The 1,132,683-nt window shown below is 55.7% G+C and overlaps 15 protein-coding genes across 24 annotated transcripts; 7 read left to right on the top strand and 8 right to left on the bottom strand.

Moving 5' to 3' along the window:
• Nucleotides 1-9,581: 9,581 nt before the first annotated feature.
• On the bottom strand, nt 9,582-21,833 carry SLCO4A1 (solute carrier organic anion transporter family member 4A1; the record flags this gene model as incomplete). The annotated part of the gene is made up of 11 exons (XM_082856372.1): nt 9,582-9,746; nt 11,692-11,840; nt 12,227-12,291; nt 12,538-12,710; nt 12,816-12,981; nt 13,910-14,105; nt 15,420-15,574; nt 18,448-18,559; nt 18,961-19,082; nt 20,088-20,178; nt 21,104-21,833. 11 exons carry the CDS (start codon nt 21,831-21,833, stop codon nt 9,582-9,584), a joined length of 2,124 nt encoding a protein of 707 aa, XP_082712498.1.
• A 134,607-nt stretch (nt 21,834-156,440) lies between these two features.
• Nucleotides 156,441-166,482, top strand: GATA5 (GATA binding protein 5; the record flags this gene model as incomplete). The annotated part of the gene is made up of 6 exons (XM_082858309.1): nt 156,441-156,987; nt 158,250-158,425; nt 164,923-165,048; nt 165,466-165,553; nt 165,877-166,004; nt 166,327-166,482. 6 exons carry the CDS (start codon nt 156,441-156,443, stop codon nt 166,480-166,482), a joined length of 1,221 nt encoding a protein of 406 aa, XP_082714435.1.
• A 41,152-nt stretch (nt 166,483-207,634) lies between these two features.
• Nucleotides 207,635-217,170, top strand: RBBP8NL (RBBP8 N-terminal like; the record flags this gene model as incomplete). The annotated part of the gene is made up of 16 exons (XM_082857857.1): nt 207,635-207,711; nt 208,779-208,821; nt 209,341-209,436; nt 209,750-209,862; nt 210,312-210,384; nt 210,732-210,862; nt 211,005-211,087; nt 211,341-211,507; nt 212,083-212,818; nt 213,070-213,196; nt 213,694-213,764; nt 213,863-213,989; nt 214,555-214,702; nt 215,647-215,882; nt 215,976-216,248; nt 216,989-217,170. The coding sequence occupies exons 1-16, from the start codon at nt 207,651-207,653 to the stop codon at nt 217,168-217,170; spliced, it is 2,667 nt and encodes an 888-aa protein (XP_082713983.1). The 5' UTR covers nt 207,635-207,650.
• An 854-nt stretch (nt 217,171-218,024) lies between these two features.
• On the top strand, nt 218,025-229,933 carry CABLES2 (Cdk5 and Abl enzyme substrate 2; the record flags this gene model as incomplete). The annotated part of the gene is made up of 10 exons (XM_082858145.1): nt 218,025-218,410; nt 225,372-225,443; nt 225,539-225,631; nt 226,732-226,809; nt 227,387-227,495; nt 227,743-227,908; nt 228,290-228,393; nt 228,578-228,684; nt 229,297-229,501; nt 229,643-229,933. The coding sequence occupies 10 exons, from the start codon at nt 218,025-218,027 to the stop codon at nt 229,781-229,783; spliced, it is 1,461 nt and encodes a 486-aa protein (XP_082714271.1). The 3' UTR covers nt 229,784-229,933.
• A 2,113-nt stretch (nt 229,934-232,046) lies between these two features.
• On the bottom strand, nt 232,047-233,352 carry RPS21 (ribosomal protein S21; the record flags this gene model as incomplete). Of its 2 annotated transcripts, XM_082856270.1 has the most annotated exons (6): nt 233,280-233,352; nt 232,998-233,060; nt 232,819-232,882; nt 232,602-232,673; nt 232,192-232,247; nt 232,047-232,112 (listed from the first exon to the last, which is right to left on the bottom strand). In XM_082856270.1, the coding sequence occupies exons 2-6, from the start codon at nt 233,045-233,047 to the stop codon at nt 232,103-232,105; spliced, it is 252 nt and encodes an 83-aa protein (XP_082712396.1). In that variant the 5' UTR covers nt 233,048-233,060; nt 233,280-233,352. The 2 variants fall into 2 exon arrangements, with proteins under 2 accessions (XP_082712396.1, XP_082712397.1); XM_082856271.1 differs by lacking the exon at nt 232,047-232,112 and having other exon boundaries at nt 232,188-232,247.
• Nucleotides 233,353-247,956: 14,604 nt separating this feature from the next.
• Nucleotides 247,957-303,163, top strand: LAMA5 (laminin subunit alpha 5). The gene is made up of 81 exons (XM_082858018.1): nt 247,957-248,057; nt 251,580-252,610; nt 256,989-257,141; nt 266,486-266,603; nt 267,412-267,530; nt 267,615-267,785; nt 267,928-268,025; nt 271,665-271,780; nt 272,195-272,313; nt 272,400-272,490; nt 272,712-272,846; nt 273,036-273,098; nt 277,700-277,840; nt 277,922-278,059; nt 278,150-278,284; nt 278,368-278,502; nt 278,585-278,722; nt 279,573-279,625; nt 279,852-279,957; nt 280,103-280,155; nt 280,246-280,351; nt 280,776-280,875; nt 281,033-281,189; nt 281,341-281,479; nt 281,625-281,767; nt 281,847-281,953; nt 282,045-282,198; nt 282,731-282,891; nt 282,992-283,100; nt 284,909-285,006; nt 285,094-285,295; nt 285,410-285,536; nt 286,105-286,244; nt 286,786-286,901; nt 286,979-287,190; nt 287,504-287,708; nt 287,910-288,054; nt 288,242-288,382; nt 288,492-288,653; nt 288,839-288,940; nt 289,045-289,128; nt 289,718-289,948; nt 290,475-290,588; nt 290,812-290,939; nt 291,167-291,247; nt 291,350-291,564; nt 292,000-292,100; nt 292,334-292,514; nt 292,603-292,752; nt 293,133-293,284; nt 293,353-293,463; nt 293,656-293,767; nt 294,202-294,372; nt 294,548-294,744; nt 294,938-295,054; nt 295,161-295,315; nt 295,579-295,720; nt 295,821-295,923; nt 296,534-296,644; nt 297,446-297,625; nt 297,724-297,872; nt 297,952-298,122; nt 298,222-298,358; nt 298,443-298,596; nt 298,760-298,893; nt 298,968-299,130; nt 299,202-299,324; nt 299,419-299,567; nt 299,658-299,790; nt 299,864-300,010; nt 300,115-300,245; nt 300,337-300,501; nt 300,588-300,717; nt 300,797-300,942; nt 301,023-301,215; nt 301,306-301,470; nt 301,576-301,738; nt 301,862-301,995; nt 302,069-302,162; nt 302,333-302,452; nt 302,612-303,163. The coding sequence occupies exons 2-81, from the start codon at nt 252,329-252,331 to the stop codon at nt 302,740-302,742; spliced, it is 11,058 nt and encodes a 3,685-aa protein (XP_082714144.1). The 5' UTR covers nt 247,957-248,057; nt 251,580-252,328; the 3' UTR covers nt 302,743-303,163.
• A 213-nt stretch (nt 303,164-303,376) lies between these two features.
• ADRM1 (ADRM1 26S proteasome ubiquitin receptor) lies at nt 303,377-309,336 on the bottom strand. 2 transcript variants are annotated; one of them, XM_082858016.1, is made up of 10 exons: nt 309,274-309,336; nt 308,298-308,511; nt 307,479-307,595; nt 306,071-306,194; nt 305,445-305,531; nt 304,763-304,844; nt 304,307-304,539; nt 304,055-304,212; nt 303,805-303,907; nt 303,377-303,595 (listed from the first exon to the last, which is right to left on the bottom strand). In XM_082858016.1, exons 2-10 carry the CDS (start codon nt 308,508-308,510, stop codon nt 303,489-303,491), a joined length of 1,224 nt encoding a protein of 407 aa, XP_082714142.1. In that variant the 5' UTR covers nt 308,511; nt 309,274-309,336; the 3' UTR covers nt 303,377-303,488. The 2 variants fall into 2 exon arrangements, with proteins under 2 accessions (XP_082714142.1, XP_082714143.1); XM_082858017.1 differs by lacking the exon at nt 309,274-309,336 and adding an exon at nt 308,706-308,940.
• An 8,328-nt stretch (nt 309,337-317,664) lies between these two features.
• On the bottom strand, nt 317,665-358,285 carry OSBPL2 (oxysterol binding protein like 2). 4 transcript variants are annotated; one of them, XM_082858109.1, is made up of 14 exons: nt 358,236-358,285; nt 341,351-341,521; nt 336,883-337,027; nt 334,641-334,716; nt 330,118-330,252; nt 329,417-329,514; nt 326,665-326,847; nt 324,931-325,038; nt 324,116-324,205; nt 322,263-322,386; nt 320,336-320,464; nt 318,753-318,876; nt 318,109-318,199; nt 317,665-317,872 (listed from the first exon to the last, which is right to left on the bottom strand). In XM_082858109.1, the coding sequence occupies exons 2-14, from the start codon at nt 341,385-341,387 to the stop codon at nt 317,770-317,772; spliced, it is 1,443 nt and encodes a 480-aa protein (XP_082714235.1). In that variant the 5' UTR covers nt 341,388-341,521; nt 358,236-358,285; the 3' UTR covers nt 317,665-317,769. The 4 variants fall into 4 exon arrangements, with proteins under 4 accessions (XP_082714235.1, XP_082714237.1, XP_082714236.1 ...); XM_082858111.1 differs by having other exon boundaries at nt 336,883-336,991; XM_082858110.1 differs by lacking the exon at nt 358,236-358,285 and adding an exon at nt 354,071-354,180.
• Nucleotides 358,286-374,090: 15,805 nt separating this feature from the next.
• On the top strand, nt 374,091-377,523 carry HRH3 (histamine receptor H3; the record flags this gene model as incomplete). 2 transcript variants are annotated; one of them, XM_082856495.1, is made up of 3 exons in its annotated part: nt 374,091-374,352; nt 375,376-375,542; nt 376,588-377,523. In XM_082856495.1, 3 exons carry the CDS (start codon nt 374,091-374,093, stop codon nt 377,521-377,523), a joined length of 1,365 nt encoding a protein of 454 aa, XP_082712621.1. The 2 variants fall into 2 exon arrangements, with proteins under 2 accessions (XP_082712621.1, XP_082712622.1); XM_082856496.1 differs by lacking the exon at nt 375,376-375,542 and having other exon boundaries at nt 374,091-374,348.
• Nucleotides 377,524-387,066: 9,543 nt separating this feature from the next.
• On the bottom strand, nt 387,067-400,600 carry MTG2 (mitochondrial ribosome associated GTPase 2). Of its 3 annotated transcripts, none has more exons than XM_082856443.1 (7): nt 400,385-400,600; nt 393,535-393,759; nt 391,369-391,516; nt 390,025-390,140; nt 389,307-389,525; nt 388,991-389,129; nt 387,067-388,277 (listed from the first exon to the last, which is right to left on the bottom strand). In XM_082856443.1, the coding sequence occupies exons 2-7, from the start codon at nt 393,736-393,738 to the stop codon at nt 387,883-387,885; spliced, it is 1,221 nt and encodes a 406-aa protein (XP_082712569.1). In that variant the 5' UTR covers nt 393,739-393,759; nt 400,385-400,600; the 3' UTR covers nt 387,067-387,882. The 3 variants fall into 3 exon arrangements, with proteins under 3 accessions (XP_082712569.1, XP_082712571.1, XP_082712570.1); XM_082856445.1 differs by having other exon boundaries at nt 400,451-400,600; XM_082856444.1 differs by lacking the exon at nt 400,385-400,600 and adding an exon at nt 398,229-398,590.
• Nucleotides 400,601-403,750: 3,150 nt separating this feature from the next.
• On the bottom strand, nt 403,751-430,358 carry SS18L1 (SS18L1 subunit of BAF chromatin remodeling complex; the record flags this gene model as incomplete). Its single annotated transcript, XM_082857856.1, has 11 exons — nt 430,281-430,358; nt 417,612-417,688; nt 417,142-417,226; nt 416,413-416,557; nt 415,708-415,905; nt 414,779-414,940; nt 414,504-414,608; nt 413,608-413,700; nt 407,155-407,274; nt 405,557-405,684; nt 403,751-403,777 (listed from the first exon to the last, which is right to left on the bottom strand). Exons 1-11 carry the CDS (start codon nt 430,347-430,349, stop codon nt 403,751-403,753), a joined length of 1,209 nt encoding a protein of 402 aa, XP_082713982.1. The 5' UTR covers nt 430,350-430,358.
• A 399-nt stretch (nt 430,359-430,757) lies between these two features.
• PSMA7 (proteasome 20S subunit alpha 7) lies at nt 430,758-436,552 on the top strand. Its single transcript, XM_082856371.1, has 7 exons — nt 430,758-430,945; nt 432,986-433,112; nt 433,771-433,895; nt 434,553-434,675; nt 435,152-435,271; nt 435,921-435,983; nt 436,325-436,552. Exons 1-7 carry the CDS (start codon nt 430,850-430,852, stop codon nt 436,415-436,417), a joined length of 747 nt encoding a protein of 248 aa, XP_082712497.1. The 5' UTR covers nt 430,758-430,849; the 3' UTR covers nt 436,418-436,552.
• A 2,286-nt stretch (nt 436,553-438,838) lies between these two features.
• On the bottom strand, nt 438,839-450,409 carry LSM14B (LSM family member 14B). 2 transcript variants are annotated; one of them, XM_082857584.1, is made up of 10 exons: nt 450,129-450,409; nt 448,134-448,297; nt 446,890-447,025; nt 446,004-446,120; nt 443,672-443,839; nt 443,363-443,440; nt 442,987-443,148; nt 442,487-442,637; nt 440,570-440,755; nt 438,839-440,019 (listed from the first exon to the last, which is right to left on the bottom strand). In XM_082857584.1, exons 1-9 carry the CDS (start codon nt 450,253-450,255, stop codon nt 440,584-440,586), a joined length of 1,275 nt encoding a protein of 424 aa, XP_082713710.1. In that variant the 5' UTR covers nt 450,256-450,409; the 3' UTR covers nt 438,839-440,019; nt 440,570-440,583. The 2 variants fall into 2 exon arrangements, with proteins under 2 accessions (XP_082713710.1, XP_082713711.1); XM_082857585.1 differs by lacking the exon at nt 446,004-446,120.
• A 25,018-nt stretch (nt 450,410-475,427) lies between these two features.
• TAF4 (TATA-box binding protein associated factor 4) lies at nt 475,428-547,056 on the top strand (the record flags this gene model as incomplete). The annotated part of the gene is made up of 15 exons (XM_082858106.1): nt 475,428-476,706; nt 516,427-516,593; nt 517,920-518,039; nt 520,109-520,228; nt 521,391-521,513; nt 523,434-523,523; nt 524,032-524,277; nt 525,864-526,011; nt 526,464-526,578; nt 528,594-528,763; nt 529,052-529,182; nt 529,997-530,122; nt 530,569-530,625; nt 531,058-531,177; nt 545,690-547,056. 15 exons carry the CDS (start codon nt 475,428-475,430, stop codon nt 545,855-545,857), a joined length of 3,180 nt encoding a protein of 1,059 aa, XP_082714232.1. The 3' UTR covers nt 545,858-547,056.
• An 18,335-nt stretch (nt 547,057-565,391) lies between these two features.
• On the bottom strand, nt 565,392-1,116,354 carry CDH4 (cadherin 4; the record flags this gene model as incomplete). The annotated part of the gene is made up of 16 exons (XM_082857436.1): nt 565,392-565,598; nt 567,422-567,586; nt 568,175-568,314; nt 568,540-568,773; nt 570,327-570,560; nt 572,584-572,726; nt 573,260-573,513; nt 579,525-579,710; nt 592,018-592,155; nt 616,661-616,833; nt 631,368-631,512; nt 636,445-636,600; nt 696,722-696,895; nt 720,355-720,581; nt 1,113,962-1,114,073; nt 1,116,298-1,116,354. The coding sequence occupies 16 exons, from the start codon at nt 1,116,352-1,116,354 to the stop codon at nt 565,392-565,394; spliced, it is 2,745 nt and encodes a 914-aa protein (XP_082713562.1).
• Nucleotides 1,116,355-1,132,683: the final 16,329 nt, after the last annotated feature.

Below are 1,132,683 nucleotides of genomic sequence, written 5' to 3'. Positions count from 1 at the left end.
TGGGTGGCTGAGGAGTCCCTCTTTGGGCCCCGTCAGGGTCCAGGGCCGCCGTAACCGAGAACCACAGGCTGGGGGACTGCAATCTCTCCGTGGGTGAACGCAGGGTGTGCATGAACCCCCCTTCTCCAGGGGCAGGAGAGATACACCGTCACTCTGCCCGTGGGCATCCCTGTGGGCACTCGGAGCACGACCCAGCCAGCGAGGGCAAGGGCGGACCTTCTCTGGGGCCCAGTCCTGGGAGAGCCCTTTCCTGGGGCAGGGCTGAAGGCTCTGCAGACACACAGTCTGTCCCCCGTGTGTGTAATTCTGGGGGAGCGCGATGCCCGCGCACGAAGGGCTGCCGGTTCTCCCCTCGGAAATCTCTTTCAGCGGGGCAGTACCGCTCTGCAAGCTGGTTTTTAAAAATATCATGGGGGGAGAAAAGAGCATTAGCATGTTGGAGGGAAATGTGTTCTAGTGTAAATGAGCAATTAAAATATAATCAGGTTATGCATGCAGAACCACGCAGCCTGCTGAAATCACACCCTCTGTCGGGCCCATAAATACACGCGTGCTCGCCTGTGCACATACACTGCCTTGTGGCCGTCATCGGAGCTGGGATCTGCTGCCGGCATTGTTCTTGACATGCACCGTCTCCTTGAATCTGCTCCCTCCCTCCCCTCCCCCTCCACACACACACACACACACACACACAGAGCCGTAGATCGCATATTAAACACACACCCATATATCATGTTTTGATGGCTAAGAGAGATGACATGGCATTCTATCTTTCTTTTAAAAAGGGCCGAGGCTGCTGGAAGCCGCCAAGTGAATAATCTCCCAGTCGACAACCATCACAGCCCTTGAATCTGAGTCTGGTTTCTATAATCTTTTCTTCAAATGCCGTTTTGGTTGAACAGGCTCGTCCTCTGGACGGGAAACCTGTTGCCCCTTCGTTAGTCTCCTCAACAGGCCAAACGGCGCTGCTTTGCTGGTGACAGCTGGCGCTGACTCAGGAGGGGACATCTGTTGGTTTTGCTTGTCCAGACCCAGAGCGCCCCCGCCCCAGGCCGGCCCCCCTGCTGGGTCCCAGGGGTCTCTGTTCCTCAGAGTCCACCCTGCATGGCCTTATGTGAGGGCCGGTCCTCTCCTCCCCACACCTGGTAATCAGAGTCCCCACTCCCATTGCTCCAGGGACACTAGGTGGATGCCCAGAGTCCTTCCTGCCTGTTGGGAAGGGGAGGCCCCTGTCACTGGTTGCTAGGCTGGTTCCAGCAGAGCTGGGGACGGAAAGGGGCCCAGAGCCCTGATGACGTTGCTCTAACCCTTGATCCTGCCATACCTGAAGCTCGCCCTGCCCACCCCGCTTTTTCTCAAGCTGGTTTGACTTGCGTTTCCATCTCCTGCACTCAAGCATCATGACTGTGGGTACTTGAGCAGAAATGGACACGCCGAGCCCTCCACGGGCCCTTCAGACATCGCTCGCTGTTCCAGGTCCTCGTGACTGCCAAATCCTTCAGGTGTGAGGATGGAGAAATGGCAGCAAGGCGTGGAGAGAAAGCCCAAGCCCTCATTTTTCTGTAATCAGTTGGAGAATGATGACGGTGCCACGCATGAATAGATTCCCGTCCTCTCTGGAAATTTCAAGGCTGGGTAATGAAGACGTTAGTTCCTGGGATGCTTCGGTCTGATGGGAGCGGAGTGAAGATGATTTGCTCCTTCCCGTGACAGCTAATGAGTGGCTTTGTGACAGCATGTCGCTGTCTCAGACTGATTTGCCTACACAGCCAGCTCCTTAAGAAAAACAAGGTTTTGAGAAAACATAGTTCTAGGGCCCTCGCGATACTTCTTTCAAAATACTTCAGAAGCTCCACCTGGCACCTTCCTAGTCTGAACATTCCCGAGCAGCTGGAGGCCGCCTCCTTCCCGCCTTGTCGGCCGTGGGCTCCCGGCTTTGTCATCCAGGTTTAGGGGGACCGGGAGGGGGCCGTCGGCTTCTCTGCAGATCTCCTTCGCCTTTTTAAAAACAATTTATTTTATTTATTTATTTATATTTGGCTGCGTTGGGTCTTCGTTGCTGCACACGGGCTTTCTCTAGTTGCGGCAGGCGAGGCTACTCTTGCCCAGTGACCATGGCTCACGGGCCCAGCCGCTCTGCAGCACGTGGGATTCTCCCGGACCAGGGCACAAACCCGCGCCCCCTGCATCGGCAGGTGGACTCCCAACCACTGCGCCACCAGGGAAGCCCGGAGGCTACTCTTCATTGCGGTGGCTTCTCTCATTGTGGAGCACGGGCTCTAGGAGTGCGGGCTTCAGTAGTTGTGGTGTGTAGGCTCAGTAGTTGTGGTGCACGGGCTTAGTTGCTCTGTGGCATGTGGGATCTTCCCGGACCAGGGCTTTAACCCGTGTCCCCTGCATTGCCAGGAGGATTCTCAACCACTGCGCCATCAGGGAAGTCCCTCCTTTGCCTTTAAAATAAGAGCCGTGGGAGGGCTTCCCTGGTGGCGCAGTGGTTGAGAGTCCGCCTGCCGATGCAGGGGACATGGTTTCATGCCCCGGTCCGGGAAGATCCCACATGCCGCGGAGCGGCTGGGCCCGTGAGCCATGGCCGCTGAGCCTGTGCGTCCGGAGCCTGTGCTCCACAACGGGAGAAGCCACAGCAGTGAGAGGCCCACGTACCGCAAAAAAAAAAAAAAAAGGTGGCCGGAAAGAGAAGGCCCAGCTGCTGCATTGACTGGTCCCACCACTGCAGCTTGGAGGAGGGAGGGGGAAGAGGGGGAGGGGCACGGGGGGCAGGGCTTTCCTGGAGGAAGAAGCCTGGAGCAGCCCTCCTTGCAAGGAGTCCTCCTCCCCCTGCTAAGCTGCCAGGACTGCTCAGGAAGCTTGAGCTCTGTTACTTCCGTAGAACACAGCAGCTTATCCACAAGTTCGTTGTAAAGCCTTCAGTTTAAGCCATCGCACCTGGGGTTTCCCGGGACGAGAACCCGAGCTTCCTCCACGGTCATTGTCTGCATCTTGCGCCTCTGTCTCTGGGCATATTGGAAACCAGTGCATTTCCTTCCCAAGGAGAAGGCAAGCAGGCAGTTCACCCTCCAGAGAAAAGCCGGGCGTCGGCGTGTGGATGGGACTTTCCCGGTGGCCTTGGTGACGCTCCAGCTGGAGGCGAGCGATGCGTAAGGCCCACGAGGGGTCTGGCAGCTTCCCAAGTTCACTCCTCCTTAAGACAAAGCGAGACTTCCTGCCCGGCCACGCAGACAGAGAGTAGAAAGGGCTGAGTGCAAAGTGGCCCCCGTGGACCATCCCTGGGGAGCCAGGCTGGGGAGGCCCCCACCCCATCCCCCCACCCCCCACCCACCTGCACGGCACCCCCGTTCCCACCCCTCCCCCAGCCCCCATGCCCCCTTCCCCTCCCTCCTCCCTTTCCTCCTCACCCCTCAGCAGCTCATCCCTCCTCCAGCCATCCCATCCTTGCTAAGACAGGAGGGTGGTCACCCGAAACCTGACCTCGTGTTCCGTGCTCTGACCACCTGCTAGCCCTGTCCTGGCCGGTGATGCAGGGCTGCAGGCAGCTTACGCATGCTGCCCTCAGAGCTTTCCTGGTGAAGGTGGGAGATAAATACTCGAGGAAATTGCCGTTCTTGTGGTGCTTGTCGTGAAGACACGGTCATTAGGTGCGAACCAGACCCATGATGGGGCCTTTGGGGCGAGAAACGGAGGCCGTGGGACGAATTAGGCTCCTATTCAGGGGCTCCAGGTGTGGTGATGGCCTGGGTAGCCGTGGTTAATCGTGGAGGGCTCGGCACTGCTCTCGGGGACGTGAGTGACTCCCGGGGGTGCTGACAGTACGGCCTCCGGGATTGCCTGCGTGCTCGGGGACTGTGTGGGTGGGGCCGGGGGGTGGCCTGAACTTGAAGACGAGCCCCCTGCTGCCTGCGGTGCTCCTTAAACGCTGGGGGCAAAGACCCTCCCCAGCGATTCTGAACCAGCGCGTGTGCGGGCAGTGGGTTCTGCCTTTAAAAGCAAGTTCCCACAAGGTTCTGGTGGAGGTGGTGGGGCCCCAAAGCCCGAGAAAGGCCGGCACAGTGGACGGATGTCCTGGGGATACCTGAGTTCTCAGGACAGGCAGCGAGTCCTGGCGCGTGTGTGTGTGATGATCTATGTTTTGTGTCATCCCGACTGGGCACGGGGCACCCACGTGGCGTGACTGGGACTCACAGCTTCAGCTCCCCTGGTCCTCAGGCCTTCGGACTCAGACTGAACTTGACCACCGGCTCTGGGCCTCCAGCCTGCAGACGGCAGACGTGGGACTTCTCGGCCGCTGTGGCTGGGAGCCAGCCCCTCGGAATGCCTTCGTATCTGTGTTTATACGCACCCTCCAGGCTCTGTTTCTCGGGAGAACGCGGGCGGATCGCTCTCCCTGCCTCAGTGTCCCTGCCTGAGCAGCAAGGGTGATGATTATTGTAATTATTTTAAAAACACTTTTACTGCATTTACCATAATCTGGGAACTCGAGTCCTCGTGGGCCCCAGTGAAATTGATACCGTGGTCTCATCCCCGTTTCGGAAGTGGGGAAACCGAGGCACAGAAAGGTCAAGTCAAACTCCCAGGACCAACAGAACTGAACCCACAGATCCGCCCAGGCCTGTTAAATTCCTGCTGAGCTGCCAGCCGCGCCTCACAGGCGTGGAGGTGGGGTGAGGTGTGGATGCGTCACATGCAGCTACTCAGTTAAGGAGGAAATTGTTGAGTTCATCGTCACCACTCTCTGCCGGCCCCATCGTGGCCCAGAGTCAAGCCTCCCCCTGGGAGCCTCCACGAGAGCCTGGGGGACATTGGAGGCCTCGCTTCTTCCCTGCATGGCCAGGGTGGAGGCCGGGCTCCTCCCGCGGCACCTTCCTCGAGTCTGTGGCCCAACCCAACATGACTCGGAATAAATGATCACGTTCTGAATTAAACACCACAGAATGTAATTACCGTGGCAGCCAGCTGAGAATAAAATGGATTATACATATGACAGTCATCAAACAGCTATTGCGTGTGCCTGACTAACGTGCTGCCGATGAAATAAATCTAAGTGCAAACTGTCATTCAGAGCAACTGCTCTCCAGCTCGTCTCTGTGCCCCGGGAGCTGGCATGGGGAGGAAGGGCCTTAAAGTGCCCCCAGCACCACTGGTCCTTCAGGGACCACTGACCCCCAGCCTCAGTCCACAAGGGACACAGAGGGTCCCGCACCGACTGGGATGATGGCAGTCGAGCGCGCTGTGTCCAGGAGCGTCCTCGGGGCTCTGCACAGGATTGATCCATCCTCACCTCGCCTTATGAAGGGGGTCCCCGTACGGGTCCCACCTGCAGCTGAGAACACTGAGGCAGGGGCTCGCCATAACTCTCCCAAGGTCAAACCGCTTGTACGTGCCAGAGCCCGGGTTCAAACCCCACTCCAGGGCCAGGTTTGGAACTCACTTCATGGGACAGCACTTGAGAAGTGAGCGAGTGTCTGTGTGTACGTGGTCACGCTTGCACACGCCCACATGTGTGCCCACACACTGTCATTCGATGGGGTGAGACCCCAGATTTCAGCAGATGCCCCAGAGTCCTGCAAACTCATGTGGCATCCCACCAGCCCCCTGAGGGGGGGTCCTCCCCAAATTGGAGGTGGGGAACTGTGGGAAGGATGGGCTGGGACCTGGATCTCAGAAGACCCCACCGCACCCCCAGGGGAGGTGTCCTGTGAAAGGTCCCCTTGCCTGGGGGCTCCGGCAACACGGCCACAACCTGTGAGGACGTGGCCCCCCAGGCGCCCCCAGGCCTAACCCGGCTGCTCAGGTGGAGGAATCTCAGGATGAAACCACACCCCAACCTGCAGTTTGCTCACTTGTATCTGGGCTAATTTCTGGGTCAATTCACACCTGTGCCTTGTAGGCTCAACTGTTGTAGCGATGACTCCCCCACGGCTCCCTGGGGAAGGGCGTTGGGCCATCTCCGCCTTTTCAATGGGTCTTGCTCCGTCCTCTGGTGGCATTTCAGGAACTGCCATCTGATGTTTGTACCATATCCCTCCTGGGGAGCTGCCACGTCTACCTCCTGCCTGGGCGGGACGCAGGCCAGCTGGCCGGCCGGTGGGGTGTGCGGTGCCGCCGCCCCATTGGGAGAGCCACCGATGCCGGCCTGTCCCCCTGCAGCTGCTTCTCCAGAGTCCTGGCCATCGGGCAGCGATAACCACCGCCTCCTGGGCCCCACTCATTGTCCCACAAACACTACTGAGCACCGGCTGTGCGCAGGCACTGCTGCAGGGGAGCAAACGAGATCCCCGCCTTTAGGGCACTCGCATCCCGGCAACAGACGGCACAGCTACTGATGACACCATGGTTGGAAGGTGTCGGGCACCTTGGAAACAGTTATGGTCGGGGAGCAGGGGTGCCAGAGTGGGGTGTGTGCTGTCATTTCCCCGAGGCCATCAGGTTGGGCCTCATGGCGAAGGAGACGTTTGATCCAAGACTGAGGGGGAGCCGTGGGGATGTCTGGGAAGGTGGAGCTGCCCGTGCAAAGGTGCTGGGGCAGCAATGGGCCTGGTGCGTGTGTGGAGCTGCAAGAAGCCTGTCAGACAAGGACGAGGAGTCGGGTGTGGCCGGAGGGCGGGGCCCGGACCTCTCGGAGGGAGTGTGTGACCTGTCTTTGTCATAAAAGCATCCTCTGGCTACTGGTTTTCACTCCAGACGGAGGCGCTGGAGGTGTGGATCCTCTTCCACCCTGAAAATCCGCCGGTTCCTCCTGCCGGCCCTGGCTCACAGGGGGAGGTGGGCTTGGAGAGCCTCCCAGCTGGGCTTCTGTCTCGGGCAGTGTCTCCCCTTCAGAGAGGTCTCCGCGGAGGGCCGAACCTTTGTTCCCAGAGGCTCTGCCGCTCCGAGGGCCTGGCTTCCGGTCTGCCTGTGCCCCTCCCCCCAACTCCCAGGCTGCATCTCCCCCCCCCCGCCCATCCCCCAGGCTGCATCTCCCCCTTCATCTCTGCTCCCAGCCCACCAGCCTGACACGTGAAGCTTAATTACCACGGGGACTCGAGTGACAGCCCAGAGCTCCCCGGGAGTGTTTGATGCTCTGATGTTGTAATATCTGATTCCGATTCTTGGGGGTTTCCCTGCCTTTCATTTCAAATTCTACTTGTTTGTGTCTCTTAAACATTGATGTGCGCTGTCAGCAAGGAGGGGCTGTTTTGTATATGCTCTTTGAAACGTCCCAACCTGCCCATCATGCTGTTCACCTCAAGTGGGTGAATTACACGCATGTCACTTATATTTCACTAAAGCTGTTTTTTCTTAAATGTCATTTTTAATAAGTTCCCATCCAGCTCAGCGGGTGCACACACCACAGACACACCCCTTCCAGGGCAAAGACAGGAGTAAAGGATGCAGGAGCATGGGCTCTGCCAGGGGCCCGGGGTCCCGCCCCCGAGGGGGTGAGCTCCAGGCCCGGCTGGTGGGGCTCTCGCGGGCCTGGTGCGGGGCAGGTACGTGGGGCAGATGCTCAGCTAATGCTCGCGTGTCGTCTGTAAGGCCGCGAGCCTGTTTGTTCCCTGCTTAAACCCAGGCCCTGCCCAGTTCCCAGCAAATAGAGGGCCAGGATTTGAGGAAGGATTGGTGTCCAGCTCACATCTCAGAAATGTCTCCCAGGGGAGTGGAAGGGAGAGACCCCCATTTTGTTTTGTCCTGCATCTGCGGGGCAGGGGACGCTGGCTGGGGAAGGGACTGGGGTCCGTGTGGGCAGGTGGGCCCGTGGGCCTGGATTCCTGTGCCTAGGACGCGTCTGTGCCGCCCCTGGTGCCTGCGGCCACAACTGCGGATCCTCTGGGCTCCCTGGGAGGTGCGGGGCTGGGGGCCGGCTCGGAGCTCACAGCCAGAGCTGGTGCTGGGGGACCCCCACCCAGATCCAATTAAGCAGCCCATTCCGTCCATACCCCTGGACTCCGGGGACTTCACAGACCCTCCCAGAGTGGGAGGCAGAGGTGCCTGACGCGCCCTGTGCAATGAGGCCCCAGACGGGGGAGCCACCTTCTGACAGCAGCCGCGAGCCAGATCCCTTCTCTTCTGCTTCTTCCAAGAAGCGTCGCTGAGAACCGCCATCGCTATCCTCTGGCCCTCAGGAGAGGAAGCAGACAGGGTCGCGGCCCAGGCTGGTCATGGCTCTGCCTCATTTGGACATTTAAGGAAAGTGCCGGCTCTCACCTGCGTGCGTACACGTGTTCACGCACACGTGTGCTGACCGCAGCGCTGGCCGCCCTGACCGAATCCCAGCACGCCATGACAGTGGTGGGAAGTGGGACACTGGCTGAGGACCCAGCCCCCCCCCACGAACCTGGGTGCTGGGCCCTGAAGGGAGGAGACTCTTGGGTCACAGCTGTGGAGGGGTCATTTCGAGGGGTGGGGGGACACCCACCGGGGCAACCCAGTCAAGCGAGTGCTCACCCCGGGCAGCCCACGGCGAAACAAACTCACGAAAGCCCACCTGGAGGATTTGCAAAACTGCCGGACTTTGCAGATTTGTAGAAATAAAACACACGGGGCAGGAATATATGCTTTAAATATTAAAATATATTTACATACCCACAGTTTTAACTGAGATCACCCACAATAGACATTCCACGCAAGTCCCGACGCTCTCCGGGTAGAATTCACAAGTGCTTAGCACACAGTCAGGTAAAAAACAAATTCTATAAATAGGTGTTTATGCAAAATACGCGTCCATAAATACATCCTTATGCAAGTCGCTCCCGTCCTGCTGCAGCGCTGTGGCCCCAAGGACAGGAGGTGACGGCAGGTTCAGAACACACGCAGGAGAGGGGTCCACGTGGATGTGCCCCGGGGACGGCAGCCCGCCGGCCTCCTCTGCATCAGGAGAAACACAGGAAGTCAGGGCCAGGCCGCGCACAGGATGGTGTGGACCTGCGCAGAAGCACCGCCAGCTCCGGCTCACCCACGGGGGTGGGTGCTTTGTCCCTCCCACGGAGCAGCTCCAACAGCGCCAGCATCACCGGCCTTAACGTCTCCAGAGAGCAGAGAGCTTGTGAACCGCCAGGCAGCCGCCAGCTCCACATCCGCCACTCAAAGGAGAGATCAAGGGATGCCAGAAGTGTCTCCCCGAAGTCCACAGGTGGTTTCGCACTTTTCGTAACTACTGACGGAGTTACGTAGGTATCGCACACGTTGCTTTGGAAGCACAGCTGTCCGTGTTTCCGAGGGACCCTGAGGCCCCAGGGGATGCTATCTGGCTAAGTCCGTGGGAGAGGGCCAGAGTGTGAGCGGACCAGAGGGAGGCAGCCCTGCATCCGGCCGGGAAGTGGGCCGCTCCGTCCGAGCCAGGAGCCGGTCACCCCACTCTCTCTGGCGAGGTCTGGGGGGCTGGGGCAGGGGCGTCCGTTCGGACGTCTTGCGTTCTTTCTCCTCGGTGCCTTTGAGGCTCAGTCCCCCCAGACCCAGTGGCAGAGTTTTGCAGGGTCCTCAGTGCCGGGGATCAATCAGGGAGGGGTCGCCCCTTCCGGGGAGAAATTAGATAGTGTTCCTAGGAAGTGTCGCGGCAGGCCCGTGCCCCCGGGCAGGCAGGTGGGCTGTCAGATGTCGCTCTGGATCTGGAGGGCTGAGGGGGCTTCCTGAAGGTCCGTGGGGTTGTCGGAGGCTGAGGACTGGCTGGGCAGAGAAGCCTCCAGGCCGTCCGAAGACCCCGACAGGGGCTTGTACAGGAAGCAGGCAGTGGTGAAGAAGACGAAGCCCAGGACCTGGGGAGAAGGGAGCCGCTGGGCCTCTCCTGGGCCACCCGCCCAGCCCCGGCTTTCTCACGAGGTCCCGGGGAACCAACCCTACTCTGGCCAGAGGGTCCACCCGTTCTGCAGAGCCAGTCCCTAGCCTGGACCCCAATATTGTTAGGGGGGAATGAAAAGTATGATTTGACTTAAATACAGAGGCACTGGATGAAGTGGAGGTGCTTGTCGTGGGCTGAACGGGGTCCCCGCAAAAGATGTGTCCAAGTCCTGACCCCCGGCACCTGTGAGTGGGACCTTGATTTGGAAATAGGGTCTTTGTAGATGTAATTAAGTTAGGGATCTTGAGATCACTCTGGGTTAGGGTGGACTCCAGATCCAGTGACGGGTGTCCAAACAGAGAAAGGGGAGGAAGGTTTAACACAGTGACACACCGGGAGCAGCCCCGTGATGACAGAGGCAGAGACAGGGTGAGGAGTGTACAAGCCCAGGAGCCCCAAGGATGGAGGAGCCGCCAGGAGCCGGGAGGGGCACGGGACAGAGTCCCCTCAGAGCCCCCGGGGGGACGGGCACTGCAGACACCTTGATTTTGGACGTCTGGCTTCAAGAACGAGAAAAAATGAATTTGTTTGAGCCACCCGGTGTGGGGTCTTTCGTCATGGCCACCCCAGAACCTAAGTCAGGTGGCCAGCTTCGGCGGTCACTCCACCACAGCCACCACCTTGAGCTCCCTGGGAATCACGCGCAGCCTGGAAGATGACAGTGTGGGCGCGCGTGCTAGCCTCTGTACACGGGTGTGTGCGTTCAGCGTGTGAACCCTGGGTTTCCTGGAGCACCGCCCAGGCAGATGGGCCTGAAGCCACAGGAACGAGAGGCTGTTTCCACTCTGTGGCCCCGTGAGTGAGCGGGATAGCACTTCGGGGGTGCACCCGGCTGCCCCCACCCCCGCTAAAATTAGCACTGACTCTGGGAGCCAATCCTACCCCTGTGCCGAGGCCGCGGGGGGACTATCTGGGCAGACAGCCGTCCCGGGGTCCAGCCTGCTGCTCTGGCCGAGGGACCCTACAACACAGGGAAAAAGAAGAGCAAGGGCTGGCTCCCTGCGCGGGGCGCGTCTATTAGAACTGACCCGTTTGTCCAGAGCCGCGCAAATCCCTTCTCACACCTGGCTATTTTTAAGCTAATCTTCGGGGAGATAAACCCAGGGGTGGCTGAGAATCCTCTGTCTCTGAGGCCCCTCCCGGAAAGGCTCTGCCAGTGGGACGTTCCCGAGTCCACCCTCCACCCAAAGAAGAGATCCAAGGCATTCTTATATACCAGCCCTAGGATTTCATTTTCTTTGGGAAGTTGTGTGCCTTTTCCTCCAACGGGGGAAACTCAAAACATAAATGCTATGCTTCACCCCACGTAGCACACGCCAAGAGACACAGCAGGACGTTCCCATTAACAGCTTGACAGCAGAGGGTCAGGCTAAGAAGCAGGACGTAACCCAAGACCCACTAAGGATGGAGAAGGAGAAGTGCTGCCTGTGGACCCAGCCAGGCGCTGGGTCGCCCCGGCCCAGAGCGAGCGGGCCTGCCCGGGCTCTTGCAGGGGGAGCAGTTTTGATTTCTCCAAAGCCTTAGCTGACCAGAGCCCAGGGGCAAACCACCAAGCCGGGATGGTGAGGGCCCTGGAGGGCAGGGGGCCTGGAGAGTGAGCCCCTGTGACCTGGGCCTGCTGTCCCACTTTTCCCGCCACTGGCATCACGGCATCACGATCCCCAACAACAACAGCTCAAAAGGGGGAAGGATCCCACTTCTGGAAGCCAGGCTGCAGGATGATGTCCGGGGTTCCAGTGGGAAGACCCCAGTGGCATGCCCAGGTGCCCGAGCTAGTTGGAAAAGGCTCTCGGCCCTTTGGAGCAGACTCTGGGACTCCCTCCCGCCGCCAGCGCACCTGGGGGCGAGGCCAGCCCACTCACCTTGTACGCCAGCCCTGCGATAAGCAGGTACTGGCTCATGGCCGAGTTCTGGTACACGAAGCAGGAGCCCTGCTGGCCGCACTGCGTCTGCCAGAGCAGGCATGCCTTGTCGATCACCCAGCCGAAGGCGATGGGGCCTGGGATGCCCCCTGCGGAGAGAGGCACATTCAGTACCCGGACAGCCCGCGGGGGCGTCCAGAGACCCAGACCAGGCGGGCTCTAAGGAACATGGCTTCGGCCACTGGTGTTCACAGTGGGTGCAAAGGGGGCTTAATGGTCCTTTCTCTGGGGGCTTGCCTCCATGCCGGGAGATTCCCCACGGTCTTCGACTCTGGTGGAGCCCGTGTGTTAGTGAGGAAATGGGTCCCTCTGGGCGAAAACATGGCCATGGGTCCCTCTAGCGGACGGTTAGGGAATGGAGCCCTTCCCCTGGGCGGGCACAGCCTCGTGCGGGGACGCACACCAGCCCGGCGCGTGCCCTTGTGCGGTGAATGCACTCCACAGCTATGCCCAGCTCCCTCCCACAGCACAATACCTAGAGTTCTAACCACGATCCACTGGATTCCTAGCGCAAAGGATCGCTGCTGGTCACAGACACACCTGCAACGGAAAACCGGCGCGTCAACGCCCGGGAGGCGTGGCCAAGTCACACCCCACTCCAGTGGCCGCGTCCTGGCCGAGCCCCGGGCCGCATCCCCAGGTGGCAAGCACCTCACAGAGGCAGTTAGCTCTCTCCTGCCGCAGCTTTCCGGGGGGCCCAGCACGTACCCCGCAGGGGTCTGCAGAGCTCCGCCTTAGCTGCAAAGGGAAGGCTCTGGGCCAGAGGGAACCCAGGCCCGGGCTTACCGTAACGTTGCCGTTAGTGCAGGGATGCTGCTGAGGAAGGTAAAGATAATTACAACGAATATGAAAAGCAGAAGGAGGGGTTTCCTTTGACAAGTTGAAGTGCATTTCCCTGCGGTAGCATGGCCAAAACCAGAGGAAAAATTCTGAGGGACACAGCTACAGTCTCGGTACACCTGGGGAGCGCAACGACAGCGCTGATTACAGGAGGAAGGGGCGGAGGCCGCCCGCCCCGCGTCCGGGCGCCACCGACCGCCTGGGCAGCAGCCACGCACACTCACCTTCTGGCCACCGGGGCCAGGCGAGGCCGCCTCCGGGCACCCCGCGTGGCAGGGCGAGTAGTACATGAGGCCGTCGGGGCCACACACGGGGCTGTAGTGCTCTGGCTGGCAGCCGCAGGCGGCGTTGCAGGCATCTGTCAGCCCCAGGCGGCCTTCGGGCAGGAGGCTGCGGGTGGGAGAGAGCGACGGTGGGGCGCAGGCCAGCGTGGGGTCTGGTCCCTGAGGGCCCACGTCTGCAGGTTTCCAAACTCGCTGGGTTTGTTCCACCCGAGGACCGGGGCTTCCTGCATCGCCTTGGCTCCTAGAATCGCTGGATGGGCTCAGAGCGGAGCAAACCAACCCCGCGCGGCGCACTCCCTACCTGGCTTGGTTCTGGGTAGGCAGTGCGTTCACAGGGCTCGAAGTGCAACAACTGCTTGAGTGCCAGGTGCAAAGCGTCCCCGTGGCCCTGGTCCCTGCTCTACAGCGCAGGCGCGCGGACGTTCCACAGATCGCTCACCTGCACTCTCACAGACACGCACTCTCCCGCTGCGCTCAGGTGGAGCACACTGTGCACGTCATCTCGTCCTGCTCCTTCCTTCCCGCTCAGCACTATCTGGGAGGCGCCCAAGGACTACACTCCTCCCTCTGCCGTGGTCCCAAGCCCTCCACCCTGCACCAACTCTTGGCTAGTTTGGCTGTAACGGTACGATGGCATCCTTGTCCTCGGCACTCACACTGCCGTCTCTGCGGGGAATTCCCGGCCAGCAATCGCTCACCTGCGTCTACGTCAGGTATTCCCAAATCACCCCCAGCGGGCTGTTCCCCTCACGTTCCCAACGCAGTGACGCACGGGAGCCCCACTTTCCAAGACAACTTGTAGAGAGGAGGTGGGGCTGGGACTGTCCCATTTTACAGACAGAGGACTGGGGCTCAGGTGCCGCGTGTGAGTGACTGGCCATCGGTCCCCGCTGAGGACACCATCCTTACCGTTACGACCATCTCCAATGACCTCACCTCAAGTGCCCGACACCCCCCGTCCTCCCCAGGGACCACCGGTGCCCCCAACAGGTGTGCAGAGGTCTCCCCTCGCCCAGGGGCCACCTGGCCCTTACCTCCCGTTGTAGCCGGCGGTCACGCCCGCCATGGGCACGTTGGGGCAGTGCATGAAGAAGACGAGGAAGGCCAGCATGCTGGTCAGGCTGCAGAGCAGGCAGAGCCGGATGATGCCCGAGCCTCGGAGCTTGCACCTGCCCACAAAGAAGCCGCCCAGGAGCGTGCCTCCGCCGCCCGCCGGCACCACCAGGTACCCTGTGGGGGGGGGAGGGGCTCGGTGAGTCCCGGAGCCACAGGGGTGGGGCCCGCAACCCCCTGGGCCTGGTCTCCGCTTTAGCGATGGGAGACAGAGGCCCACAGCCGTGGCCCCAGTCTGCGTGGCGGCACCGGGCTCTGCTCTCAATGTGAGGACCCTGACCGGTGCTCACAGGGGGCCTCGGAGCCTGGGGAGGCCACCCGGCCAGCTGCTCAGAGGCCCAGGGGTGCAGGGGCAGAGCAGGAGAGGGAGGAGGAGAGGTCCCTGGGCCCTGCCCCTCCCACTGGCGAGACCCACGGACAATCGCGCTCCCCTGGCCCATACGGCCTCTGCGGAGTCTGACCACAAGGGGGTGTTTGGAGAAGCTGGTGGCCGCCGTTTGGTAGCAAGTTGGGCTTCATCGGCATGTGGCTTCCAGGCCTGCCCTGGGATGGGGTGCAGATGGGAGGGGGGGCTCTCCAAGGGTGGAGGAGATCTCAAAGACCCTGGGTGCGGTGAGCCCGTCTCCCCAGATGGAGACCAGCTCTGGGGGCAGAGGGGGGGACCCAGAGGACACAGCTGTCCCAGGAGGGCTGTCGGCCGCTGTGGGGCAGGGAAGCAGCTGGCGGGGGTGGGGCTCTTGCAGGTGGGGTCACAGCCAAGAGGCCAGCAAGGAGGGGAGTCTGGGGCACTAGTCACCGGGAAGCCCCAGTCTGACACCGTCCTCCCTGGGGGGAGGCGCTCAGCCAGCATCGACCCACATACACCTCCTGCCTGGCAGGTTCTCGATGAGGCTGTGGCTGCCCCCCCTGCCCAGCGCTACCCGTGGACAGGGCCAGAAGGGGGGGGGTCTGAGGGGGACTCTCACTCTGGCCACTGAACGCCTCCGGTCAGGCAGGCCCAGGGCTCCAGCCTCAGGGAGACCCCAGGACACCCACTGCCTGGCTCACGGGGACCGCCAGGCCCGAGGGAGCGTGGTGGAACCTGCCACCCAAACCCTCTCCGCCACAAGCCAGGGATGACGCATAAGGCGCAGGCTCTGGGTGGCAAGGGGGGCGGCAGAGAGGACGGGTCAGCAGGCTGTGTTCAGCACTTCCCAAACTGCCCTCGGGAAGGGCTGTCCTGCCCATTGCAGTGGCAGCCTTTGTAAGTGTGATTAGAGCTGTTGTGTAAGAGCCCTGACACCTGCTCCGGGGCCCCTGCCTGGAGGGACCACACGCCCAGGATGTGCGCCCCGTCTTTCTAGAAGAGACCTTCAAAGGCCCCTCAGTCTCTGAGAACCAGTGAAAAAACGGAGGACCCCCACCACCACAAGACTGAGGGAGCATTCTCACCAAACAAGGTGGCAGCTTCCGAGGCACTGAGGCTGAACTGGGACTCGAGGAACTTGGGGCCAAACGTGGACATGCCAGCGATGAGCGTGGCCTCCGTGGCCCCGGCCAGGCAGAGCAGGATGAACGTGGGGTTCTTCAGGAGGAGCCAGATGGAGCTGGATGTGGGAGGGGAATGGAGACCAGAGAGAAGAGACAGAGGGTCAGAGTGGGCCAGAGCCCTGGCCCTTCCCAACTGAGCACAAAGAGCCTGGTTCTGAGAGGGGAGTGGAGTGGGGTGTGGGAGAGCCAGGGGGCACCCCACATTTACTCCAGAGAAACCGAGCGTGGGTGTGGGGCTGGGCTGGGGCAGGGGGACAGCTGGCACCAGGATCCAGAGCCTGTGGCTTGTTGTGAAAGCCGCTGTCACAGAGGTCGGCTGCAGTGGGGAAAGAGACCCTGAGTGACTGTGACACTGTTGAATCTGCCCCAGGGGCAGCCGGGAGAACCAGCAGAGGGGCCTGAGCCAGGAGCCGGAGGCTGCGGGGGAGGTGGCTGTCACCAAGTCCAGGACTGGGTGGCCCCCAGGAGAGGGGAATGGGGCCTGAGGGGTGGGACCACTTCTCAGTCGCCAGCTGGTGAAAAGGAGGGACCGAAATCCCTGAGGGCTTGGACCGAGAGGCCCCTCCAGGGAGACCCTGTGTGGGCTTGGCCGTCTCTCCGACTTCTCTTGGTGTGCACCTGGGAGGCAGTGGCCGGTGTAGTGATGCCAGGGGCCTGAGAAATGGGCCTTGGACCTGGCCTGAGAGTTCCCCCTTGAACCCAGTGCACACGGCTCTACACCCCGCCTGCCTTTCCCGGGCCCGGCCCCTCTCAGCCACCGGATGGCAGGCCCAGGACTCATGAGTGATGTGGGCTGGGGACAATTTCCCCTGGAGCCCTGGGTCCATCTCGGGCACCCATGAACAGGCAAAGCCTGGTGACAAACGACTGTGGTCCGACCCCTATCACAGCGGCTCCGACAAGGCTGCCTTCGCTCACATTCTCCGTGTCTGCAGCTACGGCCTCCACCCAGAGAACCAGCCCCCACCGACCCTACGGGTCGTCTTCCACCAGGAGGGAGACCCCCACCGGCCAGCCGTCAATGCCGACGCCTCCCTGTGCGCGTCAGAGCAGCACAGACACCCTGACACTCCGGTGTTCTTCGTTTTGAGGACACAGGCCAGCAGTAAACCGGATTCTGCCACGGAGCATGCAGGGTGGCCAGTTAGCCTTCGTGCCCTGGGAGGGAACTGACGCTAAGGAAGTCACCCCCCACCCCCGGCCCCTGCGGCTTCTCAGGGTAACTGCAGAGTGGCCTCCTTCCCCGTCCTGCTTCAAACAGGGACCCAATTCCTTCAAAACTGACTTTCAAACTCAAGGACTTGAAAAGGTTTCTTTCTGGTCAACAGCCCAAGTCCCACATCCATGAAGGAAACAAGATGCGGAGGAAACGCCATCCTGGTGGGGCTCTCTGGGAGCAGAGTGCGTGCGTGCGTGCGCGTGTGCACGTGTGTGCGCGTGCGTGTGTACACGTGCGTGTGTGCGTGTGTGTTGAGGGGAAGCCCAAGTGCAGCCAGTCCCTTCCTGGTCCTGCCCAGACTTGCCCAGGCTTCGGGGAGGCTCGCCTGGGCTCAGGGGAGGGTGACTCTCCCCAGAAGTATGTGAACTTCCTTATTTCTTAATCTCAGCCTGCAGGTTGCTTGGCTGCAACTCCCATGTTGAATTTGCTCAGAGAACTAGTCCTGACCTTGACAGAGGGCCCATGTTCCGGTAGTTATTTCACTATCAGCAACCGGTTTGGGGAACCAAGCCTGGGCATAAACCTCCTTATCTCGGGCCTCCCCCCGGGTCCACTGGGGACCAAGCTGTTGACGCCCTCGGTGCCAGTGCTCCCAGGTGGCCCTGCCCCGGCCGCACGGGGTGAGCCTGCCTTGCCTGGCGACCCCGCCGCCCTGGCCACTGTGGCCCTGGGCAGCTCTGCCAGCCTTGGTGGCAGCCTCCTGAGTGCGCGGCTCTTCTGGGGGGTCTAACCAGGCAACGGGTAGCCAGGGGGGTTCCCTGACCCCACGTCACCCTCCCCGTGTTGAAGACAGACGGCGGGGGCTCATTCCCGCCACTAACAGCCTCCACCTGCCACGTGGACACTCACGGGCTCAGGAAGTTGCGGGGCAGGTGGGCGCTCAGTGAGGCCGAGGGCTCGGGCAGGGGACCCTCCGAGGGCCGCCTCCCCCTGGCCGGGAGAGCCCCCCAAGGAATGCCCTGATGAGGGGCACCGGCCGGCCAGGAGCCCCCAGCCGCACGCTGTCCCTCTGAGGCCCCAGCAGCCCAGGCTCTGTTTGTCCCAACAGTGTGTGAAGACAGCACAGTAAGACCAGGTCACGTACTAGATAAACGAGAGGTCACTGCCCGAGAGGAGGGGCGGCCGCAGGGCGGCAAGACGGGCAGCCGGACGGTCCCCTCCTTGGAGCCCCGTGGGCACGTGCAGGTGACTCCCGGTGAAACGGTCAGAGAACGGGGTGCAGGGATGACTCCTGGGGAATGATCTTGGGGGGGGTGGTCAGTTGCTTTCCTGGGGACTGTGGACAAGCTGGCTGTGGGCAACTCGCCGAGCGTCAGGGATTCACTCCGTGACCATGAGGCGTCAGGAACAGAGTCTGCCGTGCGGCAGCGCAGACGGGTCCCTGCGTGCGTGTCCCTGGGTCCCCCGCAGGCCCGGGAAGTGAGGGGTGGGCACCGTGAGGCTGAGGCCCCGGGCCTTCCGTCGCACCAGGCCCTTGGTTCCCCAAGCCAGGAGGCTCTGTCCGCTCCCCCTTAATCCCTTAGCCCAAGTTTTGGGGCCAAGCCCTGAAGATGGTTGGGTCAGAAGGAGGTTTAGGGGCTGTGGGCTCCCCATGTGGCCCTGGAGGGGTCACAGGACTCTCCTAGCTTAGGGTCAAGACCCAGCATGTGTAGGACCCTAAAGGGTCTTCAGGACACACAGACACAGACAAGAGGCCCCCCAAGTCCTTACAGAGGCAGGTCTCTGATGGTCTTCCCGAAGTCGGGGTTGCTGGTCACCCTGTGGCTGCTGTCCTTTAACTGGTGTGTGTCAGATGCTCTCATGACCACGTAGCGCTGGGAGCCTGGAAGGATGTGAACATCTGTGAGGGGCAGAGACCAAAGGCCCCGATGCCCCTCCTCCTGGGTGTGGGACCAGCCGGTGGACGAGGGCACCCAGACAGACGGCCCGTACAGACGCACCACGGTGACGGGTGGCAGGGATGGCGAGGTGGGAGAGAGCCCACGGGCCCAACCTGGGACCAGAGGGAGATGGGAGGTATTGAAAGGGGCGCCCATCCCCCGGTGAAACAAGCCTCTTCCGTGGTCCCCGAGCGGGCAGAGGCCGCAGGGCTGGAGGGAGCACACCGGCCGGGCCGCCCTGCCGGATGGCAGCCCCCACCCAGAGGACGACGATCCCGGCCCCACCGCTCCTGGCAGGCAGCAGGAGCAGGGCATGGGCTGTCCTTCTGCGGGACGCACCTACCTGGCAGCTGCCGCGGGTAGCCAAGGATGGGCACGGCGATGAGGAAGGCAGCCACTCCAGTGCCCAGGAAGCCCACCCACCAGGCGCCGACCCACAGCGGGCTCTCGGTGGTCAGCTCCGTCCTGCGGGAAGAGGCACGTGGGGACAGCGTTGTGCTCACAGCATCTAGGGCACGCACGCCGGGCATCCTGCTTGCCGGTCGGTGAGAGGCGGAGACCAAAGGCTCTGCTTGAGGCCCCCGCCCTGATGCCCCACCACCCCTGGTCTGGGACCAGCAGTGGACGGAGGGCATCGGGACGGACACGGGGTGGACATGCACCAGGGGACCCTGCCCAGGCCCACTCCTTCTTCTGGGACCTGCGAGGCTGCCTCCCGACGAGGCCATAGGGGCTGGGGGCCCAGGAGGGGCAGGGCAGAGGGTGGGTGGCTGGCGCCCTGGCCTCGTGAAACTCAGGGGGCTTGCCTGCGACCCCCGCCTGCACACAAGTGCACCTTTAAATTCAAAGGTACGTGGGAAAGAACCCTGGGCTGGACCGCCAGGTGGACAGGAGACAAGGGGCTGGCAGAGGCCAGCCGGCTGTCCCTGAGTTGTGTTCTGGGGAAGAAACTGGCGACTGAGCCAGTGCTGTGCTTTCCTGAGTTCTGTGAGCCATTCTAGCAAATTCCTAGAAGGCGGGGTCCTAGGACCCTCCGCTTTGCAGCCAGGTTGGACGGAAGCGTGGGTAACTGGGAGCCACCACTGCAGTTGGCGTCTGAAGTGTGGGTGCTCTCGCTTACCTGTGGGGTCTGAGCTGACTCCAGAAGTCAGTGTCAGATTGAGGTGAACTGGGGACACCCAGCTGGTGTCCAGAGAATTGTTTGGTGTAGACCACCCCCCCCAAAAAAGAACCTCCCGGTGGCAGCAGGAAATCCCCTCTTGGTTCTGCAAAGGGCATTGGAGCAATGGTGGCCTGGTCCCTTCCAGTTCGGGAGGCCGTCCATCCACGCAGTCCCCTCCCTCAGGCCATGCTCTCCAAGCTGCCCAGACTCCCAGGTCCACCAGAGCAAGGTCGGCCTGGACCCGCCCCACCCGGGCCGCCCTCCTGCCCCAAGAGTGGGCGTCTTCTCCGTGGGCCCAGGTCACTCACCGCTGGCCTATTTCAGTGTAAATATTCAGCAGGGCACCTCCGACCAGGTAGCCGGCTGCGGGGCCGAGGATGGCCGCGGTGTAGAAGATGGCTGGAAGGGAAGCAGAGCTGTCGGGGACCTGCTGCGCCCTCTGCGCCACCCCTCCGGCCCCGCTTGCATTTCTGCACCTCCACCCCATCCCCAGGCATGAACTCCTTTAAACTGGGGTTTTCGTTGCACAGTCTCCACTGTGTCTGATATCGGCTGGCATCAGTCTTTCAAGGTGTTTTAAGATTATTTCCCTCAAAGCCCTATAGACACCATTTGGACTCTTTCCCCCTCAGAAGAGCAAAGATGCTAAGACTCATTTTGCAGGATGAGGGCGGCACCCATGCAGCGCTGCAGGCTCACCCGGGTCCCAAATGCCCCCGGAACGGCAGCCGCTACGTGACACGGATGAGCAGAGTCCAAGGTGGACGTAACGGAGCAGAACAGCGGGCAAATCTGGCCGGGCCGGGGCGTCGGCCGCGGGCTCTCCACTGACCCCGACCCCTTCCCTGGGACAGCTGACCTCGCAGGAGGGATTTGGAGAAGCGGCTGGCCTGAGGCTGAGAACACGGAAATCTCACCCCAGATAAACGAGAGGGTCTCGGGGGCAGCTCGGGGCTCGAGCCCAACCCCCGAGGGCGGCGTGGCAGCACCCAGCTCTGCAGCCCAGCCACCAGCCGAGCCCGGCTCGCGGGATCTTAGTTCCCTGACCAGGGATCGAACCTGGGCCCCCTGCAGTGGCAGCGCAGAGCCCTAACCACCGGACCACAAGTGTCCGCGCTGCAGACCCTGTGGGATGTGCCAGGGGTCGGTCTGAGGCCGGCGAGCACCACCTCCATCACCTGAGGTGTCACCTCGCCTAGGAGCACCTGGGGCCATTTGGGGCCGCGTGTGGCCAACAGGGACACGCATGTAGGGGGCTTGGACGGGGCAAGGCTCTGAGTAGACGGCCGGCTGGCGTCACCACCATCACACCCATCCCACTCACCGATGTAGACAGGCGAGTAGCTGGACTTGACATTCTCGTCCAGGTAGGTGACGCCCAGCGTGTAGAGCGGGGTGGCGCCCACGCCGTGTAGGAACTGGCCCAGCATGAAGACCAGCTGGTAGCTGGACAGGCCAGAGGCGTGGCCCCCGCAGGTTGCGCTGCGGTTGGCCCGGCACGTTCCGACGGCCTCGTCCACCTGCACCTCGTAGGGGCCGGTGGTGAAGTGGGGCAGCGAGAAGACCAGCGAGCCAGCCCCCATGACCAGCACGCCCCAGCCCAGCCAGCGAGGCTTGTGGCCGTGGCCCCCGAAGTAGCCCACGAAGGTGAGGCAGAGGCAGGCGGCCACGTCGTAGGCGCTGGCGATGAGGCCGCTGTGGTAGCTGTGCAGGTCGTAGCGCCGCTCGATGGAGGTGATGACGGTGTTGATGAAGCCGTTCACGGTCATGCCCTGCAGGAAGGAGGCCGCGCACAGGAATAGCAGGAAACCCCGGGGTGTGTTGAAGGCCTGCAGGCACGTGGGCGCGAAGGCCCGCCAGCCGCAGGCCTCGTCCGGCCGCCCTGTCGCCACGTAGCGCACCTCCCGGGCCGCCTGGGGCCCGTGCTTCTCGGGCTGCGGCTGGCACAGCGGCTGGCTCAGGGGTGAGCCGAGGGACGCCCGCCGGCTGGGGGGCGTGCAGTCACACTCGCTGTCGGTGGCCAACGGGGGGCCGGGGAAGACCAGCTGCGGCATCTCCGAGGGCGTGACAGCGACGGCAGCGGGAGTGGATGCGGAATTCCAGCGGCGGTCCGATCTGCGGGAAGAATCCATCTCCAGGAGAACCCTCCCCCGGCCTGTCCCCGGGGGCACCGACGGCTCGGCCTGTCCGCTACCCAGCCTAGTGAGGGCAGCCCCCGGCCTGAATGAGGCCACAGAGCTGAGCGGAGCTGAGACACGGAAGGACTGAATCAGACGCTGTGTGAGCCCCTGGCCCACCCCGACCCGCACCTTCCCCACGGCCTTGGCTCGCCGGCCTGAGCTGTGTGTTCCGCCGGGGCAGCTGACCGCGCCCGCCCTCAGCTCCACGCCCGGCCTCCATCGTCCCTGAACTCACACGCGGCCGGCCTTGTGCTCTTTAGCATGAAAGGGAAATCCAACTTAGTCCAGCGTGTGGAGAGTGTGGGAAGTGAGGAAGGGGGTACAGGCAGGCCCACCCGGGCCCCCGGGACGGCACCTGGCGGGAGGGTTGGCTGGCGCCGGGCCTCGCCCGTGGCTGGTCTCTCGAGATGCTGAAACCGCTGCAGGTCGCAGCCCCGCAGACAGGTTCAAGGGACACTGTGCCAGCGCTCCATCTTTCTGCAAACGCCCAGCCCGGCCTGTTCCCGTTGCCCTATCTGGGCCCTCACTTTGACTCCCAGCCCACGGACCAAAAGGAGCTCAGTCGGGCCTGAGAAATGGCTGCATCTCGAGGTTCCCGGGGCTCCCAAACACCCCCAACACCCCCAAGCTTTGAGAAAAGGCGGGACCTATTGCCAGGTAAACAGGTCTTTCTGGACCCCCCAGGTGGCAACAACCACTCCGCATCTTAAGAGGAAAAACGCTGACTTTCCCGACAGAAGTAAGCCGGTTGGCACAGGTACAGCTGCTGTGACAGGAAACACCTGACCCTGGTTGTACCCACAGCCCTAGGGGCCCCGTGCGAGGGTCTTCTGCCGAGCTCAATACACTTCCGTCGGGTTACCTCTCGCTATGGGCTGAACCGTGTCCCCTGGAATGGGAGTGATTTGGAGGGGACACCTCTAAGGAGGTGACAGGTAAAATGAGGTCACGGCGGGGGGGGGCCTGGTCCACTGCGGCTACTGTCCTTTAAAGGAAGGACTCTGGACCCAGACAGGCACACAGGGAGAACCCGCTGTCGGCCACTCAGGGCCCGAGGCGGCCTCAGACCCCCCACCGCGCACGGGTGTCAGTGATGTCGGGAGAGGCCGCTGCCCAGAGGGCTGCCGCTGCCCCCAGACTTGTCTCAGATTAGGCTTGGTGGACCGAGTCCTTCAGGCAGCTAGTCACAGAGCACCACTCTGCTGGGCCCCGAGCCGGGGACGTGGAGGGGCAGAACGGTGGTCCCCACCCCCGGCCCGAAAAGATACATCCTCCTGACCTTGAGCATGACCTTATTTGGAAAAAGTGTCTTTGCACATGTGATCGGTGATTTGAGATGAGGTCCTCCTGGCTTGGGGAGGGCCCCAAATCCAGCGACAGAGTCCTTATTAGAGAAGCCACGTGATGGCGGAAGCAGAAACTACAGTGATGAGGCCACAAGCCAAGGACGCCTGGGGGAAGATGGAAGAGGTGGGAAGGACCCTCCCCCGGAGCCTCCAGAGGGAGGGCAGCCCTGCCCCCACCCTGACTTCAGACTCTTGGCCTCCAGAACTGGGCAGGGAAGAGAGTTCTGTTCTTTTAATCCCCCAGTTTGTGGTCCTTCGTTACAGGACGCTCACGCAGCCCCCCAGGAGGCCCGGCTTCCAGGAGACCACAGGCCTGGAGGGAGGTGGAGTCTAACAGACACTCAGAACAGGACGTGAGCCCAGTGGTGAGTGCAGAGGACGGTACCACTGAGAGTCCTGGGCGGCGGGGCGGGAGGGGACATGGGGTGCCTCTGGGGGAGCTGCGCCTGGCAGGGGCCCAGCTGGCAGAGGGCAGAGAGGACTTTTCAGCCATGCTGGCCACAGGCAGATCCTTCAGCCCTTGCGACGACAGGTTTCTGGCTTCTGTGGGCTGGTCTCTGTTTGTTCGCTTGCTTTGTTTTCTTTTTGTTTTTTGGCCAAGCCACGTGGCATGAGGGATCTTAGTTCCCGACCAAGGATCGAACCTGTGCCCCCTGCAAGGGAAGCTCAGAGTCCTAACCACTGGGCCTCCAGGTTAGGACTGTTTTTAAACAAAAGATTGGCTTTATCTTGTGTTAACCTTGCAAACTGGGAAGCGGTCCAGGGTGAGGGGAGTGGGCCGTGGTGGGACCACACTCGGGTCTGGGAGGCAGTTTTGCGTGTGGGGGGGTCTGGGAGCTCCGCCTCTCCTGATCCCCTCGCACCCTGTGCGTTGAGGCTGGGACGCCAGGTCTTTCTGCCAGACCTCTGCCTCTCCTCCGCTGCGCCGTCTTAGCTAATTTTAGCCTCACCCCGGCCTCCTCTCCTGCCTTCCCTGGGGCCAGGCTGTGGGCACAAATGCCATAAGACAACGCAGCATCCCACTTCCTGGCGGAGCCTGAGCTCCACGCACAGCCCATCGTACAGGAAAGGGAAGTGGGCCCAGAGGAGTCAGGAGTTTCCCCAAGGCCACACAGCCATCCAGGGCCAGTTAGGACGAGACCACGTGGTCCGGCTTCAGAGCCCACGAGCGTGTTGGCTGTCCTCGCCAACGTTTCACTCAAAGAACCACGACCAACTGTGTGGCATTGACACACGGGGCCAAGTCTTTGCTCTGGAAACTGGCACTGCCAGGCGATCGGCAGCCAGATGTCGAGGCCTCCCGCCTGAGTCATTCCCCAGGGCCCGCGACCACGCCCAGGGCTGTATGTATAGAGCCACCACCTCCTCCGTGCACCCTGGTGCGCCAGGCTCGGTCACGCGGACGAGGAGGGTGCCCACGGAAGGAGCAAAGTTCACGCCGCGTGAAGGACCGTCAAGCCTCCAGGAGGGACAGGAAGCCACGCACCTGCTCCCAAAGCAGGCACTGTAGGCACCTGGGCCGCTGTGGAACAGAGCAGACGGTGACAGGCGTGAGCCCCGAGACAGCACAGCGCTGCTTCCCACCAGCCCCGCGGCTCAGACGGGCTCCCGAAACAGAAACGCGGAAAAAGCTCGAGCTCGCCCAGAGGCGGCCGCGTGTTCGTGCTGTGGGGATGCATTCCTCCGCCATGTGCACGCACACACACCCATCTGTGCACACACCTTCCACATGGAAACACGTGAACGCATGCACATAACCAGCAGGGCCCTGGACCCCTTCCCAGCTGGGGTGGCCCCAAAGGGAAGGCATCCAAGCGGGCCGAGGGGCAGTGGCTGCTCTGAGAGGTCGCTCCAGCGGCCTGTGGGGATGGATGGTCAGTGCTGGGCCGGGGAATTGTTATTGGTGGGTGGGCCTTCCTAGGAGGGATCTGCAGAAGCGCCTCCCCCCAGCTCTGGGCTTGTTTAACCATCCCGCCCATCCCCCGCAAGGAGAAATGCAGGGGCCGGGACGGGAAGGATCGGACCCCAGCAGGGCTAAGGGGGCGGCCAGATCGCTGAGCTAGCGCAACTAGGGATGGTCATGAAGAAATAGAGTCCTTCCTATTTGAAAATAAAACCCTCAACAAGACTCCAGTCCCACTGGTGTGTGGCCCAAACAGCTCCACGTCAGCGTAAAGTTTACCTGAGCTAAGAGCTCTGATCTCTGACGTAAACACATAAAGTCAACCTGCAGTCCCGCACATCACTTGCTTGTTGATTCAGACTGAAAATCCCATCTTAGACACCAGCCAGGCGACCGGCGTGGTCACCACCCACACGGGATGAGAAGCAGATGGCGCCGCTCGGGTGGGCAGCCCCGGGCTCTCCTCCCTGGGTCCATCAAGAGCGGCTGTGATGGCCAGGACACAGCAGCCTGAGTGCAGACTGCACGCCCCCGCCCACCTTCGAGGCAGCGCGAGGACAGCGTCGACCCAATCTCTCACTAAGCCCAGATTCTGCTCCACCTGCTGTGTTCCAGCCGGAAGGCGTTCACCCTTACAGCAGCGTCTTGATCAGAAAGGAGGCTGGGCCCTCCCATGACGCAGGCGCTGAGGTGTGAGGTGCGAGGTGCGGTGGGGGTGGGGGGGAAGGCGGACAGAAACACCTGCGACGTGGGGCCAGTGTGTCTGGAATGTCCCCTCCGTCGGCAGGCAGCGCCGGATCCTGGGTCCGGGCTGTGTGACACCTGGAATCTCACAGCCACGAGGACGGTCACACGTTCTCGGGTCTTCAGGGGGAGATTCCCGAGTTTGTACCCAGATCTCATGCGGCTGTGCCCGGGCGACACTTGCTGGGCGTGTACAGTGTCAGGAGACAGCTCCAGAAATGGACACGGACAGTCATGTTGACGCCTGCCCCGGACTTAAAGGACACTTTGCTGTGTGTGCAGCTCGAGGACTGAATCTCATGGCAAAGGTCTGCTGCATAAACGGGCCTGCAGGAGCTGCCAGCTCCGGCACGAGGGCATCTCAGCCGCCGCGGCCAAGTCCAGGACGCAGACTCAGACGTGGAGTGGGTGGGCACGGCCAGCTGCTCTGTCTTGGTCTCCCAGTCATCAGCACCCTCACGACAACGCTGCTGGGGCCTGGGGGTGCAACCCAGGCCACTCGGGGTGATTTCTTTCCTGGACATGCTTCTGAGAGGGCCAGAGTTGACTCCCCGCGGGGCTCAGCCAGGAGAAGGTGACTTCATGGCTGGTGACTCCCTGCAGGTGGCCAACACCCATTAAGGCCAGGCTGGTGGTCCCGAGGCCATTGCCTTTTGTTCCTCTGTCTCAGGTCCCTGTGGTCAAGCTGGTGGGAGGGTGACAGGGGCTGCAGAGTCCAGTGGCAGCACCACTTAGATGCCAGCTGGCTCCCCCAAGGAGTGGACACCACAGCTGGGCTTGGGGTGGAAGTCAGGCCTCCCCACCAACTCCCCCTCTGGGCACTGAGAGTGTGCACGTGGCCTACGATCCCCTCTGGGCACTGTGAGTGTGTGCACGTGGCCTACGGTTTCTCTCCGCTTGGAAATCGTTTTAGCAAAAAAGCGTATCTGCTTCCCACCTGCTGCTGAGGCCTGATGCAAGGTGTGGTGCCTCTTCCGGGACCTGAATTCTCAGGCTTGGCTGGTGGTTGAGCGGGGCCCTGGTGACTGCAGCCAAGCTGGGTGGAGACTGCACCCCAGGAAGGACGGGCCAGCTGCCGCCAGCATCCCAGGTCCAGTGCACAGGTATCCTCACCTGAGAGACCCCGATGCCATCTAAATCCCGGCCTCTCCTCCCTCCCCTCTGCGGAGCCCACGCCTCAGAGTCTGGTGCCCGGTCCATGATCTCAGAGCCAAGAGCAGAATGATTATAGCTTCTACCTGTCGGTCTGGTGGGTCCCAGGGCGCCCAGACGTTGCGCAAACATTCCAGGTGCGGCTGTGAGGGCGGTTCTGGAAGGTTCTGGAATCAATTAGCATTTGAATCGGTATATTTAGAGCCCGTGGGCCTCATCCAATCAGCTGAAGGGCTGAATAGGACGGAAAGGCTGAGCCCTGAGCTGCCCTGCAGGGCTGCCTTTGAACTGGGACCGGCTTTGTCCTGCCTTCACTCACATGGAAACATCATTGCTCTCTCTGGGTCTTGAGGCTGCCGGCTTTCAGACGGCAGCCACGACATCACCTCTGCCGGGCCTGCAGCCTGCCGACCACGTATCTTACAAAGTCACGTGGGCTGAGCTCCTAGAATTAGTCTCTTTCTATAGCGACCTATCTGCTACTGGCTGGGCTTCTCCGGAGACCCCTGACTCATGCAGCAGGTAGTCCTGTGCCAACACCTGCTTGTGCGAGCCCTGTGCCGGGTGGCGGGTTTGGGGACCGCGGGACACCGTCCTGCCAACAGGAGCTCACAGCTGCCACACCCAAGGCTGTCCCGAGCCAGCGGCAAACTGTCCCGGCTGCAAATCCAAACAGCACGGGCTGTGGAGAGCCGGTGGCAGCAAGACACACACAGCCTGGAGCCGACAAAGGCCGGGGAGCCGGGCTGCAGGGCAGGGCGCCTGACAGCACGCCGCCACCATCACATCGACACCCGTCCCACGGCCCAGCTCAGCTGAGCCCCCTCCTGCGCACGGCACACCTGTGAAATCCCCCACCACGGGCGCACCCACGTTAGGGATGTGACTTCCACCCCCCGAGCCGGGCACCCTCCCCCGGGCCCCGTGCTGGACCGCCGCCCTAGGACAAAGTCTCCGGGGTGCTCCAGCCATGTGACCCCCAAACTGGGGCAGCAGGGCGCTGGCGGCCCTGGAGCACCCGCTCAGCCCTCAGGCAGGCCTCCCTGCTGTTCTGCTGCCGGCATTCTCATGGAAAGACGTCTGAGGCCGGGAGCAGCTCTGATGAAGCCTTTGACAGCTCTCCTGGCCTTGGAGAGCCCCTCCTTGTACAGAGAAGGGACTGTCCTCCTCGCAGGAGGCACGCAGCTCTCCCCAGGGAGCCCCCTCTCAAGGGGGAATCTTGTCCCACCCTCCCGGGCTGTCCCCGGCCAGGCGGCAGCAGGTCGGCAGCAGGTGGAGGGACCGTGGGAGTATGCCCCACTGCCGGAGGCCTCCCTCCCCTGCCCCTGGGGAGAGTCAGAGCCTGCGGGATTAGGCAGGCTGATTGGCAGGGGGGTAACGTGTATCCTGGGGCCTCAGGCCAGCAGCTCTGCACCCGGGGCTTCAGCTGGGTGAGTGAGGGTGTGTACGCGTGTGCACACGTGTGAGCGTACTTGTGTGTGTGTACGGCTATCTTAGAAGGAAACCACAGGTTTCTTCGGACTCCCAAGCTGGCCTGGCCCATCAGCTGAGCCCAGAGGCGTCTGTGCCGAGGAACTCCTGGCCCCTCCCCCACTTTGCCTCCCCCCGCTCCGCACAGCCTCACAAGCCACCCCCCCAACAGCTGTACGGTAGGAGGTCAGGGGCCCCCACTTGGGTGGCTCGCCGTAGCTCCACCTGTGAGAGCTGAGATGCTGGCGTCAGTCACTACCTGCTGGCTCTCCAAGTCGAGTTGCTCGGAATTGGGCACTCAGACGGGACCGGATACCAGCCCAAGACCTCGTTCACATGGCCCTCACCCTGCCTCGTTCACACGGCCCTCATCCTGACCTCCAGGCTCCCAGCCACCTCACCACAGCGGCGGGGAAGGGCGTGGCTGGGATCTGCCCAGCACCTGCTGCAGGGACTACACCCGAGGAACCATGGATTAGGTCATAGCCACCCGGGACGGAAGTAGCCCCGTGAAGAATTTCCAGACGATATCTGCCAGCCCTGCCCGGCAGGACGGGTCCTGCTGATTCAGGGCAGTCAGGGGTGTGCGGGTCCGACCAAGAGGGCTCTCCCTTCCCTCCCTCCAGCAGCACGTGGGAAAGCTGGGCTGTGGAGGCCCAGAGGCATCCTGCCTGCATCCCACAGGCCTGGACTGTCCTGGCCAAATGCTCTTGTCCCCTTAGGTGCCGCCCATCTTTCGGTGGCAGCAAAAGACACCCTGCTCTGTGTCAGGCCTGGCCCTCCTGGGCCTCCTTCTCCCCCAGGAACAGAGCTGTAAAATGTCTGGAATCACACAAATGTGGTTCAGACCTCTCCACCACGTTCTGCCTGTGTGACTTTGGACAAGTGCCTCGGTTTCCTCATCTGTGGAATGGGAGCGATAGTAGCTCCCTCGTGGGTGGTGGTAAGGATCCCATGAAACGACGCTCAAAGCACGCAACACAGGGCCTGCGCGTTCTAAGCGACCAATAAAGCGCCTGTGGTCATTATGATTACTGCCGGTGTTAGAGTCACCCCCCAACCCAGCTAAAACCAAGTGCTTTCTCTCCTCTGACGTCCATCTGCCCCAGGCTGCACAGAGGAAACCTCACGGCACCGCCATGCTCACGGCTCACCGCCCCGCCAGCCCCCTGGAGCCGGTTTCTGATTAGACAGAGGAAACCCAAGTTCCCCAAAGCACCGCGAAAAGCGGCCACTAGGAAGCTGGTTCCTTCACTGTGGAAAACTACTGCAGCTCCTGGCGGCTCCAGACAGAAACAGGCCCATCACCGAGTCTGACCTTGGCAGCAGGAGCCTCCAGGCACCCACATGGGGGATGGGGCCCGGACCCCACTGCCTGATGGGCTCCTCCCCACAGGTTTCCACACCGCCCAGGCTTGCTCCTCCGGGCTAGAAATCTCAGCATCTGCCTAGGTTTTCCCGTCCAGAGCCAAGCGTGCCCACTGGGTGCAGAGGGTGGGCCCCTCGTTTCCATCCTCCCTCAGCCTCCGCCTGCGCCCAGGGGCGCCCGGTCTTCCAGTGCCGGCTCTCTATCGGACGCGGGGACCTCGCGTAGTGGGGCGGGGACAGGGGCGTGGCCCGTATCGCCCAGGCTGGGACCAGTCCCTCGCGCCCACCCAGTAGCTCGGCCCGCGGGGCCGGCTCCGCCCGCGCTCCCCTCCCCGAGGTGCCTGGAGCGCGGCTGGCGCGAACAAAGCCCTGCCGCCCGCGAGAAACTTCAGTTCGAGACGATTTCCTCCTTGACTCAGCGGCAGCGGCATCCGCCGCAGGTGTGGGCCCCGCCGCAAGCCTGCAGCTCCGGGAGGCTCATCTGTCCCTGGTGCGACTCTCGTGGCCTGCGCCCGCGTGCGCGCCCGGCCACCTGCCCCGGCCGCTAGCCCTGGCCGCTCCCCCCATCCCCGCCTGACCCCAACCACCATCCATCCCCTCCCCCTCGGCCCGCCTCCTCGGAAGCTCCCCGCCTGGGGAGCGGGCAGCTAGTAGGGGCGCATTGTGCAGCCGATTCCCTGGAGGCAGGCGGGATGTGGGGTGCTGGTCCGCGCTCGGTCCCGCCTTCCCGGCCGCGGAGGGGCTTGGGGCGCATTGCCGGCGCCCCGAGTCCCGCCCCGCGCGGCCTCCCCGATCCCCTGGTCCCCGCCCAACGTATGAGGGCACCTGCCGCGCTCCTGACATCAGCAGGTCTGGGCCCGGCGCACCTGGGCGGCGCGCCCACGAAGGTGGCCTGACCCTCCGCGGCCCACGCTGCCCCGAGCACTCACCGTCCAGAGGACCCAGCCGCCGCGCTGCGAACCAAGCTCTGGCTGCCGCTCAGCGCCCACTCCAGCTTCATTCATCCCCTCCCGGGCCCGCCCCGCCGCGGGGAGGAGGCTGCCCGGCCTCACCTACTCCGGCCAATGGCTGTGCCGAGCGGTCTGGGGCCGCGCCCCCCCCGGGCCCGCCCACTGAGAGGTGACAGAGGCCCGAGTGCGCGGCTGGGGAGGGAGCTGGCGAGGGGCGGGGCCCGGGGCTGGAGCAGGGAGGAGGGGGCGCGAGACCCGACGGGGCGAATGGAGGAGGGGCGGGGGCTGGGACGCCCCTCCATCCCCCAGGTCGCCGCCGCACGGGCGCCGGCGCGCGCCTTCGCTGACTAATCCCTCCCAACCCCAAGAGACCCCGATCTCCGAGCTACAGGCTGGGAAACCGAGAGCCGAGCGGTGAAGTGTGTTCCCCAGGCCGCGCGACTACTCGGTTTCGAACTGACTCGGAATTGAAGCAGGGCGTGTAGGGCCGAGACCTTTGGGAGAGGACGTGGGAGGGAGGGAGTTTCCCGCACTACCCCTTCGGCAAGGCCACCTGTGGCCAGGTGGGGGCCGGGGCAGAGGCGCAGGAGTGGTCTAGACCCAGGTCCGGGCTGGGACGCCCACCTGGGAGCAGCCCCTGTGGTGGGCCCCCGGCGCCCGTGGGAGTTGGGAATGCGGCTTTGGGGACGTGCCCTGGGCGCATGGTGAGGCCAGCACCTTCCCCTGGGGAATCAATCCACTGTTTTCCCTCTGTTGCCTTTTCAGTAAAACGATCCTCCTTTGACGTCAGCGCTGATGTCAGGAGAAGGGGAGGCACCAGACACACTGCCCTCAACAGGGGGGCCTGTTTGAATCCTCCCACTATTCCTGCTGTGTGACCTTGAACACAGTGCTTAATTCCTCTGAGCCTCAGTTTCTTCATCGGTGAAAGAGGAGTGATGATGGGGCTTCCTTAAAGGGCTGTTGAAAACACTGAGTGGAATAAAACAGGGCCAGAGGTTGGCCCATGTAAGGGCTCCTAAGAGTTGCCAGGAAGTGACATATTAATAGCCGATCACAGTCACACTCCACAATGTTTCCTTTTTATTTTCCTTAAAATCAATTTATTTTAAAAAGAAGCCTACAAAGGTCAACCATGTGTGTGTGTGTGTGTGTGTGTGTGTGTGTGTGTGTGTGTGTGTGTGTGTGTATTTGAATCCTGAGATAAGTTGGGTAAGGGAGCAATGACCAGTGCGACCTTAGCCTGGTAAAGCCCATGGAACCGCAAAGGAGATGCAAGAGGCTGGCCTCTTCCTGTGCGGGGGTGGGGAGTCAGAACTAGAGAAGGAGGTGCTGGGGCTTATGGGAGAATGTCCCGTTCACAGTTAATTGTGAAATGCTCTTCCTTCAGTGCTGGGCGTTTGCCCACTCACATCTGGTGCTGGGAGTCCCTAGTGATGTCTGCAGGGCTCCCGGCCGCCTCCATGCCTCCGCTCCTGGAAGCTGGGGCGATGTCCAGTTACTCCTAGAAGACTGGTCTCCGCTCCTGGCACTGCCCTTTAAGAGCAAAAAACCAGCAACTGTTGTTCCTGGATGGAGAAGTTCCCTCCAAGAGGATGAGGGACTGCTGGGGAGTCGGCCGTTCTGCCTGGCAGAGGAGGCTGCTGGGAGTGGACGGGTGCCCGCTCCACGAAGCTTTCCCCATGAGGACAGGGAACTGAGCTGCCCTGCAGACCTGGGCTCAGTGTGGAAACTGCTGGGAGCAGCGTTTCCCAGGAGAGCCGAATGGAGATGCTTTTTGTAGGTAGTGAGCTCCCCGTCACGGGAGGTGTGTGAGCAGAACTAGCCCACCTTCTGACGGTGATGCCGTGAAAGCATTTCCAATGGCAGAAGCAGGATCAGACTTGGGGTTTCCAAACTTCATTTTGGATTTTATTCCTTGAAACCATTATTTACACTTTTTCTTCCTCTGAACAATTTATGTATTTTATTAAAAGAGTGAGTTTAGTTTTAAAAAGGTAAATCTGTGTCATTACCATAGAGAGGTTACCATAAAAAATGGGTACAAGAGAAAGTGGTATTTGACGTTAGCCAAGTACTGCTGCCTGAGAAGGGCCCCTGAGCCTTAGACCTGCGCGTTCCTTGTTTGTAAAGGGACACTGGCGAGTGTCAGACAGGTGCTGGAGATGGACTGTCACTAACAAGACGTTTTCTTGGATGTGACCGGCACAGAGGAACGAGAGGGTGGAAGGAGCCAGCTCCCTCGGGCCATTGCGTCCATTACCCACAGGCCACACAGGCCCTCACCCGCCCTGGGGGGAAACACTGGCCCCGAGGCCCCCGAGGAGCCCTGTCTTGCTGGACCGTGTCTGCACCAGGGATTCTCCCACAGGACTCGGCTACGGGCACAATTTGAAAGGTAAATCGGGGACACACATTTCAGGTGTGTTAATGCAAAATGCAGATCTCTGGTGCTCAAGGCGAACCCTGAGCTCAGGCACCTTGAGGGGCCCCGGGAACACCTGTGCGCCCTGGGACCACGTGCTGTGCAGCCCCGGATGTCAAGGGGTCCAAGATCTAGCTCAGACCCCCCCGGCCACCAGCACTGTGGGCTCAGGAGACTCTACCCTCGCCTTGCAGGAGCTAGGAGGCGTGGGAGGAGGCCCTAGAGGTCACCCGCAGAGCACAGCAGCCTTTGAGAACAAGGGTAGCCTGATAAAGTGTCCTGGAACATTCCGAACTCGCTGAGTTCTATCCCGGTGGGGCTCTGTCTGCAGAGGAAGTCATTAAAAGGGAAAGAAAGCACGAACCCAGGTCCCTCTGGCTCCCCTCTGCTGCCTGTCCCGGCAGCTCTAGGGGCTCAGAATAGGCGCTTCACACTTTTATGGTCAATCACGGTCCTCCGGCACAGTGTTTGGAGCCCCTCCGCCCAAGAACTGAAATGCAGGAGCTGGTGCGGACACACCCCCTCTCTCCATGGACTTCAGCTGGCTCTATGGACATCTCACTTTGGGGAAAGTGTGTCTCCTCCTGAGATCAGGAGAGAAGTGAAGAGAGAGAGAGACAGAAACTTTCTCCATGTCGTTGGAGACAGGAAGCTCCCCCGCTGCCACACGAGACTTGACACCCCAGTCTGGTGTCTGGCCTGGAAAAGGGACCATCAGACATGGTATCTGAAAACACCATAGCTTAGCGAGCGTGCTGTATTTGAAGAACACTTAAAATCCTATGTTCACTGCTATTTTGGTGAATTTTGCATATGTGTCAGTTGAATCATTTGAAACTGCCGATGTTCTTCCTTTTTTGACTTCCCAAGATGTCCATTTCCACCTAATGACAACTGACACCACACCTCAGAAATGATGCAAACTTGTCGCAACAAAGTAGGCTGATTTCACTGCTTCGCATGAGAAAGAGGATTTTGCTGAAGGTTAAGGAGGTCAGGCTTGGTTACAGACAGCGGCTGTGTGAGCTGTTGGGATCTGTCAGACGCTACGGCCAGGTGAGGATGAGTATTCAGTGCGGTCCAGGTGTGGGCTGACAGCTGGCTTACCGAAGAAGAGAATCATGAGGTCAGAGTGGTCCCAGGAAGAGACTCAGCCCAGAGACGTCCAAACTTCCTGGAAGGCAGAGCTTCATGGGGGATTAAGCTTGTCAGGTGAGAGGAGGGCATGGGCCGCTGGGAGGGTCTTTGGTAGCAAGAGTCTATGTATGGTCAAACCGTTTTCTGTCCTCAAAGTTGTAATTCCACCCTAGGCGGGGAGAGCCCCTTTGGAGCAGAGCAGACGGCTCTGGACTCTGCACGGCTGCCTGCTGACCTTTCCCTGGGTCACTTTATCAGTTTCCCGCACCTCTCACAGCGCTCAGTGCCGTGTTGGGGGTGCGCAGGCCCTCCACTCAAGCTGCCACCGTCGTGGCAGGATCTCTGTGCTCCAACAGCACTGCTTTGCTAACCTCTGATGTGAACTGAGATGTCGGCCTCGGGGGCCGGGACACCGTCCAGCTCGGTGCAAGCACCTGCTGGCTGGTCCAGGCAAATTGTGAAGGGCCGACTCGGGGCCACAAACCTCCCCCCTGCTCCTCACTCTTTGTGTCTCCCCAGCAAGGTGACTCGGAGTTTCAATTCCATCTTTGTCTTTTTTAGAGTATCTGCGGCCTTTGAAGGCAGCTGCTGGGGAATCGGATTCCCCTGCACAGGTCCCGGGCATTCTCCCAAAACGCTGGTGGACGCGGGAGGCTCTCCCTGGGGTTACAGATTCACAGATAAGCCACACGGAGTAACACGCGTTTACCGTCCAAAGGCTGCCCTTCTGGCGGCGGTGATGGGAGCGCTGGGCCAGGAGAACAGAGACCCTCGTTCACAAGCACTTACTTGGGTCGGATTATTCCACCGGTGATAACTCAGGCGTCTGGACAGGCAGATGCCGGCGGTGTCAGGTTCTCTCTAGAAGCCACTGGAAATTGCTCAGAGAGCTTGGAGTTAGAGACTAGGTTTTGAGTAGAAAAAGATGGAATCTGGACTTCCCCGCCCTCCCTTAGAGCCCTGAGCCCTAAGGACGCCATCTGAGGACACCCCGGGGCACCCTAAGTTCCAGGAAAGGCAGACAGCAGAGTGAGGAGAAGCCCCCCTCCGTGCCGGGGGCTCCACGGCACAGGCGTTGCCGAAACTGTGGGAAGGGACATGCCAGGCCCCCCGGTGCCCGCAGAGCCCAACACTGTCCAGACCCAGGGCCTCGGCTGCCCAGCATTTCCCTATAAAAATCATTTGAATTTCATTGTGGACTCACTTGTGCGGTCCTTCTGCATCCGCTTCCATAAGGAAGCAAGTGTCTTTGCCAGGCGGAGGGCATGGGAACTGCCCAGGCCTGCCCAGTGCCCGCCCTGCCAGTATGAGGGTGGAGGTGGGCTCAGAAGGTCCACCTGGTGGAGACTTCACATTCCGGAAGGACCCCACTTTAGGTGAGTCACTACAGTAGCTTCAAACACAGCTATGTATGCATCGCGGGGCCCATCGTGGCAGAGAGATGCCCGCCAAGCCTCCCACCTGTAATGCACAACGTTATTCATCAATCCTATAATTGCCTTGTGACTAGGACGATTGTATTGCATCGAGGGTGTTTTTGTGTTAAAGACAATAAACGCAGACCTTCAAATTACCAACAACTATTTGCCGCGCTGCTCGGGCCTTTCTTCGTGTTTTATTTGGGCGGGAATCTCAGCAAACCGTGCTACTGAGACCCTGCCCTTGGTCTCTTCACCCACAAGCTGCTACCTCCCCAGGAGCAAATGCCCTGCTACTCAGGACAACCAGCAGAAAAGAGCGTCAGACTGTGGAAGGGAGGGATAGACCCAGGCCGCCGAGAGGCAGGGGCTTCTGCTTCTCCAGTGGAGCCGGGGTGGACCGTCCTGCTCTCAGCCTCTGGACTCCCCTGTGCCCCTCCTGCCCCGTCCTTCCCTCGTTCAGTGGCCTTGTCCCGTGTCCCCCACTGGCCTGGTGCTGGAGCTCACACCCCCCTGCCTGGCTCCTGGCTCCCTGCCTGGCCTGTCCCACCACCCACCTAACCCTCACCCTAACCCTCGGCCTCCCAGTGATCCGCCTGCCATGTCCACTCCAGCCAGGACCTTCCTCTCGCCAAGGTACCCTGCAGGTCGTCCCCCACCCCCGTGCCTTGGCACTTACAGTGTTCTTGAAAGCTTCCTTCTTTGTTGACTATGCAAATCTCTACCCCGCCTCCTCCAGAAAGTCCTCCAGAACCACTTGTCCTCTCTTCCCTCTTCTTCACCCCTGGAAGCCAATGTATTGCTGGGCTCTGTAGTTCTGTAAAGAGGGCCCCATCCTCTGCTCAGGATGGCTTTATCAGAGTCCCAGAACTGTGACCTGGGCTGGCTCCTTCCTGCCGACCACACTCATTGAGTCACCAGGACTGGCCGAGCCAGGGCGGAGTGGCCTGACCCCTTGACCCACCTTCCTCCCCAACCCAGGACCTTTTTGACCTCCAGAGGGGCAGCCACGGCCAGATATCCTGGTCGGCCCTGCTCCAACCTGCTGACAGGCGCCCAGGCCTGAGAGCCCCTCCCCTGGAAAATAAGAGACAAATTCCCATCTGAGAAGCCGAGCTCCAGGGGCTGCAACGACAAGGCTGCAGCTGCTGCTGCCCTGGGGCAGTTCCCAGGGTGGGGTGGGGGTCTGGGAGTTTGCTGGGAGGGAGATGCCACCTCTGGGGGCGCTGCCATCCAGGTCCTGACAAGTGCATGTGTTGTGGCCTTGATACTGGTGTTGACATGGCTCTGGGGCAGCTGGAAAGGAGGGCCAAGTGTGGCTCCAGGCCGGCGGGGGCGGCAAGGCTGCAGGTGGGGCCGGGAGAGCCAGGCGGGCGCTGTGGCCGCAGGCAGGGGCGCTGCCAGCCCCGGTCGGGCGTGGTCTGACTCCTGGAGGGCCCGAGGTTTGCGAGGAGACAGAGCCGCTGCGTCTGGACGAGAGATGGGGCTGGTCAGGCCTGCGGCCGGGAGAAGCTCCTCGGGCCAGGCTGACCCTCCTGGGGACCAGCTGAGACTCTGGGGCTTTGCCTGAGGTGTGTGGGTCCCCGACTGGCCCTCTCCAAGCCCCCGGGGCCTGGCCAAGGCCACTGGAAGGGCTACAGGGGATGTCAGGAGAGAGCACCCAGGGGCATAAAAGAGGGGTGCCTCCTGGCCCCCGAGATTCCTTCCGGGGAGGTGTCTGCTGTCTTTGGGGCCCGGGAAGCCTGGCGGCCACCGGGACCCCATCCAGCTTGTACCAGCTTGCTCTGACCTGAACAGGCCAGCCAGTGGGCGAGGCGGGTTCAAGCGAGTTCTCAGGGAGGGTGAACGACATCTAAACCCACTTAGTGGTGAGGAAATCTTTCCAAAACTCTCCACGATTGTGTGGCCCGTGGCCAGCGCCCTGCAGAGGAGCTGGGCCCTTTCCCACTTGGGAGAACTCTCACTTTCTCATTCCAGGGGAGAAACGCAATTTTCTGGCTCACCGAGAGGCCTGAATGTTCTATTAAACCCCAGGAACACGCAGACCCAGAGGGGATTTGAAGAGCCGGCTCAATTTCCGGGTCCCAGATGCCTTGATCACCACAGGAAGTGGGGTGGCTGGTGGCTCTGCGGGGCCCGAGGGTGCCCGTGTGTGCAGGCCCCGCGAGGCGCCTCTGGGGCTCTGCGCGGCGTGCACAGGCACCCCCACGACTCGCCCGTCTTCCCGCCCCGTGGCTCCTCCCTCCCCTGGCCTGGGGCCAGGCCTGTCGGATGTCCTCTGCAGCCACACCTCTCATTTCTGTGGGAAATGCTTCCCACAGACCTTTCCAGACGCCCCTGGCTGGGCCAGCAGCCCCCCTGAGGTCACCTCTGAACCTGGGCACCTTGGTGACCGTGGCCGGGTCCCCACGTCCTCCTCCTGTGCAGACCCCACCCCCATGCTGCGCCTGCTGCCCTGGGCTCCATCCAGCCCCGAAGCCCCCGACAGGCCCCGCCCGTCATCTGCCACCCCCAAACCACTCCCGTGCTTTCCCCTGGAAGCCCCCTTCCAGCGGCACCGCCTGGGAACTCATCCCCCCGCCCTCCAAGGCCTCACCAGCCTGGCGTCCTTTGTCACTGCCTCTCTGTGCCCTTGGCCTCAGAGCGGGCGCTGCCATGGCTCAGGCCAGCTTCTTTCCTCTGTCCATGTGCCCCAAACCCGTGTTCCCACCAGGCGTCCTCCCACTTCTCCCTGTGGAGGCCTGTGGTCCTGCGAGGTGTCCACATGGGTCTCTCCAGTGGTCCCCAGATGCGGTCATGGCCCAGGACCCCCTCCTCGGACCCCAAACGGCTCAGTGAATCTGCGCAAGAGAGAGCCCGAGTCCCCGCTGCCCACCCCCAGGATTCGCTCGCTCCTCCTGTTCCCCGTTCTGCGCCTGGCCCATCACCTCTGCTTGCCGCTGTCCGCATGGGTCCCCTGGCCAGACCTGTGTGCCTTTGTGCAGTGCTTGCATCCAGGATTCCAGCTCAGGGACTGTGCTGGCCACCAGTGCAGACAGGCCCCTGCATTTCACCAAGAATATCGACCAGCCTCTCTTCTGCCCGCTGTCTGCACCCCACGCATTGTCCCAGCCCTGCCCTCCCCAGTGTCCAACTGCCAGGGCTCCCCAGAGACCCCAGAGCCCTGGGCCAGGACGTCCCACAGACTTCATCAGGCCACTTCCATTTGCTCCCTCCCCGGCCCTGCTGATCCGCCCCCGCCAGGCTTTATTCTCCCCTTGGCTCTCTGCGTGTCTCTCTGTCTCTATCCCTCTGTTTGTCTCGTTCTCTGCCTCCTGTTTGTCCCAGGCATCTTATTTATTGCAAGATCGACATTATAACAACGTTAATGGATATTTTTAAAGGAGAACCGTTCGCTCCTGGTTCCACACGTGCACAGCGGCTGCGTTCCTGTGTCCACGTTCTCTCCAGTCCTGGCTGGTGACGGCCACTTTCGCATCACACAGCTTGAGAGATACCCTCTCCTAACACTGTGTCCACATTTACCCACTGCTCCATCCCTGTCACCAGTGTGGACCCGTCCTCATGCTGATGGCCATGCCCTGGCGTGGACACGGGGCTGGGGCCCTTTTCCCTGCTTGGCCGCCGTGGGGGCCACTTGTGCTCTGTGTTTTTCTTTGTTCCTCGTCTCGGGAACGTCTCTGAGGTCCCTGAGGAGCTGGCACAGGTGACTCCAGAGAGGACTGGTGGCTGTGGTTACCTGCCTCCACTTTGGGGGGAATGACCTGGCAGAGCTGCTAAAACACAGACTGCACGTAACCCCACCAAGCTCGTGCAGACAGCCCAGTGCCCGTCGGCAGGGGAGCAGAGGGTGCGTGATGGGAGAGCAAGGTCCTTGCTACTGGAGGACATCCGTGCTGCGCTGATGCCTCAGAGCGAGGTACCCGGGAGCTGCACCCCTGAGGCCTGGCACCTGTCTTAGCAAAAGGTGGGGAGGGCACTCACTGTCCACCCTGGGGGGTGTGGGCGGGGGTGCTGACTTCCTAGACACCCCTAACCTGGTCCACTGGGGGTGCAGGGCTGGTTCCTCAGTGGGCTCCAGGCACCCCCAGCCCAGCACACAGGAAGCAGCGAGGGAAGGGACCTTGGTGGCGAGCCAGGCCCAGGACAGCACATTCTTGAGGCCAGAGCTATTTCCCCACTGCAGCACCGGCTTCCTGGGTGGCCTCCTCACCCAGCAGTTACCACTCAGCACCTCCCACTCACTCCTGTCCCGAGCCGGTCCAGCGGTGGGCACTGGGCATCTCCCAGCATGGTCCCCAGTCCACACACCACCCACCGAGGGAGGGGGCTGGGCTCCCACCTTCGAGCCCTTGGTCCTCAAACCTGCAGCTCCTCTCCCCCTCCTCCCTCCTCCCTCCTCCCTCCCTCGCCCAGCGGTGTCACCGTCCAGCACATCACTAGGCTCTGCCCCAGGTGTGACCTTGCCCCTTTGCTTCCCCCTTTCCCACCCCTACCTTGTTCCTGTTCCGGCCTCTGCATCTCCTACAGCCAGTACGCGTTCTGCCGTCTCTCCGGCTGCGATCCAGGCTCCACTTGTGCCCCTTTAAATCCCCTTCCAGAATCCCAGGCCTGGAACCTGCAGAGAAGGTGCCCCCAGCCCACTCTGCCCCCTGTGGGGGACCCTTACTGTTTTTGGGTGGGTGGCGGTGCAACTCCCAGGAGAGGGGGCTGCCCTGGCAGCCTGGCAGCCCAGACCAAGTAACCCAGAGAATGGTTTTGGGGAGGAGATCAAGCTGATGGGCTGGGAGCTGCAGCTTTCAGAGTCAGAGACCAGAAAGGCTGGCTGCCTGCCCCCAGGTGTGCTGGGCCCGGGCTGGACACCCTCCTGGGCTCAGCCATTCATGGGGAAGGTCCCTTCTCCAGGCTGCTCCCCATGCACTGGGCTGGGGGTGCCTGGCCCCACTGAGGACCCAGCCCTGAGGAGGACCCACCCCTCCCTGGCCAAGCCATTCTCTTTCCCTGGAAGCCCCCTCTGCCGCCCGCACCAGCCTTGCACCTCCTCAGAGTTGTAGCTGCTCTGATTCAGTCTTTGTTTCCTGCTCTCATCCTTTCCGTGTTTGCAAGTGACACGGGAGCCCGGCTCCTGCGTGGGCTGGGGCCACTGGGGGAGGCCAGGGGTAGCTAGGACCTCAATTTCCAGGGAATTTATGTCAGCATTTCTCAAGAGCACACCCACCCCATCCTCTACCCGCTGGGGGCTTTTCAAAAAGTCCGCCTGCATGCATTGCTGATGGGAATGTAAAATGCTGCAGCCGCTGTGGAAAACAGTCTGGCAATTCTGAAAAAAAACCCACCCTAAAAACAGAATTACGGTGTGATCCTGCAATTCTACCTGTGGGTATATTATCCCTGAGAGAACTGAAAGCAGGGACTTGAAAAGATGTTTGCACACCCATGTTCAAAGCAGCATTATTAACAACTGCCAAGAGCTGGAAGCGAACTAAGTGCCTGTCGATGGGTGAAGGATAAACAAAACGTGCCTGTCCGCACAATGGAATAGAATTCAGGCTTCAGGAGCCCGTGGGGGGCAGTTGTGCTGGGTGGGGCTCCAGATGGCAGGCTCCACGCTTGGCTGAGCGAGGTGGGGGCTGCCCAGCCTGCTTAACTCAACCGCGAGTGACAAGTGACTCATAGCCGGTTGGCTCAGGTCAGGGAAGTGGAAAAACCCTGAGCATTTAATAAATATTTTCCTCATCACCTTCATTAATTATGTCTCTACATGGCCTGGGGGTGTTAATTTCCTTCTTTCCGGGCCTCGAAAACAGTGACAGAAGCACTGTCTGGGGGTGTCCTTGCCTCCTGGGTTCCACTTGTAGGGAGATTCTCCCTTGCTTTGTAGGCAAACTATGGTGATGACAATGGTGGTGATGATGGTGATGGTGATGGTGATGGTGATGATGGTGGTGATGATGGTGGTGATGATGGTGATGGTGATGATGGTGATGGTGGTGATGGTGATGATGATGGTGGTTATGATGGTGATGATGGTGGTGATGATGGTGATGATGATGGTGATGATGGTGATGGTGATGATGATGATGGTGATGGTGGTGGTGATGGTGGTGATGATGGTGATGGTGATGATGGTGATGATGATGGTGATGATGGTGATGGTGGTGGTGATGATGGTGATGGTGGTGGTGATGATGGTGATGATGATGGTGATGATGGTGATGGTGATGATGATGATGGTGGTGGTGATGATGGTGGTGGTGATGATGGTGATGGTGGTGATGATGGTGATGGTGGTGATGGTGGTGATGATGGTGATGGTGATGATGGTGACGGTGATGGTGATGATGGTGATGGTGATGGTGGTGATGGTGATGATGGTGATGGTGATGATGATGGTGATGGTGATGGTAGTGGTGGTGATGATGGTGGTGGTGACGGTGGTGGTGATGATGGTGATGGTGATGGTGATGGTGGTGATGATGGTGATGATGGTGATGGTGATGGTGGTGGTGGTGATGATGGTGATGGTGGTGATGGTTATGATGGTGATGATGGTGATGGTGGTGATGGTGGTGATGGTTCTGATGGTGATGGTGATGATGATGGTGATGGTGATGGTAGTGGTGATGATGGTGATGGTGGTGATGATGGTGATGGTGGTGGTGATGGTGATGACAGTGATGTATGGAGGTCCTCCTATGTCAGCGCTCCTCCTAGCACATGATAAAGAGCTTGGACTTTATCTGGAGAATGATGGTGAGCCATTGCGATGTTTTCACTGCTTTGGGACATGATTCTAAGTGTGTTCTTGGGGGATGTCACGGTATGGAGTCAGACTCCATAGTGGGTGCAGGGGACCAGAAGGAGCACAAGGAGTCAGGCAAGAGGTGAGGGGGACAGGAGGGGTGACGAGAAGGCAGCAGATTCAAGAGATGTATTGGAGGTAGAGCCCAGGACTAGCTCTTAGAGCAGATGTGACGGGTAAGGGAGAGAATCAACCATGAGATGTGGAGGTGGGGAGAGCAGATCTGGACCAAAGTCTCTGAATTCAGCTGCTCAGAGATGCCTGCTGGACACCCGGGACCAGCAGCTGGACACACCGCCCTGGGTTTCAGGGACAGTCAGGCCTGGATGCAAGAAATGGGACTTCATCTGCGGAAATTAGGCGGTACTTATGTAGGGCTTGGGGCCCCCGGGGTGGAGGTTGGCAGGGAGGAGCCTGGGAAGGAGGCGCCAACAGAGGAGAGGGGCATGGAGAGGAGGAGGGGCATCAGCTCCTCCCCCGTGACCCTGACAGCTGACAGCAGCACCCAAGAAGCCCATGTGAAGGCTGCTGACCTCTCCCCAGGTGTCCTTCTACCCGGAGATCCCTGCTCCCTGGTCTGAGGTCTCGGTGGGCCCCGAGTTATCTGGAGCAAGGAGGGGAGAGCACACAGCAAAGGCCAGGCTGCAGGGAGGAGGGCAGCCTGTTGCTCGCTGAGTCACCTGTCACCCCATCCTCCCCTGGGCTCCTTGCCCTGGGCCCCTTGCCCTGGACTCAGGCCTGAGCAGCCCCCCAACCCCGGCACATCCCAGACTGGGCTCAGCTGCTTCACTGTGCACAGCCCTGGGGGCATGGGGCAAGGGGACCAGGCCTGGGGGCAGCAAGGGTCCTGCCCGCAAAGCTCCGCCCACCTCCTGCAGGTGAGGTCGCGCTGGGGCCTGTGGTCGCTCCCATTTCACAGAGACCCACCTGTCTGCCTTCTGATTTCTGGGGTCTCCTTCCTGGATCGCCCACGGCTGCGCCCTTCCTGCCCTTGGCACTGCTTTCCCGGGCCGACCACACCCTTGGCAGGATGGGCCCAACAAGGAAATCGATCCTGGCAGCTGTCGTCCTGGCGCCGCGGGGGCAGGAAGGCGGCCACAGGGAGGGCTTTTCCGTGAGCTGCTTTGTTCTGTCTTAGCCGGAGCAACATTAGGTTACAAACCAAAGGGTGGAAAATGGTGGGAATTTCACTGTGCTTGGCAGCGGAGCGGACTTCTCATGAGTGTGACGGTCAAGGAAAGTGCTCTCGGGGCCCAGTTGCTGCCGCAGACGAGGCTCTCAGTCGCCACCCTGGTGATGCCCCGCTCTGCCTGCTGCGTGGGGCTGCGGGTTCCAGCCCTCACAGAGCTTTCTCGGCTTCTGTTCTACTTCACAGGGAGTTGCCTGGAAATGGGGAGACGTTTTATAATGAAAACCAAACTCATAAAATGGGGATTTGCATTTAAGTTTCCTTTGCCCTCATTTCTGGGGAGGAAAGCAAAGGTGGGGTGTCTCCACACAGGTGATTCTGGAAGCACGTGCCAGGGCTCCAGTGACCTGCGTGGACTCCATGGGATTCTATTCAGACCAATCTGTAACTGTCAGTGGCCAACAGGGACTCGGGGACATGGGGACGTGGGGACACAGTCTGTGTCATCCCCACTTGTCCCTGGCAGGCACTCGAGGGTGGAGACAGTGTGGCCCCTCTGGGAGCAAGAGGATGTGATGCCCGCTTCCTCTATCTGGATGAAGGCCTCGCTCTGTCCCTTCATGCAAGTTCCGGTTTTATCTGGTCTTTCTGGTGAAACTGGCAGAAGTGTGGTTTGGATGGGCATTTCCCTTTTTTTTTCCCCCCTTTTTTTTTGATAGTGCCATATTTAGATAATAATAAAGAACTCCCCTTAAAGATATCCAAATAGAGAACTGCAGAAGTTGCTTAGTAGAGGGGGCTCTGTTAGCGGCACTTCTGGGGCTGAGCCCGGTTCAGAGGTGCAGCAGTCAGCAGACCCTGTTCTGCCGCCGTAACAGGCAGGCCCAAGGTCCAGGGGCTCCGTCCCAGGGGGCCCCAGAAGGGCCAGTGCAGGGGCCCAGGTTGTCAGGGGAGGAGGGGCAGGTGAGCCTCACACCTGCTGAGTCCTGAGGGCTCCCACCTGAACCTCAGTTTCCACGGGGGCCTCCACCCCTGGTGCGGGGAGGTGACCTCCTGCCACGTGCCCTGAGGCCAGAGAAGGACTTCCGGACAGAGTCGCGGCCTGACACTCCTTTTCATTTGGGTCTGATCCAGGGGTCATCTCGGGGGAGCTGGCAGAGCTCAGGCACCCGGCCCTGCCATCTGCACTGTGACGGAGAGGAACCTGAGTCTGCGGACCCTCCCTCCTCCCCCAGATGCTCCCACCAAACAGGAACAGGGGCCAGGTACTTCCGTGGCCTCTCTCCCACCTTCGGCCCCGTCCTGAGCCTCCGCCCCCGGACCGATCTATACCCGTCAAGGCTGCTCACGTGAGGCCAGAGACGCACGTGATTTGAAAAGTGGGGGGCGGCCAGACCATCCCACCCCGACCCGACATGGCGGTCCCCAGGCTGCCTCCGCCACCCACCCTGCCCTGCCCCTTGTCCTGCTGAGTCACGTTCCGTTCCCGCTCAGGGAGGCTGTGGCTTCTGGTGGGTCAGAAATGTTTCTGGTTGAGCTGTCAGTGGCTGAACGTCCTTCCTGCCCCTTGAGAGGAAAGTTTCGGCTCTGGAAAATTACCAGGCCAGGAAGCTAGGGAGGTTTCTGCCCTGGGGCAGTTTGAGAGAGAAATTTCCCGGCTGGTCTCAGACTGCGAGGACAGACACGGGCTCCTGGCAACCTTTATTAGAACCACTTTCCTGACCCTCTGGCAGCAGGAAAGCCGTGTCCCAGACTGTCCTCGTGGACACGAGCTAGTTTGTGTCAGAGAAGCGGCTCCGCCGTTTGGAACAGGTGCAAACCCTAAGTTGTGAGTTCAGACACATGGACTCCTTCTGGAAAGCATGGCAAACCCCAGAGACGGCCTGAAATGATTCCTATGTGCGCAGGAGTCCGGGCCCTCCCCCACCCTCCCTGGGCAAACTCCTTTTCAAAGCACCTAGAAGTCAGGTAAATATGGAAAGTGGGTTAAGTACCAGCTAAATCATTAGAGCAGAAAACATAATTGCCAACCAGCCTACTTAAGGCTGGAAGTCCTGGGGTGGGGGGCAGGTCTAGAGCCCACTGAGCTCCCCAACCTGCACAGGGGATGCCGTTCAGGTCTGTAGATGCACTGATCTGAATATTTGTGTCACCCCTCTCCCTCCTCTCTGATCGAGAGGGAACGTGACCCCCTCTGATCTCCCTCTGTCCCTGGTTGGGGCACCTGTCCCCCCTGTGTGGGTGTCACACCAGCACACACAGGTAAACCCCGTCAGTCCCAGGGAAGGTTCCTAAACGCTCCAGGGGAGAAGCCACTGGAAAGTTACACACAGCTCCGCTCGGGTCCGTCCGGGGCCACATAAAACTTGATGGATGGAAACAAGGGCAAACCGGAGCAGCCGACCCTAACCCTAGGCACATTAAATGTCCGCATGACGACATCAACCCTTCCGGGTTCCTCCGTGATCCTGTGTCCAAGAGGCCGGCACACAGGCTGCATCGTGGGCCTCAGTCTGTCCGTCTGTGCAGTGGGGGAGCCAGCAGGGCTGTAGGAGCTCCGGAGACAAGGCCACAAGCTGCCCTGAGCGGTGTGAGCATCGCTCGGGCTGGCCCTGGGGTGGCCGTCCCATCACGAGCCCATATTTCAGAAGCACGGATTAGACTGTCCCTTTCCTGCCTAAAGCATCCACGGCCCCCGGCACCCAGCTCCTCCCCAGGAGGTGGTGAGTCTCGGCTGCCGTGACAGATCACCGAGCCAGACTGGGGGCAGCACGCAGACAGCACCTTGCAGCTCTGGGGCCAGAGTCTTGGGTCCCCCGGGTGTGGTGTCTGTGGGATGGAGCTCCTGGAGGCTTTCTCTTCCGTTCCAGCCCTCAGAGGCGCCACGCCCTGTGGCTCATGGCCCTTTCCTCGCATCACCCCAACCTCTGCTTCTATCGCTGCGTCTCCTCTGGCTCTGACCCTCCGGCCTCCCTCCTCTTGGGACGCTGGAGACCAGTGGGCCACCCAGACCACCAGGCTCATCTTCCATCTCACGGTTCATACCCCTTTGCCAGGTAAGGTAACATATTCGCAGATTCGGGGGTTAGGACGCGGTGCTGTTGGGCCTAAGAGGCACCCTCCCTCCACTGGTCACCTTGCTGTCCTTCCTCCCTCTTTGTGCCTGCTCCCAGGGGCTTTCAAGCCCTCAGCCTGGCCATCCTTCTCACTCTGGGGTCTCGGCTGGTGTCCCTTCTTTCTGCCAAGGTGGGGCTGGCCCCCCAGGGTCACCCTGCTAGTGCCTGGTCCCTGTGGTTTTTCTGCTGTCGGTGCTGTGCTGGCAGGGGACGCGTCTGCTACCGTCCCACCTTGTTTGTCCCTCGGAACACCGATAATGTCATCTCACAGCTGCTCAGCCAGGTGGGCTGCCTGAAGGTGGGGGCTGGAGACACTGTCTCTGAAACTCAGTCCCACGCAGCAGCCATGGAGAATTTTATTCTGATTTTAAGTTAAATTTAAAAATTTAAACTGATACCCATGCAGTTTCTGAAAACCTTTATGTTTGAAACAACTTAAGTAAATGAGTGTCCTTTTCTGACCATAAATTTTATGAAATTGTATAAGCAACGATTTCTGATAAGGACTTAGGTTCTGAATTTAGATGTGCTGTAAACATAAAACATACATGGGATTTTGAAAACTCACCAGGAAAAAGGGAAAGTAAAATATCTCATTAATAATTCCTTATGTTGATTATATGTTGAAGGGATAATTTGGGGGCTATTTAGGGTTAAATTAAAAGATATTAAAATTACTTTTACCTGTTTCATGGAAAATTACATATATGGCTCTATTATATTTTTATTGAACTGTGATGGTCTAGATGCACAAAAGTTTAAAAAACGAAACCTGAAAGTTTAATGCACCACCTAGTGGCAACTTTGAAAGGGCAGCTGGGGGCTGTGAGCATCTCTGCAGGGTGGTGGGAATGTGTGTGTGTATGTGTGTGTGTGTCTGTGTGTGTCTGTGTCTCTGTGTGTGTGTCTGTGCATGTGCATGTGTGTGTCTGTTGGTCTGTGTGTGTCTCCGTGTGTGTGTCTGTATGTGTCAGTGTTTCTATATGTCTATGTCTGTGTCTCTGTGTGTGTGTGTCTCTGTGTGTGTGTGTGTGTATGCGTGTGTGTCTGTGTTTCTGTATCTGTGTCTCTGTGTGCCTGTGTCTGTGTCTCTGTGTGTCTCTGTGTCTGTGTGTGTGTGTGTGTGTGTGCGCGCGTGTGTGTCCGTGTCTCTGTGCTTCTGTGTCTGTGTGTCTGTGTCTCTGTGCTTCTGTGTCTGTGTGTCTGTGTCTCTGTGTGTGTGTGTCTCTGTGTGTGTGTGTGTGTATGCGTGTGTGTCTGTGTTTCTGTATCTGTGTCTCTGTGTGCCTGTGTCTGTGTCTCTGTGTGTCTGTGTCTCTGTGTGTCTCTGTGTCTGTGCGCGCGTGTGTGTCCGTGTCTGTGTGTCTGTGTCTCTGTGTGTGTGTGTGTGTGTGTGTGCTCGCGTGTGTGTCCGTGTCTCTGTGCTTCTGTGTCTGTGTGTCTGTGTCTCTGTGTGTCTGTGTCTCTGTGTGTCTCTGTCTCTGTGTGTCTCTGTGTCTGTGCGCGCGTGTGTGTCCGTGTCTGTGTGTCTGTGTCTCTGTGTGTCTGTGTCTCTGTGTGTGTGTGTGTGTATGCGTGTGTGTCTGTGTTTCTGTATCTGTGTCTCTGTGTGCCTGTGTCTGTGTCTCTGTGTGTCTCTGTGTCTGTGTGTGTGTGTGTGTGTGTGCGCGCGTGTGTGTCCGTGTCTCTGTGCTTCTGTGTCTGTGTGTCTGTGTCTCTGTGCTTCTATGTCTGTGTGTCTGTGTCTCTGTGTGTGTGTGTCTGTGTGTGTGTGTGTGTATGCGTGTGTGTCTGTGTTTCTGTATCTGTGTCTCTGTGTGCCTGTGTCTGTGTCTCTGTGTGTCTGTGTCTCTGTGTGTCTCTGTGTCTGTGCGCGCGTGTGCGTCTGTGTCTGTGTGTCTGTGTCTCTGTGTGTCTGTGTCTCTGTGTGTCTCTGTGTCTGTGCGCGCGTGTGCGTCCGTGTCTGTGTGTCTGTGTCTCTGTGTGTCTGTGTGGCGCAGGGCTCCGTGCTGGCCACACAAGGATGTGAAGCCCGTGGTCTCTGCCTCCAGAGGGCCAGTCTGGGCCACAGTCCCCAGCACAGTGGGCAGGGTGGGCGCCCCCTGACCCCTCCTTTGCGGGGGTAGCCCAGCTCGCTGGCTGGAGCCCAGGGGAGAGGTCGCTCTCCGTCCAGGAACGGGACCCCTGGGAGGGCGGTCCAGGCTGGAGGCTTGCTCTTCTGAGAGCCGCACAGCGGGACCACAGGGAGGTTCCGGGGGCCTGAGGGGCGTGTCAGGGGAGGCAGGTCCCTGGGCAGAGGGTGGCTGTCAGGAAGGCAAACCTGGGTGACAGGCGGCTGCCCTGCAAGGCGGCAGGCCCCGCATGGGCGTCTCCAGGGAGGGGCTGGGCTGCACTGCCTGCTAGCTGCTCTGGAGCTGCGGTCTCGTCACCCTCCCATCAAGGCCACTTCCTGGGGCTCTGCGGTCCCAGGATTGCTCAGCTCCTGCTCCCCCGCCCCCGCCCCCCGCCCCCGTGCTCAGGAAGTGGAGGTCGCATGGCGGGCACTTGCCACGGTAGCCACGTGGAGGCGTTGACAAGTTGGAACTCTGTCTTTGGGAAACTCTCCCGTCTCCCCAGGACCACGAGTTCCCTGGGCGGGCCTGGGGGAGGCGTTGGTGGGGAGCTGACCTGAGCCCGGACTGGGAAGGGGGCCACCAACCCCTCGGGCTCCCAGGTGGCTCCGGGCTGGACACCAGGCCGGGGGAGGGGTCTGGCAGCCCTGGCCGTGAGGGGCGTGAGGGTGGGATGGGGAGGGGGCGCAGTGGCCTGACCCATCGGGCTCCAGCTGGGAGTCTGTGTAGCCCAGGCCCTGTTTTCTCAGTGTCCCCGCCAGGGCTGGTGGCAAAGCCAGCCTGAGGCAAGAAGCGGGGGAGCGTGGTGGCGAGTGGGCGGGGGCCACGGGCCCCCCTAGAGCCGGGCCACGGTGAGGGCTGGCCCACACCCACTGCGGGACGTCCGTCCTCCTGGCCTGGGTCTGCCGGGGTGGCCGTGGCTCTTTCCCCGGGATGCTCAGCCCGCTGTCCTGTGTCCCCCTCCAGGTCACCTGCCTCGCAAAAGCCGGGAGGTGCCCGTCAGCCTTTCCCACGGCCACTGAGGGTGAGTGGCAGTGCCAGGAGGTGGATAAGAAGGAAGGCGGTCTGACACCCGCTTCTCCTGGTGCCTCCCTGGGGTGGCAGGTGCGATGAAAGCCCAGTGGGCCTGGACGGTAGCTGCTTACAAGGCCGCAGAGAGCTGGGCGCACCCAGCTGGCCCCCAGCACCTGTGTTTCCTACCTGTGTCCTTCCTTTGTGTTTCCATCTTGCCCCTCAGGCAGCACCTCCCTGGGACGCGGGTCTGAGGAGGTCGATGGTGCAGGAAGGTGATAAGTCAGCTGGCTGCCATCGGGGGACCCTGGAGCCACCGAGAACACAGGCAGGCCCGCCGGGCATGTCCTGTCACCACCCGCTCCTGCCCTCCTCCCTGGCCCTGAGAGGGGTGCAGCCACGCAGGAAGCCTGCCCGTGGGGGACGGGGCTCTGTGAGTAAGGACCAGGTGTACGTGAGGGATGGCGGCCGGCTTCTCCGCACTCACGGCTCAGAACACACCGGCCGGCCCGGGCCCGGAGCCGGGTGAGAACGGCCGCCCAGGCCCGGGCCCCGCCCTGGCCGCCCTGGCTGCGGCAGCCACAGGACAGGCGGTGTCTTTGCTGGTGTCTGTGGGCTGGAGGGGAGGGGCGGCTGCTGGTCCTGCTGCGGGAGAACCTGGGACTGCCTTCCCAGGAGGGGAGTGAAACGGCATCACCTAGGAAGGTGACCTTGCTTGGTGACCTTGTGAGCACTGGCTTCTGAGCCGGATTCCCGCCCGAGGCTCTGTGTCCAGACAGGCATGGCTCTTCCATGCCCAACAGTCCCTGTCTTTGCTGCAGCAGGAGAGGAAGCTACAAATCCCCCAGGAGGCTCCGTTCTCCGGTTCCCGTGTCCGCCCGGCACCCGCAGGGCCTCCGGTGTCCGCTCGGACCCTCTCAGGAGGGGGCATCCTCGACCGAGTCATCTGGACTCAGATGCTGAGTGAACTGATCTGAGCCCTGTCTTGAATCATCAAGGCCACGGCTCCTCCAGGGCAGGCTGGGCTCCACATTCCCCCAAACAGGAGAAAGAGGGTGACAGGAAGGTGGGTGTGGGAGACCTAGGGGACACCACCTCTTCCAGAGCCGTCACCTCGTGCTTACAGCTGGCTGCCATCGGACGCCACGGGCAGGGGGCTGTCTGGAGGCGGGGTCTGTGGAGGAAGCCCCTGTGCGTGGGTGAGGGGAGGGCGCACCGTGCACAGGTGCGGATCCACCTGCAGGAAGTGCTGTGTCAGGTCCTCAGCTGGGCAGCGGGGGGAAGGGTATCTGCCGGCCCTTTGGCCTCTGCCTCTTTGCTCTGCCTGCCCAGGTGATGAGAGCCCAGGTCCTCAGCTGGGCAGCGGGGGGAAGGGTATCTGCCGGCCCTTTGGCCTCTGCCTCTTTGCTCTGCCTGCCCAGGTGATGAGAGCCCAGGTCCTCAGCTGGGCAGCGGGGAGAAGGGTATCTGCCGGCCCTTTGGCCTCTGCCTCTTTGCTCTGCCTGCCCAGGTGATGAGAACCCAGGTCCTCAGCTGGGCAGCGGGGGGAAGGGTATCTGCCGGCCCTTTGGCCTCTGCCTCTTTGCTCTGCCTGCCCAGGTGATGGTATCTGCCGGCCCTTTGGCCTCTGCCTCTTTGCTCTGCCTGCCCAGGTGATGAGAACCCAGGTCCTCAGCTGGGCAGCGGGGGGAAGGGTATCTGCCGGCCCTTTGGCCTCTGCCTCTTCGCTCTGCCTGCCCAGGTGATGAGAGCCCAGGTCCTCAGCTGGGCAGCGGGGGGAAGGGTATCTGCCGGCCCTTTGGCCTCTGCCTCTTCGCTCTGCCTGCCCAGGTGATGAGAACCCAGGTCCTCAGCTGGGCAGCGGGGGGAAGGGTATCTGCCGGCCCTTTGGCCTCTGCCTCTTCGCTCTGCCTGCCCAGGTGATGAGAACCCAGGTCCTCAGCTGGGCAGCGGGGGGAAGGGTATCTGCCGGCCCTTTGGCCTCTGCCTCTTTGCTCTGCCTGCCCAGGTGATGAGAACCCAGGTCCTCAGCTGGGCAGCGGGGGGAAGGGTTTCTGCCGGCCCTTTGGCCTCTGCCTCTTTGCTCTGCCTGCCCAGGTGATGAGAACCCAGCGGGCTCTGCTTGAATGGAGTCCACTTTCAACTGTTCTTTTGTGAGCAGCTTCTCCTTGGCATCTTCCCTGAGATTTGAATCCACAGAGAGTAGATTCAGGAAAACAAACCCTCCACACTTTCACCAGCTGGCCAGGAGGGAGGCCACCCCACTCAGAGTCCTGCCTGTCTAGGGGTTGGGCGGGACCATGGAAGATAACAGTAACAGCCATGCGTGGGAGCCACGGGCCAGGCACCGAGCATGGCCTTCCACAACAAGCCTATGGAGCACAGGCTGTCTCATCCCCACTTTATAGATGGGATAACTGAGTCTCCCAGGTAAGAAATTTGGTCCAGAGCCCACCACCAGCTAGTGGCAGAGAGAGCTGGCTTTGAACCAGGTCCTGTAGGCTCCAGGGCTCAGGTCCTGAGCCCCTCCCAGCCTGGGGAAAGCCATCCTCAGGATGCGCTCTGCCCTTGGGTCCACGACCAGGGGCTGGACCATCCTCACCTCCAACTCCGTCTGTCCTACAGGTCCCTCTAACTCTTGGGCCCAGCTCTGGGGTTCTGCTTCTCGTCCTTGACCTGCAGCTGTGGTGTCCTTCACATCCCCAGATTGGTCTCTCCTTTGTCTGTAATCCGCGAAATCCCATTTTCTGATTCTTCCAGGTGAGACAGCCCAGAAGGGGCAGCCCTGGTAGGAGCCTCCCTTTTCCCTCCAGCGGGCTTCCCTGCTATCTGGGTCTGCATCACAAAGCATCCCACTGAGGGAGCTGCCCAGCCGGCACTGGAGCTGCATGCCTTGGGGTCAGCCCTGGGCCTGGCATCCCTGGGGGATCTGCCGTCCCCTCCTTCAGCTCCGCCCTCCCTCCCTCAGCTCCGCCCCCCTCCCTCAGCTCCGCCCTCCCTCCTTCAGCTCCGCCCTCCCTCCCTCAGCTCCGCCCCCCCCTCAGCTCCGCCCTCCTTCCCTCCTCTCCGCCTCCTCTCCACCTCTCCACCTCTTCATGGCTGCTTCCCAGAGTTTTCTTCACCTTTGGTTTTTGGCAGTTTGAAGATGATGTGTCTGGGCGTGGTGTTGTTTGAACTGTTTCTGGTCGGGGTCCACTGAACTTCTTGAATCTGCGAAGTTATGTCTTTCACCAAATTGGGGGAGTTTTCAGCCACTATTTCTTTAAATGTTTTTTCCCTCTCAACACTCTCCTCTCCTCCAGGGCCTCCAAGGATGCGACTGCCAGGACTGTTCCTCCCTCCCCCCACTTCTCTGCCTCCCTCCCTGAAGGGTTCCTGAATGTTCTCTCCTCTGCGCTTGTCTCCCCGCCGCACAGCAGAGATAGAGGTGGAGCTTGGCTTTCTGCACTTGGGGGCTGCTCTTTGGGGAGGGCAGGGGCCAGTCTCCCAAGTCCCTGTGCTGGATCAGATGTCAGGGTGCTGGGTGCAAAGCAGAGATTCCTTTCCTTCCTTCCGGCCTGGAGAAAAGGAGAAATGCCCTGGTGCTGTGGAGACAGCCAGCCCAGCCTCTGCATTGCTGGGACAGAGACTGACTACATGCTAAACACTGACCCCTCCATCCCCCCTGCCCCAGCCCTTGGCACCCACCATTGTACTTTCTGTCTATGGATTCAACTCCTCTGGGGACCTCCTATAAGTGTCTTATTTCACTTAGCATCATGCCCTCAGGGTTCATCCATGTTGAAGCTGGTGTCAGAATTCCCTTCCTTTTCAAGGCTGAATAATATTCCATTGCATGGACCACCTTTTTTTGTCCATTCATCCATCAATGGACATCCGGGTTGTTTCTGTCTTTTGGTGATTGTGAATAATGCTGTTATGAAGATGCATGTGCAAATATCTTTTCAAGACCCTGCTTTCATTCCTCAGGTAAATACCCAGAAGCAGAGTTGCTGGATAAGATGGTAATTCTTTTTTGTTTATTTATTTGTTTGTTTGGTTGGTTGGTTGGTTGCACCAGCTCCTTAGTTGCAGCTCGCTGGCTCCCCAGTTGTGGCATGTGAACTCTTAGTTGCGGCATGCATGTGGGATCTAGTTCCCTGACCAGGGATCGAACCCGGGCCCCCTGCACTGGGAGCTCGGAGTCCCAACCACTGTGCCACCAGGGAAGTCCCATCAGACAGTAATTCTATGCTTCTACTTTTTTGAGGAACTGCCGTCCTGTTTTCCAGTTCTCCCGTCTTTTACCTTAGGTGGAATTGTTCAGTACGTGTGTGTGTATGGCTTCTTTCATGTGACATTATATTCATGAGATTCATCCTGGTTCTCACATACAGTGGCAGACTGTTTCTTTGCACTGCTTTATTGTGCGCCATTGTACAAACACACAACAATTTATCCATTAAATGGCTCACGGACACTAGGCTGTCTCCAGTTTGGGGCTGTTACGAATGGTGCCACCTGCACATCATAGCCCGTGCCTGGGGAGACCTGTGCAGAGCTGATGGGTCCAGGGTATGCACGTGCCTTAACTGGATTTTTTAAAATAAATTTATTTATTTATTTTTGGCTGCATTGGGTCTTTGTTGCTGCGCGTGGGCTTTCTCTAGTTGCGGCAAGAGGGGGCTACTCTTTGTCGCGGTGCGCGGGCTTCTCATTGCGGTGGCTTCTCTTGTTGGGGAGCATGGGCTCTAGGCATGCGGGCTTCAGTAGTTGCAGTACTTGGGCCCTAAAGAGCGCGGGCTTCAGTAGTTGCAGTGCGTGGGCTCAATAGTTGCGACGCACGGGCTTCAGTAGTTGTGGCACGGGGGCTCAGTAGTTGTGGCTCGCGGGCTCTAGAGCGCGGGCTCAGCAGCTGTGGCGCACGGGCTCAGCTGCTCCGCGGCATGTGGGATCTTCCCGGGCTGGGGCTCGAACCCGTGTCCCCTGCATTGGCAGGAGGATTCTCAACCCCTGAGCCACCAGGGAAGCCCTTAACTGGCTTTTCACAAGCCTTATCCATGCAAAATTCCCTGGAAAGGAGTTGTGTTGTGCTTAAATACAGTAACATACCAAGGTTGACAGTCGCCACACATATTTCTCAAATACTTCCAAAGTGGATTCTAACCCTGTGACAACCCCTCTGTGGGCCAGACACGATCGTTCCCCAGCGTCTCAGGTCAGGATAAACCCTGAGGTGAGGTAGCTTGCCCAGATCCCCCTGCGGGTGAGCGGGGAGCTGGAATGCAGATCCGGCGGCACCGGTCTACACGGCTCACACGGCCTTTATTCACCTCTGAAAGGCAGGCGCTTGTTTTCCTCTCCACCACTCACGTTACCTTTTAGAAATTCAGTTTTAATTGCAAGGAAAATATTATGACAGTAGGCCTGCCCCGGCCGCCTGCTGCTTCCCCCTCTGTTATTACAGTAATTGACTTGCTGGATCCGGCTGACCGGAGGGTGCCTGTCTTCCTCGTCTGTGTTTGCCGGTCTCAGGCAAGTGCGTGTCTCTTGGCGTTATGATTCCAAATAACTCAATTGGAAGTGATTTGTAGAACAAAATTATCGGGAACAGAATGATGATTAGTCAGCAGGGTAGCTAGGAAACTGATCCACCTGCCTTGTAATTTCTTCTGATTTGTAACAAGAAAGTTCATGAAGGTCCTGTGGTCACGTGAGAGCGATGACCAGTGTGCACACGCCCTTGACCATCTATTTATCTACTCGCTCCTTTCTTATAAAATAGCACACACGTGATGCCCGCCGTTTTTTGTAACCCTCTTTACCACTTAGCAGTGTATAATGGATAACATTCTGTGCCCATAAATAGTCGTCTACAGCTTTCTCGGGGGCTACATCCTGTTCTACCATAATTTATCTAACTTACGTAGATTGTTCCCAGCTTTGGGGATTATGTGTAATGACTATTCTTGCCTGCGAATCTTCAGGCAGGACGCAGTTCCACGGATCTTATCGGGATTTTAGTCCATCTGTGCACCCTCCAAAAACGACTTGCCAATTTATACTTCTGCTGGCAGGGCATGAGGGTGTCTTTCCTCTCGTCTTTGGCCAGCATCAGCTTTAAAATTTCAACCATTATTCGCCAGTTTGACAGAAGACAAATAGACCATCGTCAGTGCTTTCATCGCACCTCTTTGATTCAGGCGGAATCAGGTGTTTGTCACGAGCCGATCAGAGCGTTTGTGAGATGCCTGTTCAAGTCTTTTGCCCATTTTCTGTGCAGGTGCTTGTCCTTCAGAAACGTACCGCTTTTTCAGAACATTATTAACCATTTGTCTGTAACATGGATTGAAACACTTACTCCTGGTTTGCCATGTGCTTTTAATTTGGGTTTATGGTATCTTTAACCATACAGACGTTTTAAATGTTCATGTAGCCAAATATATCACGCTTTTCCTGTGCGGTGCTTGGAAGGGCCTCGCCATCCCAGAATAATGAAGTGATTCATCTGTATGCCCACTATTTTATCTGTCTGGTGGACCGGGATATGTGGTGACGCAAAGCTTCTAATCTACGCTTCAGATGCTTTACTTAAAAGTTAGCTGAGGATCTTGCATTGGTGACCAGAGATTGCACATGGAATATGATTACATGGTTTCTAAATGGGTAGAAGCTGATATTTCCTACAGATCCTATAGATCTTCACCAACCCCTCTGAATACAAAGTTTTCCCAGGTCAGTGGACTTGGAGAGAATTGTTTTCCCTTAATCGGTCATCTTCCATCTACCGGGCAGTGACCCCCCTGAAGTAACAGTCAGTTTCAGAGCCACTGCTGACCCCAGCGAGCACAAGGTCTCAGAGAGGAGAGCCCATGAGCGTCACAAAAGCACAGAAACACGGTCCCCCAGATACGGCCGGCGTGGGTGTGGCCGGGTTCCCGCGGGAGACGTGAACGCTTGGGCTGCTGCCGCTGTGTTTGGAGTCAGCGTGCGAGGCGCTGGGCCCTGTGGGAGCCCGGGAGGGTCGTGGATGTGCCGGTCTGAGGCCCCCCGCCCCGCGCCCGATGGGGCTGCCTGGGAGGACGTCCCTGCTTCCAACGCCGGGCGATGCAGAAAAGAAACAACTTGTGGAACTTCATAAATCAGGACTATTTTTGTTCCAAGGATTGAAAATTGATTCCGGGTCGTGCGGATCCGGGAGGCCCGACTGCCTCAAGCTCTCTCTGTGCCAGAGTCCTGCGCGTCAGCAGATTTCCCAGAAAGCAATCCTTTTATGTTGAGCATCCTCGCGACCGATGACTGTACTGCGGCTGCTTGGCCAGACAGGGGATGCAGAAGGCGGGCGCGCTGTTCCCGAAGCTCCTGGTCCTTTATGACCCCTCGGGGGGAGAGCTGAGGCCTCTGGGCTGGACTCCGCTCAGCCTTCCTGCTCCTCCACGTGGACAGCCTGGGACCCCCCCGCCCCGCATTTCTTTGTTCATTTGACCCAGGTTTGCATCGGACATACCCCGGGGGAGAGGCCTTTTAAAACAGTTTACACGCCTAGTGAACACTGCCCCGTACGATGACTTGATGCCAGAACCTCCCCCTTTGTGAAGCTTTTCCTTTGACCTACGATAAAGGCTGCTGGTCGCTGCCCCTTGAGTCCTCTGAGATGACCGGGGACGGGAGCGCTGTCTGGGCCAGAGGCCCTTGTTCCCAGGGGCGGTCCCGGGACTCCACACCCCGTAGGGACCCTGTGCTCGACCAGCAAAGGCTTGCTCTGCGCGTCGGCGGGTGGGCCGTGCTCTGCTTCTGTCTCCGTGGGAAGGACTGGCCCTGGCAGCCTGCTGCCTCCAGAAGAACAAGAAGCACAGTGGGTAGAGCTTGTGGTTCCACAGCCCACCCCCAACCAACCCACAGACCCAGGAGTGAGGGGGACACGCCTGGGGCGCCTGCCACGGGATGCTGGTCACGCGGTGACCGCTGACCTCCACAGCCCACCCCCAACCAACCCACAGACCCAGGAGTGAGGGGGACACGCCTGGGGCGCCTGCCACGGGATGCTGGTCATGCGGTGACCGCTGACCGACGCAGGAAGGGCCTCGGCTGGGCGTGGCTGGGACTCATCCCTCTGACTTCGCCCTGAGTGTCCTTGGTGTCTGTGGGCGTCTCTCCTCCCCCCGCCCCGTACAAACCGTCACCTACTGTCACCTGACACCTAACACATCCCCCCACCACCCCATCATCCCTCACCCTGCCCCCTCCAATCCAGTCACAAGAGCAGTGATCTTTGAAAGACACAAGCTGCTGAATCATATCACGTCCCCCTCCCCGTCGCCCCAGTTTAAAAGCCCATTAGTGGTTCTCTATTGCGTTAGAAACAGACCAAACTCCTCCCAGTGGCCTGGCCCAGCTTCCCTTCAGCCTCTGACCACACCGACTCCCTGGAATGGGCTGTCCTGCTCCCTCCCAGTTAAGCACCACCCATCCTTCCATTCGCAACTAAAATGCTCCCAGGGGCTTGCCTGGTGGCACAGTGGTTGAGAGTCCGCCTGCCGATGCAGGGGATGCGGGTTCGTGCCCCGGTCCGGGAGGATCCCACGTGCTGCGGAGCGGCTGGGCCCGTGAGCCATGGCCGCTGAGCCTGCGCGTCCGGAGCCTGTGCTCCGCGACGGGAGAGGCCACAACAGTGAGAGGCCCACGTACCGCAAAAAAAAAAAAAAAAAAAAAAATGCTCCCAGGCCCGCCGGCTCGGGCCCCTCGCCCACGTGGGCCTGTCCTCGGGGGCTCGGGGACACGCCCAATGGGGGTGTGCACGCCGGTCCAGCTCCCACACGCCTGCAGGGGCCTCCCAGTGTCCCCTGGCCCAGGCGGTGGGGGTCAGGGCCCTCCACCCAGTGTTCCAGGGGCCCCCTGGACGTTTCCAGCGACCTCTTCCCTCTCCTCCCCACTCCACTCGCTCCCCTGGGTCCCCTGACAGGGCGGCCACCAGCCAGGACATGGCTTTGAGGGGTGGGGGTCACCTGCCACTGCGGGGAGCCCCTTGGCCCCCGGTGTCTTCTCCCACCCTCCCTGTCCCTGCCGCCCCAGCCTGGCCAACGGTGGGGGGACCCCGGCTTCACCCTTTTCCTCCCAGGCTGTTCTCTGCACAGCACCTGATTCATTTAAACATTTCACCTTTATCATGGCCAACAAGGCCTTAAATCAGTGATTCTCGGGCCCCACTGCACATTTATGAACACGAGATCCACCCTACCCCACTGCTCTGCCCTTGCAGGCCCATCTTGCCAGCAGAGAAGCAGCCCCCTGAAAAGACAGAGGCTGCTCCTTTCATCCCTGCGCGTAGAACTGAGTCTCCTTGACGCCGCCAAGGCCACGGGCCAGCCCTGGACCAGGGCCAGCCAGCCAGACCTGGGACACGTGGGCTGGCATGGGCAGGGATGGATCCCCCAGAAGAAACCGGGTCCCCCCACCTCCAGAACGGGATCCTCCCACAAATGTCCTCTGCAGCGGGGAAGGAAGTCCCAACTGACCCCATCTCCCTGTGGCCTCGGAGCTGCAGAACTCCGCTGTAAGTGGCCACAGAGCAGGGGGTCAGGGGAGCGTCATTTTTAGGTTTACGAGACATTTTATTGGCCCATCTCAGATCATCGTAGAGTGTGAGATGCAGTGTTTGCCCCCCTGCAATAGTTTCCAGGCAGGAGGCAATAAAGCAGAATGGATTTCTAAGTGTGGGCGTTGCCACCTTGGTTTGAAGGTAGGCCCTATATATATATATATAAAATGTATATATATAAAATTATATATATTATATATATAAATTTTTTTAAATTGAAGTCTAGTTGATTTACAACGTTGTATTAATTACTGCTATACAGCAAAATGATTCCGTTATACATATATAGCTTCTCATTTTTAAAAAATATTCTTTTCCATTATGGTTAATCACAGGATATTGAATATAGTTCCCTGTGCTCTCCAGTAGGACCTTATTGTGTATCCATTCTACACATAAAAGCTTACATCTGCTGACCCCAACCTTCCCCTCCATCCCTCCCCTACCCCCCTCCCCCTGGCAACCACCAGTCTGTTCTCCATGTCCGTGATTCTGTTTCTGTTTCATAGATATGTTCATTTGTGTCGTATTTTAGATTGCACATGTAAGCGATATCATATGGTATTTGTCTTTCTCTTTCTGACTTACTTCACTTAGTATGATCACCTCTGGTCACATCCATGTTGCTGCCAATGGCGTTATTTCGTTCCTTTTTAGGCCCAAGTAGTGTTGAGCGCAGGAAGACTTTAGCTGCAGTCTGGGCGAGCGTCGTTTGGGAGCATGCTGCGTACAAGGCCCTTTACTCTGTCGGGAGCTTGGTTGGGGGGTGAGTTTGCTAGTCCCCTTGAATGCTATTTAAGGAGGAAACCAAATTCCCTAAAATGCGCGCGCCCACAGCGGACACATAGCGGACCCTCGTACTCCTCAATGTGAATATTGAGCTGAAATGAGCTGCGGTTCTGGCTGGGCCACAGCTCGGAGAATCTGCTCGTGACAGGCATGCAGTCGAGGGGTTCCCCAGGCCAGGGCCTCAGTCACCCACAGAAAGTGAGAGCTGGCAGCCAGCTTCCTTGGGCAGGGCCTGGGGACGGGTGGTGAGCGCTGGGGGTACGGGTCTTCTGGGACACGCCCCCAGAGAGTAGGGAGGAGAGGATGCTGTGGTGGGGGGTGCACCCTGCCTGGCCCTGGGGGACGTTCGCCCAGAGTCCTGCGTCCCTCCAGCCGTGGAGGCAGCTGGGGCCATGCTGGGGCCCTGCCAGCCAGCTGAGTAAAACAGCTAATGAATAACACCAGTTAAAACTGGGCTGCTCTCAGCGCTGAGTGCTTCACTGGCCCCCAGCCCAGCACTTCCCAGCTCAGGGTCAACCCGCAGGTCCTCGGAGAGCTGGGGGCAGGAAGAGCCGGCATCGCTCGCCAGGAGTGTGGTCCATTTAGCTGGGTTGCTATTTTTACCCTTTGTTCTCCAGCAAGGGATTGTTCTTGACGGCAGGGACTTCATCAGCCCCTGGCCCTCCCTGCTTTCCCCCCTCTCTGACCAGCAGTGTCTTTCTCTCCTTTTGGAATTTCAGATGATGCCACCCACTTGCATGAAAGCCAAGTAGGTTAGTTGTTGCATTTAAAGGAAGGTGTCATCCATAAGTGCTCTATTCGTTATTAATGAGATGGTGGCCAAAAGGTGGGAGTGGCAATTTGGATTTTATAAAGTTGCCCGGACAGGTGTGAGGGAGAACATTCCGGAGATGTGTGCTTCCCTGCAATTCCCGAATGCGAAAAAGTTTAAACATTCTGGGGCCGCCCAGCTCAACTATTCATCAGGTCATAGAGTGACATCAGAGAAGAGTTAATGACAGGACTTCCCTGGTGGCACAGTGGTTAAGAACCTGCCTACCAATGCAGTGGACACGGGTTCGAGCCCTGGTCTGGGAAGATCCCACATGCTGTGGAGCAACTAAGCCCATGCGCCACAACTACTGAAGCCCGCGTGCCCAGAGCCCGTGCTCTGTAACAAGAGAAGCCACTGCAATGAGAAGCCCATGCGCCGCAATGAAGAGCAGCCCCCGCTCGCCGCAACCAGAGAAAACTCGCGTGCAGCAACAAAGACCCAACGCAGCCAAAAAATAAAATCTATAAAAAAAAGAGTTAATGACAAATAACAGTTCACATGATTCCCAACGGCCAGCCGGTCTCCACCAGTGGCTCACTCACCTGGAAGAGTGGCCACCAGTGAGGGGCCACCTGCAGGCCTGCTGGGTCCTGAAGCTGCTGTGAGCTGTCCCTCGGCCCCATGAGGATGGGCCTGCAGGGCACCCCTCCTCCCACTGTCCCTGTGCGTGGGCCGGCCCTGGCAGAGAATGGCTGGCCATTGCTGAGGGCCGCAGGAGTGCTGCAGGGTCAGGGAAAGGTGGCATCAGGCCCCAAAGGGGCCCCAAGTGGGGCTCGACAGGAGCTGCCAGAGATCTGGGGCTTAGGGCTGGTCCAGGTGGCCCCGTCTCCCCACTTGGAGCCCCTTCCGCCCTGCCTCTCCCCCTCGCACCCGGCCGCTCCCCTGCTGCCCCGCACAGCTGGAGGGGAGTGGGCAGAGTCTCCTTGGAGGGGGTGTAGGGGCCACGTCCTCAGACCCCAGCCAGGCTGAGACCCCCACCTCTCATCACCCCCCAACCCCCGTCACCGATGCAACAGAAAAGCAGACATCCCAAGGGAGGCCAGTGGATCACCGGGCCGGGCTGGGACGAGACGTCTGTGACCAGTGGAGCCCAGCTGGGTGGTGCAGAGCAGGGGAGGGGCCCCACGTTCACAGAGGGTTGAGCACAGCAGGCTGGTGGGCGCCAGGCCACCAGTGTGGTTCCAGTGGCTCCAGACAGGCAAGGAGGCTGGGGGCCGGGCCTCTCACCTGGGAGCAAGGCTGGGAGGGCAGCCGAGCACAATAGCATGACCGCAGTTGGGGTCTGGGAGCTCGTCTGGGCTCAGCCGGGAGTGGCTGTGCTTTCTACCCCAGGCTCTGAGCAGGGAGGCCCTGACCTGAGTCCTGTCCCGGGCGAGCTCTGGGAGTGTTTAGGTGTGTGTGGGGTGCACCCCTTCCCCCAGGGGTCACAGTAATCAGAGAAGCAACTCCCGCTGTACCCAGGGCTCCAAGGAAGGAGGGCTGCCTGGCGGAGCAGGACAGTCCGCGGGGTCTGGTGGCAGGGCCTGTGGGTGGCTGCACGTAGCTCTGGGCCTTGCTGGCAGCCACTCAAGGGTCGGATGCACTTTTCCAAAGACAGGTCTCTCCCAGCCCCAGGCTCTTCTCCAGTGTTACTCTGACACCCTTCCATGGAGGGGTGGGGGTCTCTGTCCCCTCTTCTGGAATCCGGCGGCCTTGTAACCATGGTGGAAATGACGCCATTCCACTCCAGAGTCTTGGCCATAAAAGGTGGCCCAGGCTGCACTGGTCTCTGCTGGGCACCAGGTGCCGAAGTTGGAGCCAGGTTCAGGGCCCCGGGAGGGGTCCCAGCCAAGGTCCCACTGACAGAGGCCACGACTGCAGGAGACGTCCTCAGGTGACTGGATCCCCAGGCTCAAGTCTTCCCAGACCTTGAGGAACAAAACCCGGCCATCCCATGGGGCCTGTCCAAATCCTGCCACACAGGCTCTGAAAGCAATGGACTGGGTCATCTTACAGCCCAAGTCTGGGTGCCCGTGATGCAGCAGTAACAGGAACCCATGTAGTCAGGCCCTCACTACCCCGGCCTCCCAGCCTCTGCTGGCAGGTCCCGGGAGGGCCCCCAGGGGAGGCAGGCGTCACGCTGAACAGGCAGGGTGGGCCCGGGTCCAGCCCTGATGCGTCCCCATCTAGGTGTGGCCGGGTGGTGCGGGTCCCCAAGAGGCAGCCTCTTCCCCACCCAACCACCGCCCCTCCGAGGTCAGCAGGTGCTGCAGCAGGCGGGGCCACCCCACCCTCCCAGCCCGGCCAGTGGTGTGGCCTCAGCTCAGAGCCTCCCCAGGCCAGCGCATTCAGGGGCTGCTCTAACCAAAGGCCATTACGCTGTCACGGCCCACATGTCTCATGTCCCCCTTCCTGCCCGTTACTGCTGGCCGGTGTGCGTGAGATGCGTCTCTTCCCGTCTCCTCCTTACTGAGTCACCGCAATCCAGCCAGACCACCCCCCACCCCACCAGCTCTGAGCTCATCAGCTCTGCCATCAATTACTCACCCCCAGAGCTGGGGTGTGGGGCGAGAAACTGGGATCTGACGAGGGCTTTGGGTCCAGGCAGCTTGAGTGGCTCGGAGAATGGTGGGCAGGGGCCAGAGTGGGCTCCAGCCCCTCTGCTCCTAACTCCATGTGTGGCCGAGTGGCTCCCAGCTCCCAGCTCAGACTTGGAGTCCGGCCCTGCCCCACTTCCCCCACGGTCGAGGCGGGAGGATGGGCAGCTGCTGCCCAAGTCCAAGGGTGTTGGTCGACTTTGACGCAGAAAAAGAAGAGGTTGCATCAATGTGCTGACACCTCAGCCCACCCGACCGGCTGCTGGCACTCAGCCTCCCCTCCAGCTGCAGGACAGCTGTGGTGGCTGCCCATGGAGTCCTCACGGCCTCCCTGAGCTAACGGCACTGCCCAGGTATCGTAACTGGAATATCGAGCATCGCGCCAGCCATGCGTTCAGAGATGGCTCCGCTCAGTCACGACAGACTCATTACTTTTGCTGGCTTCAATCTCCTAGTATCTGTTGAGGATTTTTGCACATCATGGACTGAACCTCTGGGTGCCCCTAAAATTACCCTGAAGCCCATGTGTTGAAGCCTTACCTCCAATGTGATGGTATTTGGAGAGGGGGCTCTGGGAGGTAATTAGGGTTAGATTGGGTCATGAGGATGTGGCCCTCGTGGTAGGATTAGTGGCCCCATGAGAAGAGCCACTCTATCTGCAGGCACACCGAGGAGAGGCCCCGTGAGGACATAGCAAGAAGGCTGCTGACTGCCGGCACAAAGGGGAGCGCTTGCCAAAACCGGATTGTGCCAGCACACTGCCCTCGGACTCGCAGCCGCCAGACCTGTGAGAAAATGAGTTTCTAGTGTTCAGACTACCCAGGCTGTGGTATTCTGTTGAGGCAGCCTAGCTGGCTAAGGCAGTATTGATGTTCATGTGGCCCGGCCTCCCCTCAGGCTGTCCAGGTGAGGTCCAGCATACGCTCCAGCACCCAGGCCTGACCTTCACCAAGGCCTGACCAGCACCCGGGCCTGACCAGCACCCAAGCCTGACCTGCACCCAGGTCTGACCATCACCCAGGCCTGACCATCACCCAGGCCTGACCAGCGCCCAGGCCTGACCAGCACCTGGGCCTGACCAGCGCCCAGGTCTGACCTGCAACCAGGCCTGACCATCAACCAGGCCTGACCATCACCCAGGCCTGACCAGCACCTGGGCCTGACCAGCGCCCGGGCCTGACCTGCACCCAGGCCTGACCTGCACCCGGGCCTGACCTGCAACCGGGCCTGACCTGCACCCAGGTCTGACCATCACCGAGGCCTGACCAGCACACAGGCCTGACCAGCACCTGGGCCTGACCAGCGCCCAGGCCTGACCTGCACCCAGGCCTGACCTGCACCCAGGTCTGACCAGCATCCGGGCCTGACCTGCACGGGGCCGACATGGCCAGAGGCCCCAGGGGCTACCGAGCTGACCTGGGCTGAGCACCCGTACAGCCAGCCCTTCCCCCCCAGGCCACACGGGGACTCATGGGGAGCGGTGCTCCCGGGAAGACGCAGCCGGCGTCTGTCCCAGGCTGACCACCTGGCCTGGAGCCGTCTCCCCTCCCGGCTGCCGGAGGGTCACTGTCATTGCCCTATGGAGGTGACGCCAGGGGGCTCATCTCCGCCGATTCGGGTGTTAGGAGCCCAGGGGCGGGGCTTTTGTCCTACTATGCGCTGGGCCTCCACCTGGCTGCTGCCCTCCTGCCTGTGGGAGCCTTAGTCACCTCACCTGGATGACGGGCTTGAACACCTGCCCTGCAGTCACAGTGAGCGTGGCCCAGGGCAGAGGTCCACGGGAGGCCCTTCCCCCGGCCTCGACGGGAGAGCACACGGGAGGTGCGCGAAGGCCCGCGTGGGTCCCGGAGCAGCCCTCACACTGCGCAGGTTGTGTAACCCCGAGCCTCCGTTTCCCTGTGGGAACCACGTGGGCGCCCTGCCACGGTGACGGCACCACCCCCGACACCAGGGACCCGTTCACTGTCCATCCGGACTCAGACAGCTAAGTCCCACTGTCTCTCGACCAGGGAACTTTGTGTCAGTAACTTACTGACTTTGCATTTATTGAGCACTTACTGTGTGCCCGCCCTGACCACACACACTGTCCTCCAACTTCCCCTCCCACTCTCCCATCCAGGCCCCTCCTCTTCTCTCTGCTTCCCAGGGCCGCGGGACCCAGGCCTCGTCTCCCCGCTGTCCACACCCCTCATGACCTCAGCCAGTCCCAGGGCTTCAATGTCACCCGGACATTGACGATCCGAAATTCACGTCCACGTCCGTACATTTCCCCTGAGCTCGTCTTAGCCCTCGAAGGCCTGCTTGTCCACGTGAAGGCCAGCGGGAGCCTCAGGCCCAGAGTGGCCAGGCAGCACCGTCCTGCTGCCCCGTCAGGCCCAGGCCATCCCACGGCCCCGCCACCAGTTCAGCCGCCTCGTCCCATCCGTTCTGTGCTTTGTGGTTCCTCCTTCGCAATAAGCCTCGGGTTTCCCTCTGCCCGTAGGCTCCACCCCTCCATCTCCCTCCCACCGCAGCCAAAGGGACCCTGTGAAAACACGGATTAGATCCTGCCGTCTCTGCCCCCACCTCATTCAGAACAAAACCTGCTCCTTACTGGGGTCCACAACGCCCCCCAAGACCTACCACAGGCCCTCTCTGCCTGGGCTCCAGCCGCACGGGTCTCCCCTCTGGCCGTGGACTGCCCCCCAGCCTGTTTGCCTCAGGGTCTTTGCACCTGCTGCTCCTGCGGCCTGCAATGCTCTCCCACAAGGCTGCGTGGCGGCTCAGGCATGAATCAGACATTTCTTCCGGGGCGAGTCCTTCTTGGCCTTCCATGCCCCCATCTGCCTATCTCCTATAAAAACCTGACGTTGTCTCAGCTGCTCTTATATAGGCACTGCCCCCCAATACCTCCCACTAGAACGTGAGCCCCTGGGGGCAGCGACCTCCTCTATCCGGTTCAGAGGTTTCCTGGATCAGTGCTGCCCATCGTGTGGGAGAGCAGCGGAGTGGGGCTTGAACACACCTCGGGGGGCTTGAACACACCTCGGGGGGCCACGGCCTCGTCCTGTCTTGGGACGTGCTCACGTGGGTGCTCTCCCATGCTCCATCCGCACCACAGGCAGGTCCTGGAGGGAGGCTGCTGCCGTGGGGTCCGTGCCCAGCCCAGAAAGATTCCAGGCAGCTGCCAGGGGTCCGACAGCGCTCCTGCCAGGCTGGGCAGGGCCTCCCTGGGAAAGGGGGCTGGAGCAGGGGCGGCGATGTGCCCACCTGGGACACCTGAGGAGCCCCAGGGCAGACCCCAGGAGGCAGCCCTCCCAGCCCCGCCGATCCCTCTGCGGGGCCACAGCAGACATCGCTGCTTGCGTGGTCCCGGTGAGTGGCTGGGTGGGCTCCAGATCTCGGGGGCTCAGGATGCCCTCGCTAAACTAGGGGCCGGTCAGAGCATCTGGGGCCAGGGCAGGAGGAAGCAGCCATTGTGTCCTGGCCGGGAAGCCCTGCTGCTTCCCCCGGGAGGTACGCTCTGCTCCTGGAGGCCCTGGGGCCCTGATGTCACCTCTGCAGCGGAGGCTTCGCTCAGCTTGGCGGGAGCGGGCCTGCTGTGCCGGGGAGCAGCCCAGGGGCTGGGCAGGGAGCCCTCCTGGCCTCAGCTTCCCCAGCTCCGAAATAGTCACTGATTGCTCTCTCCAGGGACGTGGGGATGACACGGAACCCACGCAGCACATACGCCCCCCAACCCTCGTCCTGCCCGCCCTGCGCTGGCTGCCCGGAGCTGCCCTGCCCGCCTGTCCCAGCCGGCCTGCTGCATTATTCACTCGGCACGGGGCTGGCCCCGGCCGGACGAGGCCGGTGAGGGGGGCCGGGGGCGCCCTCCTGGACCACGTCCCTTCCCTCTGGCGCTCTCTTAAGTCATCTCTGGCTGCAGCTTGGAGCCCGCTGTTAATGGACCCTCAGCGGAGACTGCCGCAGCCGGGCCGGCCCCACGCTGGCCCAAGCCCTGCCTCCGCTGCCCGCGGGGCCACATTCACTGCGCCAGGCCCAGTGCTGCAAACAGGCTCCACCCAGTCACCGAGCTGACCTCCACCCCCCGCCACCAGCCAGGCAAGGACTTGGGATGGAAACGGGCTCCAAGGCTCCCCAGCTGGGGTTGCACGTGGTTCGCCTTGTTTTCTCAAAAAGTGCTTCCCAGGGCCATGAGAAGGGCAGGCTTTGGGCCGTGGCTGTGTGTGCACATGTGCGTGTGCGTGTGCATGTGTATGAAGAGGTTCCTGCGTGAGTCACGTGTGCAACACTGTGCACTCAGCATGGCTTCCATTGTCCTCTGACTCCCCTGTGTACATGTGCGGGACTTGCACACGCGCACAGACGTGCAAAGGTCCTGGCTGGGCGAGGTCTGGAGCTCGGGCCCTGCGTGCCGCAGCCTGCTCAGCACTAGCTCCCCCACATTTGGTTTTGGGGCTTGTCACTGCCGTTTGCTGCTGGTTTATCCAGAGCGCCCCCCGAATACGTGGGCCCCTGGAAACCTTTGGCACCAGCTCTGCTGAGGGAAGGGCCCCATGAATTTCCAGGCCTGTGCCAGCCCTGTCCTGCCCCCAATAAGCAAGGAGATATATAGATGGATGGATGGATGGATGGATGGGTGGGTGGGTGGATGGGTGGATGGATGGATGGATGGATGGATGGATAGATGGGTGGATGGGTGGGTGGATGGATGGATGGGTGGGTGGGTGGGTGGATGAGTGGGTGGGTGGATGGATGGATGGGTGGGTGGGTGGATGGGTGGATGGATGGATGGATAGATGGATGGATGGGTGGATGGGTGGGTGGATGGATGGATGGGTGGGTGGGTGGGTGGATGGGTGGGTGGGTGGATGGGTGAATGGATGGGTGGGTGGGTGGGTGGGTGGGTGGATGGATGGGTGGGTGGATGGGTGGGTGGGTGGATGGGTAGATGAATAGATAAAGAAATCCCAAGACATGGAAACAATCTAAGGGTCCATCGGTGGATGAACAGATAAAGGAGATGTGGTACATGCACCATGGAATACTGCTCAGCCATAAAAAGGATGCAGTCCTGCGATTTGTACAACATGGATGGACCTTGAAGGTATGATGCTAAGTGAAGTAAGACAGAGAAAGACAGATATCATATGATTCCACTCACATATGGTACCTAAAAATACAAAACCAACAACAAACAAAATGAAACAAAAACAAGCTCATAGATACGGAGAACAGGTTAGCAGTTTCCAGAGGGGACGGGTTGGGGGTGGGCTACAGCTGGACCTGTGGTGGGGACCACTCTGTAGTGTATACAGATGTCGCACTGTAGTGCTATACAACTGAAACTCATATAATATTAATAACAAAAGCCCTGGCAGATTAGTAGGAAATCGGTTATTCATGCCCCAAATGAAAGAGTAAATCTCGCCCCCACGTAAATAGCTGCTGGAGAAGATGTTACCCTCAGCAGGTGCAGCGCTTTCTGCCTCGGCCGGCGGGGACATAAAATCCTGCCTTTGACGTGAGCCGAGCCTGGCGTCAGCTTCCCGGAGAACACGGATCCCGGGGTGGGACCAGCACAGGCCCGGAGGCCACTCTCCTCGGTGCTGAAAGCGAGCCTCACAATGGGAGGTGGGGGGCCATGGACATTCTCGAGGCCACCTTGGACAGTTCCGGCCTCTCCCACCCACCCAAGAACATCTCTGGCCTGAGTGGACGGCGTGCGGGGCAGGTGGAGAGCCTCCAGGAGAGAGAGACCCCAACCAAAAGGGGCGGGAGTTGGTGGTAGACACTCAGCGTCCCCCACCTGGGGGTCCCCCACCCGGGACCGCAGCAGAGAGTCCTCGGCGGTCACTTCTCATCAGCTCCGCCTCTCCGCCTTTCCTCCCCTCCTGGCCTCTCCTCCCAGCTCCTCACGGCATTTGCTGGCATCATCTCCACACAAACTATGAGCCCCAAACCTTTGTCCAGGGCCTGCGTCAGGGACCCAGACGAAGACACCAGCGCTCCCCACTGGTGGCAACCCTGGGGAATGTGTCACACCAAGGTTTTCTTGACAGAGGGTCCCCACGTCTGCCCTCCACCTTCAACAGTGCCAGCGGGGGCCCAGCCTCACGGTCCCGGGGTGAAGTCGGCTGGAAGCAGCTCTTCCCACAGTGGGCACCCAGGACCCTGGGTCCCATGGCCGCTCCACGAGCCTCAGCACACGGCTTCCCAGAGGTGGCCCGCAGGCCAGCAGGAGGGGCTCTGAGACCTTGGTGCCAGGTGCTCCCCCAATGAACTCGTCCAGGAAACCCTTCTTTCTGCTGACAGCTGTCAACCCGTGTCCCAGAACCCGTGCTTCCTGGTGGCTCGCAGCTCATGGAGGGACTGATTGGACATGCTCCCAGAGTGGCTTTCCTTGCGCGTTTAAATAGCGTGAAGCCACCAGATTAGCTTTCCACACTCGGCCTCAGGAACATGTAGTTCACACGTCTGTGAAATCCCGGAGCGGCAGCGATGCGTCATCCCGGTTTGTGCTTCCAGAGCCCCACGGCAGAGCCCCGGGCAACCCAGTAAGTGTTGGTGGCAAGGATGAGCCACGTGCAATGCCAGGTTCTGCTTGGGTGGCAGCCTCAGGGTGGGGGGAACCTGAGGCACCTCCAGCCTCGGGCATCTCTCCGCCCGGCTCTGGGCCTGAGAGGCGCCCCCAACAATGTGCTGGTTTTCTGTCGTCGTACTTTACAGATGAGGAAACCGAGGCCCAGACAGAGGCAGCCTCTTGCCCAGGTCACACAGGCCCCAGCCTCCCGACCCACTCTGCCTCGGAGAGTCCAGCTGAGCTGTGCTGAAGAGTGTGGCCCGCGGGAGACACAGCTCTGTGCAGAGCCGCCTGCTGCCACCTTGGGCTGGCAATTCCAGATCCCCGCTGGCTGTGGTCACATGTGCACTGCACTAGACGCCAGCCACCACCTTGTCTGTGTGGCGACCCGTCACCTACAGGGGACATGTGTGAGTGGCATGTGTGTTTCAGGGTGTGTGGTGTGTGTTTGTGCGGCCATGTCACACCTGACCCGTGGCGCAGGTGGGCCTCACACCGCAAGTTGGGTCTGAGGGGGATTCCGCCCACACATCGTGTGTTCAGCTCTGCTGTGAGTGTCCACGTGAGGCCGGGGAAGGCGGGGCGAGTCCACTGTCATTGCAGAACAAGCCCTCTAGTTGGTGTGGCCAAGACCTGCAGGGGCCTGTTGCTGGTTCTCAGAACAAGTTGTACATACCTGTCCCCAGGCTCAGGGGGCACCTCAGATCTGAGCTAGCCAGCAGGTGTGGGGACAACTGGGGAGAATTCACCTGCTCAGAACTCCTACCCGTCATCTGGATCTCATTTTACACATCCCTTCCTCCAGGAAGTCCTCCCTGACCACTCACCCAAAGCAGGTAATGAGTACCTGCCATGAGCCCCACACCCCACGAGCCCTGCCCCTCACTGGACTCTGCGATGCCTGGGACAGAGCCTCCTCAGGTATGTCCTGGGTACATTAAGGTGTGGATGAACGCAGAACTCGGTGGTACCCAGGCCTGCAGATTTCCTTGGACCAGAGAGCCACAAATCCGTCTGTGCCTCATGCCGCTGGATCACTGGCCTCCTTGGGAAAATGGGCGGAAGATCTGACCTAATTCCCAGGAACACTAGACTTCTGCTCTTCTTGGCAGTGAAGTTCAGAAGACACGCCCCCCCCCCCCCATCACCCTGGGGAAGGCAAAGGTGATTTTATGCGTTGATTGGCTGGGCCTCGGGACCCAGTTCTTTGGTCAAACACCAGTTCAGATGTTGCGTGAAGGCATTTTCAGATGTGATCAACACTTAAACCAGCCGACTTCAAGGAAAGTGGGTGACCCTCTGCGATGTGGGTGGGCCATCCAAGCAGCTGAGGCCGCAAGAGCAAAGACTGATGTCTCCCCGGCAAGGCCCCCTCCTTCTGTGGGCACACGGTGGGTAGGCGGCCCTTCAGCCGGAGATGCGAGTGGGTGCGTCCAGCCCAGCTGTGGCCCCACTGGGGAGGGGTGGGGAGTGGCTACCATTTACCGGCATCGGTTTCAGCGGTTTTACTGTTTGCCCATCTTTCCTCTCAGCCCAGAGAGGCAGCGACTGGCACGCCCCTCTGGAGCAGGGGGGCGGGGGCTTGTCTGCCTCCCCGACCTGCGCGCGCGCCCAGGTTCCTGGACAGATATTATGGGCAGCCTGGGTCTGTAGGTCTGAATCACAGAGCACTCATATATCACACCTGTGCTGGGCTGCAAACCATGGGGGAAGTACTAATGCTTTCTCTCTAAACAGCCCTGACACGCGGAGCTAATAGAAGTTAAGTGAGAGACCAGCAGCGCCCTTGTGAAGGCCTCTGGGGTGAGGGTGGAGGCTCTGGGACTCCTCCGTCCCGCCAGGGCTTCACAAAGGAAGGATGCTGGGGGCTGGGGGGCGCTCAACCCTGGTTCCTCGGGACCTGGGTCTGCATCTCCCTCCTCGCCTGAACTTCGTGTTCCAGAAGTTTTCAAGGCTCATTTCTAAATGCAAGCAGCCGTTGCAGCTGGTTGAACATCCAGACGGTGAGAAAAGTGCCAATCACCCCGCCCGCCGGCCCTTGCCCCTCCCCCAAGTCATCTGCCCAGCAGTCTCTCCAAAGCCTTAGCAGCAGCTCCTTGGTCAAACTCGCTTTAGAGTGAGTCCCCTGATGGGACCGCACAGCCTCTTATCACACAGGTTCCCGGCTGTGGGGCTCGGTGCCCGCAGAGCCCCCGCAATCTTCGCAGCTGCTGCTGAGGTCTTGGTGCGGCTGCACCATCGCCTGCAGGCCTGCAGGGCCTCCCGCTACAGGAGTTCCCCCCTCGAGGGCAGTTCAGGCAGGAACAGCATCTTCGCGCAGAGAAGGAGGCCAGGCCTGGGAAGGGGGCTGCACCCCAGTGGCACCCACAGCCCTCTGGGTCCAGGGGCCACCAAGGGGCCGGGCTCTCCTGCCCACCTACCCAGCTCTCCCCATCAGATGCTGAGCAAGGTCTTCCCTCTGACCCTCGGGCAGCCATGAGGATGCTCGCCTGGCCCGGGACACTGACGTCAGGACATATGGTCACTTGGCCACAGTCACCCAGCAGGTCCCATGTGTCACACCGCCTCTGCACCTTGGCTTCTCCTGGGAGGCCTCCTGCCCTCAAACCCATGGCCCACCCAGGACCCCAATGGCCCCCCTCCCTGTCCCACCGCAAACCCCACCTGCACAGTCCTAGTTCCCTGCATGGTTGCTGAGCTCCGTGGGGAGATGCCACCCGAGAGGGGCTGCGTCAGCCCAGCCTTCGTCCCCGAGGCATCCCCAAGGCTTGAGGCTCAAGGACGCCACGCCGGCGCACAGTCGGCACTGGGGGGACCGACAGTGCCCAGCAGCCCTTCCCTGGACCACTCTGGACAGGAGCCCTGCCCCAGTGTGGGCCTGGCAGAGCAAACCCCCATCTCGTGGCTGGGATGAGAGCCAGCCTCCAGGGAGAACTCATCGTGCGCACATGAGCCCATCCTCCCGGCGTCCTTGATGACCCTGCCCCTCCCCCAGGAAGCACCAGGGGACAAAGCCTCGCTGGGCCCCTCCGGGATCTCGCCGAGATGCCGGGGGGGATGCTTCGCTCAGGAGTGAGAGGCCTATTCTGGGGTAAGTTGCCAAAAGGGCATAAAAGCACGTTCCGCAGCTTTTGTTCTTTGTGACAGCTCCGCTCCGAGTCATGCCGCCCCCGAGGACCAGCCCCCAAAGGCCAAGGACACGAGCCTGTGCGGGCAGGTGTGAGGCTGCCAAGGGTCCCCACGTGGCTTGGAAGGCCCCGTCGGGGACAGGCTCATACGCTCGGGGCCCCCCCAGGTAATTATCCTGGAGCCATCATTGCGGGGGCAGAGAAGAGAGAGAGAGAGAGAGAGAGAAAGAGGGGAGGGGCTGCAGGACCATGCAGGGCAAGGGGCCGTCTGACGGGAGGAGGGACACCTAGTGGTTATGGCCTCTGGTTCTGGAGACTTCTGCCTGTATTTGAAGCCCAGTCTGGCCTGTCTGTGGCTGTGACCTCGGACAAGGCACTGACTTGCCAGTCTCCCTTCCAGCCCTGTAAAATGGGGCTAACGACAGTGGTCTGGGTGGAAGTGTCGCCATGAAGAGGGACTGAGAACACAGTGTCGGGAGGGCTCGGCACCAGCCTCCACAGCATTCTCCAAACACCAGCCCCCAGACCTTGTTTTTAAAACAAGCCTATGCCCCACCCCTCGCCCCCTTTCTGGGCCAGGAGGGGCATGACGCTATGGAGCGCAGCAGTTTCTAGAATTTACTGCCATGCTTCCCAAGGAAGGAAATTAGGCAAAGCCCTCAGGGGGATGATAAAGCGAGTCCAGGCGCCTGCTTTCGACAGGTGCCGCACCCCTGCCCAGTGGGAACCCTCCGCAAAGGTGATCCAACCGCTGTATCCATGCTGCAGATGGCAAAGCGGAGTCGCGTGGGCCCGGAGCTCGCGCACCCCACCCCCACAGGCCTGACGCAGCAGCACGGAGCTCGCAGCCGACTGTCGGGGACACCTGTGCAAACGGTCAGCTCAGGGACACGCCTGGCTGCGTCCTTGGGCTCCCCCCTGGGAACACCTGGAGGCGGAGCTGCACCACCATGCCATTCGGCGCCGCTCCCCCAGCACCTCCCTGCGGCGGGGTGGGGGCACTGCTCTCTGCTGCCCTTCAGCCAGGCTCCAGCGCCTTGGAGCTGTACGCCCTCCCCCCCAGGGCGGACACCACGGGGACGGCCACGGCAGCGGTTATCAGCATGTCATTATTAATTATTAATACATCAATACAGTTAATACAGTCCTGCCTGAATAATTCACGCATCGGCGCTGCATCTGTGGAGGGCGTAGTAGAAGCTTGTCAGGACTGTTCTCAGGCCAGGGCGTCCCCAAATACGGTGAGTCTCTGTGTTAACACCCTCATTCCAAGTTGTGCCCAAAACCAAGCAAGCGTTTTAATTAACTTGCTGAGAGTCTGATGAACGGCGCTCGTCTTCCAGCTCAGGGGTTCATGTGATAGAGCTGGGGCTGTCCTCCTCGGGACAGACAATCAGTGCCTGAGACTCCGAGACACACGGAGGGGAGGGGACTGGGTGCCGGGTTCCTGCAAACCCACGTGTGCCCACGGGCGTCCTCAACTCCCCGGCCCGCCCAGCGCAGGGTTCGCCCGGGGACCGGCGGTGAGCACTGCAGCAGGAGCTGTCCGCAGGCAGGTCCTGAAAAGGCTCTGACAACGTGGTATTTTTCTACTGTTGAATGAAGCGCTGTGCCCACAGCCTCTGGCCTGACCCGGCTGGCCTTCTCGGGCAGGTGTCGCTCAGGTGCAGAAGGCAAATGACTACCCAGGGTCCCTCCACGAACCACTGGCCCGTCCTGGAAGTTCCTGTCCCCGAGCTTTCCTCTGTGCCCCATCCAGTTCCCTGAGCCATCTCTTCCCAAGCAGGGAACTCCTGGTGGGCGCAGGAGGGCTTTCCGTTTGGGGGTGATGAGGCACGTGGTGTACAGATGCTATTTTTATTATTGTGTTAATATTATGACAGAACTGATTGGAAACTGTGTTCACCGAGAGTGGCCGAGGTCACTGCTGTGGATGGGGAGACACCCACCAGGATGGCTGAAGGTTTGGAGCGGGGCCTCTTGGAGGGGGGCCTCTGCTGACCTGGAAGGAGGGACAGGAGTAAGGCTGGTGTGGAGACCACGGCGCCTTCCCCCTAGTGAGAGACTTGGGGTCCAGGGGAATTTGGATGTTCAAGGGAGCACATCCTGCATCCCGGGGGGCTCCCCACTTCTCTGTGCCCCCAGATTCCCTGCTTGTCAGACTGCACGAGACAGAGCAGGGCTGGGGGTGGAGGGGTGCCCCTCGTGGGCTGTGAACCCCGGGCCCTGCGTCTTTGGTCCCTCACCCTCACCGTAGGAAGAATGCAGGGCAGCCCCGGCTTACAGATGAGGACAGGCTTGGGGACCTTCCCCAAGGTCCCAGACCAGGAATTTGCTGAGGCTTCCGCACGCAAGCCCAGGAGGCTCCAGGGCGGCACATGGCCTCCCTCGGGGCTTTGGCCCGTGGGTTCCCGGCGCCGTCCTCAGTGCAGGGCCGACTCTGCATCTAGGTTCACCTAAGAGGCCTCTCCTGATCTCCCAGTGGGCTGGGCCCCGCCCCTGCTCGGCTGGCTCCCATCTCCCTCCCTGGCTCTCATCTCCCTCGGGATAGCGGCCACATGGACAGGGGTCCAGCCTGCAGCTACCAGGGTGGGCGAGGCGGGTGGTGGGTGGCAGCCCTGCCCCACACGAGCTCATCCCAGCTCTCAGGCTCCAATGTGTCTGATTCGCGACAAAGTAACAAGGACAGGAGAAGCCCGCTCCTTGGGGCAATTTCCCTCGTTCTTGGTTCCAGGAATTCACTCTCGGAGGGGATGCTGGCCTCTGCGGCCTGAACAGAGAAGCTTCTCGGACAAACCTGGGCCAGGGACCCAGTGCCCTTCAGTTCTGTGGCAAAGGTCAGATGTCCGTGGCCCTGGTTTTCCAGGGACCCAGTGCCCTTCAGTTCTGTGACAAAGGTCAGATGTCCATGGCCCTGGTTTTCCAGGGACCCAGTGCCCTTCAGTTCTCTGACAACGGTCAGATGTTCGTGGCCCTGGTTTTCCTCAGCGGACGCCAGCCGGCCTGCCTGCAGCCCCGCCACAACTGCCAATGACTTCAGCCCACCTTTGTGTCTCTGGTGTGCCCAGCAAGGAGAGGGCTGGACCTGGAGTCCCCACTGGGCCCCCTTCCACTCTGTGCTGGCCAGAGACCCCTCCCCTCCCTGATAGACTGAAGCGTCCAGCCCCACCCTCGACAGGTCTTCAACCAGAGCGTCGGCCCCCCTGCTCCTGACCAACCAGCTGGCTGGGGGAACGTGGGCTTCTGCCCGCCCCCCACGCCCCTCTGCGGCCTTAAGAGGAAGGGGGACTGGAAGGGGGCACACCAGGTTGGAACAATTACCCTGGCAATGGTGCTACTCTAAAACCTCCGGAAAACCTTGTCCAAAGGCAGAGGCAACCCCAGATACCCTCAGAAAAAGTTCAGAGCCCCCCAGACCTGCTCTCCAGGCATTTTCCAAGTTCTGGGGGACACAGAACACCCTCCTCTTCAGCCCAGCGCCTGGGGCCCTCTGGAGAGATGCCTGAGCCAGCCCCCAACACCAGCAGGGGGGCAGGTCAGGAGGAACAGGCCCAGCCAGCGAGAAGCAGATCGGGGAAGCTGCCGTTCGGCTCATTCGGGAAGAGCTAGTGTGTGGCTATCGATCGGATGTCTTTATGCAGACGGGCCACTTAGCCAAAGCGAGGGCGAGCAGATTCACACACGTCGTCCTCGGTGTCTCTGCAGCCATGTCGGGCTTTCATTTAAGAGATCCAAGCGATCCCGTCAGCCACTGTGGCCCCTGGTTGGTGCTGGAAGACGCAGAAAGCCTCCATCTAGAAGTTCCCGTACGGTCTGGCCCTGCTCCCCCGAGAAAGCCCATTTCTGGCGGGTGAGCTGAGAAATACGGTCCAGCTGTGTATGGGTGGGAAACGCCTTGTGACCTGTTGTTTGTCATGTGTTTTTCACTCCGATCTTGACTGGGAGCAGACGACCCCACCGTCTGCCAGTGAACTTACTGACGGACCTCGCCCACAAGCCGGAGACAAGCCACCCACCCCGGGTGCCTGTCAGGGCTCCGCACTGCCACTCACCGCCGGGAAAGCGCCCCATGTCTTCAGACGCTTGACCCCCTCGTGGGAGGTGCGCCCCCCAGGGGCCAGTCTGTGTCCTTCTGCGGGCCTCTCTCACTGTGGACACAACGCAGGCCTCGAAAGCGTTACTAAAATCCACAAACACAAGCCCCTCGACGGCCCTCATATTGTCCATCCTGGTCTCAGTTATGTTAAGTTTACAAAATGTGTGCTTCTTCTCGTTGACGTCCGCATTCTAATATTTCTACCTTCACTTATTTTTAGAAATAAAGTAAGGCCAAAGCACAGTAAAGCAGCTGGACAGCCACCCGCCGCTGCAGCGGGACGGCTGAGCTGTGGAAGTGTCCGCCCCGCATCCTTCTTCCCCTGTTGCTGACAGCTCCCTGGTTTTCCTCTGGAGAGCCTGGGCCATTCTGGTGGGTGGCCTCCTACCCTGCCCCCCCGGTGAGCCGTCGAGCGACCCACGCCTGGCCAACTAGTAGCCACCGGGGCCTCTGCAGGTTCCCCTCCCTCCCTCCCCCTCTGCCCCCCACCATTTCTCCCTCCCGTGCTGCCCTGGTTGGATAGATGAGCCTGGAGCTGTCAGGGGCCGCCTGTGCCCCCATCTGGAGAGAGAGGAATGGAGCCCCGGAGGAAAGGGAGCAGAGACGTGGAGAAAACAGATTCCTGATGACACAGTTTGAGGTTCTGGATCCAGCCCTGTGTTTGGACCCCTGGGCCGTGGGAGCCGGTAAATTTTCCTTGGGTTTATATCCGCAGCCAACACGGTTTGGACCACGGGAGGGCGAAGGCAGACGCATCCCTGTGCCTGCAGTCGGGCTTTGGCCCGCTTCTCCCTGGGAGTCCACGGCTCCCAGGCCTCCTGGAAAGGCAGTGTCCACCCCAGGAAACGAAGTGCTGCTCGGCCACGGGAAGAGAGAGGCGCGCAACGAAGGGTCACAAGGACAGCACGTCGCGAGGCAGGTGCCAAGCGCACCAGCACGTACCGCGCGGTTTCGTCGTTCAAACTTCTGCAAAAGGCAGACCCGGTCTCCGGTGCCAGAAAGTGGACCAGTGGGGAGGGGAGACAGGACCCCATGCTTCACGGGCTGCAGGGGAGGCCCCTGCCCCCGAGGCAGCAGAGCAGAAGGGTAGTGAGTGGCCCTGGGCCCGGGGAAGGGGAAGTGGGAGCCGGGAGCTTTCCTGGAAGAGGGCCTGGGTCTTCAGGGAAGCAGGGGGCTCGCCAAGGAAAGCCCACACAGGCCCCGGCCTGGCCGCCGCACTCTGAGTCTCCCTCCCAAGAGCTCGCCGTCCCCACCCTCCCCGGGTCCACCACGGGTGCTCTCTGCCCTCGCCCCTCCCCTAAGCCCACCTGCCTGCACCTGCCCACCCTGGGCGCCCCCCAAGCTGGGAGTCCGTGTGCGGGGGTGGCAATGCGCGTCCACATGAGTGTGTGCGTCGTGTGTGCCCACACGTCTGCCTGAGTGTGCTGCGGTAAATGTGCGCTCCTGCGTCTGTGTGGCCCCAGCTGTAAACACTGGGGCTCGGAGCAGAACCAGACCACCGACGTGACAGGAAGCAGCGCGCTTCCCCTGGCACTCGGCATGACTGCCGTGCTTGTTTGAGAGCCTGGCAGTGGGAGGACTTCCCCGGAACAGGGAGAGAGAGGATGACAAGGCAGGTTGAGCCCCCGCCTCCGGTGGGGCAAACCTGGAAGCCGGTGTGGGAGGCTCCGTCTGCAGAGGCTGCTGAAGTGACGGGGAGGACGCTTCCCAGCCTGTGGCCCCGCAGCGCCTCTCTGACCCCACGCGTCCTCGTAGGAAGGACCCGCCACCTTTCCCACCATCACCAGCTGCCCTTCTTACACTGAACCGTGGGGCTGGTTACTGGGCGAGCATCATGTTGTCAGAGAGAGAGAAAGATGAATCTCTTTCAAACAAGGATTTCTTTTTCTTCACTAAAATGTAATGGACATTTCAGGGCCACCTTGTAAGAAAGAAATATCCAGGGCAGGAATAAGGACCAGGCTTCCCACGCAAAAGCCACAGGCCCCTCCCCGGCACAGACATCCATCCACCGGAACGACTGGACACCAAGTGGAAAAAACAGGGAGTCAGGAGTGGGGTGGGTGTCCTCTCTCCCTACGAGCTCAAAATCCAGGATGAAAGAGAAGCTCGGCCTTTGTAAGGGGTCGGGGTAGTGGCTATGGCAGCCGGCATCCCAGGCTCTGATGTGCGTCACTTTCCTTCTTCGTCAAGAGCTTCCAAAGCTCCTGAGGTTACAGGTTCTCCCCAGAAACGTGGAAGGCCAGGTGCTGGGTCCTCCCGTCCCCACCTCCTGGGCAGGTCCCCGGAGGTACCCCTGCCCTCACCTGGAGGACAGCCCTGGCCAGGCACACAGAGCTCAGGGACCCCAAGGCCAAGTGGTGGGGATGAGAGACACCTGAGGATGCTGGCAGGCACCCCGGTCAGCAAGGCCTGGGGAGGGGCAGGGCCCCGGGGCTGGAGATGGACACGGCGCGGGGGAACAGAGCGGAGGGGAGTAAGTCCGCAAGCGCTCGGGCACAGGGGGCCGGAGGGAGACCGGGGCCGGGCCGAGGGGCCGAGCGGGCAAGCTGGAATATATTGGAGGCAGTGGAATCCCAGGAGGTCCAGCCAGGGTGGGGAATCGTTGCTGGAGGGAGCCCGCATGGGCATGCACAGGGCGGCAGAGGCCGCGGCGGGGCCGTGCACACATCCCGTCAGGTATATTGCTGTGGACACAGCACAACCCCCGAACCGCCAGCAGGAAGATGAGCAGAGGGGCTAAGACGTCGGGGACGGGGAGGGCTGGGCCCCGCAAGCCCTCTGAGCATGGGGGTGGGGTCACCTCCCACCGTCACCCAGGCCTCGGCGTCAGGCTGCGCCAGGCGTCACCCTCCAGCACGGGCCATTCAGACCCTCTCCCCGGGGATGAGAAAAGATGGAGTCAGAGCTGGCGAAACACAGAGCCTCCACCCAGCACGGGAGCCCCCGTCCCCGCCTGCCCATTCTTCCCCGGAGCCTCACCCCCGCGCAGCCGAACACCCCCCCAACGCAATGAACGCTCAGCACAGGCGACCACGTGTGGGACCCCAGGGGCGGCCTGGCCGAGGGCCCCCAAGACGAGAGCCAGGCCTGCATGTCGAGCTGGGCGGGGGCTGCCGTGTGACCGTGGGCGAGCCCCTCCCCCCTCTGATGCCCAGGTGCTCAGCTGGTGGTTGCACCCCACCCGGATGGACTCGGAGCCTGGGGTTATGACAAGAAGACGGGGCGCGAGGCAGGAGGCTGTGTGGGTCCTCAGGACGAGCCTGCGTCCCTACGCCGTGCCCCACTAGCTGGGTCCCGGTTCCCTGGAGACCCCTGCTCCAGAGATGGGCACTCGCCTGCCATGGGGGTGGGACTTCCTGGGGCCTCCTCTCGTTTGCTCACCGAATGTCCACTAGGCACAGCAACAGAACACGGGCCGTTTCCGTGACACGGCGCGGAGCACGCGTGTCTGCTGCTCACTTACCATCCAGTCCTCCCAGGGTGGCGCCCACGGCCCAAGGCGGAATCCCAGCCGGCTGCTTTCCCACTGCCTAGAAGCTGACAGGGGCTCTTACGTTTTTAAAGCTCAAGGAGGGATAAAAATCAAAGGGAGAATAATATCTCACGACCGGTGAAAATGACCTGAGATTTCCGGTGTCCACCCGCCCAGTCCTGTTCGCCCGCACGCTGCCCGCGGCTGCTGGGAGGCCGTCGGCCCTTGGCTGGCCCTGCTCGGCATGGCGGAGGCCTGGTGGTGTTCTTGGTCATTTAATTCACAGCACCCGTGTGGTCACCCGCAGTCAGTGAAGCAGAAGTTGACCTGGGCCAGGACGGCAGCTCTCGGAGTCCCGAGCCCGCGCAGCCTGGGTGGGCGGGCCGAGAGCCAGCAGCACCCCATCTCCAGGGATTCGAGCTGAGGGCCGTGCTATGGGTGGAGGTCGGGGCATCGTTGCATTTACAGGGGAGCTGCAGGCAGGAGCGGGCGGGGTCTGGGGCTGGGGCGCCCGGCCAGCTGGGGCAGCGGCTGGGCTGGACCCTGGGGTGACCCTGGTCTGTTCTGAGGCCCTGCCTGCTGGGGTGGGGATCCTCTGTGGCAGTGATTTTCGGCTGCGGTGCCGTCACCACTGGCAGAGTCAACATGGGTCAGAATCAGAACCACAGGCGCCGCAGGGAAGACGGGCAGCACGGGCGCGGACAGGAAGGAAGGGACAGGCTGGGCCTAGGGGGGACCAGGTGTCGCCATCCACGGCCAGGGTCATGTCCCGAGTCAAACGATGGCTCATATTCAAAGGGCCTCTGCCAGTTTGGGGGCTTCCTGAACAGGTGCCCGGCCAGCAAATTGGCCCCTGGTCTGGGCACAGTATCTGCACAAAAGCCTCCCACCGGGATGGGTCCTCCATTCCTGGGCTGCTGACAGCTCCAGCCACCACGGGAGATGGATGTGAACTGTATCTAAATCAATTGAAAGCTAACTGACCAGCTTCTGGGGCGATAGCCAGCTTTGTGGGGGGGCGGCAAACTGCAGGACCGGGGTTTTCCTTTCCTGAGGACGACGGGTGGCCCCTGAGTCCCCAGCGGGTGCGGGATTCCACACCCAACTGACAGTTGCTTCAGCAGGAAGGACACGGGGAGGCCAAGAGCCCCAGATCCTCAGTTTGGGGGGGTTTCCAAAGCAGGCTCACCAGCGCGGGCCCAGGCCCTGCTTCTCCCGTCCGCCCTGGAGCCCCATCAGGAGCCCAGTGACCCAGCAGCCGGCCCAGGACACGGGGTGGCTGAAGTGACACCAGGACACGCGGGCGCAGGGACTCAGCGGGCCGCCCCCCCAGCCACCACCCTCTGCACCCCTAAGGTCATGAATGCCCAGCACCTCCTCCTAGGCCGAGGTCGCTTTAAAGGAGGAAGCAGAGCAAGCCCGGGACGGCAGGACGCAGGCGCCAGACCCCGGACCCCGGACCCCGGACCCCGGACCCCGGACCCCGGGCCCCGGACCCCGGACCCCGGGCCCCATGCAGTGCAGGCTCCTGGACATACGCTCTCAGGTGACGCTCTGTTGTGGAAACGGACATTTATTTTCACGGTCAACTGGCGAGGACAGCAGGGGCGGGGCAGCCACAGCTCTGCTGCCACATCGCCCTCGAGGGGAGGGAGTCTCTGAGGAACCCACCTCGAGGAGGGGCGTCCTGGTTCCCCGGCCGAGCTGGGCCCGTGTGGTCGCGTGTCCTCCCGCCAGGCCGACGGCGCCATCAATGCGCAGCTACAGCTGGTTGAAGGGGACCAAATCCATTGAACAGTTGATTTGGTTCCATTTTACCAGCGTCAGCAAAGCATTTGGGTCCCGGGTCCACGGGAAACAGCGACGTCGACGACGAAGGCGGCTTCCGTGCGACGTCCGGACGAGATGGGGGCCACGGGGTGTCCAGGCTCCACGCCCCCACCCTTCCCTGAGACCGCCTGCGCCAAGGGGCCCCCAAGCTCTGCCAGTCACAGCTGGAGTGGGAGGGGGGCGCGAGGGCGGGCGTGTGAGGGTCACGCACACACCCAGACACACACACACACCCCGGACACACAGACACCAGAAACAGAAACACCCAGACACCCAGACACACACACACACAGAGACACGCACACACACCGGACACATGGACACCCCCCACCGACACACAGGCAACACACATAAGCCCAGAGAGACACACACTCCAGAAACAGACACACACCCACACTCACGGACACACACCCCCCCCAGACACACAGAGAACACACACACTCCCAGACAGACACACACACACCAGAAACGGACACACCCAGACACCCAGACACACACACAGATACATAAACACACCCCCCAAACACACAGAGACACACACCCCAGAAACACACACGGGGACAGAGAGACACAGACACATGCCCCAAAACACATACAGCCAGACACAGACATGCCCAGACGTAGACACACACACACTCACAAACTCATCTTTACAGACCATTTGCACCCACTCGTTCTCAGAAACACACGTAAGCGCACACGCTCACAGACACACACGCTCCCGGCCCCCACTGCTGGCCCACCAGGTCCCCGGTCGGGACCACTGGAGGAAGCTGGGGTGGGGGGCAGGCAGAGGCCCCTGTTCCTGGCGCTGACGCCCCTGCCCCACAGCACCTCCCTCCCTCCCCTCCCTCCACTGTTCACTCACGGATTCTTTAGCAATCCTGCCTTTCGTCCGGCGCCCACAGCACCACTGCTAGTTTTGGTCCTGGGGCCCAGCTACCACCATCTGGACCTGCCCTCATGGGCGAACATCCTGGGGGCCCGGGATCCCGCAGTCTTGGGCCCTTGTCCCCTGCCCCCATCACATCCCCAGCTGCAGCTGAGGCAGGACCGGCCCCTGAGCCCGCCTTGGGCGCCGGCTGAGCAGAAGCCCGGCTTGCAGGGGCCTCAGTCCAGCCCGGCCCGGAATGGGTGGCTGGGCTCCGCCCCACGGAGGGGGCTGTGGTTGGACAGGGGCCCGAGCCTTTCAGGGAAGCCAGCCCCGTGTGGCGACGTGAAGGAAGATGGGGACCACACAGAGGACCCTGCCCAGGGCCCAGGCTCCTGGCCTGGGGACCTACAGCCTGTCAGAGTGTGAGGGTGGTCCCCTCAGCTCCCAGCACAGCCCCTGGGTCAGCGTGAGGCCAGCACGGGGCCAGCCCAGGCCACGTTTGCCTGATGACCCTCAGTGACTTGGAGGGGACAAATTCCTCTAGAAAATTAGGTGTCCTGCCAGCACCCAGTTCATCAGGAGTCAGGCAGGGGCCGGGGGTGCCGGTGCCAGGAACGCGACGCCCTGTGTGTGGACCTCCCTCTGAGCACAGACCAGCCCGGCTGGGCCGGTGACCGCGCTCACGCCTGCAGCCCCCTCTCCGCCCGCTGCCTCTTCTCTGGGGCCCTTTCTGGCCCTGCCTCCTGACACTGTAGCCACAGATGCTTGGGCGGTGGCGACAGGTGGCACGGCACGGTGCCCACCCTCCAGGGCCACTCCAGGATGCCCAAGACCTCAGCCCCCGCCACGCAGGCCGCCACCTTCCCCTCCCGTCCCTGCCGCACTGCCCGCTCCCCAGAGCTGAGCTGGGCTGTGCCGCAGGGTCCCCCTCTGTGCATGGCCCTGGCCTCTCCCCTCAAGACCACCTCCCCAGAGCTCGCAGGGAGCCCAGGGGTGGGTGCCAGGCGCTCTCAGCCTCACGTCCCGTGACAGACGGCAGAGCTCAGCCCTGGAGACAGAGGGGCTGGCTGGACCCAGGCTCTGCAAACACCTCTCTTGGTTTGACTCCAGGAGCACAGAGACGGGGGGCAGCCCTGAGGCTCCCCAAAGCGGCCGGCCCCCAGCCCCGGCGAAGACACGGCGCAGACGGAGCCACCCAGCCGCGTGTATCGCCTCTGTCGATGTTCCTAATGAAGCGGAAGGTGTGACAAGCAGTGGGATTGACCCGTCGGCCCTGCGCCCCGGCCGCCACGTGGGGAAGAGGAAGAGCGCCGCGCAGCCGCACCCCGTTGCCCACGCGCTGGCTAAGTCCTTCCCAGGCCCACCCAGGCCCCGGCATCAACTTGGGTGCGTGACACCGCGCGCCCCCTGAGCCGGCGCGCCCCTACAGCCCGCCATTGCTCTTTGACTCCTCTCCATGTGTCACTGCGTCTGGAAGAATTTCCCCAATGCCAGGCCTTTGCTCCCCATCAAACTCTCCACCCCCTGGCACTCCCCTTGCCCATTTCTCTCCATTCCGGCCTGGCCGGGTCCCTGCTCGAGGCCACTTGGAGACCTAAGCAGGAGAAGGCAGAGCACCAGGCCAGAGCCTTGGTCCGGAGCCCCGATTCTCCTCTGCGTCTGCCGAGGAGCACGGCAGACACTCCACCCGTGGGCACCGCAGTGAGGGTGCAAAGCCTCGAGTGACCTCGGGGGACAGCCGACGGCCCTGGGGCCAGGGCTGTCTCAGTGAGCTCGCCCCCGCCCCCCACGTGCCTGCAGGGCGTGAGCGCCGAAGACGCCGCCTGCAGCCCTGTGCAGTTCCAGCTAGGAGGGCAGGGGGCTCGGGGGGGTGGCGTCGCCTGTTCCCCAGACTCAGCCCACCCGTCTCCCCGCCCCCGGGCCACTCTCCTGGGGGCGGTGGTTGGATGTCCAGCCTCTCCCTCCCCTCGCCCCCCATGCCCTTGTCCAGGGAATGTTCCAGCAATACTTTGCTGCATACTTGATTGTGCCTTTGAAGGGCACTCGGGGCTGCATCCCAGCACAGCGGGGTCCACTGTGAGGCGCACCTGCAGCCCGGGCGCCTGACTGTCCTGCTTCTCTGACAGGCGCCCTGGTCGGTTGTTTCAAGTCACTTTGGCAGACGTTCCTGCATCCCTTCCCCTCTGCATCCTGGGGTCTCTCACCTACCATCGGGGATCCCAACTTCCTTGCAGTATTTTTTCTTTTCTATCTGGAAAATTCCAAACGCTAACGTCCCACAAGCCCCAAGCTCCCGAGCAGCCCGTGGCTCAGAGACCAGGTGCCCCACGAGCCCAGCCCCCCAGGACCCCACTCCCCTTTCTCAGGCCCTGAACTCACCTCCCCTCACCACGTGGCTGCCCCTGCCGCTCCAGGGCCTCTGACCCTATAGCGCCGGCCACCGCCAAGCCCTCTCGGTGACTTGCAATCGCGTCACAGACTCTGCATTCACGTGAGCGATGCCTCTTGCCCAGGGCAGGGCCTGCCCCTGGGCTGTGGCTGCGGGGCCTGGCACGGAGATGGCCGTGTTCTGGGGAATCTACCACTCGCCGGAGGAGCGGGGCTGAGGCTGGAGCTAGCGGGGGTTTCGTCGGCACAGCCCCTCCCACCCCTGCCCTCCTGCCTCTCTTTTTACCAGGGTGTGAAAGGACGAGGCTGCGGCTAATACAGTTTGTGCATTTTATGAACCAAACAATTAAACAGGTTTTAAAACATCTGCTGATGGAATCATTCCACACAGGGAAGTACACTCAGCATTTTTAAGCAGCGACTGACACAAGATGCGGGGAACCACTGCCGAAAACACCAGCAGCCCCGTTAAAATCAATAGAAAATTAGATGCTATGAAAAATGTGATATGTGTCTAATTAGTTCTAATCGGAGCAAACAGCCCCGACAAAGGGCAGCGCTCCGAGATTTCGCCAAGATTTGCCGCCTGCGGGAGGCTCTGGCCCAGGCCGGCCAGCCTTGCCCAGCGGGCCGGTGACGCGCCGACACCCCCAGGCCCTGAGCCGTGGCGGCCACCTCCTCCAGGAAGTCCTCCTGCATTTGATAAGGCCCCAGACCCAGAAGGCAGGCTCAACGAACAGGCACTAAACTCAGCACAACCTCGCCAAATGAGGGCCACCCCTGCACCCCTGCACCCCTGCACCCCTGCACCCCAGCGGTGCCCAGGTCTGCCCTTGGTGGAGCAGGGGTGACCTCCGCCCCTGCACCCCTGCACCCCCAGACCCCAGCGGTGCCCAGGTCTGCCCTTGGTGGAGCAGGGGTGACCTCCACCCCTGCACCCCTGCACCCCCAGCGGTGCCCAGGTCTGCCCTTGGTGGAGCAGGGGTGACCTCCACCCCTGCACCCCTGCACCCCCAGCGGTGCCCAGGTCTGCCCTTGGTGGAGCAGGGGTGACCTCCACCCCTGCACCCCTGCACCCCCAGACCCCAGCGGTGCCCAGGTCTGCCCTTGGTGGAGCAGGGGTGACCTCCACCCCTGCACCCCTGCACCCCCAGCGGTGCCCAGGTCTGCCCTTGGTGGAGCAGGGGTGACCTCCACCCCTGCACCCCTGCACCCCCAGACCCCAGCGGTGCCCAGGTCTGCCCTTGGTGGAGCAGGGGTGACCTCCACCCCTGCACCCCTGCACCCCCAGACCCCAGCGGTGCCCAGGTCTGCCCTTGGTGGAGCAGGGGTGACCTCCACCCCTGCACCCCTGCACCCCCAGACCCCAGCGGTGCCCAGGTCTGCCCTTGGTGGAGCAGGGGTGACCTCCACCCCTGCACCCCTGCACCCCCAGACCCCAGCGGTGCCCAGGTCTGCCCTTGGTGGAGCAGGGGTGACCTTGCGTTCTGGAGCACTGCACGCCAAGCCGGGAGCCCGTGGGGGCTCCCTTGGCCAGAACCACACAGCCCCTAGTCGTTGTCACTCCGTGCCCTGCCACCACTGCCACAGCTCAGTGGGGTCCCCTGGCCACTTGCCCCTCAAGGGTGGACGGGCAGCCTCTCACCCATGCTGCCCCACGAGCCCTGGCCCAGGACCTCAGAGAACAGCGCCCACTTAGGGCAGAGGATACCCCCCAGAGGAGGGCTCACAGTGGGCACTACGGCCAATATCCTTAGTGAAGACGTGGCACAGAATTCTGCTCAAGGGTGACCAACAACCCAAACACACCTGAGGCCCCAGACGCTGCCCTCAGAGGCCACAGGGCAGGGATGAAGCTCGTCCCCTCCTGACCTGGGCGGGTGTCACTGACTCATATCTGGATCTGTTTTGTGGTTTTTACTACGGAGTTTTAAAAATGTAAACATCGACAACCTAATATTTTCTCGGTGGCAACATTACCTATTAACACTCAGATTCACCACTAAATTAATTTTTAATTCCAGATTTTGGTTAATTACCGAAATAAATAGCAAAGAACGACGGTTAGTCCTGGGAGTGAGGGCAGCCCCAGCCGAAGGAGCCTTTCCGGGGGTTCTGTTCGGGCTGCTGGGACCGTACAGGGGAGTCTCGAGGGAGACCCACAACGAAGGGGCAGAAGGAACCCGCGCCCCCCAAAACCGCTGTTTCTTATTATCGCCAGCACTGACCGCCGCCGGATGCTGACCAGGACCCACGCAGCCCAGCTCAGTAACTTTTCTGTCTCCTCCAAAAAAAGGTCTTATTTCTCAACGCTGATGAAAGTTGAATACAGAGCTGCCCGGGTTTTTAATAAACTTGTCAACAAAAGAGCAGAACAAACTGATGGGCCCCCTAGAGACAAATTTCACCTCAAACCGACCCAAAGAGCAGGAGGGGCGGGGCAACGGGAGGCGGGGGCGGGAGGGGGCGCACGATTGTTCTGCTGTCCTTTGCAAAGACGGCAAGGTAGATTTTTGTGTCTTATTATCTCAAAGACAGGGCCGGGGTAAAGGCTGGTGTGATCTGAGGAAAGAGAGCGGCTTGGCTGGGAAGATGTGAGAGCCCTGAGGTCGGGGAAGGGGGTGGCAGCTCCGGAGCAAATTGACAGCCGATGTGTCCAGAGGTAAGAGAAAGGCACTCGGCACCACAGGGCCTCGCAGGAGCCCCACTGCGTCCCACCCGCCTGCAGAGATGAACCCGGCACCGCAGGGCTCAGGGTGCAGGGGCGGCCGTGTCACCACACAGATAAACTAGCTGGACGTCCAGTGCGGCGGCCCACGGGCCCGGGACGCAGTGGAAGGCCCGAGCCGCACACGCGCGTCGCCTGTGCTATCTGTCCCTAAACTCTGCCCAAGTTCTCTGTCCTCCCCCCAGTTTGGTGAGATCTTCTGGATGGGGAGACGCGCAAGTGTAGTCTGGACCACGGGACTGGCACCTGTGTTTCAAGGGGGACTCAGCAGGCCCTATATTCCCTCACTCAGGGTCCTCTGCTCCACTGGCCTTGGGGGGCAGTTTGAAATTCCACTGTTAGAGATTCACTTTTTGGATTAAAGACGGAGAGAAAGCAACTTCCCCCGGTAAGGGAGAGACAAGCTACTGGCTGTGAGTCCTCTGGGGCACGTTGCCACGTCCAGCACAGGAGGGAATGGCCAGGGACAGTTGAGAAGGGACCACAGGGAGTCGGGGTTCGGGGTACCCTAGCGCCGGCCTCTACCTTCTGCAGGACTAAGCCCCCTCCACCCCACACAAAAGCCTCCTCAGCCCTTCAGTGGGCAAAGGCTCTACCACGCCCTTGGAGGCAGACAGCAGGAGTCTCCAGGTACCACTGGATTTGATGCCCACAAAGGGGGCAGGTGGGGAGGGGAGAACAAAACACGGGCCGGGGGCAGAGCTCAGAGCCTCACCACCTGTCCTGTCGTCGCCACCGCAGCTGCGATCCTGGGCACTACGGTGGCGGGCGGGGTGTGAGGGGGCCGCCCCGGGCCTCCCCCGCCCGGAGTCATCCGAGTTCAGCCTCTGCAACGGGACAGCTGAGAATGTGGACTATTTATACCAGCCACGGCGGACAGGCGGCTGGAGGGACACGCAGCCCGGTCGCCATATGTGGGCATGACCAACGGTGCGCAGGCCTGCCAGGGGGATGGGACCCAGAACTGCATGTCTGTTCTGGGTGTCCTTCAACCTCCAAAAGTCCCCACGGGTACGGGTGACAGGATCTGGGGACAGCTGTCCTCTCCCCACCCTACTGTTAAAAATACCCTGGTCACTGTCCCTCTGTCCCACAGAGCCCTCCCGCACTGGCTCACGCACACACCTGCCTCTGGGCCCAGCCGTCCTAACTGGCTCCCATCCCACGCTAGAGGCTTGACCCCATGGTGGGGGGACCCCAGACTCTCCACAACCAGGTCCTTTGGAGTCGCCCTGGTTGGGGAGAAGCCAGTGACACTCCCAGCAGCACCTGTGTAGTGAGCCTTCTCTCCTTTGTCTTCTGCCTGGGCTGGACACGGCGGCCTGGGAGGTGCCTCTGTGCCCAGCGTCGCTGGCCCTCACTAGCACACGCACCCAGTCAGCCCACCCCCTTAGCCCGGGAAGCAGAGCTGTCCTGAGAGTCAGTGGGGCCTCTGAGGACCTGGGTGGGTGGGCCCAGGGAGCTGGCGCCTTTGCCGGAGCCGCTGCCTGAGTCTCTCCCGCTAAGGAGCAGCGCGGGGCTGTCAGAGGCGGCCCTCTCATCCCTGCCCTTGAGATGCGCAGCCCTGCATCCCGCAGCTGCACCTCCACACTGCAGCCGCCAGAGCAGCACCTCTGCAGCAGCCTGCACTGCTCCGCCCCCCAAGCCTCCACTGCCGGCGGGCCGGGCCTGCCCGGGGTCAGAGAGGCCTGGAACTCGGAGCACTAAAGGCAGAGTCCCCACTGCGCAGCCAGAAACACGGCCCAGCGCAGCCCAAGCGCCGCCCGGCCAGGTCCTGGCCTTGCAGGGCCGGTTGAGAGAGGCCCGGAGCGCCATTCGGGCCAGAGCGAACAGCACGAGCTTCCGGGAGCTGCCGATGCTGTGCTGGGGGCCCCTTCCCAAAAGTCACGCCCACCTCTTCTCATCCGGGAGGCCGGCCGCTGATACGACAGGGGGCAAGGCCAGGGTCCCTCAGAAAGCCCCGGGAGCCCCAGGCACGGCCACCCCGAGAAGCAGTGGACATCAAGGCGGGAGCAGAGCTGCAGCGGGTAGGAGGCCCTCTGCAATGGGACGTGCAGCCAGCCGCGCGAGGCTGAGTCAGCACAGCGCTCACACAGGACCATGGTTAACCTTTATGCTAAGGTGGAAGCAATTAATGCAACGTGCTGGCCCCGCCCTCTGGCCCCGCCCACTCCCCCGCCTCCCCAGTCTGCAAACAGCTCCAGGCCCATCTTCCCCGCCCAGTCCTGGCCCCCAAATTACTGAGGTTCCCTCATTTTTCATTTAGGACATTTTGGGGGGGAAATTTGCCATTCAAGCAGTGTCCACCCTGATGGGCTGGGGCTACGGCAGCTCAAGCGTCCGTCCTGCAGATCAATCTAATCATCTCACTCGCAGTTTGCTTTTCAAAATATTTTTCACGTGGGGCCGACGGCTGTAGAAGAGGTCGCTGATACCCCTTCACAGACGCTTTCACCAAGCCCCCCCCAAGCCTCCTGCCGTCTAGCGCTTTCCTGCATTTGACGAACCATCAAACCAGAGCCGTGAGGTGTTCTTTGGAAGCCGGCCTCGAGGGACGAGGGACGTGGCCACCTGGCTCCAGACAAAAAAAGACCCTGTTCTCCGTGCACAACACAGACGAGCACGCCCACGCGCACGCGTGCAGCGTGACGGCGCTGCCCTTCCCTCCTGACCCTCACCCCGGACTCAGACGCGCTTTCCCTCCAGTGTGGAAGCTGCACGTGGAGCGTGGCGGGAGTCTGTGAGCCGTAACACAGACACATTTGACTAATCTGGCCCTGAACTGATGAGCTCCACAATTCTCGGACCTACTGTTTCCACCAGTGGAGCCTGGGGCCGCCATAGAACTGCCGTGGGCCGGTCCTGGAGTGTGTCCGGGAAAGCCGGGAGGCTCCCTGAGGACCTACCCCTCTGCAAGCTCAGAGAGAGGGACACTGGCCGCCTCGCCCAACCTGGTGTCTCCCCACAGCCGCACAAAGCCACCTGGGTCCCCCGGTTGGCGGGCGAGCCTCCTGGGTGTGGGGCTGTCCTGCTCTCACCCCACCCGGCTCACCCCAGGCTCCTCTCCCTCCGCTGGAGTCCCAGAGCCCCCACGGCAGTCTGTCTGGGGGGTGCCGTGTCCAGCAAAAGCCCCTCTGGGTGGAGCACAGACACCGTTCCCGCCGGCCTCTCCCCTCCCTCACACAGAAAGGCCCGAAGACCCCACTCAGCGGAATGCCATCTGGCCTGGGGGACCGTCCCTAGCTCCTCCCCTGGAAAGCCAAGAGCCGGAGCTTCGAATACAGAAAATACAGCCCCGTCGGTGTTGCCGCGAGGCAGCAGGGCCACTGGGCGAGGGCGCACACCGGGGAGGGGGTCAGGCAGGAGGCATCCCGGTGGCGCCCCTGTCTAATTCGGCAGATGAGAGACCTGACGTGATTTACAGCTGAGGAGGCCGCGGCTCTCTCCCTGCAAACTCTAGTTTTACTGCTCAGTCAAACCTAATTCCAAAACACTAATGCTTTTATTTAAACACCACATCCTGCAATAAAGCCTTAATGTGCAGCGGGATGTATGGAGGGGAAGCAAGTGCGTGTCTGCGGCCGGCCTCAGTGGCCGTGGCCGGCTACTTCCCTCCCTGTGGCCGGAGCTGGAAGCAAGCAGGGCAGAGATGACCTTCCCGGGGATACTGGGCGCTGACCCCTCTGGGCCTGCTGGCCGGGAGGAAGGCAGTGCCCAAGGACAGTCCCACCTCCCTGCTGCGGGGTCAGAGGCGGGGAGACTTGAAAACGGGGTCAGACCCTCAACTACAGTCAACTCCCCAGGAGGTGGCGGCCACACAAGAGCTTGGAACTGCCCACGCCTCCTTGTCCCCAGCTCCGAGGAAGGGCCTGAGTGGCTCAGGGAACTGGCTGCTCCCAGACCTTTCCAGCAGCTGGAGGAGGAGGCCTGCTCCCTTCTTCCTCCCTGTTCCACCCCCCACCCCCAGGAGCCAAAGTCCTGCCAAAGGTCAGGGTGCAGGAGGGGCTGGGGCACCTGCCGTGGGCCCGGGCGGCAGTGCCAGGGATGGCAGGGAAGGCAGGATGACTCACACTTTGGAAAAATGGCCCTGAGGCCCATGGAGAGCGTGCCCTGGGTGGCAATGCTGGCCTCATCCCGGCTGCAGACGCCGCCGCTCCAGGAGCCAGAAACTGACAGGGCCACCCCGTCCCCCAGGGCCCCCTGCCCTTTGCCTTGCCAGGAAAGGACTCAGACTGCGGAGACAGTCTTCGAGGGCTGGCCACAGCAACTGTCCCCGGTGCCTGGGTGGCCACAGTCCAGCCATGGGACCCACAGGACATCACCCCGGCCCCTGTCCTGACTGGGACCTGGCTGGCGGCAGGGTAGATGAGATGGGTCCTGGTCTGCACGATGCCAGCCAGCGTGACCCCGCCATCCTTCACAGACCAAAGTGCTTTCAGCTGGAGTTGCTAAAGTCAGAGAGCAGCGTGAGGCCTGGCGGGGTGCGGGGGCAGGAGGCAGGCCCAGGTGGGCGCCGCACAGGTGCCCGAGGTGTCCTCGAAATGCTGGGCCGGGGTATTTCAGAAGAGGGAGAGAGGCCTGGGGTCAAGGGGGCTGAGCCACAGGGTGCTCTGCCTTGCAGGCGGCCGGGGAGCAAAGACCGAGTGTCTTTCCCTCAAAGACCCTCTCGCACGTGGCCGCACAAGCCCCTTCCCTCCCGGCAGCTGGCCCGTCCTTTGGGGAACAGGCTACTTTGCTTGGCCTCTGAGCAGTTTTCTGCCCCCATCACACAAACAGCCCTTTCTCCTGGCAAATGACCCTTCCAGGTGGCAACAAGTGATGCCCAGGGCCCCGCTGCCCTGCCCCCTTGCCTCTGCACGCCCCCCGGGGACCCCACGCCTGCCACGGGCCACGTCCCCTCTGCTGCAGTCAGCACGCTGAATATTTAATGTCTGGCGAACGCTTCCACCTGCTGACACAGGCAAAGTGACAGAACAATACCAGCAGGGGACAGGCTGGCCACCGACGCCCAGGCAGCTTGCCACCGAGGCCCAGCCCAGCCACAGCTGCCGGCCTGTCTGTCCCCCGGGCGACCCCACAGGCATGCGCTGCCCCCTTCCTCCAGTGAGAGAGTTCCTGACCTGAAATACATACTTCTTTACATTCCATAGCTTAGCAGGTCCATATGGGCACATAAAGAAGTATGTTTCCCAAGCAGGCAGTTCAACGGCACAGCTGTGGCGCTTGGGGAAGGGTCCCCCTGAGAAGGCTGCACAGAGGCCGTGGCTCTTCCACCCAATCCAGTCCCTGGAGCCAGCACGCCCCACCCCGCGCCCCCAGCCCATCTGACCTCGGCCCTCTCCTCGCTCTCTCTCCCTCACGCGCATGCACACACACACGCGCGCGCTCGCGCACAGTCAGGAAGGGCAGAAGCAGACAATGAGCTCCAGAAGTCGCAAGAATCCCTCTGGTCGCCGCCGCAGTTGTTTAGTTTTGCGTCAACAGCACAAGAAAGGACCCAGGCGGCCACCTGCCACCCTCACCCCAGCAAGGATGTGTCATTCCCTCCCAGAGACCGTGCCCGAGCCCCCGCCGGCACCCTCCCCCTCCACCTGGGCGCCCCCGTCTGACCAAGTGCACAGGGCGGGCTGTGTGAAAAGACAGCCGCTCAGGAGGACCCCTCCACGAGGGGCCAGGGCGCAGCGTGGCCAGAGCCAGCAGGGAGCTCAGCGCTGCTGGCCATGAGCGCAGACGACCAAGAAGCAGACAGGCCTTACCTGGGCAGCTGGCATCTTCCTGGGCAGGTCCCTGATGATTCGGCCACCCAAGGGCCAGCGCCCCTGACAGCCGGGCTCATGCCCCTGTCTTTGAAGTTGTGCACGAGAAGGGCGGCTGCAGGTGGACCTTGCGTCCTCGGAGGGCGGCTGGGAGCTGCTGGGACGTGGCCCGGGCCACGGCCAGCTCCCTCAGTGCCTCGGCCTGGCCACAGTGCAGACGCCCAGCCCAGTGAGGGACTGGTGCCGGCTTGGCCTCCGCATCTGGCCGCCTGCCCCTCCGACCCCCTCGCTCCGTCCCTCTCTCTCTCCTCCACCCTTCCTCTGCCCTCCACTCCTGGCGCATCCCCACCTAAAGCGATGCTTGCGCCAGTGGACGGCTCACATGGGCGCCCAGGGCGGCTGGTCCTCACCTGGCTCTTTGTGGCCTGTGCCCAGCCTCCGCCAGGCCTGATCAATACCAATTTACAGTCAGACGCAGGGGCTGCCTTCCTGTTAATGAATTTCCCCGGTGCTCACCGCTTCTGATGAACCCGATAAACAGGGTTTAAGTAAACTTAGCAAGCGACCAGCTAAGCGCTTTGGAATACGTAATTGTGTCGATCCTGTTTTCCACAGCATTTCAGAATTTCCCTGTGACGGAGCCGCAGACGCCCCTCCTTCCCCACCACCTTCTACGTCCACCGCAAAGCCAGGAGCTTGAACACCACAAGAGTCTGGAGCAGAGTAGCGGGTCACTGGGGTCCGGTCCCCATGCAGGAAGGGAAGCCACCCCAGCCCAAGCCTGTGCTGGGAGGACAGAGGAGCCCACAAGGTGTCAGGAGCAGCGTGGGACAGAGGCCTTGCCGTGGCCCAGGTGAGACCCACAGGTGAGGAGGCAGGACAGGGAAGGAGGACGTCACTGACTGCCGGACACTCGCTGGGGGCGGGCAGCTGACCGGGTGCAGACACAGAGGGTCTGCCTGCTGGGCCCGGGTCCTGTGTGGCTGGGAGCTGACCCTGGCCTGAGGAGGAAGCTCTGGACCCACGTGGACTTCTAATTCTCCCTCCGTCAGTAAGACGAAGTGTGGAGTGACCCTGCCCGCCCCTCCCCACCGGGCAGCCCAGCCATCCCTGGGTGGATGGGCCCAGAGAGGGTGTCCCGCGCTGCTGCCACCCGGGGCAGGGCAGTGTCTGCAGAGCCTGCATCATGCAGAAGCAACTGGGCGATTTCTCAAGTCCCTGGGCTTGGCAGCAGCCCTGGGCGCAGCTGGGTTGGCGTTTATATGGGGGGGCGGGTGGGGGAGGCGTGATCAGGGCTCCAAGGGGCACCCCCACTAAAAGGGAAGAGCCATCCGGCAGGAGGACACGGGGGAGTGATGTCCCACTTCCACGGGGCTGCTGCCTGTGTCATCTTCACGGAGCCAAGGATAAATAAAGGGCAACTGAGACAGCTGCTCAGGCCCCCTGACTTCTCCTCAAGCCCCCCAAGGGTGGAGAGTACCTCGAGAGGACCTTGCATGATAGCTGGAGTCTGAAGTCTAAGTTTCCCGGCTGCCCTCTGACCAACGAGGCCTCAGAGGATGGGAGGCATGGCCAAGGCTCAGGCCCAGGATCGCCCCCCCACCCCCATCGCCACCCCCAGGCGTTCGTGTGGATTGTGTCTGGAGGTCAGGGGAAAGCTGGGAGCCCCAAAGGGCAGGAGAGTCACCCCAGGTCCAGCCAGAGCCCCAGCGAGCTTCTATCCACTCAGAAATGAACTGCAGCCACTTTTCAAAAAGTTTCCCACCTTGACAGAAAAGGAGAACCCAGCCACCTCCAAGGGGACCCCACAGGGGCAGTGAGCTGGCACCGGGCCCCCGTGCCAAGCCCAGGCCCTTCAGCGGTGAACGCTCCCAGCCCCCAGCGGGGTGGAGGTCAGGATCTCTCGCAAGAGACCACTGGGCTGCTCCCCCTCCAGCCCCAAGTCTCCGCCCACGTGTGCCCCTGCTGGCCCGCCCAGCACAGGGACCCTCCCCACTCTGACCCGGGCTGTGAGAGCCGCAAAAGTCCGGAGTCCCCACCTGGGGCAGCCTCACCGCAGCCCCTGCTCCGAGCGGGACCCCTGCCCCCAGCGTTTCCACGGTTATTGCTGCAAGTTCCAAGGTAAGTTTCGCCTCGTTCCCACCCGAGCTGCGCTTGGCTGCGGGTTAATCACACCTTCCGCCCAGCCCCCGCGGCCCCCACCCCAGCGCCTCGACCCCCGCGCACCCCATCTGGAGGCGCCGCTTCCTTGCAAAATGCCCTTATGTCAAAGTTCTTGCCTCCCGGCTGGACGCGCCCTCCCTGCCCTGCTGGCTGCTGGCTCTGCAGTTTTCCAAATGCGGACGATGCCACGAGCCAAGAGAAAACTCCAGAGCACCCCCGGCTGGAGCCACGCGGCGCCGGTACCACAGCTCCCACCTCGCCGGCGGGCACACCCCCACCGCAGCGGCCGGCAAGTTTGCGGGGGCCGTCCGGGCGGGCTGAGCGGGACTCACCGCGGAGCCCCTCCAGCCGGGCTGTCGACCGCGGCCGTGGGCTCAGGGTCGTGGCTCCCGGGTACGATGCGCCCCGTGCGGCTCCCAGAGAGATGCTGCTGCAGCCGCGGCAGCGCCATCCACCTTCTCCCGGAGCCAATCGCGAATGCAGGGGTGGGGGAGGCCGGAGCTCCCGACGCGTCCGCACTTGGGGGGCGGGGTGGGGGGGCAGGAAGAAAGAAGACACCAGGCACCCCCCTCTCCGCACCCTTGCCCTTCCCCCAGCCCTCCTCAGCAGCGAAGACTTAGCAGGGAGGGAGATCTTGAGAGAGAGGGAGAGAGAGAGAGAGAGAGAGAGAGAGAGAGAGGGAGGGAGGGAGGGAGGGAGGGAGGCTATGCGGAGTTACCGAGAGCGACCTCGCAGCCGCACACCTTGAGCCCTCCCTGCCTGGGCTGTGTCTGCAGGACGCCCCTGCACCCCTGCACCCCGGCCGGGGTCAGCACAAGGTAGAGGTCAGGTGAACAAAAGGGGAAGGTCCCAAGGGTGTGCAGGCTCACACAGGCGAACGGCCGGCCCGCACGCGAGACCCACACAGGCGGGGGAGGGGAGGGGAGGGGAGGGCTGACCCGAGGGGCCAGAGCAGGCGTGGCCTCCTCCTCGGATCAGGAGCCGGCCTCACCTTTGCAGTCCTTATATACCCGGACAAGCATCCCAAACACGCGCCCTGGCCAAGTGGCCCCTCGGGCTGTGCTCTCTGACCATATTTAGTCAAGCAGGGGAAAAAATAGCCTGTCAGCTGGGCCGCGGCTGGCCGGCCACCGGGAACAGGGTGGGAGCGCCAACGCCATTGACGGCCGGTCCTGGGCCCAGGCTGCCGGGCTCTTCCCCTCCCGGCCCCTCCCCACGGGCCTCCCACCGGCTGTCCCTGCCCTGCCATCCCCCTGCTATTTTTAGCCCAGCCCAGTACAGAGGCGCCTCGCGGCAGCCGGGCAGACACCTCTCGGCCACACAGCCCGCTCCTAGGGGTGCCCTGGGGCGACTTGGCGGCTCCCGAGACCCGCTGCCCCTTCCCCATCCTTGGCCTCCAGCGGGCTGGGCACCACCGCTGCCCCCTCCGCTTGGCCCTTTAGCCCGGAATTGGGGCCCAAATCAGGTGGTGAGGGAACGGCCAGTTTTCCAGAGGCTCCCAAGCCAGGCCCGTGATGACGACAGGTCACCTTGGACAGAGAGCCAGGTGATGAGCTGGCCACACTCCACCCTGCCTGCAGCCGGGGCCACGTGTGAGCGGGACACCCCGCGTGGGTCCGAGTGCTGGTTACGCCTGGACACCCCCTGGGCTCACGCCTGCATGATGTCATGGCTGTGTGCCAGCACAGCCCACGGGGACCGTCCTCAGGGGGCCAGGACACAGAGGCCGACCATCCCCCACCATGTGTGGACCAGGCAGGTCTCCTCGCCTCCCTGGAGTCCCCCAGGACCAGGGCAGGGGACGGCAATAACGGGGTGGACCCACTTCCCCAAAGGCTAGGTGCAGGGTTCACGTGGGGAGGGGGAGGGGGCAGTTAGCATCTCTGGCCCGAAGTGGCCGCCCAGAGTGTGGGCAGTGAGAGGCCCGCTGCTGTGGACAGTCATTTCACAGCCCTCCGCCCCTGTGCCGCCTTGCAGGGGTGTCTGTGCCTCTCACCCTGAGCGCAGGGTCCCAGCCCTGGGACCCGGTGTGGTGGGGACGTTCTTTGTGGATCACCCCCTGGGATCCAGCCTCTCCCCCCGAGCGGCCCAGGGTGGGGAAGGGAACCTGGCACAGCCCAGCAGTGCCATGCGGACCGGACCGGGAGAGCAGGGGCGGGGGGTGGGGTGCCACGGGGGGGGGGGCCCTGGAGCAGGAGCCGGACTGGGAGGAGTGGGGGGCTGGGGGCGGGCCCAGCGCTCCCGGGAAGCTCTAAGCAGCCCTCGGGTCACTCTGGGTGTGGGGCGTGGACCCTGGGAGGTTGCAAGCTGCTCCCATCCAAGTGCATTTCTGGGAACCCAAAAGCCACTTGTCCTCCAGCTGACAGTGGGAGAGCAGCCAGTGTGCGGGGCAGCAGCGGAGCTGGCGCTACACATGCCCCCTGTGCCCGCTGTTCCCCTCCCCACCCCCCTCCTCTCTCCGGGCAGGCAGTGGGCGGGGGAGGGGGGCTCACAGAGGTTGAGCAGGGAGGGTCAGGGAGTCCGGGGACCCTTGGCTGGGCCTGAGGTGAGGCCACCCCTGTGAGTGACGCTCTAGGCCGTGAGGGCAGGGAGAGGGTGTGGAGCAGATGCTGCCGTGAATCACCTCCGTAATCACCTCGTGTGGCAGCCCAGCCCTTCCAGACCAGGACGGGGCACAGGACTCCCTTCCCCGGAGAAGGGGTGGTGTGTGTGGACCGTCCCAGGGGTCCCCAAGGTCCCCAAGACCAAGCCAGACGACAGAGCGCTCTGTCCATTGATCCACACAGCCAGCTGCTACAGCTATTCCAGAGGCTTCTCTGTGGATTACCTCTATCTTCAAAGCACCCCTAAGAGGTAGGTGTCCTGCTGTCCCCACTTTACTGGGGAGGAGCGGGGCTCAGAGGGGGCGCTGACTTGCCCGAGGTCACACAGTGGGGGCAGAGCTGGGCAGTGTCCTGCGGTCCGGCCACTGCTCCGGCCCCCTCACTGGGGCAGTAAAGACAGACCCAGCGTCGCCTGCCTTGGGTACCGAGCTTTGGATGTCCTCAGGAAGGCGGTGAGTGACGTGACGGCGCTTCCCGCGTGAGGATGGATAGGCAACCCTCCCTCATTCATTCACCAGCAAGGATGTGCAGCTCGCCCGCCGAGACCACGTGGGGCTGGCCGTGCGTGTCCGGTGGAACATTCCACCGTGGCCGGATGTGCTCTGCTTCCCCCACGGGCCACCGCGCTGCACGTGGCTGCCGAGCTCTCACAGGCGGCTGGCGTGGCTGCAGACCTGATCTGCGATTTGATGTCATTCAATTAATTTTAGTTTCAGTAGCCACGTGTGAGCAGCGGCTACTGTGCTGGGCGGTAGGAGAGAGAGGATGGGGAACGAAGCAGGAGGTCCTGGGCCCACAGAGAGAGCAGTTTGGGGAAGGGATGGGCTTGTAGGTCAGAGGTCAGGGGAGGCCTCCGTCGGGGATGGAGAGGGGCCCAAAGGACGTCTGAGGTGCAGTGGCTGAATGTCTGGGGAGCACCCAGGCAGAGGGCGCTGGCAGGACAGAGGGCAGGCGGGAGGGCGGACGGACCTACGGTGGGGCTGGGCACAGGTGTGGTGCTCAGGTGGGAATGCTGCCGGGGGCAGGGATGAGCCGCAGAGCCCCAGGCCACCAGGGGTGACACTTCTTAGTGATGCTGCGGTCCAGCGGGGAGGGGCACTCAGGTCCTGGCCAGACCTTGAGAGTTTGTCCGCAAGATTTGCTGACCCAGGGGAGATGGTTACAGAGAAGGGGGGGGTGGCCAGGTGAGCGGTCCCCGGGGAATAGGGTGCCTCTCCTGAGAAGGTGAGAGGGAAGGAAAGGGCAGGCGGGGACTTCGCTTCGTGGGAGGGACCTCTGCCCAGAGCCGGCCCACCAGCCACGGGGCAGGAGGTACCCTAGCGGCTGTGAGGGGTGGAGGTGCTCCCGGCTCAGAGCCCCTTGCGGGGCTCGGAGGGGTCCCCACGACCGGCCTGGGGGACCGTCTACCGGTGAGGAGCCCCTGGAGCTCGGGTAACTGGAGGCAGGTGCGGTTTCTGGGTTCCTCGCCCAGTGGACCCCTCGCCCCTCACCCCTTGAGCCGAGGTCGGGGAGCCGGGAGCAGCTGCTGGAGAGCAGTGATTTCCTGGAAGCGCTGAGGACAGTAATGGAGCCTGAGCTGCCCCTGGGGGAAGTGGCTTCTGCCTGAGAGCATTTCCTGAAGCTCCATCCCTCGGGGCACAGGGCGGGGGGTTAGGGTTGGGCAGGCAGCCCTCCCGTGCATCCCACCCCATCTGCCAGCCTGGGAAGAGAGGGGGTGCAGAGCCCAGGAGGCCCCACAGAGCCTGGCTCCAGCCTCACTGAGAGACCCTCGGGGGCCTGGGTGGGACGGGGCAGCGAGAGGCCACTCTGACCTCAGAGCCTCAGCTTCCTTGTCTGCGAAGTGGGGCCACAGCCCCTCCCGGGTGGTGAAGAGGCTGCGGTGTGGACAGAGCCCCTGGCCGAGGCCCCAGCCAGGGAAGCCCCCAGACAGGATCACTGTCTCACCCACCAGAGGAGCTACTGGGTGGATGGGTGGATGGATGGATGACCTCCTCAGTGGGTCAGTCAATCCCTCGGCCACTGGGCAGCCGGGGCGGTGGGCAGCACGTGGGGGGCAGGGTGAATATGGCTGGACCCATGTCAATGTACGTTCAGCTCTGGGGGTGGAGGTGAGGCTGGGGTCGTATTTGGAGCGGGGAAGGGCAAGGCTGGGCCAGTGCCCTGGGAGCCACAGTCAGAGGGTGGAAGCCCCTTCACCCTAGCCTGGGCACCCACCACCCCAGGAGGCACCCAGAGCCGTTGGAAGCATCAGTCCCGGGTCAGCGCCGTCCCCTCTGACGAGACCCTGTTCCCGCTCACTTTGCTCTATCCTGAGTCTTTAAACAAAACAAAATAAATCCTGGGTTTTATTTTAATGTTTCACTTGTGCTCTCCAGCAACAGCCAACAGTCTCTGCAACGGCCTCTCCGGCAACAGCCAACAGTCTCTGCAACGGCCTCTCCGGCAACAGCCAACAGTCTCTGCAACGGCCTCTCCGGCAACAGCCAACAGTCTCTGCAACGGCCTCTCCGGCAACAGCCAACAGTCTCTGCAGTGGCCTCTCCGGCAACAGCCAACAGTCTCTGCAGTGGCCTCTCCGGCAACAGCCAACAGTCTCTGCAGTGGCCTCTCCGGCAACAGCCAACAGTCTCTGCAATGGCCTCTCTCTGCTGAGATGAGCCCAGCTTTCCCATCAGAGCACCTGAGCAGTCAGACGTCTCTCCAGCGAGTCCACGGAAGACGCTCGTTGTCACCGGTCACCAGAACAATGACCGCAGAGGGACACCGCCTCACACCACCGGGACGGCTGGAAAAAACAAGAGCCCCAAACCAGAACATAACAAGGGATATTGTTATCAGCGAGGATGTGGTGAAATTTGAACGTCAGGTGTTGCTGGTGAGAATGTAACACGGCGCAGCCACTGCGGAGAATCGCCTGGCAGCTCCTCAAAACCAGCAATTCTGCTCCTCGGTACGTGCCCCCAAATGAAACAAGGACCCAAACAGGTACTCATACGCGAGGGCTCGCGGCAGCCAAATGGGGAAACCCAACGCCGGCCGCCAGTGGGCGGACAGACCGCAGTGAAGGGATTCAGCCACACTGGCCACAACGTGGACACATCTAAGAGACACGGTGCTGAGCGAACAGGCCCAGACGCAGAAGGCGTGTGTAGTGCGATCCCATTACACGAGCCGCCGGGGCAGGAGGAGCCACCGAGACCGAGCAGACGGAGGGAGGGGGAGACCAACCACCTGATGGGAACCGGGCCCCCTTCGCGGGGAGGAGAACGTCCTGGAACCAGAGAGGGGTGGTGCTTGCACGGCGCTGTGACTGTGCGAAATGCCACGGAACTGTTTGCTTGTAAAGAGCTAATTTTATGTTGTGTGCATTTCACCCCGATTAAAAAACAACAGAAAAAGATAAGTGAGCTCAGGGTCCAGCCCCAGCCCCTCTCCCCACTGACCCCCACCGCCTGGACGCAGGACCACCCAGACCCGGGCACGGCCCCTGGGCTGTGAAGACTGAGCTCCTGCTCTCTTAGGGACCTGAATGATGGACTCCAACCTTATCTGTCCCAACACCCCGACACCCGGCTCCACTCAGGCCGGGGAGGGGGCGGCAGGAGCAGGGAGGAGGGGGGTAGAGGCGGCTGCTGCCCCTCTGGGCTAAGGATGGCTACGGGCACAGACTTTGGGAGGGTGTCACGTTGCCCAGTCCCGTCGCTGGGGAATATTCCCTGTGGGATGGACAGAATAATGCCCCTCCCCAAAGAGGTCCACATCCCGACCCCCGGAACCTGTGAACGCGTCACCTTCTGTGAACGCAGCTTCTCTCCTGCCTGGATGGCGAGACCACAAACCTGGAGGCACAGAGGGGCTCCTATAGCACCTCGGGGGTGTCTGCACTCAGCCGGTCGAGAAGACGTCCGCCCGCAGGACTTCTTGGGGCCTTTCTGAGGCCAGTGCCAGTGTGCATGTCGAGTGCCCAGCAGCCCGGCCTCAGCTGACCACCCCCTGCTCTGCTCACCCATACCCTCACCCGCCAGCACACACAGGCACACGGCAAACCCCAGTGCCCAGACCCTCAGGTACACACACATACAGAGGCGCACGCGCACACACACACGCACGCACGCACAGGCATACGGCAAACCCCAGTGCCCAGACCCTCAGATACACAAACGTGCGTACGTAACCGTGATGGCAGTGGGAAAACCTCCCTGACAGCTCGGAAAGAAAGTTAGATTTCATTGCCATGATGTCAGCAGAGAGCCATTTGCTTCCAGAGACGTCCCATCCAGAACGGTGGCAGCTTCGCCATCGTGGAGACGCAGTGTACGTCGGGCACCTGGCCATGTGCACCCCCGGAGCCCCTGTGAGGGTTCGTGCAGCTTCGGGTCAGCAGGGTGGCCTTGGACCTGCCCTGCAATGAGCCCCCACCAGCCCAGAGCTCCGGGGGGAGGGAAAGGAAGGCCCCGAGAGCAAGGGGCACTGCAGGGGAGGAGTGCTGGGGGTCCAGGCTGAGCTCCGAGCCCTCAGGCGTCGCCCTCCTGCTCCGAGGGCAAAGGCCATCCCGCCTCTCCCTCCGCCTCCCTCTCCACGCCGCCGTGTGTGCAGGGGGTGACAAGGGCTTCTCCACCTGCGAAGCCCCCGCCATACGGAGGACTCGCACGGACTCACCTTAGAAGGAAATGAACTGAAGCCAGGGAGTTTGCTCCGAGCCCCAGCGCCGGTGCTCCGCCCCCTCCTCACACAGACATGCCCACGGAGGGACCCTCACCACCCGGCTGACCTCGACATCGCCCCTGAGGACAGGGCTGGTTCTCCCACTTCCGCCCGTGGCTGGTCCTCCAGGGAATGAGAGGCAGGAAGGCGAGGAAGCGGGGTGGCCGGGTCCCCTCACCCCACTGGGTCCAGCGGCCCCCTTGGGGAAGTATTTTTCTGGGTCAGTCAACAGACTCGTATTTCCAGGGAGAAGGAAGCCCCTGATCATAAAGCCCGGGCCGGGGTGTGGGGAGGTTCGGGGGCCGTTTCTGGTGGCGTTTTAAGGAATCCTGCCTTAAATGTGGAAACTCATCACAGCAGAAAGATTTCCCGGCCCCTGCAGAGCTGCAGCTGTCAGAACAGTCTGTAAAACAGAGGGGCTCACAGCTCTGCAGGCGGGTTCTGGTGCCCAGCGCAGCTGGGGGACCGGGCAGCTGGTGGCCTCACTTCCCCGGGCTGCCTGCCCTTTCTGGGGGCTCCTGCCCCGTCACGGTCATCACGTGGTTGTCCCAGTCACCGCAGCCAGTGCTGAGTGCTGTGCGAAGCCTGGCAGAGGCCTGCTCTGCTCTCCCAGGAGTCTGGGGAGCAGCTCAGAGTGGGAAAAACATGGCCTTGGTGGCCAAGAGAGCCAGGGAGTTGGGAGACAGGCCGTGCGCAGGAGGGCTCTGGGGGGAGAAGGGGAAGGGTCCCAGATGCCCACGACCATTGTTCATCCTGCGTTTGCAAGCAGAGCCAACTGTTTCCAACCCTGCCTCCAACTCTGCAGCGCACCTCCGAGGGGCCTGAGCCGGTGTGGACACACAGAGCAGACCGGGCTGGAGAGCCCCGTCTGGCTCTCTGGCGGGAAAGCCCTTCTGACTACAAGTCGCACGTCCCTCTTCCTTCTGAGCCAAGCAGAGCTCCCATCCTCCGTGTGACACGGGAGCTGGCTTCTGACCTACAGGGTGAGGGGAATTGACAGAAACACAGGCATTTAGACCATTGACCTGCAAACCCATTTAGCCCCCAAAACGTTTCCCCTCCATAGTGTTGGGCGTGGGGCAGAATGTCCACCAGGTGGGCAAGCGTCACCTTACCTGGGCACAGGCTCCGGCGCATTTGGCTAACTGGACTCTTTGTGTCCAATGCCTGGACACGCCCTGTGCGCCATCCCTTCCCACCCGCTCCGGGCAAATGCAGGGGCGATGGCTGAGGGGCACCTGTTCCCTGCCCCCTCCCCTCCCTGGGGAGCCCCTCAAACTCCTTCTCTCCCCAGGTAGACCTCAGGGCTCTGGGGCTGCCCTGTTGGACGCCCCAGGCCCAGTGGGGCCCAGAGCCCTGGTCATCACCCAGCGGTGCGGGCAGGGCCCCAGAGCCCCTAATGCCCCGTTCACGCCAGGTTGCTATCTGCTTGCTAAGGCTAGCGGTGGGGGGCATGGGGGTGGGTGCGGGGGGTCCCGCCACTGGGACCCCAGCCCGGAGCCCTGAGACAAGGGGAGCCTGGGAGTGTTACTCCAACAAGACCTCAGCCACAGTTAGCTGGGGCCCTCATCGCTGCCTTATAAATATTCATTCTGCCATTGTTATAAAGGTGCTTTAAAAAAAAACGCCAAACTCACGTGGAGTCAGGGACGGAACCGCTGCCACCACGCAGGCCGCCACGCCAAACCCCCTGTTGGTGAGCCGCAGTCGCCACCGGGATGGCTGCTCGGGGCCCACGTGGGCGCTCTCTGGGGTTTTGCTTAATTTGGGGCAGTTTTTTTTGTTCCCTGCATGTAACATTTATAAATGTCACAGTGTGCCCAGGCCGCTCTGTGCCTGTGGGCGTGGCCTCCCAAGGGGGCGGGCCCTGCAGCCGTGTGGAAGGGGTGCTGTCGCCCTCCCCTGGGGGACCCTCCTGCCTCCACTGGGGGGTGGCCTCCTTCACTTCGGCTTCCACACCCCGAGGCCGGAACCCCCGCCCGCTCTGCCAAGTTGTTACAGCCCATCTCGACCCCCCGAATGAGCACAGGGATGCCTGCGCCGGGTTGGATCTAGGATAGAGCCGGAGGTCGCCTAGTCTGGCCCTCCTGTCACCAGTAGCTGGATGCTTTGCTTAAATGCTTCCTGTGATGGGGTGCTCACTACTTCAGAGGTGCCCTCCCCACCTCAAGGGAGCCGGTGATGGCAGGTCACACAACAACGATGCTGACCATTGGTCAGGCTACTGAAGCCCGGCGGGTGGCAGGCGCAGGGGGAGGCCCCTGAACCTGCACGCCTGTAAATGCCACCATCCCCAAAGCCGGCCACAGACACAGCGTCAGCAGAAGGAATGGCCGCCCTTCACAGCCACAGACCCCCAGTATGTGTTGGGGGAAAGTGACCCCGGCCTGGCTGCAGGGACAGCCCAGCAGCCTCCCTCCCTCTCCACCTGCCCTTCCTGGCACAGAGGCTGCTCCGCTCTTGGGCCCCTCTCTGGGGCCACGTCAGACACGTCCACAGAAGGCTGATCACAGACGGACACTCGCCATGTCCGGCTCTGCCCCAGCGAGAAATCCTGGGCCTGGCGGGGCAAAGGCTGCCCCATCTCCGGCTCCACCACGGTGACGGTCAAGGGGATGCCAGCGGAGGCTGGTGCGTGTCCAGCAGGAAGTTGGGGTCTCATCACAGGTTCCTGACAGAGGCCCCAGCATCGTGGGCAGGCACGTCTCTACACAAATCCCCCAGCCACGCCAGAGCCTCCCAGGTCAGCCTCCCAGCTCCTCATCAACACAGCCCCTCCTGGCCCTGCAGGCGGGTCTCCATCAGCCCCGGACGTTAGGGTAGGCGGACGTTCCTCAGGGCGGGCACAGCCCAGCGCCTGGCCTAGAGAGGGGGCCGGGTCAACCCGCCCACACCATCCGGGTCAGGGCCAGTCCCCCCAGAAGAGGATGTACCGCGTGTACCGCTCGGGCAGCTGCGCCCGGCAGCAAGGTCTGCGAGTGGACCCCTCACTCCCTCCGCGCCCTGCGCGTCAGATGCCAAACCCGCATCTGGCCGTGGCCACCCCCCCTTCCCCTTGAGCACCCCACTGGCCTCTGCCCTGGCCAAGTTTCTAAGCATCTGGACCAACAGAAGTTCCCAGGCCAGGGTGGGCGCGGCCACACTCCGGGGCCCCTGAGGAAGCTTTTGCTTCTTGACAGTGCGGGTTCCCTGATAGCAGGTGTTCGGACAGTGAGAACCGGGGCCCTGCGGAGAGCCGTCCCACTTAACAAACGGAGCCCTGCTCAGTCCTGACGGATGGCTTAGCCGGATCGTAAAACTCCGGCGGAAGTCGAATTCAGGTTCTCAAAACCTTGGAGATACTCCTTGAATGTATTATGTGACCTGATAAATCATTGAATCCGAGTCCTCGTGGATCTGGAACAGGCCCGGCAGGCGGGCTGGAACACTTCGAGTCCCGAGGGTCGCGGCGCTCGCCTGCTGTGAGCTAAGGTTCCCCGAGAAATGTTCTTCTGGGAACTTGCGCTGGAAATCCAGAATCCCCGGGAGGCTTTCCCGAGGTCAGAGGGCAGCAAAGCCTGAGAGGCCCCCAGCGTGGTCTTTGGGACCCTCTGTCCCCCTCGGCCCAGGGTCTCGGCTGTTTCTCTGGCCACCCCTCCCTGGGGAGCTCCCCCAATTTCCTTTGAAAACAAACCTGTGGGAGGCGGGATCCCTGCACCATGCCCCCCAACCCCACCTTGCGCAAGGAGGGCAGGACCAGGAACGTGGTGGGGAATCACTCCCAGGCTTAGGGCGTTAATCTACCAACTGCAAGTTCATCAGAAGGAATGTTCTGCCGGGCGAGCCAGCCCTAATCAGGCGAGCCCTTCAGAGGGAAGAGCACCAGAAACACGTCGTCCTGCTGGTCTCAGGGAGGGAACCAACAGGCAGGTTGTGACCGGCCCATGGGGCCACGTGGCAGCCCCCAGCCCCCAGCCACAGACAACGCGGAGTTGCAGGAATGAATCCCACCAATAATCTCACCGAGCCTGGAAGAAACCTCAGCCCCGGCCACACCTGATGTCAGCCCAGGGAGACCCTGAGCACAGGAGCCACGCCGGGCTTCTGAGCCACGGGGACTGTCAGAGAATAACTGGGTGGTCAGCTGTCCCGCAGAGCAGAAAACTAACAAAACACCGAATCTCAAACTCAGGACACAGTTCAAGTCACGTCCACTGGCTCCCCTAGGGAACCTGGGCAGGTGGTCTCCGCGTCCTTGGCCCCTTCCATCTCCCTGGGGCAGCTGGGCCATGTTGAGGAGAATGCTGACGTACGCCTAGGCTCCGTGGGAAGGGCACCACGGGGCAGCGATGCCCCGTGGGCGGTAGCACGTGGGCCATATATGCAGGTTCAGCTCCACTGAAGGCTCACAGTTTGAGGGGCCGTATGAGAGCCTGCTGGGGAGATGTCCCGACAGGTGCTTGCTGCCCACGCCCCAGCCCCCACCCCCAGGACGAGGAGAGGATAACAGATCCTGTGTGTCACGGGCCCGGCTATTTTCACTGAGATGATGGATAGACAGTCCTGCTTTCTGGTCCTGGCAGCAGTGAGTGAGCGTCTTGCTCCAGGACAGCAAAACTGGGAACCACAGCTGCTGGGGGTCCCATCCACGGCGACATGAGGAGCCCCCGTTACCCTCCCCTCCCCCCGTTCATGACTCTGTGCAGGTCCCCCTGGTCCATTGCCTCTCCTCCCCCGAGATCCTTCCTGACCCCCAACTCCTCCCCCAGCCGGCCCTCCACTGAGCTAATCTCACCTAGATTTTTGAGATTGTCAATCAGCTAAATCGTGCTGGTGTTGGGGTCATTGCCTGATGGGGCAGAATGCCTGCAGCCACAGGGGGTGAGGCAGGGTCGCCCAAAGGGGCACCCACCTGGGCACCCTCTGGGGTTTTGCGGTGGGGGGATCTCTGCAGTGCACTAGGCCCTCTGGGGCCCGCCTGTGTAGGGGGGCTCAGCCCCCAGAGGCCTCCACCCCTGAGGCAGCCTCTCCGAGCCCCAGGAGTGACCTTCGCCAAGGCTGCGAAGCCTGCAGCCAGTTCTGCTGAAGCACCGCGCGTTCACGGTTATGAGCTATTTTATTGCCCAGTCAGTAAAAAACCTTCTGATTAGGTCATTGCAGAGGCAGGCGGATGCCAGAAAATATAAATTTCCTTTTGTCCACCACTGACCCCTCCACCTCCACGCCGGCCTCCGCTCTGGTTCCTTCCCCATGTTTTCATTAATTACTGAGACACGGCAGCCGTGCCAGGCTGCTCCCAGGCCCCAGGGCTCCTTTCCAGAGGCCAGGGGTGGGGGTGGGCAGGTGGTGCTGGAGGACATGGGGGTGTTCTCGGCTGGCTCTGGGATGGGGAAGCCCCCTGCAGGCCATGCCTCTGAGTCTGGCCCTTCCAACCAAGGGTGCAGGCACAGGGGAGGGCCCCGGCTGAAGGCTGTGCCCACGGGGGCCAGGGCCCCTCTCCAGGAGCCGGGATCTCCCAGAAGCAGCGCCAGCCCCCTTGGAGCGGGTCCTCTGCACACCTTTCCCCAGACTGCACCGAGGTGGGGGCCTGTCCACTCACGCGGTCATTCAGGAGACGTTGGCTGGGCCCACACCACGTGCCCTGTCTGCTGAGCACTGGGGCTCTGACCCTCCTCTGTGAATCGGGGGGGCTCGGCACCCTGCCCCTGGAGAGGGGGCCTGGCATAGGGGATGGTGCAGATTCAGACCCAAGTGCCAGCTCAGACCCAGCCCAGGCGTCCCCAGCCGAGAGCCCAGCTTAGAATCAGTAGTGACGCGGTAAGAGGATGGGGACAGGCAGGGAGGACTTCCTGGAAGGGGTGGCATCCACCTCCAGGTCAGGGCTCAGGCCCTCTCTCTAGCTCCTGGGTGAGGCCTGCAGACCTCCCTGCAGAGCCAGCCCAGGGGCGCTCGTCCAGTCGGGGGCAGAGGCGCCCAAGCGGGGCACTCTGGGAGGCGGACACCACCGTGGACCCCAGCTCCACCTCGGCACCTGTTGGGCAGACTCAGAATAGCCTTTCCCAAGAGGTCAGGCTGGGCTGGGCGATCAGAGGGCTGGGCGGGTTGGGGGGCCCTGGGGGCGTGGCTGGAGGGCAGCTGCTGCAGTCGCTCTCCCTTTCAGGCCGAGGGCGCCGTCCCGCCCGCCTGGTCACGCTCCCACAGCTGAGCAGTGAGGGCCCAGCAGACAAGCAGGACAGCACTTCGAAAGCCACATGGCGTGGGGCACCCTCAACCACTTCCATCACAGCGGTCCGCTGGGGGACTGCCCCCGAGCCCAGAGCACCCTGGCTCCTTCCTGGCGTGTTCCAGACCTGCCCGAGGATGGGACTGGCACGTGGTAGATGCTCAGTAAACCTTTGCAGGCCCCCGGGACGGGAGTTGGGGCAGCACAGTCAGCGACGCCTCAGACACCAGCTCAGCCCGGCTCCCCTGCAGGGGTTTCCCCTCCCCCCCACCGTCTTCCCCAGACGCCCTCCCCGGTCTGGCCCCACCAGCTTCCTCAGGGCCCCTCCCTGGGCTGGAGACAGATGAGCAAAGAGCCTTCCCGGGGCTGGAGGCCGCTTGGCGGCTGTGAGGGGCCGGGGATTCACCCAGCACCCCCGCCCGGAGCCCCCGCCCGGATCCCTGCCAGCCCAGGCAGCACCACTTCTCTAGTAAGTTCTAACGGCGAGCTCGGCTTTCCAGAAGCGTAATTAAGTGTGACGACCTCACTGCTGCCCCTGCCCCACGAGATCAGGTCGGGCTTTTTAATTAGCCCCACCAATAAATATGTCAGAGTCCCCTTAAAAATATATCTGTCTCCCAAGGCCAAGCTGAGTGACAGCGTAAACAGGGGCTTAGAAACCGGGCACAGGTGCCTCAAGCTCCTTATGCCAGTGGCACTGCCTGCGAACGGAGGAGCCCACTGCCCGCCCAGGGTCTAAATGCTCAGCCCCGCCAGGCCCCTGACCATGGCGGGGCGGCCCCTGGGGCCCCAGCTTCGCCCGGGACGGTGGCCGGCAGGCTGGAAGCACCCGTTTCTGCAGTCTCTCAGGCGCAGACCCCGTCTGGGCCCAGAAGCTTGGGGGCAAGACAGCAGACCCGCACCCCGGCAGGGCGGCAGGCAGGCATTTGCTTCGTTTGGGCCCCTCGTCCTCCACCCACGTCTTAGGGGACTTCCTGGTGTCCTGGGGGTTTTCTCTCCAAAGAGAATTGTCCCGGGGGCTGTCGGGGGGGGGGTTGCCCACCCTCGACAAAGCCTTGTAACGGGCTTTGCACGTCTCTCCAGCCACCCCCCACCCCCCCGCTGTCAGTGGGCACCGCAGGGGTCACAGAGACACTCGACGCAGAAGTTCCAGAAGTTCCCACTCAGAAAGTGACCTGTCAGTCCTGGTTTTCCAGCCCCTGCTGCCTGGGGGCACGGGGGTGGGATCGGCAGGGAGCCTCTTTAACTGGGAGTCTCCCCCTGCGTGGGAGGGATAATTTCAAGAAGCCCCTCTACCTCCTAGGAGGGTTCCAGAAACTCCCCTGTTCTTGCCACTGCCTCATCTGGGTCCGAGCCCGAGTCCAGCGAGTGCCCCCCTGCCCTCTCCGGGGGGCACTGTCCAAAAGGGGTGGCTGCTCGAAGCCCAGGTCCCCCGAGGGCAGGCTTGCCAGGGGCTCAGCCCGGCGTGAGCATGGCCCTGGGAAGGGAAGGAGGGGGCGGAGGTCATGACTCGCCTGGAGGGGGGCCCGGTTCAGGCGGGACCTTCTCCACCTGCCCCCGGCTCCCTGCACGCAGCCCCCAGACAAGGAAGAGAAAGAGGCCAAGGAGGCTAAGCGCCTTGAGCGGGGCTGAGGGACTGGGCGGGTATCAGGAAAGCCCCCTCCCCACCCCCTGCACAGCCCTGGGTAGGGCCCGGGCCCCAGAGCCACCAGGGCACCCACAGCGCACTCCCCTCTGAGCCCCAGCCGAGACCAAGGAACACGGCGACGTGGAGGAAGGCCTCCGAGGCCCTCACCATTGGTGCTGCTAACGTTCATTGAGTGCTTGCCGCATACCTGCCTCTTGTGTTCATCACACATCATCTTCATGACAAACCGTGCGGTCAGGAGGGCGGCACGCTGACTTCCAGTGAGAACTGAGGGCCCCCCCGCAGGGCCCCCAGGGCTCGCCGACCCTGCCAACCCCCAACACCCCTGGAGCCCCCAGCTGGACCCTCCGGCTGGCTTCCTGAGCCCTAGAGAGCCCTGCATTGACTGCGCGCAGACGGGGCATTGATTGGCTGAAAGGTGAAACCTGAAATAGTCCTGTTGCCGGTAAACGGGAGTTTTAATTGTTGAGGCAGCTAATCTCGGGTTGCCTCCCAGGAAGCTGGGGGGCAGGGGGTGGGCACGGGAGCTTTGATGTCCACAACCGCAGGGCAGGCCTGGTGGGGGCCTGCACCACCCACCCTGTGCAGGGGCCAGCAGGAGGTCTGTCCTCCCGGGAGCCCAGGCCCGGGGCCCTGGTCAGGGTGGCAGGCCTGGGACACGCTGCAGGAAATGGTACCAACTCTGAATCCCAGGGTTGGTCCTGGCTCAACCGTGTTCTCCGACTCCTGGGCGAGTCACGTCGGTGCCCGCACTTCCTCATCTGTAAAATAAAATACCAGCCATGGAGGACGCTTGCCTGGCCGAGGTGACGTGTGCACCGCCTGGAGGAGCGTCTGGCCCGGGGTGTTTGTTCAGTTAAAGGCGGCCATTACTTTGAGCCTAACGCCTTAACAAAACTCATTAAAGTCATTAAGGATGTTCTTAATGTGTGGCTAGATGTGTTGAGAGGCCTTGGCAGGTGCTGTTACAGAAACAAGTGCACTTCAGGGGCTTCCCTGGTGGCGCAGTGGTTAAAAACCCACCTGCCAATGCAGGGGACACGGGTTCGAGCCCTGGTCCGGGAGGATCCCACGTGCCACAGAGCAACGAAGCCCGTGCACCACAACGACTGAGCCTGCGCTCTAGAGCCCACAAGCCACAACTACCGAGCCCATGCGCCACAACTACTGAAGCCCGCGTGCCTAGAGCCCGTGCCCCGCAACAAGAGAAGCCACCGCAATGAGAAGCCCACGCACCGCAACAAAGAGTAGCCCCCGCTCGCCGCAACTAGAGAAAGCCTGCGCACAGCAACGGAGACCCAATGCAGCCAAAAATAAATAAATACATACATTTATTAAAAACAAAAAAAGGAAAAAAGAAACACATGCACTTCGGAAGCATGGGGTCATGGTGACGGTGCTCCCCGACGCTCCTAATAGGTCAGAGTGTACATCTTCTGCAATTCTACATAATTCCAAATGTGCTGAGCACTCCCGGGGTGAGGTGGGCCGGGCTCAGGAACAGCCCCCATCCCGGACATGCAGCCCTGGGGGCTACAAAGATGTATACGAACAACAAAACAATGCAAGGACGCCAGAGACTGAGAGCAAAGGTGGGAGGGGGTCACGTGGGGCTGTAGGTCAGGATGAGAAGCTGATTTTATTCTAAGGGTACAGGAAACCCCTGAGAGTACCAGGAAGGGAGAGCGATGGGTCCAGGAGGGGAGCCAATGGGAGGCCAGAGCAGGGGCCACGCTGGAGCTTGGAGGGAGGGAGGTGGGCACCGGCTAGGAAGCCTTCACAGCACCTCACTTCTGGACCTGGGGCCCTTGGCACTCTGACCCCGGAGCAGTGACCTCCTCCTCCCCTACTTGTCCCCCTCACCAAGGCCACCAAGGCCTGGAGCAGGGGTTTCAAACCCCCATGTGCCCACATAGGTGCCAGGCCTGAACACGGGCGCCTTGCCCTGCCCTGCCCTGCCCCCAGCACCCCCCGGTGCCCCCCTGGTGCCACCCCCCACCCCGTGTGCCAGGGAGCAGCTCTGCCTGCACATCTCCAACCCATTAGGGCCCAGCTGACATTTCTCCCAGAAATAATTAACTTTGACATCACAAAGGGCATTTCCAGCAGCCAAGGTCATCCCAGGGCTGGCCACGGCCTCCCTGTCCGCGGTCCCTCCCCAGCCCACAGCTTGGACGAATGGGGTTTCAGAGACCTGGCTGCCGGCTCGAAGGAGTGAAGAGAAGCTAACGCTGCTTTTCTTGCAGGAATAACTGCTGCTGCCTCGTCAGCTGCAAACTGCCTGGCGGGGGAGGCTGGCAGAGCTGCCTCCAAATCCCGAAGGGACCACGGGGCTGCAGGCATGGGGGCTACTCAGGGTGCCCTCGCTCACTGTCAAGGGCTAGTGTCAATCTCCTGCTCTTTGAGCACAAACTTCTCTGGCTCCCCCATAACCTGAGTGTGGGCTGCAGGAAGCCAGCGGGGAGTGGGGTGACCGGGGCCACCTGCCCACACCTGCAAACGAGTGATAGAGCCTCGCCTTCACAGGCGTCCGAGGTCAGTGAGGTAGTGTGCAGGCTGCCCGGCACACACGTGTGCTCACTGGGCATGGAACTGTCCTGGGGCCACCGCAACAAAGCCCCGCAGACCAGCTCTGTTCCCGAGGCTGGTTCCTTCCAAGGGAGGATCTGCCCCAGGCCTCTCTCCAGCTCCTGCTGACATCTTGGCATCCCTTAGCTTGTCGAAGCACCGCCCTCACCTCTACCTTCATCCGCACATGGCGTCTCCCTGTGAGCGTGTCTGTCCCAACGCGCCCTTTCTATAAGGACACCAGTCATTTGTTAGGAGCCACGCTTCCCCAGGGTGACCTCATCCTAGCTAATTACATCTGCAACAACCCTATTTCCAAATAAGGTCACGTTCTGAGGTCCTGAGGGTGAGGACTTCGACATACAGGCTTTTAGGAGACGCAATTCACCCCACAGCACTAGGCCTGAGAGGCTGCAGGGAAGGAAGATCCCCTCCTACACAAAAGCCTGCACACGGGTATTTATAGCAGCTGTATTCACAGTGGCCAAAACCTGGAAGCAACCAGGATGTCCTTCAGCAGGTGACGGATAAATAAACTGTGGTGCGTCCAGACAGCGGAACATTATTCAGCCCTGAAAAGAAATGAGCTGTCAAGCCATGAAAAGACATGGAAGAAACTTAAATGCCTTTAACTAAGTGAAAGAAGCCAACATGGGGGCTTCCCTGGTGGCTCAGTGGTTAAGAATCCGCCTGCCAATGCAGGGGACACGGTTCGAGCCCTGGTCCGGGAAGATCCCACATGCCGCGGAGCAACTAAGCCCGTGCGCCACAACTACTGAGCCTGCATGCTACAACTACTGAAGCCCACGCACCTAGAGCCCGTGCTCCACAACAAGAGAAGCCACTGCAATGAGAAGCCCGCGCACCACAATGAAGAGTAGCCCCCGCTCCCCACAACTAGAGAAAAGCCCGCGCGCAACAGCGAAGACCCAACACCGCCAAAAATAAATTAATAAATTTATTTTTTTAAAAAAAGAAGCCAATCTGAAAAAGCTACAGACTGTATGATTCCACCTGTATGACATTCTGGAAAAGACAAAACTATGGAGACAGTTAAAAAAAACAAAACAAAACAAAAAAACACAACAGAGGTTGGTGTGTGCAGGGGATGAATAGGCAGAGCACAGAGGATTTTCAGGGCGGTGAAACTACTCTGTATACTGTAATCGTGGACACATGTTATACATTTGTCCAGACCCACGGAGTGTACAACACAAGAGCGAGCCCTGACGTAACCTCTGGACCCTGGGTGGTGATGAGGTGTCAATGCAGGTTCATCAGTTATAACAAACGCACCACCCGGTAGGGATGTTAGTGGTGCGGGCTGTGCATGTGGGGCTGGGGATATATGGGGAATCTCCGTACTTTCTGCATGGTTCTCCTGTAGAGCTAAAACTGCTATTTAAAAAAATAACCTATTACTTTTTTTAAAAGGTCACCAGAGGGACCCTGGAAATAGGACCACATTTCCATGAGGGTCATAGCTAACTGTGCCCTCCCTCCCTCTAATCTGTAACCAGGATGACGGTATCTGTCCCCACCCCCCGGGAGCCATGCTCCTCTGACCTGGTGGGGCTGGCAGTGAACTGAGCTGGAGCTCGGAGCCACCAAGAGGCAGGGTGGGATGCGGACACAGACGTGGCCAAGGGTGGCCCCAAGGAAAGGAACTCAGGCCCCCGCCACGGCTGGAAGCCTCTGGAGGGGTGGGGAGGAGGGTGAAGGCCGGCTGGGCCTCTGAGGGTGGATGTTCATGAGAATCGGGCCTGCGGCGGCTGTCCCTGCAGCCCCTTTACCTGCAACTTCTCTCCAGCCTACTGGGCAGGCGGGCTGAGGCTGCAGACTTGGCCACAGGTCCCAGGGCAGCCCAATCTCCCCGCGACCCCTGGCAGCTCCCTTCCTGTCTGGCTTCCTAATCCGGCCCAGCAGTGACCTTTGGCCCAAGCAAAGTGATCTGATTAGAAGGCATTCAGAGGGGACACAGCTGTTCCACCATCCTCTGGGAGGGTTCACACAGAGACCTGTCGAGGTTTGACAGAAGCCAGGCGGAGGCTCAGAGAATCACCTCGTGGTGTGGTGAGGGTGGCGCTCTGGCGGGGCTGGTCCACCTGCACGTCACAGGTCCCTGCGTCCCGAGTGGGAGGCAGAATCACAGCCCCCAAAGACACCCACGTCCTGCCCCCCAGAACCTGTGAGCATGTCACCTCCCAGGACAGCAGGGACTCTGCAGGCGTGATGCAGTTAAGGACCATGATGGGGAGGTTATCCTGGGTTCCCCAGGTGGTCTGAATACAGGATCACAGAGGTCTTAAACCAGCCAGAGAAGGACATGCGATGTGGAAAAGAGAGGGACTGGAAGGTGCCAGCTGCTGGCTGTGCAGATGCAGGGAGGGCCCTCCAGACACGGAACTGACTCTCCCCGGAGCCTCCAGTAGGACCAGCCCCACGGACCCCTCGATTTTAGCCCAGGACCCCGTGTTGGACGTCTGACCCCGAGGACCGTGAGATGACGCATCTGTGCTGTTTTAAGCCGCTGGCTTTATGGGGATTTGCTCCAGGCAGCAGCAGCACTCTGGTGCACCCTGTAAATTAACCACGGCTTCTGGCGCCAGCACATGCTGTCCTGCCTGACCCGTCACCACAAGGACCACAGTCCACTCCCTGGGGGACGGAGGGACGCCGGGAACACCCCAGGGGCTGCCCCACGGGAGTAATGTTTCTGCTTCCGCAGAAGCCTTCTTCCCATCACGGATCAGCGTCCGGGGAGGCGTCCCGGGCCCTCTTTCATCGCGTCAGTGGCAGCACAGGTGCTGAGATGGGGGCCCCGGCTGGGTGAGCAGCTCGTCACCCAGGTGATGGGGTGCAGGGGCCCACTGACACACCCTGTCTCTCTCCCTCCCCATTCACCTCTGCCTGGGCATGCCGGTCCTTGCTACCCCACGTGGCATCCCTGGCTCCATCCATTCAGATGGAGACCACAGACTTGGGGGGAGCGTAATCACAGCTGATGCTTGTTTCTCACAGCCCTGGAGGCTGGAGGCCTGAGATCAGGCTGCCAGCAAGGTCGGGTCCTCGCCAGGCCTCTTCCCAGGTGTAAACGATGGTCTTCTCCCTGGGTCCTCCCGTGGTGAACAGGGTGAGGGGGCTCTCTGGGGCCCCTTTTACAAGGGCACTAATCCCATTCATTGGGGCTTCACCCTCACGACCTCATCACCTCCCAAAGGCCCCACCTCCTGACACCATCACCTTGGGGATTAGGGTTTCAACATAGGAATTCGGGGGAGACACATACCTTGGGCCCATAACAGTCCCCTTGAGCTGGGTGAGACTGGACAGGTAAGAGACCCCTCTGGCAAGCACAATGGCCCATCTGCCCATTGCTGGCAGCCCCTGAGGCTACTCCAGGCAAGCATAGCCCCGTCTGGCTGCCAGCCCCTTCCCAAGCCAGCCTGGGTTGCATTTTCTCTGCTTTCATCAGTCTGTGCCTTAATCGGCCCCTTCTTTACAGGTGTGCCCACCAGCCCCAACCACAGCAGGGCTGTGAACTCGCCACCACGACTCAAGCAAAGAGCACCACCTTGCTGAAGGAGGCCTCCCTCTAGTGTCCCAGCACAATTTGGGTTGGAAGTTGCCAAACAGAAACTTCATTTTTACTCCACATTTCTTGCCCAGTTCAGTGTGTAACTGGCTTCCCCCTGGCGATTTAGCAGAGCGCACGGCAGCTTATAAAAAAAAAAAAAACTATATAAAACCAGGAGAAAAAGGCTGCAAACCATTCAGCCCTTTTGCCTTTTAAAGGAAAACCATCTTCAACTAAGGGAACGTGGTTTTGATGATGACTCTTTAGATATGACACCAACCGAAAGCATGGCCCATGAAAGAAAAGATTGGTGAACTGGACCTCACTGAAATTTTACATTCTGCTCTGCAAAAGACAGAGGTAAGAGAATGAAAAGGCGAGCCAAAGTCAGTAGAAAATATTTTCAAAACACACAACTGATGAAGGATAAACACATCTGTTATCTACAAAGAACTCTTTACACTCAGTAAGAAAACAAACAACAAGATTTACAAGTGGGTTGATGACCTTACGAGACCCCTCGCCCAAGAAGACACACAGGTGCAAAGAAGCACATGAAAAGACGCTCGCATCATATGTCCTCAGGGACATCAGAACAATGAGACGCCACTACCTGACCCTTAGGACCACCCAGATCCAGGACACACACACACCAGATGCCGGTGAGGAGGCAGAACAGCAGGAACTGTCACTCACGGCTGGTGGGGCCGCGAAATGCTGCAGCCACTTCGGAAGACAGTTCGATGATTTCTTACAAAACTAAACATACTCTTACCATGTGAACCAGCAATTGTGCTCCTTGATATTTACCCAAAGGAGGTGAAAACTTAGGTCTACACAAAAACCGGCACATGGATGTTTATAGCCACTCTATTCGTAGTTGCCCAAACTCAGAAGAAACCATGATGTCCTTCAGCAGGTGACGGATAAATAAACTGTGGTGCGCCCGGAAAGTGGAATATTACTCAGCCCTGAAAAGAAATGAGCTGTCAAGCCATGGAAAGACATGGAGGAACCCATTTGACTGTTGGTAAAAAAGTATATTTTACTCTTTTCCACAAAGTTTGGATCCTGTTTTATCTCTGATTATAATTAACACTTGTTTCTGCAAGATTAGCAAAATGATGACAATTGATGAAGTTCTGTGATGGGCACATGGATAGGTATTGCATTATTCTACTTTGTGTTTGAAAATTATCATAATAAAAAGTTAAAAATTAAAAAAAAAGAGGGCTTCCCTGGTGGCGCAGTGGTTGAGAGTCCACCTGCCGATTCAGGGGACGTGGGTTCGTGCCCCGGTCCGGGAGGATCCCACGTGCCGTGGAGCGGCTGGGCCCGTGAGCCATGGCCGCTGAGCCTGCGCGTCCGGAGCCTGTTGCTCTGCAACGGGAGAGGCCACAACAGTGAGAGGCCCACGTACCGCGCAAAAAAAAATTAAAAAACAGAAAAGACATGAAGGAACGTTAAATGCATTTAAGTAAGTGAAAGAAGCCAATCTGAAAAGGCTACAGACTGTATGATTCCAACTCTGTGACATTCTGGAAAAGACAAAACTATGGAGACAGTAAAAAGATCAGGGGTTGCCCGGGGCTGCGGGGAGGGAGGGATGAACAGGCAGAGCAGGACGTTTAGGGCAGTTAAGCTACTCTGTATGATACTGTAAAGGTGTATACACGTCATCATACATTTGTCCAAACCCATCGAATGTACAGCACCAGGAGTGAACTGCGGATATAAACTGCGGACCTCAGTTAATGATAATCTATGCGTACTGGTTCATCATTATAACAAATATATCACACCAGTGCAAGATTTTAATAATAGGGGAGGGATATATGGGAATTTTCTGTACTTTGCACTCAACTTTTCTGTAAACCTAAAACTTCTCCCCAAAAATTGTCTATTAATTTTATTTAAAAGTAAAAAAAAAAATTACCTACCATAGCGATTCACGTTATCTTCTGTATTGAAAATATCGTACATATTTGAGGTCATCATGCGTACACAGTTTGGAATCCAGAAAGCCACGGTTTCAATAAAAACCTTAAATGTGATGGAGAAGAAACTAACAGCCTTGAAGCCCAGCGCTGTTCCCAATCCTCCGAGAAAGCCCTGCTTCCGGCCTCAGGCTTGGCTGGCAGCTCCCGACTCTTGCTGGGCACTTAGGTGATCTGGAAGGAGACCCACCGACAGGGCTGCTTCAGGGAGGGGGGACCACTGTGTGCTGGTTCCCCCGACATTCCTGAACTGGGCGCGCCTGGCCTGTGCAGGCGCCTCTAGGGGAGGGGAGCCTGGGGGGCCGGGGGAGACAGCGTAATTCCAGGGGGGCTCCAAAGAGACCCCACCCAGTGTGGGGGGCAGCGGCTCCAGAGAGGCCAGTCGTGGAGTAAATATGCCCCCCCACCCCCGCCCGGCTGCCTCCCCGCTGTGGGCCATCAGCACCCCGTCCTTCCCTTGAGAGTTCCCAGGGCCTCGTCACGCTACGTTATCCGTGTGGTCATGTGTCCTGCATGGCCTCCTTCCCGGGCCCTGTGCCCCAGGAGGACAGCAAAGGACCAGCGTTTTCCCACCGCTATGCCCCTCGCACCCGGGGGGCCGGCCTGTCGTAGGTTCCCAGCGAACAAATGGATGGAGGCCTGCAGTCGGGGAAGCCCTGAGGGCAGGGGCTGCTCTGGGCCAGAGGCCGCAAGGCCAGCTGCCCTCCTGCTGGGTGACCAGGTGATTCTCGGGTGTTGCAGGTGCAGAGAGGCCACGCCCCAGGGAAGAGGAGAGAGCCTCCCAGCGCCGCCAGGGCACCCCGCTGGGATCGGCCAGCACAGCTGTCCTAGGACCCTTGATCCCCAAAGCGTTTGAGCTGCCACAACAGGTGGGCCCACTTGCGGCCCCGCGCTTCCCACGCAGCCTCGGGACGTGGCCAGAGTGGCCCCCGTGTCCCACAGGGGAGCCTGTCCTGGAGCAGTCATTCGACACGCCCAGGAGGCTCTGGGCGTGCCTCAGCGGCCTCACGTGGGCCCCCAGAACCTCATTCCCAGTGAGGGTGAGCGTCCACTCCCGGGGTGGGGGAGACCTGGTGCACAGGGTGCCCCCTCATCCCGAGAACCCCTGGGCACAGCTCCAGCTCTAACTAGAGTCTCGGGCTCCACGGAGGGCCTCAGAGTCTTCAGACAGAACCGCGTGTCCCTGGCCGGACCTGGCGACCACGTGGCCCAGCCTGTCTCCCCAGGTCCTCTGACCACACCCCCCAGGGCCTCACTGGTGACACCTGCAGGCTTTCATTTGCTCTATGCAAGTTTTGGGGATGCTTGATCTCTGCCAGGAGCACCACGTGCCCCCCCGCAACATACACACACAGGGGCCACGCTCTCCTGTGAGGAATGCTCCCATGGGCCACTGTGGGCCCAGCCCTGGGCATGGCAGCCCGTTCCTGCTCGTCTGTGCCCCAGTCTGGGGTGGGGAGGCATGCAGTTACACCCCGGGGCAGGAAAACTCGGGCTAAATGCAAGCAGGTATCCGAGGCCCCCTCTCCCTCTCCATCTGTGATTCTCTCAGTCACTCAACAAACGTGTTTAAGCAGGTGCTCTGTGCCCGGCCCTGTGCAGGGTGAGCCGTTCCTGTCCACGAGCAAATGCAGTCTGGCAGGTTCCCATACCAGAGGCCCGTGGCCAAAGCTGGTCTGTAGACGTGCCTGCTCTGGCCGGCCCAGGCCTGAGCTCTCAGGACCCCCCAACGGGCACCACTGTGCAGGAACGAGGGGGCATGTCCCCCAGGTGGGCAGACGCCCCCATTTCTCCACAAGCCCCACTGTTCCCTTACGCCTCACACCAGCCGGCTCACTTGTTCATGCCCCGCCAGCCTCTGTGGACTTTGGCGTCTGCAGTGTCTGCTCCAGGGCCCAGCCCAGGGCCTGGGGTGTGGTGGAGGTCAGGGGGACCTGGTTTAGGGCATGACAGGCCCCAAGGTCTGGCCTGGGAGTTGGAGCGGGCTCCCATGCGTTAGTGCTGGGGACTCAGACCTGTGAATGGACACCCCAACTCCCTGAATGGTCAGCGGCCATGCTTGACCCTGCCTGATGGGGTGTCACTTACATGGGGTTCACAGGCCCAGGCTGGGAAGGTGGCAGTGTCCCCGCCTGACAGTCTGCAGAGGGCTGACTCCAGGGTAGGGCAAATTTGGGGTTATTGGTTAAATCATGAAGTAAATATTTAGATTTACTCTTAACTTCAGGGACTGGAGGAGTTCTCAATTACATCATTGGCTCAATTAATGCCCACTAAAACTTTTATGCCACGTGTGACATTAACATAGCACCTCTGAAATAAATGGCCAGGCCCGCAGCATAAGGGATTCCGGCATTTACGGGCTTTACTGTTTAATAGATCGCCCTAAACTGCCTTTTATTCTCATCTGGCTCTGCCTGGGGAAGCAGTACCGCAGGCTCCGAGTCCCCAGGCCCTAGGACCTGAGTGGGGCCCCTCAGGCCCGCTGGGCCGGCGCAGCCCCCAGCAGCAGCCCGCGCCCACACCGCCCCAGGCCCACTCCGGGCTGCCCTTCGGGCTTGTACAAGGGGTGTGTTTTCCGAGGCCCGGCAGAGTTTTGCTCTTTCCCACCGACTCACACCGGTTTTGTTTCCTCCCTCTTCCTCTCTCTCCTGAACGGAGCTGAAATGAACAGTCTGACTGGCAGCAGAGGTGGCCTCGTGGACACGATGCTTCTGGAAGGCCAGGTCCCACCAGCCCACCTGCGGGATGTGGCCTTGGGGCCAGGAGGGGGGCCCCTCGGAACAAACATCTCCCTCAGGGACACAGTCCCAGGACAGTAGCTCATGGTACTGTTTGAGAATCAGCAGGTCTGGTTGGGCCCCAGCTCTGCCACCTCCGTTGGGGTGACCGTGGACACGTGGCTGACCCTTTCAGAGCCTTTAAGATTTGGGGACGGTGACACCAGGTCACGGCTGCAGCGAGGCGGCCTGCCACATGCCGGGGCAGCCCAAGGCCCCCCAGTGAAGGGAGAGCTGCAGTGGGGGGGCTCTGGATGGGAGGAGCCTGGTAACGGGGGGGCACCAGGAGACAGGCCTGGGGAGAGGCTGGCCTCCAGTAGGGATGGGCCGCGCCCCTCTGCCGGCGCCCGGAGCTGTCACTATTATTATTAAGGCCATCACTGCTCTTATTAGGATTTTATTTTAATTTTCTTCAAAGACAATATATACACATGTTTTGTTTTGTTTTAAACCTGACAGGCCAAAGGCTACACTGCAAAGATGAGGCTCCCTTTCACCCACAGAGGCCCTCGGCCCCCACCGAGACCAGCCTCCCACAGCGCCTGTAGGTGTGCACCCACGACAGACGGGTCCCTTCCTCTGTGCTTTCCGTGCCACGAGCCACACCCATTGCTGCTCAGGAAGCCTGGCCTTGGGGTGGCTTGGGGTCTGTTCAAAACGTGACGTCACAAAATGACAGGTCTTCCCGGAACCAGATCAGAACACATCTGCCTTCCCAGCAAAATTAGTTGCATCAGACCCTTTGGGGTTCTGAAGAAAGCTCTAATCCGATCCCTAAAGCCACCCGGAGGTTCAGAAGGCTGGAGGGGATCGGGGCCGCCCAACAAGCCCAGCTCCAGCCGGCACCCCTCCCGCAGCCTCGTGGGGCCAGTGACAGGGCGGCCCCTCGCCTGGGAGGGGCCAGTCCTGGGTTCCACGCTCCAGGAAGCAGGTCCTCTTGGGCCACCACCACTGCCCCAGGCTCTGGGGGACCCAGGCCCTGAGCCCTCCATCCCAGCCGTGCCCCAGCAGCAGGCACGATTTCAGAGTTATATTAAGGAGTGACAGCGGCGTGGGGATGGGTGTCTGTAACCAGATAAGACCAGCAGGACACAGGTGTCAGAGGAGCCGGATTTATCCTGCCCCGGTCAGCTGATGGGTTCCAGTTACAGCCCCGGCGGCGGGCCGGTGCGCGAGCTTGTGGTCCACGCCAGGCAGCTGCGGGATTGATCCTGGAGAAAAGCACTTACCACACGCAGGTTGCAAATAGCCACGGGCAGAGCACCGAGGGGCCGGGGCCAGAGAGCAGCCCGTAAGGTCCCGCCCCGGCAGGACAGGCCCTGGCCCGCCACTCCCAGACCTGGGGTGGGAGGGACGCACGCACTCCTGCTGACCGGGGCTCTGTGGCCGCATCACCACCGGCCGGTGCACAAAAGCGGCTCAGATGGCGGCAGCCTTTGGGAGGAGGCAGCGCCAGACCGGGGAGGGGAAGGGCTGGCCGCCCAGGGCCCCCTCCCAGGCTCGCACGCCGGCCGCCACCCTGCTTCGGGAGCCGTCACCCCGCACCCACCGCTCTGCTCTCCGCCTCGAGTTCACAGCAAGCGGGAACCTGGGCATCCTGGCTCTCCGGCCGACCAGCCCCGCATGTCCTCTGGCTACTTCCCGGCTCTGCTCCAGGGCTGGCCAGCCTGCCCATGGCAGTGGGAAGGGGCAGCTTTTTTGGGAAGTCTGTGCTGTGGGTGCTGGCCCTGGTGGGGAGGGAGGAGCATGGCGCCTGGTCACAGCTATTTAAAGGCCAGGAATGGACAGGTGCGGAGGCCGGGGCAGGAGGGGGGATGTCTGTGTCGGGTGTGAGGGAGGGGCTGGCATGCAAGGCTCCCCCCCAGGGCAGGAGGCACCCCAGGGGCTCCTGGGCACCCCCTGCACACTCCCCATTGGGGCCAGGGTGGGCCCGCTGCGTGCTGTGGCAGGAAGGGAGAGACCTCAGTGACCACCGGTGAGGAGGCCCCGGGCTGGGTTGGGACGGGGTGGGGGGCAGCAGCCAGGACGGCCTGTCCCCTCCCAGGTCAGCACCCACACAGGAAGCTGAGTCAGGCCTGCAGCGCGAGCTGGCCCAGGCTGGCCTGGAGGCCCAGAGGCAGTTTTCAGGCCCCGAAAAGGCCAGAAACACTTGCTCCCAGGGTCGGGGATGCACAGAGCAGGAAGCCAGCCTTTTGTGTCACTCCTAGTTGGGCTTCAGCCCTCCCACGAAATCATCATCGTCCTCGTGATGGTCAGAGGTCCGCTCAGCCCCTCCTGGGTCAGGCCACGTTCCCGCCACACTCGCTGTAAGGCCCTGGGCAAGTTCATTTATCTGAGCCTCAGTTTCCTCATCTTTAAAATGGGAGGATGGTGGCACCCCTGCCCAACAGGCACACTGTAAACAGTGGCCACTGCAGAGCCCCTGGGAAGACAGAGCGGCCCGGCCTAAGTCTCACTGATATGTCAATGCCTGCCACAATCCCCACTCTCCGGGAAGGGCCCCGGGGAGGCAGGCGAGGGAGGGAGGACAGAAAGGCTCAAGGCAGGGACTCTGCCCCGGGCACTGTGGGACGCACCCCTGCCCCACCACAACTCCATCGGGCTCCCCAGACCCGCTCTCGCCTGACTTGGGCCTGGTTGGGCTGGGGCAGCGGAAGAGGCTGAGGGTCCCACCCCAGGACCCCCACCCAGGTGCTCAGAGCCTAGGCTCTGCGGTGGTGACGGAGCACAGCTGGGCTCCACCAGGGTCCGCTAATGGGGGTTTCATCCTGCAGCAGAGGGAAGGCGGCTCCGAAAGCACCCTCGGCCGGTGGGGCTCCTCTGGGGGTGCTGAGCAGAGCCAGCCAGCCAGCAGGGCAGCGGCTCCACCCGGCTCCACACCGGACAGCTCGGGACTCGCTTGTGTCTGCAACTGGCTCCTTCTGCAGAGAGGAAGTTGTCTTGTGCCTCTTACCCATCGACTCCATTTCTGAGCAGATTGAATGCAGAGCCCAGGCTGGCGTCCGGAAGCCACCGGGCCATCGGGCCCCCGGGTGTGTAACGGGCAGCGGGCGGAGTTTAGCCTCCACATGGTTCATCTCACCCAAAGGCTGGCCCCACTGAGATGCGGCCCCGCCTCCCCCTCCTGTCCCCAGAAACCACAGCCACTAGGTCACATCCACACCCCTCACTAGGCAGGGCCAACCCCGGGAGCCCCCATGGCCCTGGCCAAGAGGGCAGGGCAGGGGTCCTGGCAGCACCTCCACTCTGTCCTCAGTGCCATGTTCCCAGCCGTTTGTGGGGGGGCCTGGAGAGCCCTGAAGACCTGCTGTCCCCATCGTCCCAAGGGGCCCTCCAGGAGCCCCGAGTGCTTCCGCAGCCCCTGCACCTCCCGTCCTGCTGCCATCGGTCTAAGGCTGCCCGGACAGGGATGTGCTGGGGCTGGACCTGCAGGCCAGCTGGCCAAGGAGGCCAGGATGGGGGTAGGAGCGGAGGGCCTCTGACCCCTGTGAGCCCCAGGAAGCCGTCCCCAGCACCTCCGAGCTCTGAGGGGCACGGCCCAGCCGGTCCCCAAAGGAGGTGGCTGGTTCACCTGGGAGCAGGGACCCCTGACAGAGGCGAGGGCTCACCTCATCCACGGAGGGGGGTCAGGTCTGGGTGAAGAGAGGAGAAGGGGGGACACAGAGAGACCCAGAGAGCGGGGGAGGGGGGGCACGGAAGGGGAGCTAGAGCAAGAAAGCGAGCTCAGAAAAGAAGAAAGGATGACAGGGGACTAGAGGTCAGCACCCCAGAGGCAGGAGCGAGTGAGGAGGACGGGGGCGGGGGGGACCACGAGGGACGACGGGGGCGGGCACCCCGGGGGGCAGGCGTGGCGGGACTTGTCTGCTCCTCCTTGGTGCAGTTAAATCGCCCAGCTCCTGGGACAGACACTCAGTTTGGCCAGCATCACCAGGCCACGTGGCCATGTGCCCCCCCGCAGCCCCGGGAAGAGCCCAGAGCAGCTGGGGCAGGCGGGGAAGCCCCACATTTCACAGGAGGCAGAGCCCAGCCAGGGCGGGGTGTGGAAAGTGCGCCCAAGGTCACCGGGCAGAGGGGCCCCAGATCCTGGGAGGCCACTGGCCTCATGGCTGGGCCGGTGGGGGGGAAACAGGGGAGGGGCTGACCAGACACCAGCCAGCTCTGCCTCGTCGCACAGAGCCGCTCAGCCAGCTGCCGTGGTACAGCCAGCAGCGCACAACCCCGGGGAGAGCCCAGGCCCGGGCCCTCTCCCCACCTGCTGGGGGAGGGCCCGTGGTCACTCCCTCCAGGAGAGCAGGCGAGCCTACACCTGTGCACACCTGTCCCCCAGCATCTCCTCAAAGACGGGGCACACACGCACCCGCGGGGACCTTGCAGCAGCCTGTCAGCCGTGCAAGATGCGCGCTGTTCCGTAGAGGACGGGCCAGCAGGAGTACGGGGGGAGCTCGAGCAGGAGATGGGGGCGGGCAGCCCGGAGGGGCCGAGCACCACTGGTGGCTGGAGAGGGCCGAGGGGACACGCTGGGGGTCTGGGCTGTGGTGGAGCTCGAGATGGCCAGGGCAACCACGATGCAAAGAGGGGGCAGACACGTGTCCAGTGTCCCCATCACCTGTCACTGCCTGGCCGGCCTGAGAAGCCATCCTCTGCCTACACCCCCAAAGCCTTGGTAGAAATGGGCTGCCACCCACGGTGCTCTGGGAAACTGAGGAAGGGTCCACGTCCACCTCTGGGGGCTTCAGTAGGGGAAGGGGAGGGGGCTCGGGCTGTGAGCTAAGGTGGGAAGTCTGATCACAGAGACATGGGGCTGGCGGGCCCCCCACTGCACCTGCTCTGCCCCAGCCCGTACCACCTGCCTGAGGCCCTCAGATCAGCACACAGCCTGGCAAGTCAGAGACAAGCCCCCGGGGCCCTTCCAGAAAGAGCAGACGAGAACGCCAGCAGGAACGGAACTCCTGCTGGACACGTCGGAAGGAGGAAATGCGGAACCTCCCAAAAGGAGAGGCAAAGTCATGGCTGGAACTTAGGGGGGAAGGTGAGGGAGCCAGAGTCTTGACGCGGCCAGCAGGGGCGGGAGGCTGGCGGGAGGGCGGTGCCGCTTTACGGGCCGCAGGTCCCGGGGGCCACCCACTCGCCCAGCTCTGAGCGACGCACGTCCGGCCTCCGGGCCCAGCCAGGTGGGCCCCGCCTCCAGCCCTACCTGACCCGAACCCGCAGGGCCAGCTCTGGTCTTGGTTCGGCCTCTCTCTTCTTACCAGGCCCCCACAAGTCCTCCCGCTAGGCCAGGAGCAGGGAGGCCCAGCGACGGGAGGCCCCAGGCCGAGGACACACCTGTGTCCCCAGACTTAGTTTAGGGGACCCATGGGTGGAGACGCAGCACTGAGGGGCCAGTGGAGGGAGTCAGGGTCCCCCCAGGAGCTTTTCGCCGATGGAGGGCTCACCTGCACGCCCACTCTGCCCTCTCCTAGTGGCTTGCTGGACGACTGTGTCCAGAACGATTCTGAGGCTGCGTCTGGGCTCAGCAGTAGAGAGTGGAGATTGATTGGTGATGTCTGACGAGGGCATAGGAAGAGCGCAGGGGCGTGAGTGCTGGCATCCACCATCTCCGCACCAACAGGTGTCTCATCATTCCCAAACTGAGCTGAGCAAGTGTGAGGAGGGCACGGGAGCAGAGGCCTCTTCCTCTGACAGGCAGCGTCCTCGGCCTGCAGTAGCTCTGCCTTCATTCCGTTGGGGTCACTCACGCCCTCTTCTTCCATTTAGACAACGGCTTCTCCATTGATTGGCTGAGAACCAGGCCATCAGCAGAACGCTTTCCCATCGAAGCTGTCCCCTCCCACCATCAGATTCCACCCAGCGCTTCTAATAGAACATCAGAATGGGCCGTCCAAGAGCACACCCTTGACCCCCACCTTCCATGGCTCTGGAGCCTTTTCTGGGCATTTTTATAAAAATAACATGCGTGCAAATACAAATAAAATGGAGTGTGGCTGTTGAAGCTGGCGTGGAGGAGGAGAGGACCAGGACCCTCACCTGCTTGGTCTAACCCCCACCTTCCCCACGGATCAGAGCTCCCAAGTGAGGGCCATGCAGAGTGACCCGCACTTACCTCCCACTGGACAGATGGGGAAACTGAGGCCTGGACAGGGTGCAGGCATGGGGATGGGGGCGGAGAGGGGGGGATGGAGGGAGGAAGGGCAAGGACGCCCATGTCCCCTCCCGCCGCCCCTCCCCCGCACTGCCCGGTGGACCACAGAGAGTCACGGCCCTTCTTGTTCTACGAGCCCTGTTCCGCAGTCAGGCTGGCTCGTCAGACGACTTTCAAAAATCACCACTCATAGGACTTCCCTGGAGGGCCAGGGGTTAAGACTCCCCACTTGCAATGCAGGGGGCGCGGGTTTGATCCCTCGTCAGGGAATTAAGATCCCACGTGCTGCACAGTGCAGCCAGAAAAAAAAATCACCACAAATTTCCAAGGAAACTACATTTCTTTAAAAACTGTAGTATTAATGTAGGGGGAAAGAAAAGACATACATGTAATTTCTCCCGATTTATTCTTTCCTGTCATGCTAGCGGTACAATCTCACCTCCAAGTCTAAACCCAATCCCGGCCTCTCTCAGCCATTTCTGGGACCAGAGCCTCCCAGGGCAGCACCCCTCCCAGCCAGTGGCCGCACGGGGTCCGCGCTGGGGCAGGGAGCCAGGGCCAGCAGGCCTCAAGCCACAGAAACGGACTCGAACCCGGCTCCGCTGCCCAGGGCTGAGCTCCTGTCCCGATCACAGAGGCGGCAGCAGATTCGTTCCCTGGTGGGCGGTCGGAGGATGTGGGCAGTTGGGGGCGCAGGCAGTTGTGGGACTCAGGCCGGAAGACCAGACCCTACACTGAGACCCATACAGCGCCTGGGGCCAAGGGAGAGGTGGTCAGTCTGCATGAGTTCAGGCGCTTCCCCGGGCCACTCTGGGACCCTGGACCCACCCCCGCAGGGTGCTATTTGGAGAAACTTTGAGACCCTTGGAATTGGCCCCTGTTGGGCAGTGTTCTCTAAAGACAGAGTGTCTCACCTGAGACCAAACCCACATGAAATGGGCAAACTGGAAGGAACTGTCAGAGCGGCTTGGGGACCAGGGGTGTCTCCCTGCCAGGTGGCTCCACGGGCCAGGTCAGGTGGAGGGACAGGCCAGCAGCTAGGCCGCTCGTCCTGTGTCTGCCCCGGCATGAGTCCAGGTCTCTTGTCCAGGCCGGTCCAGGGCACGTGAGGGCACAGAGACCCCTCCGCAACTGGTCCACATAAAGCCCATTTCCTCAGGGCCTGGGCATACAGTCCCTGCTCTCAGGCAAATCTGCTATCCAGGGATTAGAGGCAAGGACGCGCGCTGCGGAGGTGACCCTCCCCGGCGGCGCCTCCGCCCTCCAGGACTTTGCTGGTGACAGGAGTTGCGGCCGGGCTGTGTGGAGCCTCGGACGCAGACGCAGGCTTGGTCCGGGAATCGTTGTGTCAAGAAGTTCTTGTCCAGCCTGGCAGGGCTGTGTCCAGAGCTGCTGCCAGTGCGCCCCGCAGCCAGGCGTCCCCTCGAGGTGCAGCGGGGACGTGGGCTGGCCCAGTGCCCTGAGGGGCCTCGCCTGCTCCTTGGGGAGGTTTGGGGGCGCTCAGGCCAAGACCCTGCCTCCAACCCTGCCGAGGGCAGCCTCTGGGTCTTCACTGGATGCCCGGGCAGGGCTCGCTGTCTCCCCTGGACTTCTCTTCCAGACCCAGCACTGCCTCGGGCCCTCTGAGTAGAGGCCCTGGTGACAGCGGGTGCCGTCAGCAGCCTGCAGCTCAGCGGGAGTGAGTCTGATGGGGGAGACAAGCCCCCTGCTCTGGGTTCCAGGTGTGGACTCAGGAGACATAGACTAACGGGGGGCGCGTGGTCCCGACACTGCCTGTAACGCCATCCCCAGGCCTGCTCTGCCTCCAGGTGGATGGGGCTAGCAGAGGGCGTGTTCAGGGTGTGCCCAGCGCCCGTTAGAAAGGCCTGGAGGGACCAGGGCAGATCCCTTCTCTCCAGCCTGTCTGCCCTCTGTTGTGTGAGCCGGACTGGACCACTCGGGAGTCCTCTGAGGACCAGTGCTCTGAGGCTGACCTGGAGGAAGAGCCCACCATCACCCCACGCCCAGTGGACACCCCAAGGCAGGTGGGTGGGCTGGTGGGCAGCTGGGCAGCTCCCGGACTTCCAAAGGTCAGGAGGAGACAGAGGCCGGTGGAGAGAAGTGCAGGCATCCTCTCTCCCTTCACATGACTTGGGCAGCAAGTCTCACAGGGCCAGAGAAGGGCCCCTTTAGCCCACAAACCTGACTGGGATGCCCATGGCTCCTACACCCACGCCCACCTTAACGCCGCCAGCCCCCGCTTGGCATCCAGCATATGCCCCAGGCCCCTGTAGGTGGGTGCATGCCCAGGCCACCCAGGACGGAGGGAGGTGACCACAGGCCCCTTTCCCACGCGGCTCCCACCTCCCCAGAGAGGACACTCGGCCCATGAAGCTGCCAGCAGCTCCTATGTCTCTGTCTCCTGTCTGACACCTTTGTTATCAGAGGAGCCAGGGGCCGAGGGCCGAGGAGCCTGCTGATGGAGGACGCTGCCCCGTAGCGCCCTGAGGTCACAGCCCTGTCCAGAGCTGGGGAGGCCTCTGAGGGGGTGACACCAAGGGGAGGACCAGGACACTGAGGATCAAGCCTTCCAGACGGCGGGAATTGCAGGACCGAGGCAGGAACAAGCTTGGGAGCGGTCCCATGGAGCCTGCCCCGGGGGGCCCAGGATGCGGTCCTCCCCTGTCCGGTGAGGGGTTACCCACCCAGGCTAGGTGGCCCTCGGGGTTGTCCGGAGGTGGAGGAGGTGGCCGGGGCACCGCATCCTACAGGGTGGGGGCAGCACCAGGAGGTAAATGTGCACTTCACCCTCTGCAGCTTGGAGAGCCTGGTTTCAATGTTTTTAGCTTAAAAATATTCCTATCAGGGCTTCCCTAGTGGCGCAGGGGTTAAGAATCCGCCTGCCAGTGCAGGGGACACGGGTTCGAGCCCTGGTCCGGGAAGATCCTACATGCCGCGGAGCAACTAAGCCTGTGCACCACAACTACTGAGCCTGCGCTTTAGAGCCCGTGAGCCACAACTACTGAGCCCGTGAGCCACAACTACTGAGCCCATGAGCCACAACTACTGAAGCCCACATGCCACAACTACTGAGCCCGCGTGCCACAACTACTGAAGCCTGCGTGCCACAACTACTGAGCCCGCATGCCACAACTACTGAATCCCGCGTGTCACAACTACTGAAGCCCGTGCACCTAGATCCCATGCTCCACAACAAGAGGAGCCACGACAGTGAGAAGCCTGCACACCACAATGAAGAGTAGCCCCTGCTCACCACAACTAGAGAAAGTCCGCGTGCAGCAACGAAGACCCAAGGCAGCCAAAAATAAATAAATAAATAGATAGATAAATAAATAAATAAATTTTTAAAAAATATTCCCATCAGAAGGTCCTTTAAGACATGCATCAGGGCTTCCCTGGTGGCACAGTGGTTGAGAGTCTGCCTGCCAATGCAGGGGACACGGGTTCGTGCCCCGGTCCGGGAGGATCCCACATGCCGCGGAGCGGCTGGGCCCGTGAGCCATGGCTGCTGAGCCTGCGCATCCGGAGCCTGTGCTCCGCAACGGGAGAGGCCGCAACAGTGAGAGGCCCGCGTACCGCAAAAAAATAAATAAATAAAAGACATACATCAGTGACAGGGCTTTGTCATCTCACCCGCCCAGGGTCTGTCCTGGGATCCACCCGGGGCTCCACGACAACCAGGTTCAGCGTGCTGGGTGAGGGGCAGCCTCGGAGGCTGAGCGGGGTAAGGGAGGAGTTCTGTGGGATCAGAGGTCCCTGGGCCCCGCTCGCTGGCCTCCCGCCCTTCCCTGGAGCTATCGTTACCCCCACTGCACACACCGGGATGTGGAGGTGATGCCCTGGCCCCTGAACGCTAGGTCACAAGGCTACAGAGCCTGGAGCGGCCAACCGGGTGACCTGGCACAAGTCACAGCCCCACCCCCAGAGGGCCTCGTCCCGGTCCCCAGCCATGCAGGAAGCATTTATTGAGCGCTCATTGGAAGCTCAGCTCTGAGCACACGACCTTCTTCTACACACAGCACTGAGGCTCATGGGGGCCAGGCAGGTGGCTACTCTGTGGGCCTCCAGCGGAGCGGGGACACGTCCCCGCGAGGGGCAGGTGCTCTCAGAGCAGCCCTTCTCTGCTGCCCCTCTGTGGGCCTCCAGCGGAGCGGGGACACGTCCCCGCCGAGGGGCAGGTGCTCTCAGAGCAGCCCTTCTCTGCTGGCTGCACCACATTAAACAGTTTCCCCTCCTCCACCTGTGCTCAGACCCCAGATGTGCAGTCCCAAGCGCATTCCAGGAGGTCAAGGGGCTGTGGGCAGAGACCCCCGGGGTCCTGACAACCAGTCAGGGTGGGCACGCCAGGGCAAGACCGTGAAACGGCGGTAGGAGTGGTCTCAGAGGGGACCCAGCACGTGCGGACTTACAGTCCCTTCCCATCGGCGAGGCTCTTCCAAACGGGAAGGCAGAGGGGCGCTGAGCCACAGCCTGGCTGGAGCCCCAGCTGAGCCCCATTGGCCAGGGCCCCCTCCTCCCTAGGAGTGCGGGGCTCCCACCCCGGCAGACCCTGCATTCTGCCTCACCAGCCAGCTGCTGAGGGTCCCGGCACCCCAGACCAGGAGGGCACACCCTGGGGACTCCTCCTGGTCAGGCCACCCCATGCTCAGCAAGTACCCTCAGGCTCTGCCTCAGGGGTGCTTGGCCAGGGCTGGGGGCACTGACTGTGCCCCTCTGAGGCCCCACCCAGCTGGCTGCTCGCAAACCCCTAGGAAGCATCCGAAGGGTGCTGGGGTCACACAGAGTCAGGGAGAAGATTCTGGTTCTGGGCCAGCAGCCGGCAGGTGGGCAGCCATGGCCACTGCTCAAGGCTGGTTTCCACCCAGGTCAGGGGTGGGGGTCCCCGCTTTACAGCCGAGGAAACCGAGATGCAATGTGACACCCCAGCTACTCGGAGAACCGGGGCTTCTGGGTTTGCATGGGACTCGTGACTCCCATCCCACAGCCGTGCACGCGAATTTTTGCTCAAACACACACTCACACGCACGGACACACCCCCATGCACAGATGCACGCTCACTTCTACACTGGTACTGTAGGACACACACAGAGACACACACAACTCACACTCACACACAGGGTAAGACGTTCCTGCACACGCATGAACACAGGATCAACACTCAGACGCACACTCACACAGGCACACACATACAGACACGTGTGCACACTCACGCTCACACGCACTCTCGCACCCCTATCAGAAACAAGACCTCGGGGCGCCCCCTTGTGGTGACACCCGCAACACGCACCACCCCAAGGAGAAAAGTCCCACCTTCCCAGGGCGTTTTCTCAACCAGAGGGCCTGGCACAGGCCACCTCCCTGATCCAAGATCAGATGCGGGGGCACCGCTGTGACCCAACCCTGAGCTTGCCCTGCTTCCAGAGCTCCTGACACCCCCAGATGACATTTGCATGAATAAAACGATGTTTTCTCCCATAAAACATTCTTAAATCGTGTAAATATGTGAATAATGGAAGTACTTAAATTTATTTTCCCAAGAATGTCCTTGTAAGGAGGAGACACTGCCCCACCCAGCGGCTCTCAACGTCTGGGCCTCGGGGGTGGGGGGCATATGTGTGGAGGCAGGACCGTCTCCATCGACTGTCAGCCAGGGCCCCATGTCCATTCCTGCCTCCACCTCTGTGACCTGGACCCCCTCCCTTGTCTCCCCTGCCCACTCATGTCCCCTGGGCCAGCTCGAGCCAACAGTAATTGATAATTCATGACCGGAGTCTCCTTGCCTTAAACAAACATCAAGTGTATTTCAAAGTAAACTTGGGCCTCCAGACAAATGGCTGGAAGGCAAGCTGCTTCCTGGAGAACATCTCTGTCACTCCCCCCACGCCGCTGCTTCCCCCTCCCTGAGTGGCGGCTCTTATTAAACGTCACAGAGATGGCATCTTCTCCAGGCTGGGGAAGGGGCACGCACCTCCCTGCCACCCGCCCCCCGCCCCCGTTCTCACCCCATATCTTCCCCTGACTCTCATCACAGATAAATTTACTTATTGCATACAGATGTTGTGCTGGAAGAAATGATTCCTCCCCCAGTGTCCCCTGAGTGTGTCTTGGAAGGAAGGGCGAGAGGAACACGAGGAAAGCTCGGGCCGGTCAGGGAAGGGTTGACCCTCCTGGCGAGGAGGCCAGTGGGCGGCACTCGGGGTAGGAGGGGCCGCGGGCCAGGGAGGGAAGGCCTCTGGGGTCCCTTCCCTCGCTCCTGGACCCCACCCTCCGCAGAGCCCTGTGTGGGCTGCTCTGAGCTCCCCGCACGCTGCTCTGCCTCTCCCCACTCACTCCTGCTCAGCCGTCCTCCGTCCGCCCAGAGACCCGTCTCCTGCCTTCAGAGCTCATCACGGAGTGAGACGGACGGACGTGTGTGTCTCGTGAATGTCGCCCTGCCCCTGGGGGGCAGCCACAGTGGCCCTGAGCCTTCACCTTTATCAGATGAAGCTGCCCCACGGCCCTGGAGACCTGAGCAACGCCCGGTGACTTTTCTCGACGGGTTGGGGTGCGGCTCTTGCCAGGTCCCCAGAGCCCGGCTCTCCAGCACCTGGCTCAGTCTTGGGAATCGTGCTTTGAGGCCCGGTGGGGGGAGGGGGGGTGACGCCTCAGGGACTACCTTGCCTCCCCGGTCCAGGAGGGGCTGAGCTGACAAAGCTGTGGGGAGGAGAAGGCTCAGCAGCGGCCAGACCGGATGGCGGGGAGGGAGGCGGGCGTGATGACCCCAGTGGCTCCAGGGAGACCTTTGTGGCCGTGGCCAGTTCTGGATCCTGAGCGCTGAGCCTGGAGACCCTAAAGCCCTGGGGCCTTCCTGTGTCTCGACCGGCCCCCCCGCAACGCCCCTGCCCCAAGTGGCCACTAGGGGGCGCCCGCCGCCCGATCGCCAGACCCTTGGCTGCAGGCAGACACCCCCAGCCAGGACAGACCTGGGGCCATGGGAAGGGGGCCTCCCACCCAAGACCCTGCGGGGTCCCCTGGGGGGTCGGCAGGAACAAGGGTGGGGCCTCCTTGAACCTGAGCCTGAAGGGTCGGCCCGCTCGGCCAGGCCCTCCCCATGGTACCTCCGTCATGGTGACCACCCAGACCGCAGGTATAGCAAGCGACTCGCCCCGTCCAGAGGAAGGCCCGCTCCCGGAGGGGGTGCCAACCTCGGGCCAAGAACCACCCTTCAGATGCTTCCGGCGCTCAGCCTCTGTGCACAGAAATCACCCCTGCCGACCTGAGTCACCCTCACTACCCCCGGGACAAGCCCTTCTGCAGGGGAAAGAGGGGGAGGGGAGGCGGGGCAGGGCCAGGATCCAGGGTGACCACCTGCCCAGGACCTTGGACGGCCTGGGAGAGAGAACACCGGGCTCGACCTTCCCGGGGCCCAGGCAACAATCAGCCCCAAGGGGCCCGGTGACCCCCCGGGACAGGAAGCGTCGCTGGCCGGCTGGCCGTTGTCCCTGCCTGGGCGCCCCTCAGGCTGCCGGCTGCCTGTCATCTATCACGCTGTCAGCACACATCCTGGGCCTTTGCAGGGCAGGCAGCAAGGGAGACTGAGTGGAGCCTGCACTTGCTGCCCTACACTGCCCGGGAAGTGGGAAAGACCCTTCGCCAGACAGAATAGCTGGGGCTGGGGAGGGGTCTGTGGGGGCCAGCCCCAGCAAGGAGGGCTTCTCAGAGGAGGCGACACCTGCAGCTCGTCCTGCCAGCACAGGAGGCTTCCCTGGGGCCCTGACGTGCGTCCTTGCCCTCCACGCAGGGGTCACAGAAGAGTCCGGAGGACGAGGGTGCCATTGTCTACCCTCAGCTTCAGCCACGGTCTGGCCACCCCAGGGGGCTGGTGTCTGTACTCCGCAGACCCCCCGGGCCTCTCCTGGGCAGGGGGTGTCACTGAGCCCTTGGAAGTGGGCAGTGACCCTCCTGCCCCTGCCCCCGTGGGACACGCAGGGTGGGCTTGGCTTTCTCGGCAGACACCGTGCGTTGTGGAGTGTTCACTGTTGGACACTTGGAATACTGTGTTCCGGGAAGTTCCACGGCTATATTTAGCCCGGTAGCTTTTATGCCCAAGGCTGCTCAAAGGAGAAGAGCCGGGCCCCACCCTGACCCCAAAGGCCCCATCCGCACCCAAAAGCCAGGGCCGGGGCCCCAGGGCAGAGCTCCCTCACTGGAGACCTGCTGTGTCCTTGGTCTGTAAACTGGACACCAACGCGCCCATCCCAACTGCAGCCCGTCTGCCCCCCAACAGGTCCTCAGTACCAGATCGAGGGGCGCCGCATGTCTGCGGCGGCCCCAGGAGCATCTTAATTCTGCCGTCTGGACGGCACCCCGTGGGCGAAGGCACAGGAAACCCAGGGCCGAGGGAGGCGGGAACTCAGGGGCGCGGCTGTAGGAAGTAGGCTGTGGGGTGGCAGGCTCGGGGTCGGGGGGGTGGGGATCTGCGGAGCCTGGCGAGGGAGCGTCCCTCTCCCCCCTCCCCAGGCCAAGGGGGCTGTGGGCTTCCGGAGTCTCTTAAGGAGCCAGACTCTCCGCTGGGCCCCTGGCCCCAGGCCAGGCGCACCACAACTGTCCTGCCGAAACGGCAGGGGCTCAGCACTGCCCCCCGCCATTGCCCCCGCGCTCCAGAGGCCTCTCTCAAGGCTCTGGACCTCCAGCTCTCAGCCCTCCCTCAGGAAGCTGTAACGTGTGCCTGGCTGGGCCTGCTGGGGGAGCAGAGGCACCCACACTCAGCTTGCCCGTCCCCCAGCCCCCCACACCCCCATAATCAGTGGCTCCTGGAGGACCCCCCACCTCCAGGGCCTGGGCTGCACAGGCAGATGGAGCTGGGCTGGCACTGCGGGGGCCTGGATCCACCTGGCCCAGTGCAGCTCCAGGACTGGCGGAGCTCCCAGGCCGTGCAGCCGGGGGCCCCCACCTCCTTCCTGGAGTCTGCAGGGTCATGTGGTACCCTCCAGTCTGTCTCTTCCTCTTCTTCAGCTCTGTCCCACCCCAGGGCCTTTGCTGTTCCCTCCGCCTGGAAGATGCCCCGGGTCTCCCCATCGCTGCCCGCCCGGTCCGGGTTCTCAGCACCGAGGTCCCCTCCTCCGGGAGGGCTCCGTGACAGCCCGTCTCACGTAACCCTGTCCTCTGGTCCATTTCCTCTGTGACCTCCTCGCCCTCTGCCACGATCGGGTTCTGTCTCTGCTTCCTTGTTACCGTTTCCCCCTCCTATGAGCCCATGAAGGCAGGAGCTTGTCTGCCGTCCTCTTTCTGTCCTGTCCCCACACCTGCCACAGAACAAGGCCCACACCTGCAAGGGTCTGGAGGGAAGGCGCATCCTCCCAGCCCACCCCTCCCCCCCCCGGGTCTGGCGGAGCTTCAGGAATGGCCCGTCCCAGGGGCAGGGCTAATGCTCTGGCCCCCACCCTCAGCAAGAGGGGCCTAGGGGATGGGGTGGTCCTGTCCACCCGATAAAAATAAACAGATTCCAGGGCTCCAGAACCCCTGGGTCCTTAGGGAAAGAAATTGAGCCCTTTGGGGAAGGACAACAGAGGTTCAAGCGATGGGTCATTAGTAGGTGGGGACCGAGGTCCTGCACGGCTGGTGGCCTCTCCACCTCCACCTTCAGGCTCCTGCTGCTGCTCCGCTTTCTCCAGGAAACTCCTACTCAGCCTCCAAAGCCCAGCCCAGGAGCCCATCACCTTGGGAAGCACCTCCAGCTGCCACACTCACTTGGGTCAAGTAAGGGAACTGCCTCAGAGCCCCAGCCTCAAGGTCAAAATCACGCTGAGAGAGAATTCCCACCCAAACCTCAGCAATACCCTTGGCAGTGGCCAGAGCAGAGGCGCCCAGCAGGGACAGAGTTCTGAGCAGCGAGAGGCATTCTGGTTGGGACCCAGGAGGGCTTCCTGGAGTAGGGGACACCCAGAGGGCCAAAAAAGAGAAAAGGGGGAGACAGGGTCTTGAGAAGACCTGGCAAAGGTTAGGGTGACACTCATGGGAGTGAGAAAACGAGGGAGAGAGGGAGTGAGGGAGCGAGGGCAGGGTGGACACGCCCCAAGCTGCCCCTCACAATGATGGAGCAGAGAGTGGGGTGGGAGGCTGGAGAAGCCAGCAGGGAGCGCCGCCTGCCCGGGTGGCTGCAGGCCAGGACGGTAGGTGGGCAGGTTGGCACATGCGTCCTGCCCCCAGGGGCCAGACCAACCCTGTGGACCGCAAGGCCCGATTCCTGGTTGGCCAGACCCCAGGGAGAGCATCAAGGGGTCCTGCAAAGGCTCCACTGGGCAGGTAGTTCACATGGCCACCGCCTGATCCGGATACCCCACCATCCAGCCCAGGACTGAGCCACCCAGGGTATCTCCTTCTTCAGAGGGACAGACAAGCACCCCATAAAGAATGACCCTGTCACAGCACATCACCCACCCATCCTCCACCAGCCCGGTGAGGAAGGGGCAACCCCAAACCCCACTTTGCAGATGGCGAAACTGAGGCACTGAGCGGCTCAGGAGGTGGTCACTGCAGCTCCTGAGTCCACGTTCTTAGCTCTGTCCTCAGCCCTGCAGGAGCCTGCTCCCTCCAGAATCGCCCAGGGGGCTGCATGTCTGTCCCTGAACTCAGCACCCCACACTGGGCTCCCCCTTCCCCCTACTCTGTAACAGAGGAGTGGGGGAGATGACCAAGGAACCCTGCGCCCATGTCCACTCTGTGTGCCACAGCCCTCCCCACCCCGGGCCCGTTTCCCCAGCCGGAGCCAAGAGCAGGAACGGGTGGGTCTGTGTGTGTTGGAGCTGCCCTGTGAGGATGGAGCTCAGCTCAGCTCAGCTCAGCTGCCGGGAGAAGCAGGTATGGTTAGCACCAGGGCTCCAGGGAGCCCGTCACCCCGACTTTGTGGCCAGGTGAGCCATGAGTCACTGCCAGTTACCGGCCATGCCATGTGCCGCCTCCCATCTGGGGCACCCCAACTGCAGCTAGCCCTCCGCCCCCCAGTCTGCAGTCAGGGTGCTGCCAAAGGTCAGGACAGTCTGTGCTGGGAAGCACCCTCTCCCAGGCACCACGGGCCCAGGCGCAAAGTCCAGAGCTGCCTGCTCGCTGGGCCAGGGCGTCTGTCCAAGACGTGCCCAGCAGGGCAGGAGGGGCCGGGAGCGACGCTGGGCAGAGCCCGGAGCCCGCGATCCAGAAAGGCCCAAGTGAACCCCAAATGGTCAGGCTGCTTCAGGACAGCAGAGGCTTCCAGCTCCCTCCATCACAGTCAGGGAGGTTAAGGGTAAAACAGCCCCAAGGTGCGCGCAGGACTTCACCCACCCGAGGGACCCAAAGTTTCCACTGAAAACCTTGGGTTGGGGAGGGGAGGAAACAGGCCTCAGGAGCAAGGCGGCCGCGTCCTTCGACACTTCTGGAAAAGAATCTGGCAGCATTTACTAAAATAACACGTCCTCAGAACTGTCCCCAGCAAGCCCCCTTCTGGGAATTTCTAAAGGTTCCCAGACATGCCAGCAGGCCACTCGACACAGCAGTGTCCGTGCGCCAAGAAATCACCCTGGATGCACCAGAATGTCCGTCCCCAGGGGCTGGCCAAACACACCATCACGCGTCTCACCACGCAATTCCGTGAGGCCGCTCAAAAACGTGTGCCCACGTGGAAGGACATTCGGGAAAACATAAAGCTAACGGCAGGAGCAATGAGCACAAATGAGCACGTTTCAGGACCTCCCTGGCGGTCCAGTGGGTAAGATTTCACCTTCCAATGCAGGGGCTTCCATCCCTGGTCCGGGAGCTAAGATTCCACATGCCTCGGGGCCAAAAAACCAAAACAGAAGCAATATTGTGACAAATTCAGTAAAGACTTTAAAAATGGTCCACATCAAAAACATCTTTATAAAAAAAAAAATGAACACCTTTCCATAGACTGACATCTGTGTGTTTGTACAAAGGGGTGGACAAGTCAGGAGCGAGAGCAGATCCTGGGGTCTCCAGGACGGGTGGGGGGAGAGAAGACGAAATATCATTGGTTTCCTTTCAAAAATGGTTACTGTGGACATAAATTACTTTTGTAATGAATAAAAAAGGCCAAAAGGAAATCCTATGGAAGGCTGTGCTTTGACCCAAAAAATTTAAAAAAAAAGATTCCTCTGCCTGATACACATGCTCCCCAGGTGTCTTCCCACCATCAGCCAACCCAGTTCCAACCACTTGCTCACAGCAGTCACTCTCTGTGTGCCTCAAAACCCTCTCCCCTGAAAGCCCTTTCCTCTCATGTCATTCAGCAAACTCCTACTCGTACCTCAAAGCCCTATCCAAATGCCCTCTCCTCTGCAAGGCCAACAGACACACTTCTGTGGTGGATAAGCCGCTGGCTGGGGGTCAGACTGACCTGAGGGCCTCTCAGCCCTTCCTTTCTGAGCCCCGCATTGCCCTCCAACTGTAAAACGGGGCAGTGGGGCCTCCTGGCAGGGGTGTTTCCAGGATTGACAGAGGGAGCTGTACCCATCGGGCTCTCAACATTTGATGATACGATGATGATGACAATGATGAGTGTGAGAACCATGAGCTAGGCCAGGTTGAGCTCCCTGGGAGGTTGGGCTCATCAGCCCACTTCTCAGATGAGGAGACTGAGGCTCACTGGATGCCCTGACCTGCCCTAGACCAACAAAATAAAGGATGTGCTGGACCTTGCTCCAGGTGGCCTCTTTTTGAGACTGGAAACAACACACAGATATTCAAAAACTGGCAGCTTGGGGTCCCAAACTCACCTCCCAATGATCCCCAGGGCCTGCTGGTTAACTGGTCAGTGGCCACAGGGCTGGGCAGCTCAGGGTCACACCTGGGAAATGGATGGTAGAAGGATGCCTTCCCCGCCCCACCCAGGACCAAGAGGAAGGCGCCTGGCGGAGAAGTGCTAACTGGCCAAAGGCTGTGTTTCACATTTTCCAGGGCTGTTGCCTCAGCCTACAGTGTTCAGTCCTCAGAAAGGGAGGCCAGGCCAGCGCCAGCCCTGGGTTGCCCCCAGCAAGGCCTCAGTGGGACGGGGGACAGAGCACAGGCCTGGGGGTCAGGAGGCTGGGGAGGGCTGTACCTCCTTATGCAGATTTGGGCCCGTTCACTTCTCTGGACTCAGTTTCCCTATCTGTAACACCAAGAGAAGTACCAGCTCGTCTTTCTGTGGATCCAGGCAGGCTGACCCTTCCCAGAAGCAAAATCGCTCCAGGTCCAAGTCTGGAGCTTGGGGACACTGGAAACACCGCTCTGCAGCTACAGGGGGTCTATGCAGTGAGATTGTAGTGAGTGGAGATCTGGGAGCTGGGCACCCATGTGAAAAAGACCCTTGCCCCCAAAGCAAGATGTCCCTCCCCAGAGGAGCCTCCTCACCCCGCTGTGGCCCCAAGTTGAGTTGAGAAAGGTGACAGGAGGGAGAGGGAAATGTATTTTCCCTCCCTCTCCTCCACCTCCATCTGAAACTGCCCACAGGGGCCAGGATGGGGGCAGGGAGGGAGGTGCTGGTGTTCTCCAGCCAAGGCCAGAGGATTACTCAGCCGATAAGCCCCCAAGAAGGCTCTGGCCAGAGCGGCTCATTTATCAGAACTGGGCAAAACCAACAGAGGAAAATGCTACAACAGGGCTGGGCAAACACCCTGCCCCCGCCCCCCCCCCCCCCCCCCCCGCACTCCGTGCGGCCGTAATCAACGGAGCAAACACCGCCAGCTGCCGCTGCATGACTTATCAGCCCTGTAAGTGGGCAAAGTGTGAACAGCCTTTGAGGAGAAACCAGAAAGGAGCTCAAAGGAGGTTGCTGCGTGGACAAACTCGGGAGGCCCAGCACGTCCTTCCACCTGCGCCCAGAAAAGGTACCAGTGGCGGGGGACCCCACTCCTCCCACACTCCTGCTGAGGCCTGACTTCCTTGGCCAGGAAAGGCCTCTGTGGGTCTGCTCCTTACTCCATAAGCTTTAAGTGAGCACTGTTTACCTGGCAGACCCACAGAGAAAACAGACAAAAGCAAGATGTGGACCCTCCTCATAGGGGGAGCAGGGCAGAGGGTGTGACAGACGTGCAAGTGATAAATGCATGACAGACATGTTGTGCGTGTCATATTGCTTAGTGCAGCATTGCTAAAGAGCATTTGGGGAACACCAGTCCTGTGAAATGCTCCTCAGAAGAGGGCTCGCTGGCCAGTGCCTCTGGACAATGCCGGATGCCGCTCTTCCAGCCCCAGCCCAGTGCTCATCAGCATAGGAAAGGTTAGAAAGTCCTCCCAAATACCTTTGCAAGCCAATTTCACTTTGTTTCACCCTCGCTCTTAATCCCAGACAAGGACTGCCTACCAAGCCACAGGATCTTGCTTTCAGAAACCTGAAAGCTCCACATCTTCTGCTCATTCAGTTTAAGGCCCAGAGAGGGGGATCCTAGGTCTGTCCCCACGTGGAAGGAGCTACAGATAGCCCCGAGGGCTCTCCAAGTCGTCCCTAAACCTTCCAACTTCGGGATTACCTCTTGGTGGCAAAGCTATAGAGACCCTTCCCCACCAAGAGAGAGTCTATGCGTTTAGCATACCCTGGTTGAGAAAATACCTAAGACCCAAAGTTACAACGAATCAAGCCTCTCTGGAAGGGGTGTGTGGCTTCAGCGGCACAGACGCAGTGGGAGTTGTGCGCACACAGGGACTTGCGGGCGCCGGGTGCTGTCTCTAGAACCACCCCCGGGCTGTGAGCCTCTGTGACTCTGCTGTCTTCTTAGCACACAGGTATTAGCCCCTTCTTTAAAGATGCTGAGGCTGGGGGAGGGACAGGGTCCTGTTCAAACGTATCAGCTAGTCAGTGACGGGTGTCCAGTCTCCTGAGACCAGGTCAAATGAGTCTCCTGAAAACCCTGTGGGAAGTCTGGTCTTTCAGTGTAATAATGTCTGAATCAGGGGTCGGCCGCAAGGAGACCATGCAAGGAACGGGTGAGACAGTAGGGAGAGGTGTGGTCTGTGGCAGCTGGGAGTGCCCCTCGCCTTTTCTAAAGGTGAAACTCTTGCCTGGTGGAAATGCTATGATTCTTTTCAAGAGGAAAGAAATCTGGACTTTTATTTAAACTTTTCCCATTTGTAAAACATGGTGGGCAGCTGTGCATGGCTGCCTGTTTGCAACCTCTGATCTCAATGTTCTCAGACAAGATGGAGTCATGGGCAGCTGGAGGTCCCAGGGACGGGGAGGCTGCTCTTCAGCCCCTGTCTGAACTCCCTGGACCCCTCCACACAGCCCCATCCTGGCGTGAGCTCCTGCATGACCCGTGTGTTTCCTGTGTCTGCCCCACACTGCAAGGCTCGCCACGGTGTCCCCAGGCCTGGCCCATCACAAACTTGACCAAGGCGTCAGAACTTGTTCCTCCTTGGCCCAGCCGAGCTCCAGCAGGCTCTAACCGGGAGACAGCGGCCCCCCGGAACAAGGGTTGTCCCCCAAGAATGAGTGCGGCCAGGTGCCAGGCACCCCTCCCAGCTCTTTGCCCCAGGCCAGTAGCGTGGACCACCAGGCACCCAGGCCCAGGCCAGATGTGGGCCTTGGGCCCCCAGGGCTCCTTTCTGCAGACCCAGGGGAAAGAGGGGTGGGGGGGCTGCTGGGGGTCTCGGCCGCCTCTGGCACATCCCCACCATCAGCAAGCTACAGGGTCTCCAGCCCACGAGATGCCAACAGCCCCTTATCTTTTCTCCAAAGGAAGCCAGACGAGGGCAGGGAGATTCTGGGACCTGGGACGCCAGCCCACATCTGCACTGGGAGAGACACGCTGGTTTCCCTCGGAACGATCCAGCTGCAGAGATGTCCCAGCTGCCGCGGCGGCTACACGGGATATCCTTTGCACGTGAGGCACGGGGCTGGCGATCTCTGGATGGGGGTTCAGAGGCAGGCGCAGCCTGGGACGGGACAGAGTCGGGCTGGAGCCAGGCGGCCACCCTCGGGTCAGCCTGGAGGGGCATCCACCAAACTGCCGGCCCCCCTCTCCCGACTGAGGCGCCTCAGGACTGAGCTCCGTGCCTTGTCAGGCCCAGAACTGGGTCTCCCCCAGGGGTCGATGGGGCACCTAGACCGGGGAGACCTCCCTCCGGGCTCTGCTGGCCAGGACAGAAGCAGCGACGCCTCTTCCCACCTTGCCGTCCAGGGCTGGGGACTTTCCAACAGTGGTGTCACTTCCTGGCTCCCCTCCTGCCGGCCGGGGCGCCTGGCAGCACTTTCCCTCTCCTGACGACACCCCGCCTCCGCACAGATCAGGAAAGTGGGGCTCAGAAACATGACCTGACAAGGGGTCGTGACCCCACATCCCAGGAGGGACCGGCCAGCCCCCAGTTCCCAGAGCTACCGCTGACCCAGCCCACCCACTGACCAGCATTCAGGGGAGGCAGACCCGGGACCCTCACCCTGAGACACAGCCACCCCCCTTCCCAAGAGCAGGACCCAAGGCGGGGAGCCCAAGGGACAGGGCTGGGCCTGCCCGCCTCCAAGGTGTCATCCAACTCCCAGCTCGAGACTGTGCCCAGCAGTGGCCCCCAAGTACAGCCTCACACAGGCAAGTCTCCTGGGGTGCCCACAGGCAGCAGCTCCTGGCCGGGGCCCCAGCTGCCCTCCCCAGAGGACCTGGGCCCCAGAGGGGAGGTGGCGGCTCCCTCCTGCCTATGAAACACCCAGGGAACCTGCTTGATCCCCCTACCCCTGCCCACCAAGCCCCTGGACAAGCAGGACATGGTCGGGGGCACTGGACGAGGCCCCTCAACACTGAGGGGCCCGTGGGCTGGCCCCTGCGCCTGGCTACTGGGGAACGCAGGGCCTCCACTGCCAGGAAGGAGGTTTCTGCTAAAGCAGGGCCTGCCTACCATACATTACGTCCTTCCTCGGCCCCGGAGCCTCCTTTCCCGCCATCGGCTCCCTTTCTGCTCAGGCAGAGCAAACGTGTCCGTCTTTCTGCAAATCCTGAGGGGTCGGCACTATGCCCGAAGGCACCCTTGCGCGCTCGCTCCCCAAGCATGTTTTCCTGCAGCCGCTGGCGCTTCTTCAGCCAAACTCTATACAATGTGATGTATTCCCATTGCACTTCTGTTTATCTATTTGTTCACTGTGGAAAATATGGGAAATGCAAAAAACGTAGACGATGAAGATGAAAGGCGCACGTGGTCCCAGCCAGCAATCGTCCTCTGCGACCCAGACTTTTTGACGCTTTCGGAGCCCTTTTATAAGGTCCCTGGATTCTCATCGCGGTCCTCTCCCGCCAGCAGGCGTGGGGCTGACGGCTTTGACACTCCCTGAAGTCTGTACATTGAGCAGACGCGGTTGGGACGCGATAAACTTCTGCTCTTGGCTGGGAGACCCCACCGTCCTGCCAGCAGAGGCAGGCGGGAGGCTGGCTCCTGGGCCGTCCTCCCCCGCGGGCCCCGGGGGGAAGAACCGAGAGGCAGGCCTGGGGCTCCCTGCCCCTCCTCGCAGCGCCTGGGGGACCCCCCAGCCCAGGACGGCCGCCTCACGGGGGATGCCCTCAGGAAGACAGTGGAGAAGGGCAGAGGGTGAGGGCCAGGGCAAGCGGCAGGGCAAGAGCAGAGAGAAGCAGTGAGGGAGAGGCTGCGAGGGAGGAGGGACAGAGAAGGAAGAAGGGAAGAAAAGAAAGGGAATTTTTTAAAGATGAGAGCAAAGAGCGCAAATTAGGGAGACCGAATGGAGAGAAGTGGGCGCCAGCACCACCCCAAGCATCACACAAGGCCCCTGCCGCCCGCCCGGGCTGCACCCACCTATGAGCACCTCCACCTACTGGCCGCAGGTGCCTCCGAAAGCGAGCCTGCCCCCTGATCCTGAGACGGCCCACCTGCCGCAGCCAGGCTGAGTTACACAGACGGTGCCCTGGGCCAGGCCAGCCCCGCAGACCCCCTCCAGCCCCCAGCCCCTGGAGATGAAAGTGAGAAGTGAGTCCCACTCCCACAGTAAATCCCCAGCAGCTGGTCACGGGCCGGGATCGTCACGCGGCCCCGTGTGCATCCCCAGGTGAGTGTACCATCTGGGAAACTGGAGGGGCCGAGGCAGCTCACTGAGAGAGGCCCCGGCAGCCCCAAACCCGCGCCTACTGGGCCGAGAAGGGAGATTCTGGAAGCCACTTTCGGAGGGACAGCTGCAAACTGCAAACTAGAAGAGTGTGCCCCACGGTGGGTTTCTCACGGACCTGTTCCCCCCACCGCCCCCCATGACCTGACTTCAGGCCTGGGCCTGGCCTCCGAGGGGTATCCGGGACTGGAGAGCCCGCTCACGGGGCGCAGACCGATCGGGCGGCGCTGGTCCTTCCCTGGGAGCCCGGGCTGCTTCGGCCTCCAAAGGGAGTCATGTACAGGGGGCGCAGGCTGGACAGGCCACAGACCGCCCGCCGGCCCACCTCCCGGGCCCAGTGACAGTGGATGGCAGGGCCCTGTCAACCCCCGGCCCCGTCTCTCGCCCACCCAGAGCAGCGAGGAAGGAGGTAACTTACATCCTGCAGGCCGAGGGGGAGGTGGAAGGGGGTGATATGGAGAGAGATCAGTGCCCAAGTGGCACCAGGAACGCTCGGCAGCGCAGGCGGGGAGAGCGGGGCCTCTGGCTCACTCTGTACACCTCACCCCCAGACGTGCCTTCCCCCTCCAGGCTGGCGGCAGGAGGAGGTGTCCGAGCCCCTAGTCACTGTCACTCACCAGGTTTGGTGCCCAGGTCTCCTCCACCAATGGCTAAGCAGCAGCTACGGGCTATCGGGGTGATAACTCAGTGGGAAATGAGGACGATCGGCTTTCACACCCACAGGAGTGAGTCCCAGGCTTCCCTGGTGGCGCAGTGGTTGAGAGTCCGTCTGCCGATGCAGGGGACGCAGGTTCGTGCCCCGGTCCGGGAGGATCCCACATGCTGCAGAGTGGCTGGGCCCGTGAGCCATGGCCACTGAGCCTGCGCGTCCGGAGCCTGTGCTCCGCAGCGGGAGGGGCCCCAACGGTGGGGGACCCGTGCACCGCAAAAAAAAAAAAAGAGTGAGTCCCACATGTGGGTTTTTCCAGGCCCCCCCGGCTGACGTCACTTCAGAAATGCGAAGGGAGTGGGGGAGGTAAGGGGAGGACAGGCGAGGTGCTTTCTGAGCCGCCCTACATCTTCTGGGTGTTTTATCTCCTGGGGTTTCCCTAAAAGGCCGCCTTCTCTCTGTGAAGATGGAAATATGCACGCATGGGGTGCTTGTGTGGGCACATGCGTGTGCCTGCGTGTGCAAGCGTCTGTGAGTGTATGTGCACATGTATGGACCCACGTGTGTAACATACGCATGTTACTCGTGTGCACTGATGTGCACGTGTGTGTTCCAGTGGGCATGCCAGCATATACGAGTGCGTGTGTGCCTGTGTGTGCAGGCACTGCACACGCGTTTTCTCATACGTGCCCAGAGCATCTCCAGGAAGACATAACGGGAACAGGCCACACGGGTGTCTCTGGGGAGGGCACTGGGGACAGAGGACCCCGGAGCGACAAAGCGGGTGGCCGTGGGACCTGGGGACGTGAGGGCTGGCCCGGCTGCGTCCTGGGTCTGGGCGCCATTCACTCAGCCACTTGGCCGTCGTCAGTCGGTGTGCTCCACACCAACAGAAGTGGCGATCAAAGGTGAAGTCAGCAAGCAACACTGGAAGGAAAGACAGGGAGCGACCAGGGGCTTCCCTGGCGGTCCAGTGGGTAAGACTCTGCGCTCCCAATGCAGGGGCCCGGGTTCGATCCGTGGCCAGGGAACTAGACACCACATGCTGCAACTAAGAGTTCGCATGTCGCAACTAAGGAGCCCACGTACCACAACTAAGGAGCCCACCTGCCGCAGCTAAGACCCAGCACAACCAAATAACTAGATAAAAGAAAGGGAGCATAGGGCTTCCCTGGCGGCGCAGTGGCTCAGAGCCCGCCTGCCGATGCAGGGGACACGGGTTCGTGCCCCGGTCCAGGAAGATCCCACATGCCACAGAGCGGCTGGGACCGTGAGCCATGGCCGCTGGGCCTGCACGTCCGGAGCCTGTGCTCCGCAACGGGAGAGGCCACAGCAGTGGAAGAAAGAAAGGGAAGCGACAACCTCAAACGACCTTTGCTCCCAATCAGGTACAGCTGCAAGGAGGACCTGGAACCGCTGGGCCGGGGCAGCTGGACAAGCAGACGGAGAGTAGGTGAGCGGGTGAGGGGAAGGACATGTCCCAGGGGCCTTCTGAGGTGCTGTGATGCCAAGAGCACGTACCCCTCTCGCCCCACTGTCCCCACCTGCCCTGGAACCTTAGCGCCACGTCTGGCCAGCCGACCTGACCAGAGGGCGCGCCCGTGCAGGTCCAGAGCCTGCCCAGAGAAGGGGACAGCGGCTGGTGGGTACTGGGCACTGCTTGGCAGCCAGGCTCTTCCTCAGGGGGGCAGCAGCCCCGCCCCGGGAACACGGCCCAGATGCTCAGGCCCAGCCCTGAGAGCCCGGCCCTCCCCAGCAGTGGCCTCAGCGGGGCTCTGTACACAGGACAGACACATCACCGGAGCTGAAGGGACACCGTGAGGCCCCGACCATGCACCTCCCACCTGTGTGACCTTGGGGAGGCCAGTTAGTCCCACACTCTGAACCTCCGGAGAAGGGGATTAGAGCTGCCTTCCCCGCAGGAGGCGCAGCTGGGCTCCTGGCGGCCCGCCGAGCTCGCCAGCAAAGGCGCCGTGATTGTGGACGCGGCGCTGCGGCTCCTGTCGTCTGTCGGAACCTCGTGTGAACATGGGAACACGGGGTGCGGCGCCCTGGTACCCAGGAAAGCCCTCAACAGCCATGGGCTGCTGCACGGGGCGTTCCTCCTGGCCACCCTGACCAGCCAGGACCTCCACGTCACCAGTGTGTGTCCCACACGCCCTGCTCATCACCCCACTGTGAGCTGCGAGGGGCAGGCGCAGGGTCGGGCCTGTGCCCTCACCCAGGACGGCCGGCCCTGGGCCCCTGGGGACAGAGTCGCAGACTAATTTTCTGAAACTCCAACCACCTGGGCTACTCCTTCCTTCTACCATGTGGTTTCAGCACGCCGTGCATTCCCAATGCCCGTAGCGCCGTCCAGCAGGACGTGGGGCAGGGTGGGGGGGTGTTTGCCCACCAGAGGGTATGAGCCCTATGGGGTGGGGGGAGATAAACAACGATCCTGAATCCTGAGCCGCTGAGGGCGAAACTGAGATCCCAGGAAGGACGAGTGAGAAGCCCCCTGCTGTGGGAATGTCACCAGCCAGGGAGCCACAGGGTGGGGGCCGTGGGTGGGCACCACGTGGCAGCCAAGCGCTGCAATTCCACAGCAACATCTGGTTGTCATTCTTATCTTCTCTGGCAAAGTCAGGGACCCACAGTCACGGAGGGCCCAGGACCCTCACGACCTCGTTCGCCGGCGGCGGATCTGACGGGGCAGCCGTCCCTCACCGAGGCCGGCATTGGCATCAGACTGTTTTATTACCCCAGGCCCAGCCTGGTTACCAGGCACCCAGAGTGATGTCACTCGAGGTGAAGTAATTTACAGCTAATAGACGGGAGGGGCTGCCTCAACCAGCCGTCCGTCCATCTGTCCAACCTCACTCGAGCTCAGGCCCAAGCAGACGGAGAGTAGGTGAGCGGGTGAGGGGAAGGCATCACTCCGCCTCCCCGGTGGTCAGCCGGCCATCTCCCTGTCCCTTTGTCTGCACTGTGGCTCCACGCCCTTCCTCTGCGGGGAGCTCCTAGGCCTGTGACAGGACACTTGCCAACACCGCAGTCACACGCACGTTCCCGCCAACCAACGGAGGGATGAACACGCTTGAGCGTGACTACGTCTCCCCGAAAACAAACTCGCCTGAGTCCCTCCCCGGAGGACCCCTCTCTACGAGGGGTGTCTGGTGACCTGCCCGCGAGTGCCTGCTGGGAGGGCCTTTGAAACCAGACTCGGTTACATAAAGGATACGGCACCCGTGAACTCTGTTTTCGTTTCCTGCTCCCCTTTCCTCGGCAGCCAGCTCGAGGCCCGGCTGGGTCATCCACAGGGCGGGCTGTTTGTAAGGTCCAGCATCTCCCTTTCACCAAGCCTGGGGGCAGGGTGGGCGATGAGTCCCCACGCAATCGCACAGACCCTCTAAGGGCTGCAGGACCGAGACCAGGAAGTCACAGACCGCGGTGGGGGCAGCGGCCCAAGGAGCGGGCAGGCAGCAGGGCCGAGAAGAGGCCCCGGAGCACAGCAGAGCACGGCCCGAGTGCCCGGAAGTGGGGCTCCAGACTCAGCCTCTGCCAGGCCCTGGCCCTGGTTCTCGCATCTATAAAATGGGCGGGACAGCTCCCAGGAGTCGCCCCAGCTCACCAGACGGTGGTGAGCTTTAAGGAGTTAAAACAGAAGCTCCCGGGCTCAGCCAGGCATGTGAGGGACCCTCGGGAAATACCAAGGGATGATGGTGACAATGACAGTGACAAAAGCAGCCACAGCTCAGGGGCCCCTCCCCCTGGCTGTCGCTGCCGCTCGCCCCAGCTCCAGGCTGTCACCGGCGGAGGGGCAGGTGGGCCGAGGCCGGCCTTGGGCTCTGGAGCTCCGTGGTCCCTGCAGGAGAGGTACACACACCTACGTGTGCACAGTGACTCGTACACCTGCAGGGCGCCACATCCGGGCCCATCCCCCTCAGCCCCTCCCACTTGTATCCCCGGAGGGCACCTACCCCAACCTCCCCCGCCTGGCTGAGTTCTGCAGTTCCGGTTGGTATCAGAGAGGCTCTGGAACCCTCCACCTGGACCCCACCTCATTTCCCCCAGGGGCAGCAGGTCCCGAGGCCACTCCGGGTCACACAGCCCTTCGAGGGTGGAGCCTAGGGGAAGGGGGCCCCCCACCAGGGACAGCAGGCAGGGGGGTGCTTTGAACTGGCTTTTCCGGGCCCAGCACAGAGGGCACACGGGCTTACCCGTACACCTGGGGAGGACGCAGACCTCCCTCTGACCTCGCAGCCTGTCCCCACCCCAGGCCTCACCCGACACAACCAGCCAAGGCCCCTTCTCCAAGCCCCCACTACAGGAAGGGCGGGCCCCAGGGCTGCGGTGACCCAGACAGCCCTGCCCTAAGGGGTTAGTTCCCGGGCACTGCACCCCTCCCTGGGGCTGGACAGACGCTCTACCTCCCAGAGCTCACAGCCCCCAGTGGCCACAGGTCAGCATGTGCACAGCAGGGAGCCTGATGGAGCCTTTCCTGCGAGGGTGCAGACGCCTCTGGGGCTGCCCTGAGGCATTCAAGGAGAGGGCTGGGTCCCTCTTGGGAGCTGGTCCAGAGGCCCCGACCCTTCCTTATCCCCCGGATGAGGTCTGTTTTTTTCCATCCATACCTGCATCTGAGTTAGGGGTTCCCAAGCTCGGGGGCTGGGAGGAGGCAGCCGCTGGGTAAATGACACCCCGAGCCCAGCTGTGAGAGCCTGCCCCCAGCCACCAGGGCCCTGGCCGCCACTCTCCCCAAGGCCCCCGCAGGCAGCCCCTCACAGGCCTCGAATCATGGATCTCAGCTCTGCCTGGTCACCAGGGAGTTAACAAGCCAACCCTCTTATCTCCCCGGGGCTGGGGTAGGGTCCCCACCTCACAGACGCATCCCCCAGGGCAGCCCTGGCCAGGTGTCAAGAGAGGGAAGCCTGGGGGAGACGAGCGGGGGTCACCCACGGCTGACCTCTAGGGCAGAGATTCCCTCTTCCCGCGCCTCTCTCACCCATCCCAGTAGCCCTGCTCTCAGGGCCCCCATCTGGCTGCAGTTGAGCTCCTGGGGCCCCAGCCCTCTGCTCCCCTCACTTGGCCTCCCCTCAGCATCTGCCCAGTGCCCGCTGAGTGCCCATCCCACTAACTGCTCCCCAAGCCAGTGTGAGGGACAGGCACTAGTGTCACCCCCACTTTACAGATGAACGGAGATACAGAGAGAAAAGTAGCTCACCCCAGCTCACACAGCTTGAGATGGCAAAGCAGAGCCTGGAGGAGGTTGGACTGCTTCGAGTTCATGCTCTGAGCTGCTTCCCCAGAGCTTCCCACGAGGCTCAGGGTCTGGTGGGGAGACAGGGCAGGAACACACAACCACAAAACATGATGAGGTAGGAGGGAAGGGAGAGAGCAACTTATCAGGAAGGCCACAGACAGGAGGGGCCTTGCAAGCTGGGCATTGAGGGATGTGTAGGAGTTCAGCAAGTAGAGAAGAGGGCAAAGAAAGGGTCCTCCAAGTTGGGGAGCAGTACGGGCCAAGGCCTAGGGGAGAGGCAGGCTTGCAGCTGGATGGGCTGGCAGGGACTGTGAGGTCCTGGTGGACTGGGACAGCAGGCTCCCTCCCGGGGGGCCCAGCGGGCCTGGCAGGGGCAGTTGCACAGAAGGAGAAAAACAGGTCCTTTAGCATTAGAAGGTGACTTGGGGGGTGAGGGAGGCTGGGCAAGGTGCAGGTGGGTGGGGAGGGAACTTGGCTTTGTAGTTTCAGCTCAGATGCCTCTCTTTTTGGTTCAGGTAGCAGGGATCGTGAAGGGGTCCAGATGCTGTCACAGACAACCAGTGCCCCTCCCACACTGTCACTGTACCCCAAGGCTGGCAAGCATCAGCAGGGTGTCCAGCCTGCTGGGATGGGGAAATACCACCAGCAGCCTCTGTCTTGACTGCTCCAGGGCCGTGAGCTCACATCCCACCTGGGGAGACTCACCAAGCAACAGCACAGCCCTGCACACCCAGCAGACGGCCCTTCATCTGGTCCAGCCTGGGAGGAGCCTTCAAAGAGCAAATCTCCTTCCGGAGACACCAGGGATTTGGGGGCAGCTTCTGCCACCCAAGCCCCACCTCAGGTCTCAGCCTTTTAATTATTTTTAAAAAAAATACACGTCCATTTTAGCGATTTGTTAATATGGAAAAAGTGACCAGAGGTTGCCTCCTTATGTATATTTTGCATTCTTAGCTTGGTTTAATTACCTCGTTTACTAGCTGTGTGACCTTGGGCAGGTTAGCTAACTTCTCTGTGCCTTGTTTCCCCATTTGTAACAGGAATAATAACAACACCCTGTACCTCATACGACTGGTGTGAGAAGCAGACGGAAACATCACAGGGCAAGGCACAGCACCCACCTGACGCTGGGTCTCCTATTCAGGACTTTGCCGGATTAATGCCAAGCGAAAAACTCAAGTCCCTCCCCCTCCCCTCCCCCACAGCCCCAACAGGGCCCCAGGTTTGCTGTGGATCTTCCATGTTTCCTTGGATCTTTTTTTTTTTGAGTGGAGGGGCCCCCATCGAGCTGAGACTCCCCTTTACACTTCTCCTCACCCCTGGTGCTGGCGGGGCATCTTCCGGTGTCGTTCAAACCCTCCGTACCCCGGGCTCTGAGGACCGCGGAGGCAGTGCGGGTTCTATCGACTTCGCGATGCCGCGGCCTCGGCGCCGGTTCTGCGGACGGACCTCGCTGGTGAGACCGCAGTCTTGAGCGCGCGGGAACCCGAGGCACAGCCAGGTTCCGGGACCCTGAGCTCTCGGGGACCTCTCTCTGCTCTCCTGGGGCCCCGCCCACTACGAAAGAGAGAAAGCCGAGATCCACGGGCGGGGTCTGCAGGGGGTAGGGCGGGGAGGGGCCGCTTCGACCCCCGAGGGGAGAACATGGGGAGCAGCTAACCATGGGAGACCATCGCGGCAGCGTGGACCCGGGGCTCTGATGGCGGGGGAGGGCCTGGGAGCAGTGGGTAAAGGGGATATTTAAGACTCCTACGCCCTCTCCCAATGGCACACTGCCAAGGCTTGTGAAGAGGCCAGAGCCCTCCTGGAAACTTCCGCGGGGTCCCCAGCCCAGGGTGAGAGTGGGGGCCTTGCCTGCCACACTCCAGGGGCCCTGGGTGGCCCGATGTGCACCCCGAGTTACAGTCTGGTGCCGGAGCACATGGAGAGGAGCGAGTGCCAGGCCTCCCCACCCCTCCGCAAGGCGAAAGTGCCCTGGCACTCGTGGAGTCGCCCTGGCCCCAGTCAGCGTCCCTGGACCTACGAGAAGGGACTCCAGGGACGGCCTATTTCTGCCAACGAAAAACAAGCATTGCCCCAAGCACAGCAGACAAGGTTCCTCTGGTGAGCCCTGCTCCCACCCAGCCTGGGCGCCCAGCGCCTGCTCTTCTGTGGGGAGGCTTGGGCCATCAGTCAGCAAAGCTGCTCAGGCGGCCCGGCTCGCCAGGTGCTGGCACCAGCGGGCCCACCCAGGGAGCGCCAGGGGCCACCTCCAGACCCACCCATCCCACATTTCTGGTGCCTGGAGGAGACTCTGGGAATCCCCCAAGGCGAAAGGCCCACCTAGGGGTGGAGGCGAGAAGCTGGGCCGGGACCTTGTGGAAAGGAAGTGCGTCCAGATGGAGGCTGCCCCCCAACCTGGCCCCCCAGCTGGGAACGAGTGCGGCAGCTGCCCTGCTCGGTAAGAAACTGAGGAAACCGTGGGACTCCCCCTGGACTTCGCGGGGGCAGTGGCCATGGTACAGCGGTTTGAGTTCAGGGAAACAAGCCAAGCAGTCCCTTTGGAAGCAGGACCCCTGCTCTGGGCCCCAGACCAGGGGCGCACTGGGGGGTCTTTACCGCTGTGTCCGTGATGGCGAGGCCACGTTCACGGACTCATCCACAGACGGCACCGCACACTACGCCAGCCTTAGCGGAAGCCTGGAACTGGCGGAGGGAGGGCCGTGGATTTGCGAAAACCCCAAACAAATTTAGAGACATCTTCGCGCTGGACTGCTCTGGGGCACCAAGCACCTGGCTGGTTCGTGCCGCCCGCGTTGGCCGGGACTCGGCGTTGGGTGCTCCGCGCCGTGCTTCCAGTCGCCTTTCCCGCAGAGCCCCGCGCGCCCAGCCGGATCCGGTCACGTGGCGACGCGGCCGCAGCCCCGGAGCTGACCCCGAGGGGAGGGCCCCGGGAGGGAAGGGGTGGTGCGGCGGGGGCGGGCCGGGGCGGGGCGGCCCGGAGGGGCGGCCGGAGCACCGGGATTCCCTGCGGAACCGCGCGGACCCCGGCTCCCAGTCTCCAGCCCGCCTGTCGCCGCCTGCCGCGCCCGCGCCCTCTGCGCCCTCCGGTCCTCACGACCAGCCAGTGAGTACCCAGCTGGGCCTGGCCGCGCGCCCCTCCCCAGCCCGGCGCCTTCTCCCAGCGCCCAGACCCTGCGTCCTGCGGACCTGCCGGGTTTCTCCTTCTCAGCGCCCACCGTGCCCACCCGGGAACCTCCGAAGCCCCGGCTGTGGAGGAGGTGAGCTCGACGTTCCCGCTGCACCCGGGATGCCCCATGAGCCGCTCCGAGCCGCCCCCGCCCCCTGCCGTCTGTCCCTGCAGGTTCCAGGACCCGCCCCAAGAACCGCCGGGCTGGGGAGCGAGGAGCGCGGCCTGAGCGACAGCACCTGCGGGGCACAGTGGCCGTGACCTCGACACCCGTCCCTCTTCCCTGCAGGTCAAGGCCGCGCCAGGGAAGATGTACCAGAGCCTGGCGCTGGCCCCGAGCCCCAGCCAAGCCGCCTACGCGGATTCGGGGGCCTTTCTGCACAGCCCGGGCGCCGGCTCCCCGGTGTTCGTGCCGCCGGCGCGCGTCCCCTCCATGCTGCCCTACCTGCCGGCGTGTGAGCCGGGCCCGCGGGCTCCCGCTATCGCCGGACATCCCGGCTGGGCGCAGGCAGCCGCGGCGGACTCGTCGGCGTTCGGCTCCCGCAGCCCGCACCCGCCGGCCGCTCCGCCGCCCGGGGCCACCGCCTTCCCCTTTGCGCACAGCACCCCGGGACCTGGCGGCGGCGGCGGCGGGGCAGGGGCCCGGGACGGCGGCGCCTTTCAGGGCGCGATGCTGGCTCGCGAGCAGTACCCGGCCCCGCTCGGGCGGCCCGTGGGCTCCTCGTACCCTACCGCGTACCCGGCCTACGTGAGCACCGAGGTGGCCCCGTCTTGGACCTCTGGACCCTTGGACGGCAGCGTCCTGCACAGCCTACAGGGCCGCCCGGCTGGCCTCCCGGGCCACAGAGCCACCTTCGGTGAGTGCGGGACTGGGAGGCGGCTCCACTGACTGGGGTCCTGGGTGCTGGCCGTACTGGGGTGCAAACCCGCACCCTACGAAATGCACCCCCCAGAGTCAGGGCTTTCCCAGCCGGGTCCGACACCAGCATGGGGCAGGCCCAGAACCCCCGGGACCTGTAAACCTGGACGGAACGCAGCGGCTGCCCCCCCCCCCCGAGATGAAAACCCCGTCCTGAGTTTCTTTTTACACACCTCGATATTTCTACTTTTCATCCATCCGAACCCAATATTCTGGGATCGAGCCATTTAGAGCCTACATTAAACGTTTTTATGAAAAGTTTTGGAAATGATTATTTTTTAAAGCTCAGAATACCAGTTTATCTAAGTAAACCACCACATTCATCTCTGTTCTAGAATGTTTATGTATTCTAATTTGAGACCCAGTTGCAATCGCTCTCCAGGGTATAAATTTGAGTAATCGGACTCCAGGCCCTTAAAGCTGAGAGTTGCTCCCCTTCCCTCCCTCCCTCCTGAGTCGAGGGCGCCACCGGCTCTTTCTCACCCCACCCTCAAAACTGAGGGCCACGCCTTCTTTTGCTGCCCAGTCTTTTAGCCTACACCCCGCCCCCAGCCCCTCAGCGCAGGAAGCGGGATCCACTTGGCCCGGCCGCCAGGGCGCCCCACGCCTGGCGCCCACCCCTGGCCAGGCGATGATTGATCCCCGCCCCGCCCCCACCCGGCGCCCAAGTGTCTCCAGCGCCTGGCCAGGTCTGGAGGGGGCCAGGAGTCCTCGCCCCAGCAGCTCAAGTGGGAGGACAGTGCTGAGACCGCGCAGGCTGACAGTGAAGGCACCGCGGTCCTCGTGGGATCCCGCGATCCGATTCGGCCTCACTGCCACTGCCCGCCCTCCAGATCGACCCACTTTGCGGAGGACAAGGCCCTCGTCCTCTGCCAGTGCAGATGCTCCTGCCTCCCCAGCGAATTAAAATTTCCAGTGCTGGCGCTGGATCCTGTTCAGCCTGGGGCAATTCCCTGTCACCTGCCCCGAGGTTGGATTTGTTCACCCTCCCCCCACCTTTTAAATTAGCCCTGAGGAGTGATCGAGACCTGGCACGAACTTCACAGTATGTAAACTTAAACTTAAAAAAGAAAGTTAAAGTAGATTTTAAAGCAAAATAAAATAAAGGCACAAAAAGGAAGGGAAGGAGAAGGTGCTGTGGACATGGCGGCTCCCAGGAAGGGGCAGAGCCTCACCCAGCAGCCACCCGCCTTCCCGCAGCGGCCGACCTCCTGGAGGAGTTCCCCGGCGAGGGGCGCGAGTGTGTCAACTGTGGGGCCCTGTCCACTCCGCTGTGGCGCCGGGACGGCACCGGCCACTACCTGTGCAACGCCTGCGGTCTCTACCACAAGATGAATGGCGTCAACCGGCCCCTCACACGGCCGCAGAAGCGCCTGGTGAGTGCGGGCAGCCACGGGGCAGGAGGGGGCCGTGCTCCTGCGGCCACGGCCGGGGCGCTAGTGGGGCCCCAGGAGGCCCGGGAGGGGTGGCAGCGCCCGGTCCACTGTCATGGGCCCCCTGGTCTGGGGGTCACGCGCCCACACTGTCTGCAGGGCCTCCCAGAAGAACTCAGCTGTCCCAAGCTCGGCCCTGAACCTCCTGAGCAGGGGCTCAGCCCTGCTGCTCCAAGGGGCTTTGGGCTGGCCAGTTCGGGAGGGCGCAGAGAGGCAAGGTGACCGGACCCCAGGGAGGGGACTGGAGGGGAAGGTGGCTGCTGAATGCTGGCTTTGTCAGAGGACATTGAATGTTACGGGGCAGGGAGGGACCCTGGGCCCGCTGCCTCTGATACCGTGAGAATGGGACGAGACCAGGTCTGTGGTTGTTCCCTGGGCGAAACTTGTTTTCACTTTTGGTTTCTTCTGCTGTATGGCTGGGTAGCGAGTAAGGGACTGGGAGCCCGACTTCTGTCCCCAGCAGGGCAGAGTCCCAGAAGCAGCATAAAGGTTTCAGCTTCCTTTGTTCTCTACCATTTCACAGGCAAATTTTGATGCTCAAGTAATTTTGCAAATAAGTGGCGGGGCCTGCCGATGTCGGCCAGCTGTCCAGTCAGCGAGGCCGCGGTGGCTCCCGGTTCCGGGTCCGGGCAGGGTTGTGTTTCTGGGCTGATGCTGGTGTGAGCCCTGTAGGACCAGGCGGCTGGTTCTGGTGTGTCGGGCCCCGAGGAGTGTGGAAGGGCTTTCCGTGGCTAACGCTGTGGGATGGCCGTGCCGTGGCTGCTGGCCTGGGCCACGGGGCGGTCGGGTGCTGGCCTGGGCCGCGGGGCGGTCGCGTGCTGGCCTTTACTGGAAATTCGAAGGCCCAGCTATGGCAGCGCCGGGGCCAGACGCCTTGGGGCCCCAAACCGGGCAGGAAGCAGGACTGACTCGGTCGGGCAGCTTGAGGGCAGCCGCTGTTTCTCTTCCTCTGACCTGGCCTGGCATTTGGGGCTCTGCGGCTCCCCCAGCCTCCCTCCACCCATGCTGTGCCTCTCAGAGTCCACGTCACCCCAAGTCTCGTCTCTGCCCCTGTAATCATGCCCCCAGCCCCAGGCGTGCTGCACCGACCTGTTGTCTGGTGTGGTCTCAGGGAAGGGGAAACTGAGGCCAAGGGACAGGGTCCTGGGGGCTGCGTGCGACCCAGACCTGACCCCGAGCAGCAGGCCGGTCCCCTCCTCTGGCTCCCTGCACTGTCCCCGGGGCCAAGCCCTAAACTGGGTGCCAAGGATACACTGCTGAACGGGAGATGCAGGGCTCCCTGTCTCTACCCACACCCCTCGCGGGGCTCAACTCCCAGCAGAAAATTCCTGACCTTGGGGGTGGGCGGGCCAGGGCCACCATCTCCACCCTGAGGCGTTTACCGTCACATCAGCCGGATGACCACCCGGGGCTCCGAGACACTGAGTGACTTCCCTGGGCATGCAGCCCGCTGGCGGCCAGCCCTGGGCTCGGACCAGGACTGTGGCCTCAGGCTCCCACGAGGGCCCCACTCAGGCTGAGACCCTGCTCCTGCCCTGGGTCTTCTTGCCCAGGCCCCTGTGAGATGAATTCAGGGACTGCCCCCTTGCCTGCTGGGAAGGTCAATTAGACGGCGTGTGCAGAGCACTTGGACGGCCGTGGCCGGTGTGGGAGGGCCGGGGTCGGCCACTTGGCCTGGCGAGGCCCGTTTCGTAGTCTGAGGACGTGGGATATTTAGCTTTGGGGGCCCCCAGGGTGAGGGATCCCTGCGCACCTGCTTGTCTCCCCGAGGCCTCAGGATCGGCCCGGCCCTGGACACCCCCGAGTCCGGGCCCACCTGGATCTGATCGTAGAACATGCCAAGGAAGCGTTTGCCTGGTGGAGCTGGGCCCGGGGGATTTCTCAGGGCCCCTCTGCTCCCTGTCTCTCCTGAGCAGCATCCTGGGGGGGTCCTCTGACTGGCTGCGGGGTGCCCACCTGTCACTCGGGGCAGGCGGCCCCGCGGCTTGCCCGGTGGCTGGTCCTGGCAGGGCCAGGCTCGCTGTGAAAACCCTGAGATTCTTGGAGTCCTGAGACCAGAGCCCGGGCCGCGTGCTCCTGGCCATGGGGGCTGGGCCGGCCGCCCCAGACCTGCCCCCGCTCCAGTGCCTCGCCCTCCCTTGTGTGCGGGCAGAAGTGACGCCCCAGGAGGGGCCCCTCCGGGAAGAACTGATCCTCCCCTCTTGCAAATAATTCCAAACGTCCTAGAAGCGTGTCACCAAGGATACAGGAACGTGACGATAGCAAGCGTGCGCCCCCCTCCCGGTAGGAACCTGTCTTTTTTACCCTTTGCCTCCCGTGTGCGTCCTCGGTCACAGGCTGGGGGGTTACACCTTTGACCCGAGGCTTCCATCAGTGTAGATGAGCAGGGAGGGTGGTCCTGTCCCTGTGGCCAGGGGCTCTACGAGCGCCCCTCGGCCCTGCCTGACCCCAAAACGTTGGAGCCCAGCAGCCAGGGTCCGCGGACGGCAGGCCTGTTAGCCCGAGGCCGGTTCTGACGCCAGCTCCGGGACGTGGCCGGTGCCATGGAGGGCCCAGCATCCTTCGAAGGCTCACCGACCCGGGTGCTCCTTCCTGCACAGCCCGCCTCACAGACTTGTGTCCTCAGCATGCTGTGCCCCAAGCAACGCCAGGCTCCCACCGTCCATCAGGTTAAGTGTCCCCACGTCTCCCCTGCCAAGAGCACCCAGAGGACCCGTTTGAAACGGGAGCATCTCTGCGGCTCCACCACCTGCAACCTTTACTTTCCCAGCCGCGTCGCCGCCCTCTGCTCTCCCACGCCCCCGCCTCTCCACCAGCCCCCCCACCCAGCTCTGCGCTGCCCACCGCCCTGATTCCCCTGGTGTCCAGATGCTCGCGGAGCCTGGAGCTCAGGCTGGCTCTGCTGCTGGCTTTGAAGTTGCACTTCTTTGGAAAAGAACAGACCAAAAAAGAAAAACAAAAGGAAACCTGGAGAGGCCTGGCGGTTAAGGGCGCTGAGAGTGGCCGGGCCTGGCGGTCTGTCCCGACCGCGAGCGAGGAAGGACAGAGGGAGGCTCCGGGCATCCAGGGGGTGCGGGCAGCCCCGGGGACGTGGCCGCTGAGTGTGTTCAGCCGAGAAAGGAGGTTCTGTCCCCTCCGGGGCCACCCCCGCACCTCTGGCCCCTCACTGTCTGAGCCTCAGTTCCCCCCATAAAACGCAGGCAGCTGAGGGGATGGAAACAGACACAGGAGCGAGCACTGCGAGAATTTTTTCAAGGTCTTTTTTCCCATTTTCTTGATTTTAATCTAATTTCTGGTTTCTCGATTTTAATTTATGCTTGCTGGAGAGAGGTTCAAATGTGGCTTCCAGATTCCCCCGCACCCCCAGGGTCTGCGTGCTGGGTTCACACCACCTGGGCTTGTGTCCTGCCTACACGCGGTCCAGATGCTGTCGCTTCTCCCCAGGACCCCAGCGGTGTACGTACCTCCACTGCTTCCGCAACGCACGGGCGACCGTGGGGGACGCTTGGGGTGCACGTGTGGCTGCGCTCGTGCCCACGTGTGTGCAGCCTTGCGGGCGTGCTGTTGGAAACAGCGCTGACGTGAAGCCTTCGCGTGGGTCTCTTTACACCCTCGCGGGAGTGTTTCGGTAGGAAGGATTTTAGTAGGAAGTGGCCTGACGGCCGGCCAAGGAGACAGCATTCCTGTGATTCCTACAGGAATGATGCTAAGGTTTTGGGGGAATGTGAGATGGCAATGTGAACTCGAAGGGAGCAGCTGTTGGTCTGAAGGCCCTGAGGGTCCCAGCTGGATTGGGAGGAGGGGCCTCAGGCCATGGCCCCCTCCTTGGTCTGAAGGCCCTGAGGGTCGCAGCTGGATTGGGAGGAGGGGCCTCAGGCCATGGTCCCCTCCTTGGTCTGAAGGCACAGCTGAAGTTGGGGACTGCGATGGGGCCCAAGAAGGTAGCTTAGGGTCACCAGATAAAATACAGAATGCACAGTTAGATGTGAATTTCAGATAAACAACGAATAGCGTTTTAGAATAATTATGTCTCAAATGTTGCATGGGGCGTACTTACACAAGATATTTGCGGCTCGTCTGAAATTCACATCTAGCGGGGCATCCTGTTTGTTTGTTTGTTTGCTAAATCTGGGAACCCTGGGGAGGTCCCAAGGCCTCCTCCCACCTTAGGAAGATGGATGGACTGGGGGTCAGGGGATCCTGGGCCGGGGCAGGCAGCAGGGCTGGGAGTGGGCTCCGGGAGAGCAGGGGGCCTCCACGTGGACACGGCTCCCGGCGGCCAAGAGGCAGGTGGAAAGGAGAGAAGGGAGCAGAGCGGGGGAGACTCGAACTGTGTCCAGTAAAAGCAGCTGCTTTCTAGACAAGATCAGGATGTGGCCGCCGTCTTCCCAGGGAGGCCCTCCGGCTGGGGGCCTGCTTGACCCCAGGGCCAGGGCTCCTGCCTCAGAGTGTGTCCCACCATCCGTCCCTTCCGCTTCTGCTGGGCCTGGGCCAGCCGCCAGCTCTCTCCATTCCAGCAGGTGCACAGGTCCCACCCCTCGGAGCCCTGGGGAGACCACTGGAGGTGCGGGCCAGGCTGGGCAGCAGCCGCCACACAGCCGTGGCCTAGAGGCCGCCGGCCAGAGCATGGGGTCTCCCCAGCCAGGCCGGGAGCTCCTGCCCTGCCCTCCCTCTGGAGCCTCCAAGGCCTCATCCCTTCCTTGTCTTGTGGCCCTTTTGTTCCGGATCCTGGGGCAGAGTCCTGCCTGGAGAGCGAAGGCCGAGGCTTAGATTAAACAGGGCGCAATTCCCTGGAGCCTCTGGCGGCAGCCTGGCCCTGGGGGAGGGGAGGGCGAGGAGGCGTTTCCAGCTCTGCGTTTTCTTGGGACTGGCTGGTGCCGGCGGGGGTGGGGTGGGGGGGGTGTTTCCAGACGGGCCCCACTCTCCCTCCCGGGCCAGTCACAGGGAGAGCCTGTGCCCTCGAACGGCTGACAGCCTGGGGGAAGGGGGTGGGCATGAGACAGTCGGCAAGGCTGGCAGCTCCGTCAGTGCAGAAGGAAGGACCTCAGAGACAGCAGATAGACGGGGCAACTGAGGCTGCCCCGGAGAGCTCAGCCCTACCCCGGGGCAGATTCCTTTGGGGGCTTCTGTCGTCAGTCTTGCTTTTGGTGGTCCTCTGGCTTGGTCCTGGGCTGGAGAGTACTGAGGACAGAACACACGTCCTTGGGACGGTTTTGAGTGTGGAGTCTCACGGGCTTCTGTCCTTGTGCCCCGGGGTGCCACTGAAACACCGTAGCGGGTGTGACTTGGTCTGACCCCGGCTGCCACGGGGACCCTGCATCACTGCGGTCCGGGCGAGGGGGCAGGGGACTGGACCAGGCAGGGGCTGTGCAAATGAAAGAAAAGGTCAGACGGATTCAGGGCATCTGAGGGTAGGGGCTGGGGAGGGGTGTGCCACCTGCAGGCTGTGCTGGGGGGCGAGGGAGGGGCTTTGGGCCTGAGGTGCCTTGGAGGGCCCTGGGCAGCAGAGAGCATCTGGAGCTCCCAGACTGCAGGGGACAGGACCCCATGCACACACCGAAATGGGAGTCGGGCAGAATCCTTGCCTGGGAGCGAGGGACTGGGCTGTGGGAGCTCGAGGACCTTGAGCTGGTGGGAGGACCGGGGTCAGGCCTCCGACGGCTGCTTTCCAGCCAGCCAGCCAGCTCGGCACAGCCCCTGGACCCCAGGCTCATTAGGCCCCGACTCCTGGGTGGGCACTGTCTGGGTCCCCACTGGGCCCCCACGTGCAGGGAGGTTTGGGGACCCTGCTTGGATACGGACCTGGAAGGTCGGCCTCTGGAAGGTTCTGGAAGGGCCGTCTTGCCCCAGTATGAAACGTGTGAGCAGCAAGGCAGGGGTGGGCATCGGGGACCCGTGGCCCACAGTCCGGTGCAGGTGCTGAGCTGAGCACGGGCTCGAGCCCCAAGTCTCGGGAGGCAAGGCCCAGAGGGACCAGCAGGCCCCCTGGATGTTCAGCCCGGGACCGGACCCGAGGGCGGCCCTATGACTCCTAGGGGTGCTGCTGCACCACAGAAATACGGGGATAAGGCCCAGCGTTGGTTAAAAAGAGGCCGTAACAGACGCCCAGCTGCCTGTCTGTGCTGGGCTCTTCACGAGGTCCTGACCCCACAAGAGGCCTGTGGCAGGTCTACTGTCACCCCCATTTTACTGATAGGGAAGCTGAGGCCCAGAAGGGTGAAGTGACCTGTCCCAGGGCTAGCAGGGCACCGGGTCGCGGCTCCAAGGAATCCCGGTCAGGCCTCAGGACCTTAGCGCCCAAAGGCCTTCTCACCCAGCCCCACACGGCCCCACGCCCCAAGCCCAGCGTCCATCCCTCCCGCCCCGGTGCACCTGCCCCGCTGAGCCGAGCGGCAGGGCCCCAGCCCCGAGCCCTGCTCACCCCAGCCTCCCGCCCACAGTCGTCCTCACGCCGGGCCGGTCTCTGCTGCACCAACTGCGGCACCACCAGCACGACGCTCTGGCGGCGCAGCGCGGACGGCGAGCCGGTGTGCAACGCCTGCGGGCTCTACGCGAAGCTGCACGGGGTGAGCGGGACCCTCCCTGGCCCGAGGGGGGGGGGCCTGGGCTGAGCGTGTACGCGCCTGTGCACACGTGGCCCCACTGCCTGCACGGGCCCACGTGTTACGGTTAGGCCCGTGGTACAGATGGGCTCACAGAGGCTGTAGCATCACTGTGGCTTCCCCGCAGCCATTCAGCCGGGGGCAGAGGCTGGACACCCCCAGAGCCCTCCTGGCCCCCCGGCTCCCGGAGGTTGGGGTGGGACGGGCTTCTCCCCACCAGGCCTGGACGAAAGTGCCAAGCCCGGGGGTAGCAGCTCCCCAAACAGGGCCGCAGGAGTGACCAGCTCTGCAGGGCTGAGATCGGGGCAGGTGGCCATGCAAGAGGCCCCAGGGGTGAGCTCGGACGGGGAGCAGCCGTCCACGTCCTGCCAACCCCACCAGGTACCGCGGCCCCTGGCGATGAAGAAGGAAAGCATCCAGACCCGGAAACGGAAGCCGAAGAGCATCTCCAAGACCAAAGGCTCCTCAGGTTCACGGGCCAGGGCTGTGGGAGGCCGGGAGGAGCCCAGGCCCTCCAGTGAGGCACACCTTCTCCCTGTGGAATCACTTTGAGTATCTCACATTCCACCATTAGAGATTCACATGTTTGGTGCAAGCATCATCGTCCTGAAGTGCACATACCCCGCATTGTCCTGGGATGGTCTGGTCTGGGGAGGGGCTAGGGTGGCGGGAGTTCACCCAGCAGTGGGGCAGGAGGTCCAGTGCAGGAAGCCACACGAGCACCTCCAACCCCCTGCACGACCAAGGCAACCAGATCTGCAGCTTCTGTAAATGCCCTGCCTTCCCTCCCAGGATCCACAGGGAGCACCACAGCCTCCCCGCCAGCCTCTGTCCCTGACCTGGAGATGTCAGCAGCCACTCTGAAACCGGAGCCCAGTCTGGCATCCCCTTCGTGCCCCGGGCCCAGCGTCACCTCCCAGGTAAGGAGGTCAGGGTGGGGTGGGGTGCGCAGAGCTGGCTCCCAGGCACCTCCTGGGGGACCCCTGGCACCCCAGCCAGGTCAGGGCCCCCACAGGCCCCTGCTGGAAGCTTGGGGCCGGACATGCAGCTGGCCGCTGGTGCCAGGAGCTGACCTGTGGCCGACGCCGGCTGAGAGCCCCTGTTGATCCTCACAAGGGGTCCCCACCCCATTCCAGGGGCTGAGGAGGCCCCTTAGGGCAAATCGCCCTGTCGCAGGGCTCCCAACCTCAAGTGAGCCGGCCACTGTTCCCCAGTCTCACGCGTGCCGTGTCCTCCCTGCAGGCCTCCACCCAGGTGGACGACACCCTGGCCCCCAGCCACTTGGAGTTCAAATTCGAGCCCGAGGACTTTGCCTTGCCTTCTGCAGCCCTGGGCCCCCAGGCCGGCCTCGGCGGGACCCTGCGCCAGGAGGCCTGGTGTGCGCTGGCCTTGGCCTAGGTCCCCGGGCCCCCGCCAGGACCCACCTCGCTACTTCTTCACTCCAGCCCAGCAGAGAGACCGCCAGGCCGGACGCTGGAAGAGACTGGAGCCAGCCGGACCTGGAGGCCTTCTGTGCAGACGGCAGTCGGGCCCCAGAACAGGAGGAAGGCTGGTGGGAGAAGGGCTCGAGCCCCTCCCCGGACGGCAAGGGACCCCCAAATGTAGGGCAAGGCGCTGAACCCTACCAGCCACTCCAGCCACGGCTGACTGGGGCTCCCACCCCCACTTGACTTCTGTCCTCAAGGCTCGCCATCATGTTTACAGGTTGCAGCTGTTGGAAAAACCCCACCTTCCTGTTGTAAAACCAGGATCACAGGTGAAATCACTGAGGCCAGGCGGCTAACAGGGATGAGGAGGGCAGCCCGCTGGGGGCCTCCTGGCCTCGGGCCGTCCATTTCCCACATTCGACCATAGAGCCACGGCACGGAGACCTTGCCCTCCTCGGAGCACGGGATGGCCAGGGACAGATGTGCAGGTCGCGCACTGTACCAGGATGCCACCCGGGGTGGGGGGGGCGTTCACATTGTAGTCATCGTGGACTTTTATTTATTTGGACAGTTTTCCCAGACAGCAGTAAAGGGCCTTGTTCTGACTGAATCTGTGGATTGTAACCATTTCTGATGGGCAGAGTACCCGGGGCCCAGTTCTGACCCACACGGGCACTCTCGGGGCTGGTGGTTGGGTGACCACAGGTCCTGGCTTACCTGGAACTGCCCCAGCAGAATTAGCAATAACCCCCCTTTCGCGTACAAAGCCGTCCCCTCCCAGGGCTGGGTGATAAATTAGTTAGTCGGGGCACTGGCTAGGGGCAGCTCTGCCCATGGGGGCTGATGAATGGCTACTGACAGCCTGAGGGCAGAGGCAGTGGAGGGGGGGGCATGCCCTGCAGAAGGGCCACAGCGTCCTTCCGTCCCATTGCTGCCCTTCACCGACAAGAACTTCTGATTTTTCCACGGAAGCCAGAAACCTGGCTTTTTTTTTTTTAATGTAAAGTCTTCCAAATGAAAGCTTCCCCCCACCCCCCGACTCCCAATTTGATTCAAAAATCTTTTAAATTTTGTGAGCCGTCGAAGCCAGCCGCCATTGCGCCATCCTGTTTACAGCATCGCTTTCCTATTTAAAGCGCTCCTCCTTGGTGAGGGCCTCCCGAATGTGCTCCTTCATCCTGGACTGGTACCCCAGAGACTCAACCAGCTTCGTTTCCACGTGTCTTTTTTTTTTTTAAGACAAATGCCGCCATAAGAAAAAAAAATGTAAAATAAAGATTTCAATCTTGCTTGCCTCTCCCCATCACCTGTGGGATTCCCGGCCTCGCCTAGAAACGCATCTCCAGGGGCCGGGCAGCTGGACCTCACTGGCCGCTCTGAGTCACGTCAGGAGCTCTCAAGGGCATCAGTAGGACTTGACGAGACCCGTAAACACTGGGTGGCTTCGAGGTCACCACCAGCATGAGAGCAGGACACTGGGTGGGGTGGGCGAGGCCCAGCCTGGGGACCACGCTGGGGGAAGTCATCACTTCGGGGTCAGGCAGACTCGGGTCAGGTCCCTGTCCTGCCCCCTGCTGCCCTCCTGGCCCGGGGTAGGGGACACAGAGCAAGCCAAGATTTGGGCAGTGGTGGCCCCAGTGGCCCCCTGTGGGTCTCGTGCCTCTGACGGGCACAGCAGGCAGCGTTGGGTGAACCCTGGGAACGCGGGGGCACGAGGCACGAATCAGGCCCCCTGTGTTGAGGGCACCGGCCCCTCTCACCACCTGGGTGTCCCCACGAAGTCATGAGCCTCTGTGATCTGGGACCCCTACCCTCCCAGCAGGGAGGGCTGCGGCACGGACCACCCAGATCCGGACGACCTGAGGGGCGGGGGGTCAGATCGGTGAAGGGTGGGACCTGGGGACCTGCACGTTCACAAGCACTCAGGGCCCCTGGCAGCCACACTGAGAGCCACGTGGCCAGGGCCGGGCGTCAGAGGAAATGCCTCGGGGACGGGGTCTGGAGCAGAGCACAACTAGCTCTCTCCAGAGCGGGCTGGACGGGGAGATGGGAACTGAAGGGCCTGCAAGGGCTGTGCCCGTGGGCGTCCATGCTGGGTGGGCCAGAGGTGAGGCCGCTGCAATCTTGTCTCCACGCCACAGGCCTGAGGCCGCCTTCCCGGGAGCCCACCCACAGATGAGGAAAAAAGCACAGAAAAGGTCGCCCCGCTCGGGGCGGCAGAGCCCCTTCCCAGCCCTTATCCCACCTTCTCCCACCCCTCTCAGGGCTCGTGATGGGGCGTTGGGCCCCGAGCTGAGCGGGAGACCAATTATCAAGCAAGTGGCAGTGGCCTCCGCGGGCCGCCCCACCAGGCATCCCCGGAACCTCTCAAAGGCAAGACCAGACCAGCCCTTCTGAGGCACCCAGGGGACAGGGTGGGAGGGGGCGCAGAGGGGAAGCAAAGACCCTGGAGGAAGGAGCCACAAGGACAGGGACAGACGAGGTGGCCGGGAGCACCTGGCGAGGACCACGTGGCCACGTGACCACTACCACAGTCACTGCGGGAGCGGCCCTCCGCCGGGCAGGTGCCACTCCCTGTGTCGCCCGGCGCATCCCTGCCTTTTCCCTCCAAGGGGGGCACCAGCCTCCCTCTTCCCTGACGAGAGAAACCCAGGCACCTGAGAAGTAACACCCGGCTCAGAGAGGGGACGCCAGGCACGGGGCCCCAGCAGCGCCCTGACCAACCCAAGGAGTCTTCCTAGAGGTGCCCACAGGGCGATGGGCAGGACAGGCAGGGTGGACAAGAGGGGCTGGATGCCCCGCCCACGAGGACAGGTCCCGAGGGAGAGTGTTTGGCAAAGAGGGAAGGAAGCCGCGAACCCATCCTCCGTTTTCGTCCTTTCTCAGGACGCGTCCAGGAGGAGGGGGGCTGGGCCCCCGGGCCTGAGGAGCTTCAGGCAGAGCTGCTCAATTTAAGCCTTTCTCCCCAGTGCCTCTTCGGGTCCCGGAAGCTGCAGGACTGGAGCCTTAATATAGCCGCCGGCACCCCCTTCCTGCAGCTCTTCCTCCCCCCAGCCCGCCTCAAGGCTCCGCCCGGCGGCCATAAACAACCGGATGGGCTGGAGAGGCTGGTGGGAGTGGGCAGCCGCAGGCGCTTATCAGACGGCAGGACGGAGAGGAAGACCACTTCGTCTGCGCTGCCCGGCCGCCCGCACCTCACTTCCCACATCTTTCAAGCTAAAGCCGACGTCCGGGGCCGTGGGGGAGGGGCGCCACAGCTCCTCCAGCCTGCAAGGGTCCCCCCGTCCGCGGGAAGTGTCTACTGAGCCCCCGCGGGGCTCCGTCCTGGACGACTGGAGAAGGGAGAAGACAGCCAGCGTCCCCTCGACTGGGGTTTTTTGATCCAGAACTCTTTCCAAAGCATCCCTTCTCCTTCCCACGTAAAGCCCTTAACCCATGGCCTCGCTCCAGACGCGGAGCAGGGAGACCCAGAGCAGCCCGGGGCAGCCCTGCAGCGCTCACGCCTGGAAGCAAAGCAGCCGCCCCGCCCGCGCCTCCTCGCAGAGGGCGTCAGTGTGGCAGCCCCAGCGGCTCCCCATCGCCCTGGCTTTCCGAGTCCAGCTGCCGTCGGTCAGCAGGGTAGCCGCTGCCCTCGGCAGGCGCGCGTTCATCGCACAGACCCTTTCCGTGGAGCGTCGCCACACCTCCCCCAGCCGCCTGCCGCAGCTCAGTCCCTCAGGGCACGCGGCCACGCGGCCAGCCGTGCCCAGACCCACGAGCTCCCGGCGGGGCTGCAGCTAAGGGTCGTTTCCCTTTGCTACCGAAAAAGACGGCACTTTAGAAACGGGTGCCAGTCCTCCAAGGTGCTTGTCTGAACATGTAACGTGCTTATTAAGAAGGAAAATCGTTCTTTGGGGAAAGCAATGCAGGTTACCGACTCCTTATTTGACCAAGTAAGGACCTTTCTTAGAGAAGACCAGTTGCTGCTGTCACCAGCATGAAAGACAGGCCATTCTGCCGCTAAACACGAGGGGCCGGCAGGTTCAGGGATGGGGCCACGCATGTGCAGTCCTCCCTGCCCGTCCTCTGCCACACGTCCGTGGGCAGTTCCCGGGGCTCGGGGCGGCTGTTCTCCAGGGTGTGTGGACAGGCATTCAGCAAGATGATGACCAGGCTCCCCATTCCCAGCCCCCACGTGGACCCCCACTCCGCAGAGAAGAAAGGAGGCCAGAGAGACCTGGCACCCCCTGAGGCTGTGAGGCTGCAAGCCCTGGGGTGCCCCGTCCTCCCCTCACGCACCTCGGTAGGGGCTGAACCCACCCCAGAGAAGAGGGGGCCGGTGAGCCCCACAGTCCCGCTGGAGCCAGGGCGGGGGTGGCCGGCCCTCGATGGCTACGTGGAAGCCACAGTGGGCAGCCCCCCCTGCAGTGCCCTGCGAGGCCCGCCAAGATGTTGACACGGACGGCTCCAGCCGCCTTATTTATTATCTGATAAAGGGTTCTCGGCACCGCGGGTGGACGGCGTCTGGCCGCGCTGGGGCCTGGGGGAGGGAGGAGGCTGGGTGGGGGGACGGGAGGCCAGAGCAGGCCTCCACACTGGACTCTGGGGCCGGACACACTGAGGAATCTGGATTTTCCCTCTCCTTCTCTGGCCAACAGCCTGCCTTCTCCACTGCCAACGAGCCAGCAGGCCAAGGAGAAGCTCTGCTCTCGTGTGGAGCGGCCCGGGGGACCTCCTGTTTGGACGTCACACCCCCTGAGACCTGCGCCCCCCGTGCTGCTAGACCCTGCTCCCCCTGGTTCCAGGAAAACCCCGAGCTTCGGCCCTCCTCTCCGTCCACCCCCGCCCACCCAATTACTGCTGCAGCCCATTGCGCACCCCTCTGCTTGGCCCGGAGCTCAGACTTTCCATGATGCAAATCTGGGCCTGTTTCTCCTTTGCTTCCAAACACTCGGCCCAGGTACTGCCCCAGCAACTGCACAGATGGCCCAGCCATGACAGCCTGGTGGCCCCAGGGCCCCCCTCTCCTGGCACCTGCATCCACTCTTGGGTACGGGGACCCTTGACAGCATCTAGACACATCACACCTCCGGGTCTTTGCACGTGCCGTTCCCTCTGGCTGTGACGCCTTCCTCCTGTGCGCCTAACCGGAGACGTGGTGGCCGGAGGTCGAGACGCCTGATGCCCCCTCCTCCACAGAGCCTTCCTCAGGCTGTTCTGGGAGGGTCTGAATCCACAGGTATCCACCAGGCAGAGTTGTCACAGAACGACCCAGGTGACCCACAAGAGGGGGTCTGTTAAACGGCCGAGGGAACGTACGTGGTGAGCCCTTAAAGAGTGTTGGACAATTACAGCTTATTCTAATAGTTTTTCCCCGAACCTTCTGTGAGTCGCTTTTATAACCACGAAGAAGACAGCAGAGGCGCCCTGCACGGGGTCTCCGTGGCCAGCCCTGCCCACCAGCATCACTGCCTCTTCGTGCACTGTGGGCCTTAGGGGAAACCCGCAGGAGGCTGCATGGGAGGGGGAGTTGCGGGGGGCACTCCAGGACAGGTGGGGACCATCTGAGGCCCCCTGGGGGCCTGGTCATCCTGGAGCCCAGCTTAGAACCCACGTACATCTCTCCCCACGGGAACTGGGCAAGGCAGGAGGTGGCCACTGCCCCAGGCGGCCTGTGCCTCCCCCTTGGCAGTGATGCCTCTTGCCCTGGCCAGTCACTTCTCGTCTGTCCATCCTCACCTTAAAGGTCAGAGAGGCCCTGCTCGTCCACACCGCTCCAAGACGGGACCCCGCCCCCTGGTGCTTCCCCGCTGCCCATCCTGCGGCCTTCCCGGCGCTTGCCCATCCCATAACCACACATTTGAATATTCCCGTGCTCTCTTGGTCTCGCCCACTAGAAGCAGCTTCCCTGAGTACAAGGGCCTCATCCAGCCCGTTCCCCCGTGTCCGGCGATGAGCCCAGTGCCCGGCCGACACTCAGTGATGGAGGACTGAACGCACGGGTGGACCATGTGCCTGGCCCCTGCTGACTCGTAGGGGTGGGCTGACAAGTCAGGCCCCCCACAAAGCCCACGCATCCACCCTGTGGGTGGTGGGCTTCTGACTGTCTCTGTCACCCTTCGGGGCTCTCAGTCTCGCTGAGGATGCCAGGGACAGGGACAGAGGGGGTGAGGTGGGGTCCCCGGGGGGCCTGGGGGAGGGGGGTACCCAGAAGCACGTCCCCAGAGGAGGATTTGTTGGGGCGGATCCAGGAAGGCCGCGCTCCCAGACGCCTGCGGGGAGCGGGGAGGGGAGGAGTCAGCCAGGGCCATTCCCGGCAGCGTCCCAGCCCCTGCCCCATCCCCCAGGACCTCCGGCGCTCAGGACTCTGGGAGGCTATCCTGGCCGAGGTGTGGCGGCCGGCTTTCACCCCACACCAGCGGGGCACTGTGCACACGGGCAAGGGGCTCCAGGAAGCACAGCCCTCGGGGTGGGAGGAGGGTGTGGGGCTGCAGGCTCGCTCCTCCCGGACCACCCAGACCACCTGCCTCTGCCCTGTGGGCTGGATTCACGCCCTCCGAGGCCCCCACTGCCAGGGCCAGTTCACATGGCTGAGACACCGTGCCTGTCCTGGGTCAGGGTCTGGGCAGGCTGGAGGGGCCCTGCCGTGTCCCCTGGGTGTTCCCAGGCCCGGACAGCCGTGTGCAGGGCCCGGGAAAGGAAGGGGCCATTCAGGGTGCCACACGGCCGGCAGGCCTCACCCCAGAAGGCCTGTGGACACTGGCCAGGCTGCATCAGGCTGGATTCTGGTTCCCAGAAACTTGGAATTGACTCCAGGCGGGGGAGGTGCAGGAGGCGCCAAGCGCTTCACGTCTGACCTCTGAACTAATTACCTCTGAGTGGTGTCTCCTGTGTGTAAAATGGGCCAAGCGGCTCAAGGTTACACAATTTTCAAGTTCAGTTCTGGCATTTCTTTGCTGTTTAATACGCAGAGGACCTCAGAACACGGCCGTGGGCAGGGACTCTTGATCTTGACCTCTGGGAGACCCTGGTGGCAGGAACACTCGCCGCAGGCCGCGTGCACAGAGGGGGGCGAGGCTGCCCACCTTTCCGGGGAGAGAGGAATGAGGCCGTGAGGGGCAGAATGGAGACAGACACAGAGAGACAGAGGACAAAGCGCGACGTTGACCCCTGACCCCAAGCGCCCTTGGGTCCGGCAGCCACAGCCCCCCTCTCCTGGTGGCCTGTCCTGGGGCACGTGTCCCTGGGGCGACACTGGGGGCAGGGAGGCCCAAGGAACACCTGGGCCCTTTTGGCCTGCGGAGGGAGTGGCGGGGAGTGACAGAGCCCCTGCTGCAGGGAAAGAAGGTGAGTTTCCCCAAAGCTTTTGAAGGAGGTACCCCAAAACCCTTCATGCGGGTCAGCCAGGACTGCTGACCCTGGGCCAGGGCCCAGCTGTGTCCCTCGCACAGGAGTCCTTCCAGCAAGTCCAAAATGGGCCGGAGGTGGGGCGCTGGTAGCCAAAAGAGTGTGGGAGGGGCCCACAGCGCTGGGCCCGCCAGCCAGGAACCCTCCCACCTCCCCACTGGGGAGCTTCTCTGATGGGGCACCACCTGACCGCCCCCCACCCCAGGCAGAACTTGAGGCCAGCAAAGCGTGTCCCACGGGCCCCTGGGGCTGAGCAGTGGGCTGGCGTCCCCGTGGAGGGCGGGCAACGGCCCTCAGCTTGATCGTGGTCCCACTGGCCCATCTCTCACCCTTGGGGGCAAGGGCTCGGGCAACAGGGACGGAAGACAGCCTGGGGGTTGGGCGGGCAGGCTGACCCTGGCTCTGGTCACCGTGGGTGGCATGATTTCCTGAGCCAAGTCCAGACGTCCGTCCCTGACACGTGGGAACAAGCTTAGCTGAGATGAATGGCTTCGGGGGCCTCCCCTCGGTGACCCCCTGCCGGGCCCCAGAGGATGGGGGGGACAGTCGCGCCCCGAGAGCCCCTCTGAGTCCCTCAGTACAGAGTCCAGAGCCCTGAAGTCATGCCCGGTGGTTAGGGAGAGGGTAACGTGTCTCTCTGAAGCTTTTAAACTAAGCAGAAAACCCTTAACACGGCAGCCTCCTTAAATCAACAGCCCTGAGCCAGCGCGTGCCGCCTGCTGACGGCCGGGAGGTTCTCCTCGAAGCCGTGCCAGGATTCTCTGGAGAGAGATTTAAGGCCGCCAGCCCAGCTCCGTGAACCTTCCGAACTAAAATACTGGCCCATCCGCTTCCGGCCCGCAGCCACTCCCCAGGTCACGTTCCGAGCGCTTTCCTGCGCCGTGGCCCCGGCACCCTGCAGAGAGCCTGCGAGAGTCCCAGCCACGTGACATAAATCTCCCTTGTTTACTTATTAACGAGAGGGCCATTAACTACTCAAACGAAGTACATCTCCGCACTCCAAGGCCAAGAGACACTTAGGGCGCCAGCCCCTCGCGGGGGCCCTTAGCGCATGCAGAGCCGGGTCCGCAGGGGTCTCCCACGGGGTCTCCGGGCGGCAACAGACCCACCCCCCAGGGCCACGGCGTGGTCTGCAGCTCCCAGGACTGGACAGGCAACCAGACCAGCGCTAACCAGGCTGGCGGAGGGCAGGCCCTGGCTAGGGCATCAGTGGCTGACATGGGCCCCAGCTGTCTGTGAGCAGGGGTGGGGCCGGGCTACGGGGCGGGTGGGAAAAAGCACTGCTCGGGGCCCAGCTCCCACCCCTGACCCCCACCCCTGTCTACAGGGTGACAGCGCGGGGGCCATCCCCCCCTCTCCACATCGTCCAGGGGGTTACAAGGACCACGCAGCGTTTCTGCCACCAGACAAAACACAGGCCAAGCCCCACAGCCTTCTCTCCATCTCCCTCACCCACCGCAGGGCTGTGGGTGGCCGGGCTCTGGGGCGGAGAAGGAGCCCCTTCCTGGGTCCTCCCTGCGGACCCCCAAAGGGTGATGCAGCCCCTGGGGACCCAGAAAGAGAGGAGGCTGTTCTCAGACCCTTGGGACACACCTGGCCTGCTCCATCACCCCCTCGCATCCCTCTACACCACTCCCAGCCCCTCCCTGACTGTGGGACCCCCCTGCACACCAGCCTCAGTCCTGCTCAACCCCTCCCTGAGACTCAGTTACCCCACCAGCCCGCCTTCCCCAGGGGACAGCAAGAGGTGTGCCCCAGAGCCCTCACACAAGTGGTTGCTCCCCGACAATGCGGTGGGCTCCCAGCCTCTCGCCCCCCCCCCGCCTCCCCCAGATCCCAGCTCTGGGCTGGGCATGCAACAAGTATGCCATAAAGACCAGTCCTGGGGGCTTCCCTGGGGGCTCCGTGGTTAAGAATCCACCTGCCAATGCAGGGGACTCGGGTTCGAGCCCTTGTCCGGGAAGATCCCACATGCCGCGGAGCAACTAAGCCCGTGTGCCACAGCTACTGAGCCCGCGCGCCTAGAGACCCTGCTCCTCAACAAGAGAAGCCACCGCAATGAGAAGCCCACACACCGCGACGAAGAGTAGCCCCCGCTCGCCGCAACCAGAGAAAGCCCGCGCTCAGCAACGAAGACCCAACGCAGCCAAAAAAAGACCAGTCCTGGGCAGTGGGCAGGCTAGGGATCGAAGGGGCCCAGGCCCACGCCAGTGCTGTGGAGAGGGGGCTGGGCACCCCTGCCTCTCTCGAGACCCTGACGAATCTCACGCTCCCCCCTCAACCAAGACGCATCTAGAAGAACCCTGTCAGGGCTGACAATAGGCTCTAAAAATACCCCAGTGGCAGACAGGATTTCCCAGGAACATCGTAGGTTCTGTCCAGCGGAAGTTATAAATACTAAATAATGTTAATTCGGAGTCGTTCGTCATCCAGGGACAGCCTTGTCCTTTGTGGCGACAAGGGATGTTTTTCCAGATTCGTAATTTATTGCTCTTTACAGTTAAATCCAGCTACAGGCAAAAAAAGGAAAAAGGAAAAGAGCAGGGTCCCCTGGAGCCCCTGAGAGCCGGGGCCAGGCGGTGCCTGGACCACCTCTGTCCGGGCCCCCAGCCTGTGGGCAGCCACTGCCTTTGCCCTCACCTGCCCCAACCCATCAGCAGCCCTGACTCGGGCTCCCCCAGGTCTCAGACTTGTGCTTGACCTCCCCAAAAGGCCAGTCCTGGTCTGCCTCCTAAGTGAGGCTCTACTTCCTGCACGTGGTTCTGCCCCCCTGGCCGCAGACCTGAAGCCTCCCCCTGCCTTCCTGCCCCCCTGACGTCTGCCACCCCCCACTCAGTCCTCCACGTAAAAGCCCTACGGCTACCCAGGGCCCAGCAGGATTCACAGCCTCCCGCCTCTAGCCTCTGCCCGCCTGCTCCTTGCAGATCTCTGCCCGGCACCCTGTCCCCCTTCTCCCCGCCCTTACGCTCCCGGCCGGGGCTCTGGGCTGTCCCCTCCTCAGACTGTCGCCCCTGGGGTCCTATAGCCTCCTGGCGTGGCCACCCCTACACCCGGGGCGCAGCACAGAATTGGACACCCTCGGTCCCCCAGGGACACAACGGCTAGTGCAGCAGCGTCTCCAGGGGAATTCAGAGGCTGCCTGCCACCCCCTGGGGAGACACGGGGGCTGCAGGATCCAGCCCACACAGGCCCAGCCCCCTCCAACACTGGGACAGGCGTGGGTCAGCTAAGAGCAGCCAGGTGGTCAAGAAAGGGTGGCCCTCGTGCCAGCGCCCTGGGCGGGGCAGTGGGGGCTAATGGCCCTGGGGACGTGTGCCACATGCGGGGTACATGGGGATACCAGCGCAAAGGTCCCAGAAAGAGAAGGGCCATAAAGCAAAGGGCAGCGGGGGTTCAGGAGGCAGCTGGTGCCCAGTGTGGCAGGAGACTGTAGGCGCTGGGACCTCCCAAGGCCACTGGGCTCGGGCAGGCGAGCGCCAGGTGGGACGCTGGGCCAGAGGAGGGCAGCAATAAAAGCAGGGGGTAACCCAGCCCTTGCGGGGATGCTCACCCCTGTGGTGGCCAGGCAGGACTTTGGGTCAGGGTGATGGCCGTGGGGGGCAAGCCCGGGGGCAGGCAGGGCTGCACATGCGTCACTCATGCCAGGGGCGCCCAGGAGAAGCCCACTCAGGGCCAAGGGGAGCAGCAGAGAACCCCTTCTCACGGGAGGAGGACCCCTGCCCCTGGGCCCAGGGAACAAATTCTGAGTTTCTGCTTCCTCTCCGGGCCCCTTCACAGGGTAGCCCAGGCACAAGCAATGGGCGTGGGGTAAAGGGATGACCCTCCATTTCCCACGAGGGGCCAGAGCCCGTGTGCCGGGCGCAGGTGCAAAAGGTGGACGGGCAGCCACGGCAGGGGGCCGCCCATCTCCCCACCCCTCGGAGCGGTGGCCCCGTCAGCTCACAGCCGCCCCTCCTCCAGAAAACGGCCCTGGGCAGGGGGAGCCAGGACCTGCCTCACAACGTGTGCCTGGAGACAGACGATGCCCACCACGCAGGGGCAGCCACGGCCGGGGACAGCTGGACGGGGGCAGGGGGACCACCCCTTATCGGTGGTGGGGCTGCCTCTGGGCTTTTCCTGCTCCGGAGGGCCCCCGACCCCCATGGGATCAGGCTGAGGCTGGTCTCCGAGACCGGCCAAGACCACCTCCTTGCTTGGCGTCCCCTGCCCCATCCTGCGTCCCGCTGGCCCTTCTCCTGAGAGCCCTCCCGGGGGATCACCACACAGGGGTCTCATCTCAGGCTCTGCTTCCAGGAAACCCGACCTAACGGGTCCCAGGAGTTGGAATAAAGCCTGTGGGAACCAGGGCTGCATTCAGGACCAGGTGTCCCAGCACAGACTCCTCCTGACCTTGGGGCTCCAGCCCCCCCGTTCTCAGCCAACTTCATGCACAAGTCATATTCGAGGCCCCCTGCACACAGGGTCCAGAGCTGAGGGCTGCTGAGTCCTCCCACCGGCCCAGGTCATGAGTCGAACTGTCGCCACGAAATTTACTTTGAAATCCTAAGCCCCGCATTTCAGCATGTGACCTTATTTGGAAATAGGGTTTGGCCAGGTGGCCAGACGGCATCCTCCCCATCCCACAGTGAGGAGGCTGAGACCCAGAGCCCGGAAGGCAGGGGTCCCTCCCCAGGCCCGAGTGGGTCGGCCACAGTTCCCAGGCGCCGCCCACCCTGGTCAAGGGGGCCCAGGCTCTGCTCTGCGTCTGAGATAAACAGCAGCAGCTCCCTGACCCCGGCTCCCGGGACTCACCCTGTTCGTTCCCGTCAGGCCGCTGCTGCGAGCTGAGACGTCCCCGTCTCAAGTCCACTTGCCGCGTGTCTGCCTGCCGTCCAGGCTGGCGCTGTCCAGTACGACTGCCGCTAGAGCCACATGTGTGGTTTCAGCGTGCTAGTGGCCACGTAAGAAAGGAAACAGAAGGGGCACGATTCACCTCCATACCATGCTGTAGCCCCGTGATCCAGCGCTCGGCACACAGCCACACGGAAAGCGCAAACACCACCTTCCACACCCTTGGGCTCCAGCTCCACACCCTTGGGCTCCACGGGCCTTTGTGACCCGTGTGTATTTCACACCGACCACGCAGCAGCCACGTGCGACTCTGGGCCACCGTGCTGGGCCGCGAGGTAGAGACAGCTCCGGGGGCTGGGCCCCTCACTCCTGTTTCCTGTTTCCACCCCCAAACCCAGGACAGAGTGAGCGCACACCATGGACACTTGGGCGAATTAGCTGAACAAATGAGTGGCCCGTGGCTGAATGTGCAACCGCCCAAGCTGGCCTCGAGGCCAGGGTCTGTGTCTGCGTGGGAGGGGGGGCAGCCTGGCAGGGTGTGGCTTGGGGAGGGGCTCACCTGGCTCCTAGGTGCAGACGGGACCCGACCTGGGCACAGGAGCCAGGTGCGGGGGGGGAGCTGGCCCTGACCCCCTTTGCTGGAGGTGTGGGACAGGAGGAGCGGAGGGGGAGCTGGGGCCCCTGGGTCCCCTCCATGACACTGGGGCGGGGAGGCAGGACCTGGTGGCGTGGCTCCATCCCAAACCCCGGCCAGCCAGGCTGCGCGGTTAGTTTCCTCCCCAAAGAGGAAGGCTGAGACAGGGTTTGCAGACAAGACCTCTGAGGACAGAAACCCCCGGTGCAGCCCCGCCAAAGTGCCCTTGTCAGTGACAGATGGGGTGGGTTTTCCACTGACGGACCCCCCAGAGTGGTCCAGCCACCTGGGTGGGGTGGGGGTCGTGCCAGCCCTGCTGCCAGGCCGAGGTGTCTGCTGATGCCCCCAGGGAAGGAAGGGCCTGGCGGGGAGCCAGAGGCCAGGCGAGGGGAGACTCACATTTTCCGATGAGAGCTCTACAAGCAGGGCTGCCGGAGGCCCGGCTGATAAGAGGAAGGGGCCCCTTAATCCCCGCCTGCTCTGCCTCTTTGCACGGTGGTCAGTCACAGCCACAGGATGGGGACGCAGGACCGGCCCAGGGAGGTCCGGGCCAGGAGCCAGTGTCACATGTGCCCCCCCAGGGCCCTGGTCAGCTCCAGGCTCCAGAAACAGGCCATGGGTTCCTCACCCATTTCTCACCACCCATATGGGGCTGAGCAAGCCGGGTTGCAGAGAGGATGGGATGAGGGCTGTTTGAAGGGAGGAATGAACGGATGGAGGCGCTCGGGGCCCCAGGGAAGCACCTGCTCTGTCCAATGGAGCCAACAGGTCCTGCCGTCCAGGCCCAGCGTGTGCCTCACCAACAGGGCCAGCAGCTGGACAGTGGTGAGCCCAGGCCACCAGCCCTGGTCCCACACATCCTCCAAACAGCCAGCAGCAAGCCTGGATGCATGATGCCCACCCCTACACGTAACACGTCATCAGGGAGGCGCAGGTGCAGGCTGGTCAGGAGCGAGACCCAGGCCACAGCACACGGGTCCTTCCCAGCTCTGCACACCCTGGCTGTGCGGCCTTGGGCGAGTCACTTAACCCCTCTGTGCCTCCGAGCAGCCCTGCTTGTTGCTGCAGCCTTTCAGTGGGGGCTGGACAGAGCACAGGCAGGGGCAGGCCACGTGGGGACACCTCCTGGACAGTCCGCTTCGTGCACAACACCAAGCTTCCAAATGAGGTGCTCGTCCAACCGCCACTTCTCGGGTCCGTGTTCCCGGGGCTGACGCATGGGCGACGTGCTGGAGGGGTGAGGTGGGAGAGGGCTGGTGGCGAGGGCCGATGAGTCCACGTGGCGGCCACGTCACCCACGCCGCCCGTTCACCTTCCCAGCAGCCCCATTCCATGCACGAGGGCACGGAGGCCCAAGGCTCGGGCTGACGTGCCCGAGGCCGCCAGCACCGGGTGTGCCCCCGCCTCTCTGTCCCCTGGGCTCCAGGTAATGTGTGTGCACACGGCAGGCACATCTGGGAGGCCTGTGGGCGGTCTCACCCACGGCAGACTCTGGAGCACCGTGAAAAGGAGGGGAGCCTTGGGGAGGCCGGGCCCCTCCTAGCAGCCCAGCGCCGCCCCTCTGGCCCCTTCCAGCCAGGCTCTCGGACACATGGGGCCACCAACCAGCCAGCAGAACGGGACACAGGGGCCAGTGATGAGCAGCAGGGGTCCCCCCCACAGCCACAGGAACAGCGGCTGCCGGAAGGCTGAGGAAAGGTCTGCTAACTGGAACGTTCTCTCTGAAACTCCTGGGCCAGGCCGGGGTTTGTCACTGTCCTGAGGAATCGCGAACCCCAGGTGTGAGGGTCCTGGACCTGGAAATGGGCTGTGCTGGCTCCTCCCCTCCACCCTCACCCCACCGGCCCCTTGGTTCATGTGCTCAAGGTCAAGGGGAGCAGCAGAGACCCCGGGGGAGGAGGTCTCAGGTGCTAGGCCGTGTGTCTCGGGAAGGCCTGGCTGCCCCGGGCTAGGGTGGCCCGAGGATTCTGGGGCCCGAGGGAGGCAGTGAGGGCGAGACTGGCCAGGCCGATGGGGCACACGGTCTGTGCCCGAGGGAGCAAGACTCGGGAAGCCCCGGGCCGAGAAGTCAGCTTGGACCCTTGCTGGCAGAGGCTGACGTTTCCTCAGTTACTAGTTCAGCCAGAAATATTTACAAGTGCCCGTCATGTGCTGTGTTAGTGTCCGGAGCAGCTGGAGCAAAGGACCACCAACTGGGCAGCTGACAGTAACAAAAATTCACTCTCTCACAGCCTGCAGAGCAGAAGGATGAAATCAGGGCCTCGGCAGGGCTACGCCCCCTCCAGGGACTGCGGGGGAGGGTCGTTCCCCACTCTCAGCTCCTGGTGCCGCGGGCAGTCCCTGCGTCCCTGGGCTTGTGGCCGCATCACTCCACTCTCCACCTCGGTTGCCCATGGCTTCTCCCTGTGTCTCTCGTGGACGTCTTCTTTTAAGGACACCAGTCATTGGATCAGGGCCACCCTTGTGACCTCATCTTGACGCCATCACATCTGCAAAGACCCTATTTCCAAAGGAGGTCACATGCACAGGTTCTGGGGGTCAGGACCCCAACATACCTCCTGGGGACACAGTTCACCCTCAACAGCTGCCAGTCCTGCTGGGTTCTGAGGGGGAGGCTGTGAGGGAGGCGGAACCCCTCCCCCCTGGAGCCAGTACTTGGGTGGGGGCAAGACCGACACGGTGGGGAGCAGCCGCTTGGCAGGTGCAAAGGCCCTGAGGCAGGCGTCCGGCTGGTGGGAGGAGAGAGAGGGGAGGGGGCAGGAGAGGAAAACAGAGGGTGGGGGGCCAGTGCCAGCCTCCCGGCTTCTCCTCCGAGTGAAGTGGGGGCTGAGGGGGCGGAGGCGAGGGTCTCAACCTTCCATTACGGGGCCTCTGCTGTGGGGCTGGGCAAAGGCTGCAGCGAGGTGATCTGTGCACAGAGCAGGAGGCGGGGCGGCCCATGAACCCCGCCCCCTGACCACGGGAACGGACAGAGAAGGGATTTAAGCGCCGCCCGTGGGAGGACTCAGCACAGTTCGCCACACACACAGCCACGGGCTAGCGAAGCACCTCAAGGGCCACTGCAGGTGCGACTGGGGCGCCCCACAGGCCCACAGGTCACTGGGCCTTGGAGAGAGGGGCCCCGAAGCTGAGGAGTGGTCCGGGCAGTGCCCTCCCGCATTTGTGCGTTCACCGCAGCCCTGGGCTACTTGGGCCTGGAGGGTGAGGGGGGTCCGTCCACGTCTCCCCAGGGCTCACGGGAAAGCAGGTGATACACCTGCCTCTGTTGTGTTGCCCAGCAAGGATGGCGGACCCCCGCGCACCTGTTCCCCCACAGCCCACACGGCCCCGCAGACTCCTGGGCTCTGAGCAGCTAGGTGCGGCCGCCTCTGCGGGGCCTCGCTCCGGCCCAGGTCGTCTGGGCCGCACTGACAGCCCCCCTCCAGCTCCCACCCCAGTGTGCTGCCAGTGGCAAATGACACCCAGGTGCCACGCAGGAAGACCCAGAGCAGGGTCCGGACGTCCGGAGCCCCACACAGACACAGCACGTCTTCCGAAGGACGTGGTGTACATGCTGGGGCAGCGGGCTGGCCTCCGCCAGTCAGCTCCCTGGCGCCAGCCACGGACCCCGAGGCCGGGCAGCTGGCGAGGCGCCCAGCAGCTCACTGGCACTCACTGACCAGCACAGACTCCACCCCGACGGCCTCCCTAGAAGGCACGGGTGGCAGCAGTGGGTCCTGAGATGCATCTCCAGGCCAAGAACCCGAGGGGGCCCACGCAGCGGGAAGGGGCCCCGGACCCGCGACCGCCCGGATCCCGCGCTCACTCGGGAGGCTCCGCCTTCAGAAGGACCAGGATGGGTTCCTCCGAGTCCTCTTGTCCTCTGAAGAGGAGGTCTTCTCTCCCGCCTTTGATCTTCCATAAAGCCCTGCGGCTTCTGCTTCGTGTCGGCCGTGACATTGACAATTGTTTATTAGTTCTAAAATAGCTGAAATTCATGTCAAACATTCCGCATGTTAGAAAAATGTTTATGAAGTGTTATCATGGTTTATGTAACTGTGCGTGTTTGGGAAAGCAACATAGGATGTAAGGACCACACAGACCTCGGGCCTCAGTCCCAGGCCATGCCTGCCTGGGCAAGGAAGTGTCCCACTCCCCTCCGGAGGCTCTCACTGCCTCTCAGGGTCAGGGAACCATCCCCCGGTCCCCCAGCCACCCAGCAGTGTCAGGGTCAAGGGAGGGCGGTGTCCACCACCTCCACCTCTAGGGTATTACTTAAGCCTCCAGGGGTCTCTCCCAACTGACTGGCCCCCAGCCCCAGTCTAGGGGTGAGGACCCTGTCCTGTTTGTCTCCCCAGATTTTGAAGTGTCCACTTCTTAGCCACTGGGTGGACCTTTCTTTGGTGGCCGCTCCTGTCTGTGCTGGGACACAGGTGCCAACACAGGCCACCTGGTTTGGGACTAGAAGTCTGGGCTTAGTCACGGGCAAGCTCTGAGTCTGCCGACCACTCAGCCCACAGCCCTGGACAGCTCACTTCACATCTCTGGGCTTCAGTTGTCTTACCTTCAAATTGGAATCAATACCCGCAAGAATGGCTAAAATCAAAAGGACTGACAGGGACTTCCCTGGCGGCCCAGTGGCTGAGACTCCATGCTCCCAACCCAGGGTGCACGGGCTCGATCCCTGGTCAGGGAACGAAGATCCCGCAGGCCACACCGAGCGGCCAAAGAAAAGGACTGACTGACAACACTGTGTGGGAGAGATTGGAGCAGCTGGACTCTCATACCTGCTGGCGGGAACGCAAACCGGGACGACCGCTGCTGACACAGCGTGGCTGTCCCTTACAGTTAACCGCGTGCCGTATGACCCGATGTGTCACCCATCCACTCCGGGGTGTTGGCCCATAGAAAGGAGAACTACGCTCACGCAAAGCCTGCACAAACAGAAGCTCCATCGCCAAACGTGCATCCACGGGGGGCAGACAAACAAGTGTGGCCCATCCACTCGAGGGGAGTCTGCTCAGCAAGAGGAGTGACCGCTGCGAAGGGGACGCGTCGGGTACGTCTCAAACGCGAGACTCCAACCGGAAGAGACTACCCGCGGTGTGGCTGCATTCACCTCCGGTGGCAGAATGCGGCCTGGCAACTTCGTCGGGAGGCAGGAGGGGGTGAGCTTCCCCAGAAAGAGGCCAGAGGCAGCCTGGCAGGCTGGGGAAAGCCCTGAGCTGCGGTCTGGGGGTCACATGGTTGGACGTGTTCATCAAAGCTCATTAAACTGAATGTTTCGGGCTGCGTGATGCCTTCAAAAAACGCCTGCCAGGAGTTAATGCCCAAGAAGAGTAATTACTGTTCAACAAGACGTCCTTCGACTGGGAAGAAAATGTGTCTCCATCCCGAGCAAAATACCCGAAAGACGGATGACAGGAAGCCAGATGCACACGCACGAGCGGTCACAGCAGCTCCCTTCACGGTAGCTGCAGGTGGGAGCAGCCCGTGTCCATCAAGGGCTGATGGATAAATTAGATGTGGTCCCTCCACACAACGGATCATCAGCCAGTCGTAAAAAGGGATGAAGCACCAACACCCGCTACCTCGTGGACGAACCTCAAACACGTGATGCTGAGTGAGCGCAACCAGACATGAGCCACGACGCACGGCAGGACCCCATTTACGTGAAACACCCAGAGCAGGCACAGCCATCAGGACAGAAAGCGGGGCTTCCCTGGTGGCGCAGTGGTTGAGAGTCCGCCTGCCGATGCAGGGGACGTGGGTTCGTGCCCCGGTCCGGGAAGATCCCACATGCTGCGGAGTGGCTGGGCCCGTGAGCCATGGCCGCTGAGCCTGCGCGTCCGGAGCCTGTGCTCCGCCACGGGAGAGGCCACAACAGTGAGAGGCCCGCGTACCGCAAAAAAAACAAAAACAAACAAACAAAAAAAGACAGAAAGCAGATTGGGGCTGACGAAGGAGAACAGGGGGTGACTGCTTAATAGACACAGCGTCTCCTTTTGAAGAGATAAAAATGTTTGGGAGCCAGATAGAGGTGAAGGTTGCACAATGTCGTGAAGGTACTAGACGCCCCTGGATTGTTCGCTTTCAAATGGTTGATTTGAGATCATGGGAATTTCACCTTAATTTTAAGAATAAAATAAAACCTGATCGGGACTTCCGTAGCAGCACAGTGGTTAAGAATCCGCTTGCCAATGCAGGGGACACAGGTTCAAGCCCTGGTCTGGGAAGATTCCACATGCCACGGAGCAACTAAGCCCGTGCACCACAACTACTGAGCCTGCGCTCTAGAACCGCAAGCCACAACCACTGAGCCCACGTGCCACAACCACTGAAGCCCGCGCGCCTAGAGCCCGTGCTCCACAACAAGAGAAGCCACCGCAATGAGAAGCCCACGCACCACAATGAAGAGTAGCCCCCGCTTGCCGCAACTAGAGAAAGCCTGTGCGCAGCAATGAAGACCCAACACAGCCAAAAATAAATAAATTTATTAAAAAATAAACATAAAACGTGATCAAAGTTTAGAAGAGTCTAACCGCGGGTGTGCAGTGTTCCGGGTACACGCGGCCCCCGGAGCTCACACACCCAATCGACCAGCAAACCCCGGGGGGTGGAGGGGAGCAAAGGCACAGCCGGACAAGAGAAACAATTCACCCGACAGCCCATCACTTGACCTCGTGCACTCTCAGTGCCCACCTTGGGCAGCTCCCAGTGAACGAGAGCCCGTGCGAGGGCTGGGGGACGGCCACCCTGACTCCCCACCACCACGGTACCTTCAGGGGCCCCCTAATCTGCTCTTGTGTACAAGGTCATTCAAGCTGTTCAATCAATAAAATAAAGACTTCAATTCTGCACCCCAGAGAGTTTACCATCTGACAAGGAGCACGAGGTAGCCGCAAAAATCCCCTTCCGGAAAGAGCTGGGGTGCAAGCAAGTCCTCAGAGCACCCTGGCCACACCAGAGCCAGGGGACCCGGGCCTGTCGGAGGCCCAGTTGCTGCTGCGGGCCCCAGCCCTGAACATGCAGTGGCCCCCCCGCCGGGCCTGTGAATGTTTGGGAAACCCCGACACCCCTCGTCCTGTCACTGTGCCCTCCAGACCTCCAGAGGATGAGGCTCCTATAGCCGCCCCAGGGGGGCTGCCGGAGGCTAGCGGCGTGCATCGAAGGCACCTCGCCCCCAGGGCCCTGAGACCAGCAGGGACAGAGACCTTGATCTCCGTTCCCATGTCCTCATCATTTAACATTTTTTTAAGGCCCTAACATTCTGACTTTTAATATTTTCAACTCTCGTTTCTCGTAAAACAACAACATTAGTATTTCTGTAAAGACACATGGCCCATTAATGTATCTTTATGATGTGTGCGGGATCCGTGGTGTGTGGGCCATGGCTTTCCAACCTCACACTCCAGCCCACGAGGCCTCATTACAGCATCTTTGTCGACACAGGCTCCCTCGCGCGCTGCAGGAAGATGCAGTTTTATTACCCGCGAGGTGCCGGTGGACAGCCCAGCTCAGGGCAGCGATCACTCCTGTCACAGACACCTCCTCGCCCCTGCTCTTCTCCTGAAACCTCGGATCAAGTCATCCCGCCCTACAGCGACTTACAGTTCCCATTACGCGCTCCTATAAATTCCCGCAGCTCAAGGAAGCCAGGGCCGCTGTGCGCAGACACACAGCGCCCGGGAGCACTGCCATCATGGTCCGGGCTGTTTATATCTGGGGACAAGTAAGCAGAAAAACGAGTTTTCAGCTTCCTGGAGGCCCAGAACTGCTGGCCTGATTCCTCACGGGCGTCACAGCCCCGGTGACCAGGACGCCATGTCCAGGGGCAGAACCACCTTTGCTGCCAACCTTGCTCCCTAAGCCCGTGGCCACAAGGCTGAGGGGTCAGCGCCCTCCTCAGCTGCTGACCCTCAAAATGGCAACAAGCAATCTCATGAGTGCACGTCTGGGAGGCCTCAGCGGGCCAGGCAGCGCCCAGGCTCCCCAACACGGGCGGTTCTCCTATCGAACGCCCACACCCGCCAGGAGGCAGACGCTCCAGAAGCCACCATTGTCCCCAAAAGGAAGCTGAGGTGGGTAACAGTCCAGGGCACCAGGTTTTGCCCCAGGCCCCTCTGCCCCCCTCCCCAGAGCCTCCACCCTGCGGCCAGCGAAGGCGGTTTCAGGAGGATGTGGGAGAGTCAGTGAAACCCCAACCAAAACCCCAGAAAGTTATTTTGTGCATATTGACAAACTGATTTTAAAGTTCACACGGAGAAGAGGCAAGAGACCCAGAACGGTCAACACAATATTGCAGGAGAAGAACGAGGTCGGAGGACTGACTACCCGACTTCAAGACTTCCTGAAAAGCTACAGTAATGAAGACAGTGTGCTACTGGGGAAAGAAGAGACACATAGATCAATGGAACAGAACAGACAGCCCAGAAATAGACCCACACAAATATCATCAACTGATCTTGGACAAAGGGCCAAAAGCAATACAATGGAGCAAGGACAGTCTCTTCAACAAATGGTGCTGGAACCACTGGACACCCATCCACAAGCAAAAGATGAATCTAGACACAGACCTTACACCCTTCACGGGAATTAACTCAAAATGCATCAGGGACCTAAATGGAAAGTGCAAACTATAAAACTCCAAGAAGATAACAGAGGAGAAAACCTAGACGACTTGGGCCTGGTGATGCCTTTTCAGAGACAACACTAAAGGCACGATCCAGGGCTTCCCTGGTGGCGCAGTGGTTGAGAGTCCGCCTGCCAATGCAGGGGACACGGGTTCGGGCCCTGATCTGGGAAGATCCCACATGCCGCGGAGCGACTGGGCCCGTGAGCCACAATTACTGAGCCTGCGCGTCTGGAGCCTGTGCTGCGCAGAGAACAAGAGAGGCAGCGATGGTGAGAGGCCCGTGCACCGCGATGAGGAGTGGCCCCCGCTTGCCACAGCTGGAGAAAGCCCTCACACAGAAACGAAGGCCCAACACAGCCATAAATAAATTTTAAAATAAATTTTAAAAAAAAAAGGCACGATCCATAAAAGAGAAAATTGATAGGCTGAACTTCACTAAAACCAAAAACATCTGTACTACAAAAGACAACTTCAAGAGAATGAGAAGACAAGCCACAGACTGGGAGAAAATGTTTGCAAAAGACACATCTGATAAAGGGCTGTTGCCCAAAGTATACAGAGAACCCCTACAACTCAGCAAGAAAACAAACAACCCAACTGGAACTGGGCCGAAGACCTAAACAGGTGTCTCAGCAAAGAAGACATACAGATGGCAAATAAGCACATGAAAAGATGCTTCCCGTCATATGTCACCAGGGAAGTGCAAATTAAAACAATGAGATACCACTACGTCACTCTCAGAATGGCCAAAATCCAGAACACCGACAACACCAAACGCTGGTGAGGATGTGGAGCAACGGGAACGCTCATTCACGGCTGGTGGGGATGTGAAACGCTGCAGCCACTTTGGAAGACAGTTTGACAGTTTCTTACAAAACTAAACATACTCTTACCATATGATGCAGCAACTCTGCTCCTTGGTATTTATCCAAAGGAGCTGAAAACTCATGTCCACACAGAAACTTGCGCACAGATGTTTAAAGCAGCTTTATTCACAACTGTCAAAACTTGGAAGCAACCAAGGTGTCCTTCAGCAGGTGATGGATAAATAAACTGCAGTATGCCCAGACAGTGGAATGTTACTCAGTGATAAAAGGAAATGAACTATCAAGCCATGAAAAGACATGGTGTAACCATAAGTGTATATTACTAAGTGAAAGAGGACAGTCAGAAAAAACTACAATACCGTATGATTCCAACTCTACAACACTCTGGAAAAAAAATTATGTAGGTAGTGAAAAGATCAGTGGCCGCCAGGGCTTGAGGAAGAGGGATGAAGAGATAAAGCACAGAGGATTTGGGGGGCAGTAAAAATACTCTGTATGAAAAAAAAAAAAATACTCTGTATGAGACTGTAGTGGTGGATGCAAATGTCCAAACCCATAGAATGTACGTCACCAAGAGTGAGCCCTAATGTGAACTGTGGACCCTGGGTGGTGATGAGGTGTCGATGTAGGTTCATCGGTCGTAAAAACTGCACCATCTGGTGGGGGGTGTGGATGATGGGGGAGGCTGTGAACGTGGGGGGCAGGGGGTATATTATGGGAAATCTCTGTACCTCGCTCTCAATTTTTTTGTAAATTTAAATTTAAAAAAATAAAATAAAATCTTTATGTTAAAACAAACAAACAAAACACTATTCAGAGGTGAGCTATATAAGATACTGAGATTTTTTTTTCCCTTTTTGCACAATTTTTGAGCACTCTGGGGTGAATGGTTGTCTTTTTTTGTTTTTTTCTTTTCATTCTATATTCTTATCAGTACATAATTCCCAAACGGATCGGCCATTGTCTACATCTCTTCTCGATCCAGCCGAAGCCTCTGGGAGACCTCCCGCCGGGCCACCGGGCTGCACCCCCGTCCCTGGTGACCCCGTGGGGACCCCTCTCTAGAGCCCAGCCCCGCACTCCCTTGGCTGACGCCCTGTTTGCTGCAACACAGACCCTGCAGCCTGCCTAGGGAGCCCGCCTCACCCATAAGAACTCGAGTCCACCTCAATGCCTGGCAACAAGCAGCTAGGTAGAGGCTTCCAGGCTTGAAGTCATGGTCTTGGGAACACAGACTTTGTTCCACCGCCCTCCAGCCTCCAGAGTCACTGAGGAGAATTCTGAAGGCCTGCTGCATCCTGATCCCTGCCTAGGACCTCTCCTTCCTTTCTGGAAGCTTCCAGGATTGCCTCTTCACGCCAGGTGCGTGGGCCCCAAGATGCCCAGATGCGGGGCTTACCCATCGCACAGCTCTGGCCCCTCAAGGTCCTTTCCTTGTGGACACGTGCATCCTTCCGTCTGGGGAAATTTTCTTATATTATTCCTTCAACTGTGGACAAAATCTGCCAGGGTTGGAATCACTTTGGGATCGCCCTGTTCATACATCCATTTAAGAAATGTGTGTGTATGATCCAGCAATCCCACTCCTGGGCATATATCTGGAGAACATTCTAATTTGAAAAGATACACACACCCCAGTGTTCACTGCAGCGCTATTTACAATAGCCAAGACATGGAAGCAACCTAATGTCCATCAACAGATGAGTGGATAAAGAAGATGGGGTACATATATACAATGGAATATTACTCAGACATAAAAAAGAACGAAATAATGCCATTTGCAGCAACATGGATGGACCTAGAGATGATCATGCTAAGTGAAGTAAGTCAAAGACAAACATCATATGATATCACTTATATATGGAATCTAAAAAAATGATACAAATGAACTTATTTACAAAACAGAAGCAGACTCACAGACATAGAAAACAAATTTATGGTTACCAAAGAGAAAAGAGGGGGAGAGATAAATTAGGAGTTTGGGATTAGCAGATACACACTACTATATATAAAATAGATAAACAACAAGTTCCTACTGTATAGCACAGGGAACTACATTCAATATCTCATAATAAACTATAATGGAAAATAATCTTAAAAAAAAAAAGGAAATGTGTGTGGAGCACACACCACATGCCCAGTGGTGGGACAAGGAGACGGCATTCTGAAGTTATCCGGACCATCAATAGACCACTGAGACCTGCACCGTGTGAGCCTGTGAGAGAAGGGCCTGACCCAATCTGCAGTCCAGGAGGGCTGCCCTGAGGAGGTGGTACTTGGGCCAAGACCTCAAGGATGCCCAGGAGTTGGCTAGACGGAGGGGGAGAGCTGGCCACAGAGGATTCCCATCAGGTGGGCATCAGTGGGCCCGTCCAGGAGCGATCAGACCTCAAGGCTCTGAGGGGGCTGCTGGCTGGCTGGGCTGAAGAAGCAGGAGTTTGACCCAGGGAGCCATTAGCAGCAGGTAGAGAAGAGGAAGGGTCCCACAGAGGGGACAGCCCATACCGGCCGGCCCTGGGCTGTGTGCCTAAGCTACCCCATCCTTAGAACAATCTGGCGAGGCGCGGGGGGCCAGCCCCTCTGCAGATTAGCAAAGGGCTCCCTGCCCCGAGGGGCCTGCAGCAGATCCCACCCTGAGTCCGTACAACCCTGAGAGCAGGCACCCCCCTCCCCTCGCCCTTGTCCTGTCTTTATTTCAAATGTTTTTTGTTTTTGTTTTAATTTTATTTATTTATTTATTTATGGCTGTGTTGGGTCTTCGTTTCTGTGCGAGGGCTTTCTCCAGTTGTGGCAAGTGGGGGCCACTCTTCATCATGGTGCGCAGGCCTCTCACTATCGTGGCCTCTCTTGTTGTGGAGCACAGGCTCCAGACGTGCAGGCTCAGTAACTGTGGCTCACGGGCCCAGTCGCTCCGCAGCATGTGGGATCTTCCCAGACCAGGGCTTGAACCCGTGTCCCCTGCACTGGCAGGCAGACTCTCAACCACTGCGCCACCAGGGAAGCCCCTCAAATGTTGATAATTTGTCCATCGTGGGATTTCTTTCCTATGAATTTTGATCTTTTAAAATAGTGTATCAAAATATTATTGGCCATTTCTTTAAAAACTAAACATGCAACTGCTATACGAACCAGCCATTGCATCTTGGGCTTATATCCCAGAGCAATGAAAACTTGTGTTCAGGACTTCCCTGGTGGCACAGTGGTTAAGAATCCGCCTGCCAATGCAGGGGACACGGGTTCGATCCCTGGTCCCAGAAGATCCCACATGCCGTGGAGCAACTAAGCCCGTGCGCCACAACTACTGAGCCTGCGCTCTAGAGCCCAGGAGCCACAACTACTGAGCCCGCGTGCCACAACTACTGAAACCTGCACACCTAGAGCCCGTGCTCTGCAACAAGAGAAGCCACCGCAGTGAGAAGCCCGCACACCTCAACAACGAGTAGTCCCCGCTCGCTGCAACTAGAGAAAGCCCACGTGCAACAATGAAGACCCAACGCAGCCAAAAACCAACAAATAAATAAAAGAAAACTCGTGTTCCCAGATACTTATGTGTGGTCACCCACACAGGGCCCAGACGTCCTTCAAGGGGGAGTAAATGGACACGTGCGGCCCGTCCACACTGCAGAGCTCCACCACGCAGTGGAAAGAGGGAGAAGCCGCTGCACAAGTGCCAGTGACTCGGGAGGACCTCAGGGCGTTATGCTGGGTGCAGAAGCTAGTCCCAGAAGGGCACACACAGTATGATCGCATTTGTAGAATATTTTTGGAATAACAGAGTCTAGAACTGGAGAACAGATTAGTGGCTGCCAGGGTTTAGGGACAGGGGCCGGAGGGAGGGGGGGTGTTTATAAAAGGACAAGCGTAAGGTCACAAAGGGTGCTGGGAATGTTCTCTGTCTCAGCTTTGGTGGTGGGTCCAGGAAACTACAGAGGAGATAAGACCATGTAGAATTTAAGACACGCAGCAGTGCAGGTAACGTATCACCAATGAAGGCAGCCATGTCTTCCGTGTAAAGGGCACACGGGACCTCTCTGCATTATTTCTTACAGCTGCTTGTGACTCCACAACCACCTTGATAAAAATTTCTTTAAAGCAAAACCCAGAAATGTATGTTACATCTCTTGTTTGCTGAGCTTTTGGTGTGCCTTAAGTTTTGCACCCTCTCCTCACCCAGATCCAGCCCTGGTGGGACCCTGTGACCACACAGACACCCCTCCTCTCCTCCTGACCCAGACCTATGCAGGCCCAGCTGGATCCTTTGCCAGGTCTCCTGCGCAGCCCGGCTCAGAGCCGGGGTGCAGCCCTTGAGCCTGGAGCACGTGGGCGTGGAGTCCACTCCACAAGCCCACTTCTTATCTTCCTGCAAGAATCAGTTGCACCCAGACTCGGGGAAGATGGCCCTCCAGCACTTTGCCGCAGTTGAAAACTAAAACCAATCCCAGAAATGGAAGCAACGTGAAAGTCTCTGAGCAGAAACGGCTAAATTCAGTGAGGTCACTCACAGGGAGGGACGCCCTGGAGCTGTTAGGATGGAATGAGGGGCATCGGGCTTCTAAGACTACTAGCCTGATCCTACAAACTGCCTGAGAGCTTTTGCTAAAACTAGATTCCCCGGTTTCACCTCGGACCTGCTGGCTCCGAGTTTCCATACCAGCCTGGACATCGATCCATCCATCCATCCGTCCGTCCATCCATCTAACTGTCCATCTACCTCTCTATCCGCCTATCCATCCATCCGTCTATCCATCCATCTCTGTCTCCATCTACCTCTCAATCCATCTATCCACAGATGCATCTATGTCTCCGTCATTCTGTCTACCTGTCTCCATCTGTCTGTCTACCATCTATCATCTCTTGACCTTCCTTCCATGCACTACAATAGACACAGAAAAATTTGTTTTCAGTAAGGACCCCAGATGACTCCGACATCAGGGTGTGCAAAACACGCTGTGCTAAAGACCGTGTGTGCTTCTCATTAGCTGCTCAATTAAATAACCTTCAGGTTTGTTCAAATCCTGAATCCTTTGGCAGCTCCCCAAAAAGTTAAACAGGGAGTCACCATTGACCCGTCACTTCCACTCCTAGATATCTACCCAGGAGAACCGAAAACAGGTGTTCATCCAAAGCACGTCCATGAATGTTCATAGCAGCACTGTTCACTGCAGCCAAAAAGTGGGAAAAAACAAACGTCCGCCGACAGGTAAATGGATAAATAAAATATCTGTTCATACAGTGGAATATCATTCAGACCCAAAAAGGAGTATTGACTCATGCTACGATATAGATGAACCTTGGAAATATTATGCTCAGTGAAAGAAGCCAGACACCATAGACCAGATAGTGTGATGCAACTTATAGGAAACGTCCGGAACAGGCAGATCCGCAGAGACAGAGAGCAGGTTAGGTGTTGCCAGGGGAGTCATAGCTCATAGGCACGAGGTTCGCTTTTGGGGTGATGAAAATGTTCTGAAATTAGTGGTGATGTTGCACAGATTTGGGAATGTACCCCGACATCAGGGTGTGCAAGACACGCTGTGCTGAAGACTGCGTGTGCTTCTCATTAGCTGTGCTAAAATGCACAGGTGAGTGGTTACACAGAGAAAGACCTGGCAAGAAGCAGTCAGCCCGAGCAGAGGTTACCCTGGGAAGGGGACGAGAGGTGACAATAAAAAGAGACTTTGGCCTTGTTTGGAGTGTTTTACTGCTTTGCAAGGTGGGTCATCCTCACAGTTCTTGTGTTATCAAAAGGAATTTTAAAAATAGGGAGGCCAAGCGGAGGGAGGGCTGGGGGTGCCTCACCCTCTCCCTCCCCCAAGAAATCCCAGGCCCCCTTCACCCTCCCAACTGCCCAGGCCAGGCCTACCGCCGGCCGCCCCTCCCCCAGCCAGGTCAGCCAGAGCCTGTCTGCAGTGAGGGTGGGGACCGCAGCCGCAGACATCACAGAAGCCCCACCACCACAGGGCCATACTAATAGGTGACCCATTTATCTGGGGGCCAGTGCCCCCCACCCGGCTCCCCACACCACCCTCCCACCCCATCCATCAATGCAGTAACCCAAACAGCAGGCAGAACAGGCCTGGCTTTTGAAGGTACATTTGCAAAAGCCTTTGAGGCCTTATCTCCGACCCCTCCCAGCACAGGGATAAAAGCGCCGGAGAACGCCTCACCTCTGGGCCAGCATTTTGCCTCCAGCTGTCTGCTGGGGAAGCTGGGCCAGGGGCCCGGGAGCCCTGGTTCGCAGCTCCAGCCCCCAGGTGTGAGAGGAGAGCTGTCTGGTGCAGAGTACCCCTGGGCTAGGCTCTGGGAGCTGCTCCTGACTTCCTGCTCCCCTGGCAGGGATGGCCCTCCCTGCTCCAGCCTTGATCTGAAGCTGAAGACTGGGGGGCCGTGGAGCAGCCCCCGAGCTCCGACACCTGAGCTCCGACAGGGCGGCAGTCTCCTGGACAACATGCCCTCCGAGGGGCGGGTGACGCTGGTTAGACCATCCCATTCCCCAGCTCTTAGCTCCCTAGGGCTTCAACTTTGAATGAATGCATGCACGATGTCGGGATACAATCCCACCTAGTCCTCACATCCACCCTGCAAAGTGGGCATCTTTGTCTCTGGGTTACAGATGAGTAAACTGAGGCTCAGAGAGCGCTTCCGGGCGCCCGATTCTGACAGCCAAAAGTCTCCTAAGCAGGAGGGAAGTGTTAGCATCAGGGTCATGACCATGTGTGCCCAGAGCCCAGGACAGAGCTCTGCAGGTGGTGAGATGAAGAAAGGAGTGAATGAGTGAACAAACGACTGGGCAGTAGCTGGGTACCTGCCCCCACCCCCAAACCCTCTCCCCAAACCCTCCCCCCAGTCCCCCACTCCAGACCCTCCCCCAGACCCGCCCCCAGACCCTCCCCCAGACCTCACCCCCAGACCCTCCCCCAGACCCTCCCCCAGACCCTCCCCCAGACCCTCCCCCAGACCTCACCCCCAGACCCTCCCCCAGACCTCACCCCCAGACCCTCCCCCAGACCCTCCCCCAGACCCTCCCCCCAGATCTGCCCCCAGACCCTCCCCCCAGACCACCCCTCCCCAGTCCCCCACTCCAGACCCTCCCCCAGACCCTCCCCCAGACCTCACCCCCAGACCCTCCCCCAGACCGTCCCCCAGACCTCACCCCAGACCCTCCCCGCAGACGCCCCTCCTCAGGCTGGGCGGTGCCCCCAGCTGCCCTTGCTCTTCCTTCCCCCTTCTTCCGCCCACGGCCCCAGAGGCAGAGAGGCTTTGCCTGCTGCTCCTGGAAGCTGCTGGCCTACCCAGTGGTGCCCGTGCCTGAGCCCTGGCCAGCTGCAGCTCCCCCGATGGCCCCTCAGACGCGGCACAGCGGGAGGGGTGCCCCAGACCTCACAGGGCGTTTTCCTGGACTTTCATGTCCGAAGAGCTGATCCAGCCTTCCCAGGCAGGGCCTTGGCGGCGGCCGGTCAAGTGAACGGGGAAACTGAGGCCTGAACCAGGGTCCCCCAAGCTGCCGGCCTTGGGAAGGGACCACATGACCCCTCCCTGACCTCGTGGACCCCGCCACCCCACGGGCACTCTCCAGCCACTCAGCTTCGCCCGCCTGTTCCCACCCTACGTCCCCCTTCAGCCCTCTCCTCCCTCAGGTCTCAGCGGAAGCCTCCTGCGCTGCACCCGATCTCGGGGCGCCCTCACCCTGTCACAAACAGGCCCTTGCTTCCTTTTCCCCGCGGCACCGGCACCAGCTCCGCTCGTGTGACCAGGGCGATCGTCACCCTCGTGTGACCAGGGCCCACACTCAGCGGGGCTCTGGCTCAGCCCACTGACACCCTCGTGTCACCAGGGCCCACACTCAGCGGGGCTCTGGAGAGAGGTACCTCCCTCCTGTCACAGCCTGCAGACAGCGGTGCCCTGTGAACAGCCAGATGGGACCTTCACAGCCTGCAGACAGCGGTGCTCTGTGAACAGCCAGATGGACCTAAGGCTGCTGTGTCTTCCCAGCTCACCTGCACCAGGCCGGCCCCACCGCTCCCAGCCCGTGTGGCCTGATCAACACAGGAACGAACGTCACGTGTTCAGTGCCCGCACACGTCTGGGGCGGAGGGGGCGAGCCTGAATGAAGCTGTGCCCCCCCGTCTCCCCTGCCCCCGGGGATCACTGGTCCCTGCACAGCGGCGGCAGCAAGGGCAGGAGGTGTCACCTGGGAGTGTCAGGCTGATGTGGCCGCTGGCCTGGCTGGACGGTGAAGCCTTATTTCTTCGGGGCTGGGTGTGGGGCAGGTGTAGGGCTGGGAGAATAGCCAGCCCACCTGCCCCGGCAGGGCTTCTCAGGGGGCACGCACTGGAGCCCTGTGTGTTCTCCCCCACGCCCGCAGACTCTGGGCCCTGACAGGTCCTCAGGTCAAGGCCGCTTCCCCAGAACCGCAAGGCCCGTGGCTGCAATGCATGAGCTCCTGGTCTCCCAGCGCCGGCGGGGACCGTCCCAGACTCCTGGATCAGCCCCATGCCCGCTGCCCCCTTCCTGGGCTCACAGGCTGCCAGGGCCTCTGCGGCTCCCTGAGGGCTACCCCCCGTCCATGGTGGACACTGTCATCATCTCCATCTTCAAGGCTGGGGTGGGCCACACGGGAAGGGGTGGGAGCGAATCCTGACTGCGCAGCCCAACCCTCCCCTGAGATGAGGCTCCCCGAGCCCCCCACTATGTGGCCAGAAGAAGACAGACACGCTTCTTCCCCTCAGGGCTGCAGCATCCTGGGGGAGCAGGGCCTGTCACCTCAGACCTGCAGACAGGGTGCCTGGTGGTGGGTGCCAGTGTCGCCTTGGAGGCAGAGGGGGGCTCGTCCTGGCAAGGCACTCGGGAGGGGCTCACCTGGGCATCTGAGCCAGGCTGTAGCACCGGGAACCTTATCAACAAAAGAGCAACGTTTATGGTGCACCAATGCATACCTGACCCGTGTGAGGCTGGCTCTGCCCAGGCCTCCATCTGGGGGTTCAGTCTAGGAGGGACTGAGCCCTGAAGGGGGGTATGGATACCCAGAGGAGACAGGTGGTCTGATGGGACCAGCAGAGCTTCCCAATGTCACAGCCAGACGCCTCCCAGACTCTCTTAGAAACAAGCACACCACTGTCTCACCCACTTCAGAGGGTCTCAGACCCTCCACCCCTACCTTGCAGCCCATCATGGGCCCCAGGCCAGGAGCCCCCAGGCCAGACATGAACACACAGAGGCGGGGGGAGAGTTTGAGAAAGAAGCTTGTGGGGGGCTGTACAAGGCAGGGGTTGCAGCCTGGGACCCCACCCAGGGGAGGCCCGCCCCCAGGGCCTGACTCCCCACGTGCACAGAGGGGCTGCATCGTGGTGGGAAGGCTGAGGTGCCGCTCTCAGACAAACCTGGGTTCAAGTCCTTCAGCAGGTGATGTCCTGGGCTGGGCACCTCACCTCCCTGGCCTCAGTTTCCCCCCCGAGAAGAGAGAGCAAAGGTGCTGCTACAGGAAAGCCCTTGGCCTCTAGCCCACATTCAAGGACAGCTGTTGTGATTCCAGCTGGACGGGGGGAATAGGGGGCCCCGGCTGCAAAGCAGGAAGACACCTATTTGTCCTCCAGTGCAAACAGGTCGGCCAGAGGGAGGGGACAGGACCCCCTCAGGGATGTCAGGTCCAGCTGCTCGCTTCCCCAGGACAGGGTGGGAGCAGTGGCCTCTCCGCAGCCCAGCGGCCGCGCCAGAACCCAGACAAGGCCCAAAAGAAATCAGGGCACACAGCAAATGAGGCTAGAGCCCAAGGCCAGTGTCCTGCTCCAAGGCCAGGCTGGGGCTGGGGCTGACCGGCAGGCAGCGCAGGAGCCGAGGGCTGGAGCTGCTGGGCAGAGCGTGGGCAATGGATGGTCACACCCGGCCCCCGGCCCTAGAGAGCATTTCAGCTTTTTAAAAACCAACTTTATTCTTACAAAACTAAACATGCTCTTACCATACCATCTAGCAATCCTGCTCCTTCACGCTTACCCAAAGGATTTGAAAATTATGTCCACACCGAAACTTGCACATGGATGCTTATAACTGCTTTACTCATAACTGCCACAACCTGGTTGCAATCAGGATGTCCTTCAGCAGGTGAACGGATGAATAAACTGTGATACACCCAGACAGCAGAGTATTGAATAATATGCAACTGAATAGCACTGGGAAGAAATGAGCTATCAAGCCATGGAAAGACGTGGAGGAAACGTAAATGCATTTTACTAAGTGAAAGGAGCCAATCTGAAAAGGCGACAGACTGCGTGATCCCACTCTATGCCACTCGGGAAAAGGCAGAACTATGGAGGCAGTAAAAAGAGCAGGGGTTGCCAGGGGTGAATGGGGAGGGAGGGATGGCCGGGTGAAGCACAGAGGACGTTTAGGGCCGTGAAACTACTCCGTACGATACTGTAAAGCTGGATACACGCCATTATACATTTGTCCAGACCCGTAGAATGTACGTCACCAAGAGTGAGCCCTGATGTAAACTGTGGACCCTGAGCGGTGATGAGGCGTCAGTGTAGGTTCCCCGGTTGTAACAAATGCACCATCGGGTGGGGGCTGCGGATAATGGGGGGCTGTGTATGTGTAGGGGGCAGGGCCGTGGATAATGGGGGAGGCTGTGTATGTGTGTGTTTAGGGGGCATATGGGAAATCACTGTGTCGCCTTCTCATTTTGCTGTGAACCTAAAACTGCTCTAAAAAATAAAGTGTATTCATTCTAAAAAACCTTTATTGGGGTATCATTTGCATAAAACACACTTTTTAAGTGTAAGTTGATGAGTTTTGCCCAACAGGCACTCCCTTGTAACAAGCACCACCACAATAAGGTATAGAACTAGCCGTTAGAACTGGGAAGTTTCTGCTGCCCTCTGTGCACTCCGACCCTGGACCCTGGCAGCCTCCCACCGCCCCTGGCTGTTCCCTGCTGGGCTCTTGTCAGCGGAGTCAGGCGTCCCCCTGCTGAGCAGCGCCCTGCCCTGGCGGCGGGATGCCTGACATTCACCGCATCGCTGGTGTGTCAGACGTGTTCTCCTCCCAAGCCAGTGTGGACGGCCCGAGGATCGCTCATCCACGCGCCCGTTGAGGCCAGCTGCATAGTTATGGACACGGCGCTGTGAGCACCTCAGGTCCCTGGGTTGTGGGGTAGCTGTGAGCTTGTCTTTAGGAGACCAGAGCTTTTGCTCAACTCCTAACATGGTCCAGGCGGAGCCCCTGCCCCATCCACTGACCAACATGGTGAGCACCTCCTGGGGCGGTCCCTGGCCCAGCCGCCGTCGTGAAGCCGATGGCTTCATTTTCATGAGGCCACGGCTCAGGGAGTTTGGGTAACTGGCCCAAGGTGGCCCAGCTCTCAAGGGGCAGAGTCAGGATTCAAACCTGGCTGAGGTGGGGGCAGGGGAACAGGACTCAGTTAGGCTGACCTTGGCTGGTCTGAGGGTTGGCCCTGCCCCTGCCTCTGCCCTCCCCACGGGGACACCCAGACACACACACACGCAAAGCGACACAGCCCACACTCACGTCCACAGCCCCTACCTTGCCCGTGGTATACCAGCCACACGACAGGAACACACCAAACACATGAACACACAAGCCAAGGGGTAAGCACACACACGCACACGGGCCCCACGGGCGCAAACACCCCTCAGCATGCAGGCACCTCTCCCGAGAGCCCAGCCAGGAGGCATCGGCAAAGCTCCAGGGCCCAGCTGGAGCCTGCGGCGTGCCCGTCTGACCGTTGCTCCCCTGAGAGCCCGGGGCCGGCCAGCAGTGACCAGCAGAGGCCTCACCAGGGAGCAGGAAGTACCTCTGGGACCTCACCAGGGCACTGGCCTGGAGCCTGGGTCCTCCCCCACTGAGCCCTGAGCACTCCCTGGGGTTCCCTCGGGCGCCCTTGGGGGAGGGCTCCTGCGCAGAGCTGGAGTTGGGGGGGAGGGGAGCACGGGGGGGGGCTGGTGGAGGGAGCAGGGGAGTGGGGGAGGGCTGTGGGCAAGCGGGAGAGGGGCGGTCAGCAGCTGCGGCCCCCGGAGCACAGTGTCGCGGAGCGGAGGACCGGCTCCTCCTGCGCTCACCACCCCACAGGGCACCCCAGGCTGCCCTGAGACCCAGAGGTGCCCACCCACCTGGGCCACCTGCCTGCTCTCCTCTGGGGTGGGAGTGCGGAGGGGGCAGTGCCTGGCAGGGGCCTCCAACCCGGCAGGGCCACTGCCAACCCCACTCCTGGATGTCCGTCTACAGAGCTCTGATAGGGACAGGCCTGCCGTCATTATCCCCAGTTTACAGACAAGGAAACTGAGACCAGAAAGGTCAGCCTGCGGGAGCCAGGGGGAGAGGCGGGAGGCACCGCTGCCGCCTGCCTCTGCCCCAAGGTGACAACTGCTCCCTCCTGCCCCCCTGCCCGCCCCCGCTGCCCTGCCCCTCGGTGTCCAGGCCCTGGATTCTCCTTGCTGCCCGGCCCACTCCGGCCAGAGGCACGGGCCAGGCGATAATTATGGGGGAACAATCCCATCTCTATGAGGGTTCAGACCCAACCCGTTTTGCCACTTTCTGTGCGATGGCAGAACCCGTTGGGCGGCTTTGGGCAGTCTCTGCCTCTTTTCTGCTCCTGGCCGGGGGAATCAAAAACCTGTCAAGCGGGTTTGGCCAAAATTATGTCTTGTTCTCAAGCAAGTTCACAGCGCTGGCTTCTATCTCTCGGGCAGGACATTCCAGATCGGAGCGGAGGTCCACGGAGGTCGATGCGGACGGGGGGCCCTGTGAGTACCTTCAGCAGTCGGGGGCAAGGGAGGGGGTCGCATGAGCTGGGGTCACTGTCGGGGTGCCTGCCACGAAGGCGGAGACCCAGCCCCTGCTTGCCGGGCAGGAGGTGGGCCCGGCAGCAGAGCTGGCCTAGGGGACACAGCCACCTGCTCTGGGGCACCTGGTCCAGGGGACCGAGTGGGGGCAGGGACCTCAGTGCGCTTCCTGGGCAGAGGGGCTGGGTGAGCCAAGGCAGGGCCTGGCACTGCCCGTGGCCGGGTGAGGGTCTGGGGGCACCAGCAAGGGGCCGGTGGCCTGCCACTTCATCCGGGACCTGCCCCACTGCCTAGACCCTCCCGGGTCAGAAAGGGTGCAGCTGAGGAGTGAGGGGTGGTGCGTGGTGCAGCCAGCCCCAGCTCAGAGCCAGGCACGGTGGGACACTGGCTGCCCTCAGCCTGCTGTCCCCTGGGGGCCTCGGGTCCGGCTCAGCTGCCCCAGCCAGGCCTCTGGGAGGCAGCCCACGGAGGCACCGCAGCCTTTTTTAAAAAAACTATTTGTTTATTTACTTACTTGGTCGCACCAGGACTTAGTTGTGGCAGGCGAACTCTTAGCTGCAGCACGTGGGGTCTAGCTCCCTAACCAGGGATCAAACTTGGGCGTCCTGCGTTGGGAGCGCAGAGTCTTACCCACTGGACTGCCAGGGAAGTCCCCCGGCCCATCCTCGAGGAGTCAGGTTGCAGGGCCCGCTGTTACCTGAGCCACCCAGCCTGCCTTGCGCCTCTGTGCATGTGTGCACACGCACGTGCAAGCCACGAGTATGTGCGCACACGTGCAGGCAGCTCTCCCCGTGCCCGTGCAGTGTTGTGTGTGCAGCGGGGGAGGTGGCTGAGGGCGGCACCCACGTGCTTGGCGTTTCTCGGGTGTGCGCATGCGTGTTGGGATACTGTGTATGTGTGGGTGTGGGCGTCACACATGTGTGCACGTGTGTCATGGGTCTATGTGTCTGGCAGTGTCAGAAACCATCCCGGCAGTGGCACCTCTGTGGACTCAACCTGCCATCTGACCTTGCCCAGGAGGTCGCCAGGGGGATGCACTGGCCATGTCCCTTGCAAGCTGGTGACTGTGGACAGGTGACGTCACTCTGAGCTGCAGGTTCCTCATGTGGAAAGTGGGGACTGCCGGGGCCACCCCCGGGCAACATGAGCCCACTGACACTGCACGTGGCACTCCTGCCGGGCGCCGGGACGTGGGGGCTGGCAGGCGGGCCCCTGACCACCTGTGGTCGATGGGCACTGGATGCCCACCACATCAATGAGACCCGACAGCCCGAGGTGGTGGCGCAGACTCCCTCCAGCCTCCAGGAGCTGGGCCAGGACACCCCACCATCTGTTTTGTGGCCCAAGACACTGAGGCGCAGCCAGGACAGTGACTTGGCTAAAGTTGCCAGGGAAGGGGCTTCACCCGTCACCACTGAGGCCACACAGAGACACCAGAGCCTCTTCCCTGCGTCGAACCTCAGTGCCTGAATCTGTAGAATGGGACAGTCAGAGCCTTCTCAGAAGGCCGGGCGAGCTCCAATCACACGTGTGGGCCGAGCCAGGGCACACAGCAGGTGCTCCGTAAATGCTCGTGCCAAGAACATTCGAAGGGCTTGGACGGTGCGCCTGGCCCTGCATGGTCCCCTGGTGACAGGCAGGCTGAGTGTCCCTGGGATCACTCCACTTCTTCCGAGGAGCTCTGGGACGTTGCAGGGCCCCTGCAGTAGACGCCACACAGCGTGTAGGGCCCCGGCCCAGTGCTTGGCTGACTGGACGCTCCGGAAACCTAGGCCCCTGCTATCGTTACTGCTGTGTCGTTGTTCTTGTGTTATGGGAAGGTGGGTGGACAGATGAGTGGCAGAGAAGGAGTATAACCGGGGGCTGGGTGCTTCTGCACCCGAGGGACCTGCTGGAGAAGAGGCCCCAACAGGGGTGGCGGCGGCCAGGCAGTGAGGAGTCTGGGGTCCCGGCGGACCCAGGAGCAAAGCAAGAGCCTCACCGCCGTGGGCCGGGGCCCCAGCGGGCGCCTCGGTGGCCTCCTCTGTGCAGGGGGTCCAGGGGGCACCTCCCCCAGACACGGCCGCCAAGATCCCGTGGACCCTGTGAGTGTCTGCTCAGTGAGCGAGAGTGCACCATCACTGCTGGACGCTGAGACCTCTGCCCTGAACTCGGTCGGGGGGCGTTCTTGTCCTCCTGCAAAGGGCGTTTGTGGCAATGGCCCTTGAACTTGTCCAAGGGAGAAGGGGCTCCTGTAAGCTGCACCTCTGGACTCCTGGGGCCGCCCGTGGGGGAGGTCCTGGTGGGGGCACGGCACGCGGGGGACGCAGGGTCTCCACCCGCAGATAACTGAGCACCTGCCACTGCTGAGTACATGTCACCCTGACATGTGTCACCTGGACACACATTACTTGGTGGAGCCTAACAGCAACCTGATATGGGGGTGGAATTACCCCCCAGATGAGGAAACTGAGGCTCAGAGAGGTAAAGCACTTGTCCCGGTCACGCAGAGGGTGAAGGCAGGACAGGGGCCTCTGGGCTTGGAGGTCCTCTGCCCTGTGTGAGTGGCAGGTGGGCAGGGTCACTGGCGCAGCTGACCCCCGGCCCTTCCTTCCCACCTGCTCCTTCCGGGGCTCCTCCCAGCCTGAGCATCCCGAGTAGGAGGGGCTGGGATCCCCGCAGGACCCTGGGGAGCAGCTCTCAGGCCTCTGCACCCAGGCCCACCCCCACCCCAGCCAGCAACTCAGGCCACCCTCCCCTGTACGCAGGCCCCCCGGCCCAGAGGCAGCAGCCCGGAGCCCTACCCCACAGGCCTGCCCCCTCATCCTAGCACCACTGCAGCCCCACCCCAGGCCTGGGGGAGAGCCCTCCTGCCTGGAGTTCCCTGAACCCCCAGCGCCCCACCCGGCGGCTCTGCACACCTGGCAAACACAGCGCGGCCACCGGGGAGGGTTGGGCCCCCAAGCCCTGGCAGGAGACCCTGTGCACTTCTACATGGGGATTCTTCCTACTCACAGCCACCACATCCACCTCGGGTGGGGGCCCGCCTCCCTCCTCCTCCTGCCGCTTCCTTGGACCCTCCCTGCACTGAGGGTGGGGCTGGGACAGGGGCTGCCCCAGGAGACTGTCTACTTCACAGGCCAAACGCCCTTCTGTCACCTGCCTGCCCAGGGAAGTCACACCACCCCCATGGCACTGTCACCAGGGCCTGGATAGCCCTGGTCCTCCCTGGGAAATGCGGGGCTCCCAGCAAGATGCATCCCTTCCAGCTGTGCCCCCAGCCGCTTGCGCATCCTGCCCAGGACCCTGCCCACCATGCAGGAGGGTGTCTCCCCTGCCCATCAGAGACCCCGAGAGGGGCAGCCGGGCGGGGCCCTGGGCGGCTTGTGACGGTTTGGATACAGAGAGGAGCCAGGGTGTGGGGGACAGAGGGTGCCCTGGGCCGTTACCAACAGGGCCTCCACACCACACGGAACAGTGCTGGTCTCTCACTCAGACTTGGTGTCCACAGAGCCTCTCCCAGCCCCAGGGGCACTGCAGGCTCCCTGGGGCGGCTCCTTTACGAGCATTGGCCCAGCCCACATGCAGCGGCAGGCAGCAGGCTCCGGCTCTGATGCGGAAGAACCGCCTGACAGACGGGTCTGGGTGGAATTTTAGGCGCAGTGGCTCGGCCCCTCCCTGGCCAACCTCCCCCAGCCCGCAGGGAGCCCGAGCCCATGGCGGGAGGGGGGCGGGGGGGGGCCCTCCCAGTCTTATCTCCCAGAAGCCCCACCGCAAAATAAAGAAGGGCAGAGCCGGCAGAGCAGGGCAGAGCAGGGCACCTGGTCCAAGGCAGCGAGGGCGCATCCTCAGCGCCAGAGTGAATTCAAGCCCCAAGCCCCGCTTCCCACTGGGTGGCCAGGGAGCGTGACTTGATCCCTCTGGGCCTCAGTATCCCCGTCTGGAAAGTGGGCTCCTCACAACGTCATCAGGGTTAGATGGGTTCAGGAAGTGGGGCCGGGGTTATCAGGTACACCCCGCTCGAGCCCTGGTCTCCCCCAGCCTCTGCAATTCAGCATCTTTTCCCCTAACCTGCCAGGACATCCCTCTGGCTCCCGGCCTCGAGGAGGGGGACCCTCCCAAGCCCCCCTTGTTCCCAGAGCCCTCACCCACCCAACACAGAGCTGTCATGCGACGCCCCCACTCCCCTGGCGCCAGGCAGGTCTACAGTGAGTTGGGGGAGCCCCATCTTCCCGCCGCTCACCCCCCCCAGCACACCCCATTTGGCCCTTCCCGCCAGCTCCCGCGGCCAGCACAGGACGCAGGACTGCGCTCTGTCCTCTTGCTGGTCCCAGCCTCGAGGCTTCCCCGGTACTCTGACCTTGACCTGGGGTTCGAGGACCCAGTTGAAAGCCAGGCTCCACTGTCCAGTCTCAGTTACTGATCCCACCACCCCAGGGTGCCCGCCACCCCAACTTCTGAGAGCCCAGAGCTGTTATGCCTCTTCTGCACTCCCGGTGAGTGATTCCCACAGCGGGCACCCCCACTCTGCGGTGTGGGAACCGTAATGCTCCTGCCACCGCAGGACACTCGCCAGCAGGCATTTGAGGGTCGGGGCAAACTTTGAAATGCAAGCGAGACCACGCCCCTCCTTCAGTGTGCCCTGGGGGGAATCAGGCATGGCCTCCCGCAGGGAGCTTTGAGCAGAGGTCCCCAGGGCTTGCCAGAGAGTGCCTCCTGGGGAGAGGCATGGAAGCTGGGGTGGCCAATGCAGAGCCGGCAGTGCACCAGCAGTGGGGTGGTGGCTTGGGCCAGGCGGGCGCCATGAAAGAAAGAAAGGTGAGGTTCTGGGGCAGGTTCCGGGAGTCCACAGAAGGCAAACCGAGAACCGCTGCTGACAGGTCAGGGTAGGGAGCCGGCAGGTGAGTCGGGAGTGCCAGGACCCCGGACGCTCATTTTCAGGGTCAGCTGACCGCCAGGGCTCCTCAGGCTAAGTTCAAGGAGGGAACAGAGGGGCTGCTGATGGCGGGGGTCTTTGCTGGTGGCATCTGCGCTGATCGGGCTCTGCGAGCTGTGCGTCTGACTCCCAGCTCTGTGACAGATGGTGACACAGAGCTGGACAGTGGCGGCCAATGGTGGCCTCGGTACCCACCACCAGAGGTCTGCCACAGGGACTGAGGGGCTCTCGCCTGGTGGAGGGTGGCGCCTGGCACCATGGTGAGGAAGCTGTCGCTGGGCTGAGCCCCGGCCTCACACCCAGCTCCGAGGAGCTGGACCCCATGGGACCCCGCAGGATACTCACCAGTGCCCACTAGACAGGCACCGTGGCCACTGCCCGAAGGAAGAGAGCACGGCTCAGAGGGGCCGGGGCTCACGGTGGCCACACTGTCCAGCTCCCGCTTAGGCTAGGCTCGCAACCCCACACTCTTAATTTTTAGCAAACACTTCATGGAGGTGAAACACAGGCAGGAAAAAGGGCCCAGGCCACAAGGGGCGGCTGGGTAGAGTCCCACCTATGCACAGTCACCAGCTCCTGCAGGGGAAACAACCAGCCGGCCCCCAAAGCCCCCGCCATGGCCCCACGGGGCCATCCATGCCACTGCGGGCACCTGGACCCCACCGAGTGGGCTCTCCCAGCGGATGAACGCGCCCTGGCTGGCCAATCCGCTGGCCGCGGGCAGACACGGGCATCTCCGGTCTGGGGCCTCGTCAACGCGTCGCAGGCACCGTCGCGGCCCCAGCACCAAGTGGGAACTGGCGTCTTCAGGCATCTGCTTTGCTGTGAGGACTGGATTAGGGAGTTGAGATTAAGTGAGAATGTCCCATCCCTCTATGTGCCCCTCAGGTATGGACATGGCCCAGTGGGTGGTCACAAGACAGGACTCCCACACCCCCTGGGACCGGCACCCACCTCCTCTCCAGGCTACTGCTGGACCCTACGTCCCACAGGCCCTTCCTGAGCTAATGTGACCGTCTCCGCACTTTCTGCTCCATAGGCTGGAAATGGAGGGGCAGTAGAGCCCAAGGGGCCACCCCTACACCTGGAGTACAGAGGGGCCTGGGCCAGGGCCAGGGCCAGGGCCACGGGAAGCCATGGAGAGCTTCATGGAGTCGCTAAACCGGCTAAAGGACGTCCATGAGAATGAGATCACGGGTGAGCGTCTCGGGATGGACAAACTCTCACCCGGACAGCAGTCTAAGGGCCAAAGCCAGGCCGGGGGGCTCCCACACATCGCCTCCAAATCTCGCCAAACCTAGGGACCTTGCCTTCCAGGCCCAGAAGGGGAGTCCTGACCCACAGCCCAGAGCTGCAAGCGGTCAGGAGCCCAGCCTCAGACCAGCCCCTCCGATCGCAGCCCTGGAGGAGTGGTCCCTGAATGGTCAGCTAGCATCAGAGCAAAAATTAAAAGCCAGCCTGGTCACAGACCCCGAGAAGCTCTGGCCAAGACCGGCCCCTTTCCCAAGGTGGGGACCTCAGTGTTCCCCAAAAGCGAGGTCACCTACTTCCCTACTAGCAATGGGATCTCAAGGCTCCAGAGGCCTGTCTAGAGCTCTCCAGGGCGCTGAGCTGAAATCCCTCTGCTCCCCTCCAGGACACCCAGGCTGAGGTCTGCCCAGTCCGATTTTCCTGCCGGCAACAGGGCTGCAGCCACACCACTCCCTTCACTCCAGTGCCCGGGCCACAGCCTCCCGAGACCTTTGTGAGAGCGCTCACACCCTGAAGCCCGAAAGGGCCTGGGTCACCTCCCCCAGAGACCCAGAGGGGCAGGGGCTGCTTGGGCTAGCCTAGGGCCCAAGCCAGACCACGATGAGGTGGGGAAGAGGGGGTCTGCTGGGGTCTCCCCCAAGGGCCCATTTTATTTCAACGCTGGCAGCACCCAAAAAACACTCCTCTTGGGACTTGGCCAGGTAGCTGGTCACTCCCAGCATCAGGGTCCCTCCCCATCTCCAGACAGACACCAGAGCCAGAGACCCCAGGAAGGGGAGAGGCTGGGCCCGCACCGGGTCCCAGGCAGCCAGGAGAGGGGGCGGAAGCTGTCAGCAGGTGCAGACTGGGAACCCGCCCAGGGGGCGACCTCAGGGAGTCAGTGAGGGAACCCAGGTGGCAGGCGTCTGGAGAGGGCCCTGCCAGACAGCCGGGGACAGGAAACGCCCCAGCTCTGCTGCAGGGGTGGCAGCACAGCTGGGCCTGACCCTCTGCTCCTTTCCTCGCTCCTCCAGGCCTGCAGAACAAGCTTCTGGAACTGAACTCAGAGAGGTGCCGGTGAGTGAGGACAGGCCCTGGGCCAGCAGATGGGAAGGGCAGCGGCTCCCCAGCCGCTCACGCGCACGCCCGCAGCTCCAGGGCCCTGGAACTGCCACCAGCTGTGATGCAGAAGCAGACACTGAGGCTCGGCTTGGGGGGTGGGGGAGTCTCTGGTCCAAGCCCCTCCCCCAGTGAACAGGGACCCTCCAGGGGGCTGGGCAAGCCGCGTCCATTCAGGGCGCCTGCCTCCGGGACCAATCATTATCAACAGGAGGACTCGTCGTGAGTCTGGGAGACCCGGGGGCCGGCTCCCCAGGTCCCCATTGCACAGATGAGGCTGCAGGTGGCACGTGGATGAGACAGGGTCCCCAGGGAGGCCGCGAACACTGTCGCTTGGGCATGCTGGCATTGCCCTTGCAAGGTCCCACTTCTCAAGGCAGCCCCAGGCCAGGGAGAGGCTGGTGGGGCAGCGCCGGCCCCGGCAGAGCAACATGGCAACATGCGCACCGCGGCCCTTCCCCCCCCCTCCCCCCGCAGGGACGCCCAGAGGGCGGAGGAGCTCTGTGCCAAGAACCGTCAGCTCAGGGAGCAGCAGAGGGCGCTGAAGGAGAACCTGCGGGCGCTGGAGAACAGGTGGGGGCACCTAACACCACACTCACGATGGGGGCAGGGCGCACAGGGAAGCCGAGGAGGGTTCTGCGGAGAACCTGGGAAGCTCCGGCATAAACTAAACCACCGCAGGACGTCTCAGAGCCTTAAGTAAATTGCATTTTCAAGGTTCCTTCCCAAACTCAACGGCACATGGAGCGCTTAGCCCCCGGGGTGGGGGTGAGGCGGGGCTTCCACGGAACACACTTTGGGAAAGGCAGGGCTTGTCCAGGGAGGGGGGCAGTGCGGGTCCCAAGCTCCCTGCTCAGAGCAGCCTCTCGCCTCCTCGCCCCCGCAGGCTGCGGGCCGGCCTGTGCGACCGCTGCATGGTCACCCAGGAGCTGGCCAGGAGGAAGCAGCAGGAGTTCGAGAGCTCCCTGCTCCAGAGCCTGCAGCACGTCTTCCTACTCAGTGAGCCCGGCCCCGGCGTCCCTCCCGTGGGGGCCGGCGATCCCCCAGGGCCCGCCCAGACCAACGAGGGGTCTCGGGGAAAGGGGAAGAGGCGATCTGGGCCACGCCATCAGTGGGGCGGGATACCCACCCCCCAACTCACAGACAAATGGTGCAAAGCCCCCTGCTGGCGCCCACTTGCCCCCCACTGGTCAGTTACCCAGGCAGGGGACGTCCCTGCCCTCTCGGGGCCTCAGCTCCCACCTTCCATGATGAGGAGGGTCCTGCGGAGCCATGAGGTCTCATAGGGTCTGCCGATGAGGACATGCCCCTTTCTCTCGGCGCGAGGGTGGGGTGGGGGGTGTCTCTGGGGGCTGGGGCCAGGACAGGAGGGGCTCCTGGGGGCTGTGAGGGCCCCACCCCGCCCTGCTTCCCCTCCCCCAGTCCCTCCTAATCAGCGCCTTCTGCAGCGACCGAACTGACCCGGCTGCAGGAGGAAAACGATGCCTTGAAGGAGGAGGTGAAGCAGCTGCGGGGCCCAGGGTGAGTGCGGGGAGGCACCAGGGCCCAGCAACCCTCACCCCACACACCTCAGCCACAGCAGGGGCCCAGCACGTCCACGGGCCCCAGGCACGCGGTGCCGAGGGGAGGGGCTCCCCAGAGCAGATGCGACCTCCCCTGTTCTGCAAGCACAGGTCCTAGAGCGGAGCTGGGCCCCAGCGCCCACGGCAGCTCTGATGCCTGGGCTCCACGGGGACATCGATGCGAGGCGACGATGGTGGTCTTTCCTGGTCACCTGGGTCCCCAGGAGGGCGTCCTGGCCTTTCTGATCGCCTCTGGGACACTGCCCTCCCTTACCCACCCTGTCCTTGCCTCCCCTCTCGAGACAGGGCCAAGCCCCAGTTCAGGGAGGGTGCCCCAGGACCCCTGTCACCCCTGCTGTTCCCCTCCCTGGGCACCCGGAAGGCCGTCACTGAGAAGCCACTGGAAGGCCATGAGGAGGTGGAGGACGGCCACGCAGGTGCGGGTCCACGGGGAGGAGGGGCTGCTGGGGGGCAGGGGAGGCCAGGAGACTGGAGCCCCAGGACCGGGGAGCCTTCTGCACTGAGCTGGCCCCTCTGAGCACCTCCCAACCATCCCACCCTCTGCTTCTCCTCCCACAGAAAGGCCGGTGGGGTACGGGACGTCTCCAGTAGCCAAAATCTCCCCGGGTGCCAACCTGCCTGAGCCCCGGGCCCCGGACATGGTGAGGGAGAGGGACTCAGAGCCCACTCCTTCCTCTCCCCAGGCAGCCCGAGGCAGGAGGCTGGCAGCCACCAGCCGCCAGCCCTGCTATGTGCCACACACATGGCCCGTGCCAAGCAGGGACCCCTGAGCTCCTTGTGACATGGGTGGAGGCGAGGCTCAGAGCGGGTGGGTGACCTGCCCAAGGTCGCACAGAGAAAAGGGCAGAGGGCAGCAGCCAACCGCCCCCAGGCTGACCCATCTACCCCGTGCAGAGCTCCCAGCACATCTCCAACCAGCTACACGGGACCATCGCCGTGGTGCGGCCAGGGTCCCGGGCCTGCTCCGTCAACCGGGGCTCCGTCAACGGGACGTCCCCACTGCCGCCCCCCAGGAGCAGCCCCCCAAGCCCGTCTGGAGAGCACAGCCTCCCTCTGGACAGGTGAGGCCCAGCCCACCGCCGCCACCGGAGCAGCCTCAGTCGGGTACCCAGTCTCCTACTCTGGTCCCACCTTTGGGGAAGGGGCCAGAAGCCCAGGGGAGTCCCTCCCATTATCCCTCCAGGAGCCCCACCCTTCCCTGGCTTGGCCTTCCCAGCTACCCTGCCCGTAGCACAGTTCCCACGTGGCCATCTCCTGAATGTTCAGGGCGGGACAGGGGGACATGGGGGCTGGAGATGGCGACCGAGAGCCCCCGCAGAAGAGCCCACGCAAAGGCTCTCACCATGGTCTGAGACCACTCTCAGCGTCTGAGAGGAGACTGGGGGCGGGGCTGCAGCGGGCCCACGGGTGGGCTGGGTGCTCCAGGGGACCGGGCAGGCAGCCGACGCCCAGAAGAGGGAGAGGCCTTGGTGGCCAGGTCCCTCCTCAGAGCCCCCAGGCCCCAGGTCAACTCTGCCCAGGGGCCCCGGGCGTTCCCCTCCCAGCTACCCACCGTGTGACCTGGGCACTCGCCTCGCCTCCCCGGGCCCCCGGTCCTCCCTGTGAAACGGGGGTGACCATGGGCCATGGTCAGCAGGCTCCTCCTCGCCCACAGCTTCCTGCAGGCCTCTCCGCCCTCTGCCAAGCCCTGCAAGTCCCCGAAGAGCTCCCTCCAGACTGACCGCCTCTGCCACCTGAACCGCCACCTGGCCCTGCCCCGTGGGAGCCCTCACAGCGGCCCCCAGGCCCCCGCCACAGCCCCAAGCGGCCCCCAGCCCCCGGGCCTCAAGGCCGGGGAGGCGGAGGCCTGGGAGGAGCCCGTGGGTCTGCTGGGCCTGCCAGGCGCCCTGGCGGGCATGCGGGACCCGCGGCTGGAGGGAGCGCTGCACCTGCTCCTGGCCCAGCAGCTGTGGGCGCGGGGGCGGGTGGGCGGTGCCGGGCTGAGGGGCCCACCGGAGCCGGGCAAGGTGCCACCCTCCCCACCAGCCGGCCCCCACTCCGAGGGTCCCGGGGGCGGGGCGGCCTGGGCAGCCCTGCCCAGAGGGCAGCACTCACGGCCCGCAGGCCCAGGCAGTCCCGGGGCAAAGGAGGCCTCGGCCACACAGGACTATGTCCCAGACAAGCCCCTGGACCTCTCGGAGTGGGGCCGGGGCCGGGGCGGCGCCCCCAAGCCTGCCAGCCCACCAGGATCACTCAGCCCCCCAGGTGCCCACACGCCCAGCCCCAAGCCACCCCAGGGAGTGGAGCCCTCTGCACAGTCTGGGGTCCAGGGGCTCGGCGACTGCACCAAGGGGGCCGAAGAGGCAGAGGCGGAAGGGCCTCCACCTTCCACGGTAAAGGGACCAAGCCCTGTTCCTGGCCTCCACGCGCCCCGCCCAGAGCACCCAGCAGCCCCGGGCTGCTCTCCTCCCTCTGTTCCACCAGCCAGTTCCCAGGGGGAGAGCCTGGCCGCCTGAGTCACACCACACGGGAGACGGCTGACCCTCCAGCCCCAGCCAGGGTCCCGCAGGCTGCGCCCAGAGCCGGGCGAGGGCAGGAAAGTTGCCTCATGTGAACTCAAGTCACTTACTTGCTTCCCCCCCAGGAACCCTCACATTCTCTCCCAGGCCCCAGCCTGCCCTCTCCAAGTGGGCCAGGACATGAGGACAGAGGGAGGCCAAAACTGCCCCCCTGCCCGCCAAGGCCTGATGGAGACGGCCACCCGGGTGAGGGTGAGTACTGGCGTCACGAGAACGCAGGAAGTGGTACCACAGGGGGCGGGAGGTGCGGTGGTCAGCATCAGCTGGCGGCCCCTATCCCAGGACCTGGCTCAGCGCCCTGGGCCTGACCAACCAAACCCTGGGTCTCGGGCTTGCTTCCCCCCACCTACAGACCCAGAAAGCAGTTGGGGGCTCAGGGAGGGCATGTTTCTGACCACAGGCAATGAAGGGAGAACATCTTAACAATTAGGGCTTCCGGGCAGGTAGGGAGTTCACCGTCACCCAGCAACCAAGCCAGGGGACACTCCAGCTGGTGGGGTCATTGTACGGGTGCTGGAGACACTGGGCCTGGATTCAACCCCAAGGCAGGTTCCTCGGTCCCTCTGTGCCTCAGTTTCCTCATCTGAAGAGTTGTTGCCACTGGTCCTAGTACGGCAGGTTAGAGGCCTGTGCTTCCGCTAGACTCCCAGGCCACCAGCCTGGCCTGACCCACACCCTGCATCCTGCAGAGCTCAGCAAAGCCCAAGGACAGCAGCTGGAGTCGGATGAGCTAGACAAGCCAGACACCTCGGACAGCGAGGTGGGTGCCCGGCCACACAGCGGGGTGGGGTGGGGGCACCAGGGCTGCCCCAGGCTTCGGGGAGGGTCCTCAGCATGACCACACCCCCACCCCATCAGGTGGGCCTGAGCACCGAGGCGGGGGCCACGCAGAGCTTGCCAGCCGAGGGACCCAGGGGTCTCTGCGCCACGGAGCATGGGCGGGGCCCACAGAAGAGGAAGCGGGCCTCAGACCAGTGGAGCAAAGGTGGGCGGCTGGGGCTGGGTGGGGCGGCCACAGCACTGATGCCCCCACCCCACCTTTCTGGCTACTTGGAGCCCAGCAGCCAGCCCTGGAGCCTCTCCCGGAGCAGCCCTGTGATAGAGACCTGGGTCAGGCCTGCATGAACCCTGACTGCACTTCTCCTCGCGGGCTGGCCCTTTCACCCCCAGCCTGCTTCCCTCTGGAAAGGGGGCGATACCAGGGCTAGCGTGAGATTCCAGGGACACAGCTGAGGATGGTCGTATCGTCTTCGTTGTCACAGGGGAGAAGGGGCGTCCTGGGCCATGAGCAGCCCCCAGGCCTGGTGGTCCTGAACCCCTCCCCCTCTCCCAGTCCCACCAGGATGGGGTGGGCACTCCTAGACCCTCTTGTGCACCTTCCAAACGGAGCAGCAGCAGAGGGTGCTGCTCCAGGGTGTGGGTGTGTTTGTTCCCTCTCGGGGTTCGGGGTCGCTCACGTGCTCGCCAAGGGTGGTACCTGTGGGCTTCCCCCACCCCCCGCTCCAGCCTCGGGTATCAGGACATCCTCCCACTTCCTGCTCCGGCCACAGTGGCAGCTCAGGCCAGGCCTCCGGGCGCCCACGAGAGCCTTAGAACGCCTGAGCTAGCTGATACTGCATGCTGCCTGGTGTTTGTCCAAGCAGGCCTGCGTCGCAGGCTGGGCTGTGGCCGCCACAATGCGCCATTGTTGCCGGGAAGGTGACCGCAGCCTGTGTTTGCCGGGTGAGCGGTGGAGGAGGCCAGCACGCCTGTGTGATCTCGTGGCACATCCCACTGGGCATTTTTGGAAGCTGTCCTGGTGGGCGCGGTCCAAAGGGGTGCACCGTGTCCGCCCCCACCCTCCACACTGAGTCAAGCCCACTCCCACCCTCACCCGCCCACCGGGGCCAGGGCAGGGCCTCCCCAGCAGGCACTCACAGGGCTGATCGGTGAGAACAGGACCCTTGCCCAGCTTGTGCCACATGGCTCAGCGCCAGGGGCAGTGCCCTTGTATCTTGTGTGCATGGAGCAGCTCAAGACAGCGCCAGTCGTTACTGCCTTTGGGCCTCATGACCCAGCCCAGTGATGAATCATCACTGTTTCACAGATGGGGAACTGAGGCTCAGAGATGGGGTAACTTGCCCAGGGTTACGGAGCTGGTACATGGGGTCAGGATTCCAACCTGATCTGTCTGACCTAGAACCTAGAGTTGGTTCTGCATCAGAGACGGGCCTGAAGCCCAGTATCTCGGCGGGTCCCACCTGTAAGGGTCTCAAGGACCAGATGCCTGTTCCCTGTGGCCGCAGAGGCAGGCGCATGGAAGCACCTAGCCCATGTCTTGGGGATTCTGAGAGAATTGCCCCGTGAGCTCGGCTTATCCAGAACGTCCCAGACCCTCTGCAAGGCGGCAAGGGAGGCATTGGGGCCAGGCTGACTCTAGGATCACACCTGGGGAGCGGGTCTGTGCTTCCAGCAAATTCCCAAGGCTCACCCTCCAATCGGGCCCCTGCCCTGGTGTCCGTTGCTGTTGCAAACAAGTGTGGGCTCTTGAGTTCCCAGAAACTGCCCACGAGGCCCTGGGTGAGAGCCCAGTGTTGCTGCAAAAGAGGACACACAAGGCCACTACTGCGCCTCCTGGTCTAACCTCGGTCCACTTCCCACAGCCTCGAAGAAGCCGTCCTGAGGAATAAGGAACCTAGGGGAGCCAGGAGCCCGAGGGACCCCAAGGACGGCAGCCCCTCACCCAGCACCAGCAGCTGGGAAGAGAGCCAGGGGCACCCCAGCCTGCCCAGCCGTGCTCCCCACCTGACTGCCCGCGGCCAGGACAGCCCACGCCGCCAGCCAGCAGACGGCCCCAGCAGCAGCGTAGTGGACTGGGTCCTGGCCCACATCCAAAGGGGTTGGGAAGGCCAAGAAGGCTGGTCTTCTGAACCCCTCCATCTCAGAAATGGTCTTGCACGCCACCCTCAGCCCAGCATCTGCTCCCTTGCAGGGAGTAGCGGCCTGGGAGGCCAGGGCGGCTCAAGCTCCAGCCCCGCCCCGCCCCCACCCCTGCTGTGCACAGGCAGCCCTTCCTGGACAGTGCCCCCTCCTCCCAGCAACTCCACTAGCATCCTGGACCCAAGGGGCTGCGAGCCTGGCCGCCCATTCCTGACGGGGCATGGAGCTCTGAGCAGTGGTCTCGGGCGCCCCCTCGTGGAGTCCCACAAACGGGTGCTGGGCATTGAGGGCGCAGGAAGGCTGACGGCAGCACCTGGAAGCGGGAGTGGGGGGTGGGGGGTCGCCGGTCCCAGGGCACCCGGAGAATAAAGTGTAATGAAGGATGGCGTGTGCAGCTGGCAGGGTCGGGGGTCATCTGGGCTTCCACCTGCCTGGGCAGGTGACGCAAGAGGCTCTTGAATGTGCCCAGGGATGGGAAGTCACTCCCTTTCTGAAGGGCAGGATCAAAACCAGCCCCATCTGCAGAGCATTACAGGGACCAGGGCAGCCTCTGGGGAGAGCTGTGGGAACACAACAGGGGATGTCTGCCAGGCCCCACACAGAGCCCCTCCACACTCTGGGTCCCTGGTCCACTGGCCTGTGAGCCATCTGCACTGCCACAGGGCACACAGGGCAGCTCACCCAGGCTTCCACCCAACACAGAACCTGGAAGAAGACCACGCCCACTCCCCCGCCCCCACCGTGTCCCTGCGGCACCACCGAAGTTTAACATAATGCCAATTGGCACAGGAGAAAAGTCTACAGGGCCCAGCTCCATTATCGGGCAGCAGACAGCATGGTTTTGGAGCTGAGGGCCAATAACCAGATAACAGCCCTCCATCGCTTCATCTTCCCACCGCCCCTTTTAATTTTCTTCATCTGACATCCGCTTAACTATTAGCTACCAGTTTGGCAGCCCGCCCCCGCCCCAACCTGCCAGGGTCCTCCTACTGGTAACAGCTGGCCAGCAGGGCCAGGCCCTGGGGCCCTGATCCACGATGATGACACTGGCCTCCCGCTCGCTAGGAGGCGCTCTGCAGGCCAGGGCTGTGTCTGCCCCGCCCCCCAACACCTGCACGGAGGACAGAAATGCGTGTGCCGTGTATGGCTCCACGGAGGAGCAGTCACAGCTGCGTGGGCAAACCACACGGCAAGTGCCGGTCTCCAACCGCCGGGAAGCCCCAGCGCTGGTGACAGCCCCGGGCTGAGCCCGCTCAACCCTGACCATACCCTGAGGTGGAAATCAGCGACCCCCACCTGAAGGATAAGTAAGCCCGCAGGCACACTGCTGGACAGAGCAGGCCAATGGCACAGCGGTGGCGGCAGGACCCTGCCCCCCAAGACACAGGTGGGCTCCTGGGGGCTCCAGAAGGCAGCACCTGAGCATGAAGCCACCGGCTCTGAAGTTGGGGGTCCCGGTACAGAAGAGGAAACAGACCTGGCACCCCCCAGACTCAAGGTCGCTTTGCTGCTGACGGCCGTGCAGGACTCTGTCTGGGGCCGAAGGTCCAGCACCGCCCGCCTGCCTGCCACCCCAGGCAGGTGCCTTCTCCCCTCGGACTCGCGGTGTCGTCTTCAGTCACTGGGGGAGGCCAGGGGGCACCGCTGGCCATTCCTGGGGCTCCCGGCGGGTGGTACAGCTCCAGCGCCCGCACGTCAGACCCCCGCCCCCGCAAAGACACACACCCCAAGAGGGGAAGTGCGCTGGAGCCTAAAGACGAGGCTTTAAGAACGCTGACCACGAACGCCACAGCCCAGCAAGTGGAACAGAGCACTGGCGCCCCGGGGCCGCGACTTCCGAGTCAGGGACTCGAACCCACGGCACCTCCACCGCTCGCCCAGAGCCAGGCCTCTGGGCTTCTCCCGGCTCCCCCTTGGCCGCCTCGGAACCCGCTCTAGGACCCAAGGGAGTCGCTCCCCCCACCCCGCCCCGCGCTGGCCAATGGGCGGGCGTGACAGCGATATATTTGCATACGGGTGCGCCCCGGCCAATGGGCGGCGGGCGCGGGCGCATGCGCGAGCTGGAGGGCGGTGGCGGGCGGGCGGCGGGCTCAGTCGGAGGATGGCCGCGGCTGCGGCGGGTGGGTCTTCGGACCAGTCCCCCGGCCCCGCCGCCCGGGCCGCGCCGCAGGCGCTGCGGCGGCGAGGGGATTCGCGGCGCCGCCAGGCCGCGCTCTTCTTTCTCAACAACATCTCCCTGGACGGGCGGCCCCCGAGCCTGGGCCCGGGCGGCGAGAAGCCCCCGCCGCCGCCGCCGCCGCCGCCCACCGAGGCCCGCGAGCCGCCCGCGCCGCCGCCGCCGCCGCCGCCGCCCGCGCCCCCCGCCGGCCTGCCCCTGCCCGGACCCGCGGGCCGGGCCTCGGCGCCCCAGGGCCTGCTCAGCCCCGCGCCCGCGCCCGCCGGCTTGGGCCTCGGCCTGAGCCTGGGTTTGGACGGGCAGCGCCAGAGGTGAGTGTGGCCCGGGTCACCTGGGGCCTGGGGGGCGGCGGGGTGGCCTGGGGCTGGGTCACCGCGGGGGTCGGGGTCACCTGGCGGAGTCACCCAGGGCTCAGGGTTGGAGGCAGTGGAGTCGCCCAGGCAAGGAGTTGAGGGGGCCTGGGGGCCTGACAGCCCGGGACACAGGGTCGGGGTGACCTGGGGGCCACCAGCGCAGTGAGCAGGGTGGCAGGTGGCCCTGGGCTGGCTCAGCTCATAATGTGGGGTTGAGGTGACCTACAGAAGATCAGGGTCAGCTCGTGCCACAGGGTTTGAGTGACCTGTCAGCGTAGGACTTGGAGACCGGGAGGTGACCCTGATCCCCTGTGAGCCCCAGACACCAGTTGGGGTGTCCTGGGCCCTGTCAGTGAGGGACAGAGGGTTGGGGTGTCCTGCGCCTTGCCAGCCCCAGAAGGGAGTCTTGACTGGGCCCCACCATCCTAAGATGTCAGAGTCGGGAGTCATCTGCAAGCTGTCAACTCCCTGGACACGGATGTTAGGGTCTCCTCGGGCCCCGTGAGTCCCCAGACTTAAGGGTCATGGTCCCCTTAATTCTGCCACCCCCGAATACGGGGTCAGGGTCCTCTCAATCTTGTCAGTCCCCTGAACATGAGTCTGGGGTTCCCTCAGCCCTTATCAGCCCCCAGACACAGAGCCCTGTCAGCTCCAGACACACCCCCCTCCCCAGCCCACTGTTACCAGTCCTGCTGACACAGGGACTCACAAACACCCCCTCTGGGTTCCCCTTCGTTCTCTAAACTGGATGACCCCCTCCATGTGGGCCAGGGATCTTCCCTGTACTGTGACATCTAGCCCCAGAGTCTCCCACACCAGGCCAGACCTCCCAGCCCCCCATCCCACAGCTACTGGTCACTGGAGGCCCCCCATTACCCCTGCCTCCTTTGTCCACTCTGAGCTCAGGGCCCCTGGGCCTGTCACATCCCAGATCGCAGGCACTCCCCCTGCCCTGATTTCATTTCTAGGAACGCCTCAGCCCATCTCAGGGCCACCCCCACCCCTGAGCTCTGCCCCTGTAGTCTGTGCCCCCTGCCCCAAAGCCTGCTTTCCTCAGCCGGCAGACCCTCCAACGGAGTGGTCCTGTCTCTTGGCAGCCATCAGCCCGAGGACAGTCCTCCCTTCACGCCAGGTCCCGTTCGAGTCACTCCGCACGCCAGGGAGTGGCAGGGACGTCCACTGTGTGAGGCCTCGAGGGTCCCGCTCACCTACAGCCGGGCCTGCGCTGTGCCCTCCTCTCCCGGTCCCGCAGCCCTGTGTGTGGTGCTGGGCAGGCCGTGTGTCATTCAGCAAACAGTTGAGGCGCCCTGGTTGGGGGCCAGGACCTCGCTGTGAACCGACAGGCCAGCAGCCTGGCCCGCGAAGCCGTTCGAATGCGGGGACGCGATGAAGCGCCTGTAGCCGGGAGCCCTGCCTGGCGATGAAGCGCCTGTAGCCAGGAGCCCTGCCTGGCCATGGGGCTTGATGGTGCTTGTGCTGCTTCTGAAGAGCGTGTGAGGGGCCCAGGCTCTGGAGGACACAGAACAGGCTGAGATGTGGCACAAGTCAGGTGCCCTTCGGTGTTCCCGCTGCACCCTCCACGGTCCCTGTGTCCCTCCTCCCCTGGCCTGGCCTGTGCAAGGAGCCCTCTCCTGCCCCTCCCTCCCACTTGGCCTTCAAATCCCCGTTCAGATGTCGCAGGGCCGCACCTGCCCCCCCAGACTCTGCCCCTCCTCGGTTTCTGCTGCCGAGCACAGGGCCCAGCCCTTGGGTCTGAGAGTCACTGACCCTCCCCTGACAGATGGCAGGCTCCTGGGATGGGCACTGTCCGTTCCTCTCTGTGCTCCCTGGGCCCAGAGGCAGGGCCGCAGGTAGTCGCTGCTGAGTAGCAAGGGGGCTGCCAGTTATAGGCTGTGGACTTCGAGGGTAAGTTGTTCTGGGGAATGGAGAGAATCCTGAGGGTCTTTTCGCAAAGTCTGTGTCATGAGTGTGGTGGTCTGACCCAGGCTTTGGGGATAGACCTGGTTGGAATTCCAGCTCCACCTCTCAGGAGCTCTGGGACTCAGAGCAGGTGGCACAGCCTCTCTGAGCCTCAGTTTGCTTCTCTGTGAGATGGGTTTGTGTTAGGTACTACCTGCCGGAGGGGCTGTTGTGAGGTCTGCTGGGTGGCCAGGGCTCAGCGAGGGTGACGGTGGCCCGGCCCGGGGAGTGAGGACTTGTGTTACATCCCGGTTGCCCAGGGTGTGCTCACAGCTCAGCCCACGGTGGGGAGTTTGTGTTTCATGCTCAGGGCATAGTCTGGTGCGGCTCTTGCTACTAAGCCAGTGAGTGACTCATCAGAATCCTTACCTTCCTCCCTAGAACTTTGCTTTCATTTCGACACCACGGTCACCTAGCGCTTACCCGGTTTCTGGGCTTCCCCGGATGGGTCAGACACAGGCTTGCAGGTCCTCTTCCTGCCCCACCAGACCGCTGCGCCCTCCTCTGTCATGTTGGCCCTCCTCTCTCCGGGGGTGGGGGGCGCTTGGAGGCTTCAGGCAGCAGCAGGGTTTCCTCTCACAGTCCTGGAAGTTACAGCCTGAGTCAGGGCGTGGGCAGGGTCTTGCTCCTGGGAGGGCTCGGGGGTAAGGGTCCCCTAGATGTCCTGGGCTTGTGGCCACAACCCTGCAGTCTCTGACTCCGTCCTCACACAGCTTCTCCTTGGTGTCTCTGTCTTCACCTGGCGTTTCTCTCTGCTTGTAAGGACACCCTGACCCAGCTGGTCATCGGGTCAGGGCCCAGCCTAAGGGCTTCACCTTAACTTGGTCACACCTGTGAAGACCCTATTGCAGCTGTGCTCGTAGTCACAGGTGACGGGGGTGAGGACTTCGCATATTTTGGGGACACTGTTCAACCCCCAGCAGTCGTCATTAGTCGTTAGTCCAGGGCACTAACACGGGGGAAGGTGAGCCGGGGGCGTGGCCGGGTTAGCTGGGAGCAGAAACCCTTGCGATTCGGAAGGGCTTGCGCAGGGTTGGCCCCGAGGAAGGGCCTAGGATTTTAGCTGCCGTCTTAGCCAGGAGCCGCCTAGCGCCCTGGAGGCTGCCGAGCGCCTGTCCAAATTAAAGCGATTTCGGTGGAGTGTCTGGCAGTCTGCTCACGTCGCTGATTTGGGGGTTTCTTCTTGCTCTCCAGCTGGAAAACGGCTGGAAGTGGTCACCGAGGTTGGAGCCTAGAGGGGGTCCAGAGGCCTTGCTGAGATGGAGGCCGGCCCAGGACCACATGTGGGTCCTGTCACCCGGGGAAGCTGGCAGGGACTTGGTGAGACAGGGTACCTAGGGCGACCCACTCACTCAACAAGGATGCACGACGGCCTCTGATGTGCCAGGCCCCGTGCTCAGGCCCGGGTGAAGTGGTGGGCCGGCCGGACAGGACCCCTGCCCACACTCTCCTGGCAGGGGAGGGTTCAGTGTCGTCGTGCTGGCCCGTCAGCGGCCTGCCCGTTCTCAGACCGGCTGAGCCCACGCACAGCAGCCCCTGCACGTGGCCCCTGGCTCGGACTGAGTGGTCTCCCAACTAGGCAGGAGCCCTTCTCTTCTCAGCTGGGCCGTTTTTTCAGTTACAAAGTGAAGGAGTTTATCAAGTGGAAACAACGTCTAAAAAGTGGCGATTTCTCTTCCTGCCTGTCTCTGGGGGAAGGCGAGTATGGGCCACCGGTTTGTAAAGGGGCAGCTGTGAACGTGAGCCAGTGGGGTGGTCCCCTGTGCCCCCGACCCCATCTTCCCTACAGAGTCCAGCGCAGGCGGCCTCGGTTCAGTCGCCGCCATGTGGGGGGACACCATCCCCATCCCGTGTGCCTTGGACGGCTTAGCCGGGAGAGCCTCCTGGCTCCCTGGGACTTGCATTTGCCCACACATCGGGGAGTGGGAGGGTGTTAGCTGAGGCGGCAGGAGCCCAGACTTTGTTCTTTGTAGTTTGTTTGTAGCACTTTTTAAACAGAGTAACGGGCGTACAGGGAGAGGCGCGCACATCCTGACCACCGACCAGCAGGACCCGGGGCGCGGCACCGCCTGTCCCCGCTCAGGTCCTCAGCCGGGCCGCTTCCAGGGGCCTGCTCCCAATGGGGTCCACGGCGGGATTGCTCCCAGTGGGGGTCGTTTCGGGTAGAGCTGCTGGAACGTTCCTGTCGTGCCTACAGGCCCGGGCCGGCGTGTGGTCAGCGTTGGGATTCTGAGCCGTTTCCAGAGCGGCGAGTGCTCAGGGGTGCCGTCCTCCCAGGGCCACGTGGGAGACCGTGGAGGTCCCGCCTCGGGACTCCTGAGAGGCTGCCTCCTTGGTCGACCGGCCAGCAGCGGGTTTGGAAAGGGCGCCGCCTACGGAAGGGGCCGGGCGCCAGTCCCCACCCTGGGACGAGCGAGCCCGCGGCTGCCTGGCGGCCCCCGGAGGGTCCCCATCCCAGCGGGGCTCTCAGCCTCCCTCGGGCCGCGGGGCAGCTCCTCTGGGGTGGGAGGTGGGAAGTGGGGGGCTCAAAAGCAACAGCCCCCGCTTGGCCAGCCTGGTCTGTGCTCAGGAGTCAGGGTACCCTCGTCGGCGTCATCCCTGTCTCTGGACCCAGACCCAAATAGCATCACGCGGACACAGGCCGGGTTCAGGAAAGGAGCCCTGAGAGCACGCAGCAGCCTTGATTCCAGCTCCCCCAACGCGGTCGGGAGGGCGGCACGGGGGCGGTGGCAGAATCCAGGGGCAGAGGCAGCGCCGGGGGGCAGGGCGCAGCTCCCAGCCCCTAACTCCCGCCAGCTCTGTGCCTCATTTTCACCACCTGTACGCTGAGGGCTGTGAGGATTGAGTTTACTTAAAAAATGCTTACAGAGAAGAAAATGTAGAAGAAAACCACAAAGATAGAGATGCACGAAACCAGCTGGGATCAGGTGTTGATGCGCGGTGGGACGAGAGAGGTCTCCTGGAGCGCTGGGCCAGAGCTCAGGCAGCCCGGGAGCGGGGGTGCTGGTTGTGCCCCCGGGCTGGCTGCCTCCGTGGAGACTGCCGCTGGCCTCTGGGCCCTGTAAGCGAGGTCCCAGGCGTGCAGGAGCCATCGGGCCTTACCTGGGAAATTACCTGAGGAAGCAAGCCTGAGAAAGCCACGCGGGACTGCTGCCCGGGACCTCTGAGCCCAAACCCGCGGGGCAGGACACGCACACCTGTGTGGGGCGTTCCCGTCTCCACCAGGCCGGCTTCGCTTCCTGGCACGGGTCCTGCACGTCCACCTGCAGTGGGGCGCCCTCTCAGGGCAGGGCCTGCCTCATCGCCCACCGTGGGGCTGGTGCTCACCAGCCCCTACCCCAGGCCTCCTTGGGTGCTGGGTGTCTGCCTGACGTGCCCCTCCTGCTGCCCCCTTCCCACCTGGCCTGACCCGGGAGAGGTGGCCTGACCGTGCCAGGCGTCGTCTGGACGCCAGGGGTCCTGCCAGGGGGAGGGTCCCGTGAGATGCTGCAAGGAAGGCGGCAGCAGTGCAGGCTGCAGCTTCCGGGAGCGGCTCCGCAGCGAGGCTCAGCCTCTTAGGGAACGGCTGCCGTTGACACCTGGGCCCTGGGCACCTGCCCGGCCCAGGCTGAGTGTGAGACCGTGTTCCTCCATCTTGTAAACCACGGTGACCTGAGCCCAGGAGGAGTGGGGCAGCAGAGCCTGGCTTCTTGGCTTTGTCCTGAGCGGTCCCTGCTGGTGGCCTTGGTGGCAAGAACCTGGGTGTGTGACCTTGACCTGAGGGTGCAGCCTGTGCAGGGTTTCTGGGCCCAGTGCCAGGTGGGAGGCTGCCCTCCCGAGCTCCCTGTGTGCTGGGTGCTGGTAAGGCCCCCTCCTGGGATGGTTTTAAACCAGACCAAACACCCGGTTTGTCTCTGGGACAACCCCAGCACTGTCAGCACCTCAGAGGGCTGGGGGCAGCCCCCGACTGTCATCGGGCAGCCGGTCTTTGGTTCCCTTTTGTGGTCACCGGGACACACTCCTCCCCGACCACCCAGGACGTCAGGGGGTCTCTGGCCTTCAGCCTCAGGCCTGACCTAAGGCCATTTGTGTCCCCTCCCGAGGAGTCACTGAGGCCATCTCCCCAGCCCAGGGGGCCTCCTGACCGCGCAGCCACACGTCTGCGTTCAGACTCCCCTCTGTGTGGGTCTAATAGAAGCGCTTTCCTCCCTGTCCCTGGGCAGGGCTTTGGTCTGGGAAGAGTTCTGGCCGCCAGGCCTGGACGATGCTGAGGTGGGGCTGCGGGTTGATGGGTTTCTGGCTCCTTTATGCTCCCAGGGGTGAGCTGAGAGGCAGGAGGCAAGGGTGGGGGAGCACCGCAAGCTCAGCACGCCCACTGTGCTTCTGGCGACGGGCCCAAGCAGACACCTCCCTGACATGCATACCAGGACTGCTGCTGCCCTGGGGAGGGGGAGGGCCACGTGTGAACTGAGCCTCAAGTCAAGGCGGACGTAGCCACGGGAAGATCTGGAGAAAGAAGGTTCCAGACCGAGGGAACAGCCCCTGCCAGGGCCCTGAGGCCGGGGGCGGGGGCTGGTGCAGGGAGGGCGGCCCAGCCGAGGGGGAGAGGCTTCTAGGTGTCCTGGGCCGGGGCAGCACTACACGCTGAGGTGGGCGGGAGAGGGTCGGCAGGACGTGGCAGAGCCACCGCGGGACCCTGTCCAGCTCCACCATGCCCCCTTCCCAGCACCCCTGGCTGAGCTCCGAGAGGCGGTGGGCAGACCAGGGCCCGGCCAGCCATCCCTCCCGGTGCCATGTCCCCCTCAGGTTCTTGTGGCCTTGGGTGACCCTGCCCAACACTCAGGCCTCACCGCAGACCTGCTTCTGGCCCATGGCCTGGGGGCCCCATCGGGGCCTGAGACGCAGGCTGGGCCTCTGGGAGGAGGGCGCAGGAGGCAGCCTCTGGACGGTACCCTGAGGCCCTGCCGTGTCCTCTTTACAGAAGGCGCGTAGGCTCCCAGCGCTGCTCGCTCGAGTTTCTGGAAGACACGGTGGGATGTGCCTCGCTTCAAAGGTAAGGAGCCCCGCCTGCCGCTTGCACCCCCGTCCTTTCTCCTGGGGCCAGAGAGGCTCCCAGGAGGGGAAGAGTGACCTCCTTTTCACCTGCAGAACCAAACATACATCTGGATCCCCAAGACACAAAGGCCTGAAGAAGACGCACTTCATCAAGAACATGAGGCAGTACGACACCAAGAACAGCAGGTACCAGCGTGTGCCAGCCCAGCCCCGCCCTGTGGCTGCCCAGCGGGTCCTCCCTCGTGCCTGGTGGGGTCTGGGGTCCTGCCCTTGTCAGCAGCCATTTCTTCCTTCAGCGCGCTAAGGAATTGCTCGCCCACACAGCCCAGCCCATGTCCCTTCGGAAGTGGACCCTCTCCCCATCCCACCCTCTTCCCTCCGTATTCACCAAACGCTGGGGTCCTCAGCACATCCGGGCGAGGAGCCACCCGGCTACCGCAGCCTTGAGTAGAAGTCTAAAACACAGGGATGCTGGAAACACAGTGGGAACAGGCAGAGTGGTGGGCTGTGTCTGGGGGAGAAGGGAACACAGAGGGCATCTGGCTTCCCTGAACAGGGCTGCAGAGTGATAGCCAGTGCCCAGCACAGCCCTCCGAGGCCCTGCATCTGTAGAAGCCCCGTCCCTCGTGCCCCATGTCCCTCACGCTCTGCCCTCCTGGCCTTGAGGCCATCGTCCTGACCCAAAGCGTCTCCAGACCGTTCCCCTTCCTGCTGGAGGCCGTGCCCAGGCACCTACCAGGCAGCCCTGGTCGGGCAGTGCTGCGTCTTCCCTGCGGTGGCTGTAGCTCGGACAGTCCTGGAACCCCAGCGTGGTCCCCAGCATGACAGGCTTGGCCCAGGAGCAGGCCCCCGGCAGACTGAGCGCCGGGCTGGCTTCAGTGGACCCTTGGTGCCCAGGGTCCCAGCCAGGGAAGGGGGTCTTCCACCGTCGTCCTCCCTGCTGAACTGGGGCTGGGCTGGGCAGAGCCATGCCCAGAGGAAGGAAAGGCCATCCTCCCTGCTGTGCGCCCCACGCAGCGGCCCCTCTCGGGCCACTTTGTCTCGGAACATGGAACTGGGCACTTTCTGATGCCGTGAGGCCCCTGCCCTGCTGGGATGCCCGAGGATGGGCTTCCCTGACCAGCCGTCCTTGGGCACGCGCCTCTGCCTCTGGTGTCTGCACAGCCTGGCCTCTCTCGTATGAACCGCCATCCCGGGCGTCCCCTGATGCCTGGGGCAGTTCCCATCTGAGTCTTGGCAGGAAGGGAAACGCCTGCCGCCCTGCCCTGACCCCATCCTTCCCGCAGGATCGTGCTCATCTGCGCCAAACGGTCCCTGTGTGCGGCCTTCTCGGTCCTGCCCTATGGAGAAGGCCTGCGTGTCAGGTGAGCGGCTGGTCCCCACCGGCCGGGAGCTCCACACCATCGCAGCCTCACACGGGGCCAGCAGACCAGCTTCTGCCGAAGCTGCTTGAGAGCTGTTTGGGTCCTGGTCCTCGGGGAGGGGCGCGTCCGCACCGTTATCCCGTTTGAGCTGCTAAACGTCGGTGCCTGGGATGTTCCTCCTGGCGGGACACTGCTGTGCATCCCGTGACCAGGCCAGGCAGCTGTGCCCAGCGCATAGCCCCGGGAAGAGGGAGATGGCTGTCAGGGTGGGGACGGCGCATCGGGACCTGTGTGCCCGAGGGTGTGGCTGCAGGTGGAGGGTGCACCCCTGAGAAGTGACTTGAGGTGAAGCCGAGGCCGGCCCACCAGCAGGGAGATTGAACAGGAAGGGCCTGGGACCAGGAAGGAGCTGAGACAGAGACGGCTCTCATAGCGGGAGTCCTCGTGACCCCTGCTGAGGCTGCTACAGGGCCTCGAGGGTGTGGAGGTGGGGCGCTGTGGGCCCCTGGGGCTCAGCTCCCGCCTGCGCAAGGTCGGGGGCAGGGCCGGCAGTTCTGTCCCGTCCCGTGCGTTGCAGTGACCTGAGGGTGGACAGCCAGAAGCAGAGGCATCCGTCCGGCGGCGTTTCCGTGTCTTCCGAGATGGTTTTCCAGTTGGAAGGCGTCGAGCTGGGGGCGGATGGAAAGGTAGGAGCAGACGCCCAAACAGGCCGGTCGCCTCGTGGGGGCCTGGTGACGATGGGAGGTCGGGGCCCCCGAGGCAGGGAAGAGCTCCGGCTGCAGATCCCAGATGAGGGGCGGGGCGTTCTGGAACCTGCAAGCGGGGAGCAGCGTCAGCCCTGGGCGGCGGGAGCTGCAGCGGTCAGGAGGGACCTGGCTGGACCTCTGGTCCTGGACGGGGTGGCGGGGCTAAGCCCGATGCACTGCCTGCCAGGTTGTGTCTTACGCCAAGTTCCTGTACCCCACCAACGCCCTGGTCACGCTCAAGCCGGACAGCCATGGCCCGCCACCTCAGCCCCGGCCCAGTGCCCCCCGCGCTCTGCTGGGGCCCAGATGCAAACCCATCCCACCCAGGGCAGCGCCAGCTGGCTCGGAACTAGGTAGCCCAAGGGCCCTGACCGGGAGCAGGGCAGGTGGCCCAGTGCATCCCATCCAAGCCCACAGTCCTCAGCCCAAGCCTGGGGAGCGGGTCCGCCGCAGCCTCTCAGGAGGGGGGCCCCAGAGTGCACGCCCTGTGCTGCCCCTGAGCCCAGCCGCAGAGAACCTGCACCCACCGATGGCTCTGGGCGGGGGCCCCTCCTCATCAGGACGTCCTCCCCGACCCCGGCCCCCGAGGAGGGGGACCACACCTGGAGCCCCTGACCCCACTCTCCTTGTCCCACGATGACGCCCTCAGCACAGCTGCTGCCTGGCACTAGGCTGGGGTTGGCCAAGCCACTCACCGGGGCTTGTGGTGGGTCAGGGCTGCCCTCTGCTCGCAGGGGCCGACGCGGGGGATGCCCTGGAGTACAACCCCGACCTCCTGGATGACCCTCAGTGGCCCTGCGGCAAGCACAAGCGCGTCCTCATCTTCGCATCCTACATGGTAGGGGCGCCGCCCAGGGCTGGGCTGTGGGCCGGCACCGGGGGCGGGGGCAGCTATGCGCCCTGGGCCCAGCCTCCCCCACGTCTTGGCATTGTTCTCGCGGGCCCGGGGCCTCACGGTTGCGGGCCCAGGTGGCGTGCAGACGCCCCTGGGGCTGCATGGGGACGGTCCTTATCCGTCGCAGACCACAGTGATAGAGTACGTGAAGCCCTCCGACCTCAAGAAGGACATGAACGAGACCTTCCGGGAGAAGTTCCCGCACATCAAGCTGACGCTGAGCAAAATCAGGAGGTGAGGAGGGCCGAGGCGGGCGTCCCCAAGCCCGCTGCCGCCAGGCCGGGTCCACGCAGATCCCTGAGCTTGAGAAAGGGACGCGCCCCTCCTCAGCCCCTCCCGCCATCCAGCCAGGCCAGTGCCAGCAGCTCCCCTGCCGCCTCCTTGGTCAGGTGCCCTCGGTGCTTCTCATACCCGCCCACACCTGCAGGGCTCCTCCTCACTGGTGCCCAGAGCCCCTGAGCCAGGCCCTGTGACCGTCCCCACTTGATAGATGACGAGGTTGAGGCCTCACAGCCAGAGGTCCAGACTCTGCCTCAGCACGGCCGCACCTCAGGGCCTTTGCACTGACCTTCCCTCCCCACACGGCCCCCTCACTGCCACAGGAGCACGGGGACTCTGTCCTCCGGGGAGTCCCCTTGAGGACAGTTGGGTGCCACGGGCCCAGCCGAGGGCCAAGTGGAGACCAAGACCAGCCTGCTGCCCGCCCACCAAGACGTGGGCCCTAGCGCCGGGCCACAGCCTCTGGGAGGAAATGGCGCTTTTCTGGTGGCCCAAAGGCACACCCCTCAAGCAGGGACGTGGGCGCTTCCTGGCCCCAAAGCCTTTGGCTCCCGTGTAAACCCGCAGTTTGAAACGCGAGATGTGGAACCTGTCTGAGGAGAGCGGTCTGGAGCCCGTGACGGTGTCCATGGCCTATGTGTACTTCGAGAAGCTGATCCTGCAGGGCAAGGTCAACAAGCAGAACCGCAAGCTGTGTGCGGGCGCCTGCGTGCTGCTGGCCGCCAAGATCAGCAGCGACCTCCGCAAGAACGACGTGAAGCAGCTCATCGATGTGAGTATGCACGTCCCTATCCCCCCGCTCCCGGCTGCGGGAGGCAGGACCACCCCCCACGCCCAGACCCAGCCACCTGGCCGCCTGGCCGGGAACCGGAGGAGGGGCCGCAGCTCAACCCCTCTCTCTTCTTCAACACAGAAGTTAGAAGAAAAGTTTCGGTTCAACAGACGGGATCTGATTGGGTTTGAGTTCACGGTGCTCGTGGCCCTGGAACTTGCTCTCTACCTTCCCGAGAACCAGGTGTTACCTCATTACCGACGCCTCACGCAGCAGTTCTAGCATGGCCCGGCCCCTGTGGGCGCTCCTGGCACGTCGTGGGCCGGCGGGCGCATTTGCAGGCACTGGGTGTGGAAGCGCGGCCCTCGCCGGCTGGTGCCACCGCTCCCCCACGCCCTGGCTTCCCTGGAGGGACATGGCTTCCATTCCAAAGCACACCACACCACCGCGGTATTTCGGAGAGCCCTGCTGCGTTCCTCCGTGAACAAAATGTGGGGCTTTGTTGTTTTCTTTTTTTCCTGTGCCTGGTCTGGCACCAGGACTTAATGCTGCGCGGTGGTGGATCCTGACTTCACAGCTTTTCTCCTCTTTGCATCACCCAGCCTTCTGCTACCATCGTAGCCACTGCACTAGTGTCTCGTGGAGATCTGGGTCTCCAGACCTCACTGCACGCGCTGGATTGCCAGCGTTAACCTGTTGGGGCATTAATCTCGGCTGTTTGGGGTTTTCGGACGTGGAGACCGCACTGTGGAATCCCCACTCCCCCCTCGGCCCGGCTCCTTCCCAGCCCAGCACAGCCCCCTCGGGGGGTGTGCACCCACCTACCCACATCCACGTACACAGCTCTGGCGTCAGCCGAAGCCAAGGATAGCAGACCCCTGGTTGGTTTTAGTCTCATTTTTTTACTCTCAGACTTCTGTTCTTCCAAGGATCACATCACTGTGAAGTCCCGATGCCCTGTTGGGGGTCACACACCCCAGCAGGCCTCTGGGCACAGAACTAGCCCACCCCACGCAAGGATCCGTCTCACCGGGAAGACCGCCCCTTGCCCACGACACTGGGGACCTTCAGGATGACTGGATTGCTGGCTCTTGATCTTCCTACGCAATATTGTGGAGAAACCGTGTTTACTGTCGTGTAGGATTTGGTTCTTTGGGTCTTTATTCCTGAGGGAACAGAAGCCGGTTAAACGGCATCTGCTGAAGTTGTGACTTGAACCACACCTGAGCCTCCAGCGGGGAGGAGACTGACCCCTTCACAGCCCTGCTTCCCCGCAAGGGTCGGGCCAGCGTTCTTCCTCCCGGCAGGAAGTGGGAGCCGCCTGGGCCAGAGGAGCCGCCACACCAAGCCGACCCCAAAGGCCGGTTGTTGTCCTTCTGGGCAGGTGTGTGCCCGGCACGCCAGCTTCTCTACGCTACACATGGCCCAGTTCATCCACTTGCTGCCCCACCAGAAACACTGAAGACCGTGGGCTGGAGCTTCTTCACGGGTCAGCTGCTCTCAGAAAGGACCGTGTTGGCTGGGCCATTAAGCTGCTTCCCTACTGCTGTCCCATAAGCTTGTCACTGGAGGGGCTCCGGGACAGCCCCACCCTGCATCCTACACGTGTGCACTGGTGCTTTTGCAGAAGAGGCCAGCCCTCATCAGAGCGCTCAACCACCAGCAACTTGAGACCCCAGCAGGGGTGCAGGACGGCGGCTCCCGCCCTGCTGGCTGCTCTTCCTGCTTCCTCAGTCAGCCGCTGGGGCTAAGGGAGGAGAGGGGGACAACTGCAGGACGGAGCGTGAAGCCCCAGTCTGTATCCTGACCTTATTTATTGAGGAGTGCCTCTTCCCCGTCTTCCCCAAGATGGCTCCCACACCTGCCGTGCACCAAGGAGGGCTGGAAGGATGAAGCTGCTAGGCCCCAGGCAACCCTTCTGCAAGTGACCTGTCCAGCCAACACAGCGTCTCAAGGACACTCCTGTTACAGGCACTGCAGGGGACCGACTTACAAAATGTACGTCCTGGTTTACAATTCAGCCTTGAGGAACACATCTTCCTGGAAATGTCTATACAAATGTTAGAACGGCTGATACAGAAACTTTACCTGTTCATGTAGTGAGAATTAGTCATTCACCAAACCCGTCTGTAACCTTCCCTTTAGTGCATTGCGTCCTTTTTAATGTCAACAGCTGCCACTGTGTGGTACTCAAATGAAGCCAGTATTTAAGGCATTAAACTCCAGCCTAAAATGTCACCGCCTAGAACCAGCCCAGACATCTGTATCCAAGGGCCTGGGGCCACGCCCTCAGTGCCTAGGAGGCGCTGTGGACTTAAATGAGCGCGTAAGTGGCCATCTGACCTCACTGTCTAGTCAAGTGTCATGGATCTGTTTGCAAAAAGTAATGTATTTGTGCTTTAAGTAAAATTTGGTTTTGCAACGTGTCATAGGCTGCCCTTCAGCCGGCCAGCCCCTTCCAATCACAGCAAAACGCCAGCCCCAACCCTCCAGAGCACAGAGGAACCCTCCCTCCCCCCACCCGAAGCACAGAAGTGAAACAACAGATAGGTTTTCACTCTTTATTTATAACACACGTTCCACATCCAGGATCCTCTCCAGTCAGAAGTTCCTGGAACAAAAGGAAGAACTTTAAAACCTAGTCTCCAAAGACATCCTGGGCCTCTGTGCCCAAACCCCAGTCCTCTTACTTTGAGACAATGCCGTCAGCCTTGGCCAGTCGGAGAATGGAGTCATCTGACTCGCCCTAGGGGAGAACGCACGTTGGGACCAGGCGCCCTGCTGGCCAGAGGTCCAGCCACACTGCCGTCCAAACCGACCAAGGGTAGACACGCTAGCATCAGGCAGACCCCTGACGGTACAGGGGTCAGACCCCTGGGGCTGGAAGGAGCTGTGGTAACTAGGAGGCTCCAAGGTCATCGCCTGCCTGTTTTCTCAGGGTGGGCCCTTTCTTGGGCCCCCAGGAAGGGGCTGGCAGCCAGCACAGTCCAGTGCAGCAGGCTGCAGTCTCTTCTGCCAACGAACCTGCTCAGGGTGGGAACAGGGAGGGAGATGCCACTCCGGTTCAAAGGCCCGCTGAGCGAGGCCGGGGAACACTCACCATCCTGCGAATGGCCCCGCAGATGGCATAGGTTTTAAACTGGCCGTTGAACCTGCCTGTCACCTTGTCAACCTATGAATCGAGAATCAAGAATGGGGGTCACAAAGAGGTGCACCCAAACGCCTTCGGGTCTAAACCTGGGGTTTGGGAATCGACGTGAGGCCCGCCCAGACCTCGCCCCTCCCCAGGGGACAAGCCGTCCCGCCGCCCGGCTCACCTCGGCCACGTTCATCTGGATGGACGCGTGGTCCTTGGCGCCTATGATGCGGTTGCTGGCAGAGCTGCGGGGGGAGCGCAGTGAGCGGGGACGGGGCTCGGCGAGCGAGGGGCAGGGAGAGGGCTCGGCGGCCGGTGGCGGCGGCGGGGCATGCAGAGACCGGGGCGGAGGATGCTCACCATTTCCGCGGCACGTACAGGTCCACGAACTCGCCGGCGTCGTTCTGCATGTTGAGGGAGCGTCTGTGGAGCCCCCCGCAGCGCCGTGAGGACGGGCCGTGTCCGCGCGCTCGGGTCCGTCCCCGCCCCGCACCGACCCGGGATCCGGGCCGCCACCCCGCCCAGGCCCCGACCCACGCACGCCCGAGTCCGTCCCCGCCCCGCCCCGCCCCGCCCCAGGCCCCCGCGCCGCCACCCAGCCCGGGCCCCGGCCCCGACCCCGACCGCGGCCGCGAGACCTACCTGGTGGCACCACAACGAGCGCGAGCGCAGAGAGGAAGGGCCTTGTCCCCCGGCAGTGCTATTAGCGGGCGGGGCGGGGCCTTGGCGAGTACTTCCGGGTCCCGCACGCCCCCGCGACTCTACGCAGAGAGCAAGGCCGGCCGCTCTGACGCACTTCTGCTTCCGGCGGGTGAGAGCCTCCTGACGTCTGGCGACCGCAAGGTGGCCGCGGCCGCGCCTCGAGGGCGAGTCGCCGTGCTGGGCGGGTGGCCGGCGCGGACTCGCGAGGGCGCCCGCGGGCGGGTCCCCGCAGCGGTGGGCTGCGCCCAGGGCGGGCGCTTCCCGTCGCCGGGACCGCCCGGTGCCCGCGGCCGCTCAGTCAGGACCTGCGGACCCGGGGGGCGAGGGCCGGGGCCGGGGGCCCTGGAACGGGCCGCGCTTGTCAGCACGTGAGAGCTGCGGACCGGAGCGCTTACCCCGGAGACAAGCCGGGCGTCACGAACGTGGACGCAGGAGGGGCGCCGTTGGTTCTAAGAGCGAAGAGGGGGGAGAGCCCCTGCGGTCTTGAGGGAGGAGCGGCAGGGCTGGGGTGGGGGGCGCCCTCCCAGGCCGTGGGAGACAACCCCTCGGGAAACCAGAGCCTGAGCGGGGAAGGAGCTCGGCCAAGCCTCGTGGCAGAAGCAGGTCGAGCCCCCTCAGCCCTTCCCTGCACCAGCCGGCCCCTGCCCAGGGCCCCTCCCCCCATCACGCCCACTCCATGCTCCACGGAGCAGTCTCTCCTGGTGCTAAGGGTCCGTTACGGAAGAAAATAGGAAAACCCCAGGCTGCAGAGCCGACTTCCCAGGGTCCCCCGCCCTGCGTTCCTGGGGGCGCGCCCTGCAGCCTCGACTAAAACATCCTCCTGGGCTTCATCTCGCGGAGCAGAGGGAAGGCCCCTCGTGGGCGGCCTCCAGACCCTGCGCACTTGGCCTCCGCCTGCTGCCCGGGCTGAGCCTGGCCGTGGAGTCTCCGAAGTCCAAATGCCCCTCTGCTTGACGCGCCCTCCCCATCCTCCCAGTCTGGGCTCCCAGCTCACTTCCCAGGGCTGTGTCTGCTCACCCTGTGGTGACGTGCAAACGCTCCCCATCAGCTTGGCCACACGGTGCCCCATCTGAGTCACTGCCAACTTCTGTGCGGCTCTGGGAGGGTTTAACATCTGGGCCCGGCGGGGGCTGAGGCCGCCAGTTCCCTCGTACCCGGAAACCAGTGTTTGTGCGGGCAGTGTGTCTGCTGTTGCTTCCGCTGGGCGCCAGCAGCTGGGCATCAGGAGTGAGTCACCGAGGCCAGCGCCCTGTAGGAAGGTCACACTCCATGTTCATGCCAGCCGTGAGAGATGTGTGCTTTTTCCAGGAGCCCCAGCACGTGCACAGACATTACGTGTTTATGTTTGTGGTTGTGATACCGACCAGGGTTCTTGGCCTTCCCTAATCAGTAGAAATTGATAAGAAGCCAGACAAGAAATTCAGGCAAGGCTTCATCGGGGCTCCTGCTGCAGCAGGGGGGAGCGGAAACAAGTAACAGGTTCCCTTGCTAGCTCCCCCGGGGAGTCGAGCTGGTTCCTTATATGGGGTGAGGATAGGGGCAGGTCCAGGGCTCGGGCCGGAGGGGTGGCTTAGGTGGGCTGCCCGCCCCTGCGGTGGGGGGTGTGCAGGGCGCATGCGCAGGGCCCTGCTTCTGCTCCATGTGCCCTGTTCTTGCTCCCAGCTCTTTAAAAGTGGCAGCTGGGTTTTTGGTCTTTTTGTATCTTTCTGTCCATAGTTTGCCTCCAGTGTGCATTATGCTGCTATTTTTCATCCCATACAGTTTTTTTGTACAATGTTGTGTAGCTCAAGGAGACGTTTGTCCAGGTGCAAGCCCTGCAGCAAAGGGTCCCAGGTGCCAGTCTGTCTCATTTGGGGGTCTGCACAGCTGGCCTGCCTGTCAGTGTCAGTGTGTGGGTCAGCCCAGCTAGGCCTGGTCATCAAGAGATTGTCTCTGGGGCTTCCCTGGGGGCGCAGTGGTTGGGGGTCCGCCTGCCGGTGCAGGGGATGCGGGTTCGTGCCCCGTTCCGGGAGGATCCCACATGTCATGGAGCGGCTGGGCCCGTGAGCCATGGCCGCTGGGCCTGCACATCCGGAGCCTGTGCACCGCGGCACGGGGTCCACAACAGTGAGAGGCCTGCGTACCGCAAAAAAAAAAAAAAAAAAAAAAAAAGAACCAGATTGTAGCTGAGAGGCAGGAGACGGAGACAGCTAGAGCCCCGGAGCACCAAAAAGCTGATGAGGACCGTTTAAGAAGGAAATGACTGTCTTTTCAACAAGTGTGCTGGGAAAACTGGGTCTCCACATGCAAAAGAATGAAGCTGGACCCTTACCTCACACCAATTGCAAAAATTAACTCAGAATGGATCAAGTACATAAACACAATACGTAAAACTATAAAACTCTTAGAAGAAAACATAGGACACAACCTTCATGATATTGGGTTTGGCAATGATTTCTTGCATATGAGACCAAAGGCACAGGCAGCAGCAACAACAACCAAAAAAAATTGGACTTCATGAAAAATTAAATTTGTGCATCAAAAAGACACCATTGGGGGACTTCCCTGGTGGCGCAGTGGTTAAGAATCTGCCTGCCAATGCAGGGGACACGGGTTCGAGCCTTGGTCCAGGAAGATCCCACATGCCATGGAGCAGCTAAGCCCATGAGCAGCAACTACTGAGCCCGCGTGCCACAACTACTGAAGCCCGTGTGCCTAGAGCCCACGCTTCTCAACAAGAGAAGCCACCACAGTGAGAATCCCACACACCATAACAAAGAGTAGACCCTGCTCGCCACAACTAGAGAAAAGCCCGTGCACAGCAACAAAGACCCAATGCAGCCAAAAATAAATAAATTCATTAAAAAAAAAAGAGAGAGACACCATCAGGACTTCCCTGGCGGTCCAGTGGTTAAGACTCTGCACTTCCAATGCAGGGGGTGCAGGTTTGGGGAACTAAGATCCCACGTGCCTCGTGGCATGGCCACCCAAAATTTTTTTAAATAAAATTTTCTTAAAAAGACACCATCAACAGAGTAAAAAGGCAACCCAAAGACGGGAGAAAATATTTGCAAATCATACATCTGATAAGGGATTAGTATTAAGAATATAGAGAACGTAGTAAGGTAGATAGCTAGTTGGAAGCAGCCACATGGCACAGGGATATTGGCTTGGTGCTTTGTGACAGCCTGGAGGGGTGGGATAGGGAAGGTGGGAGGGAGGGAGACGCAAGAGGGAAGAGATATGGGAACATATGTATATGTATAACTGATTCACTTTGTTATAAAGCAGAAACTAACACACCATTGTAAAGCAATTATACCCCAATAAAGATGTTAAAAAAAAAAAAAGAATATAGAGAGAACTCCTAAAACTAATCAACAACAAGAACCGAATTCAAAAATGGGCAAAGGGGCTTCCCCGGTGGCGCAGTGGTTGAGAGTCCGCCTGCCGATGCTGCCGATGCAGGGGACGCGGGTTTGTGCCCCGGTCCGGGAAGATCCCACATGCCGCAGAGTGGCTGGGCCCGTGAGCCATGGCCGCTGAGCCTGGGCGTCCGGAGCCTGTGCTCCGCAACGGGAGAGGCCGCGGCAGTGAGAGGCCGGCATACCGCAAAAAAAAAAAAAAAAAAAAAAAAAATTGGGCAAAGGACTCCGAAAGACATTTCAGCAGAGAAGATATACAAATGGCCAATAGGAACATTTAAACATGTGCAGCATCCACTAATCATCAGGGAAATGCCAGTCAAACCTACAACGAGGTACCACTCACACCCACTATAAAAAATAATATATTATAAAAATAAGTGTTGACAAGGATATAGAGAAATTGGAACCTTTGTGCATTGTTGGTAGGAATGTAAAATAGTACAGCTGCTGTGGGAAACAGTATGGTGGTTCCTCAAAAACTGAAGAACTACCATGTGATCCAGCAATTCCACTTCTGGGTCATTTACCCAAAAGAATGGAAAGCAGTGTCTTGAAGAGGTATTTGCACACCCATATTCACAGCAGCATTTTTCAGAAGAGCCAAGAGGTGGAAGTAACCCAAGTGTCTATGGGTGGATGAACAGATAAGCAAAATGTGGGCTGTGCATACAGTGGAACAGTATTCATCCTTAAAAAGGAAAGAGATTGTGACATGGGTACAGACGAACCTTGAAGATGTTCTGCGAATTAAAATAAGCCAGTCATAAAAAGACAAATACTGTGTAATTCCACTCATACGAGGTACCTAGAGGAGTCAAATTTAGATGGAGAGTAGAATGGTGGGAGCCCGGGGCTGGAAGATGGGAATGGGGTATTAGTGTCTAATGGGTATAGAGTTCCGTTTTACAAGATGAGAAAGTTCTGGAGATGGATGGTGGTGACAGCTGCACAACATTATGTATGTGTTTAATACTGCTGAACTGCACACTTAAAAATGATCAAGGTGGGGCTTCCCTGGTGGCACAGTGGTTGAGAGTCCGCCTGCCGATGCAGGGGACGTGCGTTCGTGCCCCGGTCCGGGAGGATCCCACGTGCCGCGGAGCGGCTGAGCCCGTGATCCATGGCTGCTGAGCCTGCGCGTCCAGAGCCTGTGCTCCGCAACGGGAGAGGCCACAACAGTGAGAGGCCCGCGTACCGCAAAAAAAAAACCCAAACATTTAAGACTATAGGTCATGCACGCATGCACACACGTGGGCGCACACACAAGACATCACAGTCTCATCTTCCCCGAGGTGGGATCCCAAGGCCAAGATCTTAAAAAGGAAGCCCTGTGACCCCACCCTCGGGCCTGTGAAATCTGGATGAGCCCACCCCACCTTTAAGAAATCCTGCTAAAAAAAAAAAAAAAAGAAACCCTGCTGTCTGAAGTCTCAGGTCCCACAGACAGAGGAGCCAGTGGTCCCTGAAGGGAGCCTACGTGGGCCTTCCATCAGCAGGGCCTCCTGGCATCTGAAGTGGCCGAGGGCAGCTACTCAGGCTGGAGGCCGCCAGAGGTCAGGAACCTGGGGAGAGGTGTCACCACATCCCACTTGTACTCTCCCCAGCAGCCACTACGGGGCGCCCAAGAGCTGCACCTGACCCTGCAGGCAGCCCTGCGAGGGGCCCAAGGGCAGAGGCTCACCTGTCCACTCTCTGCCCACTTTCCTGCCGGCTGAAGGGGGCTGGCACCTCCCTCAGGCCCCTGGCCCCTCGCCCCTTGCCCGAGGGGTGACTTGTTTACTGAGCTTCCTGTGGGGTCTCCAGGTTGGAAAAGGGCCAGAGGCTGGGTGGGATGAAGGGATTGGGGATGGGAGGACCTGGCACTTGAAGACACTGTCCTGAGCCCTTTCTGCAGCTCCCGGGGCAGCTCCCAGGGGCTCAGAGAAGCGGCTCTTCAGCAGGATGGTCCCCATCAGGATCCCCGAGCACTTCCGGGTCTACAGAGCATACACCTGTTACTGCCCGCTGCACCCCCAAGTGCTCTAGATCGCCCTGGCTTCCAGTTCCCATCAGTATGGCAGGCTGACTTGGCACCCTCCCTCTGCCTCGTAGCTGTATGACAGGTAGCTTAGCTGTCTCCTCCTCCTCCTGGCTTTAAAGTAGGGACAGCGGTAAGAGCACCGCTCTGGAGGGTTAACACGTAGGCGGTGCTCAGCGTGGATGTGGCATTCAGGAGGCCCTCAGCATCCCCATCGTCACGGTCAACATCACTGCCACCTTCTTCATCACCGCTATCACCATCATCATTATGCTGTGACCCCAGCTCCCACCGCTATAGATTTGAACCCTGGGCCGACGACTCCAGAAGCTGCACTGTCACCACCCCAGTGTCACACGGGTCCTCACTCAGGCCGCCCAGCTGGGTGACAGCGGCTAGTGGTGTTGGATGGTGTCCGTGTGCAGCTTTCGCTGCCCATTCCCCAGCACCATCCTGGGGGCCCACCTCACAGACAGGTAAGCGAGGCTCGCAGCCTTCCTGGGGCGCCTCCCTCCTCCTCCCAGAGTGGCTGCTTCTGGGCCGGGTGGGGCCAGGTCAGCCTGAAATGTATTGTGTGTAGAAGGGAACCAGCCCCAAAACCAGGAAACCCTCCTTCCGGGCCTGGGCGCGGGCCAGAGTGAGCTGCAGCTCAGGGCCAAGGGACTGGCTTCTCCCTGTGCAGACCCGGCCAGGAGCTGTGACCACTGGCCCTTCCTGCCTGCCCTCTTCTCTCAGGAGAAGGCCCAGCTCACGACAGAGTTCCTGCCTCAGAGGGGCTCCCAGGGGCCGAGGAGCACGCAGGCTCCCACCCAGCAGGTCCCGGTGCCACCGCCCCCAGCCGTGATTCCAGACCATCCTCTGGCCTCAGGGAGACAGGCAGATGCCGGCCCTCCCCAGTCTCCGTGAGGCTCAAGGGAGGTCCCAGCTGGCGTGCAGCCCCAGCACGTGGGCCCAGCCTCGGCGACCTGGGCTGTGGGGCCGTGGGCGGCATCGTTACTCGCAGGCTGTCAGAGCCTGGGGGAGCCTGAGAGTGTCTGGCCAGTGTCACATCCTCTTCTGTTTTACTTTCTTTTGTCATTCTATTTATTTTACCATATGAGATTTTTTCATTGAGGTATAACCTACACATGGTAGGGAACACAAACCCTGAGCTTCCACCCCCTGGGTTTTTTGCTTTTGTTTTTGTTTTTGTTTTTTGCGGTTCGCGGGCCTCTCACTGTTGTGGCCTCTCCCGTTGCGGAGCACAGGCTCCGGACGCGCAGGCTCAGCGGCCATGGCTCACGGGCCCAGCCGCTGCGCGGCACATGGGATCCTCCCGGACCGGGGCACGAACCCGTGTCCCCTGCATCGGCAGGCGGACTCTCAACCGCTGCGCCCCCAGGGAAGCCCCTGTTTTTGTTTTTGTTTTCCCCCTGGGTTTTTACATCCATGTTCCCCCAGGCAGGCAGGCCGTGCTGCTGACTGCGCTGGCATTGGGGCAGGTCTGGGTGGCTCCTGGGAGGCCCTCGCGGGCCCCTTCCCCAGTTACAGGCGCAGGCACTCTGGAGGCGGAGTGGGGGGCCGGGCCGGGCTCCCGGACCCCGGCTGACACCCAGCGGAGAGGACTCTGAGGTCAGAGACACCCAAGAACGTCCATCTTCTGGCCCCGTCCCTCCGGTGGGGCCGGGCTACAAGGACTGAGCCAAGGACAGGAAAGGAGGCACTTCCGCCCCAGGCACGCACACGGCGACCAGCTGGCTCATCCTAGTGGACATGCTGCGGGCTCAGCATGCTGGCCACAGGCCACGATGTTCCAGCCAAGCCGGTGGAGTTTCAGGTTCAAAGCAAGCAGGCTGCAGAGAGCAGGCAGCGAGGCCCACCTTTACCCCCCAGGCCAGGCCTGCCGGGGGCGGACGCCGGGGTCTGGCTCCAGGCCGACCTCTGTCCTGGGCCCCGCCATCCTGAAGGGGCAGCACGGTGATTAAGGCTAAGACCTGGGACCTGGGCAGGCCTGTTTTCTAGTGCCGACCCCCGGCCCCGGCCCCTCTCCTTTTTTTTTTTTTTTAAAGATTTTTTGATGTGGACCATTTTTAAAGTATTTATTGAATTTGTTACAATATTGCTTCTGTTTTATGTTTTGGTTTTTGGCCATTAGACATGTGGGATCTTAGCTCCCTGACCAGGGATCGAACCTGCACCCCTTGCATTGGAAGGTGAAATCTTAACCACTGGACTGCCAGGGAAGTCCCCCCTCTCCTTTCTCAGCCTCAGTTGCCCCATCAGAAGGTCGAAGCTGTTCTCCCTTCCCCCATGGGTGGAGGGGAGCGTTCAACAGCACCGGGCAGCTGGGGGCCTTGTACACCTGCGGGCGGGCACAGACCTCAGGAGGGAAAGACCACTCTTCCACCCACCCCTTTACTGCTGTGCTCTTCAGTGGAAACGGGTACTGCGGTCTATCTGTCTGTCTGTCTGGGAGGTGACCTTGGACCGGCTCTTCCTGCCCTGGGAGGAACCGGCAGCATGTACAGCGCAGGAAACTGAGGCCAAGGGAGAGGAAGTGGCTCCCCCCATTCACGGAGTTAGGATGCAGGGCAGGGCTTGAACCCAGCCTCGGGCTCTGGGGGTGGAGGGGTGGGACGCAGCGCAGCCAGGATGGGCCCTTGTGCCGGCGGAGAGGACCCCCCCTGCCCCACCCCCCCGCCCCAGCTGAGCCCTAAGGAGGGTTAATGGTGGGCTTGCAGGCACGGAGCACTCAGAGGTGGCGGTTTGGAGGTCCTTCACCTCCCTGCTCTGCCCCGGGGACACCCAGCAGGGGGCCTGGGTGGACAGGGCTGCCTGTGGGGCCCAGCCCAGCCTCTGAGCACCAGGCAGCCGAGCATGTCAGCTGCTGCAGAAACATGCCCAGGGACAGAGGTTTGCTGGGCCTGGAAAGCCCAGGTGGAGAGTGACGGAATCCAGATTCCTGCCCCGCGTGAGCGGGCGCGGCCCGGGCTTGTCCGGCACAGCCCGGCCCCACAGCTCCTCTGGGCTCTGGGCAGCTTCTCCGCTCCCTGCCCAGCTCCACAGGCGCTCTGGGACTCTGAGGCCCCGGGATGTCCTGCAGGGCCCAGCCAGGAGGCGCCGTCCCCCCCACCTGCTGTGACCTCGAGCAGGTGGCCGTGCGGGCCGGGACGCTGTCCTGGGCCCCCGGGCAGGCACGGGCCCTGCAGCGTTCAGGACGGGTGACCCGTGTCACCCTGGCCTCCTGGCCTGGGGAAGAGGACAATTAACGTCTCATTTCAGGAAGGTCTGGGGCAGTGGGTCTCATCCCAGGACGGTCCCCCCAGGACATACTGACTGTCTGGCTGACTGCCCTGCCTGGGGCAGGGGAGGGTGCTACTGGCCGCTAGTGGGTAGAGACCGGGGATGCTGCTGAACACCCCACGGTGCCCAGGAGGGCCCTGCAGGGAGGCGTCCGGCCCAGGATGCCAATGGGGCATGGTCTAGGGCTCTGAAGGGCAACGGTCCAAATGAGGGGGCCGTAGGTCAGGTGGTCAGGGAAGGCCTCTCTGAGGAAGGGACGCTGTCACGCAGGGACCAGCCCTGGGAGGTGCCACCCCTTCACACTGGTCACCCCAGAGCCCCTGCAGCCTGCGGAGAGGAGGCCCAGAGGCTCGCTCTGCAGTGGGGGCGGGGAGAGGCAGGCCGAGGATTCCAGAAGGTGGAGGGAGGCCTCTTACCACACCACCCGCCCCCAGGCTCCCTGCTCCTGTAGCCTCAGCCACATTCCTCCCCCTGGGTGGGCAGGGGTGGGCGCTCGGTGCATTCCGGTGGAGATACCGGAGGCCCGGAGGGCGGCCTGTGCCAGCCTCCTGCAGAGCCCGGACGGCCTCCTGGCAGGCTCTGCCCCGCTCGGCTTCCCGGGGCTGGGGCCTCGCTGACGATGCCTGGGCTCAGCTGTTGCTACAGAGCGTGTGGGCACATGTCCAGCCAGGAGCAAGCCCTCGGGACGGGGACTGAGCAACCCGGCAGCCTCCTGACCCCTGACCAGCCGGCTGGGTCGCACAGCGCCTCGGGGTCACAGCGCTGGTGACAGGCAGCGTCCACATAGCCCCTCTGATCCCCAGTCTCCCATCTGTAAAATGGGCTTTTGTGAGCATCAGATCAGGCGCCCGCCCAGCGCCAGCGCAGGGCACCAGAAACGGCAGCTCCCTAAAGCCCCACTGGGTGTGTGGCACAGAGACATGGTGGCGCTGAGGGACTGGGGCCAAAGCCAGGCAGGAGAACACGATCAGCCCCATCGGCTCAGGGGCCCAGAGAGGTTGCGCCTCTGACCTGAGATCACGCAGCAAGCCCTGGATGGAGCACGGAGGCAACAGGAGACCGGGCTCCCAGGGAGGGGGTGACTCTCAACTCCCAGGCTTCACCTCCCTCACTACCACCCGCGGGGGGGAAACCCAGCCACAGAGCCCCTCCGAGAAGGAGACTGTGCTCTCAGGAGACCCTACCGCTGCGGAGCCCAGCACGAGCCTTCCCAATCTCCCGTGTTTACATTCCTCTAGGAAATATCTCCCCAGGAGAGCTGAGGACCAATGTTTTGTAAATGTTGAAACTTGAGGCAAACAGAGGCCTGGAGCTGAGCCCACCCACCGTCCCTACCTCTCCACACCGGCAGGGGGAGCCCCCAGCGGGGGTCCTGGAGGGGACCGCCAGAACGGAGCCCTGGGCGGCGGGACGGGGCCCAACCGGTGGTCCCTCCACGGCCCCACCTTTCCATACTCTCAAGCCCTCCTTTTATGAAATTGGGGTGACAGGAGACGGAGGTGGTTGGGTGTCACTTGCATCTGAAGCACTGGTGGCCCTGGGGGAGCCCCAGTACTTGGCGGGTTTTGCGGTCAGGCCCCGAGGCACGAGCCTGCAGGCTGAGCTGCGTGTGACCCAGGGCCCCGTGGACGCTCTGGGGAGACAGGGTGAGTCAGTCTCCCGTTTAGGGTTGAGTGTCTTGGGCTCCCCGCAGCCCTAAACACGGGCCTGCGCCTCCCCGGCGCTCACGGGAAGCATGGGACGAGCTGGCTGTGTGATGGGAGCGGTCCGGCACCCAGAGGCAGCCCTGCCTCGGCCATCTCCACCCGCCGTCACCCGCTCCCGCCTCCGCTGCGCTCTGCCCGCTCAGCGAGCCTTGTGGCCCAGGCGCACCCCGAACTGCCGGCTCCCGGTTCCAGCGGCTTCTTCAAAGAGTCCGCCTGCCAGGCTCAGAGTTGCGGCGGGTGTGGAGCAGCTCACTCCCGCTCGCCCACTGATGGGCATCTGGGCTGCTTCCGCCTTTTGGCTGCTATGGGAAGCGCCGCCACAGACGTTGTGCACGGGATCGCTGTGGATGCACCCCCAGAAGTGGGGGTGTGGACCCCCGGGGGGACGCCGCGTTTCCTCTCAGGAAGCACCACACTAGGTCCACAGGCGCACCGTCTGCGTCCCCGCCGGCAGCGTAGGGGACCCGACTTCCTTCATCCTGGCCCGCACTTGTTACTGTCTGATGTTTTCACTCTGCGCTGTGGCCCTCAGGCCGCACGAGAGAAGCAGGGCCCTGGGCGCTGAGCCCTCTCCCTGTCGGCCGGCCCTCCCCCCTCCGGGGCCTCCAGGCCAGTGTGAAGGCCATGGGGCACAGGTGTCCCAGCATCCAGCCACAACTGCCCAGCACCTGCTCGGCACGGGGCTCAGGACATAAGATAAATAATAAGATAATGAAATGAAATAAATAAAAATATTAAATAGTCATTGAATGAAGGAAGGAAGAATGTACGCCCGGAGCTGGGCTCTGTAGGGTGGCCCAGAGCTGGGTGGGAGAAGATTCCTGGTGGAAGGTATGGGTCGTGCAAAGGTCCTGTGATGCGAGGGGGCACTTAGACTTTGTAAGGAGGCCAGTGAGGCTGGAACGCTGGGGGCAACAAGGGGGCGAGAGGCAGCTTGACGGCCTTGGAAGCTGCAGGGGCGGGGGGCGGGGGCACTGGAGAGTCTCCAGCAGAGGCACACAGGGCATTTTGCCTCTGAAAGGCCACCTGAGGTGACGGAGAGAGGAGCGACCCCTTGTCACAGCTGGGGGCCCCAGAGTGGGTGGCTCTCAACCCCCGGGCAGCGTCCAGGCCAGGGCTCCCCAGGGCCCCAGCTCACCCCCTCCCGCTCAGCGCTGGGGAAGATGTCGCAGGCTCCTGCCAGCCCAGGGGATGTGCCAGTCTGGACTACAGAGGACGGACAGGGCAGGTGCTGCCCCAGGCCTCCTGCTCCAACCCGGCCCTGGCGGCCTGGCAGCCCTTGCCCTTCTACTGCATCCCGTTGGAGCACATCCTGGACAGACAGACAGCTGCCAACCCCTCACCCTGTTGCCTCACCCTTCCTGGGCCACGGCACCACCCGAGCCTCAGTTTCCCCGAGAGCCTGCCGGTAAGATGCGCACACGTGGCAAGGGCCAGGGGCCCCCACGCTGCCCTCGGGCCTTTGGCTGGGGGAGGCACAGAGGGTCGTCTGGGCCCACCCCGCCTCCTCTGCTCACCTGGACAGCCGGGTGACAAGAGTCCCTGCCCTCCCACGCTGGCCTGAGGAGTGGCTGCACCCAGCGCCATGTGGGCCCTTGTCCCCCTCTGCCCGTGGCCTGGGGCCTCCCCGGGCCGCAGCCCCGACGTGCAGGCAATGGACTGTGGTGCCCCCCTGGATGAGGTAGACTCCACCTCCACTTGCCGTGTCCCAGGGCCGTGTGGCAGCTCAGAAGCCCAGGAGAGCTGTGTCATCCCCAGCCGGCCTACTCCCCAGCCCAGCCTGCAAGGGCCACTGGGACCCTGCGGCCAGAGCTTCCCAGGTGGGCAGACGGGCCTGGCAGGCAGGCAGTGGCTCTGCCACCACTGCTGCTGCAAATCCTTCTCCAAAGGCGCCAGGAGACACGGAGGAGGGGTGCCCTAGGGCTGCCCAGAGTAGCGGAGCTCAGCAGATCTAGGGCAGCAGATGGCAGGAAGACAGACAGAGACACCGAGAGACCCAGACAGACAGACAGAGGTAGGGAGACAGAGGGACAGAGCCAGAGAGAGGGTAACCAGAGAATGAGAAGCCCAGAGGAGAGAGTCAGAAGAGAGAAAGGTAGGGGTGCTGGAGGGAGAGGAAGAGGGCTGGGGAGCGGAGTCAAGGCGGGGGGCTGAGTCCCAGCGGGGCCCGGGTGTGGCACGGGGACCCCGGTGCTGCTCTGGGTGGTGGGGGGCCGCCCGGGAGGAAGAGGCCACTTGCTGAGGGCCAGTGGCCTGGCTGGTCAAGGGCAGAGCAGGGGCTGCTGGCCTTAAGCCCCACAGGCAGGGAGAGGGCCGTACCTGGTGCGGTTTGGGTGGTGCTGGGCGGGGCAGGCTGCCCTCGAACCTCACGGCTCTTGTCGGGGCGGCAAGCCCCCGTGGTTCATCACAGGGCCCCCAACCAGATGCCTCAGAGCTGGCGAGGGGTTCGGACTGATGTGGTTCCCTTTAGGGGACTGCGGGCCCAGGAGGCTGCGGCCATTCCAGCCACTCCCCGTGCGGGCCTGCTCTGGCCCGGGGCACCGCCCCACACCCCTGCCCTTCCCGTGGGATCAGATTCCGCCTGGGCAGTGAGTCCTCCTGGCCATATAAGGCTGTCTGTGGGTACCTCTTGGAGAAGCTGCAGAGCCCTCACCCCGCGGGAACCATTTGGCCAGGCCCCAGGGACCGAGGCAGGGGAAGGGGCCTGCTGGAGATGGGTCCTGTGAAGGAGGAGGGCAGGGGCGACCCAGGCCCGCAGGTGCCACCCCTCCCTCTGTGCTGGGCACCCCCCCCGCCCCTCACCTGTTTCCCCCTCAGCGCTGCCCAGTCCGGAGTACAGAGCAGGGAGGTGGTGAGCATGGGGGTGGGGGAGTACTAGGGGCCAAAGGTCAAGTAGGATAAAAAAATGACACTGCAGAAATGTTGGCCCCATGGGTGTCCGATGTGCGCGCTGCAGTCCCGCGTGGAGGATGCCATGATTGATGCAATGTCGTTACCGTCTTCCAGGGTCACCCCACGTGCTCCCCACCACACATCCGCGATCAGGAAGCCCAGACCCCCAATTTCACACCCCAGCAAGGTGCTGGGAGGCGCCCTGATGGTGCCCTTCCTCAAGGGAGGTGCCTGGGTCTGGGGTCCTAAGAGCAACCTCACTACTGAACCATCCCCTCCCTTCGCTCTCTGGAGATGGTTGGATCTCCAGGGAGGTCCCAGGCCCTCTCCCCGGGGATTCCTAGGGCCCCCTACCCGGTCCACCCCCTCCGCTGAGGCTGGGGCCTGAGATGTGCTGCTGAGATTTGCCCCTCAAGCCCAGGGCCGGGTTGGGGGTGCCCGGTGAGCCAGGGAGGGGAGTGATGTCTTGTAGGGATGCAGACACCTGGGCGCATCACAGTTGGCAGCCCCTCCCTACAGCCCCTTCCCCAGCAGGCGCTGCCTCTCCTTCCAGCTCACAGACCCTGGGCTGGGAAGGGGCCCTGGGGCACAGCCGGGGAGGCTTCTCCTGGGAACCCGAGGTTTCCTCCAAACGCCTCCCAAAGTCACAGGGCCCTTCACAGCCTGGATGGACCTGCGGGGGGTGAACCCCAGAGGCCATTCCCTCGAGCAGTGGGCACTCTCTGGGCACCTCCTCTTCGCCAGGCCTGGGGCTAGGGAAAGGCAGGACACAGGTGGGATTGGATTTAATAAAATGAACGCACCTGAGAAAGCAGGCCAGGCGCTTACCTGATGGCTCTCTGGGGCGGTGCCTAGAGGCCCAGGTGGTCAAACAAAGGGGCAGGGGCTCTGTTGTGTCCTGCGCAGAGGGAATAAGGCCAAAGTCCCCATGAGATAGAGGGGGAGGGAAGGCTGGAGGCTCTGCCAACCGGCCAGACAGGCGGGGTGTAGTTGAGAGGCCCCACAGGGCCCAGGGAGCTGCAGTGAGGGGCCTGGCTGTTACCCTAAAACAAGCAGAAGCCAGTTTGGCCTGGGAGGAGATGGGGCGAGGCACGTGTGCCAGCCAGCGCCCAGCCCCAGCAGCCACCCAGCACCCGTAGCTCTTACTGCAAGGGTTCCAGCCCACAAGGTGACCGGCCGGATTCCTTCCAGCTTGTGGTGTAGTTCGCAAAACCTGGCGTCCCCATGTCAGCGGGGCGGGGCTTCCCCTACACTCAGCGGGAGCCGGACTCTGGGCTCCTGGCCGGTCAGGGCTCTCTGCTCACGGACGGCATGCTGACCACCCCATGGGGAGTCCCACATTTCTGAGCATCCTGGGTTCTTGTGCTTTCTATAGGGCCAGGCCTGCCTGTCTAGGACACCAGTTGGGAAGGAGGTGAGCTGAGTGGGAGACAGGAGCTTTGGGGAACCTCCGTGGAGAGCCCAGGACCCGGGGGGCTGGCCAGCCTGCGTCTCGTGGCACTGGGCACACCTAAGCCTGTCTGTGCCCCTCCAGTATAAAGCCCCCCCATCAGGACACCCGAGGCTCAGGCCTGCAGTGGGCACCCTGGGGGCTGGCCTATGAGCTGGGCACACAGCAGGCAGAGGTGGACCCTCCGGAGCTCCAGGCTCAGAAGGTTCCCAGAGGGGGGCCCTTGGCCGGGCAGCATGGGGTCAAAGCCGTCCGCTCCTCGTTGGGGTCAACGCAAAATCTGGTGGCCTCCGAGCTTCCCCAGAGCTCATGCCCTAGAGGCCTGGAAGGGCCCAGAGGTGGCCCAGCTGGGGCCACAGGCAGCGGGGAGACGCTGCTCCTTCAGGAGCATCAAGGGGCCTGGCCCCAGACCCCCCTCCGCCGGGAATGCTGGGGCTCCAGCCTGGCCCCAGCCTTCTGGTGCGCGTTCAGCTCATCGAGGCCTGTCCTCTGCCCTCTGGCCTCCAGCCCTTCCAGGGGACCATGCAAGCCCAAGGCCAGGGGAGAGTTCTGGGCTGAGTAATGGCCCAGAGGCCCCGGACTCTCCCGGCCCCAGACCTGCTGGGTTTACAACCTTCTAATGAGCCCTCCTCTCAGCTGTGAGTCCTCAGGGCGCCCAGCTGGGCTGCGTCCTCCCCTCCGCAGGACTGGGCTGGACCCGGGCTGCCAGGGCCCCCAGCATCAGCCTTGCTGCCTGCCCTGTGGATGGACGGATGGGGGACATGTTCTCACCAGCTGGGCTCCCTGGAAGGTATCAGAGCAGCCCTGGGGCAGGGAAACGCGGCCTCAGATATTCCAAACCACAGCCTAGCCTCTCCTGAAACCTCTTCCTGCCGAGACAGACCGTCCCAGTCACGAGCAGAGAGCTCGGGGCTTCTTCCTCCCACGCGGCTGCGCGGACCCACTTCCACAGTGCAGCTTCTCCCAAGAGAGTGGGCTCCGGAACAGGCGGTCAGGCACAGCCATCGGTTATGATTGTGACGCGATGACGAGGCTTGAGTGCAGTGAGGGGCGCCCCACGCAGCTGCTCCCTGAGAGGTTACAGTTACGGCTCGGGCTGAGGCAGGTGTGCCCATGGCCTGGCCTGCTGGTCCCCACAGCTGCCCCGCAGATGGGGCTGAGCAGGGGCTCCTGGGGATGCCGTAGGAGTCGGGGCAGTGGCTCAGGTGAGGGCCGCTGTCCTGAGGGCAGGCTCCCCTGGCCCAGGCCACACGGCAGAGGCCATACCCCTGGGCTCAGGGGGAATTGGCCAGACCCCCTACCTAGGTCCAGGAGCACCTCTTCCCCACTCAGGCTGCCACCTGTGCCCGACCTCCCACGGGTCCCAGGGCTTCTGTTACCCTGGGGCTGGGTGGGGAGGGGCTCTGGGTCTGGGGTCTGCCCTCGGGGCATGTCCAGAGCCTAGTAGGACAGAGGCGGTCAGGCTGCCTCCATGGCCCTCCCCCATGAGCTGACCCCCACCCACTACCCACCTCCCACCTCCCAGGACTGAGCATCCCTCCCCTGGATTTAGGACAGAGGCTGGGGCAGGGCAGCCTGCTTGGGGGGTGGGGGGCACTACCTCAGGGCCCCATACCCAAAAGGTGCCCAACACATGCGAGAGGAGAAAATGAATGCCAGTCCAACTCCCTCTCCCTTGCTAACCACACGCTCTTGACTGACCCCCCCGCCGTTGGAAACTGACCCCCAGTTTCTGAATTCATAAGTAGGAAAGGCAGCTGGGTGGCCCAGGAGTCAGAGCAAGATGGGAGATGCACTCGCCAGGCCTTTTGGAAATGACTGGCTGGAAATGTGAGGCGGGAAATGGGTCTCCCGCCCCCAGCCCCGCTGACGACCTTCCCCTAGAACCACCACCGGCCAAGAGGTCAGTGTGTAGCCCGACTGGAATAACACCTCCATCCTCCATGCCGCCCACTCCTGCCCCAGCTGGGACGCATAAGCTGGCACCAGGTGTGGGCAGAGTGGGCACCTCGCCCAGCCCCTTTCACCACATTCTCCTCTGCCCACTTCACCCACCCCCTCCCCCCAGGCCCGGGCCACCAGTTGCTCTGGGGCAGCTGTCTGCCTGGAAGCAGCTCGGCCAGGATTAACCCTCCCCGTGCTGCGCGCATTCTCGGGCAGCAGCCCCTCCCTCCCGCCTGCTCTCGGATGGCGGATGACTGGCCCCTAGGAGGCTCAGAGGGCTCCCACCCCTCACCTCTAACCGCTGGTCCCTCCACGGGGGTTGGGAAGCCGACCTGGGGGGGTGGAGGGTGGGAGGTTGCCAGCCCCAGTCCCCAGGCTGACAGGTCCCCAGCTGTCAAGGGGGTGCCGGGGGCCAAAGTGCTCTGCTGTGATGTGCGTGACAGGGGACCTCCGGGCAGTAGGGAGGGTGGGGCGGGGTCAGGTCAAATCCCCCATCTGGAAACCCTGCTACTGTCCAGAGGCGGCTCTCCGGCTGCTCCTCCCACGGGATCATAAATTAGCTGGTGAGCTGGCCCGTGGGGGACTCAGGATTCCAGCATGGCCTGTCGCCCCTCCCCCACCATCTAGGCCAGCCCCTCCCCCACCCAGAGCCTCTCCGGCGGGGAACCATCTCTCCTCCCCCTCCCCCAGGTGGAGTTACGGAATTTCCTGGGAGTAGGGGGAGAGGAGAGGGGAGAGGGGAGGGGAGAGGGGAGAGAAGAGGGAGGGTCATCCCGCTGCCTATTTCTCAACTCCTAGAGAAGCGGCAGTCCAGTCCCTTGGGAGTTGGGAGTTGGATTCGCAGGAGGCCAGGGGACAGCCAGGAAGATGTGGCTAGTGGCGCAACCTTCCGGGAACAGCTGCTGGGGCAGAGCTCCCACCAGGACCAGCTGGCTGCCACCCCACACATTTACTCAGCTCCCCAGGACTGTCCAGGGTGTCTCAAGTGGGACAGAGACCCAACTGGCCTGGCTCATAGACCCGGGGGGAGCTGCCCCATCAGGGCTTCCCTTGAGGCCGATCTGGGCCAGGAGCTGGAGGGGAGGAGACCCAGTGGCCGAAGCCACCCAAACGCAGAATCAGCTGGGACACAATCCTGAGTCAGGCCTCTACGTCCAACCCCATTTCCCCAGCGTCCTTGAGTGCCTGCCCTGAGCAGGAGGGTTCCACTGGCAGACAGAGATAGTGGGGTCCACAGTGCCCCAAAGCAGGGAATCCCCAGGCACAAGGGTTAGCGCCCACCTGGCCCTGCAGCCCCAGCCCCCGCAGGTGCTCAATAGATGTCCTCCTTCACAGGCAGCCTTCCTGCCACCGGCAGAGCCCTGGGCATCTTCCCTTCACTGCAGGGGCCCCATGGGGCCAGTCCCTCCTGATACACCTCCCTATTTTAGAGTATTTTTGAGCCAAACCCTGGGTAGCCGGGGGTCGGGTGGGATGGAATCTGACATGGCCCCCGCAGAAAGGCATGGAGTCCCTAATCAGGGTCTCCCTGTCCCTCGGCAGATCAGATTCCCTCGCTACTACTGCCACTCACAGCTGACGGAGAGCACCTTCCCACACACCTGCTGGATGGGGCAGATATGGGGGCCAGTATGAGGGGTGAAAAACCAAAAACCGGCCGGGGAGAGGCAGCGCTGCGCTCCGGAGTTCACCCCCTCAATCCCGGGGGGACCCCGGCGATCGGACTCCCAGGCCGCGGTCGCTCGGGTCGCTCTGCCGGTTCTGGGGTTGCGGGTGGGGCCGGGCCGGGCCGTGGATGGGGCAGATGCCGGGGCTGGACCCGGAGCGAGCGTGCCTGACTCCCGGCCGCGGCACCAGACCCGGGGCCGCCGGGGGCGCTCGGCCGCCGAGAGGTGCCCGAAGTTAGGGAAACAAAGAGTGGAGCCGCTGTACGGGGAAGAGCGGGCCGGCGCGCCCGGGGCCTGGGTGCCCGAGGGCGCGAGGGGGCCGCTTGGGACCGGGAGCCACGCCCCGGGGGCCGCCGCGGCGTCGCGTTCCCACGGCCCGGCCCGAGGCCAGCAGGTGTCCCTTCCAAGAGGCCGGCCGGACCGGGGTCCCAAGGGTTAAGGCGGCCGGCAGCCCCTCCCGCCGGCCTCCCCCGCCCCCTCCCCGGGGCGCGGGGCTCGGGCGCCCAGGCGGGCCGGGGCGGGGCCTGACGTCCGCGGGCGGAGCGAGCCGAGTCGAGCCGGGCCGGGCGCCGCGCTGCAGACCCGCCAGTCTCCAGCCTCGCTCGCCGTCCCCGGAGCTGGAAGATGGCGAAGCCGGGCGCGCGGCCCCGCGGTTCCCGGGGCCCCGCGCCGCTGCTGCTGGCCGGGCTGGCGCTGCTGGGCGCGGTGCGGGCGCGGGAGGCAGCGGGCAGCGGCTTCAGCCTGCATCCGCCCTACTTCAACCTGGCGGAGGGCGTCCGCATCGCCGCCTCCGCCACCTGCGGCGAGGAGGCCCCGACGCGCGGCGCCCCGCGCCCCACCGAGGACCTCTACTGCAAGTTGGTGGGGGGCCCCGTGGCCGGCGGGGACCCCAACCAGACCATCCAGGTGAGCGCGGGCCGCGGGTCGGGCGGGCCAGGCCGGGGTGGCGGGGACGCCGGCGCGGGGCACGCACCGGGCTCGGACTCCGGAACTCCAGCCCGACTCGGCGAGGAGCCCCAGGGGCCGCGGAGAAGCCAGGTACGGACCGCGGCCCCCGCCGCCCGTCCCTACGCCCCGTTTCCGCCTTTCGGCGGACGGAAGGGACCCCAACTCGGCCCTTCGGGCTCAGCCAGAGAAGTGCGCGTGTCCCAGGGAAGGCGGCACGCAGCGGACCCGGGCGCGGCCGGCACCGCTCGAGTTCGGCGGCGGCGGCTGGCCGGAGGGGAGGGGCTGGTGCCTGGTCCCCGGCGGCCCCAAGTCCTGGGATCCCGGCGAGGGCGGGACTTGGCCTCCCCGGACGGCTGCCTGTGGGATGGGGGCGGACCACTCCGCCTTCCCCCGGGACAGGCTGGAACCTGCTGGCGACGGGATGGGACGGGGATGGGGCGGGAGGGGCCAGACAGAGCTCTCGCTCCCGCGGGTCTAGGGAGTCGGTGGGACCCTCAAGGTGGGAGGGGGGCAAACGGAGGGATTTTTAACTGAGGAAGGGAACACAGACCGGCTGCCGCTCTGCCTGGGGCGATAGGGTCTGCCCCAGAGGCTCCCTGCCACCCCGTGCTAGGCCCATCCTCCCACCCCTGCCAAACCTGAGGGAGAGTCTGGGGGCCCCAAGGCTGCTGTAACCTGAGCCTCAGCCTCCGGGGACTTGCTGCCACCTTTCCGGTAGGAGAGGCTGGGGGAGGGAGGAGGTAGTTGGAGAGTAGAGTGATGGGGTGGGTGATGAATGAGGGAGCCTCAGCTGGGGCCCCTTCCCTGCCGCCGGCCCCACCCACCCCCCGGGAGGGAGGAGTACGAGGGGGCCCTGGTGCAGCAGAGCCATCCGGGACAGAAATGTCCCCTCCCGCCGGTTCCTGGACCCATGATCTCCGCAACGCCCTGTTCAGCTGAGCAGGAGGTCTCAAGCCCACGTTTCAGGTGGGGAAACTGAGGCCTGTAGAGCCCCAAAGCCAGACCAGGATCTGGCTGGGGTGAGCGGGGCGACCTGAGACCCCAGCACGGGCCCTTAGCGCTTCTGGGTGACATCAAAGGGGACAGGTGGAGGAGAGGAGCTTTGGGGGGGGGGTCTCCAAAGCTGTTCAGAGGGCCTGGCTCAGCCCTGGCCACCCCTCCTAGATGCTCAGCTGGGATTCCGCAGTTAATCAGCCCAGGCTCCAAGCCATCTCCCTGTTGGAGAGAGGCTCCCTGTTGCCCACCTGTGCTGCCTGGCCCAGGCCCTTGAGGAGGGGCAGCTGCGTGGATCCCTGAGGGAGGGGTCATTTATTACCACCTCCTAGTGCTTAAAGGAGCCGCACAGGAGCTGGTGGCCTGGGGTCAAAGGCCTTCTCCTTAGCTGTGTGGCTCCCCCCCAGCCTCAGGCTCCTCATCTGTAAAATGGGAACAACACGAGGGCCGGCCTCACCCGAAGTTGTGGGCTTGGCCTGAAGGGCCGGGGAAGCTGTCCGTCACACAGTGACCGCTTGGCAAGTGGCAGTGGCTGTGCATGGCGAGCGAGGGGGCCCTGAGTGAGAACTTCAGCCCTGCCCTCCCAGCTCCCAGTCCGGCAAGTTGGAGCTGAAGCCTGTCTTTGAAACTCCGTAGCGCTCAGCCATCGCACCCCTGTGCTGAGGCTGCCAGGGCAGAAAGGCCAGCCGGAAAGACTGAAGGCCAGCCTTAGTCAAGTTGCTGGACCCACTGGAGCCTCTGCCCTGTCCTCTTGCGGGATGGGATCTGCTCACCGCCCTGCCTTCCTGTTGGGTTGGTGTTTGGGCCTTGCCCACAGACGCTGGAGCTGAGTGGCCAGGCGCACCTCTCTGTCCCAAGAGCCCAGTCTTGCGGGTGGATCAGGGAGGACGTGGGCCCAAGGCTGCAGACCAGCAGCTCCCAGGGCCCCCTGGGGGAGATAGGACGGAAGCTGGCCGGGGTCATGCCACCTGGGGTGTGGGGTGAGCCCTCATGGGCATCGGGGCAGCTAGGGCAGGCAGAGGGTTCCTTGGGAGTCTGGCCCTGCGACTTCAGGTGGGCATCGGAGGAATTCCGTGCTGGCCCCAGCCCCGCAGGGGAAGCCGGGGGCTCGGCTGCCAGCGTGGTGACTCACTGGGAGGGGAAGTCCTTATCACTGCTCCCTGCTTCCTTGCTCTGTTCCTGGCAGGACCCTCTGCAGCAGAAGGGCGGGGAGAGGCTGCCCTCCCCAGCCCCATCCGTCAGGCAGAGAGGTCGGCAGCGACCACGTCACCGAGCAGTCCCGCTGCGGCCACATGGGCGGTAGAGTCATCTTCCCCTGATTCTCTGGGTGGACATGAGCAGACACGTCCCTTGGCTCCCTTGACCAAGGGAGCCTTCTTTGGAAGGCCCACCCCAGCCAGATGGCCCTACCCACCACCTCTGAGAAGCCCCCCAGCTCCGCCAGGCCCCACACAGCCCCCACGCACGTGCTTAGCGCTCTCGGTGAGCCTCTCTGAGCCCCTCCTCTGCTCACCCTCTGGCCGCTCCCACAGGTCTGGGAGCCGGAGCCCGGGTTCCAGTCTGGGGTTCAGCGTTTGAGCTGGTAGTATGGCCTGCACAGATGGTACCCCTTTTCTGGGTGTCCTCCATTGCTCCATCCCCTCGGCGTGGCACCTCTGGGTGGTGGCCTCAGGGACACAGTTAAGAACGAGGCAGGTGCGCCTCCCCCCGCCCCCCAGGAGGCAGTAAATGGAGAATTGCTAGTAGCCAGACAACTGCACATCTCCCGTGGTAGAATAAATAAAGCACAGTGGTGGGCCGGAGTTGTGGTCTGGAGCTCTGGGGCTCTGCTGAGGAGGTGACAGCTGAGCTGGAGGACAAGAGATCAGGGTGCCGAGGCCCCAGGGAGGAGCAGGGTAGAGATGGGGTCAGCCAGAGCGCCCAGCACGAGGGGTCCCGGGAGCCCCTGGGTGGGAGGCTCGGTGCCTGAGTCTGCTGCCTCGTGGTCTCTCCATCCCGGGTGCACCGTGGAAGCCAGGAGCACACGTGTCCGCGCCACGCGTGTGTGGAGGCTTGGGGGCTCTCTGTGGCTGCCGGGCCTGGGAGTGGGGCAGGGCATCTCCCATGCTCCCACCTCTGACTCCTAGGACAAGGTCTGGCCCCCTGGGAGGCTGGGAGGGGTGGAGTGGCCGCGTTTCCCAGACGTGGCCTCTCTGGGCCTCAGACAATGCCAAGTCTCCGAGGGCCGCCTTTGTGTGCAGAGGGACAGCAGGTCTGGTTTCCTCTGGGGTGGGAGGTTGGGCCTCCCCTGGGCCAGCAGCCAGGGCCCAGCTCTGCCTCTGCCCCCGCCCCCGAAGCTTCCAGCGCCTACTCCTCCGCCATGGGGACAGCAGGCCAGGATGATGCTGGGAGCCCCCTCTCTCCCCTCAGAGGGCAGGGCCCCGGCAGGGGGCTGGGCCATGACAGAAGCAGCTGCCAGGCCCCGTGTGGATCCGTCAGTCCTACAGTGGCCGAGGCAGGTGCCAGCATCGCCCCCACTCTTCACCCCGGGGCGCTGAGGCTGCCGTGACCTGGCCCGGTCCCAGGGCTCGGAAGTGGCAGAGCCAGGAGGCCCAGGCCTCGTCTGCTGGCTGCCCGCGTGCCTCCACTCTGGGGCCTGTCCCCACAGGCTCCCGAGATGGCTTAATTCCACCTGTCTGGAGACCCTAATCCAGATGGGCCTGGGTGAGAGCCTGGTGGAGAGGTTTGGGGGATGATGAGCTGGTGGAGGTCAGGAGGGGCTCACATCGGGCCTGGGCCTTCTGGCTGTAGCCCCACCTTCCTTTCTCTTTAGGTCTCCCCCAGGCCCCATCCTGCAAGAGCCCTTCTGAAGCCCCCTGCAGTGGCTGGTGGTTGAGGGGCGGGGGTGGGCGAGAAACGTGTGACTTGCCCCTTGACCGGGCTCTTACCCCCTCAGCTCCAGCTACATTGGCTTTCTTGCTGTTTACTCCTTGTTTGCTCTTCCTGCCCCAGGGCCTTTGCACAGCCAGCCCCTCCGCCTGGAGCACACCCGCCCCCTTATGGTGTAGGCCTCAGATGCCACCTTCTCAGGGAGGCCCGCCATGTTTTCCCACCTGCAGCGGGTGCCCTGCTCCCTCCTCGCTCTCCTGTTTCCTCTGTAATGGGTGTGATCATCTCTCACATGAACCGTATCCCAAGTTGAGAATCGTATTTGCTCTCAGTGTGTACTTGCCAGGTGAATGAGTGACTGGCGCACAAGGGTCCACAGATTGGGGGTGCGGCCAGTGTGATGGGGTGGGAGGGTGACCAGAGGGGTAAGGAGTCCCAGCCCTTCTTGTCCATCTGACCGCCCCTTCCCCTGCAGGGCCAGTACTGCGACATCTGCACAGCTGCAAGCAGCAACAGGGCACACCCTGTGAGCAACGCCGTTGACGGCACGGAGCGCTGGTGGCAGAGCCCACCGCTGTCGCGTGGGCTGGAGTACAACGAGGTCAACGTCACCCTGGACCTGGGCCAGGTAGGGTCCCTTTTTCGCCTTCTGCAGCCTGTCCCCTATGTCCCTGGCCAAAGGGCTCACCGTGGGGCGAGGACCAGAAGGTGAGGTGTCCACCCAGAATGAGCTTGGGAGGCTGGGCAGAGGCTGGGCACAGACGGGCTGCTGGTGGCCGGCCCGCACAGACGGAGGCGTGGCACTGGGCACCTTCCGTTTGTTTTCTCAGCATCCTCGTGGTGCACAGGGAGAGAGGGGCGCCGGATGGGGGGCTTACCAGAGGTCACGTGGAGAGCTAGGGTGAGGGGCGCTAAGGGGACAACACGGAGGTGGGGCTGAAATGCTGTGAGCCCTGGTGTTTACTCTGAGGAATTCCTCTGCAGGGAGCCAGGCTCCACTGGCGGGAGTGGGAGGGGCTCCAGGAATGCAGAGGAGGCCAGAGAAAGTGGACATTCCTAGGATACCTGTGCTGCAGAGGCCAAGGAGGGGTTAGGTGTGCCCGCCCAGGCCCCTGCACAGGCAGGGGTGGGGGATGGGAGCCAGGTGTTTCCCAGTGACAAATGAGCCCCCCTTGGTGGACCTGGGCTGCGTCCCACTCCCCATGTGACGTTGTTAGGTGCCGGGCCTTGGTATCCTGGCCTGTGAAATGGGCCAACAGTCCCGATGCCTCCTTGGATGGGGTGGGGGAGGGGGAGGTAGGTGAGGCCAAGCCCAGAAGCGGCCACAGCTCTGGGCCTGCCTGGGAGCTGGGTTACAAGGTCGATCCTGCTAGACCTCGCCTCCACCCCCTTCCCTGTTCATGGGGCCGGGGAAGGAGCTCTAGACCGTGAGTCCAGGCGCCTGAGTCCAGGCCGGCTTTGCCACGGTCCCGGTGTGTGACCTGCTGGGTCTCTGCTCCTTGCTGAGCCTCCATGCCGCTGTCATCCTGGGGGCATTGGAGGAGAGGTGGTGGAGCATCTCCTGTGAGCCTGGCTGGAGGGGCTGCCCATCGTGGGCCCTGCCTGCGGCTCCGGGGCTGGTGGTGCTGCCTGACCCAGGTCTGGGTGGGGCTGGGCCGATTTCGCTTCAGCTCCCTGGGCTTTCACTGCATCTGTGCTCTCTTACCCCCTGGAGGCAGGGAGGGACCTCAGCAACCCTGTGCGCTCCCCGGGTGCCCCTCTCTCTGGCACTGCCACGGGTGGGGGAGGGGGAAGTGCATTCTGCCCCTGCCCCAGGGTCAATCGGGGAAACTTGTGCTGAGCTACTGGGCCCTTCTCGCCCCTCCTCCCCCGTGGACAAGCCTGGCCAGACTAGGGCAGGGCAAGGGCCCTTGCTGGGCGCACAGTGGCCTGGTCTCCATGACAACCCCAGGGTGGCCCGGAGCAGGAGGTGCAGCGGATGGGGCCGAGGGGCAGCTCGGATGGCGCTCAGCTCCCCCTGGCTCTGTGGCCCCTGAGGCTCGGTGTCCATATGTAGGAAATGGGCCAGCGGGGTGGAGGCAGGCGGCCCATCTGCTTTGTAGACTGGGCCTGGGCCGGGGAGAGGGTTTCACTGTGTACGTCCTGCTCCTCTAAGCCGCAGTTTCCCCGACTGTAAGATGACGCAAATGTAAAATGACTCAAGTGACTGTAGGCTGGGCCTGGGCCATTTCCAGCCCTGTCTGGGGGGGGAGATTGACCCACCCATCCACCTAGCCATTCTTTCTCTCTCCCTGCCCCCCATCTTCCCTTCCTTTTTGCCACCCACCCATCCACTCATCCATCCACCAGCCCATCCACCTAGCGTTCATTCATCCACCAACGCTTCTTTCCATCTACTCAACCCTCCCTCCTCTCTTCCTTTCTCCCTCTACTGACTTCCCAAAGCCCCATCTAGGTTGGGCCAGGGGGCTGCCAGCCTTGGTTGGGGTGGGAGCTGGTGAGCTGGGGGTGCCCACCAGTGTGCTTTAGAGCTGGGTGGAGCGGAAGGGCCCAGTTTCCAGCTCCGCGGGCGAGAGAGCTCTTTCCGGGGCACGTTTCTGAGCCACTGTGGAATTTCAGGGGAGACGTGCGCGTTCACCGCCTTCCCTTTCGGAAAAGGAGCTTGTCGCCCCTTCCTCCCTTGGCCACTGCGCGACGACTGGGTCCCTTCAGGGTGCCCTGCTCACGGGGGTCGGGGACAGAGACCAGGTCCTGCGTCGGCCGAGGAGCCCCACTTGGGGTAGGCGGTAGGGGAGGACGGAGGTGGCATAGGCTGGGGCACTGGGCGGGAGGCGTCTTGGAGGAGTGGGCCCGACTTGCCCGGCTGGCCCTCATAGGGGCCCCGGGGTCTGTATCCTCAAGTGCCCCCAGGTCTGGTGAGGCAGCAGCAGCTGGGGCCCGCAGTCAGACTGAGGATGTCCCCAGGCAGGGCAGGACCCTCTGAGCACACTCCCTGGGGCAGATGGGGAGAGGCCGAGTGGGAGGGGCCTGGCTAAGCTGGTTCAACCCTGGGGGCTCCCTTGCTTTGGGGCTGGGCCGCTGCTCGAGGCGCAGGTCCTGGGGTGGGGCTGGGGCTTCTGTGAGGAAGCGGGCTGAGTGGGCAGTGGGGCTGGGCACTCCCAGTGCAGCGGCTGCCAGGGGCCTTTGTTCTGGGAGCTGGAGCGGATGCCCCGGGAAAGCGGGGCGGGGCAGGGCGGGGCGGGGTGATGGGGCAGCTGGCCCTGGGCATCAGGAGGACTTCCTGCCCTGGGGAGGACAGAGGGCTGGTGGGGCCTGGTCCCTGCGGCGTCTGCCTGTGGGGGGCCTCGGAAGCCTGCTCGCTCTGTCTTCCGGTCACACCTCATCCTGTTCTGACCTTCCCCGTTCCAGGGTGGGTGAGGGCCGTTGGACCCTCTTCCCCCATTTTGCAGATGGAGAACCAGGCCCCAGGAGCAGAGACCTGGCGGGAAGGGCGTGGCGAGGTCTAGGCCTTTGCCGTTGCCCTGCTCACCATGTGGGTCTCAGCCAGGAACCCTCAGACCTGAGAGAACTGAGCTGTAGGTCTGAGGTTTGCGGGCTGCTCGCCTCGGAAAGGGGGTTCTCCAGAGCGGGCAGTCTGCGCGGCTGGTGACTGAGGGGACACTGGCCTGTCCTCCCGGGGGGCACAGTGGGTTCTTGCTTCTCTCCTGCATCCTGCCCACCTCAGGCTCCCCGTCGCGGAGCCTCACCCGTCCACATAGCCCGGTGGTCTTAAGGAGCTGGGCAGGGTTAGGGCTGGCCCTGGGGGGCGTCCCCCACCCTCTCCAGACGCCCGCTTCCTGGCCTGGCCGTGGGGAGGGACTCTCGCCAGCAGCCCCCGCCCCTCACCTGCGGGCTGCAGCCCTCATTCCCCAGATGCAGGTGAGGAATGCAGATCCCCTGCTGACCGTGAGCTGTGTTTTCTCCTTGTGCCCTGGGCGGGGTGGCCCCTTATCCCAGCCCTGAGAGGCTGGGGCTGGAGGGGCGTGGCCTGGAGACCAGGTTGGGGGGTACAGCGGGGGCAGAGGGGGTGAGGTGCAGAGCGGGGCTGGGCTGGTGGTGGAGCGTAGGCTGGGGGAGTTGGGTGTGAGGCCAGAAGGTGTTGGTTGGGGAACTCTAGAAATGCCAGGGTCGGGGGTCTGCCCTCCCTGGGGGATGGCGGGGGGGCGCCAGCTGCCCCCCACCGCGTGGGGGTGTGCGCAGCACCTGGGGAGACAGAGCCAGTGTGGAGGAGAGGCCGGGCTTGGCCGGGCCAGGCTCCCTTCTCTAGGTGCGGGCGCAGAGAGCACCTGCTGGGGCCTTGGCGCCGCGCTGAGGGTCCCGGACGTGCCGGCCGTTTTGCGGCCGGGATGCCCCGTGCAGGTCTGCCCTGCCCGCCGCGGTTCTGGGCCACACACCCTCCAAGCTGGCCCACTCAGGGCTCCCCGGGCAGGCCTCCTGGTCCTGGCGTGCCCGCCAGTCCTCTGGGTTATGAGGTCATGGTCACTGGCCTGGCTGTCCAGACCTAGCTGGGCGCTCCGCCACATGGCCAGTGCCCCAGGAGGGTCAGCGGGTGGCTCGAGGGAAGTGGCAGGAAGTGTGGCTGGGCTGGCTAGGCTCTAGCTGCAGGGCCCGGCAGCCAGGACAGGTGCAGCGGCTGGGCCGGAGGTGGCCCCTTGAGCTGGGATCCCGCGGAGGAGAGGGCGGGGCGTCCGGGATGGCCTCCCCACCGAGGGTCCTCGGGCCGGCACAGGCCCCACCTCTCCTCGTGGGAACCGCGAGACCCTGCCTCTCTCTGCTTGTCGCTTTGCTCGGAGGATGCGGGGCCGGAGGGGCCCCCCGTGCCCGGGGCTGGGGGCCGTTCGTCCTCGGTCCCCTGGCCATCCTGGCACACTCGTCTGCTCACGCTGGGCACACACAGACACCCCCGCCACCCCACACTGACTCCCCCAGGCTCTGGTGGCCCCCAAGGCTTCTGTTCTCTGTCTGCTTTTTATCTTTTAAATTTAATTTATTTATTTTTGGCTGCGTTAGGTATTTGTTGCGCGGGCTTTCTCTAGTTGCGGCGAGCGGAGGCTACTCTTTGCTGCGGTGTGTGGGCCCCTTGTTGCAGTGGCCTCTCTTGTGGAGCACGGGCTCTAGGCGCACGGGCCTCAGCAGTTGTGGCTCGCAGGCTCAGTAGTTGTGGCTCGTGGGCTCCAGAACACAGGCTCAGTAGTTGTGGCGCACGGGCTTAGTTGCTCCGCGGCATGTGGGATCCTCCCGGACCAGGGCTCAAACCCGTGTCCCCTGCATTGGCAGGCGGATTCCTAACCACTGTGCCACCAGGGAAGCCCCCTCTGTCTGCTTTTAAACAAATGCTACGGCGTTGGTTTCTGGCCATACAGCTCACACCTGAGACTAAACTGTTTATGTGTCGGGGTCCCCGTGGGATAAAGTCCACTTCCTGTGGCCTGGGACTGCCCATCTGGCCTGACCTGGGCCAGGCTGTAGGGAGGATGGGGTGGGGGCAGGGCCTAAAAACCCCCCTTCAAGGCAGGGGGCCTAAGACAGCCCCTGGGTGGTCGGTGGGGGTGTGTGTCTCTGAATCCCCCCAGGCCCAGCTCCGTTGAGGTGCTGGGCCACATGGGCATTTGCCCTTCACTCTAGCTGGTGAGCTCCTACAGAGCCGTCGGAGCCCTTCCATCCCCACCCAGCCCTTGAAAGTCCCCCTGCTCTGCTCCACACACCAGTGTGTTGGGCTCCCGGCCCCGCAGTCAGGGTCCCTGGGGCCTGTGCCTGCCCTCTCTACATTTCAACGTTTTATTTTTCTTTCCAGCAGTGGCTCTTCCACTCCGGGAATTGCATCCACATGTGGCCTGTTTTCAGGCTCCCGTTGTGTGGGCGGCCATTCTTATTTACCCAGTTGGGGGCCCGAGTAGACACGCCTGCCCGGCTGGCCCCCCTGCCGCGGCGTTCCTCTTTATCGAGGCTTCCAGGTGGGGTCTCTGCAGAGAGGGCAAACCTGGGTGCGCCGGGTCAACTGGATTCAGCACACAGGGCCCCGAGGGCCGGCCCAGCAGTCTGGGGTGGGGGGTCCAGGAGGGTGGGGAGCCGGCCCGGACGCCTCGTCTAGGAGGGGCTTCCTGCCGCCGCCCAGCCACGGCCTGGGACCCTGGCCCGTCCCCGGGAATCGGCACGGGGCCCGGCTTCCTGCAGGGCCGGGGCTGAGTCACAGGCTGCCTGGTGATTCATGTCGCCTGGCCCAGCGGTCGGGGGCTGGGCCCCTTCTGCCCCAGACAGGGGCACAGGGCCTGGCCTAGGGCTCCCCAGCCCCAAGATGGGCCAAGGCAGAGGGGGCGTGCGCTGGCCCTGATGACCTTGTGCTCCCAGGGGCTCCAGCCCCAGCCCAATCCCTGGGACGTGGGTGTCTGCGCCCGGGAGGCTGCCGACCAGCTGTCACCTCCTGCACCGCCATCCCTGGGGCTACAGGGACCCGCGCGGGGTCTGCAGCACCCATTTCCTCTCTAGCCCTCCCTGCATTTCCTGACTCCAGCCCCGCCCGTGTTCGCTCCCCTCCTTCCACCTCTGCCTCTGGGCACCAGCGTGTGCGGAGTGGCTCTGGGTGGCGCCTCTGTGGCATCCCTGCCAGGTGGCTGCCAGCTTCTGCGGGCCTCTTCCCTTTCAAGACTTTCAGAGGCTTCACGGCATCTTGAAAGGGCCTGAACCCTGAGCCCTGGTCTCTGACTTCCTCTGTGCTTGTCCCACTGCCCCACGCCCACCCAGGGCCATCTAGCCGCTGAGGCCTGGGACCCACCCAGGGCCCCCAGCTCTCGCCGCAGGGCTCTGCAGCCTCCTGCCACCACCCCCCCCCCCCCGCCCCCGCCGGGCAGCGGTCATGGGGCGGATCCCCTCCTGGCGAGCCCTGGCCCTCCGAGGTCAGGCTGCGTGTGGGGGCCATCAGGGGAGCCGTGGCCGAGAGGCGGGTCCGGCTGCTGTCCTGGAGACGTGCCTGCCCCAGAAGAGCCTGATATTTAAAAATAACTCCGGAGGCTTTTGTTTGGCTTTTGCTTTAAAAGACTTTTTTTCCTTTTGCACAGAATTCTGTAGCAGCGGGAGGGGTCAGCCGGCGTTGGCACCGAGTGGAGCCGAGCGGGCAGGGGCGGCGTGGGGAGGGCCGTGTCCAGGGAGGCCGGGGGTCCGCTCTCGCTCCCGGGTCACGCCCAGGGCGGCTGTGCGGCCCTGGGAACCAGGACCAGGTTGGGGACAGATGGGGAGAGCTGAGCGCATGCCTTCCCGTCGCTCCAGCCTGGGCCGGGGCCCCTGTGTGCCAGCCTGATGACCAGGTGGACAGATGGACAGAAGGCAAGGGTCTTCCTTGGAGCGCACCCAGCGTGCGGGCCTGGGGGCAGAAGTTTCCATACTGCCTGTGTCCTGCCCGATTAGCATCTCCGAGTCAATATTTGTGCAAGTGCTCTCAGCTGGGAAAAATGCGACCGGCCCGTAGACCTGGGGGAGGGACAGAGCTGGCCAGCGGAGGGTGCAGCCTGGTGGCCTCGCTCAGGGAAAGGCGGGGGTGGGCCCCAGGGGGCTCGGCGGGAGGCTTTAATCGCCTTGGGGGCCTTCAATGCGGGCCATGCTGCCGCCCCCAGAGCAGCCTGTGTCCACGTCCACTGCACACCCAGGCCCCCCACGCCGCCATGCCCCCCTTTCTCACGAAGACCCCTCCTGGCACAGGGGCCATCTGAGATCCCCAGGGCTCCCTGGAATGCCTGAGAGTTGGCCAAGTTGCCTGCCGGGTGTAGGGTCCATCCCCCCAGAGGCTTGAGCCCCTCCCCTGACTGGGCAGGGCAAAGTGGAAGATGATCTCAAGGCCTGGCAGTGGGTGAATAGGCCCTCATTCCCCCCCAGCACCCAGGGAAAGGCCATTCTTGGCCTGACTTGGGCCCCTCCCTGTAAACTCCAGGCCTTCCGGGAAGGGCAGGACTCAGAATGGGCGTGTCTCAGGGTCCCAGGACCTCAGGACCCCTGCCCCCCCCCCCCCCCCCCCCGCCCACCCTGCCACGCCTGGATTCTTAGCAGGCTGGCCTCCTGAGGGATGGGGCCATGAGGTGTCCATGCTCCCTCCACTGTCCCTCGAGGGGGTCGTCACAGCGGCTTCAGGCTGACCAGGGGTAGGGGGTGACTGTGCACCTTGGGCGGCCCTGGAGGGCTTCCCCGCTCTGCCCCCATGTGGCCGTAGGCTCAGGGCCTGGCTGGCTGACCGAAGACCAGCTGGTCTGGGGCAGAAGTCCAGAGCGGTGGACACCAGAAGGGAACCTGCTCCTCTGGGCTGGGCAGGGCCCCATTGAGGGGACGGCGGGCAGCCGGAGGCGTGACGTTGCCCTCAAGGCTGGTGGGCAGTTCAGAGCCCACCTCGGGGTGCCCCTGTGAGCAGGTCTGGCATGGGGGTGTGGGCCGGGGGTCTCCAGCGGGGGCACAGGCGCCGTCCACGTATGGCGTGCTCACTAGCTGTGTCTCTGCCCCTCATCTGGGGCCCCCACTCTCCGTGTGCAGGGTGGGTGCCCAGGTCTCCCACTGGCCCTGCCCGGCTTTCCTTGGAGCCCAAACTTCACGCACAGAGAGCAGCCTGGACGATGGTCTCGTCTTTGGCTTTGGGATGGGGGAGGGGCTCCCTGGCCCTCAGAGCTGTTGAGGTCTGGAAACCACAATCCCTACCCCGTGGTCGCCACGCAGGGCAAGCTGAGGCTGGGTGGGCACCAGGGCGCTACCCCCAGAGGTGTGTGGGGTGCACAGCCGATGTGCGCTCTGCTCACGTGCCCACCCTCTCGGGGGTCTCGGTGGCTCATCATCGAGGCCACAGGCAGGGCAGGTGCTTCTGCCTGAGCCCATGGGCTGTTCTCAGTGGCCCCAGAGCCCTTTCCTCGGGCCTGTGCCAGGTGGGGCTGGAGTCCCCAAGGCTAAGACCTGCCAGGCTGCAGGGCCAGGGGGCAGTTAGCCAAGGAGGGGCCCCGCCAAGCCCCCAGGGGCACAGGGCACAGGGACATCCAGGGATGCTGACCTCTGGCCAGGAGGAGAAGAGAGACGAGGGATGGGCCCCTCCCTGGGAGTGAGGTCAGGCCGAGACCCAGGGAGAGAGCAGCAGGTGGGCCCTGGGGGGTTCTGGACGCCTCTGGAAGAGCAGCCTCCCTGCTCCCTGGCCAGGTGCTCCCCCGATGGGCCGGGGCTGGGTTGGCAGGGTTTCCCCACGCCAGCTTTGGGAGGGCCCGTTTTCATCTGTCTCCCCACTGGGGGCTCCTGACAGCGGCAGGCAGAGGCTGGGCCCTGGTTGCTCCGTGCTGGCTGCCCCTGCAGGCCGGTCAGCGGGTGAAATGGGCGGGTCCTCAGTTGGCTCTGAAGATGATGGAGGCGATGACCAGGGTGAGGCCGTGACGGGGGCCCCCATCCCAGGACAGGGGTTCACCGGCCTGCTGTGCGAGGAGGACAGGCTCCTGGGAGCTTGGGACACTGTCTGGCCATCATCCCAGGCCGGCCACCAGAGCTCTGGGGACAGTGGGATGAGCTCCTGCCTCGGCCTTGCCCAGCCCCACTGCCCAGGCCCAGGAGACAGGCTGCCCGCGTGTGCCCCGTCTGACTCCAGCCCCTGTCAGACCTGTGTGCAGCCTCACAGCAGGGCTCTCCAAGCTCCTTGGGTGGGGCTGGGCCCTAAGGCACCCCCAGGCCCAAGAGGGGAGCTCTCCGGAAATGCTGGGTTCCACCGGTCACCTCTGTGTCCTGGTGCAGGCCTCAGTGGCCAGGGGCCGGCCAGTGAGCGAGGGGCTGTTCCCTGAGCCAGCCAGCCCTCTCACCTGGGTGTGCCTGGCCCTTGAGGGCAAACACACAGATGTCCACTGTGAGCCCCACCTCACGGCGTGGGGCTGGCCCTCCAGGTGGCATGGAAGGGATCTCAGGGGCGTCCATACACTTACCGCCCCGCAGGTTTTCCACGTGGCCTACGTGCTCATCAAGTTTGCCAACTCACCTCGGCCAGACCTCTGGGTGCTGGAACGGTCCACGGACTTCGGCCACACCTACCAGCCATGGCAGTATTTCGCCTGTGAGTCTCCCGGGGCCAGGGGTGTCCCCTGGGGTGGGCCACACGCTCTCTCAGGGTCTCCGGACAGCAGGCCTGCCCTCACGCCGGCTTCTGCATGAGTCAGGGCTGTCGGGTGCATGTCCCGAAGGCTGGTGGGGGTTCGGTGGCTCGTGTCCCTGAAACGGGCATGGCTGGGTCCAGGGGCCCTCGGTACCAGGAGTCTCTCATGCCATCTCCGGGTTCGCTCTGGACTGGCCTTACACTCCGGCAGCTCCTGAGGTGACAGAGGCGGGCCAGCTTAGCTGCCCGGTCAGGAGAGCACGGGAGCCCTGCACCCATGCTCACTGGCCGGCCGTTCCATGTGCCACCCTGACCAGTCATGTCGAAGGGTCTGCTTCGATTGGGCGGGCCTGAGACACGTGTCCCCCCAAACTCCAAGGCCCGAGAGTGAGTGCGGGGCAGTCAGTCCTATAAAGGACAGTCAGGAATGGTCCCCCAAGGATGGGGATGGCAAGGGCCACCCAGGGGACACACTTGTTCTCTGCAGAGAGAGGGACGGGCAAGGCAATCCGGGCTCGGGGCGGGGGCAGCCTGAGCCCTGGCCTTGCCCTCCTAAGGAGCTCCCCTGGCCTCCCAAGTGCCACAGTCTGAAGACCTCGAGGTCTCGAGGGTGGGCGGCGTTCCCGCCTCGTGGTGGATGCTGCCTCCCGGTTGAGGCCGTGAGGCTCCCGGGAAGTCCGGGCACGCAGGGCAGCAGGGCGCTGCCGTAGGGCCTCCTCCGAGGGCTTCCCTGGAGCCCTGCGCCCTCACCCTCCGGCGGTTCCCGCAGCCTCCAAGAGGGACTGCCTGGAGCGGTTCGGGCCACGGACACTGGAGCGCATCTCCGGGGACGACGACGTCATCTGCAGCACCGAGTATTCGAGGATCGTGCCCCTGGAGAATGGCGAGGTGGGCGGGGCGGCGCGGGAAGGGGGTGTGGCCGGGCGGTCCCTGCCGGAGCCACGCCCACGCCTGACCCGCGCCCCTTTGCAGATCGTGGTGTCCCTGGTGAACGGGCGCCCAGGGGCCATGAACTTCTCCTACTCACCGCTGCTGCGTGATTTCACCAAAGCCACCAACATCCGCCTGCGCTTCCTGCGCACCAACACGCTGCTGGGCCACCTCATGGGCAAGGCACTGCGGGACCCCACAGTCACCCGCAGGGTGAGCAGGCAGGCGGGGCTTTGGGGGCTGGTGTGGGCGGGGCCGCGTGGGCTTGGGGCTGGTGTGGGCGGGGCCGCGTGGGCTCGGGGTTGGGATCTGGGGGCAGGTGTGGGCGGCCGCTGACTTCCCCGGGCGGGCGCAGTACTATTACAGCATCAAGGACATCAGCATCGGCGGCCGCTGTGTCTGCCACGGGCACGCGGATGTCTGCGACGCTAAAGATCCCACAGACCCCTTCAGGTGAGACCTGTAGCTCCCTGCCCAGCCTGAAGGAGAGGAGGCCTGGTTCCATTGCCCACCATGTCCCCCGCCCTTGTGACCTGCGCTGGCCCCTCACTGCTCGGCCTCAGTTTCCCCGTGTGCACTGTGAGGTGGAAGGGCGGTGCCTGGAGCCTGGCTTGGGCCTGTTTGCCCTGCTGCCGGCAGACGCGGAGTCTTGCCTGGACCTGCAAGCCAGCTGCCCCTCCACCCCAGCTGCCCCCAGCAGAAGCCCCCTGCCCTGGGGAGGGGAGTCAGTGAGAGGTAATCCCATCCGTCAGCAGCTGTGTGTGGCGCTCACACATGCTGCCCCAGGAGCACCTGTTCTGGGCAGGCCTGTGCCCGGCGCAGAGGTCCCAGTGGGGCTGAGTGCGCTGGGGGTCTTAAAGCAGGTCCAGGGCTGGACAGGAGGTGCTGGGAGAGGAAGCAGAGCCTGCGATGGGGAGCCCGTGACCAGGCTCCCCAGCCCCCGCCCCCGAGGGGCACCTCCAGCAGGGAGCGGGTGAGCTTCTCCTGCTGCTTCCCTCGCCTCAAGATCACGCAGCTCCCCCTTCTGCTGGGGTTTTATTGCTGTGTCCACACCCCAACTGATAGGGGAGGCGAATGAAGCCCAGACAGGGCAGGAGCTCACCCCCGCTCTCACCGTCAGAGCTGCACCAAGAGGTGAGCCCCAGACCTCTCCAGGCATGGCTGATGGGTCTGAAGGTGGAAGAGGTGTGATCACACTCCCCAGAGGACTCAGGCAGGCCCTCAGGACCCGCCTGGCCTGTCCAGTCTCCGCACGGGCCCCAGGCATGGGTTCCTGCCCGCAGCTTCAAGCACTGAGCTCGGGTGCAGCTAATTGTTCTGGGAAATTAAGTGCCAAGTGGGAACTCGTGATGGTTGGGAAGGGCGCCTGCTGGGTGGCCAAACTGGCCTCAGAGGAGAGGTGGGCCTGCCCTTGCCTGTTGGGAAGACGTCGGCATCTGCCCTGACTCGCCTGCACCTGGGCATAGACGGAGCTCAGCTCACCCTGCAGGTGGGGCTTGGGTGGGGCGTCTCCCCCAGAACCACAAACGCTGACACCCCTCACACACAGTGTCCTGCAGTATCAGCCTGCCCTGCCACCTCTGCCCCACCCACTGGCCTGTCACCATCCCTCTGCTTCCACCCCCCCACCCTGGAAGCTCTCTCCCACCTCCGTCGCCTCGGCCATCGTTCTGAGGGCTGACTACCTGCCCAGTCTGTACTGAGCCCCCCATTCATTCTCCCCCATCCCTTGGTTTGGAAGTGACATGTTTTGTCTCTATTGGTGTTTTAGTTGAGTCAGGCTAACAAGATGCCAGAGGCTGCGCGACTTGCAGACAACAGAGATTTACTTCTTGTGGTTCTGGAGGCCGCTGAGGGCCCCCTTTCCTAGTTCATAGCTGGCTGTGTCCTCACAGTGGGGAAGGGGTGAGGGAGCTCTCAGGGGTCTTCTTGTAAGGATGCTAGTCCCATTGACGAGGGCTCTACCCTCATGACCTAATCACCTCCCGAAGGCCCCGCTTCCAAACACCATCACTTTCAGGGTTGGATTTCACATGTGAATTTTGGGTGGACACGAACATTCAATCTGTGGCGATTGGTGATCACCCTTACGTTTCTTTTCTAGTTCTGTCGATTGCAGTGGTAGCCCTCCCTCTTCAGCAGGCGTACTTGACCTCGCCAAATGCAGATTTAACTAGTTGTCTCCCTGGTGACCCAGGGTCCCAGAACACTAACCCCAGGCACAGTATCTGCACCCAGCAATGGGTCCATCACCTTGACTGCCAGCTCCTGTTCTCTGTCCTTCCTTGGCTGCCAGTGCATCCCTGGGGACTCAGTTTCCTTTTCCTTTAGTACTTCCCATGAGAGTCTGTTAGTCCTTGAATGGCTGTTCTGCCCTCGCTCTCGGGTGATAGTTTAGCTGGCTGTAGGATTCCTGGTTGATGGCTGGCCGTGTCCCTCAGCACTTGGGAAATGTCATTTCAGTCTCTTGGCATCTTTCGGTGGTTGGGAGAGTCTGCTGTCATCTGCGCCGTTGTCCCTCTGTGGGTTTTATGCCTCTTCTAGGTGTTTCTGTGATCTTGCCTCAGTGCTCTGCAGGTTTACTCTGCGTTGTTGAGTAGTGGACATATTTCCTGTTGCTCAAGGGTTGTGCTTTTTGAATTTAAAAATATGTGTCTTTGTTATTTCAGGACCGTTTTTGGCCATTGGCCCTCTAGGACTCTGAGCTCTCCCCTCGCTCCCTCTTTTCTCTTTCTGGAATTCCTGTTATACAGGTGGGAACGTGGGTGGTTTCCTTGGGTCTCGGGACTTCTTGTATTCCCGCCTCTGCCTCCTGAGCTGCTCTCTGAATGGCTTCTTCAGTTCATTGAATCTCTCTTCAGCTGTGTCTGATCCGCTGTGTAGCCCATCCTTTGAGTCTTTAATTTCAGTCATTTTATTTTTCATTTATAGAAGTTCTGATTGGTTCTTTGGTCACATCTGCCTCTTTTTCATAGCATTGTGGGTTTTATTATGTCTTAGATTCTTTTGGTTATAATCTTTAAACACTCTCTTTTTATGGTCTCTACTCAATTGCTCCATTAATTGAAGCTCCGGGGGTGCAGCCCTGCTGCTGGTTGCGTCGAGTGACCCTCTTGGGTTGTTTCTCTGCAGGTTCTTCAGCGGGGCTTCATCCGCGTGATGGTGGTGTGCCCTGGATTGGGAAGAATGCCTCCAGCGTGGTGTTTCAGGGCTTTTGACAGACACCCCACTTTTTGTGTTAATTGCTTGGTTTAGGGGTGCCCTGACTATGTAGATTCTTGAAAAACCAAACCCCGGCCACAGGTGCTTCGTCACAGATCCTTGGCCCTTCCTGTGATGACCTCTCTGTGGCAGGTTATTCCTGCTTCCTTCCCGAACACCAAGGAGCGGTGGGGCCGAGTCCCAGGGCCCTGCGGCCCCTCGTGGGGGAGGGGCTAGAGCATGATTTGGAGCTCTGGGTCTCTTCTTCTTGGACTGGCTCCTCGGGGCTGCTCAGGACCTGCACAGCACCGCAGCTGTGGTGCCGACCCAGGACCGAGGGGCAAACGGCCCAGGGATGGGGCTGTGATTCCTGCTCTCCACCTTGGCTGAGCTGAGGAGGTGTGTGCCGGAGATGGGGTTCTGTGCAGTGGGTGGCTGCAACCTCGGTCCTCAGCTGCGGCCAGCTGTCCACCTGCCCACTGAGCCAACAGGAGCTGCTCTCCAGGACGGCAGGCAGGATTCCAGCTCTCTGACTGGTGTCCACCCCCGGCTAGAAGAGGAAGCCGTTCTTGGCCACTTGCTCCTGGGGAGGTGCCCTGGATACATGGGGGCGTCTGGCTGAGTCCAGGGCTGCCTGCTGAGCGAGACCTGGGTCTCAGAGCTGGCCCAGGAGAGCCATAGACTTGGCCTCGGGTCCTGGCTGTGGTGGAACTAAATCCTGAAGGGCCCAGGGCTCCAGGCTGACCTGTGGACAGGGGCCACCCGCGCTGACCACTCAGCACCCTGCCCCAGCTCCCACCCTCCGAAGGCCCTGCACAGCCCCGCATTTCTCGTGTCCCTGGGGGCCTGTGGCGGATCTGAACGCTTTCTGTGCCCGCATGCCACCCACAGGCTGCAGTGCGCTTGCCAGCACAACACGTGTGGGAGCTCCTGTGACCGCTGCTGCCCCGGCTTCAACCAGCAGCCATGGAAGCCGGCAACCACGGACAGCGCCAACGAGTGCCAGTGTGAGTGCCCCCGCACGTGCTCACGTGCCAGCGCAGTGCTCACACGCTCACGCGCACATGGTGTGCACACACGTTCACACAGGCTCTTGCACGTGCTGACGCCCACACGGTACACTCACACGCACACACACACGTTCACACATGTACACTCCAGATACTCAGGTATACACGCATGTGCTTGCGCACACTTGTGTGTATGTGCACATGTGCTAACAATGCGTACACGGCTCACACGTGTTCACACACGCTTAGACACGCCCACACGCGTGCTGTTGGCACATGGGCAGCGTGGCACGTTCTGTCCCCTGAGCCAGGCCACGTTTGGGGTCACCCGTGGCTTGCGGGATGTGCCCCAGGGGTCCCAGTCGGGCGGGGTCACGGAGGCGTGCTGACAGCTGAGCCCCCACTCTCCAGCCTGCAACTGCCATGGCCACGCCCACGACTGCTACTACGACCCTGAGGTGGACCGGAGCAACGCCAGTCAGAACCAGGACCGCGTCTACCGGGGCGGCGGCGTGTGCATCGATTGCCAGGTGGGCGGGGTCCGTGTGACGTCGGGCGGGGCTCGTGGGGGCGGGGCGGGGCTGCCCCTGGGCTCAGCGGCCCCGCCCCTCCACAGCATCACACCGCCGGCATCAACTGTGAGCAGTGCCTGCCCGGCTTCTACCGCTCTCCAGACCACCCGCTCGACTCACCCCATGCCTGCCGCCGTGAGTGGGGGCGGCCCGGCTGGGGTGGCCTGGGCGGGGGCATTCCAAGGGGTGTCCAGGAGCAGGGTCTGCCCAGGCCGGGGTGTCCTGGGGGCCTTCGCGGCTCTCTGGGAGGCCACGGCTCTCGTCCCACCTCCCAGGCTGGGGAGGCAGACGCTGCCCCTTCGCGGGGCCTGCAAGCCCTGGACTTGGGTTCCCCTGACTTCCCGCCCCCCGCCCAGGCTGTGACTGCGAGTCGGACTTCACGGACGGGACGTGCGAGGACCTGACGGGCCGCTGCTACTGCCGGCCGAACTTCACGGGGGCGCGATGCGATGCGTGTGCCGAAGGCTTCAGCGGCTTCCCGCGCTGCCACCGTGAGGGCGCGGCCTGGGGGCGGGGGCAGGCCCTGAGCCCCTGAGCATCCCCGCCTGCTGGGCTTGGAGCCGGGGCGGGGGACCCCAGGGGGGACTCTTTCGTCCTGCCTGTACCTCCAGTGATGCTGAGAGACACGGGTGGCCGGGCACTGAGCCAGCCTGGCTGACACTTGCTGTCTCCTTCCTCAGCGGTGCCGTCCTTCTCTCACAATGACACGGGGGAGCAGGTGCTGCCGGCCGGACAGATTGTGCGTAAGTGTCCCCCGAGGTCTCCATCCTGCCCTGGGCCCCACCGGAGCCATGGGGCAGGAGGGGCCACACCCAGGCCCCCGGAGAGCGGGTATTTCCGTTCTGTTCACCATGTCTTGGCGGCTTTTAATTTCATGCAAATGTTACGTATTTATGCTAGAAAACCTTGAAAAATATAGGCGAGCGGAATGCTAGAGAAGAGAGGTATACAGAATCGCATCTCCTGCAAACAAGTCCTCCTCCCTCTGCGTGCGCGCTGTGTTTATAAACACCCGTGTGCGCCGTGCGCGCTGTTGTATAATCGCGTCTCCCGCCCACGCCATCCTGTAAACATGTCCTTTCGTGACCCACGTTGTGCAGACAGATGTGGCTCTTGCTTAACCTGCTCTCAGTTCTTGGAAATTTAGGTTCTTTCCAGATTTTATAAAAATAACACTACAGTAAACCTCCTTGCGACTAAAGCTTTCCCTGAATTCTTAACTACTTCTGTAGCACGCTTTCCTGGAAGAAGGCTCTGGGTCACTAGACGTGCATGTTCAGGGACCTTCTTGGCCGCAGGTTGCCAAACCGCTCTCCTGACATAAAATCGTCTACCAGGTGGAATGGCAGCAGCCGCGTCACGTGTGTTGGGCGTTGCTGTCCCTACCCGGCAACATTCATTATCGCAGAAATCTTCTCATTGGTTCACTTCCCCACTTTTCGGTTTGCCTGGAATTGGGATGCGCCTTTCAGTTGACGCTCATTGATGTCTGATTGGCCGGCGTCTTCCTTTCACAGCGGTACAAAATCGTGGTGTGTCCTGTAATTGGTTGTGTCTTAGCTCAGATGGCATTTGGTATTTCCTTGGTTTTGGCTGCGTTTCTTTGCCTCGTTTGCAAGGTCGAATCTTCCTTTTTTTTTTTTAACATGTAAGTATTTACTTACGAATATATTTTGTTTGTTTATTTATATTTATATTTTTTTCAGCCGCACCACGCGGCATGTAGAGAACTTCCCCGACCAGGGACCAAACCCGCGCCCCCTGCAGTGGAAGCACAGTCTTAACCACTGGACCGCCAGGGAGGTGCAAGGTTGAATCTTCTCTTGCGTTTCGCGACTCCTGTTGCTTTCACTTGTGAATTTCCCATCCGAGGTTGTAGCTCAGTTTTCTTTTCACTCGTTTGCTGCTAGGAGCTCTTTCTGTATTAACTATATTATCTGTTCCTCACGCGTCACGTGCTTTTCTCCCAGCGGGTAATTTGCCCTTCCTGTTATTTTTTTCACTGAATCTGTTGACCTGGTTCTTCCTGGTGTCTGACTCGGTCATATCTCAATGGAGCTCCCTAAACCCAACTATTTGCATATCTCTTGGTTCTTTGGCGGTTTTCTTTTTGACGTTTAAATGTTTAGTTTTTCATCATGGGGTAAAGCAGGGGTCAGCAGGTTTTTTCTGAAAAGGGCCGGACAGTAAATGTTTTAGACTTACAGGGCCGTGTGTTCCCTGTTGGAAAGCTTCAGCTCTGCTGTTGTATGTTGCAGCTTGGAAGTGGCCATGGACCATGTGCAAGTGAATGGGCATGGCTGTGTTCCAATAAAACTTTATAAACCAGGCACAGGCACCTTGGACTGAAGTCTGCCAATCCCTGGTATAAACTTGAAAATTCCTCCTTTCTCCACTGGCCCTTGGTGAGCACTCGGTAATTGTGCTGGTGCAGCATTTCACTTTTAATCTGTGAACCGTAGGATGAATTCTGCTAATATCTTTCCTACAGTGGACCCAGCATTGAACATAAACATTTTGTATCTATATTCGTGAGTGAGGCTGGGTGAAAGCCTTGTTGTTTTTTTGGTACCATCTTGTTTTGGTTTTGTAATTCATCTTGTAGAATACTTGAAAAACAATCCATACTTTGTTATGCTCCAGAGCAGATTAAAAATCACAGGAATTATCAGGCTTCCCTGGTGGCGCAGTGGTTAAGAATCAGCCTGCCAATGCAGGGACACAGGTTCGAGCCCTGGTCCGGGAAGATCCCACGTGCCGCGGAGCAACTGAGCCTGTGCACCACAACTACTGCGTCTGCGCTCTAGAGCCCGTGAGCCACAACTACTGAGCCCGTGCGCCTAGAGCCCGTGCTCTGCAACAAGGGAAGCCACCACAATGAGAAGCCCATGGACCACAACAAAGAGTAGCCTCCACTCACCACAACTAGAGAAAGCCCATGTGCAGCAACGAAGACGCAGTGCAACCAAAAATAAACAAATAAATAAATTTATTTTTTAAAAAAATCACAGGAATTATCAATTTCTTAAAAGCTTGTTAGAAGTTACTTAAAAAACCATCTGGTCCTGACACCTGTTTTCCCATGGAGAGCTTAGATGATGGTTTTCTTTTCTTTTATCATGTGTGTTTATTTTCTACCTCATTGTAAGTCAGTTTTAAAATTTTTATTTATTTATTTTGGGCTGTGTTGGGTCTTCGTTTCTGTGCCAGGGCTTTCTCTAGTTGTGGCAAGCGGGGGCCACTCTTCATCGCGGTGCGCCGGCCTCTCACTGTCGCGGCCTCTCGTTGCGGGGCACAGGCTCCAGACGCGCAGGCTCAGTAGTTGTGGCTCACGGGCCTAGTTGCTCCGCGGCATGTGGGATCTTCCCAGACCAAGGCTCGAACTCGTGTCCCCTGCATTGGCAGGCAGATTCTCAACCACTGTGCCACCAGGGAAGCCCAGTCAGTTTTGATTATTTATATTTTGTTAGCAAATTGTTTGTCATTTGGATGTTTAAAGGTATTGGCATAAAGTTATGCACGACATTCTGTACATGATTTTTAAATTTCCCTTCATTCCTCTTGTCTATGTTTATTTTCTCTTTTTCTTTTTTTCCTACCTTTATTACACCCAACAGAAGTTTGTGGAGTTTATTGGTGTTCTCAAAGTGCAGCTTACTCATCTGCTGGAGTTTTTCTCTGTTTAGTTTGGGAGAGAGATTTTACTTCCTAATACGGAAAAAAAAAAAATTTTTTTTTAAGATTTTTAAAAAAATTATCTTTTGCCTGCATTAGGTCTTTGTTGCTGTGTGCGGGCTTTCTCTAGATGCGGCGAGCGGGGGCTCCTCTGCATTGCGGTGCGCGGGCTTCTCATTGTGGTGGCTTCTCTTGTTGCAGAGCACTGGCTCTAGGTAAGCGGGCTCAGTAGATGTGGCTCGCGGGCTCGGGGACACAGCCTCAGTAGTTGTGGCGCACGGGCTTAGTCGCTCCGCAGCATGTGGGTTCTTCCAGGACCAGGGATTGAACCCGTGTCCCCTGCACTGGCAGGTGGTTTCTTAACCACTGCACCACCAGGCAAGTCCAGATCCACTCTGCTGTTAATTTTTGTCACATTCTGGGAACAGTATATTCAGTCTTTCTCTCTATGACAATGGTTTTGCCAAATTCTCCTCCCGATTACAATAGCTTTAGTTTTCAGCACCCCTGGACCACATGTATCCTGCTTTTCGAGCTTTGCGTATGCTACTTCTCTTGAGGCAAGTCCTTTTTCTCAACACACAACATCCCCCTTTGTCTCCACGAATGCCTGTGCCTTGGGCTCACCACGCTCCATGCTCCCCTTCTCTGTGTCTGTGCCACCCACTCTCCCTTCTGGAAGCTCTTTGTTTCCTGTCCAGATCCTTGGTTCAAGGTGCATTCTTTCAGAAGGACATGACTGGATTCTCCTTCAAGAGTCCAGCTGATGCCTTTGGGTTTATCTCGTGAGAGGAGATGTGGCCCAGCAGAGGGACTGTGGCTGCTGTCAATTTGGGTCACACCTGCCCCAGTTGTATTTCTCTCATCCTGCTTAAATTTTTCCTTTCCCGACTTTTGCTGGATTGACCAACAAAATGTGTTTTGGTTGGTTTGTGTTTTCTTCTCCAAGGGTTTGCGAGTTCTGTTTCTGTCTTCTGGTCTGGCCCGAGGTTACCCTTATGCTTTGACAAATACTGAACCATTATTCCATGTCAGTAACAAAAATTAAATAGTATTACCCCCTTTCTGTGCCTCAGTTAAGACATTTAGCACACTTTTTCTTTTTTATTCCTAATCCCCAGAATTATTTATGAAGAGTAGAATTTTCTTTTCACTTTCTTATGATTTTGTTTTTGTATTTTCTCTGGTTGTGTCAATGCCTGCAGTTGACTTGGTTTCTACATTATACACAACTAATTATGTGTCGTGGTCCTGATTTCACCTCGGGCCACTGTTTTCCCAAAACATCAGCTTTCCCTTGTTGGGATTTTTTTTTTTTTTTTTTTTGCAGTACGCGGTCCCTCACTGTTGTGGCCTCTCCCGTTGCGGAGCACAGGCTCCGGACGCGCAGGCTCAGTGGCCATGGCTTACGGGCCCAGCCGCTCCACAGCATGTGGGATCCTCCCGGACCAGGGCACGAACCCGTGTCCCCTGCATCGGCAGGCAGACTCTCAACCACTGCGCCACCAGGGAAGCCCCCTTGTTGGGATTTTTAGTCTTTTTCGTTTTGCATGAGTGCAGTTTCAAGTGTAAGGAAAGGAGTTTTGTGGAGAAGGGAGGGGTTTTTTTTGGGGGGAGGCGACTGGGGTCCACGGGGCCCCTGAGACTCCTCCCCCCCACCCCCCCACAGACTGTGACTGCAGCGCCGCTGGGACCCAGGGCAACGCCTGCCGGAAGGACCCACGGGTGGGGCGCTGTGTGTGCAAACCCAACTTCCAGGGCACGCACTGTGAGCTCTGCGCCCCGGGCTTCTACGGCCCGGGCTGCCAGCGTGAGTCCAGCTCCGTCCCCGTCTCCGTCCCCTCGTGGATCCCAGGAGCCCAGCCCCTCTGTGACCACCTCCTCCCTGCAGCCTGCCAGTGCTCCAGCCCCGGCGTGGTGGACGGAACCTGTGACCGCGACTCGGGCCAGTGCACGTGCCGGGCAGGATTCGAGGGGGCGGCGTGCGACCGCTGTGCCCCTGGCTACTTCCACTTCCCCCTCTGCCAGCGTGAGTGCAGCGCCCCCAGTGGAGGGTGGGAGGGGGGCTGGGGTCTCGGCCTGCCTGGCTCAGGGCCCCATGCGCCTCTTGGCCCCGCAGTGTGCGGCTGCAGCCCCACGGGGACCCTGCCCGAGGGCTGCGATGACGCTGGCCGCTGCCCGTGCCGACCCGAGTTTGACGGCCCCCACTGTGACCGCTGCCGCCCAGGCCACCACAGCTACCCCGAGTGCCACGGTGAGCAGAGGGCCTCGGGGGCCCTGGGCGGGGTGGGAGGGCCATCCGCAGGTCCCCAGGGCCTGACCCCGAGTCCTCTGCAGCCTGCGCCTGCGACCCCCGGGGTGCCCTGGACCAGCTGTGTGGGGCAGGCGGGGTGTGCCGCTGCCACCCCAGCTACGCGGGTGCCACCTGCCAGGAGTGCAGCCCAGGCTTCCACGGCTTCCCCAACTGTGCCCGTGAGTGCCCTGGTGGGAGAGGGGCGGGGGAGGGCGTGTGCCCACTGCGTACTCACACCCTGCTCTCCTCCCCCTCCCCCAGCCTGCCGCTGCTCCCCTGAAGGCTCCCTGCACACAGCCTGCGACCCCCACAGCGGGCAGTGCAGCTGCCGACCCCGAGTGACGGGGCTGCGCTGTGACATGTGTGTGCCCGGTGCCTACAACTTCCCCTATTGCGAAGGTGAGGCTGGTGCCGTGTGTGTGTGTGTGTGTGTGTGTGTGTGTGTGTTGGGTGCTGTGCATGTCATGCGCTGCATGTTCCCATGACCGTGCCTGTGCTCTGTGTGTGCTCGCGTGCTGCGTTCACGAGTGTCCCGCGTGTCGTGCATGTGCGCTCGCGTGCTGTGGGTGTCCCGCGTGTCTCCGCGTGGCGCTTGCGTGTGGTCGCGTGCTGTGGGTGTCCCGCGTGTCTCCGCGTGGCGCTTGCGTGTGGTCGCGTGCTGTGGGTGTCCCGCGTGTCTCCGCGTGGCGCTTGCGTGTGGTCGCGTGCTGTGGGTGTCCCGCGTGTCTCCGCGTGGCGCTTGCGTGTGGTCGCGTGCTGTGGGTGTCCCGCGTGTCTCCGCGTGGCGCTTGCGTGTGGTCGCGTGCTGTGGGTGTCCCGCGTGTCTCCGCGTGGCGCTTGCGTGTGCTCGCGTGCTGTGGGTGTCCCGCGTGTCTCCGCGTGGCGCTTGCGTGTGGTCGCGTGCTGTGGGTGTCCCGCGTGTCTCCGCGTGGCGCTTGCGTGTGCTCGCGTGCTGTGTGTGTTCATGCTTGTTCACGTGCTTTGTGCTCACATGACTTCACGTGTTTGCCTGTTGTGTGTGCTCTTTGCGTGCTCATAATCACGTGCTGTGTGGTGGGGGAGGGCACATGCCCTCACGGCTATGGGGGCCAGGGCATGTAGGCACACGTGGCTTCTTGCCTGTGCACATGTGTGGGAGGCGTGTGTGTTGGCTCCCATGGAGCCTCGGGTCCTGGCCAGGCCTGGGGAAGCCCTTGGCTGTCGGGGTTAGTGACTGAGTAATGACGGTGGCCTGGGCATCTCTCCACAGCTGGCTCCTGCCACCCTGCTGGCCTGGCCCCAGCCGATCATGATCTTCCTGAGGTGAGCCCAGGCCAGCCCTCTGGGGCCGAGGCCATCACTTCCAGAGGGACCATCACTTCCTCAGCTGCTCGATTGCCATGACAACCTCAGAGCCCATTTGTTCGCCTGGCCGCTCCTCTGTCCTCACTGCAGGGTCGTGCCAGAGATGGGACAGGGCTCCAGGGCCGAGGGTTTGCGGGTAGGAGGGCAGGGGCCCACTCTGACCCTCAGTCTCATCCTCTCCCAGGTGCACATCCCTTGTAGGTGCCGGGCTCATGTGGAGGGGCCGAGCTGCGATCGCTGTAAACCTGGGTTCTGGGGGCTGAGTCCTAGCAACCCTGAGGGCTGCACCCGTGAGTCTGCCCGGAGTGGGTGTCGGGGTGCTGGGGGAGACCCCTGGGGTGGGGGAGGGCTGGCTCCACAGAGCTGGGGCGGGGATGGAGTTCAGGGCCTCCTGCCCCCTGCTCTGCTCTCAGGCCCACTCTGCCCCTTCCCCAGGCTGCAGCTGCGACCCCAGGGGCACACTGGGTGGAGTGGCTGAGTGCCAGCCGGTGAGTCTGAGGACCCAGGTATTGGGGGCCGTGGGAGCCGCGCGTAGGGACCCTCCCCTGCCTGGTCCCACCTTCTCCCTCGGCCCCCAGGGCAACGGCCAGTGCTTCTGCAAGCCCCATGTATGCGGCCACACCTGCGCGGCCTGCAAGGACGGCTTCTTCGGGCTGGACCAGGCTGACTACTTCGGCTGCCGTGGTAAGCGGCCGCTTACGCGGCCCTTGGACCCCATCCTGGGGGATGCTGAGGCCCAGGAGGGGCAGAGGGGGCAGGGGCCCAGCCAGGGCCCGGGCACGGCGTGGTACCTGCCGAGCTGCTTCTAGATGCCGGCCAGACCCGTGCCGGGCGTGGGAGCGAGGAGGCAGGTTTCGCCCCTCGGTTCTCCCCCGTCCAACCCTTCCCCTGGCGGCAGGCGTCACTGACCGATCCCAGGGCCCTTGCCCCTGGACTCAGAGCCTCTGTTGTCCAGGGACCCAGGCAGCCCCTGGGGGAGGTGAGGCGGTCTCTCAGCCCAGCCGCTCTTGGCGGAGGGTGGGTGGAGCACCGAGGCTGGGCGGGGGCTGGCGGGGCAGGCGGGGCCGACGGGGGCCGGGCCACATTGACTTGCTCCCTCCCGCCGCAGGCTGCCAGTGCGACGTTGGCGGAGCCCTAGGACAGGGCTGTGAGCCGAGGACAGGCGCCTGCCTGTGCCGCCCCAGCACCCAGGGCCCCACCTGCAGCAAGTGGGTGCCCCCGCCCCGGCTGGGCGGGCGGGCAGGGGGCTGGGGCGGCAGCTTGTCCCCCGGGCTTCTCCCTGGGGGCCCTGGTGAGCGGGCAGGGCCAGTGCCCGCCCTGCCCAGACCGGATGCCAGCTGCCCTGACCGGCCCTGCCGTGGCCAGGCCGGCGCAGGACCACTACCTTCCCGACCTGCACCAGCTGCGCCTGGAGCTGGAGGAGGCGGCCACGCCCGAGGGCCACGCCGTGCGCTTCGGCTTCAACCCGCTCGAGTTCGAGAGCTTCAGCTGGAGGGGCTACGCGCAGATGGCACCCATCCAGGTGGGTGCGGTGCTGCCCCAGCCTGGGGCCTGGCTGAGTGCCCGCTGTGGCGGGCCAGGTGGCGGGCAGGCCCCTGAGGTCGCAGGGCTGGGCCGGGAATGGCCAGGGAGGAGCAGCCCCGACGTTCCACGCCCACCCCTCCCCACCGCAGCCCAGGATCGTGGCAAGGCTGAACGTGGCCTCCCCTGACCTCTTCCGACTGGTCTTCCGCTACGTCAACCGCGGGCCCTCGAGCGTGAGCGGGCGGGTCTCTGTGCACGACCAGGGCAAGTTTGCCACCTGCGCCAACTGTGAGTGTGGGGGGGCTACCCCCTGGGCCCCGCCCCACGCACGCCTCGCCTCAGCCCGCCCCGCCTCGTCCCCGCACGTGGGTGGGAGACCAGGCCCTTCCCGCTGGCCATGCCATGCCCAGGAGTCTTGCCGTCCCCACCCCAGGCGCAGAGCAGAGCCAGCCCGTGGCCTTCCCGCCCAGCACGGAGCCTGCCTTCGTCACCGTGCCCCAGAGGGGCTTTGGGGAGCCCTTCGTGCTGAACCCCGGTGCCTGGGCCCTGCTCGTGGAGGCCGAGGGGGTGCTCCTGGTGAGGTGGGGCTAAGCGGGCTGGGGCAGGGTGTGGGGCGGGGGCCACGGCACCTAACCTCCCCCCCCCCGCTCCCCAGGACTATGTGGCTCTGCTGCCCAGCGCCTACTACGAGGCGGCCCTCCTGCAGCTGCGGGTGACCGAGCCCTGCACGTTCCAGCCCGACGCGCAGCGCTCCGGGGACCAGTGAGGGCCGGCCGGTGGGGGAGGGGGCGGGCCTGACCCTTGCTGTGCTCAGGCCGCCTGCCCCGTGCTCACCAGACTGTGCGCCCCCCAGCTGCCTCCTCTACACCCACCTGCCCCTGGACGGCTTCCCCTCTGCCGCTGGGCCTGAGGCCCTGTGTCGCCACGGCAACAGCTTACCCCGGCCCTGCCCCACGGAGCAGCTCAGCCCCGCCCACCCGCTGCTGGTCGCCTGCCAGGGTGCAGATGTGCGTGTCCCCGGGACCCCAGGGGGGTGGGCGGGGTCAAGACTTGGGGAGACGTGCCCATGGCCTGGTGGGGAGGGGGTGTCCACATTGCAGTGACAGGACCCAGGCGCAGGGCAAGCGTGATGGCGGGCAGAGCATGGGTGGCACAGCGGGGGGCCCAGCACCTGCTGCCTTCTGGGGCTCTGACCTTGGGAGTCGATGCCTCGGGGCCTCCTCCGTACATGGGGTGCAGATGGCCCAGCCCTCCAGCTTATTGTGAGGAGGTGGCAAGTCGCTGCTTCACTTCAGGCACCGGACACTCTACAGTGATGAAGCCGGCGGGCCACGGGTGGGCGGGGGGGCTCGGGGCAAGTGGAAGTTGGAAGCCGAGTGGCCGGGGGAGTGCCCCAGGCAGCAGGGATGGCGGGCACACAGGCCCTGAGATGGGGGACGAGGCTGTGCGGGGAGGGGATGGGAAGGGCCGTGTTCAGAAGTGTCCTGTTCTCTAGGTGGGGGGCTGGGGCGGGGGCCTCACATTGCCCTGTCCCCCCAGGTGGACGTCCAGCTTCAGGTGGCGGTGACGCAGCCGGGCCCCTATGCCCTGGTGGTGGAGTACGCCAATGAGGACGCCCGCCAGGAGGTGGACGTAGCTGTGCACACCCCCCAGCGGGCCCCCCAGCAGGGGGTGCTCACCCTCCACCCCTGCCCATACAGGTGTCTAGGGAGTGGGGAGAGGATTCAAGCCCGGGGGCCGGTGGAGGGCTCTGGGCTCCAGGGCTGCCCTACCCACTGACCACCCCTGCCTGTCCCCCAGCACCCTGTGCCGGGGCACCGCCCTGGATGCCCAGCGCCATCTGGCGGTCTTCCACCTGGACACGGAGGCCAGCGTCCGGCTCACAGCCGAGCAGGCACGATTCTTCCTGGTAAGGCCCCAACCCCCTCACCTGCATGGGCCGCAGGACCCCACTGTGGGGTTAGGTCTTTCCAAAGACTTTCAACACACGCAAAAGTAGAAGAATGTGACGAGCCTGGGTACCCATCACCAGTGCCATCTTCAGCTCACATCAGGTGGAGGTTCTTCCAGAATCCTCCTCCTGCAGGGTTTTTTCCCTGTGGGTATGAGATGTAAATTTATTTATAAATAATGTTCACGGTCACATAAGGGGACCGTGATGCGCTGGAGTCAGAGTAGGAAGAGCAATCTGTACGAAAGGCCGCTTTTTGGTATAATTTACAAAAACACAACACCTCGTGGCCCCGAATTAGGAAGGGGTCCACACAGTGTGGGTTCGGAAGCTTGGGATTTGCTATCGTTGTGGTAACTTGCTTCTTTTTTTCTTTTTAATTTGTTTATTTATTTTTGGCTGTATTGGGTCTTCGTTGCTGTGCGTGGGCTTTCTCTAGTTGCAGCGAGCGGGGGCTACTCTTCGTTGCGGTGCGCGGGCTTCTCATTGCGGTGGCTTCTCTTGTTGTGGAGCACGGGCTCGAGGCACGCGGGCTTCAGTAGTTGTGGCATGTGGGCTCAGTAGTTGTGGCGCACGGGCTTAGTTGCTCTGCGGCATGCGGGATCTTCCCAGACCAGGGATCAAACCCATGACCCCTGCGTTGGCAGGCAGATTCTTAACCACTGCGCCACCAGGGAAGCCCGTAACTTGCTTCTGTGTCAGCTTCACAGAGTTGAAGATTAAATCCTAAGGCTAAACGTTCTGGGCAATATTAATCGTTAGTTCAATGCCCAGAACCAAGCACACGCGTTTATTCAGTAAGTGACAAAATGGGTGATGTCGTTCTCATCAGAGTATTACCTAGCCTCACTCTTACGTTTCCCTAGGCCTTTAAAAGTTTTATCAGAGTATCATATGTACGTATTTTTATGAAAGTGTCAAACATTGAAAACAGACTTGCAACAACAAAGCGTAATCGCACGCCCCACCTGCGCCCTTCTCGTTCTACTTTCCGGAGTCAGTCCGTTTCTTCCACGTTGCTAAGTAACGCATGCTACATTGCTTCCTCCTAATTTTTCGACATCGGAACCCCTGCGGTTCTGTCCTCATGCACACGCGGCGCTGTAGTCGTGGGCTGGGACACTTTAGGCTCTCCATGGAGCTGTACCCACAGCCCAGTACCCAGGCCAGGAAGCAACATGGCCCCACCCCTGACGCCACCCAGCCAACCCCCCCCCCCCCCGCCCGCCCCAGCCAGGGTAACTGCCTCCAGACACAGCACCGCCTAGTTTGCCTATTCTGGAACTTTCTATAATTGGAGTCACACAGGTGTTCCTTTGCGCTGCCTCTTTGGCCGACGCCCTGGTAGGGATGGATGGAGCTGTCGCCATGGTCACGTGGTATTCTGTCTTCGCTGTCGGGTTTTTCTAGACCCCCTGAGGTGTCACGTTTTACCGTATCTGTCACACACGTTTCTTCGCCGTGGTAGACGGTACAGGACGGAGATGCCTGCTCACGAACCCCGCTCGCTGAGCGCCCGCCTGTGCCGGGTCCCCGGCCCTATGACCACAGAGGGCGGTGGAGTGCAGTGGGAGGAAGAACGGCCTCCGGGGAGCTGGGAGGTGCTGCAGGCCCAGAATCCACAGCTGAGGGCTGGGGTCTGTGCAGCTGGAGGAGAGGGAGGTGGAGTGGGGGCCGGGGCTCGGTGCAGAGAGCAGGACCGGCCCGGGTGCGGGTGTGGACGGGCCACTCCTGCTGCCACACCCACACCTGTCCCCTTTCTGCAGCACAGTGCCACCCTGGTGCCCGCGGAGACCTTCAGCTCAGAGTTCGTGGAGCCCCGTGTCCGCTGCATCAGCAGTCACGGCGCCTTCAGCCCCAGCAGGTAGTGGGGCCGGGGGCGGGAGCCCAGGGCGGCAGCAGGGCGGTGGCCGGGACTCGGGGACTCACCCCTGTGTTCCCCACCCCCCAGTGCCGCCTGCCTGCCCTCCCGCTTCCCGAAGCCGCCGCAGCCTGTGGTGCTCAGGGACTGCCAGGTGCTGCCGCTGCCGCCCAGCCTCCCGCTGACCCACTCTCGGGAGCTCACGCCGGGCGCGTCCCCGCCCAGGCCCCAGCCCCGGCCCCCAACCGCTGCGGACCCCGACGTGGAGCCTACCCTGCTGCGCCACCCCCAGGTGTGGGCCGGGGCCGGGGCTGGGAGGGGCTGGGGGGGTGGCTGGGGTGGGACTTGCAGCCCCTGATACTCCTGCATCTCTGCCCACTCACCGGAGCTGCTCCCCCCGGCACAGGGCACCGTGGTCTTCACCACCCACGTGCCCGCCCTGGGCCGCTACGCCTTCCTGCTGCACGGCTACCAGCCGGCCCACCCCACCTTCGCTGTGGAGGTCCTCATCAACGGGGGTCGTGTGTGGCAGGGTAAGCAGAGGGGCGGACCCGGGGCGAGGAGGCTCTCGGGGGTCTCATCCACACGGCCCATCGCGTGATACCACACACGACGTGGATGGGGCGCGTGCCGGGTCCACAGCTCGCAGGGGCCGTGGCTCGGTGCCCACTGCCTGGCTGTGACAGGGCCACGTGCCCCATCCTGCCATCAGCTCTCACATGCGGTGCCCCAGGGCCCACTGTGTGTGGCAGGCCCTGCCCCTCACATCTGTGCTGTGGTTCAGAGTTCACCCCGTCCTGTGCTCGCTGTGGGACCCGGGTCCGTGCACGTCTGTTGCATTCTGCTCTGACGAGCCCGGGGACCTTCCTGCACCTCGTGGGGCCTCGTGTGTGACCACAGCCGACTCACGTAGCACAAGTGGGCCCAGCCACGTGGGTCTCGGGCGGGTCACACGCGTGTCTCGTTCAGGGACGCGTGGTCCTCCGTGGTGGGTGCTGTCATTGGGATCCTCTCCTCCCTGGTGACTCCAGGAGTGTCCCGAGCCTGGGTGAGGCGCTGTGTGTGTGCTGGGAACACTGACCTGCCTTTCCGCACCTCCAGGCCATGCCAACGCCAGCTTCTGCCCGCATGCCTACGGCTGCCGCACCCTGGTGATGTGTGAGGGCCGGGCCGTCCTGGATGTGACCGACAGCGAGCTCACCGTGACCGTGCGTGTGCCCGAGGGCCGCTGGCTCTGGCTGGTGAGTTCTCGGGCTGGTGGCCGTCCTCCACCCGTCGTACCGCTGTCGGTCGCTCTGCCACAGCGTGTCCCCTGCTTGCCGCGGCCCAACCCTGGGCCAGGTGCCAGGGGCAGCAGCCTCTGGGGACCTCCAGGCCCATCACGAGAGGCTCCTGAGGGGATCCAGGAGCCAAGATATTGCCCAGCAGCTCTGGGGCCCTGCTGGTCAGAGTGGCATTCCTGGAGAGGGAGGCGTCCGGCAAAAAGGGGTGGACAGGGTGCCAGGAGCCTGGGCCCTTCCTCACACTCCCCAAGCTTCCGTTTGGCCACAGAGGCTGGCCTCCCCTCTGAGTGGCCCCCAGGAGGGACCCAGCACCTGGCAGCCTGGCTGGGGCCCCGGGCCAGGGTGTGATATCACCACCGCTGTCTTAGCTGCCCGGCCAGACCCTGGCCTGTGGCAGAGAAGCCCTGGCGTCGGCCCCTGCCGGTGGGCTCCGGCACCCACCCCCGACCTGGACCCTTCGCTGGGCCTGCGGGAAGGTGACCAGGCCTTGATGCTCTAGGAGTATGTGCTGGTGGTCCCCGAAGATGCCTACAGCCCCAGCTACTTCCAGGAGGAGCCCCTGGACAAATCCTACGACTTCATCAGCCAGTGCACCACCCACGGTTACCACGTCAGGTGGGCCGGGCTCGGGGCCGGGGGCAGCAGGTAGGGGCCGGGCTGGGAGCTGGCCTCACCACCCGCCCTCACCCCAGCCCCTCCAGCTCGTCGTCCTTCTGCCGCAACGCCGCCACCTCCCTCTCCCTCTTCTATAACAACGGGGCTCGGCCATGCAGCTGCCACGAGGTGGGCGCCGTGGGACCCACGTGTGAGCCCTTCGGGGGCCAGTGTCCCTGCCGCGCCCACGTCATAGGCCGTGACTGCTCCCGCTGTGCCACTGGCTACTGGGGCTTCCCCAGCTGCAGGCGTGAGTACCCCAGTCCGCGGGAACGTCCAGGGGTGCCTCCAGGAAACAGTGGTCAGGAGCATGTTCCTGGTGGACCGGCCCTGCCACGTCCTGTCTGCGAGGGCCCAGGCCTTCCAGGGCTGTCCAGGAGGTTCCGGGGACTAGGCAGCAGCTCTGCCCAGCTGACGCCACATCAGAGGAGCTGCCTGGGGCTTGGGGCCCGGAGCTGGGTGGAACCAGGCTGGGGGTAGGGTGGCCTCGCCGCCCCCGCCGTTCAGTGTCCCCAGGTCTACCGTCGGGTCCCCTGACCGGGGCCTGTGCACGCGCCCCACAGCCTGTGACTGCAGCGGCCGCCTCTGTGATGAGCTCACAGGCCAGTGCATCTGCCCGCCGCGCACCGTCCCACCCGACTGTGTCATCTGCCAGCCCCAGACCTTTGGCTGCCACCCCCTGGTCGGCTGTGAGGAGTGTAACTGCTCGGGGCCCGGCGTCCAGGAACTCATGGACCCCACCTGTGATGTGGACAGTGGCCAGTGCAAGTGAGCACCAGGGTGCGGGTCCCCGTGGCCTCGGGGCAGTCCCGGGTCGCCTGCCACTGAGCCCTGAACCCATCCAGCCCCTGGTAGTGTCCCCGGCGCTCAGGGGGGCACCACCTTGGTGGGGGGCACCTCTGGTCTCTCGTGTCAGTGCGAGGGGCCAGGTGGAGGAGAGGCCCAGCGGCTGCTGAACCCTCACGGCAGGTGCAGACCCAACGTGGCCGGACGCCGCTGTGACACTTGTGCTCCCGGGTTCCACGGCTTCCCCAGCTGCCGCCCCTGCGACTGCCACGAAGCAGGCTCTGCACCTGGAACATGCGACCCCCTCACAGGCCAGTGCTCTTGCAAGGTGAGGGCGGTCTGGGGCCAGACCTGCCGACACGACCCCACCCCGTCCTTCGTCTTGTCTTCTCAGCGGACTTTCGTCTCTCTGGGAGGTTGTAGGCGCCTTTGGGACAGTCAGCCCAGTTGTGGGGTGACAGCCAACACGGGCACACGGCTGACCGCCCTGCCCTGTCGTGCCCTCCTGCCCCCAGGAGAACGTGCAGGGCCCGCGGTGTGACCAGTGCCGCCTTGGGACGTTCTCCCTGGACGTGGCCAACCCGAAAGGCTGCACCCGCTGCTTCTGCTTCGGGGCCACGGATCGCTGCCGGAGCTCCGCCTACGCCCGCCGGGAGGTGTGCGGGCAGGACGGGAGGGGACTCAGGGAGGGGGTCTGAGACGTAGGACGGGGCCCTGTGATACGCGAGGGCATGCGCCTGTGTTACCCACCCACGTGCCCTGCAGTTCGTGGACATGGAGGGCTGGACGCTGCTGAGTGGTGACCGGCAGGTGGTGCCCCACGAGCGGCAGGCGGAGGGAACACTGCTTCGCGCGGACCTGCGGCGCGTGCCTGAGGCCTTCCCCGAGCTGTACTGGCAGGCCCCACCCTCCTACCTGGGGGACCGGGTGAGCAGGCCAATTGGCCCCTGGGAGGGCACCCAGAGGGTGTCCAGGACCTCCTGGAGGCCTGGGGGTGCCGGCAGTGAGGATGCTGGTGTCCAGGGAGGGATAGGGTGCCTAGAACCACTGCCGTCGACTCTGGGCCTGTGGACGGGGTCTGGCCAGGTCGCATCCCTCTGTCTGGCTTCCAGGTGTCGTCCTACGGTGGGACCCTCCACTACGAACTGCACTCGGAGACCCAGCGGGGAGACGTGTTCATCCCCACGGAGAGCAGACCAGACGTGGTGCTGCAGGTGGCCCACCGGGTGGTCTTGGCAAGGGCGGGCAGCGGGCACAGCCGAGCCGGGACCGTGGGCAGCCCGATTCCTGGCCCTCATCCGCCCACACGCCCCCCCAGGGCAACCAGATGAGCATCGCGTTCCTGGAGCCAGCGTACCCGGCGCCCGGCCACGTTCACCGCGGGGAGCTGCAGCTGGTGGAGGTGAGCAGCTGTCTCTGGCCCCCAAGGCTGCAGGGGCTGCTCTCCGTGTCAGAAAACAGGGTCCAGGAGTGGGCGGGACCCTCGTCAGCGCGCCTCTTTTCTGGTTCCCCGTGGGGGTAACGCTCCTGGGCCGAGTGCTGGCTTGCAAACCCCTGATCCCTGACGGGTGAGCAGCTCCTCTGACACCTGGCCCTGGGGTTCCCTCTGCAGGCCACCAGCTTGTGTCTTTCGTCCATTTCCTTTCCGAGGGGTTTCGTGTTATTCCTGAGGTTCACCCTGTGTCCTGGCTTCAGAGCTGCGATCGTCTTGTTTTAGTCTGTACTCTTGTAGTCTGTGTGTCTTTCTGTAAGATCTTTTCTGATGAACAGACGTTCTTGCATTTGATGTACTCAAGTCGTTCGTTGTTCATTTGCAGTTAGTGCTTTCGTGCGTTAAAGTCTTTGCCTCTCAGATCAGACGTCACTCACCTGTACCGCGTGTCCCCCCCACGTGTCCTGCGTGCCCCCACCCCCCCGCGGGAGGGTCTGTCCTGGGCTCCTGTTGCGCCCTGCTGCGGCGGCCGCACTGAGGCCCTGTCATGGCCGCGCAGGGCAATTTCCGGCACATGGAGACGCGCAGCGCTGTGTCCCGCGAGGAGCTCATGATGGTGCTGGCCGGCCTGGAGCAGCTGCACATCCGCGCCCTCTTCTCGCAGACCTCCTCAGCCATCTCCCTGCGCAGGGTGGCGCTGGAGGTGGCCAGCGAGGTGGGCGGGGGACCTCCGGCCAGTAACGTGGAGCTGTGCATGTGCCCTGCCAACTACCGTGGGGACTCGTGCCAGGTGAGGTGGCGGGGGCAGGCACCGGGCTGCCGGGCTGCCGCCGACGGGTCACCCTGCCCCGCGTGCGCACGTCCACCCTCCCCCGAGCGTCCACGCCTGGCCTCCGTCTCCATCTCACTCCACCCCTCCTCCTACCAGCTGGGTATCACGCTCCCGGCAGCTGACCTTCCCACCACAGGCTGAGCCGGCCACTTGCTCATCCGTCTGTTAATCCGCTGTCACCTGCCCCCTGCCCGGCCCCCCGTGCACGCAGCTGGTCTTCATCTGTTCAGTGCCCAGTCCGTCCCACGTCCACGGTTTACCCAGACAGCATCACCGAACCCCCCTCCCCTCCCTCCGCCCGCCTGGAAGAGGTGTTTGGAGGAGAACAGGAGGTGGTCCCCTGAGCCCGCGGCATCTGCGTGGCTTTATGGGCGGTGACTGTGCCTTCAGCGGTCGGTCAGGCTCAGGAGCGGGGTCCCCGGCTGCCCCCACACCAGGCTGGCCCCGCCTCCTTTCCTGACTGTTGATGCCCACCCGCCCCCAGGAATGCGCCCCTGGCTACTACCGGGACGTCAAAGGTCTCTTTTTGGGTCGCTGCATCCCCTGTCAGTGCCATGGCCACTCAGACCGCTGCCTCCCTGGCTCGGGTGTCTGCGTGGTGAGTGGGGCCCCGCAGGGGAGGGCGGCCACCAGAGGCGCAGGGTAGGGAAGACCAGGGGGCCTTTGGTCAGTAGTTACAGGTACGCTGAGGTCTGGGGGAGGGGAGGGGCTCTGGGCAGGGCACCTGCTGGCAGTGGGCGGAGTCCTGCAGGGTGGGGGTGGGGGAGCTGGCGGGAAGCGAGGCCTCCGCCGTCGGTGCTGATGTGTCCCGTCTGCCCCAGGGCTGCCAGCACGACACCGAGGGTGACCACTGCGAGCGCTGCCAGGCCGGCTTTGTGCGCAGCGGACCTGAGGACCCTGCGGCCCCCTGCATCAGCTGCCCTTGCCCTCTGGCTGTGCCTTCCAACAAGTGAGCTGGGCCACAGCCCCTCCAGGGCCCCGGCCATTGACTGGTGGACCAAAGTCCTTAAAGACCCGGAATGGAATACCACCACCCCCTACCTGGTTGGGTCAGCACTGCCCTCTGTGGAGGCCGGGGCATCCGGGGTGGGCCCATGAAGTGGGGGACCCCCCCCCCGCTTACCTGGTGCTCACCTGGAGCGTGCTGGGGTGTAACGACCACCTCCGTCTCTGCAGCTTCGCCACGGGCTGCATCCTGCGAGGTGGCCGAGCCCAGTGTCTCTGCAAACCCGGCTATGCTGGGGCCTCCTGCGAGCGGTGAGCTGGGCAGGCGGGTGCCTGACTGGGGCGGGGTCTGCGTGCGTGGCCCCGGGGACGCTGCGTTGCCTGCCAGCACCAGCCATGATCCCGCCCCACCAGGTGCGCACCCGGCTTCTTTGGGAACCCCCTGGTGCTGGGCAGCTCGTGCCAGCCCTGCGACTGCAGCGGCAACGGCGACCCCAACATGCTCTTCAGCGACTGCGACCCCCTGACGGGCGCCTGCCGCGGCTGCCTGCGCCACACCACCGGGCCCCGCTGCGAGAGCTGCGCCCCCGGCTTCTACGGCAACGCCCTGCTGCCCGGCAACTGCACCCGTAGGCAGGGAGGGCGGGGCTGAAGGGCCCCTGGGTGTCCCACCCGGAGCAGGCTGTGTCCCGGGCCGGGCCCAGCGTGGACAGGGTGGACCCGACCGGGCCCCCAGGACTCACGGTCAGGCGACCCCACGGCCAGGCCGAGGGTCACTTGGGGACTCTGGCCTCTCCTGAGGGAGGGCACCCCACGAGGGCTCTGACGGGTCCTCTGGCTGAGCCCAGGCTGCAGGGGAGGCGGGCACAATGGGCCGGTGAGCAGGCAGCCGCGTGGTTTGGACCTCGGTGGAGCAGGGAGGGGATGAAAAGTGAGGGCCTGGGGGCTTCACTTGGGGCAGGATGGAGATGCGTGTGGAGTAGGTGCCCAGTAAGGGCTTCCCGGGGTGGGAGGGAAGAGGCTGGGTGGGGGTCAGGGCTACTGTCACAGCCACCCTTCTGCAGGGTGTGACTGCTCCCCGTGTGGGACGGAGGCCTGTGATCCCCGTAGTGGGCGTTGCCTGTGCAAAGCGGGTGTGACCGGTCAGCGCTGCGACCAATGTCAGGTAGCGCTGCCAGGGTGGGGCGGGGCCTTGATTTTGTGGGTGGGGCCTTGGTGTGGGGGTGGGGTTTTGTGGCTGTGGGGCGGGGCCTTGGCGTAGGGGCGGGGCTCGGGGCCAGAGGGATGGGGTATGGGTGTAGGGGCAGGACGTCATGGCTGGAGGTGCAGGCTCTCAGGGCTGAAGGAAGCTGGGTCTTAAGAGCTGGGCAGAGCCCTGACTGCAGTTTGTGCCCCCAGGAAGGACACTTCGGCTTTGAGGGCTGCGGGGGCTGCCGCCCGTGCGCCTGTGGCCCAGCTGCCGAGGGCTCCGAGTGCCACCCCCAGAGTGGACAGTGCCACTGCCGGCCCGGGACTGGGGGTCTCCAGTGCCGCGAGTGTGCCCCCGGCCACTGGGGGCTCCCTGAGCAGGGCTGCAGGCGTGAGTGCGGGCCGGCGGGACACCTCGGGGCAGCAAGGAGTACCCCAGGGCCCTCAGCCGGCCACTCACCCCACCCCTCCCACCCCAGGCTGCCAGTGCCAGGGCGGCCACTGTGACGTCCACACGGGCCGCTGCACGTGCCCCCAGGGGCTCAGTGGGGAGCGCTGTGACACCTGCAGCCACCAGCACCAGGTGCCCATGCCAGGAGGGCCCGGGGGCCACGGCGTGCACTGCGAAGGTGTGTGCCTGCCCTCCCCACTGCCCCAGCCGCCTGGCCACACCCGGCTCCCCCGCCCCTCCCAACTCCATCTGGGATGGTGCCGGTCCCAGCGCCATGCTGACTCGGTGACCCCGACGTTCACCTCCACCTCCAGATCAGTTCTCTGGTCCCAGCGCTCCTTGTCAATTTTCTGAGAGACCCCACGGCTGTCCTCCTGTTGACCCTGAGACCCCCACGCTGACCTCTGCAACCCCTAACCTCGTAACCCTCAGCCCAGCTCAGTACCCCGTTCCATCTCCGTGACCCCTAGTGACCCGCTTCTAGCTCGCCGACCCCATGACTCTCTGGTGGTCTCAGGCCCACCCCTCACCCCACGCCCACCTGCCCCCTGCCCTCAGTGTGTGACCACTGTGTGGTGTTGCTCCTGGACGACCTGGAGCAGGCCGGCGCTCTCCTCCCCGCCATCCGGGAGCAGCTGCGTGGCGTCAATGCCAGCTCCGTGGTCTGGGCCCGGCTGCACAGGCTGAACGCCTCCATCGCCGACCTGCAGGTACTGCCCGGCCCGGCCCCCAGCCTCCCCTGCCCAGGTCGCAGGCTCTCACCTTCCCCTCCCCGCAGAGCCAGCTCCGGAAACCTCCTGGCCCCCGTCATGAGACTACACAGCAGCTGGAGACACTGGAACGACAGACCTCAAGCCTCGGGCAGGACGTGCAGCAGCTGGACGGCCAGGCAGGCGCCTGGGGAGCCCTGCCCCAGAACCCACCCCCTGGAATGCTCCTCCTCCAGGAAAGCCCTTCCCCGGGACCGCTTTCTCTCAGCAGACTCCTCCCCAAGAGGCCTCTCTCCCCGGGCCCCAAACCATCCAGCGTCACCCCTGACCCGCAGCTCAGCCTCGAGGCCTGATGGGTACTTCATCCACAGGCCACAGGGGCCCGAGCCCAGGCCGGCCAGCTTCTGGACAGCACCGAGGCCACGCTGGGCCGGGCACAGACGCTGCTGGCAGCCGTCCGGGCTGTGGACCGCGCCCTGAGCGGTAGGGGCTGGCCCACCTGGGCAGGGCGGGGAGAGTCAGGGCAGGGGGCGTGCCTCCAGGGGGCTCGGCCTTGAAGAACCGGCACGTTTGGATGTTTAGACAGGGAGATGGGCCTCGGCCGCGGAAACAGTGGGTCCGGGCTGGGGGGTGGGGGCACGCGGGCCCCACAAGACGGGCCAGTGCCCCCGCCCACGGGCTGAGCAGACGGCAGTGGTGGGGATCCTGGGGGGGCGCCCTGGGAGGTGAGGGGGTGTGGCGAGAGGGCCAGCGGCCTGGAGCCAGGAGCTGGGGGCCGTCCGGGGCACGCCGGCTTACACGGGGGTTCGCTGAAGATGCTTGACTGGGCGTTTCTGGCTCGGAAGCTAGTGGCAGAGGTGTGCCCGGGCAGCAGGCCAGCCCTGGGCCCTGACAGCCCGTTCCCCAAACCCACACAGAGCTCGAGCCCCAGACGGACCGCCTGTCACCAGCCAACGCCTCAGCCCTATCGGGTGAGCAGCTGCGCCGGACACTGGCCGAGGTGGAACGGCTGCTCCGGGAGATGCGGGCCCGTGACCTGGGGGTTCCGCGAGCCGCCGCTGAGGCTGAGCTGGGGGAGGCCCAGAGACGTGAGTGGTGTCAGCCCCAGCAGGGCAGAGACGGGAGGGGTGAGGACCCGGCTGGGGGCTCTGGGGCTGAGGTCAGCCTGGAGTGGCATCCCGTCAGCTTGGGAGGGTGGACGGGGACTGGCAGGCACCAGGAGTCACTGCCCAAGTGACCGTTCCTGCCCTGGGCCTTGGCCAGTGCTGGCCCATGTGCAGGAGCAGCTGAGCCGGCGCTGGGAGAGGAACCAGGCGCTGGTAGCACGCACCCGAGACCAGCTGGCCCAGCACGAGGCCGGACTCATGGACCTGCGGGAAGCCCTGAACAGGGCGGTGGGCACTACACGGGAGGCAGAGGAGCTCAACAGCCACAACCAGGAGCGGCTGGAGGAAGCCCTGGTAAGGAGCCTGCCCCGCGATCCCCGGCCCCGCCCCCTCCTCCCCCCAGTCCCGCCCCCTCCTCCCCCAGTCCCACCGCCCCCCCTCCCTGCTCACTCTCATACTCATCATCCGCTACCCTGTCACCCCACCCCTTTATTTTCCTGCCTCATCCTTGTTCTATCATGTCTTTCTCACTCCCCATCGTCTCCAGCAACGGAAACAGGAGCTGTTCCGGGACAACGCCACTCTGGGGGCCACTCTACAGGCCGCCAGAGACACCCTGGTCCGGCTCACTGAGCTTCTGCGCGGCATGGACCAGGCCAAGGAGGTGAGCACCCCCCCTCCCAAAGGGCTGCACGCTGGGCGGGGGCAGATCAGGTGGGGGTGAGTAGGGGATGGGGACGAGGGTCCCACCTAAGCCCACCCACCCCCAGGAGTACGAGCACCTTGCTGCCAGCCTGGACGGGGCCCGGACGCCCCTGCTCGAGAAGATGCGGGCCTTCTCCCCGGCGAGCAGCAAGGTGGACCTGGTGGAGGCCGCCGAGGCCCACGCGTGGCAGCTGGACCAGCTGGCGCTCAACCTTTCCAGGTACTGGGCCCAAAGAGGGTGCCCGGGGGCGTGCAGCCAGGGCCTGGAGGTGGCGTAGCTGGTCTGGGAGGGCTCTTAGAAGGAGAGGCCAGTGTCCCTGCAGGGGCCGGGCAGAAGTCTGGGCCCAGGGTGGCAGGAAGAAGCAGGACAGGCACACAGGGCGGTGCAAGGCCGGGAGTCTAGAGCCGCCAGGCAGGCGGAGGCCCGTGAGGTGGGCGGAGCCCCCACCCGCACCCTAGGATCCTCCCCGCTTCCCCTCACAGCATCATCCAGGGAGTCAACCAGGACCGCTTCATCCAGCGGGCCGTCGAGGCCGCCAACGCCTACAGCAGCATTCTGCAAGCCGTGCGGGCCGCCGAGGGTGCCGCCAGCCAGGCGCAGCAGCAGGCGAGCCGTATATGGGCGGTGAGGCCCCGACGCCCCCCACAGCCCCGGCGGGAGCCCCTGTTCCCTTGCAGCTCCACCGGGCAGGCGTGAACTGCATCCTGTTTCTCTGTGTCTACAGGTAGTCGTGCAGCGGGGCCTGGCGTCCCGAGCCCGGGAGCTGCTGGCGGACAGCAGTGCCCTGGAGGAGGCCGTCCTTGGGGAGCAGTGGAGGCTGGGCCTCGGTGAGTGCCGGGTCCAGCTGGGCGTCCGGGCTCCGTGGGGACCCTCGCCTTGCGGCCATGTGGGTTGTGACCGTGTGAACCAGGGTCGCAGCTGCCCTCGGTGGGAATTTTCCCCACTGCTCGGCAAGTGCGTCCCTGGGAGCTCTGCAAAGGCCCACCACCCCCCCGGCCTCGTGACAGGCCCCCAGGACGTGGAAGCCTGGGGAAGGGGACGTGGGGCCCAGCTCATGGTTTCCCTGATGTCCCGGCTGAGGGCCGTGTGCATGCCAGGCCGTCGAGGAGGAGCGGGTGGGGAGCGGGCAGTGGGGTGCGCCCTCTGCTGCTAGCACCTCAGGGCACTGGTGGCCACGAGCAACGGCTCAGCTTTTCTGAGCCTCCATTGCTTCACCTGTAAAATGGGAATAACTGCCTTGGCTGTGGGCCCAGGAGGCTGCCCCAAGACTTGGGCACCAGGGCCACCCCCTGAGCTGAGGGCCCTCGTGTCCACGTCTCCATCTGACTGTGTGCGTGTGAGCCTTAATCCTCCCTGGTCAGGAGGGAGGACTGAAATGGGCTGCACCTGTACCCTGGGGGCGGGGGCTCCTCGGGACTGAGGCTGCCTGCCCCGCAGCGTGGGCCACCCTCCAGGGCACCGGGACCCGGCTCCGCGATGCCCGGGCCAGGAAGGAACAGCTGGCGGCCCGACTCCGGGAGGTGCAGGCCATGCTGGCTATGGACACAGGTAGGGTGGGTCTCCTTCCTGCCCCCGCCCTCACTGCTTGTCCCCAGAGCTGAAGAGACACCTGTCCGGATAGACATCAGCCAGTCTGTCCAGTAGGCTCTGATGGGGGACGTGTTCACACTTGTGCCGTCCGGAGTGGTGGCCGGGGCGGCTGAGGGAGACCCCTGTGTGGGCAGCTCCAGCCCTGGGGACCCTTCCCAGCCCTGGGGATCTGCTTCTGGTCGGAGACAGATGCCAAACGAACGTAGCCCCGGGCAGCAAGTGAAAAGGGAGCGCGCGGAGAGAGGTGGCGCGGGGCAGGCGGGAGTGTGCGGCAGGGACTTGGGGCATCTGGGGGAGGTGGGGAGGGGGGAGGTGGAGGCAGCAGCAGAGGCCAGCGTGGCTGGAGCTGAGGGCTTGGGGGCCGGGGGGCCGGAGGGCTCAGGGCAGAGGAGGGATCCCTGCCGACTCGAGAGTCGACCTTCCCCACAAGCCTGGGTTGGGGCCACGGGGACTCTGGGGGGGGGGGGTGCGCTCAGGAGAGATGGTGTTGGCGGGGGTAGGGGGGGCCATGGGGAGGCGGGGCTGAGCCAACACTGGGTGACCCAGCTGTGGCGAGAGAGGCTGGCACAGGAGGAGCCGTCTGGGAGAGGACGGAGGGTGCGTTTCCACCACGCTGAGGCTCTCACGAGATCGGGGGCGGGGGTGACATCCCTGTTGCTGGTCTTGGCATGGGGGTCTATAGTGGTCTCCCCAGATGGGGATGAGACCCCCGATGGTCCTCACCTGCCCCCCGCTGAGCCTGCACACTGCCTGCCACAGACGAGACAAGCAAGAAGATAGCCCATGCCAAGGCCGTGGTCACCGAAGCCCAGGACACGGCCGCCCGCGTGCAGTCCCGGCTTCAAGACATGCAGAAAAACGTGGAGCGGTGGCAGGGCCAGTACAAGGGCCTGCAGAGCCAGGACCTGGGCCGGGTGGTGCTCGACGCAGGCCGCTCAGGTGGGCCCTGACGCACAGTGCCCTGACAAGAGGGCGGGCTGGGGTGGGGAGGCCAGGGGCTCAGGGCTGCCTCCCCACATCCGCTCCCCCCCCTGCAGTGTCCACCCTGGAGAAGACACTGCCGCAGCTGCTGGCCAAGCTGAGCCTCCTGCAGAACCGTGGGACGCACAACGCCAGCCTGGCCCTGTCGGCCAGCATCGGCCGCGTGCGGGAGCTCATTGCCCAGGCCCGGGGTGCTGCCGATAAGGTGGGTGCGAGTGCCAGGGCCGGGTGGGCGTCTGGGAGACCAGGAGGCAGACGCTGATGGGCTCTGTGCCCCCACTCAGGTCAAGGTGCCCATGAAGTTCAACGGTAGCTCAGGGGTGCAGCTGCGCACCCCTCGGGACCCCGCCAGCCTCGCCTCTTACACCGCCCTCAAGTTCTACCTGCAAAGCCCAGAGCCGCCGCCCGGCCAGGTCGCCGGGGACCAGTTTGTGCTGTACATGGGCAGCCGCCAGGTAGCGGGTGGGCTCGGTGGGCCGGGTGGAGCCGGGCGCCAGGCCGGAGCGGGTGGCCCACGCCGGGTCCCTGTCCCGCTGAGTCTCCTGCCACCACAGGCCACCGGCGACTACATGGGTGTGGCTCTGCGTGGCCAGAAGGTGCACTGGGTGTACCGCCTCGGGGCGGCAGGCCCCACGGCCCTCAGCATCGACGAGGACATCGGGGAAGAGTTCGCAGCAGTCAGCATTGACAGGTGGGAGGCCCGGCCCTCACGGTGCTCCCCCCACCGCCAGCGTGACCGCGCGGCCACGCCTCCCTCTCTTACTTCTGCCCTCAGGACGCTCCAGTATGGCCATATGTCTGTCACAGTGGAGAATCAGATGGTCCAAGAGACCAAGGGTGATACGGTGGCCCCTGGGGACGAAGGGCTGCTCAGTGTGCAGCCGGATGACTTTGTCTTCTACGTGGGAGGCTACCCTGGCAACTTCACGGTGAGCCCGGTGCGGCCTGGGTGCGCGGCCACCCCGCCCTGCACCCCTGTCCCAGGAAGTCCTGCTCAGGGTCTGGCTTCGGTCCGTCGTGCTGCAGCCCGAGTTCCTCCCCTTGGGTCGGTCCTGGGCGGGGAGGCTCCCTGACCATGTGCTGTGCCCACAGCCCCCCGAACCCCTGCGCTTTCCCGGCTACCGGGGCTGCATCGAGCTGGACACGCTGAACGAAGAGGTGGTCAGTCTCTACAACTTCGAGAAGACCTTCCAGCTGGACACAGCCGTGGATAAGCCTTGTGCGCGGTACGTGCGGCCTGACCCCCACCTCACCGCGGCTCGGCCCGCCCTCGGCTGACCCTGCCCCCTCTGACCCGCAGCTCCAAGTCGACCGGGGACCCGTGGCTCACGGATGGTTCCTACCTGGACGGCTCCGGCTTCGCCCGCATTAGCGTGGAGAGCCAGCTGAGCAACACCAAACGCTTCGAGCAGGAGCTGCGGCTCGTGTCCTACAGCGGGATCCTCTTCTTCCTGCGGCACCAGGCACGTCCGCCGTCCGCACGGCCCGGCCCGCCAGCCCACCCGGCCCACGCTGACCCTCCCCTCCCCCCCAGGACCAGTTCCTGTGCCTGGCTGTGCGGGAAGGCAGCCTCGTGTTCCTCTACGACTTCGGCGCAGGCCTGAAGGAGGCCGACCCGCTGCAGCGCCCGCCGCCTCTGACCACGACCAGCAAGGCGGTAGGGCTGGGCTCGGGGAGGGCCCGGCGTGGGGAGGGGCAGGGGGGTCGCAGCTCTCGCCCTGAAGGTGCCACCCCGTGCTGGCGCTTCCCAGATCCAGGTGTTCTTGCTGGGGGGCAGCCGGAAGCGCGTGCTGGTGCGCGTGGAGAGGACCACGGTATTCAGCGTGGAGCAGGACAACACGCTGGAGCTGGCCGACGCCTACTACCTGGGGGGCGTGCCACCCAGCCAGCTGCCCCCGAGGTGAGCACTGGCCCTGGGGTGGGGCGGGCGTGGTGGGCAGGGCCTGGGAGAGGCCACCCCTGACGCTCGTCCCGCGGACCCTCCCCGCAGCCTGCGGCGGCTCTTCCCCTCCGGAGGCTCGGTGCGCGGCTGCATCAAGGGCATCAAAGCTCTGGGCAAGTACGTGGATCTCAAGAGGCTGAACACGACGGGCATCAGCTCCGGCTGCACCGCTGACCTGCTGGTGAGCCCCCTCCCTCCCCCAGTTGCGCGCCCTCTCCGGCCGCCGCGGGCCCTTACGGTCACCCTGCCCGCAGGTGGGACGGGCCATGACTTTCCACGGCCACGGCTATCTGCGCCTGGCGCTCCCCAGCAACGCCGTGCCCCTCACGGGCAACGTCTACTCCGGCTTCGGCTTCCGCAGCAGCCAGGACAGCGCTCTGCTCTTCCACCGAGAGTCCCCGGTGCGTCCGCCCCGCCACCTCTGGGGCAGCAGGGCGGGGCTGGTGGCCCAAGGGAGGGAGTCTGGGCCCCCGGCCTGGCCCGCTGACCCAGCCACTGTCCCCAGACCGGGCCATGCGAGGTGTCCCTGCAGCAGGGCCACGTGACCCTCCGGCTTGCAAGGACCGAGGTGAAAACGCGACGAGGCTTTGCCGACGGGGCCCCCCATTATGTCACTTTCTACAGCAACGCCACGGGGTGAGTCCGGCTTACCTGGCCTCTCCGGGGAGGGGGCACAGTAGAGCCGGGGTCGGGGGCAGGGCGGGGGAAACACTGCTCTCCTCGCCAGGGTCCGGCTCTATGTGGACGACCAGCTTCAGGAGATGAGGCCCCACCGGGGGCCGCCGCCCCAGCCCCAGCCTGAGGGGTCGAGTCAGCTCTTCCTGGGGGGCTTGCCCAAGTCTGACGCCCTCCATAACTTCACTGGCTGCATAAGCAACGTTTTCGTGCTGCGGTGAGCTGAGCGGGCCCCGGGAGGGCTGGTGACGACCCACCGGCCCGACCCAGCACCGACCCGCACGTACCCCCTGCCCTCCGCAGGCTCCTGGGGCCGCAGCGCGTGTTTGACCTGCAGCAGAACCTGGAGGGTATCAACGTGAGCTCAGGCTGCGTCCCGGCCCCTCGCACCCAGGCGCCAGATCAGAGCCCGCGAGGACTGCGGGCCACGAAGGTGGGGACATGGGGCTGGGGTAGGCAGAAGGTGGCCTCCATGCATTCCTGCATTCCCTCATCCCCATCCGACCCCCCAGGCCTCCCGCCGCAGCCGGCAGCCCGCCCAGGACGCTTCCTGCTCGCCACCCTGGCCCCGCAGGGCCATACGAGATGCCTACCAGTTTGGGGGTCCCCTGTCCAGTCACCTGGAGTTTGCACACGTCCCGCCCCCCACCAGTGACTGGTAAGGCCAGGGCCGGCGGTGGGGAGAGGGGGCTGCCGGGGTAGGGGCAGCCTCGGCTGACGCCCCCGCCTGGCTTCCAGGTCGCAGCTCTCCATGCTCGTCCGCCCGCACGCCCCCCGAGGGCTCTTGCTCTTCGCTGCCCCCCTGACGGCCAGCAGCCCTTCCCTAGCCCTCTTCCTGAGCCACGGACGCTTTGTTGCTCAGACGGAAGGCCCTGGGCCCCAGCTCCGAGTCCAGAGCCGCCAGCGTTCACAGACTGGCCGGTGGCATACAGTGAGGGGCTGGGGAGAGAGGACGCAGGGGCGGGGCGGGGTGGGGTGGGGCCCTGCGGGCTCCCATCCTGACGTGCCTTCCCACTCCCAGGTGTCCGTGCGTTGGGAGAAGACTCGGATCCAGCTGGTGACGGACGGGGTCTGGGCCCAGAGCCGGGAGGGGCCGGGCCGGCGGCACCAGGGGGAGGAAGGCCCCCGGCCACACACTCTCTTTGTGGGGGGCCTCCCTGCTGGCGGCCACAGCCCACAGCTCCCGGTGAGAGCCGCCTCGCCCCAGCCTCCCACCCCTGCCCCGCTGGACGCTCTCCGCCCTCCTCGGCACCCCAGGCACCTGACCCAGCTCACCCCTGTGCCCATGCAGGTGGCCATCAGCCGCTACGGGTTCAGTGGTTGTGTGAAGAGACTGAGGTTGGACGGGCAACTCCTGGGAGCTCCCACCCGGGTGGTGGGGGCCACACCCTGCTTCTCCGGTCCCCTGGAGAAGGGCCTGTTCTTTGCAGGCAGCGGGGGAGCCATCACTCTAGGTCTGTCCCCTGCTGGCGTCCCCCAGTCCCCTACGTGCCTGGGCTGGGGTGGGAGTGACGCCCAGAACAGGGCGGGGGGGCCTGGGGCTGAGGCCTTCCTCTTCTCACGGCCCCTCCCTGCAGACACCCTGGGGGCCACACTGCCTGACCTGGGCCTGGAGCTGGAGGTGCGGCCCCAGACAGCCACCGGCCTCGTCTTCCACTTGGGTCGGGGCCCAGCACCCCCCTACCTGGAGCTGCGGGTGCTGGGGAGGCAGGTAAGCGGGTTGGGCCGCAGCCTCAGGGCGAGATCTGGGTTGGTAGGGCCCTCCTGACCCGCTGCCGCCCCAGGTCCTGCTGCGGGCAGACGACGGTTCAGGCGAGTTCTCCACACTGGTGACGCTCCCCGAGGCACTGTGTGATGGGCAGTGGCACCACCTAGCAGGTGAGCTGGGCCCTCCTGACCCCACCCCCGCTGGGGGCAGCTGTAGACCCCTGGGGCGGGGGTCGGGCAAGGACTCAAAAGCCGGAGCAAAGGGGCAAAGGGCCCCGATCCTGTGGCTGGCTGGTGAGGGGCGCCCCAGCCCGGCCACAAGGAACACCTGTGCCCGGCAGTGACCAAAGGCGGGAACAGGCTCCGGCTGGAGGTGGACCTGCAGAGCAACCACACCCTGGGCCCCGCGCCGGCCGCCCCGGCTGACGCCCCAGTGCCGCTGTACCTCGGGGGCCTGCCTGGTGAGTGTGGCCTCGGCCCGGGGGCAGGGGGAGGGAGGAAGGCTGTCCCTGGGGACCAGGCACTGGGGTCACCCTGCTTTCCACCCCGGCGGGGAGACCGAAGCCTGGTGAGATGCCGGCCTCTGCTCCAACCCGTCTCCCTCCCTCCCCCACCCCCAGAACCCTGGACGCGGCCTCCAACCTACCGCGGCTGCATGCGGAATCTGGTGGTGAACCAGGCCCTGGTCTCCTGGCCTCGTGCTGCGGGCGTGCAGGGGGCAGTGGGGGCCAGCGGCTGCCCAGCCACGTAGCACAGCTGCCCCTCTGGGACCCCAGCCACCAGCTCCAGCAGCCAGGAGAGGGTTTTCAGAGCCCCCAGGCCCAGAGCCCCGAGGCAGGCCGCCCCATCGGGCAGGGTCCTTCCCCACCCTGGAACCCCCAGCTCCTCCACACAACCTGCTGACAACACACCCTCGGCCGATTTTTTAGATGGTTTGTGTATGTCTGTTCATGTAGACTGCAGATTCTCCGGGTGATGAGTCTTACTTCTGGGAATGGTTTAAGTTATATCCGACTTTCTAAGGGAGAGGGTAAGACACTGCAAAATGGGGGTTTATACTTTTTATCTTTCAGTTTAATTAGGAAATTTCCCTTCCACCAATTTTTAATGGGAGCTCTGTAAGTCATTCATCCCTGCTTCTTGAAACAAAAATTAAAGTCACTTCTGTGTAACCGAGTGTCAACTTTAAATGGAGAAAAAGAAAAGCAGTCCAGCGGGTCTGGAGGTCCGAGGCGAGCAGAGCGCTCACGTGCGGAGCCCCTCCCCCAGCACGCCGGTCCCTCAGAGTCAGTCAGAAGCGGGACCTGGAGGGGCTTCTCCCGATGACAGGGGGACGGACGGGGCCGTCACGACCCCCCCCGGGCACGCAAACCAGAGTTGGCAGATAAAAGAGAAGACTTTTATTGATGAGCAAGTTGGGACAGAGGTGGGAGGGGCGCGCTCACGCCCCCGCGGAGGCCGCACGGCCGGGCGGCCAGCCCTCTGACAGCAGGTGACTCAGTCCAAGCTCATGTCCTCCTCCTCGTCCTTCCTGTCCTGCCCGCCGCCCTCCTGCTGCTCGGGGCTGGCACTGCTCTGCATGGCTTTGGCAAATGCTTCCACATCTAAAACCAATTTAAAAGCATGAGGTGACCTTTCTAGGCCCTGGCGTGGCCCTGCTGACCACGGGGCTGGGAGGTGAAAATCAGATGGCGGCCAGGGCCATGGGGACAAGCCAGCCCCGAGCTCCACAAACCAACCGGGGAGGCCTTTGCTTTCAAATGCAAGGAGAAAACCACCTCTGCCTCGACTGAGGCGAGGGACAAGTACTTACCGCCCTTGTTGGCGGCCTCCACGGCCTCTGCAGGCAGCCCGAACTGGCACATGAGGGGCCCCAGCTGCCCCGAGGCCAAGGCCGCGCTGAACATGCCCAGGGCCTGCAGGGAAGAGCCAGGCGCCTGAGTCCATGCAGAGAACTGGGGGAGCCACAGGGGCAGGGGTGCTCAGCACTGCGGGGGCTGTGCTGCCGTGGGCAGTGCCCCCCACTGCGAGCACACAGCGGGGCACCCGGGCCACGCGCCTACCTGCTGGAACTGGGGCGAGGTCAGCGTGTTCTGGATCTCCTCCGCGGTCTGCGGCAGCGACTCCCCAGACGGCAGGTAGGGCAGCAGGCGCTCCTGGACATCCGCGTTGGCAAGGATGGGGGCCATGATCTCGGGCGTCAGCACGCTGGCCAGGTCCACTGGGGCACAAGCAGGTGGCCATCAGTGGGCGGGCGGGCAGGGGGCAGCGGGCACCTTCACCCCCCCAGCCTGGGGCCGACGAGCACGTGTTACCTTGCTGGCCGCCTCCTGGCCCGGCCGGCACGTTCATAGTGGCTAGAATGCTCTGAAGGTCGCTCAGCTGGATGGGCTGGGTCGGGCTGGCGGCCGTGCTGGCTCCATTGCCTGGACTGGGCGCGGGGCTCGGGCTGCTCACCGAGGCAGCTGCTGGAGCGGAGGGGGCTGGGGTGGTGCGCGTGGAAGGGGCGGTGGAGGACGGGGTGACCGCTGCCGACGGGCTCCGGGAGCTGGGAAGAGCGAGGCCAGCGCTGCAGCGGCTACGCGCCCACCAACGCGCCACAACACGTCGGTCCTGCCCCAGTCCTCGTGCTGCCAGGGCCCCAGGAGAGCCTGAACCACGAAAAGGGACAGACCCTCCCCAGATACCTATTTTGTCCTTCGGCACCTCCTACATCTGGCCCCCGTGGAGGAGGGGACACGGCCACGCCAGATGTGCGGCGTGAGGCTCACCTGGGGGAAGAGCTGCTCGCTGGAGGCCCTCCACTCCCCAGTAGGCTGGCCAGGCCCGGCCCCGTCAGCGCCCCCAGGCCACCTACCAGGAGCAAGGAGACGCAGCTCACACATCACGTCCTGCTGGAGGGCCCGCCCCGCCCCCCCCCCCCCAACCAGGAGCAGAAAGGCCCCGCACTAAAGCCAGTGGCCGAGCAGGGGAAGGTGGGGACCACAGCAGGCCCGCGGGGGCCCAGGAGCAGCGACTCCTCAGGCGTGTCCTGGCAGCTGAATCTGCTAATCAGACTTCTCCGTCCCGTGACCCTACTAATGCACCTGGGTTCAAGGTAACATGGAGTTCAAATCCCGTACAAGTAACCAGTGTTTCCAAAGTGTCCCAGAAACACGAGCCTGACAGGAGCTGGCAGCAGGCAGGCCAACCCAGGAGACCAGGGGCCCCGAGCACGCGTTCCCAGGCCCGGCACCTCAGCCAGCCATGCTCCCCCGAAGTATGGAACTGGGTCCTCCCTGGGGGCCCTGGAAGGCCTTGCCCACCCAGCTCCCAGGTCAAACCCTAAGGCAAACCAGCCCCCTCCCCAGGGAGGCCAGGGCCCAGAACATGCACAGGTGCCGCTCAGAACCAATGAGAAGCGGCAAGGCGTCCAACTCCAAAGCAAGCTCGCGCGGGCCCGCAGCCCCTCACCCAGTCCTCCGAGGCCGGCGGGGCCGATGAGCTGCATGAGCTGGCTGTGGCTCATGTTCCCCAGCAGGCTCTGCAGGCCGCCCTCACCTGCAAGACAGGAGGCGCTCAGGCCCGGGCCTCCAGCTGTGCGCACGCCCGCTGCCACGGCCCAGGGCCGGCCCCCACCTCGGCTGCCCCGAACTGTGTGGCGAGTGTCTCCCGACACGAGCCAGCGCAGTAGGGCTCGTACACCGCTTCACCACGTGGAGGTGGGAGCACCGAGGGGGAACTGCCGAGAGGAGCTTCTAACCTGGACACCTCTACTTCCATTAAAAACCACCGGCCCGGGGTTTCCCTGGTGGCGCAGTGGTTAGTAGTCCGCCTGCCGATGCAGGGGACGCGGGTTCGTGCCCCGGTCCGGGAGGATCCCACATGCCGCGGAGCGGCTGGGCCCGTGAGCCATGGCCGCTGAGCCTGCGCGTCCGGAGCCTGTGCTCCGCAACGGGAGAGGCCACAGCAGTGAGAGGCCCGCGTACCATTTAAAAAAAAAAAACAAAAACAAAAAGCCACCAGCCCGCACCCCCAGGGATCCACGTTGGCGGAAAGCTACTCTGACCTCACCGCACATCCGGGAAGGGGACCATTACCGCCCAGCGCAGACAGCTCGTGGCCTGCGCTTCCACTCGCCCCCAGAGCGCCAGGCATCGGCGGGTTGTTCAGATACTCGTTGACCTTCCGGCAGTGCTCCTCGTCCTGGTCCGTCTTGGGCTCCTGCGGCGAGGACACGGCAGCAGCCACCCATCAACAACCATCCTGACAAGGGACCTGAGGCCTGGAGAGGTGCCACCTGTCCGCGGCCACAGCAAGGAGAGGCCCCGGCGGGGCGCACGGGGACAGCAGCCCGATGTGCCCGCTGGGGCTGTGCGAACACCCATTTCACAGGCGGGGAGGCTAAAGCACTAGGCGCGCTCAGCACAGGGCAACGCCCTGACCCTCCAGACGCGCTCGTTTCCGCGACGGTCTAAAACCGCAAATCCTTCAACACGTGTACTGCTGGGAAATAACCCTGCTACCGCACCACTGTCCACTGACCAGCCCGTGGCCCTCCAGGGTTAGCTGGGCACTGACTCTGAGCGCTTGGGTGTGGGCAGGGGGGCATCAGGCAGCGCCACCCTGTGGGCACCCCCAGAACTGTGAGACAAAGCTCCCAAGAGTCACCGAGCGTGTGTGCAGTGGGCCTGCAGGGTCATGGGGTGGGGGCCGGGGGAGGCACACAAGACACAGCCCTAGCCTCAGAGCAGAGGGGAGCAGAAAATGCAGTGGCTGGTGTGAGTCTGACAACTTTTCTTGGCGAAACTGTGGAGAAACAAGCTCTACACCAGCGACCGGCAAACCACGACCCCGTCTGTGTTTGCAAATAAAGTTTTACTGGAACATGGCTGCGCCCATCCATTTACTTCCTGTCCACGGCCACCGTCACACTACCTCAGCAGGTGCAACACAGACCATCCAGCCCACAGAGGAAAACCTTTCCTGCCCTGTTCTAGAAGGTGCTGGGGGGAGGGCAGCAGTACAACCTCTGTCAAAACTACAAACGCAGGTGCACACCCACTGCACGAGCAAGTCCACTGCCAGTGGGTACGAGGACGGCCCGGTGCCCTGCCACCCAGAGACCCACAGAGCACACCACGGGAGAAGAGGCGGGACAAGGGACACCGCACAGGCTCACCCCTGCTTTTGGTCCAGGCTGCTCATGACCCTGGGTGGGGGGGCCCCTGGGAGACGAGCAAACCACAGGCAGAGACAGGACCCAGCCTGGAAATCACTCCTGTCGGTCAGCCAGGGAATTCCACCCTCGAAAGGGCACCCAAAGCCCAGCTACAGGTGTCTGGACTCTGGCGGAGCCTGTCCCCAGTGCCCCCCCCCCCCCCAACAAGGCGATACACTGGAATCCTCAGGTTCCACGGCAGCGTGGTCAGCACCGGCTGGTCTGTGAAGGCGAGTTCGACCATCCGGTGAAGAAGCTTCTAGCCTAACTGTACGACACCTACACACCTGCATCCAGAAGAAGAGGCGTTTGGACCCCGCCTTGAACTTGAGCACGTAGACCCTCCCGCTGGGGCACTGCGGCACGCGCTTGAACTCGCAGTCGTCGGGGAAGATGATCAAGTCCTAGAGAGCAGCACACGAGCAGGGTCAGCTCCACGGAAACAGCACTGCCGAGCCCCAGAACCTCCAGGAAAACAGGCTGGACCCTGTGCCTAAGTGAGTGCGGGTGCGGGGAGAGGACACGGGACACAGACGCCGACAAGTCGCCAAGCCCGTCACCAGCAGGGTCTCTGCAGGGCAGACAAACGAGGGTCTGAGGCACCGCACGAAGGTCATGAGGGCTGAACAGGGAAGGAGGGCTTCCGGCTCCTGAAGGATTTCTAACAGAGACGTTTTGGGAGCAACATTCCAAGATGAATTAAAAAGTCAACTCTGACCTGCTCTCGAACCCACGAAAAACGATTTAGTCTGAAGAACGAAGAACACTAAGTAAGATGACTGCTAGAGAAAGCTTTCTGGAGGGCTGTGATAAAGATCAGGATTTTTACATGGTTTCTCCAATTCTAGGCACCTAATCTTCAGTTTTAAACATACATACACAGATGGGAGAAATCTATATAATCATTGAGGCTAGGAAGCCCCACAGGCAGAAGAAAACAGCTCACGAGGGCACTAAACTAAGGGATCCACACATCCCACCAACACACGCCAAACTGGGAAACAGCTGCTCTGTGCCCCAAGCATGGTGCCCTCCTGTAAAAACCACGCTGTCCTGACGGCTGGACGGGAGTCCTTAGGATGAGGTTCAGGCTCCCAGACACTTACGTCTTCCACGTTCCCCGATGTCCTGTCTTTCCAGCAAAAGTGAATGAGGGAGTCATCCGTCTGCTGAATGTACACAAGCCCTTTCCGTTTATCTGGGGTGACAGTAGTTCCTTTCAATGACATTTTTCCGGCCCGAAACTCCACCAAATACTTGTTGGAGGACCCACGGGAGCCTGGCACCAGGCTTGGAAACAGAGCGCCTGAAGTCGTCATCCTGAAAGAGGGACCAGCATGCAGAGCCGGTCACTACCGTAGCACCTCCGGATGCTACGCGGGAACGGGAACGGGCAGAGGGAAAGGGCCTCTCTCTGAAGCCCAGGCTGTCCCCTGCTGGGGGCAAGGGGACAGGCCTCAGCCGCCCCACAGCTGCTGCCGAACTCCTCCTGGGGTGGACCGACCCCACGGTACCTGAGCCCGTGGAGCCAGGTCCCCAGCTTCTCGTGGTTCTCAAACAACGAAATTTACCTCTGCATCTAGACCCCATCACAGCGGGAGACCCTCGCCAACACCACCTTCCGTACTTTTTAAATAAACTGTGCTTTAACCTGCGGCTCCAAAAGATTTAAAACCTCGATCTGGGCAGGAACATCGCTAACCACACTGAATGGGAGACCACACTTGGGCCTAAACCTAGTTTCCACCGGACACACCGCCAGTAAACTGCAGCGCGGCCGGCTCGCTCCCTTCGGAGACAAAACACGAGCACCTGGGGAAACGCAGGCCCGTGGCCGGCCGACCCGCTCCCACCCGCAGGCCCCACCGGCCGACGCCCTCGGCTACGGCCGCGGCAGGTCCGGGGCGGCGGCCGAGCTGCCCGAGAGGCAGGCCCCGAGAACCCCGGCCCGCGCTCGGCCCCCGACCCGGCCCCCAGCCTCTCCAGCCCCCGCCGACCCGGCGCCCGCTCGGGGGCCGCCGGAGGCGCAGGCCCCGCCCCTGGCCGCCTCCGTAACCGTCCCCGCCCCCGACGACCCCGCACCTGGGCCGCGCCGAGACTCGGCAGAGAGGCGCCGTCAGGGCTCGCTCTTCCTCCTCGGCGCCTGCCGGGCCCCGCCGGAAGCCCTCGCTTGCCCCGCCCCGCCTACCGCTCTCGCCGCCGATTGGGCCCCGTCAGGTGAGGGACGGGCGCTGGCCCGCGGGCGATTGGTGGGGGCGGCCGCCCACTGCGCCGCCAGACCCGCCCCCGTGCCGGCGGCTCTCTTCCGGCGGAAGCGCGGGCCGGCAGCGTGAGGGCCAGAGCGGCCTCTATTGTTGCTGTGTCATAGGGGCGCGGCGGCGGCCCCTGGTGGCGGCGCCGGGAACGGCGAGTAGGGCGCGGGCCGAGCGGTGGGCATTGGACCCGGGACCCCCGGACCGCGGGGCTGGCCGAGCGGGGGGCACCTGCGGGGAGCGGGGTGGGGTCTCTCAGGTTCGCGTCCCGGGGGGAAGGTGACCGACTGCAGCCCCGGACGCTGGCGCGTGGGCCCAGCGCCCTCCGGACGAGCGGTGGTCTCGTGGGGGCGCGTGCGGCGCACAACGCGGGGTTTAGGCAGTGGTCCGGCCCCGCGCCCCCAGACCCCGCTCAGTAACTGCCCCCCATCCTCCCCGGGCCCTGGGGATCCCCCAGATCCCCTATAACGGTGACGGCATGGCTGCCCCCTGTCGTCCCCTGGGCCCTGGGGGGGGTCCCCCAGCCCTCCCCCACAGTAGTGATGACATGACTGCCCTCCATCCTCCCCAGACCCACCTATAACAGCAGCGTCGCGGCTGCCCGCTCATTCCCTGTCCGATGTGTGCAGTCAGAACAGAGTGAAGGCAGCTGCCCTCCACAAACCTGGACTAGATAAATGTAAGGCACTGCCTTCCCACTGCTTTTGTTTTCCCCATCATTTACACCTCTGTACATTTCTGCAGAGCAGAACACACACACCGCGAGCAATGTGCCCTCCCAGCCCCACACTGACAGTAACATGTGACTCCCTGCTCCAGGCGCGCTTGATTTCCTATCAATGTGTGTGTACGTAAAATTTGCTTTTAAGCTTTTTAGGAAAGGTATAAAAGTGAAAAGTATTCTTTTATGCAACATTGTTTTTTATTCATGTTGACACTTGTAGCTCTAACCCATCCATTTTAACTCCTGTATAATATTCTGATGGATGGAATACCACAAGTTCTGTATCCATTCTTTTGTGATCTAAAGATTCACTAATTTTTGTTACAGAAAATCGAGCTGTTTTTCATTTAAAAATATTATTTGTGTTAGTAAGAAAATGCGTTTGTTATTTTTAAATTAGTTAATATTTATTTTAAAATGTATAATGTGGTAAATATCCATAGATAAAACTCACATAACACAAAAGCTCTGTGGGGTTCTTGATCATTTTTGAGAAACTAGAGAATTCCAGAGACCAAAGCGGTGGGAACGGCGAACGTGAAGCAATTCTGTGACCTGTGACCACGGTCACCACCCCCGCAGCAATACCGTCCTGGGCCTTGTGAAACCAGGCAAGAAAACAGTAAGAAAACCAATCTGGCTTCCCTGAGAAGGGGCCAGCAGGCAGGTGTTACTTGTCCAAAGTCTTGAAAAGTTAAAAAGCTTCCCCCAGAGGCCACAGGGAAGCCAACCTTCCAGAACCTGGAGATGGTGCTTCCCATCTGGGCAGTGACCTCAGAGGGGCCCCAAATGCACATTTCCTCTCCCCGAGCCAAGGAAGCCTGTGCCCTGGGAGGGCTCAAAAACACTTTCACTCGTTTCCATGAAAAATCTACCGTAAGGAAACAAGCTACAGGTAGACGGGCATCGTGGAGGCCAGTCCGAGCGCCCACCCCAGCGTGGGCTCTGTGAACCCAGCCCGTCTCCCTGAGCCTCAGTGCCTCCCTCAGGTGAAAGGCAGGGGGTGCAGCGACTGTGGGCACAGGGGTGGCAACAAGGAAGCTGGCAAGGACGCGCCCAAACGTCTCATAAGGAGGGTGTACAGGTGACCTGACATGCAGGAAAGGGTGGTGGACGGCATTATTCATAAGGAAAACGCAAATTAAAACACACCTATTAGAATGGCTAAAAAAAAAAGAAAATTGACAATACTAAGTGCTGTGGAGTCTTTGGTGTTGGAAATACAAAATGGCACACGGCCACGTGAGAAAACAGTTTGGCAGGTGCTTTTGTTGTTGTTTTCTTTTTCTTTGTTTAACAATAGATTTTCTTTTTTAGAGCAATTTTAGGTTCACACCAAAACTGAGCAGGAAGTGTAGCGTTCCCACACAACGCCACAGGCTTCCTCACCATCCACATCCCGCCATCCGCATCCCCACCAGAGCGGTGTGTTTGCTACAATCCATGCTCCTACGTGGACACATCATGTCCCCAAGGGTCCAGAGTTTACATCAGGGTTCATGCTTTGTCTTGAATCCACGGGTCAGACAAATGCTTAGTGACATGTGTCCATTACAGCATCATACAGAGCATCTTCCCTACCCCGAAAATCCTCTGTGCTTTGCCTTGTCCTTCCCTCCCTCTTCCGTAACCCCTGGCGACCACTGATTTTTTTTCCAATTTGTTTTTATTGTGGTAAAATAACACGTGACAGACAACTGACCATCCCAACCACCTTAAAATGCACAGCTCAGTGGCAGTAAACACATTCACAATGCTGTGACGCCTTCACCACCATCCATCTCCAGACTTTTCGTTTTGTAAAACTGAAACTGTCTGCATTAACACTGACTCCCCACCCGCTCTGTCCCCGACCCCAGCACCATTCTACCTTCTGTCCCTATGGATCTGACTACCCTCAGGACCTCCTATATATGAAATTGGGCAGTACTTGTCTTTCTGTGACTAGCTTTTTTCACTTGGCATAATACCCTCGAGTTTTATCTGTGCTGTAGCACATGTCAGAATTTCCTTCCTTTTTAAGGCTGAATAATCTTCCGCTGTATGTACGTCTACCCCCCATTTTGCTTATCCATTCATCAGTGCGTGGATGCCTGGGTTGTTTCCACGATTCAGCTATTGTGAATAATGCTGCTATGAACATGACTGAACCAATATTGCTTCAAGGCCCTACTTTCAATTTTTGGGGGCAAATACTCAGAAATGGAATTGCTGGATCATATGGTTAATTCTATTATTAATTTTTTGAGGAACCGCCATACTGTTTGCCACAGTGGCTGTATCATTTTATTCCTACCAACAGTGCACAAGGGTTCCTGTTTCTCTACATCCTTGCCCAAACTTCTTGTTTTCTGGATTTTGGGGGGTTTTTTGTTTTTGTTTTTTTTTTAATACTAGCCATCCTAATGGGTATGAGGTGGTATTTCGTTGTAGCTTTTTTTTTTTTTTTTTTTTTTGCGGTATGCGGGCCTCTCACTGTTGTGGCCTCTCCCGTTGCGGAGCACAGGCTCCGGACGCACAGGCTCAGCGGCCACGGCTCACGGGCCCAGTCGCTCCGCGGCATGTGGGATCTTCCCGGACCGGGGCACGAACCCGTGTTGCCTGCATCGGCAGGCGGACTCTCAACCACTGCGCCGCCAGGGAAGCCCTCGTTGTAGCTTTTTCATTTCTCTGATGATTAATGATGCTGAGCGTGTTTTCACATGCTTATTGGCCATTGGTGCATCTCCTTCGGAAAAATGTTTATTCAAGTCCTTTGCCTATTTCTGAATCAGGTTTTTTTTGTTGTTATTGAGTTTTAGGAGTTCTCTATATATTCTAGATATTAATCTGCTATCAGATGTTTGATTTGCAAATATTTTCTCCCATTGCCTTTTTACTCTGATGCTAGTGTCTGATGCACAAAATGTGTTTAAATTTTCACAAAGTCCAACTTGTCTGGTTTTTTTTTTCTTGTTGCCTGTGCCTTTGGTGTTATATCCGAGAAATAACCCCCAGCCCAGATCTGTGGACTCTGTGCTCTATGTTTTCTTCTGAGAGTTTTGTTGTTTAGCTCTCTGATCCCTTCTGAGTTGATTTTTGTATATGGTGTGAGGTCAGGATCAGTTCTGTTCTTTGGCATGTACATATCCAGTTTTCCCAACACCATTCGTTGAAAAGACAGTCCTTTCCCACTTGAACCTTGCCATTAAACTATATATGTTGATTGCGTTGATGGTTACAAGATGGTATGAATCTGTCAACTGCACACAAGGGTGAGTTTCACTGTATGTCAAGGTTTGAATTCCATGTCCTCTACTTACCTGCTCTGAAACCTCAGGCAAGCCCACCTTCCTGCGCCTCCCCTTCCTCCTCGATGGGTCAGACTGGATGGTAATTGTGGAGATTAAGCACCCAGGACACCAGGCCCAGGCTCTGGCAGGGCTGATGCTCTGTGGTCCCCACAGTCAGACACCATGGCCGTGGTGGAGCCCCACATCTATGCACCTGGGCATTCCCAGGATATTAAAGTCGTGTGGACAGTCTGTCCCTCTGCCAGGAGCCGCCGTGGCTACTGGAATCACCACCTCCTCTCAGCTCACCCTCCTGGGAAGCGCACAGCTGCTGGGCACCTAGGGCAGCAGGTCGGGCACAGGGACCTCTGAGTCAAGCGAACACTGTGTTCTGGGCATTCCGTTGCTTCCAGCAACAGGCTCCAACCCCCAGGAGGGAAGAGAGTCCATCAGAGCTCCTCACTGCCCAGAGAACCCAGACCCCTTCATCCACCTCATGTGCCCCTGAGCCCCCTCTTCGCTGTAACAAGCAGTTTTCTGAAACAATCCGTTAACTGAGCCACCCTAAAGAACACACAGGCCAAACGTCTGACGCCTGGTCTCAAGGACACATCCACAGCTGCTTTGCAGTCCTCGCCAGAGAGGCCAGAGCAGCAGACAGTGAAAAATTGTTCAGTACAAAACAAATGTCAACTACCACACATTTGCAAAGAATCTCTATTCAGGGCTAGGGTTTAACATTTATCTCCACAGATCCGTCCAGGCCTTCCCAAAAATCTGAGAATGGTTGATTCTGTTTATATAGAAGAATATTGACAGTTATTACGTATTATAAAATTATAACAATAAATCCGTTTCACTACGTGTTTTCTCGCCTGACGTGCACGGATAGGACGAACAGTGTTCGTGGGACAACGGAGGAAGGCCCCTGTCTGTGTGTTGTCACCCTCTGCAGAGACCAAGTAGCCCTTCACCAGACGTTTGGCCCAGGGTGGCTGGTTCACAAAGACGGAATGGAGCAGTGCATCCAGTTGAGGGCTGACGGTCCAGGAAACTCGTACCGAGAAATACCAAAATGGCATTTTCACTTTGCGAAGAAACCGACGCTGAGAACGTACAAGATAGGCCCAAAGATGACGTGCACTGAGGGAAACACCACTTGACGTCCTGCAGGTCTGGCGACAGGCCCTTTTGTCAGGGGACCCCAATCTTCGCACCCACTTTGGACATAGGAAGATCCTTTGGAAGATGAAGCCAGGACCAGTAGGAACTGTCTTATCGACTGAACTCTCCTGCAGGGCCGATAGCTCCACACAGGACACGAGGCTTCACGGAGCAGTGCCCTCCCCTTCTAGCGCGCAAGGGTAGACAGGAGGAGGGCTATTCTCGCTTCCGATTTTTGGAAGCTTATTAGCATTTTAAACGATGTCTTCATTTCATCGTTCTTGGTGGATACGTGAGACTTGCCAGACCTGCAGATCCCCGGCTCCGCGGGCAGCGCCTTTTCCCAGGAGCAGGTGTCCTGAGAGGAAGCTTCTTGCTGGGGTGACCCGGAGGGCTGGCTGGCTCGCGGGAGATGCCCGGCCCTTGGCTCGTCCTGTTCTGATTTCCTGGCCTCAGGTCCTGACGAGGACCCAGCAAGCAGATGGCAACGCCTCCAGCTGGACAGCTCCACGCTCATTGGCACAAGTGGCCGGCAGCATCGGCCCGGGCGCCCGGAGGCCATCGGCGCTGTACTGGGTTCTTCTCCCCGTGTTTCGGGAAGATCCTTCCACGAGCCCAAGCATCGTCCTTGGAGACAAGACTATGAAATGTTGACTGTGGCCAAGAAAACCATCGGGGCTGCTCCTCAGGGGCCCTGCCTGGGGCCACTGCCGGCTTCCGTTTCCCTGTGGAGGCTGAGAGGTCCGCCTGGCACCCTCGTTTCACCCCTTCCAGAGCCACCATGCTATACCCTGGAGGGTCCTGGCTTTCGCGGCAGCCCAGAGTGGCCGAACGCGGTGATGCCCGTGAGGGCCGGGGCCCGCTTCTCCGATGCCTTCTCACGACCGGGGCCCGCAGCCGGCCAGCCAGTGCTGGGGATGCCCTGACCCTTGACCCCGCCAGGGAGAGCAGTACCACTCCTGGGACGGACCTGTGTGGCACAGAGACCCAGGCACGACCATTGGTCGCCAACAGCAGGTGGCCTGTTAAATCTAGCCAGCACCGGCGTGCACGTAACGTTTCTCTCTTCCATGAAACATGCTCTGAGACGTCTGTGCGGCTAACTCTCCAGTGGCTCTCAGTAAACGTGCACTGAATCGATGGACATGTGACTGGATCCTACCTTCAAGGGGGAGCAAAATCAAAATGTGAAGTTCTTCGGGTAAAGTGTGCTCTACTTTTCATCCCACAAGGACGTCCTGAGTTACAAGACTGCTCTAAAAAGCACCCGGGCCCTATCTCAAAGCCACAGTCGCAAACTGGGGGCCAACGACAAGGCCACCACTTTCCACACGGGCCACACACATCGGTCGTGGGAGGTCATCCTTTAAAAAGCAAATTCCACTGAAAAACTCTTTATTAGAGAGAAACACCCAGCATCCCAGTGTGTCACGGCAGCCAAGGTGAGGGGGCAGCTTTGGTCGGTGTTAGCATCTGTGGACACAGTGGTTAAAGGATCACGACGGCCATGCTTTGAGGTCATCGGCCGTCCTGCCCTTTGTCCTTTGACTCTTGAATCGGGTGCGAAGGAAGCAGCTACTGGGGCCACGTGGAATCTGACCTCAGGGAGGACCTAGAGATGCAAACCTTATGGTAAATTATTGGAGGTGGTGACAAGTGGAATAGTCCACGGAGGTTGTCAAACTGCCCTAAACACTGTTGTTCTAAATGCGTCCTGGGTCCCCCCCACGCTCCCTGGGCAAGGAGGCCACCGCCGCCGCCTCCCGACCAGAGGCACAGGACTCCCCACATCCTAACGACCGGGTGTGTCACAATCTCCTCTCTGCATGACGTCAAGATCACATCCGCGGGGGCTTCCGTGTGTCGCCGGCGGCCCGGCTCGCGTCCCACCGAGCAAGTGCGCTGGGATTCGACCCCGATACCGCGCCTCGGGTTTCCGAAGCTACAGAACCAAGCCTTCAGAGCAACGAGTTGCTTTTAAAGGTGTTTTAATTACAAACGCGATTTTGAAGCTGGGACACAAAATGCCGACACCCTCTCACTGAGAACCCACCACTGCATACAGGTGCGTGTGTGTGCGCGTGCGCATGCAGGTGTGCGTCTGTGCACACGGCAGATTGTCTTCAATTCGAAGAGCTCTGCGACGACCGGTGGCGTTGGCTTCTCTACAGAAAGTAAACAGTCACTGGTGCAGATGTGTGCAGAGATGGACACACACAGTAATGACACCACTGGAAGCAGACTGCTAGGACCCCCCCGCCTCGGTGCCCCCAGAGGCGGGTCCCTCGTATTTCACACATGCAGGACAGGAGCACAGGTGCTGCAGGGACAGGCCAACTGTCGTGAGAGACTCACCCTGTGACGTGGGTGTGGCCTGCAGTGACAGGGGAGCCCTGGGGGCCAGAGGCGGGCTCCCAAACCTGTCGGGGTTGGGAGCTGTCTGGGGACTTTTTGTCAAGGTTTCTGGCCACCCTCGGTTGTCATGGTAATGCTTCATTTTGGACAGTGTACACGTGACGTTAATGCCTATCGTGCTCTTCAGCAAAATATTATTCAAGTAGTTTGAACTTAAATATCAAAAGTAATCTTTACATTATTGAAGACTGGTCAAAAATACAGACTCTGACAACTTTTCATTTCATTCAATCAGATGCTTTGAAAATCTTCACTTTTGCGTTACTGTATCTAGAAAGCAATTCCTGGCCGTTATAAAGCTCTTGGTGGGACTTTTTCCAAGATCCATCTTTTCCTGCTACTGGTTCAAATTTAAAATACTTTCAGAGACACTCTGCCACCGCGTTATAAGGAGGAATGTGGACCCCGTCCTGGTACTTCCTTTATTTATAACTTTTGTAATTAAGAGGGTGCTGTAAGCTACACCAGCCCCAGCTCTGGTTCAGTCACATAAAAGGGAACTGTAAAGGATTTTCCTTTTCAAACCTTAATGGAAACATGATGATCCCAAGTGAAGCTTTATGAAGAGACTGCAACAGTAGGAAAACGTTTGGCAATCCAAAGTTGGTTAGAATTAAATCCTCAACCAGGACGGAGCCACCTCCACGCACAGCCGTTAGAAAGCCGGCTTCTGCTGTGACCGGAGCTCAGAGCAGCCACTTGGTGGAGTCTAGCCTCTCGGGTCTCCGGGGCCGGGGGCCGGTCCGGTCTCTCAGTAGATGTCTGGGCAGCCTGAGAAATCCCTCTCAAAGTAGCCCCCCACGTACAGCCAGTCGGGGGTCCCAGTGTACGGGTTACTGCCTCGGTGAAACCACCTGCGACACAGAGCAGGCGGTCAGGAGGCCAGGAGACAAGACACGGCCATTGGTCTTTTCTTCCCCCTGGGATCACGGCCCCTCTCATCAGGCACCATCACATCACACATCAGTTTACACGCAGCCCAGAGCTGCCGGCCACCATCTTATGGGACACAGGGGAGCTTCTGCTGAGCCCCGGTGGGTGTGCGGCCCCCTCCCCGCTTCCTCGCCCTCGAGGCCACCAGGCGTCTCACCTCGTCTGCCACTCGGCCTCCTCCCTGGCCCGCTCCCTCCGGGCCTCCCTCTGCTTCTCCTCCAGCCGTTCCTTCTCCTGGCTCGCCAGATCTGGGTGCAAGCACAGGGGACTGGGTCAGGGCTCAGGGTGACAGGCAGAGCTGAGGGCTGAGAGAGCAGATGCCGGAGCACCCCTCACACCCGACCCCAGATGAAAAGTCACACGTGGGTTAGCAAACCACAGACAGTAAAGGCCGTCAGCGGGAAACCAAACCCAGGCACGAGTGCACAGGCGCACGGCCAGGTCCGGACGCCAGCGCAGACCCCAGTGCGGCCCAGCCTGGCAGGCAGAGGGGCCTCGGGCCTGGGCGGGCATGTGGGGGGGGGCCCTCCAGCCAAGCGACTTTTAAGTAACAATGTGTGCAGCTTCTGAAGTGTAATCTTACTGTCTGTGGAACCTAGTAAGAAGACAGGGTGCTTGCACTTTGCATGGATTCTTTTCATTTAGTTTCCTAGTAATCCAGTCTTAGTTTATTTAGGGAAGAACTGGGCCGCAGCAAACTGGACATTTTTTAACTCTTTCCCCACAGGCGGTTTGAGAAGCACGATCTACAAGACGTGAAGTTCCCTTCCAGCGCCCGCCCACTCAGCCAGGGCCACGCACCCATGTTGCCGTTCTCCATGCCTCGGATGTCAGGGCGCAGCCGGCAGTCGGTGGGCGCCAGGATCTTCTCCATGCCCGTCTCCAGTTCATTGAGGCTAACCGTGAAGCTCGTGAAATTATACATCTGGAGGAGCAGGCACAGAATCATTACTATAAATGGCACTCTTCTCTGTGCACTCTTCACAGTCGGAGGCCACCGACACTCTAAACCCCTTCAGAGCGGCCAAGTGTCACCGGCTCCCTGGAGACACTGCTGTCAAGGTCACCGGGGCCGGGGCTCCTTCCCTGCCCTGACACGCACTCGCCTGGGGCCCCTCCCCTCCGCCCCCATGCGGGGCACCCAGGCCCTCACCCTGACGTCCCACCCGCACATCTGCTTTCTCACATCCTGGGGGCTGGACAGGAGTCTCCGGCTCAGCTCCTCCGGGGGCGGGGGGGGCTGCTGCGCCCACGGCCCCCCAGCCTCTGCCTCCCGACAGCCCAGACCTGGGGACCCGCCTCCCACCTGGCCTCCCTCCCGCTCTGGCCCCTGAAGTCTATCTCCACAAGTGGCCAGAGGGGCCCACCTGGTCCCCTCGCTGCCCAAACAACCCCACATCACTCACAGGAGCAGTGGGGCTCGGGCCCAGCCGCTCCTCTGCCAGAAAGCAGCTGGATGGCCACGCCCCCCCACCCCCGCCTCCCCCAGGTCCTGCTCCAGGTCGCCAGGGCCCAGGAGGCCCGCCCCCAGCCCATCAGGCCGGTGGCTCTGCTGTGTGGGCGGGGTCCTCTCCTGCCCTGTCCTTGGGCTCTGCTCCCGGTGACCTGGGCCCACCCGCACCGACTCAGTAGATGCTCACTGAACCAAAGGGATGAGTGTTATTTTTAAACATGAGCTTTTTCTGCTATTACTTTATACTAGCTTGTACTCCACTAAAATTATACCAGTGGCTGTGCTGAGGTAACGTACTGACTAGCTTGTACTCCACTAAAATGATAACAGTGGCTGTGCTGAGGTAACGTACTGACTGACGAATGTTCTGTTGTTTCCTTTACTTTGCACCTGCTGTGCTTTGCTTATAGGATGTGACAACACAATAAAAAATCTTAGAGCATGTTGTGTATGTACTTTATATATAACTAACATATAACTGATAATATATTAAAATAAAATATAATTTATTACATGTGTTATAGTTACCATGTAATTATTTTTACATAGTATACATTACTGTAAATATAATAAATTTATTATATTTATTATAATTAAATTATGTTTAATTATAATTGTACTTATAATTTCGCATTACATTTAATAAATTTATTATATGTAATGCAAATCATAAGCGCAATTTTCAAAAACAAACATCAAAATGCATTTAAGCACCTAAACTGACGAGTCAGAAAAATAATCTCTCGAAACGGGTTTGGAAACCCTTCTGGTAAGACGCAGCCGGTATAGGCTCTGAGGGCTCGCAGTGTAACCCGGGTACTGTGATGTGTGCACAGAGTGCTGATGTGTCGGGGTCAGGGCTTGGAGGGCAGGGAGTCCCTCGGGTGACGGTGGACAGCTGGGGGGCCTGGCTGGGGCGGGGGGCGCGGACCTGGGCAGAGTTGGGGGGCCGGGTGTTGACCCTCCAGAGTAGCTTGCTGCCCGGAATGACCTGCACCGTCTCCTGAGCCTCCGGCACGGCGTCCACCACATCACCGTCGGCCTTCTCGGGGCAGTCGTCCTGAAAGACACAGCATCTCGGTGCTCCCAGAGCCCCTCCAGCCCCGCCCAGAGCCCCCGAGACAGCAGCCAGGCACCGCCCTCCTTGTGGGGGGTGCCCGCACAGCCTTCTGGGTGTGACTGGACGGGGCAGCACCTCCTAAGGAAGCTGAGGATGCCTCTCCCAGAGGGTTATTCCCCCACGAGCTGCGCTTCTGCTCAGTTGAGACGGGGTTTGCACTTGGTGATTTCAGAGTGTTTTAGCGTTTCTAGACTGGGGATCACGTCTCAATAAAAAGGTGCAACTGCTACTTCTTTCTCAAAATCAACGGGACGAACGGGAAGAACAGGGTGGTTATTCAGGCAGCTGTGAAGCGAGACACTTAAACCGCGAGAAGCACAGCCTTGGAGGCCTCGCCACCCGCAGGCTATGTGCTTTGGTGCCCGAAGCTAAATAAAGACACAGCTCAGTGACAAGTACCCACAAAACGCTCCCTCCTTGCGAGGCTCCCTAAGGGGCGACAAAGCCAAGCTGACGCGTTAAAACACACCACTAAGTGGAGTGAACATTCCACTGTATGGTCTTTAAATGGAACTTTACTTTTTTTTTTTTAGTTTAAAAGAGCATTATTAGAAACGATGTCTAATAGCACCCATGAAATATCACAATATAAAAAACACTAACAGGAGACTTCCCTGGCAGTCTAGCGGTTAAGACTCTGCGCTTCCACTGCAGGGGCACAGGTTCAATCCCTGGTCAGGGAACTAAGATCCCACATGCCACATGCCACGTGGCATGGCCAAGCAAACAAACAAAAAGCACTATCGATCGCAGTGGCAGCTGAACATTTTGTTATGAACACCTCGGGTTTGGTACAGTCTAATTTATCATCTAGAAAAATGTGACACCTCTTTTGAACTATCACTTCTAGTTTTAAGCTCAAGAAGAACTAGTCTTAAGAAAATCTGTATTCCAGGGCTTCCCTGGTGGCACAGTGGTTGAGAATCTGCCTGCCAATGCAGGGGACACGGGTTCGAGCCCTGGTCCGGGAAGATCCCACATGCCGCGGAGCAACTAGGCCTGTGCGCCACAACTACTGAGCCTGCGCGTCTGGAGCCTGTGCTCCACAACAAGAGAGGCCGCGATAGTGAGAGGCCCGCACACCGCAATGAAGAGTGGCCCCCGCTTGCCGCAACTAGAGAAAGCCCTCGCACAGAAACGAAGACCCAACACAGCAAAAATAAATAAATTATAAAAAAAGAAAATCAGTATTCCAAAGTTCCAAGGGGAAAGTATCCTTGTGAAAACTTTCCAAACGTTGGGTATGTTACCTGGTACTCAGAACTAGAAACGCAGAAGTGACATCCACTTGCTCGTTTAATGGGTCTAAGCTCACAAGGTGCAGGGAAACAGGAGGTTTACGAAGAAGTATCCAGAAGAGGGACTTCCCTGGCGGTCCAGTGGTCTAAGACCCTGTGCTCCCACTGCAGGGGCCCGGGTTCGATCCCTGGTCGGGGAACTAGATCCCACGTGCCTCGCAGTGTGGCCACAAAAAGAGAGAAGTATCCAGAGGAAAATGGAGGTGTCCTCTGCTTCCGCCAGGCTCGGGCGGGTAGAGGCACAACTGGGACACAGGTGGACTCCGCCCCCGTCCAGAATCAGAAGACAAGCAGCTTTGCTTGAGAGACAGGTTCTGTGATTCACCCTCTGCAGCCGGGGCCACAAAGGCGCTGTGTCCCCCGCAAGCGGCAGGCCCGGCCAGGCTCCACCCCTCCCACCCCCCCCACCCCCGCGGGGGACGCCGCACGGAGCCGCTCACCAGCTTTGTCTTCCGCAGGGGATCGGTTCTCCTCTCCTGCTTCTTGAAGGACTCGTACGCAGCGGGGTCCAGGCCCCACAAACACTCCGTCCATTTGCCATAGATCATAAAGAGCTTCTTTTTGCTGTAGTCAAACGGAATTTTTTAAAACCAAGTTACCAGTTAACAATTATAAACCGTTCATCTAAACGTGCAGCACCTTAACTGTGACCATGGAATAAATTCTCGTTCTGGCATGTCTTCTTATAAATTTTAGGGATGTTGCTGGGTGTAAATGCAAAGATGAAAAGTTTCATTTTAGCATCTCTTACTCGTGGCTTTTGAGACTAACTATTCACATTCCTTCACAAAAGCAGAAAAGAGAAAATGAAGGTACAAAAGCCTGAAGGGCGAAAGACAGGCCGCAGGAGATGAGATGATGTGAGAACAAGCGTTCGACGTTATTACATTTAACACCCTACGCGCCCGATTGTTATTTTTGAAATACATTACATTTTTATGTACCGTGTGTCCTGCAGCCCTTTTTCTATAAACCACATAAACAACCCTCCCCACGTTCAGCTGATGTGGTCTCTGCTTTATCTTTGTAACCTCAAGTCAGATACCCCATCACTGTCTGCCCACATCTTTCATTTCGTAATAACCTCGACAGATCTTTCCAGATCAGCCACCAGAGCTCTCTGCCTGATTCCAAAGGAACAGCGCCAACCGTGTTGGGCCCTTGTTTTTCTTTCTCACGTCTCCCTCGGGGGAGAGCATACAGTTGGCCACGCGCTCCCTGGAAAGGCTGCCCCGCCCGCCACGGGATGTGCTGGGAGGGCCAGCAGGCAGGGACACGTGGCCAGACCTCACTCGGCAGAGAGCCTGGCAGACACTCTCTGTCTCCAAGAGACGTAGCATTAGGAAAGAGCATCGAATGTAGGGCAGAAAACCAGAAACTCAGAACAGGACTGGCATGGCTCACTGAGTGCCGGTGGGCGTCTGCTCCCGCAGCCTGCTTCTGTGGATACGCTGACCACAGGGCGGGTCAGTGCTATTCCCACTAACAGGAATGCTGCCCCGTGAAGTCCACACACCAGGTCCTAGCTTACTTCAAGGGGCGAAGTGGTCAGAGTCTTACGTCTAAAGGTATTTTAAGGAATTAGAACAGGTGATTTCTGGTACCCAGTAGAGTGGGATGGAACAAAAGCACCCACTGCTTTACACTGGAAACTTCTTTCTACTCGAAAATGTGTGTATTTCAGGAGCTGGAAGGAATCTTATGGCTGTTATACAGCCCAAGTTACTTATTGAAAAAAAAAGAGAGAGAGAGAAATTGAGACCCAACACATAACGTGGGGGACCCCCCCCCCAATTTGTTAAAATTACTAGTGGCCATTTCTCTGCTCACAAAAACTTTAAAAGTCCCAAATTTCCAAATTGGAATGAACGAGTCACATGAGAACGATGCTCACGAGCTCGGGTTTGGGTTTTGCCTGACAACCATTACGGACGCCAGGAGAGGGAAGGAAACACATGGTCAAATTCTAAAATCTCAGTCCTGTTTGCACAACTGCAGTTTTATCTCTCAGTGAAAATGCTGAACTTTCTCACATCCATTTTATCAAAAGAAAACAGAGCCAGATCTTTTACCCTCAAAGAAGGGGAAGCTGGGCTCCATCAGTCACCACCCTGAACGGTGCACTTAAAATTCATCATTATCTCCTTCTGTGCTCAGTAATGAAATGCTTTTTCTCAACGAGAAAGAGTCATAACTCGTCCTCCCCGGCAGATGTCACCGGCACAACTATGTCTTTTGCAGAGACACACACGCCGTCCAGGCACCCTGTGGCCCAACCCACACGCGGACCTACTTTTTGTCTTGAATGTACCCTTCCACTTTGTGAAGTTCTTTTCCAAACAATCCACACGGTTTAAAGTGAAGCACACACTTATCTCCAGTTCTGCAGGGAAAACAAACACAGGCTTCTGTTGTAGACATGAAACATCCAGGAAAGAGAGAGAGAGAAAAGAGGGAGGGAGGGTGGGAGAGAGTGGGCAGACGGAGGCTGCCCAGGGCAGGGCAGCATCAGGACCAGTGGACAGCACAGGGGTCTTTCCGGGGGATGGAAAGCTTCGAGCACTTCCTTGTGCCGATGGTTGCACAACTCAGTAGATTTACTAAAAACCATGTAAGCGTCCACTTTTCCTGGTGGATTTTATGACATGTAAATTACATCTTAATAGACATAACGAAGCCAACCAGCCATGAACCTCCAGGAACAAGTCTGACAGACTGGACAGTGGACAAGATATAAGGTCTGACAGACTGGACAGTGGACAAGACTTGAGAACGGTCGCTCTACTTTCATCAGGGAATCACACCATTCTTCAGTGCAGTTTAAAATTTCAAAATAAATTCACTATTGTGACTAAAAACAAAGAAATATCAACACAGAGCAGTAATGATGACTTCGTTCAGTGCCAACCAGAATCAGATCCAACCACCACCACGTGGGGGCCTCCCAGCCAGTGAGGCCCATCTGGAGGCCGAGGGGCATGGGGGACCAGGGAGGGGCCCGGAGAAGCTGACAGCAGCGTGCAACCACGGGCTGAGTGCCAGCTGGTGCTCTGGGTGCTGCACCGCCACCCTGGCTTTGACCGCTGCACGACTGTCGGGGGCCATTACCTGTGGTTTACAATCTCCACCGTCCCGTACTGCTCTATCCAGAGTTTCCCGATAATCACGTTGTGGACACAGCAGGTAGGGTTGGTCCACGTGTAGGCTTCATTATGTCTGAAAGACGCCAGAGAACAGCAAGTCAGAGGCCAGCGAAGCAAAGACGCTGTGCGACCTCAAAAGCAAAATACCAGACAGAATCAAACCGTAATTGACTTAAAACCTGCAGAAGAACAGAATACCGCTTTGAACTCCCTGAACAGGGGCAACTTCTTTAGCATTCGTTTGAAATGTCCTTCTTCTCTCCTTTGTAGCAGCAAAAAAGCTTTCTACTTAAATGTCAGGACAAGTTAATAAGCAAGAAAAGGCTGAGACAAAGGCAAGAGGTTTCCTGTGAAGCCCTCAACAGCACAGCCCCTCCACCCCAGCCTGCAGGAACCGCGAGGTCCCCAGCGCATGGCCCTGGCCATTTGGGGACCTGCGTGTGGACCCCACAAACGGGTGCTGAGCAGATGTGGCCAGACATGTGTCTCAAGGGAGGCTGCCTCAAAGAGCCACAATTCAGGGCAAAAGCCAGCTCAAAGCACAAGCATTTCGTGATGAATATTTGGAATTCCTTGAATTTCCCAGGAACCCAAAGGTGTTAATTGACAAGGTTTGTGACCTTTCACTTCCCCGTGCCTCACCCGAGAAAGCCAAGAGCTCAGGACAGACAGCACAGGCACCCTCCCCAGGAAGGGGCCGCCCTCACCGTGCCTGGGTGACCTCATCTGCCCCGAGGTGCAGGGGTTGGGGGGTGGGTACTGGGAAGACCACGCTCCTCCAGCCCGGCGGGGCCACAGGAAGTGCAATGACATCAGAAGCTTCCCATGGGGGCTACGGTTAGCGAGGCTCACACCCCAGGGAGCCGGCTGCGCCCCTCTTCCTGGACCGCCCACGATGGGTCTGCAGCGCCAGGCGGTTGCTAGAGACTCAGTTTCTGCTTTGAGGGTCTTTGATCACCATCGGATTGGGCGCGTTTAGATTTAGATTTAACAGTGCTCGGGCGTCCTGGAAGACGGCCCCTTCCTTCTCACCTCCTGGTGGTCAAGCCCAGCCTCCCACCCTGCACACTCAACCACGGCTGGTCTGCGTGGCCAGCAGCACGTGCACATAGGGCTGTGTTCACTTCTGAGGTCAGGTCACAGAAGACACTGCAGGTTCTGTCCCGGTGGTGGTCTGCCCACCACCCCGGGCCCCAGCTCTGGGGGATGCCAGTGCCTCGTCTGCACAGCCGTACAGAGCAGAGGGTGGCAAGGAAGCGAGGGCCCCTGCCAGCTGCCGGCACACTGAACGCGGGAGCAGAGGCTCCTCCCACCTGTCTCCAGGAGGCCTCCCGCTGCGCCCGCACAGAACCCCGGCAGAGCCACCCACGATGCCCCTGCCCTCCAGCCCCCGGACACCGGGGGAGGACAGTGCCGTTTCACACTGCTGAGCTGGGGCTGTCACGCAGCAGGAGGTGATGACCACGAACAGGGACCAAACCGCAGAGATCAGGGGAGAGAAGACGGGACCCAACACGGTCAAATGTGAGGAGGACCCCCAGGAACAGCCAGCCCGACGAGGTCTCCAGCCTCCCTAGAGCAAGTCCCTGCCGCTGGAAAGGCTCCCTGCCCGCAGAACACGCAGGATCCCTCCACCAGAAGGACGTCTTCGTCCTAAATGGAAACGGATTTCCCTTTGGATGCACGGCCGCCTACTCACTTGAGAAGCTCCAGCGTGATGGTGCCACGCGGCTCCGCCTCCACGCTCTTCCCCCAGAACTTGAGCTTCGGGTAGATGGAGCCGTGAAACAGGAAGTCCTGATGGAGGCCCTCCGAGTAAAATGCACTGATGGGGGGGTGGTGGCTGACCTGCTCGGATATGAATCTGAACCCTAAGTCTTCCCTGGGAACGAAACAAGGAAAAGAAAGGAGGGGGCAGGAGGGACAGTCAAAGGGCCTCATCAGTGACAACAAAGCCCAGAAAGGTCAGCCCAACCCGCTCTCAGCGGGCCTGCAGCTCAGCGCTTGTGGCGCTGCAGGACCGCATGGCCACCCGGCCTCCACGTCTGGAAGGGGCGCTGGGATAAGGGGACCACGCGTGCTGTCACACGTGGCAGAAATATCCGACACGGCTCCCTGACATCACACTTGGCCTAACACTGACCACACGCAGAGCACACGCAGAGCACATGCACACACACAGCACACGCACACGCGCTGTGCCTCCAGGGCCAAAGTCAGTACCACGCAGAACAAGCGACAGTGCAGAGAGGCCTCCCGCCCTGCACGCAGGTGCACAAGGAGCTCTCAGAACCAGTGAACTCAGAGAACTGACAGCAAACTGTCACCTTAGTCCTCGAGGGATGCCCACTGCCCAGTAAACCCAGAGTAGGACTTTCCAGCCTCCTTTCAAGGCTCCTGGCATTTCTGTGATGAAATGTCCTATGCCCCAAGATATTCCTGGCCAGGAAATAGGATTTTTAGTACACTCTCTTTTTCAATAAAAATGTCAGTTTTTAATTGTTCCAGAACCCTGAATACACCTACAGCTGTAGTCATTAACAATTATAAAAGCGCAACCACATAATTACTAACTTAACTGGAATCAGAATTTCCAATCATTACAAAGGAAGGAAAGTTGAAAAATTAGATTTTAAAAAGGTTGCCTACCAAGGTATGTAATTTACAAAATGAATACTTGTCTAAGAAAAGAAAGTGTTATTTTTAGTTATCCAGGAGCAATCTCTAAGGATGAGAAGACACTGGTGAATGGCCAGGCTTAGTTATGTTGTCCCCCAAACAGGAAGACGGCTCCGTCTCACACGTGTGGCATGCGGCAGACACCGTAAACATGACCTAGAAGTTAAGGCCCAACACACAGTTAAGAGAGAATGTCAGTGTTTCCCATCAGCCTGTGAAACTATAGTTCAACCCCTGAACTACGTTCATGAAAAAGATGAACAGGGCTTCCCTGGTGGCGCAGCGGTTGAGAGTCCGCCTGCCGATGCAGGGGACACGGGTTCGTGCCCCGGTCCGGGAAGATCCCACATGCCGCGGAGCGGCTGGGCCCGTGAGCCATGGCCGCTGGGCCTGCGCGTCCGGAGCCTGTGCTCCACAACGGGAGAGGCCGCAGCAGTGGGAGGCCCGCGTATCGCAAAAAAAAAAAAAAAAAAGATGAACAATGAGGGGTGTCACTCTGTATCCAGCATCTTGGGGGGTTCGTACGCTTTTAATCCATCTGCTTACTTTCCTTTGTCTGCAACTTTTATCATATCACGCTTTGATTTTTCTTTTCAGATAGTTCGATGATGCTTTTAATAAACAAAAATGCTAATACTGATCTGACCGCTACATAAGGTCAGAATCCCGAACCCTGGACTAAGCAAACTAACCGGAGGGAGGAAGCCTTTGCTCGAGAGAAACATCTAAGAAAGGAGGAAACTCTACATGAATTCAAGACAAAAGTGTCCCCTTAAGAGTGACCCTCGGGGCAAGCCTTTCCCTTGCCTGGGTCTCAGCTTCCTCGCTTCTAAAAGGAAAGGGCTGTGCCTTATGGCCCCGCTTGCTGTGAGATGCCACAGCCCAAGGTCACGTGCGGAACCCCTGTCATTTACAAAGCGCCCCAGCAGCACACACCACGCTTTCTCCCAACTCGTCCAGCTTTCTCAAGGGCACTGAGATGTGGAGAACGGCTTCTCCACCGCTCAGTGCCAGCCGACCTCTAAGCCACACTGAAAACCCAGTGGGAATTCCCACTCTAGCAGCATGTGGAGAAGGGGTCGCTGCTGAGCCATCCAGGACAAGCCAGAAACAGTGGAATTTGAAACTGACATGAATGTTGCTTTCCCAACCTGGGAAGTGACGTGTGGGCAGGTGTGTGCAAGCCGCCCGCATCACTAAGATGACAATTCCTCCCCAGATGGTCGGAAACCAGTGCAGATACACACACCCCCACCCACTCGCTTACACTCTACAAACCTGAAGAGTGCCCATTCTAAGCTGTCCAACATCCCCAAATCCCACCACCATTTACTCTCCATTGGAAAAACTCAACCATTAATAACACATATGCAATAAAGGACCCAAGACCCAGAAGTGTGTGGTTCTTTGAATCCAAGATGCATCGGTCACATAACACGCCACTGGTTTTATACAGATGCTGCAATTTAAACCACACCTCGCAGGAACGCTCAAACACGAGCACCTAGCAATCCGACACCCTGCACTGCACGCTCCCGGCACCCCCTCTCCGTTCCTGAACCTAACGCGCTCTTCCGTTTTCAACCCGGTTTTTGCACCAGGCTTCTGTTATGTCATTAACACAACAGCTCTCGTACGTGCACCACCTTCCCACCTGCAGTAAACCCCTCAATTCAATCGGCCTGGAGAAATCCATGCTGGACAAGGAACCCCCCTGTCCGTCGCCAGAAGCACCTCACGCACGAGACGGTCACGAGGGCCTGTCCCCTTACCTGGTTAACTCGTACGTTTCCCCCAGGAGCGGATTGAACGGCTTGCCGGTCCTCTCCCACTGGGAAGCCACAGCCGAAACCGCAAAGGCCGCTACAGACTGGAAACAACCACAGGCTGGTGAGGGGCGGCTGTCCATCAGGTGTGGGAGCCAGGGCGGTGAGGGCGCCCCGCTGGCTCGCTCCCGGGTGCCTTTTCAGTCTCCCACTTGTAACACGTTTGAAACCGCAGAACTTCCGGGGAAATGCTGCTTATCACCCACCACTTCCTCACAGCCACGGAAAGCAGGAACTCTGCCGCCTTCCACCCCCAGCCCGGGCCTACCTCGCAGGCCCTGTCCATCACACACACTCGTGCACACACACGCGCACACACACACACACACTCACGTGGGGTGATGGTGCTGAAAGGGCCCAAGAGGAGCCGAGTGCCGGTGCCACTACCCGCTGCAGCCCTGCAGCCCCGACCACCAGGCAGCCGAGACCACGCCCGCGTGGAACGTGCCCACGACAAACGCCTTGGCCTTGGGGCAGGACAGCACCCCAACATCCGTGCAAGCTGCACTGGCCCTTCTCCCAGGTGTCCCACTGCTGAGGTGCCTGGGTCCCTGCCACCACATGGCCAAGCTGATGGCGTCACGTTCATTAAAAGCTACGGTCCGCACCCAGCCTGGCCCTCCCCCCGAGAGGAGCCCGCCGCCCACCTGCATCCTTTCCAGGGGCTGGGGCTGGCAGGAGGCTTTGTGGATGAGGTACACGTGCTCCATATACTCCGTGATCCGTTGCAGGAAACTCAGAGGCTCGTTGAAGGCGATGGGCATCGTGATCTTGGACAGCTCCTAGGGGGAGCCGGTGAGGACCCGTTACCGCTACCGCTACCGCTACCGGCGGCTTTGCCCAGACACCACTGCCCCCGCACCCGCCCCTGCTCCGAGCATCAGCCTGCAGCCGCGGCTGCCTGCGCGGGATGAGACTGGAGAGGCCCTGCGGGGAGCCTGGCCTGGGAGACAGCCACCTGCACACATGCCCGTGGGCACTGTGCCCGCCCCCGCTCACGGCACACGAGCCTGCAGGCACCCCCAGGCCGCCAGCTCCAGTGACGACCCTGCTCCTGTGTGCTCCTCATGCCACCGCCAGCTCCATGGTCCCAAAGCATCGTTCCAACCCGTCACCCCAGGGTGACTTGGAAACTCCTCGGCCTGGCAAGTGAGACCCCCTAACGCAGCCGGCTCTCAGGTACCGTGCAGGCAGAGCAAGTGTGCAGCCCCCGGTGCAGGGGGAGGCCAGGAAGACGCTCGGGGACCCATGCTGCAGCGGGCGCCGAGGGAGCCGGCATCTAGGGAGGAGGCTCCAATGCACTTCACGAAGGCAGAGGCCCCTCCCAGGAGCACGGCTGAGCAGCGCAGGACTGGCTTTGTCAAGGAAGGACCAGGGCTGGACAGGAGGGGGAGGGAAGAGGAGATGGGGGGAGGGGAGGGAAAGAAACGCTGCCAGCCCAAAGCCAGGAAAGATGCTGGCCTCGCTCACGTCAGGAGACAGGAAATGAAAGCACATGGAGATTCCACTGCACACCCAACTCAAGTGGCAAAGCCCCAACCCTCTGACCCCCGCCTGTTGGCAAGGCTGGGGGGACCCAGGCCACCCACACCTGCCGGTGGGAATGCAAAATGCGGCAGCCTCCGGAGAGGAGGGGACGCAGCCATGCCCCCCCACCAAGCCTTTGGTCCGGCGGCCCCATGTGCAGGAGCCTAACCCACAGTTCCTCCAGCAAATACACAACAAAAGGCCAGAAACAACGCAAACATCCAACCACAGGGCCACAGTGAGTCAACTATGGGGCAGCACAGCGCGGTGACCAAAAGAACAAGCAGCAGCTCTGCCCTCGTGGCTACACTGTGGGGCGGAAACAGGTGGAGAGGAGCCGACCGTTTATCTAAAGAACGGGAGGAGGTCACGCAGTCGTCGTTCTCACACGCGGGAAGGGGGACCAGAACGTGTTTTGATGGTCACCTCCAGACTGCAGGGAGGGCACGGGGACGGAAGCTGAACGCTTGGAATATACCTTGTCTGAGAGATTTGACTCTGGACTTACAATTTTAAACCAAAATTAAATTTAGAAAAGCCATCTCTAAACACCGCAAATAAAACAAAACAAATGAACCCACACCACCTCCCTGGCGGCACAATCACCCAGAGGCGCTAAAGCACAGGGACTGAAGATTCACCCCCGGGGCAAGAGCAACAAATGCCACAGACGTGCTCTCCTGAGCCGCCGCGGGTGTGGGCGCAGCAGCGGGTCACAAGCTACATGCTGCGCTAAATCCATCATCTCCTGTGCCGTGAAAAACTGGGCGGAATAGAGACACAGACAGAAGACAGAAGAGGTTAGATAAATCCTGTCGCGTGGAATTTGAAGCATCGTTGAAACAAATCAAAACACAGCTCCTAACTCTCTCCCCTGAAAAGACCTAGAAACAAGACCAATCCAGTAGCCTCCCGCGGGCCCAGCTATGGTCCTGAGCTCTCTCTCTCCCCGGACAATAAAGGTACAGAAGGAGCAGAGGCATCTTTTGTAAAGGAGCGCGGGCCAGCCTGAAGAGGCTCTTACAGCCAGAGACGGACAAGTGTGACTGGACACAGCACAGGGCCAACCCCGGGAGCTGGTTGGTTAGACCAGTTATGCTGCCAGGGAACCAAAGACATCATTTGAACACCTTGATAGAGAATCACTCATTGATCCTGACTGTCTTCTGCAAACCACATTCACAGTAGAGGAGGGGACTTTCTCATCACAGAAACATTCCAGGTAATGAAAGAAGGGCAATCGTTATCAGCCTGGCTCCAATTTGCAACTCCTGATGAGATAATGGGTCTGGGCACCAAGCACCAGCAGTTCTTAAATTCAGAAGAAGAGCAACAGAAAGGTCTTGTGGTGGAAGGACCCAGATGAGTCCCACACAGACTGCAAAACACACACAGGAGAGTCACGCTCAGACAACTGGAAATTTGAACACAGAGTGGGTATTTGATGATGTTAAATAATTATGTTACTTTCAAAAGTAGGATAATAGGGGGCTTCCCTGGTGGCGCAGTGGTTGAGAGTCCGCCTGCCGATGCAGGAGACGCGGGTTCGTGCCCCGGTCCGGGAAGATCCCACGTGCCGCGGAGCGGCTGGGCCCGTGAGCCATGGCCGCTGAGCCTGCGCGTCCGGAGCCTGTGCTCCGCAGTGGGAGAGGCCACAACAGTGAGAGGCCCGCGTATCGCAAAAAAAAAAAAAAAAAAAGTAGGATAATAGTATTGTGGTTGTGTTTAAAAAGAATCCTTATCCTTTAGTGATATATAAGACATGTCCACAAATGGAAAGGTGTTTGGAATTTGCTCCAAAATACCAGGGGAGGAGGGGGGAGGTGGCGGGGCGGAGGACGCATGATCAGCCCTGACTGGCAGCGGTGGGGGCTGGTGACGGGCAGGGGTCTTCGTGAGATTCTGGCTACCTCTGTCGGGAACTGTCGTGTTCACTAGTCCGTGGCTGTTTCACCGAGCTGATGGGCAGTGAAGAGAGGTGTGTCCCCTCCCTGGAGGTACATCCGGAGAGATGAGCAGCTCACGGGGGACAGCGGGTGGATGCTATGAAGTGGGGCAGTGCGACCCAACAAGATGCAGACGTCCAACCCCGAGTGTTACATCCAGCCTTACTCTGAATCCAGCCTACGGTCAGCTCCTTGGGGATGCAATGCAATGATGTCACTCTGCTGAAAAGAGGCTTTGGGTTTAGACCTCTGAAGAGTCAAGACCGAGTGGCTTGCTGAGCTCATCACACTCCCAGATAGACCCTTCTGTGAAGACCTGAACTGTGCACACAGTCGAAAACGTAGGCGAGGATGGTGCTAAAAGAAAACAATCCTGAACACGTCACTTTAAAAGATCACAGGTGTGTACAGACACACGTGTGTGAGCAAGCAGGGCTCAGTGTGCACTCCTAGGTTTTCCAGCTCTGTCTGCTGAGAGGCCTGGAGCAGTGACACCCCAGGAGCCACGAGCACATCCAGCACCCAGGTCGCGGTTTCTACACACCATCCTCTAATAAAAGGTCATCGGTGGGGACTTCCCTGGTGGCTCAGTGGCTAAGAATCCGCCTGCCAATGCAGGGGACACGGGTTCGAGCCCTGGTCCAGGAAGACCCCACATGCCACGGAGCAACTAAGCCCTGCGCTCTAGAGCCATCATGCCACAGCTACTGAGCCCCTGCGCCACAACTACTGAAGCCCTTGCACCTAGAGCCTGTGCTCTGCAACAAGAGGAGCCACCGCTCGCCGCAACTAGAGAAAGCCTGTGTGCAGCAACGAAGACCCAACACAGCCAAAAATAAAATAAGTAAAAATAAATAAATTAAAAAAAAAAAAAAACGGTCATCGGTGGAAAAGCTGGAGAAAGCCCAGTCAGGTACGTGCTGCAGTTAACAGTAACGCCCAGAGCGAGTGCTGTGGCTCTCATGTGAGATGCGGCCGTTACGGAAGGCTGGGTGAAGGGTAAAAGACTCGCTGTTCTGCAGCCTCAAGTTATTTCAAGATAAAAAGATGACCAAAAATAAATGCATTAGAAGACTGGGCTGAAGACCACCCGAGAAGCAGTGAAGTCATTTTTTGTAGCTCACGCAGCCCGAGGATGAGTGACCAGACGTGGCCGCGGCCGAGCACGCTGCAGCCTGCTCAAGGCAGCGCTCTCCCCTCCTGAGAAGGACCAGCCCCGAGTCTCACAGCCAGGAAAGACCATAAAAGGAAAGGCCCACGGCTTCTGGACACTAAGTATCCAACTATCTTTCCTGTTACTCTGCCTGCAGCCCAGGGTGGGTGGGCTGGGGGACACGGAGCCTCGGTCCCTTGGTGAGTGGCCAGGAACCCCACCAAAGCCCCCCAGTTCATGAGGATTATCCAAAGCCAGCTGGCTACGAGCACATCATGAAACACCAAGGTAAGTGTAAACCCATCTGAAGCTCCTTATGTCCAGAGATTAACCTACAGAACGGGCGTCCTACTGTGTATTAATACTTGAGCTTTTGTCCACCTTTTCCCCTCCTGTACTTGTTCCTTTCCTGCTTTACTATCTTTACATCATGCTGTTTATAACTATGCAGAGCGCATCTTCTTAAACTACCAGTAGTGCGATAAATTCACAGGAATTAAAAACGTGTGAGATTCACACTTCAAACGAGTCCATCTGAACTTACCAAGCCAATGCACTTCTTCAATATACTCCACACGCTGAAATCACTTCTGGTAAACATCGGAGCAGGCAACGACGTCCTGTGAAGGGGTAACCAGAGTGACATGTATTTATTCAACCAACGTGAGAGTCACTTATGACTGATGGTTCTGCACAATGACCATGTCTTCCTTTCATCTTTCTAAGCATTAGCATTTCTCTATGCTGGCATGCCTGCAGACAAAAAAGGACCAGACTGCCGCTGAAGTCCCAAAGAAAGCTTTCTGCATCGATCTTTGGAGGGCCTCTTAGGAAGCAATCATGGCCACACAGGCGACTTTCCTCCACGGAGCTGGGGAGACGGGTCGCTGAGTCCCCCGGCAGCCGTGTGCCAGCGGCCTGGAGCAGCAGCAGGGCTGCAGACGGAGGTGGAGCCCAGAGGACCCCAAGAGGGAACTGCATGAAGAAAACCTCCTCGGGGGCTTCCCTGGTGGTCCAGTGGTTAGGACTCCGCGCTCCCAGTGCAGGGGGTACGGGTTCGATCCCTGGTCAGGGAACTAAGATCCCGCGAGCCACGCAGCATGGCCAAAAGAAAAAGAAAGAGAAAACCTTTTCAGAAACCAGCTCTTAAACCCCTTTGAAGCCTGTGCTTGTCTTTCCTGAGGCACCTTCCTCCCCAGGTGTCTTCCCGCCGATGCTGGCGAAGCCCGGGCACAGGACACCCTGCTCACAGTGAACTGGGTCGGGGGACCACGGGCCCGGGGGGGCAGGTGGGAGAGGAGGGCAAGGCAGCGGGAGATGAAATGGGAAAGAAAACTGACATTCACGAGGCACCACGTGCCAGGCTGCCGACAACTAGCACGTGGCTCCACTCTGCCAGCTCTCGTCTGGGGTCCCGAGCGGCCAGGGCAGGACGGGCCCCCGCTGTGAGGGAGCCATGAGGAAGGAGCGTGGCTCTGTGGACGGTGGGAAAGGGGTCCAAGGATGACCCTGGGGAGGCAGGAGCTGAAGAGATGGAGGTGGAGCAGAGGGCCGGAGCCAAGGCATGGAGCCCCGACATGGCACAGGCCCCGACGTGGCACAGGCCCCGACGTGGCACAGGCCCCGACGTGGGACAGGCCAGGTGCACCGAGGACCCCAGGAGGCTGGGACCACAGACACGGGAGGGGTCGCCCCAGGAGAGAGGCCAGGGTGCAGGTCCTCAGCCTAAGCGAGAACCTTACAGTTCACGACCCAAACCGCCTCTTCAAAGAGGAAAAGGGGCCACCGTCCCCGTCACCCAGGGCCACGTGCGCCTTGCCCGGGAAGGCGCACAATCAGACCTGTCCTCTGAGCCGGCTGGAAGGAAGCAGGAGGGGCGGAGCAGTGGAGAGGCGCCTCCTTGGGGGATTCAGGAGCAGTGGTGGGAGGGGGCCGTGACAGGAGCGGGCGGGTGAAGGCACCCAAGGGCGTCTGGAGGCCAGCGTGTCAGGCCTGGGGCTGGAGACGGGAAGGAGGAGCGGGCCGTCGGGCGGCTTGAGCCAGATTCCCGCCTACAGGGTGCGGGGCGCTGACAGCAGAGGTCCAGGCCGCACGAGCAGGCAGGAGGTGCTCTGACAGCTCCGGGGCCCCAGGTGGGCACTGGGTGCCAGCGCAGGACAGAGACCTGGGGTGAAGCTGGGCTCCCTGGAGCCGAAGCGCAAACAGCACCGGGTGGACAGAGACCGCCATCTCCACCCGCCTGACTCACGGCTGTCCCGCCTACGTCCCCCCTTCTGCTGGTGAAGGCTTAGGTCACTGTCATCAGAATCTGCTTGCATGACAATGCAGTGCTGGTGGGGAGAGAATGGACTGTGGTCTCGCTGCACTAATAAACAACCCTCCGAAACTCACGCACGGGGTGAGAGGTCGACGCGTCAAACGCAGGCGGCGCTGCGTGAAGCTAGCAGTTGGGTCTGATACCAGCGACCTCTGGCTCTGTGCCCGGCCCCCTGCCAACGCTAGGGCGCCCACGGAGCTCAGTCCCCCATCAGCCCCAGGGCAGGGACGGCCACCCGTCCGCTTCCGGACGGGGGTCACGCTGAGGAGGCACCATCACTGATCTCCAGGGAGCACGCAGAGGGCCAGTGGGTCTCGGGGTCTTTGGGTGAACAGGGCCCTGGGTCTGACCAGGGGGCAGGGCCCAGGTGACATGGGACGGATGTTCCTCCAGCTCAGGGCCCGCTGCAGATGTGGGGCGAGGACAGGCGCGCTGGGAGACTCCAAAACGTCCGTGTGGGATGACATACCTGTGCTTTTGAATTCCATTCTCTTGAGGAGGCCTCTCCCCAACTTTTCCAATCCCATTACTTTTGCTGGTGTCCACATGAATCACGCCAGTGACTCTCTGATTTGCCTCTGAAAATTCCCCAGAAGAGTTATCAGAATCAAAGCCTGTGCGAGACAAGCAGAGTGGTAACTTCTGCAGGGCTTGGAAGATGGAAAAGCCTACCTCTAAGAATTCTCACTCTGCAAGCAGGCACCTGAAGCTCGAGAGTGCTTCTGACCGACACGTCCAGAGTAATGAACGCTTCTTCCCAAGAACCGAAGGTCGAGGCGGAGCACGAGGACCGCTCCCGGGGGCTCCCCGCATGACGCCACCACCCTGCCACCAGCGCCACGCTCTCCAGGTCCTTACGTGGGGGGCGGCTCCTGGGCACTAGGACAGGTTTTCCCTGTTGTCGTCAGTGACCATACCCCCTGGGGCGCCCACCTCTGTGGTGTTCTCACCTAACTCAGGCTGCAACCCCTCCCTCCTCTGCACAAGCTGCAGTCAAGCTCCACGTCATGTCCTGAAACACAACCTGCTGCAGTGTTTCTAAGACCGAGCTCCGCGCAAACACACCGCCAGAACCTACCAAACCAACCAACAGAAACCGAAACAGCAGACGGTGGCTGCGAACGCAGAGGGCACGCCACGTACGTGGAAACCTCGGGGAAAGTGAACTACTAGGACTTGTGTGAAATACAGTCGTGTGGTCTCCTGGCCCATCCCATCCCCCGAGTAAGAGTACCACCACCCTGGGCTGTGCCCCGTGCCCCTTCTGCATCGGGAACGCTTTCTCCCAGAGCGACCAGTGCCTACAGGGAAAGGAAAATGTGTGTCCTCTCGACTCAGCCAGTGCGATCCACTGAAAATACTCAAGTTCTGCTCCACAGCAGGCCCGGACGGGAGCTGTGGCTGCCAGGGCAAGTCCCTCCAGCTGGGGTGGGGAGCTCCTGACCACTGACTATCGATGACCTTGACTACTTCAGCGAGGGCACAGCCCACGAGGAGCTCAGGGCTCCCATAACAGCCCCTCATTTCCGAGAGGAAGGCGAGGCCCAGGGTGACAGGCCAGGTGGTGACTATGGTCAGACACAAAACATAAACAAACCTGCTGCTAGTAAGCCTCCTTGAGAAGACGCAAAAATAACCTTCCTTCGTATTCTTCCATATTGACAGATGCACAAAATATAGTAGCATTGAGATTTATTACACAATGAATTTGAAAGGATATATTAAAAATGAACCTCTTGGACTTCCCTGGTGGCACAGTGGTTAAGAATCCGCCTGCCAATGCAGGGGACACGGGCCCAAGCCCTGGTCCGGGAAGATCCCACATGCTGCAGAGCAGCTAAGCCCGTGCGCCACAATTACTGAGCCTGCGCTCTGGAGCCCGCAAGCCACAACTTCCGAAGCCCACGTACCTAGAGCCCGTGCTCTGCAACAAGAGACGCCACCACAATGAGAAGCCCGCGCACCACATCAAAGAGTGGGCTGCAACTAGAGAAAGCCCAACTAGAGAAAGCCGCAACTAGAGAAAGCCCACATGTAGCAACGAAGACCCAACACAGCCAAAAATAATAATAAATTAATTAATTTTTAAAAAAATGAACCTCTTACATAATCAATGCTTTCTGAAATAGCCTGTCACCTCTAGTTTTTGCTAACTATCCCCAAAGCAACATCTACTAATCCCCAGTCTAAACTTAGCCTGAAGCAGTCCCTGCTTAAGGATGCTCAGTCCTATGGACCTGGTGTTACCCTGCAGGGGTGTCCCTATCTCTGAGGACCTCCCTCAGGGCTGAGATTCTGGGCCAGCATCAAGTAGAAAGTTCGTTTAAATCACAGCCCTGGTGTGTGCCCAAGAAAACAAAGCAGCTCCTCGCTGACAAGCGCATTGGAGTCTTGCCTCTGATGAAGCCAACACTACGTAACAGTTTAAACGCTTTAATATACAACACATGTTTATTATAGAAAAAGAAAATACAGACAAGCAAAGGAGAGTGTCGAAATCATCTGTAATCTGATCACTCAGAGATACCCACCTTTGACGGGTTAGTCTGACTTTTTACAACCCTTAATCTGTACATATTTTTCATGTACTTTAAAACCTTTCAATTTAAAGGTACTGATTCTTGGACTTCCCTGGTGGCACAGTGGTTAAGAATCCGCCTACCAATGCAGGAGACACGGGTTCGAGCCCTGGTCCGGGAACATCCCACATGCCGCGGAGAAGCTAAGACCGTGCACCACAACTACTGAGCCTGCGCTCTAGAGCCCTCACGTGGCAACTACTGAGCCCAAAAGCCACAACTACTGAAAATAAATAAAGGTACTGATTCTTGTAGGAAGTAATTGCCTATCTTTTTAAAATTTATTTGTTTATTTATTTACTTTGGCTGCGTTGGGTCTTCATTGCTGCGCACAGGCTTTCTCTAGCTGTGGCGAGCGGGGGCTCCTCTTCGTTGTGGTGCGTGGGCTTCTCACTGCGGTGGCTTCTCTTATTGTGGAGCATGGGCTCTAGGGGCATGGGCTTCAGTGGTTGTGGCTTGTGGACTCAGTAGTTGTGGCTCACGGGCTTAGCTGCTCTGCGCGGCATGTGGGATCTTCCCGGACCAGGGCTCAAACCCATGTCCACTGCATTGGCGGGCAGATTCTTAACCACTGTGCCACCAGGGAAGCCCCAGTAATTGCCTAGTGAAGTCATTCATTTAATAACTGCTGGGTTTAAACACTTTTTAAATTAGAGTCACAAAGTAAGACCGATTCTATATGAAGTAGTCACTGACTGGGTATTTCATTGCATTGGGAGACTTCATATTTTTCGTCTTTCTGTTATTTGCTTGGGAACCAAAGGGCTGAGGCAAGGAATTATTTTCACCTAGACATCTGCCTCTTCCGCCTGCATCTCAGGGACACGCGGAGAGGTCCCGCCGTGCGGAGAGGCAGGGATGGGGTCACCTACACACCGCACTCCAGGCAGTTCAAGCCCTCTCTGGGGAAAGACCTTCCGGAGTATCTACACTGGTCCCAGGTGAAAGGGAGCTTCCAGGAGGCTCCCGGGTGAGAAGGCCACGCCGAGGCCGGGCCCGCTTGGTCTCAGACGTGGTCAGCCTGCGAGGGCCAGGCGGCCTGAGGGCATGACTCCCTGACAAACACCCCGCTTGGTGGGAATTCAACTGCGAAAGACTACTGATGGGCGTGCAGGTTAAGCAGACAAGCACGCTTCCCAGGAAAACACGTCTACAAGGGACACAATAGCTATGAAGTCACGGAAGATAAGATGGCTCAGCAGCTCAGCCTTTGAAAACAGCGATGAGCTCAGGGCCTGCTCCTCCTGGGGCTTCGGACAAGAATAAGTCAATAATCTCGGGCTGCCCATCCCCCAACCTGCTCCAACCCTTCACTCAGGAGAAGCATGGCCACTGAAACCCGGGAGCACAGGCAGGGCTCCACGAGACAGGAGTGCCAGCAGGGACGGCAAAGGTGTCCCGGGGAACAGTGACAGTGCTCAGGAAAGAGCCTTTTGTCGTGCTGGGCACCACGCTCTTTTGGCACTGATTACGGAAGTGCCCCTCTGACTGCCCTTGGGAGGGTTAGCGCTGAAAAACCCGGCGGCAGTAATATTTCAGAGCTGCTGTTTCTATGTTCCCACACCTGAGAGGGAGGCGTGGGCTGGAAGAGTCTCCTAAAGTCCGTCTCCACCAAGGGGACCCCTCGCTAGAAAAAGCAAAGCGATGCTCCCCCTGCTGACGAGGAGGGTGGAGGGCAGACAACGGAGAGGGGGGCGGGGGGCGGCATCTTGAACGTGAGTTCTGGGGCCCCCTGTGGTCATCTGTCCCTCAGGTGGGAAAAGGACGAGGAGGGGTTGTTCTAAGCAAATGTGAGCCAACCCAGCCCGCCTCTCCTCCGCCTGCCACCCGGCCACGCACTCTGCCCACCAGGCTGTGTACCAGCACTCACTGTGGTGTATGAGAAGCGAAACAGAGCTAACTCTGACACGGTGAGAGCTGCTGCAAAAGCAGGTAAATGTACTTTAAATTGTTGTAAATTAAAGCAGGTACATTTTTTGGTAGACTTTAAGCAGCGCAAAACACGATACAGTTATGAGACAGGACAATACACTTTTGATCATTAAGTATAAATAATATAAGAATGCTGACCATCTCACTTAGGATCCAAATAAAACATTTACACCCCAGGGCAACTCTTAAAGACTAAAACACAGTTGCCCTTTCTTGTTATCTTTAGTGGTCCAAAGTTGATGTTTTCCCCCAAACCTAGGATAGGACACATGCTTTTACTGAAGGCTGGTGCCTTGGAACATGTCAGCTCTCTCTCCACACAGTTTTCCTGGGCCGTCCTCACGTCCCCAGGCTACGTCCAAGGCCTGGGTCCGAGGGCTTCGTGCTCACGACACGACCTCTGAACTTGCCTCTCCCTCCGCTCACCTGTGACGGCATCGAAGAACTCCTCCTCTCCGTTCATCCTTCAGTGCCAGGCTCCTCGCCGCCTGATCTGGAGGGTCTTCTACTGAATCATTGCACTGGATCTACATCGACAGTGTGAGAAATTTCACGCTCTGAACTTTTTAAGGTAAAAATCCAATAGGCACTGGAGATCTAAAGGGAAAAAAAAAACCAAACATTTTGGTATCCTTAGCTTTCCGAAGTTGTATGGTTTAGAAACATTTAAAAATACCCATTCACCATTCTTGAGGTCAATCTCAATTACATCTGAGCAAAGAAGTAAAAGGACTGATCTCACACAAGAGGAAACAGTCGTGATACCCGCATCCGCCAACGGGCAGCACGTCAACAAGGAACCACCATCTGAAGTTACTTTAAAAGCCACTACACTACACAAGGAAGCAGTGAAACGACTAATCTGGGGGGCGCGTGGACACTTCGAGAGGCAGGTTAGCTAAGGTGAGGCATCCACACGCTGGGGCCCCAACACACCTCCGCTGACGGCCACTGCAAATCTTTACCAGAAGCTGGAACAAACGGTTATAAATAAATGCAAAGTTATGTGAAAACATTTATTTCACATCAACCTGAAACCAATTTTCAATTCTAGAGAATTAAGACCGCTGTGTAAGTTAGCTGTTATCAGTATAAACTGTAATCAACTTAAATTTTCTCAAAATTATTTTAGCTCAGTATTTTAGTAGAACTCATGCATATTAACTTCTCCCATCATGAAGTGCAGTATTTCATAAATGGCAAGAGACTGAAGCAAGAGGTCAACCTGATCCCAAAAGGTTTGACTTTTTATGAAAATAAGCAGAGACCCATATTTAACTGTGTGAGCCACGTAGCGACGGGACCAAGAGCTCTCCTCCAGTTCTGAGAGCAGTGAAGGAACAGGTGGTCCCGAGGGGGGATGCATCCTCCGTCCTTGGAGTGGCCACACGGAGCTTGGTGACACCTCCAAAGCGCTCATCTCTGGGCTCCATCCTGAGCACATGTAAGCGTCTACATTATGCAACAAACTGGCATTAGGTCATTCCGCTCTTCCTTCCCCAAAAGGCTCTTCCAGAGTTTCCTTTTCCTTTCCCAACTTCCCAACCAGCCAGCAGAACCGGACACCTATGCAGCTTCTGGAAACACCCATTCAAAGCCTCACTCAGTAGTTGATGGCTGAGTTTTCTTTGGCAAATTAGAGAAGCTGTTATTACTTGCTTCTGATTCCTCTCTGATACGACAGGTCCCATCTACAACATCCTGCAATATATTCGATCTGTAGAAGCCACTAAAAGGAACCAGTGTTTCCTGGAGGAGAAATGGCTCAGTCCAGGACTCGGGTCCCTCTACAGGAGCAGGAAGCTGGCAGGACGACTGGGGTCAGGTCAAAAGGCTCAGTCGAACCTACAGAGGTTCCCACTGTGACAACAGGACAATGTGAGCCCCGTGAACAGCCAGACGGATGGAACACATTCCATACATTTAAGTCCCTGAGTTCACAGAGATGCTGAAAAAGAAATTAACTGGTCACCACTGGCTGGATGATGCCAACACAGTCTTTTGAAAACAAGGACACGACAGGAAAGCGTCGAGGCTTTCAGCGGCCTTCCTGTGCAGACTCCCTGTCCCACTTTGTTTATTTATTTATTTGGCTGCATTGGGTCTTAGTTGCGCATGTGGGATCTTTCATTGTGGTGAGTGGGCTCTCTAGTTGTGGCGCGGGCTCTAGAGCGCTCCGGCTCAGTAGTTGTGGCACGCTGGCTTAGTTGCCCCTTGGCATGTGGGATCTTAGTTCCCCGATCAGGGATTGAACCTGCGTCCCCTGCATTGGAAGGAGGATTCTTTTTTTAAATATTTTTTTATTTTTATTTTTTTTGCGGTACGCGGGCCTCTCACTGTTGTGGCCTCTCCCGTTGCGGAGCACAGGCTCTGGACACGCAGGCTCAGCGGCCACGGCTCACGGGCCCAGCCGCTCCGCGGCACGTGGGATCCTCCCGGACAGGGGCACGAACCCGCGTCCCCTGCATCGGCAGGCGGACTCCCAACCACTGCGCCACCAGGGAAGCCCCCGGAAGGAGGATTCTTAATCACTGGACCAGGGAAGTCCCTCTCTGTCCCACTTTTTAGAGGCGTTCCTGCCGATCCATGAAGGACTCAGGGTGTGTGGCATCGCCGTGTACAACCCTGATGAATTCCCATGTCTGGTCACTGACCACCCACAGCTGTGCTATCATAGACCCAGATGTGCTATGTGACTCCTCTGAAGGGGTCCTGTCAAGAAAAGCAAGCCAGAACCCGGCCCTCCTCCAGCTGCAACTACCAACTTACGGAGCACAGAGAACAGAGGAACGTGCTAAACCCCACCGTGGGGGCACGGTGGGCAAAATCCAGACTCTGGGAAGTCCACAGGGCAAAGCCCAGCTTCTTCAACCAATAAATCACAAAGGAAAAAGAGAATGACAGGGGAAGGGATACTTTGCTATCTCGACTGAGGTGGCAGTTTCATGGGTGTAGACATAGGTCAAAACTCACTGTACACTATAATATGTGCAACTTAACTGTATGTCAAATTATACCACAAAAATGATACTTTAAAAAAAGGCACAGGTGTCATAATTGCATTTTTTTAAAAGAGCCTTGGGACTTCCCTGGTGGTCCAGTGGTTAAGACTCCGTGCTTCCAATGCAGAGGATGCAGGTTTGATCCCTGGTGGGGGAACTAAGATCCCATATGCTGTGCAGCACGGCCAAAAAAAAATTTTTTTTTTAATATATTTTTAAAAGAGGCCTTATCTTTTAGAGCTACACACTGAAATATGTACAGATGAAATGATAGCATGTCTGGGATTTTCTTCAAAATGACTTGGGAGGAGTGGGCAGGGTGATTAATGGGACAAGATGGGCCAGGAACTGGTAAACTGCTGAGGCTAGAAATGGGCTCACAGGGGACCGCTGTGCTATTCTGTCTGCTTCTCTGCACATTTAAAATCTCCCGTGACTTCCCTGGTGGCACAGTGGATAGGGAGCCGCCTGCCAATGCAGGCAACACAGGTTTGATCTCTGGTCCAGGAAGATCCCACATGCCGCAGAGCAACTAAGCCTGTGCGCCACAACTACTGAGCCTCTAGAGCCCGCGAGACACAACTACTGAAGCCCTCGTGCCTAGAGCCCGTGCTCCGCAACAAGAGAAGCCACCGCGATGAGAAGCCTGTGCACCGCAATGAAGAGTGGCCCCCATTCACCACAACCAGAGAAAGCCCGCGTGCAGCAACGAAGACCCAACATGGTCAAAAATAAATAAAATTAAATCTTTAAAAAACATTTTTTAAAAATAATAAAAAACTACATCCTTTGTTATTAAAAAATAAAATCTCCCATAATAAAAGGCATGTTTAAAGCCATGGTATTTTCCTTTTTTATATGCTTCCTCACCTGTAACAAAAGTCCTAATGTTAAAAGTAAATCAATCCAAACTTATGGAAAGTCTTTAAAATGAGGGTGTAAGATGTCAGGCTGGACAAACACTGAAGTCACGGGCTGGGCCGACAGCTGGGACTGTGACACGGCTGCAGTCCCTGCGATCCTGCTACGAGGACCACGCGGTCCGACCCTCACCAAGTACCGGAGCCCCGTCTGGGGAGGCTCCACAAGGTCAAGGCCAAAAGCCTCACAGCAGCCATCAGACTTGCTCGCGTGTGCAAGGTGGAGAGTTAATCCCACCCAGAGTGCAGGCGATTCACACATTGTATCGTCTTTGTTTTGCCCAGTGGAAACTAGGCACTGCTACGGAGTATCCACACGAGGGGGCGGTGAGGAGGCCAGGCCTGGATGGGGGGGCCTCTCCCGGGTGGGGGGCCCTCTGGGGGCAGAGAGGGCAGGGCATCCTCGCTGCCCCTCAGTTTCCCCCCCCACCTGACCCCCCTCAGAAGCCTTGCTGCTGCAGGACCCGCCGGTTCGCCCCGGCTGAGTGGCCTCTGACCCCGAGGTGGGCCCCGCCCCCATCCGGCCACACCCCCGTGGAGGGGACGGCGCGGGGCGGGAGCGGAAGCCTCTTTTCCAACGCGTCTGTTGTGCCCTCAGAGAACGATCCATGAAGACAGTGCTTCAGGAAAGGGCTTTCTTTTTTAAAATCAGCTCTTTCTGGTCAGCTGCTTCCTTTTCTAACTCTAGAGAAAAACACGGAAAAATAAGCTTGTGCCGGACATCTTCGCTGGCCTCCGGGGCCCCTCCTCCAGCCCCGCCCCAAGCGCTCCCTCCCGGCCTCTTCAGGGGACACCAGCCGGGGCGCCCCACTGCTGCCAGGTCCGCACAAGGTGCCTGGCCCCCCACAGGGCCCCCCAGCTCTCTTCAAGGTGCCCACTCCGACCGCGCTGCCCCGAGCTCCCAGGACCCGGCTCCAAACGCAGTGTCCACCGCCACGTACATGAAGACCTGCATTCAAGTCTTACAAGCCCATCTCTACATTTTCTTAGAAAAGCAGACCCAGTCACCGAGGAATAAGTGGCCGGCTAAGGGCCCTGGGGGTTAATCTCCACGGTCAACGCACTCGAGACTCGAACTGCGCATTTACTTCTTTCGCAATAAAAAACGGGCAAGCAACCCGTAGGTGTGATCTTCGCAAAGAAAGAGAAGCCCACCAATAACTGAAGGTTCTAAAGCTACTTCTGTGGCTAAACATCAATTCTGAATTTAAATTGTTCAAAATAATATAAATTTTATTTAGTAATTTAAAAATACATTAGCAAGCATCAACCAGATAGAAGATAAAGAAAGAAACAGAGGACTTGAACAACACAATCAACCAACTAGATCTAACAAACGTATCCAAAACTCCACCCAACAACAGAACACACCTTCTTCTCAAGTACACATGGGACGTTCTCCAGGATAGACCATATGTTAGGCCACAGATTACTTCTCAAGAGATTTTAAATGATAGATATACAAACATCTTCTCTGACCCTAAGAGAATGAGTTAGAAATCAGTAACAGGTACTACGTATAAAACAGACAACTGATGGGAACATACTGTATAGCACTGGGAACACTACCTAATGCACTGTGGTGACCTAAATAGGAGCGAAGTCCAGAAGGGAGGGGGTATCTGTATGTGTATGGCTGAATCATGTTGTTATGCAGTGGAGGCTAAGACAACATTGTAAAGCAACCATACTGCAATAAAAATTAATTTTAAAAAAATCAGTAACAGAAGGAAAAATGGAAAATTCACAAAATTCTGGAAACTAAGTAACATTCTCTTGGGAATTCCCTGGTGGTCCAGTGGTTAGGACTCGGGCTTTCACTCCCGGGGGCCCGGGTTCAATTCCCAGTCAGGGAACTAAGATCCGGCAAGCCTCATGGCACGGCCAAAACAAAACAAAACAAAAAATTCTCTTAAAAAACCAACAGATCAAAGAAAAAAGTTACAAGTGAAATTAGGAAATCTTTAGAAACAAATGAAAACGCTACACACCAAAATTTACGGGATGCAGTGACAGCAGTGCTAAGGGGAAAATTTACAGCTACCATCACTTACATTAAAAAAATAAGGACTTCCCTGGTGGCACAGTGGTTAAGAATCCACCTGCCAATGCAGGGGACATGGGTTTGAGCCCTGGTCCGGGAAGATCCCACATTCTGCGGAACAACTAAGCCCGTGAGCTACAACTACTGAGCCTGCGCTCTAGAGCCTGCGAGCCACAACTACTGAAGCCTGCACACCTAGAGCCCGTGCTCCACAAGAGAAGCCACCACAGAGAAGCCCACGCACCACAACGAAGAGTGGCCCCCGCTCGCCACAACTACAGAAAGTGCGTGCACAGCAATGAAGACCCAACACAGTCAAATAAATTAATTTTAAAAAAATACCACATTTTCTAAAAAATAAAAACAATTCCGTTTACAATACCATCTAAAACAATAAAGTACTTAGGAATTAACCAAGGAGGTTAAAGACTGTACAATGAAAGCTATAAAACATTGCCAAAAGAAATTAAAGACATAAGCAAATGGAAACACATCCCATGTCCATGGACTGGAAGACTGAATATTAAGATGTCAACACTTACTCAGCCATAATAAAGGAACAAAATTGGGTCATTTGTAGAGATATGGATGGACCTAGAGTCTGTCATACAGAGTGAAGTAAGTCAGAAAGAAAAAAACAAATATCAGATATTAACGCATATACATGGACTCTAGAAAAGTAGTACAGATGAACCTATTTGCAGGGCAGGAATAGAGACACAGACGTAGAAAACGGATGTGTGGACATGGGAGCGGGGGTGGGACTAACTGGGAGATTAGGATTGACATATACACACTACCCTGTGTAAAACTGATAGCTAGTGGGAACTTGCTGTATAGCACAGGAAGCTCAGCTCCGTGCTCTGTGACAACCTGGATGGGTGGGTTGGGGGGTGGTAGGGAGGTCCAAGAGGGAGGGGATATAGGTATACATATAGCTGATTCATTCACTTCGTGGCACAGCAGAAACTAACACAGCATTGTAAAGCAACTGTACTCCAATTTAAAAAAAAGAAAAAAAAGATGTCAATACCACACAAAGCAATCTACAGATTCAATACAATCCCTATCAAACCCCAATGATGTTTTTTGCAGAGAAAGAAACATCCATTCTAAAATTCGTATGTAATCTCGACCCTGAATAGCCAAAACAATCTTGAAGAAAGGAGAACAAAGCCAGAAGACTCACACTTCCTGATTTCAAAACTTACTACAAAACTACAGTAATCAAAACAATGTGGTACTAGCACAAAGACCAATGGAAAAGAAGAGGGGGCCCAGAAATAAACTCTCACATATACCATCAAGTGATTTGTGACAGGTGTGTCAAGACCATTCAAGAAGGAAAGGGCTGTGTCTTCAACAAATGGTGCTGGGAATCTGGATATCCACATGCAAAAGAATGAAGTAGGACCCTATCTTACACCATATACAAAAATTAACTCTAAATGGATCAAGGACCTAAATGTAAGATCTAAAACTAAAAAACTCTTAGAGGAAAACATATGGCAAAACCTTTACAACTTTGGATTTGGCAATGATTTCTTGGATAAAACACCAAAGGCAGAGGCAATTAACAAAAAATTAGACAAACTGGACTTTATGAAAAATTTAAAAATCTGTGCGTCAGACACTATCAACAGAGTACAGAGGCAACCCCAGAATGGGAGAAAATATTCGCAAATCATACATCTGACAACAGATTAATATCCTGAATATATAGAGAACTCCTAACACTCAATAACAAAAAACAAACGAGCTGATTCAAAAATGGGCAAAAGTCCTAAATAGACATTTCACCAAAGAACATATATACAAATGGCCAATAAGCACATGAAAAGATGCTCAACTCACTAAACATAATGGAAATGCAAATCAAAGCCATAATGAGATACAATCTCACACCCATTAGGATGGCTACTATCAAAAAAAAAACAAACAAAAACCACAGAAAATAACAAGTCTTGGTGAGGATATGTAGAAACAGGAACCCTTGTGCACTGTTGGTAAGAATGTAAAATGGTACAGCTGCTGTGGGAAACGGTAGGGCAGTTCCTCAAAAAATTAAAAATAGAATTACCATGTGATCCAGCAATTCCACTTCTGGGTATATACCCAGAAGAATTGAAAGCAAGGTCTCGAAGGGATATTTGTGCACCCAAGTTAACAGCAGCATTATTCACAATAGCTAAAACATGGAAGCAACCCAAGTGTCCATCCACAAACAAAAGGATAAGCAAAACGTGGTCTAGACATACAGTAGAATATTATTCAGCCTTAAAAAGGAAGAAAGTCCTGTACTATGCTACAGCACAGATGAACCTTGAGGGCATTTTGACTGCTGAGATAAGCCAGACACAGAAAGACAAATATTGTGTGATTCCACTTATCTGAGGTCCCTGGAGGAGTCAAATTCATAGAGGCAGAAAGCAGAAGGTGGTTGTCAGGGGCTGGGGGAGGGGGTGGGGACTTGGTGTTTAATGGGTAAAGAGTTTCCATTTTACAAGATGAAAAGAGCGATGGGGATGGACGGTGGTGATGGCTGTATATACAACCACTGAACTGCGCGCTTAAACGTGGTCAAGATGGTAATTTTTCTGCTATGTGTATTTTACCACAATTAAAAAAATTTTTTTCTCATTTTATTTTTATTTATTTTTGGCTGTGTTGGGTCTTTGTTGCTGCGCGAAGGCTTCCTCTAGTTGTGGCGAGCGGGGGCTACTCTTCGTTGCAGTGCACAGGCTTCTCCTTGCGGTGGCTTCTCTTGTTGTGAAGCACAGGCTCTAGGCACGTGGGCTTCAGGAGTTGTGGCGCGTGGGCTTCAGTAGTTGTGGCTCACGGGCTTCAGTAGTTGTGGCTTGCGGGCTCTAGAGCGCAGGCTCAGTAGTTGTGGTGCACGGGCTTAGATGCCCTGCGGCATGTGGGATCTTCCCGGACCAGGGCTCGAACCCATGTCCCCTGCATTGGCAGGCGGATTCTTAACCACTGCGCCACCAGGAAAGTCCCGAATTTTTTAATTGGAAAAAAATACATTAGCAAGTAGGACAAACAAGAAATGAACAATTATGCACAGAGCTCCACGCTCTGGGTGCCAAGCTTACGCAGCAGCACTCTGGAAAGGAAAAGTTCCACTGGGAACTTTGATAGATTCTCAAATGACAGACTCTCGCTCAGAAGGGCCCAAACCCCATCCAACACTCAAACCTCAGGGTATGTTTCTCCTTCTAACGTTCAGTGCAATGCAGCATAAACTTTGCAGCCCATTTCCACCAGGAAAGGCAACTGGCCAAGTGAGATCAGGGAGCTGAAGAGCTATGAGGGCCGTGGCTCAGGGCGGGAGGCGGGTTTGGAAACTGAGGAACAGGGCGTGGAAGAACTGGCCAGGAGACCCGCAGAGAAGATTCCACGAAGTCTGGTCCCACCCCCTTCCCCCACAGAGGTCACACTCAGAGGGCGGTCACAGAGCAGGTGCCCCACAGAACTGCAGGTGAGACGTGGCCAGGGCCTCAGCGAAGAGGCAAGCTTCACTAACCGGACACTTGCTCAACCCGCCGGGTGCAGAAAACTGGGTTTCCGTCAAGAACGAGTCAGAGACAGAAGCAAGCAAGCAGCAGCCCTCGAGAGCGCGGTCCACCCGTAAGACCCTCGCTGCCCCACAGCTCTCAAGGTCAAGGCCAAACCCGTCCCAGAAGCAGACAGGCCCGTGCGTACTGCAGACGGCAGCAGCGTGCCACGGGCCAGTGACAGAGCAAACCAAAGGCACTGGCGCCTCCCCAAGGGCCTCTCCTTCCCAGGGAGCGGCCTGGCAGGGACCACCCTGGCCACGCCGCCTGAGGCTGGCCTGTCACACCCCAGAAAGATGCTATGGTGACGCCTAAATGTTACCAGAGCACACAGGCTGGGGTGCCCACCAAAAATGTGGAACCAGTGTCACTTCTGAGTGTGAAAACCACAGAGTTTAACACGCAATGGACACAATTATTATCAGGAGGAATTAAGAACTGAAGGATGGGGATGGGAAAATTAAATTGGGAAAAGTGAAACCGAGGCTGCTAGGTGATGGGAACACACCCTGAGGACAGCGCCGGCCTGGGGAGGCTCTCCCAACCCGGCCGCTCCCGGGAAAGGCACAAGGCCCGGGGCCACCACCAGCCCCTCTCCACGGGGCAATGCCACTGAGGGAGGACAGTGCTTCCTGGCCACACCACCTCCATGGTCACTGACTGTTTCAGTGTTTCAGTTTTGAGATGTCCACTTTGCAAAGTAAGCCCACCTGGATGCCTAACGACCCCTATCCTAGTCACGCCCACCATGCCATGGTGCCCACTTTCTTTCTTTTGTAAAAGAACAAAACTGGGGCTTCCCTGGTAGCGCAGTGGTTGGGGGTCCACCTGCCGATACAGGGGACGCGGGTTTGTGCCCTGGTTCAGGAGGATCCCACGTGCCGCAGAGCGGCTGGGCCCGTGGGCCATGGCCGCTGGGCCTGCGCGTCCGGAGCCTGTGCTCCGCAGCGGGAGAGGCCGCAGCAGTGAGAGGCCCGCGTACCACAAAAAAAAAAAAAAACAACAAAAAGAACAAAACTTAACTGGAAACAAACACTCAACCTGTACAGATTCCAGAGCCGCATTGCAGAACCTCCGGCCATGCTGGAAATGCTCGGACGTGCTCTGCCCAGGGCAGTGGCCACTGGCCGCGGGTGACCTTCAGCATTTGAATCAAGTGGAGAGGAAGCCAATGCTTCTTTCTCTGTGATGCGACCCAGTTGAATTTCTTCCACTTCAACTGCCCACAGGTGGCAGGTGGCGTCCATCCTGGACAGAGCGCTCTAGGGCCTCACTGGGCTGGGACACCACGGGGGCCCTAGGAAGCTCCAGTGGCCCCACCAAGCAGAGGGAGGAACGTGGGAAGGAGGCGGCAGGCGGAGCCGGCAGTGCTTGGCCTCCGCGCACAAGTCCAGGCGGCGGCAGCAGGGCTGGCCCGGTCTCCGCAGCCTTCCACGGCCAGCCACGGATGGAGCGCAGAGAAGGGCATCAGGCCAAGCCTGCCCTTTATTCTTATGCCCAAAGCCACCCTGGCTTTCTCACCGTGTACTCCCTGAATGTGCATTTTGCTGGCTGCTGAAGAAAGATCAGGCCTTCATATTCCTGTGTCTGTAAAAGCTTAGCGGTGGAATCAGATAAATGCCCCGACTCTACTCCCAGCAAAGCCTCTCGAAAGGGTGGCCATCATCTGCAGAGCGCCCGCGCACGCGTGTCTCGGTGCCCCCGGGGAGGCATCGAGTGGCCTTTTGGACACTGGTTCCTTACACTCGAGCGGAATCCGGTTCAGCCCAGTTGTGCAGGAGGCGCCATTTTGAGGGCAAAACAAGTAAACGTGTGCTTTCTGTCTGTGCAGCTTTAAGAGCACCGGCCTTCTGCAGGGCTGCGTGATCTTCATCACGACATCAGCTGCCTGATGCTTCGGGGAACGTAACGCTTCTTCCCTGAGGGTGGGTGTCAGCGTCGGGGGCCGGGGCAGCCTAGCCCCGGAAGGCCTCCCGTCTCATCCCCGCCAGCGAGCAGGTTACAGTCAGCACACGGACTGGCCAACGTGCTTAGGGGTTCGGGCAAGAAACTGAAAGTTTGCAGACCTGAGGAAGGTAAAGGAACCTCCTGCTGTGTAAACAACTGCATTAATCGCCCACTGTTTGCCATACTCCACCCCAGTGGGGAGGCCTTGAAGGGCAGGCACAGGGCAACCAGCCCGGCCCCCGGGAGCGGCCACGGGAGCCACACTTCCTGCCGGGAGTCGGCAGGAGCCTAGAGCCCCACCCACATCCTCGCCCATGACAGATTCCCTCCAGCCCCGTGCCACGCCCCCACCCCGAACCAACTGTTTCCTATGCAACAGTGAGCACCGAAGACGCACCACGCATGTCGAGGAACACGCTTTTACAACCCAGCACAGAGCACTGCGAACAAGTACCGCATGAGATGAATGGATGTTCTTTGGTGCAGACGCATTTGTCCGAATCAACCTCATCATTCTGGAACCCAGAGTAAAGCAGAGTGGTTTGAATGCAGCCTGGGGAGTGGGTGAGAGAGCTCTGAACAGGGAGCCTGTCCATAGCCTCTGGGCCCGTGTTCAGAGAAAACCACAAGAGCGGCAGCCACACCGGAGGCAGCGCGCTGACAGCCGCGGAGAAGGCAGACCACTGAAGTGCCCCTCCCCACGGCTTGTCCATCTCTGATGAGGACCAAGGGCCCGGACGCAGTGGGGCAGGATGCTTCCGATGCCACCTCCATCACAGGGCAGGGTCCGGTTTCACATCCTCGCCCTTTCGCCCACTTCCCTCTCCTATTCCAGGTCCTTCCCGCCAGCTCTCGCCCAAGTAGGACCTGCTCAGCCCCTGACCGGTTTCACCCTGCTGAGGGCCCCTGACCGGTTTCACCCTGCTGAGAAATGTATCATCTGGTGTCCCGACTGCCCCAGTCACCCCTAACCATGCTTCCTGAGCACTAACGGGGTGGGTGTTTAAAGCAAGGTCAGGGAAGTCCACGAATTTCTAACCACCCCCCGCAAAAAAAAGAGAAACAAATAAAGAGAAAAATTGCAAAATTCTGTTTGTGTTCATTTTCTCCCAGGAACACGACTCAGACTCTTCATTCAGTTCTCAAAGGAGGGGGTCCCTGATGCAAAACAGGTTAGCACCCCATGGTGGGTCCCAAGTTCTGGCGAGCACACGAGCCACACTGGAATCATGGGAGTGTGCCCCCCCACCCCCCACCCCCCCCACGGCCCTGGGCCTCCCGCCTGGAAGCCTGGATCCAGGAGATCCGGGGCTGGCCGTGAGCCTACACTTTTACAGAGTTCCGCAGGTTTTTCTGGTGAGAAGCCTCAGCACCGAACCCACAGTGCCCTACCTCTGAGACAGAGCCCAGGGCAGCGCTCTGGAGCCGCCCCCGCCCCGGGACCCCCCTACCCTCTCCCTTGTGTGTTAGAACACGCCCCACAGTTAATCTTTAGAACACAGGCACTGGTGCCTCACTGGTACCAAGTCAGGGACAGGATGGCTCTGGTTCTCCCCTGTCGCATGTCGAACAGGGCGCCCCGCGAGGAATTCTGTCACCGCTAGAATTCTTCGTGGTGCTCCTTTCCACCCTCAAAGTTTCACAGTTTGGCCATCAAATCACATGCTTACCTGGTTTAAAGCGACAGCGGAAGTCACTTTCCAGCCAAGCACGGTGGTACAGGCGCCAGGTCACAGCTGATCTTTTCTCACAATCAGCCTTTCGTTTGTTCAGTAAAACACACAGCCTCCCCTGCCCCCATGGCGACCATCGTCTTTTCTAGAACCTCGATTCAGGACAACTTCCCTACAAGACCATTCCTCACGCCAGGCTCTCCCCCAAGAACCTGCGTCCTGCCTGGAACAGGTGCTTCCCTGGGCACTTGTTAAGGCCAGTGGTCCCACCCCTTTGGTAAAGGTATGAGCTCAGAGGTTAGACAGGTCTGCCCAACCCAAAGCCACACAGACCATTCCCTCTGCTTATGTGACCCCGGCGCCCAGGGGTGCAGAGGCGTCCTGAACAGACAGGGAGGCTGTGTGTGTGTGTGCCCAGGAGAGAGTGCCAGGCCCTGTAAGCCCTCAACAGTGTGCACCTTCCCACCAGGCTCCCAGGCTACAGGGCCAGGGCCGAGCCAGCCAGCACTGACGTGGGAGTTTGTGTCTCAAAAGAAATCCTGCAAGAATTCCACTGATGAAATGAAAAAGCGAAGAAAGAGACACACAAACACCCGGCAGAAGTCTCCAGACCTCCATGTTTCTCACACACAGTCCCTTCTGAAGGCGGACCTCCACTGTTTAGCTCATTGCAGAGATTACAGTATTTGCACCACCGGGAGATCCAGCTGAAAGACGGCGATGCTTTGAAATTCTGCCCAATGACCCTGAGTTCTTTTCTGAATTTGGAAGGAAAAGGAAATAAGCCCACAAAGTTCATGGACACGTCGAAGTGACCATTTCATTACGTGTTTGTTAAGGGGAGCTGCAGGGCTGGGCCGATACTCCACACACGCTTCCAGCCAGAGCGTGATACGGCTGCAACGCCAACGCCTGGGATTTATCAGCAAAAACATTTTGACTGCAGCAGAGACACAAATTAATCACTGTACATGGAAACTGCATGTAAAGTGCCAAACTAGAACCTAAAATATTAAAAATTCTTAGGATTTAAGTATTTGTAAATAATCAATAGTGTTCAAATACTAACTTCCTTCCAGTCTCAATAAGCTATCATTCAACCTTAAAGTGCACCAAGTTTCAGAAATTAAACCTCACCCCGCTGTCTGCGTTCCATCCTGAGTCCTCAGGAGAGGTACTGCATGGGTCCAGGGGTCTTTTTATAAGACAACCCCACTTGAATAGTCATAACACAGAAATGTTACTGTAGCTCATTTCAGTAGAACTGCAAACCTACCTACCAAAGATTTCCTTAGCTTCACCTCTGCACTGCATTTGTTTGTGTCAGCGTCGGGTGGGGTCAATTTCAGTGCTCTCAGGTCTGGGACAGAAGGTCTACTCAGCACCTACTACAATACCAGAGCCTCTCAGGTTACATTTTCACCTATATTCCTGGCAATAACCCACTTTACAGGCCAACGCCCTTGAGGCAAGAGCAGATAAGTAACTTTCCTCCCATCAAAGTTAGAGAGCAATGGGGCCAAAACCTGAGAGCCCCAGGCCACCTCCGGAAAGATTCTTAAACTCTCAAGTGGAACATGTTAGCCACCTGAGGACGGTCATCACAGCTTTTGCTCAAAGATGCAAGCCCTGCACACCTTATACCCACCAGAGCCAAACTCCTAGGAAAAGATACGGCCTTGGCTTTTCACAGGAATACTAAGGAAATCATTTGAAGACAGTATAAGAACACATAAAACGTTTCCAAAATTTCGCCACCAGAAAAAGAATTGCCACTTTCGTAATTAGCTGAATATAACAAGATTTTAAAAGTCGACCTAGTTTTAAGTACATATCCAAGACTCATTTGCTAGCATTTCCTGGAAGGCATGGATAAGAGGCACGAGGACGAAGGTCAAGTGGCACTTTTTAAACACTGAAATAACACTGCTCATCAAAATGTTAAACCAGAGCTGACCCCTCTGAATGCACATGGGAGGAGAAAGGAAAGCCCTAAGTACATGGTTTACGGCTTTAAGTTCACCACATTAAGTTCACTCAGAAATGAATTCCAAATCACAACCTCATGCTTTATAGTGTGTCTATCCATCATCACCCCTCCTCCGCCAACTCGCCCTTTTCACACCGTGAACATCAACGACTTCCCTACTAACCAGGGAACGGGGCAGCAGGTGGGGTATTTCAGCAAAATCTTGGATAGCCAGATAGAGAATTACTACTTTATTTTAGAAGAAATAAAATGGTTTTCTAAACATTCATGCTCACCCAAAATGAAAATCTATCAGTTATGTGTGCTGCAAGAAACAAAGTTCTGACACACGGTAATGCAGCACAACTAAATGTTCCACAGAAAAATGCTGAGGGGACCTTGTAAATGAAAACGTTGGTTTTTAAAAGGCAGTAGAGAGCGGTATTTAAGGGTGTAGACTCTGGAGCCAGACTGCCTGGGTTCAAATCTCTGATCCATAACTAACTACTGTGTGACTTAGAGTAAGTTACTTAACCTCTCTGTTCCTCAGCTTCCTCATGAATAGACAAAGGATAATGGAACTAAGAACAAGTCTTGTAGTTTGTTGTGAAAACCACATGAATAAAGTGAATATAATGTGCTTATAGCAGTCCTGGAACAACACTTGTCACGTATTACTGTCATCTTAGATAAGAGCTGTTATTAACAGAAGGACAGGTGAGGCAAGCGGGAAAGGTACATTCTAAGGAGATTCAGTCATCTGCATACTAAATCACAGCACCCTGCCAGGCGCTGCCCTGGACAAGGGGGAAGTGCAGCCGATAAGGTTCCCGTCTTCATCAAGGGGGACGGGAATGAACAATTTGGAGCACCTACCACAGGCCAGGGACTGCTGGAGACAAGCATTTCATCTGCTGCTCTTATCGGCCCTGCCAGGTAAACGGCACACGTCGCAGAGGAAGGAACTGAGGCCAGGAGAGACGGGAAAACACTGCCAAGCGCACAAAGTCATCAAGAGCCTTCGCTCTGCCACTGGGGCAAGGAGCCACAAGGACGGGGGTCCCACGACACCTCTTCTCTCCAGCTCCAGTGGATGGAGAGGTCCCGCAGCTTGCAGCCAAGCATGTAGCGGGCATCCCAGAAATGTCTGTTGAACTGAACCGAGTGAGACCACGTCTCCAGATGTGCACGGGCAGCCCCAGAAAAGGGACTAGTGCAAAAGCGGCTGGCTGCCGGTCCAGAGCTTGTCCCAGACTGACCCGTCAGTATAAAAACCCCAGGGACAGGAACACAGCTTCCGGGGAGGTGACCCTCACACTCAAGAGGGCCAGGGACATCGTAACACCACCTGGTTGCTTCTCCCAGAAAAACCCGGGAACACTGATTGGTGATTACCCAACAGTCTTGTTCTGGGCTTATAAAGTCTCAAGATTTATTCTGCTGATTTCTGGAATGTAACTGGAAACAGAAGGAAGCTTTTAAAATCAGATTACAAATCTAATTGATCTAACATATGTGTGAGGTAAAGAGCTCTGCACAGCAGGTACAGTCTGCTGAGGTTGACAAAAACAAAACGAAGAGCAGTGGAAGGGGTGGACACGAGCACAACACCTTGCAGGGTCGAGACAAACCCACAGGTGGTCGCCCGGGCAGGGGAGCGGAGGGAGGGCTGCCCCGCGAGCGGGGACACTGACTCTTCACCCTGGACCCTTCCTGACTGGTTGACCGCGGGCGCCGGCTACCTTAGACACAAGGGAAAGTCGGGGGTCCCAGCGCCCCTGCCCAGCGCGGCCCCCGACTCATCCCTGCCGCTGAGAGGGGCGCCCGGGCCAGCTCTCCAGCCGACTTCCGGGTGCGGTGTCCGGCAGTGCGGCCCGGGGCCGCAGTTGCCCGGCGACGCGGGGTCTGGGCGGCCGCCCGGTATCCAGGCCCACCGCCCCCGCCGCCGGCAGCCAACTTTCCTCCCAAGTTTCCTCCGGGCCGGGACGCGGCCGGCGGGCGGGCGGGCGGGCGGCGGGGGGCCGGCCGGGCCGGGGCCGGGGTCGGGGCCTGGCCGGCGCGCGGGGGTCACGGGGCTCCGGCTCCACTCGTCCCGGCCCTGCCTCCCCGCCGCCCGCAGCCCAGGCCCGCCCGCCCGATGCCGGGCGCCGTTCCCAGGCAACTCGGGGTCGGGGTCCCGGCCGGGTCACTCACCTGGACCGCGATCCTTCCAGCGCCGACCGAGCTCCGCTGCCCGCCCCGCCCCCGCCCCGCAGGCCCGCGACCCACTGACACCAAGGCGGAAGTGCGGCCGGCTGCCCAGTCGACTGACAGCCGGCGCCCGCCACTCACTGCGCCCGGCGCCGTCGCGTCGGCCGCCGCCCGCCCAATCAGCGCCCGGCCCGAGGGCCGAGCCGGGAGGCGGGAGTATGCTAATAGCACCGCCTGATCGGCCCCGCCCCCCGCCCCATGGGAGTCCGGCCCACGCGGAGGAGTGACGACACGGATAACCAATCAAGGCAGGGGGAGGCGGGGATATGCAGATATTGACCGAAAGGGGCGGGCGGGTGGGAGGAAGGGGCGTGGCTGGATGAGCTGAGTTTACAAACAGCGAGTCGGGTGGCCGGGGCGAGGGTGCATGGCGCGCTGAGTCCTCTGCGCCTGCCGCTCCCAACCCCCGGGGACAGGCGGAGGCGGGAGTCACCCTCCTAAAGCTGCTTCCTCAGCTCAAGCATCTTTCAGGGCTTCCCACCGTCCACCCTCCGTGCCAAGCCTTTCACCACTCACCAAAACCCGGCGCCAGTGTACCCTCCGGCCGCATCCCTGACCGTTCACTCCCTTGTTTAAAACCTTTGGGGGCTCTTACTGACCCGTAGTGACGCCATGGTTAAGCCCAGAAGCTCTGGAGTCAGACCCGAGCTTGCATCCTTACCAGCTGTATGGCCGTGGGCAAGTAAACTAACCTCTTTGAGCCTATGAGTACCAAGGTTTTCCTTTGCAAACCAGGTTTCTCCCACCCAATCCCATCTAAATCTTGGGTCTGGTTTGGGGTGGGTGGAGTAACATGGATCAGGCTGGCTGCTGAGAGTCACAGCGATTGGATCGGGGTGAGCAGGTGACCCTGTCCTGGCCAGTGAAGGTCAGTCCTGGGACTTTTGCTGGGGGTCAGAGAGCTCAGGCCAGAGGGAAAACTCAGGTCACAGACCTCCACAGAGCTGGGCTAGGTGACAGAAAGATGCATCGATAAGTCTGGGGCTACTGATGGGCACCATGTCTCCACTAGGGGAGGGGGCACCTGGGAATGACACCAACCCAGAGGAAAGCAAGAGCAAATACCCCTGGGTCTCCTGGAACCAGCTGCACCCTCAGCAAGCTCTATCCTAGACTTTTCAGTAATGGGAGTGACCACGTTTTCCTTTCTGCTTAAGCCAGTTGGAGGTGGTACCAAAGAATCGCTGGGACCCTGGAGCCACAAGAGTGCCGATAGACCACCCCTGATCACGTAGCGCTTTCTGAGGTTCCTGCCCTTCACCGCGTCTTCCACAAAGCTAGCCCCAGTTGGCCTCTGCACTCCCTCCTCAGAACATTTCCTCATTGCCAGCGGGGGCGCGGGGGGCTGGACTGCGGCTGCCTCTGCAGCCCCCGTGCTGATGAAGCTGCCTCCTGTAAACAGCAGGGCAGAAGCACGTGCGGCAGGGCTGCGGCCCAGGCTGCATTTCTGGGCCCAGAAAGCCAGTCATCCCCATGCCAGGGTCTGGCCCCAGCTCACTGGTGGGCCCACTGTCAGCGGGAGCCCGGAGACGTGCAGGGACTGAGAAGGAGCTCTCCCAGCCACTGTTGGAGAGAAAAGCTGGGAGGGAGGCGGGGCCAGGCCTCGGAAACAAAGGCATTGCCATGGTTACCTGTGAAAAAACTGACACGGCTGGAGAGGGAAGGGTGCAGCGTGCAGTCTCCCAAGCCAGGACAAGGACAAGGCCGGTTGCCACGGAGATGCTCCACGGCTTCCCTCGTGCGCCTGGCCTGAGTCCAGCGCAGGTCCCTCACTCTGACAAGCCTCTTAGGACTCTGAGCCCCATGCACCAGCCCAGCTCTCGGCCGTGAACTCCAGGGGTGAGTGCAGCATCAGAGAGCTCAGGCCAGAGGAGAGGTGGGATGAATGGGCCTCCCACCTGCCCACGGATCACTGAGGGCTGAGCACGGCCATCTCTGCCCTGGCCTGAGGGGTAGGAGTGGGCTCTGATCCCAGATGGGTCCCGTGGCTGGGATGTCGGCTTATCCCCTTTAACCAGATGCAATAAGCTGGGCTCCAAGGGTCAGCTGTTGCTTCCTCTTTCCTGGTCCCTGTGAATTGGGCAGGAATCGTCCTTCAGTTAGAGGCTGGAAGGAGGGTGCCTTGGGACCAATTGGGAGCATTTTTCATGACCTTCACTAGGTCAGGCGGCCAAGTCCAGCAAAATTCTCCAGGAATGGGATGAAAGAAGGGAGCAGAAAAGCAGACAAAGAGGGTTTGGGACCAGGCAATAATGATGACAATGGTGACGACAGCTGACATTAGCCAGTGCCCCACGATTTACACGCCTCATCCAGTTTCATGTTTACAACCGCCAATCAGATAAACACTCTGTATCATCATTCCCACTGTACAGATGAGCAAACTGAGCCTCAGCAGGGGAAGTAACTCACCCAGGACCTGCAATGAGGAAGTGGCCCAGACCCAGTGCGTTCCTGCCACCCAGCAGCCTGGCACAGCCCAGGAGCTTGTCAGAAAGGCAGAGCCCTGCCCATATCTCCTGGACCAGGATCTGCATCTGAAATAGGTGCCCAGGTGTTCCTGGGACCAGTGGAGGGGGATGCGCGGCTCATGGCCACGATATCAGCTGATCCCTGCCCCGTGGTCGGGAGGGGGTGGGTCATCGTAGTGTCCCCCTCCATCCTGAGAACTCGGGCCTGGCTTGGCCCCAGAGTCTGTTCAGGACCCCAGGGGTCCATCCGTGTGTGCACTCTCAGAGTTTGAGAAGTGCTGGGCTAGTAGATAACTTTTGGGGTGACTGGTCTCACCAGAACTGCTCCTAGATCAGGCCAACCTGGCAGTCACGTCTGCCTGTGACCTTCCCTCCACCCCAGGCAAGGATGACTGGAGCCTCCCTGTCCCAACTCCTTCTGAATCAGAATCAGGTGACAGCATGGCCCACAAGCCCCCTGGGCAGCGGCTGAGCCTGTGGCGCGAGGCCGGGAGTCCTGGGCTCTGGAGGCCCCAGCCGCGCAGGAGCACGTACCCTCACTTTGCCCTCAGGAGGCACATTCACGTGCACCTCCCTCCTTCCTTCCATCACATCAGAAGGCACAGCAGAAACTATTGCTCCCCCTTCAGTGGTGAAACTGAGGCTCAGAGAACAGAGGGGCTGGCCCAGGGTCACCCTGCGGAGCGGGCCAGCGGTGTGGTACCAGCCCTGCCCTCGGCCTACTGGTCTTTCCCCGGCTTCACGCCTCCTTCCCCAGCAGGTTTCTGAGCCTGGATGGGTCTCTGTATCTCAGTGTGCGGCCAGAGTTGCAGCAGAGCTGGGCATCCAAGGATGCCGGGTACCCGGTGTTGCTGACCTGGCCTTTGCCCCTGGGGAGGCCCGGCCCGAGGCTCACTCCTCTCCCTGCCACCTCCCGGGTCCATGGAGAGGACATTTCCCTGCTCCCTTCTGTGGAATGCTGGGGAATCTTCTATCTGGATGCAACCTGGGTGGGCAGAGGGTGGCTGGCCACTGAGGTGGGGCCCCGGCCCTCACGTGGCCCAAGCTGAGCCTTCCCCACACAGCTTTCAAGTCTCCTCTGCAACGTGACAGCGCTCGGCTTCCCTGCCGTCGGAGAAGAGTATTTTTAGTTTTGAACCCACCACGTGAGAGAGACAAGTTATCAATAGCAGCGGCAAAGGGCTGTTTCTTTTTTTTTTCCCCATGGCTTTGGGACCTGAGCAATCTGCACCCGTTAAATTCTGCCAAAAGAGAAAAAATGTATTCCTCTTACAAACTTTTTACCCCGCGCCTTCCTCACTGCTGCAGCTTTGCAAACCAGCTCTTCCCGGGTGGAGCCCACCCAACTCAGCAGCGCGCTGCCCCCAGCCCCCTATAGCCTCTGCAGGAGACCGCTCTGCCCCGCGAAGGGACCGCAGGAGCTGACCCACGGAAGCGGAGAGAAAGAGCCGGGTGGGGGCTGCAGTCCTGGAACAGGCAGGAATGAGGGGCTGTGGGGGGGTGGCTTCCATGCTCAGAGTTGACTGACATGGGCCCCGCTTCTAGCTTCAGTAGCAGCCCTAGCATTTATTGAGCACTTACTGTGTGCCCAGCCCAGGGCTGAGTACCTTTAGGTGTATTGTCTCAGCTAAATGCCCTAATCACCCTCTGAAGAGTTTCCCAAATGAGGTACCGTGGAATCCCCAGGCCTTTCTGGCTGCTATCAGGTGTTTCTAGAGGAAAGGGTTCCACAGTCAAACAGGTTTGGGAATGCTGTTTAAACAAAGCCAACAAGCGTCCCCCTTCTCAGGGCCCTTCCCACTCTGGTATATGTGGGATCCTCCAAGACATAGAAGGGCCTGCTGCAGACCCAGGATTTATTGGAACTGGACAACTTTTTCTTTTCCCTATGGAATGTCTTGTATGACTCTGAATTGGCCTCCTACCTTGCCTGGGGGACATTAGGGCCCACTTAGCTTCCTGCTTTTTAGGATTCGTTAGAGCTGCATACATGAAAAAACCCAGAATAACAAAGGCGTCAGCAAAACAGAAATGTCCTTCTTTCTCCCATGGCACAAGCCCTGGCTGTCCAGGGTTGCCAGGGTACCCAGCTCCTACCTTATTGTATCACTCTTCTAATACTAGCGTCCATCCTCAGTGTCACCTCACAACCCAAGATGGCTGCTGGTGCTCCAGCCATCACATGCATATTTGACCAGGAAGAAGGAGTAAGGGAAAGAACAAGAGCAGAGGTGCTGAGAGGTGCTGCCCCACCAGGTGAATCATCTCCCTTTGAGAATCTGTCCCTGAAGATATACCAGACACTTCTGCTCACATCTCACTAGCCAAAACTTTATCCCATGCCACTCTCAGTGGAACAGTAGCATTTTAGCTGAGTGCATTTCCAGCCTGAATAAAACAGAGGGCCCAGGGAAGAAGATTATGTGTGGCTAGGCCTGACTGTGGCCCCCAGGCCTCCCCCAGCATCCTCTGGCAGGCCCAGAGATGCAGACACCCGGTGAGGTGTGGGCAGTGCCAGACGCAGAGCAGCACTCTCAGCTCCCAGTCTGTGTGCCTACTGTGTGCCCAGTGTGGTACCAGGCCGGGAGCCTCAGCGCTGTCCCTGGACAGAAGGCTTGGTTTCTCTCCTCCTGGCTCTGCCCTGAGTGCCGAGCACCTGCTGCACTGCTGGCCCTGCGCTGGGTTCCAGGTGCTGTCATAAGCAGGCATATGGGTCCAGGAGGCCACAGGGGACCCCCAAGCAGGCAGGTCCTTCTCTCCCCACCGTTCCCAGGGGCTCATGTGCAGCGGAGGGGTGTGGGCGCATCTGTGCGCAGGGGACCAGTGGGGCAGGTGGGAACGGGAGGAAGACAGCTCGGGCCGCGCTAAATTTAACTTGTCGGAGCTGCCGGCCTGGCCAGGGGAGCTGCCAGGCGTGGGGGTGGGAAGGGGCAAAGCTGAAACATGCCCAGGGAGCAGGGATGGGGGTGGCCCAAAGCAGTGTGATTCATTTCTCTTCCTGGGAGCGGTCTGGGCCAGCGGGGAGGGGCTGGCGGCAGCGGCCTCACCTCCATTCTGGGCAGAAGCGAGCTGGCTCCCGCGGAGGGGGGTGGGGGGCCTTGCATAAGAGAGAGCCTGGCATTTGGGGTCTTTTGGAGGATAGGCGTGCTCCCCCCATCCCATCCCCGGAGAGGAAGGCAGGGAAGGGGAGAGGAGGGGGCAGCTAGCAATCTGTGCCAGGCGGTCACAGCGGGGTTGGGGGGTCTGCCCTGGAGGGTCCCACTTGGGGAGTGAGAGGTGACCACAGTGGCAGGGACAGGAGTGCAGCCTGCAGTCGCGTGGGGCTCCATGCTCGGTTTACTGCTCAGCTGTTGCCATCTTGAAATTCTTAATTTCTGAGGAGGGGCCCACATTTTTGTCTTGCACTGGGACCCACAATTCTGTAGCCATCTGAGGAAGGGTCAGCACAGGAATCGGGGCCCACGGGGTGCTGCCTCTCCGCTTCCGGGGCCGCGGACTATGCATACAGCCGGCCGGATGGCTCCGTCCCCTCCAGGTAGGGGGAAGACTGGGCCAATGGGCCAGGTTTTTTCTGGGCAAGAGGCAAAGGGGCTGATAAGAGGCCTTGTGCTGGGCACTTGGCCAGCCCTGCCCCCACCGAGGGAAGGCAGTCTGCCCAGGAGTCCCACAGCCCGGGGCTCGGGCCCTCAGGGCTGGTCCTCTCCGAGGCACCGCTGGAGACAGAGCTGGCCCGGCACTTCCACCCACTCACCGGCTTCGGGAACGACATGCCTTCTGGGCTCCTAGCCGATCAGCACGTAGTAGGTGCTCAGTGAACGCTCCTGGAGGCCAGCAGGAGGTGGGTGGGGGTGGGCTGGGGGGGGGAGGAACCTGCAGCCCCACTCAAGTCCAGGCTCTGCCACTTGCTAACAGAGCATCTCTCTGAGCCTCAGGTTCCCCAGTGGTGGGGCCCTTGGAGGGCACGGGCGTGGCCCCCCGTGACAAGCACTTGCTCTGCACAGCATCCACCCCTGTCTTGTAGGGACAGCCCCAAATCCTCCTGTGGGGACCCCCACTCACAGGCTGACCCCACCTCTGGCACGCACGTGACTGGAACCTGGGACATCACGGCCTCAACTTTGAGATAAGCAGTCAGGCCACGGGCTTGGGCAAGGGCCCCTGCATCTGCTGTCAGGGCTGTGAGCTGTGAGCTGTCAGCCTGGAGGGGCCACACCAAGGGGAGTGGCTGCCTGAGAGGAGAGCAGGGCTGGGAGACACAGGCTCTGACAGGAGCAGTCAGGCTCCTGGATCCAGCCATGCCTGAAGGAGGTACACCACCAGTGAACCGTCAGACGCATACCCTGTTGAGCCAAGATCTCCATGCCCCCTTCTCCACGTGTGGGGAGGACGGCTACCTATCAGGACAGGCCTCTGGGCCCTTCTTCTGTCCATCAGGGCTTCCTGCTGAAGAACCTTCCAGTGAACTTCGGTACTTGTTACGTGACCTTTCCAGCTCTGCATGAATCAGCTGAGCAAATTGAGAAAATGTGAGAGGATTACGCAATGCCAGGAAAAGGTGAACCCAAACTGAGGTCTGGCAGGGACATGGGGAAGTGGGCAGGGGTCTCACTGGGGTGACCAACACCCAGGGCCATGGGAGAACCCAGGCGGCCCCGCTGTGCCCCTGCAGAAGGCAGGGCTCTGGTCAGGGACCGGGGACAGGGACTTCATGTTCCTAGTCACAGCCCAGCACTGCCACTTTCTGCTTGTGGCCCTAGGCCAGTCTTCCAGCACAACCACCTGGCCAGCGTGTCCTAAGAAAAGCAAACGGCTTCCCAAGCAAAGCTCCCCCAGTCCCCGGGGCAAGACCCAGGAGGTGCTCCTCCGGGACCCCAGCCCGCTGCCCCGCAGCCGCGCCCCCGCCCCCGGGCCTGGGGGCTGCGCACTTGCTTCCGTGCTGTGATTTCCAGTTGTGTGTGCCTGTGCGGCCGAGCGACTGAGATCTGTGCCCGGCCCGGGGGCAGGGGGGCTACTCTAGAGCAATCCCGTGACCCCAGCCCTGGCCCAGGACCTGGTCCTGCAGTCAGGGCCACCCGCGGAGGGAGGGGACATCTCTGTGACCTGACCTGTCCCTACATGGTGGGAAGGAGGACGAGTGCCAGCTTCCTAGCTTCCTTCAGGAGCCCTACCCCTGGCTCAGGTCAGAAGCACACCCACAGACACACGTGTATGCACACGCGCACTCGGTCACACCCACACCCACACGAAGACTCACAGCCAGGCCCACATACACAGACACACTAAGAAACACAAGAGACACACATGTACAGAGACATGCACATACGTGTACACACACACACAGGCACACACATATGGACTTAACGGCACACGCAGACACACTGCACACAGACACACCTTGGGAGTTGCCCCAGGCCCCCTCCTTCCTCCTCGAGAACTCGGGGGACGTCTTCATCAACTGGACCCTGTGCCCCAGCACGGAGACGGTCAGCTCTTTCGTTATTTTCCTGACAGACACAGGCCCCCCAAGGAGCCGCCTGAGTCCCGGGGGACTCGGGGAGTAAACAGAGGTGCAACCCTGGGGCCTGGCCTCTCCCGCAGGAGGCAGCTCCCAGAGTGTGCCCCTCCTTCCGACCCCCCGAAGCAGGGGGTCAGGGCCCCATGCAGGGTGAGGGCCCTGCGTGTTTGCCCGGGGCTGGTACCGTGCGTGCATGGCACACACACCTGCACATGCATGCACACACATGCACACGCGCTCTCTGGACCCCAGCACAGGACAGCACAGGCCAGGTCGGGAGACCTGGAGTACCCCTGAGGGCTGGCAGGGGAGGGCGGCGTGGGGCAGGGGTGTGTTTGCTGGGAAGAGAGGGAGGTGGGCTGTGGTTCCAGGGCCGGCACGGGGCCTTGGGGACCCTGACGGGGTCTGGGGAGGGGGCTGTCGGCCTCTCAGCCTCACCCCCCGAGCAGAGCAGGGCAGCAGCCAGACAGGAAGCTCGTGCACAGGAGTCAGAGCCCCAGGGTGGCCGCCAGCATGTCCAGCCCAGCAGCGCCCCCGTCCCCTGTCCCAGACGGACGACCCTACCCGCACTGTGACCTCAGCTGCTCCAACCACGGGGAGGGCATCTCTGGCCGTGCAGGGAGCATGCTGCCCCCATCCCCGCCCGCCCAGCCTCAACCCCAGGCCTGGGGTCTGAACAATGGACTGGGGTCACCAGGCCCCGTCTGCCTCGTCAGCACTGTCACCAGGGCCACCTGACCTGTCCACCGCGAGAGGGGCCCAGCAGGGGACAGGAGGCCTGAGGGAGGGCGAGACAGGGCCGACGTACAAGGGCTCTGACCTGCTGTGACACTGGCGCTGCTGGGCACAGGGCGCAGAGCACGGACAGGCTCTGGGGGGCAGGGCCTCCAAGGGCTGGCGGATGGCAGCCAGCCACGGCCAGCAGGAGTGCAGACAAAGGCGTGGCTCAGTCCCCACCTGTCACCCTGCAGCAAAGGCTGAGGGGCCGAGTCCACGGCAGGAAGCTCCGGGGGCGGGGGCAGCTGCAGCACAGATGAGGACCCTGGGCCCGGGCTGGACAGAGCAGGGCACCATCCCTTCCTCCGCTTACACACGCGGGTCCACGCTCCCCCCCTCACCCACTTCCACGAGCCCCAAGGCTGGGCCCTCATCAGAGCAGCCTGTCTCCACCCATGGCCAGGCTCGACCACCCCGAGGGGTTTGATGCTTACTACCCAGGGTCTAGTCCACAGGCCCTGGAGAGTCCTGGCCGGGACTCACGGTCTGAGCTTGGCTCAGGTCCCCAGCCCTGCTGACACATGGCACAGCTGGGTCACAGCCACGGGAAGCCCCACCATCTTGGGGATGCAAGGGAGGTTCCCAGGCTGGGGCCAGCCCCCCACAGCTGGATTTGGGGGCCCTTCTGAGGCCCCATGCCAGCTGACACCTAGCCCCACCCAGGGCTCTTGACAAGGCACCCTGGACGAAGGTCCACCTTCACCCTTCTTTCCTGCTTCTCCATGGCTTATGCTTTTTTTCTGGGTGGGGAGCCACACCACGCAGCATGAGGGATCTTAGTTCCCTGACCAGGGGTCGAATCCGCGCCCCCTGTAGTGGAAGCGTGGAGTCCTAACCACTGGACCGCCAGGGAAGCCTGGCTTATGCATTCTTAGTGCATGGAGAGAACCTGCAGAGACGCAAGCAGTTTCATTCATTCATTCGGCAAATATCGATACTTAACTGCCAACCTGGGAAGGGGGCACATCCAGAACCACACCTGAGTCATGCAGAGGGAGCTTCTGGGGGCGAGGGTGCCTCTTTCCTTAGAGAAGAGCATTTATTACCTCTGGCCCCCACCCCAGTTGCCCCTGCGCCTCCCCGGCAGCTGTTCGCAGGCCCTTAGATCAGACCTCCTGCAGAGAGCCCCTCCCGACAGCCCCTTTTCTCGTGGTTAATATCTCCACTGGCGCCATCCTTAGGAGGAAAGGGCAATAGGTGAGGAAATTCAGACCCAGGGTCAAGTCCCCCTCCCATCAGCTCTCCAAACTGTGCTCTCTCCAGCCTCTGAGTCCCTGCACCTGAGTCCCTCCGCTCCCCCCGCGTGGACACAAAGGCCCCAGAGCTCTTTTTTCTGGGGGCCACTGACGCAGGCCGTGGGATGGGGGTGACCTTGCCTCTAAGCTGGCAGCACTGGCTCCAGGAGAGGGGGGGCGCAGGCCAGGAGGGAGGGCTGCCAGCTTCCTTCTTGCGGGTCGCCGCTGGGGAGGACTCCAGAACCTTCCGGCCCAGGCTCTGTGGTCAGATGTGTCTGGTGTGCGGAGAGCTGCCCCTCGTCCCTCACCCTCTCGCCCTCATTCTCACGCTGGGCCCTGTGCTCACAGCAGCCAGGAAGCAGAAGACACAGATGCCCAGGAAGAAGGCCGTCTCCGCAGTCCCCAGTCCCACTGCCCCGCCTGCCCCCAACCCGTGAGCTTCATCTCGGGGACCTCCAACCGAGCTCTCAGTGCCCAGGCCCGCTGTCCCCCCAGGACCAGGCAGGGGCTCTCTGGACACTGCCAACAAAGAAAGGCACTGCCAGGGGAAGCGGCACAGGCACACGGGACCCACAGGGGACGACTGTCCAGGTTGGGGTTCAAGTGACATTGACCATATTGCTGTAAGCTCAAGCAAAGCTGCCCCAGCTGGCCACCATGACTGTCCAAGCCAGGCCAAGGGGGCTAAGTTTGGGTGCTGTTGGTAGCCCTGTCTTCCTCCTGGGGAGTGGACAAGAGCATAGGAGAGCAGCCTGGAGCTTCAAGAAAGCGATCTTAGGGGGACACTCCCTTCTGGGAATGAGGTGGACGCAGGGAAAAGACAGGTGGAAAGAGAAGCTGTTCTTTGAGCTCCCGGATGCAGCTGTGTCTGAAGCCCACCTCCTGGACTTTTCAGCCGTGGGCAACAATAAACATTCCTTTCCTTAGGCTTTTTTGAGTTGGTTTTCGTCATTTGAGGCCAGACCACAGCAACTGCATCCCTGGTTCTCCTGTCCTCTCTCTCCTTCCTGCCACCTGGGCCATGGGCCCAATTCAGCCTTGTCTCTAAAGGCAGGGAAGTCAGACTCAGCTTTTATTCCAAAGCGGTGACCTTGGGAGACATGCTGATCACACCCGGGCCCTGAGCTCATCAGGGTGCACCCGGAGCTGGCTCAGAATGTCACCAGGAAAAGAAAAAAAAGAGGACAAGGAACAAAAAAAGAAAAACCTGCATATTCCCATATTCCAGTGAGCTCTTGCAGAAAGGGAGAAGGCAAACAGAGGTTCCTCTAAAGAGGTGTCACGGCACCAGAGCCAGAACGCTGGCAAGCGCTCCAAGCAAGTGTGCCTTGGCCATAAGAGCAGGAGAGTCGCTGGGCAGAGGGCCGCAGCGGCTCCACTCCACTCCCCTCGTTATTTCTCATTAGGGGGCCGCGTCCCGTGCAGCAGGGTAGGGCTCCGTGGGCGCCGGCGCAGGGCAGGCGCTCCGATGAAGGAGAGGTTTCCCAGCTCAGTGGGGCAGCTGGAGGCGGAGCCCGCTGCCCCATGACCGTGACCATGACCACGGGCGACCAGGACAGCGTCCTGCTGCTCAGACGCCGGCATGCACAGCTGCGTCTCCCCAGCCCAGGGCCCCTCTGGCCCCAGACCCAGAAGAGGTGAGCGGGCTGCTCCTGGGCCAGGCCTCGGACTCCAGGGCCCCAGGACCCCAGGAGGTCCAATGGGCCATATCATCTATCTCAACACGCTCAAATCTGAGCACCCCCTTGTCCCCCAGCCTGCTCCTCCCACAGACCCCCAGCTCATTCGTGTCAACGCCGCCCTCGAGGCATTTGAGCCATAAACCCTGGAGTCAGCCCTGACCCCGTCGTCTTTCTCTCACACAGCTCCTGTCGGCTTCGACCCAGAGTCTGCCCGGGTCTCCCCTCCCCCACTGCCACCGTCGTCCTCGCCTGGAGCCTAGCATCAGCCTCCCCACTGGCCTCTTGGCTCTGCCCTCGCCCTGCTGGAGATTGTTCTGCCCTGAAGCAGGGAGGCCTGTCTCACTGTGTCTCAAAACCCTCCCGGGCCTCCCTCAGCGTCTGCACAGGGCGTGAGGCATCACATCTGCCCTCCCCGCGCCCCGCCCCCACGGCCGCCACAGACGCAGGCGCGCTCCCACCCACCTTGTCCTTTGCTCCCGCGGTCCCCTCTGCCTGGAACGCTGCTCCCTCCAGATCTCCACCTGGCTGCCTCCTGGAGGTCTTGGCTCGACTCCCTGGCCATCCTTCCAGAACCGGAACGCAGCCTGTGTCAACTTGGGTCCCCCAGGGAGCAGACGCGGAGACAGGGTCCAAGGTTGAGAGGTTGGTGGGGACATCTGTGAAAGACAAAGGGAGCAGGTGACGAGCGTTCAGCCCGCAGTGTGGGCCTGACATGTGCGCAGGGAGAAGGTAGGTAGGAAGGGGGAGCCCCCCGGGAAAGTCTCAGCCCCCCACGGGGGCCCCAGAGCAGACGCTGCACACAGAGGAGTCCCACACAACAGCGGCCGACCAGATGCCCGGGAAGAGGCTGCTCTCAGCTGGGGCGGTCACCGGCCCTCCTGCCAGCAAGTTCCCTGTGGAGGGGCCTCCGAGCAGCACACGTCTGTGCTGCAGGTTCTCTGCTCCATGAGGCAGGAGGGAGGTGGGTGAGGTCCCGCCGCTGCAGCGGGTCTCGGGGCCCCTCCACTCTCCAGCCTACAGCCCTCCTCAGCTGTCACCCCTGCAGATCTTAGGGGCTGAATGAACGAATCAACTGACCAATCAGTGGGTGAGCTATTTCCTGCGTGAGGGGTGTTTTCACTAATCTAGGGCTTACGTGATCTGGGACTGGACATTTTGAACCCCAAATGCTGGCTGTTTTGACAAATGGAGAAACTCGGCCCCCAAGCCACGCTCTTTGGGGGTGTCCAGGTGAGCTGAGAATAGGGGCCCATGTACCCCAACGCTCAGCCAGCCTTTCCTAGGGTCTTGGGGCGTTCCCTGCCATCCTGGGGCCTGAATACCCACTCCTTGAGACAGAGACCTCAGGGCAAGATGCCCTGTGGACAGTCACGTGGGGACCTGCCTCATTCACCCCAAACTGCCTTCGTCAAGTTGGGCCCAGCCCAGAGGACTCTAGGCTCCTGTCCCGACAAGGTCAAAGCCCCAAGAGTTAGTACATTTGCAAGGTCAGGGGCCTTGATCTCAGGGCTGCGCCAGGAGTGTAACCAACAAGAGAGGGGCCTCTGGCCTTGTGTGACCTTGGGCAGGTAGCTTTCTGGGCTCTGTGCAGGCTGCTGGTCCTACCCACATTGTATGCTGAATTCGGGGTGGGGGTGGGGGCTGATGAGGTCATGTGTGTTAAGTGCCAACAGGGGGCGCTCGCCACCCGTGGCCATGGCCATCCTCAAACCTCTGGGCCAGCTGTGGTTCTCCTCCTGATGGCCTCCATTTCAAGAGGAAGGTCTCCACACTCAGAGAAATTTGGTAACTCTCCCAAGTCACCCAAGTGCCAGGGTCTGAACTGAGTCCATCCCCTGCATCCCCGGCTCTAGCTGCTGTGGGGTGAGAGACTGCCAAGGAAAGCCCGCGAACACTAAAGGCCACAAGGACAACCGGGCCCCAGCTTGACTGAGACTTTAAAGGGGCTGCCCTCTGCTCAGACTTCCCTCCACCCTGGACCGGAACTGAGGATGGGAGGGGGCTCCCAGCCAGTGAGGAGAGAGCCAGGCGCCCCCCCACTCCCCATCCAACTCCATCTCTGGAGGCCTGGGATAGGGTGGGGGTGCGCCCTTGAAGCACTGACTGGCCAGAGCCGGCCTTGGGGTGCCTGTGGAGGAGCAGGCTCTGGCGAGGTCCAGGCGGCAGGGAGCTGCTGGCGAGCGCGATGGGGCCCAGTGGCACCATGCTGGACTCCAGCAGCTCTCCACCTTGGCTCGTCTAACCACCAACTGGTGCCTGGTCCTGGCACAGCCCTGCCCACCATGCAAGTTGGGAAGCTGGGGGAGCCTGCACGAGCAGCAGGGCTTGCTGGTGGAAGGGGTACAGCCAGCTACTCAGAGAGGGCTTCTGGGAAGGGGAGCTGGAGCCCCACACCTCTCCCCCAGCGCAAGCCGCGAGAAGCTATAGAACCGTGGATCCCCTGGGGCTGGGGTGAGGGGCTGGGGTCTCCTCCCTGCAATCAGCCCTGAGGAGGGGGTAGGGGAACCCAGCACCCCTCCCTCACTCCCCGAAGTTTCTAAAGCACCTCGGGGCTAGGGGGAGAGGTGGGTCCCAGCATGATCAGGAAGCTGCTGGAAGTGCGGGTGCCGGTGTGCCAGCGCCTGGGGTCCCCCTGCAGCCCCCACCCCCGCACGCAGACGCGCACTTTTCTCTCCTCTTTGAGGCTTCGGCAGATGTGCGCTGCTGGCGACAGAGCAGCGCCGCTGCTTCCCTCTCCCTCAGGCGCTGTTCCCTCGCTGTCTGGGTCTGATGTGTGCGCGTCAAACTGCCGTTCGTGGGTCCCCAGCCTGACGCTGGGCGGCTGTTTCCCTGGTCTGTGGGAGTCTGTGTGTCTGCATGTGGGCGTGTCTGTCTGTCTCGCTGTGTGTGTCTCGTCCTTGACCCAGTCTATCTGAGCGCTTGTGCCTGGGCGGAGGGGGCGCTCCCTCCCGCCGCCTCTCCTCCCCCCAAACCCTCCCGCAGGCGCTAACGCAGCGCGCCGCCCCGGCTGCGCCCCGAGCGCAGTGGGCTCGTCGGTCCCTGAAGCACTGACCGCCCCACTGCGCTGTCCACCGGGGGGGACCCGTGGCTGGGTTCCGAGCAGATGGTCGCTCTCCCTTCAAACTAGGGCCGCCTGAGCCCAGGGTGGGCACGCTCCCCTCCCAGCTGGGTCCGCTGGTTCCCCATTTTCCCTTATGTAACTCCACATCTGTCTGCGCCTTGCAGGTCACCCTGGACGCTGCGTTGGGTCCTGCCCACGGGGAGACTCAGATTCAGAGTCGAGTCCCACGCATACGAGGGTGCGGAGCGAACCCCTGGCTCGGGCACGGCTATCGGAGACCTCTCCTATCCTTTCTCCTCGGGAGGTTCCTTTCTCCGAGAACTGCTTGCCCGAAGCGTGAAACGAGGAAGGGTCCCGTGGGGCAAGTTCCCCCGAGCGCGGGCGCAGGTGTTTCCCCTCAACCGCACTCCAGATCCCCACAGGCGCCCCGGCTCCCGACGAGGGCCGGCCAGGGGTCACCGGGGACGAGGGCACGGGGCCGGCCGCGCGGTCCAGAGGCTGGCTCCTGTGTGCGAGCGCAGGTTGAACGCAGGCGAGCCCCCAGCTCCGGCGCCCGCCGTGCGGGGCTCCCCGCCAGCCACCGTGCACACTCGGGCCGGGGCTCCAGCTGCCCGGCGGGCACGCGGCGCTGTCCGTGGTGCTGCCGGCGCCGGGCGGGGCGGGGGCGGGGCGAGGGCGGCAGCCAATGGCGGGGGCGCTGAGCGGGGCGCGTGGGGCAGCGGGCTGGGCCCGGGGCTCACTCTGCTGCTCGCGGCACTCGGGGCGCACGGACGCTCCGCCAGCGGCTCGGGCTCCAGCTCCGCTCCGGGTCCGCTAGTGCTGCAGCGGTCGTGCCGCTGGCCCGATTCGGCTCAGATTCCGGGCCGGGCCCCCTCGGCGCCGCCCGCCCCGGCCGCGGTCTCGGCGCCCGCGGACCATGCGCCGGGTACCCCCCGGGGAGCCCGGCCGGGCCGAAAGCCCGCAAAGACCAGGCTCCCGGGCCGGGATCCCTCCCGGCTGCCCGGCCGACGATCCGCGCCCTGCCCTGCGCCCCGGCGCCGCGTGAGCCGGCGGGGCCATGGAGCGCTCCCCGCCCGACGGACCGCTGAACGCGTCGGGGGCGCTGGCAGGCGAGACGGCGGCGGCGGCGGCGGCGGCGGGCGGAGCGCGCGGCTTCTCCGCCGCCTGGACCGCGGTGCTGGCGGCGCTCATGGCGCTGCTCATCGTGGCCACGGTGCTGGGCAACGCGCTGGTCATGCTCGCCTTCGTGGCCGATTCGAGCCTCCGCACGCAGAACAACTTCTTTCTGCTCAACCTCGCCATCTCCGACTTCCTCGTGGGTAAAGCCCCCAGCCCCCGCCCGAGCCCAGGGGCGCCCTGCCGGGTCGGGCCAGCGGGGATTGGAACGCGGACCTAGGGTGCCTTTGCCTCGGGGACACGCCCCGCTAAGGGGTCCGGTCTGGGGAGGGGGCATCCGGGACTCCTGGGGAGGTGGGCGCAGGCGAAGTTCCTTGCTTCCCCGGCCGCGGGACTCGGGCTGGGGAAGGATGTCCCCGGGGAAGGGGTCCTAGCCAGCGGGCGCTCGGCCAGGCGCAAGGCGCTGCGGCCGCGGTGCAGCGGGGGCTCTTGCGCCGTGGCTAAACAAAGGCTGCAGAGGACTCAGGACACGGGGAGGGCGCTGGGGGGGAGGTTTGGGGAAGGGGACATGGAGGGGAGATTTTTAGAGCCACGTTGGGGGAGGAGGCCATGGGGAAGGCGGGCGGGGTTGGGGGGAGAAGCTCTGAGGAGTGCGCTCTCACGTGTCTGTGCGCTGCTGCAGGCTGTGGGGCGGGGCGCAAGGAGGGGGCCGGAGCACCAGACACCTGTTGGGGCTGAGACAGGCGTCTGCCAGACGCTCAGAGCGGGGTTGGCGGTGGGCGCCCGCGTGGCAGCAGTCAAGTGCCCTTTGAGTCCGGAGAAAGGCTTTCTCGGTTTCTGAGCTGATGAGGAAGAGCCAGAATGGGAGCTTGGGATCCGGCGGGGCCAGAGAGGGAGGAAATGTTCTTTCTTCCTCTGGGCACTGGGAGGGCTGGGCAGAAGTCCAGGGATGACCAGACCAAGGCTCTAGGGCTCGTCGCTCCCAGCAGTCCCCACACCTGGATCTTCCTCCTGCCCCCAAGTCCAGGGGACCCAGTGGGACTAGGGGCCCGGCAAGGGTTGAAGGCCAGGTGCAGTGCGAAGAGTGTGCCTATGAATGAGGCGGAGGGAGGATTGCTGGTCCCAGAAGGGCCACCGAGTGACCCTAGGTCCTGCCTGTCTCTCGGCTGGGGGTGGGGTCTGACCCCCGCGCAGCCACGGCCCACCACAGCCCTCCTCTCCCACAGGGGCATTCTGCATCCCACTGTACGTGCCCTACGTGCTGACTGGCCGCTGGCCCTTTGGCCGGGGCCTCTGCAAGCTGTGGCTGGTGGTGGACTACCTGCTCTGCACCTCTTCTGTCTTCAATATCGTGCTCATCAGCTATGACCGCTTCCTGTCGGTCACCCGAGCCGTGAGTCTGGGACGTGGGTGCCCATGTTCACCCCTAGGGGGAGGGGTGGTCAGGAGCGGCCAGGAGACGCACCCGGCAGGGGGTACGGCCACTTCTGAGTGGGCAGTGCTGGCTGGGCTTGATCCCCACTGGCCTCACACCTGACACATCGGGCACTCTATGGCCAGCCGCCCACTCGGTAGCCATGTGCTGCCAGTAGGACTGGTCCTGGTTCAGGCAGAAGGCACAGTGTGGACCCGAAGGAAGGGGGTCCCTTCAGCCTCCGCCCTGGAGCAGGTCCAAAGTCCCTGGAACTAAGGGAGGATCTGGGCCAGGGGCCCTTGGTGGTACCTCCCCACAGGTGTGCATGCCTCAGGAAGACAGGCTCCACGAGCTTCCCTGGGCGTGGTGGCCACCATGAGTTAGGGGCCCTGGGCTGCCTGGACTTCCCACGTCGGTGTCGTGTGGGCACCGGGCTGGCGGCACAGAAGCAGAGGTCACTCCAGTGCAATCTCATTTTCTCCCTGAGGCTCCATCAGGCACCCCGGGGCCCTCCGCTGGGGACCACATGTGTCCTAGTCCAGGGAGGCAGTGGGACAGAGTGCAGAGAGCATGGGTTTTGAGCCAGCTCTGCCCCTTGAGCCGACCCACCTGTGTTCTTTCCTGCCCTGCCTGAGCCATCATGAAAGTGGGGATCATGCTGGAGCAGTTGTGAAGATTAAATAAGATGGTATCGAAAGGTGCCAAGCAGAGAGCCTGGCACACGGCAGGTACTCAGTAGATCGGACAGTGACGTGGCCCCCCGGGGGAGCGCACAGCTGATGGGGCGACGGCAGACAGGCAGCCCGGCACAAAGTTAGGATTCTGGGGGAGGTTCTGAGGCCATAGGAGAGTGTGAAAGGGCCTCAGCCTGCCCGGGATTCATGGGGCGAGGGGAGGAAAAGGGAAAAGCATCACTGCCGGGGAAGGCGTGCACAGAGGCCCAGAGGCCGCTGGGAGCTGCGAGCGGCAGCGGCCGACCTGGGCTCAGTCCCCTTGCCTCCTGACCCAGCGTGTCCCACCGCAGGTCTCCTACCGGGCCCAGCAGGGCGACACGCGGCGGGCAGTGAGGAAGATGGTGCTGGTGTGGGTGCTGGCCTTCCTGCTCTACGGACCCGCCATCCTCAGCTGGGAGTACCTGTCGGGGGGCAGCTCCATCCCCGAGGGCCACTGCTACGCCGAGTTCTTCTACAACTGGTACTTCCTCATCACGGCCTCCACCCTCGAGTTCTTCACGCCCTTCCTCAGCGTCACCTTCTTCAACCTCAGCATCTACCTGAACATTCAGAGACGCACCCGCGTCCGGCTGGACGGGGCATGCGAGGCGGCGGCCTCGGAGCTTCCCCCCGAGGCCCAGCCCACCCCGCCGCCGGCCGCGCCCAGCTGCTGGGATTGCTGGCAAAAGGGGTGTGGGGAGGCCGTGCCGCTGCACAGGTGCGGGGTGGGGGGCGGCGAGGCAGCCCCAGGCACCGGGGCCGAGGCTGGGGATGCGGCCCTCGGGGGCGGCAGCGGGGGAGGTGCCGCGGCCTCGCCCACCTCCAGCTCTGGCAGCTCCTCGAGGGGCGCCGAGCGGCCGCGCTCACTCAAGCGGGGCTCCAAGCCATCCGTGTCCTCGGCGTCCTTGGAGAAGCGCACGAAGATGGTGTCCCAGAGCATCGCCCAGCGCTTCCGGCTCTCGCGGGACAAGAAGGTGGCCAAGTCGCTGGCCGTCATCGTGAGCACCTTTGGGCTCTGCTGGGCCCCGTATACACTCCTCATGATCACCCGGGCCGCCTGCCACGGCCCCTGCGTCCCCGACTACTGGTACGAGATGTCCTTCTGGCTGCTGTGGGCCAACTCGGCCGTCAACCCTGTCCTCTACCCGCTGTGCCACTACAGCTTCCGCCGGGCCTTTACCAAGCTGCTCTGCCCACAGAAGCTCAAGGTGCAGCCCCCCAGCTCCCTGGAGCACTGCTGGAAGTGAGCCGGCCTCCACAGGCACCTGGGACGCAGGGGCAGAGCCCTCAACTGCCACCACCCTCGAGGCCCTGGGTTCGCGGACAGCCGGGCCTCGCCACCCTCCACCCGGCTGCCCCGCAGGCACGAGCCCTGGCTTGTCTTCGGCCCACCCTAAATGCCATGGCAGCCTCCCAGCGCGTCCGCTGGTAGTTGATGCAGCCTGGTGGGCGGCTGGACAGGCCCCTGCTGCCCAAACCGGAATGTGGCCACCCAAATCCCGCTCTAGCCCGGGAGGGACAACCCAGGGGTCCCAGCCAGTCTGCCACCCCCAAGGACAGTGGGATGGCCGGTCGTGTCCACGCTTCACACAATTACTGCTTGGTGTCTTCCCAAAGCAAGTGCCTGGCGTGCGCTCCAGGCCTCCAGAGCCGGTGCGCTGCCCCTGCACGTGCACGCGTCTGCACACCCCTGCACACCTGCCCCGTCCCAGACAAGCCCCGGCCACTGGCTTTGCTGCTGTCTGTCCCCTGCTCTAGCCTGGGACCTGGCTCCTTCATCCCTCTTCCCTCCAACTTTCTCTGCTCCCCAAGTGCCGGGTACTCCCCAGAAACCTCGCGGCAGGTCTCCGCTTCTCCATTCTGGGTGTTTCAGGAAGGCGGAGAAGAAGAAAACACATCCGTGAACTCGCTGTTCCTTGGATGTTTAATGAAGAGAGACAAAACTGCCGAGGAGCTCAGGGCTGGTGTGTGGGCTCCCACGCCCTCCTTCCTCGTGCTGCTGCTTCCGGCTGAGCTGCGCCAGCGGCTTCTGCCCACCCCGCCCCCCAGCTCGCGGTGTTGGGCCCCGACTGGCGGCTCTGCGAGCGGCCAGAGCCCCGGACGCCTGCTCGTCCAGCGGGCTGCCCTTCCTTCTCCATCTACTCAACCAGAGTTTTCTGGGATTGACGGGGACCCAGCAGCGCCCTGAGAGTCCTGGGGCTCCCAGGGGCAGTCGGAGGAGACCAGGGGCTGGGTGCCCAGCAGAGGGGCCGCTTCACCATATCCCGTGCACCTGGTTGGCACTCTGCATGCTCCGTTCCCCGCGCACCTGCTGCACTGCCCCTGCAGACCCCAAAGTCCACAGTAAAGTGTATTTTTTTTTATTGGTTCTGATTCCTGAGGACTTTGTGGGGGGTGGCTGAGCCCCTGTACTCCAGTCGGGGACCCAGGGGGCCACAAAAGCACCCAGGTGGGCATGAGGCACAGGGCTGCCCCTCCCCCTGGCCTCAGGGTCCTTTTCAAGCGGACGAGCCCGGCGGTCATACCAGGCTTCAATCCTAACAAGCGACGTGTGCCCCGGCAGTGCCCCGCCCGCTCCCCACTCCAGTCTTGAAAACACGTGGCACAGCCCTCACCTGCTGCAGCCTGCCTGCCCCCAGGACAGGAGTTCTCACCGCTCTCAGCCATGATCTTCCCCCTGGGGAGATTCCAGGGGTGTGGGGACTGGAGCTGAGCTTGAGGGGCTGGGCCAAGGGGGGGGAGGGGCTTCCTGGGCAAAGGCCTGGAGGCGGGACTGAGGGTGATGGATGGGTACGGGGAGAAGGACCTGACAGGATGATGCTGGGTGATCCTGGGCCCAGTGGGCTCCACGGAGGGGGAAGACACTGGCCCTCACCCCAGGTGCCAGAGTCCACTCAGAAAGGGGGCAAGACCAGCCCAACTTTGGGGCAATAGACACTGGGGTGGGTCGGATGTCTCCTCCTCCAGGAAGCCTCCCCTTCTTTCCAGCCATGAGGGCCCTCCCTCCCCTGACCTCACGGACACAGCCTCTCGTACCCTCCCCACCGTGCTGGCCCAGCGTCCACAGTCCTTTCTTCCTAAGGCAGAGAGACCTTTGGCTGCCTCATGTCCCTCCCTTACAGCTGGGTGCCATGGGTCCCATCTCCAGCAGTGAGGTGCCCGCCAGCTCTGTGTCTCACCACTGCAGGGGGCGAAGCTCTTCACAGCAACATTTGAAACCCACAAACCTTCCTCTTCCAGACATTTTCTCACCCCTCAGCTGCACCTGCACTTTGTTTTCCCAAGCACCCAGAAGTCTTCCTCCAGAATCCCAGCTGGAACTCCTTCCCCTCTGCACTTTCCCTCCACCGGAAGGGCCCCCTCTGCTCAAGGCAGGACGTTCTTCTTGGACCCCCTCTTTAGTGGCCCAAGGGAGGGGCGAGCCTTAGGTCCCCTCAGGGCGCTGGGAGCAGCCGGGGAAGGCGGTGACAGGGAGGTCGCCCACTGTTTGTGGGTTCAGAGCTTGGGGAAGCCCTCGCAGCTCTGGGGCCCGTGGTGAGGCTGGCGGGCTAGCCATTGGCCTTCCCTCCAGCCCTGCAGACTTGCCCGGCCCCCAGAGGGTGGGTGTCCGTCCCGCAGCCCAGAGCTGTCTGGGGAAGGACAAAGAACCCATTCTCTGCAGCGGTGGGCACCTCCGTGCGGCCTGCACAGCCAGAGCCCTCGCTGCCCCTCGGCCCGGCCCTGCTAAATGGCTACAAATTGGAAGATAAAAGTGCAGCCTTTCAAGAAATTTTGCCTTCAATCTCTGCAAACTGCCGCTTCCCGAGCTACTGCGCAGGGATGGAGGAGGAGAGAAAGACACGGAGTCTATTGGGCTCATGTCCAGCAGCAAACAAACACACCAAGGGGGTCTTTCTCCTTGGATCCGACCGCTGGGAGCAGAGACAAGCTGAGCCCCAAGGCAGAAGCAGCCACCTCTGCAGGCGCCGCCCACGTCAGCAGCTGCTGTTTATTGAGCACCTACTGTGTGCCGGGCTGTCTGCTGGACAACGGGCTGGCGCATCAGCAGGGCCATTCCCGCGGGGGCTGAGGACTGTGGGGGGACCAGGAGGTGGGTGGCCTGGCTCGTCAGCGGGGGGGACAGGGAGCCTGTCTGCGGAGGTGACGTTTCACTCATTCATTCCACAAACTTCCACTGAGCCCAGTGGTGGGAGCCCCGAGAGGTGGCAGAGGCCGAGCCTGAGGCTGAAGGAAGGGCCCGCAGGTGAGGGGGGCAGAGGGGCAGTGATGTTTCAGGGCCTGGAGGCTAAGGTAAGGAGCGTGGCCTTGCTTCTGAGGACAATAAGGCATCCAGAGAGTGAGCCTTAGGCCCTAGGATGGAGCACAGTCTGGGTGGCCCGCCCGTGTCAGCGCAGTCCTAGCAGTGGGTGCAGAGACTGGCAGGGGCATGAGGCTGGGAGGCAGTGGCACTGAGGACCTGGGCAATGGCCCGACACAGGGTTCTGCCCTGGGTGCCCGTGGATGACCTGGCTCCTCCCATCGGGGCCAGCTGTCTGCCCTCAGGGGCCAGCACATCTCCAGGGCTCCTTGGTCTGGCACCGGCTACGTATGTCCGGCTGCCGCTCCCGCCCCGGTGCGCTCCCGCCCCGGTGTTTGCTCTGGGGCACCCCCCGAGAACAGCTTCTGTGCACACGCTGGGTGAGGGTCCTTGCCAGCCTGGGGTGAAGACCCTACATTCTCAGGAGCCCAGCAGGCAGTCCCCATCCTTCTACAAAAGGACAAATTATTCAACGCTCTTTTTGGGGCATCAGGGCCATGAAAACGGAGGCCTGGGGTCAGCTGGCAGGGCTTCTGGAGGCCTGAGATCTGGGGAGCCACACGCTGTCTGGCCTCTGCCTCCCCACCCCCCATCCTGACACTCGTGGCTGGACTCGGGGCTGCAGAGAACATTTCCACCAACACTTACTGCAGCCCTGCATCCTCGTGGCCACCCCACGGGGGGCTGCTCAACTCTCCATTCTGCAGACTCCCCAGAGCCAGGACCCTGGAGGCTGGGCGACTCGCCCCATATCCCGCACTCAGCAGTTGGTGGGGGCCAGGACCCCATCCTCACTCTTCCCTGGGTTCTCCCCAGGCACCGCAGGGGATGGTGGTGTGTGAGCGGGTCCCTGCCACGCTGCACCTTCCTGGGGGCCCAACTGCATCCCTGGGATGGCGAGCACACCGGGGAGACCTGCCTGATGGCGCATCTGGGGAGGGATGCTGGCTCCAGCAGGTCAGGGCTGGGGGTCCTGGAGCATGCAGGGCCTGAGGCTGGGGGTCCCTGGTGCTGCCCAGGAAGGATGGCCATGGCACCTGGCACAGGGACTGTGCTTAGACTACAATTATAATGAACAGACCTACTATGTTCCGGGCACCATTCCGAGCCCTCTTCTTATGTAAACTCATCTAGTTCCCGAACAGAGTAGGTACTATTATTCCCATTTTACAGATGAGGAAACAAAGGCACAGAAAGGTTAAATGACCTGCTCAAGGTCACACAGCTAATGACTTTCCTTCCATGACCATTTTCCCAAGGCCCTTGGCTCTCAGGGCCACCTTCTCTTTCCTCTCCCGAGCCCGACCCCCAGGCACCCGGAGCAGGCTCAGGGGACACACACATGCTCCTGAGTGTGCCCAAGGCCTCCTGCTGCACCCATTCTTCTGGTGACAGCAGCCCGTTTCTCCTTTGGGAACCATTCCCCGTTTACTTCAGTGGCTCCAGGATGGGCGTGGATCCCAGGCATGGCTGGTCAGAATCACCGGGAAAGGTTGGGGTGGTGCACGTCTCCAGTGAGGCCAGAGAGCAGCAGTCCTGGGACCTTGTCTGGTGCCCTGGGAGGCCTGTGCTCCCCTTCAGCTGGGGCTGCCGGCCTGGCGGCCTCCGACATTATCCTCACAGAGGCCACCCCGTGGAGGGGCCACACCTGGCACAGCCGAGGCGGAGGAAAGCCACACCGAGCTGGACGGAGGCGGCTTCCACGTGCTGTTGTCTGAGCGCCTGGACCGAGCCTGGCCTGAAGCTAGAACCTGGACGTTTTGGTTTCATGAGTCACCAAATGCCCCTTCCTTCCTAAAGCCGGCAATGAAATGACGTTTTGTAATGTGATGGCCCAAGCTGGCATCCCTCTGTCTTGGGGTAGGGGAGGGGAACAGAACACTTCTGCCCATGGGAGGTCTGTGACTTTAATAAAAAATAGGAAAGTGAGTCAATTATTTAGTAATGATTGTTGGCAGGAAAATAATGATTTTTGGTATATTAGGAGTAACATACTGGCTCTAAGGGTGAAAGGTCAGGAGGCCAAGCCATTTGTCTGTGACATCCTTCCTGTCCACAGGGGGACCTCGGCCAGGCGAGTGCCTTGGCCTTAGATTCCCTGTCCATTAAGGAGAGCGTCCCAGACAGCACGCGGCATCCTGCTCCAGGGCGGCAGGCGCTGTGTCCAGAGGAGGCACCTTGCTCTGGAGTTTGTCAGACACAAATCTCAGAGGGGCGCAAAAATATCCTTCAAAAGAGAAAGAAGAAAGGGGAGAAGGGAGAGAGGAGAGGAGGGTTTTGGATGTAAGGGGGGAGGGGGTGGTAGCGCTGTGGGAACTGCGCTAAAAATGCATCCGTGACACTCCGAAGTCACCAGTTTCCAAATTCAAACATGACAAATTTGATGATCTTTAAATGCTTCCACTTTAAATGCTGGACGATCTTTAAAGAGTCCAGCAAAGCCTGGTTCTGAGCAGACGTGTAGGAGTCGGGGCAGCTCAGTGGACGGGGAACGGCCTGCCTTCTGCCCTCCTTCCTGGGCCCCGGCTTAGCAGGACCACATTCCTGAGAAGCCAGGAGGGGGCAGGGGGTAGACCATTCCTCGCCAGCCCCTCCCGGGTGCCCCTCAGGGCCTGGGGCTTCCTTTGACAGCCCAGGCTCGGCTCTGTCCCAGCCCCTCCAATCCATTAACTCATACTGAAGTGTGCGGGACTGACTCCTCCAGGGACAGGGGGAGATGTGCACTGTAACAGAGGATGATCTCGATCTTTAAATCAAAGAAGGCAAATTCTAATGCAGGTATTTCAGACCGTAAGACACACCAAGTGGGTGAAGGGCTGGGGGTGGATGGTGTCTGCACTTTCTTGAGCTCCTGCTACCTGCTGGGCCCTGAGCCACACGCTGACTTCACCAAGGATTCCAGATCCGTGCAGCTGGGACGTCAGGGTCCCTTGCTCGGAGATCCTGGACGGAACCCCCGTGGTGGGCCAGCAGCTCTGCGGGCCACACGGATATTTCATGGGACCAGTGCCGGGTGCTTCAAGTTGCCTCCTTTAATCAGCCATGGACCCCAGACGTTCCTCCGTGGTTCCTGTGAGCCAGCTGGCACCCCCTTGTCACGGGGAAGGCAGACGGGTGGACAGGTGCCCACCATCTTAGGCAGGGGTGGCTGCTGCTGGGTCCACCCCAAGGACAGCGGGGGCAGCTGGCCTCTGCCCCCCAAGGCCCCCTCCAGGGATGGGAGAAAGGCAGGGCCCCTCGCAGAGGTACAGCCTCGCCCAAGTTGGCCCAGCCCCCCAGCCCTCCCTGCAGGCCCAGCATCAATGAGGGCTGTTTCCACGACCTCCCCCCGCACCTCACCCCTTCACTTCCGCCATCAGGTAAAACACAGGAGCTCGGTGCAATCTGGATTTCAGAGTCACAACAAATAATCTGTTAGCTAAGTACTGCATTCTTTGTTGTGAATCTGAAATTCAATCCTAACAGAGCCGGTGACCCTCCCCGTGTTCACAGACACTGCAGGGGCCGGGCTGGGCTCTAGGGATCCATCCAGGTCTCTGGAAGCCACGGGAAGGGACCAGGGCTGGGCTGGTGGGAGGGTGGGCGGGTGGCTGCCTGTGGCCTGGAGTCCTGGGCCTGGCCAGGGGCGGCGTGCTGGCGTCCTGGGGGCACGGCCCTCTCAACCCTGAGGCTTGCTCTGTCCTTACCTGTGGCTCCCACAAGACCCCACACAGGGCAGGGGCTGCGCACCCTGGGTGGGGCTGAAGTGAGCAGGCTCGACCCCCAGGCCAGGCCGTGGGCCTTAAGCTACTCTGCTGGGCCTTAGTGTCCCCGCTGCACAGACGATGAAAACCAGGCAGCTGGCGTGGGGCGACAAGCGTGGGCGTCCCCGCGATACTCCCAGTGCTGAGCGTAACAGGTTCAGTGGGCTGGGCTGGGCAACCTGCCCACCCCAAGGCCACAGCAGAAACTGGAAGGATTTCCTGGCTCTGGGAAAATATCAACCCACGGGTGCCCACTGATTCCTTGCAAGGAAAGATATTTTCCTCTAAAGAATCAAAGGATTGCAAGACAGAACGAGACCGCCCAGGGGCCCCTTCTCGGGCACGCACAGCCCCGCCCCAGAGGCCTGTGTGTCCCCTCTACTCCGTTTGGCCTTTTGCCCTTTCCGGAGAGGCGACACTCTGGCCTTGGTGGGTCCGAGCATTAGAGCCGCCCTGGCAACGAGAAGATGAACATCAACGGCAGACAGCGCCCAGCGCATGCTCACCTGCACGCGTGTGCCTGCGTAACTACATGTGCGTGTGTGAGTGTGTGCGCTTAGTTCTACGTGTGTTTTCACTGTGGTCAAATACATCTAAAACTCGCCCTTTCCGCCATTTCAGTGCACAGCTCAGAGGCATGCGGCCATCCCCACCACCCACCTCCGGAACGTCCTCGTTTTCCCAAACTGGAAGTCTACCCATCAAACGCTCAGTGCGACTTCATCACAACACACGACACCGCCAGGCCCCTCGTGCTGCCCTTTTAGAGCCGCAGCCACCTCCCCACCCCAGGCCGGCCCCCCTCCCACCGTCTGAATGGAATCCGCAGGCAGCCACGTGGCGCAGCCGCCTGCTGCCCTGTCGCTGGGCAGTGCTCTCCACTCCATGGTCTTTGAACGTGTGCCCTGTCCGTAAACATGCTGGCATGTATCCCCACACACGTGCATGTATTCAACTGAACGACAACCTGCCCAGCACGTCTGTTATGCCTCCGGTGCCGGCACTGTCCCGGCCCTGCGACGCAGCCCAGACCAGGAGCCTCGTGGCGGTAGGGGCTGATGCGAAAGGCCAGGCCAGGGGGCCATACGCCTGACAGCGGCTGGCGGGGCGCAGGGCAGGGCCCTTGTGGGTGGGGCTGCTTGATCAGGTGGTCAGAGGCCCCCAGCTGGGGGGCATTCATAGGGTGTCTGAGGACGGGCACTTGCATCACAGGGACTGGCAGCACAAAAGCCTGCTGTCCTGGAGGGTCCTTAGTGTAGCCAAGAAGCAGCTGGAGCAGAGGACAGAGGGAGGGGATGGGCAGCAGGGGAGGGCAGGCCAGGTCAGGGCTGGGGCTTTGCTGGAGGGAGGGGGTGGCCCAAGATGGGGTGGAGGAAGGACCCGTGCATACAGGGATTATGGTGCCTGTGCTGCCGTGCGGGGAGACCAAGGGGCCTGAGCAGGGTACTAGAATAGAGTGCTGACTGGGCTGACGGCACCCTCAAATTCACAAGCACTGGAAACTTACAATGTGACCTTATCTGGAAATAGGGTCTTTGCCAATGAATTAGAGAGTAAAGCGGGAGGGAGAGGAGACCAGGGAGGAGACGGCCACCCCGCCCCGGGAGGCCCCGCCAGGCGCTGAGCCCACCGCCTGCATGGGAACAGAGGGCCAAGGGCACAGAGAAGAAATCTCAGGGAAAGGCTGGCGGCTGGAGCTTCTGGGAGATGAAATCAGTAGGGGAGGGACGACGCTGGGACAGAAACACCACGCAGAGGAAGAGGTAAAGCCAGGCAAGGAAACAAGGCGGGGCTGTGCCAGCCCCCAGGGAACGAGGGCCCCACGGAGACGGCCAAGCGCCTGGCCCCACAGCCCACACCCTGCTGGCCTGACGCAGACCCAGGCCACCCGGTGCGGCCGTGGGGAGGGCACAGGGAGGAGGACATGAGAAAGCGAAGTCCCGTCCAGGGGCCAGAGGTCAACAGGTGGCGCCCCGGGCTGATCAAGGAAGCAAGAGTTGCTGAGACTTTGGAGCAGGTCACTGAGCGGGAACGGCCAGAAGAGGTGGCCCGGCTGAAGCTGGGCCTGGGGAGCGGGCCACGGCTCTTGCTCGGCACCCACCCACCCGTCAAATAGTCTTCAAACTAAAAGAAACCTAAACGCACCTGACATCAGCCACCACGCACTCGCTCATTCCACAAATACGTACTGGTGCCCCCTTGGGGTCAGGTCCTGAGGCTGCTGGGGGCACAGTCGAGAACAGGACAGAGCCCCTGCCCTCTGGGGCGCCCCTTCTGGGCCAGCTACGGGAGGCATCTTGAGCGTCTCCCCTCTGAAGAGCACACGTGGCGGGCGCCCAGCAAGCAAGATGAAAGGCCGTGGATAATTAATGCTGCTCTTCGCGGTGGCCTGAGAGAGGGCAAATACATGCAGAACCCAGCTCTGGCCCCAGAGCGCGAGGGCCTCTGAGATTGCGAGGCATTAAAGTAAAGGCGCAGGTAAAGGACTCTTGTTCTAGCTGCAAATTTGATGTCAGATCAAAACGGAATTGCTCCTGAGAGCTCCGGCGCTGGCTTATTATTCGAGGTTTGCCCAACCCCCACGTGTGGAAAAGACACTGGCCTAAGTGCACCCAGGGGCCCAGCTGCCTCCGGACCCTGAGGCCGATCCCCTAAGGGCCCCGGGTCCCTTCTCCACTCGTCCCTTAGGCCCTCAGGGACACATAAGATGCATCAGACTTTATTTGGGGGGAACAAAAGTTCCAGGCCATTTTGCCGGATGAGCAGGCTAGGAGCAGCTGCGCCGTCCTCACGGGGCACCTGAAGTCAGGGGACGCTGGGGGCGCGGGCACGGCTCCCATCGACACCTAGAAGCACAAACCTGAGACACTGGCTACCCTGGGGGACGGCGCTGCCATGCCCCACCTGCAGTCCGCAGTTAATAACCCGTTCGCGTGTACTAAGTGGGTCAGAAGCCACACGTCCCTGGGTCGGATACTGGGAGCAGTCGTGAAGCTCGGCTCCCAAAGAGCACGGCGCCGTCTGGGACGACAGGGCGGGTGTCACCCTCACTGCTTCCCTCAGACGGCGGCATCTGAGGATTGCACCTGCAAATGCTTTCCCTCCCCTGGCCCTCGCGCAGCAGAGCATCCCCGCCAAACTGCGCTCACGGGGCGTGTTGACAGCCGTGGAATCAAGGGCCCACCTCTGCGACAGCTGCCGCCACCCAAGGGTCAGCAGGGAACACCAGCTCCCACCCACCGTGTGCACTTGGCAGCATTTGGCGACGTCAGGCAGAGTGTGGTCCCTGCTAATCAGGGGCCAATTAACACAGACGAGCCCATCGTAGCATGTCAGTCGCATGCAGGCGGGAGCGGGAAGCACCGGGAACAGACGGGCGGGTGCGTGAGCGTCCACCGCCCCAAGGTCCCAGGCCCAGGGCAGGGGGGCGCATTGGTGGGGAGCCCTGAGCTGGTGGGGAGGCCGCTGCACCAAGGCCTCTGATTCTTTGGGGCTCCTTCCTCAACTCCGGTCACAGTCAGCCTGCCTGGGCACTGCCCATGCCACCTCCCGGCCTACCACCTCCGCTACCACCGGAGAGGCTGGCGGCCCCGCTCCAGCTCCGCGGCCACGTGGTCATCGTGCAGCTCCTTCAGATGCAGCAGCAGCCCCTCCAGGTTCTCCCCAGTGGCCGCTGACAGGGCGATGGCCTCTCGGCCTAGGCGGGCCTGCAGCTGGGGCAGCTGGGCTCTGGCCTGAGGGAGGTCGACCTTGTTCGCCACGACGGCATGGGGTCTCTTGGACAGGCCTTCCCTGTACTGTTCTAGCTCGTACTTCAGGTCATCCAGCTGCGTCCACGGCTCTGGCACCGAGAGGTCCAGCACGAACAGGAGGAAGGGGCAGCGCTCGATGTGCCTCAGGAAGGCCAAGCCCAGGCCCCGGTTCCGGTGGGCTCCACGGACAATGCCCGGGATGTCGGCCACTGCGGAGGAGAAGAGCAGACGGTCCAGGAGGGGAACCTGAGACCTCTGAGTTCTGATCCTCTCCTTCCAAGGAACACCTTGCAAGTGAAGTCGTTCAATTTACTGCCTCAGTGATGCATCAGGCCAATTGCCATCTGAGGCATCTCAGCTTTCAGCTCTGCTAATGCTTTGAAATATCTGGTTGACAGGCGTGATGACAGATCAGTCTAATAAGAACTACTTAACACATTGCAGTCTTTCTGGCTTCAAAAATGATTCAAAAAAGGGGAAGACGGCTTCCTGTACTCTATTAATAATTGGATTACCGATAGAAACGATAGCGTCTTCTGCAAGTATAAAGCGCTACACAAATCGCGTCGCCAGCAGGCTGACTATTTTTAATGGGTACATTATCTTCTGGAAAGTTTTCTTCTCTCAAAATGGTACAGGGAAAGCTTTTTAAATCACACGTTGTCCACGTGACTGATGGTGCCGAGTTCCCCGTAGATGAAAGAGAAGAATAGAGGCGGTGAAAAGGAATAATTTCCCCAGGTTTGAAATTTAAACTCCAATTCCTGCACTGCCACTAACAGATGCCTGGGGGAGAGGGTGGGAAGCAAACCTAAAACCTGATTCTGATAAAGAACCACAGTTTTCAAATGAAGAAAACAACGCTACACGCAAGAGTTACATAAGCATTGCTCTGACTCTCTGAGAGGCCCTGGCGTCCTACCTGCTATTTGCTGGTGGTCCTCGCAGTGAACAACCCCCACATGCGGGTTCAGGGTGGTGAATGGGTAGGAGGCCACAGTGGGCCTTGCGTTGGAAATGGCCCGGAGAAGCGAGGATTTCCCTGCGTTGGGGAATCCGACCTGGAAGAGAGTGGGGACGGCCAAGGTCGGGGGTCTTGGGTCGGGAACCGGGGACGAGGGACAGCAGGGCTCCTGACGAAGCCAACAGGCTCTGATGGGAGAAAGTGGGCTGCCCGGCCGCTGCCCTCCTGGCATGTCCCCCACCATCCTCCCGCCGGGGCTTCAGGTGACACCCACCAGCCCAGCGTGTGCCACCGTTTTGAGCTCCAGGAAGAGGACCCGCTCCTGACCCGGCTGTCCGGGGGTACAAATCGTGGGCGCTCGGTTGCTGTTGGCCAGGAAAAAGCGGTTGCCCTTCCCGCCTGCCCCGCCCAGTGCTGCGATGAACTCATCACCCGGGTGCGAGAGGTCAGCCAGGACTTCGTTTCCCTCCTTCACCAAAGTGCCCACGGGGACCTGAAAAATAACAAGTGCTTATAGGGGCAGCATGAGAAGGGAGGCACAACTAAGCTCCACAAAGGGACAAAGGATCTGGGAAAGGGCCCAGACCTAAAGGGCTTGAGAGGCTGACTGCACTGCAGGCAAACTGCATAAATGGCTTTTCCCAACAGTGCATCTAAAGCATCAGGGTAAACAAAAGCATCTGGAAAACGAGAGTGATGCTGAAAGCACAAACTCTCCACTCGTAGGGAGGTGCCCGAGAGGGTAGGTGGGGGCAGATCACGGGGCTGGAGACAGCGGGGGAGACCTGCGGGCCCCACGGGGCTGGAGACAGCGGGGGAGACCTACGGGCCCCTCGCCGTAAATATAATCGTCTCATGACTTTCTGAACAGGTGACACATTCACACGGTATGAAATCAGCACAGAGTCCCCGTCCAGGGTTGCTCTGGGGAGGACGGGGCCCCTCTGGACCACTCGGCAGGACCTGGGAGCTTGATGGTCCAGATGGCCTACCTGGATGTAGAGGACGGCGCCGCTTCGCCCAAAGCAGTTCTTCCTGCCGCCGGCTCCTCCGTCAAAGCCCTGGTACTGAGACAGGACTGAGGACAGGGACTTGACTTGCCGGTCAACTGGAAGTCAGAGCGAGAAGCATCATCTCCCTCTGTGTCAAAGGCAGACCCATCTCATGTTGTTAAGTTTCTTTTGTTCAGATTCAGAACGTTAAGAATGCACCTGGGACGGGACCTCCCTGGTGGCACAGTGGTTAAGAATCCACCTGCCAATGCAGGGAACACGGGTTCGAGCCCTGGTCCGGGAAGATCCCACATGTCATGGAGCAACTAAGCCCGTGTGCCACAACTACTGAGCCTGCGCTCTAGAGCCCCTAAGCCACAACTACTGAACCCACGCATCACAACTACTGAAGCCCAGGTGCCTAGAGCCCATGCTCCGCAACAAGAGAAGCCACTGCAATGAGAAGCCTGCGCACCACAACAAAGAGTAGCCCCTGCTCTCCGCAACTAGAGAAAACCCACGTGCAACCACAAAGACCCAACACAGCCAAAAATAAATAAATAAATAATAAAATAAAAATGAAAAAAAAATCTAAAGAATGTACCTGGGACCACGGAATAAAGTTGTAGCAAAAGTCGCTAAACTAGCAATGTGATTTTTTTTTTTTGCAGTACGCGGGCCTCTCACTGTTGTGGCCTCTCCCGTTGTGGAGCACAGGCTCCGGACGCGCAGGCTCAGCGGCCATGGCTCACGGGCCCAGCCGCTCTGCGGCATGTGGGATCCTCCCGGACCGGGGCACGAACCCGTGTCCCCTGTATCAGCAGGCAGACTCTCAACCACTGCGCCACCAGGGAAGCCCGCAATGTGATTTTTTGAAAAATTTAATTTCCTATTTTCTTTCAAAAAATACTACAATTTTCAAACAATTCAAAAATTACCCATAATGTCATCATCATCTTGAAAACAGCTGTACTTACTATGCTGTGAATGGTTACTGAGGGGACTAGTTTGCTAATATTTGTGCTCCATGTGTGTCAGGGCAATCAGTACCCTTTCAGCACTTGACTGAGATAGTAACAGATTAACCCTTTGACAGACTGTACCAGAATGTTAGATTCCCTGACAGTAAACTGTCTTTGTGTTCCTGAAATAAAAAAAACCAAAACCATCAAAGTTGGTTTTGGGTGGATTATCTAAATGTGAACATCCACGTAATTTAATAAAATGATGTCCACAGGTCAATTTTTGAATCCAACTTCCTGTTAGGATAAGAAGGTGAAAACTCCCCACCCCGGAGGCGCGCAGACACAGCGCGTTTCCCCGGGCTGCCCCTCGGACACCTGCCTCTCAGGATGACGTGGCCGCCGTAGCCTCCGTCGCCACCATCGGGGCCTCCAAACTCCTTCCGGGGCTCACTGTGGAAGCAGCTTACCCCGTCACCTCCGCGTCCCCCTCGGACAAGCACTCGGCGATGGTCCACAAAATGCCTTTTCTGCAGAGAACACACAGAGGCCTGTCGTTATTAACTCTGCAGTCCTCCCAAGGACCAAGCAGTCATTTGTAATGTACCTTTTCTACCCATGACAGGCTTTAAAATTAGAAGCTAATGATATTAATATTGCTAATCACGCCTAAGATGCAAATATAAGAAAGAGTTCCCACAAGTCACTGCTATTTGTAAGCAAATGTAAATCAACAACGCAGATGTTAAAAGTGCTCAGCGTGGAATACACACCCCAGTCACGAACTCCACGCTAAAAACCTAAATAAAACGCAGTTTAGGAGATACTCCTTAAATAAAGCGTCTTCCCAGCTTTTTCAAATAGAAACACGTTATTGAAATAACAGGTCTTTAAAAAAAAAAAAAAGAAATAACAGGTCTTTACTAATGGAGAGTTCTGCTCCTCAGGACGAGAGAATGAGAGTGACAGTCCCTGGGCCATTATCAGGCTTCCAACTAAGAACAGAAGTCTTCTGTGGCTGACTGAACAGGGCTCCTTTTTTTTTTTTTTTTTTTTTTTGCGGTACGCGGGCCTCTCTCTGCTGTGGCCTCTCCCGTTGCGGAGCACAGGCTCCGGACGCGCAGGCTCAGCGGCCATGGCTCACGGGCCCAGCCGCTCTGCGGCACGTGGGATCCTCCCGGACCGGGGCACGCACCCGCGTCCCCTGCATCGGCAGGCGGACTCTCAACCACTGCGCCACCAGGGAAGCCCGGGTCTCCTTTTTTAAATGTGGTGATGCAGACAGAGCCCTTATCTGAGAGCAAGCTTTTCTCTAGGTCCCTAAGGGAGACACAACCTACCTAACGAGTCAGAACTAACTAACCAGGTTAACATATATATATATGTATATCTATATATTTTTTAACATTTATTTATTCGGCTGCGCCGGGTCTTAGCTGTGGCACACGGGATCTTCGTTGCGGCGTGCGGGGTCTAGTTCCCTGACCAGGGATCAAACCTGGGCCCCTGCACTGGGAGCGCAGGGCTTTAACCACCAGGCAAGTCCCCTAACCAGGTTGATATTTAATAAACGCTTGCTCACAGGACAAGACGCCCAGCTGCCCAAGGCGCCAGGGGGCAGTGTTGAGGACGCCACTCCCAGCCCAGCCGTCCCGTCCCGAGGAGCCCACCTGCTCCCCGCACATGTGCACAGGCTGACGTGGCCGCCCACATGGCCCCTCCATGGGGACCAGGGCATCTGCATTTCCATCCACTACTCCATAAGCAGATCTTTTTTTAAAGGAAAATACAGAAATACTTTATGATGCTCTGGCACCACCACATGGAAAAACCATGAATTACTGTTTCAAAAACGCAATGTACAATTTTGAACATAATGGAAATCAACCCCGATGGGAAAAAAGCACAACTAAGGAGCATCGTACAGAAGATAAAACTTAAGAGTCAATGTTTACATTCTGGGGAGGAGACAAAACCACGTGAAAACTTGATATATCTGAGTGCACACGCGGACTGCCAAAGTAATTTTCCACATGAAGTACTGTTTGCCCTATGAGCCTTAATTGGAAGCCGCACTTGGGAGGAAACAAAGTGGATTATAAACATGTGTATTCTTGAATTTAATTAAAGATCATTCATGTTTTAAACAGGTTTTGATAAACAGAATAAAAAACATGTAAGCCTTGGAGAACTATAAAACTAAAGGTGTATGCCCTGGTCCCCACACCCCCCTGCCATAAATTAAGAACTATTCACATGTACCTAAGAATATATATAGTACATATCTCAGACACACAGGCTAACGATACATAAGGCCCAGGCACCCTCCTGGCGAAGGGAGAGAACACGGTCATCACTTCTGGCACGCTGGGCACTGCCCTGGGTCCGCCGCAGTTTTAGGCCAGCCCAGTATTTGGTACCCGCAGGCCTTCATCTCACGGCCTCATTTCCAAGGATAAACAAAGACAAGACAACAAGAGCTCAAAACAACGCCCTGTGCCTTCAGAGGGGAAACGGCAGTCAAATTCCTTCAAGGTTAGAGCCTCACCAGTTTTTTCTCTGAGAGCAGCTTCTTCCTGGGGGGCTCCTGGTGCTTGGTGCCGTCCGCACAGCTGACCGAGAGCAGCCTGGGAGAAGCGTGCTGGGGAAGGAGCTGCCCGGGCCTGGGAAACACTCGTGCCAACGGTGTCCAGCACCCCACGCCCTCCAACACCGGCCAGGATCTTGCTGCGAAAAGCCTCGAACGTATCATGGCTCCTTAACAAAAGGCAAACTGGCAAAATAAGACATCTGGTTTAAACCTGAACACGAAACCGAAACTAAAGAAGTGTGAGCATCTGGCACAGGAGAATGCTGGCGAGTGTTTCTGAAACAAATAAATGAACCAACGAATGACTTTCTTACCTCACTCAACACCTTCCACCCCGAGTCATGCCCTATTAGCCTATATGCTACTTGGAGGGAGTTCCCTGGCGGCCTAGCAGTTGGGACTCTGGGCTTTCACTGCCGGAGGTCCGGGTTCGATCCCTGGTCAGGGAACTGAGATCCCGCAAGCTGCACAGCGCAGCGAAAACAAGTCTCCTTAGCCTATATGCTACTTGGGGGAAAGATCTGTGTACAAAGGATTAAATCATTAAATCTCTTGCAACTCTGGAATATACTCCCTATAGAATAGCAAATACCTGCTAAATGAAAATATTAAAAAGGAAATCTCAGCCTCAAATCCAAATTTCTTAAAAATAAAAACACCCATTTACTCAGATGCTATGGTGTTATCCTGCACAGTTTAAAATGGTCCAACTGGAACACAGTGGGATATTTCCTATGGGTGCAGTGGGTAAGCCGCCAGACTCTGCACAAGGACCTCTGCCCCTTTCCCCCAGGGCGACCTAGGACAGTTCACTCATCTGACGACGGACCAGGCTGGGAGGGACAGAAGGCACGACAGCAGTACCTGGCCCATGTGAAAACTCAGTAAGCGTGAGCTACTTTTCATTAACTAAGAGCTGTTTACACCACTGCTCGTTCATTAAACAGCTCGTGATAATCATATATCTTGTGGGTGCTGAGGGCCAATGCGAGGAATCTCAGGCCCAGCCCTCCAGGAGACGACAACCCCGCCCCGTCCACTGTTCTGAACGTCACCCACTTCCAATGTCCCCGCTTCACAGGCACACGTGTGCCACATAAAAGGAAACCACTGAGGCTTTCCTCCCATTGTTAAGTACGAACTACATATACAGAAGGGATACAAATGTACACGCATTATTTTAAAAATATTCATAAAGCCACCACGTGCGCAACACAGCAGGCGAGGACACAGGGCTCGCCTTTTCCATTGAAGCCCCTCCTGTACCTCCTGCTCCACACCTCCTGACCCTTCTGAAAAGGAAGTACTTCCTTGGTGGGAGCTATTCCCTCTGCATGGCACTGAAAAGCTTTGCTTTTTGTTCGGAAACAATCAGGTATAGAAAAGTTCAAAGGAGAGTCCGTGCACCACTTGAGGGTGAGCGGCCGACCTGACACCCAACCCCCAACCCCCGGGACACGGCAGTGTGGCTCCCTGTGGACAGAGGCACCCCCTACGGAACCGGGGGGATGGCCTTTGAAACCGGGCCACCAGCCACGCCCAGACCCCCAGCTTTGGCTAACGGTCCCTATAGCGGCTCCCACAGCAAAGGGTCCAGCTCAGAACCACGAGCTGCGTTTTGCTGCCACGTCTCTGCAGCCCCTCCCTGACTCTCGTGCCCCTGACACCTGGAAGGTCACAGGCCAGCTGTTCTGCAGCGTGTCCTCGTTTTCCCTCTGACGGACGTCCCTTTGTGACGAGCCGAGGGCAATGCACCTTTGGCAGGAATTTCACACGAGTCAGGGGCCTTGCTCACCCTGCACACGGAGCTCCAGCGCAGGGGGGCCCTGCCCGCTTCCCTGCGTCGGGGCACCCCTCCCTCCCTGTGTAGTTACGAGGACCTCGAGAGAGGTGGTCTGAGACTGTGCAAATCCCGTTCCTCATAAACTGTCCATTTACTCATTTTTACGGGCTCAGTTTCCTATTTTATTCAGTTAGCTACACTGTTACTATCATTTACTCCAATGCTCAAATTGCCTCTGGTTTGGGCAGTGGCAGCCCATCCCTTGGCTTTGGTGTCCTTCTGACACGTGCCCCTCAACCTGTGAGCGCTCCCTGCTTCCTGCCACAAAATGTCCCACGCTCACCGGGTACTCTCCCTGGTTGACCCTGCAATCAGCCTTTACTCCAAGGAGCCCCGGTTCTTTTAGTGGAGAATGGTATTTAGAAGGCCACCTGTATGCTGGGGGTGCTCAGGGGTCCTGGGGTGGTGCTGCTCGTGGGTCCTCTCCGTGGACAGAGCAGACGAAGGGAAACGCATCCACACACAACACTCACATCTGTAGTCATTGCTACACCGATCCACCCACAGTTTTAGAGCAGCATCTTTTGAAAACCATGGGTTCACACCTATAATCCCAATTCCAATTCAACACCACAAGGTTCTAATTTTCTCCTTCTGTCTTTGCAAGTCCATCCTCTGACTGTCAGAGTCCCGGCTCCATTACCCGCAGTATGTTTACTCACCCAACCTCGACAGTAACCAAACCTTCACCTCCTGACGTAGGTGCTCTCCCCTTCCACTGGGCCGCCCCTCCATGGGGACACCCTCCTCCTGTTATCTTCCTGTTAATGTATTGTCCTAAATACACCTTTATTTCAGAATGATTTTAGATTTATAGAAAAGGTGATTTCCCATATACATCTTATCCAGTTTCCCCTAATATTAGCATCTTACATGACCAGGGTACACTTGTCAAAACTAAGAAACCAACCCTGCTATGTTATTACTAATTAAACTCAGGATGGCATTTGGATTTCACGTTTCCCCATGAATATTCTTTTTCTGTTCCAAGATCCCACACTGCATTAAGCCCTCTTAAAAGATATTTTTAAAGTGCTAAAAGAAAAAAGTGCCACCCAGCATTATTACACAGCCTGTGAAAATATCCTTCAGGGAGGGAAATGAAGTAAGACATGCTGGGTGGTGGGAGACACTGTCTCCACAAGCAGTACCCCAGAAAGAAAATGACACCACAGGGAAACCCCAACCTTTAGGAATGAGGAGACAGCAACAGAGATGGTAAGTATAAGAGACTATTTTTGAGGGACTTTCCTGGTGGCGCAGTGGTTAAGAATCCACCTGCCAGTGCAGGGGACACGGGTTCAATTCCTGGTCTAGGACAATCCCACATGCCGCAGAGCAACTAAGCCCGTGTGCCACAACTACTAAGCCCACGCGCCACAACTACTAAGCCCACGCGCCACAACTACTGAAGCCTGCGCGCCTAGAGCCCATGCTCCACAACCAGAGAAGCCACGGCAATGAAAAGCCCACGCACCACAACAAAGAGTAGCCCCCGCTCGCCACAACTAGAGAAAAGCCCGCGTGCAGCAACGAAGACCCAACGCAGCCAATAAATAAGTAAATGAATAAAAGTACCTATCCTTTAAAAAAAAAAAGAAAAAGACTATTTTTTCCTTGTAAGAGTTTTAAAATATGTATGACTGTAGAAGGAAAATTATAACACTGTCCAGTGGGTTTTCCACGCATGCAGAGGTGACTGCAAGGTTTCCACATTTCTGTGAAGTGGCACAAATCTTAAGTCTAAGTGGATCATTGTAATCTCCAGAGCAACCACTAACATGTATTTCAGAGATATGTCCAAAGGCCAACAAGTAGACGAAATGCAATGCTAAAAGCCTTTCCGATAACTCAAAAGAAAGGGGACAGCAGAACAAAGAAGAGGGACAAAGGGAAAACAAATAATAAAATGGTACCCTAAACCTAACCATACACATAACTCAGACAAAACAGACTTCCAGAAAAAGAGCATTTCCTAAGATGAACAAAGGCATCTGATAATGACAAATGGAATTAGTCATCAGGAAGGCCTAACAATTAAAAATGTGCGTGATAGGGCTTCCCTGGTGGCGCAGTGGTTGGGAGTCCGCCTGCCGATGCAGGGGACGCGGGTTCGTGTCCCGGTCTGGGAAGATCCCACATGCCGCGGAGCGGCTGGGCCCGTGAGCCATGGCCGCTGAGCCTGCGCGTCCGGAGCCTGTGCTCCGCAACGGGAGAGGCCACAGCAGTGGGAGGCCCGTGTACTGCAAAAAATAAAATAATAAAATAAAATAAAATAAAATAAAAAAGAGGTAAAACTGCAGAAAATATGACTGTCTCCACAGCAAATTCCAGTGAAATCTATAAAACAAAGATTAGAATTAATATACAAAGAAGCAAGGTTTTTGTTTTGTTTTGTTTTTTATAAATTTATTTATTTAATTAATTTATTTTTGGCTGCGTTGGGTCTTCGTTGCTGCGCACAGGCTTTCTCTAGCTGCGGCGAGCGGGGGCCGCTCCTCGTTGCGGTGCGCCGGAAGAAGCAAGGTTATTGGTTACAAGGTTAATTTGCAAAAGTCAACTGTGTTCTTCTATACCAGCAGCAAACTATAAAATGAAATTAAGACAACAATCCCATTTACAGTGACACCAATTACAAAAGCATCTAGCTTAACAATAAGCTTAACAATAAACATTTAAGACCTCTACCTCACTACTGGCAAGATACTGTTCTAAGTGTTTTCCAGGGATTAATGCATTTAGCTCTCATAACAGCCCTGTAAAAAAAGTACAGATGAGGACACAGAGGCAAAGAGGTGAAGTGACTTACCCAAGGTCACAGATCTCTCAGATGGGAAGAGTGGAGTGCGAAAGCAGGGTGTCAAGGGGCAAAACCAACCACCTGATCATCAAAGAAGCACACCCACAGCTAAGTCTGTTGGAGAGCTATGCCATCCGTCCCGGCTGGGTTGAAAACCAAGCTTCTGGGCACTGGTAACACGAAACCTGAAAGCGATCAATCAGAGGTGACGATCAGAAAGCCAACCAGAGACCTGAACTCTGAATCTTGCCTAATGTGGAGTACTCCTCCTTTTTACCTCTTCAGTGTGTTTGGAAAAATCTGCTGAACGCGTGCCGTGGCTCTCCCTTGCCACGTGAACAAGTTCACTTTGGTTTCACATGACTATTTGGTCTTTGTTTTCCTTCTAATGCTTTACCTGCTCTGGCCAATAGCCCCATGCGGCTATTAAGTTTAAATTAACTAAAAAAATTTTAAACATAAAAATTCAGTCCCTCAGTCACACAAGCCACATTTCAAGTGCTCACAGCCACATGTGGCCAGTGGGTACCACAATGGCCAGCACCCATTAGCACATTTCCACCATTACAGAAAGTTCTACTGGACAGCGCTGGTCTTTATTGTGCAGTGGGAATTCAGATTCCTCCTAGGAGCATCCCTCTTCCTGGGCCCAGCAGAGCAGAGTACAAAAGGTGGGACGGTGGTGAAAGCGGAGGGCCCAGAGTCAATCAGACTTCATGATTACAGGATGGGGGCTTTTAAAAATGCTGGGAAGGCACTCAATACACAGCAAGGGCTTCACTTTGTTCTGTAAAGTGTTAAGATCAGTTCTACTGGTCCATACACATTATTATCTGCCAGGAGCCTCTAAGATCCTCCTACGGAAATTTTAATTTTTTGTTTGTTTTTGTTTTGCAGTACGCGGGACTCACTGTTGTGGCCTCTCCTGTCACGGAGCACAGGCTCTGGACACGCAGGCTCAGCGGCCATGGCTCACGGGCCCAGCCGCTCTGCGGCACGCGGGATCCTCCCGGACCGGGGCATGAACCCGCATCCCCTGCATCGGCAGGCGGACTCTCAACCACTGCCCCACCAGGGAAGCCCGGAAATTTTAAATTTTTTTCCATGGGAATTCCCCGGCGGTCCAGTGGTCAGGACTCTGCGCTCTCACTGCCGAGGGCCCAGGTTCAATCCCTGGTCAGGGAACTAAGACCCCCCCGAAGCTGCTCGGCCAAAACCAAACAAACAAAAATCCCTTACAACCACCCTGTGAGGGGTAACAGTGCATGCTGTTTTTTTTCCATCTGCTTTTCTAGACCCCTTTTCCACCCTGCTCCGTTTCAGAAGCCTACCTGCATGACTACTCTCAGCTACCTTGCCGTGGGGCGGAGACTGCAGGGAGGCGCAGGAGGGCTGGATCCCAACTGAAGGTCGACCTCCAGCCGAGGAAGCCCCGTCTATGCTGCTCTCTGCTGGTCCTGGTAACTGGCCCTCCCCTTATCCTGGGGTGTCCAGGAGCAGAAGCAACTCCACTGTTACTACCGCGTGATAAACACACTAACTCTGCTGTTTCCCTGCACACTCTGCTTTAAACTGGGCCTTTACAAACCCTCCTTAAAGTATCCTAAAGTGATGGTGCCATAACTTCTGACCCTTACATTTTTTATGCCGTTTTGTTTTGTTTACCACGCTGCCTGGCATGCGCGGGTCTCAGTTCCCCGACCGGGGATCGAACGGTGCTCCCTGCAGTGGAAGCGCGGAGTCTTAACGGCCGGACCGCCAGGGAAGAAGCCCCTTTACGCCCACTCTAAAGCAGTGGAGGCTGAGACTCAGAGAGTCTCTCGCGTGCCCAACACAGTGTCCTCGCTGCCCGTATTTCACAGCAGGGTTCTTCAAATCAGGGATGTGTACGCGACCACCATCCAAGGGAACCGAGGCAAGGGTCATTTTAAAACGATCAGTTTTGTGCTCCTTAACTGTGGACACGTTTTCTCTGCTAAAGCATATCTGCCTGGGAACCGACTTGCGTTGAAAAGCGTGATCTCCTTTCCGCTCGTGTCGTGAGAAGGGCCCTCTACAGAAGGAAGCCCCCTCCAGGGAGCTGGCCCCAAGGACACGCCTCCCTCCTCCCGACAGGCCCGCGAGCAGGACAGACCCCGGTGTCCACAGCGGCGCGGACGGCGTACCCGGTGCCGGCCCAGCCCGCCCAGAGCGCCCTCGCAGGAGGACGCCGCTCCTGTGCGAACGCTCACGCTGTTCGGTGCAACCGCGCGCCACAGCAGGTACAGAGCAACATCCGGGAGGAACCGTTTCACACTCAGGACCTCGACCCAAAGGAGTCTCCGGGCCACCCGAGCACGCCCACGCGCGCTGAGGGGAAGCCGGAAGCCCGGGCCGTGGACGCGAGGGCTCCCCCGGCCGCTATTTGCACTCACCACTCCAGACGGCACGCCACTTCCGGGGCCGGCTCCACGGGTCACTTCCGGGGCGGGTCCCGCCTGCGCAGGGCTCCCCTGCGCGCATGTGCGGCGCGGGACGGGGTTGGGAGGGGAAAAAAACGGAGCTGCTGGCGTCTGCGCAGAGGTGAGCTTGGTCTCCGGCGTGCGGAGCGGGGGCGCCTCGGGACCCAGGGACCCGGGGATGCAGGGATCCCGGGCCCGGCAGCCGTCTCCCCGCCGGGGCTTCCGGTTCCCCATCACCTCACGGAAACTCAGTCTCCAGGACGGTTCTCGAAGAGCCAGTTTATTAATTACAACAAAGGCATAAACAACTTAGACGCCAAAGTCCGGCTGAGGAGAGAAACGGACGGGTGAGGATGGTTGTCCGGGACCGGGCTGTGCTCACGGACGAGACGGCGTGACCTGGTCGGTCAGGGCCGGGAAGTCGCACGGAAACGCCCTCCTCTCGGTCCGAGTGTGAGCGGCCGCCCCGCACGGACCGCCGAGGCCCGGCTGCGGCTGCGGGCGCGCGAGGGATGCTCGGGCCGGAGGCGGCGGGGCCAGCCGTCGGCCTGGGCGCTGTCGGCACCTCCGCGGGCCGCGCCGGTCACCGCTCGAGGCCCGCCCCGCCCGGGGCTCGGTCGTGGCAACTCGGCGGCACTGACCGCACCGCACCGCGCGAGCGACTCTCGGGCCTAAGCGTCTGCAGACATTCGTGTTGCGGAAGAGGAGACACGAAACAGTGAACGAAAACGAGCTGCTGGCATCACTTTCCCCACAATATTACATAAAAACGGACAGCACGTTAAATAAACATTTTGTTATTAATCATTAAATATATGAACACCGACAGTCATGTATAAATTAGGAAATAGATGTACAAACTTTCACAAAGTGCTTTTAAAAATATATACACAACATTCAAGAAATTCTTAATGTAAGACATTTCAGATTGAAGTTTCGGGATAAGTTTTTTTAAGTGTCCTTTTCCTTCAAAAAGTATTAATACAGCACTTAAAAAAAACAAACACACATACACACACATAAAAGGCATATTCCCAGATTGGCAAGGAATAAAAATAAACTATTTTCACAGTTCTCTGAAATGCTTAACATTTTCAACGGGAAAATTTAATCCCCGACTGAGTTTGCAAATTCTATGAAAATTGTCAGGAAAGAACAGGACAAAATCAAGGGAAATGACTCCCTAAATGAAATTACTAATGTCTGTGTCATTTAGCGGTTAAGGACTCTCATTTCAATAATTTAATACAGAGATGTATTTTTAAGCCCTTACCAGTGTTAAGGGTTTCTAAAAACCCGTATGTCTACAAAATAAACACTTCTATCCCAATGCATGTGTGATTCTGTCTCCACAGAGGAGGGGAGAAGGTCCTAGAACAGGACTTGTACTCGACCCGCCCCTTCTTTCCTCTGAGCCGTAGTGCTTCATCTGCAAAACAGCAACAAGTAATCGCCACCATATTCCCAGTGTGGACTGGGAATTCATTCCAGTAAACACACGTCGAAGATGTCTTATACACTGTAAAGTATTCAATTCTGGATAAAGAACTACTTGCAATTTAAGACTTAATAAAACATTACCTTCAGTAGACCTGATATATGAAGAACTGGATATATTTTTATTTTCTTGGTTGTCTTGGAAATATGTCAGCATTTATCCAAAGATGTTTTTAAAGCGGTCATAATAAATATGGATATTGTTATCCAGGTAAGAGTTGATAAAATGTCCTTATGACTTATTAGTGAAATGTAGAATTTTTCCTTTGACCTGACTTTTCCACATGAGCTGTCTCTAATGTCTGCACAGAATTTAAATGGCATTTAATGTCCTAGGAATGTAAAAATGACTCAAATTTCTCTCCATAAGAGCTTTCCTTCTCATTAGGAAGAACACAGTAGAATCAGTGGTGTTCTTTTTAAAAATAAGCTGTGGGGCTTCCCTGGTGGCGCAGTGATTGAGAGTCTGCCTGCCGATGCAGGGGACACGGGTTCGTGCCCCGGTCCAGGAAGATCCCACATGCTTGCGTACCGCAAAAAAATAAAAAAATAAAAATAAAAAAATAAAAAAAATAAAAATAAGATGTGAATTTCAGATATCCCTAAAAGAAAAGGAACGCTTGCTTGGAGATCTGAATAAGTAGGTCCTGGAAGAAGTGGTATAAAATAAACAACTTGCCAACAGTTTGGAAAATTTGGTGTCAATATTTTAAATTATAACTTTGGAATTGGGCATATTAAATATTAAAATTCCAGAAATGACCATCAGATAAACAAGGGCCAAAGCCAAAGTAATTCCAGAGACTACATTCTCTTTCTTTCAGCAATACCACTCTCCCTGGGTAAGGCTAATCATTCATTGCCTTCATGGATTCCTATTTATTTAGAACATAGTCATTGATCCCTCTTTACTTTTTAATACAAAAACATATAACTTTTTGGATAAACACAATTGGTGAGAGACACAGGTAACGAGTGAGCTCTGAAAATAACGGTTCACAGCATCTCCAAATGAGGCTTAGTCATCCTTTCCATCGTGTAACAGAAACTGACGCAAATCACAGAAGATGCCTCCCACCCCCCCCACCCCCCCATCGAGGCACAGGAAGAGGCTGCCATCCAGGGGCTGTGCACACGTGTCCAGCTGCGGTGCGGACAGTGAAAGACAAGTTTACAACCCACGGTGCGACAGTGCATGAGGGGTGTCAGACCTAAGGTCTGTTTATACAAGTACGTGGACTATGGCCTCTTGTAGGTGTCCCATCACTGGGCACAGAACACTCTGATGACAAAAGGACCCCTAAAGCTAGCTAGAAACACTGCGGGGGGGGAGGCGGACAAAAAGGGACAACCTCTCCGTGTATGGACATACAATACTATACACAGCACCAAATATGTCACACCATCAAAGCGCTGTCTTGCACCAGCGGTGCACGCTCGGCGTCCTACCCCACGTGAAATGTGCACGCTTCACATGCAGACGCTGCGTGGGGTGAAGGGGCAGCCCGCAGGTCACAGCTCATCAGAACTGTCACTGGCCTGTCCATCCCAGACAGACATGCCGCTGCAAGCCTCCATAAGAATGTTTGTCCTTTACTGCTGGTAATTTCCGTACTGGCCCTGCAAGAGACCAAGACACAGATTACACCCCAACAGTCCTGCATAAGAGGGTCCACGCCCAAGGGTAAGACAGACTCCCGCCCCCCCGCCAACACCCAGGATGAGAGGTGGAGGGAACATAAAAGGCAAGCGACCAAACAGCCTCTGCCTGTTTCCAGGAGGCAGGCAGATAAGCGGCCTTCCAGAAGCCACTCTCCAGGCTGCAGCGACTGATTTAGGTCAGAGGGTGGAAGAGGCTGGTTCACCCAGTCACACAGCAGCTCACTGTGCTGGGCCTGGTCCAGGTGCCTCAAGTCACGTCCCCACCCTGAGCCTGCTGTGAACAGGTCTGTGACGGGCTCCCTCAGCCACAAGCGACATTGGCACCACTTCCGGCACACTCGGGAACATTCCACACTGCTCTCTTCAAGGTCAAAAAGGTTTCCTCCTTAATTACCCTGCCCTGGGCTTGTTTACTCGTGTTGAAAACTCATCCTCTAAGTATGACTGGTTCATGATCTCTCTTTAGAGAGCAGGGTGAGAAGCATTTAAAAGAATAAAATACAGGACCTTCCTATTCAGGTACCTGAGAAAAACACCCGTCATCCATGTGGTGCCTTGAGATTTCATTAGCCGTGTAAACGGTCATTAGTGCCTATGACCCAGCACAAAAGGCCACCGATGGACAATGAGCCCTTGCAAGGGGCTCTCTTCAAAGGAGGTTCCAAAGATGCCCAGGATAAGTCTCCTCCCGCCCCACTGCCCTGCTCCTGCCCTGAGCTGCAGACGCCAAGGCTCCTCCTGACCGACTCGCATGAGACACACCTGGCCGCCTCAGGACCTCTAAACGGCTGCGTCCCGAGGCTGGCTCACCCTCATCCTCATGTCCTGGCCCCGTGGCACCTCCGCTGAGAGGCCCCCGGACACTTACATTCACCCCTCATGGGTTTCTCTCCCACCAGGAGGGGCCGACATCCATCATCTACCGCCCTTCTCCTCCACGCCTCCAGGTGGAAGTCAGAGGCATCTGAAGTTAAGCTTGATTTCCTCTCCACAGCCCTCTGCACCCCGAGAAACGGCAACTGCCTCAAGCAGCCCAGGCTGAAATCCCTGGGGCCGCTCCGACCCGCCTCTCCTACACGCCCCACGTCCAGCCCACCAGCAAATCCCGCTGGCACTATCTCTGAGAGCACCTAGAGTCCTGGAGCCTCTCACCTCTCCAGCAGCCACCGTGCTGTCACCAAAGGCTCCGACGGCCTCCAGGGCCCCACCCCACGCAGAGCAGATCCTCGTCAGGTGGGCGAGGCCTCCCTGCCGTCCTGGGAGCCTGAGCGGCTCTGCTCAGGTCTGATGGCCTCACTGTCGCCCGAGAGAGGGCCTCCCCGACCTGGTCTACGCCAGCCCTGCCCCCCGTCGTTCTGTCCCTTTGCCCTCTGGGTCCTCTTCTCAGAACTACCTGCCGCTGCTCCATCCCGGCGCCAACAGCGCCCGGCTGTGTCAGGCGAGATACAAGCTCTAGAATCTGCCTAGTCGCCGGGGCCCCCAAGCGCGCACCAGACCCCCGACGCTGCTAGGCGCGCGGGAAACACCCGAGGTGTGAAAGGACAAGGACACAGAGCCAGCTGTGTCTGACCGAAGAGGTAATTTTTAAAAACCTTACAGGCTCAGAGAATAAATGTTCTGGAGGGACACTGGGTGCCAGTTCACCCTGTGTTATTGTTTCTCTTGACGACCAGGGAAACCTTCGTCACGTCTGACGCACGCGGGGGCTGCGAGTCTGGAAACGGGCAGAAGGCTTGCCTGCTCGTAGCCGTAAGGCCGCTGCTGCTGGGCGGACGGGCCCGTCTGAGACGCTCGGTAGCTTCCGTATTGCTGGCCTTGTCCCTGCTGGTAGCTGGAGTACTGCGAGGGGGCGCCCTGGGCAGGCCCTAGAACACACGCGGGAGCCGTGAGACCACCCCATGCCCCCGTCCGCCCGAGCCCCTGACGCTGGTACCCGTTCTCCCTCCACATTAAGCCCGTGCAGTGAAAGCGCCACAGCTGGTGGCTGCGCGGAGTCCCGCGTGGTTCGCAGCTGTGCTCCCACCGCCACCCGGACGGAGCCTGGGGGCCACTCTCAGCGCCCCGGGTCCGCTTCCTGGGACCAGCTTATACCAGTCACGGTGGTCACCGTAAACACGGGAGTCAAACACACAGCAAATGGTGAAAACGCGCGCGAGACGGTAATTGTGCCTCCGGAGCCTAAGTAGATGGTTTAGGAGAAACTGACAAAGGCCGAGTGTTTTTTCCAAAATTGGCTGTTTCTAGGGCTGGGGCACGGGAAACACTGTGGTCCCAGAAGGAAGAAAGTGCTCTAAACCAAAAGGATGGGGCACGTCCAAGGGCCACAGGCACCAACCTGAGCTCCCAAGAGGCAGGGCTGAGACGGTTTGAACAATAAAAGAAAGAAGTTTGGATCGTAACTCAATGTGTAAAATCAATACCCGTGCGCACCTACCAATATAAATAAACGATCAATAACTAAGTGAATGGAGGAGAAGAGACCCATCTTCCCTACAGAAGAATTCCAAATAATCTATGTAGACCAGCGGCCCCCAACCTTTTTGGCACCAGGACTGGTTTCATGGAAGACAATTTTTCCACGGACGGGGGAGGGGGGGATGGCTCAGGCGGTGATGTGAGCGCTGGGGAGTGGCAGATGATGCTTTGCTCACTCGCCCACCGCTCACCTCCTGCTGTGCGGCCTCGTTCCTAACCGGCGCGGACCGGTACTGGTCCGCGGCCCGGGAGTTGGGGACCCCTGATGTACACAGTGCCCCCTCGAGTGGGGCTGGACCAGTGATGTCAGAGTCTGGAGGAGGAGAGGGAAGGAAGCCCGACACTGGGGAGGCCTGGCAGACGCCCTTGACCATGTGACCAAGGCCATACTCAACGGAGGCAAGTCATGCCCACAGGAGGGGACGCAAAGGCGCTTCGCCGTGGTCTTCTTTCCAGAACCCAGGCCAGACAAACCCAACCTGAGGGGGCGTCTAGGCAGTGCCCGCCCAGCCCTCCTCAAAAGTGCCAAGGTCAAGAGGGATGAGGAAAGTCTGAGGAACTTTCACAGCCCAAGGAGCTGTGGGGCTGATGTCATGTGGGATCCTGGCCTGGTCCCGGACAGAGAAGGACAAGCAGGAGAGCCAGTGAGATCTGAAGAAACTGGCTCAGTCCACGTCCATGCACCAACCTTGGTTTCTTAGCTGTGACCACAGGGCCCCGGTAATGGACGAGGTTAACCATGGGGGGACTCTCAGCTTTCCTCACAGCTTTTCCAGAAATCTACAACTGTTCCAAAATAAGAAGCCTGCTGGGCGCCCACCGAATGACCGCGTTCCTGTGATGCCCCCGCCACCACTTACCATAGCCTTGCTGCTGCCCAGGGTAGCTCTGCTGGTTGGGGTACTGCTGCTGGGAGTACGTCTGCTGCTGGGCTGTGCCCTGCTGGTACCCCGCCTGCTGCTGGCTGTACTGTGAGTTTCCTGCAGAGGGAAGGAGACATGAGCTCATTTCCAGAGAGCAATGGCAGCTCCGCTGTCCCTCGAGGCATGGGCAGCTGTGGGTTCCCTAGACCGAGTCCACTGCTCCAGTACCTCTTCTTTTCCACAACAATTCAAATTATTTTATTTTATTGGGTTGGCCAAAAAGCTCCTTCAGTTTTTAAGTAAAAATAAAACACAGTTTTCATTTTCACCAAGAACTTTATAGAACAACGTATTCACCGTTTTGTTCCACTACCTTCTGCCATTTTCCAGGTAACTTCATAATTCCGTCTTCCCAAAACTTTTCATCCTTTTGAGCAAAGAACTGTTCCAGGTGCCTTTTACCGTCTTCCAGGGAATTGAAATTTTTTCCATTAAGGGAATTCTGTAAAGACCGAAAAAAATGGAAATCCGAAGGTGCAACGTCTGGTGAATACGGTGGATGAATCAGAACTTCCCAGCCAAGCTGTAACAGTTTTTGCCTGGTCATCAAAGAAACATGGGGTCTTGCCTTATCCTGATGGAAGATTATGCGTTTTCTGTTGACTAATTCTGGATGCTTTTCGTCGAGTGCTGCTTCCAGTTGGTCTAATTGGGAGCAGTACTTGTTGGAATTAATCATTTGGTTTTCTGGAAGGAGCTCATAATAGAGGACTCCCTTCCAGTCCCACCATATACACAACTTCACCTTCTTTGGATGAAGACCATCCTTTGGTGTGGTTGGTGGTGGTTTATTTCGCTTGCCCCCTTATCTTCTTCTGTTCCACATTACTATACAGTATCCACTTTTCATCGCCCGTCACAATTTGTTTTAAAAACGGAACATTTTGGTTACGTTTAAGTAGAGAATCACAAGAGGAAATACAGTCAAGAAGTTTTTTTTGCTTAACTCATGTGTGGAACCCAAACATCAAAGCGATTAACATAACCAAGCTGGTGCAAATGATCTTCAGAGCTTGATTTGTATATTTTGAGTATGTCAGCTATCTCCCGCGTGGTACAAGGTTGATTGCTCTCAGTTAATGTCTTGATTTGATCGCTATCAACTTCAACTGGTCTACCCGACCGTGGGGCATCATCCAGGGAGAAATCTCCACGTGAAACTTCGCAGAGCACTTCTGACCCGTTGGATCAGTCACAGCACCTTCTCCATACAATGCACAAATCTTTTTCTGCATTCTGGTTGCGATTTTACCTTTCTTGAAATAATAAAGCTTAATAGGCCAAAAATGTTGCTTTTTTTCCTTCCATCTTCAGTATTAAAATGGCTACACAAAAATTCACCAGTTTTGATTTTTTTTTATTTTGTTTTGTTTTGTTTTGCGGTACGCGGGCCTCTCACTGCTGTGGCCTCTCCCATCGCGGAGCACAGGCTACGGACGCGCAGGCTCAGCGGCCATGGCTCACGGGCCCAGCCGCTCCGCGGCATCTTCCCGGACCGGGGCACGAACTCGCGTCCCCTGCATTGGCAGGCGGACTCTCAACCACTGCGCCACCAGGGAAGCCCTGATTTTTTTTTTTTTTTAAATGCACAGGTATGACAGCTGTCACATACAATCTAACAAAATTACAAAATTGTTTCAAATGAAGTTAAAGACAGCTAAGCGCTACTAGAGCCATCTTACAGCGAAACCGAATGAACTTTTTGGCCAATACAATACTTTCTCTTACTGTCTTATAGAAATACAAATATATCGCCAAAGTGAAGAGGTTAATGCAATTAAGACAAAGACCAATACCAGTGTTGTAGGTAAACTGTGTCCCCCCAAAAGAGCTGTTGAGGTCCTGACCCCAGGAACCTGTGGCCTTATTTGGAAATAGGGTCTTTGCAGATGAATTAGTTAAAGGGAGGTCATACAAGGTTAGGGTGGGCCCTAATCCAGTGGCTGATGTCCTTCTAAGAAGAAGGAGATCTGGACACAGACACCGGGAAAAGCCGTATGATCCCCACAGTTCAAAGGGACCCCAGAAGTTTTGGGACACCCTCGTCTTATTGGCAAACATGCAAGCCAGGGTTCCAGCTCAGACCTGTAATGTGTTTTCCTGTGACTTTATGAACGAAAAGAGGCAGACGCTTGCCCTTGTGTTCTGCATCTATATGTGGGTACAGTCCCAGAGATGTTTTAGGTTCACTTACTTTTTCTTTTCCCAGAGAAAATGGCTTAATTCTCATTTTCCAAACTCTAACTGGCCAGCCAGCACCCGTGCTAAAGCCTCATTTTGGAAGAAAGCTCCTGGTAAGAACATAACTGGGAGAGCAGTAAACGTATTACCAAATAATTACCAACAGTTAAGAGGGAGTATTGGGGACTTCCCTGGTGGCGCAGGGGTTGAGAATCCACCTGCCAATGCAGGGGACACGGGTTCGAGCCCTGGTCCGGGAAGAGCCCACATGCCGCGGAGCAACTAAGCCCGTGTGCCACAACTACTGGGCCTGCGCTCTAGAGCCGGCGAGCCACAACTGCTGAGCCCACGTGCCGCAACTACTGAAGCCTGCGTGCCTAGAGCCCGTGCTCCGCAACAGGAGAGGCCACCGCAGTGAGAAGCCCGCGCACCGCAACAAAGAGTAGCCCCCATTCGCCGCAACTAGAGAAAGCCCACACACAGCAAAGACCCAATGCAGCCAAAAATAAATACATAAAATAAATAAATTTTTTTAAAAAAGGGAGTATTAAAAACAATTTAAAAATCTTTCTATGTGTGTAATGGAAAAGAACCTAAAAAAAGAATATATACATACGTGTGTCCGTGTGTGTGTGTATAACTGAATCACTTTGCTGTACAGCTGAAACACAACATTGTAAATCAACTATATTTAAACAAAACTTTAAAAATACATAAATAAAAATCTTGCTACGAAGTCTTCCTAATGCAGGTCTTAAGAGTTTTAGATTGGTGTAGAGACTAAATTCCATTCTGTTTTCAAAACACCTTTATAAGAAGACCAATTTAAGTTTAGTTTCATCGTTTTTTTCAAAACCACAGTGTCTGGCCTTTAACCGCAGAGTGTGGGTCTTTCTCTGCATGAGACCCCGTCCTCTAGCAGGAGCAGGCAGGGCGAGGGGACCCGGGGTGTTTACCCCCTGTGGCACCAGACAGCCTGGAAAAGAGGGCTGCTTGTGGTTTTCTTGTTCTTGTCTTTGTTTTTAGTTAATTAAGTTTTTTATAGATTTTTTTCATTTTTAAAATTTTTATTTTATTGTTTATTTATTTATTTTTGGCTGCGTTGGGTCCTCGTTGCTGCGCGCGGCTTTCGCTAGTGGCGGCAAGCAGGGGCTACTCTTCGTTGTGGTGCATGGGCTTCTCACTGCAGTGGTTTCTCTTGTTGCGAAGCACGGGCTCTAGGCACATGGGCTTCAGTAGTTGTGGCTCACGGGCTCTAGAGTGCAGGCTCAGTAGTTGTGGCATGTGGGCTCAGTAGTTGCGGCATGCAGTCTCAGTAGTTGTGGCACACAGGCTCAGTAGTTGTGGCACGTGGGCTCAGTAGTTGTGGCGCGTGGGCTCTAGATCGCAGGCTTAGTAGTTGTGGTGCATGGGCTTAGCTGCTCCACAGCATGTGGGATCTTCCCGGACCAGGGCTCGAACCCGTGTCCCCTGCATTGGCAGACGGATTCTTAACCACTGCACCAACCAGGGAAGTCCAGTAAAATGTAAGTATTTTAAAACTGGGATCCTGATAACGTACATTTTAGAATAACAGCTTTATTGAGAGCGAATTCATGTAGAAAGGCTTAAAACCCCATAAGGAAGTTCAATTTCCAGCTGCGCAGAACAATGAAGGAACACACGCTCTACAGCGCAGGAGCTCTTCTCCAAAGTGGGCTCTGAGGAATCTGCTGGGTTTTCTGATTGGTCATCATCTAAGGAAACACCTTGACAGCTGCTCCCTCCTCACAACCATGACCGGTCCCAGCAACAATGGCCGATGGGATGGCCGATGGCTGAGGGGGTGTCAGTGACCAGTGGAGACCCAGGTTCACTGTCTTTGTGAGGAATGCATCGGAGAAATTCATCAGAGACTTGGCAGGTTTTCTCCAGGGTTTCAGAGTTTTGGGGTCAGTCTGCATATTCTCGTGTCTTACAGCCCCTTTTCTCTTTCTAGGATAACGGGTAAAGGAGTTAATTCACAGCAGCAGCCGCCGTGGCCTAGACACAGCAGGTGTGCAGGGGGTGAGAACCCGACGCAACTCTCACGCACCCAGAAAAACCTTCTCTTGACCCGGGGCCAAATCCCAGTAGAAGATGGACCTGTATGGACAACTCTGAAAGGAGAGAGGCAGGACTTCTTTGAACAAGCCTGAGCGATTCTCAGGAGGGTTTCGTGGGAGCAGCAGAGCTGGGGAGCCCAGACTGCTCTTCCTAGAACAGCCTGGGACAGCGACAGCAGCTCCAGGGCCTTCCCTCCACCACTGGCCGGTACAACGACTTCTCTTGTTTTTCCTCTCCTTTTCATTTGTTTCTATCTTTAAGAATCTTGCAACATTCTGTGACATGGCCGTGAAAAAAGGAACCACTTATTTGTGCAAGAAGAGGCTGCTGTTGTCATTAAATGTGGCAGGAACGTGGCCGTAGGACAGCCAGAGGTGCTAATGCACAAGGGTGACCGACCCGTCTATACAGCCTTGTCGCCAAGCAAGGATGAGCCTCGGGGACCCGCGTGGCAGCCATTTGGGGCGGAGCCGTCCCCACCATCCCCAACGCCCGATCACAGCCACCGTCGCCATCGGGGGAAACGCCCCAAACAGCGGTGCTGCAACCCCAGGACTGGGGGGTGTGGGCGGGTCTGGAGGGCCACAGGGTTAGTGCTTTGATTTTCAGTAAGTTTGACTTCTAACTGGGCGATTCAGAAATAAAAAAACAAACCAAGTCCGTCTTCAACAGGTCCGGGGAGGAAGGCCCCCTCCCCCGCCCAGCCTCATCATCTCCATCGCTGTCCCAGGTGTTTCTCCAGAGGCTGGCTGTGGTGTGTATGCTCTTAGCGCCCTTTGTTTTACGCAGCAGGTGGCACCCGGACACCCTGGTCCTGTACACCTGGCATGACCCGGGGGAACATGCCACAGAAGCGCCCTGGGCGTGTCACAGCGGACACTGGCTCTGTCCAGCCCTTGCTCCTGCAAACCTCACGGACAGGAAATGCCATCGGGACTTCCAGGTTTCCTCTGCAGTGGCCCCGACAGCAACAGTGTCCTGCTCGGCTGGGTTGGCCATGCCCTGGTCCCTTCCTGACACTGGTCCTCTCATTCCGGGGACCCCACAGGGCTCCTGCCAGATACCACCTCCTGTGCACAACCCCAGGACCAGCCACCCGTGCCCCTCGAGGTTCCCCATCCGCCTGGGGGACAAACCTAATTACTAGAAAGTTCTGTTGGCTTCAGGCGACCCCCTTATTGCTCCCACCCAACATCCTGCCCTTCTCAGGGCAGCAGGCCACTTATGCGCCCAGCCCTCTCAAAGCAAACTCCCCCCCGCACCTCTCACCCTAAACAAGACCCGGCAGGCCACCGGCTGCGGTATGGCCGGTACCGTGTTAACACGTGCAGGGGTCATTAACAAGGCGGAACAAAATGCTTCCAGATCCAGGAGGAAACTGCGTCATATGCCACACTTGCCTTAAAAGAAGTCCCTGAATGTTTTAGCAAACTCATCAATTATGAAAGACAATCGTACGCAACCCAAAGCGAGGGTACAGAACTGTGCCCTTCAGACTTCAACGAGCTCGTCCCGGGGAGCAGCAGGCGAGGCAGGCGGGGGCCCTCCCGCGGAGGAGGCTGAGCCCCGCTTTCCTGGAGGGGGAGGGGAGCAGGGTCGAGGAGGGGAAGTGGGGAGTTAGTGTTTATTGGGGACAGCGTGTCAGGTTGGGGAGGCGAGAAGGCTCTGAGATGATGTGGTGATGATGGTGGTCGCACAACAGTATGAATGTGCTTAGTGCCGCTGAACTGTGCACTTAAAAATGGTTAAAATGGTAAACTTTACCTTTTTTACAACTTAAAAAAAGTCACCCCAAAAGTCACATTTTCGAGTCACCTGTTCTGTACATATCATCTGCCTTTTCCTCTCCGGGCCCCGGGCAGCCTTGCCATTGTCCCCAATCCTGACGTCCAGACCAAGGCCCAGGACCACGCCACTCTGTGAGCTTAATGGCTCCTCTCCTCTCGGGGCCCCTGGGGCGGCAGGAAGTCCCCGCACCTGAGAACCGTGTGAGAACCGACTATGCCTGTTTCTTCCCAAATCTGTGTTTGGTGACATCACCTCGGCGGTTTTATCGGCACCTGGCCCCCATCTCCATACGCCCCACGCCCGTCGGGCCCGGAACCTGAGGCCCGGCCACCTTACCGCCCTCGTAGTAGTGCTGCGTGGACTCCTCAAACGACCGGTCATAGCTCTGCTCCGTGTAGGACGCCGGCTGGTAGGCGTAATCGCCATGTCCTGCAAGCAAACAGGGTGCCCTGCAGTCAGCGGAGGCCCCGGCTGCCCAGACCCAGGAGAGGCCGCGTGAACTCGGCCGTCGGGTCAGGAGACCCCGGCGCTGGGTGCGGTCCGGTTTCCCTAGACGGAACCCACGGGGGCACTTCCTGCCATCAGGCAGCTGCGGTTCCCTCACTTTAAAGTGCAGACGGCCACCTGCCCCTCGGGGCAGCGTGAGGACCAACCAGCCACGGTTACAGAGTGTACTCGGTGCCCGATGCGTGACACACACGTGGACGTCAGCTCTTAACGTCGCTACACGGTCACCATCCCCCCGCCGGCTCCCTTCGGAGTGCGTGACACCTCGTGAGGCCCGGCCACCATTCCACAGGGGGGTCACGGCTTGCCCTTCCCCGGTCTTGGCCACCTCCCCAGCACCAGGCCTGCTCACGCACCCTGCCTGGGGGGTCCTCCCCAAATCCCACCCGCCCTCTGCAGCCATGTTAAATGCCACCTCCACAAACCCTGGGGACATTTGAAGATGCCTGAAAGGTGACATGGAAAAGGAAAAGAAGCTGCAGAAGTTGTAGCTGAGCAGCTGGGAGGGGAGCGTCACGGGACAGTTGGCTCACGCTTGTCACCTTCCTGAGAGCATCTCACGATGAACTCGCGTCCATCCTCAGGACTGCACACCCAGCCCCAGGGGGCCAGTGCCGGAAGCTCCTCTCAGCAGAGGCCCGCCGCCCGCCCCCAAAGGGGACTCGCTCTGGGGTCTGAATTGGGAACAACCAGTGAGCAGCGGACGGAAGCCACTGCGGCCTCACCGTCAGGGTAGTACTGCTGGCTCATGGGCTCCGAGGCGGCCTGGCCATGGCCGTATTGCTCGCCGCCGTAGTACTCCTCCTGGCCCAGGTACTGCTGGGACGAGCCTAGGGGACAGCGCCGGAAGTCACCTCCCCGAGCCCCAGAACCTCCCCAACGGGCCCCCACTCAGAGGACACTCCACCAGGCCCGCCCAGGGGACACGGGGAGGCCTGCCCCACGCACTGCACGCACTGCCCCTCCCCCACCGTTCCCTGCACCGGGGGCGGGGCCTCACCTTGCTGGGAGGGCCGGTAGGGCGCCATGGGCCGCTGCCCCATCATGCTGCCCGCCTGCCCGCTCTGGCCCATCATGGCCATGGACTGGCCCTGGTAGTGCTGGCTCCCGCCCTGGGCCGCGCTGTAGTGGGACGAGGCTGCCTGCTGGTGCATCATGGACACTGGGGGACACGACAGACCCCGTGTAACCCAAGAAGCTCCTGGGCGGCACCCCGCAGGCCCGCCTGAGCCCTCCTCCCGGGCTGGGCCTGTGCAGCTCTGCCCCGCGAGGCCACGCCACCCTTCCTGCCAACGCGCCTTTGGGCAACTCATAAAATGTGAAATGCCGGCGCCCACGCCCCTAAGTCCCCAAGGCTGGTCCCAGAGGAGCCTATCGCCTCGCCCTCCCCCAAGACCCGGGTCTCAAAGGCTCCAGTGGGGGCCCCGCCTGCCTGTCCTTTCCTGCCACCCCTGCTCGGGACCCTCCAGGGCAGCACCGTCCAGCACAGGGGACGTGAGCCACGTCAGAGAATGAGAAGAAACAGAGGGAATCTATTTCAGTGACATTTTATTTGACTCAATATATCCAAACTAGATTGTCTTCAATGTGTAATTAGCGTAGCGAGAGCTAAGGAGATAATTCACATCCTCTTTTTCTGTTCTAAGCCTTTGAACCCCGGTGCGTCTGACTGTCCTGGGACACCCTGGTTGGGACCGGACGCTTCCCAAGTGCTCAAGGCCCCGCAGCCCCACCTGCCCCTCAGCCTCCCACTCCTGTGCACTGGCTGCCACCCAGTCCTCCCAGCGGGGCGGCTGCTGCCCCTCCTCAGAGCCTCCCCTGAAGCCGCCCAGCCCCCGGCCCTCGCCCCTTGGGGGTTTCCGGAGGAGGGTGGCCCTGGGGACCACGTTGGCCTGCGCTGGAGGGGAGCGGGGTCTCTGGGGATGGTACCTGGGTTGGACTGCATGTTGATGTTGGCCCGGGACACGTAGCTGCTGATGGCGCCCTGGCCCTGCAGGGGGATGCTCTGCGAGGCCGGTCCCGAGTGGCTGTAGCCGGGCCCCGAGCCGTGGCTGCTGCCGGACATGCTCATGGAGGTGGTGGGCAGCGTGCTCTGCGCCGTCTGCTGCAGAGTCACGTGGTTTGGACCTGCCAGGGCGGTGGGGGGGGCGCGCTGAAACCCACCAAAGACCACCTCTGACAGCAGCCCTGGCCTCGCGCTAGGGCCTCCCCCCCGCCCCCCGGGCCAGCTTCCTTCACGCGGCTGTTGGGGGGAGGCTGACCATGGTCAAGGACGCAACGAGCGAGGGACACGGGCGCGTGACCAGGAAATGCACACACGTGCTGAGCGCGCAGAGGGGCCGCCTGCTCCCTGTTACCTTTATCAATGGTTCCCGACGGCTAGTGGCGGTTCTCAACCCAAGGACAGGAGCCCCACACGGAAGCCCGCGCTCTGAGGTGACGCAGCCCCAGTTCGCAGGGGACCTGGAATAAGGGCCTTATCCCTCCGCGTGTCACCCCGAGCACGTACGCCTGCAGCAGGGCCTCCGGTAGGAGAGGGTCCCCACCGCAGTGGCCGGCCACCCGGGAGCCCAGCCGGTGACCCCGTTGCCCCCCGGAACCAACCCAGAGCCCAGCGCGCCCAGGGCCGCTCACCGTTGCCGATCTGGGCCTGCATGAGGGAGGGTGGCGGCAGGCCCGCGCCGATGGCGTCGCTGAGGCTGCCCTGCGAGTGCAGGCCCTGGCCCGAGCCGCTCTGCGACAGCCCTCCGGGGCCCAGCGCCAGGCTCTGGGTTGGCGGCTGTGGCAGCAGGAAGGGCACCGAGAAGGTTAGCGTGGAGAAGGGCCACCAGGAGCCGCTCCGGGGGCTCAGCCGCCCTGAGACCCACAGCCATACCCCATGGCTGCCGGCCAGCACCTCCAGGGTGGGACACCGCCCTCATGCAGCTGGACGCCGCTGACTGCCGGCTCGGACACCTCAGGCCAAGATGGAAATGCTATGCCAAGCATTCCCCGGGCTATCGACACACACTTGGAGGTTTAAAGCCGGGCCCCCCTTTCCTGGGACTCAGGGAGCTACGTCCACCTCACCTTGCCCACACCCGCCCCACCCCTCTTGGTCTCAGCTGGCCAGCCGGCTCTGGCCCTCACACCCCCTGTGCCCCAGGGCCCTTGCACAGCCTGTCCGGTGCCTCAGCACCAGGTTCCCAGGGTGCTCTCCGCCCCCAGCCCAAGCCCACCTCTGATCACAGGAGGCAGACGGGAGGTGGAGCTCACCAGTGACCCCTGGCAACCTCACCTCCCAGATCTGGACCAAAGAGCAGCCCCGAAGGTTTGGACAACGCTGTCTACACCTGGGCCCCCCACCCCGTGGCAGGCACTCACGGCAGGCAGCAGGGACTGCATGTTCTGGTTAGAATCCGCGATCGTGGCCAGGTAGACCAGGTTCCGGTGCAGGATCTGCTGGTACCTGCAGGCGAGGGTGCGGTTGAGGGGGAGGAGGGTGTGCACGGGCAGGCGGCACAGTGCTCTGCGGTCCAGGATGAGGGGGGAGACCCCCGACCTGGTGGCCAAGGGGGAGTGGCTACCGGATCAGTTCAGAGAATGGGGGGGGCCCTGGGGTCACACGAGGTCCCACCTGGAGGAGCTTGCTGTCCCCTGGTGCGGCTGGCCTGGGCCCCTCCAGTGGTCCCCTCTCCCCCACACTCCCACTCCCCTCCAAACCTGCCCACCTCTCCCTGGGGAGCCACCCAGGGGCGCTGACCCAGCAGCTTAGCTGACCCTGAGGCCCCACTCGCTCAGGCCACCAAGCCCCAGAGGCAGCCGGGACGGGCACGGGCAGCCACGCCACTCACTGGGTGCACTCGGCCGTCTTGCCCTTGCTCTGATAGTCCAGGATGCACTGGATCAGGTGGTGGTTCTCGTCCAGCATCTGAAGGAGAAGCAGACGTGAGCGGGGGAACACGGTGCATCCGCGGGCGGCCCGCTGCGGGGCTCGCGAGCCCCGGCTCACGGCTCACGCGGCCCAGCGGTGCCCGTCAGCAGAACCGCCCCCTCACGGCCCCATCCAGCAGGGCCGAGCACTTTCCACATCCCTGTGCCAAGCATGCAGCCCTGCAGGCACCAGGGCCCATCCCTCCCCACACCCGCCCTGCGCCCCCAGTCCAGGTTCTCACTCTGCACAGGAAACCCACAGCCTGCAGGACCCATTTTCTAGGGCCCTTGGCCCCGGTGCTTCTGTCCAGCAAGGGTGGACCCGGAGTCTGGAGTGTCAGGCCCACAAATCACGGCCACACAGTGGGGACTCCGGGGGGGGCTGCCTGCACCCCTGCGAGCATCTCCTAGACCCACGAAGCTGCTGCCCCAGGATGGCCACTCGGCGACAGCACCTGGGTGGCCCGCGGAGACAGGAGGGGACAGAGGCCGCAGAAGAGGGAGGAAGGTCGCGTGGGAGCGTGGGAGGGGCCGCACATGGCCGGCCAGGAGGCCTGGCGTGGACACTCCCCACCTGGACGTGGGGCGGGGGTAGGGGGACCCGAGCGCCGAGGGCCAGCCCTGCCGTGGCCTTGCTCGCCTCTCCCTCCCCGCTCAGCCCCTGAGCCTTCAGGGTTGATTTCCCTTGTTCGGGTTTTTTTAGTTATAACCTCCTCCTCTGTGCTTGAGTGTTTTCTCCCCACTGTGGAGCTGATGCCCAAATTCAGCCATTCCCACCCTGGCCAAGGAGCCGGCCCGACACAGGGAACCACCAGAGGGCGCTCTGGGCTGGGGCTGCCGGTGGGGCCCACCCATAGGCAGGCGATCAAACCCAGGGGGACCGGGCATCCCGGCCGTTTGCCCAGGAAGACTTCCCCAGATGAATTAAGAAAGGAAAACAACCACCAAAGGCCGCGTCCTCTCCCTCTCAGAGCCACCCTTAAAAGGCTCCACGGGCTCTACCTCCTGGCCTCCCGATGCCCGGCAGGAATCCTCTCCCGAGGCCACACACTCCGCACGCATGGGTGTCCATTTCAGCGTCATTCGTGTCAGCTCGAAAAAGGGGGGACGCCAAATGCTCAGTGACGGGACGACTTAAGCAATGACAGGAAACCACAGGATGAGTCGTTAACCGGACATTACAAACGTCTTTGTAGTTTTTACAAGCCGGAGAAAAATGTTACACTGTTAGGATATTTTTTTTTAAGCAAGGTACTAACTTCACTGAGATGAAGTTTTCCATAACTTCATCTCAGTGAAGTTATGGAAAAAAGACCAGGACACATTGCGGGGAGGATGGCGGGCTGGGTGTGCGCTGAGGTCCAAACCCTCCCAGACCTGGCTGGTGGGAAAGGGGTGAAGACAGTAACCCTTCACCAGGACCAAGTGAACACAGCTGAAACAGCTGCGCAGGCAGCAGGATTCTAGAAGCGGAAGCAACTGGAAGAGCAAGAACTGAATTAGCAGAACCCAGGTGCCGGATGTGACGCAGACCCACACTGGGGACTCACCAGGCTTGGGAGGGCTGAGGCTCTGGGACCTTCCCCACAGCTACCTGGCAGGAGTCCCCAAGGGGGGATTCAGGGAAAATGACCAGCCCAGGAGGAAAGTACCAGACATCGACAGCAGGGGGACACCTCTAGCCAAGACCTCAGATGGGTGACCCGCACCAGCGTTTCCCGGAAGCCTGTAAATTAGATCCAACAAAACCAGCGACAGAGGCCAAAAGCTGGAGGAGACGAAGATTATGCAAGAAGGAAACTTAAAATACAAAAAGAAAGAAAACCCAACTATTATTAATATCCTCAAAGATAAAAGAAGTTATTGGATCTATTTTTTTAAAATAACACACTATTAAACAGAACAGAGAACAAAAAGAGCTCTGGGGTATTTAAAATACATTGACCACAACAAAAAAAACCAACAGAAGAGTTGGAACATGAAGTAGTAGAAAACTCCTAGACAGCGGAGCAAAAGACCGATGTAGAAAACAGAAAGGGTAATGAAATTGAAGGACAATCCAAATGGCCAAAAACAATTCTTCTAGGACTTTCAGAAAGACAGGAACGAAGAAATGCATCCAAAAATAATTGCTCAAGGGACTTCCCTGGCGGTCCAGTGGTAAAGGATCCGCCTTCCAATGCAGGGGACGCGGGTTCGACCCCTGGTCTGGGAACTAAGATCCGACATGCCGTGGGGCTACTAAGCCCACGTGCCTCAACTAGAGAGCCCACGTGCCGCAAACTACAGAGTCCATGCCCTCTGGAGCCCGTGCACCATAACCAGAGAAGAGAAAACCCGCTCGCTACAACTAGAGAGAAAAAAAATCTGCACACCACAACTAGAGAGCAGCCCATGCACCACAACGAAGAACCCGCGCCACAATGAAAGGTCCTGCATGCCACAACTAAGACCCGACGCGGCCAAAAACATTAAATAAATAAAGTTTATAAAAAACAAAAATAATTGTTCAAGACTTTTCCTCAGAACTTGAAGGATGTGAATGTCCAGATGGAAAGGTTCTCAAAGGACCCAGCTTGACAAACACACTGGGGCACAGCAAGGTCCTAAAAATGAATGGAGTGAAAAGCACAGTACTGAGCACCTCCACACAGGATAGAAGCTTCGGGCAGCAAAGGAGCAATGGCCCAATTGCGAGGGAGCCTCTATAGAAGCGACGACAGGATCAAAAGCAGGAACCCCTGAGTGACGACCAAATCCTCGAGGGACTTCCAGAGGAGGGATGACAGGAGCCTAAGGGAGACACTGAGGAGGGATAACAGGACCTGAGAGAGACTTCATGAGGGGAGATACCCTGATCCTGAGGGAGACTTTCGAAGGAGTGATGAGCTGATCCTGACAGAGACTCCTGAGGAGGGATGGTGCAAATCTGAGGGGACTTTCTGAGGAGGGGTGAACCGATCTCGAAGGAGACTTCTGCAGGGGGTGACCTGACCCTGAGGGAGACTTTCTGGGGGAAAATGACCTGATTCTGAGGAGACTTCCTGAGGAAGAATGACCTGATCCTGAGGGAGACTTCCTGAGGAAGAATGACCCGACCCTGAGGGAGACTTTCTGAGGAAGAATGACCCGACCCTGAGGGAGACTTTCTGGGGGGAAATGACCTGATTCTGAGGGAGACTTCCTGAGGAAGAATGACCTGATCCTGAGGGAGACTTTCTGAGGAAGAATGACCTGATCCTGAGGGAGACTTTCTGAGGAAGAATGACCTGATCCTGAGGGAGACTTTCTGAGGAAGAATGGCCCAATCCTGAGGGAGACTTCCTGAAGATGGATGGCCCAGATCAGTCAGAGGCTTCCTAAGGAGGGACAACCCTATCCTTGGAAAGACTTTCTGAGAGGGATTACCCAATCCCCAGGGAGACTTCCTGAAGAGAATGACCTGACACTGAGGAAGACTTTCAGAAAAGTCCTGACCCGATCCTGTGGGGGAGATTCTGAGGAGTGATGACCTGATCCTGAGAGGCAGTTTCTGAGGAGGGATGACCCCATCCTGAGGGAGATTTCCTGAGGAAGGATTAGCCAATTCTGACGGGGACTTTCTGAAAAGAATAACCTGACTAAAGGTGTCTTTCAGAGGAGAAAGACTGACAGACTACCTGAGCTGAGGAGGCTTCCATGGCTGGAAGAAAGTCTGGGATAAACTAGTGAGAAGTGATTAAAAATAAAGTGAGGCGTCTTCCCTGGTGGCACAGTGGTTAAGAATCCGCCTGCCAGTGCAGGGGACACGGGTTCGATCCCTGGTCCAGGAAGATCCCACATGCCGCGGAGCAACTAAGCCCGTGTGCCGCAACTACTGAGCCTGCGCTCTAGAGCCCGCAAGCCACAACTACTGAGCCCGCGTGCCACAACTACTGAAGCCCGCGCACCTAAAGACCCTGCTCCGCAACAAGAGAAGCCACTGCAATGAGAAGCCTGTGCACCACAACGAAGAGTAGCCCCCGCTCGGTGCAACTAGAGAAAGCCCGTGCGCAGCAATGAAGAAACAAAGCAGCCGAAGATAAATAAATAAAAATAAATACATTTATTTAAAAAAAAAAGTGAGATTGCCAACTGCAGGGAAAAGAAAAGACTGGGCAGGAAAAATGATCACGTGATCCTGCATGGAACAACAGTTTCATCATCACAGCCAGAGGTGAATCTAATCCCAACCACCAGGAAGCCATACTGGGGCAATGGGAGCACAGGTGTGTGGTGGGGGAGGGGCATGCAAATGAGCCAAGTCCTCCTTTTCCATCATCATCATGTGAGGCCAACAAATGTTATGGACTGAGTATCTGCTGTCCCACCAAAGCTCCTATGTTGAAGCCCTAACTCCCAATGTGATGGCACCCGGACGTGGGGCCTTTGGGAGGTAATTAGGTTTAGATGAGGTCATGGGGGTAGAGCCCCCATCAGGAGATCACTGCCTGTGTGAGAAGGAGACAACACCAGAGCATCCTCTGTCTGCTGTGTGAAGACAGCGAGAAGATGACGGTCTGCAAGCCAGGGAGCAGGTCCTCACTGGGAATCAACTCCGCCACCACCTTGGTCTCGGACTTGCTGTGACTACTGAACGTCCATGGTATTCTGTTATCATAGCCTGAGTGCATTAAGTCAACAGACAATGCTTAAAGCTAAAAGCATTCCAGAAGTAGCCACTTGGTTTAGCAATGATGAGAGCCGGAGGGTGCTGCTGGGAGGTGGGAAACAGCACAGGGGTGGAAGGATGACCCCTGATTTTTAATACAAGCTCCACAGCACTATTTGATTCTTTATGTGCAGGCAGGGTTTGCTGAGTAATCTAATCTAACCCAGAAACAAGAAATAGGGGACAGGAGGGAAACTCTGGCTCTCTCCAGACTGGAGATTAGAATATAGATCTTATTTCTTACATGCCTTTGTGTTCACTGAAATTTCTAAGAGAGGCATTTGTTACTGTTATCATTTAAAAGGTGATTTTATTTTTATTATTTTTTTAAAGTTTCTTTTTTTGATCTTTTAAATTTTTTCCTTTTTTCTATTTCTTTAATATTGGAGTATAGCTGATTTACAACATTGTGTAAGAGGTGATTTTCAAGTGTCTGGGATTGCCGGGGCTGGGTGGGTCCAGGGGCTTACCTACTCTTCTCTCTCCCTGGTGTGTGTCTAAAAATGTGTATCCCTAGTACACAGCTGAAAAATAAAGTCACCACTTAACTGACGGGAAGATTAGCGATCTGCTTCTTCATGTACTTATTGCTGTGTCTCCTGAGCTTCCTCACACGTGATTCTGGGTATTCCTGCACAGAAGGCACATCCCTCACTCTCTGCCCTCTTGGGAAGCCTGATTTTCTATAGATTCAGGGGTGACAGGGCAGGTGATGTCGCAGAGAAAGGCTCTGAAGCCTGAGGGCTGAAACCCAAGTGCCAGGCATGGCCCAGGGCCTCCGGAGGCGAGGATGCTGGGGGCAGAGAGTAGAGACGGTGGAGGAGCTGGAGCTCAGCATCGAGGGCCACAGCCGCCGAGTGGTGGTGAGATCCCCATCTCTGAAGGCCTGTCCTAGGCCCAGGCGAGCACGACGGAGAGGCGGCCAGACCCCACTCATGCTCACGGCGGAGCAGGCAGCAGGCGGCCGGAGATGGGGAGAGATGGCCGTGGGCACATGTCTGCCTGGTGCCACAAGGCGGCAGCGTGTCGATCATGATTTTAGCAGCGGACACCCCGGTGGGCACCCAGGGATGGCATCTGGGCCGTGGCTGGAAAGCTGACCGGGAACGCGCCGGTGGAGGTGAGAGGAAGGGCAGCCCAGGTGGAGGGGACAGCACAGGTAAAAGGCCTGGTGGAGCAGGGCACGTCCAAAAACGGAGACAAAGTTCCAGGAACCTGGAGAAGAGGGTGTGGCACGTCGGAGACGGGGAACGGTGGGGCAGCTGGGGGACAGGGAGTCCTGTGCCCAGCAAAGAGGGTGACTTTCTGAACCTGAGCCTGGGATGACTGCAGAGGCTGATGGGACCAAGGTCACAACACACATGGGCGCCTCCGTTACCCGCTGCTGCATCACAAACATCCCCACGTGCCGTGGTGAAAGCGACAGTTCCTTAGTTCTCGTGATTCTGGGCTGTCAGGGTGGGTCTGCTGCGGGTCTCACGTGGGCTCAGCACTGGGGTCAGTTCGGGGCCTTCTGCACGTGGTCACCCTGGTGGTCTCAGGGCTCCGAGAGGGCACCTGAAGGCACAGGCCTCACACCAAGCCTCCCCGTGGGGGCGGGAACACGGTGCAGACCCGGGGGTTGTCCCTCCTTGGCTGCTGTTTCTGTGACCATCAACCACAGGCTTTACAAGGGGCTGGACTCGGCTGTGAAGGAACCGATGACTGACGTGGGGGCTCCGCTGCCCGTGGGCCTGCCTGGCCGTGAGGACACGCAGGCGAGGACGCAGGGCCCGGCTCAGGGGACATGTCTGGGGCTGCGGGCGCCGCACGTGGGGTCCGGACTGGGTGGGTGAGGAAGCGAGGATGACAGGGAACTGGGAAGGCGAGGGACTGGGGGTCCTAGAGACCACAAAGAGCTGGGCTGGGGCCACCAGGGGAACCTGGGTGAGGATCTCTGAAGGGGGAGTGGCCCCTCACGACAACCCTGGAATAGGGGCCACAGAGGGGCCTGGAAGCCCTGAGGCTTGCCGCTGAGGGGGGCTCAGGTCACCCCACAATGGGCAGGAAGACCCTTCACAACCTCCCTGTGGCTGTTTTTATAATTAACAAAGTTGCTGCCCTTTAAGTGGGAAGAGGTTCACGGATGGGCTGAAGTCCAGGCAGCCCCAAGGGAAGGGTGGGCCTCGCACCTCCCACCCTCGGCTGCCATTCCAGCCGACCTCGGATAGCTCTGGAAGCATCCCCTGCCCCCCGCCCCCGCTGCGTGCACACAGGGAACATTCCCGTCCCGCTGGTCTCCCAGCCTCCCTGATATCTTGGAGACTGTCCCGTTTCAGCCACAAAGATGCCCCCCTCATTGTTTCCTAGGCTCCAGAGACTTCCACGGAACAAACAAACACGTGGTACTCAGTCTCTGGCTTCTGTAGCTACAAACAAGGCCACAGCGCATGCCCCCCACACATGGGGTGGACTCCACGTGAGATCAGTCTTGGGAACCACCCGAGGCATGAGCGGGACAAGCCCGGGGCCAGCTGGAGAGCTGGGCAAGCATCACCAGGTGGCTGAGCCCTTCTTCCCACCGCAGCTCTCAGGGCCGACGCTGCTAACTGATCAGGGCTTCTTCTCCCCAGCACACGGGCACCCACCACTGCAGGGGACGCACAAGCTGCACCACAGACTCTGCTGATGGACGCTGACAGGACCCCTTCAAACATATTTACCTGATTGGAGAATCCGTGAATCAGGTGTGTGGGTTTCAAAAAACCCCAAACGTTACTCCCATGGTGTCCCTGGGAGGGGCTGGCCCCCGCCTCGTGGTCCTACCTGTGTCTGACACACGTGTTCAACTTCCAAAGACTCTAAGGACGCGATAAGACACGTTAACGTGGACACAACTGCAAACACATGTTCACCTTCCTCAAGCGACTTGGGGCCACCTCCTGTCTCAGTCACCACCACTCCGCCCCCGTGAGCGCAGCTCCCTCTGCCTCGACCCTGGACTCCAGGTGGCTTCCTGTGGTTTGGAATCTCCTCCCCTTCAGAATCCACTCATCACTTCCAGTCAAGGGTCCAATCAAAAGGCTGAGACCGTCACTTGCAAGGTCACGTGCCTTCCTGTGCCAGGTGATCACGTCTAACCACGACGTCATCCTCCTTGAAACAAGGAACCTGAGGCCCAGCAGGGGCTGGGCTGTGCACTGTTACAGCTGAATGAGAGTCTGAACCCAGGAAACCACACCCCCCCAGCTCCACGGGACTCCCCCCTCACCCCATCCCAGGGCCCACTGCCCATCCTCCACCCCTGCAACAAAAAGAACCCCGAGCAGCCCCGGTGCAATCGCCCATCTGCTCGGGCCCGGGACCACGTTTCAGGAGCCTTCGCGGCACAAACATCTAGCACCTTATCCCTGGAGCCTTTTGACTCCCGTCACGTTCACGCGGCAGGGTGCACAGTCGTGGTGCCCGCCACAGAGCAGGAGGTCCAGGCTGGCCCGACTCTGCCCAGGTCCTGCGGCTTGGGCACGTCAGCACCTGGCCTCCCTCACTCCGGGGGTGGGGCTCCGGGGGATCGCAGGGGACTCCCAGCACAGAGGCCGGTGCCCAGGCCCTGACCACTGGCCCAGGGAACAGGCTAGGGGCAGAGGGCCGGGCAGTGGGGACACCTCGAGTGAGTGTCACAGGGCCCCTGACTGTGGCCCCTCCCTCCGCCTCCAGACTCTGGAAGACAGATACAGCCCTGGAAGAGGCAGGCGACTGCTTTAGGAAGGGATGGGTGGACTTTACCCAGGTGCTTCCATCGTCCACCAGAGGGCACCCAGGGCAACACCTGCGTTGGAGCAGCGCCTGCAGGAGGGCTCTGTGCCCAGTTTCACTGGGCAGAGGGGACAGAGGCCTGGCGGTGGCTGTTCCCTCCCGGAGAATACACTTCCCCACCCACAGGGACTGCACTCAGAGCCTCCATGGGGCAGGTTCAAGTGTGCTCAGGGGCAGCACCCTGGCCCGGGTCCCATCCCCGCCCCTCCCCAGGGCTGGCCCCAAGGACCAGAGTGAAGGGACACGATCACTGCCATTCCCGGAGACCCTTCCCAGGTTCTGCTCACTGGGGAGAAAGCGCTTTCAGAAATGATTAATTAGCCAAGTTCGTGGGAGTCTCAGAGTCCCCAGGCCATCCTCAACTGTGAAGGCAGCTCTAATATTTTAAACGGCCAATTTACCTCCCTTACAAATTAGCCTACACATTCTTTTTTTTTTTTTAATATTTATTTGGTCGCTCCGGGTCTTAGTTGCGGCAGGCAGGCTCCTTAGTCTCAGCACGTGGGCTCCTTAGTCTCAGCATGCATGCGGGGTCTAGTTCCCGGACCAGGGCTCGAAGCCGGGCCCCCTGCACTGGGAGCGAGGAGTCTTAACCACTGCGCCACCAGGCAAGCCCCTGTCCCACATTCTATAAGAGAAGTTTCAGGTCTGAGAGAGCACAGGGCATCCCCCTGCAACCCAGATGGCCATCCCTTACCCCTATGTGCCCGCCCGTGCCCCTGGGCACAGAGGACACGGGGACCAGGCCGCCGCCCTGTTGGTCTCACTCTCCCGTGCCAGGCCCATACCAGCTGCCCACCTGTCCCACAGCTCCTGTGGAGCCTGTCTCCCCCTGCACGAGGTGCTGGGGGTACAGAGGGACAAGCCACCATTCCCGCTCTCCGGCCAAGGAAACAAATTAAGGAAACCAATACAAACAGTAATGACAAAACTTACATTTATTAAGCAACTACTATGTGCTACGCGGCAACGAGGCCCCACATGGCAGCCGAGGCCCGCTCCCGGGGGCCCCTCCAACGTGCCCCAGCCCAGCTGTGCGGCCCACGGAGACGGTGGCAGCCCCACCCCCACCGGTGGCGTCTGGAGCACGGCCTCTGGTCCCAAACCAGGGAGAGCTGCGCAGGGCAGGTTCTGGCCTGCAGGCCAGCTGGCCAGCTACAGGGCCACTGGAGTTTGCTGAGACACGGCTCACCTCCACCTCAGGACCTCTGGCAAAGTCACGTCCCCTGTGGTTCTCACCTGCGTCGCACCTGCACTAATGCTATGCTTGGTCACCACAAGCAAAACCACCTGAGCACGCAGCCCAGGTGCCCCAGATCAGGCTGGCCCTCCCAGCCCCGCCGCTTTTGGCGCCTGTACCTGCTCCCTGCAGACCAAAGGCAGGACCACCCAAGACTTCCTCAGTCTTTGAGACCCTTCCTACCCCTGCTCCTTGGTTCTCCTTGTCTGGTACACCCCTCCCCCACGCATCCTCTTTTACGAGTTGAACTGTGTCCCTCAAAATGATACGTTCAAGTCCTAACTCCCAGTGTCTGTGATCAGGGCCTTATTTGGAAATAGGGTCTTTGCAAATGTAATCAACTTACATTTGAGGTCACACGGATTCGGGTGGGCCCTAAATCTTGTGACTGGTGTCCTTATGAGAAAAGGGAAATTGGACACAGAGACACACACAGGAAGAGGGGCCACACGAAGATGGAGGCAGAGGTGGGGGGGACACGTCTGCGAGACGAGGAGCTCCAAGGGCTGCCAGCAAACCCCAGAAGCTCAGAGCAAAGCCTGGAACAGATCCTCCCTCGGAACCCCAGGAAGGAACCAACCCTGCCAACACCGTGACTTCGGACTTCTGCCCACTGGAACTGTAAGAAAATTAATTTCTGCTGTTTTAAACTACCCCGTTTGTGGTAATCTGTTATGGCAGCCACAGGAAGCGAATACAACTGCCTATCCCAAACACTTGCACTAATGGAACCAGTGTCACAGATGCTCCAGCGTGTACCAGACAGTGACTATGCCGGACACTGTGCCAACCTGGGAAGACAACAAGAACAGGTCAGCAACACGAAAACCTGGGAGCCCAAGTGATGTGTCAAAGTGCTATACTCACCACATGACTCTCAAGGGGGCATGACGAGGGGACATTTCAGTGGGGCCTTGAAGGCAGAGTAGGAGTTTGCCGGGCAGGCTCCTATCCAAACATACTCTAAGGACAGACTATACTTCTTGCTCTCTGACTACCTTGCACGCTTCCAAGGAACCCCTGGCTTTTCTCCATGCTCTGAGCATGAGCACGTGCTGTGGACACAGAGTGCAGAACACGGACCTCTCATGCCCTCTCAGGACACCAGTAAAAGAGCCCCGGGTATGTATATTTACGGACAAAACAGCAAGGTGAGTACACGGACTGCGAGCCCTACCAGGTCAAATCAGGTGACAGCCTAAGGTGAAGACCCATCTCCAAAGGTCAGCAGGCAGATTTTCTGCCCCGGGATGCAGTCTTTCTGGTCTGAGGTTTGGAAGCAGTGCTCCAACACACACTTTTGCCTGGAGACTTCGGGGAGCTTTAATAGGGGGTGGGTGCAAAGTGCAAATAACTGGATGAATGTTGACGCCAAGGCACCTTCAGGAACAGTGACTACACTCATCACACTTAAGCTCCATAAAGCCAGGGTCCGCAGAGGCCCTTGGGCTGCCAGCATGTGCATCTGAGCCACAACGCTTGACTCCGCCCAGCCCATTGTCCCACCCAGAAGTCACTGTCGGGGCAGAGCCGCTGTCTGGGCTCTACCTTAGCAGTGGGCACTCAGCCTCCCTATACCTGTCCCCTGATTGATAAAATGTGGATGACAATAACCACCACGAGAAAGTAAATGAACTAAGACCTGCAAAGCCCTCAGAATAAGGCCTGGTATACAGTAAGCACCCCATAAGTGTTGACTAAACAAATAAAAACACCCCACTTTTAAACCTGTATTTCTGCTGCTCCTCAAGTCATCTCTTTCCTATTTAGCGTTTACTGAGGCTTCTAATTTGTCAAAACCAGTCACAGCAAAAGTAGTCTCAAAATAGCCAAGAGGCTGAGGACAAGTCCCCCAGGTCCTGTCACGTCATCAAGGAAGAAGGGCTATGACCATCAAGGTGAGTCCCTTGGGGAAAAAGGAGGCTCATGGAAACCTAAGGGATACTGCCAAGGACCCCAGATTAGAAAAGAAAACAACGTAGCTACCAAAGACACTGAGAAAATTCAAATGGGAACGACTAACACCCCCTTTCTTCTGAGCTTATCTTCTAAACACAAACAGCAGGAAAATTTAAATCTCAATTTCAAAACTTAAGGCTTTGTTAAAGGTGCCCCCAAGCCCAGAAGGTTATCTCTAGAAAACCACGAGGCCAAACTTACAGAACGCGGGCAAGGCTGTAAAGCGAATCTGTAAAGTTTCTGTTAGGTGAGAAGGTTGGCCAGGTGTCACGCTGAAAAACAATTTGACACTCGAATAAGGGCGGCGAAGCTTGGCCAGCAGGTCAGCCCCGAGGTGTCGCACGCTCCTTAAAGGGTTGCGGGGCTGCTGGAACGTCGTCCCACACTCTGGATGCGCCCCTTTGTGCCTCGGACTGCCAACACCTAAGGCGGCGGGCGTGGCCGGGTCCCCGTCGCCCCATGCGCCCCGTGGCGCCTCCACCAGTCAAGCTGCGCGCAGGGACCGGGGACGCCCACCTCGCAGAGCCACGGCTTTCACCAGCCAGGTGGGTCCCCTTAGCGCGCCGAGCGGCCAGCGGACACCACCCCGCGGGCACCCGGTCCCGCCGCCTTGCGCCCCTGCCCGCAGACCCTGGTCCCGAAAGCGGCGGGTCCCCACTGTGCCTGGCGCGGCCCGGGGTCGTTCACGGCTTGGCTCCGCCGACACCACCCCGCGGGCCGCCCCGCGCCCCCGCCCAGGCTGGCGCACGCCGGCCGCGAAGCGCGCGCCGGGCCACGGCGGGGTCGCGGCGGTCGACTGCGCCCCGGCTTTGTTCGAGCCCCGCGCCCGCCGGCTGCCCTCGACCCGGCCCGGCACCCGCCCGCACCCCGCGGCCCCGCAGCCCCGGCCCGCGGCCCCCAGCCCACCTTCTGGATGGTTTGCTGCGTGACCTCCCCTTTGCCTCTCGGCCGGGCGGACGCGAAGGCCACCGACATGGTCGTGGGTGCGGGATCAGCCCGAGATCATCGGGGTTTATTCTCCGGCTGCTCTCGGCGGCCAGAGGCGCTCATTCTCCGCAGTCGCTGGGGGGCGGGGGGCGTGGGGGGCGCCGCGCCGTGGGCTCGCCCGCCCCTGCGCCGCCGCGTTGCCCTCGGGCCCGCCGCGCCGCCGCCCCGCCCACCGCCTCAGCCTGAGGACGAGCTCCACACGGCGCCCCCGGGCGGCCGCTCTGCGCCCCGCTCCCGGCCCGCCGCCACCCCGCCGCCCCCCGCGCCCGGCCGCCAGTGGTTCCGCCCGGCCCCGCCCCGGCGCGCGCGCACGTCCGCCCGACGCCGCCCGACGCCGCCTGACGCCTCCGGACACCGCCTTACGCTGGCAGCGCAGTCCCCGGCGCTGGGGGCGGGCGCGCGGGGTGGGCGCAGCGGCGTCGTGAATCGCGGCCTGCGCGGCCGTGAGTGTGCGCTTTTCCCGGTCCTGATAGCGTCTCCCCGCCGGCATGAGCTACGACCGCGCCATCACCGTCTTCTCGCCCGACGGCCACCTCTTCCAAGTGGAGTACGCGCAGGAGGCCGTGAAGAAGGGCTCGACCGCGGTGAGCGGGGAGGCCGGGCGCCGGGGCAGGCGGAGGCCCGGGCGGCTGGGTGGGGCCCGGGCGCGTCTTGCCGACCAGCTTCCCTGGGGTCCGCGCTGACGGGCGCGCGGTGGTGCGGGGTTTGGGGCGGCACGATGGTGTGGGGCGCACTCGGAAGCCGCGACGTGGGCGTCGCTGCGGGAAAGGGGCGCTGCGAGCCGCGGGCAGGAGACGTGAGGACAGGCGGGGCGGCTCTCTGGGCGCCGGCTTCCGCGTCCGGGCGAGCGGGGCGGCTAGTGGCTCGGCAGGCGCTCTGCAGGCCGCTGGCTTCGGTGCCCCGCGTCCGTGTCCGGAGTCGTGCGCGCGCCTGGCGCCGACGCCATCTTGGCGGGGGCCCTCGCGTGGACCTGGGGGGCTGGGGGCCGGGCGGGGCCGGGGCGCGGGACTCCGAGAGGCAAGGCCCGCCCGTTGCCCGCTCAGGAACGCTCCTTAAGGGAGTAAGTGACTCCGCGAACTGTGTCTGGACAGCTCCCAGGTAGCCAACTACCCCCCAACCCCCGCGGAAAGCAGTTGCCCTCAAACTCCGGGTCGGCCTCGAGAACAAAGAGCGGCCGGTGTCGGCATCAACCCTGCAGTTCCCGGGCCGCCGGCGCGGCGGGCAGGCTCCGTCTTGGGTCCAACTGCTGAGTCCTCCGTCCCTTTGGTCACTGCGCCAGACCCCTGTCCCGTCGCACCCGAGCGCGCTTCTCATTTAGACCAATGCTTCAGATACAATAAATACATTGCTGTCCTCAAGACACATGTCAGTTTGCTGATCGGTCAGAATGGATGATGGTTTATCTTTTATCTGGTGTTTCAGAGGTTTGAGTGGGCAGAGAGAGAACACACACGATTCTGTAAATTTGGAAGTGTTTTTCGTTTCTTGAGTCTTTTTTGAAATTAAGGCCCCAAATCCATCTTGTGACCTGCCTCAGCTTAAAGACTGTTGGGGTCAGCTGACACCCCCATCCCCATACTATTGTGGGTCAGCCAGGGTGGCTACCTTTTCTTAACCTGACTGTCTCTGGGCCTGGCCTTCTTTCCCTTGGGAACTTTGAAGACCATGGAAGACAATTCACGAGAAATTTCCTTGAGATCTGAAGCACTGCCCATCAGTGCTTCTCTGCACCCCACGTGGAGACTTACAGAGGTGGAGGCTGGGATGATGCTAAACATTGCGCAGGGACAGCCCCTCACATTGACGCATTAGCTGGTCCAGGTGCCTGTAGGGCAGAGGCTGAGAGACCCCGCTCTAAACTAAGAGAAGAGGTTGCTTTTCCAAGTGATTGTCTCATTTGGGTCTGCTGCTGCTTCGATTGAGGGGTTTAACTGACAGTCAGTGACTTTTCCCCCCATGTTTTTAATACATTTTTCTCCGCGCTACAGTGTCAGCCGTAAACAGAGAGCCATGGGCCTCCCTGTAATACTTGATACGTTGTCCGCCTGACGCTGTATCAGGCACTTCCCCGCCGCTGTGCACATTGTTTTCACACGTGCAGGAGGGGGGAGTTCCCTGGCGGTCCAGTGGCCTGGATTCAGTCCCTCATTGGGGAACTAGGATCCCATGAGCCTCGTGGCCAAAAAAAAAAAGTGCACGAGAGAGAGGGGAATGTTTTGGTATAGTTTTACAACCACATCAACACTGCTTTCAGGACACCTGACTTCATTGTTAGGGATTCACACTCAAGCCTTCCAGAGACTCTTTGATTCACTGGGTTGAAATGACACGTGTACACATACACACTGATAATAACAGTAGTTATTCCTTAGTTGTGCTGTAACTGAAACTATGTATCAGTATTTTAAGGCACGAGACTAGGCACCTAGATTGTGATACCTGGACTAGCTCTGCCAAAAGTGGATCGAGACCCACGGTTTGCAGGGTGTGCGTGCCACCCCCAGGGTGTTCACAGGACCACGTGGGCATGCGCTGTTAGTGCTCTGTGCCTGCTGGCAGAACCTCGTGTCAGCTCCTTAAGTGCAGCGTTGCCATTTCTTGAAGGTTGGTGTCATTTCTTGAAGGTTGGTGTCCGAGGAAAAGACATTGTTGTTCTTGGTGTGGAGAAGAAGTCAGTGGCCAAACTGCAGGATGAAAGAACAGTGCGGAAGATCTGTGCTCTGGACGACAATGTCTGCATGGCATTCGCGGGTAAGTCTGGGGCCCGTGCTGTATTTCTCAGTCTCCTTGAACAGCGCTCTGGAGGTTAACCTGGTGGAAGGGCTGTTGAGGGACGTGAAAATTGGGTAACCTGAAATCATTCAAAAGAAAGGGCTGGCCTTCAAGAAGAGGGCTGGCCACAGTTGCAGGGGGAGGGCCTCCCCAGGAGGCTGAAGCGTAGGGGCCAAATGATTAAACACCCCGGGATGAGGCGCTGTGCTGTCGCCTCCATTGCTGCTGGCAGGAGAAAGGTCAGCTGTCACAGCTAACTGTGTGCCCGTGAAGTGGGGAGAGCTGGACAGCACCCGGCTCTCGGGATGTGCCGTATGTTCTTGCACTTCTGGGTTTTCATTCGTTTCCTTCCTCAGCGGGGAGGTCGGTTTACCTAAACTAGAGATTGACTTGCTTTGTCAAAAAATTAGCGTGTTTACAGCCTATGTAAATACACACAGCTCCTCGTACACGCAGCTTTCTCAGAGAAGCTCACAGAGGCTGCTGGTCCCGCTGTTGGTCACTCAGAATGATCTCGGTGCTGGGTACCAGAGGACCGGCCAAGGGTAACTGCTGTCCACTCACGTGACCTGCGCTGGCCTCGACGACGGGCCGGACGAGCGGTGGCTCAGGGGAGCGCTCTTTGTGTTCGTTGCAGGCCTCACTGCTGACGCAAGGATAGTCATCAACAGGGCGCGCGTGGAATGCCAGAGCCACCGGCTGACCGTGGAGGACCCGGTCACCGTGGAGTACATCACACGGTACATCGCCAGTCTGAAGCAGGTGGGTGTGTCTGCCTGCCGTGGCTCGGCTAGTTACGAGCAGTCACTGCTTTGTCGTGGAGTGTCCTGCCGCATTACCTCACGTGGCCGCACGCGTCACTTGTGGGGATATTAGACCATGCTTGTTCCACGCAAGGGTCCTAGCCTTGATTTCTCTATGTCTGTAATTTTACCATCATTTATCCTTCTAAGTGGCATTTGTTGTGTTCTTACTTAGTAGCATGGGGCAGTCCAGATTCAGAGTTCCAGAGGGAAATGATGTAGTTCTTGTCTTGTCATTTTGAATGACCAGTCACCAAGCAGTTGGGAGGGGCTGAAAGCCACGCCCACTCTGGTGAAATCTTAGTCACCTGTGAACCAAAATGTGTAGCCAGATTGTGTCTGCTGTCAAAATAATTCCAAGCAGCCCCAGCTGTGCTTCATGATGCAGTTCTGGTCTTTCTGAGAATGAAAATGCAGCAACAGGAGGAGGAATGCTGAAAACCACAGGCTCCTTTCATTTCTCACCTGAATTGCAAATAACCTGAACGTGGGCTTAATTTTTTTCATCCCTTCGTTAAAAGCTGTGTTTGGAACACCATGTGTATTTTGCTTACGGCAGGTTCTGGGGGGTCTTCATGCCAAGGCAGCAGTATCACTGTGTCTCTTTTTCCACTAGCGCTACACACAGAGCAACGGGCGCAGGCCGTTTGGCATCTCTGCCCTTATTGTGGGTTTTGACTTTGATGGTACCCCCCGACTCTATCAGACTGATCCCTCGGGCACGTACCATGCCTGGAAGGTGAGTCCCTGACTAAACAGAGGGGCTTTGTTTGGGGCCATCTTGCCAGTAGAAGCAGCTTTGGAGGCCGTTGGGACCTTGAGCTGGCCTAATCGTATACATAGGTGTGTACGCATACACAAGTGCTCACGACACACTTGTGACATGGGAGCTGAGAAGTCGTTAAGCGTTGCTTTTTGGGAGGAAAGGACAGCGCGGTGTAAGGATACGTGGTGTAGTCAAGTTGCCCACGTGTCTTTCAGTAGAATCCCTTTCTTGGTAGGAATCAGCACCAACTCCAAATAGCCCTTTGCAAAAAGCAGCCATGGGGCAGGGCCTGGAGTACAGGCCCGCCTCCCACCAGGCTGCCCCTCACCGTAGCACATGGGAGCAGGGTGGCACTGGTGGGGCCACGGGGCTGGTGGGGGGGGGTCGTTTTCTTGGGCTGGCTCTGGATTGTCGCACTCTGTGCCATGTAACACCCATCCCTGTTTCAGGCCAACGCTATAGGCAGGGGTGCCAAGTCAGTGCGTGAATTTCTAGAGAAGAATTACACTGACGAAGCCATTGAAACAGACGACCTGACTATTAAGCTGGTTATCAAGGCCCTCCTGGAAGTAAGTCTGTGTTTGAAATCTGGGCAATATGTTGAAGACGCGCACGCCGTGGTGCTGGTACTTGGGCTGGGCAGAAGGGACAGCGCAGAATGGAGCAGCTGACGTGTGCGCAACAAGGAGGTGGTGAGGGCGCCAGCCGTGGCACCAGGCACTGCTCTGGGGCTGTCTCAGCTCCTCGTACGTCTGGGCAGTCCAGGCACCGAGAGGCTAGGTGGCTTGCCCAAGCGCTCAGCCTTTCTGAGGCTCCAGCTACTGCTCTAGAGTCAGGGACTTAAGCAGCGCTGGGAATAATGGGTGGAAGCCGCCCTTAGAGGTGCTAGGGGGCGAAGCCAGAGGCAGAGGGGGTCCAGACGTCCAGGCTTAGTGGTGGGAAAGGCTGTGAACAGATGGGAGGGCTGTGAGCACACCTGCTGTGCAGGAGGAGGGACCAGCAACCCCGCCCAAATCCAGCTGCCTCAAGACAGGAGGGTATCGCGAAGGACTGGCCACAACAGTGTGCAGCTAGGACACACGCTTTGGGTATTGGGACCCCGGGGTCCCACCGTCGCCCCTTGTGTGGCAGTGCTGGGTTCAGGCTCACAGGGCACATAAGGGCGCTGTTTGGTCTTGAGGTGGGTGAGGCATCTAACGCTCTTCTCTCTCCTCCGAGGTGGTTCAGTCAGGCGGCAAAAACATAGAACTTGCTGTCATGAGACGAGATCAACCGCTCAAGGTAATCACCAAGGTGGTTTGCTGTCCTTACCCACGGAGTGTTCCCAGGGGTCAGGGCAGGGGTGGTGCACATCAGGGCCGTTCTGCTGTGGCTTCAGCCCCAAGAAAGCTTCTTTCCAAGGGTCCCCATAAATGAGTCGAAAAGAGAGCATTCGCGGGGTGAAAACCTCCGCTGTGCACGTTTGCTTCTGCTTTATAATTATCACCTACACGTCAGTTCCAGCTTGTTCCCTGGGTCAGGCACATGTGGCCTTGCTTTCCTGTAGAAGCAGCTGGAAGGGGCATCTGGGGCCTATGTTCGGGGGTCCTTGTGTGGCTAACCATACACTGTTCCTTTGATAGATTTTAAATCCTGAAGAAATTGAGAAATATGTTGCTGAGATTGAAAAAGAAAAAGAAGAAAATGAAAAGAAGAAACAAAAGAAAGCATCATGATGAATGAAATTTTGCCTGTAGCGATTTTTAAATTCAAATCATGGCTGATTTTCCAAATGACATGTAGGCATTTCTGTCCCATTTATCCGTACTGTCCAAGTGTCCTGCGATAAACGCCCCTGTTTTTTAACCTTTCTTTTAGGGGTTAATGTATCCTTTAGGTGTACTGATAGCTCTTTAGAAAGCTTGCTCGCCTTGGGTCTCTGGAGCAATTCCTCCCAGCTCCTCGCCAGGCTCTAAGACAAGGCAACGGCCGAGTGGGGCTCCTCCCTTGGGGTTTGTGGGAAGGCTTTACGGGGTCCACACTGCTGCAGACAGGTGCTGTGGTTGCAGAAACTCAGGGTTTCTCCCATTCAGGAGTTCTAAACAGAATGGCTGTTTCTTTTTACACCTTTGTTCGAGTCCTTAATGAATGTATGACGTCAGGACACGAGGACACACAGTGCTCAGTTTACATCTTGAGCTCATTTTGCAGAGCAGTAGCTGTGGAACTTGTCTTAAATTTCTGGTTCTAGTAGATCAAGTCAACACTCCTCCTGTTTTCTACTTAAGACTTCCGGTGCTGGCTATTTCCTACCCTCCCTCGCTTTTTTAGCCAGAAAGATTACCCTTCTTTTAGCTTCCAGTCCACAGCAGGTGAGTCATGGTCCTAAGCTCTGCGTTTACAGAAGAACCCTAACCACCCTTCTCCTGCACAACTCTGCTGCTGCTCCAGGGGCCCTGCCGCCAGCCCTGGTGATGGCGTTGCTTTTTGGCTTCCTTTGCCCCAGGAGAACTCACAAAAGGCTGCTTAGAGGAGTCCTTGGGCTGGTTGTTTCTTCTGACCACAGTGGTTGGTAGGACTCCCACACCAGGGCTCTGCTCTGTCTACAGCTTCTCTTGTACTGGGTTCTCCTTCAATGGCATGTACACATCAAGCTCTAAAGAGCACTAAAGCGTATCCCCGGCGGCCCAGCGGTTAGGACTCGGTGCTTTCACTGCTGAGGGCCCAGGTTCAATCGCTGGTAGGGAAGCTAAGATCCAATAAGCCACGCGGCGCGGCCAAAATAAATAGGGGTAAGGAGGCCCAGATAAATTTTAAACTTAGCCTAAAGTGTCTAATCGTCACAATGACTGTCAGTTTAAGTTTTAATAGCAAGGTTAGTCATAGGTGGTAAACTGTGACTTAACTATATTTAGAATCTCTAGCAGAGAAATACCTGTTTAGCCTGAGTGCTGAGTCACCTGCCGATGCAGGGGACGCGGGTTCGTGCCCCGGTCCGGGAGGATCCCACATGCCGCGGAGCGGCTGGGCCTGTGAGCCGTGGCCGCTGAGCCTGCGCGTCCGGAGCCTGTGCTCCGCGAGGGGAGAGGCCACAACAGTGAGAGGCCCGCGTACCGCAAAAACAAACAAACAAAAACTACCTAGTTTAGAATTAGTGCAAAGGCCAGTTGCGTGTAGCAGGTCAGCTGTGGAAGGTTTTTATTTTTAATTGGTATTTGCTAAGAGTTTGTTAAATTCTGAAACTACCAGCAGTGCTCAGGATCTGCTGGAGAGTGGTAGACAGCCCGGAAAAGGAAGCTGGCCAAACACAAGGCTGCATCCAGATGTCACAGGCCAGCTTGGCCTGCCGTCTGTCTGGTCCTCCTCTCAGCCTGAATCACGCACAGATGGCCAGGTGGGCCTTAGTCCTGAGAGTGCTTTTTAACAATCACCTGGAGGACTTCCCTGGTGGCGCAGTGGTTTAAGAATCCGCCTGCCAATGCAGGGGACATGGGTTCGAGCCCTGGTCAGGGAGGATCCCACATGGCGCAGAGCAACTGGGCCCGTGCACCACAACTGCTGAGCCCACGTTGCCACAACTACTGGAGCCCGTGCTCCACAGCAGCAGAGGCCACCATGAGAGGCCCGCGCACCACAACGAGGAGTGGCCCCCGCTCAGCACAACTAGAGAGAGCCCACGCACAGCAACGAAGACCCAACGCAGCCAAAAATAAATAAATGAATGAATTTATATTAAAAAAAATCGCCTGGAAACCCACTGCAGTGAAATTACATGCTTTCAGTCTGAAACCAGACAAGTCTTGGCTTTTCTCTGTAGTCCCAGGGTCCAGCCCTGTAACAGGTTCTAAGGTATCAACGACATGAAAGTTCTGGGGAGCCTGGAAGCTGTACTATGGCAGCTAAGGGGCCACTCCCGAAGCAGGTTCTCTAAACTAGTGTCCAGAGTACCCGGAAAGCAGCACCACTCACCCCGGGAGGGTGGCTCTCAGTAACCTAGGGCCTGGCTCATTGCCCTGTACCCAGACTGGCCAGGTCTCACTCCAGAGTGCCAGATGTCCCCCAAATCTGAACTGCACACAACACCTACCTTGGGACGGCCATGTGAGCCATGATGTAACTCGGGCAACAGAGTCAACAGGATTATTTATTTCCAGAGCAGAGAAGAGTTTTAAAGGTTTGCATGTTTGTTTATAATTACAAGTTTACATTGCTCAAACAGAGCAGCCGCATTGCTATGTTCTAATTCTTAGCCATTAACTCCTACAAAAATAAACCTAAGCTTTTACAGTAACTTAATTGATACAGAACTAAAACCGTTCCGCCTACTTAAAGGGACTTAGTTACCAAGGCGCTTATGCTCACCACGATGCCCTGTCAGAGGGACGCATGCTTCTACTGAAGGTCTGATCCCTTTGCTCATGCAACAAATTTATATTCCCCACCCTCCCTCCACCCACCAGTAAAACAAAAACACAGAACTATTTACAATTGAGAGGAAATATGTTCTCGGTCAACCGACCTTGCAAAAAAAAAAAAAAGACTGGCTCATTTCCAAGTGGATGAGACACCGAACAGTGTTCGGCCAGAGTCCAACGCTGACTGGCCTGGGTCAGGGACTGGCAGGGAGAGGGCAGGAGGGAGAGGGACTCCGCAGAGGAGCTCGTCCTGGGCGCTCACCCCCAGCCCGGATTCCTATGGAAGCCACACTCCAAGCGACAGCTCCCAGCTCCCTCCCGTTCAGGGCCCCATCCTACACCTCCAGCACCCCCAACCCCGCCCTCTACCTTGAGGTCAGGGTCGTCTGGTTTGCTTCTACAACACGATGGTGGGACACCCCGCTTTCCATGCCCTAGGCCCCCCCATGCCCCCGTGCTGGCCACGCCTGGCTCCTAGGCCCCGCCTGTGGCAGTGGGTGTCAGGCCAGCAGCACCAGCGGCCAGTTGGATTACAGAGATGCACTTGGCTGCCGCATTTGCCAAATGGGATTTGGTTCCACGTTAAAAATCAAAGCTGTCCAAAAAAGGTCACAAAGTGAGGATCACACTTTCGCTCTAGAAACCTTTCTGCAAAATACCAAAACCTTAGCGTCAGGCTGTGCTCAACTAAAAAGGAAAAGTAGGCCAAGATACCTCAAAGAGGTTTCCCACATACACGTCCCCCCAAAAAAGTGGTTCTAACTCAGACCACGTCCAAGTTCAGTTCAGTCCAAAACATAAGCAGTAGCATGGGAATTTTCCAAACTCAGTAAACAAAGTGACCCACGTCTCCCGCAGTAAGTGCAGCGTTTTCCAACATCCTCGTAGACACAGTCTGGCGTCTGTGCCGCTTCAGCAAGAGCCTGCGAGGAGGAGACAACATCTAGTGAGCACATCCAGGCAGCTCCCCAGCCCAAGCCCAGCACCGTGAATGAAGAACAGGGACTGCTGAACCTCCCTCCCACCCCAAGTCAGGCTGGGGCTTCCCAGACCTTCCCATCACAACCCGAGGTCATCGTTTTTGTTCACACCGGGGTGGGGGGGAGGCAGCTCCAGGTCCCACCCGAAGCCCACTCACGCCCAGACCCTAAGGGGCACACACGTCACCCTCGACCTAGTTAAAAATGCAGACTCAAGGTCAGTGAAAGGCCAGGCTGGAGCTGAGGCCTGGCTTGTAACCATCTCTCCTTCCTGACCACACCGGAGTGGGGAGCACCCAGCCCTCCTGCACCTGGACCCTCACTTTGACAACCCCAGGGCCTGGGTCCCACCGTCCCCAAGAGCCCCCTGGGGGATTCACTCAGAGGGTCGGGGCCTCAGTTTGGCCTCGATACCAACGCTCACCGGCTCCTACCTGGGCAGCCCCGTCCGGATGCCCTCCCACTAAAGGACCCCACAGCTCCCCTCACTCACCTTCAGCTGCCTCCTTACACCCTGCCAGTCCCAGCTCTGTGGGAAGTCGGGTTACGACGGGTTGCACCGTTGCCCCTGCCCCCTCGAAATCCACCCCGGAAACTACGGCCACGAAGAAACCTTCCCGACACCCCGAAGGTCTCCGTGTTGAGCTTCCTCTCTTCAGCCCACGTCGTCCGCCTGGAACTGAACGAAGACAAGGAGCATGAGACCGACTACAGCGGGCACCTCCTCACAGCGTTCTGAGGCAGGCCCTAGCCTCACACAGCCTGGGGAGGGAGAAACGACCGATAGACAGATGGTGACTCGTTACTGGAGCCACTGGGGGGGCAATCCCATCAGGACACTGGAGCCTGAGACTCAACATTGCAGGGGCTCCCAGCCCAATTTCCAACCAGGCCTGTCTCCCACTGGACGGGGCTGCTCAGTATAAAGCTCTCACACCTGCGTCACCTAAGGCCAGCACGCAACAGCAGCGTGCTATGAAGGAAGCCCTCCCTGCTTGCTAGGCCCAGGGCCCGTGCAGGCTCCGAGACCTGGAGCAGATCATGGACCCCTCCAGGCGAGTCTCCAGAGATGAGGGGACTGGGCTAAACAGAGCAGGGTCCCCAAGGCTATGACACGTACGCTTTGGGGGAGGTGCGGACGCAGCACCAACGCCGCCAACACTCGTTTCTGCACCTCCAGCAAGGACCCCCCGGTGTCCAACTGTGTGCCACAAGGCTGCTTATAGGCAGCTCACACGCAACACACCCAGCCCGACCCCCTGCTCTGCTGCCCCCCGCACCCTCCTCACTCCAAGCAGCAGCAACCGCAGCCTTCAGCCATCCAGGCTCCCCTCGCAGCCCATCAACAAACCTTCAGGGCGTGGCAGAAGCCCAGCCCCCCTCCCCTCCCCCAGCACTGCCCACTGCCCCAAAGCCCGGCGTGGCCACTCAGCTTCCACGCCTGCCCCACCTCTGCCCACTCTCCACAAAGCAGCAGTGAAACCTCACACAGCACTGCTCGCCCCAAGCCACCGTCCCATCTTCATCGCTCCTCCCTGACCGCCCCCAGGCTCCGCTCCAGCCACACAGCAGCTGCACGTGCCCGCCTCCGCCTTGCCTCCGCTTCACACCCTGTCCTGCGTTCACCCTCCCACTGGCTCCCGAACCCCACTCCCCTCACACCCAACACACGCCCCAACCCCTCCCGCCTCACTGCTAGATGTTACCTCGTGCGCCTGTTCTTTTGTTATCTCTTTCCCCTGCCAAAACCTAAGAGGGGTGGTGGGGGGAATGGGGACCTCCCAGCTTGCTTTCTGCTGTTCCCCCAGTGCCCGCAGTGTGTCTGCTACTCCATTTGTGAACGAAAGGATCTGAGTTTCCACAGCATGCCCATTCTGTAGACTTCGTTTACTGTCTAGCTGGTTCTCGGGCAACATCTGAGCACCAGCTGTTGGGTGCTAAAAGCAAAGCATATGACAGAGTCCCTGGCCTCAAGCAATCAGGTGGGTGAAAGAATACTGTGGACACTCCTGCCAGCTGCCTCAGGTAGCAAGGGCCTCAGGCCACCAAGGTCAGACCAAGAAGCAGGCCCAGGCAAGGTGGTACAGAACGGGAACATCGACGCGGTAGGGAGGGTAGTCCAGCCCAACCTTGATGAGAAAGAGGCAGCTGAGCAAAGAGGGGCCGGGACCTGGGTCAGATCCCTCAGGTGCCTGTGACTGCCAGGGCTTCCCACACCACCACCTACCGCTGGCACTGCTGGGCCTGACGTACCCATTACAGTAAAAATGTGAGCGAGCCTAAGAGATTTGCCTTGAACCTAAGATCTGGGTTTGGTCTTCAAGAGAGCGTGCCCCAGTCTCAGAGTTTGGGGGCAGAGTGTCTTCCCACCAGCTCCCCCAGGCCTTGCCCGGCCCCACAGCCCCCTGACCTGGTCTTGAGTTCAGAGGAAATGTTGTCAAAGAAGGACTTGGATTTGTCATAGTAGCAGTTGGGCCCCAGGTGGTCCTCCTCAGCAGGCGCCTCGTCACTCTGGGTCACCACCGCCAGGTCCTTCTCCTCCCCTTTCTCAGCTTTGTCGTCTACGCAGAGAAGCAGAGCACTGAGAGGCCAAGGAGCAAACAAAGCACCTTCCACCAGGACAGGTCCTCGCGGGGCCGCTCAAGGGTTGTGCTCAGGCCTCAGGGAAGCGGCCGGGAGTGCCCTGCACTACGCGGAAAGCTCTGCTGGCTGCTGGCCTCGTCCACCCCTGGGCCCTGCAACCCGCTCTCATCCCCCGAGCACGGGCCTCCCCCCGACTCCTCTCCTTCCTGGGAACTCCTCAGACAGCACGGCTTCCCCGCCGACCACCATCCCAGCTGCCCCCCGCCCCTGCCAGGCTCTCCTTGACCTGCGCCGTGGACACTCCTAGGGTGGGGCAAATTTTCAAACCTTTAAAATTCAGTTTCTTCTTAAATTCTTTGTCCAGCTCCTCTCGGTTGAACTGGGCATTTGCACTCTCAAAGTCAAAGTCGCCTTCAAACTTGATTGTGTTTTCCTTGACGGTAGTTGGACGGCTTTGCCCTCTGGAGCGATTCCTTGTTCGTCTGTTCCCTGTGAGAAGGAAAGGACAGCCCTGGCTGGTAAGCCACTAACTCAACATTACTCGGTGTGAGACAGCAGACAAAGCGGGGACAGAGCACACTGAAGCTGCCGCTGAGCCCAGCACCCTGAAACCGTCACCCACGGAGAAGCAGGCAGGAGCGGTAAGCGGAGTGCGACTGGGTGGTTCTCGGCTCCCCAGAACTCAAGTGGCAACAGCCGTTACCTGATCGCCTCCTCTGAGGTCTTCTGTTCTCGTCATTCACCTGCCCTTGAGTCTGCCCAGCTGCCGGCTGAGCTACATCTAAGGCGCAAAAAGGAAGAGTAAGGCAAAGCGCCTGCGAAAGCAGAGCCCGGGGACAGGAGCAGAGCCTGGCGATGGGAGCGGGGCGGCGCCACCGGGGACTGCGCAAGAGCCGGCCCTGCAAAAGCCTACAGGGTGGGGGTGTCTAATTAAAGGATAAAAAAAGAACCCCAGGAAGCGCTATGCCACTGAGAACACGAACAAACTCCAGGGGAGTGAGTATTTAAGTACCGCTGGCAGCCTTGCTGCTTGGCGGGGCTGGGCGCCCGTTGAGCTGCATCCCCGCGGTGCCCTTGCCAGGTAACAGCTTTTTGGTGTTCAGGTTATCAAGAGAACCAGTCTGGACAGCCTGCTCCACCATGGGGCTCTTGCTGACTGAGACAGCCGGAAAGCCAGCTCCTGAGTTGAGGAGGAGGAGAGGTTAATAACAGAGACAAGGAGAAGGCCACACCCCCTCGCCTCCCCCCACCCCCACTCCTCGTCCAGCTGGCTGTGCGGCAGGAGGAAGGCAACCGCCTGGAGAGGTTTTACGGAACCCAGGCAAAGCCCCCACCCCGCACCATCCCCTCTGCGTCTAGCCCAGGCAGCAAAAAAGCCAGCAGGCTCCCCCAGTTAGGGCATCCGGAGGAGGGAAAAACACGCCAGCACAATAAGCACCTCTCAAGCGGCTTAGAAAAAGCTTCCCCCAAACCACACAAGCTCTAACCCCAAGGGGGCTCGACAGTCCCGAGATGCCGGTGAATTCACAGTCTGAGAATGTGTTTCGCTCTGGGCCATGCTGGACAAGAACCATCCCAGTCTGGCATCTTCCACAAAATGCAGTGCTCAGCCTTTGAAGTTAAAATTCTAGAACACTGTTGTTTTTGCTTAAGAAACAACAAAACCAAAAAGGATGAAGTGATGAGAGCTGACTACAGAGAAATAACAGCCTGCATTCCTCCGGGTGAAGGCTCATCGTAAGAAACGAAGGGTTCCCAGGCTGCCCTTGGAGACGGCGCTGCACTGAGTCTGTTCCCACTACACGGCATCACCAAGCCTGAGTGCAGGAGTGCTCAGAACCCGGCCTCAGTGGAGGTCCCCCTCACGAGACGGGCCTCTGCCGCAAGAGGACAGAGAAGGGTGTGCCACACACATCAGGCCATCTCCTCCCTTCCCTCTCCCACGTTCCGGTGGGCACTGTTTAAATGGGACAACTGAGGACTGGGTGGAGGTGCACAGACTTTTGAGACAGAAAAAAATGAGCCCTAACCACGGAGTAACTATTATCGGAGGGGCAGCCCAACACAGTGAAGACTGGACAGTCTACCTTTGTTTTTAAACGTAGAGCAGAAACTACTGTCAGAAATTACTCTGAGAAATTCCTCACAACCGGATCAAAAGTACTCAAAGGGCAGGCCCTACATACTGATACTTTTTTTTTTCTTTGTTGGCCGTGCGGCATGCGGGATCCTGGTCGAACCCGTGCCCCCTGCAGTGGAAGCATGGATTCTTAACCACTGGACCGCCAGGGAAGCCCCCTTACTGGTACTTTTAAGTGTCCTCTGCGATGGGCATTCATTGACCTAGACCACTTTCTCTGACCTAGCGCCTCACTCAGCACGGCCCTTCCTGAGCAAGACAGCAGCTTCCTGCTCACGCTGTAACTGGATGGGGCAAGGATCTTGGGCTCATTTGCTTTTCATAAAAAAAGATCAGTCAAACTATCTTGCCCTAAGAGCAGTTTTATGTAAATGACCCTAAGGACAATGAACTATCTTGTGCAATTTTTAAGTGTGGAAAAAAACATCACTACCGCTGTACTCAGATCCACTGGCATCCATGCAGGAAAGCAACACATGCAAAGTAACAGACTGACAGTAGTTGTGTGCCATAATGAAAGCCCCAGGCATCATCTTGGACAGAGTCTCTGCAAAGGTGAGGGGGGCGCACACGGTGCTCTCACATCAGACCTCCGGTGAAAGGAGGAGGCCGAGAAAGGGCAAAAAACCGCCCACAGGTGCGGCACCCAGCAGACAGGTGGGACAAACCAGTGTTACCAAGCCAGTCATCAGGCCCACTGCTCACCCGGTCAACAACTCAGGCTAGCCACCCAATTTTAATGGTGCTTCATTTTACAAAGACACCCGAGGCCCCCGATGCTAAACGCCCTGGATGGGTGAGGAATGTGCCACACGGATCCTAGAGCAGCATGCCTGTTACATGGGGGATCGCCTTGCAGTCTTACCCAGCAACCTACACTGCATTTAGGACCAGCAGAAACCCCAGGAAGTGGCCTTCTGTGCAGAGGAACGTTTCCCATACGTGGCAATCACAGTACAGGTCAAAACAGACCCTGGACCCAGGAGAGCGAACAAAGTGTACTGCTGGTTCTTTCTAATACCCTCTTTAAAACTGTGAGAGTTAATAAGTCAGGATTACGTGCAGAAACACACAGAGGCAGTTTAACTGATCCACGGGCTTGGCAAATTATCTGCTACAGCTACTGTCATTCTGGTCTACTGGTTTACCCCCTCGCTCAGGATGGCTTGCAAGACAGCATGCAGTTCTGCAAAACTGCTGTTACCCTTGGAAGTGAGCTGATGTGACTCTGAGGACATGTCAAGCTCTGAAACGGGCTGTGGAGATGGAGAAGAACTAGGGCTGGAAGCCGCGGCTGAGGCTGGAGGGCTTACCAACTTTTCTAAAAGAAGATAAAGGAGAAAAGAGCAAAAAAAAAAAAAAAAAAAGGCACACAAATAAGTAATGAGAAACTCGTCTTGTGTATAGCAGGCTTGGAAAGAGCCCAGCCATCTCTCATAGGACACTTTGCTCACACAAGCCTAATCTAGAAACGGGGAGCCAAGCTGAGAAGGGCTCCTGCACCCCAGGAGCAGCAATCAAGACAACAGGCCTTCTATTAGAAGCATGTGACTCTTACGAGTGAAGGGGGTGATGCCTGCGACTCTGGTTTGAATGTGCCGCAACCCTATGGGCAGGGTGACTCTCACTCCATGCGTGTAGAAGCGAACCTTACTCAACCTTAGGGGAGACTGCATTTTTGAGCAAAGCACTGACACGAGAATGGAAAAGGATAGGATAGGTGGGCGTTGCATTTAACTTTTATATTTATAGGCTGACAAATGTGCAAATGGTTAGAACTCATCTGTAATTACACACATCGGTTACTTCTTCTTTGAACCAGACATACCACAACTTCCACCCAGACACAGGCTGACACTTTAAATGAATTTTGATTCGATTCATCTGTTCCAAAACTCACCCTGCTGCCTCTTCCACTCAACTGAGGAGTTCCTAAGCGTTCTAACTAGTTGAAGGGCCACTGAAGAAGGTGCTCAGTATGCACTGCCAGCTGAACGTGGCACGAACACAGCGTCCCCACCACCAGGGTCTGGCCCCGCTCCTGGATGTCACGGCACAGGCACTTGACCAGGTAGAAAAAGGTTACTCACCTAAACCCAAGGAAGCGGCATACTGCTGGCTGAGCAGGGAGCTGGCGGCCAGCTGGTTGTAGGGCGGCATCCCTCGGAAGGGGCTGTAAGGCACGTGTGGCTGGAAGGAGGAGGCCGAGCCCGAGCCCAGGGAAGACTGAGCAATGAGACACACAGGTGAGAGCAGCTCCAGGCCCTCCTGTCACCCTGCCTGGCGAGCACCGTGCGGACCGGGGAAGGCAGCCTGATTCGTCAGCCTGCTCCTGGAGGCTGAGGCGGCACTGAGGGGCGTGTGAGCCCCCAGGGTGGCCTAAGGGGCTCAGAGCTGCCTTTTCCACGTTCACCCCCAGCTTCACCTGCCAGGTAGTTCTAACACGACCTTCTCCTAACTCCGTGAACCCCTCTAGTGGCCCCACTGCCGGTCGTCAGGGAGTCCAGGCTCTGCCAGGGACGAGGATGGCGTCCTCACCTGGGCCCTGGCCCCAACACGCCGGGGCACAGCTGTGTAGCCGGGGAACTACCTCCACGCGGCGTCCTCTCTCCAGCTCCCCATGCTCCCGGGAGGCCCCTTCGTCCCTCAAGGCCTGGCTCGAGCACTTCCCTCTTCTGGAGTTCCCAAGGCCGCTCACCTCAAACCTTTCAGAAGTCTGGCCCAGAGCTTCTCCACGTGCCCACACAACCCAGCGTGCAAGCCCCACCCCGCAGGGAGCACGCTCTGTCCCGGCCCCTCCTGCAGCGTGAGCCCCGCAGGAGTCGGTGAAAGTCGAGGTTTACAAGCCAAGAAGATATGAGCCTGGACTCCCTAGTAATCCTGGGCAGAACACGTCATAACACAGCAGGCAGGCACACGACGTGACACCTGCGAATTCAGCACCCCACAACGCTGACTTTATCATCGGGGCAGTGTTGGGAGAGCGAGCCCTACTGTCCCAAGTCCCTACTAGCATCTCTCTCACTCCCGGCATGCACCGGGGCTTCAGGCTTACCCACCCGAGACAAGGACAAACGCCAGGTGCCGGCAAGACTAAGAGCACTGCCCCCTGCACCGCCCAACACGCTGGGCCGGCCTCACTCTACAGCACACCCTGTGCATGCCGCAGATGAAGCCTCCCACAGAACGCCAAGAGCCAGACAGAGTTAAACTGCTTTTCATGAAGAGGCTGTTCCTCGAGTTGAGCGCTCTGGCCAGATGACACCCAGCTCCGTCTGGAAGCCGGCGCCTCTTAGAGACAGCGCCCACGGCAGACACGGGGCAGCGCACTTACTTGAACAATAGCGGGGTCCTGAGGGAGCGCGTGCTGGGCTTTCGGAGGTTCGCACACGGTAATGTCTTTGATGTCACTTCCCCGGAAGATGATGTACTCATAAACTTCCTCTCTAGGGGGGGCAGGCCTATCTGTGGGACGGTCTTCGGTACCGAAGGACCTCACTCAGGGGTTGAGAAAGAGAAGGGTTACGTTGTCATCCTCGACCAAGTGCATTCAATCAGCCCTCCCGCAGGGGCCGTCCACAGCACCCAGCTTCCACGCCTCAACTGCTCCACCCCTGATTATCAACGGACAATACCTACGAGACCCCAGCTGGCAACGCTCCAAAAAGTTCTAGGTCGCAAAGATGACCACGAACGATTCAGAGCCTGACAGTCTCCCTTCCAAACACGGAAGGCCAGCGCTCCCACAAACGACGCCTGCTTTGCAAATCCCCCCCGCCCCCCCATTCACATCTGACTTTGCAGATTAAACAGCCCCAAAGCTGCTTTTTGATTGAAGCCTCGCAACACACCACCCCTGGGGAGTCTGTTTTCTTCTGAGAAAAGCCAGCAGGTTGAGTGTCATCCCCACCCTTCTGCCCACGACGAGCCTGGGAGGAGCTGGTAGAGAACAATGGGAGAAAGCGGCCCAGAACGTGGACCCACCCCACGAGCGTCCGTCTCCGGAGGGGTTTCCTAGGGGATTGACCCCTACCGGCAGGGTTCAAGGAGCCCCAGCGAGTGCCTCCTTCTCAGGTCTCTGAGGCAGAGCTGGGCTTGAAGCGCCTCTGTCTAATCCTAGCACAACTCCCGCTGAGGACCAGGGACTACGCTGGGCCTCAGTTTTTCCAACGGGGGTCTCAGGCCAAATGTAGCCAAAAGCCAAGAGTACAAGTGACCACAAAATCTTACAGCACTAAACTATGTCCTGGAGCAACACATCTATCGGAAAACTTAAATACTAGGCTTTCAAAGGAGCTACTCCCAGAGCTGGGAACTGACTGCGACCTGGATGGAGGAGGCTCCCTCTACCACAGGAGCACGTAGCTGCGCCTTGACCCTTAGAGGCCCAGCCCAGTGTCTCCAGCCTAACGAGACCAACCAAACAAACAGGGTTTCTGCAGACCTCGCTGCACTCAGCACTTCCAAGAGGCAGGGGAAGGACACTAGTCATCGTCCCTGGAGGACGAAGACAAAGAAACTTTGGGCCCACCTCCTGCCTCAACACGCTCAGAAAAGGCTCTGGACTCCGGCAGAGCCACAGTACAGCCATCTTTCTCTAGGTCTCCCAGGGACTTCAGTGTGGTTACCAGCGCCCGCAGGGAGGAGTCTGTCACAAAAGGGTAAACCCACAGACTAAAACGTCTGAATTAGAGTAGGAAGACGCTTTAAACGGGAGCATGGAGCCGCCAACCGACGCTCCTATCCCGACAGGAGAATCCATTAAAACGTGGTTATTTGTTCAGGCTCAAGGCCCCAGCTGCTTAATAGGTTCCAGAAGGGCTTGCAGAAGTCGCGTTTTCTCGTTCTCCAGCCTTCTGGGGAGGCCCCGAGGAGACTCCGGGCCCCTAGCCCCACCCCTCCCCCACAGGGACCGGGTTCTCGGCGCCAGCCGCCCCCTCCGCTCTCGGGCAGCTGGGGAGGAAACAGCCTAGCAACGCCGACCCCCCACCTGCAGAGGTGGGCTACGCCGCACGGGGTGGGGGCGGCACCGCGGGAGCTGGACCCGCCCCCACCTCCCCACCCCAACCCCGGGCAGGGCGGGCTGGCCGCGCACAATTACGCTGCCGCCGCGGCCCGGGGAGCCCATTGTGCAAGCCGAGCCCCGGAGGGCAGGGGCGGGAGCGGCGCGGAGGCCCAGGGCGCCCCGGTGGGCGCGGGCAGGATGTGGGGGTCGCCCCGGGGGGTGAGGCGGGACTGCGGAGGGGCGCCCGGGGGGGGGTAGGGCGGAGGAGGCGCGGGCCCGGCTGTTGGCGGGGGCGGGGCGGTTGGGGCGGCTGCGGGGCGCTACCTTTGGCGAGCGCCACCGTGGAGTTGTCCGTGTCGATGGTGTAGAGAATGCCCTCGTAGCGGATCTGCGCCTTGGAGATGAGGCTGATCTTGCTGCCCAAGTACGGGGTGCCCGAGGAGCCGCTCATGGCGGCGGCCGCCCGGCCGGGCCTGGCCCGCTCGCCTCCGCGCGGTCGCCTCGCCGCCCGCTCCTCCGCCTCTGCGCCGCCTCACCGCCGCCCGAGGGCCTGCGCGGGGACCAGAGAGCGAGGAACGGCGCGCGGCCCGGGGGCTCTGAGGGGAACGCGGGGGAGGAGGGGTCGCAGCAGCCACATCCGGGTCCTGCGCCGCCACGCCCCGCCCCCGCACGCTCACCGCCCATTGGCTCGCCTCGCCGGCCTCCCTTTAAATATGGCCGCGCTGTCGGCCTGGGGGCGGCCCCGCGCTCCGCGCCTGCGTAGCAAGCGCCGCCTGACCCGGCGGGCTTTCCACTGCTCTCCGCCCCACTTCTCGGCTGGCTCCCGGCGGGCCCCGCGCGGGGTGGGAACACGAGACCCGGCGGGCGGGCCTGGAGGAGGGGTGGGAATCGACCGGGGCGGAGCGCGCGTCCGCGGGAGGGGCGGAGCGCGCGTCCGCGGGAGGGGCGGGGGCGCACGTGTGAGGGAGGGGGCGGGGCGCCAAAGCTCCGCCCGCCGCGCGTACCGCCCTTCTCAGGACCCGGGTGCGGGGAACCTGTGGATCGTGTTTCCCGGCTTCAGTTTCCCCTGAACAGCAGCGTACCAGACGCTTTCCCCCCTCCTGGGTCGGAAGGCTGGGATGCGCCCCACTGTCACTTTCCCCAGGGGCAAAGGCTGGGGGTCCCTTCCCCGGAGAGTGACGGAGGCCGGGGTCACTGCCCGTGGGGTGAAGGTGTGGGGACGGGAGGTCTCTTCCCAGGGGTAGAAGACAGGGGGCCGGGCCGGGGTTATTGCCCGCGAAGTGAAAACGGAGGGTGAGGGGTGGTCTCTTACCCGGGGGCGAAGGCGGGGGACCAGGGTCACTGCCCAGGAGGTAAAGGTGGGGGCCGCGCTCCGCGCGTGGGGCGCAGTAGTAACTGCGGGTAACGAGCGCTTCCGGCGCGTCAGCCGCTAAATATAAGGTGCTGAGCGCATCTTCTCTTTTAATCCCGCCCCTCCCCCCAAACCTGCGGGGGCGTTCCGCGTCCCTTAAAATAAATCCCAGCCGGCCACCAGGGCCTCCGAGACCCGCCTGACCTGGCCTGCTTGCCGCTTTGCCCGGCTCCGGCTCTGAGGCCTCGCTGTGAAGTGGAGAAACGGGCCGCGCCCTCCTGTTCGCCAGACCCCCTTCTTGCCTGCACAGCCCTTTGCTCGATTGGTGATTATGTCTGCTCTTGCTTTCTGCCTGTCTCTCCCTCTTGACCTCAGATCAGCGACTAATATCATGTCCTGAAAAAAACTTGGTGAGTGGTGACCAGCATTTTATAGAAATGAAACAGAATGAGATAGAGAGCATCTCACAGTGAGAGTGCGCTTGCTCTGTGAAGCATTTATTTTACTTACACGTATTTAAGTGGGTACTTGATCAAGATGTGAAGTGTATTTCTTACAATAAGTGCCAAACGAAAAATGAAAGCCGCTGCAGAGAACCCCTTACGGCAACCCGCACATAGGCTCTGACTCCCCATTTTACAGAGGAAACTGAGACCCAGCACAGGACAGTTGCCCCGCCTGCCCTTTGTGAATCCCCCCATTCCACCAGCACCCGGCAACAGTAAGAGAACAGTATTGGGTTGGAGAAAAGGGAGCACAGAAGGAGCAGAAGAGAAGATGGAAAAGTCTGATAAATAGATCTGCCAAGATTTACCAGTGCATCTCTGCTCCTGGAGAATTGCGCTGGTGAGGAGAGGGTGGACAGCGCGGCCCCCAGGTTAGCCCAACTCCAGTAAGAGAGGTCTCCAGGCATCGGGGCGTCCTGCCCTTGGACAGGAGACAGGACAGCACAACACAGTCTTCCCCAGGGTGCACCTGTGTGGCGTTGGTGCAACCCCAGGTCTCCTGACCACCTCAGCGACCATCTGGCCTGGTGGTCCCCCTGCACAGCAGAGGTCTTCCTGCCCCCCACTTCCCCCAGGTCCAGAACACGACTTGCCTAAGGTCACAGGTTCTGTGCCTCGGAACTCTCTCCACAATCTTCTATGTGTACTGAAGGTGGGGATGCGTTCCTTCCCAGTTGGAGCCGATTCTACCTTGGAAGGGGGAGCTGGATCCTGAGCTCCAGGATCAGGGCAGGGGGCAGTTCCTGGAGACCTCTGAGAGTCCACCGGGCCCCCGGGTGTACAGCTGGGTGGTTCCCTGAGGACATCGGTCACTGCAAATGCCCGGGCAGGGCAGAGGCTAAAAATATACGTGGCACACAGGTCCAGGAAGCCTGGCCCTGCCACTCATTCCCTGGTGTCCTGCCCAAAGTGGAGGGCACTTGTGAAAGGTCTGAGAGGGGGAGCAGTTGTACGGAGCCTCAACTTGGCCCGGGAGTCCATTGGTGTGGTCTGTTTTCCATGCGAGGGGACACCCCTCCCTGAACAGCACCTCCACCCTCAACAGCTGTCCACAGTGCCCACCTGCTCGGTCATCACCAAGCCTTAGACTCCTGAGCCTGGGGATGTAGAGAGGGGAGCTGAGAAGACGAAAAACCCTGGGCAGGTTGGAGTCCCTGCCTCAGTTTCTCCTTTTGCCAGATTGAGAAGACAGCTGTCTTGCCCATGTCACTGCTGGATGTGAGGACCCCAGAAGATGATGCCTGTGCTGGGCTTTTGAGAGGTGCTAGGGGCCCGTGCATGGGAGACGGGGGTCCCTTCAGAGGACCACAGAAGCGGCTGGCTGGGTTTCCACTGCACCCACGAGCCACGTACCAAGCCCTGTGTGTTTGGAGGACAGCGTCCTTTATTAAGGACGGGTGTGAAGATAGGGACCCAGGACCCGGCCCGGGGTTCCATCGCAGCCCGTGTCCTGTAGCAGGTGAGGGGCACGTGGCCACAGAAGGCCACTTTGTGACTGATGTGAACCTGAGAAAGAAGGATGGGCCCAGCCACTGATTTCACAGGTATCATTGCTTAGTAGGAGCAAAACAAAACAGGTGAGTTGATTCAAAGACGCATTAGTAATAGACAGGTGGACACAGATAAAACAGAAATCGAGTCTGGGGTCTGAAGCAGGGGACGTGCCAGCAGGGTGGGACCTTGCCTGTCCCCTCCTCTCCTTCGGGACCTAACGCCCGAGAGGGGCAGATGTCCCCCTGCTAGGAGGGAGCCTTTTCCCGCAGAGAGCCAGAAGCCAGGAGGAAGCTGAGGGTTGCAGGCGGGATGGGTGGCAAGGGCAAGGCTGGCTTTGAAGGTGACCCGTACCAGGAGCTTTTCAGGCAGGTCACAGGGCTGGGAGGCCCGGGCGGCTGTGTTCAGGGTCTCTGTGGTCAGGGAGTAAAGCAGGGTTGATCCCACACAGCCAGGAATTCTCCCCGAGGTCTCTGCTCTCTGTGAATCCATCCCCGTCCCCGGGGCCTGCAGGGCTGTTTTCCCTGGACGCTCCGTGAGCACCGGTGGCTTGAGGTTCCTGCATCTTTGGACCCCCCTCCTCTCCTCGCCCTTCTCCCTTACCCCTTCTTTCCTCTTCCATCTCCCTCTCCTCCCCCTCCCCCTTCCCTACCTCCACTCCTTGTCTCCCCCGCCGGCCGCCCACCCAGCTGAGCCTTCTGGTGATGAGGCGTGCTGTGGGAAGTAAACAAAAGTGTGTTAGGACCCAGACCCAGCTGGGCAGCCTCGGCCCACCCTTCCAGGCCCAGCTGGTGGGAGAGGTAAGCAAAGTTGACGGGACTCTGGCAGCCCCAGACACTAGGTCCCCGAGTGTCAGATTCTAATGTGGTGGCCCTTCAGAAATACAGAGAGAACACACTTAGAGAACATCCTGGGAACAGGAAGATGGACAGGCCAGTCGACTTTCCTCTCTTGGTGATGATTAAGTCCCTCAATGCTGAGGGCTTTAAGAGCTCAGGGACAGCTTAGGGTACACATTCCTGGGACCCCTTAGCCACCACCTTCACCACCCAGGGCCGGTCAGGCAGACCTGGCTGGCATCCTGGCCTCAGAGCCTCCTGGCTGTGCCTCTAGCACGAAAAGTGGGGCCCAGGTTGTGCCTCGTGCTGTGAGGATGGAAAGTGCAAGCGAGCTGTTTGCACCAGGCCAGCGTGCGGGAGGGACCCTTGTAACCGCTCATCCTGGGTCACCAGCGTCCGCTTGCATGTGTGGGGCCTCCCTAAGCAGGATGATTGGAAAGGTAGTTAGCGACCGGGGCCTACCACGCACACAGGGGGGGTCGAGGGAGGCTGAGGTCCCCTGGGCCCTCAGCATCCCCAGCTGGACCCACCCTCACCCACCCCACAAGGCCCTCCTCACCCCTTCCCTCTGCCTGGGCTCCCTCACCACCTCATTTAGGGAAGAAGAGGCGTCCAGGTCAGAGAGTCAGTGGTGAGGGTTTGGCTCGCCAGAGGCAGAGCACGTGGGGCCACCCCTGGTTCCTCCCGCCTCGCCCTCTGCTATGTGCCCTGGGCGTCTCCTCCGGCCCAGCTTTACCTGGGGCAGGGTGCCGTCAGCCACGGTGACGGGGAGGCCAGCGGCTCAGGGTGACCTGCCCTCACACCCTAAGAGCTTCCACGCTGGCCTCGGGTTCTAGCGCAGAGCTTGGCACGAGGCAGGTGCACCATCGCTGTTTGGCTCACCTTGAAGGGGGCCACGAGAGAGCCCTGGACAGGGGCTCTGCCCGCGTTCCGTGCCAGCCGCCTGCACCTTGCCTCCTGGTGGGTCCCGAGAGGAGGTCGGAAAAGGGGTGTGGGCAGTGGGGAAGGGGACTGTGGGGTCCCCGGTGTTCCCCCGAGCACACTGCCTGCACAGTCAGGGTCGTTTATATTTATCGACAGAAGATCCCTCTAAGGGCCCAACGCGTGTCTGTTTGGCAGCAGACATTCACTGGAGCAGAGCTGGAGACCCCCATGACCCATGACCTCTAGCAGGAGACTGGGTCAGTCTGGGCACCAGACATGAGCAGACCGTGGCCGCACAGACAGGGCCATGAGGGAAAGACACACAGAGAACAAATGCCCTGTACAGAGTCACAGGCCCCCTGCAATGTACACAGGTTGTTAGAGGTCAGGATGGCGGCCCCCCGGGGCCTAATGGTGAGGAGACCAGCCTGGGCTAGATGCTTGGCCAGGGTCACACGGCCACTGAGCGGCCAGCCTGGGATTCCGATCTGAGTCTCAGGCTGCTGACCCGGACACCCTGCCCCCTGGTGCTCCCTGCTCAGCCGCGGGGGAGATGCCAGATGCGGCTTCTTCATTCAAGGAACGCACGCTGTACAGGTGCCCCAGATGCACACTGTCCTGAGGCTGCAGCTGGGCACTGCGGGGAGAGTTCCTTCACCTTGTCCTCTCTTGACCCCATGCAAAGGATGCAGGATGCGTCCCAAGGAGTTGCCACAGTAACCCAAAGGCCTCCCCGGGGAGCGTCCTAGGATGTGAACTCCAAGTCAGCTCCAAGGCTGGGCGCTTGTCTTTGCACCCGCCTGATGGTGCACGAGCGCCGGCCTGGCAGAACCACAGCCCCCAGGAATGAAGTCGTGTAAATAAAGGGGTGGGGGACTTTCCTGGCGGTCCAGTGGTTAAGACTCCACATTCCCAATGCAGGGGGCCCAGGTTCGATCCCTGGTCAGGGAATTAGATCCCGCATGTCACAACTAAAAGTCCGCATGCTGCAACTAAAGATCCTGCACGCGGCAACCAAGATCCGCATATTAAATATTAAAAATTAAATATTTAATATTTTAAATATTTAAAATTAAATATGTACTACTTTAAATATTAAAATTTAAAAAATAAAATAAAGAAGTGGTAGAGACAATCCAGGCCTCCCAAAGCCTGTGGTCACCTGGCAGGGCTCGGGAGCCGACGTGAGGACCCCTCGTCTGCGTACTGACGTTCTCACCTGGCGAGAGGCTGGAGTGTGGATGGAAAGCATCCTGCCGGGCACACGGGTGTTTTTGCAAGTGTGAAGGTCCACCCTGTGAACACCATACACCTTCCCTTCTGTGGCTGCCTTAACCCCCTGAACGCAAAGGCTCGGTGGCCAAGCCTGGGCACCGAGGCAGACGCTTGTCGTGACGCGGACGCCCTTGGACGGGCGGGGGCGTGTGTGGCAGAAGGGGCAGCATGCGGGCCGGGCTGAGAAGCTGGTTCTCCTCCAGGAAGATGCCTCGGTCCAGAGCTGCTTCCAGATTTTCCAGGAGGTTTCAGCAGCTGGACGGGGCGGACGGCACCAAAAACACATTGCCGTGGCTCGTGTTGTTCATACAGGCGACCGCAGACCTCCAGGAGTAGATATTTGTCTTTCCCAAGCAACAAGCATGAGAACCACGTTTGCCTTGGGAGTCTCCCCGGGGTCGTGGAAGTGTTTTCACAAATGGGTTTACCATGCTCCCTGGAATCTCGGGGCCAGTGGTCCCGAGTCTGATCTCTCTCCACGCTGGGCTGCACTGAACTCACGCCTATTCATTCATTTATTTGTTTGCTTAGCAACGTTGTTGAGGTATTATTTACATACCATAACATTCACCCATTTAAGGTGTTCAGCTCAGTGGTGTTTAGTATAGTCACAGAATTGTGCAGCCGTCGCCACTGTGTAATTCCAGAACATTCCAATCACAACTCCCCAAACCCTATAGCCACTAGCGGTCCCTCCCCACCGCCCTGTCCCCCAGGGCCCAGGTAACCACTGTGGCTTTGCCTGTTCTGGACGTCTCCCATTCATGGAATCATACACTACGTGGTCTTTGTGACTGGCTCCTTTCACTGTGCGTACGTTCACGAATGTTCTCAAGGCTCATCCACGTTGCAGCATGTATGAGTACTTTGTTTCCTTCTGTAGCTGAATAACATTCTGTTGTATGCTGGTGTTTACGTGTTCATCAGTTGATGGACATTTGGTTTGTCTCCACCTTTCAGCTACTATGAATAATGCTGCCGTAAACACCGTGTACAAGGCTTTGAGTGGATGTATGTTTTCATTTCCCCCCGTATACACCTCGGAGTAGGATAGCCTGCTCATATGGTGAGTCTATGTTTAACATTGTGAAAAACCACCAGACGGTTTTCCAAAGTGTCTGCACGTCTTTATACTCCCACAGCAACGTGTGACGGGAGCCTGGTCCTCGTTTGATGCTCTCCGGGGACGGGGTGTCCATGTCTCAGCAGGGCTGCTCCTTCATTTGGGGATGAAAGGCATTTCCCTGCTCAGAGGAGTGCCTTGGCACCAGGCGTCCACATGCTCTGTCAGCAGTCACCCACGGGGCCGACTTCCGTACTCAGATGAGCGGGGCAGATAGAGGTTCCTTTAACCACAGGCCTTGGCAGAGGACTGGCGGGCTGCTCCCGGGAAGGCTGCACTGGGGCTGCCGTGCAAGCAGCCAGCCCTTTTATCCCAGTCAGTCATGCAGCACAGGGGTCCCCAACCCCCGGGCCTCGGACCAGTAGCGGTCGGAGCCGGTTAGGAACCAGGCTGCACAGCAGGAGGTGAGCGGTGGGCGGGTGAGCGAGGCTTCATCTGCCGCTCCCCAGCGCTCCCCACCGCTCGCATCACCGCCCGAGCCATCCCCCCCTCCCACTGCCGTCCGTGGAAAAGTTGTCTTCCATGAAACTGGTCTCTGGTGCCAAAAAGGTTGGGGACCGCTGATGTAGCACAGGAGACTCAGGCCTTCAGCCTGGAGTCCCCAGACCTTACAGCTCCAGGTCTTCAGGCCTGTGGTCACCATCCCTGCCCTGATACAAGCAGACCTCAGAGATGTTGTGGGTTCCGTTCCAGACCACCGCAATAAAGCGGATATCACAATAAAGTGAGTCATGAATGTTTTTGGTTTCCCAGTGCGTATAAAAGTTATTTTTACGCTGTAGTCTATTAAGTGTGCGGTAGCATTGTGTCTGAAAAACATTGTACGTACCTTAATTTTAAAATAATGCTGTTGGAAAAATGGTGCCGATAGACTTGCTAAACGCAGGGTTCCCACAAAACTTGTTTGTGAAAAATGCAATATCTGCGAAGTGCAATAAAGCAAGGCATAATTAAACAAGGTGCGCTTGTAGAGTGCGGACCATGCATTCTAATTTCTGCAGAGAAAAATAAGGCCCGTGCAGCAAACACCTTGAAGGAGCGCTCAGAGAAGAAAGGAGAACAGCAATTGCAATTCACAGCCGAGTGCGCGCTGGGCATCGTGCTGAGCAGTTTGCGCGCACACGTCTGACGCTTGAAGCAGCGCTCTGGGTGGGGCTCTATAATCATCCCATTTTACAGACAGGAGGACGAGGATGAGGGCAGTTAAGGAACGTACCTACCATCCTAGCAGAGCCAGGTGCAAACGCAGTTTGGGGACGCCCTGGACCCCGGCACGCTATTACACATCCTCCCCAAATACCTGCTGAGCTAATAAACCAACCCTCCCTGGATGTCCTGCTTGTCAGCACATAAAGGCCAAGTGCGAGGGTCTCCAGGAAGAAAGTGCTGAGACAAGTAAGGGTACAAAGGGCCTAAGGGGGCTAACACCTGTGAGGAGAAAAGTGGAGGAAGACTGCTTGGGCTGGGACCTGACCAAGTCTGCCTGCCGGCAGGAGCTCTGGAGTTCAGGGGAGGAGTCTCACGTGGGGCAGAAATGGCCAGGCTTTCGGACCGCGGCCTTGCTCGGGCTGACTGGGGCCACCCTGAGAAGGGCACCACTTCAGTGAAATCTGAGGCGGACCCTAAGCCTCTAATGGCTGCGGGCAGTCCGCTAGCCCCGCTCCTGTGTTGGGCAGTGAGTCTCTTTTGGAAGGGAGATCTGTGTGACCACAGTCACCCCTTGTGCCCACAGGTTCCCTCCCTTGCACATGGGGGTCTCCTCCAGGGGTACCCCAGCCTCTCTTCCTGGGGGAGGCTTAGAAGAGGGAGGGAGGAAGGTGGGTGAGGGCCCGCCGCTTGCAGCGGGTCTCGGGGCCCCTCCACTCTCCAGCCTACAGCCCTCCTCAGCTGTCACCTCTGCAGATCTTGGGGGCCTTCCTGGGAGTGTGAGCCATGTCCTCATTCAGGAGGGTCTGAGCCCCTGGTCACTGTACCCTCTCAGGCTGGGGTGCTACTCTGTCCATTCACGGTAAGAGTCACCACAGCGCCAGGAGCGCCCTCAGAATCCAGCCCCACCGGTCTCGGCAATATGTGCTGGCCGAGCCTTGCAGCCCTTTTCCTGCTGTATCGTCCCAGCTACACTGTAACTTAATTCTGACAGGCCTGGTGGCCCAGAGAGGGTGTGGGGACGGTCACCTGTTGCCTTATGGGGGAGAGATTTCTGTATCGTCTCCCCCGGGGCCGGCTGGCTCTAGCTGGGGAGGGGGTCCACGGCTGCAGGCTCAGGTGGCTAAAGGCCTCTGAGGAATCAAATTCCGCATGCCCACAGCCAGGCCTCCATCCCCCGGGGTCCCCAGGGGTCCCAGGCAGGGTCCTGACGTCGGCGTAGCGGTCCTGCTGCGGCTGAGCGATCTCCGTCTGTGAAGCTCAGCCCCTCTGGCCGTCGTGTCTGAACGGGAGCTTGAGTGTTTCCTGCTTTACCGCCTGAGTTTCTTTGAAGCTGCTAATGAGACTGCTGGCTCCCACACATGCTTCTCAATTGTTTAACTGCCCTCAGCTTGTCATTATCGTCTCTAAGTCAGTGCAACTTAGTCAACGAGTCTCCGGTTCCATCTTCCCCCCACCCCCCACCCCCGCTCCTCTACCTTTCAAGCAACCAGTTCAGTTTGGATCATGACACTGGGCAGACTGCTGGCCGGTGCGGCCCCTGCTACCAGCCGGGCCGCCAGCTCCGTCCCCCACGTCATCCCCAGGGAAAGTGTTAGCAGTTGGGCCTCGGGCCAGGGATGGGCTTCCCTCACTGCCCCGGTGGTGAGTGGTCCCGTCTGCAGCTCCATCCGGCTGCCTGCTTTCTTGGACCGCTCTACTCCGAGTCCCAGCTTGTTCTCCAGGATGCAGATGCTGAGGCGGAGGTTTCTTGGGAAGAAACACCTTCAAGGGGAAAAAGGGAGGCAGCAGGACTGGGCAGGAGGGACCCCGGGCCGCGATGTGCCAGCCCAGCGGGCAGCTCCGGAGCACCTGCCCATTGGAGGGGTCCCACGCTGAGCGGAAATAGGTGTCCTCATCCCACCTACCGCCTTGCTGGCGGTCGCTGGGATCACCCGAGAAGAACGTGACCTGGGCTTGAAGCTCATGGCTGGAGGCTCCCAGTTAGTTCACCCTGCTTCTTGCAGCTGGGCAGTGGTGCTTTCCTGGAGGGGCTCTGAGCAGCACATCTCCACATCTGCACAGAGACGGTGTCAGTATTTGTGGAATCCATCCCTTCCGCAGAGAGCCCTCAGCACTGTCACCTTGGGCTGTTTTGTGGAGAGTAACATACTCCCTCTGGGAGGCTGGCATGGTCCTGGCCCAGATGCTGAGCATCTTTTCATGTTCTTGTCGGTCATTTGTATCTCTCCTTTGGACAAGTGTCTATTCATATCCTTTGCCCATTTTTAAATTGGGTTATTTGTCTTTTTATTATTGAGTTGTGATAGTTCTTCATGTATTCTAGATACAAGTCTCTTCTAAGTGTGATTTGAACTTTTTCTTCCTTCTGTCAGTTTTTTTCATTTTCTCGATGTCTTCCGAAGCACAAAAGTTTTAAATTTTGAGGATGTCGAATTTATCTCTTTTGCTGTTGTTACTTATGCTTTTGGTGTCATATCAAAAGAGCCGTCACCTAATCCAAGGTCTATATGTATATTTTCTTCTAAAAGTTTTACAGTTTTTGTCCCCACATTTAGGTCTTTGATCAATTTTGAGTTAATTTTTGTGTCTAGTGTGAGAGAGGGATCTAGCTTCTTTCCTTTCCATGTGGGTATCCAGTTTTCCCAGCACGATTTGTTGAAAAAACTGTCCTTTCGTCATTGAATCATCATGGCACCCTTCTGAAAAATCATTTGACCATATATGTGAGGGTTTATTTCCGGGCTCTCTATTCTACTCCAGCTGGTCTATGTAACTCTCCATATGCCAGTACCGTTCTGTCTTGATTACTGTAGTTTTGTAGTAAGTTTGAAATTGGGAAGTGTGAGTGCTCCAACTTTGTCCTTCTTTTCCAAGATTGTTTTGGCTATTCTGAATCCCTTGAATTTCCATAGGAATTTAAGGATTCGTTTGTCAGTTACCGCAAAGAAGCCACCTGGGAGTTTGATAAGGACTGTATTGAGTCTGATATACAAGTGGTATCAGGGAGTGCAAATAACAATCAGTTTGGGGAGTGCCACCATCTTCATGATATTCAGTCTTCCAATCCCTGAACGTGGGATATATTTCCATTTATTTAGGTCTTCTTTAATTTCTTTCAACAATGTGTTGTAGTTTTCAGAATATATGTTTTGCACTTCTTTTGTTAATTCACTCATAAATACTCGTGGGATTGCTTACTTAATTTCATTTTTGTCTTGTTCATTGCTTCTGAATGAGCTACAATCGAGTTTTCGTATATTGGTCTTGTCCTGCCACCTTGCTGAACTTGTTTACTAGTTCTAATGGTTTTCTAGTTGTGCCTTTAGAAGTTTCTGTATACAAGGTCACATCATCTGCAGATAGAGGTAGTTTTCCTTCTTCCTTCCAATCTGGATGTCTGCAGTTTCATTTTCTCACCTAATTGCCAGCCCAGTCCACTGTTAGCTGTATTCCCAAAGAAATGTCTGTGTCACCAAAAGTCAAGGAGGGAACGTTCAGAGCAGCACTCTTCATAACAGCCGCAAACTGGAGCCCCCAGTGCCCACCATCTGAAGAGTGGATACGTAGCTGGGTGTGTTCAACCACGGATCCTGCAGCAGTGAGCGTGGGCCCTCTGCAGGGTGGCAACAGCACAGATGAGCCTCACCTACCGCTGAGGGAGAGAATGCCAGTTCCTCCGTAAGTTAAACGTAGACTCACCACGTGACCCAGCAATTCCACTCCAAGGCATGTACCCGAGAGAAATGTAAACATATGTCCACACAAAACCTTGTGTGCGAATCTTTGCAGAAGCACTATTCCAAAAATGGAAACAACCCAACTGTCCATCAATGGATGGATGGATAAACAAAGGTGATCCATCCATGTAATGGAATATTATTCAGTCACAAGAGGGGATGAAGCACTGACACAGGCTACCATGTGGGTGAACCTCAAAAACGAGATGCTGAGTAGGGACTTCCCTGGCGGTCCAGTGGTTAAGACTCCCTGCTTCCACTGCAGGGGGCATTGGTTAGATCCCTCGTTGGGGAACTAGGAGCCTGCCTGCTGCATGGCACAGCCTAAAAATTAATAAGACATTTTTTTTTAAAAAACGATGCTGAGTGAAGGAAGACAGACACAAAGGGAAGACACATATTGCATGGTCCTATTTACGTGAAATGTCCAGAACAGGTAAATCCATGGGGACAGATGTGGATTAGTGGTTGCCAGGGGCTGAGGGAATAGGAGGGTAGGGACTGACTGCTTACAGTTTTCCTTTCAGGTGAGGAAAACGTTCTGGAACTAGGTAAGGCTGATAGTTGCACAACATCGTGAATGCCACGAAGTTGTACACTGTAACAAGGTTGAAATGGTGACTTTTATGTTATGAGAATTTTACCAGAATAAAAAAACTAACCCCCCCGCCCCCCCAGTACACACACACACAAAATAAAACACTGGGGAAACAAAACAGAAGTCCGTATAACTCCATTTACCTCCAGTCACCAAGCTGGCTACAGGGACGCATGATATTAGGAGTCAGGTGGTGGTCACTCTGGGGAGGGGTGGCTGGGCGGGGGTGTCTCTGGGGTGCTGGGCACATTCTGCTCCTTGATCTGGTGCTGGTGACGTGGGTGTGTTTAGTTTGCGAGAATTCACTGAGTTGTGCACTTTCCAGTGTGTGTATTTTCCCTCAAGAACAAGTTAAGAGATAAAAAATCAAGCAGTGCTTCTCTTTTTTTAATGATAAAAGAACAACACATCCATTTAAGAAAATAAATGCAGAAAAAGCACAGAGGAGAAGGAAACTCCAAGGTCCCCATCACCTTTCCAGTCTTTTCCTGGAGAGCCTTGGGCCCCAGGGCAGCGGCCAGCACTGAAGCCTGAAGCTGGTGAAAACCAACACTCTGGTTTTGGCAGATGGTTTCGGGCAGATGGATCAAGTCGACTGAGTGCTGGTGAGCTGTGAGTCCACAGCCTGGGGCACACCTTCCCTCCTGGTCTCTGGGTCATGTGTTTAATGTTTCAAGTTCATGCTTTGGTTTTTCATGCCACTCAGGTTTATCACAGAGGGCCAGCAGGGCGTCAGGCTCCTAATGAGAAGATTCGACCTTTTCCACTCTAGAGCTGGGCTATCCTTCTGCTCTATAAGCTTTAAAAAAAATAGCATGTGGGTTCTTGGGGCAGGATGTTCATTTTGCAAACAGTTTCTGAATGACACAACCCATTTTGATAAAATATGACTGTCAAAATGCATATTGGCATGAATTTGGGAAAGGTTTTTTTTTTAATTTATTTTGTTTATTTATTCATTTTTGGCTGTGTTGGGTCTTCATTGCTGCGTGTGGACTTTCTCTAGTTGCGGCGAGTGGGGGCTACTCTTCGTTGCGGTGCGTGGGCTTCTCATTGCGGTGGCTTCTCTTGTGGAGTACGGGCTCTAGGCGCGCAGGCTCAGTAGTTGTGGCGCACGGGTCTAGTTGCTCCGCAGCATGTGGGATCTTCCCAGACCAGGGCTCGAACCCGTGTACCCTGCATGGCAGGTGGATTCTTAACCACTGCGCCACCAGGGAAGCCCTGGGAAGGGTTTTAATGTGTGAGCCTCCCCCAAATGTGAAATTTACCGGCTTGTTCGTGACTGCTAAGCTCATTCTGCACATGCTACTCCCTTTGCTTCCCAAGAAAAGAGCAAATGACTCATTTCGATTATTCCCCCATTTTAGGGAATCTCAGGGAAAAGTCTGGCAGCACAGACATCTTTCGTATGAGAGACAATCTTCTTTTTTTTTTTTTTTTGCGGTACGCGGGCCTCTCACTGTCGTGGCCTCTCCCGTTGCGGAGCACAGGCTCCGGACGCGCAGGCTCAGCGGCCATGGCTCACGGGCCCAGCCGCTCCGCGGCATGTGGGATCTCCCCAGACCGGGGCACGAACCCGCGTCTCCTGCATCGGCAGGCGGACTCTCAACCACTGCGCCACCAGGGAAACCCTGAGAGACAACCTTTTGATTGTGTCAGTGGGCGAGACAAACATTTAAATGATCTTTTCAGAGTGCAGGTGACTGGGTCCCACCCAAACCTGTGGACAGACCTCCCAGAGAGAGGCTGGGTGCACCTGAACGCACACCTGTGCAGGTGCATGCACCACGTGAATCTGTGTGGGTGAGTGTTTGTGTTTTACCTTTTAAATGCTAAATGTCGGGCTTCCCTGGTGTCACAGTGGTTAAGAATCCACCTGCTAATGCAGGGGACATGGGTTTGAGCCCTGGTCTGGGAAGATCCTACATGCCGCGGAGCAACTAAGCCCGCGCACCACAGCTACTGAGCCCACACACCACAACTGCTGAAGCCCACATGCCTACAGCCTGTGCTCTGCAACAAGAGAAGCCACCACAATGAGAAGCCCGTGCACCACGACCAAGAGGAGCCCCCGCTCGCCGCAACTAGAGAAGGCCCGTGCACAGCAGCGAAGCCCCAACACAGCCAAAAATAAAAAAATAAATTAAATAAATAAAATAAAAATAAAAAATAAATGCTAAATGTCTCATGCATATAAAAGAGTGTATATATCACACTGCATCTTTTAACTAACAGGAAGAAATTGAGCACCCATGTCCCCACCATCCAACCTGAGAATTCTTCAGTGGAGAGTTTCACCCAGTCCACACCCCCCCACCGCCACCTTGCTGGGCTCCTGACCCTGAGTCTGGGGCATCTTTGGCTTCAGTTCTTAAGGGCTGGGGGTAGTGTTGCCTGGCCATGCGGGGCAGGGGTGGCCACCCGGGGTCCCACTGCTCTGGACACTTCCAAGCAGGGCCCGGTTTCCAGCACCAGGCATCTCCCCGGGCTGCACAGCAAGGGTGCTGGCAGTTGGCACAAATCAGGTGTTCCCCCCGCTCAGGAAGGCGGTTGTTAAACGCTCGCCAGCACCTAAGTGGACGATTGATCCCTGACTTCTAGGACCTCCTGTGTAGTTGAGGTGGTGAAACCTACAGGTATAAATAACTTGAGGATGTTGATGAGGCCACTTCCGGGAATTTACCCGAAAGAGCTGAAGACAGGGGCTTGACGAGATGTCTGCACAACCAGATTGTAGCAGCGCCATTCACAGTAGCCAAGAGGTGGAGACAACCCAAGTGTCCATCGATGGCTGAATGGAGAAGCAGAATGGGATCCACCCATACTCGGGAATATTGTTCAGCCTTAAGGTGGAAGGAAATCCTGCAATATGTTACAGCGTGGATGAACCCTGAGGACATTATGACCAACGACGTAAGCCAGACACAGAAGGACAAATACGGTGTGATTCCACTTACATGAAGTCTCTGAAGTCATCAAAATCATAGGAACAGAAAGTAGAATGGTGGTTCCCAGAAGCTGGGGGAGGGGGAGAGGGAGTTGTTTAATGGGACGGTGTTCAGTTTGAAAAGATGAAAACGTTCTGGAGATCTGTGACACAGTGCAAATACCTAACAGTATTGAACTGTACACTTAAAAGTGGTTAAGATGGTACATTTTATGTTATGTGTTCTTTACCACAACCAGAAAAAGAAAAGGATTTGATGACAGCAGATTGCTGTACTGGGGAGAGCCCTGGCCCAGAATTCAGGAAACTTGGGTTTTCGTCCACGTCTCCCGTATCCTGGTGGCCTTAGGCAAGTCACTTGCCATTGCTGGGCTCTGGTTTCCTTCTCTCGGAGAATGAGGGGTGTGTTTAAGGCTCCCCAGCTCAGAAAGCTGAGTATGCACAGAGCCTGACACATTTCCTCATTGACTTTCACTCAAGTGTGACATTTACAAAAAAACTACACACATCAACACATTCTCTCAAACCAAACACACCACCTGATGCCATTGAACGAATGGACCGCCATTTGTTTATCCATTTCACTGGTGATGGAAATTGGGGTGGATTCCAGTTTGGGGTGAGTCTGAACAGTGCTGCTCTGACCGTTCTGGCACTTCCACGGGGCACACAGGACTTGCATCTGTTGTGTGCCTGAGGAGCAGAATTGTTGGGCCCCAGGCTGAGTGGTTGCATGGCTTAAGCCATGCAATGCCAAACAGTTTCCAAGGTGGTTTGAACTAATTCCTACTCTCACCAGCAGATACTCTCCTTCTCCTTGCCAGCTAGGTAGGGTTGGTCCTTTTCAGTTTGGTCTTTCGGGCGGGTCTGCAGTGGGTTTGGTTTGCATTTCCCTGGGGACCGATGAGGCTGGGCCCTTTTTATATTTCAATCATCCTCTCTATCCATCAGAAGTGACGTGTCCATTTTTTTCTATACTGCACCTAGCTTCTCCCACTGCCTTTCCATTCTTTTAATGGTGTCTTTTGATGAGAAGCTCTTAATGTAGCCCAATTTATCAACTTTTTTCCTTTATCGTGTTTAGCACTTTTTGTGCTTATTTTAAAAGAAATCTTGAAAAAAAAAAAAAAGGAATTCCCTCGCCATCCAGCGTTTAGGACTCGGTGCTTTCACTGGTGTGGCCTGGGTTCAATCCCTGGTCAGGGAACTAAGATCCCAGGAGCTGCGCAGCTCGGTGAAAAAACAAACAGACAGACAAAAATTTTACCTGCCCCAGGATTATAGACATATTTCCTTCTACAAGTTTTATTATTTTACTTTTCACATTTAGCTCTTCAGTTCAGCTGGAATTGTTTTTTCTGTATGGTGTGAGGTTTGGGTCAAGATTTATTTTTCACCCTTATGGGTAGCCATTGACCCAGAGCCAATGATTGAAAAGACCATCCTTCCACCACTGCAAGGCATTGTCCATTGTGTCATAAATAGATTGACTGTATATATGTGTCTTTTTCAGGACTCTCTATTCATTTGGCCTGTTTATCTATTCTTGCACCAACACCTCACTGCCTCAATTACTGTCATGGTTATGATATCTGATAACGAAGGTCCTCCAGAGTTGTTGTTCTTCAAGACTGCCTTGGCTGTATTTGTCCATTTGCATTTCCATATGAATTCTGGAATTAGCATTTCTAAAATAAGCATTTATAAACTAAATCCCCTGCTTTACTTGTGGGCCACACATTTTGATATGTTGTATTTTCAGTAACATTCAGTTCAAAGTATTTTCAAATTTCCCTTGTGATTTTTTTGACCCATGGGTTACTTAGGTATTTCCAAATATCTGGGGTTTGCATTGTTTTGTTATTGATTTTATTCCAATATAAACAGAGAACATATTCTGCATGATTTCAATCCTTTTAAATTTGTTGAGATTTGTTTCATGGCCCGGCATTTGGTTTATCTTTCTGAGTGTACTATGTGCAATAGAAAAGAATGTGTTGGGTGTGGTGTTTGATAAATATCAGATCAAGATAGCTCACATTGTCATTCAGATCACTCGTGTCCATCCCGAGAGTTTTGTCCATTTGTTCGATGGGTGTTGAAATCTCCAACAATGGCTGTTGGATTATCTATTTTTCGGTTTAATTCTGTCCGTTTTTGCTTCACATATTTTGAAGCTATGAGGCACATACCAAGTTATGGTTTTTGTCTTCTTGATGAGTTAACCAGTTTTCATTAGGCAGCGTCCCTTTTTGTCTCTGACAAGCACTGCGTGGAGGTTCATTTTATCTGATGGTAATACGGCCTCTCCAGCCTTGTTAAGTGTAGTGTTTGCACGATATATTGTTTTGAAGTGTCTCTCGAAAACAGCATTGGCAGAGTCTCGCTTTTCTATCCTTTTAATTGAAGTGCTTAATGCTTAACATTTAATATTATGGTTAAGTTGGTGAGATTTAGGTCTATCATCTATTTGTTTTGTGTTTGTTCTTTCTAAAATGTCCTTTTTTTTTAAAGGAAAGCCAACGTTGGGGGAAGATGCGGAATCTTTTATTTATTTATTTATTTATTTATTTATTTTTAGTTTTGGCTGTGTTGGGTCTTCGTTTCTCTGCGAGGGCTTCCTCTAGTTGCGGCAAGTGGGGGCCACTCTTCATCGCGGTGCGCGGGCCTCTCACTATCTATCGCAGCCTCTCTTGTTGCGGAGCACAGGCTCCAGACGTGCAGGGTCAGTAGTTGTGGCTCACGGGCCTAGTTGCTCTGTGCCATGTGGGATCTTCCCAGACCAGGGCTCGAACCCGTGTCCCCTGCATTAGCAGGCAGATTCTCAACCACTGTGCCACCAGGGAAGCCCTAAAATGTCCTCTTTTGTTTTCTTTTGGATTATCTGAATATTTTTCAATTTTCTAGTTTATTGATCGTATTTTTAGGTATGGCTCTTTGTGTTAATTTTTTTAGTGGTTGCTTTAGGGATTACAGTACGTATCCTTAACTTTTCACAGTCTTCTTTGAGTTAACATTGTACCAAGTCACATAAAATGTAGAACACTTTTTAAAAATAAATAAATAATTAATTAATTAATTTATTTTTGACTGCTGGGTCTTTGTTGCTTCGTGCAGGCTTTCTCTAGCTGTGATGAGAGGGGGCTGCTCTTCACTGCAGTGTGCGGGCTTCTCACTGCGGTGGCTTCTCTTGTTGTGGAGCACGGGCTCTAGGCGCACAGGCTTCAGTAGTTGTGGCTCGCGGGTTCTAGAGCACAGGCTCAGTAGTTGTGGTGCATGGGCTTAGTTGCTCCACAGCGTGTAGGATCTTCCTGGACCAGGGATCGAACCTGTGTCCCCTGCATTGGCAGGTGGATTCTTAACCACTGTGCCACCAGGGAAGTCCCAAAATGTAGAACACTTTCAATGTCATAGGTCCATAGTTTGCTATAGATTTGCTAGAGTATATTTAAATGCAGTAAAACCCCCCACCATTCACTGTTATAATTTTGCTTTAAAGAGGCATGTATTTTAGAGAAATGAAGAGGAAAAATATTCTTTTATATTTGTTCAGGTATTTACCATTTCTGATGCTCTTCATTCTTTCCCGATGACCAGGTTTCTATCTGGGATCATTTTCCTTCACTCTGAAGAATTTCCTTTAGCATTTCTTGTAGTTTAGGTCTGCTGGTGATGAATTCTCTTAATTTTCTTGTATAGCAAAATATCTTTATTTACCCTCATTCTGGAAAGATAGTTTGAAAGTTTGGCATTCTGCAAAAGGGTTCACGGGCTTTCTTTCAATACTGAAAGGTGTTGGTCCACTTTCTGTTGGCCTCCATAGCTTCCGATGGGAAGTTAGCAGTGTCCCTTCATTGTTCCCTGCATGAGATGTGCTGTTCTCCTGCGGCTACTCATACGATTTTTCTCTTTACACCCAGCTTCCGACGGTTTGACTATGCTGTGCCCGTGCATAGTCTCCTTTGAGTTTGTCTTAGTTGGGGATTGTGGAATTCTTCAAGCGTGTAACTTTATGCCTTTAACCGAATATAGAAAATTCTGTAAATTTTGTCTTCAAATACTCTTTCCTGCCCTATTTTTCCTCCCTTTTTGTGACTTTAATTGCACAGATGTCAACATTTTGATTCTATACCAGAGATCCCTTATGATCTTTTTATTTATTCCCCACTCTTTCCTTTTCAGACTGAATAAATTCTATTGATATACCTTCAAGTTCACTGATTTTTTTCCCTCTGTCATTCCACTCTTCTGTTTGGCCCATTCAGTTAACTTTACATTTAGGAAATTTTAAATTTCAGTTCTAGAATTTCCTTTTTAAGATATATTTTACAGTTCTCTGCTGTGATTGATTTATTTGTTGATTTATTTATTTTGGCCATGCCATATGGCATGCGGAATCCTAGTTCCCCAACCAGGGATCAAGTCTGTGCCCCCTGCAGTGGAAGCATGGAGTCTTAACCACTGGACCACTAGGGAAGTCCCAACTCTGCTGTAATTTTAAAAAAAATCTTTTCACTCATTAAAAGCATATTTTTCTTTACATGAGTGATTACAATAGTTTAAAATTTTCTTTTGCTAATTCCATCACCTGTGTTGTATCAGGGATCAATTGCCCATACTTTTTTTTTTTTTTTTTTTGAGAATGTTTAAGATTCTCCTTTTCTTTGTTTAGTAACTTTAGATTGTGTCCTGGATATTGTGTTATTTTGTGTTGACCTTGGATTCTCCTATATTAACTCAAAGAGCATTGATTTGATTATTTCTATGTTTGTGTTAGCAAATCAAAGATGACTTGGTGGGGCTCAGACAGCAAATACTGTCCCTTGGACAGCAGCTCAGATCTCATCTCAGTTCTTTTATTCTTAGCCAAGATGCTTGGAGTCTACCCTATGCCTGTGTTCCAATGTCACCTGGAGATTTAGGCCCAGGTTACAAACAGAATTTGGGTCTTCCCTTCTCTCACTCCTTCCTTTCTGGGATGCCCCCAAATACTTTCCAGAGGGTGTCATTGCCCAAACTCTATCTCCTGGCTCTCAGGCCAGCAGGACTGCAGGTGTTTTGTTGGTGTTTATCTGCCCTGCATGGCATGGCCTGCCCTTAGGCTAGAAGCTGTGAAAGCAGGCAACTCACCCGGCCGTTCTCTTCTTCCAGGGCTTCTCCTCTCCAGCACCTGCCTGTGCTCACTCTGACTACTCCAGGTGAGTGTTATGTTGTCCAGAGTTCATAGTGCTGTCTGTGGCAGGTTAGTTCAGTAGGAGTTCACATACTGGCAATGGAAGCCTAGCTTGTCCATTTCTGTGCAGAGATCCTGCCTGGGATCTTAAAATCCATTTGCATCGATCTGTAGAGTATGTTGGGGGAGAAATGACATTTTTACAATACTTAGTCTTCCAATTCTTGAACTTGGTATATCCCTCCATGTAATTACTTTTTCTGTAACTTCTCTCAATTGTGTTTTACAGTTTTTTGTCTATAGGTCTTGAGCTCTTTGATGTTAGTTTTATATTAAGACATTTGGTGATGCCGCTGCAAGGCAAGAATGCCTGGGGCCACCAGGAGCTGAAAGAGGCAGGAAGGACCCTCCCGGAACCTCCAGAGGGAGTGTGACCCTGCTGACACCTTGATTTTGGACTTCCGGTTTCTAGAACTATGAGAATAAATTTCTGTTGTTTTAAGCCCCCAAGTTTGTGATAATGTTACAACGGCCCTAAGAAACGAATGCACCTGCATTTACAATCAGTTATGTGTTCATCCTGGGACATGGATCCCCTCCTGACTGTGGCACAGCCCGCTGAGTCTGCAGCGCTGAGGGCTGCCGGCTGGGGCAGGGAAGTCTGGTGAACCAAGACTCTGGGAACAGGGTCGGGCCACCAGCTGCCATCTAGCTGCCTGTCTTTTTTTAAGATTGTTATGTTGTATTTCAGGCAGATAACAAAAGCATAGGAAATATAACGAACACTGCATATCTTTCACACAGCCAGAGCAACACTGAAATTATTGACTCGTGGTTGTTTATTCTTTTTTTTTACGTCTTTATTGGAGTATAATTGCTTTACAGTGGTGTGTTAGTTTCTGCTTTATAACAGTGAATCAGTTATACATATACATATGTTCCCATATCTCTTCCCTCTTGCGTCTCCCTCCCTCCCACCCTCCCTATCCCACCCCTCCAGGCGGTCACAAAGCACCGAGCTGATCTCCCTGTGCTATGTGGCTGCTTCCCACTAGCTATCTGCCTTACGTTTGGTAGTGTATATACGTCCATGCCTCTCTCTCACTTTGTCACAGCTCACTCTTCCCCCTCCGCATATCCTCAATCCATTCTCTAGTAGGTCTGTGTCTTTATTCCTGTCTTACCCCTAGGTTCTTCATGACATTTTTTTCTTAAATTCCATATATATGTGTTAGCATACGGAATTTGTCTTTCTCTTTCTGACTTACTTCACTCTATATGACAGACTCTAGGTCTATCCACCTCATTACAAATAGCTCAATTTCGTTTCTTTTTATGGCTGAGTAATATCCCGTTGTATATATGTGCCACATCTTCTTTATCCATTCATCCGATGATGGGCACTTAGGTTGTTTCCATGTCCGGGCTATTGTAAATAGAGCTGCAATGAACATTTTGGTACATGACTCTTTTTGAATTATGGTTTTCTCAGGGTATATGCCCTGTAGTGGGACTGCTGGGTCATATGGTAGTTCTATTTGTAGTTTTTTAAGGAACCTCCATACTGTTCTCCATAGTGGCTGAACCAATTCACATTCCCACCAGCAGTGCAAGAGTGTTCCCTTTTCTCCACACCCTCTCCAGCATTTATTGTTTCCAGATTTTTTGATGATGGCCATTCTGACTGGTGTGAGATGATACCTCATTGTAGTTTTGATTTGCATTTCTCTAATGATTAATGATGTTGAGCATTCTTTCATGTGTTTGTTGGCAGTCTGTATATCTTCTTTGGAGAAATGTCTATTTAGGTCTTCTATGTTTATTCTTATATTTAAGAGAGCGTGTCTGATGCTGTCTCCATTTTATTGAAAAGATAATATACTGCTTAATAAACCTTAAAGTCCCACACAGCTGCCGGCCTGGGAGGCTGCCTTTTTGCCCATGGCCTTGCACGTTTGCACCGCTGTAGGTGGCAAGGATGTACTGCTTTTGGGTTCTGCCGTTCTCACTTAACAATAAACATTTTCCCCTGTTTAAACCTGGTGTTTATATTTACACTCGTTTTCAGGCCCTTTTTTCTCTTCACGCTAGTTGGGATTTTTGTTTCAAATTACAGAAGTCACAGGGAAGCTGCTTGTTGAAGCGAGTAAAACCACAGAGCGATATTCAAAGAAAATGCCCCAAGTCCCCAGGGTGGCCAAGGTTAACAGTTTGGTAGCGTCTCCCCGCCCTCCTATCGGGAGGAGGGGAGGAGCCACGTGGCTTCCGCCCCCACCCCGCTCTCCAGGCGGGCGGTGCTCCGGAGGGCACCAGATGCGGGAGAGTGCCTAAGCAGTCGGTAACTCCCACCTTCTCTGCGGGCGACCCCTCTGGAAGGAGAATTGGGTGGAGCGGGGTGGGGCGTGGAAGGCGGCGCACGGACGCTTCACCTCCCACACTTCCTGCTGGACCGGAGGGCGCCCCGGAGGACTCTGGGGGTGATGTCAGCACCACTGCGGCGCGGAGGGTTGGAGGGGTCCTGGCGGGCCTTCAGAGGACGCAGGAAGTCCCTGCGCTGTGGGGCAGCAGGAGGGGCCTCACATGGCACCACCTCCTCCCTTCACTGAAGATCTGAGTAACTACAGGGGCGGACGGGAGGGGGACCCCCTCCCCAGGGCCTCAGAACCCGGGGGTCACGGTCTCGCGGCAGCCAGTGATCTGGCCAGTAGCACGGCTGCTAACTCTTCTACCCTGACTCCAATGTGAGTGTTTTGAGTGTAGACTACGGTGTACACCTCCGTTTCCCACGACGGAGGTCGCACCCGGGGCTGAAGTCAGCTTGCTTTGTTTGGCCCAGCTGAACATTTTCTAATGAGTTGTCAACATTAAAGATGATGAGATTTTACACGTAATGCCACATTTCTGCTCTGGCTCGAAAACCAGACTGTCCGCCCCCGCTGGGCTCAAAGAGCGGTGGGGATGGCGCGCAGGCACCCCGCGTGCAAGGTCCCCCACCCCAGGTTTGTTCCACCTTCTGGGTACTCAAGTTCGGGTGCAAAATTCCGGTTCTCTCTTCGCAGGGTTCCCCCCTAACACTGGCCCATGGAGGCCCCTTTCCAGGCTCCAACCGCCGCGCCCATTGTCTAAACCCGCCCCGTGAGTGGGGCTCGCGGGGGCCGGCGGGTTCTTTTGTTAGGCGGTTAGAAAAGATCATTTACGTGTCAACAGCCTCCCGCATTGTGCTGCGGTCCGTGTGACTGCGGCGCGGGCTCTTCAGCTGGAGCGAGGCCGGAGGCACCTCTCTGGGTCCCCCGCCCACCCCCCCCAAAAAAAGGGGGGAGAAGAGAACCCCTAGGCATGTCCCAGAATACCATCTTTCGGTGAAAAAACCCCGAAAACACGCAGGAGAGAACTTTACGTGAACTGTTTCTACAGAGAAGGTGCTCGTAAGGTTATTTTAGATAACTTACTTCGTCAAAAGGACAGAACGGGAAATAAGGACCCGAGGAAGACCTCCAGGATGGACGCTCCCTACGGGAGCTGCTGCTCCCGGCCGGCGCCGCCGTCTCACCCAGTAATTTACAGACACTCGTGTCCGGGGCCGCGCCGCCGGAGAAGATGAGTCACCCTGGCGCGGCCCCGGGCGCCGACCCCCGCCCCGCCCCCGCCGCCCGAGCAGCGGCCCTCACGGCGCGAGGCGCCGGATCTCGGGCGGACCGAGGCGCCCGGCCGAGGGGCAGGCCAGCGCTCGCCCCGCCCGGTGCGCCGAGCTCCGGGTCTCGCGCCCGCCGGGCAGCAATGGCGCCGACGCCCAGGCCGCCTCCCTGCCTCGGCCCCCGGCCCCAGGCCGCACCCTCCCGGGGCGCCGGGTCCCCGCGGGCGGCGGCGGCGGCGACTCCATGAGGGGCGTTGGGGTCCCGGGAGCACGGCGTCCCCGGCTCCCTCGCCCGCCCGCCCGGCTCTCCCCTCAGCTCCGGCCGCAGCCATTTTGGAGCGAGCGGAGACAAAGAGCCAGTCACTGCCGCCGCCCCCACCAGGTCCCGGCCACGGTCCCTGCCCGTCTCGTCCTCCTGCCCTCCGGCCTCTAGCCCGTCCGGCGGTCCGGACCCCCACGTCGCCGCCGGCCCAAGGGCGCCGAGCCCGCCGCCCGCTACCCACCCGCCCGCTGAGACCCGGCCGCCCTCCTGCGCACCGGCCTCTGCCGCTCGCAGCCATTGGACGCGCCTTTTAGGCGAGCGCCGCGGCCAATCGTGGGGCGCCGGGCGGCCGGGCGGGGGGCACCGTGGCCAATGGCGAGGCGCCGGGCGGCGGGCGGGGGCGGGCGCGCCGCCGCGCCTGCGCAACGCGCCGCCGCCGCCCTCCCCCCCGCCCGGCCGCCCGCGCCCCCCGCCCGGCCGCCGCCCCCGCCCCGCCCGGCGCGCGCCGCCCCCCGCCCGCCCCCGCGGCCGCCCGCCCGCCCGCCCGCCCGCGCGGAGCCTCCTCCCCGCCCAGCGCCGGCCGAGCGGCGGCGGCGGCGGGCCGAGGAGGAAAGATGGCGGCGGGCTCGGATCTGCTGGACGAGGTCTTCTTCAACAGCGAGGTGGACGAGAAAGTGGTGAGCGACCTGGTGGGCTCGCTCGAGTCGCAGCTGGCGGCCAGCGCGGCCCACCACCACCACCTCGCGCCCCGCGCGCCCGAGGCGCGGGCCGCGGCCGCCGGCGCGCTCGGGAACCATGTCGGAGCCGGAGCCGTGCCGGCCGAGGGCGCGCCCGCAGCGGCGCCGGAGCCGCCCCCCGCAGGTAGAGCGCGGCGCGGCCTGAGCGCGGGCGGCCGCCGGCCGGGCCCGCGTCCTCACTGCGCTGCTTCGCTTGTCCCCGCAGGGCCCGCCGCGAAGCTGAGCGCGCTCGAGGCCGGCGCGAGCGCCGCAGCCGGCGCCGGGGCCGGGGCGGGCGCCGCGGCCGGGGCCTGTGCGCCGGGGGCAGCGGCCGCGCCCGAGCCCGCCGCCAAGCCCGCCGCCCGCAACGGCCCGCCCGGCGGCCCCGGCGCCGCGCAAACTTTGAATGGGAGCGCCGCGTTGGGGAACTCGCTCCGCGCCGCCGCCGCACCTGCTGTCAGCCTGCTCCACAACGGGCCCGCGCCCGCGCCGCCGCCACCCAAGCCCGCCGCCGCCACTGTCATCCAGACGCCGCCCTTCCTCGGCGCCCCCCCCGCGCCCGCGCCCGCGCCCCGCGCCCCCTCGCCCCCCGCGCCCGCCGCGCCCCCCGCGCCCCCCGCGCCCGCCGCCGCTGCCCCGCCGCCGGCGCCGCCCGCCGCCGCCAGCCTGGCCCGGCCGCCCGGCCCCCCGGCCGGACCCCCGGTGGCCGCGCAGAACGGGGGCAGCGCCGCGCCCGCCCCCGCGCCCGCCCCCGCGCCCGCCCCGGCCCCAGCGCCCGTTTCTGCCCCGGCGCCCGCCGCCAACAGTCAGCCAGGGCCCGCCGCCGCGCCCGCGCAGGTGGCCAAGGCCGACTCGCCCAAGACTGCGCTGCAGCCGGCGCCCCCGCCGCCGCAGACCCTGGCGGCCAGCTGCCCGGCCGGCGCGGGGGCCGGCATGATCCTCGGGCCAACTATGCAAGGGGCTCTGCCCGCCGCCGCCGGCCTCCCACCGCCGGCCCCCGGTACCCCCACCGGGCTGCCCAAGGGCTCGACCAGCGCGGTGACCCAGAGCCTGCCCAGGACGCCCTCGGCCACCACCGGCGGGATCCGGGCCACGCTGACGCCCACGGTCCTCGCCCCACGCCTGCCGCAGCCGCCGCAGAACCCGACCAACATCCAGAACTTCCAGCTGCCCCCAGGTGAGTGGCCGCGCCGCCGGGCGAGTGCGTTCGTGTCCTGCAGCTGGGCGTCCAGGAAGTTGTCGGGCTGGCAGGACGCGGAGGTCATGGGCCCTGCGTGGGCCTGCTGCGAGCGGGGGTGCGCCTCTGCCCCGGCGCGGGACGGTCCTGGGCATGCGAGTGTGTGTGCGGGTGTGTGTGTGTGATGTGGCAGTGGGGGCCTCCTACCTGGTGCAGTGCTTGGCTCCAGCTTAGTTCTTTGCGTTGCAGAGCTTCTCTGCTAGGACTGCCAGTCCAGCGAGTGGGTCTTTTGCTCCCTTCCTGGCCCTGTGTGCCCCTGCCCAGTCCCCGCACGATGGAGAGCAGTAGCAGCTGGTGCTCCGGGGACAACTTACTGGGTTATTCAGCCTGGGCCCGTGGCTTTCCCATGCTTGGCACTTCCCTCTCTGATTTCTGGGATCAGGCATGTGGTCTGTGTCCTCATTGAACTCTCCTGCTCGTTTATTATGCTGGGCTGTGATTGGTGTCCCCTGCCGGTGGGCTAGGGACCCCCCTTTCCTGGTGAGGTTAGCGGAGTGACGCCCCCTCCACGAGGCTGGGCAAGGCTGCACGGAAAGCTTTCGCTGCCCTGCTGACACTAGGATGGCAGAGTTCCCAGGTGAGCCTGGAGGAGTCGTGGGGCACACAGCCTTCCTGGTCGGAGCCCTTGCCTCACGCCTGCTCTGCAGCCTTGTTTCAGCACTCCTCGTAGGCACGGTGTCCTCGCTTAGAGGATGCCGGTTACCTTGATTATTACCAGTGAAGTCAGCGGTGGGCACGTGCTCTCCCATCAGCGGGTCCCTCGGAGGTACAGACGGTGCAGGAGGACCGCGAGCCTCCTTGACCCCACGCTCCATCTCCCGTCATCTCGGCAGCTCTTTAGGTTCGCCAGCGAAAGGTCCCCCACGGCATTACGTGTCCCGCTGCTTTGTTTCGGTCTTCCTGGGCAGAGAGAAACTCCAGCACTGGAGGCTCCCTGTCTTCCCTTCCATGCCCTCCGCCTCGCCTGCGCGGACTCGGAGCGCTCCTCCCCTGCTGTGTAGTAACGTGTGCCGCCGCACAGGAGTAGTAGAAACAGCACGTCCTGTGCCTGTGTCCCCCATGCTTTCGGAAAAGAACGGTTGGTCACCTTGAGAGGATTTCAGCGTCTTGGAAGGAAAGATTTGCTGTCAAAGTGCTGTGAGGTTTGGAACCGTGGTGAAGTCTGGCAAGGACCTGATGTCACACGGGTGGGAGGAGGGGAGGTTCCAGCCAAGAGCAGCGTTTTGGGGTGGTTGTGGGAGCCCCCCTGCTGTGAGGGGGGGTGTAAGTTACTTGAGATGTGCGGGCTGCCCCTTACAGCACAGTTTGTTTGTTTTTGAGTTTGTAGGAGGGTTTTATTAAAGGTTGTGTTTTGCTCATTATGTGTCTTTTGACCTTTTAGTGGAAGATATGTTTTATCTTCAGTAACGTTTAAAAAAGAGAATTCGGGGTTGTAGCACATTATGGAAAATGTCAAAATACTTTTTACCTACTTATTAAAATACCTCCTCATTGGTCCTCGGCACCTTCCTCGCTCCTAGCAAGGCCGGTTCCATGCGCTGCACTTTTGTTATGGAAAACTGGTGTGAGCTGGTCAGTAAATTTTGCGAGACTGGCGCGCTGTGCCTGGCTCCCAGGGCGGGGTGGAGGCCGTCGTCGTGTCCCCCATCCCCCCCCTCCGGCCTGCCCGGATGGTGCCTGTAGGTGTGGCTGTTTGGGGTTGACTGGATCCCCTTGGTCTGGGCCTCTGCGTAGGTGAAGCCTTCGCTACCTTATTTCTTCTGGGGGGAGGAAGCTGTGGTTTGGAAAGGGCACCTCCGTCATCTTCGTTGTGATTGACCCTGGACTCCCTCTCGTCTCCTGTGCTAGCGGTGTGTTAGGGATGTCTGCATGTGACAAGTAGGCGACTCCTTGAAGAAAATCGTAGAAGCGCTGACTCTTCGCATGAGTTCTCACGAGTCTTTGCATTAGTCCCACGTGTGAGAGCAGAGAACAGCTCATGTTGACATTTGGGTGACAAATGCTGAGAGCTGTGCTTTAAAGGGGCCAAATGCTTTCTAGAAAATAAAAGATTCGCATTCATCTCTTCATGCTCCCCTCCCCCCACAGTTGATCTACTGATTTGGAGCGCTGATTAATTCCGCTCCTTCACCTTAATAACAGAAGAAGCACAAAAAGTATAGTTAAAATTACTACCAGTGCCCCACAGCAGAGTGCCTTCTTTTAAATAGCACAAATTAGTTCTTTAAATCAAAGTGACAGATTACGAATATTCTAGTTACCTCGTATAATTGGTCAATCAGAAAATATTAAGTTCTGTTTGATGCTTCCTTTTCACTGAAATTTTTCATCATAAAAATGTACAAAGTGGAGGTGGAACTAACTTGTAAAAATAACTGTTGCTTGGATGATAACTCATTCTTGTTAGTACTCAGGCATTAGGGGTGGGCAGGGTTTTCAAAGCTACACTTAGGTGTCAAGTGAAGTAACAGACTGTTGGCAGTTGGAGCGTGGGTGAGAGAGGCCTGCCCCTCCCGGTGCCTTCCCTCCCTGTAGGTCAGAGTCCGAGGGGGGAAACAGAGGGACAGAGGTTTCACCGAGTCCCTGAGGGCCAGTCAGGCCTTGCATGTTTCATCCTCACAGCCACAGTGAGCACGTGTTGAACTTGGTTTCGGTAAACTCAGTCTCGATATTCCTTGTCAGGACAGTTTTGTAAAGAGACGTTGATGTTATTGTAATTAATTTACTCACTTAAGGGTACCAGAGTTTCAATTTTATCTGCTGTGGGGAATATTAGGAACACATGAGCCTCCAGAGAGATTGTTGCAGCAAAGGCAGTGGACCCAAGAACAGTGAAAAGCACTAGTTAGTTGTGTACAGCTTGGAATAGTCATAACATCGAAGTAACGTTATTATTATAGTTGAAAGGAGAGAAAAGTGATACGACACCAAAATTGGCGTTTGCGCAAATGGTTTCAAGAGATCTTTTGAGATAGGTGTTACGCTAGAGATGCTTATTTCTAAAGCTTATCTTTTCTTGCATTTTCAGCAGTGTATGTCTGTCTGTTCTGCTTTCACAGAGAATTTGTTCTCCTGTGGGTCTAAGGTTTGGCTGAAGTGTCGGTTCTCATTCGGGATAGAACACCTTTCCTCCATACCTGGGCTGCGGGAATGTTTGCATGGGGCTGGTGGCTTAAGATGAACACTCTTGAGGCTGCTGAGGTCTAGGGCAGGGGTTCCCGTCCTTGGTGAATAGAATTATTGGATGGTGGGGAAAGGGGAAAAAGAGTCCAGGGTAGCAGGCTGTGCTGTGTGGGCGGGGTTGAGTTCTGGGAAGGCTGATCCGGAGCCGGGTGGCAGCCCCAGAGTTTTGGGCTCTGGACGTCTGGTGGCCGACTTTGGTGGAAGTGCTTTGGCACAAGGGATGTTCTTAGAAGTTTAGATTTTGTTACTTGAGGGCACTCTTGACCTGGGACAGAATATATGGTTCTTTGGAGTCTCAGTTTCCCCAGGTGGAAAGTGAGCTTGACCACTTTGTGAAGCACTGTGAAATTGCATTGGGAGGAGCGGTACGCACCACTGTCAGGTAGCGTTTAGTCACACGCTGTCTCAGCTCCATTATGTTTCTCACTGGTTTCCAAGCAGTATGTTGCTGTAGATGTAGCAAAGTCTAAAACACAGTTTTAGTCCCGTCAGCACCATGCCCAGATTGGACAGGTTCTCAGTGACCAGGGAGCCTGGTGTGGTGGCCAGCTCTGGTTCTGTGAGAAAGTTGCTGAGGTTGTCATCACAGGTGGGCCATAGACCTGGGGGACATGTCCTGGAAGCCATGGGGGACAAGGGGGTGCAGCTATCTGCAGAGAGAGTAGACCTGGGCAGGGGGCTCACTTTAGGCCAAAGGCCTTCACTGAGTTTTTCTCTTGACATCCTTAGATAACAGTGACATTTGAAAAAAACAAAAAACAAAAAACTTTTGGGGAGCTGTACCCGGCCAGCACTGGGCATCTCTGCTTAGCGTAGCAGAGGTGGTGTCTCTGAGTTTGCTTCCACACCGCTGGCTTGGAGGCGAGGCCCGTGGCGGGCAAGCAGGCGGTCACTCTTCCTTTTTCTCTGTCCCACCTTGGAACCTGGCTGTCCCCATCGTCTTTAGGGTGGACGTAGCTGTCTTGGTGACGTGGATTGATCAGGATGATGTTGCACACGTAGGTGGGTGTCTTTCGGAGCTGGTGGTTCTCACGTTTTAGCAACAGCCAGGAAAGGGGTTCCTCAGGCCCTTCCGGGGCCTTCTCACTGCGCTCCAGGGCAGTGGGCCCTGCCCTTGTGGCGGAATCACCAGAGTTAGAAGAGACAACTTTCTGAGTACCACTGCATGAGCGGTGCGTCCTTATTTGCGAGGGCTCTGGAAGGAAGCAGTTGGGAAAGTGGTCTCCTGGCTAGGGGGTGGCTGTCTCGCCCCCCCAGCCTGTGGGGTGGAGCCTGGGCTCTGGCCGCTGCCCGCCCCCCGCAGTGGTGTTTGATCAGAACTGGAGCGGCTCGGTTCAGACCCCGCCCTGGGGGGAAGCGGCTCAGTGGAAAGAGCAGCAGCGCACCTGTCTGTTTCCTTGAAGTCGTAATGAGATGCCGGTGGTTCCTGACATGCTTCCCGAGCCCGTTTCAGTGTAAATGTAAGCTTTCCTCATCTTAAATGATACCTTTTAAGAAAGCTTTTTCATAAATCACTAGTCGTATGTGAGTTGATCAAAACATAATTAAAACCGTTTTTGAAAATCTTGAAGCAGAGATTTTGAAGGACTCTGGAGAAAAACTTGCCTGAGATTTGGGGTAATTTGCATGGGTCTCAGAAGCACTTTTCCTCGTCTTCGTGTTGATAGCAAGCAGGAGACTCAGATTTTCTTGATTGTCTTCATTGATTCAGTCACCGTTCAGAGCTCTCACCTCTGAAATTTGTCTCAGGCTGGAGGTCGGCAGCCTTTTATTTAATCAGGCCTTTGATAGTAAATAAAACAGTCGACCTAAGTAAGAAAACCAAAGGACAGGGGAGCTGTTTGCAGCAGGACCCTCTGCCCTGGGTGCTGTGCGCCTGGCGGGTGACTGAACTGTGTTGTTTCCTGCTGGGCCTGAGGGGACCCTGGCTCCTGGCCTGTAAATTACAAATGCAGCACTTCAGAGCTTCTTTCTTGGAATAATTGCTCTTTAACGCTCTGTGAAGTAGAGCAAGTGCTATAAAGTCATGATTGAAAATTGGAAACTTTATATTTCTAGGGTAGGGCTATGCACGCTTTGAATAAGAAATTTTGAAATTTAAAAAATAAACGTATTTATTTTTGGCTGCGTTGTGCGGACTTTCTCTAGTTGTGGCGAGCGGGGGCTACTCTGTTGCGGTGCGTGGGCTTCTCATTGTGGTGGCTTCTCGTTGCGGAGCATGGGCTCTAGGCACGCGGGCTTCAGTAGTTGCAGCACGTGGGCTCAGTTGTTGTGGCTCACGGGCTCTAGGGCACAGGCTCAGTAGTTGTGGCTCACGGGCTTAGTTGCTCCGCGGCATGTGGGGTCTTCCCGGACCTGGGCTTGAACCCGTGTCCCCTGCACTGGCAGGTGGATTCTTAACCACTGCGCCACCAGGGAAGTCTTAAAAATTTTGAATTTTATATATCCTCGAATAGCTACACCAAGGAATTAAAACCTTTAGTAAACAAAGAGATACAATAAATGTCCACAGTTTAGATTCCTCCCCCGCCCCCATTTGAGAAGTGCATAGACGTCGCCCCTGTTTGTCCGGCTTCCTTGTCCGGCTGCCTGCCTGTCCGTGCTGCTGCATGGGCGTGGATGGAGGCCGTGGATGGAGGGCGGGGGAGCTCCCCACCCTCCTGGCGTGGGCATCGTGAGCGGGGCTTGAAGCAGGGCCTGTGAGTGCAGAGCCCCTCTGCAGCCCTGTGAAGCTGAGTTGGACTTTTGTCCTTCCCTCCTGAAGTTAGAGCCTGGATGGGAACTTTCTGCCTCTTCCACATGGCCTGGGAGGAAGGGACATGCACGCTGATTTTGAGCCCAAACTCGGGAGACGTGTGACCAGGTGAAGAGGAGGACGCGGGATATCCGCGCTGACACTGGGGAACTAGTATCTTCCAGGGCTTGTTTCCGAATGTTCTCTAGCTCGAGAGGTTGGGGAAATCCTAAAGCGGTTCTTACGACTGTATCAAATTGGATGTCATATTTTAGAACTTAGGGGCAAGCGGTAAGAAGGTTCTAGCTCTCAAGTGACTTGTTTTGGGGGGGGTGGTCAGTGGTCTGAGTAGACACCAAGTGGACAGGGCGGGACTCTAGTAGCCAGGAGATCTAAGCCCTCCTCCCCAGTGCTGGGCGTGGCCTGCCAGGTGTGTGTCCGCTGGTCGGAGTGGCAGGTGTTGGCTGGACACTCCACAGAGGGCAGAGAGGCCTGTGGGGTCAGCGAGGAGCCTGTGAGCTTCGGGGAGGGAGAGGGCAGCGCACACCGCTCACACGGCCGTGTCTCAGCATCACGGGGAGAAGGCGAGAAGGCAGCTTCTCCACTCCGAGACTTTGTGCTGAAGTATGTGGACAGCTGCTCAGGAAAGGAGTTTAAAGGAGTTTTTTACACCTCTCACAGGGGAGCTCACCTTCATAAGGTTTATGCAGACGGACGCTGGGTGGTAGTGAGCCCAGCACATGAGAGACAGGCCTGATGCGTGCCTGTTTGATCTGTAAAGATGCTGTGAAATAGTAGCATCTTAAGTATCACGACACTTATTTGAAGAATTAAAAAGGAAAGCATTCTTGATTGATTTTCAAAATGTAACTGTGTTATTAAAATCATTAGTCACTTGAAAATGACTCCTTTCCTCACCTGTTTTTTCTGATCATAAAATTAGATTTATTCCTTTAGGAAGTTTGGAAAGAGAGGGGCCCTGTGGCCCACCTTCTCCTGCGTGAGTTTAGAGTGCAGCTCCCACCCCTCGGTGATCTTTGAAGTTCCCTTTGTCCGCCTGGTCCCCCACTGCCTCGGGCCAACGCTTCGTCGCAGGCTCCTGTGACAGGCTGCTGTGCACTGGTCTGTCATGAATGACCCTTAGGTGGCTGTCCTGGTGTCCACTCTGTGTGCGTCTGCTGGGCTGAGCACTTTCAGGTCTTTGATAAAGATTGTCTTCTGAAGAGCTCGACCATTTACGCTTTTGAAACCATGGTTTTTAGAAACGTGGTCAAAATACGACTCTTTAGAAATCGATAGCGTTCTAAAGACTTCTTTAGACAGTTGTATCTAGTTTTATGTCACTTTTTTTAACCAAGTGAGGTTAATTAAACCCGTTGATTGGTGGAGGTGTTGACGGAGAGGGCGGCCCGATGACACTCATGCTTTCCAGGTGTGAACTGAGCCAGTGAGCCAGGCTGCTGTGGTGCCGGGGTCCAAGCTGGGGGCCCCCAGTTCCACAGAGCCCCTGCTGTCAGGGTGCTTCGTCGTGCTGGGCAGCAGGCAGCGAACAAACAAGCGGAGCCTTGGAAGGGTTTCTCACCCTAAGTTGATGGAGGAGTGGACGAGGGACCAGCAGGCGCCGCCGGCCGGGAAGGCCTTCCGAGCAGGCGAATGAGACCCGGGTGATGAGAAAGGAGCCACGTGCCGCCCGGGACCTGGGTTCAGGAGAGGAGGGAGCCAGTGCAGGGGCCTGAGGGCAGGTCAGGGAGAGGCTCCTGCGCCGGAGTGGGCGAGCGGGGGTGGGGGGAGCCACGGGGGATGGGTGGGGGCTGGCTGGCTAAAGAGCTGTGTAGCCAGGTGTGCTGGGGGTTTGAGTTTATTCCAGGTGCGCTGGGAAGGCTTTGGAGAGTTTTCAGCAGCGCAGCGGTAGACCCTGAACTGCGTTGTGAGAGCACTTTGTGTCTGTGGCCTGTGGAATGCAGGGGTGAGGTGGCCAGGGCAGGACGGGCAGCGTCCAGGCGGGGACAGATAGCTGGGCCTGGGGTGCCGGCGTAGGGTGGAGCGCTGTGGACTTGCTGATAGGCTCAAGGCCAGGGAGTCCCAGAGGGACTGAGATTCGGGACCACAATGACACGGGAGAAGGTGGAACGTTCCCTGGGTGGGCAGTGAGGGTGGGGACAGATGTGTGTGTTTGGACACGTTAAGTTTGAGATGCGTATTCCCAGAGGAAACATCAGAGGTGGGTAGTTAAATATAAGGCAGGAGCTTGCGAGAGAGGTTGGAAGAGGTCAGAATTTGGGAGTCGTGGCATTCGATGGGATTTTTGGTTGTGGACGGTCACCCCCAAGGGAGCCTCAGCGTAGACCCAGCGAGTGAGGGCTGCCTCCTGGGAGAAGGTGGGGAGTGGGCAGCCCCCTGCTGGGGCGGAGTTGGGGCGGGCAGAGGGTCAGCAGGAAAGGGTGGCCCTGAATGCTGCCAGCTCTTTGGGGAAGAAAGACACGGGGCACTTGTTTTAAGAGTGTTTTGTGATGTTGGACGTTTGTCATTGAGGGAGTGCCATCCCCTGGCCTCTTTGCCGTTTTATTTATGAAAATGGCTTAGAATGAACATCATTACTTTCGACACGGTGCGTGAGTTGATGAACTCAGGTGATTTGCAGTCCTCGACTTCCTGCCATGTGCAGATGGAGGGATGCAGGGGTCTGTAGGTTTCTGGAGCCGGTCGGTCCTGTGAAGATGACCTCCCCTGATGAAGATGCTGAGACTGGAGGTGAGTGGCTTTTCAGGGACCCGGCGGCCAGTTACCGAGGGGCTGGGCCCAGAGAGAGGCCGGCCGGCTGGGCCTCCAGGGTGCCTGCTGCTCCTTCCTGTGCACCCCTCATGGCTGTGCCGACTTGAAACAGCTGATGCACAGGGACCAGGCTTTTCACGGGGAAAATCCATATGGCGAGAGGCTGTTCCCAGGGTGAGTGTGCCTGCCACCCGTTCTGGAGACGCAGGTGCAGGAGGGCGTGGAGTGCCCGGGCCGCGGGCTTCTCGGGGTGGCAGCAACTGTGCTCTGCGGTCCCGGCTTGGAAAGGCCCCTCACTGCGCCCGCGGGCTCTTCTCTGCACGGGCCGCAGGTGCTCTGGTCGAGGCCACCTTGCCGGCTGGAAAGGGTGAGCGGTCACGAGGCACCCTGGCCTTGAGGCCCGGGACCTTTCTCCTGATGGCAGAGGCCGTGGGCTCCTTCAGCCTGTGTCCGGGGGCTGTCTTGGTGGGCAGTCAGCAGCCCTACTCGTGGCCCCGCAGGCCAGGGCAGTGGTTTGAGAGCTGGGCACTCGTCGGTCAGCAAGCACTAACTGAGCACCAGGTTCAGGTCCGACCTTGTGCTGAAGCAGTGTGGTCCTGTCCTCAGGGAGTGCCTTTCTGATGGGGTCGTGTTGCTGAACCACTGTAGGTCAGTGCGTGAGGGCAGGAGTGGGCCGAGTGTTGTGTCATTTCTGAGATGCAGTGTCATTAGTCAGTCCCTCCCCTGGTGTAATTTCTCAAAATAGAGGTTCTGTCTGTTATATTCAGTTCTGGAGACGCCAGAGTTTTCTCTGCTGCTTTGGACTGATTAGATAACAAGTCAGGTCTGGTGCCACTTAGTTATGTGTTTGGCAGTTTAAGAAACTCAGTTCAGAATGCTCACTTTGGAAGTCCTCGGGTGATATAGTAAAGATAGCCTACAGCTGGGCCACAGGGAGGCAGGCAGAGAGCCCTGAGCCAGAGCTTGTCAGTGATTGTGCGGGTCCAGGCAAGGCTCCTGGCCGCTCTGGGCCTCGGTGCCTGGCCTGGGCCTTCGTGGACTGACCCCTGCTTCCCTTGCACGCTGAGCAGTTGGGAAACCGCTGCCTGGTGCCGCCTAGCGTCCTGGTCCTGGAGCTGTGGGGGCTTTGCAAACACGCCTCCGCGGGGGGCTCTGAGGCTGCGCTTGGGGGTGCTGTTGGCTTGGCGACCTCGGGGCCGCCAGCAGAGTCTCCTGGTGTGGGTGGGGGTTGCCGACCCGCTGGGGACCTGCTTCCCTAGAGACAAGTGTTGTGTCTCCGGTCTAGCCTTAGCAGGGTGGGACAGGTGAGTGCAGGGATGCGTGGGCACGGGCAGAGCAGGCGGAGAGTATCTGGGCTCCATTCTCCGGGTCAGCACGGCCAGACGGCAGGAGTACATCGTGTGCAGGAAGCAGGTGGGGTGGGGCCCGGTGTGAGCCCACTTTCGAGGCCGTGCAGGGACACCACTCGGATCTGTGTTCCCACCTGTGTTGTGCCGTGTGTTCCTTCACGCGCGGGCTTTCTCTAGTGCGCTGAGCAGGGGCTACTCTTCATTGCGGTGTGCGGGCTTCTCATTGCGGTGGCTCCTCTTGTTGCGGAGCACGGGTTCTAGGTGCGTGGGCTTCAGTAGTTGTGGCACGTGGGCTCAGTAGTTGTGGCACGCGGGCTGTAGAGCACAGGCTCAGTAGTTGTGGCATGTGGACTCAGTAGTTGTGGCTCGTGGGCTCTAGAGCACAGGCTCAGTAGTTGTGGCGCCCGGGCTTAGTTGCTCCGTGGCATGTGGGATCTTCCCGGACCAGGACTCGAACCCGTGTTGCCTGCATTGGCAGGCGGGTTCTTAGCCACTGCGCCACCAGGGACGTCCATGCCTGCCTTCTTCCTCATCAGTCAGCACCCAGGTCACAGCCGTACGTCACGGCTGCTCTTCGTTTTGCCGAGAACATCGCTCTCTGGACGCTTCTGCCCGTCATCAGGCGCCAGCCCCTGCGCTGCTCCTGGACCCTGGCGTCTGTGGCCCCCAAGGCAGAGCAGGCCCTTCCTCAGGACTGCATGTCTCGCGTGTCTCTCACTGAGGCCTGTCTCCGTGGGTCCCAGCAGCGGGGCAGGTGGCTCTGAGCCCGTACAGGTGGGGCTTCCTGTGGGTTACCAGTTGGTTTTGACTGTGGTCTCGTCAGCAAAGCAGGGGACACCTGAGGGCAGGGAGCGTGGCTTGTGTGTCGCTCCTCTTTGACCTCAGCATCAGCGTGGCGCTTGCGTGGCGTACGTGCTCGCCGCTGAGTCAAGGAGGCCTGGGGGTGTTTGTGGTCTGTCTGCTCAGTAGACAGGCCGAGACTTCAGGAAGCCGTTGGTGGAGACCAGTGGAGGACAGGATAAGTGTGTTTGGATCTGAGATGTGTAGACGTGAATTAGTCATGGTCTCTGGTCATGTAACAGTTTAATAAGCACCTGTGACACCCCTGGAAGCAGAGCTGGGTCCCTGCACACCTCCCACGTGACTGTCTGGCCCCCACCTCTCTGGCCGCGGCAGCCGTTGTCCCCCCTCGTGGCCACCACACCCTCGTTTCCCCTTCCTACCTGCTCGTGGCGTCTTCCTGAAGGTTGCTGAACCGTGTGTCTGGTTTTGCCATAACTTCGTAGAGAGAGCCGTGCTGTGGGCCGTCTTCTGGGACCTCGGCTCCTCAGGTGTCGCGGTGCAGGAGTCGTCCTCCTGTAGGGCGGGCGGTCCTTTGTCACCTGGGGACCCCACAGCTTCTTCAGCCCCGCTCACCTTGCTGGGGTGTCCAGTGGGGGAGCAGGGGGCACAGTCCTGTTGCGGGAGGAACCGCAGCCCAGGAAGTGCTGCCGCTTCCCAGCGATGTGGGGGGTATGCTGAGCTCCAGTGGGGGAGCAGGGGGCACAGTCCTGTCGTGGGAGGAACCGCAGCCCAGGAAGTGCTGCCCCTTCCCAGCGACGTGTGGGGTATGCTGAGCACAGGCCAGCTATTTGCTTACGGAAACTCACGTACTTGCTTCTAGACGCTTGAGTTTGGGTTGTCCACTAGATGCCCAAGTGAGTGTCGGCGGGAATTGAGATGTGCGTCAAATTCAGAAGTGGGTTCAGGGCTGGGGACCTGGAAGGGAGGGTCCCTGAAAGAGGGATGGTACTTTAAACCAGGGGGTCGGTGTGCTCGCCTGGTTTGGGGGACGGGTAGGATAGCCGGGGAGGAAAGAAGCGCCCACAGATGTGTTCTGAGACCTTCTGACACCTGGAGGCGGAACAGGTGGATCAGCAAAGGATGCTGCAGAGGAGATGGGGGAAGAAGGGCGCCCTCGGGGCGGGGCGGGGAGGCAGGTGTGGGGTCAGGAGTTGTGTCAAGGAGATGAGTGTCTTCACCTGGCGGGGAGGTGAAGACGGAGCTGCCCTTGGGTTGGGCCCTGGAGGCTGGTGACTGGAACGGGCCAGCCTGGGGGAAGGTGAGAAGGGCCCTTGGGGTGTCAGGACAGTGCTTGGGGACTGTCGGTGGGGCACATGCAAGTGGAGTCTCAGTCTCTTTGGTTGTTTCTGGGCTTGTTTCTGAAAGATGGGAGATTTTAGAGCACGGCTCTCCAGTGGAAATGTGACGTGAGCCACACAGAAAGTTCAGTTTCCAGTAGCAGTTAAAAAGGACAAAAAACATGAGCGCACGACAAGATGAAAGTAATAATTTTAACATATTTTGGCCCACTGTATCACGTCGGGCTGTTACCCGTGTCCAAGTCACCCTGAGCTGTTGGTGCGCCTGCGGACTCAGCACAGCCCCTCCTGGGGCTCGAGGTGGCTCCTGGACGTGTACCTGGGGACGGAGAGTGCAGCGGGGGAAGGAGGGTGTGTGGTCAGGCCCTGGAGGAGGTCGCTGGGGGCCGGGCACTGAGCCAGAGGGCACTGAGCCAGAGGGTGGTGTGGGGGCAGGCTGAGGACGGTGCGGAGCCGGCCCTTGGGGTGGGGAAGCGTGTCAGGAGCTGCAGTGCGGGCGGCAGCGTGGGCGGAGTGGGGAGGGCTGTGCAGGAGGCAGGTGGGAGGGGCTGGCCTGGATGGGGGGGGCCCTGCCTCCTTCCCTGGGGGCGGCAGGGAGGGGGGCCGTGTGCGCTGTGGCCTGCCTGCAGCAAAGCACTGGGTCACCGGGAGAAATCGGGCAGTGGGAGCGCCCAGAGTCTACCAGGGTGGCCGCGGGGCTGACGGGTCAGCGGCAGCTTTTTTGAGAGTGAAAGGAGGACACGGATAACAGAGTTCAGACAGGAGAGGGAAACCATTGCTCTGGGTGGGTCAGCCCCATGGGGCTGGGGGGTGCAGCCCGCGGCGGGAAGAGGCCACGCTGGCTGGCGCTTGGGGTCCCCTGTGCCCACCCCACCTCGCTGCCTGGGGGCTGACATCCTGCTGGAGCCATTCTCCAGGAGCTTCCAGGGGGAGGTTGTGGCGAGCACGCCTGTCTCTGCCCGGGGGCCCTGACACACTGGGCCCCAGCCGCACCGAGGGCCTGGACCTTCAGCCCAGCGTTGCCATCTCCGTGCCAGTTGCAGGACCTCGGGTCTCCTGGGGTGGGTGCCCCCCGGCCCTGCCGTCGAGCCTGCGCCCCTGGACGCTCCAGTTCTCCAGGTTGAGGACAGTGTGCTGCTGTTTCTGTGGGCACTTTGCCCCTTCTTGGTAATTTCGCGCCTGTGCTCTCTTTCTGAAATTCCTTTTACTTTGTCGGGAGCACTGTGTCGTGTCTGCGTGGTTTGCTCTTGTGCGTTCTCCCCGGTTGTGGGTGCCCCGTCTCCCCAGCTCTCTCGAGTTGCTTTGTGAGAAAGGAAGCCCTCTGATCCTCGGCACGCAGGACAGCGATTGGCCCGTAGCAGGTGTGCACGCCCCTGTCCTGTAGGAGCCGTTCCTGAAGTGTCTGGTGGTCCTGGCTTGTCTGAGCACGGCATGAACAGGGAGGGGGTCATGCTCGTGCCTCGGCGCCCCTCGTCTCTGGGTGATCGGGTGGGACTAGGCGGGACTTCTTGATGCCAGAACGTTCTCAGTGTCTTAGGAAAGGATAATCCGGCTCTGAGTTTTTCCTGCTTAAAGCCTGGACACGTGGCTGCTGCGCTACCCAGACTCCCCCAGTTCCCGTTCGTGGTCCCTGCAGCAGGCACCCTCCTCCCCGAGCCCTTGGGGGCAGTGCTGGGCAGACCCCTTCCTGCCCCTCCTCCTGGAGTCTGCTTTTCCTCCTTCATTCCTTGGTTCTTAGTTTCCTGACCAGGGATCGGACCCAAGTCCATGGCAGTGGAAGCCCGCATCCTAACCTCTGGACTGCCAGGGAATTCCTGGAATCTCCCGTCCTTCTATTCTCTCCTTCTCTTGGGGGCTTGGGACCACTTAGGTTCATTTATTCTCGGTTCAGTGGGTCTTGGTGGGGGAGGAGATTGTTCCACTGGTCAGACAGCCACCCAGAGGCTGCTTCTCAGGGTGGTTTTGCGGCACCTCCCTGGACTCTCCAAGTACTAGTAAAAGCAGATTTAAAAAATATATTTATTTACTTATTTATCTTTGGCTGCATTGGGTCTTAGTTGCGGCGTGTGGGATATTTTGTTGTGACGCGAGCTCTTCATTGTGGTGGGCAGGCTTCTCTCCCGTTGTGGCGTGCGGGCTCAGTAGTTGCAGCTCGCGGGCTCTCTAGTTGAGGCACTAGGGCTCAGTTGCCCCTAAGCATGTGAGATCTTAGTTCCCCGACCAGTGATCGAACCCGTGTCCCCTGCATTGGAAGGCGGATTCTTAACCACTAGACCACCAGGGAAGTCCCCAAAGCAGATTTTTTTTTTTTTTTTTTGCGGTACGCGGGCCTCTCACTGCTGTGGCCTCTCCCATTGTGGAGCACAGGCTCCGGACGCACAGGCTCAGCAGCCACGGCTCACGGGCCCAGCTGCTCTGTGGCATGCGGGATCCTCCTGGACCAGGACACGAACCCGCGTCCCCTGCATCGGCAGGCGGACTCCCAACCACTGCACCACCAGGGAAACCCCAAAGCAGATTTTTTTAAAGACAATTTTTTTAGAGCATTTTTAGTTTCACAACAAGTTAAGAGAAAAGTATAGAGATTTTCTATATGCCCCCAGCCCCCACACATACATAACCTCCCCCATTATCCACACCCTCCACCAGATGGTGCATTTGTTACGACTGAGGAACCTGCATTGACACCTCATCATCGCTCAGGGTCCACAGTTTACATCAGGGCTCACTCTTGGGGTTGTACATTCTGTGGGTTTGGACAAATGTGTAATGACATGTATCCACCGTTGTAGTATCACACAGAGTAGTTTTACTACCCTCAGAATTCTGTGTGCTTCACCTATTCATCCCTCCCTCCCCCAGCCCCTGGCACCCACTCATCTTTTCACTGTCTCCATCGTCTTTTCCAGAGTGTCGTAGAGTTGGAATCATACGGTATTGTAGTTTTTTCTGACTGTCCTCTTTCACTTAGTAATGTACACTTATGGTTCCACCATGTCTTTTCATGGCTTGATAGTTCATTTCCTTTTATCACTGAATAACATTCCACTATCTGGGCATACTGCAGTTTGTTTATCCATCACCTGCTGAAGGACATCTTGGTTGCTTCCAAGTTTTGACAGTTGTGAATAAAGCTGCTTCAGACATCTGCGCAAGTTTCTGTGTGGACATGAGTTTTCAGCTCCTTTGGATAAATACCAAGGAGCAGAGTTGCTGCATCATATGGTAAGAGTATGTTTAGTTTTGTAAGAAACTGTCAAACTGTCTTCCAAAGTGGCTGCAGCGTTTCACATCCCCACCAGCCGTGAATGAGCGTTCCCGTTGCTCCACATCCTCACCAGCGTTTGGTGTTGTCGGTGTTCTGGATTTTGGCCATTCTGAGAGTGACGTAGTGGTATCTCATTGTTTTAATTTGCACTTCCCTGGTGACATATGACGGGAAGCATCTTTTCATGTGCTTATTTGCCATCTGTATGTCTTCTTTGCTGAGACACCTGTTTAGGTCTTCGGCCCAGTCCCAGTTGGGTTGTTTGTTTTCTTGCTGAGTTGTAGGGGTTCTCTGTATACTTTGGGCAACAGCCTTTTATCAGATGTGTCTTTTGCAAACATTTTCTCCCAGTCTGTGGCTTGTCTTCTCATTCTCTTGAAGTTGTCTTTTGTAGTACAGATGTTTTTGGTTTTAGTGAAGTTCAGCCTATCAATTTTCTCTTTTATGGATCGTGCCTTTTTTTTTTTAAATTTATTTTAAAATTTATTTATGGCTGTGTTGGGCCTTCGTTTCTGTGTGAGGGCTTTCTCCAGCTGTGGCAAGCGGGGGCCACTCCTCATCGCGGTGCACGGGCCTCTCACCATCGCTGCCTCTCTTGTTCTCTGCGGAGCACAGGCTCCAGACGCGCAGGCTCAGTAATTGTGGCTCACGGGCCCAGTCGCTCCGCGGCATGTGGGATCTTCCCAGATCAGGGCCCAAACCCGTGTCCCCTGCATTGGCAGGCAGACTCTCACTGCGCCACCAGGGAAGCCCTGGATCGTGCCTTTAGTGTTGTCTCTGAAAAGGCATCACCAGGCCCAAGTCGTCTAGGTTTTCTCCTCTGTTATCTTCTTGGAGTTTTATAGTTTGCACTTTCCATTTAGGTCCCTGATGCATTTTGAGTTAATTCCCATGAAGGGTGTAAGGTCTGTGTCTAGATTCATCTTTTGCTTGTGGATGGGTGTCCAGTGGTTCCAGCACCATTTGTTGAAGAGACTGTCCTTGCTCCATTGTATTGCTTTTGGCCCTTTGTCCAAGATCAGTTGATGATATTTGTGTGGGTCTATTTCTGGGCTGTCTGTTCTGTTCCATTGATCTATGTGTCTCTTCTTTCCCCAGTAGCACACTGTCTTCATTACTATAGCTTTTTTTTTTTTTTTTTTTTTTGCGGTACATGGGCCTCTCACTGCTGTGGCCTCTCCCGTTGCGGAGCACAGGCTCCGGACGCGCAGGCCCAGCGGCCATGGCTCACGGGCCCAGCCACTCCGCGGTATGTGGGATCTTCCCGGACCGGGGCACGAACCCGTGTCCCCTGCATCGGCAGGCGGACCCCCGACCACTGCGCCACCAGGGAAGCCCAACTGTAGCTTTTCAGGAAGTCTTGAAGTAGGGTAGTCAGCCCTCCTACTTTGTTCTTCTCCTTCAATATTGTGTTGACCGTTCTGGGTCTTTCGCCTCCTCTCCGTGTGAACTTTAGAATCAGTGTGTTGATACACATGAAATAATGTGCTGGGATTTTGATTGGGAATGTGTTGAATCTACAGATCAAGTTGGGAAGAACTGACATCTTGACAGTATTGAGTCTTCCTGTCCATGAACATGGAATATCTCTTCATTGATTTAGTTCTCCTTTGATTTAATTCATCACTGTATGTATTATGTTAGATTTATATCTAAGTATTTCACTTTTTGGGTGCTAATGTAAGTAGTATTGTCTTTTTAATTTGAAATTCCATTTATCCATTGCTGGTTTATAGGAAAGCAATGGAATTTTTTTTTTTTTCTTGGTTGTGCCCCGTGACATGTGAGATCTTAGTTCCTCGACCAGGGATAGAACCTGTGCCCCCTGCAGTGGAAGCATGGAGTCTTAACCACTGGACTGCCAGGGAAGTTCCGCAGTTGAATTTTATATATTAACCTTGTATCCTGCAACCTTGCTATAGCCGTTTATTAGTTCCAGGAGTTGATTGTTTGTTGCCAGTTCTTTTGGATTTTCTGCATAGGTGATCATATGATCTATGAACAAAGACAGTTTTATTTCTTCTTTTCCAATCTGCGTACCTTTTATTTCCTTTCCTTTTCTTGCACTGGTCAGGAGGACTTCTGGTTGAAAGCAGTGGTGAGAGGGAACGTTCTTGCCTTGTACCAGGTCTTAGTGGGAAAGCTTTGAGCTTCTCATCATGAAGTATGATGTTAGCTGTTGGTTTTTTGTAGATTATCAAGTTGAAGAACTTCATTTCTGTTCCTTTATTGAGAGTTTTGATCACGAATGGGGGTATTTGGGGAAGAGTCATCGGGGCACAGCCTCCCTGGGACGCTGGAGGAGCCCTCCTGGCAGGGAAAGCCTGAGGGAGACTCCTGCCCTGTCCAGGCCTCGGGATGGACTGTCACTCTTCTCAGTCCCCGAGTGAGTCCAGGGTTCTGAGAAGAGCATTTCTGGAACTGGAGCCCCCAAGGGCAAGCCCCCTCCTTGGTCTGGGGTTTAGGTGACAAGCGCCAGTGTCGCTGCCCAGGGGACCTGGCCCTGCCTGAGCCCCCGGGGGCTTTCGGGACTTTCAGGGGTGATTTTTGGTGCTTGCGTTAGAAGGCAACCCTCCCCAACCAGGGGTGCCCCACTCTGGGGAGGGGTGGGCTGGTCGCCACACGCTGTGGGTGGGGAAGAGGGAAGCGCCTGCTGGGCGGACGTGGTGGTGGGGGCAGGGGCCGAGCCTTGGTGGAGGGTGTGAGGTGGGAGGAATAGTGGGTGTGGGGGCGCCCCGGGGAGCATTGGCCTGGGTGACACTTGTTCATCAGGCAGCCCCTGTGCCTGAATGTCCTGGTGAGGGATTCTGGGTGCTGTATTGAGATGGTAGATCTCTGGCTCCCCTGGCCGTGTCGTTTTCCATATGATTGGAGTTTGATAGCAGACATGTATGTTCACCAAGCTCTCACCATGGAAACCAGGGGTCACTTTTCCTGTGGCAAAGCCTGAGATGTTCCAGAGCAGGTTCAAGACTTTGGGGTTGGCTGTGGTGTGAGTGCTGCCTTTACAGCGGAGGGGAGAGGGCTTGGTGTCTCTGCATCGTGGGCAGGTGTGAGTGCTGCCTTTACAGCGGAGGGGAGAGGGCTTGGTGTCTCTGCATCGTGGGCAGGTGTGAGTGCTGCCTTTACAGCAGAGGGGAGAGGGCTTGGTGTCTCTGCGTCGTGGGCAGGTGTGCGTGCTGCCTTTACAGCAGAGGGGAGAGGGCTTGGTGTCTCTGCATCGTGGGCAGGTGTCCCTTTTGTGAGATTTACCACCCACTTGTAGGCCAGGTTCTCTAAAATGAGGCTGTGCCTCTGAAGGTCTCCCTGAGTGTAGTTTCAGACCAAGAATCCACCGAAGACATTTTTTGCTCGGTTAGGGTTTTCTCTTTCCTTGCACATGAACTTACAATTTCCTTTGCAGGTTTAGGGTTCCCGTTCTAGGGGCAGGAAAGTAAGGCGAACACAGTGGGTCTTCCCTGTGTAATCTCTAGACTCTCAGCCCTGCTGGGGAGGAGTGTGAAAATCCAGTAGCTTTAGGAGAAGCCCACACTCTCAGTGCCTGCTCACTCTTGGGGCAGGCCTCCTCTCCAGAGCGGGTGGCATCTCTGGGCTGGGGCACAGGCTGCTGGGTGGCCTCCCGAGGAGACAGGGCGTCGGCCCGCCCGCCGTGGGATGGCAGGCAGTGGATGCAGAGTCCCGGGAAGCGAAAGTGCGTCCCACTCGCAGTGACACTGAAGTCACCGTCCTAAAAGCAAAGAGTAAACGTAGAAAGCAGGTGGCGATCTTTCTACCTGTAGCTTAGGAAAAGATTTCCTGGGACACAGGTGGCTGAACCATCAAAGAAAAGATCAGTAAACTGGATTTGAGAATTAAAGGAAAACTATTGCTAGCTGACAGACAGTGTTAAGAAAATGGAAGGCAGGCTGCGAAGTGAGATGAGCTTGTGTCCAGAATACAGCTCAGTAGTCAGAAGACAGCTCTGTTCAGAAGGGGCAGAAGTTTGGAATAGACACAAGAGAAGTTACAGAAATGGCCAGCAAGCACATGAAGAGTCAAGTTAAGGCAAGAGGCAAGAGGCAAGTTAAGCCCCCGTGGGATACGTCCACTGCTTCCACCTACACCGACGCAGGTAGAGCGAGAACGACCGACCGTACCTCCTGTGGGTGGATGTGAAGATCGTGGAGCCCTGTGGGGTGAGTGCCAACGGGGACAGCCAGGCAGGCGGAGACAGCTTGGCAGGTGCTTGAAAAATGCGGCATGTGCGCATGGTATCCAGCACCCCCTCCAAGAGAAGTGAGACGTGTATCCTCCTGGGGCTCGCTGGTAGCGTTGGCAGCAGCCCTGTTTGTAACAGCCCACGCTGGAAGTGACCTAAGTGTCCACCAGGTGGTGAGCGGTGCACGCGGTCTGTCCACATAGTGGGACACGACTTAGGATACAAAGGAATGGAGTATGCCACGTGCCACGATACGGAGGGATCTCAGAGTTGTCCACCAAGTGCGAGAAGCCAGGCACAGGACCGGCTATGATCCGGTTCCATTTATGTGAAATTCTAGCAAAAGCTGTGCTGTGAAACAGTGGTTGCCTGGTCAGGGGTGATGGCTGTGTGCTGCCCAGAGGCTTTCTAAGTTGATGGAAATGTTTCAAACCTTGATTATGACAGTGGGTGCACAACTGTATGCATTTGTCCAAGCTCACCAGGTTGTACACTTTAAATGGGTATATTTTGTTCTTTGTACACTGTGTTTGAGTACAGCTATACAAGAAAAGTTCATGGTGCCTCCTTTTCTTCCTGCCTTGATGTTGCATGATGTCCCGGGGAAAGAAGGGTAGTTGCAGCTGGAGTTACAATCTGTGTTCTCGTGTATTTGTGTAGGATACCAGTGTCTGCCCTCTCCTAAAACCAGGGTGCAACAGAGCAAGAAGTCGGGACTGGTGGTCAGGGGCTTCTTTGAAACGGCTTAATTGCCCTCTGGGTCTGATACTGGTTACTTAGTCTCGCTTTCCTTATTTTTAAAATAGAGAGCGAGAGCACCAGGAAGCCATTTGCCTGAGCTAAGGGGCCGCTTATTAGCTGTGCCTGTGAGGAGTTACTTTCCCCCTGGAGCCCCCGGGGGCAGTGCTGTGTCAGGCACCGACGGGACCACCCACACAGCTTCCATTTTGCTTCTGTTGAAGTGGAAGCATCCGTCTAGTCCTCATTGGAGGAAGCTGAGTGTCCGTCGGGGGTGGTCTTCCTCTGGGCCTGCCTGTCCCAGAAGTGGCCATTGTAAGGTATAGCTTACCTCCTCTGTGCTTGCAGACCAACAAGATAACATTTGGTCTCCAAATACATACCCATCATAGAACATTCGATAAACACGGAAAAGTATGGGAAAGGAATGGTTAATAATCTGTATTTCTGTCACCAAGAGGTCATAATTATCTCTGACACGTTTCCTGATTTCCAGAATTTCCCAGGTCCTTAACTGTTCTCTGGTAAACATGATTTTAGTGGCTGTGCACCTGAGTTAACGTTCGTTCACTCTTCAGTGCTAGCCTAGTGCCAGCTGTGTGCTACGCCTGTCGTGTGTGACGGGGACCCTGCGGAAAGGGGAAGCTGTGCTGGGGTGGGCGTGAGCACGAGTGGTGTGAGCAGCGGAGGGTGGCCTGGTGGGCTCCTCACCTGCCTGTCTGGGGGGCTCTCGGCCCCTGACACACCAGGTGTGTCTTCACGTGTGTGTCTCCTCGCAGCCTTGGCTGCATCTGGGATCGTCTCCGTGTGTCGTAAGGCGAGTGAACCTCGCAGCGTTTCTGGAGGTGCCTCTTTTTTCGCTGCCTCCCGTCTCTGCACGGGGGACCGTGGGCCAGGTGGGGCGTCTGGCCTCCGCTCCGTGCTCGCTGTGTCCTGTGCTCTGGGTCCCAGGCCTGGAGGCGGACTTTTCCCAAGGAGCCTGGGAACGGTCTTTAAAGGAAAATGGCTCTGCAAACACCAAGGGCTGGGGCCAGGTCGTGTGTCCTGTCACTGTTGTGCGCTCTGTGAGGGAAGGGAGCTCCTGTCGGTGTTTCCAACATAGCAGGTTCCCCCCCATAAATTCTTTGAAATTATATTTGTATCTCTTCTCTTGCACGGAGCATCTTGAATCCTGATCATATACACATATTTATCACTTGGCTTATTCTACCATATACTTAGAGATAGTTTCAAGATTGTAAGAGTAAGACTGGAGTAAAGTTTAAGGCTTCTTTGCGGTGGTTTGTGTGCTCAAGACTCCATTGAAATTCTTTTTTGTGTGTGTTATGCTACCAATTTGATACATGGTTTAGATTTTTAAAAATTTAATTAATTCATTTTTATGTATTTATTTTTGGCTGCACTGGGTCTTTGTTGCTGCGTGCAGGCTTTCTCTAGTTGCGACGAGCGGAGGCTACTCTTCGTTGCAGTGCGCGGGCTTCTCATTGCGGTGGCTTCCCTTGTTGCGGAGCACGGCCTCTAGGCACGAGGGCTCAGTAGTTGTGGCTCGAGGGCTCTAGAGCACAGGCTCAGTAGTTGTGGCGCATGAGCTTAGTTGCTCCACGGCATGTAAGATCTTCCCGGACCAGGGCTCGAACCTGTGTGCCCTGCATTGGCAGGTGGATTCTTAACCACTGAGCCACCAGGGAGGTCCCCATGGTTTAGTTTTTGTTTGTTTGTTTGTTTTGTTTGACTTTGTTTTCAACTTTACCTCCTATTTTTTTGTTTGTTGTAATTTTGTATCTTGAATGTGTGAAACATTTTCATGGTAGGAAGGCTGAACTCTGTAGAAGCACTTTCATCTCTAGTTCTGCCTCTCTTCTTCCCCTAGAGGGATAATTTAAAAAAATTTAATTTTCATTAGTTTGTGGGCCATCTTTTCAAGTATGTCTTTTTGTAAAAATAAGTGTGTGCACACAGATGTATTCTTTTTCCCCCTTTTTCTTACACCAAAGGTGGCGTATACGTTGACTTGAACCTTGATTTTTTTCTGACGGTATAACCTGGAGATCATTTTCTGGTGGCATTTTATTTTAAGTGAAAAACTAAGTTTTATATCTAGTACACTCTGAGAAGAAATTACTTTTAGTAGTGACACCTTCCTGCATAGTTCAGGCACTAAAACTTTTGTAAACGTAGTTTTGGAAGGGAATGGGTTCGGAAAGGACATTAGACCTTTCCCTGCACGGTCAAAAGCAGCCATAGGCATAAGACGCCTGTGCCGGGGAGGGTCGGGCTGCCGGCGGAGGCTGGTCCTGCTCGCGGGGGTGAAGCTGTGTGGTTCCCGGCCAGTCTGCTGTGTGCTTGGAACGGGGCCTCAGCTTCCCGGGGTGATGCAGAAGCCAGGTCCATGGTGTCTGAGGGCCGAGGGGCTCATCTTTAAATACTCGTCAGCACACATAAAGTCTTTTGAGGGAGGGTGTGCTTTCCATACAACAAAATGGACCCATTTTGAGCGCAACAGGTTGAGTTTTGAGAAGTGGGTGCCCTGTCTGTCCACTGTCATGACCGAGATGCAGGTCGCTCGTTCATCCCTAGCACACCCTGGGCCCAAGCAAATGTTCTTTTTGCTTTTCTGTCACTGCCGTTTGGTTTTTGCCTTTCTAAAATTCCATTTGTACGGGATCGTACGTCACGTGCTTTCTGGCGTCCGGCGCTCTTCCCTCTGTGCATGCTTTGAGTTCATCCCCGTGGCTGTGTGTGTCCGTGACGCTTTGTTCGTGCCAAGCAGCGTTGCACGTTTGGACACACTGTACGTTAATTCATTCACCAGTGGGTGGGCAGTGGGTCGCTTCCTGTTTTTGGCTGTGGTGACTGATGCTTCTTTGAACGTTACTGCCCGGGCTTCGTGTGGACGTATGTGTGGACATCCTTTCCTCTTGGGTGAATATCAGGGGTGGAATTGCTGCCTGTGTGGAAAGTGTATGTTCATTCTCATCAGAAGCCACCCCCCACTGCTTTCCTGAGGGGTTGGCCTGCAGTGCACGAGAGTCCCTGTGGCTGCACGTCGAGCCAGCACTGGGCGTGGGAAGGCTGTTTCATGTTAACCGTTCTTGTGGGTGTGCAGTGGTATTTCATTGTGTTTATTTTTTAAAGTCTGTTTTATTGAGGCACAGTTTTCATACAGTAAAATTTACCCTTTTCAGGGTATAGTTTTGTGAGGTTTAGCAAGCCTAAATTATGTAGCCATCACCGCAGTCAAGAGACAGAACCGTTCCAGAGCCTGGAAAAAATTTGCCGCTTGCCTTGGTAGTGAGCCCCTCCCCCACCCCCCTCCCCTGGCAACCAGCGATCCGCCGTGTCTCTGTGATTGTGCCTCTTCTAGAATTTTATGCAACTGAAATTATACAAGAGTAGTCTTTTCTGTCTGGCTTCTTTCACTTAGCAGAGCGCTTCTGAAATTCTCCAAGTTGTTGCCTGCATCGGCACATGCCTTTTTGTTGTACGGTAGTATTCCACGCTGTGGATACACACTGCACTTTATTCATCTGGTTACCAGTTGGTGGGTATTTGGGTTGTTTCCAGCTTTTGACTATTAAGAATAGTGCTTCTAGGAAGCTGTATAACTGAAACTAACACAATGTTGTAAATCAACTATAGTTAAATTAAAAAAAAAAAAGAATATTGCTTCTGTAAGCTTTGCCTGTAAGTCTTTGTATGGACATAAGTTTTAATTCCTCCTGGGCAGCTACACAGGAGTGGGATTGTTGGGTGTGGTAGGTGAGTATTTAACTTTTTAATCTGCCAAGATGTTTTCCAGAGTGGCTGTACTATTTTACATTCCCACCAGCAGTGTGTGATGGTTGTTTCAAATCCCTGCCGTTAATATGGTCAGTATTTTAAATCTTCGCCGATTTCGTGGGTGTGTAATGCTGTCTCGTGATGGCTTTAATTTGCGTTTCCCTAATGACTAATGTTGTTGAGCATCTTTGCACGTGCTTATTTTTCATTTGCGGATCTTTCCTGAAGTGTCTACTCAGATTGTTCGCCTGTGTTATTTTGGTGGTGTTCGTTTTGTTATTATTGGTTTGGTAAGAGTTTTAAAAACATAGATACAAGCCCTTTATCAGATAGAATTGTTTTACAGATGCTTTTGCTTCGTCTGTGTTTGCCTTTTCGTTTATCTAACAATATATTGCAAAGAGCAAGTGTTCAATTTTAATGAAGTCCAGCTTATCGGTTTCTTTCAGGGTTCACATTGTGTCTTATCAAAGAAATTTTTGCCTGACCCAGAGCACGAGGCTTTTCTCCCGTGTATTCTTATAGGGTTTTTATGGTTTTAGCTTTTACTCAATCCAAGTCAAGTTCATTTTGGGATAGTTGTAAGGTAGGGGGTTGAGATTAATTTTTTTCCGCATAGAATATCTAGTTGTACCAGCCCTATTTGGTGAAAAGATCTTCCTCTCTCTGTTGAATTATCCTGCCACTTTTACTGAAAATCAGTTGACCATGTGTGTGTGGTCTTTATTTATGGACTGTATTCTGTCGCATTTATTTAGCTATGCAGTACAGCAGTGCATGACTGTTGTAGCTCAGTCACAGTAAGTCAGTCTTGGACTCGGGTGGCATGAGTCCTCTGACTGCTCTTCTTTTTCAGAAATGTTTGGGGGTACTTGGGTCTTTTGCGTTTCCATGTAAGTTTTAGAATCAGCTTGTCAGTTTCCACAAAAAAGTCTTCTGATATCTTGCCTGGGATTGTGTCGAATCTGTAAACCAGATTTATGATAATTGACATCTTAACAACATTGGTGGGACTTCCCTGGCGGTCCAGTGGTTAAGGCTTCACCTTCCAATGCAGGGGGTGTGGGTTCAATCCCTGGTTGGGGAGCTAAGGTCCCACATGCCTCATGTCCAAAAAAACCAGAAAAACGTAAAACAGAAGCAATGTTGTCGCAAATTAAATAAAGACTTTAAAAAATGGTGCACATCAAAAAAAAATCTTAAAAACAAAAACAAAACCAAAAACATTGGCTTCTGATCTATGAACATGGTATACCTCGCTGTTTATTTAGGTCTTTCAGTATTTCTCTCAGAATTATTTTATAGTTTTCAGTGTTTATGTCTTTAACATGTTTTGTTAAACAAACATATCTTTAAGTATTCATATTTTTATGCTATATAAATGGTACTTTAAAAAATTGCAACTTGGGCTTCCCTGGTGGCGCAGTGGTTGAGAGTCCGCCTGCGATGCAGGGGACATGGGTTCGTGCCCCAGTCCGGTAAGATCCCACATGCCACGGAGTGGCTGGGCCCGTGAGCCATGGCCGCTGAGCCTGCGCGTCCAGAGCCTGTGCTCCGCAACGGGAGAGCCACAACAGTGAGAGGCCCGCGTACTGCCAAAATAAAATTGCAATTTCCCATTATTTGTTGCTAGTATTTAGAAATACAGTCACTTTTTAAGTATTGACCTTACATCCTGTGACTGTGTCTAACTCATATATTAGTTCTTGTAGCAGTTTTGTGGATTCCTTAAGATTTTCTACAAAGGCAACCAACCGTATTGTCTGCAGCAAAGAGAGGCTTCCTTCTTCCTTTCTGTTCTGCATACCTTTATTTTTCTTCTCACTATATTGCACCAGCTGAGACCTCTAGTATAATGTTGAATAGAAGCAATGGGAAGGGACATTTTTGCCTTGTTTCTGATTTGGGGTGAATTGTACTCAGACTTTTTTTCCATTAAATGTATGATACTAGCTGTAGGATTTTCATAGGTGTCCTTTACTGGGTTGAGGAATTCCCTGCTATTCCTAGTTTGGTGAGAATTTTTGAATGGATGTTTAATTTGTCCAATGCCTTTCTTCATGTATTGAGATGCTCTTGTGGATTTTCTTTTTTAGTCTGTTAATAAGGTGTTAACGTGGATTTGATTTTGAGTGTTAAAATCATGGCGCATTCCTAGGATAAACCCCACTTGGCTGTGAAGTAGTACCATTTCATGTACTGTTATAGTTGATTTGCTGAAATTTTTCTGTGAGTTTGTGAGGGCTCTTGGCGTTGTCTTCTTGCAGTTATCGCTGTCTGGCTTTGGTTCATGAGTGATGCTGGTCACAGCAGTTTACCTGCCTACACGCAGAGCTCCTGTCTGTTTACGTCCCTGACAGCACTTGGTGTTGTCAGCGTTTTCAATTCTTCAGACCTCGTGTGTGTGGGATGCTGTCGCACTGTTGTTTCAGTTTTCATCTCCTTCTCCTTCATGTCGAGGAAGTTGGCAGCATTGCGTGCTTACTGCTGTTGGTGGGTATCCTTCTGTGAAGTGTCTGTTTATGTCCTTTTGCCCAGTTTTCTTTTGAATTTTCTTGTGAATTTGTAGGAATTCTGTTTATATTCTGCTTACAATTCCTTTATAGGTCATGTGTGTGGTCGGTGTGTTCTTTCAGTTTGTGGCTGGTCTTTTCACTTTCTTTATGGTATCTTCTGATGAATGGGAGTTCTTGATTTTAATGGAGTGGACTCTGTCTTTTTCTTTATGGTAAATACCTTTTTCAGTCATGTTTAAGAAACACTTTCTAAACCCAAGGTCATATGAATGGTCTCCTGTATTTTCTTCTAAAATTTTAGTGTTTGCTTCCACTTTTATGTCTTTAATCCTCCTGGAATCAGACTTGCATATGGTGTGTTAGAGTTCCGTTTTCACTTTTCTTCCATTTGGATAAACAGTCGTCCTGGCACTATTTACTTGAATGACCTTCCTTGTCTCACTAATCTGCATGTCCCTTCTGTAATATTTCAAGTCTTATGTTATGTAGGGGTCTGTTTCTGGGCTGTCGGTAGTTTTCTCTTGGTTTATTTGTCTTTTCATCAGTACCATCATGTCCATAAATAGTGTAGCTTCATGCTGACTCTTGGTGTCTACTGGGGCTGGTATCCCACTAGGTTCTTCCTGAGAATTGTCTATGCTAGTCTTGGTTTGTTTTTTTTTTCTTTTTTTTGTAGTTTCGGTATTTTGATCTTGCTTATAAATTTTTGCATCAACTCTTTGAGGCCCAGGTTATTTTGATCAGAATTTTATCGATCTGTGGGTCAATTTGGGAAGGATTGCCATCCACAATATAGTGCTTAGTGTATTCATGAATGTGGCATATCACTCTGCTTAGATCTTCTATAACATCTTTCAGTCAAGTCTTATATATTTTTTCCCGTATAGGTCTTACACATATTTTGTTAGATTCATTCCAGGACACTCTTAAGTTTATTCCTGTTATTGTAAATAGTAGTTTTTTAAAGTTGCATTTTCTGATTCTTTGTTGATGAAATGTTGAATTGTAGTTGAATTTTGGACATGGATTTTAAATCTAGCGATGTTATCAAGCACTTTCATTTAAAAATGTATGTGCAGGGGCTTCCCTGGTGGTGCAGTGGTTGAGAGTCCGCCTGCCGATGCAGGGGACACGGGTTCGTGCCCCGGTCCGGGAGGATCCCACATGCCACGGAGCGGCTGGGCCCGTGAGCCATGGCCGCTGAGCCTGCGCGTCCGGAGCCTGTGCTCCGCAACGGGAGAGGCCACAACAGTGAGAGGCCCGCGTACCGCCAAAAAAAAAAAAAAAAAGTATGTGCAGATTTTTTGGGGGGTGTTATATGTAGAGAATCCTATTGTATGCAGTTAGTGACAGTTTTGTGTCATTCCAGTCCTCATGTTCCCACCTCTCGACCTGTCTGTCCTCTGGTTTGCGGGGCCTGCTGGGACCTCTGGTATGGTGTTGGGTGGAAGCGGTGCTGACTGGCACCCTTGAGTTGTTCCTGGTATCCGAGGAAACGCTTCTAATGATTCACCGTTGGGGACGGGCGTCTGTAGATTTATTTCGTCCAGTTGAGGAGGTTCCTTGCTGTTGCTCATTTTCTAAAGTTGTTTGCTTTTCTTGGCGGAGGATGTTAATTTTTTAGTCCAGTGGACTTTGAGTTTGTCAAATGCCTGTTGTGCTACTGTGGGATTCCTTCAGTTACTTAAAACCCAGCAGTGTTGCTGGTCAGCTCCTGCCCATCCTGGTCCTCTGGCTTCTCCTGCCACCCCGTGCTCCCTGGAGAGCACTGAAGCCAGCAGCTGGGGGCCATGACCCGCTGCCTGGGCCTGCGTCCCTCCTGTCTGGTGGCCGAGGGGTCTTGCATCTCAGCCCTCGGGTCCCCTTGGCTCTCTCCTCAGCGTGTCCCTCAGGTGGTCTTTGCCTGCCTTGCTGGGACGTGGGGGGCTCTCCCCTGCCCCTCCTCACAGCCAGCCCCCACTCTTCCTTCCCGGGTCGTTTTGGTGTTGCTTCCTTCGGGAAACCAGGCCCCTCAAATGAGAGCACCTCCTGGTTGCACAGAGTGCCGGGCACCTCCCCTTTGTGGCATTGGCCGTGGCACTGATTGATCTCATTGATTGGTTGTAGGGCTGATGGGAGGCGGTGGGCCGCTGGCTGGTGCCTGCCTTCTCCGCTGTGTAGGAAGCCCCAGCCCGGTGTGTGTTTCCGGTTCTTGTCGGGCTCCGCACAGCCCAGCACGTAGGAGGTCCTCAGTGAGCGCTGGCGGGCTGGCCGGCTGGCTTAGGGGATGAATGAATGTAGTTCAGAGTCCCTTGTTTTGCTCCTTCTTCTCCTCCGGTGTCCTCAACGAGGGAGGTGGCCAGGTAGCTGAAGTTGGCCGTAAGTGCTGTGGCGTGCGTCCTGTCTGCCGCCTGACCGTAGTTCCCTGGAAACTGTGCACGGGGTTCGCACACTGTTCAAAGTGTGTTGACAACAAGTAGACCCACACTTGGAGTTTAGTTAGCTGCCGCAAACCACGTCTCGCGCGGGCCTCGGCCTGGACACCGGAGCCCGGCCCTGCAGCGGGCAGGCTCTGTCTGGGGCAGTGGGCCATGCTTCCCACCTTCGGCTCTCAGGTCAGCCCTGCTCTGGCCTCTGGCTAAAGGCCGATTTACTAAACAGTTGAACCCCTGAAAGGGTAGGGGTGTTGTATCAATCTGGACAGACCTGTGGAGTTTGGGTAAGAGAAGCTGGTACTCACCTGTCTGTGGAATCAGAGCTCGCTGAGTCACATGCCATGGCGGGTAACTCCGATAGGGAGGGTTCTTCTCTCTTTGCTTACTGATCCTGAGAAAGGCCCGGGACGTTCCTCCAGAGCGTCCTGTGTGCTCTCAACCTGTCCCGTTTCCGGAGCTGCTCTTGACACGTGCACAGCTTTGCGGGGGAGGTGGGTGCTTCAGGCCCTGCCTGCTGGCTGCATCCCTGAGGTCGGGAGGAGCATCTGCTCGTCCTTCTTTTGTTTACACGCGTTCTTACTCTAGAAAGAACTTCAGATGAAGAATAATAGAAGATAAAGTTAAGAGAAGGTCAGGGGAAAGGGAAGGTTAAGGAAAGATAGGATGGCACGGGTTGAGGGAGGAGGGCTCACCTGGGGCTCTGTCAGCTGCCGTGCGGGGTGGTGGTGGAGGGCACCGATTGGCTTCTGCCAGTCAAAGCAAAGGGAGCAAAGTAGTGTTTGAATGGAGGTCAGAATCCGCCGATGAGAGAACACCATAAAATGTTGCCTGGGTACAAGTTCTCCGTTAGCGTGGAATGTTTAGAACTTCGGACGTAGGCACACGGTGAAATACGCTCAGGCTTCTGCCAGGAGTGCAGGGATGCTCGAGGCAGGTCACCCAGGCCCGCGGGACGCTGGCTGTCCTCACGGGGGCGCCGTCCTGGCAGCTGGTGCGCAGGCTCTGGGCCACCGGCTCTGGTGCTGGGAGGGTGGGGTTTGGATGCCCCAAGACCTCATCCTTGGCCACTTTGGCTGTGGGTCCAGGGCCCCCAGAGGAGGAACTCGGGGAAGCCTCTGAAGCCCGTGGATTTCAGGGATTTTGAAAATGTGAGGAACTGGGAACCCACTATTGGCTGCTTAAAGTGAGGACGTAAGAGACAGCAGAGGTGGGGTCCGGGCGGGAGGCGTCCTCCACAGAGGCGTTCCACCGAAAGGCGCCCAGAGAGACCTGCAGGTCACACAGCCATTCCCTGTTTGCCGCACGTGTACAAGCAGGGGTGAGGGCATTCGGCCAGGTGCGCTAAGTTAGGCAGATGCACGGACACCGGAAAGTAAAGGGCCGCGGACACCACGGCAGGGGTGAGGCCCGTGTCCGTGGTGAGGTTGGAGGAGAGCTTCCCTCGGTCGCGCTGTGCTGTCACGGGCGCCAGACGCGTCCTTTTGGGGGCACATTGTTTTCCCTCTACCACCCAGAAGAGGCGTGGGATGACAAGGCGCTTGGAGCCCCGGAGCCCTGCACTCGTGAGGCCCTGCCAGCCCCAGACACACAAGGCAGCATGGAGTGTCCGAGACGGGTGGGGCGGCATGTGGGCCATGGAGCAGCGCTGGCAGCTGAGCCATGCAGGGGGCACCCTTGGTGGTGGGCCTTGGGGAAGAGGGAGGTGGAGGTGGCCCCAAGGGCCCCAAGGGTTGAGGGGACCTCGGGGCCTGTGGCGCCCCGAAAGCCCGTCACCCCAGCGCTTCCTGGTGCTCTTTTTCTTCTTGTGGTTTCATTTAAGTGACAAAGTGACCCTAGAGCTAATTTAAAGAACTGTGGACACGTGTCTTCTCCTGAGAGGTCAGTGCCCTTAGGTCTATCTTCTTTTTTGTTTTTTTTTGGCCGCACTGCGTGGCATGCGGGGTCTTAGTTCCCCAACCAGGGATCAGCTCTGTGCCCCCTGCAGTGGAAGCGTGGAGTCTTAACCACTGGACCGCCAGGGAAGTTCCCCCTTAGGTGTATCTTGACCGTCGTTTTTCATTTCTCAAGTGCATAACTGAGCACGCACATGTGACTTTTACACGAGCCAGTCACGTGTTGTTCTGCCGTTGTCTTACGTCACGTCGCACGTCAAGGGCACGTGTCCCCGCCAGTGCATGGGTGGACTGCCTGTGGACACCATATGGGTACAGCAGAGTCGCGGCCACTTGGCCCCTGAAGGCGGGTGTCCCCAAACAGCAAGCCTGGGTCAGGGGACACGCGTCACGATGTTGACGCTGCCAGAAAGATCCTCGCAGGGGCGTGTGTGCCCTGTGCCCACCCCGTGCCGGGGCGGGGGGCAGAGATGACCCTGAGCCGCGTCTGCGGCGGGGTGAAGGTCGTCACCTGAAACCTGCCCCTCCTCGCTCATTAGTGAGGTTGAGCGTCTGCTGTTTGGCCCTTTGTGTTGCTTTTGGGAATTGCGAGATAGGCGTTTTCATGGTCAATTTCTAAAGTAGATAAGACAGTTGTGGTTATTGGCAGCTTAGTCAAGTTTTAGGGCAAAATTTTGTGTTCAGAAATTATGCTCTAAGCCAGGTCCCTTAGAGAACCCCAGCCTGTACGGACATGCTTGACATGGGAAGGACCCCCTCCGTCCCCGACCCCCCACCTGCCGCCCTGCCTTCGTTCTCATTCTCCAGCCTGCCCCGTGGGACAGTTCTGCGGGTGCCCGTGCGCACAGTCGCGAGGTTCTTAAACGCAGCGCCCGAGGAGCGCCAGAGGACGCCTTGCCCCACTGCAGACCGCTGCTCAGTTTCATCAAGACCGCGAGAGTCACCGTGTGAAGTGAAGAGAAGTTAAAAGTAGCGTGCGGGGGCCTGAGCCTCCGGAGCGCGACCCCTGCACACTCCACAGGTGTTTGTGTGGGGGACGCTTTGTGTCCCCCCTCCCCTGGGGCCCCAGCCTGCGGCCCGCTCACTGGCCCTCCTGGCGCCGCTGCGTGCGCCATCCCTGACGGTCTGGCCGGCTCCACACGCAGTTCACCTTGACGTGGCCGTGCCCCACAGAGCGCTGTTCTCCCCCCTGTCCAGCTCCCAGGTCAGTCCCTGGCCGCTGTAGGTCATCTGGTTTCTGCCCCTGGTCTTACTGGGCCATCCGTGCCTGGAGGCCGGGGCGTGTGCAGGGGGGCTGTGTTTGCCGGGTGCCCCAGGCAGATAGCAGGGTTCCTGCTACCGCGGGCTGGGACCTGAGCTCCTGTGGAAGTAGGGTTATAGGGATGCCCCTGTTTGCCTTGCCCTCCCCCTCCCCCTCCCCCCTTCCCTCCCTCAACCAAGCTCACGTCACCTCTGGTTGCATCTCTACATAGCGAAGCATTTCCCGCCTCCAGTTTTCATTTTGAGAAATTTAAAACTTACAGAAAAGACTAATACAGTGAATACCTGCGTACTCTCCCTCTAGAGTCACCTGTTCCTGACGGTTTTATCAAAGCGATTTAAGCTGTCGCTGACACGGGGGTGAGCGGCTGTGCCTCTGGTGTGTATTGTTGGAGCCATTAGGTAAAGCATGTGACACGCAGCCACCGTGGGGAAGGATGTCTGCGGGTGGCTGTCGGCAGCTTCAGGTTATGGTCTGTAAGAGGGGTCCACTTCCAGCCGGCGCTGCCTTAACAAACAAAACCCACACACAAGTTGTGTGTTACATGTAAACACACACATCAGTCATTTCTTAATCTTATCAAAGTATGTTAGTCATTTAAAGTTAACGTGTACTTAAAGAGAATTTAAGGAAGTAACATTTGAGGGGTGTATGGCGGCCTGGAGCAGCCCTGGTGGGACAAGGGCCGGAACACCCCGTGGGGCTGGCATTGTGAACCCCTGTGGTTCTGTGCCCTGTCAGTCGCACTGAGCTTCCACTTAGCAGGTGCGGGAGGCCAGGGTGCTGGGTCCAGCCCTTCAGGGAGACCCAGCTGCAGGAGCAGGGTGCACGGAACCCTAGACCGTGGGGGGAAGGGGTCTGTGATGAGTGGGGGTTAGGAGGCAGCTGGGAGAGCGGAAGGTGCCAGGCAGAGGCCCTGTGCGAGCACGTGTGTGTGGGGTCTGTGGCTGAATCTGGGCCAGTTCTGTGCCGTCTGGGTTCCTGTGGCCTTCTGGCCCGTCTCTGAGACAGGAGCTGTTAGGCCTCCGGCCGCATGCGTTCTCATCGAGTTTTGGCTGCTCCAGGACCTTTGTGTTTCTACGTGAATTTAGACTCGGCTTGTCTGTTTCCACGCGCGAGGCTGCTGGGCTTCCGATGGCTTGCGCTGCGTCTGCAGGTTAGTTTGGGGAGCGCTGACGTCTTGATGATTCTGAGTTTCCCGACCCATGAACAAGGTATGGTAAGTCTCTTCACCTGTTTAGGTCTTCCTCAGTTTCCTTTGGCAGTGTCTTGTAGTCTTCAATGTACGAATTAAAAGTGCGCGATTTTACGACACGTGAGGTGTGCAGGGAACTGCAGACGCTGGACCTTGAATTGGGTCAGAAGCTTGTCTTCAGCTGAATATTCAGGAATGTAGGAATGCCAGTGCTCTTAGCATTTTGGGCTGCTCCGGCGGCTTTGGCTTGCAGCCTTCAGTTGCCCCCTGCAATGATGACAAAGAACACATCTGGCTTAGTGGGAAACCGGTTTTAGAAGCAATACGCCCTTGTGCGCCTACTGTTACAGCACAGATGCCCCTTGAAGAAGTAAGACCAGCCTTCGAGGGGGACAGAGCGCCAGGGTTGGGTCGACTTCTTCACACACCCGAGCTCATGTCATACTTGCAGGTGGGTCCTGCACCACTTCAGGGCCGAGAGTGAGAATTCTCGGGAATGATGGTGAGAATCCTGTGGCGTCCTGGGTGAGGCAGGTGGAGTGTCCCCGAAGTGTGGTGAGGTCGAGGCACTGCCCAGCTGCTCTTGAAGGACCGAAACCCTGGGGCTGGGGGGCTGGGGCCGGGTCCCACTCGTGAGCTGGCCACGGACCGGGCTCCCTCGTGGGCGGCACCAGGGCAGCACACAGGTTGGTGCGGTTGCCGTGCTCTGCCCTCCATGCCTAAGGCTTGTGAAGTTGAGGCCAGGATGTGGGAGCCCCGTGGGCACTCGTCTTAACCCCTCCCGCCCCCTCCCCCCCACGCTGGCCTTCCTGGAGTCACAGCTCTGCAAGTTTAAGCACTTTCTTTTAGGTGGTGTAAAAGGCAAACAGCCACAGGAGCAAAAGGAACAGTTAGGCCGTAAGTTAAGTCAGCTTCCCCAGCGTCCGTGTTGGCGTCTTGCTGACTCTGCTTCCATTGGAGTAGTTGGGGGACCCCGTCCCATGGGGACCTGCTGGAGGGGCAGGCACCCTGGCTGTTGGGTCTCAGGGATGCTCCATGAGGCCCAGGCTCCTCTCTCCGCTGCTGCGGCCTGGGGTCTGGACGGGACGGTCCTGGGAGCCCTCCCCCCAGCTCCCCTGTACGGTTAGGAAACGTGTCACGGCTCTCAGGAGTGAGCTCTCCAGCTGTGGGACACCACGCCACGCGCGGGTTCCTGCGCTCCCATCCGATTCTGGCTTCTTCAGGGTTCACGTCGGGGGTTGGGGGCAGTTCCGTTTTGCACATCTTGGTCGTGGAGGATCTGCCTTTCGTAGCGCACTCTCTGCGCCGTCCAGCAGGTGACGGTGCTGGGGACCCTTGTCGGGGTGGGAGGGGGGGCAGGGAGGGGTCTAGTCCGTCTGACCCGGCCACTGTTCCCTGCTTGTGCCAGCGCAGCTGGGAGCCCCCCCCTCGCCCCCCTGAGCCCAGGTTGAAGGACGAGCGTGTGTGACGGGGGTGAGGTCGAGGCCGGAGCCCCCAAAGGTCGTGCTGAAGAACGTTTCCCCAGAAGCGATGTCTTGCAGGTGGACGTTCCCATGCGGGGCAGAAAATGCCTGTTTAATTTGTAGTGTAGCTCTGGCTGACCTACATCTTGGTTAAAAATGCAGTGAAAAATGTTGGCATGAAAGGGGTCAGAAAAACCGTAACATTGGGTAAGAACACTCGAGTTGATGTTGAACTCTGGTGACTGAGGGAGGCTGGGATTCATTCAGTCCTTAAGGGTTGCTGGTTGTGCTTGGGCTGCGGTGGGGAACGCGGCCCCACCCCTGCGGAGCTCACTCTGCTCTGTGGCCGTGTCGGCGCCCGGCCTCCCAAACAGGCGGTGTCGTGCCTGTCTTACGTATGAGCACGCGGAGGCTCGGTCACAGCCGAGCAGCGTGGCCTTAACACGGCTGATGTGGGTTTGTGCTGCGCGTTGTAATTGAAGAACCTGAGCTCCCACAGTAACAAAAAATAGAAAATGCCTGTCTTCATCAATAAAGAAATCATAAATACATTCTGGATGAAATACCACGTAACCACTGAAAATTACGGTTCTGAAAAGAAATTACCAAGCCAGATATCAACAAAATTACCCCAATTTTCTTTACGGTTATCAAAACACATATGTTGTACATGTGCACGTAGGACAGAGAGTGGAAGGAAATACACAGTCTAGTAGCCAAAGGAGATGGGGTTTCTGGAGATTTCTGTCTTCCTTGTACATCTCCATGTTTCTCAGGTTTTCTCTCATGAACACTTACCTCTATACTAAGAAAGACGTTAAAATTATTTAAAAACGAAACCCTGGATGGCTTTCTGGCTGCTTGAACTCGTCGTGTCGTTCTTGTTGCTCGTGCACGTTGGCCTGTTTTGGTTCCAGAGCGTCCTGAGTGGAGGGGTGAGGGGTGCAGGGAGGGGGACCTGGGCAGGGTCTGTGGCCCCTGGCCTCCCCTGAGGGCCTTCTGAAATGGAAGCTGTGTTCAGTGTGACAAGTTTGACCTCCTCCCTGACGTAAGGCTGGGATGAACATGGCCCATGCATACAGCCCTCCTCTGGGTCGCTGTTCAAGCCAGACTGCCTGGGTGTGTGTGCTGGGGCCTCGGGGGCTCCTGGGGGCAGCGCCGTGCTGTGCGGGCCCGCGTCGGGGCTCCTGGGAAGTCACTTCCCTGCCGGCCTCGGTGGCCCGGTCCGTAAGGCCATTCCCTGAGTCGCTCCCAGAGCTGGCCTTGTGCCCGCGGAGGGGTGACGACAGGTGGCCTCCCGGCGTGGGTTGGGGCAGGGTGGGGCCCCGGGTGGTGTGCATCCCAGGCCACCCGTGCTGCCTGCTGCGAATGTGGGGGATTGCTCTTCCATGACCTTTTATCCAAGTCATTTAAGTTACATTTTGAGACAGAGTTGTGTTTCTTTGCCTCTGAATGGATACTGCATAGTTATCTGTTTGAGTTTACGAGATCCAGAGCGGTGATAGTGCCGCGTGTTTGAGGCCAGCGCTGCTGTTTGGATTCCCCCCGGCGTCGCGTGCATGTCTGACTCCGCTTTTGTCAGAACCAGTGACTGTGCACGCGGTACCCAGGGAAGCTGACAGGTGTCCTGGGCGCAGTGCCTGCCACGCCTGCCCGCGGAGCCGCTGGCCAGACCAGCCCCGTGGCCCTCATGCCCAGAGGCTGTTGCTTTCCCGTGTCTGTAACCACTGGAGACTTTTCAGTGCTGCAGAGAGGTGTCGTCACTTCCAGGGTCCCACGGTCACTTCTTGGGGGACTTCTGCTTCCATCCCCAGCTTGCTCTCTCAGAGGCTCATCACACATCCCTAGTGTCCATTTTCCTAGACTTTGGTGTCCAAAAGACCACCATCACTTCATAGCCATATTAATCCCGTTGCTTTTCATGAGTATTATTTAAACATTCCTTTATATTTCTGCAGACATCATTTTTCAAGCAAACGAGCATTCGATAATCAAAGTGTAGGCGTCAGCTGCCCCATTAGCGAGTTTGAAATTGGGGTGTCCAGCCGTGGGAGCTGCAGGGGCCTGCTCGGCTGCCCTGCCCCCTAGGATCCCTGCGAGGGAGGAGCAGGGGTCTCTGGACGGGCGTCTGAGTGGGCCGGTGAGTGAATGGCTGGGTGTTCACCGAGAGCCCTCTTTTGGGGGCCCCAGCACGGGCATGGGCCAGGGTGGGCAGCTGTGCAACACCCGCCACAGTGGCCCAGCCCTGACTCCTTTGGCCCCTTGAGCCTCGCCCTGGCCCACCACACCTGTCCCGAGTGTGGTGCACACTTCTTAGGGCGTGGACGTAGTCAGTTCTGGCTGTCGGCCTGCCAGGCCTTTCTCTCTCTCCTCAGTGCTTTAACGAGTTTCCAGGTTTCAGAAGAGTGAGTTATTTGCAGCAGCTGTTGTTTTTTTTTTAGCATGGCTTATTTTATATTTTTAGTTTTTTAATTTTTATTTTATATTGGAGTATAGTTGATTTACAATGTTGTGTTAGTTTCAGGTGTACAGCAGGGTGATTCAGTTATACATAGACATATATTCATTCTTTTTCAGATTGTTTTCCCATATAGGTTACCATAGAACATGGAGTAGAGTTCCCTGTGCTATACAGTAGTCCTTATTGATTATCTATTTTATATATAGAAGCGTGTATATGTTAATCCTAACCTCCTAAATTATCCCCCCCAACCTTTCCCTTTTGGTAAAAATAAGTTTGTTTTGTAAGTCTGTGAGTCTGTTTCTGTTTTGTAAATAAGTTCATTTGTATCATTTTTTTAGATTCCACATATAAGCGATATCATATGATATTTGTTTTTCTCTGACTGACTTCACTTAGTATGATTATCTCCAGGTCCATCCATGTGGCTGCAAATGGCATTATTTCATTCTTTTTTATGGCTGAGTAATATTCCGTTGTATATATGTACCACATCTTATTTATCCATTCATCTGTCCATGGACACTTAGGTGGTTTCCATGTCCTGGATATTGTGAATAGTGCTGCTGTGAATGTAGGGATGTGTGTATCTTTTCGAAGTATGGTTTTCTCAGGGTACACACCCAGTAGTGGGGTTGCTGGATCGTATGGTAGCTCTATTTTTAGTTTTTTAAGGAACCTCCATACTGTTCTCCATAGTGGCTGCATCAGTTTACATTCCCACCAGCAGTGCAGGAGGGTTCGCTTTTCTCCACACCCTCTCCAGAGTTCATTGTTTGTCGACTTTCTGATGATGGCCATTCTAACCGGTGTGAGGAGACACCTCATTGTAGTTTTGATTTGCATTTCTTTAATAATTAGTGATGTTGAGCATCTTTTCATGTACCTCTTGGCCATCTGTGTATGTCTTCTTTGGAGAAATGTCTGTTTAGGTCTTCTGCCCATTTTTTGACTGGGTTGTTCGTTTTTTTGATATTGAGCGGCATGAGCTGTTTGTATATTTCGGAGATTAATCCCGTGTCGGTCGCATTGCTTGCAAATATTTTCTCCCGTACTGTGGGCTGCCTTTTTGTTTTGTTTATGGTTTCCTTTGCTGCAGCATGGCGTATTTTAAAAGGGATGTTTTGGAGGGAAGGTCTCATGATGGGCATACACGTGGTTCTGTTGGATCAAGAGTAGCAGATGTGACCCGAGGGAGAGGCCTCTTATTTCCTGATATCACGATGGGTGTCGAAGGAGCCGGGACCCAGCAGCTTCAGAGACTTCTCAGACTTGTGAGTTGGATCGAACTCCTGTTTGGTTCAGCAGGGGAAAGCCTGATGTCACTTGTGAAGCTGGCAGGAGGTTCTCGGACCTGATTTTCAGCTGCCTCATGGGAGGACGCAGGGGTGCCCAGGCAGCAGGCTCCTTGGTCGACACCCCCTTGCCCGGCTGTGTCACTCTTCAGTAGGGTGCCTCGTGCAGGGCCCTGTGCTGAGGCCTTGCTTTGGGAAGAGTACGGTGTTTATGGCGTTTTTAGGTCTCCCCTTGCAGCTCCATCACTAATCCGTCATGGGAAATCAAGTGTGAAAGTTGTGTTGCTGTTTCTAGTGGAATCTAGGATATAATTGGTTGCCGGTTTTTGAAGCTGGAATTAACGCCAAACCTGCCCGCTAGGGTTGGGCTTCCAGTGACGTAGCTGAAGCACCGTGATGTGCGAGCGGTCCTCGTGTCTTTGTGTCTCTGTGGTGGGCGCCTCAGGTCGTCGTGGGCACAGAACTGCCCCCCCCCCCCACCAAGAGTGGTCCTGTTCTGGAAGGAGTGTCGGGGCCTCACAGGACTGCAGGCAGGGAGCCCTGGGCATGTGGGCTGTGGGGCGCAGTCTCCCAGGGCCCAGCCCAGCCCACGGGGACGGGGGTGGGGGTGTGGACAGCTGCTCCAGGGCAGGGCTCGGGTCTGAGGCTCCAGCCACGACCTCCCGCCAGACACCTGCTGCCTTGTGAACTTGGGCACGCCGGGCAGCCCGTGTTGGGAGCACACGAGGCCCTCGGCTTCCGGGCCTCCTGACCTGCAGGCCAGCGCAGGGGCAGACGGCGGCGTGAGCAGCTCGGCTGCCTGGCCCACTGTTGCTGTTTGAATCCAGGAAAAAACTCCTTTTGCGTTTTCGTCGTGCTGCGGACCCTCTTTCTCGCAGGTGTGTATAGAGCTCTGCGACTGTGTTTCACAGCTTCTCCTTTTGCCTCCTCTGAGCTGCCGGGCTCCCCCATGGAGTCCGGCCCTGGGGCGTGTTTCCCGATGCCAGCTCTCCTCCCCCAGGTATGGTCCTCGTGCGGAGCGAGAACGGGCAGCTGTTAATGATTCCTCAGCAGGCCCTGGCCCAGATGCAGGCCCAGGCCCACGCCCAGGCTCAGCCTCAGACCGCCATGGCGCCCCGCCCGGCCACGCCCACAAGTGCCCCTCCCGTGCAGATCTCCACCGTGCAGGTGAGTGCAAGCCAGCGCTGGGCCTGGCGGGGTGAGGGGGGTGGGGGGGTGGGGGGTGGGGCGGGTGGGGGTGGGGCGGGTGGGGGTGGGGGTGGGGTGGGGGGGTGGGGTGGGGGGGTGGGGGGTGGGGCGGGTGGGGGTGGGGGCGGGGCGGGTGGGGGTGGGGGTGGGGTGGGGGGGCGGGGCAGGGGGCGGGAGGAGCTTGGGGTCTGCCGCCTGGACCCCGCCTGGGCCCTCCCCTTCTCTCCTGTGACGCCACCTTCCCGGGCCTCAGTTTCCTCCTGTGCAACGTGGAGGTCCCGCCGGTGCTGCTCTTGTAGGGCTGTCTCGGGGACCAGTTAGGACAGTGGAACAGAGGGAACGCTGAGCAAGTGTCAGCCGTCACCACCAGGGAGGCGTGGAAGAACTTTACAGGATTATGTTGAACAGTACTCCCCTCTCCCCCGCAGACATTGAAGCCTTTAGGGGTTACTGCCTGCCCTGACCCCTGAGGCTGTGGCCCCCTGGGGTTGTGGAGGGAGGATGGGCTGGATGCTTGAAGCCCAGTGCCTGGGACTCGCCCCCCCCAGGGTTCTGCCTCTCAGTCTCCATTTGGGTCCATGCCCGCACATCACCTCCCTACTCCCTACTCTGTCTCTGATGCCGTTCTGCTGTTCTGAGCCAGTTGGCTGGTTAGAGACTAACATGGAGACGAAGAAGATCTGGAAAACTCTATTCTCCTTTGATTTCAGCCGTGTTCCTCTGGAGTTGAGACCCCTGTGCTGTAGACAGGGTGTGTGCGTGCGTGGGGACTCACAAAGGGCCCTCCCCTGACTGAAAATCCAGAGCAGCCCAGAGCAGTGTTCAGGGTCTGTCGAGGTCTGTCCAGTAAGACGCAGATGTGAGATATTTCACTTCATGTACCCTAACTATGTAGGACAGTTCACTGTAAGTGTCTCGTTTACTTCCAGCACAGTGACCAGTCTTTAGGCCCAGGGAACACATGCCTCTTACTGTAGTGCCTTTGTTACTTTTTTGGCGCTTGTGGCCAAGAATACAAGAAATCCACACAAGTATTGATTTCCCAGGTTATATGCGTTCCTTAAAGACCAGGTTGGAGACTTTATTGAGGAGCGTATTACAGTTTAGACGATGGAGGTTCCGATCATACACTTTTACTTGTTAAGGAAAGTTTAGACTTGGGGTGGCTTCCCTGAGGCTGGTGATCGACCTGGGGGCCCTTGAGCGCGCTGGCTCTGCACTAAAGGATGGAGTGTTGGGCGCGCCAGGTGCTGGGAACTACTTTCACTTGTCTCTCCTTCTAGGCGACTCCTCCTTGTTTTTCAGGCACCTGGGACCCCCATTATTGCACGGCAGGTGACCCCAACGACCATAATCAAGCAAGTGTCTCAGGCCCAGACGACGGTACAGCCCAGCACCGCGCTGCAGCGCTCTCCCGGGGTTCAGGTGAGGCTGGGGCTCCGTGGTGCCCAGGACGCAGGGGTCAGGCCTCGCGAGTTTGGGTGCTGGATGCTAAGTTTTGGAGTTTGGGGAACACAGCGTAGATCAGTTGCTTTTCTTTAAAGTCGCATAGAGTTTAACACCAGCAACATTCTTGAAAGCTTCCCACTGTGCCGGAAGTACAATTGAAAACGTTGCCTTAGTAACTGCATCTGTGAAGCAGAGAAGATCTACAGCGCGAGGGGTGGGGGGGGGGAGAGAGAGAGAGAGAGAGAGAGAGAGAGACAGAGCGTGTGTGTGTGTGTGTGTGTGTGTGTGTGTGTGTGTGCGCGCGCGTGCGTGCGTGCGCGTGTGTTGCTAGCGAACTGTTCCTGCACTGAGGAGGACGTGTCCTCACTGTGTATGTGCGTTCATGCGTGCGATTCTCACAACACCCCTCCCTGATGGGCGCGGACACGTGTGGTGTGAGAGGCTCCGGACCCCTGTCCCGGTGTGGCCTCGGCCGGCCTCCCTGCAGCCGCACCTCGTCCAGTGCTCTCTCCACTCACCCTGGTCTTGTCCTCCTTTGCCTTTTGGCGTCTGCAGCCCTGACATTGCTTTTCAGAACAGCTGAAGGAGCAGTTGGGTCCCAAGTAACTGAACTCAGTGGTCTCCCGCAACAGGAGCTGCCCAGGCAACGGCGCTTCCTGAGACGGGGTCTTCTGGCCCGAGTTCAGTCTGGTTGGCGCATCTGAACTTCAGTTATAGTGAAAGGAACCTTTTCTGAGAAGGTAGTGAAGCTCATGGTCAGCTTTTGCATGAGATTTAGTAGAAAATAAGTTTATCAACATAGGTTCCCACAATCTCAGAATCATCCAGGTGAAACGTGTATTCATCTGACCAGTAGAAGCAAGTGTGAGGAATAAAGTTTGATGTAAAGGAAAACTCCCAAGAATGGAAGTGCCCTGGCTGCTTCTGGGTGTCCCGAAGCAGCTCTGCTCTTCCCCTTTTGCTGCCCAAAGGTGGCTGTTGGTCAGTTCTTTTACGTTTCTCCTCTGAAGTTTTTTATTTGCCATTTTGTAGTTACAAAAGTAATACATGCTTAACGTTACAAGTAAAATACCCAGATGATAAAGGAAGAGCCCATCATCTCTTTCAACTCCTCCCGTGAAACCAGTGTCCACAGCCTGGGGGTGCAGACAGCTGCCCGCCCACCCCCTGCCGCAGCGGCCGTGCTGTCCGAGTCCCTTGCCCGGCCTGGGGCCTGGTTGCTTAGAAGAGCCGCAGGCGAGTCATGCTTGGGGTTACACTGCCCCCTATCTTCCGAAGTCGTAAGAGAGTAACGTTTAAAAAGTTGGAGAAGGCTCCATTTTTAAATTGGAAAAGTGCTAATTAAAAAAAAACAGTAAATATTTGCATCCTGATTGGTCACGCAGACTAGAAGTCTCGGGAATTTGACCGAGCACAGTTGTTTGATGTCTAGCTGTTTGTTGGCTTAAATATATTCGTTTAGCAAAGCAGTCCCTCCCTCCCAACACCAACTACATCGAGTCCCCGCCTGCTCTGAAAACCCCCTTTCCAGGATGTTTCTGGATGTGACTCGCTTTGGGGGAGCAAAGAAAGGTTGGTCCGGCAGCGGTGGGGGAGCCCGGGACCCCGACGAGTCCTGGTGCCGCCCCCCGCATGGGGGGCGGCCTGCCCGTGTGCATGTGACGTCCTGGCTTCCTTGTCACCAGCCTGCCTGCACAAGCCAGGTGACGGGCTTTTCAGTTGGTTTCTCTGTTTGTTCTTTTCAGTTCTGAGACGGGATCTGGTTTGGTTATTAAAAGATCATTTGTTTTGGTCACCATGTGACTTCTAGGATCGACTTCTGACAACCAGGTTCTTCCCGGCCATTGGCTTCGTTTCTGTCAGTTTTTGCTGCAAAATACTGCTTCCTCGGTGCTCAGGAAGGTGGCCCTCGGGGACACGGTCTGCCGCGGGGCTGGTGCGGTCCCTTGAGGCCGCATGTCCCGTGGGGCCCGCCTGCTACAGGGAGTCTCACGAAGACCGCCTCCCCGCAGCCTCTATCTACCTTGTGTTTTGGCTTCTCGTAGCCTCAGCTTGTTCTGGGTGGCGCTGCCCAGACACCCTCACTTGGGACGGCGACAGCTGTTCAGACGGGGACACCTCAGCGAACGGTCCCGGGGGCCACCACCACCTCCACAGCCGCCACGGTGAGTGCCGCCTCTCGGCTGCGATTTGGGGCCGTATGTGTGGTTCGTGCTGCCTCAGAGCGCCAGCCGGCCCAGGGGAGCCACTGCCATGGACGTGGGGATGCGTTGGGGTCTCCACGGCTCCATATGAGTGGGTCTGAGGGCAGTGGTCTCTGCAGGGCCGCAGGAAGGGTCCACCACCCTACACGAGGCTTTTGGGCTGTGGGGGACGTCTGTGGGATGGAGCCGGACCAGGTGTGTTCAGAGGGGTGACACGGGGGCCGGGCTGCACGGCGGTTGCGGCCTGTAGAGCGGCAGCGTTGCCCCCTTAACACTTATCCCCAGCAGTTGTCCTGCACACGTGTGAATCTTTAAACCAGTGGGGTCGCTTCCTTTGTGACTTGCGTGGCTCACGTTTCTTTGCTGAGTGTCTCTCGTCACCCTTAGTATCTGTGCCATAGTTCAGTTGCTTCTCCTGTGCACTTAGATAGGGATCGGATTTTCTTTATGGTAAGCAGTGTCAAGGTGAATGTCCTATAGCTCATCTTTCTTACATTTATTGGCTATTAGTTACATTTCTAAAAGTAGAATTGCTGGGCTGAGTGAGCGGTAAACTTGGGTCTGGACCTTCAGAGCACATGTCCTGGTTTATACTCCCATCATCAGGCCGTGAGAGTTATTGCATTTTCCTCAAAGAAGTTTAAGAAAAGAAATACACATTTCTTTTTTTTTTTTTTTAAATAAATTTATTTATTTATTTTTGGTTGCGTTGGGGCTTCGTTGCTGCGCACGGGCTTTCTCTAATTGCGTCGAGCGGGGGCTACTCTTCGTTGCGGTGCGTGGGCTTCTTACTGTGGTGGCTTCTCTTGTCGCGGGCTCCAGGCATGCGGGCTTCAGTAGCTGCAGCACGTGGGCTCGGTAGTTGTGGCTCGCAGACTCTAGAGCACAGGCTCAGTAGTTGTGGCGCACGGGGCTTCGTTGCTCTGTGGCATGTGGGGTCTTCCTGGACCTGGGCTCGGCTTGAACCCGTGTCCCCTGCGTTGGCAGGTGGATTCTTAACCGCGGCGCCACCGGGAAGTCCAGAAATATACATTTCTTATGATACCCATGTCTTAGTTAAAAGCTGTGATGAAAATCTGCCTTTTAAGAGTTTTTTGCTTACATCTTTTTAATTTCTATCCAGGAAACTATGGAGAACGTGAAGAAATGTAAAAATTTTTTATCTACGCTAATAAAACTGGCTTCATCTGGTAAACAGTCTACAGAGACAGCCGCTAACGTGAAAGAACTGGTACAGAATCTGCTGGTAAGAGCTCTGTGCGCCGGCCCCTCTGCCTTAGAGCGCTGTACTTGGCCATGGGGGTGGGGTGCGGCCGGAGTCTGGGCCCCTCTGCCCACCACCCTGCCATCCGCTCGCCAGCCCGGCTTCTCGGAGCCTCGCAGCGTGTTGGCCGCAGGGGAGCGATGTAAATTCACCAGATGGAGGGTGTTTAAAGGCCCTCGCTCGCTCCTCCACCTGCTCTGCCTTTTTCACGGAGGATTTTTTTTTTTTTAAATATTTATCTATTTGGTTGCACGGGGTCTTAGCTGCTCACAGGCTCACAGGCTCCCTAGTTGCCGCAGGTGGGCTCCCCAGTTGTGGCATGCGAACTCTTAGTTGTGGCATGCATGTGGGATCTAGTTCCCCGACCAGGGATCTAACCCGGGCCCCCTGCGTTGGGAGCATGGAGTCTTATCCACTGTGCCACCAGGGAAGTCCCTTTCATGGGGGATTTTAAGTGATACAGAAGCGGAAAGCAGAGTGACAGCCCTTCTGGGCCACCTGCGGGCTTCGTCGGTCATGAGTTCTTATATGACTTTGCATCTCCTGCGCCCCCGTTGCTACCCACAGCCCCTCCCCAGTCTCATAAATATTTTAGCACGGATGCCTGGACATAACCTGCGAACACAGGATCCCTCGCAGCCCCCAGGTGCCCAGAGGCTGAGTCCAGTGTTGCCTGCAGGGCTCAGTCAGAGTCGGTCAGGTCCACCTGTGGCAGCTGCCTCTGTTGTTGCTGGTAACCTGGGGGTCCCCTCCTTCCTGCTGTTTTCCTTTCCTCTCGGTTTCTCTATGCAAGGAAACCTGGTGGCTCAGCAGACGGGCTGTTGGACTTTTCTGTCCTGCTGGTGGGTTCGCCGGCTCAGACCCTCCGCTCGCAGCCTCCCTTCCGTGCCGAGGCTTGGGCTGGAGGGGAGCCACCCTCAGGGGCTGGCTCTGTGCCGTCTCTGCAGACCATGTGGGTTTGGGGCCAGAAAGGAATGAAGTCCCGCTCTCACAAGGAAAAATGATCGCTTCAGATGCTCCTTAAATCTTTTCAGGAAACCCAGAGATTGAAAAATAATCTCACCTCCTGCGACAAACAAGAACTCCCAGCTTTTTGTTTGTTTTAATTATAACAATTTTACCTTCTAATGAAAATTTCTAATTAAATAAACGCCGTTCCCTTTCTTCCCACGGTCCTTTGTCTGTGGTCCCTCCCCGGCGCTGGAAGCGTGGGCTCGTCTCGTCGACCCTCCCCATCCATCCCCCCACCCCTGGATGAGCCCAGTGCCGTCCCCGTTGTGCTGCGCCCTTATCAGGGCACCGGGACCCCCGTTCCGCCCTTGTTACAGGACCTCTTTGCAGCCCTGGCCACTCCCACCTTGAACTGGGCCCAGTCAGCCGTGGGCTTGGCCCCCAGCCCCCACACCTGGCTCGCTTTGGTTTCCAGAGCGGGGTCTGGGCCCTCTCGTCTGGGTGCTCGCTTCTCCCCGCCGGTGCCCCAGCTGCTCTGGGGTCTCGGCGTAGGTGTGGTCTCTCTGGGTAAGGGTGTCCCTGGTCTGCGGTACCTTCCAACTTGGTCATGAGGGTACTTTTAGGCTAGTCTGTCGCCTGGCAAAATGCCTGATGTGCGGTGGGTTAGGTGCCGCGTAGATGTCCCTGGGAGCTGGCGTAGGGAAGTCGTGGGGTGGGCCAGTGAGCCCCGATGGGGCGGGGCACAGGGAGGGCCGGGGGCCTCACCCACGCCCGGGAACCCGTGTCAGCTGAGCATGTGGCCCCCGGGCCCTCCCGCACCTTCATCCAGTGCAGGACCTGGCGTGAGGAACAGCCAGTCCTAAAACGCGAGACCAGAGAAATGCTGCATAAAGATATGCATGTGCGCGTTTGTATTCGTGGAGGAATTTCAATGTGAATTTTATTTTTAAGGACGGAAAAATCGAAGCAGAAGATTTCACTAGTAGGTTATACCGAGAACTTAATTCTTCACCTCAACCTTACCTTGTGCCTTTCCTGAAGGTAATTTGAAGCCGCCTGCGAGCACCCAGCGTCGGGTGGAGGGGTGGGCGCGTCCCGGGGATGGGTGGGCTTGCACGGGTGTCACCGGTGCGTTTGCAGGTTTCAAGCCCCCTGAGACAGAAGGTTAATAAGTTTTCTCTTTCGAGGCTTCTCTGTAAGTTACGAGACCCCCGCCACTGAGGCCACAATGTTGTGTCACAGCCGGGGACTGCGAGGGGCCCTCTCCCCGCAGACGGGGGCCCCGCGCCGCTGGGACGAGGGTGTCGCTCAGATGCCTCGGCTGCCTTAACGCGCTTAACTGCATTTCAGAAGTGGCGCTTCTGCTTTGTTTTTTAAACAAATTGCAGCCAGTTGTCACTGAGGGTGACCCTGCTCAGCGGCAGTCAGGGGACAGTGGTTTGGGATGCCGGCACCCGGCGTCCCGGGGCGTCTCCTTAAGGCCCCAGACCGACGCTGTTTGGCCGAGGACGTGTTCTCAGGGTCGTGTGTTTTCTGTCTTTCCGCCCAGAGGAGCTTGCCCGCCTTGAGACAGCTGACCCCCGACTCCGCGGCCTTCATCCAGCAGAGTCAGCAGCAGCCGCCACCGGCCTCGCAGGCCACCACCGCACTCACGGCTGTGGTGCTCAGCGGCTCGGTGCAGCGCACGGCCGGGAAGACGGCGGCCACCGTGACCAGCGCCCTCCAGCCCCCTGTCATCAGCCTCGCGCAGCCCACGCCGGTGGGCGTCGGCAAGCAGGGGCAGCCCACACCGCTGGTATGGAGGCCAGAGCCTCGCCCTGCTCCCCCGCACGTGCCCGGCCGCCCGCGGCTCAGAGAGACTGCCAGGGAGGACCTGGGGCGGGATCTGAAATAGTGAGGTGTCAGCCAGGGGCCGAGGCCCTGCAGCTTCGAAATTTATTTCTCAGTAAAACGAAATAAGCCTACTGACTTTTGCCCTTTGGCACGTCCGTTGTCTGTACTGTTTCAGGCGTCCCTGGTTTAAATGGACACAGTGTGTTTGTAGTGGCTCTTTTAGCTGGACGTTATCTTTGATTAGGAGCAATGGCGCAAATACACGAAGCTGACGCTAAGTGCTTGGCGCTGGACACGTCAGGTTTCATGGTCTAGGACCGAGCTCTGCAGCCGTCATTTGGGGCTTGGAGATCCTCGGGAGGCACGGCTGCTGACGGTGGATTTATCTGTGGTTGGGATCCAGGGTTCTGGTCGTGTAGCTATAGAAAAGGGTGTCTGCTGGGAAGAGTTCAGGACTGAACGCGCTCCTGCCTCCTGCAGGCAGACGGGGTTCGCCCAGTAAGAGTTCAGGACTGAGCGCGCTCCTGCAGGCAGACGGGGTTCGCCCAGTGTAGAAAGGCACTTGCTATTCTTCTTTTAACGTTTCAAAGGGATTTTGTTCCTATACAGACGGTTAAAAAAAATTAAAACAACGCAGGTCCTCACGTCACTTTCGTAGGTTGTGGAGTGTATCTTACGATAATGCTCGAGTGATAACCAGGCGGGCAATCAGAGCCATGAAGGGTGGTGGTCTCTCACCTGCTCAAGTTAAAATCTGCATTTGTTCTTGCCTTGATTGGTGGTGAGGAAGACAGGCTCCCGTGGGAGGTGGAGCCGTGTGTGTGTGTGTGTGTGTGTGTGTGTGTGTGCGCGCGCGCGCGCGCGCGCGCTTTGGGCCAAAGTGCAGGTGTGAGATCAGGGCTCGCTCGCATGCCCCTCACTGGAGGGGTGGAGCTCTGCCGCGCCCTTGCAGAGTCGGGCACCACCGGTCCATCACCTGCTTCCCTTGAAGGCCGTAGAGACGTGAAACCTGGAGGCTCTTCCCTGAGTTTGTGGCAAAACTTGGCCTGAACCTCCTGCAGGCAGTCGTGTCTGCTCGTTCTGGACAGCGTGAATTTTCATAGGTTTTGTTGCAGAAATAGGTCGGCCCTGGGCACCACCCATCCCTCCCCGAGTGCGCTGTAACGTTAAGAGTGTGCCCACCAGGCGACCTTCGTAAATTTCAGCAGCTGGATTCTGATCCAGCCCTAGAGGCTCTGGAAGGGATCTGAGGGGGCGCCCCGGCACCTGTGCTCACATCTGGGGAGAAGTCGTCTGTGCCACACTGGTTCGCAAGCTCAGCAAACACTGTCCTCCAGGCGCTGGCCTCAGGGCCCCATGTGTGGCTTCCGAGCAGTTAATCTGCCCCCAGGAGCTTGCAGCCTGATGCAGTGCCCCCGGCTGACCCTCCTGGTCCTCCCGGAAGGCTGCCCACCCCCCGCCCTGGGCAGGGAACAGGTGTGGGAGCCCCCTCTGCGGTGGGGGCGGGGGTGGGACGTGAGCTCATGTGCCCCGTGGGCTCTGCTCCAGGTGATCCAGCCGCCGCCCAAGCCTGGAGCGCTGATCCGGCCGCCGCAGGTGACGCTGACACAGACGCCGATGGTGGCGCTCCGGCAGCCCCACAACCGCATCGTGCTCACCACGCCCCAGCAGATCCAGCTGAACCAGCTGCAGCCAGGTGAGGGCCGGCGGCCGGGCCGCTCTCCCCAGGGCCCTGTCTCCCTGTTTTTTTAATTGTGGTGAAGCTCACGTAACACAGACTTGGCCATTTTAGTCACGTGAACAGGTGTACAATTCAGTGGCATTAGTACATTCACAGGGTTGTACGGGCATCGCCCCGTCAGTACGATTTTTACAATTACACATTCAGGACTGGGTTCTTAACCAGTAGTCGTTCCTACATTCCAAAGAGTTTGATGAGATACAGGAAGGCAAATGCGTGAGAGATGCTGCTTATGCTTTTACTCTAATCTAGAGTTAGTAACCCAACGTTTCTGACGTTTTAGGAAGCCTCCTTGTGGTGGGCTGGGAGGAGTGGCCCTCCCTGCAGCCCGCCTAGCACCGGGGACAGCAGTGTCTCCATCTCCGAGTCTGTGCGCGGGGGGCATACCCTCGTCTCTTGTTTTGCAGTCCCTGTGGTGAAACCTGCCGTGTTACCTGGAACCAAAGCTCTTTCTACTGTCTCAGCACAAGCAGCTGCTGCACAGAAAAACAAGCTCAAGGAGCCCGGGGGAGGCTCGTTTAGGTAAGGAATGAGCCCGTGGCTTAGGAGGCGCCCGGAGGGAAGGGCCTCGCCCGGTGGCCCTTGGTGCTTTGAGGCTGCGTTCATTCCCTACGCGCGCGCGCGCGCGCGCGCGCACACACACACACACACGCGCGCGCGCATGCGCACGCACGCGCACACACACACACACGCACGCACGTACGTGCGCGCGCTCGCTGTGTGCGTGTTTTCCCACAGAGCGGCTCAGGGACGTTTGCCGCAGACACAGGGCGGGATGGCAGAGCAGCTGACTTTCCGCGCGAACCAGTGGGAGATTTGTGTCTGTGATACGATGGCTCAGTCTTCTGAGTGCATCACAGTCATAACAGAGGACGCTTCTGCGTCCTCCTTTCAACCTCAGAACCTTCAGAGATGCTGTGCTTTGGTCTCTTGACAAGCAGCTGGTCTGAGCACCGCCATAGGAAGGGCTGCAGTGGCTACTTTGGTTTGGATCCAGCAGTAGCAAAGTGCATGTGTCGGGGGACCTGGGTGGTCCTTCCCTTCCCTTCCCAGAAGCTTCGTCCCTCAAGCTGTTAGGGAGCAGGGCAGGTGTTGGCAGTGCTGGAGCCGTGGTGGCCTGAGCCTGGGTCCGCCTCCAGGCAGGGCAAGGAGATGGGTGGCTGGCACAGTCTGGCACGGAGGGTGGGGGCCCACAGGAGTGGGGAGGACATCCACGAGGGAGAGGGCGGGTGGCGGAGATGGGAAGACGCGTCCACCTGCAGGTGTGAGGGAGTTAGAAATACAGAGAGGAGCAAACGAGGCGAGCCCGCTGGGGTCGGGTAGGGTCGGACGTCCAGCGGTGAATACTCTGGAAAAGCTATGGCTGGAGCCGCCCGCTCTGCCACTGGAGGGGCTTGGGATTGGTGACACCATGATGGCAGCAGCACACCCAGCGCCCAGGTCTCATCTAAAACTGCTTCCCCCGCGGTGACCAGGGTGCCTTAGGGGGGTGCTGATTCCAGGCCGGAGTCGGGAGGGTGCAGGACGAGTTAGTGTACTTTGTTTGGTCAGAGAGCAGTGCTCAAGCGTCAGAGTTCCCGGAAGCCCCCAAGTGGCCCCCTCCTGCCAGCCGTGTCTGTAGTGACATTGTACCTGTTGGATAAGACAGGAACCCGAGCCCCTAGAAATGAGTCAGTGGGTGGTTTAGGGGAACGGGATTTGCACAGTCTCAGACCACCTCCCCTGAGGTCCTCGTAACTACACAGGGAGGGAGGGGCGCCCCGACGCAGGGAAGCGGGCAGGGCCCCCCTGCGCTGGAGCTCCGTGTGCAGGGTGAGCAAGGCCCCTGACTCGTGTGAAATTCCTGCCAAAGGTGCATTGCCCGCGGCTCGTCACAAAGGGACGTCCGTCAGAGGGAAAACGAGGACACGCTGCAGAACAGCTGGCCTGGGACCTTCCAGGTGTCAGGGGCACGAGAGTCAGGGAGGGGCTGCAGAGACGTGGCAGCAAAATGCAGCTCGTGGTTCTGAGCTGGACCCTTTGCTGTGGGAGCCGCTATAGGGACCGTTAGCCAAAGCTGGGGGTCTGGGCGTGGCTGGTGGCCCGGTTTCAAAGGCCATCCCCCCGGTTCCGTGGGGGGTGCCTCTGTCCACAGGGAGCCACACTGCCGTGTCCGGGGGGTTTGGGGTTGGGTGTCAGGTCGGCCGCTCACCCTGAAGTGATTCACGGACTTCCCTTTGTACTGTTCTTCCAGCTTTTCTGAGAGTTTGTGATCGTATTAAAAATAATGCTGTGAGATCATTTAAAAAGGGTTTCACAGAACAAACTCCTTGAAGCAGTGAGTAGGTGCTGTGCTCTCTGTGAACTTGGCATTGACATCTGTGTGCAGAGACTCCCACTCTGCCGTACCTTGGGGTGGGTCTTCCTTTAAAAGAACAGATTCGCTCGCAGATGACCGCCTTTGTGCTCAGGTGACAGCAGCGCGGGAGAGCCGCCCCTCTGCCCGCCGAGTTGGCGGCCCTTCGTTCGTTAGACCCACCTCCTCTTCTTTCCTGAAGGGATGACGATGACATCAATGACGTAGCGTCGATGGCCGGCGTGAACCTGTCGGAAGAAAGTGCGAGAATATTGGCTACGAACTCTGAGTTAGTGGGCACCCTGACGCGGTCCTGCAAAGACGAGACCTTCCTCCTCCCGGCGCCTCTGCAAAGAAGAATATTGGAAATAGGTATGGCCCTGGGCGTCCGGCCTCCACCAGTGGGCCTGGTGTGGACCACGGCTGCGGTGCTCACCACGGAGCTGTCCTGGGCTTGGGGGGACACCCCTTGTCCCTTGTCACCTGTTTTGCCAGGGTTGTGCTTTCCGTGGGGTTGGCGGTGACGTTCTCAGGTAGTTGGAGCAGGTGTAGACCACCCCCAACCCTCAGGTTGCACAAAGTGGTAACTGGGGGATAAGGGAAAAACAGTGAAGGAAAGAAAAGAACTTAAGTGATTGTAAAATACCGCCTGTTTCCCAGGTAAGAAACACGGCATAACAGAGTTACACCCAGACGTGGTGAGTTACGTGTCACACGCCACGCAACAGAGGCTGCAGAACCTTGTAGAAAAGATATCAGAAACGGCTCAGCAAAAGAACTTCTCTTATAAGGTAACCCGCCGTTTCCTGGAGGGGATGCCCTGTCGGCGCTCCCGGGTCTGGTGCTGCCTGGAGGGCACAGGGGAAGCGGCAGAGTGTTGAGCTCGTTTTGAGTTTTTCCCAGAACGAGATTTTGGGAAGATGCCACTTCTTTCAGTCCCGTGGTGCTCTGGGCGCTACCCACTGGGCTGTGGAAGGAGGGTGCGGAGGATCTGACCTCCGGGTTAGGGAGCCAGCCTTCTGGGTCCGGGCTGGCGGCATCTTCAGCTCTGGAGATGGTGGAGCCCCGTTTCCACGCGGGGGGCTCCCAGCAGCTGCGGCCCGAGCTGTCCCTGCAGACCCGAGGGGCTCTGGCTCAGCCGCGCTCCCGTGACTCAGAGTGGTGCCCTGTCGTGTGCTGTGGAGGGCCGGCCTCTCACAGCAGGTTCAAGGCAGAATCCGCCTTCCTCTTCAGTCATGCAAACCCTCTTTCAGGGGCACCGTGGAGCGGCCAGGCACTGCCCGAGCAGCGTTTGAAGTACAACCTGTAGCCACTTTGCTTTAAAAATACTTTTTACGCTATTAGAAAAAAATTTAAAATGTAACTTAAAAGAGTCAAATGATCCCAAAGTGTATAAAATGGAAAGTCGCCTGCGAGCCCCCGGATGACTTACCTGAGGCGGCATGTGCCCATCCAGAGCACTTCAGAAGCAGAGTCTTGGAGACGAGAGGGGCTTGGGTCTGCGCGCCCGCCTGGGGAGTGGGCCGAGGGGGGCAGGAAGCGGTACGCGGACTGGCCGGCTGGGTTCCCAAGTTCGTGACAAACAGTTGTTTCACTTTTTTCTAGGATGATGACAGATACGAGCAGGCAAGTGATGTCCGGGCTCAGCTCAAATTTTTTGAACAGCTTGATCAAATTGAGAAACAGAGAAAGGACGAACAGGAGAGAGAGATCTTGATGCGGGCAGCAAAGGCAAGTGCTCGTGCTGCACGCAGTTTTCCCCTGTCCACCCTGGGCGCTCGCGGACACCCTTGGGGTTTCGAGGAGCCGGAGCAGGGTTTGGCGCTGGCCTCGATGACACGTGCGCGGGGTTAGGAGCGCAGCCGGGGCGGGAAGCCTCCAGACCTCAGCAGGTCGCCCAGCACTTGGGGCGGGTCCCTTAACTGAGCCTGGAGCCCTGCGGGCTGCCCTGGCCCACCATCCTCACGTCACATTGGACCATGGCGTGGTTCTTACATCCAAATGGTATTGATTTTCATGATGATAAATTTTCATCCGTTGGCTGTAAATGTTTAAAAATTTAATGCGTTCTGTCACGTGACTTAGATGGCGTCATGTCACGCATAAGATGACATGTTTGTCGGGTGATGAACGTTTAGGTCACAACTTATCTTTCTTTTTTACCTGTTTGAAAATAGTCTCGGTCCAGACAAGAAGATCCAGAGCAGTTAAGGTTGAAACAGAAGGCAAAGGAGGTAAGCGTTTCCAGTCCAAGAGTGTACACTGCACACTTGAAAATACGTTTGTGTTCAACCTCAGCACCTAACGAGAGAGGGAGAGAGAGGCTGAGAAGGCGATGGTATCTCTGCACAATAGGCCTTCCCGTAGCGATTTACGGTGTTTGCAAAAGTGTTTTCCTGTGCTTTTAAACTTCACGGTAATTTCTCATTTGGTGCAGTCCAGTCTCTGTACTCTCACAATTTGCTCAGATCTGAGCTTTTTAAGGTGAGCATCTATTGCTTTACTGTTTTTCTGATTGCACAATATGCTTACTGTTTAAAAAAAAACAGTCAAATGAAATTTTCATTTAGGAAAGTTTAGAAAACCCTTTGGTGTCTATGTATTACTTTTGTAGTAATAAAAAAAGTGCGTGAAATGACAGTCCCTGTTTCCTTTTCAAAACAAAGATGCAGCAACAAGAACTGGCACAGATGAGGCAGCGAGATGCCAACCTCACAGCACTGGCTGCCATCGGGCCCAGGAAAAAGAGGAAAGTGGACTCTCCGGCACCAGGATCGGGAGTAGAGGTACCGCACGGATGCAGGGACGGGGGCTGGAAGGGCCTCGGGGCATCTGCCTCCCGCTCGCCTCTTCAGGGAGTCAGGCACGCCGAGAACGGGCTGTCGTTCGCGCACATGTTGTCTCACCGCCCTTGGAGTACTTGTTTTCTCGGTACATTCGATACTTTATATTCAAATCAACCTATTTGTGGATATCATGTGAGCACGAAGTTCTTTGCATGAGGAAGTTTGATCACTGTAGCTTAACACGATGAGATTTAGACTGACTTCGAAGAGAATATGGGGAGATTCCGTCCGAAGACCGACCTTTGTGGGACTGACTGTCCTCCCTGGGTACTGGGTTAACGTGAAGGAAGGTTGTTGTTGCCTGTTTCCGTGTGTCCAAAGTTTGTTAGTTTCTTGTTTTGTTTGCTGTCGTGTCTTTATATGTAATTACAAACCCAACTTTAAAGTATTGTTATTTTTTCTTTAAACTGCCGGTTGTTTTATTAGTAAATCACAGGAAGAAAGAAAACATCGTCTTTTATATTTACCTGCTTATTTACCATTTCTGGTGTTTTTCGTTCCTTCCCCAAGTTCCAGGCTTCCATCTGTGGTATTTCCCTTTGGCTTGAAGGACAGCATTTAGCGTTTCTTGTAGTGCAATCTGCTGGTGATGGATTCTTTCAGCTTTTGTTTACCTGAAAATGGTTGTATTTCACCCTCAAAAGTTTGAATGAAGTTTTCCCTGAATGTTGACAGTTTTTTTTTTTCTTTCAGCTCTGCTTTTTTAACTTAACTTAATGTGTAATTTTCTCTCACGTTCTTGAATAAGCCGAGCAGATCCAGACATACATCACTTAACTTTATAGAATGACCGACTAATAGGGATGAGTGATTGTAAGAATTTTAGCCATCCTTCACGTTTTTCCTCTACTCCTTGAATCCTGTCTTAACTGCTGGTCTCTTTCTCTTTTCCAGGGAAACTCCTATTCTCATTTAGACATGTTATCTTGTTCCGGATCACAAAAAAGATGGGAGATTTCCCAGTGTGTTTTGCAAAATTGCAGAGCTCTTATTCTTAGACCTGAAAACAGCCGTAAACGTGTGACCGTCGTTGTCCTTAGAGACATTGTTCCATCGTGTTCAGGGCCCCACTGTGATTTCAGTCCTTGTTTCCTGTCTGTCACGTGAGTCACTTCTCCAGCTGTTTTGAGGCGATCGTCTTACTTCTTTGAAGTTCGTCCATGTGGTGTTTAGACTTGGTTCTCTTGCTAGTCACTCTGCTTGGGCTTCTCTGAGCTTCTTGGATCTGTAGGTCAGTAGTTTTCCTCAAATTTGCAACACTTTGGCCTTTATTTCTTCAAAACTTTCTCTGTTTCAGTCTTTTTCTATTGGGATTCCCAGTTATACCTCTGTTAGATCTTTTTGATATTGCCCTGTGGGTCTCTGAGTCTGTATTTGTCCCTCTTTAATCACTTCTTTCTCTGTTCGGACTGGATCATTTCTACTGATCTGTCTTCAGATTCCCTGTCTTCTCCAGTCAGCTCTGCAGTCTGTCCAGTGAAGTTTTCATTTGTCGATGTATCTGCAGTTCTGGGATTTCCACTTAAGTCTTTTTGATGGCTGCTGAGTCTTTGCTGAGGTTTCCCTGTCTGCTCACGTACTGAGGCCACATTTTCCCAGCATTCTTTGAACCTATTTGTAAAAGCTTCCCTAATGGTTTTGTCAAGTCCGACATCGGGGGCTTCTCGATCCAGTCTCTGTCGACTGCTTTTCCTTTGACCGTGGGTCGCGGTTTCCTGTCTCTCTGCATGTCTAGTCACTGGGCTTGGCGCTGGATTTTGTGGGCGGCATGTCGTCCCCCTCTGAAGAGTGCTGGCTCTTGCCTCAGGTCAGCTCCTGCTGCTCATCTTGAGCTTGTGTGTCTCACTGTGGTGCTCAGTGGGGTCTGTGGAAATCCCACGATGTTTCTGAGCTCCCTCACCCGGTGGGGCTCACCCTGCAGACTTGCCTTCCCTGTGCAGGTTTTAGGCTTGGTTGGGGTGGGTCTTACGTAGGGTATGATCCTTACTCCCAGGGAAGGGCCTTTGGCGACTTGGCTGGATGCTGGGAGGGAGAGCGTCGGGTGGGCTACACTCCAGCGAGGACTGCCGCTCATGCATGTGTTTTGCTTACATCACGCGGCTGTTTCACGCTGTCCTCTCTCCCTGGACCCTTCGTCTTAGGTCCATAAGTAACTTTATGTTTAATGCTGATTACAAGTCTGTGTGGATGTCTGTTCAGTCATTTGGTTTTCTGAATCTCGTCTGTTGGATTCTTCTGGAATGTTTCGTGGGGGCTGCGTCCCCGTATTTGTGCATGTCGATGGCGGTTTTGATGGCTAGAAAAGCCGTGGCTCACGTTTTCTTTCCTTGAGAATCTATCTTGAGTAAATAGTTACAACTAGATAATTTTTTTCCTGGTATGGAAGGTTGCTGTCAGTCTGATGATAGTCTAATTTTATTTCTCTTGTGTTTCTCCTGTGTTCTTTCTGCGCAGAGATGCCCACAGAATTCTCTTCCCTTAAAGCCCAGCGTTTCACTTGCACTTGGCTGTCTTGGGCTGGCGTCCCCGGGGGAGGCTGCGTCCTCCCAACATGCAGTCGCGCCTTTGTGTCAGGAGCGCTTTCTTTAATGCCTTCCTGTTCTTGTTGTCCCCTTCGGAGATTCCTGTTACTCAGACGCTGTGTCTTTTGTGTCTGCCATCAGTACTCGTCCTTTTCTCTTGAATCCTTTCAGTCTCTCTTCTAAAAACTTTCACCCTGTTTATGCTTCTCGCTCTTCTAATTCCTTCTTAAGGTATCATTTGCTGCGTTTGTTTGCTCTTGTGCTCTTTTCCGTGGAGAGTCTTCATCTCTCAGGTGAAATTTTCTTTTGTTTCTGATTTTTCCTTGCCTTTGTCACCTCATTTCTGAGTTTCGCTGATTCTGATTTATGTTATTCTTTCATGCTTCTTATCATTTTCTCAGTGTCTTTTAGCTTGTTTGGAAATAGAACATAGCAGTTTTGATCTCGTTTTGATTACGTCTTTTTGCGGTTTCTGATCATCTGTAGGGATGTTATTCTGCTCCTTATTCTCTTTTTTTCCTCGGGCAGCTTCTCTGGGACCTGACCTCTCTGTGGTTCACTTTTATGTGAATTTTGCTGTCTTGAGCCTTTAGGAGGAGGTGGTTTGCAGGTTTGCCAGCTTCACTGAGCTCCTCTTCCGTTGTTTCCGCGTGGTGACGAACTTGCTGTCTGAGACGTCAGGCTCTGCTGCTCCCTGACTCTCACCTGGACCTTCTTGCCTCCATGGTCCCGGACTGTCCTGCTCAGCTTTAATTTCGCTCCTCGCAGGTTCTCTTCTGCGTGAGGCCCTGTGCTGCGGGGCGCTGGCAGGTCGGAGGCAGAGTTCCTAGTGGCGAGGCAGCTGCTGAGAGGAGAGAACTCCTGGCTGTAGCTGCTGCTCTCCAGTGAACCTGCCACTCCTCCCGGTGAACACCCGCCGGGCCCTGGGGCCTTCGGGCCTCGCGGCCGCCCCGCTGCTCTTCCTGCACAGTTTTCAGATAGGCTTGTGGCTGCTCGCGGTTCATCTTCACCGGTTTGGTTGTAAATGTTGCCTGCTGGCGGTTGGTTTTGCTTTCTAGTTGCTGTGTGTTTTATATGGCCTTCGGGAAGATTCAAAGAAACTTTGACGCCTCTGGCATCTTCTTCCCGGAATATAATGATTAGTGTTTTTCAAAGTGTTTTCCTTTTGGTTTAGAGTAGTTTCAAACATACAGAGAAGTTGTAAGAACAGTATAAGAGCCTCCACTCAGATTCTCAGTTCTGAACATTTTACCACCTTTATTTTGATACCCCCTCTTTTTTTTTTGCGGTACGCGGGCCTCTCACTGCTGTGGCCTCTCCCGTTGCGGAGCACAGGCTCCAGATGCGCAGGCTCAGCGGCCATGGCGCACGGGCCCAGCCGCTCCGCGGCATGTGGGATCTTCCCGGACCGGGCCACGAACCCGTGTCCCCTGCGTCGGCAGGTGGACTCCCAACCACTGCGCCACCAGGGAAGCCCTCGTCACCCCCTCTTTACACACACAAGTACGCGTGTGGGATGTTCCATCACCCCTAAATGCTGACAATGCTGGACGTTCTCTTGTGTTACTACTGCACCCATCCCCCCGCATCGGGAAATCAGCCCTGATGCCCCAGGGTCCCCAGACCTGCTCCCACTTCACCGCCTGTCCTGGTTTCTCTTTGATCCAGGCGTGTGCGGTGTCCGGCTGGCTTGTGGCGTGAACCTCTTCCCAGTCTCCCCGTTCCTGACGGTGCTGAAGAGGGCAGGTCTCTTGTTCTGTAGGATGACCCTTGGCATCACTAGGTGATCTTAGCCTTGATCACCTGGTTAAGTTGCCTGGCTGAGAAAGCAGCTTTCTCCACTGTGTAGTCAGTTAGTCCCTTAGCGCTTATCAGTGTTGTGTAAGGAGGCACTCCAGGGTCACGCAGGTACTCTGTTCCCACCACCCCTCACCCGGCCTTAGCACCCTTGCAGACTGCCCTTGCGTCAGGACCGCCAGGCTGGGGGCCAGGTCACGATGCTCTGTTTCCATCACGCCTTCCACATTTACTGGTTGCCTTCTGCCGTGAAGAAGAGCTTCCCTCCCTCCCTCCCTCCCTCCGTCCTCATTCATTCATGCATTCATTCATCACTGCGTATGGACGCATGGATTCCTGCTGTATTCAGAGGGTTGTAATCAATGCTCTCGTTATTTCTAGATTTGGTCAGTGGAAGCTTCTTCAAGCGGTTTCCTATATCCTTTTGAAACGTTGCCCTCGTCCTGTAAGCGTGAGAGGTGTCCAGGTGCCTCTTGTGCTTCCCCTGCCCTCACCCGCAGTGGCGCCCAGGAGCCTGCTTCCTTGCGGTGGAGGGTGGTATTTAGAGACCAGTATCTGAGCACTGTGTGTGCTGATTGCTATGGGGGTCCCTGCTCCAGGCCCCCAGCAGTCAGAGCCCGGAACGTATGTATGTGTACAAGCGAGTGTGCGCGTGCATGCGCGCCTGCCCCTTTCTGTATCTAGAACAACCCTGTGTGTTCTACTTGATGCTGAGATTCTAGTCTAGGACCTCAGGGCTGCTTCTAGTCGTCTTCGTTTCCTTACTTTCGAATCCCTTCACAGACAGACAGAACGCGAGTTCCCGTCATTTTCAATGTATTTGTTTCTTTATTTTTTTGGCTCAATGTAACCAGTCCCCGAACCACTCTGGCCGCTGGGGTCCCTGTGCTGGGAGGGGAGGGCTCGTGGGAAAGGCATGTGGATTAACTTCTGCCTTAGGCGTTTTCTAAAGAAGAGAAAAAGAGCGCGTATTTCCAGACTGACGGGGAGGGCGTGAGTGTGGGGAGGAGTGTGGGGTGAGGGGGCACCTTGAGGAGACGGTGGGAGGGATGCACGCCACCGGAGGTCCTGCGGCGTGGCTTCGTACGTTGCTGGTTGTGCCTAATTTAGGTCTTCAGGGATACTTGTGCGTTATATGTGTGACAGTTAATACGAAATCTGGAATTTAAAAAGTCCTTCATATGCCTTTGTTCATCAGAGCTAAGGCTTAATTTCTCTTTTTCTGTTTTTAGTTTAGGATTATTTCTTTAGGGTGTGTCTTTAAAAACAAATTTATTGTGAACTCATTTTAGACTTGCAGCAAAGTTACACGAAGAGTAAAGGGAGTTTCTGTGTATCCCTCAGCTTGCCCTCATGTGCATCACTGGTGTGACACTGCTGGCTAGAGACCTTATTTGACTTGGTCTTTCAGAATTTAGTTTTAAGTTAAGAAGCTTTATATTTTAGAGCAGTTTTAGGTTCACGGCCAAATTGAGTGGAAGTGCAGAGAGTTCCCATACGGCCCCCCCCGTCCCCCGTCCCCCGCTCCCCTCGCACCTGCACAGCCTCCCGCATCATCCACGCCCCCACCGGATGCTGCGTTTGTTGCAGTCGATGAACCTGCGCGGACACTTCATCACCACGAGTCCATGGTTTACATCCGGGTCCCCTCTTGGTGTTGCACGTTCTGTGGGTTTGGACAGATGTATGATGGCCTGTATCCACCTTTACAGTATAATACAGAGTAGTTTCACGGCCCTAAACATCCTCTGTGCTTCATCTGTCATCCCTCCCTCCCCGCAGCCCCTGGCAACCCCTGATCTTTCTACTGTCTCCATAGTTTTGTCTTTTCCAGAGTGTTGTAGAGCTGGAATCATACAGTCTGTAGCCTTTTCAGATTGGCTTCTTTCACTTAGTTAAATGCATTTAAGGTTCCTCCGTGTCCTCTCGTGGCTTGGTACCTCATTTCTCTCTTTTCAGGGCTGAATAACATTCCACTGTCTGGATGCACCACAGTTTATTTATCCGTCACCTGCTGAAGGACATCTTGGTTACTTCCAAGTTTTGGCCACTGTGAATACAGCTGCTATAAATACCCGTGTGCAGGCTTTTGTGTGGACATGCGTTTTCAGCTCCTTTGGGTAAATACCAAGGAGCACGACTGCTGGTTCGTATGGTGAGAGTATGTTTAGTTTTGTAAGAAACTGCCGGACTGTCTTGCAAAGTAGCTGCTCCATGTTGCATTCCCGTCGGCTACGAGTGAGGTTCCTGCTGCTCCACGTCCTCACCAGCACCTGGTGGTGTCGGTGCTCTAGATTCTGGCCGTCCCAGTAGGTGTGTCGTGGTGTCTCATTGCTTTAATTTGCATTTCCCTGATGCATGACGTGGAGCGTCTCTTCATGTGCTGCTTCTCTGGCGAGGGGTCTTTTAAGATCGTTGATCCATTTTATTTTATTTTTTAAATTTTTATTTATTTATTTTTTTCGGTACGCGGGCCTCTCACTGCTGTGGCCTCTCCCGTTGCGGAGCACAGGCTCCGGACGCGCAGGCTCAGCGGCCATGGCTCACGGGCCCAGCCGCTCCGCGGCATGTGGGATCTTCCCGGACCGGGGCTCGAACCCGCGTCCCCTGCATTGGCAGGCGGACTCTCAACCGCTGCGCCACCAGGGAAGCCCCGTTGATCCATTTTAAAAATTGCGTTGTTTGTTTTCTTGCTATTGAGTTTTCGGAGTTCTTTGTATAGTTTGGATGAGTTTTGTTTTGTTTTTTTTTTTAACCAGGTATGTCTTTTGCAAATGTTTTCTCTGTATTTGATTGTTACCATTCTCCACTGAAGATGTAGGATCCCATCCAGTACCCCTCCTGGAATTTGGCACCATGTCTCTGTAGCCTCCTCTGGTCTATGACGGGTCCTCTGTCTTTGCCTGTCTTTCCTGATCTTGACACTTTGAAGAGTGTGTGGTCGGTTATTTGGTAGAAGGTCTCTTAATTTGAGCTCATCTTACGTTTCCTCTTGATGAAACCCAGGTTATGTAATTTGGCTAGAATGTCGCACCAGTGATACTGTGTCCTCAGTGCATCATGTCAGGAGGTACGTGACATCTGTGTCCCGCTGCGAGTGATAACTTTGAACACTTGGTTCTGGGGGGGGTCGCAGGCATCTCCGCTGGAAAATCTGTGTCCCTTTGTAATGAAAGTGTCTTGTGGGAAATGCTGAGGGACCGCGCCCTCCTGTTTCTCCTCATTGGCACCACTGCTTCCCGTGGTCGGTGACCGCGGGCTGTCTGACAGGCTCTCCTCCTCTGTCCCCCGTTTGCTGGCTGGAATTCTGCCAGCCCTGCTTGGTCCTCGCGAGCCCTTCAGTTGGGCTCCTCTGTCCTGTTGACGTAACCTGTCACCTTCTGAAGGGTTCTGACTCTCTCACGTCACAAATGTTCCAGGCTTACCTTACATTTTTCCTGCCCTAACAGTGGAATCGACCGTTTCTCCGCAGAGCCGCGGTTCTTTTTGCTGGGACGCGTGTGCAGGGACCGGGTCTGGGCACCGGTGTGCTCGGGCCCCCGGCTGTCTTGCTGCAGCCCCCTCGGGGGTGCAGCTGGGGATGCGTGCACCGCCCCACCTGTGTGTTCTGTGTCTGTACCGAAGGCGGTGGGTCCAACCTGACGTGACAGGCCCTCCGAGCCGTCCCGCGTCCCACGTGGGAGGCCTGACTCTCATCGTCACGGTGGGTTTGCTGTTTGTCCCACCCTACTTTGCAGATAAAAAGGAGATCCACAACTGCTAAGCCCTGTGAGAAGGAAGTGGCTGACTGTCCAGAGTAGCATGTGTCTGCCCAGTTCTTCCTGTGTGTAGCCCTGCGGCGCCCCCGAGTTCCGCGTCCTCAGCGCCGCAGAGTTACTAGATGAGCCCTTTCCTGCTGCCCCGCAGCAGGCTGTGTCCCTCTGAGTGGCACAGCTGGGCTCTTCTGCTGTCTGTCCTCCAGTGTGGCCCCCACCCTGCTTTCGTTTGGTTGTTTATTTTGGGGGTTCTCAGAGCCAGAGCTGTACAAATGCCTGCACCCAGCAGTGCCGTCTCCTCCCCCTCAGACACAAGCGTGTGTTTTGCGATTTCCGCCTCTCTCTTGAGGAAGCGTAATGTCGGCGCCCTTCTGCAGTGGGCCGTTTTCACTTCGCACGTTCTGGAGCGCACTCCATGCCGTTTCGTGGCGATGCTCCCCATTCTTCACAGCAAGCGGGGTGCTTCTCCGCACCCACGTGTCTTGGGCGACCCCCTCCCTTGTGCACGGACGGTGTTGTATTCTTGGGGGGGTGTGTTGTGGGGCGAAGGTAAGTGGGTCGGTAGTTCCGTTAGGAATTGCCAAGCTCCCCTCTGGAGGGTCGTGCCTGTTCTCACCCGCCGGTGGTGAGGGAAAGGGCCTGTCTCCCCACAGCCTCCTGGTGTGTGTTGCCACAGTTGGTAATTTTGCTGATCTGTTGGGCAACAGGGGTGCTCAGTTTCGGTGAATGTGCTGTGGGTGCTTGAGAACAAGGCGTATTCTTAGGCAGGGTGTAGGACTTGCTGGGTTTATATGGGGTGCACCTTACCGATTACGCCCACTGTGTCTTTGCTTATTTTTGTCCACGTGATGTGTTTTGTGCTGGATGGATGTGGTGTCCCAGAGCTTTCCGTTGTTAGTGTGTTTTTGTCTTTTTTTTTTTTAATAAATTCATTTATTTATTATTTATTTTAGGCTGCGTTGGGTCTTCGTTGCTGCACGCAGGCTTTCTCTAGTTGTGGCGAGCGGGGGCTACTCTTCCTTGCGGTGCGTGGGCTTCTCATTGCGGTAGCTTCTCTTGTTGCGGTGCATGGTCTCTAGGCACGCGGGCTTCAGTAGTTGTGGCACATGGGCACAGTAGTGGTGGCTTGCAGGCTCTAGAGCGCAGGCTCAGTAGTTGTGGCGCACGGGCTTAGTTGCTCCGCGGCATGTGGGATCTTCCTGGACCAGGGATCGAACCCGTGTCCCCTGCATTGGCAGGCGGATTCTTAACCACTGAGCCACCAGGGAAGTCCTTGTGTTTCTGTCTTTATCTCCTTGCATCTCCTGCAGTTTTTGCCTTGTATGGGGGTTGCTGTGTTATTTGGTACATAAACATCCGTAAGTGTTACATGTTCACCGTGAGTCGTGATTTTTATTGAAAATCGTCATTGAAAAGCGTCAGCCTTTGCCCAGTGGGCTTGATGTCTCCTTTGTCCTCAGTCAGGGCCGTTACCCTTGCTCTCCTGTTTGCATCAGCCTGGAACACCTCCATTCTGCTTGATTTGTAGCCCTTCCTTTAGGTGTGTCTCTTGTGTAGCGCACACGGCGGGCTTGTTTTCTGAGTCCAGTCGAAAAGCGTTTTCCTGTCAGGGGTGAGTTAAGCCCGTCATCTGCATTGATACAGCTGACAGAGTGGGTTCTGACTCGGTCACAGTGCTTTATGATGATGTGTACTTTTTACAGTGGCTCTGTTTTTTGGTGAGATGTGTAGTCTTTGTTCCTTAATTAAGATTTTTGTTTGTGTTTAGGGTGGTTTTTAACTGTGCTCTAGTGGTTACTTCTGTATGTAAGCGTTTCTGGGCGTCTTCGGTCCCCGGTTTTCACGTGTGTTTCCTGTTCGGCTTGCGTCAGCCTTCTCCTCGGCTCCCCGGCGGCACACTGCATCCGGAGCCTGTTGTGTCCCCTTCCCTTTCCCTGTCGTGCTTTGTTACATCATTTCCACCTTGTCACAGCGCTTGACGTTTCCCAGCCTCTTCCTCACCTCTGCTGTAGCACCAGCTGCGTGTTTATATATTATAAATGCTTATTGCTGCGTTCTTCTGAGGTTTCCCTGCTCTTCCCTTGTTGGGACGACCCCTGCCTGTGGCCGAGCCTTCGCAAAGCTCAGGTGCAGAGTCCCCTGATGTTTTGCAAGTTGAAACGGTTTTTCTGTGGCCTTGATGTGTGGCGGGCGGTTAGGCTGGATATACAAATGTGGGTTCGCACCTGCTTTCAGTGATTTCTCAGTGCTGTTGCATTGCTTTCTGTGTTGGTTTGGGAAAGCCCGATGCCAGGTTAATTCTCTCGTCTTGATGGTTTATTTTCTCTTTTTACCTGGAGGGTTTTCTTTATCTTGGAAAGCTGCCCGTTTTAGGAGGCTTTGTGGAAGCTGATTTTTATGGGTTAACTTTCCCAGGTGCCCACATGCCCTTTCAGTGTGTCGGTTTGCTTTGTTTTCTGTTTCTTGGAAGTCTCCTTGGATTATAGTTTGAGTGTTAACCTCTGCCGCACGTTTGTCCTCCTTCTCCGGGGGCTCTGACGACTGAGTACATGTCCTCCTTTGGTTGCTTCCTTTTCCCCTGTTTTTTTTCCTGGCCCTTTAATTTCTTTTCTTTGTCTCATTTTTATTCTCTTGTTTTTCTGCCTTTCTTCTTTGCCTCTTACTACATTTTTATTCGAGTCTTTTCTCCCCTGAGCACCTTACGGTTTATATTAATTTCTGAGATACTTTTGTCCTTTTTTCTCATTTCTTTCTTGTGTCAAATCAACTCTCATTTCTTTCTGGTTTTCAGTCCATTTTCCTCCTAAGTTTTGAGGTTTTGATTCAAGGTGATTTTCATATCCTCAGATGTTAAGTATATTTTGTTTTGTTGAAAGCGTTGTCTTACAGTTTTCTTGTTTTTCCAGACTGACTTTGTCTCTGATACATGTGGAGTTTCATCTTCTGATTTTTTGCAGTGGTTCTTTGTGGACCTGCGTATCTTCCTCGTGTGCATTTTCATGGTTGGGGTGTTTACAAGATTCGCCCTCCGACGGTGCCCTCTGCTGACAGTTCTGCAGAGCCCGGTGGCTTCGCAGGTGTCTGTCCGAGGGTGAGGAGGGCTGAGTGTCCTCTGGAGGCGAGGCCCTGTGCCTGCTGGCCCCTGCATTCCCCCCGCTTACTTCTTTGCCTGCCGCCGCTGCCCAGTTTCGAAGGACTCATCTCAGAAGCTGTGCGCTCTTAGGCCCCCCAGGCCCGCTCTGGCGGGAGCGCCCCCCCCCCCCGCCCGTCCCCCGCTCTGTCTCTGGTGCTCGGCCTCGTGGAGGCACTGTGGGCCCCGCCCAGGAGCATCGTTCCGCGTGGGGTCCGGGCCCCATCCTCGTGTTGTGCGGGTGCCGTGCCCCGGGTAGGTCTGTGTTTCCCTCCCTGTTCTGGACGGTTCTTGGGGAGACGATGGGAGGTACCGGGGTGAGCTTGTCTTCAGCCTCCTGCGAGTGGCCCTTGTTCTGAGCTGAGCGCCCGAGGGGCTCCGTCGCTGCCGCTTTTCACAGCGCCCTCCAGCTGCCTGTGCTGGGCGTGGGCTCCGTTTCATGGACAAGTGTGGGGACTGCGCCGGCAGAAGCGGAGCAGAGCAAGCTGGCGGGGGCCTGTGCTCTTGGCGCCGTGACCTCATCACTCGCCGTCCGGGACGCAGGGACATCACGCGGGTTAGAGGTGCCCTCTCGTGGGCACAGACCTCTCACTGTTGTCGAGGGGGCTCTGGGGGGAGCGGCAACGAGGCCCCCGTGGTGCGAGTCCCCCCGAGACAGTCCCCGAGGGGCTGGTGCTCTCTGCCGACTGGGCGAGCGGCCACGGCAGGTCTGAAGCTGCGCCGGCTGCCACCGCTGGTTGTGCGCGGCCCTGGGGGCCCCAGCGAAGTGACCCCGCGAGCCAGGTGGGGTTGGGACGGAGGTGATTGTTTCCACTTGGTTTTCACCTTGAGTGTTTGTTGCCTGTTAGGTTGGTTGTGGTGTTTTTGACAGTGGAAAGATTGCCTTCAAAGGAGATACCAGCCTCCTTTCATGAATCCTCTCAGCAGTCCTGTGACAGGACGTGATGAATGGTCACACAGCACTTTCAGGGAGGAAGCTGGCCTCCGGGAGAATGTAAACCGTGTGTCCACGGTCGCTTTGTTTCAACCCCAGTGCCTGCAAATACAAAACCAAACACACCGAATCAGCCTCTTTGCTGGAGTGTGAATGTTGTTGAAGGTGGACGCCGGCACCTGCCCCGCAGTTTTCTGTCATCTGAGGTCACTGCTGGTCGCTCAGCTGCCGTGCCCGAGGGCCGCTTCCCCAGGCTTCCCGCATGGGGCTCTGGGCCGGACCGGTCCTTGCGCCCGCAGGCTGGGCGCTGGGTTCCTGTGACCGCCTTCTCTGGCCAGGACACCCCAAGGGCAGTACGATCAAAGGACGGCACTCACCCCATGAAATCAGAAGTCATTTGAGTTGTCAAGTAGGATGCCTCTGAGCACATAGGCTTCTTATTCAAGTCCGTAGAACAGTGACGCATGGCAGCGTCGTGACCTTTGGAGCCTGAGACGTGCGGAGTGGGTCCGGTGTGGTCCCGGCCCCGGAGCCCTGGCTGTGGGCTGTGCTAACGCTTGCCTGTCCGGATTGTTTGGAAGCACTGCTGACTTCTGAAAAAGATCTCATTAAAATATTACTGGCAGGGATTGCTTGAGTTTCAGCTTTAAATGCTGTGCCTGAAGGGAGCCCTCACCCCTGTCCCAGCTGGGTTTGGCCGTTGAACTGTTTTGAAAGTAAGAACATCACACGTGGCCAGAGTTGTAGCGAGTGTCACAGAAGACACCTGGCCCGTGGTCGAGGGAGCGCTTCGCTCTCCACGAGCCCCAAGGTCTGGCGCCGCCCTGTCTGTCCCGGGCGGGGAGGAGCTCCCACCCGCCTGACGGCCCGCCAGCCCCGCCCCAGCCGTCTGGCCAGGCGCTGGCCTCGGCTTGGCCTGCAGGCTCCCCCGCGGTGCAGAGGCTTCACACCCACAGGGCCCCCGGCGCAGGCCACTCCGGCCGCGGAGACGGAACCCCGTTTTCCTCCTGGCTCCTCTAAACTGTGTGCTTTCATCACCCCCTTTTCAGGGGCGGTTTGTCTTGTTCACAAAATGCTCCTTTAGGGCCGTTATGGAGACTCAGGGGAAACTGCCAGGAAAACCTAAATAGTTGTTCAAACACGGAAAAGTGTCACCAGAGGACCGGCCTGGAGGAGGGACCCCGGTGGTTTAGGGGTGTCTGAAGGGGGCATAAAGAACACGCGGTTAACGGTGGAAGGTGGAAGAAGGGCGTGCGTGCCCTGAGCTGCCCTGAGTGCCCAGGAGGGACCAGCCTCACCTGCCACCTGCTGGCTGCTTGCTGTGCTGCCGCTTCCTCCAGCATCCTAGGGCTCATCGCTCCCACCTTAAACTTCGAGAAAACGCTGTAAAAATACCACTGTAAGGTTTGCGCTTCAAATATACGAGAGCGACTTTAACCATCAGAATACAGACACTCAGTGTTCATTCCGAGTGGAAAACCGAGGACTGTCCGATTGGGAGTTGCGTGGTTCATGCCTGCGAGTGTCGGTTGGAGGTGGTGACATGCTGAAACCACGGGACGCTGCTGCTGAGGGGCGGCGACGCGGCAGGAGAGCGCCCGGAAACCCGCCTGTGCCAAGCGGGCAGGCATCAGAGCCCCAGCCGTCGCCCGGATCCCCTGCGGGCCGACCAGGCTGGGCGCCGAGCGGTACAGGCCGGCCGAACCGCCGCTGTCAGCCCGGGGAAGCAGGGAGCCCCCTCCAGGCCATGGACGACGTGGTGACTGTGGAGCCCTCGGCGCAGCCAGCCGACCACCGCCAGCCCGCCCAGCCCAGGAGTCTAGACCTTGCGGCCTTGGGAAGTGTGCCTTTGCCGGCGAAGCGGGATGTCACGGCCGCCGCGGGCACAGCATCAGCACACCTGAGTCCCTGGACGCCTGGAGGTCGGGGACGCCAGCCACAAGCCCTGGAGCTGTTCTGCCGTCCCCTTGGGGCAGGAGCCGCCACCTTTTCCTTCCTCGTGCCCCAGGGGCCAGAGTCTGAGCTCTGGGGGGAATCTCGGGGTTAGTGTTCTCGAGCGCGTGCCTGAGAGCACCAGTCCTGGAGGGTCGGCGTGCCCCCTGCTCTCACCCCTCCCCGTTAGGGACTCGTAAAGCACTTCAGCTCCAGCAGTAGGCCTGGCTTCCTCCAGAGCCAGGGTTTCTTGGGACACCTGTAGGGAAACGTGAGTTGGTCCTGGGGCGGCACCTGGCCCTGCCCCTTCCTTCCAGCGCCGAGGGCCCTGCCCACCTCTGCGCACCACTAACTCGGCTGTCTTCTCCTTTCTCGTCACCAGGGCTCGGGCCCAGGCTCAGCGGTCCCAGGCAGTTCCGGCGTCGGAACCCCCAGACAGTTCACGCGACAAAGGATCACGCGGGTCAACCTCAGGGACCTCATATTTTGTTTAGAAAATGAACGTGAGACAAGCCATTCACTGTTGCTCTACAAAGCATTCCTTAAGTAGCACGGACGCGGCCTCTTAGCCGGCGACGCCTGGGGACTTTTTCTATATTTGCAGATGACGCCTTTTTGTAACAAGCAAATGGGATATTGTTTAAAAGCAGCCACCTCTTTACAATGGAACAGTTTTATATTCCTGTTTCTAAGTCAACTCTTCAGTATGAAGGAAAACCCGTTTCTGTAACAGAGAACAAGAGGCCCGCGGGTACTCTTAAAGGACAATTAAATCTTAACTCATCTTTGATCGAGTGGCCTTCTTGCCAAACAAGCCATATATAAAAACTGATGGAATCGTTTAGCAAATAAGTAGCTGCCCTCTGTCACCTCATAGCGGTTTCTACATCGTTTGTGCATTTGGTTTAGTTCAACCCAACTTACTGCGGAGGTGTGTGTCTACAGCCGATGACCTCATTTCAGTTATTTTATTTTTGTATTAGTCAGTTGGCAAAGCAAACTGATTTTTTTAGACTATTTATCTCCCTCCCGTCCCCGGCCCTCCATTCAGGACCCTCAGGGAGCAGGCAGCTCACTGCCCGCCTGCGCCTGGGGCTCCTCCCTTTCTGCTTCGTGGGGCCCGGCGACGCGGCTCCTTCTGAATGTGTGGGGTCAGCATCTGTACAAATGCATTTTATTTGCTATCGTTTGTAAAGCTGTAAAGTTAAAAGAAATGAAAACCTTTTCAGCATAAATCTATTTTACTTGCACTGTTTTTTAGCTAAAAGTGAAAAACTTAGACGAAATAAAACCAGAGTCGAGAAGAATCATCAGAAGACTGTTTCTCAGTGTGAATCAAGTGTTGAAAACTGGTTGGTGTATTTTGTCAGTAATTGTACATAACCTTTGGCACACAACGTGAGGACGGCTATGTAGCTATAATTATTTTGCTAAGAGGCTGTATGCAAGCTGTGGACTCGCTTTACAGACGTCCAGAGCAAAAGCCCCTTCTTTGTACCTATTTTTTTATTACAAATATACTAATTGGTTCTTTATATTTTCAGAGGTTATTGTATTAAATTGTCTATTGATAGTACTTTTATGACTGTAAATACTTCGGCTTTCTCCGTGTGAATTCTCACGTTAGACTTTATTCGCGCGTGTGAACTGAATGCTGATCAGTATTTTTTACCAACGCCTGAAAACTGTTACACCTTTTATTTTGTCTTTTAGGAAATCCCTGTCTTTCCATTTTTTCATGTAAATTTTGCACAGTTACTTGTTCATATGTAAATATTTTACTTTCAGAAATGAAGTTTTTAATTGCTATTGTTTTATATAGGATTGAAAGAAAATTAACTCCTTTATTAAAAACAAATTTATCTGTATTTGTTTTGCCTATTTTTCCCAGTTTTCCAGTTGTAGATTCTGCTGCCAGAGGTTCAGCTCTGGTTCCGCTGAGGTGTGTATTTATGAGCTACTTGTTAGAATCAGTGTCTAAAACCCAGCGAATCTGGTAGAAATAGCCTCACTTCCAAGGACAGGACCTGCGTGCTCCAGAGTAGGACCCGGTGGGTCACGTCCGAGGGCCCGGAAGCCGAGCTCAGGCCTTGCCCTCAGCCTGGGGCTCCCCACGTCGGACACAGATGGACTTGCGCAGCGTGGACGCCGGGCTCCCGTCCGTGCAGAGGCACAGGGGCACCCCTGGGAGAGGGAAGGTAAGGCGAGGGGTGGGGGAGATCCGGGGTGGGGGGGGGCAGCCCCAGCCCTGATGTGGACCCACCCCCTGGATGGGGAGGGCGGGGTCTCCGGAGGCCCCTCCCCGTCTGGCGGTGAGCATGACAGGTTGGCCTTGATGAACCATAGCTCCCGAGGGGCCCCCCTTTCAGAGGCTTAGCCGCCTAAGTCCCCACCAGCGCTCGGCCTCTCGAGCCACAGGCCCTGTCCCTGGCGTGATGGTTTTCGGCATCTGGCTTTCACGTTAATTTTGACGAGTTGGCTGGATCTCCCATGATCCGTGGGCTTACTTACGAGGTACGGTCTCATTCTGGTGCCTGTTGCGTCAGTTGCCTGGGGCTGCTGTGACAGAGCACCGTGGACCGGTGGCTGAGACCACAGGTTTTGGTCGTCTCCGTTCTGGAGGCCGAAGTCGAGACCCAGGTGTGTGGGCCGTGTTGGTCCTGAGTGCGGTGGTGGAGGACGTGCCCTGGTCCCCCGGCTTCTGGTGGTCGCGGGCATCTTGGATGTTCCTTGGGGCGTAGAAGCGTCGCCCCTTCACCTTTCCGTGGTGTTTTCGCCGTGGGTGCATCTGTCTTTGTGTCTGAGTTTCTCCTTTTCACAGGATACCAGTCGTTTGGATGAGGGCCCGTCCTAGTGACCTCATTTGAACTTGATGACCTCTGCGAAGACCCTGTGTCCAAATAAGGTCATGTTCTGAGGTCCTGGAGTGTTAGGACCGCCACACAACCCCGGCATAAGCTTTTTTTTTTTTTTTTTTTTTTAAGGGAGGGGGGGATTGCAGTTCAACCTGTAACTTAGCCTGTGATTTTGGATGATGAAAGAAACTAAATCTGAATTTTCAGAGCCTGAGCAGGGAGTACCAGGGGCACGACTTCCAGTCTTCCGCCTGCATGAAAACGCCCAAGGCGGTTGATTAATTAGGTCATGCTTGGACTTTCTGTCACGACTAATACTTTGTTTTCACTAAGTTCTTGGCCTGAAATAAACTAGGTCAGTCAGTAAAGGGCAGCAGCGCTTGGGTTTCTGCAGGTGCAATAGCTTTAGTTCCGGCTTCTCTGCACGTCCTCCTGGGCCCAGTCGTTCTGCCGGGGGCCTCGCCGAGGCAGACTGACGCTCGCCGGGGATGATCCCTGGCAGAAGCGTGGCCAGCAGCCTCGAGGCGCCTTTATCCGTTATTTCTCCCTCCTGTGGGCGCCGGGTGCTGTTGTTTCAGCACAGCACCTTACCAGTTGTCCGAAGTCCGATTCGCGTACCTCTGTGGGCTTGGGGTAGAGTGCTGTGGGGATGGGCCAGGGCCACGACAAGGACGTCTGCTTTCACCACGTCCATTCCCCAGGGAACTGCAGTCCCAGTCGGGCAGAAAGGCGAGAGAGAGAAATGAGGACTGAAGGTGAGGGCAGGACCCTGAGGCAACGCAGTCGAGTGCACAGAAATCCCAAAAGAATCCTTGCGCACGGCGCTGAAACGGTTCCGGTGCTTGTGCGTTTTGTAAGATTTCGGGGTGCAAGGTCAGGATCCAGAATCAACCGTAATCCCTTAGCCAGCAGCAAAAAGCTAGAAAAGTAGCATTAACACCACCACCAGGAACATTGGGATACGTGGGAATACATACAGTTAAAGATGTCTAAGACCGTTACACTGAAATTAGACGAAAGGAGACCTAAAGGGAGAAACTTCGCTGTACCCCCGGAGGGGACCCAGTATTGTGAAGATGGCGGTTCTCTCCCAACTGATTCAATGCTGTCCCGGTTAGAATCCCAGCAATTTTCATAGAAACTGACAATCTGATTCTAGAAACTTACATGAATCTGCAGAGGACTTAGAATAGCCAAGACAATCGAGAACAAAATTGAAGTATTTCCACCCCTAGAGTTCACGACTTCCTGTAGAGCTGCAGTAATTGGGACCGCGTGGTATTGGCGTAAAGACAGACAGGATCCATGAACAAAATAGAGAGTCCAGAAAGGGATCCATACGTTACGGTCACTAGGTTTTCGCTGGTGTGACCGGATGCCCTGTGGATGGGTGGGGGGAACGTGAGCCCTCACACCACAGGTATCACTTCGAGATGGATCACAGGCCTGGAAACGGGGGCTAAAACTGCAAAGCTTCTGGGAGAAAACGTCGGAGATCGTCATGACGTGGGAGTGGGCAGGGATTTCTAAGGGCATAGAAGGTACAAACCACAGAGAAAACATTGGAAATTGGACTTTAAAGTTACAAACTTTCTCTCATCGAAAGATGCTCTTGTGACAGTGAGAGGGCAAGCCAGAGACTTCCAGAAAATATTTGCGAAGTATACGCCCGGCAAAGGACCTGTGTCCAGAATATACAAAGAATTCCACAGCCCAGCAGTCAGAAGACAACTTGGTAAAGAACGTGCGAGACCCTTGAACAGGTACTTCATGGAAGGGCTGCCCGCGAGCCAACAGGCAAATGAAAAGGTGCTCGTCGTTACGGGTCATCGGAGAAACACGAAACCAGGTGCGATTCCACCACTCGCCCGCGTTGGCTCAGATGATAAAGGTTGACGGTGTTGTGTGTGGGTGGAGCTTCACACAGGCTGTCAGTGTGTAACGTGGCGGAACCACTCGGGAAACCGTGTCACGCCTGGTAACGTAAACATGCGTGAGCCCGCAGTCGCACCCCTCTGCGTCTACTCAGGGAAGTGGGTGCCTTGTCCTCCGGAGACACCTTGCGAGGATGCTCACTGAGGCTCTGCTCGTTGATGGGGTGAAATGGGGACGGCCCGCGTGTCCATCGGAAGGTGAGCGCGGGCAAACCAGAGGGTATTTATTCAGTGAAATACTCCCCGGGAGTTAGTGGAACGCGCTGATGATGCGGTCAGTAACGTACCCACGAGTTTCCTGAGAATTACGCTGGGAGAAGCCCGCCGCGGAAGCCCCCGCTCACCCGACCCTGTTCGTTCGCCTGTAGCTCGAGAACGGGCAGAACTCCCAGCTGTGACGGGCGTCCGAGCGCGTTCCCCAGGCTGGAGGGGCCCCGGGCCCTCTGGGCTGATGGAAGTGCCGTCGGGATCCGGGCAGTGGTCACGTGGGTGTGAACACGTGTGAAAGGTTAGGCTGACAGGTTAAGATCTGTGTGTTTTAGCGTGTGTGAAGTGTACCTCAGGAGAGCGTGGGGGAAAGACTCCAGAGCTGAGCGTCGGACCCCCTGGGTGGGGCCTCGGCTCCACCTGGGCAGGTGACGTGGTGCCACGCGGGAAGGCACGCGAGTGTCTCGGGATAGGTGTGCTAAGTAGGAGACAGCTTGTGATCTTCTGGGAATGCTGTTATCAAGGCAAATCTTGTGATTATCCACAGTTCACTTGTTTTCCCTTCTGTCACAACTGTGGTCTCCAAGTGTAAACTTTTATCGAAAAGAGGACTTTCCTGGTGGTGCAGTGGTTAAGAATCCACCTGCCAGTGCAGGGGACGCGGGTTCGAGCCCTGGTCCGGGAAGATCCCACATGCCGTGGAGCAACTAAGCCCGTGAGCCACAACTGCTGAGCCTGCGTGCCACAACTACCAAAGCCCATGCACCTAGAGCCCATGCTCTGCAACAAGAGAAGCCACTGCAATGAGAAGCCCGCGCACCGCAACAAAGAGTAGCCCCCGCTCGCCGCTACTAGAGGGAGCCTGTGCGCAGCAACGAGGACCCAATGTAGCCTAAAGAGAGAGAGAGAGAGAGAGAGAAGAAAGGGAAAGAAAGAAAACATATCTGAGAACACAGAGGTCTTAAAATGACTTACTACAGCTGAACAAATAAAGCATTAAAAAAAAATTAAAAAAAAAAAACTTCATCTAAAAGAAACAACAGTTCACCCAGTGTCCCTCAGCCCTGCCCGTCCCGGTATCTGAGGCCACAAGGCAGCTGTTCTGGTCTCATGTTCTGTCAATCTGAGCAGCCTTGGGGACCCCTTTGAGTCCTGCGTAGCCTTCATGCCTTGCATACAGCAAGTGCTCAACCAGTGCATGCTCTCACGGTGGAGGTATGCTCTTAGCCCCAGGCCATAAGCAGCCTTTCCGAGCTCCCCTTCCACAGCGACAGGCTGGCAGCCTCTCTGTCCTCCAGATCGTTCTGGCCTCACCTGGGTCACCTGGCCCAGGAAGGACCAGCCCAAGGGGACGTGTCCTGTTTCCTTCGGAGACTCGCAAGGGAAACAAGTCACGTTCCTCCTTACAAATTTAGCTGCCTCTTGAGGCGGTTGTATCAGGCTTTAAGTCCTAACTGCCAGACTCTCTCTGTTTCTGAGGGGAACCGGCCTGCACAGATCCATTGCTTTTCTAAAATGTATTTGTTCAGCAAGTGCCTGCGAGAGGGCCGGGTGCCGTCGCAGAGGGGGTCGGCCTTGGGCTGGAAGGGGTGGCCAGGAGCCCACCGGGTGGCAGGGCGTAGCGGAGGCCACGGCCTGGGCAGAGGGGGGTGTGTGTGTGTTGGGGGGACAGGGCTTCTCCTGCTGGTGCAGCTGGGGAGAAAGGCAAGCACACTTTGTCTGCTTGTTTGGAAATTAGAAGCACAGTGAGATGCTAGCAGCACACCATCGGGAAAGGACTGGCCATGCCAAGTGCCGGGAGGATGAGGGCCCGGGAGCTGCGGGGCTGCAGGATGCATGGCCCTGGGCAGTTTCTTCAGAAGTGAGATGTGTGTTATGACCACGTCCACTCCCACACCCTGCCGACGCACTCCTGGGCGCTCACCCGAGAGGAATGGAAGAGCCGTCTGTGCAAAGGTTGTACACGAGTTTTCATAGCGGCTTTATCTCAAATGGCTAAAAAATGGGGGAACCCTAACTGTCCCTCTACAGGTGAAGGGATATGTTGGCCTGTTCCTACAGGGAGGGGCTGCTCGGTGCCACAATGAGTCTTGGGGTGATGGGGGTGATGATGAGGGAATGCAACCTGGCCAGAGGGCCCCATGGGGTTTCCTTTATGTGGAGCGTTGGGGTGGCCTGGGGGGTGGGGGGAGTCCTGCAAAGGGTGCGAGGAACCTTTGGGGTCCTGGGATGTTTGTCACCTTGATTGTGGTGGTGCGTGCAAGCGTCGGAACATTTCAGATGGCACGCTGGAAATACGGGCAGTTTACCGTGCATCCGCAGTATCTCGGTAAAGGCGCAGAAATAAGGGAATGTGGATAAAAAATGAAGCTGTGTTTCTAGGGGGGGACTGGCTTGGATGGGATGTGGCCAGGAGGAAGGTGTAGGTGGCAGTGGCTGGGAGGGAGGTGGACACGTCCTGGCGCTGGACAGATGAGGGGTGGGGGACCCGCAGTTCCCACAGCGTCTGCAAGTGTCGTCCAGGGCAGGGGGTGTGTGGCAAAGTTTGGCTGCAGAGTCCTTGGGGTGCCACGTGAAGGGTTCGGGGCCAGGACAAGGTTAATCATCAGGCTGGGGACAAGGGGTGCCAGAGAGGGGTGAGCAGCTGCCCAAGGAAGCCGGGGGGGCCTGCAGTTGGGATTGTGCTGAGTGGGGAGCGAGTGGGGAGAGGGGATGGGCATGGGGACGCATGGGGATCAGACGGGAGACGCTGGAGCATATTTATACTCCTGGGGGATGGGCGGCGGCGGCTGCTGCAGCAGTGGCGGCAGGGTGGGGCGTGCTAAGGAAGAGCGAGGGTGCAAGGAGTGGGGGGACTGGGCGTGGGAGGGGAGGGGAGGGATGCAGGCACTCCACAGAAAGGAGCTGTACATATTCGGGGCTGGTAGGAGGTCAGCTTTTCTGCCTAGGGCCACCTAGACTGCTGCTTCTCGAGAGCTTGGCTGAAAGTGAGGCCGATACAGAACACGAGAGTGGTGTCCTTGGAGCACTTGGATCCAGCCGTGCCTGAAGGCCAGCACTGAGCCTTTTTCGGACGTGTTGGGGCAGGGTGGTGACAAGAATTTCACTTGTCAATTCAACCAGGCCTGCACATCCAGCCCAGCCCTGAGAACTGGCTCCCAGGAGTTTGAGGAAGGACCGAAGACCCCCCAACATTGCAGACTACACCCTGGAAAGAACCTGTCCGAGTACTCCCCCCCTCACGGTCCCTCCCCTCCCCTCCCCTCCCAGGGCAGACTCAGCGAGGAAGCCTGGTGTAGCCCCCAAGCCTGGCTGGGCCAAGGACCCACGCCAGAGCGGAGGGGAGGGGCCGTCCCCTGAGAGGGGGCCTCTGCAAACTCAGGGTGAGGGCATGTCAGGGATTTCTGGAAGAAGGGAGACATTCGGAGAAGTAGGTTGAGGGGGTGGTGACATCCTCGGACTGAGGCTTCTCATTTGGGCACCAGAAGAAGGGGTGGGGTCTCCAGGCCTTGCCCCACAGCATCCGCACTTGCTGTGTTCCTGGCAGGGCCGGCCCAGGGCCCCCTGACCCCCCAGCGCGGAGTCGGGGCTCACACCCCCGCCTCTGGATGCAGACAGCATTTCACCCTCTGGGCCTCAGTGTCCTCAGCTCTGAAGTGGCGTTAACCTAAGAGCCCTAACTGCAGCCCCCTGGGCAGAGGGACCAGAGATGCTAATTCACCAGCGGGCGTGGGGTCTCTGGGGCGCTCTCCGGGACCCGTCCCAATGCAGCGGCGGGTCTGTGCCAGAGGCCAGGACCAGCGGGGCGAGGAAGCAGGCCGGAGGGAGAATGGGAATGGGCTCGCCCGAGGCCACCGCCCTGCGGAGCCCGGTGCGTCCTGGGGGCCACGCGGGGACCACTTCCGCGCATCCCAGGCCGGGCCGCCAGGTGGCGGTGTGGGGCCGCGGGACCAGGACGCCCCACCGGCTCGCGGGAGCGGGGCGCACGGGGTGGAGGGCAGGTGGGGTGGGGACGGGGCAGTGAGGGGGGAGGCGCACGTGACCCACGGCGGGGGGGCGGGGCGCTTGAGCCGGCGGGGCTGCGGTGCACGCGGGTGGGGGCACCAGCGGAGGGTCGCCGGGGCGCGCACTTCTCAGGTCCTTGGCGGTGAGACGCCTCGCGCCGCAGTTCACCTCCCGGGAGGAGGGGCGAAAACCTGGCTGGCGCCCCCAGGTTTAGGGACCAGAGGCTCTGTTACTAAGCTGATTGCCCCCGCGGGGCAGCTATGCACCTGACCCCCCAGGCCTGGCGGGAGTGGGCGACGAGTCCGTGCATCCAGAAGGCTCCAGAAAAGCTACCGAAATGTTATTAAAAAGCATGGGCGCGCCTCCGTGTGGATGAAAAGGCTGATCAGTAGTCAGTCTAAGAAAGAAATGGACACTTTTATTGGTGCCGGCCTGAGGGTTATAACCCAGGAGACAGACAGCCTCTCAGGGGGCTCTGAGGACTGTCGAGAAGAGGTGAGGGGGGAGGTCAGCACACGTACATGTGATTTTGACGATGGTGTACATGCACCCAAGCACACAGTTTGGTAGAAGGTCACTGCTGTTCTCCAGGAACAGATCTCTTAGCTAATGGTTTTAGTGCTTTTCTAAGTATGGGAAGAGGCGAGAAACGGGGCTCATAAAATTTTCTCCTGAAAGTACTTCCTGAGGGCCAGTTCCGCCTTGATCTCCGCTCTGAGTTCCTTTCCGGATGTGCTGTGAGGTCAGCGACGCCAGTGGCTGACTTGATTCTCATAGAGCTGGATGGTGGGCAGCGGTCTTTGTGTACAGTCCCCTCCCTCCCTTTCGGTCTTAATTTCTACCCAGGTTTGGGAGGCATTTCATGACCAATTTGTCCCATGGCGCTAGGAATGCTCATTCCCTGGTCAGGTGAGGATGCCATGGATGGGCCACTCGATGGGCTGTTCGCGGACCAGGCCCCGTTAACAATAGCCCAAGCCTCTGGCCGCCTGTCTCACAGTCTGTCGTGGTCCAGGAAACAGTTCCCTCTTGTCGCTTTGTCCCACATCCAGAGCTACACTATTAACAATCATTGATCTTATACAACGGTGTATTTGGTCAGTGGTTTCAAGTCCCCGAGTCATGAATTTTATCAGAGGTTCAGTCACACGTTTGGTAACGCAAAACCCAATAATCGGGTAGAATGGGCAGGGTACAGGTAATATAGCTGGTGACGTTAACAAGGTCATGAGTAAGTATTTAAGCTGAGAACTTTCATTAGGTGCAGCCCCGTATCTCCCCAGTTCATCTGATTAGTCTGTTCTGCACCAGTCATTATCTTTAAGGGAGGTGATATAGTGGCCTTGTCCGTAAAGTCCACCAAAGACGTCTGCACGTACAGGACGAGTGTACAGGGCCTCATTGAGGCCCCCTTACGGGACTAAGAAAGGAATGTTATCTTTTAGGGAATTACGTGGCTGGTACCCGAAGAAGAAAAATTGATCTTTATGGCTGCGCAGGTATTTCTGCTGTTGGGGAGGTCTGGTTCATGCGTACTGCACCCCGGAGGGGAGGGAGGAGGCCAACGGGCAGAGAAAAGATGTATGAGTTTTTCTCGTTTGCCTTAAAACGTGAATTTTTATTTCATCACCCACACCGCCAGACAGAAGATATAAAAGAAAGGCCCTGGGACCCCACAAAGGCTCTCCCCACGGGCCGCCTGGGTTCCACTGTGGAGAGTCCTAGGCTGGCCTGACAGAGCAGGCAAAAAGCAGACACACGCGCAGAGATGAGCGTCCTCAGGCCCTGGCGTGGCCTGGCCCATCCCTGTCCACCGCTTGTAGCTGACCAGCCGCCCGGGGTCACCCCATCCTGCTAACGGAGGATGAGGTGGGGGTGCAGGGGTTGGCGCCCGCCGTCCTGCAGAGGGCACGTGCCCGTGAGGGCGCAAAGACCCGCCAGATTCTTCCAGGCGTGGTCACTGGCCCTTCACGCCCAGCAGCCTCGCACGGATTCCTCCACATCTGTAGCCCTGACTGCCAGCCCAGAGGGAAATCCTGCAGCTTCCCAAGAGAGGCCCTGAACCCAGGTTTTCTTTCTTTCTTTCTTTTTTTAAGGTGTTTTGTTTTTTTGGATGTGGACTTTTTTTTTTTTTAATTCTTTATTGAATTTGTTACAGTATTGCTTCTGTTTTATGTTTTGGTTTTTTGGCCGTGAGGCCTGTGGGGTCTTAGCTCCACCACCAGGGATCGAATCCGCACCCCCTGCACTGGAAGGCGAAGTCTTACCCACTGGACTGCCAGGGAGGTTCCCCAGGTTTTCTTTCTGGTGGTGGTGGAGGGTTGGGGAGGGAGGTGGGTGACTGGTCCTACCTGGCCCTCCCAGCAGGCCCAGCTGACTGGTGCCCGACTGCTGCCTACTCCTCAGTTACTCCTGACCACCGGTCTCTGAGATTCCATGGCAACCGTTCCAGAAGTTTAAAAGGAAGGAAAAGGCCAGGGTGCAAGCACAGACCCACTCCTGGCTCCAGGTGCAGAGTGCTCTCCCCCTCCACCCCCTGCCTGGCCACTCGGGCCGGCATGCTTCTGGAAGTTTCTTTGCCCCCCTCCCTCAGTCACCCCGAGTCTTTCCTCAGTGTTCAGCAGTGGGCAGAGGTCTCAGCCAATGGGACCGGAGCAAAGTGCCCACCGGCTGCCCCGGTGTGTGGTGAGTGGGGACGGTGTGCGTTCTGTGAACAAACCCCCCCCTCCCCCACCCCGTGCGTACACACTGCAGGCTTGCCGACCACAGCGCATGTCCCTGGGGGGCTGGCCACGTACTGGGGACCCCCTGGGTGCCCGCACACCCCGGGGCCACGCTAATGTGCTCCTGGGCACTTGGACTGCAGCCCATCTCAGTTCATCTTCCCAACCACCCACCGGGCAGGTGGTGTTGGCCCGGAGCCCTTTAGGGGACTTGTCCAAGGTCAGGAGCTCCAGGAGGAGCGGAGCTGGACTCACAGCCGGGTCTTGACTCTGGCCAGGCTCTGGCTGCACACTCACTGCTGCCCCAGGAAGGCCAGGGGCCTGGTTAGCATGTCTTTTTTTTAAATATAAATTTATTTATTCTACTTTTGGCTGTGTCGGGTCTTCGCTGCTGTGAGTGGGCTCTCTCCAGTTGTGGCGAGCGGGCCTCTCATCGCGGTGGCTTCTCTTGTTGCGGAGCGCGGGCTCTAGGTGTGCGGGCTTCAGTAGTTGTGGCTCACGGGCTTAGTTGCTCTGCAACATGTGGGATCTTCCCGGACCAGGGCTCGAACCCGTGTCCCCTGCACTGGCAGGCGGATTCTCAACCACTGTGCCACCAAGGAAGTCCTGGTTAGCATGTCTTGACAGCTGGGACGTGAGCTCCTCCTGGCCAGGCCACCCTGGACGCTGGGAACACAGTGGGGACATCCAGGGAGGTCGCTGCCTGTTATGATGTATAGACAGGCCAGAGGAAGAACTTGGGGTAAGACACGTGAACGTAAATAATGAAGTTGTTCAAGGCATCAGACAAGGAGGAAGGACAGAGAGGACCGCAGGGCGGGTGGGGGGGGGGCTTTCCCCACGGAGAAGTCTGAGCGTTCAGGGCCACGAGGGCCTCCCGGGCTTTGCAGGGGGGTTGCTGCTCACGTGGAGCCCCGGCTGCCCGGGCGCCCCTCCCACTGCCCGGCCCAGCAGGGCAGGGCCTGGAGAAGTAGTGTCCCTGTGGCAGGGGCTCAGCGGGGCCAGACCTCAGCCCTCTCTGTCCCCCTTCTTGCCTTTGAGGTAAATTTCCAAGCAGGTGATTTTTCCTAAACAGGCTGAAGTTCCTGTGGGCGTGTCCTGAGGCCACACCGGAGCGGGGCCCGGCGGCTGGAGTTCAGCACCACGGTCAGCACCCTCCAACTAAGTGAGTCAGGACAGCCGTGCGTGTGTGCGTGCGTGTGTGTGTGTGTGTGTGCGTGTGCGTGTGTGTGTGTGCGTGTGTGTGTGTGCGTGTGTGCGCGCGCACCTGAGTCTGAGTGAGCGTGAGTGTAGGGGTTGGGTTGGGGACGGGATTGGTGGGCATTTGGGGGATGTGATGGGGCACGTGGGCTGGGAGGGCGGAGAGTGGTCTGTCAGGCTCAGAGTCTGGCCACACCCCACTCCTTTGGCTCTTCAGCGGGTGTCCTGGGCCTTGTGCTTTCAGTGTCAACCTTGAGGGTCCTTGTTTTCCGAGACCTAATGCTGTCCAGATGAGGCAGTGCTCACGAGGCCCTCAGCCTGCAGAGTGCCCCGAATCTGATACAACCCTGAGGGCCTGAGTCAGGACGAGGTTACTGCCCCCTAGGCCCCCCACGGGGGAGGCCGCTGGCTGGCGCAGCAGGTGTCGGGGAGCGTGGGGTGGTCTTCAGGTCCTCTCGTTCCGGGGCGGGCCCCTCTGGGAGCCTCCGGGCCTCAGTCCTGCTGCCGGGGCGGGCCCCTCTGGGAGCCTCCGGGCCTCAGTCCTGCTGCCGAAGGGGGCCGACTGGACCACTTACTCTGCTCCCTCCCACCCATGCACCCAGGGACCAGACGAGCCCCATCCCTCTCTGAGGAGGCTGCTTAAAGTTGCAGTTTGGAGGGTCGGGGAGACCCTGCTTGTGCTCCTGCACTGCCCCGCCCGCCTTGGTCTGAGGTGCTGTGCGGCTGTGCAGGAGAGGCCTGGCCCTGGGTACTGTGGGGGCAGGTCCCGGTGAGCTGGCAGCGCTCCCGCCCTCGGGGAGGGGCCTGCTGGGGCAGGAGGCGGGCTTTGGTCTGCGCGTGTGGGTGCGGGGCTCGTGCTTGTGCCCCTTGGGCTCGGGGAGCAGTGGGCTCACTTAACATGGTGGTGCCGGCACGTTTCTGGCAAACAGTAACAAGGTCAAACTGGCCCCAAAGTTGGCCGCCGCCGTCCTCTGCGGAGTGGGAGTCCCCGCGTCCCGTGTGTCTCGCTGTGAGAGGCTGTGTTGGGGCGTCTGGCACGGCAGAGTCGTGATGACCGAGCCCTCCCGCGCTTCCCCTGCCCAGCCTTGGGCTGTCCTGGGGGCACGTCCCTGAGTAGATGGGAGGAACGTGTGTGTGCCCGTGTGTGTGAGGGGGGAGGGGAGCTTTTCTCGGGGCACTTAGGGGTGGGGAGAAGGTGGGGGAGGACGCGGAGACGTGCCCAGGAGAGCCGAGAGTGTGCCTGGCTCTTGTGAGGCAGTGCCCAGCCTGAGATTATCGGTTAAAATTGGGCTCAGGGTGGAAGTTTATTTTTTTTTTCCTTAGGTAAAAATGTTACTGAACTCAGGTCCAGCCGCTCGCTGTTTGGAGATCCATGCTGGAGAGGCAGGTGTTGGTAGAAATGGAAAACGGTGCTTTTAATCAGAAAACCAGCAACGTGGGGGAGAAGTCGTACTCAGTGTCCCCCTAAACCTACTCCCAAGATTCTGCTCAGCCGTGAAAGTTTTTTAAGGAAAAAGAGGCAGTAATGTCGGTTAATCATGGAGACACTGGGGTCAGAGTCGCCGCCATTCCCCACTGTGTGCAGGATGGTCAACTCCTTGCGACCTTTTTTTAGATGCTGTCTCGTTCACGCAGTTTGTTCGTGAGATTACTGCAGGGGAAGCTGGGGAAGAGATCTGGGCGTCTGTTAGTTACTTATTCTTCATTTCTACTTCTTTGATCTATGGAGAGAAGCAACATGTTAAGCAAGGTATTGTGTGATCAAAAGATTTGAAAGGTGTGCTTGCGCCAGAGATGAGTAGAGTATGGGGGTGGCTGGTTTAAGGTTAGTGACAAGACAAGGGGACCTCTTGCAAAGAGCTGCTTACAGATCCCCACTTGGAAGAGCATTCCATTTCTATGGGATTAGGGGCGAAGGCCTGGCTTCTGTAACTTCTTCCTGCAGACATAGGTGCCGTGTTCTCAGAGTGGAGGATGTCGACGTGGGTCTGTCGACAGCACCTCTTTGCTGACAGCTTTAGTTGCCTGCCTACATATACGGGCAGAACGAGCTACACAAAGATATAGGTTAACATGAGCAATAATGTTAATCCCATTCTCTGGAGGCCAGTTCTTGGAACCGAGAGACAAGACTCAGTTGTCTCGAGTGCCACAGACTCAGTTCTGCTCCAGGTGGAGCAGCTTATGTCACGGCTGCACCCTGGTCATCACGCAGCCAGCCTTTTCCTTCTGGTGGCAGTTACGGTGTCAGTAAAATGGCTCAGGAATGTGCGTCAGCCCCTGAGTCTGTGACTCTCAGTCCTAATCATTAGCTTCTTGAGCTGCTCCTTTGTGACTCCGGGAGGCCTGGGAGACTTCAGCTTCTCTAGAAACAGGAGGCAGGGGAGGGCTTCCCTGGTGGCGCAGTGGTTAAGAATCTGCCTGCCAACGCAGGGGACACGGGTTTGAGCCCTGGTCCGGGAAGATCCCACATGCCGCGGAGCAACTAAGTCTGTGCGCCACAACTACTGAGCCTGCGCTCTAGAGCCCGTGAGCCACAACTACTGAAGCCCGTGCGCCACAACTGCTGAGCCTGTGCTCTAGCCAGCCCTCTGCTGTGGAGCTGGGAGGGGGTGACCTTAAGCAGACTGTCCCCCCAACCCCCCAGGTCCTGGCCCTGGGGGTCTGATTACAAGGAGCTGTGCCCCCCAGCGACTGCCTGTCCCAGGCCCACAGCAGTTACCTAATTGTGAATGTCATTAGCTGCCGGCACCCTCAGAATTAGCAAGCGCTGATCACGCGTGTGAGTGACTTTTTGTTACGCACCTTGTCCTGGTTGCAGATTCGAGCCCCAGGAGAGGCCTGGAAGTGGGTGGGGGCTGGGAGCCTGGCCTGCAGGGTGGGCCCCTGGGGCTCTGGTCTGACTGCGCCACTTATTAGTGGGGTGAGTGGGGTGCCCCTCAGCCTTTCTGAGCTGTTTCCCTGAGGTGGTCAGAGCCCCCGTGAGTCTGGCACTGAACCCGGGGGCTCCCCTGTGCACCTTTGTGGCCAGCGGTCGAGGGCAGGCTGGGGCACGTGACCAGAGCTGCTGAGGACTGGACCCGCTGGCCCGTGGGTTTCTGGCTGGCGTCAGGGGTGGGCCTGCAGTCCCCGGAGGCGGGGAGGAGGCTGGGCCCTGAGAGAATCCGAGGGGCAGGAGAACCCTGAACTTGACCCTGGCTTCTCATGGTGGCAGGAAGGCATATCACCAAGGTAGGAGGGGGAGCACACCTCGCTGAGCGGTGTGTTAGCTTGGTTTAGACCTTCTAAGAACGTCGGCATACTTAGACACGTGGCCCGTGGGCCTTCATCTGTGCGCGTCCCCGGGGCCTCACAGGTGTGAGGAGTGGGCCTGGTCCTGTGCTGTCTGTGCCCTCAGAGCCTAGGGCGGAGCCTGAGACACAGCAGGTGCTCAAACCCCCTCTCGACACCTCAGCCCCCGTGTTCGTCCATCTGCTGCCCCTGAGCGGATGGGACACTCGGAGAAAAACAAGCCAGGGTCAGGCGATCACTTAACAGGGGGACTTTATTTACTGCCCTGGAGCAGCGTGCCAGGACCCCGAGCCCGCTCCCACACACGGCCCCTCCGCGAAGCTGCCGCTCAGTTTGGAGCCGAGACCGCCTGGCGCTAGAAAACACGTTGAAAACATCAACGCTCTTCCCTTTTTTTCTTTCTTTTTTTTTTTTTTTGGTACAAAATGATACAAACAACAATACAAAATAGTTGTGCTGTTGACGATTACAAAAAAGTTGGAACGCTTGTCTAACTGCGCAATGCTCAGAGATGCCGTGGGAATACATCATACTCCAGTATCTTTCCCCAGAACAGCCACAGTCATGCGGGCTGCTACACATTTTGTCCGTTTTCAAAAAGAAACATGCAAAAAAAAAAAAAAAAAAAAAAAAAAATTAGAATGGGAAAAGGAGGGAAAGGAAAAGCAAAACGCGCCCCAATTATACACAGAGGCCCCCGGGCGCCCCGCTTTGCGGGGCCCTGTCTTAGCTACGCCAGGTTGCACGGAACTCTCAGGATGCTCCATGGGGGGGATTGTGTTTGCTTTCTTGGTGTTACACCTTTCAGCCTTGACAGAAATTGAGACTCCTCTCCCTGGCGCCCCCCTTGGAGGGAACAGAGCTGTCATCTCAAAGGCCCGTGTGGGTGGTGCTCACAGTAGGGAAGGCCTGACGGCTGCCGTTACCCTGACACGTTGGCGGCGGGAGGTCAGGCGCCTGGGATGTTCTGAAGGACACAGGAAAGGGAAGGCCTACTGGGCCAGGGGTGGCGGGTGCTGAGGCCTGACGGGCACGGTGGCCCCGGGCTGGGGGTGCCCACCGCCCGAGGCCAGGGCATTCTTGCTGGCGTCTCCTGTTCACAAGAACAGAAATTCCCTACAGGCGCTGAACCTGCCCGAGCGCTTCGCCGGCACCGAGGCCGGGCCTCCGCTGGCCGCGTCCCGATCTGGACCCGTCGTATCTACAAGCTACGGAAGAGGGACGTTTGACGCGGATTGTGTGTTTAGCTAATGCTAACCCGTTGGTTGGGACGGGGCTCTGGGAGGCATCTGGGAGGGGGTGGGAGCCTCCAGGGGCAGCTGTCCGGCTGCCTGGAAGCAGGGATGGGTGTGAGAAGCACCCCCTCTGTTGACGTGTCCCCCGCTGGCTGCCACAGCCTCGGCCTGTGCGATGCAGGCGAGATGCAGGGGCCCTGGCAGTGATGAGGCGAGGGGCCGGGGGAAGAGAGCTGGAAGGGGGCAGTGAGACGGACTCTGCATCCGGCTCTCCTGGGTGGGGGGAGGCAGGGCGCCTGGGGCCCCGAGGGGTCCGAGTCGCAGGCCGCGCCTGGCACACCCATCCTTGGGGTGAGCCCAGGGGACCAAAGGGGGCCTCGGGATTCCAGTGAGGAGAGTTCACAGCTGTCTGGGCCCCACCACAGTCACCCTTAGAACTTCAACTGGAGATGAGCTTTCCAGAAACAAACAAAAACAAGGTTCCGGCTCACGTCTCACCAACCCTGACACCACCAGCAATCCTGAATGGCCACACCTTCAGACACTGGGACAGTCCTCGTGGGCCGCCTGACCCCGAGCGATTTGCATAGCATGGCTTCACAGGGGCGTCCCCTCCCTCCGGCAGGCCACGCCGCCCGCCACGTCTGGGAGACCGCAGTCTGCGTAGGGGCATCGGCATGTGACACCGGTGACCACTGCCTCTGTCCACGCGTCCCTCCCCAGGAGTCATGGACGGGGTCAGGATGGACGGAGCCCAGCACGGGCCTCCCTCAGGCCACAGGCCGGAGCCCGTCTCCCCAGCTCAGCTCAGCTCAGCTCAGCTCAGCTCAGCTCCGGGAGGGTGGATGGAATTAGTGATGAGTTTGGTTTGGGGAAGAACCCTGACGTCCAGGGGGGACACACCCACGCGGATTGCGCACACACGTGTCCACTCAAGCTCATCTTTGAGGCCGGGGCTGTTTAGAAAAGAGGATGACCATGGCACCAGGGCAGGCTGTGGGCTGCGGAGTGGATCGGAGAGAGACCCCCCGACGGAGGGCACGGGGAGCGTGTGAAACCCCGCGCCCGCCCGCCCGAGGCCTCCCCTGGCCCCAGGAGCAGGTGTGAGGTGGGGCTCCGACACCAAGTCCTGCCCGGGGCCAGTGGCAGCCCAGGCCCCTCCCTGGGGAGCCCGAGAGCAGGCAAGGATCCCCCAGGAGGTGGCTCTCCTGTGGCCTGAGGCGCCTTCACACCCAGAATGGAGGTCCCTGGGAGATGCCGGGTGAAGGGCTGCCCCAGCGCCTCTTCTCACGCAGCCGCGGACAGACGCAGCAGGGGCTCCTTTGCTGCGCTGTGGAGCTGACTCTGGGAGTCAGACTGCCCCGCAGGAGGCACGGCCAGTTCTGAGAGCTCAAGCAGCTACCTGGCCCTGCAGCTGCTGGCTGCTGCCACGGGTCCAAAGGAAAGGAGACTGTTTCTGGCGATTGCAGTAAGACGCACGTGTGGGACAGATGGCACAGCGACGACGGTGCTGTCCCGGCACTCGGAGCCGACCGTAGCCGCCCACATCAGCTCACGAGCATCAGAAACTCTGGTCCAGAGGAGCAGGGCAGGGAAGAGCCCGCCAGTCCCCCCGGTCGTCTCCAGCCTCCTGGGACCCCGGTGAGAATCAGCTCTCCCTGCAGTCCGCACGCCCCGCCGGTGGCCAGAGGCGTCCAGAGCCTTCGGGGGTTTGGACTGGTGAGTGTCCGCCGGGCCTCTGACGGGGTCCCTCGGGAGTCTGATCTAGAGGGTGGAGGGCTCATGCCAGGGTTTGGTGGCATGCCAGCCGGTTTTGCTTGTGGTTTCCTGGGACACCGTACTCTCCTGGGCCAAAGGCAGTGGGGACCTGGGTGGCATTCAGGGTCACAGTTGGCCCTGGGGGTGGCCAAGGGCAGAGATGGGGGAGCATCAGGGACAGCCCCTGGGAACCCCAGCTGCCCAGCTATTTCCAGCATCAGGGAGTCGGGGGCGGCACGCTTCTGTGGAAGCCCAGCTGTACAGCGGGCCTTTGGTCCACCGGCTTGGCCTGCCCCAGGCGGACTCGCTGCTGCAGGAGCTGAAGGTGGGGCCTCCGGCCTTGGGGACCCCCAGGGGGCCCGGGAGACCCCAACTGTGCAAGCAAAGTGTGAGCACTCAGAAGGCTTATGGCGTTTGGACCCCAAATTGTTTTTCTTTGTCAATTTTGTCAAGTGCGTCACCCACTTTTTTTCTTGATAGGAGATCGAAAAAAAGGACACATTCTCCCCAATTCCTTAATTCGTGACTTCAGAGCTGGGACTGGCCGGGGTTGGGGGCGCTCAGGACTGGCTGGGGGCGCTCCTGAGTGTGAGGGAATCTGACGCATGTACCAAAAGGCACTTCCATTCTGTTTTAAACAGCGCTTCTGTCCGGGAAATCCAGGCTCAGACGGTGCCTCTGCTCTCCGTGGTGCCGAGTCAGCCACCGCGCGGGGGCGGCCGCGGGCTGACAAGTGTTCGTGCCAGGCAGCTCCGTGCGGGGGGCGGGCGGGGACCCCTCACGCACCGCCGGGCGGCGCGGCCGCGGAGTCGGGAAGGCCCGCTGTCTGTCCCGTACGTCCGAGCGCTGCTCTCGCCTCGTCTGGGGCGGGCCCGCCTAGTCCTCCTGGCCGCCGCCGTACATGTCTGCCAGCTTCCTGAACCTGGGCCCCCAGTCGTTCAGGTACTCGTAGTCCTGGTCCCCAGAGCTGGATGAGTCCAGGGAGCTGACGGAGCCCGCGGTGGACCCGCTGCCCTCGTAGTCGAAGACCAGCAGCGAGTCATAGGGCGGCGCCGTGGGGTCGTTGTCGGCTGCGCGGAGTCCCTGGGGGCCGTGGAGACACGGGTTAGGGTGCAGGGCGGGGGGCAGAGGGGCGCCCAGGAGCGGAGCTGGGGAGGCAGGTTGGGGAGGCGCAGTGATGGGGCCTTGTATGCAGCAGGTGCTCAATAAGTGAAGGGCGCCTCAGAGACCCGAGTAGGGGCGCAGTGTTTGCAGAACGAGCTGTGCAAGAGGCCTGGGGGCAGTGCACACAGCCAGGCGGAGGGCCGGCCGGGGCCTGTGCGAGAGGCCGGCCTCCACGAGTCCCTGGTTGTTGCCACAGGGAGGGGAACCCGGGGTGGGTGTCAGACACCTGAAGTTGTTACCGTAACTGTGCGCGGGAGCAAACGGGGATGTAGCAGGTGTGGCTGGAGCCCCTGCCCGTGCCCTGGCCCCTTTCCCCCAGTGCCCGATGCTGGGACCCCTGGCCAGGCCACCTCCAGCACTCTGGCCACTGGCCAAGGGTGCCCCTGGCAGCTCCCACCCGGAGACCGTGGGAGGGGTGGACACACCTCCCCGCTCCCTCCCCCCGGGGGGCGGGACAGCTTGGAGGGCTCCCCGCCGGCTCCAGGGGCCTCCCGCAGGACGGCCCGGGGGCCTGTGCTGGCACTGCCTAAGCCTGCCCTCGTTAGGGAGGGGAGTACCTTTTCCATTACTCAGTACGGAATGGTTGGTCATTTCCATTTTTGCTTTCCTCTAAGTTGTTTAAAAGTGGGCTTTTGATTGTCCATCAGGGAGGGCGTAGTTTTTGGAGTTTTAAAAATTTTATTACCCTGTAGATGGTAAATGTCGTCTAAGCTGAGTCGGCTTTTGGGCAGCCATAAAAATTTCATTTACGGCCTGAGACACGCTCTGTTTCGGGGAATGTCCTGAGAAATCTCTTTTGTGTCTCTGCCAAACCACTCCCTGGGTTCTATTCTGTTTAAATAAATCCTTTTAAAGTCGGGTTCTGACACAGGTGGAGAAAGAAGTGTTGTCAGCCCCTCTCAGAGTACAGTGGTGGTAGAGATGGGTGGTAAATCCGCAGGGACCCGCGCTGGCTACACGGGGCATGGGAGGCATCCCGTCTGTGGGAGCCGCGGTGGGCGCGGAGGTGCTGGCTGCCCGGGCCGCGGCAGCTGGCGCTGGGGGAGAGCGTCTGGGGTGCAGCCACGCGCCCTGGCTCACGCTGTCCCTCGGCTTTACCGCACAGGAGGGCGGGAGCAGAGGTGGGAGGCGCGCTCTTGACGCCCTTGGACATGTCAGTTGGGCACCTTGGGCTCAGCTTCAAGAGGTGGGTCAGCTTTTCTTGCCAAGGGGATGATCAAAGGGACGCTGTCAGCTGGGACTCTGATGCTACGTGGTCTCCAGACCCCAGGGTTAGGATGGGGGACACGGCCACGTGGTCAGCTCTGGAGTGACGCTCACCTCCCAGGCCGTCCCCAGCACCCTGTGTGTGTGTGGAGTGGGGAGGGGCAGCCTGCGCGTCTGGTCATCGGGGTTGAGTGGACACTGCGGAGGCCTCTCCCGATCGCTGCAGACAGGAGTCTGGGGTCAGAGCCACCTTGCTGGTCCCCCTCCTGTTCTTGCCTGGACTGTGGCCTCAAGTTCCAGCAGTCTTGCTAAGCCCTGCGTGTTTGTCCTCACCGGGGGCGGGGGCAGGTTAGTCCTTCTGCAGCGGGGATACTAAACCGAGGCGCTCGGCCCAGGGCTCCCCGCCGGCAGCAGCAGGGCCGGCGTGAACCCAGGTCTGGATCTGCCCGCTCCGCCCAGCACCGGGCCCCAGAGAAGCGGGCTTCTTCCTATCTGTGTTAGCAGGTCTGCGCCCCCGGCACTGCCGGGCTACCCACCTCGCTGATGAAGTCCCCGATGTCTCCTGGGTGGGGCACCACCGGCCTGGCCGGGTACTGGGGCTCGGCGCCCACCGGCCGCTCGTCCACCCGCCGCACCCCAGGGGCCTTGCTCAGCACATGCTCCATGGCCTCCGGCTGCTGCAGCTGGCTGAGGTCGTAGTCCTGGGGGGGCGGGCAGGGGAGTCAGGAAAGGCAGTCCGGGTGGGGGGGTACCAGGCAGCGTGGGGCGCGTCCTCATCGTGTTCTGTGACTGGGCTCTGAGCATATCCATTGACCTATTCCGGGCCCCCCGGGCGCCCCCCCCCAGTCCTGGCCCCTCACCTGGTCTGTCCTTCCTGAAATGCTCACCCCACCTCTGTTCATCCGAATCCTGCCCGTCCTCAAGGCACATGTGGGGTCTGTGCCCGCTGCTGCCTTCCCCCTGGGGTCAACCCCTTCCCCATCTGCTCAGCTGCCACCGCATTCCTCATGTGTTCCTGGGAACGCCCACTTCACGGGGGGTGGTCACTAAGCTTTTATGGGCTAAGGCTCGCCCTGAGTCCCCAGTGACCAACTGGGCAGCGCCCCAGGCCCACCCTCCCTGGGCGCGGGGTGCAGGCGGCACTGGGCGGGGCTCAGTGGCTGCGGAAGGTGCAGATGAGGGGTGCAGGGCTGAGGGCCGGAGGTCACGCGGGGACCCCAGCGTGTGTGCTCCGCCAGGGCTGGGAGGGTGTCCCCACACGTCCCCGCTGTCCCGGCCGCGGGCCTCACCTGGTCCTCCTCGCCGCCCCCTTCCTCGTCGTACTTGAGGATGTTGTCGCGCACGTCGTCCTCGGGGTCGATGAGCAGCTGCTTCGTGTGCCGCTCCTTCTCCCGCCGCCTCATCCACACGACGAACAGCAGGACCATGGCTGTGGGGCAGGGGGCACTCGTGAGCAGGTGCGCGTGTGTCTGCACGAGGGCGTGCATGTGCGGGAGGGTGCGCACGTGTGGCTGCAAGTGCCTGTGTCCGTTACCGGGCACCCGGTTGGGCTGGGCTTCTGGAAGTCTCCTGGCAGGTAGAGCGGGGCCAGGAGATGGGGCTGTGGGCACACCTGGGCCCCTCCACCCGTCACCCCAGGACCAGCTGCACTCACTGAGCAGGACGATGATGCAGATGAGGATGGCCACGATGGCGCCCGTGCCCAGCCCGGCTGCCGCCACCGCGCCCATGGTGGTGCAGTCGCCATTCTCGTCGCACGGGCACACCTTGACTTTGATGATGGACGTATTGGACAGGGGCGGGTTCCCCGAGTCCGTGACGACGATGGGGACGTCGTACACTCCGGCCTCCAGGTACAGGATGCGCAGGCTGAGCTGGGCGTAGTCACCTGGTGCGAGTGACGGGACGGGCTCCACTCACTGAGCAGCCCGCCCTCCTTTCTGAGCGAGACTAACGGAGGCAAAGACTGATAGTGGGAACATCTAACACGCCTGCTTGGCTAAGACACACGTAGACGTGCGCACAGGTGTGCACACACACCCTGCATCATAGCATAAGGTTGAGACGTTGGCAATTCAAGAATAGAGCAGTGGGACTTCCCTGGTGGCGCAGTGGTTAAGAATCCGCCTGCCAATGCAGGGGACACAGGTTGGAGCCCTGGTGCGGGAAGATCCTACATGCTGCGGAGCAACTAAGTCCATGCGCCACAGCTACTGAGCCTGTGCTCTAGAGCCCGCGTGCTGCAACTACTGAGCCCACGTGCCACAACTACAGCAGCCCAGGTGCCTAGAGCCCATGCTCCGCAATGAGAGAAGCCACCACAATGAGAAGCCCATGCACCGCCATGAAGAGCAGCCCCCGCTCGCTGCAACTAGAGAAAAGCCCACGCGCAGCAACGAAGACCCAACACAGCCCAGGAAAAAAAAAAAAAGAGAAATAGAGCAGTTACAACACGAAGAATGATGAAATTATTTCCTTAACATATAAAGAGTTCGACCAAATCAATTAGAAAAAAACCCCATTTTCAAAGAAAAATAGGCAAGGACATTGAACAGATGGTTCACAGAAGCAAAAAATGGCCAATAAATATATGAAAAAATGCCCACTGGTAGTCAAAAGATACAAGTGGAAACAGTGATTTTCGCTAAAAGAATTGGAAAAATGCTTTTTAAAACAATATTCAGTGTTGGTAAGGGCTTGGGGAACAAGCAAATGCTATCAGAACTTCAGAACTTGGACGCCCTTTCTACCGAGGCCACGGCTAGGGAAGTACCCTCAGGAAACGCGTTGGTTAGGGCTCGTCCCATCAGTTGGTGATGGCATAGGACTCAGGAAATGCGTTGGTTAGGGCCCGTCCATCAGTTGGTGATGGCATAGGACTCAGGAAACGCATTGGTTAGGGCCCGTCCCATCAGTTGGTGATGGCATAGGACTCAGGAAATGCGTTGGTTAGGGCCCGTCCATCAGTTGGTGATGGCACAGGACTCAGGAAACGCATTGGTTAGGGCCCGTCCCATCAGTTGGTGATGGCATAGGACTCAGGAAACGCGTTGGTTAGGGCCCGTCCCATCAGTTGGTGATGGCATAGGACTCAGGAAACGCGTTGGTTAGGGCCCGTCCATCAGTTGGTGATGGCATAGGACTCAGGAAACGCATTGGTTAGGGCCCGTCCCATCATTTGGTGATGGCATAGGAAGTGGTCTGCGGTTACAGCCACTGGGATGGTCAAGGCTGAGCTTGTTAAAATGATGAGATTGGGGCCTGCCCTGGGGGCCTCCTTGGCGGCAGAGCCCCAGAGCAGCAGGGGCCCCCACCCCACAGGAAGGGGCTGCGCGACCCTCCTGTGAAGGGGTGATGGGCCCCTGGGGGCCTGCACCCTAGACTCAGTCCGATTTTCCCACTGGCAGGGTGCCAGCGGGCTGGTGCCCGAGGCAGGCTTACCATTGAGGCGGGTGATGGTCCAGTTCTTCCGCACGCTCGCTGGAACGAAGGGCAGCTCGAAGACGTAGGGGCCGATGTTGGGGTCGACGTCCGTGTCAGCCGCTGTGATGTTGATGGCGTTCAGGCTGGGCTTCTCGCAGATCTGCGCCTCCCTGGGCAGCAGCTCGGGGGCGTTGTCGTTGATGTCGATGAGGTAGATCTGCAGGGTCCCGGTGCCGCTGGCCGGAGGGATCCCTGTGGGCCGGACACGGGTGATCACACGGTCACTCCTGGGCTCCATGACCACAGACGTACAGTGTGCGTGGGACCACGCCCCAGCCCCACCCAGGACAGACCCCAGCCCCACCCGGGACGGACCCCCAGCCCCACCCGGGACGGACCCCAGCCCCACCCGGGACGGACCCCAGCCCCACCCGGGACGGACCCCCAGCCCCACCCGGGACGGACCCCCAGTCCCACCCGGGACGGACCCCCAGTCCCACCCGGGACGGACCCCAGCCCCACCCGGGACGGACCCCAGCCCACCCGGGACGGACCCCAGCCCCACCTGGGACAGACCCCAGCTGACCACAGCCCCACATGCACACTGACACTCTGCCATGTGACATATGCAGCCACTCAGCTGCACACACACAGGAACTGCACACACCTGCCCACGTGTGGCTGTCCCGTCCCCACCCCCCCCGCCCCGCCCACACCCAGCCCCTGTCTCAGCCCAGGTGCACAGTGGGGGTGGACCAGCGCTGAGCGGCCGGAGGTGGCCTGTCTGTCCTCTGTGTTCTGACCGTGGCCCTGCCCTTTGACGGCGACTCTGACCCCGTCATTGACGACTGCGTTTCTGGGCCGAGGCAGGCAGAGCATGTAGAACGTCCATCCCATAGCGCATCTGTGCTCTCCCAGGAGACGCATCAGAGCACGTTCAAGGTGACGCAGCTTGGTGCCTGACGTGACAGGTGGCCGATGACACAGCTCACAGTCCGAGAAGCACAGACGGGCTCTATTAACGCGAGCGGGACTTGTGCTCCGTTTCTGGTGTCTTCCTCGTGCTTTCCACTGCTCTGGCCACCGATGCATTAAGATCACGTTCTCATCTAATCTCAGTGCTGCAGCTGCTGCTCAGAGCAGCGGTCCCCGACCAGGGCCTGGCGCTCATCATGGCTGGCCGAGGGGCTGGGCCTCCGTGGACCCCGCGGGGTGAGGGAGGTGGGCAGGGGCTGCGGGATGGTCTCCAGGTCCCAGCTTCCAGCTGCTGTCGACCAAACCTTCGTGCAGCGGCTACTCTAGCTCCTGAAGCTTCATTTATGCAGCTGATCCCAGAACCCACGTGGCATGAGCCTGGCACGGGGCCTTTGCGAGTGCCCTTTCCTGACTCCAGGACGCCCCTCCCCGCCCCATCTTCCCCTGGCTTGTCCTTCTAATCCCGCAGGTCCTGGACCCACAGCAGGTCACTCATAGCCAGCAGTGCAGCAGGAGACCCCGGCCACTCTCCCATCCTCCATTTGGTTCTTTTCCGGCACCTCCCGTTCCCTGAAATTGTCTGGCTGGCTTGTTTCACACTCGTTTCCCTGGGGCAGAGACTGCTGAGTTGTCCCTAATATCCATTTCCTCTTTGTTCCTTAATAAAAGAACTGAAGCCCCAGACTTTACCTGGGCTCATCACTGCCCAACCAGAAGACGACATTCCCCAGCATCCCTTGCAGTGAGACGTGGCTTCATGACTGAGTTCTGGCTTTCATGAGCTGTGAGTGGAAGTCCTTAGAAGGGCTGGGATGTGCCCTTGGCCTCGCCCTCCTCCTGTTTGCCAGAATGTGGTCACGATGGCTGGAGCATCAGCAGCTGCTCTGGGCCATATGCTGCAGCTTGCCAAGGACACAGGAGTGGCCAGAGTGAGCTTGGTTTCTCATACCTGACCCTGGGCTGCCTGCTTCCAGTCTTCTTTTATGTGGCAGAAAGTAAACCTCCGTCTTGCTAAGATTGCTATACTTATTATGCAGACAGACCTGGTTCAAGCTGACACACTGGCCTCTAGAATGTCACCCATGCAAAGAAGAAGGCTCTTGTCTGTTTTGCTCACTGATGGATAGAGCCTGGCACATGGCAGGAGCCCAGGGAGCTGTAACAGTGGTGGTAACAGTGCCCAGCTCCCCTGGCGCCTGCATCAGTGAAGCACCAGGCCCAGGGCTTCGAATGGGCGAGGGCGAGGGCGAGGGCGAGGGCGGGCCCCCCCCCCCCCGTGTCTCCCTGCCCCTGGGCGCACCGTTGTCCGCTGCCAGGAAGGTGGCCTCATAGACGTTGTTTCTGATGTAGGGAGACTCGCGGTCGAGGACGGCCGCCGTGCTGATCTGACCGTTGGTGGCGTTAATGTGCAGCCAGTTCGCTGGGTCCGACAGCTTTGAGTATCTGCGGGGGAGGGAGGGGAGGGGTGAGGCGAGGGGCTGGGGGAGCCCCTCCTGGCCGCCCGCCTGCCGAGCTCGCGCGGGGTGGGGGTGGGGGTCCTCCCACGCGGGACGGTGACAACAGCGGCTGGAAGTCTCCAAGGAGAACGGGCTATTTAACCTCACGAGGACCCTGGGAGGCAGATTCTCCCATCGCCCCCTTTACAGGCGGGGAGACGGAGGGGCAGAGGGGGCTGGTGACTCACAGAATCGTAAGCGCAGGAGCGTCAAGCGGGGTCAGGACCCAGCCTGACTCTAGATGCGGCTGAATGTCCTTCAAGCTTTTCCCACCGTCTCGTGTCAGGGCAGCCTGGCGGCCGGTGATGCCAGCTGTCCCCAGACTGGGCTTCCCTGCCTGGGGACACCACAAGTCGGGGATGCCCCCAAGCGCCCACCCGGGACTTTCTGGGTTGCAGGTTTCACTGGGCATTCAGGCCTCTTCTCTATGGAAGACGGGGCTCCCCTTTCCCAGGGCCCGAGGGTGCTCTGTGGGCCCACCTCACGGCCTGATGCATGAACCGGTCAGGGTCCACTGCCGAAAACGTGGTTAGCACGGTGCCGGTGGGCACGCCCTCCTCCAGGCGGATCAGCTTGTGGTTCGAGGGGAAGTAGGGGGCCTCGTTGATGTCCATGACTGAGATGGTCACCCCGGCCGTGGACTGGAAGGACATCTGGATCCCGCTGGCCAGGGGCGCCTGGTTGGACACCATCACGGTCAGCATGAACGCTCTGTTCAGCTCATAGTCGACCGCCTGGAATGAGAGGCGCCGGGGCGGGGAGCTGGCTTAGGTGCCCGCGAGGCTGTCAGGGAGGGTGGTGCCCGTGGGGCTGCTTGGTCTGCACCCGCCCTGCTCTGGGCCCAGGAGGTCAGTCCCGAGGGGTGCCGTCCCCCAGCTTCCCACGTCATGGAGTGGCAGTAGCTGGGCTCCTCGGGGGCTACGGCTCCCGCCAGGCACACCTCCTAGCCAGCGGCTCCGGCACTCATCAAGCATTAGGAGTGCGGGGGCCCCACCCTGCTCCCTGCAGCCTGGCAGGTCGAGGGCCCGGCTCTTGTCTGTCCAGGGTGCCTCACCAGGTGTGGTGGGTGGAAGGGTGGCCTCCAAGGATACGTCCCTCTGGAACCTGTGACTGTGACCTTTGGCAAATAGGGTTTTTGTAGATGTAATGAAGTTAAAGGTCTCGAGAGGGAGTCACCTTGGATTGAAGGGGCCCCCGATTCAAGCTTGGGTGCCCTGTGAGTTAGGGGAGGGAGACTGGAGACACAGAAAGGGGCCAGGTGAAGACAGGCACAGGCTGGGGTGACGCAGCTCCAAGCCAGGGATGGCCAGCAACCCCAGAAGCTGGACGGGGCAGGAGGGATCCTCCCAGGACCTCCAGAGGGAGCACAGCCCCGCCGATGCCTTGATCTTGGACGTCTGGCCTCCAGAGCTGTGAGAGCGCATCCTTCAGTTGTTCTAACCCACCTGGTCTGTGGTAAGTTTACAGCAGCCCCAGGACACCAACACACCAGGTCTCACGGAGCCCCCTCACCTCTGTGCGTGGCCCTTGCATGACCATTCTCTCCAGTTGACACACATTTTGGGGGTGTCAGGACCCCGGATGATAAATGTTAGTGTGGTTCTATTGTCTACAGTTATAGGGTCTCCGGGGTACGATCAGTCTCGGGGGGTATTCTTCACGTTTTGAGGGGGGATGGAAGCTCCACGGAAGCACTTGGGGCCCCGAGATGTGTAATTATTCCCGGCAAAGCTTGCAACAGTCTCACTAGAAAACAAGCAACACAGCACACTGCAGCTGCATTTGAACAGTTCTGCTTAGACACGTGCGGAGTATTACGTGCCTAAGAATATTCACTGAAGTATCATCTGTATCATTCACAGAGGATACATACTGCTGTGAGCTCAGGCACCCATAGCACTGGCTGGGCGGATGGGCTGCATCCGCACAGTGGGGACATTTGCAGCTGTAAGAAAGAACCAGGAAGATACACGTGGGAACGGAGAGATCTCCAGGATTGACTGGTGAGCAGAAAAGGCAACATCCATTGCAGGCTGCCTCTTGCGTGAAAGGGGGAGAGGAACATGAATTTGCATATGTATCTGCTCATATTTGCAAAAAGAAATGCTGAAAGGATAAACCAAAAACTCATAAAACAGTCACCCGTGAGCAGAGGGAAGGAATAAGGGTGGAGGGAACGTCTGGAGGGGTGAGTTTGCTGCGTGTGTTTTGCCACATAGCTTTGATTTTAGAGCCACGTAAAACCTTACATTCTCACATTTTAGGTATTACAAGTAAACTTGTATATATAAAGCAATCTCTGAAAACTAGAAACAAACGGAGTTAAATTAAACTAACTGTATATCGATGGTAATATAACTCCCAAGAAAATAATGATTTCTCGTGACTGGGACAGCATTTAGATGGAAGTCCTTCATGGGATTTATTCTAAGGACAAGTTACTGCAAAGAAACCTTAAATTCATCTGGTCTGCTTGCTGTTGGCCGGGAGTTTGGATTCGTTATTTTTTAAGCTTTTTATGTATAATTGGCTCTCTGTATCCATGGGCTCCACATCCGTGGATTTAACCAACCACAGATTGAATACACTTGAAAAAAATTCCAGAAATTTAAAACCTGAATTTGCCTCACACAGGCAACAGTTTACACAGCACTGACATGGTATTAGGTATAAATTACACGAAGAGTGTGTGTAGGTTATATGCAAATATTCAGTTGGCCAAAAAGGTCTCATGGAAAAACCCGAACGAACTTTTTTGGCCAACCTGATACTATGCCATTTTGTATAAGGGATTTGAGCATCTGTGGATTTTGGTACCTACCTGTGGGGGTGTGTGTCCCGGAACCAATCCCCCATGGATACCGAGGGGTGATTGTATATTGTAGGTTAAAGTAAATCAGCAATTATCTTACTGTTGTTAGGAACCAAGATTTTCAGTGTAAGAGAAATGAGATCAAGTATAAAATCAACAAAGGTTAGTAAAACCCTCCAGTGTTCAATTTGGATGAAATGATCATGTGAATCAGTGAAGTAACGTTGAGGTGGTCAGGAAGCACATGCACTGAAGTGTCACTTCTTCGCTCTGCCCTGACAACATCCAGCAGCGATGGCAGCAGCCGCAGTGAGCACCTCTCGCGTCTGGACGTTGGTTTCTAAGTACCACTCCTCACTAGAGGAATGGCCCGTCCAGATGTGAGGCAAGAAATCAGCAAGACGAACCTGGGCTGTGCACTCAGGTCCCAACACAGGGACGTAGCAGAAGCACCTGGAACCAGCTGCCGGAGGAGCCCCCTGGCCAGAGGTCAAGACCCGTGCTAGCTGCAGCTGAGCACCGCACACCGATGTATAAAAACCTGCACAGCCTTAGCCGTGACGAGAAAGTGAAAACCGCAAGCTCACTGACTGCTTTTGCATTTACCCAGGTCCTCACCTCTGCAATCTGTGGATAGTCACTTTCCCTGGCAAAAGGGGACTTTGCAGCCACGATGAAGGTAAGGGTCTTGAGCTGGGAGGGGGTCCTGGATAACCCAGGTGGGCCCTACGTGCCGTCACAGGGTCGTTACGGGCTCCTGACCTCCAGAAAAGTGCGAGGGTAAACGCGTGTCGTGTTACACAATTGTTACGGCGGCCGTAACACCTGGATGCAGGTGGTGACACTGCCTGTTGCTGGCTCACCAGTTCTGCTCTGAGAATCGGAAGTACAGGTGGAGAATGAAGCCTCATTCTCGCCTTTTCTGTTGAGCTGCGTTAATTTCATGTTCCTGTTGAGTGGCTTAAACAACACAGATTGGTTATCTTACAGTTCTGGGGGCCAGAAGCCAAGTCTGCGCTGCTGGGCTAAGGTCGGGGCGGGCAGGGCTGGCCGCTTCTGAAGCCTCCTGGACGCCTTTTCTGGCTCCGTCCGAGAGGCGCCTGTGCTCTCGGCCCCTCCCTCCGTCTTCAGAGCGGCAACGCGGCACCTTCCAGTCTGTCTCTCTCAGACCTCTGCTGCATCCTCAGGTCTCTGACTCTGGTCCTCTTGCGTCACTCTTCTAAGGGCCCCGCGATTACTTGGGGGCCCCCCAGGACCATCCAGGACAACCTCCCATCTCAAGATCCTTAACTTCTTCACATCTGCAAAGTGCCCTTTGCCACATACGCACAGATTTGGGAGACTGGGACCTGGGTGGGCATCTTTGTGTGGGCGTTGTTCTGACAGCTGCAGGCCTGCATTTCAGCATCATCACAGGGCTCTTTTATACAGAAGCATTCTAGCCGAGGACTGTACAACGAATGACAGGATTGTAAAGCACCATTTTATACCGCCTAATGAAGAAATGAACTTGGCAATGACCATCAACAGATGATGAAACCAACAGATGGGGGCTGGTGGAGAGCCGTGTTTTTGCAGACTGCTTGCCGGTCATGACGGGGAGGAGCCAACTCCACGGTGACGGGAGAGGCCTGTGAGCACCGGAGCCCGCTGGTCAGGCTCAGATGGCTGTGCACGGGACAACCAGGCTTCTCACCGTGGAAGGGCCCTTCAGGTCTGCAGCCCTGGTTACAGGAAGAGCAGAGAGCGAGAGACCAGATACTCCGAGAGGAAGCGATCGGACAGATTCAGCACCGCGGACCCTGCGTTTGTGACAGGTCAGAGGTGGGGGGAATATTCTAGATTATGAGAGATTCAAGAGACGGCAAAACCGAATGCAACGTGGGGACCCTGGTTGGATCCAGATTTGAAAAACCATACCATCAAGAGACACTTGGAAAATTAAGGGCAATTAAATGTAGACTCAGGGCTTCCCTGGTGGCGCAGTGGTTGAGAGTCCCCCTGCCGATGTGGGGGACGTGGGTTCGTGCCCCGATCCGGGAAGATCCCACATGCCGCGGAGCGGCTGGGCCCGTGAGCCATGGCCGCTGAGCCTGCGCGTCCGGAGCCTGTGCTCCGCAACGGGAGAGGCCATGGCAGTGAGAGGCCCACGTACCGCAAAAAAAACCAACAAAAAAACAAATGACTCATGTTGGAGATCACGGAGGCGTGGCTGTCTGTCTCAGGTGCTGTCATGGTTGTAGCTATGTGAGCAGAGGGCCTGGAGTTAGAACCACACTGCGGCAAAACATGGATGGAGCGACATGGCAGCACGCTAGTAACTGTGAAACTGAAGTGGCAGGTGAGGGTACACCGTCTCTCTTACTTCTAGATGTGCTTGGAAACGTTTGTGATAAATGGTGTGACACACTTCTGCTCAGAGGGGAACTGATCGCCTCGTGGGACCAGTTGTCCCGCGAGCCCTGGGGGTGCTGGTGATGGGGCCGTGCTGCCCTGCCTGCTGCTCGCCTGGCCCAGCCCTGCCCCATCGTTGGGCTCCTCCTGCAGCTCAGCCTTGATTTCTGTGAGTATTGACCGTCATACACCTGGTGCATCAAACCCATGCCTTCTCAGCTCCTGCTACTAAGCAAGGTATTGAGCGCGAGAAGAGTCTACTATAAAGTAGGTAACAGTGCTGAGTGGGCGTGGAAAGGGGACAGAGACGAGGCTCCCGAAGGTGCAGTGCCTGCCGACGGGAAGGCCTGGAGGTGGCAGCAGAGATCGGGGTTCTGGGCCGACACTTTCGTCGTCCTCCCCACCGTCCCCCCCGGCTCACCTTGCGGGAGCCCCCGTCCTCTGCAGCCGTGGTCTCCTCATCTGCTGAAGGAATGGGTGTTACCTGCAGAGCCCCTGGAGCCCCCGGTGAGAAGCCACGTCCCTCCCTGGCGCTTGCCTCTTCATGGCTGAGGTCCCCCCCCCGACCACCCCGCCACCGAGAACTAAGCGGCTGCCAGGCCTCCAGCCCCTCCCCCAGGGCCCACGAGTGTTGGCGGCGACTGAAATATGTTGCTTCATAAAATCACGGTGGGTGTGCCTCTGAAGAAGTCACTAAAGGAAGTGGTCCTTCTCCCATATTTATCCGTTCGTGTCCCTGGAGGACAGGGAATAATGCTACGTGTCATGCATTAAAAACTGTGTCGCCAGTCTGAGTGAGGACACCTTCCAGAAAGATTATGGCCAACGGAAGTCTGTCGGACGGCAAAACAAAACATATTGGTAACAGAGAAATCAGTGAGTAATTTGCTCCAACAGTTTCAATCAGAGGCCAGACAGCCTCCCTGGGCCTCCGCTCAGCTGCCTCCCCCACGTGTGGCCACGACCCTTCGCTCAAAGCCCAGGGGCCGGGTCTGCACCCTGAGGGGAGCAGCCCAGCGTGGGTGCAGGCTCGTGGGGCAGGGCCGGGGGTGCACCAGTGCACGTGGGGGAGGCTTGGGGTGAAGTGTTTTCGCTGAGCCTTGCTGGGAGCTGCAGAGGTTACCGCGACCCCCGAACTGGCCTGCTCCCGCTGTTCCTGCCACCCTGACCCTCCTCCGGGCACTGGGGCACCGCTCACTCACTGCCTCGGGCAAAGCCTTGTCGCCGCCCGGCCGGGAAGCAGAAGAGGCTGATTCTCGGCCTCTGAGCTTCAGAAGCTGAGGGCCAGGTGCGAGGGAGGAGATGGGAGAGTTATCTTTTGGGGGGTGGGTGGCAGGTCAGGCCTGCAGAGTCCCTGGGGTCACGTGACCGGTCCTGCTGAGGCTGCCTCTGCCCCTGGCAGGTCGGGCACAGTCCTTTGCCCTTGGACACTGGGGTGGCACGCACTGAACCCGAATATCACTCCTGTTACGTCTGCCTCAGGGCACGTGGCGGGGGCAGAGCTCGGGGAGCCCAGCAGGAGGCGAGGTGAGCACCCACCTTCACCACGGTGACCATGCCCTCGTTGGTGACGGGGTCCGTGCGGACGCTGAAGTGGCCTGAGGGGTCCCCGCTGATGATGCGGTAGACAGCGTTCCAGTTCGGGGAGTGGGGCTGATCTCGGTCCATCACAGTGAGGTTTGCGACCACCATCTCCACCCGGTTTTCGGGGACTTCCCCTGCGTACTGCGAAGTGTAAGAAAAGACAACATTACAAACCCGTGTGGAAGCCTGGAGAGGCTGGAGAGGTTCTCTGCTGACCCTGGGGGGCCTCTGCTTCCAGCTGCTCCCAGACACGGTGACTCCCACAGGTTGGCCCATCCCATGTCCGTGCCGACGAGGTGGTGTCTAGAGGGGGCTCTGCTTCCTCCAGCTGAGGCCCAGCAAAGCCCGAGGCTCATCTGCACGTATCCACCTCCAAACTAATCCCTGCCTGTGCACGCACGCACGCACGCATGCCAGGCCCCCCTCCTAAATCCCCTTCAAGCCCTTCCCATAGGCAGCAGGGGACCAATGCAAATACCTGGGGCTTGCAAGAGACTATAAGAATGTGCTTACAAAATGGGGAACGAACAGGAGTGGGGACGCAGCTGCAGAGGGCTTCCCGAGCTGAACCATCTCTGGGCTCCTGACGTCCCGGTGGTCCCCGACACGGGCTTGGGGCCTGGGGTCAGCAGCTGCAGATGTGCAGATGATCAAACACAGAGCCTCAACCCTTTCCTGCCGCAGCAGTGAGGGCTGCAAACCACACCCATCGGTGAGTGGGGTTCACGTGGCCGCAGTAGTTACGGGCAGGCAAAGACTGTGTGCGTGGCGGGGCGTGTTGGTGCTGGTGTCGAGGTGGTGATGGACATCTGAGCACCTCTCAGCAGGCGAGTCAGTGCTGTGCAGCTGTGGCCCAGCTCAGAAGAGCCCCGAGCTCGGTTTACTGCTGTGCGGTCACAGTCTTGAAATTCTTCATACTTTGTGAATGACGGCCCCTGCGTTCTTATTTGGCACTGGGCCATGCAAATCGTGTGGCCATTCTGTCACAGTGCAGTGTGCTTTTGAGCCACAAAACCTGGAGACAAAGTTTGAACAAATATCTGGGGATTTCCAGTTGTGTTCACAGCAGCGCAGCCCTAACGATGGTTAGCGAGTGCCCACTCTGTGCCAGGTACTGCCCTTGCGTTATTCTGCTGGTTCCTCAGGAGAACCCCATTCTTATCCCCATTTTGCAGATGGAGAAGCAGAAGCAAGAGAGGTTAAGAGACCTTGGCACAGCCCAGAGAAAGCACAGCTCAGGGAAACCGCCGGGTGACTGCCGGAGCCTGGATCCAGCCATGCCTGAAGACAGTGCAGCTTCTGCGAGATGAGGAGATTCTCTTCTTGTTTCAGTTGCCAGGGTCAGTGTAGTGGACATCAGTAGGCTGTTTGGCTCTCCAGCACCTTCTGAATTCCCTTCTTTATTTTCCAGAACCGTGCTTTCTCGCCCTCCTCTACTGCCACGACCTGGTCAGGTGATCTAGAACCTGCCAGTGGGACACACCTTCATGAGTTTGATTCAGAAGAGAGGCAGAGAGACCTTGTGCTTTGGCGCCTGCAGTGGCAGAAGGTGGGTGGTGGCACCGTGTCCAGCGATGGAGATGGGAGCTGAGGCCTCTGCGCCCCGTGGCAGCGGAAGGTGGGGGTACCCCCGGCGGAGCCCCCGACCTGATGCATGCGGCTCTCGGAGTCTGTGGCCCCTCATGTGCTTTGGCGGCCACTGGCTTAATCAGGGTGGGTTCTGGTGCCGTCACCTGACAGCCCCCCCCCCCCCGCCACAGCCCAGTTCCAGTGCACCCCATGGGGGCCCTGTTGGGCGCCTCCACCCACTCTGCTCCGGTCCCCCGAGAATACGGGCCTGTGGTTTCACGGCATGGGGAGAGCTGCATGTCCCGGAGACCAGTTCCTTCCAAACTTCCGGGTGAAGTTTATTTGAAAAGTCTATTTTAATTCACGCAAGTTTAATAAAGGTTCACAAAGAGGTGCCTTAGCTGGGAAGCCTGGCTCAGGGTGTTCTTACTAACCTTCCCCTAGAGCCATAATGAGTTTTAACTTTAAATTTTTGGGTTTTCAGGCACAGGGAAAGCCTCCCCCATGCCCCGTGGGATGTAAGGGCGGATACTTGGGAAAGGAAGAATTGGAAGAGTGTTGGAATTTCTTGCATAGCTGTAACCCAGAATTCACGTGCACCCCCATCTCGAGAGGCAGGGTGGATTTCCTATTCGTGCCTGGGCCTTCCAGCACAACCCCAGCTCCTCCGCACAAATCTGGGGGGCTCCCAGGGGAGGGTCACATTAGCAGAGTGGAGGATTTGGGTGGGAACAGTGAAGCCCAGCCGGGACTTAGGGAAGACCCCTCAGCCAGGCCGAGAGGACAGAGGATGGCAGGGCCTGTCCCCACAGACCCGGGGACCACCAGGGCACCTGCTCCATTGGGGATGCCAGACTCCCTGAGATGATGCTTTTGTTTCTGGCCCCAGTATTCGAACCATCGCTGGTCCTAGCGCGGCTCAGGCCTGAGGACCTGACCCTCCCCCAGCTGCCTTCTCTCTGGGCCCTGGACCCTGGTATGACTGAGGGTGTTATGCGAGGGGGGTGCCCCCCACCCAGTCCTCTCCTGAGCCGGGAACTCAGGGATCGCCCTGGAAGCCCCGGGGCTGCGTTGGCTTCTGTTGGAAAACGTGCCTTCTCCTCCGACGTTCCTATGGTTTTACTTTTTGTTTTGTTTTGTCTTTAGTTTCTTTATCGTCTGCAGTCAGAACTTCCAAGCCTCCGCTCCTTCTCTCCCTCACAGCCCACAGCACTTCCGAGCTCCTGCTCTCTCCATCCTTCCGCAGCGCCTGGCCCCGGGGCTCCGGCCCAGGGATGCGCCGCGGCGCTGGTGCAGGGAGCGGGAGGTGGCAGGGGCACGGCGTTCCGGCGATTTTAACTTTTGAAATTTAGTTTCCTCTCCAGTAAAACGGTGACGATTTCTGTCGGTTTCTGAGTTTGGAATCAGAATCTGACGGGTGGGACCAGTGGCTCGTAACGGGGGACCTGGCGGCTGACATCCATCCTCCTCCACCCACAGGGAGAAGCCCGGGGCCCGGGGCCCGGGTGGTGACTCTGGAGCCTTGTCCCCTCCTTGCGGTGCTGCTGTGAGAACAGGTGAGTGCCGCCTGGGACGTGGCCCTTGGGACCCCAGCTCAGGGAGAGGACCCTGAAGCACCTCCCCAGCTTTTTGGTTCACAGACGGGCTTGGTCACCCCCTTTCCAGAAAGAAGGGCTACTGGGTGCTTGTCGCCCTCTCTTCTGTCTTCAGAGGACCCTGGGAGGGGACCCACCATGATCTCACCCCCCCTTTATTTTTTTTTAACATTTAGCTTAACTTTATTCATGCTTGCCTTGGAATGGGGAATAGGTCATCCAATCAAATATACAGTAAAGACAAGTATGTCCTATCACGTACAGTCTTGAACTGTAGCGCGATGTACCTTAAAGACTCCCATCCTCCCTTTCTTAACAGATGAGGAAACTGGACTTGGAATGAATGTTTTGGTGCCTCCACCGTGAACCCCTCACCCGCTGAAGGCAGAGCCGGGACCCTGTCTGCTCCGCCGCCCAGTCGGTGCCCCTGTGATGGGGGTCAGGTAGCACCCGCGGCGTTTTTAGGGCAGAGAACAAACTTCCCTGTAGATGAGCGGATGCTCCCAGCTTCACCTTGAGCCATGTAACACTTACGCGTCAAGAGGGGAAAACGTTCTGATGCTCAGAGAGGTCCGACTGTCAGCCTAAGGGCTCAAAGCTAGGAGGGACCTGGGGGTTGGGGGGGGGGCAGAAGGGGGCTTCCCGACTCCAGGAGACCCTCCCGTGGGCCTGTGTGTGGCTGGGTCTCAGGGCTTTGCTCCAGGACCTGAGGATGAGGCAGAGGGAGGCCCTTGGGTCAGGCCTGCGGCTGTGTCCTGGGGGCCTCGGCCCTACCCCGGTGGACCCGCCTCACCCTGCAGGGGTGCTGAGGGACGGCTTCGCGGTGGCAGCAAGGGAGCGCAGGCTCGGAGCAGGCGAAGGGAGAACGACGTCTAATTAACATTTCAGAACAGGAACTGGATCATGCAAATCCCCACCCCCACCTCTGCAGCTTCTGCTGATGGCTCTTGATTAAGCGCGATAAAATTAGCCTGGCTGTGCAGGGGGTGCAGCCAGCCCTGGGCCTGCGCCCGCCCGCCCCCACTGAGCCCAGCAGACGGTGTCCTGGGGCCCTGCCTTCCACCCGTCCCGAGGGGCCATGTCATAACGTGTGACCCCGGGACATTAGCCAATCCACACACATCCACGCCGCCGCCCCACAGCCCCGACAGTAAGCAGGCAGGGCCTCTGTGCTCTCCTGGCCTCCAGGGCCCGGGCCTGGCTGAGGCCGACTGGGGTGGAGGAGGGGCAGGGGCGGAGATGTGGGTTGGACTCTGTCTCACTGTGTGACCTTGGGTAGCCCGAATTACCCCTCTGGGCCTCAGGTGTCTCTGGTGGAAAAAGGGGATAGCAGCTGTTTTCCTGACGGAGAAAAGCCTCTTAGGAAACACACTCAGAAGCCTTTAGATGTGAGGGCATCACGCATACTACTGATTCCCAAGCAGCTCAGAAAGAATTGTGTGGGCGCACCTACAGGAGAAGCGGGCACACACGGCATGGCGCCGACAGGGTCGGTGTGCGCAGCTCTCCTTTTTGTTTGCTGTAACTGGAGCACAGCTGATTTACAATGTGTGTTAGTTTCAGGTGTAGAGCAAAGTGACTCAGTTATACACATATATATGTATATTCTTTTTCAGATTCTTTCCCCATACAGGTTATTAGAAAATATTGAGTTCCCTGTGTTATACAGTAGGTCCTTGTTCTTTATCTATTTTATATATAGCAGTGTGTAAATGTTAATCCCAACCTCCTAAATTATCCCCCGGCCCTTTGGTAACCATAAGTTTGTTTTCTATGTCTACGAGTCTGTTTCTGTTTTGTAAATAAGTTCATTTGTATCATTTTTTTAGTTTCCACATGTAAGTGATATATGATGATATTTGTCTTTCTGTCTAACTTCACTTAGCATGATCATCTCCAGGTCCATCCATGTTGCTGCAAATGGCATTATTTCATTCTTTTTTATAGCTGAGTAATATTCCATTGTATATGTGTACCACATCTTCTTTATCCACTCATCTTTTGATGGACATTTAGATTGCTTCCATGTCTTGGCTATTGTAAATGGTGCTGCAGTGAACACTAGGGTGCATGTATCTTTTCAAATTATGGTTTTCTCCAGATAAATGCCCAGGAGTGGGATTGCTGGGTCATATGGTAGTTCTATATTCAGTTTTTTAAGGAACCTCCGTACTGTTCTCCATAGTGGCTGCACCAATTTACCTTCCCACCAACAGTGCAAGAGGGTTCCCTTTTCTCCACACCCTCTCCAGCATTTGTTGTTTGTAGATTTTCTGGTGATTTCTATTCTAACTGGTGTGAGGTGATACTTCACTGCAGTTTTGATTTGCATTTCTCTAATTAGTGATGTTGAACATCTTTTCACGTGCCTTTTTGCCATCTGTGTGTCTTCTTTGCAGAAATTTCTACTTAGGTCTTCTGCCCATTTTTTGATTGGGTTTTCTTGATATTGAGCTGCGTGAGCTGTTTGTATATTCTGGAGATGAATCCCTTGTCAGTCGCTTCATTTGAAAATATTTTCTCCCATTCCATAGGTTGTCTTTTCGTTTTATGGTTTCCTTTGCTATGCGAAAGCTCTTAAGTTTAATTAGGTCCCATGTGTTTATTTTTGTTTTCATTACTCTGGAAGATGGATCCAAAGATGTATTGCTGCGATATGTCAAAAGGTGTCCTCCCTATGTTTTCCTTTAGGAGTTTTATAGTATCCGGTCTTATGTTGAAGTCTTTAATCCATTTTGAATTTATTTTTTGTATGGTGTTAGAGAATGTTCTAATTTCATTCTTTTACATGTAGCTGTACAGTTTCCCCAGCACTACTTATTGAGGAGACTGTATTTTCTCCATTGTATATTCTTGCCTCGTTTGTCGTAGACTAATTGACCGTAGGTGTGTGGGTTTATTTGTGGGCTTTCTATCCTGTTCCATTGATCTACATTTCTGTTTTTGTGCAAGTACCATGCTGTTTTGATTACTGTAGCTTTGTAGTATAGTCTGAAGTCAGGGAGCCTGATTCCTCCAGCTCCGTTTTTCTTTCTCAAGATTGCTTTGGCTATTCAGGGTCTTCTGTGTTTTCATACAAATTTTAAAACTTTTTGTACTAGTTCTGTGAAAAATACCATAGGTAATTTGATAGGGATTTCACTGAGTCTGTAGATTACCTTAGGTAGTATAGTCATTTTGACAGTATTGATTCTCCCAATCCATGAACTTGGTATATGCTTCCATCTGTTTATGTCATCTTCTGTTTCTTTCATCAGCATCTTACAGTTTTTGGAGTACAGGTTTTTTTTTTTTTTTTCTCCTTAGGTAGGTTCATTCCTGGGTATTTTATTCTTTTTGATGCCATGGTAAATGGGATTGTTTCCTTAATTTCCCTTTCTGATCTTCTGTTGTTAGTGTACAGAAATGCAACAGATTTCTGTGTATTAATTTTGTATCCTGCAACTTTACCAGATTCACTGATGAGCTCAAGTAGTTTTCTGGTAGCATCTTTAGGATTCTCAATGAATGTATAGTGTAATGTCATCTGAAAATGGTGACAGTTTTGCTTCTCTTCCAGTTTGGATCCCTTTTATTTCTTTTTCTTTTCCAACTGCTGTGGCTAGGACTTCCAAAACTATGCTGAATAAAAGTGGTGAGAGTGGACATCCTTGTTTGTTCTTTTTAAATTTATTTATTTTTGGCTGCGTTGGGTCTTTGTTGCTGTGCGCGGGCTTTCTCTAGTTGAGGTGAGCAGGGGCTACTCTTGCTGTGGTGCACGGGCTTCTCATTGCGGTGATTTCTCTTGCTGCGGAGCACAGGCTCTAGGCACACAGGCTTCAGTTGTTGTGGCACACTGGCTTAGTTGCTCCGCGGCATATGGGATATTCCCAGACCAGGTCTTGAACCCATGTCTCCCGCATTGGCAGGTGAATTTTTAACCACTTCGCCACCAGGGAAGTCCCCTTGTCTTGTTCTTGATCTTAGAGGAAATGCTTTCAGCTTTTCACCATTGAGTACGATGTTAGCTGTGGGGTTGTCATATATGGCCTTTATTATGTTGAGGTAGGCTCCCTCTATGCCTACTTTCTGGACAGTTTTTTTTCTTTTAATCATAAATGGGTGTTGAATTTTATCAGAAGTTTTTTCTGCTTCTACTGAGATGATCGTATGGCTTTTATTCTTCAATTTGTTAATGTGGTGTATCACACTGATTGATTTGCAGATATTGAAAAATCCTTGCATCCCTGGGATGGATCCCACGTGATCGTGGTGTATGATCCTTTTAATGTATTGTTGGATTCGGTTTGCTAGTGTTTTGTTGAGGATTTTTGCATCTGTGTTCATCAGTGATATTGGCCTGTAATTTTTTTTTGAAGTATTTTTGTCTGGTTTTGGTATCAGAGTGATGGTGGCCTCATAGAATGAGTTTGGAAATGTTCCTTCTTCTGCAATTTTTTGGAATAGTTTCAGAAGGATAGGTGTTAACTCTTTTCTAAATGTTGTTTGATAGAATTCCCCTGTGAAACCATCTGGTCCTGGACGTTTGTTTGTTGGGAGTTTTTAAATCACAGATTCAATTTCAGTACTTGTAATTGGTCTTTTCATATTTTCTATTTCTTCCTGGTTCAGTTTTGGGAGATTGTACCTTTCTAAGAATTTGTCCATTTCTTCTAGGTTGTCCAATTTACTGCCATATAGTTGCCTGTAGTAGTCTCTTGTGGTCCTTTGTATTTCTGTGGTGTTGGTTGTAATGTCTCCTTTTTCATTTCTAATTTTATTGATTTGAGTCCTCTCCCTTTTTTTCCTGATGGGTCTTGCTAAAGTTTTATTAATTTTATCTTTTCAAAGAACCACCTTTTACTTTAATTTTTTTTTATGGTTTTCTTAGTCTCTATTTCATTTATTTCTGCTCTGATCTTTATGATTTCTTTCCTTCTACTAACTTTGGGTTTTGTTTGTTCTTCATTTTTAGTTGCTTTAATGTAAGGTTAGGTTGTTTGAGATTTTTCTTTTTCCTGAGGTAAGCTTGTATCGCTATAAACTTTCCTCTTAGAACTGCTTTTGCTGCGTTCCATAGCTTTTGGATCATAGTGCTTTCGTTTCCATTTGTCTCTAGGTATTTTTTGATTTCCTCTTTGATTTCTTCAGTGATCCATTGGTTGTTCACTAGCATATTGCGTAGCCTCCACGTGTTAGTGTTTTTTTGCAGTTTTTTTTTTTTGTAGTTGATTTCTAATCTTATAGTGTTGTGGTTGGAAAAGATGCTTGATATGATTTCAATTTTCCTAAATTTACTGAGGCTCGCTTTGTGGCCCAGCATGTGATCTATCCTGGAGAATGTTCCATGTGCACTTGAAAAGAATGTGTATTCTGCTGCTTTCGGACAGAATGCTCTGTAGATATCAGTTAAGTGCATCTGGTCTAATGTGTCATTTAAGGCTTGTGTTTCCTCACTGATTTTCTGTCTGGATGATCTGTCCATTGATGTAAGTGGGGCGCTGAAGTCCCCCACTATTATTTATTTACTGTCAATTTCTCCTTTTATACCTGTTAACATTTGCCTTATATATTGAGGTCCTCCTGTGTTGGGTGCATATATATTTACAATTGTTGTATCTTCTTCTTGGATTGATCCCTTGATCATTACGTAGTGTCCTCCTTTGTCTCTTGTAGTAGTCTTTATTTTCAAGTCTATTTTATCTGATACGAGTATTGCTACTCCAGCTTTCTTTTGATTTCCATTTGCATGGAATACCTTTTTCCACTCCCTTTCAGTCTGTATGTGTCTCTAGGTCTGAAGTGGGTCTCTTGTAGACAACATATATATGGGTCTTGTTTTTGTATCCATTCAGCCAGTCCACGTCTTTTGGTTGGAGCATTTAACCCGTTTACATTTAAGGTAACTATTATTATTATTTTTTGCGGTACGCGGGCCTCTCACTGCTGTGGCCTCTCTCGTTGCAGAGCACAGGCTCCGGACGCGCAGGCTCAGCGGCCATGGCTCACGGGCCCAACCGCTCGGCAGCATGTGGGATCCTCCCGGACTGAGGCACGAACCCGTGTCCCCTGCATCGGCAGGCGGACTCTCAACCACTGCGCCACCAGGGAAGCCCCCATTTAAGGTAATTATTGATATGTCTGTTCGTACTGGCATTTTGTTAATTGTTTTGGGTTTGTAGGTCTTTTTTCTTCCTTTCCTCTTTTGTTCTCTCTTCTTATGATTTGATGACTTTAGTGTTGTGTTTGGGTTCCTTTTTCTTTTTTGTGTGTACGTCTATTGTAGATTTTTGGTTTGTGGTTACCATGAGGTTCTGATACAGCAGTGTATATAAATACATGATTGTTTTAAATTGTGATCTCTTAATTTCAAACGCACTTCCAGTGTCCTGCACTTGTGCTCTCCTCCTCTCACGATCGCTGGTGTTGATACCATGCTTGTGTGGATGATCTCCTACCTTTACTGTACGTTTGCCTTTACTGGTGAGCTTTCCCATTTCATCATTTTCTTGTTTCTAGTTGTGGCCTTTTCTTTTCCACGTAGAGAAGTTCCTTCAGTGTCTGTTGTAGAGCTGGTTTGGTGGTGCTAAACTCTTTTAGCTTTTGCTTGTCTCTAAAGCTTTTGATTTCTCTATCAAATCTGAATGAGAGCCTTGCTAGGTAGAGTATTCTTGGTTGTATGTCTTTTCCTTTCATCACTTTAGATATATCCTGCCACTCCCTTCTGGCCTTCATAGTCTCTGCTGAAAAAAATCAGCTGATAATCTTTTGTTTTTAAAAATAAATTTATTTTTGGCTGTGTTGGGTCTTCGTTGCTGTGAGCGGGCTTTCTCTAGTTGCGGCGAGTGGGGGCTACTCTTTGTTGCGGTGCACGGGCTTCTCATTGTGGTGGCTTCTCTTGTTGCGGAGCACGGGGTCTAGGCACGCAGGCTTCAGTAGCTGTGGCTTGCGGGCACTAGAGCACGGGCTCAGTAGTTGTGGCACACTCCGTGGCATGTGGGATCTTCCTGGACCAGGGCTCGAACCTGTGTCCGCTGCATTGGCAGGCGATTCTTAACCACTGCACCACCAGGGAAGCCCCAGCCTTTCTTGTTTATTGATGAGTGACTGTGCAGCAGTTAGTTGTGATTTTCGTGCTTTTGTGTTAGGTGAGCGCAAGGCCTTCTACTCCACCATCTTGTCTTCCCTCTGTGAGGCTATTCTTTTCCCTGTTTCTATTCTTGCAACTTTTCTGTGAGCTTGAAAAATTATTTCTAAACACATGTTGAAAAAATTTCAAGGGCGTTCGGAATCTGTGGATATGGAAAGGTCTTCAAGACATATCATAAGCGGAAAAACCAAAAACAACGCAGGGGTCAGAGTGAAAACACAAGGGGCTCCTCCTCAAAGTAAGTCATTTTATACCTTTTAAGGTACTGTACTGTGTGTGTGAATTACCTAACCAAATACTCAAGTTAATTTTTAAAAAAGAGATAGATAATGATTAAATGAAGCCGGGTGAGGCAATGAAAACTTGTTCCTAGTTCCAAAGGGTCCAAGCTGAGAACAGAAAAAACCCAGATGGGCGGGGCCCTATCTGACTGAACTGATACAACAACAAGGAAGGACCCCAGAGGCCTTATGCCACCAGGTGGGAGGCTCCAGGGAATCGTGCGTTCCGTGTGACTCCGTTTACATGACATCCTAGAACAGGTAAAGCTCACCTTGGACGATGGGCCTGGGTTGCTGCTGGCCGGGGGGAAGGTTTCACTCAAGATTTGTGCCTCATACTGTAGGCACGTCAGACCTCAGTGCAACGAACAAGGAGCTGGTCTCCTCATGTCCAGACTCCCTGGGACGCTGCTCCTGAGCCCTTCCTGCCACTGCCCACTGGCCGTGGAGAGCAAACAATTGAAGCCATCCCACCCTAACCAGGGGGCAGAGACCTGAGCAGCTCCCTCTGTGGGGCGATCTGCCATCTGCCCACCAGATGGCGCTGTGCCCTCATGGCTGAGGCTGCCCTCCTCTGGCTTGGTCCAGCCGGACACAGAGCCTAGGACTCTGAGATGCCTTACTGCAGGGATGTGGGATTTGGGGACTCCAGAATTTGGAGCCTGTGGCGGGGTGGGGAAGCAGGATGAGGGCACGCAGGGACGCTGGTGGGGCTCCCTACGAGGGGCTCTGGCCTGTGAGATGCCTTCACGGCAAGCTGACCCACCCGCTGGGAGAATGAGGGGTCTCCTCTCTGTCCCCCCCACCCCCTCCGCTGTGGCATGAGAGCACAGCTTCCTGGGCTCAGCCCCAGCTGCTCCTAGTGGGCTGAGTGGCTCTGGACAGGTGACTTAGCCTCTCTGAGCCTCAGCATCCTCCTCCCTAACTGGGTCCCGAGCCTCAGGGGCTGGTAGGGCCCAGAGGTTGACCAGGAAGCCCAGGCTGCTGCCTGGTGGAGCGGGGGTGAGGGGCGCTCCACAGCTGGGCTTGCGCTCCAGTTCTTTTGTTACTGTTACTGCTGTTACCCTCTCATCCACTCGGTGCCACGGGAGTGAGGCTCAGAGAAGGCAACCCTGACACCCTGGGGGGAGGGGGCAGCCTCCACCTCCCAGCACTGCCCGGGGAGCCCTCACTGACCCTCCCCTCTGTCCATCTGGCCCCCTGCATCTGCCGCATTTCTGGACGGGCACCCGCAGGGTGGGTATATGTTCCCATTCTGTCAGCAACCCCACTCCGGGGGGCCCAAAAGACGCAGCTCCTTTGGAATTCAGAGGACCTGGGAGCGCGTGACTCGTGGCTCTGTGATTCCTCGGCTCTGCGGCTAGGGCGTTCCTGTGGTCATTTAGGTTCTGGGCAGCCTGGCACGTGGCCTGGTCACAGCCCGCTGGCCGTGCCTGAAGGGGCAGGACGTACAATGTGTCCCCCACGCCCCGCTGCCCCCCTGCTGATGGTGGGCCGTGGAGGGCCAGCTGCGGTCCTGCCGCAGGGACCTGCCCTGTCCCCAGGCATCCCCCCCGACAGTCCTGCCTGGCGTGCAGCCATGCACACAGCCCACACTGGCTGGCCCTGGAGCCCAAACACCGCCAGTCAACTCCTCCGGGTTCAGGAGGAGGGTCCAACTCCCTCTGCCCTGGGAGCCTCTCCAGGTGTCAGCCAGTGGTCAGTATCAGGGCCTGCAGACACCCGGAGCTCCTCTCCCGCTCAGCACCCCGCCGCTTGGGCCTTTGTTAACAGCCTGTCTGTCTATTCGTCTGTCAAGCTCCTTCCATCAGGTGGCAGCAGAGAGAGAAGCAGCCCGAAGGCCCGGGAACGTCTCCGAGGGGACGCGCACTCACCGTGCTGGCAGTGAACTCGGGTGGGTTGTCGTTCACGTCTGTCACCGTGATGATGGCTGTGGCCGTGTTGGACAGGCCATAGTTCAGGTTTCCTTCCATGTCTGTCGCTTGAACAATGACTGTGTACTGCTGAACTTTCTGGAAGGGCATGAGGGGGAGGAAGACAGCATCAGTTTGGGTTTTAGTTTACAGGCTGTTTATACTTTCATTAAAGAAATACATTCCCCGGACGGACTCAGCTGGGTCCCCGTCCTGCCCGGGGGCGCTCGGCAGGTGACCTGGCAGAAGAAAGTTCTCACTTGCGGTGGGTGGTGAGGTCTCTGCCTTCACCTCAGTGCCTGGCTTCCACGGGTGTAGATCGAGGTAGAAATAAGGAAAAGGGGGCCTGGAGCACACAGCACGCTGTGCTGGGTTTGCCAGACCAGGGGTGGACAGTTTGTAAAGAGGGGCGACCCCCAGACGTGTATCTGCAGGGACCTCATTTCTTTAGCATCCTCAGTGTCTAGTTCAGCCTCAGTCCAGAAATTCAAACAGGAGAAGGGAGTCAAGCCCTCTCCCCTCTCTCTGCAGGCACACAAACACCAGCATTACCGTGTCTGAACACAGTCTGGAAGGAGTGGTTAGCGTTCAGATGCAGGTGTGAATTTCAAAAGGCAAAATGATGCTTGATGGGGATGGCGAATTTCACTGGGCACTGAAGGGGCCGCCCAGCCCTTCTCCACCTGGACCCACTGGTGCAGCAACCCCAGGTCAGCAGAGGGGGCCTTTCCACACCCCTGTTCTGAGCAGAGGCCGCAGGTGTTTCCAACTGTGACAGGTGAGGACGAGCCTGGTGGGCAGCTCTCTGCTGGGACCACAGCCCACCTCTCACTGGCACCATTAGGGAGGGAGGGTTCTGGGGTCCAGGGCAGAAAGGGACCTTCTGAAATGCCTCCAAGGAATGAACGATCCCAAGTCCCGCTCCCCTAAGAGGTTCAGGGAAGAGCCCACTTCTCAGCCCCACGATTCAGGGAAATGTGCTCAGGATCCCCAGGGGGCTCTGGAAGGAATTATAAACAGCAGACGGTCACAGACTGCCACTCTCTTCCCCTCCCTCCCAGCCTCCCTCCATCCACTCCTCCATCCATCCGTGAGTCCCTCCATTTCTCTCTCTCCTTCCCAGACCCACAGCCCATGTGGGGAAAGCAGGACAGCCGCACGTAAATCAATGAAATTAGAACACTCCCTCTCACACCATACACATAAACAAACTCAAAATGGCTTGAAGACTTAGACATGACACCATAAAACTCCTAGAAGAGAACATAGGCAAACCATTCTCTGACATAAATCGTAGCAATGTTTTCTTAGGTCAGTCCCCCCAGGTAATAGAAATAAAAGCAAAAATAAATGTTAGCTTTTGCACAGCAAAGGAAATGATAAACAAAATGAATAGACAACCTACAGACTGCCAGCAAATATTTGCAAATGGGGCTTCCCTGGTGGCGCAGTGGTTGAGAGTCCGCCTGCCGATGCAGGGGACACGGGTTCATGCCCCGGTCCGGGAAGATCCCACATGCAGTGGAGTGGCTGGGCTCGTGAGCCATGGCCGCTGAGCCTGCGTGTCTGGAGCCTGTGCTCCTCAACGGGAGAGGCCGCAACGGGAGAGGCCACAACAGTGAGAGGCCTGCGTACCGCAAAAAAAAAAAAAAAAATTGCAAATGATGCGACCGACTGACAAGGGCTTAATCTCCAAAATACACAAACAGCTCACAACTCAATAACAAAAAACCAAACAACGCAATCAAAAAATGCACAGAAGACCTAAACAGACATTTCTCCAAAGAAGACATAAAAATGGCCAAGAGGCATGTGAAAAGATGCTCAACGTCGCTAATTATTAGAGAAACGCAAATCAAAATTACAAACAGATACCACCTCACAGCAGTCAGAATGGCCATCATCAAAAAGTCTACAAACAATAAATGCTGGAGAGGGTGTGCAGAAAAGGGAACCCTCCTGCACTGCTGGTGAGAATGTAAATTGATACAGCCACTATGGAGAACAGTACGGAGGTTCCTTAAAAAAACTAAAAATAGAGTTACTGTATGATCCTGCAATCCCACTCCTGGGCATATACCCGGAGAAAACCATAACCCAAAAGGATACGTGCACCCCAATGTTCACAGCAGCACTGTATACAATAGCCAAGACATGAAAGCAACTTAAATGTCCATGGACAGATGAATGGATAAAGAAGATGTGGTACATATATACATGGAATACTACTCAGCCATAAAAAAGAATGAAATAATACCATTTACAGCAACACGGATGGGCCTAGAGGTGATCATACTAAGTGAAGTCAGTCAGAGAAAGACAAGTATCATGATCTCACTTATATGTGGAATCTTAAAAAAAAAGGTACAAATGAACTTATTTACAAAACAGAAACAGACTCACAGACACAGAAAACAAACTTACCAAAGGGGAAAGGGAGGGGAGGGATAAATTAGGAGTTTGGGATTAACAGATTCACACTACTGTATATAAAATAGATAACAAGTTCCTACTGTACGGCACGGGGAATTGTATTCGATATCCTGTAATAAACCATAATGGGAAAGGATATGAAAAAGAATATATGGCTTTATATATGTATAACTGAATTGCTTTGCCGCACACCTCAAACTAACACAACACTGTAAATCAACTGTACTTCAATAAAAAATACAAGACGTTTGGTGGCCCTGGGCTCTGACATCAGGCATCACAGACCAGGTACCTCCCGGACAGGCCTCACGGTGATGCCACAAACTTCTCAGGGAACGAGGGCCGGGGAAACCAGGGAGGCTTCCAGGAGGTGGTGGGCTGTTCTGCCCAGAGGTGACAGGATGAGTGAGGGCTGAGTGGAGGGTGTGGACCAGAGCTGGGAGGTGGCTCGGGGGGCTCACACTGTCTCCCACCCAGATGGATGTCTGGCCTCCACCTCTGTCAGCGCCGCAGTCCACGTGCCCAGGGCCGGCGTGCAGCTGGGGGGTGGTGGTGCTAACTCCCCTCCCCCCCGCCCCGGCTCTTATTCCAAGAGGCCTCCCCCAGGAGTGAGCCTCTCAGAGGAGCAGGAAACAGCTCCTTGGCACACAGCTGGGGCGTCCCTTCAAGGGATGAAGTATCTGGAGGAGGAGAGTGAGGAGAGCACACATCGGGGCCTCTGAACAGGCTCCTAGGTAGGGGGCAAGAGGGGAGGGGCCCCAGTGCCGTGCTGGGCTCAGGTCCCCACCTGGGAGAGGGGGCAGGGCCACGTGCCTGAAATAGCGAGCAGGAAAGCAGTCCCAAGACCAGGACAGTCACTGCTCTTCCCCCCTCACCTGCTCTGACACCAGCCAGACCCTGGGGACCCACCTCGTGCTGGGCCCCTGTTCCCGCTGCCAAGAACCGGCTGTGACGGCGCCTCCAGGGGACCCCCTCCCCCACCGCAGAATGGACCTGCCCTCCTCACAGCCCCACAGTCCTTGGGATCAACCCCTCTGACAGTCACTCAACAAACATGGGCCTGACTCTCCTCGGAGATGGAGAGCATCCCGAGGTCGGCCTCACAGTCAGGCTGGGCCCCTGGAAGCCCAGCCTGGAGCCGGTACACAGAACGCACTCAGTCCGTGCTCGTTACACGAACCGAGCACACGTCTAAACAGCTGATGCTGTTTTTTGTGAACATGGTTAGAACCTGCGCCCAAGGAGACATGAAAAAATCAAAGCAACAGCTTACACTTGCTTGGGTGCTACGTCACACCTTGAAAGTCCTCCCACAACAGATTAAGTCTTGCCTCCTTCCCTGCTTCCTCTCTCCGTCCTCCATCTACCTACCCGACTACTCATCCATCCATCCATCCTCCATCCATCTATCCATCCATCCATCCATCCTTCATTTACAGGGACCCCTCCCTCCCTCTGTTAGGTGGGATCACGACCACCCGGTGAGGTGGCGAGAGGTCCTCTCAGCTGTTCATGAGATAAACGAACTCAGGGAGCGGGGACAGGCTTCCCCTGGAGGTACCATCAGAGCAGATGTGTGGGGCTTTGAAAGCAGAGTGTGGGGCTCACCAGACAGGGAAGCGGGGACAGGCACGACGTGAGTCCCCAGGGTCGGGGTGGTGTTGGGCAGGTTAGAGGGAGAAGCGCGGTGACTGTCCCAGGCTAGGAAGTGCTCTCCCTTCCTGCTCACTCGTTCGGTGATGTGGCCCTGCCCCATCTCACAGGTGGGGACACTGAGTCTCACGATGTCCCCAGTGGCACACAGCAAACCAGAGGCTGCTGGAGTGGCCGCGGGATTCCTGGTGCGGGTTGGCGCCTCTGTGATGGGTGAATGCAGACGGCTCCGTGCCGCCAAGGCAGCGACGTCAGCCAGGATGCCAGGAGGCCTCTTTCTGAATGTGGCACACAAGGTACCCAAGGGCACGGCAGCGCCATCCTCAACCCGCTTCCCCCCGACAGCTGCACGGTCAGTATCCGTCTCCACGTGTGTGGACAGGTGCATATGCTCAGACATCCATCGGGCCCTTGACATCAGGACCTCGCTCAGGGCAGGGGTCCCTCCTTCGCGACTGCTGTGCCTCCGGACCCAGCAGGGAGTAAGTGCCCCTCCCTCTTGCCCATCAAAGGCGGCTGGTCATCTCTGGTCACTGCTGCCTCAGCAGGGACATGGCAGCGACAGGCTGGGGACGGTACCAGTGCCAGGGTGGGCGGACCGACGAACCGAACCCAAACCTCAGGTCCCCACGTGCCCTCGGCGAGGGTCCTGCCCGGAGCGTCCCGGATCCAGCTAGGCCTGAAGGCGCCCTGTGCGTTCAATCACATGAGCCAGTTAGCCCTCTTTTCTGTTTGATCCTGGAGCCACAGAAGGGGGTCTGACTGCCCCACCCGTGACTGTCTTCCTTTTTGTGAGGGACACCATCACAGGAAGCACAGTGGGACGACCGGGCACTTAATGCGGGAGAGAACAGGACTCTGCTGACGTTCTCCCAGCACCACCGGCCCTGACCCTCGGGGCACCGACGGGGCCTGAGGGCGGACTCTGGCCCGACTGTCGTGGCCTCAGTTGGGGTGTCGTGGCGAGGGCTCCGCCACCGAGCCTGGCAGAGTCACCCCCACAGTGTCGACAGACACCACGCCCCCCGTCCAGCTCTGCCGCAGATTACTCCTTACAGCTCGGGCTTTCTTGTACTTCAGTAACACATTTAGAAGCGTTTATGCCGCTGCTATAAATGGCAGACGAGCATCACCTTCCACAAATAGAAATTAGTCCTAAACACGCTGTGTAGTTTTAAAGGTCCATCTGTGAGTGTCCAGGCCCAGCGCACGAAGCAATGGGGGGCCCAGGCCGACGGAGCCACGCGACGCCCCCCGCAGCGGCTGCCCGTCACCTCTCGCCATGTGGAGGACACGCAGGCTGAGGGGGGCCCGCCCCACCCCCGGCTGGTAGGCTAACACGGAGCGGGTCCCAGGGCTCCCCTGCTAGGACCTGCCCTGGCTCTGCTCCCTGGGCAGAAGCAGAGGCCTACAGGCCACCGGTCCCGGGGCAGGCGGGGCCCGCTGGCCGCACGCTTTCTCCTCTGCCGCCCCCAAAGCCACGGTGCCCTCCGGGCCGGTGCAGGGCTGCTCCGCCTGCCCTAGCACTCTGCTTGCCCCCATCAGCAAGGCCTTCCCTGCCTCCCTGAATAAAACACAATCGCTGCCCCACGGCCGCTCCCCCTGCCGGCCGCCCGCTCTCCCGAGACTCTGCTTCACTTCTCAGCGTCAGCGCGGCCGCCCTCCGCTGGCCCCTGCCCCACGAGCAGGGCTCCAGAGCCCAGGACTTCACACTCAGTGCCGTCTCCCCGGCGTCTAGAACACGCCTGCACGCTGTCCGTGGGTGGCGGGGACGATGCCACCCTCCCTGGGCGCTGGCGGTGACTGTGGGCACAGCTCGGCGAGGCCGGGGCCATAGCTTGGATCGGTCTGCCCCAGGGCAGCCGGGTACAGGACGGGGGTGGGCATCAGGGATGCCCCTCGGGCTGACCCACACCACAGGTCTGGAGCAGAGATGTTTCCAGAGCTCAGCGGAATGGGCGAGTGGGCTCCTAGGGGTCAGTGTTGAAGGGAGACCGCCTCAGGGCTGGCTGCCCTTGCAGGGCTGAGGCACCCAGAGTCCCACCGCGGGGCACGCACAGGCTCTGCCAGCCCCGACGTGGAAGGCTCCGGCCAGCCTGGGGGATCTGGAGGTGGGAGCTGGGGATGCAGAGCAGGAGGGAGCCGGCTGGGTCTCCCACCTGACCACAAATTCACCTTTGCCACCCAGGCCCTGCTTTGCGCGGGCTGTCACGGGGAAGAAAACACACGTGATCATAGCGCAGGAGCCCACTGCCCGGCGCGGGCAGCTTCATCCTAAACGGGTCACGCACGGGCCACGGCGGGCGGGCCTGGGACGGACGGCGCTTGGCTGCGGGGGCCTCGGCTGCCCACCTCTGCTCCCACCCTGGTCTCGGCCAGCATGGACCACAGAGGTCATTCTTTGGGGGCAATAAAGACAAACCCAAATATAAGTCCCATGAGGAGCCTCAGAACGTGGAAATAGGGCCTCTGGACATAAAGTGAGGGCAAGGCTCGAGACGGGACCACCTGGGCCAGGGCGGCCCCAGTCCGGTGACAGGTGTCCTGGGGAGAGGAGATGAGGGCACAGGACACAGGGGCAGGTGGCCACTCGAGATGGGGGCAGAGACTGGAGTGGCCACAAGCGAGGGATGCTGGCGGAAGCACAGGAGGTGTTCCACGACCCTCCAGAAGGAAGCAGCACGGCCTGCGTTTGGGAGCTCTGGCCTCCAGAGCTGGATGCGATTCTGTTGTCTGATGGCGCCCAGTGTGTGGCCACCCAGGAAGCGCGTAACGGCCTCAGGCTCACCCTTCCCAGGCCGCTGGAGGCATCTGAGATCCCCCCTTCCCCACGCTGGCCTTGCTCCAAGCAGATGGTGAGCTTCCACCTGGAGAGGCTTCCCCTGAGACCCCGTGGCCTCACCGCCTGGGCTCTGCCCATCTCACCGCCCGGCGGGAAGGAGGCAGGCCCAGGGCTGGAAGGCTGGGAGGAGGGTCGTCACCCCAACCTCGCCTCTGGGACCAGCCGACACTGCACGGGGCCGAGCAGGAAACAGGAGGATTCATGCCCACAGCAAAGGGAGGGGCTTAACCAGAGAAGAGGAAGAAAAGTGTCGCCGTTGTCACGTGACTGACTGCAGCTGGAAGTCACTCGGTCTTTCTCGCCTCCTTAGTCATAGAATCACAGGCTCTACACGGGGCCGTCATGGGCTGCTGCCCTCAGAAGACACTGGAGAGAAACATGGGGACACATGCAGGTGTGTGTTATGCGTGTGTATGCACGTGCATGTCTGTGTACTAGTGCACACATGTGTGTGACAGGCACATGTATACACGTGTGCACGTATGCACACACGTGTATGTATCATGTGTGCACGTACCTGTGTATGTGCCTGTGAACGTGTGCACATTTGTGTGCCTGAGTGTGTGTTGTACAGACAACCACCACTAGAGGGCGGGCCGGTCCTGCTTTGCGGAGCAGGGTCAGGGGTCCTTCCTGGCCATGGCGGGGGCCGGAAGAAAATCCAGCAAGAAGGAAGAAGCGGGGGCTGGGACCCAGTGGAACCCAGTGCCTCCCCGTGGACGGGGCCTCTGAGATCCAGGCCAGCTCAGTCTGGGCACCGGACTAGGCATCGCGGGAGCACTGGGGAGACACGGGTCCAGGCTCTGCTGTGGCTTTTGTTTCAGAAAGTATACTTTTCAGACTTAATAACGGTCACTGTTTTCTCTTTTACCAAATCCTGTTGTGGAGGGGCATCTAGAGGCCAGGGGTGGGTGGGCAGGGCCCACGCACACCCCCGGGAAGCATCCCTGGACACAGACACACTCACATCTTAGCAGCAGGGTCCAGCATGGTTAAGAGTTTTGATATTTTCATTTAAAAAGCCTTCCTAGATGGCGGAGTAGAAGGACGTGCCTTCACTCCCTCTTGTGAGAACACTGGAATCACAACTAACTGCTGAACGATCATCCACAGGAAGGCACTGGAACTCACCAAAAAAGACACCCCACATCCAAAGACAAAGGAGAAGCCACAATGAGACGGTAGGAGGGGCGCAATCACAATAAAATCAGATCCCGTAACCGCTGGTGGGTGACTCACAGACTGGAGAACTCTTATACCACGGAAGTCCACCCACTGGAGCCCCACATCAGGCTTCTGAACCTGGGGGCCCGGCAATGGGAGGAGGAATTCCTAGAGAATCAGACTTTGAAGGATAGCGGGATTTGATTGCAGGACTTCAACAGGACTGGGGGAAACAGAGACTCCACTCTCAGGGGGCACACACAAAGTAGTGTGCACACCAGGACCCAGAGGAAGGAGCAGGGACCCCATAGGAGACTGAACCAGACCTACCTGCTAGTGTTGGAGGGTCTCCTGCAGAGGCAGGGGGTGGCTGTGGTTCACCGTGGGGACAAGGACACTGGCAGCAGAACTTCTGGGAAGTACTCCTTGGCGTGAGCCCTCCCAGAGTCCACCATTAGCCCCACCAAAGAGCAGGGTAGTCCAGTGCTGGGCCGCCTCAGGCCGAACAACCAACAGGGAGGGAACCCAGCCTCACCCATCAGCAGTCAAGCGGATTAAAGTGTTACTGAGCTCTGCCCACCAGAGCAACAGTCAGCTCTACCCACCACTGGTCCCTGCCATCAGGAAGCTTGCACAGGCCTCTTAGCCTCATCCACCAGAGGGCAGACAGCAGAAGCAAGAACTACAATCCTGCAGCCTGTGGAACAAAAACCACATTCACAGAAAGATAGACAAGATGAAAAGGCAGAGGGCTATGTACCATATGAAGGAACAAGATAAACCCCAGAAAAACAACTAAATGAAGTGGAGATAGGCAACCTTCCAGAAAAAGAATTCAGAATAATGAGAGTGAAGATGATCCAGGACCTCGGAAAAAGAATGGAGGCAAAGATCAAGAAGATGCAAGAAATGTTTAACAAAGACCTAGAAGAACTGAAGAACGAACAAACAAACAGAGATGAACAGTACAATAACCGAAATGAAAAACACACTAGAAGGAATCAATAGCAGAATAACTGAGGCAGAATAATGGATAAGTGGGGATTCCCTGGTGGTGCAGTGGTTGAGAGTCCGCCTGCCGATGCAGGGGACGGGGGTTCATGCCCCGGTCCAGGAGGATCCGACATGCCATGGAGCTGCTGGGCCCGTGAGCCATGGCCGCTGAACCTGCATGTCCGGAGCCTGTGGTCCGCAACAGGAGAGGCCACAACAGTGAGAGGCCTGCGTACCACAGAAAAAAACAAACAAAAAAAAAACGGATATGTGACCTGGAAGACAGAATGGTAGAATTCACTGCCGTGGAACAGAATAAAGAAAAAAGAATGAAAAGAAATGAAGACAGCCTAAGAGACCTCTGGGACAACATTAAACGCAACAACATTCGCATTATAGGGGGTCCCAGAAGGAGAAGAGAGAGAGAAAGGACCCAAGAAAATATCTGAAGAGATTATAGTCGAAAACTTCCCTAACATGGGAAAGGAAATAGCCACCCAAGTCCAGGAAGTGCAGAGAGTCCCATACAGGATAAACCCAGGGAGAAACACGCCAAGACACATAGTAATAAAATTGGCAAAAATTAAAGACAAAGAAAAATTATTGAAAGCAGCAAGGGAAAAACAACAAATAACATACAAGGGAACTCCCATAAGGTTAACAGCTGATTTCTCAGCAGAAACTCTACAAGCCAGAAGGGAGTGGCATGACATATTTAAAGTGATGAAAGGAAAGAACCTACAACCAAGATTATCTACCGGGCAAGGATCTCATTCAGATTCGATGGAGAAATCAAAAGCTTTACAGACAAGCAAAAGCTAAGAGAATTCAGCACCACCAAACCAGCTCTACAACAAATGCTAGAGGAACTTCTCTAAGTGGGAAACACAAGAGAAGAAAAGTACCTACAAAAACAAACCCAAAACAATTAAGAAAATGGTGATAGAAACATACATGTTGATAATTACCTTAAACGTGAATGGATTAAATGATCCAACCAAAAGACACAGGCTCGCTGAATGGATCCAAAAACAAGATCCTTATATATGCTGTCTACAAGAAACACACTTCAGACCTAGGGACGCAAACAGACTGAAAGTGAGGGGATGGGAAAAAGATATTCCATGCAAATGGAAATCAAAAGAAAGCTGAGGAGCAATACTCATATCAGATAAAATAGACTTTAAAATAAAGACTACTACAAGAGACAAGGAAGGACACTACATAATGATCAAGGGATCAATCCAAGAAGAAGATACAACGATTATAAATATATATGCACCCAACACAGCAGCACCTCAATACATAAGGCAACTGCTAACAGCTATAAAAGAGGAAATCGACAGTAACACAGTAATAGTGGGGGACTTTAACACCTCACTTACACCAATGGACAGATCATCCAAACAGAAAATTAATAAGGAAACACAAGCTTTAAATAACACAATAGACCAGATAGATTTAATTGATATTTATAGGACATTCCATCCAAAAACAGCAGATTACACTTTCTTCTCAAGTGCGCATGGAACATTCTCCAGGACAGATCACATCTTGGGTCACAAATCAAGTCTCCGTAAATTTAAGAAAACCGAAATCATATCAAGCATCTTTTCTGACCACAACGCTATGAGATATGAGATTAGAAATCAATTACAGGGAAAATAACGTAAAAAACACAAACACCTGGAAGCTAAACAATACATTACTAAATAACCAAGAGATCACTGAAGAAATCAAAGAGGAAATCAAAAAATACCTAGAGACAAATGACAATGAAAACACAACTATCCAAAACCTACGGGATGCAGCAAAAGCAGTTCTAAGAGGGAAGTTTATAGCCATACAAGCCTACCTCAAGAAACAAGAAAAATCTCAAATAATCTAACCTTACACCTAAAGGAACTAGAGAAAGAACAAACACAACCCAAAGTTAGCAAAAGGAAAGAAATCATAAAGATCAGAGCAGAAATAAATGAAATAGAAACAAGAAAACAAGAGCAAAGATCAATAAAACTAAAAGCTGGTTCTCTGAGAAGATAAACAAAATTGATAAACCATTAGCCTGACTCATCAAGAAAAAGAGGGAGAAGACTCAAATCAATAAAAATATAAATGAAAGAGGAAAAGTTACAACAGACACCGCAGAAATACAAAGCATCCTAAGAGACTACTACAAGCAACTCTATGCCAATAAAATGGACAACGTGGAAGCAATGGACAAATTCTTAGAAAGGTATAAACTTCCAAGACTGAGCCAGGAAGAAATAGAAAATATGAACAATCACAAGTAATGAAATTGAAACTGTGATTAAAAATCTTCCAACAAAGTCCAGGACTAGATGGCTTCACAGGTGAATTCTATCAAACATTTAGAGAAGCGCTAACACCCATCCTTCTCAAACTCTCCCAAAAAATTGCAGAGGAAGGAACACTCCCAACTCATTCTATGAGACCACCATCACCCTGATACCAAAACCAGACAAAGATACTACAAAAAAAGAAAATTACAGACCAATACCACTGATGAATATAGATGCAAAAATCCTCAACAAAATACTAGCAAACAGAATCCAACAACACATTAAAAGGATCATACACCATGATCAAGTGGGATTTATCCCAGGGATGCAAGGATTCTTCAGTATACGCAAATCTATCAATGTGATACACCATATTAACAAACTGAAGAATAAAAACCATATGATCATCTCAATAGATGCAGAAAAAGCTTTTGACAAAATTCAACACACATTTATAATAAAAACTCTCCAGAAAGTGGGCACAGAGGGGACCTACCTCAACATAATAAAGACCATATATGGCAAACCCACAGCAAACATCATTCTCAATGGTGAAAAACTGAAAGCATTTCCTCTAAGATCAGGAAAAAGACAAGGATGTCCACTCTCGCCACTATTACTCAACATAGTTTTGGAAGTCCTAGCCACGGCAATCAGAGGAGAAAAAGAAATAAAAGGAATACAAATTGGAAAAGAAGAAGTAAAACGGTCACTGTTTGCAGATGACATGATACTATACATAGAGAATCCTAAAGATGTCACCAGAAAACTACTAGAGCTAAGCAATGAATTTGGTAAAAGTTGCAGGATACAAAATTCATGCACAGAAATCTCTTGCATTCCTATACATGAATGATGAAAAATCTGAAAGAGAAATTAAGGAAACACTCCCATTTACCATTGCAACAAAAAAGAATAAAATACCTAGGAATATACCTTCCTAGGGAGACAAAAGACCTGTATGCAGAATACTATAAGACACTGATGAAAGAAATTAAAGGTGATACCAACAGATGGAAAGATATACCATGTTCTTGGATCGGAAGAATCAATATTGTGAAAATGACTATACTACCCAAAGCATTCTACAGATTCAATGTAATCCCTATCAAATTACCAATGGCATTTTTTAAAGAACTAGAACAAAAAATCTTAAAATCTGTATGGAGACACAAAAGACCCGAATAGCCAAAGCAGTCTTGAGGGAAAAAAATGGAGCTGAAGGAATCAGACTCCCTGACTTCAGACTCTACTACAAAGCTACAGTAATCAAGACAATATAGTACTGGCACAAAAAACAGAAATATAGATCAATGGAACAAGATAGAAAGCCCAGAGATAAACCCACGCACCTATGGTCAACTAATCTACGACAAAGGAGGCAAGGATATACAATGGAGAAAAGGCAGTCTCCTCAATAAATGGTGCTGGGAAAACTGGACGGCTACATGTAAAAGAATGAAATTAGAACACTCCCTAACACCATACACAAAAATAAACTCAAAATGGATTCGAGACCTAAGTGTAAGACCGGACACTATAAAACTCTTAGAGGAAAACATAGGAAAAACATCCTTTGACATAAATCACAGCAAGATCTTTTTTGATCCACCTCCTAGAGTAATGGAAATAAAAACAAAAATAAACAAATGGGACCTAACGAAACTTAAAAGCTTTTGCAAAGCAAAGGAAACTACAAACGAGATGAAAAGACAGCCCTCAGAATGGGAGAAAATATTTGCAAACGAATCAACAAAGGATTAATCTCCAAAATATAGAAACAGCTCATGCAGCTCAATGTTAAGAAAACAAACCCAATCCAAAAATGGGCATAAGACCTAAACAGACATTTCTCCAAAGACGACATACAGATGGCCAAGAAGCACATGAAAAGCTTCTCAGCATCACTAATCATTAGAGAAATGCAAATCAAAACTACAATGAGGTATCACCTCACACCAGTCAGAATGGCCATCATCAGAAAATCTACAAACAACAAATGCTGGACAGGGTGTGGAGAACAGGGAACCCTCTTGCACTGTTGGTGGGAATGCAAATTGATACAGCCACTATGGAGAACAGTATGGAGGTTCCTTAAAAAACTGAATATAGAACTACCATATGACCCAGCAATCCCACTCCTGGGCATTTATCTGAAGAAAACCATAATTCCAAAAGCCACGTGCACCCCAATGTTCATTGCAGCACTATTTACAATAGCCAGGTCATGGAAGCAACCTAAATGCCCATCGACAGACGAATGGACAAAGAAGATGTGGCACGTGTATACAGTGGAATATGACTCAGCCATACAAAGGAACGAAATTGGGTCATTTGTAGAGACATGGATGAATCTAGAGACTGTCATACAAAGTAAGTCAGAAAGAGAAAAACAAATTATCGTATATTAACGCATATATGTGGAACCTAGAAAAATGGTACAGGTGAACCGGTTTGCAAGGCAGAAATAGAGACACAGATGCAGAGAACAAACGTATGGACAACAAGGGGGGAAAGTGGCAGGGTGGGGGGGTGCTGTGATGAACTGGGAGATTGGGAGTGACATGTATACACTAATATGTATAAAATGGATAACTTATGAGAACCTGCTGTATAAAAAAATAAAATAAAATTCAAAAAAAAGAAGAATCAATATGAGATGGTGGTAATGTATAAATAGATAAACAGAACAACAATGAAAGGAAACATAAATGGCATCTTGAACTTCCTTTCAGAATCCTAAAATGCACCTCTAAAAATAGGTATTTTATACCTAAATCCTTAGTTTATGTTATGTTTAATGTCCATTAAAGCTCAAAAATTAAATATCAAAATAAATAAAATAAAAAGCCTTCCTCCGGGCCTTGATCCTTGGCCTTACTGCATTTCACGGTTTACGCGAGGCCGGGTGAGGGAGCCCTGCGGGAGCGGACTGCCTGGGGCTGTTTTCGGTGCTGCTCTAGCGTCGCCTGCTGGTGACTCCACAGACCACACTCAGCCTCCACCCCGACCTCCGACCAGCCCTGGGGAGTAGGGGCGTCACACCCTCCGCACTCTGCAGGTGACCACACTGAGTCTTTGGTGGGCCAGGTGGCTCCCTCAGGGTCCGGGCTGGTGAGCCGTGTGCCTGGGGCCTGGCGGTTGGAGGCTGGATCCCAGCAACCGGCTTCCTGGGACTAAGAGATGACCCTGGGCCCAGCTCTGGACCGGCCGGCGTTCCTCCTCCACCTTTGCTCTCCCTACCGACACGCCCACCCCAGTGGAGCGGGAAGGAGGTGGGTGGGGGAGTGGGCGGCCCGCTGAAGGATGGTTGGCGACAGCCGCTTGCCACCCGTGGGTGTACCGAGCAGGTGCCCCCGCCGGCCACCCTGGGCTGCTGCCCAGCAGTACCCCCTGCTCCTGCCGGGTGCAGATCCCCTGGAGCCGGGCAGCGGTGGTGCCGAAGTGAGTTCATTAAAACGCGATTTGCCGTTTTCAAGTTCAAGAGGAGGGAAGAAAACCGCAAGCGGTGTCCCTGGGGTTTTCACTCACCTCCCTGCAGCTCAGCATTTAAATTTTGCAGAACATCCATCAATAATGCATCTGGCTGGCCTGCCCGAGAAAAGCATCAAAGATTCCCGCACCCTGCGCGCGCTCAGCCCTCTCCACGCAGGGCCGCCGGGACACGCAGCCAGCGGTGCAGCTTGGACCCCACCGTCCCCACTGCTCCCGGGGCTGGGTCAGCCTGTGCCCAGTGCCGAGGGTCACTGCTGGGAGACAGAGCACACCAAGGGCCGGGCCTCCTGCCTGTGTCTGGTTCTCATGTGCTCAGCCCTCGGGTGTCCGCCCAGGGCCCGAGAACGTGACTGGGGACCCACGAGAAGGGCCCTGGGGGAGCAGGAGCCCCAAGACTGATGACCTTGTTCACTCAAGTGCATCGAGACTTATCCCAAAAGGCTAAGGGAGTGTGGCCGCCGTGGAAAACTGGCTGCAGGTCCTGGGAAGTTACATGTTACGACCTCAAGTCCACAGCTAGGCGTGCACCCGAGAGAACAGCAACAGGCGTTCAGGCAGGTGCTGTACCTGTGTTCACAGCAGCACCTGTCACGGGGGAAGCAGCCCAGACACCCACCATCAGACGAGGGGACGAGCAAAGCGTGGCCTGTCCGTGCGGCGGAAAAGGAGGGACGCACTGACCCCGGCTACAACGTGGATGAACCTCGAAAACGTGGCACTCAGCAAAAGCGGCCAGACCTGCAAAGGCCCTGGGGCAGGGCTCACTGTGGCCAGCGAGCGGGGAAGCGGGCGCTGGAGGGTGGAGAGGGAGCAGGGGCCACGTGGACTCCACTCTGGGGAGATGGGCAGGCACAGGAGGGTTTGAGAAGGCAGCGACGACCGGACTGGCACGTGGACACGATCGCCTGGCTGCTGACTGAGGACAGACTGTAGGGCGGGGGCGGGGCTGGGAGAGCGCCTGGGCGGGCGCCATCCCGGTCTAAGCAGGAGGTGGCGGCAGCTCTGGCCCAGGGCCAGGGTGCGGGTGACATGTAAGAAAGGAAGAAACAGGGTACCTCGATGGGCCAGCCAGGTGAGTTTGCGGACAGACTCGGCGGGGAGGGGGTCCTGGCCACTGAAGGGTGTGGGGAAGCTGCATGCTGGGTCCTACACGTGTCGTCGGCAGAGTGAACACGTAGGGACGCCCTTCGCTTCTGCCAGGAAGTACACATGCTCCCTTTCCTTGAGACGCACGGCCCTTCTCCCTCTTTCGTTCCCACTCTGCATTGTGGCTTTTTTTGTTTTTTTGCGGTACGCGGGCCTCTCACTGCTGTGGCCTCTCCCGTTGCGGAGCACAGGCTCCGGACGCGCAGGCTCAGCGGCCATGGCTCACGGGCCCAGCCGCTCCGCGGCATGTGGGATCTTCCTGGACCGGGGCACGAACCTGCGTCCCCTGCATGGGCAGGCGGACTCTCAACCACTGCGCCACCAGGGAAGCCCTTCATCGTGGCTTTTAAGAGAAGCAGGAGCTGGCCTGGGCCTGGAGTCTGGAGCCGCCAGGAAGATGGACCGGGGGCACCGCCAGGCAGAGGCCAGCCTCTTGCTGCCTCGGGGAAAGGCAGCCTGGTATCCAGAGGCTCCGAACGTGAATCCAGAACTCGGGATTTGTGTACAGCAGTCTGCTTGAATGCTGGCCAGGTTTAAACAACAACAACAACAAGACAGTAAGAAAACACATCTTGGGGCTGAATCTGTCTCTAGGCTGCTGAGTTGAGACCCCGTATCCGGCTGACAAGATCAAGCCAAGGGCACGGGTGAAATCCTGCTCCTGCTTCGTCAGGAACCGGCCACCACGGTATCGCCCAGGAGTGGCTCTGGGGCCACGTGGTGTCCGCCGTTGCATCAGGAAAGCAGCCATGTGTGTAAATGAGTGGGCATGGCTGTGTGCAAATAAAACTTTATGTATGAAAACAGCTGCTCAGATGTGGCCGACCCCCAGCCAGCACTCCTCTGACCTCTGCCCTTCTCGGGAGCCAGGAGGGGTCAGACTCTTGTGCTGGGACCCCCGTGTCCAGAACCCTCACACCCCTCGGCTTCTGCCCACTTCAGGGGTCAGAGTTCACGCCGTCCACGCTTGTCGTCACCTTTGGCTGCACCGTTCCCACTCGGCACGCCCTCACCTTCCTCCTGCACGGCTGCCTGAGCCCTACTCTACCTGCACCAGGTGTAGGGTAGACACAGTGCAAACGTGCAGTAAGAGAGTGGCCTCCCCGGGCCCCTGCCCTCCAGCCAGGCCTCCGAGGAAGAGGCAGAGGAGGGGGATGCAAAGGGGCAAGAAAGCAGTGAGGGCTTCCTGGAGAAGGTGGGCAGGTTTGGCTGGGGTTGGGGAAAAGCAGGGGAAAGGTGGGTGATGGCTGGCTGGTCCGGCCAGAGCTCCCATCCCAAGGTCTGACCACCATCCCGCCATCCATGGGGGGCAGCCCCCAGCTGCTCTCATGGGAGGCCCAGCCCTGGACCTGCCTCCATAGCCCCTCTGCAGCCTGGAGCCATGAGCCCCTGGGGACAGCGCCAGGCCTGCTTACCCACCACAGACGCCGCATCCCTGAGCTGATGCTCGAGGACACATGCAGGTCCCAGCCTGGCTCAGTGAACAGGTGCGGCTGGGAAAGCAGCACCTGCAGTCACACTGTGTGCTGGGAGGCCCCAGAAAGCAGATACGGGGCTGAGGGCTTGAGCCGCTGCCGGGTGTGCTCTGTGGGCTGCATACATGGCTTTGATGGCTCCGTACCACGTGGAGAGAGTCCAACGGGGAACTCAGCTCAGACAGGGCCTTTCATTTTGCAACTTTTCCATCTTTCTTTATAGGAAACGCTGTCTTCTGCTTTCTCTGGGGCGTATTTCTTCCTGTGATAATGTTAAGTAGAGGCTGGCAGGAGGTGGCGTCTGGAACGCCCTGGAAATGGCTGAGAACCAGATGTGTTAAAGGTAGTTAAAGGCAGTGCCCCCGTGTGCTCTGGACGCTCACGTCTCTGCTGGGGAAGTCCTCAGCGCAGGTGCAGCCCCGGCACTGGTCCCCGGGCACTTACACACTGGTCACCTGAGACACTGCCCTGCACCACCTCAGCGGTTAAAACTCTCCCTGAAAGACGCCAAGAGTAGAGCCCAGCGGGTTTCTTCTGGAACGTCTTGCCCCTCGGAGCTCAGGACTCCGTGTCTGCGAGACCATCCTGTGGGTCAGGAGACCCTCAGATGGCCGGGCGAGGCGAGTCTCAGAGGGAAGTTGGAGGCCCGAGACCTGCCTTGGGCTACTTTTCTCCTTCCCTCTATTCTCTTTTTTGGGGGAGAGCAATGACTTCAGGGGTGAGAACCCAATGTGAGGCGGGTCAGTGGCACATTTGCTTCAATCGGTAATTTTTTTCTCTGAGACCGCAAAGCCGCATTTGGTGTCTTCAAAGCAGCGTTCGGTAAAAACGATTCAAGAATCGGCCAGCGGGACACACTGAACTCCGCCTGTTCCAAGACCACCGTTGCCTCCTACCTCCCAACCCCTGACACAGTCTTACAAAGAGCTCATTTTCTAGGAAAGCACGTTTTCGCAATTTCCCACGTGGCCTGTCACGACGCGTCTCGGGAAGCAAGGGGGTGATGCCTGTCTCGTCACCAAAGGACACTTTCCACCTGAGCTGGGTCACGGGAGTAAATGAGCTAAAGTCGGCCGTGGCCATGTAGTCATCGGCCCTGGAACGAAGCTGTCTTCATCACTCATCGCTCTCCGTGACATCGTTTCATCAGATCACCACGTAGGGTGGAGACCCGCGAAAAAGAGAGAAAGTGTTGGCTTTGCTTTCTTAAAAGTCCTGTGAACCACGAGACTGTGAATTCGGCCCGCCCTTGTCTGGGACAAGTTTCAAGAAGGTGAGCAGCCCGCAGCTAGCGGACACGAGGACAGAGCAGGACGGGCCCCCCCCCGTGGGCAAACTTCACCAGGGACCACGAGGAAGTGGGTCTGAGAACAGCGGTGGCTCCAGGGAAGTTGCACAGCAGAGACACCCGCCGCCCCACCAGAGCACCTCCGGTGACATGATACGAGAGACACTCAGCCACTCCCATATCAACCCAGGCTCTCCTGACATTCTAATCATGTAGAAACGCTCAGTTTACGTAGGGCTGCCTAATTAGACACGGCAGAAGTTATGTCTGTGGATTTTCCCTTTCCTAACGATGAGTTACTCTGCTGGTTCTGAAATAAGTGTCTGCAGGGTTTCCCCCCAAAGATGTTTCTGTTCACAGGGGCAGGGCATCAGCGTCCCTCAGAGAGAGAAGAGAGGTGCCGTCCATGGCCCTTTGCGCGTCTGGTCGTGTGGACGTCCAGCCAAAGCCACAGAAGCTGAGGCGCTGGCCGTGTGGGGGAACCACGTGGGAAGGATGCGGCAGGCTGGGTTCCAGCTCACAAGGAGCCTTCAGGGCGCCCGGCGTGGCCTCATCCCCAAACACACAGCTGAGGCCCCGCAATGTCTGCTTCCAAGTCAAGACACACTGGCCGCTGCCAGCCAGAGGGGCCCAGCGTCCCACCCACGGGAGCAGCTTGGGACAGAAAGTGGACAATGCAGTGGACGGACATCTGGACACTGGCTGCCCCAGAGGGCTTGTCTTTAGTGCAGTTAGTAACCTTGCTCCCTCCCTCTCCCCGCCACCCACATGGGTGCACATCTCCTCGGGGGAGGCTTCGAGCCAGCCCCCCGCACCTATCCTCCAGCCCACCGCACCGCATGGCTCCAAGCCTCAGGCCACTGTCCCCACGTTCCCAGCTCCCACTGGTCCTGGGTCCCTGCGCGGCCCCTCCCTCTGGGCCTCCAGCTAAGCCGTCCACACTCTCCTCGCGCTAACCTCGTCTGACCTGGGCCCTGGGGACTGAGCCGTGTCTCGGCCCCTCCCTGTGTCTCTCCTTGCCCCTCAACTGGAGCTGGGGACACTGGCCACCCACCTCGGATCACATGCTCCCTTATGGGGACGCCGCCCCAAGAGCGGGAGGCAGAGGTGCTGGGAGAGAGATCCACGCACGTGACACGGGCCATGCGGGCCCACAGGAGGTGCTTCTGTTCCCAGGGAGTGTCACACGCACACTCAGCAGCTGGGCCTCCTTCCCACTGGCCACTCCAGGGTCCATGGACCATCTGAGATTCCCAAAGCCTGGACACGGATCCTCCCTGGTACTGGGGACAGTTCTGACGGTGCATCCAGGTGGCAAGAAGTCAGACAGACTCACAGTGGGAGACGGTTCCCGCGTCAATTCTGGGCCAGGAAAAGCTCAGTCTGGGGCCAGTGTTATGGGAGGTTAACCCTCCTTATGGAGACTGAGAGAGGAAGGGGCAGGGGAAGAAGGGAGGGAGGGGGGAGGCCTAGGGTTCAGATCTCGGAAAGGACACGCCGGCGGGCGGAATCTCACACACCCCGCCTCCCTGCGTTCCCCCCCTCAACCCCCGCCCCAGCCAGCAGCCCAGCACAGGCTGAGGGCAGGGAGCCGCCTGCGTTCAAATGCCAGCCTTCCCTTCCCCGCTGTGTGACTCTGGGCAAGCTTCTTCCCTCTCTGTGCCTCTTCTTATCCATAAACAGAGACTACACTGGAGCACCTGGATTCCTGAGCAGAAAGAGGAGAGGCGGCGGCTGAGGCAGGAGGAGACCTGTGGGCATGTCCAGGTTTGGGACAAGCAGTGCTGTCCCCGCTGGAGCAGGGCCCTCATGGCAGCGGTGGCGCCAACAGCTACCACTTCTCGAGCAGCTTCGACGCACCAGGCACGGAGCCCAGCCTCAGGCCTGGCCCGGCCCCCCGAGCCCGTGGCAGGAGGGAACCCCCAGCAGAGGAGATAAGCCCACATGGCGTCTCCCCTGCGCTGGGCTCTGCAGGAACTGGGCTGGTTCAGTGAGAGCAGAGGGAGTCAGGGAGGCCTCCCTGAGGAGGTGACGTCTGGTGAGAAGATGGAAAGGACCAGATGGCCGGAGAGGGGAGAGCTCGAGGCTGAAGGCTGCGTGGTCGGGGGCAGGCCACGGGGTGCCGGGGCCTCAGAGCGCTGGTCCTGCCTGCCACCCTCCCCCGCTCCCTCTGTCTGGGGCTGTCCTTTCCCGGGCTGGGCCCTCCCAGGCTGCCCACCCCAAGCCCGAGGCCTCGTGGCGCAGCGGGGAAAGTGGCCAGGAGGGGCGGCCAGCGGCTGTCTCATGATCATTGCAGCCCACGGGCCGCGGACGCGCTAGTTAGTACAGACTATCACTTGACCCGCCTGAGATCCAGCAACCACCTGCTCTGGGGGGAGGTGGGTGCACAGCTGGCGTGGCTGGCCCAGCGGCCGCCCCAAAGGAGCGGCCAGGCCTCCGGGCGGGACTGAGCCGGGTGGAGGCCGGAGGACGCAGGGTGGAGCCAGGTGCCATCCGGCTGCTTCCGCCCACTTGGCGGGGCCGGTCCCTCTGGCGCCGGGCAGCCAGGTGCCGCGCGGGGGCGCAGGGCAAGGATGGGGAAGGAGGGTCACCGCTGGAGCCGGGAGGAAGGTCCACGCGATTCTGCAGCGACCAAGAGCCTGAGACAGTGGGTGGCTTTGCTTCCTGGGTCTGCGTTAAGTGAGGGACGAGGCCACCAGGCTCCCTGAAGTGAGGGTGCACTGCCCGGCACACCCACCGGGATGTTCCACGGCCTCTGGTGTCCGCGGAGCAGGTGTTCAGGTTCGCTCCCGGGGAAGGAGGGGCCTCCAACGGCCGAGCGAGTGCTACGGCTTCCGCTCCAGGGCGAGCCGTGTCGCGGCGACAGCCCCGGCCGCTTGGTGCCGGCCACACTCATGGGACCTGATGGCTCGCCCAGCCGGGCAGGAACCTCGCACGTCACGTCCACCCGCCCGGCCAGCTCCCCGTGATCTGCAGGCCCGGCTCTCGGGTGCCGCTATGGCACGGAGGAGGAGGGATCGCCCACCGGGCCCAGAGTGGGGTGGCCGCCCCAGGCTCGGTTGCCAGACGAGGCAAAAAAAAAACCAGGGACCGTTCAGTTATATGTAACTTCACACAAACAACTGACAATTTTTGGTATGAATAAGTCCCATGCAATATTTGGGACACGCTTGCAGGAAACACGATCTGTGTTTGTCTGCAGCTCAGATCTAGCTGGGTGGCCTGTGTCTTACCTGGCAGGGTGGAGCCTCTCCTGGGGTGCCCCCTGGAAAGGGTTAAGAATCCAGGTTGCCGGGGGCCACGCCTCTCTTGAGACGCTGCAGCCCTGGGCAGTTAAGAGCCCCTGCAGCCCTGCCTGTCCACCTGGAAAGAAATGCTACTACTGGAACTTCCCCCCAGGGCGGTTTCAAGGACTAAGATGTGATAACGTGCACTGTACAGTGCCTAGCCCGCACTGACCTCCCGTGGGGTCCCTGGGGCGCCCCGGTGTCTAGAACAGGCTCTGCCCACGGGCGGGAGCTCGGCACACGCTTACAGAAGAATGGAAAATGAGTAGCAGAAATGCCCACGAAACGTTGGCGGTATTCCTCCTCCCACTGCTCCTGGCTGTCTGTCCTTCCCTCCCTCCACACCTGCTGGTTTGTTCATAAATAAATGCGAACCGGAACGGCCCGCACCCCACCTGTTCAGGGAAGCAGGGGCGCGGCACCCAGAGCCGCCCTGCGTCTTCGGAACCGGCAGCTTCTCTGAGCTTTCTGAGGTGGGGCCTCTCCCTACTCTGCAGACTTCCAGAAGGGTCCTCTGGGTGCTGCCCCTTTGTCCTCTAGACAGAGGCCCCAGAAATGCCTCTTTCCTTCTCCAAGGCCCAACATCACAGCCAGGCTCCCAGCAGAGCCGTAGAGCCGAGCTGCTCTTTATCTCTAATGGAGCTCCGGGTGCTCCGGGCCCGTGGGCTGGGTACCGCCTGCTCCCCGCCTCTCTGTTTCCTGAACTTGAAGTCCACACTCATCAAACAATGAACAGAAGCTCCTTAGAGGTGGCGAAGGCCCGTTGAGGCTGTGCCGGGCAGCACGCGGGGATCTGCCTGCGTGGGAGGAGGACAGGCCCCTCTGCTGCCGGGCTGGGGCCTGAGGCCGCTGGGATCTTGGACTTCTGGTCTCCAGAACTGTCAGAGGCTAATTTCCTTTGTTAGGACAGCCCTGGGACGCGCGTACAACTCCCTTCCCGGGACAGAACAGGGACATCCCTGATGCTCCAGGCCCAGCCCCCACCCTCTGTGGACGGTACGCGATGTCTTTCTTTATAACCCACTCCACTGCCTGAATTCGTTTATCTCGTGGGGACTAAACCCTCTTGCCTGTTTCTCCCTCCTGTAGAGTGAGCCCCCCGCGAGCAAGGACACCACTTGCCCTGTGTGCTGCTGTCGGCCCCGACCCTCGGCAGCCTCTAGCGCAAAGTCAGCGCTCAGTGATCGAGAGGAGGAGCCCGCTCGGTGAGATCTGTGATAGCTCGGAACCAGTTAGACGTCTGGTGTGCAGCGTTCAGGAAAAGCGGGTCCTTAGTCCCAAAGAGAAGAAAGTATGATTGATTCTATCAGCCTCCAAGGCTCAGACCAAGGCCACCTCTTCTGAGAAGCCTCCCCTGATTTCTCCATAGTTAGCTCCATTCATCTCACAACACCACTGTGTGGACACAATCCACTGCCTACACACGTGATCCACTGCATATACACGCGATCTACCGCATATACACGCGATCCACTGCATATACACGTGATCTACTGCATATACACGCGATCCACCACAGGTACACATGACCCACTGCCTACACACGCGATCCACTGCCTACACGCGCGATCCACTGCTTACACGCATGATCTACTGCAGCACACGCACTTAGGTTCTGCTCCCCACCCCTGGCCCTGGGGCAGCCACCGTCTAACCAGCTCCACATCCCCTATGCCTCACACAGCACTCTGTCCCCACATCTGCTAAGTGAGGAAGGGGCAGGCGGGGTACTTGCCTGTGTTCAGGGGTCACCGTGCCCAAGTTCAGCCTTGACCCTGGACCTCAGACAGGAATTGCCTTGGAGCAATGCTTCCAAAGCTGACCACGGAGAAGGACGTGTGCATGCATGTGCGAGAGCACGTGTGAGTGTCTGCATTCATGCACAGGCCCCGGTCATACCTCACTGCTCTCCCGAAAGGTGTGGAGACACCCTGAGTGAGGCTAGAGGCTGGAGAAACACTGTGGTACAGTCTTCTGGGGGCAATGGGGATGCCCTCCCTCCCGGGGCAGGTCAGGGACCCTGGGGAGAGACGGGGGGTGGTTCGCTTCCCTGACGGCCCACCCCATGCGGCGTCACTATCCCCTCTGAGGGACCACCTCCCTAGCTGAGGGCAGCAGGCTTCTAGAAGCTGGACGGAGCAGCTCCTCATTCCAAGGGCCAACTGCAGGGCCCTGTCTGGGCCGAGCAGGTGCCCATCATGGTCCCGGGGAGGGTCCTGGGGCCTTGCTGGATCCTCTGGGACGTGAGATGGAGGCCCCGGGTCCGCCCGAGGCCTGCTCTGAGCCCTGGGGGTTCTGGCCCACCTGCCCCATCGCACAACTCCACTGACACGGGTCCCAGAGACGTGTTTACACTGTGCAGCTTAAGCCCCGCCGGGCACCGTCCCTGCCATGCCTCACCCAGGCGGGACCACGTGGCCCAGTGCCCGGAGACACCCTGCTGTGCCTAGTGGGAAAGGTCCCCCCGCCCCAGCAGCGGCGGCAGCACCAGCGCCCCCCCCGCCCCCCCACGGCAGCCTCCTCACCTCTCGGTCCAGGCCGGCCGCCACCGTCACGATGTCCCCTGTCTCGCTGTTGATGGTGAACATGTTCTGGGAGGGGCTCTGCGGGGTCTGGGTCACGATCCGGTAGCGCACCATCCCATTGGCCGTGGTGCTGTCGTCAGCGTCGCTGGCTGTGACGGTCATCACGTAGGTGCCTGGAACAGAGACGGCAGCGCACGTGGGACTCACCAACCACACCCACTGCGGGCCCGCGCCCGCACCCTGGCAGACGTCAGCCGCGACCATGTCTCCCCGGAGGCTGGACATGGTGTGAGTCCTTCCCCTCCCACGGGCTGGGGGCCTGCCAGGCCCTGGGAAGTGCCCCGTCCCTCCCAGCCCCACACACTCCTGCAGAACCACCGGTGGGTTGCTTGCCGAGCTCAAGCCTGCTCTGAGGTCATCAGCAGGCAGAGAGATGGAGGCCCTGGAGGAGGGGGAGCCGCCTGGGGACAGCGGAGCCAGCGATTCTGGCTCAGAACCCAGCACTCTCCCTCCTGAGCCACACGGCGCTGGCCGGCAGCGTTTGCCGAGGATCCAGATCCCACGTGGAGGACTGCACGGCCGCGACTCGGCACGCGGTAAAAAACAGGGCTGGGTGTACAGAAGGGGCATAACAGGCACTTAAGGAAGCTAAGTGAGAAGAGCCCCCTCGGGGGGGAGCTGTGCACACGGGGCACAGGGGCAGATGGAGTAGTAAATCCAGGGTGCGCGTGGACACGTGGTCACCTGCACCTCCGAGCCCGGGGGGGGGTGAGCCGCCCACGCCATTTCCCATCCACATGCCAGGGTTGAGGTCCGCAGGGGACGCTCCGGCATGGTCCCCTGACTCCAGAGAGTGGCACGGGGGCTCCTACTGGCATCCCCCTTTCCCCACGGCGGTAGGCCCTGGTTGGACAGCACACCCCTCCCCTGGCCACAGTGATCGGGTGGGCACGGTGGGCACCTCGCTCTGTCAGGGCCTGTGATCAAGGCGGAGGTGCTCGCAGGGCTACTGGGAAACCAGCGTACTGTCCCTGCTGCTGGCCTCGGCTGGGTCGGCGTGTGAGGCTGGGGCTGTGGTCACTCTGTGCCACAAGGAAGGAAAGTGAAGGACAGGGCCATCTCGGAGGAAACAAAACCAAGAGGGGCTCGGGTGAGCACCGCCGACCGGGCAGCCCCCGGGTCAAGCGGCACCTGAAGCTGTTGCCTCCACGCTTAAAACAATTAGGCTTCTTTTCTAAAGCAGTTTTAGGCTCACAGCACATCGAGGAGACGGTACCTTACAGACTCTGTACCTGAACCGATAGATTCCCCTTCTTGCCTCACGTCATTTCAGTTTGAGCTTTCGTCGCTTACAACCCAGAGCTCTGACTGGCACGGGCGCCCGGCCCTGTGAGCGCCCCTGGAGTCAGGCATGGGGCCCTAGTCCTGAGCTGCGTGTCCTTCGCTCAGCTCTATGTTCCCAGGGCCCACGGGGGGAGGGAGTGTGGGCACCATCCTCTTGGGGGCGCTGGCTTAAGCTGAGGCTGAACTGGGCTTGGGGCTTGGCTGTGCAGCTGGGCCTCCAGGCCTGCTGGGATCCAAGGTGGTGATGGGTGGGTGTCTTAGCCATCAAACATGCACTGGGCAACCTGCTCTGGACCGGCATGGTGCTAGGAACCGGGCAGACAGTGGTGGAGACCCTTGCGTGGTCCGGGCAGGGAGTCTTTTCCAAATCCTACCAGTGTTCTGGCTGCGCGGATGTGTGTGCAAAACAGGTCCTCCTGCCTTCCCGCGTCCAACCCCACCGCAAGCAGCGAGGGCCTGACTGGGAACTGGCTTTAGCTTTCAGCTTTTACTGAATAAAAGCTTCTCAAAGCAAATGCATTTGATACAACAGGAAGGAAAGCAAACAGAGACAGGAAAGTGGAAATCTGTTTACAGGGCACAGGTTTTCTATTCTCATCCACCAATCAGAGAGGAATGGGCCCAGGACCAGACTTTTCACACTGAAAGGACGGGAAGTCCCAGCCTGGGTGTGGCAGGACGCTGCAGGAAGCGAGGGCCCAGGAGCTCCAGGCCCGCAGCACCTCCCTCCCCCGACTTGTTCAATCCACAGATTTACATAGTTTTTATCAAAATGTAATTCATGCATCAGAAAATTCACCCTTTTAAAGTGCACAAGTCAGTGCAATTGTCAATAGAGCGTATCTAACTCCAGAACATTCTGTCACCCCCAAAGAAACCTGTATCCGTTAAGAGTTGCTCCCAGGACTTCCCTGGTGGTCCAGTAGGTAAAATTCCACACTCCCAGTGCAGGGGGCCTGGGTTCGATCCCAGGTCGGGGAACTAGATCCTGCATGCCTGCCGCAACTAAGAGTCCGCATGCTGCAACTAAGAAGTCTGCATACCACATGCTGCAACGAGGGTCCTGCGTGCCGCAACTAAGACCCAGCACAGCATGCACGCATGAATGAATGAATGAATGAATGAATGAATGAGCTGCTCCCTCCTCCTCCCCAGCCCCCAGCAATGCTCATCTACCTTCTGTCTCCAGACTGGCGTTTTCTGAACACAGCTCATAAACGGGGTCATATACTAAGCGGCCGTTGTGTCTGGCGTCTTTCGAGGAGCCTAACGTTTTCAAGGTTCACTCCTTTTTATGGCTGAATGACATTCCAGTGTGCGGGGATACTCAGCCCACAATTACTGAGTGAGCACTTGCTGTGTGCAGACACCAGGCTCTGTGCTCAGGATGTAGGAGGAGAACAAGCAGACGAGGTCCCACCCTGGACATGCCAGTGAGGACAGAGCGAACAAACAGGGAGACACAGATCATCGCCAGCTGCAGTAAGTCCTTGGAAGGGGGAAGAACGCTAGCATGAATGAATATGTAGAATAATGAGGTACGTGGGGTGCTATGGAGGAAGCAGGGATGACCTGAGAGATGGGGGTGGTGGGGTAGGGAGGGGACGGGGGGTACTCTGGGCAGGAGGCCAAGGCCCTGGGGCAGAGAAGAGCTCCAAACGTTTGAGGAACTGGGGAAAGGGGGCATGTGATGGGGCTGGAGGTGGGCTGGGCCCATGGCGAGGATTCTGGACTTTATTCTAAGATCACAGAGCAGTATTTTCATCAGGAGAGCAAGTCAAATTTATGTTTTGAAGACACGCAGAGAACACAGACTGCATGCAGCCAGGAGTGCGGGGGGCGAGGGTTGGTAGTGAGAATGCTAACTCATTCACTGGATTTCATGGAGAACTGGTTGCAGGCAGACCAAGATGTTGCAAACCCACTAGGACATTTATTCATTCATTCAACACGTCTTTATTAAGTGTCTTCTAGGGGAAAAAATATGGAACTTCAGTGTTTTGAGAACCCCAGGAAAAACATTCATCAAACACACCCACCTAACTTCACGCAATGGCTATTCTCGAACAGTGTGCAAACCCAATTTATTTTATTTTATTTTATTTATTTTTGGCTGTGTTGGGTCTTCGTTGCTGTGTGTGGGCTTTCTCTAGTTGCAGCGAGGGGGGCTACTCTTCGTTGCAGTGCATGGGCTTTTCATTGCAGTGGCTTCTCTTGTTATGGAGCATGGGCTCTAGGCATGCGGGCTTCAGCAGTTGTGGCATGTGGTCTCAGTAGTTGTGGTTTGCGGGCTCTAGAGCACAGGCTCAGTAGTTGTGGCGCACAGGCTTAGTCGCTCCACGGCCATGTGGGATCTTCCCAGACCAGGGCTTGAACCCGTGTCCCCTGCATTGGCAGGCGGATTCTTAACCACTGTGCCACCAGGCAAGCCCTGTAAACCCAATTTTAATGAATTTAATTATCAGTAGCATTTCCCCAGAGGCGTTAAGTATTTAAAAGAAACCCAGGAGGTTCTGTTTTTAGCAAATGGTGGACAATGTTATTTTAAACCGATCTTCCTCCTGAGGAAAACCAGAAAAACTGGACCCAACGTGAAATACAAACACCTCATTAAGGGCACTAGAGAGATACAGTGACACAGACTCAAGGAGGGTGGGGCAGGCCGGAAAGGAGAGCCCGAGACTGGGGGCCATCTTTCCTCTCAAGACATTTGCTGATTCCAGGGACTTCCTTGGCGGTACAGTGGTTAAGACTCCGTGCTCCCAATGGGGCCTGGGTTTGATCCCTGGTTGGGGAACTAAGATCCCACATGCCACAACTAAAGATCCTGCACGCGGCCACGAAGATCCCACGTGCCGCAACTACGACCTGGCACGGCCAAATAAATAAATAAATATTAAAAAAAGAGACATTTGCTGATTCCAAATCGGCTTCTGACAGCTGAAGAGCTACATGGAGCTTTCAACAGACTGATGGGAATGGGGGTAAAAACACTGCGCTTAGGGCTTGCCATATGAGGGTGGAGCCTGGAAAATGCTCGAGTCTTTGGGTTGGACCCGGAAGGGCAGCGCGCTGGGAGTGAGGGTGAACAGGAAAGGAACCGTCCTAGCCGACGGGGGCACAGCTCTATTAAGGTGACTTAGGCTCTGATATCTGAGGTTACCAGACTCCCGTCAGGAGCGAAAGCACATCCTTCGTAGACAAAGGTTAACATCTTACCCTCAAGTCACCTCTACAATTTCATACACAAGGCACAGTACGTAACGAAACCAGGCACACAAGAAGACAAAACCTGACTGAAAACAGAGAAAGAACTGACCAGGACCAGACCAGGGAGATTCCAATAACAGAGTCATCAGATGCAGATTAAAAGCAATCAGCCAGAGAAGCTGAAGCGCACCCCCCAGATATTCACATGGGACGCCCCGTTCTAGGCCCCCACTACCAGCCCCCACCAAGGCACACCTGAGCCCCCTTCTCTACCATGAAGCTCCCCGGTCCTCTGCCCGCCTTCGAGTCTCTGCCTGTGATGGTGGCTGGTGACCCCCCTGCTCTGAACACACAGCCTCTGCTGGTTCCCACTGGCTGGTCTTCATTTATTTCCACGTTACTGTTGGAAAAACTGGGTGAGGGACTCGCTCTGTCCTTTGCTGCACAAGCACGTGTGGGTCAACAATGGTCTCAAATAAAAAAAAAAAGTCCCTGACCTGCGAGGCTCACATCTAGCGGTGCAGACAAACAAGGAGCTTAATCAACTAGTACGTGACACCGAACGTCTGACAACTGGGTGTTGGCTAAATAAATCGTGGTACATTCCCACGACGGAACTGTTTGAAGCCAGAATATTTCGTGACGCTTGAAATGTTCACGATATACAGCAAAACGGAAAACAATCCAGTTTCTAAACTGTGTTCTTTAATATAACATGTTCGTGCAGGGAGATAAGACCAGAGGGATCTTTGACGAACGTGCTCATGGCAATCTCTGCGTGGCAGGCAAGATGGGAGACTGTGATGTTTTTCTTTGTGATTTTCTCTGTGTCTCTCAAGTTTCCTCCAAAGATTATCACTTGATTAACAGAAGGTAAAATGTTACTTAAAAAAAGAAATAAGGCAACTGATGGGACTTTTTCTTCAGCCTTAATCACAATTTGGTTTCTTTCAAGAAAGATTCTGGAAACCTGGCTGGTCCATGGCCACCACTCCGTGGTCAGGTGACCCATGCATGCCCAAGTGCTCTGAGCCCAAAGGCCAACGGGCAGGGTTGCCATGGAAACAAACCCAGATGAAATATAAATGTGCAGGGCCCTGGAACTGAGCAAGGGCTCCGTGATTTTCACTTCCTTCCTAGAAGAAGAGAATGGGGCGGAGGCAGAAGGAACTCCTTTTTGAGACCTGGAGAGCTGCCTGGGGGAGGTGGCCTCCACTCACTGTCTGGGCACTCGGCGACGCCTGCCGACCTGGGGGCCAGGCCCTGCCCTGGTGGCACCCTGCTTCTGCCCCCCTTGCCCATGTCCTGTGTCTCAGTCTCCCCCTTACACTTGAGGGTGCCCCTTCCCGAACCCTCCAGCAAGTGTTCAGTGGCCACACCACGTCTCGGGGTGTGAGCAGGGCCAGCCTCCGCGTGTCTGGGAAAGCGTGACCCTGGCATCAAGGTCCCCCTGATCCTCTCGCCTTCTCCAGTGGGGGCAGGTCTGGTCCACAGGCAGCCGTGAGCGCCCAGCAGCCGCAATGCCATGGCACACCTGGGCTGCCCCCAGGAGGGAGGGAGCGACTCAGCCGCGTCACCCAGCGAAGCGCTCTGCCAGGAACCACTCACCGCAGCAGCATCGGTAGTAACTGGAGAGTTAGGTCTCGCCCCCATCACCTGGGCTGTGAGAACGAGGAGAAAATCATCCTTCTAGGGCGTTCTCTGGAGGCCTCGTTGGGCCTCTCCCCCTAGTAGAGAGGCCTGCATTTTTCTTAACGAAACTGAACATCACTCTGTGTTTTCCTCTGAGAGGGCATGCCGTCCGCTGCCCGAGGCGCCGGACATCTCTTCATACATCGCGCAGCGGGAAAGGGGGAGAAGGCAGACTCTTGGTTCTTCTGAGGAGTCCGTGTACAGATGCTGCCATGCGCCTTAAAGGATTAATTTCACAAACCTTAAGTTGCAGTTTAATTTGAAAACGAATTCAGCTCCATAATCGGCTTTCTGCTCAAATCACTGAGGCTAAAGATTTAAATTCTCAACACGCAGATGACTTTCGAGTATCTGGCGCCATCTGTGCATCGGTCCGTGGCGTTAATCTCGGGGGACTCCACCAGCGCAGAGATACAAGAAATAAATAACCGAGGCCCGCTAATAATCTATTTAAGCAAAAACTGCATTACACAGATGAAGGTTTCTTTGACTTCATTTGCAGCACGTAGATTTCTCTATTTAATATTTTAAAGCACATTAATTTCAAAATTTATAATATAGGCCCTCACACAGTTACAAGGGGTTAGGGAAAGCAGAAATTCCAACTAGAGCCCTTTTGTTAAAAAATAGTCAACACACTTCAAAGGCTTGAGAGATGCCAGGAGACTGGTCAGGCTGCCTCTGGGCAGGAGGTGACACCATGAATCCCACTTCCAGCTGGAGAAGCCTGTCGGAAAGGGCGTGGACCCATGGCTGCTGCAGAGGGAAGGGGGCTCCAGGTATGAGGACGTAGCCCCGATGATCTTGAGCATGTAGCCCACAGGCCTCCTGGAGCCTGAGGATAACCTGAGGTAACCCCACCCTGTTACCTCACCATTAACCAATCAGAGGATTTTGCACGAGCTGATCACGTACCCTGGGACCGCCAACTCCCTTACCTGGCCTTTAAAAATGCTCTGCTGAAACCCTTTGGGGAGTGCGGGGTTTCTGAGCACAAGCCACCCGTTCTCCTTGTTTGGAGCTGTTTCAGTAAACACCTGCACTCTCCTTCACCACGACCTCGTGTCAGTAGATTGTACCGTGCGGGCGAGTGGACCCGAGTTTGGTTTGGTAACACCTGTCACTGGCTGTGTCCTTACTTACCTGTTCTGCGCCTTCGTTCCCTCACCTCCAAAGTGCTTGTATCACAGGACTGTCAGGTTTCAGTAGGTTATCCCATCGGGAGGCCTGAGGACAGGACCCAGCATCTGGAGGCCCTTGGTCAGTGCTGTGTTTCTGCGATGGCTGCAAAAATCAAAGCTTCAGCGGAAGGTGCGTCCCTTGCAGGGGGAGCCTGAGGCCTCCTGCAGAGACGTGGGGCCTCCCCACTGCCCCGAGTCAGGTTCAGGAGCTCAGGAAGAGCAGAGGGACAAGGCAGTCGGGGCTCACAAGCTTCAGGTCAGGGAGCTCAGTTGCTGTTTTTATTTATTTTTTATTATTTTTAAAATTATTTATTTATTTATTTGGCTGCATTGGGTCTTCGTTGCTGCGCACGGGCTTTCTCTAGTTGTGGCGAGCGGGGGCTACTCTTCGTTGTGGTGTATGGGCTTCTCATTGCGGTGGCTTCTCTTGTTGCGGAGCACAGGCTCTAGGCACGTCGGCTTCTGCAGTTGTGGCTTGTGGGCTCTAGAGCTCAGACTCAGTAGTTGGGGCGGACGGGCTTAGTTGCTCCACGGCATGTGGGATCTTCCCGGACCAGGGCTTGAACCTGTGTCCCCTGCATTGGCAGGTGGATTCTTAACCACTGCACCACCAGGGAAGGCCCCCCAGCTGCTGTTTTTAATCTGTTGTTTCCTCTTCTCAAAGGAGCAGAACACAGCCTTTTATTTTATTCATTTATTTTTAACATCTTTATTGGAGTATAATTGCTTTACAATGGTGTATTAGTTTCTGCTGTATAACAAAGTGAATCAGCTATATGTATACATGTATCCCCATTCCCCTCCCCCTTGCATCTCCCTCCCACCCTCCCTATCCCACCCCTCTAGGTGGTCACAAAGCACCGAGCTCATCTCCCTGTGCTATGCGGCTGCTTCCCACTAGCTATCGATTTTACGTTTGGTAGTGTATATGTGTCCATGCCACTCTCTCACTTCGTCCCAGCTTCCCCCTCCCCCTCCCCGTGTCCTCAAGTCCATTCTCTACACCTGCATCTTTATTCCTGTCCTGCCCCTAGGTTCTTGAGAATCATTTTGTTTTAAGATTCCATGTATATATGTTAGCGTACGGTATTCGTTTTTCTCTTTCTGACTTATTTCACTCAGAACTCAGCCTTTTAAGATGTGCTTGCACCCCGGAGGGTCACCCCGAGGGGCAGGAGGGCTCTTGCTTCTGATGAAGAAAACCTCCCTAGGGGAGGGCCTCCCAGGGTCTCAGCATCCACCCTGCAGTGCTGCCCCTGGATGCAGCTCTGGGAACAGGACTTGGCTCCAGGGTGAGTGGCCACCTGATGGGGAAGCCGGCACCTGGATGGGCTCCCCCTGCCCCTCGGGGCCCCACCTTCTCCTCTGGCGACGGCCTCTGCTGCTGGGTGCTGGCTGGTCAAGGCCTGGCTGTGGCCTCACCCTGGGTTGGCCCCTCCCCCTCCCCTCTCCTGTGCATCCTCCCTCCCGCCTCCCAGACGCTTCCGGGAGCCAGCAGATCCCTGAGAAGCACGTGCACCCAAACCTCCCCATCAGCCCTGGGGACCGGAGCCCAGCCCAGGCTGGGAAACTGCCACTGTTCAGACGTGGCCAATGGGGAGCTCGTGATGATTCAGAAGAACGCATGTCTGAGGTCTAGCCTGGCCATCAGGGAGACCAGCAGGGTGGCCCGAGGGACGCTGGAACGTAACATAAAGGACAGCTGGTTTTAAGTGAGTCTTATGGTTCAATCTGAGGTTCAACCTGACAATGTGCTTGCTGGAGTTGGGAAAATGAACTAATATTTTGAGTAAGAACGTTTAACAATATTAATAAGTTAATACCCGTTAATATTAATAACACGATTAACGATAGCACAGGTGTCGGGAGCCTCAGGTGGGCGCCCTCAGCTGACTCCAGGAGGTGGGCGCTACCATTACTTCCATTTAACGATGAGACAGAGGGAGTAGCTGGCAGAGGCCCCGCCCCGCCGCACGCTGGCCACATGGTGGCCGGCCGCCTGGATTCTGAGAAGCGTGGCTGAGTGCCACGCGACGCCACCTGCCAAGTGCACAGTCCACCTGGGGAGGACACAGGCGACAGCCAGGGTCTGAACACTTAACGCGCCGTCCCAACAGCCTTCGACTCCGCCCCACGTCAAGGCTTCCCATGGAGCCGCAGTCACCCAGGCAGTGCGGGGCTGGCAGAGGGACAGACACGCAGATCAACGGATAGAAGCAGAGAACCCAGGAACAGACCCACAAATAGGCCCAACTGAGTTCTGACAAAAGTACAAACGCAGCTCAATGAAAGCCGTTCCAACAAGCGGTGCAGAAGCGCCCGGGCGTCCGCGAGCAGAGAGACGACCCGGATGCGAAGTCTCACGACCTTTAGGACAAAGCCTACAGCATCTGCGCCCGGGTGTCCGCGAGCAGAGAAACGACCCGGACGCGAAGTCTCACGACCTTTAGAACAAAGCCTACAGCATCTTCAGGATCCAGGCCCTGGGAAGAGTTCTCAATACTCAAGCCCAATACATCGACAGAAAGTGGAAAACTGGACTGCATCAAAATGAAAATCTCTTGCTCCCAAAGGACGCCATGAAGAGGATGAAAACACAAGTCCCGGAGGGGGAGAAAATACCTGCAAACTACATGTCCGACAAAGGGCTTGTATCTCGAATAAGTAAAGAATTCTCAAAACTCAGTGATTAAAAAAGCAAGCTATTTAGAAAATGGACAAGAGACATGAAGAGCCATCTCATCGAGGAGGATGTGCGGATGGCAAACAAACACAGAATGAGATCTCCAAGGTCGTCAGCCATCAGGGAAACAGAAATGAAAACCGCCATGAGATACCACTACCCCGCTCTGAACAGCTAAAGCAACACGACACCATCAAGTGCTGACAAGGACGTGGAGAAGCGGGGCCATCCATGTGGTGGGACAGAAGACGGCACCGTCACTCCAGAAGAGCGCGTGGCCATCCCTCGCAGAGCTGAACCCTGTTCCCTGTGCCACCCAGTGACTGCGTTCTTGGGTATCTGTCCCAGAGAAATGAAAACTTACATTCACGCAAAAGTCTGTATGGGGATGAAAGATCTTGGAGGTTTACTATGGCCCCAAACTGGGAACAACCCAAATGCCCTTCAAAGGGTGAACAAGGGCAACGCATCCACACCGCAGCCTGCTCAGCAATGAAGAGAAATGAACTCTGGACACACACCACTTGGATGACTATCTAGAGAACTACGCTCAGTGGAAAAAGCCAGTCTCCTAAGGTAACACGCCATTATGATCCCATTTATATGAACGTCTTAAAATGACAGAATCATAGAGACAAATGAGAGCAATGACTGCAAGGGTTAGGGATGGCGGGTGGGTGGGGAGACGGCTGTGGCTCTGAAAGGGCAGCTTGAGGGTCCTTGGGACGGAACCGTTAGCGTCTTGACCATGGAGGTCATGCGAATCAGCACACGTGATAAAACCGCATGCACATGGAGACACGCGCACACGCGCGCGCACACACACACACACACACACGCACACACACGCATGCAGGCAAGGCTGCTGAAGTCTGAGTGAGGGCCAGGGCTTGCACCAATGTCACATCCTGGTGTGACCCTGCACGGCAGCTCTGCAAGATGTTATCACCGGGATAAACTGGGTGAAGGATCTGTGGGGTATCTCTGTACCGTTTCTTAGAACTGCATGTGTATCCACAACTATGTCAAAATAAAAAGATTTCTTAAAAAGACATTTCTTCCAATGCGACCCCATGGGAAGCGCACCTAGGAGTCCAGGGGGTGGCGATACCCGGGGAGCTGGCTCGAGTCTGTGCACAGCCTGGCCCGCCTGCCGCCTGCCCACCAGGGGCCTGAGATGCGTCTGTGGACCCCAGGCCCCAGCGGGCACCAGGCCACATCCTCTTGAGCCTCCTCACGTCTCACTTCAGTGGGACCCTTCTTCTTGGGAACCCTAATTTCGGTTCCACTTCCTGGTGAACTTGAAATCAATGAAACTCCAATTCTTTATGGAAAACATCCCTATTACAGATAGATAATTCTTATAAATTATTACGAATCTGAACTTAGGAGCTCAGAGTCAATTTCAAAGCCAGGGAGAGAGGCCTTGGCAGAAACGACCGCTTACTTAAGACCCATTTTGCTGCACAGGGACGCACATCAGTTACCCTCCCATCATGACAGAGGGAGTGCATGGAAACAGCGAACGTGCTCGTCCTGTGTGCAAAAACAGTCGCCCCTGCAGATGCAGCGTCTGCCCGGGGGTGTGGGATGGTCGCCTCAAGGGGGTGGGCAAGGCAGATTGGGGGGACACAGTACAGGGTGGGTGTCAAGGCGGGGCTCTGCAGACACGGCAGAGTTTGGAAAGGCAGGGGTGACGTGTACACAGGGAGCAAAGCTCCCGCGGTGAGACGTTCAAAGCGGGGTCAGTGGACATGCTTCCCTTTCTGCTCTCATCTGGAGCATGGCATGGAGTCTCCAAGGGGCTTGGTGGCCCCTGGCCAGTTCCATCCAGGATTTGGGACAATGAGACCAGGAGGGGACAGATGCTCCCGGGGGAGGGGAGGGACTGCTGCTGTGAGCACCAGCTTCACGGGGCCCCGTCTGGGTGGGGACCCAACACGGCAGCCACTACCCACACGTGGCACGTGGCTATTTGTATTAAATACAAGGAGAAACTTAGCTTCTCAGTTGTAGGAGCCACAGTCGTGTGTGAACCCCTTCAACCCAGCAAAGCCAGAGAGGATTCATGAAACTGAGGGGCCCGGGGCTGGGGGAAGGGCGCGGGGGGATGTGGGATCGGCCTGGGATCTGGCCCCAGTTGGCTTGCTGGTGTCCCCAGGTGAACTTCCCAAACCTTAGAAGGTTCCTATCCAGCTGAGTCAATACTGAACACACATTCCTATTTGTTTTCCATTAGAACGTGCATCTGAAACCCTTCATTAGCCTATCATTCCAGAAAATAATGACTAACTTCTGGCGGTAGTTTTTCCTTATCCCACAAAGGCACTGCGTAAAACCCTTCCATTATTGTAATTTACTGGTGTAAGGGAAGAAACTGGAGGGACTATTTCCAAGTCCCCGGGAGTCTCCTGCCCCGAGGATGCGGTGCCCGCTTTGTCTGGACATCAGGGTGAGCGAGGGCATCAAGCCGGGTCCAACGGGGCACCGTGCAGCTCCATCCCTGGCTTTGCACAAGGAGGCACGTCACCGTTCCCCTCTGAGGGTTGTTCCGGGAACAGAGGTGCAGCTGGGGGCTCCCAGGGGCTTCGAAAGTCAGCCAACATTTAGTGCAAAAGGTTCCAGAAAGGCTCAAAGTGTCTGGGGAATCAAGGACCAGTCAGGGACAACACCAGCCCTCGGCCTGCCCAGGCCACACCCAGCTATCCGAGGATGCTCCTATCAGGATTTCGAGGGGGCGACAGAGTAATTTGCTGCTTTTGTTATCCTAACGAGTAAAGGCAGTTACGCATTTGGGAAAACTGTCTCTATCGATCTATTTGAAAGTAAGATGCAGGAGGCTTGATTTGTGACATCCAGGCAGCTTTACAGAGCGTCCTGGGTCTTGGGGAGAGAGGACCCGCCGCCTCTGTTAACGAGAAAGCCCCTTCCCCAAGCCTGACACTCACTCCCCACCCTGATCCTTAAAGAGCTGGCTGTTGGCAGCCCTCATCTGTTTCCTTTGGCTGCTTGTAGCTAATATGGCCACCCGCCGCCTGCCCCTGCCCCTCAGGGGCCTGCAGGGCCCAGCCGCCCAGGGTTCCTGCAGAAATAATGTCATATCCCGTTCCCTTTGCTGACACCAGGCTGGCCCGAGCATCCCAATTCCGAGAGACAATCAGTCATAAACGCAATCCACCTTGTTGCAGCAGCAGCCCCGAGACGGAGCCAGGGGAGAAGGGTCGATAAATGTTTGCTTTCGCGGGCCCCGCCTCCCCCCAAGCTGGACGCCCACTGACCCCTCCTCAGAGGCCCGGGAAGCTGGCCTCAGGTTGCCCGGCACCGCAGACCTTCCCCAGAGCCGGGAAGTTTTCCCAGGATGGGTGCCCGCCGGGGAGCCAGGGAGAGGCAGCCTCTAAGATGCACTGGACGGTTACACGTGACGGTTACACTTGACGTTCAGATCAACAAGCAAGACCCTTTACTCTAAGTATGTTCCTGATACTCCTGCATAAAAATGATCCCTTGTTTCTCTGAAGTTCAAATGTAACCCGAGTCCTATATTTTAGCGGTAACTTCCGGCAGCCCCAGCAGGGACCTCAGCAGTGGTGCTTGACTCAGCTCCCCACTCGACCTGAGCTGAGCAGTTGTCCCAAGGACAACCCCGCCCCCAATCAGGAGACAGCGGGGTTGCGGTTCTCAAACGGAAGCAAGTGCAGAATCACCTGGGAGCTCGGCTGCTGGCCCCGGGGCCCCATCTGCAGAGTCTGAATCAGCAGGTGCGGCCACAAGCGATGCATTTGTGACGTGTTCCCAGCTGATGCTGCAGGTCCCTGAGCGGGGGTCCCAGCATCGGCTGGGGCTTCCCCCCACACCCACACCAAGGGGCCGGGGCGGCTTCCTCCACCTCCCCAGGCCCTGAGTCTAAAGGGGAGAGGGGGGTGCCCACCTCCTGGTCATTATGTCACCCAGAGGCCAGATGCTATAAAGTGGCCGTTACCATTTATGCTGGACAGGAGCCCACGGGAAGACAGGCTCTGGGTCAGCTCTGAGGGGAACCAAGGCCTCAGGCACTCGGCTCACCTCCTCGGGCTGGGGAGTCAGCCCTCTCACAGGCTTCCTGTTGTGCTTGGAATCAAACCCCAAGGGTGCCCAGGAGGCCTCAGGTGGCCGGCCTGCTCTCTGACCTGCCCCAGGACCTTTGCACATGCTCTTTCCACCCCTAGTTCCCTCCCAGCCCTTCTCTCAGCGCTGTTCCTCATCACGCATCAGCTCTTGGCCCACAGGGCGCCTCCGCAGAGGGACCTTCCCTGATCTACTGCCGGCCCCATGACCCAGTGCCCCGTGGGTTTCCTTCTGAGCCTAATCATCACTGCAATAGCTTCATTCCCTGTTTTTGCTCTTTTGTCTGTGGCCCCTCTGGACCGTGAGGTCTGTGGAGCAGGGACCCCGCTCCCCAGTGCACGCAGTATGTACTCGTAAACACCCGCTAAAATAAATGCGTCTGCGACGAGTCCCACGGTGCCCCCGCGGCGGCGGGGGCTGCGTGGCCCTCCCCTAGCGTGGGGGCCCTCCCCTAGCGTGGGGGCCCTGCCCGCCCTCGGGGCCCGGGGCTCACCTGGCCTGGAGCCTTCGTCCACGGAGCCGTTGTACAGCTGGCTGAGGAACTCGGGGCGGTTGTCGTTCATGTCAATCACGTAGATGTACAGGTCGATGGGGTTCTCCACCTTGTTCCCATTCATGTCCACGGCGTGGGCTCGGAGCTGGAAAGCAGCACACGCCATCAGGGCCGGCGGCCGCCCAGTAGGGACACACCTGCCCGGCCGCCTAAGAACAGCCGAAAGCAGCTTCCTGGGACCCACAGCACTGGGACGGTGGTGACATAACAGCTCCGGGCCCCCCGAGGGACAGCCCGGGGACACGTCATGAGCCTCGGCTCTCTGTGGAAATGGGGAAGGGTCCTGAGAGGGCAAAACCGGGTGTCCCGTGGGAGCCTGAAACCGCCCCGAGGGCCCACGCCGATGCCCACCCAGGACCCACTCAGACCGTCCCCACGCTATTGCCCATGAGGGTTCACGTCCACCTAGAGTAGCTACACAAAGGCCGCTCGTGCCAACCAGGGCCGGGGGCTTAGACTCCTGCTGCTGAGAGCTCAGGCCTGGGAGAGACACATGGGGGCCTTGAACCTGGGGGTCCACTGTGAGGCCACCCTGCTGCCCATTCACACCCCGGCTTATCTGTTCTTGGGGCAGCAAAGCGGAAACGGGTCCAGGGGCCCTGGGGTGGAAGCCCCCACTCTGCTGGGGAAGGGGCTCCAGGGAACTGCATCTGGGAACGACTTGAAGGTACAAAGGGAAGAGACCCCCTCCACTCGGCCTGCAGCGTCCAGAGGGGCTGCTCAGACGCACCCCTTCACTTCTGGATTTTTTTCTTTTATTCACTCATTCACTCATTAATTCATTCCCTCAGTCAATATCTATCGAGGGCCCATCTGTGCCAGGCACTGGGCTGCACCCTAGACTACGGCTCAGTGAGACACGGGGCTGCCCTGGGGCTTCTCGTGTAGGGGGGAGACGGACCCTGAGAAGGAAAGGAAGCAGTACAGAACGCGTGTGACCACAGCGACCCGCTGGGGTGGGGAGGAGGCCAGGCAGGCCTCTCAGAGGAGATGACGTTGGAGCTGAGCCCTGGACAAGGGGCCAAGAGGACAGCAAGTGTGGAGGCCTCCGTGGGGCACGCAGAGTGGCCGCGCTCTGCAGGCAGCAGCGGGGGCTGGAGCAGGACCACTGGGGACCTGGGATTTAGACGGGAAAACCAAGTCTTGGCGAGTGGAAGGGACCTGCCTGGGGTCTCTCCAGCCAGAGCTGTGACTGTCACACAGCCATGTCCCGGACCCCATCTCTCTGTGGAAATCACGTTACCCTCCAAGCCGGACACACCAGACCTCAGGGTCTTTACACCAAGACAGTGCCAAGCCAAGGGTGGCCAGAAGAGCCTGTGCTCCAGGCCTCCGGGGGGAGGGGTCTCTGAGCAGGGGCCCCACCCACAGTTGTCCACGCCACCCCCTCGGTGCCCTGCACCCTGTGCTCTGCCAGCCTCAGGGGAGAGGCAGCGGTGCCCATCGTTGCCTGCAGGAGGGGCCTCGTGCTAACTGCAGCACGCCAGCCCCAGCCCGACAGCCCTGGGTGGAATTTTACCCTTGAAACAGTGTGTTTAGTGGGGAGCTCCAGGCTGGCTTCACAGACCAGGTGATCTGAGTCATCAGAAGGGGACAAATGAGCGCTGATTCCCGGGACCCGCAGCCCGCTAAGTGGTGTGGCTGCCCCCTTGCAGAGAGGCTTGAAGTATCGTGTTTAAATGTCTCAGGATGCTGTGCGGTTGTTTCCACTAGCCACCCGCCCCAGCCGCCGTCCGTCCCCAGTTCCGGGAGCCCCGGTCTGCACCTGCCCTGCTGCGGAAGTCCTTCCCGCGGGCCACCAGGCCATCCTTCATCTTGTCAAGTGCAGCCAGGCGATAAGGCACTGAGCCAAAGGCTGAGAAGACTTTTAGAAAGGGTAATTCTGAGCTAAACTTAAAGTTATCTTCTACCTAGAGTGACACCGCCGCTTGGGCCGCTGTCTTCAGCAGCAGAAGCACCCCGAGTGGAGCCAATGACAGAAAGTGGCTGGTGCGGTTCTCCTCGCCCACAGCCCCCAAGTTTAAATAACATTCGATGGTGTCCGCTGGAAATCTCTAAGAGCGCCCCCAGCCCCGTCCATCTCTCAGGCTGCGCACACAGCCGCCGGCTGGGGGACGGGGGTCTGTCTTGGTGGTGGAGACAAGAAACGTCCTGCGACTTGCAAATCTGAGCATCGCACGCCAAGCGAATTCCCGTGATGCACTGTGGGTGCCTGCGGACCGTGTGCGGGACCCTGTTCTCTCCCCTTCCAGGTGCTCGCTCTTCGTGTCTTAATCGTGAGCCATTGGTTTCTTCCTGGGGCACGGGACCCGGAACATTCTATGTGGGCCCTGGAAGTGGCCTCACGTGGACTCTGGAGGCTGTCTTCCATCACCACCAGCCTCTGGCTCTCGCTGCCCCCTGGCTCGGGCTGGGGGTGCCCCCAGAACTCTACACGCACTGCCTTACCTCACAGCTCCCAAGAACCCATGAGCTGGGTGCTGTCCGATCCCTATTTTAGAGATGGGGAAACGGAGGCGCAGGAAGATTAGCGAACTTGCCCAAGATGACGGTACGCGGGAGAACCCGATAGCAAGCCCTCTTACGGAGTCCTGAGAGAACCTTCTGGGGAGTCACCTTGCAGGGCAGTGACAGCTTGTCTGTCTCGTGTTGGTGGGCCTCCACGCGGTCGTCTCATGCTGACCCGTGTCCAGTTTACCAGCTCCCTCTCAGGTGGGAGGTCATCCCACCCACTCCACAGGCAAAGGTGCCGGTGGAACTGGGGTCGGGGGGAGCAGAGAGGATTCTAAAAGGGCCGCAAGGATGTGGGGCACTGGTCTCAGGAGTGAGGGCAACGGGGCTCACCCCGTGATCAGGTCAGTCATGTGGCGGGCTTGGCTTCAGTGGCAGGGAGACTGTCTGGGTGGACAGAGGTAGCCTCGTGGCCTCTAACATCAGAGCACTTTTCCTGGCCAGCGGCAGGCGAGAGCGTGAGAGACTTGTAGCGCCATCAGGGGGTGGGAGCGGCCCCTGGCCAACAGCCGCAAGGAACTGGGGGCCTGTCTGCCTCCAGCGCTTCCCCTCAGTCTCCCAGTCAGCACGGACTCGTTGGCAGGCGAGGGGAGCTGACCTTGACCTTGAGCCATGCCGTGAGCACTGTGGTGGCAGCACACAGCCCCCGTGGGGCGCCAACAGTCACGTTGAGTCGGTGTGTTTCCTGCCGCGAGGCTGGCTGAACACGTGTTGGCTGGATTGTCTCGCTGGTTCTGTGCACCCACCGTGGCGGTTAACGGTGGGCCGGGAACTCTGGAGACCCCAGACCCCTGCCAGTCGGGTCTCCTTTCCCCAGACCTGGCTCCTGCCTTCCCAGCAGCGGGTCTGGGGGGTGCAGAAGGGGGCTCAGGGAGGCGTGCGGTGTCCTCGGCATCGAGCAGCTCTCGGGGTGCCTGGAGCTGGGGAGCCTCAGGAATGGACGTAACGCTGGGTGCAGCTCTGGGCCGTTTGCGCTGAGGCGCAGATGGGGCCCTGGAGGCCCAGACAACCACAAGGTGGGGTCCTCAAGCTTCGGCCTTCCTGTCGATCCCACCTCAAAGGGGGCCACGAGCCTCATGGCCTCGTGTGACCCGCACAGTCACACGGGCCCTGTGTTCAGACGGGCCTGCGTGTGGTTTAATGCTCTGCCGTCACTGTCTTAAAATCCTTAGTAAGCTCGGAGGGGCCCCTGTTTCATTTTGTGTCGGACCCGGAAATTCTGTAGCCGTCCTGAACATAGGGAAGTAATCCACTGAGAGAGGAAACCCTCGTGGCTCAGAGGGGACTGCCCGCCCCCCAGGATGGGCTCCCGCAGGTGCACCTGCTTCTGACGGGACATCAGGAGTCCCTTGGGGAGGCCACCGTTGCCAGTGACAGAATCAGCCTCCTCCCACCCACTCCCTCCCTTCTGCGAATGGGCTGTGAGCGTCCCCCAAGGGCTGGGCTCTGGTCTCGGGCCAGGGGATGTGGTGTGGACAAGCCCGACGGCTCCCTGCCTGCGTGGAGCCTTCCTTCTGGTCCAGGAGGTGGACAATTAACCCGAAACGAATAACCAGCAAACACGAGGCGCAGCAGAGCCTGTGGCCACACTTAGCACCTCGGGCTGGAGCCGAGCGAGCTCAGAGCCGGTCAGCAGGACGACACGGGCAGAAGGCTGTGAAGTCCATCCTCTCACGTGAACGTCTTTGTTTGTAAATTACAATCCAGGAACTGGGAGCTCCGACGTCTTGACGATAACCCCAAAGGCAGCCTTCCCAGGGGCTGGGCTCCGTCCTAAATGCCTCACGTGTGGTCACCCGTGAGTCCTCGCAACGACACGCTGATGCAGCCTGGTCATCCGCCCCCTTCGCAGGAGAGAGCACCGAGGCCGGAGAGGTCAAGTGCCCAGGTCTCACCTGCTGGGGGCGGGGCTCCAGCCCGTGTGACGCCCGCAGGTGCAGACCCTCATCCTGCAAACAAGGATGCAGAGCCCGGAGAGGGGCCTGGCACCAGGGCGGAGGGCCACTCCCACGGGCCACCAGGCTGTGAGGCCAAGGAGGAAACGGGTGGACAGTCCCTTTCAGCTGAACCCTGAAGTCCCCACTTTCTCCTCCTTTCTCCCTCTCCACGCACACCTCCGAGATGCAAACAGCAGTGCTGGCTTCAGAGCTGCCTTTCCGCTCTCAGAGAGGCAGGAACAGAAGGGCTGCAGGAGGCATGTCTGGCCATCACAGAGGCCGGGGATGGCACAGCAGCCTCTCGACCTCCCCGCCGACCATCAGAGCTCCTGGCAGGTCACGTGGATCCACGTCTTCCAGGTGGAGCCAGTTCTACCAGTCGCTCCCCCAGTGTGTCCCAGACCCTCCCAGCATCACCCGGGAACGTGTTACAAGTGCAAATTCTCGGCCCACCCAGCCCCATGAAACAGACACTCTGGGGCGGTGCCCCGCACGCCCCTGGGCTTTTCTGATACAGACTTGGGTTTGCCCTCCCCCCCGCTCAGGGACCTGAGGCCATGGACACTCACGTGGTAGGAGGCTCGCTCCTCCCGGTCCATGGGCCGTGTGACATACATCCGGCCAGACATGGAGTCGATGCTGAAGACCTCCACCGGGGGCTGGTCGGCGCCCACGCCCGTGATGCTGTAGCGGATGGGGATGTCGCTGTCTTTGTCGGACCGGATCTGGAAGGAGGAGCAGGTGGAGGGGAGGGTCAGGCTGCAGTGTGAGCAGGGCCACGTTCATCCCACCTGCTGGCCACACACGTGGCCTCTCCCAGGTGCATCTGGGGCCGCAGCCAATGCTTCGTCCACTCTGGGGACCGGAAGGGCAAGCAGAGGCCAGGGGTTTACTGAGAGCCACCGCTGCACATCTGGTGGCCCACCAGGTGACAGGGGAGGACAGGACACAATATTCCAAGAGGAAAGGGTGTGCAGCGAGCATGGCAGAGCCAATGACACCGACGGGAGAGCCTGCAAATGATGGTTTGAAGTGGCTGAGGACCCAGTGCAAACACCCAGCACAGCAAACCTCGACAAAGACGAGGGCAAGGGAACAGCACACTCCGCGGAGGTCTGAGGGCAAAAGGTCGGGGCCAATACGCTTGTGCCCCCGAGCTGTCATCCGTGTAGGAGGGAACAGATATTTCTGGATGCGCAAAGATGCAGAAAATGTCCTGTGTTCTTGCGCCTTGGACAGAGGCCCTGAGGGGTGGGTCACAGCCAGGATCTCAAGAATGGGGGCTGCGACAGAAATGGCCCATGACCAGTATTTAGACACAGAAGCTTAACTCTGAAAATTGCTGTCAATGTGGTTTTATGGAGCTGAGCACAAGCACAAAAAGTTTTTTTTTTTATAACAGAAACTGTATATTGTTGAAAAAACAATTTAATAATGCTTATCTGGGCCCCAAATCCAAAGTAAGTTAGCAAAGCCTGAGAGTTGGGGGAAGAAACGGAAAGAACAGAGAAAAATGCACGATTCTGTGTTTTCTGTGGGGTGGGGTGGGGCTACACAGAAACAACATGTCACTTCTGACCAGATCATCAGACAAACATACGTCTTTGGGACACAGAAAGGACACCAGCAGAATTAAACAAAGACGTATGTCTTTCATTTAGATGAAGCAAAGACTCTTGTCACATAAAGGGCAGTTAGTAATCATAGACACCGTGAAACACTTGTCCGAAAGTGGGAAACTGTAACTAAGCCACAAGGATGTGAAAGGAATAACTGATGGGGTCAAATTAAGATTAGCACAAAACTCTGAACACACCTTTAGAAAACACAACTTCTAAAAATCAAAGCCCAGGGCACCATGGCAACATTTTATAATCAAATGGACCACAACGAAAACCTCAAATTGCACAAAGCAAAACTGACCAGGACATTTTATTAGAATAATGCAATTAAAATTTAACGATAATTTTAAAGAGACATTTTAGAAAACATTCTGAAGTAACCACAGGTTAAGGAATCAAAACTACATTTAGAGGCGATTTAAAAACAGTAAAATGACAAGAAGACGATTACACAGTGAAGCCCAAGGAATCTGGCCAGAGACTGAATCAGAGCAAACCCTTAACTTCCAATGTTTTCATCATTAAAGTAGAATTACAGTGAATGAACTGAGCATTCAGCTCCAGAAGGAGAGGAATGACAAAGCAGGATGTGGCAAACACCCAAGTAACTGATTAAGACGAAGGCAGAAATTTCTAAATCTGAAAACAGAAAAACTGGAAGAACTGATAAATAGATTCAAGAGCTGTACTTCGGAGGGAAACCCGCAAGAAAATAGATGAACCTGCGGCAAATTTAAGAGAAAAAATAAGACTTAAAAGAACATTTTATTCTTTATATTTTATGTTAGCCAAGTCGAAAATCTTGACGAAACTGTTTATTTTTTGAGAAAATATAAAATTTCAAACTCAGCTAGAAAGAAGAGCAAACGTGAAGAGACCACTACTTCTTTAGGAAATTCCTCCGCAAAGGGCTCCCAGGGTCAGGTGAGCTTACCTAGGAGGTGTTTGAAAGTTTTCCAGAGCAGAGGACACAAGAGAAGAAGCAATCCCCCTGGTTTACAAACCCTCCTTGGATACCATTCTCCTCCTGAGAGCACGAAGTAAGGTAACTGCAAACCAATCCCACACAGAGACGGAGATGTTACGGTCAGAACAGAAATACCAGCGGGTGGGGTTCAACCTGCACTAGAGCCGCCATCATCACATCCAAACGGGAGGGCTCAGGTGTGACCTGAGAGTGAGTCCCCGTTAGAAGCTCCAGCAGAGCAAACCTCCACGGAGCCTGTATGGTCCTGTTTCTGCTACACTTTTGTAAACGGTCAGGCCACGTTAAATGAGACCAGATTTATTTTGCAAACAAATCGGTCTTACCATGATTACCTTTGGTAGGAGCGTGGCTGACTGTAGAGAGGAAACTTCGGTTTTGGTAGAAAGCTGTACATTGCGATTCTGGTCCTGCTTGTTGTCTCTGAGGTTTTATTTTCTACCTGAAACTGGACTGGATCCGCGTTCTTCTAGTTTCCTCAAATATCTGGCCGCGCTTCTCCAAACCAACGTTTCTAATGTTCTCCTGCCTGCCCCTGCCCCCCCCCTTTCCTTGGTCACGCCTCACAGTATGCAAGACCTTGGTTCCCCGAGCAGGGATCGAACCCACGCCCTTGGCAGTGAAAGCGCCTAGTCTTAACCACTGGGCCACCAGGGAAGCCCCTTCTCCTACCTTTCTGACTTGTAATCACTAAGAACAAAACTGCCCTTTCCCCAAAGCCCTGCAAACTAAGGCTGGATGACTGGGTATGAACTTCAGAGAAGCCCCCGAAACAGCTCATGTACCGACAGCCTGCCTGCCTGTTGCCATGCCGACGTTCAGAAAGTTCCCTGGAACATGCAATGACCTCATCAGAGGCAACCAGACTGCAGAAGATGCTGTGAGATCACCAACCAGAAATCTTCTCCACTGGCTGCCCCCAGGACTCAGAAACGGGTTTAGAGCCTGTTCCAACCATTAACTTTGTTTTTCTTTCCCTTCCACGGAAATGCCTCATATTACACACCTGACTGTTTGCATTCTGTAGAGCCATCCTGCAGAGCCATCCTGCAACCCTGCCTCCTGAAATGAGACTACTGCTAACTGAACTGCGAGATGGGTTCAGTGAGACGGAGCAACCCGCCAGCCCAGCTGCTAGGCCGCGCAACTGCTTGGGCGGGTGTCAAAGGCGGGGATGAAGGTTAGCGAGACGCCACCCCCAAACATGCCGCTGGGTGTGGTGACTGTTCTCAGCTGCAGGCCCTTGAGAACCAGCAGGTACAGGAGGGGTTTTCTCTGAGCTCCCTCATCTGCCTGGAGACAGAGACTCAAAGAGGCTCAGGTGTCACAGATGCCCTCCCCCCACGGTGGGGTTATCACCCGAGGAGGATTATTGCCTCTAGTCTTGGGAGGGGGCTAGAAGAGACAAGCACACCCAGGCCGACCCGCCACACGACCACACCTCCCATCCCTCCTCCAAGGGTCCATCATCTTTCCTACAAGTCACTTCCTCTCCCCTGAGAGGCCCCTCCCCTTTTCCTCTCAGACTTGAATTCTCAGCCATCTTGGGGAGCTACTCATTTTCCCTGGGTCCCCTATGTATGCACGACGCACTCGTGTTAATACACTTCTGCTGCTTGTTCTCTTGTTAATCTTTTATTACGGGGGTCTCAGCCAGGAACTCAGAAGGGGCGAGAGAAATTTACTTTTCCTCCCCCTACACGCCTAAGTGGGATTTATCTCAGAAACTAAGGGTGGCTTTTTCTCGGGCAACTTATTTCTGTAGCACAATAATCATCACAGGCTGGTCTCCACGGAGGCTCCACAGAGATTTGATAATGAACATCCTTTCCAGCTGAACCTGGACCATAGAACAAGCCATTCCCCAGAAAACGCCACTTCCAAGAAAATTCGGTCCAATAGAGGACACCTTTCCTAACCCAGCATTTACTGTTAACACACCAAAGTCGACCCCCCCCAGGTCATGAGCGTGAGGGCAGGGACCCCAGCCGCCCCAACGGCCTCTTACCTCCTTCGCGACAGGACGGGGAAGAGAAAATATCAGGAACCGATGGTCCGAAGGAGGCGACGCTTTCACCCCACAGGCATCATGGAGGTCAGCGCGACCTGGTCTGCTTGGGGGCCGACGCGGGCCTCCGAGAGGAGCCACGCGCGCGCACACACGCACGCGCACACACGCGCGCGCACGCACTGTCCGTGATGGGCGCCTTCGCTCCGGCTTCCGCAGCTCCGCCCTCCTCCCTCTCCTACCGTCACGTCCGGTTCTCCTGGTCCTTGTCCGCCCTGAGCAAGACCACGGAGAATGGCTGGGCCGGACGCCCCCCACGGACCCCTGGGCCGGGGCACCGCCCGCCTTCTGCCTGGATTGAGGGGGGCGTGGGAGCCCGTACGGCCCTGCAGAGATTGGGGGCGTGGGGGACACACCCGGCCCACGCAGTGTGCTTCCCCACCCCGCCCTCTCCGGGCCAGGCTGCCCGTCCTTCACAGGGAAGTTAGTGATGAAAGGGATGAAAAGAACCCGCTACACATTTCAAGATTTTATTTTTTGCAAAGAAATCTCATTATATCCTGACCGTCGAGCCGCGTTCCCTTAATTCTCGGCGCCTTCTGAAATACGCACAGGATGCCCTGAATTCTCCCACAGTTTACCGTACTAAGAAGAAATACTGTGCAGATGAATTCACCAGATCAGGGGAGAGCAGTTTCCCCTTGATTTGTGTCTGGAAAATGAGAAAAACATCACAGCAGCGTCCGGAAGGACCGTGAATAAAGAGTGGAGGTGGGCATTTCCATCACCCATCTCACTTTTATGATGCCACCGAGAATTATGCTCTTTTGCATTTGTTACTAAAGGACAGAACAGATGGTAAAAGGTTAGTTTAAAGAGATGTCGACATTAAAATAACGTATGGTGCCTGGCCATTGTGTTCGCCAGGGACCTCGCTCGGAGGGCTGGATCCGTCCTTAGGAAAGGCTGGATGAAATGCAGGATTCTGGCAGGCTCTCCCCCAAGGAGAAGGTATTTGCCTAATTTCGAATAAACTTGAAACTTGGAGAAAAGTCACCATGTGTGGTTTTGAATTGCAAACGCCCTGGAGGTTTATTCCCAAAGAATTGAAGGGGAGGAGAATCCCACTGGACCTGCAGAGAAAAAGCTGCCTCAGGACAGGCAGAGACCCAGTCAGCTCAGGGGACACCGTCAGTGCAGGCTGGGCCCCTGGTGTTTCAACAATGTCTTCACTTGGCCCACGTGGCCTGTGCTGTGTGCCAGGCCCCATCACGCTGGACAGACACAGCCCTGCCCTCACGCGGTTCATGGACCAGAGGAATTAGATCTAAAAAAATGACAGCCTCTCAGTGCAGTAGAAAGTGACAATTATAAAATGGGGGAAGAACAGGGTCTGTGAGAGATCCTGATGTAAGGACTTGGGGGGCAAAGAGAATTTTCAAGAATGTCCAGTTAAAATTGAGTGTTTGGTCTTGTCCACCACGGTACATGATTCCTGGACATGTGTGTACATACACACACACAGAAACACGCATACGCACATAAAACAGACATGTAAACACACCCAAGCACACACACCTGCACACATACATATAAGCATACACACGTGTGCACATGTGTGCACACGACTGGATCTCCCCTCCTCTTGCTCTAAGTCTCTGGGAAGGCGATGGCTATTCTGCATCTTAATGGCTTTGCCACGCCACTAATAAGGCCTCCCTGACCCTGTCCCCATGTTTTAAAAGATGCTCTCAAAACCCTTAGGATCAAGTTCTTCCACAAGGATGTAATTCTTCAGTGAAGTATTGCAGCGCTTTCTCCTTGTATGATATTAAACCCAGAGACCTTCCCAGGAAAACAGGTTGCAGACTCTCATTTTTGTTACGTTTTGGGAGTTTTGAGCTGCCTGCAGCAGAGGGAGAAGCTCTGAGTCGTGGCAGCAGACGCTTTGCCCCCACCCACCCCGCGCAGGCCAGGACGCAGGCAGGCATATCTACACTTGGCTGTGACTGTGGCCGGCCAGGAGGCTGCGGCCAATTTTCCTTATAATCCGACTCTCACCAGAGCCAGAGTTAAGAGCACTCCTTCACCTTAAATGTACTTGCGGCTTCCCCGCGGCCTCAGCTGGTCCTTACGGCCCTCACGTTGGCCCGCGACGCTGGGGCTTCTAGATTTTCACGCTGACAGAGAATCAGGGTTTTCTCAGGTTTTGTGTCCGTCATCCCATCTGCTCTGCAGGGACGGCTCGCCTGTTCCCCCCCCCCCCCCCACCAACTGTTGAGCACTAACGCTGCCCCACACCCTCCTCTGGGCCCTAGGAACACAAACGTGCTGTCTGTCCCCACGGATGGCAGGTGCAGGCCTGGCACGGTGAACACAGTAGGTGCTCAATCTCCCTCTTCCCTGAGCCCCGAGGGAGGAGGCTGAGGGAAGGGGGGGCCCCAAGGGGGCGGCAGGTGGTCGAAGATCCCAGGTGGGAGGGAGACGGTCCACCCAGCCCTGTGGCTACTGTCTGGGGGCAAAGAAACGGCCGCGAAATAGGGAGGGGGGAGAGAAGAGAGGTGGTCACCCCTCCCCAGGTGAAAACCCGGAGCAAAAGAAGGAGGAGGGGGACCACCCCCGGGTGTCTGCAGAGGCTCTGGGGGCCCTGGGGGGCTGGAGAGGGAGTCAGAAGGTTCTGCTCTAGAGACTCAGCGGGAACCCGAGGGGTGTGGTGTCACCTGGCCCCCAGGCCTCCGGCAGGAGAGGAAGGAGGCTTGGGGAGGGGCTGGCCCCCGGGAGGGGTGAGCTGATGGGACCAACAGCAGGACGGCCCGTCCTTGGCCTGCTCTTCACTGTGTTTATCTTGGGCTTCTTTGCCCAAATTAGGGTTTCCCTCCTTACGTGTTCTTATTACGCCTCGAAAGCCTGAAGCTGGCGCCGAGCTCCCCTGTGAAGAGGAGGGTTCCAGGAATCGCCACCCCACACACCTGCAACTCCTTAAGGGACAATGAAAGAAAAGCCCCAGAATGTCGGCCCCACTGACGATTCGGTCCAGCCCCTTCTGCAGGTAGGGAGACTGAGGCGCGGAGAGGCTAAGGGTGGACGAAGGTTTCACAAGTAGTCCAGGATCAAGGGCAGAGTTCCCAGGTCTTGTCTCGGTCACGCTGCCTTCTTAGGAAGCTTCGAAGAGTAGAAAGGGAGGGCTTCCCTGGTGGCGCAGTGGTTGAGAGTCCGCCTGCCGATGCGGGGGACGCAGGTTCGTGCCCCGGTCCCGGAAGATTCCACATGCCGCGGAGCGGCTGGGCCCATGAGCCATGGCCGCTGAGCCTGCGCGTCCGGAGCCTGTGCTCCGCAACGGGAGAGACCACAGCAGTGAGAGGCCCGCGTACGGCAAAAAAAAAAAAAAAAAAAAAAAAAGAGCAGAAAGGGAGGCTGAGGAAGCTGTGCCCACTTGTGCAGATGGGAGACTGGGCCCAGGAGGCCTCTGTGTCTCCCCAGGGTCACTCGACCCACGACGGGAATCTCAGACCCCGGGTGTCGCTCTCATTCCAGCTGGTTTTACAAATACACAGGGATTGCTGAAGTTCCGTGCTTTAAAAAGTCACCGTGGGCTTCCCTGGTGGCGCGGTGGTTGAGAATCTGCCTGCCAATGTAGGGGACACGGGTTTGAGCCCTGGTCTGGGAAGATCCCACATGCCGCAGAACAACTAGGCCCGTAAGCCACAACTACTGAGCCTGCGCGTCTGGAGCCTGTGTTCCGCAAGAGAGGCCGCAACAGTGAGAGGCCTGCGCACCGCGATGAAGAGTGGCTGCCGCTTGCCGCAACTAGAGAAAGCCCTGGCACAGAAACGAAGACCCAACACAGCCAAAAAAGAAAAAAAAAAAAGTCACCGTGGCTCTAAGGCCCAGGACTAGAACGTCACTTTAATTGCTTTTGAAAGTGATCATGAAATTATAACCGAATCCTACGTGACGCAGCAAAGTTTAATTTAAAAGCCCTTTGCCATGGCGCTAGGCAAGCAGCAAGATCTGGCCAGGACAAAACTGTTCTCTCAAGTGAATGGGGCAAACCTGGGGCTGAGGGTGTCCGGATCCACACGTCCCTCCCCAACGCTGCCTTGGTTCTGAACATTACTTTAAGAGGCTTGACGATGTTTGTATTTCTTGCATTTTACGAAATACTTTCCACGCACAATGAAATTCAGCTTTCAATTATTTTCAGCTAGGTTCTTGTAATGAGCAGAAAAACCCAGAATGTGATAGGGAAAGGCATTTGCTGTGTAACATTGACACTATTATACATCACCATTCACAGTTACTTTGAGTTTTATAAATCGTGAAAAAACCCCTCAAAGTCGTATGAATATTAATGAAAGCCATGAATATGTTCTTACAAAATTTGCCTGGTGGGGAAGAGTGAATTAGATGCTTCTCAAAAGTGCCCTTCAGGTTGTACCAAATTAACAACGACAGGTAGCTACTTAATTCGGGGTAAGGGATGACAGAAGACATTATTGCTGACAGTGGGAACAGGGCAGAGTCCACTCCCGGCTCTCACTCAGGCAGCAGAGGCCCCATTTCCTTCTGGGGGGGTCATCGTTCCCCACTGTGAGTGGTCCTGGGGAGCAGTCGGTCAAGACGCCCTGCCCTGCCCTGGGCAACAGGCGGGCCTATGAGCCGAGCTGGCCAATCAGCTTCTCCTCTCAACTGTGGCTGGTGAGTCAAGAAAGAGTGGGGGGTGGGAAATATGGCTGGAGCCCCTCCGCTGCAGGGCCATCTCCCTATCAAGACCCAGGGCCCTGGAGCCACCTGCTGGCCAGCCTTCCCTCCCAGTCCGTCTGCGTGAAGAGGGGTAGCTGCAGTGGGTTCCCCCGTTGCATTCAGTCAAACCTCTGCCTGACCCAGATGTAGTCGGAGGGGCCCTTAACACTGCGCGGGGCAGGGAAGCTCTAACCAGAGGGCAGCGTCCCCGTGGTGCCCAGGCCCCTGCCTATGCTGCCTCCCTCCCCACGGAGGCCCACCCGACTTCTCCATCCTAGTGTGCGGTGCGGTTCCCTGCAAGCAGAGCCGGAGATGGGAGTCTTGTGTGAGTGGTCGCCTGGGCAAAGCCTGCAGGAGCTGAGGCAGGAGAGGAGAGATGCGGGCTGGGCTGGGGTCTGGCTTCAGCCCCATCTCCCGGGGGAGCTCTGGAGCCTCCGGGTGAAGAGGTGGCCTCCGTGGGCCAGCCCAGGGTGAGGAGGGTCCGTCCTCTGCTGAGGTTCAGAGCGCCCGCTACACCCTGCCTCATCGTCTCCCCAGCACTTCCATTGCAGCTTTTTCCTGTTTATGCTTTTGTTGACTGCTCTCTTTCTGTCTCCCCCACTGCACTGTCCAGGAGATGCTCAGGAGAGACGGTCACTTGGCTTGCAGCAAAGTTTAATTTAACTCAGCACCCGGCCTCGAGTGGTGTTTAGTCGACACCCGGTACCTGGGCAGCCTCCTGGAAAAGTGAGGGCTCTGAGAAGGAGTCTGGGCAGGTCTGCGGCTTCCCTGGAGATGCCTGAACTTGACAGCTAACGAGGGCTGCTGCTGCACAGAAAGCCAGAGCGGAGACAGATTTCCTTCCAAGGCCCCAGGCTAGGAATATACCTGTCCGTCAGGGAGCAGAGTCCACGGGAGACACTTACTGCCTCAGCCCGCTGGAGGCAGGGATCCGCGGGGCGGATGGCTCTTGTGGGCTGCAGTTCACCCTCAGATCTGCGCCCACGCTCTGCCTGTTGTCATTTCTGGTCCCCCAAATGAAGAGTCAAGCGTCTCGGCAGGAACGCTGCTTCATTAATACGTAATGTGTGTCCCTGCCCGCCTCTGGAAGGCCCTGCACACAAGTCTCTGACAAGGATGACCCCAGACAGGATCCAGTCCTTGGAGACGGAGGCTGCAGCAGCCAGACCGTGGCTGGGGCTGGGGGAGGCCCAGGCGGAGCTCGAGGCGGCAGGTCTGAGCAGGAGGACGGAGACCAGCCCCCAGACCCGGAAGGAGAGGAACAGTGTCGGGGGTGGGTGGGTGGGAATGAGGGCTATTTGAGGGACAGCGAGTGCGGGATGAGGCTGCATGCAGGCTGAGGCGGGGCGCTGGGGCAGCCACCGTCCTGGCGTGTCTGCAGATACCCACCCCGGCTGCCTTTGAAAACGGCTGCCCCCGCCGCTCTGTACTGACCCATGGGGCGGGCCCTTCCACGGGCTATAGGAGTACCTGCCCTGGCCCTGGGATTGGCTCAGGGAAAGGCATGTGACCCAAGCTGGGCCAATGGGAGTGCAGCTTCCCCTGGCCCTGTGATTGGCTCAGGGAGGGCATGTGATCCAAGCGGGGCCAATGGGAGTGACTCCTTTTCGAGGGACCGTCTCCTGACTCTGGTTATACTGCACCATCCAGGAAAGTCGTCCTGTCTCCACCCAGGGACCCAGGAGAGGGGCCCTCTCCTCTCTAGCTCTCCACCTCGGCCAAGACCCTTAGCCCCTTGCTTTACTGTCCTCATTGGAAATGGGATTCGTATGCCCCCCTTGCAGGGCTGTTGTTGGCAGCCTCCGCAGACCCAGGATTTGAGCGGACGCGTTGAGAACAGAGCTCAACGGGACCCTTCGCCCAGGTGTTTACTGCCCGCCAAGAGCTGTCGACCTTTAACAAAATGGCTGCTTCTCAGTCAGAATTCAGCCCCCAGATTCCAGATTGAGGCTGGGTCTCCACCATCGCTGTGAGATTCATCCCAACCAAATCTTACGTCCTGTTATCCTCGGTTGTGGGAAGGCTCGTACCCGCCACCCTGGGTTTGGGGGCTCGAGCCACAGGAAAGGAGTAGCTGGCAGGGGCGCAGACAGGCTTATTCAGTGATGCTGCAGGGACCACACGTGTGAGGCCCCTTTCGGGGACCAGGGAAGATGGACTTTAAGCAAACTCCATCCACGGAGAGGTCCCATAAGAGCTGAGAGCGCCAGCTCCTCTAGGAAGTGTGAGAGCCGACCGTCCTCCCAAGGGATCTTCCCCCTCCCTGCCCTTTGCAGCCTCAGATCGGCTCACATGCCACCTCCTCAAGCAATCCCCCCTGAGTGCCCTGCCTGTGACTTACTCTCTTCAGTCGCCTCTTTTCAAATCATCTTTAAACGCGATTCAACCTGGGGTGTGTGCTGACTTATTTATGGCCCATTTCCCCCTGCACTGGCTGCCCAACTCTCTGTGTGTGCCCGGAACCATGGAGAGGTGTGGAGTGGATGGATGAGAAGTGCTGCCGAGACCCTGCTCCGTGGAGCAGAGAACAGGTGCCTGTCCCCAGGTGACGCATTAAGTCTTCGTCAGGCCCCATGTTTCTTCTCAGTTGCTCTTCTTTTCTTTCTCAGGGGCACCCAGGGGTGACTGCTTTGCATCAGGCCCTGTGCTGAGCCTTGTCTCACCGACTTCTGCAACAGCCCTCAGAGAGGTGGTGCTAACCCACTTTAGATGAAGAGACTGAGGGTCAGGGAGGTGGAGCCAGGGTGCGAATTCAGAACATCCCTCTGCTTGGTCACCACTCGACACCCCAGGCTATCGGGGGCCCAGGGAGGAATGGCCACAAAGCATCAGGGAAGCACTAGTGCCTGGTTTTGGGAAAACTGAGAAAGCTTCCTGGATGAGGCAGAGCTGAGAGGGGCCTGCATTTCCTGGTGCCACACCTTCTTAGCATCAGTTCCCTGGAGCTGTGATGGCAGGAGCAACAGCAAGGAGCCTGAGGGGCCTCGCCAGGTGGGATGGTGGCCAGAGAGAGTGACACAAGCAGTTCTGGGCCCAGAGGAGCCCGCTGCTGAATCCTCCCGTGGCACCGCCCTTCCTGCTAGAAGGAGGCCCCCAGCAGCCCCAGAGTCTCCAGTGAAGAGCAAAGACACCCATGTCCACATACGTTCTTGGGGAGGGGATGGTCAACAGCTGGTCGCTCGGGAGTGGGGATGTCATTTGTCTCAGGGCTTCCCCGAGGTCTCCCTCACAGCCCCAAGCCCCCGATTCATATTGAGCCGTGCCTATGCCCATGCCTTTGGCATCTTTGTACCCATTTCCCTGCGCCGTGTGCCCCGAATCCGCTGCCTCTCGCCAACATGCTAGGAGTGGCTCAGGTGCCGAGCAGTCCCCCTCCTGCTCTGCATGAGCAGGAGAGAAGCTGCAGCGTCAAGAACTCAGGGTTCCCACGAGCTCTAATGGACTTTTGGTCTGTTTGCAAAACACACCCAACTACCCAGCCCACGGCACTCCAGCCAGGCGGCCCCCGGGAGCCTTGTCTCCCGCCCCAGCTGGGGCCATGGGGGAGAGGGCTGCACCATGTCACCAGGAGGCAGAGCCATCGGCCCCCAAACCTCATGAACGTGGCCGCTCTCGTGGCAAGAGCAAGGCGGCCCTCAGCCAGCCGGCGTGTCCTGCTGGGGGCTGTCAGCACTGAGGGTGCTTCCGTGGGGCTCCTGGAGCCCAAACCTGCCCTGATGGCTTGTCCAGAGTAAATGCTGGTGGGGGAGCACCCACTCCCCAGCCCCCCTCCACAGGAGGCCCACAGACCCCATGGAGCCAGGCTGGCGGTTCCTCAACAGTGAAAGAGTCCCCGTGGGACCCAGCAATTCTATCAGGCGTCGGGCCCAGAGGACTGAACGGTGGTCGAAGAAGCACTTGTGCCTGAGCGTTTACAGCGGCCGAAAGGTGGCAACAGCCCACGACCGTCAACTGTCAACTGCTGAAAAGAGTAGCGGAATGTGGTCCGGCGCTGCAGTGGGACGTTATTAGGCCATAAAAAGGAATGAAGGCCTGACACAGGTCGTAGCCTGCATGGACCTCACACACATGCTCAGTGAGAGAAGCCAGACACAGAAGCCCATGTACTGTACGATTCCACAAACATCCGGAACAGGCAAACGCACGGAGACAGAAAGCAGAGTCGTGGTTGCCGGGGGGCTGGGGGAGGCTGTGGGAGGGGAGTGACTGCTTAAAGGGTCGGGGGTTTCCTTTTGGGGGGATGAAAATGTTCTGGAACAAGATGGTTGTGAATGTCCTAAACGTCACTGAGGGTACATCTTATGTTGTGTGTATTTTACCAAAATAAAAGAAGCTGCGGTGGGGGAGGCCCACTGAGGCTGTCACTCAGAAGGTTCCAGCACAGCCCCCTGGCCAATGTCCAAGTCCCCAAACCTGTGGACACAGGTAGCCTGTGAGCAGCACGGGGAGACAGCCTCAGGTCCTAGAACGGCCGCCCTGCTGGGAAGCAGGGTGTCCCCGTCCTTCACTCCGGGGACCCCCTGGGTGGCTTGCTAAAGACTGGGAGACAGCACGGCCCAGTGGACCTGCCACGCCACTGGCTGTGAGGACCTGACGTGATGGTGACGGGGACCCAGATTCTGGCTCAGGATCTTTCGATTTAAGGCAAAAGGAGCAGCTGTGTCCTTATCCCCCGAGGGACTGCACCACAAACCCACAAACGCTACTGAGGGTCCTGCAAAACCTCCCACTTAGGCCAGAACGTCTCCACCTCGGCACTGTCGACGCTTCGCACCAACCGTTCTCTGTCGTGGGGGGCTGTCCTGGGCGGGTAGGGCGTGGCCAGCATCCCTGGCGAGCAGGTTCCACACCGGACTGTGGCCACATCACCATTCTAGTGGTTTCCCTTCCCTTTCTCCCGGCTCACAAGCTCTGCATCCCGGTAGCCCATCTTCCTGCCAAAGCCTCATTCAGAACTAGACACGGCCTCTTACATTTCTTTCCACTCACCCGTCCAGGAAGGGTGTCATCTGCTCAGATCCAGAAAACGCATATATCTGGCTGATGCCAGGCTCTGAGCCTCCCTGGGGAGGGGGTGATCTCAGCACACGAATCCCCCTTTGGGGGGGGGTTGGCAGGGCTCCCTGCTCAGCGCCCCGCCCCCAGCCCCCTCTCCACAGAGCCTTCTGTGGGCTCCTTCCTGGGAGCTGCTGGGGCCTCCAGGCAGTGACCACTCCGCTGATGACCTCAGCCCCAGCCAAGCCTGCACTGTCCATCGGGGGAGCCCAAGTGATGGCCCCACTGCCCCCTAAGGCCTATTATCGGTGGGTCAGTGACAGGGCTGCTGGTAATGGCCCCAAATGACTCCAGAGGACTGGTTATGACCATTGAGTCCATAGACACTTCGGGGGGAGGTGTTTGATGCACAGATGAGTGAAGGGACCCACATGGACCCCTAAATGGGAAGAGCCATTGCCCAGGCTGACGACAGCCAAGTGTCCTGTGTCCCGAGTCCAGGGAGATCGGCCAACGGGCTGCATGCAGCTGTTCTCAGGGCTCCCGGCAGAACTCACTGCTCAGCCAGGACCATGTAATTCTGTTCCCCATCCTCTCCTGATGCCCCACCAGGTCCTCCAGCCTCAGCTTTTCCCATGCTCCCCTCTGTCCCTCCTCCCCAACCATGCCAGCCTTCCTTTAGCTCCTTAGATGCACTGTGTCTGCCCCTGCCTCAGGACCTTTGCACAGGTTGCTGCTTTTCTGAGTTAACTCCTGCTCATGCTTAGGTGTTACCTCCACCCACACCTGCCAGCCTGGATTGGGTCAACTTCCATAGCACGGGCCCCTCTCTCTTCTTGGTAGCATTTGCCACCGTCTCCGTTTTATCTTTATTTGATTATTTGGCTAATATTTGTTTTCTCTGAGATTGCGAGTCCTAGGAGGGCAGTATGTGCCTGGCACAGAGAAAGGGCTAAAGGGTCACTGGATGTGACACTAGATGAAACTTGCAGGGGCCACGTCACAACCAAACAAATAACCAAAATGTTAGTCTAGCCTATTCTGGTTCTAAGAGTTCTGTTGGCAGGGGAAGGGTTCCATGGCCAAATGCGTTTGGTAAATGTTGCGTATCACAACAAGTCTCAGAGAAGCACCCTAGGTGGGCGTGTGCTAAAGGCCCTGAGAAGTCCTGCAGGAAGGAGGTACGCTGCATCTCAGTTAATCCAGCATCTGCCAAAGCAATCTGACTGCTGAACACTTCAGTCTCCCCCACCCGCCACCACCAAAACAGCCACTGTGATACCATGGTTGCTCCATGGGACACACTTTGGGAAAAGCATTTATGAAATAAACTTTCATAAAAATGGTCTATTAAAAATCAGCACAATGCAGTCCTAAATGAAATGTACCTGTGCTCCTCCTTATTCATGTTTTACAGTTATCCGATTTTCCCAAATAACTGAGAATTGCTTGTACTGCTGTTTTGCATAAGCTATTTAAAAAAAATAAGAGAGAGAAGACAGCAGAAGCAAGAAGACCTACAATTCTGCAGCCTGTGGAATGAAAACCACATTCACAGAAAGAAAAGACAAAATGAAAAGGCAGAGGGCTCTATACCAGATGAAGGAACAAGATAAAACCCCAGAAAAACAACTAAATGAAGAGGAGATAGGCAACCTTCCAGAAAAAGAATGCAGAATAATGACAGTGAAGATGATCCAGGACCTCAGAAAAAGAATGGAGGTAATGATTGAGAAGATGAAAGAAATTTTTAACAAAGGCCTAGAAAAGTTAAAGAACAAACACCTAGAAGAATTAAAGAACAAACAAACAGAGATGAACAATACAGTAACTGAAATGAACAATACACTAGAAGGAATCAACAGCAGAATAACTGAGGCAGAAGAACAGATAAGTGACCTGGAAGGCAGAATGGTGGAATTCACAACCGCAGAACAGAATAAAGAAAAAAGAATGAAAAGAAATGAAGACAGCCTAAGAGACCTCTGGGACAACATTAAACACACCAACATTCACATAATATGGGTTCTAGAAGGAGAAGAGAGAGAGAAAGGCCCAGAGAAAATATTTGAAGAGGTTATAGTCGAAAACTTCCCTAACATGGGAAAGGAGATAGCCACCCAACTCCAGGAAACACAGAGAGTCCCAGCCAGGATACACCTAAGGAGAAACACACCGAGACACATAGTAATCAAATTGACAAAAATTAAAGGCAAAGAAAAATTATTAAAAGTAATAAGGGAAAAATGACAAATAATATACAAGGGAACTCCCATAAGGTTAACAGCTGGTTTCTCAGCAGAAACTCTACAAGCCAGAAGGGAGTGGCATGATATACTTAAAGTGATGGAAGGGAAGAACCTACAACCAAGATTACTCTACCCGGCAAGGATCTCAGTCAGATTTGATGGAGAAATCAAAAGCTTTAGAGACAAGAAAAGCTAAGAGAATTCAGCACCACCAAACCAGCTCTACAACAAATGCTAAAGGAACTTCTCTAAGTGGGAAACACAAGAGAAGAAAAGGACCTACAAAAACAAACCCAAAACAATTAAGAAAATGGTAATAGGAACATACATACTGATAATTACCTTAAATGAGAATGGGTTAAATTCTCCAACCAAAAGACACAGGCTCACTGAATGGATACAAAAACAAGACCCATATATATGCTGTCTATAAGAGACCCACTTCAGACCTAGGGACACATACAGACTGAAAGTAAGGGGATAGAAAAAGATATTCCATGTAAATGGAAATCAAAAGAAAGCTGGAGTAGCAATACTCGTATCAGATAAAATAGACTTTTTTTTAAAAAATTTTTTTTTTTACGGTACACGGGCCTCTCACTGTTGTGGCCTCTCCCGTTGTGGAGCACAGGCTCCGGACGCGCAGGCTCGGCAGCCATGGCTCATGGGACCAGCCGCTCCGCGGCATGTGGGATCTTCCCGGACCGGGGCACAAACCTGTGTCCCCTGCATCGGCAGGCAGACTCTCAACCACTTCGCCACAAGGGAAGCCCAAAATAGACTTTAAAATACAGACTGTTACAAGAGGCAAGGAAGGAAACTACATAATGATCAAGGGATCAATCCAAGAAGAAGATATAACAATTATAAATATTTATGCACCCAACATAGGAGCACCTCAATACATAAGGCAAACGCTAATGGCTATGAAAGAGGAAATCGACAGTAACACAATAATAGTGGGGGACTTTAACACCTTGCTTACACCAATGGACAGATCATCCAGAGAGAAAATTAATAAGGAAACACAAGCTTTAATTGACACAATACACCAGATAGATTAATTGATATTTATAGGACATTCCATCTGAAAACAGCATCTTAACACTTTCTTCTCAAGTGCACATGGAACATTCTCCAAGATAGATCACACTTTGGGTCACAAATCAAGCCTCAGTAAATTTAAGAAAATTGAAATCATATCAAGTATCTTTTCCGACCAAAACACTATGAGATTAGAAATCACATACAGGGAAAAAAACGTAAAAAACACAAACACATGGAGGCTAAACAATACATTACTAAATAACTAAGAGATCATTGAAGAAATCAAAGAGGAAATCAAAAAATACCTAGAGACAATTGACAATGAAAACAAAAACCTATGGGGTGCAGCACAAGCAGTTTTAACAGGGAAGTTTATAGCAATACAATGCTACCTCAAGAAACAAGAAAAATCTCAAATAAACAATCTAACTTTACACCTAAAGGAACAAGAGAAAGAAGAACAAAAAAACCCCAAAACTAGTAGAAGGAAAGAAATCATAACAATCAGAGAAGAAAGAAATGAAATAGAAGCAAAGAAAACAATAACAAAGATCAATAAAACTAAAAGCTGGCTCTTTGAGAATATAAATAAAATTGATAAGCCTTTAGCCATGATCATCAAGAAAAAGAGGGAGAGGACTCAAATCAGTAAAATTAGAAAAGAAAAAGGCGATGTTACAAAGGACACCACAGAAATACAGAGCATCATAAGAGACTACTACAAACAACTCTATGCCAATAAAAGAGACAACCTGGAAGAAATGGACAAATTCTTAGAAAGGTATAACCTTCCAAGACTGAACCAGGAAGAAGTAGAAAATATGAACAGACCAATCACAAGTAATGAAATTGAAACTGTGATTAAAAATCTTCCAGCAAACAAAAGCCCAGGACCAAATGGCTTCACTGGTGAATTCTATCAAATATCTTAGAGAAGAGCTAACACCCATCCTTCTCAAACTCTTCCAAAAAATTGCAGAGGAAGGAACACTCCCAAACTCATTCTACGAGGCCACCATCACCCTGATACCAACACCAGACAGAGATACTATAAAAAAAGAAAATTACAGACCAATATCACTCATGAATATAGATGCAAAAATCCTCAACAAAATACTAGCAAACAGAATCCAACAACAAATTAAAAGGATCATACACCATGGTCAAGTGGGATTTATGCCAGGGATGCAAGGATTCTTCAATATATGCAAATCAATCAATGTGATATACCATATTAATAAACTGAAGAACAAAAACCATATGATCATCTCAATTGATGCAGAAAAAATTTTTGACAAAATTGAACACGATTTATGATAAAAACTCTCCAGAAAGCGGGCATAGAGGGAAACTACCTCAACATAATAAAGGCCATATATGGCAAACCCACAGCAAACATCATTCTCAATGGTGAAAAACTGAAAGCATTTCCTCTAAGATCAGGAACAAGACAAGGATGCCCACTCTCGCCACTATTAGTCAACATAGTTTTGGAAGTCCTAGCCATGGCAATCAGAGGAGAAAAAGAAATAAAAGGAATACAAATTGGAAAAGAAAAAGTAAAACGGTCACTGTTTGCAGATGACATGATACTATACATTGAAAATGCTAGAGATGCCACCAGAAAACTACTAGAGCTAATCAATGAATTTGGTGAAGTTGCAGGATACAAAATTAATGCACAGAAATCTCTTGCATTCCTACACGCTGACAACGAAAGATCAGAAAGAGAAATTAAGGAAACAATCCCATTCACCACTGCAACAAAAAGAAGAAAATACCCAGGAATAAGCCTACCTGAGGAGGCACAACACCTGTACTCAGAAAACTATGAGACACTGATGAAGGAAATCAAAGATGACACAAACAGATGGAGAGAATACCATGTTCTTGGACTGAAAGAATCAACATTGTGAAAATGACTCTACTACCCAAAGCAATCTACAGCTTCAATGCAATCCCTATCAAATTACCAATGGCATTTTTTACAGAGCTAGAAAATCTTAAAATTTGTATGGAGACACAAAAGACCTGAATAACCAAAGCAATCCTGAGGGAAAAAAACAGAGCTAGAGGAATCAGACTCCCTGACTTCAGACTATACTACAAAGTTACAGTAATCAAGATAATATGGTACTGGCACAAAAACAGAAATATAGATCAATGGAACAGGATAGAAAGCCCAGAGATAAACCCATGCACCTATGGTCACCTAATCTATGACAAAGGAGGCAAGGACATACAATGGAGAAAAGGCACCCTCTTCAATAAGTGGTGCTGGGAAAACTGGACAGCTACATGTAAAAAAATAATGAAATTAGAACACTCCCTAACACCTTACACAAAAATAAACTCCAGATGGATTAAAGACCTAAATGTAAGACAGGACACTATAAAACTCTTAGAGAAAAACATAGGAAGAACACTCTTTGACATAAATCACAGCAAGATCTTTTTTGACCCACCTCCTAGAGTAATGGAAATAAAAACAAACAAAAAAACCCCAAATGGGACCTAATGAAACTTAAAAGCTTTTCCACAACAAAGGAAACTATAAACAATACAAAAAGACAACCCTCAGAATGGGAGAAAATATTTGCAAACGAATCAACAGACAAAGAATTAATCTCTAAAATATATAAACAGCTTATGCAGCTCAATATTAAAAAAACAAACAGCCCAATCAAAAAACGGGCAGGAGACCTGAACATACAGTTCTCCAAAGAAGACATACAGATGGCCAAGAGGCACATGAAAAGCTGCTCAACATCACTAATTATTAGAGAAATGCAAATCAAAACTACACTGAGGTATCACCTCACACCAGTTAGAAAGGGCATCATCAGAAAATCTACAAACAACAAATGCTGGAGAGGGTGTGGAGAAAAGGGAACTCTCTGGCACTGTTGGTGGGAATGTAAATTGATACAGCCACTATGGAGAACAGTATGGAGGTTCCTTAAAAATCTAAAAATAGAATTACCATATGACCCAGCAATTCCACTACTGGGCATATACCCAGAGAAAACCATAATTCCAAAAGACACATGCACCCCAATGTTCACTGCAACACTATTTACAATAGCCAGGTCACGGAAGCAACCTGAATGCCCATTGACAGACGAATGGATAAAGAAGATGTGGTACACATATACAATGGAATACTACTCAGCCATAAAAAGGAACAAAATTGGGTCACTTGCAGAGACGTGGGTGGACCTAGAGACTGTCATACAGAATGAAGTAAGTCAGAAAGAGAAAAACAAATATCGTACATTAACACATATATGTGGAATCTAGAAAAATGGTACAGATGAACCGGTTTGCAAGGCAGAAATAGAGACAGAGATGTAGAGAACAAACGTATGGAGACCAGGGGGGAAAATGGCAGGGAGCAGGTGATGGTGGTGGGAGGAACTGGGAGATTGGGATTGACATATGTACACTAATATGTATACAATGGACAACTAATAAGAACCTGCTGTATAAAAAAAATAAATAAAAAATGACGCTCTGTGTTGGCTGCTGTGTGTAACATGGAGAAGTAGACCAATACTTTTCCTCCAGATGGTGAGGAGAAGAGTAATAGAAATGGTGTCTTGTTTCTCCTGTTTATTACTGGTGGTGATGATGGTGATGGAGATGGTGACAGTGACGGTGATGAGGGAGATGGTGACGGTGATGGTGATGATGGCCATGATGGAGGAGGTGGTGATGGTGTTGGAGATGGTGATACTGATGATGATGGTGGTGATAGTAAGCTTGAAAATCAAGTGGGCAGCTGACAATGTAACAGAGATGTCACAGAGCAAGGTGGATCAGAGTCAGTTCTGGGTCCAGACTGCCTGGGTTCAAATCCTGGGCCTGCTATTTTCTCCCTTGTGATCTTGGGCGAGTTAACCTACCTTCCTCTCTGCCTCAGTTTCCCCGTTGGTAAAACAGAAATACAAATAGTCCCTACCTCCAAAGTCTGGGTGAAGTTTGAATGAGATCTTGTATGTGAAGCACTTGGCCAGGATTTTGTCCATAGTAAGCGCTCGATAGAATTCTTATGAGCCTTGCGGTGAGGCCAGAGCGCTCGATAGAATTCTTATGAGCCTTGCGGTGAGGCCAGAGCCAGAGGCTGGATCTATAAAAACTTTTACTTTTACTTTGGTGTTAGCGTATAGATAATTTCTAAAGTCATGGGGTAAAGGAGTAAATGAGGGAAGAAAGAAAAAAAAATCCTCCAACTCTAGGATCTACAAGTCAAGTGAGAAAAATTCACTCATGCTGTAAACAGAAACATTTAAACTGTGGCTCTGAGAGAAAAGAAACGGTCATTGTGTCCCAGGAGAAGCGTGGGGTTTGGAGAGACCCAACCTTTAAACATCCTGCTTGAAGAAGCCCTCGTGCTTAATCTGCCAACACTCAGAAAATGTAGCTTCATCTTGTAATCTTAGAAGGGTTAAGCCTGTTCTTATAATGCACGTGGCCCCAATGTTATTACACAATTTAATGGTTCCTTTTTAGAATAAGTGGGAAGAAGGCTGTAGATGAAGAAAGCCTACAGATTAAAGGATTCTTTCTTCCCCCCATCTAAATATCCCTACAATTGGATTAAACTTGACCTGGATCTCTTGTTTGGCACTGGTTTACTATTTCTTATCAAGACCTCTTTTCTCGGAAGTTTTCACCCTGGTTAATTCCAAATAAATTAATGAGGTCAGTATTAGAAATATGAACACGTGCACATACAGACTCTCTAACAGAGGCAGACAGCTCAGCACAGGGAAGAAAATGATGAGAATTTCACCTCCTTAGGTAAGACCCATGACCCTGTAATGATACTCCCCAAGAGTCTCTATGTTTTAGTTCCTTTCTGCCTCTCTACCATCATCAATTCACTTAATTCACAGTGCAGCGGTGGGGGCAGGGGGAGGGAGAGCATCTTTCGTGTATCCTTATCCATCTCTATGAGGTTCTGGAGCCGCTGCTCACTTCAAGTCATACCAGTTACCTGTGGATCCAGCTCCCCAGCAGCAGCCCGCACGTGGCAAGGCAGCCGTGAAGATGCCTTTGGATGCATGATGAGACCACCCTGAGGTCCAAAGGAAAGCTGGCATGAAACGGAGCCCCAATCTGAGAGCTGCAGAGGACCACGGGATTTCTCCCCAGGGGACCCGTGGCTCCAGACATCTGCTGGAAAATCATAATGAGAAGGAAAACAAGCTGATGTGTCCAACGGTGGCAAACAGAGTAACGGTCCTTAGAGACTTGCCTTCCTCCAGCAATTGCTTTCCTACCCTAAGGACATTGTCTCTTCCAATCTGTCCAATAAAACACACCTTTTCCACCTGAGAAAGCTGCCCCCTACATGGCTCCACTGCAGAGTACTTATTGATTGAGCCTTGCTTTGATGTAAATTTACTTCACTGAGAAGAGCACGTCTTGTTTTCTTAAGACTTTACGTGAACTGGCGACATAAATGCGATACATGTATTTATTCTCATGCTGCCAAATATTTAAGCAGACATCAAGGGATTTAGCAATTCGGCTGCGTACAAAACACACAAATTCATGGTGAGGATATTCTATCAACAATGACAAGCATGGGTTTAGGATGCAAATAGTTCTGAGTTCAAATCCTCATTCCACTTATTAGTGTCCATGTGGACAGGTTTGATCCTTGTCTTACTCTCTTCGTCTATAAAGGGATGACGGTACCTACTGCATCACAACTGTCAGGAGGATTAAAAGAAAGATGTTTGTAATTTAGAACACTCAAGGAAAGTGCTCAAGATATGGTGGTTGCAACTTCTTCCTTCTCTTCCACCACCATCACCGCCATCATCACCTCCCCCTCACATTACCATCTACCTTCATCACTGCAGTCATCATCATCACCATCACCCTCATCAACACCACCACCAGAAGCACCACGACCACCACCATCATCGCCTGTGTTACCATTATCATCGCCTTCACAATCATCGTCACCATTACATTCATCACCACCATCATCCTCACCATCGTCATCGGCAGCACCACCACCATCATCGTGTTATGAGGGGCTCACCTGCCCCAAAGGGGGGAGAGCAAGAGATACAACGCGTGAGTCACCTAACCAGGCTGAGAAAGACGAATGCACCCCAGGGGTATATCCCCCAGCTGTATCCAAGCATAACTGGGGGGCAACAGAATAGAGTATCGGAGTGTTTTCACAGCTTGAGACTTTGTGCTTCTCAAGAAGGATTCCAGACATTGTGTCCAGTATCACAAGCTGCAGATGTGTAACCTGCCTGTGATGAATTAGAATTTTCTGTATTTAGTACCTTGAGGCCAGCGTGTTTGCAACTTGGAGAGTGTCAGATGGTCCAGGGAAGAAATTCTCCAGGTGTTCGGGTGGTGAGTTCAGCCAACGGGCCTGGGACACTTGACGGAGGCCTGGCATCTCTGCTCACCTTGATGAGGATCTCATACAAGTGACAGAAGGTCACAGGAAAACATCTCTGGATCCAGCAGGAGGCTGTGTGGGTGGGGAGCCACGGCCAGCGTGCTCACCTGGTGACACCTTCCGGGTGACCTGGGCAAGTCCCCTCACCTTACTGGCCCTTTATTTCCTTGTCTGTAAGGTGAGGGTGTGGTGTGCCTCTAAATCCTGCTTCTATGATGATGCAAAATGCAAATTCCAGGAAAAAGAAACTGATGCACCTCAGGAGCAAGTGAGTGTTTCTGAAGCTGGAGAAGTTTTTAGACCCGCTTTATTCCTCCTGGTGTCCCGGGTGACAGTGTAATCGGGAGTGACCGTCCTGTGGCATTCCCTGGATTTAACTCAGCTGGTTCCACCACAACTCCACCTGTGTTGTGGAGAAAGACCGTCACCCTTTGGGGGTGGTGGTGAGAAAAGAGAACTTCCTGGGGATGGTGAGGGGCTGGAAGCCTGGAGCCAGCTTCCTGGAGCCTGGGACTCTGATCCCCACCCATGACGGTTACTTCTATATGTCAACTTTTTGGGCCACGGGGGCCCCAGATATTTGGTCAAACATTCTTTTGGGTGTTTCTGTGAGGGCATTTTGGCTGAGATGACCATGAAATCCCTGGACTTTGAGGAAAGCAGATTGCCCTCCCTAAAGTGGGTGGGGCTCCTCCAATCAGAACATAGGACCAGCCTTCCCCAAGCAAGGGGGGATTCTCCAGCAGACGGCCTTCAGACAGTCCACACGGCCAGCTCTCCTGTGTCCCCAGGCGGCCAGCCCACACTGCTGATTCTGCCGTGAGCCATTTCTTTGTAAGTCTCTTTCTTTCCACCCTGCTGGCCTTGTTTCTCTGAAGAAGCCTGGATAACATGCCACCGTCTCTCCCTGCCACAATGGACAGGCAGATTGCACAGTGGGGTGGCTGCTGGGCGGGTGAAGCGCGATCGTCAACCTGCTGCTTTGGCAATTTGACGTTCAAAGATCATGGGGGGATTGCGGCCTCCTGTTATGCCCGGAGTCCAATGGGGCAGGCGGCCCTGGTCAGTCAGGGAGAAGGACAAGTGGGCAGCTGGACATTTTGACAAGCTCAGTGGCCTCTCGTCGGCCATGCCTGAAGCCCTGTGAAGCCCAGTGAAATCCTCTGTGGGGGACGTCGGGGTTTTGAGGGGACGCACCCTTCAGTGCTTCCTCAGAGACGTTTCCACCCACCAGCTCTGCCCCTGGGCAGTGCACAGAGGAGGCACCTCTGCACACCTCGGTGACTGATGGCTGAGGCGCGCCTCTGAGGAAGACCCTGGGAACTACAGGTGTGTCGGCCTACTTTTTTCCTTTATCAGTTTTTCATTTTAGCACCGTAATAAAATTTCTGATAATCTAAACATGGCAGTAACTCTGCTCTATAAAAATGACTGTCTCCTCATGTTACTGCCGTCATCAGAGGTGCCGTAAAAACGCTCACGACACGAGGCAAGATGGTTATTGTATTAAAATGAATAAATGACAAGGGTTTTTATTACATGAGTGACTTTCCTAGGCATCAAGACGCTCTTTCTGTTGTACTCGCATAATGAACACATAATTCACCAGCACATTAGAGCACTGGCCTTGGAGTCTGAAGGCACAGTCACGGCAAATAAGTAAATTATTAATGAGATGTTATCTAAAAATAAAATCGCAAAACCCCACCTTCCTCCATTAAGAAGGAAAAAAGAATTTCTAGTAACTCTTGAAGCCAGAGGAGTTGGGAAGGGACCTGCCGGCAGTACAGAACATGCTCTAGAACATGCGCGGGGGGGGGGGGGGGTGGCCGATCCCAGTCAGTAAGCTCCCTTCTCCTTCCCTGCCTCCCACCGAAGGCAGGAATTTTGCCACCATTTGCTGTCACAGCCTCCCTTGCAGCCCAGGGTGGTCTGTGACCAGTATCTGAAGGATGAGACGTGAAGGAAAGTCTGGAGGGGAAATCCTGGGATTCTTTTGCTTTCCTGACAACAAGCATGAAAAGATAGTTACTACTGTCATTTCTTGAAGTGGAGAACATGGCAGGAGTACTGGCAGCCCTCTTTCGACCATGAGGAGACAAAGCCAACAGCTATGGGCACCACAGCACGGTGGTGGTGGGGCTCGTGGAGCACGGTGCTCACAGATGCAGTTTCTCATCCGACCCTCGTGAGCGTACATGCATGTGTACATGCATCCGACCCTCGCGAGCGTACATGCATGTGTATCCGCATCAGCTGATTCTTTCGTGAAGGAAATCAGGAAAGGCCACAAGCAAGCGGAGGGAGGGAGGAGGCCTCTACTTCCTACTTGTTTACTTTGTGGAACTTTAAAAGAATTTTCTAAGCATGTTCACATATTACTTCTATTTAAAACAGAAGGCCAATGATGGGCATCTGAGTGGGGGTAGAAGCTATTTTATTGTTCTTATTTTATTTCTCTGTATTTAAAAAAATCTAAGGAATGTTTTAGATATATATAATTTATTTATTTATTTTGGCCGCGCTGGGTCTTAGTTGCCATATGCGGGCTTCATAGTTGTGGCATGTGGACTCTTAGTTGCGGCAATGCATGCGGGATCTAGTTCTGTGACCAGGGGTCGAACCCGGGCACCCTGCATTGGGAGCGCGGAGTCTTACCCACTGGACCGCCAGGGAAGTCCCCGGAATGTTACATAGTTTTTAAATAGACAACTCCTTTGCTGATAACCTTGCCAGCGGGTCACCCTCCCAGGCTAAAAGGCATCATGTGACCTTGAGGGGACCACGTACGCCTCCCTTGTGTCCACACAGATCAGGACCCCATGCCTTTGGGCAGCTGCTCGGAACCCCGAGTTCATTACATTCGGAGCGATGGAATCAGGCCTCCTCTGGTTCAGGAAAAGCTGACGGGCATGGGCATGGGGATGTGTGGGTCTGTTTCAGGTACGTTACTACACGTGGCTCTAATGGTCCCAGACGGGGTGGCTTCCTCTGTCCCTCAGTTGGGCTGGGATCCCCCCACCGCACCCCCGTACAGCCCCCACAGTGAATGCTTCCTGGGGACCAGGCACCGTCCAGGCACCTGTTCATCATGGCCTCACCTTTCGCCTGTCCACTGTCCCTGGAGGCACAGCTACTGCTGTCCCTGCCTGACCCACGTGGGCACGGGGGCCAGGGTGTTACCTGTCGTCTATGGTGACACCGTGGGGCGATGGGAGAGGGACAGCTGCCCCTCAGGGAGGAGGTGAGGTTTCTCCATGAGGTCGTGACAAGGTGAGCCTGGGCCTGACCATAGCCCCAGACCGTGGTTTCAATGTCCTCTTCCTCAGTCACTAGAGCCCCCTTTGGCTGGCCTGTGCCGTACAGCGAGGCGGCCTCTGAACCCCTGAAATGTGACGGAGCCGTACTGAGTTTGCTGTCAGTAGAGGAAACACACTCGATTTCAAAGACTTTGTATCAGAAAAAGAGACTGTAAAGTATCTTAGCCAATTTTTAAAATATTGATTTCAACTTGAAACAGCATTTTTGGAGATGCTGAGTTAAATAAAATACGCTATTACATTTAATGTCACACCCATGCTCATAGCAGCACTATTCACAATAGCCAAAAGGTGGAGACAACCCAAGTGTCCATCGCGGGTCATGGATAAACAAACTGGTCCGTCCTGACAATGGAATACTATTCAGCTTCAAAAAGGAAGGGGATTCTGCCACGTGCTACAACATGGGTGAACCTTGAAGAGACTATGCTCAGTGGAATAAACCAGTCACAAGAAGAAAAATCCTATATGATTCCACTTCTGTGAGGTCTCTAGAGGAGTAAATTCATAGAGACAGAAGGCAGAATAGGGGGTTGCCAGGGGCTGGGGCCTGGGGAGTTAGTGTTCAACGGGGACAGAGTTTCAGATTTGCCGGATGAGGATGGTTCTGGAGATGGAGGGAGGTGATGGCTGCACACATTACAGATGTATTTTAAAACCACTGAACTGTGCACTTAAAAATGGCTATGACTGCAAATTTTATGTCCTATGTCTTTGACCACAACAAAAAAATTAATTGCACATCTTCATTTTTACTCTTTTTTTTTTTTTTTTTTTTTTTTTGCGGTACGCGGGCCTCTCACTGCTGTGGCCTCTCCCGTTGCAGAGCACAGGCTCTGGACGCGCAGGCCCAGCGGCCATGGCTCACGGGCGCAGCCGCTCTGCGGCATGTGGGATCCTCCCGGACCGGGGCACGAGCCCGCGTCCCCTGCATCGGCAGGCGGACTCTCAACCACTGCGCCACCAGGGAAGTCCCATTTTTACTCTTTTAATTGTGGCTGGTAGAAAATGTGAATTACCTACGAGGCTTGCATGTTGTCTCTGGAGTGTGGCGTCCTGAGAGAGGGAGGCCCCATACCACCCGGCATCTCTCCCCACAGCCCTGTGGCGCTGTGGTTACTGGATTTGTGCCTGTGTCTTTGGGTTTGGGTGATGTTTGCTTCCTCGTGTCTCTCTCAGGTGCACGGTACCCGGGTCATAGGGGGCCCACTAAACACTTGCAGATTTGAACTGAATTATAAGATTTTTTTCCTTTCCTCTTTCAAACCGCAAACCCATCCTAAGGATCACAGCAAGCACAAGGGTGGGGCTGAAGCACGGGCTCACAGAGGCAGGAGGAGGTGGAGCTTAGGCGGGTGGTTCTGGTGCTTTCACGACAGCTACAAATCCTAGAATGAAACGTGTTTGCACACGAGCCCAGTGCCCGGCACGTGGGGGCCCCAGAGAAATGGCAGCTGTTTCCAAGGCCAGTGCCCTCGGGACCCTAAGTGACCTTGGGGTTCTCTGGGGAAGGCGAGGCTTGGGGGAGATGAGTGTGAAGACAGGATGGAGTTGGGGGGAGATGGGGACCCCCAAGTCTGAAACAAGGTGCGGCCAAGGGGATGAAGGGAGGTCGGAGACATTCCCCAGAGAAAACCAGCAGATCTTGTAGGAGAAAGGGGACCCCAGATTCCAGGAGCCGGTGCCTCAGGAGTTTGACCCCCAGCCTTTCAAAGCAGGTCTGCCACGGCTCAAGGTCACAGAGTCAAATCGGTAACACGTGTCCCCAGCCTGGCGGTCCTGTCCCCGAGAACCCAGCGTGCGTTGCAATAATAGCTAAATAACCAAGCCCACCCCCGCCCCGTAAATGAATACGCATTTCATCAGTACAACTAAAATAGCTCCTTTAGAAATGTCCTTCCTCCTCTGAGCACACAGAGCTGGGGAGAAGGTTGGTAATTATACGTGTGTCACAAGCAGTCCCAGCCCGGCAGGGGGCTTAGCGCTTCATATAAATTATACCAATCAGCAGCGGAGGGAAAAAACCCACAGGGGGATGGAAAGCGGTGCTTTCTCCCAACTGATGTACACAGGTACTAGATCCTGGCGAAACAGTGCGGGGGCGGGAGGGGGGTGTCGTCATAACGTGAGAGTCGCGGTCCTGCTCGGCCGCCTTCAGAAACGCAGACCATCCTCTTGATGGCGTATTTGGAGGAGGTGCGATCAGTCACAGGGTTAGGGGGTCTCCAGGATACAAACGCATTTGGAATCCTCCTCCGGGTGGGGAAAGGATGACGCGCTTTAATACACCTGAGAAATGAACAGCGGATGCAAATACCAACGCGCTCTCGGTCTCTCTCTCCGGGTCCCCCTCTCAGAAGGGGACAGTTTCAAGGCCAATGCTGTTTCCCTGCGGTTGCATCTGACACTCCTTCAGGTTCGCTCATCCTCAGTCCCTAACGGGCCTGGCCAAGATGCTCTGCAAAGGAAGGTCCTGCTGGGAAACGGAGATGAAGTCCTTGCAGGTCCAAAGACCCCAGACCTCAGAGGTGGGGCTGAGGACAGAGGAGGGAACCCAGAGGCCCATCGAGGCAGGAGAAGGCAGCAGGGGGCATCTGGGCTTAGCCACGGGGCTCCTGTTACAACGCCAACCTCAGGAAGTTCCACTGGGTCTCCCAACAGCTCTACCTTCTTCATCCTAAGCAGCCCTACCAGCAGAGGCCATGAGAAGAAGCTTCCGGGAACCCACGGCTATTTGTGTCGTTAATTAGGATGACACGCAAGCCTTCTGCTTGGATTACTGGGAGTCTGGGCACCTTCCAGTGCTGGGTCCCCAGGAGATGCCCCTGGGGTCTGAAATGCTCCTAGGCCCCTGCAGGACCTGGGGCCCTTCCTGCACAAGCTGCTGCTCTGACATTGAAGTTTCTTATGGAAACAAGTGTAGGTGGCAGAGACGGAGGTTAGGAACGAGCCCAGACTCCCTGGTGGGCACGGACGGTGTGGGGAACCAGAGGGCAGCCTGTGGGAGAGGGTCCACAGGTCCCTCAGGCCGGCGAGGTCATGGCCGTGCCCCCGGGGAGTGACCGCACCTGCTGTCAGCTAGGAGAACTTCTGCCCGTTGCCAAACTGCGATGGCCAGTGTCGTGCCCACAATTCTTCCAGACTCCACCAGCTCCCACCCGCCTGGGGACAGATTTCCGTCTTTCACCAGTGGCTCACCGACTGCAGGAAGCCAAGAGGTCACATTTGGGTTTAAACAGTCATTTGCATAAGTCCCGAGAAGCTGAGGGCATGGTTTCCATCTATAATAGCTGTCTCCGGTTGGCAGAAACATGGCCTCTGTTATTATAGAAATTAACATCTCACAGGCTAAAAGAAAATAAATTTGGTGTTTAAGGAAGTGGAAAATAGAATTTTCCATCCTTTTTCGCTGAGCATCTCAGCCGAACACTGCCATCAGAGCCGCTACTTTTGTGTTTAGAAAATCAGGAGCAGCTGAGAAGGCTGCTCCCTGTGCTGAGTATTTTACGCCCTGAACATTAGGGAGATGTTGTTATTGGGCCAATGATGGTGAAAGCAAACTTTTCAGGCTGGGAAAGTGGCCGCCCCTCCCGCAATAGCCTCCCCGCCCCTAGCTTCCTTCCTCCCAAGGCTGCTGCAGAACGAGCTCCCACATCACAGCTCGGGCCCCCGACTGCCCTTCCGTGGGACTTGTGCTCCACAGCGAAGCCTCACCAGCCTCCGGGAGGACCCCCGGGGGCCGCCCTGGGAAGCCCCCAGCTGCTCCCCAAATGGAGGTGCCCGAGTCCCTAGGTTTTAGGTGACTTCAGGCTCCTCTGTGCCGAGGCCAAGAGAAATTGCTTCCGTTTACTCTTTTGTAAGTGAGAGAAGTGGGAGTTTAAAAAGTCAGCACAGATACCCGAGGCAGCCAGGAGAACCAAGGACAACCCAGTTCCCAGCCCCAAACCTCCCCTGCTGTGAGCCTCCATTTCTGTCCGGGGCGTATTTTGCATTCGATAATCTGGGGTTAACAGTTTCAAAGACTTAGAATCAGAAAACCAGTGTTCCTTCGGTTTATTTTCCTTCTAGCTTGGAATCCCCTGGCTGTGGCCTCCGAGGACGGAGAACGTAACCGCTAAGCTTTATGAAGTTCTCCACCCCGCACCCCTTCGCTGCAAAGACAGATTCCACTCTGGGGGGTTCAGCGGGGTCTTCGGGGCTCCTGAGTACCGAGGAGTTTGATTCCAGAAGTCCAAGAGTGAGGCCGAATTCCCTTGTATCTCGGAGCCTTTCTGCACTGATGGGGTCAAGGTCCGGTCAGGAGATCTGATTGTTCTGGAAGCAGCTGTGGGCCACCCTCCCCGCTCATGAGGACAGAAGCTGCTGGAACTGCCACAGGGGCCACTCCTGGGCCTGAACAAACACCCCGAGGTCACAAAGCGTGGTGCGCAGGACGTGTGGCCTCACTGCCCTGGGCGGGCGGTAGGGTAGGGGGTGACCTGGGTGTGCCGTGGCGCTGCGACCCCGTCCATCATGGCCTCCCCTGGGAGGAGGTGTCAGGCCAGGAACCGTGGTGCTCGGGTCAGAAGGACTTCTCGGGTCATGTGGCACGAGCCCTTTCTGCCCCGAATCCTTCTCCGCCGCTTGCCCTCGGACACGCGCTATGTCCAGCTCACACATTCCTGTGAACTCAAGTGCACCCAGGCTGCAGAATTTTCTGGCATTCGATCAATTATTTCAGAGGTCCCGGGTTGCTGCAAAAGCAGGCACAGGATCCTCGGTTTACGGACTGGAAGAAATCCCAGTTTCAGGAGTTGCCCTCCCAGCGCCCGCACCTGTGCTTACACGGGCGTGGGAAAGCCGTGTGTGTCGCAAAGGTGCCCTGGGCCGCTGGGCAGGGAGGGCCCGGCGGGGAAGTGGGGGGCATAAAGGAGCACCGACCTCCACTGGGGGGGGGGCTTCAGGCAAAGAAGTGTCAGTGTTAATACCGCTCCACGTGCAGCAGGACCCCAGGGTGAGAATGCGCTTCCTTCCAAATGTTCACTCGGGAGCAGATGCCTGGCCCGGAGGACCCGCAGACGCTGATTACATGCTCGTCAGCTGACACGGAAGATGCTTAAGCACCGGGATGAGCAGACCATGAACTAATGAGGGGACCACTTACAGACTCGCAACATCTTAGCAATGTATTTACCGGCACATCCTTCTAACGGGGCTCATTTTCTTATCACCGCCAAGCAGGGTTTAATTGCACGCTGCAAACATTCTCTCGAAACGGGGGCTCCGCCTTGGGTCTCTTGCACAAGGGAGTTTTCTGCCAGTTATTTTGGGAGCCTCCAGCTCGCCAGTGAGAGGCGGCAGAAACCAAACAGAACGGCTGTGAGGACGCGGCTCCCAGGGCAGGTCAGCAGCCCCGGACCCTGGGGAGGGCCCCAAGGATTGCTCAGCTGGCCTGGGTTCCAGCCCTGCCCCTATATCCCAGCTGTGTGACCTCAGGCAAGTTACTGCAGTCTCTGTGCCTCACTTTGCTTTTCTGTGAGCTGAGGTGACAAGGTGCAGGTGAGAAGAGATAATTCCTGGGACGTTCTTGTGGGTGGGTGGGTGGGGGTCAGTCTTCACCCCGTCTATGAGGCGGGCTGTTACTATCCCCATGTTACAGGCGAGGAAGTGGACCCAGAGGGGCAGGCGGGTGGCCCCCAGTCACATGCTGGAGGGGCGCCTGATGTGAACCCAGAGCTCCAGCCCCAGATGCTGAGCCCTCCCCATGCCGCGGGGGGCTCTTCTGGCCCACAAGCCGTGTGTCCGTGCTGTGAGTGATAGGGGCCATGCTGGAGCATCCACGGCAACCATCGTCCACCGTACTGGAGAGGACAGTTGGCCAGGCTCTGGGGTCCCCAGGCAGCCAGGGAGGAGGTCCCCAGGGAAGGGAGTCACACTACTGGGTGGAGGAAACGAAACAAAGCCTGGCAGGAGCCAGGAGAGGCCGGGCACCATCCCTGCCGTTGTGCGCGACTGGAGTCGGGTGGACCGGGCATGGGGCACCGGCGGCTCCTCTGGCCCAGGTGCTGGGGCGAGAACGCCAGGTGCTCTTGATGCAATCGTCACACTACAGCTTTGGAAGCAGGCGGGCCTGGATCTGAAGCTGCTGCCTTCCAGCTGTGTGACCTTGGGCAAGTGACTAAGCCTCTCTGATCCTCAGCTTCCTCATCTGTGAAAAGAGAAGGGTCGCAGGGTCCTCCTGGAAATACTCACTCCATCTGACCTTGGGAGATGGGAACCAGGTGAAAGGCGCAGGTGAGGCACAGCACTTGGCCCCTGAGCACCCCAACAAGAGGGCACCGTTATCTCCAAGGAAACTCCGGAGGGAGCGAGAAGCCGTGTGGGTTCCCCAGGGCGCGTGGCTTGGGTGGATGGGTAAGAACCCAGGCTCATTAGCGGATTGACGGGAACGAGGCTGGGGGCCTCTGAAGTGCTGGAGGGAGCTCGAAGCACATTTTAAACATTCCCCTTGCAATCTTGTTTACTCTGTTAATTCTCAAAACTGAAGGGGTTTGCCAGGGACGTTAGAAATTCTGTTTGAAATCTGCAGCAGCAGTGATTTAAGATGGCTCTCCTTCTATTGGGGCAGGAAGGTGGCACACATGACTCTGGGTCGCTCTCTAGTCTACGCCGGCGGCTGCAGCCCCTGGAACCCAGGCACAGGTGGCCGCGGTGGCATCCTGACTCGCGGTCTGGGCCCTCAGAGCCGTCCTGCCGGCTAGCATGTTAGGTCCTGTTTGTTACCAGGATGCTGTGGGGTTTCCCAGTCTGTTTCTGCCAGTGTCGTCGACCTGCCTGAAGAGGCCCTTCTCTGCTGTGACGGCCTGGGGCGCACAGCAGCGGCTTGGAAGCTCTGCTCTGCTCTAACACAGCTGGGGGACGGTAGGTGGGGGCAGTGGAGGAGGCCCGGTGCATTCTGCACAAGATGTAAACCCTGGGAAGTGCACACGTCCAAGTCCTGACTCCCTGGACTCCCCCAGAGGGCTCAGGTCGGTAATGAACCACCTCTACCTAAACACAAAGGATACCTGTCGGTTGGTGACTGAACTATGCACCGAGCGTGGGGAATGTTCTCATCAAATTTCAGTGCTGTGTTTGGGATGGTTTGACTTAAGATCTAGGCCACGTGGGGCAGGAGAAATCCTCTTGGGATGTTGGAAAACACACCAAAGAGAGAGGCAGAGGCCCTTGGAGCTGGCGCTCTGCCAGGACCCACCTCCCTGGGCAGTGGCCTCTCTTCCAGCTGCTGGAACAGGGGCTGGGGAGTGACCCCTCCCACGGGAAGTTACTGCTCCCCACCCCTGCAGCCATGGCCGTGACCGCTGCGGGGCACGAGGGTGGGCAGGGCTGGAGGACAGCTTTCCTCTCTGGCTGCCGGGACCAGGCTGAGGCTGGTTTCCAGCTGAGGCCACTTCCTTTCTCGGCTTCTTCCCCTGCCCATCCTGCTTCCCTGCCTCTTCTCCTGATAACGCTGCCCCCTCCTCCTTTACGTGCACCTAAGCCCCAGCCAAGTGGAAGCGGCCCCCTTGGGAGCAGATGAACTGAGAAGGCCGAAAGGCCTGAGAGGCCGCTGGCGGGGGAGACCGCTAAAGGCACGCGAGTGGGTGGACGGCAGGACCACCAGGGCTTCGATGCAAAGCCCAAGTGGAAAGTCTTGAGGACGGATGGCCGGGCTGCAGGCTGCCAGGGAGGGGCCCCTGCGTGGGCAGCTGCTGGGCTTCTCGATAGGACGGTGGTGAGGCCGGGGCCCCAGGAACCTCAGGACCTCTCGGACTGGGCAACAACCATTTTCCAATTTGCTTTTCCATTTTCAACCAGTTTCAACCAACTATTTATTGGTTTCTCTTGGCTTCAGACCATCCAAAGTCTGATCTTTACTACAGGCGAGTAATGGTCACCGCGCTCCCTTCTGGGTGATTTTGTGCGAGTCAAGCACGCGCGTTTATTCACAACCTCGAATGAAGCCGTCCTGAGATGCCGGGAGTACGGATCCCGCGTCTCAGGAAAATCTCGTTTCTTAAGCCGGAGTCGTTTGGATCTTTCCTCCAGCAACTTTTCACTTCCACCTGGATCACATCCTCAGCAGAAGTTGTATTTTTTTCTCCCTAAGAGTTTGGGGATGTTTGCGGTTTTTAGAAATGCGCTTTCTGTTGTGTTCCTGCGGAGCGGCGTGCCTGACAGGCAGGAGCCGGGCCTGCTGATGAAGCAGCTGTCAGCACATCACCGCCGGTTTTGCAGGGATGAAGCGCGTGAGCTCACGTGACCGATTCCTTTCCAGCTCCCGTTACAAATGCGGCATAATGTGGAGAGCGGGAGGTCGGGATCTCCAGCCCCCAGGACGCCCAGCCCAGAAAGTGCAGAGGCCCCGTGCTCTGCGGGTCACGGCCTGGGCAGCAGTGTGGGAGGGGGGCAGTGGCTCTTCGGAGAAGCTCTGAGGCCCCGGGGGGTGACCCGGGCGGCCAGGGTTGGGCAGTTCTCAGGAACGGTGGCCCTGCTCGGTTCTGCAGAGGACGGATGATTTCAGAGTCAGATGTGTTTACAGCCTTCGGGGTTGCTCTGGGGTTGGCAGGGGCCTGGGCAGGGGGCTTGGCAGAGATGGGGGAGAAGGGATGGCGGTGCGAAAGGGAACCCAGTGGGGACACACACAGACTCTGATCTCCAGCGGGAGTGGCTCGGTTTTTATGATTCCTGACAACGCCCATTGAGTGAACAGAGGGGGTCACAAATTGGGTCTGAGAATCCAGGCCAGGCACATGCCCCGGGGCAGGTTGTATTCAATTTCTATTCGATTACGACCTCGAGTAGTGGGATTGTGGGGTGTCATTTAATTTCATTTAAAAAATGGGTTTTGAGCGAAAGTAGGAACATAACGTTCCAGTGTCACTACAGTTCAGAGTTACGGTGAAACATATTCTAGAGAAACTTGTCAAGTTAAAGAGAGAGCTTTGAATCCGGCTCAGCGTTTCTATTTAAAAGACAAATTCTTTTTTTTTTTAAATAAAGGGTTTTTAGATTTCATTTTATTTTATTACTTTGCACAGCAATTCTCTCTTATCGTGGTAAAAAACACACAACGTTAAATCTACCATCTTAACCATTTTTATGTGTATAGTTTACGTTAAAGTGTGTTAAGCACATTTGCACTATTGTGCAGTAGATCCCTAGAACATTCCCATCTTGCACAACTGAAACTCTGTACCCACTAAACACTAATTACGCTCCCCCTCCCCCTCCACCCTTGACCAGAGTCACTTTTTGCTGGAAAGAATACTGGGGGACTTCCCTGGCGGCGCAGTGGTTGAGAATCCGCCTGCCGATGCAGGGGACATGGGTTCAAGCCCTGGTCCAGGACGACCCACATGCCGCGGAGCAACTAAGCCCGCGAGCCACAACTACTGAGCCCATGTGCCACAACTACTGAGCCCACGCGCCTAGAGCCCGTGCTCCACAACAAGAGAAGCCACCGCAATGAGAAGCCCGCGCACCGCGATGAAGAGTAGCCCCCGCTCCCTGCAATTAGAGGAAGCCCGCTCGCAGCAACGAAGACCCAACGCAGCCAAAAAAAAAAAAAAAGAATACTGGGAACTACATGCCAAACCACTACACATGCCAAACCACTACACATAGGGGCCAGAATGATGATATAATACTAACAGCTACAACACAGCCCCCCCTGCAGGTCCGTGACGATGGGTGGATTTCAATCAGGCCTGAACCCTCTCCCCACATCTCTGCATCTGCTGTCCTCTCCCCTTCCCTGGGGTCAGCCCGCATCTTGCTTGGTCAGGGGCCGTTAGCTACTGGTCTTGGCCGCCCTTCTGCTTCTCTGCTTCTGTCCGGAGACCCTGCTGGAGGGTGGAGGCCATCCCTCCAACCCCAGCCAAGCCCGCAGGCACGAGCAGCAGTCCCCGGGGTTGTGGCAAAATATTGCCGCGAGAGACACTATGGTCTTTTCAGCTAAAACCCACCTGGTCTCCCTCCCCTCATAAAATCCCCGCAGACCCCGTGAGACGTGGGACAACGTCCACACGCCTCCCCGCAGCCTCCGGGTTCAGTCGAAGGCTCCCCATCGCTGCCCTCCAGCCTCATTGCCCTTGCCCCTGGACGCCCGTCTGTCTTGTGTGTGGGTTGTAACGTTTGCATCCAAGGTTCTGCCTTTGTCCCCGAGGAACCCAGCCATGAAGAACACAAGACACAACACAACACAAGAACACAAGGTCGGAGGAGGCCTGCTTTCTGTCGCAAGTCCTCACGCATTAAAACACGAGTTCCCTCTCTGGCCTCCTCACGCGTCATCTCCAACTGGATCGGGCTACACCTCTGCGTGCTCCAGCTTCTGCCTCTCCTCCTCTGTGCAAATGCTAATTAGTCCTGGTGTCACGGACGCACGGATACAATTACACTCAGTCATCGGCACTCGGGGACCTTGATCGCTGAGAAGAGGTCCCTCATTTCCAGGTGCCTCCGAGTTGGGGATGGGCCTTAGTTATGTAAACGGTGAAGATGACAGGCAAGGGTGTCTTCCTGGGTGTCGTTTACATTCACCACAACACTGAAGACCCCAGATTAATTGATTTCTGAGCTGTGCTGACACATCACACCCATTGTTTGTCCAGCTCGCCATCCCCGGAAAGACGGGCTGGTGATAACAGCACATCATTCTTAGAAACACTTCTGCATAGTCGAGGAAAACGGAGAAGCCTCATCTGGTGGAATCGATCATACGTATTCACCACAAGCTAAAGGTCTCAAGCCGGCAGGACCATCACCACACGGCTGCCGTCACTGACCCTGGCATCTCCCAAGTGGTGGCGGGTGCCTCCCTGCTGGGGCTGGAGATGGTTTTCCGTGGTGGATGGACAAACACTGCCTTTAAACAATAACATCATTTTGCTGCCATTTTGGGGGGGTCTGTTCTCCTTAGGCCTAGTGATGGGGGCTTTTCATTAGACGATGGTTACCTAAAATGTCCTTCAAAAGAAACTTGTTTCATATGACAAGTGAGTTGATTTAAGTAACACCACAGGGAAACAGCAGCATATGTGGTATCTGACCAAAGGCAGAAGGCGTGAAGGTGAGTCGTGAAAGACCTCCCCCACTCCCTGGCTGTCTCGACCCCGCGGCTCGCGTGCTGATGGTAAACAGGGAAGCCGCAGGGCAACAGCGCACACTTCAGAGGCAGACAGTAGGCTCCGAGCACGAGGACTGAGGAGTGAGAACTGAGAAGCTGCTCTGAGGCACAGAGCCGGTGGCTCTTCTGGTTCAAATCACACTAGGAACGAATTCTGCGTGTATCCCCTTAATGTTCCAAGACGCGTGAGCTCTAGGAGGGGCAAAGCCGGGACCGGAGAAAACCCCCCCCACACACTAAGATCTAGAGCTGGTCCTTAACGTGCCCACGGCCTCAAAATGAGGTCCAAATGGAGGCTTTTTCTCTCACTACCGGGTACAGTGGTTATAAATGGGTCTTTGCATGGAGGCTTAGCTGTATTTTTTGCAGCTGGCACTGCTGCATTTGAAACAAGGCCAAGAAAACAGATGTACCCATTAGGTTTGAAATCAGAGTCACGATTCTGGAAGCGCAGACTCCCGGGTGACCGGCGGAGACACAGCGTTCGTGACCCAGGGCTCTGCGGGGTGAGTGCCCTCGCAGCCCTGCCCGCACAGTGGCACCCGTTCCCTTAGCCGTCTGGGCAAGGTTCCCAAGCCACCGCAGCCACGACCAGTGTGCGGCCACAGGTGATCTCCCGGCGCCTTAAACGTGGCAGGAGTACATCTCGTGGCCTTCGTCAGTCTCGGGCGCACTCCTGTTTGGATCGGGGCACGCTGGCTCACCGGCCTTCTTCACCCTGGGGTCGTGCCCCGCCCAGCACAGCCCAGTCCACCCAGCATGGTTCTGGAGCGCCCCATGCCTGCATCCTGCCATGCCCGCCAGCCCACCACTGCGTGGACGTGATTTAACCTAATGACAGATGACATTACTGGCTGTGAGCTTTCTGGCTTTACCGAGCAACTCCAGACATCCTGGGGGTTGATAAAGTGCTACGTGCAGAATCCCTGGATATCCGCCCATTCTCTTGATGCAAGACACTTCCCCGGTTTGTTCCATCGTGTCGATTGGGCCTGAAGAGCTGTCAGTAATTTCGCATCGCGTCTTGTTCTCTTGCTTCCGTTTATTTTCCTGGACACTGTTTAGGTCATTACTGTGTGGCTACTTCACAGAAACATCACAGCGTGCAAGACCTGCCTGTGGCAACCTTCCTTCCCGGATGGCGGAGCTGCCAAACCGCAGGCAGGGGCCCAGGGACCTCGGGCTCCCTGCGGGCAGGAGAGGGAGCGGACGGAAGGGAGTTTCTGGAGCCAATCAGTTTAGCCTGAAGAGCCCCAAACTCGGACACGGCTGGTATCCTGACCCCCGACACCCCGTCATCGGAGGCTTGGAGTCATGTCCACAGCACAGAAAATCCTTGTCAACAGCCTGACTGTTTTAAGACCCCCCACCAGCCCCCATCAAAGACACCAGCTGGGCAGAGGGGGCCTGGCCCCCACTGCGGTTCTGGAATACAGCGACTGTGGCCTTGACGACACCCACTGTTTCTGCTGACATCACCCGCTTTCTTCCCCGAGACGGCTTCTCCCCACCAGCCACTCCTCAGCCTGGCGATGCCACCAGGCACCTCCTGGGCCCTCCCAGAGCTACCCGCACCCCAGCAGTGCCAAAGCCGGGCGTGTGTGTGTGTGTGTGTGTGTGTGCGCGTGTGTGTGGTGTGTGTGTGTCTGTGTGTGGTGTGTGTCTGTGTGTTGTGTGTGTATTGTGTGTTGTGTGTGTGTGCGTGGTGTGTGTGTGGTGTGTGTGTGTATGTGTGTGGTGTGTGTGGTGTGTGTCTGTGTGTGTGTTGGGGTGTGTGTGTGTTTGTGTGTGTTTGTGTGTGTGTGTGTGTGGTGGTGTGTGTGTGGTGGTGTGTGTGTGGTGTGTGTGTGTGTGGTATGTGTGTATGTGTGTGGTGTGTGGTGTGTGGTGTGTGTATGTTGGTGTGTGTGTGTTGTGTGTGTGTATGTGTGTGGTGTGTGTGTGTACGGGTGTGCGAGTGTGTGTGAGTGTATGTTTGTGTGTGCATGTGTGTGTGTGTGTGTGGTGGTGTGCATGTGGTGGTGTGTGTGTGGTATGTGTGTATGTGTGGTGTGTGTGTGGTGTATGTATGTATGTGTGTTGGTGTGTGTGTGTGGTGTGTGTGTGTGTGTGTGTGTGTGTGTGTGTGTGTGTGTGTGTGTGGTGGGGGGTGTTTCCACGGCCCTGGAAACCATAGATCAGGAACGAACGTCTCCTTCGTTTGCAGAATCACCTGCTGTGGTGGTTTCTTAGCAACCCACTATTGGAGGGCTTCTTGGTAGTTAAAATAAGATCTGCCCCTCTCGAAGGTGTGGTTCTGGTTTCAAGAAGCCCAGATGCTCTCTGTCCCTGGCATCGGGTGTCACCTGGCGGAAGATGACACTTAACTACGTCCTCGGGGCCAGTGTGACCCTGCATCGCTCTCAGGGACGGCAGTGGGTGGCAGACGGCCGCTCCACCACCCTGCCTGGCCTGGTGGAGCCTGACGCAAAGAGGCGCTGTACACGCGTGTGGCTGAAACGGGCACCCCGCGGCTCTGCCGCGGAGACAAAGGGGCCTGCCTTTCGTTCCCGCGACCCTCACCCCAGGAATCAAAGAGCCGCCAGACGGACAGGCAGTGCAGTGTTTCTCCAGCAGCCTCACGGCCAGCCTGCCCTGCGTCCAGATGCTGCTTCAGCGCCCAGCACCCACGGGAGCGTCCTGTGGCTCTGCTGGTGCCCGTGTGTGCACTTGCGTGCGTGTGTATGTGCCTGTGCACGTGTGTGCATTTCTCTGGGGAAAGGGTCTGGAACTTCCCTCAGACCCTCAAATGGGCGTAGAATTGCCCCCCACCCTGCATTATGGTTTTTCATGGCAGCAGAGCACCTCCTAAGTCCTCGGGGTACAGGTCCGTGAGGTGAGGGCTCTGGTGCCTGACTTCAGGGGTGCCGTGGGTGGAAGTGGAGTCTGGTCTCTGTCCCGGGCATGAGACCTCGGGTGCACTCTTTAGCCCTGGGAAGGGAATGAGGACGCCCCTGTTCCTGGGGTCTTCGAAAGAACTATTGTGTTGCAGTCACCCCTGGAGAGGGCCCTGTACTGCGCTGGTTCCGCGCTGGTCCTGAGACTCTCTCCTTCCACGGAACTGGGGATTGTGGGGTGTGTGTGTGAGCCCTGTGCTGCTCGGGGCCTCGGGGTTGGGGGCCTCTGCTGAGGTGGGCTAATGTCAAGGATGGCAGAGCCACAGGGTGAGGAGAAAGCCACCTGATGACACAGACATCGCCTGAGCTCCTAGATCCTGCCGTGCCTGAAGCTGACCCACCTCGCCGTGTTCCACTTACACGCGCCCTAAATGTGAGAGTTGGCTTCTGCCACCTGCAGGTAGAGTCCTGACTCTTCTGCTCCAGACCTCTGCCCTCGTGGTTCTGTACTTGGGTGGCAGAGGCTTCCACGTTGCCCCCTCACCGCTCAGACCTCTCCCTGGGCTTCTGAGGCTGCTGCCGCTGCTCTGCTGGGTCCCCACTCTGGGCCGCCCAACTCAAGCCCGACACACCAGAAGCTGAACTAACCTCCAGGTGAGCGGTGGGCGGGTCCAAGCAGGAGACAGGAGGGAGGCTAGCCTAGGATGCACACGTCAGGAGAGGCAGGGTCTGGGGGCTTCAGGAAGGAAGGAGCACCAAGCACTTTCAGGAAGAGAAGGGAGAGCTGCCCACTGGGTGCAGCTCACCTCTCCACTGGAGTCGGACGGCAGGTGTGAGGCTGGAGGCCGGCACGCAGAGGGTGGGGTGTCGCGGGGGGGCGGCAGGGACCCTCTGCTCTCCATTCTTTGCTGCCTGCCCCGTCCCGCCTCCTCACGTGCACAGGGCAGCCCAGACTGGATGGACTGTTCACGGGAGGCGTCTCTGCAGAGCGGGCCTCCAGCGGGGGCTCGAGGAAATACCAGTTCTGTCCGGTCCTCAGCACAGCCACTCTCAGACCACCTAAACAGCAGGCTGGACGGTTGGTGAGCTGTGGTTTTCACGGCCTGAACGATGTCTCCCCGGCTTGATATCTGTTTTCAATCATCCCTCCACCCCTTACAGAAAACAAGCCTATTTGGAGAACATGCGCCTCTTTTTTGTCAAGATTAATTCTCAGGTTTGGCAACTTCCCTGACAAGAGACTCACGCAGAAAACAGAAAGCTTAACTTGTTCACAATCCATTAGCTGTACAGCGCCTGCTGTGGCTCCTGGGGCCACCGGACAGACAGAGGGATGGGTGACACCGCGTGGCTGTGGGGCTGCTCCTCTGCACGTGGCCCATCTCCAAGGGGTTGTGTTCTCTCAGCTTTGGGTGCTCTAAGCTGCAGAACCTCTGGAAACGGCAGCTTCTCTTGTAATGGATTTTCATTTCGACAGTTTAATAATCCTCCCTCCTTGATGGGAGGCTGGGAAATACGAGACTGAAGTTTCTAAAGATGGCCCTTCCTCTGGGGCCAAGCAAGGAGCTGGCATGTCCCCCTCCTAGGTCCACAGATGACACCCTGTGAAACCACAGTGCCCCAGGATGCCCCGCCTGCAGAACGCCCGGGTTGAGCCTGGCCCATGCTTCTCTAGCGGCAGAGGAACTGAGTTCCTAATTTGGATGGATTCCATCATCGGGGGATAAGCTCAGAGGAACAGAGATTTCGGCTACAATCCCCTGGCCAAAGCCACCTTAACATGTTATCAAGTTACCGTTTCGTATTTCCAAATAAAGTTGAACAGGTGAAGGCAAAGAGCTCATTCGGGAACTAAGCTTAAATTTAAATACAGCCTGCCTCCCGGAATTAGGGATTTTCAGACTTTGAAATAAGCAGCCTGAGGAAATTGGTTTGGACAGACTTTCTGGCTGCGTGTCCCTCTCAGTGGCACCGGTAATCGCTGGCTGGACGGATCGCCACCGGCATGCCAAGTACCGGCGAGCGAGCTCCTTGCTGGTCCAAACGCATCGGGAGGTCAGAGCCTGTTGGGGCCACACCCAGAGGGGACCCTGCAGCGCCTCACGGACACACGGATGTGGTGGATGCCATCTGACACCTCACTGAAGAGACGGGACGGCTCACGGACGGCTGGTTAATTAGCAGGTGGTCATGCGAAGCCTGCGGGGCATGGGTGAAGGAGGGGGGCGTGGCGACAAGAGGAGGCTCCTTGCCGTCCAGAGCGAGTCGGATTCCAGCAGTGACAACGCAGACACGGACCCTCCTCCCCACCTGCCATGTGCGAGGGTGCCACACCCACCCCAAACGGAGGATGAGGGAGAAACACCGAGCCAGACTCAGGCAGTGGGCATCGTGCAAAGGAGGGCGGAGGGGAGTGCAGGGCCCCGCCTGAAGCACACAGGATGCACCCCTACCGGCCACCCCAGTGATGATGCGTAGGGGCCAGTGGAGGGCAGACTCCGGTTCCTCTGCGCCCCTCAGGTCACCTGCCCCACCCACACAGGTGTCTCTGCTTAGCAGGTCCTCAGCCCCTCGCTGCCCCGGGGACTCAGTCACTGTCTTTGTTTGCAGCCGTCCTGGAGCTGATTAGCTTGAAACAGCACGTGAAAAACACAAGCATAGATTTTTCCCACTTTTAATTCCCTCCAACAGAGAAGCTTGTTTTCCTTTCCCCAAATAAGTTTTCCTTCAAAGAAATATCCTGCAGAAGAAATGCATTTCTTTTTTTTTTTTTTTGCGGTACGCGGGCCTCTCACTGCTGTGGCCTCTCCCGCTGCGGAGCACAGGCTCCGGACGCGCAGGCTCAGCGGCCATGGCTCACGGGCCCAGCCGCTCCGCGGCATGTGGGATCTTCCCGGACCGGGGCACGAACCCGTGTCCCCTGCAACGGCAGGCGGACTCTCTCTCAACCACTGCGCCACCAGGGAAGCCCGAAATGCATTTCTTTACTGCTAACTTGGAGATGGTGAAAACGGGGATGATGGGGCACCCCCCGGACCTCGGGGCTCTGGGCTCCCCGCACACTTTGCCAGGCATGATGCGGGAGCTCTTCAGACAGACTTTGTGGATTCAGAGCCCAGCTCTGTGCTTCGAGCTGTGTGACCTCCAGTGAGAACCTTGGCCTCTCTGAGCCTGTCGCTTCGGCTAGGAACAGAGGTGGGTCAGAGTACACTTCTCCTCCAGGGCTCAGGGGTTGAATAGAGCAAGGGTGGTGTCACAAGGGTTCGGCTCCTAGGGAGGCTAGTAGAGGTGAGCTGTTGTGAGCTTCCTTGTTTCTGGGAGAGCAGGTGAAAGAGCGTCGCGGGAAAGGGGCAGAGACCAGACAGAACCTCCACTTCACTCCAGCTACAGGGGCCCCCCAGCATCCTACTTTGGGCCTTTGACCAGCTGAACAGGACCAGGTGTTCTGTTCAAAGACATCCAGGTCCTAATCCCTGGGACCCATGAATGTCACCCTACAGGACAAAAACGAGTTTGTAGACGTGATTACGTTCAGGCTCTTGGGCTGGGAGATGATCCTGGATCAGCCAGGCGGGCCCTAAGGGTCCTTACACGACCGAAGAGAGGGGATTTGAGAGAGGTAGCAGCCAGGGGCGTACGCTGCGCTGCTGGCCTTGGGGACGGAGGAGGGGCCACGCACGAGCCGAGGAATGCAGGCACCTCCAGAGGGTGGAAAAGGCCAGGATTCTCCCTGAGCCTGCAGAGGATGCGGGACGATGCGGGGCCCAGCACTCCTTCCATTCGGGGGCGCCGGACCAGCACCAAGAGTTCCCACGGACTGTCGCTGGCCCATAGAGGGGTCCTGCTTCACAGAGGCCACTGAGGCACAGCGAGGCCATGCTCCCCACCCCAGGACACGACTGGGAAGGGCCAGAGCTGGATCGGATCCCGAGGCTGACCCCCCGAATGCCCCTTGGCCTGGCTGCCCCAGGAGAGTCTCCACGGCGTCTAGCCACGGACAAGAAGCTCTGGACCAGACCACACGGGGGAAGCCGCGTTTACCTGGGAAATCCCTGACCTGAGTCACGGTTCACCGGCCCTCTGAGCACAGGATGCTCATACACGGGTCTCTCCAGGACTCCCCTCCCTACCTGGCAGGTAAACGTCCCTGGGCTACTGCTGCTTCCTCCCCTGCAGCCCCGTGAACCAACACCCCACACACTGCCACCCCCACTGCCAGCAGCTCGAGACCCCCCAGAAAGGCCTCTTTGATCTGTCCTGGTTCTGTCCACCCTCTCGGGCACTGAGCTGGGCAGCTTTCCAGAAAGAAGCATCCGTGCTCTCAGGTTGTGGCGCCTTTCCTACTCACAGGGTCGGGGCCCTGGGCCTGCTCAGGACTTTGGCTCTGGGGGCTTCAAAGCACTTCAAGGGCTTCCCTGGTGGCGCAGTGGTTGAGGGTCCGCCTGCCGATGCAGGGGACACGGGTTCGTGCCCCGGTCCGGGAAGATCCCACATGCAGCGGAGCGGCTGGGCCCGTGAGCCATGGCCGCTGAGCCTGCGCGTCCGGAGCCTGTGCTCCGCAACGGGAGAGGCCACAACAGTGAGAGGCCCGCGTACCGCAAAAAAAAAAAAAAAAAAGCACTTCGAGGGGGCCTTGCTGACTGCAGGCCACTGGCTCTTATGGGGAGGAATCAGCCTTGCCGGAGGCTTCGAAGGGAACCCGGCCCTGGGACACGCGAGGAGGGACAGTAGGCTGTTCCGGGAGTGCGGGGGGAGCGGGGCACGGGGCACAGCACTCCTTGCCCCCGAGGGTCGGCAGACGGGTGGGTGCAGGGCAGCGTGGGGAAGTCCATTGCCACCGTGATGGGGCCCCGCATCTCTCCAGGACGCCCCCAGACGGAGCGAGCGGCTGGAGGGAGAGGGCGCTCGAGGGACCTGGGCGACAGTGCTGGCAGAAACTTCTCGCTGAGCTCACCAGCCCCGTCTGCAGAAACCCCAGCTACCACCCCGCAGCGGGACCCCCAGAGGGAGCGCGCTCGTCCCGGCTGGGGGAGGGGCCTCCATATTTCTGATGGAGCGTGCCAGCCTCTGCCCCCGGAAACCACGAGGGGCCACACGCAGCAAACTGGGACTCGGGCCGGGGCTGCCGGGCACAGGTGCCAGCCGCGAACGCTGAGCGTGAGAATGAGTGTCGCCCCACAAAGTCCCCACAAGCCTTGCGAGAATTTGGACTCAGGAACGTTTATGGCTTGCTTGAATCCTCTTCGTATTCACGGGAATATTTAAAACAATCCTCTTACGTTCTGAAACACGTTTAACCGTTCTTTTCCCTGGAGCGTAACAGCTGGGTGTCAACCAGCTCCACCCTTATACCAGCCAGATACACACACCTGCCTCTGTGAACTTCCCAATTTAAATGTGATTTCCCGATAGAAGCAATAAGACAGTCATTTAGTTTATTTAAACTATTCAAATATTATCTGATTATTTAGAAACATTTATAGGGGCCAATTAGATGTAACCGTTGATCAGAAATATAGCAGCTATAAAATTAATCCTCCATAACCACAGCTCTGACAAGTAGCTGGTATGTATTTAACGTACATTAAAAACTTTTAAAATTTGCATTAAGGAGGGCTAGAGCTCAGCGAAATCTCCAGGGTCCTCGACTTCCATGAAGCGGCTGCCACCCCTCAGCGTCTGGTTCTGAATGAGACGGGTCAGCTGGGCTAATTTTTTCTGGCTTCCCCAACCCTGGAGCTGTGCTTTCCAGCCTGGTTTTTTTTTTTTTTTTAGCGAAACAGCATCCCGAGTGTGAGGGCCTGTGGGGTCCACAGTTGGCCCTATAGGAGGTCTGCGTCCTGGGCCCCAGCCTCCCACCTGGGGGCTCGACACGGATCCCACCCGGCCTGTCTCCATCACAGCCCAGGGCTCTGAGAGGCCTGGCACCGGCATTTTATCAGCTCCCAGGTGTGTTATTATTATTATTTCTAAATATAGTCATAGCTCCACATAAACCAGAACTTGCTTCATTTAAACACCTGGGCTCTGGAGAAACACATTCTGCTGTAAGACAAACGTTTACCTTTCTGCTGTGATGTTTCAGCCTCTTTCGTGGTCATTTCCCGCCCTAGGCTCTGCCACGTTTCACAGGAAAAACACAGGATGGCGTGAACCTTTCTAATCAGTGGTGACATCAGTGTCCCTTCAACTCACGGCGGCGTGGAGGGACTCGTGTGGCTCCCCCACTGGCCTGCTGGCCCCCGGTCACCAGCCTACAGAGCACACCCCCGTCGGCCCTGGGCCGGGGCCCCACTTTCCGCGCAGCCAGGAGGGAGGGTGGCTCACGCCTGCGGGCCCCCCCGACACTGGGGATACTGAACGGAGCTGCGGAGTTGAGCGCCATATGGCGCTCTCCCAGCAAACCCAACAGGCGCTTCTGTCACCATTGGGAAGTGGCATGAAGCTTAATCTCCCGATGAAGTGGAAGATTTTCCACGTTAGCAGGAGCCCCTGCAAACAGCACTTGCTCGGCGGTTCTATTTCTTCCGTCCTTCTCTCCTCACATGCCAGCACCAGCGGGGTGAGCTGCAGGCTGCAGCTCCCTGGGCGCCGAGCCCAGCCTGTACCTGAAGCTGCATTCTCCAGGTCGACCACTCCTGGGTCTGACCGACTGAGAGGTCACGGGATCCTACCCCCTCCTCCCTTTCGTCCTCCCCTCCCCAGGCAGGGCCTGCAGGCCCAGGAAGACGGCAAGGAGGACCTTGTCTGTTTCTGTAGGATTTCCCTTCCCGGGAAATGGGAGGTGGGAGTCTGGGGTGGGCCCAGGGGGCTGCAGGACACAGAGCCAAGGGGAGAACCGAAGCTGGATTTGCCCTGTGTGGCATCACCAGCATTGGGCTGTAAGCAGTTCATCAAGGTCGGCTGGGCCACTGACAAGGCGTTGCCCACAGGCCAGAAGGAAAGGGCTTTGATCACTTAGGTCCCCTGCACTGGGGCAGGGCTGGGTGGGTGTTCTGCTCTGCTGTTTCCTGGCTGTTTGACCTTGGGCAAGTCACTCAACCTCTCTGAGCCTCAGTCCCTGCCTGTGGGAGTAAAATGGTATCACCCCTTACTTCACAGGCTGAGGACTGTGTGGTAAACAGTGTCCTCTGGGTCAACGTGGAGATCCAGGTGTGTGTGTGCGTGCCTGTGCACAGCTTTGCGGGACTAGGGGAGGCCTGAGTGTGGAGTCCAGAGGAGCAGGTGGGAGCCGGGCTGGGTGGGGTTGGGGGCATCCCACCCTGTGGGCAGTTGCCGTTCACACCAGCCAGCCAGGTCCACCTCAGGCCTTTCATCTGATGGGGGGTTGGGAGGAGGCCCAGACGCCAGGCCATGTCAGGCCAGTGGCCGCTGGTGTGCCAGGACACGCCTGGGGCACTGCCTTGTCACTCCTTAGGAGCAGAAGAAACCAACCTAATAGAACCAGGTGGCCACCCGGGCTCAGTGCTCCCGGGCCCTAGCGGGGACCAAGCTATGATGTGACACGGGAATCCATCATCATTTGGGTGTCCTGGGGGGCCCACGGCTGCCCACGCAGAGCCTCGGGGCCTCCTGGGCCCAGCTGGTGGTGCTGGAGACCAAGGAGCCTGCTGGGTCCCCGGTCTGGGTCTGTCTAAACGCCGGTCCTCGTGGTTTCTGCCGAAACATGGGACACATCAGCCATGCCTTCTTGCCTGGTCTGTTTCACGTGTGTAGACGGTTCCTGAAGCCACGAGTCAGGTAAGAGCCCCCACTGCGTCCTCGTGACGCGCTGCACAGGGAGAGGTAAGTGGCATGTGGGTGGGAAGCTGCTGGCTCCTCGTCCCGGGGGGACACCCTCCCTGGGCCTGGGGGTGCCTTGGAGGGTCCAGGCCTCTTCGAGAGGCTGCTTAGCTGTCTGCTTAATTTTGCTTTGAACACACAGACACTGAGGCTCCATGGCTTTTCTTGTTTTTATCTCCCCGTTTTTCAGGAAAATGAAATCAGCTTCTTGACTTAAATAAGCATTTACAGCTCCCGAAGCCCCAAAGCCCAGATCAAACACTAACTCAATCGCGGAGCAGCCCAGCAGGCCAAACACCTAAGTGCAGGTGCAGATGCCTCTTCAGGCCTCTCGGGTTCGATTAAAACAGCCCCGCTCTGAGGCCCTTTCCTGATGGTTGATACAGAGAGGGCCCTGAGCCTGGGGCCGCGGTGGCCTGAGACCCAGACGCTCTTGGACGGGACTGTAGCCAGAAGCGAACAAAGCACACAGCAGTCCAGCCACAAGCCGGGCCGTCGACACGGTCTGTCTCTCGGGCGTCATTTTAAAGAATAACTCCGGAGACGTAAGTCTGACTGCTCCGGCCTCACCGGGAGGCTGGAGCCACAGCGCTGTTTGCTGCTGCCTCCTGTAGCTCAGAGGCAGCCCGAGCTCCCAGACACGACCCTCCCCGGACGCCATCTGTTCTGATTGGCTTTGCTTTTAAGCCAGCGTCTCCGTGCCATGTTTCGGTGAGTGGAAGTCAGGTCCTCAAACTGAGAGCTCTGTAGATGCCCTCCCTCTCCCCCCGCGCCCCGGCCTGGTTCCGTTCAATTCAGAAGAAGAGTCTTCAAAATTAGCTGTCAGCGGTTTGGAAGTAATTAGCAGGAAACAGCAAGTATCAGAAACGCGACTGGGCCTCCTGCAGGACCACGTGCCTGGTGAGGGTTTCCTGTCGCCATCCCGGGAAGGCAGAAGGCCCGAGGGCTTCTCCCTCTCGGGTCCAGGGAGCACCTGCTATGGGCACCTGGACGGCCCTGGAGAGATGGGCTTCTATCTGCAGCGGTGTCCTCTGCTGTCAGTTCCCTCCCAAGCCTGGAGGCGTCTCAGATAAAGAAAGCCACACTGTGCGTTCTCCCTCCTCGGACCCTGCAAGGACCCCCGTCTGCAACCACCCTGGAGGGGTGTGTCCTTCTGGTGGTCACCCTGCGGCTGCTTCTCATATCACATGCGCACTGAGAGTCCGAAGCTCCAGGGCCCCTGGCCACAGGGTGGACGCAGAGTGACCAAAGGGAGCCCCTCATTCTCTGAGGGTCACGAGAGTCGGGTCATCCTGCAGCAGATGCACCACAGCAGTGCAAACGCAGGAGCAGACGCGGCCTCTCATCTTTCCCCAGGTTGGCCCGAGTGGCCGTGTGGAAACTAGCAGACCCTATCCACGACGAGGCCTTGCAGGGCAGCTCGAGCCGGGCCTGCTCGTGTCCTCTCCGCCCAGAAGCAGAGCCCCACAGGGCCCCTCGTCCCTCCCGCAAAACCTGAAGCACATCGCACCTCACCCCTGCGGCCTGGCCCCAGTTCTCTTCACAATATTCCTCATGCGACGACGCTTGTTCTCACCCCGGAAGCCAGGTCACGCCACGTGGCCTGCGTGGACCAATGACGTGGACCAATGACGTGGCACGGCAGTGACGTCACTTCCAGGTGGCTGCATTAAAGGCCGGAGTCACCTCCCCGGTGAGCTGTGCCCTGCCCTGGAGGTGCCGGAGGTGGGAGCAGCCTGGACTGCGGAGCCGTGCCGGGGGTGGGGGGGAAGGCGGGCGGGAGGGCCCGCAGCCCGCTGTGCACTGAGATTTGGGGCTGTTTCTCCTGCAACAGGCCCTGGCGCTGTGAACGGCCCACGGGCTTCCCGCGAAGCCGAAATAGAATCCAAGCCTCTAACTGGGCCCTCACCCTGACAATCCCACCGGACAGGTCCGAGGCCCCTGGCCCCCACGTTCTACTCGCACCCTTGTCTGATGCTCTGTGCCCAGGAGCGCGTCCTGTCTTTCCCAGGAACGTGCTGGGAGGAGTTTGTGCACTTACTTCTCTTAGAGCTGCTCAGTGCAGCCCAAAGTGGGGACACTGCCCAGTGCCCACGGGGCCCAACCAGTACAGTGATGCAGGGCGAGGGAGGCATCAGGGGGTGGTGGGGACTGCAGCCAACTGGAGCTCATGCCCCTGAAGGGCAAGCACCTCATGCGCTGGCGTTCCCTCACCTCATCACCCTCACCCTATCTCTGCCCATCTCCATTCAGCCACTCTGACCTCCTGGCTCTTTCTCCAAGACTCTGAGCATTTGCATTTGCTGTTCCCTCTGCCTAGACAGCTCTTCCCCTCGGTATCACCATGGTTCTTCTGCCACTGCATTTGCTCTCGCACCAGAGGAGGCTTCTGGGCCACCGTGTGATGGGAACTCCACCTGCACCCCACACCCCCTGGTCCCTAATATGTAAGCATCGGTAGCTTATCTTTCTCCCTGAACATAAACTCTGGGAGGGCTGGGCTCTCTCTGCCTCTTATGTGCCTTTGTGAGTCCTCTGAGCCTAGAACAGCAGAGGGGGTGCTCAGTATGCACGTGCAGGCTTAACGAACATGTGAGGATGAACAGACGACCTTCACCACGACCTTCTGTCATCATTTCATACGAGAAAGACAGCCACACCAAGGAGCGAAGGGTGCCCCTTCCAGGAAGGGGCCACTGGCAACCCTGCCCTGGCATACTCCAAAGTCTGTATCTCCTCTGAAGTTTATCCACAGGCCCCGCCCTGCAGCAGCCCCAGGACCACAGTCCTCAGTGTGGGAACCTGAGGGGACAGACGTCAGCTTCCCCGGTAACATCCACATTGTCCTGGAGGTGGGCTGGGAGTAAAAGAGCGATGAACTAGTCCTGCCGGCTGGGGGTGGGGGAGAAACAGGTTTCACTCTCACAGACACCTCCTCCCTCAATTACGGGGCACTGCTCCCCGAGTTATGGAATATTCCAAGCCCTGATCAGTCCAACCTCCTCCCTGGTCTTGCCAGTGAGTCCCAAGCACACACGTGGACCGTGCCCACACTTGGGGACGACGTCTGGTCCGCAGACACGAGGCCCTGGGGCCGAGGCAGAACGCTGGCTGGCAGGAGACGGTTTGGGGGAGCCGCCTGGGAGCTGACCACGCTCCACAGGTGCCGGGAGCCCTCATCCGAAACTCCCATCCACCCAGGGTGCTACAGCGACTCAACGACTGAATCAAGTTTCTGAATATTAAATTAGTGATGGAAATCTCAAACGTTAATATATTCTAACTGAATGTTCTCTGATAAACTATCTGAGCATTTGCAGCAATTTGATTTTGCTTTCATTTCTTAAGGAACTTCCAGCTGCGTAAATATAGCCGTTAAAGCGATTCAAGAAAGGGAACATTTTCTGCTCAGATGAGGGACCGGTAAACACAAAGGGTCTGTACGTTTCTTCCGCGTGAATGATTGAATCACGGAACCCAAGGCGGCTGAGTCGTTCAGTGATGCTTTCTTCGTGATGCTTTCACGAAGTCTTCAGTGATGCTTTCTTTCCTCTGGCTTTTGCGAGGACACAGCACACTCCCCGCAGGTCTCAACTGCGTGTATAATTACAGGGAGGCCTGGAGGCTGCCACGGAAGACCCCCCGACGGCACATTCGTGCTGGGGCCGCACTTTCAGAACCGACACCGTGTGGGGGCTGATGGTGCCAGACCCGCCCCACGGGGGGCTGGGCAGGGGGTGGACCCTGCACGGCAGGTGACGTCCCCTCACTGGGGAAGGAGTCCTGCTGTTTCTACGAAAATGCTTCTCCAAATACTTGAGCACCTCCTCAAGGAGGTACGTCTCCTGGTGGGGATGAGCTGGAGCCCCTGGAATCTCTTCCTCAACTGTTCCTGGTTCCTTCTGTTCCAGTGACCCTCACAACAGTGGACGGTGTGGTGAAGGCAGAGGTGACATTTCCGCAACCTGTTAAGATCTATCTAAGGGGGAGAAAACCCAGACACGAGCAAACTCCTGGAGCAAGCCCCACCTCGGTTTCTTCCCAGAGGCTTCAGTCTGAGAAAATCCACTTCTTCATTCACCCACACGCGTTTCTGGCTTTGCAGAACGGGCCTTAAAGATCCATGAGAGAGGTTAGGAAGTGGAGCATCTGAAGCCTCTGCCTCTTAGGAAGCAGCTGCGTCTGCCTGAAACCTGCTCCCAGGCGACGCCTTGAAAGGGAGGTACGCTGAAATTTAGGAGGGCAACGCCCACCTGGGGGAGGGCCCTCAGGCACCTGGGGGAGGTGTACCGCCAGAGGGGCAAGTCCCAGTTACACTGCAGTGTGCGTCAGACAACCCCCCCGCAAAAGCAAGGCTTATAAACCCCACAAGACGGTGCTATACTTTTGCTTTAAATGGTCAGCTGTATTTAAAATGAGTCAAGAGAAAAAAAAAAATACAGTCTTTTGTGTTAACCCACACATTTATCTTTTCCGGTGTTCTCCGTCCCTTCCTGTAGATCTGAATTTCCAACCGGTGTCATTTCTTTTCAGCCAAAAGGATATTCTTTACCATAATGTGGGCCTGCTGCTAATGAGTTCCTTAAGTTTGTTGATCAGAAATGCCTTTATTTCACCTTCAATTCTGAGGGATTTTTTTTTTCTGGATACAGAATTCTTGGTTGATGGTTTCTTTTCATTCAGCAATTTGAAAATGTCATTGCCCAGAGACCTCTATCACTTCTAAAGAGAGGCCAGCCCTTGTTCCCACTGTGGTCCTTTGTGCTGCATTTTTCCTCTGCTTTCAAGGTTTTCTCTCTAGTTTTAGAATTTCAGCAGTTTGACTATAATCAAGGTATGGCTTTGTTTGTATTTATCCTACTTGAGATTCACTGAATTTCTTGGATATATAAGTTTGTTTCTCCATCAAATTTGGGGAAATTTCAACCCTTTTCCCTATCTTATTATCTCTCCTCTCCTTTTGGGACTCCAGTTACACACATTAGGCCACTTAATTTTGTCCCATTGAAACTCTGTGTGTTTCAATCCTCTCCCCTGCCATTCTTCAGGCTAAATAATTTTTATCGATTGACACACTGACCTTTCTTCTGCCTTCTACAATCTATTTGTAAGCCCATCCAGTGTGTTTTTCATTAGAGACATTATACTCTTCAGGTTTACCATGTCCATTTGGTTATATTTTTAGAGTTTCCATTTTCCTGCTCTGATTCTCGATGTATTCATTCATTCTGACCATATTTTCCTTTAAGTCCTTGAGCCTATTTATAAGAGATATTTTAAAAGCCTTGCTGCTAATTCCAGTATCTGGGTGACCTCAGGGTTAGATTCTATGAGCGGTTTTTGCCTAATTATGGGTCACGTTTTTCTTTTTCGTTTTTTTTTTGCATGTCTTGTAATTTTTGTTTGGATACTGATCACTGTAATCATTGTAGATGATATTATACAGAGAATCTGGTTCTGTTATCTTTCTCTGGAGGCTGTTAACTTGGTTGGACTGAAATTTAACTCTGTTTACCTTGCCGTAGGCAGCAGCTGAAGTCTCTTCTCTGCGCTCTCAATCTTCTAGCTGCACCTCCTCACTCACCACTTCACTGAGAGTGCGCTCTAATTCTGGTGGGCGTGGCACCGGGAGTCTGGTGGGCGTGGCACCGGGAGTGCGTACCGGCCTCGCCCCGGGCGTCACGGCTCCCGGCAGCCCTGCCAGCAATAGCTGCCTCGCCCTGCCCAGGGCCCCCTCGGCGGAGCGAGCGAATGCTCAGCGAGGGTCTGTTCTCCCTGCATGGCCCAGCGAAGGCTCACGAAGAGACAAGATACTCTTTCCAAGGAAAACGCCTGTAAGTAACACAGGTCTCTTTGGGAAGAACATTCTGCCGGCTGCTCTCCCTCCCGCTTTTTCATTTATCATCTTATCAGAAGGAAACGCCGTAGTGAGTGCAGAATTGCAGCTGATCCCAGCTGCGCCTCCAGAGCTCCACACTCAGCTTCCCACTCCCATCAAGCTGCAGTCACGCTGCTGTGATTTGGGCGTCTTTCGGGGCAGCACCCCCCCCCAAAAAAAACAAACCACTGACAGGAAACTCATCGACCTCCTGCAGACACAGTGGGGTAGAAAAGCACCCCAAACCCTCGCCTGTGCTCCGTAAGAGTTTAAGGGAGAAAGCGGGGAGAAGGAGCGAGGGAGGGTGCGGGGGCAGACGCTGAGCACACGAGTGTGCGCCCACGTGGAAGTGGGGGGGCTGTGTGCGCACGCGTGTGTGCGTGAATTTCTGGGCTGAGTTCTCCCGTAATGACTTGGAATCCATCGGGAAAACAAATCTTTTACAGAGACTGTAACAGAGATTCCATTTTCCATTTGCTGGGGATACCATCTCCGCATAAGGATCAGCTCAGCTTGGAGGCCGACTCCAGGGGAAGCAGTGCCAGGACCCCCCCACAAATGCCACATGCCACGGCCAGCATGCTGTGTGAGCCCACGGGCGCCCGGGACGGCTCGCCATCGGGATTGCTGCCATCACTCCCTCCCTCACTCATTTGTTCATTCAGTGAACATGCGCAGTGCCTGCCGTTTACAGTACAGAGATGCAGGCAGGGCCCCTGCCTTCAGGAGGCCTGTCCTTGGGTGGATAAATAGCAGGCGTGACGTCAGACTACTAAGTGCTGCGGAGGAAGTACCGCGGGACAGTGTGGTAAAGACAGACCAGGCTTGGAGAAGGGCAGGTGAGTCAGGTCTGATCGCTCACCTAGACCACCCCCTTCCTTGGCGCAGCGGGGCCCTTCGAGCCGAAAGGACGCACACTTTCTCCTCTGGGGAAACCCACTGGGGCAGCACGCAGCCATTTCCCACACGTACCCCTCCTCCTGGGCACAGAGCTGGGCCGCGTTCCCCGGGGTCCTCTGCAACTTGGCCAATGGAATTCAGGCGGGAATGGTGTTTCCCACGTCCAGGCCCAGCCGACCCTGCGCTCCTCCCTCTGGCGCCCCGCATGACAGCCCCCAAATGACCTTCCCAGGAGCAAGAAATAAACCTCTGTTCTGTTCGGTTTCTGAAATTGTGGGAATGCCCGTCAGAGCGTCAGCCCTCCCTGCAGTCCGTGTTGGAGCAGACATCCACCTGGAGGTAGCCTCCCTCCAGGGGCTGCGGACACGTCGGGGGGTCCGAGCAGCAGAGGACGCGGTCTCTCCAAACCACAGCAACACTGCAGACTAGAAGACAGGAGAGGCTGCCCCTCAGTGAGTCTGGGAAGCGGCTGCTGGCTTCCGGCACGTGGAGCGCGCAGCTCTGCTCATCACACGCCAGACGCCACGCCCGGACCTCCTGTCCCCACGGCTCCAGCGTAGAAACATCACCGGCAAGGAGAGTCCCCAGGAGCCTGCGTGTGCAGGGGCCCGAGAGCTCCCGCCGTCGCTGCTTTCCTGCCGGATTTTGCAAGGTTTACGTTCACTGGGGAGGGGGCTCATTTCCCTGCTTCAGAGCGGTGCACGTCCCCCATCAGGGCACACAGACGTCACTGTGGCCTCGTGAGAAGACTGTGCCCCCTCCACACGGCCACAGGCCCGTGGGGCGCGAGTGCCTGCTGCTCGGGGAAGCCGGCTCTCCCCTCTCCTGCTGCCAGACCCGACCTCTCTGCCTCGGGGCCGCCGGCAGTGGTCAGGCTGGAAGCACACGGGTGTCTTTCCTCCACTGTCCAGCAGAGGACAGACGACCCAGCAGATCTTGGGAACCCCTGCAGGACAAGGGCTCTGCCCACAGTGGCCTTCTTCCCTTTTGGGACCTTTCACAGGCCTGGGTACGACTGGGCACAGAGGAGGGAAATTCCTCGTGTCAGTACCCATATCATCAACTCTGAGAAATCTCTGAGAGCCAGGACGACAGAATATCCCAGTGGCGGCAAGATGCCTGCCAAACGCACATGTGTGAGGGTGTGAGTGAGCAAACGCCCCCTCGGGGCTCATTACAGACTCACCCATCACTAGAAGGTTCCCGCCAAGCATTGAGTATTGGTGAGGATGACTCGGCCAGACGTTCCGGAGTTTGGGAAATGAGGTGGATCTGGCTTGCGGGTCAAATCGGGCCCACTGCCTGCTTTTGTAAATAAAGTTTTATTGGCACCCAGCCACGCCCGTTGGTCTACATATTGCCGAGGGCCGCCTTCACGCTACAAAGGCAGAGCAGAATAGTTTCAACAGAGGCCAGTCGGCAGGGCTCACAAAGCCTAGAACATTCACTACCTGGTCCTTCACAGAAGACGCTTGCCAAGGGCTCTGAGGAAAACAGACGCAGACGCAGAGAATGGGCTTGAGGACGCGCGGAGGGGGAAGGGGAAGCTGGGACAAAGTGGGAGAGTGGCATGGACATATATCCACTACCAAACGTAAAATAGCTAGCTAGTGGGAAGCAGCCGCATAGCACAGGGAGATCAGCTCGGTGCTTTGTGACCGCCTGGTGGGGTGGGATAGGGAGGGTGGGAGGGAGGGAGACGCAAGAGGGAGGGGCTATGGGGACATATGTCTACGTATGGCTGACTCACTTTGTTATACAGCAGAAACCAACACACCATTGTAAAGCAATTACACTCCAATAAAGATGTTAAGAAAAAAAAAAAAAAACAGAAAAAGTTTGCCAATCCCTGAGTTAGATGGACAGACTTCTACTAGAGATGACCTTTGGAGAGCACAGCCCAAGGCCTTCAACAAAACTGGCTCACACAATGAAAACCTGCCTCCCTGTCCAATTTGCTTTCAGTCCTGGTGACACTTCAGAGGAAGCTTCTGGCTCCAGTGTATCTAAGACACGTCAACACTTGCATGTCCCCCCCCCCCCTCCCGCCCCAGAGCTATGTTTCCTCTGCTTTATGCTTGTTTTATAGTCGACTTCCGTCATAACAGATACCTCCAGCTTTCCAATTGTGAGCTAATAAAGCCTCCTTTTGGAATAAATGTATTTATACTGAAAATGAGCTACTAGAGAAAATCTCAAGTAAATGGCAAGTGGCAGTCCAACGCGGCAAAGGCCTCGGGGCTGGCGGGGGCCCCAGAGCCGTCACCAGCACCCCCATTGGCGTGGGCTGTGCCCTGGGCCTGGCCCACGTGCCTAGAGGACGCTCAGTCTGGGAAACTGCGCCCAGGCTGGGGGGGTCGATGCTTGAGCGCCTCCCTGCAGTCCTCACCTCCGTTTCGCCGTGATCTCGCCCTCCCAGGCAGGCTGCTCAAGGGCGCGTGATGGCTCTGGAAGTGAACTCCCATCCCAGGGGATTGAGGCAGGAGGGTGGCTCTGTGTGACTGAAACTCAGCAGGGCCCTATGGGGCCCTCCTGGTCACAAAAGCCTTTCCGTGTCCCCTGTTTCTTACTTGCAGGAAAAAGGCTTCAGTCTCCTAGACCTTCCTGAATACCAAAGAGCAGATTCAAACACTTGCTAACCAGGGAAGTAAGGGAATGCGGAAAAACAAAGGGAGAACAATCACACTACAGTGCAGAGATCAAAGCAGGATCCTGGTTCCTGCTCAAGGAGTGTACGTAACTGCATCTTCAGTTCTTCTGCAGGAACTGAGGACCCCACGCAGGTGGAGGACGGCAGCTCCAGGCTGAGCACGAGATTCCTAGAGCCCCGTCCTGCTACCTCACCAGCAACCAGTCGGAAGAAAGTCACACACCCTGCAGCCCTCACCCCAAGTTTTGCCTATAAAAACTTCTCCTCCAAAACCATCAGGGAGTTTGAAGTTTTTGAGCACGAACCACCCATTCTCCTTGCTTGGCCCTGCAGTAAACACTTCTCTGCTCCAAACTCCAACATATCGGTCTGTTTGGCCTCCCCCATGCGACAGGCACACACACTTGTGTTCGGTGATATGCTGAGCTGGACACACCCTCCTGCTCCTCCTTTTTTCCACGACTGCCACACACAGCCCTTCTGACACCAGAGGTGTCACCACATCCAGCAATTCTCTGTGACACCAGCTGGGGGTGCTACCATTTAACTCAACTCTGACACCATCTACCCGGAGAGGGCGTCCATCCCACAGGTTAAGGGCTCGGTCCCCCGAGATGCTCCCACTTCAGACGTCAATTGCCAAGTCCAGGTTGTCACCTGAGCTTCTGACCAATTGGCTGTAACTCTGAGGTTCCAACACCCCCCTCCTTGGGTTCGATTAATTTGCTAGAGCAGCTCACAGAACTCGGAAAACCAGTGCACTCGCTAGATTATTGGTTTATTGTAAAGGGTATGACTCGGGAACAGTCAGAGGGAAGAGGCGTAGGACGAGGTGTGGGAAGGTTCCCGGAGACTTCACGCCCTCCCTGAGAGCCATCCTCACTGAATCTCCATGTGTTCACCCCCCGGAAGCTCTCTGAACCCTGTCCTTTTGGGGTTTTATGGAGACTTCGTTACGTAGGCACGACTGATTAAATCATGGGTCACTGGTGACTGATTCAACATCCAGCCCCTCTTCCCTCCTGGGGTGAGCGGCTGGGGGGGAAGGGGAACGTGAAGGTCCCAGCCCTGCAGTCACAGGGTTGGTACCCGCCCCGGCCTTAGGTTCCCCTGGGACTTCCCCAAAGTCCCCTCATGCACATAAGCTCAGGTGTGCTAGAAGGGGTTTGCTGTGGATGTCTGCAGACATCTTTTTCACTCTTATCATTTAGGAAATTGCACGGGTTTTACGAGTTCTGGCCAGAAACAGGAACAAAGACCAAACTAAGTCACAGCGTCACATGTGGTGAAGGCAGGGCGATAGTCACGACACGGCTCCGTGGCTGTGGTGTGTATGGTGGGGTGACTGACCTGGATGGCCCTGTGAGGTCTGCTGCTTCAGCTCTGCATTTTAATACCCACCCCCCAGCTTTCTGCATCAAAAAGAACAGGAAACAAAACAGACTAATCAGGCCAAGGAATGAAGCCGACGCCCTAATAACACTCGAGGGGCCCCAGCTCCACAGGTGGGGAGAGGCGCTGGCCACGGATGGGATTATCTAACGGGGTTCTCACCACCACTTTATCAAACTGTTGTTCAGATTGGGCTGCAATCTGCCTTCAAAGGGAAGGAGATGACGCTAGTTGGTGGCCTTGATCATTGAAAAACAGATTTGTAAAATGAGTCCTTCAGTCCTTCAGGAAAAGCAACCTCGTGGTGGCTGCTGGGAGCAGGTGACCCTAAGGGAAGGGACACAGAACTGCCCCCCCCCCGGCACCTCAGGCTCAGTCTCAGCACCTCTGACTTTTCACCAAGATCATGGTCAGCGTGGACAAGCCATCATTCTCCATTCAATATCTTAGCCATAATCGGGAAGAAGTGTGAACATGCAGACCAAAGGAAGGTGTCAGAGGTCAAACGCCATGACCCAAGTCTCCATCCCATCTCCTTCCACGCACCAGAACAGTCACTGGACAGTAACCGGAGAGAGAGGACCCAATGCAAGCAGGCCCGTCCACCCTGGAGGATGCAACTGCCCTTCTGACTTTTCTGTTCTGTGTATTACTTATCTCATTACTGAAAAGGCAAAATCTTGACCTTAGACACCCAGTGCAGAGCCGGTCCCAGGCTCCAGGAACAAGCCCATCAGACTTGATTCGCGAAATCCCGGGACAGGCAGGGGCTAAAGCCGAGAGCTTCCCCACCGGCAGGAGCGTCTCCACTTACCCTCACCAGCTGCTGCGGGAAGGGCCCGCGGGAGTTTTCTGGCACGTTGATGGGCGGGATGACCCAGTCCCGTTTCTGCCGCCTCAGCCCATTGGAGCTCTGATGCTGTGGCCACGGCAACAGTGTGTCATTTGGCGGCTGGACAGGGTCCAGGGGTGCACTCTTCTTTCCTTTCTGCAGCGTTATTTGGAAGGGAGAGAAGAGGAAAAGAAGCCTGGTTAGGTGTTGCAGAGGAAAAGGCATCTGTTAGAATTTGTACTATCCTAGATCCAGGGAAAGATTGGATGGTGTTGGGAAAAGTGGGGACGTGTTAGGGAAAAAAATCTAGCAAGACCCTCATCTCTACAAAGAAATGGACTACAGATTAAATGGGGGTTAAGAAACCATAAACAAAGAAGAAAATATAGCTGACTCTTTAACCAGTACATCAGGGCCCAAAACGATGGAAAAAAATTACAAAGGATAATATTCATACATTTTAACTTAAAACCCTTGTTTATGAAAACATACCCTAAAAGCAATTGATGAAGTTACAACAAATCTGACAAACAGCTAAGAGCCTGACTATATAAAGAGTTCCTACAAATCAATAAGAAAAAATTGGAACTTCATTATAACAGGAAAAAGACACAAATAGATAATTAACAGCAAAGTAAATACAAAGGATCAATAAACTCATGAAAAATGTCCAGTCATCAAACAATGCAAATTAAAGCAATATATCCTCCTCACCCATCAAACTGACAAGAGTAAACAAAATGAATCCTCCCCCCTGAGGAGCATGTCGTGAGTGAGTCAGCAGAGGGTGATGGTTGAGGTTGTGGGATTTGGCGTTAAACAGACCTGGTGTCTTATGTTTACCTGCATCCAAAGATTCATGTGACACGGGGCGAGTGCCCTTAATCTCTCTCAGCTCCAGCTACTTCTTTTATAAAACGGGCTTGGTAATAACAGCACTGAACTCAGAGGGTTGCTATGGAAATTAGACTGATAAGAGCCCATGCCCGGCGGGAACCGGCGGGACTGAATGTCGGCTGCTCTGAAGTCAATGGGGCTCCTCACTGCTGGGAGCAGCATTCTGCCAACAGCTATCAGAAGCCTCAAAAATGGTCCTCGCTTTTGACCCCATAACTCCACAGCTGGAAGTCTGTCCCAGCGGAACTGCATGTGGACAAACCCGCCAAATAAAGATGTTCATTGTAGCTGTCTTTATAATAACATTATGTATATGTGAAATAGTAAAAATACCAGGAAAAAATTCTGGAAGTCTGATGGTGGTAAATAACATTTAAATGCATTACACTACGTTCATATCTTGGGATACTACGTGTCATTAGAAGTTACTCTTTGTAAGTCAGAAAGAGAAAAATAAACACCGTATGCTAACGCATCTATATGGAATCTAAAAAAAAAAAAAAAATGGTACTGATGAACCTAGTGGCAGGGCAGGAATAAAGATGAAGACATAGAGAATGGACTTGAGGACACGGGGCAGGGGAAGGGGAAGCTGGGGCGAAGCGAGAGTAGCATCACACATATCCACTACCAACTGTAAAATAGCTAGTGGGAAGCAGCCGCATAGCACAAGAGCAGCTCGGTGCTTTGCGACGGCCTAGAGAGATGGGATAGGGAAGGTGGGAGGGAGGCTCAGGAGGGAGGGGATATGGGGATATATGTATGCATATGGCTGGTTTACTTTGTTGTACAGCGGAAACTAACACAGCATTGTGAAGCAATTATACTCCATAAAGATGTATTAAGAAAAAAAGAAGTTACTCTTTGAAGATATGAAGAAATTCCATACACTGATAGGAAGTGGAGAAATGGCACCAAAGTATACAGGCAGCATAAGTCCCCATGTTTTTTAAAAGGATAGAGAAAAGATTGGAAGGAAATACATAGAAATGTAAACTCTGGTTTTCTCTGGTCACCAGTGAGTTTTTATTTTAATTTATTCCTTTTACCTTTCTGTATTTCTGAATGTTATAATGTACATGAAATTGTATAATTAGAAGAGCTAACAGGACTCACGTATACACAAGACATCTGCACCTATATCGCCTCCATGTTTATTTTCAAGGTGCCCCGTGTGGCTGCCTCCGCACCGTTCTCATGGTTGATGTTCATTTCACTCCGAGTCTCAGAGCCAGGAGCATATGAGAGCTCACGTGGCAGAGACAGACCTTGGACCAGGACAGCCCAAGCCAGAGAGGACAGAGCTGGCTGCAGGCCCTAGGCGGTGGCCCCTCTCCAATCACGGCGGGGTCCCCACCCTCCAGCTGAGCTCCCACCCAGTGAGAACCTGTTGGTCTTGCCATTGCCCATTGAACCTTCCCCACTCCCTTTTGCAAAAAAGCTGCATAGAAATAAGTTAGACACACATAGACAAAACTAATTAAAAAAACCAAAAAAACATGTCAGTCCTGAACGCCAAAACTTGATGCTACATCAATGGAAAAATCCATCTGGACAAGCCACACTCCAAGGAGACCCCCCTCTGGGACTTTCCCCACCAGGGGTCCTGCTGTCTTTCGTGTTGAGCTCCTGCACTTAAGAGTCTGCAGCAATTAAAAACCAAAAGGCTTCCCTAGGTCGCTTTGCATCCTTCATGAGAAGAATCCACGTGAGGTGTGTGCATCCCCAGTGGCCTTGATTTCCACGGAGACACGACATTCTCTCAACATCTATTCAAGTCAAACTAACAGATGCTGCCTTGTGACCAACCCTGCATCTCTCACGATGACAGGGGTGGGGTCATCTCTAGACTCCTTGATGAGCATCACAGAACAGTGTTCAGGATGGTCCTGGCCACACCCCGCCCCCTTGCAGCCAGGATGCAGACAACTGCTCTCCACGTGTCAGGGGCAGCCAACGCCTTGTGGGCACTGAGCGTTCTGAACCGTCTCTGCCTGCATCTTCCCTACTGCCAAGGCTACAGGAAGGTCATCCCCCCTCTACCAGGGAGGCGACCGGGCGGCTCAGAGAGGCCAAGTAACTTCTGAAGGCCACACAGCTCTTTAGGCAGAGGCAGGATCTGTGTGCCCCCCTCACTTCTGGGGTTTCTTCATGGGGCCCCATCCCCTCTACGGGTCCTCATGTCAGTGTGCAGTGGGCTGGGCAGACATGGACATTCCCATCGGAGAGGCCCAAGGACGTCAGTGAAAAACCTCGGACCAGCAGAGGCATTTCTGAGTTCCCGCGGCGTCAGCTTCCAGGTTAGCAATGCCAAGTGTGAGATTCCCACCTGGACTCCCCACCTCTGCGCTGATGCCTGCCGTGTGTGCTCAGTGAGCCCTCCAGGGGACTGCCACGCTCCACAGACGCATGACCTTGTGGGGGCTCCCGGCCTCACAGGAAACGAGGGTCACCCGGCACAGGCACTTGCCTCAGCAGAGGGGACCCGCTTGGTGTTTGCTGTGAGCGCGTCTGCGTGCGTGTGTGGGGTGCTGGGGCAGGGGTCCCGGCCACAAGCACGGCCTCTGGGAGGTGGAGCCTGGCCGTCCCGGCTCCGCCACGTCTCGCACGTGCGGCACAGAGAATGCAGGTCTGCCTCGCCCGCTGATGCTTGCGCACCTGCAGAAGCTCACCGAGCCTCTTCATTCTAGACTCGGAATTGTCAAGGTTTTCATCGAGCCGTTCTCCTTTTAAAAACCTGCTTTGTCTTCATTTGCTTAGGCTGAGCTTGCATGGCGTTAATTTCCCTAGTGTTGTTTAAATAAATTGCACATATTTGCTACTATTTAAAGCTGTGAGACAAGTGTAATAACAAAATCTGGCGAAGATCAGTGCCAGACCTGCACTAGCTTCAGCTGGGAAGACACACCCACTTCTCCGGGGGAGGAACGCCGATGACGACAATGACCCGTCACCTGATGAGGCGAGCGCGCGCTTCGGGACCCGCGCGGACCTCGGGCCGTTCAGAGTGCGGCACGCAAACCCCGACGCGTAATCATACTAATGGTAAATCACGTTTCTGGCCGCTCTCGAAGGCGTTTCCGAACAGACGACAGCTGCCGATTTCCCCACTGCGCCCCGGTCACCCGTGTTTCTGAGCCAACGATGGCAGGTGTCGGGTGATAACGTGAATGTGGCCTCTATGCTCCTGATACACGTGTGCACGCTCACCTACACAGGCACACGCATGTATGTACAGGGCAGGCACATATAGGCACACCTGCACAGACATGCGCACGTGCCTCTGTGCTATGTATCATACACATGCGTGTGTACACGTGTGTGTTTTGTTTGCTTCTCTCTCTGTGTATGTAATGCGTCACAATTTTCTCAGAACCAACAGCCCGGCCCCGACAGGCCGTTCCTTACAGACAGTTCAGCCCAAGTCAGAGGTCCTGTAACTGGTGGGGGTCGGAGAGGGTCCTGACGGCCGCGCTGGCCTTGGGGCCAGCCAAGCTGCTCCCTGCAGGTTCGCAGGATGGCGAGCGCTGAGGAATCGCCTGGTCCTCTGATGGGACTCAGCCCAGCCCACCCCAGCCCACCCCAGGGAGGAGCTGGTGCTCGACAAGCAGCCGCTGAGCAGGGACGGTGTGCAGCGGGGGTGGCGGCCCCTGGGGACCCTTGGAGCCCTGATCCCAGGAAGGGGTGGCAGACGGGCTTTTACAGGGGCATCTTGAGGGGCCAGGACCGCTCAGGACACGCGTCTGCCCTGTTCCGCCTGCAGCGGGCCTTTCCCAAAAGGGGCAGAGGAAGGGCAGGGGCCGTGGCTCCCAGGCGCAGACCACGCAGAGGCCAGGCGCTCATTTGTGAGGCCCTAAATCCGTCTGCTCCTTATCAGCCCTTATTTACAAAGCGTCTCTCATCTCAGATGGCCTCTCTCAAGGAGCCTTCATCCATCGGGCTTAGCAGCGGATCCGTTCTGCTGACGGTGCTGAAATGGTGACTTACTAGGGGAGGAGCCTCCCCAGGCTGGGGTCCTAGCGCCGGGCCTGGGACCCGGGATGAGTCTTATCCTGCCTCTGGGCCTCCGTTTCCCGCCCCGGAGCTGGACAAGCTCTGCGCTTTGGGGGCAGCTGGGGCGTGGGCAGGAGGCTGGGGTACTTTCTGGAGCGTAGCTTCTTCACGTCACAACCTGGGGGGGTTCCGTGGTCTCGCTCCTGAGCGATACAGGTGAGCTACGGAGTCACTGCCCCAGCGGACTCGCACTTTGCAAAGACAAAACGCCACCCCGTGCCTGTACGGTTGCTTGGGCAGGTCCCCCTCGAGGGGTGTGTACACCTGCTCTGTCTAGAGCACGTGGGGGTCTGGGGAGGCCAGGACGGGGGTCTAAGACCCTTCTAGGTCACCTCGTCTCTGGGCTTCGCGTTTCTCTCTCGGCAGGTTTTCAGGACCAGCCTCAGGCATAGGCGTCCTCTCTCCAGGGACAAAGTGACAAAACCCCCATGCTCAGGAACACAGCTCAGTGAACTCAAGAGAAAAGGGGAGGAATGGAGACAAGGACCGTCTTCCACTCTCACGGGAAGGCCGAGGCCCCGGATTCACAGGCAAGCTGCACGACTGCCATCCTCCCGCAAAGTCATCATTTTCCACCTTCTCCTGGCAGCAGCCCAAACCTGGAGCCCAGCAGTGACCCGCACACCCGCCTTCCCAAGGTGGCTTTTGTTTTTTATCTCCTCACCGGGCACATTATCTTATTTTCTTAAGCTCCCAGCAGCCCTGTGCCTGCCCGGGGCCTGCTCTCCTTGTAAGGAGGGTCGCGCTGTGTGTCTGATTATGAGAGTAATCAAGTGTGCCTTCTAGGTGAGGTCTTCAGGGACTCCCCGACATTAGGAAGAAGCTGGGTCACTTCCTTTCCATCATCATTCACAAGTGAAAGATGAATAATGTAAAACCGACCTGGGGCAGGTTTTAAATTATCGCCTCTTTTTTTTTTTTCTTTTTTTCAAAAAGGAAAAGAAAAGAGAGAGGAAAGTGTCAGGGGAGGACGACAGTCATATGCACCTCCTCCAATCTACATGCGGGAAGTTACAATCTGTCATCTTTTTCTGTCACCCAACCACTCGCCTGGTAGGAACACAGACTTATGAAGAGCCAAGTATAAGCAAATAGGTGACTCACGAAACACTCAGAAGCGGCGCTGAGCAGGGAATATAAACAACGCAGACTGTCTTCAAGGCAGCAAGTCCCTTCCCAGCCGTCATGGTTTGAGGAGGGTGACAGCTGCTTAGCAGCGAATAAGCGATACGTACTGCTCACCTCCCCTGGTGACGGGAGTGTAGGTGACGGGTCCCACTGTGAGACAGGCAGGGACCTGGGACCCGGGACCCTCTGCTGCAGGGCTTGCACCTGGACAGACGTCTCCTTGAGCAACAGATACAAAGAGACTACAAGGAACTGAAAAGAACTGCACCCACGGCGCAGTAGGGGCAAAGTCTGAACAAGATACAAAGAGTCCAAAAACCCAACTGCCACTTCTGAAGAGCCGGGAGCGAAAGCATGGTCCTGCGCATGCGCCCTGCACTCACCACCACCAAAGCCACCCTCTGGCCCAAGCCCTGGACACACCCCTATCCTCACCCCATACACGGAACCCCACGGATGCCCAGCCGCTGCTGCAGAGTGCGACGAGCTCCACCGTTCTCCAGAGAAGATGGCCCAGCAGAAGCCACTGCCCTCAAGAGGTGACGCGGATATGAAAACGGCTTCAAAATTCCCAGATCCCGGTGCGTTTCTAAGGAGCACCTGGCAGCCCTGACCTTCAAAGATGGGGTCACAGATGACAGCCTGACCCCCCATGGGCCCTCCCACACAGCTGTTGGGTCCCGTGCCGCCCTGCCTCAGCACTGTAAACTCCCCCCACTTTTGAGAAAATAGCATGAACACAAGTCCACCGATTCAACAAAAGCTACATTTATGGGGACATTTTCAGGTTAGTTCCCCGTGGGATGTGCCAACCAGGCGAGCTGACCGCCAGCGTCCACGAGGACACCTTCTCGATCAAGGGGCCTGGGGTCAGCTTTCCGGCCCCCCCCCCCCCCCGCCCCGCGATGGAATCATGGGCTTTCATTACCCAGGGCAGTGCCTTCTCGGGAAGGTGCCCTGTGTGATCTTCTTTCCCTGACTGGCAGCGCGTGGACCCTGAATGCGGAGGCAGGGGATGGGCAGGCTGCAGGGAATTGTGGTTTTTAACTTCCCTGTTCTTCCCTGCTCTCTGGTCTCCAGACTGGGCCATGTGCCGAGGAGCAGGGCGTCCAGCCCCTCTCTGGGCAGTGGGTGCGCAGCTGAGGGACAGGGGTCTGGGACCTGCACCTGCACTGAGCTTCCCGCGAGATGCAGGCAGGGGAGGCCCTCAGGATGGAGCCCTGATGAGGCCGGGGCTGCTTCTCTTCCGCCACGAAGGTCAACCAGCCCGCGTGTCTCACCGCACGAGGCAACACCGGGGCATCCACCCGGGACCCCTTTCCTTTCAACCAGCGTCCAGCGTCCAGCCCTGTAGGCTCCTGCACCTTCTTCCATGCAGAGTGACCAAGACCCACTCACAGAGTCTCACCTGACCCTCTCGGTGGCCCCGATGTTGGGGAAGGAGGTGGCTCGCCCCAGCCACGGAAACACGACCAATGTAGGGCCTGGGGCCCCCGGGTTACGAATTTCATGGGTCTGTACTCAAAATGGAACACTTGGGGAATGACATGCCACGTCTGCATTGTAGACTAACACTGCTTATGCTGGAACAAGGGTAGACGAGACTCATTCCCCAAATGTCAGTGTTGTTTACGACCCTCTCCCCTGTCTCTGATTCCCCAGCCTTCCTGTTTTCATTGCTTCCTTAGAGCTTTGGGTTAAACATGCTTCAATAAGGGAAACAGCATCCTTCCACTCGTCAACTCTCCCAAATGTCAAACCCAGTACTGATTTTCACTGAGGATAATTAGATTTCATAAAAAAAAAAAAAGAGGCACCAAAATCTATACAGATTGTCCATTTCTCTCCCTTCGCTTCCCTTTCGATATACATTTGAAAAATGGTACTTTTTGTTTGCCTGCAAGCATGTATATTTTAAACATTTAACTAGGGTTCTGTCTGCAGCCTTCTGCCTGGTTTCCATGGTAGCTAAGGACCGACAGAATAAAACGGTATTTAACAAACACAAAATAAAACAACAGAAAGATATCTCCGTTCTGTAACAAACAGAGCATGGGAGCCATTCTAAACAAACATTTGCATGAGTTTGGTTCTGAAAAGGCACTTAGTGGATTTTTTTTTTACATCCACGACCCTATAGGGAAGACAAATGCCGTATCTATGCCCCGCAAAGCACTACGGTATTTCTTACTTGCGATCTCTTCTAAGAAGGGGAGATTGTTTTGAAAATTCCCGTAAAAATCATACAAAGAAAGTTTTCCTGAATGAAATAGCATGATTATTTCTTGTGCATCTATATTTGGAAGGACAGTCTTAAGCAAACACTCCTGTACACGCTGCTTGCTGTGTGCGGGGCAGGGGGCAGGGACGGACGCCCCCTCCCGCCTGCTCACTCACGCCCGTGACAGCCCAGGAAGGCAGGGGCTGGCACTGTGCTCACTCACACCTGGGCAGAGGTCTGGGGACTGGCCCAGGCTCAGGGGGCTGGGTTCGGAACTCAGGCCCCTCCCTCGGCCCCGCCCTGCTCCTCGGCTTGGACGGGGGCGCCCTGACATGGAGGGGAGATGCTGCCTGTGCTTTGCGACCCTGGCGCCCAGTGCCCCCGTGTCCTAGGCACCTAGGGACTCAGGGTGGGAGCAGCCCTGGGGGAACAGCTGAGATGCAGTTCTTTAGGCAACTTGCGTCCATCACCATCATCCCGAGGGAAGGCTTCACGTACTTCAGTAGTGTCAAAACCACACTTCTTTTAACAGACGCTCAGAGCACACCCCTTGCCCTCTTCAGCCTTGTGTCCACCCAGAAATGAAGACACAAGACAATGTGCCCATCCGTGCAGCCCAGGGAGCAGGCAGGATGCGGGTGTAATGGATGGGAGCACAGCGGAGCACATGTCTGCTTTACGGGCCACGGTAAGGAAGTTGGGGGGATGCCCGAATGTTCAGACAAGTCTGCCCCACCGTGTGTGTGTGTGTGTGTGTGTGTGTCACCTCCACGAGCCCGGCCAGGCTGCTCGGCCATCCTCGTCCCCCCTCCCCCGCACGGCAAGGACCCCCAGCGCCCGAGCAGTTCCGCCTGCCCCCCACTCCTCCTGCTGACACAAGCCGAGCTGTCTCCAGGCATCTCCTGCGAGTACTCTGGCTGGTAACTGGCTCTGGAGAATCCAGAAAATTATGTTTTGCTAGGAACAAAGTAAATGAAATTACTCTGTAGTTTACAGAAAAAAAATACAATCACAGTAAAAAAAAAAATTAAACTAGCAAGTTAGGCCAGGATGTATGACTTTTTCCTGGAGCTGTTCGCAGTGGGACCGAGTGGCGTCACTCATATTGGTGTCAGTTAGTGAGAAAAATGGTCAGTTTTGTTGGTGTGGGTGATGCTGGAAGGCTTCGGGCAGGAGGAAGGTTAGCGTGTGACAGGCAGTGAGGGAGGGTCTCTCTCCTCTCCTTTTTGTACTCACATCACAGTGCTTGCTTTGCTGCAGGAGAGCGCTGCTGGGGGCGGGACAGGTCCTGCAGAAGTGACGCGACATCACCCCCATAGGGACATGGGGGCAAAGTGGTGGGTCTGGTGGGGTGGGCATGGCCTCGTGCCCTCTGAGGCTTTTGTTTTGTTTCAGGAAAAGGAGAAGCTGAGAGAGGGGAGATTCTAGGATCCAGGCAGGGGTACTGGGTGGCGGGACCTCCCAGGGCAGGGAGGGGACAGTGGCCAGAGCACAGGGGTGAGGGGTGATGGACCCCACGGGGTGGGAGACGGAGCTGGGCCGGCCCCTGGGGGCCTCCACCCCACTTAGCAAACCAGCCCTGCAGAGACAAGCAGGAAGCAGGCTGAGCGCTGTGCTGGCCGACCCGGGGCTGCAGCAGAAGGAGCCCCCCCTCCCACCCCGCTTTCAGCCCTCCCTGGGGTCCTGACACACCCTAAACTAGACTCAGAGCCTGACCAAGGGCCGCCTGGCCAGGGACCTGCCCGGCCACCGCCCCCCGCTTGCGATGCTCCCTGTGGGAATGATGGCTTCTCTCATCTCGGGTCTCGACTCAGATGTCACCCTCCTGACCCCCAGGACACAGCGCAGCCTCTACCCTCTCCCGGCCCAGCCCCCCGCCAGCCACCCCACCTTAGTCCAGCCCGTGGCTGCTGCTCAGTGGTCAGGCCTGTCGCCGCCCTCGTGGGACCATTCCCGGTGATGCCGTTTGCATCTTAGAACACTACAAAGTGTCCGGCGGGGACATGCAAACCGTCTTCACTCACCCAGTGACCAAGGGAGCGACTTGGGATCTTTCTGACTCACGGGGCTCAGAGTCCTTCGAGCACGCCCGCCGCTCACTTGCCCCCTTGGGCTCTCGCTCCTTGGCCCACAGGAACGAGACAGGGCAGGATCGTGCGGTCCATTCCTCTCCCCTGGCCTGCGTGTCCGAGGCTTCCCTGCCTGGCAGTGGCCCCTCTTTCTCATGCCCTTTGCTCCCGCCAGCCATGGGAGTCAGTGAGCCACCCGTCATCTTCATTCCCTCGTCCCCCTCAAATCTCCGTGAGACGGTGCCCAGGCTGCAACACCCCCCCCCCCCCCACCGCCCGCCCCCTGGGACAGGCCAGGGAAAGTGACCAATGACCGTGATGCTTTTCTCCCTGGGCTGTGGGACCCTGGGCACCTTTCCTCTGCAAAATGAAAGGTTGACCCCGACACTCGCTCAAGGCCGTCTGCAGCCTGAAACACAGCCCGAGCTGGACCTCCTCCACCTGCGGACCCCAGGGCGGCTCTCCACAACTGCAGAAAACGCACCTTCCAGCAATTAGAAATCACTCACGCCTTCATGCTGGCAGAGTTAAACGCTGCAGTCTTCTGGGGAGCTCTGCGCATCCGCTGAGATCTACTACTGATCGCCCGTCGCCGGGGCGGGCCACCGGGCTGTGGTCATGACCACAGACTCTGGACAGGGACCAGCCTCCTTCCCGGCAGTTGTACGGTCTCTGCCGTGGAGAAGGAAACACTGTTTCTCCCGCCGTCCCCCAGGCAGTCAAGCCCGCGCCTGAAGCAGGCCCGCGTCGGCAGCACCGTCTGAACTTGCAGGAGCGAGGAGCTCATCATCACTCACTAACGCAGCTGCCATCCTCCGGGGGAAAAGAGGCGCGTAGACGGCTGTCTGCAAGCTCGCTGACCACACCGTTGTCTGTTTTCTGCGAGTTGCTGTTTCTCAGTCACATTGAGGCCGTCTTTTGGAAAAGCATAAAAGGACTGTCTTGCTACTTTCTGAAGGTGTGCACTCTGTCACTCAGCTCCACCTAATGACCTTCAGGTGCCTTCCCAAGGTGACGCCTGGCGTGGAAAGCCCCACGCGCCCCCTTTGGTTAAAACTCCGAGTCGGCAGTGTAGGGGTTCAGGCGCGGGCACTAGCCCTCTGGCGCTCATGGAAAGCGGGTGACGCTGGGATGCAGGGTCGCTCATGGGCCAGACTTTCCTTAGGGGCTGCACCTCCAGGGGGTTGCAGGAATTGCTTCTCAACCAGGCCCTCTCCATTCCATTGTCTTGTAACCCACCTGGGCGTCCATGATACCAAGATGGGCTCTGCCCACTCGCAGGGGGCAGACTGTGGGGATGGGGCTGATGGACCCCAGGGGCTTAAAGAATCAGGGTCTTGGCAAGACTTGTCCTTGCCGGTCCTGGAGACCCAAGCAGAGGCGAGGAGAGGACTTGAGGCATCAGGAACACTGGGTTGGATGCCCGGCTCCGGACTCACATCCCACCTTGGGGGAGGCTGCCTTGGGTCTGTCGGCACAGCCCCAGGGTTGGGCGTCCACCTCAGCTGGAAGGCACTGGCCACACCCCTGGTGACTGAGTGTCCTGGTGTCACCGAATCAAAGCACCACAGACTGGGGCGCTTCCACAATGGACGTTCATGTCTCAGTTCTGGAGGCCACAGGCCAAGACGCAGGGGTGGCGGGGCTGTCCCTCCCGAGGGCCAAGCGGATCTGGCCCAGCCCCTCTCCTAGATTCTGGTGGCTGCCGGCAATCTTCCGGGTTCCCTGGCTCGCAGAAGCATCACCTCGATCCCTGTCTTCATCTGCACACGAAGTTCTGTCCGTGAGCGTGTCTGCGTCCAAATTCCCCTCTTAATAAGTTCACTTGTCATGTTGGATTAGGGTCCGTCTGCCCTAGGGAACCTCACCTGAACTAACCACATCTGAAAACCCAGTCCCATTCTGAGGTTCTGTGGGTTTGGACTTCAACACAGGATCTCTGGGGGGCAAAGTTCAGCCCATCCACCCGTGGAGGCCAAGACCCCAAGGAAAGAAGGCGCTTCAGCGTCTGGGCCTGGTCCGGCTGCTGGGTAACGCTCAGCTGAGTTTATCTTTCATAGATGCTGACATACTCTAAGACCCAATATTAGTTTCATAAACAACAGTTTCTTTCTTGCAAACTATACCCACAGGTCCCATCGACAATTCCAAGCGCTACCGCCGCCAGTGAGATGACAACGGCGCGAGGAACTTTATCTTCAGTATTTACTGTTGGGCTGGAATATTGCGCTGATTCCTCGGGGGCGATTCAGCACTCCCGTGGGAAATACGTGACTTAATTAAATTTTCTAATTGAATCGCTATCAGCTTTCCTGCAAGACTGCACACAAAAAAGTTCTTCCAGATTCCAGCCCTGCTTGTATTACCCACAAAAAGACCGCCTTTAAATTGTTGCTAAGAAGGGAAAGGAAAAGGGGAGAAGTTGCCAAATTTTTATGGTTCACCTAACTGGAAAGCTGTCAGTTTTGCTGGCTCCACAGTCGCCGGAATAACGGACAAGGGAGACTGCGCTTGACAGGACCTCGACACGGGAGAGGTGGAATTTATGGAACCGGGAAATTAGGGGGTCCCCTCGCGCCCTCCTCCAGGGATTGGCTTCAAGGCTCCTTTTGCTAAGAGCTTCTCGGGACTTTTAACACTGCAAATGGCTCCTTTGAAGGAGGCCCTTGTGTTTCTAGAAACTTCTGCTAACAGAATTCCCGCTGGCGACGTTCTCATTGAACACCCCACCTTTCCAAACCCAGCCAGGAAGCCCTCTGCATGCATTAAAAAATGTTTGAAAATTGTGAATTATAAACAACATGCAGGAAAGTGCTTGAAACGTCAGTGAACAGACACACTAACGATCACAGAATGAACACCTGCCCCCAGGACCCCCTCACGTCCCTCAGGCCCCCACCAGGGCCACCTCCTCTCGCCTCCCACAGCGGTCCCCTGCGTGGCTGTACACGCACTCTGAGCTGTCCACGTCTGGACTCACAGTCTGCACTTTCCTGCCTGGGTGCCCGCCCTCTTTCCCTCGATATGTGTCTGTGAGATTTACCCATCCTGTTGCTTTGTTCATTTGTGCTGCTATATAGAAATTCACTGTATGAATCCACCACCAGGTACTTATCCAACGCAATGAGGATGAGCGTTTGGGTTCTTTTCAGGTTTATCAAATTCTGGTGCAGAGCTGATGGTACGAATGTGTACACACTTCCGTTGGGCTTGTACCTAAAACCAGCAGCACAATAAACAATACACATTTGGTTTTTGCCCTGTATTCCTGACACAGAGCTCTCAAAACCAATCTCTGCAGTGATGGGCTGACAGAAGTATTTTACCCAGAGCTCCTAGGCCCCTAGGAATTTCCTGGGCAAGAGAGCATCTTTTGTTCTAGTGAGGTGACTCTGGGTGGGCTCCTGGAGGGGGCTGGCCACCAGAAAGCCTAAAGCCATGATTAGAAGCTTGGAGCTCTCAGACCCACACCCCATCCTCTGGGGAGAGGGGAGGGGCTGGAGGTCGAGTTAATCGATCACGCCTACGTGATGAAACCTCCATAACAAATCCCTAAACTCTGGGGTGTGGAGAGCTTCGAGGTTGGTGAACACGTCCATGTGCCAGGAGGGTGGGGCACCCCATCGCCACAGGGACAGAAGCGCCTGCACGTGAGGTCCTTCCAGACTTCGCCCTAAGTAACTCTTCATCTGATGCTCCTCTGGTTCCTTTATAATATCCTTCATGGTAAACCAGGGATAGTACGTGAGTGTTGCCCCGAGTTCCGTAACCCATCGTAGCAAATTATTGAACTGAGGAGGGGGTCGTGGGAACCGAGCCGGGCGGAAGCGAGTAACCTGGAGACCCACCACTTGTAACTGACGCCCGAAGGGGGGTGGGCTTTTGGGCCTGAACCCTGAGCATGCGGGGTCTGCGCTGACTCCGGGCTGCGAGTGTCAGAACTGAATGAAATTAGAGAGCACCCAGTTGGTGTCCACGGAAAGTCAGAGAACTGGCTGGGGTGGAAAACCTACCCCTTTGGTGTCAGAAGTGTGAGAAGAGGAATGGTTTTCCTTTCAACCGGGCAAACGTATATTCAGCTTCCAATGAAAACGCCCGTTGTTGCTAGAGAGGCTGCACCATTGTGCACGCCCACGGAGAGCACATGGTAACTCCAGGTTCTGCACCTTCTCACCAACACTTGGTACCTCCAGTCTTTCTAAGGTTAGCCATCCTGGTGGATTTTCGCCTTTAATCTGCACTGCCCTGCTGCGGCGGACAGGTCCTCACACTGGTCCACACACGGGCTCTCGTCTTTGGTGGACAGCCTGTGTTCTTTTTTCTTCTGTCATTAGGTTATCTGTCTTTCTGTAGTGATTTGAGGCTCTCTTTATATATTCTGGACGTGCCTCCTTCGTCAGACACTAAGGGTCACAAATATCCTCTCTCCAGCTCTGGCTTTACCTTTTCACTTTCTTAAGTATGTGCTCTGATGAGTACATTCTTATTTGTAACCAGGTCCAATCATCGACCTGCCCTGGATACCCCGTGCTTCCTGGGTTGTGTATAAGGAAGCTTTCCCCACACATCACTCCCTATAGTCTCTTCCATTTGGTTTGTCTTGAACACGCAGATTGACAGCCCACCTGGAACTGATCTGGGGTGTGGAGTGTGGTACAGGGTCAGTTCACGTTTTCCCCTTAAGGGTACCCGACTGGCCCAGCATCACGTATTGAAGAGACAGTCCTCACCCACTATTCTAAGCAGGGCCTAGCAGGCTTTTTGTTAAAGGGTCAGAGAGTTAAGTATTTTAGGCTTTGTAGGCCAAGAAGCAAAGTCGAGGATATTAATACAGGCACTTATACAACCATTTAAAAATACAGAAACCATTCTTAGCTTTCAGGCCATCAAAAGGCAGGTGGCAGGTCAGACGCGACCTGTGGGCTGTAGCTTTCTGGCCTTTGCCATCTGGTGCCACTCAAATCAAGTGTCGGCACCGTGTGCATCTGACAAGGTTCATCCAGTCGCGTATGTGAAGTGGGTGAACTGTGGTGAATAAAAGTTAAACCTCCATGAAGACGATTTTTTAAAACATTAAGTATTTTTTCTGGGCTTGCTATTCTGTTCCATTTGTTTTGCTCTCAAACGACACCATTTAATTACTGTAGCTCAGTGGTTCTCCAATGGGGCGGTTTTGCAATGCTGGGGAGCATTTTGCAATGACTGGAGATAGCTTTGGGTGCAAGAGGGGTTGCTGGGTCGCTGCTGGCATCTAGCGGGTGGGGGTCGGGGATGCTGCTGAACACCCTGCAGTGCAGAGGGCGGCCCACGTTGGGCCCCACGTGCCAGTAGCGGTGTGCTTTACTTGTAGTCTTGATGTCTGAAACACCAGGTCCTCGCCTCTTTGTGTGCTTCTAGGTTATTCTTGGCCCCTTGTATTTCTATTTAAAAATTTAAAGTCAGCTCTTAACCCTTCTATAGACAAGCAAAGAAAAAACATGCTGGGATTTTTGTTGGGATTGTGTTGAATCTATGGAAACCTTTGGGTAGAACTGACACCCTCATAACTTTGAGTCTCTTATGTTATGAGCAGGGCACATCCCTCTATTTTTAAAGATCTTCTTTAATTGTTCTCAGTAATATGTAAGGGTCTTGAAAATTTTTTGTTAGGTTTATAATTTTTTTTTTTTTTTTTTGCGGTACGCAGGCCTCTCACTGTCGTGGCCTCTCCCGTTGCGGAGCACAGGCTCCGGACGCGCAGGCTCAGCGGCCATGGCTCACGGGCCCAGCCGCTCCGCGGCACGTGGGATCTTCCCGGACCGGATATGAACCCGCGTCCCCTGCATCGGCAGGCGGGCTCCCAACCGCTGCGCCACCAGGGGAGCCCTAACTATAATTTTTAATGCTATTGTAATTGGTATCTGGTTCAGATTTTATTTTCTAACTATTTACTCCTGGTCCGTAGAGGTGCAATTGCTTTTATATCCAGCGCCTTTGCTAAACTAACATCATTCATTAATTCCAGTTACTTATCTACAGAGTATTTCGGATTTTCTCCATTCACAATTATATAAGCTACACATAACGCTAGTTCTATTTATTCCAATTTCTTTTTCTTGCCTCACCTCACTGGCTTGAAGCTCTGGCGTGTAATGTAAGAGTGTCCTTGACCTATTTCTGATGTCAAGGAAGGCTTCGAATATTCCGACTGTAGACTGAATGTTTGCTGTGGACACGCTTTGTGAGATTAAGAATGGTCTCTTCTTTTCCTAACTTGTTGAATATTTTCATCCTGAATGAAGTTAAGTTTAACAGTCAGTATTCAGATGATCATGTGATGTTTACTCTTTATTCTGTGTTGACCTACTCGGATTAACTTTTAAGTGTTAAAGCAAATCTCGCGTTCTTGGAACAGACGAATGCGGCCATTATACATCCCACGTGAACATGGGTGAATTTGAGTGTGTTAATATTTTGCTTTGGCTTTTTCCCATCTACTTATGAGTGGACTGGCATGTAATGACCCTTTCTCTCACTGTTCTTTCAAGGTTCGTGCTGGCTTTGGGCAAGGTTCTTGCTGGTTTCAGCATGGTGCCCATTTGGTTGGGGAAGTGACCCCTCTTGTAAGATGAGTTTTAACTCCTTACAGCTTGGTTACAACTTACCAGTGGAGCCATCCTGGTGCGGGTATTTTTTTGTGATAAAAATTTGAATTAAAATTTTGTTCATAATAATAAAACAGTTCAGATTTTCCTTTCACGTTAGTTTTGGTAAATTTTATATTCTAGAATGTTATCCATTTCACGTATATTTTCAAATATATTGGTATAAATTGTACATAATGCCCGCAAATGACCTTTCTAATGTCTGTGCGATTGGTCACGACGTCCTCTTTCCATTCCAGATAGAGATTATTTGCGGGTTTTTTTTCTTACTGAGTCTACAGTTCAGTAGAGAACCAACTTTTGTCTTTGTTGATTCTATTATTTTCTGTTTCATTATCTTCTCCTTTGTGTGGAAACACAAAGTGTTTCATTTCCTGTTCTTTTTATAATTTCTTGAGATGAACGGTAACATCACTGATTTTCGGCCTTCTTATCTTCTAACGTACGTATGTAAGGCTACGCGTTTCTATCTGGTGTGGCTTCAGCTACATCCAGCTAGTTTTATCACTCAGTTCAGAATATCCCCTCATTTCCACGTGATTTCTTTTCTACCCGAGGGTTGATAAGAAGGCACTTACTTAACTTCCAAATCTATGGGGATTTTTCAGTTATTTTCTGTTATCGACTTCTAGCTTAATTGCTCTGAGGTAAGAACACAAACTATGTTTGATTCTAAACTTTGGAAGCGTGTTGAATTTTGCTTGAAGGCTCAGCCTATGGCTAAATTTGGTAAAAGTTCTGAGTACACTTGGAAAGAATCTGTATTTAGCAGCGGCCGGTTTCTGTGTTTTACGTACGCCTCACTAGGGTCAGACTTCTTAACTCTGTGCTCCGAATCTTCTATCTCCTTCCTGACATTTTGTCTGCTTGTTCTGTTACTTACGCAGAGATAGTTGTTAAAATTTACCATTGATTGTATACTTATTTATTTCTCCTTTTAGTTCTATCAATTTTTGCTCAAATATTTTGAAGTCATATTACAAGTGCACACAAATTTGATTCTTATAGTAACAGAGCCCTCGTCACCAACTTCCTTTTGATTAGTATTTGCACGGTATTTCCCTCCCTATGCTTTTACTTTCGACTTTCTCTATCCTTATACTTTTTTTTTGAACATCTTTATTGGAGTATAATTGCTTTACAATGGTGTGTTAGTTTCTGCTTTATAACAAAGTGAATCAGCTATACATAGACATATATCCCCATAGCTCTTCACTCTTGTGTCTCCCTCCCTCCCACCCCTCTAGGTGGTCACAAAGCACCGAGCTGATCTCCCTGTGCTATGCGGCTGCTTCCCACTAGCTATCTATTTTACATTTGGTAGTGTATATATGTCCATGCCACTCTCTCACTTTGTCCCAGCTTACCCTTCCCCCTCCCCGTGTCCTCAAGTCCATTCTCTAGTAGGTCTGCGTCTTTATTCCCATCCTGTCCCTAGGTTCTTCATGACCATTTTTTTTTTTTAAGATTCCATGTATGTGTTAGCATACAGTGTTTGTTTTTTATCCTTATACTTTTTAGATGTATCTTTTGTAAGCTGCATATAGTTGGATTTTTAAAAATATAACCTGTCAATTTTCTTTTAATTATGAATGAATCTATTTTCAATTATTATAATTAATAATATATTTGTAAATCTACCATCCTACTCAAAGACAAATATGCCACCTATTCTATAATTTCACTTTTCTTTCCTTGCATTTTTTTGGATTGATAAGTTTTATTATTCTATTTCCATCTTTTATGTTAGAACTTAACGCTATGACTATTTTTTATTGTTTAAGAAGCATGTTTATTTGAAAATTCACATTGATTACCGGGGAAAATGACAAATTATGTTATTTAAGGGTGTTTTAAAAAATACTGCCTAAATATGAAGACTAAAAAGGTGACAATAAACAAGAAATACATCTAGAATGGAGGGGGAATTTAGCTGTCCCCTGCCCAGTGCTGTGTTACTAATACTAAATTATCCAGCTATAGCATAAGATCTTCATATATGGTAGTGTTAGAATTATATGAAAATTCCAAGAGAAATAAATATCTGTTTTTATAATAGATACATTTTTATCAATTTAGTGCTCGTTTAGACACTATGTAGACTTTAGGTAACTCCTGAAGTTAAGATTTACTTTGGGACCTAGACTATGGTCAGTCGTGGTCAGTGTTTCATATGCACCTTAAAGTAAGGTATCCATCACTATGGCTCTTAATGATGTGTCTCATCCAAGTATAATATTAGTTTGATATTTCCATCGTCTTCCAGGACAACACAAGCATCCTAGATCCCTTTGACTCCATTTATCCTTTCTCAAAATCTATGCCATTCTTGTCATGAATTTGAGTCATCTTCTTTACAACCCACAAAACATCACCCTGTAATTATACACTGGTATTTTCCCATCTACTTAATCTTCTCATTCTTGGTTTTCTACTTCGAATCATCTTATTTTTGCCTGAAGAACACAAGTTGTGACAGATTCTTTCAGTTTTTATTTGTTTAAAAATGTCTTTATTCACCTTTACTCCGTGAAGGACATTTTACTGAATAATAGAATTCTATTTTCTTTAGCACTTTAAAAAATATCATTCCATTGTCTTCTAACCTCCATAGTTCCTGTTGAGAAGTCAGTTTTACATCGAATTATTCCTCTTTCAAAGAAACTCTGTCTTTTCTATTTGTTTCCAAGATTTTCTCCTTGACTTTTGCTTTCATCTATTTTACCTTAAAATGCCTAGTGTGGACTGTGTCCTCCCAAAATTCTTTTGTTGAAACCCTATCTCCCAATGGGATGATATTAGGAGGTGAGGCCTTTCAGGGGTGATTAGGATTAAGGGAGGTCATCAGGATGGAGTCTCCGTAACAGGATTAGTGTCCTTACAGGAGTTGTGAGTGAGCTGGCCTCCTGTCTTTGCTCTCTGCCATGTGAGGATATAAGTCTGAAGGCAGCAATCTGGAAGAGGGCCCTCGTGGGAACTTGACCCTGTGCCACTTTGATTCGACCTCCAGCCTCCAGAAGAGTGAGAAATGAATTTCCATTGTTTGTAAGCCCCCCAAGTCCATGGTATTTTGTTATAGCCCATTGAATGGACTAAGAAAGTGTCTAAGTGCAGTTTTCTTTATGTTTATCCTGTTTAGAGTTCACAGGGCTTTTTGAATCCATGCCTGGATGTCTGTTGCCAGTTTTGGAATATTTTCTGCCGATATTTTTTCATATATTACTTTTGCTCCATTTTATCTCTCCCCCTCATATTCCAAACATACTCATGTTAGAACTTCTTACCATTTTCCCAATATCTCTTATTCTCTCCTTTGTGTTTTCTCTCTGGATATCTCCTTACACTTTGGCCTGAATATTTCTTCTGATGTTTTTTGCTTCATTAATCTTCTCTTCAACTGTGTCTAATCTGCAGATATATCTGTCCATTGAGCTCTTAATTTTGTTTGTTATATTTTTCAGTCCTAAACTGCCCAATTAATTTTTTTAATCTTCCAATCCTCTGTAAAAATCTTGCATTTAATGTGCTCAAAGACAGTGAGCATAATTATGATAAAATCTGTGTCTGATAACTCTATTACCTGGAGCCCTGTGGGTCTTTGATTATCATCTGCTCCTCCTCTTGATTTTTATTTACCTTGTTTTGTCCCTCCAGTCATTTTCAGTTGAGTGCTGGACATTGTATATAAAAGGAGATGTAATCTGAGGTCTGGTATATGATACCTTCCACTGGAGAAGAGTTACGTTTGCTTCTGGCAGGCGACCAAGGACACCAGCAATCTGGCATCACCTTAACCCATTTACACAGAGTGACATTATTCAAAGGTTGGCACTGGTCTCTGTAAGGGCACATCAACTGAGTGACCCGGTGTCCCACACAGACCCTCCTCCCTGTCCCCCTGGCACCACCCTGGTGAGGGCCCAGTGGCCATGATGAGCACGTGACGCAGAGGGCTGGGACCATGCCAACGACAGCAATAAGAGCAACTGTGTTTTGCCTCTTTGGGGACAGGGCTCTCACAGAGCCTGCACCCTGCCTGACCTCACATAATCTCACATAATCCTCTCAACAACCCTTGGATAGGATGTGGGTAACACAGCTGTCCCATTTTCGAGAGCAGTAAACCTCAGAGAGGTTGTATGCTTGTCCTAGAACGTCAGCCAGTAAGCTGGAGAAGCCTTGATTCAAACTGACAATCCAGGGCAGCCAGGCTCCGTTACAATGCCGGGCTCAGCTGTCCCTAGAAAGTCGTTTTTGCACTCCTTTGCAGAACATCGGTTCTCCCATGCAGCAAAGAGGTTGCAGTCACATGATTCTGTTTCCCCACCTGTAAAGTGGGGACAGTGACAGCGCCCACCTCTGGAGATGTTGTGAGGATCAATGTGGACGCACTTAGGGCAGGGTCTAGGTGGGGTCCTAGAAAGTCAGGGCAGGGCTCTTTGGATTTGAAGAAGGAGGAAGCAGAGAGCCATCAGCAACGAAGGGGACATGAAATAAACAGGGAAGGACTGGGTCAGGTGGGCTGCAGAGACTCTGCCCACCACCTACAGCGTCATGTGTCATGTGCTCAGGGTGTAACCCCACAAAGTCAGCCCCAAGGATGCTCTGGGCCTGGGATGTGGAATCTGCAGATCGGGTGCTTCTCGGGCCTGCCTGCTGTGGGGTTGGAGTTCACGTGTCCTAAGGACTAACTGCAGTCACCCTTTCTGGAGGATTCGGGGATTAACTGCATCAGAAATTGCTTCACTAACATGCCTGACAAAAGGTGTCATTATTTTTATTTTCTTTTTACTTTTTTAAAGATTTTTTTTTTTGATGTGGACCATCCTCAAAGTCATTACTGAATTTGTTACAGTATTGCTTCTGTATTATGTCTTGGTCTCTTGGCCGCGAGGCATGTGGGATCCTAGCTCCCCAACCAGGGATCAAACCCACACCCCCTGCATTGAAAGGCAAAGTCTTAAGCACTGGACCGCCAGGGAAGTCCCTCTATTTTTAATTAATGCCGTTCATCTGAGGCCATCCACGGGCGTTAGGGAGCCCTACTCCTTGCCCACAAGGCGCAGTTTTTGCATCACAGTCAGGGATGTAAGCCTTCCCACTGCTGCCCCTGGCCTGGCTGCCGACAGGGAGGGGCCCCTGCGTGGGCCACGCTGCCCTCTCACCAGGGTGTGATTTGTCATGGTCGTTCGGGAAGGAACGGAAAACCACATCCATCTGTCTCAGGGTTTTCAACGTCCCCAAGGTGAGGCTCACGATCTGGGGGGCGCCCGTTAGAAGCGCGTTTCAACACCTGGTTCAGCACACCCGCGAGGGCACTCAGGACCTCCTTCCCGACGGGGTCAGCTCACCACCAGGATAAGGCTATCCACCGAGTCACCACTTTCCCTTTTCTCACCAGAACCACCTCTATGTTGTTTAACAAGACACATGAAACACAGCCCCTGTTTACCAAAGTGGGTTCCTCGGAACACCTGCCTTGCAAGATGTCCCATTAAGAAGGTTCCTTGGTCAAATAGGTTTGGGGAAACTTGCAGACTGTCTCCCACTGAGGTTCACTGAGCCCTTTAGTCCTGTGAGGTTCTGGGCAAATTTGCAGAAAGGGATCTGGTCAACTTGGTCTAACCCTCTACTTCCCTCGAGCCCTTTTCCGAGGGAATACCCACAAATGCTGTCCCCGATGGCCTGTCCTGCTTTAACCGGTGTGTTTCTTTTGCTGGTGAACCACACACACATCATAACACTGATGACCCTGAGGCCTCCTGTTGACTGTAAGGGCGTCTCCCTCCCCACGGGTCCACCCTTCATGTAGGTGGACGTGTGTAGCTGGACCCGTCATGCAGGTCAGCTGGGCAGCAACTTCTCTGCTGACCGGGGAGCCCTCACGCGGAGGCCAACGCAGCTGCCGAAACACGGGACGGGCAGAGGTAAGCAGACCTGGTCCCCCTCAGACACGGGAAACCTAATGTGGGGATTTCTGGGGGCTGAGGGGTCTGGTCCTGGATTCCTGAGGCCTGTGGGGCTGAGAGGCCTTTCAGGACCAGGGGAAGGGAATTCACCCCTCCTGTCCGGTCAACAGGGCCACGCAACCGAGTCAGAGGTGAAGGTGGAGGGAGGGCTGCGGAGGCCGGTGACAGTGGCTGGTGTGTGTCTACGTGAAGGGTGCCATCCCTCCCCCTCCCCCTCCCTCCCCCTCCCCCTCCTTCCCCCTCCCCATTTCCCTCTCTCTGAATCAGTCTCACGCCAGCTACTCTGGCAACCTCGCAAGGCCAGCCACGTGGCCTCTGTCTTATTTCTTGTCCCTCTGGGTCTTGGGAGCCTCCGGGGCTGGTGGGCTACAAGCCTCAGGCAGGAGAGGTGCCCGGTGAGAAGCGGAGCTGTGGGGCCCTTGTCCGAAAAAGGGTGCTGACAGCTGTGCACTACACTCAGCGGGGGTGGAGCCTGTGGGCAGCCCTGTCTGGGAAGGTGGGAGGTCAGGGGTCCCCCTCCCGGCCCACGCCGCCCAATCAAGTGTCAGCCTCTGCAGAGGTTCTGCTCAGTGACCTGAAGGAGGAAGGACCCCTACCCAGCCTCCCCGCCCCCCCGCATGTAGTCACACCTTACCTTGTGTCCGGACCGCGTGGGTGAGGTCTGGGCCACCAGCAGCCGTACCGCGGTGTCCCAGCGCTCGGCCGTCTGGCGGTCCCACGCGGTCACGGTGAAGGCCACCTGCTCGGAGGGGATCTGCAGCTCCCGGGTGGCGAAGACCGTCCCGTCAGCCCCGACTTTGAAGTCCATGCTGTCGGTCTCATAGTGTGTCCCCTTGGTCCCCAGGCAGCTGCTGAACTTGACTGCAAGAGGAGGGGGAGAAGGTCAGGGCGCTGGGGACCAGCCTGGCGGGCAGGCGCCCACTCACAGCTTATTTCCAGCAGCGGGTCCTTGGTCTCTAATGAGCTTCGAGAAAGTGGTGATTTAATTGACTTTTCGACCTTCAGGTACTGGGTTTTATCTCTACCCCGTAGGGAATTAGCTGAGGCCTTAGGAAAAGGAACATCGACCCAAAGCAATGAATGCACGTTCATTCTCTCTGAAACACAGCTGTTCTCATTTCTGCAAACGCGTCTCCCCGTCACTATCAACTTTGGGTTCAACCTGAGTCTGAGCCATGCGGGGGGAGGAGTTTCTTTACCCTCAACCAATTCCCTGGTGACCTTGGGGCAGCCGAGAGCTTTCTCGGTGACTTGGAAGCAGGCGTGGAAGGCGGATGGTCTACTGCCATTGCAGGGCAGGCACGTTGCTGTGCTTCCCAAACAGTAATTAGGCAGTGATTGTCAGCCCCTCCCAATGACTCCATCACCTGGACCGTTTGTAAACCCCCTGCAGGAAAAGACATCTCGGAAGCCGCGCATTCACCGGCATCACATCAGTGCCTTTTTCACACGTGTGCTCTCGCAGCTGCCACCTAATGTGGTAAATTACGAGGCGCCAACAGCCAGTGTCACATTACAAGCGACGGATAAAGTTACCTGGTGTTTACAGAAGTGTGGGCATCTCAGCAATCACGGTGGGACGATTGGTGTTTTTAGGCAATTTCACTGTCATGAAATTACAGCTTACATGATTTAATTACTATTTATTCGAGAAACGAAAAAGAGCTCCGCACTGTTAGGTTTGATGAGTGTTTGCCCCTGCGTTCACCTTTTATTGTTGGCTGCCTTGCAATAATAAATAACAGAACGTTCCCTTGTTTCAGCTCCTTCGCTTCAGACTCTCCCCAGTCCCCAGCAATCCCCACGTGTGGGTTTAATATAGAAATGTTTTTAAGTGCGAGGAAACCAGACATTCCGTGTGTGTACAGACTCCAGAGCTCGCAGACAGGGGTCCTCGGGCGGATGAGGGCAGCCAAGGTTAGGGGTGCGCTGTGGCTCCAGGGAAATGCCCCCCTAGTGGGGGGATAATCACATTCTTTTTCCAGTGACAGGAAAATTCCAAACTGCCTTTGTAGTCCTGTCCTCCCCGTCGGTAAACAAATTAAAATCAGCAAAAAACTGAGTGGATCAATTATTTCTGATGCCCGACTGTCATTGACAAAGATAAAAATGACAGTCCTATGATTGCCGGGAGATTAGCACAAAGTACATGAATAGGCCCTTTGTTCTCTGAAAGAAAATTTCTAATAACATGAATGGGATTGGACGGTAGTGGGAGGGTTTGAGTTTGTCCAGGATTAAGTGATGGTGTAGTTGTATTTTTTTAAAAAATAGGCACACAGCTTTGGTGGCATTTGAGGGAAGTGTGGACATTGCTGTCAGAGAAGAAAATCACCCTCATAGGAGCTGCCCCAACAGGAAGGTCGGAGTACCGTCCACAGGAGCCTGGGACCTTGCAGGGGACAGGCGTCCTCAGTGGACGGGAGCCCTCAGGACATTAACGGTGGCACCACCAGACGTGACCTGTGATGATAAAGTTGGGCCTCTCCTCGCAGCTGCTCTTAACATCGTTCCAGCCTGGGTCTGACTCGGGCCCTCCACGCGAGGAGGCATGGGGGCTTTGGGACAACGTGGAACCCAGCCTCCAGCTTCAGTGTGACCGAGGCTTGGCTGATGGCCCAACCCAACAGGTTGGTTTCGCCATCACGTCTGAGACTCTGAGCCCTCGTCAGTGAGGAAGCAGGAGCTGGAAGGTGCCTGCGGGGAGATGCGGGCCGTTCCGAGTGCCCGCGGTGCGGGGGTGCCAGCTTTCCAGAAGGAAGGGAGTTCAGAACAGTGCCTTCCTGTGCGCGCCTGGGCTGTGTCTCTCTTTCAAAGGGAAAGATCAGGAAGGTTTGTTCTTCTGAGACACCAGGGGCGTTCACGGTGCTTCAGCTCTGAATAAGTGAACTCCCGTTTGAAACCCTGAGGAACGTGGGTTTAAATTTCTCAACATGCAAACACTGCTCAGGTTACAAACACGACGTCTTGCCATAAAAATGGGAAGTGACGCAAGAGGGAGAAGATATGGGGATATATGTATACATATAGCTGATTCACTTCGTTGTACAAAAGAAACACCATTGAAAAGCAATTATACTCCAATAAAGATGTTAAAAAAAAAAAAAGGGAAGCGAGCACTTGAGGGGCAGACTCTCCAGAGACGCGTCTGAGGTCTTGGGGCAGGAACGGTTCCTGTCACCCAGAAGCCCATTTGCCTTTTTCTGGTGAATTGCCCCAAGGCAGTTTCCCTCTTCGCTTTGGCCACCAGGAAGCTCAGAGGCAACGTGGTAGCTGGGACCTAGCAGTGCCGAGGCATTTACCAACCTTAGCACTTTCTGCCCAATTTTCTATCTTTGTTTCCTCTGCAACCCACTTTCCTCCTCTTGCTTCCTTTTTATTTCTGGAGTCTGCCTCTATCTCTGCAGGTTAAACGTCCTCCTCTTTTAGGGGCAAGGGTGCTGCCAGGCCGTCGCATGCTCACAAGCTCCTGTGCGGGCCAGGCCGGGTGCTGTGGTCCCAGCATGAGGGTCCGAGAAGGTCTTCCACACTTCGTGGGGAGAAAATGCCTGATTGGATGTGCAGGCCCCGGGCTCACAACCTCCTTCAGGCTCCACCAGAGGAGATCTGCTTGGAGGGAGACAGAACCTCCTTCCCTCCGAGGCTGGGATGTGGGGCCTGCCGGGTGCTCGTCACCCACCGCCCAGCCCCGCTGTACGTCTCTGCGGCTTGCTAACTACTTCCACTAGTTTTAAACAAACGTGACAAGAGATGGGAGGACTCCTGAGAGAAATCAGGTCCAGTTGGTTAAACACACACAGTCACGGCCCCCGCTGCCTCGTCCCCTCGGAGGGGTGGCGGCCGTGGCCCCTGGGCAGCCAGCGCCGGGGGAGGCCGGCTGGGCCCTGGGGGCAGGACTCAGCACACCTGCCCGAGGGCGGGGTCCCGGGAGGGTGGGGAGGTGTATGCACTGATGCCTGCCGAGGAGGAGGGCAAGCGTGAGCTCCGGGCGCAGGTGTGCGCTGCAGCCACGCCCACACCGGCAGGCCCCTTCGGGATGGGGCTGGGACGCCAGGCGTGTGACCGACCAGCAGTGGCCTCTCTGAGCACAGGCCTCTGGGAGCAGCAGCAAAGGATGGACGGGGCCAGCGCAGCGTAGAGGCTGGATGAACACAACTTGTCTTGCGCTCCGGCCAGTACCCATGTTACCCACCTGAGGAGACAGGGAGCCGAGCACTGGGCCAAGGTCACTCACACGAGGCTGTTCACCCCACAAACATTTATGGGCCCCCTGGTGCCTGGCTCTGGGGAGCTACCTAGGAACACAGAGTGGAGGCTCCGGTGGGAGGTGACTGGGAAATGGCAGCGCAGATGGCGGACTGGCACAGGCTTGTACGGGGTCACCGAGAGGGGCCGGCCCAAGGGGTGGGGAGGGGAGCCCTGCGGGATGTGTGGGGTCAGCCAGCACTGGGCATTCTGACCCTCTCGCACGACTGGGGGCTGGCTCCCCCTCCCCAGCCCAGGCCTGGCCCCCAGCGCCCGCCTCTCCCTTTGGACAGGACGGATCCCAGTTCCAAGCCCTGTTCATCCCGAGAAGCCGTCCGGAGAAGAATGGATCCCCGCCCGCGTCTGCCCTGCTCCTGAAATGTGACTCGACGCTGCAAAGGCCCAGCATTTAGAGCGGCAACAGCACCGTCGATGGCTATTCGAGAAGCACACGTGAGAGACCAACGCCCAGGAACGCGTCCAGCAGGACACGGTGGGAAGGCCATCAACTATGTGCAGGACTCCGTCTTCCAGGGGGCCTCCCCCCTCCCCCCTCGCCGGGAAATCGGGAAAGCAGTGTCGAGGCTGATCGGCAGCCTGGGCTGGCTGGCCTCGGGCTGGGGCACTGCCCATCCAGATGAAGGGCAGGGGCGCACCTGGCTGGCCATCTGTCATCGAGATGGACTTTCCTTCGCGCTGCGTAAACGTTAGTCTCTGTCTGTCATCCTGGTGTCCCTGCCGACACGTCCCCTGAGGGCCCACTGAGTTATTGCCGGAACCCCCGTGGCCTCCCCTGCCCCAGGGCTGCCCCCCGATTCTTCCCCTGGTGGAACCCCTTGCCCTGTGGTGAAGGCAGCTGCACACGCAGAGCTCCCGGGGCACGCACATCCACCCATTCGTGTTGATTTATGGACACAACAGTCAGCAAAAAGCACAGTGACCGTCAGATGGACTCAGAGTGGGAGGGAGTTGTTACACTGCGGATGCAGCTCCCAGGGGCTGGCGGGGGGCGGGGGGCTCTGCGTGAAGGAAGGAGGCCGGTTCTGCGAGAGCCTGACCCAGACGTGCGGCGGGAGGGCTTCCCGAGGATGAGGTCCTGGTGCTTCTGCTGAGCACCGAGGGATGCAAGAGGAGAGCTTTCCAGGCCACACGGCAGCACGTGCAAAGGTCCTGAGCAGAGGGAGTGTGGGGTGTCAAGGACTCAGAGCCAGTGTGACGGGAACCAGGCTGCTGGGGTGAACAAGAGTCAAAACAAGCGCACAGGAAGGTCCTCAGCCAGTGGGATGACCTGCAGACTCCAAGAGATGCGCAGGGCTAGGGAACTCCCCGCCAGGAGGGAAGGGCCTCCGTGTCACTCCAGGGGTTTCTAGGAAGGTCCAGCAGCCTGTGGGGCTGAGGAGGCGTCCTGAGCGGATGTGACGGCCTCCCTTCGGGGCCAATGTTAAGAGAGGGTCATAGCCTTTTCCAGCCATAAAAACACCCAGTGAACTGAGTTAGGGGTCCACCGCTGTGACTTCAGAAGTATGTCTTCCAAATTTAGCTACAGTGGATCACAGGACTCCTGCACACACTTCTGCTTGGGAGAGAGAAATTCAAGAGCCAGGAAAAGAAGGGGAAAAGGAAGAAAAAGAGTGCAAGGAATCCAGGGAGGGTCCTCAACCAGGTGATTCAGCCACCCGCCCAGCAACGATGCATCCCCAGGGAGACGGCGCAGGGAGACCCTGCGGGGGAGGGGGAGAGGAGACAAGTCCAGCAGTGCCGGCAAAACCTCAGGACATGCAGCCACCCCGAACTGGTCCTGGGGCCCCCGAGGGAGCCTCCCGTGGGTCATCCGCTGGGCGCGGCTGCGTCCCTGTGGGTCTCCCTTTATCCCCCGAGGGTGCTGTCTGCTGACGGTGGGGCCTCCTGGTGGCCGTCACCACGGCCCTTGCCCATCCGGGAGGGCTGGAGCTGCGGCCAGCGTAGACAGGTGCAGCTGGGTGGCGGCCGGGGGCTGGCGAGTGACTGCTCATGGGCACGGGGTCTCCTTGGGGGTGACAAGAAGTTCTGGAACCAGAGGGAGCTGACGGCTGCTCAGCATGTGAACGTACTAAGCGCCACGGCGTTGTTGTTCACTTGAAGTGGTGAAACTTATGTACGTGAATTTTACCCTGAAGCAGTTTCCAGGGCCTCCCTGAGTCCCTGCCTCCTGGCTGCTGGAAGGACAGGGAGAAGGGCGGCCTCAGCTTCCTGCCCCTCAAGACCCCCAGCCCCCTCAGGGCCCACGTGCCCAGAGCTTCACAAAACCTCCCTGGAAACAGCCGTGATCCACGACCCCAGCTCCCCTCCCCACGGCCTCTCCCCTCCCAGCCCAAGTGCAGGCCAAAGAGACGGGGAAATGCTGACGTCGGAGGAGAGGAGGGGACAGCGCTCTGGGGCCCGGGAGGGAGACGAAGCCTTCACGAAGCGGGGCTCTGAGCTGCCATCCTGGAAGCTGCCTGCGTGCCTTCACGTGCCGCGTGTCTGTGTGCTGGGTACCACACCACGCGGGGACCCGTGAAAGCTTCACCGGGTCTCCAGCGCCTCCTAGCAGTGTCACAAGCCTCTAGGATGTCAGGACTGGAAGGCGCCCCAGAGATCATCTCCTCCAGCCCCTCATTTTATCGATGAGCAAACTGAATTTGCTGAGAGAAGATGACACTGTAGAATGTGCCCCAGCGATACGCAGGCCCAGAGTCGTTACAGACACCAGCGCTCTCCATCGGGGCCCTGGGCACTTTTAATATCTAGTTAACTGACGCCCAAAATGCAAAGCGTGCGGCAATCCTGTTTTTCTTAGAATTTTGTGCATTCCTAACGTTTGCAGCTGGCGTGCACACCTCATAAGTGAAAACTCTGCAGTCCACGTGCTACAATCTGCGGCACGGGGTCCTGGCTCCGACCGGTTCTGAAATATGAAGATCACGCCGATTCGCTACTCTGCCTGTGTAGCACCATAATTAGGCCCTCGGCTAAACAGCAGAGACCCGCTTCTTTCCTTTTTCCAGGACGGTGCAAAGCCCTTCTTAGAAAATTTTTCTCTCCCCCGCGCCCATCTCGCTGGCTGGCAGCAGACAGGTGCAGCCATGCTTACCCGCAGCGTCTGCAGAGAATGTGCGGCACCCATGAAAGGAAGCCCGGCGGCTCCCCCACCAAGAGGGTTTACATTTAACCCTCTACCCTCATCATTTTTAATTGCTCGCTCCGTGAGAAGAACGAGGGGACGGCATGCTGCGAACAGGCGTGAGTGACACCCGCGTCTGCTTCCGCATTGGCGGCAGCCTGCTGACATTCACGGGGGCAGGGGGCTGTGCCTCCCCGAGTCTGGCATACTGTAGACGTGCACCGTGGTGCTGAAAGTCCCCCCTTTTGCTTTTTAAATTATTTTTCTTGTTAGTTGCGCTGAGAAAGATCAAATGAGCCAGAGGTGAGCTTGTAGCTGGCACTGTGCTGAGGAGTAAATACGTTCACCCGGCGGAGTCAGCCTCCCTCCCTCCCTCCCTCCTTCCGTCCATCATCCCCCACTCACTGCGTCTCCACGCTCCAGGCACCGGCCAGGGGCTGGGCAGCCAGGGGAGACCAGGGCAGCCCCAGGGGCAGCACATGCTTCAGGTAAAGGTCAGGGTTGGAGAGGAGGCCTTTTTTTTTTTCTCCTCACCCACCCCACTTCCCCTCTATGGACTCCACGGTGGCTTCTACTGAATTCTCTGTACTTTCTGTTACTATGTAGTTATAGAGTGATCTGAGCAGTGAAATGCAGTTGAATCGAGTTGACCTCATACCAGGGCTCTGTGCACAGAATCACACCGATCTGCTCAGAGATGGCCTGATCTGAACCACATCCCCCACTGTGCTCCCTGGCTTCTGCTTGTGCCAGTAGATTTGGAATCAAAGGCACCTTCAGGACTGGACCAGCTTCCCTGTGGAGCACCGTGATACACAGGGCCTCTGGGTCCTCCCCGGGCTTGGCCTCATTATTGGTGGACCTGCTGCTGTGGAGTTCAAAAGGGAGCAAAGATGGCATAGGGAAGTCAAGACTCAAAAATGAAGTAATTCCACTAAGGTCCATGAGTATTCTGAATAAACACGGCTTATCCCCCACTGAGTGTCCTGAGTGGCTCTGCCAGGTGTGAGGTTCAGCGGGAATCAACTTGAGCCTTTGAAACCGTGCACCTGAGAGTGGGACTTGAACCCAGCCCAAACCCAGTCTTCCAACTGAGATCACACACCTGGTTTCAGGACTTAATGAAGCTCAGGTTCTTGACGTCTCATTGCAGAAAGAATTCAGTGAGAGACAGTGATAGGTAAGAAGCGGATTTATTTAGAGAGAAACACACTCCACAGACAGGGTGTGGGCCATCTCAGAAGGGGAGAGAGGCCGAGCGGAGGCCTTGAGCACAGCCCCGGGGGGCTTGCTCTTTGCACAGTGCCCCCAGGGACGCCTCTTCCCTCACTGATTCTCCAAAACAGGACTTGTCCCTGGGGGGGACCTAGGCTTCAGGGAGGTGGGCACCAAGCACGCGATGCACCCCTCTCCCTGCCTGACTGTATCTAAAGCCACGGGGAGAACGGCCAAGTGGCCACTGAGAGCCCTACTCGGAGCTCAGCCTTTCGCTGCACTGTATCCTCAAATTTACCCTCACGGCCCACCCCCAGGGAGGAGACCACCTTTATCCTCCTCTGCTCTACTGATGGGCAACCAGGAGGAGAGGGGGCGTCCCTGGCCTCCAGTCTCCCAACCAGAAAGTGATGGAGGCAGAGCTTGAACGCAGTGGCCCCAAAGACCACGCCCTCCAGGTGCAGCTGAGAGGACTCGTGGGCTGTTCTCACCCCACCTGCCTCCCCAAGCTCACTTGCACCCTGACTCTCCCATAGCTCATCCCCTCCCTGTGGGCCAAATGCTCCAAGCACTCAGCCTCAGTGCACTCAGTTTCCCGTGCCTGAAATGCTCTGCAACACCCTTTACCACGCGGGCCGCCTCCTCCGAGGAGCCTTCCTGGATTTATCTCAGCTGTTGAGTCCTTTCTCCCCAGAGCTTCATTCAACTCCAGTGCTGTCCACTCCAGGGGCGGGGTGGACATTGTTTAGAACTGCTAGTGCACGGTGATCATAAGCAGCGGACAGAGGTTCAGTGGGTTTTACTAATGTGGGACAGGCATGGGGGTTGTGCTTGAGTGGACTCCCCTGAGAAGGGGCTGTCGCAGGCCCCGCATTGCTGCTCCCCCCGCAGCCTTGGGATGGACGGGGCGTCACTGGAGCCCCAGGTAACTGGCATCCTTGGCTGTCCTTCCAGACTCTTTCCTGAAATGTGTATTTTATACGTAAAATGTTGTTACGTTTGCCTCTTTTCCACTCAATCCGAATCAGACATCTCCCTTGACCGCACACAGGCATCGGCCCCACCCCTCCTGCCTGTGGAGTCAGGGAAGCCGGTCGTGGATGGAGCCCCTGCATCTACGGAGCCCGGGAGTGGTCTGCCCACCAGGCGGACCCCCGGAGCACCGGCCTGAGTGTGGTCACCGGCAGAGGCCGTGGGTGCGCCTGGACCTCAGGAAGGTGCCCCGGGGCCAGGATGGGCGCCTGAGACTGTGGCTGGCTGTGTTTTCTTGTTTTCTTCTGCCATCATTTTGCTCAGCACAGATTCCCGAGGCGGACATTTGCTGACACGAGTTGGAAAAGCGCCATTTCCAGCAAAGTGTGAGGGTAGCTGCTGACCCTCTCCATGAGCAGGACGTCTGTGCGAAGCCCCACACGGCGCGAGTCTGGGCGGGGGGGACAGGCACCCCGGGGGCCGACGCGGATCACGGGGGCAGGGGAGGGGGGGTCCCATTAGAGGACCCCCGGGCTGGTGCTCAGGGTCAGCTTGCTCTGCCGTGGCACGTCTCCCAGCACCACGGGCAAGAGGTTGCCCGCCACCCTCCAGTCCCGTCACCCGCGAGGATGGGGCTGGGGGTGCCCTGCCTCTCGGAGGACGTGTCCATGAGGATGAGTGTGGTTGGCTTCTCACCTGGGCCTTTAAACCTAAAATTGATGTGCGTTCAAACCATGATGGGATCCTTCCTTCCTGAAGAGGCCCTGCCTTTGGCCGAGAACAGGCGGAGTCACATGCCCCTTCACCCGAGTCCCTTCACGATCTGCTTAGAAGGCTCCAGCAAGAACCAGGGCCAGGTCTGCATCTGCTGGAAACCTCAGACCCGAGGAGTCTTCCCCCCACGCTTTCCTCTGTGCCTCTTCGCCAAACTCCCGTGGCAGCGATGTGGGCGCAGAGCAGAGCCAATTCCTTCTCAATCGGTGCCGTGCATTTTCCACGTCTTCTCAGTCACCCCCAGGTTTCACGTGCGCACATAGACTGTGTTGTCAGCATTGGCCTCCAGCCGCATGGAAGAGCCTCTAACTTCGTGGGAGAAAGTGGGCCCTTAGGGAGCCCTGCTGCAGTGGGGTGCAGACTCCGAGGTGTCCTGGGTAGTACAAGTGTCTCCACGGGGGGCCACCTGAGCTGCCCACGGGTCTCCCTCCGCGCGGTCTGTGGCTCAGCCTGTCCCATCCCGCCCTGCATCCTGCCCGCTCCCCTCCACTCTGTGCGCAGGACTGCTCTCCCCTACCCAGCCCTGGCCCACTTTCAGGGTCCCCTTTCCCCCAGGATGTTGGGGGTCGTCCTTTGTGCCCCCAAGGCCGCCACCTGGCTCACGTGGCTCCAGCCGCTCCTGCCAAGTAAGCTGGACCCCAGGCCCTGGGCCAGCCCTCCTCACCACGAGTTCCAGCACCTCCCACCGGGGTCCTCTGGCACCCAGGATTTGCTTGAGAATCTGGAAAAGGCACAGATTCCATTTCTCTTAGCTTCAAAAATCGATATCCAAGGAGCTATCAAGCCATGGAAAGACACAGAGGAAACGTAAATGCATTTTACTTAGTGAAAGAAGCCAACCTGAAGAAGCTACATGACATTCTGGAAGCGGCAAAACTATGGAGGCACTAAAAAACTCAGGGGTTGCCAGGGGTTGAGGGGAGGGAGGGATGAACAGGTAGCACAGAGGATCTTTAGGGTGGTGGAAACACGCTGGGCGACACGGTAATAAATGGACAGGTCTCATTATAGATTTGTCCAAACCCGTGGAACACACACCACCAGGAGGGAACCCTAGGGTGGACTATGGACCTTGGGTAATGATGAGTGGCAGTGCAGGTTCATCCACTGTAACAACGTTCCCCACTAACTGTAACAATGCAAGATGCTAATAACAGGGCAATCTGCGCAGGGAGAGAGGGAGTGTATGCAACTCTGTACTTCCTGCTCAGTCTTTCCATAAATCTAAAACTGCTCTAAAATGTAACATCTATTAAGAAAATGGATATTCACCAGCCATTAGACACATCGTCTCCAGAGAAAACACTGTCTCAGAAATGTTAAAAGTCTCATCTTAAAGCAAAACATTGAAACCTGTCTCATGCCATCTCGTCTACGGCAGGGAGCGTGAAACCTGCCTCTCCCTCTGGGTTTCCTTGGTAATGAATGCCGCGCTGTGATCCAACACCCGATTTCACATCCATTTCCCTGTCCAGGAAACATCAGCCGCAGCGGCAACAACCACGAGCCCTGGTCCGAGCGACTGGTGTTTTCCAGCGTGACTCCCACTCCCAGTGTTGCCTTGACAAGTTCCTGGGGTCCTAATCTAATATTCAGCACCCTGTGAAGACGGGGATGCTGATGGGAGAAGCAGAGCTCGTCGCCCACCGCCCTGCCACGACTGCACCACGAGGCTTCAGTCTCAGCGCGGTTCTGAGCCCACCTAAGGAGAGGGATTTCTCTAGGTTCTGGGACTGATTAACAGTCCTTTGTTGAGGGAAACAGAGATGCAGGAATCTCGGGAGACACAGGAATTGGGTGGAGGAGGCAGGCAGCGGTTCCAGGTCTGAGGAGGGTTATTTAGGCAGAAGGTCTTTCCTGAGTGGCAGTCAGAACGGAGGTCTGAGCTCCTCATTAGTAAATCCCACTGACGCCCCATCACAACGGAGCTCGTGGCTCTTAAGTTGGTGGCACCTCTGATGAAACCCTCCCACCCGCACTCACAGGAGAGCCAGCAGGGGTGACGGCGGCGAATCCGGCCGCACACCCGCCAAGACGCCCGGGCGTGGGAGATGCCCAGGCCCCCTGCTGCACTGCTGTGCTCACACCCAGAGCATGGCTGACCACAAGCGTGTCATTCCTGTGTTCAGAGAGTTGGGCTGGGAGGAATGTGCTTCCCCCAAGGGCCCAGTGTCACTGGAGGGAGGAAGGGCCATCTGGTCCATAAGCTCCATCTCAGGGATGTGGGAGCCGTGCTAACGGCCAAGGCTGTGGTCGGGGGTGCTCCAGGAATTGGGGGTTCCTGAGGACCCTGGAGGGGGTGGCCCTGCCCGGACCTTTACTCTCTCGTCCAAGATTCCAGGAGTCCATCTGATTCTTTGGAAAAATGGGGGGTGGTTTTTGACTGTTAAGACGTCTGTGATCTTACTGAAGATCTAGACCAACATTTCATGAACTAATGAACATTCTGAGTTTTCATTCGCTCACTCCTGACGCGGTTGTCACTCAGGTGTCCCGCGAGGCACCTGGAGCACCGTGTCGTACTGAATCTCACAAACCCGTCAGGAGTCCTGGGCTTTCCATGGTTCAGAAGAGGGAACCGAGCCTCACAGAGGTTACCGGACCCCCTCAGGTCCACGGCCAGCGTGTGGCACAGCCAGTGCTGAGGGTGAGGGGGCTCCTGGCCCCCAGTTTTGTGCCAGAAGCGCCCCCTTCCTTCTGGTTGTGAACGTGACCGAGGCCGTCCCTGCCCTGGAGCCCTTCCCCAGGGACACAGACCAGGCTGAGGGAACCGCGTGCGTTATTTAAACAACGTCACTCCTCCCAACAGCTACGTCATTTCACTTATTTCCGAGGCCCCCCTATCCTTTCCATCAGCTCTTGCTACCAAGAGCTTTACATATAAAAACCATACCCTGGTGTCCATTCACAAACACACGGTCACACCTACATTTTAAGCCACCATGAGAAACGCAGCCGCACGCGTACTGACAGTCTTGGCAATCCACAAGGGCGGGTCAGGTTTGTGGCTGTGATTTCGTACGCCTGGGAGAGGGGGGCACTGGCCTGGTGCAAAACTTCCCGCTCTCCCGATGATGATGTTCATGAAGAGAGAGGATAAGGCTTGGGTGGTCCCCGGACGCAGGGAGAAGACGGCAGGCTTGCTCCGAACAGGGCTCCGCTCCACCCACCGCTGCACCCAGGGGCCCCCTGCACCGTCCCCGGCTGTGGAGATGTCATTGCCCCCGGTGTTGCTGGCAATGAATGACCGTTTCTAAGCCGCGCAAGTGCAAGCTAGCACGTCTCTCAGGGGCCCTGGTGACAGATAATAATGGTGATCACTGTAAGAATAACGGCTGCAGTTGCTTAGAGAGTTCTCGGCTCCTGCCAGGCTTTGGTCCACACTCCGTGCCCACACCATACGCCGTCCCCACAGCTCGGGCAGGGACAGCTGTCACCCGTTTTACCGGTGAGGGCACCGAGACATAGAGAGGGGACGGCAGCCTCCAAAGTGATCTCTGTTTGAGGAGCATCGGGGCCAGGGGTTCCCGAGAGGAAACCGAAGGCCCCTCCCGGGTGGACAAGTCCCCGGCGGGGCTCAGTGGGCAGCCTACTCGCCTGGCGGTCACCCCAGGGGCGCCTGGCTGCTCTTCTGCCTTAGTCTCCTTTGGGGTGCCGCCCTGGCACCCGGTCACCCCAGACAAGCTGCTACAAGAACAGGGTGGGTCTGCAGCTCCTCCACGGCTCCTTCCGCCCACGAGCCTCTCCTTCTGCGGCCCCGGCTTTGGCGGCCTGGGGCCACGTCCCCTCTTGGGCTCCTGTCACATCTGGACGTGGCCCTCGTGAGGTGGTGAGGAGGGAGTGGAGGCTGGCAGCAGGCCAGGGGGGCGGGCCCTGGGGGGACCCTTTACAACACAAGGAGCGGGACTGCTATTTTTAGACCCGGCGGCCTCTCTCGTTAGCTCCTGCGCATCAGGACTGAGCTAATGAAATCATCTGCAATTAAGGCTCAGGTAGAGAGATGGCTCTCTCCTGTCCCCAGAGGCCACCTCTCCTCCCCCCGCCCCCTCCGCTTCCCCCTTCCCCTTCCCCCACTTCCCCTTCCCCCACTCCCTCCTCCTCCACCGTGCTCTCTGCAGGTGGGGGGCCAGCAGGAGGAAGGGGAGACCCTGGATGGCCCCAGGTCTGGTTTATGATTTTGCTTCATGTTCCCAAAGGGCTGCCTCTTGCTCTCTGTGGTTTAAGAGCAGTTAAGGGCACTCCCGCTCCGCTGACTCACCCACTCAGTTTCACGCTCCTCTCAAAGCGCTCGCAAGGCCGATCCAAACATCTAGGAAGGCCATGCTATTTAAGGCCGGGTTAAGGCTCGGGAGGGCGGCTCTGGGTGACCACGGGAACCACGTCTGGCAGTGTGATCCAGGCAAGTCCAGCTCAGAGAGGCGGGATCAGCCTCCTGGCCGCGGCCCCTCCCCGCGCCGGGGCGGGGGAGGGGGCACCTCACGCGGGGACAGTGCGCTCGGCACCCGGCAAAGAAAGGAGCAGACACACCATCTGTGTCTGTCCATCTGTCCGTCCACGTACTGACCCCTCGCACGTTGCTCTCTGCCGGGCACATGCTCCTCAGGGAGCCCCTGTTCTCCGAAAAGGGGAGACACTCCGAAGAGCGCAGAGCCAAGCCTGGTGCAGCTCGGGCGGCTGCCGCTCCAGCCGAGGGAGCCGGGCGGGCAGGTGTCACAGGGCGGCTTGGTTGGTCAGGCAGACAGGGCGCGGAGAGGGCGAGCGTGGCCCGGAGGCCCGGGACACGGGGACATCGCAAGGGGCTCTTGGCGGTGAGTGGAGGAGGGCCGACGGCAGAGGAACACGCAGGGGCACACGCTCACGCACACCCGGGAGTGATGTACGCACTCGGGCACACGTGTGATGGCCGGGGACAGCCCCGGGCAGCTGGCGCAGACAGGGCCCCTCCACGTGCACAAATGAGAACACCGATCACACGTTAACTCATTTACACCCCACAGAGGTGCTAAAGGGGCCTTTCCTTCTGGGCCACTTACCCCAGGCCACGTGGCCACAGGATGAGCCTGATCCCCTCCGCTTATGTTTGCGATTGGGAGATGTCTCCAGGGCAGGGACCTTCATTTGGGTAGAAACCACCACTGTGATTCAGAAATACTTGTGACTCTGAGGCTGCAGGTGGGCAAACGGCCTGGAGCGGGCACCCGGAGGCTGGAAGGCTGAGGCCTCCTCCCGATTTCTCTGAGCTCACAAATTCCAGGGTCACCCAGGCTTCCGAGGGAGAGGACTTCCCTGGAGTCCGGGCAGGATGTGGGGTCTGAACCAGGCTGCTGCCCGGCTGTTCTGGCCCCGACCTGAGGTCGCCAGTGCCGAGACGGGGGCACGCTTGTCACCCCGGGAGGGGTCGCTCCCTGTGGGTGGGAGGGACGGCCGAGACAGCCTAGAGCCCCCGGGCCGCCCTCCTGCACCGGCTTCGGGGCCCCTGGTGTCTGACAACCCCACTCGCGGGGCACATCTTCAGTCTCCGTTTGAATCCAAACCCGCCCCTGAACTTTACCAGCTGCTCCCTCTGCAAACACACGTGGGGCGGCGGCCAAACATTTTTCTAAAGGAATCAGAACTCAGGAAGTGTGAACACATTTCCTCCCCCTCTCAATCACACCGACGGCCGGCAACCTCCCCCTGGGTCTTCCCTCATCAGAGCTTTCTTGTTCTGGACGCATTCATGCCACACTTGGCTTTGTGATGTTTGGGGACCCCCTTGAGACGAGCAGACCCGTGGGGTGCCCGTCAACCAAGGACGGAAACATCCTCAGGGGCCAGGTGGGCCTCGAGCAAATGCAGCCAGGAGCTCAGGTGGGGGCAGCTTGCTGGGGACTCTGGGGTGCAAGGTGCTGGGAGAGCCCAGGAGGGATGCTCGTGGTGGATCCCCGGCAGGGGTTGAAGGAAGGCAGGAGCTAATCCGGCCAGGCTAAGACGCCCTGGGCAGAGGGACAGCCCCACAGAGACCTGGGGCCCCCCGCCCTGAGCCGGTCTGGGCTCCATGAGGCCCTTCAGGGCACCACAGAGCAGTTCTTCAGAAGGGACGGGGCCACACGCGGTGCGCTCTGAGCGCTTTCCAGGAGGGGCCTCCCTCCGACATACTTTGGGCTCTGATGGTCGGGACCTGGGGACACATTCGCCAGGTTCACGACGAGGAACGCTCGGTGGTGAAGAGTGAATTCTACCGGGACACGGAAACAAAGAACACGGTTCTTCCTCTTAACTGTCTTCCCCAAACATCCCCTTCCTTGGCCAGGGACCGTCCCAAAGGAGGCAAAGACCCGAGACACCTGTTTGGTTGTTTCTGGTCCTAATCCCGCTTCTGAAGAGCATTAAGGAAGCAGGAGCACATCATTTACTGGTCACGACATCACCATCCGAAGAATGCCTCGGGCCCCAGGTCCAGGGCCAGTGTGGGGGAGGGGTAGGAACACGGCTTCACACCTGTGGCCACGGTGTACACTGCAGCTCCCTCTCGGAAACCTCCATTAGACGCCAGGGGCCCGGGACGTCCTGCGAGGGCCAGGGGACCGTATGACCTAAAACCATTTCTATGACCACTGGAAGAGATGCATATTGGGAACTCAGGGTGTATCAGTCGGCATGAGGCTGGGTTACGCCGAAGCAATGAGCAGCTCCCGAAGCACCTGACCTGCCGCCGTGGGCCAGTGGGGGGGCTCTGCTATGGAATCCCGAGAGAGGTTTCTTCTGTTTCCGTGATCGCCAAGCTGGGAGCATCTGCTGCTGAGAAACGGGAGTCACTGGCTCCCTGGTTCCCTCCCGGGAGGGATGCTTGCTCCTGGTTCACGGGCCAAAGCAGAGCGCGAGGCCAGTCCTAACGGCCCAGGATGGAGGGAACGACGTCCTACCCTGTGGGATGAAGTAAGTGTGGACTCTGTCAGTAACGCGTTAACATGCACGTAGCAACCAAGGTAATGACGGTGTCTTGAGTGAGACCCTTGTTCCTGCACAGACCTGTCACAGCATCTCCAGCTGGGATTTCTCTTCTACCATAAACAAAATGGCAATTAGAACGATACACACCCAAAGCAAGCCCTGCATCTAAGGAAACGGGTTTAATAGATGCCTCCAAAACCAATGCCGTTTCATCTCAGCCTGGGGCGCGCAGGTTGGCAAAGGCTTCCTGGCCTCCCTGCCTTTTCTGTTTGTTCTTTCCCTCATATTAGACTGTAAGATCCCTGAAAGTGGAGGTCGTGATGCTGACACTTTGCTCACCTTGAGCAGAAAGGTGAGGTCATTAGACTGTAAGATCCCTGAAAGTGGAGGTTGTGATGCTGACACTCTGCTCACCTTGAGCGGAAAGGTGAGGTCCAGGGAGCCCTCGCCCACTCCTTCGCACCCGTCTCTCTGATGGAGGCCGACGGAGAGTGTTGGCCATTAAATCCCAAAGCCAGGGGAGAGAGCCTGGCGCTGGGCTGGGTCTTGCAGGTGAATGTCTCTGCAGGTTCCCGCCCACCTGAGCTGCACTGTGGTGGCTTCACCCGCGGCAGGAAAAGCAGCCAGTTAATGAAGTCATTTTGGAGGCGATGGATCCTGGCCACGCACAGTCCTTACCCCAGTTCCCCAGACCTTCCAACGCTCCCTTCCAGGGCACTGCCCGACGAGCTGTATGCAAATGCAGCATTTATCCCGGGGTAATTACCCCTTGTACAAGTTTGACATGAAACCTTGATAAGGAGTTTTTTTTTTAACATAGCGGCAGAGCAGCTCAGCCAGATGCATAAAGATTACGTGACATTTCACTCCTGAGTGTAAATGAAAATGTGCAGAAAGGTCAATGAACCAGGAGTGATTTTTTTCAGATGATTTAGGCAATGAGAACGGGGAAGACTGGAGGCAGAGGGCGAGCCCCTGGCGTCATCCATGCCTGCCCGAGCCTTTGCCTGCAGAGGGCTGTCCTGCCCACCGAGCCCACTGCCCCGGCCCAAACGCAATCTGTCCCCAGTGGGCCTCGCTCCTGCCGAGTGCACGGTGGAGTATGGCGAAAGAAGTTTCTGGACTTTCCTTGGAAAGACAAGGCATCTCTCAGAGAAAGGCAGCCTTTGGACTAGACTCTTCTGGCTGCTGAAAAGAGAAAGTCCTGGGCAGGAGGCTGCAGCTCATCTCAGGGTCCCTGCTATGTGATCAGCACCTACCATGTGCACCGACCGTGGCGGGTGCAAAAGAGTGCGGCGAGCTGCCTTGCCAAGGTCTGAGGTCTGGAAGCAAGTGGCATGAGCTGTGTGGCCCTGGAGCTCTCCCTAAACCTCTCTGATTCCATATCTGACGCAGCACCATCACCCTCAAACCGTGAGGCACGAGCCTGTAGCCCGCAGTCAGACTCATGGACTCACTGCAACAAGGGAGATACCATGTTGAACTAACAACCTCCGCCTTGAAGGGTTTTTGCCATAATTCAATGAGGCAGCACACAGAGCGAGCCCAGCACAGTTATGCCTGGGGGCGGAAGGAAGCTGGTGAAGACTCTCGGTGCACCTCCCCCACAGCTCCAGGGTCTGCTCTCCACTCCCAGCCTCCCCTTCTGTGACCCAGAGAAACGCAAGGAAGACGAAAGAACAAGACAATGGCTTTTAAAACAAGAGGCACAGGGGTAGCTTTGATTTCTAAGCTCTGCAAGTAACCAGAGCGCAGTGTCTTATCGCCTTTCTTCCTTTTAACAAGAGCAAGGTGCTTCCCCACCAGCCACGCACGTCTTTATCTCAGCAGTCAGGGCTGCAAAGTGTACCTTAATTTAAAAAACAATTATGAGTGAAACACAAACTCCCAGGAATTATCCATCCTTTAGAAGGAAAGAACAAAGAGCACCGACAGAAAGACATGAGCCCCCCCTTGTCGTGCAGCACTTCCATGGATGTTCACAGACACTTTGGGGGTGAGGCCGCCGACGTCCCGTCCGTTCCCCATTGTTTCTCTTCTGGGCCGGGGCGGGTGGGGGGCGCTGGATCGGGAGGTTTGTAGGTGAGCACGGTCTAAATACAGCTCTGCACATTCTGCGTTCATAACTCTAAAGGCTTTTGTGATTTAAAGCAGCAATTATCTAGAGGCACGAGATAAAGACTCGAAGAAATCATCATCTCTCCTTGGGTTGGGAGGGGAGGGCAGCAAGCGAAGGTTAATGCTTTGGTGAAGTATTTCCACAGTTACTTCATGCAACCATTTTGCAATATCCCTAATGTTTTCGCACATTACATACTCTTCCGGGGGAGAAACAGCTTGTGTTTTTGAAAGTGAGGAATAAAAACCTAACAGGCCTCGTGGCTGACTTGTACCTTGGAAGATTCTGCAATGAGGCTACAGCTCGGAGCTGTTCTTTTACATTCAGGCACCAAAGAGTGAGCTGCGGGGGCTTCCCTGGGGGCGCGGTGGTTGAGAGTCCGCCTGCCGACGCCTGGGACGCGGGTTCGTGCCCCGGTCCGGGAAGATCCCACATGCCGCGGGGCGGCTGGGCCCGTGAGCCGTGGCCGCTGAGCCTGCGCGTCCGGAGCCTGTGCTCCGCAACAGGAGAGGCCACAACAGTGAGAGGCCCGCGTACCGCCAAAAAAAAAAAAAAAAAAGAGTGAGCTGCATCTTTCTCTGCATTAGTAATGAAGAAAAAGGCCAAGACTCAAAAACAATCTCTGACAGGAACCCACTGAAGCTCCCCGTTTGGCTGCACGTCACACTGAGGACTTGGATACTGGTCCCCCAGTTTTGCCACCCTTCCTATCGGAGGGCCCTTCTCCCCATCCGATTTCATCCCCGGGAGAGCCACTCGCACCTGCAGAACTTGGGGTTCACTCAGGGCAGGGCCCAGACGGGACCATGCGAGTTCCAGGGATGGCCAGCGGCTCACACCCGCTGCCCAACTTGTAGGGGATGGTGACTCAGCAGATGATGAAATCCGACCTCCCCGGTTGCTGCCTGGAGAGCTGGGCAGCAGGAGGGACGTGGATCCGAGGCTGGGCTCCAGCACCCAGCACTGTCCAGCTAAACGGGGCAAGCAACTCGCACAGCTCCAGGCACCCGCTCTTGTTTGGATTAACGTGAATATTCTATTGAGGTCCTGGGTCATCTGGCGACACCTGCACAGGTAAAACAGTGGCGCTTCTACCCCCAGAGCGTGCGGGTCACGGTGCAGCCCAGGATGCAGGGTGAGGCGGTCCGGGCACTGCCCCAGCAGAGGGTGCCCAGTCACTCCTCCTTCTGTGTTTGGTGGTTGACGCCAAGAGAAGCCTTCCTCCTGTCACACCTGAACTGTCTCCTCAAACTCCCAGGGGGCCCGCGTTCCCGTGGTCCCACCTTGCCAGGAAGAACAGAGACAGGAAAGGGGCGAGGGATCTGGGGAAGAGGCAGGTTTGTACCTCCCCAGGATGGCTCCGGAAGACGCTGGGGCCCCAGGCAGCGACAGCCCTTCTCCCTCCACCCCCTGGAGAGGGCAGCAGGACCTCAACCTTCCTGCCCTGTGACAGGGTGGCCTCCCCACCTCGGCATTCTAAGACGCGTCCTAAAACCATAGCTTACACAGGCCTCGAACCCGGCAACCGTCCGGGGACGTGGGTGCAGGTGTTTCGTCAGGCTGTGCAGAGTACATTTTAAAAGCATCCTTTTGGGCATGTTTTGTGCGTCTGCCCAGACAGAGGAGACATTAGGCTGCTCTGAAATGTCAGGAGGAGGAAACGGGGCCAGGGTTGCCGCATGAGAGCACGACTCTGTGCAGCTGACCCTGGTGGCACAGAACCCCCCAGCATCCCCCTCGTGGTCCTTACTCCAGCATCCCTCCCGTGGTCCTTAACTGCTCAGCCACAAGCCCCAGGGCTGCCCCTGTGGGCCAGGGATGGTTCTGCTATTTGTTTCCAATAGTTCATTAACATAAAAAATATAGCTTCCTGCCTATTTGACATGGAATTCTGGCCACCAGCACTGGCTGGAAGCTCAGAGGCTGACTCTCCAGGCGGCCAGGAGCTGGAAGCACTGGGCACTGCGTTGGCGTCTCTAAGTGGTGCCCAGCACGCAGCTGGACAGGAGGGCCCTTCTCCCGTGCTTCCGGGCCCTCCCCCACTCTTGCTGTCCTTCTGACCACTCAGACCCTGCCTTGTGGTTATGGGCCTGTCCCTGGGAGTGGACGCTCCTGTAGGACCAGGGATGGGCCGGCAGCATTGTTTCTGCAAGAGTGGGGCCGATGCAGGCTTTAAGCCGTCAAGGAGGCGGGGGGAGGAGGGGCTGGGTACCTTCCCACTGAGCTTGGACGTCCTACACGCTCCCTGGGTCTGTCCTCCCTGTCTTCTCCGGGCCTCCAGGGCGGCCAGCCAGCTCAGGCCTGCTCTGGATCAGCCAGAGCCTGTGTGAGCTTCCAAGCACCCTCTCCCGGCCCCCTCTGTAACCCTCTCACCCCCTCGCCTCCCACCATGACACCTCCCACTGCCTCTCGGGCTGCAGTGTGACCCCCTCCCCACCCGCACGGCCCCGGCACCCTTCTCAAACCTCGGGGCCCCCCTCACTGGCCTGCTGGGCTCCACGCCCTGCAATTAGGCCACCCACCTCACTGGCCTCCCCTGGCTTCCCAGCCCCGCCAAGAACTGAGTCTCTTCTGTCTCAGAGGTGTCTCCTGTGCACCTCTGTCTCCTTCAGCGTCTCTCCCAGCCTGTGACATCAGTCCTGGGGGCTGGCCCTCACCTGCTCATCCTCCTGTGGACCCCTCCCTTGCCGCGGCACAGAAGCCTTTGTCACAGGTTCCCGGCGACTCATCTCGGTGTGCTGGCATCCACTCTCAGCACCCCAGGACATTTGCACTGACCGTCCCCTTGTCTCTGTGGCTCGCTCCCTCCCTCCCTGCAGGTGAAATATCATTTTGCAGACCCCTCTCTTGACCACCCTGTCCTCGCCCTCCACCCCGTATCTCGCTGCCTTTTCTGACCAAACCCACGTCGGTGTTACTCATGATATACAAATCCGTGGAAGGGCCACTCCTTCCCCTCTGTGTTCGGCAGAATGATGGCCCCTCGAAGAGGTTCACGTCCTAATGCCAGAACCTGCAAATACCTCACCTTCCAGGGCCGGAGGGACTTTTCAGATGTGATTCAGTTAAGGATCTTGAGATGGGAGATGACCCTGGGTCATCCAGGTGGCCCTAAATGTCATCACAAGGTCCTGATGAGAAGGGCGCAGGAAGTCAGAGTTCAAGGAGATGCGATGAGGAAAGCAGGTCAGAGAGAGATCGGAAGATGCTGTGCTGCTAGTTTTGAAGACAGAGGAAGGGGCTGTGAGGCAAGGAATGGCCTCTAGAAGCTGGAAAATGCAGAGCAAGGACTCGCTCCCCCTGAGCCTCCAGAAGGAAGCAGCCCCGTCCGCGTGGGGGCGACTCGAGCCCCATTTTGGACATGCGGCCTCACAGCCGTCAGGTAACACACGGATATGGCTTTAGGCCACTGCATTTGTGGTGTTTCGTTACAGCGGCCACAGGAGTCTAACGCCCGCTCCCCGCGGGCAGGCCGGCCGTCCCGGCCTTCACGTCTCCAGCACCCAAGAACGGTCCCCAACATGAAGCGGGCATGCAGCAGACGTTTGCTGAGTGAATGAATGAGGGTCTGGTCCCTGTTAGCCTGAGCCAACCAGCTCACCTCGTATCTACAGCACCGTGTAAACACGTGTCGGATGAATGCGGCTCTGTCCACACCGGCTCCCCCCAGGCCCCTTCTCCTCCTCGCCACGGCCCACCAGCTCTGCTGAGGCTGCCACCCTTGCAGCCCGAGGGCCCCCGAGGCAGGCGGGCTGTGAGTTCCCTTGGCCATGTCACTGCTTTAATGACGAATTGCGTAAACGTGTACTTGAAGCTGGCTGGGAGGGGTGCTCTGCCACAGGAGAGATGACCCGGGAGCTGCACAGAGACGGAGGGCCTTGCGTGGCTGCAGATCTCCTGTGCTGCCATTCATCCTCGCGACCCTTCCGTCGGGCCCACACACCCCCCCCTCACCTCCAGGACCGGGAGCCCCGGGAGCCCGTGGGCTGCAATTTCTCCCAGGCGCTGAGGCTCGGGGACGTGAGCTCACTTGTCTGAGGACCAGCTGGCAGTAGAGGGGCTTCCGGCCACCGTGTTTTTCTGGAATGCTCTCTGGCTTGATTACCATCAGCCGAAGGCAAGGGGAGCTGGCTGCGAAGAGCTGAGGGCTGTCGGAGGCCCCCCACCCAGCCTCTGGACCGCATCCCGGCCCCTCCCGGGCAGCCCACACACAGGTGAGAAACATGCTGCTCAGCCCTTGTTTCAAAGTTTTAAACTCGCTGCTGGTGGCAAACTTTCCACTAAATACGCAGATGGTCCTGCCCGATCCTGTTAATGGAAGAGCTCTCACACAGCTACAAAAACAGACGTGATCATCTGTTTCCCAACATTTTGAGAAAAGCCTACAGAGGTGTAAGGTGCTACACAAATGAGAATAATTAGCTTGTGCCATCTGTGAAAAAAGGACACAAAACCTCCCTCCCAGCCGCACCCGCTCTTTTGGGCTCGTGAAGACGCCGAGCGCCTCTGGGGGCATCGCCAAAAACGTGCCGATTCACGGCGCCCTTTCGCCCTCATTCCCTCGGGAAGCCGTAGCACCAGCTCTGCCACTCTCCTCTTTCACCTTGTGATGAGCTGGCAATAACGACTCGTCATTAGAAAGTAATAAGTTGAAGTTCCTGACAGCCCTGATTGAATCTGCGGACAGCAGCTGTCCGGCAAGTGGCCGGCCTTGGCCGCAGCCTCACGAATTCGCTCCCACTCCCTAGAGAGAGGGACAGGCGCGCCCGGGTTCACCATGTGGGCAGCTGGCCACGGAGTCCAGGTGCAGGGGTGATGGGCGGCGGGTACCGGGGCTCCGGTCATCTGTTCCTCAGGCCTGTCTCCTGCACGTGGTCTCAGGCATCCCGGGCCTGCCCCGCCCCCCGGGAGCCTGCGTGCAGGGAGAAGGTAGGCTCAGGGCAAAGCCCACTCCCCACTGCCCCATCCACCCTGCTGAAAGCCCAGGGTTTTGGTTTTTAATTCCATCTCCATCACATGCCGATAGTCCGGTAAAATACAGGAAAGATGAACTACGACGGAAAGATTGCAGGTGTTGCTGCATGTTCTTAAGTGCTCACTCTTGACTTGTGTGCTTATCTGGTCCTGCTCTGTAATGAACAGCCTCCCCAGGCTGCGGTCCACTGTCCTGGACAGCAGCCTCCCCACTGTCCGTCTGTGATCCCCCTCTGAGCAGTGCCCGCGGCAAAGGCGGCGCCGCCCCACGTGAGGGCGGGGCAGACAGAGCCGTGCAGCCGGGGGGAAGAACGAGGGGGCCTCGGCTGGGGGATTCCAGGTGGCTTCCTGGAAGAGGCAACATCTCTCTGAGACCCATAGGAGGGGAAGGGGTGGGCTGCAAAAACCTGGGGAAGCAGCTGGCTCCAGGCAGAGGAGGGCCTGCGAGGGCTGTGTGAGGCTTGACTGGGAGCTGGGACAAGAGGACCCAGGCGAGGAGCCGGGGGCAGGGGGTCGCAGGGAGACAGGCCCCTTTGCTGTGGCAGGATGGTGGACACTGCCAGGCATCACCCTGGTTGGGGACAAAGGTGGCTTCAACCGGGGCCGCGGCACAGAAAGGAGGGCAGTTGCTTTGCAACCTGATGAGGAGGCAGAGGGGGCTGAGCCGCCAGTGCACTGGGCAAGGAGGAGGGCAGCCTGGATCAGCTCAGTGTTCAGCACCTCTGGTTTGGGTAAAAATCAGCAGTCCCAAACACAGATAAAAAATTCTCAGAATATATCAGCAAATCAAATCCAACCGTGTACAAAAATTACACACCATGACTAAGTGGGTTTATCCCACGTATGCACGGCTGCTTGTTCCATGTTCAAAAATCAGTTAATAACATCGAAAGACTAAGAAAGAAAAAAATCATATGATCACATCAATAGATGCAGAAACGAATGTGACAAAAATCTGATAGCTATTCATGATAAAAACTCTCTGTAAACTAGGAATAGAGGGTATCCTTCTCCACTTAATGCAGACTGTCTCAAAAAAATCAACAACAAACATCATACCTAAGGATGAGAAACTCAAAGCTTTCCTGCTAGGATCAGGTACGAGGCCAAGATGCCCCATCTCATCACTGCTTTTCAAACATCACACTGGAGTCCTTGTTAATGAAAAGGAAGTGAAAGGTATACTGAATGCAAGAGAAGAAATAAAACTGTTTTTGTCTGTAAAATGGGAATTAATAAGTGATTATAGCAAAGTTACAGGATATAAGATTAATAGATAGAAATTTATCACTTCCCCTATATACCAGAAAGGGACAAGTGGAATTTGAAATAAAAAACAATAGCATTTACATTAGCACCCCCTAAAATGAAACACTTGGGTATAAATCTAACAAAATATGTTTAAGATCTATGTGAGGAAAACTGCAAAAGTCTGATAAACGAAATCAAAGAAGAATTAAATAAACAGAGAGATATTCCATATTCATGGATAGGAAGACTCAATATTGTCAGAACAACAATGTCAGTTCTTCCCAACTTGATTTACAGATTCATTGCAATCCCAATAAAAATCCCAGCAAGTTATTCTGTGGATATCGACAAGCTGGTTCTAAGGTTTATATGAAGAGGGGGCAAAGGACCCAGAAGGGCCAACACCACATTGAAGAACAAAGTCAGAGGACTTTGTTCAAGACTTACTAGAAAGCCACAGTAATCAAGACAGTGTGTACTGGTGAACGACTAGACAAACAGATCAATGGAGCAGAACCCAAAGCCCAGAAATAGATACCCGTAAATACAGTCAACTGATCTTTGACACGATAGGAAAGGCAATACAATGACAACATAGGAAAGGCAATACAAGGAGCAAAGAGAGCCTCTTCAGCAAATGGTCCTGGAACAACTGGACATCCCTCCACAAGCAGAAGACGAATCTAGACACAGACATTACACCTTTCACAAAAATTAACTCAAAATGAGTCACAGACCTAAATGTACAATGCAACATTATAAAACCCCCAGGAGGTACCACAGAAGAGAATCTAGGTGACCTTGGGTATGGTGACGACTTCTAGATATAACACCAAAGACATGATCCATGAAAGAAATAATGGATAAGTAGGACTTCATTAAAATAAAAAACTTCTGCTCTGAGAAAGACAACGTTAAGAGAATTAGAAGACAAACCACAGACTAGGAAAACATATTTGCAAAGGACACATCTGATAAACGACTGTTATCTAAAATACACAAAGAACTCTGAAAACTCAACAATAAGAAGACAACCCAATTTAAAAAATGGGCAAAATACCTTAACATCAACCTCACCAAAGAAGATACACGGATAACAAATAAGTATATGAGAAAGATGCTCCACGTCACATGTCATCAGGGAAATGCAACTCCAAACAACAACGAGACACCACCACACACTTATTAGGATGACCACGATGCAGAACACCGACACCACCAAATGCTGGTGAGGATGTGGAGAGGCAGGAACTCTCACTCACTGCTGGCGGGGATGCCAGGTGGTGCAGCCACTCTGAAAGACAGTTTGGAGGTTTCTAGCAAAACTAAACATACTCTTACCACACGGTCCAGTAATTGTGCTCCTTGGTATTTACCCCCAAAAGCTGAAAACTCACGTCTACCCAAAGACCTGCACACAGGTGTTTAAAGCTGCTTTATTCACAGTTGCCAAAACTTGGACGAACCTGAGCTGTTCTTCAGTAGGTGAACAGATAAACTGCGGTCCATCCAGACAATGGAATAGTACTCGGCACTAAAAATAAAGGAGCTATCAAGCCATGAAAATACACGGAGGAAACTTACATGTCTGTTATTAGTGAAAGAAGCCAATCTGAAAAAAGGCTACAGACTGTATGATTCCATCTATATGACATTCTGGAAAAGGCAAAACTATAGAGAGAGTAAAAAGATCAGTGGTTGCCAGGGGGTTAGTGGGGAGGGAGGGATGAAAAGACAGAGCACAGAGGACGTTTAGGGCAGTGAAACTACTCTGTATGATACTGTAAAGGTGGATACACGTCATCATACGTTCGTCCAAACCCACAGAATGTACAACACCAAGAGTGACCCCTAATGTAAACTACAGACTTTGAGTGATGATAATGTGTCAATGTAGGTCCATCGATTGCGACAAGGTACCAGCTGGTGGGCGATGTGATTAACCGGAGAGGCTGCGCATGTGTGGGCAGGGGATGTATGGGAAATCTCCACAGTTCACTCAGTTTTGCTGTGAACCTAAAACTTCTCTGAAAAGATGAATTCTTTTGAAGAAAAATCCACATGCCTTGTCTCGTGTGTCTCAGCACACGTGGGCTGCAGCAGGCCCTTCCACCTGGGTTTTCTTCCTGGACTGTCGCTCTGAAGCCACGGCTGTGTGCGGGTGATGGCAATGCCTGGGCCCCTCAAGGGCAGCCCGGGTCTGAGTCAGCAGGTCCTCAGGCTCAGGGCAGGGGATGCACCTGGCTGCGCTGCCCGCCCGCTCCCCTGGGCAGCAGCCCTTGCAGATGCCACAGCCCGCTTCCCCAGCCAGGCCCCTCACCTGGATTATAGCTTCTGTGTGGTAATCCTTCCACAGGCGTCATGTTGCATAATGTCAGGGGTCACCACAGTGGGAATAAACCCACAAAACGTGTCCCTGAACTGAGATCGGGGCATGTGGAGGGCTCCCGGACCCAGGGGCAGAGGTGCTGGGGTGGGGGGCCGAGCAGCAGGGACAGGACCCCCAGAGGAGGTGTGAGAGCAAAGGAGGATCTCCCACCGTGCCAGCCCCCGGGACCGCCCGGGCAGACCCGCCATCAGTAGCCCTCTCCCAGTTCCACTGAGGCAGCCAGGCCAGAGATGGCGGCCAGTCCTGGTGGACCTTCCTCCCCACGAAGCAGGGCTCTAGCAGTGCGACAGACTCGACCACACAGGACTCCAAGTCCGGGCCGTAAGCACACTGCGGCTTCCACCCTGCTGGGATGCCGTGCTCTGGGGGACCAGCCGCCACACCGTGAGGACGCCCAAGCAGCCCGGTGGGGAGTCCACGTGGCCCGCAACTGAGGCCTCGAGCCGACAGCCGTGCGAGTCACCCATGTTGGAAGTGGATCCCCGAGCCTGGCCAGGCCATCGGGGGACCAGCTTGACTGCAAGCACATGGGACGCTCTAAGCCAGAGCAGCTCCGCCAAGCCGCCCCGCGTTCGGGAAGCACAGAGCGGTGCGGTCATCAGTGTTCAGTGCTTCGGAAGCCACTAAACTGGGGCGTGGTTTGTTACTTTTGTTACTGACAACACGGTGGTACCATATGGTCGCTTCCTACGGAAAGGTGGAATTCCCGGCTGGGAAGGCTCGGGCTCCCAGTAAGAGATGGGCAGGCAGGCCTCTCCACCCCACCCCGATTCTCCTCCAAAACACTCTAAACACCAACCCCGACGCCCCGATGCAGGACCTTCTCTCCTCCTCCACCCAGAGGGCCCGCCTCTGGCCCAGGTGGTGGTCCCTGTGAACCAGCCTGGGCGTCTGGGGCAGGTCCCTGTGGGCCACGTGCGGGGCCTGGCACACAGCGGGTGGCACGGAAGCGTCCATGGAGCAGCCCTGATGAGAGGGGCTCCACTGCCCTCCGGCGAGTGTGACAAGGCCAGTCTTGTCCCAGAAAGGCGGCCGACAGACATGGCCCTTCCCCCTCTCTGTCCAGCACCCGTGGGCAGAGTTGGGGGAGCATCCTGTCCCCAACATCACCCGTGACCGTCCCCGTCCCAGAGCCCACGGCAGCCCCCGTCTTCCAAGGAGGTCCGGCTGCCCCTTCCCAGCTTCTCCCTCTAAAACGCTTCTGTATAAATAGTATCCACCCGTGTTTCAGGGAAAACAAACAGCTGGAAAGTTGCCAGAGCTGGGCGTGTTGGGAGAGAGCAGAGCGAGGGAGCTGTAGGGACCCCAGCGAGGGGCCGGGAGAGGGCCCGCGGGGAGGGAGCCCCGGGACACGCCCAGCCACCGACCACTCGGAAGAAGAAGGGGGTGCGTCCCCGAGGACAAGCCAGGCAGAAAAGTCCATCCACGCTGGGCGGGGCCAGAACAGCCCAGCCCCAGGCCGGGCTTCTCCTGGTCTCACCACCCCCAGCCGTGCCCCCTGACGGAGGCCACCCCTTTGGCCTAATCCCTTCCCGACTCCCACCCCTTCTCTCCTTCACAGAACACCCCCTGTGGCCAGGGCACTGGGCTCTCCGCATTGTAGAGACCCCACCTCCCATACCCCACGTCCCCAGCATTTGAACACAAATGCCAGCCACTGCCAAACAGAACCATCTGGAATCTCACGGCTGCGCACAGACCCTCTGACATAAGGAAACAACATTTTAATTGTTATCCATTAAAAACAATGACTCCCGGGGAAATAGGACACTCAACCTATCAATCACTAACGCTTTAGCGAGAATCAGTTCCACCAGTGCACGACATCAGCACGACACGCATTCCTCTTACGCACAGACGCAGTGTTCCACACAAGGTTAGGACCGTCTAGTATACATATCTCCTTTTCACTGGATTTGCCTTTTTTCCCAGCTTTCTGTGTACTCAGAATTACATGTTTAGCCTCTGACCCTCCCATAAAAGAGGGTCAGGGCAGGGACCACACCTGCTCATTTGTCCCTGCACAGACAGTGCCCGCCCGTCAGGAGAAGCTCTATAGAAGGGCTGCAGTGGGTACTGCTAAGTTATCACAGCAATTTCCTCAGGGCTGGCTGGCTGATCTGAAGACGGTGAGGATGTTTTGGAAGACAGAAGAGGAATTAAAGAAAAAGGACACTGTACGGGGCACTCAGAACCGTGGAGGGGGTGGCATGCATGGGAGTGTGGAGGACAGGCTGGGGGGCAGCAAGGCGCGGGTCCAGAGGTGGGCACTGCTGGGGAAAACCCGGTCCCACGTCCTGGGAGCCCAGCCTGGCCTGACCCACATGAACCCCAAACTCTCTGTCACCCTCCCTGAAGAGGGATCCAGCCCCCAGACAACCCCTCCCCCAGCTGCCTTGGCGTTCCTCCAGCTCGTGGGACTGAGGGGGCCCAGGGGCAGTGGCTGCCCATCTCCCACAGGCCCACACCGAGGCTTTGGTGTCACTGGCCCCCTGGGGTTCCGCCCGCGAGTCCTCCTGCGGTTTGCTCAGAGGTGGGGCGACCGGCACAGGAGAGGCCCGAGCTCTGCTCGGAGGGGAGCTGCGAGAGAGGGTCCCCAACTCTTGGCAGGAGTGGGGAAAGCCAGAGGGGGGTAGAGGGGGCCCACGGTGGTCTAGGAGCTGGAAGCCCAGCCTGGGGTTTCCGGGAGTCGGGGGTCCCGCCAGCTCCAGCTGCCATCCCCCGCACCCGTCTACAAACCAAGGTCAGGCCTTCAAAGCAGAGGCTGGCTTCTCTCTTGGGGTCACTTCCCATGGCGCCCCGGCTAACAAACACCTCTTAGGTGCCTGCTATGGGGCAGGAAAAAACAGTAGCACTGAACATTCACGCAAGAAGCCCTGGGACGTCCACTGCATGCGGCCAGCAGAGCCGGACACCAAGGACGGGGGCTCGACCTGGGCTGCCGGCCTCACCGAGCCGTCCCGGGCCCCCGGGGAGCGAGTCCCCTGGGCTGACCTCCCGCTCTGAGCCTGGACAGGCTGCAGGCCGGCACGGTTGTGAAAAGGGCTCCACAGACGCTGCCGTGTGGCCCTGATCCTGGATTCCCTGACTCTGTCTCCTCGAGATGAAATGCACACAGGCCTGGCTTTCTCTCCACGGGCCATGATGGCTGAGTTTGCTGCTTTCGAGGGAACGTGTGACCCTCCACCTGGGCCTGGGGCAGCCAGATTCTTGGCCCCGGCACAGATGCTTCAGTGACAGCTCCCAATAGCCTCCCAGGAGCTCTGTCCCTTCTCCAGGTGAAGATCCGGAGGCTCGGAGAGGTGGGTTGCTTCTGCAAAGCCCCCAGCCCTGCAGGCCCTGCAGCTGGACCTCGATCCCGGCTCTGCCTGCTTTGAAGCTCAGGGTCGTAATCCCTCCGAGCGCTGCGCATCCCCAGAAGGAGCACATGAAGGGTGCTCACTGCTCCTCGCTTCATTCCCCCTTTACGGGGAGCCCTTTTCACTGCCCGCCAGGACAGGATGCTGTGTGCTCTATGCAGGTGAGGCGAGGACACCAAGCTGCCCTTTTCGGATTTGTTTTTACATCACTCTACACATTCCTGCATCACACATTCACCCAGCACGAGTAGGGGGTTGGGGGGGGCATGTGGAGTGCGACCAAAAAAGCTCTGTGGTGTAATTTTAAGAAAAAAAAAATGTCATGAAGAACGTAGCAGTAAGACAGGAGTAAAGACACAGACCTACTAGAGAATGGACTTGAGGATATGGGGAATGGGAAAGGTAAGCTGTGACAAAGTGAGAGAGAGGCATGGACATATATGCACTACCAAACGTAAAATAGATAGCTAGTGGGAAGCAGCCGCATAGCACAGGGAGATCAGCTCGGTGCTTTGTGTCCACCTAGAGGGGTGGGATAGGGAGGGTGGGAGGGAGACGCAAGAGGGAGGAGATATGGGGACAAATGTATATGTATAACTGATTCACTTTGTTATACAGCAGAAACTAACACACCATTGTAAAGCAATTATACTCCAATTAAAAAAAAAAAAAGCTCTGTGGTGGCCAGCTGACCTAGGTTCAGATGTCCTTCGTCTTTATAAAAGGCTCGGGTTCCCTTTATGATGCCAAGTCCGCAGTGGGTGGCGCAGTTCAAGGGGAAGTCCAGAGCTGACGGCCAAACGATGTGCTTCGGGGCTGAGCCTCTCCATTAACATCTGACTGACCCTGCTCTGCTGAAGTTCATGTTTATCTGACCTGTGATCACACGCTAGAGGAGTTAGCCCTGAGTTTTCTAAATGTGAGGGAGTGAGTGCGTTTTATGTGCAACTGGAGAGAAAACGGGCTCCGCCGCTCGGCTCACGTCTCTTCCCGCAGACCCAACCATCCGTGTCCTTGGCTTTGGAAAGCCACCTCCTAGTTGGGCCAGTCTCTCTGTCTGTCCTTTCTCCCCTGGAGCCCACACTGAGGCTAAACTTCCTCTGATCCCGAGAAACCATCCTTTTGTCACATGCCTTTTGCTCCCTCATGGTATTGAATATATGAAAACCATCCACACGCATTACTCTTGAGAGATGTGGGTCTCCTGCAAATGAGGCCGACGGCAGCTTTTCGCCAATTGTCAGAGCTTCACGGGTGGTGCCTGGGTTGCCCCCTTGTCCCTCCTGGGCCTCCTCCGATCAGCAAGAAATCTAAAGGCTGGACTGATGCCGCCCAGCTCTGAGATAGGGTCCTGGGACCCCCACGGCGGAGCCGGGGGAGCAGCTCACCTGAGGTTTTCCAGAGACGAGCGGCAGCCTGGTGGCCTGCTCCCTCCGCCCCGGGGGTGCGAGCACAGGGGGTGCGAGGACTTGCTCTCTGCCCGGAGGGGAAGAGAGGGACTCAGCTGGGCCAGGGCTCCGTGACGGAGAAATCTCCAGGCATCATTAAGGGGAGGAAGCAACGTGGAATCTACAAGGCGCTCTGAGCTCTGCACGTCACATCTAGGGAATCTTGACACAACTAGGGTATTTGATTTGGCCGTCAGTGGTGCAGCTTTTCATGGCTGACACAAATGTGTGCAGAAGAGCCCAGCAGCCCCCTTGCAAATGGAGCCCTCTGGCCACTCTGCAGGCTTCTGCCTAATTTAAAACTTTGCTGAAGTGTCTGATGTTGGAGACGACCAGATGCTGCCTCACAAGCCCGGGTGGGCTGAACTGGCAGAGGCAACACCACCATTAATCCGCCTGTTATTTATGCCCCGTCCAGACCTGTAAGGGTCAGAGCCAGCCCCATGCGAGTGGGTCTCCTGATGGAAGGTCCCTTTGAAGTTGCAGGAGAGGACACAGCTGCTGCTTCCATGAACGGCTGTCGGCCACGGGCTCCAAGACTGATGGAGATGCTGCTGGAGACGGTCCTCTGAGCGCTGCAACCCCTGCTGCTTGGTGAGGTCGGCCCGGGAGCAGGACGATATTGCACACATAAAACGCGCAAGTCGCAGCTGAAGGGCTGACCATTCACTCTGGTGTGGGGTAAGCCTGGTCCCACAGACTGGCTGTTACCTGCCATGCACCTCTCTGGCTGGAAGGGGCATGGCCTCCCCAGGTGGCTGAACAGTATTCTCTTCACGTCATGGGATCCGTAACTGCAGCCCCACCCGAGGATCTGAAGGGAGCCCGGGAAGAAGGTGGGAACAAGTGTCTCTGCACGGAGCAACCTCCCAGAGCTCGCGGTGGGTCTGCCTGCAGCTGGCCCACTTTAGTATGAGGCCCGTGTGGTGCTGAGGAGAGGGCTGCCCTGGGCTTGAGGTGTCACCAGGCAGAGGGGACGGGGCTGGCAGGGGGGCAGTGACTGGCTGGGGACACCTGGGCACTAGGGGAGCCTCTGAGCCCCCCATGCATTTCTAGGCCCAGCTGCCTATTAACTCATATATGGTGTTTTGGGTTGGTCTATTACAGAATTCACAAAAGGAAGATACACAGTCTAAATCCCTCGTTCTTACTGGGGGTGATTTTGGCCCCCAGGGGTCACTGGCGGTGCCTGGAGACATCTTGGGGGGTGGTCACAGCTTGGGGAGCGTGTTATTGGCATCCAGTGGGTGGGGGCCAGGGATGCAGCTAAGCGTCCTTCAAGGCACAGGACGGCCTCACAACAACCAGCTGGCTCATGGTGAAAACAGTACTGAGACTGAGAAAGCCCGGTCTAGGCTGTAGAGATTAGGTACTGGCAAATTTCACCTTTAAAAAAAAATCCAGATTTTCAGCTTTTCTGGGAAATTCCAAAGATCTGGTGACACCCAGGCCTCTCTGCGGCAGCCACCAGCTGGAGGTGGGACGTGAGCCCACCCACCTAGAGGTCCCCCTCCCTTCCGTCCTGTCCCACTGCCCCTGCTGCCTGCCTTCCCGGTTGACCTCATCTGCCTTGACCCTGAAGCCGCTGGATTCCAGGAACCCACGGCTGAGCCCCCAGCTGGCCGTGCTCAGTAGCAGGCTGCTGTCTCTCTTAGGACAAGGCTGGGCGTCGAGAAGAGCAGGCGCTGCTCAGGAAGCGAGGCAGAGAGTCACTCCAGAGCGCACCCCACGGAACAAAGGCAGCCCCTGCTGCTGGCCCAGCGGCCTCTTCCACTCCGAGCCGCCTGAACTAGCATCAGCATTCTTTCTCCATCGAGAAAGCTGGTCCTGAACCCGTTGGAGGGAGGGAGCAGCTCCTGCCAGCATCCCTGTTGGACAGGAGGCTGGGATCCTGTAGCGTTCATATCCCTCCTAGCAACTGTGGAGACTGGGCACTTGGTGGCCACACAGGGAGAACCAGAGGCCCCGGTCCACATATGAAATGGCCAGGACGCCAGTGACCGTGGCAGATTAATTTCAGTCACTGACTCCTGATCTCCAGCTGGTTCATTCTGCTGCTTCTGACGGGCTCACAGCCTGGCCTTGGAGGAGGTCAGGAGGACGGGTCTCTGGACTCAGCCTTTCTCCACGCTCCGGACAGAGACCAGGTTTCCCAGACCTCAGGGGCGTGGCCGCCTGTCTGGCCACTCCAGGGGCAAGGACTCTGCATACGGCATCCCCACTGCACGGATCTGCCCCGCTCCCACTCCCGCCCCCGCTTACGCTTGTTCAACCTTTTCATTTTATCGGAAGAGTGTAATTGGGAGTTCTGAAAGGTCACAATTAATATTTTTAACGGCAAAACACAAGGTAGAGCAGCTCTGAATAAATATTGTTTAAATCCACATCCAATCCGATGTGCTTAAAATCAAAACAAAAAGGAAAAAATTAGGGGAGGGAGGCCAACCAGGGTACAGGGTCTGATGGGAATGTCCCAGTCCAGGGTCCAGAGGGGCCACTGAGTCCTGTGTGGTAGACCAGATGGCTGCACCCGCGGGAGGATGGGGGAGGGGACACAAGGGGAGGATTTAGAGGCTCAGGTTCTCCTGCCCTAACCTCATTCCTCTTTCTCCCACTGATTCGTGGGCACCGACACGAATGGCGTCTTTTCAAGATTGGGTTAAATACTCTGCAAATGCAAGGTCACACCCCACCCCCATTCCCAGCCACGCTGCCCTCTCAGCTCCTCTATGGAACTGCACTCCGAGGACACCTTCATCCATGTTCAGACATCACCCACGTCCATCCACGCCAGGCCCGCTTTCCCTGTGGCACTTACTGCCACCTTCCATTTTGCCTGTGTATGTGTGTTTTTCGCCTGCCTCCTCAAACTAGGAAGGAAGCGCCGTGACGTCGGGGTTCCTGCGCGTAGACCATCCCCGGCAGGAAGCAGGGGCTCCATGACACAATGAGGAGGGAGAAGACGGGACCACGTCTGATGGTCAGCCTGGTCCTTGAGGCATCTGCAGCGTCCAATGGCCCTGGTAGGGCTGTGAGCCCTCTGCTCCGCCTGCCCATACATTTGGCAAGAGGGGGTGATGTCTACCGTGATCACTGCTCTCCCCCAGCGTATGGCACAGAGGTTTGCAGAGGAAGACACTGAATGCCCTCTACACGGCACACGCACGCACATGCTTTCCCATCTGGCACACACCTAGAGGACCTCCTCGTGTAATGAACAGGTCGTCGGGAAAACCCAGGCCCTATCGCTCTGGAGGAAAGTGACAGATATAGACCAAGAACTCCAAATTTCCATCAAATGGAATAGCAGGTTAGTTGCAAAATCCTTCACAGCGCTTTGGAAAAGATGCCACGCTAAGGCAGGCGGGCACCCACGCCCTGGGCCTTCTCCAGGCCACGCTGCCTGTCCCCGGCTTTGTGGAGCACTCAGGACACTGCGGCGCAGGCACAGTCTTCATGGTTTTAAGATGCACATTCAGATAAATAAAAATGTGTTTAACCACAAGCGGCCGTTTTGCGCGGCTGTAACTGAATCAAGGTGGCGGAACAGTTACGGCATCACTGAAACAGGTGTGAGGACTCACAACCCACAAAGTGTACAAATGCTTGCACCTGAATTGGCCACGCTGGCTGCTCCGGGAGGATGGCCCCTGCTTTCCTTTCACAAATCAAGGCTCTGTGGGGTTTGGCGTGGAATGTTCTGGAGGGCAGAGGGATCCGCTGGGGCAGTTCCTGCCTCGCCCACCCTAGTTCAGCTCCCGCCCAGGCCGCCCGATTCCACAAGGACCACAAAGTGCGTAGTCCCAAGCCACTCTTACTCTGCCATCTCTTCTTGGTTCTCGATAAAATCCATTTCTCAGAAACTGTCCTACAGGAAGGCTGACTGGGCTCCACGGGGTAGGAACAGGGCATCACCCCCTGTTCCTGGGCCAACTCTCAGCTCAGCGATGGCCAGAGCCGAGGGGACGGTGGAAATGACAATGAAGTCATTTGAAATCATCCGACTTCTGTCCAGCAGAACTCGCCTCTGTCCGGTCTCTCCAGACCTCCTGGAGCCTGGCTCTGCCCCGGCCACTGGCCCACCGCTGTCTGAACAAGGAAACGAGGCGTAGCGGAGGTGAATGAGCTTCTGTTCTGCCTGAGCCACTCCCCTTCCTTCGTGATAACATCGAGCTCCCAGCATGAGAAGGAAGGCCGTCTTCTTCTGACTGAGGAAGACCCTGTTCCGGGTTCACCTGGATTTCCCAAACCTGGAAACGTCTCGCCAACCACTGGCCTGACCCCAGATCTGTGTGCTGAAGACCCGGCCTGTGTGACCCCTCGGTTGGCGTCTGTTTTCGTCCGACTTCCCCAAATCGGAAAGAAGCTCGCCACCCACGTGACTCTCCCCGGGACCTCGATGGCTTCGGGACTGGTCCGCACTCTCGTGGCCTGGGGGGTCCTCTGGTCACATCCCTTGGAGGTCACTGCAACGCCCAGCAGCTCTCGAGTTTCCAAGCTGAACTGGTGGAACTACAGCCCAGGAGCTAGTCAGTGCTGGGACACCCCAGGGAGGACCCAGCCGAAACCCCTTTTCATGGGCTGAACTGTGTCCCCCCAAATTCATACATTGGAGTCCAGCCCCTAGCACCTCAGAAGGTGACCTCATTTGGAATTGGGTCTCTGCAAATGTAATTATTTGAGATGAGGTCACAGTGCAGTAAGGTGGGCCCTTAACTTAATATGACTGGTGTCCTTACAAAAAGGGGGGATTTGGGCACAGATGGATGTGCACAGAGGGAAGATGAGTGAAGAGTCTCAGGGAGAAGACGGCCATCTGCACACCAAGGAGAGTGGCCTGGAGCAGATATGCTCTCCAGCCTCAGAAGGAACCAACCCTGTGGACGCCTTGATTTCAGACGCCTGCCTCCGAAGACTGTGAGACGTGTTCTGTTGCATAAGCTGCCCGGTTGGTGGAACATTGTCACAGCAGCTCTAGGAAACTAATTCATCCCTTGAAACTGTTTTACAAAAAATGGGAGCTGATATTCACTCCGAGGAAGGCATTGGTTCCCTATGAGATAACGAACTCCAGCTTTAAAAAGACTCGCGTAGCGCACACCCCGAGCCCCTGCCGTGGGGCCGGTGTTGCACTACGTCCGGGCGAGACAGCCGCAAGGGCGATGGCTGCGACCCCGCCCAAGTGGAGCTGGTCTAGGCCGGGTCACTCTCCACGCAGCAAGCCTGCACTGGTGGACATCCCTGAGGTCTCGCGGGCTTGTGGTCCAGCCAGGAAGTCCGTAAAGGATGGGAGTAAAGATCCAGGTTCCTGATGCAAGGAAGGCCTGCCCCCGAGAGTCTAAGAGGAGCCCTGAGGACAGACCAAGAGTGTATCCCAGGCAGTCAGAATTACCGCCGATGAGAAACCGCCTCCTTGTGGCTGCTGGCTGCCCTCCTGATGTGCAGAGCGGGCACGTCCGTCAGCGGGCAGGCACGACGGCACGCACCACTGTAGCAGGCTCCGCGGCCAGCAGCGCCGGGCAGTCGGGTCTGGGAGGACCCCCGGACGAGGGCTCGGACCTAACTCGGCCCCTGGGGGCCCGGAGAAGCAGAGCCCCCACGTCCTTTTGCCAGAGGGCCCCCTTCCCTCTCCCCGGGGAAGGAGGGGATTACCCTCTGGGCTCAGAACTCCCGCCTGTGTGGGGGAATGCCCGTCTGAGCCCGCCCGCTGGGATGCTCTTGGAGACACCCGTCTTCCCCTCTTGCGGATTTGGTGACCTCGTGAGGGACCCAGCTGGGCACCTGCCTGCCAGTCGGAGAGAATTAAAAGCCCAGAGATTAATCCCCACCACCAAGCTCAGCAGGAACACGGGTGATACAGAGTGTCTTCCTGCAGACTCGGGCGGGGAGCACTTCTGAGGCGGATGCCGCCGCCCTCTCAATGGCCTGGGGGCTGCAGGACTGAGCCTTTGCATGCTGCAAAGACTGACATTTCGACCCCCAAAGGAAGCAGTCGGCATTTGTGGGCAAATACGTGCAGACCCCAGGCCCCTGCACGTCTGGCCGTGGTTCCACAGCACCCCCGCGTCCACGCGGTTCTGTGTTTGGAGTTACACAGCGGCAGCAGAGTGAAGTCCAGGCAGCGGCCGGCAGCGTGAGGACGCCAGTCGGCGTGAGACTCGCAGCCCGACATCCTGTTCTGACATCTCCCAGTTCCTGACATCCTGGGGTTTTCTGCAGAGGCCACCACGGGCTTCACGAAGGCCCCTCTTCTCATGCTCTGAACCCCTACAGGACTCATGCGGGGACCGCCAGCCCTGCCATGCTAACAACCCTGCACCCCCCATCTGAAGACGCGCTTGTCGGTTTCTCAGGGAGAAGTGCGCATCGCAGGCCACAGAGGAAGTGCAAAGCCTCGGGGAGCCCCCAGGCTTTCTGCTCACTTCCCACGCAGCCCGTGCCCCCAGGTCTCCTCTTTCATCCGGATTTATCCTCAGCTCTGATCTCATTTTAACACCTAACGACATGGTGACCTCCGTGAGACAAGCGTGGAAGGAGCAGCAAAGGTTGGGTGGACCTGGAAAAAATAACTTGGCAAGGGCACTGGTGACACCTAACATGCTGAAAACAATAATTCTTGATGTGACAGCAGCACGTAGCACGAGAGGCTGCCGTTCTGTCCAGAGGGTGAGACGAACCCGGCCCCCTGCAGCCCTCTGGGGTCTCACACCACCTGGGGGATGGGGGCACTCGGGTTGATCACGGTGGGTGGCGTGTGAACCTCAGGGACTAGCCTCTCTGCTCCAACCTTATCCGTCATCCCCAGCATGCGTTTACAGCCACGATGACCTTTACAGGAGGATGGGGTGACCAGCCAAGTAAACGCAATTGAGGTTCTGAGAAATCACGCCCGAGGCTGTATTGAGGAGGGAAGAGTCGTCTTTCTCCAGATAAAGGCCATGGAAACACACGTCCTCCAGGGGGACTCGGAGGCCATCCTCGTGTAACATGACTGGGGTGGGGGGGTGTTAGTGGGACGTGGCCCCGGAGGCCCCAGGATGCTCTAACCCACAGAGGATGTGCTAGCAGAGCAGCTCAGCCCGTCCTTGGTCGGCCGTCAGCTGACAAGTCATACAGGTGCTTAGCAGCCGGCTCCAGCATGGACCAGCGTCCCGGGGCACCGACAGCCTCGCGCACCTGAGGTTGGCTTCCCTTTTCCTAACGTCGACCCCAGGGCAGTAGTTCTCAGCTCAGTGTCTGTGGCGTTTTGGGGTGTCACAGCTGGGGGTGGACCTAGCGGCACCTAACGGCTAGAGGCCAGGGACGCTGCTACACGTCCCATGATGCCCAGCGCAGCCCCACAACCAGGAGGCCCCTCGAGTCGGCGGCACCAAGGCTGGGAAACCCTCGTAGAGGGTTGAGGAAACCCCAAGGCCCACGGCCAGGAAGCAGTGGGAAGCCCGCGGTCCTCCTGCGGGAGCGGGGGCGTTGGAGAAGCGAGGTCAGGGTGGAGGCAGAGGAGGAGGACTTTCAGGGCTCGGCCAGGTGTCAGGTCGGTCGCTTCCGAGCTGATGCTTCTCGCTCAGATGCTGCAGCTGCTTCGCTGGCATTTTTCATTCCTTGTGTAGGCGCTGTGCTGCGGTTCTGAGCGTCCCCCGACACACAGTAGTATCGCGCCTCTCCTCGCGGGGCCTGGAGCTGACTGAGGGTCTCGATTACTCCGTGACCAGCCCCCATCCATGGCGCTCAGGCTCCAGAGGAGAACCGCTGGGGGGAGGGGCTGGACGGCGAGCAGGGGTCAATCTCTCCCAAACCATGAACCCCCAGGGCACTCCAGCAGCCCAACTTGGGGCCTGGTGCAAGTTTGCAGGTCCACCTTGAGTACATCTGATCCCTAGGATGGCGTGGACGATGGACGGCATAAAGTTGGGACGGCACTGCTTCTGGGCAGGGAGGTCTCTCCAGGCCAGCCCGCTGACCTCTGGCCGAGGGAGGTGTGTGTCTCCTTGCTGGGCTCACCCTGCCTGTCGTGACGTGAAAGTGCTAATTACTCTAAGCAGGTATTACTTCTGTACCGACATTACCAGGGAGGCATGGCTTCGGAGCATTAAATTTCTGCTCTCAGAAAACATGGCTCTTTTGATCTTTCTCTACAGCCAAGCAGTGAAAACGGTGCACATGTTTTCTGCACCTATCCAAAGAAATCCATCTTTCACACCCTACTTCATGCCATATGTTGGGAGCTGAAGGAATGAAAGATTTAGCTGTCAGTCTCTGAAAGCACGACAGGCCCCATTCCAGCCCGTCCGTGGTGCCTCGGATCGGCAAAGTATGACATTTCACTTAGCTTCTCCCGGCAGTATCCCCGGTGCATCGCCGTGCACGGCAGAGACTTCTGAGGGTGCCTCCTGTGCAAAGCAGACAACTGCTTGCTAATCTCCTCTTCATGGTGTCGGGCTGGGGGTCGGGGGGACCGTGGTCTCTAAAGGACGTGGGAGGTTGCAAAATGCAAGGCAGACTGAGCCTGCCCTGGTGCACATCTGTGGGGCATCCTGCCTCCGAGGTTTTCCTTATACCCCAGGGTCCTGATTCAGTCCTCCTCCAAGGGAGCTCATTATCTTGGGGGATCCTTGGCGCTCCCAAGGAGCATGGCCTCCAGGAAAGCACTTTCCTTTTCTGGTTTGAAATCCCAGTTCACATTTCCTCTGGCAAAAATGAGTTAAACGTTGGTATTTCCTCATTTTCCTGTTTATATTTTCACCTTGACCTAAATGAGAAATAAATTTCTCTTCTGCGTCAATACTGGGAAGGTGAACAGGCCAATAGGATTGCAAAAAACAGCATCATGGTTCCTGAAAAATGCAAAACACGTGAGAGACCGGCTCACTCTTTCCCATCGAAACCCGTCTGTCTTTCTGTTTTGCAAGTTCAGAAAAGGATGCCATTCTGGGTGCCTGAGAACTGGTTCCAGTTGGAGGGTAACTTGGAGCTACTAGTGACAATATTAGTTTCTCACGAAAAGCACGGAATCCTGCCATTCACGCACAGTTATGGGGGAATCGGCACCGTCCGATTCCGCACACCTTCCGGGGCACCTTGCCTGTGGGGTCTGTCTAGGCGTCGGGGGTGGACACAGACAAGGCACGGCTGTTACTCTCCAACATTCTAGCTGGAGAGGCTGAAAACCCCAAGTCAGTACGATCCCAGGGAGCGACACGGGCTACACAAGGACACAGGGTGATGGACAGAAGTCATGGAAGTGGCGGGGGCTGGGCGGGGGGCGACCACAGAGCAGGGGCTCCGAGGGGCAGAGAATGGAAGTGATGCCTCTGTGCTCAGGGGCCCTGATGAGTCCGAACGTGGCTGCTTCCTCCCCTTGCTCAAAGTATCCTAAGCGGTTTCAGCAGAAGTGGCCCCCAAAGCTTCCCCGGAGGGTGGGGCACGCCCACTTCTCTCCGTCACCCCTCCTGCCCACTCTCCAGGCCCCCCGCTGACGTCCCCGCACAGTGTCCGGTGCACAGCAGGCGGCAACGGCGCGCACAAAGGAAAAGAATGACCACGCGAGCCTGCGGACAGGTGACCGGCCCCCATCGCAGGGACCCACCCCCACTGCAGAAACCCATCCCGCCGAGCTCTGCTGAGCCCAGCGAGTGACCCGCAGATCTGGGGATGGGGTAACAGATCCCCAACTAGCTGTTCAAAACCCCCAGTAGCATTTTTCCTAGTCTCCCCGGGGCTGGCTGCCCTCATGGGTCATTTTGATTGGATAACTGAAAAAAATCCTTCTTCCATAAACCTCCTGATGCTATTTGTTTAAAGGCTTTCAGGAAAATGTGCTAACTTTTGACCAATATCCACTGGGCATTTCCGAGGCCCTATCTAGCAAAAAAAACATTCACTTGCTGGTAGAAAACAGAGCATTAAAATAGAATCGAAATCAATTTTTCTGATCAACTGTGGCAGAAATGTATGTAAGTGGCTGCAAATTGAGTCCTAGGGAGCACAGATGGGTTTTTGCGATGGTGTAAAGTTGTTATAAATTTGCCCCCTGCCCCATCACACTCCAATGCTCAGGGAATTGCTGGTGAGGGCACATATCTGAGAAAATTTCCTGGTCTGATCAATAAATGCTTATTAGGAAACGTGGCACAGTACATACCCACTGTAAGCAAATTCATGTGATTTTAGATAGATGCTGAGTTTTTTTCTCATATTATTTTCCACTTTTAAGCCTAAAGGGAGATTAGCGTGAGTTCAGTCTATTGGTTTAAAACAGATCCTTTTAGGAATATGTTGACCAGAAAGAAAATCAAATGCTTTTGATGTCTCTGGAAATAAAGAACTACTCCAACTAAATTCCTTGATTAAACTTGAGGACACAGGTGATGCAAACAAATATAAAAAGTTGCACACACACACATCTTTATCCCGCAATGGCCTTCATTTTCTCTCATGTCTAGAAGTTTCCTTGCACAAGACAAGGTGAAGAATTTCCCTTCCTTGGCAGAAACAAAGGGCTTTTTTCTTTGCAGATTCACACAATACTTAGAAATTCAAGGAAGGTTGTAATGGGCGCTAATTTATTTTAAGGACTCAAATATTTATGTATTTATACCTATACCTACACACACACACACACACACACACACACACACACACACACTCATATCTGCTGGTGGGGGGCTGGGGTGGGGTCTGGTCCCTTCATCTACAGCTGCTGTCAGAGGTGGAATCCCCCCAGGAGGAGATGGTCATCATCAGTCTAAGAATCATCCGGTAGGTTCATCTCTGGGAGGGATGCTCTGCTCACGGTGGCTCTGCAGAGCCTGTGGCCGAGCCCTGGGGACTGTGTCCACTCCCAGAATCTGTACCAACACCACCACCTGGTCCCTAAGACCTGGAAAACCTGCAGCCACTTTCTCTTGTCTCCTCTGTCAGGCCAGACCCATTGGCACCAAAGTGCCAGGGCCACGAGCCACAGCTGGCCGCCCAAATGGGAAAGCTGGACAGTCTCGGGGCGGCGAGCTGGGGTCATCACGGCTCTTCTCTCCCTGCACCAGGTGCACCTGGAGAGGCCTTTCAGGTACCACCACTCGGAGCGGGTACAGGGGGATCCACAGAGTCCTGCAGAAAGAAGGCTTGGCAGGCGGATGGGAGGCCAAGGGGATGCAATGGTCCCTCCTCTGCCCTCGGCTGTCACCGCCCGTCCCTGGAGCTGATGCCCCATGCTGAGCACTGGCCTTTGAGTACACAGACCTGCCTGGCCAGCCCAGTCACACACAGCCTCACCACCTCCCGGAAGCCTCCAGGAATCAGTCACTGCTGACGCCCGGCCTCTCACCCTCGTCACCCACTCGTCACCCAGCCTCCAGCCTTGGTCCTCATCCAATGGAGCCCCTGTGCCACCCCGGTGCCCTGATTAGGCTGTGGGGGTCAGTGGTGGCCACCCACACGTGGGGCCCACAAGCAGGAGAGACTCAGCCAACACGGAGACCGCGTATCTGCCCAAGGCACGCTGGGGAGTGAAAGAGTGAGCTGAAAGGTACGTCCGGGAGGATTTCAATTTTGAAAGAATAAAATCCATTACGTCTACGCATGTTTTACTGTACGCAGAAGATAAGCTCTCGGAGGACTATCGCCTGGCTCACGGCAGCTCTCCGCGGCTGAGATTACAGGGACATTTCCCCACGGACGCCACACGCGCCCATGTTCCAACTTTTCCTGCATCATATGTGTCACATCTGTTATCAGAAAAGACGGAATTAAAAAGACTGATTGATTCCTTGGAAGCACTTGGTCCTGTGGGTGACGCTGAGTTCTAGGTTCACGGTGGAGGCTCTCAGGAGGCACTCTTGGGAAGAGGCAGAGTCGTGCAGTGTTTGGGGGACAGGCCTGCAGCCGGTGGGCCTCTGCAGGACTGCGTGGTGCTGATGCTGAGCCCGAGGAGGATGGGCATGAGGACTCAGGCCCTGCCCACGGTGCCACGGGGCAGAGTGCTGCCAGCAGGGCGAGGCCCACCAAGCCCAAGCAAGACCGTCTGCTGTTATTTACTTATTTATTTGTTTGTTTGTTTGCGGCACGCGGGCCTCTCACTGTCGTGGCCTCTCCCGTTGCGGAGCACAGGCTCCGGACGCGCAGGCCCAGCGGCCATGGCTCACGGGCCCAGCCGCTCCGCGGCATGTGGGATCTTCCCGGACCAGGGCACGAACCCGCGTCCCCCGCATCGGCGGGCGGACTCTCAACCGCTGCGCCACCGGGGAAGCTCCGTCTGCTGTTATTTTAATCTTTATTAGAATGATGGCTATTCCACAAGTGCTCAGCAAACATCACTTAGAACTAAGTTCATCTGAGCACTGGGTGGTGGGTATCAGGGGGTGCGAATGAAGGGGCAGAGAGAGCGAGGGGGATGGAGAGGGGGGAGGAGGGAGGGAGACAAGGACCAGAGCAGGTAAGTTTAACTTGATTTGGTGACTGTGTGTGCAGAAATGCTTAATCTGATGATGGTGGAGAGACACTCCTGTTGGATAAGAATATTCCAGGCTGTGTATCAACCCCTAGAGTTAAGGCAACAGTCCAGCTTAGGAGAGGGTCTCTGAGCTCTGAGGGCTGGAGGACAGGCCCCCAGCCTGAAGACTCAGCTTCTGAGACTCGGTTACATCTTGGCCAGCAGGTCATGCATTTTGTCCAGGCCTTGGTCTGCTGAACTTAAATATCATGTAAATGCAATACTAGCAATATCGAAACTAAATAATAGCTAAACTGATAGCCCTTAACTAACGGGAGTTAACTTCCTTGTAAGAAAGGATCAGATACTAAAAAAAACCCAACCCACACCAAAAAGCTCTCACACTTCTCCTGTGGTTACGAAGTGGGCCAAGTTCTCTTTCTAGGAAATGTCTTCATGCTCTAGACACACAGTGACTACAGACCACATTTCTATTTCTCAAATGAAAGCTGCTTCATCAGGTGCTCTTGCGCTAGCAGATGCTCCCTGAGATAAATGCTACCTGTCAAGATGTCCCTTTGATCAGGCTTTAAGGGAGAAAGAATTTCCAAATCGTTTACTTGGGAATTTAAGGAATCTTAAGTGAGTTTGTTTGCCTGAAAGTTCGTCGCCTATTTCACATTATCAAATCTATTTTTAAAAAATTTATTTGTTTTATTTATTTATTTTTGGCTGCATTGGATCTTCGTTGCGGTGCGTGGGCTTCTCGTTGCGGTGGCTTCTCTTGTTGCAGAGCATGGGCTGTAGGCACGCGGGCTTCAGTAGTTGTGGCTCGCGGGCTCCAGAGCGCAGGCTCGGCAGTTGTGGCACACGGCCCCAGCTGCTCTGCGGCATGTGGGTTCCTCATGGGCCAGGGCTCGAACCCGTGTTCCTTGCATTGGCAGGCAGATTCTCAACCACTGCGCCACCAGGGAAGCCCTCAAAATCTATTTTTAAATAGGGTTGTTATTTGTGCTTAAAACGACTCCAAAAAATAACTCCCCGGCTGTTTGTTAGAATTAAAGCAAGCTCGCTGATTAGAGGGCTGCCTGAGTCAGCAGGTGCCCTCTGCTCCCCGCAGCCGCGGACAGAGGGGCTGCCGGGCTGCTCGCCGGCATCTGTGTATCTGGTGAGCCCTGGCCCCGGGATGCCTCCAAGTCCGGACAGTTAGTTTGCCACATGGGAGACTCTGGGTTTTGCAAGAAACTGCTGTTCACGAGTCACATCCACAGGGGGAAGAGGGGGAAAAAGACACTGTCCGGTTCTGTTCAGTGGATTACATTTGGTGTCAGAGATACAGATGGGCAGGGGAGCCCTGAGGAGGGGGGACAGTCATGCTGCAGCTCTCGGGAAAGGAGGTGCTTCCCTTCAGTGAGAGCCAGACAAGCACCACTTCTGCCAGTTACATTGGGCGGGGCTGGCCAGGACAGTGACGCCCGTTTATGGCCACTGTCGGGGGAAAGCACTGCCCACTGTGTGCTTGGGTCGTGAGATGGTGAGACCACGCGGCATTTTGTCAGTGGGGGGCAGAGCCTCCAGTGGGCTTCGAAAGGAGGCTTTAATCTGACTCGAGCGAGGTCGGTAATCAGCGCATCACCCTCGGCTGGTGCTTGCACATGCGTGCACAACATGTGCACACGTGCACTCACAAGGGCTTCTGCTTCTGACTCTTAGTCTGTTCATGCTGCCATCACAAAATATCACAGGCTGGGGGCTTATAAACCACAGAAACTTATTTCTCACAGCTCTGGAGGCTGGAAGTCCACAATCAAGGATTCAGTGTCTGGTTCACAGATGGCCGTCTTCTTGCTGTGTCCTCACTTGGTGGACGGGGCCTCTGTTATAAGGGCACTAACCCCATTTATGGGGCTCCATCCTCACCACCTCATCACCTCCCAAAGGTCACCTCCTAACACTGTCACCTTGGGGGTTAGGACTCAACACACGGATTTGGGGGTACACACACATCAGTGTCTAGCAGGCTCATGGGTCTCCTGAGCAGAGCAGACGAGGGGACGGGCAAACACCTAGCCAGGGAGATGGCTCTGCAGGGAAACCACCTGTCATCAAATTCACGAACAGTCTGTAAAACTCCAGGAGTCTCAAGGAAATTCTGATTCTTTTAGGAAAAGCTGGAAGGACCCTTATTCTCTTGGCAGAAAAATACGTAAAATTATTGGTACAGACGCCAGTGGTCTATTTTCACTGAAAAAAAAAATCCCACCACCTCTGATGGTGCTAGAATGGGTCTTATTTTTATCTTCAGTATTTATCAGAATCTTCAAGAATTTCAAAATCTCTGATAAAAGGAGGGAGAGGGGTTTGAAAGGAAAAGCTTTTCTCCCAGGATGCTGCCATCTGGAATGTCAAATGGCCTGTGGGCGTCACCCGTGGGCCATCTGCGCTGCCCAAGATGATGGAAGGTTTACGCACCAGGCACTTCCGAGGCTTCTGATAAGGGTGAGGGTTTACCCCCGGAGGGCTGGATCCTAGAGCTCTAGGAGGGTGGGGTCTTGGGTGCCCCACATCAGGGCAGTGGAAGGGGATCCAGAAGATGGTCTCATACTGTCCAAGGGTGGGAATGACCGTATCAAGAGCCCGAGCTGCACAGGCTGTGTCCAACCTGGAAGCAAGGAGATGGGAAGGACCACTGTCAGCACAGACGGCAGGATGGAGGGCAACCCCGAGGGAAGAGGGGCGGGACCAGGGAAACGCTCTCTCCTGGGACAGCTGACACGCCCTGAGTTCACTGACAGGCAGGCAGGGTGGGAGTGGCTTGGTGTACACAGTCAATCCCCATCATACGCCGGGGGGCTATCACTCCCACCCCACGCTCGGGGTGGCAGACGCTTTCGGAGATCAGTAGGTGGAGACGGGTTTTGAAGCCAGTGGGAATTTACGTATGGCTCTCAAGAAACGACATTAGCTAAAAACTAGATTCACAAACATTGTGCTAAATGAAAAAGAAGCCAGAGACGAAAGACCGCATGTGGTGCGACTGCATTTGGGTGAAAGTAGGTGAACCCGCAGAGGTGGAGACGGAAGGCACAGCGGTTGTGGGGCTGGGGCAGTAGGCGCAGGCTTTCCTGGAGAGACGGAAGGCACAGTGGTTGTCGGGCTGGGGCAGTAGGCGCAGGCTCTCATTTTGGGCTGATAAAGTGTGTTCTGTAAAGGGGTCTGAGACACACACGTTAAGTCAGACCTACTTCATGGGCGTGGGTTTTTAAGACAAGGAGGCTCAAAGCCACAGTTCCATGACTGCTGCTCCCTTAGCTGGAAAGTTCCGTGGGGCTCTGCGTGGGGGGCCCTCCGAGGACCCTCGCAGGCCGTCCCTGCCCTCAGTGACAGCACTCCTGAGAGTACCCTTCCAAAGTCAGTGGTTTCATTCCTTTGTTTGGTGGTTTCTAGAATGCTCTGTGTCCGAGAGCGGGGGCCTTGTCTGGAAGGACTCTCTCTACATCCTTGCCACACACGAGGTGTCGGCCATTCTTGGTAAGGAATCCGTGAACAGGGGTGGACACATCCCGCTCTGGCCAGTGGCCGGACGACCCCAGCGGCCCACCCCGCCAGGGGGAAGGCCTCCAGTCTGTCTCCGTTATGGACAAGAGCCAGACAAGAGCCAGAGTTCATCACACCTGCCCGAGGCGGGAGACACTGCTGAAGCATGAGAAGCGTCTCATGAACGTAGGGCTATTAATTAGGGTCATGCACTCAGCCCAGGGCCTGGCTCAGAGCAGGAGGCCTGTAACTGGGAGCTGGTGTCACGTGACCCGTCTTCTCCAGAAAGAGGTACACTGCGCGCAAGCCAACGCGTTTTAATATTTGGCTTGAAGATGAAATTTCATTACATAAAGTATGTGTTTCACCACGTCGGCAGCTGACAGGTTACACGCAAGGTTCTGAGCCGCTGGCCCGTTTGCAGGACGGTGACAAATCTCGGTGTCTGGCACGTTCCTCCAGCCCGCAGGTGGGCAGGTATCCATCCCCCCATCCCCGCCCAGCCCACGCTCATCGGGGCGTCTGCCCCCTGCTTCCAGGATCCGCAGTGTGAGGGCACCGGGATGCAGGGGGACAGCTCGCCAAAAGCCAACACACGCTGCTCAGGGCAGGGGGACGAGAGATTCTGCCCGATCCTTCTTCTGTGTCGCAGAAACAGTCTCTGAAATGGATTATTTCCTCTTGTGACTACCGTTCCCCTCTGCCATCCTAATGGCTATTACGCACTACTCTCAAAGATCAGGATTTTACAAGACTAACATATGGGTCTCAAGATTTATCATATGCCCTAGACCGCACAGATGTGGAAAATACAGCTGTGTGTACTTATTCACTCTCTGCATATTTATACCCAGCACGTAAATTCACATAAACACATTCCAGGGAGAAAACAGTGTATCAGAATCATAGGAGGTGAGTCCCGTTGCCAGCCTGAATGGCATGGTGACCTCGTATTTATTTTAATAGACTCCCAGCTGTCATTTACAGCTATAGAAAAAGATGCTGGATTTTTAGAAAACCAGCCAAGAGGGAGCCATTCACAATTGGTTCTTATGCATCCCTTCACTCGGCGCATTCTTCCAGAGAAAGGGTAATGCTGGTTGGGTGAGGAACTAATACCTACTTTCAGTATATTTGTTTACGGGCATATTGTCCCACAGTTAAAAAAAGGTTTCCATGACAAATGCCATAAAACCTACAAATTTGACAGTAATACAGTGTTACACAGATTAGAATCTACTGGAATTTTTCCAAGGTTCCTCTTCAATAAGCCAGAAACATCAGGCATTCCTTGGGGAGATAAAACCCACACTTCCTCCAGCTATTGTTTTATCCTTAATGAATCCTTAATGCCCGATTCTCTCCTTCTTTGCCTTCCTTCCATTTAGCCATCCATCCACCATCCATTTGTCCACACAGCTGTCTCTTCCTTCCTTCTTCCCTCCCTCCCTCCCTCCCTCCCTTCCTCCCTTCCTCCCTCCCTCCTTTCCTCCCTTCCTTCCTTCCTTCCTTCCTTCCTTCCTTCCTTCCTTCCTTCCTTCCTCCCTCCCTCCCTCTTTCCCTTCCTTCCTTCTGTCCACTTGTCCATCCGTCCAGCCATCTATCCACCCACCGATCCATCCACTCCTCCACCCATCCCTTACCCTCTTATGTCCACTGAAGGTAAGTACCATAAAGGCGGGGACACGCCCAGGTACCAGGACCCAGAATGGAGGCGGATGCCCGGCAATTATGCGTTGACCAGCAGCGCAGATTCTCCACTGGTGCTGAAACCCATTGGACCATTTCCTCCCTCCCTGTCGCTACTGAGTCCCTCACACTCCTCCTGGAAACCACGCGGGTATGTCATTTTATCTGCTCTCCACGAGTCAGTGACTGAGCTGGACAGACGTGGGGTCCACCGAGGAGTGGCCTCGGGACCCCAACTGCCGCTGGGGCTACGGAAACCCAGGCAGGATCGGGGCACTCAGGGACCTGCGGCAGCTGGGGGGGCGCGGGGTATCACCATCAAGGCCCAGGGTTGGGGTGTGACTGGCACCTTTCCACTGGGCACCCGGCTCTGTCTGGCTGGGGCTCGGGCATCCCGTGTCTCCCGCCATGCGGGGGCTGTGGCTCAGAGAGTGCTGGGCGGGGGGCGGCTTCTGACTGTCCTTGTTATCCGGACAATCCTGTCCTGCTGCTGTTAGACAAACACAGCCACATCCCAGAGCCTCATCCAAGGACGAACTTGACGTGACCTGGCCTGGGGCAACCAGATCTGAACACACCATCTCACTCCTCAAGGCTACCTGTTTTGTGCTTAAAGTAAATGAAACACTTTAAACGTGGCGAGAACGCGAGTGCCGGGGGCAGCAGGTGTGGAGTCCCGGCTTCGGAGAGGGGAGGGGCTGATTCCGAACCGCCCCCGCCCTGGGGAGGGGGCATCCTGCTGGCTGGCCACGGAGGAGGGGCAGGGATTGGTCTGGATGCCCCATCTGCGTGGTGACCTGACCAGGGAACTGGACAGACGGCCAGACAGAGAACCGGGATGGGACCAATATCACATCAATGGAAGGCAGAACTGAGTCTGTTCCTCTGATTCGGGGACTAAGCTTCGTCCCAGACCAACAGCACCAGAGTCAGCACCAGTTGGAGTGGTTGCCAGAATAATGGTCCCACAAAAGTGTCAACGTTCTGGTCCCCGAACCTGTCCTGTACCACCGTCCACGGCAAGGGGACTCTGGGTGCGATGGTGCTGAGGAGCTTGAGGGGGGAGAGGATCCTGGTTACCAGGGTGGGCCCCTGCCCTTACAGGGCTCTTACAGGTGGAAGAAAGAGGACAGAGCAGAGGGAGATGCTATGGGCAGACGTTACGGTCTGGCTCTGAAGATGAAGGGCCGTGCCGGGAGCCTCTGGAAGCTGGAAGCGTCAGCTTCTCTCCTGGAGCCTCCAGAAGGAGCACGGCCCTGCCAACGCCTCGATCTCAGCCCACGAGACCCATTTACACGTCTGACCTCCAGAACTGCAAGAAGATCATTTTCTTTTAGGCCACTAAGTTTGTGATAATTTGTTACAGCAGCCAGAGAAGACTCCAACACTTGGGACTTGTTGAAAATGAAAATCCCGGGACTTCCCTGTGGTCCAGTGGTTAAGTGGTGGAATGAAAATCTTCAGGCTCTACTTCAGACCTACTAACTCGGAAACTCCAGGGATGCAGCCGCAAATGTGTGTGTTAACAGGCCTCCGGGTGGACCTGACGCCCCATGGAGCTGGGGGCCGAGGTCCTCATTTCCCAGCAGCAGGCAACATCCACTTGGTTCCTTCATCTCACAAAACTGTGGCATCCTTAGTCCGATGACTTTAGACCTCAGCTTTGCCTCTGTCTTTTGTTCACCGATTCTATGATCCCCTGGTGGGCGGTGGGTGCTGATGGAGATTTGGGTGCTTGGTCCTCAGCCCCCACCAGCCAAGCAGAACCAGGGCCATGCATCCCCCTTACGTCGGGGACACAGATGTACAGTCTTGCCACCCTGGGGCCCTGGCGGCTCATGCAGGCTCACGGGACCAGGTTCAACATCACAACACATGCCACCCACACCCACAAAAGACAAACTTCAAAACTCTCTCTGCCTTCTCCCCGGCTAGGAAACCAAAGACCTGTTAATGAAGAAATCATTTCCAGAAGCAGACACAGAGCTCCCTACTGTAGGCACTCCAAAGGCACCCCAACCCAGGCTGTGGAGGACACCCCAATTTTCCTAATGCCAGGGCCCCATGCCTTTCGGGAAGGACCCTGGGCCTCTCTAGGGGACCACGGCTTCCCTCCCACGCACAGGCCAGCACCCCATTCTCTCCTCACCCCTGGGAGTGAGGGTGGGGGACTGATTTCTTAAACGTATACACAGTTATAAAGAATTGTCTATCTCATTTTGGCCACTTTTTGGGTGATTTAAGTCTCATTTTTATGCGTGGCAGAGAGTCTTAACAATTCAGAAAGAGCATGTGGTATTACTTGGACAAAAGGGACAATGCATCCTGAGCCCTGCAGAAAGCTACTTAGTAGTGAAGTGCTGTATACAATTTGTAGGTAATTCACATCAAATTATGTCTCAAATTTGACTGTGTGTGGTTGAAAGAGGGAAAAAAAGCAATGAGGATGTGAAGTCTCCTTAAAGGATATTAGGGGATCTGAATCCTCTCCCTTTGATCATACAGCCAAGTGATACGTTAATAAATGCCCGGGTTGAATAATGGGTATCAGAGACCACTTTGCTTTAAAGACATTTTTCTTTCTGGAAAGTGACCCCCTGGTCTTCCCAAAGAAGTGGGGCGAAGAGGAGAGGGCAGGAGGTAGGATGCCCTGCCTCCACCCCCAGGGGCTGTGGTCCCTCAGAAGCACCTGCTGAGTCTCCGTGAGAGGGACTGTCCCCTGGGAGACAGGTGACCAGGCCGAGTCCTCCCTCCAGCTGACCGTTGGAGGACTCTGGGTCAGGGCAGTGGTGCCAGGGTTCTTGCAGGTGCTGTCTCACCCTGTGGCGTGGAAGACAGGGTTACCCAGACAGCCAGGACCCGCCAGCACCACCAGGAATGCATCCAGATTGAGGCTGTTGGAACTTTTAACATCTGTATCTAACCATTGCTTCAGAAATGAGACTCCAACACCACTTCCGGCGCCCTGACCGTCACCCGCGTGAGCCTCTTGGTGCTGCCCCCTCGGCCGCCTCTCGGGCTCCATCTCTGCCTCCCTCTTCCCGATTTTACGGCCTCTGCCTTCACGGAGGCATTTTCCCCTTGGCTGGTCTGTCACAGCAGGCTGGAGCAATCGTCCTGCTTCTGACTCACCCCACGCCTGGGAGATGTCTCTGAACCTGATTTTCTCGCCTCCCTCGCCTGTGCACCTGCTCAGGATGGAGGTGAGAAAGTGCAGGAGGCACTGACTCGGTTTGATGCGGGGGCGCCAGCCCCCATGTCACCTGCAGACGGAGGTCTCCCCACCCCGTCTAGTGCCCGTGTCCCTCAGCCTGGCCCGTGCTCCCCCCTCCCACCCCAGCGCCCTGCAGCCCCCTGCCCAGGTCACTGCTCTTCCTCAAAGTCCAGGTAAGCTGTGGCTCTCGCTGTGCCATCTGGCGTCCTGTGTGCCAGGCGCGACAGCCGGCCGGAGGGGCTGTGACTGGGCTGTGATGGGCGAGGTGCTGCCCCAGCCTCAGGCAGGGTAAGGTGTGGGGACTCCAGGGAGGTGGCACCGGCTCATGCAGGTGCGAGGCAGCCTCACGCTGACCTCTTCAGTGCTTTTATCTGCCCTGCCCTCGGTACAGCCCCTGAGGGCAGGGGTCCCGCCTCCCAGTCCCCCTCCCCTGCCTCTCACATAGGAGCTGCTCTGCTCACTCAGGGCGCAGACTCTTCTGCGCTCTCCTCCCGGCTGCAGCATCAGCAGCCCTGGGAACTGGACAGAAGCGCAAACACCCAGGACTCACCCCTAGTCTCCGGGGTCCAGGCCAGCCTTTGCCCTTCAGGGACCCTGATGCTCCCTCAAACTGGAGAAGACCGTGCTGCTGCAGAAAGGTTGGCAGGTTGGGAATTGGAGGAAGGGTGGCGTGAATGACAGTGTCACCTGGCGCATTTCACAGAGGGACAGAGGACTGCGGGGAGAGAGGAGAGCGCTGAGTGCAAACTGCAAGGGCGCCGGGCAGGTCCTGCAGCCTCGAGTCCATCCCTCCCGGGCTGCCCGGCCAGGACCAGGTGCGGCGGGAACGACACACCCAGGGCCTCTCCTTGGGAGTCGCACAAGCACCTGCTGAACCCACGGGACAAAACATGTACATTGCATGCATGCTGCTCTCTTGTGCACTGTCCTGGATCAAACAGCGTCCCCCAGATTCACATCCGTCTGGAACCTCAGAGCGTCACCTTATTTGGAGACAGGGACTTTGCAGGTATAATGATGGTAAGGACCCAGAGGACCCCATGCTGGATGAGGGTGGCCTCGGATGCCATGGCCGTGTCCGCATGAGAGACAGTGTGGACGCACAGAGACAGGAAGAGAGAAGACGGCCACTTGAAGATGGAGGCAGGGGTCAGGGTGACATAGCCACAAGCCCAGGACGTCGAGGACACCCAGGATGCCCAGAACTGATGGCAACATCAGAAGCTGGGAAAGGGGCCTGGACAGATTCCCCCTCAGATCTCCAGAAGGAACCAGCCCTGCGACACCTTGATTTCAGACTTCTGGCCTCCAACACCGCGAGAGCATGCACTTCTGCTGTTCTTAGCCCCTAAGTGTGCAGCACTCTGTGTGGCAGCCCAGGGCAGGCCCCAGCTGCTCGGCTGAACGGCTCTCTCCTGGCTACTGGATGCCAAGGCTTCCACCACAATTTATGTTGTTTAAAGCTCATCTACATTGTTTATGGCCCTGTAAGTATTTACTTACTTTTCAAGATTCTGAACTAATTAACTAGTTAACATCTTCAGAAAACCATCATCTGTTTATTTATCTGTCTACCTACCTACCGACCAGCTATTTACATGTCTATGTATCTATCGACCATCTATCACCAACCCATCTCTCACCTCCTCTCGGTTCTTAGACCACATCACGCTAACCCCTCTTCACGTGGGCCTGGTGGGGCTGGGGGCCCTGCTGGAAGAGTCTGATTTAGTAAAGTGCTGTTGATTTTTTCTTAAAGAAGAAAGCAGTCCTATCACTTTTGAGTCTATACGTTAACACCGATGACAGCACGCTAACTAAGATGAGCTGGGTGTCCACAGGTGGGAGCCTGGCTGGACCTGTCCTAATGAAGAGGGAAGGTCTGTTTTCCTCCCTGGCACCTTGCCTGGTTCTGTGCAGTTAGCACGTTTGCTGCATGTGAACGGCATTGCTCATGTATCTGACACACACCGTCCTCTTAAGCAGGTTACATGCCCATTTCCTGTAACTGAATCTGCACCGGGAGTCTGCCCTCCTCCCCGACGGCAAAGGGGCACCTCTGCCACCCCCCACCCCCGGCAGCCAGAGGGACCCCGTCAAACCGCACATGGGTGGTGACCTCTCCCAGGCGCCCAGGACACGCAGAGCGAGTGTCCCAGCCCTCCCGGGGGTGCTTCACCCACCGAACCGTCCAGCACTCCCGGCCCCCCCAGGCCCTGCAGCCTGGCTCACCCCCATCCCCTTTTAGGACTTCTCGCAGATGTCACCCCAACCAGGCCTGGCCTCCCGACTGGAAACTGTGGCCCCCCCTGCCACTCCCAGCCTCACCCCTGATTCCCCTTTTCCTCTTTTCATTCCAAAACCCTTCTGACACACAGCTCCATCCAGGGGCGGACTTGCTTGTTTGCTCAGGGTACGTGGAAGGCTCTAGAACAGCGCCAGGCACACTCAGCAACTCCCAACTAGACGGGCAGCCGCCGGAGACAGCACAACAGCCCAGGCCAGGGCCTCCTGGCTGACCCCCCTCTGCAGGCAGGTGGTCCTCGTGCCTCCACCAGCTGTTCCTCCAACTGCCGTCCGTGCTGCGCCCACTCTGAGGGGTCCATCCCGGGGGGAGCCCCAGGACCCCCACCTGGCATTGTCCCTTCCCACTCTGCTTCCAAGCCTTTGGAAGCAGGTCCTTTCAGGGGAAGGTGGAAGCCTCAGAGGATGGAATCAGAACAGGAAAGGAGATGCTGATGGACTGTGGGGCGTGTTACCATCAGGCTACAGAGCTTGCCTTGTGGCGGCAGACAGACCTGAGCCAGGTACACACTCCCGACGCCAGGTGAGTGGGAGCGGGGCTGATGGGAAGATGTGGGTTCATGCAGAGGCATCCGCACACGACATTCACGGGGTGAAACCCCAGAGCTCGACCCACACTTGGCCGCCACCCAGGTCCCCAAACTGACTGTGCAATTAATCACATTCTGTTACATCCTGAGGCGCCTGGAGGGTCCCAGACAGGCAAGCTAAGGGCGGGGCTTCTGGGCTTTGTGGGGGAGGGGCAGGGCCTGTGAGGCACCCGTCCACACCGGACTTGGGCTCCTCCTGAAGCACAGGGTCTGACCCTAAACCCCGAAAGGCACGAGGAGCTTGTTGAGCCCAGATCTTAGGCCCTGAGGTGGCTGCCCTTCCCCCAAAGCGGGGGGCACGCTGCTGCCTGGACCTGCTACCAACCTCCACACACTGTCCAGCCGGTGGTTGGAGGGCTTCCTGCCAACAGCACGGCAGAGCCTCCCCCCCTGCTCAGACCCTTCGCGGCCCCTGCCTTTGTCCTTAAAATGAAGACCCTACTCCAGCTCCTTATAGAGCAGGTCCGCAGTGTTTCCTGAGGCCAGAGAGCATATGTTCTGCTTGGTGGGTCATGAAGTCTCTTTTCCAACTACTTAACCAGGTTGTCAAAATGCAAAAGCAGCCACAGACAATATATGAAAGATGGCATGGCCCTGTGCCAATAAAACTTTATTTACAAAAACAGCCAGGGGCTGGATTTAGCTCAAGGACGGGGAGGCTGCTGACCCTGGCCTAGGTCTGTGCTGTCCGGTACTGCAGTCACTGGCCACTTGAAACATGGCTGGTCTGAGCTGAGTGAGCCGTCAGTGTAAAACACATGCTGGATTTTGAAGACTTGGCATGAAAAAAAAAAGAATGAAAAATTTCTCACTAATAATCTTTTTTTTTTTTTTTTTTTTTGCGGTACGCGGGCCTCTCACTGTTGTGGCCTCTCCCGTTGCGGAGCACAGGCTCCAGATGCACAGGCTCAGCGGCCATGGCTCACGGGCCCAGCCGCTCCGCGGCATGTGGGATCTTCCCGGACTGGGGCACGAACCCGTGTCCCCTGCATCGGCAGGCGGACTCTCAACTACTGCGCCACCAGGGAAGCTGGTGTTTATGTTTACTGCATATTGAAATAAAATTATGGATATATTGGGCTAAATAGTATTAAATTAATCTCACTTGTGTTGATGTTTTAAATGTAGCCACTTGAAAATGAACAGTTGCAGAGGCAGCGTGCATGAGCGGTCAAGTTCCATTCCTGCAGGTCGGCTCTGCTCCGAGGAGGGCTTCCTCCGCCGGCCCCGGGTGGCCTGCTTCTCCCGCTCCACCATCTGTCTCAGGCTCTTCCTAGTCTGCCTCGCCGTCCTTGACACCCTACTTAACGCCCATTCTCCTTCGCTTAACTCCCACCTCTACAAGGAGGGCAGCATCCCCTCAGCTACCCCTTTGGACAGTCCTCTCAAGGGGCATGAAAAGCAGGTTTGCTTCTTCATCAAGCACTTCTTCTGGGGTCTTCCTTTTGTTTCTATTAAGATATAAGTTTAGCGTGAAAAATGCCCTCTTTCTGTCAGTGCCAGTTTGAAGACCATCTTCACGTGACGAGGAACCAGGGACCTGAGTTTCGTGAAGGACACGCTCCCTGACGCCCATCTCGCTCTTTCACACTGTCTGGACGAGAGACGGACTCTGATTTCCTCCTCGGCAGAGAGGTGATTTGCGTGTATTATTGCCCAGGGGCCTCTCCATAGTCCATTTTGAATTTATTTCGTGACGTCTCTTGAAAGCACCGTGAACCTGAGACATCATTAAACTAATGAACTCTGTGCTGACGACAGACCCTCGTCAGCCCGCGAAGGGCACGTCACTGGGGAAGGATGAACAAAGACTAGATGCGGGGGCTGTGCTGGGCCCCGGCATGTGCTCTTGAGATAACGCAGCCTTGACGAAGATGCAGACGGCCGCCTGGAGCATCAGATCCGACGTTTCACTCGCGGTGGATCCTCGGGCTTCTCGGCGGCCCCTTCCTCACCGGGCACACGGGGTAAAGAGACCGACCGCTAGATCTCAGGTGCACACGGCAGCCAACGGGATCTCTGAGGTCATCCTCACTGTGGAGTTTCTAAAAGGATGCAGTGAAAAGACAACTGGAGAAAAGGAAGCTGGTTGTGAGCTGTCTGTCCTCATTTCTTCAAGGTTAGAGACCCCGTGTGCAGCTGGAGGCCTGTGGCTAACGGGTGCGGAGGGGCTGCTGTAGCGCCTGGCCACAAACGCAGCGGCTTAGTAGAGCACGGATCTGCCATTCCACAGTCCTCGGGGTCGGAGGTCCGGCGAGGGCCTCGCCGGGTTAAAATCAAGGTGTGGGCGGGGCTGGCTCCCTCCGGGGGCTCGAGGGGCAGGGCTCCACCTCCTTGTCCTCCAGGGCACCTGCATCCCTGCCTCCCTTCCAAGGCCGGCATCTTCCAGCCTCCCTCTGACCCCCACCTCTGCCATCATGTCTGCTTCTCTGATTCTGACTCTCCTGCCTCCCTCCTTCCGTATGAGGACCCTTGGACGGCATTTCGGGGCTGCCCAGATCACCCAGGATCACCTCCTTCATTTACTCCCATCTGCCACGTCAGGTGACGTCTTCACAGGTTCTGGAGAGCAGGAAGTGGACCCCTTTGAGAGCCGCTGTTCTGTGTGCCATAGGTGCTGTCTCAGACTTCAGTCTGGATGCAATACCAAGACCCCATCTGGGTCATTTCTGCTCCACCGGAAAGCCCCTTGCCCGCTACAAGGCAGGTGACCTGTATGCGCCCTGCTCCCCTGCTGGCACGACTACCACGCTGTCTTCAGCCTCGTCCCGTCTCCCCCGAGCCCTTCCCTCCTCGGGCCACATGCTCACCTGTGCCCCTGTCCCACCACACCCAGCCGAGTGCCGCGGGAGGAGACAGCCCAGCTCGGCAGGGACATGGGGCACAGCCTGACTCTTCCCGAACTGCTTCATCGCCTCCACACACACGAGCAGGCACTTTGCACATTTTCCTGGATAAACGTTGCTCTCGACGGCTCCCTCTCTTCTGGTGACAGCACCTCGACTGCTGTGCAGGAAGCCACCCTTCCCTGTCTCAGTCCAGAGATGAGGCTCCGCTGAGGCTGATCTGTGACAGTCATTCCCAGTGTCTGCCTGGAACTATGGGGGAAGCAGGAAGTCTCTCTCTTGACGCTGGGGTGGCTGGAGCACAAGGATGGAAGTCAGCAGGGTGGGGACTGGCCTGTGGGGGGACCTGCCTGAGGATGGAGTAACTGAGGGGGAAGCAGCCATAGTGTGCTGGGGGCCCCCCGAACGCCGGGTCCAGCCGTCCCTCCAACCAGGCCTCCCGGGGTGTTGCCGTGGCAGCCGTGCTGCTTGCCCGGCTGCTCTGAGCTGTGCTTTTGGCGCCTGCAGCCCCAAAGCCCTGCCCGAGGCCCGCGTCCCGCCAGCTCCACCTTCTGCGGCCATGTTCCCCCCGCCAACCCCGTGTCATCAGAGCAGATCCTTCTACAACGGGCGCTGCCCTGACCTGAAAGGCGCTGCCCTCTCTGGATAATCCGGGGAGGGGCCACAGCCCGCCTGGGCCACCTGTTCAGCAGCCAGAGCTGCGTCCTGCACGTATTTATACGAAAACGTCACATCCCACCCTGCATCAGTGTCTTATAAACACAGCTGCCAGAAGTTATGCTCATTAGAGCCTTTTGTGGCCGAGGGGAGAGGGAGGGAGGGGGCGGGCCTCCTCTGCCACGCAAAAGGAACAGCAATCACGGGAAAATGATCCCTTCGGGCTCAGCGGCAGATTCGAATTTCAGGAAAGGGCTTCTCTCCGGGGCGTGGGAACATTACGCCCGGCTAGCTCTCTGAGGGGGTCTGGGGCATCCTTTCTCACTTTCTTACCATGTTCCAACTCCTCTGGGCTTGAGAATACAGCAGAGGCCACTCAAGTTCAGTCGAAGCCAGAGCTCACCCTTCTGCTAGAACCCTCAAAGGCTCCCAGTGGCCTCAGAACAAACGCAACGCTCCCACCATGGCCTCCCTCCTGTGACGGGCACCCGAGCCGGTTGTCTGCTCTGTCATTTGCTCTTTTAAGCACCTGCTCAGCCAGTGAACATGCTGAGGACCCTGGGGGTTGAGGCCAGTGGGCTGAGAGCAGCGGGTGCAGGGACATGAAACCAGGTGCCCCCAAGTCTCACCCATGACCCCAGACCCTTGTGCACACCAGATGCCTCAGCGGCCAGCCCCCATGCCGTTCTAGGGGAAGTCACGCCACCAGGGCTTGTGGCTACAAATAAAACTGAGGGCAGAAGCCAACATCTCGGGGCTCCTGGGAGGAGAGTGGGTTCAGGTTGGCCTATGCAGCAGACCCCCAGCTCCCAGCCCAGCCCATTGTTCCCGTGCGTGCAGCATTCTCTGGGGAAGCACACTGGCCGTCGGACCACACGTGGCAAAGACCACCCCACTTTTTGGAGGCCGGGATCCACAGCTTGACTGGGAGGGCAGGGGGCAGTCACCTCGCCTGCAAGCCGGCTGGCCAGCCAAGGCTGGGATAGGGCTTCTGGTTTCCATCTGCGTCGTTTGGTACCTGGGCCTCAGCGTCCACCTCGGCTGGGCTGGGGGTGGCTCTTGGACCCCTCTCCTGCCTCGGCCTTTGCCCTGACTTGCATGAACCGACCTCCCAGCCCGTGACCTTAACGTGCGGCCGCTGGGGCCCCCTCTCTCCCGCCGCCGCTGTCTTCTCTGCTCCCTGTCATCCGCCAAGATCGTCGGAGACGCAGACCGTCCGGGGAGCGCGCCAAGGTCCACGTCGGAGCACTGTATAAACTTTGCAGGCGGCGGCCGCCAGCCTGCGCGTCAGACACTCAAAGGTCAGAGATAAATCTGACGTTCTGTGACCCCCGTGTATCATAAGCAGTTCGGTTGCCCTTGGCTACGCACACCTCATCAAAAGTGGATAAACAGAAGCCTGCCCAGGAGCGCCCGCTCGCTTTCGCTATCGTCCTGAAGCCCTGGTCACGGGAGGGGTTTATCACTCACTTATCACACGGGAGGGGTTTATCACTCACTCAGCGGATCCAACAGGGATCTTGCATCTCAGAGGAGGCAGAGCCCGGGGGAAGGGACTCACTGCATATTCAAAGAGGAGCCCCAACGTGAAGTCACCCTGTCTGCTTGTCAACAGGCTTTTCTCTCACGTCCACGGCTGAAAACGCAGACTGCTTTGTTTTCGGGGTCACTTAACTGATCAAAGATCACAGAGTTCCCGGTGCCATTTCAGGAGTGAGTGGTCCATCCTGGCCAGTGCCTGGGAGAAAGAGCGTCTGGATTATAGTGAGTGATGCCCTGCTGGCCGCTGCTTGGGTCTGGAAGCCGAGGCACCACAAGCTCACGGTGTAGCTGCTGCCTTCTAGTTTACGATGTGCAACTGAGACTTTTCATCAGCTCAGGAGAGCTTGTGCCCTGCAGGCCTTCACACACATTCCTTCCAGCACTCAGCCCGGCCAGGACTGTCCTGTATACCCCACCTCCCGACCGCTGGCGAGCAGCCAGCGCTGCCAGCGACGTCTGTGCCTGGCAATCTCCATCTCTTAGCAACCAAAGGTTTGAATCTACTCAACCCCAGACTAATGAGCTGCTAGAAATAATTTCAATTATCAAGCCTCTTTTCTGTTTTTGTTCGGATTTGATGACTTGTTAATTTCAAGAAACTTCTTTCGATTCCCGCTGCTTTTGTCCTCTGAACAAACATGGAAAAGATGAATCGTCATTGTGGAATCCAATACTCAATGCTGCCACAAAAGATTCTGCATTTAGGGGTGTCTGCTGTCTTCTCTGGAGTAAAGGACCAGGGAGGAGGGCTGGAGGTGAGGCTGGACTGAGCAGACACCTCTGTGGACCTCACGGAAGGATCCCGAGAGGGAAGCCCTTTTCCGTCTGTGTACCAGGGTTTACCTCGGGGAGGGGGTGCATGAGTCTTCGATGCAAGACCTGTATTCCGGGTTCTGCGGCAGCTCCAGGGCGAGGATTAGGGCCTTGAAGGACGGGCAGGTTCTCTGCACAGAGGTGGGCGTTCCCCTCTGTGAGGGACCACGGAGAGGAGGCCCGAGCCCCGCTGGGAATCCAGGCGAGCTCTGCGACGGCCGCAGGGGAGGTAGCACACCTTGACCACAAAGAGTGTCCCCATCCCTCCCCTGAACTGACTTGGTGGCTGAATGGATGTTAAGCATGGAGGTCGCCTTGACCACCGTGCCCTGACTCTGCTCACCCTTCCTCTTCTCCCTCCCCTCCCTTCCCTGAGCCTCCTTACTGCTTTTCTTCCCACGTCTTTGTGCAGCTGAGTCTATTCCGAATGGCAAAGCCACGCTTGATGCTGGGAATGCTGACAGCACACCCTGGACACTTTCAGTTCCCCACTGACAGTGTGGCTCCGGGAAGCCGGCACAAGCTCCAGCGTGTTCCCAGTGCCGCCTCCACCTCCAGCCATTTCCGTGATCTAAACGTGCAATTTAAATCAGGTCTGATTTGGAAGGACCCTGTTTTTACAACTTCCCTAAAGATGAATAATGGAGAAATCTCAGGGGGGAAGACACCCAGTTAGGTTGGTTAACGTGCGCCGTGAGCCCTGCAGTTCTGTGTGTGATCTTGGACTTGGCGTCAGCCTCCTCTCACAGAGAACAGGGACGTGGGTGCCCACGTGGCGACTGCGTGAGGCCAGGCCCCGGAGGACTGACCCCCAGCCTCTGCAGCCTCATGGCGGGGTGTAACTCAGGATCCAAGCACGCGTGTCATTCTCAACCTGCCCAGGGAGAGAGACTCACTTAGATGTGGTCCACTTACTTTCCTGATGGCCCGCCTGCCAAATGCACGGAGAACAGAGGTGGCCATGGAAATTTCCGTAAAGGCTTCCTACCCACCCAGATGCCTCTGCATTCTCCTACCACCCCCAGTACCTCACTGTGTTATAGTATCCACGTCATCTGCATGTTATTTTTCTTTACACTGTCTATTCATATAAACACACCCACACACGTATATGTGTATATACATGCAGCACACACAGTGCATGCAACACGTGTGCACACACGCATGCAAATGCACACACAGAGACATGCACACACATATACATGGAGGTGTGCACATACATGTATGTGCATATATACATGTATGCACATGTACACATACACACGCCCTTTTCCATCACTTCTTTAAATCTCCCTTAGGTGGAAAACCAGTATCATATCACTTGCTACAAAGAACGGGTCATTGTAAGCAATAAAGGAAAGTTACTATGTTCTGGCCAGACAGTGCTCGGAGGCAGGGTGCACCATGGTTACAAACAGGAGCTCCGGGGCTGGACTGCCTGGCTGAAATTCCACTCTGGAGATTTTTTTGCTGTGTGACCTTGGACAAGTTGCTTAACCTCTCTGTGTCTCAGGTTCATCGCCTGTGAAATGGAGGTAATAAAAGAACCCACATCACCGAGTCTTGTGAACTAACGGGTTTGTCCCCAAAGGGCTTAGCACAGTGTCTGCTAAAGGACATAAGTGTTCCTGGTATTGTTACTGTCATTGCTATGTTACTAGTGTGGCTGTGATGGTTACTTCCTGGCTGAAGTTCTGTGCCCGAGGTCTATTCCTGCTCTTTGAAAGAGATTACAAGTATCAAAGACACATTTGTTGAGAACGGGCATTTTCTCCTTGAGGTGGTCAGAACAGATGGAAGAGCCTTTGCGTTAGAAAGCAAACACTTCCATCTGTGCCCCTGTATTTCCCGTGCCTGCCCTGGGTCCTCGTTCCCCCCCCCCCCCCCCCCCCGGGAGAGCAAGGCCCACAGAACGTGTCCTGGCGAGCTGGGGGTCCTGGAAGAAGTCCTGCCGTTCTTGTGCTCCTCGCAGCTCCTCCTCTTGGGATGCTCCCCAAACACCTGTATGGGGGCCGGGCGGTAGGAAGAGGCTGGAGGCCACACGCGGTGCCTCGTGGCCTGGTGACAAGGCCGAGTGTCCTGACCCAGCTAGCCCAGGTGCCCAGGAACCTGGCCCTAGTTCCTCTTTCTGCCTCCTGCGGCTTGCATTCCAGGGCCACCCTGGCAGAGCAGGAAGACAGCGAATGGGGATTTCACCTCCACATCCTAATTCCTGGAGTGGCCAGGGGCTCCATCTTCAGGAGCCCCTGTCTGATGTCACATGCAATTAAATTCCTAATTTGGTGATTGTGCAGGTCGGAAGTTCTACCACTTGCATCCTCTGATGACTCCCAGGAAGTGGGGTGAGGGGGGCAGCCCCACGCCAGTGACCCGGGGTCCCAGCCTCGCGGAGCCCAGAGGCAGAGGCTGCCTGGCCAGGAAACAATTTTTCCAGGAAGAACACCAAAGACAGCTCAAGATGTAACTTTTTTTCAAGTTCCATAAGGAGCAGCTTTTCATAGATACTGGGCAGCAGAGCATGGGGAATGAAACAAATTGAAACAGGCCCCGGACCGAGAGGGCTCCCCCTGAATGAAACATCAAAGGTGGCCCCAGGCGGGAGGCCGGTGCTGGTATTTGTGGTGAGGGCTATTCATAGACTCTGAGAACCTGAGTGATTCATCACCATGGCCCCTGGGCCCTGGGGGTCCTCTCCGTGCATGCACTCACTGCACCCTGCACAGAGCCCGCTGGTGTGTTATCCATCCAGAGCGATGCAGGCTCCCCTCCTGGACCTGCCTCAAGCCCCCTGCAGAAGGGCAGTCACAGGAGGGGTGGGCTTGGCAGGGAGGGGGTGATGGGAATTCTGGGCACCTCTGTATTCAGGCATCCGAAGTACTCAGTACTGAGCACCCCTGTGAAGTACTGAGCACCTTTGCTAAGTGCACAGGTGGTCGGCCACCCTGTAAGATCCTGTTTCCCCTCTGGGTGTGGTTCCCAGCCTGGAGGCTCACTCCAATGTCTTTCGGGCTTTACAGAGGAAAAGAGTCAGGCTTATCTTCAAATGGTCCCCGATTTGCCCCCGTCTCACTCAGGGCAGGATTCTGCTCCATGTGGCCCTACGGGGTGACCTTCCCTCCCTCCAGACATCTGTCCCCAGCCCAGCCACTGACATGTTTGTAGATTCGATCAATGACCATATTCCAGCATGGACCACTGAGGCCCAGGGTGGTCTTTGGGATAAGGGTAGAAAGTGGCTGGGGGGTCTCCCTATGGGGCTCACGGTAGAAGAGACACAGGGAAGGGGCAGACGGACATGGCTCTGCACAGGGTAAGACTGGAGCCCAGGGGACCGGGGAGACCCTGAAGTGGGTTCTGTGCATGTGTGTTGGGGGTTCATTCATGGAGGCGACTTCTTGGAGGTAAGTCCCAGGAGAACCTGGCTTGGGAAGGCAGGTAGGATGTGACAGCCCAACACACCTGGGATTTAACAGATTAAATCCTTTAAAAACGGTTTTAACTTTGAAATAATTACAGATTTTCAGGAAGTTGCAAGGATAGTAGAGAGAGGTCCCACGTCCCGGTCACCTGGTTTCCTATAATAGTTGATCTTAGGCAAACTCTGGCACAATATCAAACAAATTACATCTTCTAAATGGGAATGAATATAAGGTGTACCCACCCCTCGGGGCCTCGCCAAAGGCCTGGCCTCATCGTAAGAGCTAAATCAATGTTCTGAGAACCACGGGCCGATACTCAAACATGGTCAGCCCAGACCCAAAGCAGGAACTAGTTTTGTGGCTAGAACGTTTCTGTGACAACCTGCTATGAGATCGACAAACACAAAAGGCTCCTGACACCCTTTTCAAGTATGAAGTTGATGAGGGGACCCGTGAGCCATCACACTCCATGATGTACATGGTGTCAACCACTGGTCCCTTCTCCAGCTATTAAAAAAGAATTTCCTTCCAGACCCAACTCTGACATTTATGAAGGTGTCAGACAAACTCATCAGAAGCCAGGTTGATTTAAAGACCTCCTAAGAGGCGCCATTTGGCCCTGATACAGAACTCAGGTTTGTGTGGTGACGTTTTTCTCCCTCCAGGTCGTGAGGCCAGTGGTTCGCTGACGTCCACACACCCAACTGAAGCCCAAGGTTCGTGAGTTGGGGCTTTCCTGTCCCGTCCAGTTGCCTGGGCCCCGGAGAGCTGGCCCCTGCGGGAGAGAACGTGGGCTGTGTGAGAACCACGGGAGGTGTGGGGCAGCCCGGCTTCCCTCCTGCTCTCCCCGGGCTCCAGCCAGAGTCTCAGGCCAGCTGGGCTGCTCTGCATCAGGGCAGGCCTGGCCCTCCGTCCCACCCTCCCCCTCCCCCTCTCCTCTGTTCCATTCCATCCGTGCCTCCCTTTGGGCTGCTCTCTTCTGAAAAATACTTTTAGAACTTGTAGAATTCACTTTTAGATGTTTAGAATCTGCTCTCAGATTCTGCTCCAATTCTCAGTTGGAGGAGACAAGGATGGAGGATCCTGCCGGCGACCGGCCTAGGGCAGGCCCGCAGACTCCGAAGGCTGGGAGGCCAGCCAGGCCTCACAGCGGCCCCCTGACGGTTGTTGCTGGAGATGATTAAATGTTGGCAGCTGGTTGCAAAAAACTTCACCAGGCAAGCAAGACTGACTCGTTGCTATTATTATTTTGAATAAAGTCTTCTATGAGGTCAACTCATAAAATTCGTAATGAGAAAAATAAAAGATGGTACTTTATCTTCATCTGTTCCTTCTCTGATCTGAGTGTCTGACCCATATACCATTTTCCTTTGCTTGGAAGTACTTCTTAGAACATTTCTTGCAAGACAGGTTTACTGGTGAGACATTCCCTGTTTTTGTTTGTCTGAGGAAGTCTTTATTTTCCTTCACTTTTTTTTTTTTTTTTTTTTTTTTTTTGCGGTACGCGGGCCTCTCACTGCTGTGGCCTCTCCCGTTGCGGAGCACAGGCTCCAGACGCGCAGGCCCAGCGGCCACGGCTCACGGGCCCAGCCGCTCCGCAGCATGTGGGATCTTCCCGGACTGGGGCACGAACCTGTGTCCCCTGCACCGGCAGGCGGACTCTCAACCACTGCGCCACCAGGGAAGCCCTTTCCTTCACTTTCGAAGGGTGCTTTTGCTGGATGCAGAAGTCCAGGGTGGTGGGTTTGATCGTTCAACAGTTTAAACGTGTCCCTCCAGGGTTTCCGAGGAGGTGGCTGCTGTAACTCACCCCTGTTCCTCTCTCAGGAAGGTGCTGTTTCTCCGGCTTTGTTCGGGATCTTCCCTGCAGCTCCCCTGCTGTTCCTAACCCCAAGGCGACCTGGTGCGCTGGCTCCCCCCTCCTCCTCCACTTCCAGCTTCTCCGGGAGGTCCCCCAACAGTGGACTCCGCGAGCTCCACCCCCGGCGGCCACCCCTGTCCCCGGGGCTTTGTACCGAGAGCGCCGGCCCCCACCCTGGGCCCTCAGGACTGTTGGCTGCGCAAACTAGCCCCCAGGGGTGATCGACCCCACCGCTCGGCTGACTGCAGGGAAATGCCCCTTTGCAGGCAGGTGGCCACGCTCTTCGCTGCAAGCTTTTAAAGACTGGTGTCTCCGGAGTCTCATCCAATACTGTTCAAGAGTCCGTCCTCCCCTGTGGCCGGGCCCCGGGCTCGGAGCATCCACACACACTGGTCTCACTAATTGTTCACAGCAACTAACAGAGTGACTGTTCGTCAGGACGGCGGTGCTCAAAGCGACTGCCAAGACCACCAGCCCCTGGGAATTGTTAGACGCACAGTTTTGCTCCCACCCAGACCTACTAACTCAGAACCTCGTGGGTGGGTGGGGGTGACCCCCACTCCCTCCCACGCATCCTGTCCATAGCCACATGCCTGGGGTCACCAGAAGCGGGCACATCAGTATGTTTTTAAACGCTTAGGTTCTTTTCACTTGCAGGGATTTAACACTGTTGGTTTTGGTCTATTACAAATCCCACGCCATGCCACGTTTCACTATGAGGCGAATGCCGTGTTTATATTATTAAGTATTCTGAAAACATCTTCATTTTGAGACCCTCCGATTGACGTCCCTCCAGCAACACACACACCCAGAGATCAGACATCTAAGCCCTCTGGAGCTCTCCACAGTAGTGGTTTATTTTTTCCCTTTACTGTGACCTTGAACAAGTCACAGACACCTCTGCCCTACATTTTCCTAATCTGGGAAACTAGAAAACAACTTATCTGCCTCATCAGAGGTGCTTTAGAACGGTTTCTGATAGGCGAGAGAAAAGGGCATAAAACTAATAGCATCAGATAGGCATTCGTAAGCTGCCTTGAAAGTCACGTTGTGGGTTTATCTTTATAACCCCCAAACCCTTGAAATCACTCAGAAATACACTCATGAAAACGTGCACCAGTTACCATTTGAGACTCTGCTGAAGTAGCCTGTCTGGGGAGACAAACTTACTTCTTCCTAATTCAGAGCATGGAGAAGAGCTGGCCTTGTTTTGTTAGCAATTAGGTTTGCATGTTCATGTGTCAGAAACCTTTCATGGGCTTCCCTGGTGGCGCAGTGGTTGAGAGTCTGCCTGCTGATGAGGGGACACAGGTTCGTGCCCCGGTCCGGGAAGATCCCACATGCCGCGGAGCGGCTGGGCCCGTGAGCCATGGCCGTTGAGCCTGTGCGTCTGGAGCCTGTGCTCCACAACGGGAGAGGCCACAACAATGAGAGGCCTGCGTACCGCAAAAAAAAAAAAAAAACTTTCATGGTGTGGGACAGAGAAAAACCTGCATCCACTGGGCCCAGCCGTGGTGCATGCCACCCACGGAAGGATCCCAGCCAGACAACTGGTCCCTAAAACGTCACATGGTTCACTCACACATCTGTTAGGCCCTGCTCTGATCCAAGAATGTTCTAGATGCTGGGGCGTCTCCGTGGCGGCCTAGCGGGATTCAGCCACTGTCAGCTGAGCCTGGCACATCCCCGGTGAGTGTTTCTGGGCAGAAATAACAACGGGCGCCAGCAATTGGTGGCTAAGGGTGCAGTTATCTCACCACATCCTCCCACCAAGGCCCTTTGGAGAGCGAGGTGGGAGAACCGGGCCAGCACATGCAGACCCCAGCCCTGGTCCGTCTCCCCATCTGCTCGGCCTGACCCCGTCCCCAAAGCTGCAAACCCCCGCCATGGGTGCCTCGCCCCAGGAGCAGGTCAGACGGCCTGCGGGGGCCCCATCCCTCTACCGAGGGAGGACCTCACTCTGGAGGCAACTCCTGCAGCCTCCCCAGCCCTCGCATGAGCTGCCTTCCTCTCTCCTGTGACCACCATGAGGGCTAATGCCACACCTTCCAGGCTCTACACATGTGCAACAGGGTCATTTCAAAGCTGTGTCTGGTCCAGGCTGACGCGTGCTCAGTGCTGGTTGCTCTTATCAGCCGCCTGCGTTCACCTGGGCTGTGCCGGGGACCGTGCGAGGGGACCCCAGGGACCTGGGCTGGCTGTCCCCTGTGCTGCCCCAGTGCCTAGAACAGAGCCAGGCACCTGAGCGAAGGAATGAACGAATGAGCAAGCAAACCTGCTTTCAGAGCCGACTTGCTAACGGAATGCACAAACCACCCATGACCAAGGACGTGATGACCTGCCTGGCTAAGACCTTCTGCTGAAGCTGGGCCCAGCAGGAAGTGGCCTCTCCTCCCAGAGCAGGGGATGCACCTGTGGTCAGGGAGGCCAGGCAGTGCCTGGGACAACGGACACTTCTTTGAACTGGGTCCCGCGTGCCATCTCACCGTCCAAAGGCCAAAAGGAAAGAGTCGTGTGTGTGTGCATGCGTGTGCGTGTGTACCGTAAAAATGATCACACATACATCTCTTCTGTTAAAGAAGTAATATATCTGTTAAAAAACTGGAGGGCACATATGATTATAAAGCAGACAAATCACAGCCCAAAGCCCACCACCAGGAAGGAGCCTTGCCTGTATTTCCATGTTTGCTCCCAACCACTTCCCTATGCTGACGCGCACGTAAGTACACACGTACATATATGCACGCTGTTTTATACAGTTACAAATGTAACGTTCTTATTAAGAAGACGAGCAAAACTTAAATAAATGGAATAAAAATAAAAGTCCTTCTTTGAGCCCCTGGTTCCCACTTGCCTCCCACCCCAGTTGCCTGTTCCCACGGGCGGCCGGGAGCAGATCTGTACAGACACTGCTGGGTTGGCCAGACCAGGGTGACACTGCTCCACACGGCAGATCTGGTCCCCCTGTCTGTCCAGAACACCTAGAGTTCCGCCCTCTGGTTTGATGACCTTTCTAGTCAAGGTTTTCATTGGTGAGGTCACACTCCCTATAAAATTTCATATCCTGATTTTACTGTTTTACCTGATTTCATTAACTGTTTTATGTTACTTTTTGGTAAACATTTTTAGTGTTATAGACGCCAAACGAACCTCGGCAATGGGTTAAGACACACCTAATAAATAAAACTGTAATAAACTACAAAACAGCAAGGTGAAAAGATCAAATAATTACGCACACGACCGTTTTAAAAAACAGATGACATCTCTTTTTCACACAATATAAATGCACTAATTAACAATTACAGTTTCTATGAAAATCTTGAGCTTTCTTTGGAGTAAGTACAGGAAATGAAAATGTGTTTTCTTTTTTCAAATGAAATATCACCCCATGCATTAAGGTCCTAGGCATTTACCGTGGGGACAATAATCAGGTAAAATTAAATTTCAAGATTCCATGGATTTGAATGGATTTTTCTCAAACACTAACAGTGGGGATGCTATACTCCATTTTCTTCCTGAAGGACAATATGATAGTATCTAATAAAAACACTACCAATGTTCACGCACTATGACCTAATAATTTTAATTTTAAGAATTCATCCTAAGGAAATAATAGACAAATGCAAAAATGATAACATTAATTGTTCAATATTGTAAATAATAAGTATATAAATAATAAATAAAATAAATAAATATATAAATAAGTAAAATGAATATATAAATAATTATCACATTATTTATAATACTGAAAAATTAGAACTAACATAAACATCAGTCACACAGGACTGGTCATACTACAGTTTCCCTATAATATTGAATCCAGTCATTTAAAATGATGATGTAGGGACTCCCCTGGTGGCGCAGTGGTTAAGGATCTGCCTGCCAATGCAGGGGACATGGGTCCAAGCCCTGGTCTGGGAAGATCCTACACGTCACGGAGCAACTAAGTCCATGCACCACAACTACTGAGCCTGTGCTCTAGAGCCCACAAGCCACAACTACTGAGCCCGCATGCCACAATTACTGAAGCCCACGTGCCTAGAGCCCGTGCTCTGCAACAAGAGAAGCTACCGCAATGAGAAGCCTGCGCACCACAATGAAGAATAGCCCCTGCTCGCTGCAATTAGAGAAAGCCCGCACACAGCAACGAAGACCCAATGCTGCCAAAACACAACAAAACAAACAAACAAAATAAGATGATGATGTAAATTTATAACATGGACAGCTGCGCATGGTTTATTAAGGAGCCAAGCACCTTGCTATTTAATATAGATAGTACAAGCCCACTGCAGTAAATGAACATATATACAGAATACAGATAGTACAAGCCCACTGCAGTAAATGAACATATAGATAGAATATAGATAGTACAAGCCCACTGCAGTAAATGAACATATAGATAGAATACAGATAGTACAAGCCCACTGCAGTAAATGAACATATACATAGAATACAGATAGTACAAGCCCACTGCATAAATGAACATATAGATAGAATATAGATAGTACAAGCCCACTGCAGTAAATGAACATATAGATAGAATATAGATAGTACAAGCCCACTGCAGTAAATGAACATATAGATGATAGAATATAGATAGTACAAGCCCACTGCATAAATGAACATATATAGAATATAAATATAAAGGAATATATATATATTCCTTTATATATAGGAATAAGAGCATGCATAAAAGGAACTATGTAAAAGTGGTTTTGTAGAGATATTGGGTTATGAATGATTTTTCTTTCTTCTTCCGTATTTTTCACTTTTTCTACCATGAATGTCTATTATGTACTTTAAAAAGGTTAAAGAAATGGTGACATTAAAAAAAATGTTGACATTGACTCAAACCTCATATTATTCAGTTCTCTTTTTCTCTTTTTCTCTGATTACAGGCTGCAGCCCTAACCAAGGACATCCTCTGAGTAAATACGTGGAAGATCAGTTGTTGTCTTCTGCCACCAGCATCCACCAACCCTTGTTAGGGGAGTCTCATCTGGGTAGCAGGACAACTACAGGGACCTGCCTCTCACCCCAGAGCTGAGGTCTCGTCCCTGAACACACAAAGCTCTGAACTCCTACCATCCACAATCTCAGAGTCCAGTCAATTAAAAGAGGAAACACCATTTTTTTTACCATTTTGTTTAAGACTAAGGAAATGGAGAGAAGCCCGAGAGAGGAACTAAAATCATTGAATTATTGGAAAATAAATTAGCATAGGTAAAAGAAATAATTGGGGATTCTCTAACTTAGAGAAGAGGAGGTTGGTGGGAGTCCCCTACAGCCACGTTGACCAGATGACCCTTAGTTCACCTGGGAAGTGGGGTCACCTGTCCCAGGTCACAGGGCTCTTATGAGGTGAAACCAGAGCTCTGGCCCAGGTTTGAGTCTACACTCGTGCACCGACCAGGTGAGGGGCTGACTGTACTGAGGGATCCTGTTAAGATAAGTTGCTGGGCATAGGGGACATGGTAGGGAAGCTGCAAAAAGGAAAGCAGTGCAGTAACAGATGCCGCCACCTGTTCTTGCGAGGCTGTGTGTTCTGACACAGGTTTGCGAGACCCAAGCAGGACTCAACACCCGGAGTTTGGGAAACGCCCACTGACAGGCGACCGTCTTTCCCTGAATATGAAGACGCAGTCAGAGGTCAATGCCATGGAAAAGCACGATTCTAACTCACGCACCACGGGAGGATTGGAATGTCCTCGCTGTAATGTTACTGGCTTTAAAACCTCCCTCAGTAAAGGTGTGATGTTAGTCCTGGGTAGAAATAAATATGAGGGCCATTTAAGAAGATGATTATGTAGATAGTCTATGGATGGATGTGTTGACTAAAAGCCTCGCTAATGTCTAAATGAAATAAATTTCACACTAGTGAGAGAGACTAAGTTAATTGTTAGCTCTTGGAAAAATTAACAAAATACTACTTATTTCTGAATTAGCAGCACTAAAGACCTGTAATTATTATTACCTTTAAGTATGGAAATAAACTTTAAAATATAGTATAAACACAGCATGTGGGTGATCATATGTTGATGCTAAAGGATAGTTTTATTTTCATGTTTTACTTTTTATTTTCAGTTAACAAAATTTTTTTAACATCTTTATTGGAGTATAATTGCTTTACAATGGTGTGTTAGTTTCTGCTTTATAACAAAGTGAATCAGTTATACATATACATATGTCCCCATATCTCTTCCCTCTTGCGCCTCCCTCCCTCCCACCCTCCCTATCCCACCCCTCTAGGTGGTCACAAAGCACCGAGCTGATCTCCCTGTGCTATGCGGCTGCTAACTGGCCTCTCTTATCAAGACTACATCCCATTGCTTGGCACAACGGCTGACATACAGTAGACGCTCAATAAATATTTTTGGGGAGAAAAAGGATGACATATTTAATAATAAAGCTTCCTGGCTAATATTAAGATGAACTAGTTAATGACAGTGTCAGTCAGCATTTGCCCATGTTTCCAGATATCCAGTACACAGACATATACTACTTTTATATATACTCAAATCTATATACACACGTCACATTATAGGTAGCAAATGCAGCATTCATTCAAAAGTATATACTGACTATGTGCGAGGCTTCATCCTAAGCAATAGGAATTCAGCTGTAAATAAAACACAGTCCCAGTCCTCACGGAGCTCACAGTCTGGTGAAGAGATTGTGAGTGATAAGTATACATTACTGAATGGGAAAATGCACACAGGGAAAAGGACAGGGCTGTGAGAGAATAGTGCATGGAGGGGCAGGGGAGGATCTAATTTACACTGTGGTGGTCAGGGCAGACTTCTTGAAGGGGGTGACCTTCCTGAAGGGAGAAGAGGAGCTTGCCAGGTGGAATGCAGGGGAAATGGCATTCCAGCAGCAATGAGCCATTGACTCTGAGGTTAGGAAGCACTTGGCCTGCTCAAGGAAACCGGAGACGCAGTGACCACGGGGGAAAACAGGCTCGAGTGCAGCCACCAGCTCACGGAGGGCCTGCGGGTCATGCTGAAGAGCCTGGGGCCCACTTCACTTACTCTAAATGTGATGGAAAGCTATCGATGAATTCTAAGCAAAGCAGTGACTGATCTAATTTTTATTACAGAAATATTGACTGGTCTGGCAGCTGCATGGAGAATAAATCGGAAAAGGCAAGAAGAGGTGGCACCTGAGATTGGGATACCAGGAAAGCTACAAGCCGCGTAGGAGGACAGGGCTGGGATATTTATTCCGGAATTAGCTACACCAAAGGCCTGTAGTTACTAGTACCTTTAAGTATGGACATAAACCTTGGCAGACTCGGCTGCTGCAGCACAGGCAGGGGGAAACCACTTCCTCTCCAGTGAATTTCCCTGTTGGACCAAGGACAGCAAAGCCAGGAAGCTCTCCCTGGGCACTGTGTGCCCTTCCACAGCCGGGCCATCTCTCAGCAAGCTGGGGATGAGAAAATCTAAGCACAAGTCCTGAAACATTCTTCTCCCAGGTGTCACAGCCCTGGACGTAACTGCCAAGTGAGTCCCTGGCCCTGGGAGTATCCTGGGAGTAAGAGATCACAGAGGCTGCAGACAGCTTCTCTGCTTTCTTTGCAAACTAATCACAAGCCCAGATGCTCCATTCAAGTCATCCTATAGTTTTGAGACATCCTATCTTCCCACGTTGATACACAGCCCCCGTTCAGCTGCTCCAGCAGGAGCTGACGCCTGAGCCTTTCCTGGCAGGTGCCAAGCCTGCAAGTCTCTCCCTGCAGGAAGCAATGTACTGTAATTAACGCAGAGTGCCTTGATTCCCTGTCTCCACTGCAGGCGAAAATGTCAATTCTTCACTTCTGAAGTGGAGTTTTATGACAACTTATAAACTGTGACCTGGATGTACAACTTCTAGAATCTCAAAAATGAGTTCAACGAAGTAGCATGCAAGAGGGAGATATTTTTAAAAAAAGAATCCAGAAAGAGAGCTAAAGGATTTAGGATAAGTTACAGGCTGCACAGCTGGCCCGTGAGGCCCCAGCAGAGCCGAGCCTGGCCCACGTCTTTGACCTCACCTCCTGCCCTCTCCCCTTGACCTTGGGCTCCCACCAGAGGTCGGCGGTTGAATGTAAAAGGCCCTGTGTCCCGTGGGCTTTGTCCAGATCTGGTCGCAGCAACAGAGGAGGGCGGGTCCCACTGGCAGGGGAGGTTTAACCGGGGTGTATCAGCACAGTTGTGACTACAGTTATACTCAGGCCATCCTAAACGTGACTCAGGCCCTATGCGCCACTGTGAACTCCTTCCTGAAATGCCTTTCAACAGTAATACAATGAAGAGCGGACCCTGGTGCCGCGATTGAAGCACTTTGCACGTTAACACACCTCTCCCAGAGCCGTCACTATTACTACTAGGATGCTTTCAACACAGGCAGGAACTAAGACTTGGAAGGGGGTCTGACCTTGGTTTGACGTGAGCCCAGGGAGGTGCTCCAACCACTACCTCTGCACGTGCTACATGCCTCTGCCCCTGGCCTCACCCTGTTTCCGTCGTAGGAGGTAACGAGATACTCACCAAAAGGAGACTGAGAAAGGGGTGGGGAACACACATTCCCAGCACTTCCTTCCCACAGCAGCCTGCCTGGTGGGTGTACTGGAGCAGAGCAGCTGAGCTGGGACTGGAACCCAGCCCCGTCACGCCCAGACCTCACCTCTCATGGAGGAGGGTCCGTATGCATGACAGTGAGCTGCTGTGGGCAGCTCCCAGCCCTCTGACCCTCTCCTTCCTCCCAGGTACCTGGAGAGGGAAGGGGGCTCCTATCTGAAGACGTGTGCCCCCTCCCCAGCTGCCGGTCCACCAGAAAGACCCAGATGCTGAATGAGCCTGTGAAACAGGCTTCATCTCTCTTTGTGTTGCAGGAGCTACTCGCTGTTAATTGATGGGGCGAAGGTGGCCGGTGTTCTGCACCTGCGCCCCGCCCGCCTGTGCCCCACCAAAGGGGCAGGGGAGGCGGACAGTGGGGGGCGGGCAGGAGCTGGGGGGACCCAGGCCACAGTGAGCACATTCTAACTGGGGTGCTCGACCTCTGTGGTTCTGGTGTCACGGTCCGCGGGCTTCCTGCTGGCTCACCTGTGCTGTCACCCACGCGGGCTCTGCAGGTTGTGGGTCAGCAGCCATGTGGGGGGAGAGCACTAACGTGGCTGAGACAGTGACAGGGACATCACCGCAGGGCTTGCCTTGGTTTCCCGCCTCTGGTAACGGCCACTGTTTCACTGTCCACTGAGGCCACTTGCCTCAGGGGGGTCTGGGGTCTGGCCAGATCGCCAATGTGTCCTGAGCAAACGCCCCTCCGGGAACAGCAGGCGGGTGAGGAACTCATGGCCGACTCCCCGTGGTGCCTGGAGCTGCCCCTGTGACACGCCGACCCCCTGTGTGCACCTGCCTTTCCCCAGTTCAATGCCTTTATCACTTTGAGGTAAAAAGACACGGAGCTCGAATTTCTGGCATTTGTCAGTTTTCATTTTATTATGCAAATCCCCCCTCTGACTTGACTTTTTACAGTCACATGAGTCATGTTTTCAGAACCCTTGTTCTGCTGACGCAGCACATTTGAAATAAACAATTCACCCTGCAGAAGGGGCTACGCCAGGGCTCAGGATGAGGGGGAAGTGTCCAGGAGGGTGACTGAGGGTGACCCTCGGAGCTGGGTGTGTTACCAGGGGTGCAGCGGGTGGAAAATGACCCCGCTTTAGGTGGCGGAATCCCTCATGAGCCCCCTTCTCACTGCGCACACAACACTACGTGTACAGCCTTAGGGGGTGGGTGGGAGAGGGAAGGGGTACAATTACACCCTTGTAGGAGTGATGACATGGTTTGTGAATAATCCCTATAGGCAGTTACAACATGCAGCGTGCTCCCTATACTACAGGGAGAGGCCAGTCCCTTCAGAACGGAATCAGACAATCACATCTGAGCCTTAGGTTGGTCTTACGAGGAAGGAACCACTGTTACCTCTATTTTATGAAAGAGAGCCCAGACTCTGGTTTTGAGCACAGCTCTGGGGTCAGACAGCCCAGGATCGAGTCATGGCTCCATCTCTTGCAGGCTGTGGGTCCTTGGGCAAGTTACCTAACCTCTCAGTGACTCAGTTCCTCCTGTGTGTATGTGGGTGATGATTGAAGTACCCTCTGGTTCAGGTTTGGGGTGATGTAGTGAAATGATGCACGTACAGAAATCAGAACAGTTCCCCACACTGTGAAGCACCCAGGAAGTGTTAGAGATCATTTTAAATTATGAAACTGCTGCTCAGAGAGGTTAAGTAACAGGCCCGAGGTCACAGAGCAAAGCTGTGCAGGACAGAGCTGGAATTCCAGACCAGGCTGTCTGTACTCTTAACCAGTGTTCTATGTGGCAGATGTGATCAAGTATTACAAGCAACTGACCATAGAAATTGTAGGAAACGCAGAAGAAGAGGAATACCAGGGAACAAAGAAGCTAGTTGGGTTGAAGGGACAGAAATGCTGGGTGTAAACTGAGTGTGACAGCATTTGGAGATGGGGCCTCTAAGGATGTCATTAAGGTTAATTGGGGTCATAAGGGTCACAGGGCCCTGGTCTTATGGGATTAATGTCCTTATTGGAAGAGATGCCAGAGCTCTTGCTGTCTCCGTTTCTCTCTGTCTCTCCCTGCGCTCAAAAAGGGCACGTGAGCACACAGCGGGCTGGCAGCGGCTGACCCGCCAGGAGGAGAGGCCTCACTGTGAAACCTACCTCACTAGCACGCTGGTCTCAGACTTCCCAGCCTCCAAACTATGAGAAATGGATGTCTGTGTCTAAGCTGCCCCGTCCACGGAATGTTGTTACGGCAGCCTGAGCAGACTAATGCAGGGAGGGCTCTATCTGTCAAATAAAAAGAGGAAAACCCTGCTAGGTATCCACTGTAACTATAAATTTATATATTTTTTATTGAGTTTTCTTAAAGACAAGTGGGCCTGAATCAATTTATCCATTGTTTTTTATTCATTTATGTTTATGGGGAGCCGTGCAGCTCCCGGGGGCCACCGCGCATCTGGAATCCGGCTGGCGGAATTCCCTTCCAGGATGTACGAGCTCCAGTGGTCCTCCCTACATGCTTTTGTCTTTGGGATCCAGCTTGAAGTGCCTGCTTTCCGGAGCCTTCACAGGACGGGGGAGGTTGGTTTTCACCCTGGCTTGTCAGCTCTGCTGTTCCTGGAAGGTGGGAGGCTGCCTGTTCACAGAGCATCTCAGGAACCGGCAAGGAACCAGGGCCGCGGGAAGAGGCCGGGTGCAAGGAACACAGTTCCTTCTGCCCCTATGTAGGGCTTCCCTGGCTTTGCGTGGGGTCGGGGCCTCCCCACCTGCTTTGAGTGGGGTCTGGGCGTGGCCTCCCCACCTGCTGGACCTACGTGGGTGAAAACCTCTCCTTCCTGCTCCTGCTAGAGCTCATGCCACGCCCGCCAGCTGCCCTTGGTCAACAGTCCTCTCATGCAATCCGGGCCAGGGGGGCTCAGTAAGTAACTCATGACTAAGATCCGGGAGCGGCACTTCCAGGGCACAGGGCGAGACGGAGCAGGGCACTGCGGTCACCACCACCAGCTCCGAACCCTCACTCCCCACCCCCAATGTCTTGGCGTGGGTCTCCACATCTACAGGGCTTGATGACAGTGTCTGTTCTCAGGATTCAAACATGTGCCCGGGGCCAGGGCTCCCTCTCTGACCAAACTTTCATTGGGGTCCTCTGAGCCCTCTTTTCCAGCCGGCCTAGACCTTGGCCTGCTGAGTCAGGTCCCACCAGAGAATCCTGCTGGGCTGGTTTACGGAGACTCCCCCGCCCTTCATAGCTGACTCCTTGGTCTGCCTTTAGCAAGAATCCCCCGCCCTCGTCATCTCATCAAGCTCCTCTCCAATCATGAAATGGGGACAAGTCTGAAACTGCCCCCAGACCACTGGTGGAAGGCCCCAGCGAGGCCCTGCACGTTGCAACTTTCCCCTGGTCAAGCTGCCTCCTTGTCAGGCTCCCCTTTTGACGTTGCAGGACCTGCCCCCCAGGGCCTCTTCGATCCCAGCTGCCCAGAGCGTTTCACCAGCCTCGGCAGCACGAAACAAGGCAAGAAGAGTGGCCCAAACACGTGGCACAAGCAGGAGGCAACACAGAACTGAACACCCACTGACGTGGGCCTCCTGGTACGACCTGCAAGCCACGGGGCGCAGACACGAGGCCGCCCGCTGACCTCCCTAGGGAGACAGAGATGCACACGGAACATTCCCTGAGCAGCTGCTCTGCCTGGTGCCCAGCACGGATTCTCACTCCTTTCCCCTAACCCGGAGCTGAAACACGCAGTATTAAGGAGTCCTTAGTATACATAGAGTCAAGACTCGCCAGGAGACAGACCAACAGCATAGCCCAGACTCTCGTTACTCTTCAAACATTAATCAATGTCTCATGTTTGATTAATCTTTGCTGAGTCTGCTGGGTGATAAAAGCAGAATTTTCTATCAGTAGGAAAAACACGTATGTATTCAAGGCTCTTCTATAACGCTGCCAGCAAATTCCTGCCAACTCCTAAAGAACCGTCTCACGTCCCTCTCCCCCTTGAAGCATCCCTCATCTCCTCCCCACGGGGTGTGACGGGGACTCACATCTAGAGATTATTTTCATCTTTATCACGGTGGTTGTGGTGGCTTGTACACTTGTCTAAACTCACTGACAATCCTGGACAGTGGCAGCGCTTGGCATTGGCCCTGGCAGCCAGCACAGGGCCAGGCGGCTGGTCTACCCTCTGGCTGGTCTAACGTCTGGCTCACTGCACTCCGCCTTCGGAGCTGTATTTGCATTTGCCCAGTGCAGGCTTGCCTTCACCTCTGGAGGCTGGCCCCTTGCAACCGGGGCCAGAGGGGGGCCGTGTGGGTCGTGGTGGGCTTGGTGGCAGAGACACATCTAAAATCACTATTTGTGCTCGGACGGGCTGGCTTTCCATCTTTCCATGCAGGAAGGCTGGCCTGGCTGTACTGTTCAGATGTCACAAAGACCGAGAAAAGTAAACGATTTTGAGCACGTGCCTTCCTCCAGCTAAAGAGAGATCTTGCCATTTTCTCCGGGATTTTCTATCAAAATCTACACTAAACATCAAAAGCTGCAAAGTTTCATAGAGACGCCAGATCTATGGCTTTCTTTCTCCCATCGGCTCTCCCAAGTGAACCATCCATGAAGATAAAACAGCAAAAGCTCCTATAAGAAAGTAATTACTGCAAAACCGAACAGAAGGCAATTATGACAAGACAGAACTGCGTTTGGGTTCAGCATCTGACAAAATGGCTCCAAGACGACAAAGATGGGCATTTTCATGCCCAGATAACCAGACTGTTTTCTGTTCACAGTGGTATTCTTAATATACAAAAGGACATAAAATAATTGGCCGGCTAACCTCCAGTCCACCAAGAAATAAAGATGCTACTCACAGCTGCGAGAGTTCCTGAGAAGCTCAAGCCTTCAGCTCCGCAGTAAGAATATAAGTTGCCAGAGGAGACCAAGATGGAGCTTTAAGGAAAACGATCCCTTTCCCTTTAGAACGTTGCAGGGTTATGGCCCATCTTGGACAAGCACAATCTCGATTAATACTTGACTCCCAACCATCACGTTAAACTCCAGTTTTAATCAAGATGACCCACTGCCCGGCGTCTTTATCATGTCTTTGAAGAGGTCATGTGCTTAAATTAATACCGTCAATGGTTTTATTTCAGGTTGGGAACTGTGAACATCGGATAGTTTGCGAGCACACAAAGGAAACGGCAGGGCAGCAATCTGACACAACTGGAGGAAGGAATCAGTTCCGTGGTACTTGCCAGGCTGGGTGGCCGCGTTGGCTGAGGGAGGCAGTAGTCGGTCCGACGCTTGCCCCCTTAGGAGGAAGATGATGCAGAGAGAGCTCTGGAAAGCCCGTGTGATCTGTGGGCACTTAACAGCAGAGACCATGATTGTACTGAGTACCACCACTGAAGCAGGGGAAGGTACCCACATTATAAATTCATGCCCCTCTTGCATTACCAATTCATCGCCCTGCACGAGCTTCAGAACGGTTGCCAGATATTGTAGAACATCACCTGTCCTGCACAGAGACGTGATCTAGGTGGGTGGTCTTCCTCATTCATTCATTCATTCATGCGTTCATTCATTCCACCAGCAACCACACTTGGTGACGTCCTTACATGTCACTTCTGTGCTCTACGTGAGGTAGTTCACATCACTCCTGTGATGACACCATGCGATGCCTATTATTTTTATCATCCCGTCTGCTGGGACCTGAATTGGCTCCAATCCCCCGTCACACATTGTGTGGAAGCCCAAAGCTTCCCTGAGATCTTTGGGGATTTTTAGGGAGGTTCAGTTTTCAGGGTCCCCTCTGCTTCCACGTCCACACAGAGTACCTCTGTTCTGCACTATATCTTTCCAAATGTCAAAGCAAAACCCTAAACCAATCCTTTCTGGAAGCAGTGAACTCAAGATGGGCAGAGAAGGAAGACAGGGGAGTCTGAACCCACAGTGTGGCTTCAACGGAATGTGAGGCATCTCTGCTCCACCGGGTCCTCCAGCCAACACCACGGGAGCCCTTCTCTCCCTGTTGGTCTCCAGACAACCTCACGTCACCCCCAGACGCCTCTACCCAGCTCTCCTATATCCTATTTTCCCATCATTACTCCCCTCCCAAATGTACCTCCAGAGTTTAAGACAACTTCCATCTCTTTGAGGACACCAGTAGCTCTCCTTTACTTCTAAGACCAGCTTGCCGTATTCCAATCCATCAAGATGCTCTACCGGGCACAGGGCTTCCTGTTTATCAGGACACACTCTCCTTAGAAAGCCCCTTTATGACTCATTCACTCAACCATAATTTCCAGAGAGCAGTGAGGAGTAAATACTCAGCACGGTGCTGGGTGCTGTGAGATCAGGAAGAGGGTCTGTTTGGGGCAGGAGGTCCATAGATCAAAGCTTATATGTGGGGTCTGCCCGTATTGCTGCTTGCCCCTCCTATTCATCCACAGGGGATGCTGTTCTCTTCCCATATCTTCAGCTGTCCTGCAACTCCCCCAATAGCCTCAAGCCCCTGACCCCACTTCTTCACCTTTATCCATCCATCCATCCATCCACCTAGCCACCCACCCATCCATCCATCCCTATGTTCACTGTCTCTCTCCACTAGACTACGAGCTCCATGAGCGCAGGGACCTTGTCTGACCTCACCCTCACCTTCCTCCATCATCCATTCATCATTCATTCACCATCCCTTCAACCATCTACCCACCCACCCATCCATCCATCCATCCACCATCCACCCATCCACCCATCCATCCATCCATCCATCCATCCATCCACCCATCCATCCACCATCCACCCACCCATCCATCCACCCATCCGTCCATCTATGTTCACTGTCTCCCTCCAAGTTCCATGGAAGGACCTTTGAGGCCATCAATGATTGAGACATACAACACCTCCAACCTGGGTTCCTCCTGTAGCTCTGCCCTCCTGAAAGGTTTGGGTCCCCTAATCATATTCACCTACATGCCTCCTCCCCTGTCATCTGGCTTCCAATCCACTTTCCAAGAAGCCAGACACACCCCACCCCCAGCCAGGGTGCAGTGAGCCCTCTTCTGGAAGCTTCCAGGATCTTGTCACCACCAGACCAATCTGAGGTCAGGCCTCTGTGTGCCAGCATCCTGAGTGAAGCCTCTTTGGGGGTGGGTGTGCTGCACTGGACCATATGTCTTGAAGATATGACTCAAATGTTAGCTAATACAACAACCATACAGGGAGAGGAGGAGGTTAGGAAAAACCAACACACGCTAGTGCAGCTGGGAGAGGGAGGAAGGGGGAAGCTGGCTCTCAAAGGATGGAAACGTTCCAGAACTCCCTCTTCACAAGCCCTGCCTGTGGTAAGCTGAACGATCAGCTGCCACAGTTTACTCGAGACATCAGTGGCTGCATGTTCACGGAGCCAGTCAAGTCGGCAGCAACGGGCTCTCCTTATTACCAAGTCGGTCCGGGCGCCAGGCTGGGGCAGGATCGTGTCTCCGTAGTGAGTGGAGGACGGAGTGCACGGAGTGGAGGCTGGGGCCCAAAGCCCAGAGCGTCCGTCACCCCCACTGGCGGCCTGTGGCTGACAACGGCCAGAGAAACGATCCATTCTATGGGCCACCAGAGTTTTCAGGTGCCCCGTGGCACTGAGAACTTACACAAGGACTTAAATTAGAGAATGAATCTTACAAAGCATTCAGAGTTATGCAAAGCAACCTGGTCCATTTCAAAGGTGAGCCTCAGACGAAGGCACTTAAGAACATCAGTTGAGAGAGGGCAGGTGACACGAGAGCGAGGAAAGCGCTGAGTCACAGTCCTGATTCTTAGTGAGAGTCCGAGTCCAGGGGCCAGGAAGGGAGTGTGCCAACCGAGAGAGACCAAGTCCAAAGGAGAAAATGATCATAATTCAAATAGGGAAAAACCAAACCTAACCAAAATCAGCCTGAAAACGTGATTCTATATCTCGGTATGTACACATTTCAGGGGATTCCGAGGCTGTGAAGGGAATGGTGGGCAATTCAGAGCATCAGAGAAACAAAGAATTAAATTGTGTGCTCAGGAGACATCTCCCGGGCTCTACAATCTATAATTTGTAATCGATTATTCCCCCAAAGTAGATTCAATATCTCCCAGCGCAGGACAATCTTGTTTAGCAACAATTCAAATACAGTAAACATGCTATTTATTTTTATGTCACTTTTCTTCTAATGACAAAGATGCTCTATCCTGAAAGAGAACAAAGCTAACATTTTATAAGGTTTAGATGCTTGTTAAGACGTGAGGAAAGTGCATAGAAGAAAAATAAAATGAAAAAGAGGAAAGGAAGAAGGTGAATTAACAGAAAACTCAACACAGGCCAGTGAGAGAGGATGGTTCCCGGTTTCTATGAAGAACTGCAGCTTCAGGGTCAAGCAGGGGCTCTGGGAGGAGATCTGGTGGGAAGTGAGTGGCCCACAGCCTCGCCGGGTGTGACTCTAGGGCAGTAAGAGGAAGGTCGCTGTGGCCCTGCTACAGCTCTGTGTCTGATTGCTGTGGGGCTGCATGAATCGACACGTGTGATAAATGGCAGAGAACTGGGTCAATTTCTGGGTTGTGCTTCTGCACCATGGCTGCGGAGGGTGCAGCCACTGGGGGAGGCTCGGGGAGGGGTGCACGGGCTTCTCTGTACTATCCCTGCAACTTTCTACCAATCTACAGCCACTTCAAAATAAAAAAGTTAGAAAAGTATTAAAAGAAAAACAAACAAAAGCAAAACAAGCCGGAAAACAAACAGAACCCCAAAGCCACGGGGAGACTCACTGGATCCCCGTCTCCAGGGTGGATCTAGGAGTCTGCAGCTGATGAGCGTCCAGGGCTCTCCCAGCAACCATGGGTTGCTCAGAACTGGAGGGTCAGCTGAACTAGCCCCTCCGGGTTGTGCAGGGGTCACCCAGAGAAGGTCAGCGGGCTGGCAGGGGTGCGGCTGGGATCCTGTCCCTGCCCCGGGGCTAACACCCCTTCCACCTGGACTCCAGTCATAGACTCTTCTAGCAAAGCCTGGACAAATCTTCCTGGGCATCTGACTTGTCACACTCTGAGCCCAGACTGTTGGCCTCCAACACGTCCAGTGACCGAGGGTCTCAGATGTCTCGGGAGGGGTCACGGGTGGGCTCAAAGTCGGGAGATTGGGCCCTGGGGAGGTGGTGAAGGGGGAGGGAGGGTGGCAGCAGGTGGGCACCAGTGACCAGCACCCCTGCCTTCCAGCCTGGGCCACAGCTAGGGCTGAAAGCCGTGTGAAAAGTGGCGAAAAGGGCTCCAGGAGGAGAGACACAAAAATCGTGTTCAGATGATCAGGAACCGACAGGGCCCCACACAGGAGACTAAGGAACTCAACAGAGATGGAGATTCCATTTCAGCTGGTAAATGAGAAAACTAATTATTCAAGCAAAAATCCCAGTTTAAAAACCACACTTGACTTATTAATGTAATAAGAGCCCTAGCAAGTCTCTCTCTAAAAAAGAAAGTTTTTCTCTCTCTCATTTTTAATGGTTTGAGCCAAAGTCTCCTAGATTAAACAGAAATCGACTTTTTGCCTTTTGACAAAGGTTTTGATTTCCCCACATTCCATTTCAGGGTCTCCAGGAGCCCTCCCTAGTGTGCAGGCAGAGGGCAAATGCCCATGGAATTCTCCAGTGGCCGTTAGCACGAGGGTCTGAATGAGAGGCAGCAAGTTCTTTATATTGGAAATGAGATGAGAGAAAAATAACAGAGTGACACCAAGATTCAGTCCCGGGGCAGAAGCCAGCTCTGATGAGCAGAGCAGCAGACCCTGCTGTCTGTGCCCGGGAGGGCTGGCCGTGCACGGCTGTCACAGGGCATGGTTTCTGGGCTCAGAAGAAGGCCCTCCCCTGTCCCTGGCAGAACTCCCAAAGCCCCCGCCACCTCCAAGTAGAGAAGCAGACCCCTCTGTGGCAGCTTGCAGGCCTCTCTTTGTCCAGCCACCATCCCTGAGGTCTATGAGGTAGGCCACAGCCGGGTAAGCTTTGGGGATATGGGGGGTTGTCTGGAAGTGCGGGAGCCAGAAGAATGGTACCCTCAATGCCAGTGCTCAGGAGAAGGGGATTTTGGGTGTGTGTGAAGCTGGGGAGCCACTGGAGAAACCTCCTTCTTGTGTTCCGACCTCCAGAATTCCAAAGCTGCTTCCCTCAGGGTCGAGCCTCATTGGGGATGACAATGGAGACCCACAGCATCTCCTTTCTGGGCAACTGGGACCAGATGGACGGATGGATGGATGGACGGATGGACGGATGGACGGTTGGGAGGATGGGTGGACGGATGGATGGATGGACGGATGGACGGTTGGGAGGATGGGTGGACGGATGGACGGATGGATGGGCGGATGGATGGGTAGATGGGTGGTGGATGGCTGGGATGATGGGATGAGGGGAGGATGGTGGATAGATGGATGGATGGACGGATGGGTGGTGGATGGGTGGACGGATGGACGGATGGATGGGTAGATGGGTAGTGGGTGGCTGGGATGATGGGATGAGGGGAGGATGGTGGATAGATGGATGGATGGACGGATGGGTGGTGGATAGATGGACGGATGGACGGATGGATGGGTAGATGGGAGGTGGATGGCTGGGATGATGGGACGAGGGGAGGATGGTGGATAGACGGTGGGTGGATGATTGGGAGGACGGGAGGATGAGGCGGGACTGCAGCCAAGCCCAGCTGGGCTGGTGAGAAAGCCTGGGGAGGGTGGCTGGGGTCTCAAGGGTCTGGGGTGAATTCGCCCTCCGGGCTCGCTCTGCAGGATGTCCTGGGCTGAGGCTGCCTCCTTCCAGGCCTCCATGGGCACCAGGAGCTCTGCCAGAGCCTGTCACCCACCTTGGAGCCCAGGGAGAGGCGGACACTGGGATGAGACAGAGCTCCCTATCCCAGGGGACCGTGTGTCCCTGATTCCCGTGCTGGGGTCACCACAAGGTGCACCCATCTGTCCAATAAGAGAAGCAGAATCCTGGGTAAAGACCCAAGACCGTCTAGCGGAGAAGCCTGGCACACACACAATGGCCGGCACGTCCGGGCACTCAGGGCACAGGGTGGACAGCGCCACAGTTTTTGGGAAGGCCGCAGCCCCCAGTTCTTCCCCACGGCTTCAGCCACCTCTGGTAATGGCTGGAAAGCCCGCGGCCACCTCCAGTGATCGTTTCTAACAGGTCTCCCTGTAATTGGAAGATAAACCTTCCAAGTTTGTAGCTGTCTCAGATCCATCTTTAACTTAAAAGGAAATATCCATAATTAAAGCCACCTGCGTGCACCGCGGTGACACGAATGGGGGGCAGATGAGGGCCTGCCGTGCCTTTGATTACAGCTCGCTCCGTCTTGGGGGATTCATTCCTGAGACCCCGGAGCCCAGGCTCTGAATTATCTTTTTTTATTTCATTTCTGGCATCGCCGAGTGCCAGAGCATCCTGACTCCAGCCCCCGGCAGCCACTGCTGTCCCGTGACAAGCGGGGCAACCACCCCTCCACCCCGCGCTCCTGTTTCCCGCGTAGCCGCGAACGAGGCAGGCCCCTCGGGATCTGCAGCCGAGACCCTGCCCTCTGGTCAGGAGCAGAGGTGCCCGCAGAGAGAGCCCGGACACGTCTGCCAGATGCCTTGGTGGAGAAGCACATGCCGGCGCTCACTCATTAAGCATTTATGAAGCCCCACTGTATGCAGTGCACTGCCTGAAACCATGATGGAGCGATGAAGAAAGTCTGAGACACCATCCCGCCCTCCAGGGAGGTGAGAGGGGGTGTGCGGTCCGTCGTGCATTCCTGACCTCACACATCCGTCTGTGGATGTGGTCGTGCGGCTGCACCAGGAGGGTCTGGATGCAATCCATCCATCCCGTGTTCTCACTATTCTGCTGCATCCGTGCTTTTCACACTTGAATGTGAAAGCCCAGTGCCAGGCCTGGGAAGCTGGGCAGCTTCTCCAACCAGCCCCGCCCCCGTCCAGGCTGGATGCACGGTCCGTGGGACTGGGGGCCCTGCCAGCCCACGGACGCATCTCTCTCCTGTACCCAGAAGACCAACCAGGCTCCTGGTGGGAGTACTCGTGCCCATGCTCTGCCTTTAATGAATACAAATAAAATATGAATTCATGAAGCCTGAGTTACATGGGCAAATGGATGAACTAAAAAATGAACGGATGACTCCGGAGGCCAGTAGGGAAGCCAGATGCCGATGAGCAGTCCCCAGAGGCTGTAACCGAGGACAGCCCGTCCAGGGAAGGTGCCCGGTTCTGTATGCGCAGGGGCGGCGGGGAGCAAAAGGGTGACGTGAGTGGTGCCTGTCTCTACAGCGAGCACAGGACCTGTCGGTATTTTCAACCCGACCTTGCTCAGGGCGTCCCAGGGAGAGGAAACAGCACATGTGAGAGACGCACGGACCTCTGGGAGTGAGGGCAGGTGGCGGTTGGCACGGGAGAGTCCTAGAGATGCCTGAAGGAAGGCAGCTGCTCCAGGGCTCAGAGAGCCATGGGGCGGGGGGGCCCAAAAGTGAGATGAAAACCCGCTTTGCGCTGCATGAGGAGGTGGGACGGGGACCCCTGACAGGGCGTGCGGAAGCTGAGCGTCCCAGGAGCCGTCCCCTGATTTCCTTATCTGATAAATGGGGTGATGAGACCAAAACTGCCCTGCCCTGAGGGCAAGCACAGCGCCGAGAAGATGAGCACATGGTGAGGCCCTCTGAAGTCTGTGAGAACATCAGCCTTTTTTAAGCATGGAGGCTGTGAGCATCTGAGTGTCTGCATAGACAGCCAAGCCTAAAAAAAAAAACAAAACCCTGAAAAACAAACAAAATTCCCTGTTTTTTTCCCTCTTTAAAATGATGTTGTTTTCACTGCTTTCAGATTTGTTTCCCTTGATCTGCTGATACTTGTTTCTCATGGTAAGTAGATGATTATTATTTCTGACCCTAATATAGCCCTGTGTTTTCCCTACTTCCCACTCCCACACAATCTTTCTGGAACAAACTACCACACAGACTGCTCAAAACTGTGGACGCCTCAAATACAAACCCTTAATAAAGATGCCAAGTCGGTTCAGCAAATGTCAGAGATTTCTGACGTTATGGAAGAGGAAAAAGTTCTCATTAAATATTTGAATGTTGAATAAATATACTAATTAAATACCCAGAGAAAAACAAACTTGTTAAAAACGCTCTTCCTGTGTTCTCGTGCCTGGTGTGGCTGCTTCAGGGCACCTTGGCATAATCAGGAGAATCCTGCAGAGGCTGCGGGCACCATGTGGGAGAGACACTCCCCTCTGGTCCTGCCCTAGTGGGTCTTGTCTTGGAGATTCTTACACATCCCATCAATGATGCAGGGCTTAACTCATTAACTGTGTGGTCCTGGCTAACTGGTCGACCCTCTCTCAGCCTCCACTGCTGCAGTTCTGCAGCCGGCATGGCTGGGGTCACCTGGGTCGGCGCTGAGGGCGCCCAGATCAGCCCTGGGAAGAAGGTGGCACTCTGCTCCCTCGCACCCAGGCCTCACCCACTCCTCCCCATTCTGCAAACATGTCTTAGCTCTTTGTTTCATTGTCTCCTCACCAGAGAAGCCCCCACTGCTCCCCCTGGGCAATTTCCTGGCAGTATTTTTGTCCCTCGAAGCTGACACTGTCGTTTCCTTTTGCATCGTCCTTATCCTCATATCGAGAACCCTCATCCTCTCGCCCCTGGGTCTGGCCACTGAGGGCTGGCCTCACAGTCTACCCACCTGGCCTTGGAGTCCATTTGATGGAATCAAATTCCAGACACCCTCACTCCTGCCTGGAACCGCCTTCTTGGGAAGCTGGGAAGGGAGAGAGCAAGGCTCCCCAATGCGGGCTACGTCTACTTCCCAGGGCGGCATCTGAAGACCAAGAAGCCCAAAGTCAACAATGCCTGATGCTGGGACTTGGCCAATGGAACACTGTAGGTCCAACAGTCCTTGACATGGCTTCTGGGACAAGTTTTAGGAAAGAAGAATAAATGTGGTGCTTTGTTTGGACCCTGCACGGGGATGGGACCCTTCCTGAGGTGAAATCACCATGATGAGGACAGCCACTTGTCCTCTGGCCCAGAAGGATGGCTTCATGGAACATTTCCTGGGCACCTGGGGCATCTTGTTTCCTCCTTCCAAGATCTTCCAAGATAGTAACTATGATCACCCTCAATTTACAGATAAGGAAGCGCAAGAGCAGAAGGAATAAGCTCCTTTCCCCAAAGCCCAGAGTGAGGACACGGCCCAGATGTGAACCTAAGCCGTCTGATTCTAGCGCCTTTGCCTGTTTACTCTAAGGATTGTACTGGGGTGTATGTCCCGCCAGAGTCAGATTCTCCAAAGACAGTGGTCTCTCTGTGTTTCCTGTTTAGATTCTAAGTAGATTTTATTCTGTTCACAAAAATACTTTACACTCTACGACTTGCTAAAACAGATTTCTTGTTGATGGCTGGTCCCCAGGGCTCCATGGTGACAGGTCAGGACCTCCCTAAAGATCAGCTGTGAAACACTTTCAACAAATGATGCTGATGTACAGAACAGACAATGTGGCCGTTGGATATGGCTCTCAATTAGCCTGTTGGGCTCTTTCTATGGTTTAATTAAAAGCAATTATGCTTTTTTAGGTGTTCAACTTGTTCTTGAAATCATTTCTATTGTAGTGGTATTCCTAAACGCTTGGACAAAAGGTGGGATCTATATAAAGAAGACACATATGGAATTCGCACCTTCAATATCTGTTCTAAAAGGGAGTTGAGAAGGGGTCCCAGGCTGGCGTGGAGAAAGGTAAATCGCCAGGGTTCTCCCAGGAAGGTCCCCTGTCCCAAGTTCAAGAGGACAAGATGTCTGCTAATGATAAGATGTCCTCAACACTCCACCGCCTTCAGGCACTGTGGGGGCCCCCGAGAGACACGATCCCGTTTAATCCTCACATCAACCCAGCTGAATTTACAGATGGGGAAACTGGGTCTCAGAAATACGTTCAATAATCTCCTGGCTACCAGCTGGCCCGAGGCTGGGCTGGAATGTGAACCCAGGTCTATTCCACTCTCGAGTCCAAGCTCTCAGCTGACCCTACCTCTCCTGTGTCCCCACTCAACCCAAATGTCTATGTTATTATTTTAAATATCAGTTTGCCTCAAAGGCGTGCCTCCCCAGTTGGTGTAATGACATTAGATAATTTATCATGGTCCACACTGAAAGCTCATGTTTATCCCACTGCCCCAAGTGGCTTCCAAGTGATGGATGGCCTCCAGTCCTCATGACCTGGCCCCTCACGGAACCCTAGACGTGCTTAGCTCTTCACCCCTGCAGCCTGCCCCTGATCTCCCATCACTTCTAACTCGAATGCAAAGATTCCCGACCGGGGGTGATTCTGCCCCCACCCGGGGGACAAATGGCAACGTCTGGACACACTTTTGGTGATAACTTAAGGTGGCTGATGTAAGTGTATTTCCTCTATGACACATGGGCTGAGAGAATGTAGCATCATGTTAAATGCAGCATAGTATGGACAGAGCATGTGCTCCCGGAACTCATGAGCTGAGACCCCAACCCCCAGTGCGATGGTGTTTGGAGGTAGAGCCTTCGGGGGGTGATTAGGTCACGAGGGTGGAGTCCCTACGATGGGATTAGTGCCCTCATTAGAAGAGACACGAGGAAGCTTCTTTCCTCTCTCTTCCCCTGCCCCACAAGGACACAGCGAGAAGCCAGGAAGAGAGTCCTCACCAGGAACCTAATCCGCCAGCACCCTGACCTTGGGCTTCCAGCCGCCAGACTGTGAGAAATCAGTGCTGCTGTTCACCTGCCCATCTGTGGAATTTGTCACAGTCAGCAGGACTGAGACAGCACAAACCCATCTGTCACTTCTTCCCAGCTCTCCTGCATGAAATTATGGACACAGAGCATCACAGTGAAACTTTCCCTTTTCCCGCCTCTCCTGCTGCAAGTCTTTGAGGGCTGGTCCTTCCCGGAGAGGACAGGACCCAACTGTGAGATGATTCATTGATCACCACAAATTAACGCCGGCTGCCCAGCACCTGCAGAGCACGCTTTTCTATGTGGCCGGGCTTTGACAGGGAGCCTGCTTTAATAATTACAGTGTACGCACGTAATCTGTTTTTATTTTTAAATTAAACACCTATGTGCGTTAGGGATCTTGAGACAGAAGCACACATACTTCATTTCAAAGAGGGTTTTCATCCCTGGCAAATTAAGTAAAATAGAAAATTAACACATGTAAATAATACCAGCAATCCGAATTACATATTAAAGCCACCTTCTATCTCAATGATTACATATTGCTTCCAAAAAGGACCCTGAACCATAAACCATCCTCACCAGCACAACCCCCAGCTGCTGGGTGTTTCACGTTGGAATAACATTTCCCTGCGCAGCCGCCGCTCTTGTTCACTGTATTTCTGCCAACTTGTGCAGCCGGAGGACAGCAGTGATGAAAGCTCTGTCTGACAGATGCAGGCATCAACAACTTTGTTTCTCTGACTGACTGCATGGTATTTTAGGCAAATTAACCTGTCCAAAATAATTCTTTATTACTGCATTCAGGCACAGATGGAAATACGAACTTGACAATTCTGGGGACTAGCTTTGCAATTAACTGTAACGTTTCCATAGACTAATGAACTTTCATTCGCGGCATGTTCCCTGTCAGCAGAGGAGATGGAGTGCTGTCTGAGGAAGAGTCAAGGACGGCAGACACACCCGGCAGCCGCGTTCTGTGCCGAGGGGCAACAGGCTGCCCCGGGGAGCCAGCGCCCCAGTCTGGGCTTGTGGTCCGTTCGAGGGCTCTTTTCTTACATTCAGACTCTACCCGAGGCTGGGTTTTCTACAGAAACCTCAGTTCCCAACACTGACCTTTGACTGAAGAAATGTTAGCGATGCCATAGTAAGAAATGCTCGAGAGCGAGTATTAACAGTGTGACTGGAAAACAGAAACAGGTGCTAAGGATCCCTTGAACATATGGAAACAAACACACTTAACAGAGAAATCTCCACAAACCCGCAGATGTGATGGACAGGGACCAGACTGAATTGGGACAAACCCAGAGACACAGGGAAGCTGAACCTTGCTCCTTGGAGGAAGACCTCTCACTAGGAGAGGGCTGGGAAAACGGGCTTGTAGCTCCCGTGACTGCTGGGGTGGTGTGCCCAAAACGCTTCGCTTTTGTATCTGACCTATTACAGCATATAAGGCCACTCTCTGCAAACAGATAACAAACATCTCTCTCCAGGCAGCCCAATGGGAAATGGAAGATGTTGGTTTCAATTAAATGGACTAAAATTAAAATAATTTAAACATCTTTGCTAATGAATTATGGAACATGTTGGCAAATAGCAACCTCTATCTCTATATTCTTCTAGCTATATTTGCATATCTATCTGTCTGTCTATCTATCCATCCATCCATCCACCCATCATACTCATCATCTATCTGTCTGTATCTACATCTATCATTTATGTATCATCTGCTAGATATCATTACTCATCCATCTTTTCCTTTCCTTTCTTCCTTTTCTTTCTTTCCTACCTATCCATCCATCTAGTCATCACCCATCCATTCTTTTCCCTTCCCTCTTCCCTCCCTTCCTCCTTCCCTCCCTCCCTTCTTTCCTTCCTTCCTTCCCTTCCCTTCATTCTCTCCTTCCTTCCCTCCCTCCCCCGCTTCCTTTTCCTTCTTTCTCTCTTTCCTTCTTTCCTATCCGCCCATCCATCCATCTCCTCTAGCGCTATCACGGCACAAAGCTTTATACGTCCATGCCCACGAGGATGCCCTCCTGATCCCACATCCCTGAGCTTATTCAGCCACAGGAAGCCCAAGAAGACAAGCACTGAAAGCAGCTGTGATTCCCTGCCCAGCTCCTCCTGACTTTTGGGCTAGAGATGTCACCAGTTGCAGTCCCCTTTCCACTGGGCAACCCAGAAAAGATGGAGGAAGTGCCCAGGAAGCCAGGAGTCAAGGGGCTCTGTGCCCGTCTGCAGTCCTACCTCAGCGCCATGCCATGCCTGCATCTTCCTACAGCAGGGCTCCATCCGAGATATTCCTTCGCACAAAACCTTCCGTGGCTCCCAGGCCACACAGCCCACCCCTTTTTTTGGGCACTCGGCCTTCGGTTGCCCCTCCCCCATCACCTCTCTGGGGGATCAGTCCTCACAGGAGTGACAGAGCCATGCACGTGGGGCCGTAGCCACGGGGGCAACTTGAGATGCTTCCCCTCCTCCTCGATGGAGATGCTCGGGGCCTGAGTTCCTGGACCTAGGAGAGGAGGCGGCCCCCGACTCAGCTGGTAAGAAAGGAGCCATGACAGTGGCAGAAGAAGTTCCCCAACTTGATGAACTATCCCTCACCATTACCTTAAGTCTGGAAATGCAAGGCTCTGTTGCCCTCATTTTCGTGCATGATGATTTTTATAGAAATCGCGAATTCTGCTCTCTCTCAAATCCCTACATTAATAATTACAAGGTCTGTTGAGAGACGTAGAGCGGGCTGGGCCCAGATGCATACTTTCTCCTCAAGACACTACAAAGAGAAGAGAGGAAACACCAAACTGTGACTTATCAGCGATACAGGCAGTATCTTTAGCATATAAGCTTCCAACTCCCCGCCGTTCATTAACTTATTTTTCTTTACGAAATATTAATGCCCGAGACTTAAAAGTTCATAAAATCAGCTGCACTTGAGCACTTTGAGGTTTAACTGATTATAAATATTTTTCATCATGGGAAGTTGTTCACTTACGAAAACATGCAAAATATGTGAATACCTTTCAAGTACACGGAATTCCAAGGCAGCGAAGGGCCTCTTCCAGCGAGGGCTGGGTGCCCGTCGGCCCCTGCACTCTCTGGGTGGGCAGAAGTCGCCGTGTCCTTACTGAACTTGTCACTAGACAGACCACAGGGGTGCGGAGCTCTCACAGCGAGGGTGGGGAAGGGAGGGGAGGGAGAGCATCGGGCGGGATCTGGGCAGGTGGCCCACCCCTGGGGGTCTGCGAGAACAGTGCCCTCATCACAACAGTGCCCACATCTCTGGTCACCTCTCAAAACGAGAGGGTTGAATTTTTCCGTGGCTTTTTGCTAACACCCTCTGGAGTGTTTGCTTTGGCACCAACCAGTTCCCCAACGACAGAACTGATGTCCAACCGCTCAATTCCATTGGACACTAATAACCTGCAGCGAACACAGATCCCCCAGGTTCAGGGCTCAGTCCCACGAGACCGCTCCCACTTGAGACACAGTTACAAGTCCCAGGTTGCCACCTGGGGTGATCAACCGGGGGTTCCCATGACCCCCTTCTCAGGTTCAATAATTTCCTAGAATGGCTCAGAACTCAGAAGAACAGCTTACTTACATCTGCTGGTTTATTATAAAGGACACCTCTCTGGCTCAGCCACGTGGGAGACATGCACAGGGCAAGGTGTGGGTGCGGGCAGACCTTCCACACGGTCTCCGGGCTCCCCATCCTTCCCACACAGCCGGGGAGCTCTTAGGATCTCACGGTTCTGGAGTTCTTCTAGAGCTCAGTCTCCAGCCCCATCCCCTCCCCTCCTGGAGGTTGGCTGGTGGGGCTGAAAGTCCCAACCCTCTAACCACTTGGTCTCTCTGGTGACCAGCCCCCTCTGAGGCTCTCCAGGGACCGGCACTAAGTCTCCTCATTAGTGTAAACTCAGGGGGATGGAGAATGGCTCCTTACAAGGAACAAAAGGCACTCCCATCACTAGGAGACGCCAAGACTTTCAGGGGCAAGAAATACATTTAGTAAGACCTGCACATCCTGCCTCTGCAGGGCGAGACAGCTGTATCGGAGACTTGCCGGCTCAGCGATCACAGGGACCCCAAACATGCAAATATTTAGCTGCAGCACATCTGGAAAATCAAGCACCGGCAACTGCGGTGGGGAAACAAACAAGCCCCGTCCCGTACCCCGCCCCTCCCCCGCCTCCAGGCGGGCCGCACACACCCGTCCGCGAGGACGCCCAAGACACTCAGGCAGGAGGGGCGAAGGCACAGCGGCTGGATACACCCTAGCCGAGCTGCTCCTCTCCTTTAAATCTCTTAGAATTAATTATTTCCCTGGTGGTTTAGGTATCCAGTTCACTAGATTTGTTTATCTTTTGAAGCCCCTTTTTTCAGTTTTTCTAGTGTTGCATCCTGGGTTCTGCTCAGACATGGACAGTATATAAGCGACTCTCACTAACACCAGTGTGGAAGTGATGAAAGGAAATGTTCACTCGGAGGCAAGCATGTTTCTGGGGAAATATTAAGGAGTGAGAACATCGCCACCTTGCACTTGAGGTTCTCCTGCTGACTGACACATGCAAATAAATGTCTGCTCGGATCTGTAATGGGGGGGGGGGGGCGGAGGTCCCTGCCACTTCAAGAGGAGCTGCTCAGGATACTCGGGTTACAGCCTTGGGCTCACTCTGCCTGGAGGGCAGCTGTGTCTCTCTAAGCCGGCTCGGATTTCTAAACCCCTCCAAAGGTGTGTTAGCTTTTTGAAGCACTGGGGTGAAGACTGGGTCTGTGGTAATGAGGCTGGGAGGGTGAAGCGGAGACAGAAAGCAGGGGTGTGGGGGTGTGGGGGGTGTGGGGGGTGGGGGGGTGGAGAGACAGAGAAGGAAAAACCCTGTATTTTTCAAGGAAGCACTTGGGAGGACAGATGAACATTCTCTAAACAGGTGCATGAGAAGCACTAGCTCAAAAGCCCGTCTCTCTGGGCAAAGCAGGGCCTCTGATCACACCTTTACTTGCCCTCCTAGAGGTGTGGTGGGCTGTTCCCACATCATTTTCTGCTTCACACGCAACACAGAGAGAGAGTGGTAGAGGTTCCTGAGAGCTGAGTTCTCTGCAGAAGAAATGAGACAGAAGAAAAGATGGCCAAGGACCAGACAGACCTACGAGAGAAAGGAGAGCCCGGAAACAGATGCGTGTGCAACCCCTGCCTCACACCAAATGCAGAAGCCAAGTCCTTGCAGGTCACAGATCTTGGTGCAACACAAAAAACTGTAACATTACTGGAAAAAGGAGGGGACAGTTTGTGACTTGGGGGTGGGGAGAGATTCTTTAAATAAGACCTGAGAGTCTAAACGTGGCACCAGAATGAAGGACTTCCGTTCAGTAACGTCCACAATTGACAAAGTCATCCCATGAGTACCGTATTGGAGACATTCCACCTTGTAAAATCAATAATGTGTATGAAACCCAAGAAACCTTTGCAAAACCACAAGGAAAAGGCAGGAACAACGTATATTTTTAAAATCGCAAAGGATACAAGTAGAGAATTCATAGACGGGGTATAAGTCAAATGGGAACTAAGTATGTGAAAAGATGTGATACCAGACAAATGTTCATCAAAGCAAAAAGAGATCCCCTATGCCCACCGGATTCGAGAACACAAGAGGTACCCAAGCGTGGCCACTGGTTTGCTTGTTTCGCATCTGGTTTCTACAGGACGAGACATTTGTGTATCAGGAACAAGAACTTGAGGTCTCCCCTCTCCACCTCTTCTCCTTCAGCCCCCTCCCCGCCTCTGCAGCTGCGTTAAAGTAGATCTCCTCAGGGTAGGGCCACCACCAAACTCTTCTTTTTGCATCTGCTTCAACTTGGAAAGCACTGTCAAAAAGTACTCTAAATGAAAAGCAAAACAAACAAAATAAAACAAAATAAAAAGAGAGAACACCCTCTGCAGACCTTCAAGGCGCTGGGTGGAGGTGGGCTCACACCTCCCAGGTCCGGAGTTAGTGCGAACCACATACAGGCACCAAGCAAAGGTTTCTCAGTGGAGAAAACCCTAGAGGTGATTTCAAAGCAGGTAAAACCAAGTCCTCCAGCCATCCTGTCAGTAGGTGCTAGTGAATGCAATAAGAAGCTTTAAGAACATTCACGTATGTTTGGTTTTAAAGTGATAACTGAGACAGAATGAGACATCCTCCCTTTGCAGGCTTGATTAGACTAACTTCAAAAGCCATATTTGCGTGCCCTGGACACTTGACCACTTGAGGGGTCCGTGTAGCCTTGGAGCCCGAGGGGGCAAGTGGCCTGGGATTTAGCAGAAGGTGGAGGAACTGGGCGAGGCTCTCGGTGCCCAGTGCTGCCATGAGGCGCGGGGCTGCACAGCTGGTCCTGATGTACAGGTCTTCAGGCAGCTGTGGCAGAGCAAAGGTTGCAGCAGGGGCCTCAGGCCCTGGTGGCCAGGCCCGGTCCTGCACGGAACGTGGGCATCTGCCCTCTGACCCAGGAGGTCATGCTTGTCCCTTGTTTGGATGAGCGCGTGACGGCTTCATTGGGAAATACCTCCAGACACCCTCGGCAGTGATGAGTAGGTGCAGGTGGTTGGACCCGTGACTGAAGAGTGAGCAACCAGCACGCAGGTCCGTGGAACTAACTCCTTGAATGAAAGAAGAGGAAGCGAGGAAATCTGCAGTGGGCCATGTCGAACCTTCTCACATCACAAAGCAGAACTGTGAGGAGGGCAAAGAACAACGCTCCAGAATCAGGCCGCAGCTCCACTGCCGGGGCGGGGGACGGGGGGACGGGCAGTCACGGTCCAGCCACGGAGACCCCTGGGCTCCAGGCTGGGGAGCTCTGTCCAGGGTGCTGACGAGTCCAGGCTGCAGCTTTAGGCGCTGGCACGCACCTGCCGGGGTTCATGGCTGCTCCATTCAGACGAGCAGCAGGCCAGCCTGTCGGCGGGGAGGACACTTGGTCGACCCATTGACGTTCTTCGTTCTCAAAATGACAGCTGCAACTTCCCATTTGACTGAAGCCACTGGGTAAATGTACTGTTAGCACTTTCTGGACATGATCAAGGCACCTCCCTGTCAACTGGTGCGGCTTAAAAATAAATCTGCCCTCCCCCAGATTGTGTGTGTTGGGCCGGGCGTCTGTGGTACAGCAAGCTGCACACAGAAGGGCTAGATCCCTCGTCTTCCAGCCCAGGACACAGCAGCCATTCCGGGGGTGGAGACGGTGAGACTTGGGGCCGGGGGGAGGCTCGTCTTTACACCGGTGACGCCTGAAACCTAACAAGTGGAGAGTTCTCGGAACGTGGGAAAGCAGGAGGGAAGGAGGAAGGAGCAGGTGTTAACTGAGTGCTGTGGTCGGGAGGGAGGCGTACCTGGCAGGTCAGACTCGGGCCAGAGCCAGGTCTCCAAACTGGCCACCAGATGAATGCACAGCACCACCCCCCCCCCCCCGCCAAGGAAGACCCTTTCTTATTCCTAATAAAAGTCTCCCTGGGCCACCTTGAGGGGCCCAAATGAAAACTCAGCCAGGAGCTAGATGGGTCTCAGGGGAGACCTGGCCCAGGTGAAGAGAGCTCTGGTCCTTCCCCACCTCCGGGTCTCACTGAGGCTTTCATGAGTCCCTGTGCCAGAAAACTCCCTTAAAAAGTCACACAGCTTTTAACTAAGCTTATGACATCAGCGCGGATTTCACGGCTGCCAACCATTGTGTGCGCTATCTCCCCCTTTTCGCATGACCATGTTAGTTAGGTTTTATGTCCATTTTTTAAAAGATGAGAAAGATAATTCATGAGAAAATCATAAATACTGAGTGTGGGCACCAAATGTGTTTTCAAAATAGGACATTTTTCTTCTTAAATGGAATCAAAAAGCTTTTCGATTTTTAAAAATCTTTTTGCATTCCAGAAGGTCATGGTGTTACTTAGCATTCTTACGAAAGGAAAAAAGCAAACAAATGTTGAAAAGGAAAATACCTCGGTCGGTGCATCCCGGGGCCAGGGGAGAATTCCACCTCCGTGATGTATGCACTCAAAACCCATCTGGCCCCCGGCTGAGGGCTGTTTGCTTTCCATCACCTTTGTGTATTCAGCTGAGCCTCTGCATTTCAGGACGCGTGGCAAAGGCAGCTTAAATCAGCGATGGTGTTAAAACAAGACTGTAAAGGTTAACAGACCAGGAAATGGACAAATTACCGCCACCGACCACGGCCAGCCCCGCAGCTCCGTCCCTTCTCTGTCCTGCCTCGAGCTGCCTGTCAGACCTTTGGCCCAGCTTCCCAAGGGCCAGTTAGAAAAATCACTTCTGGACACCATGCCCCCCGCCCCACTAGGTATCACAGCAGGGACCCCAAGGCCAAGCTGGAGGTGGTGGCGTCTGAGCGTCATCCCCTTTCCCACCGGCGTCTCCAAATAAGGTCACTGGAGTCACTTAACTCGAGTCAGATTAGAAATTCATTTCCCTTCCAGAAATAACTCTGGGCACCAGCAAATGCGTGTGCGACGTGAGTGGAGGGAGGCCGTGGAGAGGATGAAGCCACGTTAGGAGACAGTGAATCCGCCGATTTCCTGATACATTCTAGTCTCTTTGTCAATACTAAGCATCACAAGCCCAAACGAATTAAAAGGGGAAGACACCCCTTTTACAGTGTACAGTGTACAGCGAGGACGGGACACTTGCTGCCCTGTTTTAGCTGTGCAGAGAGCCTCAGACGTTGCCACGAAGATGAAGCTCAGAGCCAGGTGGGCCTGGGTACCAATCCTGCCTCTCTGGCTTTCACTGCTGTGTGATGCCGGGGGAGTAACGCAGCCTCTCTGTGCCTCAGTCCTCTCTTCTGAAGGATGGGGATATGGTAGCCCCCACCCCTCATAGGGTTGTCGAGAGAATGACAGCAGGCCACGCGCCTGGCAGACTGCCAGACGTGGGCACTCGCAGGCAGAATGGCCCTTACTGTGATGGTCGCCATTTGCCTAGCCTCTTCTGCTCAGTTTCCGGGGCTTGTTTCCTCGTCTGCGGGTTGGATGTGTGGCGCCGTCCAGGCAGCCCACATGGAGATGGGGGTGGGGTGGGGTAAACAGCATACCGACTGGACGGGACTTTGAGCCACGGAGGCCACGCAAAGCTTCACTCTGCTTTCTGACATTTTCCATCTCGTTCTGGCCCTCAGGTGCTGGGAGGGCAGCTGTTCCCACCTTGCACGCAGGCAGTTCTGGCGTCCGTTTGCCAAACAGTGCGTGCAGGTGCATCACGGGCCCACCTGTTCTCGGGGCCAGCGGGACCATCATGGCCAGACTCCGCTCCCCTCTAAGCGGTGGGTCCGCGTCCACAACACATCCTCCTGGGCCTCCCCAGCCCAGCGGGCAGGTCCAGTGCCTTCACCGTGGCCCTACTTCCCGCTTTATCTCCACAGCACTGACCGCTGCTGGGGGCATGTTTGCACTTGGGTTACGTGCTAACTCCCTCTCTGTACCGGGATCGCAACAAGGTGGTGAAACGATGTCGGATTCGTGTGCAAAACCTGTATCCTGTGTTTAGAGTCTGCCAGGTAACAGGTTCTGATGGTGCCCTTCTCACTGTTCCCTGGGACGGAGGTGTCAGAGGAAAGGGAGGAGGGAGCGGGAAAGGGGTGTGTGTGCGTGCATGTGCACGTGTGTGTGCACGTGTGTGTGACAGAGTCTGTACGTGAACCACGCCTCGTACCACCCAGCTGGCAGCAGAGCTCTGTCCTGCCTCCCTGGAGGGGCCTCGTCACCCCTGGTCCCCGAGGGCCCTCCTTCATCAAAAGTGACTCCCCTGGGGGGCCGACCCACGCCCAAGGGCGGGCAGGACTCATCACCTCCAGGCTCGCTGCCTGGTCTTCCTGAGCGTGTGGAGCTGCATTTCATGGAGAAGTGAAAACAGGCACCAGGCAGGCCCTGGCCTTCCACGTGGTCACACAAAACACTCTGGAATTTCACTTGCAACGCAGGGAGCCTGAGCTCAGCCTCGATCACAAGGGTCACGAGACCTGCGCTTTCCAGGGCCAGAGCCCTCCCCCAGGCCCGTCTCCCCCAATTACACGAGCATCCCTACTCCGTTCCCCGTTTCGCCCGAAGTGACGCCCACAGCAACTTTCGCCGGGCGCTCCGTAATTGCACCCTTATCGTGAGCCCCCGGGTCGGGGAGCAGCCGTCTGTCAAATGCCTTGTCCAAAAAATGGTAATAAAAAATGAAAGAAGTCCATGCGTGTGTGTGTGGGGGGTGCGTGTGCACGCGTGTGGAGGAAGGGGAGCGTCAGGAAGAACAGACGCCAAACAGAAGAGCTCCTCCCACCCGCCCCCGTGGCCTCCAGCATGCAGCGTGAGGCCACTTCTTTTCTGAGCCTTGAACCCCGAATGTGCCAGGAGCAGCTCGCATGGCTCTGGGCCAGCCTCCCTGCCCGGGAGCACGTCCACGCAGAGGCCAGAGAAGCATTTCTTCTGAGGCCAGATATTGCCCATTCTGGGTCCTGTGCTCTTCTGCAATTATCTGAGGTGCATGCCAGTATCAGGACTCACTGGAGATCCGCGTCAGCGTTCAGAAAGGCTCATTAGCTGCACAGGGAAGCACAGGGCCGCAGGGAGACGCCGTAATTATGTTTGCACCTCATCCTCCGTGGAAGCTCTCTGCCTCTCACTCTCAGGTGGTCACCATCTCAGGATTCTTCCTCTGGGGCTTAAAAACATTGTATTCTTGGCTTCGGACACAAGAGTTAATTGGGAAGAAAGCGGTGACATCAGCGTGCTGCACTGTGTGAACAGCGCGGTCTCTGCTAGGCTGCGGAGAAGAGGGAGCTGGTCAGGGCCAGGCGCAGAGGACTGTGGCCGTCGTGTGTGTGTGTGTGCCCACGTGCACACGTGTGGATGCGTGTGCGTGTACTGCATACTCACACGCATACAGGACACTCCCTGGGCTTATTATATACCTAAGGCTTTTCTTGCCTTATCTGCTGTCTTGTCAGAAATAGTTACAGGAATCGGAATCTTTACTTCTCCAGCTGGAGAACTCCTCTGCAGGCTTCCTGATGCGGCTCAAATGCCACCTCTTCCAGGAAGCCTCACTAGCATCCCCAGCACTTTGCACACTACGAACTCTGTCCTGGGGGGCCTGGGAGGGGCTGGGAGACAGGACCTCCTGGGGTGAGTGCCTGGGAAGGTCTTCTTGCTCAGGGTCCCTCCGGGCTCCCCCTCCCATCGCTGCTGCACCGTCTCCCCCCAGGGGCAGGCTTCTCTCAGCTCCGTCATGCTGCCTGCAGGCTCTCCTGCCCCACAGGGCTCCCCTCTCCTCGTGCGTCCTTGTCTAGATCCGCACGTGGCCAGGCTGTCCTGCCGACCTCCTCAGAGGGGCTGCTTGGTTCCAGGGCTCTCTGCCCATGGCCTGCGTTGATTTTCCACCAGCAGCACTTCTAGGCTGTGGCTTCCTCATCCACCTCCCGCTGGAAAAAGGCGCTTTCATCCACGGCCGCGTCCCAGCACCCCCGCTGGGCCCCACACACAGGAGCCGTCAACCGAGGTCTTGGCTGCCTCAAAGAACGAAGAAGTGGCCCATCCAGAGGCTTAAACTTATCTACCCCTCCGATTGAGAGAGCTTCGAGAGCAGGAGCCACGCTGCCCTCTTCTGTGCCCTCTGTACCCACACGGCCTCTGGTGCACAAGAGCTGCTGCATCCAGAGCTCCCACCGTGCCCGCAAATCACCCGGGATCCGGTTAAAACACAGAGCCCGACTCGGCACGTGTGGGGCAGGGCCCCAGCTGATGCGATGCTCCCGGTCTAGGGATCCCACTTAGAGCATCGAGGGCTTAACATACGTTTACTGAGTCAGCGACCCCGCAGCTCCTGGGCAGGCCTGCCAGGCATCGCTTATTATCTGCCACCGCTGCTGCTGGCCTGGCACACACAGTGCGTGGCACATGGCAGCTGCCCAAATACTTTCTGAATAAATACACATACGAACTCCACAGCAGGGAACAGCATGGAGAACGGCAGGCACCAGCAGGCACCAGGATGAATGCAGCTGAGCTAAAAGGCGGAGCCTCGACTTTCTTCTGCACCACCTCGATGGCAGAGGATGGAACATCGGAACCAAACCAGTGGACATCAACTACTGCCACAGAGATGACCCAAAGAGGTCCAACCTCTGCTTCCACCCCCGTCCCAGTGGGCGGGGCTGGATGTGGGCAGAGGTGGTGAGGTGGCACCTAGGCAGGTACAGGGAGGCAGGCAGTGGCATCTGAACCAGCCACAGGAGGAACAAAGCCAAGGGTCTGTCCCGAGTCTGTACAGTGAGCACCTACTGTGTGCTGGGCCTTGAGAGGGCAAGACAGACATCAGGGCCACAGGTCAGGAGTGTGTGGGAACTTGGGGTAGGAGAGGAGTGGAAGGCAGGGGAGGTGCCTCAACGAGGGACAAATGACCAAAGCGTTGAAGGATGAGTAGGAGTTCGCCAGCAAGTGAGCATGTAAAGTAAAAGGTCCACGAGGCCACGTGAATTAACACAGGTGCCTCTGGCTGAGCGCTTACCCCGTGTTAGAGTCTCACAGCAGTTTGGTGACACGGGCACTATTGGGGTTCCCACCACAGAGATGGGAAAACTGAGGCTCAGCTCAAGGCCCTGTGGCTGAGAAGTGGAAGATCCCTGCCTGGCACTGGAGTCTGCGTCCTCAACCATCACACACATGTGCGCCGCCTGAAGACAGCACGGCTGCAGAGCCGGCTCCTGTCTTTGCTGCGCCAGGAGGTGCCGTGTGCTCGCGATTCGGAAAGCAACGAATCCAGGAACTGACTGTCGACCCCACTGCCCTCCTCTTTCACAACGTTTTGGCCCAGAATTAAATGACACGACATAACCCTTGCGGTTTCACGCAACTGCTGCTCTACGGCCACGGCCCCGCCGCTCCGGCACCGCGTACACCCGTGCCTGGGCTGCGTTCTTACATCTCCCCTCCAACCCCCCGCCCCATATTCTTAGCAGAATTCCGGGAGCCAGCCGGTTTTGAGAAACATCTCCGGATAGGCAGACAGTTTGTTCAACTAGCGAGCACTCCTAAATTATAACAAAGCCTTCACACGTTCTGTCATTAAACCCACGTGCCTGTCACTTCAACTCAGCACCGGCTGCGTCCCTCTGGAACGGCTGATGCTCTGTCCTGTGGCCGGGGTCCCTGCCTTTGTTTTTCGAGTGATGCGCACAGGATGAAAGGCGGCTCCAGTGTCATGCGAGGTGCGTGGAAGCGGGGTTCAGCTTCAACCAGGACTGGGGAGAGGAAGTGTCAGGAGGAGAAAGGTGGGGGGAGAGGGGAGGGAAGGCCGAGCCGTGGCCGCGGTGATCAAGGAGGGGGCACAGAGAAGATTCTAGGTGCTTCTCCGTCTCTGCCTCTTTCGTTAGCTCAGGGCTTGCTTCACAGGAGTCTGTGCTCTCAGAGGGAAAGCGTGGCCCGCAGTCCCTTCCGGCGCGTCCCTGAATCCGGGGGTGGGGGGCTATGCTGCGCCGCGTGCCTGCCCTGCCGGCTCGGGGGCTGGGGCTCAGGCCGGGTTGTCCACTTACCACGTACGCAGCCACATGGTCTCTGTCCCATGAGAGCCCTTCCTGCCCCGGCACTCACCCTGACACTGTGGGCTCCACGGCCGTGGCACCCGGCCTCTCCCGCGACTCTTCCCTCCTCAGTAGGACCCGTCTCCCCACACGTTTGCATCTCCTGCAGTGAAGTAATCAGCCCCTCCACTCGCCTGGATGCCCCCCAGGACCTCCTACAGAGGTCGCCCAGGACCAGACAGCAGGGCACAGAGGGGAACATATCCAGGCAGAAGTGGGGAGGGCGGTGGGCTGGGGTCGTGGGAGATCTACACTGTCAGGGCTCGAGAAAATGCCCAGTGCGAGGACAGCAGCAGGAGAGGACGGAGGTACGGGTGGAACTGATGGAAGGGCCTTCTTGGCCAGGGGTCCGGACCCGGGGGCGTGCGCCTGGGGCTCAAGCTAGCACACCAGCCCCCGCCCCCAGCACTCCCCTCCTCACGCCCGTGGGCAGCGCGCCCTACATGGCGGCCGGGTTTCACATCCTGCACTGCAGCTGTGTGTGGCCTGACGGTCAGCACCCCTGGGAAGTTTCAGAATGTGTTAGACCCACCACTGGATACTGTTACTTAGCAGGTTAATAAAAATATACCCTTCTAAGTCACAAATTTGTTTTTCCTATTTTGATAACCACGTTCCAATACAATTGCTTGCCTTTGTGATCCAAGGAATTCCATTGTATGCATCTGAAAACACTGCTCTGGAAAGGGGGAATCACAGCACAGCTCCGACTGTCTGCCAACAAGATCAAGGGCACAAGCGCCTCAGAACCAGAAGCGCAGCAGCTGGGGCTGGGAGAGTGCGGACAAAGCAGGGAAGCCCGGGTGGCCTCATCGGGGACTTACCATCCCCACTGGGAACGTCATGTGTCATCGTTATTACTAAACGCGAGAGCTCCCGGGACCTCCTCTGCTAAGCTCACCACTGTGCCCCCAGACCAGACCAGAGCGGGTGCTTATGGCCCAAGAAGGGTTTATGACTTTAATGTTTTCAAGTTAAATGACTTTAATTAAAGGGTAGCTACTGGTTTTATTACAGTCAGCACTATTGCTGCCTCTGCCCCTCCAGCCAGTGTTTCTTATGGACATGGGGGCATTAGGAGGATGGAGAAGACCGAGCTCCCCTTAGGAAGAAACCTGCTGCAGCCCCTCCAGCCACTGGGACTTGTCACCTCCGCCGGCAACGAGCTGTTACCCTTCTAGTGCGGCCTGTGTCCTGTGAGCTGCTGGACCAGGACACCTCCCTTTCCGCAAGCCCAGAGAGGGTGTGTCGGCCTCGGGGTGAAATCCTAATGATAGCACACCTGTGAGCGCCTCTTTCACTTGTCCATATAAATACCTTGGATTCCTTTGTTTCATGGTGGCGGGCAGTATTCAGAGGGAGTGAGAAGAAAATTTTAGAGGTTGACTTCAGAGCTATTTTATCCCAGTGCTTGATGCTGTTCTGGTCCCTGGAGATTTCTCAACTCAACCTGGTCAAACTTCCCTTGCGCTGAGGGACGCATTTGTTCTGGGGCTTGTTGCTGTAACAGAAAGCGCCTGTACTCCCGGAGGACCTACAAGCTCACACATTCCGGTGGGGAACGCGTGGGCTCTCCCTGTCCTGAGCCAACAGAGACTGAATTCTTACGGGCAGACGTTACATGGGGAGGCTTTTATGGGAAACAGGCCCGTCACCCAAGCCCACAGCCATCTCCTCAATCAGAGGCAGAGCCCGGTCCCCGAAAGTTCAATCTTTCTCACCAATGCACTCCTGCAAAGCAGCCCACAGAATTAAACCACACGGCACAGGTCTGCAGTGTACAACGCGCCACGCAGCTTAGACAGACGGGGGCTGTCTCTGGAATCTAAATGAGCTCCTGCTTCTTCCGTTCTGCACGGTGCCGAGGAACCTCATCGAATGCTCTTTAAACACTGAAGAAGAATCGATAAAAACATTTTCCTAAAAGAAAGAAAGGTTAACTCCTGTGTAGTTCTTCCTGTTTGTTCTTCTTGTTCTTACTTGTTTGGGACAGTAAGGAGGAACGGGTCATCGCAAGTCCCCTCCTCCCTTCTCTGGCTTCTCTGCAGGGAAGGGGCTCCGGAGTTCATGCCGGCGGCTCACAGAGCCCCGGAAAGGCGGCCCCGCCTGCACACTCCGCATGAGGGAAGCTGCTCGGGGAACTTCTCATGGCTTTGATGACATTCGACGCTCAGGACAGGGTCTGAGGCCGCCCAGCATCCCGCCCTTCCCATGTGCAGAGCCTGGCAGGTGGGACCAGGCGGGGACATGGTCAGATGCTGGCAGCAGGGGTCGGTTAACCCCTAGTGCTTTTAGGCCGACAATGGCACTTGGGTTCCCTAATCCTGAAGGAGAGGGGGTGGGAGGTCATAGGGAGCCGACCTCAGACCGTTATTGACCTCTGAGCCCATTTCCTCTTGTGCAACATGGGCCTAATTACAGTCCCCGAATGGCGGGCGGCCCCACGGTCACGGTTACATCCTCAGTGAGTGGCCGATGCAGACATAAAACAGGTACTCGATAAATATTGGGTGAATGGATGGATGGTGGGTGGATGGACGGATGGCTGACCACAGTGAGGATGTAGTGAGATAACGGATGTAAAGTCCTCAAATTTTGCTACTAACTTTATCCTATTTACTGGTCTTGAAAAGGATCAGTGTCTCTGGTGCAATGAAAACGACTCAGCCTCCACAGGTGTCTGTGTGGTCGGCCCTGGGGCCTGGGGCTTGGTTGCACAGGCTGTGTTTAAAACCTGGCACTAGCGTCCAGGTCCTTTTCCTAAAGCAGCCCATTTATCCTTCCTGCTGGAAGTATGAACACAAGTGCAGTCCGGAGCGTGTTCTGTCCTTAGCGGCCAGAGCGAAGATACAGGAGACGTTCAGGGCTGGGAGAGACTCAGCGTTGCCCTGAGCTGCGCCAGGCGTCCCCCGAGCCTGTTCGCTCCTCAGGTAACGTGCGGTTTTGGGAACTCCTGCTGCTGTAGAAAGTGAGCTGATGCACAGGTGATGCCCCTTTCCTGTTGGGGCAGCGACAGGGCAGTCACCTGAGATGGATTCTAGAACCTCATGGCAGATGAACCGCACAGTCAGTCCCTTCTTGGGTGCCCGTGGGTTCTGGCTCCTCCCAGGGCTGCAGGCCTAGCCCTGAAGGTGACCCGCACATCCCCCCCGAACACAGCCCGCTCTCCCGACCTCTGAGCCTGCATCTCCACGTGCCATCCGGATATTTGGTAAATGATAAAATCCTGAATGCCTGACGTGTGCTGGGGAGATGTCAGCAAACAACACACACGTCCTCGGGATGCGTCTGTTCCGACGGGGGAGGTCTGCGCTGGAGGGCACACCGTTTCCTGTGATTCCACAGCTGTCCTCAAAACACTTTCAGGAGCTCTGCTGTGTCCAGCGATTTTTATAATAATATTAAGATGTTGCACCCAGAGAGTCCTGGAGTGGAGGTGTGAGGACCTGAACAGACCCCTTCCCCGGTGAAACACATGGAACTGGTAAAAGGTATTCAAAAAGCAACCATTTAACATCTCTGGAAATTGTCCTAAGAGCACAGAGCAAGTAGAGAAACACTCATCCAGGAAAACGTGCTAAATCCCAGTAGGAACAGTGTGAGTCTCTGGGCGTTTGAGCCAAGACCTGCTCCAGCCCTGCCCCTCCGGGTCGGCGCGGGGAGAAGTCTACTCCACGTGGGTGTGGCCACGAAGAGGGGGCTCCCTGCCTACAGTTCCCCGTTTAGGGCAGTGGGTTCTCCCTGGGAGGAGCAGGGCTTCAGCGCTTCTCGCACCCACCCCCCAGGCTCTTGTGCTGAAGGGTTACTCCTGGCTGAGAGGTCTGGGGCTCCCTTCCCCACCCACCACTCATAAATCAGAGGTCTGAGCATCTGGGGAGAAAATACGTGCAAATGACGTATCTGATAGAGGACCTGAATCCAGAATGCATAAAGAACTCTTACAACTCAATAATAAAAAGATGAATAACCCAATTAAAAATGGGCAAAAGACTTGAATAGGTATTTCTCCAAAGACGAGATCCAAACGGCCAATAAGTACATGAAAAGATGCTCAACATCATTATTATGGACTAATGAAAACCAAAGCAAATCAAAACCACAATGAGCTACCACTTCACATATACTAGGAATGGAGGTAAAAATAACTTTAAAAAACCCTAGAAGATAACAAGTGTCTGTGAATATGTGGATGAATTAGAGCCCTAATATATTGCTGGTGGGCTGAAAATGCTGCAGCTGCTTTGGAAAATAATAATTTGGCAGTTCTTCAAAATGTTAAACATGGAGTTACCATGCGATCCAGCAATGCCACTCCTAGGTATATATGCCAAAGAATTGAAAACATATGTCCACACAAAAAATGTGTACACAAATATTCCTAATAGTATTATTCATAACAGTCAAAAGGTGGAAGCAATCCAAGTGTCTGTCAACTGAAGAATGAATAAACAAACTGCGATAGATCCATACGCGTTATTTTCCCACGGCTACTGTAACAAGCGACTCCAAACTTGGTGGCTTCAAGCAACGCAAACATTATAGTTTCGTAGTCTGGAATCTGAACTCAGAACTGTGTTCATTCTGGAGGCTCAGGGGGAGAATCTGCTTCCTGCCTTTTCCAGCTTCTAGAGGTCACCTGCATTCCTGGCTCATGACCCCACACCATTCCAACCTCTGCTTCCGCTGTCACAGCTCCTTCTCTGATTCTGACCTTTGGCCTCCTGCTATATAGGAGCCCTCGTGATGACACGGAACCCACCTGGGTGATCCAGGGTGATCTCCTCATCTCAAGGTCTTAACTGGACCAGCCTGCAGAGTCCCTTTTGCCATACATTGTGACTCAGTCGCGGGTTCCAGGATTAGGAGGTAGACCTCTCTGGGGGGCCACTGTTCTGTTTATGGCATCATACTATGAAAAACTATTCAGCAATAAAAAAGAATGAAGTACTGATAACGCCCCGATGTGCATGAACCTTGAAAACAGTGTGTGTGCTAACTGAAAGAGGCCAGGCACAGAAAACCACATATTATATGATTCCATTTACATGAAACATCCAGAATAGGCAAATGTACCAAGACAGAAAAATACACTGGTGACCGGTTGTCTACGCGGTGTGTGCGTGCGTGTGTGCATGTGCGCTGTGAGGGGGGGTTAGAAAGGGAACGGGAGGCAACTGCTAACGCATGTGGGGTTTACTCTGGGGTGATGAAAAGGTTCTAAAATTATATTGATGGTGATGGTCCCACAACTCTGCAAATATACTAAAAACTATGAATTTTACATTTTGAAAGAGTAAATTTTTTGGTATATAACTTTTATTAAAATAAAATGGTAAAATGGTGGGTGCCTTGCAAGAACCAGGGTAATCAAGTCATCATGTTTTTCATCACCAAGCCTTCACTGTGGGAAAAAAGTATTTCACTAAAGAATGTCCTTGATGAAGCAGAAGGAGAAAAAATTAATTTTATTATATCTTGACTCTTAAACATAGTTTTTTATTATTCAGTGTGATGAAAGGGAAAGTACAGATAAAGTAAATACCAAAGGAAAGTGTTTGTCTTGATGTAAAGCACTTGTGTGACTGTTTGAGTTGCCAGCTGAACTAGCCACTTTTTTTCATGGAAGATTATTATTACTTAAAAGAACAACTGACAGGCAAACCTCAGTCATATTCAAGTGTTTGGCAGACATTCACTCGCAAATGAGCAAAGTGTGTCTGTCACTTCAAGGAAAACAACTGACAACGTTTATTGCCAATGATAAAAGTTAGAAAATTTTCAAGCAAAAATGAGATTTTCAGAAAACTTGTGTCTGCCATTGTGAGCTTGAAAGTGTCCCAACAATCAGAGACTTTTCAGATGAGACTGGTGCTGATATTAACGAACGTGATTTTTAAAATATAATTGAAGCTATACATAACTCAGAAAAACAATTTCAAAAGACTAATCCACGACGTTATAAAATCATGCATCGGTTAAAGATTCATTCTAAGTACAACATAGGTCAATGGACTTTAATTTAGCAGAGTCTGAAAAGTTCAATGAGATGGTTTCAGCTTCCACACTGCAACTAACCTTTAAGAAACTAACACATCAACTTTTGGTATCATATCAAAGGAGAGTATCCACCATTATCTGAAAAGATGATTAAAATACCCCTTCCTTTTCATCTACACATCTGAGTGAGGCTAAATTTTGTCACATGTTTTTCAACCCAAACAACATATCACACAGTGACTGCAGAAGCAGATACAGCAGTCTTTTTCCTGACTTTAAAGAGATTTGCAAAAATCTTCTCACTAATTTGGCTTTGTTTTTGCAAAATACGGTTAGTTTTCATAAAATATGTTATTTATGTTAGCATGTAATGGGTTTATTTTTCTTATTTTTAAATGAATTAATCAATAACTAGTTTTCAAAGGTCTTAGTTTTAATGTTTACTATGATAAATATGGAAAGATTTCACCGGTCTGCACAAAAGCTCTTTGGTTCTTCAGTAAGTTTCCAGAATATAAAAGAGCCTGTAGAAGTGCTGGTACCTCCTGTTGGATGTCAGCAGGGGTGATGCTAAGTGGCGAGAGAGCAGAACGAGGAAATTCAGAGCACTGAGGGGAGGAGGTGGGCTGCTGACCAAATAGGGTGGTCAGGGCAGACCTCAGAGGGAGTGTGTGGGGGGAACTGTGCCCCCTCACATCTGTATATTGAAGCCCTAGTTCCCCAGTACCACAAGATGTGACTGTATTTGGAGACAGGTCTTTAGAGAGGTGATTAAGGTTAAATGAAGTCATATGGGTCGGCCCTAATCCAATTCAACTGGTGTCCTTAAAAGAAGAGGAGGTCAGGACACAGATACACAGTAGAAAGATGATGTGAGGATACAGGCAGAAGATGGCCATCTACCAGCCGAGGAGAGAGGCCTGGGAAGACCAAACCTTGACCTTGGACATCCAACCTCCAGAACTGTGAGACACAACATTTCTGCTGTTTAAGCTGTCCAGTGTGTGGTATTTTGTTACGGCCGCCCAAGCTGACTTGGGAGGGTCATACAATGTTTGAAGAAGTGAAGCAGTTAAGCAGATACAAGGAGGAAGGGCATTCCACATAGTGGGAACAGTGAGCGCAAAGATCCTAAGGTGGGAACAGCACGTGACTAAGCAGCAGCTCCAGTGGCGGCCGGAACAGAGTGATGGCAAGAGTAGGAAGAGGGTGGGTGCTGAGAGGCGTGGCTGCTATAAAGATCTCACTCTGCTTTGAGCGAAAAGTGGACTCTCTGAAGTACTGGGGGCTGACCAGTGAGGGGCCTGGCTCAGTGAGGGGCCTGGCTTTGGCAGGATCCCTCAGACTGCTGTGCTGAACAAGGATCAGGGGTCAGCAAACTACGGCCAGCCCGCCACCATCTGATTTTGTAAATAAAGTTTTATTAGAATGCAGCCACGCTCACTCATTTACATCCTGTCTACGGCAGAGTTGAGTAGTGGAGTAGCTGAGTACAGGCAGCAAAGCTGAAAATATTTACTACCTGGCCCTCGACAGGGCGAGTTTGCAGACCCCTGGCGTTAACTGCAGGGATGGGTGTGGGTGCTGGGAGATCCATCAGAAGATGCTTTTGTCCCTCAAGCATAGAGTATTCAAAACTGAGCTCTTTAAGAGTGATATCAGCAAGATAATGTAATAGGAAGCCCCAAATCATTCTTCTCCCATGGGAACAATCACTTAGCAACAATACATAGATCAACTGCCTTTGAGAAAAATCCAGAAACCAGTTAAGAGAGTCCTGCATCTGAGATGAACCAAGAAGAACCACATCAAAACTGGCAGGAAAATTCATGACATTTACTCACCACAGCCCCTCCCCTAGCACAGAGGAGTGTGGTTGGTAAAAACTCCCAACCCTTGGCTTCTCCTTTGGGAGGGAAAGAGAGGAATGAAACAAGGTCCAATACTCTGACTTTTAAGGGGAATAGCTGAGAGACTAGTTTCTGCCTCACCTGAACCTAAATGCTGACAGGTAAGGGAGCTGGGTTGGAGGCCACTGAAAACAAAAGAAATTCCATGGCGGTCCAGCACCAGAGAGGTTGAAGTACCACAGACAGAAACTAGGGAGAAATCCTGAGTAGAAACAGGCAATTCTCAAATAGGAGATTACACGCACCAGCCCAGAGAAGATCATCCCCAGAAAGCCTTGAGACGTCTCCAGAGTCTCTGGCCAGTGGATTGCTGAAGGTCTGCCATGTACAAAGCCAGATTATAAAGAATGAGAAAGGCGTTCGTTTTTTCCAAATGTGTAAATCCCAACCAAGAAACAGGGAAATGTGGCCTGATAAAAAGAACACGTTAAATCTCCCAAAACCAACTTTAAAGAAATGGAAATACATGATTTACCAGATAAAGGATCCAGAATAACCATCATAAGCACAGTCAGTGAACGAAGAGGTCCTGCAGGAGGACAACGACATGAAATCAGGAAAACGTCAACAAAGAGAAATGATAAAGAAGAAAGAAACGGCAATTCTGGAGCTGAAGAGCACAATAATTGAATTGAAAATTCACTAGAGGAGCTCAACCTTGAACTTGATGCGTCAGAAGAGAGACTGGTGAACTCAAAGACAGGGTATTCAAAATGATCAAGTCAAAGGAACAAAAAGAAAATAGAATGAAGGAAAGTGAAGAGAGCCTGAGGGACTTATGGGACACCGTCAGGTGGAACCACGTATGCATTATGGAAGCCTCAGAAGGAGAAGAGAGAGAAAGGGGCAGAGAGCCTATCTGAAGAAACAGTCACCGAAAACATCCCAAATCTGAGGAAAGAAACTAACACACAAATTCAAAAAGCTTAAAGACCTCCAACTATGGCAATTCTAAAGAGACCTGTACTGAGACACATTATAATCAAACTGTTAAAACTCAGAGACAAAGAGAGAATCTTAAAAGCTGCAGGAGAAAAGTAACTTGTCACACAAGGGAGCTCCTGTAAGATCATCAGTGGATTCTCAGCAGAAACTTTGCAAACTAGAAGGGAGGGGGTGACGTATCAAGTGCTAAAGCAAAAACTGTTAACCAAGAAAACCGTATCTGCCAAAACTGTCCTTCAAAAATGAAAGATAAATTAAGACTTTCTCAGACAAACAAAAGCTGAGGAAGTTCATCACTAGATCTGCCCTGAGGGAAGTGCCAAAGGGAGTCCTTCCAGTTGACATGAAAAAGATGCTCAACAGTAATGCAGAATCACATGAAACATAAAACCACCTGGTGGAAGTACATATACAGACAAATAAAATACCTGCAGTATTGTAACGTTGCAGCATAAATCACTTTTAATTATAGTGTAGAATTTTTTTCTAAAAAAAGCATAGAAAGTAACTATAAATCTATGTGAATGAACACGCAGTATAAAAAGAGGTAATTTGTGTCACAGTAACATAAATGGCGGGGGGTGGGCAGGCACGTAAAGGAGGAGAGTTTTCATATGTGACTGAAGCTAAGTTCTTATCAATTTATGTGAGATCGTTACAACTTTACAATGTTTTATGTAATTGCAATAGTAACCACAAAGAAAATATCAATAGAATAGGCAGGAAGGGAAACGAGAAGGCAATCAAAACACATCATTACAAAAAGCCAGCCTATGCGTGTCCTTTTGCCTGAAGTGAGTCGCTCCAAGACAGCATATGGTTGGATTTCTTATTTTGTTTAGATCCATTCAGTCAATGTGTGTCTTTTATACTTGGGGAGTTTAGTCCATTTACATTTACAGTAATTACTGATGGGGAAGGACTTGCTCTTGCCATTTTGTTACTGTTTTCTGTGTGTCTTATCGCTCTCCTTTCCTCTCCTGCGGCCTTCTTTTGTGTTTTGCTGCTTTGTGTTTTTTTTTGGTAGTGACAAATCCTTAGCTAGACTAAGAAAAAAGAAAAGACTCAAATAACTAAAATTAGAAATGAGAGGGGGGGGATGCCACCAGAAATAAAAAGGATTATAAGAGAACACTATGAACAATGATGTGCTAACACATCGGATAACATGGAAGAAATGGATATATTCCTAGAAGTATCCAACCTACCAAAACCGAGCCATGAAAAAATGAATAAAAATCTGAAGGGCCCCATAACTAGCAACCAGAAATGCTGCTGAGGACAGAGGCAGCTCTACCAGGCCTGCCTGGTAGATCCCACTTCAATGCCTCCTCGGAACCGTGCGTTTGCAAGACCAGTAATTCCTCGTTTCCCAGAGAACGGCCGTGCCGACAAACCCGTGGAGTCAGAGGCGTCAGGTAACGCGGCTTCCGGGGGCAGCTGGCTGCGGCCGGCGGCTCTGCGCCGTCTGGACGCATGACAAGCGGTGAGGGGAGACCAAGTTTAATGTGCTCGTCTCAGGAACCTGGTCTCACAGCTGCCAGAATCGTCCTTCTAGAACATTCCCTGATGGCGTCACTTGCCAGCTCTGACACGGCAGGGCCGCTGTGCTGTCGGCAGGACGATGTGACTGTCGCCTCCCACTCCTCTGTGCCGGCCCCTGGTCTGGGCAGCTCGGGGTAGTCGCCGCCCCCGCCTGGCCGGCTCTGGACGCCGGGACTCTGGGGCCCCTGGACTACAAGGGTCGGCTCCGGCCCAGCTCCCCACGGAGCCCCTGCCCCCTGCGCCCCACCCCACCTCCTGCCCGAGAGAGGGCTCCCACTTCTCGGCGGCCCAGCCTGCTCCCCACTGGCACCCACGGGGCCTGCGGGAATGGGCACCCTCCTCACACACAGCCTTCTGGTTCTTCTGCTTCCGGAACATGCCCCCCGCCCACCTCTGTCCCCCCACAGCCTACTTCCTTGACCTGGAATAAAGGCTCCTCTTCCTTCTGATAGCAGATTAAATGCCGTTTCCCACGGGTGCCTTCCCAGGCCAGCCAATCCCTCTGCAGCCCCCTCCTGCACGAATTACCCCCGCAGTTCGCAGTCAGAGTGGACCCATTTCTTTCACATCCATCCCAGACTTCAGGCTGGGGGCAGGGAGCGGGGCACGCGGCACGAGGGCTGTTTGCGGGGAACCGCCAGCCGCAGTGCCGGAGCCAGGAGGACCTACCAGGTCCACTCACTCCATGACCAAGTCTTCAGTGAGCAGCTCCTGGGCGCCGGGCACCCCTCTGAGGACATGACCGACAAACAGGCACCGTGCACGCACTAGCGGGGCGTACCTTTCTAGAAGGGGGAGGCGGGCGGCAGACGGAACAGGCAAGGCGGAGAGAACTCAGGTCGAGGGGCAGGGCTGGGGGCGTCAGTCGGGCAGGGGAGGAGGTGCCAGCAGGAGGCAACCTTGAAGCCTGGGGAGCCGCAGCCTCGAGACCCTGACGGACGCTGTCCCGGACCACTCCCAGGTCCCGCAGGGCAGTGCAGGCCCCGATGGCGAGGGGTCACGGCGCGGGGATGGGCCTTACTCCTCAGGTTGGAGCCTGGAGACTTGGGACCCCACCACGGTCAGGCACACGTATTGGAATTGTACCCCAACATCTAGAGTGACAACATCAGGATGGTGGGCGGTGTGCTGACCACCGTCCTTGCCCCTGACCGGCGGCCCACGGAGCTGTATGGGTCCTCAGGGCGAGGGGACACCCAGTGGTCAGAACACAGCAGGCGGAAGGCTCCGTGTCCTGCCCGTCCCCTTTCCTGGCCAGGCATTCCAGAAATCTACCGATTTCAAATGTTCTTTCCACTGTTCTGGACTGAAATGTGCAAAGAGACCATTTACTTCCTTCCTTCCTTCCTTCCTTCCTTCCATTTATTTATTTATTTAATTTTTGGTTGCATCGGGTCTTAGTTGTAGCATGGAGACCATTTATTTTCTAAGGAAAAAAGGTTCTTGTCAGAGTTGGCATGAGCCTGAGCCTGCCGTCGCTGATGGGGTGAGAGAGTGCAGCCCTGTCCCCGGGGTGTGGCTGGACACCCGCATCCTCCTGCCTGCCTGGGTGCTGAGGCCCTGCACGCAGCGGGGAAGGCGTGTGGGAACCCTCCACAATCCCCACCTGCCCAGGGGGCACCAAGGCTCCTGGGATCACAGCAAAGCAAACCTAAACCTGCCTTCAGGGCACCCAGCTCAGCATGGCCTTCTGGCCGATTCCATCTGTCTTGCCGAATCCAGACACTGGCCCTATCGCATCCCTCCTCCTGTCTGCAAATCTCCTTGAACAGGGGCCACCCTCTCTCCCCCTTCCCTTTAATCCCTCCACACAAGTCTCCCTACAGCAGCTGGAGTGAACACGAGCAACGTTTCATCAAATTACTTGCGCTCTTGGTATAAAATCGTCCAGTGTCTCCGTCCATGGAGCCACCCGGTTCTCTCCCACCCCAGGGCCTTTGTACCTGTCCTTCCCCTGCCCGAGGCTCACTCTCCCAGCTCTCCTTCCTGCAGGAGGAACCTCAGCCGCCCCCTGGCCACCCCTTCTCAGGGAGAACCAGTCTCAGCGCCGGTGGAGCCCTTGGTGGTGCCGATCACAGTTTCTGTTTATGGCGGTGTTCCATCTGCTTTCTAATTGCCTCCCTCGAAAGTCGGGGGGTCCCTGAGGCTGGAAGCCTCGTCTTTCTATTTCACCCCTGGATCTGCATCATCTACTATTTTACGTGGCACACACTACGTGTTCCACAAACACATACTGAAGGAGGAAATCAGGTAAGCTTTGGATGTTCTTGTGGGCTCACCTGTTTCTGTATGTCACTTGTTGAATTACATAAGCTACAGGCATGTTATATTCACCAACAGAAATTTTCCAGCAGAAAAAAAAACCCTGAAAGTTTATACATTAGAAACAAAGTTAAATGAAGAGGTTAAAACAAACCCAGCTCAATTATTTCCCAACCACGAACACTGAAAAACCCAGATGAAGAAGAAATTATTCCTGATTAATTTGCATCTTTCTTAAATCCAAATGGAACCTTTTTGTTTTAACATCACTTAATGCTTAGGCAGAAGGAAGACTTGTGTTTTTAAAGACAAATGGTTCAAGTCTTATTTGTAAGTCTCCACGTAGCACAGATAATTCTAAGAAGCGTGTTCGACAAAGTTAATCAGACACTGGAGATTAAATTTTTCCTTTATAGTATGCACATATTTAAAGTTATGAAGAAACATTCTAAGCAAATAAATCATGCTTTATAGATTACTAATACCCAAGGAACAGATTAAGACGTGAGATGAAGTCGTGTTCAAGTCTCAGATGTGTAGGGACACACACATCTCTGATCTATTGTCAAACGTCTCTAAATAAAACAATTATAGATGTTTGCATATATTTATCGTCTCGTGTGTTTTTACAAGCGGGATGCCAAGAGTGTGCTCGGAGCTGCACAAAAGATGAAACAGGACGAGGTCTCAGCCCTTGGGGCCTACAATCAAAGTGAGGCAGACAACACAATTCAGACATGAAATACATCAGCTGAAAAGCCTGTTAAAATTTATGAGGTGCAAGGTTTGTTGGCTTTTCCAGGAAAGGCAGAACCCAGAGGGGAGCCAGATTACTGAGAACCACCATGGGCGAGTGAGTTTCAGGAGGAAAGTTGAATAAAAGGTACAAGTGCCCTGAGCTGGAGGAGAAAAAGAGCGGGTGCGTGTCCAAGGGGGAGGCCGGCTGGGAAGGGAAAAGCAGGACCCTCAGGTGAGAAAGCCAAGGGCCACCTGTGTCTCAGGTCCAAACACCTCAGGGGGAAGTGCTATTGCTCAGGTGTAAACACGACCACTGGTATCTGGGACTGGTCCCTCTACATAGACTCCAGGGTCTTTTCTCTGACTGTCTCTCCCTGCCGAGGGCCTGGAACCGCCCTGAGCGCAGGGCTGAACCCAGGGTCTTTTCTCGGACTGTCTCTCCCTGCCGAGGGCCTGGAACCGCCCTGAGCGCAGGGCTGATCCTCCGTGTGAGCCGAATAGAACAGAGCAAGAATCACTGTCTTCTCCCCTCACTGCCCTGGTTCCCTGCCCAGACCCTGCTTCTGGAAACAGTACACCTCTGACCACAGGACCTAAGACGGACGGCTACAGGAAGGAGTCGGTCCTCTCCCCGGCCTCGGATTCAGTGTTAACTTGGTTAAACCGTTTCGGAAAGCACCTTAAAAATCGGGAGCTCTCCCAGTTTGCAAGCCCCTTTCCGTCTCCTTCCCAACTCTGGCTTGCTGCAAATAATGGTAATAGTAATAACAGGTGATGCTTCCAGAACGGCTACCACGCAGGTGTTTTGCTAAGTACTTTTCAGGCCGCGCACCTCGGAAGGATCCCCGAAGCGAGAAAAGCAAGTTCGAGGTAACAGCACCATGACATCGTTTATATCTCTAAAATGGAAGACAAATCTGTGCACTTTCACGTATATTCTCAACCGCGCAGGAAAGTAAACACACGAAGCTAGACGCACCGGTTACCCAGGGGAGAGTCAGTCGACGTGGTGCTACTTGAATGGCGTGGCTTGACTTTTCAATGATGGGGAGTCACTCGTCTGCTACTCGTGCAGTTAAAGAATGAATTAAAGTCAAAACAATACCAATGAAAGTGGCTGCTTCCTGCTGCTTAGCTTTCGTTCAGAAAAGGCGCTAAGAACTGGGTGGGCTACCGTGAGGCTGTCAGCCTTCAGGTTACCCACCCCCCTGCCCCGGGCTGGGGTCTGCCACACCCAACCACCCAGGCAGTGCCAGCTGGTGACCCGGGAACAAAGTGACGTGGAAGGTGCCGGTGGTGGGTCGGCTGGGGGAGGAGGGGGAAGTGGGCCTTCTTCCACTGGCCCTCGCCTCCCTGGCTCTCTGCCCAGGCCTCACTTCTGATGCGACGAGCTAAGGCAAGACCTCGACAGGAAGACAGAAGCTCTCTTCCCGGGTCTCAGAGTCAGTATTTCCTCGGTTAAACCGACTTGGAAGTCAGTATAAAAGTCCAGTGGAGGAGATGCTGTACACCTACGCACCACCCCACCCTGCAGTGGGGGTCTCTGGGGACGAGGAAGTGAGCAGAAAGACAAGGGCCGAGGTGCAGGATGGAGAGGCTCCCCCATCGCAGTGTCCCCCATACTCCTTGCCCTGCTTCAAACCGCCGGCCCTCCACTGCTTCCTCAGGGGTTTCTCCCTCCTCCCTCCCAGGAGCCCTGAGGCCTCCCAATTCTCAGTCTCTCTACAGCAATCAGATGAAGACCGCAATGCCAGGAAGCCACGCCCACCTTTTCCAGTCCCTGCGTCGCCCTGGGACCCTGAATCCCGCAGGCACTGCTCTCCACACCTCCTTCCTCAGTCGTGGGGCGCCCAGGACAGCGCGAGGGCAGCTTTCCCCTCCCGCCTCAAGCTCCGTAAGCTATGTCTGCTTCGTTCACACTTCTATGCCCAGGCTTATTAGCACACAGTAGGCACTCAGATGTTTGTTCGATGAATAAATTAATGAATGAACACAGTGGATAATTTTTGAACTGTTAGTTAATTGCTTTGAGGATGCAGGTGTGTGTGCTTGTGTATATGTGTGTGTGTCTTGTCTCCCATAACCTGGTGCGTTCTACAAAGGTGGGTCGGATGGAGGTTGAGAGCAGGACCTGTGGTCCCAGGTGGCCTGGGTTCAGATTGCAGCTCGGCTACTCACTGCCCGAGTAACTCTGGAGGTCACTCCAACTTCCTGTGCCTCACGTTCCTTGTCTGCAGAAGCAAGATGCTTCATAAGGCTACTGTGAGCATGAAATGAGTTAATGTGTGTAAAGGTCTTAGGACTGTGCCAAGGAATCCACCAGTGCTGAAGAGTGTTAGCTGCAGTCTTCATCATCATAACTGTTATCACCATCATCATGACCATCACCATAACCATCATCACCACCATCATCACCACCATCATCATCACCACCATCACCGTCATCACCACCATCACCATCATCACCACCATCATCACCACCATCATCACCACCACCATCACCATCACCACCATCACCATCACCACCATCACCACCATCACCATCATCACCATCACCACCATCATCATCACCACCATCATCATCATCACCACCATCATCAACATCATCACCATCACCACCATCATCACCATCACCATCAACATCATCATCATCACCATCACCACCACAACCATCACCACCATCATCACCATCACCATCACCACCATCACCATCACCACCACCATCATCACCATCATCATTATCACCACCATCACCATCATCACCATCACCACCATCATCACCATCATCTCTAACGTGCCACCAAATTCCAGGAGGATCCCACAGTAGATCTTCAATAAAATCCTATTGAATTGAATTTGGCCAAATAATCAGAAAGAAAAATCGTCCTCTGAATACAAAGACTGAAAATTAAGGGGAAATGACACATAAATAACATATATTTTGCAAGACATAAACACCTGTATATAAATAAGAGATCTGCACCCAAACAAGACCCTACTAAACAGAAGTGATTTGCCGGTGGGTTTGGAATTGACAGGACAGGAGGAGAAGAAGGGGGAGGCATGAAAGGGCAGGGAAGACCCAGGGTGAGGAGAATTTCTACCAGGTCAAAGGGGAGTTAGCTGGAAGTGAGCAGCGGCCCTGTGATTTCAGCCTTTGCAGCTCCACACGACACTCAACCAAACAGATGGCATTTTCCAGCAGAACTGTTTGCTGGAACGTTTCAGAGCAGACCTGTGGCTGGGTTCCAGCACTGCCACTTACCACACCGGCCACCCTGAGCCAAGATTCCTGAGCTCTGGGCCCCATTTTCCTTATCTGTGCTGTGCAGGCGGAGGACGGGGAGAGCCCAGGGCGATGTGCGCACAGCAGCGGCTGACCAGGCTCCAGGAGGAGATAGAGGGCTGTCGGTGGCACCCGTGGAGGCGACCTCCCAGGGAAGTGGCATCGCTCCTCACGGGGGAGCTCCGTCCTCCTGACGCTTATCCCATCAAGCCTCACAGTGACCTGACGGCAGGCTCTGGGTCACTGCTTCTGTCGCCCGGGGCTTCTTCCCTTAACTCATGCCCGCAGCCCCCCTCATCCAATCACCCACCCCCGCGCAGTCCCGCAGGAGTCTCTTTGGTTTACTGTATATCTTCCTATCGTTCGAGTGAAAATCGTACACCCGAGAAAGCCCCCAAACCTTCATCCTGCCGTGGCCAGGGGATGTGCTGTCACTGGGGACAGAGCAGCGAGTGAGGCGGGCTGTCTCCCTCCCGAGTGGGCGCTCTAGTGGGAGGAATAGACTAAATCAATCTGCTGAAACAGACAATTACAGCGTGTGAGAAGAACCTGGAGGATGAGCAGAGTGATTGGGCAGCTGGGCAGGGCGGGCATCCTGACTTGTGAGGGGGTGAGCGAGCCCTCTCCAGTGGAAGGAGCTTCTCAGCCTAGATCTGCAGGAGTGGACACTGCCGCGGGCACCCAGAGCCCAGGACAGAACATTCCAGGCCAGGGAGCAGGGCTGGCTGGGGCTGGGCCATCTAGAGGGGTAGGGCTTTTATTCCAGGAGCAGGGATGAAGCCAGGGGAAGGACCTAAGCAGAGGGCATCCCGACCTGATGCTTGTTAAAGGTTATTATTAAAGGTCCGCCTATTATCTGGAAGGCCAGTGTGGGCATACAGCCGGCACCCTTGAAGCGCTGTCCTAACTCGGGCATAAGGGGGAGAAGCCGGCGAGGAGAGGGGCTTCGTAAACCCCGAGTAATAAAACAGCAAATACAAACCCCGAGGAATACGATGTCACAATGAAACCCCAAATACTTAAATGTGAAAGAAGGGGAAATGGTGACGCTGACTGATGTCAGTGAGAACGGAGAGAGGCCGGGCTGCCCGGAGAGGAGAGGACGCGCGTCCACCTCTCTGCGGGTTTGCCTGTTCCTGTCCTCCTCTCCCAGATGTCCCCACACCAGCCGGGGGCCTGGTTCTGTCCATGGGGCAGCCGGAAAGGCTTCCATGAGGGGGGGGCTTGCGTACATATGTTTTCGCTGAGACTCGAAGGACAAACGCTGGGAGGCCCACCAGGGTCATGTCCACGGCGATGACAAGACGACCCAAGGACAGGCTGGCCCACACCTGGCAAGATCGTGGGACTCTGAGACAGCCCCACGGGGGGAGGGGGGGCGGTGACGGGAGGGGTCTTATGCTGCCCACGGCCATGAGCAACAAGGAGAGATTCCAGGCATTACAGAAAGTCATAACGTGGCGGCTGAAAGCAGCCCTCACAAATGTCCACATTCGAACCCTTGGTAGCTGTGACGATGTCGCCCTCCATGACAAAGGGAACTTAGCAGATGGGATTAAGGACTTTGAGATGGGAGGTGCCCCTGGATTCCCCGGGGGGCCCACTGTCATCACAGGGTCCTCCTAAGAGGGAGGTGGGAGGGTCAGAGGAGGGGTGTGCTGCTGCTCTGAAGACAGAGGAGGGGCCGTGAGTCCAGGACACTGGGTGCCTCCAGAAGCTGGGAAATCCAGATCTTTCCCCCGAGCTGCCAGAAGGAACCAGCCCTGCTGACATCTGGACTTCTGACCTCAGGAACCGTAAGATAATGTGTCTGTGTTATTTGAAGCCCCGCTGTGCTCACCTGTTACAGCAGCACCAGGAAGCTGATACGCACAACACGCCCACTCGTGGATACTTGGAGCCAGGCCCTGGCAGGCAGCTTCCGTGGGCTCCCCTGCTCTCTCTGTCTCTGTCTCTCTTACGCTTTCTGCCTATTCTGAGAACCAGGCCAGAAAAGAGCAAGATGGCCCTGGAAGACTCACCCCCTCCCCTCCCCCTAATTCTAGCAGAGCAGTTGGCCCCTCGGTTTACTTTGGGGTGTGTTCACTGGCTGTCGGTTTGAGGATAAGCCCGCATGGACAAGAGGCCTAGGGACCCAGGCCCTGGACAGACTCGTTCCGGTGACCCCGATGTCCCCAGGCCCTCGGGTCCCAGACGGGCTGCCTCCTGTCATTGACTATGGTTCAGGGCTCAGGGGGTCTCTGTGAGGTCCAGGGTCACCTTGACCTCTCAGGGAGTCAAGGCCCTAGCGCTTAACCCTTCACATGAACAAAGTGGGGCCGGGGAGCCTCTTGGCCCACTTCTGAAGCCCCTCCATCCGCTGGTCAGCACGATCTCATTTTGTGCTCTTGCACCTTTCGCAGGCGATGGTCTGCAGGCAAAGACGCACGAGTCTTCTACAACAAGGTATCTCGGCTTCAGCCAGTAGAAGACATACAGGGGACTGATTTCCCCTCTTGAGCGTCAGCTCAAAAATCAATGAATCGCCCTTGGTGTACAGGCGACGTAGCCGAAATGAGCCCATACGCTTCCAATTAAGGCATGGGGTCTGAGCTGCACAGGTCCCAACCACACACTCAAGAAATGGGAACAAAAATGCACTCAAACATCTTTTTGTAAAACATAGAGTTTGCCTTGACTTTATACAGATTTCCCGCCCTTTTCATAGCAGCACAAGAGTGTGTAAATCAAGGCCTATGTCCCGGGTTACGTTATAAACAGAAAGGGTACACTCAGCACATGGGCTGTTTTCCAGCTGATAAAGAGGCAACATGCACGGAACGGGCTGGATGGACCTCTGGTGTACAGGCGTTTATTCGAGAGTTTTCTTTTTATTCAGAAAGTGTGTGCAATATAATTAGCCATTTTATTAGAAAAGGTACATTTTGGCTCCGAGAGCTTCTGAATAACTCTACTATAGAGGGAGAGTAGCCTTCCCGGTAAGCAGCCCAGCCTTACACATCAATTTGACTGGACTTTCGAGTGAAGGCAGATGTCACCTGTCCCTGTGTGCAGACGTGCCAGCAGTGAGGTACCTCCTCCGCGTGGGCATATGGGGAAGAGGGCGGGGAGGTGAGCCAGACCGGGGCTCTGTTTTCATGGGACCCAAACTGGGACTCTGCGCCAAGGGGGGAGATTCAGGAGGAAGTCCTCCCAGGTCAGCTGGCTCAGGGTGGTCCTCCTACGTGCTCCCCTGGACAGGGGTGGGGTCCTGCAGACACAAGTCCGAGGAGTCCTGGGAAGAGTGAGTGTAATGCATATTTGTCATTTGGGACCCCGCCTCCCTTTTTGGAAGCCCCTCACCCCCATTCTCAGGCGACAGGCCCCCCTCCCCAGTGCCATGTTTGGGCCCCAAAGGGATGATCAGTGTTGCCTACCCCTTAGCCACATGGTGGTTCAGGGCTGGAACCCAGTCCTGGCCAAGGGACAGGGGAGAGAGAGCATCCCCTCTCCTCCCCGGACCCACAGGGGGGCTGCTCTCTCTGCCCCTGGGTGGGGCGGGGGTGGCATCTTACTGCAGATAGGAGGATGGGACCGGCCCAGGCCGGGCATGGGGGAGACTGGAAACAGGCTGTCACGAAGGGATGCCATGGGAGGATGAGGAAGGAAGGATGCGTGGGGGACATGAGCTCTTATTGGATGGATTTTGAGTTTGGTTTTGAGTCCCTCACAACCCAGACTTTGAACTGCACAGCAAGTAGGAGACCGACCTGTGATGAGAAGGCGGTGGCCAGACCTGCAGGAGGGTTCCTGGCAGACGGCCACCTGGAGCTGCCACCCGAACGGCTCCAATGACTGTCCTGTGAGGTGGGGGTGCGGGTGGAGAGTGCTGAGCCGCACACCTTGTTTCCCTTTGCTAAGCGGTAAATGGTCTTTCTGGACCTGTCACATTTGGCTCCAAGCCCAGCCCGTGGGAAGCCAGAACACACCCAGTCCTTCTGCATTAATTTGAAGAGAAAGTCGGCAGTCACATCCAGTGAAATCACAGAAAGTTGTGGTACAGAACCTTCTGACAAAACCCAAAAGTGACACCGTTTTAGAAGAGCCGTGTCTGCTCATTGCCACACAGCACACACAGTTCATGCCCAAGCCCAAACCCTGCCCGCCTTGCCTGGTGCCCAGTGGACCAGGCACAGCACAGCTGTTCTGGCTGGCTGGGACGGAGCCTCTGCGCTCCAGGGAGTGGACCTGAAGTGTCACGTGCCACCCCGGGAGTCGGACCCAGACGTGTTGGGAGGCTGCATGGGTGCAGCGGCGGGGGGGGGGAAGGAGAGAAGCTTGGAGGAGGGAAAGGAAATTAAAAGGGATGCGATGGGAGAGAAATGAAGACAAGCTTCGCCTATTCACAGCTTTGCCTCGGGCTAGTTTGCTTCTAAGCCGGTACCGAGGAGGGAAGAAAGGGATCAGAAATGTTAATTATGTCAAGACACACGCCTCTCCTCGAGTGCTCCTGGGGCTGCCCAGGGCCACCACCAGCAAGATTTAATCACCGAGGCGAGCCGCCTACTCCCACCAACCGAGGCTTCCAGAACCGAGAGAACAACAGGCCGCTTTCCAAACATGCTACCCCGCGCAGCCTGCTAGCTCCATCTGTCCTCCTCGGGACCCAGACCCTAGGCCCACGGGTGCGTCCGGGCAGAAGAGAGTTTCAGCTCAGCTGCTGCGGACTGTGATGAAGTCCTTCCAATGCACAGAGGCATCAGTGCGCAAGAAATCCACGTGATGACACAGGTAAACCTCTCCTCGTGCTTCTTACAGCCATCAGCTGAGTTTTGAATGCTGCTTTTTAATATCCTACTGCATTTCATGGCTCTTGCAATGACTTTCTTGTTCGGCATTAAAAATAAATAAATCTCCCAAGACCCTAGAGTCCCAGGGCTTAATGGGGCTAATTGTAGATTTGCGTTTCAATCTTCCAGACGAACTGCTTAGGGGCACACTTACTGCCACAGAGATATTAATGAGCTTCACAGCAGCCCTCTTTCTTTCATTCACCCATCGTTTTTGAGCACCCAGGACTAGGGTGGCAGATGGGTTTCTCTGGGTGCTGAGTGGTGGCAGTGGCTGTCTGAGCTACGCAGTTCACGAGGCTCCATCCAGTCCAACGGGGATTGATTAGTGATGTCTGCCTCAAGTTGGAGAAGGGGAGGTAGTTGTACAGATGCCATCATTTTGCAAGCCCACATCCGCACACACCGCGCTGTCCAGGTGCTGGTCAGACAGGCACTAGTGAAGCCAAGAACATGGGTTCGGGTAGAAGGTTAATCCATTTCAGGCTCGGTATTCTCAGCACCAAGGGGTGCTTTATTCTCTCCTGAACCCGGCCCGCCATCTACAAACACCATTGGCTGGAGGAAGGATGGTGGCAGGGGGTTAACGACACCACTGGCGTTCAACCCAGTGAGAATGGATCTGACGAGTTGTTTTGCTGCAGGAAGAAGCTTTGTTTTATGTTCACACACACAAACATAATAAAAGTCAAGATACAGCCCACACTGAGAAGCCGTGCTCCCAGGAGCTGTGCTCCAGTTCCTCCTGCAGCTTTGACTCAGTGCCCACGCCTGCCGCTTCAGAGGGGGAAGCACAAACCCTCTGCGTCCGTCCTTCATCTCCTCCTGCACGTGTCCTTTCTCCCCACCCCTCCCACTCATAAAAGGTAATCCCAGGAGGAGCGCCATGTCTTAGAGCCAAAACCCCTGCGTATATCCCCAGCCCTTCCCGCATCTTCTCTTCCTGCCTCCCACGTCTCTGCTGAGTTAAATCCTATTTATTCCTGAGATTTCAGTTCATGTGTCCCCAGGGAAGCATGCATCTGTCTCCCATGCTCTGCAGGAGTCCGCAAACATTTTCTGTAAAGGGCCAGAGAGTAATTAATTTAGTCTTTGTGGGGCACACAGTCACTTGCAATCACTCAACTCAGCTGTTGTAGCATGAAAGCAGCCATAGACAATATGTAGATGATGGACATGGCTGTGTTTCAATAAAACTTTATTTACAAAAACAGGCAGAGGGCCATAGTTTGCAGACCTCTGCTCTACAGGCTCATGTTCCTTTCTTCTCATTGCTCTTTCTTCATTCCAAGATTCAGTTAGTGTCTGTCTTTCATTAACATATTTAAACTCCACGAGAACAAATTTGTGTCTTTTTACCACCATGACAGCCCATCTGATAAATGCTTGTGAAATGTGGCACTGAGCCTGGCACTGGAGCTGTGCAACCCATAAGCACATATCCCGGGAGTTGCATTAACACTGCCAGGAAAAACCTCTCTTCCCCCCTCTCCTTAAAATGGGGAACAGGCAGGCTTGGATTGACCATCGCCAACTTGCCTCATTGAGGGGAGAGATTTGATTAAAAGCAGCCACACTGGAGGCGGCAAAATAAGAGAAGCCAGGCCCCGAGGACAACACCTTCAGCCCCGAAGCCACCCCTGGGTCTTAGCCTCTGCTACTTACCTTTTTCAGGTTAGCTAGTTTGAGTTCAGTGTGGCCACCGAGAGCTGAAAGAGTCCTAAATGAAGAATTTGATTAATGGAACATGGAGCTCTGTTTCTGGAACACTTCCACACTTTTCCAGTGTTTAAGGTGGCAGAACTCTCCATGAGTTCGTGGACAGGCGTCTGAGCCGTCTTACGGGTGGTTATCCCTGCTCCATCCTGAGAGGACCTTCCCCCAGCAAAGGCTCTGCCGTATTAGTTCTCCCCTCACTGGAACAATGCCCGGGCATTTAACTGGCCACCACTGGGGCATATGGCAGTTGGCACAACTATGAGCATCTCGGACTCGGTCCAGAGCCGCTGTGGGTGAGGCCAGAGCCCACAGAGAAGAGCATACAACCAGCTCCTAAAGCAGAGACGTGAACACAGCCGTATCCCTCGGTGGAAAAGCCGGGGCTCAACCTCAGGCGTCTTGCCCATGACAAACGATTGCCGGGTCAGAATGTGCTCATCTGATCAGAATCTACTGTTTCTCTCATTTGGGTCATTTGCTGAAGCTCTGAAATATCTTTTTTTTAACTTAAACTGAAAATTACTTTTTCTCTATAAGTAAAGAAGACCCACAAGATTTCCGTGGCATTCACACCTGGGGAAGAAATGCAAGAGGGGGTGCAGCCAGCCTGAACCCGAGGCTGCGACTGTGTACGACGTTCTTCTCCCGCAGCAACGTAAAGGTGGTGGCTGCCCTTCTGGTGCGCTCCCTGGCTTCCCTGTTACATAAAATACCTGCATCGGTTTTCCTTTCATTTTGCTACTCGGGCCTCACGCGCCTTCTCCCCAGCACCTCGGTCGCTCGGTGGAGCACGTGTCTGCCCGCTCGGGTGGCGATAGGGCAAGATCCCCAATGAAAATATTAACCTTGGCATGGTTACGAGCGAGGAGATGCTCTTTTGAATCTAACACACGTGCTGGGCTACCGAGCCGAGGGGCTGGGGGTGCCTTCTAGGCCACGGCCGGGAGAGTGGGGAGCCCGAGGGCTCGGTGTGGGAGCGGCCCAGGCCACGGGTGCCAGCTGGGGCCGCCAGTGAGAAAGAGATTCCTGGGGCACCGCCCAGGGCGGGGGCACTAATTGGCTGGCATGTCCACCCGCAGACCACTGGCTTCACGGGGCCCCCATGGGCGCCTTGATCAATTAGCCGGGAGGCCGAGTAGGACTCAGGAGCTGCAGCCATTAAAACTCGCGGGGGGCGAGGCTGCAGGCAGGGCGGGCCGAGGGGAGGAGCGCCGAGTTCCTGGCGGTGCTCAGGCTGTTATCAGCACACAGCTCTCCCTTCCGTCGTCCTGGGTTTGAGTTTCTCACAACTGTGTCTGCGTGCAGTTATGTACACAACCGCAGCTGTGGCGCGAGGGAATTTCTGCCGTGCGAGGACCCAGGACACATACGCTGTTGCCGCTTCCTCTTCGGCTGCTGCTGAGAAGACGGCATTACTGGCAGTGAGCATGGGGGCGCAGGGGGCTGACTCCTGGCCCGGCGGGCACCAGGGTCTGGGGGTCCCCCTGAATGGTGTGCGCCGACGGCTCTGCATGGCCAGGAGACACAGAGGCTGCCCGCGTGCCCTGGGCGTGCTCGCAACTGCCCACGGGACCTCAGGGGCCCCCCACAGGAGACGACCACATGCCAGGGTCGAGGCCATGTTCCGGAATGATCACGTGCGCTCCGGACCTAAGTTCCACCCTCAACAGCATCCGGTCTACCTCCCAAAGTGCCAAACCAGGTGACACTTTCACAAAAATCTCCAAATCCTCAACTTTCTTTGTTTCTGAAATGAGAGAATCGCAAGGTAAACGCCAAAGTGAGTCCTGAGCACGGACCGGCGTTAGGGATCGTCCAGGAATAGGGCTTCCACCTTCCCTCCCTGCAGTTACTGGGATGGCATTTCCCTCACCTTCCTCTCTGATGGGGGTCTCTCCCTGACAGGGGTCTCATTTCTGGGCTCAGAGCTCAGCTGAAATGGGAGCCCCTCCCCAGTCAGCTCGCTCTCCCTGAGGACAGATTTGGTGCAGTGGCAGGACCTGCAGGGGGAGCACACCCCGCCCCCCCCATCCAGGGTGGGCTCCTGCCCCCCGTCCATCCATCTACAACAGGGGCTTTTTAAAACCTGTGGTAGAAAATACGTGGCGTAGAATTTCGCATCCTCACCGTGTTTAAGTGAACAGCAGTGTTAACTACACACCCATCGCTGTGTAGCACAGCCCAGAACCTTTTTATCCTGCAAAACTGAAACTGTACCCACTGAACAATGAGCCGCCATCCCTCCTGCCCCCAGCCCCAGGCACCCACCCTCCTACTTTCTGTCTCTATGAATTTGACTCTTCTAGGGACCTCATATAAGTGGGATCACACAGTAATTGTCCTCCTGTGACTGCCTCATTTTCGGCAGCACGACGTTCTCACAGTTCACCCATGTTGTAGCCTGTGTCGAATCCGCTTCCTATTTAAGGCGGTATGATATTCTGTTGTGTGGCTACAGCACAGTCAGTTGATCCACTCCTCAGTCAGTGGAGAACCAGGTATACTTTCTAAGCAGAATCCTCACAAGAAGATCAAGCTTCTCAACAACCACTCCACATCCAAACACAGCGCACTTGGAAGAGCGAGAAAACGCCAGTTCTCGTTTCCGTGTGTCTTAAGGGTCTCTTCCTAGAGGTCACCTGCTTTACTGTGCACAGAAATGATTCTTCACTGGTGGGTGAGATGCAAACCAAGGCAAGACGGTGGGAATATGGAACGTTTAAAACTGAGAAATGCTGTCCTAGCAGCCTCACACAGAGGTGTGGGGAAAGGCCTTCTTCTACCTGAGAAGCGGGGGCAGCGTCCCAGGGCCTGGGGCGCCCCGTCGCATGGCTCCGAGCCGCCCTTCCTTCCTCTGCAGATCCGAGAGTCTTCCTGAGGACAGCAGGCAGGATTTGGGGGTCTCTGCCACTGCCCCCGAGCCTTCCAGGCTTCTCCCAGGCTCACGTCATTGCTCACTTCCCCTCAGCCTCACCACTCAGGTAACTGCACCCAGGCCAGTCCTCCTGTACCCGTGCCCTGCCCTTCCACCCACCTGTGCAAGGCCACCTGGGGAGACTCCGACCTTTGCTGTGTTGAACTTAATACACGTATGCGTACTGTATACACTATCATGTGATATATATACACAATTAATCTAAGGGACACGCAGGTTATCAAGGACAAAGGAAAATCCCATTTTTAAGCAAAATGAGCCCAGCTCAGAGCTCATGTGATGAACCCCAAGTCCAGGGGACGCGCCTCCACCCAAGTGTGCGGGAGGCCATTTCCTTCTTAAGTCAGCCCTGCTTCCTGGAGGCCACGGCCCCAGAACAAGAACTCCTGGGGCTTCCAGCCCGTTGTTTATGTTTGCTTCACTCGTTTAGGGTTTGGCTCTGAGGGAAGCTACACCTGGGGCTGAATCCAGCTCTGTCCCCTTCCAGCTGTGAGACCCTGTGAGTCTGTGCCTCTGTTTCCTCCTCTGTAGGCACCTGACACACTGGCATCTGCAGCAGTGTAGGCCCTGGTAGGAGGTGCCACTCTGAAAGGTCCCTGGGGCAGGGGGTGCTGGGGAGGACGGGAAAGCACCCCCGTTCCTTGCAGCAGTGAAACTCTCAGTTTCAGCTTCTAAAGGCTCAGCTGCAGCTGGAGCTCTCGGGCTCCTGCGAACTGGCCCGGACCTCAGCCGTCAGCTGGGCCCCATTCCTGCAGGAACTGCCTTGCAGAGGGTTTGGAGGGGGCCTGTTGAGTGGGGACGCCCGCCCGCCTCTCTGGGCTCTCGCAGGAACCTGGGGAAACCTCACCAGTCCTGGTCCTAAGGCCCCTGAAGCCAGGGGACCCCGCTCCCCGCTGGTCCTGCCCTCACCCCACCCTCTGCCCCAGGTGCCCCTGGAGTCTCCAGCTCCTCTGCCCTGGATGAGCCCGGCTCTTTCCTGGGCGTCAAGGGGACCTTGAAGAAAGGTGACTGAACGCCAAGATAAATACCTCTGAGCCGGCAGAGAACGCACACCTGCTGTGTCCACGGACTGCAAGGCCTGGGGTCCTGTTAGGGCTGGGGTTGAAATTCCTATTCAGACCACACATAACACTCGTGCAGTAGAAAGCAGCCTGCAGGCTGGGTATTGACCCACCCTGCAGCCGAAAGTCAGGAGCCACCTACGCTGCGCCCCACCCGAGCAGAGAAGCGCAAGGCAGTGGGGGCGGGGCGGGGCGCTCGCTGTGCAGCCTCACAAACAAACACGGAGAGTCTTAAAAGGCATGTCTCCCTGCCGCCCGCGCCAGCACAGAGCCACTTAGGCACCCAGACGCCACGTTTTCTTAGGAGAAGCTGTCAACCTTCTCAACAGCCTCTACACGCGCAGCCAACACACTCGGAAGAGGAAGAAAGGCCAGCAGCCCCGGGGGCAGTGGGAAGGCAATTAGCATTGATTGCAGGAGCATCATCGCAAACCACGGGCCAAGAAGCTCCTCTACCGAGTCTGATTTCTCCCAGCTGAGCCCGCTTTATTTGGCGTTGCGCCCCTGGAACTTGAGCTCCAGATCAATAGTCCAACGTCGCATTACAAACAGAGGCGTCCACACACCACACCCTTACCCGGCCCAGCATCCGTGCTGAGAAAGCACAGAACTCGACGCCCAGACCCCGAACAGGCCACCTCTTGTCTTCTACCTTTTCATTCCCATCCGTAAGGCGGCCCCCGAAGACCCCGCTTCTGGAAACAAGCAACACAGATCTAGCCTGAAGTAGCATCAGGGCTGCCAGGACCCACGACCCACTTCTGCAGCCAGGCCTGTGCGTGTGTAATGGAAGCAGTACTGCCCATTTGGCCAGGAGGCGGCGGTGCCGGGTGTCGCCCACACACCACGCTAGTCATTTTGGCACCTGAAGACTCTCCTTCTGAATGTCAAGTAAGACACATATTCCCGTGTGTATATAAGCATCCTGTCTGGTACCATGGGTCATATGGGGTCCAGATCATTGAAGTGGAATTATGGTTTCATAGGCCTCTTCTAGAACCTTCCACAAGGCTCCCCAAGGGACAGGCCCTGGGTATTTTCAATATTTGCTGTACTTGCTTTAGGTCAACTGCCTATTTTCCCACTAACTCCCCATCACATCAGCCCCACAGTGACCACTGACCCCTTCAAGCAGTGCTGACAGGGACACGCCGGCTCAGAGATACGAGTGTTTTCCCTGAAAAATTGGTCTTGCATCTTCTAGACCAGCAAGATCGCGGGTTAGTTACTGCATCCCCCAGAAGACTCTGGGAGGAAGAGGATCCTCGTGTCTGGCCACGTCCACAAGGCTACATTCTAACAGGAAAGGTTCACTCCATTTTAAAGGGGACTCTGATGGCCGCTTTAAGAGAGAAATGAACCGCGATTCTTGGACGGCATTTGGTTGGATTTAAGTGCCTGGATCCCAGCACTGAAGGCGTTCACCTCTCCTGGAGGCGGGCAGAGCAACCCCCGGCCAGCAACACACGGGCTGGTGACAGTGCCGTGCGCTTTGGGTCCGGAAGACACACAGTCTGTTCTGCTCTGTTCCGACGCGGTGGATGCTTTTAGCAGACTCTTATGGCAACCCCCAAGCTCACTCAAGTCTGGGCAGGCCCAGAGTTTTCAAAAAAGGGAGCTGTTACTGGCCCCAGAGACCCCTTCTCTGAATAGACCTGGCCTCATGCAGCCTCAGTCCTCTGGGGTTTCAATCTCTTAGACTCTCAAGCAGTGACTGGCAAATGAGAAAGTGACTTAGTGAGGCGTGGGTAAATACGGACCCTGCTGACGTTTTGTGGGATCCTCAGCTGCACTGATGGCTCCTCGAGGTCGTGCTGGCCTCCCCCAGAGGGTGCTGGGCCCTGTAGACCCCGCCCAGAGAAACAGTGCTTCCCCCGCACCAGCTCACGCTGTGTCCCACCCACCTCAGTGAAGGGCAGCTGGGAGGAGACGCAGCTAAACTCACAAAGCGTCCTGCCCTGGCGAGTGCCACAGTTCCCTCGCGCTCGGTAACTAGGTGGGTATTTACGCAGCCGCTGTAGAGGCAATTTCTAATCCAATTCTTCATCAATGGTACAGAAGCTAAAAAATGATCCCTAAGGAAATCAGACTGTTGTTCAATTTCTTTCAATATCTTTGGAAGAACCAAAACAACTGAAAGGCGAAACGCTAAATTCGATTTGCTACCCCTAAAGCAGAGGTTCTGGGTCAAACCTGCAGGAAACAAGGGCAGTGGGGTGTCATGATGAGCCCTCCAGGAGGGCCCAGAGGCCCCAGGCCCAGTATGGGGTGAAAGAGGCAAGGGAGTGGGATAAAGGAGGGGGGCTCCCGTCCAGGGGGACAGACCCTGTCGTGATGGTCAGTGACAACGTGAGTCACCTTGGGGCACCTCTCACGCTCCCAGATGCTGCCATGACCTCGACAAGCACGCTCTGTCCTAATTCAAGGAGCCACCCTAAATCGGCCCATCCTTCACAGGGGGCCACCTCGGCAGCCACAGGACCCTGGGAGGCAGAGTTCCCAGCTCACCGTGGTGGCATCCGGCGCTGGGGGAGGACTGGGGCCATCACTGATGAGGCACAGCAGGGGAGGGGAACGGCAGAAGAGCCTGCTCAGCGCCCACCAGCGGGCACCTCGCGAGGATGTGCTAGCGGGATGCAGGCGGTGGCTGGCTCCTGTCGGGCAGTCCTTGCGGGAGGAGCTGCACCTGCTGCCTGCGTCTGCAGGAGCCCTTCCCTCTGTTCTGTGTCTGCATTGCCTCTGTTCTCGGGGCTGAGCGGTCCTCTTGGCCAGGAGTCTGCTGCCCCCGCTGCTGGCTAAGAAGTTCCTGTCTTGTGCGTGGTGCAGTGACATTGCACCACCTGCTCCTGGAATTTACCTGTGGCCGCTAGACATTAACCCTTGAGTGATGTGGGCCTCCAGGAGCCCAGGCATGTGGGTGGGATGGCCGGGACCTGTGGCCACAGAAACACCAGCTCACAGCGGAGAGCAGCTGGCTGAGCTCCTCCCTACAAACTCCCCAGGGCGAGCTCGTGGGTTGGCTCAGGCACGAGAGGCAAGGGCAGCAGCATAGGAATAGCTGGAGCCAAAGCAGCCCAGCAGCAAATGGCGTGAAGGCGTGGCAAGCCCGCCACGAGCCAGGTGTGAGTCCCAGGTGCCCGCTCCCTTCATCCCCATGGCAACAGATGCTGACACACAGCTGCATCTCAGAGGCTCAGCAATAAACCATGGGGACCAAACCATGATCTACAACATCCACCATCCCATTCCTCTAGGGACTGAATCATTCTGGGAAAGGCGGCCGTTTAATTCCCTGAGGGAGACCTGCCTTCCTGGGTTCCAGCTCTGAGGCTCTCCAAGCCTCAGACTCCATGGAGCGGCCAGAGGGTCTGCTTCACAGGACGATTGTGAGGACTAACTGCAAGTGCGCCCCTTCCGCCCCAGAGCAGACCCTCCAGCTCAAAGCCCCGGGTCAGTGCATACACGCTGACCCAAAGGGCAGTGAACGATCAGGAGCAGATGTTCCCTCAAGGCTGACTGCAAGATGTGGGATGCAGCGCGCGGAGGCAGGCAGGTACCAGGTGTGCCTGCAAGCCCAGCCTTGGTGCTCCGGGCCACAGGGACCTTCTTCCCAGGCGCTTCCTGGGAAGAGGACAAGAGAAGCCACTGCAGTGAGAAGCCCACGCACTGCAATGAAGAGCAGCCTTCTTTTTTTGTTGTCGTTGTTGTTTAATAATAAGAAAGTTTCTTTTACACTATTTTACCCTCTTCTGCCCACAGCTCCTCGCCTGTGCTTCACGGTGAACTGCACGTGTGTGGCCCCTGTGCCTTCGGAACTTCGCACAGAGCGTCTCCAGCATCATATCATCCATGCTGATTGGCCTGAATGGGCCTGAAGAACAGTTTGGCCAGGACGTTGGCACTGATGAATCTCAGCAGGAAAAGGGTGCTGTTCAGCTCAGAGAGTCTGGCCTGGTGCTCCCTGTGCGTCATCCTGACGTGTTCACTGCGTATCCGCTGGGTACTCAGAACCAGAAGCCGTGTCGTAACACAGTGAGTGTTTGCCTTTGAAAATGGCTACTTGTGCGCTGCCTTCCTGGAGCCAGCAAGAGGACTGCGGGAACAAAACAGAGCTGGCACCACGCATGGCCAAGCTTAGGTTCCTACAAGTTCATGCCCACATGTCACAGGCCAATGAAGGCTGTGCCTGCGGCCAGTGGGAACGGCCCTGATCAAGGCAGGGGGCCTGGCCTTACCACCGGGAGCCGAGATGCCCATCGGGGACTGGGGTCCCGTCAGGACAGTGATCTCAGGTCGGGTGAGAGCCTGAGATGTGTTACCGTGTGATAGTTTGCTCAGCCATGATTGACACAGAAAGACAGCTTATTAAACTTTTAAAATTAAAGCTTAAAAGCCCCTAATTAAAATAACAAATCAGAGACCCATTCCTGCGGGAGGCTGGGAGGAGCTGGATGGATTTCGGACCCCTCCCTTCAGCTACTCCAAGTCTGAACGGCCACATTACATGGTGACTCTCCCCACTCTGCAGGCCCAGCCGTTGAGGGCTGCCCCGTGCTCTGGTCCTGCCAGACGCTGCAGGTCAGGGTGCACATGGCCACCTCCCAGCAGACCCCCCAGTTCTCCCAGGTGGTGACTGCTCTGAGAATGAGAGAAGGCACCGGGCACCCCACACTAAGGCACCAGCAGCAGCGTGGGTCAAGATTCCAGGGAACGGCAGTGCCACCATCCTGGTCCCAGACTTTGCCCAGAAAGAGGGAGTGTCAGCAGCGAGAACAGGAGAAGGGCTGATCCTTGAGCCCGGGGATAAAAGCTTAAGTGTCTGTGGGTTGTTTGTTTCTCTCTTCTGCCCACGTTATCAGAGCAGGGGCTGCAGACGTTTTCAATGAAGGGCCAGACAGTCAATATTCTTGGCTTGGTGGGCAACAAGGGCTGTATCACAATGACTCAACTCTGCCATGGTTGCAGGAAAGAAACACAGACAATATGTACCGCAATGTTCACTGCAGCACTATTTACAATAGCCAGGACATGGAAACAGTCTAAACGGCCACTGAGATGAATGGATAAAGAAGATGTGGTACATATATATGTAATGGAATATTACTCAGCCATAAAAAGAAATGAAATTGGGTCATTTGTAGAGATGTGGATGGACCTAGAGTCTGTCAAACAAAGTGAAGTAAGTCAGAAAGAGGAAAAACAAATATCGTATATTAACGCATATATGTGGAATCTACAAAAACGTACAGATGAACCTATCTGCAGGGCGGAACAGAAAGGCAGACGTAGGCAATGGACATGTGGCCCCGTGGGAAAAGGGAGGGTGGGGTGAATTGGGAGATTAGGTTTGACATGAATACACTACCGTGTGTAACATAGATGGCTAGTGGGAACCTGCCGTATAGCACGGGGGCTCAGCTCGGTGCTCTGTGATGACCTAGGTGGCTGGGATGGGGGGTGGAGAGGGAGGTCCAAGAGGGAGGGCATGTATGTACACACAGAGCTGATTCGCTTCACTGTACAGCAGAAACTAACACAACGTTACAAAGCAATTATACTCCAAAAAAAAAAGACAGCAGAAAACAAATGGACACTATGTCTTCCAAGACAACTTTGTAAGAAGAGGAAGCAGGCCAGGCTGGGCTCACAGGCCATAGTCAGTCCCTGCCAGGGCCCATCAGAATAAAGGTGTGACCCATCCCAATACTTTTCATGGGAAATTCCTGAGTAACGGGATCCCTTTCGTCATGCTGTTGGACAGGCGCAGGCTGAGGCTGGGGTGGGAGGGTGCGCAGGCTTTGGGTCCTGCTAGCTGTGTGGCCTGGAGCGATTACTTACCTGCCCTGTGTGTCAGCTTCTCGTCTGTAAAATGGGGTAACAGTGTGGTTTCTCTTAGGGCTGCAGAGAGGACTAAAGTGAGCTAAGCCCACAGAAGCCCCTAACACAGCCCCGCCTCGATTCCCACCATAGGGGTGTGGTTTACGCACAGCCACCGGATCCAGAGGGTGGAAAGAGAACTGCTATCTGACTTCCTGTCTTTACTGTCACGCCGAAAAGAAAGTTATTCTTTTGTGAGTCCGTATGCGCCCAGGGTCTCAGGGGTGGGGATGGCTGGAGGGGCAGTTGTGTCCAGGAGCAAAGGCACCTGTTATCCTTAAACGCCCAGGTCCTTCCAGTGACTTGTCCAGGTGGGACCTGAGGGAGGGGATACACAAGTCCCTACAAGTCCTACAGGGTGGGAGGTGCTGTCATCTTCATGCTCCAAATGAGAAAGCTGAAGCACAGGAGGGCTAAATAACCTGCCAGCAAGTGGCGGGCCGGCGGCTTGGACCCAGGCGGTGTGAGCTGTCACCCTTCTCCCCTTGGATAAAATGACACCTGGAGACATCCACGGAACAACTTTTACCACGACGCTTACCACACGGATCAAGTAAGAGCTGCTCCCCGAACATTATATATGTATTTAAAAGGTACATGATCTTAGAGCCTGTTATCCTGGGCTTGATAAAACCACAGAAAACACAGGTGAGGAAGCGCTGACTGTGGTGCTGACGTTACATGGGTTCCCAAGGCTGTCAGCCCCGCGGAGGTCTTGCTTCACCCGGTGACCGGATAATCGCAGAAAATGTCCTCATGTGGCTTGGTTCACCTCTTCTCTGTAGACACTGCAGGGGACTCAGGGCGCCTAACAATTGATGGCAGCGTAGGGAGGTGAGCAGGTGTTTGGGAAACTGAATCAGCTGATGTCAATGGACAAAAGGTTCAGATGTGGTGTTTGCAGTTGAAGTGTGTGCAGCTGAGGGTCTCAGCGCCCCCAGAGGGCCAGCATCTGCCCATGAGCACCATCTTGGCAAGCGAGGGGACCCTGGGAAGCCAGCTGCATGGCCCTCGGTACACAGCTGAAGGATGGAGAAACCCACGGGGGGCACTAAGCTCAGACTGTGATGACGTCACCCCTCCTCTGTCACCAGCATGCCGGCTCTTGCTCGTGACACGTAGGTCCTCCTTTCTCCGAACAGGCCATTTGTTCCAATGAGCAGACACTCTTTCCCTGTTGAGCTTCCCTCAGGTCTGCCCAGCAGGGAGAAAAGGATTTAGTCTTAAAGCCACTCAGCACAGGTGGTGACTTATTAGCCAGGGGAACGTGAGGCCGGGGCCAAGTGGCAGCCAGCAGCCCATGCAGAGGCCCCACAGCCCTCTCCATGGGGACCGTCGCTCTCCGGCAGTTCTGGAGATGAGGACGCTGCGGTGCATGTCAGAGGACCTTCCCTATGTCGTAGGGATGTAGGTCAGTATGAAGTTCTCCAACCACCTTTACACGGTCAGTACTGATGCTGACTTTCTTTCTATGGCTTTGCCCCCCTCGTGCCTCAGTTTCCTCACCCGTGAAGTGGGGACAGTAACGGTATCTGCCCCACGTGGTTGCAGGGAGGGTTCGATGAGTTAATGCAATACATAGAGTCACGGGGGACATTCGGTCAGTGATGCTGATGGCTTGTGACGAAGACAGTGAGTGTGGACACCGGGCAAGGGGAGACGATGGGCACGGGATTCCTGAGCTATCCAGCTCTGGTGCTCTCGTCAAGGCTCCCTCGGGGACCCCCAGGACACGATCCGACCGCGACCTTCATTCATTTCACATGTGTTGACTAAGCATCTACTACATTGTGAGAGGCTCTGTGGGGGGCAGGGAAGGCAGATGCAGAGGGCACAGTGGAGTACGGGGGACAGAGGATGGTCCTATAACCACAGACAGCTGTAAAATGCTCTTCTCCAATCCCTCCGGCATCAGAACAAGAGAAAGGGTTTAAGAGGAAACCTAATTACTCACACTTCTCCCCCAGAACTTAAATTCTCCATGGGTACTGGTTGCAGTGAAAATGGGCAAGGAGAACAGAAATAGGGCTTTGAGAACCAGGCACAGCCAGCCTGAGGATCTCCAGAGGATGGTCCTAGGTTCAGGACAAACTCTTCCCAGGGACAGGATTCCTGGTGTGATTACCGAGTATTCCTCTTTTTCCTGGACATAGAAGAGAACGGTGTAATCTTATACCCAAAACCACCACAGGCTAAACGGGGTGAAAAAATACCATATCATTATTAACCAATAATCACAGTTTGCCCTGGTATGCTATTATCACACTGGTAAAAAATAATGTTCAGAAATTAATGAAAATGAGTAAAAGTGAAACTAGTCCACCAAAATTCCAACTTGAAAACATAACCGGTCTCCTTCAAATTGGCAATTTCTGTACAAACCCCAACCTACTACAAGAACCATTTTATTGTCACAGCTTGAAATTTGTTTTGAATTACCTTGATAATAATACAGACATCCGTTCAGCAACGCGCACCACACCACTAATGCATCTCGGAGGCCCAATTTCTAAAATCCAGCGTCGCCTAGTTATCGTGTAACTAGAATTAGTGACGCTCCACCAGAACAAAATGGCCCGAGTTTGTCTTTGCGTAATTAAAACGCAGGTAGTTACACATTAATGTCGTTAACAAGACTTTGTGGATTCCAGCAGAGCCATCCATCCGAGAACTTCACAAACAATCCAGGAGAGCTCAATGGTCCCCTCTACCCTGGAAGTCCAAGTGCATCCAAAAGTGTGGCGATTCTGTTAAAACGAAGGCTCGATTCGGAATAACACCGTAAACGAGCAGCGATATTGCTCCTGAATTACGTCCTCTCACCCCTCTAAGCCATCGGGATAGCAGCCAGCACATTAAGAAACTCAATTAGTCTATAAGCAGAACCTAGCGTAAGCAGATCCAGGTCTCGCTGTACATAGAACTTACTTCCACTCAAAGGCAGCCTTGGAACTGAATTGCTTTTGCACACCCAGTGTTGTCTTAGTCAAGTCACACAGAACTAAAGGTCTCTTGGACCAAAAGTCAACAGACTATGGCCTGAGAGCTGAATCGGAACCCCTGTCTGCTTCTGTAAGCAGCTCTGTGGGAAGGTGGCCACCCCCATTTGTATACTTACTGCCTATGGCTGCTTTGGGGCTACACGCGGAGTTGACTATGCTAGAGGCTCCATGGCTGCAAAGCCTCAAATATGTACGATCTGGCCCTTTTATGGAAAACATTTCTCGACCCCTGCTTAGACCACAGAACCCTCTAAACCAGAGTGAGCTGCCTGGTGACAGCGGAGCTGGGGAGTGAGGCTGCCTTTGCCAGCTCAGTTCTCTTGCCCTCTGCCAATTCTGACCTTTGTAGCTATCAGCTCACGGCTCACAGGGAGGCTGCCCCCCCGTGGAACACAACACCCAGAAGCACGCAACAGCAAGGGTAAAACTTAATAAAATTTCACCAGCTCATCAAGGGATGACCTTACATTTGGAGAGACCCAGAAATAAATTTCTCTTTTGACTAAATGGAAAATCAATTTCCAGTGACGTTTCTATTCCTCGGGCCCCAAATCGAGGCAGAGACCAGAGCCGCGGAAGGAGGAGTGGGGTGCCCTGACGCCTCGCGCCTCCTGTCTGTGACATCCCTGGGCAGAGCCGAGCCACCACCCACCTGTCCAGGGGCAGACACCCAAGGGGCATGCGAGCCGGAAGGCTGGGGCCTTCGAGGATTTATATGCGCGGCCTCTGTGAACAGTACTGCTAGGTGAGCAGGCTGTAGACCGCACGTTTTCAGGGGGTTGCTACCCAGCGTGGGAATCTGAGATCACAGCAGTTCCCTGGGACGGGTAAGAGGGCTCCCGTGGTCCATTTGCTCTCAATCGTGGCTCAGTTAAGAAACACTCATGTTCACGTTTGGACTCCGGCCACTTCATTTGAAGGATTCTTTGCATTTAATAAAAGTCTGTGGGAAGAGCACCCGGGGGGTCCTGGTGGTTTTATCAGAACACAGTCTCTGCACAGAGGACACATGCCCCCAACCCCACCCCAGAGCCTCTCTCCAGGATTTCTTTCTTATTAATCATAAAAAGATCTGAGTGGTTCCCCACCCCATTTTGGATCCACGGGGCACACACATTGGGAAACTGCAAGAGAACAAAGCCTGCATCTGCCCAGATCATCCTGCATTTATTTCCAAGATGTGAGGACTCAGTGATGCCCTAGTGCACATTCTTGTCACCAAAGCACATGCTGGGGTGATGAGAGTTCTTCCAAAGAAAGGCAGAGGAATGTGAATGCCTCCGTGGGGGTAGGGGTGCCGAGAGCGATCCCACCGCGGCAGGGAGGGCGTCTAAGCCAGGGAGAGCACGGGCCACGCTCAGAGCCACAGGCAGGAATAGACACAGGCTGTCTCTCTAATACCATTTTTAATGTGTAATCAATCTTTATGGGCTGTCCCCATAGGGAAGGCATAATGGAATCTAGTTGTCAGACAATTGCAAACTATGTGCATCCCGTTAAAAACAGGATTGTGTCGTATCTCCTGGAGCAATACTGATGATTCCTTGAGGTGAGTGCAAATTGTTCCTAAAAATGAACACTCTGTGTGATTTAAATAAACTTAATATGATAAAGGAAGGCGCTGTGCCACTCTAATGAGCCCATAACTCATTGTATGGGTCCAATTCATCCCAAACGGAATTGCTGTTTGCGTGGTTTTTGAATAAAGGGCGCGATTTTTTGATTCATCACATCAAGTCCGTTTTAGTCCCTGCACAAATGGCTCCAGAGGTGAATATTATCAGAAAGACGGAAAGCAGCTGACGGCTTCCCCTCTGGGTGTGGCGCCTGGTGACTGAGGCAGAGGGGGAGCCGGGCAGGGAGGCAGTGCTGTTGGCCCGTCCACAACAGGACACTGTCCCGCAAAGAGCGTGGACGGGCTATGCCTCCCCACAGGCTGGGTGAGTGAAGGAAGCAGGTACAACACGGAAGGTGCTGGGTGTTCCCTCGGACATGGGGCTCATGAACGGCAAAGGTCACCTGTGCTGAGACCGGTCAGGGCAGTGGGCCGCCTCCTGGGCTGGGACTGACAGAACAAGAGCACTAGCGGCTTCTGGGGATGCTGGAAAGGTCCCGTCCCTTGATCCACTTGCTGGCTATATGTGCAAACTCATTCTGTAACAATCCAGCGGTCAGGGGACTTTTCCGAACTATTCTATACTCCAGTGAAGTTTGCCAGATAAAGGAAAGGAAAAAAACTAAGTTCGGGCTTCCCTGGTGGCACAGTGGTTGAGAGTCCACCTGCCGATGCAGGGGACGCGGGTTCATGCCCTGGTCTGGGAAGATCCCACATGCCGCGGAGCGACTGGGCCCGTGAGCCGTGGCCGCTGAGCCTGCGCGTCTGGAGCCTGTGCTCCGCAACGGGAGAGGCCACAACAGTGACAGGCCCGCGTACCGAAGAAAAAAAAAAAAAAAAAGACTGAGTTGATGTGATGAAGGGTCAGACAACACAGGGAGGAGAAGCCTTCCTACTCTGGCACACATCTATTGGGCGCTTAGTGTATGCTGTGTGCTGAAATACACAAAATAAAAATCACGTATTTATCAGCTAACAACTCTCCAGTGCCTACAATGTTTCACACACCGCCGTTCATGAAATCTTTACAAACCCCTAGGAAGAGGGGTTTATAAACTACTGTCACCTGCATTTGTAACTGAGGATCCATCAACCCACATCACATGAATGGGAGGCAGAGCTCGGCTTCCAACATCCTGTCCGACTTCAGAGTCCACTCCCCTCTGCGCTCCCCTCGTCCCCTCTAGGCAGCAGGAGGGGGCTCAGCACTTGCCCCAGGGAAGCTGGGCCACGTCGCTGGTGCAGCCCTCCGTGACCTGGAAGCTTGGCTGTTTCATCTCTCAGCATCAAGAAGATGCTATAGGGACGTGGATGATGCCCTTTCAGTGAACAGGACGAGGGGGGAATAGAAAGGGCTGCAGATCCTGAAATTACACGAGGAAAGTCCTGAGTTCATAAGTTTGTGCACACAGAAAGCAAACTGTGGGCGCTTAGAGCCTGCCCCGCCCCCTTCCTTCAAAGCACCAACGTGTTTTTGAAAAACAGCGCCCACGTTAGCATCGTTGAGCTGGATCTTGTTCTTGGAGAGATACCAAGACAGCGTCTGTGGTTTCTAAGGGCCTTCCTGACGCTCCTTTCCGGCAGCGGAGCGCTCTCAGCACACACATCCCCCCGCCACACCCCGCCCGCATGCTCCATCTGTCACCTGGTATCCTGCCCGTGAAACTCTCGGTGCTCTAACCAGCGGCGCTAACGGTGTATTTTATACCACTTGCTATTGGCTCAACCTTGGGGTCAGAAGCACTGTTTTGTAAGACTGCAGGAAGATGGCTTCTCATCGTGACGTTAGAAAGCAGGGAAGATACTGCCGTTCTTCTCCTGATGCGTTTGCAAAGTCTAGATTTGTTGTGACTGGACGATGCTTCTTAAATAACTCCTGTGGGCCTTAATCTACCCCCGTAACCTCCATCCTGCCGCGCGGCTTCCACCCGCCTCTCCCCCGAAAAGCCGAAGCCATTTGTAATTTCATACAACCAGACACCCAGCGCTTTCTCGCTGAAGGTTTCAGCTCCGTAATCTTCCTAATTCATTGCCCCGAATGAGCCACCTTTATCCATTAGTTGGATGATAACATTCCAACCACCTGCCAGTTCCTGTAATATCCCAGTTCCTCCTTTTTCCATCTCCTAATCGGTGGCATTTCTTTTTAGAAGAATAAGCGTCGAGGTGTACCCGATAACTGTTTTTTTAATATCTTCCAAGGTTGGGCTGCGCAGTCAAAAGCTACTAATCTCTGCCTTTTCTCTTTGAATTGCTTAAAAACGAGTGCTTTTAGAGCCAATTTATTTGCTACACCCTGAGAATTTAGACTTCTGTAAACATGCTTTAACTTTTTAATAGACGTTAAGCCATGAAAACGCAACCCATCTGAATAAAGATGTTGCCCCAAGAATTTGGCACGATAGTTAAAACAGTAAGATGTAAAATATTCTGGAGCTGTACGGGGAGGGATTAATCGAACATCACAGACACACCAGCTCTGCCCCTCCGTGGCCCGTTCCCGATTCTCTCTTCACCTTCTCCTCTGAGGCCGACCCCGGTCCCTGACTTCCACAAGGACTGTGTCCAAGGCCGGTCCCTTTCCCTCCCTCTGTTGCCCCGCTCCTGCCTCCCAAGCCTGAGCCTGGAGCTCCCAGGGCCCTCTGACCCCAGGTCTGAGCTCCTGCAGACCTGCAGTGGTTAGTTATGAGGTCCTGGAATATTTCTCCCACTGCATCTCCATCACCCTGCATCTCTCATCATTTCTAACTTCTAAAAGCGCATGGGGGCCGGACCTCACATGCCTGATGGAAGGTCTGGCGGCTTCAGAGAGCTGGACTCTTCCCCAAAACAAATCGCCGTGGACCTGCTGGGGCCTCTGGGTCCAACTCCCACTGCCGGGGGCACTCGGGGGGGGGGGGGGAGGAGCCTGTTACACCACGTGGGAGATACAGATGCAAATCCAGAGTGGGGGTCTACAGGGCAGAGCACTGCCTCTTCAGCCACAGACCGGAAAGAAAAACCAGTCAGTGAAAAGGCACTTCACAAGTGCCTCAGCTGATGTCACGGTGTGGACCCATCTGGATCTGAATTCAGAGGATCCATATTTAAAGATGACATTTGAACCCCGGGGCGTGTGACCGCGGCAGACGCCAGGGGACCAGGGGACGGCAGAGAACCTTTCAGGTGTGATGACAGTGTGGCTGGTGAGCGGGGTGCACGGAGGGAACCACCTCCTCTGCAATGTGTGTTCAAAGAAATCCCCAAGCCAAGCTGGGTCCCGGTGCTAAACCATGGTGCCCAAGTTCATCCGTTTCAGAGCAAAAGGTGGCAGGTGCCAGGGGGGCGAGGGGAAGTGGACCCTCCTGGCTCTACACCCCCGTTCTCCTGCCTCACCCCTCACAGGCCTGGAGAAGCACCTGGCCCTTCCAGCAACAGAGAACTGTGTCCTGTGGAGGCCGGTGGCCCTGGCGAGGGGTCGGTGCACACAACACCCCACAAGCCCAGGCCTCACCCAGGGCCCGCCTTGATCCCCGCTCCCCTCAGGTGGCCGCGGTCGGTCCACTGGCTCCATGGGGGTCAGCTCCACCTGCTCGTGGAGGTGACTGGAGGAACAGACACCCCACAGGCCGGTATGGAAGATCCCCCGGGTCTAGAATCCTGTCCAGGGACGCCCAGCGCCGCAGGCATGGCCACTGCACTCATGTGGCCCCCCTCCTCCGCCAGCTCCCCAGCGGGGCGCACTGGTCCCCACAGAGCCCATGGCCCAGCCGGGAGACAGGACACATTAGCGAGCAGCAATGCCTCTCCCTCCCTGAGCGCAAATGGCATGCTGTTTTATTTTTTATTTATCTTACAAATATTTATACAAAGCTTACTCTATGCCAGGACGCTGTTTGAAGGCTTTTCAAATATTAACCCACTTAACAGGCGGCCAGGACCTGGGTCACCCTGCAAACTCTGCCAGGCTCCGAGGGCAAGACTCCCCGAAGAAGCCAGCTCATTGGTGGGACCCCTGCCCAGGGCCCCATCACATTTTATCATTGCTGCCTCTCACCTCTCACCTCTCTCCCTGCATCTGACAGGATGATCCACCCAGGGAAGCCCTCCTCGTGAGGCTGCTAAGTGAGCTGTGCGGAGGGGCTTAAACCTCCATCCCTGGAGCCTTGGCACTCCTCAACCCGGCTCCCGGCAGCCAGACACTGCTCCAAGCGTCTCACAAGGATATGCACAGGTACAAGGTATAAGTACGTGCCCGTGCGCACACACCTGTGTAAGTGCACACACAGGCACGCATGCACATGTGCGCACACACAAGCACTGCACGTATGCGCACACACGCATATGTGTGTCAATGCACACACGTGTATAGAAAACAAGCAGGCATGTATGTGTACATCAGTGTGTGTGTGCACGCCTGTATGTGGGTTGTATATGTGCATGTTTATAGGTGTGTCCATACATATAAGTAGTGTGTATGTTCGTGTGTACAGATGCACCGTTTACATATATCTGTATACATACACACGTGCGCATGTGTACATACGTGCATGCACCCTAACTCAGTCCTTTTAACAACCCCATGCATTATCGTTTTGTGTGTATTTGAACAGGGCACATATACATGTGTGTATATAAGCATGTATGCATGTGCATACATGCACTCAGATTTGTATGTACGTTAAGCTTATATATGTGCTTGTGCACACACACCCAGTCCTGTAACAACCCCATGCAGGACCATTTTACAAGGGAGGTGACATAGCACTGGGGCCGTGAGAAAGCTCCAGAGCCGCCTGCCCAGAGGTGGCTGAGCCTGGAGTCGGATGCAGCCTCTTCACCGTGATCCTGAACTGCCTCTCGAGGGCCTCGGCCTTTCTGAGACTCACGCTCCTGGTCTGTGAAATGGGTCTAGCATGAGATTTAATGTGATTAGGCTCTAGATTAGTAGCAGGAAATCTGGGAGTGTTTGTTCTTTGCCTTCACAGGGTCTGCATGTGGCCAGTTTAGGGAAAACGAAAAGGTTTACTGGTGATTGTGTTTCATTCAACACAAGAATAGCTTGCGTAACAATGCTGGCATTCATGGGGTGCTTCCTGTGATGGAGCCAGGCACTGTGCTAGCCAGCCCCTCGCCCACATGAATCATTTAACCCTCACTGGCAGCTACCATCACCCCCATTAACAGCGCCAGGAATCACAGAGGGCGGAAGAGTGATCCTCCCTCCCTGCAGACTCCCCGCTTCATCAAGGAGCCGATTTCAGTGAGAAACGGGCCAAGCATCCCCGTGCTCTGGGCCCGTGTGAGAGGGGGCAGAGGGGCCCCTGGGTCAGAGCCTCGTGGCAGGACAGGAGGGACTGGGCCCCGAGCTCCAGCCTCAGGGACAGAACGAACGTCCACTGGCCTGAGGGCAGCTAGCGTGTCTGTTCTATCCTATGTCCTACGGCCAGGAGCCCCGGGGACAAAACCCTGAATGTGTTTTTGGAATGAACTGGTGAGTGAATGAAGGGAACCTTGGAGTAAATGGTGACGCCGCCAACCTAGAGAGAAGGGTGTGGAAGATGGAGGTCAGGGGCAGCGGCTGCTGGTTTTCTGAGTAACCTTTTATCCAACAGCATCCTGACTGGCGCGGTCCATCACAGCCCCTAGCTGAGGCCCCACCCAGTCTCTGAACCTGTGTCTGGGCTGCAGGCGCTGCCCTGGCCTCCTAGCAGGAGGGCACGGTGGGCACAGCAGCTGCCGCCAGCACATCCCAGCTGCATTTCCAGCCAGGCTGCAAACTCCCCCAAGAAAAGCAGGTCTGGGTCCTGCTGGTGAGTTTTGTTTCTGTACTTCAGCCTTCCAGACGGGCCACCGTATCCTGTTCAGGATGGCATCTCTAGGCAGCATGCAAATCACTCTACCAGCTCCGTTTTCACAGTTAATCTCTTTTCACAGTTAATCTCTTTTCTCTGTTGTAACAGAGAGGGAAACACAAACCTACCTACCTAGCTAGATTTTCAGGTAAACACTCACCTGAGAAGCAAGCAGGACTTAGCACCTTAGTCAACCGTGTTCTGGGGGTGAGACTTTTCAAAAATGCTGCAGACAGCTGGAGGTCACACATGCCAGAGATACTGTGAGCCCCATGCATGCTGACAACACAAAGTGTGTGCCTCTGAGGCTTATGCCCAAAGCATACATGTTCTGTGTGTGTAACACACAACAAAGCACACACTCATGTGCACACATGCCACGCTATACACACGCACACACTCCCATCACACACACACACACACACACACACACACACATGTGCAGGACAGAGCATGGGTGGCACTGGTCTCCAGGGGCTCCGACAGCTGGACGATGAAGTATGACCAGAGAAATGAACCAGAACCGCGATTGTGAAGTGGGGACCCACGTCCTCAGCTGGACTTGAAAGACAGCGGAGGACAGGGTGGGGGCTGGGGGACCCCAGACGGACGACCCAACATCCGACGCCAGGGCCTGGGGATGGCGCAGGCGCAGGAGGCCGGGGGGGACGCTTGCGTGGGCGGTCGGCGTCCTTCCCGTGCCTGTGACAGACTGACAGCAGAGACCTCAGGGAAAAGACTCTTCCTCTGCTGGGCCTCCGCAGTTCTAGTAAATTTCCAGCAGCCCTTTGATGGATGTTAATTGCTCTTTCATGAGTTTCCCACCACTTCCCAAATGTACACTTCCTGGAAATGGCTGCAATTTTAGCATTTTAAAGGTAATTTTTAATGTGTTGGTCGGCTTGGCCTTTTAGAAAGGCTGTGTTTGCTCCTAGGTGGGAACGATTAACGCCACGCTGACCCAAGGCTGCTCGGCCAAGCTCGCGGGTGACTTCCTCTGGCTGCACCACCCCAGGCTCTGAAAGTGGCCCAGGGATGCTGGAGACCAGCCTGGCTCTCCCTCCCCAGGCAGGCCAAGGCCAGGGCCCCAGAGCCCCCGGAGGGCCTGCCCGAGAATCATTTGCTAATTGATCCTCCTTATTCATCCACATGTTTAATTCCTTCTTCATAGCTTTGACTTGACCCAGCGCCGGTATTCGCCAAACTCCGAGATCCCAGTCGTCTTTTCCCTTCCCTAAGTGTAAAACTCAAGTTCATAATTCATAGAAACTCTCCTTCCTGGGGAGTAGAGGGGCCAAGCACGTCTCACAAACAAACAGCCAGCAGAGTGGGAATTCCAGCCTGCGGGCCAAGCCGAATTTATTCAGTTCTTCCGGGCCCTCTCCTCCAAAATGATCCCAAACTGGCACCAGGCTCTCACGGGAGGTGGCCAAGGCGCGGTCAGGTACTGGCTGCGGGAGGGGCCCGGGCGGCGCGCGGCAGCTTGGGGTCAGGGGTTCTGGCTGCTCCAGCGTCAACAGAGAGAGGCACTGTAACCGTCCATCACGCGTCCTGTCTTAGCTGAGGGACATGCATCCCACACGGGCTTTCTTCCAAAGATTCCGGGATGCACTCGGGTTCCCAGAACATCCCAGAACGCTCACAGGTCTGATGGCAGAGGCCACACCCCCACAGGGCGGGCCGTCCCAAAGCAGTCTTCTCCTCCTGGGCACTAGTGACACTGGGGTTGGATGATTCTCTGTCGTGGGGCTGTCCCGAGTGCATCACTGGCTTCCACCCACTGGCTGCCAGCAGCATCCACCTGGCGGTCGTGACAACCCAGACTGTCCCTGAGTGTTGCCCACGTTCCCTGGGGCGAGGGCGCAGAACTGCCCCTGGGTGAGAACCTCCCTCTGAAGAGACCCACTAGCAGGTGGATCACACACCTGTGGGTCCATGTGCACCGAGGCCGGCTGCGGGTCTTGGAGGAGGAGGGGCCCTTCCCGAGGTCCTCGGGCCTCAGCGGTGAGCGAGAGGAGGCGACACTGCCATATTCTTTTTAGCCCAGTTGAAAAGGCATCCTTGCTGATGACCCAGGTCAGCATCTGAGCTGCTTCCACAGCCCCGGAGGGGGTGAGGTGACGGGGAAGGGGTTCCTTTAGGGGCCCCACCCGGACAAATGGCTTTCAGCTTTCCCGCCTCTTAGCAGCTTTAGGGCAGGGAAGGTACCAACTCTGCGACCCATTACCAAAAGCCCACTGACACTCTTGAGATCATGTGTCATCAGGTGGCGTTCAGGACAACGGTGTTTTAAAGCTGCGATTTGTGAGCGTCTGCAGCTGCCCTGCTGTGTGTGGTCACCTGGCTGTGCGGCTTCTTACTTCAGTCTCAGCCTTGTCTCAGCACTGATGGAGCTCAGATGTGCCCTCAGCATTGTGGGTTTAAAAAACTTCTTATAACAGAAGTTAGAAGGAACATAGTGCTCCATTTGGCAGTGTTGCGAGTGACAAATGAAACCTATTACGGCTGTGAAATTAGCAGAGCTGTGACATCCGTGAACTTAGCAACGGATTTATGGCTGAGCCCAACCCTGCCATCAAAACTTCTACTAACACAAGAAACTGTCACTTTTCCAAATCCCGGGAAATTGAAACATCTTTCGTAGAGTCGTGTCGGATGCTTCCAAAGGGCCGGAGCTACTCCAGCCCTCATCTTGAGTGACAGGATGCGTGCTGACTGACGGCCCTTCCAATGCAAGAGTCATTATTAAAAGGAACAGAAAGACCATTTTAAGATGTTCTGCTTATAAAATATCCCCTGTGTGTTACGAAAAGTTCACTGAACTGGTAAGAGCTTCTTCTTTTCTTATGTCAACATAGAAAATTCCCCAATATTGTGCAAAGTACGAATTATTGTTCATTAACAGGGTTGTTACTTTCATGATCACAGGGAATTCTAACATTTCAGAGCCTCACAACTTACACTGTGTCTATAAAGAGGGCGTCTAGGGAAAATTAAAGCAATGAAATAATGGAATTCACCCTCCTCAGTCTGGCAAATGTGCTGGGGTCATTCAGAGGAAAGGACTGTCTTGTGCACGGTGGGAGGGTAAGCTGATTCAGCCTCTTTGGAGAGCGAGTCAGCCACACCAGGAAAGCTGAAAATGCAACTGCCCTTTGGCCCAGAAAATCCAGGTAACCGCTCTAGAGAGATGTGAACACTAGGGCCAGGACGCGCACGTGAGGTTCCTCACTGCCACACTGCTTGTGACGACACAGAGCTGGGACGGGCCCTATTAGTCCAAACAGGGGGGGTTCTGCTACACTAACAACCGGCCCCGAGTCTCAGTAGCCTAACCCCATACGAGGAGTTTACTTCCAGCTGAGGCAGCCCTGCGGAGCAGCTGCCCTGTAGATGTGGTTCAGCCTTCCATGCCGCTTTGATCTGGAGGATTTCCATACGAGAAACAGGGCCCTGAACATCCTCATGGGGGTGGTTACACACGTGACACACATGATCCCGCGGACATTTCATCGCCCAAAGCAAGCTGCGTGGCCACACCGAACTCCATGAGGCAATTTGGAGCAACCGTCTCAGGTGCCCTGGAGGGAGCAGAGTGGGGACACTGCAGAGATCTCAGAAACAACAACACGTAAAACAAGCGAGTTCCAGAATGCCAGGGTGTGATGCCACGCACACACATTTTCAATAAGTCAACGTAAAAATTTGGCATAATCTCTGTATGTGTATGATATAGAAAAAGTACCAAAGCATGGATGGAGAGATGCCACACTCAAAAGTGTTGCTTCTGGGGACAGAAGGGGTTGTCACCTTTCCTATAATGATCTTATTTCTGTAAAAAATCGATTAACATCTATTAACTCTAGCTGGTGGACGTCCCAGTGTTTGCTATGTCATTTGCACTTTTCAGTGTCGTATTGATTCTTTGGACAGATACAAAGCTCACCAGTATGCTTACTGAAAACAGAGAAACACACCCCATAGGGTGACACACAGGAAGACACAGCAGAGCCTGAGGATGGCCAGGCTGAACCTGGGGCTGGTGAACCCCACGTGGAGCTGCGTTGCTGTTCTGAGGTGTGAACTTTCTGCGTCTTATTCCCCTCCCATGTGTTCAACTTCACAAACATTCTCTACACATTAACTCACAAGCATAAACTATAGATGCCAGTTGTGTGACAGCAGTTGATTGAAAGTTCTGTGTTTTGATTAAAAACCCATGCAAATACATACGGAATTAATGCTGACTGGGGTATTTGACTATTTTCTGGAAAGGTACAGAGAAGACACTAAGTTCCCCTTCTGACACCTTCTGGGCACAGGGGTAAATGGCAGATGATAAGCTACTCTAGGCAGCAGTCGTCAAGTTTGTCCTCCCACCCACGCTCCCATTTTTGACAGGATGTGGTGGAACAGGATGGGAGAGAAACTCAAGGAAGCGCCAGGCTTCAGTGCCTGGGGAGAGGCCGGAAGGGTGTTTAACCAAGCGGCCCATTTGATTACTGCCTTAGTGGAACAATTCAGGATCAGCTTAATCACTGGGAGCCACTGAGCGCCCACACATCAAGGGCTGCCGAAGAAAAGAAGATCCCCGCCTTAGAGATGCGTGGATTCCATCAACATTCTGGAAGAATTTATCCCAAAATCAGATATTAGAAATGGAAACATCTGGTGCAGCCACTATAAAGAACAGTATGGAGGTTCCTTAAAAAACTAAAAATAGAGCTACCATATGATCCAGCAACCCCACTACTGGGCATATGTCTGGAGAAAACTCTAATTTTAAAAGATACATGCGCCCCGACGTTCATAGCAGCACTGTTTACAATAGCCAGGACATGGAAGCAACCTAAATGCCCACTGACAGATGAACGGATAAAGAGGATGTGGTACATATATACAATGGAATATTACTCAGCCATAAAAAAGAATGAAATAATGCCATTTGCAGCAACATGGATGGACCTGGAGATGATCATGCTAAGTGAAGTAAGTCAGAGAGAGAAAGACAAATACCATATGATATCACTTATATGTGGAATCTAAATTATGATACAAACGAATGTATTTACAAAAAAGAAATAGATTCACAGGCATAGGAAACAAACTTATGGTCACCAAAGATGAAAAGGGGGGGATAAATTAGGAGTTTGGGATTAATTGATACACACTACTATATACAAAATAGATAAACAACAAGGTCCTACTGTATAGCACAGGGAACTATATTCAGTATCTTGTAATAACCTATAATGGAAAAGAATCTGCAAAAGAATATATATATATATATATATATATATATATATATATATATATATATATCTGAATCACTTTGCTGTACACTAGAAACTAACACAACATTGTAATTAGTTAAAAAAGAAAAAGAAAAGAAAAAGAAAAGAAAAGGAAACATCTACCAGACGGGTGGGTTCTTTTGAATCATCTCTCATTACTGGTGGCTGTGTAAGATGCTCCCTGGGACAGGAGACTCCCCCAGTTATCTCTGTGGGCACCCATGGCACCCAGCATTTATAGGGTGCACTGAAAATCCCTGGTCAGAGCTTATGAATAGAACCAAAACCCCAAGACCAGAAGCTGAAGTTACATGATGAAGAGCACTTTCGCTTGCCCCGCTGGTCACAGGGGAGTGAACTTACCATGAATTAGACAACAAAATGTGGGGCACTTGTGCCCCTGTATTCTGCGGTCTCCCATTTCAAACACGGCTCTGGGTGGCTTCATGAATAGTTTCCAACACTGTCCCAAATTCCAGAGCACAAGCCATACTGACGGATACGTTTTTGGCTGGACTGTATGGGTCTTTTCATGTAATTTTTTGCCTTTCAATAAAGTCAGCTCTTTAAATGTGCTACCACATGCAAGAGCTTTCTAACTGTGGCTTCTAAAACTGGATAAGAAGTACGCTACCGTTTGTTCACTGCCCACCCAGCCTCCTGTGTGCTCGCCTGGGGAGGGGGGGTCCCGTCTGGGTGCCGGGCACAGCGGGGGCTCCCAAGTCCTGCTCTGCCCTCATGTCCGCAGCTGACCACAGACTAACGGGTCACCAACCCTGGCTGAGACTGCTCAGGATTTGGGGGCAGCAGGGCAGGAGTGGGAGCTGCTCGCCGAGGTCCCAGCGCTCAGAGAACCGTCTCCAGGCTCTGGAAGGAAGTGTGACCACGTCACCGGCTCCAGCCAATGAGATGTGTACAGAGCCAGTGGGCTCCGCCCCCTCTCGTCCTGCCATGATTACAGACGCACATGTATGGGGTGCGGGGGAAGAGATGCATGTGATAAGAGCCACAGGAACTCTGAGCCAACTCATGGCCAACAACTGCCCAGGAGAGGCCTCCACAGTTATGGACTGAACTTTGCTCCCCAAATTCATACAGTGAAGTCCTAATCCCCAGAACCTCAGAATGTAACCGTATTTGGAGACAGAATATTTAAAGGGATAATTAAATTAAAATGAGGTCCTTGGGGCGGGCCTTAATCCACCAGGACTCTGTCCTTACAAGAAGAGATGAGGACGGAGATTAGGATCTGCACAGAGGGATGACCAGGTGAGGACACAGGGAGAAGGTGGCCACCTGCTTGCCCAGGAGAGAGGCCTCCCGAGACACCAGCCCTGCCGACACCTTGATCCCACATTCCAGCCTCCAGAAGTGGAGCAGCATCCCGGCCCAACCCCGCCCCCCCCAAGGGCCCCTGGCCAGTCTGGGGCCTCCCGTGTGCCCGACTGCCTGTGGTTTAGTCCAGCTCAGTGCCGGGGGCCCAGAGCAGGGACTCAGCAAATATGTGTTGGACCAGTTAGAAGTGGTGCATCTGCACCCACATGCCCCTAAATCACAGTTTGGCCCAGGCTTCAGCAAAGCAAATCAGCCCTGTTGGAAATCACGGGGACACGTGTCCTCATCAGGGGCTTGAGGATGGAGAGTCAGAGCCTTTGGTTCCCTGCACACAAAGGAGGTGGGCATCTCACTCACCCTCCCAGAGGTGGGGTGGGGCTGGCCTGGGTGCCCCCAATGAGGACAGAGGGGCTGGAGGAGCCAGGGCCCAAGAGGATGTCCTACTGGCCTGGTGCATCTCCCCCAGGGCTCGTGCCCAAGGGGTGGGCTCTCTATGAAAAAACCTGCTTGACCCACTGCTCTCAATCTCCCCACTTCTGGCACCTGCCTGGCAGAGGCAGGGAGTGCTGGGTGGGTGTGGGACAGGTGCAGCTGAGGGTTGGGAGGGGTGGAGGAGACTAGGCTAACCCGCCTACCTGGGAAAAGGCTGCTCAAACAAGAAGGGACACAGGGCCCCTCCTGCCTCCCTAAGTCACCTCTGGCTTCTGCAGCTAGACGCCAAGGGCCTCCCAGTGCACTTACTGCCCAGCTGTTGCCGTCTTGAAATTCTTAATACCCTGAAGAAGGGGCCCTGTGCTTTCATTTTGCACTGGGCCCCACAATGATGGCTCTGCTTCTGACCTTCTCCACATACAATTTATTTCTAAAAACATGTTACATAAAAGGCTTTCAGGACAACTACAAATTCATTTTTTTCCTAAGCCTGGTGTTAGGACCATTATTTTAAGTCCAGTTCTGTCCGCTTTGTATTAGCAGCCATTTTCAAGAAACCAGCCCGTGGATGGGATCTGCACACGTAAGGTTGAGCCCCGCGGGCCCCTCGGGGGGCGTCCCCATGGCCAGGGCCCCCACGTGACTCAGCTCACCCTCCGTGGGGCTGCTGGAGACCCAGGGGAGGCTATCAGACCTGTTCCTTGTCGGCCTCTAATCTGCCATGGAAGTCCGCAAATCATCAGCTCTTGCTTCTGAGCCTCAACTTCCTCATCTGTGAAATGGAAATAACTATAACCACCCAGCCAGGGTCAGGAGAGATCAACTAAGGTGGGGACTCAAGTGACATAAGCCGAAGACGCCCCTTGGACGAAAGACTCAGTTAAGGGCAGATGGTCCGTACGGATAAGACTGTAACCGTCATTGTGAAGTGGGCATGGGATTCCTGTATCCGACTGTCCCTGCAGACAGGCAGGGTGACTTCTGAGTGAATCTGGACGAAGGTTGCTTGCCCGCCACACCTGCAGGAGGCTGTCACAAGGGGTGGCATCCTTGCTCTATGGTATCCCCATGAGGTGAGGCCTTGGGAGACCAGACAAGGTGCAACTTTGGGGAAAGACCTCAGAAGTTCGGGGAAAGAAACAGAACCTGATCAGCGCAGACACTGAGGGCCACTTCTGCAGGTCCAGACCCTGCAACCGACCCAACGACTGCCGCTGTGGTCTCCAGAGCAGATGCCTGTGGACGGCTGGCTGGGGGCTTGGTGGGCGCCCGGCCCCGGTCAAGTCTCGAGCCTGCTCTTCACCGTCTACCAGCTTTTCAACAACTGTATTGAATACAGAAGGCACACACCTAGGCACACACATAGTCCCGGAAACCAAGCAAGCAGATACTGATTTTTCCCTTTGGGTCTTCGGCTGGACCTCTCGCACCTCCATAGGGAAGTCACTCGGTGCCCCGGCTCATGAGATGCAAGAGCACGTGGGAAATGAGGGAAAAAAATCGAACAATCTCAATAATATTTTAAGCCACAAAGTAATATTTCTATAGCAAAGTGCAAATAGAATTTTACATAATGCATAGAATAAATGTCTCTGAAAAATCAGTATTTCCAGCTGGATGTACAAATTAAATGATGATATTCAAGTGCCAGATTAGAACAACGATTTAAGATAGAAGTGCAGTTGTGTTACCTCATGCCTGCCTACCGCTGAATGTGTTTAATAGAACAAATTTGTTAGCATTCAGTCAATTTGTCTCTGTGAACCAAAGCAGGCGGGGATTCCTATCTGAAAAGCAAAAGGATGGCGAGAAAAACCTCCCCAAATATGTTTTGGGTGGAAAGATGGCAAGGCCAGATGCTCGTGTGGGAATTGGGGAGGCTTGTTCTTCTTCAAGGTGACATGGGGTTAATTTTCCAGAAGCTTCCTTGGTTCCACCCCACAGGTCTAACGCCGCGTGGGGTTCCCACCTCCTCTCCCAGCACAGAGGGGTAGTTAGGCCTGGCACGCGTGAGGTCTGCAGCCCCCAGGCTCGCACAGTTCACACCCACGGTCACATCCTCACCCTATTTATTCTCTTTGAAGACTGGGAGGCCCGTTCTGGCCTCAGTAATGCAGCAGAAGGTGGCCCCGTTCACGTCCCCACTAGCGGAGCAGCTCTGATTGCAGAGAAAGGCGGCTAGGGAGACTCTAACAGAGGTCATGCTGGCTGGGGGTCCTGGCACCAAGCTGCCCTCTCAGGTCACTGGGTTTTCCCACGCCCAGGGGACACCGGCCACTCAGTCCGGGCACGGCTTGCTAACCGGTCTGTGCTGCAGGGTCTGTACGCTCTTGGGGACAGAGGGAAGCAGCGGGCACACCCCCTCAGCCCAAGGCACCAGTGGACCGGCCGCCTCGCTCACCTGTCAGCCCCTGGCCTGCCCTGCATCACCTGCCCCAATGTTTTCAGCTGCTGTGGATCCCTGCTTCCCCTCAAAACGTGCTTCCCCTTGAGCTCGGCGACACCGTCCTCTTGGCCGTCCCTCCTCCTTGCGGCCCCTCCCCATAATCTCCCAGGGTCCTCAGCTTAGAACTCTCTCCCCTGGCCCCACCTCGCTGGGTGGCCTTCATTGTGGAAGATGCCACGTGGGAAACAGAAGGAAGCGAGTTCTGCCCCAACTGGTGAGCCTGGGGGACCCCGGCCCTGATGAGAACAGAATACAGCCCCAGCTGACCTGTGCTCTTCGCACCGTGAGACCCTGAGCTGAGAGCCGGGCCTGGCTTCCTGACCCACAGGCCTGGGTGCATCAGTGGGTCTTGTCTGAAGCTGCCGTGTTTGTGGTAACTGCGACCCCAGGACAGAAGACCAGTACTCATGCACCTGTTGATCTCCCCCCAGACCGGGCCCATGGCGCTCCACTGGGGGGCCCCATCTCCCCAGGGCCTTCTCAACAATGATGCCAAACTTCTAGGTTTTTGCTATTTAGATGAGCATGCAGGGCACTTTGGTTTGCTTTTAAGTGATTTCCAGGCAGGTAAAACATTTCTAGATATGTCTGTTTACCACTTTGTTTTGTGTTTTCCCATTTATGTCTTTTGCCCACTTCTCCGTTTTTTTTCTGTTGCGTGGTTTTTTTCGTATTGATCTGTATGTGAAGCAGGTCTTTCTACAGACTAGTTGCATTTGACTCGAGGGGCGGGGAGGTCTGAGATTTAGGGATCTGTTTTAATATTTGGTCCTGATGACGTGTCTCCATTTCAGTATCTGGCCCTCATGCTGGTCAGGGTGCAGGAACCGTCACACAACACCTGGAATGTCCTTTATGCATTAAGACCAGGTAAGAACAGAGATTTAGTTTGGTCACCATCCCACCTGGGGGTGGGGGATGGAGAAAAGACTCCACCACCTGGGGCACCTGTGGAATCAGCCTCTTTGTGGAACCATCTGGGGTCCGTTCTCCGTGGGTGATCAAGATGCGGCTGGCCGTATTCCACAGTCGCAGAAATAGAGCCCTGCGGTTTGTTTTCGTTTTGCTGGCTCTGGTTTTCATCAGCATCTCTGCCTAGGGTGGCAGGAAGCTGCAGGTGCCACTTCTGTGAGGCCGCCTGATGCATTTTCCAGCTGCAGATCCCCAACCAGGGGCCCAAATCTCCTCAAGTCCCCACACTTGAGCAGCGCAGAAGGTAAGAACAAACTTTAGAATCCTGGATAATCCTCACTTTACTAATAAGCAGTTCTAAAATTGGCTTCCCTGTCTGATGCTGGTGGAAGCACTTCCACATCCAATTTCTAGGCTGCGTCCGGACGGCGTGACCCCTGGGCTCCATAGCCGGGCCAAGGCTCCTCTCCCTGCCCCATTCAGGCCCACGAGCGGGGACTCAGGCAGTGCTGCTTCCACTGTCTGCACGTGGCACCTGAGGGCCGCCCGGGAGAACCAGGAGGGTCTCGGTATGTTGTGGATGAGATTGACACCCTGCCCTCCACCAGCCCACGCCAAGGATGGCCTGCGAGCCCCATTCGGAAAACTCTATTCATTTAAATTAATTTGGGAAACATTTTACAGCAAACGTCATGACATGCCAGGCCCTCTAGCAGTTTCATATTCATTCGTTCAGTCCCTATAGCGACACTGAGGCAGATCCTTCTGCCCATTTTACAGACAGGGAAACCAAGGCAAGAGGAGGCCACCCAGCCGCGGAGTTCTGGGTCTGGAACTCGGACACGGCAGGCTGGGTCCAGGGCCTCCCTGTTTGGAGAGCAGCTGTGGGCAGTGATTCCAACGATGTTAAGATTGCTCAGTTCGGTTTCTCCCTCGACCCCTAGACATGAGTGTTAATCATCCTGGCAACGACGAAGAGCAACTCCGTCTTCCAAACACGTATGCAGCACCACCTCCGTGCACAGCACCGTGCCAGCAGACACGGATCCCACAGAGGGAAAAGGCGGCAAGACTCTTGTAACGTCGTCTCTGCCGGCTGGGTCAAGCGGAAAGCAGGCCCCCCTTCGCTGGTGAGGCATGTGTGCTCCCGGACCTGCCTCCTGGACCAGGCAACCATGCCTGGTGGAGCAGGTCCGTCTCTTTCATGATGTTAGACACTCCCAGTGTAGCCTCTTTCCAGCCAAGCATCCTCGTTGTAGGTCTGTTTTTGGAGAAGCTCTAAGCGTTTCCTTTGACCGTTCTTGCTGCCTTGCTGTGGATCTCATCCAGTTAACCCGGAGGTGCCAGGTCAGGGATGGCTTTGTCAGTTCTCAGCTGTGTGGCTCCAGTGAGTAAATCCTTGGGCCCCTCCATCACTCTGACACGTCCACTCAGCTTGCCTCCACCCACCCTCTGTGGCCCTCATCAACACCACAGGACCCCAGCTATTGTCAGAAAGAGATTCTAAGGAAAAGGGCCATTTGGGGGCAACATGCAAAACAGCTAAAGATGAAAAATGATGCTATGAACATATTCCACCCAGCAAACATCTCTTCAAATAAAATAATCTAGAGTAAGAACAGGAAGTTCTGAAAGTAAAGCTACAAATTCTCAAGGGATCATGCTACAGATTTCCTGTAGAGGGATTCCATGTCATATCACGCATATTTGTATGAAATTATAAAAGCCAATATCCACCCCGGGATTGTGCAATAAATAGAATTTATTAAAGTACTTGTGAAGGGCCTCCAGTGAGAAATTCATCTTTGATCCAGATTTTAATAAGGATTTTATATAATCATAATGAGACTGTAACAAAACAGCGTTACCTGAATAAGCCATTTTATTGCCAGTGTTATTATGAGTTCCCATTTATTACAATTCATTGGCTATTTAAAGCACATGTAAATGATGCAATGTGAAATATATGAGGAACAGGAACTATGGTATACGTCTAAGTGAATTTATCTTCCCGATATCCAAGATCTCCAAATTCCAAAGTTTACACAATCAGAAAGGATCTCAAGAGAAGGTTAAAAGCGTGGCTTTGGGTCTCAGGCGTCAAGTATGAATGTCTCACCAAGAAATAGCCATTCCTTCCTACAGATATGAAATCCAAAGTCTGCAGGATTAAATCTTGATTAGGAGTAGAAGACTCTACATGAAACAGAGAACCCTTTTTACTTGGGCGTCTGTTGGAAATCTTTCTAAACTGTCTACCTCCCAGCATTAGCCAGCACAGTACGTGGACCACACCCAGTCTTTAATAACCAGGGACCAAGAACTTGCATTTGTAAAGAGAGAACAAACCACATCAAAAAGCAAGGTCAACACCACCTCCCTCTCTAAGGACCAGGAGACAAGGAAGAGGAGACTGGACTTGCACTGCCCTCATCCTGTGTCCTGATGATGTGTCTAAGCTTTGTGTTTAGGTAATTTCTAGATTGGCTAAATAATCTGTCTTCTGCCTCTCAATTCCCTTAGTTCTGGTCTTTTCTTCTCTCCCACATTTGCTACTTAGCATCTCCTGCCCTCTCTCCTCTTTCTCCTTGTCTCTCCTTTATTTTTTGGATGTGCCCTGTTCCCCTGCTAATCAGTAAAATCCTTAAGAAGAGGGGCCACTCCTAGATTGTCCAACGTGTCTGATGGCACAAGACATACCTCCCTCTCTCCAAAACCAAAGGGCCACGAAACAAGGGCAAACGTGAGACGAGGGAAGGGAGGGTCTGCTGAGCTGCTTCTAGTTAAGGGCCGCTCTTCTGCCGCATTCTGTGACCACGGTGGGGTGTCACGACCTATCCATGCGGCGCTCAAGTGAGTGGGACGAGGAACGGGATGCCTCCTAAACGCAGGAGCCGGGAACCATGGCCACTTCCGGGAACCAAGCGCCCGCCCATTGGAGACGCCAGGGCAGGAGTCAGCCATCTTTCACAGAAACACACGGAGCACGAGGGACGTGGTACAGGAGAGGGGATTTGCAGAGAACACAGGCTCTCTGCTTTTAAAAACAGCTCTTATTTATGAAAAACATGGGGAGGGGGGCATCTGGAGTGCTGGTTATGTGGTTCATTCTCTTGTGAAAATTCAGAGGGATACTGCATGAAATTTGTTCACTTTTCTGTACGTGTTGTAGTTTATGAAAAGTTTGAGAATGTTAGCCAACAATCCCAAAGTTTAGGAAGTACTGAGATGGGCAAAGAGCCCCTCAGAACACCCGGAAGGCCCCTCTCCAGTCTCCCACACACTGTCGCTAATGTCTTGGGGGCAGAGCACTTGACAATCAAACTTGAGTCAATTTTCAAAGAGCTTTCCGGAAGAACATAATTAGATTAGAATGTTACATTTGTTAATTTTTCAGTTGCTCATTAAAACTGACATATCATTTGATTTTGACAGAAACTTTTTATCTTGATGTAAGGCTGTAGGCTTTTTTTTTTTTAAACAAAGCTATATTTAGGAAGTTCTGAAATATGACAACTGCAATAATGAAATGGAAACCACTCTCTCCATCATTCATATCTAAGAATATGAAATAAATCATCTTTCCCCATAACATTTTAAAAAGAAAAACAAATGAGGCTGCGGTCTTTATTTAAACTTTAAAAAAGATGAGTCCATCATGGGAAGGAAACTCCTGGCTCTGGTGAAGCCTTCAGAACACCAGCAGTGAGCCTGTTCTGTAGAGAAGCGCCCGGGAATTCAGACCACAGGACACGGGCTCTAGGGAGGTCTTTGATTCCCTCTTCAGACAGAACCCTCGCTAAGCCCCTGTGTGACATGCGTGACATAGATGCTAAGTGGCTGCGCTCATTCCTGCAAAGAGAGGAAAAAGCAGCTTCGAACGCGTCATGTTCAGTGGGGGCTTCTGCAAAGTCAGAAAAGAAACACTTGGACGGTCGGTGCCCATCAGACAAGAGGGAGGGGGTGGCGGGATGCACGTTTACCCTGGAAGTGGACAGCCTGGGTCCAAGCCCCTTCCCCTGGCTTAGCTACGTGCTCTGGGGAAAGATGGCTGTTCTCGGACCTTCTGTTTCTTCATCTGTAAAATGGAGGTAATGCAAATGCTAACTTTGTGTGAAGCCGGGTGGCTGACCACCGAGCACGTGTGCCCCTCCATGGGAGCAGATGCCCACGTGGGGACGGCCCTTTCTTCCATCCTGAAGACACATGTGTGTCCACCCTTAGTCTCTCTCAACTCCAGCAGTTGGATGGAGAGAACTCCAGGGACCCAGAGAAAGCTGGACTCTTAAGACAGAAGGAGTCTCGGTTTCTGCGTGAGGGTGAGTGGGGAACATCTGCAGAGCTCTGGGACGCTAGCAAGAAAGGGACTTGCACAGTCCCAGGAGGCTGGGGTTTCTTGGTTACAGCAGCTAATCAACGAGGCCACAGTGGCTGCTGCAGAGAAAGCGAGGCTCAGGTGGTGGCCGCTGCGTGGTGTCACGCACCCAGCGGACGCTCCGTCAGTCTCTGCTTTCCTCCCTCTGTCTTAGCTTTAAGCAAGTCTCTGGCTCCTGCACGTGGAGGGTGTTCAGTTGAAGTGGATCTTGGATACAAAGGACATGTTTGCTGGGGTCACGGCCATTTCTGAGCAGCCTGCAGACACCTCCCAAGGCATCCTCAGCATCTTGCAGAGGCATCTGCAAGAAGTGACCAGAGCTGCTCTTCCCAAGCGGGTGTGCTGGCTCGCAAGCGATGAGAACCACCCAAGGATGCACCGTGCAAACCCGAGTGGGGCACAGAAACGAACCCGTGACCCTCTCACTCCCAGTAAAACTCCCACGAAAGCTCTTCCAAAAGCACAGCTGCAGCAGCTCAACCCCTCGGGCAAACCTCTCTTGTTCCAGCCTGGTCTCCCGTCACCAGAAACTTCCAGCTGTGCTAAATTATACAGGGGATGAGTGAGCAAATGGGTATTAGGATGAACCAGGGAATTTGCCTCCTGAGAGGTCTGTCCAAGGTACCATTTGAGCTTAATAACAACAGAGCTATCATTCAGAAAATGACCTGTCCTAAGTCGTTTCTGACCTGGGAATAAAAAGCTGGCATTGGAACCAGCCTTGCAATGTTAATGCCTATTTCAATGTTCACATTAGAAAGAAGGATTAATTTTAAATGGTGGGGAGGGTGAGGAGCGGTAAAGAGAAGGCACCTTTGTATGTGAGACTCTGCTTTCTTTTCATTAAAGGCTAGACTGGAGAATTTGTTTATCGTTCAACCCAAGAAATCCATCTAGGGTTATTATCCAATGAGAATTGAAAGTGGTGAATATGGGCTTTTTAAATTTTAACTTTGGAATAGTTTAAGACTCACAGAAGCTGCAAAATCAGTGCAGAGAATTCCTGAGTCTTTCTTCCCCAGGCTCCCCGATGACACCTTACACCCAGGAGCAGGGCGAGGACAGTGTCACAACACAAGGAACCCCGGGGCAGACCTTGTTCAAATTCACCAGTTTCCAAGTGCCCTCGTTTTTAAGTGGATATAGTTAATGCATCTATTCTGAACATTTTCAACAGGGAGAATTCCAAGTGGAAACATGGCTGTTTCATTGCAATATTCTAGCTCCAGTGGCATAAATACAAAGTAGCACGACTGACTACAGCAGCTATTGAATTTCAGTGAGTTTGTTTCTTTGTAGCTTTAATAAATGGCACTAAGAATGACGGAGAGGAATGCTAGGTACAGACTGATACACTGTTGCTGGGCTTTAGGGAAGCCCCACGGTTCATGACCGAAGAGCACACAATCCCCTCCCCTGGCACCTGGGGGACAGAGCAGCCCGGCGGAACCTCGCGGCCCCCTCATGCAAGTCCCCCCCGACAACCCCGCTCCGGCGGGGTGGCGGGGACCCTCGAGGAGGGAAGTGGCCTGCAGAGCCGCAGCAACGCCCAGTCCTCCCAACTCCCCATCTGCTTCTGCAGAGCTTCCCCTTTTTAAGGCAAAAAGCTGACTTCCGGGAACATGGCCCTATTCCAACACGGGCTCTTCAAAAACTTTGGTGCTGGTTCTGGAAGACAAGTAGAACTGCACCACTTACAGCACGTGCACAAGGGACTCTGCGCCTGCTTCCCTTCTCCTCCTTCAGGTCTTCAGCTTAGCCGGCGGCCCCGGCGTCTTCCTGGGCACTGAGCTAAAGCAGCAGCCTTCTCCCTGGGCTGCTCTGGCCTTTCAGCGTCTTACCACTTTGCACCATCAACATGAAATGAATCCCTACTCTGAAGGATTTAGCGAAGAGTTAATGTAGGAAAAGAACCCTGTGTGTGTGCCTGTGTGCATATGTATGAGCGACTTGTGGGCATGTACATGTGTGTACACGTGTGTGTGTGTGTGTGTGTGTCCATAACCCTTCCACACCAGGGTGCTGGGGAAACGCTTAGCTGACCTGCTTTGTCATGTGGGCCCTTCGGGTGCAAGCAGAACCCATCACGTCCTTCCTCTGGTCCGTGTCCTAAATCAGGATTCTCAGTCTCCTGTCGCAGCTGCTCAAGCTGCGGGACCAAAGGGAAGGAGTCTCCATGGTCTGTACTTACGCTCCGGTTACTCTCTTCCTGCGGCCCAGAAATATCCAAGAGACCGCCCCAGGAGGCGTGTGGGGAAACCTCCCTCACCCTGGGTCAAAGCACCACCCCGTGGGGAGGGCTGTTGACCCTAGGTCCCTCATGAACGGAGAAGCCTGGCCTCAGTGTCACCTGGGGTAGGTGCTCCGCCCTCTCAGGAGCGGCACGACTGCATAAGGCCAAACCTCTCCCAGCCCCTCAACGAGGTACACACAGCAGGGAAGGAGGCTCGCTCACTGCCCCAGCAGCTCCTGGTCTGGGGCCCACACAGCAGCTTCCCTGAAGCAGGAGAGGCGGGCGGGGGAGGTTCGGCGGGTGAGCCTCAGAGCACAATCTGATATCAAGAAGCAATTTCTAGATGTCTTCTCAGTTGTTGCTACTAGGATATTACTCTGGTTTTCTTCCTCAGATACTGTGAGCTTCTGGAAGATGAAGCCCTGCTTGGACCCTGGCCTCCTCTCTGCCCTGGGAGCCCCGGCAGGCTCTTCCCCGTGGAAGCAGAGGAGGTAATGGATGGTCGTGATGAGCGGGAGCTGATGTCACGATCCAGGCGACGGCTCGACGCTCTGATCCGAGGATGAGCCAATACTGGGAGACGCTGCACCAGACGCCCAGACCACTGCATGGGAGCTGAGCCCTGCCTGGGAGCCTGACTTTGCAGGCCCGTCAAACGCTCTGCAGCACGATCGGGTCTTCGTGAGCCCTTCTCAACTGGGGGCAACTGGTCCACCCCACTCCCACCCCAGGGACACTGGGCGAGACATCTTTGGTTGTCAGAACTTGGGGGAGCTGCCACGGGCACCTAGCGGGTGGGGGCCAGGGATGCTTCTGAACACCGAGGGCAGCCCGCAACAGAAGGTGAATCAGCCCCAATGTCAACAGTGTCCAGGTTGAGAAACACTGACCTATGTCTTTGACTCTCTTATGAAAAGATTTCTTATCATCACAGGTTCTTATAAAAACTTCCTATTATCAAACTTGCAGAAATATGTATTTTTGAGAATAAACATTCTCAAAAATTAGTTATGGTGGTGGGTCAGAGAAAAGAATAGGAAAACAATGCCTAAGTATTTCGTGATATTAAAATAGGAACTGAATTTCTTTCCTGGTTTTTTTTTTCCTTTTTTTAAAAAATATGAATAATCTGAAGCAGGGAGGGGTGTAGATCTTGTATGTTGTTCTCGTTTTTCCCATAAAGTCACTTTTTTTTTTTTTTTTTGGCGGTACGCGAGCCTCTCACTGACGTGGCCTCTCCCGTTGCGGAGCGCAGGCTCCGGATGCGCAGGCTCAGTGGCCATGGCTCATGGGCCCAGCCGCTCCGCGGCATGTGGGATCCTCCTGGACCGGGGCACGAACCCATGCCCCCTGCATTGGCAGGCGGACTCTCAACCACTGCGCCACCAGGGAAGCCCAAAGTCGCATTTTTAATAGGCGTCCACAAACCAGCTGTGTTTTTCCACCCCTCCTGTTCCCTCCCCTCAATAAAAGGACTGGATTTAATTAATTTATCAATGTTTTTCTTTGTTCCAGTTTAAGTTCAATTAGTTGGATTAAATGACACAATGGATACGAAAAACTTTGAGAAGAGTTCAAAGCACTATATACATATAAAATGTCATCATCGAAACCACGAAAAACCATTTGTCCCAATTATAATTACGGGACATTTGCATGGGTAAGTAATAACAGACCCGCGTTGTCTGTACTGCTTCGGTATTTACAAATCACTTTCGCTTGCGTTATTGCATCAAAAGAAAGTGAAGAGTGAGCACAATGCAGACAACAGCCCTATAGAGACAGCCTGTTTCAAAATTCAAGCCAAAGGTAGCTTCCTTTCCCTTTTGATAGGCAGACAGAATTGTGTTAATGAGATATCTGCTCCCTTTACATGAGAAAACCCAAGCCAAGTGGTCGGGCTTCTCCTAGCACACAGCCACCAACAGCTCTTGGCTATCATAAGTAATTTTCCCTGAATATTAACCATGTTTAATTTGACTTTTATAGAAAAGCAAAACCCAACAGTAGGATCCCACATGGGAAACGGGTACATATCTTCCTGGTAAAGAGGAGAACTCACTGCTTACAGGTGACGAAAGCAAAGTTATCCACCCTGATGGTCGGGGAGGCAGGTGGAGGTGTGTCCTCCCCAAATGAATGGTAGAAACGTGCATGTCCACTCCCACCCTGGCCATTTGTGCCAAAGGCAAGTGGCCCTGGAGATGCCCCGAAGACCACATGACACCTGCGATCAGTCAAGGTGTTCCTAAAATGAATGTTAGTGAAACTTACGGCTCTGGACCTAGAGGCTGCTGGAGGGAGAAATATTTCACAAAGGGTGCTCTCCAGAGGGCCACGGAAGAGGGCCGTGGGCAGGGGTGCACCCGACATGGGGCTGGAATAGCCTCACAGCCCCCCGAGCACTCTCCAACCCAACCAGGAATCCCCTGAGGATGCAACAGGCCGTGAGTGGACAGAGCTTCCCGATGACGCCTCAAAGGTTCCAGCATAAAGGAGGAAACCTCTGGTTAGAGAGACGGCTGGAGGGTGGACAGGTGGCTGGACAAGGCCAGCCAGCTCGGGGAAGCCGGATTCACCCATCTATAACTTGGGCCAAGGAAACATCAGCAGAGGAAGTGCAGACAGAAGCCAAACCAGGCTGCTTGTTATGAAGCATCTCATTTCGAGGCACCAGCGGCTGACCGAGCCAGCCAGCCTGACCGCAGGACACGCATTCTGAATGCGATGTAGCTGCCCAGACATGCCCACGAGTCAACGGTCCTGTGTATCTCTCTCCCACTCTGCTTAAAGCAGAACACTGAAGAGGGCTGCAGCCCATCTCAGTAGCAAGTATCCGACTAATCAAATGGCCAGGATAACCTAAAAATAAAGAATTGAAGGGAGAGGAGAGGCCCTGAAGCGGATAATAAGACGCACAGGCACCTGGGCGGTCAATTAAAGTTTCCACAGAGGTGAAGGGGCAGCCTGGGCTCGCGCCGGGAGCTGTTGTGCACACGTGCCCCCAGGGCCACAGCCTGCCTGACCCAGGGGGAAAATAAATCAATTCATAAAAACAAATTACCTTTCACCAAGTTAAATAAAAGCTAATATAAATGAAGCACTGTGGGTGTGGCAGATTTACGCTTGCTATGACCATGCATTCCAGGATGGAAACGTTTTAATGTGATATTAAAAAAGATCAAATTAAACTGTAATGGATGAGACACCGGGTGTCAGAAACGGCAAGGCGCCTCGCTTACATGTTCAGAGTTCAAGGCTGCAACTCCACCTGCACCAACTCTCCAGCTGCGGGGCGGGGTCTTTGGCAGGGGGTCTGCCCCGCTCCCCTGCTCGCCAGGCTGGCTCTCCTTCCCCCACAACTGGAAGCACCGCCTTCAGGCCCCGCCCACCTGCCAAGTGTTCCAGCTCTAGGAAGGCACCATGTGAGAGCTCTGGCAGACAGGTGGCTGCATGGCTGAGCTTGGCCCCAGCTCACACGATACACTCAGGAGGCCTGGAGCTCTGGCAGTGTTCCCGTAGGAAATGCATCCCGGAGTCCTCTAGTCTGCTGTTCCACATGGCTTCCTGGGAACGGTGAGTGTCCACCCATCAAACCCAGGTCAGGCAGGTCAGGATGTGGCTCAGAGCTGGGCACAGACAGTGTGTGAAACCTGGCCACTCCAAGACCTCGTTGAACCTACTTTTCTGTGCCTGGGTCTCCCCTCTGTAAAGTGGGAACGTGCTCATCCTTCTGAGGTCCTCGGAAGACTGAGGGAATGAGTGCTGTGCGCTCACGGCCAGCTCCCTCAGTGATACGTTTGTCCGGAACTCAGCTTACAACGCCCTCAGCAAAGCACAGATGTGAGGCTGAGCACCCCCACTTCTTGTCACTGTCCCTTTGGACTTGTTTCTTCCTTCCAAGATGGGTTTCCTGAGAGGTCCGTTTGATCCAGTTTGAGAAAATCATGCGTTATTCACCTGTTGATTTACCTCCTCATCTCAGAGGCCGTTTTCCATCACTCTGCTACACAAGGTGCTGAGGGTACAGGATGGGCCGGGCTGTCCTTGCCCCGAGCAGCAGCTGGGGGTCCAGCTGGATGTGCAGAGACACAAAACTCTCCCCATGGTCCTGGAAACCAGCAATGGTGGCACATACTTGGAGAACCATAGAAAGCAAGCTTTGGTGGAGTGGAAGTCCTTTCTGATGGAATGATCATGAAAGAAACTAACCATCTTGTAAGTGTTCTTCAAATCAAAGCAGACCAGAGTGCTGGGCTTCACATTCAATCCCTGACAATGGGTTCAGGCCCTTCTCTGGCCTGGAAGGCCCCCCTGCATTCCCAGTTTGATATCAATTCTATTTGCCCCTAAGAAGCTGCAGCCCCCCACAAATCCTCGTGGGCCTCCAGCACAGGCGAGGACCCACTACCCATTTGAACACTTAATTATCCCCTTCATTTTCTTGCCGTAGTCTGGATGATTATAATCCCATCTTCCCAACGAGGCTGAACGCTTCCTGAGGTTAATGATTTCTACTAAGCAGGCAGGAGGGTCATCAGGCCTTCAGGACCTGGGAGGGGAGCCTGGGTGTACATTCTGTTTACAGCTCGGTTCCTGTGCTGGGGAAGGATGCAAAGATCAGCACCCCCTTCGAAGGGCTGCTCGGAGGATTAAAGAAGAAGGCGCAGCCAAAACCAGACACGGATGTCACAGTGAAAGAAAACTACAGGCCAGCATCACTGATGAACATAGGTGCAAAAATCCTCAACAGAACACTATCAAACAGAATCCAACAGCACATTAAAAGGATCGTACAACATGATCAAGTGGGGCTTATCCCAGGAATGCAAGGATTCTTCAAAATACGCAAATCAATCAACGTGACAAACCATATAAACAAATTGAAGGATAAAAACCATATGATCATCTCAATAGATGCAGAAAAAGCTTTTGACAAAATTCAACACCAATTTATGATAAAAACCCTCCAGAAAGAAGGCATAGAGGGAACTTACCTCAACATAATAAAGACCATATATGACAAACCCACAGCAAACATCGTTCTCAATGGTGAAAAACTGAAAGCATTTCCTCTAAGATCAGGAACAAGACAAGGTTGCCCACTCTCACCACTATTATTCAACATAGTTTTGGAAGTTTTAGCTACAGCAATCAGGGAAGAAAAAGAAATAAAAGGAATCCAAATCAGAAAAGAAGAAGTAAAGCTGTCACTGTTTGCAGATGACATGATACTATACATAGAGCATCCTAAAGACGCTATCAGAAAACTACTAGAGCTAATCAATGAATTTGGTAAAGCAGCAGGATACCAAATTAATGCACAGAAATCTCTTGCATTCCTATACACTAATGATGAAAAATCTGAAAGAGAAATTAAGGAAACACTCCCATTTACCATTGCAACAAAAGAATAAAATACCTAAGAATAAACCTACCTAAGGAGACAAAAGACCTGTATGCAAAAAAGTATAAGACACTGATGAAAGAAATTAAAGATGATACAAACGGAGAGATATACCACGTTCTTGGATTGGAAGAATCAACATTGTGAAAATGACTATACTACCCAAAGCAATCTACAGATTCAATGCAATCCCTATCAAACTACCAATGGCATTTTTCATAGAACTAGAACAAAAAATTTCACAATTTGTATGGAAAAACAAAAGACCCGAATAGCCAAAGCAATCTTGAGAAAGAAAAACGGAGCTGGAGGAATCAGGCTCCTGGACATCAGACTATACTACAAGGCTACAGTAATCAAGACAGTATGGTACTGTCACAAAAACAGAAATATAGATCAGTGGAACAGGATAGTAAGCCCAGAGATAAACCCACGCACATATGGTCACCTTATCTTTGATAAAAGAGGCAAGAATATACAGTGGAGAAAAGACAGCCTCTTCAATAGGTGGTGCTGGGAAAACTGGACAGCTACATGCAAAAAAACGAAATTAGAACATTTCCTAACACCATACACAAAAATAAACTCAAAATGGATTAAAGACCTAAATGTAAGGCCAGACACTATAAAACTCTTAGAGGAAAAGATAGGCAGAACACTCTATGACATAAGTCACAGCAAGATCCTTTTTGACCCACCTCCTAGAGAAAGAGAAATAAAAACAAAAATAAACAAATGGGACCTAATGAAACTTAAAAGCGTTTGCACAGCAAAGGAAACCATAAACAAGCCGAAAAGACAACCCTCATAATGGGAGAAAATATTTGCAAATGAAGCAATTGACAAAGGATTAATCTCCAAAATTTATAAGCAGCTCAGGCAGCTCAATATCAAAAAAACAAACAACCCAATCCAAAAATGGGCAGAAGACCTAAATAGACATTTCTCCAAAGAAGATATACAGACTGCCAACAAACACACGAAAGGATGCCCAACATCACTAATCATTAGAGAAATGCAAATCAAAACTACAATGAGGTATCATCTCACACCATTTAGAATGGCCATCATCAAAAAAATCTACAAACAATAAATGCTGGAGAGGGTGTGGAGAAAAGGGAACCCTCTTGCACTGTTGGTGTGAATGTAAATTGATACAGCCACTATGGAGAACAGTATGGAGGTTCCTTAAAAAAACTAAAACTAGAACTACCATACAACCCAGCAATCCCACTACTGGGCATATACCCTGAGAAAACCATAATTCAAAAAGAGTCATGTACCACAATGTTCATTGCAGCTCTATTTACAATAGCCAGGACATGGAAGCAACCTGTGTCCATCGGCAGATGAATGGATAAAGAAGATGTGGCACATATATACAACGGAATATTACTCAGCCATAAAAAGAAATGAAATTGAGTTATTTGTAGTGAGGTGGATGGACCTAGAGTCTGTCATACAGAGTGAAGTAAGTCAGAAAGAGAAAAATAAATACCGTGTGCTAACACATATATATGGAATCTTAAAAAAAAAAAGGTTCTGAAGAACCTAGGGGCAGAACAGGAATAAAGACGCAGACGTAGTAATGGACTTGAGGACACACGGAGGGGGAAGGATAAGTTGGGATGAAGTGAGAGAGTGGCATGGACTTATGTACACTACCAAATGTAAAATAGATATCTAGTGGGAAGGAGCTGCATAGCACAGGGAGATCAGCTCGGTGCTCTGTGACCACCTAGAGGGGTGGGACGGGAGGGTGGGATAGGGAGGGAGATGCAAGAGGGAGGAGATATGTGGATATATGTATATGTATAGCTGATTCACTTTGTTATACAGCAGAAACTAACACACTGTTCTAAAGCAATTATACTCCAATAAAGATGTTAAAAAAATAAATAAAATTTAAGGCTGTTATAACAATAAAAAAATTTAAGAAAAAAGAAGGCGGCACAGGCCAAATGCCAATCTTGGTGCCTGACCCACTGGGGGGCTCGGCCAACCGAGCAATTTACAAGGAAGTGCGGTCACACGGTAACTCCTAGGCAGCACCGTTCTGTGCTCACACCGTTCTGAGCACTTCACGGAGACAATTCTACAAGGAAGGTGCTATTATTTACTCCACTTAGTTCAGGACACTGAGGCCCAGAGATGCAAAACAAGTTCCTGAGGCCACACAGCCTTCAGGGCTGGGCCTGGGCTCTGGAGTCAGGTTCCTGACCCTCACTCTGGCTGATCCCTCCCAACTGCCACCACCCCCTTTCACAGATCAGAAGACTGAGGCCAGGCGGTTCGTGTTGGCGCCTCCATCCACAGAGGCGTTTCTGTTTGAGATGCCCGCTTGCCGGCACCTGGCAGAATAATTCTCAAATAAGATACTTGGCAGAAACTCACGGATGGAGCCGTGGGTGGGCATGCTTGTCCTGACGTTCAGTACATGGCAACTGCCAGTGACGGAGCCCACGCTGCTCAGGGGACGTGAGGACAGCCGCGACCCACTGCATCGTCAGGTCTTTGTGGAAAAGGAACAGTGCTGTTTAAGGAGCAACAGCACAGACAGCAAATGCAGGTCGTTGGTTGAAAAGGCTCCTCAGGGAACCACCAGCCGCACCCCCCACCATTACATCTTCAAGCTCCGCCTGCTGGACTGTTATCCAGGGGGATGAAAGCAAAGCCCCAGCAGCTAGAAACAGGGGTGCTGAATGCTGGGATACATCATACATCTTTATGTCCAGAATGGAGACATCCAGTTTTCCAAAAAGTCATCAAGTGTTAACAGGAGTGAGTTGAGGTCAGTTTCAAAGACCGCAGAGCATGCCGTGCTGTGACGCTGCCAAATGTCATTAAACATTAAGGGGCTGAAGACACTGAGGGACCCCCAGAGCCCAGAAATCCGCAGTGGAAACCTCCAGGAAAGAACCTCACTTTCATGGCTTTGGTCACTTCAGAGGTGACACTCACAGTCAGCCACTTACAGAAAGCCCAGCAGGAGGCAGCACTATGGGGGCCCAGGAGCATGTGTCCCACGGACAGATGGATGGATGGGAGGATGGATGGGTGGATGGGAGGATGGGCGGATGGATGGATGGTGGATGAATGGATGAATGGGAGGGTGGGTGGGTGAATGGTCCCATCATAATAGAGACTCTGCTTCCGTCCAGATTCCAGTCTGCCCCCAACAGTCCTTTTCCTATCAGAGGGAAAAGAATTAGCATGGGGGGGTGGTTAGGGATCTTTCCCACACCCCAGATTGCTCTGCTCTAAAATGGGAATTGTACCACCACCCTTGCAGGCTGGCTGTGGAGACGATGTGGTTTCCTGGGCCTGGGGACTAGGGATGCTCAATAAAGGGGCAATGGCACTACAGACACCCATCCAGGGCCCGGGACTCGTGAGTGGAGAGCTCTGAGTTCCCAGAAAAGAGCTGACACGTGCGCTGGACTCGCTCTCACTGACCATTACTCGCAGTGACGCCCGCGTCAGGACCGCAGGTGGACTCTTCCTCCCAGGCCGAGGCGGGGCCCTGGGTTATTAGAATCGGTCCATGAGGTTCTGATATTTTGCTTTAAAATAGCTCAGCTGCCGAGCTTTCTCCCAAATGACCCTGTGGACTGTTTCCATGAAGCCGTGACTCAGGGACAGCGTGGAAGCAGACGTAGTCTCCAGGGTGGTGAGAACGCAGGTCCCGCCTCCGGCTGTGTCGCCGTTCGGTCACGGTGCCTCCGTTTCCCCATCTGTAAGATGGACGCCAAGGTCGTTTCTACCTCGAAGGCAGGAGAGGAGTGGGGAGAGAAGGGACAGGATGGTGTCGACCTGGGCTCCACGATGACAGCCACGGTCACCTGAACAATCGCGGCGCAGGGAGGAGCGCTGAACGGACAGCCCCCATTAGAGCGGGCTGTGCGGTCAGCTGTCCTGAGTCCCCAGGCCTGGGGGCCCGTGGCGGGAAGAGGAGACTTGAGCCCACTTCCTGGCCCACGGCCCCACCTGGCTGGCCAGAAGGCCCAGCCTCCCCACCTCCCCCACGCTGGTGACGCATGGTGAGAAGAGACGCGGGCAGAGGGCGCCTTGTGTGGGAATCACACTAGGGGGTTCAGGGACTTGGTCCATGAGGGGAAGAGGACCCCTGTGTTGAACCCAGGAGCAATGGGAGATGTCAGAGGACAGTCTGCACGAAAACTGGACAAGCCAGAGAGAGAGGGAGACAGGATGGAGGAAGATGGCTGTCAGATTAGCTTTCCTGGAAGAACAAAAGAGAGGCAGTGATTCCGCCTGTATCTGTAATTGGGCATAACAGTCTCCGTTCCCGGTGACAGTTACAAGAAAGGCAGCGCCCTGCAGTGGGTGGATGGCCCTGCAGCACGGAGACCGAGGAACTGCTGTGCATTTGTCCTTGGAATTTCCCTGCAGTGACACCTGGACTTGACGGAGCCTGTAGCCCACACACATCCCCAGGGAGGAGCCCCGGGAGGGACACAGAGTGCGCATGGCTCAAGCAGGAAGGGACAACACCTCGGGCCGTTGGTCATTCTGTAGCCGTCTTAGGAGGGTTTTGCTCTGTCCGCTAGAAAACCACAATCCTGGCTAATTATTCGGCTTGCAGACCAGCCATCGGGGCAGTGACCTTCATGGACTGCAGTGTCCTTTTGTGCCAATCCAGGACCTGCAGGCTCTGGGGCCCACACTCCCCTGGGCGCCCGCCCACATCGAGAGGTGACTCCCCAGAGCCAGGAGCGCAAATGGAGGTGGGCAGTGGCCGGGCCTGCGGGGTGCGGGGCCACGTGGTGACTTAAAGCTTTTCAACCATTTGCCAAAATGTAAAAGTGAGCCAATTCCATGTTAGAAAAGAACTCCAGTTCCCTCTTCTCTCAACTCCACACGTGATTATGAGCCTGTGCGGTGCCTGACACTTTGATGGGGACTCAGGGACAACAGGCCTCTGTTTCCTGGTACGGGGTAGAGGCCCAGCGGGGTGACCAGCCCTTGTCTAGGCCCAAGGCCATGCAAGGACCAAGGCCAATTGTGCTGAGGCCTCAGAGAGAGCCGCCTCCCCCCCCCCCGCCCCCTGTGGCTGCCCACGTGCCTCTAGTCACCACTCCTAGAAAACGTCATATTTATGGCCATCTAAATCCTCTTGACCACAATTCCAGAGCTGCTCTAGAGATGATGAATATTTGTACCAAATTCCGTCTGTGTTTCCCGAGGCAAAATAAATCTATGGCTCTCCATTCAGCTCCCTGCAAGGATCACGTCAATACATTACCAGCCACCTTCATCCCCATAAATATTTGGCTCCAGTAAGACCTGGTCACTCAGTTAATGCCCACGGCCCTTGCACGGGCCCGTGACAAAGAAAAGGACGGGCGCCGGCAGTGACTGGGGGCCAGGCCTGCACAGCTGGGAGGGTGGGAGGGTGAGCAGGACAGGGACTCACGGCCACGGCAGGACGCAGGCCTGGAGTTGTCAGATTTCCTTTGCAATGTTTTTTGTTTGTTTGTTTGTTTGTTTGTTTTGCGGTACGCGGGCCTCTCACTGACGCGGCCTCTCCCGTCGCAGAGCACAGGCTCCAGACGCGCAGGCTCAGCGGCCATGGCTCATGGGTCCAGCTGCTCTGCGGCATGTGGGATCTTCCTGGACCGGGGCATGAACCTGCGTCCCCTGCATTGGCAGGCGGACCCTCAACCACTGTGCCACCAGGGAAGCCCTTCAATGTTTTTAAGAGAAAAGAAAACTGGTTTGTGTTTCAGGGGTGAGATTTGGCTGGAGGGAAGGGAGGCGTGTTGAAGGTGGACATAAGAGTAGCCACGTGCTGAAGCATCGCTGTGGTTACGGGTATCATGCTTCCTGTGCCTTGGTTTCCTCCCTGTAAATGGGGGGGGGGCAGTAAGTGTGTGGCCTGTGGGCTGCGGGCTGGGATGAGAGGATGTGCAGGAGGCTCTGAGGACGCTCCCACCCTTGCCTGTGGCGTTGCGGAGCTGACGGAGGAGTAGACACCGAAGACCCCTCCTGGGCCCTGGGCGCTGGCCACCCACTGAGACCCTTGCGGCTTCCCTTCCACCCCTGCACCCTGTGGCATCACAGGTTGGGGACCTCCTCCCAGGCAGTGACACCAGGTGGCCGGAGGGGCAGCAAGAGGCTGGACCGGGCCAGCTCCAGGAGGACAGTGGTCCCGGGTTGGCAGAAACGGCTCTCCAAGTGGAAGGAAGCCCACCTCATGGGATGCAGTCCTTTGCGGTGTCAAAGGCTGCCTTGTGAGTGGACGGTGTGTCTCCCCTCCTGGGTGCCACCCTTAGCGGGCACATACGCTTTAATCATGGAAAAAAGAACTCGACTGGTGTCCGGAGTCTGCTTCGGAAAAACAATCCGATTTTGATGGACTGAATTTATAATTTGCCAAAACTAACAAACAAACAAAAAACCCAGCCTGAATTACAAAGCCAGCACTGTCCCCGTGAACGCTGAATGTGAACCCAGTGCGTTTACATGGAGAGGCGAGAACAGACTGTCCTGCTGTCTGCAGGCTCCACGTCACCAGCAACCTGCCTCAGAGGAGCATCCGAGCAGGCCGCCAGGGACTGCAGGGAAGGAGGAGGCGAGTCTGGAGAACCGGGCTCCAGCCTCTTAGCTGATCTTTGCAAGCCCGCACTGGCACATTTCTAAGTGACTGCTCGTGGGATGATTATTTCCCCCCTCATCCACTTCATCTCCCTCTGATGGCCTACTTTTGGTCTGTCATAAGCCAGCACTCGGAGAACTGGGTCATGACAGGAGGGAGGCTTCAGTGATGTATGTTTTCGTAGACTCAGAGTCATTTAATCTCCCACTGTTCTGGGCCTGAGACAGGATGAGGCTTATTATTCAATCTGCAAACAGGCTACTCAGAGGAGAGAATGGTCAATTTAAATGATCACGGCTCATGTCTCCCTGTGCGTGGGGGTCCCTCTGTAAAAACTCAAGGGGTCTTTAGAGCAGCTCATACACTTAAACGCATATGCACACCCTGGTCACCACCATAGGGGCTCTGGAGAGGCAGGTAGGGAGCCCGAGCACGGATCCGAGAGGGCATTCAACACGTGCAGGCCGGACCACTGGGTGGCCGCAGGATGGGAGCCTGGCTCTGATTTACTGCCTTGGAGCCAGCAACCTCGCTTACGTGACGGGCTTGATTACAAAGTTTGCAATCAGTGCAGATGAAGGGTGTTCTTTGTGAAACGTCAGTGTCCCAGGGGCAAGCTTCACAGTTCTCAAGAGCAGATAAAGAGGACTCTTTCTCTGCAGGCATTAAGACGAGGAGCCTAGGAATTTTCCAGACAGTTACTCTACAGGACAGCCAGGAAAAAAAAGGAGTCTCACAGTCCAGTGTTATCGATGCCTTCAGGGCAGGAAATCAGTGCTGAGCATCCAGAGTGACTTAATCTCGGCAGAGCGATTAGCTCTGTTTCTGATTTGGAAGCTCGGAGATCTGCCAGATACTCGCTAAGCATTAAACCTTCTCTCTCCCCTTTCTTCCTCCATCTACCCAAGGGTCACCACATCACTTAATGCAGAAACCTATTTTATGATTAATGAGCAGGTTTGTAAAGAGCTATGGATTGTTTCAATACACGTCTGAAAGTAGCAAGTGCTAGTCAGAGGAGCAGGAGGGAAGGTTTCTTTTAGACTCTCTCTTGGTGGCTGGGGAGGGGTGTGTTTCTAAGTCTACAGTATCATCCAAGCTAATTTGATTTAGTGCAAGAGCTTTTTCAAGGAATTCTTCATTTCGGGGAATGGACAAGAGAATCACAGTACAAGCCACGAATTAGAGGGATGTTAGAGGGATGAAAGAAGATGTAAGATGTCTTCCAGGCCAGTGGTCCCCAGGGTGGGTTTCTAGGCTCTACCTCTGAAAACTGAAGGGGCTGGGGGCTGTGAGGCCCCCCAGGTGAGCCCGGTGCACACCCACCCACCAGCAGCAGCACAGTAGGTGACACGGACACTTCCTTCTGGACTGACAGCATGTCCCCCCCGACTCGTGTATTCAGCCTCACGGACTTAGGGTCTGCCTCCTCTAAAATAATTTAGGAAACTCATTTCTACCACTTTTATCACTCATGTAGTCCCCCAAACAGTCCCACGTGGATGTCCAACCATGAAGCAATGACAGGGAGTAAGGTGGGGCGGCCGGCCACCTCCCGGACCCCACAGGCTTTTCTTCTAGCAGCCGACCTCGGTGGACTTTTATGCAGGATGCATCTCTCTTTCTCAGGGGGAGTCATCACCCCCTCTGGCAGATCAGTTTCAGATAATAAATGTGCCCCCCACCCCTTGGATGGAAGCGAAGGGGAGAGGCCAGGTCAGCCTCAGCTTCCACCGTAAACTTCTGCCCGCACTCCCCCAGGGAGCAGCCTCGTGCCTTAAACCACAATCCTCAAGCGCAAATCCAAGCTCACAGAACGCAAAGTCACGGCCTGTCCTAAAGCACACACTGCGAGGCACACAGCAAGGATATAGTTTTTAGTTGTCCTTTTTCTAAGCCTCATTCAGAAGGAGCACCCAGAGGATGGACACTAGTGTATTTCAAATCACTAAATTTCTGGGTTGAAGTTCTTTCTGATCAGACTTTCAAACAACTTTAGATGCACAACACTCCACTGAAAAGCACATGCAAAGCCATGCAGGCTTTCCAAAGGGAAGTTTCAAACGCTGAACACAGATGCAGCTCATATTTACGATTTCAAATTATGTGAACCCAGCCATTAGTGAAGTTTACAATTGATTTTTTTTTTTTTTTTTTTTTTATGGTACGCGGGCCTCTCACTGTTGTGGCCTCTGCCGCTGCGGAGCACAGGCTCCGGACGCGCAGGCCCAGCGGCCATGGCTCACGGGCCCAGCCGCTCCGCGGCACGTGGGATCCTCCCAGACCGGGGCACGAACCTGGGTCCCCTGCATCGGCAGGCGGACTCTCAACCACTGCGCCACCAGGGAAGCCCCTACAATTGATTTTAATGAGAACCTTCACCATATGGGAAGATGCCCCCACCCCTTTTTCCTCTCTCCCTCCTTTTTTACCCCTAAAATACGACGCTCCTCTCCTTAGCATCCTATACCAGCTGCGAGCAGCAAGACTGCTGTCTATCAGCCTCTGTGAGTGGTCGTGTGCCGTCTTTCCCTCAGACCAGACCTAAGTGGTCCTGGTTTCCCCTTCCCTGTGCTGGCTGACGCTGCCCGAGGCCGGTGCTGTCCAGCGGAGGCCCTGCAGAGTCTCTGAAGCTCAGCCCCTCCCTGTTCCACCACCGCACCTGGGTTCCCGCCCTTCTGCCTTTGGCTCCGCAGAATGACTCCCACGTGCCTCATACACCCTACCCTCTCCACCCGCTGCCTCACTGTTCAGCCCTCGGGAGGAACTTTCCTGTCACCTGTCACTCGCATCCTCAACCTCCTTCAAGGCCCACCTCAAATGCCACCTCCCACAGGAAGCCTTGGTAGATCTCCCCTCTCCCCCACCCCCCCAGCTGAATTCTCACAGCAGCTCTCAGTGGTGCCTCTTCGACCAGCTTCCAGGAGGCGAGGGTGGCTTCTCCGGAACTCAGCTCCAGCTTGGAGCACGAAGACCGACACTGTGAGGCCCACAGGCTGCCTGGGGTTGGAGGGTTTTGCGATGCAGAATCCATTTCTGAATTTCCTTCCAGTCTCAGAAGGATGTCATGTTCTCTGAGACTGAATTTAGTCATATATTGATTGACCGACTGACTGACTGACCAAATCATTTTTAGTGACACAGGGATGACGTTTATGTTCCTACATCATTAACGGGAAAAAGCATGGTACGGACTCTCGTGCCTGGTGTGGTTTCTCCCTGTGAAGCACGGTGCAGAGAAACAGTGGAAGATGCCAAAATATCGACAGTGATTTTTCTTCTCAGCGGTGGAATAGTGGGTGTTCCAAGTTATCTTGTTTATATGTTTTAAAACAGGCTCTTTATTTTAGAATAGTTTTAAATTTACAGAAAAGTTGCAAAGACCAGCACAGAGAGCTACACAGTCCTCAGCCTCACTTCCCTACTGTTAACATCTCACCCTAAAGAGGTGCATTTGTTGTAATTAACAAACCAATATCGATACATTATTAGTAGCTAAGGTCCATACTTTACGCAGACTTGCTTAGTTTCTTCCGGCTGTCCTCCTTCTGCCCAGGATCCCACACGACAGTCAGCTGTCACTCTCCTCAGGCTCCATTTGGCTGTGACAGTTTCTCAGACTTTCCTTGTTTTTGGTGACTTTGATAGTTGGAGGATTGCCAGTCAGGTTTGGTTTTTTTGGGGTTTTTTTCCCCTCACTGTACCCGTTTTTTGTTTTGTTATTCTCTAAATTCTGTTTTAAGCCCAGGTTCAACCGTCAGAAATATAGATGAAACCCAATCATGACTAGGAATTTTTCAGTGAATATGTAAGGAAATATTTGGGGATTAATAAGTTTAGGTTATGGAAATGTGGTTTATGGAAAACCTTGATGTCAATTTCTAACATGGAAGAAACTAAATGACTAAATTCATTAGTGCCATAAAAAACATCATTTTTCCTTAGCCATTGATTACCACCCACTGAATAATTCCAGTGATTACACATACAGGTACTACCTAAGCTAGCTTTATGTGATAAAAATGGTCAGCTTGCCCGATGCAATCATATTTTCTCCATCAGGTATTTGTGTCTTTGTGAACACGTGGCCTGGTTGCAGTCTGGGATGCAGGAGAGATGGTCTATTGAGAAAGTCGGCATCTCTTTGTGATCCCAGCAGTGGGATATATGGTTATATGGTAGCTCTATTTTTAATTTTTGGAAGAATCTCCATACTGTCTTCTCTAGTGACTGCACCATTTGCTTTCCCACCAACAGAGTGTAAATGTTCCAATTTCTCCACATCCTTGTCAACACTTGTCCTTTTTTGTGATCATAGCCATCGTGACAGTTGTTATCTCATTGTGGTTTTGATCTGCATTTCCCTGAAATTACTGACAGTGAACATTTTTATACACACCTGTTTATCATTTGCATGTCCTCTTTGGAGACATGTCTATTCAAGTCCTTAACCCATTTAAAAAATCAGGTTATTAGTTGTTTCTCTGTTGTTGCTGTTTGTTTGTTTGCCATTTAATTGTGGAAGTTACGTATATATTTTGGGCATGAACCCCTTAACAGATAAATGCATTGCAGATATTTCCCATCAGGTATTTTGTAGGAGGTACCCTTTATTTCCAAGTGTACCACTGTTTGTTTTTCCTAGAGCGGAAGCTTGTCTCTGAGACACGGTGAACCCACCTTTGCTGTGGGCTTTTTTTCAAGCTTCCTCCTGAAAAAGCCAACTTCTCAGAGGAGCTGCCAGGCTGAGCACTGCCGGCCGTCTCCTTGGTCTCCATGCTCACTGAAAACCCTTCCTCTCCATTTGCATTCCTGGCTTCAAACAAGGACTAAAAATAAACCGAATCTACTTACAAAATACATGTTGAGTGAGCTAATTTAACAGCGCATTATCTGAAGACGGTTATTATAATCAAGATGGTTCTGCGTTGTTCTACAATCTCCTAATTAGATGTGGTACCAAAAGCTATTCTGGCTTTTAGAAAAAATTACCTTTGGAGAAAATGTATGTATTTGTAAGTGTCTGTGTATGTGTGTACATGTACATTTATTTTTAGTTGTTGCATCTGACTCAAGAAACTACATTCTGCTAAAAAACTCACACAAACTCACTTAGGAAAACCAACAAACCCCAGACTCTCAAATGGGGCAGGTTTCCACTAAAGCCAAATCCTAGGGAAACCGGGGTAGTCACAAGCCACTGAGCTGAGTGATGTTTATTCTTTCAGTGGTCTTGGGGGGTGCACAGCCTCGTGTCTCAGTGGTGGGCTTTGAAGGTTTCTGTGCATTTGGAACCTCCTGGCCGACAGACCAGGGCTCCTTTATAAAACATTTAAACCCTAACCAGCACCATGGCCCACCCTTCCAACCCTCGTCCCACTCAGAGTTAGAGAAGAACAGGCCCTGATCGATACTCCTCACCTCGGGACCCCAGAGAGCTTCCCTGGACTGCTGTTAGCACCGCTTGTGGGTGAGGCCACAAAGCCTTTTTCTTTCCCCGTATCTTGCAGGCTGGCTCGTGTTTATATCACCCAGGGAAGAAGTCTTTGCCCCCAGTAGGTGCCATATAAATATTCATTGAATTATTTCTTTGATACATTTTGGCCTAACTCATTGCGTCAGTAAAATGGAGGGTTTATCCTAAAGGGGAAAAGTAAAAGTAACGTAGATAGGATTTAATGCTTCACCAATTCCCCCTCCTCACATTTCTTTTACCAAACAAACCCCTGAAAGTCAGCTACAAATGAGAACAGGATCACCAGTGGTGAGAAATATCACATGCAACCCAGCTGGTTAAACATTTACATTGCATCCATAATACTCCAAGTTTAAGGCTGCGCTGTTACTGTAACTGGATCTTAATAACGGCAGAGAATCGTCTGCAGTTCTGGTTCCTGCTTGCACCACATTTGAAAATATGATGCGTGAGCTTCTTCTCTCTCCACCAAATATGCAAGTTTCCTCACTCATAATTTCGGAAAAAACTCATTTCCGTCACAATGTGTCATCCTTTGTTTACGCCCCTCTATAAACTATGTAAATATTTAACACTAATAATAAAGTCACTTTATTTTTGCTGTGATTCGCACTCAGAATTCTTATGGGGGAGCAAACGAATATCAAATCCTACATGGTATGAGGTTAATTTATGAAGCTGTAATTGCACGTGTCCAATTTAAGCTCCACGTTTAGACACCATGTTTGGACTTCTAATGGACCTGGACCTCTCCGATGCGTACGAGTTTCTCTGTCAACTTATCAACAGAGTTTTTCCACCTTTATGAGTAGGGAAGATTTAACTAAGAATGAAAACTAAATAAGGGAACTCATGTGGTCCTGGATATTCTGTGGAGGAAGCAGAAAACGCATTCATCACGTGCCAGTCAGCATGACGACTGGGCTTCTCCTAAAACACATCAGGCTCCTAGCCTCTTGGGAGTGAAGTCATGCTCATCCGCTCACTCTTCCCAGCTTCCTTCTTTCCACCAGCGTTAACTGAGTGCATACCATGTGCCAGGCAGGATGCCAAGCAGAAGAAGCAAACCAGCATCACCAACAAAATCACGTCCCCTGGGCCCCTGCACCGCCTCTCGTGAACACGTGCGTTTGCCATGCTTCACAGGACAGGTGAGAGCAGGCTCACGTTCTGTGGTCCACGTGGCCTCATGAACACGTCGAGGGGCCAGCTGCACAGCCGAAAGCTGGGTACAGGCTCTGTCACCCACAAGAAGCTCACACAAGAATGAGGGTCCCAGCAGGGTCCTCCCCCCGCGGACCTCACATCCCGTTTCTACTGATTGGACTGCAAAGCCTGCTCCCCAAGGGCGACGGCGCACTCCTGGTGGGCGAGGGAGTTACAGAAGCTGTGGTCGAGGGTTCGGGATTCATCCTCAACCCCCCTTTAGATGGCCCATAACAGAAAGTCACGGCGGTTGGAGGCCCTGCCTTCCCTGGCTTGTCCCCGTTCGGCTCCTGTCAGCCACCAGCTCGCGGTAAACTCTTGGATGCCCCGCACCACGTGGAACCTGCCTAACACGCCTCCCATCACAGACCTTCCTTCTGAGATGGGAATGAAAACAGATGCGAACTGAAAAATAATTTCCAGGAGAAACACAGCCTCCAGCCCTACATCTTAAGCAAAATGTTAAAACGAGAAACAAAGAATGCTGAGCTGTGTAATGAAAGAAAAGCACCTTCCCTGTACTCGGAGGGCTCCCAATGGCCTGTTTTTGTTGTTTCATCTTCCCCCGCCCCACCATTAAGTCAGACCCTTCTTCTAAATCAAGCCCTCGGGGGGGAACCAGGAAAGTGATGAGAAGGCACTGTGTGGACAGGAGCGGGCCGTGTGCTCCTACCTTGCTGTGCGCCCGGATCAAGGGGAGCGTCGCCACCTGCAGCCGTCGGGAAAGAACCAGTGTAACTGTGCTTCTGGTACCCATTTAGGTCATTAGTCAGAATCACATGGGGCAGAGACGCCAGGGCTGCGATCGCCGGATTTTGCCCACAGCCAGTTATTAAATGGAGGGGCAGGAGACTGGAACTTCGTGTCCCCGGAACAGTGTTTGCACTTGGGGAGAACAGAGCGACCGCTCACACCGTGCGGGTTTCCTACCGGCCCTACTCTCGTCTGGGTGATAAAACACAGCCAAGTGATGCAGCAGGGGCTGTGCAGCCAGGACAGAATGGACTGCTCCAGCCCTGACGTGCTGCGGTCTCGGGCAGCAGCCTAACCTCTCTGGGCCTCGTTTCCCCACCTGCAAGGTGAGGGGAGGAACCACGTGCACCTCATGGGGCCAAGAATTAAATGAGCTGATGAACAGAGGTTTGCACCTAATCGTTACGTCGGTGTTTACGCGGCATTAACAGTAGTGCTTTTTAAAGTTTTTGTCATCAGTTGACCCAGGGTCTCGCACCCTCGCCTCTACTGACATTGGCGGTGGGGTGAGTTGGTGCTGAGGGCCTGTCCCGTGCACTGGAGGAAGTTGAGCCCTTCCCTGACCGGTACCGACTGGATGCTGTCGTGCCTCTCCCCCAGAATGGTGACAACCCCAAATGCCTCGACTTTGCCAAACATCCCAGGGGGTCAGTCACCCTGTGGAGAACCACTGACTTAACAGAAGAGAAAGCCCAGGTGTCACACTGAGTAACCCGGGTGTAGAAACCCTCTTAAGATGATGTTTAAGGACCAAGTCAGAGCATCACTTCAGTAGCTAATGTGTCTCTGAAGAGAGTGTAGAGAACACAAGGTCTGAAATCAGATTTTCGAATAGAGACTTACAGGATCTCAGACCCAGACAGTCTCAGGTCAGACAAAGACATAAGTGACCTGGATAGAATCGCAGGTCCCAGCCCCGGTGGGTGTCCGGCCACAGAGGTCCCCACCCGAACGGGCTCCGTTCTTTGGTGCCACCTAGAGCACTGGGCGCCAGGATTCTGGGACAAGAGTGCCCTTTGAGGCATCGGTGGGTAACGAGATCTCCAATACGAGGAGAGCAGTGCCTGACCCAAGGTTAGGACGTACGAGAGGCCCCTGCAGCCCAGGGCGGCAGCCGCAGCCAGCGGGGAGGGGAGCACGTCTAACCCCAGGTTCAAAGCCGCCACTGCAGCCCAGGGCGGCAGCCGCAGCCAGGGGGGAGGGGAGCACGTCTAACCCCAGGTGCAAAGCCCGGGCTCAAGTGGCCAGCATGAGGGGACGTCCACAGAAACCAGGCCACATGCCAGGGCTCTCAGCCCATCTGTCCAGTTGCCTCCTCTCCCTCTGGGTGAGTCCAAGATACACTGAGTTCAAATGGTAAAACATGTTTCCTTGTGAGAGTAAATGCCAGTATTCAAATGGAGTTTAAAAAATTGTGTCCACTTTATCCACAGACTTATAAGGCATGTTAAATAACATTTAGCAAATAATAAATAAGAATTCGCCAGTTCATTCAGCAGGTGGCTCCTTCCACCTTGAGGCCAAACACTGTGCCTGGATTTGTGGTAAAGCATGACCTACATCCTTATGACATATAACCCATGCCACATGACCTATGTCCTTCCACAGACTCAGGGAGGCTAGGGCAGGGGGTGGACCCCACCCTTACAGCTGGAACAACCTGACCACACTTGTGTCCAACATTCATGCTCCGAACAGTGGGCCTGTCCAAGAAAACAGGGCTTTTTCAAAAGAGGTTTTATATTCACTGCTACTAATACCTTAGGACCTCTTTTTCTATTTCTCTTTGTCCTTTTTGAAAAGGTCCTTCACACCTGAAGAGCCTGAACTCAGACTCCCCGAACTCAGAGCTCAAGACAGACACCCTTCTGCTTGGTCTGCAAGGAGCATCTTCTTTTCCCCAAAGGGCCCCACCTGACAGTGGGTGTCCTGTTGTACCCAAACCCCAGGACCCTTGCAGTCCGGTCTCACGTGGGATGACTGGATTGCAAGGTGGCCCCATCCATCCTCATCTGTGTTCCACCAGGGAGCGTGCTGCCCACACAATCCGTAGCATCTATTATTTCTCCAGGTACATGAGGTTCTCCTGGTACCCAGCCAAGCCATGAAAGGAATATTCATTTGGGCCTAGTCATCTTGGCCTACAGAAATGCTTTCAATGAGTTGTATTTTAATATTATTCCCACTGTTTTATTAAATAAAATGGTCAAACCACCACACAGAACCCTCCGTTGTGTTTTGTCCAGAAACATTCAGGATGTTGTCTAATATATTTATTACTCAGTGTCTCCAACACAGGAGACCTGCCCAATAAGGGATTGTTCTTTTAGACGTTAGTTCTGGTAAGAGTATTTTTTGCCAGAAAAAAAAAGAAGGAAAGAATGAGTGTTTCTCTTTCATGATGTCTGCAACCATGTTAATTGCTTATGTTTACCTCTGTGCTTTGGACACCAGGAAGCTGACAGCCAAGTGTGAGGCTCCTCTATGTTGCTGAGGAAGGGCCTTCACCTGTTTCTTCTTTACACCTGCCCCTCTAGCCTCTCTTTTTTTCCCCATTCCTAACACCCTTCATGGCACGAGGCTGGGTAACTATGAACCTATGTCATCACAGGTGTGGGCGTGCCAGTGGCTTGGACTTTTTTTTTTAGAGAGTAACGCAAGTTAAGTTTCCACATAAGATAGAGAGTGTAGTAAGGGTTAGAGGTGAGAGCGTCCCACACGACTCAGGGTCAGAGAGCATTTCCTGACCACACACACTTCACGTTGCACCCATAGCTGTTTTTCCACAAGCAGAGAAAAATCTTCAGCTATTTACTTTTAACATTTTCTTTAACCGAAAACACCTTTGAACCATTTGCCACAGACCACAAGAGCAACCTTGGTCTCCTGAGAAGTCAGCCCAAGGACTACCTGGGGGAGGGGAAAGCAGACCCCAGAAAGTGTGCCAAATTTAGAAGCAGTTGCTTCCGGGCCAGACTCCAGAAAAGACGCAAACCACACCGCCAGGTCACTCAGATAGGAAAAGTGCCTCACAGTGAGAGCCGGTTTTGGAGTTCACCCTGAGATGCTGGGCTCAATCTCATTTGGGTTGGAGTAGAATCGAACTGTTGTCCAGGCTGGCTTCTCAAGTTAGAGATTCCACATCAGTTGCCTTTTTCCTGCTTCCCGGCTTAGCTGTCTCATTCTCCCCCCACCCCCTTCTTCACCAGCACAGGTTTCACCAAGAAAGATGGAGCGATGCTGTCACAGCCTGGGAAATGTGACCCCATCGCTCGCTCTCACTGGATCTGCCTGACTCACACCTTCCCTGGGCTGAGGATGAGCCGGGGAGCAGAGACAGGTTCTCGCAGGTGAAACAGGTGTGTGAGGACACGTGTTCGTTTAGCAGCAGGATCACTTACCTAGGAGGGAGAGAAGAGGAAAGGTCATTAGCGGAGCCTGGAGCCTCCCCAGCACGCACGGGGGCTGACGTGCACAGGTGCACTAGTTATCAAGACTAGCAGTCTCTGCACTCTGCACGGCATGTCACGCTGCCCAGAACACGCTCCTCTGCGTGCTCTCTGGGCCATACGGTAGCTGTCGGGCGGCAAGGGTGGGCGTCTGCCGGTCCCGGAGACACAGGCTCGAAGGTTGAGATTCGGCCGGCTGATGGGGCTCCTGATCTCTCAGCCAGGCTTCTTTCCCATGGCACCCTGCCCTCGCCCCCGCCAATAAATTCTTCCTAACTGGACACTCAGTGTCCACACAGGTAGCCAGGTAAATACCAATAATCGGTGGCATTTCCTAAGGATGCCGTTTCTCCATTTCTCTCCATCTCCCCAGGGAACTCTTTTCCACCAGTTGTAACTGTTCTTCTGCACAGAAGCCAGATAAATTAATGTGTTATCTATACGATCTAAAGCTGCAGGCTTAAAGGGACAGCCGAGGACATCAATGCTATGAAGCTTTCAACATCAGATACAGGGAAGCGGTTTGCATGAAGACGCTGGGCTGTGGGCCCCCCTCCCTGACCTTGGTTCTGCAGAAGCAGGCCTGGTCCAGCCAGGGCTCTAGAGAGGACACTGTTCTGGCGCTGACCAGGAAAGCCCTTGGAGATCAGGAACTCTCCATGGGAGAAGGAGGCTCTTTCTCTCCCACCATCAGGAACCCTGTCAGTGGCCCTACTGCTGTGAATGCAGTAATAAAACGGCTTCCTGGAGAGGCTGATGCTGCAGAACCTTAGAAATAATGAGTTTGCCTTCCCACGTCCAAGCCAAGAGAGTCCACGTGGGCACCTGCACTGCCCGTGTCGAGGGCCTCATCCCACGTATTCAGCACCCAGGCTGGTTTGCGACTTGGGGCCATGAGGCTGTAGGACACAAGCCCATGGGCCCATGATGTTAGGAGAACAGGACTTATAAGGATGGGATATGAACATTTATAGAAAATGCCTCCACCTAACACTACAGAGATGCTGTCAAACTGCCATTCTTTTCATTATAATGTGGTTTTAGGACACTCGGGCACCGGGGCCCTGGCAGGCCTTTCCACACCTCCAGGGGAAAGAACACGAGTCACAACATGCGGTCGTGTCTCTACCGTGTTTTTCCCCATCGCTAGTGGACATGGTCACAGAAGTCCCTTCGAGGCGGCTTTGTCGCGGCCTGAGGTGGAGCCCGAAGCCCAGGGAGGTGGACGCTGGGATTGGCATTCACTTCTCTCCACTCGACAACGCAGAAGTTTAATGAACAAGTACTGTGTGCAGGCTCCGCTCCCAAACAAGCATTTTAATTCGCAATGTAGTTCCAAAGCCAGTGTGAGTAATGACTTTATAATGTGTAATTATTGCAAAAGGGCCCTCCTTTGTGCTCCTCGTTTCCGATTATGACTGTATACCTTATTAAAATTTAATCTCCATTTCTGAGCGCAGCCTATAATACCTTCATTATTTGACAAACACAGCAGTTACAGTAAACGAATTACTGACACCCCTCCCCCCACGCTGAAGCCAAAGGAGGCCCTGCCCAGCTGGGTGACCCCCCTCCTTGTCAAGGACGCTCTGGTGGTTCCTGACAGGAAAGTGACTGTCCTCACACGGATGGCCATCATCATGGCAACGAGAGCGCTCATAAAATTAATAACATTTATGGCCCAGGTGACAACTTGGTGACACTCGAGATGGGCCTGGTGGTCCCCTAAGTGCTTCGTATAGATTACCCCACGGACACCCCCCCCAATCACCTGTGGAGCAGACAGAACTGTCACCCACGATCTGGGGATGAGCACATGAGGCTCAGAGGTGCCGGGGGAGCCAGGACTGATGGGAGGCCTCTGGCTCGGGGCTGAGATGAATTCACGTAGCCCCCGCCCACGAGGGTCCATCACTGTCCCCAGAGCCTCACTCAGCACCACTCCCACCCCGGGGAAAGCGGGGAGTGGATGCACGACGCACTCAAGCACGATGCCTGGGGTCCCTGCGCACACAGCACCACCCATAGGAGGAGGGGGCCCTGCCAGGCTGCAGGATGTTTGCAGGCCGATGCCCAAATTCCGGCTCTGCCACCTCCTGGCTGGGTGACCTCAGGTACACCAACCACAAAGACGACATCTCCACCTCCTGAGCCACAGTCCAGGGTGTTCCCGAGGGACTGGGGTGTCCAGAGACAGCACTGCCTGTACTCCTTTCCCGTGTGCAGTGCAGACCACCAGGCTGGGAAGCCTTCCCCAGGCAGCCTGGAGACTTGACCCCCATGGCACAGCCTCTGCGCCCAGGTGCCATGTCTGCTGTCCTGGGCTCAGGGCCCATGGCTCTGTCCACACCCGGGGTAGGGGGTCCTCCAGAGGAGTCAAGACTCCCAGGGCCCTAACTCCAGGTTGAGTCCTCTTTACACAAGACAGCTGCGGTAATAACGGTTAAAAAACATGTCGGGGGCTTCCCTGGTGGCGCAGTGGTTCGGAGTCCGCCTGCCGATGCAGGGGACACGGGTTCATGCCCCGGTCCGGGAAGATCCCACATGCCACGGAGCGGCTGGGCCCGTGAGCCATGGCCGCTGAGCCTGTGCATCCGGAGCCTGTGCTCCGCAAAGGGAGAGACCACAACAGTGAGAGGCCCGCGTACCGCAAAACAAAAACAAAACAAACAAAAAAACCATGTCGGGTTTTTGGGAGGTCCTCCCTCGACTGTCCGATGATATTGAGTGGTTTAAAAAATTCAGCAGTTATTAGATTGAATTATTTTCAAAGAGGTAACTAAAAGCCGGAACCATGCTGTCCCCTGAGTTTGCTTACCATTAATTATTAAGATGCTGATAAATTTACGAGGTGGGGAGAGTTTGTATGTTTTCGGTCATCCAGGCCAGAACATTCTGAATGTCCTCCTTCAGCTAATGGTGAAATCAGCTAACCGATGTCAGCCAACTCCTAACCCATCTGCCTTATTCCTGTTGCCCACCTGTCCTTCCCACGGCTGCTGCCTCGACTTTGCCTTTTAAGGAACTCTGGAATAGACTCTGGTTCCCTAGAAATCCCCAGAGCAACTCCCGCAACATAATGTAAAGAGGGAGAGTTAAAAATCCAATAGAGGGCTTCCCTGGTGGTGCAGTGGTTGAGAGTCCACCTGCCGATGCAGGGGACGTGGGTTTGTGACCCGGTCCGGGAAGATCCCACATGCCGCGGAGCGGCTGGGCCCATGAGCCATGGCCGCTGAACCTGCGCATCCGGAGCCTGCGCTCCGCAACAGGAGAGGCCGCAACAGTGAGAGGCCCGTGTACTGCAAAAAAAAAAAAAAAAAAAAAATCCAACAGAGAACTTCAGATAAAATTCTAGAAAAATTAAGGAACATAACAAAGGAGCATAAGAGAAATTACAAAGGGACACAAACAAAACTCCAAACATCAACTGACAGACCTAACTCCAACCGCATCAGTCATAAACCTGAAAGGGAGTAAACACTCCAATGTCAAGACAGAGTTGTCAGAAAAGATAGAAAAAAAATCAAGATCCAAACACATGCTGTCCACAAGAGCCTCCCTTAAAGACAGAGATGGGGGACTTCCCTGGTGGCGCAGTAGGTGAGAGTCCGCCTGCCAATGCAGGCGACGCGGGTTCGTGCCCCGGTCGGGAAAGATCCCACATGCCGCGGAGCGGCTGGGCCCGTGAGCCACGGTCGCTGAGCCTGCGCGTCCGGAGCCTCTGCTCCGCAACGGGAGAGACCACACTACAGCAGTGAGAGGCCTGCGTACCGCAAAAAAAAAAAACAAAAACAAAAACAGAGATGGGTGCAAAGCAGAGACGGGAAGACACGCACGGGCCGCGGTGAGCACGCGCGGCCAGGGCTGCTTCACCAGCGTCAGAGAAAAGAGACGTCCACCAGGGAGAGCAGCACCTTCTCACGACAGGTTCACGGGGGCGTCCACGGCAGCTTTCTTCACAGCCACCCCAGACTGGCTGTAGCCTTTCAACTGGTAAAAGGCAAAACGCACACCAAACCCCCCAAAAGGGGCAGGACTGGTATACACACTACGGGCAAAGTACGCTGAAAACACCAGAACAGCACAGGGACTGCCTCTGGGCCCCGGGGGCAGGGATGGGTCACCAAAGGGGCAGGAGAGGACACTCTGGAACAACGAGGAGGCTCTAGACCTGGACAGGAGCGTCGGTTACTCAGGTGTACGCATTCCTCAAAGTTAAAACGTGTGTATTTTCCTCTCTATAAATTTTGACTCAAAATGCAAACAAATAGTGAACTCTATTTCACGAGACACCTGCTGAAGTGTTTAGGAGGGAAGGATACCGGTTTCCGCAGTTTCACTCTGAAATCCGTAAGAAGCACAACGGCCGTATGGACGGAAGGAGGACAGGTACGAGGTGAAGCAAGACGGCAGCCTGTGAAGTGCAGGATTTTCACGGAGGGTGAGTTCGCTCAGCTTTCTGCAAGTTTAACACATTTAACACATACTGGAGGGGAGAACCCTGGAGCCGCTGTCCCCTGCGCAGCAGGTGCCTGCCGTGTTCCCTTCTCTCCGTCTCTGCCCCCGGCTCCCTGCAGGAGAAGGGGAGGTTCCTCTAAGCTTCTTCACTCCACCCAGCTCTCTGCCTCCTGGACCCCAGATCCCCTTGGCCTCCTCCCACACCTGGCCAATCCCTGACCATCCACCCCCTCCAATGCCGTGTTATCAGGGGGCACCGGTGGCCTCCCCGAATGAGGCTGGGTCACCTCGGTCCACAGCTCCAGACTCCCTCGCACCCCTGGTCCCGCGTTTCTTGTTATGTTTCGTGAGTAACGGTGGAGTGTTTTTTGTCTCCAGGGCCCTGGGGCCATGTATCTCCTGCTCGCAGCTTTGGTGCCAGAGCCGCGCCTGACACGTAAAAGGTGTGCAACAATCAGTTTTGAATGAAACAACTGAATAAGTGGCCCTCTCTTTCTGTACCTCACCCCTACGTGACTGGCATTTGGTCGTACAGGATCACATGTTAATTTATTAAAACAGTGGGTGAACCCCTGCCATGGGTCTCCCTACCCTGGTTCCCCACTCCTCGCTTTATGAATTCAAGTCTCTGTCTGTTCCTCCTGCCATTCAAGGTATGATCTCGGGCAGTCCCCTTCCTGCCTCAGTTTCCCAGTGCAGACACTGCACCTGGCAGACAGAACACGTCCAGGGAATGTGGGTTAAGTGAATAAATGTCAATCACTTATTTGTGGTTAATCATGCTAACCTAACAGCCTAAAGAGCTCTACCTTCTAAAGAAAATGATAGCCAGAGAACAGATAAAGCATTCACTAAGTAGGGAATAATGTCAGTTTTCAGTAAGTTCCGTTCTCTCCCATGCTTTGTTACCCAAAATTGATGGCTTTGACTAGATGTCCCTTAGAAAAATTCTTAACTGCTATGTAATAAAATCTATTAGGGAATAATTCAAGTTCTCCCACATATAGATTTTTGTAGATACAGAATGTTTTAGAAGAATTATTCTCTCACACGTATTTTATTAAAAAGCCTAGTACTAAACAACCCTCTTCTTAAAACAAAATTACCACCTGCAAGGAAATAGCTGCTTTTGAAAGAATGGAAAGGAAAAAAGCCCTTCCAATTGTGTCTTTCTGTATTTCTGTTTGCTAAGTACTGAAGGGATAATGGATAACAATGCATTTGTTAAATGTCAAAACTTCAAACATAAAGATTCATTTACGGGTTTCTTTCATAGCAGAGCATGATTTTCTAAATCTGTTCAAGGTTTATGAATTTTGGTGATTTGCACACAGCATGTGAGGGCAGAGAGGGAGATTTCGTTATCAAGCTTAGAAAAAATAAGGACGATGAAGACAGCATTTGACGCAAAACTTCTCTAAACTTTCAGGATGAATGGGAGCAATGATTTCTAAAATAATCACAAGCTGGGATGTAGCCTCCAGGACGCGTGGGGATCCACGCACAGTGTGCGGGGACCGGCCCAGTGACACTGCTCTCGCTAACGGGCTCCGGGATCGAGTTACCCGTAATGAGTTGGAATCCAATGGCCCTTTTCCTCCCACCCCACATCTCGTCCTGGCAATTTACTGGAGAACTATCCAGCTAAACCAGCTAAACACAAGCCTGGAGTCTCACATCACGGTTTTTTTGGGTCTTGTTTCAGAGGGAGAGTCTGTGGGTCACAGAGGACCACAGAGCAGGATCTGAGGGACAGCCTCCTGCCCTGTCCTCCCGGGACTGGGGTGGGGCTCCACTTAGAGGAATGCAGACTAGATCTGCTCTCTTTCTGGAGGGGGGACCAACCTCACGGGGCAGGATGTTATCATGACTCTGGCCTGCATGCCCTCCCCGAGAAGACTGAGCAAGGGGACAGGCTCACCTGGGGAGGGGGAGGGGGAGGGGGGGGGACAGCAGAGGGAGGTGGGGAGGGAAGGAAAGACCCAACCAGGCCAGACCACGGGTCTCTCTGTTACCCAGCTCCGAGGATGGAGTGGGAACCCATCCTCTACGTGGGGATCCATCCTGCGGGATGTCCCATGCAGAGAGGCACACGGGCTCCAGGCCATTTCATCTGCGTCGATGCCTCCACCATCGCCAAGGGGAAGAGAAGCAATGGTGCACGGGGTTTCGGCCACGAGGCATCACCTATGGCAACTCATCAGCACTCAATTTCTGGTTTCCCAAAACCTTTTTATGTGACGACAGAGGCAGTGACCCCCGGCGGGGAAGACTGCTCTGTAGGAAGCAAAAATATTCAGAGAACCGACAGGTTACTTCTGAGCATCGCCCAGGAGTGGGGAAAACAGGCATGTACGTGGAGCGGGTGCAGCCCATGTTGTGCTGAGGGGCTCGGGAGGGTCCCCGCTGAGTGTGCGCTGCCGGTCTGGGTGGCTTGCGCCAGCCTTCTCCCAGGAAAAGGTCAAGAGATGGCGAACTTCCAGAAGAGTTCCCGAGCTAAAACTCAATGGGTTTGGGTGAGTTGCCTGCGTCTCAAGTATTTCACTTGGGCTTCAGCTCTGTCTGCTCTGTTCATCTCCCCAGTCCGGGTCAAAACCCAGGCCCTGGGTAACCAGCCTGACACTCGCCAGCACTCAATGCCAGAAATGACGCTCCGTTCTCCGCCCCCCACCCCGCCCACCGGCAAGGTTCTCAGGTCCTGCTGCACTTGGTAAGTCTGCCCTCACACGGCCTCCCACTGCGGCACCCAGTGTCTGTGCTCTCGTTCCCACCATGTTCTGGCTTAGCTGTGGTCTCCCAAAGAGGCCTTCCCTGACACTCAATTTAAAGTAGCTCCTCTCGATAAAAAATAAGGTCCTACCATACAGCGCAGGGAACCATATTCGGTATCCTGTGATAAACCATAATGGAAAAAAATATGAAAAAGAATAGATTATGTATAACTGAATCACTCTACTGTACAGCAGAAATGAACACAACACTGTAAATCAACTATACTTCAATAAAAAAAAGAATAAAAAGAATAAAAACTTTTGTGGGTGATGAAAATATTCATTATCTTTTTAAAATTAATGAATGAATGAATTTTTGGCTGCACTGGGTGTTCGCTGCTGTGCATGGGCCTTCTCTAGTTGTGGCGAGTGGGGGCTCCTCTTTGCTGTGGGCTCAGTAGTTGTGGCTCGCAGCTCTAGAGCACAGGCTCAGTAGTTGTGGCACACGGGCTTAGTTGCTCTGTGGCATGTGGGATCTTCCCGGACCAGGGATCGAAACCGTGTCCCCTGCATTGGCAGGCAGATTCGTAACCACTGCGCCACCGGGGAAGCCCAAATATTTGTTACCTTGAATGTAGTTTCCAATTGTATGCTTTAAATATGTACAGTATTTTTCATGACAATTATACTTCAACAAATCTGTTTTTCAAAAAGAAAAGAAAGTAGCCCCTCTCTCAACTCTCCACCAACCCACCAATATTTAACATTTTTCTTGTGTACCTAGTGCTTCTTGCCTTCTGATACTGTCATTGTATGTTGATTGTTCATTATATGCTTGCCCTCCCAAGACTGCAAGGGAGCTGCAGAGGACAACATCTCATCTGACATTTTCACCGCGGTCTCCCCAGCCCCCTGGTCCTGGCACACAGTGGGCCCCACCCATCCATCCAAAAGAGTCTCTCACCAGGAACGCACAAACGCATAAAGAAGCCCTCCTACGCCAACATCACCAACAAAACAGAGGAAACACATATACACAGGGTCAAAGAACAGAGAAAAAAGGGTGGACTTGTCTGAAAATTCCCCGGAAGGACGTTCTTTCTCCATCACAGTTTTTGTGCGCCTTTAACATCCCACCCTAACACACCCCTGTAAAGCGATTATACTCCAATAAAGATGTTAAAAAAACACAACAAGATGGGAGGTTCCACGGTCAAATACGTTTGAGAAATACTATATATTTTATCTCTCTCATGGAAAGTCACAGCATTATAATTTAGAAAAATAACGTATTATTATGTATAACAAAATTCTGAAAAGCCTTAAAGTAAAGAATTGGGAAACCTAGAGTTTCCCAACTACAAAAACAAAAAACCCACCCACTTTATCAGCCCCACAGGACACACGTGCCTCGACATACATCACTCTGGGTTGTCCCTCTTTTTACCAGCAACACCAGTTACACACGTGGTGCTCAGAACACCTGTCCCACAAGAAGTTTGGGGTGAAGCTCTGGACGGTCCACCTCGGAGTGTCAGTGATGAACATCAGGGCCAAACGCCTGGCCCATCAGTGATCTACACAGCAATGAGCAGGTTGGGTCTCAGCTGCCGTGGTCCAACCCGTCACACAGAAAACTCCCGAAAACCAGTGTTCTCCCTCTGGGCTTATCCTTCTGATGCACACACTGGTGCTTGGAGAGCCCCGTGTAAAGAGCTTCGAGGTAACGTGCAGTTGGTTATATCACGTGCCGTATGCTGTACTGCAATGGACCAGCGATAAAATTCTATGTGGTTCTTCTGTAGGCCCTTCATCCTCAAGGATTCAAGGCAGCAGAGGTCTGGTAAACAGTAATTCAGTGCAGGGAAGGATTTCCGATTAGTCAAATATACCTCGAGTGCAACCACACCAATCTCACAGGAACTGTCCATTGCGGGCAATTGAAGTCCAATGAGCCATCCTTGATAGCACTTTGATTGTCTTGACTGTCATTTTCTCTTTTGTTAATGATTCAGGGAGTATTTTAGGATCCTTGCAGTGGGCTTGTCCCATGACAATTATGTGGCCACGTGCTGCACGCATGAAAGGGCCCACTTAGTCAAGAAGTCCCGGCGAGTGCCACCTCCCCTTATTGCGAACGTAAAAATATGCCAATTCACGTCAACAGGTACAGTAACGATACCGAGAAAGGTGGTGAAAATAAATATTCTGGAATTTCCCTTGTGCTCAGCTCTGGGTGATGGTGACACGTAGCCCACACTGCTCCTTCCAGACCGGACAGCTTCAGCCACTTGCAGCCCTGCATCCTTCCTCTGACAAACTCAGACCTTGCTCCTGAAGACTTGTCTCCCGGGACATAATGTCCTCTGATGTCCCCTGGCACAGTGCTCTTGAAATGTCATTGGTAAGGGAGCATATGATGTATGCTGATGACACACCTTGTACACTGCGAGGACACAGAGAGTGAGGAGTGACAGCAAGTTGGGCATGGAACAGTCACCGGAGCCCAAGTCACACTGAGATCAGAGCCCACTCACCTGGTGCAGGTGTGCCATGCAAGCCTGGGCACCAACTCCTGTGCAGGACGTGACAGGAAAAGAAACATTCACAGGATAAGCACAGGAGAATCAGCTACCGAGTGATTCCCACTCTACAGTGACCTATGAAAAGAAAGCCCTAGCGATCCTTGTTACTGGTTAAAACTGCTACAATTACGAAAGGGCAGCAGCTCTCAGCAGACCAACGGCACCTGGTCCTGACAGGAGGAACTAATTGGGGCAGGAGGAAAAGAGGACCCTTTGCAGGGCTGTGCTGTCTGGGGCCACTTCAGTGCCCTGGGACAACTAGACACCATGGTCCTAAGTGTCACCTGACTTGCCTCTTCTCTCTCCGCTACCTGCCATTTGGATCTGGGAAAAGAATGCCAGAGGGGTTCCACCATCTTCCGGGGGCTCCTCCTGTGCCACAGTCTAGACTTCCAGGGGAGGACAGGCAGCCCCACTTTCCAATCCAGCCTTACTGCGATGAAGTGCGAACTACTCGAATCCCCACTGGGCTCCCGTATCTCAGCAACGGCTGGAATCTATAGACGACGACTCCTTGGTCCATGAGCGTCCCTCAGACCCCCCACAAGCAGGGGATCACAAACGACCGTCCTGCATCCCGGGGCAGCTCCACGAGGGAGAGACCCCTTTGCTCCTGCATCAGAAGACAGTCAGCTATCAACTGGACCACAGCCTATATTTGCTTTATCACATATTTATCCATCCCTCTGCTCCCCTGACAATCCAGCTCATTTTGGGATACATCAAAGCAAGCTCGACTTCAGAATGACTCATCCCTGACCATTTTACCAGGCACGTTATTAACAAGAGCTCAATATTTCATTTGTGGTCTTTTTTGATGTAAAATGCATTTGGAACGAAATGCAAACATCTTTGGGGTGACAAAGGCAGACCCCTGTGTAAGGTAGCCCCCGGTCAAGACAGTGAACATCGTCACTGCCCCCAAAAGTCCCCTCACCACCCACTCGAAGACCCACCACTGCCCGAGGCAAACACCCTGATGGTTTTTTCTCAAACCATCGATTAGTTTGGTCTCTCTCAGAATGGCGCATCAACGGAACCATACGCTAAGCGTGCACTCCACTGTGTGAGCCTTTTCCCACTTTGCGTGCTTTCAAGATTCATCCACGATGCTGCACGTATTAGCAGTCTGCTCCTTGTCGTTGCCGAGCAGAATTCCACTGCATGGATATACCTGTCTGTTTTTGGTCACTTGGGCTGCTTCCAGGTTTTGGCCTACAGTGAACACTCTGGTACAAGCCTTTCGTTTCCTTTAGATAACACTTAGGGGATGAAAAGCTGAGCCAAAGGGTGAGTGTAGGTTTGATTTTCTTTTTTGATAACAAATAACATGACTGCTGTCCAGGAATTTGTGAGCTAAAACAGCAGTTCTCAAACTGGGTCCATCATCACAGATTCCTGGGCCCTCCACCTACTGACTTAGAAGCTCCCTGAGAGGGGCCCAAGGGAGCTGTATTTTTCAGAAGCTCCCCAAATAATGCTGATGAGGGGCCATGTTTGGAGACCACCAGCCATTTAGTTGGGGTTGGATTCTGACTCTGAGACCAGCTGGATTGGGTTCCAAAAGCAAGTTACTCAACCACCCTGCATCAGCAAGTACTTTAACCTGTAAACTGAAGATGAAAGAGCTTGATAAACACCCGGTGCTTAGAGTCTAACCATGAAGCCCAGAACACGTCACTATCATTATCAGAACCAACTGGCCTGTCCACTCAAGCCTGGTCAAGGGTTCAGCTCGACCCCGGCTGTGACCGTTGGCTGTAGGTGCTCAGCCCTTGGGAACCGGCAAGAACGAGTCAAGCATGGTTTCAAGTTAGCGCTGTTCTGTCACAACTTTACTTATGAAACAAGTCATCCTTCTGTTGTGTCTGAGTCTCACCATGGGTCTGTCTGCACTCCCAGGAGATGCTGGGAGCTCCATGGAGTAACAGCCGTCAATCACAAAGGGCAGGAGAAGGACAAGAAACTGATACCCAGAGCCTCCAAACGAAGATCTGGGAAACACTTGTTCTCTGCAGTAGGGACACCAAAGGATGGATCTCAAGGTAACACATCAAAGCACGAATTGATGAAATGCATTACTTTTCCAAACTGATGGATGAATTAAAAAAGTAAACTTGACTCACATAAAACAGCGAGACACACTTATTTCCTGTCTTTGCATCTTTAAACTTAAAAAAAAAAAATTATTTATTTAGGCTGCGCCCGGTGTTCGTTGTAGCATGTGAGATCTAGTTTTCCAACCAGGGATCGAACCCGTGCCCCCTGCATTGGGAGCACGTAATCTTACCCACTGGACCACCAGGGAAGTCCCTTTAAACTTGATAAGTGCCCCCAAGGCACACTGGTCCGAGGACACACTCCAGAAAGCAGGGTGCATAGTAAACATTGTGCGTGCACCTCCAAATTCTCATAATCTCAGAGAATGCTCAAGGAACACAGGAGAGCCAGCAGGAGGGTGGTGTCCCATTCTTAAACAGTTATCACAGACATTTCCAGCCTTACAAGCTGGGAAAGTGAGGAACAGGGTCCTCAAATATCAACAGCCAACTTCTCTTTTTTTTAATTAATTTATTTATTTATATTTTATTTTTCACTGTGTTGGGTCTTTGTTGCTCTGCACAGGCTCTCTCTAGTTGCAGTGAGCAGGGGCTACTCTTTGTTGCAGTGCGCGGCCTTCTCATTGTGGTGGCTTCTCTTGTTGCGGTGCGCAGGCTTCAGTAGTTGTGGCACGCAGGCTCAGTAGTTCTGGCGCATGGGCTCAGTAGTTGTGGCTCGCGGGCTTAGCTGCTCTGCGGCATGTGGGATCTTCCCGGACCAGGGCTCGAACCCGTGTCCCCTGCATTGGCTGGTGGATTCTTAACCACTGTGACACCAGGGAAGCCCCTGACTTCTCTTATGTTTGGCCTCTCCTCACTCAAGCAACCCTCCCGCTACCAGTCAGGCCCCAGGATGCTTCTCACAGAGCACATGCTCCTTGTGCTTTAGAACTTATCCTACAATTGAAAATAAATTAGCCCAGTACAAATTCTACCGCAAGTTTAATTCACGCCAACAGAAGCAATTGCAGAGCAATCACCCCTGCAGGACGTCTCTTAGCCAAAGCCACTTAGAAGGATCATTCCGGGGGGACCCATGTGAACTCCAAGTGTTTGTTTATAGAGGCACTCAACAAATGAGTTAATTTGGAATGCTCTTTAAAGAAATTAAAAACGGCTCTGTTCCATTAACACACTCTGAGTCTCGGCAATGGCGGCTTGTTATGCCCACCCCCTGCTCTTTGCAGGACGTCAGGGTGGTGAACCACGGGAAAGGGAGCACGTGCCGACCCGTTTCTCAAAAACGCCAAATCGCATTTGTTAATACCAGGCGAAGACTAGTGGTGAGCGTCTGGGCCATCTGGAAGAAATAAACCACATGGAGTTTGCCGAACGACCAAGCCCTTCTCTCCCCACAGAATCACTGATCGGATCGCTTTTCCTTCCGACGTGGAAGGAAAAAATGTAAGGAACAAACGTAGACACGCCAATGGTGGCCGAGGACTCAGGTATCCTCGGGTCCTCCTACTGGGAAAGGCAACCTCTGACCAGGGTTGCAACCACACGCACACCGTTTCTGTGCATGGGGCTCACCCATTTTGAGTTGCACTTCAATCGCAAAGCAGATTGGCACGTTGACGCACCCTCACCGGGTGGCCCCGGCGCTGGGCTTTGACGGATGCTGTTTGGGAAGGGCGTTTCGGCTCAGGTTTCCGGCTGGAAAACCGAGGAGCCAGAACAAATGAACTTGCTGAAGGGCTGCCTTGTCAGCAGGCAGTTCATTTCCCTCCGAGGCTTGTCCTGGGAGGAATGGTGAAGAGTGAGGACCGGAAAAGCACTGCAAGCCCAGCTGCTGAAAAGGGCAAGTGGATGGGGGGAGGGACAAATCAGGAGTTCGGGGTTAACATACACACACTACTGTATGTAAAATAAACGACAAGGACCTCCTGTTGAGCACAGGGAACTCCACTCTACATCCTATAATAACCTAAATGGGAAAAGAATTTGAACAAGAGTATTTAGATATATGTAAATGCGTAACAATCACTTTGCTATGCACCTGAAACTAACACATTACAAATCAACTATACTCCAATATAAAATAAAAATTTTAAAAAAAGTTGAGACATGCGCTCTTTGAGGGTGTCACCCTGAAATCTTGGTCCCGTTTGTATGGAGGCCAAAGCTTTTGGTGCTTGTGGAAGGAATGGAGGCCCCGCTATCGAGGCTAAGTTAGTACAGACATGGCCATCATGCCCAGAGTCACTGACGGTCGCAGGGCACAAAGCGGCAGTCCATCCCAGTTTCCCTCCCCACCCCCACCCTGCTGGGAACCCTCTCACTCTCAAGTCTCCTTCCCTCCTCCAGGCCATGAAGGACCAAAGTGCCCCTTCCCCTGGGATGTCAGAAAGCCTGGCAGGCAGGCGTCCTAGCCGGCTTCCTCTGTGTCTGTGGCCAGGTGGGCATCCATGCCCCTCACTCCAGCCCGACCCCCTCTCCCAGCTCCAGGGTTGTATCCAAACATCTCTGTGACAAGCCTTCCTGGAGACCCCGAGGTGCCCCCGTGTTCACAGGCCCCAAACGCACTCTCCATCTTTCCTGTCCCGACCCCCCTGCAGGCACCACTGTCCCAGCCAATGCCGCCCGGGTGCAAACAGCCAGACGCCGAGTCCCCTTGAGTTCTCCCCGGGGACCGTGACAGGAGGTGGCAATTCCTCCTCCACATAGGCCTTTAGCCCACCCACTGGTCTCTGTCCGGTCCTGTCTACACCCATGACCTCAGTGGACACCACAGTCTGACTCAGGTGGCTCCCTGGCTTCAAAAGGCCACACCCTGAGATCAAAGCCCCGACCCTTAGTGGGGCTCACTAGTCCCTGTGGGATGTGGCCCCTACCCACCCTCTCCACCACCCTGTCCCCCTTTCTCCAGGCTTCATCTTTTCTCCAAACACGCCTACTCCCGCCTCAGGGCCTTTGCACGTGCCGTTCCCTTGAGAAGGCCTGTCTCCTGTGCTGTGACTAATACACACCCAACTCCCCCTCCTCAGGGGCCTCCCTGAAGGAGGCCCTTCCTTAGAGAGGGATTCCCGACCTTCCCTTCCCAATGAAACAAGCCCCCCCGCCATTACACCTTTTCCGAGCATCTCTTTTCTTGCATGGCATTCTCACATTTATATATGCGTTGACTCACGACATTATTTCCTTGTGGTCTCTCCTCTTGCCTGTAACTTGCGTGAGGGCAGGGGTCACCTCCCTTGTTTGGATCCATATTCTCCGCACCAGGCCTATGGGGATGCTCAGTAAATAACGCTGGAGTAGGAAATGAAGGAATGGATCCACCACATGCCGGTGCCCCTCACTGTACCAGGCAGCTCTGCGTATACACGATAGTAAGACACGGTCACTCCCTTCAAGCACCTTCAATATTTATTCAGGAAAATAAACCCTGCGTCTTAGAAAGCAGATTCCCAGCTGAAGTAGTAACGTAAGTCGTTTGCTTCTAACAACAGCTCAAGTCATAGGACGGCACGTGATCGCTTCTGTCTGCATTAGATCGGTGTTCGGTGTGCGTTAGAGTCCTGCGTTCACCCTCCCACCTGCAACCTGATACGCCTTCTCCACTGTGGGAACCAGGGCGCGGGGATGAGGTGTCCAGCAGGGCATCGGGACGTGTCCCCGGGAATGAGCGGTGACGTCAGGTGAATGTGAGCCTTCCAGAGCTCTTGGCCCTCACCCAGCCCCCTCGGTCCTCGCCCGAGCAGCGGGCACTGTCCCATCACGTCCCCGTGCTCCCAAACCTGGGCCACGGGGCTGCTGTGCAGAGAAACCTGTTTGTACCTCCATGAAGTGTCTGCGGTGTATGAACTTCACAGCACGCTATGGGGGAGAAGGGAGAACAAAGGAACACAGCAGAATTAGACGTGTTGCCTTTAGCTGAGTTTCTTTTATGTTTTGTGGATTTTTCTGGTTCATAATATCTCAGAAATGAAAAGCACTGCTCATCATGGAGGCAAATACGTGACACTTCCCTTTGCAAGATGCACACCCTGGCTTTCCAGCAGCTAACTCCTCAGAGAGAATTATCTAAGCAAGTGAGCGTGAGCTGATGCATCGTTGGTTTGTGCGTCAAGGTGTAGACAGAGGAAACGGTGTTGCGTCCCTGTGTCGATTCCCTCGATCAGGAAGAACCCAGAGGGACGTGGGGACCAGGACCGACAGGGAAGCAATTCAGCGGCTGCTCCCCGAGGCCTTGGACAGTGGGCGGGGGGATGTCGGCTGAAACCCGCACTTGGCAGTTGGTGGGAGGAATGGTGTCCAGATGGGCAGCAGTGCGCAGCCAGTGCTGATTCATTCCACAGCCGCCGTGCCCTTTGCAAGAAGCAGGGTACGTATCCTTGACCACTGGCACAAAGCAGCTTCACTGAGGCCCTGGAGGTGGCCGACGAGCCCTCCCGCGGGGACCTTGCACGTCCCACGCTCACACCTGGCCACGTCTGGCAGCGTATAGGGGAGACCTGTGCCCTGGGGTCAGCTGCCCCAGGCTGTACATTCCCGGGACCCAACACCACCCCTGGCAGAGTGGACAGGCTCAACTCACATTTGTTGGTTGGAACCATAAACCTGCAAGAGTCTGGAGTGCTAGCCTCAGCCTCCTTCATAACATTGGATGTTTTGGGCAGGACTGCGGAGCTGTGATCCACAGGAGCTGCCCAAGACGCGGCCAAAGAGGCGGAGCTCAGGGGACGGAGTAAGAGAAGCTGGGCAGGTTTCCCTGTCACCCTATAATCATACTTAAAAAGTAAACTGAATACAATTCTCTATCAGAGAGATCTTTAGAAGCTCATGGCTGCCAAAGACATCCCACGATGAAACAGGGGTGCTGACTTTAATTTTGAAGAACCCAACTCTTCTGCCAAAATCATCAAAATGAGGTTCGGTGTGCCAATGCATTTCATGAAATGAAACCGCCCGCTGGAAAGGGATGAAATGCTTGTTTCTTAGCAGGGAACTGGTCTACCACATTAATTTTTTCATGCTAAATTAATGGGTGCTGCCCAAGAGTCTTTTCTTAGCCCCAGGAGGAAGCATGGATGACTCCACACTCTGATCGGATCAGACCTGCTCTGAAAAGAGATGAGATAAAACAGTCGCCAGGAGGCACTGTGGCGTAGTGGTTAGGAGCTGGCTCCATACCGTGAGGACGTGGGACTCAGATCCTGGCTGTGCTGCTTGGCAAGTGACTTAACCTCTCTGTACTTCAGGGGAACTGGGTTGTAACAGCTCCTCTCCCAGGACTGGTCTTAAGGATCTGATGAGAATAGATGCGACACCTGCCCAGGGTGCCCACCAGGGCGGGTGCACCCAGCAAATACTGGCGACTAAAATTACTGTGGGCGGACCACGTACAAAGCCAGCCCAGGCTCTCAGGCTGCTTATTGCCTGGTTGTGGTGAGGAGAGACACAGAAGCCAGAGGCTGCTCTGCGTCCAAGGTGGCGAATTAGTGGAAGACAAATGGTGCTGATGAAACGGCAAGCAGGATGGACAAATGATGGCGGGACTGCCCCACTGTGGACGCCCTGGGTACACCGGTCAAGAAGAGCAGAACCTGCCCAGTGACGTGGTCTTTGAAGGTTTTAGGAGGAGGTAGGAGCTGGGTCTTAAGAGTTAGTAGAATCTCAGGGAAGACAAGAGTATACAGTTTTGAGAAGGGAATATTCGGGCCAAAGAACAAAACATGGTGGCAGGTTTCTATTTGAGAGGAGGCTGCGCTGAGGGCTGCGGCGTGACCAGTTTGGAGAGGCGGGCGAGACTGGTCAGCTCAGTGGGGTGGCGAGAACAGGGGTGGAGGCCGCCGGCCGGCCATTCCCTGGCTGTCCAAGCCCGTGCCTCAGTTTCCTCATCTGTAAAACAGGGATGATGTTGGCACAATGGATCTCACAGGGTGGCCATGCGTCTGGCACTGGGTAAGCGTCACTGGGTAAGCGTACAGTATCCGTGGCTGCTATTGCTGTCAGTGTCTTCACATCAACCACGTGGGCCATGGCCCATCTCACGTGGAGGGCCATGGGCAGGGCGACGTGCACACTGATTGGCTGGCTCTGGGTCACATGATGCATCTCCCCATGTCCAACCACACTGGAGGGGGGAGTCAGGTGAGCAGCATCTCAGCCCATGAGCAGAAGGGTGGGGAGAACCCAAGGAGGCCCCAGAGTCGGGCACTGGGGAGGGGGAAATCAGCCCCACCTCCCTTCCTGTCACCAGCATGCACTAACGGGGCTCTGACTGCCATCCCTGTGGTTGAAATGGACCAATTGTTTTCATGAGCATCTCCTTATAAATAAAAGAAATGCAAACTGGGGACAGACATACACCAATATTCTGAGAAATGTTGGTATGAGGGCATTTCGGCCTCGTTCCACTGCCAGAGTTCTGGTACCACCTGACATTTTCAGGGCCCAACAGAATCGTTCCTCTGTTAATCCGCATTTTGCAGAGCAGGTGGCAGCACAGAGAATTCAAGCAACTGGAATAAGCAGGCATGATGGGGCCAAAGGAAGCAGAGTTCCAGAAGCTCAAAAGCACACTTTTGGGGCACACTTTCCTGAAAAATGAAGTCACAGACCTTTTGCCCAGGACCAGCCAGCTGGATCTCAAGAGGGAGACAGAAAGAGAGACAGAGAAGGGAAACAGAAAGTCATGGATATGGATGGACCTGCAAAAAACCATACAACAACACTGCATAACTGAAAATTTGAGCATTTTACTGTATTTGAAAAGCATCTGCTGAAGCAGTTCGGTTCCTGGGGAGGTAAAAACCCATTCTGATGCTCTCTTTTACACACAGAAATGCACAAAGAGCTAGAATGAAAGGCAAACTACATCTTCTCTTAACTTGCTATTGCATTTTTAGCAGCAAATTGATCTTATCTGTTGCTGGTGCCTGCAGCCAGCACAGTTCAGCCGAGGCTGTGCTTCATAAAGGAGGTGTGGTTTTTGCTTTTATTCAACCTCCGCACACCCTGTAAGGAAATGCCTACTGTATACATCTGGACCACCATCATACTCCACCTGTGTAAGTGCCCAGACAGCAGAAGCGGTTTAAAGAGATGCATCTCCTTTAGCTGTGATGAGGGGGACAGAGCCAGGAATTCGACGACTACTGCATAATCGGGCTGGAATCGTGAGATATGATTTTCAAGGCGCTTCTTGGTTTTCAGAGCACTTTCACAGGGAGGCGTGGACTAAGGGTTTTCCACCTCAACCCTGCTCCTCCGCATTTGGGGTGCATCACCCTCCGCTCTGGCGGCTTCCTGGGCAGCGTCCCTGGCCTCCACCCCCCAGATTCCAGTAGCATCCTGCTGCCCCACCCCAGCTGTGACAACCAAAACGGCGTCCTGACCTTGCCAAATGTTCTCTGGGGGGCAAGGTTTCGGTTGAGAATGACAGGTGTAGAGATCTGGCATCGAGAGACTTGAGTTCTAGACCGAGGTGGCTGCTGCCTCGCTGTGGCCTCTGGCCGCTGTGCACTGAGCACTGCCTCGGACTGCGTGCACTTGGGTTGGTCTATCTGGGGAACAGACACAAAGCTGCCTGCCCCCCTGCCTCTCACAGAAGACATCTGAGAATCAAGTAGAAAAATCAGGGTGAACACACCTAAAATGAACAGGAGCATCTGAGTTGCGTTATCTTTGTTCTACGAACCCACGCTCTACGGACAGAGCATGTAGGATTAACCCCAATGTAGAGCCTAACACTTGGAGGTGCAGAGGAGGGGCCTGGCTTCCACACATTCAAATGAGCAGGTGCAGGAACCAGAAACCTGGACTTGCATTCTAGTTCTCTGACCTCTTGGCGCAGCCGGAGTGGAAGCCAGACCGCCAGACACAGATGTTCTCCTCTGTTCCCACAGCCCCGCCGCCCGGACCTCCGGGGGAGTGTGGGCGTCTCCCCACCTGCCCCGCCAGGCTCCCGCCTCCATGCTTCCACCACAGCCTCCTGCACTTTCCTCACCCTGGCACCAGTCAACCACCAAGACTTGATCATTACATGGATTCTTGTTCCTGGAAGAGCAGGGAGCTGCCCCTCTGAGGATCTTCAGCAGATGTTACCAATTCTGCATTTGTTTGTCGGGCCCTCCGATGGGACCCAGAGTCTGGACGGTGGAGGAGGCTTCCTGCTGGCGGGGGGATGCCACCTATCGTGGATCAGAGAATCTAAACAAAGTATATGGGCCACGGTGTTCAGACACTGGACGCTATGGCGCACAGGACAGGGATCTGTTCAGAGGGGACACACATAAGGGGAATCCCAGGAGTGCCCCGGATCACTGTCCCGAAAAGAGTTTCCAGGCTGGGGCACCAGAAGGGGGAGCTAGGCAGAGCCCAGGGGTCCCCCGAGTTGAGGAGATAGAGGTGAGGGTCTGGGAGGGGGCAGGGTATAGACATAATAAGGCAGAATATGAGAGGGGGCCAGGACTCCCAGAGATCAGCAGAGGGTCTCCTTCAGTCTCTAGCTGAAAATGATCAGAGGACACATGTGAAAAGATTACCCCAGCCTGTAAGAACCACCTGAAAGCATTAGAGAGAATAACACCCAGAACTCATATATGACAGGTGGTGGTCTGTGTTCCCACGAGCCAGCATGCATAGACTTCGTGATTCACGGGACATTGAACAGGTAACTCAGAAAAAACCTGCCCAAGGAGTGGGACAAACTTAGCCCTGGGCTAAATACTGCTCTAGTCCTGCCTAATACAGCTAAAAGCAAGATCCCAGAGGACTAAACTGTTTCTAAGTTACCTCCGTACCAGAACAAAGATCAAGAATATTAACAGGTGGGCTTCCCTGGTGGCGCAGTGGTTGAGAGTCCGCCTGCCGATGCAGGGGACACGGGTTCGTGCCCCGGTCCGGGAAGATCCCACATGCCGCGGAGCGGCGGGGCCCGTGAGCCGTGGCCGCTAAGCCTGCACGTCCGGAGCCTGTGCTCCGCAACGGGAGAGGCCACAACAGTGAGAGGCCCGCGTACCGCAAAAAAAAAAAAAAAGAATATTAACAGGTATATAGAAATACCCACACCCACCAAAGCGAAATTCACAACACCTGGCATCCAGTAAAAAAAAATATCAGGCATAGAAGAAGCAGGAAAATACGACCTATAATGAGGAGAAAAAGCAAATCAATAAAAAGGTCAGAACGAGAGAAGCAGTGGACAAGGACATTAAAAAGTTCTTGTAACTCTATCCCATACGTTCAGGAAGGTAGAGGAAAGCCACGTCAAGACACAGAAATGTCCCAAATCAAACTTCTATAGATGAAAACTATAGCCCCTGAGATGAAACACACTATGAAATTCATAGTAGACTGGACACTACAGGAGAAAATAAAACATTGAACTTGAAGATATACTAATAGAAAGTACCCAAAACGAAATACACAGAAAAAAAGAATTAAAAGGACAAAGAATCAGTGAGCTGTAGGACAACTTTGAGTGGCCTGATAGGCATGTAATTAGAAACTCCAAAGGAGATGCGGGCAGGGGGACAAGAATATTTGAAGAAATAAAGTTTCCAAATTTGATAAAATCTATAAATCCAAAGATTAAAGAAGTTCAACAAAAGAACCTCAAACAAAAGACGTATCCGGAAATACCCTGACGCGCACGCCTCCCCGCCGCCCACCCCAGTCTCCATTCCGCTGTTCCTCAAGCACAGTTCTTGCAAACACCTGTCGCTGGCACAGCTGCCCCAACCACCATCCTAGTTCCTCCTCATCCCAGCAGCTTCCAGCACCTGCTTCCTCTCACGCGCCACTCTTAACCCCGACGCACCTGGCTAGTTGGACACAATCTGCGTTTCTGCAGAGCTGGTGCCAGGCGGGCGGGGGGAGGGGCCCCTCACCGCCTGTGTCCATCTTTATGTGTATAAATTTGTATATACACACGTGTCGTGTCTTTGTTTAGAAAAAATACATACACACCTCTGTGTCTGGAGCATATGTTCAGAACACATACACACACTTATTGATCCGTTGGGCAGGCAGTGAATGTTATGGAAATGTTCGCTCTGACTTCTGTCTTCCCAAGGACAGAAACAAGTACTCATACCTCTCCACTTTCCTGGGATTTTTCCTATTTTAAGGTTCAACATGGTCCTTAAAAAACTAAAAATAGAATTACCATATGACCCAGCAATCCCACTACAGGCATGTACCCAGAGAAAACCATAATTCAAAAAGACACATGCACCCAAATGTTCACTGCAGCTCACTATTTACAATAGCCAGGTCATGGAAGCAACCTAAATGCCCATCGACAGACGAATGGATAAAGAAGATGTGGTACATATATGCACTGGAATATTAGCCATAAAAAGGAACGAAATTGGGTCATTTGTTAGAGACGTGGAAGGACCTAGAGACTGTCATACAGAGTGAGGTAAGTCAGAAAGAGAAAACCAAATATCGTAGATTAACGTATATACGTGGAATCTAGAAAAATGGTACAGATGAACCGGTTTGCAGGGCAGAAATAGAGACACAGATGTAGAGAACAAAGTACAGACACCAAGGGGGGAAAGCGGGGCAGGGAGTGGTGGTGGGATGAACTGGGAGATTGGGATTGACATGTACACACTAATGTGTATAAAACAGAAAACTAATAAGAACTTGCTGTATAAAGCAAAATAAAATTAAATTAAAAAAAAAGGCCCAACACGGGACTGAAACTAAAAAACCATTACTGGAATAAGAACTCAAAGAAGTGCTGACAAAATATTAAAACTCGAGTCAAAATTACATCTAATGTGGAAATTGTGCGGTTGGTCTTTAACTCTGAGTACTGTTCCAGCCAAGAACCATTAACCAGAATCAAGTATGCACTTTGAGTGTTTCTAGATGACTATTATTGGCAGCAGTACTGTCCATCCAATAACACTGATTAGTACCAGTACTACTGTGCCGGCAGCAACAACACCAGGTCCCTTCAGTCATTAACTCTCACTCTTGCTCAGACCAGGTTCATAATTCTGACATTACCTGGAATTCCGTCTTTGGCCACAATACTCATAAGCAGATGCAAAAGCCACATTGCCCAAGGAAGATTTCTTGCAAAATCAGTACATCAACACCTTGCAAGTTTATCTCACGAGTGGTGTTCATTTGTAGCCTGTGATGAAATAACAATGCGCAGACATTGAGAGGCCCCCATGGAAGCAGTGGGGAGGTTTATCCTGAGGTGTGAAGTTCAGCGCTAGCTTCTCAGAGCCCACAGCTGTGGGGGTGGGGGGGTGAGGAGGGAGGGAGGGAGAGGGAGGGAGAGAGAGGGAGGGAGGGAGGGAGAGAGAGGGAGAGAGAGGGAGGGAGGGAGGGAGAGAGAGGGAGGAGGGAGGGAGGGAGAGGGAGGGAGGGAGGGAGGGAGGGAGAGAGAGGGAAGGAGGGAGGGAGAGAGAGGGAGGGAGGGAGGGAGGGAGGGAGGGAGGGAGAGGGAGGGAGGGAGGGAGGGAGAGGGAGGGAGAGGGAGGGAGGGAGGGAGGGAGAGGGAGGGAGAGGGAGGGAGGGAGGGAGGGAGAGGGAGGGAGGGAGAGGGAGGGAGGGAGGGAGGGAGAGAGAGGGAGGGAGGGAGGGAGAGGGAGGGAGAGAGAGGGAGGGAGGGAGGGAGAGAGAGGGAGGAGGGAGGGAGGGAGAGGGAGGGAGGGAGGGAGGGAGGGAGAGAGAGGGAAGGAGGGAGGGAGAGAGAGGGAGGGAGGGAGGGAGGGAGGGAGGGAGAGAGAGGGAGGGAGGGAGGGAGGGAGAGGGAGGGAGAGGGAGGGAGGGAGGGAGGGAGAGGGAGGGAGAGGGAGGGAGGGAGGGAGGGAGAGGGAGGGAGGGAGAGGGAGGGAGGGAGGGAGGGAGAGAGAGGGAGGGAGGGAGGGAGAGGGAGGGAGAGAGAGGGAGGGAGGGAGGGAGAGAGAGACATAAATCCTACAGGGAAAGAAGGCAAGGATGGGGCTGGGGCCTGGCCTTTGAAGGCTGCATTTCGGAACTCCCGCACCTCCGGGCAGTTTTTTTTGGTGGAGCAGAATATCGGTCTGGGCATTTGAAGGTGACTGAGTCTGAAGGAGGCTGGGGGTGGGAGTAGTGGGCACTTCTAGATTCTATCCCCGTAGTTCAGCTGAGTTTTCTCTCCAGACACAACTACATGTGCGTGAGGGCTTGTCAGTCCTGTGCTCAAAGAAAAAGAAGTGGCCATGCAATCTCTGACTTCATAGCACACATCTCCCCTTTGTGCGGCGCGTTCGCAGCTGGTTTATACACTGCAGGCTTCTCAAATAAAGCACATCATGAATTACGTGGGGGTTGCTCTAATCAAAGAGCATCACAAATCCAAAGTGAACAGGAAGATACTGTTTGTGCTTTATTTGCCTTGGGAGTCGTCATATTTCCAGAGATGCTGGAAATAAATTATATCGGGAAGCAGGTTTCTAAATGGACAACGAAAAGCCCTAAGTTTACAGCCAAACCCTGCAGCTCGCACTCCTGATACAACGTTCTGAGAAGCTCAGTAACGCTGTAAAATCTCATCCGAGGCAGAAGCAGCAGACTGCTCCAGACTATTCGCTGGAGCATCTGCCACAGCAGGAACTTCCTTAATAGAACACATAAAAATGCCCCAGGCGGTATCAAAAAAGGTAAAAAGAAGAAAAAAAAGAAAGGATATTTCCAGAAAAGAGAATGTTGAAAGCAATCAGAATTATGTCTTAAAGAGAGGGTTTGATTGCTTCACTAAGTCACCCAGGGCACAATGATTGTAAAACTCATCTCTCTTCCCATCTCAGGGAAGAGGAGCCTTCTTAATAATCTAAAAAATATTGCTGCATCTCTCCCAAGCTCTGTGAATCCGTGATGTTTACAACCCCGAAAGAATTGCATTTCTTTTATATCAAGGAATACCGATAATAATGTACTATTCCATTACAAAAGAACATCTCACTGAATGGATATTTCTAAAGATCCGGAAAGCAGAGGAACTTTAAATTTCATCTTCTGTGACCCTCAGCAAAACAGCCTGGATCTTTACAGAGAACCAATATGGTCCAATATTCTGTGGTGCTTTTTACGATGGAGTCCAGAAGAAGCACCATGAAAACATGAGCTGGTGTCCAGCAAAAGAGGCGAGAGAAAAACCACCGGTACACAGCCGTGCATTCAGAGCTGATTCCAAAATCACTGGTGTCTCTGCCCTGACATGCATGTAAAAAGAAGTGCTGTGTGTGTGCCTGCACGTGCCTGTGTTAGCTATTCCATGCTCACTGCCTTATTAAAGTTGTTTTAACAACATCATACAGACACGGTGGACTTTTCTCCCACAATGTGTTTCATTACAAGTACACAGAACCGAGAACTGCAAGCAATCTGCTAAATGAACCAGAAATTCAACTTTCTGCTCATGAGTTAAGTTATGGGGCCTGTTGGTTAAAATGTGAGCTCTAAAAGTTGGTTATTTCTACTTAGGTCGGAGAAAATAACATGCTGGCTGAGATAAGGCAGGGAGACCCATGGCTCTTCACAGGAGGGGCCCAGCCCACAAGTTCTCTGGCCACAGGCCCCATGGGTGGGGCATAGCCAGCTGTGTGCAGCTGACTCCTACAGACATGACAGAGCCCCTTGTTAAATACCTAGAAAATGTGTCAGCCTGTTGTTAATCACAGCCACTGTTAAAAATTAAATTGTATAAACTCACAATTAATACATTATATTAAAAACAGAGGTAACGAATACTCAAAATTTCTCACTTTTTAATAACTTTACTACTTTCTATTAATATCTATGCTACCGAGGTTGTTTCAGTCTATTCTACCTAAGGTTAGAAATACCATATGATGATGTATTATTTTCATCTCTTCTCAATTTCACGTCCAATGATGTCATGCTATAGCTTGAAACAGAGCACAGAATGACACCCCGGTAATCGGCAAGCGCTGGGAATCAGGACTCTCCACTCTCACCTCTCCTGTCCCAAGAGATCAGGGCCTGTCAACAACCATTTACCAGCACACTGCTGGGTACAGCTCACCGATTTTATGTCACACTTTCTAGTTGTAAGAGAATTAAGTAAAAACAAAGTTTCACCATGCAGTCTAATCCTGAAGAGAACTGCTAAGTCTCTGTTCTAGCAAAAGGGAAATAGATGATTCATACTTGAGCACAGAGCAGACATGTATTCAATTCTGCTTACTGGGAAAATATGAGCCAATGGTATTGTTTGCTAAAGCAATTCATCGGTAAATGTAGACTTCACAGAACAAACCACACAAACTCCATGAATAATGGTGGCTTCCTGGGAAGTGAAAAAGTCATGACTACAAAAGTATTTGAACAATTCTGACAGTTACACGGTGTGATAAGGCACTAACCTTACACAGGGAGAGGTCTGGCCTTAGGCTCCTGGGAGGTGATCTCTAAGCCCTTGGAAGGTCCTGCCTGATAGAAGTCTTTCTTTGCCTGGGGACCTTGGACCAGCTAGAGAATAACAATTTTACATAGGCTGGGGGCTTTGGGTCACGTGCTATCAGTCCTCTGCCAGAGGGGCTGGAGATGAGGTCAGCCACGGGGCAGTCAATCATGCCTACGTGATGGAGCCCACGTCAAGATCCTGGACGCTGAGCGAGCTTCCCGGGTTGGCAGTAGTCCGGGTACCACTCAGTGATGCTGGGAGAAGAGCCCTGCTCCATCTCCACCGGGAGGAACCAATGGAGACCACGCACCTGGTGCCCTCCTACACTCTGCCCACAAGCCTCTTCCCTGGACTGATTTTAATCTGTGTTCTTTTGAGGTTAGAAGCCGTAACCATAACCGTGAGTTCCAGCAAATTATCAAAACTGAGGGTAGTCCCGGGGGCCCCCAAACTCTGCACTTGGTGTTCGAAGTGAGGGTGGTCTCGTGGGCTGTCCTCTAACTTCCTAGCTGTCTACCTCTGCACAGACCACGAATGGGACTGATGGGGGCAGGCATGGCTGGGGGAGAGTCAGACTCCACACACCCTGCCCTCAGGGGGCGACAGGGGTAGAAGTTGTCACTGGCAGCCTTTCTCATCCCATTCTTACCCTATCCAAGATGACAACGTTTCAGAGAACTGGCCACAGAGCCCCTCAAAAGAACTGACATCAAGACCTCATAATGTAAACTTTCGAAAAGAACCAATTGAAATGGAAATCCAGTACTTAGTGTTTAACAAATGTTAGTGAGTTAACATGTGTAAGACATCCTTTACAGGTCTTTATTGGTTTGATGTGGGCTTGATTGAGGTGAATTGGTGGTGGTTTTGAGAACCTGTAATAAGGAGAATGTGACCTTGGTCACACATTGTGACTCTTCCCCAGGCCAGTTTCCTCATCCATGAACCAGAGAAGAGTCCAACTTCCCCAAAGGTTATCTATGGGGATGAACGGAAATAACGCTGCAAGGGTTTATGAAGAACCTGGCACAGAGGAAGCAATCACAGAACGGCATCATATACTATTAAAATCACTGAGAATATCATTGCTTCAGTGGAAAAGTAGGTAGAGATGGGAATTTCAAACCTGAATAAATGTTTTCAGCAACTGTTAAGAAACAACAGTTTGACTGGTCAGCTGTCTGAGCCCTGCCTCTCCGAGAGGACTAATCCTCAGCTCATTATCACCGTAAGCAGGATGCTGCAATCTTTTACTTGGGAAATGAGTTTGTCAGTCCTGGATGGTGCTTCTGGGATGGTCTGAGTCACCCACTATGCTTTTCTTCTTTTGGTTATGTGATGCACTTTTTTTTTTTTAAATAAATTTATTTATTTATTTTTGGCTGCGTTGGGTCTTCGTTGCTGGGCATGGACTTTAGGTGTGGTGAGCAGGGGCTGCTCTTTGTTGCGGTGCATGGGCTTCTCATTGCGGTGGCTTCTCTTGCTGTGGAGCACGGGCTCTAGGCATGTGGGCTCAGTAGTTGTGGCTCGTGGGCTCTAGAACACAGGCTCAGTAGTTGTGGCGCATGGGCTTAGTTCCTCCACGGCGTGTGGGATCTTCCCGGACCAGGGACTGAACCCGTGTCCCCTGCATTGGCAGATGGATTCTTAAAACCACTGTGCCACCAGGGAAGTCCTATGTGATACACTTTTTGTTTGCTCTCTTATTACAACTGTGGTGTAGCCTTTCCCTTCTTAGCCATATTTTAAAAGAAAAAGCAAGCATGGGAGGAAATGTTATCTAATAGGACTGCAGCAAAATCACCTATTTTGGTAAAGATAATCCAGCTGTGTTCACATATTGTCAAACATCTGGAGAGAAGCTTAAAATAAATCATTCGAATCAAACCGTCTGGCGTCTGGGCTGCTTGGCTCTTTGCAAATCTCTGACTAAATCTTTACATTTTCAGCCTGCTGTTGTGGTAGTACAGGGGTAGCCACAGAGAGAAATAAATGGAAATTCACATCTCCTTTGGTGGACAGGAGCACATTACATGCCATCCACACGCTGCGCTAAATTTGATGCACTCTCAAAATTAAAGACTGTCCCAAGGGGAGATCTGATCCTATTTCCTCACCATCCCAAACAAGACGCTTCCTCCATCACTGAACTCACACAGGCAAAGTCATTTGGAAACTGGCCTACAGAGAACACAGGAAAGTCAACATTTGTCCAAAAAGAAAAGAAAAGAAAAGAAAAGAGGCCATATTTTATACCCTATAAACGAATACACCAGACTTGAGAATGTGTGACTCTGGTTTGTAGTTTCTAACAATTCCTTGAGGTCAAAACTGAAAGGAACCTTTGCAAGCATAAGACTTGCTCACAAATGAAAATCGAGTTAAAAATGTGCAAGAATTTACAGAAACAAACACCAGGAGATAAATATTCAAAATTAAAGTACAGCCATTTAACTTCACGCCAACAGCAGTTCAGAAAAATGTCCACCAAGATGCAATTCCTTCAGATGCACTTAGCCATCTCTATGTCAAGTCAATATGTACATATGATCTACAGAGAGGTGTCACATGTCATCTATCAGGCAGAGTCTCCCTGCGCCAAGTATAATCATTTTTAAGACAATAAAAGGATAACTTCAGTATCATGAGTAAGTACATTTTGCTAGGAAATACTGAACATGCTTGTATAGAGGGAATATAGCAGGTTTAAAAAAACCACCCTGGTTTGATACACACTTGCCCCTCCCCACTATCGTATCTCCCGGGAAAGTTTTCTTTTTTCATGCATAATTCCAACAGAAATTCCATTCTTCCTGAATGCTCTGATAAAAACTGGAAAGCTGCAGGTTAGCTATTCTCATATAATCAAAACGCAGACTCTCCAACAAATTCTCTGACAGACCCCTTCCTCGTTCCCAGAGGGACAGAAAACACACAATACGCTGCCCCTTCTACCTTTCTCTCTGCCTGATCAAAGTCCCTACTGATGGTCACCTGGGATGTTCAAACACATCCTTTAAATGTGTAGGCATATGACACTCGCACGCACACACGTTTGAAGGCTCAGGTCTCAGGACCTGCTTAATAAATGATCCAAATTCGACGTTTTCAGACTCTTAGCTTATTAAACAGCAAAAATGTAAAATGCATGACCTGGATAAAGGAGCCATTCTTCTCACTGGGCTCCTGGATTTGAAGCCGGCTTCTTTGTTCTCAGTGAAAATTAGTTTGGTAACAGCTCCGAGTCCACAGCCAGCGGCGCCCCCCCCCATCCCCTCCACCACCGGCAGATACTGGTGAGAGGGTCCACTCTGCTTGGGAGGGCACTGGGCTCAGGCAGCAGGAAGATTGAATTGCTTCTCCCTCCGGGGACAGAGGATACATCCAAGTTAGTTATTGGACTGTTAATAAAGCCAGATCCCAGAGACCCTGTGGTCCAGCTGGCTGTGCTATCCTCAATGCCAAGATCCGGGAAAGCCGTTGGTGCCCAAAATTGCCCAAATCAATTAACCTTCTCGAGTATTATTCCCTACTCAGGGACAAAGTGCTGTGTTCAAAGGCAAAATGAGGTCTCGGCCAGACCCTCAGAGGTAATAATAAACCAGCACATTCTGGTCAACAGCCCAACATGGACGGTCGTTTCTTAAGTAAATACAGGGCGGCATTAACCTTCCTACAAGCTGAAAATGGCCAGGAACATACTGCAAACACTCACTCTTTACATTCAATCTGGATTCCAAGTGGAGCTTAGTAAGATCACATCCTTCATATTATACCTGGAAACTAACCTACTGGGACTTTAAAAAATGTAATATTCTGGAGCTCACTGAATACTGCTCAGCTACTGACTGCAGCAAGGCTTACCCCGTCCTCCTGGCACCTTCTCCCCAACACAAATCAGGGCCCCCAGCATACCAGCTTTCCCAGAAACTGATAGTTCCACTAATTCTGTTACCTGAACCATAAGCTCATGGGCATAATGACGTTAGAATGGAAAATTAATTGCTAAGGGGAGGGTCACTTGCTGTGGGGTTATAGTCAGAAAGGCTCAAGTTCAAACCCTTGTTTCATCCCTTCCCTGTTGACCAAGATGGCGGTAATGTTCCCCTCAGCTGGACCAAAATTTTTTTTTTTTAAACATCTTTATTGGAATATAATTGCTTTACAATGTTGTATTAGTTTCTGCTGTATAACAAAGTGAATCAGCTATATGTGTACATATATCCCCACTTCCCCTCCTTCTTGTGTCTCCCTCCCACCCTCCCTATCCCACCTCTCTAGGTGGTTACAAAGCACCGAGCTGATCTCCTGTGCTATGCAGCTGCTTCCCACTAGCTATCTATTTTACATTTGGTAGTGTATATATGTCCATGCTACTCTCTTACTTCGTCCTAGCTTACCCTTCCCCTTCCCCGTGTCCTCAAGTCCATTCTCTACATCTGCGTCTTCTTTCCTGTCCTGAGCCTAGGTTCATCAGAACCATCTTTTTTTTAGAGTTCATATATATGTGTTAGCATACGGTATTTGATTTTCTTTCTGACTTACTTCACTCTGTATGACAGACTCTAGGTCCATCCACCTCACTACAAATAACTCAATTTCGTTTCTTTTTATGGCTGAGTAATATTCCCTTGTATATATGTACCACATCTTTTTTATCCATTCATCTGTCGTTGGACACTTAGGTTGCTTCCATGTCCTGGCTATTGTAAATAGAGCTGCAATGAACATTGTGGTACATGACTTTTTTTGAATTATGGTTTTCTCAGGGTATATGCCCAGTAGTGGGATTGCTGGGTCATATGGTAGTTCTATTTTTAGTTTTTTAAGGAACCTCCATACTGTTCTCCATAGTGGCTGTATCAATTTACATTTGCACCAACAGTGCAAGAGGGTTCCCTTTTCTCCACACCCTCTCCAGCATTTATTGTTTCTAGATTTTTTGATGATGGCCATACTGAACCGTGTGAGGTGATACCTCATTGTAGTTTTGATTTGCATTTCTCTAATGATTAGTGATGTTGAGCATCCTTTCATGTGTTTGTTGGCAGTCTGTGTATCTTCTTTGGAGAAATGTCTATTTAGGTCTTCTGCCCATTTTTGGATTGGGTCGCTTGTTTTTTTGATATTGAGCTGCATGAGCTGCTTGTATATTTTGGAGATTAATCCTTTGTCATTTCCTTCATTTGCAAATATTTTCTCCCATTATGAGGGTTGTCTTCTCGTCTTATTTATGATTTCCCTTGCTATGCAAATGCTTTTAAGTTTCATTAGGTCCCATTTGTTTATTTTTGCTTTTATTTCTGTTTCTCTAGGAGGTGGGTCAAAAAGGATCTTGCTGTGATTTATGTCATAGAGTGTTCTGCCTATCTTTTCCTCTAAGAGTTTTATAGTGTCTGGCCTTACATTTAGGTCTTTAATCCATTTTGAGTTTATTTTTGTGTATGGTGTTAGGAAGTGTTCTAATTTCATTCTTTTACATATAGCTGTCCAGTTTTCCCAGCACCACTTACTGAAGAGGCTGTCTTTTCTCCACTGTATACTCTTGCCTCTTTTATCAAAGATAAGGTGGCCATATGTGCATGGGTTTATCTCTGGGCTTTCTATCCTGTTCCATTGATCTATATTTCTGTTTTTGTGCCAGTACCATACTGTCTTGATTACTGTAGCTTTGTAGTATAGTCTGAAGTCAGGGAGCCTGATTCGTCCAGCTCCGTTTTTCTTTCTCAAGATTGATATGGCTATTCAGGGTCTTTTGTGTTTGCACACAAATTGTGAAATTTTTTTGTTCTAGTTCTGTGAAAAATGCCATTGTTGGTTGGAAGGGATTGCATTGAATCTGTAGATTGCTTTGGGTAGTACAGTCATTTTCATAATGTTGATTCTTCCAATCCAAGAACACGATATATCTCTCCACCTGTTTGTATCATCTTTAATTTCTTTCATCAGTGCCATATAATTTTCTGCATACAGGTTTTTTGTCTCCTTAGGTAGGTTTATCCCTAGATATTTTATTCTTTTTGTTGCAATGGTAAATGGGAGTGTTTCCTTAATTTCTCTTTCAGATTTTTTCATCATTAGTGTATAGGAATGCAAGAGATTTCTGTACGTTAATTTTGTATCCTGCTACTTAACCAAATTCATTGATTAGCTCTAGTAGTTTTCTGATAGCATCTTTAGGATTCTCTATGTATACTATCATGTCATCTGTAAACAGTGACAGTTTTACTTCTTTTCCTATTTGGATTCCTTTTATTTCTTTTTTCTTCTCTGATTGCTGTGGCTAAAACTTCCAAAACTATGTTGAATAATAGTGGTGAGAGTGGGCAACCTTGTCTTGCTCCTGATCTTAGAGAAAATGGTTTCAGTTTTTCACCATTGAGAATGATGTTGGCTGTGGGTTTGTCATATATGGCCTTTATTATGTGGAGGTAGGTTCCCTCTATGCCTCCTTTCTGGAGAGTTTTTATCATAAATGGGTGTTGAATTTTGTCGAAAGCTTTTTCTGCATCTATTGAGATGGTCATATGGTTTTTATCCTCCAATATGTTAATATGGTGTATCACAGTGATTGATTTGCGTATATTGAAGAATCCTTGCATTCCTGGGATAAATCTCAGTTGATCATGGTGTGTGATCCTTTTAATGTGCTGTTGGATTCTGTTTGCTAATATTTTGTTGACGATTTTTGCATCTATGTTCATCAGTGATATTGGCTTGTAGTTTTCTTTTTTTGTGACATCTTTGTCTGGTTTTGGTATCAGGGTGATGGTGGCCTCGTAGAATGAGTTTGGGACTGTTCCTCCCTCTGCTATATTTTGGAAGAGTTAGAGAAGGATAGGTGTTAGCTCTTCTCTAACTGTTTGATAGAATTCACCTGTGAAGCAATCTGGTCCTGGGCTTTTGTTTGTTGGAAGATTATTATTATTTTTTTTAATTTTATTTATTTATTTATTTATTTATTTTAGGCTGTGTTGGGTGTCCGTTTCTGTGCATGGGCTTTCTCTAGTTGCAGTGAGCGGGGGCCACTCTTCATCACGGTGTGCGGGCCTCTCACTGTCGCGGCCTCTCTTGTTGCGGAGCACAAGCTCCAGACGCACAGGCTCAGTAGTTGTGGCTCATGGGCCTCGTTGCTCTGCAGCATGTGGAATCTTCCCAGACCAGGGCTCGAACCCGTGTCCCCTGCATTGGCAGGCAGATTCTCAACCACTGCGCCACCAGGGAAGCCCCTGTTGGAAGATTTTTAATCACAGTTTCAATTTCAGTGCTTGTCATTGGTCTGTTTATGTTTTCTCTTTCTTCCTGGTTCAATTACGACAGCTGTGCTTTTCTAAGAATTTGCCCATTTCTTCCAGGTTGTCCATTTTATTGGTATATAGTTGCTTGTAGTAATCTCTCATGATCCTTTGTATTTCTGCAGTGTCAGTTGTTACTTCTCCATTTTCATTTCTAATTCTGTTGATTTGAGTCTTCTCCATTTTTTTTCTTTTTTTTTTTTTTTTTTTTTTTTTGCGGTACGTGGGCCTCTCACTGCCGTGGCCTCCCCCATTGCAGAACACAGACTCTGGACGTGCAGGCTCAGTGGCCATGGCTCACGGGCCCAGCTGCTCCGCGGCATGCAGGATCCTCCTGGACCGGGGCACGAACCCATGTCCCCTGCATCGGCAGGTGGACTCCCAACCACTGAGCCACCAGGGAAGCCCTCCCTTTTTTGCTTGATGAGTCTGGCTAATGGTTTATCAATTTTGTTTATCTTCTCAAAGAACCAGCTTTTAGTTTTATTGATCTTTGCTATTGTTTCCTTCATTTCTTTTCTATTTATTTCTGATCTGATCTTTATGTTTTCTTTCCTTCTGCTAACTTCGGGGGTTGTTTTGTTCTTCTTTCTCTAATTGCTTTAGGTGTAAGGTTAGGTTGTTTATTTGAGATTTTTCTTGTTTCTTGAGGTAGGATTGTATTGCTATAAACTTCCCTCTTAGAACTGCTTTTGCTGCATCCCAGAGGTTTTGCCTCATCGTGTTTTCATTGTCATCTGTTTCTAGGTATTTTTTGATTTCCTCTTTGCTTTCTTCAGTGGTCTCTTGGTTATTTAGTAGCATATTGTTTAGCCTCCATGTGTTTTTATTTTTTACAGTTTTTTTTTCCTGTAATTGATATCTAGTCTCATAGTGTTGTGGTCGGAAAAGATACTTGATACGATTTCAATTGTCTTAAATTTACCAAGGCTTGATTTGTGACCCTAGACATGATCTATCCTGGAGAATGTTCCATGAGCACTTGAGAAGAAAGTGTCTTACTGGTTGTTTGGCCTGAGGCGTCCAGCACTGGAGTTTGCAGGCAGTTGGATAGGGCCGGGTCTCAGTGCTCAGATGAGGACCTCCGGGAGGCCTCACTCCAATTGATATTCTCTGAGGTTGTCTGTTAGTCCAGCGGTTTGGACTTGGAGCTCCCACCACAGGAGCTCAGGCCCGACCTCCGGCCTGGGAACCAAGCTCCTGCAAGCTGGTGGCTGGGGTTCCTCCCGTGCCCTTAGGTTTCTATGGTCCCCCACCTGGTAGGTGCCCTACTTGTGCGGAGACACAAGTTCCGTGTCCTCCTAGTCCGCCATCTTGACTCCACCCTTGGACCAAACTTTAGGCAAGTTTCTTCCTGACTATGGGCCCCTGACTCTCCTTTTCTTAGAGCATCTACTTTAGAAAACTTGTTATTATAAACTCTTCTTCTGCCCCTTTGAGAGGTAAATCTTCTGCAGACCAGGAATGACTTTATCAAGGACCTGAATGAAATGAATCCCTGAAGGAGACTGGCCAGCTCAGTCTGTGTGGGAGGAAGGAGCCTAACTTCCGTAAGTGACAATTAGCAAACCCACGTGGTCTGCTCACAGTGACCACCTACCTCCAGTGCTTTTCAGGACTCCCTGCAGGCTCAGCCCTGAAATCCCCCACCCCCACTGATGTTCCAGCAGAGTTAAGTTCAAATCTCTCTCCTCTGTTACAAGAGTCTTGGATAAAGTCTCTCTTGCCTGCTTCAGTCACTGGGTACAATTTTTCTCTTGCAGTTCTGGCACCGTGACTCAGGCAGGATGGGATTCATCACTGGACCCTCAGATCTCTCACCCAGGAGCCCAGGGCAGCATCTCTAAAGCCTCTGTCTTCCCTCCTGACCGATCCGAATCCACTGGTGAGTCCGACTCTTAATTCAGTGGCCTGGACGGCAGTCCACTTGAAACACGGTTGGGACAGTTTTGAGTCTTACGATTCTGAGTACAGTCCTGGGGCTGGGTTAGAGATTTGGGCATCTTTGTTTGAGAAGAACCAGTGGTTTAGAACATGGGAAATGCTCACTGAGATCTCACTGGGTTGAACTTCAGTTCTTTGGTATTTAGCAGATGCTTTTTCTGTGCAGACCTCGTTCAGATTTTCTTTCTTTGTTGTTACTTTGGTGCCTCCCTTCCCCACGGGAAACCTCACTCTTCTGATTGCCTCCCCCGCAGACTCTTGCTTCATCACTATGGTGCCAACTGTGTCCACTTCCCTCCGCTTTGGCATGGTTTTACTAAAAATAATCAGGAGCTTTAACAGAGCAAGGACAGTATGATAGCAAAGGAGAGAACTGTTCCACTCTGCGTTTCGGAAAGGTGAGCCCAATGGCAAGGATGGAGGGTGGAGTGGAAGCCGGGGTCCTGGCAGGTGTGGAGCTCACTTCAGGAAGTACGGTCAGCAGGACTCGGGGGCCGATGGGATAAGGGAGGGAGAGATGGAGGACCCATGATGCACCCAGATGTGCCGCCAGATGAAGGGAGAGAGGAATGTGCATGGTGCCTAGAGCCTTGGGCTCAGAAGGGAGAAGGTGGGGCAGAGTCTCCGGATCTGGATCTTCTGACAACCTGGCAAGACACCTACATAACGGTTTACTTTAAGTAATTTTATTACTTTCAGAACAAAGATGCAGAAAAGATTAGGGAACGCTTAGAATCAGGACTGTTGGATCCTCTGATTTAACAGATAGGTAAGAATAAATTTTTCTCAGAATCCCAACTGTTGGCACACACACGGTCTCCTCCACCCCTGCAGGCAAATCCTTCCCTACAGAGGACGCAAAGGGAACCCCAGTCACGCGTGTGACTGGGCTGGACGTTTGTGTGTTACTCTGCAGGATTCAGAGAGAGAGCGGTGTCTGAATTACTGAGTTCTCGGGGTGTTTCTGTCTTCACGAGGACTCAGGGGAAATGAAGGCAGAATTTCAACCGAAAGTTCTAATCTGTAACAAGATTTTGGAAAGGCTGAAGGAGGAGAGCATTTCATCTGCCGGCCTTGCAAAGCTACAGCACTTCGAGTCCTGGGTGGGTTTTGGATTTCTTCGTTAGTCCAGCTAACACCTAGTCCCTGACGGTTTTCTCAGAAAGCCTCACTGTCACACAGTAATTTCGGGTGTGTGTGGGCGCCACCCTGGAGCCCGAACCAGGAGTGTGAACAGTGGCAATCCTTTGGTCAACTCAGTTTTTAATGGCATCTTAATTTTTCATGGACTTTTCCACTGGGTTTCACGTTGACTCCTTGGCCCCGGGAACTCACACAGCCTTCCGGCGCTCTGAGCAGCAAAGTGCTGAATAATCCCTCTCTCATCACTTGCTAGTCAAGTGTAAAGAGTCTGTGCTTCTTCCATCAGATTCCTCTGCAAACAGCACGCGTCTCTGGCGGGGACGACTCCAGGTCAGCGTGCAGGTTAAGTGAACAACCTCACAAATGCAGAAATGACACAGGAGGACAAGACACCAATTCCAGAGAGCAGCAGTTTAGGGGAAAAGTAATCAAGCCGCCGCCCCCTGCAGTGCCTCCCCGCAACCTGGGGCCTCTGCGTTTCCCAGGCATCTGCACCGGCCTCGAGAGTGTTTCCCTTCTGCCTGGAGTCCCGGGCACCTAAGAAGCTTGTTTTGGAAGATGCCTCATCACCAGGCCTTCAGTCTCATCCTTCCAGAGGATGGAAAGTCACTTCTAATTTCCTACAAAGATATTCTACGGAGGCTCCATCTCAGTGCTGGTGTGTCAAGTTCTGAGAGTCAGTATGTTATTGTTCAATGAACTAATGTAGTTCATTAACCCTGCACAACTGACCATTAAGGGAGAGTGCCGGAAAAGCTTTGCTTTTCTTAATACCCTTTTTAAATGCAGGAAAAGCGGAGGGGCTGTATGCAAGACTGTCTTCCTCCCTGATGTGCTCAGAGTTCCAGACTGAGAGATTTCACATTTGTTAATCCAATTTGCTTCTGAAATTGCCAATATTCCTCTAAAATATTTTGCATAAAATTGGGGGGAGGGGGGAGTGAGTGATACAACTTCACTTTTTAAATTTCGGATTTAGATACATGCGTCTACAAACGCAGCCCGGTTCTGTCCTCTGTGAATTCTCACAGAAACAGGGGCCTCTATGAATTCTCAAAGGTAACGTCCCTGGAAAAAGGTGCAAACAGACTGGAGCAGGACACCTCTTGTTGGGGCATCAGGTGGAGGGGGTCCCCTTAATGGGATGGGGTTGCTGAAGTGCAGAGTTTCAGCTGCCAGGAGGGCCACCGAGGAATGACAGTGGTATTATTCATGCAGCAGTGACAGAGGGACCGCTGCCATGGATTCAGCAGGGCGCTCCCACGGATGACCTGGTCCCTTTCCCCTAGCCCCGGAGGCCTGCTGCCCCTCGAAGCCAAGTTCAGCACCCACTGCTCCCTTGAGCCAGCTCTGCCACCCCTCAGGGGTTCCTGGGGCCCCCACGCAACAGAGGTGCCTTTCTTACAGTGGTTGCCTCCCATTCCGCACCTGGGGACACCTCTGTTTACACAGGAGTCCCAGCAGTCTCTGTCCCACGTACAGACCAGGCGGCTCCCAAGGCAGGTTAGTCCAGGGCTCTGGGGCTGCCTACGGCACTGGTTCAAGGCAAAACTGGGACCCACATCTCCCAGCCACTCCAACAAGGCCAGGCAGCAAAGGAACCTGCTGGCTCCTGGGCCCAGAGTAGGGAAGCAGGTCGCACTTCCAGTGGCCTAGGCACATCTGCACTCCTGCGGGGCAGTGCCCTCTCTCTGCTACCACACGAAGCCGATGACATTCTCCCTTCCCGTAACAGAGTAGAGGTGCCAACAGACAACGGTAGGGTGACAGCAGGGGCAGGCGCTTATTCAGTGTTTATTGCGTGCCACGTGGCGAAGCGCTGATGACACTCTTCTCCTTGAATTTTACACCTGTGCGAGTTCATTTAGCAAACGTCACTGACTTCCTACTAATGGAGAATATCCACAGATTGGCAAAGTGTGACCTGGACCCAGCGCCCGCCGCCTGCTTGATACGCAGGCGGTTTCCTGGCTTCCCCGCCCAGCAATCCCACCCTCCTTCCCCCCACCCCGTGGTGGTTCCTGAGCCTGACACCCCCGCATGGAGGTCCCCGTGGGATCTGACCTAACAGCCACCCAAATGCTGATGCGACCCTGCGAGGGCACAGAAAGGTCTAGGCTGGGGTTCTCAGAGGTGACTTCCCGTTTGACCTCCACTGACCAGGAGCTGGGATACAGTGATGCCCAGCGCGATCACCTGCTCTCAGTGACTGACCTTCTCGGATGGCGATGGCCCAACAGGCCAGAGAGACGCTAAACCCGCCCATCAGGCGATGCCAGGCACAAAGACATGGAGACGGTGACGGGACATGGAGAGGGGGCCTCTCCAGGGGACGGTCTGAGATGCAAACCGATCCAAAAAAGGAGACAGCCAGGAGGAGGTCTGGGTGAGAAACTTCCAGAGAGAACAGAAATGCAAAGCCCAGAGGCTGGACTAAGCCTGCTGGGCTCCAGGATGGAAGGAGAATGGGAATGGCTGGTGCTCAGAGGTCATGCCTGGGGGCAGCTGCAGACAAGAGGTGTGCGGGGGAATAGTGCAGATCGCTGAGGAAGAAGTGGGGCCCGAGGACCATTCTGCTGACCCTGACAAGGCTGCACCCATCACTGCTACTGCCACTGTCATCACCATCATCATCACCACCAAAACCGCCACCTCCATCTGCACATCACTGCCGTCACCATCACCATCATCACCACCAAAACCGCCACCTCCATCTGCACATCACCGCCATCACCATCATCACCACCAAAACCGCCACCTCCATCTGCACATCACCGCCGTCACCATCACCATCATCACCACCAAAACCGCCACCTCCATCTGCACATCACCACCATCACCATCACCATCACCACCACCAAAACCACCACCTCCATCTGCACATCACTGCCGTCACCATCACCATCATCACCACCAAAACCGCCACCTCCATCTGCACATGACCGCCGTCACCATCACCATCATCACCACCAAAACCGCCACCTCCATCTGCACATCACCGCCGTCACCATCACCATCATCACCACCAAAACCGCCACCTCTACAGTCACATCACGGTTACTGCCATTGTCGCCACCATCATCAGCACTATTATCATTGTCATCATCATCACTGCCACCTTCATTGTCACATGACTGCCGCCACTTAATTTTCTCAGAGTGGCTCTATCCCTACTACTGTCTCCAGTGCTCTCTCCTGGTGTTACCTTTAACAGAGTTCCTTGAAGGAGGATAAACAAGCCACCCCTTCAGAGATGTGAAGCACAGGGAGATGTGAAGCCCCGGTGAGCAGAGAAACTAACTGGAGATGTTGTCAACCTCCAAGGTACACGGAGAAGCTGGGCTGCAGCAGCCTCAGCACAGGCGGTGACTGCAACACGGAGGCTGGTCTACGAACTCCATGTAGGTACCAATTGTTTTCAAATGACTTTGTTTCGGCAGAGACTGTACACATTGGTTTGTTCTCTTTTAAGGAAAATTCACACTCTGAAAAGACAACTCTGGTACAAAGAGCCTCTTGCTGGTCAGTAATTTTCTGACAAATTAAAACACCGATTTTCCTTTGTGCAGTGAGTTTCCATTTATTACCCCATTGTGAATCCAGGCTTTTCCTTCTTTAGGTGTTAACTTGCTCACCCCCAGGAGAAGTTTTCCTATTATTCTCAGAAGCGTCGCTGCATTTATAGAACACCTGTCTTCACATAAATATACAGAATCATGCTAAGGTACATCCAACATACAGGGCACACTTTCCGTGCTAAAGACACTTGGAGAAACTTCCTCGCAGACCTCACCTCAGGATCTGCCTCTCCCATGTCTCTTGTTTCCTACAGATGCACAAGCTCTTTGTGTATCCATTTTGTTCAAGGCCGTCTTCAGTATTCCAAAGTCAATTAATTTACTTTACGGTGGCTTTAAAAAATAATACGGCTGAGCCCCTTGAGCAGACGCTCAGCCCAGCCCTCCTGACCATCGGGCTGGACCATTCTTTGATGTGGAGGCTACCTTGGGCTCGCAGGGTGTTTAGCAGCGTCCCTGGTCTCTACCCACTCGATGCCAGTAGCACCCTCCCCCAACTTGTGACAACCAAAAACGTTCTCAGGGATCGCCAAATGATCCCTGGGGGCAAAATCAGCTCTTGAGAACCTGACCTACAGTAAAACCTCAGACTTTTACATAACTTGCTGCTTTTACAACAGCCAGATGATGATTTTCACCCACGAAGTTATCAACACACTACTTAGGAGTGGGGAGGTCCGTCCATGCCTGAAGGCCAGAGATGGTGAATTCAGCACATATGCTGGGCAGTGGCTCCTGAGGATTTCCCAGGTGCAGTGATAGTTAAAGCCATCCATGCATCCATCCATCCGCCCATGCATCCACCCATCCCTCTCTCTCTCCCATCCATGCATCCGTCCATCCGTTCCTCTCTCTCCCATCCATCCATCCATCCACCCATCCCTCTCTCTCCCATCCATGCATCCATCCATCCATTCCTCTCTCTCCATCCATCCATCCATCCATCCATCCATCCATCCATCATCTGCTTGGCTACTTCACACCTGCCAGGGCCCATGCTACAGATGAGATGTAAGGACTAAATACAGGGTCCTTGAGGAACTAACTCACAGTCGGGCACAGTGGCTCTCATGAGGGTGGCTCTCCCACCCCAGGAAGCAGTTTTGGAAATATAGGGGGTATGTTTTGGTTATCACAAGGTCTGGGTGCCAAGAGCAGCTTGTGGGCAAGGGCTAGGGATGCCAAGACATCTTACAAAGCGTGAGAAGTTACATCTGTACACAGCGGTATGGCCCACTGGTGCATCCTGTAAGTCTAGAATTATTTGAGCCCAGAGCTTAATTTTGTTTTACATATAAACATCACCTGGTTTTGCAGGAGTTTAATCTACAATGAATTTTTCAGGAGTGAAACTGCCACAGAAACAGAAGGAAGGTTTTCCTTTGGGTTGTCAGAACTTTCTTCACCATAAGAGAATTACATCACCGACGGCAACGCTGACCTGATGCCCTTGAATCAACAATCTAACGCATCCGTGTCCATAAACGTTTGCCCTTGTCACCCTCCTGGACAAGCCACAGGCCCCTCGCCTCACCTTCTCTACCTCCTGAGGGTCTGGTGCATCGCTGTCATTGGCTGGACACTCTTATAATGTCTGAGTGGACAGAACATTAGATGAGATCATGTAGCCCTGGCGTCATCCACGGCGTCCCATCTGCCATGCTTCGATGGTGGCAGACAGGACGGAGAGGAAGGGAGGTCCTGCAGGCTGCCCGGCGGGCACAGGGCCAGGGCCGCCTTGTGACTGAGGCAAGGTGAGGCCCAGCTTCTCTCAGGGAAAAGGACTCCTTGCCATAAACAGAGAGTTTATTTGGGGGAAAATGATACGAAATCTACAACGTATGTTCTGAGCCCATCACCAATCTGCCTTTTCCAATTACGCAAAATAAACGTCCCTAAATATGATCAGGGCTGAGAGCAGCTGCCCCCAGTGCTAAATGGTGCCCTGGCCTCCCGGGCACCCCGCCTTCTGCTTCCGCCTCCTCGGGGTGTCAGGGGACCCTTCACAGAGGGCGGGGGGCGCCCAGGCCGGGGTCCCAGAGCTCTTCCCCTCACAACCACACACGGGCCGAAGTCTGAAGTCTTTAGTTAGAGACGGCACCTCAACGGGAGGGGCCCAGTGGGAGGTCACGGCTGACCTACGTTGGTGGGTGATTCTGAACGAGTGTCTGATGCTCTGGGCAGGGCGGGGTCCCCCAGGGGCAGATGAAGAGCTGGAGCAGCTGAGGCCCTGAACACACACCAGCCACCGTCTAGGCCTGCAGAGGGGGTTCTTGCCCTGAAGACAGATTCTTGTCTGCAAAGGTAACTAGCCCCGGGCAGGGATGGAAGCCAGGCGCCTGGCCAGTTAGCCCCTGGCTGTAGCCACGAGCAGGTCATTCCCATGAGAGTCGTGGGACCACACGCAGGCCACTGGGATGCACTTCTCGGTGTTTCAGACTGCATCCTATAATCCCATCAAGGGTGACAGGCAAAAGATTTGGCTTCTAAATTAAACACAAACAAATCTACAGCCGGCACACCTTTCCTCCACGGTGCCGAGTGCCCCCCTGGACCCGGCCCCAAACGGACACCCTGTGAAGTCGGTGCTATTAGCGCCCTCCTCAAGTCGAGACAAGACCCCGAGCGAAGGTGGGTCCAGCCACTTGCCGCGAACCTCACGGTGAGCAGGGTGGGAGGTGTGTGAACCCAGAGACCACAGGCTGCCGCTCTGCCCGGCTCTCTCCCCTCCAAACTTGATCTCCAAAGTGAAATCCGAGCTCCCTCCCCATGAACTTAGCTCTCTAACCCCCACCAATGCCAACATCCCACCCCTGAAAGACGAATGCTTCAACCTGACAGTTTCGAGAACTACAAATTGTTCGTGTTCCTAGATATTAAATGGTGGCATTAAAATTACTTAATCTCATATCCTCAATATGCTCTTTTGTTGCTTTCTCTCCCCCTTCCTTTCAAAATTCTTATGGCTTATTATAAAATGGGATAATTACCTCCCAGGAAGTTCGATTTTCATTTCTTCATTTGCTTCTTAATAAAATCTTTTTCTATACAGTTAGCTTGGGAGGGGACACATCACGAGTCGAACTTGAAGACGTTGCAATTAAATTAAACGGCAGCTCTGCGTTTGCTGCCGTGTGTTATTACAGAAGGAAGACAAGTTACAGCTGCGGGGTGGGGTGTGGATGGATGCAGGGCAAGAAAGGGAAGAAATAATACAAGTTCATGTTTTTCCCTTTTCATCACACCCCCATTCTACCTCTGCCTTTCTGCTTTCTCAAGGTTTCACCTACTGAAACATGCGTGCATGACAAGCAAGGCCTTTGCACATATCAAAAGAATGTATCTCGAGGATTAATTGTGAAGAGAAAAATGTCAAGCAACATTTCTTGCTTTCCCTGCCTTACTTCCATGCGGAATGGTGGAAAACCCTTCCACAATCACAGAAATTTAGAAACTGAGTACCTCAGAAAACTCACACAGCAAGCCCACCAGATAAGATGCTTCAACAACCACCTGTGCCTTTGAAATTCATTAACCAAGGCAACGTACCAAGCCTGCCCCAGAATACATTATTTACACGAGAAGAGCCGCGCTTGATAAATATGGAAACCTCGCCTATTCTGCAGGGTCTGAGTGCTTTTACATAAACTCCCACTAGGATTGGCAATCTTTTCAGAAATCAAATGACACACATAAAGCTACTTAAGTTTGGCTTATCTCCTCCATCAGACAGTGTAAGGGAATCTCTAAACGAGGAACTAAGATCCATTACAGGCCAGCAGAATCAGGCATCATCTCATATAATTTTCTGACCCATGAGATTAATTTCAAAGACGCCTGAAGCTCGACATGTAAATCCGCCCACCGGTTTTTGGGCCCAACCTGGGCACAATACAGCGACAGCCACAGATCCAAGTGGAGCCTGAGCCCATGACAGACAAACAAATAAACAAATGGCATTAGATGCCCAAGGGCGCCCAGTCCTCAGGCTGGGGCCAGAGGGATTTTCCGGAGGATGCAAAATGAGTGCACGTTAGGCTGACGATCAAGTTTACATTTTATAAAGTGAAGTTAAGTGTTGGGCAATTATGTGGATAATTAACTTTCAAATGGTTTCTGCCTAAATCATCTAAGTGCCCATAAATGAGGGAGAGGCTGGAGGAGGAGAGTGAATTCCCTCCAAACCTGGCTGTGCAGATCAGGTCTCTGGGAACAAACTGCAGCGGAGACCTGCTTGCTGTGGGTAAGGTCCTCGGAAGACAGACCTAGACCTGGACCGGGAACAGCTATCTTGTTGCTCAGACCAACGTGGCAGCTGGAGGTGGCCGGGCTGGGGCTGCTCCCCATCGCGGGGCTTTGGGCCAGATCCCGCCTGGGAATCATCCTTGCTGTAGGACCCTAGGTCTGGAGACACACGTCCCTCTGGCCCTATAACGATCTATCTCTGAAGATGTGCCACGAGGCTCTTTACTCAGAACACCCCCTTGTCTCTCCTGACCATTGCAGACCCCTCAGTGGGGGATGTGACGCTGGGACGTGGAATTTCTCATAAATGGGCCATGTTGGATTTCATGTAGATACGTGGCATCCTGCCATACCGAGCACTGCCCAGGTGCTGGTCCACAGCTCCAGGATTCCTTCAGAACCGCTGGGTGGCCATAGCTGTCAGGACACTGGGATGATGCCAGAGAGACCTCCACTCCAGGGCCTCCACCCTTGGACCAGGGAGAAAACATTTAGACCCACAGAGCCATTCAGAGTAGAGAGAGGTGCCCACGCAGCCTAGGGTCTCTGCTCAGGACAACAATGCCCAATGTCCTCCATCAGAGCACGCTCGGACACCTTCTAGGTGTAAGGAAACCCAGACATTAATAGACACACTACCAGCCATATTTTCAAAACTGAAAGCATATTTCAATATAAGAGCCACCTTTTGTGCCTGAAGTCTCCCTCAATAAATTCTGTGTCAAGTGAAGAACAGCCCTGCGGTTTATTGATACAAGTCATGTTCCAGAGGTTAGGGGTTGGTGTAAACCACTCTCCCATTGCAGGCAAAAACCAACCTACGTGAGCACCGAGCATCTGGGGACAGGCCCAGTGCTTATTTAGCTTCCTTGGGAAGCACCAGTTCCCCATCCCCAATCGGTCCAGAGATTGAAGCTTGGGGTCTCACAAAGGGCCAGTCCTACGGGGGTGACCCCATGAAGGGGGTTCATTCAGAGACAGCCCTGACTCAAAGACTCAGGTTCAACATTCACAAACACGGCCCACAGAGAATCGTTCTGGAAGACTTCCAAGATTCCACTAAGACACTTTCGGTCATAATGGCATCATTGTCAAGACTGTAAAAATTAACACCCCCTGGTTTCCCAATCTAAAAAAGGGTGTGGCTCAGCCACAGGTGCAGAGACCAACCCTACTGCAAATTGCCCGCTCCTCAAAACAAAGCTAAACAGTTCCTGATGGAGCCGTTTCCCCGTTTAGTGACAGGAGCACTGAAATAAAGCACATTCTGAATTGGTGACAGCAATCACTTCACAACACTACTACGGAGTACTACGGAATCTACGCAGCTCTTAAAAACATTGTTGAAATCTGTGTGCAACAGGGAAAACAGCCGCAGCTTACAGACAAGTTGGGCAATGATTTCACTTTTCACTTTAAAGAAAAAGGCTAGAAGGGATATTTGTAGATCAAACCATCAACGGTGGCGATTTTACGCTCTTAATTCTTATCCATTTTTATTAAAATTTTCTACCGTCAATATACACTACTATTAAAGTAAGTTTTAGAAAGCAATAAAAGTTGAAGTCTTTCTTTTGACCTTATTAGGAGACTGTGCAAAATCATCATAAGCAAGATGGGCTGTATGTTCACTTAAAAAATACCCTCCATGTCACGTGAGATGGCGCCTGAGACTAAGAAGGCAGGGATAGATGGTCCTTATTAGCAGAGGGACCTGGGGAATGAGCAGAGCAAAGGCTAGCCCATCAAAGAGCTTGGGAGAAAACCAAGCTCTGGAGGATACGAAAATGAATGGCTTTAATTTCCCCTTTCCTTGGGTCTGGTGGCAGCCCGCCCAGCATCTGCACTGACCCTTGCTGCCAGGTCCTTCCCCCAGTGGAGATGAGTGTGCCATGCTGCAGGCCTCCAAGGACAGCCTTAGCTTGGGTTAAAAACGTCAGCACCGCGGGTTCTAGTGCCCCTCGAGGCAGCAAAGGTTAAGCCTGGATGACCCCACAGCCCCAGTGCTGCAAGTCGCGGTGGGCAGATGCCACCCCACTCCCCACTGCCCTCCCGGGAGGCTGTGTGCGAAGTGACAGAAGTTCATGAGAGCCCAGGTTTTTAAAAATGGTAGAGAAAAGCACTGCATATTTAAGACTCAAAGCCCCTCCACATGACCTACTGCATAATCAAGTCACCGCAGCTGTTTCCTAATAAAAATTTAAATATTTCAGGGCTTTTTGATTTCGCTTTGTTTTTTGGTGTGTGCTGTTGTTACTATTATTGCTATTTTTCCATCACTGAACTCGCAGATTGACCTACAAAAAGATAGAATAGCCTTTTCAGAGTATCAAAAAAAAAACCCAAAACCCTCGGATATGTGTGGAGTGCCTATTTGTATATTAATTAAACAGAACTGCACATCCACGCAGGGAAAGTTCACCATAACAAGGTTTAACACAACTGTGGTTTCCGACGCTCGGCCTATTTAAGTCATTTCCCCCGCAACACGGCGATAATGCAGGACCAACCACGCCTCCATCTCCTATCACAGCTCAGAGCCGCCTCTGTCCTTTCAAAGCACCCGTTATCTTCCCAGAGAACACAACATGTGTTTATTTTACAAAACCCCCAACGCAAATGAAAATAAAAAACAAATTCTGGAGGAGACGAGAGGAGCCTGCAATGTGATGTACGATTAACTGTATTTCATTGGGTGCGAGCAGCAAACAATGCCAAACAACCCAAATTTCTAGTATGTTTTTTCTCCATTAATTTCTACCTTCTGCTCATAAAATGTTCACGTAATGCCCTTCTAGTGTGGGAGAGTGCAGGTTTGTTTAATAAAAAATCTCTTATGGAAAGTATAAAAGCACCTTCTTTATCGTCAGCAGAAGGTGAAACAAGTCCCTAGGTGCCCACGACCCTGGACACGGAAGGATTAGGGACAAATTTCTCTGGCATTGGTACTGGGCCACCCATTTTTAAGATTCTTCGGCTCCATTTCTAAATTGGTTACGTAGGGAAGTCAGTGCCCATTGAAGGAAAGGGGTATGAATGCAGAGCTGACGACAGAAACTTGGGAAAGCCAGTGAGATCAAAAAAGGGAGGTTACTCTCTGGTGTCAGCAAAATGAGAAGAAAAATGAAGAAGTGGAGCATCAGGGAAAAAATAAGTGACAAAAAGTAAGAAGAACAGAGAAGAAAACAGATCAGAGAGTGAAAGGGGGAAAATTAAAGACACTGAATGATAAAGGGCAAGTAAGAGAGATGCACTGGGAAAAGATGAATAGACATGAGAAAAAAATAAGTGAAACTCTAAGTCAGAAAACATGAATAAAACCGAAAGACCAAAGAAAAATGGGGGGCTATATGTGCAGGGGGTAAAGGAGGCAGAAAGGTTCATGAACAGCACTGAAGAATTCGTACAAATCAAACAGGAAAAGATATGTATTTTGGTGAGAAAAAATAAGTAAGCAAATCCAAAAAGACAACTAATCTACAAGGAAAAAACAAATGGTCAATAGATTAGTGGCAATGAAAGTTCAGCTTCAGTAATAATGGCACATAAAAATGTAAACAACAGATTCAGACCTTCCCCTTATAAACTGGCAGAAATGGATATCTTTATTAATGGATATGCATAAATGTAGGCACCCCACCTGTGTGCTCCCCACCCTGGGATTCCTACAACTAGTGAATATACACACCTGCTGGGTTTTCCAAGGGCGGTTCAGCAACAGGTGTGACAATCCTTAAACAGACTCAACCTCAGGGAAATGATCAGAAGCTCACGAAAAACATGCACAGGGCTGCACACGTCAGCGCTACTCTCTCCCTAATGAAAAGTGGAAACGAGCTAACTGTTTAGCATAAGGTGGATCCGTTAAACAGGAATAATCCATATGACGGGACACTTACGGAGCTGTGCATATTTGATGGTACGGAACATTGTGAGACGAGCAGAATAAAGATGTTTATTCAAAAGGGTAACTCCTGATTTGGCTTAAAATTGTTTCAATTTATAATATGGGTGTGACTAAAGTGTAAAGTTTTTTTTTTAATTGGAAAAGTAACTTTCATAGGCAAAACAATTAGTCAAATATTTACTTGCATAACATTAAATCTTGCTCTCCAACGTCTTTTTAAATACATAATTGAAACCAAGGTAAATTTATGAATTAGTTTTTAGAGAAATAGGAGTTAGCCGTTTTGGTCTAAGAAAGTTTTTGTAAGTAATCCTCTTTGGCCAGTGTTGCCTGGTGTGTGGCAAGCTTTCTCCTTCCTAATTAGATTATGGAAGTCTGTGTTCTGAGGTGATCTCAGTAAAACTCACTCCTCCAAATAGTCACCCACCCTTCCTGATCTATTTGGGTGTGCATAATATCACAAGTTTCTACGTGCTGTAAGTAAATATCTGATTAATTGTTCTGTCTATGAAAATTACTACTTTCCCAATGTAAGAAACCTTTATACTGTAATCGTATTTAAGGGGGGAATATGAGCTGTATCATTTCCCTAAAAAAGTGTGAGTTTAGTCACCTTTCATTTTTAGCAGCCTGTCCTCCTTTCTCTCTTTTTTATAGTCTAGTGTGCAGTGTCAAACTTTATTAAATATATTTGCATTTTGTCTCTTTTTTATTTAGACATACAGACTTCACTGTTTTAAAATTTTTGTTATCTTTTATATTTTAAAAAATCATTGAGGGATGATTGACAAATATAATTGTATATATTTAAAGTGTTAGTCTTTTTTCAGGTGGCGCTAGGACTCAGCACTTGTAAGTAAGCTGCCCAAGGTTCCCTGGTATCAGTCTTGCTGTCTGTCTGCTGCATCACAACCAAGCTCCAGGTGCCAGAGGGAATGAGATGCTGGGGTGAGGGTTCTTCTGGAAGAGAAAGATGCCACGGATTTTCCCAGGCTCCCTCCGCCAGAGACGGGGGGTAGTGCCAGCCACCCCACCCCCGCATCAAATCCAGAAAGTGTGACTCAAGCCAGGAATCACTGCCTTGAACACCAGACTCAAGGAACATATAAATAACCTACAAGGAACGTCCTGTATTTTGCAGCAGTTTAATTCTGCAATGTGTCTTTCTTTCCCCCACTTTTTAAAATTTAGAGCAAGCTAAATATAACATGAACCAGGTGGATTTGAAGTTGGTGAGAAAACTGCATCTTTAGAGCTAAAAGTAACGCTGCCATGGTCCCTTAGCTTACTGCTGACTTGTAGGAGTCAGGAAGGAAGACGGACGGGAGGGGAGGAGAGGAGAGAAGGAGGTGGGTGCCCATCAATTTTCTCTCCAGAATTCCGACCCTCCTATCATGAGCACTCTGGTCTGCCTTTTATGGACCCACATTAGGTTCAGTCCTGGTACGGGGTACTCCTGCCACCCACTTGGAAGGGGCTGGCCCAGGGTGACCAGGCAGTCAGCTTGGGCTTGGCCAGCCGGACCCTTCCTCCAGGAGATGGGAGTCTTGAACACTAACTGGTCTCTGTGCAGGAGGGCCAGGGGCGCAATGCGAGGCTCCAGACAGGCCAGGCCAACCCCTGCCGCTTTCACAGCCCTCGATGGTCTGCAGCATTCCCTGTTTGCTGGAGACACCAGAGTCGCTTGTGATTCCTGCAATCAGGAGCAGGGAAGGAGGGGAGGGAAAGAAAAGAATGGGCCGAAGCATTCCCAGCGCCAAGCACACGTGCGTGCGCGCGCACACACACACACACACACATACACACTCGCGGCCCAGCCCTGCAAGCCCGGCCCGAAACAGAAATGAAATGAGTTGTAGCCTTCAGATACGTTCATTTTAATAACTTAAGCCGGCAGTCCTCCCACAAAATTAGTATCTGCTCCAGTGGCTTCCAGCTTTCCTCGTAAAAATAATGGCAGTGCATAGGGAAGGGCTGTCATGCGCCCCACTCCAGGTACTGTCAGCTGACAGCTGTGTGACCAGGAGAAGAAAGGTGCGCAGAGACAAAAGGAATAATCACAGTGAGGCACCAGAACCAGCCCTGGATTTAAATGTTTAAATGTTTTAATTTAAAAGAACAATGGCGCCTTCAAGTGTCTTTACAACCGGTACTGACAACCTGCCATTTATTAATCAGTGTTAAATAACAGTGGCTCTGGGTTTGACACCAAACAGCAGATGATGTGTGATGATCCCTAAAATAGCAGCCACGTGCCAAAGCTGACTTCTAAATGGCTCTGGCATGACAAGGAATATTTACTGTACCAATTAAAGAGCAGTAACAACTCCTGTGGCGAATAAGAGTCCTGGGAAGTGAGATTTCAGTGTGCAGAGCCTTCCAGGTAAATCGAGGTGCTCTGCACACAGGTAGGGCTTGGGGTATTTCCACCATGGCTCATATGATAAAGCACATTTTTAAAAAGGCGTATTACTAAGGCAGTGGTTCTCCATCAGGTGCTGTTTGGTTTCCAGGAGACATGTGGCAATGTCTGGAGACATTCTTGATCGTCACACCTGGGGATGGGGAGCGGGGTGCTACAAGCATCCGGTGGGGAGGGGCCAGGGCTACTGCTGAACACCCCACAGGGCACAGGACGCCCCCCCGCAGAGAATGTCAATAGTGTCCAACTGGAGAAACCCCATGGTGCTCAAACCCAGGAAACGCATTCTCACAAATGCGTATTTCTTCTAATCAGCACAAAGAGGGTTAAAGTTCTTCCTTGTTACTTATTTTATATAAGGGGCTGCATCTGCACATCCCCTGGAGCCTCCTCGGCCCCCTTATGTCTGTCTGGAAGTCACCGGCGGTGGCTGAGGCGCTGATGAGCGCGAGTTCATGTCCAGGGTTTTGTGTCTCATTCTCCAGAATGCAAAGCCCCGCTTCTGACAGCAGGCAGCTTAAACGCAGTTACACGCACGCCCCCAAAGTGAAGCCCGGAAACGCCCAAGTAGGCCCGTCGGAAATGCCACTTTTACTTAAAATGGTGGTTAGTTCGGCAGTGGTTTTATTGGAGTTCTCAAAATCTGTTATTAGTTTCACCACAAACATTTTCACAGTAGGATAAGCATAAAGGATACAGAGAGGTTTCATCGATCTGACAGTGATGATGTTGGTTTAACAATATGTTCTGAAGGTACAGTGTGTGGAGGGTCTCACGTCAGGGAGACGTTCGATCCAGGTCAGCTCACACGCAGGCTCTGGACGCAGCACCTGCCACTCTCCTTGCCTGCGGTCTTTGTGAAAAGTGCACGAACACGCCTTTAAACACATCTTGAATAAATCCGCATTTACTTGCTCAATTTAGCAGACTGATAAAATCCATCCTGCTAATTAGCAGCAGCGAAACAGTGATAACTGTTCCTGGAAGCCAGGCTGCACTTGCTTCTAGGTGATCCCCTGTGTGGGTCAGATGAATGCCCCGTACTGTCATTCAGAAGGACACACAGATACACAAAGATGGTATCTGAACAGGGCTCGCATTTTCCCGAAACCACGTTTTCTTAGTTGAGAAGGATGCCGTGAAACCTGAGTCAACACACTTTACAAAATGAACAATTCTGACTCTTCTCTTTTCTTATGGACCAGTTGGTGATAAAATGGCAGTGGGAAGAGGGAGGCTTTCCTCCCAGTTTGGGTCCGTACGACTGGTGCTGCTAACTGGCCATGAGGGCCTTGCCCACTTCCAGCCAGCTCGCTGAGTGGTCCCGGCCCCATCCTTGGGCCCCCGGCCTCACTCTGAAATCAAGGGGCTGGTGAGGATGCTCCTTCTGCTTTCCATTCCTTCTAAAATCCCCGATGCTCAGACCGAGTCCCGTCTCTTTTTACTTTTCCCAGATGACAGACACTTCGGGTCCCATGAGGGGCAGGACCACACCAGGGCTTCTGCTCTGACATTGCATTTCCAGTCTGAGATTGCATTTCAAGTCACAAAGCACAGGTCTGCCCGCTCCAAGGAGGTGCTCCCTACTTTGAAAAGTGCAAACAACTGGATCTTTTTCACCCCAAGACAAGCTAGAGAAAGGAATTGTCTTTGAAGCTCTATCTGAACTCAACACAAACTTCCGTCTCAGACCCACGTCTGTGCCGATGGCTGCGACGCCTTTCTCGTGGGTAATCTGCCGCAGACGGGCTCGCCTGGGCTCTCCCCGTGACTGTACCCTCGTGGGAGCAGCTCCTCTGTCCTGACACGGAACCAGACCTCTCGCACTCCTTACCCTGTGTCAGCAAAGCACGTGGCAACCTGGGACAGCAGGACCCTCACTCGGGTGCCAGCAACAGCACCTGCTCCGAGGAGCTTGACATTCCTAAGCGGAAAGCTGGAATCCCAACCCTGGTCACTTGGATTTACATCCTTATCACGGAAGGCAACTCAAACCCTCAGAGAGACACTTAAATCGAGTACTTAATATCCAAAACAAAACTAACATATATTAAAAATACATCGATTTTATTTTACGTTTAATAAAATTTCAACTATAATTACAACTCAATGCTAATTTTTAGAGCAAGGGAATAATTCGATAAGTGTCTGTTTCTTCAGCATAGCTTGCTAACAAAAGTCTATGGCAGCCCCTATAGGCTACTCCCTTTTACACACAACTTTTAGAGCCCAGTTGTAAAGACAGTGATTTCTATAAAAAATAGTCTAGCATCTCATTAATTTCCCAAAGGTGTACTCTTAATCATTTAATGTTTTGATACTTCTCTTTGTATGAACATATACTATCATTGGCAAAAAGTTGATTGTCACCTCTTCAATGATTTTCTGGCTGAACTTCACCTTCTCTTCATTTGTCAATGATTGTGAATGTAATTTCTACAGTTTTCCAAAAACACCCTCATCATCTTCATGAAATCCTGCATTTTTGCATTATGTTGCACTGTCACTTTGCTATCAATTTACACTGCGTTTGTGGCTTCTTATGGGCTATTTCCAACACTGGGTAATCAGTTAAGACTGACCTAAAAAGAGGGCGCATTATGCACTGACAAGCAGAGGCACTCAAGTGGGAGTTCAGTGCATGAGAGGCCTGTACCAGGGTGTCCATCTCTCCCCCAGACAGCCTCGTAACGGGGGCCGAGAGTGAGCTAGGGTGTGAGGACCCGCCCACTGGGGCTGTGGTAGGTGGTCCCTAAGGGTGGCACCACTGATCCTCCCTTCTCTATACTTGCAGGCTGCTTCTCCCCGCAGAGGGGGCTGCTAAGCTCCTCCCCTTGAATCTGAGCTGGCCACTGACTGCTTTGACCAGTAGAATGCAGAGCAAGGGATGTTCCTGTTCTCCTGAGGCCGGTTCAGGAGCCAGCTTCCACCTGGGCTTCTTGTAATGCTCTCTTTTGGGACACATCCCCCCTTAGAACCTGATCCACGTCCAGCCCACAGTCCCAGCCAATCTCCCTTGTGATGGCCACATATGTGTGCCATCTTGGACATCCAGGCTTGGGGAGACTCCAGTCCCAACCACCAGCCGACTGCAAGTGCCTGGGAGCCCAGGATGAGCCGTCCAGCCGAGGCCGTCCGCAGATGGACATCCCACCACAGTTCCCCAGAACCAAGGAGGAAGCAGTACGAGGTTGTCTCAGGCCTCCGAGTCTGGGGGCGGGGGGGGGTGGGGGTGGCGGGGTTTGTTTGCAGTGATAGGCAACTGAAACGCACACATCAACACTCCTCCTGGGCACTCGCTTTTGACAGACAGGCCCGCATCTTCAATAACATGACTTCAAGCACCAAGATTGTTTTGACCATTTTGACAAAAAGTCAAACTATTCTCCAGTTAAGAGACAAGTCTTTTAAAGTTAAAAATATTTTCAGTCAGAACAGTCAACACGGAAGACAAACGCTAGGCTGAGAGGAAAAATAAAAGAAGCATTCAAACACTTCACCCAGCATGTTTCCACTGTGTGAATAATAATGGAATTCTGTTTTCTTGACGTTTTTAAGTGAGTTAAGTGTTTCTACCAATTTTTGCTATCTGTTCGGGGCTTTGGAAATGAACTGGGCTTCTGCGCTCAGGTTATTGGTCACATTCTTGATTTAATGAGATAGCAGGATTTATTTTTACCCAGGATATGTTTCAGGACAGGGTCCGGGTGGGTTACTTGAGCATCCTATCAAAAAGGTTTGCAAAGTTTTGCGAAAAGTTTTTTGAAGCACAGAACATTCTTTCTGATATATAATGTTTTCAGGGCAGCTTCCCCACCTTGTCCACTTAAAGTTCTGACACTCAAATAAATGTTGCATGAGCAGGGATGTGAGTCGACTATGGCCGACCCATTACATCCACGTGTCGTTTTGCACTTTTACAAACCCCTGATAAAAGAGAAAATCTTGAAGAAAGTACTTCACACAGAAAATATTTCTTTTATAGCAAAATGTGTCCAATTGATTTATGAGGTCTTCGGTGGCAGAACAAAACACACGTATAAAACTGGGACTTAAAGAAAGGTTTCCTGGCTTTTCAGAAGAATAACACGTGACATGGGGGATGGGTTTTTGTATTTTCTAATGTGAATTCTTCGTGGACGCTGCACTCTCCTACTGGTGGGTATGTTTATTTTTAATGATAGTATAAATTGAAAAAACATGAAAGCTTCTCAAGTGCTGGGGCTTTCATTCAAAGCATAATTGGTAAACTTTGATCCATAAATTAGGGAAATGTGTGGTACATTTTGTCTAGCTTGGGACATTGAATCAGAATTGTCAGAGACTGGCTCAGGTGTTGGCAAACTCCTACCCACCACCCACGGTGGTCTGCACTGCTTGTGGGAAAGAAATGCTCCTGGAATCCAGACTGTCCACCTATGGCTGTTTCCCTGCTGTAATAGCAGAGCTGAGTAGTCGTGACGGAGGGAGGGGCACAAAGCAGAAGACATTCACTGTCTGGCCGTAATGGAGGAAGGTTGCTGACTTCTGGACCGAGAACGGCCGGTCCCTTTGGAATTACCACTGTGACTTTAGTTTTCTAAGGGGATGGCACAGGCCCGGTGGAATTTTCCTATCAGTCTCGTGGGGTGTGTCTGCACAACGAGAGGATCCACAGCAGAGCCGTCATTCTAAGACCCCTAGCAACTCAGTTCCCCTTAAATGGAGTGCAGTGGACCTGAATTACACAATCGAAACCACCAGGCAGTGGCACTTGGGAGCAAAAGAAAAACACTCTCATTTTTTTGTTACCTGAACACACAGAAGATCCATTTTTAAAAGTCAGCCCGGCCTGCATGCTCTCTCCCCACAGCGTGGTCCGTGTTGCTGAAACTCTGATTACAACTGCTCTCAGGATGAAACTAGTGGGCCAGGAAGCCTCACTCAGAAATCATGCCCGGCATGAGCTTGCAGAGAAGGAGGCGTTTCCACTGGCCCCAGCATTTTTGTGGTGTCACAGGGAGATGGAGAGAGAGCTGCTATTTCTGCCACTAAATGCTATCATTTTAAGCACCATTCCAAAGAAAACAGGGACCTTGCCAGGGGAAGATTATAACACACCAAAAAGGGGAAAAAAAATCAACATCAAGGTAGACAAACAGATTCCTCTCACGGGCCTAGGACTTCTTCTCTGAATGAGACACAGTTAAAAAGAGCAAGGGACAGAGCAGGGTGCTCGCAGGGTGGGGCCGGGGCTTGCACTCTGGCCTTCAGAGGTGCCAGTGCGTTTTGGTGAACAGTTTTTCTCCTGTCTCCTCCCGAGTCTGCTGCCGGCTCTCTGCCATCACTCAGACTGACACCCCCTTCTCATGTTAATATTTGGGGAGCGCCCGCAAGTTCTAGGCACTGTGCGGGGCTAAGACACAGCAGAGAGGAAAACCAGGCAAGGCCCTGCCCTTCCCGAGCTTTCACTGAGGCCGCAGACAAGAATGGAACAACCACACTGCTGTGTAATAAGAATTAGGTCTTCCTCGCCCCTGGTCCCTGGCAGGGAGCTTCTAAAACCCTGGGGATTTCCTGAGTGATGGGAGTGTCTTTGTTATGCTGATGAGGTGACTCACTGTGGGCGCCTACTGCAGGAGGGGGGCTGGTCATCAGAAAGACTAACCACTTGCCTGGAGCACTGGGAGCTTTGAGCCCACCTGACCTCTGGGGAGGGGGGACAGTCACATGGCCAATGATGCAATCAACCATGCCTGGTAATGAACCGCAGTAGAAACTCTGGACTCAGAAGCTCAGCGAGCTTCCTGGTTGGTGAACACACAGATGTGCTGGGAGGGTGAGGCCCTGACTCCAAGGGGACGGGGGTGGAAGGGGTGCTCGGCCTCCAGACCTCACCCCACATGCATAGTAAAACTGTAACCAGAAGTGCTGCCTTCCAGAGTTCTGTGAGTCTTTCTCCTGAAATCCTGAAGCCGGGTGGGGTGGGAGGCATGGCAAGTCTCCAATTTATAATCCGGTGTCTAGAAGTGCAGGTGACCTGCGGACCCCTCAAGACTTGTAACTGGCATCAGAATCGGGGGTGTCTTTTGGAGGAATTTGCCCGTAACCTATGGGGTCTGAGCTAACTCTGGGTGGGCAGTGTCAGAACTGAACTGCAAGACACCTGGCTGGGGTGAGATGGGCTGACCTGCGCGAACAGTGATGGTGACAGTACTGCAGAGAGGAACAACGTGAGTCCAAGCTGAGACTAGGAAGGTCTGACCCAGAAGGAGAGGTCTGGGGCAGCTTCCCTCAGGATCTGACAGGCGAGCAGGGCTAACCAGGCCCAGAAAGGGCCTTCCAGGCAGAAGGAACAGCGAGTGCAAAGGCCCCGTGGCAGGACTGGGAGGAGACAGTATCGCCCCAGTGGAGAGAGACGGCCCCAAGGTCAGGGAGGAGGTGTCCCCAAGGTCAGGGAGGAGGCGGCCCCAAGGTCAGGGAGGAGGCGGCCCCAAGGTCAGGGAGGAGGTGGCCCCAAAAGTCAGGGAGATGTCCCCAAGGTCAGGGAAGAGGTGGCCCCAAGGTCAGGGAGGAGGTGGCCCCAAAGGTCACAGAGGAGGTGTCCCCAAAGGTCAGGGAGGAGATGTCCCCAAGGTCAGGGAGGAAGTGTCCCCAAAGGTCAGGGAGGAGGTGTCCCCACCCCCTAGGAGCCCCTTCCCAGCACCACAGGCCCAGAAAGACTCTCGCCAACACCCAGATGGGCGCCCCAGGTCCTCTCACCTCCACAGTTAGAACCTGCGACCCCTGCGGCTGGTCCTCGTGGCTAATCGGAAAGCTTCCTCCCCTGGTCCCACAAACCCCGTGACCTCTCAATACAGTGGCTGTCGAGGCTGTGAATTCGTCCTTGGGCACAAGCCTCTAGAAGGAAAGTGGCAAATCCACTTAAAGGATGGGCTCAGGCCCTGCTAGGGGCAAAAAGCCATGAGTCACCAGGACAGTAGGGACGAGCCAGGCTGGGGACAGACAGTGAGCGAGGTCGGGGAGGCCACAGGGGAGTGGATGCCCTATGTCCTGTCACCTTTTGGGGTGTCAGCCCTCAGCTAACATTTGGAATAAGAGCAGCCCAGGCCTCCTGGACGTGAGAGGGCTCAGGGAGCTGCCGCGTGGGCAGGGCTGGGCCTGTGTCTGCTGCAAGCCTTTCCTGGCCTCTCTTACTCCCTTCTCCCAGGCCCCTCTGTCTAACTTCCCTTTTCCACTCGTGTCTTTGAAACCTCACTTTACGTCCTTCACCTCTCCCCGCTCTGTGCACCCAGGTCAGGGTACGGGATGAGGCCAGACTGGATATCCTTGGAGGGCCTGCGGGCCCAGCAGAGCCCTCCTGGGGATCCCAGCCCCAGGTAGGAGCCTCGGAAGTGAATCCCTGGGGCTGTGCTCAGGGCAGGAGACAGGCTGGGTCTCAGAGATGCAGGTTCGAATCCTCCTTCCTCTGCCTCTGCCTGCAGACCTGGGCAGAGCCTCAGTTTGCTGGAAATGGGCACACAATGGAATCCACACCCCCGGGCATTCTGAAGATTCCGAAGATGTAGAGATCATGCAGACGCAGTAAGCCGTAGCTTCTACAAAAACTGATTGTCACGAATCCTGGAGCTTCACGGTGTCAGAAGAAAAACCATGTTTGCCTACACAAGCTGGCTCGAGCAGAGACAGTTAATCCAACTTTGTACACGTGGGCGGGGGCTGGGGTAAAGGCTGCATGGCATCTGTGCATCAAGAAGAAGAAAGGCAAACCAGCTCACTGTTTCACCTACTCTACGTCCCGGTGGGGCTCCAGAAAAGCAAATGGTCAAATCATCTGAGTCCCTAACAAGGGGAGCATAAAAAGGAATGGCGGGGGGGCAAACCGAGGGGCGGCCACTGAGGAAAGAGCCCTCAGCCTCTCACAGGCTGTCTCAACGCTGCCATGGGCCTGGTGCTGCCTTCCCGCCGTCACACCCAGAAGACGCGCTTTCTGGGCCCAGAAATTAAGCATCCCGCGAGGCACGTAAGAATTTATCAAGTCCCCTAATGTGCTTAAATGAGGGAGGAGCAGGACCTGCTCCCAGCACCGGTGCCACGGCGGCAATTTCCACTGCTGCTTTTCACACTTAGCGCTCTGTAAAGCTTCCCTTCTCGCCCCAAAGGAGAGCTGCATTAGGTGGGGAACCGCCTGATGCCTCTACCACAAGCTGATCTGGTCTCACCGCGCTCGGCCAACACGCAATCTATCTCATAAATGCATCGCAATGCTCCACAAATCACCCACGTTTATCCCCCGAGACGTCTTTAACTCGGGGCTTAGAGTTACAAATGAATTCTCCTATGGATCTATTATTCTCTCAAACTCAGAGAGAGAGCTCCGGCTCGTTCAGGGCTTCTTAGAGCCGGGATGAATTACATCGTGCATATCTAATCAGGATTTTCAGAAACACGACGGAGCTATGGCGGGTATGAGCTGCAAGCCAACTCTTAACCGGGCAGGTATCCAGGGGTGAAATGTTAGTTCCATGAGCTACTGTCTGATGTGACACCTGATACTTACAGGTAGAAATAACCAAAGAATAGCCACGTAGCATCCACCCCGGGACAGAAGTCCCTGAAGACTGGCACGTCGTAGAGACATCATACCTCCCAGGGGTCAGGAGACTGATGGCCCCGACACAAGAAAGCCATGCTGCTGAAGAAATACCAACCGAGAAACATGGTAAATGGGTCTACACCAGCTGGGTTTAGATTGCAATCCACAAACATTTGCAGCTCATCTGCAAGCTGCCGTATCTTATTTAATCCTCTCAACCATAAGCTACTCTTTTAACTCTTATTAAAGTTGAAGAGCCTAACAGATAAGATAGTACGGAAGGCCCCACAGGAATGCCACGGAATCCCCCTCCATCCAGCTGCGGGTCACTCCAAGGAAAAGGAAGCTCTCGGAAGGCAGACTGAGGCCTTCAAGAATGCCGTACAGCTTCATTCTTTTCTTCATCTCCTTTGGCCTAGTTCCCCAGTTCTCACACTTCTATCAGGCAAATGTGTAACCTCTACACTACGGAAACACAGTGGTTCTCACACTTTTGCACGCATGAGGATTAATCAACATGAAGGGCGGCACACCCAAAACCCTGCATTGGCTCTTTAGAGTCAACTTATGTGATTTTCAAGAGTGATTTTGACAATCCTAATCAACATTCCAGGTTTTCTGTTTTTTTTTTAAAGAAATTGACAAGCAGATTCTAAAATTTACATGAAAATGCAAATTGCCCAGAAGAACCAAAGACATTTTGAAAAGAATAAAATTGGATGACTTACACTCCCAGATCTCAAGATTTCCTATAAAGATGCAGTAATCAAGGCAGGTGGTATTGGCAGAAAGATGTCCTGTAGAACAATGCACAGAACAGAAAGTCTAAGGGCAGAGCCACACACAAGATCACCTGTTATGTGACAAAACTGCCAAGGTGATCAAATAGGAAAAGGAAGGTCTTTCCAACAAAAGGTGCTGGAACAACTGGATATCCCTAAGGAAAAGATACATTGATCCTTAACTCACTCCATACAGAAAGTTCACCCTAAAACAGATCACAGATCTGAATGCAGAAGCTAGAACTCTGAAACCTGTAGAAGAAAGCATAGGAGAAAAGATGCTGAGACTTCAGGGTAGGACAAGATTTCTTAGATAGAAAGTGTGATCCACAAAAGGAAAAATCGGCAAATGGGATTCTGTCGAAATGAGATCTTTCGCTCTTTGAAAGACACGCCCCAGAAAACAAGGCAAGCCACTGAATGGCAAAGAATGTTTTAATATATAGACAAAAATTATATCTAGGATATAAAGGTCAGTTCAACACAATGATAATGAAACCATGCAGGACCCTGTGGGGCCTGCCGGGGGAGAGATTCCTCCCATGTCCCCCGCCTCTCATTTGTAGAAAACTTTTAGCTTCCTTGGCCTTCCCCAAGTTCCAAAGAGCAAATTTAATCAGAGAAGTAAGAAAATTCAGAAACAACGGAAAACAGTCAAGCAAGACAAAACAATAACTGTTTAGCCATAAAACTAAGTCAAGGACCTTGAGTTCCTCCTCAAGGGCTATAGATAATTTTATGAGCCATATCCTTGAGCCATTTTGCAGATACTAAGACTCCCACCAGCTGGAAGAAGTTAACCGTGTGCTGACCACAAGCATGTAGACCCCAGACCAGTTGGAACCAGAAGGTTGATGATTGAGATTCCAGAAACATCACCCTGTTACCTCATCATCAACCAATCAGAGAACTGTGCAGGAGCTGATCACATACCCTGTGACCCTCCTCCCTCACTTTCTCTTTAAAAACCCTTTCCTAAAAGCTATCAGGGAGTTTGGGTCTTTTGAGCACGAGCTGCCCATTCTCCTTGGTTGGCTCTGCAATAAACACTGAACTTTCCTTCACCACAACCTGGTGTCAGTAGATTGGCTGTACCACATGTCAGGAGAGCGACCCGAGTTCGGTTTGGTAACAATGAGAAGACAAACAATGCAATCTAAGAATGGATTGAAGATTTAACAGAAGAGGTATGAATGACAATGAGAACATGGCAAGGTCCCCCACATCATGAGTCTCCAGGGAAATGAAAATTAACCACCACGAGATCCCATGACACACTCGCCAAAATGGCCATAATTTAAAGGACTGACCACACCACCTGCGGGATAGGATGTGGAACTCTCAGGCTGCTGTAGGAATGTAAAATGGTCCAACCACTTTGGAAAACTGTCAGGAAGGGTAAACATACCCCTACCAGCAGCTGTTCCACTCCTAGGGGCTCACCCCAGACAGGTAGAACATGGGGGCCTTGAGTCCAAATGCTTAGAGCAGCTTTATTCCCAGCAGCAGAAACCTAGAAACAATCCAAAACGTCCATCCGCAGGTGCATGATAAACAAAAAGCGTCTCCATACAAGGGAACGCTACTCCGCAACAGAAAGGAACAACAGACACACAAACCACACGGACGGGCCTCAGAGTCGTTACACTGGGGGAAGGAAGCTAAGCACCAAATGACTCCACTTCTATAAAGCTGTAGAAAATGCCCACTACTCTACAGTGACAGTAAGCTGATCAGCGTTGCCAGGGGATGGCAGAGGGGAAGCTGACTGCAGGGAGGCAAAGCGAGCTTTTCGGAGGGAACGAAAAGCTCTAAATCTTGGTTATGGTGGTGGTTTCACGAGTGTGTTCATCTGTCAAAACTCATCGAAATGTACACCTAAAGGGGTAGAGTTTACTGTATGTAAATTTTATCTCGAGAAACTTAATTTAAAAAAAGAGTAATTTTGACCAAGCAAGATTTTCTCCTGCATTGGAACTCCAGATTTGTCAAGAGATCTTCCCCATTCAGTACTTTATGATTTGAAATAGTCGGGGTGGGGGGTTTTGCTTGTTTGTTTAAAAGAAAAATACTTCAGTGAGCCTTTAAGGTTCAGGTCCGCCCCACCCCTGACTGACGTGCTGTACTTGGTAGGTGGTTCCTATCAGGTGACTCATTTCACTCCAAGCAGAAAAACAACAGCTCCAGAACATTCTTCTGTTAACGCTGATGGCGGCACCTCCTCAGAAGGAGGCACCTCGTCTCGGGGCATTGTGGAGCGTGGGCATCTCTTGTCAACGAAGAGGCAGAACAGTTTAAAACCCACTTCTGCAGAGAACCCGGGGCCTGGGGGGTGTCAGCACAAAGGAACACTCGGGCTTCTTTCTCTGTCTCTTGGCCGGTGGGAAATACAGAATACACTTTTAGCTAAATGAGAACTGAAGTGTATTGGAGGAGTGCTATAAATTATATGCGGGCCACCAAATAAAACTCAATTTTCAGGTGATGTGAAGGTGCAGTGCTTCTGGAGAAGCTGCTTTGCATACCACACCAGACAGCAGGTAATAAGAGAGGCAGGCCTCGCGCCAGACTGTCGGCAGCGGCCGGTGACTGCGCGCTTCCTTCCCTCCCTCTGATCGCACTGCTGCAGTGCTGATTCAGAACACGGCGGCCCATGAACAGTGTCACCGTTGTGTCCCTGGTGCGGGTCTGCTGGCGACGCCGGCAAGCAGCCGCTACACATAAAGCGTGATAAGGCACCGCATCCTGCCGCGCTCAGCAGGCTCCCCTTTCCTCCTGCAGTTAACATCAAACTGCTTTAGCTGCACAGACTTCGGCACTATAAACGGCCTCGAGGCAGAAGGCTGCCTGGCACGCTGATGGACGGGCTTCAAAGCTGAGCGCAGACTCACGTTCGGGGCAGAGGTGGGGGGCTGCCGAAAATCCGTATCCCTCCCTTCTCTGCGTGCACCCACTCTGCAGAGCCCCTAAGACACGCCTTAGAAATCGTTCTCCCATTAGCGCTGCTTGGTCCAATTAACAGAGGGTTTAGGGAAACATTATGAAGTGTCATCGCAAGAGCCATGGGCACCAGAGGCGCTGGAGAGCTCTCGACGCCCTTGCCACCTTGCCTCGAGTGTGGTCCACAGCTGAGCAGAGCAGCTTCTCCTGGGAGCTCCTTAGAAATTCAGGGTCCCAAGACCCCTCAGGTGCCTGCTGACTCAGAATCTCTGGGGGTGGACCCAAAGATCTGTTATAATGGGCACCTTCACGTGAGAAGTGCAGCTCTAAGCCCTGTTCTTGGCTCTCAAGCATGCCTGTGTCTCTTGGTGCTTTTCTCAGGAATCACTTACCTGCAGACACAGATGCCAGACAGGCTCAGCGGGAGGCTTCAGGAGAAACACTTACTGAAAATCTCATCCATTCATCCATCCATCCACCCACCCATCCAATCCTATCTAATCCATCCATCCACACCCACTTACTGACACAGCTATCCACTTATCCCTTCATTCATTCATCCCTCCCTCCATCCACCTACCCTCCACTCCTACCCCCATCTATCCACCAATCCAATCCATCCATCCACTCAACCAACAGATACTGGGCGCTGATTTCCTGCCTGGGACTGCAGACCCAGGGATGAGAAGGCCCACTGGGTGCTGCACCCTCTGTGTTTCCAGTCCACAGTTGGCCTTAAACTAATTGACGCCTAGTCTACCTCATCACCAGGAGAGGTGAGAAGGCCTGATGGCCAGAGCACAAGTGGGCTCCGAGGCTGCCCGTGAGGCTTGGGATGCCACCCTGACGCTGCGTGGCTGTGTGACTTTGGGCAAGCTGAACAAGCTCTCTGAGGCTCAAATTTGTGAGATCTGTGAGATGGAGGTGATAACGGTCTCTACCTCAAGACTTGTTTGTAAAGGTTAAATGAGTTCATAAATGAAGACCAGTATCTGGAAAGAGTGAGCAGTCAAATATAAGCTGCGTTTATTTTCATCACTCTGTTGTCATCCCTGTGAACAAGGAACCCAGAGTCTGAAAAATGCAAAGAAGTACAATACAACAAAACTTCTAGAGAAGCGGAAGAAGAATACACACGTGCTGAGAACATGGGGTAATGGCTCTGTGTACAGCTGTCCCTGGAACACAGTCAGCAATCATGGTCTCTCTCCACCTACCTACCTACCCATCATCTATCTGCTTAGCTAAGATTTATACTGAAGCACACATCTGGTAAAAAGCACAGACCGTAAGTGTAGAGCTCGATGGATTTTCAGAGTGAACACACCCACATTGTTGGAAGCATCCATCACTGGGACCGCGGAAGCCCCCTCGTGCCACAGTCCAGTGCCCACCTGCAAAGGTGACCACTGCTATGCCTTCTGCCAGCATCAAGTCTGGGAGCCGTCCTTGTAGGGAAGGCAGCGTTCACTGTGTTTGAATGCTGTGTAGTATTCCACTGCACACACATCCCACCGTTTCTTGTGCATTCTACTACCGATGGGCATTAGGATGTTTGGGAAAATCACAAATGGTGCTGCTGAGAACATTCTTGGATTTGTTTCCTGGTGCCCATCCACATGCATCTCTGTTAGGGACCCATCCTGGAGTGGGATTCCTGGGGCATGGGATATGCTTACACTCAGATTTTTTTCTTTTTTAATTTTTTATTTTTTGGCCATGCCATGAGGTACCCGGGATGTTAGTTCCCCGACCAGGGATCAAACCCATGTCCCCTGCTTTGGAAGTGCGGACTCTTAACCACTGGACCACAGGGGAAGTCCCACACTCAGCTTTGATAGCAACTGTCAACAGTTTTCCTGATGGCTGGACCGGCTGACACTCCCTTCCGCCCCACAGTGGGTCAGAATTCCAGGTGCTGCACACCTCTGCCCACGGTGGGCAGTGTCCAAGTTTCCCCCTCAGGAGGACTCTGAATAAACCCACCTTCCCGGCCTTGAGAGGCTCTGGACCACAGGCCTTCCCACTCTGCCCCACTCTTCACCCCCTGAGCAGCTGCTTTCTGCCTGGCGTCTCTCCCATCCGAGAATGTGTAGCCTAGAAGTCAGCACCCACCGGGAAAACGCCACGCAGATGCTGGCCCCTGTTCTCTGTAGTTCTCTTTGCTCTGGGATACTGGCCCTTCAGGCCCTAGCTGCCTTGGTTGCTTTCTGATGCTTTCAAGTCTTCCTTCCTCCCTCCCTCCCTCCTTCCTTCCTTCCTTCTTTCTTCCTACCTAATGCAACCTTTGATTTTTGGTGACTTAGTTGGATACCAGCTGCTCTGACATATTGGACCTGGAGGTCCTGGTCGATAGGTATGGACTGACTGCCTGGTGCGAGGGGCAGGTGGGAAAAAGCTCCTAGCAGAAAAGTAAATAATGACCGGATAGCCATTTGCCTGTCATAAAATTCGGGGTCTGGAACTGGCACTCCAGGCAGAAGACGGAGCAGGGGCTGCACACACCAGAGGCTCCACGTAGATGATCCTGTTCAGGATCCTGGAAGCAGCAGTTTGGGAAGGTGGAGAGTAACATGTAAGGGGTGGACAGTGTGGGGATGAGAGGTGGAGCGGGGGGGCTGGAAGGGGCCAGGTGGTCCAAAGACAACCTCTGCTGGAAAACAGTTCTGACTGATGCAAGATGACATGTAAATCGAGAATCAGAGATGATGATGTTCTGACTTCATGCAACAGTCCCTAAAACCCCTGCAGGAAAACTGGGAACGCCCTTGGCCTTTAGATCTGTTTGTGCCGGGAGAAAGACACATCCTCCCTCCTGGCCCACTGAGAAACAGGCCACTGAGCCCCATCAGCAAAGCTGGGCAGAACAGGGCGAGCTGCCACCACACAGAACCAGTGCTCTTCACACAATGCAGGGCCAAGGTCTCCTCTGCAGGGCTGGGAGCACGGAGCTGGAAAGAAGAGAGGGGAAGACAGGGTGTTTCCACCTCGCTGTTTGAAAATGCAGCAGAAAGCTAGGTAGTGGCTTCGAGATTGTGTTAATTGCTTGTTCCAAAGATGCCAGCCCGTGAAGCCCCCACTTCTCTGATTTTTCTTCTCCCTAATTAGATCCGGAGTTGCCGTCATATGTACAGTGCTCACTTCGGTTATAAATGAGTGACACGGACATTATTAAAGAAAACACCACCTACAATGAATGTGGTAACCAGCAACAGAAAAATCACTAACAATTAGCCAGGAGCCGACAGCTGGTTTTAAGTAAAAGTTCACAAGCAAGATCTTTACGTAGAAGAGTATCTTTATTTTGAAATCCTAAACACACAAACACATCCCTACACACATCCCGTGCTTCTGAGACAACCCAGAAAGAATACCAGGCAGCAAACACTTGCTCTTGCCTCATCCTCCCTGGGAACCTTCCCGGCTAACACCCTCTGCCACCTTCGCTGGTGTTGATAGCCCAGGCGACCTTGGATATAGAGGCAACACCGTGATCCCAAAAAGTTTGGGAAGGCCAAGCCTGCCCAGCACAATCACAATGTCATCGGCCATGTTCATAATTGATCATGTTCACAATTGATCAATTGATCAATTGATCATTGTTCATAATTGTTCATAATTGGGATCTATATGAGCCACTCACACATGAAACAGAAATGCAGGTGGTGGGACGGAATTAGCAAACAGGCAAACGTGTCCTCTGCAGTCTCCGAAGCTCAGACCTGAGGAAGATGTGGAGGTTCTGCAATTCTCCACCTGGCACACCAGGATCCAGGTAGCCCACAATCCTATCAACATGATGTAAACGTACATTCACTGAACTTAAGTCAAACGGCAATAGTGTGTATGAGCTACGGATAACATTTTGTAGGACATAACATTATTCACCATATACACCTACGTTTTCCTGTATTTCTCATCTTTAATACATGAAGCTAGAGTATTTTCCAAGCAAAACTTCAATCACAATCAGCGGGATTAAAACACTGCTCGGTGGAAAAACAAGATCATTCCTTTAACTGTCAGATTAAAAAAAAAAAAAAACTAGTAACCTCTATTAAATATATTATGCATTCCTCTGTCTTATCGTTTTTTGTTTTCTCATAAAATAACTCATCAGTTTTTTAACTGCAAAGAGCACAGAATAAAATTCCCTGGGATCTCCCCCCGAGGGATGTATTGCTAATTGTCTATCGTGTGTTTCCCTGAATTATCACACAGAGGATGTGAGCACGCCTTTGGGTTCACGGCTGGGCCAAGGCCACTGATGTGATCAGCAGCAGGTGGTCCTGGTCCTTTCCTGGGCAGTGCCAACCAGAACTACTGGCCCTGGTGCTATGGGGACTAGGGGACTAGGGGCGACTGGGGTTCTGGTGCCACTTGCTCCCTGTCTCTGCATCTGGACGGCCTTCCACGGGCTCTCACCTCATCCTACAGGCAATCACTGCAGTGTCTTCCCTCCTCAGGGGTCTCTCCTGGGCCTGACCTCAGGACTGCGCCCCAGCAGGTGCCTGCTGCAGACCTGGGCTCTGCATATCCACACAGGGACGGGCTCCACCGCCCTGTCCTGAGCCTCCCCTAGAGCCCTGCCCCCTCCCCCTGGCTCCGCCCAGGCCTCCGATGACCCTCCCTGGCAGATCCCTTCCTCGTTTCACCCCAAGTGCCCAAGGGGGCCAAGTGGCTGCTCCAGCGTCAGGGCTGAGCTGCTATCCTGGCCGCCTTCCTCCCCCCACCCTCTTGTGGGCGGAGCAGCGCTCAAGAGAGAGGGTATGCGGTCCGAGGGGCCAGCGTGATCCCAGCACCGCCGTCAGAGCCCCGCACACAGCACAGATGTAGAGCTGGCTGTAAAACGGGACACTCGCGGCCTGAGGGCCGGGGAAGGACTGCGTGTGCTGGGCTGGGCCGCGTACTGGGTGCACCAGGGCCTCACCTGGATGGCAGGTAGAGCAACAGCAGCAGCAAGAAACACCCAAAGAGGGAGGGACTGTCAAGGGTCCACCCTTGGGGTTTCCTGACCCCAAACCTGTTCTGCCTCCTCACCTGAAACGCCATCTCTCCTACCCCACCTCTCACAGGTGAACCTCGTCCCTCTAGGTGTAGCTTCGAGGCCGGTCCTCCAGAGCCTCCCCTGGCCTCCAGGACTCTGCACCTCTGCACTGGAGCCCCACAATGCCCGGCGTGGTTTTCCAGCCCAGCACGGCCTCGTCCTACTTTGTGGGTCTCTCTGACTGTCTCCTGCACTGACTCTCATTTCCCTGAGAAGAGGGTGTCTGATGCTGGTGCCCCAGGGCCTGACACAGAGCCCATCTCTGCGAATCTTCCTCGATGTGCCTGCATGGGTGAGAGCCCGAGCCTGCAGGCCCCCCTCCTGCAGTGGACCCCGTGCGCTCTGGGGCTGTGGGTCAGGTTCCAGCTTGTGTGAACGCACATGTGTGTTTGTAAGTTTTTACGTGCATTGGTGCGCACGAACACATTCACACACCTGCATGTGTGCACATGGGTATGCGTGGTATGTGCATGCACACGGATGTTAATTTGTGTGCATGAGCGTGTGATCAGGTATGAGCTGGAGAAGCAGGCAGAGGCCAGGTGGGGGAAGGTTCCAGAAGCTGCTGAAGTCTAGCCTCCAATAAGGTAGGACCATGCATTCAGGACTGCTTGCCTGGATGCAGAGAGAGGGAAGGACCAAGTAAAGCACTATTCATCATGCAGAAATCAGAGAGTATAAGTATGTAGATCTCAAACTGAAAAAAAAAAGCAAATGACAAATGTACCTGCCAAGTAAGAGAAGGGATCCAATGCAAGTCACACGCAGAGAAATCCCCCACCAAGTCTCCCGCAAGTGAAATTTCTCAAAGCGTCATCTGAGTCCATGCGAACCAAGTTCATCTGAGTCCATTTGCGAAATAAAACAAAACCAGAGCCAGAGGAAAAGAGCCCGGGGCTCCACACACCCTGTCTCTGTTGTGGACGCTGTGGAAGCTTTGCCGTTGGCCAGTGCAGCCAGGACAGAAGAATCTCCCTCACTGCCCGGATGGGGCAGGGCTGGCACAGGAGGGAACTGATTCAGAGGCACAAGGGCAGGGGCTGCTGCGTCTGTGGTGGGCACACGCCTCCCACCTGCACCCCGGCTGCAGCCCTTGTCCTAACTCGGAACTTGTGGCCAGACTCTGGATGTTCCAGATGAGAGGCCACAAACTTTGTGCTCAGGTACCCCGTGGATAGAAGGACTTTTTTGGCATGCACCCTAATTATGTGGATATTTACATGTTTGTAAACGTGCTGCCGTCAGTACTCAGTAGTTTAAGGCACAGGGTTCCCTTCAGGGGAGGCTGGGAGAGGTTTCTTCCGTACGGATAATGCATATAGATTTACATTTTGGAAAGTCCTCCTGGTAATACTGCATGTTTGGGGCTGACTTCTCTCAGATGTGATGGGATCATCACTTGTTGTTTGTTTTTGCTTTTTCACCCCTGACTCTGGCCGGGAAGGGGCTGGCCCTCACCCAGAAGGGGTGTCAGCTCTGGAGCTCTGGCTCACTTAACACTGATGCCGTGAGGACTGTCTTCAGCTTGAGGTTCCTCTGTAGGAATATTTGAAAGCCACTTGTCTATTGTGTTAAGGCGAGTTTAGTTAAAACTAGGCAATAATTCATAAATACACTTCACCAAGTGCACTCCCAATGAGCCCAGCCTCCGCGGGCTGGTTGCAGGCAGCGAGCAAGCCTGCCCCACCTGCTCTGCGCTCCCCTCAGCTGCCCTCCTGACATAACTCAGCTCCTCAGATCCAGGCACAGGCAGAGCGTTCTCCTCTACCCCCATCATGAACATCAGTCAAGTTCAATGTCTTCTGTTTTTCCTTGAAGTAGACATCAAAGTACAACAGGGAAGGTCTACACCTCACAAGTACCCAGCCTGATGGATTTTCACTGTGAAAACCACCTTACCTCTCTTGTGTAACCACCACCCCAAACCCCCCTTAATTCCCTTTAGCCCTGAAACACCCTCCACCCCAAAGAGACACCTTTACCCCAACTTCTAACTGTGTGGACAAATTCTACCTTGTTAGGTATTTCCTATCAACTGAAGCGTCCAGAATGCTCCCTTGGTGTCTGGCTCCTTTGATCAAAAGTTTGTGTACGTGTTTCACCCATGTCCCTTCTGGTGGCTTCCATTTTGTCTAGAATTATGAAGTCTCCTCTTACTACTGGATTTAAGGAAGATTTCCTGGTGATTTTCGTGGTAATTATCTTTCTTTTTTTTATAGTTGATTTACAATGTTGTGTTAGTTTCAGGGGTACAGCAAAGTGATTCAGTTATACATATATTCATTCCTTTTAGATTTTTTTCTCATATAGGTTATCACAGGATATTGAGTAGAGTTCCCCGTGCTATACAGTAGGTCCTTGTTGGTTATCCATCTTATATACAGCAGTGTGTGTACGCTCCTCCCAAGCTCCTGATTTATCCCTCCCTGCCTGCCACGTTTCCCCTCTGGAAACCGTAAGTTTGTTTTCAATAACTGTAAGCCTGCTTCTGCTTTGTAAATAAGTTTATCTGTATCTTTTTTAAAAGGGATGGGATAGGGAGGGTGGGAGGGAGAAGCAAGAGGGAGGAGATATGGGGATATATGTATAGCTGATTAACTTTGTTATAAAGTAGAAACTAACACACCATTGTAGAGCAATTATACTCCAATAAAGAAGTTAAAAAAATTAGATTCCACATATGAGTGATATCATATTTGTCTTTCTCTGACTGACTTCACTTAGCATGATCATCTCCAGGTCCATCCATGTTGCTGCAAGTGGCATTATTTCATTCTCTTTTATGGCTGAGTAGTATTCCATTGTCTGTATGGACCACATCTTCTCTATCCCTTCCTATTTCAAGGGGCATTTAGGTTGTTCCAAGGGTAATTTTCTGAAATTGAAGCGTACCATTGCTGGAGTAAAGGATACACTCTTAACGACAAATCTCACAGCTGTGCAACCCCATGTAACCACCAGCCAGTGAAGCTAGAGAAGATTTCTGGCCTCCCCATGCCCCACAAGGTCAACCCTCCCACAAAAATGAGCCGTTCATGACCTCCATCACGATGGGCTAGTTTTGCCTGATTTCGGGCTCCAGGTCATGGAGTCATGTACTCTTATGAGGCCGGCTACTTCCACTGACATCATATCTCTGAGATTCACCTGCAGCCACTCTTTATCGTTGTCTATATTGTTCAGTTCCATGAAATCCCAATTCATCAGCTATGGGTCGTTCCCAAGTCTGGACTGTTAGGAGGATGCTGCTGTGAACCCTCTAGGACGTGATTTTCGTGCACACCACAAGTTTTCGTTAGGCATAATCTTAGGAGGCGGGTAGCTGGGTCCCTGGAAATGCACATGTTCAGCTTTAAAAGACCTGCCATGTGGGTTTCCAAAATGGTTGGGCCATTTCTTTTCTTTTTATTGGCAAAAAAATTGTTAATGGAAGTTGTAGTAAGATCTTCCCAGCCTTTCAGGGACATTCTCACATGGCCCACGTGGGGATGGCTGCCCACAGGACACAGATGATGTCTCCCTGCTGAGATGTCCACCCACGTTGCCATGGTGACGGGATCACACCCAGAGTGAGGGGCACCTGCAAGCAGCCCCTCTCTCTTTTCCCACTCTTTCAGCCATTTTTAGCTCCACCCCCACCAGGCCTGGCCCTGACCTGTCCCCTCCCACCAACAAGGCCTCCAGGCCCCCTGCAGGTCTCCCTGCAGCAGGAGGAGCCGTCTGCAGAGGGAGGCTCTTTCTCAGAGTGAAGGATTCCCGCAGCTACACACACTCCTAGGACCACATCACCAGGACTACGCTGGGAAAGAGCCAGACAGTACTGGGTCAGCACCTGGTATCTTCTACCGCTGTGGGTCCGAGGCCTCCTCCTCTCCCTACGCTTCCTGGTAAAAAGGGGCTCATGGATGCCCACTCAGAGGGTTAAGGTTAGAATTCGATGAGAATTCACAGGCTTTGCAAACAGTGCACACAACAGACGCCTCCCACGCTGGGTGCTTCTCAGGAGGCTGCAAACATTCAGGTGTGATCCCCACCCTCAGGGCCACATGGGGCAGGTGACACCGATGGTTGTGTAGTTCATAGCCGACGTCAGCTATGAGGGGACAGTGCAGAGAGACAGACCACAGGGGATTCACAGGGCACAGAAAGCAGGGACCTCTGCAAGGTGGACGGTTAGGCCACGGCCTGAAGGGCGAGCAGGCATTCGCCAGACGAAGGGGAACAGCAGCGGGGGCAAAGGCTGGGAGCGGGGACGGCCTTGGCTCGAGGACAGAGAGAGAGACAGCCAGGCCTGCAGAGAGGAGAGAGGAGCGGTGGACGGGCCCGTGCGGTTCCTACAGGGCAGAAAGTGTCCAGACAGAAAGTCTAATGGATAGTTGGGGCCTGTCCTTTCCAAACGTGCCTTCGAGTATAAAGATGGCCTGGCTGTTACTGGCTCCACTGCTGGACCAAGACGGCCAGCACTCAGCACATGGGGAGGGAGTCGGGCCTCTGGCAGCACCTTCAGAGCAGAGGCCACAGGGACGGGGTCATGTCCACGCGTGTGTCCCCCTCCTCCCACTGCACATGCACAGCGTCTGTCTCCAGCCCTCCCAGAGCTGTTTCAGCAGTAAAACAAATAATGCAAGTCTGGAAAACTGGCCGACATTCTGAGAGGTAAACAGCTAGAGATGCGCTACCGGGTGCACGGTGCCAATCTCAGCATCCTGAGACGTCAGTACATATAAAGATACTGCGGCCAGAGACGGGTGGGTGGAGACAGTTGTTGGTAACAATCGGCTCAGAGGGGATGCGCTGACTGCCTGACGCATCACCCTTGAGGCGCCTGCTCACACCCGCAGTATATTTAGAGGCAACAGCTGGCGCTTCAGTGGGCGTCCCACACCCCACAGCTGGTTCCAGGCGGAAGAGGCCACCTCAGCAGGTTTGCTGGTATGGGGGGAGGGGGAGGGGGAAGGAGGGGGTGGAGGGAGGGAGGACACGGACAGAGAGGCCCGGACAGCACAGCCCCCACAAGCGAGGCCTTTTCTTAGGAAGAAGGAAGCGGCCGCAGAATCCAGGTCTCATCCGCAGAGCTCTGCTCAGCTCTGTGGGCCACGTATTTCTCTATTGAGCAGTAGTGCCGGCCTGAGCCAGTCCTGCTGCATTCCAAATGAGAGTTTCCAAACACCTCCTCAATTCAGCTTCCCCTTGGGTCCAAAGTCTTCCCATCCAACAACTGGGCCAGCTCCCAAGACATGCACCCCATGTGTATGTGCAGACATCCAATCTGCCCCAACGCAGCAAGTCAGGAAAAAACTGTCCCGGTTTTACCCTCTCAAAAAAATCGCCTTTAATTAAAATGCATAAACCCACACACACCCCAAATCATACTCAGAAACCTTGTGTCCGACATCCATTCACGATAAAAGCTCTCCAGAAAGAGGGCACAGAGGGAACACACCTCAACGCAGTAAAGGCCACACACGACAAGCCCAGAGCAAACATCATACTCGATGGTGAAAAGCTGAAAGCGTTTCCTCTAAGGTCAGGAAGCAGACAAGGATGCCCCCTCTCATCACTTTTAGGCAACACAGTATTGGAAGTCTTAGCCAGAGCGAGTAGGCAATGAAAAGAAATAGAAGGCATCTGAATCAGAAATGAAGATGCAAAACCATCATGTTTTTGAGTGACATGGTATTACACGTAGAAAATCCTAAAGACTCCAAAAAGCTGTTAGGACTAATAAACAAATTCAGTAAAGTTACAGGGTACAAAATCAATACACAAAAATCTTTTGCATTCCTCTACGCTAACAATGAGCTAACAGAACAAGAAATTAACAATCCCACTTACAATTACATCAAAAAGAATAAAATACCTAGGAATAAATTTAACCAAGGAGGTGAAAGACCTGTACAGTGAAAACCGTAAGACGTTGATGGAAGAAACTGAAGAAGATGCAAATAAGTGGAAAGATATTCTGTGTTCATGGATTGGAAGACTTAATATTGTTAAAATTTCCATACTGCTCAAAGTGATCTACAGAATCACTGCAACCCCTATCAAAATTCCAATGACATTTTTCACAGAAATAGAAAAAAACAATCCTAAAAGGTGTATGGAACCACAAAAGACCCTGAATAGCCATCTTAAGCTGGAGGCATCATACTTTCAGATTTCAAACTATATTACAAAGCTGTAGTAATCAAAATGGTAATTTTTGGTATAAAAACAGGCACAGAGACCAGTGGAATAGATTAGAGACACTAGAAATAAACCCACACATATGTGGCCAATTAATATATGACAAAGGAGCCAAGAATATACAATGGGGAAAGAACAATCTCTTAGTGTTAGGAAAACCGGACAGACACATGCAGAAGAATGAAACTGGACACCATCTTACACCATCCACAAACGTTAACTCAAAATGGATTAAATACTTGAACATAAGACCTGAAATCATAAAACTCCTAGAAGTAAACACAGAAGGTAAGCTTCTTGACATTAGTCTTAGAGATGATACTTTTGGATTTGACAGCATAGGCAAAAATAGACAAGTGGGATTACATCAAACTAAAAACCTTCAGCACAGCAAAGGAAACAATCAACAAAATGAAAAGGTGACATACTGAATGGGAAAAAATATTTAAAATAATTTACCTGATATGGGGTTAATATTCAAAATATATAAGGAACTCACAGAACTCAATAGCAAAACCCAAAAACAACCAAACAAAAGATCTAATTAAAAAATGAGCAGAAGACCTAAATAGACATTTTTCCAGAAAAGGTACAGATGGCCAACAGGTATGTGAAAAGATGCTCAACATCACTAATCATTAGGGAAATGCAAATCAAAACCACAATAAGATACCACCTCCCACCTGTTAGAATGGCTACCAGCAAACAGCCAAGAGTTAACAAGCATTGCTGAGCTTGTGGAGGAAAGGGAACCCTAGTACACTGCTGGTGGGAATATAAATTGGTTCAGCGCCTATGGAAAACAGTATGGAGGTTCCTCAAAAAGTCAAAAGTAGAACTAACATGTGACCCAACAATTCCACTTCTAGGTATTTATCCAAAGGAAATGACAACAGGATACTGAAAAGGTATCTGCACTCTCATGTCCATTGCAGAAGTACTTACAATAGCTAAGACATGGAAGCAACTTAAGTGTCCATCAACAGATGAATGGGTAAACAAGATGTGGGCTATATACACAATGGAATATTATTCAGCCTTAAAAAGGAAGGAAATTCGGACACAGGCTACAACGTGAACGAACCTTGAGGACATTATGCCACGTGAAATAAGCCAGTCACAGAAAGACAAATACTGCATGATTCCCTTTACAGGAGGTCCCTCGAGGAGTCAAACTCATAGACAGAGAGCAGAGTGCTGGATGCCAGGGGCGGGGGGGAGAGGATGTGGGGGCTGGTGTTTAACGGGGCCAGAGTGTCAGTCTGGGGAGATGGAAACATCCTGGGGATGATGGTGGTGATGGCTGCACAGCAATGTGAATGTGCTTAACGCCCCTGAACTGGGCCCTTACAACTGGTTAAGGTGGTAAATTTCATGTTATGTATATTTACCACAGTAAAAAAAAAATCAATTTCAACAGTTTCTTTTTCTTTTTCTGATGTGGCTACGAGACCATTTAAAATCGCTGTGACGACCTCATTTTGGCCTGGGCAGCGCTTCAGCGCTGGGCACACGTAGATCTCTGGGCCCCACCCCGAGGCTGCGATTCAGCAGGTCTCCAGTGGGGCTGAGAGGGTGAGCTTCCAACACTTTCCAGGTGATGCTGATGGCACTGACCCCGCTCTCAGAACCACGGCTGGAGGGGATCTCAAATGCCACCTGCCTCCCAGTGGCTCTGAAACTTCCAGTTGGCAGAGGGTCCAGCTTCCTCTGAGGGACACAGGACCGTGATGCCCCAACCTGGCAGGAGAGGGGCACACGGGCACCAAAGCACCCACTGCAACAGGCCTCTCCTCCTGTTCTCTAGTCGGCATTTACTGGGGGTGGCAGGTCCAGCCCAGCTGCTCAAGCCTGATTCACAGGAGACCAACTGACTTTAACAAGAGGACAGCAACAGGCTTCTCAAAGTCCTCTCCCACCGGGGAAACCTCCCAACTGTGGCTCTAATTGGAGTTCTGATTCTGAGAAGTGACCCGGCCGAGAGGAGCCCCTCGGCCACTGCAGAGCCATCCCACCCTCCACCGTAGCACGGCCGCTTGGCTTTCTGCTGCCCTTGCGAGATGGGAGTGTTATGAGTACCACAGCCAGGAGGACAATAAGATCACATGGAAATGCTGGGCGTCAGCTTTGCCGGGAGCTTGCTGGTGAACGGCGTTTATGACGAGCTGGCGTGGAAGTGGGCTGGATGGGCCTCTGCTTTAGAACTGTGGGCCACAGAGGGAACCCCTCTCCTTCCAGGTGGTCTCATACTGCAGCCGAAGTAGCAAGCTGCATGAGCTGACCAAGTGCAGGGAAAACACATGTGGTCAATGCATTGACCCACTGCCCCCTCCCTGCCTGCTGGCATCAGGGCTGAGCTGGGCTCGGGGGTGTGCCCACTCCAGGGGCCCTATGTGACACGTGTGCAGCAAGGGGCTGGTGGGTAATGTGATGAGCTGAACTGGGTCCCCCCAAATTTCATACATTGAAGTCCTCATCCCCAGGACCTCAGAATGTGACTGTATTTGGAGACAGGGTCTTTAAAGAGCTGATTAAGGATAAATGAGGGCACTAGGGTGGCCCTAATCCAATAGGACTATGTTCTCACAAGAAGGAAAAATTAGGACACAGACAACATACACAGCAATGACCCTGTGAGGACACAGCAAGAAGATGGTCATCACATTCCAAGGAGAGAGGCCTCAGAGAAGCTAGCACTGCCTACAGTCTGACCTTGGACTTCCGGCCTCCAGGACTAGGAGTAGATAAATGTCTATTTACATAAACGTGCCTGTGGTCCGCGCCTCGCTGGCTCGAGGGGACACATAGGAAAGACCTGACAGCTTCCCTGGGTGGGGGGCAAGCGCTGGCTGGGAGTCAGGAAGCAGCCAGTCACAAATGGGTGGTGTCGGGGAGAAGCTGGAAAGTTCCTGGGGCGGGGGAGGGGGCCTCGGTGACAATCTGGGTCCCTACTGTGTGCCAGGCCGTGACCTCATCAGTACACGGTGACAGTGATGACCTGGGTCCTACGCTGTGTGGGCGCACACTGGGCTCGTCTGAGCTTGCAGCGGTGCTGTCACCACCCTGGCTTCCAGGTGAGGAGCCTGAGGCTTCTGCAGAGCCAGGTCCCAGGGAGGAGCGGCCCACGTGCGTCGGGAGGACAAGAGGCTCCCAGCAGCTCCCCAACCTTGCAGCAGGAAAAGAACGTGCCAGGCCCCCTCTCTCCTTCACGCCCTCCCCCCGGGGACAGAGCAACGCCGGGAGCTGAAGGGGTACAGACACAAGTCAGGGAGCTCCCTCGTCTAGAAGGAAGGAAGGCAAGGAGGAAACGAGGCAGGGCCAGGGATCCAGGCGGTGGTGCAGGGTGGGCTCCAGGCGTGGGGCCTCTGCTGCAAAGGAAAGGGCAGGGAGGGCACCGCGGGGGGGGCCTCAGGAGGGAGGGTTTAAAACCAGGCAGAGCCAGAAGGGCTTCTGCACGGAAGTAACATCAAAGTCAAACAGCCAGGGACACGGGTATGACATACGACCGGTTCAATGCAGTACTTTCCAGAGGCGAAGAGGAGACCCCAGCATCCAGAATCCGGCCTGCCCAGCACCCACAGCCCATCCTCGGAACCGGGCCCCCGGCTCCCTCTGACCTGGCCCCAAGTTCAGTGGGCTGACTCTGCCCCTACAGCTCTGGGGTGAGGACACGACCCAGGCCCTAACTGGTTTGAGGGAAAACCAAGACGTAGATGCAATCCCAGCACTTCCGCTAGGGTTCCTGGCAAGAAGAGCTCTTGTTTCTCTGGGTTTGGACCCGGAGCTGCAGGCATGGGGAGGTGAGGCTGGGGTGGAGCCAGACCAGTCTGAGGACAGTCAGAGCCCCCAGATCTAGGGACGCAGCAACACATGGAAATGCATCATGTGAGCCAATAAATCCCTTCCCCATACCCCTCTTGTCCTTACGTCACTTTGAGTCAGAAAAGCAGGAGGGGCCTTGAACACTAAGGAACTGGAGGAGGCCAAGCCAGGGAGGTGCTGGTGGATGCTAACAGCTGGCCCTCTGGGAGGAGGCTGATGTGTAGCATTTGCCAGTCTCCTGGTGTAACTGCTCCCTCCACGGCCAGTTTCAGGCCCCTATGTGCCTCTACTGACCAGAGTCCGGGAGAGGCTGCTCAGGGGAGATGCTGCGAGCCAACTCCAGTCACCCCTGGTTCATGCCCAGCACCCAGATTTTCCTGTTAACAGTCACTGAAATTACCCTGGTTCATCTTAGTACGAACTAGGCTAAAGACAGTACTCATCTGCCTACCAGGATTAGGTGATGAACCAGGCGGGGGGCAACCCCAGAAGAGAAAGTGGTGGTTGCAGGGGAGGGTCGATTGTCTCAGTGACCCAAGCGCCCTTCACCTGCTCTGCTGAGAGGAATGACAGCGAGGGGGCCGGGCTCTTGTGCTCTCAGGGTGGGGGGATCTTGTCCACCTCTTTCTGGATGAGGCAGGAGGCTCAGAGAGGGGAAGGGATGAACCCGTGGTCACACACTGAGATGTGGCCTCATCCATGGTCCTCCTGCTGGACCACGCTGAGGAGTGAGCGTGCTGGTGGCGCTGACCAGTTCGTGGTCTGAGCCTCTGTCCCCCCTGCACATGCCAGCTGGTGGCCTGCCCTGGTCCGCTCATGTGTGGACATACCCCGGCCCGCACATATGCCCCACCATCCACATACTGCTTCCCTTCCAGGCCCAGCACTCACTGCTCACTTTATTTTTATTAATTCTTTTAGCTGAAAACTCACTCCGCACCTGAGAGAGCTCCAGGAAATGAGCCGCCCAGCACAGATGCAGAGCATATGGCAGGCCCTGTCGGAGCGCTGCTGCTGGCGGCATCTTTGAGGTGGTGACACAGTGAGCCCAGCTGGCAGCTGAGCCTCCGTGTGGAAGCTGGGCCTTCTGACCCTGTGGGAAAGCTGTCCCTGTGAAAACTAAAATAGAGAAGATGAAAGAGTCTCACCTGAGGCCGTGCCAAAGCAATCACCTAGGTGCAGTCTCTGCTAAGGCCTTTACACCCTGAAAGCCTGTCCTCGCACGAGGGAGTGACTAACGCAGTTTTGAAATCAGACTCGTCCTAGATGAGCCTGAAGGTGGAGGCACAGGGGACCCTCGTCAGGATACCACTCAGTCTCCCGTTTTGAGGGTGGTATAGGATGGTGAAGAGTAACAGTAAGAACAGTAGATTCATGAGAGTAGGGACTTTGTCAGCCTCTTTGATTGCAGAATCCTCACTATCTGGGATGGACGGAGGCATGAATGCATAGGTGGGTGAATGAATGCATGGATGGATGGATGAATGGACGCATGGGTGAGTGGGTGAGTGGGTGGGTGGATGGACAGATGGATGGGTAAGTGAATTGATGGGTGGATGGATGTGTGGGTAGGTGGGGTGGTGGATGGATGGATATAGGTGGGTGGATAAGTGGATGGATGGGTGGGTGGATGGATGAGTGGTGAATGGGTGGGTGGATGGATGGGTAAGTGGATGGATGGGTGGGTGGGTAAACAGATGGGTAGCTGAGTGGATGTATGGATGTATGGTCACAAGGTATTCTTCTTTTATAATAACTTATGGGAAAAGCATTAAAGTGTCACCAGGCTTCCCTACGACACCAGCCCGTCCTGGCTCAGCGTAGGAGGGGAAGCCGCCTGATCTCAGGGCCTAGACTGACTGGTTGAGATCCCTGCTCAGTTTCGAGCTGTGTGCCCTTGAGCAGGTTGCTTCACTTCTCTGAGTTTCCTAGTTCTCGTCTGGGAAAAGAGGGTGAAATGACACTAACCTTAAGATCTGGGCAAGGATGGTCTGTGGTCTGTAAGCTCCCAAACCTGAACTAAGATTATTAGTGTTCTAAAACACCGAACAGGGCTTCCCTGGGGGCGCAGCGGTTGAGAGTCCGCCTGCTGATGCAGGGGACAAGGGTTCGTGCCCCGGTCCGGGAAGATCTCACATGCCGCGGAGCAGCTGGGCCTGTGAGCCATGGCCGCTGAGCCTGCGCGTCCAGAGCCTGTGCTCCTCAACGGGAGAGGCCACAGCAGTGAGAGGCCCGAGTACAGCAAAAAAACAAAAACAAAAAAAAACTGAATATTCTTAGCTACTTAATGCTATATCTTTGCTAACTTTGATTGATCCCCTTTCAAAATTTCTAAACTAGGAACATTAAAAAATAAATGACATTTCAGGGCCATGGGGAAACTGCAGTGTTAAAGAACAGCTCCTAAGATCCTTCCAGAATGATTTCTGGAACTCATGTCTCTCATATACGGCAGCTTTCACCTGCTTGAGACATGCTTAGTAGTTCTTATCCTATTTCCTCTTTAAAATAACTCTAAAATACACAAAGTGAAGCGACAGCATGCCCTGAGCTCCACCTCAGGTCGGAGGTGGCTGGGGTCCCGATTTCTGACATGCACTGGCTCTGCTGAGCATGGAACCCTCCCTAGGCCCTAGCGAACCCTTGTGTTTTCATGCTTAATTTTCTTTCGGTTTTCTTTTAAATTAATTAGTTTATTTATTTTTGGCTGCATTGGGTTCTTGTTGCTACACACGGGTTTTCTCTAGTTGCGGCGAGCGGGGGGGCTACTCTTCCTTGCAGTGCACAGGCTTCTCGTTGCAGTGGCTTCTCTTATTGTGGAGCATGGGCTGTAGGTGTGTGGGCTCAGCCGTTGTGGCACATGGGCTCAGTAGTTGTGGCTCACGGGCTCTAGAGTGCAGGCTCAGTAGTTGTGGCACATGGGCTTAGCTGCTCCGCAGCATGTGGAATCTTCCCAGACCAGGGCTCGAGCCCGTGTCCCCTGCACTGGCAGACGGATTCTCAACCACTGCGCCACCAGGGAAGTCTGATGTTTAATTTTCAATTTGCATCTTTAAAAAGGTAACATTTGATCCAGATGAGTTGGTCTAGTCTGAAATATTTATCTGTGAAGAACACGTTTTAGTTCCTTATGGGGAGGGAGGGAAACCCTTTCAACGTGGAAGTTATTTAAAGAGCATTACGGGGGTGTGGTGTGTTTCTCTCTGAATCCCATCTGTTTCAACGTCTCTTTGCCGGTTCTGACTCTGGTACCAAATGAGGGAGAAGCTCAAGGTCAAGGCCACACTCCCCGTAGCGGCTGCAGGGGCAGCTTGGGCTATTCCAAGATCAGTGAAGTATTGGGAAGTCCTCCACGCCTGTGCCAGCCCTCACTGGGCTTTGGAAACCAAAAACATCCTGCAAATGTCCATGGTGCTTTGCTTTTGACACAACTACCCGGCAGTTTTCTAAGCTGCTCAATGTGCAGAAGCTTAAATGTCACACTCAGGAGTGAAGAAGCCAGCGGAAGTCGGTGTCTTCAAAGGGAGACGTTCTGCATGTGGCCCCAGCCCCAGTGGACCTGGTCCCCTAGCAGCCATGGGGCAGGGCTCCTTGAAGACACACAAGCGGCTGGGGCACCCATGATCACAAAAAGCTTTGTGCCACAGGCATTTGTGGAAGGCCCACACTGCAGACTGTCAGGGGCCCCGTTACAAAAGTAAGTTATCCCACCTTCCAGAAGCTTGTTGCTTCCATGAGCATGGTATGCAAAAATGAAAGAGAACCAAAGAGGATCCATAAAACAGGGCTTCATTCCACCCACCCTGTGCTCCAGACCCCAAGCTCCATCAGGGCGAACGCACACCGGAATCTGGCTCCTTCTTCCTTTATCCTGCTGAGCATGGGGGTGTCAGCTCCACACAGTGTAGTGTCTGCAAGGAAGCTGACCTTAACTTTTTTTCTTTTCTAAAAAATGTGTACCGATGTGTAACATATATACAGTAGTAACGTGCACTGGTTTTCAGGCAACAGCCTGATCAGTTTCACAAATGCGGGTGCCGGGTAAACAACACCGAGATGCAGACCGTGGACACTCCCTCCTCTCCATTCACAGACCCCACCGGCAGCCCGCTGCTCTGCGGCCATCCGTTAGTGTAGGGGGCAGAAGGATGGTCTGCAAAGACGTCCACGTCCTCGTCCCCAGAAGCTGTAAAGATGTGACTACATGACAAAAGGGACTTTGCAGATGCTATTAAGTTAAGGCCCTTGCGACGGGAAATCTTCCCGGGTTCTGGGTGGGCCCAAGGTAATCACGAGGGTCCTCTTAAGGAGGAGGCAGGAGGGTCGGAGTCAGAGAAGGACCCGTGATGATGTAAGCACAGGACGGGGTGATACGGAGCCAAGGGGTGTGGGCGCCTGCAGGAGCTGCAAAAGGCAAAGAAACAGATTCTCCCCTGGAGCCTCCAAAGGAGCAGGACCCTGCTGACCTACACTAGGTGTCCAACCCCCAGGACTGTAAGCAAACACGTGTAGGTGTCAACTTGTTTAGCTTGGCCTGTTCACGAGCACCACGTAACTGGAGTGGTCGGCGTGTGCCCTTTGGAGTCTGGCTTCCCTTGCCCAGCACCCGGGTGACGATCCTCAGCTATGTCACGTGAATAGTTCCTTCCCTCCACTTCTGTGCTGGATCCCACGGGATGCACGTGCCCTGGTCTTTTTACCCACTCTCCCCTGTGTGTGCACTTGGGCAGTTCCCAGTGTTGAGCGACTATGAATAAAGCTTCTAGGAACATTCCTGAACATTTTAAAAATTATCTTTTGTTGTGATATACGCACTCATGCCTCCTGGGAATATACCCAGGAGTAGATTTCTAGAGAAACTTCATAAAGAAGTCTCTGTTTCGCTGTAGGGAGATCTGGCAAATCCTCGTCCAAAGTGTTTGCACTGATTTCTACCACTATTCATAAGCCGTGAATAAGAGTACAGTTCTTGGGCTTCCCTGGTGGCGCAGTGGTTGAGAATCTGCCTGCCAATGCATGGGACATGGGTTCGAGCCCTGGTCTGGGAAGATCCCACATGCCGCGGAGCAACTGGGCCCGTGAGCCACAACTACTGAGTCTGCGCATCTGGAGCCTGTGCTCCGCTACAAGAGAGGCTGCGACGGTGAGAGGCCCACGCACCGCGATGAAGAGTGGCCCCCGCTTGCCGCAACTAGAGAAAGCCCTGGCACAGAAACGAAGACCCAACACAGCCAAGAGTACAGTTCTTCCACACCTTCATCATGACTTTTAAACACAATTTTACCTCTTCTTCACTGAAAACGACTTATCTGAACAACTACAGGGGTCGAGACCCTTGGATTATACTTTCATTTCATCTTCAGATCTCTCCTCCCCTCTGCTGCAGATGTGAGAATATTAACTACTTTCATAATATGAACATGAGGCATTAGGGCCATAGCTACATGTACGTGGTTCAACCACTCTAATTTCTTATTCACTTTTGAACACAGAGTAGATTCCATCCCCTAAGATCCTACATGGGCACCCAGGTCCATCTCTAAGATGTGGCACTGTGCCCCGCTGGGAAATATCAGTGCCACGGGGATGGGTGATTCCAGGGTGCTTGATTAAAGCCTGGACATCTCCTCGTGGCACGGGTGTGGGAGCAGCACAGTGTTCACTGGACGGAGCAAGAGGAAATCGCCAGGCCCGAGGAGGGCAGTGCAGAGCAGTGAGGTTGGCATAGCTTCTGGGAAGTGGGACCAGAGCTCTTGCCCCTCCCGGGGAGGCAGGTGCAAAAGACAGGGGGACTGAAAGCTTTAACTGTGGTCACCAGACCCCTAAACAAAATCAGCCTGAAAAGGTATTTAGATGATGTATCAACGGTACAAGTAAAAACAACCCATGGTTTTCTTATCAATGTTCCTCCTAAAAGGAACGAGACCTCCCCCATCGCAAATCCCTGAAGCCCCGGATGTTGGGTGTTTCCCTTAGGAAAGGATGCAGATTAATAGGAAATTTGGCCTTAAGAGAACAGGGTGCTATTTCCACCCAAATCCCTCCCTCAATCTCAGCTACGTCAAGAATCATCACGTCTCCTCCTCTGACAGTCATAATCACAAAGAAGTCTGGAAGCACGGGGTCAGGGCCAGGTGCACCGGGTGCTTTTGGTGCCACTGGATATTTGAGAAAAGGCAGGAAGCATGAAATTTATCTGATGCCTTGACACAAAAACACTCTACCACTGTGGAGGACAGCGAAAGGTGTGAAAATTAGACAAATTAACTCAACTTTCCAGAGAAGCGCCATTGTTTAGGACTCAGCAGCTGTCTTAATTGTTTTTGGAAATTAAAACAAACGGAAAAAGAGCAGAGGAATGAGGGGGGGAAAGTGGTCCTGGGCCCCTGCCCGCCCGGCTTCCCAGCAGCATCTGGGCACCCTCCCCACCTGGCGCCCGGCCACTGGGACTCCTGGCTGCACCTTCTGATCAGTAGCACGTGAAAAGACATGGCCCTCTCATTAGCCCTTAACCGAGGTTGTCATTCACCTAATTGCTTCAATAAAATATAATTAATTAAGAATAACATGTGGAGATATTTACATGAGCTGAAGATAGCACACTGCGATTTCTAGATTTTTCCTGATAAGTTGTGTCCTGCCACCCACTTCGTTGTCGTATTTAGCTAAAGGGGGAAGTGATTCCACAGTCAAAAATGCTGCTTTCCCGTTCGCCCTTTTGGTTTAGGGGATAAAGAGAATTCAAGGTCTATTATTATCTGTGCAGAAAAAGTGTCCCATGCAAAATCCGGGACATAGGCAGAAGTTGCTGGAAGAAAGATGCAGATACGGAAACATGTAAGGCGAAGCACAGACACCTGGAGAATAATTCGGAAAGTGATACCCTAGTATGGGGCAGAAATAAGTGACGTGGAGAAGGACCCTTTCCTGTTCTCTGAATCCGGCTTACACATTTTCCCTGAGATTATTTGATTGCAATCATTGCACCTGCATGGGGGGGGGATGGTGCTGGTGGCACAAAGTGGTCACTTTCCAGAATGTCCTGACTTCTAGAGAGGTGACAACATACCACAGAGTATGACAACAACCCAAGATGAGTGAAGCTACAACTGAAGTACTACCCCTTCCCCCAGCAAAAATAAAAGTTATGCTGTAGGAAAAGCTGCATTAGGTTCAACTGTACACACAGACACTCCCTCAAACTTGTAAAGGTGTATTTGCTCACATAAATGAAGCCCAGAGGTTGGCAATCCAGAGGATTACAGTTGCTGGCAGGATGGTGTATTTCTCTGCCCTGTGTACGTGGGGTTTCCATCTTCAAAGTCCCCTCATGGTCCAAGGTGGCTGCTGGATCTCCAGCCATCACTTCTATGTTCCACACAGGAAAAAAGGAGGAAGGAAGGAGGTTGAGGGGGGAGGCATAAGGGAAAGTTTGCAAAAAAAAGAAAAAAAAAACTTTCCAGAAGTCCCACGAAATATTTTTGGTGATAACTTAGTCACATGGCAACACCTAGCTACAATGGAACATAGGAAACAAGCTTTTTGGCTGATATATCATTTTTCCTGGATAAATTTGTGGATCTGTAAAAAAGGAAGAGAGGGAAAAAGGATGTTCTCCAACAGACTCCACCATGGCGCCCTGCGAGAACGTGGCTTAACCTTTCTGTTTTCTCATCTCATAAATTGGTCTAACACTCATTCAGGTAAGAGAAGTATGTGCCTTAAGACTAAAGCTCTTCGCAAATACTCATTATTAAAAACTCCCTGCTACATCCAAGAGCTAAATAACCAGGGCAGACATTATAGGGGAGATCTCCAGGCTGCGTAAACTGCATCTGACCCCCACTGGCTGTCCCCACGACAGGTCTGTGAGGTGGGGCTGCATCAATGCCAAAGGAGACACGTTGTCCCACCAATGGACCTGAAGGTGCTCCCACGTCCCCACCACCCCCGGCCCTTCCCCCATATTGTGTGACTTCAGTTTCTCTGGTGTGGCCGTGAGTCTAATTCTGCCCAATGGACGCCCTGGCCCTGGGTTCCTCCCAGTGGGCGGGTCGCTGCAGTGGTGACAGATGAGTCCCGGGTTTGGATGGGAAGGAGAGGGTGAAGCCTGGATCCCTGCCTGACTGTGTGGAGCAGAGCCCTAGAGACTCATGGGGACGGGGAGGAGGAGTAAAATGTAACCTCTGATGTTAGTCCTGAGACTTGGGGGGTGTCTGTCCCCCAAGCAGACCCCAGCTCGTCCAGGCTGCTAGCGGGACTGCACCCCTTCCCCTGGGCTGCCACAGCTCAGCAACACCCCCACCTCACCTTGTATCAACACTAACGGGCTCCGTCCCTTCCTTCCTTTCAACAGGTACTTCTGTATTCAACTACGGCTTCTGAGAGATGCTGCTAATTGCAAGCAAGATCTTAACAGCCTTAAATCCTAGTGCGTTGTGTTAAACAGGTATAAAAATATTCTGGCCTCCAAAGGTTTCTGCAAGTTGAGGGGAGTGAAACCCCCCTGGAGAAGCCCCCTGAAGATGGAGGGGTAGCTCTGCTTTGCGACCAGAGCCGTGAGCATGGAGTGAACCGTCCTCCATGTCACCATCCTCCGCAGTCAGGGTCAGGCCATGACCCACCTCCAGAAGAGTTGTCCCTGCAAGGGCACCTGTCTAAAGAGGACAGGAGGGGGTCCAGGTGGGAAGGCCACCCAGCAAACCCTCACTCCACCCCTGGCACCTGAATGCAGCTGTCCAGTGGGGTCCCTGCAGTGGGGGCTGTGCGAGGACCACTGGCCTCGGGGGCAGCCCCGCGGGCTCACAGCTCCCTCACCCTAAATGGCACAGGTCAGCCCATGACCCCCGTCCTCAACCCCTGCCTGGAAGGCCAACACTTGTCTGGGAGCCCCTGCAGAGCAGGTGCAGAGTTCATTTCATCCCAGCCTCTCAAGGTTCAGCATCACATATGAAAGCAGGCACCAAATACAACACTGGCTAAAAGATATCAAACCACAGACCGGCCGTGTGGAGGATTTAACGATGGATGTCAGGAGTGAGTGAGGCGGCGTGTGGCCTGATAGACAACAGTGGGTCAGTCTCAGTGCTTTACGCTGCTTCTGCGAAGGAGGGCAGGTGATTCGGTGGTGGCACGGATGCAAAAGACATGTCGCAGGTTGGAAAGCCGAGACTTACCCTGGGGGCTCAGAATATTCTCCTCTCTACTTTTGAGTATGTTTGAAAATTTCCATTACAGATCTTTTTAAAAAAATGGGTAGTTCCTTTTTCTTAGAACAAAAAAACAACAAACTCGACAATCCTGTTCAGAGGGTCCAGTCTTGGAAGAAATTAGTATAAATAAAGATTCGACGCTCAGCTGATAACAAATTTAACCCCAGTCAGGCCAGAGGGATGCCTCCACTACAAGAGGCTGCACAACCTAGAAATCCTGGAACGGACATGCACGCCAGCTTACAGGAGGGGCCACGGCGGGGGTGATGGGGCAGAATGGGCCCTGCTCAGTCGGAGTCTGAGGTGGGTGTTATTCTTTTTAATTTTAATTTTTTTTATTGAAGTATAGTTTATTTATAATGTGTTCGTTTCATGTGTACAGAAAAGTGATTCAGTTTTTTATATATATATACATATGTAAATATATCTATTCTTTTTCAGATTCTTTTCTCTTACAGGTTATTATAAAATATTGAGTATAGTCCCCTGTGCTATACAGTAGGTCCTTGTTATCTATTTTATATATAGCAGTGTGTATACGTTAACCCCAAACACCTAATTTATCCCTCCCCCTCTTCCCCTTTGGTAACCATAAATTTGTTTTCTGTGTCTATGGGTCTGTTTCTGCTTCATAAATAAGTTCATTTGTATCATTTTTAGATTCCACGTATAATATATGACATTTGTCTTTGTCTATATTACTTCACTTAGTTCGATAAACTCTAGATCCATCCATGTTGCTGCAAACGGCATAATTTCATTCTTTTTTATGACTAAGTAATACTCCATTGTGTATATACACCACATCTTCTTCATCCATTCATCTGTCCATGGACATTTAGGTTGCTTACATGCCTTGGCTATTGTAAATAATGCTGCTATGAACATTGGGGTGCATGTATCTTTGTGAATTAGAGTTTTCTCTAGATATATGCCCAGAAGTGGGATTGCAGGGTGATACGGTAACCTGAGGTGGGTGTTCTATCCTGGGGTCTAAAGGTGGGTGTTCTGTTCTAGGTACTCTGCTTACAACTGTCACTATGATTAAGGGACAACAATGGCTAATGCAAGTAAAATAGTTTTCCCAGAAACGAGGAAGCCATGGAGTGGAGGGGAAGGTTTCTCTCTGTGTGTACAAGGCAAATATAAATGCTGCCCCTCTTCCTCGTTCTAGAGAAAAGGTCAGTAGGTGGAAGGAAAGGGGGATTGTAGCCCAACTTCCAAGAGTGGACTAAGTGGCCCAAGGGGTATCCTGATTCATGGGGGGTCAGTGGCTGAGCCGAGGTGGTCTGTTGGGATGCAGAGTGAGTGAGAAACCAGCTCAGCTGCTTTCACCAAGTGACTCAGAAGAGTTGGCTTCACTGACTGAGACCATCACGGCCCGGAACTGTGGCCACAGCTCCAGGTCACTTCTAAACCAACGTCTGTGCAACAACTTCATGACAAGAAAACCAAGCAAGGAAATGTACACTTCCCTAGCTTTTCCAAGAGCAAGGATGTTGTTTGGTAAGGATCTTAATGAGAGGGGGCGAAGTCAAGATGGCGTACTAGGAGGATGTGGAGTTCGGTCTCCACACAGCTAGGGCACCTACCAGGCACCGGCGGGGGATCGCAGACACCTAAGGGGACGGGAGGAACTTCCTGCGACCGGGTAGGACGTGGGGCGTGGGGGGAGTGAGTGGGGAGGAGAAGTGGAGGTGGGACGGACTGGCGCCCCTGCAGGGTGGCTGGGGGAGGGGAAGGGATCCCATGCCCGAAGGGGGAAATGGGGGGAACCACTGGGAGGGCAGAGGACCAAAAGGGAGCATGGCCAGGATTCCCCTGCCCACTTGGGCCCCCGGGAACCTGCTGAGAGCCCGGGCCTGATCCTCTGCCCACCGAGGCCCCCTCCAGCCACGGGGTCCTGAGGGAGTGGGAGGGAGGGAAGGGGGAGCAAAAGTAAAGGCCGGACCTCCGGGGCCTGCACCCCTGAGGGGAGGCTGGGGGAGGGGAGGAGTTCCCACACCCAGGGTGACCCACCCACGGTTAGGGGTGCAGCGGGGACGGGGCAGACCCTGGGGGAGACCACAGGGGAGACAGTGGGGGAGGAGCATGGAGGATCGGAAGGGCACGCGGCCAGCGCTTTCCCTGTCCACTCAGGTGCGGGAAGGCTGCTGGGACCTAATCCTCTGCCCTCCGAGCCTCCCTCCTGCCGCGCAGAGCCCAAACCCCGCCCCTGCACCCTACCCGGGGCCCTACGTCTACCCTCGGAGACGCCCTCCACCACGCTGGGCCTAAACTCCACACACACACACCCGACTCTGGGCCTTAGCCCCAAACACCAGAACCCCACGTTCCAGAGGCCCGCCTTTCCACGTGCTGCTGCTCCCCTTCCGGGCAGGTCCTAAGCAGAGGCCCCGCCCCATGCTCAAACGTCACCCCACCTCAGCCCCGCCCCCATGGCCTTATCCAGCTACACGGGTCCTGAGCCTAGGCCCTGCCCCACGCTCAAAAGTCACCCCCCACCCGCCTAGGTCCCGCCCCACGCTAAACCCCACCCCTGCCCAAGTTCCACCCCCAACCTAAACTCCGGCAGGAGAGCCAAGGCTTTTTTCTTTTCTTTTTTGCTTTTTTAGATTGGGGTTGTTTTACCCTATTGGTTCATTGTTGTTGATTCTTTTATATTTTTCTTTTTCCTAATAAATCTTTTATTTTTCTAATTTTACTTTATTCTTTATACCTTGTTAGTGATCCCTCTTTTGGGCTTGTTCCCCCCCCCCATTTTTTTTTTCCTTTTTTCTGTTGTGGTGTTACTTTACCTTGTTGCAGTTGTTTCAATTATAGTTTTACTTTTCCTAATATATTTTTTATCTTTTTAATTTTATTTTCTTTTTTATTCTTTGATATTATACTGTTCCTTTTGTTCTTTCCTCCTTTTTCTTAACACGACACAAGGCTTGCAGAAACTTGGTTCCCAGGCTGGAGGTGAGGCTTGAGCTCCTGTGGTGGGAGCTCAGAGTCCAAACTGCTGGACTAACAGGGAAAGTCAGACCCCAGGGAATATTAATTGGAGTGAGGCTTCCCGGAGGTCCTAATCTCAGCACCAAGACTCGGCTCTACTCAACTGCCTGCAAACTCCAGTGCTGGACGCCTCAGGCCAAACAACCAGTAAGACAGGCATACAGCCCCACCCATTAAAAAAACATGAAACGACAAAAAAATATGTTACAGATGAAGGAGCAAGGTAAAAACCTACAAGAGCAAATAAATGAAGATGAAATAGGCAACCTACCTGAAAAAGAATTCAGAGTAATGACAGTAAAGATGATCCAAAAGCTCAGAATGGAGAAAACACAAGAAACATTTAACAAGGATCTAGAAGAAGTAAAGAGCAAACAAACAGTGATGAACAACACAATCACTGAAATTAAAAATACTCTAGAAGGAATCAATAGCAGAATAACTGAGGCAGAAGAACGGGTAAGTGAGCTGGAAGATAAAATGGTGGAAATAACTGCCAGGGAGCAGAATAAAGAAAAAAGAATGAAAAGAACTGAGGACAGTCTCAGACCCTCTGGGACAACATTAGACACACCAACATTCAAATTACAGGGGTCCCAGAAGAAGAAGAGAAAAAGAAAGGGTCTGAGAAAATATTTGAAGAGATTATAGTCAAAAACTTCCCTAACATGGGAAAGGAAACAGTCAATCAAGTCCAGGATGCGCAGAGAGTCCCATACAGGATAAACCCAAAGAGAAACATGCTGAGAAACATATTAATCAAACTATCAAAAATTAAATACAAAGAAATAATATTAAAAGCAGCAAGGGAAAAGCAACAAATAACATGCAAGGGAATCCCCATAAGGCTAACAGCTGACCTTTCAGCAGAAACTCTGCAAGCCATAAGGGAGTGGCAGGACATATTTAAAGTGATGAAAGGGAAAAAACTACAACCAAGATTACTCTACTCAGCAAGGATCTCATTCAGATTCGATGGAGAAATTAAAATCTTTACCGATAAGCAAAAGTTAAGAGAATTCAGCACCACCAAACCAGATTCACAACACATGGTAAAGGAACTTCTCTAGGCAGGAAACACAAGAGAAGGAAAAGACCTACAAAACAAACCCAAAACAATTAAGAAATGGTGACAGGAACATACATATTGATAATTACCGTAAATGTAAATGCTCCAACCAAAAGACAAAGACAGGCTGAACGGATACAAAAACAAGACCCATATATATGCTGTCTACAAGAGACCCACATCAGACCTAGGGACACATACAGACTGCAAGTGAGGGGATGGAAAAAGATATTCCATGCAAATGTAACTCAAAAGAAAGCTGGAGTAGCAATTCTCATATCAGAAAAAATAGACTTTAAAATAAAGACTATTACAAGAGACAAAGGACGACACTACATAATGAGCAAGGGGCCAGTCCAAGAAGAAGATATAACAAGTGTAAATATTTATGCACCCAACACAGGAGCACCTCAATACATAAGGCAAATGCTAACAGCCATAAGGGGGGAAATTGACAGTAACATAAGAATAGTTGGGGACTTTAACACCCCACTTTCACCAATGGACAGATCATCCAAAATGAAAGTAAATAAGGAAACACAAGCTTTAAATGACACATTAAACAGGACGGACTTAATTGATATTTATAGGACATTCCATCCCAAAACAACAGAATACACTTTCTTCTCAAGTGCTCATGGAACATTCTCCAAATCAAGCCTTGGTAAATTTAAGAAAATTGAAATTGTATCAAGTATCTTTTCCGACCACACCGCTATGAGACTAGATATAAATTACAGGGGAAAAAAACTGTAAAAAATAAAAACACATGGAGGCTAAACAGTACGCTACTAAATAACCAAGAGACCACTGAAGAAATCTAAGAGGAAATAAAAAAATACCTAGAAACAAATGAAAATGAAAACATGATGACGCAAAACTTATGGGATGCAGCAAAAGCAGTTCTAAGAGGGCAGTTTACAGCAATACAATCCTACCTCAAGAAACAAGAAAAATCTCAAATAAACAACCTAACCTTACAGCTAAAGCAATTAGAGAAAGAAGAACAATAAAAACCCAGTTAGCAGAAAGAAAGAAATCAAAAAGATCAGATCAGAAATAAATAAAAAAGAAATGAAGGAAACAATAGCAAAGAGCAATGAAACTAAGCTGGTTCTTTGAGAAGATAAACAAAATTGATAAACCATTAGCCAGACTCACCAAGAAAAAAAGGGAGAAGACTCAAATCAACAGAATTAGAAATGAAAAAGGAGAAGTAACAACTGACACTGCAGTAATACAAAGGATCATGAGAGATTACTACAAGCAACTCTATGCCAATGAAACAGGACAACCTGGAAGAAATGGACAAATTCTTAGAAAAGCACAACCTTCCGAGACTGAACCAGGAAAAAATAGAAAATATGAACAGACCAATCACAAGCACTGAAATTGACACTGTGATTAAAAATCTTCCAACAAACAAAAGCCCAGGACCAGATGGCTTCAAGGCAAATTCTATCTAACATTTAGAGAAGAGCTAACACCTATCCTTCTCAAACTCTTCCAAAATACAGAAGGAAGAACACTCCCAAAGTGATTCTACAAGGCCACCATCACCCTATACCAAAACCAGACAAAGATGTCACAAAAAAGGAACACTACAGGCCAATATCTCTGAAGAACATAGATACATAGATACAAAAATCCTCAACAAAATACTAGCAAACAGAATTCAACAGCACATTAAAAGGATCATACACCATGATCAAGTGGGGTTTATCCCAGGAATGCAAGGATTCTTCAATATATGCAAATCAATCAGTGTGACACACCATATTAACAAATTGAAGGATAAAACCCATATGATAATCTCAATAGATGCAGAAAAAGCTTTTGACAAAATTCAACACCAATTTATGATAAAAACTCTCCAGACAGTAGCCATAGAGGGAACCTACCTCAACATAAAAAAGGGCATATATGACAAACCGACAGCCAACATCATTCTCAATGGTGAAAAACTGAAACCATTTCTCTAAGATCAGGAAGAAGACAAGGTTGCCCACTCTCACCACTGTTATTCAACATAGTTTTAGAAGTTTTAGCCACAGCAATCAGGGAAGAAAAATAAATAAAAGTAATCCAAATCAGAAAAGAAGTAAAACTGTCACTGTTTGTGGATGACATGGTACTATACATAGAGAATCCAAAAGATGCTACCAGAAAACTACTAGAGCTAATCAATGAATCTGGTAGAGTAGCAGGATACAAAATTAATGCACAGAAATCTCTTGTATTCCTATACACTAATGATGAAAAATCTGAAAGAGAGATTAAGGAAACACTGCCATTTACCACTGCAACAAAAAGAATAAAACACCTAGGGATAAACCTACCTACGGAGATGAAAGACCTGTATGCATAACACTGTAAGATACTGATGAAAGAAATTAAAGATGATACCAACAGGTGGAGAGATATACCATGTTCTTGGATTGGAAGAATCAACATTGTGAAAATGACTATACTACCCAAAGCAATCTACAGATTCAGTGCAATCCCTATCTATCAGTGGCATTTTCCACAGAGCTAGAACAAAAAATTTCACAATTTGTATGGAAAAACAAAAGACCCGAATAGCCAAAGCAATCTTGAGAAAGAAAAACGGAGCTGGAGGAATCAGGCTCCCTGCCTTCAGACTATACTACAAAGCTACAGTAATCAAGACAGTATGGTACTGGCACAAAAACAGAAATATAGATCAGTGGAAAAGGATAGAAGCCCAGAGATAAACCCATGCACATATGGTCACCTCATCTTTGATAAAGGAGGCAAGAGTATACAATGGAGAAAAGACAGCCTCTTCAGTAAGTGGTGCTGGGAATACTGGACAGCTATATGTAAAAGGATGAAATTAGAACAATTTCTAACACCATACACAAAAATAAACTCAAAATGGATCAAAGACCTAAATGTAAGGTCAGACACTATAAAACTCTTTGAGGAAAAGATAGGCAGAACACTCTATGACATAAATCACAGCAAGATCCTTTTTGACCCACCTCCTAGAGAAATGGAAATAAAAATAAACAAATGGGACCTCATGAAACTTGAAAGCTTTTGCACAGCAAAGGGAACCATAAACAAGACGAGTAGAAAGCTCTCAGAATGGGAGAAAATACTTGCAAACGAAGGAACTGACAAAGGATTAATCCCTAAAATATACAAGCAGCTCATGCAGTTCAATATCAAAAAAACCCAATCCAAAAATGGGCAGAAGACCTACATAGACATTTCTCCAAAGAAGATATACAGATTGCCAACAAACACATGAACAGATGCTCAACATCACTAATAATTAGAGAAACACAAATCAAAAGTACAATGAGGTGTCACCTCACACCGGTCAGAATAGCCATCATCAAAAAATCTACAAACAATAATTGCTGGAGAAAAGGGAACCCTCTTGCAGTGTTCGTGTGAATATAAATCGATGCAGCCACTATGGAGAGCAGTATGGAGGTTCCTTAAAAAACTAAAATAGAACTACCACATGACCCAGCAATCCCACTACTGGGCATATACCCTGAGAAAACCATAATTCAAAAAGAGTCATGTACCACAATATTCATTGCAGCAGTATTTACAATAGCTAGGACATGGACGCAACCTAGGTGTCCATCGACAGATGAATGGAGAAAGAAGATGTGGTACACGTATACAATCGAATATTACTCAGCCATAAAAAGAAACGAAATTGAGTTATTTGTAGTGAGGTGGATGGACACAGAGTCTGTCATACAGAGTGAAGTAAGTCAGAAAGAAAATCAAATACTGTATGCTAACACATATATATGGAATCTTAAAAAAAAAAAAGGTTCTCATGAACCTAGGGGCAGGACAGGAATAAAGACACAGATATAGAGAATGGACTTGAGGTTATGGGGAGGGGCAAGGGTAAGCTGCGACAAAGTCAGAGAATAGCACTGACGTATATACACTACCAAATGTAAAACAGATAGCTAGTGGGAAGCAGCTGCATAGCACAGGGAAATCAACTCGGTGCTTTGTGACCACCTAGAGGGGTGGGATAAGCAGGGTGGGAGGGAGATGCATGAGGGAGGGGATATGGGGATATATGTATATGTACAGTTGATTCACTTTGTTATACAGCAGAAACGAACACAACCCTGTAAAGCAATTATACTGCAATGAAGATGTTAAAAAAAAAAAAAATCTTAATGAGAAAGGCAGTCTGGAACATGTCCAAATCCAGTGCTTTTCTGGGACCTGTATCTGAATACATCAGGATAGAATGTATGATGCCCAAGAAATGTGTCAAAATTAATCCTCGCTCAGCTGGATTCTACTGGCCCAAGGCATGGGTGTGCAGCCTGGGTGCCACGCCTCGGGCTTTGGGGAGGTGAAAAGTGGAGGACTCTGGCAGAGGAGGAGGCCATCCTCGTGCCTCTAATCGCTCTGGTTTCCTCTCCAGGAGAAATGACAGGGTTCCCAGCATGCATGGCAAGTGGCGTTCCCTGCCCACTGGTAGGCACAATTCTTCCTATTAGAGCAGGTCTCAGTGGCTCACGGAGAACACGACCTGCTTTTCTCAAGAGGCAGGTGGTTCCCCCACCCGCAGCCATCAGTGATCCTATGAAGCAGACCAGGTCTGTGATTGTTAATGCCGTGGGTCAGCTCAGGCCGGATGTCCCATCCAACACCAGTCTACAGGTGGCTGAAGGTATCTGGGGATGAGATTAACATCGAAACAAGTAGACTTTGAATAAAGCAGAAGGTCCTCCATAATGTGGATGGGCTTCATCTAATCAGGTGAAGGCTTCACAAAGAAAAGACTCAGGTCTCTCGACAACGAGAAAATTCTGCCAGAAGACTGCCTTCCAATGCAACTGTACCATGGAATCAACTCTTCCCTGGGTCTCCAGCCTGCTCTGCAGATTTCCCCCCATCTTTGCGTGAGCCAAAGCCTTACAGTCAATCTCTCTCTCTCCACTCATACACATCCTACCAGTTGTCTTTCTCTGGAGAAGCCACTAATGCAAAGTCCTTCCTGTTTCCTTTACCCTCATAAGTCTCAAACAACATGATTCGAGTCTTCTTCTTTATCTCTAAATAGCACTCTTGGGAACATCATCTCTTCTCTACATAAGTTGTAAATAGATGCAAATCTATCATAATGCAAAATCAAGCCTCCGTAAATATTTAAAGCTGAAAATCTTTCGAGGTACATCATCAATCCCAAGATAAATAAGCAAGACTGATCTACTTCGATGCTCATTCAATGCTAACGTGAGAATACAAGTCTCTGTAAATGAAAACAGCGAGTGAATCCTGCACAAACACTCTGAGCTCACTCCCCACAGTACATGGTGCGCAGAGCTGCCCACTGGTCAACGGCTGGTTGTCCATCACACAAGTAAACCTCCCCCCTCAACAAAAAATTCATTCTGTGGATGGGGTGCTTAAAAAATAGTAACCGTGACACAGCCAGGCCCTTACGGGACTGTCTTCGTAGCCTGGTTCCTAAACTTTGACGCATGAGAGAATCTCATCATTCCTTCCCTCCATCCACGTAACAGCTCCTTCCCGAGGCAGGTGCAGAGGCCCCGCCGGCAGTGCCCACACCCACCAAATGGGATTCCTACTTGGGCAGAAATTGTTTCTCTTTCAAATGAAAACTGTAGTGTAATTTAAATATTTATATTCTGTACATCAACATTTTAAACAAGAAAAGAATACAATGCCTTTCTGAAGAAAATGACAGGATCTATTAAAAAGTACCAGTTCCCAGGGCACAGGTTTCAAGTTCAATCCCCTCAGCACATCAAGGTGACTCTAGGTCACCTTGGGCCTACCTTCAAAAGCCTGTATTTTAAAAAAGTGTGTTTAGGAAAGCACATAATACATGCAGAAAAGCATGGAAGTCATAAATGTACAGATTGATGGATTTTCACAAAGCGAACCCACCTGGAAAGCCCCGCCTGTATCGGGGAAGCATCCTGACAGCCTCCTAGAACTACCCGGCCTCCCGCCTCCCAAAGGAATCACCCAGAAGAGGCCGCATTTTCAAAGACTTCCTAGATGGCCCTTATTTCAAAAAATATTTTTATCAAAATAATTTTCACCTAGTTTAAAGATTTAAGCAGTATCAAAAAGTATACCAAGAAACCCGCTAGACCCCCATCACCCACTCCCCAGTCCTGGGGCATCCAGCCCCCTGGGGTTGTGTCCCAAGGCTCAAATGGGGTTACAGGTGGGGCGGTGACAGAGATAAAGGGGAACAATTACCCCTCTGGTGCCTCCGCACGGCCCTCAGGGTTCTGAGCCTGAGAGACCTGGAAAGGCTGAGCTGGGGAGAGACCAGACACAAGACGGGTTGCTCCGAGGCTGTGCCTGGCGTGGATTCTGCCACACAGCCGTGGTTCAGACGTGGTTAAAACAACAGATCACCCACCAGGCGGTGGGGGTAGGGGCAGGATGTGCGTCTGCTGTGAGCACCCCTGTGAGCCGGACTCTTCCTATGTAGATGGTCTGAGGACAGATGTACCTCGAGAGACCCTGGTCATGTGTAAAAGCAGCCACAGCCGATACCTTACAAGCAGGCTTTATGCCAATAAAACTTTATTTATAAAAACAGGCAGAGGGCCAGATAGAGCGGCCCTACTTACAGTCCTAAACCAAGCTGTCTGTCAGCCACATTAAGAGGTTAAAGGCCATGGAGGAACAAAGCAGACTTGATGAAATCATCCCAAACATCTGAAGTTAAGGAGACTCTCTGGATCTAATATGGATTTATCCCCACCTCACTAGTGATAGAGCTTGCCCTAAGTGTTTACTGTGCCTGGAGATAAAGTGTTGATAGCAGAGTTAGCAAGACCTTCAAAAGCTGTGTTAGAATATTAGTAAAGTTATTAATAATGCCATATACATATTAATAGTGCGAAAAGTTCTTTTACTGTTAATAAATTAAGTAAACATCTGTTTTCCTCATCCTTTGACATGTCAATTTATGCTGTGTGTTTTTACTAAACAACAGTAATACAGGAGCTCCAGCATATAATTTATAAAATAGCAAATATGGGCTAAGTGGTCAGATATTTTTCTCTGGGGTTTGGGAGCCACTGATCCAGTGACAAGCTTCCCAGCACATCTTCTTTTTACAAAGCATCGAACTTTCAGGCCTAGGAAGAGGCGAGCGACTGAGAAGCTGAAGGTGGACCCCCAGGGGCTCCCCAAAGGCCCAGCCCTGCCCTGGCACGTCCTGCCCTCCCGGGGGAGAGCCCAGCTTCAGATAGAGAGGTGACAATTCCTAATTCTCTGGGACATGCTGACCCCCTGGCTTGAATCCATGGCTGGGGATCCGGGCCAGCGGCTCTGAGCCCGGCGGGGGGACAGACTTTCACAACAGTCCCTGGGGAGGCTACAGAATGACTGTGGGTGTCAGGGAAGCGAGGGGAGGGGGCTTGAGGCGCTCACGGTCCAGCAGTTGCTGAGGCTTCCAAACTACACAAGTGTTTGATTTGGCCCACAAGATGGCTGTTGTGGTTTCTCTGTTTTTTAATAGGAAGCTTCCAACATTTAAAAATGGAAAGATTTCACATAAAATCTGGATTTGAATCCATTTGAGAAGCTGGTAGACGTGGTGGTTCTGGCTCACGGATCTGCTGGGGGGAGGAGAGCTGACCGCTCCCACTGAGGCACATCCACCCTTTGCTGCAGTCCGCAACCCTCCCCAGTGTCTTCCACCCACTCCTACAGCAGTGTTCAGGCGCAGTGTCTCACTTCTGTCCCTCTATGTCCCCATCAGAGTGGGAACATGAAAGGGCTTTAGAAAGCCAAGTCTCCCAAGGTCCAGGAGAGCACAATCTTTCTTCATGGAGGTACAGCGATTCCCAGAACCGCTTCCCTCACTCGCCCAAGAGAGGCCGGTGGGGTGGGAGAGCCTCTGGTGAGGAGTAAATCCTTGAGTTGAGCCTTGACAAGAGAAGCGGAGGACCTCAGGGGAGAGAGGACACATCTGATGGAGGGGGCCTGAGGTCGAGGGTATGGGGGCAGTTCGAGAGGAGAGACGCTCTCCAGGAATTGCTGGCTTCACCTGAGATGCAAGCCTACACCACCTAGGAATCCCTCCAGGTGGAGGGTGACCCATCCCCTTTCTCACATATCTCAGAACGCACCACACCACGTTAGATTCGTAACGATAACAACCCCAATGATAATAACAATGCGATTACTTGTATAAGTGTTTTATATTACGATATGATACGTGTGATACATGCACATAGACTGTTATCAGACCACATTAATATAGTAAGATAGTAACAGTCTTTATGATGATGATGGCAACGACGACAATGTGGATGGTGATGGCTCACTCTTACTGAGTGCACACTCTGCTTGGTGCATTACGTACCCATCTTACAGGTGATGTAAGTTCCGTGGATGTGGACCCCAGGCCCATCTTGGCAGTAAGGGCGGAAGCAGCTGACACTGTTGTTATAATGGTCAGCTGCACAATCTCCAGGTCAGACAGCCTAGGTATGAATCCAGGCTCTGCTGCTTCTTAGCTGTGTGACCCTGGGCAAGTTACTTAACCTCTCTGAGCCCAATATTCCTGTTATGTATATTGTAAGAGTATCTACAATATTCTGAACACTGTACGCGCTAATAGTAAAGTGTTGCTTGGACCACTGCCTGGCACGTGCGAGGATTTAATGAACGCTGGCACTGCTGCTGCTGCTGGTGGTGACTGTCGTTATTAATTATTGAGCATTTATCCCTGGCATGATGCTTACCTCCATACATACATGCATTCGCTCATTTAATCCTCACAAGAGCCCAGTGAGCTGCGCTCTTATTCTCCTGATGTGATGGAGGAGTTAGAGGCCTGGAGTGATTGGGACACACAGCCAGGAAGTCCCTCCAAAACTCGTGCTGGCTCTGCTCTGCCATGGGGCGTCCTTGCATGACAGCCACAGGGCTGACACCTAACATGGGGCTCAACTGCAGCAGCTGTTCAGCAAACACCTGCTCAGTGATGGATGTGCTGGGAATGGACCCAGGCTGGGCACTAACTCAGAATCACTTCCATGAGAGCACCTCGTCTCAGGATGCCCCTTTCTGCTGCCAATCAAAGCTTCCAGGCTGAATTTTGCCAGTGCCTGGGGGTCGTCTGGATCAGTGAGGCTGGAGGTTGTTCATCCTTGCATCAGATACTGGTAAGGAAGGCCCCCCGGCCCCACACACTGATGGGAGGCCAAGCGCTGCTCTGGCTTTTCTCTCGAGGAACACGGGGTCCCCCATCAGGGGAAAAGGAGACGCAGCCGCCCCAGCTGGCCTACGTGAGGACTAATTAAAACAGCGCTGTCAATGTCACCAAGACCTCACTGTAGAAAGCAAACAAAGGCCCTCAGGTCAAATAAGATAATAAAAAGGATATTCCTACGGAGATTCAGTGGGAACTGACTCAAAAAGAAATTAGAAGCAAAATATATGGCACTAATCACAGACTGGGCCCAGTAGGTAGAAAATGTGCCTCTCCCCCTCACACTTTCTGTCCTGTTCGTCCTCCAGTGGATGACGTGGGCAAGCCCAGCCAGGGCCCCAAGCCTCTCCCAAGGGTAGACAGGGCCTCTGTACCTTGCTCCCCACTGGGGAGACTTTGTGTTGGCCAACTGGTTATTTCTAAGCTAAGTGACACAGGAAGACAGCGGTGGAGAAAAGTGAGGGCTAATGATTTGACATTTCTGGAGAAACACTGGGGGGCTAGTGTTTCTCCAGCCCTGCCCCCACCATGAAATAAATATGCAATATTGAGTTTTTGGTGAGTGCTGTGAGAAACAATCCCAGGTTCTTTGAAAATGTCAAATTTAACAGCATGGGAAAATGTCTTTTGAATCAGAAGATGGGAGCTCAGGGGAGCTGAATTAACCACAGAGCACAACATTTTACCAAGTAATAGGACCATATTTCCCCTTTATGGGACACTGCTCAGGGCAACACTTAATCTCTGGAGTTTAATGAAGTTTTAAAACTACTCGATAAATACTCAAGGCCATGACAAGCACTGTCACAAGATAAATCCAGCCCTACTTCAATGGACTATATCATTTTTGTTATTAAAAAAGGTTAATTTTCATATGCAAGGAACTCAGTTCTCTGGAAAATAACGTCAGAGTCTCACGTGTTCCATGCCGGCAGCTCCCTGTGAGGGCGCACACTGGGAGGGCGGCTGCTCTGGAGACTTGCAGGATGGGGACCAGCTTCCACGGGGGCTCCGTCACGTCGCCACCAACCATCGGGAGCGTGGCCCGGCTGACACTCTGCTGCCAAAGTCCACGCTGGCCAAACATTAGGCTTGCTTGGAAACAGAGGGGCTCTTGTACGGCATCCCCAATTCACGTCCTGCAGCACGAGGGTCTCCACATCTGCTTGGCAAGGGTCTCGGCAAGGGTGTGTTCCAAAAGCCCCCCGTGAAGCTTAAAGCCGAGCTCACCCTGACCTCACATTCAGACCCTAGAAGGCACCCAAAGCTCCCAGGACAGCCTCCTTGCGTGCCAGGCCTGGGGAAGGCGGGGACTGGCCTGCTCTCCTCGCTTTCCTGTTTACCAGGATTATCTCTGTGCACCGCTCATGAAGGGCCGTTTCTTCCGCTGGCTCCTCGTCACCTTCTGCTGGTTGCAGGGAGAGGGAGGGTGCCCAGCAGAAATGAATCCCCCAGACCCTGCATCCAGGGTGCCTCTCTCTCTCCTGCGGCTCTGTGCACCTGGGGAAGGCCCAGGAGAGCTACCCGATGCAGGCAGGTCAGACGCAGGGACAGACCGTGTCCTACACCGTGACTGCCTGTCCCTCAGGCCTGGAGGAGGGCAGTCCACTAGCGCAAAAATATCATCTCCCCGTCTTTTACCTAAGGATTATTGTGCTTATGTCCCCTGAAGGAGACAGGAGGGAAGCTGGAACTACTGGCCTTACTACCCAAGCACAGGCACATGCCAGAAGCAGGGACGTTCCCACAGGAAACAACACGGACGGATGTAGAACACACTGCGTTGTCTCAGCTCAGACACCCCAGGCCCCGAGCCCCGCGCGCGGGATGGGACTTTCCCTCGAGACTGTAGGAATGGCGTTTCGAGTGGTGGGGACGCTGTCCAGCCCAGACGATGGCCCTTAGTCCAACAGAGGGGCTCGGGGAGTGGATGGGGTCCAGCGGGCAGCCTCTTGCCCTGGCTGATTGGCACCTGTGATGCTGCAGGTGTCAGCTGAGTGTGTTCTTCCCGCACCCCAGCCCAGCCCAGTCCACCCACCTGCTTCTGGGCCCCCCACCTCCCTCCCTAAATGATGCTGGCTCTGTCCGTTTGGGTGAATTACCGCTTTCTGAGGCTCACATACGTGGCAGGTCAGAGTGGGCACATCTCAAGGGAGTTTTCTGGCACATGCTTTGAGCACCCCCGGGCTCTGAGGCCTGAGGGCAAGTGCAGAGACTCCCCTGCAGGACAAAGCCAGCCGGCAGGTGGCTGTGGGCAGAGAGCTCCTCAGACTCCCAGCTGCTTCACTCCCAGCTCACTGCAGTTAAAAACACCTCTCTAATAAGTAATTTTTAATTACAAAATGATTTCAGAGACTTTGGAAAACTGACACAATGAAAAAGAAGAAATGACCTCGTGACCTAGAATGGGGTTTCTCAAAGTTGGCGCTGCCCACATCCTGGGTGGATCCTTGTCTGTGGTGGGCCATCCTGAGCACTGCAGGACGTTTAGCAGCATCCCTGGCCCCCACCCCTAGATGTCAGCAGCAACTCTCCCCTGACCCCTGATTTGTGACAAACAAAAATGTCTCCAGATGTGGCCCAGCTGGCCAGTCCTGACCCGTCCTGACCTACACAACCACTCTAACACGCTGGCCAGCACTCTTCTCATCTTCGCTCTACACGTTAATCAAATCATATCAAATCAAATACTCATTCAACAGGTACTTGTGAAGCACCTACTATGTGCCGGGCATTGGAATGAGGTATGAGAGACACTGTGGTGAGAAAGACAAGCTCACTTTTTTAAGGGAACAAACAGATATTTACATGTTGCCCCAAGTGCTAGCAAGTGCTCCCTGGGAAACACACGGGGCCATGGGATAATGAGTATCTGGGGCGAGACCCCACCCAGGAAGGTGGAAAAGCCAATGCTGCACCACGAGGGGGAGCCAGCCAGAGGGAGGGGGAGAGGAAGACCAGCCCTGCCTCCACCCTCTGTCTTCCCTGCTGAAAGCCACACTCAGAGCACAGTCACAGCCTGGCCGGGCCGCGGCTCACACTCCGCCGCCTTCCCTGGGAACTTTTGGTTATTTTCTTTCTCTGAAAACAAAAACAAACGCTGCCACCAAAAAACACCTCCACCCGTTTACCAAATATATCAGAAAGCTTTTAAAGTATGTCCCTGACTCAACACTTCTACACTTAAAATATCTCCTGAGGGTAGAGAAATTCAAATGTAAAAAGATTTAACTTCAAGGCTCTTTATCCCAAAGCTGTTTATAATTGTGAATAATTGAAAATATAAAGGATTAGTTAAATATAGGATGTTGTACTCACACAATAGCATAATTAAAGTTATGTTTTGGTATAATTTGTTTTTATGAAACTGCTTCAGGAGATGCTGTTAAATGAGAAAAAGCAGACCATAAGAGTAAAATGGGTCTCCTGTGTGTGTGTGTGTGTGTGTGTTTATATACACGCAACCTCCATCAACTGTCATGCTGTCCATGATATATTTAAAAATCAAGTTGTAGCACAGTATGTAGTAAATCTATTTGTGTTAAAAAATAACAAGAAGATAGCAAAATAGAAGAGATAACTAGGAGTGTCATAAGTAACACGTATGTTGCTAAGTACATGAAGAGATGGTAAACCATATTTGCTGTCAATAATATGTAAATCAGAGGTCACAATATCATCTTGGACCCGTCCCAGTGCACAAATTAAGCAGCCCGGCATTGCCACATGTGATGGGGGTGCGAGGACCAGGCTCCTTGGCCGGGACTCGTGGGAGTATATTTTGTTATTTACACTTTGGAGAGTAATCGGGCATGATCACGACGTGTGGAACATTCGAATTCCTCAGCCTCTACTCAAGCGAGAGAAACTCACCTATGTGTCCATGGAAACGTGGACCACACCCTGAAGTCCACACACGGGGGTGTGGACAAACTGGGGACTCACATAACGGAGCGTTAGATGGTGGTCAAAAGGTACACTTTCTGACCCTTACCAAAATAATTTTGAGTGAAAAACACTTAGTGCCCCAAAATTACGTACAAAGATGCCCATTTATTAAAATTAAAATAACCAAAACCAAGGAATATATACTTCTCAGTTAAACATTCAGATGTGATAAAACCATATTAGAAGTCAAACTGGGAACAGAAGATAGCGTGATGTAGGACAGTGGTTCCCTGGCAGGGGAGGTGAGGGGTGGGGCAGTGGGAGGTGGGGATAGGGTATGGGGGAGGGGTCATGAAGGCGGGTGCAAACACTGTCTATGTTCTTGTTTTAGGGGGTTATTACTAAAAATGAATTTATAAAAATGAGAACGTTCCATGAGTCAAGTGTTAGGATTAGTTGAATGGTATACTTGATTTAATTTACGTGTCAGCTAGAATGGGGTGTCTGCTCTATCAGTGGGGTATACTAGCAGACTTGGAGATGGGACAAGGGACGTACATCTTTCACCTTCAACCATTCTGACCTGCAAGGTTTTCTGACCTGCAAGGTTTTCTTTTTCTTCTAACCACGGGTATGTTTTCCTTTTATCATTCTTTTTAACAAAATGGCAAAATTTAAAAAGAATCCCACCCAAATCAGAGGTTGGAAAATCTGTCACAGGAGGGCTGGGTGGGTTCTGCCCCTCTCAGGTCACATGCGGGTGGGCTGCCAGGACAGCCAGTGCTCCCTCCTCTGGGGACCACGGGCCACACCTGGTCTCCCTGGAAGGTCCAGCTTTGACCTCTTCCAAGAAGCCGTTTGGTGCCTGCAGTTCAAAAATCAAGTTTCCTGAAGACACAAATATCAAGGTCGGCAGCTACCGTTTATTGACTTGAGCTCTGTGCTACATGCCAGGCTCTGTGCTGAGCACTTCGGCAAAGCTCCCTCATTCGACCCTGATAGCAATCTGGAAGCACACGCACCGTCCCTGGGGGGAAGTTAAGCATTTCGGAGGTGGAAGAATCTGTCCAAGCCCCTGCATAATGGCAGAGCCAGGGAACCCGGGCCCCCGTGACCTCACAGCACCACCCTGTCTTGTCTGCCCATCGGAGACCTCAAGACCCTCCCTCCCTCCTTGCTCCCCCAAAGGCATGAGCGCTTAGCGTAGGCTCAGCGCATGCCAGGACCACAGCAGGAGGGCTGGTGGGAGGACAAAGTGAGCTGGAAGGTAGGTTGGAAGGGATTATTTAGAACGTTGTGCAGAGACAAAGGGTTGGACAGAACGTCAGGAGGCATGGGGTGGTGGAGGAGGGAGAAGCCGTAAGACATCTGGACATGAGTTCAAGGAGACTCGCGGGGCCCCCAGGTCCCCAGCTCACTGGCCAGCTCCTGGAACTAGGGCAGCAAACTGACCCCCGGCCCCTTGTGGGCGTGGGGCTTCTCCATTCCTGGATGGGGCCTGGATGAGACGCCACCTCTTCAGCACCCCTACCCGGGCCACTTGTGGCGCGGTTCTGACCCAGTTTCCATGCTGTGGAGTGACCCTGACTCCAGCCTCAGGTTTCTGCCCCAGTGTCAGTCCCAACAACCCCTCCACTGCGCCCACTGTCCCTACTTTGGGCGACATAGTGGGACGAATGGTGTCCCCTCAAAAGATACATCATGTCTGGACCCTGTGAATGTGACCTTATTTGGAAAAGGGGTCTCTGCAGGTGTGATCGAGCTAAGGATCATCCTGACTGGGGTGGGCCCTAAGTCCAGTGACAAGCGTCCTTATAAGACAGAAGATAGGACACGGAGGCCATGTGATGACGAAGGCAGAGCTTGGAGGGATGTGGCCACAGGCCAAGGATGCCTGGGGCCACCAGAGCTGGAAGAGGCAGGAAGGACCCTCCTCTAGACGTTCAGAGGAAGCTGACCCTGCCGACACCTCGGTTTCAGACTTCTGGCCTCCAGAATGGTGAGAGGATACACTTTTGTTGTAAGCCGCCCAGTTGTGATAATTCATTATGACCCCAGGAAACCAACACCACTGTCACACCCTCTGCCTTTTTATGGGGTGGTGAAGGAGACCCTGGTAACCTGCTCACAGGGACGTCCATGCCCGGGCTGGCTCCTTCCACATCAGGGTCTCCTGTCTGTGTGCTCACATGCACCCCCTCTAGAGCCTGCGCCTCTCCTTCTTCTCATCCCGATGAAAAAGGGACCCCATGCCCCACCCCTGGTCTTTACATAGTAAGTTAGCACCACCAAGCATGAAAATTCCATTCAGCATCTAGAGAGTTAACAAGCAGCAAGTGAAATCTGTTTCTAGTTCTCATTTCTTATTTTTACATTTGAGCCTCTAATTAAATGAAGGATTTGGCCAGAGGTAGCAGGTATCCCTTCTATTAGACATTTCTGCTGATGACAGTGATGTTTTCCAACAATTCTCTGAAAGACATTTTCTGATTGAGGTTTTTCCCTTTACTTGATTATGTAAAAATCAGATTGGGAAAAAAAAAAAAAGATTGTAACTCACATTCCTTTGAGTGGGCAGGTGGGCGGCTCAAATTTTCAAAGTGGGACTTTCCAAGGTCCAAGCCCTACTGATTCTGTTGGATTCCTCCTTAGTAACGATGTTACTTTGTTCTGAGCTTCGAGCCACCTGGTAGCGGGTAGTGGGGGGGGGGGGGGGCGTGGAGCACACTCTTCCCTCGTTTCTCCTCCTCTAAAACTAAAGAATCTTCTACGGGGACGTTTTTGTTTATCGTCAACTGCTGGGTTATGTGAGATGGACTAACTATTTCCGCAGGGTCTAAAACAAGCCCAGAGTAATTGTTATAAACTTCTGCATTTTCTTTCTCCCGAAGAACGTATTTTTCTCCCTCAAATTTCAAAGCCCAAGTTCCTGATTGGGCCCTGGTGATATCATCTATAAAATGAGCAGGATCTCATATCGAGTGGCACTCACAAATGTCCTAGTGACCTTTCAGGGCGAAACCCTCATGGCTCCTTCAAAGGACACATCAGGGAGAGCTCAGGCATCAGGCAGCTCATGCGGAGGTGGTGGTGCGGGCGCTGGGAGCGCAGGCCCCCGCTGCCCTCCACAGTGAGGATGCTCCACCCTGAGGCCCGCCCAAGCTTCCCCTTGCAAAGCACCATTCTGAATTTCCATCTGCCGCTTTCAGATGGTGGCGATGTCATTCGGCATGGCTTGTAGCTTTCAAATATTTGCTAGGTTATAAAAGATTAAAAAGTGTTCTCATTACATACACATTTGCCCACGTCCTTCCCTCCTCTGGGTGATTGCCACTGGTGGCTTCTGAAGCAGGTGCAGCAGGGAGAACTCTGAAGGAGCTCTGATGCCATCTTTCTTTGTAGAACCCCAAACTTCTCCTTGGCCAAAGCTATGATAGGCCCCACGCCCCCTTTTCTTACCATTAAAAATCTCCCAGTTGTAAAAAGCATGCCCATATTGAGCCATTTAACAGTTCATATGGTCTTGAAAATGCATGTCGTGTGACAGTGGATCTGGTTTTGTGAATGACAGCTTTTTATTAGAACTGCCCTTCCATCTTCCGGAAAGACCGCATCTTCCTGTCTTCGCAACTTGCCAACAACATCTTGAGGGATCCAGGGAGGGATGTACGTGGGTGGGAGGTGGCAGAGGAGAAGGAGAGTCTGCAAAGAGGAGCCCCTGAACCTTGTGAGTTTATGCAAAACGGACAATGCATCTGTCCACAGACATGGCGTCTGTGAGAGGGGATAACAACTCCATGAAGACGTGGCCCAGGACCGGGAGGCAAGGCAGAGGGTGTGATTCATCCACACGGTGTCCGTTCAACCACGAGGCAGCAATAAAGGTATTAATTTAGCCGCAAACATTAAAATATGTACAGTAAGATGGATTTTTTTAACAGTTCAGTGTGGCATAACCTTAATGCTGTACATTAAAACCATTCATTACAATGAATAAATAGCTTAATGAGATCGGAAGAATTGAGCAGTCTCCCCATAAATGTGCGATGAAGTGAAGCAGGCAATGGCTGTCACTGAATATAAATTATGCAAAAATAATACCCTTAATACCTTCTCTCTGGGTGCCTTGTTGCTTTTGTTGAATATTCAAAGGGACGGCTTCCCAGGACAATATCAAATTAGTCTGTGTAATAAAAAAAAGTCTGCCACAAAATTATCTACGCCATCCTTATCTGCATAACTCTCCACTTTAAACAAAGGCCAATTATCGTCTGATTTTCTTTGAATGATTTGTCTCCGCTCTAAGCAATGCTACCTGAAGCGATTCTTCTTGTTTTATATTCCTGAAGTTGACACTACACTTCTAAAACTTGCAGTGGGGACTTAAGCAAAGACTGTTCCAGCACAGGGGCGGCGAGTAGAGTTGGTTCAACAGTGAGAACGGGAAAGAATGTCACTGAATTTTTCTACTGCTCCTTAGAAGGATCCTTAGTCAAATCAGTGCATTTTAATGAGGCATTTGAATATCCTTTTTTTTTAAAGTAGGACCATCCCTCTCCTCCATTTTAGGTTGCGAAAAGTGATAGTTATGCTGTAAACTGCAGGGAGGGACAGGGTATTTAAATAAGAGCACCTCCACCAGTGCCTTCTCCTTCTGGGAGAGGAGGTTCCGGATTTGCTTAATGGCCTTCAGGATTTTCCTACGCTGGACTAACTTTGATAACTATAAAAATCGTGGATGTATTGTAACTATTCTGTCCTGCTTGGTATTTGGGAGAAGGGCAGGAATACTTTGCATGGCTGACTGCCAGTTAAGGTAGCTCTGTCCTGTGGGCTTGCCCATCAGGGGCTGAGAGAGCAGAGCTCTTCCTGGAGCCACGGAGACCTAGCCGAGGGGCTCACTCCGAAACCACGTATGTGTTTCACATCTGATCTCCAGACCCTCCCAAGGAGCAGATCCTGAAACGCACCATGTTCTAAGCTCCAGCTTTAATCTATCAAAAGGAAGCGCCCCCCGCCATGCCACAGGCAGGCGAGATGGTGCAGCCCAGCATCCGTATCACCTCCTAATTTTCACAGTCACCCTACCTGGCATTCTCAAACTCCCCTTTCATAAGTAAAAAAACCCCAAAAAACCCTGGGGTCAGGATAGTGAAGACTTTACTTAAAGTCACACAGCTATGAAGCGGGGGCTTGGGATGTAAACACACATCTCTCTGGCTTGAAATTAAGCCCTCGAAAGATTATGCCTCCAATATGAGGACGGTACCAACTGACAACTTCCTGGCTTGTGATGCTGTACTAGAGTCATGGGACAGGTTACAGGTAGGGGAAATTGGGTAAAGGGACCTTTCTGTACTATCTTTGCAACTTCCCTGTAAATCTGTAATTACTTCAAAGTAAAAGTCTATCAGTTATGCTAAGCCATCTTTTATCGCTCTATCCAAAACTACATATGGTGGGTTGAATGATGCTCCCTCCCCAAAAGATACGTCCATGTCAAGCCCTGGAAACTGTGTATATCACCTTATTTAGAAAAAGAAAGTCTGCAGACATAATTCAGACTCTGGAGATAAAGAGAATATCCTGGGTTATCTGGTTGGGCCCCAAATCCAGTGACAAGGATTCTTATAAGAGACACACAGAGGAGAGAAGCCCTGTGGAGACGGAGGCAGAGTTTGGAGGAATGCGGCCACAAGCCCAGGGACGTAGGCCCCAGAAGCTGGAAGAGGCAGGAAGGACCCTCCCCGAGAGCCTGCAGGGGGCACAACCCTGCCCACACCTTGTTACAGTAGCCTCAGGAACCTAGTCCACTGTACGTTCAAACTTTTCAAGGAAGGAAATCTGTAGCCCAATGAAACTTGTAAAACCATTTTCCCCAAACATGTTCATTGAGATCAAGCAAAGCCAACACTACATTAAGAACTAAAAGGACAGAGCAGTCACAGTAGTGCTTACACATGGGGACACAAGGAGGGACCCTGGACCTGCCCACCCACTCCTTACGGGGTCCATGCTGACTGCTCTTCAGCCACAGTCCTAGGGGTCGACCCAGTGAGGTCCAGACCTGTGCGGGGCGCCACCTTAAGAAGTCAGATAGGGAGGAATGGTAGCGCCATTTACAGGGCACTGAAGGGTTGCCTTAAACCTTAAACCGTGATTCCTACGTTGTAACAGCCTAGGAGCTTCTGGTTCTGAAAGGGACACGAAATGAGCTTAACACAGAATTGTTTCTGAGAATTCGGTGCACGCCCTGATTAAAGACTCTGAGGTTTGGAAGCGAAGGTGGTCAGTTGGTTACGGAAAGCCATTGGCAGGTGGTTTTGTTTCAGATCTGAGCTGAGAGGAGAAAGACCAGCTTCCCTTCCTTCCAGAGAGAAGTTCCAAAGGCTCTTAGAATTCGCATGAGGTCAGTCTTACTCAAAGCTCCCAGGGGCATCGGGGCTTTGGGATGGGGATGGGTTCCATCCCCACATGCACTGAGGCAGCTAAAGCAGCAAGGTCGCTACCTGCGCAGGGTGGGAGGGCCCGTGGGCCCAGTACCATCCCGAGCATCCCACACGCCCCCGAGGATCGATGACACTTCAAGCTCACCTTAACGATCACTTCTCATCCAAGTGGCACTCGGCAAAGTCTTGGTGCCAGGATGTTTCGCACTGAGGCCAGGGGTGCAAGTGGGAGAGACAGGGACAGAAGGGTAGAGGCCACCCAACAACTCGGCCGTCCACTGGCACACACGGGGCCGGACCCTCTGGACCTGCCAGAGCCCAGGAGTCCCTACCCGCGGCATTCTTTAAAGAAAGCGGGAAAAGCAGAAGCGGCAGCCCGAGTTCCTCGGTGAACAGGCCACGAGAGACGGCCACGCTCCCTGCTCAGTTTTAGATCAAGCCACAAAGTCTTCAATAATTACAGAGCGCTGCTTGCAAAATATGTCACCAGCCGTCCCTTCCAAATCCCCAGTTACCTTGGCAACGCAGACATGAACGACAGCAGCCGCCCGTCACGTACTGGCGGTGGGTGCACGTTCATATTTTGATCGTCCTACGGCTCCGAGCTTGCCTGACTAGTGCTCCCGGGTGGGGATGAAGGAGGCAGCCCTACAGGCAGGAGAAGCAGGTTTTCGACTCAGGAAACACGTCCTTCCATGGGGACCACCCAGGAAGCCAGTGGGACCAGGATACCCGCCAAGGGAACCTTCTGGGAAGAGGGGCCGTGTGGGGATGCCTCACGCCGCCTGCGGTCCTGGCTTGGCACACAAATCTGGGTGACTCGGAGAAGTTTCACCATACCCCTGAGCCTGTGTCCTTCACCTGTGCCGTGGAAATCTCAGCACCCCTCCCAGGGCTGGCCGGAGGGTCCGTGCTGGTCCCACAGAAAGGAGGGACCACGTGAACCACAGGGGGAAGAATACACAGGAAGCGGCTGTTCCAGGGCAGGCCCTCCCCCGACGGCTAATCTGAACTCTGCCCCGGGTAGGCGTCTCCCATGCTCACCATGCCCAAGTCCATGGCTCCCGCCCCTACCCCCTCGATCTCGCCCGCTCGCTCTGCTGGCCCCAGGCTTGTCCAGCCTCCACACCTGCGCTGGGGCCGTTTCTCCAACCGGATCAAGCTGGCCTCCCCTCCTAGTCCCGGTCTGAGCCTCGCTCTCTCCAGGAAGACGACCCCCCCTACTCTGGCCCTCCCTCTCCCGAGGCTTTTTCTAACAGCACTCGCGTTCCACACCACAGAATTCCAGGGTGATTCATCCTCGTGGCCACTTTCTCACGGATTCTATGCTCACCTCACCAACACCAGTGGGGTGCAGACAACAGAACCTCACCACCCACTCTACCATCTTCACCACCAACACACAATAACAGTCACCACCGGGACCACGATCTCTACCACATCACCACCACCAGCACCATCATCAACACCATACAGCCACATAACCACCAGCACCATCACACAATCACCACCATCAGCAATCCCATCTCTACCACAGGGACCACCACCATCACCTCCACTATGAACTATGACCACCACCCCCAGCCCACAACCAGTTCTATCACCTCCAGTACTTTGGTCGTCACCACCACCATCACCTTCATCACCATCAGCGTCACAACCACCACTATAATGGTCACCACCATCACCTAGCAGCATCTCTACCACAAGGACCACCATCACCATTAACTTTACTGAGCACTTAACAGATGCCAAGCATTCTTTTAAGTACCAACCTTATAAAAACGCTGTGAGGTGGGTATTTTTAATCCCATTTTCCAGATGAGAGAACAGAGACCCAGACAACTTAAGTAACTTGTCCAAGGCCACAGGAGAAGTAGTGGAGGAGCCAGGACCTGAGTCCAGGCAGTCTGACTCAAGTCAACACTCTTAACTCCAATCCTGAGAGCACCCCCTTCTCTGGACTCCCTGGGAACTCCCCAGGTGTGCCCTGACACGCCACACTGCTGTGAAGCGATGCCCTGGTCGACCTCACAGCTCACGCCCTCCCCACCCGCCAGCCTGGCCATCAGCTCCTCTGAGCAGCCTTCCCGGATCCTGTGTGTGAAGGGGTCATACCTCTCCTTTCTAACTCTTCCTCCCCTATTCGCCCATGAGCTCCTCAGGAGGGGCCATGCCATCCTACTGTCAGAAAGCCAGCACCAAGGTCCATTCCTAATCCACAGCAGGTGTTTGACAAATGTTTAGAAACTCAAAGGGGCTGAGCTGTCAAAGCTGGATGACTCCCTGCCATCAGGAGCACCATGATCTTCGTAGCTCTAGGCTCCCCCAAACCCGCCACGTGCACCCCAGGCGCCTACACCTGCACCCAGGGACCACCCCCTGCTCTGTGAGTGGCAGCATCCACGTCTGTTTCCGTCATTTCTGCAGAGGCCAGGGGGTCCCACGAGTTTAATGTGAGTCCCAAGAGTTTACACAGTTACACACGTATTTCCACCTCTTCATGCCACCATGCATTTGAATAAATCACACTGAGCACTTATGGTGCCCTTGATGTTTTCAACCCAATAGCATCCAGAAGGGAAGAATTACGATTGGGATTTCACAGTTGACAAAATAGCCCTGATACCCCCCACAACTGGCCAAGGTCACCAGACAATTCAGGTGTAAGCCTGGTATGAGAAGTGATGGCCCTGGTTTCTGGTTTCTAGTCCTGGTTAGCAGGGAGGTCAGAGACAGCGAGGGTTTTGTATACTTTTATCTGCTGCTTTTTCTCGATTTAAGTCCAAATGGTCCTGAGAGGCCCAGGACGACATTCCGCTGCACTATCTGCAAAGAACAAAGAATATCACCGCTGTTTTTAGAACAATAAAAGGAGCCCTTGAATGAGTCTCCAAGAATTCAAAATGAGCGACTGAAAGGGCACAGCCTGTTTCACTCATCTGGTGCAAAACGGTGCACACAGCCTTCCTGCTCACCCATCTCTGCTGGCTCTCCCCTCAGAGCTGTGATTGTCCTGGGCCCCGGACTTGACTGGTGTTGAGTGTCACGTGCACAAAGGCACACGACTTTATCCCGGGCGACAGGGCTGGGTGGGAGCGGTGAAGACACAGGGAATCCATCCCGACCAAGGGCCACTGATGCCCCAGCCGGCCATCCCTGCCAGCAGGAATGGGTCCCGCAGCCAGAGCCTCCACTGTGTTAGAAAACAAGCCAGAAATAATGATTTTTATGAAAAATATGATTAAGTGTTGACATCTGAATGAAAAAACAAAAATCTGAAACACTGCACGAGGCACATAAAAGACACGGGATCTGGCCTGACTGCTCCTTATGCTGCAGGTTTAGAACATTTCATCTCATTTCCAGGAACTGCAATGCCCTTTTGGCCTGACCCTAGGCATGCGATGTTGCATTCTAACTCAGTGACCGTGTCCTACTACTAAAGAGCTGGCCCTCCTTCCACCTGGCAAAGGCCTGGGGGACAAGGTTTGCTCCTCATGTGAGATGACATTGATAGCTGGCTGGCTTGGGGTTGGTGCCAGGGAGGCCCAGCCTGGGGGTCCCCCAGAAGTGGTCCCAGGGTGACCAAGATCTCTGCAGGCTCATGAGTGTTGCCAAGGTGCCAGTGGTCCAGCCAGGTTGGAGGCTGCTCCTGGTTGCTCCCACTTTATTGAGAGAGGAATTTGCCACTCATGGTCCAAGTGAAGCCACTGTATCTGCACGTAGATTTTCCTAAACTACAGGGAGCAATGTCCACGGAGCACGGTGTCCGTGGAGCACAGTGCCCACGGAGCACAGTGCCCACGGAGCACAGTACCCACGGAGCACAGTGCCCACGGAGCACAGTGCCCACGGAGCACGGTGTCCACGGAGCACGGTGTCCATGGAGCACAGTGCCCATGGAGTACGGTGCCCACGGAGCACAGTGTTCACGGAGCACAGTGCCCGGGCAAGACTGTGGTGACTGAGAGACAGACAGAGCCTGTGTGCTGAGGCACCGGCCTTGCTGGTTTTCTCTGGACATGAATACTGGGCAGGAAAGGCTGGGGTACCAGGTCCTGACACAGCTGTGTGTGACTCCGGCCACACCCTGGCCGTGTGACTGCAGGACAGGGGCTGAGTCAGACACAAAGGATGGATGGGGCCTGGGAGGGTGTGGTGTTTGGCCCTCAGGGACGACTGGGCAGCCAAGCTGGCCACGTGCTTCTTCTGGGGCCAAAAGACCCAGCCAGCACAAAGTGTCAGAGGTGGACACAGGATCACAGACGTAGAACAAAAGCACTGAATTCAGGCGTGGAATCCCAGTGTGGGAACGTGGAACCCCAGCGTGGGAACGTGGATTCACGTAGAGTGATTTCTTTCACCTGAAATGGGCAGTGCGTTTACAAACACTGGATCAAACCCCATTTCTCAGTCATCTTAACGAGACCGGCTTGCTGTGTGTCCACAGATGACAGCAGCAAACATTTGGCAGAGGCGAGGGGCAGAAGATGGAGCCACACCATGGCAGAGGAAGATCTCAGATGCTAAACCTGCCTCCGAGATATGCCCGGCACTGCGGTGAAGCTGGTTTCTGGCACCCGAGTCTTCCGCTGGGTTCTCGCAGTGCAGTTCTGGGGTCCCACAGGAACACACAGCCCTCACTCTCAGGGCCGCGATCCACTGACCAAGCTGGAAGCACACACATTCCATCGCGTGGAGGTGTGGACCATGCAACAAAGGCCTGCTGGGCCCTGGGGGTCGGGGGGTGGGCAGGGAGGTGCTCAAGCGCAGAATGGCCAAAGGGCTGAGAAGCCCCCGAAAGAGAAACAAGGAGGAGTCTGGAGGGTAACCAGATGGTCTGTCTGCACCACACTAGCTGGATGGCCTTTGCTGGCTGGACTGCGGCCTGGCAGTTTGAAGTATGTCTGCAGAGTCACCCAGTTCCTGAGTGAGAAGCAGGGAGTCTACTGATGCCTCCTGGATGCTGGCGGTGTGTGTTGTGTGTGTGTATGGCGCTGTTCCAGGAAGAGACTGTCTCTCCGCCCTCCCCCCAGGACCACAAGCCCCAAGGTGGTCTCTAGGAGACGCTGCAAGTTGACAAAGTGCCCTTTGGCCTCCAAACTCAGAGTGGAGGCCCTCCAGGGCCGAGTGTGCCTCCTCTCCCCTCCCCCGACCATCCCCAAACAGTCCCTACCAGGCCCTGTGCAGCCCGCGGCCAAAGCAATCAGGGCGGCTCCAGAGGCTTGTGCAGGGCTCAGTGCACCAGGCTGCGATCAGATTACACGCTCCAGCGCCCAGCCCCGCTCGCTGCACACAGAACAAATCCATTCATTCACAGCGAGGCCAATTAAAAAGTAGGCAAGCTCCCAAATAAAAACCCCCAAGCTGTGCGTTCCCAGTCTTTCCCAGGAAGTGACCCCCACCCTCACAGCTGACATCCTGCGGGGCAGGCGGGGCAGAGCCAAGAGACAGGACCACGGCAGGCGCTCTGCTGTTCCCTGGCTCGGACAAGAGGGCCGCCGTGGGCCGCCCCCGCGCTTGGGCACAGCACTAACCCTCATCGCAGCCCACCCCTAACCAAGTTTTGCGGAGTCGTTTTGGGTACTCTCATTAAAGAGCTTAATATCCAGGCGACGGGGAAAGAATTGCCTTCACATTATAGCCTCTGTAAAAACAATACTGTAAAAATTTACCACTGATTTATTTACAAAGTAAGGGATGCAGTCGGTATTTAAGCAACTCGCTGGAATGATCTGTCTTATCCTAACGCGGTCATGTTACAAGCCCGGGATGGCAGCGTCTGACTCCTTCTCCAGGACTTAGAACCAACGAATAGTTGGTCCTGGACCTTTGAGGATGAAATACCCCGTCCTGGTGCAAACAATGACCCACGAGAGGTCAGAGGCCTGCCAGTCAGAGGGAGGAGGCGTGGCCATGGGAGGTATAAAGGCCCCTGGATGCCCTGGCCTCGGAGAATGCCCCCCCACCCCAACGCCCCATGCCCGCCACCAGCTCCTTCCCATCCTGCGTGCATCACACAGGCCACCATCGGCATTTATCTCAGAGCCAGGAGCTCCTTGAAAGCACGGAGACTACGGATTCAGCCCAGCTCTCTACCCAGGCACTCAAGATGAAAGGACAGGGTCATCTCTGAGCCTCGTCTCCCCCCGGGGCCCCCCAGCTCCACCTGCAGAACATATCTGAACCATCCACTCCTCTTCACGTCCCTCCCCCACTGCTCTCCCAGGTGTGGGCCTCCAGCATGGATGGCAGCTCCACCTGGATGGCAGCAATGGCCTTCCTGGCTGGAAGCCCCACCTGGTCCCCAATCAGTTCTCCCATCAGCAGCAGACAAGTGACACACCAGACACTGTGCTGCTTAGAAACCTTCCCCCAGGCTCCCCAATACCCAGGATAGAATCCACACCCTACCCGTGCTCTGGTTCCTGCCCCTCTCCCACTATCCCTCCTCCTCCTGGGCTAAAGCCCCAAGACAGGGCCTTTTTGTGTCCCCAGGACTCTGAAAAGCTTCCCACTGTGGCCACCTGCACCTCTGCTCTCTCTGATCAGTGTGGCCGCTGCCTTCTCCTCATTCACATCTCAACTCAAATGGTGCCTCTGCAGGGGTCTTCTCTGACCATCTGATCTAAAGAGCTCCCTGGATCCCATCTCTCTGAATCTGACATTGCTCACTTACATTTTTTTTTTTTACTCTTATTTCAATATAATTTCAGACTTACAGAAAAGTTACAAGAATATGGCAAATAATTCCCATATTCCCTTCATGTAGATTTCCTTAACCCCCATTTGCTTGATCTCTAATAAATACTCTAAGGTATATTTTCTAGAACCAAGCACATCCTCTTACACATCCCAATTCAGATATCAAGATCAGGATGATGACGTTGACTCAATATTATAATCTAATCTACAGACCTTACCCAGATTTCACTAACTGTCCCAAGCATGTCCTTTTAGTAAAAAAAAGAAAAAAAAAAAGAAAAATCCCAGATCGGGCATGTACTCTGTTGTTTCCACTCAAATTTTGTTTGACTGGAAATCTAATCAGTTTCTGTGTTTCATGACTTAAGACATTTAGTATAGAATGTAAATGTTACTATAGAATGTTCCTCAATTTGGGTTTGTGTGATGGTTCCCCATGAGTAAATTCAGGATATTTTAAGGATACCACAGAATGATGCTGTGTCCTTCTCAGTGCCTTATGCCAGGAGGCACGCAGTCACGATTTGTTCTGTTTCTGGTGATGTTAACTTCGATCACTTCGCAAGACAGTGTCTGCCAGGTTTCTCCCATGAAACTTACTGTTTATCTTATAAACAGGATCTTCAGAGAGGTATTATATACACATCCTTTGCTCCTCAACCTTCACCAACTAGATTTGGCGCCTACTGGCGCCTCCTCCCTAAATCAACTATTATTATGTACTTGTTAAACGGTGATTTTCTGGGTCCGTCACTCACTCCTCATTCATTAGCTGATGTTCTGCTGTAAGGAGCCTCTGACCCTGCCCACCGTCATTTTTTTTTAATGTCAGTGTGGACTCGAGGATTCTTACCTTATTCTATAGGTTATGACCCACTACTGTCCTCATTCATCATTCGTTTCTGATTCTCAAATGTCCCCAGACGGGGCCAGCAGGAGCCCCTTCAGGCTGGGTCCCGTGTCTCTTCACCATGTTCCCTTAGTGTACACACTGCTGTTCTAACCGGCCTCGCTTAGAAGCAGCTGGAATTCTGAGGCTGACTTGTGTGTCTACCTCCTTAGTTACTAGCTTGTCTTAACGCCAACCTCATTTACGGGGGCGCCTTCAGCTCTGGAAAGTATCTGGCACAGGGCGAGCAGTTAACCAAAGACAAGCGTCAGATGTGTTCAGACCCGGGGAGCTTGCGGGACCAGGTGTTCACGGGAACCCTAGAGGGTACTTCAGGAGCCCTGCCCATAACCCTGGGCCCCAGTGTGACTGCGGCTGGGACACTTGTGAGTCAGTGCCTGGACAGACTGGGCCTGCCGGGTGGACCCCCCAGCCACTGACTGGCGGGTGGGGTGCTGGGTGAAGGCTGGCCTCCTCCTTCCTTGCAGTGGGATCTATTTGGCCTCCTAGGGGGTCCCCAGAGAGACCGAGCTGAAGTTCCTCAAGTCCGTGACCCCCACTGATACGTCCTTTTTTGGTTTTCCTCCTTGCTCTGTCACCCCTCCCTAAGCTTCCTGGTCTCATGCCCCACATAAGCAGCTTGCACCCCATCCTTGTGGCAGGCTCTCCTTTTAGGGGACTCTCAACCAAGACAGGAGCCTCACCTGAAGATGAGATCCAATGCTGCAGACACTTGCTAGAGATGAACTAGATGCAGGAGCTCAGCAATAAGCAGGATGGTAAGTAGGACCTACTGGTCCTCTAATCACCGAGGAAAACACGCTGGTCACCAAGAGTGTTCATACACACAGGTACACACATGCATGTGTCCACATGCACGCCCGCACATTCACACATGTGAGGACACACATGCAAACACGGCCTGGGGGATTTACAGGTAAGTCCTACCGAGCAATCGAGAGAGGATTTTAATCCTATGTAATTTCCCTAGAGAGCAGAAAACGAGGGAGCGCTCCCTATTTGGTTTCACAAAGCTGGTATAACCTTAATGCCAAAATCAAGCCACAAAAGTACAAGGATAAATTACAGTTAATCTTCCTCTTCAGCACAGATGTAAAACTCAGCAAACTAAATCCAGCAAATTGTCTCCCATGGCCAAGCAGAGTTTATCCCAGCGACACAAATTTGTGTATTCATGCAATTTTCTCCGGGAACAGATTAAAGAGGGAAATTACAAGATTATCTCAACAGAAGGAAAAAAGTCCCAAGAAAATGTCATAGCAAACTGGGAATGAAAGAGCCCCTTCTTAAAGCTCATAAAGAATAATCTTGTTAAACGTACAGCAAACACCAGCTAATGATGAGTCCTTAGAGTCTCTAGATGAGGGACCAGACAGTCACCGGCTACTGATAACTCTAGTTAACACTGACTGATTAGTAAGGAAGGACGGTCAAAGATACAAAGATGGGAAGAAACAAAAATAATAGTATTCATGGATGATATGATTATCCACTTGGAAGAACCCCAATTAACCTATAATTTATTAGAAATAATAAACAACAGATTGCTAGATAGAATTTTACAAGTGTTCATTGCTTTTCAATACCACAGAATGGGTAGAACATGTAATTTAATAAGAGATGTTGTTTCTAATCACATAAAAATATGAAGTAACCATAAGTAGCTCTAACAAGAAATGTGCAAGGACTTTAGGGAGAAAATTATACAATACTACAGAAAAAATTAGAATATCTGCATAATGGAGATCTCTAGCGTAAATATGTCAGTTTTCACCTGACTGGCCTTTAGGTTCAAAGAAATTCTAATGAAAATTTCAGAGTATTTTTGTGGAAAGAGATTTCCTATGGAAGAGCAAAGGATCAAGTATAGGCAGGACGGTCTTGGTGAGAACTAGGGGGAACGGTGCCTACACGACTCCGAGACTTAAGAATAAGGGCTTCATTAATCTAGGGTGGCACTGGTGCAGGTTTCAACAAATAAAAAATCCAGAAACACATCCACACACATATGAAAAATTTCCATATGAAGAACTGGTATTGAAAATTAGTAGGGAAAGGAATAGTTACCCAATCTACTGTCTGGAACAATCAGCTATTCATAAAGAATGAAGTGAAATGGGATTTCTGGCTCACATCATTGACAAAACCAGTTCCCAAAGGATGAAGAACTTAAACCTGAACTTTTAGAAAAATTTTAGAAGCAAATGTAGCAGAGTATTTATATGACTTTGGAAGAATTTCCTAAGTAAGGCACACAAAAGAATCAATATATACAGAAAATGACTGATAACTTCCCCAGCACTCAATTAAGAACTTGTGTTTACCAAAGGACACCATAAAGAAAGTTGAAAGACAGGATACCAGTAGGGAAAAAATATTTCCCAAAACAAATCTAATAAAGAATTAGTATCTAGAGTATATAAAAACTACTATAGATCAGTAAGGAAATGATAGCAGAAAAATGAGTAAAAGACCCAAACTAAAGTTTAACAACAGAAATAAAAGAAAAAGGTCAAGCAAACATATGAAAAGATGTTCAACCTCATTAAGAATTTTGGAAATGGAAATGATACCACCCAATGACAAGTCAAACATCTTTTAAATATCGGACCAAAGACTGAAAAGTACTTGGAGCAATAGGAATTCTAATACACTGCTGATGGGAGTGTCCGTTTTCCCTATCGCTTTGGAAAACAATGTGATGTTTTCTATTAAAGTTGAAAGTAAGCAGATCTTAGTCTACAAGCCAGCAATTTCATCGTGGGTCTGTTAACAAGGGAAACTTACACATCTACACGAGAAACCTGAAATAAAAAAGTTCAGAGAAGTACCATTCATAAAAGGAAAAAAACTGGAAACAAATCAAGTGTCCATCAACAGGCAGGTGAATAAATTACACTATATTCATACAAGCTGTGGGGCAGTGACAATGAACAAATCACAACTATAACAGCAACATGAGGGAGTCACGTAAAACATGTATTTTTTAATTTAAAAAACTGCAGGCACAGGGGACTTCCCTGGTGGTCCAGTAGTTAAGAATTGCCTTCCAATGCAGGGCACATGGGTTGGATCCCTGGTCGGAAAACTAAGATCCCACATGCCGCAGGGCAACTAAGCCCGCGTGCCGCAACTACGGAGCACACGCACTCTAGAGCCTGTGTGCCACAAGGAGAGAGAAGCCCACGTGCCACAACTGAGACCCAACGCAGCCAAAAATTAAAAACAAAAAAGCTGCAGGCACAACCAGATGCACACAACTGCACTTTGTAAACGCACCAGAAATATGTTTTCCAGGCGAGAAAGCAGAGGCCCCGGGGGCTGGGTGAGCTTGCTCCAGACCCCAGGGGCAGCACTGGGACTTGAACCCAATGGCTGGCTCCAGAGTCTACATGGTTAATCTTTTTCTAGGCTGGTTCTCAGCACTGAGTGAGAAAAGCCAGATCACAGAGCATCTGGTATGATTTTCCATTTTTGTAAAGCTCAATCAACAAGCAAAACAAAACAATGAGTGTTACAGGAAATGATGAACACACAATTCAGTCAGGCAGGGGCTCCTATTGGACACGTAAGGGTCTATCTTTATGTTGGGAGCTTATTTTTCTATTCTTTAAAACACAGTTATACATTCTTGTTGGCATTAATATTTCATATATGTTCAGGAGCCATCTCAGGGGGAAAAATACTAAAATAAAAACAACCACACACACCAAATCAAAGGAGACAAGGTCACCAGCCTGGCCTCTGATCCAGCCTGGAAAGTGTATTTACAAGCGTCCCAGCTGACGCCCAGGCTGGGGCAAGCATGTACATGTAGTCCAGGGCAGCGAGTCGTCAACCTCAGAGTGCGTCAGAACCCCTGGAGGGCCTGTTAAAACACAGTGCTGGTCCCCGCACCAAGAGTTCCACAGTCAGTAGGTCCACAGAGAATCTGAATTTCTAACAGGTGATGCTGACACTGCTGGCCTGGGGACCACACGTTGAGAACCGCTGGGAATCATATAAGCCTCCTTGCTCTTCATTATCTCTTATGGAAACAGCCTCACCACTGCTTGGGTTTGAACCAGAGATGTTCCCCTCCTTTCAAAGTCCACTTACTAGAAGCAAGGCGTCGGTCAGATTGCCATCCTTGGATTCTAAGAAAGCAACATTTTGTGCGTGTTCCTGACCACTTGCGGATAGCATATACGCCACGCAGATGCCCACAGAAGCCTGAAATCCAGGAATATGGTGGCTATGACCTGGCTAGATGGGCCCCAAGCTCCCCTTGGAACCTCTGTACCGACTGTAGAAGAGAGAGGAGCCCGGGCTGAGCCCTGCAGACACAGCTGGAGGAGTCCCCACAGAGGCCAGGCCCTGGGGGGCTCCTGGGGCTTCAGTGGGGCCATGAATGTTCCTGTCTCCGATCTGAAGGCGGGAGAGCCCTCAGAGGCATCAGCAGAAGGAAGGCAAAGGGCTTTGAGGGTGCTGCTGCCTTGTCCCCAGCCCACAGGCTGCGTCTCTGGGAGATGCCGCCTCCCGGGGTGCCCAGCCACTGATCGGAACGGCCCCAATGAAGGAGGTGGAGAGAGTGCTATCAGAACCAGGCGCCATGCTTTTTCAAGGCCTTGCTTCAGGCTGGATATTGGTCTGTCGGTTAACTCCTGGTAAGTGTATAAGAGGCACATGGAAATGCTGGCCCTGGACAATTCAGACCTGAAGCTTTCCAGATCTGCTTGTTCTGACTCACTCAGCAGGAGGAACATTCCCTGGCTGCTTCTGCTCACCCATCACCCTTTTCCTGTGCTTCCCAAGCTCCCCTGAGTCTGCACGTTTCCCTTGCTGCTGACATGCTCAGGGCTTCCTTCCCGCTGTCCACGGGGCCCGGCGTACGCCCCATCCCTCTCAGGCCCCTGCACGTGCTGTGCCCTCGTCTAGACCTCTCTTCTCCCGAGATGCTGCCTGCCTGGCTCTTTCTTGCCTCAGGACTCAGCCCAAACGGCTGCTCCCCGGCCGGGTCCTCACTGATCTTGCTGCTAAAGGGAGTCCGGCAGCCCTGCTGAGTTTGCCCTCCAGCATCTGAGCTGCTCCCATCGGGTCAGTCACTTGCTTGCTGGTCACCCCTCTGTGGCCTGCATGAAGGCAGGAGCCCACTCGCACACCATGCTCAGAATCCCTGGTGCCTGGAACAGTGTGTGAGGGGTGGCCAGATGCTGGGCTGACCTTCTGGAGGGGAGGCACCGCCGGTCCCACACCACAGCACCCCTTCTGGATGCCCTGGACCTGGTGCCCTGAACGCTGGGGGCTTGGAGCTGGACACGTGGAAGAGTGGATGGATGCAAAGCCCCTTCTCCCCTCACTTCGCACCTGCACCATTTCCCGGCTGGACGCTGGCTCTTTCTCCTCAGCCCCTATGCTCCTGTTGGTCTGGCACCGGCTGTTGAGCAGATGTCCATTCAAGGAAGGAATCGGGGATAGCCTCCTTCACACGCAATCATCAGAAACCAAGTTAACATGGGAGCATTTTTCTCTTCCGAAAGCCGACAGACAGACGCTGTGCGGATTAGAAGGAGGAGGTCCAGCCAACGTGTCTGCGACTCATCTGCTTTGATCACCAGCGCTGCATGCACCTCCCCCCGGAAAATCATACTCTGGAGGGATTTGCATATACAACGTGCCAAGACCTTCTCTTACCTTCCAGTTCCCCAAGTTCGCTTTCCTCTTCTTGACACATTCAGTCCCGAAAGCTAAGAAATGATTTCTCCTCCTCCTCCTCCCCTGCCACAGCCCACTCGTGAGCTCATGTGCGCACGTTTCTTGGCAAAGGGAGGCATCCACTCGTGACTCTAGAAAAGTCTAGAAGGACCTGGAAGGGTCTCCAGAGCATCCGGCGAGCCCCATGCTCCATGCAGATGGAGACTTAAGCTTTCGGTGGCCTCTTCTCTCCAAATCTCACCATGACAAACACCCCCAGGCCCCCAGGAAAGTTTCAATCTCAACTTCGCTGCTTCTAAACTCTGACACTGGCCACCCTCTTAACCAGGTTCCATGAGCTTCTCATCTGCTGAGGCTGGACCAGAGCTCACAGGATGCTCCCTTCCTGGAATCTAAATTCTCTGACACCTCGCTCAGGATTCCTCCTGCTGCATTTCACCTCCCTTCCTTCTGTTGGAACTCTGTGGAGATGGGAATGGCCAGGCTACATTCTTCTTGGGCAGCAGGTTTAAAAAATCATCAGTTTACATGTGTACAGCTCTTATTTATCAAAACGTTCTTCCCAAAGTTGAGTTTATATGCATCTGATCCTTCCAGCTGCTTTTTAACAGATTGTGTAAAGATTTTTTTCTACTTTGTGTCAAATGCAGAAAGCCCCGTGACTCACCAGTATCTGAGGCAGAACTGAGCCCTAAAGAATATCTCTGTCCTGCTGACTCCCCTCCTCCTGGACTCCTTCCCCAGGTGGCCTCTTTCTGCCCCAGTGACATCCCAAATGGACCTTCATCACTGTGTTCCGCACAGTCTGCTTTGACCATGGCACCCTGGACCGCGAGCTCCTAGACAGGGAGCATCTTATCTCTGCAGCTCTGGGCACAGCCCTGTGCCTGGCTCACAGCAAATACAAATAAATGGGAACCATCCTGGAATGAATGGCTGATGGAAGGAGGGATTCGACTGGGAAATGATCCAGAGATCCCCACGCAGCCCCTCCACCGGCAAACGCCAGCCCCACCGGCATCTCTTCTGCTTCCTCCCACTGAAGGGTCCTCCCCACTTCCACCTCATACCCCTCATCCCTCTGAAAGGTCCTCGAGGGTAAGGAACTCATTCCTTCACTGTCTTACAACTCTGGTCATGCCACACACATGGGGCGCACTTTAGTGTCCTTTGCTCTTCCCAACAAATCCGGAGTCTCATTTCCCCAAGATACTACGTATACAGAGAGACTGTCTCCAAGGCAGCCTCGCTCGGATTTTAATGACGCTGGTTATAATCTGCATTCAACGGGAGAAGAAAGCTGTGTGTGGCAGTCTACTTCTATTTGGATCTCGCCAAGAGTTCCAGGTTTCAGCTTTTGGACGTTATTTGTTGTTCCTTCCAGAAAGTCATCATCTCTGTTCACTTTCCTTCCAGAGGATTTGTTTGATCTGCTGTCTTATCTCAGCTTATTACGGCTAATTACTCAATAAAGCACTTCTTTCCAAGGCCTTTCCCTGTAAAGTGCAATCTCGCGGGGTGGAATCGCTGTCGTCCTCTTGATTTCCCTCCATCACAACCGGCTTTCATCAGGACACGCCGCAGACTCTAATGGGAGCAGTGAGTGCAAAACGAATCCTTTATATTCCCTCCCTTCCCTTCTGCCTTTCTCTCTAAAGCTGAAAGATGAAGCATGTGGGAAAGGAGATGATGGCTCTGAATCCCTCGTCCCCAAAGAAAGGCACGGAGGGTCTGCCAGCGCCAGGGCCGCGGGCCGCATGCTTCATTTACCACTTTGTGGGGCAGAACAAAGACCCCAGCCCAGCCCTCTGTCAGCCCTCCACACACACCACGCAGGAAGCGGTGAGAACAAACCAGCCTCATCACAACACAGGCCATCTGAGTGCTGGGAATTCGGGAGTTTTAAAGACGAGCGTTTCTTGAGTGAACCTGGCACTTGGATCCAGATGCACTTTCCTGCAGGTTTTCCCAGGAAAGGGAAGGCGGGGAGCACATGTACACGGACATGTGCACACACACACAAGCACAGGCACACACATGCACAGGGATACAGACACATATGCACATGTGCATTCATGGGCACACATGGAAACAGGCATGAACACAGACACATGCACATACACGGATATGCACACGCACGTGTGCACACATGGACACACAGGAACACATACACTGATGCACACACTTAATTTCAGAGGGATGTGCAGACTGACCCTCGTAACAAGCCCCCCTTCACCGCCTATGAGAGTGAGCCCAGGACACAGTAAATAACTCGCCAGGTTTAAGAGGGCCCTTCCTGTGCGGGTGATGTGTGAGTTCCCTGTTTCTTTACGAAAAGAAAGCCAAGATAAGTCACTGACCCAGAAGCTTCTCTTGGAATTAATGAACTCGGGCTGCCAGGGAGTAAAATATGGGCATGCTTCTTTGCTGGTTGCCTTCTGGGCACCTCTGCCTCGTTCTCTCCACATCCTGGCTGCCCCATCTGAACTTGACAGGGGAAGGACGGCAGCACGGCAGACCCTCTGATTAGAGACCCCCTCCCCTGCCGTGTTCTAGTGCGGGGCGTCCTGTGCCCAGAGGCCGGGGGCGCCATGGAGTAAGCCCTGTCCCTTCATCCCACCCAGGCTGAAATTGATGGCGTGCGTTCGGCAGGACGGCTCCCTGCGGGGCACACTGGTTTACGTGGTTTCATGTGGTTTCCTCTCCTTCTTCCTGCATTAATGGGATTGTTCCCTTTGGTAAGAATTACTGTCTTCGGCTTGAGGCCAGGCTCACTGCTGCCCTCAGCCCCTACACCAGCCCTTAAAAACAGAAGTGAACGTGCTTTCCAGACAATGTCTGCACGAGGTCTGCAACAGAATAGGGAAGGGCCATGCACCTGACCTTCTCCTAGAGAAATACAGGTCCATCTGTTTACAAGGGGCTGGACTTCAGGTTTTACCAATTAACAATATAAGGCTGATGATTTAAAACGTCCTCGTTTCAACAGCAGAGCAATTGGAAGGGAGCTGATGGGAAACCTATAGCTCATTCAGCCTTTATTCGACAAGTATTTATGGAGTGTTTACTCCGCCCAGGGCCCTTTGATAGGCATGGGCATCTGGCGGAGAAACAGCCAGGCCTGGGCCCTGCCCTCCTGCAGCTTACAGTTCACGGGAAATACCACAGGACTGTGGGAGTGAGGCGTGGCCGATGCCCCTGTGTGCTGAGTGCGGGGCCTGGTGCTTCCGGGAAGCAAGGGGGCAGCAGGATAAAGACCCCACTGAACTCACAGTCTGATGGGCAGTGGGAGAGAGAAGCAGACAGCACCACTGACCATCCCAAACTAACAGCCCTAGGAGAGATTTAGGGCCAGGGGTTTGAGACCTCTGTGCAGGAGCGACTCCTGTGGCTTAGCTCATGGGAATTTCTCAGAGTGTGCATATCTAGGCAGAGGACAATCAGGGCGATTCCTATTTATTAACATTAACACGTCTTACTGGAACTAACGGTTAAAACGCTAACATCTATAAACACTGTGCATTAGGTAAAACTGTTCTAAATGTTGAACAGAACAAAAAAACTTTTTTTTCAAAAAAATTATTAACCACCACCAAGTGCTCAGTTATGTAGGTGCTGCAGCGGGTACCAAGGAGAAAAATAACGGAGAACCGTGGTTCCTGCTCTCAAGGATCACTGACTCAAAGTGGGAGAGGCCTGCTGGGCTTGCGGTCCTTGCTGGAGCGGGGCCTGTTTTGTGGGGCCTGCACAGTGTTTTAAAAACGTGTGAACTGTTGCCAATATTTGATAATGGTAGATTTCACATTTAATTCCAGATTTCTGGCTTTTTCTGAAAAACATGAAGATCTGGCCAAGCTGGGCCCACATTCAGGGCTGCTGTGACCCTACGATGGGTCCTGGGCTGCCCAGTTTCTCCGGTTTCCCTGAGGGGACCGTCTGGTCCCTGCAGAAATGGGAACATAGGACCATGATGGGTAAGAAGAGCCCACCACCACCAGAGTGGAGAACAACTCCTCACACCTGAGACCTAGGAGAGAGAGGGATGGCTTCAGAGAAGCTGAGAGGTTTCCCAACAGTCCAGGGTAGTGGCAGCATGTAGAATTAACATGAGCTATCGGTCAGCCATGTCCTTCTCTTCTTGTCTCACTCAACCTCCCCCAAAGCCAAAAGGTATGCTCGATGTCCAAGGAGAGGCACGAACAAGGAGGCATGTTTCCACCCAGCAGCACGGGATTTCTAGCAGAGCGCTCCCAGGTGGCAGATCTGGCCATGCCTCACGGCTGGAGATGTGCTGTCTGGGGGGTCTGTCGGATGAAGGTGAGGGTTGTGTGCTGAGGACTTGGTGGCGAGCAGTACACCTTCCTGGATGATGCTACCCCGAGGAATCCAAACCTGCTAGATTCCTTCCTTTCTTAGAACATGGGGTCCTTGTAAGAACCACTTCTTCCTTCCAAACAGCTGCGAAAGGGAAGAGGTTGAACAGGAGTAACCGCTTTGAACTTCATTTTACATTTTAAAAATCTGTCCAGTTAATCCCAGCCTCAATCCAATCTCCTGACTTTACATAACTATTCCAAACTGGCCGATTTTCAGTTGCCTTGGCTTAATGTTTTTTAAAGGGATATTTTCTAATAGAGGGGAAAAAAATTCCTTTTCATGCTTCACTAATGCAAAAACAGCTGAACCAATTTAGCTCAAACTTTCTCAATAGCTTGTTACAATCCTAATTAAAATATTCACATACGGCACAAGCTTTGGGGAATATAACATTGCACTGCCAATCAAATTCTGGCTGAATATTTACAACCAGCTAAACAGAAAAGCAACTGCATGGCCTCTTGAAGAAAATGTAGTCAGACGATTAATGGTGAGGGGATTAACGCAAGTACGGGCCGTGGCATTTCTCCACTTGGCTTAACTCGTAAACAACTGGGCATAAAGACTCTCGGGGCTCTTGGCTGAAACGGGTGGGGTTAACGCAGAAGACCTCATTTACCCAGGATCTCCCAGGAAACGGTGGCTCTCAACTCAGGAAATGGCTGTATTGCCAGGTGGGAGAGTGTGGGCACCATAAGAGGACAGACTCCGTTAGAGACCAGCTGTGTCACCTTCCAGCTGCAGGATCCTGGGCAAGGGGCTCGACCCTCTACGCAGATGGGCTCCTCATCTATTCAGTGGGAATAATGACAATCCCCAATGAGAGACAGCATGTCCCAGCTCCCCACCGGGCACACAATAAATGCTCCATGAATGTCACTGCAGTATCTGATCATTCCACCTCAGTGGAATGCCCAGATCAACAAAAATTCCTGAAGTGAAAAATAGTAAAAAAAAAAAAAAAAAAAAAATTCAACCTTTCTGGAAACAAACTTTTAGCAAGTTCACGATAAGCTTCGTGCCTTCTGAAACCCTGGGATGCTTTCCTGACAACCTGATCACTTCCAGAACAATCCATCAGTATCTAGTTCCCACCTTACGGGCTATGAAGAAGGGAGGGGATTTTCCAAAGTTCCTAATGCTTTTCAGTTTCTGTGACTGCTGTGTGTTTGCGTGTGTGAATGTGTGTGTGTGTGTACTGATAGATACATAGATGCATAAATGACAGACTGATATATATAGATGGAAGATAAACAGATACACATATATAATGCATAGACAGATACATAGATTGTGTACACACTCACACATAGATGTACACATGTCTACATGATTTTCCCTGTGTCTTAACCATCAGCTACTATTTCCCAGTGTGTGTCTTCAGCCCTATGTTTCTTCTCTTAAACCAGAAGACCAGACGGCTGAACGTGTGTGCAAGAGAACAGTCTTCGGTGAGGCCCGCGCAAGAGCTCAGATGGACTCTGTTTTCTGTTTTGGATGCAGGTGGCCTTTTGCTTCATTTTTGGTGTTTGCCTTAGATGCAAAAGTCCCCACAAGAGCAAGATTGACCTGTATCCCCTCCCCATCCTCCCCTTGGTCCTGCCGAAGTCCCTATGAGCCCCGAGGACATGCAAAGCTCTCTGAATGACTATGCCTCCCTCCCATCTAAACACACATTTTTTTACCTGGCAAAGGCAGAAAGGGAGACAAGTCCTCTGCTCCAGCCTCCCTCAACCTCTGCTTTCTTGTTCCTTTCGGGGTCTGCAATTCTCCAGGGAAGGTTCGTTCAGTTTTTACTGCCTGGACTTTAAAGGTTTGGGAGCCTTTGTCAAAGGAACCGAAGTGGAGCACTTGCCTCCCTGCTCAATGAATACGGCCACATTTGAGGGATTTTATCCTCACAGGAGCTGCCTTGGATATGCCGAGTGTGAAGCCAAAACCTCAAAGCCAGCAAGAATTAAGTTGGCTTTGCTTTCCTTTATGAGCAAATGGCCTATAAAATGTTAATGCATGACTCTCAACCTGGCCGCAACTCCTAATTAACAGGGTGTGCTTAGGTGTGGTAGCTGCCAGAGCACAGCCAGGGACAGGGTCCCTGGGCCCTGTTATCCCCCGCAAAAACCCCTCCTCAGCCTCCACCCAGTGCATCCCTAGCCCGTTTCACAATCTCCTAGTTTGACGAGGAGTGTGGTCATCAAATCTGGGACAATGATTTATATCGAACAACGCAGCAGAAAGTACCATCTCGACGCCTGCCATTTGCAGGTACTTTGCTAAGCTCTAAATGTGAATGGTCCTATTGATAGGTCTTCATAAGGCCCCAACAAGAGTGGGTAGTTATCTCTAGTGGACATAACGGGAAACTGGGGTTCAGAGAGGCTAAGTTGCTAATAAGAGGTAAGGCTTGGAACTCAACAGGTATGGGACCCCGAGTCCAGCAAAGTGCCTGCTGGCAAAACCTGTGCTCTTCCTGCCCCCACGGAGCCTGTGGGGAATCGAGCCTCAACCTTGGCACCATGGACACTTGGTTGTGTGGGGAGGTGTCCTGGGCACCGGAGGCTGTTGAGCAGCATCCCTGGCCTCTACCCGCATCCTCCCAGTCACGACAACGAAAAATGTCCCCAGACATTGCCAAGTGTCCCTTGAGAGCAAAATCACCCCTAGCTGAAAACCAGTGCCATAGAATTTTCAGAATCACTGCCCTTGCTGTAAATTCCGTACTCCCCATATCTAGAAATAGGAAAACAAAGTCTTCTAACACTGAAACCGGAGATAAGTCCTCTAAACACACGGCAGGACCACTGGGGTGAAAAACCACCTTTCTCCACTGTGCCCAGAGATAAATCTCATTAATGCAGCCAAGCTAAAGAGCAATTTTCAGTTTTAGATGTTTCTAAAGTGGCACATCCCAGGCTCTGACTTGCAGGGCTGCCCGTCTGTTGGAAGGTGAACTGGGACAAATCATAAATATTGCGCTTTCATCAACTTTTACAGGTCAAAAAAAAAAAAAAAAGAACAAGACAAAGAAGGCAGAATTAACCAGAATTAAAAGATGGGCTACAGGGGGAGTGATTAATTTTAACGGTGTCCACTCTCAAGCTGTGGAATAAACTCCGGCTTCCTGTGAAGACTGTATTCCGTGGACCCTCAGTACACTAAGATGGTTTATGAGGGAATGAGTTAGATAAGAGTGGTGAAGTGAAATTACAGGCCAGAGTCATAGGCATCATGCAATTGCCATGATTTGGCACTTCGCTGGAGACTCTGAAATTAATTTTATTTATTTATTTATTTATTTATTTATTTTGCAGTACACAGTCACTCAAAACTGAGCCTTTCCCTTGAGGCCACACACAGAGGACCCCCCGCCTCCAGAGGGGAGGGCAGAGATGCATCAGCCACAGGGCTGGTCTCCATGCACCTGGTCAGGGTCTCCACTGACCTCGGGTGTGGGAAGAATGGGGCCACAGTTGTTTGGGCTGCACTAGTGGGTGGGGCCATGTCCATTCCCTCTCCTACGTGACTGTCCCCAAACAGACTGTCCCAGGTACAGAGGGGACGAGCGCTGGGCCAACCCCAACCTGGACACGGTTTGCTCCCCTGGAGCAAAGTGTCTGTTGACCAGGTCTCCCTCTCTTCAGCTCATGCTTCATTTCCAAGGGGTCTTATTTTGCAGACAAATGGGCATGACTTTCCCCCTGAGCTGTTCATGAATGTAAATGTCATTACTCTTCAAAACAACCGGGGCACATTCCCAAGCTCCTGAAATGGAAACGGGCTCTGGGAGCTGCTGGCCCTACCAGCCTCCCGACCAGAGTGTGTCTGCACGGAGTCTGCACCTGCCCCCAGCCCCACACCCACATCTCGGCCGATGGAGGAGGTGGAAAATCACTCTGCTCGCCCCCCATGTTTCTTGGGGGGTTCTTCCTCGCCGACCTTGTAAATTAACTGACTCACACCTCAAGTGGCTGGTCTTTCCCCAGGATTCAGTTCACAGCAAACGTTAGCCAGTGCTCAAGAGGGCAACTCCCAGAGTAGATATGGCACATCCCACCCACAGCAGGGATGGGTGGGATGAACCCTGGTTGCATTCTGCTATCTCCTTCAAACTGCCCAACCCCTGCTGGTACAAAGCAGCCACCGGGCGGGCCACACCCAGAGAGAACAGTGGGCCCCCCATCATCGATTCGTGATGACAGTGATCTATCGTCGAGACCCCAGGCCAGCTCCAGAGATCTGGTCCATGTCCTGTGTAGCCCATGACAGAGTGTGATTTCCCAGAAAGAAATCCTGGATGCCAAGGTGACACAGCATAAAGCAAGACAGAAAGCGGAATACATACTGGGTGATTGGGACAAAGCAAGGCCCTCCCCTGTCCCCGCCTCATCAGTCATAGAAGCCCTGGATGGCCAAGAAAGGACGGGGTTTGTGTCCTCCAGGGAGGTGGAAGCATGTGGGGCATCTCTGTGTTTTTTATTAAAAAATGTAGTTTACTTAAAAAACTAAAAACAGAACTACCATATGATCCAGTAATCCCACTCCTGAGCATATATCCAGAGAAAACCATAATTAGAAAAGATACATGCACCCCAGTGTTCACTGCAGCTCTATTCACAATAGCCAGGACATGGAAGCAATCTAAATGTCCATCGACAGAGGAATGGATAAAGAAGATGTGGTACATATATACTACGGAATATTACTCAACCATTAAAAATAATGAAATAGTGCCACTTGTAGCAACATGGGTGGACCTAGAGATTGTCATAAGTGAAGTAAGTCAGAGAAAGACAAATATCATCATATAATATCACTTCTATGTGGAATCTAAAAAACACGACACAAGTGAATTTATATACAAAACAGAAATAGACCCACAGACATAGAAAACAAATTTATGGTTACCAAAGGGGAAAGGGGGAGGGGAGGGATGAAATAGGAGGTTGGGATTAATGTATATATACACACTACTACATATAAGATAGGTGAACAACAAGGACCTACTGTATAGCACAGAGAACTCCATTCAATACCTTGAATCTGGAAAAGAATATCTATCTCTATATCTACAGATAGATGCTGTACACCTGAAACTAAGGCAACATTGTAAATCAACTATACTCCAATAAAAAAAATTTAGTTTGAAAACAAAAGCAAAAACTAGGAGTTCCTAGAAACCTTGAGTTAATTATTATATTTAAAAATCCAAATGGTTTTTCTCTTCCTTATAGGAAGTGAGAAGCAGTTATTAGCTGTCATTGGATTGCTTATTTCAAAGCCATGAAGAAAGTGACTTCTGAAATGCCGAAGCCTTTATGTTTCCAGAAGTCTTACTTTTCCTTCTCCACACCTGCCCGTCCTGCTGGGAGCCATAACCTCCATGCCATTTGGAGAGGTTGGGCCAAATCGTCAGAAGAAGAGACCATCAACTGTAAACTGATTCTGGATTCCTGCAGCGCAGGAAGTAAACGAAAATGAAAGAAAGTGAAAATGACGTTCTCATTGGAAGTTTAGTTTTAAGGTTCAGGAAAGTTTGGGCTTTCTTGAAAGAGAAAGAGAAAGAGAATTGTTGGCAATAATTGACAATAATTGCAATAATTCCTCGGTCAAGGGGGCAAACGATTTTCTACTATCTCCTGACTCCTCCACTTCCAATGTAGAAATTTTTACCATTATGGTGAGAAAACAGCCCAATGGAAGTCATCATGGTACAGGCTCACTTGTACACAGAAGAAAGTTTTCTCTGATAAACACATACATGGGTTTCTGGAGTTTTCTTTAATCATGTAAAGGGCTATCCCTAATTTTACAAAGTTGCTATTCACTCTGGCGGATAAGACTTGAGAGCTCCAGTATAACCTGGTGATTCTCCGTAGGAATCTTCACATACCCTGAGGCACCGGCGGTTCACACCCCCGTAGGCCAAATCAGCTGGAGTCAGAGAGACCGAGGTCTTTTTCCAAACCAAGAAAGCACAGCCTATCCTCTTGAGACAAAGACAGTCTATTTAAGACAAAGGGAGGTGAGTTGACATTTCACAAACACTCAAGCTGGGTGTATTTTGCTTTATAAGCACCTGCGATGCCTGACTTAGCTGAACGGCATACATCCAGGTGTGTGATGAATGGGAAAAACCTTCATTGTCTCTCGCAGTGTTCATTAGAGGGGAAATAGGAAGGTCTAATTCATTTTCAATAACACGGACAGCTGCCATTAATGATTCCTTCTGAGATTTGTCATAGATATTTGTATTTAGTCGCCACAGGAAGAATTGTGGGAGGTCCCTGTCCTGTCATTTTTTTCCCTTTGGTAAAGTATGAAGTAGGAAAAATGTGTTGATTTTTTTCCATTTAAGCGAAATCTAAGTAAGAACATTTAGAACAATCTAAAACAGAAGGCTTTTCTAACTGGATCACAGGCATATTGCTAAACACAGGTCAGCCACCACACGCCAACCGGGGGAACTAATAACATACATCCACTGAGTGTTCTGCCAGGTCAAGGATGGGTTGGGAAATGGTTCTTTTAGATTAAAGCTAAGGTCTTGGGGCCACGCAGGGGATGAAGCTGCGAGGCTGGCTTCATGAATGTCAGGTTCTAATAACCGGAGTCGGCGAGCCAGGGGTGCTGTGGGATCCTGCTCTGAGGTCAGGACCTACATGGGGTCCTGGAGATAAAAGAGAAAAACATGGTTACCAACCTGGAAGAACCCACAGGCTGGTGAGGGAGACAGAGGAAACCAAAGTATGAGACAGTGTGATGTGTGGCTTATTAGCTGCATGTGCCAATCAGTGGGAACCAGAAAAGCTGGAGGGCTGCCCCGTCTGTGGATGTGTGATGGGGATGAGGGACAGACTGGCTGCCACCTGAACATGGAACCAGTAGGACCTGCATCCTATCCTGAGACACCTCCCCAAGGCCTCTCCCCTGCAGGATGCACAGCGGCGATGGTGGCTCCCCCCGACCGCCCCCCCCCGGCGCCCACTCCACGCCTGCTCCTGTAACCCACGCTCCGGACACAGCTCCTGGTGAAGAGCCTCTAAAGCCTTCCTGCTCACTCAGAATGGAACCCAGACTCCCTGCTGTGGCCCCGACCTCTCCAACTACAAACAGCATCCTTCCTCCAACTCACTGTACCCCAGACACGAGGACCTTCTTGTCCCTTTAGGACTTCTGGTCCATCCCTGTCCCAGTTCCTCTGCCCCTGCTGTTCCCTCTGCCAGGAACAGCCCCACAGCTTGACTGAATCCATGCCTGTTCCTGGCCCCGAGAGACCCGTCCTGAGCACTCAGTCTGAGGCAGAAAGCAGTTCCTGTCATACCGCCTGCTCTGTTTCCCTCATAGCACTCTCCTAGGTGAAATCACCTCACTCAGGTTCTTCCTTGTGTGTTTTTGCCTCTCCCCCGAGAATGTGATCCCCATGAGGAAAGGAGAATTTACAGCTGAAATGCCTAGGAAAGTACTCGGTCCAAAGTGGGTGCCCAGTAAATGTGTGTTGGGTGGAAACAGTACCTTGGACAGCACCCTGCACAGTTCCTGTCATTCCTGCCAGCAGCACTGTCCACCTGCCCAGCACAGAGCCTGTAACTCAAAGCTCAGAACTGGGTGGGAGATGGTCCCTGAACCTCCTTTCCTGCTTCCACTTAGGTCCCAAGCACACGGACGACTACCAAACTCTCTCTTCTCCCAACTGTAGTTAAAGGTGACAGTAAACCTGACAGTTTACTCAACACTCGCTCAGTTGAGTAAGATGAATAAATTATTAGCACTGTCCCAGTTAGGCTGCCTTCCACAGTTATTACAAATTCGACATCCAGGCATCCCACACAGGCACAGTTCCTCCACCAATGTGGCCTTCTTTTAGCCCACACTATGTTAAGCTAAGTAAAAATTAAACACTGACTGTTCAATGAAACATATTCCCAATGAAATGTGGCTAGTTAATTACAGGGACTAACACTGCTTCTAAGAATGGGAGGGTTTGGATGTCACTGGGCTAATAATTGCTCAGAGGTGTCACGTGACATTTCACAGCTACTCCAGGTAAGAAATTAAAGAAGAAATGGCATGCCATCCATCTCCATTTCACTGGGGGAGAAACAGCACCTTTATAGATGAATGTATCTAACAAATATGTCAACAACGAGGGAAACAAATTAGGACTGGCACAAAATACTCATACAAATCTATTCATATTTCCCATTAGGAGAATGTTGACTCTTGGTAGAGTTTGATCATTTACCAGAAGGGACAGCTAGGAACCAAAATAAAAAGATTTCTGCCCCTAACATTATCAGAGCATAAGTAGTCCTACCCTAGACTCTTGCTATAATCCCACTCACTACACTGCAGAATTGAGCATCACGATAGGTCCTGGACCCCAATTCTACAGATAACTGGCTAGAGCAGAAAATTACTTTGTTTCAAAGGAGTTATACCATGTCCCTTAGAATCTAATGATTAACTGTTATATAATTCTACTTATTTTGTCCCTTTATAGGGTGACTTCATAGTATCAATTTTAAACTTAGGAAAGTCTTCTTTTGAGTGTGTATCTATGAATTTGTGTTGGTATCATAGTTCTCATCAAAAAATTAAAATATTAAAGTTGAATAGAAGACACTGGAAAATAAGGACTCAGACAAAATTTACAATGAAAAATTAATATAGGAAATGTCAAAATGTATAGACCTTGTAAATTAATAAGCACCAGGGAAAAGCAACTCCTTACTTCTTAATGAACAGGTAGGTCAGTCCCTGGCTACCTCATCACTGGAAAAAACAGCAAAGCTAGGAAACAAAAATACTTGAGAGCATCCATAAGAAAGTAACAGACGTTTCAATGAGTCACCCCTCTCTCTTTCCATCTTAACACTTAGTGTATATGGTATTTTATTGAAAATCACATTAAATCCCTTCTGAATATGGACAGAAGAATAAGGACAAGCAACAAATATGGAAAACCCAACAGAGTAGCTAAATAATTCCCAAACCTGAGGTAATTCCAGAACAAACACGTAAACTGAGGGCATATGACTACTCTCTCTTTCGTGTGACCCTGGTGAGAGGAAAGCCTTACAGCAGGTCCCTTCCAAGAAAAGCACAAAAATATACCCCAAGAGGGAGGTGTCCCTGTCGGCCCTGGCCAGCACTGTCCTACTGACCCCACGAGGCTGGCATGACCCACCTCCTCTCCCCATCGGGCATCTCTCTGCCTCACACTGAACACTCCCAGGGAACTTCCAGGAAGTCCTTGGTACACGTTAAGATTCATCATGCCTCTGTGGCTTTGTCCAGAGTTCTTCTTCCTCCTGGAATATGCCCTCTTCGTCCTTCACGGAGATACAATCCTTTAGGTCTAAGTCAAGTCAGTTTCTCAGGGAGCCTTTTGCTGTTTATTTGCTTTTTATCTCAGCCCTACAGTGCCCAGCAGACGTGACCAACTGTCATTGCTGTGATGGGCACTCTACTATATGATGCTGACACAATGGCCCACGCAGTCTTGGAGCTGAGAGCCTAACAAACTTGCATCAAAAAATCCATCCATTCATAATATGAGCTTTGAAAAGAGCCTTAAAAGGCACAGGTGCCAGAAGAGCAATGAACATCTTCAGCCAGGACTCTGGTATAAAAGAAGTCACTAAGCCAACCCACAATAACATTTTCTAAGCAAAATGTAAACCTTTCCAGAAGGTTTACACTGACAGCCTGGGGTCATTTGTTACTGCAACCATAACTTACCGATGCTGATTGATACCAGAACCGTGGAAGGTTTTTATGCTGGAAAACAGGGGAGGGAGGAGCAAGAAGACAGGCAACTACACAAGCTCTCGCTGGAATCTTATCCACACGCACGAACCTAGTCCCCTGAACACATCCTAACTGCTGGCTGAGATCTGTCTGGGTTCCCACACGGAGACACAACATACACACACACACGCCTGCACACACATTTCCTCACAGAACTGTTCAAATATTCTAGTTAAATACTGTTCTTTTTATGTTCTTGGCTCCCAGCCAATCTCTTGAGATAAGCTGAATGGAAATTATTTTTTGGCAAGGACTATGAACCTGAAGTTTCTTTTACCTTAATTCATAATCGTTTGCATCTCATTTTCTAGCCTAGAACAGATATTCATCTCCTTAGGCCCACACGACGTTGGCTGAGTGAAAAACTCTTCAGGAACATAATATATTTCACAAGAGGTATAAACAAATGCTCGCTCCCCCAGCTACAGCACAAAGCGCATCTTCCACCTTCACCAGCAAGCAAAGTTCAGAGATGACACCACGAGCCACCAGAAGTTCTATGGACTAATAATACGGGTGCCTCCAGACATCAGGCAGAGTGGCCTTTTCCTCATAGTTGGTGAGTCGTTGGTGAGGATCAGAGGAAAGGTACATTTGACAGCATTAGGGTTGGTTCAAATATTTAGGATTCTTCAGTTCCTTGTGTTACCTTTTTTAAAAGGCTAAATGTACATTTCACTTAAGATGCCATATTTACATGCAGCCAGAATTGCCATGCAGAATTTTAAAACAGAGACTTCCCATTTCCCAAATCCATCTGCTATCCCTAATCCAGCTCCCACAGCCTGGGCGATTTGGGGGAAGCCACTTCTGAGTCAAGGAGATACCCAGAGAGAGAAGCGGTCATACAGGGCGTCCACCCTTGCCATCCACCTTCCCCGCCACAGCACAACAAACGGTCTAAATCACGCAGCTGAATCTTCACAATCTGTGCTCTTCCAGGGAGTTAAAGCTCACCATCCTTCAGACCCGAAAGGCAGGACTGGCAGTGATCCGTGATCCTATCACAGTGTCACCAGGGCCAGCAGGCCTCACAGACTGTGGCCTGTGCATTTTCAAGGAGTTTTATGAGCTCTAGACCTTGAATTAAGAACCAGGCTTCAGCGTGCTCCCCGAGTCCACTAATCCTTACAATGCTACTTCTCCCCAGGGCCAAGGGAGTAAGCAAGTGAGGGCTGGCCACTAAGAGCCCTGAAACTTGGTCTTTGGTCCGTCACCGTTCATGCTTCTCCCTCTTGCCTTAAAGATGTTCTGCACCGAAAACGGTCATAAAAATGCAACAAACAGATGGGTTTACAAGACTCTCTGCCAGTCACTTCCAATTACTCAGCTTCCTATTCGTAGCACATGGCAATTAACCAACAAAGGTGTTTATCATCTTAGAAGAAGGAGCTCTGGCTGAGGAATCGCATTATTCACCAATCTTCTCACTGCTAGTTTCCAAGACGGCTAAGATTAGAGATCCCCATCTCCTTCCTCAACTCCAGTTTGTCTTAAATAAAGACACACATACGTTAAGTGAATGAAACCATGTAATCTGCTCCCGACAGTTCCGTCAAACCAAGGGAATGCTGTGTGGGGACTGCTTCACAACTCCTAAATTTGGTCACTGGTAGGCCATACGATTCGCTTTGTCAGCGGAGTCCTTAACGCCTCCCCTGAGTTTCCGTAGTTGAAGCAAAAGTTCCACAGAAGTAGTAACAACGACGAACATTTATTGAGAAAAAGCCACGGGCTGAATTTTGTGTTGAGCGCTCACTTCACCTCCGTTTGAATCACAACCAAGGGCAGTATCATCCACCATGTGACTTCTGTCTTGGAAACGGTGGGACGGTGCACAGAGCAACCCTGCAACAGCGGTCACACACTGGGATGCACTTGCCCGGTGCTCATCCTCCATCACCCTGGGCCAGCAAGTGTGCTAACTGTGGAGCCCGGGATCGTGCCTTTCAGGGGAAGATCTGGGGTTTTATCCTCACATGGGAGGGAATCGGGCCGCTGCTCTACAACGGAAAGGTTACCTTCCATTCCACGGGAGACATAAGGACACATCTTAGAGTTCGCACTCCAAAACTGTGATCACGCATCTGGCCAATGGAGCCCTTGCTGGGCAAATGCCAGATGTGATGATTTGTGCCTCAATATTTGGGGCTTGTTAGGGAAACAGAATCAAACACAAACCCAAAGGGGTAAGAAACGTCATTTGTTTTACAGCATGCTCTAAATTCTTGGCCCAGCAATTACTTTAGGATGAATAACTTTAATATGAGTCATCACAGAATCTGATCTAGAAAATCCAAAACACCATCCCTCCGGCAAGATCCCTGAGAGATGGACGACTCACCTTTGTTTATCCACCCAAGATGGCGACGCCCTTATGTGGTGAACAGAGGAATGCTGGCTGGTGGCCCGCTGCTGGAAGGCTCTGGTTGTGGCTAACGCATCCATATGCTCACGTAAACCATCTCCGCGATGCCCCCGCTGGTTTCTGTGACCTCGGGACCAGAACGAGCCTCCTTCCTCATCCACCTGTCGTGCTCCAAACGGCTGACCTCCGTTCCTTTGCTAACTTTCCTTCCCTACCCGGCGACCCTCTTGTTGGGATTACTTGTACAGTTAAATAGTATTTTCTAGTCTCCCATTTGATTTAAGGTTTTAAATGATGGGATTACATTTACCTGGGTTTTTAAATTATGTCAAAGAGGCTTTCTGGGAATTACGATTTCTTAATTAACTCACCTTTTTAAACTCGGTAATACTCTTTTTATATTCATATAATGAACTCGGAAGCAATAAGAGGGCATTTATAACATGCAAGCAAATAACTCTTTAAGAGTATAACTAATTCAGAGGGCTTTTCCCTTCAAACATTCTAAACTGGCTGTTCTATATGGGGTTTTGAATTCACTGCTCTGATCTGAGCCTGTGGAGGGTCCCTTCTCAAATTCTCCATCAGATAATAAATCCCTCTAAGGCATATGATATCCAGCTGTGCCTGGGAGGGAACAGAGCTTGAGAAAACACCAGAGTGTCCATGTCATAGGTCTGGAGAAAGGCAAGGTGCAGGCAGAAAACGTATGTCACGACCTGTCTCAGAATCCTCTACAAAGTCCTATTCAGCACACCCCAATTTCTATCTAGACCCAAGAATTCTACCTCTTCTGAGAGATTCTGATGTTCAAAAACAATTATGTAAGATCTCTTCAAAGCCATAACATGACCAACAGTGTATACTTAACTGTGAAATATCTCATAGCCTGCAAAAAAGTGCAAGAAATAATCATACACACACACGCACCACCTAAATGTAAGAAACGAGAAACATTAGCTTTTGATCTCAGGAACGATCACACATCCCAGTGGGAGCCCTTGCTGCCCACTGTCTTCCATCTTGTCTCCTCCTTCACATCAGCTGCCCCTATTTGGAATTTGGTTTGTGTGTCTTCTCTCCTCATGTTTATACTTTCATGGACCTAGAGCTGTCACAGTGAGTGAAGGTGAAGTAAGTCAAACAAGGACAAATATCATATGATATCGCTTATATGTGGGATCTAAAAAAATGGTACAATGAACTTATTTACAAAACAGAAATAGAGTCACAGGTGTAGAAAACAAACTTATGGTTACCAAGGGGGAAAGGGTAGGGAGGGATAAATTGGGAGATTGGGATTGACATACACACACTACTGTACATAAAATAGGTAACTAATAAGAACCTACTGTATAGCACAGGGAACTCTACTCAGTACTCTGTAATGACCTATATGGGAAAAGAATCTAAAAAAGAGTGGATATATGTATATGTACAACTGATTCACTTTGCTGTACAGTGGAAACTAACACAACATTGTAAATCAACTATACTCCAATAAAAATTTATTAAAAAAACAAAATGGTATTAGGATAAACAGTTATGAAAAGAATAAAAAATATTACAATTTTGCATAAAAAAGAAAATATAGTATTTGAGGGCATTTTGAAACATCATATTAATGATACCATTTAGTCAATATTGCTCTGCAATTTTTGAGTACATTATGTTAGAGATTTATCCACGGGGATATGTATATAGCAATAGTTTATCACACAATTACACTGTTTGAATATGCCACAATTCACACATTTATTCTCCTATCATTGGACATTTTGGTTTTATTTTGTTTGATTTTGCCATTATGAACGATTTGACAGTAATGTTCCTGTGTATTTTCCTTGGGGACTTGTTCAAGAATGTCTCTGGAGGATATACGTAGAAACAGCAAATTCACTTTAGGACGTCCACAAGCATAAGACGAAGGACAGGATTCTCTCTAAAATTCTCCAAGATGATGTTATCATGGCCCTAAGGACTGTCCAACAATTAAAAAATAAACATTTTCCAGAGAGCCATTAGTATAATTACAAAGCTCCCTTCCAATTCCAACTTAAATCTTTGCATTGGGCAAGTGTTTGACATTATTATTGAAAATAAACAGTAAAAGTCAATCAGGGACTGATGAGGTTGGAGGGTCTGACTCCCTGAGCACAGGGCAGTTAAACGTGGGTAGTCAGAGGACCGGACAGAGGAAGGAGGGGCTCGTGTCTGGGTAAAAGATACGGTGAGAGCCCTGTCTTAGATCCCAGCCTGCCTGCCCCTTCTCTGGTTCCCTTTCTCCAGAGAACACGTCTTCACCGCGAGAAAACCAGCCTCCCTCACTCTACCACCCCCATTCTCGCCCAAGTCTTATTTACAACTGCTCAGTCTGCCAAGACAGAATGTTCTCCTCTGAAATTTTTAGTTGCAGGGGAAAAAAAACCTTTTTGCTGGTTCTAAAACCCTGATTTTCTTCTCCTCAACCTCTTCCCAATCTCCCTTCTTGAAGTATTTGATAACGGGCTTCTTAAAGTGTTTTGAAGCAAAGTCTGTAGAAAAGGAATAGTTGAACCATGGTCTGCAAAATGGCTGATATTTCTCTCCTGGGTCAGACCAAAAAGGCAAACCTAGCCCGTGATTTTCTTGGGAACGGCTAGAGGTTATTCCAGCTATTCGAAATCTCTCCCTGTCTGTGGCTTCTCTGCAAGCCCCCCACCCTCACGCCCAGCCCTGGGAGTAAAACCTCACAGAAGACCCCAGTGAGGAAGGAGTAGGAGTCCTTGGATAGCTGCCCAGTTAATAAGAAAACTGTAAATGCTACTGTGAAATAAGCAAACTAATTAACCCCCTGCAGTTGGAGAAAACTAAAAACCCGGGGGGCAGAAACTCACACATTTCAAAATTACCAGGGGAAGGAAGGAAGGAAGCGCCCTTTCTTTCTTCACAGCAGGGCAACTCGGTGGTGTGGCACAGCTTGGAAAGCAGGAAACTTCGCACACACAGTAAAGGAAAAATCCCAGCTCAAAGACAGAGAAATCTTAAAGATGACAAAGGTCACAGAACAAGATGTCAAACCTCCCAAACACGGGGTACAAGGCAGCACAGTGTGAATGTCTGAGGTGGACGCCCTCAGGGACAAGGCTTTGAAAACAACCCACCTAGCCTCTTGAAAGTAAACACTGGAGAAATTTTAGGACTAGCCCAGGGGGTACCTGTCCAGGGCCATCCTCCTCCTCCTCCTCATCAACTTCACCCTCCTTGTCATCAGCAGCATCACTGTTAACATCATCATTATCTGTTTTTACATCTCCATCATCAGTATCATCTTTATTATCATCTTTTTCATCATTATCACCACCATCACTACTATCAACGTCATCAACGTCACATCTCACTGCCATCATTTTCTTCATCATCATGTTCTTCAACACTATCATCCTCATCATCTTCACCATCATCGCCACCATCTCTTCTTCCTCCTCATCATTACCTACATCATCATCATCATCACCTGACAATGCACTCTGCCAGCCACAATCAAGAAAATAACCCCCACTTAACAGTAAAGCCCCTGCCACTCAGAAGTAACTTGTCTGGGGCCAAGAAGCGCAGTAAGGATTCCAGCCCAGGCCCCTTTTTCTCGAGCTCTTGCTGTGAGCCTCATGGAGAGAAGGACAATGGTTGTTCCCAATCAGCCAGACTGAGGCCGAAATCTAACTTCCACCCAGAGGGCCTGTCCTTACTTCTAGGTGTGAGTGGATGTGTTTCTATACTGGGTGTTGTTTCCACAGAGGAGAGACAGGGAGGGAAGAGAGACCCTTCCCTGTAAGGCCCAGTGGGGGAAGGAGGGCAGCGAGAAAGGCTCCAGGCCCTCAGGGGCTCCATCTGATTCTCCAGGACTTGGGCCACCTGCCCTCTGCAGTGAGGACTGGAGATTCCATACTGACAACCTCCCCCATTTTTGGTTAAAAAGAAGCTGGTCCCTACACACACATAGGGCTGCACATGGGCGGTACTGGCCTCCTTCCACCAAACACTTAGTGAGGACCTACTGTGGCCACAGGATTGGCCCTGACCAAAAGGCCTTCCTGGAAGGGAACAAAAAGGGATTGAAAAAAGACCATTCAGTATGCTGGGAACAGGTACCAGGAGATAACAGGCCAGGAGAATTAGTGAAGCACTCCTACTGAACCACAACAATGCTGATGATGGAGGAGAAGGAGGAGTTCACAGCCTTACTACGTGCTAGGCACAGTGCCACGTTTCACACATACATCATCTTACTTCATCCTCAAAATGACCGGCAAGTGAGGCAGGCACTGCTCTTACCCCGTTGAATAGGTAAGAAAAACAAGGCTTAGGGAGCCAGCTCTTACCAAAGTCACCCTTTAAACATCCCTGGCAGCCCAGTCAGAAGGTAAAAACCCTTTATAGCCCACTCCCCAGCAGCCACCAGGACCAAACCCTGCACTGTGGCTCCTGGCCAGGGTGATGCTTGGGTGAGACCCACTGTGTTCTCTGCTTTGATGCTCTCCACACAGGGAGTTCTCTGACTTTGCACAATGTATGAATCCCATCTCAGTGTGAATTTTCTGCAGATTCTTTCACAGGAATCTGAGTCATGGATATTCAATATGCTTTACTGTCTTATCAGGAACAATCGTTTGTGTAATCAGGGCCCTCACAGGGCCACCTCTGGGCAGACAGACCACCTTGCCTGGCTGAGTACCTGGCAAGCAGGCATCCAAACCAGGTGTGCTGTATCCATGGCGACATAATCACACTTTGCGTATCACAAAAAAGGTGCAATTAAGTGTTTTAAATATCGGATCCACGTGTCTGGAATCTTTAAAAGCTTCACATGTGGCTTATTCCTAAATTTCTGAACAAAGTGAATATCATTACCTTCGATATCCCTTGGACCAGAAACACTGCGACTTTAGCTATTACACGGAAGAGAGAAAACTGCTGACTTGGGCCCTGCTCCTTCCACTTCGGCTGGGCCAGTAAGGAGCGAGTCAACGCAAACACTCGACATTTGTCCACAGCCACATGCCCCCCACTCCCTCGTCTGTGGAGCCACCACGTTACAGGGAGTTGTCGGATGTCTTATTTCATTAATGTCCTGCAGCAGCATTACTGCCGCCATCACGCTTAGTAATAAGACACGCCAATACCGCTCACATTTGTCGAAAGCACTCTGAGATCTTAACAGTGACTGAAGGCTCTGCCACTTCCTTGCGGTCCCTTCAACCAGGGAGGACGGCCTGGCGGCTTCATCTCGGCAGGTGAGAAGGAACGTCCTTGCTTTCTTTCTGGGTGTGCTTTGTTGGATGAGTCATGGTTTTAGGAACACTCGTGTACACATTTTTGTGGAACGTGGGTTTCATCCTCTCAGGTGGATACAAGGAGTGGGGTTGCTGGGCGGTATGGTGACTCCAGGTTTACCCCCATGGAGCGATGTTTGGGTGGAGACCAGCTCTGCTACCTGCGGGGTGGGTGGTGGGCAGACTCCCATTCAGAACCCTGGGAGATGACCCTGTTTTGGTCTAGAGTGACAAGGAGCCCAGTGTGTGGATTTCAAACGCATTTTGGAAGTGATGGAGTTTGCTGTGGTATGAGGGAAACTGAGGGAGTGAGGACAATGAGGTCTCCAGGGGAGATTGTGTATGTGTATGTGCACATATGTGCATGTAATACACACATGCAAGCGCGCGCACGCGCGCGCGCGCACACACACACGTACATCCCCGGATCCGCCTTATGAATTCTGACCCAGTGGGTCTGCAAGGGTCCTAGAGTCCACACTCTTTGGCTTGTCAAGCACAGCCAGGCATGGGAGCCACATGGCATCAGACCCCGTCCTTTCTCAGGTGAGGAAACTGATGTTCTGGGGCCATGGGACATCCCCAAGTCACAGGAGCCACCTCTGCCCCGTGACCTGCTGGGTGAGGGAATTATCAACTTGTGAGATGGCCAAGCCTCTTCTTAAATAACCCAGAGCTTTTAGGACATTTGGACTGAAACCTGGTTGCAGACACAGGCTGGGGGAACACGGTGCTGGGCATCGGGCAGGGAGGGCCGAGTGGGTGCAAAGGCACATGGGCATCCCAAAGGATGAGACTGAGAAAGGGGCTCTAGCATTTCACCCGCCTTAAGGCTCTCAGCTAGAGTTTCACCCTCACAGCCACTGAGGTGGGTCCTCCCCACCCAAGGAATCCAGTCACATTCATGAATGGAGCGTCCGGTGGGCAGTCCTCCCCCACCACGAAACTGACCACAGTAAAAGTGACCCCAAGTCCCGGCCAGTCAGGAGGAAACAGCTGGAAGGGGGCTCCGTACAGTAGGAAAATAAGGCGAGCCACGTGTGCAATCCTAAACCTCTAGTGCCATGTTAGAAAGGTAAAAATAGAGGTGAAATTGATTTCCCTAATATGTTTTATGTAACCCAATACAGCCAAAATGCTATTGTTTACACCTGCACACTGCACAAAAGGTTATTAGTGGATGTCATGCAGGCTTTTCCACTCCGAGTCTCGGGAATCCAGCCTCTTCTACACCCATGGCTCAGTGCGCACAGCCCGGTCCCTCTGCTGACCCACCCCGTGCTGGGCAGTGCAGACCTGTGGCTGCAGGAACGTCCCTGGACAGCGGGGCTCACTGGCCCAGGAAACGGAGGGTTTCAAGATCCTGTGCGTAAGGCTCAGGCCATCAAGTGAAAGAGGGAGGCAAGGGTGGGGTCTCTCAGCAAATCCAACCACATCTATTATGGGAAGGAAGCCAAAGGTTATGAAAAATGAACGCAATACCCGGTACAGGCTGGGTCAAGAGCACTAGCCATGCTTTGCCAGCATAAGGGGAGGAATAGAGACAAGGCCCACATCTTGCTCCACCATCCACTGCTGTGTGACCTTGGGTGGGGATTCGACCTCTCTGAGCCTGACCCTCACCTGTAAAGTGGGGTTAGTGGCGGTGCCTGTCTCACGGGTTGGTGAGACTCACCAGGGACTATACGTGTGGCACAGCCTGACAGAGCATGGGCTCCATAAGCCTTGCTCTCAGGTCAGAGGAGCTTGTATAGTGAACAGAACACGGTTTCAAAAACTGGGAGGAAAGGGAGGGAGCCTGGGCTGGTTGGAGAACGGCTCCGATGGGCCCTCAGAGGGTGCGGCCGGGAGTGCTTCCTGGGGTCAGCTGCCCTCTTGGTGGCATCTGGAGCTCCCATCTTCCCCTGCCCCTCTCCACCCAACTCTGAGCTGCGGCCAGACCCCCACCGCCACCCCCACCCCTGGGCTATTCCACCCCTGGCTGAGTTGGGCAGGCTGTGTCCTCCAGAGGGGGAAGGTCCCTCATCCCGAGGCCTGGGGCAGCAACGGAACAGGCCACCGTCCACCCTTCCCAACCTCCACATTCACCAGCTCACCACTGAACTCCCACCCCGGCAGCCTCTGGGCTCTGGGACCACACCGCAGAACACAGCAGGCAAGGTGGCTGCCCCTGGTGCTTCCCCTCTAGGGCAAGGGGAGGACACAGTAACCATGGCGACTGCTGGGAGGGGAGTGAAGGACAGGTGCCCTGCCTGGAGGGGCAGCTCCCACCCCAGGGATGAGGAGGGGCCAGCTGGGCGGGCTGCAGGGGTGCTTCAGGAGGGGGGAACAAGGAAACAGAAGGGTTTAGACAAGAAAGGCCAGAACTTTCCACCTGCAAGGGAAGCCCACCCCCTTGTAATCTTCCCTAAAACTCCAACCAGGAAGGAGAGCCTCGTAGGCCCCCGGCCCCAGGTGTTTGTGTGACTGGAGCGCTGGTTGCACCTACTTCTGTGTCTTTTCTTTAAGAGAGCTGCTGAAACGCCGCCAGAAATAATTCCCCACTCTCAAAAGGCCAAGCAGGCAGTCCACAACGCCCAGGTAGCTTCTGCAGAGGGGAAGAGCACCGCCCTTCACAAACAAAGTCCAGCTTAGTCCAAAAATAAAGACTCCAGGTTGGGGCAGGCGAGGCTGAGGCTTTGTTTCCTGGATGAGGCTCTGAAAGGACCTGGGTCTGGCAGGGGAGGGGCCCAGATCTCCACGGGGCGGGGTGGAAAAGCCGCCATGGGACAAGCACTAAGACTGCAGCCTTGTCCCGAAATACCCCCTAACAGAGTGAGGCCCAGGAAGGGCCGGGGCCACCGTGGGCAGGGCGAGTAGCATCTGGAGAAGGCGGATTTCTTACCTCAAGATGCCAAGCGAGAGCCATGAGTATAAACAAGGGTGCGCTCAGCCAAGGGAGGGACCGTGGAAAGTCAGGCTCTGAATTAGCCTAGAATGGGATTTTGTGCAGCTAAGAGACCCCTGGATCACCACCCCCAGGGCAGAGGGAAGCAAGGCCCACAGCATTCCCTGCACCCAGGAAAGGGTCTGAGCCTGGGCCGGGGAAGTTCAGACACACGCAGGATGATGGGGTGCACCAAGAATCCCCCCAGCACCAGTGAGAAACAGGAAGGAGACCCCAGGGCCGGGAAAAGTGCTCTTCCCAGGGCAACAGGGACGTCTGCCCCCACGCGGGTGGCCCAGGGCCTCTGAGCTCTTGCACTTGCCCAGGGCAAAGGCAGGAGCATCCCTGTGAAAGGAACCATGCCCTGCAGGCCAGCATCACATCACAGGAGGTTTCCTGGATTCTTTAGGGATGCTGCCGGACCTGGCTGGCTCTGAAGCCATAACCGTGATGAAAACCTATTCCAGCCAGGAAATCTGGGGTCTTTCTCCATCATCACTCTGACACAGATTTACATGTTCCAGCCTCTTTCCAATGATCCCCCTGAGACAAGCCTACATCCCAGGCTCTGCTGTAATGGGGACAGTTGTGGGGACAGGGCTGGGGGACTGACCTGTTCATACTTCTACGTGCATCTATGTTACTGTCCACTACTGGCCTGTGCCCATCAGTAGAGACCTTTTCAGGCCAACGGGTGCAGGGGTCCTGCTGGCATTTGTGCCATATATGCAGGGGATTGTGCGGGTGGCGAGCGGGGCTGCAGGACACCCGCAGGATCCCAGGACAGGCAGCAGTGCCACTGCCCAGAAGGCAGGCAGCTGAGGTCAAGACACCAGCATTCCTGAAGGACCTGTGACTGCAGCTTGAACCTTGTTAAGCCAAAGCACAGACCACGTGGGTGACAACAAACAGTTAAAAGTGACTGTCTGGGGCCTGTGGGCGTGAGGGGACAGCTTCCCGGAGGCCAGCACACCCTCCAAAGGCAGGAGAGCACAAGAGAGGGTCAATGTTGGAGCCACGGCGGCATGACCAGCAGCCTCCTGCATGTGGGCCCAGGGCCACAATTTGCATTGAGAATTAGAATGCAAAGTGTCTGTGAATATTTTTATTACTTCAATGTATAATGGGGAATGTGATCATTCTCTACACCTAATAGAAAAGGTAAGCTTCCTCCTTGAACCAACTGTTTAAATTAGCAATTCTGTTAAAAACCAATCCAAGTCCACCATAAACAACTCATAATAGGAAGGAAAAGCCCCTTCCCTCCCTGCTCCCCTCTCCCACCCCCCAGGGGAATGTGTAACATTTTCTGTATGTCCTTCCAAAAATGTTCTACAGATATACACAAGCACAAATGTCAAATAGAGTCCCCTATTTCCCACAAACAGGGTCCGAATGTATCTTCTTACAAATTTGCTTTTTTCACATACGATTAGTTATTAACCAAAATTCCATGGCCATTCATAGAGTTATACCTCATCCTCCATAAAGGCTGGCAGGTTTTCTGTTCTGTACTGGAGACAGTTCTCCACTGATAAAGATGTTGTTTCCAGTTTCCTATAATAAATAAACTTTCAGTGAACACACCTGCACACCTGGGAGTACAGACACAGAATGAGTTTCCAGAAGTGGAATTGCTGCATCAAAGGTGTGTCCACCTTCCAAATAAGGTCACGTTCACAGGTACTGGGGGTTAGGATTGGGCATATCTTTGGAGGAGGACACAAACCACGGCACCTCTACTCCCCCTTGTCCCAGAGCACTCAAAACACAGATTCCACACCCTCCGTGAGGCCCTGCATGGGGGGCCCCTGACCACCTCTCCCTGATTCTCCCCCTCACTGTGCCCCAACCATGCTGATGTTTTTTGGTTTTGTTTTGTTTTGTTACAGTGGTTAATATCTAGATCCTTGAAGTGACTTGGTGAAGTAATTTATAAGCACAAAATTGGTTGAACAGACTCAAAGCCTGTAGCTTTCCAAAATGCCATCTGAGAGCTGTTGTTTAGGACTATGCCCAGATCACACAGGGCTGGCATGTGTACATCCTTCCAGGCTTTCTTCTTTGTGGTTGTATTTTTATACTCCAAATTGATAGTGTTCAGGTCCTAAACATGTTGCTTCTGAATGTTCATTAACCTTTCTTTAATATAGTAGTACTTTAACAAACTGGGGGACTTCCCTGGCGGTCCAGTGGTTAGGACTCAGCGCTTTCATTGCCGTGGGCCCGGGTCCCATCCCTGGTCGGGGAACTAAGATCCCACAAGCTGTGCAGCATGGCCAAAAAAATATAAAAATAAAAATAACTTTTAAAAATTTGGATTTTTAAATTTTCAAGATATCATTTTCATTTTTCGTTTTATTACTTAAATGCAAGGTGCTACCTCGTTACACCATTAATAACGTTAATATCTAATTGCTCATGTAATTGTACATGTCAGATCCTCACTACGTGCAGAACACTGTACTAGTTGAGGTGCGTGTGTGTGTGTTTGCAACAAACATGAACACACATCCACTCCCAAGGAGATTTTAATTAAAGAATATTATAAAATTCTTGAAAAAAATTCTTGAGGATTTAGTATATTAAATTCTTTAATATACAAGGATAAAGATGGGTATGTGTTTGAGGTGCCAAATAAACAGCAAAAAGACTTGGTTGAAAATATGTCTTTTCCAGAAACTGTACCTCTAAACTTTCCTTTTTTCCCTTGAATCATACCAATAATAATTTGCTACTCAAAAAAAAGGTGTGTCCAGTAGAGAATAAACATATGAACACCAAGCGGGGAAGGGGGGGGGGATGAACTGGGAGATTGGGATTGACATATCTACACTACTGATACTATTGATAAAATAGATAACTAATGAGAGCCTACTGTATAGCACAGGGAACACTACTCAGTGCTCTGTGGTGACCTAAATGGGAAGGAAATCCAAAAAAGAGGGGATATATGTATATGTATAGCTGCTTCACTTTGCTGTACAGTAGAAACAAACATATAACATTGTAAAGCAACTATACTCCAATAAAATTATAAAAAAATAAAGTATATAATTCAGAAAAAAAGGTGTGTCTATCTTACCTCCTGTGGATGTGGTCAAGTGACCACCCAATACACTGACTATACGTCTCCTACCACCACCTGTATGAAGGGCAGAGTTCCACAGCCTCCCAACCCTGTGCACCAACGTTTTAATCTTGGCCAATATGAGTGGTGAAATGGTAGGTCAGAATTTTATTTTGCATTTACGTGAATGCGAGTGAGCGCCTTGAAAATGTTTCTCAACCATCTAAAATCCTTTTTTCCCGTTAACTGCCTGTTCACATAATTTAGCTATAAAGTCACATAATTTAGTTCAACACGCCTGCTCCCCTTCCCCACCAATTTCAGCTCTTTGTCTCACTGATTTTAAAAATCCCTTTATTTATTAAGGAAAACTGTCAAACACATTAAAAAACATTTTCCCTAGGATCCTATGTTTTCCTATAAGATTTAAATGGTATGCTTTTGACAATCAGGAACTTTAATTTTTATACAAATGTAACTGTCTTTTCTTATATGGCTTCTGGGCACATGAATTTTTCAGATAAAATATGAAACTTCAAAGCAATTATTTGCTTCCAGCAGACCACTTCAGGCAATGCTCACAGAATCCCAGGGCTGCACCCTCCCTCTCCTTTGCCACAGAACTGCTCTGCGAGCAAGGATGAAGAGGACGCCCTAATCGTGGTGGTAGAGGTAAATCTTGTCTTACAGTCCGTAAAAATGTGCCCGACAAACAAGTTATGTGGAAATGACATACAGGAAGGCAATACCAGAAATGGTTATTTCATCTATCTCACTGTATTTCACAGCAGTGATATCTTGGTCCTTCAGATGCTTAAGGATTACCGAGGTGAAAAGTCCTAAGAAGGAACATATCTTGCATTTACCTGTGCCCTCGTACCACTGACAACCAAATAAATTTCTCCTCCAAGAAAATGAAAAACAACTCATTTTGTGCTCCTGATGGATGTGACCTAAGAGAGAAAAGCCTCTGTCCTATGGAATCTCACCCCGAATGCTCTCAGGCAGCGGGTCAGCGCCCCCCACAACATGCAGTAACCTGGGGTCTCCAATGACCCCCTGGCATCCTCCACGATGCCTGTGAGCCTTCTGGATCAAGGAGGAATTGAAATCTATGAAGTGTAATTTTAATGTTAATCACATTGTCTTACACTGAATCTGAAAAACGGTCATCTAGTTTGCATAGAGTAACACTCTCATGCCCCCACCCCATTTGATTAGCCCAAATTCCACACCCTCCGAGCTGGCCAGATAACACGTGTGCTATGCATTTTCCAGGAGATTCTGAAGCCACACAGCACACTCGGGAGAAAATCATGTATTTCATAAGAATAACCCTTTTTTTCCCCTAAGCAAGCTTCCTGTTATGCATGCAATTTTGCAGCCGTGAGACAATATAGTTCAAAACATGTCACTCAGTCATTTGTTCATTTGATATATATTCATAGAAACCTGCTGTGAACTCAACTTTGGGCTAAACTTTTCCTAAAACAAATCACTTAAGTGGAGAAGTCTGTGGAGAGTAACTATTAATTACCTGCCTAAATAAAGATCCCATGAGGGAAACTCAAAAGAGTTACCTCATTCCTTCACTATATTTGTCACCTAAAGTTAGTGTCTGCAAACAGAAAGGAAAACATAATCACAACTAGTTCCACTCAACTTAGTTTCTCTCTGGGAAAAGATGGTACAGATGGTCCCCGACTTATGATTTTCTGACTTTAGGATGGTGCTAATACACATTTCAGTAGGAACCATACTTATTAGACTTTTGACTCATGACCTTCTCCCGGGCTGGCAGTATGCGATCCTGTCCTCTTTCGAGATGCTGGGCAGTGGAGGCCACAGCCCCACGACCAGGAGGGTGAACAACCAACACACTAACCACCACTCTGTTATTCACACTCAGTACACCGTTCAATCAACGACGTGATACGTGCAACACTTTGTTATGAAACAGGCTTTGCGTTAGACGATATGGCCCAACCGAAGCCTGATGTCAGTGTTCTGAGCAGGTTTAAGGTGGGCGAGGCAGGTCGGTAGGTCAGGGGTATTAAATGCGTCTCTCACTTATAATATTTTCAATTTACCATGGGTCTATCGGGACATAATCCCATCGTAAGTCGAGGAAGATCTCTACTAGGAACGGTGATTTCTCATTTCCTGACGGGTGTGGAAGGGTGACCCCATCATCAGGGACATTGAGAGGTGTTGGAACAGGACGCTATGTTGACGAGGCCAACTGGACGGGTTCCAACGGGAAAAGGAGATCAAACCCATTAGATCAAGCATCTGGGATTAGAGCACAAACTGTGTGCAGGTTTTCATCTCATTTCCTAACCACTGGAGGCTGCCCTCCAAAGCTGACAGCCATGGAGCCCTTTATAGAAATAAACCGATGACACGTCTGCAGACAGAGCACATTGTCAAGACTTCCACCTGGACCAGGGCTCCTGGCTTTGCATTTACTCCAAGGAACTTGAACTCTGTCCCCCCACCCCACCCCGCAGTCTGCTCTCTTCCCCCCAGACCCAGTGATATGGAAGGACATCTCCTTGCTCCCCAGACACCCACCTCCCTATCCTGACACCCCTCAACAAAGATTCATCATCTTCTCTTCGTACCTTTTGTCAGAAAAATGAGAAGTTTCGAGGCCCTGCTCTGTACAGGTAAGGAAACGCCAACAGGATTTAAAACAGCAGCTTCACACCAGAAAGGGAAGGCTATTTTGGATTTGCCCCCCGGCTGTCGGAGACGCAATTTGGGGATGTTGGGTTCCTCGGAACATCTTCAGGAGACTTTCTATGTGAAAGCATTTAAACGCTAAGCCCTTTCTTCCAACGACCTCTTTTTGTGACCCTCAAGGAGGGTAAGGAATGCCGCTCCAGAAGCCAGTGGAAACACCCTCCCAACAGCGAGCTCTGTGCCAGGCACTGTGCGAAGCACCTGACGAGCATCATCTCACTTAACCTCCACAGGAGCCCTGGGAGCAAAGTGCATCTGTGATGGCAGAGCTGAGGCCACAGGTTACACACCTGCCCAGAACCTCTGGGATCACAAGTGGTGGAGGCCAGGATTCACACCGGGGTGACCATAGGTATTCCCTCCATGCTTAGGAGGGAAGCTAGGTGATGGTCTAGGAAGCTGATCTTGGACCTCCTTGTTTGGCACCTCCCGGGGAGTTCCGAGTCCCGGAGTTCTTCTCATGGTAGAGTGCCTGATGTGGTGTCATCTATAAATGGGGGATGTGCAGACTGACAGACAGCCACAGTGCCTCAAGGCCGTGCCCCTGAGGATGAATAAATGAATAAATGTGACTCTTTCTGGGTGAGAGAAACTCTCCCTCTGCACCTCTTTCATATTCACTGCCGAGCAGTGTCCTGGGTTAAATAGCATCCCCCGCATTCATGTCCACGTGGAAACTCAGAATATGCCCTTATCTGGAAATAGGGTCTTTGCAGATGTAATCAAGTTAAGGAGAAGTCATACTGGATTAGGGTGGACCCTAATCCAGTGGCTGGCATCCATATAAGGGAGAAATTTGCAAGCAGAGGTGACTCAAGCACACGGGGTGGGGTGGGGGGAGGCCATGTGATGACATAGGCAGTTGTTGCAGTGCTGAGCCTGGTAGCCAAAGAACACAAGAACATCTGGCCACCCCCAGAAGCTGGAGCGGGCAGGAAGGACCCTCCCCCAGAGCCTCTGGAGGAAGTGAGGCCCTGCCAAGATGCCCTGATTTCAGACAGAACTGTGAAGGGTCGTAAGCCACCCGATTTGTGGTAATTTGTTACGGCAGCCCTGGGACACTAACACAGTTTCAATTTAATATCCAAACTCTTCCAGGAAGCTTTCCTGGACCTGCAGCACACACAGAATGTCCCCCAACCCCCCCACAAATCAGGTTCCCCGCAAGGCTCAGGGGCCCTCTCCAAATCTACCCCCAGGGCTGGTACTCGTGACACACCTGAAGGCCAGGGTCACATCAGAACATCCTGGAATTCCACCTAGCACCACACACGCTCTCACAGGCACCTGGCAGCCGATGAGGACAGACAGATGGATTTTTATACAAAGGTAAATGGAATAATTGCTACATAAAGTTCCAGCTTGTTGGAAATCACCTCTGTGATCTCCCCTCAGTGTACTGATGGCAGAGCTAATATTCTCCCATAATTTCAGGAACAAAGGCTGTGTCTCCAAGTAAGTCACAGCGATAATCTCCTCTCTCCACTCTATCATAAATTGTTGAGTTCACTGTTTCCCCAACAAGGAGGCATTAACTGCAACAAGCCTCTTTATGACACCCAGAAGATCTATCACAAACACAGCTACATGTGCCAAAGGTCATGGTATTTTGTTACTCACGTGATGAGCATACCACCTCCCCGCTTGCACCGGGAGCCTCCTTCAGGGACCTGGACCCCATCCCAGTGACCCCAAGGTAGCAGTTCGGGAACCCAGAAGGAGCTCTGATCACTTTATCCAAGTTGGCGACTAACTCATCTATGCCATGACCAGTCCAGTAAATCACCACTGTCAGGGCACTCGGGGGTGTCAGAAGCCCCCGGTGACGTGACAAAATGGCAACGAGTCAAGTGTCACTGGATCTGACCGGGGGTAGCTTCAAAATACATGTTGTGCATTATTTTGCGTGTGATGCATCATTTTTCCTGGTGGATTCAGCCAACTGGACAGACCATCCAATCAACTCCAAGAGAGCAGCCACCCCACGAAGAGGTCACTCCACGAAGGACTCCCAACCCTCCTGGCATGTCAGGATAATGAATGATGCCGACGACTTCAAGGCAAGGGGGAGGGGCTGACCTAGCCATCCACTCAGTCACCCCACAGCACAGCCAGTGGTCACCGCCAAGGAAGAGAGCATTTCTGGACCCACACGAGATGGGGGGATATTCAGCTCAATTCTCAGATGACTCTGAAGGGAATCTTCCCTGTTCTTGGTCCCCTCTTGCCACTGTCACTACTGACATTGAATCTGGGGAGGCGAGGGCAGGACGGGCAGATGAGCCGGCCATAACTCCTAACCTCTGTACCCATGGGATGAGCATGAGGTCCCAGACATTCCTGAGCTCGGTCCCATCACCTGTCAGACACAGGTGATGAGCATCCTGACAGGTTGAGGTCGTCAACGAGGATGATGTTCGTGAACTCACAGCATGTCAACTGGCGCGTGGAGCGCACCCGATAACCGCTCCTGGGACATGAGCTCACGGTGAGAAGCCTTGCTGCCCCCAGCCGCCTGCCAAGTGACTTGGTGTCTCTGTGCCTCAGTCTCCCCGTCCGTAAAATGTGGAGAGATTAGTGCTGCTGCTAACACAGCTCTCATCAGGTCATGGAGAGAATCGAGTGAGCGATGCGTTGTGACCATTTGTAGCAGGTCTGGTGCAACCTGAGCGGCGGCTGCTGCCAAGGTTACTGTAACCAAGTCATCCGTTCATCACAGCATCATGTGATCCTTGAGGAGACCAGCACTCACCAAAGCCCATCCTGAGCAGCAGCACCTCTGCATGACAGCTCCAGGCAGGGGCCCTGCCAGCAAATCACGGCACCAGCCCAGTGTGACAAACCCAGAGGCCTCTGCTCACTGCAGAGCCTCCAATGGCGGTGCCGGTGAACGCCAGGAGGGAGGTGAGCATACGCAGTGTCTCCCAACCATACTCTGGGGATCCCTGTCTTCAACGCACACACACGCACTCACGTGCACTCACACACGCATACACATGCACTCACACTCACACACACATGCATATGCAACTTCTCATATTTTTTAAGGAAAATCTTAGCATCAGCACTCCAAGGCCCTCATTTTAGGAGACGTAGGAAAAAAAAAAAGCGAAGATGATCGAGGTGTTTTGGTTAAAATGCGGCCTCACCTTCAGAATCCAAAAAACCAGCTCTACCTCACCCTCTGCTGCTAAGGTGAAACCCGCCTTTCCCGGATCAACAAGACGACAGTATTCACTTCCCAGGAAATTAACTGGTCTAATTTGCAGAGTTAAATCAGCGCCGGAGCCCTCTGGCCTCAATTGACGACTACCGAGACCCACGGAGCACCCCTCTCCCCGGAAATGTGCGGTGGGGCTGCTTTCATTTTCTGACCACTAGCCAAAGGCTAGACTAGGCAGGTCAACACCGCCCCAAGGGGAATCCAAGCGTCGAGACCCTGGAGGAGCTGGTGGTTAAGCGGCCAGCGCCAGGCCGCAGGCCACCTCCCCAGACCAGGCAGTAGGACGACGCCCACCCTGCCCCCTCGGAGGCACCCAGGTCCCAGCCACCAGCCCCTCCTCCAGGGCCTTTCTCAAGCCAGTCCTGCCGCCCCTGGGCCCCGGCATCTCTCCCAGCTCCTCTTCACCCTTGCTCCTCCCGCCCTGACCTTCTTCCCTCTTCACCTGCTTGGCTCCCGTTCACCGTTCAGATCTCAGCTAAAGTCAGGTTTTCCCAACCTCGGCACTAGGGACAGTCTGGCTGGATAACCCCCTGTCCTGAGGGGCCACCCTGATAAGCTGTAGGGTGTAACCAGCCCCCTGGCCTCTACCCATCAGATGCGAACAGCACCCCCATCCTCCAGTCGTGACAAACATTAAAAGGCTCTGGCATTGCCAAGTCCGAGGGGGCAGACCAGCCCCGGCTGAGACCCCCGGCAGAGGCTGCACCTTGTCCAGGTCCTCCTTCCCCCAATCCACCCCAGCTCGGCCTCCTCCGGCCTCCACGGCTGCCCCTGCCTTCTCCTCCTAGGTCACGGGATTGGAGCTCGGCTAGCTCACCAGGGATGAGAACAACCGAATGAGTCCCTGTGCCAAGCACAGCTGGCCTCTGGTAGATGCCCCCAAATACTGGCTGAATGAATGAACGACCACGACAAAAACAGAAAAAACAGAGAGCCAGAAGAACACACACACGCCCACACCTGAGATGCACAGGAAGAGACTCACTCACGGGCTCCCTGGACACACCTAGGTGCTGCTGTACCAGCAACACAGGGGCCCCAGATAAACCCAGGCGTGAACACCGCCCCAGAGACACTGAAAAAATGAGAGCATTTAATGAGATCTGCTCTCTGAACAGACTGTCACAGCACCTGTCTGTGGACCGTGGGCGGCTAGCTCTGGAAGGTGCTCATCTTGCACAACTGAAACTTCATCCCACCTCCCCTCCCCCCGCCCCGGCAACCACCTACCACAAGCTCCAGCAATCCCACTGCTGGGTACGCACCCAGCAGACTCGAAATCAGCTTCTCAGAGAGATATCTGCACTCACATCCTTGCAGCACTATCCACAACAGCCAAGGTGTGGAAACAAACCAAGTGTCCACGGATGGAAGAATGGGTACAGGCGACTTAAAATCTGCAGTAAGAAAAATGCAACCTAGCCCTACCTCCTGGTATAATACAGAAGGAAATCTTCGATAGCTGAATGCTCCGGGAAGTATCAGAAATGCCAACTTGTCCTGTTGACCCTACACACAGAGCAACACCTGTATGCAGAATCAGCCATGGCTAAGGCCAAGGTCACCAGCCCAAGGCCTCGGGGGTGGAGTGGGGGGTCTTCTGCTCAGCCCTCCAGCACAAGGAGGACGAGCAGATGTTTGCTGAGTGAAGGGACGAATGATAATAAACAGTACATGGGGAAAGGAGCAGGCTAGGTCATCGATTCAGTCAATGACTCTCCAGTGTTCCTTTTCTATGCCAAAGGCCATCTAGTAACTGATGACATGAAGCCAAACAGGACACACTCCTTGACCTCATGGAACTTGTTTTTCTAATCAGGAGCAATGCTCTGAGCTGAGTGTGTAAGTGGGGGTGACCTAATCACCCCCATTCTTCTGTCCTGCTGTGTCCCGATAGAGGATGCATCCACATCACTAAGCCACCCAGACGCCCTGATTCATTGTTTAATAATGCAGCTGTTGAGTGGACAAGCCTTCGTTAGGAGAGAGTCAACATTAATTCTAAGAGATAAACAAATGGGCAAAGGGGAAGGGAAAAAGAGCATCATTTGGAGGATTTTTACACACTCAGGTTTTTATCATGCAAAGCAGTAGATCCTGGATGAAACCAAACACAAGGCAAGACTGTATCCTATGTGATGACATGATTGAGACCATGTGGACGGTGGACCGACTGAACCCCGTTAAGGCCTCTACATAAACTTTAAGATTCTGGCCAGCGGGGCAGAGATCTACTCATCTTGTGGCGCCCAAGTCAAGCCTCGTATATAAGTTCCCTGCTTGTGAAACCTGCCACCTGCCCATCTGGAGTGGCTGCTCCCTTCTTAGGCCTCTCCTGGCCTTCTGTGTGCGGGGCTAGGTTTTGAACCAATATCAGCCCTTTGTCTAGAGCTGTGGTTCTTGACCAGCGGGGATTCTGCCCCAGGAGACACTGGGCACGGTCTGGGGGCACTTTTGGTTATCACAACTAGGGGGTGTGCTACTGGCATGGAGTGGGTAGAGGACAGGGGTGCTGCTGGACATCCTACAGTGCACAGGACAGACCCCAAAACAGAATCACCCAGTAGTGCCCAGGTTGGGTACCTAGCATCTGGTCTAGGGCAAAGACAGACGGGGCTGTGGCCCTGCATGTGCCTTAGCCGAATGCACTGCAGCTGCAGCCTCCCCGCCCCCAAACAGGTCATGTGCTCGGGGCTTCATTTCAAGCATGATTCAACAGAATTACAGCGCAGGCGCCCGGAGGCTGGGCTGCTCAGGCACCTTCATTTATCCAGTTTCAGAAATAATGGGGTGGGTGGAAGACTTCCAGCTCCATGTCAAGGTGTGTGCTCTGAAGGCTGCCGGGAAATGAACAGGTGAGGCGGCCATGTCCACCTGAGGGAGGACCCACATCCAGGTGTCTCCCCACCCGGCCAGCATCTCAACTCTGACTATCACACTGAACAAATGATTATAAAACAAATGGTGGCCAGTTTCCAGCTCTGGGCAACAACTCAGAGATCCCTGTGAGGATCTCTGAGGATCTTGCCTCACGCAATGTGGGGCAAGGCCGCCCTAATGACAGCTGAGTCCAACTTCGCTTTCCTCCTCTTTCACATGGTCAACATTTCTTCACTGCCAATTAGCCAATCTGTTTGATCAAACCTTACTCCCAGCAGTCAGCAACATTTGTGTCCTACTAAATTAATTGTGCTGAAAAGCAACCACTTTTCCTGTAACAGGCAAAGTGATCCCACTCCGAAGACGCGGCACACGGTGGATGGGGAGAGGCGAGAGGCAGAAACCCGGTAAGAGGGCTGATGGCTTTATTCTTCCTTCCAGCCAAAGGTTTATTCCATCTCTGCTGGAACAACACATCAGTTTTGCCACCTGAACCTGATTTAAGGGGACAAGGGGACTTTTCCAAACTTGTTAGAGCCTTCAAATTATAAACTTAGTTAAGCCTGGTCTCCATCTGCGAGGACCTGGGCCTTTTCCATCTCCGATATTCCAGAAAATCAGATTTTCCTTTTCTTAAGTTCTCCTGATGGAATGGGTTTTGAAAAATGCAGATCCATCAAAAAGCCCATCTGAAAACACCCTTCCATTTGGAAAATGAGCTTCCATTTCCTGTGTCACAGGCTTCCCAGAAACCCGCCAATCCTAACCCAGCACTGGGGAGGCCAGAGGACAAGGGTGCGGGTATGTAGGTGGGGGAAGCAGCTGGCCTTTCCCTCCCCTGGGATGACCCTCGCCACCCGCATCCCAAGTCCACCCTCCCAGGCCTCAGGAAGCCCACCTTTCCCTAGATCTGCTCCCCCCTAACCCACCCCAAGGACAGAGAGTGGCACCCTAAGGACGAGGTCCAGCACACTCTCTCCTCACCCCGTCCCTCGCTACCTGGCTCTGGCAGTTTTGGGAATCATTCCTTCTCAAGCCCTTGTACCTGTTACTTCTCTTTCTGCAGCAGAAGGAAAGCCTCACACCAAGTAGCTTAAGCAACATGGGACTGGTGTGATTTTGCAGCTGGGTGTCTGGAGTCCGACCATGTCCTCACCTGCTGGGGTCACTGTCCCCAGGGTCAGCTTCCTCTCTCTGCTCTGAGCTCTGTGCTCCCCAGAAGCACCACTTCCAGAGGTTCCTCTCCTTCTGGACACCAGACTCCTGCCGGGCAACCAGGAAGAGTTTCTCTTGTCCAGGAATCCAGAAAGCCGCAAATGTTTTACTGGTCCTGTGTGATCACGAGCCCACCCCGTGTAATCACAATGGATGGCCTCAGGAAGGTGAGGTGCTGCCGATGAGGCTGGGCCCCCTTGGCCCCCACACAGCCTGAGCCTGGGAGGACCCTCTGTAGAGCACGTGGGGCTTTCCTCAGACACGAATGAAGGTCCTATTACCAAAGATCCCTGAATGGGTGAGGGACAGACTAACAAAACAGACCCTCTGCTTCCCAAGTAGCCCTCACATCCCCTGAGGTCCGAAAGGTAAGCTCGTTGCACACCCAGGGCACAGCTGCCTGTGTCCCCCAGGCATTGGTAACTGTTAATTCCTCCCTCTGAGGTCCTTCAGATCAGCATAGATGACTGGAAGATTGCTGTGCTTGGAAGAGGGTCCAGTGGGGCCCCCGGGATGGAAGGCCTTTCTCCCACACAAGGGCTCAGCAGCCATGTGCCACCGATTCTATCTGGAAGGAAAGAGGCCCATCTACCTAAAAAATATGGAGACAAAACCACTTCCTAGACGTGCCATGGCCCCCGCAGGTGGACAGTCCTAGCCCATCCCACGCAGGCTGCGACCAAGGCTGCCTTTGTTTGCACACGATATTAACAGCTCCTCCGTTTGGTTCTAAAAACATAGTTACCGAGGTCTATGCACCGTGAGAAGCGACTGCTGGCTCCCCGGCAGAGTCTGTCTGCACTAAAACAAAGGTGCCGGGGGCAACCTGGTGGGAGCTAAGAAACCAGAGAGACGTATGCCCTCCTTGAAGGAACTTCAGCAGTGTTCACAGGGGCCGCCTGGGGTTCTTGCTTAAACCCACTTCCCCACTGGCCCCTGGGCTCCGGCCCGGCCTTCGGGGCCCCAGCTGGTACATCTGGCCCGGGTGGCAGGGGATTCATCGCAAAGCACCAGTAAAGACACCATCTTAGCAGGACCGTTATCCCACACTTGGCTAAACCAGGCCCGTGTAGTACACGGGATCAGGAAGGGAGACATAAGTAGATTCTAAACACAACCAGGCCCTGAGAAGCCACAACATGAAAGCCATCCTGGATTAGGGCCAGCCTGTAGTAAGAATTTCCTCACTGTGTCGTCAGCCTGGTGTGCACTGTGCAGGGACCGCCGTCTCACCTCTGGAAGGCCCGAGGTGGGGCTGCCCTGGGGAGCAGAGGGGTGAGGGCTCAGCGGGAGAAAAGCACGCTCACCCCAACTCCGGGGGGATGAGGCTGTGTGTGTGTCGGGGGAGGGGGAAGCTGACTGGACACTGAACGAGGGAGGGCGGTATTGTCCTGGCCGGCTCCCACGTGGCCCGGGGGTCGAGCTCTTTACTCTGCACTGGGGGGTCGCAGCAGGCAGAAGACAAGCGCAGGAAGTGCTGGATTGAGAGGAGGCTCTGGACAGGAGCTGGGTGGTGCCGGCTGCCCCACGTGTCCCCCCGGGGTGCAGGGACTTGAGGTCCATTCTGGAAGGTGGCCCCATGCAATGCACAGAACTGACCGCCGCCCTCGGCCCCTCCCTCCACTCAGTCAGCACTCTCTGCGGATCTGCTGCGTGCGACAGGGAACAGGGGGACAGAGGGACACGGGCCCCGTCTCCCGGGGTTCCCAGCTCATAGGGCAGTTGGATGGGGAACACAAAGGAGAAAAAGCGGAGGAAGGAGGAGCCACAGTGCAGCCGGCCAGACCACGGCTTTTCCTGACCCTGTGGCCTGGGGCAGGCGCAGCGGGCACAGCAGAACCGCTCGCCCATGGATGCCACAGAGCACAGGAAGCTAGGCTGCAGTGCAGGTGCCCCTGCCCACCCAGGGGGCTGCGTCCTACAGGTCCCCACCCACCCTTGTGGGTTTCTCCTTGTTTTCTTTTTTTTGTATTGACTACATCTGGAATCACCAAGTAAAAGTGCACAACCACTTCTGTGGCTCTTGGCACGTTTCGTCAATGCCTTTTCTATTTCAATTTAACATTTCTGGATGCAGTGTAAAAACGCTAACTCAACAGATTTGGGCCAGTTTTGAGTAATATCACTTAAAAGAAAAAACTTTGTAGAACTGGTAAACAAAAGTGGCAACACATTGTTTTCAGGTCATTTCCTTGGTTACTTGTGAAATTGAACATTTTTTCCACTATGTTTATTAAATATCTGCTGTTCTGTAATTTTTCTTTAAGGTTTGGTTTACTTTTCTAACGTGCATTGTTCTCACCGCTCTATATTACCTCTTTATATTTAAATGTGAGAAATTCCGTGTCCTATTTATTGCAATGATTTTTCCCAATCTGTTTGGCTTTCATTGTGAAACAATTTTTTGTAAAAATTTTTTAAAAATCTTTATTTTTTTCAGATCCAGCCATCCTTTCCTTTCTGATTTTATCTCCTGCTTTTCTGTTCAGCAAGCATGTTCCCATCACTATTCAGAGCCTGAATAAACGCTCATTCTACCATATTTTTTGTTTGTTTTGTTTTTTAATTGGCTAACTTTAAGTGTCTGACCAACACATCTGGGATTCAGCTAAATCTTCAGCTCACCCAGAAGGTCCGACCCTGAGCCTCTAGAGAATTCTTTCCTGTCTCTGTGAGTCTGGCCCAGCTGTGACCTGGGGAGGCTCTCTCCACGCCCAGTAGTGGCACCTTGGGAAGTATTATGGGATAAATTGTGCCCGTCCCCCCAGTTCATCTATTGAAGTCCCAACCCCATTACCTGAGAACATGACTGCATTTGGAGATGGGGCCTTTGAAGAAGTAATTTAGGTAAAATGAGGTCACTGGGGTGGCCCTGATCCAAGAGGACTGTTGTCCTCATAAGAGGAGGAGATGAGGACACAGACACCCACAGAGAGACCACCAGGTGAGGACACAGGGAGAAGTCGGCTGTGTACACGCCTAGGAGAGAGGCCTCAGGAGAAACCAGCCCTGCTGACACCTTGATCTTGGACTTTCAGCCTCCAGAACTGAGAGAAAGAAATTTCTGTGGTTTAAACCCATCCAGTCTGTGGTCCTTTGTTATGATGGGTGGCCTGAGCAGACGGATATAGGAAGACTCTCCCTCCCGACCCGGCTGGTAAGAGAGGACCTGCCCACTGGAGTGAGGAGCCCCCACTGGCTGGGGGCATGAGGCCTGCCCATCACCCTGGGCCCGGGCTGGTTTGAGACCAAGCCAGCTGCACGTGGCCCTGTGTGGGCACAATCGGAGGTCAGCAGAGGTCGGCTGGTGACCTGAGCCAACCCACAGGCATGAGCCCTGACGATGACTGTGCCGTCTCTCTGACCAAGAGGAAGGCCCCCCTGCAGACACAGTCACCCTGTGGAGGTACGCAGAGTGGGGAGGGTGGCTGAGAGGTAGGGCTGCAACTACCTGCACCAGCCTCCCTCACGGGACACTGCTCTCACACCCATGTTGCCTCCGGCCAAAGGACTTTTAAAAACGGGCTTGGAGTTAGCCACATTCAACTCCAAGACTCCCATGTAAGACACTCACTGTGACTACGTTCCCTAAATCATTCTTGGACTTTGTTCACTGTTATATCCAAGCCCCAGCACTTAGTACACATTCAAGAAATATTTATTGAACGAATAAGGCAATCTACAAATCAGTCCTTCTACTGCTCAAATCTTCTACTAAATATTACAATCGAGGTCATGTGTTTCCTGCAACTAGTGGTATGAAAGGTACTGATGGGGCTTCCCTGGTGGCGCAGTGGTTGAGAGTCCACTTGCTGATGCAGGGGATATGGGTTCGAGCCCCGGTCCGGGAAGATTCCACATGCTGCGGAGCAACTAGGCCCATGAGCCACAACTACTGAGCCTGCCCGTCTGAAGCCTGTGCTCCGCAACAAGAGAGGCCGCGATAGTGAGAGGCCCACGTACCGCGAAGAGTGGCCCCCGCTTGCCACAACTAGAGAAAGCCCTTGCACAGAAATGAAGACCCAACACAGCCAAAAATAAATATACATAAATTTTAAAAAAAGGTAAAAATAAATAAATAAATAAAAAGAAAGGTACTGATGATTTGGGGAAATGGTTCTGGAAGTTTTATAACATCTACCAGCCATTTCTCTTCCTTCATTCTGTTATGTTAGTTTTTCCTTTTTTTACTTTGCTGTCGGTTCACAACAGCCCACCCAATGCTACACAAACCACCGCATATAAACGTCCAGAGGAGAGAGGAAGGTGCCCACGTCCAGGGCAGCTGAAGAGGGGAGAGGACAGCTCTGCAAGGCGTGGCCTGTGCTGGGAGCCCCTCCCCACATCCCAGGATGTTCAAGAGAGGCACTCGCCTGAGCTCCCAAGAATGGGGAGCCCCTTCCGGCCCCCACAGCCCAGCACTCGGCCAGATCTCAGGACCGGCTCCAAGGAAGTCACAGGATCTTCTGGGCCCCAGCTGCCCCCTGAGCAGGGCTGGCCTCAGGGTGCGTGACCCTCACAGTCCCACGGCACCCGGCGCTTGGAAGGGCCTGTGCTTGGCTCAATGTTCTGCTGTCACCATCTTGAAACTCCTCATAATTTTGAACGAGGGGACCCACACTGTCACCATGCACTGGGCCCTGCAAATCTGCAGCCAGCCCCGCCCCGGCCAAGGGCTGTCAGGGCAGGCAGTCTGGGCACAGCTCTCACCTGCTGGAATCAAGATCCAGCAGGAAGGAATCAGTCCTCCTGCCAACTGTGGGCTGCAAGCCCTGCTCCCACAGACCAGCCTTTGAACGGGTTCTGAGCAACTTCAGATGTACAGGAAGGGGCTATTTCAGGCACCAAGACAGGTTCCTGGCAGCAAAGTCTAAGCCCCAGAGATCGTGGTGTCCAGCTCTCCTCCACCTGCAATCATCAGAGACAAGACCTCAGGGCTGGGGGTGGTGCCTGAGCAGGTCCCCATCAGCAGAGGAAAACCACACACTGGAGAAGCAGAGGCGCCTCACATTTTGTCTGGACTGTGCTAAATGCTGCGCCCGGCTCCCCGCACCTTCTCCAGCCCCCAGCACAGGCAATTACTCTGACGAACAGAAGCAGCAGCCGTTTCAGCAGAAAAACCTCAGAGGCTGCCAGTGTGTCTGACTTCTGCCAGGATTTGCAGGTGGACAAGGATTAATTGTCTGCGATGCTTTCTTGCACAAGGCAGCTCGAAAGACGGTGTCACTGGGCTTCACCGCTCCCTGCCTCCCCGCCCCCGCAAAAGACACTGGAACCCACTAATTCCATCTGCAGAAAACCAGTTCCACCCGCCCAACCATGCAGCTCAGGGTAGTTTTGTGACAGCTTTGGGTGAGTGTGTGCATGCACACGGTGTTTCATAGTAAAGAACTCGTCTGCAGACCCCTTGAATATCACACTGCCCCTGGCATGGTACGAATCCATGTGAAAACACACTACGTACACTTAGAACCAAGAGGCTCACTTGGAAGGGACTAAAAGATGCAGGGATATTTGCATTTCTCCCCTGGGCACTGAGTTCCACCCTGACACACTCCACTGTTGCCAGCTTTCATTGTAAATGAAAATTCTGGTCCTTTCATTAACACAGGAGAGCTGTGCTCCAAAAGGCCAGTGCAGAAGCTTGGCACGTGGCTGTTCGGTGGGCCCCATGTGACACTGCCTGGCATGGCACTATTAGAAAAACCCAGGTGCCCATCAGCATAGATTGGACAAATAAAATGTGGACACTCACGGGAAGGAAAGCTCTAGGGGGAGGAGGGGGCAGAAACCGTGCTGCGGGGAAGCCACAATCTGCTGACTCACAGAGCTCAAAGAAGTCAGATGCGTGATGGTAGATGCTACAGGGTTCCACTGACTTAAAGTTCAAAACCAGGCAAAACCGACGTGTAGCAGACCCCTTTGGAAGGGAGTGACCACTAGGGAAGGCCCCGGAGCCTGGGTCCCACCCAGCCCCTCGGAAAGGCTGGTGCCGGTGGCACAATGTGCTTAGTTTAAGAAGCTTCGCCACCTGGATGCTCACAACCTGTGTGATTCTTCTGCGTGTAGTTTTAGACCAATCAAAAGTTTTTAAAAAGCCAATGGCATTGCAGCAACATAGCCCATCAACCACTTCCTGTAGCATAAGTTGAAGTTTTGGAGGAACCTAGGACATTTTGCCTACGATATTCTAAAGCAACTTGCGGAATCGAGATTCTCAATCACCGTCCTTCCCAAGACCTTGGAAAGACCCTTGAAGTCAACAGATGAAAATGAAACCCTCAGCAACAGAGGGAAGTGGGGAAGCTTCCCAGCTTTTCAGGAGGGACAGCCAGGAACTGAGCAGACACACGGCCCCTCCCGTCTCGGACTCTGACCTGTGTTAGTGCCGCTGCTGTTTCTAGAAACGTTAAAGGGCCTAGAGCAAAAACAGCAGGGGTGCCATCAGAAGGCTTGCCCAGTTCAAGAGCAATTACAGGCCATAGACATTCACTGCCCACCGGATCAATGTGAGGCCCAGATTTCCACACTGGGAGCCGGGTGTCAGATACACCACGTCCTGCGGGTTATCCGGAGCCCTGTGGGACATGGCAGTATTCCTCCTTCACGTCTTTCTTCTGTACAAGCACCAAAAGGTGGCAGCTCACTCTCATCTTGAGCAACAAGCCGGGCTCCTGAGCAGGTGCCAGCTTGTGTCCGTCTACGTCCTGGGACGCTCTCAGACCAAGGGGAGGAGGTGGGAGAGCAGGAAGGCATCAAGGGGTTATTTGCAACCTCAGGAGCTGGCGCAGGGACTTGGCTGACAGAAGGCCACCAGGTGTGTGCGTGGCAGGGGGTGGGCGGAGTATGACTCTTGCTCCATAAACTGTGGTCCCCAGTCCAGTGGTGGCAGCCACTGGGAGCCTGCAGAGGTACAGACCCTCAGGCCCCGGCCCAGATCCTCTGAATCAGGACAAGTATTTTGACAGGACTCTGATGTGATTTGTCAACACATTAAGTTTGAGAAGAAATGAAAAAGAAATCTGAAGAAAGTAAGATGTGGCATTAGATGTCCCAGTTACACCCAACACTCTGCATCACAGGTTGTAGATATAATGCTTCTTTCTTTCCCCCTACTTCCCACCACCAGGACAAAGGGAAGAAATCACCAAATGAAAAGACAAGTTTACATGCAAAACATGTGATATATACTCATGGATTGTCAAACTCGGTATCAGATACAGTATCTGTATGCCACACACACACACACACACACAGAGAACACACATGCAACACAGAGCACACGTACAACACGTGCACACAACACACACAGAACACACACAAGCCTCCAGCTCATGGTTTAAAGAGAAGACAGTGAGGCAGAAAGACATAAATATAATAAAATGAGGACACAGAAAACCACAGCGTTAGGATGATTTGAAATGACAAATATTGAATAGTTCAATTGTTGCCTAGGGGGGCCGTTCATGTGATCACCCTCCCTAGAGAAAGACTATGCTCTCCACTCTATTCCACCCAAAATATCAACCTCAAAAAAGGGGTTCAGAGGATGCTGGGAGAAAGGAGTAAAAACAAAATACACGTGGAGGAAGTGTGGGGCCGGTAGGATGGTGGTCAGTGGCTGAGAAGAGCAGTGTCCGGGTGTCTGTCTCATACAGCAGGATGCGAGTGCCTGGGTGTCCCGGAGAACGGGGTTGCAGCCCCGTTTTCATAATCGCGGGGCAGAGCCCTTGGGGGCCCCTGCAGTATGCTGCTCCTTTGTCAGTGGGAGAGCTGGCTTCTCTGAAAATTCAGAAAGTGCGTCACGCCAACTCGATCCCGAAGTGGGCTCTGAAGTACTGAAGGGCAGGGAAATGTCACCCACACTAACGAAAACAGAAACTGCCATGTGTCCCCTGAACCTGTGGGACTCAGGACGGCCTCTAAAGTCCTCCTTCCAGCTGGTGCCCTAAGAACTTCCATCCTAGGGTCTCCCTGTACGAAGTGTGCCCAAGAGGCACAGGGATGCTCCTCCCCCACTCCTCCATGCACACAGAGGCACGGAATTGGTTGGAGGTGAGGCGGACGGACAGAGAGCAGCGAGGAGATGGGGAGGACCCAGATGAGTGGGCACCTTGCAGAGCTGGCTCAGCCATTCCATCACTGCCCAGAGAGATGGGGAGGAGGGGACTGACCCCAAATCACAGGGCACCTAGTAAGGGACCCTTTTTCTGCTCCTGCCCAAGGCACCTCCCCGGGAAGCCGGGGGAAGGAGGGCAAAGAGGCAGCCAGAGGTGCTGAGAGAACAGACATGGAGAGGCCGTGGACGTGAGCCTATGTGGGAGGCCTCCGTCCACCTCCCCCGGCTTCCCTGGGGGCCCTCAAAGCAGCACCTGCACCAACCAAGCAGCAGTGTGCCGTGGAGAGCTCCTCGCTCTCGGCGGGCTCCCCTCAGCATCCACGTCCCGTCCCACCCTCGCTCAGCCCCCTGACGTGCCCCCTCCCACGCCTGTTTCCCAGGTGAGAATAATGAGGCCAGAAGGGAAGTGGCCTGCTCCAGGCCCCACAGAGCATTAGTTCCCTATGGCTGAAAACAACATAGATTTATCATCTTGCAGCTCGTCAGGTCAGAAGTCCAACTCGGGTCTCACTGGGTGAACATTACGGTGTGGGCAGGGCTACATCCTCCAGGAGGCTCCGGGAGAATCTGTTTCTGTGCCTTTTCCAGCTTCTGGAGGTGTATGGTCCCCTCCTCTCATCACCTTAACCTCTGCTTCCACTGTCACATCTCCTACTAACTCTGCCTTCCTCTCTCCCTTTTAGAAGGGCCCTCAGGGCCATAGGGGTCCCACCGGGATCAACTCCCACCTCAGTGTCCTTAACCAAATCCCATCTACAAAGTCCTTTTTGCCATGTAAGGCGACATATTTGCGGGTCCTGGGTATCAGGACCTGGACATGTTTGGGGGCCATCATTCAGCAACCCCCTCCCCCCCCCACACACACAGGTATCCAAGTCTAGAAAGCAGGTACGTCCCAAACCTCAAACGCTCCCTCAGGGGCGTGCAGGGCCTGGCGAGGGGACCACCTGCCTCAGGATGACATGGGGGGGCGCAGTTAATAATGCAGATTCCCTGTCCCCACCCTGACCTCAGTCAGATCCTCTGCAGGAGGAAAAAGGGACCCTCCCATTCTTGGGAGAATAAAGTTCACGACAACAGACCTTGACACCCAGGTCAAGGGAAAACACACACATGAAACGTTCATTCTGCTTTTCGTTTTTAATGTGAAGTGATACATTAGGCTGGCTCATCACGTTGGCTGGTTTGATTTTAGAAAAACCCGCCTGCAAAGTCTGGAGAATGCATAATGAATGGACAGGCAGCGCAGCCATGTGCACTGGAGTGAGGACCAGGCATGGGACGCAGGAGCAGGGGCATCGGCAGGGTACCCCACACACACATCGCTACGGCCAGCGTCACCCGGACCAGCTCCCAGTCCTTAAACTGAAGCATCAGGCATGGCCAAAGGGCTCAGACGGCGTCTCAGCCAGGCTCCGATACTTCTCTCTCCCTGACAAAAGTCGCGCTGCTTTCAATGGGGTTTCCTACTCTTGCCAATTGGATCTGGTCGAAAAACACTAATCTTCTCTCACCTCTGTGTCGTCCTTTACGTACTTAAGTTTTAATGATACCTAAGTCTACCTGAAGACGTTTTGGGAAACTTCCACTATTGTACGTCAGCAATGGAATACAGTGGAAGAGCGCATGTAATTTCCAAACCCCCAGCTGTTAATGAAATCCCAAACATTCAGCTTTTAATTGAACTAGATAAAGATTAAGCAGCTTAGCAGCAGCTGGCATTACGAATTCGTTCTCAGAAGAGTTTTATGTTGTACTCTGAATCATCACTTTTGTAATCGTCCTAAATTGTCCTTTATCTTGCTAATGCAGATATGATTCTCAGGGAACATCGGGCTGCCTGTGTCCCCACTGCCTGAACTATTTTGATGTGTAAAGTCTTCACAGTAATTTTAATAATATTGTGATCTACACGTATGATGTATATTCAATATATTCTTACACTAATTAGAAAAAATATCAAGGCCTTTATGTGACCTATTTTTAGAGATGAAGTTTATTGTCTGAGGATCATCCCTGGAAACAAGTAGAGAAGCAGGAAAACTCCCCAGAGGGCGTCGGCCCAAGCTCAGTGGCGTCGGGAACAACATGGACTCAGCAGACCAGGTCTGCCCCAAACGTCGGTGACACACCTCCCGCCAAGGCAGGGAGCACAGGCAGACCTCGCTTCAATTAAACCAAGTTTGATTCCAGGCGCGGGGCTATTCTCCCGAGCGGGACGGTCAATGTCCTTCAAGTGTGTCGACACGGGTGCCCTTGCAAACATACACGGCTGCTCCCTGTCACACACTGCCACACCTCACCACCACCACCACCCCCGCCACCGTGTCTGCATGGCAGAGACCTGAGGCAGTTATGGGAATGACCTCAGGGACAGGCAGGTTCGGAGTCTGTCCCTTCACCGTCCAGGGGCCACGGCGAAGTCTTGCTCCCCCGTCTGTGATGTAGGCGGCCAGTGGGGGCTTCGGACCCCGCGATGCACCCTTGGCACAGACCGTGCACATCATAAGCCGTGGTTGCTGGCTGCCCGTCTCCCTCCTCACTCTGGAGGCCTGGGAGGCTTAGCGGAGTCGAGACAGAGGACGTGTGCGTGTGGCTTCCCCATGACTTACGTGGGCAGGAGCGTGGGCCCAGCCACCAGTCCGCAGGGGTGGAGGCCTATCACTACCGCTTGAGAATGTTCTAAATGAAGGACACGGAGGGGTTTGCTTCCCGGGGGCGCCTGCCTTCCTGGGGGTTCTGCCAGAAAACCAGGGCTTTTCCACCCAAAAGAAATGGCATCGTGGGAAGCAGAAGAGTCTGCGTCGCCCCACTGCAGGGGACCTGTGAGTGTGTGTGGGGTGGGAAGAAGGGCAGCCAGAGGCAGGGGAGCCCTGCACCTGGTAAGAACTGGGCATTCTCCCCACCCATGGGGGCCGGAGCCCAGCTGCAGCCCATCAGCCTACACTCCAAGGCTCTTAGCAGGGGCGAGCTGAAGGCTCTTGGCTGCGGAAAGAGGGAGAGCTGGTCCTGACAAACGAGGCCCTGGGCTCAGACCTCCATCACCTGCAAGGTCTGCAGAACAGGCTCTGACTGCCCCCCTCTCCTCCTCTGACTCTTCTGCCCCAGACACACTGGGCTTCTTCCTGTTCCTGGAATGCGCCCTACCTCGGGGCCTTTGCACATGTGTGTTGTCCCTCTGCCCAGAGCTGTCTCCTTAGAGCCACACGTGACAGGCTCCTCTCCTCCCCATTACTCAGGAATCCTCTTAATGTCACTTCACCTGACAGGCACTCCCCCGACCCCATCTCTGACCTCAGCCCCTTGTCTGGCTTTGGAGCACCAACCCCTCACCCTGGGATCTCCTGGTTCACATGACTGTCAATCCTGCCTCTCCTGTTCGATGCCCTCTCCAAGGAAGGAACTTCTGTTTATGCACCAATAAATTATCAGTACCCAGGACAGGCCATACTTGTTTGCTGAGTGAACTAAGACATACACGCTTCCATAAAATATTATTTTTAATAATGATCCTTTATGAGAACTGGTCCCAAACCCGGTCCTCCTTCTAAAACTTCAAATGGTCACACCGGCAAAACAGCCAGCCCTGGACGCTTGCTGCAAGCATCACACCCTGAGGGGAAGACGCAGGCTGATTTTTATGGCTGATTTCAAAGGGCCCCTAACACTTTCATAGGTTGCTTTTTTCGGCTTTAGGCCTCATCATCATCTGCATACAGAATACGGTTTTATGAAACTCTCACAAGACAGGGTGAAGAGGGATGACGGCAAGAAGGCAACTTGGGGAGCTGTGAGTGTTTGAGGGGCTTTCAGGAGTGATGCTCACAATGTTGAGACATCAGCAAAACGACACCCAGACTCCTGATGCCAACCCTGTTCCTGCAGTGACACCACTGTTCCATCATAAAGAGAGCTGGGAACAGAAAACTCACCCAGAGCACAAGTTCCTCCCTAAAAAGTCACTCCTGGGTGTCACTGAGAAGGTAAGTCACCAGCATGCATTTGAACCAACACTTTTGTTCCACCATGTTTTCCTGTGCCCCTCCACAACTGCCATATCCCCCAGTGTATTCCACTCCTGGGGCTCCTGTAACAAAGGACCACCAACTGGGGGGCTTCAGACAACAGATGGTGACTCTCTCACAGTCTGGAGGACTGAAGTCACCCTCGGGGTGTGGACAGGGCCAGGCTCCCCCTGAAGTGTGTGGGGGAGGGAGCCTCCTGCCGCTCCCAGGCCTGCCTGGGCCTGCCGACACATCACTCCTCTCTGCCTGCCTGCGCTGTCCCCCCACCCTCCTGCTGTGGGTCTCTACCCAAAACTGGATTAAATGTCTTCTTCCTTCCTTATAAGGATACCAGTCATGGGATTTAGGGCGCACCCTAATCCAGTGTGACCTCATCTTACCTTGATTACATCTGCAAAGACCCCCTTTTTCCCCCCAAATAAAGCCATGCTCATAGTACCAAGAAATAAGGATCTCAACATACCTTCCTGGGAGACACAATTCAACCCATAATACTCAGCGATATTCTTATTCAAAATGCTGCCACTAGGGCTGCCACTTCACTGTCTTCAGAAACCAACTCTGTTCTTTCAGAGCATTTCTAGCTCCCGAATTTAGGCAAAGCATTATGTTCACCACGTACACAGACCTGCACTTGCTTCTGCCATTCCCACAGAAAAAGGGGGACTGACTCTTAGCCACTATGAATCTCAGACTCCTTTGCAGCTTGACTCGGAAATGATTTTCTTTACTACATGTGTTTTTAAATTTTTTTTTTTTTTTTTTGGCAAGAGAAAAAGGTGATGATTATAGCAGAATTTGAGGGTCCTGCGGTTGCCAGAAGGCTCAGAGCGTCTGTCACAAATAATGTGTTATGTTTCAAAGCAGAAGCGGTGCTGACGTGTCAACACCAGGACCCAGATCCTCCAACGGTCTGTGGAAATGCACACAGGCCTGTCATCCTGCAATACTCGGAGGACTGAATAGGACCCGGCCAGTGACAATGTTCCAGAAACACAACCCAGGAGAGAGGAAGGCAGGGAAGCCGAGCGGAAGGGGCGAGGGAGAGACTGAGCCAGGCCTCCCTGGGTTGCGGGTCCTTGGTGCTAGGAGGGAACTTGATTGTCCAGGATGATTGATCAATAAAATCAATAAAGCACACGGACTCCAATCTAATCCTACCAACATAAACGCACTCGACTTAATTGATCTCCATGCCGGTTCAGAGCCAGTGACTGCGATGCCTGTGGTGGCCCAGGACCAAGATACTCTGCTGGTGTCCAAGGTCAGGCAGCCGTCAAATACCGGCCAGGAGCCCCGTTCCTGGATGGGTCACCCTGACGGCATTACCTTCTCCCATTTCTCCAAGCCCCACCAAGGGAGCTCCCCGAATAGCAGAGCTATTGAAATTGCCGCACAGAAGCCACACTGTGAGAGCCAAAGCCATCTTGGGATTCTGTGCAGGTGTGCCTGAAGCAGATAGTGGGCCTTCAGAGCCAGCCGGAACCACCAAACCTAGAAGAAGGTGGAGCAGTTTCCAACAGTTTAGGTGTCTCCACAGCGACCAGAAGCACCTCCTGATTGCCATTCAAACCACATAATCATCACACATTCACTCTGGCCTCCCCACAGATTCAGGAAAGTTCAGCCAAGGGCGCATATTTACTAGATTAAAGGAACGTCCTACAGCAATGGGAAGCCCTGCTAAAGGGTCTGACACGCGCTAATGTCTCTATCACACAAGAGACCTGGGGAGTGGAGAACGTGCTCATGGCCTTCCAGAACCCAGCTTTCACAGCAAGGCGGAAAGACACATCTCTTCATTCAATGGACAAACAGTCAAGCGTCTACTGTGAATCAGGCCCTGTCCTTGGCCCCAGGAATAGCAGTGACCGAGGCAGACAGACCCCTGGGGGAGCTGGCCTGTCAGTGGGATGACGTGCACGTGCGCAAAGGCACCAACTGATCACTGAAAGTCACCTTCTAAGGATGCTCTGTGGTGAGCGAGCCCTCCATCCACGGCGTTGCTTTATACCAAATACAGATGCACTCTTCACACCACAAGGCCAGTGCTTTTCCATGTCTTTTTAAAAAGAGAGGGACCCACGTTAGGAACACCGTAATACACTGTAGGTAAACAGAGAGCTGCTCCAATGGAAGCTCAGGTGAGCTTCCCAGGTCCTGCTCACTTAAATCAGCCCCCAAGTCCTGCCAACACCAGCAGCTCCAGAAAAAAATCTGCTGAGTAATAACCATTACGAAGAAACTCAAATTAATCCATCCATCCTTCCCTCCACCCATCCTAATATCCACCCATCCATCTATTCTCCATCCATCCTTCCATCTATGAATCTGTGTATCTATCCATCCATCTACTCATCCTTTCATCTGAGTTGGCCTGAAATATCCAGCTCAGGGACCTTCAGCCAAACCTGTTTTTTTCCAAACACTGCTTGAATACCCACCCAGAACTTGCCCTCCAAAACGTGCTTTTCTAACTGTGGCCAACAACCTAGTGAGCTGTGAAAAACATTCTAAAACAAAGTACAACAGAATGGTAATGGTGTCACCTGCGCTAGGAAGGCAAATATGATTCTGTAAGATTTATTTATGTTTGTATGGGGGCATGGGGGGGTGTTTACTGCCTTCCATTTTAAAATTCATTTTTTTCTGAGTTATGGTCAAAAAACTTTGAGAACCTGTGCCCTGCAGAACCCACCGTGTCTGAACTCTATGTTTCATAAGCTCATGGAAACCTATTGTTTTGTTACCTATTGATACAACAGCTCCAGAGCTGGGAACTGTGTCTGGCAGGCAGTGGGTCCGTCTTTCTCTCTCTCTTTCTCTCTCTCTCTCGCACTCACACTCACACACACACACACACACACACACACACACACACACACCCCTTGTTGTCTCATACGATCCCTGAGGGTTCCAGCATGGTGACCCCTTAGTGTGGAGCAGACCAGTCGTCTGGTCTACCTGCTGCCTGCACTCTGCTCTCCTTCTTTCAGACGACTCTGTCTCGTCCCTTAGTATCAGCTTAGCCACAACCCCCTTAACCCTCCAACCACCACCTCCCACGTCCTGGCGTGTCCCCACTCCCACAAGTTCCTGCTGCCCCCACTCACGCAAGCCCATAGCCCCGTCTCACTCTGCAGCTGTCCTTTGCTTTGTCTGCTCCCTCCAATGGACCTGGAGGGGCGAGTGCCGTGTTTATTGCTTTATTTTCTGAGTCCAGCCCAGCCCAGCACTGGTGCACAGGTGACAGTAGGGCCGTATACCAGAGGGGCGGACCATGTGCGTGAAGCAAGAACAGGGGCTGGGGTGAGGGCGGGGAATCCAGAGCGGGTGGTCAGGGACAATAAGCAAGGTTAAGGATAAAGGGAGTCAGCCTGCCCCCTGCCCCATGGCCGCCACAGGACCACCCCCTTGAGCACTGAGGAGTAGGGGAGCGGATGTCAGGTAGGGTGGTGGCCACCAGCCTGAGGGGCTGGATTGAGGGTGAGGGGCCTTCTGGACTACGGTCTCCTTATTCTTGGCCACATGCCATTCACCTGTGTAAATACAAGACCCCCAGAAGGTACCTAAGGCTATTTGCAAGTCTGCAACTTCCTAGAATTAATATCGATGTACTGTGGGCTCGAACATCGAAATCACAGATTCCAAAAACCAAAGGGACATTCTGACCATCGCTGGTAGGTCCACTTTGCAATGTTCATGAAAGATGTTTGCAAAGTGCATTTGCATTTACGATAGCATCTTATCATCATTACAGTCTTAGAGGGGATGGGGACGAATATCATGACCCTCCTGTGCAGACAACAGGCCTGGTACCCTGTCTGAGGCCACACACTTAATCAGTGTGCCTCCAGGCTGCCAGACTCCAGAGCCCCACGGGGGGATTTATAACGCCAGGTCTCTGTGAAAAATGTGCATTAAAACATCGATAAACATATCCCAACCTCAGCAAACTTAAAACTCTTTCCACGAAGCGGGGGAGTACTTTAACTGCATTTTAAAAAACAGAGCGCCTTCACCCCATGTCCCAGCCCACAGTGGGCTGCTGGGTCCTCTCCCTCCTGTGACACAGGGACGGGGGCTGTGTCCATCTTGCGACTCTGTCATCTGTCAGCCTGGAAAAGCCCACCCCCCCCCCCAGCTCCTAACTGCCACATCCCCTCCGCACCAGCGGAAGGATCAGAACGTGTGGTCAACGCACAGCACCGTCCCTGCCACACTGGCCGCTTCCGCTGAGCCGGGGTTCTGTGGCTCTAAACCCAGGGAGCCCTGCTGGCCCTGGGGATATTCTGGTGTCACTTCCTATTTCACACAAGGTCACCGAGCCAGCGTCTGATGCCTATTTCATGCAAAAGCTGGAAATGCTGCTGGCCGTGGCCATCCTTTCCAGGCAGCCCCCGCCCCAGCCGGCACCAGGGAGGCTCCTCCCAAGCGCTGCTAGCTGGTGGGGCTCAGTGCCCTCACTGTGGGAAGGCAGGGGAACAAAAGCTGGCAGAGTCCCGATCCACCTGCCCTGGAGGGCAGGGCGGAGCCTGGGGTCCCTCTGGGCTGGCCACTGCGCCCACAAGCCGGGGCCAGTGGGGAGGAGGCCCTGAGCACAGTCACCCTGGGACCAGACAAGGCCCGCCAAGTAGGGCGGGGGGGCAGTGGAGCCACCCCTTCCCTGGGCCCCCCATCACCCCGGAACCCCATGTGGGAGCACCTGCAAATTTTCCATTTGGCCTGGGAGCAAACGCAACCGCCCCTTTTAAAGCAGGTGCGCATGACATAAACCACTCTCCCATTATAATGGCTGAAGAGAAAGAATTAATTCCTGGCTTTCTGAATTTTTTGTCCTTTCCTAACAGGATCTCGATAAGCCACTTTCCTTTTAAGCCGCAGTTTACTTGCAAGGAGCCTGAGTCTGTGACTTTTGCCTCAGAACATGATGATTTTATTACTGCCCGAAGACGACGAATACCTTGACCCTCCCGGCACAGAGAAACGCCAGAACTGCGTATATTTTTATTGCTGGGTAGCCTGCAGGGGCAGCTGGGCAGACAGGCCCGGGTCTCAGGCGCCTTCACTGGCGGTGTCGCCTCGCCTGCAGCAGCTGCCCCGGGGCCCCTGGCACCCGCTGCTGCACCTGCCCACCAGGGCCCCGGGGCTGCTGGACAAGCAGCCTTGCTAATCAGGGGCTGCCCGGCGTCCACTCCCTTCCCGGGGCTCGTGACAGCGCTGAGCGGATCGTGCGATTAACAGGCAAGGCCTTGCCTGTCCGCCCCTCCCCAGGCCCCGGCCCCAAGGAGAGGCGCCCACATCCCCACAGGCGGCCCCGGCCACCGCTCAACCCACAGCCGCCACCTTAAACACAGGGAGCGAGGGCATGTGGCTGTCAGTTGAGTGACAAATCCAAGAGAAAAAAGAGTGACAAACGCGATTTTTTCAGCTAAAATAGGTTACACAGTTCAACTTTAGGGGCCTGAACCAAAGACAGGAAAATCCCATTTTTATGGATCAGCCAGGAAGTACGGCCAATCCGCGAAACGAGATTTTTCTGGGAAAACGTAACCTGAGAATTCCACCAGGGAATGCATTCTACTTGGGAAGAACGAAATCGTGAGAATAGAAACACACCAGCAGCTTCCTTCACCAAGTGCATCTGGATAAATATAATTAAACGCTGACCACTGTCCTTCCAAGTCCTACCGGCTGTGATTTTCTTTCAGTGTGCGAAACTCCACGTCACTGAAAATATCTGACCCCCAAATGGACTGCTGCCCGCCCTGGAGGTGCCACAAAGCAGTCACTTCCCAGGAGACAACGGGTCGGCGCTGAGTTACCATCGGGCACCCGGGCCTGGACCGCCTTTCACCCCAGAAACCAGGGCCCGTGTCACGGTCGTGCTCCCCACGGCAGATGTCGTGTGTATGGGTCTGACCAACACCCTCACCCGCCAGGACGCCCACCTACGGCCCAGAGTGACGCCCGGGTCCCCAGCACATCCTTCTGGCAGGACCCCCGGTGAGCACAGGGAGGCCGTGCAGGTGAGGCAGATCGCGCCCGTGACTGTCCACCTGACTCCAGGCTCTGACACACACCTGGGTGCCCCGGGAGGGAGCTGGCGTCTCCGGAGAATGCCTCGCCACCGTGGGACGTGACCGGGGCTCACGGCACCCCCGGACGCGCCCTTCACTGGGCTTATTTCCCGGAAGGAGCCGCGGCGCGCTGAGCGACACCCCCCGCCTGCCAAGTACCCGCAAGGTCACCGCCACCCACGTTCCCCTGACCCTTTAGGACACCAAGAGGCGGTTGCGGCTCTTACCCCAATTCGCAGGCGGGAAGACGGAGGCTCAGACGCGCTGGGCGGCGGGCCTGGAGTCCTCGCACGTTCCTTCTCGGGTTCCGGGTCCCCCGAACACCACGAGCCACCAACCTGACAATTCAGGAGGCGCCGTGGACAAGTCTGACGTCGGACGTGTTTCAGGGTCGTCGGCCGCTTTTCCGGCTTTAACGCTTCGGTGCGCTTGACCTTAAGCCTGGGGCGAGCGTCTGTCCCCCAGCGTCCAGATCAACCAGGCAGAGGATGTGAGCTCCCCGGGCGGCAGGTGGGACGCTGATGTGGCCCGTAGACGGGTGGCCGCGAAGCCGAGGCGACCGGGGAGTCCTCCCCGCCGGCCAGGCCCCAGTCCAGGAACAGAACCCGCCCACCCGGGCCACGGCCCCGTCGCCGGGGCGGGACGGCTGACAGGAGGTGCCACCAGGGGCCGCCTTCGAAAGCTGCCCGCCTGCAGGGTCCCTGGGGCAGGGCCCCCAGCACCTCCCCACGCGCTGCAGGCGCCCAGCGCCCACAGGCCACTCGCAGGACTGAGGGGACCTGCGGGCCCCGGCTTCCAGCCTCAGCTTCACGGACAGGAGCATCGCAAGGGAGGCGACCAGATGCGACCACTGTGGTCAACTCGCCCCCCATCTGAGCACCTGAGGTCCCTTTCACTCTCTCCGCGCCCGGCGGGGACAGGCGGGGGCTTTCCGAGTGGACTCCACCACCGGAGTGCCGCCTCGGCTCAAAATGGTGCCCTGTGCTCGTGGCTGACGCCGCCTGACGCCCCCCTGCGCCCCCTGACCCGGATGGAATGCATAGAACCGGAAGTGTGGGCATTCTGGGAAGCAGGAGCGGCCGCAGGCGTCCAGCGCCGGGAGGGACGGCCTGCGTCCGCGCCGGAAGGGACGACCCGCGCCCATGCTGGGTTCCGCTGCCGTCCAGACCCCAGCAGGTGAGCGGTGACATCCCCGAGCATGGTCCCTCTAATGAGACCGAACGTTGGCGTTCGGGGCCCAGTATGTGGAGCATCTTCTCCGTGTCCACACCTGGGATAAACAGAGCACGACGGAGGTGAGCAGTCGTCCGTTCTTAACTCTAGTTTCACGTGCAGATCTGACACTGAAGGCTGATCTCACCATCCACCAAGGGCTCATCATGTTTCACTTCCTTTTCCATTATCACAGCTATCCTAATGGTGGCATCATTATGTGCCAGCAGAAAGCGCTCCTGGCGGGGCTGGGAGGACCCAGCTCTCTGCATCCTTGCCTCCTCTGCTCCCTCTTTGCGGCCTCTCTGGACCCAGGACTGCCCCAGGCCAGCACCGTGGCCGCTGACCTGTGTGCCTGGCCCTGCTCCGAACGGCACTTATGTGGCTGCTGTGCCCGTCAGGTAGACGTGGGTTTAAAGCCCAGCTCTGCCACTTACTAGCTACCTGACCTCTGCTATGGTGTCAAAGCTTGCTGGCCTCAGTTTGCTCATCTGTCAAATGGGGCTGCAATGCCAAGCTTCATAATGTGGCTATGAGGGCTAAAGAAAAATGTACTCAGAGCAACGGTTCTCAACCGGGAACAGCCTTCCTCCACATGCACAGAAAAATAGACCGTCTGGTAGAGATGCAGAAAGGAGGGGCACTGTGTGTGTAACCTGCACACAGCCACCCCATTCATGACGAGCTGTTTACGGCTGCATTTGTGCTACGGCAGCAGAGGTGAGCAGGTCCCGCCCGACCTATCCTGCAAAACCTAAAATAACTATCATCTGGCCATTTACAGAAGAAGCTTGCCAACGCCTTGTCCTGGCAGCCTTAGATTTCAACCCTCGATTCCAGGCCCTCAGAAAGCCCTGTTGCCTTTCCAAGAGTCTGTGCTGGGACTTCCGCCAGTTTGCATGGGCTTTGCTTACTTACGCCTGTAAACAATGGTCCCTGGTTAAAATAGGTTCCATCAAGCATACTTCAGTGACACCTCCATCCTGCAGACACACTGCTCACACATCAGCACATGTTATGCACTTAGGGACAAACTCTAGGAATACACCAAAACTACTTGGAAATAATTACAAAACTTTCCTGAGGGATCTCAGTGGTGATAGGGCTAAACGAAAGCATTTGTATGAGGCCACTCCAATCACCCCTGAGAGAAAAACTGACAAATGCAGACACATAATTTGCAAAGGAAAAAAAGGGGAAGGAAAAGCAGATTTTTTAGAAGTTCCCTACCACTCTACTAATTGCTAATTAAATAAATGCAAGATTAAATGACATCGTCTCATACCTGTCAGGTCACAAAACACTTTTAAAAGAATGGCCATATGACAGGCCTCAGGCCAAGGAGGCCCGGGAACACGGGTATCTCCCAAGTCTTGGCTGGGAGCACAAATTCCCACTACCTCCCCTGAAACATCCTTTACACGCGTGGATCCAGGGCCATGTAACAAACAGAGCCTCTGAGCCAGAAATTCTGAATTCTGCCTCTAATGATTCATCATAAAGAAGTAATGAGAGATGTGTCCTGAGATGCGTTTACATAGATTTTCTTCAGCATCCATCATTTTCAGCAGCAAAGAACTGGAAACGTCCTTCTAGTCCTTCACCACGCAGGCACCCCACACGTACCAGATATGCATACGTGCCACATGCATGCACACGTGCACAAACACCCAAATGTCTGCACATATGCACACACCACACTCACACGCTTATATGCATGTACCACTCTCATCCAGCACGTGTGCACATACGAACACACGCTATAGCCATGATCACACATTATCACACCAGTCACTTGAATGTGTGTGCACGTGTGGTACGTACACACAGCAGCACCCACATGCTTGCACACAGGTACATAACAATACACAAGGGCGCCCACATGACCACACACACGTGTACTCGTGATATCATACCATGCCTGTACACAGCGTGTGCACACGCACACACACGCACACGCCTGACATGCCAAGTGATTAAATGTGGCTGTTCAGGGGAGGGAGACAAACTTACACTAACTTTTTGTGTGTTTTTCAGCTTATCAAGTTTTCCAAAGTAAATTGTTTGACATTTTAAAAACACAAAATGTTCTATTAAAGTAAGAGAGAGAAGGATGAAAAGCAGTTGCTTTTGAGAAAGAAGCATCTTATCTAACATGTGTTCCCAGAGGTTAACTCTTGCGTTATGTCCTCATTAATTCTGCTCCTGACCGGCCTCTTCCCCAGTTGTCTTTCTCCTCCTCTGTGTGGCTCTCTCCACAGCAGCTGGAATTTTCAAAGCAACATCCAAACAGATCCAGAATGGGGCCAGGGCTCACTCATTCTGCAGGGGCAGGGTATTTTATTTGGGTTTATTGGGAGCAGCCAGGCTGGTGGACAAGGAGATGCTGGGTCCTCTTGTGAGAGATGCACATTCTGGGGTCCACCCCCTGGCGGATGTTAGACACACATGTCCCGTCGGGCCTCGGTGCTGGCCATGTGGACTCCCACCATGAGTTTTGGTGCTGTCCTGGTGTACACGGGGTTCGCCTGGGTCCCCACAAGGCCTCACGTTAGTGCTGGAGCCGGCAGGGGGTGGCGGGGGTGGGTGGAGGGAAACCCTTGTCCACCGCGAACTCTGACAGCTCCGAGCCACCGGAGAGGCCTGCCCACACGCTGGGCTGTCTAGGACTCCAGCGCAGCTCTTTCCACAGCTGGCCCAGCCCAGGCTCTCTGCCCCATCTGTGGACCATCTTACCATTTTCCCTCCCATTTTTCTAAAAAAATTCACAACTTCCAAGGAAACATTTCATCACCAAGGGAAAATGGAAAACCGGTAGCACGTACCACAAGGAGAAGCAACCGTCAAGAACTGTCAAAATGTTGGGAACAGTGATGCTGTGAGATCTTACGTGGACGCTGCTGCCCCTCGCCCCCAGCCCCTCCCAGGGAGAGCAGCACGACTGGAAAGCTGCCGAGGACGTCCTGGCCCCAAGGTCCTCACCAGGGCGGCAGGGGCACACTGCACGCGCGACGCCACCGAGTCTCGCAACTGCGGTCCCCCCCAAGGCTTTTATGTTAACTGACTCTGTGGTTTTACGGAAGTACTTGCATTTAAAAGGAAAATCTGTATCGCCGGCTAACATCGCGCTTGTAAACAAGCACAGTGAGAGCAAAATAATATCATTAAATTCTTGCTCCACGCCTGGTGCTGGCTCCCTCTGTGAGACAGTGAGGACATCCTGGTGCCCACCTGAGGCCTTGATGCTGGAAGAGAACGTAAAGGGCGGTGGCTTCTCCTACGCTGCATGCGCCACGGGAACCCTGGATCCTTCTGGATGCGGGGAGGCACCGCGAAGCCCGACGCGAAGCCTGAAGACTCTGATAGCCTGTATGTGAGCAAAGTGCGGTTAAAATCCGCTTTCCCACCTCGTTGGGGGCTTCTGGTCAAAACAAGCTGTCCTCACAGCACTGCTGGCCTGCACCACGCCCAGCCCCGAGGCCCAGCCCCGAGGGACCACGCATCCCGCCCACCCAGCCCCAGCAGGCAAGGCTCACGGCCAGCAGGAGGCTGGTCCTACCTTGGAGGCCCTGGGCACCACCGTCCACGCGGGCCTCCTCTGGCCTGCGGTCAGCACGGGGCCCTATTCCAAAGATGCCAGGCCGTCTCCTCCTCCCCAGAGAGGTTTTCTTCCTTGCCACCAGTGGGCCCTGGTTAAGGTGTCCCCTCCTATCCAGCCATGCAGCTCCAAGACGGTGTCACAGGCTCACAGGAGTGCTGGCCTTGTGACATAGAGCAGAGTCCAACCCGCGGTCATGCACTGTCGGCCTGGTATTCGGCCCAGAGACCTGTTGTGCTTGGCTCGTGGAATGTTACAAGATTGGGAGTTTTCACACCAGGGTCCAGACTGCCTGTGTGTCCGGCAACTGGAAACAAGGCCAAGTCTGCGTCCCCCCAGCGCTCAGGCCAGGGCATCACCCTCAGAGGCGCCGAGTCTTCAACACCCCTTACTGTCTCCCCTCTGCCCCCCGGCCCCTGGGGGGCCTCAGGGGGCAGGATCCTTCTCCCACCCAGGAGGACAGTACCCGTGGATGACTGGCCCCAGCAGCTGCACTGGTGGGGGGGGGTGGAAGTTCCAGCTGCTGACCTTCCCAGGCCGAGCCGCATGATGGTCTCTACGGCAGGGACCGCCAAGGGGCAGGGGAGAGGTGGGGGCCCAGGCCCCTCAGGAGGGGCAGGGGGCCTCCAGAGAGGACTTGCTGCCTGAAGGGAGAAGAGGTAGGCCCTTCCCAAGGAAAGAAAGTAAAGGGATGAAGGGCCAAAGAATTCCAGCAATGGGGGGCGAGAGGGGGGCAGGGAGCTGCAGTGGGGGAGTGGGAAGGAGTGTGACAGTCACGAGAACCTGCGCAGGCAGGGCTGTGGATGACGTCGTGGGAATTAGAGCAGAGCAGGGACACGACCTGTCACCCACTCAGCGACCGGCCGTGAGTGTCCCTCTGAGCCCGGCCAGCACAGGCCCTGTGTGCTCTCAGAACCATGATGCAGCAGAGGGAGGCGTGACGGGCCAAGAGGATAACAGGAGGGGCTTCTGGGCAGCCACAGTGCCCCAAGGCAGACAGAAGAGGGAGGCCAGGAGGGCGACGGGTGGACAGGGACACACCCCCGGCAAGGGGCCAGGAGCCCAGTGCCTGAGACAGGAAGTAGTGCCCGGAGCAGAGCAGAGGGTCCCTCGCAGGGGCCCCAGGACAAGGATGAAGAAGAGAAGGGAACCAGGGGCAGAGGGCACGTGGCTTAGCCAGGAGCCCAGCGAGGGAACAGGATGAGGAGGGCGCACAGCCTTGAGGGTGGCTGCGGCTCTGCTTCCGAAGCTCCTTCTGGCATTTTGGCAAAGGGTGCATTTGAAAGCAAGAGTTGAGAGGCAGCAAGGCCCCTGCGAGGACTGAGCCATCCACCAGGCAGGAGGCCCAGGAGCCTGGACCCTCCCGGCTGTGCCCGGCCGCCTGCCCAGCACGCGAGTGTTCCTGGGTGTGCACTCCGTGCAGCCCGGCTGCAGTGGAGACCCAGAGGGGACAGCTCTCAGGAAGGGCAGTCACGGGGCCACGGGGCTTCTCATCCCTAGAAATGCAGGAGTGTGGGCGGCCCTCAGAACGAGAGGCGGGGGCAGCCAGAAGCAGACCCGCCCCAGGTCCGCAGCTCCCAGCAAGCTCAGCACGCTTCCACGGCCTCCAGTGTCTGTTACGGCACCGGCTACGGCAAACACCGCGGGTCAGTCTTCAGTCTCCACGTGGAAGGAGCCTCGCTGTCGGACTCTGAAGCTAGCCCCCGCTTAAGAAGTGAAGCTCATCAGATTCACGCCTTCCGGATCACTGAGTCAGCTGGCCTCCCGTGCAGGTGAGGCGCCAGGGCCCCCAGGCCCTTCCTCAGAGCCTCCAGCATCCCACAGGCTCATCACCCAGAGCAGCGAGGGGTGACCTGTAGAGTCTCAATTCTGCGCTCCTGGAGGAGACCCCCTCCATCCCCTCCCACATTCCCTTCCTGCCCAGTAGCCTCTGTTTCTCTTGCACTTTGAACGTTCTCCTCTTGGAACAATTACTGTAAGCCCTGAGCTGTTTCCTGGGGACTGAGCCCCAGGATAGGGCCTCTGGTTCTCGCGCTGGAAAGGCATGCCCTCCCCCGCCACCCCCAGCCAGGTGATGCTGCCTGGAGTCCCTGTGAGCCGAGCCCTGATAAAGAGCCAGTCCTCAGCCCACGGACACGTCATTTCAGCATCAAGAATGAGAACTACCTGCCTAACTACAGCCCCAAAACATCACAACCTCATCTGGGAGGCCGTGGGCTCAGGAACGCAGGGGAAGGAGATGAATCGATACCAAGTTATCAGCCAAGTGGTTCGATTCCTGCACATTTAAGCACACAGGCACCTCTGGATCTCGATCCCCTCAGGTCAGCATAATTTTACAGAGGGGCCCGATTCTCAGCAGTGAAATGGTACTGGCAGACAGGCCTACCTGGGGAGGGGTGGAGGTGGCAGGGAGGGGGCATAGGTCAAACAGTTTTAAAAACAAATCAGAAGGCAGTAGGTGGTTGTCCTTGGCGCCCTGACCCCCGGGTGAGGAACCACCTGCCTCACAGATACCCAGACCAGCCAAAAGCCTGCTGAGTAGTTTACCAGATGACAGCAGAGGTGCTTTTCACCCAGGTTACAACACAGAGAAAAGCGCCAGGAGCTGAAATGTGAGGGCCTATTGGCCTGATGGGCACCCAGTCTGCAGTTCCTGGTCTGGACTGGAGCTGGAACAGTCAGCCCTGCCCCAGCTTCATCAGAAGGCCTATGAGCCTCTGGGCAGAGAAAAGCACAGAGGGAGAGGCTGGCCGGCACTAAAACTCCCGGTGCAATAACTGTCGTCGTTATCCAGTTATGCTCGGAATACCTGAAGCTAACACGGCCCACAGAGGGGCAATTCCATTAGACTGAGACCCACTTGTCTCACTTTACTTTGATAACGGCTTAATAAATAAACTGAGTGAGTCCTAACACAGAGTTGCAAAATGAAAAATACTTTGGCTTTTCCATTTTATGCCCCTCATTCTCTAATTATCTCACTTTCATATTTTCTTGCTTATCAGTTCCAGCCTCTGCCTCCTCCAGAAGGTGGGAAAAGCTCATCTCTTTCTCCTGCAAAGATCCCTTCCTGGGAAGGCGTTCCCTGGGTGTGCGCTGGGCCATCTATCTTCTCTCTCCAGACCTAACACACAGTTACCTAGAAAACACACACACTCAGAGTAAGACCATAATTGGGGCAGCCATAGAGGAGAGTACAATCAACATTACATTATTGCATATTTTAATAAAACTATGAGACAAGGGAGGTGGAGGAAATTAATTTCACTTAGCTCAGGCAGAAGGGAAGGGAGAAGACCCCAAAAGAGGGCCCAGTGGAGAGATGACATTTGGATCAGGAGGCCCTGGAAGATTCCCCAGATGCAGGGGCAAGCTGGGAAGGGTGGCGGCCGAGACAAAGGCACAGAGCAGGGGAGGGCTGGCAGGTTCTAGCTACCTGGGCAGGTGATTCAATGCTGGTGCCTGGCACGGTGGGCATGCCATGGGGAAGAAGGGAAAGAGCCGTGGGGAACATGGCACGAAGGGCCTAAGACTCTCCGGGATCCATTGATAATGGGTCAAGGATAGCTGAGGTTACTTTGACATCTAGGAATCCAAAGACCCACAGGGTTTATGAAGTGAATCACCATCACCAACGGCAAAATGAACAACGCAATGTATTAGTGACAAGCGTGGGGACAGGAAGATGGCAGAAGCACGGGGTCACAATTATCTACTGCTCCACAGTGGCCGCTAATCGTCTCTTCCCCCAGCCCCGAGATCAGCACCTGGATCAAGAATGCCCCCGTAGGCCTTCCCTGGTGGCGCAGTGGTTGAGAGTCCGCCTGCCGATGCAGGGGACGTGGGTTCGTGCCCCGGTCCGGGAAGATCCCACATGCCGCGGAGCGGCTGGGCCCGTGAGCCATGGCCGCTGAGCCTGCGCGTCCGGAGCCTGTGCTCCGCAATGGGAGAGGCCACAACAGTGAGAGGCCCGCGTACCGCAAAAAAAAAAAGAAAAAAAAAAAATGCCCCCGTAGATCAAGGCACTTATCCCAAGTCTAACCAAGTGCATCTAACTTCAACCCTTCAGATCATTTAAAACCAAAGGCATAAACACAGCACAGGTACAAAATCTATGGAATTATGTTCAGTTCAAAACTGCAGATACGCACTTCTGGTCCTACGTTCTAAGCTTAAGAGTTCAAGCAGAAATGAGACTTTAATTTTTGCTCGGGAAAATAAAAATAGGTTAATAGGGTCCAGTCAAGCTGTTAGAAGAGGTTTTTCTGTGCCAAGAGACAGGCACCGCGAGTTTCCCTAAACAGGTTATCATTTTAACATTGTAAAGCACTAGACTTATTTTTTAAATAGCGAAACTACAATTATCTCTGCACGTCCTGTATCGCCGCTCTGCAGTGCTCCTGTAACCATCCGACCGTCAGTGATATGGCTGGGATGAGCGTGTCTGTGCCACGCTAGACGGCCAGCCTTATCAAAGCCCAACTGCATTAATCCTTTTCCTTACATCAAAAATCAAATAACTTCCTGGAGAGAGGCTACAGTCTCACCAGGAGCAGTTCCACTGGTAGACAGTTGAGTTGAGATTAACAGCACAATATGTTAGGAAATAAACAGATAAGCGTTTGCCTCCGCAGCTGCTGGTTGACACTCAGAGCTCAAGACTCCTTCAGAAAAATACAGGCAAGCGTCCAGAGTCACACCCGATCTCACCATCAGCCTTCACCACCCAGGAGAGAGCCCAGGAAGCTGGGCAAGAAACAACGCCCTCACCCACGATGCCGTTTCCCATCAACAAAAGTTTTTACCCGCGTGGCATTTAAGCAAGAAGGAAATAATATTTCAAAACTGAAAAGAGAGAAGTGCAGTAAGGCAACGCCTAAACAGCTGCAGGAGGGGATGCCTCCCTGATAAAATAACCACCTTTCAAAGGGAGAAAACAATGGGATTTTCTGCCCACGGAGAGGAGCAGATTTAGAGGGAGGGGGCCCACAGCCTCCTTATCTTGGGAGCAGCCCTTCTGCTCCCCTGGGGCTGGACCAGGTGACTAATTAGTGCCTCCTTGAAGCTGTAACCTTAGAAAGCCACTGGGGGACTTTCTATTTGCATGTCACTGAGTGACATCCTTCCAGAATCCTCCTTTTAGAACCCAACAATGGAGCATGTCTGCCAGCCCAGGGGCTGCCAGGAGGACACAGGCCTGGCTTGAAGAGAATTCTGTCATACAGAGTGAAGTAAGTCAGAAAGAGAAAGACAAATACCGTATGCTAACACACACATATATATATATATATATATATATATATATATATATATATATATATATGGAATTTAAGGGAAAAAAATGTCATGAAGAACCTAGGGGTAAGACAGGAATAAAGACATAGACCTACTGGAGAACGGACTTGAGGATATGGGGAGGGGGAAGAGTGAGCTGTGACAGGGCGAGAGAGAGGCATGGACATATATACACTAACAAACGTAAGGTAGATAGCTAGTGGGAAGCAGCCGCATGGCACAGGGATATCGGCTCAGTGCTTTGTGGCCGCCTGGAGGGGTGGGGTGGGGAGGGTGGGAGGGAGGGAGACGCAGGAGGGAGGAGATGTGGGAACATATGTGTATGTATAACTGATTCACTTTGTTATAAAGCAGAAACTAACACACCATTGTAAAGCAATTATACCCCAATAAAGATGTTAAAAAAAAGAATTCTCTTCTTGGTGCCTCTTCTGTGCGGGGAGGAAAGGCCATTCATGACACAATTTTATGTTAAAGAAGGAAGCAACCAAGTCCCCCTCTTCTGGTCTTTCTCCCTCAGCCCTGCACCCCTTCCCATCCCCGCCCACAATCAGCTGCCTGACTTAAACACAGCCTCCGAGTCCCGACCTGCCCCCCCCACCAAACCTGGCGCATTGAGGGGAGACCTGTCACCTTTCATTTTTATCTTTCAAGCGGGAAAAGGCAAAACCAAGATTCTCTTACATCGTGACAGAACCATCACGTGAGCGGCGCCTCTTCCGGGGGAAAGGCACAACCTCCAGGCTGACGGTGCTGAAAAATCAAATTCCTACTTTAGGTTCACGTGGCCTCGCCCACTGTGTGAGGCTGACAGATGAGAACCACCAATGCTACACCAGGTGAGCATAGAGGAGTTAAACACAGACACGTGACCCTCCAGGCTGAAGCCTCACGATGGAAGATGCTGGAGCCCAGGCCTGTGGCTCCACGCCAGCCCAAGGGGAATTCAGTCCTGCTCACAAAGAAATCAGAAAGGCAGCCCCCTGGCCCCTCCCTTGCGCTGATTCAGCGAGGCTGGACGTGAGGACCGTCTTCTATCACTTAGGAAGAAGGAGCGCCCCTGTCAATGGGCTGCATTTAATACAGCGGAAGATGCGGGAATCGAAGGGCACTGGGAAATTAACACACAAGGGATGATCCTTCAAGCCGGGCCCTACAAGTTTCCTCTAATTACAGGCATCTGCTCTGCCCGAGCAAACCTGCAGCCCAGGTAAAGCACAGAAGACGTGGAGAGAGGTGGGAGAGACTCAGATGAGAAGGCTCTCCCATCCCATACCCTAGTCTATCCTGTGAAACTCTGGAAAGTTCCAGAACCTCTGTGTGCTGGAATTCCAAAAAGTGGAGACAACCCCATTCTAATTCCAGGGGCTGCAACAAAAGTCTGTCGCTGTCATCATATTTAAAATCAAAGATCTTTAGAGAAGGCTATGCTTATAGTATTTCAAATGCAAATATCCCAGGACGACCTACAAATACAGTTCAGGTTTATCAGGGTGGGGGACAGATCTTATGTCATAAAGACGCATCTGCAGGTTCTAGGACTAGAAATCCAGAGCATTTGTTAAGTGTTTAAACCAAAAATACCCCAGTGAAACACTCCCACCAGTTGGGAGACACTCTCCCTTCCAGCAAAGGTGCCACTGCTCAGCCGGAAGGAAAGACACTTGAGGTTCAGGCGGTACCCCTGCCCCTCGTCATTTTCAAAGGATCCAAGACTTCAAAATGGATTTCAAAGGCCGCTGCAATTTTGGCAGCATGGTAGAAAATTGACGTTTACCAGCCATTAACCTTTCAAGCACGGAACAATTTTTTTTTCTTACATGGAAGTATACCTTACACTTCTCTGCAGATAAATCCTTAAGCTGTCCAGCTCCTTAAAAGTCACTGTGAAACCTCTCTGTTCTCAAGAAAATATAGTTCTATAATTTTACGGACTTTTGATCACAATTTTATCGCCTTCAGCCCTTTGCTGGTATTCTGTTTTTATCTTAAAATGTAAGAACTAGATAAGACAAGTGGTATAATCCCTTCTTTGCATCTGAGGGAAGGTGGGAAAGAGTAAGATAACTTGAGAAAAAAGCCTCCGGCTTTAAACAGTGAGGAGCCTGCAGGATGGTGACAGCTATCTTTGGACACTCATTGCCTAATGACTCCATTAGCTCGTCACGCCCCAGCATTAAATGTGATATGACATAATCCAATCATACCCAGCCCTATTAATAAATAGCGGTTGTGAAATTATGTTCATGTGCGGCCTCCATTCCCCGAGAGCCTACAAAGCTTTAAATGAGCCTCTCCATCATTTGTTTATTCAATTTTAAAAACATGCCTTTTGCCAAAAGGTCTCTGGCCACACGTAAGAATGTAAAGGTCAAGAAGGGAAAAAGCCCCCAAACAAAACCATAAAAAATATCAAATCAAGCTGCCGTCTAATGGAAAACTTACTGCTCCAAAGGCCAGCTCATCACATCTCAGGGGCAAGGAGGAGGAGAGTCTGGTCATCTAACAAGAGCAGTGACCACGATGCAGGCTGGCAGACCTGATGACGGGGCCGCCGGGTCTGCACCACCCAGGCTATCAGACCCCCTGCCTCGGGGGTGCCCGGTCTCCGTGGGGGGAATTGGGGCCAAGGTGATGGATAGAACAGGGCAAGGGCAGGCCTCAGGAGGCAGGCTGCCCCACTTAAACAACTGTCCCCAAACCATCCAGCATCAGTGTCCCCTGCTTCGTAAAAGGGGGCTCATAATGCGCTCTCCTCAGAGGGTGGTGGTTGGCACCGGCAAGGTGCCTGCTGCAGGGGAAGCCTAGATCCACAGACTAGAAAACAGAACAACGGTCCTCCCAACTCCTCGGATGGGACCGGATGCAGGCATGGGACAGGGCGCCCGTGGGAGCCTGGCACTCACCACAGGGGCTGCATGACCCAGCTCACCCAGTTTACAGTGTCCATAACCCAATGCCGTGCAAACAGCCTGACCATCAAGAGAAAGCAACGACACGGCTGATCCAGAACGTTCCAACCCGAGGGCCCTTCCGCCTCTGCTCTGGCTGCCCTGGGTCACTCTTGGGGAGATGTGTCGCATGCAGCCCGAGGGGCCAGCTGGAGCGGCACCTGGGGCCTGAGAATCCTGGTGCCCAGTGGCAGTGGTCATAGAAAGGCCAGGCCCATTCCCATGCCGGTCACCGGCCCTTGGGTTGCTTGCCCATCCCAACCCCAAAAGACAGACAGGATGGCCACAGCCACTCCCTCCCAGTTAAGACCTGGAGCCCCCTGGGATACCCAGGGCTCCCCGTCAACACAGACCCAGCAGGCAGGGCGGCTTGCAACAGTCTGGTCCCAGGAATGCAGGAGGCTACCTGCAACGCAGCCACAGACGGACAGGGACAGGGTCAGGACCTTGGAACCTGAGCTGAGCAGCTGCCTTCCTGGGGAAAGCCCGCTCACCTCTGCTTTCCGGAGAGCTAAGGGGCCAGGCAGCAAAAACGCGGCTGCTCGAGACGCGGAAACGAGACACTGGGAGCCAGAAATAATGCCTTTTTGCATTTGCAGAGTAAAGCAGTTCTGGGGAGAGAAGAGGCATATTCGATGAATGCTTTCCTTCCGGAGGGCACCCGCCCCTTCACACGCATCTCCACAGTGGCAGAGGGAGCGTGCCTTTCCTTCTGCAGCAGCAGTGGTTCAACGATACGTTCCCAAATGCAGACCTTCAGGTTAACAAAATATTTACAGTGTATCTATGTGATATTATCTGAGCTATAATCCTTGTTAAAATTCCATTTGACCGGGAAGGATAATGGGAGGAGAGCAAATGTTCACATACATTTTAATTCCAATGAAACTGTTCCATGTCAGGCTTTATAGTACGAGATCCTACATTTCTATACTGACGTGCCCCATTTACTGTTCTGGGGAGATGGAAACCACAGCATCCTTCCCACCGCCCACCTGAGCAGCACTTTAGGATGCTGGTTACCTCCTGGCAGAGCCCCTCATGGAAAACACACTTTCTCACGAGGGATGCTGAGCGCTGGAATTCTGAAAGTAAACGTCCTCTAGACCTGAAGCCTTCAGGCTTTAAGGAACATCAGCTTCCCTGGCAGTTGGATTAAATAGGCAGAGTCCTAGGGCACAGACCCAGGATTTCTAGTTCAGTGCGTGTGTGAGTTTCCTGGGGCTGCTGTAACAAGTGACCACAGACTTAAAAAAAAAAAAAAAAAGTATTCTCTTGAAGTTCTAGAGCCCAGAAGTCTGAAATCCAGGTTGGCAGGGCTGCACTCCCTCCACAGGCTCCAGGGGAGCGTCCTTCCCACCTCTTGCAGCTCCTGGTCCCCCAGGTGTCCTTGGCTTGTGGCCTCATCACTCCAGGCTCTACTTCCATCGTCACACAGCTTCTCCCCTGTGTGTGTGTCTCCTCTTCTGTCACTTATAAAGACACTTGTCACTGGATGTAGGGCCCTGGATAATCCCGGGTAATCTCATCTCAAGATCCTTAGCTTAGTTGAACCCGCAAAGACCCTTTCTCCAAACACGGTCACAGTCACAGGTTCTGGGTTGATGTATCTTTTGGGGCCACCGTTGTCAACCACGAATTGGCCCTTGCCAGGGGCACTTGCCATCCACCTCTACAAGGATTAAATCACGTGCTGCTGCAGCTGCTGACCTTAGACACCCCCTGAAAGGAGCTCAGGGTGGAGAGCAGAGATGAGGGACTCTGTGCTCTGGGAAAAAGTGGCAGAACAGGTCTTCAGAGAGTTAGATATTTTCAGGAGCCAATTTTATGAGCCCACTTCTTGTATCTCCTCGTTATCTAGAAAAGCACTAAAATCCTTCATGGTGACGTCTGCCCCTCGTGACTAGCAGAAACCTTCTGCCAAAAGATATGTGTTTGACTGCATGTACTCCCCCTTCACCAAAATCACATCTATACTGACCTCCCCCCCCTACTTCTTTGGAGCGATTTCTCAGAGCTCTCTGAGATGCTGTCTCCCAGGCTATAGTCCTCATTTTGCCCCCAGTAAAACTTAACTCACGACTCTCACACTGCATTTTTTTAAAGTCGACACCATCCAACCCGCTACAGTTGGTGTGGGAGGGGACCCAGGGGCCTGCCGGGTTTAACAGTGTCCCCCAGGCAGGCAGTTCCTGGACCACACTTGGACATCCTGCCCCTCTGCAGATAAGGAAACCAAGGCCTAGAGAAGGGAGGGCCGCCCCCATTCAGCTCCTCTCCCAGGAGAACTCCCCACCCTCACTCCTCCCCTGCCCCGCTGGACGCAGAAGACTGGGACGGCAAGCTTAGCACACGTACACAACGAGGGTCCCTCTCGGCTTTCCAGGCAGATCAACATTGAAGGTGTTCAAACACATTTGGGCAGCAAAAACCAAGCAAAACGAAACTCTAACATTTCTCCAAGTCAGCCGCACAGGCAAGGGTGCGCACTCCCAAAGGGGGCCGGTCCGGAAGGCGAGCCGTCCTCTCTACCTGGCTCAAGGATAAGGAGAGCGAGGCCCCCTCCTTGGACAGACATGGGGTCTGCACCCCAACCCCGGGGCTGGAACTGAATTAAACTGTATTCTAAATGGAAAGCACACCTGTTCTAGGCCAGGAAGGCCTGCAGCTTCTCCCGGGGCCTCTCCCTGGGCAGGTAAGCTCCCACCTCCAGGAGGCCCATCCTCCCACCTGACAGGCAGGGGGTGGCACTCCCCTGCCCTGCAGATATTTATGTGTCGCTGAAGGCTTACCTTAAGCCTTCCTAAATCGCCGCATGAGGTAAGAAAACACAATGAAGCTAAACAAGGCGCAGTTAAAGCAGCTGGATTGGAAGCTGCTTCGGACAGGTTTTGTGGCCCCCGTCACCCTTCAGAGTCTCCAGAGTGGCAAATCCCCGTCTCAGGACCCACGAGGAAGCTGCCAACCAGAGTCCTAACTAGAGACACCGTATGGCGGGAGCTCCTAGAGTGAGGCAGGGTGGGTTGAGGGCCATGGGGGGCAGGGCTCAGAGCTGCAGCTTTGCATGCAAATAGGTCTCCCTAAACCGTCTCCCACTGGGTTACTGAATCGCCCTGGGCCTCACTTTCCTCTCCGTGAAGCGGGGGTGCCCGCATGAATCGCTGAGGGTCCACAGGAGCCGAGTGAAGAACACATCACAATGCCCGAGACGCAGCAGGTCCTCAGCAGGCGGCGGCCTGCGGGAGGCCCCAAGGACACCCATGTCCGAATCCCCGAACCTGCGAGTACGTCACCTTCGTGGCAAAAGGGCCTCTGCCGATGTGCTCAAGTCCAGGACCTGAGATGGGAGGTGATGCTGGACTGTCGGGGGGTGGGGGGCCCAGGGTCCTCACGAGGTCCTTATGAGCAGGAGAGGCAGTCAGGGAAGGTGATGTGACCGTGGGGAGTTGCACCGGTGCTGGTGTGAAGGTAGAGGAAGGGGCCGCGAGAAAAGGACAGCAGTGGGGCCTCGAGAAGCTGCAAAGGCAGGAAACGGATTCTCCCGGGAGCTTCCAGAAGGATCCAGCCTGCCCACACCTGGATGTTAGCCCAGGGGGACCCATGTTGGATGGAGTCTGATGTCCAGAAGAACAAGCTGATAAGATCGGTGTCTTTTAAGCTGCTACATTTATGGGTCACTTGTACCACACTAAGAAACGCATACAGTCCTCAATCTAAGCAAATTCCTCCCTGGAAAAGGCAGTGTGGGAGCGGAAAGTCCTACAGCCCTTACAGACCAGGTGGTCTGGGGGTGTGGCCTCTGGCTGCCCTGAGCCCACAGGTGTCTTGAAGGCATTCAATGCGAGTACATATTAGCATATAATAAGTGCTCAAAAGACGCCACGTGCCCCCAATGCAGGCTGGGAGGGAGGGCCTTTGGTGGCATACACTAGTCCAAGGTAATTAAGTAGGGTTTTGTTCAGTTTCGTTCTCTTTTGTTTAAGAAAAGGAGTGGAGGTGGGGAGAGGCGGCTGAGACAGTACCAGAGGCCACCAGGAGAGGGCAGCCTAGAGCCTGGGCAAAAAGTCACCAAAATTCTTCGTTTTTAAGCAAAAAGGGAGGGCTTCTGCCAGCCCGTCTTCCAGCATAGCACAGCCCTCTCTGAAGATCACAAGCAAAACAAGTGCCATGAGGTTTTACAAGAGCACACTTTCCACCCTTGACGGAAAGACAGTCACGCAGCTTACAGTATTTTGTATAGTGGAATTCACTTGGAGTAAGAATTGTTTTTTAATAAATGTTATTTATTTTATTTATCTTTGGCTGCACTGGGTCTTCGTTGCTGTGCGCGGGCTTTTCTCTAGTTGCATCGAGCGGGGGCTACTCTTTGTTGCGGCGTGCGGGCTTCTCATCGCAGTAGCGTCTCTTGTTGCAGAGCATGGGCTGTAGGCACGCGGGCTCAGTAGTTGTGGCTCACGGGCTCTAGAGCGCGGGCTTCAGTAGTTGTGGCGCACGGGCTTAGTTGCTCTGCGGCACGTGGGATCTTCCCGGACCAGGGCTCGAACCCATATCCCCTGCATTGGCAGGTGGATCCCTAACCACTGCACCACCAGGGAAGCCCCATCGGAGTAAGAATTGCTCCTTCAAAGAGTCAGAATAACAGGAACATTCTTTGAAAAAATGAGTGCTGGCTTCCTCACTCGCTCTCAGTTTGTGGTTAGTTCTGGCATCCACCTAACCATGCTCCAAAGAAAAAGAAAGAAGGACACAAGGAAGGAAGGAGGGAAGGACCTAGAATCGGGGGCCCCTGCAAACACTGAGGACCCCAGAACCAGGCAGAAAGGACCACCTGCAGACGGAGGGCCCTCTCTCCCATGCAGCCCCCGCATACCACAGAGGTGGTACCAGGAAGCCCGGCCTGGTCAGGTGGGCGGCCTCCTTCAAACCAGGGTTGTCAGCTCTTCTCGGGAGCCTCATCGAGGTCCCCCAGGCTCTGAGCCGCAGCAGGAGTGGTTTATGACGCTGTCCCGAGCCTCAGCCCTGCCCCCATCAAGTGTGTGCCAGGACGGCTGGCTCCTGTAGGCTTTCTCTGCTGTGTCCCCAACGTGGGCAGAGTCTGAGAGCTGAGTGAGAGTGTGGTTCTGGGACTGTCTGCCACATGCCCGGAATCACACATTCCTGCTGGCATCGCAGAATCCTGCTCTTCTAAAACCAAGGCCAGTTTTGCCAACCCAAGGTGTCCACCAAGTTTGGACCCACTTCAGATGGGCCCTTCCACATCAGCAACTGCAGTCAAGCACTTCTGGATAAACGGGGCCTCTGTTTGTTCCAGACGTTCAAGGTGAGGAACAATTAGCGCGTCTGGATGCCTGATAATTGCCGGTTTTATGACGGCGCCCCTGAACATCTGGGGTGTCTCTTGTCCGCTCAAGCGCTCTAGAAACCATCTCCGTTCACATTACAGGGGAGATGTAAACAAGCTAAGAGCGTGGGTCTGAACATGAGGGAAAACAGAGCAAACTGCATGCATTTAGGCCAGTCTCTCAACCTCCTCAATCTTCAGTTTCTGATCCAAACAATGGCAATAATTTTACCTCCCCAGAAAGGTTTTTGGGAGGATTACACGGGACGTGCACCGAGGCTGGCACAGACCCAGCTGGGACGCAATGTTATAAGTATATAAAGTTTCACATTCCCTCATCCCAAGACTCCATTAAAATACATATTTCTGAAATGCAAAAATCTTAATCTTCAAACTGCAGCGTGGACGAGTCCGTCATCCTCACGTCTAACTGGTGTGTGTGCCTCTGAGATGAGGATTTTTATTTCATGACAGTTGACTAGAGAGGGCACAGGGGGTCGAGGGTGCTGGGGGGGCGCTCCTGATCCGTGGCCTTAGGGACCCAGTGAGGAAGGCCAGGCACTAGCACCTCCCTCCGGGCTGCAGGGGGAGCAACAGAAGCAGGGGCCGGGCCTGCACGCGGTGTGGTGGCCGAGGGCAGGGGCCGCAGTCCTTGGCCTGCTTTTGGTTTTAAACACGGCTATCAGGGCCCTCCATCAGCGTGAGCTTTGGCACGTGGGCAGAGCATAAAGCAGGCTTTTCGTGCTTTATCACTGTGCTGTTCTTACCTCTTATCTGATAGAAGCCACTTTCTAAGTATATAAACTCTTTCTAAACCTCTTAACTCTGTGACCAGGCAAAATTATAGCAGGGAAAGGCTGCTGAGAAACCCAAAACAGCACTGGTCCCTGAAAAGGCAAGGCTGGCCCCAAAGACAGCCAGAGGGGTACCATGGTCTCCACCACTACCACGGGCTCCGGGTGCTCCTTTTCAGGGGACACCTGAGGTACCACCAATAGAAGGCAGTGAGGTCTGGGTGCTCAAAGGAGCCTCCTTTGGCTTCAAGAGCAAAGAAAGTCCTGGCTTAGAGCCAGTGGAAGCCACCCGCTGGGGCTCAGTCCTGCTTCACCTCCACTCAACTCCATGTCTTTGTTAAGACCAAGATTCCCAGTGCATAATCTCCTGGCTTCCTGGAAGAGGGTGGCTAAGACAGCCAGCAGAGAGTTCACATTCTGGGATGGGTGGATGAGATAGACAGCCCTGACTTAATATACGTAATGATTCAGTCATATCCTGGCCAAAGAGAAAGTCTGAAGTGGTGACTATTCATTTCGTCTGTTCACCAAATATGTACCGAGTGCCCAGACATGCTCTCTGCAATCCAGTGTGCTGGACGTGGATACTAATTTACAAAGGAGCATAAGGCCGCTAGAGCAAGAGTAAGGCCAAGGCCCAAGAAACAAAGGATGGATAGAGGCTCAGGGCAGAGCATGAAACATGCTGTGAGCTTCCAGAGGGAAAGACAAGCACTTGCTAGCATGCACAGCTCTTGCTTTCCCAAAGGCAGGGATTGCATTTAGCTGCACGTCACAAGAAACTCGACTGTGGTGTTTTATCCTTATTTTTCTCATCTCTCAGGGGACAGTGAAAGGTCTGCAGTTTTTCAAGGATGCCACCTGAGATCCAGTTCCCACTCCACCATCCTCACAGTCACAAGATGGCTGCTCTGCCCCAGACATCACATCCATATTCCAGGCAGGAGAAAAAGGTAAGGGCAAAAGAAAGAAGGCACGGCCAGCTGAGTCTGTTACTCTTTACCATGAAAAAAACAGCTTTCCCACAAGTCTCCTCTAACAGAAATACCTAGTCAGATCCCATTGACCAGAAAAGGGCCATACTGCCACCTTGGTGTAAAAGTCTACCAGAGGTGTGAGTATATTAAACAGGGCTCAGTGTGAGCCAACCGGATCAGGACAGAAGAGGTTTCATTAGTAAGGAAGAGGTTCTGTTAGTAAGGAAGAGGGACAGAATGGATACTGGACAGGCAACCTGCAGTGTCCAGTGATTCACAGCACACAGGGTGGCTTTGTCGTGCGTGCCATTTATTTGAACATTCCGAGCAGCTCCCGCTTATCTGTGAGTTGACGGAGGGGACTCAGAAACACCACAGTGTCAGCATTTTCCGGCTCATTCATGACTTCACTTGACAACACTGGTTGCACACCCACGGCCCCACAAGGCAGGCATGACACTGGGTGATAGGTGTGCAGTCAGACTCGCTCAGCGTCTGGTCCATGCATCTAGCGACACCTTCCACCCTGGCAAGAGTGTTACCTGTCTTCACAGAGGAGGGTAAAGAGGCTATTTTCAACATACTTGTGAAGACAAGATAGCGGTACTTCTGGCCACAGTCATTACATTGTGGCGATTTCTTAGATGCCGATTCCAGACCCCTGCATGCATTTGGTCTCTCCTCAACCATCCCTCCCTCTGTGTGACTTGATACACAAATGAGTCATTCGTTCTACAAGGCACTGCCTGTTACTCTGCTTTGGGTAGGGTGCTGGAAGCTGGGGAAACCTTTATGTGGCAGACACTGATGCTTGTCTCCTCGGTACCCATTCCTCCCGTCTTCCTTCCTAAGACGCCCAACTCTGCTCCAAGTAGCAATTTACTCATCTACCAGGTGATGGATCATAACAGGTCTAAGTCAGACGGTGCAATTCTCTGCTTCCCAGCCTCCCCACCTCTTTCCACTGGGAGTGGAATGTGACCTAGTCCTTGCCAGTGAGAACTTCAGCAAGGGTTCTGAGAAAGTGTTTGTTTTTCTGATACAGGGAAGAGATGAAGATGGTGCTACTACTCCCTCCTTTTTCTAGCTTGCTGTGAACTCACATGCAATGCCTGGAGCCACAGCAGCCAGTTTACAATGATCAGGCAATACACTGACAAACTAAAGATGGTAGAATTATAAGAATAAAGATTAGGCATGAGATGGTGCCACTGACCTGATCAGTCCTTGACTACCTACCTCTTCACGGTTATGTGAGAAAAATTAAACCCCATTCATTTAAGATTCTGTGAATTGGGTTTTATCCTGTTGGCCCAGAACATTCTAAATGTTAAACCAGAGTGACGGGGCTGCTGCCCTCATGAACCTTACAGTTTAAGTAAGAAAGATGATTGACCAGATAATATAAATTCTCCAATGAGAAAGCAAAGTGTGGTCAAGGGCACAAGATGGTCATAAACTCACTGGGATATGGGAGAGGGAAGGCTTTTCTGAGGCAGTCTCAGTAAATGAAGTCATCAGAAACAAAGCACCTCTTTCTGTATTCTCTGAACCCGTGGGGCAATGTCCAGACCCCACTTCCCCTGCCCTGGCAGACAACATTTTCACACACATCACCCTCTTCTCCAGGAGCGAGGACAGATACGACCCATCCGTGCTGGGTTCCCACAAAGCCGCCCCTCAATCTCCCATCCTTGTGGGGTTTTACCTTGAAGCTGGTCTGGGTTTTCGCAGAACTCTGCCCGCCATGAGAGAGCGATGCAGGTCAGCGCATCAGCTGCAGCCTCGGGCCGGGCTGACCGTTAATTATTAACGAAGCCGAGAAAAAGACTCCAGCTTAGCCACGACCCAATGCTAAACTATGGTGTAGAGAACGCTCTGTTGTCACGTAAGGAAAAGGGCTCCACCATCCTATTTTAGATAGTACCATGCACCAGTGATCGTGGCCATCCGTGAATGATCCTGGAAATAAACCACGGGGTAACAGCGTGTGCAGTTACATTCGAGTGCTCGCCAGGAGGAGCACAGACGGGAAACGCAATGCGGAGGGGATCTAGGAACTACAGATCAGCTAAACAAACACTCCAGACGGCGTACGTAGCGGTTCTGCCCGCCATTCAAAAGGATCCCAATACCATAGTATCTGCTACCCTACTGGGGAAAACGGTTTTAAGGCTAATTAGCGTGAAATTTTTTGAATGCAAATGCTTTTTCATTTAGACATAAAACAAAATGCCACAACATTTCTTCCATCCATTTATCATCAACAAGTTAATTACTGTGTAACAAATCTCTCCTTCTGGAGCCTGGATGTTTGGGGCTGCCGGTGAGCTTACTCCGGCAAAGAGAAGGAACCGCAAAACAGTCATTAACGGCTTACGGCGCATTTAGAATAAAACGGGGACTCTGTGAAGCTTTGCTTGTCAAATTAAGGTTAAGCTCTCTCCGCTGGCATAACTCAATTGTAAGTAGTCATTACCTATTTAACTTGATTCCTACCAGGATAACAGAAATATTGGGCCACTTATTTATTTTCGACACATGCATCTTCACTGGGGTCCTGTCGTTTGCGAAGTTTTCTACATAAACAGAGGTTTTTATCTGCCGTGGCTTGAGTGTATGCAGTGGCAGCTTTTGCCTCCATATGTGTAAAATTATTTCTAAGATAAAACCTCTCTGTTCCTGAGAACACAGAGGGAGTGGCACACGCAGGTGAGGGAGATACTCTGTGATTTCCCCCTCAACCAGGTTTGGGTTGGGCCTCATCGCGGGTATAAGGCAGTGCAGAGAATATGAGTCTTGCATCCACACAGTCCGTGAGCTGGTCCAAGTTCACGTACGATGATGGACTCCCGGGGCATACGGGGCAGGCCAGCATCCAGCCAGCGACCAAGGCTTCCCCATCACATGGGCTAGGAGCAGAGGGCAGGTCAGCCTGGACCCGCACAGTCCACCAGGAGAGAGAGGAGATGCTAGCTGGAAATCTTACATTTTATTAAGAAAAGTAAGAGAATCATCTGTCATTCTCTTCCATAGTAGGTAGCACCTGCTGTTACAAAAATAGAGGTACTTTTTCTTAAATTCCTGAGTAAAACTGATATGCCAAGATCTTAAGTTTAGCTGCATACTGGGGAGGTGGCGAGGATGCCAGCCTCAGGACACACAAACAGCAGGACCGCAGTAAGCCGCCCCTGATTTGCACTGAGAGTGAGAGAGTCTTCCGGGCCTTCTCTGTGCACACACAGGGATTCTCATAAACCCACAGATCCTGAAAGGCCGTCTAAAATGACACACACTGTGCAATTAACAAAGCATCTCTTGAAAACTCTCACCATAGATGCTCACTCCCACAGCTACCCAGCCCGCTTCCAGGCCAACTGCCAAGAGGTTGGGTTTTTTTGTTGCTGTTTTTTGTTTTTTGATAATCAATGAAGGAGTCAATAGTATCACACCCCTATATTAATAGTCAACTCAGATGACAACAAATAAGTTAGAAAAGCTGGACTCGGTGCAAAGTAAGATCCTGATTAACATAACCAGGCACACACAGTAGGTCAACGAGCTGTCTCCACAGACAGGATGTGAAGAATCAACCAACTCTGTGAGCGTTCCGCCGCACACGAAGGATCTGCTGTCAGTGCTCATGGCGGGGACGCTGTATTCCCTAAAACAGAAAACTGGGCAGGAAGTCAGCAGCCGGAGCATGATTTTGCCCTGAATATTGAAACTTAGCTTTGATGCTTCCACTAAAGTTTGTTCCCTCCATCACTTTGGAATCAGCTAAACGCAGCCGCTTCTGGGAAGCCGATGCGGGGAGGGAAGGCACGCGCCGAGGTGTCTGTGGTGCCAATTTGAAACCTCAAGGAAGAAAGAACTGATTTATTTCCCCTCCCATGCAAATAAAGGTTAGTTAGTTTGTCTTGAAAGGGAAACAGGTCGATATGCAGAATGATCTATTGTCATTTGAGTTCTGAAGCTGCCTCTGACTTCCCCATCACAAACGTGGATATCGTCCTGCGGTTACAATAAAGCTAATCGGCAGCTCCCTCCTGCACGTGTGTTTCCGTGCTGTCAGTGGGACAGTAATGAAAACTCATGGCACATTTGCGAACAGAACGTCTGTGGGCTTATTTACTGCATCCCCAACAACATCGTCTGCTTTATCATGCATTTCAAAGCAGGGATAATTTGAGAATCCAGAATTTCATACACAAAAATACTTGGTAAGAAGGTCTCTCTCTCTGCACATTATTTGGGTGACGCTACATCCGAATTCCAGTTTGTTGCCCAGGAAATGATTCACCTCACTCAAAAATGACAGGGATTCTGAATCATTCACCTGTGATGCAAAAGGCCTTTTAGGTCTACCGAGCTGCACCTCCACTGACCTCTCCACCTTTTTTTTTTTTTTTTTTTTTGCAAAGAGCCTGGCTCAAAGCCAGCCGAGCGTCTTTTTCTGTGGGTGGTAATGTTTCCCTAATCCAGAGCATGGTATGCCATTTCATTTACATGTCTGCCTTACCTTTGAGGACCTTCTCTCCTTCCAGAATATTTTGGGAGATTAATGCCGTGTAATCTTCTTCAGAGAATCCAGCTTTGCAGGTCTCCCTGGCTGTAAGATCTCCATTGTGGGCCTGAGAACAAAAACAAGAGAGGTCAGAAAAAACACAGGTTCACAGAAATTGCATCCAACCCACGTTTAGTCGGGCCTCCTGCATGCAAGGTCTCCAGCTATGACAAGCCTTGGTCCACCAGAGCCTCCTCCCAGACATAATCTGGGGTCTGCCCCTGTGGTCTCCACGTTGGCCGGGGACAGGGGGCATGCAGCAGGGAGGGAGGGCCGGCGGATGGCGAGGCTGAGGGCCTGTCAGGGCCTCACCCACACGTGGCAGAAGGGAAGGTCTGAGGACTGTCCAGCAGCAGAGCCAGGAGTTAGCAAATGCAGACACAGAGGAGGGGCGGCCAAGGGAGCAGGCTCCTGCCCGGGCCGTGTCACCCTCCCACCCCAGTGCTCAGGCTTGGGCCGAGGTGGGCCAGCAGGCCTTCTCCTCCCTGTGGTGGCCAGGAGGAAGAAGAGGGGCAGGGCAGGAAAGGAGATTCTCCAAGACTCAGCTCCACCTCGGAGCTTGGCTCTCGCGGAGGCTGCAGGGAGGCGGCCGAGGCTTCCGCCCACCCTCCAGTCCTACCCCTCCACTTCTTGGACGCTTGTCCACTTTTGGAGCCCTCATCTCCAGCCTAACCAGGCCAGAGCTTCCCTAACTGACCAAAGAAGGTGGGTGTCCTCCTGTCCTGTCCCCCGGCGCACCCTGGGCTATCCTGCCCAGTGTGAGGTCTAGAACCCTGATCGCTGGGAGGGCAGGGAAGTGTGGAGGTGGGCGAAGAGCCCCTCCCAGGCTGCGGGGAGTGGCAGCTAGGTCAGCTGCGTAGGGATGCGGAACGGAGGGAGAGGCTGCATGTGCGACGGGAAGCCAGCCCCGCGTCAGAAGAAGGAGCGCCACAGCTCCCGGCTCCGCAGCGAGCGCAGGAGCAGGGGCGCAGCCCGAGCCCCGCAGTCGCGCCTTCGCGGGGCCACCAAGCGGAACGCACCTCCCCGCCTCCTCCAGGCCTGCGCGCCGCCGCCCGCCCGTCCTCGGCTCCGGAGGCTGCCCCAGCCCGCAGCTCCCGGGACCCCGACGCCGGCCTGGGCGCGGCGCCCCCATCAAAAATCACCAAGGGGAGGCAGGGCAGGGCGCAGGGTCACTCCTCGGGTAAGGCTCCGCACCTCGGCTCCGTGCCTCGAGAACGAAGCTCCAAATACGACCGAAGCCCGGGGATACCTAACTCGCCCAGGAAAGTTTCCACCTGCCCGGGCGTGGGTCGAGCGCACCCAAGCGCCCCGAGCCTCAGTGCGGGCCTCCGGCCGCGGGCACTTGTTTATTTCCGAGGTTACAACAGCGAGGCCCTGGAGAAGCAGCGAGGCCGATCGGCCACGAGAGGGGGTTCCTGCAACTCTCGCGGCCCCGCTGCCTTACCCCAGGGGCGCCCCCCGGCGCAGCCTGCACGCTGCCCTCGGGACCTGCACCCTGCAGGCGCAGCGCAGGGCTGGGGACAGAGCTCGCGGGGCTCCGCAGGAAGAAGGCGGGTGCCCGGACCGCGCTCCCGGGTGCACCTCACCATGCTCCTGCCTGGCGCCTGGCTCTCCGGCCCCGCTCCGAGCCGCGAGGGCCCCGCCGAACACTGGCTGCAGCAGGCGCCGCGGGAAGTCCGCAGCGAGAATGCCCCTCGGTCCACATCCGCCGCCCACCAGCAGCGGCGGTCCCTGCCAGCACCCAGAGAACGAGGACGGATGCGGCGCCGCGCCGGGAGCACCGGCCCCCAGCAGGGGCGGCCAGACCGGGTGTCCCCAACACCCTGATTTCCGGCCGGCCGCCGCCAGCTCCCCTCGTCCTCAGCCCTGGCCCGGGCTGGGCTCGCCAACTCCGGAGGAGCGCGGCGAGCGGGCGACGGAGGGCTCGCCGGCTCCGCCAGCGGGCAGCTTGCCCCAGCGCGGGAGAGCCAAGCTCCGGGGCAGCGGCTGCGGACCTGGGGTGGCTGAAGGATGCTCGGCGGGTCCGCTTCGGGCAGAGCTCCCCGCGTCCCGCACTCCGCAACGCACCGCCGCTCCCCGCTGACCCGGCGGCTCCTCGCTCCTGCCGACCGCAGGCGGCTCCGCGAAGCGCGGGAGCCGGCTGGATGCAGCGGTGCGCGCGCCGGGGACGCCCGGCGCGGGCCGGGGAAGCCCGGGAAAGCCCCGCCAGGCGAGTGCGCGCCCCGCCGGCTCCGGGGGCGGCCCCGCGCTGCCTGGGCTGCCGAGCGGCCCGGACGCGAGGCGCAACTTACCCGGAGCGCGCCGGAGAGCAAGAGCAGCACGAGGAGCACGCCGGAGCCCACGGTCATCTTCCCCGCCGCGCCGCGCCCCGGCGCCCGCCCGATGCCTGGCGCCCGGAGCCCGTTCTCCGCCGCCGCCCCGATCGCGCCGCTCCGATCGCTGCCGCCGCCGCTCAAGCGGGCCCAGCTCCTGCAGCCAGGCTGCGCCGCCGCGACTGCCGCCCGGCTCCGGGAGCGAGGCCAAGTCCGGCCGGCGGCGGGCTCCCTCGGGCGGGTGCGTCCGCCGGCCTCCCAGCCGCCCGCGCCTCTGTTCCGCGCGTTCGGAACTGCAGGTGAAGCCGCGCGGCTGCCCCGCCGAGGCCCCGCCCCGCCGCCCGGCCCCTGCGCTCGCTCGGCCTGACGCGGGGCCTTAAAGGCGCCGCGCCCTCCGCGCCGCACCCGCGCACCCCGCGTCCCCGCCCAGCCGCCGCGCCCCACCTTACCACTCGGCCCGGACAGGGCATCTGGAACCCGGGTCAGCCGAAGGGGCCGAGGACACAAAGTCTACTGGGGAAAAAGGGGCGGGGGGAGCTGTGAGGTCTGAACAAGGGATGGTGGTCCCAGATCCCAAACTATGGGTACGCCTTCGGGATGGGGAGATCCCGATGCCTTAGTCCAGCTCCCTGCCTGGGCCCACAGTGGGGGTAGGCACCCCCATCCGTCCTGTATGCTTCAGGTGTCTTCCCACTAACTCTCCTGACCCAGGCCCACCTCCTGTCCTTGCACATCTTTGGGGCTCCCAGGAATTACCCCTGAGAGGCCAGCCGATTAGGAAAGCGGAAAGCGCAGAGAGAGGGCCTGCAGGCTGCATGGACACCCAGGGTGAGGTAAAGCTCCAGGTCTGGGCCCTGGCTGTGGTGGACCCTTAAGGACCAAGGAAGGGGCTAATTCCTGTTTGTGCATCAAAATACACTGTTAGGCCTGAGAAGCCAAGAAAGAATTTAGAGGCCCCAGGAAGAAAAGGCAGAAACTCCCCCGCAGAAGAGCGGGCAGGAGCGCCAGCCGGACAGGCCAGGCGGGCCTGCTTGGGCGATTTCTGAACTGGGGGAACACTTCTTTAAGGGCTCATCAAGTGAAAAATGTGTACAGCTTGGAAAGTGAGTAAATGTTTCTGCACGTTCCCTTTTGGTTTGGAGATTTTAAGAAAAGTGGTTTTGTTTGCTCAGATATTTCAAATTTTCTTTGTCTTGGTTTGGAGAGCTCTGTGTCCAGAATACATTAGTTCTGGTTTAAGAAATATGCTGCAAAGGAGGGGGAAGAAGATTGACTGAACTGTTGAGCTCCAAGGTCAGGGCCAACTTGGGCAGGAGAGCAGGAGAGCTGTAGCACAGCCCTGCCCTCCCCTGGAACCCTTGCACCTGGGCTGGGGGGCCTACTGGTTAGCGTGCTGCCTTGGACTGAAGGAAGTCAGGGTCTAGACAGCTGCAGAGGGGCAAGGCAAGTGTGTATCTGAGAGCACGGCGACTTGTGGCTTCTCACCCAGTAACTGTGCGACAGTTAAAGGGGACACTGCATCAGTAACGGCCTGCCACACCTGGCCAGAGCCCCATCGGTTCCCAGCCTGGCAGGATAGGGCCAGGGTGCCCCTGTACGTGGCTGAGTGTGCCTGGCTCACCTTTACGCTCAGACTTCAGCACAGATCCTTTGTCACCAGTGACGTTTCATGGACAGACCTACCCAAGACCCACGCTGGGAGAAGTTCCACTCCTCAGCGCTGTGCTCACACCTCTCAAAGACCTCTCCAATTCCCCCCTTACTCAGGGTACTTCAGCACAGCAGGGAGCTGACAGAGGCCGGCCACGGTCCTTGCAATAGTTCTGAAATGTCCATCACGGGCACCTGCCTTTGTCTCAGAAGGTCCGAGTATGATGCAGATTTTGCTCTCGGGAGAGACTTCCAGAACCCAGCACTTGCTTGCTGTGCTTCCTGAAACTGCTCCGCATGCAAACATGTGTGCCAACTTAAATTACAAAAACAGTGGTGTTGGGTCGGGGGGTCCTGAGGCCCAAACACTGGGGGAAAACCCCCTCCCCCTCCCCCTCCCCCCCCCACCGTCTCCTGACGCTGAGTGTCTCAGAGTCTTGAGTCCGCTGAAGTGCGTGATGACTTGCAGACCTGGAAGGCCCATCCTGACTCTAGTCAGCCTTGGGGGAGGAGCACATGGGGTAGCTTTGTGTGAATTAACTCCTAGAGCCGTCCTGACTCCAGAGTGGGGTCTGCTGTCATACCCATTGCTCCCCTGGGCAGGGGAGGGGGAGGCATGGGGAGGCCAGGCAGAGGCTGCAGGACCAGTGTTCTCACCCCGGCCCTGCAGCCCTGGCCTGGGGAGCATTTTTCTTCCCCAAACTCATTTGCTAGAGGAGACCTCGTACACAATATATTGAATATGATGTCTTATGGGAACTCACATGTTTAGGAATATGGTTTCAGAAACACTGCAGTAACTGATGCAAGTCCAGTAGAGAGCATTGGTTTATCAGGCTTGCTGTGAATGAAGCAGAGGGCGCACTGAGAGGAAGGAAAAGACCGTCTGAAATACAGGGCAGTGGCTTCCAGAGGACGGTCCCCAGAGCAGCAGCACAGACTCCCCTCAGGGACTCGTTGAAAATGCGGACCCTCAGGCCGCACGCCAGGCCTCCTGAACGGGAGTCTGCATGGGAACCCACCCTCCCTCCAGCCCACCTCTGTCCTCACGTGATCTGCTTCAGAATCCTAGCGGGGCTTGTGAAAAATGCAGACTCCTGGGCTCCACCTGAGACCCACTGACTTGGAGCTTTGGGGAATGGGGCCCAGGACCTGGCCTTTTAACAGCCTCTTAGGTTGCTGTTCACGCACACTAGTGTTTGAGAACCACTGGCCTACCCAAAGGGCATAGGCGGCTCCTGGGAGCATCTATAAATGCTACCTCCTGGGCCGCACCCTGGACCTACTGAATCTGGGTGTTTCAGGGCGGAGCTGGGGTTGGAGACACAGCTGCCGTGAGGGAGGGCTCCAGCCGCCCGGCTCTGCCCGGTGCCAGCAGGCTAAGCCCACCTGGCGAGGAGCTATCCTCTCAGGCTGCTGGGTAGAGCCCCCAGAGAAGAGCGTGTTTCTGTTTCTAACAGAGAGTAAGAACATTCCACGGAGAGGGTAGCCTGTGAGTGACGGTCTCCTCTGACTGATGGCCCTGCAGGTGTTTGCTAAGACTCCTTGTTGAGGTTGCTGGTGGGAAGGGTTTCAGCTTTGGAAGCAAACCGAATGCTTGCATCGGGGCTACTTTTCCCTGCCTTGTCCTCTGATGTTCATTTGTTTCTCCTCCATTTATCATTATTTTTTAGATACTTCAATGTTAGACAAAAAACTGTTTTGTAAAGAAAGCAGGGAGAAGTTAGCAAAAGGCAGGTCCCTAGAATAAAACAGAATCTTTGTGGACAATTGAAGATATTCAGGCGCTACAGAAAAGAGTGCAATCAGCCTGCCACCTGCTTGAGAAAACCTCCCCACACGGAACCCAGAAGAACAATCTTAAAGGAAAATGCAAGAGAGAGAGAGAGAGAGAGACAGGCCGGCACAGACAGCTCTCTGCCTTCAGTTCCACTGACTCTCACCCCTGGAGAATGTTGGTGCTGGGGAGAAAGAGAACAGCCGCTATTATTATTCGGGGTTTTTTTTTTTTTTTTGATTTTATTTAATTTATTTTTTTATACAGCAGGTTCTTATTAGTTATCCATTTTATACATATTAGTGTATACATGTCAATCCCAATCGCCCAGTTCATCACAGCACCCCCCCCACAGCCGCTATTATTACTGTTTTTGTTTTCATTGACATCACCTCTCCCTTAACACGTGTTGATATTTAGGGTGGGCCGGGCCCTGCGTGGAGGGCTTTCGAACTGTTATCTCCTGTAATCCTCACGAACAGAGGAGGTGGTCTTTCCCACGTTCCCAGCCTCACCCCATCTTCCTTTTCCCACTTTAGGCCAGTCACGCCAAGCCCGCCACCACCCTGGACCCCTGTCAGGGAGCACGTGCGTCCTTCCGGCTTCCGTGCCTGTGCCCCCACTGCGCCCTCTGTCGGGAACCCACCAGCCTTCGTGTGGGAGGCGACCCCTCTATCTCCAACCGGGCAAGGGGCCGTCTTTGGCTGCCTTCTGACTGCAAATACACCTCACACTGTCCCACTGTCCTATTGTCGTGGAGGTTTTTGCTTTATGCCCCCCACCCCCCGAAACTCCAAGAGTCTGAGGGCAGGGGGCCCGGTGTAGTCACTTCTCCCTACAGGATCCAGTCCCCAGTGGCTGGATGAATAAAGCAGCGACAACAATTCTGGCTCGAATCAGCAGCTCTCCTGAGCGTCTGGGTACCTTCCTACATGCCCCCATTAGACAGAAGGGGAAACCGAGGCCTGGAGCAAGCGGAGGGCTTGAACTACCTCCCAGTCACCCAGGACTTTTCACACCTGATTCTCGGTTTGTCTAATGTCTGCAGTGGAGCAGGGCCACCTCTGCCTGACCCACGGCTCTCTCCCCAGCCCTGACAGTGCCAGCCCAGCCTGGGCAAATTTCTGAATAAATAAATGTCTCAGTGGATGATCAGAAAATCCGGGAGGGATGAAGCATCTTCTGGACAACTTTGGAGGAGTGGGGAGGGGTCTGGTGATGCTGCAACTGAACACTTGCCCCACGCCTAGGAGGGAGGAACACGGATGGTTTCCCTTCTCTCTTCTCATAAACTCTGGGGCAGAAGAACGAGAATTGGGGCCAGAGGAGGTGGTTCAGCGTGAGGGCGCCAACAGCAAGGGATTTGGAAGGCGGGTGGGTGAGGGAGTGCAAGGAGGATGATAAAAACAAATGTCTGAGGAAAGGAACCCAATGAAACAGTAAAATAGATAATATTAGATTCAAGCGGAAGGAGAAAACGGGGGAGACGCTGGAAATATGAGTAGACTGAGAGTGGCAATAAAACACAGGAGAGACCCAGAAAATGGAAAGGAAGTGGGAAGCGGCCTTCCCAAGTTAAACCATCTGCCTGGAATTATGAGCTTCTCTGAGCTGGATGATGTCCTGCTGGCTTCAGCTCTTCTGGGTTCCCAGGGGAAACGGCTTCTACCTACAGTCACTGGTCGGATCCTTTCAAGTTATGTCTAACCTGGTTTTAGTACTGAACTTTGGGGGGTTAGCACTGATCGCCTTCTCCAGAACACCAGTCTCAGGGCTGTTGAGAGGTGGCTGGATTCCTTGGCAGGGGGTGACAGCCCCGGTCCACTCTGCTCAGGTGCAGTGGGACGTGCCTCGGAGGCCTAAGTGGGGGCACTCTGCTAAGTGCGGGGGCCAGGGATGCTGTCCTGTCCTCAAGAAGCAAGCCCTCGATTTGCCTTTGCTTCTTGGTCTGTGGCTGAAGCTGTAATGGAGAAGAGTCTGCAGAGGCAGATGGACGAAGCCACCTGCTCAAAAAACACAACCCCCATTAGAGATTCACTTCTTTGGGATAAGGCAGGGATTCTCAAACTTTAGTCAAGCCACAGGACCTCCTGACAAGTGTCTCAAAATATGGGTGCGTGGAGCCCAGCCAGCCCCGGCGATTCCCATTCAGCTAATGTCAGGTAGGGCCTGAGCAGCTCTGCTCCCCACGTCCCCAGCTGAGTTAAGATGCACGCCGGAGGGTAAGGCATGAAACCACTTCTGAATGTTTCCATCTTGAAAGGCGACTTGATTTCTGATAACTTTCTAGAAAGGGCGCTCCCATGGGTTGGCCAAATGAATGCGTGATTTGAGGGAGGGAAATGTGGCCAGGGGTCCGGAGGTGGCAGGGATATCACCTGTCCAGGTGGGGTACGGCAGGGGATTCTCAGGATGGTTGGGAGGGTCTCAAGGCTGCTGGGCTCTGTGTGTGAAATGAGAAAAGCCCTGAAGAAAGAAAGGAGGCGGGGGAGGACAGTACAGACATGGTCCCCGGTCTATGCAGCAGGCGACCCAGCTCTGCAGCTAAACTCCGTAGAATTGATCCCCAGGAACAAGGCTCCTACCGTAGAACATGGCCTAGGACTGATCCTCGCTGCACTAGGAAAAGGCAGGTGCTGGGTGGGTTGGTGGAGAAGGATGCTGGAATCATACAGGATGTAGCCCTTTCAAATTGGCTTCTTTCACTTAGCAATGTGCGCTTACCTTTACCTTTCCTCCACATCTTTTTATCACTCCATTGTATGGATGTACCACAGTTTAACTATCCATTCACCTATTTAAGGACATCTTGTCTGCTTCCGATACTCCTGGGTTTTTAACTAGTGAAGACTACAGGCTCTTCTCTCCCACTTCCCCCCAACGTGAATTTCAGATAAGCCAACGGCTTCTTTCCTGACTCACGTGGTCCTTTGCATCTATGATCCCAACTTTGGAGGTGGTGGATGGGTTGGGTTACCCCCCTCCAGCCTTTGGCGTGAGCTTGCGGGTGGGGCCGGTGGTCATGGTGCTCAGGCATCTCCCTCCCATCACTGCCCCCTCCAGGGTGATAACCTCTGGCCCCGCGTGAGCCACCTGCCATGGACCCTGCTGGTCACGCCCGTCATCTCCTGAGCCCTGGTGAGCACCGTTCACAGCAGGGATTTGTAGACACCGTTTACAAAGTTGCCCTCACCCTCTCCCACTTGGGAAGCGGCGAGCACGAAGCACTCTGCGTTTATAAACAGTCTCCTTCTTTTGGGGATTTCAATGCTCTCTCGTTTATAAATTACTGCTGGGGAAGGCACATTCTCAATAAATGCTCATTGCTCTTAAGAGAGAATGATCTTCGCTGGGCCCCAGGGCCTTCCCCACCCAGGAGCCAATTTACTGCACTGGAAATTCAGTGTCCAGAGGAATACTGTGAAAGTACCAGAGAGATAATGCAGCCAGAGGAGGGCTGGCGTCACTGGCCAGCAGTAGCCACTCCCGTGGTCCAGATGGAACCAGGAAAGAAGAGCCTTCGCTACTGACCCTATTCCTGGGCCAAAGTGGTTTAAACGCATCATCTCGTTTTATTCTCATGCCCATTTTCTGAAGGAGGGTCCATTGTGATCCCCATTTACTCAGGAAGAAACGAGGCTTATAGACAAAGCAGCCACTCTGCCTGTAGGAGATTAAAGGTGGCAGCCAATTCTTTGTTCTCTTTCCGTTGAGAAGTGAAGCTGGACTCTCCTCCCCTGAATCCCGGCTGGCCTTCCTGACTTGTTTGGGCAACCGTGATAGAACTGACTTCTGGGACCTCTGACAATAGGTCATAAGAAGCCTCGCAGCTCCCAGGGGACCCATTGGGACCCCCCCCTCTCTGGGCCCCTGAGCTGCCGTGTAAGAAGTCTAACCACCTGAAGCCACCTTGCTGAGAAAGCCGTGTGCAGGGGGCCTTCCAGCTGTGCCCACCTCATGAGTGAAACTCCCCAGGACCCTCCAGACCAGTCCATCCACCAGCTGAGTAGCTCCGAGGGACCTTCGTTGATATCACGTGGAACAGAATTCCTGTTCCAATTCCTGACCGGCAACATGGTGAGATGCAATCGGAGGTGAATGATTTAAGACACTGAGTTATGGGCGATTTGTTACCCAGCAGTGGATAACTAGCTGTAACACACCCACCTCTGAGGCTGGGGAACCACAGACCCACCTCAGCTGCCTCTAGTGCCTGCTCACTTAGCTGCTCATGGGTGAGACACAGGGAGGAAACATCACTTCTAGGAGCCGTGTTGCAGGTGAGCTCGCAGGCCGTCCCACTGCTGCCCTTTGATGTGCAGGAGGGAGGAGGGGTGTGCTCATCCTGGGCTTGCGGGGAACAGCCATTCCACAACAGCAGAGTTAGCCAGGCATCTCGTTGATTCAGCCGCAATCACAGGACCTGGACCCTAGAAATCCAACCGTGTCCCTAATGATGTTTGCTTCCCTCATGCAGCCGGAAGGAAGTAGCCGTTCCCAGGAGGCCTCAGTGCAGCGCGCAAGCCCTTTGACATCCCCCACTTCACATATGAAATGCGTCATTCAGCTCACACTCTTGTTTGCAGGGGAAAAGCAAGACGGGAGTCTTGCATCTCTACTCATGTTTTCTCCAACCCCAGAAGGAGACGGGGAAGAGGAGGGGAAAGACAAAAAAAAAAAAAAAAAAGAGTGAAACAATACATTTCAAAGAGACGAAATACAGGTTACACGTCCCTCCTTGGGACTCTGCCCTGGTGTTTTCCTAAACGCTGAGCAGCCTGGGATGAGGCCAGAGGGTTCCTGGGAGATGCTGGTCGGCTGTGGTGAGTTGGGTCTGGAGCAAACGCAGAGAGAGCTGGGGCACTAGTTGCCTCTTGGTGCTCCCTGAATAGACATGCACCGTGACGGGAAAATCTGTTGGGGAAAAGAGGGTATAACGCATCTCTAAGAGGGTAGATGTGGGAACCAAGCCAGGGATGTGTTTCTGTCATTCCTGGTTTTCCTGACGTCGGAGGCCAGACCCCGTGACGCGGCCCGAGCCCCGGCTGAGGGACCCCTGCACTGGAGGGGTGGCCTCTGTGAGGCTTGCTCCCCAGTAATCCGGCTGCACGGCCAAGGAAGGAACAAAACCTCCCAAAGGTGACTCCGGGGAGCTGGTTTGTCCCCCGAGCAGCCGCAGGAGACTATGTCCCGAATGGCCCTGCTCTACAAGCTCACCTTGCCCCGGACGTTTGGGATGTGCCGTTTGCCAAATGCAGTCCCAGACCCTGGAACAGCAGAGACGTTTAGGGTCCTGGCCAGGGTCTCGGGGGCCCTGCGGTGGGCTCTGCGCTGAAGTGTGCGCTCTGGCCGGGTCACACCACTCAGGTGCACGTAGCAGCCAGCGGTTGCCCAGCTCAAGCCCCCACAGGGCCTTCTTCCACCTCCAGGGGAGCCTCAGCCCCACACAGCTGAGCCCAAAGTGTGTGCACGGAGGTCGGGGTACAGATCACTTCCTGGGGGAAACCGGCAACCAGTGGTGGGTGGGATTTAGTGGATAACTACCCCTGCCCCCGTTCCCATCCTTCTCCAGGACAACTTCTCAAGTCATCGGAGTGCAAAGTGGTCCCATTGTACAGAGCAAACGTTTCACTTAATAGTGAACAGAGAGCAGCACTTTTTGAAGCAGGAGCCCAGGCGCTCAGTCAGAAACGAGCTCTGTACACACCCTCCACCTTCCCTGTCTCCCTGCTCCTGAGACCATCTTTATTGTTTTACGAATGCAAGTTCATTCACTCATTGGCTCATTCATTCTTTTTTTTTTTTATTGTGATAAGAACAGTTAACATGACATCTACTTTCTAGACAAATTTTTAAGGACACAATAAAGTACTGGCAACTATGGGCTCCATGTTGAACAGGAGATCTCTAGAACTTATTCAAACTTTACACCCATTGAACAGTAACTCCCCATTTCCCCCCAGGCCCTGGAAACCACTGGCCTACTCTCTATTTCTGTGGGTCTGACTGTTTTCGATAACTCGTATAAGGGGAATCATGCAGTATTTGTCCTTCCAGGTTCATCTGTGTTGTTGTATATGGTAGTTTTCCTTCTTTTTTAAGGCTGAATAATATTCTGTTGTTTGTATGTACCACATTTTCAGTGGATGGACATGTAGATTGTCTCCACCTTTTGGCTACTGTGGATAATGCTGCAATGATCATGGTAGTGCATATACGTTCTTCTCAAGCACACATGAAGTATTCTCCATGATAGATCATGTATTAGGTCACAAAGCACGTCTTAACAAATTTAAGAAGATCGAGATCATGTCAGGTATCTTTTCTGATCATAATTGAATGAAACTAGAAATAAATAACAGAAGGAATACTGGAAAATTCACAGCTATGTGGAAATTAAACAGCACACTCCTAAACAACCAATGGGTCAAAGAAGAAATCAAAAGGGATTTTAGAAAATGTCTTGAGACAAATGAAAACAAAAACACAACATTACCCAATTTATGGGATGCAGCAAAAGCAGTACTAAGAGGAAAATTTATAATGATAAATGGCTACATGAAAAAGAAGAAACATCTCAAACAAACAAAAAAACCCAGCCTGACATCATGCCTCTAGGAACTAGAAAAACAAAAAAACCCAAACTAAGCCCAAAGTTACCAGACCGAAGGATAGGAAAGGTTAGAGAAGAAATAATTAGAGACTTAAAAAAATAGAAATCAATGAAACTAAGAGTTGTTATTTTGGAAAGACAAACAAAACTGACAAAACTTCAGCTAGACTAAGAAAAAAAACTAAGAAAAAAAGAGAGAAGTCAAATGAATAAAATCAGAAATGAAAGAGAAGACATTACAATGATTCCACAGAAGTACAAAGGATCATAAGAGGCTACTATGAACAACTGTACACCAACAAATTAATCAATTTTGAAGAAACATATAAATTCCCAGAAATATACAACCTACCAAAACTGAATAAAGAAGACATAGAAAATCTGAATGGACCAATAATGACTAAGGAGATTGAATCAGTGATCAAAAATCTCCTAACAAAGAAAAGCCCAGGAGCAGATGCCTTCACTGGTGAATTCTACATTTAAAAGAAAAATGAACACCAGTCCTTCTCAAACGTTTCCAAAAAATTAAAGAGGACAGAACACTTCCAAATGCATTTTGTGAGGCTGGCATACCCTGATACCAAAGCCAGAAAAAGACACAAGAAAGTTATTTTCATCAGGCACTATCCCTGATGAACATATGCAAAAATCCTCAACAAAATACTAGCAAACTGAATACAACAGTACATTAAAAGAATAATCCATCCCAGGGATTTGTCCCTGGGATACAAGGATGGTTCAATATACGAACATCAATTAATGTGATGCACCACATTAACAGAAGTAAGGGAAAATCACATGATTATATCAGTAGATTTGGAGAAAGTATTTGACAAAAATCAAGATCCTTTCGTGGTAAAAATTCCCAAGAAACTAGGAATGGAAAGAAACTCTCTCAACACAATAAAGGCCATATATGACAATCACACTGCTAACATACTCAAGGGTGAAAAACTAAAAGCTTTTCCTTTATAATGAGGAGTAAGGCAAGGATGATCACTTCTGTTCAATACAGCCCTGGAAGTCCTAGCTGGAGCAGTTGGGCAAGAAAAAGAAATAAGAAGGCATCCAAATGGGAAAGGAAGAAGTGAAGTTATCTCTGTTTGCAGATGACATGATCACATATGTAGAAAACCCTAAAGACTCCACACACACACAAACCCTGTTAGAATGAATAATTCAGTAAAATTGCAGGATAAAAAACAACACACAGAAATCAGTTGAGATTATCTTTAAATAAACTGTCTGCACCTTAGTCTCTGTCTCAGGCTCTACTTTCAGGGAATCCAGCTGAGACCAGAGGACCCAAGACACGGTCCGCGTGTATTTTCAGCAGGACCTCCTCCCCGGAAGCATCCCTGCATCCAGAAAGACTGGCCCTGTGCCTTGCACAACCACAGCAATCGACTCTGCAAAACCACGTTGCTGGCTGCCCTGAAAGTCACAAAACTACGGCAGAGGCAGACAGAAAGTTTAAATCACACTTACATAAAATAAAAATCCAAGTCCTGGTTTTCCAACCACTCATCTGACATGGGGCTCTTACCTCCCAGGTGCATCTGAATGAAGGAAAGCTTCCACTCAATGGGAGACGCAGGCCTCCAGCCGAGCCAGCATTTTTCATGGTAATCAGAAACGCAGGTATTTTCTGAGCTACCTGCTACTTTCCTGAGGTTAGAACAAAGTCAGGACGGTGGCCACACGTGTCACAAAGTTCAATGGCAGCACTGCCGCATCCAGGGGCATGTTTGCACAGCCTTATATGTAACTGTGTGTACTCATTTACATAGATTTTCCTGTTGTGTTCAAGATGCCATTGACTCCGGCTATGTAAAATAAAGTGAAATTAATAGTTCAACTTAAGTGTGTTCATGCATATTATCTACACATGTTCCCTCCATTGGGAGAGGGGAGCCCATGGCAGCCAGCTGGGCAGAGATCTCAGTCATCTGACCCTTTCTCTGAATCCAAGGTCAGGAGCTGGGAGAGCTGGGACTAAAGCCCATCTAGAGGCTGGGAGGGTATCGGGTTGCCTCTAAAGCAGGAAAAAGTGGGTTGGGGATAAAATGCTGAGAGGAATAGGCGATACACAGCTGCAAAGAAAAGACCACGGAGAAAGTCTGCTTTCCCTTTTTATCTTAAAGTGATGCATTTCTTCCATACAAGCTGATCACTTTGCACGCTGACAGCCTGAGACGTTGGATTTACAAAGGACAGAACTTGAAGGAATTCAAAAACTACCACTAACTTCGAATTAGACTTTTGTGGCTGCAAGGAAATCTAAACAATTGCAAAGTGCAGGGGAGAATCTGATTCTTGGTATTTGGGTTCTAAGTTGTATTATCAGGGTATTGTTTTTCAGTCGGAAGAGAGTGAATCCCAACTCATACTGGCTTATGTTTAAAAAAATAGAAGAATGTATATTGGCTTAGGTAACCCAAAAGCCAAGACATCATTAGCTTCAGGCATGGCTGGATCCAGGTGCTGAATAGACTTCATTTGTCCCCTTCTGTATTGCATGCATGGCTTCATTTTGAATGAGGCTTTCTCCTTCTAGTAGCAAGATGTTTACACTAGCAGCTCGACATTCATACCCTGCCTTCCCAGTAACACAAGCAGCAGGATAACTGACCTTATTCAACCGTCTCAGCAACAGTCCTGGAATGAGCCTCATTGGACCAAGCTGGTCATCTTAGCTCTCTGAACTAGTCACTGTGCCAGGCTGATTCGATGCTCTGATTGGTCAGGTCTGGGTCACATGACCACACTGGAGACAGGGGCTGAGTCAATCCACCTGAACCCCACTGATGGGGAAGTTAACCCCCAATGAACACTGAGGGTCTGTTACCAGGAGAAGGGGGATGGATGCTGGGAAGGCAGGAGCCACAGACACCCACAAAACAATAACATTGAGCCTGAGCGCTCAGGCCTGGGTCTGGGGTCCTTCCCTCGCAGCCCAAGGTAGCCCTAACTCTGTAGGTATGTCCTCTGGGAGTGTATATATGAGTATATCTAAGCATAAATTTTGGGAAATGGGCTGTTGTCAAAAGGTCCCTGTATTTGTAAAATTCCTAAACGTTCATTTTGCTCTCTTTAGATGCAGCCCTAAAAGAAAATAAATAAATAAATAAAAGACTTGCTTTAAGCAAGCAACTTGCATCTCTGGCCAGAACGAGCCACTTTAATTATTCAGACTACCGCACAGCGGACCCTCCTCATGACCGTGACTCCAGACCACCGCGGGGCCAGCGTGGAGGGGGTGCACGCTTGCCTCCCGAGCCCCGCGGCTCCTGCTACCCCGGCCCCTCAGCCCCTCTGCCCAGGTAGCCCAGCCTGCACGTGCTCCCCTCGTACGGAGTGGAGTGCTTTCAGCTCAGGTCACTGAACAGAGACCCGAGGAGCGAGGTGCCTCTTGTAAATCAATAGGAAAATGACGGCTGTGACTTTTCACCTTCACAGGGTGAGGCTCCAGCAGAGCGGGTTTGAGCAGTAACGCTGAGACTAAATGGAATTTCAGGGGCGATGGAGGCAAGGGCTGGGGGAGGCATAAATTCATATGCATTGTGAAAAATATGGCCTGGCTCTAAAGGACGTGGCGCGGGTCCAGGAGATGAGTAGACACGGGCCTCGTGTTTACCCAGCATGCTTCAGTAGACTTTCAATCTATTTACAGGTATGCATGACAAACTGCCTTGAATGTATGAGTTATTGGTTCTGCTATAAATGAAATTAATAATACAAGGTGGAGGAGGTGTAGTCATAACACATCACTGAAGCTGGCTAAGCTTGGAGACCAGAGATCAGCTTCCAAGAGAGGGAGGTTTCTAACAACTGCGGTGTATTGCCAATTGACCCAGACGCCCTGGGGGTTACCTGACTAGGGAGAGGAGGGGCTGCCTCGTGCACGTGGTTAGCTAGTGGGTGAATCCGGGAGGGGGAAGCTGTCAAACAAAATCACGTCCCTCCATCATGGTGTTTTTGAGGGTCCTCGATGTCCAGTCTTCTTGCCAAGGAGGCTGTTACGGAAACAGGAGGTTGCCCCTCATTTACAGATGGAGAAACGTAGGCACGACATCTGTGGGTACATCTCCCCTTCTCTCCGAGGTGACGGTGTGAGAGGTTGGTGATCCTGAGCTGTCATGAGAAAATAACCACAAAGCTGTGCTTCTAGCAGACCATCACAAAGGGGCTCCAATGTCGGTCCAAGCTACACGCAAGCTCCGTGAGATTTGGGAAGGTCTCCAGTCTCATTCGTGATGGCGACCCTGTTTCCCCGATGGTGCTGGGAGAGGCTAGCGTCTCGCCACTGGGCGGATGGCGGATCGTCTGCCCAGTCCTTGAGGGCACGTGTTGTAAATAACAGTCCCACAGCTCAGGGCAGGGCATTACTATTACTCTCACTGCCACTTATGAATGAGGAGGCAGATGGTGCTCGGAGAGATGGGCAAGTCTCTCCCCATGAGCTCAGGGCAGACAGGGCTCCCACCCACCGGGCGATCTTTGCTCACCAAGCACAGAAGATTTGCAGAAAAGTCTTTACAGGAGGTAGAAGTGGGGATTGGCAAAGGTGATGTTTGTTTTCCTGAAACGTGCAAATGCACACAGTTCCGTGTGCTCTATGGGCATTTTTTCCCATTCATCAAAATATGAAACCTGAATAATTCACCCAAACTCATATCCAATCAATCCATGTAAAACCTTACCAAGATTGACAGGGGTGGAAGGTGAGCAACACGTCTGCCAGCCTCTGGGTTTCCCATAGCTCTGAGCAAACACAAATGAGGAAGAACAGAAACCGTGCAGGAGGGTGGCCCAGCTGGGGTGCCATTCCCTTTCCCAGCTCTGTCAGCACACGGGAAGGATTCCCATTTATTTGTCAGAGGCCAGAAAGCTTTATAATTATTGCAATAAAGCAGTGGTTTGAAAGTGACATCAAGTTGCTGGCAGCGTAATGACGCCTTGGCAGGAAGTGCTGTCAGACAGTGGAGCTGGGGGTGCGGACTTGGTGGGGCCTTTGTTTTGGCCGCTACTAGGTGCCTATCTCTGTCAGACCCTTCAATGGGCAGCATTTGATTGGGGAATATGTGCTTTTTACGAGCGGTCAGAGACCCTCGAACAGGATAGAATTGGTCTGCACCCTCAGTTTCCCCCATCTTTGGAGCTCAGGGACCTATTCATTTGGGGACAAAGTAGCTGAAGGCCACTCAGAGTGAACTGACCGGGTGTGGCCTGGGGTGACCTGGGTTGTCCTGGGTTGACCTGGATTCGGCTTGGATTGTCCTGGGTTGGCCTGGGCTGGCCTGGGTTTGGCCTGGGTTTGGCCCGGGTTGGCCTGACTTTGACCATTCACTCTAGGCCCAGCTTCCCCTGAGGCTTCTTGGAGGATGGGCATTTCTCCTGGGAAGGGTTGCTCTGAGGCTACACATCCTTCTCTGAACGCACCCGGGAAAGCATTTGGGGTGGGCATGGGAGACGCCAGGGGCTCCAGCAGGGCAGTTGGGATGAATATGAATCCAGGGGCCGTGAGTCCAAGACTAAGAGCTGGGACTGGGACCAGGGGAAATCACAGAGGCGCCCAGGGTGCAGGTGTGAGGCAGCCGTCACTCCAAGGCTCCCCAGGTGCAGGGGCATCCCTGGGGGGCCTACATCCTGAGGGCCTAACTTGCTTCACCCCGGTCTGGGGCCTGCTGGCACACTGCCTCAGAAGTGATGACGGATGAGAGCTTCTCACTGGTGGGAGAGTCGGGATGTGCAGCGCCCCCCTTCACTTGAATCTCGGTTCACGTTGTCCTGCGATGACGTGAGAAGCAGGCTGTTAGTGAGGGCAGGAGCTGAGCTCTAACTTGAGACCCTGTGCTCACCTGCTCAGTTAGTGACGGCATCACAGTCACTCAGCATCAGAGGGATAACTTACAACCCGGACCCGGTCATTCAGATTGGACGTGGCTGATACTAGCTCCTGGGGTTGCAACATGGAGGACCTCAATGAAAGCATCGTCCGCATGGGTGGAGGGACATAGACATGTTTTTGGAGACTTCCAGGGAGGCTGAGGCATGGGTTCAGTTCCCCGCTCCTTGGCTTACTTGCTGTGTGACCTTGAGCAAGTGAGTTAACCTCTCTGAGCTCAGCTTCCTGTTCTGGAGAGAAATAATGACGACTCACGTGCAGGCAGATGGTGAGGAATGGTGAATTTGATACGTGCAGGGCAGGGGTGCGTTTGTCCCACATGGCATTTTGGCAATGTCTGGAGACCTTTTATTGTCACAGTTGGGGCCAGGGCAGGGGTGGGGACAGAGGTCAATACTGGTATCTAGTGGGTAA

Source organism: Leucopleurus acutus (assembly GCF_964270905.1).
Source record: "Leucopleurus acutus genome assembly, chromosome: 16".
NCBI lineage: Eukaryota > Metazoa > Chordata > Mammalia > Artiodactyla > Delphinidae > Leucopleurus > Leucopleurus acutus.
Note: the sequence above shows the minus strand (reverse complement) of the source record. Positions and strands in the feature narration are given on the sequence as shown.

What these genes read in the sequence shown, in the direction of transcription:
- ADRM1 (XM_082858016.1), bottom strand. Translation starts at nt 308,510, where the DNA reads ATGACGACTTCAGGCGCTCTGTTTCCAAGCCTGGTGCCAGGCTCCCGT. An exon ending in CGCCGGCCTCGGAGGACTGG is followed by an intron (nt 304,845 to 305,444) that starts GTGAGGGGCTGC and finishes TGCTCCTGGTAG; the next exon opens with GTGGCCTGGGGGCGCTGACG. An exon ending in GCCAGGAGGCGGCCAGCAAG is followed by an intron (nt 304,213 to 304,306) that starts GTAACACGTGCT and finishes CTTGTGCCCCAG; the next exon opens with TGGACCTGGCCAGCGTGCTG.
- LSM14B (XM_082857584.1), bottom strand. Translation starts at nt 450,255, where the DNA reads ATGAGCGGCTCCTCGGGCACCCCGTACTTGGGCAGCAAGATCAGCCTC. An exon ending in GAAGAAACTGAATTTTAAAG is followed by an intron (nt 442,638 to 442,986) that starts GTTTGAAAATTT and finishes TTCTCTGCGTAG; the next exon opens with ACGACAAAGCTGAGAAAGGG. An exon ending in TCCTCTGAACTCAAGACCAG is followed by an intron (nt 440,756 to 442,486) that starts GTCAGGGGGCTG and finishes GTCTTCGTTCAG; the next exon opens with TTCCAGGCGGACGACGTGGG.
- LAMA5 (XM_082858018.1), top strand. Translation starts at nt 252,329, where the DNA reads ATGGCGAAGCCGGGCGCGCGGCCCCGCGGTTCCCGGGGCCCCGCGCCG. An exon ending in GTGGACAGTGGCCAGTGCAA is followed by an intron (nt 287,709 to 287,909) that starts GTGAGCACCAGG and finishes CCCTCACGGCAG; the next exon opens with GTGCAGACCCAACGTGGCCG. An exon ending in TGTACATGGGCAGCCGCCAG is followed by an intron (nt 298,123 to 298,221) that starts GTAGCGGGTGGG and finishes CTGCCACCACAG; the next exon opens with GCCACCGGCGACTACATGGG.
- MTG2 (XM_082856443.1), bottom strand. Translation starts at nt 393,738, where the DNA reads ATGATACGTTCGAGGCTTTTCGCAGCAAGATCCTGGCCGGTGTTGGAG. An exon ending in TGCTCTCAGAGAAAAAACTG is followed by an intron (nt 391,517 to 393,534) that starts GTGAGGCTCTAA and finishes TGTTCTCTGCAG; the next exon opens with AAAAGGCATTTTGTGGACCA. An exon ending in CGGTGGCACACGCTGGGCTG is followed by an intron (nt 389,130 to 389,306) that starts GTGGGTGTCACC and finishes ACTCTCTTCCAG; the next exon opens with GTCGGATTCCCCAACGCAGG.
- PSMA7 (XM_082856371.1), top strand. Translation starts at nt 430,850, where the DNA reads ATGAGCTACGACCGCGCCATCACCGTCTTCTCGCCCGACGGCCACCTC. An exon ending in GCACGTACCATGCCTGGAAG is followed by an intron (nt 434,676 to 435,151) that starts GTGAGTCCCTGA and finishes TCCCTGTTTCAG; the next exon opens with GCCAACGCTATAGGCAGGGG. An exon ending in GACGAGATCAACCGCTCAAG is followed by an intron (nt 435,984 to 436,324) that starts GTAATCACCAAG and finishes TTCCTTTGATAG; the next exon opens with ATTTTAAATCCTGAAGAAAT.
- OSBPL2 (XM_082858109.1), bottom strand. Translation starts at nt 341,387, where the DNA reads ATGAACGGAGAGGAGGAGTTCTTCGATGCCGTCACAG. An exon ending in AGCCCCTGGAAAGGATGCAG is followed by an intron (nt 329,515 to 330,117) that starts GTGGGCGGCGGG and finishes GGTTGTTTCCAG; the next exon opens with TCTGTAGCGGCCTTTGCGGT. An exon ending in GGCCCCCCAACTCTGCCCAG is followed by an intron (nt 318,877 to 320,335) that starts GTCCGCGCCCCC and finishes CTGCTCCTCCAG; the next exon opens with ATGTATAATTTCACGAGCTT.